Here is a 1,087,516-nt window from a genome sequence, read left to right on the forward strand (position 1 = left end):
ATTGTATTAGTTTTAAATTGATCATTCTAGACTTAGGCCTTGGCTACACTTGTGAGCTGGAGCACATTAAATCAGTTCTGGGTGCCCTAACTCCTGAGGTGTTCACGCTGGTAAGGCACGTAGAGCGCCCAGACTCTACGGCTGGAGTACCCCTGGCAATCCACCTCCATGAGAAGCATAGCTTGCTGCGCCCCAGCTGGAGCGCCGTGGTGCCAGTATGGATGCCCTAGTCTATTAATGCGCTCTGATCGGCCTCCATGAAGTGTCCCACAATGCCTTTTGTAGCCACTCTGGTCATCACTTTGAACTCTACTGCCCTGCCCTCATGTGACCAACTGTCAGACTTGCCCTTTAAATTCTCTGGGAATTTTGAAATTTCCCATCCTGTTTGCTCGGCCAGGCATGGAGTGCTCTCAGCACATCTTGCCAGATGATCATGCCTCCACGCGCCAGATGATCCCCAGTTTGGAGCAATAGTGAAGTGCTGGACCTCATCAGTGTTTGTGGGGAGGAAGCTGTCCAGTCCCAGCTGCGCTCCAGCTGTAGGAAGTACGATACCTATGGGCAGATATCAAGGGCCATGATAGAAAGGGGCCATGACAAGGACGCACAGCTGTGCAGAGTTAAAGTGAAGGAGCTGCGGAATGCCTACCACAAAGCCCGTGAGGCAAACTGCTACTCCTGTGCTGCGCCCACAACCTGCCATTTCTACAAAGAGGTGGACCAGATACTTGGGGGTGACCCCACCTCCACTCCGCAGAGACACTTCAGAGGCCGTGGCAGCCCAGAGTGCAACAAGGCAGGAGAAGGAAAGCAGGAGTGAGATTGCTGAGCATGAGCGGGGTCCAGAGCCAGAGGACAGCCCGGCATCCATAGATACATGCAGCCAGGAGCTGTTTTCAAGCCAGGAGGAAGGTAGCCAGTTGCAGCAGACAGTACTTGTGGAAGAACAAACAGAAAAGTAAGTGGCTTTTATTTTGGGAAGGGATTTGTTTGGTGCGGGCTGCTGGGGCGAGGAGGGTTGCAGAAAGGTCAGAGCTGTGTGCACACCTAGATACAGGATAGGGCATTGATGTGCTCTCTCACATCGCAGTGATCGGCCTCAGTGATCTCATGGAATGTCTCATGCGGAAGCTGGGCAATCTGCTTGCGCAGGTTCCTTAGCAGAGCTACTGTGCTCCTTGTCCCAGTAAAGTTAACATGTCCGCGCTACTGTACCGTGACAGGCAGGGGGACCGTTGCTGCACACAGGCAAGCCACATAAGGGCCTGCATTGTAGTAGAAGACCCTCCCTTGTGTCCCAGGTCACCCTCAGTAACGAGATATCTTCCAGGACAAACTCATCCTGTGGAAAATGTGGGGACAGTGTTCAGTATAGGGAGCTCCTGCAGCTGTTGGCTCTCCCCAGATCACAAAACCCCAGAGGACAGTACGGCTCTGAAACAATCAGTCCCCCTTGCCCCTGTGGTTACTCACCATTTCGGGGCTCTTGTGGGTTATGTGCGCTTGCTTTAAGTTTGGCCAAATCATTGCTCTGTCTGGTGCAGGGGTTCCCAAACTCGGTATGCGGCATGTTCAGGGTAAGCCCCTGGCGGGCTGTGAGAAGCTTTGTTTACCTGAGCGTCTGCAGGTATGACCACTCACAGCTCCCAGTGGCTGCAGTTTACTGTTCCCGACCAATGGGAGCTGCAGGAAGCGGCGCATGCTGGGCCACTGCTTCCCGCAGCTCCCATTGGCTGGGAACTGCGAACCGTGGCCACTGGGAGCTGCTAGTGGTCATACCTGCAGACGCTCAGGTAAACAAAGTGTCTCATGGCCCACCAGGGGCTTACCCTGAACAAGCTGCAAATCAAGTCTGGGAACCCCTGGTCTAGTGTGAACAATGCTGCTTCTGTTAAATGTTGCATTTTGGCTTTCCAGATGCAACCTTGAGATCCCAGCCATCCTTGTTATCAATGGCCGAAAGGCTGCAAAAAATCAGGAAGCGGCCCCAAAGAAGCAAGGAGGACCTTCTGCATGCAGTAATGCAGCAGTCCCTTACTGAAAATAAAGTAGTACAGGAGTGGCGGGAGACTGAAAGGAGGCTCCGCCAGGAGAATGCGGATTGCTGGCAACAAACCACGGAGTGCTTCTAAGCATTATGGAGACCCAAGCAGACGTGATGCAGGCACTCATAGCACTGCAGACAGCAGATCCACGCCCGTCCGTCCCTGCAGCCCTTGTCCCAAAACTCTTTGCCTTGTGGCCCCAGGTTACCACCAACCCATTATCCCCAACATCCAGTTTCTTATTGCCACCAGCTGCCTCCAACACCTGTAGCTTCACCACCCAGCTCTGCAAACTAAGACCCTTAACCACTGCACTGAATCCCCATGACCATTCATTTTAGCCAGCCTGAAATGCAGCACTCATTGCATGGCACTCCAGACAGAAAGGCTGAATATGATAACAGGACATACGTAAATCTGTGATTGTTCCGTTCCCCACCCCACCCCCTTCCATCCTCCCACACAGCATACATGTGTCATGCCATGTGTGTTTCCCCAGCAGTTGTGTTTCTTCTCAGTAAATGAATTCTTTGGCTTTGCAAACATTCTTTATTGCATTAAGTAAAAGATAATGAAGCCCAGGAAGGCACTGCAAGTCAGTACATCATATGTAGTAAACACAGATGCCTACTAGCATTGGAACCACTGCACTTCACTCCCATGCAGGGCACCAAACATTACTGGTGGCGTTCAGCATTGAATGTTCCCTCAAGGCATCCCTAATCCTTACAGCCCCCCACTGGGCCCCTCTAATAGCTCTGGTCTCTGGCTGTTCAAATTCAGCCTCCAGGTGTTGAATCTCCATGGTCCATGCCTTAGTGAAGCTTTCACTCTTCCCTTCCCAAATATTATGGAGGGTACAGCACACGGCTACAATCATAGGGATGTTGTCATTGGCCAGGTCCAGCTTCACATACAGACAGCGCCAGCAGCCCTTTAAATGGCCAAAAGCACACTCCACAGTCATTCTACACCAACTCAGCCTGTTGTTGAGCCGCTCCTTGCTGCTGTCAAGGCTCCCTGTGTATGGTTTCATAAGCCATGGCATTAGAGGGTAGGCGGAGTCTCCAAGGATCACAATGGGCATTTCAACTTCCCCTACGGTGATCTTCTGGTCTGAGAAGAAAGTCCCGGCTTGCAGATTCCTGAACAGGCCTTTGTTCCAAAAGTTGCGTGTATCATGCACCTTTCCGGACCAGCCCGTGTTAATGTCCATGAAAAACCCACAGTGATCCACAAGCACCTGGATAATCATCGAGAAACACCCTTTCAGAGGCTAGGTGATCTGGTGCCAGAATTGGAATATGCGTGCTATCTATCGCCCCTCCACAGTTAGGGAAGCCCATTTGTGCAAAGCCAGCCATAATGTCATGCACGTTGCCCAGAGTCATGGTTCTTCTGAGCAGGATGTGATTAATGGCCCTGCACACTTGCATCAACATGATTCCAGTGGTTGACTTTCCCACTCCGAACCAGTTAGCTACTGATCGGCAGCTGTCTAGAGTTGCCAGCTTCCAGACTGCAATAGCCATGTGCTTCTCCACCAGCAGGGCAGCTCAGATGAGGGCAAGCTCAGTACACATGAAAGTGGCTTTCCTCATCCAAAAGTTCTGCAGCCACTGTTTATCATCCAAGACTTGCATAATGATGTGATCCCACCACTCAGTGATTGTTTCCTGGGCCCAAAAGTGGCGTTCCCCTGTGGTGATCATGTCCATGAATGTCACAAGCAATCTTGTGTTGAATGCATTATGTGTGTTGACATCATCGTCTGACTCCCCACTGTCACTTTGTAGTTTAAGGAGTAACTCGATTGCAATTTGTGACGTGCTGGAGAGACCCACAGCATATTCCTCACAAGTTCGAGATCCATTCCCACAGACTGAAAGGGAAAACAGAGCGTGCAGTACAAAAAACGTTGAAAGATGGTGACAAATGTGGACGGAAGCACAGGGATTGCTGGGATGTGAAATGATGCATCACAGGGCATTGGGTCAGTACCCAGGATGCCCTGCACCCCCTCTTCCCCTTCCCACAAGCCACAGCACCAGAATGGGAAGAGGTGCTCTGTGGGATAGCTGCCCATAATGCACCACTCCCAATGTTGCTGCAAGTGCCACAAATGTGGCCGTCGCCATGCCACTGCGCTTGCAGCTGCTAGCGTGAACACATGGCAGCACTTTTCCAGCTGCAGTCTCTGAGGGCTAGTTTAACTCCTGGCACTCTACATCTGCAAGTGTACCCATGCCCTTTTGTTCCTGGACAACATTCTCCATTGTCTTACAGTTCATAAAGACTGGAATCTACCCATCAACATAGGGACCGCAGGAAGTCAGAAATGCAGGTGACCTTCCATGGTTACGCTGCATGAGGGACCATGTTGGTAGACTCTTCACCTTATGTAGGGTTTACGTGGGTAGGGACTATAGGCAGCAGTGCCAACTTTCACCGGTGCCTGTGGGTGCCTGCGACCCCTGCCCCCTTCACCACCCCGACTCCACCCCATCCCCGCCCCCATTCCAACCCTGTCCCCAAAGTCCCTGCCCCTATTGGATCCCTTCCCCAAATCCCCACCCCGGCCCCGCCTCTTCCCCCAGCGCACGGTGTTCCCCCTTTTCCCCCCTCCCTCTCTGCCCCGCAAATCAGCTGTGTCGTGGTGCAAGGGGTTGGAGGGAGGAGAAGCAGGATGTGGTGGCGCGCTCACGGAAGAGGAGGTGGCGGAGGTGAGCTGGAGCAGGGGGCAGGGTGAGGCCACGGGGAGCTGCTGGTGAGTGCTCAGCACCCACCAATTTTTTTCCAGGGGTGCTCCAGGGCTGGAACACCCACAGAGTCGGCGCCTATGACTATAGGATTGGGTCCAAAGGGAGCATATAAGGCATGATTCAACTTCTGGTACGTGAGCTACAATCAAAGTGCCCTTGAGTGTGTAAAACAGACACCTGGGGGAATGGAGTGTGGGTGGAATTCACTGGTGCAAAATAATCTAGGTGCAGTACTGATGTGTTCACAGGTGGGTAGCTTGATTAACATACTGTGCCCACACAGCAGAGGCCACCCAGGACCAATCTCCCAGTGTGAACTAGCCATTGTTTTACAGCCATTCAAGAACAGTGTCAGTTACTAGGCTGAGCAGTACAAAGGAGTTTGGTAAGACTAACACATGACTGTGCCTCTGGTCATCCCAGTAAATAGATATCACGCTGTTGGAGTGATACATGTGATTGATGCATGTGACAGAGAAGATACAGGTTTTAACTTCACAGTATAGTCTTTCCTTGGGCAGTTGTGAGTTAGGCCTTGTCTACGTGGGGAAGTTTATTTGTACAATTATACTGCTATAGTTATACTGGTGTAACTCCCTGCATGGACCTTTTTATTCCAGAATCAGAGTTTCCACACATGGAGTTATACCAGTATAATTATATAGATAAAACTATATCGGTATAATTATGCTGGTGAAGTTGACAAATCCTTAGAGTATGTCTTCACTGCAGAATTAACTCAGGTTACTTACACTTGAATTATTCCTCTCAAGTCAGCTTAGCTCTAGTGAGAGCGGCCATGTTGTGATACAGCACTCGTTGCTTCCACACTGGCACTGTACTCACTGGTATGGGGCACTAAGATTTCTGGGGTCATGGCCCATGCAGGAGCGGCGCCAGGGTTTTTGGCGCCCTAGGTGGGGGTTCTTCCATGCCCCCAGTCGTTGGTGGCAATTCTGCTGCGGGGGGGTCCTTCCACGCTCCCGGTCTTTGGGACACATCATCGGCGGGTCCCAGAGCGAGTGAAGGACCTGCTGCAGAATTGCCGCAGAAGACCCGGAGCGAGGAAGGACCCCCCCACCGCCGAATTGCCACCGAAGACCTGGAGCGCAGAAGGACCCCCCTGCCGCCGAATTGCCACCCCCCAAATCCTGGTGCCCTAAGCGACCGCCTAGGTTGCCTAAATGGAAGCGCCAGCCCTGGGCCCATGGTTCTTAAGATGAGCTGCTTCTTTTTTCCTTGTGTAGTGTGTTACAGGCAGGGCCAGTTCTAGGGTCCCATTATTGGGGGAGGGGGATAGGAAGTAGGTATTTTACCGCCAGCGGATGTTGCTATATAAAAACAACCAACCTTCCAGGACTCCAGGGCTAGCTGGACTCCTGGAAAACCTGGGATTCTAAGAGTTTTTAAAAAGTAAAATTTGGTTCCTGAATCACTATTTTGCTGTGATTTATAATTTGGGCCTTTCTGACAATAATTTGGGACCCTTTGAAGATCATTCAGGGCGGAGGCTAAGTGAAGTTAGAAGTATGACCATACCTGAGTTAATGGTTTTGGGGTGTGGACAGAACTCAAGTTTAACTATGCAGTGAAGACAAGCCCTCTGTCATCTCACATTTGCCTAATTCAATAGTGTAACCACACTGCAGAACAGCAATCAAGTACCATGCGCCTCCTGTCACGCCCTATGTCCACACAGGCAAGGCATCCATGTCTGAGAAATGCAAAGATTTGGAAGATAAAGGATAAAAATAAATAAATACCTAACTCTTGTATGGCAATTTTCATCCGTAAATCTCAAAGTGTTTTACAAAGAAGGTAGGCATCTTTTCCCCCATTTTACAGATGGGCATATGTGTGCCATCAATAGCACCTGCACACTTTAGGAATCTCATACCCCTAAATAATTGTGGGTTTTGAATGTATTTCCCAATTTAAACGGCCTAGGTTGTAGTAGAGCAATAATTGCCTTGCAAACCTCCATAACCACTGTGTTAATCAAGGATTTGCCAACTCCAACGTGACTGTTACAGATCTGTTAATAATCTGAGGTTACCATTTTACCCAGAACAATAGCAACAGATTTATGGACAATTATTCTCTCTATCAGCTGGGTGTTCTGGTGCTCAGAGATCGGGGTGAGCTCTTCCCACAGCTCCAGGAATGTGGCTTTCCCCATATCAGAGTTCTTGGCCCTCTTCTGGTCATCCCATCTTTTCATCATGGTGTAGCGTAGTCCCACTGCCAGAGGTGAAAGTAAGCTGGTACGGTATGGTACAGCATACTGGTAAGAAAGCTGGTACACAACTGACCGTACCGGCAGGGCCGCTGATGAGGAGGAAAGGGGGATAAGGGACAGCTGCCCCGGGGCCTGGCAATTTAAAAGGGCCCGGGGCTCCTGGCAACAGTTGGAGCTCCTGGCCCTTTAAATCGCCACCGGAGCCCTGGAGCACCCGGCTGCTGCTGCTGCTACCCTGGAGCTTCGGCAGTGATTTAAAGGGTCTGGGGCTGGCCGCCAGTATTGCTACCGCACCAGCACCTGGAGCCCTGGGCCTTTTAAATTGCTGCCAGAGCCCCAGCAGCATGGGCCAGGCAGCGCTGAAAGGATGTCTGGGTGAGTCTGGCCTCTGCCTACCCCTTCCACCTGAGGCCATGCCCCTTCTGGGGGCCCAGAGCTGCCCCTGACACCTTGCCCAAGACCCTGGCTGCCCTGCATACCAGTAAGTCTTTAAACTACTTTCACCACTACCCACTGCTCCCGGCTTGTGGTCCTGGTCCAGAAGCAGTGGACTGTATAGTGAAGTCTTCCATGAAAGACAGAATCAGCTGGGTTCATACCTCCAAGTTCACATGGTCTGACTTTTTCTCCTTGTGCTTGTAACAGCAGGCCTCTGGCACTTTCTTCTTTGGGAAAAATGTTGGCTCTTAACCCCCCCCCCCCAAAAAAAAAACAACCAAAAAAACCAAAAAAACCCAAACTAATAGCAGCAACTTCAACTTCTACAGAGGCATGTTCTCAGTGATAGCAGATGACAGAACAAGGAGTAATGCTCTCAAGTTGCAGTGGGGGAGGTTTTAGGTTGGATCTTAGGAAACACTTTTTCACTAGGAGGGTGGTGAAGCACTGGAATGTGTTACCTAGGGAGGTGGTGGAATCTCCTTCCTTAGAGGTTTTTAAGGTCAGGCTTGACAAAGCTCTGGCTGGGATGATTTAGTTGGGAATTGGTCCTGCTTTGAGTAGGGGATTGGACTAGATGATCTCCTGAGGTCCCTTCCAACCCTGATAGTCTATGATTCTATGCCAAAGAGTCATTGCCTCCTTCAAAACAGCTGTAAGGGAACCATACCTTATGGCACAAGTACATCAGCTTGGGTCCTGCCAGGAAATGGATTTCTTAAGCCTAGTTCATTTCTGCCCACAATCCCCAGAGGGAATAGACAAGTTGTCCCACAACACCCTATAAAAGTGAGCACAGAGTGAGTTGTGGTTGCAGTGAACCATGGGATACCTACCCAGAAATCTTTGCATCTCTCTGAGCAACCTAATGAGTGCAGTTGGCTGGTAGTAGGCTACTTGATCATCTGCACCACCTGACTGGATGGAAGGGTCAGAAGATCATCTCCAAGGCCTAGTACCAGCAGCAGTATGGTGGCTGCTCAAAGCATTTGTCTATGGTTGCTCTAGCCCCTATGCTTGCCTCACCTTGCCTCTGTCTAGGTAATCCAATTCAGATAGTTGGCTTTGACCATTTGGCCTGTGATTCCTGCTCCAATCATTAGATCTGACTGCCCATTCCCTGCTTATGTGACAGTCAGTGGAGATGCAGGTCACAGCTGTAAATGATAGTATAGACATTCTACAGACATTCATTCCGGGACTGAAACATTTGAGGTCTACCTTAGACTAGGTCCACTAGGTCAGTGGTTCTCAAACTAGGGCTGCCGCTTGTTCAGGGAAAGTCCCTGGTAGGCTGGGCCAGTTTGTTTACCTGCCGCATCCACAGGTTCCGCTGATCGCAGCTCCCAGTGGTCGTGGTTCACTGCTCCAGGCCAGTGGGGGCTGCGGGAAGCAGCAACCAGTATGTCCCTCAGCTTGTGCTGATTTCTGCAGTTTCCATTGGCCTGGAGCGGCAAACCACAGCCAGTGGGAGCTGGGATCGGCCAGACCTGCGGACGTGGTAGGTAAACAAACTGGCCCAGCACCCCAGGGGCTTTCCCTGAATAAGCAGTGGCCCTAGTTTTAGACCACTGCACTAGGTTCTTGCCCAGATGAGGATACCAGATGGATTTCCCTAAGGTTCACCTCTACTAGTTAACATGTTTTGAAAAACAATTTGCTGTGGCTACATTAGTGTTTGAGAACATGTTAAAATATTTTAGCTAACTCATTTTAAAAATATGCCTTTTATCCTAATCTTGACAAGCCCCAGGGCAAACCACAAATGCTTGATTTCTGGAACAAATGTTTGCAGAGTGTCTAGACTACCAATTAAAACCATCTTATTAAGCTGAATTAACTGGCAATCAATTAATTGAGTTTAAATAGGAACACAAATTTTAAACTAGAGGAAAACCTTATAACATGAGAAGGCAGAAAGATGGGGTTTAGCAAGAAAGCAATTTATAGCAGTGTGTCAGACTAAGGGAGGAGAGCTATAGAATTTATTTTATACCTTTCTGATAGCTGCTTTTCTTGCTAAAATCCATTTCTCCATCATCTCAAAGTGAAGGTTACAACAACCCTTCGTCAGTGTGTTCCTTACACCACAATGTCACCTCTGAGCCTGTCCTAGAAAGAAGACTCAACAGTTTTGAGAGATCAATACAGAGTGCAATACAGCTGTCCTCTGCAGCAGCTCTCAGTCAAATCTAACCGAACAGATAGTTACACACTGCAGTAATTTCATCAGTGTTACATTGATAGACTGTTCCTAGGCTTTTGTAGACAATAGAAACTATGCAGATACACAGGGACAAATTCAGCTCTGGTGGAAAGCAAACATTTCCATTCAATTATCCAAATAAGTGTCTTATGATTCTTCATTACACAACCCTATATATTGTAAAAATCTGCAGATTCCTACTTTTGATATTAAAATAAGTGTAATGATACTGTATATGGTATTATTATATGTTGTTTCTCTTTAAATAGTCATGTATGTTTTGGTTATTAAATAAAGGAATCTAAAATATGTAGAAAACAAAGTATTTACTTTGCATTTAAAAACTGATCATAAAGCCTATGGCTCTAGTCTTAGGGCTGGTCTACACTAGGGCAGGGGATCGATCTAAGATACGCAACTTCAGCTACTTGAATAATATAGCTGAAGTCGAAGTATCTTAGATCGAGTTACCTACCGTCCTCATGGCGCGAGATCGACGTCCGTGGATCCCCCTGTTGACTCCACTACCGCTGTTCGCGTTGGTGGAGTTCCAGAGTCGACAGGAGCGGGTTCGAAGATCGATATATCGCGTCTCATCTAGATATATTGATCCCCGAGAAATCGATTGCTACCCGCCGATACGGCCAGTAGTGAAGACGTACCCACAGTAATACAGGGCTCACCCTTTTACTGCTAGTATAATCTCTGTAAATATAAGAGGTTTGTAAGCAAAATCATTAACTTATTAAAATCCATATAAATTGTCTTCTAATCTCAGAAACTGATATCAGAGCATTTACACCACAGCTGAATGTGGCCCATGGATTCCAGTTCAACCTATATGAATACATTCTGAGAAGTAATTAAAAAGCACTGTTCTGTTTTTAAAAATCCTTTTATATATTGCAGAAGGCTTCTGAACTTATTAAAAACTGAAGACTTTTAAAATATAATTTATTATTATTTATTTATGCTTCTTTTACTTCATGTCTCAGTCAGAGAGAAAATAGACTTGTCAATTTTTCTTTTAGCTTTTTATGACACTGATATCATTAGATTGTAAATACTGACAGGAAAGTTTTTTAAATCACATTTGTATAGGAATTTAAAAAAAGAAATTAAAAAAATGAAAATGAAAAAGAAACTGTCCTGTTGGTTCTAGGTTTTGTATTCTTCTAATCCTCTAGGAAACAGGTTAAATATACCTTGAATAGCACATCTAGCAATACATACAGATAAAAGTTTCTAAAATTTGGGGCTTAAAGTTAGGAACCTAAATCTGTATGTAATATCAGAGGGTTAGCCACGTTAGTCTGTATCTAAACGAGGAGTCCGGTGGCACCTTAAAGAATAACAGATTAATTTGGGTATACGCTTTTGTGGGTAAAAAACCCACTTCTTCAGATGCATAGACTCCACGACTCCATGCAGCTGAAGAAGTGTTTTTTTTACCCACAAAAGCTTATGCCCAAATAAATCTGTTAGTCTTTAAGGTGCCACCAGACTCCTAATCTGTATATAGACACCTGTATTTTTTAATGGTGCTAAGAATCTGTAGGTTCCATTAGAGACACGGGGAGGGGATGTAGATGCTCAGCATCACTTAGAAATCAGGCTACTTTTATTTAGATATACAGTTTTGAAAATTTTGCCCAGAGAACTTAGGAGACAGGCAGAGAACAAACTGTTTTATCGATGTTTTGTCACTACTATTCAACCCCAGTCAGTAGAGTGAATCATTTTAAAATCAGACTGCTGTGGTTTCTAGAGACAGATAGTCCCTGAGTATTCTTCTGTGGTTCCAAAGAGTGAGTTGTGGCTTCCTGCATATTATAAAATATACAGAAAATGAATATTTAGGCTGCAGTTCTGCTTTATCACTGACAGCTACAGTATGATAGATTCAAAGAAAGATGATAATAAAGCTACTGTACATATCCACTAATGGCCGATGAAATTCTTTTCTGCAGCAAATGTTATTGTTATACTCCATTGACCTTTATAGCTGACTTGTTGCAAAACAAAAAAACACTATATTTTGTAGAAAATTTAATAAGTCCTGAGATAAAACAAAATTTTTTTCCCCCTCTTCACTACAAAACAAACATTCTGCAATTTGAGCCAGGACAGATTCGATTGAAACATTCTGCTCCTAATGACTTTGCCAGGATGCTCTTTCCATCATGTCACTGCCTATGATGAGCCTTAGAGCCAGTGATTAGAGATGGTATTAAGTGACTGTGCATATATAACAACAGCAAATCTTTTGCGAGGATCAGGTCCCGTCCTTCTTAGAAGTACTAGTGGATACAAAGTTAGTTCATACTTCTTTTGCAAACAGGCACATTAAGAAGCCAACTCAGGAAAGTTAGGTTCAAATCAACATATAGCAGTCATGCATTTGATACTATTTTCAGTTATGTTTATAAATTTCAAAATCTGAATACTAATTTCCCCCCCCTTTTTAATACATAATGATCTGAACAGTAGCCTCACCCAGCACAATAGTTAACATTTTCTTAATTTATTTACAACTAAAAGACAAAAAACTTTCCCCCCAAAAAACAATAATCCAGATTCTCAGCAAGTGTCAGTCATTGCAATTTACACTAATTGGCAATCTAGCCAAATTAACAGTCAGCCCTACTCCCTGAGCCAAAAGACTATTGGCCTAATTTCAAAGATGCTGAACATCTGCAGCTCTCCAGTCACTGGGATTTGCGGGTAATCAACACCTCTGAAAAGCAGAGCACATGTTTCAGGCTAATGGGATCTACTCAAATTCCAGAGTGATAGGGTAGCTCATCCCTGTTCAAAACCGGGAGGTAGTTTGAACAGCTCTCTGAACTCAATTCTGTAATATTCTATCAGAAGAAAGGTGGTCTCAAGCACGGTCATGGCCAAAACAAATAGAGGTTTTGTCATAAACAGATAGTTAAGGGTTAATGCCTCTTTTATCTGTAAAGGGTTAAGAAGCTCAGTGAACCTGGCTGACACCTGACCAGAGGACCAATAAGGGGACAAGATACTTTCAAATCTTGGTAGAGGGAAGTCTTTGTTTGTGCTCTTTGTTTTGGGTGTTGTTCGCTCTTGGGACTAAGAGGGACCAGACATCAATCCAGGCTCCCCAAATCTTTCTGAATCAGTCTTTCATGTTTCAAAATTATAAGTAACAGCCAGGAAAAGTGGATTAGTTTTATTTTTGTTTTCTCAACTTGTAAATGTCCTTTTTTTTGCTGAGAGGATTTTACCTCTGTTTGCTGTAACTCTGAACCTAAGGCTAGCGGGTGTTCCTCTGGGCTATACGAATTTGGTTACCCTGTAATGTATTTTCCATCCTGATTTTACAGAGATGATTTTTACCTTTTTTCTTTAATTAAAAGCTTTCTTTTTAAGAACCTGATTGATTTTTCCTTGTTTTAAGATCCAAGGGGATTGGATCTGGACTCACCAGGGATTGGTGGGGGAAAGAAGGGGGGATGGTTAATTTGTCCTTGTTTTAAAATCCAAGAGGTTTGGATCTGTGTTCACCAGGGAATTGGTGAAGTCCCTCAAGGCCACCCAGGGAGGGGAGAGTTTTGGGGGGACAAGAAGTGCTCCAGACACTGAAATTTCTGGATGGTGGCAGAGTTACCAGATCTAAGCTAGTAATTAAGCTTCGAAGTGTCCATGCAGGTCCCCACATTTGTACCCTAAAGTTCAGAGTGGGGAAGGAACCTTGACAGGTTTATAGGTCTAAACCAACAACTCAAAATGCACCCAGAAAAACAAAGTGGAAACTAGTACAGTTTATAAAGCACAGATGTTAACTATCCTCCATAAACACTACCACTACATCTCCAGGCAATCTTCAGCTGCAGTCACATGTCAATGAACCTGACAAAAAGTTGTCTTCATACATATTCTCTCAGATGCTTTCCAGCATTTATTTTTGGATCTGGCTCTTTCATGTCTATTGAGCCGAACCACTGAAAATTTCAATTTGCTATTTTGCATGAAGTTGCAGAAAACAAAAGGGCTCAGTCATCTTAAATAAACCCCATTCTTACACACTTTTTGCAGTTTTGGGGAGCTGCTCCAAAGCCCATTGAAATAAATGTGACTTCAAAGGGCTTTCGATCAGGCCCTTGGTTTCTCGATTAGCTTTCCACCTAATATTTTTTTCCTTCACTGTTTACCCAAGAGAGAATCAATTTATAAAATCATTTAATTAAGCTAAAAAGACCCCTCTCCTTTAATTAGGAGTACTGATTAGATCTAGTCACATTTTCACTTCCTCCTATGCAAGTAGTAGGATGACCTAGCAGAGAATTAATCTGACTCTAAAATTCATCCTGCTTCCTTCACAGAAGGAAGTGGGAATGTTGCTAGACCTAACCAGTACTCTTGTATAAGAATGAGGTTTGTTTAACATGATTGAGCCTTTTCTTTTCTGTAAGAACTTTTTAAAGTCCACTTTAAGTTTGAATTTTGTACTAAAAATAAATTTAAGCAATTTGGTGCTTCACACCCTGGTACCAGCAGGGGGGTCACTGAGCACACAAGAGAGACAGGATCCCTGTTTTCAGTTCTGGTGCCCCAGGAAACTCCTTCTGAGCCCCAATGGCCTTCAGATGGAGCATGCACAATCTAGACAGCACTAGGAACTGTGTGAGACTCAGATATGCTCAGTGAGGACAGACTAGGAAGTCTCTACTGAGCATGTGCAAATTAAGATTTTTTTTCAGTGGGTAATAATTTGGTTAAACTTAGGTGGATTTTTCTGGTGATAGCAAAAGGCACAAAGGCCAACTTCCTGGCAAATCTCAAGACCCTGCACTAAACTATAGGGGCACTAGAGCATTTCAAAGAGTCTGTCACTAGAATTTTTAAAACCAGGACAAAACAATATATTCTTCTCTAGCCTCATTTTCAGAAATGATTGAACTGTTTTGACTGACATTTTCCATAAGCCTTCAGCCTGTAGCAAACACCCAGGATGGAAAATTTCAGCACAAACAGTTGGAGTTTTGCACAGTTATAAGCAACTCAAAAGAGGATTTTTTATAATGGAAAGTGTTGGACGAAACTTAGTAATAGGCAGTGCTACCAGTCCTGCCTATCATAAAACCTTTCCAGCTCCTATCTTTGGAATGATGGTAAAAATCTATACAGAGCTGCCTGGCAGGCCTTGTATTTTCATTATGACCTGAACAGTCAAGCTATTTTGAGAAAGTTTCAAAATGTCAAAACCATCCCACGTACTCTGGCCAGAGACACAGAAATCCAAACTTGAGAAATATTGCATGGTTTAGAAATAGGGAGCCTGCAGAGAGTGCTCATAAAGCAAATAGCAAATCTGGATTACGGCTGTGAGTTTTCTGTTTTGCAGATGCTTATCACCCATCCTTACTCATAAAAATGAAGAGGCTGTGTAACAGGCACGGGACAGCACAAACTTACAGTAATGTGTTCCATGCTGTCATCACCAGGCACTGCAATGCACATTGCACAACAGTAATTGGGTTAGCACGGGGTGGGCAGACTATGGCCCGTGGGTTGGATCCAACCTGCCAGCTGTTTTATATTGGCCCTCGAGCTCCTGCTGGGGAGCGTGATCTGGGGCTTGCCCCGCTCTGGCACTCCAGCCGGAGAGCAGGGTCTGTGGCCACTCCACGAGGCCCCTGGAAACCTCAGCATGGCCCACCTTCAGCGCTCCAATGGGAGCCAAAGAGGTAATGCCTGCAGATGGGGAAGCGTGCAGCGCCCCCTGGCTGTACCTCTGTGTAAGAGCCAGAGAAGGGACATGCTGCTGCTTCTGGGAGCTGCTTAAAGTAAGCGCTGCCCGGAGCCTGCACCCCTGAGCCTCTGCCATGCCTCAACCCCCTGCCCTCCCAGCCCTGATTCCCTCCCCCAAGCTCCTTGATCCCAGCCCAGAGCACCCTCCTACACCCCAAATTCCTCATCCCCAGCCCCACCCCAGAACCTGCACCCCCAACTAGAGCCCTCACCTCCTCCCAGACCCCAACCCCAATTTTGTGAGTATTCATGGCCCACCATATAATTTCTACTCCCAGATGTGGCCCTTGGGCCAGAAAGTTTGCCCATCCCTGGATTAGCAAGAATATCAAAAACCTGTCACAAGACAAAGCCATATCCTGTTAGATCTGGCAAATGAAACATCTTGACTGAGCAAGTAACTCAAACACTCTTGCTCAGTTATTTATTGGATAAGCAATGGCTTTCTTCTTATAACCAGCCACCATCGATCTAGTACATAAAAAAAAAATCACTTCTTAAACGCCATAGAAAAGGCTAAACCTAAAGTGCAATCCAAATGGCAAAAATCCTATTGCACGTGCACAGAGCTTCCTGCAGAACCACGCCCTCACTTTCTCCCCTATTCTGGCATTGGCATCCTATTTCTTCCCTTTCCTGAACAAAATTGTTCATCTCTGCTCACATCACAACTTTTCCACCCAAAAAATCCTATTATATAGATTGTTTATATATTGAACTCTAATGTGTGTTTTGTTTCTGCTTATTGTAATGTCAGTATGCTCCCTCTCTCCTTATTGTTACCTAATAATAGTGTAATTAGTGCACTGTGACAATGTGCCCTCCGGACAGTGGAAATCATTATTTCAAGGAAAACATCAGTATTCTACTGCTGACTTACAGGGATTAATCATCTCATTTTCCCCTTGGGAGTTATTTTGAATGGAAGGAGAGCTCTTAGGCTAAATGTGCTAGTGACTGATTGTGGGCCAGATGAAGTCAGAAATGTAAAATAATTCAGAGACAGCATTACTCTGAGCTGTGACCTGGGATGAGATAGCCTGAATGTAGCAGAGGAGCAGCACAGATTGTGCAGAAAATTGTATCCAACGGATTCTTGTACAGGAAATGTTATGCATTCCACATAAAAATTGCTTCCCTGATATGTGGAATCAGTGCATAGCCTCCAGCTGGTAGAAAATACTGCTGCTCACGTCCTCCATGTTTGGGCTTCCATGAACATGTCAAGCCAATGTTCAAATCCTGCAACTGATTCCCAGTCTACTTCCAATGTCACTTTAAGGCCTTGGGCCTATAATCTTCAAAGCTATGAATGAATCAAACCCCAGCTACATTAAAGACTGAATTTTGATCTACATACCACTGAGCTACTTGGTCTCCTCTGGGACAAATACAGATTAGGTTGAAGCCTGTGGGAGCAAAACTTGCAGAGGAGATTAGCTGAATCCAGAGTCAGACCACCTTTAGGAAACACTGCAAAAAATCTAATGAAGCCTTTCCACCATAACAAGAATGATACTTATGGTAGTAACATCACCTTCAACTTATCTCAAATCAAATCAACCAATCAAACAAAAATAACACTATCCTAAGCAAAGTTTTTAAATCCTGAAAAGGGAAGAGACCTGGTGGATCAATGAAGCTAACTAAAAATGTTGCTATTGCTAATTGATTTTCAAATACTAACGCAACTGGCAGCAGTATACTATGTATACTGACTAATTCCGGATGAATTTGTGACTTTTGTTGTAGTTATATGACATAAGAATGAGATTATATATATATATATTTTTATTTTAGTGGGTTACCAGTGTTGTGTATAATAATATGTCTGAAATAAAACAGACTCAAATAACAGAATGACAATGACCCTTTCAATTTTCATGTGGCTGTTGAACTAGAATATTAAGTCATGGGGAGACTGAGTATAGGAAAATATTCATTTTGAACTTCAGTGATTTTTGCAATCTTATTGGAATTCAGCTGTTCAAGTACCCTTTTGAGCTACAATCTTGAAGTTTTGTATACACGTTCATTGTGGACAAGGGGAACCCCCCCCACACAATATTTCCACAATAGATTTTCAAAAAGGTATTAGTCAGACAAGTGACAAGTCCTATTAGTTTCTTTCTGGAGATGTTCAAGTTGGCCCTGAGCCCTACACTCTGACCTAATAAGTCATATTCTTTGTATTTTAGCTAAGAGTTTGTCACCACTTACTGGTGGATTGACGCTGAGGAGATCGATCCACGCGGGTGTGGGTGTGGGTGTGAATTTAGTGGGTCTAGTGAAGATCCACTAAATCGACTGCTGATCACTTTCTCCTTGACTCCAGTACTCCGCCGGAAAGAGAAGCATAAGGTGAGTTGAGAGGAGAGTTTCTCCCGTCGACCCAGTGCAATGGAGACACTGCAATAAGTCTACATAAGGTATGTAATCCTAAGCCTAACTCTATTCCTAACCCTAGCCCTTGCGTAACTTAGGTCGACTTGACCCCGTAGAGTAGACCTGTGCGAAGAGTTGTCAGAGCAGCAAGCCTGCCACAAACATTGATAGTTAAATCCAGTCCATGAATGGACTCATGTCAACTCATATACACATACTGTGGTCACTATGAAAATGATTATCATAAGTGTACAGGTACAACACAACCACAGCTATTACCTATTATAAGGCTTTGTCTGCATGACAAGTTATAGTGGTATAATTGAACTGATACAGTTATACCAGTAGAACTTGCCACGGGGCTGCTTTTATTCTGGAGAAAAAGTGACCAGGACTTGGGTGGTCTTGCCTCATGGTCACAGCAAAAGGAAGTAGCCAGAAATCAAAGCCAAGGGTCAGAGCCGGAGTCAGAAATTGAAGCCGAGGGTCAAGACCCAGTTATCTGGAGTGAAGTAAGGCTTCCAAAACTGGAACAAGAGAGAAACAGAACTATCACACCCACAGGCAAATGTTTTGGGCAGCTACTGAAGTGCTGCTGCTGCTGGTTTTAAGAGCCAGTCTCCAGACTTTTCCAACCAATCAGGTGGTGTAGCTAATCAGGTAGGCTACTACAGACCAGCTGCACTTGGTAATTTGCCTGGAGACAGGGTCTGTTGCCAGCCCTGCTTCCTGAAGATCTTTTTCCTTTTTTAGCTTAAGCTACCTCCAAAGCACCATAAACTAAAGGCACTCATATTGGAATAAGTGTGTCCACATGTGGGGTTATACTGATATAACTATAGCATTTTCCATGGGAAGTTATACCAGCACAAGGTATGAATTCAGGCCACAGTGCCAATAACAGCAACAAGATCTGGGTTCAGTCAATGTAGGGGACCTTCTTTAAAATAAACTCTGATTCAAGTCCCACCCAGAACCCCACTCTTATTTTTGGCCCTGGGAAACTAAAATAAAACCTCACTGGTCACCTTTGCAGGCAGTTCCCCCTGCCTCTACACACACACCGCTCCTTTGGGAACAGGAAACGTGTGCACACCTAAACAAATACACACAGATACCCTTCTATGAAAGAGTTCTAATAACAACTGATGGTTGAACTTCAGAAGGTTCAAAGTTCATGTCTGGATAAACATCCAGATATTTGGATGCTTATCTGAATGTGTTCAGACTGAAAAATGGGACTAGACATATTACGGCAGTACCTGTTTGCCCACTGAGGTGTTTCTCATTTTTGCTTGCAGTCTGTAGCACTGATCATAACTGATGGCTATTGTAAGATATGGTTCTGCTGACCTTTGGGGGAAGCAGAGCTGTTGATACTAGAATGAAGCAGAGGCTATACTTTCCAGGTGCACAGCAGCTTCTATGCAGGGGCATTAGGGGAAGCGAGGAGGTGACTTACTCACCCATGCAGAGCTTGCTGCAATCTGGCCCCTTGTCACACTGCCTGGTATGGGTCACCACTGAGAATGCCAAATTCAGGACAGACAATAAGAAACAGGGCAGATACCCCCCCAAAATGGTGGTTTATTCTAAATTAGATTTCACCAAGCCAGTAACAAAAGTGAGCTCCTGTATCACCACACTGGTTAACAAGAAGCCAAGACAAAATCCCCTTAGGCATCCCAGCCCCTGGTTTACCACCCAGACCACTGGACTTCAGTGATAAAGGATTATTAAAACCACAACTCACATATAATAGGTTCTTCCAACTCCAAGTAGCTGGCCACTCACCACAGGTCAATATATGCTTTAGATCTTACTCAAAAACTATGCTGCAGCTAGTTATTTTGGCAACTAAACCAGGGGTCAGCAACCTATGGCATGCGTGCCACCTTTGGCACGCGAGCCGATTTTGCCTGGCATGTGGCTGCCAGCCGGGGTCCCGGCCATCAGCCCTGTTCAGCACGCAGCCGGCTGAGTGAATGGAACCCCAGGCTGGCAGAGGCTGAGCGGGGCTGATGAGCAGGACCCCAGACCAGTGGCAGGCGCACCTCCTGGCTCCCCCATCACCATGCTCGGGTTCTGCAGCTCCCGGGATGTGAGCCGCCAGGGTGCAGGGCCCTAAGTCTGCTGCGGGAGGGGTAGCAGCGGCGGCTCACACTCCCAGGAACTGCAGAGCCTGAGCGCAGTGAAGAGGGAGCCGGAGGGGGGCACGGGAACCGCCACCTGCATGCATCCACTGCAGGAGCCCCCCTGGGGAGCACTGGGCCACAGCCCGGGCAGGTGTACCCCTCAGCTTCCCTCTCACTGTGCTCGGGTTCTGCAGCCCCTGGGAGTGTGAGCGCCCCCTGCTGCCTCAGCATCCCACATGGAGTTTTGCCTCCACGTGGAGCCAGCGTCTGATCGGCATGGGCCTGGTAAGGGAAGTCCCGGGGCGCAGTCAGGCAGCAGGGGGAGAGTTGGATGGGTTGGAGTTCTTGGGGTCCTGTCAGGGGGCTGGGAGTGGTTGGATGGGGTGTGGGAGTCCCAGGGGTCTGTCTGGGGGCAGGGGTGTGGATAAGGCTTGGAGCAGTCAGAGGACAAGAAACAGGGAGGCTTAGGTAGGGGGTGGGGTTCTGTGGGGCAGTTAGCAGCAGGGGTCCCAGGAGGGGGCAGTCAGGGGACAAGGAGTGGGGGAGGGGGTTGGGGGCTCTGACCAGAACAATCGGGGTGGGAAGTGGGAGGGAATGGATGGGCCTGTGGTTAGGGCAGGGCTCTCCCCTCTTTTTTGATTGTTGAAATACGGTAACCCTAGGTGAGGGGGTAGCTGGAGGGAGCATGGGGGCTGGCGCCCGCATACATCCACTGCAGCCTGCAGGAGCCCCCGGGGGGGCGCTGGGCCATGGCCTGGGCAGGAAGGGCGAGGGGGTGCAGCTGCTCCCTGCTAGTGGTGCTGCCGCCTTTGCAGGGCTACTGCCCCTCTGCACTGCACTGGCTCCTCCATGGCTGGGGCTCGCCGCCGCTGCAAGCGGGACGCTCTGGCTATCCGGTGCTTCCAGAAGGCGGCTGTAATAACCTTAGTCCCAGATTTGGACCTTAGCGTCCAAAATATGGGGGTTAGCATGAAAACCTCCAAGCTTAGTTACCAGCTTGGACCTGGTACCTGCTGCCACCACCCAAAAATTTAGAGTGTTTTGGGGCACTCTGGTCCCCTTGAAAAACCTTCCCTGGGGACCCCAAGACCCAAATCCCTTGAGTCTCACAACAAAGGGAAATAATCCTTTTTCCCTTCCCCCCTCCAGGTGCTCCTGGAGAGATACACAGACACAAGCTCTGTGAATCCAAACAGAGTGAATCTCCCTCTCTGTTCCCAATCCTGGAAACAAAAGTACTTTCCTCTTCACCCAGAGGGAATGCAAAATCAGGCTAGCCACTTCAACACACACAGATCTCCCCTGATTTCTTCCTCCCACCAATTCCCTGGTGAGTACAGACTCAATTTCCCTGCAGTAAAGAAAAACTCCAACAGGTCTTAAAAGAAAGCTTTATATAAAAAAAGAAAGAAAAAATACAAATAGTCTCTCTGTATTAAGATGACACAATACAGGGCAATTTCTTAAAAGAATATTGAATAAACAGCCTTATTCAAAAAGAATACAAATCAAAGCACTCCAGCACTTATATTCATGCAAATACCAAAGAAAAGAAACCATATAACTTACTATCTGATCTCTTTGTCCTTACACTTGGAAACAGAAGACTAGAAAATAGAACTACTTCTCCAAAGCTCAGAGAAAGCAGGCAGCCCGAAAACAAAGACCTTAGACACTTAATTCCCTCCACCCAAAGTTGAAAAAAATCCGGTTTCCTGATTGGTCCTCTGGTCAGGTGCTTCAGGTGAAAGAGACATTAACCCTTAGCTATCTGTTTATGACAGCGGCTCCTCCCTGCCGAGCTGCTGCAGCAGCCCAAGCCTGGCAAAGCCAGTGAGTGGACTCGGGGTGGGGGCCACGGGAGCGGGGTGGGGAGGGCTCACGGGGGGGCTATTCACCCTCCAGGGAAGTTCGGGGGGGGGGAAAGGGGGAACTTTGTCTGGGGAGCAGCCCCTGGGCATGGCTGGCCCCTGGGGTCTATACAGACTCGTTGGGATTTGCCCCTCAATGAACTGATGTGCAAGGGGGGGGCAGGGCGCAAGGTGAAAGTTTTACCTAGGGCACAAAATATCCTTGTACGAGCCCTGCCCCAGGGCTGCGTGCACCCCAGGTTAAGAACCACTGCACTAAACTGATAAGATCTGCATTTTAATTTAATTTTAAATGAAGCTTCCTAAACATTTTAAAAAACTTGTTTACTTTACTGTAATAAGGCGGCCTGGCTCCCAGCCGCCCCGGAGGATGATGAGCCCAGCCGGAGGCCGGACTGGGCGGAGCTAAAGAGCTCTGAGCCCGCCCTGCAAAGGGTCAGGTGCTGACCTGGAAGTATAAAGGCGGGCCCTCCGAGCTCAGTGAGGTGCCAGTGGCTGGAGTGAGCAGATGTCCCTCTGGGAGCTTGGGACTGGAAGACTCCTGCAACCCAGGGTAGCTGCCGGAGCTTCCCCGGGCTCGCTACCCAGAGCAGCTGCCTGAGCTTCCCCATGCTTGTTACCCAGAGGAGCTGCCGGAGCTTCCTCGTGCTCGTTACCCAGAAGAGTCGCCGGAGCAACCCTGGACAGACTTTCCGGAGGAGCTGCCGGACCTACCCTCCAGCCCTGGCCGGGACAAACTCATGCACCTGGACCCTGCGGAGGATGACCCCAGGATCCAGGTAAGACCCGAGGGGGAGTCTGGAAGTAGCCCGGGGGCAGCCGACCCTAGTCTGGCTGCAGCAGAACCAGAGCCAATGTCAGTGTGTTGTGGCCTGGATCCCCACTGACACAGCAGCAAGTTGCCTGCTGCTGTTAGGGCCCCGGACTGGGATGCAGAGGGGTGAGTGGGCCTGCATCCCCTCTGCCACCCCACTCATGGGTGGCAGTCTCCCCCTTTGCCCCAACGCTCATCCCAGAAGCCTGAGGCTCTGAGCCCTGCACCAGTGTTTGTTGCTTCACCCTGATCCAGGGCCTGGGCTCTATAGACTGAACTGTTGGCTCAGCTCCTGCCTGAGGGTCTGGGCCCAGAACTGTTGTTGTCACCCCAGGTAGTGAAGTAGCCTGGCTCCCAGCCGCCCCAGAGAGGGGTGAACCCCCTCTCCCAACAGTGGACTTCTACATTTACCTACAACAATAGTTTATGGACTTATAGAGAGAGACCTTCTAAAAATGTTAAAATGTATTACTGGCATGCGAAATCTTAAATTAGAGTGAATAAAGGAAGACTCAGCAAATCACTTCTGAAAGGTTGCTGACCCCTAAACTAAAGGTTTATTAATAAAAAGAAAAGAAGATAGTTATTAAATGGCTGAAGGAATCATGTACATTACAATTGATTTCAGAGTCTGTAGGTTAGGATAATAGCAGTGATGGTAATTCTGCTGTTTTACAATAAGTCTCTGGATCACCTAAAAGATTGGGGGTCATCAGTCCTTTGTTCAAACCTTCCTTGTTAGAAATAACAGTCCAGAGAAGTTGAGCAGGACTGAAGACAAAGAAGTGATGTCAGTCTCCTTTTATATTTTCAGCCCAGGTGCATGGAAAGATACTGCCAAAAGATGGCGACTTATATCACATGTCCTTACATGCCTTGCTGAATCATGTGGCAGCCATTGCCTCAGTACTCTCTGAAACGTCTTTCAGGAGTGGCTCACTGGGGGTAGGCCTACACTTGTGCTTTGGAGTGTGAATGTGGTCACAGCGCCAGCGCTGGGACAGAGCTCTCCCAGCGCTGCACGTACTCCACATCCTCTACGGGTGTAGCTTGCAGCGCTGGGAGCCGTGCTCCCAGTGCTGCGGCACTGTTTACACTGAGGTTTTACAGTGCTGTATCTTGCAGCACTCAGGGGGGTGTTTTTTTCACACCCCTCAGCGTGAAAGTTGTAGCACTGTAAAGCGCCAGTGTAACCATGGCCTGGGTGAGTTAAGTCTCTTCAATGGCTTATTAACACATGGATGGCCCATCAATGCATGGATGGCTCTACACAGGGCTGGCTAGTCTAGATGTAAATTTACCTTGCAGGTGTCACGCAAGAAATAACATGTTTGAGATACAAACACATAGCAAATATTCATAACTTCATATACAAAGATTATACATAGATTTAAACAGGTTAATAATACTTGGAAGTCTGTAACTTTTCCATTGATACCTTACAAGGCATACTCTGTGCAAGATTTACTGCAATTGTGCAACAGTGGTCACACATCAGAGATTGATACATTAGTGTAAACATGATCACCTTCCTTTTATACAGCGCCACACCCCTCGTTAGAAGTAATTCATTATGTTACTGGAGCCCATAAATAGACATTTCTCTGACTAGAGGTAAACTTGATCAAGGAAAACTGGCTTTGGCATATAGCTGGGTGAATATTTTTTTCACTGAAATTCTTTTAAGTGAAAAATGCAGATTTAGAGGCACTAAAACTTTTTGGAACTTCATGCAGCTGTCAGCAATACTGTATTTTTGAAAACATCTGAAAAAAATTAACTGTTTCAATGTCAACATTTTCAAAATGAAAAAATGCTCAAAATTAAAAGTAAACATTTTGGTTTGGGTTGAACAAATTTTTTTGTTTAATCCTAAACCAATTTTTTTGCCAACTTGTTGATTTGCCAAAAATTTCATTCAGTTCTATCTGAAATAAATGGTGTTTTTCCTCCCTAGCTGGCAGAGAACCAAAAAATTTATTATTCATTATGTGAGGTCAGTTATTCAGCCCCCTTTTCCATACAGTCTAAGGACTTGTCTACACACAACATTTGTACTGGTTTAATTATGCATGTATAGTTAAAGCAACAATAACCAAACAACTCTAGTATGGATACACAGATACTGGTATAAAGGTGCTTATACCAGTGTAGCTTAGCTATATCTTTACAGCCCTGAGTTTGGATGCATCAGTATAAAGGTGCCTTATGGCAGTACCCTTCTTGTATGGGATTAAGCTATACTGGTACAAGGCGTTTTTATATTGATACAACTGGATTCACACTAAGGGTTGTAATGGTATAATTATATTGGATATAAAAATCACACCCCTAACCAAAATAGATATACTGGTTTAAATATTTAATAATAATAAATAATATAATAATAATAAAAAATGGAGATGACATATTAGAAAAGAAAACAAGTGAAAAATAAAAGCAGTATTTAAAATAAAGGGGAAAAATAACTTCATATAATGTTAAAGTGGTGGAGTTTCAAATAGCTGTGTAATGCCTTAGAGATATAAGCAGAACTGTGATAGTTTCAAATAAATTATTCTTCCTGAATTTTGTAATTTTGCAAAATTTATAACAAAGTGACAATGCTAATTTTTTTTACAGCTAAAGCTGCAGAGGTTAAAGTAATTCTCAGTTACTGAAGTAAAAATTTAGGATCTATTTAGAGAAATAAATTGATTTAGATGCCATTGGAAAACTCAAATGCAAAGTTGAAACACCATTCATGTTTAATAATTTAGCTAGTCAAGTCTCTCATTTGAGTGTGACTTTTTTGCAGTTCAGTCCCGCCTTTAAGGGTTTAATTTCACAGGTCTTTGATCTCTCTGAGCTTTCACTCTCCTCCCATGAACTTGAAAGACATAGCTCTCAAATGAACACTTGTTTTTTTTTTTAAATGGTGTTCTTCCAAATGCTCCCAGATCATTTCCTCCTTCTCCTTCTTACTAACATCACATACAAAATAAGCAAGAGGGAGAGCTATTCAGAAGCGTGTAATATTGTTTCACTTCCAATAATTTATTCTGGGCAGCCCTTTCTCCTCCAGGAAAGACACTGTTTCTCTTCAACAAGATCTCCCACACTGCACTGGAACTTTCATTACAGGACCGATACCGTTGAAGTAGATGACAAAAAGTAATTGGCTTATACGGGAATAGGAAAGGGCCATCTTTTACATCTACCACCTATTACAAGTACAGTATCTCATCAATGCACATAAAACCCAGCAACTGATCTAATCTAGTTAGGAGCATACTTTAAGCTCCTGTCCATGATGTATGAATAGAAAAACTTATCTTAGGCCATGTCCAGACTAGGGTATTAAAATCGATTTTAGATACGCAACTTCAGCTACGTGAATAACGTAGCTGAAGTCGAATTTCTAAAATCGAGGTACTCACCCGTCCAGACGGGGCGGCATTGATGTCCACAGCTCTCCGTGTCGATTCAGGAACTCCGTTCGGGTTGATGGAGTTCTGGAATCGATGTAAGCACTGTAATAACCTTAGTCCCAGATTTGGACCTTAGCGTCCAAAATATGGGGGTTAGCATGAAAACCTTCAAGCTTAGTTACCAGCTTGGACCTGGTACCTGCTGCCACCACCCAAAAAATTAGAGTGTTTTGGGGCACTCTGGTCCCTCTGAAAAACCTTCCCTGGGGACCCCAAGACCCAAATCCCTTGAGTTTCACAACAAAGGGAAATAATCCTTTTTCCCTTCCCCCCTCCAGATGCTCCTGGAGAGATACACAGACATAAGCTCTGTGAAACTACACAGAGGGACTTCCCCTCTGCGTTCCCAATCCTGGAAACAAAAGTACTTTCCTATTCCCCCAGAGGGAATGCAAAATTAGGCTAGCAATCCAACACACAGATCTCCCCTTGACTTCTTCCTCCCACCAATTCCCTGGTGAGTACAGACTCAATTTCCCTGAAGTAAAGAAAAACTCCAACAGGTCTTAAAAGAAAGCTTTATATAAAAAGAAAGAAAAATAAGTACAAATGTTCTCTCTGTATTAAGATGATACAACACAGGGTCAATTGCTTAAAAGAATATTGAATAAACAGCCTTATTCCAAAAGAATACAAATCAAAGCACTCCAGCACTTATATTCATGCAAATACCAAAGAAAAGAAACCATATAACTTACTATCTGATCTCTTTGTCCTTACACTTGGAAACAGAAGACTAGAAAATAGAAACTACTTCTCCAAAGCTCAGAGAAAGCAGGCAGCCAGAAAACAAAGACTTAGAGACACAATTCCCTCCACCCAAAGTTGAAAAAATCCGGTTTCCTGATTGGTCCTCTGGTCAGGTGCTTCAGGTGCAAGAGACATTAACCCTTAGCTATCTGTTTATGACACGCCCCCCAAATTGCAGACAGTGGGGAAGCTCACTGGCGGCGATTTCCTTCTAGAACTTGAAAATAAACAGATTAATACAACACATGCACCTTTACATATACTCCTAAGTATATAACTAACAGACTTCTACATTTTAAGAACACTTTTTAACTACTGAATTCTGGGAAACTCTCACGGGAGAGTGCATCAGTTACTTTGTTAGAAGCTCCTGTGATGTGTTGAATTTCAAAATCAAAATTTTGGAGAGCTAAACTCCAACGAAGAAGTTTCTTGTTGTTCCCCTTGGCAGTATAAAGCCACTTTAGTGCAGCATGGTCAGTTTGTAGTTGGAACCGCCGTTCCCAAACATATGGGCGTAGCTTTTCCAGGGCGTACACAATGGCATAGCATTCCTTTTCACTGACTGACCAGTGACTTTCCCTCTTAGACAGTTTCTTGCTGAGAAACACGACAGGATGGAAGTTGTGATCTGTTGCTTCCTGCATGAGCACTGCTCCTATACCACGCTCAGATGCATTTGTGGTTACTAGGAATGGCTTATCAAAATCCGGGGCCCTGAGCACAGGGTCAGACATGAGCATCGCCTTAAGCTGGGTAAAGGCCTTTTGACACTCATCAGTTCACTTAACGGCATTTGGCTGGGTCTTTTTGGTTAGGTTGGTTAGTGGGGCAGCGATTTGGCTGTAGTGTGGTACAAATCGCCTGTAGTATCCGGCCAAGCCTAAGAAGGATTGGACCTGCTTCTTGGACCGTGGGACAGGCCACTTTTGGATAGCATCCACCTTGGCCTGTAGGGGGTTTATGGTTCCTCGACCCACCTGGTGCCCCAGGTAAGTCACTTTGTTTTGGCCTATTTGACACTTTTTGGCCTTAACAGTTAGTCCTGCCTGCCTGATGCGCTCAAAGACCTTTTCCAGGTGTAGTAGGTGTTCGGGCCAGGAGTCTGAAAAAATGGCCACATCATGGAGGTAGGCAACTGCAAATTCTCCCAGTCAGCTTGGAGACTGGTGAGGTTGACGGGTAGGGTATTTGTGGCTTTACTTGGGTGGTATGTGGGGTCTTTGGCTGTCCTCGGTTGTAGGGTTTATGGTCTGTGTGCCCCCTGGGGTAATCATTCCCCTTGACAGTAGCTTTCTTGCTTTTTGCCAGTTCCATCCATTTGGCTTCAATCTCCCCCGCCTCAGCGATATCTTTGGGATTTCCATCTTGTATGTACCGTGTGATGTCTTTAGGAACACCATCCAAGAACTGTTTCATTTGTATGAGGAGGTTTAGTTCTTTCAAGGTTTGAATGTTTTCTGTTATCCAGGCCTCATAGTTTTTTGCAATGTAGTAGGCGTGTTTGGGAAATGACACCTTGGGTTTTTACTTTTGGGTTCTGAAGCGCCGACGGGCATGATCTGGGGTTATCCCCATCCTGTATCTGGCCTTGGTTAGAAAAAGTTTATAGTTATTTATTTGGTGCTTAGGCATTTTAGCTGCCACCTTTGCTAAAGGTCCACTGAGCTGTGACCTTAATTTTACCATGTACTGGTCTTTGGGAATGCTGTACCCAAGACAGGCTCTTTCAAAATTTTTCAAGAAGGCCTCGGTGTCATCACCTGCCTTGTAGGTGGGAAATTTCCTGTGCTGTGGAGCAATAATTGGCGCTGGGTTGTTAGGGTTGGCTGGCACATGCAGCCCAGCTTTTGCCAACTCCAGTTCATGTTTTCTCTGTTTTTCCTTCTCTTCATTCTCTTTTTGGTGCTTTTCCATTTCTCGGCGGTGGGCCAACTCTTCTTCTTCTAGTTTTCTTTTGTGTGCTGCCTGTTTGATTTGTTCTTCTCTTTCTTTCATCTCCATCTCTTTTTGTTTTATTTCCAGTTGTCGCCTGTGTTCAGCTTCTTTGATTTGTTCTTCGGCGTCAATTTTTGCCTTAGAAGTCATGGTTCCTGTTTTCTTGTGTTGGGGTGCCCTCCGGTGTTTATCTTCTGAACTGCAGGCTCTGTTCCCTCCTGGAGTCTGCCTAGCAACAGTGCTTTTTTCCTTTTCTCTCTCTAGCTAATGTTCAATGAAGGGAAACCAGAAAAACCACTTTATTTGCATGCATATAAGTGCTGGTACTTGCCTCCTAATGGGAGGGCTATTGCATGACAAAAGACCCTCAACAGTTTCTTAATGGCTTCTCGCTTAACATGCAAGCCACAAACTGCCAGCGAGAGCAGAGAAAAAAAAATTCTCTCTGGTTCCCTTTTAAAACCAACTGTTTCTCTCTGCTAAAAAGCCCTTAGCAGAGAAAAGAAAAATATAATATTCCTACTGGCTTCTGGATTCTGTCTATATCCCACCGCTGCCACCATGTAATAACCTTAGTCCCAGATTTGGACCTTAGCGTCCAAAATATGGGGGTTAGCATGAAAACCTTCAAGCTTAGTTACCAGCTTGGACCTGGTACCTGCTGCCACCACCCAAAAATTTAGAGTGTTTTGGGGCACTCTGGTCCCTCTGAAAAACCTTCCCTGGGGACCCCAAGACCCAAATCCCTTGAGTCTCACAACAAAGGGAAATAATCCTTTTTCCCTTCCCCCCTCCAGATGCTCCTGGAGAGATACACAGACATAAGCTCTGTGAAACTACACAGAGGGACTCCCCCTCTCCGTTCCCAATCCTGGAAACAAAAGTACTTTCCTATTCCCCCAGAGGGAATGCAAAATTAGGCTAGCAATCCAACACACAGATCTCCCCTTGACTTCTTCCTCCCACCAATTCCCTGGTGAGTACAGACTCAATTTCCCTGAAGTAAAGAAAAACTCCAACAGGTCTTAAAAGAAAGCTTTATATAAAAAGAAAGAAAAATAAGTACAAATGTTCTCTCTGTATTAAGATGATACAACACAGGGTCAATTGCTTAAAAGAATATTGAATAAACAGCCTTATTCCAAAAGAATACAAATCAAAGCACTCCAGCACTTATATTCATGCAAATACCAAAGAAAAGAAACCATATAACTTACTATCTGATCTCTTTGTCCTTACACTTGGAAACAGAAGACTAGAAAATAGAAACTACTTCTCCAAAGCTCAGAGAAAGCAGGCAGCCAGAAAACAAAGACTTAGAGACACAATTCCCTCCACCCAAAGTTGAAAAAATCCGGTTTCCTGATTGGTCCTCTGGTCAGGTGCTTCAGGTGCAAGAGACATTAACCCTTAGCTATCTGTTTATGACAAGCACGCTCGGGGATCGATACATCACGTCCAGACTAGACGCGATATATCAATCCCCGAGCAATCGATTTTAACCCGCTGATGCTGCGGGTTAGTCTGGACGTGGGCTTTGTGGGGTGGAGGGGTTGCATAAAACTGTCAGGGCCAGTTCCTGGTGCTCTCTGGGGGTTCCTGTCTCTATACTTTAGCGCCCTCGTGGCCAAGATGGAGTCTGCTCTGCAGGCAGCTCTGGCCAAGAGAAGGTGCGCACAGGAATGCAGCAGGAGAAATCCCTTCCACCCCAGGGGCACCTGTTCCAAACCCCCCAGAGTGAACCCACCCACAGGAAAAGTACAATGGATATAACAAAGGGAGATATTTATTTACAGAGGGATGAGAGGAGAAAAACAACAAGGGGAAATATAAGGGGGAGCAGTAAAACAGAACTGCATCAAAGCCAAGGCCCCACAGGCCCAGTGGTAGCACAGTCTGGAAGGAAAGACACTGAGCAATGTGTCTGCACACAGAGTTCAGGAGTCCTGAGCAAAGTTCCAGTCCAGAGGGGAGTCTTGGGTGCTCCTGGTCATCTTCGGTGCCAGTGAACTTTCCCCCAACAAACGCCTCTGGTGCCCTCTTCTGCTGCTCTCTGCAAAGCCACAAAGAGCAACCACCTCCCCACTTAACTAGCTAGCAGCCTCCCTCCTGGTTCCCAATGCAGAGTTAGAAGCCCCAGTACTCACAGCCCCACGCAGCTCTGGGCAGCTGTGATACTGGGTCCAGCTCCGGCTTGTCCTCGGGCAATTCCTCCCTGGCACAGGGCTCCTCCTGGCTCCTGTCCTGGGCTGTCCCCGATCGGGCCTGTCCTCCTCAGGCCTCAGGCAGGTTCTCCCTGCTTCACTTCTCCAGGGTCTGACGACCACTCTCTCCCTCCCCGGAGCTCCAGCAAATGGAGGGAGGGGGGAGGGTACTAGTTATCTGACCATCTCAGAAGACAAGGAAGGGGAGATGGGGATGGAGCGGCAGGAAGTCACCAGCCTCTCATAACACTCCAAAGTGAAGATAGGATACTGATGCCAGAGCTAAAGAGGTGGGGGGCTCTGTGGGGGCATCCTGGGTGAGACAAGGGGGACTGGAGCAACTGAAGAAGGGAGATGGGGTGGTGCAGCCAGAAGCTGGGAGTATTAGGGTTGATCTGTAGAGTAGATTGACATGGGTGCTGGGGTCAGCAGAAGGGCTTTAGAGGGAATAAAGGGCTGTGGAGTAAGGGGGACTCTCTTGCTGCTGGGTCAGGAGTGAAGAGGGAGTGAAGTGTTTTGGGGATGATGGCTGTTGCAGAAGGAGGTTTTGTGGGGGTTGGGTTTATTTGGGAGAACAGAAGGGAGTTGGGATGTGTTTATTTGGGGATGGGATAGCAGGGAGCTGAATGGGTTTAAGTGAGGGCTTTGGGAGAGGTTTAAGGGGAGGGGTGGTGGGAGCAACAGGTGGTGGGGGCTAAAAGGGGTTGGGAGGCTGTGGGAGGGGGTAATTTTGTCTGTGGCAGGGGTGTTGAGTGAGGGGTTATGAGACAGGTGGTAAGGTGGGCTGGAAACAGAGTTGTGTGGTGCTGCAGATTGCTGTGTATGGCTCCTTCCTCTACAGCCCCCTGCCTCTCCTCTCCTCCCTGTGCCCCTCTCTCACTGGCACAAGCACTGGTGGGGGGAAAGAGGACTTACTCACCACCACCACCCCAGAGAGAGAGAGCTAGTTTGCTAGGTGCAGGCTGCACTTGTAGAATCATAGAATATCAGGGTTGGAAGGGACCTCAGGAGTCACATAGTCCAATCCCCTGCTCAAGCAGGACCAGCACCAACTAAATCATCCCAGCCAGGGCTTTGTCAAGCCTGACTTAAAAACCTCTAAGGAAGGACACTGCCTGCAACATCCTGCCTGGGCCACATGGACTCGACTCACCACCAATCACCCGAGCTCCAGAGACTCTTCCTGCTCATCTACTGCTGAACACCTGAGCACCTCAGTGCCAGACTGGCCCTGGCACCACCAGAAGAAGAGCTTCACTTGCTGAGCTGGACTGTGAATATGGGCAGTGGCTTAGAGTGTGGGGGCTGAGACCCTTCTAGCCCTACCCACCCACCAAGTATATTTGGGAGACCTATGCTGGAGGTCTCGTGCAGCCAATAGTAAAACATAGTTTCTAAAAGGTATAGATGATGATTTTCTAATACAAAAGATATTACATCAACATGAGGTAACTATTTTGGACTTCATTATGATGAATAAAGATGAAATAATCACTGGACTGGAAGTTGGTGAACATGACCTGATTGCGTTCAGTATGTACAAACAGAACAGTCCTCAGCTAGTGCTTCAAAAGGGTTATATTTCTCCAAACTGAGGAACATTATTAGGAAAACTGTTTGGAAGGAAAAATGTAGACAGAAAAATGAAAACAAAAATTGGGAATTCATTAAGAAGGGTTTAATAGATGGCCAAAAACCAAAATTCCACAATAAAGAGGACTACTTTAGCTAAAAGCCCATCTTGATTCAATGGAAATAAAGGCAGCAATTAGAAATAGAAATAAAAGCAATTTAAAAGGGGGAAGATGTGTAGCAATCAACATACATTAAAAGTTCTGAAGTGATAAGAGACGCTGAAGAAGAGGAAAATCCAGGACTGGTAAGGCTAAAGACAACAAGAAGGAGTTTATGTATATTAGGAACAATAGGAGTCCTAGAAATGCTTCAAGCCCATTATTAGATGGAGATAGTAAAACTATTAATAATGATGCAGAAGTGTTCAATAAATATTTGTTTTGTATTTGGGATGGAGCAGGATGATGTACTCTATCACCTAAGGAAGGTGAAGTACTTTTAAGCCCATTAGTAATTAACAAGGATTTTAATCATCATGTAGTACTGATAAACATTTTTAAATCATCACACTCAGATAACTTGCACCCAAGAATCTTAAAAGAATTGTTTAAGGAGATTTCTGACCTCCTAATATTAATTTTTAAAAAATCTTGGGATACCCAGGAAGTTGTTGTTGTGTCAATATTTAAAAAGGGCAAGTGGTATGAGCCAACAAATTATAGGCTGGTTAGTCTTCTATCAATCCTGGGCAAAATAGTGGAAAAGCTGCTATGGGGTTCAGATAATAGAACGTTAAATGATGGGAATGTAATTAATGCCTGTCAACATGATTTTATGGAAAATAGGTCTTGTAATCTCAATGATAACAGGTTTATTTGATGTTTGGTTGATAAAGGTAACTAAGTAGATGCAAGATACTTAGACTTTTGTAAGATATTTGATTTAATACTGCACAACATTCTGATTTAAAAATTAGCTCTGTATAATATCAACAAAGCACACATTAAATAGGTTAAGAACTGCCTAACTGACTGATCTCAAAAAGTAGTTGTCAATGCAGAATCATTGTAAAATGGGGGTGTTCTATAGTGGTTCCACAGGGATTAGTACTAGGCTCAACACTATTCAACATTTTCATCAATGAGCTGAACATTTTCATCTGTGTCCTGGAAAGCAGCAACTCAGAAAAGAATTAGTATTCACAATGGATAGACAACTCAGCATGAGCTTCCAGTGCAATGCTGTGGCAAAAAGAGCTAAAGTGACTCTCTGATGTTGAAAAAGCATAAAACAGTGAGTAGGAGTAGGGAGGTGATTTCATCTCTGTATACAGCACTGGTAAAACCGATACTAGAATACTATGTCCAGTTCTGTGTCTCCAATTTTTTGACATCATTTTAAAAATGTGAAGGATCCAGAAGAGGGCTACAAAAATGAAGTGAGGTCTGGAGAAAATGCCTTATAGTGAGGGATGACATCACTGGAAAAGTAACTTCAGCTCTTACTTTGGTGTTGCTTCTAAACCCCTCTCTTAACCAAGTTTAGTGGTGCTTACAATCTGAGCTCACTGGTTTTTCTGGGATATCAGATAATGCCCAAGTGATGCTTACACTCAGGCTGGTAACACACCCACTTTGTAATGAAGATGCTGGCTAAATCACTTGAGTGATGATAGTCTTCTAACACCTTCTCACAATCCCCCGCACATGCCCAGAAGGACAGACAAGTCAATTTATTGCAGCACAAAGAACCAGAGAATACAATCCCAGAAGTCCTAGCGCCCCACATGGGTGAGTGCAGCACCAGTGAGGACACACTGGCTTGGATAGGTCTTTGCAGTGTGACTGTACACACCCTGGCACTGATCATCTGAGCTGACTCTGTAGTGGAGATGTACCCTGGAAGGTCTAAAGAGCTCGATCTGTTTAGTGTATCAAAAAGAAAACAGAAGTGACTTGGTCACCTTCACTGGGATAAAATCCCAGGTACTAAAGGGATCTTCAGTCTAGCAGAGAAAGGAATAACAGGAACCAATGTCTTGAATTTAAAGCCAGAAAATTCACATTAGAAATAAGGCACAATTTTTTAAACTGTGAGAGTAACTAACAATTGTAACAAATCACCAAGGGAAGTGGTGGATTCTCCATCTTTTGATGGCTTTGGATCAAGACATTTTTCTGGAAGATATGCTTTAGTCAAACAGAAATTATTGGGCAATGTTACCATTGCACCACAACCCCGGTGCCTGTATGTGGCATTGCAACAGCTATGCCTCAATTTCCCCCAGACCTTCTTTGCCTATTTTGGCCATTGCATGACCTAGCCCTTCATCTAAGCCAAGTACAAAGAATTCAATCCTTTGCAGGGCCTCAAATCCATTCAGTCAAACTCCAACAGAAAATAACTGAATCTTCAATCCAGTTGGACTCGGTTACTAGCCTTCTTCCTTGCAGGCTAGTCCCAATTTAGAAGCATCCCGACACTGGCTCAAATTCCTGAGTTTCATTCCCACTACTCAGGGACTGTCACACGCTCCTTCTTTGCAAGGTTCCAGGCAGGCTGCTATCCCTGATTGACCCTTGTCTCCAATCAGGCTTCCAGTTTAGCTCAAGAGAAAAAGCCCCTCTCAACTGAGTCTCTGTTCTGGCTCCTTCACCAGCAGCCCTTTGCTCCTTCCTTTATGAAAATCCAGCTCCTCCCTCACTGGATTTTATCACTAATTAGACACTAATACTCCACCAGGTGCATCACAGGGTGACTTAACGAAATATAATGGCCTGTGTTATACAGGAGGTCTGACTAGATCTGCTCATCGTCCCTTTTGGTTTTAAAATCTATTAAATCTATGACTATGCTATGATAAAGATAGCAGGAGAGAAAGGAAATGGTAACTGACAAGGAAAAATTCCAATAAATCATCTTTTGTACAAATCATAGTACAAGATGAGGCTTTGAGATCTTGTCTTAGAAATCTGGGGCAGAATTATTCTGAGATGGACTTCTCAAAAAGCTGTTTTCACTCAGCTTCAGTCCAGAATGACCATAAAAAAAATAAATGGAAAAGCGTGAATCAAAGATGCTGCCAGGAGTAGGCTGGGAAAGAAAAGAAAAGAAAAAAGGAGAACTTGGAGTAGTAAATCAGACAATACTATATCATAAAAATGGAAGTGAATCAAAAAGATGCAGAATAACTAAGGCAGATGGAAAAAGACAATGAACTTGTTAGAAAAGGTAAATCAAAAAGAGTGATTCATGGAGGAACAGATCTAAAGACAGTGAATTTATCAGTCACAGATAGGAAAATCATAACTGAGACAATTTTCAAAGGTCCATACTAAGGGCTTGTCTACACTTAAAACACCCGAGTGGCACTGATGCAGCGGCGTTTCTTTGGCACTTCAGTGAACATGCTATGTACACCAATGGGAGGGGTTCTCCTGTTGGCGTAGGTAATTCACTTTCCTGAGTGGCAGTAGCTAGGTTGATGGGAGAATTTTCCCATTGACCTAGCATTGTCTACATCAGGTTTAGGTCAGTTTAATTGTGTCCCTTAGGGGTGTGGATTATTCACAACTCTGAGCAATGTAGTTATACTGATCTAGCTTCCTGATCTACTTTCCTAATGTAGGCCAGGCCTAAGGTAGGAAGAGTCACTTTTGTCAAGAGGATAGCAAAGGTGAAAGTTAAGATGGAGGAGAGGACAGAATGCTATGAAAGTTAAAGGCAAACTTTGTTGTTGGTTTTCACTTTTGGAAATCTTGTCACTTAAATAGGGCTTTCCCCTCCCCCTTTGAACATGAAGGTGGGACTCCACTCCCCCCCCAATTTTCCCCCCTCTCCTTTTGGTAAACTATGGATAAAGCTATTGGAAATATGTGCTGCAGTTGCTCATCCTGTTATGCAGACTTTGCAAAAAAAATATCCATGGACTGGCAAAATTTTCGCCAGATTTATAATGGCTCTAATATAAGTGTAGTTAGTATTTAATGTCAGCCAGAGGAAATCCCTTTCATTGAATAAAAGGGAAAGTTACTCTTCTTCCTTTTTCATTTCTGGATAGTCACAATGTGACTATATCATGGTCCTGGGTTACGCTGTCCTTAAAAGGATGCAGCCCACATCTGCTGTGGTTTCTAGAAGCAATGCAAGACTCTCTTGAACTGTTCTCAAGTTAACTTTCAAATTATATATATAACCTCCAAGCTGCCCCCACCTCCCAGAATGTTTGGCAATAAAACAAAAATGCCTGGTTACCCAGGGAAGAGTTACTCAACATCCAGGAGTCACTAAATGAATCACAGAATCACTAGTGTTGGAAAAAACCTCTGAATCACAACAGAAGAGACCTCTAAGGTATCATTATGCACTGCTGATTCCAGTGTCTCTTATAACAAAGCTGTAACAATAAACATTGGAATGTGTTACGTTCCTTGACCAACCAATATTTAATCTAACTATTCCTTGCTGTGGCTTAAGTATTATTACTTGTTTTGCCCTTGAGGATTATTGTGGCCCCTTCTCTCTCTCATAGGCTGCTAGATGTCTAGTCAACAATTTCTCAATCAGCTTTATTTTTCTCTAGTTTCTATGTGTGCAGTTCCTTTCACCTTCTCCTAGACTATATTTTCTAAACCCCTTATTACCTTCCCCCAATGCTATTAAACTTGCCAATCTTTTTTAATGTATTTTTGTTGTTGTCCATTTATTATTTGTGCCAGCAGTGTGCACGGTACTTCACAGATTTTTTTTACCTATTTATCCTTGTGCCTAAATAGAAACTTACAGGTCTACATACTTTATGATGCCCAAAACTGAATGCAGTGCTCTAATTGTGAGGGATAGAGAGGAAGAGTACCGATTTGCTTACCATGAAAAACCATTAATGATCTAATCCACAATTATTCCCTTAATTGATTAGAAATCACTTCTTCTTCCATACATATTTCATTGTTTGCGAAACAACCTTAACTCAGGATTCTTTTTCTCTTTAGTGTTTTGGCAGTTAGGAATAGGCATTAGCAATTTTAACTTCATGTTAATATGGGCTTTTTATGTGTGTCTAACCCTTAGGTAGTCTTTGAAATGTAAATGAAAAATTAACACAATGCATTCACAAGCAAATATCAAATGAGGCTGATGAAGGATTTTTATTAAGTAAATCATGACATTTTTTATATTTTTACTTATGGAAGAGCTGGAGAAAAACTTACTTGAAATGCTAAAAACATTGATTTTACCAGCTGGTGTGGAAATAAAGCTCTTCTTGGTTTCCTACAGAGAGTAGGAAAACTTCCATTACAAGACTTCCTAGTCCACCACTCATTTCTGTAGACAATCTTCACAATCATCTTTATTTGCAGCCATGGATGATTTACGCCCCATTTCTGCAACTGACATTGTACAGATGGACCCCAGGGATGTCAAAGAGGTTCTACTTCTGCCTGGACCAGAACCTTGGGCAGTACATAGGCACAACCAATGGAAGGGTGATGGAAGCCAACGGTGGAAACTCCCTGTGAGTAAATCCCAAGTCAGAAATGTGTGTGTCTCTGAGAGAAATCTTGTCTAATGACAAGAGTTGTTAGTCTTATGTTGCTGATTTTCCAATGATTCCTAGAAAACAGAGTTGAAGTTTTCACAGTTTAAAAAACTTCTTGATTTCAGCCCTAACTCTATGAAATGGTTGGTAAACCTTTACAACGACCTATTACCAATAACGCCACCTGACACAACACGAATTTGGATAGAATGCAGTAAAGCAGTGCTCGGGGGGGGGGGAGGGGCTGTGCACTCCGGTGGATCAAAGCAAGTTCAATATAACACTGTTTCACCTATAACGCGGTAAGATTTTTTTGGCTCCCAAGGACAGCATTATATCGAGGTAGATGTGTACTTGTCAAAAGTTGAAGCAAGTTAAGCCAGAAAAATTCCAGCTCCTGCATTAATTTTCTTTAGCCTATAGCTCACATACTTCACATTAAGCAGGCTTTAGTTATCCATTGTAATCATATCATATTAAAGGATGGCCTCTTCAGAATTCACTGACAGAACAGAAGGAGTAGTTCCAAATACTAACAGCTTTCAATCTTAACAGACTATAGAAGAAAACTTAGAAAATGCTCCAAATCATTTTTGATTACTATTTTCATCAGTTTTATTGCTCCCAGATAATGATATCAAAATTAACATTAGGCTGTCTGATTTTACCTCAGAAAGCATACATCATAAGTATGAGTGTCAACACAATGTATTCTAACATATGCTATCTTCTTATAAAACACTTCTGGTGCATTAAGAGATACCATAAGGTGTTGGTATTTGCTAGAGGACATGGAAAAATTGTGTGCTTGAAACCATCCTCAACCAGAAGTATTTGTTTAAATCCTGCAGCTATTTCTTTTAGCTGTGGTTTTAGAAATAATTTAGTCACCTTTGACTTTGTTTCTATTTCTTAGTTCAGTATAAAAATAATTGCAGCATTGCTGACAAAATTCTTAAAGAATGTTTGAAAATTGAAAAAGTAACAATGAGGATACAGATCAAAGGTAGTCTGTAGAACATAGGAAAATATTTGACTTCCAAGGGAACCAATGTTAAGAACAAAAGATGGTGGAAACACTCACATGGTCACTACCCAGCAAACTTGACTTGGGGCTTGACTTGACTTGAGCAGGGTGGGGCAACCAGCAGTTCAGGTGTATAAAGCCCAGGCCCTGGCTCAGGGCAGGGGCAACAAGCAGTTTAGGGCTCAGGCCCTTCAGCAGGGGCCGAGCAAACAAATAGTCTTAATGGCCTCCTCAGGCCAGGAGAGGGGGAGTCTGCCACCCTTGGCAGGGTGGCAGGGGGAATGCAGGCCCTCCCACTCCACTGCATTCCAGTCCAGGGCCCTAGTAGCGGCTAACACCGCTGACGGTCAGTGGGGATCCTGACCGCAACACACTGACATAGGCTCAGGTACGTCTGCAGCCTGACTGGGGTCGGCTGCCCCTGGGCTACTTCCAATTTTCCCCTCCAGACCTACCTGGTCCGTGGCGTCAGCCCCCGGGAAGTCCAGCAGCATGGGCTCCTCGTGGCCAGGGCTGGGTGGTAGGTCCGGCAGCTCCTCTGGGAAATCCAGCCAGGCTTGCTCTGGGGGTTCCTCGGGGTAACAGCAGGGATGGGGAGGCTCCAGCAGCTCCTCCGAGTAGCGGGCGCGGGGAAGCTCCGGGCAGTCAGGGCGACTGCCCTGGGTCCCACCGGCTCCCCAGTCATGAGCTCCCTGCGGCAGGTCTGCTCCCAGCAGTGGCTGGGCTCTAACTGAGCTCTGACGGCCGGCTTTTGTGCTTCCAGGTCGCCGCCTGACCCTCTGAGGGGCGAGCTCACCGCTCCTTAACCCCGCCCACTCAGGCGTCCGGTGGGGCGTGCCCTCTCCTGGGCAGGAGGGGAGCCACACCGACTCGCTACAGATGGAAATGGTAGAATTGTCAGTAATAGTGCAGAAAAGGCAGAAGAGTTCAATTGTTCTGTAACTGGGAAAAAGATGATGAAATATTTCCCATTTCCAACAGAATCTCTGCAGGATGTTAAACAGCAGTTACTTAAATCAGACATTTTAAAATCAGCAGCTCTGGATAACTTGCACCCAAGAGTTTTAAAAAAGCTCTCTGTGGAGCATCCTAGACTGTTAATATTGATTTTCAATAAGTCTTGGAACACTGGGGAAGTTACCGAAGACTGGAAAAAAGCAAATGTTGTGGCAGTATTTAAAAAGGGAAAAATGGATGATACAAGTAACTATAGGCCTGTCGGTCTGACATCAAGCTTGGGCAAGATAATGGAGCACCTGAAACAAGATTCACTTAATAAAGAATTAAAGAAGGGCAATATAATTAATGCCAATCAGCATGGGTTTATGGAAAACAGATCTTTTCAAACTAATTTGATAACATTTGTTAATGAGATTAAGAGTATAGCAGCCCTTCTGCAAGGTTATTAATGGCAGCAGTAAGGACTGGGTTCCATATATCTGGGATCCCTCTTGACAAATAACACCCAGAAACCTGGGGAAACTAAATACATCCTCTCTAGGTGCTGTAAATAAGCTGAACTTCCCCTCGCTCAAGGAGTCTGGGTTCGGAGGGAAGCCGCCCTGGCTCCCTACAGGTAACCTTGGCAGTAGTCTGTTTAATTCCCTTCCCATCTGCTGGTGAGAATGTTCCACAGGTGGTAGCCCCTTCACTGCACCACCTCACTCATCAGCCAAACCTCACTCACAGTTGGGGTCAGCAAGTAGCCCACGTGTCACTTTGCATGAGTGTCTCCAGTCCCAAGGAAGCTGCTTTCCTACTCCTGTCTCAAGGTGCCATCACCTATTCTAGCTCTGTGATTCGGTTTTATTAAGGTGCTGAAAAGGCAGTGCCTCACCAGAGTCTACTCAGCTCTGCTAAAATTCCCCACCTCCTGTTTCACTGCAAAGCCTTTTGTGATGGCTTTTGCAGCAGCATCTCTCACTGCAGAGTACTCTACACAATTCCTTGCAGTGAAATCCTCCGTCTGCATCAACTCCGACTGTGATTTAAAATCCTCCAGCAGAGTCCTGACTGCTATTCTTATGGATGACTCTGACTCAGGGCTTCTCTACCCTGCCAGCTAACATGGAGCAAACCAGAATGCACTAACTTGCATGTGGACCTTATTACCATGGACTAAAAATTCCATAGTGCACTTCGATGTACTCCTGTCATCCTCTAGCGGGGTCAAAACTCTACAAAATGAGCATGAGGATCCATGGGACTAAAACCTGGGTCTGTGGGTCCCTGAGCAACTACTGTATCTACACTGACATCCAATAACTCTGAGAAGGTGATGATTAAGGGCCTGTGAGACTTGTGGGACCAAGTACCATTGGATGTCCTGCTCACAGAGGCCCTGACTTGTGGAATCTATCGTGTTCTGTGATTGCTATTTAAGGCCTAGGGGAAACACCTGGAGGTTGTCTCTATAACAAGATAGATCCTTGACTTGCTCCAGGCCTCAGCCCTGTCCCATCCTGGCTTCTGCCTTCCCTGACTCCAGTTAACCTGGCTCTGATTCTTGGTTCTGACTCCCAGAACTGACTGGTTTGAACCTAGGCTTAGGCATTCTGCCTCTGACTCCAGTTCTGGCCCTCGACTCTGATTCTTGACTCTGGTATGACACGTGCTTCTAGCTCTGGTTCTGACCCTGGGTTTCCTGACTTCTGCTCTGCCTGCTAGGCCTGACTGACTGTGGCCCAGTTCCTGACAGAGGTTGCTGGACTCATCCTTTTTAGCAGATTTCTCATAATATTTCTCACCCACAATAATCAAAATCATCCTCTTCATTCAAAACAACCCCATTTAATTCACATATGCTGTAAATAGACCAGATAACTCACTACCACCTTTATAGAAAAATTCCCACAGCAAAACCACATTTTCTGAGGACACCAAGAATGAGTCTAAACAGATGGCCACCCAACAGATAAACTACATTTCCCAAAAGGCCATATGCCTAAATTCATACTATCTTTCCAGGTATGAGATGCCCCAGCTTGTGGCCATGCCTATATTATAAGGAGCTCTGGGCTGCAAAAAAGACACTTTTGGTTAATTGGCAGCTTCCTGTCTCATGGGCCACTATTTGAAAATAACCATAAGGGCAATAAGGCAACTTTAAGAATACTTTGCACTGTGAGGACCCAACCATGTAAAGACTAATGCAAGTAGATAACTAGTGGTTTGAGCACTGGCCTACTCATGAGTGGTTCCATTGAACTCAATGGGAATATTCACTTGGGCAAGGTTCTTCCTGTGCATAAGTTTTTGCAGGATAACCTCCACCTTCCTTTGAATCTGACTTTTATAATCAACATCTTATTTACTCTGCCCCCAAAAGAACAAATCACTTCTAAGTTCAAAGTCCTTTTAGAGCTAAGTACATCTCTTAAGCAGCCTTCTTACCCAGTATTTACCCTCTCAGGATAACATGTAAATACACCAAAATGAAAAGATCTGCTAGCAAGTAAAAGAGCAAACAAAAGTCATTCACCATTAGTCCGCCACACCCCAACTGGCAGTTTGTTGCCCTTCTTGATTCATGCATTTCTACCCCTTATCCAGTTTGCTATCAGACACAGTATTGAAGGCAAGCATTTCAAACACAAAAAGTTACTTGGTTGGTGCCTATGGGTGTTGGGACAAATCTGCTGGTGTATATTGTCAGTTTACACAAGCTGAGGAGGTACTCCTCTACCTTTTATTTTGTTGGCTTGTTTGTCTCGACAATAGTCGTTGTTGATCTTTGCTTTAGATACAGATCATATTGGCTAGTTTAGTAAACAACTAATTATAGCTATTAAACTAGCTCATATGAGAACTTATCCCAATGGGCAAGCTGGGTTCAAAGTGGGGAAGAAAGCAATAAAAATCTGCTCACTTGAGAATACCTGGAAAAATAGGCACGGGAAGGTGAGGGGGAGGCAGAAATGAGAAAAAGTTTAACTTCTAGAGAAAAGTTACCAGTGGAGAAAAAGGCTGGGAGGGAGTTTAAAAAACAAAACTAAACTAAACTAAAAACAAAAAAGGGGGGGAATCTCCCCAGGAAAAGTGAATGAAAACATTTGAAATATTTTTATTTATTGAGATTTTTGTTGAAATTATAAAAATTGCATGAAGAATGTCAAGCAAAATGGACAAGCATTTTAAAATAAAATTTCACACACAAAAGTTTGACTTGATGTTACAGTGAACAATGTAAGGCTTTTCTTAACCTAATGGGTCTCTTCATTTCTGTAAAAGGTTTTTTCTCCCACCCTTTGCTTGATTTTTACCTTGGAAATATCCAGTCTTCAGTTCCCTGATTTTGCTGGAGAATTTCTTTGAGGAGCAAATGCTTGGGTGGGAGTTTTGTCAGTTCTAAAGTGAAAAGGTAGCAAAACTTTAACAAAGTGATATTTGTATGCATTTAAATTTAATACAGTAAGTTATCAAAAACAAAGTTTTGAGCGGTCTTGTCAAAGAACATTTCCCCTTTCAATTGGTCAGGTTTCATTTTTGATGTCATCACTCCCACTCATTGTTCCATCCTCTACAGATGGATGGATAAGACTTGAATTCCTAATGTTAATAAAATAAAACAAATACCCCTCCTTCCAAAACCCCTAAAGGCTTTCTCCTCTTCCATTCCCACTAAAAAAATATAACAAAGTAAAAAAACAAAATGAACTTCTGCCCCACATTTTAAAAAATATTTGTGCCCTTTTTGTTCTATGCAGTTTACCTTTAAAGAAGATTTGTCAATCTAGGCTGTCCAATTGCAACTCCTCACTTTCACCATAAAAATGTGAGTACTTTGGGGCCTCCAATTTTGTGATTTCACATATTTCCAGAGGGTGAATAAGTCTGAGGCTCCACATTTTTGGTTAATTGAAATTGTGTTTAGCCTTAAAGTTTTGTATGCATGTAACCTAAGCTACTTTCCCCCATTGCCCCATCTGTTTTATTGAGTTGTATTGAAGCAGTAAAGTGAAATTGACCATAATCTTGTTAGAAATCTGGCTAGGAGCAGGAATCTTGTCAATTTCATTTTTTAATCACTTACATGCAGAGTAGGAAGGCAAAGCAAGCAGGAGCACCTTGTCTTATGAACACATCTGGCTTCCACCACTGAGTAAATACACACAGTGATATGTTAGTGTAGAGTTGTAGACCCCAGGGCCATTGGGCTTGTCAAGGCTGACTCCCCACTCTGGCACTTCAAGTGCAGAAGGTGGGGCCTGCAAGGATTCTAAAAATTAATACTGGCCATTCCAGGCTTGTATTAAACTCCCAAGGTTACAGCTTTTCTGTGACCTTGGCTTGGTAAATGCTGCCACAACTCAAGTGAAAAACTGCCTCTTGCAAATCCTGGAAAAACTCACTTGGGAAGTTTTCCCTGAGGCCCCTCAGCTTTTCCACTCCTCCCTTGGGAAGCCAAAAAAGAAAACAAACAAAAGGGAAACCCAGCTGTTGTCACCAGCTAATTGAAAAACATATGCACAGACCTTTTAAGACACAAAACCAATCTTTTTTTAAAATAAAATTTGCCTTTTTAAAAAACCCAAAGAAAGGAAACACATCTGGAAAAATCAGGCTATTGCCAGATTTTATAGAGCAACTGCAAAGGGGTTAAACACCAGGAATGACTCCCTGGGGTCCAGCTTAACCTTACAAAAGAAGACAAAAATACCTGAGCTTAGCACAGAGGAAACCCACAAGCCAAAATAAAGAAATAAACCTGATCGCATCTGTCTAAACATTCCTTCTCCCAGTGAATCCTTCTAGGTATGGAAGATAATTGTTCAAACTTTACACAGCATTTCTGCTACCCCTGTCTCTTCTACCAAGAGACAATAGGAAAGCTTTTTTTTTCCCATTTTAAAAAAGTTCTAGCCTTCCCATTGGCTCTTTTGGTCAGGTGCCCACTCCCTTTCCTTTACCTGGGAGACTTTGTTAACCCTTTACAGGTAAAGCAAGCAGAGAACAGCCAACAAGGGGGTTAACCGACTGGCTGAGTGTCCATAAAAGGGAGCTCCCTCTCCACTTCATTTATCACAGGGCTTTTCAACAATAAATGCAGTCATTAGAGTCCTGGTTTGGTTCTCCTATTATTTGTGTTAAATATGTACATGAATAATAGACATTAAGAACACAAATATAAGATCAAACAATTCCATAATGTTCAGTTTTTTTAAGGTTCCAACAAGATAGCATGGTGCCCACATTCATGACATGAGGGCACAATTTTTCCAGCTATGGTAAGAATGCCCTTAATTTGCATAAAAAGGAGCATATTGGAACATTCCGCACCTTTAATATGAAGATGCAGTTTTGCATGGTGTGGCAAAACTGGTGTGAGATACAACACCTCTTTATTTAAAGATAAAGATGACTGTGAGCTACAGCCAAGGGAATTAGTCTGATCACTGTAGCCAGAAAGAAACAAGGTTAATACATTGTTCTTAATGAATCTGTAGCCTTTTTTTAATTTAAGTTGAATTTAGTAATTTTGCATTACACTGCCATGGGTTCAGCTCCTGCTGCTACAGTTTCAAGCTCAACAGAGTGAATATCATGTCTGGTGCTTTTCTCAAATTTGGAGGGACACACAAAAACCAAGGATAGTGGCCACAGATACATTCCCAAGTACAAAGTCTTATCTGTACTACAATTTTTATTAAAGCAATAAGTAAAGTTACAATTATCCAAAAATCCTACAAAAAACATGCAATGACTAAGACTGTAGTCATACACACATACTCAAAGATATTCTAGGGTCCGAAGGCAGGAGTGGTGGAAGCATCCTAAAAGTGGAGGGGCTACTGGCACCTGAACCATGGCCCTGTCCCCATGCTGCCCCTTCTCCCTGAGGCTTCACCCTCACACCACCCCTTCCCCGGGAGACCCTGCTCCTGTGCTGCCCATTCTCTCTGAGGCCTCACTCCTGTGCTGCTAATTTCCTCTGAGGCCCCTCCCCCAGAATGCCCATTCTCCAGAAGCCCCGCCCTCACACCATGCATTCTCCCTGAGGCCCCAGCCTCGCACTACCCCTTCCCCAGAGGCCTCGTTCACATGCCGCCTCTTCCCCACAAGACCCCACCCCCAGCTCTCTACTCTCCGCCTCCTCTCCATCATCGATCGCCCTTACGGCTGGTAAAGAGTGGTGGGGCCAAGACCCCCTGCGACCTCTCCCCCCCATTCCGGTGCCCCTGTCCGATGGACCTCACAACAGACAATGATCAACAGAGGGATGGTTCCTGCTGGGGTTTCCCATGGGATTGTCCCTTGGAGTCTTCCCACTTTTGCCCAGTCAGGCAACCTCTTTATATTGTTGTTCTGACCACAGCTAACACTTTATGCATATAACTGAGCGTTTCAACTCTCTTTTCCTTATCTGTACTTCCACACCCAGTGTATATTGGGATGCCATTTTTCAAAGGTGGTTTCTTAGGTCCTCTTATTCTTATTAGCATCTACATACAACATGTAACATGCAGTCAGGACATTCCATGATGTTGCAATTAGGTGTCTCATGGCTTGGACAATACATTGCAGTTTTCTGTAATATCACGTATTGACACATCTTTTATAGTAATATTGTCTTTACTGGCACAGAGTTATTCCTAGGTCAGCCATTCTTGTCAAGAATTCTTAAATAGTCCTAATAAAAGGTGTAAAAGTCACCTATTCACTAGGCACTGCTCACTTTTTAAACAGAAGAGACAATAAAAATATTGTCCACATATCTGCGATCCCAGCTCAAGGGCTATAGTTAGAAATTCCTCTAAACTTCATGTTTTAATAGTGACTATGGTGTAGTATGGCTAAACTAAAATCTAACAGTTCTCCGCCTGTAGGCCTTGCATTCCAGCCCTACTTTACTTATATGCCTAATACCGACTTATCACTCCTGATTACTTGTCAATCTTATACTTCTATAATCCTACAATTTAAATCTATTTAGCATACATTGATTATTTATGAAATAGCATCTAAATTGACCATAACCCCAAATAACACATTCATAAATGGATGATAAAATGAACTAATTGGCTAAAAATAAAAAAGACAGGAAGAAAAATCCAAATAAGTATCATTTCACTAGATCTCCAGTTGTAATATTCAAGACCTGGATTTTCAGTGTAAAAAAAAAAACAATCAAGAAAAAGTTTCAGGCCTCTTTTTATATATTACAAAGAATCAAAAAAGGGCACAAGCCCAATGTTATTTTCCTTTGCAAGTCCCTTTAAGAAATGTCACACATGGGTACCTAACTAGACAGTCTTCTAGCATAGAGCTGCTATGTAGTGACCAGACAGCAAGTGTGAAAAATTAGGACGGTGTAGTGACCAGACAGCAAGTGTGAAAAATCAGGACGGGGTGGGGGGTAATGGGAGCCTGTCATAGGTTTCTTTCCCCACTCTGAACTTTAGGGTACAGATGTGGGGACCTGCATGAGAACCCTTAAGCTTAATTACCAGCTTAGGGCTGGTTGCTGCCACCACCCAAATTGTTTAAAACAGCTGTTTATGAGTCATTTGGGAAACTCTGTCTTCCCCCACAAAATCTCTCCCTCCCAAGTACTGTAATGCTTCCCTGGGTAACCCTGAGAGACTTCTCCACCAATTTCCTGATGAACACCGATCCTAACCTCTTGGTTCTTAAAAAAAGGAAAAAAATCAATCAGGTTCTTAAAAAGAAGACTTTTAATTAAGGAAAAGGGGTAAAAGAAATACCTCTTAGAGATTAGCAAGCAAGCTACTCTCACAGACAACAGATTCAAAACACAGAGGATGTTCCCCTAGGCAAAACCTTAGTTATACAAAAGAAAATCCAATTTGATTATCCCTCTAATGCAAAAAGACAAAGTCACAAAAGAAATAAACATAAGCTAATTTATTCCTTCTCTAATACTCACTACCCTGGGTGATTCCTTGATCTTTTCACTCTGGCACAGAAATTAATGAACAGAACAAAGGAAAAACTTCCCTCCTTCCTCTTGAAACATCTTGTCCATCCATTGGTTCCTCTGATCAGGTGTCAGCTAGGCTAGGTGAACTTCTTAACTCTTTACTGTCTGTTTATGACAGAGCCTATATAAGAAAAAGACCACAAAATTGGAACTGTCCCTATAAAATCGGGACATATGTCACCCTACTGCTATGTCACAACTGTGTCACTCAATGACAATGTAAATCTCTTGGAAATAAATGCAACAAATCATAGGCACCAACTCCGTGGGTGCTCCGGGGCTGGAACACCCAGGGGAAAAAAATGGTAGGTGCTCAGCTATCAGCCTCTCTATCAGCTCCCCTCCTGCCTCCCAGTGTTTACTTCCTGCCGGCAGGCCTACTAATCAACACTTTCCCCTTCCTTCCTGTGCCTCCTGCCTGCTGTGATCAGCTGTTTCATGGTGTGCAGGAGGCTTTCGGAGGGAGAAGGAGGAGCGAGGACATGGCGCACTGGGGGGAAGGGGCGGGCAAGGACAGGAAGCGGAGGGACAGGTCTGATAGGGTGACCAGATATCCCAGTTTTATAGGGACAGTCCCGATTTTTGAGTCTTTTTCTTTTATAGGCTCCTATTACCCCCCCACCCCGTCCCGATTTTTTACACTTGCTGTCTGGTCACCCTAGGACGGGAGCGGAGCAGGAGTGGGAAGAGGCAGAGTGGGGTGGGGCCTTGGAGGAAGGGGTTGAATGGGGCGGGGCATGGGGCAGAGACAGAGGTCAAGCACCTCCTGGCGCATTAGAAAGTTGGTGCCTGTGCAACAAATCCATGTTCAAACATTTTTTCTAGACTTGTATTTAAGGGTGTGATATTAACACATGCTAATATCACATCCTTCAATCTTAGTCTAGAGGAGGCCAAAGAGAGGAAGAGACTGTTCCATTCCATCTTTAAACTATGATTTTACTCTGAAAAAAGGATGCAAAAATGCCACTTCATTTCACAACAGGATGTGCTCGCTCTATGTAATTCAGACAAGCTTTTTAACTCAGTCAGTTTTGCAGAGACAATCATACTAATTGTGGGAGCTCTTCTCCTCTGGTTTGCATCTTGCATGTCAACAGAGATCTTAACTGAATTCCACCTGCAGACTCTGAGGCTGATATTGGAGATGTAAATAACCCAACTTCACTTTAAGATCCCAGGTTGGATTTGCAGGTCTAGCTGTTAGAAAAACAAAATATTTTTTTTCTTGTAAAGGAGGCACATTTGATAGAGATCTAGCAGTGAGAGACAATGAACACAGGACCCTTTAATGCTGTGTTTTAGAGTTACCTTTCTGACTGGGGTCACATTTTAAACCCCATCTGCTGCACCCAAGGAGGCAAAGGAGGAATCAAGTCTCATACAAAACTCCCCACAGGATCCATCATCCCTGAAAGGGAGAAATGATAAAACTGGAAGGAAGGGAAGGGAATCAAATCCTCCCCACTAACCAAGGCACAAGCTCAGGTAGGACCATGTGCCACACGCCTCCAGCCTGTGCATGCGCGGTTGGGCTTTAAGGCTGGTTCTCCCTCGCCCAGCCCTGAGCCCCGGGACTCTGTCAGGTGGGGACAACTGCGCCTCCTGCAGGGCCAGTTCTGTAGCTAATGAGCGAGGGGGCGGGGCCAAGATAGACTCCGCCCTCAGCCCCGGAGCCTCTCGTCCTATTGGTTGGATTGGAAGTTCCGCTCCTAAACTCGCCCAATCAGAGTTTTGTTTTCGTTGCCCGGCGACCGTTTCCAAGCGGTGCCGGCTCCTTTCTTCTTCCTAGCTACGGGCTGCGTGTCCAGGCGCCCGGGACGCTGGCGCTGCGCGGGGCCATGGCGGGGCCGCGGGACGTGGCCGGGCTGCGTCTCTGCCCGGCCGAGCTGCGCTTCGTGGACGCGGTGCCCGGGGGCCGGTACCGGGCGCTGCTGAGCGTCCAGAACCTGCAGCCGGGGAGCCGCCGCCTCCAGCTGCTGCCGCCGCGCCGCGCCCAGGTGAGAGGCGGGGCCAGGGGTCCTCTCCCCCCACGTGCCCCGGGGCGCTGCGCTGCTGCCGCCCAGCAAGCCCCGGGACGTGGGGGGGCCGGAGCTGCCCAGGGCGGGTTCCCGCATTCGCGTCGGCCAGGCCGCCGGGATGGGCAGGGGCCGGCTGCGCGCGGGGTACCGGGTGTAATGTTGCAAACTGCTGCCCTGATGCAATGCGCTCCCTTGGCCTTTCCCCATCCTCTGGTCCAAGGGCAACGGGGGGGCGGGGTGCTAGACATGTCCCCTTCTCCCATCTCGCATCTACAAAAAACCAGCTCACTAGACAGGCAGCTGCCAAAGACAGCTTCTGGGAGATTCCAGTCAGAGGGGTGTGTGCTAAACCCCATCCCCGCACAGAGTTCAGTTCCTAAATCCCTGCTGCATGTAGGCACCTAGCTTTGCCTGGCGATCCACGAATGAGAACCCCTCTGCTGGAGTCAGGTGCCTTAAGTGCCTAAACTGTTTATTCGGAGACACACAACACGGCCAAAAGACAAGGAGGTACCCACTTTGTAATTTGTAATAGCATGATTAGAGCACTGTAAGGAAGATCCTCTGTTCAAATTCTTCATCCCATTCTGCCTGAGTGGGGATTGAACCTGGCTCTCCCACATCCCCACCAAGTGTTTTAACCTACTCATTTAGAAGTTACAAGGTGCATGATGACACCACCTCCTTCTCCAGCCAGATTTTGAATGGGACCCGATCCGGTAGGCAGCCTCTGAGCACACCTACCAGATTGGGCCCCATATGCAAGATAAGCATTTTGCATGCTCCTCTTTCTTCCTTGGTTTGTAAATTGATCTGGGGCTTAGGTTCCTCTGATTTGTCCCTTTTAACGCTAGTGAACAGCAAGGAGCAGATGATAATCTGAAGTAAGGGCACAGTCAGGGCAGCAGCTTCAGCAGATGTTAATGAACATGCTCAGTATCAGCAAAGTGTCAAATTCTGATGGGTGTGGGGGGAGATCTGATGCTACTGCAATACAAATAACTAGTGATAGTAACAAGTGGGGCCTCTGACCCCAAGAGCTGGTATTATGCAGTGGATGCCACTGTCTTCGCTTTCTGTGGGTGCTGCTCAGCGTCACCTCCTTCCTGCCAGTAGGCAGGACTTGACCCTAGATACACAGGCACAGCCCCTACTGCAGTCCTGTGAGGAGATGCATGGGGGAAAGTACCAGAAAGCGGCCTTTTGTTTGTCCCAACTCTTGAACGAATGGGAACTCTTGGCCAAAGCTGTTCCTAGCTGGGTGGGTGCAGGTGCCAGGGGAAGCTAATGGTGGGATGCACTTCATACACATGGTTGGATGCTGCAGGCATAAAGGAGGAGGCCTCCCAACTGAGGGGAGCATTGGCAGCTTGTGGAACTGAATAAAGTTGTCCATGGAGAAGGGAGACTCTTAATGAGAATCCATGAGTCCTCAGCTGGATGATTGTGGGAAGATGAACCAATTCTGAAAATATAGGAGTTCTTGGGGTCTTTATATGCTGCTCTTGAGAAAGTGCAGGTGGTGTCCAGGGCCGCCCGGGGAGGAGGGGAAATTGGGGCAGTTTGCCCCGGGCCCACAGGGACCCCCATGAGAATATAGTATTCTATAGTATTGCAAATTTTTTTTATGGAAGAGGTCCCAAAAATTGCTTTGCCCCAGGTCCCCTGAATCCTCTGGGTGGCCCTGGTGGCATCTATGGGACATTGGGAAAAGGGACTGTTTTCATTAGATTTTAAGTGATAGATCCACAGTTAGCATTAGAAGTGCTTTTGGGGAAAAGAAACCTCCATGTGTTTGAGACCCTTATGGGAGTTGCATATCAAATTCATCTTTGCTGGTGAATCCTGCTTACCTTCTCCTGGGTGAAATAACTCAAGTACAGTAACTCCTCACTTAACGTTGTAGTTATGTTCCTGAAAAATGCAACTTTAAGTGAAACAATGTTAAACGAATCCAATTGTCCCATAAGATTTAATGTAAATGCAGGGGGTTAGGTTCCAAGGAAATTTTCTTGGGGCAGACAAAAGGCAGTACACTGTATACTGTACACTATTGTACTGTACTGTGGTTGGGACGTGCCCCTGGCTTACCCCACACAGGCACGGCCTGCTGCAGGCAAGGATGCTAGGAAGCGCCTTAGCAGCAGTGGCAGCTGCCCCAGAGAACAGTCTCAGATTTTGCCGGGAATGCTCCAGGCTCACCTCTTCCCGTCTCTGCTCCACTCCAGGCCCACCTCTTTCCACCCCCACTTCACCTCCTCTCTGGATTATGCCACATCTTTCCCCCTTCCCCCAAAGTCCTAAGCTCTGTCAAACAGCTGTTTAGTGGCGTTTAGGATTTTCTGGGAGGAGTGGAGACACAGCACTTCCCTGCTCCTTCCCCTCCCTACCAGAAAGTCCTAAGCTGTTTGGCAGTGGGGGAAGCGCTGGGAGGGAGGGGGGTTGGCGAAGAAGGGGAACTTGTGCAATGCTCCCTTGTAAAGTCGCTACTCTTCCACAGAATCTTACAAGCAGGCAGCCAAATGACGTTATAAGGGAACATTGCGAACTTTAAATGAGCATGTTCCCTAATTGAGCGGGCATGTAACATTGAAACAACATGAAGTGGGACAACATTAAATGAGGAGTTACTGTAGAGAGTTTGATTTCCCCCCCCCAACTGTTTTCCTTTCAAGAACCGTGACATCCTCTTTCTTTGCCAAATGGTGTCATCCAGATGTAAATCTCTTTGCCACAGGTATGAACACCATCTAAGTGAGGTAGTGTTCCAGGCTACAGCTAATGCAGCTCCACAGGCGCACACCCCCTCTGGAATATAAACCCAAAATTATACAGTCTTGTGCTGCACAGGGAACTGTGCAGCATAAACTCATAAAGTTCACCCCCTCCCTCAATATGGAGAGGAACATGCAACAGCTTTTACCCCTTGAGCGAAGATTCCCATACACTTCACTCCAACTCACTGGTTTAGATAAAGCAAAAGCAAGTTAGATTTTAAGTGATTATAAGTGACAAACAGATCAAAGCATATTATCTAGCAAATAAACAAAAATGCAAACTAAGCATAATATACTAAATAAATTGTATATGAATTAGCAGCTTCTCACCCTAAGAGACGATACAAGCAGGCTGCAGATTCTTAAGGGGCAAACTGCACTTGCTTTACAGCTTGGAATCCTCAAGAGTTTCATTTGTAGGCTAGAAATTCCTTTAGCCTGGGTCCAGCACTTCCCACAGTTTAGTCTTTGTTCCTCAGGTGTTTCCAGGAGTCGTCTTGTATGGGGAGTGAAGAACACCAGATGATGTCACTCTCCACCTTATATAGGTTTTGCATAGGGCAGGAACCTGCCCCCCCACCCCCTTTTTTTGTTTTTGTTTTCCAAAGCTTGGTTTCCAGACCAGTCTTTTTAAAAAATACTGACATCCCAAGATGGAGTCCAGCATCATGTGGTCTGATCACGTGTCCTTATAGAGTCATAGCAGCCATTACTCACAGGCTCTTTGGAGTGTTCTCAGGAAGGCTCATCACCAGGTGGAGATAAGCTTCTCAGTCCTATTGTTTTTTTTGTAATGGCCTGTTGCGCTAAAGAGACCCTTCCCAACCCACTATCTAGACCAGGGGTTCTCAAACTTCATTGTACCACAAGCCCCTTGTGATAACAAAAATTACTACGCTACCCCAGAAGCGAGACCGAAGCCGGAACCCCATCACCCCAGGTGGGGGGGCCAAATCCAAAGCCCAAGTGCTTCAGCCCCAGGCAGTGGGCGTGTAACCTACTCTGCCGCCCAGGATTGAAGCCGCTTTGGCCCTGTATGGTGGGGCTCAGACTTTGGCTTTGGTTCCAGGCCCCAGCAACTCCCCATTAAAATGGGGTTGCGACCCATTTTGGGGTCCCAACCCACAGTTTGAGAACTGCTGATCTAGACTGAAAGCATCTTGTCAAGTGGGCATTATCTAGGTGTAATTACATTTGAAACACATATGTAGTCAATATTCATAACTTCAGATACGAAAAGATGTATGTATTGTGACAGATCCAAACCAGTGGGGTAAAGGAGTCTGGTAGAGGGCAAATATACTGGTCACTGGATGAGTAGTTTTCTGTTCCCTGAGTGACCAGAGCAGGGGCTGCACTAGAGTAATCAGGAACCTGCTAGAACCAATTAAGGCAGACAGGCTGACTAGATCACCTGCAGCTAATCAAGGCAGGCTAATCAGGGCACCTAGGTTTAAAAAGGAGCTCACTCCAGTCAGTCTGGCGAGGGGGAGCCAGAGGAGAGGAAGTGTGTGTGAGAAGCTGGGAGTAAGAGGCACAAGGAGCTGAGAGTGAGAGGGTGTGCTGCTGGAGGACTAAGGAGTACAAGCGTTATCAGACACCAGGAGGAAGGTCCTGTGGTGAGGATAAAGAAGGTGTTTGGAGGAGGCCATGGGGAAGTAACCCAGGAAGTTGCAGCTATTACAGGAGGTAGTATAGCCAGCTGCAATCCACAGGGCCCTGGGCTGGAACCCGGAGTAGAGGGCTGGCCTGGCTTCCCCCCAAGCCTCCCAACTCCAGATCAGACACAGGAGGAGTTGACCCAGACTGTGGGGAAGATCACTGAGGTGGGCAAATCTGCCAATAAGCACAGGACCCACCAGAATAGAGGAGGAACTTTGTCGCAACTGGTGTTAGGAGTGGGATTTGGTGTGCACAGCGTGGCAGAAGAAGGAGGGTGATTTAAAAAAAAAAAAAAAAGAGGATTTTTTTTTTTTTTTTACTTTTTCACCACAATGGATGACTTAGTTTGGGCATTGATACAAGCTACGGCGGCCCAGCAGGAGGCTACTCATGTCCAGGCAGCTGCCCAACAGGAAGCAATGCGGCTGCAGCAAGAGACTAATCGCCTGCTGATGGATCAGGCTTCTCAAGACCGAGCTATGTTGCGGGAACTGGTAAACCAGGTAAAGACCCTTACAGAGCTGAACCACGGCCGTGATGGGACGCAGATCATACGGGCCAGCCATTGGCTCCAGAAAATGACGCAGGAGGATGATGCAGAGGCATACCTTCTGGCCTTTGAGAGGACAGCCCTACGGGAGGCCTGGCCTCGAGATCAGTGGTCTGGCATCCTTGCTCCATTCCTGTGTGGGGAGGCCCAGAAAGCTTACTATGATCTGCCTGAAGAGGCTGCAGCAGACTACCCCCAGCTGAAAGCAGAGATCCTGGCCAGATCTGGGGTAACGACCGCAGTGCGGGTCCAGTGGTATCACGAGTGGAGGTACCAAGAAAACAAAACCCCGCTGTCCCAATTGTATGACCTCATCCATCTCGCATGAAAGTGGTTGCGAACGGAGTCCCGGAGTCCGGAAGAGATACTAGAAGTTCTGGTCATTGACCGATACATGAGGGGACTACCGCCAGACCTTCGTGCCTGGGTAAGCCAGAATGAACCCTCCACCTATGATGAGGTTGTTGCCTTGGTAGAGAGGTGAAGGATGGTGAGGAAGCTTACCTGACCAGTTAAGGAAGAGGCACTCTGGGTTAAACTAGCAGCACCAAGCCCTAGAGCTTGGATGACTGGGCCGCCAGGAGAGCTCAGGTGGAAAAGGAGAGGGGCTGAAGGCTCGCCAGAAGCCACAAAGAGTCAGAGCACTGAGGGAGAAGAGGATCATGATGTTAGATTGCCCAAACCAAGAGACTGGGGAATGCCTAGGGCTCCATACAGATGTTATGCCTGCGGGGAGTGGGGACATATAGCTGCACAGTATCCCAATGCTGAGGAGCCTATGCAGTGTAACCTGGGGAACTGGGCAGACCCATGCTCCCTAATCCACCTTGTGGGGGTCCCACATATGTACACCAGACCAGGAAAGCTAAATGGGGTAGAGACCACGGCACTGGTTGATTCGGGGAGTGCTATCACGCTTGTCTCGGGGAAGTTTGTGAAGTGTAGTCAGCTGCTACGGGTAAGCATACAGGGATAACATGCGTCCATGGGACAGTTGGTTATTACCCCACCATCCCAGTAAAACTCGAGATTCAGGGAAACACTACTGAGGTAGCAGCAGGTGTAGTCCCTAAACTCCCATACCCAGTGCTCCTGGGAAGTCCCTCCCTATGGTTTGGAAACTTACTCCCAGTAGGAGGGTTGGAGGAAAAGGGGAACCTTGAAGTTAGTGAGGCCTCCACAGTAGACTGTCAACCCCTAGTCTTCTCTGAAATATCCCCAGATTTATTTTCCATTCTCAGACAGGGTAGAAAATCGAAAAGGGAAAGGAGGGCAGCTAAAGCCTTGGGAACCCGAATACTGACCCAAAGCCAGAGGGTCGCTCTCATAGGTAGGTGGATCCGAGCAGCTGAAAAGGAGGCCACCCAGGAGGGAGAAGCACCCCAGTCTGACCCCCACCCTAACGCTTCTGAACTAGCAGAGGCAACGGAGACTGGGCCCCTAGATCTTGGGCAGATTAACCCCGGGAGAGGAAATTTTGGACAGGACCAGGCCAAAGACCCAAGGTACGACAACATTAGGAAGGAGGTGACTGAAATAGATGGGTTCCCTGTGGAAGGGAAAATCCAGGGACTGGGACCCTACTTCATAATGAAGAAGAATCTCTTATACCGGGTTGCACCACTGCAGGGGCAGAAGGTACAGCAGATCCTAGTACCTCAAAAACCCCAGAATGCTGTATTAAGTCTTGCTCATAGTCATCTTTTTGGGGGGCATTTGGAGGTAGAGAAGACACTGGCACGAGTCCTATGATGATTCTTCTGGCCCAGAGTACGTGAAGAAGTGCGGAGGTACTGTGCGTCCTGCCCAGAGTGTCAGCTGCATAGTCCCCATCCCCACCTGAGGGCACCTTTAGTACCTCTTCCCATCATAGAGGTCTCCTTTGAGCGAATAGCCATGGACCTAGTGGGACCCCTGGAGAAGGCGGCTCGGGGCTACCAATATATACTTGTTGTTTTGGACTATGCTACTCACTACCCAGAAGCCGTCCCCCTGCAGAACACAGCCTCTAAAATGATAGCCAAAGAGCTGGTGGGGATCTTTGCCCGAGTGGGGCTACCAAAGGAGATATTAACAGACCAAGGAACCTCATTTATGTCAAAACTAATAAAGGACCTCTGTACGCCGCTCCATATACATACCCTGAGAACTTCAGTCTACCATCCGCAGACTGATGGATTGGTAGAAAGGTTTAACCGAACCCTCAAGGCTATGATAAGGAAGGTGGTAAGTCGGGATGGGAAGGATTGGGACACTCTCTACTACCCTACCTTATGTTCGCTATCTGGGAGGTACCTCAGGCCTCAACTGGGGTTTTCCTTCTTCGAGTTATTATACGGGCATCACCCCCATGGCATACTAGACATCGCCAAAGAGATCTGGGAAGAGGAACCCAACGAGGGGAGAAATATAATAGAATATGTAATACGGATGCGAGACCGGATAGCCTGTGTCACCCCTATTGTATGGGAACATTTGGAAAAGGCACAGGAGGCCCAGAGAACATATTACAATCGCCAGGCAAAAGTCCGATAGTTCCAACCAGAGGATCTGGTGATGGTGTTGGTACCCATGGCAGAAAGCAAGCTTCTGGCCCAATAGCAGGGACCCTATGAGGTGGTTGAACCCATGGAGGAAGTAACCTACAAGGTGTGGCAGCCAGGATGCCGAAAACAAGAAGAGATTTATCCCATCAACCTTCTGAAACCCTGGCATGCACAAGAGGCATGCATAACTGTCCAAAAAGACCTAACCCAGGAAAACAAGCCTTCCAAACAGATGAGAGTGGGTGTGACTACACTATGGGATTATTCCGATTTTACAGAAATTGGTTTTTTAAAACAGATTATATAAAGTCGAGTGCACGCTGCCACACCAAGCACATTAATTCGGTGGTGTGTGTCCATGTACCAAGGCTAGCATTGATTTCCTGAGTGTTGCACTGTGGGTAGCTATCCCATAGCTATCCCATAGTTCCCTCAGTCTCCCCCGCCCATTGGAATGCTGGGTTGAGATCCCAGTGCCTGATGGGGCAAAAAACATTGCCGCTGGTGCTTCTGGGTACTGCCTCCCCACCCTCCATGAAAGCAGCAGCAGACAACCGTTTTGCGCCTTTTTTCTGGGTGAACTGTGCAAACGCCATAGCACAGCAAGCATGGACCCTGCTGAGCTCAAGACAGCAATCATGGATGTTTTAAACACCTCGCGCATTCTCGTGCAGTCAATGCTGAACCAGGACCTGCAAAACCAGGTAAGGAGGCAGTGGCTATGGCAGAGCGGTGACGAGAGTGATGAGGACATAGACACAGAATTCTGACAAACTGCGAGCCCCTGTGCTTTGGAGATCCTTCTGGTAATGGGACAGGTTCTAGCCATTGAACGCCGATTTTGGGCCCGGGAAACAAGCACAGACTGGTGGGACAGACTGGTGGGGCTGCAGGTGTGGGATGATTCGCAGTGGCTGAGAAACTTTTGCATGCGTAAGGGCACTTTCATGGAACTTTGTAACTTGCTTTCCCCTGCCCTGAAGCGCCAGAATACCAGGATGAGAACAGCCCTCACAGTTGAGAAGCGAGTGGCAATAGCCCTCTAGAAGCTTGCAACGCCAGACAGCTACCGGTCAGTCGGGAATCAATTTGGAGTGGGAAAATCTACTGTGGGGCCCGCTGTGATGCAAGTAGCCAAAGCAATCATTAAGCTGTTGCTACGAAAAGTAGTGACTCTGGGAAATGTGCAGGTCATAGTGGATGGCTTTGCTGCAATGGGATTCCCTAACTGTGGTGGGGCAATAGATGGAACCCATATCCCTATTTTGGCACCGGAGCACTAGGGCAGCCAGTACATAAACTGCAAGGGGTACTTTTCCATGGTGCCGCAAGCACTGGTGGATCACAAGGGACGTTTCACTAGCATCCACATGAGATGGCCAGGAAGGGTTCATGACGCTTGCGTCTTCAGGAACACTATTCTGTTTAAACGGCTGCAGCAAGGGAATTGCTTCCCAGACCAGAAAAAAACAGTTGGGGATGTTGAAATGCCTGTAGTTATCCTGGGGGACCCAGCCTACCCCTTGATGCTATGGCTCATGAAGCCATACACAGGCAGCTTGGACAGTAGTTAGGAGCTGTTCAACTACAGGCTGAGCAGTGCAGAATGGTGGTAGAATGTGCATTTGGCCGTTTAAAGGCGCGCTGGCGCACATTACTGACTCGCTCAGACCTCTGCCAAATCAATGTCCCCTTTGTTATTGCTGCTTGCTGTGTGCTCCACAATCTCTGTGAGAGTAAGGGGGACACCTTTATGGTGGGGTGGGAGACTGAGGCAAGTCACCTGGCCACTGATTAGGACAGCCAGACACCAGGGCAATTAGAAGAGCACACCAGGAAGCGGTTCGCATTAGAGAAGCTTTGAAAACCAGTTTAATCACTGGCCAGGGTACGGTGTGACTGTTGTGTTTGTTTCTCCTTGATGAACCCCCCCCCCTTGATTGACTCACAGCTTGCTTTCTAAGGAAATAAAGTCATTCTCATTTAAAAATCATGTATTCTTTATTACTTAATTTATAAAAACAGGGAGAGAACTGACAAGGTAGCCCGAGTGGGATTTGGGAGGAGGATAGTAGGGAAGGAAAAGGCCACTAAAAAAATTTCATAATAATGAGAGCCTTTTCGTTGGGCTGTCCACTGGGGTGGAGTGGGCGAGTGCACAGAGCTTACCCCCACGAGTTCTTACTCATCTGGCAGGTGAGGAGGCTAAGGAACATGGTGAGGGGGGAGGGTGGTTATACAAGGGCTGCAGCAGCACTCTGTGATCCTGCTGCCGTTCCTGAAGCTCCACCATACGCCGGAGCATGTCAGTTTGATCACGCAGCAGCCTCGGAGTTGCATCCCGCCACCGCTGATCTTCCTGCTGCCACCTCTCATCTCGAGCGTCCCGCCTGTCCTCACGTTGGTCCTTCCTGTCCTCACAGTCACTGGCATCTTTCCTGTACTTTGCTACAACGTCCTTCCACATTGATATTTTTGGGTCCTTCTCCCTTCTCAGGGTCTAATCTGACTCTCATTGAAGTCAATGGGAGACTTTCCATTGAGCTGAATCATCTCCTCATTGAATTACCGTACTGTATGCCTTTACAATTGTGCCTGCGTTTCCCAAGGAAAGCTAGAGTTAAACTGCTCTGATTCTTGGCACTGCTACTCATAAGATTCTGAATAGTAATGAGGAAACTGATTGAAGTCTTTGTAATTTTGCCTTTGTTGTTTGAGAAACAGCAGCAGAGGCAATGGAGGTGTCTGTCTGTAGAGTCAGAAAGATAGCAGTGCATTGGTTCACATTTGGTAGCTTATCTTCTTAAACATCAAGAGTAGAAATAACACACTGTTAAAAGAAAATTAATTTTTGCAGAAATTGACGGATCAATATTCTAGCTCATTGTATTATCAGGAAACATCCACTTCTTGCCAGTGGTGAATAGTGAGTGGAATTTTAAAGCTGTTGATCATAATATTAGTTACACAGGTAAACCCCAACATATTATGCTGAAAACAGGCCACTTGTATACGGAGATTTATATAAAAATATTTAAAAATTGATTTAAATATTGCTGTTTTTTTCATTGTAGTTTAAACTGATTGTGGAAAATCCAGATAAGCCTGTTGCATCTGGTCTTCAAGTTACAGCTACTGTGGAATATCATCCTGACAGTGAGGAGGACCTTCGAGATAGACTACTCCTTTTGGTAGATAAAGATGTAATTGAGATCCCTCTGATAGGGTATGCTATTTAAAAGTACATAAACTGCTAATTATATTTTCATTTTACTCAAAAGGCAAGTATGCTAATACGTTTAGCCATGTATAATGATGTAACTAATTTGTTATCTGAATTCTGAAAACAAATGGTGAATTTCTTTGTAAAGGTTAGTTTCTGATTTTTTTTTTTTTTTTAGAATGTCACACAGGTAGGATGTTCATTTTAGTGATATCACTTGATGTTAACAAAGGATTTAAATTTTGATCAAGTGTACTCAGTCTTCATATTTAAGAACCTGGAATGGTTTGGGCTTATATCTGTGCTCTAAATTTTTAGCCTATATTCATGATAAATGGCTTTCTCTGGGTCAGTTCCAATTATACAATTGGAAAGTACGGGATGGCCTTTTTCTTCCCTGAATGTACTCTCCTATTGAGTCAGTGATATGTAAGTCCTTATAATTATTGCACATATAGTTATGACTGCATTATAGTGAAGCATTTCCTCCTCAATTTTGTAAATATTAAAAAAATTTATAATAGAGTCTCGTACTATAGCATGATCTATATCAAATTGGAACCTTTGCTTTTGAAAAAAATAGCATCCATGGTCATAAACAACTGAAAACAATAGCTTTTATAAAATGATTACTAACATAAAAAATGACCTGAACAGGCAGTAATGGATTCCCTTTCAGAATAAGCAGTATTCAAATCATTAGATAAAAACCTCACTCTTCGAGAGTTCTCTCAAGAAGTAGGCAGGATATATGGATGCTTCATCCAGGCTATGCTTATCACAGCGCTTCTTCCTCTTTGCTTATCTGTCACTTCTCTCTACTCTTCACATTTGCTTCTCTCCCATTTAAAAATGTTTTCAATTTGATGTTATATGAGCATTAAAGCATGATAGAAATTGATTAATCGTCTTCCTTCAGGCTTCCAAATTCAGTGTAAATAAAGTTGTCACTTTTAGGAAGATGGTAGCCACCAACAGGCGACTCAGAAATGGCAATTTAAGTTAGAAATTGTATTTTCATTTGTAATTGTAAGTACTTTATGAGCAATGTTCCCAAAATTTAAAACTATGCATTAAAGAAATGGCCGCAGTTTTTTCTGAACTTACTCGTGCATTCTATCTTTAACCATATGAAAGAGTTTGGCCAAGTTTTTGCTAGTGAATAGGAAAAGCATTAGCTAAAGCATCCATACAGTAAATGAGGGCAAAATTCTTCAGTGTAGCACATTTCCCAGAATGGTCTCCAGATCTTACAGTTCATTTATTCAGACTAAGCAGGTAATTTTAGTTTCACATCTTCATCTGAGCCAAAAATTGCTTTGCTGTTACAGAACAGACTAAGAGCTAAATTATTGTTCTATTATCTGTTCCCAGACTCAGGTAGTCTACTGTCTTTTCTGTAATCAAGAGCTGTTTAATGTTGACCAAATTAAATGTGAACGCCAAAAATACTATTCTTTGGCTAATATTTCTTGACTGAATATAAAACAAACATTTCAAAGAGATGATCATTTCTGGTTAAGTCATGTATTTTGGATCCTGTTTTTAAATTGTAGCAGTCTGAACTTTGAGTTGCAAGTCAAGGAATGACTAAAATATTATGTGGTGGATGCTGAAACTACTATTTCTGTTTGTCCCACATCTGGATATCTTTTGAGTCTGTGTGAACCATTCACTGTAGTGGTTGCAGAATGGTCGCTATGCACATTCTTCTAAAGTAGGAAACAGTACATTGGTTGTCTAGGAAACAAATTGGATTTTTTCACCTGGCTGTTATTTTTCTTGCAGGTACAACCTCTTCCTGCTTGACGTTCTAGATATCCTTTTGCAAGGCAATACTACTACAGTAAAAGCTGTGTTATCTGGCACTTTACGAACTGGAAAGCTCTAGAAACTGGCATTTCTGATATCTCCCAATACAAATCTTCAATAGGGTTGCCAGATGTCCAGTTTTTGACTCGAATGCCCAGCAGGCTCTCTACCTGGCTATGTGTGGCTCCCTGGAAGTGGCAACCTGTCCCTGCTGCTCCTAGGCAGAAGAATGACCGGGGAGGCTCCGTGCGCTGCCTCTGCCCTGCCCTTCGTGCTGGCTCTGCTGGCTGGGAATAGCGGCTAGTGGAAGCTGCGGGGGTGGCACCTGTGGGCAGAGGCAGGTGCCGAGCCACCTGGCCACACCTTCACCTAGGAGCAGCAGGGACATGTCGCTGCGTGCTGTGACCCACTGAGGTGAGCGCCGTCTGTATCCAGCACCCAAAAGCCCTCCCATGCCCCAAGTTCCTACCCCAAGCTCCCTCCCACACCCAAACTCCTTCCTAGAGCCTGCATACCGTTCTGCACCCCAGCTCTGAGCCCCCTCCACACTCAAACTCTCTCCCTCCATTGGTAAATATAACTCTTAATTAACCAGAATTTTTGACTAACTGGCATCCCCCACACTTCCAACACTCCAGATAACAAAGCTTTTATTATAGTAACTTCTGGAAAGGAATCTAAGTATCATATATAAAACCCAGAGAATTTTTGTAATTTTTTTTTTCATTTTGAAGTTAAAAATTTAACTGCCTGCAGAAAAACTTTACAGAATAATGTGTACTACTCAGTGAATGTATCCCGGAAGAAGGAATAAAATTTTTGGTCTTTATTTTGAAAAAGTCTCTTTCTTCTCAAGGGTAATGTTGGTCTTGTTCTTTTGTTGACAAGTGATTTTTTTAATTGTTCCATTCAGCACTGCTGTATACTTCGTAAACTTATTTACGCAAATCTAGTCTGTAGTACAGGCCTGCACAACTCGTAAAGCGGAGAGGGCCACATTACTCCAAAGAAAACAGCTGAGGGCCGAAACCCCCCGGCCCCGTGGAAACACCACCCCCCCCAGCACCGCCCAGCCCTGCAGAAACAAACCCTCCTTCCCCAGCGCCGCCCCACCAAAACAGCTGTGGGCCAAAAAGGAAGGTTGGGGGTGGGAAAGTAATACTTGATTTTAAATCAACCAGGGACTCCTAGCTGAAGAAGTGGCTCGGAGCCCTCAGGGGCAAATTAAAGGGCCTGGGACTCCGGCAGCTGGGGGAACCCGGAGCTTTGCGGGGCTGGGACAGCGATTTAAAGGGCCCAGAGCTTCTGCCGCTGAGGGGAGCACGAGCCCTTTAGATCCCAGCACCAGCCCATCCGCTGGAGCCACGGCCGGGATTCAAAGGGCTCTGGGCTGCCCGCCACTGGGGGCAGCCCAGAGGCTTTTGAATCCCGGCCGCGGCTGGGATTTAAAGGGCTGTGGGCAGCCCAGAGCCCTTTGAATCCTGGCCGTGGCTGGGATTTAAAGGGCTCTGGGCTCCCTGTGGCTGTGGGAAGTTCAGAGCACTTTGAATCTCGGCTGCGGCTGAGATTCAAAGGGCTCTGGGCTACCCGTAGAGCGCCGTGTGCACGGGATTTAGAGTCCTTCTGTGGGCCGCACAGTGAGCCTCCGCGGGCCTTATGTTATGCAGGCCTGCTGTAGTACGTCATAAAGCAGAATGTGAGAGAATACTACATAGAGAGTTTTTTTCATTGTCTGCTTAGCAGAGCTAAAATTGTAAATATGAATGTGGCCCTGAGTAACATCCCATGGGATTGCTTCTGCTTCAAAATGAGATTTTGATTTTCAGCATTTCAGAGCATTGAAAGAAACATTCTAATGGAATCTCTGGTAACTAGGCTCTAAATATTTTGCATAAGATTATGAAAAGGACCTGGCAGTTGCTGGAGTACTTGATTTGTCACAGTTAAATGCCTATTGCCTGCCTTTAATAATTTATTTCCTTTGATGGTGGTTGAGTGAGAAACACCTTCACCATTGGTTTATCCCTGACCTGCTATATCTGAAGCAATTGAATGTATATATCTGTACAGACAATTTTTACTACTTGTGGTGTGATATGAAGAAGATTGATACAAGCTCCAAATCTAATCTGAGAGTTTTGGAGAAAAATTTAATCTGGAACAACCTTAAAAATTAATTTATGAAGAGAGGATTTTATATAATAAAATGAGAAAAATATGGGCTGGGTCAGATCATCTCCCTGGAGCCCTACCCTTCATGGCTGGCTAAATTTCTTAATAAAACAGTTTTAGTGAAGACTAGAATCTTCTGAAATATCACTCCTGGAAGCTTTTTTAATATATATTTATTTCAGGCAAACATTTAGTAAGAAAAATGTACCAGTGACTAAATCTTAAAATTTTTCTTGCATCTGAAGTTAAATATGAATGGGAGAGTGAACTTAGAAAGGAATGGAATTTCTGGTATTGTGTCAAAGAAACATTAATTCAGAGATTTTACTGGCCCTTTGATAAGGACCTTAAAGTTGTATCTTCTAAATACCAGTCCTCCAAATGTGACCTGAGCTGTGCCAATCATACTGGGTAATGTCCATCTTACATATTGCCATAGTGGTTTAGCAGGCCAAACTATGTGCTTGGCTACATCTGTGCAGCACCACAATCTCCAGATTATGCCTTCCACGACACAGGTATAATATTGTGAGTGCTTGTCAGGGGGTCGGTTTTTTTTTTTGTTCTCACAAAAGACTTCTATGTGAAAATATTTTTGGATTTTGTTGCAATTTCTTCATGAAGTTTTCAGGTTTTCTTAAAAACAAACGAACAAACCATTTACCCCTTCCCCCTAAATTTTTTGAAGAAAACAATTTCCCCCCACCCCAAGTTTTTGGCCAAAAATAAAATCTTTTTTTAATGAAAACCTGAAACAAATTCTTGGAAATTGGATAGTTCCTATGGAAACGCCCAATTTGACAAAACATTTTTTTTGCGGGGGGAAGAGGAAATGTTTTGAGTGAAATATTTTGACCAGATCTGTCAATGACCTTTAAGTGAGTTTGCTAAGGTGGCACTGGAAGCATAATCTGCAGCCTCATATAAGCAAAGTTACAGACATGTTCTTAACTGCTTTGTAGAATCCGGGCCTAAATATTTCTCTTTCTACACCATATATATTACTCTTGTAACTTTTGGAATTTTCTCATTGCCAGTTCCATGCAGATAACTTAAATTGTATTTAAATAAACCTAGATTCTAACCTTACATGAAAATTTCTGTCTAATACAATACGTGTGTAAAGATAAATAAGCATGAGATTGAAATTTACTTAATCTTCCTAGACCATTAACCTTCTCTTATTGAACTGTGTCCAACACTACCATTCCCCCAACTCATGTGTTGTCTTTATCAGGAGCGGCGCCAGGGTTTTTGGTGCCCTAGGCGGGAGTCCTTCCGCACTCCCGGTTGGCAGCAATTCGGTGGCGGTGGGGTCCTTCCGCGCTCCCGGTCTTCGGGGCACTTCAGTGTCGGGTCCCGGAGCGAGTGAAGAACCCACCGCAGAATTGCCGCCGAAGACCCGGAGCGCAGAAGGACCCCCCCCGCCACCGAATTGCCGCCGAAGACAGGGAGCACGGAAGGACCCCCTGCTGCCGAATTGCCGCCGAGGGCTGCAAAATGCCACCCTCCCAAATCCTGGTGCCCTAGGCAACTGCCTAGGTCACCTAAATGGAAGCGCCGGCCCTTGTCTTTATACCATTGTATTATGGGACTATACATGCGCTTAAATGCATTACGGTTTGAGGGCTTCAGCTATGTGAGAGTGCATAATTCTCAGGTAGCGTCAACAGTCATGGAAAGAAACGTTCCTAAATTGGAATTAATTACATAACCCTCTTGCCGTTACCCTAATCATCAGCCTTAACTGTTGGTGATATGGTGCATTCAGTTTTTACAATGATAAACATAAACAATTTATTAGATAGAGTTACATCAGGGATACATTTGGACCACCATTTTTTTTCTAATGGAGTTAAAGCAGGAGTGAATTTGGCCTAATAAGTCTTAATCAAATTTAAATGATTGGACTAGGAAACCTTATGCCCTAAACTAGACGAAGATGCGGGGCTTGTCTACACTTACATTTTATAGTGCTCTAACTTGCTGGCTCAGGGGGGTGAAAAATCACCCCCCTGAGCACAGCAAGTCTAAGCACTTTAAAGTGCTAATGTAGACAGGTTCCAAGCGCTGGGCACTAATCCCCTCGTGGAGGTGGATTACCAGGAGCCCTGGGAGAGCTCTCTCCCAGCAGTCGTGCACAACCACTCTCGTACTTCAAAGCGCTGCCGTGGGAACGTTCCCGTGGTAGTGCTTTGAAGTTTCCAGTGTAGGCATACCTGAAGCAGATGAACAGAAATTTGATTTGTTGTAAAACATTAACCACTTATTTGAATGATACAAAAGTCCTTTAGGAAGTAAGATGAACTATTCCTATCTTTTCAACAACTTGACCTTTCCATCATAAAACACACAGGAATTAATAGATAATCTTATCCCTTAAAGAATCTCTTCAGTGTCACAAAATATCTTCTGATTCATATACATTCCAGAAGAAGTGTAGCTAGTTCCTGAGTGGAATTAGACAAGATTCTAATGTCTTTCATATTTCTGAAGCAACTTCTTGGAAGAACTGTAGAATACTTAAAATATATTATAGATGTACTTTAAAGTTGTAAACAAGCTAACTCTCCCTGTATTTATTTCATGTCCTAATAGTCCAGTTTATTGCATCCTAGAATTTACTACTTTGACAGTTTCTCATGTTGCTAGGGAACAAGATATTTAAAAAAATGGTTTTGCAACATCCGTGAGAGCATTTTCTCAGGATGGATTTCCTGTCTTTCTCCAAATTGTACTAGCCTATACTTTTGTCTCTGTTTCCTTTAATTCAAAAAGTAAAAGGCACAGACCACGTTACATTTGTGACTTGATGTATCATGAGATGTAGCAAAGCAAAGTCCTCATTTTCGTGATATTGGTATGAAATTCTCTCTAATGCTATGCTGAGAATGAAAATAAAGTTATTCCTAAAAGTGGCTTTCTCACCTGCCAGTAGATGGGGAGAAACAACGTGGTAATAGAAACTATGAAAGGTAATATTGGGACAAGGACTAATCTCTTTCAGTTGTGTTGAATACCTTACCAATTAAGAAGCTACTTGGGGAGGAATCATCATTCTCAAAACATCAGACCTCCAGATTGTCAGTGAACATAATTATTCTCAAAACAGTGTTAACGCTGATACCTCTCCATACCACTGGTTAGAGCAGCAATGAAGAGAGCATGTTGGTGCAGAACTGGTATCCGTAAAACAAGTGACATCACTGCTGGGATTTGTTTGAGTAGTGGAATTATGAGAAATTTTACAGATAGATATATAGTTCTTCGAGTAGATGCAGCCCTATATTCCAATTAGGGTATATATGTGTGCCGAGACCGGAGAATTTTGCCTAGAAGTACACAAGGAGGGGTGAGATTCACACCTCGTGGCCATAGCCCCTCTCCTGGCTACAAGAGTCAACATTGCTCTGATCTCCTTCAGGCACATGCGGTACAAGGGAACTGGAGTTTGAGCTCTGTGTAGTCTCAACCTCACATTCTCTCATTAGTTCAGTTTTGCCCTCCAGTTATATATAATTAACAATACCCATAGTGTAGTTAGATTAGTGTTTAGTTGTATTTAGTTAGGTATTTCTGTATGATGCCCTTAGTGGGTTTAAATATTGTCCGCCTTGTGGGGGAGCAATCCCTAGCAACAATCTGCATGCACAGTGCTTGTTGTGCTTCGGTGAGGCCCACGTCAAGGAGCTGTGATTTATTTGTAGATCATTCAGGAAACAGACTCAAACGCCTAGGGACCTTCACCTAAAACATCACTTGTTTGAACAGGCCTCGTGACCTGTTTTGGCAACAAGGCCCTTGTCGAACTGGCAGTTGCCCTCCAGTTCCAAGAGAGGGGCCACCTCATGCTCTGGGCAGGCATCTCTCCAAGGAGATGGACGATTCATTCCCCATTAACTGCACTGAGGAAAAGGTTGCATAAATCCAGTCAAGACCATTCTAGGTCTCGTGGGGACTATGCTGCCTCCCTCAGGAAGAGAGTGGAACAGCACACAGTGTGGCTATGTGGAATGGCCTGGGTGCCTCTAACTGCTCCCCTGTGCCAAGTAGGGGGATTAGAAACCTTGTACCATCAACTCTGGTTCTGGCCCTTGGGTATCTATTGTGTCTCATAGTGACAACGGTGATGCCAGTACCGACTGTTTCTACATTGGCGGCATACCAAGAGGCTACATAACTCCCTGCTGTTCTGTTCCGACCTCTCCTTTGCTCCAGGACTTGGCCAGTGCTTTGTCATTTATAGCCCCATTGGCTGGACAGGCCCCTGAACCCTTGGGTCTGTTGGCACTGCTCCTCGATGCTCCCCTTTTGCAGTCTGTTGAAGAATGACCAGTACCAGGCGCAGTGCAAGGGACCTCTGCACTGGGAATCTCCTCAACACTGTTGCAGTCAATACTGTAGATGTTATTGTGGTGGCTTTTCAGTGCCCTCCAGTTGCTTCAGCACTGTCAGCTATTTTGGTACCTCTGCTGACTTTGGGGTTGACACCATTTCCGGCACTAGAACATTGTGTTGGCCGTACTTTTTCCATCATTGGCACTGGTCCCTGCTTCATTTTGGACAACTAGTGAGTCAGACCATTTACCCACTCCCTCAGGACTTGATCCTCTTTATCTATGGAAACCTATGGCTTCTCTATCAAGGTTGGGATCTTCCTCCTCTCGCTGTTCATGCTCAGCCTGCATCGGGGACTGTTTACGGAGCACTACCGCACCAGGATTGGCACTCATGGTCAGGATGGAGGCATTTCACCTGGCACCTACTGGCTACTAATGCCCTATCCTTATCAGTGGCCTTCATGGAATCTGTAGGACCCTCCTTGGTTGTGGAGGCGGCACACCCGGCAGATCAGTGGCAGGAACTGTGTACTGCAGATTCAGGCATCCAATGAGCCTTCCCTATGTGGAGCCAATGGAGCTGCTTCTTCCAGCTCCACCACTCTAGGAGCAGTGCCTGGCTCTTCCTTTCCTCTAATACCATAGGATTTCAAGGCCTATCAGGACCTTTTGTGGTGCGTGGCTGCTTCTCTGGGCTTTTAGGCAGAGTTTCTGCAGGAGAACATGGATAAGTTAGTTGACATCATACAGCTGTTTGCTCCTTGGAGAGTACCACTCCCTGTCAATGACATGCTCCTAGAGCCTGCAGTGGTCCTCTGGAACATTCTGGCTTCAGTACCACCTACTGCAATATGCATGCACAAACACTATTTTGTCTCAGTGCAGGGATTTGAGGGCCTGTACTTCAATTTGGCCCCAGACTCCCTAGTCGTAACTGCAGTGAACAATAGAGCTCAGCAGGGAAGGCTGAAGTCCACTTCTAAGGACAAAGACATCAAAAGGATGGACTTAATGGGCAAGAAGATTTACATCTCCTCCCTACAAATGTGGATCACGAACCAGCAGGCGTTGTGCAAATACAATTTTGTAAATTGGACTGCTATGTCTATGTTTGTGAACCAGCTGCCTAAAAAATCCAGAGAGGAATTTGGGCGTTTGCCACTAAACAGCATTTATTGACAAAGATGTCGTTGCAGTCTGAGCTGGATATTTGGATGCTTCAACCAGAGTTAAGTCTTCTGTGGTGATGAGGAGAAGAGCATCCTGGTTGCAGAATTTGGGCATTGCTCCCAGTGTTCAACAGGCCATACAAGGTTTGCCCTTTGATGACCGGGTATTGTTTTCAGATAAGACGGATGAGATCCTGCATACCTTTGTGGATTTTAGGGCCATTCTATGTTCCTTTGCGGTGCATGCATGGTCAGTGCAGCGGTGCTACTTAGGTGACCAACAGCAACAACAATACTGTCCACAATGCACCTTTGGACAGCCTTTTCCTCCCTTGTGACAGAGGGATAGCCCCAAAAAGGGGCGTAGGTGACAGAGGAGGAGAAGGCAGTCGGGTCTGGAGTTCAGCCAATTGACACGGCCTCCCTTGGCACCTCCAAGTGACAACTTTCATTTGTTGGTCCAGAGTCATGCTCTGGTCATCACTTCCCTTACCCTGCCTCCATTTGGGGACACTTCTACGATATCTGGGTCCTAAGTACCGTCAGATCAGGCTATATTATCTAGTTCCTCTCCACTCTTCTCCTCTATCCCTCTTCAGGGACTCTCCTCATGAGTTATCGCTCCTTGAGCAAGACGCTTCTTGCTGGCCTTGGGAGTGGTGGAGGACGTTCTTCTGGAACACCAGTGTCAGAGCTTCTCTTCTCAGTACTTCCTGGTTCCCAAACCAAAGGGAGGGTAAGATTTGTTCTCAACCTCCACAGTCTCCTCAGATACATCAGATACACAAGGTTCCATATGGTCATCTTGTCAACGATTCTCCCTGTTGACTCAGAATGACTGCTCTGAACTGTCAGGAGGCTTAATTCCATGTGGCAATTTCCCCAAGCTATGGAAGATTTCTCTGGTTCTTCATGACAAACCACCATTTTCAGTACACAGTTCTTCCCTTTGGGCTGTGTTCTGCCCCTGGGATTTCTACCAAATGTATGGTCAGAGTTGACAGCATACTTCATGAAGACAGAAGACATGAATTACCATCTGGATGCCTTGGTGCTCAGGTGCAGGTCCAAGGGAAGACGTCCTTTCTCACATGCATATCACACTGCACTTACAAAACTGTCTAGGTCTCATTCTAAACACAGGAAGGTCAACATTGGTCCCCACACAGAACAGTATCACTGGTAAGTTATCATTTTTGGTAGGGTGGAAGTGACTTCAACAAGTCATCAAGTCTAGCCCCCTGCACTATTGCAGGACAAAGTAAACCTACACCATCCCTGAGAGGTGTCTGTCCAATATATTCTTAAAAAACCTCCAGTGGTGGAGATTCTATGTTCTTAAAAAACCCTCTCTTGGAAGTTTATTCCAGGGTTTAACTATTCTTATAGTTAGAAAGTTTTCCCTAATATGTAACCTTAATTTCCATGGCTGCAGATTAAGCTCATTATTTCTTAACCTGCCTGCAGTGGATGTGGGAAAACAATTGTTCACAGTCCTCTTTATAACAGCACTTAGCCTCCAAATATGTTATCAGTCTTCTCCTGCCCTTCTTTTATCAGACTAAACATGACCAGTTTTGTTTGTTTGTTTGTTTGTTTTTAACCTTTCGTAGATCAGGGTTTTCTTGTCAGGGCTGTCTTGTCAGGGTTTTCTAAATCTTTTATCATTTTTGTTGCTCTCCTTTGGACTCTTTCCAATTTGTCCACATCTTTCCCAAAGTATGGCAGCTAAAATTGGGTTGGGTGAAATTGGGTTTCACCTGAGGCCTCACCAGTGCCAAGTAGCATGGGACAGTTACCTCCCATGTCTTACAACACTCCTGTTAACGCAACCCAGAATGACATTAGCCTTTTTTGCAGCTGCATCATGTTGTTAACTCATATTCAATTGATAGCCACTGAAGCACACAGCAGTATTACCACCTGCGCAGTTATTCCCCCTTTTATAGTTGTTTCATTTTTCCTTCCTAAGTGTAGTACTTTGCCCTTGTCTTTATTGAATTTCATCTTGTAGAATTCAGACCAAGTCTCCAATTTGTCAAGATGATTTTGAATTCTGATCATGTTCTCCAAAGTGCTTGTACCAGTTCCCAGCTTGGTGTCCTCTGCAATTTTTTAAGTACTCTGTCCACTCCATTATCCAAGTCATTAATGAAAATACTGAACAGCAGAGGACCCAGGACTGACCCCTGTGGGACTCCATTAGGTATGCCCACCCACTTTGACAGCAAACCATTTAAAACTACTCTTTGAGTACTTTCAATCAGTTATGATCCCACCTTATAGTAACTTCATCTAGACTACATTTCCCTAGGTTTTTTTTAATGAGAATGTCATGTGTGACTGTGTGAAAAGCCTTCCTAAAATGAAGATATATCAAGTCTATTGCTTCCCCACTAGGCCAGTAACCTTGTCCAAGAAGGAAACAAGGTTGGTTTGGCATGATTTGTTTTTGACAAATCCACTCTGGCTGTTCTGTCTTAACCTGTTATCCTCCAGGTACTTACACATGGATTCTTTAATAAATTGTTCCAGTATCTTTCCAGGTACTTAAGTTAGGCTGACTGATTTATAATTCCCCAGGTCCTCTTTGCTCTCCTTTTTAAAGAAAGGTACTATGTTTGCCCTTTTCCATTTTTCTGGGACTTCACCTGTCTTCCAAGAGTTCTCAGAGATCATTGCCAACAGTTATGAGATTGATTCAGCTTGTACTTTAAGTACTGTAGGATGAATTTCATTAAGCTCTGCCAATTTGAGTACATCTAATTTATCTAACTGTTCTTTTCCTATTTTGTCTTGCATTCCTTCCCCCTTGTTGTTAATATTAATTGTGTTAAGTATCTGGTCACCATTCACTAAAAGAAGTTAAGACTGAAGCAAAATAGATGAGGTTTTTAAGGTCTTTCTTTATGTTATTAGCTCTGCTCAGAGGTGACAGTGGGCCGGTACAGTGTACTGGTAAGAAGTGGCTGCCAGTACCGGCCTGTACACAGCTGTGGCAGCACTTTAACATCACTGCCCCTCTCCCCGCAGGGCTGCCAATGGCAGAGGCCAAAGGGTCAACTGCCCTCAGGCCTGTCAATTTAAAAGGGCCCAGGGCTCCTAGCCACAGCTACCACGGCAGCAGCCCGGAGCCCTGACTGGTGTGGGCTGGGCAGCGTGGAAGGGCTGGCTGGGGGAGGCTGACCCTGAGCCCCGCCCCTTCAGTTTAAGGCTCCACCCCTTCCAGGGGCCTGGAGCTGGGCCCCCATACTAGTAAATATTTTATCTTACTTTCACCCCTGGCTCTCCTTCATTAAGTAGAGGTCCTAAGTTTCCTTTGTCTTTCTCTTGTTTCTAATATACTTAAAGAACTTCTTCTTCTTGCCTTTTACCTCCCTTGCTAGGTGTAACTCGAGGTTGGCAAGCTCTGGCATGCGTCTTGCCAGGGTAAGGGTTGGGTCAGGGTTGGTGCAGTGCCTATTTCAATGGAGCCCTGATCTTGATTGAGGCCTCTTGGCGAAACAAATAGTTTTAACTCAATTTCACCAGAGTCTTTTATTACAGCTAATGTTTTTGAAACTACATGATGCATGCTCATAAATAAAGATCACTGAGTGCCATAAGTTTTGTTGCACTAGGGTGTGAACATCTGGATAAATATTAGTTTGAAATGTGGTGTATGTTTATCTTAGTCAGTCATTTTAGTCAATTTTATGCTGGAATTAACCCAAAATGAGTGAAAGCTTTTCTGAGAATTTATATTGGGTTTTGTGCCATAACACAGGAACTGAAACATAATATATAGTTGCATTCCATTTTAGCTCATTGACTGGAATTAAATTGTTTTAAAGTTACAGTAATATAAAAATAAATAAACGGAATAGCAGTTTAATAAGTAGGCATTTTTATGTCTTCCATGTATTCATAATACTGCTGAAGTGAGTTGCATAAATAATTGTGTTAATGGAATTTGGAGGAAAGCAGATTTTTTCCCCCCAATGCATTGTTCAAATATATTCCTTTTAAAAACCACAAAATAGCTTGAAGTTCTGGGAAAAAATAATTAAAATATCTTTTCTCTGCAGATTAATTCCATGCTGTTATCTGGAAATTGAGCCGGAGATTAATTTTGGCACAGTGATTGCAAACAGTAAAGTAATTAGTAAAGAGATTAGTATTACTAACCATGGATCATCTCCAGGTAAATGTCACTATACAGTAAATTACCAAAAGGTTTTATTTTTCTTTAAAAATGTAGTTTTTTGTGCAAGTTATCACTTCAGCCATAAAGGAATTTAAGATCTTATGCAGGAGAAAATAAGGCTTTTATTTGAACAGGACTGTGAGTGCACAATTGCTCATTTTGTAAAAGTCCCCCCAGACTCTTAAGCTCAGTAGTGAGTTGTCGTGGAACTGCTCAAGGAAGGAGAGCTCATGTAAAACTTCTGGCAGCTGTAAGACTTCTGATTATTCAAAAATACATTTGTAGTAGTGTTCTATTCTTGAGTCTAGGCTGAGGCCTGGTCTACTTTATACAGTTAAGCTGCCTTACATCGACCTACGTTGACCTAATTATGTCAGTGTGGTCACTACAGTCTTGTCCCACCAATTTGTATGTGCCCTACTACATTGTTGTAAAGTGGAGTTATTATGTGAGGCATAGGGCCTATGTCGTAGTTAGGGAGACGCAGTGTCTTCGCAGACACTGCGTTATTTACATTTGCTGTTGGCTGTCTTGTCAATTTCATGGAGCCACAAAATTGACAAGAAAGCCCAACTCTACAGCCAGGTCCTGCTGGATCTCTGCTCCAAGCCTGGCTGCCACCCAGGCTCAGAGCTTGGGCTGCCACCTGGACTCCCCACTTCGCGCTGGAAGCCCGGCTCTATGCTTCCTGCTGGGAGCACGGCAGCTGACCAGATTCCAGGTGTGGATCTCCCTGCTGGAGGTAAGAAGCCCTAGATGGCTGCCTTCCGGCTGGGAGCAGGGAGACAAGAAGCCTGGGGGGCAGCTGTGCTCCCTATTGAGATCTGTGCAGAGCTGAGTCGTACCTCTCAATCCTCCATACTGCCCCTTTTCAGTCAGTGGAAGCACTCCTGGTGAGGATGTGCACTATTAACCCAAGGAGGTTAGTGTGTAGACATCAGTCATCTCAGTAATTACTGTGGCGGATGTTAGTCAGCCTAACATAGGTTGTAGCATAGGCATGCCCTGAGAGACTGCATTAGAAATCACTGGATGCCATCTCCTTTCATTAGGCAGAATAGCTCACATATAACTGCTTTTATTACCTTTACCGAAGTCGGTGATCCCAGTCCCTTCCCATTGGCAAGACATGTTGCTCTAAAACTTGGTAGGAATCGCAGTGGCAAAATCCACCAGGATGAGGGACAGGTCATGCCTGTTATCACAGAATAAGTAGAGCAACTGTCTGTTCCATCTAGACGGTTTTCAGCGGGTCAGCATAGCTCTTGAGATCTCACAAATTGAGAAGTGTGGTGTTTCTGAGCAGGTGTCTCAAGTCCCTCAGCCTCTTGGAAGGAACCTTCTTAAGTGTATGTACCCTTCAGGAGAAAATTCTGATCTGGTATGAAAAGGCTTGTATGGAATCTTTTAAGTGATCCCATATAAATAGACTTGGCAGAACTGAATTTTTATTTATGTATTTTTATAATTTGGACACACAATATAGATATTTATTTTTAAGCTTTTTCAACTTTTATCAGTTTAAATTTTCACAGTTAAGGGAGTTGCGTGGGGCTAAGTCTGGGTGTGTGTGTCAGATAATTTAATAATAGTTGAGATTCAAAAAGTTAAAGCTTTATAACTGTTAAAACAAATTTGTCAGCATCACATGTTAAAATATACAAAGTAAACGTCCTTATCAACCTCTAATAAGCAACATTTTTCTTACTTTGACTATCTGTACATTTTTATTTATTATTGATGGAAATTTTTTTTTGTTTTTGGGTTCACCGTGAAATTGACATTCACCAACATTTACCCGTACAAATCTAATCCTTCCAATCCTACATATAAATTATTTGACTACATTTTTTCACTTGTCAAGGTTATAGGCATTTTCTTCCAGAAATCGTTTGACATCTATTCTGGGTTTCAGGGAACAAACTTAAGGTATATAATTTTTGTCTGGCCCTTGGTCATGTGCGACTTAATACATTTGGAAATGCTCACTAAAAACTCCTTGGTTTAAAGCATATTAAGGTGACCCTGACTAAGCTGATGGAATCTCCTTTGGAGCCATTTGATACCTGTGAGCTCAAGTTTCTTATGTAGAAGGTCATTTTTTTATGGCAGTAACTTTAGCTCATAAAATGAATAACTTTCAGGCTCCAGTGAACGATCCACTTTTATATTCCCTTTTTTTAAGGATAAAGTGATGATATGAGTGTGTATACCAAATTCATTCCAAATTTCTTCCTTCAAAATTCAGCTTTAGTTAATCATCCTACCATTATTTTATCCCAAGCCTGTAAGCCCATCCTGGTGAAGCTGTTCTTTGTAGCAGTGTCAAATTTTCTATAGATGTTTATCTAATATGGATTAAAATCCACCTGTGTTTTTGTTGTTGTTGTTTGTTTGTTGTTCTTGTCTTACACAAAAATAACAGGGAATGTTGTTGCCAAGAGAGCCATATGAGAATGGCTATTTAATTGCAGGTCTCATTGTTTAAAAGCTAGCAGGCCTACAACTCAAGGATCACATCAAAATCCTGTTTGATATGAGGGAAGCTTGCTGTGGCTGAAAACTTCTGATACATCTGCAGGAGGTTTTTGAGGCAGCCATGTTCACATACATGCAAACATCTACTAAGCACTAGTGCTCAGATTTTGCTTGTGTTATAAAAAATCTTTTTTGCTATAAGGTATCAAAACTGTTGCACGCTTCAGTAGTTTTAGAATTTTTTGTCTTCACTTTTTATTCCAGATGTTAGGGGGGTGTGTGTGTGTGTGTGTGTGTGTGTGTGTGTGTGTGTGTGTGTGTGTGTGTGTGTGTGTGTGTGTGTGTGTGTGTGTATACAGGGCCGGCACCAGCATTCCAAGCGGGTGCTTGGGGCGGCAGTTTGCAAGGGGCACCAGTCCCTGTTGTTTTGCCCCCAAGCAGCGCGCTGAATTGCCACTGTGGACAGCGGGGGCAGTCCATGTGCCCTTAGGGCAGCAGGTGTGTTTCCGTGGTGGCTGCAATTCGGCAGCAGCTTCTATGGGCAGGTCCAGACTAGAGCTTTAAATCGATTTTAAGAGCTCTAAATCGATTTAAAGCTGTAACCGTCCACACTACAGAGTGCATAAAATCGATTTTAAGGGTCCCTAAAATCGATCTTGGAACTCCATCTAAACGAGAGGAGTAACCCCAAAATCGATTTCTTAAAATTGATTTTTTGATAGTGTGGACGGACTTATCGAAGTTAATGGCCTCCGGGACGTATGCCACAGTGCTCTAGTGGCCGCTCTACACAGGTAAAGGTACTCTACTGCTGGCCAGGTAAACAGGAAAAGCCCCGGGAACTTTGAAATTCCATTTCCTGCTTGCACAGCGTGGAGCTCTCAGCAACAGAGAGTAGAATGCAGTCTCCTGAAAATAGGAAAAGAGCTCCAGCATGGAGCACACAGGAGTTACTCGATCTGATAGCTGTATGGGGAGAAGAGTCAGTGCTTTCAGAACTGCGCTCGAGCAGACGAAATGAGAAAACCTTTGAAAAAATTTCTAATGCCATGCGGGAGAGGGGACATACCAGGGACTCGTTACAGTGCCGAGTGAAAGTGAAAGAGCTCAGACAGGCATATCAGAAGACCAAAGCAGCAAAGGGCAGGTCAGGCTCTGCCCCCAAAACATGCCGGTTCTACGACGAGCTTAACGCAATATTGGGGAACAGCGCAACGACGAACCCCCCCTTGTCTGTGGATTCAGAGGTGAGCGTCGTGATTCCTGCCACTACGGAAGATTTATTTGATGGCGATGATCAGTATGATGAGGACCAAGAGGAGGAGGCTCCAGCAGAGAGCACAGAGCATTTTATCCCCCCAAACAGCCAGGATCTTTTCCTCACCCTTACTGAGGTTCCCTGCCAGCCATTTCAAGGCAGTACTCCAGAAAATGAAGCTGAGGGACCGTCCTCTGGTGAGTGTAATTTCTTTTAATAAAAGCTTCGGTTTAATGTAAGCCTTTTTTACTGGGTGCTTCAAATCACTACCTGTACTTAGAGTCACTGACCAAGTAGATTAAAAACCTTTCCTAAAACAGTGACCCATGAGGTGGTTTTTAGAAAAGTCTCCATTGTAACAGGGCGGATTCATCCTGCTTGTTCGGGGAACGCGAGAGCAAACCGGGGAAGGAGACCAGCTTCGCCGCGGTTTGCTCTCGTGTTCCCCGAACCACCCAGCAAACCGCAGGGAAGGAGACCTGCTTGTTCGGGGAACGCGAGAGCAAATCGGGGAAGGAGACCAGCTTCGCCGCGGTTTGCTCTCGCGTTCCCCGAACCACCCAGCAAACCGCAGGGAAGGAGACCTGCTTGTTCGGGGAACGCGAGAGCAAACCGGGGAAGGAGACCAGCTTCGCCGCGGTTTGCTCTCGCGTTCCCCGAACCACCCAGCAAACCGCAGGGAAGGAGACCTGCTTGTTCGGGGAACGCGAGAGCAAACCGGGGAAGGAGACCAGTTTGATTACCAGTACAATCTACTACAGGGATTACTAGCCATTATTAACTTACCATTTTCTCCGGACACGGTCTGTGTGCTCCCCTGACCTGCGTCTGAGCAGAAATCTCTGTCCTCAGCCACAAGCAATAAGTATTAAAGGAATCCTAAGGCGACCTTGTGGTAAAGTAACATGTTCAAGGTTCGGTAACAGGCACAGGTCAGTGAGGAGAAAGACTGTATGCATTGTTGTGTGAAATGTGTCTCTTATGATTCTTTTATCACTCTTTCCAATCCCCACTCCCCCACACACAGCTGCACATTTCTCCAGCCTCCCTCTCGCTTCTCCTCTATGTGGGGGGGGGGTATCATAAGAAGACTGAGGAAAAGGAGGACGCGTGAGGACATGTTCACTGAAATTATGGCAGTAACCCGTACAGAGAGAGCTCAGCAGGGGGACTGGAAACAATTGGTCGCAAAGTACAGGGAGGCTGCCAGTCAACGCGAAGACAGGAGGGACCAACGCGAAGACAGGAGGGATGCCAAAAATGATGTCAGGTGGCAGGAAGATTAGGGTTTTTGACTTCTCGAGGGCTAATTTTAAAGAGTTAAGGAAATTAGTTAGGGAAGTGGATTGGACGGAGGAATTAGTGGATTTAAATGTGGAGGAGGCCTGGAATTACTTTAAGTCGCAGCTGCGGAGACTGTCGGAAGCCTGCATCCCGAGAAAGGGGAAAAGAACCATGGGCGGGAGTTGCAGGCCAAACTGGATGAGCAAGCAACTCAGAGAGGGGATTAGACAAAAGCGGAAAGCTTACAGGGAGTGGAAGGAAGGCAGGATCAGTAAAGAAAGCTACCTTGCTGAGGTCAGAACATGTAGGGATAAGGTGAGGAAGGCTAAAAGCCGCATTGAACTGGAACTTGCAAAGGGAATCAAAACCAATAGTAAAAGGTTCTACAGCCACATAAATAAGAAGAAAACAAAGAAAGAAGAAGTGGGGCCGCTATACACTGAGGATGGAATGGAGGTTAAGGATAACCTAGGCATGGCCCAACATCTAAACAAGTACTTTGCCTCGGTTTTTAATAAGACTAGTGAGGAACCTTGCGATGATGGAGGGATGATAAACGGGAATGTGGATATGGAAGTGGATATTACTGCAACTGAGGTAGAGGCCGTACTTGAACAGCTCGATGGGTCGAAGTCGGAGGGCCCGGACAATCTCCACCCGAGGATATTAAAGGAACTGGCGCGTGAAATTGCGAGCCCGTTAGCGAGAATTTTTAAGCAATCGATAATCTCGGGGGTTGTGCCGTATGACTGGAGGATTGCTAATGTAGTTCCTATTTTTAAGAAAGGAAAAAAGAGTGATCCGGGTAATTATAGGCCTGTTAGCTTGACGTCTGTAGTATGTAAGGTCTTGGAAAAAATTTTAAGAGAGAAAGTAGTTAAGGACATAGAGGTCAATGGTAATTGTGACAAATTGCAACACGGATTTACTAAAGGTAGATCGTGCCAAACCAATCTGATCTCCTTCTTTGAGAAGGTGACGGATTACTTAGATAAAGGAAATGCGGTAGATATAATTTACCTAGATTTCAGTAAGGCGTTCGACACGGTTCCGCACGGGGAGCTGTTAGTTAAATTGGAAAAGCTGGGAGTGAATATGAAAGTTGTAAGGTGGATAAGGAACTGGTTAAAGGGGAGACTCCAGAGGGTCGTATTGAAAGGTGAACTGTCGGACTGGAAGGAGGTCACCAGTGGAGTCCCTCAAGGATCGGTTTTGGGACCGATCTTATTTAACCTTTTTATTACTGACCTTGGCACAAAGAGCGGGAATGTGCTAATAAAGTTCGCGGATGACACGAAGCTGGGGGGTATTGCTAACACGGAGAAGGACAGGGATGCTATTCAAGAAGATCTGAACCACCTTGTAAACTGGAGTAATAGAAATAGGATGAAATACAATAGTGAGAAGTGCAAGGTCATGCATTTAGGAACTAATAATAAGAATTTTGGATATACGTTGGGGGCGCATCAGTTGGAAGCGACGGAAGAAGAGAAGGACCTTGGGGTACTGGTTGATAGCAGGATGACTATGAGTCGCCAATGTGATACGGCTGTTAAAAAAGCAAATGCGATTTTGGGATGCATCAGGCGGGGTATTTCCTGCAAGGATAAGGAGGTGTTAGTACCGTTGTATACGGCGTTGGTGAGACCCCATCTGGAATACTGTGTGCAGTTCTGGTGTCCCATGTTCAAGAAGGATGAATTCAAACTGGAACAGGTTCAGAGACGGGCTACGAGGATGATCCGAGGAATGGAAAAACTGCCTTATGAAAGGAGACTCAAAGAGCTTGGCTTGTTTAGCCTGGCCAAAAGAAGGCTGAGGGGGGATATGCTCGCCCTATATAAATATATCAAGGGGGTTAACGTTAGGGAGGGAGAGGAATTATTTAAGTTTAGTACTAATGTAACCACGAGGACGAATGGGTATAAACTGGATATTAGGAAGTTTAGGCTTGAAATTAGACGAAGGTTTCTGACCATTAGGGGAGTGAAGTTCTGGAATAGCCTTCCGAGGGAAGTAGTAGGGGCAAAAGACTTTCCTGGCTTTAAGACAAAGCTTGATAAGTATATGGAGGGGATGTTATGATAGGATCGTTAATTTGGGCAATTGATCTTGAATTACCACCAGACAGGTCTGCTCAATGGTCTGCGGGGAGATGTTGCATGCGATGGGTACTGAGTTGCTGCGGAGAACTCCTTCTTGGGTGCTGGCTGGTGACTCTTGCCCACATGCTCAGGGTTTAGCTGATCGCCATATTTGGGGTCGGGAAGGAATTTTCCTCCAGGGCAGATTGGCAGGTGCCCTGGAGGTTTTTCGCCTTCCCCTGCAGCGTGGGGCACGGGTCGCTTGCTGGTGGTGTCTCTGCAGCTTGAGGTCTTCAAACCATTTTTGAGGATTTCAAAAACTCAATCCTGGGATAGGGGTTGTATAAAATTGGATGGGTGGGGTTCTGTGGCCTGCCTTGTGCAGGAGGTCAGACTAGATGATCAGATTGGTCCCTTCTGACCTATGAGTCTATGAGTCTATGAGTCTATAAGATCAGCGCTGGCGAGCAGCAACTCTGGATCTTCTTCGTGATCAGACTGACATCCTCCGCGATATGCTGCAAGAGCTCCGTGGTTTCAGAATGCCCCTACAGCCCGTGTATAACCTCCCTCAGTACTCACCCTGTCCCACACCTTCCAGAACCAGGCGTGTAAGAACGCGTGGGGGAAGGCTCTCTGCACCAGCCCCCTCCACCGCTGCGGACACTCCAACCAGAAGGCTTTCATTAAATTGAAAAGCCCTTTGTGTCCTGTTTTTTCCCTCCTCTAATGATCCAAACTTCTCCCATGGCACCTTTGCCTATTTTTACTCTCAGGTCATGCTATTAAGGCAGTGTGACTGTAGTTTGGTAATGAAGTAAAGCAAGCAGCTTTGGAAAGCTGCACGGAAGCTAGTTATCAGCATCAGGATTTGACAATTGGGGATATGGGTAATAAAGGGAAAACAAAGAAAGCAGCCATACCGTAACCTGGTCCATGAGAATTCTTGTTCTGTCTTCTCTGATGCACTTTCTTCTTTCAAACCTCCCTCCCCCTTCCTCCAAACCTCCCTCGCTCCATCCCCCATAGAACGCTGAGTTATGAAATTTCATGCACAGTATTGTAACAACAAGCATGATGCTTGATTGATGAAAGGGTCTGATTTTAAATAAAGAACACAATTCTTGTAACAAATAGTAGTAACTTTATTTTCAATAAAAAAGCAGTTAAGGAAGGTTGCAGGTACAGTGCCTAGCAGCAGACGGAAGCAGCTAATGGTGGAGGTAGGTAATAATTGGGAAATACAGAATTATATGTTTTCCAATGGACAGCTCTCGCAAGTAACCTAAGCAAGCAATTGAGGAATGCTGCAGGCAAAGTATCTTGCAGCAGCAACACCGCATAGACGGGGAGGGCAGCAATCAATTGAAAGGAAAATCAGCATTCAAACTGTACCCTGGCCCACGAGGAAGCTACTTTTCAGTGCTTCTCTGATGCGCACAGCATCCTGGTGAGATCTTCTAATTGCCCTGGTGTCTGGCTGCGCATAATCAGCGGCCAGGTGGTTTACCTCAGTCTCCCACCCCGCTATAAAGGCCTCCCCCTTGCTCTCACAGAGATTGTGGAGCACACAGCAAGCAGCAATGACAAAGGGGATATTGGTTTGGCTAAGATCTGAGCGAGTAAGAAGCGTTCGCCATCTCGCCTTAAGCCTGCCAAATGCACATTCTACCACCATTCTGCACTTGCTCAGCCTGTAATTAAACAACTCCTGAGCACTGTCAAGGCTGCCTGTGTATGGCTTCATTAGCCAGGGCATCAAGGGGTAGGCTGGGTCCCCAAGAATAACTATAGGCATTTGGACATCTCCAACTGTTATTCTCTGGTCAGGGAAGTAGGTCCCTTGCTGCAGCCGTTTAAACAGTGTAGTGCTCCTGAAGACACGTGCGTCGTGAACCCTTCCTGGCCATCCCACGTGGATGTTGGTGAAACGTCCCTTGTGATCCACCAGGGCTTGCAGAACCATCGAAAAGTACCCCTTGCGGTTTATGTAGTGGGCACCCTGGTGTTCCGGTGCCAAAATAGGGATATGGGTTCCATCTATGGCCCCCCCACAGTTAGGGAATCCCATTGCAGCAAAGCCATCCACAATGGCCTGCACGTTTCCCAGAGTCACAACCTTTCGAAGCAGCAGCTTAATGATTGCTTTGGATACTTCCAGCACAGCAGCCCCCACAGTAGATTTGCCCACTCCAAATTGATTACCGACTGACCGGTAGCTGTCTGGCGTTGCAAGCTTCCATATGGCTATTGCCACTCGCTTTTCCACTGTGAGGGCTGGTCTCATCCTGGTATTATGCCGCTTCAGGACAGGAGAAAGCGAGTCACAAAGTTCAAAGAAAGTGCTCTTACGCATGCGAAAGTTCCGCAGCCACTGCGAATCGTCCCACACCTGCAGGACTATGCGGTCCCACCAGTCAGTGCTTGTTTCCCGTGCCCAAAAGCGGCACGGAATGGGTAGAACCTCACCCATAACCGTCAGGAGCTCCAACGTGCAGGGGCCCGGGGTGTCAGAAAACTCGTTCTCCAGTTCGTCATCGCTGTCGTCCCCGCATTCAGGCATTCTCTCTTGCATTTCTGCATCATGGGTCAGCAGTGATAGAACGAGAATGCGTGAATTATTTACAGTATTCGCTATCAAGGACAAGAGCAGACCTGGATCCATGCTTGCTGCAAAATGGCGTTTCCCTCACTGCAGCCAGTAAAAACAGCGCGAACTGACTGTGTGCCGTTTACAGGAAGGGGGGGGGTGAAGCTGTACCAAGAACCACCCAGGACGGGGACTTTGATCCCATCATGCACTGGGCTAGTAACCCATAATTCCAAAGGGCAGGGACCCGTGCAGGAACTGTGGGATAGGTACCCAGAGTGCAACGCTCAAGCAAAAGATGGACGCCAGGGAAAATGGATGCTCAACATCGATGTAAGTACCTCTAGTGTGGATGCACAAAATCGATTTTATAAAACCTGCTTTATAAAATCGATTTTAAGCACATCGATTTTAGGCTGTAGTCTGGACGTGGGCTATGTTTAGCTGTCCGTGGTGGCTTCAGCTAAACATAGATGCTACCGGGGAAACGTGCCTGCTGCCCTAAGGGCACACGGACTGCCCCCGCTGTCCACAGTGGCAATTCAGCACGCTGCTTGGGGCGGTGAAAACTGTAGAGCCAGCTGTGTGTGTGTGTGTGTATGTATATTTTATATATATTATAAAAAAAATGGATATATGGTATTAACAACGAGAACAAAAATATTTGTATATACTGTTTACTTTGTGAAAAGTTTCCGTTATAATCTTCTGTTTTCCCTAGAATCTAATACTCAACTCTGAGAAAAGTCAGTGGTGATCCATGGAATAGTATAAATCTTCTATTATACAAAGCAGTTTGTTATATAACAAAAATATTTTGTGATAGGCATATTCAACTTGTTCTAAGTGTCTACTGAAATTTGTATTTGGTTCTGTTTTTGTAGAGATGTGTCTACAGCAGTTTAATCTTCTAAACTGGGAAATCTGCCACTGCTGTAAATTGCTTACCTGTTTTTTAAATATATAAATAATTTGGCTGAGGTAACTTCCAGTTAGGGGTAAATAGCCTTTCCTTTGTACTTCTCACTACAATGTTGACAAATACTCTTTAGGGGAGATGTTAGTGTCTTCCTTTCCTGTTAGCATCATTACTAAGTAGAATGTTTAGTGCTAGCAGCTCTTCACCGGACACTTTGAGTGTACACAGATTTCATATATATATATATTTTTATTTCTTCTACGAGGTTGGAACTTGATGTGTAACGTGCAGTTTTTGAAACTGGCTATTACTAATAAATAATAATTTATCTCCTAGAACAGAAGTAGTTGTATGAGAAGTACTGATCCTTTACCTGTCATAAGCATATGTATAATTCACCTGGAGTGAAGTTGAGCCTGGTGCAGAAGAACCCTATATAGCCTTCTTCACCATTTAAGCCCTATGATGCAGAATGGGCTGCTGATGCATATGGAGGTGGCTTTGTATATTCCCATGCAAAGGATAGTATTGAGGGCTGATAGGGGATGGACCGCTGAATCCATGATTATGTGGGCCCAGTGGACTTTATACTCCCTGCAAGTAATGTTGAGGGGCAGTATCCAGACACTGGAGTTCTGTCAGCGGGAGAGGGACTGCATCTTGGCCTCTGAATGAGGGAGTAGGTTACATGTGTCCTGACTCCATGCTGTTAATCAACATAAAACTTGAGTACTCAAGCTTTATTTTGTTTCTGCATCTTGTTAAAAATCACAGAATTGTAGAATCACAGGACTGGAACGAATCTCAAGAGGTCATCTCATCCAGTTCCCTGCACTCACGGCAGGACTATGTACTATCTAGACCATTTGATGTGGAAGCTCTTGTGGTAACTGTAGTACCTGGCTTTATATAACAGCAGTTTTAATAGTTTATTGATACCTCTTGGTTGTCAGCAGGTAATATGCTGACACATGTGGAATACATCCATTTAACTATTCTATTGTTCAAATTGTTTGTTAATTTAAAAAAAATATCCTACACTTGTGCTTAGATTTTTCTCATTTGTGGTGTACTACACTGCATACATACACAGTTGTCAATTGCACGGAAGGGGACAATAGACTTCTCTTTGGTTAAGCTCTTAAACATTTGACTACTACAGTTACATAAAGCTATGTCTCAAATTTGCCAGACATGCAAAGTGTTACTAGCAACTGTTTTATGATTACAATCAGTTGGGTTCTGAATATAATTACATTGTCTATTACAATAATAACTTTGCATAGTGGCATTGTATATGGGTATCTGATGTTTTGAGGAAAGCCAGAAAAACACAAATCTTAAATGTTAGATTAGGATTTTTTGCAATATACGTGTTACGATACCATAATTTTATTTTTGAGTTACTTTATTTTACGTACTATTTATGAAACTTTTTACTGTGTTTTTTAGTTTAGTCTAAGTGTTGAATGCTAGATAATCTTCCATTTAAATGTCATATGTAACATATAATATTATATTTTTCTTAGGTGCGTTTAAAATAGACTACAACGGAAGTGTCCCTGTTAACATAGTACCTACCAGTGGAGTGGTGGAATCCAAAACATTACAGTTGGTTAAAGTGAATATCTGTACAGATATACCCAGAGTCATTAGGGAAGTGGCAAAGTAAGTGCAGAATGTGACTGCATAAAGTCTGCTTGTTTTGGATGATTTTTTTTAATATCCTATATTTCTAAAATCTCTTCAATACTGCTATATTTATCCAGATACTGAATAACTGGAACCACAGTGTGACAAGAAGAAGTTAAGTTACCAGACATCAGTTGCTGGCCTGCAATTGTCCAAAGCTTTACTTCATTAAATAGTTTTGCTGATGACATTGGCTCTGTAGAGCAATGCTGTAGGAATTGTGTGCCTGGCAACTCTAAAATAGTATTGACAGGCAGTGGATTGGATACATGTCTCTTAAGCTCCACATTCTTCTGACCAAGGATGTGCATACTCTTGCACTGTTAGTTCCTGTCTCTCTGGCAGTTGATGTGATTTGGGGAACCTTGTCCTTTCTCTTTTGGTGGAATAGTTACAGAGTGTATTTAAAAAAAAAAGCCTTTTATAGGTTTGAGAGACCTTACAGGTTCCATTGGTATTCCCACTTCAAGTACACCAGGTCTCTCTCAGATCAGTAGACTCTTTCAAAATACAAATATTTTTAAATGCAACCATAATAGCTCTTTCCTTTTGTAAAGAGTTTTAAAAAGTTATTTAAATTTAGGACTTGATTAGTACAAAGAATCTAATTAGCCAAAAAAAATTTTTTTTCTTTGTTTTTTCTGACTTCAAGTTGTGGATCTTACCTACCAAGTGGACCTGGGACAAATAGTGCTGCATTTATTCAGAAAAATAAGCATGACGCTTCTCCAGTGCTTTGAAGGGTTATACAACACGCAAAGCCTTTTCTCTTCAAGAGCTTGAAGGACAGGAGCAATTGATTATAAATTCTTCTGTTAGTTCAAAAGTCCAGGATAAGCTCTCTTGAGGAGGCAGTTTTCTGACCCAAGTAAATCAGTTTATCACATTCCTTGGCACTGAAGCCAGGATCATCTGACAAGTCCTATCCTGTTAAAGGATGTCAAAAGCAGAGGACTCCTAGAGATGATCCATCTAAGATGGTTGTTACCAGATTTGCCCATTACTTTGAGGAGTGCTCATTTATTTGGGTCATTTTTCTGGGGAACGGGATTCTGTAATTCTATCAATGTACTGCTTGTGTCACGTGTGTTTTCATATGGAGCTCTACTTCTCCCTTCTGCAAGTCCCCTCCCAATGGAGCTATCCTGCAGGACCTAGGTTCCCTAGGGCTGGGTTTCTCCAGCTCCAAAACCGGATGAGCACACACCCACCCACACATACAGTAACAGAGCAAGTCTGAGCGGACCGGGTCAATCAGCACTGTCAAGCTGACCCCTTATATGTCCCTGGACTCACTGGGCTGGATGAAGCAGCACTTTCAGGCTGAGTCTCCTTATATGCCCCTGGGCTCCATGGACTGGGTCAAGCAGCACTTTTAAGCTGTTACCCTTATGTGTCCCAGATTCAGCACGTCCCTATCCCCACTTTCACAGCACAATTGTACTGGCAGTAACCTACTTGATGAGCAAACCCCACAGTATTCTGGGTGCTGCAAGGATCTTTAGCTTAGGTAAAAGAAGCGTTGCTGCAGAGTAAATGGGGGAAGCTAAAAACACAAAAGAATAAGGTTCAGCAAGGGAGAGAGAAGCAACCAGCTTAACCATACAAGTTATTTATTGAATACTAATGATAACTACACAGGGAGGGCTAAACCAACATAACATACATTATTAAAGGTTAATACCTGAGGTAGAAAGGAAAAATGAAAAGGAGAGAGAAGGGGATCTCACTGCTCCCTGAAGCTTGAACTGGTCAGAGTTCACAGATGATGCTGGTAGCCAAGGGTCCTGAGGGCAGGAGGCAGGCAGAGTCCCCAGCACGATCAGTCAGGAGAGTATGGAGTCCCAGTGGAACTGATGCAGAGTTTGGATCTAAGCATCAGAACACTGACTGGAGGGTGAGTAGGGATCTTTTGTAGAGAAAATACAGTTGTTCAAGGGAGAACAATAGATTTGTTTATAGGTAAGGCTGATAACTCAAGGATTTTCTTTAGACTAGACAAAAGGAGCTGATCACTCTTGGCTATGGGTGGTGGTTTCTTCCAGGGAGCTCACAATGCAATTAGGCGGCTTCACTGTTTGGATATCAATTAAGGATTCATTACTAGAATTGGTCTGATAATTGCTGAGCTGGGCGTGTGCAGACATAGGTTCATTAGCATCTGGAGCAGAGATTCCCATGATGCAGTGCCCCCTGCATTTTCTGGTCCCAGAATTCAATGTGGTTCTCTTTCTCCATTCTGTATGTAAATTCAGATGTTTTTCTGTCCCATCTTTCATGCAGATGAGGCTAGGGGAGTCGTCTCTACTCTCCATTCTATAAGCTAATGGAGATGTCTTAATCTTGTCACCCTTGTCAGGAGGGTTCTAGGTGTGTCTCCCAACGCCCTTCACTACTCTCTGCAAGTTTTTTTCCTCTGATGGGTTGTGGTTTAAGCAGAGGCTGAGGGGTGGGGTGTCTTTCATGAGTCAGGCTGGATACTGCACCCTGATTCCCCAAGAACACAGAGGTGTCTGGTATCATGGTTCAATTACTGAAGGGTTTAAAATCTTCAGATCCAGCAACAGGGGAGTCTGGCTTCTCTATTACAGGGAATTGAGAGATTTTTAGACTGAGCTAGGTTTTTATATGCTCAGATGAAGTGGGTTTTAGCCTATGAAAGTTTATGCCCAAATAAATTTGTTAGTCTCTAAGGTGCCACAAGTACTCCTCGTTCTTTTTGCTGATACAGACTAACACGGCTACCACTCTGAAGTGAGTGGAATCTAAGGCTCCAAGGATATGGTTGCCACCCACCTCCCAACTGCTGGTACTGCTCAAAAAACCCCCAGTACCCCATGTGTGATTTTTTTCCACCATGATTCTGCAGAGACAACACACTCAGAGAACACAATTTATAATCGTGCATAATCTCTTCGTACTGTAGAATGTGTTTGTTTTTGTGCTAGTGTGATTAGTTTAAATTCTCTGTTATAGTTGACTAAATCAAAGGCATATAGTAAACAAACTAAAGCTCCAATAAAATTCATAAATCATTCTTGTATGAATTTTAGATGTGTACATCTCATTTTTTCTCTGTTACTCTTTCCAACAGAGTAGAATTGCAAGGTCGTGGTATCACAAACTTAAGGATAGAAGCTCATGTAGTTGAACAAGTTCTTGAATTATTAGGTCTGTCTCATGCAGACACACTAGAATGTATTCATTTTGGATCTGTCTATTTTGGAACTTCAAATACTGAACAAGTGGTTCTGTACAATAAAAGCCCAGAGACCATGAACTGGGTGGCAGTGCTGGAGGATGATGCTGTTGGAGGAGAGATGGTAAGGAAACAATGTTGAATTTTTTAAAATTTCAGTGCAAAGATGTTTCAATGACTGCTTTTCATTTTCTCTCTCTTTTTTTACAGCCTTCCTCTATTAGTGTCCCTTACCTGCTCTTCTTTCAGTCAGTACAGTTGCTGAAAGATCTGTCCAACAGCAGGACTATATCATTATAGGTTTCATTGAGAGTAAAGTGTTCATACCAGCAAGAAATCAAGTCAACTTTCTTTAAAAAAGAGTCAATTTCATATCCCTCTGCTAATGTTAGTGGGTTTTACAGTATAAATTGAGAGATAGGTGGTAGTGTTATATTTTCCTACTTCTTAAACCCTTTTTGCTTCTGTCTCTTGTTGCTGTATGAAAGATCCACACTAAAAGGGGAAATTGACATAACTATATTTCACATCTTGGTGTTGTCTTACAGGGCACACATCTTCAGAAGAGTACTGATGCTGTTTTACAAGAATTGAACTTCATAAATAGAACCAAAGAACTAGATATTTCAACTTTGATCTCCTGCATTCCCAACCAAGGAACCTTGCTACCTTATCAGAAAACTGTGGTTACACTATGCTTTAGTCCAAAGTAAGTATAAAGTGCAACCTTAAGAGGTTAACACAATAAAAGATATAATTAATAAGTGTAGGCAAATCTATTTGCAGCTGTGTTAGATGTATTAAATTAACCCCGATGTCTCAAATTATTTCCTCTCAATGTGCACAGATCAATGCTAGTTTACTGCTTATGGACAGTTTTTATATAAGAAATTAGGTTTCTAATTTATTTTACAGAGTTAAAAGAAAATTAATAAAATAATACATTTTTGTTTGATAAACAAAGATGTATACATTTTCCCCAGATTAAATCTACATATTTCCTTTTCGTTCATCCTCCAAAGTAATAGCAGATCAATCCAGTCAAGGAAGTTTATTTCAAAAATAATTTTTAAACTCTTCTTGCTGGCTAAAAGTTTTGCTGAGAGGCTTTGACAGCTAAGTTACATCAGTTATAAGCACATTTCCTGGATGAAAAATTATGTGTGTGTGTGTGTGTGGGGGGGGGAATCTTTTGAATTAGGATAGTTCGTCACCTTCAAGTTCCTGCTAAGTTCCCCATTGCAGATGCAGCGTACTACAGCAGTTGATGATCTGGTGTTTTACACACTTGGTCTGTGCATGCCAGCATGTATGTACATGTTCCATAGTAACGTCTCATCCTGACACTAGTGACAAGAATAGAAAAAAGATCTACCTAGCTGTAAAGTAGTTAATAATTCACTACGATTTGCTTCAGCAACCAGAAAGTTGGATAACATTTTTTTTCATGTTTCTGGGCAACAAGAGGAGTATTAAATTCTCAAGAGGAACTGATTTCCCCCTCTTCTACCCCTCCCCCTTCCCGTTGAATATGCAGAAATGGTTGTGAGACTCCCACTGTTTTCAAGTTTGGTACCTTCCTTTAACTTGAATGTCACTAGAATAATGTCAGCTTGGTGGTCTGAAAGAGCAGAAACATCACCATCACCAGGTTTATATAGGGCAGCTACAGGGCCTCTTTGTATACTTGTATATGTATGTCATTAGAGCTAATGTGGCTATACCCTCTGCTGCTTTTGGGACGTGGGAGCTGCAGACTACTATATCTGAGTAGTCCTGTCTGTTTCAGTACTGTGTTCAATTTTAAAGTCTCATTTGTCTGAGCTGTAACAGGATTGTAGAAATCAAATGAACTGATGAAAAATTACGATTGATTAATAATGTGTATGGGTATTTAAAGATTGTGAATTTTACAGGCAATTTAAAAGAGACATTGGACTTACTGAATTTCCACCAAGACAAGATTATGCACTGTTTTTGAGGTTTGAGGCTGTAGGAAGTAAAGATGGCTTTCTGCAGGCTCTGAATGGTGACAGCATACCAATCAAAGGTATGTTATTAGAAATATATAGTTTACATGTGGATAACTTTGAACCTTTTTACTTTTTCCATGTCCGATTAGTAATGTTAAAGGGGACCTGTATATGTGTTGTGGGGACCTGCACATGTACATTAAGAGAACTGTGCTGAATGCTTCAAATAGTGAGGAAAAGGGCAGCCTTGACTTTTAAGATTCTAACTTGGAAGTGGAGGGGAAAGGGAAAATAAATTTAGAATCATTTGTCATGAATGCACCTTTTGGCTGCAAGAATTTAGTGTTTAACTAATCTTTAACAAATAGATTTGTAAATCACCAAAGTTTATGGTTAGGTCAAAATGATTGTGTTTTTCCAATTTTAATAACCAAGAGGGTTTTAAATGATGATGTGTTAGCCTATATAAATAAGCATGTACATCTTGCATTAAGTTTGTGGCCAATTATATTAAAATTCTGAAACACGGTATTAGAAAAGAAGCCGTGTTACTTCCTAATTTTACATATTCTGTGGTTGTAAGAGTCTAAAACTGTTTCATGTCTTTTTAATTCAATATCGTATTTTATATTTGTTTCTTACTCTCTTGTGCAGAGACTCATCCTCATCATGTGGAGTTAGCTTTGACAGGTTCAGGGCTTCCTGTCATGTTAACTTTCAGTCCAGGACCAGTTGTTAATTTTATGGACTGTTTCATGGGTGAACACACAGAGGTTCTGTGCACTCTCAAAAATGAATCTGAGTCGCTTCCAGTAACATTCAGCTTCCAAAAGAGAGCGCATTTTAATATTTGTCCCGAAAAAGGGAAAGTAAAAGAAAAATGTACAAAGGTAATGTAAATATTCATCTTTTCCCAGTCAATAGATACTTGGTTGGAAAGATGAGGACACCATTATGGTTTACAATTGTTAATGTTAGAACTGTGAATTGTTTTGTTTGTGGTGAATTCACTTAAGGAGAGGTTCCACATTTTCTTTTATATGAGCCAAGTTCATAATTTGTCAATATAAAACCATTCAGTGGACACTGTCAAAGCACCAAATACTATCGATTTTCAAATGGGGAGGGATGGGAAAGTACATTTGGTAGTGACTATGACCTTCATCCTGCAAAGACACAGATACTTAAGTAAAATTGCTCATGTACCTAAATCTTTGCAGGATAAGGCCTTAGGTTTAACTGTTCCATTACATCACATATTTTAGCTTCTTTTCCTTTTATGGAGCACAAAGGCATGCACAGTTAGAACAAATATGTAAGTAACTTTTATGAACAGATACATTCAGGGCACCGTGAAGATATGTTACTATATTATTCTACAGAATTGAGCTTATAAAATTCTGTTAATGCTTAACAGTTCTACATTTTTTAATTTGCTCAATTACATGTAATAATTTAGTACTATGAAAAAGAAAGTAATACCCTTTAAAATAAATTTAAATCACCATGATGTAACTAATTTTTAACCAAGAAGAGTCTACATAATATCTCTGCTTTATTTTTAATAAAATGTTTCATAGCAATGTGTTTTTTTTTTTTTTTGTTTTTTTTGTTTTTTGTTTTTTAGGATGTGATGTTTTCATTTGTTCCACGTCAAGCAGGAACCTTTAAAGTGAAGCAAGTCGTAGATATTTTTGGTTCAGTGACAGAGGAAGATAATTTACAGTCTTTGAAGATCAAACCCTTTCATCAAATACATTTAAGTTTTACTGGTGTATGCAAACCAAAAACCAAGAAAATTATGTTTAAAATCAACCCTGGTATGTTACTAAACAAAAAATTCTGAGTGTTTTTCATTTTTTGAAATATGCTTCTTAACAGGTGTTAGGAATGGAGTCCGTTCATATTTTAGCCATTGTTTTAAAAAAACATTTTTCTTTGAAAGATGAAAGAATACTCACTTTATTAAAATATATCTATGGTAATTGTGTTTTTTTTTAATTTTTACATGATTTATCTAATCAGGGTTTAACTTTGTGCTGCTTTATGTGATCCTGAGGATTTGCAGTCTTATGTTTTACATTAAGAAATATTGTACTGTAATTTTTTATTTAACTGTCTTGAACAATCCTGGTAATTTATCTTTCATTGTAATGTATCTGTTAATACCCTCCACCTAACTCCCACTGAGTTAGGTGCCTTAAAAACCTTTGAGGATCTGGACCAAAATGCCTGTTTACCAGAATAAGTACATGGAGATGGTTATTTACTAGAAGGAACACTGTCAGGTTGAAAGTTTTATATTTATATATAAAATACACTTTTATGTGGTGAACTGATAATACCTTGGATTAGTGAAAGTGAAAATTTAAAAAAAATTAGTAGTGTTTATCATTTATACTGTTTGCTTTACTCTTTGCATTTCATTCACATCAAACATAATCATTTTCTGGTAGTCGTGCACTTGCACAGTGCTGCTGTGTTTGGATTCCAAACAGTGACATGGACCATGCAGAATAAGTTAGGAGGGACAATATATACCACAGGTGTTAATGTTTTTTCAGGCTACTATTACCCCATGATTTCAACACCACACCCAGCTCTTTGATCTTTTCCTATATCACTGTCCTGCAACTACCCCAGTCCTGTGAATCTGTGATATCCATAGCAAAAATGATATTCCAGAGCATAAAGCAACTCCCTCATATTCCCAGTTAGGTTATTTGTCCTTGTTTCTAATATCTTACAAGAGATCCTACCCAACAGTGTTGATTTGGCCAGGACTGTTAGTTTCAGAAACGCAGTTCTTGGCTAGTGTCCAAGATGCTGTGACACTTAAATCCTCAAGTTTTGCTACATGGCTTATCTTCATTATGAGCCACCAGGCTTGTGGTTTGGAGGAATTGTTTTGTTCTATGGGACAGTCCAATAATTATTTTAAAGCCCATACACTTTATTGATTATTATGTTTTCAATTGATGTAAACTTAAAAGTGACAGGCAATGAAAGAAAAGACATGGGCTACAGATGTATGTTTAAATGGTTATTCATTTTAGATGTGATTTGATGGTTCAAATGTATTTTTTTGTATGTGTGTAAACACATCCATTTCTTTCATGTCCAGAGAGCGTACTTTGCTGCCCATTTTAGCTCCTGTTTCTTACTACTTTCCCCAATCCTTAGGTTTCTGGTCAATCATATAGCATAAGGACAGGACTTCTGGAAAAAAATTTCCATTTGGTCGCCCAGGAAGTACTGCAATATGAGACTTGGCCAGTTTGAGAGTCATCTGACAAATTAGAATGGGAGACTGCCTAATAACAAGCCTACATTCTCAAGAGAGAACTTTTCCCTGCCCCCCCCCCCAAAAAAAAATCTCCAGTAGGGTTTTAAAGTTGGGATAGAAGAAAACATATTCCCCCTCCTCCTTCCCTGTTTATGCCTATGAATGCTGTTAGGAAATGGTTATATTCAAACAAACTATTTTAACTGGATTAATTTTATATATGATAAACTTCTATTAATATAGTTATGCAGAACTTTAAAAAAAACAAAACTTCTCCATTATGGATTTAACTACCTGGCTGTGTTTCTCTAATTTAGAAAAATATAGGAAAGCAGACCATATACATTAGTAATAAATTAATTTCAAACTATATACTAGTAAAATCAAGAGAAACTGTGGAATATATAAATGTACTGATTCTCTTCTCTTACACTAGTTCAGAATCTGTATTGTTGGTTGTATTATGGAAGCACCTAGGGCAGGGGCAGGCAAACTTTTTGGCCTGAGGGCTGCATCGGGTTTTGGAAATTGGATGGAGGGCTGGTTAGGGGAGGGGGTGTGTGGCTTGGGGCTGCCCCCCCCGCTCCCTGTCCCCTGACCACCCCCAGAACCCTCGCCACTGATTGCCCCCGCCACCCCATCCAACCCCCCTCCTTCTTGACTACTCCCCCAGACCCTTGCCCCATCCAGCCACCCCTTTTCCTGTCCCCTGACTGCCCCCTGCAGCCCCATCCAACCCTCCCCTTCCTGACTGCCCTTCCCAGGACTCCTGCCCCCATTCAACCCCCCTGTTCCCCACCCTCTGACCGCTCTGACCCCTATCCACACCCCTGCCCCCTGACCACCACTCCAAACTCCCCTGCCCTCTATCCAATGCCCCCCGCTGCCTGGAGCACCGGTGGCTGGCGGTACTACAGCCACGCAGCACAGAGTACCGGGTCAGGCCAGGCTCTGCAGCGGCGTTGCCCTAGGAGCCCACAGCACTGCCACCCAGAGCATTGCGCCGGCAGTGGGGCGAGCTGAGGCTGTAGGGGAGAGGGAACAGCAGGGGAGGGGCCGAGGGCCAGCCTCTCAGGGCAGGAGGGTCCCGCGGGCCGGATGTGCCCTGCGGGCAGGATGTGGCTCACAGGCCGTAGTTTGCCCACCTCTGACCTAGAGGTCTCATCTGACATCAGGGCTACATTTTGCTTTTTGTTGCTCATACATAGTAAGAGAGAATCATTGCCCCAAAATCTTTATAATCTGAATATACAAGAGTGATAAAGCTTGAGAGAGAGAGGAAATATTAGGAATTAAGTACCATGAGGAACTAATAGAGAGATTCAGGCCCCAATTCAGCAAAGCATTTTAAACACATGTGTAATCCCACAGATTTTAATGAGACTATTCAAGTGCTTAAGTTTAAGTGGTTTGCTGAATAAAGGCCTAGATGACTTGCTCTGGCTCATGCAGGAAAGTTTGTGCCAGGAGCAGGAATTGAACACAAGTCTGAGTCTTAATCCCTTTCCACAATACCATCATTTCTTCTCTTGAATGAAGATAATGTAAATACACTTTGTAAAATTGGTGTGAGAAGTCAGAACTCTCATTTGTAGATGTGATTTCATTATAACACCTTATGAAATGTATATTTTTTTCTGAATTGAGATATTACTTTGTACCTCCCATTTGAAAATGGTAGCTTGATTGCAAGTAACTTGTTTTATTTAAATCCTAAGGCATAACACCAATGATTACCAATGCAACCGGACAATTGGTAGCTGCTGAGATTGGGCGATATATTGATTTTGCACCAGTAGCAATGCTTCGATCAGCTCAAACACGGATGCATACTCATCAGATAAATAGGGACTGTAAGAGTGATGCACTTATAGCCTTTCCTAATGATCGCTCAGCCAGCATTAGGCCCAGTGAACGACATAAAAAATATAGGTAATGTAGTATACAAGTACTATAATATTTAAATAAGAAACTAGGATGTAGTATTAACAGTTCATTACTTATTTCAAAAGTAGATCACAATCCATCACTTTAGTATGTTTTCAGACTGCTATATATAAACAATGTCTGTTTTGACAGAAGAATGTGTGTACGAGTAAATTTCTTCTGAGTTGCTTCTCATGGGACACTGCAGGTGTAACTACTAATTCTTGTATGTTTTATTTTTATTGTCTTTGCAGTCAAATACTAATAATCACCTGTAACATAATGAGAGTTTGCAATAAATTATTTATGTAACAAAATCAGTAATATTTTCCAAGTCTAAGAAAACCCTAAATCATTAATCTATATAATGAAGCTACATTTCTCTCTAAATATTTAGGACTATTTTTACAAAAGCTGACCGATATCATTATGTGGATCCAGATTTTGCTTATACTGACTATGAAGAACTGGAAAAGCAAGCACATAAGGAATACTATGCAGATTTTATTCGAAGTTTAAGACTGCGTCGCTTACAAAAAGAAGCTACTAGGTAAAATTTTATTTAAAAAAAGAACTACCTAAGGCATTGATACAGTAAATACACATTCATATTCAAATTAACTTCAGTGGGACTACTCATGAACTTAAATTTAAGCCCATGCACAAGTGTTCGTAGTGTGGAGGCTTTAGTTCTTCATGTATTTAAAATTTTTTTCCTTAGTAATTATTTATACGCTTAGGGCTGCTTCACTGGAGAAAATTCATGGACCGAGGCATAATGAGCCAGTGGCTCAAAGCTGAAGATAGACAAATCCAGAGTAGAATTAAGATACATAATTTTAACAGTGAGGGTAATTGACCATTGGAACAATGGATTCTCTTTTACCTTGAAGTCTTTAAATCCACCCCTCCCCCACCCGCCTTCTCCCAAAAGACAGGGAGATTTTATTATTTATCTTTTTAAAGTTCTCTCTGGATGTCTGATTTGCTTAATAAATCACAAAAATGCATGTAGATAAAATTGCAAATGTGGGTTTATTACTTCATCTATCTGTTTGTATCTGAATATTGCAAAGTTGTTAGAATAGCGTTGGAAAAATCTTTTATAAATCTTTATAGAGTAGCCTGATCAGACATAGTGTCATAACTTAAAAATGTCCATTTATTTAAAAAAAATGGATTTAACTTCTACTTAAATCTTTACCCTAGCTTTTTATAAATTGAAAATAAGGTTTATAATGTGAAGTAAGTCACCAAGTACTAGTGATTATTTTCTGTAACAAATACTGTAGTAGTTATAGGTGGTGCAGGTAGTGATGCCTATAATTAATTAAGGTTGCCTGACACTTCCCATTATAATGCTCTGTTTTCACTAGTTTATAATTTTGCCAGATTTTGCCGATTTGGGTTGAAAATTTTCATGCGAGATGTCTGCTTTGGGCTATTTTATTTTATTGAAAATTTCAGCTAAAATGGTTTACTTGCATCAAAGATCAGGACTAGGGGAAAAGAGATTGTTTCACATATGTTAAAAATATTCTTAACTGTTTTATTGAGACACTACTGCCTCTGTGCTTTGGAGTAAGGGCTTGAAATTTGCAGTGTCAGCCTTTTGCCTCCCAATGAAAATTCTTTCAAATTTGGCGAGGGTGTAAGCCACTGAAAAAAATCTCAATTCACATATGTTCAGTAGAGACTTGCATTAAATTTTCTGAACATTCCATCTGGACTGGGTATGCTCCAGTTCTGCGCTGCATGGGCTGAACAGGACTTTCCCTGCACTTGCGACTGTAGTTGCTCAGGTTAGCAGCCAGGTGTTGCTGTGGAATCAATTAACTGAACTGAGAGCAGGGAGACTGCTTCCCCTTTGCTCTCAAAGCTCCCCCTGCTGGCATCCAGGATCTGACTTGACTGCAGAGCAGTGAGGAGTTGGTGGATAGGACATGAGGAGAGGGTATAGTAATCAGAGGATGGTGAGAAACCATGGAGCTGGTTGTAAAAGGAGACAGGAAGTGGTGGGAGGGCTGCAGAAGGGAAGGGGGACAGGAGGTGGTGTGGGACAAGTGGATTAGGAGCAGAGAGCAGGATGTGAAAGGGGGTGTGGGGAGGGTAGGTACAGAGTGAGATAGGAGACAAGCAGGTGGAGTTGGATGGAGGAACAGGGAGGGAACAGGAGTGGTTGAAAAGTAGCAGATGGGGAGAGTGAGGCAGGAACTGTGGTGTGAGAGATTTGCATAGGAGTGGAGGAGGAAGGAGTCAGGAGCTGGGATGGTGGGGTGGATAAGTGATTAGGGGTTACATAGGAGAAGAGAGGGGCAGAAGCCAGGGTTTGTGTGGGGTGCATAGAAAAAGGGAGTAGGGTGGGAGCCAGTAGATGAATAGGAGCAGAATGGGAAGTGAGCTAGAACTGAGTGGTGAGCATACAGGAACAGAGAGGGACACAGGCTTATGGGGGATGGGGTGGAAGGGTCTAGAACTACTAGGGTACACTCTCCTCCAGAACCTGGAAATGAACCAGGAGTTCCTATATTCTTTGTCAGCAAATAGCTGTGAAACCCACTGGCAAAGTGTGTCTCATTCCCTGTGATGGCTTGTTCACATACAGGATAACAGCTTAGTATTGGTTCCAGGTATTTGGTTAACTCAAATGAAAGAGGTCTGTGCTGTGAATCTAAAGGTTCAAACCCAAGTTGGGGGTCAGTATGTTTCCACATAATAGAATTTCTGTTTTTTCAGTTTATTCCCTAAAGAAAATTTAGGAAATCGTTAAAAAACAAACAAAAATCTATTTAAAAACCTATTAATGTTACAAACTCAATCAGTAAAAAGTTAAGAAATGCAGAAGTTTGCTTCTGCATCCATAATTCAGTCTCCTTATGTGTAGACACCATAATACAGTATTTATTTACATGATCACTTACACTTTTTACCACAGGATCTCTGCCTCAGTCAGTGTACATGATGGAGAGTTCTCCGGGAATTAATCAGCTTTGTGTAATGGATGAGGCTGTTGTCTGTAGAACCCCGTCTCATTTGTTGCAGAAGTTGGAAGGTATCTAGTGAACAAGTAGGGAATTGCAGGAAGAGAAAGGATGGTCTCCTGGTTAAAGCTGAATGCTGTCCTGGAGAACTGGATTCTATCCACAGTTCCTATGTGATGCTGGGAAAGTCAGTAAAGCCAAAATGTTCACAGTTGGTCATCAGTTGCATTGAACATTTTCTGGATGTCCAGCATAAGACACCTGTGGCCAGATTTGAAGGAATTCTGAATTCTTGTGACTGCAACTGAAGTCGATTAGAGCTGTGCTTTGAACATATGAAATGCAGTTAAAAAGCCAAAATATCTGGGAAAAATTAGGCCTTAGGTGGCAGAATTAGTGGACGCTTCACCAGTTTGGCATTTCCTAACTTGCTTGACTTTGCAATCATAATGTTCTTAGATTTTGGATGTAATTTAACATTTATGTTGCAATAGCACCTAAGAGTTCACAGTTCAGGTTAGGCCTCATTGTTCTAGGCACTATACAAAAATACAGTAAATGACAGTCTGTGACTCAAAGACACTACAGTAGGATTGCTCAAAGTATTTGACATGATTGATGAATTCTTCTCTAGAGAAATATGCTAATCCAAAGAACTACTTGAAATATTTTAAAATCTGTTATTTTTTAATATGCATAATGTGGACCATTTTGTTAGGTTTCTAGAAATTTGGACTTTAACCTTTTTGTTTTTCTAAAGGAAATATAACAGTCTTAACAATCCTGTGGACATTGGCCTAAAACCAGCTTCAGGGCTCAGGTCACCAAAGATCACAATGACAGATTTACACAAGGAGAAGCCGAAACTAGAAACAATTCCTTTAAATGAGGACTACCTGCTAAGTAGTCGAAAGCTGGCAGCAATTGAATCTAAATCCTTAGCCAAAGAGGTAAGCTAGGCATATTTACATTAAATAAAAGAAAAACATAACACTGAGAATAATTGATAAAGCATTTGTTGGGGTTTTCCACAGGTTTATGACGGGCTTAATGCTGTACCATCTTCTCCACAAGAGAAGGAAGATTGTAATATAACTTTGACACCAAAACAGCTTTATCAGATAATCATTGGTAAGATATCACCAAGGTTAAATCATTTCATTTGGCTGGCATAAAAGTATTTATTAATAGTAATATAATCTATACAACAAAATTATTTACCTTAAATAGTATGTGCTTAATGAAGAGGTGGCTTTAATAGTCGTGCTAGTGCTTGGTCATCAGTCCTGCACCTCTGTAGACAGTATAGAGGTGCAGAACACTTAGATTTGGAAGAACTTGTTTGTTTCCCTTTGCAAAGTAGATGAAGTGAGTCATACCACAGGTGTGATGAATATAGGTCATTCATTCATTCGTTCTCTGAAGCCCTGATGTTGCATAATATGTGGAGAAGCATTAATATCAATAGGAGTACCCTGTCTATGATTGTCTTCAAAGGAGAGGATTCTGGGAGGGAAGTATAGTGATATCACAGTGGAGAAGGATGATGTCTTAAACTCTTTTTAGACCATTTTGTCTTAGTACCACATGACTGGTAAAGTTTGCAGAGGACACAGATTGGTAGAGTGGGAAATGATGAAAAAGACTGGTCATTTACACAGAAAGATTTGGATCACTTGGTAAACTGAGCGCTAATTACATGCTATGACACTAAGAACTGCTATATTCACACCCTACAAACTATTGTAATCTTTGTACAAAATGTGCCTTGTGAGGTATCAATTGAAAACTAATAATTCACTGTGAAGCACCCAGGGTTGCAGGGCAAGGGATAATACACCTTACTTTTCTGGATTGCAACCCTGAATGCTGTCACACTTGCATTTTTATGCGACCAAATGCAGGATCATATATCTGGGTACAAAGAACAGAGGCCATACTTGTATGATTGGGGGACTGTATCCTCAAAAGCAGTGACTCTCAAAAAGACTTAGGAGTTATGGTATAACTAACTGAACAAGAGCTCCCAGTGAAAAGTGGTGACTAAAAGGGCTAATGTGATTCTTGGATGTATAAGCAAGAATATCAAGTAGGGATCAGGAGATGGTATTACCTCAGCATACAGCATTGGTGAAACAGTTATTGTGTCCATTCCATTTCTGGTGTCCACACTTTTTGAAAGAATGTTGAAAAATTGGATAAAGTTCAGAAAGGAGCAACAAGTTAAGAAGCTAAATCTATTAGTTTATTAAAGAGATGGTTAAGAGATGACTTGATCACAGTATATTAATATCTACATGTAGAGAAGAGATTTGGTACTAGAGGGCTCTTTAACCTTGCAGACAAAGGCAGAGCAAGATCTAGTGGCTGGAATTTGGCGCACATTTTTAACAGCAGAAATAATTAACCATTGGAAAAACTTATCAAGTGATGTGATGGATTCTGCATCACTTAAAGTCTTTAAATCAAGATTGACGTGTTTCTAAAATATATGTGGTCTAGTTCAGTCCAAAGTCATTGGGCTTGACCTGGTAATTACTGGGTGATATTCTATGGCCTGTGTTATGCAAGTGGTCAGATTAGGGGATTATTATGGCCCCCTTTAAAAAAAAACCCTATGAATTGAGACTTAATGGAAAGGCTGGGGAGTATATGTATGAGGTGTGGAATTGAAAATAGTGAAGCCATTGGTGGTCCTGGGGAGAGATGGAATTGGGTTTCAGCAGGTTGTTGTATCTGTGAGGATATGACAAGAATCCAGCTGTTGAGTCTGAGAGGGAAGCAGTTACTTATAGATGAGGTTTAAGTATAAAGTGTAAAATTAAAGCTGAAAAAATACAACAGGAATCTTTGTTTGCCTCTTTTTTTTTATGCTCAATGTTCTAAATTAATTTATTACTTAACAGCTTTTCTGTAAATATTCATAGATAAGGTGAGGAAACCATTCAGTTGTTTTAAGTACTGGGAAGTAAAAAAAAGCACACATTGCCTTTGAGAATGGTTCATAAATGTGATCACACTCACGCATGTGAATGCTACAATAGCCAAATCATTAGTAACACTACCTCGTGCTCTGTCAAATGATTGGTTTCATTAGGGAGTTGCGCCTAAAAACCATGTCCCAATATTACCCTCCATTTCTGTAGTTTTGGACTGAGAAGTAACAAATTGCATAAATAGAGAAACAATTTTTTTTTGGCTAATACATTTATTCTGTCATTAATTAATGCTGAGTAAATGAACAAAGAGACTTCTTAAAATGTGGCTTGAAAAGTTTACATTATCCATTTAACAAGGAGTCTGGATCAATATCTTGTCTAAAAGGCAATGGTTCATCAGGTATCATTTCTTAAAAAGATCATTGATATGTAGAAACTGTTTCTAAATTTTTCATTTATTGATTGTTATAATACATGTTTAATGCAAACAATTACATTTTAATAAATTATCATTAGTGGTGCTTTCAGACACAATGATATTTTACATATACCTTTACTTCTTACAATATTTACCTTACTGTTGTAGAGAGGTGGAATTAAGATGTAAAGTGTAGAAGAGCATTTTGAACCACACCCTTGCTTGCATCCAGGGTGGGTGGTATTTAAATCCTAGGTTTTGGTTTGAATCTGTCTCTACTACTGTAGTTTTATTTATTTTTCACTCTCCTGTAATTTGATGAACCAAAATGTAGGATAGTGATGTAGGCTAACTAGAACTAAACTACCAATTTTGATTACGTTTCCTTAGCTGTTTTTGTTAACTTTTAACTATAAAGATTTAACTTCATATGTATATATTTTAGGTCCCTCCACCATAGACTTTGGTGAAGTTTGTGTGCACTCTGCATCTACGAGAAAAATGCATATCATCAATAATCTGCCTCTGCACGTCTGGATACAAGTAGAAATTGAAAGTGAGGAGCTACAGCAGACTAGTCCATTGTCCCATGTGTTGCCACCTCTTTCGAAGACTTACATTCCAGTAATATTTGAGACTAATACCTTGGGGAAATTTCAGAAGTAAGGCTATTTATTTGGCTCTTGATTTAGGTTAGGGGTAGGCAACCTATGGCACGGGTGCTGAAGGCGGCACACGAGCTGATTTTCAGTGGCACTCACACTGCCTGAGTCCTGGCTACCGGTCCATGGGGCTCTGCATTTTAATTTAATTTTAAATGAAGCTTTTTAAACATTTTCAAACCTTGTTTACTTTACATACAACAATAGTTTAGGTATATATCATAGACTTACAGAAAGAGATCTTCTAAAAAGGTTAAAATGTATTCCTGGCACACAAAACCTTCAATTAGAGTGAATAAATGAAGACTTGGCACACCACTTCTGAAAGGTTGCTGATCCCTGATTTAGATATTAACCTTGGTGGCAAAAGAAATGTACACATTTTTCACATAGCTAGTTTAAACTAAATATTATTATAATGAAAGTGTTGATGTTTTGCATATTATGAGGTGCTGCTATGTAAACACAAAACCTAGTTTTACACTTTAAAACTTTTGCCACTGTAATCATGTTAATTAGGGATGAGGTTTTTTTTTTTTTTACTGGCAAAAGTGTAGACACAGTTATTCTGGCGAAAAAGTGCTTTTGCCATTATAGCTTATTTCGTTTGAGAATATTGCCAGTATAATCTGTCTACACTTGGAGGGTTTGCTGATATAACTGCACTGGGAAACCTTTTCTAGTATATACGATGTCTCAGAATGGAACTCTAACCATACCCATACAGTTGCTAAGGAGGTTGAATCAAATATTCATGTGCACGCACAGAAGAAAGATGGACACCCAGGCCATCTTTTGAGGCAGTGTTGTTGTAGGTGAGCAGTTTTGGGGTAAAAGATTTCCAGTGTAAAAAGCCCAGGGCGAAGGTAGGAACAAGGAATAGTGGGTGAAATACTTGCTCTGTTGACTTCGGTGGATCCAGATTTTCACTCAGTGTGTTTTGTTGAGCTGTGAGATTACAGGAGAGTCAGATACAGAGGTTCAAGACAAATGCTTCTTGGTGAAAAAGCAGTGATGCTTTAGCTGAGGTTTCTGCAAGAGGGCATTATCTGTCTGTGTGCAGTTAGTAACCACTTCTGTTTAGGGAAACAGGTCTTGTGTACATTTTGTAAATTAACCAATTATAGTAGAACCTTAGAGTACGAACACCAGAATTACGAACCGACTAGTCAACCACATACCTCATTTGGAACTGAAAGTATGCAATCAGGCAGCAGCAGAGACACTAAGAAAAGCAAATACAAGACAGTGCTGTGTTAAACGTAAACTACTTAAAAAACAAAGGGAAAGATTTAAAAAAAAGATTTGACAAGGAAAGGAAACTGTTTCTGTGCTTGTTTCATTTCAATTAAGATGGTTTAAAAGCAGTGTTTTTCTTCTGCATAGTCAAGTTTCAAACTGTATTAAGTCCAGGTTCAGTTGTAAACTTTTGAAAGAACAACCATAACGTTTTGTTCAGAGTTAGGAACAACCTCCATTCCAGAGGTGTTTGTAACTCTGAGGTTCTATTGTACACTAAGAAAATAACCTGAGCCTGGGTCACAGGTTTCTTCTCTAACATGAAGTTGACCTGCAAGGCCCTAGTATCTGATAACACTCAGGAGAGAAGTGACAATATATTTGACCATTGAATTTTAATGAATCAAAGCTATAGAAACACATTTTTGTTAATTTTATGGTCCCTAGCATACTGTAAAAAGCAAAACAATTACAAGTAGCAAATTTTATAATCCTTTTAACTGAGTATGCCTAATGTATACAATATTTTCACGGGGTATTTTGCTCCTAATGACTATATTTAATGTAACTGTATTGCTGAATATTTTACTATATATAACATGTATTGATCCTACGTTTCTCTATTACAGGTCTTTCACTTACACAGTAAACAACAGACATACTGGGCATGTGCTGGTAGTTGCAAAGGCAGTGCCAGTTGCCCTTGAGCTATCTGCAAGGGAGCTGATTCTAAATCCAGTCCCTGGTCTCCTTGCGGAAACAAGCTTTAGAACAACAGTCAGATTATGCAATCGCAGAAACTATCTTGCTGAATTCAGTTGGAAACCTATAATCACAGATAAAGGAATAGCATTTTCTATACGGCCAGCCAAAGGTATAGTATGTTTTGGAAGCTGTTTTAAGCAACATGCAAACAAATACATGCACACCACATTTTACTCTTAAAGATGGCTGACATCAAATGTAAATATTTGTTTGACATGGTAAAATGTTATTTTTAGGGTTTGCATTAATACTACTGGAAGTCAGAACTATGATCAGACCACAAAGGCCAAAAAAGCAAGTAAAATTCTGAATTTTGGTGCCCAGGCTAATTTACTTATATAAGTTCTGGAAATGCACCACAGCCCCATCCTGCTATTTCTGTGCCACAGTAAACAGCTCTTCACAGCAGTTCTGCTCTGAGCTCAAGAGTTTAAGCTGCTGACCAGGAGAGTGGAATGAGGCAACTATGTAATAGTACACAGCAATACTATGCAACCATTTAGGATAGGAAATGATAAAGAAAATCATATACCGTACATCAAAACTGCTAAGAAATTTAGGTAGACAGAATATAATACCACAAAATTTAAAATCTGGCCAAAACATGAAGGTTAGCCCACTCTTACTTTTGTGTAAAGTGCCATTGGATTAATAATTACATGTGCTCAGGACCTTAATTTTTCATCTAATTGAAAGATGAAGCCTCCAATAGCAGTGTACTCTTTAAAACAGTGTTGGAGTTCAGTAATGAAAGGATCCAATTTACACTGAGCCACAGACCTTCGGATCCACTGAAGCCCAGTTAGGCACCTAACTCCCTCTAGTTGATTTCCCATTCAAATCAATGGGAGTTAGGTGTGCTAAATATCTTTGGCCTCTGACCAAATTAGCTGGTTTAGGCTAACTTTGTTTTAAACATCGCTTTGCTCGACAGAGAACTTGGAATGCCTCAGCATCTGGGAAGTAAGGCAAAGAGATTTTTTCTTTTTTTAATTTAAGGTGTGAATGAGTTCTGAGAATGTTGAAATGTTGTTTTATTCTCAGTTATCAACAAATCCAGGTTCACCTATACGCACTCACTTTTGTAATATTTAAGATTGAGTTAGAACTCTAAAGCTGTGGGTGTAGAGCCGTGCACAGTTACAAAATTTGTATCTGTGGATATAAAGTGGATATAAATGTGGGAATTGGAAAAATAATTTCCAAATAAAAACAATAATTTGGGGATGGATTTACATCACTTTTGGTGATCTATTTTTTTTAATACCTTCCTTTTTAAATAGCACAGGAGTGTGATTTACATGCTCAAAGACTGACAAATTGTGGATACATTCTGTTGAAGTATATTGATAAACTGGGTTATGCAGTTATGAGAATTTTGAAGCAAGGTTTAATTTAAACTAAGTATATTGCTCAACACCTTTGTAAATCAGGCCAGATGTCTCTAGTAATGTGAACCGGTCACATACAGTAAACTTGAAAAATTTTCCAGAATTGTGAATATTTACATATTTATACGTATTTCTCTAGGTATTGTAGAAGCATACAAAGACCTGGAGTGTGAAGTGGTTTGGCATCCAGGTTTCTGCTCTCCAGAAACAGGAGAATTCAATCTGTGTGTACATCAGGGAAACACACTTAAGCTAAAATGCCTTGCAAAGGTAATGTTTAACCCAAATGGTTTTGCACATTTTTGGTTTTTAATCAACATTTTCTTGATTTTAAATTTATTTTAACCTCACATGTTCTGTATTTTATACATTGATCAAAAGAGTAGAAATTCTGTGGCTCATTCTTCCACAGCACAGACCAAGGTTTCTGCTCCTCCCTACTTCTGAAACCTAATCACAGTTCACAGTTTTCCTAGAAACATAGTTCAGGGAAAGGCAAGGAAAGGTCTGTTGTACCTAAAGACATCAGATCGTGTATCTGGGCGGTTTACAGAACTGCTAGTAATCTTTGCTGAATTAGAAGTGGTGGCCGCTCCAGGAGGACAGTCTCTGCTTCCTGGGTCAATAAAGAGTCTATGGAAAGTCTAATGAAATCTGCTCTGCTGGGTGAATTTTTAGAGGTAGTTTGATGGTGCCTTCACCAGTAGAACTCTTAGATTCATGCTCCAATGAGAACTTGATAGCCAATAAGACACATCCTCCCATTACATTTCCCCCAGGCTCTCTTTTTCTTAGTCAGCTTGGAATGTCTTTTTCCTGCCACTGTTTGGGTAGATGAATTGGTACAGCTTGTTACAACATGGTCTGTGCTGTAGCCTGGGCCCCAAGCCAAAAAAAACCCCAAAAACAAAACCTCAGAGAGCGCCTGGAACGCCACCCCTGAAATTGTGCCGCCCCACGCACATGCGTGGTTTGCTGGTGCCTAGAGCTGGTCCTCGCTGTAGCTTACTGAGGCCTAGAAAAACAATTCTTATCCCACTCACCTGCTGATTTCTTCTACACAGCAACTGACACCTGCAGTTGTCTATGCCAGCCAACTCGGACTTGCAGAGCTCAGGCTGCAGGGCTGTTTCATTGCTATGTAGATGTCTGGGCTTACTCTGGAGCCCAGGCTCCAGGATCTTGTGAGGTGGGAGGGTCCCAGGGCTCAGGCTCCAGCCTGGGCCCAGAAGTCTACAGAGCAATGAAATAGCTCTGCAGTCCGAGCCCTGTGAGCCTGAATCAGCTGGCACAGGCCAGCTGTGGGTTTTTCTTTGCTGTGTAGACATACCCTAAGATGCTTCATTAGTATAGCACAGACACCTACCACTTCACTTTCCAGACGAAGAGGTACCATAGGTTTACAGATTTCTGTCAGATCAGAGGTCAACCTACAGAAACAGAGGAGCTGTGGTGGAGGGTATCCAGGACTCTGATTAGATTGTGTCATCTTGCCTGTCAAACAAAGTGAGGAGAGGGAATGCATGACCTGTGCTGTTTTTGACCAAGCCACTAAAAAAAACAATTTAGCGGGTAAGTGGGGTCATAATTTATTTTTGTTCACATATTTATCTGTGCACTGCATTAAAAAATTACTCATATCAGCTTTTGCAAAAACTTCATACCTGAATTTCATAGCCATGCGAAACTTAAACAGAAGTACAGTAATACAGCAAATTATTAATTTTCAGAGGGAAATAAAACACATTTTGTTACTTTGATAGAGGTTTACTTTTTGATCTAGGTGGTTTGGCAAAAAGTAGAGAAATGTTGATTCCCCTTTACATTCTACTTCACTGTTTAACTTATGCGTCTCCACGATTGTCTGGCTTATTGTGAAAACAAAAGAAAATTAAGCTATGTTGAATTATTTATTTACACTCAGTAATACGTTATGTTTGCTTTCTTCCTTTCATTGTTGTTAGCTTGGACCCACCAGTGTTCAGTTTATGGAACAAAGGATACCTTTCAATCATGCTCCTCTAGGATTAATTACTTGCAAGACCGCCATTCTTCAAAACACAGGACATAATCATGCATACTTCCAGGTGAACTGAATTATGCTGATGTACAGTTTTTTGTTTTGTTTTTTGTTTTCCTTGTTTTGGAGAGTTTTTCATATCTTATTAGAGTTTGTGTTCTCAGTTATTAGATGTGTTCTTTATGGTATACTAACTGATTTTTCCCCCCCTTTAGGTAGTTTTAATTTTTATTGTACAAAATATAGTTATCCTCTTTAGAATCCTACCCTCTTTAGGAGTTCATGGGACTACTTGACCTAGTTTCTCTTCCTTGTACAATTTTTTCTAGCTTGCTTTCATTAATAGTGCTGTCTGTATTGGCCAAGGCCCTCCTAACCACATTGGAGTGTAGGATAATATGCTTGTTATTGCAACACTGTGTTTATTAAAAATAAGGAAAATTCTTAGGCTTACATGGCTCTGAGAAGTTAAGCAGAAATGATTGGATAGATAAACTTCCCTTTGCAGGAGTCTTGTCCACATTTCTACTGTGAATAACTTGCAGATAATTTTCACTCAGCTTGTATCTATCATTGGAGAAGATGCTGTATTGGATCTTCTTGGAGTTGTACTAAATCATAATTTTATAAAGTTCAGGAGTGCTCATAAAGAACAAAATCAAGGCCCAAATTTTCAAAGCTGGGTTGCAAAAGTTAGCTGCACAATAAGATCTGGCAGATGTTCCAAACTTCTGAAAATCAGATCATTTATTTAGGTGCCTACATATGTATTTAGGTGCCTAACTGAAAATTTTGTCCCAAAATTTTAGGCCCAGATTAGTCTCATAGAGTCCAATGGTTACATTAACTAAATTGTAAACTCTTCCGGACAGGAAATGTCTTTCCCAAAATCTGTAAAAGCATACATTTTCAGCACTATCAATGTTTTATAATGATTATTTGTATTTGAAGGTTCTTGATTTGAATCCCCTGCCTGGAATGACTATTACTCCTTCTCAGGGGGTAGTACCTGTTGGAGGCCATGCTGATCTCAAAATCGACTTCACTCCCAATGCAGTAATGAAATTTGATACCAGAGTGGAGGTATTTAAAAAATCTGAACATTTGTGTATTATCTCGTTAAGTGGGTGTGTACATGCATGCCTATCTATTAATCTTGCTCTCCATTAATCCAATCCAACATAATCAGAGCGGTAGCTGTGTTAGTCTGTATCCACAAAAACAATGAGGAGTCCGGTGGCACCTTAAGGACTAACAGATTTATTTGGGCATAAGCTTTCGTGGGTAAAAAAACCCACTCCATGCATCTGACGAAGTGGGTTTGGTTTTTTTTACCCACGAAAGCTTATGCCCAAATAAATAGTCTTTAAGGTGCCACCAGACTCCTCATTTGTTTTATCCATCTCTTTAGCATTAACATTTCATATAATTAATCAACTGAAAACATAATACTGTTATTTCTGTAAGCATTGTGTGTTTTTAAAAAACATTGTTCAAATTTCTTAAATTCAGTAAAGGCACAGGCAAGTTTGTATTGAACCAACATAAGAATAAATTATAATAATTTTATTAATAATCAGTTTTGCATCAATATTGAGGTCTACCACTTGCAGTGATCACTTGGTTTGATTGTAATTATCTTAATGGTTTATGTGAATAAACTCTTTTTAATAAAGAGACTGATATGTTTTAGGATATAAACTTTCAGTCAGTAAATTAGTTTGCTCCATTTCATTTAGTACAAAAAATAGCCACTTGGGCTACACCTGTGGCCTGGAAATAGTACTTTATATTTCAAGGCTCTATTCTCCAAGCACAGGGTACAAGTAAGTCACACAGAAAAGAGTGGAAGTGGTTTGTATTCTGTGGTGGGAGAATGGAGCACTGGGCTCAGTTCTTACATCTACTCTCATGTTCTCTAGAGTGATAGGGCTTAGACTACTGAAGAGTGTTTAGATTATTTGTCTCCTGTTTGTATGCATCGCAAGGAAACTGAGTTCTGAAAGTGCTTCATTATAAAGGTTGATTTTGAGATTAGTGATCCAACAAATACCTGATTTGGATTTTATTTGTACAGGAGTCTGATAAGTTTGCTGGATTCATCTTGCATCAAGAAAAAAATTCAGATAATTTTTAATGGATGCTGTCATGTGCCCAGACCTGGCCACACCTTCTGATCCCACTACTGTTTTCTCCACTGGCTGTTGTCCCCTAACACCATACTACTAAACTCAACATCCACCCACTCCCTTCCACTTCTACTACTTCCTGAGGTAGCTGCAGCACTTCTCCTGACCTAGCTGTAATACCTGTTTCTTTCCATTGTGACTTGTTTCAAGAAACCTACCTACTGGTTCCTGGTCTCACTGGACAGATTTCTTCCACTCAGGTCCCGCCTGCCATAGAAAACAGCTGTGTACTCCCTCCTATATTGCTCTCTCTCCTGGCTGCAAAGAGCTGCTCATTTCTTCAATTTGATTCCCTCCTTCAGTAGTGGCTATCATTATCCTGCTTGGTATCCAACAGAGCTGCTGCTTTTACCCAGTGATTCTATAACCCACTGGAATCACTGCATGTGTATATTATAGAAACCAATACAGCATTTTTAGTCTTCATTATAATATTTTCATAGCAAAATAACTTTAGAATGTGGGGAAGTTCTTTTCAAGGGAACCTATGCAATAGAATTCCGTGGCTGTCTTTCTGTTGTCTATTATTTAAAGCTGTCTTATTTTAAATTGCCATCACAACTGTTCCATTATATTATGTACTGTATAGTAAATGACAGAGTAATGTAGTAATTACAATGTTGACAATTTTACTTTTCTTTCAACTAGGTAGCAGTCCGCCATGGAAAAATATTGGAATTTAGGATTGGTGGATCTGTAGAGGCCCCTGAAATAGGCATTAGTGTAGTAAGTATGAGGTATCTTTTATTACACTAATTATTAGTTCTAGGTAAGATTTATAGTTTTATTTAATTATTACTTTTGTAGTCAGGTGTCAGAATTTTCCTTCCTTGGTTATTCACATTTTTTCAGTTTATTTTTCTATAAATTATTTCATGCAAAGGGACTGAGGTGAATGTGAAGAGAGATTAAAAATTAAATATACCTGTGGCAGCTGAGGGATTTAACTGTCTAAATGTATAGTATGTAAAGGTTATAAAGATGAAGGAAGGCGAAGAGGAGAAATAGAATGAAATTAATTTAATTGAAAAATGATACTCAATTTGAAAAATTTCACTAGTGGTACAATCAATAGTATTATTTCAGTGGTTCCTAAACTGTGGTCTTTGGCACCCATGAAAGATCTAGGGCCAATAAAGGAGCTGGATAGGCAGTTGGTGAACTGAGAGGTTCAGTTAATATAGGATAACTTATGGATCTCTGAACTGCAGTATTTTTAAAGTACTCTCCAGCTATACATATGACTTTATAACGCTTTTACATTTGTTTGTTTGTTTGTTCTTAAACTTACCAGGAATCTTTTAACTTCCATGGTGTTTATGCTGGTTCCACCCAAGGAATTCCCTTTTTGCTTCAGAACAAAGGAGTAGCACGTGCAAGAGTGGAGTTTGATTTATCCAAATATAAAGACTTTACACTGAACTTCAAAGACCAGTCAGGTACTTTCTTTCTTTTGTTATTTCAGAATTGTAATTAATAGAAAAATATGATAGCAGTAAAAGAAATCCAAGCTGAAGTTCTTCTCATATAAAAATCTTACTGATTCACTGTTGTATAGAAAGTTTAAAGGCATTGTGTAAAGTAGTTGATATTTCTTAGCTTTTAATATAAATTAAGAGCTTATACTAGTTCTGTAAAATGACATTAGTTTTACCTTGCTTGGACTACTTTTTCTATACAAAACAAGACTGTGTTCCACAGAAATGATACAAATGCATTGGAGATAATGCTAGAGAAGTGTCAAAAATCTAAGTTTTATAAGCTAAGTTATTTTTTTAACAAGCATAAAATAAGGTCATGTTATAGTCCTGTTCTTGATTCCCTCTTTATGTGAAGATGGATTTCTAGCATCATGCTAACTTTTCAACCTTGTACCTATGCAGCTGAGGTTTTTCCTCACAGAATGAACAATTAACTATCTGAGTTTGTACTTGGCTTAAATTAAAGATTTTAGAAATATCCCACAACTGTGTTTTAATACTAATTCCTACAGTAATATTGTCATGAAAGAGACTGTTTTACTTTTAGTGGGTGTCTGTTGTACCTGTCTCGGCTGTGAGATGGCTGGCACACCTGCAGTTGTGTATTGTCTTTGCTTATGCTAGTTAGGACAGAGCAACTTCTGTTGTTAGTGGCAGGGGAATATCCACTCAAGACAGCCACATAGTGGCTGTTCATGTGGACGTTTACAAAGCATTAATGTTTGGGTTTGGCCTTTACGGAGAAATCCAGCTTTGTTGTTTCAGTTCTGCAAAACCTATTTCTGAAGCAGGGAAGCCCATATCTTTTGTTTTCTAGATTTTTTATTTTCTTTTTTGGATGCCTTTTATCTAAGTTGGCCAGATTTTGAAAGTTTTAGCTTTTGATCTTGCGCTTTCCAGTGTGCTTCCAAAAACTTAAGGTGGTATCTTATCCTACTGTGTAGGTGGGTTTAGGAAGGAGTATTCAAGTTACTTGTCAGTTTCTGACCTGTTGTTCGTATGTTCTCTGTTGTGTATGGTCATGGCTCATTTTCTTTTGAGATCTATTGTTGCCCCTGAGTGGCTAGTCAAGTTTGGGGTCCTGGGGATATTCCAGCTGGAACTAGAAATTGACAAAATCTGGTATTTTCTTTGAGTTCTTGTTGATTTCTAAGGAATGTACAAAGTCCTGCTTCTCTGCATGCAGGAGAAACCAAAAAAACAATGGATAGCATCTTTGCTTATAGCTCAAAGCCTCTTTAGCCAGCATGAGACCCAGAAGAATCTTCCTCTAGGCTTATCTAGGGCCACACGGTGCTTATATGCTCGTGGCAGAATGAAAGCCAATCATCAGTCTATGTCTGTTTCTTGTCTGCCTCCCTTCCCCAGCTAGGCTTTTTCCACTCATCTGATCAGAACAATGCCCATTGGACTCCTCCACCCACATATTGCTAGTTTCTGGGCAGACTCCATTATGCTTTGTTTTAGATGTAGCCCCCTTAACTGTCTCTTACAACTCTCTCAAAGGAAGGGCACACTGATGCATAATTTTCAGTGAGGTTTTAACTCTACCATTAACAAGGTTTAACGCAGCTCATAACACTGTCTAGAGCAGGGCTGGCCAACCTGAGCCTGAGAAGGAGCCAGAATTTACCAATGTACATTGCCAAACAGCCACAGTAATATGTCAGCAGCCCTACATCAGCTCGCTCCGCTCCCAGCTGCCTACCGGTTGCCCTGCCGATCAGCGCCTCCTCTCTTTCAGCGCCTCCTCTCTTCCTCCCTAAACCTCCTGATCAGCAGTTTTGTGGCTGTTTTGTGGCCTGCAGGAGGCTCTGGGAGAGAGGGGGAGGAGCGAGGGCACAGCAGGCTCAGGGGAGAGGGCAGAAAGGGGTGGAGTGGGGGCAGGGCCTGTGGCAGAGCCAGGAGTTGAGCAGTGAGCTTATTCCATTGTGAAGGAGAACCAGTGGGAGAAGACCACAGCATGCAAGTCAGATCCCAGATGTTGTTTTCTCAGATGGGGAGGAAGTGCACCAGGATCCAGAGACTAATGCAACCTCTTTGTGACCAACCTGTTTATGTATCTTACCCACAGAATGTGAATGAAGTAACAACAGAAAGACAGCAGTTTGTCTTTCTTATCTATCCTTTTTTCTTTCCCTCTTTATTGTGTGTTGTGTTTATCTAGATAGCAGGATTATTCTAAAAAATGATTATTACAGGAGAGCCAAAATCTAATGGGTTTGACTGGTTTCCCTTCATTTTCTCCAAAGAAAGACATTTGGCTTGAGCAAGAAATGTTTTCACAAGATATTTTTTCTTTTAAAAGACTTTTTTATGTGAATACAAGAAAAGAATTTCCTTCCCCCAAATGAATGCTCACTTAAGTTTTGGTTTTCAAATATTTCAGTCATTTGTATTTTGTTTGTTTTTACATTTGTGCTTTGCGGAAATGTTAAATAGGATTTCTATTGAGTGGTGCTGTGGCGAAGTAAGTCAGGCTGTGTTTTCATTAGAAGCGCTGTAGTGGCACAGCTGTAGCATTATAGCTGTACCACTGCAGTGTTTCAGGGTATGTCTACACTGCAATGTAAGTCCGGGTTCTCATAAACAGATAGCTAATGGTTAATGTCTCTTTCACCTGTAAAGGGTTAACAAACAGTGACCTGAAACAGCTGACCAGAGGACCAATCAGGAGACAAGATACTTTCAAATCTGGGTGTAGGGAAGTTTGGGTGTGAGTTCTTTGTTCTTGTTCTGTTCTCTTTCTGGGCTCTGAGAGTGACCGTACGAATCTCCTGTTTCCCATTGTAAGTACAGCGGTAGAAAGACAATATAGGCTTTTACATTGTTTTTCTGTATTTGCAAATGTGTAGTTTGCTGGAAATAGTTTAAATTGTATTTTTTCTGGATAAGGCTGTGTAGGGGACCTCGGAAGATATTGTTACGGTCTAGTTAGGGCCTGCGCTTTCTCAAGGAGAGGTTATTAGCGGATACGGTATGCTAGCAGCTGCTGCTTATAACCGGTTAGAACTGCCCTGTATGGGAAGCCCCGATGTTTTGGGGAACTGCAGAAAGCCTCTGGCCAGGAGCCAGGGGAGCCAGGGGAGGCGGCCATTGCTGTTGGAAAGTCCCCCATTGCATATGTATGTGCTGCTTTGCATGATATTAGCATGATGCTATAATTGCTGTGGCCATGGATTGTGCAGTTGGACTTCGCACCTGGCCGAGCTTTTCGGGCGGTGGACTCCCCAAGCTAGTGGCAGCAACGCGTGGAATCCCCGTTGCGGGTGTGTCACTTAACCTTCATTAAAGCCAATTAACTCACCTGTGTGTGGGCCTCGTCCTTGCAGAGCATCCAGGCATGTAACAGGCTGTTTATCCATTTTCTATAAGCTAAAAGACCCTGTAACTGTTTACCATCTAAAATGCAGAGATAAACCTTTTACTTTTTTTTCTTTCTTTTTTATTAAAAGCTTTGCTTTAAGACCTGTTTGATTTTTTCTCCTAGTTAAGGCTCAAAGAAACTGAGTCTGTGTACACCAGGGAATTGGTGGGGAGAAGGGAAAGAGAGCAGAGGGGAGGGAAGGATAAGTTTCCTCTTTGTGTCACATTCAAGGAGCTTGAATCTGTATTGCCCTGAGGGAGGGAAAGGTAAATTTCCTCTTTGTGTTAGATTCACGGAGTTGAATCACGGTGATCTCCTAGTGTACCCAGGGCGGGAAAGATCTGGGAGGAGGTAAAGAGGGGAGAGGGAATGATTTATTTCCCTTTGTTGTGAGACTCAAGGAATCTGGGTCTTGGGGGTCCCCAGGGAAAGGTTTGGGGGGACCAGAGTCTATCGGGCGCTCTACCTAAGTCCTGATTGGTGGCAGCCTATCAGATCTAAGCTGGTAATTAAGCTTAGGGAAATTCATGCTATTACTCATATTTTGGACGCTAAGGTCCAGATTTGGGAATTATACTATGCCACGGGTTAGTGGGGCATTGACTCCTGTTAGGAAACTCTGGTCTTGGATGTCTACGTTGTATTTAAATCCTATGTTAAGACTCTCCCCCACCTCCCCACCCATGCTCAAACCTAAGCCTTTGTGCGCATACCCAAGTCAAAGTAATGATATTCCAGAATCCTTAGTGCCCCCTCAAATCGTGGCCACTCTAGCTCTAGAACTGTGGTGCACTGTGGGAAAACTTTACTGCTTACCCTGCACGTTACAGGAAGTTTGAACAGCTCACCAATCTCATTGCAAACCCAGGAGGCTCTCTGATAGTGTGCTTCCATATCAGAAGAGAATGGGTTAATGGTGACCTAAGTTCCCTGTAAGCTGCGTGGCCGCGCAGCAGCCTATTTAGCGCCGCGCAAGCACTCAGGAAGCTCGCCCAGCCATGGCGGCTGGGGAAGGGGTGGCCCCCAATGCAGCCCCAGCTGGACCTGTCACGGTGGCTGGGAGCAGGGCAGCCCCAACACATCCCCGGCCGAACTGCCGTGGTGGCCAGGAGGGGGTGGCCCCAACACAGCTCCGGCGGGGGGAGGGGCAGCCCGAATGCAGCCCCAACCCAGTCCCAGCCTGCACCTGCCACAGCTGGGGAAGATGCACCTATCCCGTGGCCCAAGCCGCTGTGGCAGGGAGAGGCTCCTCTCACAGGGAGAGGGAGAGAGAGAAATCCTGCTGTAGCCCCAGAGCACCCTCATCCCTGGCTCCACCTCAGTGCCCTCACCCCTGTTCTCTGCCCCAGTCCTGAGCCCCTCATCCCTGGCCCCTTTCCCCCCAATACTGCAACCCTTTGCTCCAGCCTTGAGACCCTCATCCCTGGCCCCACCCCAGAGCCTTCACACCCTGCACCCTAACCCTCTTCCACAGCCCTTAGCTTTCTCCCACACATCACCCCCATATTGGTGCACATAGCAAAATTCATTCTGCACATGTGTGGAAAAATTAGAGGGAACACTGATGGTGACCTGAGCTGTAGAGCTCTGCTTGGATACAACAATATGGATCCGCATCCACAAGAATCAACTTGTATCTGTTCCACGATCCGCACTCTGTCTCTTATCTATATCCTCACCGCATCCACAGTGGCATGGTATCTCACAGTGCCTCTCAGGAGGAGTGTGTGTGTGTGTGTGTGTGTACACTATATAAGAAAGCTATATTGTTTAATAAATGTGTACATTGTTGTTGTTTTTTTAAACATCAATCTTATTATACAACAGGCATCAGAACAAATAGCCTTTTATATTAAAAATAATAATAATAAATATCTCATGCCAATAAAGCTCAAAATCACAAACTGAACTATAAAATAAAAAAGTCTGTTGCCTGTTTAGCTTGTGATTTATAAAGTCATCACACTTAGAGCTCAGCAATCCCAGTTTTTGCACCGGCCACCAGCTCATTGACTTAAGGTTGGTTTCTCCCTGTAACGGTTCGTCTGTTGAGGAAATTAGCAGTGTATTTCCATCCAGATTTTTGCCTTTATCACTAGGTGTTTGCAGTCTTCTCTCAACAGCTGGGATGTCAGGGACTGAGGAGGGAGCCTTTGCCTGCTTGTCCTGTAACTGTCAGTCTCCAGGCTTCCTGCTCAACACTTTTTGCTGTGGTCTGCAATATGCTGTTGATTTAAAGTCCCACTGAGGTCTCAATCAGTAAAACTGTTTGTTTGCTGCATGTGGTGCAATGTTTTACCGGTGAGAAAAGAAAGCCATGAGTACTAGTTCCTCTGGCAGGCTGCTTGGGTTTTTTAATTGATCACAGATTCCCCCCCTCCACCAAATCCCGCCCCCCAAAACCTAGGTTATGGGATTATCTGCATTGCCTAGTGTGAGTTGCTGATAAAGAGGTAACTGAAGCTGATGATACTCTCAATAGTCCAGATAATGCAAGGGACAGAGTGTCTATTCTCCCTGTGGAAGCATGCAAGGGGAATACTATTGCAGGGTTACAGTGCTTAATTTTTGCTTGGGCTGAGCCCTGGCACGTCTCGGCTTGGCAAGTCGCGCTTAGGTAGCGCAGAGGGTATGTGTGCGGGGAGAGGAGCAGCGACAGCAGGTGCTCTGTGACTTCAGGTCCGTTTCCCCATATGGGCACAGGAGGCGGGTCCAAGAGTTAGAGAGGAGTGGGGAGTGCAGGGTTGCGGGGCATAGGAGGGCGGTAAAGGTGCTCTCTTGCTGCCCAGCCTGTGCTTAATTTGTGGCAGGGCTTGCCAAGGCTGAGCCCTGAAACCTTGTTCAATACAAATTAAGCACTGCAGGGCTGTCTACCTGCCTTGAATTGTGCTGGTTGCAGGCAGGAAAGAAGGAAGCCTGCCTGTGTATGCAAAAGCTAACCTGCTTGTACCATCTAACTGAGTGAGACACTGTGTGATTCAAATCCTAACAAATACATTAGGCTTAGATTTTGGTTTTATTTCTTACGGTAATCTACTTTGATCTGTTTGTTTGCTATCACTTGCCACTTAAAATCTATCTTTCTGTGGTTAATAAAGCTATTTTGTATTTTACCTAAAACACTGTGCATTGTTAGAAGTGCAAAGGGAGAAGTCTCAGCTCAGAAACAAGCGTTAGTGCATGTCCACTTTCCTTTGTAGAAGTGGCAGACTGGGTAATAAATTTCATATTGAGGTTTTTGTTCAGGGCCCTAGGCTGGGGAGCTGTGGGTATTTTGGCTGTAGCCTCTCTATTGTGGGTTCATGAGTGGCTGGCCAGAGCATTCATGAACACAGCTGGGTGTGGTCCCTGCCTGTGAATGTTGGTGAAAGCTTTGCAGCTTGTCACAATGCAAGAGGGAACCCAGATTGGTGAGACAGAGGGCTCAGCTGTACCTGATTTCCAGGTGGCAACACAGAGGGGGACCCGTCACACACTAGATGCAGGGATGGAATGCACAAACAGTGCAACTCGACTGAGAAGGGGAAAGTTGTGCTTGTATAACTGCTGAAGTGGTGGAGACGACAACATCTTCATTCTTTGTCAGTTTCATCATCGTGGCTTCCTCAATCGCTATCTGAATCCTCAAACTCTGTATGTGACCATTGTGTCTCCTTTGGTGATGAAGTCTGTGTAACTGACAAAAGAAGCATAAGATTCACTGCAGGAGTATTTTTCTCCTGCAATAAGACAAGCTTCTTGGTTTCTTGATAAACTTCCTGTCTTTCCTTTTCACTGAAAACTTTCATCTCCTTCATTTGTGGGTGCAGGAAAACTTCTACTCTGTTCATAGGCTTGACTTCAACCTTTTTGATGAGACATTGTGAAGCTTGGGATTTGAGTTGACTTAGACTGTTTACATCAGTGGTAGAAGGAAGGAGATGCTTTTTCAGCCTTTTGTACCAAATGGACACCAAGAGGGAGAGTAGGCTGTGACTGCTCTAGTGCATCTGACGCTTCCTTGCAGGGCTGCGGGAACTCTATTACAATGCTCAAGTCTAGTGGTCTGTGCTATCAGTGAGCTGAGTATCCCCCTTTTCTGTCAAAATTTCATATATTCTGTCCCACTGCTCCTCAGTTGTCTTAAACATGAATAGTTTGCTGTTCTGTCATGTTTCTACATCTCCTTTCAGAGACTTTTTCAGTCTGTTTTGAAGTCCAGATCTCCTGAAGTAAGTAATGAGATTTCGGCATGTGTGGATCAGTTAGGTTACTGCTTCCTCTTTCTGGTTTCTCAGTTTGGTAGTATGATCAAATGTGATATTTATAATGTGTGCTGAGCAGCTTATTCGCACATAGGACTTGAAGGATGCAACCATGTTTGCTCCCTGGTCCATGAGGAAAATCATCTTGTTGGCAATACTGTTTATATCAAATCTTCTGAGTGCCTGAAAAACAGCCAAAAGAATGTTCTCTGCAGTTTTTGATTTCCCACTGTCATGCTGAACCACACAAACCATGTGCTCCACCATTCCAAACTGTTGTGGCTCTCTGTAATGAACAGTTATTCCCAAATAGGCAACCTTTCTGTAATCAGCTGTCCAAAGATCAAGGGTAACCTCTCCATTCACTGTGCCAAGAATGTTTTTAAGCTCCATGGAGATTTTTCTTTTTTCTTCTGCCACAAGTGCAGCATGCCGGGCTAATGTTGTGGAATGTGGTATTAGTACATGTGCATCCATTTGACCATATTTGGCACCTGTGTTAATCAAACATTGAAAATATGCAAGGAATCACTCACCGCTGACTACCTCAAAAGGTCTTATGTCTGTTGCTACAGAATTCAGTAATTCCTGAGTCACAGTTGGCTCTTGCTCAAATTGTGCTTTCACACATGCATAGGGCAAGACACACAAACGTGAGGGCTAAATTTGGCCCTGGATCTCTCCTGTACTATGGAGATCCCTCTCCAGTGGATTTCATTTCCCTTAGGCAGAAGTGATGGTGTGGTTGCTGAATTTAAATGAGTTTCTAGGTTGTATGTTCCAAGTTGCAGGGCGGTGTCGAGGTACAGCGAGTGTGGCATAGTGAGAGATTTGGACTTCCATTATCTCTAGAAGCAGGATCTCAAAGGCGGGGAAGAAGCTGCCTGCAGCTCATAACTTATGAGGCTGCTTTCCCGCTTTCAAGATCCTACATTTTCTCTCCCTCCGTATACAGAGTACGAGGAGGTGATAGATCAGAACAGGGAGCAAAATTCCCCATGTTCCTATCACCGTGTTTTAAGCAGCCAAGCAATTTAGGAAACCTCTCCTGAGTTCGTTGCTTTATCAGGTCTGTTGGAGAGGGAGGCAGCTGCTTCTGCAAAGTAAGTGAGCAGGGTGGATTATGCTGCTTGTCTTGATCTTTCACTCCTCCCCCCTGCCCTTTCTCTGTATATAGTGAGGAGAGGGACTGTAGGATCTTGAAGGCAGGGAAGCAGCTTCATAGGCTATGAACTGCAGATAACTGCTTCCCTGACTTTGAGATCCTGTATTTAGAGCCCTGTATGGATACAAAATTTGTATCTTCATCCGATCCATGATCTACAACAATGGTCCATGGATGTAGATATACATGGATTTGCAGGGCTGCCGTTTGCAAAGAGGTGTGTCTTCCATTTTCAGTAGAGTCTATTGCAGATTATTGGGTTACAGAGGACTAAGGAAGTTGTCCCATGAAATTGTGGGATACTTTTGGATGACTCCCAGGACCTGCATCAAGTGGGGCTGCATCTACGCTGCAAAGCCATAGGTCTCAGACTCTGGATCCCAGCTTGAATCAAGCTTGGACCCTCCAACCCTGCAGTGTCCTGGGACCCTGGGTCCAAGTCCTGTGTTAGTGCAATTACAGTATAGCTGCAAGGGGGGTTAGGCATGAGCCTGGGCTTGTGCAAAGGCTTATGCTGCAGTGTAGAAATATCCTCAGTGTAGACACTTGCTGTGGCAACAGGAGGGGTTCTTGCGTCGCTGTTAGTTAGTTAGTTAGTCCACCTCCTGGAGAGGCGGTCACTAGGTTGACTGAAGAATTCTTTTGTTAGGTTGGGTTAACTACATTGCTCAGGGGTTGGATTTTTCATGTCCTTGAGTGACATAGCTGGGTTGACCTAACTTTTTAGTGTGGTCTTGGCCTCAAAATCCTTCTGTGTGTGTGTTTGTGGGAGGGGGGGGAACCTGATTAATGTTATGACAATGAAAAAAGAGTTTAGAAACACCAATGAGCTGTAGTAGCCCAATAACATAACAGCCATAGGATATTTATTTTTCATGTTTTTTTTCTTTTCTTTCCTTTTTTAAATATAAATTTTAATAGACTTGTTGGGGAGCTTCCTTATGTAATCCAGGAACTAAATGGTGAAAGTTCTAGAGATTCAGGCATAAACAGCTGGCATATTCATGGGGTATGTCATGCATTGACTCCAGTACCACCTCTTTAGCGGGTAGATAGGAAAATCTTTGAGCTAGGATTAAACTGTATCTTACAAGTAAGAAATAGTGAATTCAGCCATAATACATTACAAATAGGGCTGTTGCCCTATTAAAAAATTAATTGTGATTAATTGTGCAATTAAAAAAATTAATTGTGCGATTAGGGCTGTCAAGCTATTAAAAAAATTAATGGCGCGATTAATCAAATTGCACGATTAAACAATAATAGAATACCTTTTATATAAATATTTTAGGATTTTTTTCACTTTTTCAAGTATATTAATTTCAATTACAACACTGCATACAAAGTGCACGGTGCTCACTTTATATTTATTTTTTATTATAAATATTTTCACTGTAAATAAATGTCTTTCTCTTCACTTAATACAAGTACTGTAGTGCAATCTCTTTATGTTGAGAGTTGAACTTATGAATGTAGAGTTATGCACAAAAAATAACTGTTTTATTTTTGAATACAATGTAAAACTTTAGAGCCTACAAGTCCATTCAGTCCTCCTCCTTGTTCAGCCAGTCGCTCACATAAACAAGTCTGGTTACATTTGCAGGAGATAATGCTGCCTGCTTCTTGTTTACAATGCGACCTGAAAGTGAGAACGGGCATTCACATGCTATTTCTTTATAATTTTTGTAGTGCAATTATTTGTAATAAAAATAATATAAAGTGAGCACTGTACACTTTGTATTCTGTGTTGTAAGTGAAATTAATATTTTTGAAAATGTAGAAAAACATCCAAAAATATTTAATAAATTCCAGTTATTGTTTAACAGTGCGATTTAAAAGTGTGATTAATTGCAATTAACTTTTTTGAGTTAATCATGAGAGTTAACTGTGATTAATCGACAGCCCTAATTACAAAGGAAATTATATTTACCCATATTGGTAATCAGTTTGTAATATGGTAGCTCTTGCAAAGGTTTGAGTATACTGTTGTAACACATAACTATCTCTGTATTTTGTTTGACAGTGGTTGATTATTGTCCTCTGAGGCCGTATTTGTATTCTGTGGAGTTAGAGGGAAAGTCAACTCTGCAATGTTTGTTGTACTTCACACCAAAAGAAGTAAGTTTATATGGCAGTAGTAATGACAATAACTTTAAATGATGCATTTAAGCTGTTTTTTAAGATTAGAGAAAATAGACATCCTACTATTTTGTGTAACAAAAGTACTAAGTAGTTAAAACCAGCAAACCATAGTGGCCTTGGAATAGTTTTGAGAAAATAATGTCGTTGTTGAGGAAAATAAATTCTGAAGTCGCGTCTGTGTAACTGTTACACACTTTTTGCTTCATAGCCGTATGAAAAGTTTAAATCTATTGCTCCAAGCACTTTTTATAAAAATGTAAAATATGCACAATCAAAGGAGGCGAGGGAAGAAACATTTCTCAAAACATCAGCCTCTTCCAACAAATTACTCAACAAATTTGCTGTCATCACAACTCTTAGCTCCCTAAATGTCTATGAAAATACAGGAGTTTTGCAACATGCCCTAAAAGTTGAGAAATGTGGCCTTTGATGGACTCATTTGAGGAAAGTGAACTGCAGATTTGAGTAGCTCTCATGAGTCTGTTCTGCATTAGAAAAATGACCTGTTAGGTGCGGATGATAAAGTAATATAACCCACGTTCACCACTGTTTTAGAAACTGAGGACATTTCTACGCAGCAACTAGACATCTGAGGCTCGCCCGTGCCAGCCGATTTGAGCTTGCAGGGCTCTGGCTGTGGGGCTATTTCACTGCCACATAGAATTCTGTGCTTGGGCTGGAGCCTGGGCTCTAGGACTCTGTGAGGTATGAGGGTCCCAAACTTGGGCTCCAGCCCGAGCCCAGAAGCTTACACAGCAGTGAAACAGCCCTGTAGCCCCAGTTCTGGGAGCCCGAGCTGGCTGGCATAGGGCAGCCACATGTTTTTCTTTGCTGTCTAGACATACCCTAAGGGTAGGATTGCCAACTTTCTAATCGCACAAAACTGAACACCCTAGCTCTCCCCCTTCCCCGAGGCTCCCCCTACACCTCTCCCACTCACTACATTCCCCTTCCCCCGGGGACTCGCTCTCCCCCACCCTTACTCATTTTCCCTGGGCTGGGACAGGGGGTTAGGGTATATGGTGGGATATAACTGGGGGTGCGGGCTTTGGAGTGGAGCCAGAAATTAGGGGTTCAGGATGTGGGAGGGGTCTCTGAGATGGGGCAGTGAGTTGGAGTACTGGAGTGGGTTAGTGCTCCGGATGGGGGTGTGAGATCTTGGGTGGGTTTGGGGGTGAGGAGTTTGGGGTGCAGGAGGGGGCTGTGGGGTGGGGCCAGGGGATTTGGAATGTGGGAGAGGTTTGGGGTTTGGGAGGGGGTGCAGGCTCTGGACTGGGGCCAGGGATGATGGGTTTGGAGTGCAGGAGAGGGCTTCAGGCTGGGGGGTGGGGCCGAGGGATTTGGTGTGTGAGAGAGTGCTGTGGGTTGAGGCAGGGGGCTCTGGGCTGGGAGTGATGACTCTGGGATGGGGCCAGGGATGAGGAGTTTGGAGTGTAGGAGGGGGCTTCAGGTTGGGGCGCGCTCAGTGCTGGGGCAGGGGATTGGTTTGTGGGTATACCTCTGGTGGCTCCTGGTCAGTGGCACAGCGGGCGGGGAGGGGGCTAAGGCAGGCTTCCTGCCTGTCCTGGCACTGTGGACCACGCTGTGCCCCAGAAGTGGCCAGCAACAGGTGTGGCTCCTAGGCGGAGGCATGCAGGCAGCTCTGTGTGCTGCTGTTATCCGTAGGCACCGCCTCCGCAACTCCCATTGACCGGGAACCAGCCAATGGGAGTTTGGATTCAGGGTGAGGGCAATGCATGGAGCCCCATGACTCCCACCTAGAGCCAGAGCTGTTGGCCACTTCCGGGGTTCAGCATGGTGTCAGAACAGATAAGGATTAGCCTGCCTTAGCCGGGCAGCACCACTGACTGGACCTTTAGCGGCCCAATTGGCAGTGCTGATCAGAGCCACCAGGGTCCCTTTTTGACTGGGTGTTCCGGTCGAAAACCAGACACTTGGTCACTCTACCTAAGGCTCTAGGATCTAACCAACCCCACATGTTATGGAGAACAGTGAGCTGAAAGACATGTGCATGTTAGCAATTACAAACAAGCACACCCCGTTTGGATTCAGTGCTGTAGCAGAGGAACCTTGTGCATTGGCTGAATCTCCCTCCCCTGCACCCCGTTTTTATTTGAAATAAACTTGGAGGTGCTATAATTTTGGGGAGGAGGCAAAATATCATTCCTTCTAAGGTTTTAAGTAAAGGGCATCCATTGTTTCCAAAAGGGTCATTAGAAAATAACATTTACATAAATGACCACCTCTGCTTTCTCGGACTTGGGTACTCGGTTCCTTTCCTTTAGGGCCTCTCTGAGACCCTACATCCTTTCCCAGCGGGCTGTTTTCACCTCCTTTACATTCATGGTAGAGTCTAATAAATCTCTCCTGCTCCAGTGAGTCAGCAGTAATTTATGTGCAATTCCCTGCAATGTTTTAAATGCTGCTAACAGAGCGGGACAACAAGAGAATCTTATTACCTCTTTTATACTGTCCCTGCTAAATTTATTCCAGGTTTCTTTAAGAATGCGTTTGTTAATTTAATATGAGAAGTCTACAGATTTCACTTCTGTAACAAAGCTTAAATTTGTTTTGGTTTAATTTTGATAGAGAAGGATTTTCAAAGTTGTTAAAATACTTTTCCAATAGGCTTCATATTCTCAATCTTTGGGAAATAGTGTCTTATATTTGCTGTAACTCATGGATTTTAAATATCTAGCAGAGAGAGAGAGATCTCATATATATGGTCTGTGTGGCATACTTGGTTTTTACAGAATCTATTTATTAATTTTTTTAATGAAAGCTTAAATTCTAGTCCTCAGAGTTGTAGAGAACCTTCCAGACAAACTGATTAATCTTATCCTGAATTTGCAGGCAGGCTGACACAAGGACAGGGGTGTGAACTCCCTTGCCCCCTATTAATCTCACAGAGGTATCAACTCTAAAGCACAGTGATGACATGTTAATGTCAACACTATTATTTAATTAGTAATGGTGTTATTGGATCGAATGAAGAAGAGGGTGGAAGTAGAGCCCATAGAGTTGAGAATTTGCTATGGGGAAGAACAGAGGGGGTGATAAGACAAGGAAAAGGAAAAGAAAGAAGATGGAGAAGGAAGAGAAACAAAGGGCAGAAATATTTAGTCTTACAGGTGAGCCTGCTGATACTGAATGCCAAAACAAGGGGCTAAACACATGATATATAATAGCCACAAATTATAAAGGCCATATTGTATTCTGGATCTTTGTGCAAGCCTCCTGTTGACATTGGTGGATGTTTGCTGTGGACTGACGAAGCAGTATATAATCTGTGTTGTTAAACTACCTACTAACCATAATTGAAAATGGAATTTGGCTCTCTCTACTGAATGAGTTTGTTCTAGCCTTTACAAGTAAAACAATAGATTCCTTATGCATATAACATGTGTTTGCTATTGATGGAGTGAATAAGGCCTGGTCTACATTTAATGAGATCCTTCCTTAGAATTCTTCAATCAACCAAGCTAATGCCTCCTGCATATATGAATTAGCTACATAGATGAAAAAAACCCTTCTGTTGATGTAGGAACCATCTGTACTATGGTGCTACAGCGTCGTCATCCTAAGATGCCAATATCCTGGAAAATCTCTCTGCTTTTACCAAGGACGATTCTGAAGTTACCAAACCTCTTGTGGTGGAGCTAATATGATTTTTTTGCTATTTTGTGCAATTGTTCACATTCAATTTATCTTCTGAGATTTAGTCTAACATCAGTCAATCCCCCACAGGACTACCTTTTCAGTTACAGACATGGTATGCCTCAGAGCTATATCTTATATCGAGTTAGTGTGAGATTTTCATTTCTGTATGTCTATTGAAAGTTTTGTTCACTTATTTTTACAAAGGTTCCAAAGGGGCTAGCATGCTTCACTATGTCTATATACTCTGTGGGTATGTCTACACTGCAGAGACACATCCCTGGCTGGAGCATCAGCTGACGTGGGTTTTTGGATCTTAGACTGTGGGGCAGTTTAATTGTGGTGCAGAGTTCTGGGCTGGAGTCCAGGATCTAGGACCCTGTGAGATGTGGGGGGTGGTCCCAAAGCTCGAACTGAAGAGCTGAAGTCTGTGCTGCAATTAAATAGCCCTGCAGCCTGAGCCCTGGGAGCCTGAGTTAGTTGACATGGGCCAGCTGTGCGTTTTTATTTGAAGTGTAGACATATCCTATGAGTGAAATCCTGGCCCCACTGAAGTCAGTGGCAAAACTCCTGTTGACTCCAGTGGGGCCAGGATTTCATTCAGTATCTTTTAACTCAGGAGTAGGCAACCTTTGGCACGTGTGCCAAAGGCACCATGCAAGCTGATTTTCAGTGGCACTCATGCTGCCCGGGACCTGGCCACCAGTCCAGCAGAGCTCTGCATTTTAATTTAATTTTAAATGAAGCTTCTTAAACATTTTAAAAACCTTATTTACTTTACATACAACTATAGTTTACTTATATATTATAGACTAATAGAAAGAGACTTTCTAAAAACGTTAAAATGTATTACTGGCACATGAAACCTTAAATTAGAGTGAATAAATGGAGACTCAACATACCACTTCTGAAAGGTTGCCGACCCCTATTCTAACTGCTGATCTGTTTATTTATTTATCTTTTTAAATGTGCCAGATGCAAATCAATGAAACTGCATCCTGCATAAGTGAGCACAGATTTAGGGTCAATTTTTAAAACTGGTTGTTTGTAGAAAGGGTGAAGCTGAATTTCTGGAAACTTGGGAAAGGATAAAATAGTATAGGCTATGTAAAACAAAATGGGAAAAGAGACTGACGGAACTTTCAGTGAGTAGGGGTATATTTTAAATTTTGCGTTGGCAAGCTTGAGGATATGCTCTTTTATTTTACCAGTAAGATCCCTCGACATATACATTTCATTTACAAGGGCATCCTTTTGTAACTGCATTCTCTTGGAAACATTTTTCAGTTTAAAATCACCATTAATGATCAAAAGCTTTTTTATACGTGTTCTTCCTCCTACTTGAAAATCTGTCAGTATTAATAAGAAGCAACAAAGTAGTGTCCCATAATTGTTAGTTTAGATTTTATTATAATTAAGGCTAAGATTTAGTCATGGGCGTTTTTAGTAAAAGTCATGGACAGGTCATGGCGCCATGTATTTCTGTTTACTGCCCGTGACCTGTCCATGACTTGTACTATAAATACCCCTGACTACATATTTGATGCTGTGGGGGGCTTTGGGGGCACAGCTGCTGTTCTGGAGGGGGGGTCTCTGAGGTTCCTGCTGGTGCTCAGGGGAGAGGAGCAGCGGCAGCGTGGGACCGCGGCAGCTGCTGCTTTCTGGGGATCAGCCCTGCTGTCTTGGGACTGCAGCAGCAGCTGCTGCTGGCCTTGGGGCAGGTCAGGACCGCCACTGTTGTGTGGGGGTGGTGTGGCTGGCCCCGGGGCCGCCAGAGTGCTCAAGTGACCCTGGGATAAGTTGCACCTACCAGCTGCAGAAGTCACAGAGGTCCTGGAAACTCACGGAATCCATGCCCTCTGTGACAGACTCACAGTCTTAATTATAATGGACTATGGATGTAATAATAAAAAAACAGAGTAAATAAACACTTGCTAAATGTGTGATGTGATTGTATAATAAAATTCTGAGTTCCTTTTACATAATCTGAAATAAATCCATTCTTTTTATTTGGCCTCATTTTACACTCTGAATTAGTGTACATAATAAACACTTACTCTTATATAGCGCTTCATAAAGGAGGTAAGCATCCTTATCCACATTTTAGAGGTGGAGAATGTATAACACATCAAATGGACTGTAATTTGTTAAGTGTGGTATGTTCCACTCAATGTTATGGATGAAAAACATATTAACTAGTAACTGTGGAAAGTTCTCAGAATGTTGAGAGGATCCAAGGTCTTTGTTTGGGCTGCTTCCACTTCTGTGGTCTGGAGTCTCTGCCTCTGACTCCTTTCTCTGCAGATTTCCCAGGAGTAAAGGGAAGGAAGTACCACTTGGGCCTAATGCCCCCCAGAGTGTGTGTGTAGGACAAGGGTGCCGGAACCTTTATAGAAGTAGGGGAGAGGGCAGTGAACCAGTTGCCCTCTCTTCTGGCACCATAGCAGCCCATGTTAGGTGGAAGGTGTAATTGCAGTGCCTTCCCGGCAGAATCTATTATTTTGAGCGGGGGGGGGGGGGAATGTCTGCAGGGGATATATCTGCGAGGGACATTAATTCTGTGATTGTTTCTTTTATTAAAAAATGGGGGGAGTGGGCAATGGCTCCCTGGCCTCCCCAGTTCTGGTGTTTTTGGGTGGGGTGTTCTCTGCATGGTTCTGGCCAAGAGGCAGCTGATTCCCCTCTTTCTGTTTGAGAAGGAAAAGGTTTCCTTTTGCAGGTTTTGCTCTGTGTAGGGATTGGGATGCAGGGGAGAGTGATTGTAACATTAATATTTTAGTTCACTAAAATTTTTAGTGTAAAATGAAATATTTTTGTTTTTTTAATTTGTCTGCCCTTGACTGTCTATGGACTTCTATTAAACAATTTATTTATATATACACATACATACACACACCTGTACCCTGATATAATGCTGTCCTCAGGAGCCAAAAAATCTTGCTGCGTTATAGGTGAAACCGCGTTATATCGAACTTGCTTTGATCTGCTGGAGTGCACAGCCCCCCCCCCCAAAGAGCACTACTTTACTGCGTTATATCCGAATTCGTGTTATATTGGGTCACATTATATTGGGGTAGTGGGCTGTGTGTGCGTGTGCATGCGTGTACACACACTCCCTGATAACAGATAACAATTTCACCTCCAGGTTCTAAATTTAGACAGACTTATCTTAAACTGAATTAGCTCAAATCCTGTCAGGTATTTGATAGAAATACTTAGGGTGACAGTTTTAATGTTTTTTACTCAGCTCAACAGTCTGAAAGTACATAAGTGCATCTATAACTGAAACACATTTGTCTTGGGTACAGCTATCATCAGAAATCTGTGCTGGCAGCTCTCCCCCTTGCTTCTGACATAGAACTTGTGTGATAGTAGCATTGAAGCTGTAATGAGGGTCTGTCTGCACTCTCTAGGACAGTGGCTCTGAACCTTTCCATACTACTATACCCCTTTCAGGAGTCTGATATGTCTTACATGCCTCGAAGTTTTACCTCACTTAAAAACTACTTGCTTACAAGATCAGTCATAAAAATACACAAGTGTCATCGCACACTATTATTGAAAAATTGCTTACTTTCTCATTTTTACCATATAATTATAAAATAAAGAAATTAAAATATAAATAGTACACTTACATTTCAGTGTATAGTGTATATAGAGCAGTCTAAACAAGTCATTGTATGAAATTTTAGTTTGTATTGACTTCTCTAGTGCTTTTTATCTAGCCTGTTAAACTAGGCAAATATCTAGATGAGTTGATGTATCCCCAGAAGACCTCCGAGTACCCCCAGGGATACACATACCCATAGTTGAGAACCACTGCTCTAGGGCGTGACTCCTAACCCCATGCTTTCTTTAGCCACCGAAGATGGACCATTCTTTTTCTGATGGGGTGGTGGTAAGGAGGCCAAGCATTTCTTCTCAGAGTGCTTCAAGATGAAATAATTAAAAATCAGAATAAAAAGAACCTACGCAAAGGAGGAATTGAATGTGCAACCTGGCACTCTATTCCCAGTACCACAGTACTTGCTGTGGTAACTTTTTCCCTGTGGCAAATCCTAGGGTGGATTAAGGGCAGAAGTGGAGATACTGGCACTGCTAGATGGTGCAGTGATAAACTTAGTGCACGTGCACAGAGGGATCTGTGCTAGCAGCAGAAAGAACTCTGAACATAAAGCTACTATATTTAATTCATTGTAATATTCAATTATAGTTGTCATCTGAATTGTTGTTCAGTGTTACTGAAAAGTGATTTTTAATATTTGTTCAGACTGCTATTGCTTTTTTACAGCTATTGCCAGCAATTGATATAATTTGTGATATTAGCAATATGAGTACTTACCTGAAGCGTCTATAGCCGTTTTTATTCTGCTTTAATAATAGTCTTGCTGTTGGAAGAAAAATCTTATAATATGTAATTAAACCTTTTGTTATTTCATTTTTAGATTATTAAACCCTTCTTAAATATGACAGTTAAAGGTTATAGTCTCCTCCATTGGATTGTCACATCTCATGTCAAAAGTATGATATTTCAGAAATATGGATGCATCTACTGTTTATCATTTAAGTCCTGACAATGTGTTCTGCGTTGTACATGTCACACAGAAACACAACACCCAAGCCCTTTATTCACACAAGTAATCATTTAATTCATTGGGGGTATTTACAGATACAGGCTACTTGCATAAAAAAAATAGTGCTGGTCAGGAAATAGTTTGGATTTTTTTAATGGAAAATTTGAAAAAATAAACAACTTTTTGACTGGAAGGTTTTCAGTGTCTGTTTTTTCAAAGAAAAACCAGTTTCCCATGGACAGCAGACACGTTTTGCAAAAGTTTTTATTTATTTGAAAAGCCTAATTTTCTGTTGGAAAAACCACTTACATGGAAAATTCTTGATCAGCTCTAATAAGTAAAGATTTAAAAAATCAGGTGTTGAGTGAGGATCAGAAATACCAGTAGTAGATACAACTGGAGGTTCACAAATTATGTATGTTTAAAAGTGCTTCCAGCCTTGTCACCTTTTAAACTATAGAGCCAAATATTTGCAAAAGTGATGCTCAAGACTGGAATTAATAGGGCTGTTGCAATGATTCATAGTGAACATAGTGAGTGTATCATTTTTAATGATTTTATAGGGAAACTAGCCCAAGGGAAACTTAAGTTTATAAACAATTACCAGGTGCTGCTTTCATGAGCTGAGTTTTTATTTTAATGTATTCTTTTTCATTTTATCTTCATTTTATTTCTTCCCCCCCCCTCAGTCATTCTGTGTAATTGTGCTATACCATCGGAGCAGCTATTTTGCAGTGAGTATATTATTGTCTACCTGGCAGAGGGCAGCTCACTCATTACAAGGCAAGGCATGCTAGAATATGCTTAAAATATACAACTCTCTGGTGGTTGCAGGCTGGCAGTTAATGCAGTAGCTGATAGCTGGCAGCAATAGCACTGACTAATGTTGAATGGAGACGATTTTGAAAACTCTTGTGTTGCCCAGTATGGCAGAACTGAAGGCAGCATCTGGAAGTGTATGTACCCCCTAGCATGCTTTGGCTTCTTCTTTAATTTAACTCATCTAAAGTAAAATACTAATAAAAAAGTATACTTCTATGAAGAAGAAAAGGGATCCAAATCCAGCATCTCTTTCCAAACTGAATTTTTTCAGGCGTCAGGTCCTTATTGACCCTTTAAACATTCAGGATGAATATATTCATTCTTGGCACTGTTGTCTCCTTCTTTATCACCCTATTTTCTCTCTCTCTCTCTCTCTCTCACCCCCCCCAGCATCTTCCCCTTTCTTTCCTTCCCCTTTGCACCCCATCTGCCTCTTCTGCAACTCGCCCACTCTCAAAGATCTCTAATCTGCTCTCTCCTTCCAACTACCTCCCTGGGTTAGAACCAACTTTGACCTGCTTCCCAGCTGCCAGTTCCTTCCCCTACCTCTCTCCTTGAATATCTGTTCCCCTGACCTCATGGTCACTTGTGGATGTCTGCTCCCACCCAACTTGCCTCCCATTTGCCAGAAACCTTCCTTCCCATTGGAGATGCATCCTTCCATATTTGTCTGCTTCTGCCAGAACCGCACTAAACCTTTGCTGCTCTTGTGGTAGCCATCATTTCTTACAGCAATGACTTCTGAATATATTGAACACACCTTGTAGTTTAATAGTCACATTGCTCCTCAGAAACTAGATACTAGAAATGTCACACTTTCAAACAAAAAGCTGTGAATAATTCACTAGTCTTTTTCTGGTTGAGTTGACTAAGATTACACGCAGGGTCACAGTAATGCAGAATCCATTTATCTTGCATTTCAGTTTTTTTACTATGTGAATAAAAACTAACCAAGCTATAATGCAGATTTTAAAAACCTTGAATACATTTAGGTGGATGCCCTAACTAATAAACAGCCCCTAACCAACAAACAAAGCAAAAAAACCAACAAAAAAACAAACAAGCATTTGTCTCACAAAATCACATAACCATTTGCTGAACTTAATACATATAATAGTGTGAGAGTCAAAACGCAGTCATTTGAAGATGATTTGCTTTTTGGCCTACTTATTAAATATCACCCTAAACATTTTACAAAAATGATGTAATTATATCAGTGCTTTGATGATTAGGTACTCTAAACAGAGTAAAACAATGTTAGTGCTTTGTGGCAAAGGCTTCCTAGAATGTTGATCAGACAAGGAAAGAGGTTCTTCTGCAAGGATTTCATGCTATTCTAACTTCTCATAGGTCTTTACAGTCACCAAGGCTCTCCACTTCATTGTTTAATGTTCAGGGCATGCTAAAGCCTGCCTTTTCTCTCAGGGCCACCCAGAGGATTCAAAGCAATTTCAGGGGCCCCTTCCATAAAAAAAGTTGCCATATTATAGAATACTATATTCTTGTGGGGGCCCCTGCGGGGCCCAGGGTCTGGGGCAAATTGCCCCACTTGCCCACTCCTCTGGGCAGCCCTGTTTTCTCTTGGCTGTATGCTATTGATTATAGCCTGAAATCCAATTCAGTTTTTGTCTGCAATCATACTTTAAAAGGAACAAAACACCTTTTTAAATAAGAATGTGCCAAAAGCCTCATGCAGAGCTGAGCTAAGCTATATACAGTTCTGGTAATTTTTGTCCCATTATATTCTTCCTTTGGGGGAAAAAAGGTATGGCTTTTAGGTACTTAAGATGGCTGACACTATGTGGCAATAGATGAAGCTCCCATTAACTTCTGTGGTCCATGATCAGGCCATCAAGTTAATTTCCTTAAAAATTGTTTTAATAATTCTGCTAAAATAGGGATATCAATACTATAGTACTACATAAACTTGCTGTTTCCCTCCGTGAGAAAATGACCACAACTATATTTTTGTTCTTTAGGTGGCAGCATATGACTTCAGTCTTCCAGTGAATGTTAATTTCAGCCAGGTTCTATCTTCTCAGCAAAGCACTACAGCTACTACACCTTCTGGATCAGGAAAGCACATAATTGTTCCTCGTCCTCAAATTCTGTCTATGACTGCTCCATTATGTACAGTTCAAGCAACTGGTATGTAAACTAGGAATATTAAGTGTGTGTGCGCGCATGCAGGTGGTGTGCTCTGTATTACTCTTTTTCAGGGGTTTATTGCTAGCTTTAGCAAAGGAAAAATTAGAAGCTAAAGAACTGAGTGTAGAACGTACTAGTCTAATTTATTATAATATCAAATAATTAGAAAATGTATCTTTGCATCTATTCACTCAATTTTAAATGTGTATTTTTGGATGTCTTTGACGCTGGAATTATAATGCTATCATTTCTAAAAACTAAGTATCAGAGAATCATAGAAATGTAGGGCTGGAAGGGACCTTACATCTTGATAATGAATGACAGTCTTTCTTATAAAACCTTATGGATGTCTATGCACCCTTTTCATATGCAGAAGAAGTGAAGTGTAGAATATAACCCTTGGAACAAAGGTTTTTTTTTTTTTTTTTTATTGTGACTTCAAAGTTAAGATACACTGTCAATGAGCATTTATAATATTCTAATGAGTAAAAGATACCTTTGGTACCTCGTATATTATGCATTTCAGTAATCAATACAATCACTTCCAAATATAAAATTGCTTGGTTTGAAATTAAATCTTAACTCTTTGAAGACTTCTTTTCTCCTACACAACTACAAATACAGAACGTATATTTAACTGTAAAATATAATCACTATCACACTCAATAAACTGCTACTCTGTTCAATATTACTAGATATAGACAAACACTCAGACTAGACTTATTACAAAATGTATCTTAATTTGGTATCCCATTGCATAATAAATACCATTAAAAAGTAGTCTGAAAGAATTGTAGGTTGCCACAATCCAAATATTTTAAAAGCCAAAGGAACCTTCTCTAAAAGTAGCTGATAATTTAGGTTATAGTTTCTTCTATTCTATGGCTATTTAATTATATCCTTACAGAAATTCTTTCTGGGGGACAAATACTAAATAAATGTTCTGAACACTCAGTATATTACTAAGCCATGCTCATATACTGTAGGTAAATAGAAAAACATGTTTTTGTGTTATGAGAGTAGGACTTAATCTCTTTATTCCATCACACCACCTTAGAAATGACACTTGTTATTGATTAGCTATTTTCAGATGTCACACTGAAAAACGGAATGTGATAACACATGCTTTTTGAGATCTAAGGGCCTGATTCTACAAATGCTGTCTCCCATGCTTAGTCACTAGGCATGCATTTCTGTTGGTGGGAGGCTGTGTCTTTTCTACACGTATGTAATCTTTTTATATAAAAAACAAAAAACAAAAACACTTGTTTCTTACCTGGGCCTGAAAGTACCCAGGACAGGGTTTGAGAACCTGAGACGGTCCTGGCAGCAGAATTACTACAGTGTGCAGATACGTCAGAAGCTGATGGCATCCTACTGTGGATGTGTGTGTCTGAGAGCAGAACCATTCTATCAGCAGTTGGGTTGCCAGGCATCCGGTTTTCAACCAGAACCCCCGGTCGAAAAGGGACCCCGGCGGCTCCTGTCAGCACCGCTGACCAGGCCATTAAAAGTCCAGTTGGTGGGGCAGTGGTGCTAAGGCAGGCTCCCTGTCTGCCCTGGCTCTGCGTGGATCCTGGAAGCTGTCAACAGGTCCCTGTGGCCCCTTGACTTCTCAGTGCTTGGGTTTAGCACCCTTTCTCTGTGATCCTTGTGGACCCAGCAGGGATAGGCAGTGATCCCTTAACCCTTTTAGGGCAGCTGCTTTAGCTTGTCACACCATGATATGGACTAGCCACCCTCTGGACCAGTAGTTCTCAACCTGTTTACCATTGTGGGCCACATATGCAGCTCTGTGTTATGTGGGCCTCATCAACATAATATATATACTACCCAGATATCTTTTTTTATTTAAAAAAAAGTTTTGTATTTGTTATATGACAGCAGTATGATTCAATTAATATAGTACTTTTCATTTCAACACTGGCAAATGTCTACCATGGAGCATTTTAAATTGGCACTGTTAAGTTATTTTAAGGGTGGCATGGCATTGTGTATTGCCACCCTCACTGCCATGCTGCTACTGGGATTGCTGCTGGGCTGAGCACTCAGGGAGCATGGCTGTGGAGCCTGCCTGCAAAGATGGGGACTGTCCCCCATGCACTGAGCCACACATGCACCCATTTCCCCTGGCCAGGGACTGTCCCTCATGCACCCAACTCCCCCACCCATGGACTGCAGTTAATGCTTTGTCATAAATCATACGTCTTTTGCTTTCTTTACTGTGGCACTGGAGAACAGAAATTACTGTATTAAATGAAAAGTAATGCCATTGTGATATATCTATACGTATTCTTTGGTGAATAGCAAAATCTACATAAAGTATCACAAATTTAAATAAATTTAAGAACTACTAAAAAAAATAAAGAAGCTTATAATACATGTATCAAACTTTTAGTAGCCATTTAGAAAAAAATGAAGCTAATACTACTTGAATTATCCATCATAACAGAAAATTAATATTTAGTGGTGACAAAATAGATGGGGCTCAAAGAAACCCCAGTCCACTATTTACAAAGTTTATTTTTAGTCATTGATTGGACTTCTAAAGTACTTCTCCTTGTCCATAAAGGACCTAGTCTGACTCCCTTTTGTGTTAATCTGAAATAGGAAGAAAGTATTCTTTCTTTTTATAGCATCAGTGTTATAAAGGAGAGACATGAGTCTGATGTTTAGCCTGACCTAAACTTGACTTCCCTTTTGTCAACTGATGTGTTGACGAGTGCACAATTAATGTCACAGAAATTTGTGTATCACGAGTCCTAATCAAGTAGATATTTACATTATATTAATTGTGCTTGCAATGTGTAGACACTGAAAGGCAGGACAGGTTTTAAAAGAAAGGGAGAATCTGTCAGCTTAAGAATTTGTTTATAGCTGTGTTGGTCCCAGGATACTGGAGAGAGACAAGGTGAGTGAGGTAATATCTTTTATTGGACTAACTTCTGTTGGTGAAAGAGACAAGCTTTTGACCTACACAGAAGTCTTCTTCAGGTCTAAAGAATGTGTAAAGTGGAATTAAAGTTTTAAAGAGAAGTTTTAGAAATATTTGTCAAGATACTCTATAAACTTTTTGATTTTCTCCTACAGTACTGCAGCCACCACTTGAGTTCTCCACTTCAGAGCTGGTATTTCAGTCAAGAAGCATACATTTAGAGATTGCTGATGAAAGTCTGAGCACTCAGGTAAATACACACACGTTTTTATGACTATTCTCAGCCTAATCTTTTACTTTACTAGGATTGTAAAAGAGGTACTTGTTTAAATTACATTGTGTGTTTTTAATAACTACATAAAATTTTTCTAGTGTGTGTGCTTATGGATTCCAAAGTATTTTATCATTGTTCTGTACTACTGTGAGTTTCATGTTGGTCTCTAAAAATTATTACTTTTGCTCAGTTCCTGGCTTAGACTTGATTTTACCCTCTGATTCATGAACTAAATTGTGCGCACCATAGGAAACTGGCTACCACAATGCATGAGCAGTTGGTGACTTCCAAAGATGTCCAGTGATGATGCATAGTGTGATCATGTCTGAGCTCATATTTGAAGATTTTTTGCAACATATTTTATGCAGACAGTTAATAATTCATGACATACTCTTAATTTTATAAGCATGAGTTTGCATGTGGCAATCATATGTTGTGTTTCATGATGGTAGGAGCATACTAGCATAGCCTAGCATTTGGGTGGCATGTTCACATTGATTATTTTGCAGTTGTTCTGTAGCTTGTGATACACAGGAGATCAGTTTAGATGATCACAATGGCCCCTTCTGACCTTGGAATCTCTGAAGCTACAGATCCAAAGTACCAACAATGGTATAGAAAGGTTAACCTTTCCCCCTTTATATTCTTCAGTTCCTCTCTTTCTGCTGGTGACAGTGGTGTTGAAATTATTTCCCTCATCCTTCATTGTATAGTTACTATTTTCCTTGACATTTTTAGTTAAATCAGTAGTTATTTTAGGTCTTGTTTTTATATAGCAATTCTTTTTTTTTTGTAATAGTATTGTTTGGATCCTTTATTTTTGGATCCAAAGAAGCATTCATAGTTTAAAAGTTGTCCTTCATGCCATAATAAAATGTCTGACATGACCATCACACCAGATGCTTAAAATGTATTGGAGGAGAGAGAATCTTTTCTACTTGTTCACGATCAATTTTTCACCTTTTAAATTTTCCCAGCCATGATGGGTGGGTGGGGGGAAACGAGTGCTAGATCAGAGCTCATATAGTCACTTTAATCTGCATAGGTATTGGAGGATATAGACTATATAGCCCAAGTTAAAGTTTCCTCAAGAAGCCTCTCGAAAGGGTCCTTCTGGAATCATGGAAGAGAGGAGCTATATTCTGGAAGTCATTATCTTCTAACAGATCCCCTGCACTTCTCTATGTGAAGAGTGATATTTCTTGAATGAAGAAGTTAGAGGAACTCTGTCCTTTTCACCAGCTGTCTCCTTGATCACCTCTCTCTCCTACTGGTGACAGCATGGCCTTCCAGGGAGATAGTAGTGTGGGATAGTTTTAATCTATGGAGTAGGCTCAGGCAGCTTATAATGCATGTCTGGCTAAGTCTTGACCCTCATGAATATTAGTTCTTATAGCTTGCCTGCAAGGTCACGTTTACCCTGCAGCTGGCAGTGTGCGTCCCAGCTTGTATAGACAGTTGAGCACTAGCTCTGCTCGAGCTAGCACACTAAAAATAGCAGCATAGCTGGAGGTAGATTGGGCTAGCAACCCATATCATACCCAGGGGGGTCTGAGCAGGTTTATACTCTGATGACTCAGGCAGAGGAAGCATGCGTCTGTCTACACGAGCTGGAAGCATGCTCCCAGCTGCAGTATAGATGTAGCCTGCCTGTCATGGTACAAGAGGACTAACATTCATGAGGGTCAAGACTTAGCCAGACATGCATTACGAGCTGCCTATAAAGCATCTGAAGTTTGTCTCATTCTCTACGGTCTGGTGTGACCATTCAGAGATATTACTGGCTCAGGACTTCAGACAAAAGTGGTGTAATTGCCTTTTTGAAGGCATGCAGCCTTTCCACTGTTAAAACCAGTGATCACTTGAGCAGACTCAGAGACTAGTGTTTTGGCACAGCCTTTTCAGGGTTTTAGTCTGTCTTTAGGATGAACATGTTGTCCTTTAGGTGTGAGAAATAGTACCAGCAGCACTCAGGTGTCTAAATTAGATATCCAATCTTAGGGTAAGCAAAGGTAGTTTCAAAGTGCCTTTCATTTTAAAGAGTCAGCTTAGGCAGAGGGCTTATCGTCTGTTCCTTTATCACAGAGGCTACTTTATACTCTGATGCAATGATATTGGGACCTCAGTGGGCAGCCAGATGCCAGTATGTTTCAGCACTATTCCTTTTTTGCATCCTTCTCCTTCTGGAGATAACTTATCCCAGTTTCTGCCAATAAGGTTTTGACTATGGACCTGGTTGTGTGCTGAAATTTATCCTAAAGAGATACAGTTTTCAGTTGAATGGCATTCCTTATACCCCAGCTCTTTCCATATATTCTCATGAGAAACTTTTGAAGGGTGAAGTCACAACCTTGCACCTGGGGACAATATAGCAGATGGATGATCCACTTTACTAGGGCAAAGTTTCTTATTCTTGTTGTTTTTGTCATTCCAGCAAAAAAAAAAAAAAAGGGGGGTTTAAAACTGGCTCTAAACTTTTGCAGTTTTTCAAGTTTTTCAACAGAAGAATCAATATATGCAGTATCTTCGAGAACTGTAATGTCAGGTCTCTCTGATAGTGTATTCAGTTCTTGCAACATTTCACTGGTACTAGTAGAAGTTCTCCCATCTGCATTTGCCTTACCACCACTGCCATCATAAATGCAATTAATTTACTTATCGCACACTAGCCCATGATTGATAGCCAACTTGCTATTACTCCAGGTTATTCTTATTACATTGAAGAAATCCATGTCATATTTAAGATTTGAGAAAATGGTTTTCCTTCCTAGGTAGGAAACATTGTTCTTTGTGAATGGTGAGTGCTTGTAAGTGTGCTATCTGTGAACCATGAGACATGCTTATTTTCTTACCTTACAGATATAAGCTGCATACTCTATTGCTCTCTAGAGCGCTCTGTTGAACTTTGTGTCAGTTGTTTCTTCTTTGTAGATAAAAAGTACAACATAAAATAGTAACTTGTTTTCAACAGGAAAAGCTTAATATTTAGTGATGTAAAAAATAACATAATGCTTATTGCATTCTGTCATCTTGCATCCTTGTTTACCTACAACTGTTTACAGAAGTTTGACCTAAAGAATATCTCAAGGCAATCGGTGACATGGCAATTAGATCTTCATGGTGCAGGAAAAGCCATAGAAGATGGCATTTTTAAATTTAGTCTGCATGCTGGAGTTCTTGATCCGGGACAAAAAACTAGTATCACCGTAGGCTTCTGCCCATGTAAGTATTTTTGTGAATTTGTCAACTTTTATATAAATGTTTGCTAAAACTAATGTTCGTTCAAGACTCCATTTCCAGAGGTGTATTTAAATCTTTCACTGTGAATCAGCAAATTTTTTTTTGCTGAAATTCATTTGAAGAGCTAATGTGCTCAGATAGCCAACTTTGGTAAAAACTGAAATAAAATATAAACAGCCCTTTTCTTGAATTCCTAAGTTACATAGGTTGAAGCCAGGAAGATAGGAAATGCTACTTTTATCTTTAAACTATCTAGTGCAGGAGTTCTCAAACTGGGGGTTGTGACCTCTCTGGGAGTCGTGAGGTTATTACATGGGGGGTTGCGAGCTGTCAGCCTCTATACCAAACCCTGCTTTGCCTCCACATTTATAATGGTATTCAATATATTTTAAAGTGTTTTTAATTTATAAGGGGGATCGCACTCAGAGGCTTGCTATGTGAAAGGGGTCACCAGTACAACAATTTGAGAACTACTGATCTAGTGCAACAGGTTCTGGGATTATGCCAATGGAAAACACCCCTGTTGAAGCTCAGAGAACTAAGAGTGCTGCAGTCTGGACAACTCAGGAATGGGAAATTGCTTGAAACATTTCTTCTGTCTGTATAGGATAGGATACCTGAGGCCTTTTCTTGGGGAAAGCTTAAGGGGATGAGAATAGATTCAAATTAATGGGTTCCTTTGTGAATTTGAGGGACACTGATTTCAGGCATTCATCTCACTCTAGGGCAGTGTCTGAATGAGGCTCATTAGGTGAGTGTGGAAGAAGCTTGTTCTGTGGATAAAATAATTCCTACACTCGTCTGTGATGTCAGTCCTGCACCTTTAATGAGTTTATTTTAAGTGAAGTAAAAAATTAAAACTCTCTGTGGACTGAGGAGAATTTGGTGTGTGTGTGTGTTTGTATTTTTTTTTCTAACTAGCCATAATATAGAAATAAAATGCAGTTTATCATTTTAGAAGACTTAAGTTTGGGACATTCATATATTTTTGAACAGTCCTAATTGATTTAGTCAAGTAGATTTTGTGTATAAAAAGCTAAAACATATCCCTACAAAAATTCAGGAGGAGACTCTCTGAAGATTATACTCATTTAGAAACCCTAGAACAGGAAGTAATTACTATGACAGAAATTGCAATCACGTGTAATACCTTTGGGGGCCATATTGTATTAAGTTTATGTTTCATTGTGGGCCAAGGACTGTGTGTGTGTGTGTGTGTGTGTGTGTGTGTGTGTGTGTGTGTGTGTGGTCCAGGAATCACAGTGGGGGGTAATTAAAATGCATCACCCTATGTTGTAAATGCCTCCAGAGAGATTTCACCCCCTGCGGAGGCTTCCCTATATTGGTTAAACCTGGGTTTTCCAAAGACCAACAGACAAGGAAAGGGCTTTTTGATATCAAAAGGCTGCATTTAAAACCTTTTTGCTGAACCAGCAAATAGACAGGGCCTTCTGTCCAAAAGGGGCCCCAACCTTTGCAGAAGGGTTGGAAAGACTTTGGCCTCCAGGGCCTCAGGAGTCTGTTGGGTCATCTCTGGTAAGTTTATAGCCTGTGTACAGGAACTTTTATTGTTTTTATGTTTACTCTGTAATGCTTTTGCCTTAAGAATAAAGGTGCTTGATTAGGAAGAGCTGTGTAGTTACTTGTGTGTGCTGGCAACACACACTGTTCTTAGCCCTTTTGGGGGTATCGTACTATAAACCAATAAATTGTGTAGCCTTAACACACCCATCAGGAGAGAGTGAGATGTGGGTTTCTACCCAAGAGAGGTAATGTCTGGGAGTCAAACACCTTAAATGGGCCCATGGAGGGACCTAGGGAAACTAGGAACCACCGAGGGAGAAGACAGATGCATTTGCCTTGGAACTGTGACAGTTACACTGCTGGAAAAAATATGGAACTGAACTTGTAATCTGAAGTAAACAAGGGGAAGTATTGTAGTCTAGTTGCATCTTTTTACCAAATAGGTTAAGGGCTGCAGGCTGATTCTATATATTACATTGAGAAGACTGTGTTATGTTCTACTCTGTGCACATACGTACATCTATTCTCATTTAAGACCACAATCTACTTACAAAAATATAAATTCTTCTTTGAGTGTTGGTCCCTGTGTGGATTCCGAATGAAGGTGTGCACGTGTGCCATGTGCCAGAGCCGGAACTGTTGCTAGTAGTGTCTGTTGACACGGGCATGCATCATGCATTGGCCACGCAGTGTGTCTGAGGCTTTATGAGGCTCTGTGGGTCGATGCTGCTGCAGTTCCCTCTTCCCGCCGCGTGGCCACAGTTGGAACCCTGTTGCTCTGTGTTCTTAGTCACCGTATATAGCTCTTATTCACTGTATATAGTTCTTCTTGTTTTTAGTTAGTTAGTTGTCCATTCTTCGTCCATAGTTAGTTCGGTTGTTTGTTTGGACTTTTGCCTTTGGGGGCTTCTCTACCCTCCCTGTCCTGGGGAATATGTCCCATCAACCTGGTTTTAAAAAACTGCGCCTCATGCCCTTGCTCCTTCTCAGTAAACAATGGGCACACCCTCTGCCTGTATTATCTCGGTGAAGCCAACATAGTTTCCCTGTGCTCCATTTGTTGCTTCTTTCTATAGCGGACCCGAGCAGCTCGCAAGCTGCGGCTCTGAAATTTCTTAATGGTGGAGGCAATGCGCCCATGTGTGCAGCAAGACCTGGCACTGACAGAACCACTGCAGCGATGTCTGAGACAGACAGTGAGCGCCTCACCCATGTGGCACCACTTGCACTGATGAAACCTCACCGTGTGCACAAGAAACATGGGAATAAGGGTAGATCCCTGACAGAGACCACCTCAAAGAGCAGCATTTCCTCCCTGAGCCGGGACTGTTCGGGTGAGAAGTTGCACACTACAGCTGATGGTCTGACTTCAACCTCTGCACCAGGTTCAAACAAAGTATGAACAGAGCATCCTCTAAATGCCTCTGCTTTCTGCTGGCCCCGTCTATGCAGGCACAGGGACCCTTTACTTTTGCTTCCGGCTCCATCAACTCTGCTGGGATTCTTGGGTTCGGTGCACCTGGTCACACACACTACAGGCTGCTCATCACCTCTCACGCTGAGGGCGGAGCGTATGTTACCTGTCGCCCACACTGCACATCTCCTACCCAAACGGCCACCCACCAGCATGAGCCCCTGGACACTCCAGTCCCATCGGCATTGATGGTCCTGACCGCCCTGCTGGAACCACCCATTTCTATCGCCGCTTCATCATCACTGGACAATGCCCTTATCCCGTCTTCCCTTTCCCCACTGGATGACCATTTGCAGTCTTTCCCTATTTTTTCACATGGCTACTGTTCTCAGCCTCCCAGTGGAGGATGTTCAGGACCCCCAAGATCAATTTCTGGACGTTTTTCAACCCCAGGGATACACCCGCACAGCCTTGCCCATATACTCTGCCATATTGAAACTGGCCCAGACAGTGTGGCACACACGAGCCTCTTGTGCCCCTACACCATAATGAGCAGAATGCCACTATTTTGTTCCCTCCAAGGGCACAGATTTTCTCTTCACTCACCTGCTGCCAAATTCTCTAGTAATCAGTGCTGCTACTGAATGTGCCTGCCAGCAGCACTTCAAATCTGCATCCCCAGATTGCAATGCAAAGAAACTGGACATGCTGGGTAGAAAAGTTTATTCGTTCGTGGAATTACAATTCCCTATTGCCAGCTACCAGGCTATTCTGGCCAAATAAAACTTCTGCTTCTATTCTAAGTTTGCAGAATTCCAGGATTCTTTCTTCTGACTGATAGCAAGACATCCAATGCATGCTGGATGAGGGCAAACTGGTGGCCAAATTCACGCTCCAGGCTGCAGTAGAATCTGCATATGCTGCCTCTCGCTCCTTAGTATCCCAGGTTGTCCTTCATTGCGACTCATGGCTCCAATCCAGTGTTCTTCCTAACGAAGTCTAGATGATGCTGGAAGACCTCCCCTTTGACAGCAATAAACTGTTCAGTGATAAGACGGATGAGTCCCTTCATTCCCTTAAGGACGCTCATGCCACCCAGCGCTCCCTGGGCATCTATACCCCAGCCTCCGCCTGCTCACAACAGCATCCACCCTTATGCCCTCATCCTTGCACCACCCTGTCAACCATACCCCCAGTGACCCTTTGAAGCACCTTGCCATTGCTTCCACTCCCAACGGCCCCAACACACTTCTTCAGCCACCTGGGCTGTCTCAGCTTCCCACCGACCGTTCAATCGTTTTGACTCTCACTTCAAGAACCGTGAACTACCACAATCCTTTTGGTCATACCACATGTCATATTCGGGGGCTGCCTTTAACTCTTCACCCACAATTGGAGCTTGATCACCTCTGACCGCTAGATACTGGACATCATCCGTCAAGGATACCTGATCAAATTCCTTTCCTTTTCCCCTGCACCACCTACCTGGGGGCTGCTCCTCAGCCCCTTCCCAAAACTATTTTCTCAGCAAAGCCATCGCCCTTCTCCACAAAGGTGACATAGAACTTGTGCTGCACTGCCACTGTAGCTGTGGCTTCTATTCCCCCTGTGCCCTCATTCCGAAAAAAGGGGGTAGTCTATGCCCCACCCTGAACATTGCCTACTTAAACAAATTCATCTGCAGTTTTTGCTTCTGGATGATCACCCTCCCTTTCCCATGGAGCCTGGTTCATGGCTCTCGATATGAAAGGTGCACAATACCCATTACCAATTCCGTGTCCTCCCCTTTGAGATCGTATTTATGAAGATCTTTGCGGTTGTGGCAGCCCACATGCACTGACTGGGCCACACCTTATTTCCTTATGTGGATGACTGGCTTCTGGTGACACCCTCTCACTCCCACCTCCTGACCAGCATATGCACCCTGCACATCCCCCTACACAAATTAGGAGTCTGCATAAACAAAGAAAAATCCATCCTCGTCTCTACCCGCACACTTACCTTTATGGGAGCACATTTGGACTCGGTGGCAGCCAGAGCCTTTCTCCCCAGGGACCGCTTTGCCATTCTTGTTTCCCTTAGTACCATGCTCTGACAGGGTGCACGCACGCATGTCTGCCAGTGCCGCTCCCATTTAGAACACATGGCTGCCTGCACTGCTGTTACACTACATGCCTGTCTCCATATGCATTGCCTCCAACATTGGCTCCACACAGTCTATGAGCCACAGTTAGATCCACTCACCAAGATGCTGGTCTTCCCTCTCCTGGTGGTGCAACCCATCCACAGTCCTAGTGGGCATGCACTCCTCACTCACTGCCACCCTCACCACAGATGCATCCTTAGTGGGCTGGGGTGCCCACCTTGACAGCTGCACAGTTCAGGGTCTCTGGTTCACAGGAGAAGCATGGATGCATATCAGTATCCTTGAGCTCCAAGCAGTTCATCTGTCCTGCCAAGCCTTTCTGGACTTTTTCCACTCCTGCCATGTACAAATACTGTCAGACAACATGATGGCAGTCGTCCATAGAAACAAACAGGACAGTGTCAGGTCCCCCTCTCTGTGCACGGAATCCGTCCACCTGATGGAACTGGTGCCTCCAACACCAAATCACCCTGCACGCAGCATACCTCTCAGGCACCAGCAACACACTGACAAACTCAGCCGTTCTTTCTATGCCAACCACAAGTGGAAGTTCCACGATCCCACTCACCAATCTCTCCTCTACCAATGAGGCACGCATCACTGTGACTTCTTTGCGATGCTACAGAACAGCAAACTATCACTGTGCTGCTCCTGGAGGCCGGGGCCTGGTCTCTCAGGGCAGTGTCCTTCTTGTTCCATGGATTGCATGTCTACTCAATGCCTTCTGCCAATTCCCCTCCTCCCCGAGGTCCTACACAAAATACAACAAGGACTGGGCAATGGTGATCCTTATAGCCCCCTCCTGGTCTCGCCAATACTGTTACACTGATCTTTCACCTCTCTGCTCGCCCATTCCCCTTCCCAACATTCTGAATCATCTGATGCAGGACCGCAATCACCTGCAACGTGCCAACACACACCCCCTTCATTTCATGGCTTGGTATTTGGTTGAGGATCCTGTGTAGACCAGGCCTTCTCTACACCCATCTGCAACATCCTCACTAATATCAGAGGACATTCCACTCACATGTGTTATTCCTGCCAAATGGCATTGCTTCACGGCCTGGATGAGTCCTCATAACTTTCCTACCAACTCTATCTCCATTCTTCCTCTCCTAAACTACCTTCTCCATCTCCGCCAATCAGGCCTAGCACACTCTTCCAACTAAATTCACCTAGCTACTCTCAATGCCTTCCTTCCTCCTGTGGATGGCTCTTCCATCTTCACTCATCCAAAGACCTCTAGATTTCCTCAATGTTCTTCCTCCTGTGCGACAACCCATCTCAGCTTGGAACCTCAACCTAGTGTCCTCTCTGCCCTCACCAAACCTCCTTTCAAGCCTTGTCCACCTCTCTATGAAGGTTATCTTCCTGATGACTCCACACAGGCTCACGCCATCATGTCCGTCTTCCTAGCAGACATACCTTGGCAGGACATATGCCAGGCAGCGACCTGGTCTTCTGTCCATACCTTCTCCATTCATTATGCCATTGCTCCCCCCATGATGACAGATGCTGCCATCGGTCATGCTATTGTACACAATTGGTCTTTCCAAGAGCCCTCGCGTCTGCCTCCTCCTGAATACTGCTCACTACTCTCCCACATTTGGAATCCACATAGGGATATGTAGTCCCTATCCTGCTCTCCTCCCCCTCTGCTCCGAGCTCCTCTGCTGCTGAGTAAGAAGGAACTGGAGCAGCATTGACCCGTGCAGCCTCTTAAAGCCTCAGATGTGCCATGTGGCTGACACATGACACACATGCAGGTCAGTGGACACTGCTATCAACAGTTCCGGCTCTGGCGCATGGCACACTTCTGCATCCACGTTTTGGGATCCAGATGGGGACAACACATTTCAAAGAATCTCCAGTTATAGTAAGTAACTTTCTCTTACATTCGATTGTCACTTTGAGTAAACAGCTGCTACCTTTGGGGCTGGAGTTGCTTCATGTGTTCAAAGTATTTATTTTTTCTGATGTGTAGCTATACCAGTGCGAGGTAGATGATTTTTAATCTTCTTAGAGGATGTGACTAGGTAGAAGCAGCAGACATGGAAGGTAATTTTACCTGCTGAATGTTGGAGAGATTAATCTCCTTTTCTTTGACTTATCTTTTTAAAGAAACTTGACAAGAAATATGCTAAGACCCAATGTTTTGTAGTGCAGACTGAGAAGAAGGGGCAATGGAAATGGGGGAGGATGGAAAATAAAAAGTTGGTGTGGTTATTGCCTTTTAGTGCTTTCAAACATTCTGTATGTGGTTTAGCAATTGCGAGTCTGTATCTATTTTACAGATTTTCTCCTTTCTGAGCCATCTGCTTTTCATTATGTGTCCTGTTCTCTGTTGTCATTAAATAACAGAAAAATCACAAAATAGAAGGCTGTAACTCTACTTCCTGAAGAGGCAGTTTTAATACACATACATTGAGAGATTATCTATATCTACACTAATGAATGATGACGATAAAATAATGAGCCCAAGACTACAATACAAAACATAGAAGTTTTCAGTTGTTTTTCATTCTGAGAAAAATGTTATTTTATGGCCTTATCCCATGGTAGTGTATTTCTAGACTGAGAGGGGAAAATAGGTTAACAGAGAGAGAGAATTTGAATGACTGTTGAACTGGCACTTGATTAGATCAGCCAGGTTTGATTTTAGGGATGATGAAGACAGTATTATTCTTGCTAAAATAAGCTCAAATAAATTGAAGAGAAGAATATTTACAAATATAAGGCAGTTCTTCCCAAGATGTGACCTTTGAATGATTGGTAGACTACAAAGGGGTGAGTGGACATGCATTTCTTTCTTTCCTGATGGTTTCCATTGCTACATTTCATTAAGGACTGTTATGTAATATTAGGAAAGCAATTAGATCACATAAGCAATTGTCATAAAAGCTTCAAGGGTATCATGACCGTGAATGCAAGCAGAGGTCAATCACAAGATAATCTCTCCATTAATATATGATCTATGCTATGAAAAAGCCACCTGTATAAAATAGTATGTTATGAAGACTACTAAGCCAGCTAATAACCTGCAAATACAAAACAATATTGTGAGTTAGTGAGTAAAGTGTGTGTGTGAAATATACTGTATCTATTCATGCATAGTCAGCAAGGATTATTGATCAACACTTTTTTTAATTGAAAGTTATTTGTTGCATTTTACTATGTGCAAGTCTTACGTTTACATGAGCAATAAAAGCATTCTAAAATCAACTGATTTCATAATTCAATATTTTAAATATTATTCTACTATTTGTAGTCTGCCTGTGTATTGTGCCTTCTGTGAAACAATATTTAATCTTTCTTAAAATAGAATAATAAATACAGCAAAACCCACACAGAAGACTTTAATAGTCTATTAAGGAGCATGCTTTGCCTTTTACCTAAAAAGGTTTATTCTGTAGAATTTCAGCATGTTTGAGTGGACAAACTGATTAGGAAGCCCCAAATCTAAATTTGTTTCAACACACCGCTGTGTTTGTAGTAATAATAATAATAATACCTTGCTCTTATATAGCACTTTTCCTCAGTAGATCTCAAGATAATACAAAATGAAGAGTTCCTGTCTGTGACAGGATGTCGCACTAAAGTATTTTATAGCACTAAATTTAACTTAAAGCTAACACATAAAAGGCTTGCACAAGGTGTGGTAATGTAACAGGTTTCCTTACTGTGACAGAAGTGGTTAAGTTCAACAGAGATGCTAAAGAACTGAATATATACCAACCTGAAATGATCCTATATTACTGTATAATCCCTAATGCATTAACGAATGCATGAAAGGGATAAAATGTTACAGTATCATGTCACCCTTGCTAATAATTGTAATTCTTTAAAGAAAAGTAAGTTTCAATGGATCCATGCTTTTGGTTTTCATGACTGAGTCATGAGAGTCACAAACTGCTGAGCTTCTGTTCATCTGCAAATTTGACACCATCAACTCAGGATTAAACAAAGACTGTGAATGGCTAGCCAACTACAAAAACCGTTTCTCCTCCCTTGGTGTTCATACCTAAACTGCTAGAAGAGGGCCTCATCCTCCCTGATTGAACTAACCTTGTTATCTCTAGCCTGATTGTTGCTTGCATATTTATACCTGCCTCTGGAAATTTCCACTACATGCATCTAACAGAGTGGGTATTCACCCACGAAAGCTCATGCTCCAATATGTCTGTTAGTCTATAAGGTGCAACAGGACTCTTCTGCTTTTACAGATCCAAACTAACACGGCTACCCCTCTGATACTGGACAATTGGATTAGCAAGTTTTAAAGAATTTAGAACCCGTGGGAGGTTTGCTGATTGTATGACTGAAGGGTGCAGATGGATGTCACAGCCTTTAACTTCTAGTTCCTTTTTTCTGCTACAGCAGGAAGTTGAATAGCTGTACCCTCTAGCAGTTTTTATGGGGAAAATGATTGGTTTATTATTGATTTTTCTTTTTCTAGGGCATAGCCTTGAGATAAAACAACTTGATACTTCCCCACCCCACCTCAGGAATATGTATATTTAATGTAACATGTTCTTTTTCTGTTGACATTCATTTCTGTTCAAGAGCCATATGCTGTAATTGTACAACATTTAATAAAAAGTCTACATTCATAAAATATTTAAAGTTGCAAAACTAAGTGCTCAGAAATGATGAAACTACTTCTAGAGTTGCACATGAAACTTTAATTCTCCCTCTATTAGAATACACATTATGACCATCTTTTTATTCCATTTGTACAGCACCTAGCATAGGGGTCCTGATCTGTGACTAGGACTCCTAGATGCTACTGTAATATAAATAACAAATAATAGAAATGAAAGAACAAATACGATGTAGTCATGTAACTGTATATTGTATTGTAATATATACACACAAAAGGCAGAATTAAGGTTGCACAGAACTGATCTCATTATTGAAGAATATTATTATGCAATCTTCGTGTTGTCATTTTCAAATTTTTGGTTGCTTATCTATTAAACCTTCATGTTTTCTGAGTATTGTTATTATGATGGAATATAATTTAATTGTTCAATTACTTTGTATCCATTTAAAATAGAAATGGAATATCAATAACAAAAAAACCAACCCCCTACCCCCTAAAACAACAACCTGTTCTAGCTAAGTCACGTGTCCTTCACTTAAACATCCAGTTGTTTGCTGCAGCTGTGCAGTGCTCAGTGCTATCCAGGAGAGTGCTCTGTGTTAGGTTGGTCCTCTGGTGCAAATTAGCTCAGCTGCTCTGAAAATGAGGCCACTTCTACTTAGGGTTCTAAATACAAATTTAGGAGAGCAATTTTCAAATGGGCCTAAATTACCTGGGAGCACAAGTCCCTTTTGAAAAGCACATAGTAGGAGTCTAACTTTTAGGCTCAAAGATTGAAAAATTTGGCTGTACTATGGAATGGATTATTGGAAGTCCATGCTGATAGGCTGGAGGTGTTGGTTTGGGAGGAAAGTCTGATGGTATATTGTGAGAGAAGGTGAATGACTGTATTGCTGTGCTTTGAATGGGGTAAGAGGGTGGATAGGGGAAAAGTTGGCTGTCTTTAGTAGAAATGAAAGAGGTTCATAGCCTGGTTTAAAGTAGAAGGAAGGAACTGTAGGGCATTGGGATAGCCTGGCTTTAGATCAACAGAGATTCAGAAGACATGATGATTTGATTGTGTAAGAAGAGGAGGGATTGGGAGTAAAATGCTTTTAATATGGCTTATTTTGCATTGATAGTGCATGGTTTAAAGTGATCTTGCTTTCTTCCCACCACTCTTTGGGGGTGCCATAAACAGATAGTTAAGGGTTAATGTCTCTTTTACCTGTAAAGGGTTAACAAACAGGGAACCTGAGACACCTGACCAGAGAACCAGTCAGGAAACAAGATACTTTCAAATCTCGGTGGAGGGAAGCCTTTGTTTGTGTTTTTTGTGTTTTGTTTTGTTCTCTCTGGGTCCTGAAAGGGACTAGATGTGCAACCAGGTTTCTTGCCAATCTCCCTGCTACAGTCTCTCATATATTCAGAATAGTGAGTATTAAGTAGAAAAGGCGGTTATAGTCTTTTGATTGTTTTCTGTATTTGCAAATGTGTATTTTGCTGGAAGTATTTTAAATTGTATTTTTGCTGGGGGGAGGCTTCTCTCTAGTGTCTATAAGCTGAAAGACCCTGTAACTTTTACCACCTAAATTACAGAGACAACTTTTACTTTTTTTCTTTTTTTTTTATTAAAAGTTTTGCTTTTTAAGACCTGTTTGATTTTTTTCCCTTGTTGAGGCTCAAGGGAATTGAGTCTGTACTTACCAGGGATTTGGTGGGAGGCAGGGAGAGAGAAGGGAGAGGGGAAAGGTGGAATCCCTTTGTTTTAGATTCACGGAGCTTGAATCTGTCTCTCTCTCCAGGATAGCCCAGGGAGGGAAAGGCTGGGAGGGGGAGAGAAGGGAGAGAAAAAACCTGATTTCTCTGTGTTGTGATTCAGGAAGTTTGAATCACGGTGATCTCCTAGTGTACCCAGGGCGGGAAAGATCTGGGAGGAAGAAAGGAGGGGGAGGGGAAATGGTTTATTCCCATTTGTTGTGAGACTCAAGGAATTTGGGTCTTGGGGTCCCCAGGGAAGGTTTTTGGGGGGACCAGAGTGCCCCAAAACACTATATTTTTGGGTGGTGGCAGCTTATCAGATCTAAGCTGGTAATTAAGCTTAGAGGAATTCATGCTGGTACCCCATCTTTTAGACTCTAAGGTTCAGATTGGGGAATTATACCATGACAGGGGGCTAAAAACAGACGATAGAGAGGAATGATAATAATTTAGGCAGGTTTGCCAGACATCGTGAAATTTTCTTTTTACTGTTTGATCCTGTGCCATGATGATACATGTGAAGTTTTTGCATTTGTAAGTGATATTAAAATACCATAAATTGATGCAATGACATGGTATTGAAGATGCAGGTATTGAATCATTCTGTCCCAACATTGTAACATGATACGAGTTTTTGAGTATCCTTCCCCTCCCCCAAGTCGAGTCTTAATGTAGACCCATAAAATCTAAAAGATGGCCCTATACAGTTACCTTGTTGTATGCACACACTTGAGGTGCTTTGTAAGGCCCCCAAACACATAAAATGCAGGTATTTCTGCATATTTTAAACTTAGAAACTCTTGCAACATTAATAGAACTTTAGTTTTTTCTTTGTAAATGGTATAATACTTAACCACCCATCTGGGTGTTTAGAAGCTCTGGGTAGTTAGACTGGGGAAATCCAGCTAGAGCCAAAGTCAAAATTCTTACTTCACCTGTTTGATTTGCACTGTTTAAGAACCAGACGGTTAGAGGTTAAATATCTGCAGGAGTGGACACAGCTGGATCTCGTGGGGAAAAAAATCATGGCCCAGCTAGCAGCTATAAAAGGAAGTAGCAGAAAGGAGTAACTGGGGGGGAGGGAAGCATGTACTCAAGCTGATTAAAAAAAAAAAATTGTGGTATTCTGCTAAAACCTCCCAAGAAATGGAAAGGCTTTTAACGGGGACCCTGCAAAGTGAAGACTTTGTATTTTAACCTGTTTATAGCCAGGAAGGGATGTTCTGTACTGGGACCTACTGCTGCTGTTGGTGTGGGACTACCCGGACTGCGACAACTTGCTTAACAGTATTATCGTTTGCACTCTGTTTAAATCATAACTTCACTTTTTATTTTGGTACTGAAACTCTACAGACTTTTTTCCTCAAGTCTGTATCTGCTTTGAGGAAAGCAGCAGCTTACACTGAAGTGCTTCTGACTGTACCAGCAGAACCTTTGTAACTGGAAAGTGGAACTGTGTTTAACTTTGTGCTTCTGGGGACTCAATCTTTTCTTGTTGGAGTTATTACTTTGAGAGGTTGAAGTCTTTTTTGTTCTCAATAGTTTTATGAAAATTTTTGGTTCTGTTGAGGTTACGTCTAGTTCAAACCCAAAGGACACTTTTCAGCCAGCCAGTTAAAAAGACACTTACAGTGCAGTTAAAGCTGGTTCAGTGAAGACAGATGTTTTATTTAAAGCCATTAGACTTCGGCTGGCGTTTTCAAAGGGGCACAAGGAAGTTAATTTCAATGGGATTTGTGATCCCAAGTCCCTTAGGCTCCTCTGAAAATCCCAGCCTAATGATGTTCTACTGTAGTTAAGGTAGTGTTATAAATACTATCAATGGGAGCTGATTGTGCCTCGTTATAGTTGCATCTGACTTCTTATTAGAGTGAATTTACCTTTGAATTTAAACTACACCAGAATCAATGCAACTGAAACTTCACATACATATAGTTTTTGAGTTTTTGGGAACTTTGGGGCAATTAAGACAAAGTGCTTCATTGAAATGAATTGTCCAGATTTGTTGTTCACTTTTAAAAGGATGTCCTAGTGCTTTTTTTTTTTAACCTCTCATGAAATGTTCATTTAAAAGTGCCTTGCTTTAAGTTTTAAGGGAGTTGTGAGTAGGACTGGAGAAGATACTTCAAGAGGTAAGCCTAAGAATTCAAAACACCCAGGTGTATGTGTAAACACAGATATATATTTAAAAATAACACCTATTTATGTTTTAAGTGTATGTAATATCCACCTTGGATTCATAATACATCTGTTTGCGTGCTTTGCAAAGTTTGCATGACCCCACAAGTGGTGGCTGGGATAGAATGGCTGTCAAGAAACCACAACGGTTTGACCTCAGAAATGTAGATGAGGGAAAGCCACTTGGGACCACTTTTTCGCTATCCTTGTGTTAAGTAGATATATAAAAATCAATGGAACTATTTAAGGAATAAGGCTCTGGTATAGGTAAACATCTCTCTTCAGGAAAGTAAGGAGATCCATGCCAGTACACAGCTAAGTTCTCCCAAACAACCTTAATTATGACCCCATGATGCCCAAATGGAGAACCATCAGAAATTCAGAGACATGCTTAAAGAGGAAACTTTATAAATGGGCTTTTCCTGAAGCTGGTGACTGAAATAAATGTGTGGCTACATCTTTTTGTTTGCAGTGGTAGTATGTAATTGAAGTTTTTTTTTTTTGGTAGTTTGTTTCCCATTTTTGGTTCTGCAGGATCAGAAAGGAAACTCTCTCTAAAATTTCAGTAAGTGTTTCTGTGGTGCTGCCTTTAGGGTCTTTTCTTATGAATTAGGACAATTACTCTTCCCCCTCCCCCCCCACGCCAGTATCTCCAGGATTAACAAGAGGAGGAATTGCTTAATTCCACGGATTCCAACAGCTGTGGGCAAAATTAAGTGGACAAATTTGTAAACACTATGAAACATCCCCAAGGAAAACGCCCACATCACGTTGCAATTTGACTATGGATATGGCTACGCTTGCAGCTGTACAGTGCTGGGAGTTAAACCTGTCTTTGCACAGCTGAATAGGGAAAGCGCTGCAATCTGGCCACACTGACAGCTACCCAGCGCACTGTCGTGGCCACATCTGCAGCATTTGCAGCGGCATTGGGAGCGGTGCATTATGGGCAGTTATCCTAGCATTCAAGTGGCTGCAGTGTGCTTTTCAAAAGGGGGGGGGGTGAGGTGGAGTGTGACAGGGAGCATGCAGGAGAGAGAGGGTGGATTTTTGGAGCCGACACTGTATCAGCAGCTGCAAGTTCTGACCCCCTCCCCCACCCCTCTCTCGCTCACTGAAAGCAAATAGCCCTCTTTGTTTTTTTCCTCACAAACCAGATAAGCAGCCTCCCTGAAACAGACCCCTCCCTCCCTCCCTCCCCCCCCACACCTTGCTGCTTCTCTCCTCAAGCCCCCTGTCTTCAAGCAAACACTAGCTGTGGGCGTTCCAAAGCAAACAGGAGCTGTGTTCACAACAAAACAAACAGAGGCATCACAACAAAACAAAGAGAGTTATCTTTACTTACAAGCATTACGGGAAGGTTCTGGAGGTCAGTTACAGCTTAGTAAGATTATTCCCTGTTTACACTGGCACCCCAGCACTATTCTCTTTATTCCTCTCGTTGAGGTGGAGTACGTGCAGCGCTGTAGCCAGGGAGATACAGCACTCTATGTGCCTTGCCAGTGTGGATGGGGAGTGAGTTACAGCACTGTAAAGCCACCACCAGTGTAGTAACTCTCAAGTGTAGCCAAGGCCTACCATATAGCAAATGATGGTGGAGTATTAGGTAGTAGTGTAGCACAAGCTTTGACTGTGGTCACTAGAGGTGTGGTTAACATAACAAATACTTCCCATAGTATGCTAGTAGTTTTTTCTGGCTAACTGATTTGAATAATTGTCTGGAATCAGACTGGCATTCTGGTTTAATATGATTATCTTATCCTTCTTGTTCAGTTTGTGTGGTTAGTGCTGTTGTGCAGTAGTAGCATTTTTTGGAATCCTGGTCAGTTGTGCTTTTAAGAAAGAAGTAGAATCTGGATGAGGTTATTGTGCCCAGAAGAGGGTGAGTGGGCGTGGCCAGTTTTCTCAGATTTTGAGAAAGCATTTAAAGGAGGAAAAATTGTGAGAATACAAAATCCCTGCAAACTCTAAAACATTCATCTGAATGGTTGAGGTGACAATGCTGGACAAGTGGAGCAGTAGAAAAGAGAGAAAAAAGTTTTGCAAGGAAAGTTTGTTATTGTTAGTATGTGATCATATAATTAAGATACCTTTTAACAGAATGGAAATCAAGTGCACTAGGCAAACTATTGCTATCCCCCCCCCCCACAGGAACTCCTGCCTCATTTAGTACACAGGATGGAGCTGTTCTTGGAATTAGTCAGCTGTGCAGTGAAAAGGCAGTTGAATGCTGCCCTAGAGAACTATATTCTATCACTACCTCTGCCACAGAGTTACTATATGTTGCTGGGCATGTAACACAAGTCACAATTTTCACAGCTGGCCGTTATATGTTCCTCATTTTCTGAGTACCCAACTGGAGACACCTACGGTCAGATTTACAGAAGTACTGAGTAGAATTGAGCAAATGATTGATTTATTGGTTTGGAAGCCAGATGGAAAAAATCCCCTTTCCCCCCTCCCAAATTGCTTAGTTTCAAGCAGAAACAGATTCTCCTTCTCCACTCTGCCCCCCCCCCAGTGTTTTTTGATGAAACAAACAAAAACAAGGAAAAATTTTGTTCAGATCAGATAGTTTTCAATGTTGATCAAATCCACAGTTTCAAAAATCTTATTTTCATTTTGTTTGGTCAAAACTAGTTGCCAAATTAGATTTGAATTTGCAAATAGTTTTGGTGCCCTGAAAAATGCATATTTTGATAAATTTAGTATTTGGCAAAAAATTTTCACCCAGCTGTAATGCTGAGCATTCACAGCTGTAGCTGAAGGCATCGGAAGCTGTGTTTGGAACATATAAAGTGCTAAGTAATGCTGAGTACTCTGAAAAATTAAATCCTGAGCATCTCAAATTGTCACCCAATATTAATGGAGACTTGACAATGTTGGTCTTCATTTTCCTTTCCTCTCTGGGGTGTTGTAAAATACATTCATTAAAGAACTAAGATACTATGATGATAGCATCATAGAAAAGACTATGAGGAAATTAATAACTGTGTTGAGTACAAGGTTTGGATGACGTGCAGCAAATAATGCATGGGGACACACATTGAGTAATTAAGATAAAGAGAAACACTGAATAGTGCTTAGTCAGTGAGCATTCTCCAACCTGTGCACTGATTTGAAGTAGAGGTCATGTGAAAAATTAGTATCTGATCAGGTAATGAGATCAAGTTAAGGCAACCGTAAATCTGATATTTACTAAATGAATGTTTGACTTTGCGAATTTAATGTTGTTTTTTTTTAAATTTAATTATTTTGGATGTAATAGATATATAGGATGAAATCCTGGCCCTGCTGAAGTTAATGTAAGTTTTGGCATTTATTTCTGTGGTATCGGAATATCCTCCTAGAAGTTTTTTGTGTGTTTGCAAATGAGATGTGAGAGGCATTTTTATGCTGGAAACAGTACAGAGCTTTGGAATCTGGTAGGCTGAATTTATATTTTCAGTTACTGGATCCCATTATTTTGATTTAGAGGCCCCATTGGAATTTGACTGCATGACAGTACAGGTAGAGATGGGTGGTTTCACATTTCATGGTGCTTAAGAATGGATATATGTCTCATCAACTGCAAGAAATATTTTATTTTCCAATAATTTTGAAGAAATGCCAGAATTTCAAAAAGTTTCCTGCTAACAAACAATATAAAAAAATGGGTTCAAAGTTTCCAGGACAAGTCACTTGTAAATATTTTTTTTCTTCTTAGCTTATCATAGTAGACTAGTGCTGCAGCTTGTTTTCATGTTAGACTGTATTTTGAAAACAAAAGCAATATGCTTGATTAGGAAGTTCTTATCAGGTTTGTGTCTTCAAATGATTTATTTTAATTATGTTTGTATATTTGTTTGATTGTTCCATTTTTCATTAGCTTATCCTGGGACATATGGAGCTGAAGTGCCAGTGTTTTTGAATGATAACCCATCTCATTGCAAACTATTAACTCTGTCTGGTACTGTCAAGTTGCCTAAGATAAACTTTGATCCCCCGTTTTTGATATTGATGCCTGTTCCTCTGGATATGAAAACTGAGATGTATGTCAATATTATTCCAAAAGACTACTCAAGGTAAATCTTCCCTTAAATTCCAGATTAATTTTCCATAAACACTATAATTCTCACGCTTCCTCTGTTTTCTGCTGCAGGAGGTACTTAGATAATTGCTGTGTGGATGGGTGTTCATATCACTGTCTGCTCAATGGAGGAAAATGCCATACTTAGCAGGAAATAGTGAACAGCATTTTATCCTCATGATGTATCATTTCTTTACTAGCTCTGTGCTCCAGAAATGTGTCTGTCCATCATTACAGGACAGATTGTCACACTTCTTGTACTTTTTTGGAAAGCACAGCAGAGTTATGAAAAAAGCAGCAGCTATGAGAGCTTCTCAGTAACTTCAGCCTGAGAGTCACATCATAAGCTTGTAATTTTGTTGGTGTCATGATTAGATGAAAACATTGTAGCTGTTGTTTTTCTCTGGCAAATTGATTAGAAATCCTCAAACAGTTATTTTGGGTTAGTATGATTTTGTTAGACACATCGATGAGTCACACTGGGTGTACTATGATTTTATTATCTATGCAAGGCTGTATTATATTTCAACAAAACGAACACATTAATCTAAAAGTGTCTATAGACTAGATTTATTAATGATTGCACCTTTTTATTCATTTTTTTAGATCTCCAAAATCACACTGTTAAACCGAAGATTTGAAAACAATCAAAAACTTTCTTTTAATCTCCATACTGTATCGCAAAATGTATTAATTCAGAGTTGGTGCAATATTTGGTTAACAGATGCCTCCTAGAGTCCTTTATCATGGGTTTTGTACCATAAAGCATTGTACAGCTTAATATTTTTGAATACTAGGGCTTGGTAATGGTATCCAGAGCTCGTACATTTTAGAGCACTAGTTCAAATACAGCTCAAAGCAATAGTGGTTAAAGTTACCATCCGATAGGTTTTTGTTACCAGTGTTAAATGATGGTATGGTCTCACCATAGTTTCCAGTGGATAGGTGCTAACATATCAAAAACTAATACTGCAGTTGGTGACATTGTTAGCATGTTAGGCAGAACTTGAATTGCTCCCTTCCCTAGTACTAGTCTCTCCAGGCAAGAGTTGAGGCACACTGATACAACAAATGTTAGGAAGCTTGTACTTCCTCTACCTGTGATACATTTTTTCTGTGGTTAAATAGTAAATTTCATTTTCCAGTGCAGTTAGTGGCACATTTCTATGACTAGGTATTGCAGTGTCAGAGACCCAAATGAACATCTTGCATCCACTTTCCTACAGATGATGGTCATTTGTAGGTGGGGTGAATTACCTAGCATTTCTGTTGAGAAATAGTAATTTATTGAATGACTGTCGTCAATAATACCACAACTGGATCAAGCCAGACTCCATATGGGTCTGGGGATCTACTCACATAGATTTGATTGCAAGATTGGTGCCTAAATTAGTGTGACCAGAGGAAGTATTTCAAAATGTCTCTGTCCAGGAGGTTCCATTTTGTGCAAATAGTTATAGAGTAAAAGCTGTTTTGAACACTAGACCAATTTGATAAGTGTTAATACAATTAAATCAATACAGAAGAAAGCTTTAGCAATAGGTGATTTTTAAGGAAACAAATAAAAGTAATACTTAAGCCTTAGTTGTAACAATGGTCTGTAAAAATTCTTCCATACAATGCTGAGTTGCAGTGGGTCACTACAGAAAACTAATTGCAGTACATTTGTAAAAGACAAAATGACATGTTAAATGTTAAAGGACTTATAATTTTTTAGTTAGTTTCAGTTGACTAATAATTTAAAAAACAAATTTGTGCTATGATCATGGTTCTTCTATCGAGCTGCGAAAAGCAGTTTGATAGATGTGTGACTTAACTTTGCTCCCAAAGGGCAACAGTAACAAACATCGTTATTATTGATTTTTAACACAGGCCGTCAGCACTACAAGTTGAAATTGCAGAGCTTGAACTTGAAGATGGTGACAGGATTAATCCCCTTTCTGTGCAGTTTCCAAGTGGCCAAGTTATTGCAGTCTCACCAGAGGGGACAAATGTAGGACTCACTTGTCATATCAGCTTCAGATCATCTAGGCCAGTGTCATTTTTAAGGAACATATTCTTCATTGATGATGAAAAAAACAGGTAAATGCATTTAAATTAAGTCTATTTGGGGGAAGGAATGGTACTCTCCATATTGTGGAGAAGTATGTAAGACACAAACCTTATGACATAAACTAGATGGAAAAAAATGACAAGGAGTCCCTAATATAAACTAATATATTTGAACGTGAACTTTAGAAATACATTCTGTTTTTAGCTGGATTCCAGTTCCAAATCATGCTATTCAGCTTTGCCCTTAAGGTTTAAATCATTTCAGAATCTTGTATTTGTTCATACTTTGCTCAGTTTTTCTCTTTTCCCACTCCCTCATATTCACTTTTGAGAAGTGTTCTGTTGAGTAAACAAATCCTACTATTTTTGGTCCAAATTGTTTTGTTGTTGTTGTTGTTAAAAAAAAATCTTAGATTTTTTTTTTTGTGTTGTATTTTAAATGATATTGCAGTCGAATAGGAGGAAGTATCAGCATGAAATATGGTGTTCCTATCAATTCAGCTTTGTAAAGTGCTTTTCGGTCTTCCAGAATGGAATCCCCTTATTAACCTAATATGTCATCGTTTTAATGCATAATTCATACAATACAATGGAAAAAAACCTTTAGAGGTCTATTTAAAGAACAAAATGTTTCTGACTGTAGGGCTGCATAAACCTTGCAGGACTTGTTTTGTGTAGCTAATGGTCTGCAGCGCTTGGCAACTACCAAACCTGTGTTCAATTCATTTAACAGCCTGAAAGCTTAATGACTAAATCCCAGAAAAGAGGCTTGCTTGGAACAAGTTTGCTAGGTCTTACTAAGCAGTGGAAAGCCCTCCACTAGGGCCGCCTGCCTGTCAAATGGAAGTGGTTTTCCGTCTGGGCATGGCAAACCGGAGCTTCTCCAGTGCATTCATCCATCCAACATATATGCGAGTATTTGCTGCACCTGAAACAGCAATGCTTAGCAGTTTCCTCTATCAAGGTTCACCTGGCGGTGAGACCAGCTTGCCACCTTCATGTGGATAACAGTCTGTTTTTCCAAGTGACATGACAATCAGATTCCTTAAAGGCCTGGAAATGTTGTACCCTAAATTAAGAGAACCTGTCCCCACCTTGGGACTTGAACCTGCTCTCGTCTAAACTTATGGGACCATCATATGAGCCTTTAGCAATGTGCTTCTGGAAGGTGTTTTTTCTAATAGTCATCACTTCTGCCAAAAGTCTCTGACACTTTGTATTGCAGTATAATATATTGCACAAGAAACTGAATATATCTTAGAGTTAGAATGGTGCAAAGAGCTGATAAGCACTTCCTTAATTATTTGCCTGTCGCTATTTCTACTGTGATCTCAATTTTCAGGGTTAAACATTTTGTCCTTTCAAATCTTATGATGGCATTAGGTTTGCCCTAAATATAAAACTAAATATTTATAATATTTTTATGCAAGAATTGTACGAATACTTAAGTAATTAGAGAGGGAGTGGTTGGAATTTTTATATTCTGTTTCTTGATCTTTATCAATGTAACTCCACTAAGAGTCTTTTCTTTTTTTGTAGACCGATTTTATTTACTTCTAAGATAAACTGTGAATTGGGACATGGTTTCTTTGTAAACCTTTCAGTAATTAGTAGGAAAGGGTAATACAAAACAATAGAATTTTGAGGCTTGAAAAATAGCCACTCATCAGGCACAGTAGTTAGTTTCAATAACTGTTCTTATATGATACAGTAGCAGCTTATCAAACCTTGTTATGGAGGGATAAAACATTTTAGTGTGTAATAAACCTTTATCTGTACTGCCATTAAAATGAAAGAAGGAATACCACCATTCACTTGAAGAGGAATTTAATTAAAAAAGCATTCAATAAAAAGCTGGCATTAAAGTAACCTTCTTTGAGTAGGTGCAGACATGTATTGCACTTAGGTATTTGCACACCCAGTGCACTGGAGCAGGAGAAATTTGCCTAGCAGTACCTGTAGGGGGTGAGGCTCGCACCTCATGGCCATAACCCCTCACGTAGCTGTACGTGGCAGTGCAACACCGGCTCTCCTTCACTTCCTTCTTACTGTCTATAGCTGAGTCAGAGCTCTGTGTGGTCTTAACCTCTCAGCTAGTTTAGTTTTTTTCTCCTTGTTGTACATAGTTGTAGTAGTTTTGTTTTCTCAGTGGTGCCCTCACAGGAGTTTAAACATTGTCCTTTGTGTGGCGGAGCAATCCCACACAGTGATCCCCACACATGGTGCTTCGGATTCCTGGAGTGCTGCTGCAGTGCCTCTCCGAAGAAATGGAGGAGCCATACCCTGTCAACAGTGCAGAAGAAGAGATTGCATGATCTCAGTTAAGACTGCTTTTGGTTTTGGGGTGACTCTTTTGCTTCCCCGAGGAAAAGCGTGGACTGGCATGGAGTTGGTACCAGTGTGCAGGATGGCATGGGTACCTTTAACCCTTCCTTGATACTGAGTCCGGAGGTTCAAAATCCTGTACCGTTTACTCTAGTTGCAGCCTCCAGGCATCTGTTGAGTCTGGCACCGACGAGGGAGATACCAGTACCAATTGTTTCCACCTCGGCAGCGTATTAGGCAGGTACAGATCTCCTTTGCTTCTTGGTCCCAATCTCTCCTTTGGTCCAGGACTTTGCCAAGGTTTTGCTATCTGTAGCTCTGGCAATTGAACAAGATGCTGAACCCTCAGGTCTCTTGGCACCGCACCTCAGTATTGCCCTTCCATAGTTTGTGAAAGCAGGTCTGGGACTGGGATGCATATGAGCGACCCCGGCACCAGGAATCTCCTTGGCACTGATGCAGTCGGCACCACAAATGCTTCTGTGGCAGCTTTCACTGCCCTTGACGTCAGCACCATCAGACGCTCTGGTACCGCTGCTGACTTCAGGACCAACACCATTTCTGGAATGGGCATGCTCAGTACTGATGGTACCACTTATTCTGGATGATGGACGAGTCAGACTGGTTACTTTTTCGTCTGGTTTCGTTCCATCCTTATCTCTGGGATCCTGAGGCTCCTTAGTATAGCCTTTTATTTTATTTAATGTGAATTTTGTAATATGGTGGTATGCCACCATGGGCTCAGGTCTGGTGACTACAATTTCAAGTTCAACAGACTGAAAGTCACCTCTACTGCTTGTTTCAGTTTTGGAGTTTCTGGGAACACACAAAGACCAAGGGTAGCGACCACTCATACATTTACAAATACAATGTCTAGTGTGTTTTACAAGTTTTATTAAAGTTGTTAAGATTTCCTATACCTATAGAATTTTTATAAAGACTAATGCACAAGTTACAAATATAGTTGTACTCACATCCTTAATAATATTCGTAAGGTCTAATGGCTGCCTTGCCAATTGATCATCAGTTTGGGGTGGTTCCTGCTGGAGTTTCCAATAGGGAGCTAAACTTTCCCAATCTCTTTTTATAATGTGATTCTGATTATACCTCATTAGTGTTTATGCACGTGGTGCACCTTGTGGTTAGGGCATGTGTTAGAAAAATGTGACTACTGGATATCTTGTAAGAGAAAAATAACTCTTACAGTTAATTTTTTGCAATACCACCCATTTGCACATCTTTCCCTATGATCTTGTGGTATAGGGTCATTCTTTGGTTACTTACTTATGTCAAGCATTTAATATGTCTATGGCCTAGTATGACTAAGCTGGCATCTTACAGGCCTCAGCCTGTAGGTCTTGTGTTTCAGCCCTAGATAGCTAATGTATACTTATCCCCTCTGATACTTTTATAATTCTACAACTTAAATCTATTTAGCATACAATGATTATATATAAGATAGCAAGTTAATCATAACATCACACAATAAGTGAATGATAAAATGAAGTAATTAGCTACATCTGTGTCAGAGTTGGGGTCATCATCCTTCCACTCTTCATCACCCAACCTGGATTGAGGGTTGCTGATGAGCCATTACAGATACCAGGATTGATATTCGTCTTCTGATTGGGATGAAGGCTCTTAGCCTGGTTCCTACTGGCCACCAATGCCTTATCCAGATCTTTGGCCTCCATGGAATCTGTGGGATTCTCCTCAGTTGTGGAGGTTCCCCTCTTCGTCTCGCTTGAAGGCAAGATTGCTGGCCAGGTCTGCAGTGGTAACCGTCGATCCTCCCCAGGCCCAGGGACTGTTAATCCACCAGGTGGAGTCTCCAGAGTCAATCCATCAGCCTTGCAACTAGATCTGGCTTTGGCTTAGTTAAGGTCCTCATCATCTCTGGATGATTCTGTGATGCTTGGATCATCCTTCCCTTCAGTACCAGAAGATTTAAAGGTGTAATGAGACCTTTTGCAGTGTGTAGTTGATTCTCTCAGTACTCAAGTGAAGCTCTTGCAAGAGAATACCTACAAATGAGTGGATATCCTGCAGCCATCTGCCCCTGGGAGAGTCTCCCTCCCTACTAGTGATGTGTTCATTGAACCAGTTAAGGCCGTCTGGAGCACAGTTGTTTTGTTACTGCCTGCAGCTAAGCACGCAGAAAAGTGCTCTTTTGTTCCTGTGCAGGGATTTGAGGGGTTTTACTCCCATCCAGCCCCAAATTCTCTAGTTGTAACTGCAATCAACGACAGAGCCCAGCCTGGCAGGTTTAAGTCCACACCCAGGGATAGGGACTTTAAATGTTTGGACCTCATGGGCAGGAAGATTTACACCTCCTCCTCATTACATAAATGAATTGCTAATCAGCAAGCTTTGCTGTCCAAATAAAATTTTATTTATTCTACCACTATGTCAGAGTTTGCAGACCAGCTGCCTGAGCCTTCATGAAAGGAATTTTGGGCATTTCTCACTGAGAGCTGCTTGGTGGCTAAGATGTCCTTGCAGTCCGTGCTTGACGGCATAGACACTTTAGCCAGAGTGATGGCCTCTCCGATCACAATGAGGCAGAATTCCTGGCTGCAGATGTTGGGCATTGCTTCCTATGTCCAGCAAGCCATTGAGGATTTGCCCTTCAATGGTCAAATGCTGTTTTTGGACAAAATTTGATGAAATGCTGTGCTCCTTCAAGTACTCTAGGGCTACCCTGCAGTCCTTGGGGCTGTACACGCTGGCAGTGTGGAGACACCACTGCAGCATTTAACAGCAGCAGTAGTATTGTCCGTAGTGCATGTTTGGCCAGCCTTTTCCTCTTCTGATGTAACAGGACTACCCCAGAAAGAGGGTTAGATACCATATCTGGGGTTTGGTCAGTCTACGTACACCCGCCCCAACCCCCTGCATCATCCAAGAGCGCATTTTGACTCCTTGGACCAGAGTACCATTCTAGTCATTGCTCCTTTATCCTCATGTCTCCCCTTTGGGGACACACTATCCCTCTTTCATAATGCTCAGGGCTATCACAACTGACAGCTGGGACCTAAGCACTGTCAGACTGGGCTATGCCATGCAGTTTCTCTCCACACATCCCCTCCACCCCTCTTCAGGGACCCCGTCATGAGATATTGCTCAAGCAGTTCCACTTTCTACTAGCTTTGGGAGTGGTGGAAGAAGTTCCACTGGAACATCAAGTTCACAGCTTCTATTCTTGGTACTTCCTGGTACCCAAATCCAAGGGAGGGGTAAGAAGCATCCTCAATCTTTGCAGTTTCAACAAATATATCAGGTATATGAGGTTCCAAATGGTCACTGTTGACTATTCTCCCTGTGCTTTCTCAGGATGACTGGTTTGCTGCTCTGGATCTTCAGGATGCATATTTCAATGTGGTGGATTTTGCCAAGCCACAGAAAGTTCCTTCAATTCATCGTGTCGGAATGCCACTTTTAGTAGAATAGTGCTTCTATTCAGCCTCTCCTCTGCTCCCTGGGTTTTGACCAAATGTGTGGTTGTTGTTATGGCACATCTTAGGAAGAAGGAAATTCACATCTTCCCATATCTGGATGACTGGTTACTGAGGGGCAGCGCTAGACTGCAAGTTCTTGCTCATGTCAGCAAACATACTGCGCTTGCTTTACTGTCTGGGTCTCATCGTAAGCACTAGGAAGTCAATTTTGGCTCCCAATGGAAAGTAGAATTCATTGTAGCCCCATTAGATTCTGTGATGTTGAAAGCATTTTGGCTGACCAACCATTTTCAGACCATTTGCCACAGACGGCAAACTAAGCCTTCCATGACAGTTTGGAGTTTTTTGAGACTCTTGCATGCAGATGGTCCAGTTATAAAGGTTGCGCCTTTGTCCCCCCTCAAATGTGGCTCAGGACGATTTTACCATCCTACCCTTCAATCTCTAGACAGACTGGTTCATCTTCCTCCACTGGGCCTAGACTCCTGGCTGTGGTGGAAGCATCCATCGATTGTTTACTAAGGCATTGCTTTTGGCTGCCCTTACCAACCAGGTCAGTTGTTACTGATGCCTCCATGATGGGCTGAGGGGCATATCTGAGGTCACTGAAAGTGCAGGGACTGTGGTTGGCGCATGAGGCCTCACTCCTTATCAACATGCTGAAGCTTTGGGCCATCTACAATACATGTTGCACTTTTCAGTACCGTATCAGAGACTCATTGGTTCACATATGTACTGACATACCACAGTGTTGTATTATGTGACCAAACTAGGAGGCACACACTACAGCCACTGCCATCCCACCAGGACCAGACACACCACCTAGCTCCAGGGAGCTGAAGATCCTAGTCTGAACTCCATACCTCAGCACCATCCCTGCCTGAACCCCAGCTTGCAATACCTCCAGCTCTGGTCACATGAAAGGATTAGGGGCGGGCCTGGAGTGAAAGTGATTGAGTCCTGCAGCAGTACTGAGGGAAATAAAACCACAACCTGACGTGAGTGTTCCTTGCCACTTGCAAGGGGGTTGCTTCTATGGATCGGGTGTCATCAGGATGCCAGGGATGCATACCCCATGTCCACTGCTGCATCCAGCTAGAGGGGAAGTGGACGAGCCAGATCCCAGCTGCCTAGCACCCTGCACTGCACCCAGGGACAGGCATGTTCCATCTGTGCACAGGAAATGTGTCTCGCCTACCAATACAGATTCCTGCTCTTTTGGAGCGGCAGCTACTGCTGCTTGTGGACTGCAGATTCCATGCATCTGTTTGATCATACTCCTCCTCCCTTTGCACCAGTGTGTCCAGCTCCTTCCTGCTGCTGGGAGGCTTCTGCCTTGTAGACTGACCTTAGTGAGGTAAGGAGGAGACCTCCTACTTATATTCATAGTTCCTGGCCCTTGCTGTAGTGCATGTCTTGCTTGGCTCACTTCCCCTGGCATGCTGATAAGGCTACTGGTAACCATGTGGGGAGCTTCTCCCTGCAGGGAGTTGCCCATGTTTTCCTGCCCTTAGTTGCCCTGTTAACAGGCAGGCAAAAAAGAAAGTTAGATGAAGGCAGTGATAAAGTGATTAGCTAACCAAATGTATACTAATAGAAATTACATCTGATCCAACCCCAATCCACCACTTGTAGTTGGGTCCAATTGAGTTCAGGTTGGGTTGCAAACCTCTAAGTCTAGCTCTTAGTGTGTGCTTTATTTGGGACAATGATGCTTCAATTACTTCAGCTAGGAGGAAGGTGGAGGAGTACTACTATATTCACTGATTCCAAGGCCAGAAGGGAGTATTATGATCATCTAGTGTGACATGCTGTGTAATCCAGGCCATAGAACTTCCCAAAACTAATTCCTAAAGCATATCTTTTAGAAAAACATCTGATCTTGATTTAAAAATTGGCAGTGATGGAGAATTCACCACAACCGTTGGTAATTTGTTCCAACAGTTAATTAGTCTTATGGTTAAAAATGTGTGTCTTCTTTCCAGTCTGAATTTGTATAGCTTCAACTTGCAGCCATTGGATTGTGTTGTATGTTTCTCTACTAGATTGAAGAGTAAATATGTGTTCCCCGTGTAAGTACTTATAGATTATAATACAGTCACCCCTTAACCTACTTAGCGCAGTCGTTGCTAGTTAGGCTGTCACAGTGAGGATGAATGGAGGCAATGTCATGAAGAGTTTTGTTAAATAACTTATTTCTGTTTGAATGTATCTCTTCTGCATATTCACCCTGACCCAACCTGTGCTTGGGAGATTTACAGGATGTCCCTGGAGGTTCAACCTTGATCCAGCAAAGTACTGAAACATGTGAACAGCTTCAGTGAAGTGGTGGGGCTACTTGTGAACTTAAATTGCTTTGCTGGAATGGGATCTTAGAAAGGAACTGAGGTACAAGTGAGGTGTTGGGGTGTGTCTTGAGTCTTTAGTTGTAGAATGTTGAAATAGAGGGACATGCTTCCCCAGCAGCCCACTGCTGTGAAATGGGTTCCATTGCTGCCTGACAAGAGATGCATTCCCACACTTTGGGTCAATGGAGGCAATACATTTGGAGAATAATTATTTGGTATGCAGCCTCTTATACACCACATAAGGAATATTGTTTATTGTGAATATTTGTAACTATTGCTGTTGTAAAGATGTTAATTTGTTTGAATTGTACCACCAGAATTAAAAAGCCTCTCTGTTTTTCCACCTCCAAAGAGACAGTGTGTGTTGTGAAGGATTGAATCACAAAGATCTTGAACTCCAGCTCCTGATCTAGTGTTTGGAATGTGATTAGAAGATAAGCAGCTGGAAATTCAATTCTTCTGCATTTCACTGTTGGGTCAAGGGACCTGTTTTGATGGTTTGTCTGTGTTAGGTTAATTGATATCTTGTGGGTACCAATGGCAAAACCTGTCTATTTGGGTGAGCACCGGTGAAAGGCTGAGGCAGTTGAGGATGGGATTTTTGTCTACTAGGGAAAGTACAACAGGATGTTTTAGGCTATAAGGGTTACATGACTGTGGTTGAAATGGTGTGTGGAAAGGTGAGATGAAGTGCTGCTGCTTTGGTTAATTTTTATTTGCGTTTCCTATGTTGTTGGATTTCTAAGTGCATATCAAGGACACTCATGTCAAAGTTTGGATTGGTGTCCTTTGGTACTGAGTTTGTATAAGATTGAAATCTAATTTAATAAATAATAAATCGTTGTGCCATAAATAAGAGTAGGTCATGGTGCCTGGGCATTCTTGGACCTAGCTGTTTCACAGATGCAATTTAGTACACAATGAGCAAGCAGGTTTTGTAGTAAAATCAGGCTATACCTAGCTATAAACCTGAATTCTAAAGTGAAGGAATATGGTTGTATTTTAAGAAGGGAATTTACTATTTGTGTAGATTAAATTAAATGAGTCATGAGAAGTTACACTAATATTTATCTAAAATTACCTTGATTTACAACCCATCTTTCCAGTTAATTTGTAGGGTTTGTTTTTTTTTAACTGATGATCTCAATTTTTGCTTCTTTAACTGCCCTCAACCAGATTGACAGACTTCTTATTCTGCAGGACTGATGCAAGTAAAAGCAGGAAGAAAAGCTGAGACTGTCTTGCCCAAGTGTTCAGAAAATAGAAGGGGTGTCACACTTAGCTACAAAATCTAGATCCTTCGCTGTAGGAAAAATCATTCCAATACTTGGGAAAAAAAATCAATGAGAATGTTGCATGTTGATGATCTCCCATTTTAATCCGCATTACACTTTTTTATTTATTTTATGTATTTGACTACACAGATGCTTTAGTAGGACTTATGTAACAGCAAATATGGCCTCTCTCACCGTGAAAGAGCCAGAAAATAGAACCCAATGCAGTTCTGCTATATATGGTGGGAGGGGAGAAATAAATACCAGGATCTCAGACAAAGGGTCTGAAGTAGAGTTGGGCAAAATTTGTTCAGCCAGTAGCTTATTCATCAAAAAATGCAGTTCTGGGTTAGCTAAATCTGTTTGCGAATTCGTTCTAATTTTGGAAATAGTTTTGATTTAGTAAAAATGGTGTGTGTGAAATTCAGAAAAAGGCTTTATTTTCATATTTTTGAGATGAAACACTTTGACTTTTCATTTTAAAGCATTTCATTTTGAAATGTAGCTAGATTTAACTACACCCCTCATAAAAGAGGAGGAGGCCCTAAAACACCACAAAGTGAAATGCAGCATTTTGTTTTGGGTCAAACAAAATATTTCATTTGAGCCTAAATGACTTTTTGCCAGTTATTTTGTTTGGTGAGGTACCAACAAATTTTCATTTAGGGTTGAACCAAAATAATTCTTTTCCCAGACTTTTTCAGTTTGGTTACCAAACAGAAAATATCAGTTATTTGCCCAACAGTAGCCTGACACCTATAGGTGCAATGCTACTGTGTTCTGCTGGTGTTCATTCACTGCTCTGGGTGGAGGCACCTGACAGATCCACCTGCCTTACTCTTACAGAGGTGGAACATAAGAGCTGCAAGTGTTTACTTTAGAGTAGACCTTGTGTTATAGTAGTGGTTGCAGATTGACTCCACTGCTGGTCTCTGGAGAGCAGATTACTTAGGCCAACCTCTGTAGTCCTATCTTGTACCAAACCCATAATGTTAGGCTTGGTATAGTTAATAGGATTTGACCTATATTGTCTAGCTTTAAAACTTGCATTTTAATAATGGAATTATTAGCCACTGTGATAGCCTTGTTCTTCTTTTAGTATCTAAGGATATGTATTTTCTACTGTTTCCTTAACAGAATGTTGCTTATCCCGCATTATATATGGCTTTCCAGCTGTGTGTACTGCACAATATCTTACATGCTAGATCAGGTGAATGAGTGGTTGGTCTGCTCTGAATAGCAAAAGTATCTAACAAAAGTCTGCATGATGGGTAGCTGAATAACTTTAATGAGAAGGAAGATCACAGTAATAAGGTCCTTGCCTCCATGTCCTCAACTTTCAATTCTTTCTCTTTCCATCTGTCACATCCTATCTGTTTCTGCAGCGGGGCTTGTGGAGTCTCTGGGGGTTATGGACCAATCCTCTTTGACATTTTGCCTGCATGGATCCTCACTCTTGGAAAGTACACCTCTACCCTGATTGAACACGACTTGATATAACACGAATTCGGATATAATGCGGTAAAGCAGCGGGGAGCCCCGAGCCCTTTAAATCCTCACCCAAGCCCTGCTGCCAGAGCTCCAGCGGTGATTTAAAGGGCCCAGGGCTCCCTGCAGTGGCTGGAGCACCAGGCCCTTTAAATCACCGCTAGGGAAGCCGGTCCAGTCCGGCACGGCTTACAGGACCAAACCCGATATAACGTGATCTCACCTATAAGGCAGTGAGATTTTTTGGCTCCCAAGGACCGCGTTATATTGGGATAGAGGTGTATGCATGAGCCCTGGACCCTAGTAGGCTACATCTACACAGCCAGCAGCAGCGAGTCTCAGAGCCTGGATCAACAGACTAGAGCTCTACAGCCTAGTGAAGGGGGTGGGCATCAGAGCCAGAGCCACAACATCTACATGACAGTTCTTAGCACTGCAGTGGGAGCCTGAGATGTTTGACCTGGGCTCTGTAACTTGCTGCCACAATCTGTGCTGATATCCCTGGGCAGCAGTGTCCAATGATTTTAAGTGCACTTACAGCACAAGCATTAAATCTTGCACATCATGTGAAAACATGATGTCTGTCATTGAACATGATTATTGAGTTGCAGTAGTAGCAAAATGCCCAAGTCCAATAAGGGCCCCATTGTACTTGGCATCATGTGCAAATGAATGGAAAGGACAATTGTTATCATACAGAGCTTACATGGAACATCTTATTTCCCCCCTCTCCATGCCAATTACACAAACTCTGGATCTAATCAGAGTTGTTCTGTTTGCTGCACTCTCTAAGATCCATTTGGCCCTTCAGGATCTTTTAAAGCAACTGAACCTTTATGTTCCTACCCTTATTAATTTTGGAGCAGTCTTGTTCTCATTGCCCATGCCATTTCTTCCTGTATTCTGTAAAAGCCACCCCAGATCATGATGATGATAAGTTTTTTTTCTGTCAGAAAGATCCTGATGTCTTGGGGCTATCTGTCCTTTTAGAAATCTTTCATGGCTGACAGACAGTCTGCATCTGGCACTGAATGCTGTTGGAGACAGGATGCTTGATTCATGATCTACTATGACCTCTCCAGTGTCCCTGTTGGTCACAATTCAGCTACTTTAATGCAAAATATGTCACTCATGTATTTGTATTCACTGAAACAAATTGCCTGAAAGTCTTTAGGACAAAATGAAAAAGCATAGATATTTTTTCAGTTGGTGTTCTGTTTCCCTAAATAAAGTATTACAAAATCTCAGGATTGGTTTAATGAAAATGAGTGGACCACTAATGGTTCATTCAAATAAATACATTTTGATTTTGTTTATTAAGCATTTAAAAACTGATTCCACTGAGTGAGTGATCCACCACATATAGTAATTCCACACCTCCTAGGAGGATGATTACCTATCTTCAGATAAAACACCTAGACTTTTTAATATGATTTGATTATGCTCCATTGCAAACACAAACAATAAATTCATTGTGTTCACCTACTATTTATAATATATCTTCATGGAAAAACGTCATAAATTTACATGACCAGTGGTACAAAGTGTTTATAGCTTCAGACCTATAACTTAATCACTTTTTAGAGATTTTTACTTTTTGGCAGTGTAAGATCTGTTTGTATAATATATGTTCCCTGTGTGTTAACATACTGTAAAAGTGTTATGGGATGAAGTTATTATCAATTTTACATAAAGTAGAAAAAGTGCATGTAATAGTGCAGGAAAAGGGAATTGAAACTATAGGCCCTCATATGCAACTTTCTCTGGCCCTCTGACTTCATGGATTCAAGAGAGTCAAGAGTAGATGACAGCTGAGTAGCTGACACTGCTTTCCCATTTTTCTTTTCTTCTGTTTTGACTGAGTTCTTTGAGGTGTGATAAACTCTCTCTAGTGTAGAAAATTGCATAATCTATTTTGAAAGATAGCAACCTCCTTTAGTATGCTCATAAACATCAACTCTAATTTTATTTTTTTGTTTTCAGATGGACACAGTTCATTTATTTCAAAAAATCCTTTCTACCCCTTAAACTTTCAAATCAATGACACATTCATGTTCAGAGTAGAATGTGCTGGATAGGAGAGAACGACTATTGTATCAATCTTCTTTGTGGATCATTGATATACACAAACTTTCCAAATTGTGCTTTCACAGCAGTGCAACCCTACTGACTGCAACTTTGTACAAGAGAACAGAAGTCGGTTGCATATCTTATTTTTAGTGTTGGTTACTGTTACTGTTACCTTAATATCTGTGTTTATTTTATTGTTCACCGTACAACAGCTAAATCTAAGGCAATATTAAAAAGCAGATGACCATAAAAAAAGCTTGACTGTGAAATATTTGAGAAACTTAACAGAAGAACAGCCATATTAATAGAAAATATTGAAAGATAATTTTTCATATATTAAAAGACGTACTTCTTTCCTTTCCTCTGACCTCCCCAGGTTCTCGCTTCAGGTTGCTGCCACAGCTGAGAACTGCCTTCTTACCGTGTATCCATACCTGGCATTCCATTGCACAGACCAGCAAATTGTCTTGAGAAATGGTAAGAGTAGTGAACATTTCCTCACTTAATCTTTTTAATTATGTTATTACATTGTAATTATATTAACTACGATAGTCTGTCTATAATTTTTATGATGATCATAGCTACTTATTTATTTAAGGAAGTTGTTTTACTTAGTACTTAGAAGTAAATATACTCCTACTCATAATGAGATTTTTATAACATGTTGGGATTCATACAGACTCAGGCTTGTTCTTATTGAAAGTAGGGGGACAAAATAAGTTGGATATTTATTGAAAAATGTCTGACAAGCCTACAATTTTTAGAATAATTGTGCTAATACTGGAGTAAGAGTAGAAAGTATAATGTAACTACATGGAGGAAAATAAATTAATTTAAATTAGGCTGACAAAGAGCTATGGTTGATAGACAATTTCTGTGCCACCTGCAATTGAACTAGTTAAGAAATAACAGCACAGAAGAAAGCAGCATAATTGAATGGTAAAGTTATTGCAGAGTAATTATATAATAGTTGGAAATGGTGTTCAGTATTTTTGAGATTCTGGAAAAGACATGAGATTTTTTTTGTAATGTTTTGTTCAAATATATCTGGAATACTGTGAAACTACTGGAAAAAAATCAGATTGATTAGTGTCAAAATTAGTGTAAAATAAGTCAACTTACATGGATGGACCCTTGGGATGTCCATGCTTTAGAATCCGGTTACAACCATTGAAATTATCTTTGCAGAAGGGTCAAGCTAAGGCAGGCAACTAGAATGTGTGCAGTGGTGAAAATACATTCGGAACCCACACCAAACAATTCAGCAGCAAGTGTATGTTTGTAATGTGATATAAATGGAACTAAGATAAATTCTACTTTGACCACAGGGTGACTCTGTGTTTCAGTTTATTGCTTGAGTCCAATCCCATAAATAACAATTCGGGGAAGCAGAGTGCTCTATCTGTGAGAACCCCATTGGATATCAGTGGGGCAGTCTGTGAATGTAGAGAGGTCTGGCTGCATGTTGTAATTTGCGAATTTGAGGCCCTTACATTCCTCAGATTAACAAGAACAGGTTGCTAATTCTAGGAAAAACCAGACAGGATCTATGTCTGTGATGATTTGGGACGATTCAGTACTTCTCTTTTGTATTAGGGCTGTCAAGCGATTAAAAAAATTAATCGTGATTCGTCGTGCAATTAAAAAAAATAATTGGGATTAATCGCACGATTAATCATGCTGCTAATAATAGAATACCATTTATTTAAATATTTGTGGATATTTTCTATATTTTCAGATATATTGATTTCAATTACAACAGAGAATACATTGGCTGGGAACAGCAAACTGCGGCCACTGGGAGCTGTGGGCGGCCATGCAAATATAGACACATGGTCTGGAGGCCCGCAAGCAGATTACCCTGACGGGCCACAGGTCGCCCACCACTGCTCTAAAGTTTTACATTGTTTTGCTTTTGAGTGCAGTTACTTTACCGCCCCCCCCACATCAACATTTGTAAAGTGCATTTTCATGATAGAGATTTCACTACAGTACTTATATAAAGTGAATTGAAATATACTATTTTTATCATTTTTACAGTGTAAATATTTAATCAAAATAATATAAAGTAAGCACTGTACACATTGTATTCTGTGTTGTAATTGAAATCAATATATTTGAAAATATAGAAAACATCTACAAAATTTAATAAATTTCAATTGATATTCTATTGTTTAACAGTGCAATTAAAACTGTGATTAATCACAATTAATTTTTTAATCATGATTAATTTTTTTGAGTTAATTGTGTGAGTTAACTGGAATTAATTGACAGCTTTGATTTGTATCTCTAGTTTTTCTTATCTCGGTGGAAGTTTGAAGCTGAATCAGATAGAATTGAGTAAAACCTCAAAAATGATCCCAGTAAGGAGGATCCTCATTTGCCCGTAAGACTCAACTGATGTTCAGAATTTATTTAGATGTCTCTGAATCCTGCAAGAATCCAGAATGAGTAGCTGCCTGAACCTTGCAGAGTCTTCATGAATGCAAATTTTGTTTTCCTTCATGAGACTAGAAGGGAGCTCTATTAGATCTGAAGAGCTGTTTTCCCCTGGGCCTGAGGGGGGTTCAACTAGGGCTGCTGTATTCATTCCTTGCAACCACTTGGTTCCCACCTAAGTAGTGATGGCCTGTAGAGCCTGTTCAAAGGTGACTAGCCTAGTGGGAAGAGAGATAAGGCCCTTTGCCAGGTCCTTAAACTTGTTTATGGGCTGCTGCTTATCTTTCCCAGTGATGCCTGCTAATGCTTCAGCCCCAAGGCATAGCTCTGTCCAAAAAGGTCACTTGCAGCGGCCCACCAGAGCCCAGCACTACCACTCCACAACAGCCATCCTTCACTGGCTTCCATACAGTTATCCTGTCTGTTAGACAATCGTTGCACAGGAGTCCTGAGCATTTTTCATTGATAAGAGGAAACAAGGTGCAGGACTTTGAAAAGTTGTGTTCTAATGTTGCAGAATTCCACTACATTATATCCCAGAGGACCCATGTGACAACCTCTTTATAGTAGCTCTTCAATATAAAGTTTTTAAATAATTAGTACGAAACTCTTATTTCATACTTTATTCCCACTTGGAGTAAAAAATATTGCTTATAAACAAATTACATCTAATAAAGGTGTCATTACAAAGAAATTATACAATATGTTAAAATGAGTACATTTCGTAGCATTTTTAAACTATCTATTTATGAACAGGTTTCTTAACAGGTTTACGAAGCCTCGCCATGTAAATACCAGAAACTAAACAATTACAGCAGTGAGCTTGTGTTTAAAGAAACATTATACATAAAAATGGTCATCAGATCTCTCTATTTAACAAGATATTACCATATTACACAGTGAGCATACATCTATGGCATGTAATTTTTTTGTGATTTTTGTTAAATGGAATAAAATCTCTGATTACACATATTTAACAGATCTGGCATGTCTATCAAATGTTACTATTTTAAAAAAAATTGGACAAGTGTGCTCGTGTTTTTGCAAGTGAATGTGCTTTGAGTACTGAGTAAAAGTTAGCCAAATATCTAAGTATCTTTTTGGCTTCTGTTTATTTTTCTTGATATGTAAATAGTGTGTACATTTTTCCATAACAACCACTCATGGCTTTTTTAGCCATTCTTCTACAGTTGCACTATATTTTCTTTTTCCAATGAGAGCCTATTACTGTTTTTCAAAGGGTTGCAGGGTTAATTGATTAATTGATTAAACTGGTTCTGACTCTGACGGTGTCATAACATTTTTTCCCAGATCTGGACCTTAGCGTCCAAAATATGGGTGTTAGCATGAAAACCTCCAAGCTTAGTTACCAGCTTGGACCTGATAACGCTGCCACCAGCCAGGGATTTATACAGTGCCTAGCTCACTGTGGTCTCCCCAAAACCTTCCCTGGGGGACCCCCAGACTCAGATTCCTTGAGTCTCACAACAAAGGGGAATAAACCATTTCCCTTCCCCCTCCTCCCCTCCAGGTGTTCCCTCCCTGGGTTCCTGGGGAGATATACAGAAGCAAGCTCCGTGAATCTAAACAGAGGGACTCCACCCTCCCTGTTTCCAGTCCTGGAAAACACAAGTACTGAGAGAGCTAATCTCTCTTCCCCCCTCCACCCACAGGGTATGCAAAGTCAGGCTAGTAAATCTAACACAAAGAGATTTTCCCCCTGACTTCTTCCTCCCACCAATTCCCTGGTGAGCTGCAGACTCAATTCCCTGGAGTTCCCACTAAAGAAAAACTCCAACAGGTCTTAAAAAGAAAGCTTTATATAAAAAGAAAGAAAAGGATATAAAAATGGTCTCTCTGTATTAAGGTGACAAATACAGGGTCATTTGCTTAAAAGAAAAAATGAATAAACAGCCTTATCCAAAAAGAATACAATTTAACACATTCCAGCAACTACACACATGTAAATACAAAAGAAAACAATATAAATCTATGGTCTTACTATCTTTGTACTTACAACTTGGAATCAGAAGATTAGAAAAATCACTCTCATAGCCGAGAGGGCACAGACACAAGACAAAGAACTCAGACCCAAAACTTCCCTCCACCCAGATTTGAAAAAGTCTTGTTTCCTGATTGGTCCTCTGGTCAGGTGTTTCAGGTTACTCCTTTCCAGGTGAAAGAGACATTAACCCTTAGCTATCTGTTTATGACAGATGGCAGTCACTTCAAGAGTAATAAAACTGTTACTAGTTTCTCTTCTGTTTAATTCCTGTATGTTGAGCCATTGTGCCCTGCCCAGAATAGTGTATTTGGCCTTCCAGTGGATATGACTGTTCTACACACCTCTGAAGAAAAAAAAGGAACAAATTTCAAATTACATTAAATACTCAGTTGGTTAGTGCAGGAGTACAGTCAGTCACTCATGAGTCCTATATGCCCCATGTGCTTTCTTTACTTGATGTAAAACTTTTAGTTCAGCTTAGCTTATTTATTTTTATCTTTTTGGGCAAACGACTAATTTGACTTACTGGGGTAATTTAATTTTTTATGGAATTTTTAATATGTTAAGAAAGGAAAATAACTTTCAAAGAATGCCAGTCAAATCTTTAGGTCTTTTCAACATGAGGCAACAATCAACAATGTAACGAAGCCAATATGGGTACTTTCATTAACTTTAATGGTAGCTAAATTGAGATCTCAGGTTCAGATTCTTTTGTGATCACCTCATGGTTCTGATTGAGAATTGCAGTCTTTCATAGTTGAGGCAGCAGTAGTGTCTCTTGACAAGGCTTATTTTTGATGCAAACCCCTTTACAAGTCAAAAAAACAAATCTTCAATTTTTTTTTTAACAATTAAAGTCTCAAAGGCACACTATTTGTTCTGAAAGTCTTGAACAAATTTAATAATCACTGTTTCTGACTAAAGACTTAAATGACTCCTGTTTTGCCCAAGCACAACATTTCACACATGGATTGCTTTGGACATTAACTATTGTAAACGTAGGAGCCAAAGAAATTAAAATTGTTAAACTGGGTATGATTTTCCATTTGGTCCCTGACTGAACACAGAGGACACTTATGGGGATAATGACCCAATACTAATAGCCCCAACACTAAGAGCCCCAAGCCAGCAAAGGACTTCAGCACTTGCTTAAAGTGAGAGGTCTCTTTTTTTAGCTCCCTTTAAGTCTCAAAGAATGTTTTATAAAAATGTTCAAGACTTTCAGAACAAATACTAGTTGCCCTAAGACTTTAACTGTACAAAATATTAAGAATGAGACTGTTCACATTCTTAAGGTGTAACATGTGCTTTGGTGATTGGAGCCTAAAGCAGGAATTGCTGTGCAGGACTGAAGCTACATACCCTAAATTTCCAGGCCTGACAAGTCAACCAACTCCTTCTGCAGTTCCACTTCATAGAATCATAGAACTGGAAGGAACCTCGAGAGGTCACCTAGTCCAGTCCCCTGCACTCCTTGCAGGACTAAGTATTATCTAGACCATCCCTGACAGGTGTTTGTCTAACCTGCTCAGAGTTGGCCTTTCCTCAGGTGCCAGACTGAGCGGGGGTGGGGTGGAAGGCGCCACTAGAACCCAGAGTGTAGAAAATTGTCTGCTTCTGGTGCATATGTATTCTCTCTGCTCTAGATGAACAGAGATGGTGGAGTGCTGTGCTAGAGGAAGGAGGGCACAAGAGACATAACAGGCAGGCAGGAGAAAAGGTGAGAGGGAATAACAGAAAGCAGAAGGATCTGCAGGGAGAGAGGGGAGGAGGAGCCTTTTATGTACCTCTCTAGCACCCCCACAAACCTGGACTGAGTCACACCAGCTTCTCAGAAAGCCCCTGTTTCTTGCTGCTTCCCTGAACCCACTTGAGGAGAACAGGCAGTCAACTGAAGTAGTGGGAGCCAGTTAGGCCCTTAAGATGCCGATATCTTCCCTCACTCAGGCCCTGCTACCAACCTGCTTATTTTTCCCCTTCAATTGAGTGTTGAGAGCCACTATAGCTGGCACAGAACAGCAGTCCTGAGTGAAAAAATAAAATGCTCCTCTGGGGCAGCATTCAGAAAAAGAAAGAAAGCAAAGGAAGCTTTTCTATCTAAGCAGGAAGGAGCTCTCCTGAGATACATAGACGCAAATGTTCACATGAGCCTTCAGGCCCCAGTGAGGATGTGAGTGGTGAGGAGATGCCTGATCTTCCAGCTAATCAGAGGACAGGTAACCTGGCAGCTACTGCAGCATCCATATCTCCATCTCAAATGGATGTAACCATGCATATTCCTGAAGAAAAGTGTGGATCAGAGAGGAGTGTGGTGGAAGTGCAAGAAACAGCCACTGCTGAGTTTAGTTAAGTCTAGATGATCCAGGACTGTGAACCCATTTGAGCAGTAGCCCGAGGGACTTCCTTGTACTGCATGGGCCACAGCAAGTGAGAAACTTCATGTTCGCCAAAGACATTGAAAATCAAAGTTTCCATCAAACACATTACTGGCGTGAAATCCCCAATGGTGACAAAGTGAAGAGGCCATGACTTATGTACTCAAAAACCCAGAATACTGCATACTGTTTTTATTGCAAACTCTTCCAGTATAATGCTCCAGCCACATTGGGTTCTAGAGGAACAAAGGACTGGAAAAATCTGGCTAGAAATCTGGCATGCCATGAGAAGGCAGCAAATCACCAGAGAGCATTCCATAGGTGGAAAGAGCTTGAGATGAGTCTAAGGTTACAGGCCACCATATATGATCAGCATCAAGAGAAGATTGGATCAGAGTCTCTTAATTGGCAAAATATTCCGAAAAGGCTCATTGCCTTTGTGAGAATGCTTGCTACCCAAAACCTAGCACCACGTGGCACTGCAGATCAGCTGTATGTGCCAAACACTGGAAACTTCCTTAAAATTGTGGAGCTGATGTCTGAGTTTGTTGCTGTACTCCAGGAGCACCTAAGAAGAGTCACCACCCAAGAGATGTACACACACCACTATTTTGGAAAAACCATTCAAAATAAGGTCATACTGTTACTGGCAACAAAAGTCAAACAGAAGGTTGTGGCAGATCTGAAGTCAGCAAGATATTACTGTTATTCTGGACTGCACACCTGACATCAGCCATATGGAACAAATGACTTTAATCGTGTGTTTTGTAACAACAACAGAACCTAGTGAAAATGTCCCTGCAATGGTGACTGTCAGAGAGCATTTTCTAGAATATATTGACATTGATGATACTGCAGGAGCTGGTATGACACACATGTGCTTCTTAAAAAGCTGGAAGATACGGGAATTGTGATAGCTGATATGAGAGGTCAGGACTACGATAATGGTGCCAACATGAGAGGAAAGAACAGAGGAGTGCAGACACGGATCCGAGAGTTAAATTCTCGAGGTTTTTTTTTTCCTATGCAATACTTCATTGAACTTGGTGGTCAGTGATGCAGCATCAGCTTCCAGCAAGGCTGCAGAATTTTTTAATGTAATTCAAATCATCCGTGTATTTTTTTTCTCTGCATCAACTCATCGATGGCAAATTTTTGAAGCAATATCTGGGAACATCCTCTCTGACACTGAAACCACAGAGTGCCACACGATGGGAAAATCGAGTGGAGGCGATAAAGCCTATCAAACACCAAATTGGGAAGATAGATGATGCCATAGTTGCCATTATGGAGGATAATGCTGTGACAGGAACTGTTTATGGGACAACAGTGGCAGAGGGAAATAGAATCTCCAGAAACATACATAATTTCAAATTTCTGTGTGGCTTAGTGTTGTGGCATGACATACTGTTTGAAATAAATGTTGTAAGCAAGAGACTCCAAGGTGTTGACCTTGATGTATCTGGAGCAATGGAACAACTGGACAAAGCAGTGTCATACCTACAGTCTTACCAGTCAGATGAGGGATTTCAAAATGTTCTGAAAAGTGCACAGAAGTTGGTAGAGGAACATCACACTGAAGCTCTTTTCCTACCCATTCAAGATTACAAGAGTCACCGAAGAAGACAACATTTTGATTACGAGGCACAGGATAATTCCATAAGAGACCCCAAACAACAATTCAAAGTTGAATTCTTTAACCAGGTGCTTGATTGTGCAATACAGTTGAACGTTTCATGCAGCTCAAGGAACACAGCAGTATATTTGGGATGTTGTATGACATTCCAAAACTCCTCACTATGCCTGAAAAAGACGTTCACCAGCAATGCAGGGCACTAGAAACAGTGTTGACACATGATGACATGCGCGATATTGATGCGAGTGATTTAGGTGATGAACTGAAAGCCCTTTCAAGAACTCCAAAGACTGTTTTGGAATATATGTGCACAAATGAGATGACTACCCTTTTTCCAAATGCTTTTTTTGCTCTGCGCATACTTCTAACACTTCCTGTAACAGTTGCCAGTGGAGAAGGCAGCTTCTCCAGGCTGAAGTTAATAAAAACACATCTATGCTCCACAATGATATAGGAGAGGCTGGTCGGCCTTGCAACCATCTCAGTAGAGCATGAGCTGGCCCAGACTGTGGACCTTCAGCAGGAAGCAGTTCAAATCTTTGCAGCCAAGAAAGCACCACTTCAATTATTCAAACAGATAAAAATGCCGGTGTTTACTATGCAGACAAGAAAAGTTATGTTTGCTGTTCAGGCATTTGAAAGTTAAGTGTCTTAAAATTTTTGAACAAGGTATTTTAAGTTGTTAGTTCTCCTTTATTGGGGTAGGTAGCAGAGCAGTAACATGAGAGAAGTAGGTCTTGAAGAAGGCAGAATAGAGAGCTTTCAAAGTTTTTTGGCCCAAGCGAGGGAGTATGGGGGCATCATTTGAGCTCCCTGCCTCAGTGCCAAAATGTTGTGGGCTGGCCCTGAACCTGCTGTTCAAAAATCTCCAATGATGAAGATTCACAACCTCCCTAAGCAATTGATTCCTAACTTCCAGTTAGGAAGTTTTTTCTCTATGTCCAACCTAAATCTCCTTTGCTGCAATTTAAGCCCATTGCTTCTTGTCCTATCCTCAGAGGTTAAGAATTTTTTTTCTTCCTCTTCCTTGTAACAACAGTTTACATACTTGAAAACTGTTATCCTGTCCCCTCTCAGTCGTCTCTTTTTCAGACTAAACAAACCCAATTTTTTCAGTTGTCCCTCATAGGTCATGTTTTCTAGACCTTTTTTTGTCACTCTTCTCTGGACTCTGTCCGGTTTGTCTCCATCCTTCCTGAAATGTGACGCCCTTAACTGGACACAGTACTCCCCTTGATGCCTAAGGAGCACAGAGTAGAGCGGAAGAATTACTTATCGCGTCTTGCTTACAGCACTCCTGCTAATACATCCCAGAAGGGTGTTCCCTTTTTTTGCAACAGTGTTACACTGTTGACTCCTATTTAGCTTGTGATCCATTATGATCCCCCAATCCCTTTCCACAGTACTCCTTCCTAAGCAGTCATTTCCCATTTTATATGTGTGCAACTGATTGTTCCTTCCTAAATGGAATACTTTGCATTTGTCCTTATTGAATTTTATCCTACTTACTTCAGACCGTTTCTCCAGTATGTTCAGGGGGGAGGGATAGCTCAGTGGTTTGAGCATTGGCCTGCTAAACCTAGGGTTGAGAGTTCAATCCTTGAGGGGGCCACATAGGGATCTGGGGCAAAAATCAGTACTTGGTCCTGCTAGTGGAGGCAGGGGGCTGGACTCAATGACCTTTCAAGGTCCCTTCCAGTTCTAGGAGATAGGATATCTCCATCTCATTACTCATTAGATCATTTTGAACTTTAATCCTATCCCCCAAAGTAGTTGCAACCCCTTCCAGCTTGGTATCATCTACAAACTTTACAAGTATGCTCTCTATGCCATTATCTAAATAATTGATGAAGTTATTGAACAAAACCGGACCCAGAACCGATCCCTGCAGAACCCCACTCATTATGCCCTTCCAGCATGACTGTGAACCACTGATAACTACTCTCTGAGAATGGTTTTCCAACCAGTTCTGCACCCACCTTATAGTAGCTGCATCTAGGTAGCATTTCCCTAGTTTGTTTATGAGACGGTCATGTGAGACTGTATCAAAAGCTTTAGTAAAGTCAAGATATACCACGTCTACTGCTTCCCCCCTATCCACAACGGCTTTTTACCCTGTCAAAGAAAGCAATCAAATTGGTTTGGCATGATTCTTTTTTGACAAATCCATGCTGACTGTTACTTATCACCTTATTATCTTCTATATATTTGCAAAATGATTGCTTAATTATTTGCTCCATTATCTTTCCAAGTACAGAAGTTAAGTCATGAATCATTTTAGGAGCTCTGCAATAGAGCTATCTGGCTGAGGGAATTTAGGAGACTGAGCTCCACTTGTATCTCTGGGGAGGTGCATGATCCAGGAATCAACTCGCAGCAGGCAACCCACAATCCCTCAGCTTTCTTTTGGGTCCTGCTGCCCGAAATCCAGTTCTTACTCACCTTCAAGACACCAGTTCCACACTGCCAACTCTCTCCCTAAATCTACAGTGTTATCTCACTCCAAATGCCTTTCTTTCCTCCTGCTCCTTGTCAGCTATCTTGATCTTTTTAGCACACCCTCGTGCATTCTCAAACTCACCTGCTGGTAATCTTCCACTACTTCTCAATTGCTTATTTTTCTGTTAGTAGCCTCTTTTCCCCTGTAGCAGTGGAGAGTAAGACTGTACTTAGAAAGAGTATCTTTGGATTTAAAAAAAAATACTGGGTATTTTCAGAGAACATGAATTACATTTCTGTGTTGTTACTCCTGCGCTCATCTCAACAGATTTGAGCCTTCTGTAGATGCTGCTTTTTAATTTGTTTTGTGAAATGTGTGGGATTGGTAGTGCTTTGAAAAGACTGACTATGAAACACTGAGACCCACTGAATGAGTAGCTGGGGTTAGACATGCCTTAAAAGGGAACTTGGTTACTGACTGAGAACTTTAGAGTTGGGAATGCTCCTCGAGTTTATTCAGCAGGTGCCCATACCTGAGATGTACAGATTATGGGGGGGGGGGGAAGGAATTGCACACACTTTTTTTTCTTCAGTTACTGTTTAGAGATGTGCCATGTTACCATCAGCCAAACTGTAAGTGTTACCTGATAAACTGAGCTGCAAAAGAAACCAAGATTTAATAGCAGATAACTGTGTATGTGAACCATTAATACACAGCCAGTAGGGAAATGTCTTTTATTGTGCATTTTAATCAAACTAAAGCTCAAAAATCTGTATTTTATAGACCATAATGGGATAATCTACAACTATGGAGAAGCTGTTTCGCATCCTTGTTACACTCCAGGATCACTGTCTCATAGTACTTCCTCCAGTTTCCTCTATGCAGTCACTAACTCAGCCTATGAAGGTTCTTCTTCAGGTAAAACATCAATTAATATTTAAATATATAGATTTCTGTAACAGTATTTCTGCTTACTGCTGCAGTGTTTAAATTTTTTAAAGAAAAGTCTTATCTGCTATGGTGCATGACAATGAGTGTAGCCGGTGAATATTTGGGAAACTATCCCATCCCATCTGAGCAGATGATAGAATGTCTGGAGGACATAAACACAAAGGGGAAATACATAATGGAATTGGAATTAACCAAACTGTTATTAAAGGTTTGGAGACTTTGTGGTACAGTCAGGGGTAGAATCAGAGTTCCTATGGAATGCTGAGCAAGTCACTTACTCCAAATGTTTCACAGGTAATCACCTCCTGCATGTAATACACAATATATATGCACAAGGGGGCCAAATTAAGGTTGCATGAGCAATGCATTTTCTGGCATCAGAGTGCTTGATTTGATAAACTTCTAATCCTTAACTTCGTATTTCCTAACTTTTTATAGTTTAGGCATGATAGTGATAATATGCAATATAGTATTCAACAATATCAGGTTTTTTGAGAAGTAGGGGCAATGATGATATACAATACAATAAACTGATAATACAAACAAACCTCTTCCAGTATTAGAGGCTTATACAGTACCTGATAATTTGGGCAAAGATAACTTAGCCAGTTGTGCATTTCTATATCACTGGGGTATGGAACTTGCCTGGACAAGCTTTGAAAACTATCCTTATTGGAGCCACTTCTTAGAATATTTTGGCAGGATTACTGCCCATAATTTCATATGCTAAGTTTGAATGTTCTGTATTTATCTTTTTCTGATTGTGCAATAACCATTTCTCCTTTTCTAAATAAAGATAGGACACAGAAATGCAAGGCTTGCTGTTTCCAAAATGTATATCTTGTCACTTGTCAGGAATAATCAATATAAGTAACAGTTCATATGATCCCTGTATTTTATTTCTTTGTTGTCTCAATAAGATTAGTGTTTTTAAAAAGTGCTGTTTTTGTACTGGAAAATGGATAAGGAAAATTTAGAATACTTTTTGTATTACTCAGAATCGGAAAATATGCTTGAAAATGAATGGGTGAAGAAGAATGAAGCTGACAGCCAAAGTCAGGAGAGAGAAAATAAATTTCAATTATCGCTTTTTCCTGACGAAGCCACAGAGGAATACATCTTCTTTCAGAAAGTGATAACTGCAGTTCAGAACTGGTTCACTCTTTTTGGTTGGTCTAAGGGACCCAATCCTATTTCTATTCCCCACTCACTAAGACGGTAATTGTAATTTTTTTCTTAAATGTTTCCTAGGAAAATGCTGCATTGTACCAATGTATGTTCCATCATTAGAAACATTCTTGGATGACTCATGTTTATGACCAAGTTACTTTTAATATGCAACTGACTAAATGGAGAAACCCAAAGATATTTTTAATTAGTCATACTTTTTATGCATTGTAAAACAAAAAGGTCTATTTTTTCCCGTTTTTAAAATGTTCCCAAACAAGAGGCTCTGAGAGCATGTGCAACATTAAAACCATATACAATGCTTATTACAACTGAAATTGAGTCTGATCCCAGAATGAACCCAGTTTCTGACAGTCACCACTATCTCAAGGCAAAACTATGTAAATAAATAGTTGCGCCTTTCCCCCTGCCCACAAGGTCAACAAATTGATGAATGAGTCAACAGGGGAAGCAAATTCCAGTAAGTAGGGCTTTGTCACCAGCCCCTTGCACCTGGTGTCTATCAACAGTTAGATGAATCACCGGAGTTAGTCCTAGCTTTTTGATAGTACTGAAAGAAAAAGACATTCTCTCATTTGGCTGGTTCCCAAATGTGTAGGGTTTTTATATAGGGTGAAAATGAAATTGTACTGGAAAGTTAATGGTGACTAGCACAGACTCAGTTGTATTAAGTAGTCTAACCAAATAAAAAAAAATATTTTGTCATAACATCTGTATAGAAATCAGGAAGTACTGTATTTTTCACAGTCCATTCCTCAGACCTTTCCATAATGGTTTATTAATGAATTCACCACAGTTAATGGTACAATAGTTATTCTTTAATGCAAGTCTGTTTTAATGTATTTAAAACAGTAAAGTTAAGTTTTCCCCCCGTTTAGTGATGTGTGTAAAATCCAGATGACTTCATCTGATGAAAAAGTTATTAAACAAAACCTCGGCAAAGATACGAAGACTGTTTATGACATGTTACTCCATCTGAGTGGACAGTTGCTACCAGGAATTACTTCAAGCCAGTCATTGCCCTCTGATCCTATTGAACGAGTAATCCAGCTCCATTGGCAGCATTCTACAATGCTCACTTTCCTCAAGTAAGATAAAGGTTTTCTAGCTTTTATTTCCTCAGCTGTGCTTGAGTAGTTTAAATACTTTTCCCATTGAATAATATGCTTTTTCTTCGTTGTATTTTTACACTGTTTTTTGGTTCATGTATTAAAAGTGTGATGTTTACTGCAAATTATGATGAACTTGGTAGTGATATAATCTGTGAAGTTTGGTGGTGGCATGTTATGAAATGTTAAATAACCACTCTAAAGCTGAGGAACTGATTTTGTTTCTGACATGATGGTGATATGTCATTTAAAAAAAATAAACAGAACATTGTCAGGCTATTTTTCCTAGGATGCAGGGGCCACATCATATCACCTAATTGAAAAATCAATGGAAAGAGAACTGAGAACTTAAAGAGAGGAACTTTGTGAAGCTTCCTTCTTATATTCGAGAGAGCACAGATCCTGCAAATTTATGGATAACTTGACTCATGAATCCCAGAGCCAATGCTACTGCTTCATTTTGTTGTTTGTTTGTTTGGTGCCTTAGATTAAAACACTTTTGTTAAGAGAATTTGAGGTCATTGTATCAAATTTTGAAATCTGTATGATCTGAGACACACATGCCACTATGTAGAGTTTGAACACAGTGAATGCAAAACGTTCTATGAATGCTTTATGTGTTTCCTCTTGATTGCTAACGGAGCATAACTCTGCTGCAAGAAAATAGGCTAGTTCCTCTCTGATCCTAAACTAAGACCTATCAATTTAAAGTTATAAAGTGAATAAAAGTTATACAGCACATTAATGAAAATGTATAGTGCTTTACTTTGCAATGAGAAGCAGGTTACATAATAAGATAAACTCAACTGATTACTATTCACAACATTAGAGATGTTGAAACACACTGAAAGGAATTTAAAATGAAAAGACCTGTGAAAATCTCTCTGAACAAGGAGTCAGAAGGCTTATTGTACTCTGTAAACTTTACTTAGAGTTCTTCATCCTCTTCCCAGTAATGCTTCTTTATATTCTAGCCTTTGAGCTAAAGCACAGATTTTTTTTTTAAAAACCAGCAATCAGCTGTTTATTAGCATAAAGCTACTATATTACTTACCTTTCCTGTCGTCTTAATCTCTTGGCTCATGAGAGCTGATGAAAGCTGTGCTGCACAGTTGTCTAAGCAGTTGCAAAGTATCTAGGCTAGCACCCGTAAGTGAGATTTCCAATACTGTAACTGTTGGCAGACAGTAGCATCATTAAGTTTTTTAGAATTATCGATTCTTGTGATAGTTACAGCATTATTTTGGGCTTGGATTCTTCTGGCTCTGGCACTGATATGGATGGTTTGTGTTTCGATACTTCTAGTTGAAAAAAAATTCTTGCACTGGAGGCAGCCTGTCCAGATTTATACATACTTTTAGGCTCAAACATAGGATTTTTAGGCCATATTGGTTGAAATGGAAGTTCCTCTCACATATAAATTGCCCAATGTAGGTTAATAGAATTGGCTCATTACCCCCAAGAGGGGTGTGTGTGTGTGTGTGTGTTTATATATATATAAATTTGAATCAACCATAAACTAGATTATAAAGTGACCCTGATTAGAAGTTTTGATAAGGCTGTTCAATTCTAAATGTGATAGCCTTCTGATTTAGAAGGAAGGAAAAGACTTTAAACTATTCTTCCTTTTAAAAGGAAAACTGCAGGGTTTTGTTTTTAAGCAAAGCAGTTTGTAAACCAAAATGAGAAATGCTTCACTGTGAACAAACTGTGAAGTATCCTTGAACATTAGGCTGATAATGTAAAACTGGCATTTCTGAGGTAAGGTGTGGCTTCGTTGTTAAAGTGTCAATATTCTTGGGATCAGTAGCATGGAAAGAAAATGTTCCTGTAAAAGCAGATTTTATCTCACTGTTATACTGAATTGTAAAAAATTCTAATCTGGTATAGGAGACACCTTGCTCCCTGTGGGTCCCTTCTTTTCCCTGTTCCTCTTCTGGAACACTGGACCCTTGTTCCAGACGTCCACCACAGGAGTTAGATGTATTCCTGTGACTCTGCTGTCCAGCCACAGAAAGCCTCAAATGTCTGGGCTTTCCCCTGCAGGAGAGTCTTGCCTCCTCTGCAGTTGCTCCCTAAGCCTGCTTGTGAGGCTGGGATATCTAATGGACTATCATGTAGCTCAGACCTCTCTGGCCAGGATGCAATCCATGAGTTATACCACAGGTGTGATCATATCTCTCTAATTGGTTTATTTTTTTTTCCCTGCTGTAGCAAGTTGATGGGGAAATTTCATCACAGGTCTTAACATGGTGGTAACGTTTTTCAGACAGCAAAAAACATCTCTGATCCTGCTGATATCTAGTTTTCTAATGTCATACCAAGATTCTGAACTCTACAGTAGTACTCTGAAGTGACTCCTCAACTAAGTTTAGGAGAACTAAGCCAATGTTCTTCTCTTTATACTTCCTCCGATTCTCAACTGGTATAATATGAGTATTGTTGGGATTTAGCCTCAGCTTGTTTAGAAGAATCCAGTTTTACAATGCAAGTGCAAAGCTGCCAAAAAGCTAACAGAGGGGAAGAAAAAGAGAGAAATAGTCACCCTGGAGTCACTAGTGTGATAGATTCCAAGGCCTTAAGGGACGATTGTGATCCTGTAGTCTGATCTCCTGTATAACACAGGCCATAGAACTTCCCCAAACTAATTCCTAGAGCATACATTTTAGAAAACCATCCAATCTTGATTTTTAAATTTGCCAGTGAGAGAGAATCCTCCATGATCCTTGGTAAATTATTGCAATGGTTAATTACTCTCACCATTAAACATTTACACCTTTGTTTCCGTTCTGAATTTGTCTAGCTTCAACTTCCAGCCATTGGATCGTGTTATACCTTTCTCTGCTAGATTGAAGAGCCCATTATTTAATATTTGTTTTCCATGTAGGTTCTTATGGACTGCATTCAAGTCACCCCTGAACCTTCTCTTTGTTAAGCTAAATAGACTTGAAGAGCTTAATCTATCACTGTAAGGCATGTTTTAAAAATGCTTTAATCATTCTCCTGGCTCTTCTCTGAACCTTTGTCAGTTTATCAACATCCTTCTTGAATTGTGAACACTAGAACTAGACGCAGTATTCCAGCAAGTGTCACGCCAGTGCCAAATAGAGAGGTAAAATAACCTCCCTACTCCTATTTGAAATTCTCCTGTTTATGCATCCCAGGATCCCATTAGTCCTTTTGACCACACCATCGCACTGGGAGCTCATATTCAGCTAATTATTCCCCATGACCCCCAAATCTCTTTCAGTCACTGAATCCCCCACCCTGTAAGTATGGCCTGTGTTCTTTATTCCTAGATATATACATTTATATTTAGCCATATTAAAACACACAATGTTTTCTTGGGCCCAATTTACCAAGCAATTTAGAGCACTCTAAATCAGTGACCTGTTGTCTTCATTATTTACCATTTGCTCAGTTTTTTGTCATCTGCAAACTTTATCAGTGATGATTTTATGCTTTCTTCCCAGTTATTGATAAAAAAAGTTAACTAGTGTAGGGCTAGGAACCAATCCCTGTGGGACCCCACTGGAAACACATCTTCTTGATTACCGTTCCTGTTCACAATTACATTTTGAGATTTATTAGTTAGTCAGTTTCTAATGCATTTAGTGTGTGGCATGTTGATTTTATATAGTTTTAGTTTTTTAATCAAAATGTGGTGTTGTACTAGGTAAAGCGCTTTAGAAAATTCTAAGTATATTATTGCTGTTCCCTTTATCAACCCAATTTGTAATCTCATTTAAACAAAATAAAGTTAGACAGGATATGTTTTCCATAAACCTATGATGATTCACATTAATTGCATTACCTTCCTTTAATTCCTAATCTACTATTGAGTTAGGTAATCATACCACCCAGAATACTCAGTCTGCCAGTTTGGTAGGCCCATCACCCATTTCTCTCATTTGAGTTTACAAAACAAAGTGTTTCATCTGTTTGGCATTTTGTTGTTGGAAACTTATCTTCACTAGGAAACAGACAATATGAGTGATTGTTAGAGCCCGGATACCATTGGTCTGAGAGAAGAATATACAGCTGATTGCCTCCCTCGCTATTTTGGGATGTCTGGTTTGTTTTGGGAGTTGTTCTTTAGCCAAAATGTTTTCATGCAGGATAAACAGCTAGGATTGTAAACTTGCAAACAGACTACTATCAAGTCGTGTAACCCTTCCGCCCCTCTGAGTTGGCAGCAGCAAGGGCCGGGTTCAGTATCCAGGGGTTTCATTTCAATAACACAATGCCAAACCAGCTCAAGCCCCCACTCAGTGACCTGGGAAAATCTTACACACACCTCTAGCTGTCTCGAAGGGTCAATACTTCCCCTCTTGCAAGCACAGAGTCTCGATGTAGTAGAAAAGGTTTAATTACATGAGATAAACGACAAGCATTAGATTGGGAAAACACCTTAACTACAGTTCATAGACCAAACTGTGAGCAAAGACCCACCCTAGGAAATTGGGCCGTGTCCTTTTTCCCTGGGCTCTTGAGTCCAGCAACCCCCAAATCACCCACAGTCCCAAAGTCCCATAATCCAAAAGTCTCTGTCCTGGGTCAGTGCAGCCCCAAAGTTCGAGAGTCTATCTGCAGACATCCCTCCCCCGAGCCTGGGTAGAAAGGGGCACCTTACGTGGTCCGGGGCCAACTGCCCTGCCTCTCCGTGGGGTTCGGCTTCTGCCTTCTCCACGAACTGTTCCGCTTTACCAGCCACTCCACTCTGCTCCTCCAGTTGTCCTCACAAACTGCTCCGCTCCGCTCTGCCAGCCGCTCAGCTCCACCAGCTGTCCCGTGAACTGCTCCAGCTGTCCCTGCAAACTGCTCGGCTCCGCTCGCTCCGTGGGCTGCTCCAGCTGTCCCCACAAACTGCTCCACACCGCTCTACCAGCTGCTCTGTTCCGCAGTATAGCTTCAGGCTCCCCCACTAGTTAGCACAGTACTCAGTGCTCTCAGCTCAGTAATTTCAGCTCTTTAGTGATTTCAACTCTTAGTGATCTCAGCTCATAGTAGGGAAGCCCCAGTGCTTGTGCACCATTAGCCCAAAATGAGTTCAGCTCAGTAACCTGTATCTAGATTCTTAAGGGAATAAGAAATCAACTCTGACATTCCACAGTGGAGAGAGGAGTGGGTGGAACTGGTGCTTCTGGCTCCACAAGGAGACTGCACCACCAGGCACAGATACCTGTCCCCAGCCTCTCTCAATTCACTGGGTTTTGGAACCCATGTCCCTTGTCTATCAAGTACCACCCAACTGAGGTTGAGTCATTTCTGTCACAAAGCAATCGCACAGCTCGGCAGCCTGGGATGGGGTAGGTGTGCCTATGCAAATACACTCTTTGAAATTCTTTCTACCGGATGTCAGGGTAGAGCTCATCCTGACTGCTTACAGTCGAAACAATCTAGACATCCAAATGTTGGGAGATGCTGCAAGGCATTCTTACTTCAGAAAGCCCAATTAAAGAGAACTTTGTAAACATGATTACAGCTTTTTGATGATCACTGCTCTCTTTGTCCTCTCCACTATATACTTCAACATCCATTATTATGCGCTTAGTCCCCCTCCACTTTCTTTTCCTTTTTCCCCTCTCTTAAATCTCATGTCAAACAATGGGATAAGGTGCATTTTTATGCTAATATAGTGGTTCTGTATTTGTTGTAATTATAACTATCTGGTTTAAAAGCGCATTTTTTTATGTTCATGACTGTTTCTTTCTCACATTTCAATTTGCATCTTTTATATTGAAATTAAATAGGGAATTTTTGTCCTAGTCAACAGGCTGCAGCAGTTGGTTCTTCGAGTGCTAATCCGTATACCAACTGCGGAACATGTAAGTTCATATCCACGCATCAGAGAATTTTCTCGTCAGCAGTACACATTGGGACAGTGCATGCATCCAATGTTTCCTTGTGTCTCTCTACTAGGGTTTAAAGGGTGGAGCTTCATTGCCATACCCCAGTTCCTTCTTTACCACCTGTGGTATATGTCAGAGCAACTCTCTTTGGACTAACCTCCACTTAAGTGTTTGTAATTAGTGAGCAGGGTTGGTTTAGTTAAAGTAGGGCAGCTTTAGGGGACATTGTGGGGAGAAGTGGCTCTCTTCCCCTGCGGTCACTAGTGATGCCAGTTGCCATGGCAGATATGACTCTGAACAATGAACAGATGAGACATCTGTTTTTCCTTGATGAGGGGCAAGTCCCAGAGTGCTGTGAAATCTGCAGGTCCTCTTTGAAGCGAACCCAGGAGGGAAACCTACTTGAGGGCTTTCCTTATGGAGCAGTTGATTGGAGCCAGATTCTGACCCTGGGTTCCAGGTGTCCAGAAGTTGTTCAAATGCATTGACTTTGAAACTAGCTGAGGGATTGCTCAAGACCGTGGCATCTCTGTCAAGGAAAGCATAGAGATAGGTTGGACTCAGAGTGGAAATCTTCCAAGGAGAAGAGGTGGTGGCTGCCCTCTCTGTCCTCACTCAGGCTGAATAAGACTACTAGGCTGCTGGACATAAAGGGTGCCTCAAAACTTAGGAAAAGTTCCTTGAGCACTGGAGCTGGTACCAACCGAGAGGACCCAGTTGTGATAGAGGCCTTACCTATGCCTGTGTTTACCTCTTTGGTACCAAGGCAGTTGAAATGATCACCAGCTGCTACAGCACCTGGTAGAAGACTGACTATGACACTCACTGTCCTGGGATCTTCAGCACCAATACTTATATGTTTACTATCACACTTACCCAGAGGGGCTCTGTCACCCCAGATCATGGTCTATATCTCTAGGGTAGATGCCTTCCTAGCTATTGGTGCTGCATTTGCCCATGATGCTGTTCAGATTCTTGGACCTGGTGACATCAATGTTTCTGGCACCTGTCATGTTTCCCTTTCACCCAGGTGGTGGGTGCCACCTTTCCCAGATGACTACTTACTTTCATCTTCCAACTCCTGGGAAAGCTTGCAGCCACCTCTAGCTAGGTCCCATGACTTGGCAGTTTTGATTTTGAGGTGTATACCTGTAGCTGAAGGTAGAGTGGGGTACTGACCTGGCCAGTACATGTATCAATGATTTCAGAGAGTTTGGTCCCCTACACCTTAAGACTATGGCATGTGGGCCTCTTCGGGACTGCAATATTACCTTGAGGTGGCTTCCTTAGCATGCTTAAGGCACGGACTACCATTGTCGCACCTGAGATTGGATCTGTCCCTGCTGTGCCCCCAGAACCAGGGCCAGGAACAGGTGGCTCCAGTGCAGCAGATTCATGGTGAAAGGCAGAAGGGTACCAGCCACTACAGCCTCTTCATCCCTTGATGGTGCCTGGCAACAGATCAGTTGGTCACTGCTCCCAAGGACTACAAGATACTCCAAGATCTCATGAGACAGGAGATGGCAGTCTTGGAAATACACACTGAGTAGGCCCAGGGTGTGCCACACAAACTCCTCCTCTTACACTTGTCAGTCCTGGAATGTATAGCAATCTCAGTTATTGACAAGATAAATCAAGAAAGCTTTCAAGGCTGGCCTGAAAGCATTTAAGCATAAATTAAATCTAATGAAGAATGAAATTGTACTATGTGGTTACACTTAACCTATTTTGAAAGCTGTTCATAAGATATATTTTTACAGTGCACTAACTGCAAAATGTATAACAGATGGAATTATCCCTAAAAGGGCATAAATACTGACTAACTGGGTGTTAAGACAGTTGGGAAGTTGCAATGGAACAAGAAGCCTTGGCAATAACTTAAGATAAGGGGTAGTACATTCCAGGAAGAGGAAATAGATAAGGACCAGAATGAGACATAAGGGCCACAAGGGTATAGTTGTCCCTAAATCATAGGGGAAGTGAAACCATTAGCAGAGTGCACACAGGCTGTCAGAAACTACAGGGAAGGTCTTTCACAGCTGTTGGTAGTTTTAGGCCTCTGTGTATGTGCTGTTTTTACTTACTGTTTGATTAATAAATCCAATCAAACCTGACTTGTTGGGGGTCTGGTATTATTAAACAAAAGAGAAAATCAAGAGGCCATAACTCATTAAATATGTAATAGCAATTAAAATAGTTGATTATTGACAAATTACTGGTCATTAATTATTGATTATCAACACAATCAGTAAAGGACTATTGAAGCCTGCAAAAGCCTTATGGCAAAGTGAGCAGGTGGACAGTATTTGGTCCTGATTATTGAATATGAAAAGTTCTATGGTATCAAAGGTCACCACTTCTGCTCAGGGTTGGTGGTGCAGTCCAGTGTCTCTTTCAGCTGCCTTTTTCCTCCCATGGACAGAGGAACTATTGTATATGTATCCCCTCCCATCCCCCTCTTCCCTGATGTATTTTGGAAGTTCAGGTGGAGAAGGCCAGAGTAACCTTTGTAGCCAAACTCTGGTCAAGACAGATGTGGCTCAGGGACTTCCATGACCTCTCTATAGTGCAGCTGATCACTCTACCCCTTGTTTCTGAACCCCTGGCTTGGAACCAGGGTCTTAACCTTGCATCTGAGCATGAGTTCACTCCACCAGATGTGTGGATGCTCCTTGGTTAACACTGGTGGAGAGATTATGTTTGTGAGACCTCCAGAAGGTGCTCTTTAGTAACAGGGAAGATTCCAGTAGGGATAACTATCTCTCTGAATGGACAAGGTTTGCAAATTGAGCATGACAACACCAGCTGTTCCCCGTGAATTCTGGGGACCAAGAGATTTTTGATTACTTGTTGCAATAGAAGCACTCTGCTCTTTCGTTGGGCTTGTTATGGGTTCATTTGGTGGCTATTTCAGCTATCCATCCACCAACTAGACTATCCTCACTTTTTTCACACCTTTGGCAAAGAGGTTCCTGCAAGTCCTCTCGAGGCTCTATATCTGCCAGTCAGGGATCCAGGCCTATCATGGGACCTTAATCTGGTCCTCTCAAAACTGATGGAGACTCCCTTTGAGTGTATTGTTATATGCTCCCTGCCCTATCTTTTCAGGTATGCTGCCTTTCTCTTGTCATTCACATCGACCAGGAGAATTGGGGAACTGTAAGCATTAATAGCAGAGTCACCCTATACTGTCATCTGCAAGGACAGAGTATCCATGAGGACACCTGCCAGATTTCTTTTTAAGATGGTGTCCAAATTCCATGTCATTGAGGTCCTCTACCTACCTGTGTTCTTCTCAATGCCTCATGCTGGGAGAGCAGAATAAAAGTTAAACATGCTGGAGTTGTGCAGAGCTAGATTGTTCTGCTTTGACAGGATGAGATCCTTCAGGAAGTCTCCCAGGCTGTTCCTGTCTTACATAGAGACATTCAAAAGGCAGGCTGTGACTACACAAATGCTATAGAACTGGATTGTCCAATGGGTCAAGACTAGGGGAGGCAGGTGTCAGGCAGTGTGATGGTCCACTCCACCATGGCTCAGTCTACCCCAGTAGCCTCGCTAGCAAAACTGCTAATCCAGGACATTTGCAATGCAGAAATTTGGTCATTCATACAGATGTTTATGAAGCACTATGCATTATTGGTGCAAGCATCCAGGGATGATGCTACATTTGTAAGGTCTATGCTGCCGTCCGTACTCACAAACACTCCTCATATCCACCTCCATTGTGGGCTGGGAGTCACCAACTGTGGAATATGTATACAGAGTAGCATCGGGAGAAGAAATAGAGGTTTACATTTACAGTAACTGATGGTCTTTGAGATCTGTAGGCCTCATACATATTCCACAACCCAACAAGGAGGCTCCACTGTTTATGTTCTCACTGGAATGCACAAAGAGAGGAAGGGCCTGTACACTGCCCTAGTGGATATTGCTGACCAGAAAGTTGTCTGATGTGTGCCCAGTGGATGTGCACTCACCAGCTGTGGAGTATGTATATGGACTGTACATCTTGAAGAACATCTGTAAAAGTAACCTCCTTTCATAGGAATTAAAAAACGGTTATGCAAAGCCTATTGGCAAAAAGACTTCTAAGGCTCTTTGGCCATTTTTCCAGAAACAGGCTTTCTCAAAACTAGCAATCCTTGTTGGGTCTCAATCCCACCTCTGATTTATTACTCTAATCAATTGCAGTAGTAAATGATCGTTCAGAATCTGAATATCTGATTTGTGTGTTCAGTCGCATACTTGGTCAGATGTCTGCATTCTGTTGTTTGTGCCCTAAGTTGATTGTAGCTATTGGTTTTCACCTACAGTTAGATAGCCTGTACAAAACTGTGGGTGTGAAATTGGGGGCTGTCTTTAAAAATGATCTTTCCTGTCTACTTATTTTTGTTTTTGTATTATTTCAGAAGCCAAGGAGCATGCCTTCCTCATGTTATGCCTGAATTTCTGCTTGAACCTGATGAGTATAAGAAATGGATTGGATTGCAAATCGCATTGAAGGTAATTGTTCTAAAATAGCCTATATACTTGGTCCTTTATTCTGCAAAGACTTTTGTATATGCTTAACTTTTTGCACTGGGAGCAGTCCCACTGAAATGAATGAGATTATTTGCAATGTGTAAAATTAAGCATATGCATAAACCCCTTAGTAGGATCAGAGCTGTAGTTTGGTATTTAGTGCAATCAGTCCCACACACACGTAGGAGGTGGAACTGTGTTTTTCTAAAAACTGCTTGGATGTTTTTTTAAACATTTCCTTTGTAAAAAAATAGGAACATAGTAATTCTCATACTGGATCAGACCAGTAGTCCTTCTAGTCTCTCATCCTGTTACTCATAGTGAGCAGTTCGCAGTGTTTGAGAGAAATTTGCAAGAAACCGTGCAATAGACAGTTATAGGAGGATCTACGCTTAGGAAACGTTTTCTTCTGGTTCCCAGTAATTAAAGGTAAACTTAAGACATGAAACACAAGGGTTATGTCTCTTCCAAAACTTATGTTTTTCAAAATTTACAGTTATAATTCTGGATATTCTTGTTAATCAGTCTAACCTCCTTTTGTATCCTCCTAAGCTCTTTTCCGCTGTGTTCCAATGAGTTCCACAGGCTACTTGTTGCAGTTGTGTGAAGAAGTGTGTCCTTTTATTAAGTTTTAATTTGCCACCTTAGTTTTAGATATAACTCTTGCCAATCAGTGGGTTGGAAGACCTGATTGATCTGGAAAATTTTGCTAACCTCATGATGCCATCATCCTAATATTTTTGTAAAGAACATAGCCATGAAAACTCTTAAAACTGGAGACTTCAATAAAGGTTGACAGTCAAAACTTGAGTGGTGTGTTGTAGGGAAGAGCAGTAGAACAAAGTGAGTAAAATTTACTGAGCAAAAGAGTGGGAAATCTGTCAAACAAGAACACAGGGAAACAGCGGAAGCTATGACTTGTACAGTATAGACCAAATGCAAGTTACACTTTTGGCTAGGCAAATGCTGAGAGCAATTACTTTGTAGAAGTACAGGAGTGATGGAAAAGAGGGGCTTGTTAAGTAATTCAGCCCATTGCCTGCTGATGCAAGATTGTAGCTTGCAGTTTGTGTGCACATTTAACGTTTTGTCCCACTTAGATTTAAATATCCCAAGCAAGCTTCTTCCACTTCCTTTGAGAACTCACAACAGCCTAAAAAATCTCAATGTCAGGAAGTGTTTTCTGGTATTTCATCTAAATTTTCTTTTTCTTAATTTTATTTCATTGATCCTAGTTAAATTTCTGTGTGGTAAAATCCCTAGCTAATTTGCTTCCTGACTTCATCTTTCCACCTTTCTAAACAGGGGTCAGAAACAGCCACTACATAACCATATGCCATTCAGGCACCTCTCTGAAACTGTTGTCTTGCTCTCCAGATGTCAGCATTAATTTAAAAACAATAAGTCTCTAGATATTATTGTTGCAAAGGAAATTTCAAAAATATGAACAAAGTTTAATGATGCGGCGATGAATCTGCCGAGAGCCTGGAACAATGGCCCTGAGAGGTGTGAGCTGCCCCATTCATCTCAGTGAGGTGATTACTCAGATACCGAATAATGAAAACTTAAATGTTAGCATTGTTGGCTATTTGATCCGTCATGTAGAAAGGAGAGAGAGGATCACAGATCCACACAATTTACTGAGTGTGATGTTTCATTTTTGCACCTCAAATACCAGATTGAGAGAGAGTACTTCCCCTTCCTCCCACCCCTGTCCAAAAGCAAATAAATCCAAGGAACCCAGCAGAGCTCATGGCTATATTTAAATCCTATTGAGGGGGTGTCAAGCTCAAGTAGCCTAGGGAGCCAAGTGGCAATACAATATTTTTGAACATCTGCACAATCTACTGGGAGCAGTATCTTGTTTTGGCTATTCATATATTGATGGAGCCTATTTTGTAGGTAGAATTTTTGGAAGGGAACCATAATTCTTTTTTCCCCAATTTGACCCTTGCTTCAGATATGTTGTAGTAGACTATTATCTCTGTATCTTAGTATACAAGTATGTATCAAGTAGCATACATATTAAATGTTTCTGTTCTTTCCCCATAAGTCACTCTCTCATTCCCTAATACTTTTGTAGTTTTTTTCCAGACTAAGTCCAGTTTTGTCACTCACTCTCTTTCTGATACCTAGGACTGAATTTGGCATTCCAAGGAGAACTGCACAAGAAACATGCAAGCAGAGCTCATTTACGCATCCATCCATCCCAGTTTATGGTGTGATGCCTGGGTATTTTCAGTCCAAACTTGTAGTCACTCTTTTTGCTGCTATATTCAAAATTAAACAGACAATAAGTATATGAAAAACACCGTTATATACTTTAGCAAATTTCTAATATACTGCATGGACTGCTTTTTTTTTAATCCACTAAATATGTAATTCTATTAGAAAAAGCAATTGTTTACCTGATGCACTTTTTAAAGCCAGTAGTGGCTGTTGCTCATGGTTATCATACCCTATAGATGTCGTAGTTTAAGATAAAATATAAATCTCATTGTCCTTTATCTGAAGGTTCAGATGACTGACCTGCAAAAAGCTAACATGAAGAACTCTGAAATTTTTAACAATAAGAGTCTGTTTGTTTTGGATGACAATGTATTTGAGACCATGAGCAAACGTGTATGGACCGATGTGCTACTCCAGGTATACAAGGTACATTGCAGACATTGTAATATCTTATAGTACTAAGCTTTTAAATGATCTTTGCAAATATTACAGGAAGATTTCAAACAAGGTGAGATTGAACAGAATAATTCTTTCCTTCAACTACCCCATATGTTTTAACAAGTAGCAAAAGAATTCATCTGCTTAGCTAAGATATATTTTTTCAGTTTTTTATAATTTGTAAATTACATGGTTCGTAGCTGAAATTTATGCTCGTATTTCTTGACATGGAATTGATTTCCTGGATATACATGTATAATTCCAAAGGACAGTAATGAAGTTCAGGCATGTTCTGAGGAAAAGGTGGACCCTAAACTGTGAAGATTAATTTAACCAGATGACAATATGAGAGCAAGAAGCTGCAAGGGTGTTAAAGGGAAAAAAAACATGGTGTAGTTAAATACCACTCTCTTCAGTAACTAACAGAAAAAGGAATGATTATATTTATCAACATTTACATCTTATTCAGATTCACAACTAAAAAAAATACTATTTAGTTTTTTACTGGTGCTGTGACTTAAATATTTTAGGTTGTACTCCCATAATATTGAAACATAGATATGCCAGAAAAAATAATAGGAATCTGTTGCACCAAAAATATGTTCTTCTTTGACATACTCTTCTTTTTTTTTTTAATGTGGTGGTGTTCAGAATTTTATTTTTGGAGTGCATTTCAGTTTTAACACACTCACTACTGCTTATAGAAATGAAAAATAACATCTCTGCTCCTAGATAATCACGAAAAATATACACTGACTATCTAATTCATTTTGTATTAACTGGTAACAGTCTATGAAACATAATACTTTAAAAATGTTTTTATAACCATTTATAGTTACACTGATCTAGGATCATTAAAAGCAGATAAGCCAAGCATATGTCTGGACACATGACCCTGTGCATGAACATGCCAAAACACTATCTTTAGAGTAAGGCATGCACACACCACTTGTTTCATTTTATTTTTTTTGCCAGTTTTGGATCTGGAAATGCTGACATATTAGGAGGTTCAAGATTTCTTTTCTTTTAGGTTATGTCTATAAAGATACTTGCAAAAAAAAGTGTTCTTAACATGGGTGAGCTAACATGGATTAAAATAGAAGTGCAAATGTGGCAACTTGGCTTTTAACTTGATTAACAGCTGGAGTTAAAGTTTGCACTGCTAATCCAAGTTGCTATGTCTTCACTGATATTTTAACTCAAGTTAGCTAACCAGAGTTAAGAACATCCTTTTTTTTGCGGTATAGAAATATCCTTAGGGACAGTGGTTTTGGAGTACAATTAGTTGTTAATGCAACTGAATATGGTTGCTAACAGACTTAAATGCAGTGGGGGGACTTAAACGTGTAAATATTACCCTCTCTGCTTGCAAAATAGGAGTCTGTTTATAATGTGGGCATTAGTTAAAAGTAATGTATACTTCAACAGATTATATAGTTAGGGTCCTACTAATGTGCAAAAGCTACCAAATTCACAGCTGTGAAAAATGTATCATGGATCATGAAATCCAATCTGCTATGTGAAATCTGGCATGCAGCCAGGGGCTCCTACCCTGTGCAGGTCACCAGTGCTCATGCCAACTGGGGATGAGGAAGGACAAGACTTCCTCTTCCCCTGCAGGGGCTGCTCCCGGGGTGGATCAGACCCACCTCCAGGATCTCCCCCGGTTTCAGGAAGCTTGGTAGCTGACATTGTTAAATCCTCCACCCCACTGCATGGGGAGGCTGTGACTGGAGCTGTTAACCCTCCACCCACATGGGGAGGCTATGGCCTGGAGCTGTGAGCCCCCCTCTTGGGCTGGAGACTCACAGGAAAACCAGACATATGGTAACCATCCCCCATACTCCGCAACCTTCACTTTTGCACTGTCTGACGGTGGTCCTGGCTTTAGATTTGGGCGCTGGGCCAGCAGCCTTCCTCTCTGGCTGTCCAGCTCTGAAGGCAGCACCCCTGCCAGCAGCAGGGCAGAAGTAAGTGTGGCAGTCCCACAACCCCCCTACAGTAGCCTTGTGGCCTTCCCACCCTGACTGCCTTTTGGATAGAGACCCCACCATTACAACACTGTGAAATTTCAAACGTAAATATCTGAAAACGTGAAATTGACTAATTTTAAAACCCCCAGATGTGATACTGACCAAAATAGACTGAATTTGGTAGGGCCCTACAGATCATAAAATGCTTTGTTGATTTAAAATAGGTAGAGTGGTTGGAGTTGGTTGACTTACTACTCTTAAAAATTCTTTGTCTTGGATTCTGAAATGAAGAGTTCATGTTTTTGAAGAAATGTTCATCTAAAGTGTCTGTTAAAAATGAACAATCACTTGTGCATACTGTATCCGGGCATAAACAGCCCTGAAAGGCAGAGTTTATTTCCATTCTGATCAAATAAGATTAAAAAAAAGCTGCTTTTCCTGGAGGGTGCTGTGCTGTCAAGTATTCCTCCCTCAGTACTACATCTACAACTGAATGGATGGTGTTCTTGTCAGCCCTTTTACTCTCTGTCTAGGAGCTTGAAGAAAGCACACTGCATATCTAGAAGCACTTCAGTTTTCAGTCTTGAAGGGTTCCAAGTGTGTGATGCCATGTAAACACTACTCTTAAACATCAAGTACTCAGCATCCTTAGGATAATCAGTGATAAAATTAACACGTGCTTTGACATAGATATCTCTTCACATTTTTTTTTTTAACCTGGAGTGTCATGATTGATTTCTCTCATCAAAATTGGCAGCTAAAACAGTTATATACTGTTCTCCCTTTCAAGACCTTTTGAGGCTTCAGGTTCCTCCTGTGATGTTTGTTTCACTTAGGTACAGTCCATCATGGCTGTCCTCTATGCTTGTCATGCTTTCTATCACAGTTAGGCAGCCAAGAGTGTCTTCCTTATGAGTAAGCTGCAGCCTCTATACTTTAGGAACCTGGTGTGAGACCAGAGATATAAAGTTTAAACCACAGATCTTTTTATAAGTTATATGACAAGACTCCTCCTACAGACACTGCAGATCCTGACTGTCTGCTGATGTAAAAGACCCATACGGAACTTTTAGTGCACTGTAGCAGTGTCCACACAGGATGTTGTTACCGCGTACTGTAGATTCACACCTTGGCTTTCCATCCTATATAGACATATGTACCTCTGTTCCCCAACCGTAAGAGGGGAACAATAGTGCTTTTCTTCCTTACAGGGGTGTTTTGAAATAATACATTAAAGATTGTGAGGCTCTGAGATACTACGATGAGGGTGCTATACAAGTACCTTTATAACTAAGTGCAGGAAAAGGGCCTGTCACAGGGTCCACTCACTGGTAGGGCACCTCCTCCTGGCTGCTCTGGGGATTTGCTCCTTCCAGGTGCTTGTGCCCTCTTCTCGTGCTCTCTCCATCTGTTGTCTTCTCTCACCCTGCGGCCCCTTTTACACCAGGAGCTACAGCTTTCTCTTCATGACTTGGCCCTCTGGCCAGGTCACTATGCATGTTTCCCCCTTCTGAGATATCAAAGTCTGTTGGGGAAAACTGTCCTAGACATTCTGCTCTCCACTGCATGGAGTGTGTAACTTCTCAAGTGGCTGGTAGGGGAACCCAGGTCCACCCTCTTTTCGGGGTTCTAGCTCAGGGGCCGGCCCTCTCCTCAGCAGACAAGGACTGCACTATCCTATGCCTTGCTGCTTTTCCCCGGAGCCTTTCCTACCTCTCTCGCTCTTCCCCTTCTCTGGGGTTGCCACCCCAAGTTTCCTCCTCCCAAGGAGTAACTATAGGCTACCTAACTCTATAGCTCCAAACATACCTCCCTTCTCCCAGGGAGTGACTGCATACTACTTCCCTGCAGCCCCTGCTACGCTCAGCTTCTGGACTTTATACAGTCCCCTCCTGTTCCCATCCAGCTGAGCTTCCTCTAATTAATCCCTGCTCCCTGGCTCCTCCTCCAGGTACGGCCTGGGGAGTTAATTGGCCCATATGGCCACCTTAACCCCTTCATGCCTGATGTGAGGTGGACACCCCAGGGCCGGCTCTAGGTTTTTTGCTGTGCATTTGAGGATGGAAGGGAAGATTTAATATTATAATAATGTAATATAATATTTAATGTTATATTTGCATAATTTTAGGAGCACATTGAGTTGAATTCATACCCATGCTTTTATACATCATTTTTTTTTTTTAGTGTTTGAAGAGGTGGTTAAATTTCATGCTGTTCACTGTTTGTAAATGATATTCTTGAAAACAATAAAGAAACTTGTTTTTAAAAAGGTGGAGACTGGCAGCCCTGCCCCATTAATGCAATATGCCTTTATGTTAATTTAGAATCTACCAAATAGCTTCAAATCTGAAAGTTTTTCTGTGTTTGAAAAGTAATTAATTGTATTTTTGTGTTTTGTTCTTTCTACTTGGAATTGTAATTATACTTTTTAGTAAAAAGATGAAATACATTTTCTGATTTCAGGTGTTGGTCCTTGCACGTGTATCATCACTTACTACCAGTAATCTGTTGAGCTCAGAAAGCCCGCAAAGCATGCCAAGAATAAATGCTGAGCCTTTATCCAGTAATATATATTCTCCGTCTGAAAGACTCCTCCTTACCTGGCTGAATACACATTATGAGAAAACCAGAAAAATTGTGTGGAAAGACTGTCAAAAAGGTGAAGCAATACTTTGATAATTCTCCCCCCTTCCGCTAAGTACTTTTGCCCCAGTTTCTTTATATCTTAAGGATATTGTGACAGTTTGTCACTGAAAATACCATACTTTGAATATGCGTCCATAAATATTCTACTTATCGTGCACATACATTCCATTCACTCGAATGGAATCTTTAGCCAGCAGTACTCATTGGAACCACACATATGCCCTCGTGCTCCTCAACCTAGGGGAAAAAGAGCAGAGTGGGGAAGCCGTTTGCCTTTGGAACTGGTATATTTGTCATCAGATCACCCTCCTTATACTGATGGTCTTAAAGAAGCTCAGATGTGGAAGTTCTGATCATGGTAGCACCAATTTGTCCTAGGCAATCCTCTGATCTGATGAAATTTGTCAGTTCAACCACTGGGAACATTACCTCTGTTTCCAGATGTCATAGGTTTCACCCCCACTGTGAACTTTAGGGTACAGATGTGGGGACCTGCATGAGAACCCCTAAGCTTAATTTCCAGCTTAGATCTGGTTGCTGCCACCACCTAAATCGTTTAAAACAACTGTTTATGAGTCATTTGGGAAACTCTGTCTTCCCCCTGAAAATCTCTCCCACCCAAGTATTGTAAACCTTCCCTCGGTAACCCTGAGAGACTTCTCCACCAATTTCCTGGTGAACCCTGATCCAAACCTCTTTGATTTTTTCCTTGTTTTAAGATCCATCAGGTTCTTAGAAAGGAGACTTTTAATTAAGGAAAAGGTGTAAAAGAAATACATCTGAGAGATTAGCATACAAGCTACTCTCTCAGACAATAGATTCAAAACACAGAGGATGCTCCCCTGGGCAAAACCTTAGTTACACAAAAGAAAACCCAATTTGATTATCCCTCTAATGCAAAAAGAAAAAGTCACAAAAGGAAATAAACATAAGCTAATTCATTCCTTCTCTAATACTCACTACCCTGGGTGATTCCTTGGTCTTTTAACTCCGCACAGAACTTAATGGACTGACTGAACAAAGGACTCTTCCCTCCTTCCTGGGTGAAACATTTTGTCCCCCTATTGGTTCCTCTGGTTAGGTGTCAGCTAGGCTAGGTGAACTTCTTAACCCTTTACTGTCTGTTTATGACACCAGACATAATTTCTTTCAGTGTGTGTCAATGTGGATCCCACTCAGGGTATGCATGCATACGAGGCCAGGTTTTTGTTTTTTTTCAGTTAGCAATGTCTGCTGGAACCATGTTCGCAGTTTGTCTCCTCGTGCTCCTATAAAAGGGCATAAAGGGTGGAGTGGGCCTGCTTCCATGCCTTCTTACTGCCAGTGGCAGCAAGTCATAATCTAGCAGTGTACTACCACTGGCTAGAACCCTAACAAGCTTTTTCCTCAAAAAAGCCCCTCTGAAAGTCTTTAAAATTTCTTTCAGTGCTTAACTTGCATCCAAAATCCCCAAACTGGACTGAAATACATCAAAAGACCCCCCAAATCAATGTTCACCCTTCTCCTCCAATACAGAGCCCCTTGTACGACATGGAGGAATTCAGTACTGCAGATCATGACAGACAATATGTCAGCAATGTATTACATCAACAAGTAGGGTGGCATACGCTCATCCTGGTTATGTCAGGCAGCCATCAAACTCTGCGAATGGTGCCAACTGTATTCAGAAACCGTGCTGGCCCTTCACCTCCCAGGAATAAACAAGAATATGTCAGACTTATTAAGCAGGAACCTGGTATCCAACCTTATGCGGTCATTGAGACACCATGTTACACCCTATCTTCCAGGTGTGGTGGAACCTGGCGATAGACCATTTGAATTAGCAGAGACTGCCAAATGCAAGATGTTCTGTTCTAGGAGAGGCATGAACATGAAATCTCTAATGATGCATTTCTCCTCCTGTGGTCTAAGAGCCTCCTCTGTGCATTCCTTCTGGTTCTGCTGATTCCCCAAGATAATACAAATCAAATGTGACAGACACAGTGATCTTGATAACCCCATATTAGCTGAGACAGTTCTGGCTTTCAGACCTTCTCCGATTGTCCAGTGAACCTCCCATCTATCTCCCTGTCTGTATGGACCTTGGTTCTGAAACACTGCCTCTAGAACCCCACTTGCTACATCTGATGGCCTTAATGCTGACTGGATGAACAATATTAGCAGTGTTTAGGAAGGCCTCCTCCGTAGAAACCTGTGCTGCAAAATTTGAAATAATTTTCTATATAAGCAGCCCAGGACAATGTGGACCCAGTTGAGGCTCCAGTACCAAAAGTTCTAGACTACATATTATCTCTGAAGGAAAAAGGCCTAGCATTTAGTTTCCTGAAAGTCCATTTAGCTGCAATCTCTGCATATCATGCTCTGATTTTCACAATCACTCTTCTCACACTCCATAGTGATAAGATTTCTCAAGGACTTTTGTGTTCATGACTCACTGTCAGAGACCCAGCTTCTTCTTGAGATCTCAACATCCTCATCCTTCTGTGGCTCATGGAACCCCTATTTGAGCCTCTGTGGCTTATTTGAATGTACTGATCTCTGAAATTTGTAGGGCAGCTACTTGGGAATCAATATATACATTTTTAAAGGCATTATTCCCTTGTTGAGGCATCTAAGTCAGATGCCTGCTTTGGCAGAGCTGTCTTAATTATTTAAGTAAACTCTGAGCCCTGGCACTAGAATCGGGGGGGGGGGACTCACTTTTTAACAAAAGAAATGTAAGTGCAGAATTCGTGTCCCTGCAGATTCCCCCTGTCCTCCCCCGCAAATAATGGATTCTGCTGGGGAGATGCTGCAATTACACTTTTCACCCACTAGGGGCTACTGGCACCAGAAGAAAGGGAAGCTGGCTCACTGCCAGAGCAGCCAGCCTTGAAAAGGAAGGGGGCACTTTGGCTTTGGCCCTCCCAGTGCCCACTTCTATAAAGGTTCTGGCACACTTGTCTGAGCATCTGCCTCCAGGACTGCTTGTGAATCATTAGAAGTAAAATACGTATATTGTCAAACACTTGAAGACGAGGGAACAGTTACTTACCCTACAGTAACTGTGGTTCTTTGAGATGTGTTCTCCATATATAATCCCCAATCAACCCCCCTTTCTTGCTTCTACAGAATCTAATTAACACCTAGACTTCTTATTGGTGAAGGAACTGAGGAGTAGTTGATCTCCACTTTGCTCTTTATGCCCTCAGTTGTGGGGGGTGTGAGGGCACAGAATCCATCTCGGTGGACACTGCTGGCCCAAAGATTCTGATCTCCAGCACATAGGGTGCATTGCAAACCCGAAGCGGAATACTTCTGATCAACACATATCGAAGAACCACAATTGCAGTAGGGTAAGGAACTATTCTTTTTGCCTTCTGGCAATACTTTGTAGCTTAGTATCATAAATTTGTGTAAAAAATGAATTAGTACAATTTGTCTTCAATTCTAAAGCAGGATTAAACCATTTTTTAGTTTTAAAAGCTTTTTACAATAGGTTTAGAGATGGCACTCAAAAATCATGACAAGTTTAATTAGGTAATTGGATACTCAGAAATAAAATGTTTGTATTAAATCATAATGAGGCAGATGGCTCAGTAGGTTAATGTGCTCATTTGTGAAGACTTGGTTTTGGATTTGGCCATAGATAAGTGACAATGAGTTTCATGGTCTCTGTCTGGTTCCTTATAGACACTTGTATACTACAAAATCCCCTCACAATTTAACATAATTAGTATTTTTCTGCTTTCAGAGAAGTCTTAGACTGGAATAGCAAGAGTGGTGTGTGTGTGTGTGTGTGTGTGTGTATTGTGACAAAGTTCCTCCTCTACCTTGGTGGGTCCTGCGCTTATTGGCAGATTTGTTCACCTCAGTGATCTTCCCCTCTGGTGGAACCAACAGTCTGGGTCAACTCCTCCTTGTCTGATCAGGAGTTGCAAGGTTTGCGGGGAACCCAGACCCACCCTGTACTCCGGGTTCCAGCCCAGGGCCCTGTGGATCGCAGCTGTCTATAGTGCCTCCTGTAACAGCTGCATGACAGCTACAACTCCCTGGGCTGCTTCCCCATGGCCTCCTCCAAACACCTTCTTTATCCTCACCACAGGACCTTCCTCCTGGTGTCTGATAATGCTTGATTGTCTGATAATTCCTCAGTCCTCCAGTAGCACATCCTCTCAGTCTCAGCTCCTTGCGCTTCTTGCTCCCAGCTCCTCACACGGCTTCCTCTCCTCTGGCTCCTCCTCATCTGACTGGAGTGAGCTCCTTTTTAAACCCAGATGCTCTGATTAGCCTGCCTTGATTGGCTGCAGGTGTTCTAATCAATGTAGCTATCTCCACTGCCTTCTAGAAAGATCTTAATTGGCCCCAGGTGCCTTGATTAACCTGGAGCAACTGCCATTTGGTTACCACGGTACTAGGGATTTGTTTAGCCTGCGGCTAACATACCTGTTCCTCAGTACTTTACGGTAGCCATCTGGCCTTGCCCCATCACAGTAAGTGTGTATGTATGTATGTGTGTGTGTGTGTGTGTGTGTATATATATATATATTTTTTTTTTTTCTATGCGGAAGTTTACATCGTGCCTGCTTTGACTAGCTTCTAGCCAGTTTTTTTCAGTTCATGGTTTTTATGGGTCCTCTCAACAATATGATAAAATAAGTTAATATAATCTGTTATCTGTGCAACCTTAATTTGGCCCTTATTTGTATGCAATATAGTCCAATCTTTAATTATATGATCACATACTATACTTTACACAGGGCATCTACATTATTCAGGCACAAGATGGATGGTGCTCATTTCATGAGGAGCTTTTAAGATATTTTGTTTTTCAGCTTATTATTCAGTGTGTGGCTCTAGGCCTTCCTTATAGTACTATTATTCACACCGTACTCTGAAGACAGAATTATTGATTTCCTAATGGGCTTTACTGTAGTGCTCATCATTGCAGTATCTGAGTGCTTTACAAATATTAATTAATTAATTTCCACAACACCTCTGAGATGAGGTGGCAGTGGTATTCTAATTTTACAGATGAGGAACTGACACAGAGATTAAGGTAAAAAGTATACACTAATTTTGGGTGCCCAATCTGAGATGCCTTGGGCCTGATCTTTCAGAGTTATGAGCAGTACAGTAGCCCTACCAAGTCCTGCATTTTGGATGATTTTGTTAATTGTTTATTTTTAAGTCTCATCCACCACTTTTTTATGTGGGCTGGTGGTCTATATTAGATCCTTAGCATGATTTTTACTTTTGTTTTTTTACCACTATTATCCTTACCCAGAGACTTTCAACAGGTTTGTCTCCCACTTCTATCTCAACCTCAATGCAGTTGTATACATCTTTGATATCCATGGCAACACCACCTCCTTTTTTCCCTACCCGTCCTTCCTGTACAAGCAGTATCCTTCTGTACCAATATTCCAGTCATATGAATTATCCCACCAAGTTTCTGTGATGCCATGTGCCATATCTGTGATTATTCACTAGTACTTCTAGTTTTTCTTCTTTGTTCCCCATACTTCCTGCATTAATACACAGACATCTAACATGTTTATCAGATTTCCCCTCTGTATTCTCTCCTGTCTGTCTTTTGTCCATGTTGCATATCCCATGTTTCCCCAAGAGTCCAACCCTTCACCCAGATGTTTGTGTTTTGGACTTACCTATGGGCTTTTGTTTCCTGCCTCCCTTAAACCTAGTTTAAAGCCCACCTCAGGAGGTTAGCCAGTCTGTATCAAAATATACTCTTCCTCTTCCTTGAAAGGTTTATAAAGAGGAGAGTGATAAATTGTTCTCCTTAACCATTGACAGGACAATGGTTTTTATTTTTTATTTTAAGAAGTAATGTGCTTCAGCTGAAGTAAGGGAAATTTAGGTTGGACATTAGGAAAACTATCCTGACTGTGGGTAGTTAAGCACTAGAACAAATTATCTAAGGAGGTTGTGGACTCTCCGTCATTGGAGGTTTTAAAGAATAGGTTAGACAAACAGCTGTCAGGGATAGTCTAGATAACATTTGGTCGTGCCTCAGTGCAGGAGATGACCTATTGAGGTCCCTTCCAGTCCTATATTTTTATGATTCTGTGATCTGATGGCAGAATTCTCTGATTGGGTTTCACCAGTGTAGGGGACTGCGGAAGACTGTGTCATGGCCTAGCTAGGGTATCTTCGCTTTCTCAGCGGCCTTGTGGAAAGCCCCTGCTTGCTAAGTGGCCGGTCATTGTAGGACACGGCATGCCAGTTATAACTTGCTTTTAACTGGTTGAAACCAGTTTGTATAGCCTTAGGCCAAAGGGCGGGCATAGCTTGTGGGAAGTCCCTTTTTGCATATGTATAAGTTGCTTTTGTATTGTGTATATATAGCTGTATGCTCCCGGTCCCGCCTTTGGACTCCGACCCAGGCTGAGCTGAGCTTCGGTGCTGGGTTCCCCGCCAAAGTGACAGCAACACCCAGGGTCCCCATTGCAAATGTGTCACTTTACCTTCATTAAAGCCAAATAACTCACAATGTGCGTGGGCCTCATTCTTGCAGAGCATCCAAGCATGTTACAACCAGATTGATCAGCATCACAGTCTATGATACCTGATACTCTGTCTGAAGAAAATGAGGCAATAGCTCTATTTTTTGAACAAGAGTATTTTGATACAAACCACAATCTTCATTGTCACCAGGCCTCGACAACCTCTAAACAAGTATTTTTACTGACTCTTTGAGGACACCATACCTGTCCCACCTTTTGGAAGACACCTATTGCTCTTTTATAGTGTTTGGAATGACACAACATTGAATAAGGGCTGCTCAGCACTATAAAGGAGGGATATGTTATCCAGTTCACCTCCCTCCCATTCTCCAGTCCACCTTCCCCATCTCTTTGCAGGGAACCATCTGTAAGACTGTATTGCTTTAATAAGTACAGTCTCTTTTGGAATTAGGAGCAATAGAAGAGGTGGTTTGTCACCACATAGGGAAAGGATTCTATGCCTGTTACTTCCTAATTCCCCAAAAGTCAGATAGTTTTTGTCCCATTTTTTGACCAAGTTGTACTGCTTTATCAAGAAAATCAAGTTCAGGATAGTTACCATTGCTTCCATTATCCCTTTCCTGGAGAATGGTATGCTGCTCTTGATTTGTAGGACTCATAGATCCATGTGGCAATACATCTATGCCCCAGGAAGTACCTTCACTTCATAGCAGGAGATGCACTCTACCAATTTATGGTGCTCCCCTTCAGCCTGTTGTCAGCCCCAAGAGTCTTGATAAAACGCATGGTGATAGCGGACCACTTGTGTCACCTAGGTGTCCAAATTTCCCTTTGCCTTGACGATTGGCTGTTGTGCAGAGCCTCAAGCATCCATATCCACATCCACAGCCTTGAAATCAGATAGCTGTTCTTTCATCTGGTCCTGAAACTGAATTTAGGCAAAACAAAGTTACAGTTGACGCAGCATATAATATTCATAGGAGCAGACCTCGACACTGTAATTGTGATCTCCTGTCTTCCTTTGAACAGGTTTCAGTTCTTACTCTGTCTGAAAGCTTGAAGTTCAACCCAACAACAATGCCTTCCTGCCTACAACAACTGGGCCACCTGGCCTCATGCAAATAAGTAACTCCACATGTCAGACTTCACCTTTGCTGTCTTCAGGCCTGACTCCGTTCAATATATCATCCATCTAGGCATCTTCTGGACATGCTGGTTTGCATACCTGCATGAATGCTTCAGTCCCTGGACTTAGCCCTTCCAGAATCAACTATGACTCTCTGGTTACAGATGCATCTACCAAAGGCTTGGGGGCCTACCTTGCTTGACTTTGTGTGCAAGCTCTGTGATTACCCCAGGAGATCTCTCTGTATGTAAATGTGCTGAAGCTCTGTATTGTTCATTGGGACTGTGAGTCATTTATATCTACCATTAGGAGCTGGGAAGGTGCAGATCCTTACAGACAACACCCGGTGGTTTAGTCATAAATCTCAAGGTACGGGAATGCCCTCCCCACCCCAAAAACCTAGCTTAAAAGTGATGGGGGGCAGTCCTTGCTATCTGCCTTAGGTTATCATGGGACTCCCTGACCATCCATGGGGAAGTTCCAGCATGGTACTCCGCCGTGGTGATTGGTGTGCAGGGCAGGGGTTACCAGAATAGATTCTTTCTGGGTATGGGCAATGAGAGTGGATGACTGGTGGGAATACAGTGATTGGCAGCAGAACAAGAAATGGCTAATACTGATGGATTGTTGGGTTTCGAAGTATTGATTGGCTGCCTAATTTGGCACAGAGAATTTATTGGCTGTTCGCTTGGACTAGTAGTGGTTGGCTACATAATGTTACCTAATATGGGGAGGTGGTGATTTCCTCCCTGAGGATGTTTAACTGATGTGATAATTTTCATTCACTGTTACCCCATGTCAGGGCCACTTTGTGCATGGTGATTGGTGTGTAAGTGCTAGACTGGATTTGTCACTTCCCATTTAGGCTGACAACTGGGAGCAGGAATCTGCATATAGAGCATCTTGGTCCCTCCCGCTCCTTTAGCTGGGTTGCAATTGAGTGAGTTTGGGTGGGCCCTCCCCTCCCCAACCCTCCCCTTCCCATCCTTGGTAACCCCCAACTCACTGCTTCATCCCTGCAATGTACATCCTGCCACTGCCTCTCTCTGACCACCCCCACTTCATTCCACCCTATCTCTTTGATTTTTAGCTTGCCTATTTTGTATGTTATGACTTGACTACAACATAGTACCTGAATGGTATTCTGACACGTTCTGATTCAAAGCCCCTGCTGTCCATTGCAGTGTTTTATCTCAGCAAGTGTCAATATTGACTTAGCTGTGTCAGGAGGCTATCCATCTGTGGAACCTATGCATAAGGAACAAAGTTTCCCTGAGAGTTTTCTACCTTCCAAGAGTGAGGAAACCATTGCAGATTCCTTCAGCTGGGATTTAGTGGAGTGGTCAATCAAAAAGGACATCCTTCTCCAGATCGTCCATCAGTGGTGATACCCAAAAATAGACTTACTACCAACCTGAACAACAAATGCAAAAGATTTTGATTCAGGCCAGAGTCTGGGTTTCTTAACAGATGCATATCTCCTCCTATGGACCAATCATCTGCTGTATGTGTTTTCTCCAGTTCTCCTCATCCCAACAGTACTCAAGAAGCTGAAAACAGACAAAGTAACATTAATCTTAGCAGCACCAGCCTGGCCAAGATGGTACTGGTTCACAGACCTACACCAGCTTTCAATCAGGCCACCAGTTGAACATGACGTATCTTTGAACCAGGGCAGGTGTCTGCATCCCAACCTCTGATCTCTCCACCTCACTGCATAGATGATGCCAGGTTAAATGCTCAGGAAAACATTGTGCTCCAAAGATGTTCAAGCTGTCTTACTGAGCAGCAGGAAAGATTCCACTTGCACAACATACACAGCTAAGTGGAAGGGATTTTCATAGACTTTAAGGTCAGAAGGGACCATTATGATGATCTAGTCCGACCTCCTGCACAACGCAGGCCACAGAATCTCACTCACCCACTCCTGTAACAAACCCCTAACCTATGTCTGAGTTATTGAAGTCTTCAAATCATGGTTTAAAGACTTCATGGTGCAGAGAATCCTCCAGCAAGTGACCTGTGCCCCACACTGCAGAGGAAGGCAAAAAACCTCCAGGGCCTCTGCCAATCTGCCTTGGAGGAAAATTCCCGATCCCAAATATGGCAACCAGGTAAACCCTGAGCATGTGGGCAAGACTCACCAGCCAGCACCCAGGAAAGCATTCTCTATAGTAACTCAAATCCCACCCCATCTAATATCTCATCACAGGCCATTGGGCATATTTTACCACTAATAATCAAATATCAATTAATTGTCAAAGTTAGGCTATCCCATCATACCATCCCCATTCCATCTGGGCTTGATCTAATTTTTTTATCATCCTATTGCTTGGACATTAATCATATACTGGATTATTTGTCACATTTGAAGTCATCCAGCCTTTCAGTGAGCTCTGTGAGAGTTTCCTGTGTTTCCTGTCTGCAGTTAATTCACCAGTAGAACGGTTTTCTGTTTTTTTTCTCTCACCCTCTGATGTCCAGATTTCTGAAAGGTCTAGTCAACGACTATCTTCTGGTATCTGACCCAGTGCCATTATGGATGTTGGTTCTGTCATGGTTAATGGGGGGAGGGCCCTTTAAGCTCCTGGCAACAACATTGCTATCTCTATCTGTGAAAACTACATTTCTGGTAGCAATTACTTCTGCAAGAAGAGCTTTGGAGCTACAGGCTCTGCTAGCTGATGTCCTTGTAAAAAAAACTGCACAGGGAGCAAGGTTTCTCTCAGGCCTCACTTTAAGTTCATGCCAATGGTGGTGTTACCCAGGGCCGTTCCTACCCATACACAAAGTACGCAGCTGTGTAGGGCACCAGGAAATTTGAGGCACCACATTTCCTGGTGCCCTGTGAAGCTGCCTGCTGCTCCAACCCTTGCTCCACTTCTTCCCCATGGCCCCTGTGCCTGCTCTGTCCTGGCCCTGCCCCCACTCCCCTGAGGACTGCTGCAGGGGTTGGGGGGCCTGCATTCACTGTGTGGTAAATGGAGCGACCCGGCCCTAGCCTGCTTCGCTCCCCTGGCTCCCAGCCGCACTGCCTGTGAGTGCTAGGGGGTGGTTCCCCCCGTACCCCCAAACCCCTCCCCTCAGAGGTCTGGGTCCAGCCGCTCCCCCCTGGAGGCCTGGGGCCCCACACAGTGCCCCCATGGGGGAGCTGCATAGGGCAAAATGGCTAGGACGGCCCTGGTGTTATCTAAACTATTTAGGGCCCCTTCTCTCAGTCCAGTGGTCCTCTACTGGTTAGCGGGAACTTTTCAGAGTGAACAGGGCCACCCGGGGGGGAGTAAGTGGGGCAATTTGCCCTGGGCCCTGTAGGGGCCCCCATGAGAGTTTTTTGGGGCCCCTGGAGCGGCGTTCTTCACTCGTTCCGGTAGTCCCGGAAAACTCTTGAGGGGCCCGGGCCACTGGAGCTTCTTCCGCTCCGGGTCTTCAGTGGCAATTTGGTGGTGGGCGGTCCTTCCGCTCCGGGACCTGCCGCCGAGGTGCTGGGTCTTCGGTGGTGGGGGCCCCCCGCCGCGGGTCTTCGAGGAACTTCGGCAGCGGGTTGGCGGAGCGGAACGACCCCCCCCCCGCCACCGAATTACCTCTGAAGCGGGGACCCCCTGCCGCCGAAAACCAGGCCCCCTGAATCCTCTGGGTGGCCTTGAGAGTGAATGAGCCTTTACACAGTAATACCCTTAACCTGTATTTATTAGCAGGTAATCAACAGAATACACACACCAAGCATCCAGTGCTCAGTATTCCCAATAAAGCAGATGAACTTCTCTGGATGGCTAGTCAGGATTGGATCATCTGGGGCTCTTACTTCTGCATGGTATGGTTGTGCAGGGTATCAGAGGTTTAGCAGCTTGATATTGATTTAATTGTGACCTGGAGTTAGGCCCAACAAACTTCTTTTCTGACTCTCACCAATTATTTCACTCCAACCGTGACTATACAATAATTCCAACCAATCATTTAACATAAAACTTCACTATACAGGGGTTCCCACATCTAGTGCCTGCCTACTTATCTTTTTATGTTTTTCAAAGTTTGTTAAAGCATCTCAAGGTCTGCTTATCTTTATGACTTGTTGGTGGGATACACTCTCAGGGTAGAAATGCGTAATCAGCAGTAGAATGTGACTCCCTGCTCCTCCAAAATACACACTAATTTCTCAAAATAATCCCTCATGGGCTAAAACAATTTCCCTAGCAACATCAAAAATCTGATAATTTCTGTTTATCAGCAAAAGCAACTTCTAACAAGAAACTCACATGCAGTAAGAAACTTGCAGAAATAATGTTAGCTTCTCCATACTCCCTTCCATTCCCATGAATCTGTGATGTTACTGTATCTATCCCTGTTAGTAATGCTGCAGCTGGTATGTTGTTCTATCTGCCAAATCCAAATTTTCCTGACTCTCTATGGTTTTCTTGTTTTCAATTTATGATGGCTGAATATACAAGATGGCTGCTGGTCATGTCAATTCCGGTCTCTTGCAGCAGTGGTATCAGCTTTTCACCTGAATCAATCTATTTAGCTTCTAGTATTTTTTCTGAAACCTCGTTCTCCAAAGCTGAAGAAAGCAGTCTTACAGTGGATGTCTGCAGAACATTGTCGTTCCATCTTGTTCGCCCTCAGAGACTCTCCCAGGCTCTTTTTAGCCTAATCTGAGAGAATCAAAGGCTACCCAGTGACAATACAACATCTTGCACTGGTTTTCTCCTCCACTGAAAATAAAGGCTCACTCCACCAGGGCTCAGTCCACTTGCTCAGCCTTTTTGAGCAATGTTTCCATGACAGATGCCTGCAAAGCAACAACGTGGCCATCTGGACATGCGTTTCCAGATGTTCCATCATTTAACCTCTTGGGACAATGCCAACTTGGGCAAGTTGGTATTGTAGTCTCTGTTCAGATAATCTGACATACCACCACCTAAGAGGGAACTGCTACAGTCACGAACAGTGGAATGTATATGCGTACAATGACTTAAAGGAGCAAAAATGGTTACTTACCTATAGTAACTTGTTCTTTGAGATGTGTTGTGCACATATACATTCCATGGCCCTCCCACCTTCCCCTCTGCTGCTGTCAATAATTTTATAAGTGGTGAGAAGGATGTGATAACCGCTTTTTTATGGCTTTGGCTCAATGCATAAGGAGAGCAGGAGCAAGTCTCTGACACCTGAGTGCATTGGGTTCATATACACCCACAGTGGACTATATATGTGCACAACACATCTCAACAACAGTTACTGTAGGTAATTGAGTAACTATTTTCACCTTGTTTCAAAAAAACAAACCTGTTTCCAAGGCAGATACTGGCCATGGAAAATGTGAGCTCAAACTGCTAAAGTTTTGTGAAGTTTATAAACAACTGAAAAAAAAGACTTGTATAATGGAAAGTGATAGACACTCTTAATAATAGGCAGTGATATTATCCCCATCTGTAATTAAAGTTTTGATTAAGTGATCAAGATGATCAGACCTAAGAATCTATTGGGTATACACTATACTCCAATTTATCTGAATGCTCTGGGGGACATCCAAAAGTTTTGGATAACTGGTTGTTCAGATAAATAAGTACTATTAATTAACATTGATCTACATGGGAGACTCACTGTGGATTCGGATAACTAGGACTTTCAGATAAAGGGACTTTGGATAACTGTAATTATACTGTACTAAGATGTTGGCTCAGTTTTTCTGTTTGAATAATTATGTACTTATTTTCTTTAATAATCTGAGTTTATTCAGTAAAAGCGGTAGATTCATTCTCCAGTTATGTGAGAGATTTATGATATTTTGGCAGTCATTGTTCAGAGAGAATGATTATATAATCTAAAGTCTTGAATCAGGGTAAAATTTTTAAGTTAGCCTTGCTTGTACTTATGCTAAACTTACAGTATTTAAATATTTGGAGACCTGTACTTGACTTGAAATTTGTGTTTATATGTAATTTGTAAGTTTTGTTTTAATTCTGATGAAGCAGAAATGTTAGTTTCTGTATTTTAGTGTAAAATATTCCTTACCTTCATTTCAACTGTTCTGGAAACCGTTCAACACATTATCAAGCAGCAGACAAAAGCTGATTGCTCACCTCTGCTGTCTGTGACCACTGGAGAAGTCCTGAAAATAATGTTCTGTCCCATAAAAGACACTTGCTCACCTTTTGTTCCCAGGGCCTTATTGTAGAGAGAAACCTGAAATGTCAGATATTTTACACTGTAAAAAATAAGTGTGCTCTATCTGTAGGGGGAACTTGAAATAGATAATAGAGGAAAAAGTGATCATCTGAGGAACCGTTGGGTGAAAATCCTGGTATTTTACTCATACCAGTTTATATTCTGATGCATTGTCTTTAATGTAGTAAGGGTCAAATACTTCTATGTATGCTAGCTAGATCAGTAAAAGTGAAGACACGTTAATGTATGGAAACACCTATTATAAAAATATGTTAGCAATTAAGTAAAATATGGTATGTTTATCTGCAGTTAAACATCAGGAATATCTGGGCAGGCTGTTAGAATAGATACACCAACTCTATAGAAAAACAGATCCTTGGTCCTAAATAATCTGAACTTGATATCCTTCAGTCATGCTGTCAGTCCATTTCTTTGACAGACATTTCAAAGAAGGTTGGGATTGTGTTCCGGGGGGGCTTTTCTGATGCTTTGACTGAGTTATTTCTTTTTAACATATGATTGTTTTTATACTGGTAGGTAGTCTTTATTGCATGTTCTATGTGTGTTGGGATACCTAGAGCCCTAGGTACTAGAGCCTAGGGCACTCGTCATTGTTTAGTTTAAAGAAATATACATGTAACCTTTGAAATCTCTTGGTTGGCCAAAATATGTCACTTTTTCTCAGACGACTTCACCTTGTTCATCTACATCTGTTTCCTCTAGTTTAAACTACTATACTGCACTGGACTTTCTTCTTAGAAGTAGCTATGTAGGCTACTTTTTCACTAGCTGATGTGTTAAGCAAGTCATTGGGAACAACTTGTGTCCATCATTGGCTACAGCAAAATCTAGAAATATATTCAGATTCAGGTAAAAATCTTGGGTCTACAAATCCCTAATGGCTTAGAGCTCAGCTTCCTCTGGGACCATTTTTCTTTCTCTCTTTTGGTGCTAAACCTCCACTCTTGTGCAATGTTTAAGGCGTTTCGTGATTTACTCAGTAGCAGGCCATTGCCTCCAGGATTTGCTTCTGTTAGAAATATATCAAAACTGTCTATGTCCTGAAAGCTATTTGTCCTATCTTTTCCCTAAGTTTATGATGTGCTATCACCAGAACAAATTAGGTTAACAAATTTTGTGAAAATCTTGCACATTTAGAAGGATAATTGTTCGTGTAGTTTTTTCACATTGTGAAGGAAAAACTCTTCAGCTGCTAGAAAGAGTACTGGGATATCAAATTAATTGCTCTGTATTGTAGTCATCTAAATGAAGTTTCAAGTCATGTGTCACACAGATCAAATCATGTAAGATCTTACCACAGAAATTTCTGAACCAGAATTGCTTTCCATGAGCAGGAAATTGCTGTTTGGACTTCAATTTTATACTGTAATATTTTTTACGATATTTTAAGGTCAGTTAAGAACACCATCAAATGAGTTTGTTTGCTTAACTATCAAAATATGAATCAATTTATCAAACTTCTATTTTCTCAAACTGCCATAGCTCGCCTCACAAAAGAGTACAGTTAAGGCCATATGCATTGGATTTTGATCTTTTTCTTCCAAAAGCAGGCTTAAGTCTTTGCCAAAATAGATTTTTCTTAATACTTTGAAAATCTAGAAAGCCACTGAAATGAGAAGTTTTAAAGTAACTCATTGTATGACTTTTTCACCCCAGTGGTAGCTTTGCATTCTTCCACATTTTAGAAGTTACCAAGTACACCAATGAAATGGTAAAATCTTGGAATACTGGCACAGAACTTCATAAGGGCTTCATTGTAACTGTGACACTGAATCTTTCTTTGCAATAAGATTACAGTAATCTATGTTAGACGAACATTAACATTTAAGCAAGACATGTAAATTTTCTTCTCCATATCCAGCTAGTATTAGAAGTATGACAGAAATAGCTTTCCTATCTCTGACATTGTGTTCCCATATTGCTGGTGTTATAAATGTATTAATTTTCTGCAATATAATGGCTGCCAGTAGAAGAATTTTTTGAAATGTCAGTTTTCATTAACCTCTTTGATATTGATCCTTTGAAGCAGATGTTTAGCCTTCTTGTCCTCACCTTCAACCCCTTACATAACCTTCACCCTGCATATCACTATTTCCCTTACAATTCTCCCAGTCCTTTCTCCTTTGTGTTCTCTTCATCCCGTGTCCCAGTCTTGGCTGCTTTGCTTAGTCCAAGCAGGGAACAGTGGCTTTGGCTACAAACCATCTTCAGCGTCATTTAAAGATAAGAGTCCCCTTAGCTGCTTAATTAGTTTATAAACTTTTGGTGACATTTCTACCCCTAGAAGACTGTATTTGGCACAAAATATGTGTGGTAAATTATTATTTACCAAGGCAACCTCTAGAGAATGGAGACTTACCATGGTGGGGTGGGGTCTAATCCTTCTCAACAACTTGGTCAACTAAATCCTCTTCAATCATATAACAGATTCTTCCTCTGAACATATCACAGACAAACTCAACATAATCTTAGCAATGTAAAAGCCACAGTTACATTGGATGTTGGTTCTTTGGTCTTACAAAAGTGAATAATAATGAACAAATGGAATCATTACAGGAAGATGGCTCAGTATTTCCAGTAACACCATCTTTAGAAAGAAAAGTTTACACAGAATCATCCTAGGAACACTTTGGGGAGGTGTACAGCAGAAAATTGCATTAGAGATTAGAGTAAAAACTCATCTAGCCCATAACGAACCAACAAAAACATTAAAAGGATGTGATCATTCAGATGATCAACAGTCTCATGTTCAGTCTATAGGACTCAGCATAAGTCTACAGCAATGTCTCTTGGTATTTCTCTGTGGCACTTTGTAAATATACTTTGTTCATCAAGTATATTCATATTTAATGTGATTGCAATCACTCCTTTGAAGAATTCTCAGTATTGGAACAGATGAAGCTTGAGTGACATCTTTGATTTTTTTGGTATGCTGCCCTTCACTTTCATATGAACAACTGTATTGCTGTTAGGGATTCAGTGTTATGAGGACTGGCCCCTCAGAGTATGTCTCAACCACCAAAGCATCCAGCTTTGCCAATGTGGTTGCATCCATATATTGGAATACAGTTATTAAATTGAGCAATGCTTCTGACTGTGCCACAGTTCTGAAAGTCTAGTTGTGCCAGACACCTGTGGGTAGGTAGAATTATTGTCCCGTGTAAAGACTTTATGGTTATATGACATTGATTGGCAATGTTGCAAACCATAGCTTGGATTATTCTGATGGTTCTCCAACCAAAGTAAAAATCACACAAACTCTGTACGGTGGGCACTGCAATGAGATTATGAAGAGAATGAACCCTCACTGTTTACTATGTCTGTATACCTCATTTCTCCAGGACTGAAAAATGTTATGTATTTTAATACCCAAGAAGAAATATGTTTGTGCTTAAACATGCAAATAGGCTGTTGTTACTCTGAAGTTTAGGGTTTGATTGTCCTCACAAACAGATATGCCTTTCCTTGTGTATTGTAGAAACTATCTACTTGTTTTTGCATGCAGATCCAGTAACTGATGTTTCAAGATATGTTCTAATGAGCGTCCAAGTACTGAGAAGGGACTAGAGTCCTTTGAGTACAAGAAATTTATTAAACTGTTTTTACTTGAATTTTAATTGCACTCTGAGTCATTAGGTCAACAAACTCCATTAACTTAGAATATTTAATCATGCATACAAAACAGAGCAATGCAAAGAAGGATTAAATGGAAGAAAGGGACGCTTCTGGATTTTTTTTATTTCTATTTCTTTAAGAATCCAGATAATCTGTCCAGTTTGGAGAGAGTTCCAGAACACATGATTCTCAACAGACAGGGAGCTCACATGTAACAATGATCAGTTCTGAACACTTAGTCCTTCATAGAAAAGCAAAAAAGCCTACATTTTATTGAGTTTAAGGGGCATATTGTGCCATTGATAATTAAGCAGAATTCCTCTTTAAGTACAGCTTTTAGTACGTTTGGAGAAATATTTTTAAAAAATCCTTTTTCTTCTAGTCAGTAGTAGTTTGTGCCAGTTGGTGTATATAGCTTTAAAGAAAGAGTTGGTATGAAAAGGGGTGGTACTTGAGGAGACCCACATATATGAAAAGATTCCAGTCATCCACATGTCATCCAAAATGTGGAAGATCTGGAGGATTGGCAAAAGGAGTTTAAGGAAAGAAATGAACTGTTTAGACCTGTCATAACCTTAGTCCCAGATTTGGACCTTAGCGTCCAAAATATGGGGGTTAGCATGAAAACCTCCATATTTTGGACGCTAAGGTCCAAATCTGGGACTAAGGTTATGACATGAGTGGCAGCAGGTGGGATATAGACAGAATCCAGAAGCCAGTAGGAATATTATATTTTTCTCTTCTCTGCTAAGGGCTTTTTAGCAGAGAGAAACAGTTGGTTTTAAAAGGGAACCAGAGAGAATTTTTTTTTCTGCTCTCTCTGGCAGTTTGTGGCTTGCATGTTAAGCGAGAAGCCATTAAGAGACTGTTGAGGGTCTTTTGTCACACAATAGCACTCCCATTGAGAGTCATTACCAGCACTATATGCATGCAAATAAAGTGGTTTTTCAGGTTTACTTAACATTGAAAATTAGCTAAAGGCACTGTTGCTAGGCAGACTTCAGGAGGCAACAGAGAACCTGCAGTTCAGAAGATAAACACCGGAGGGCACCCCAACACAAGAAAACAGGAACCATGACTTCTAAGGCAAAAATTGAGGCCGAAGAACAAATCAAAGAAGCTGAACACAGGCGACAGATGGAGATGAAAGAAAGAGAAGAACAAATCAAAGAGGCAGCACACAAAAGAAAACTAGAAGAAGAAGAGGTGGCCTACCGAAGGAAACAAGCAGAAGAAGAGGCAGCCCACCGCCGAGAAATGGAAAAACACCAAAAAGAAATGGAAAAACAACAAAAAGAGAATGAAGAGAAGGAAAAACAGAGAAAACATGAACTGGAGTTGGCAAAAGCTGGGCTGCATGTGCCAGCCAACCCTAACAACCCGGCGCCAATTATTGCTCCACAGCACAGGAAATTTCCCACCTACAAGGCAGGTGATGACACCGAGGCCTTCTTGGAAAATTTTGAAAGAGCCTGTCTTGGGTACAGCATTCCCGAAGACCAGTACATGGTAGAATTGAGGTCACAGCTCAGTGGACCTTTAGCAGAGGTGGCAGCTGAAATGCCTAAGCAGCAAATGAATGACTATAAACTTTTTCAAACCAAGGCCAGATACAGAATGGGGATAACCCCAGATCATGCCCGTCGGCGTTTCAGAACCCAAAAATGGAAACCAGAGGTGTCATTTCCCAAACACGCCTACTACATTGCAAAAAACTATGAGGCCTGGATAACAGGAAACAACATTCAAACCTTGGAAGAACTGCACCTCCTCATACAAATGGAGCAGTTCTTGGATGGTGTTCCTGAAGACATCACACGGTACATACAAGATGGAAATCCCAAATATATCGCTCAGGCGGGGGAAATTGGAGCCAAATGGATGGAACTGGCAGAAAGCAAGAAAGCTACTGTCAAGGGGAACGATTACCCCAGGGGGCACACAGACCATAAACCCTACAACCGAGGACAGCCAAAGACCCCACATACCACCCAAGTAAAGCCACAGATACCCTACCCTTCAACCTCACCAGTCTCCAGTAACTCACCTCGGCCCAGTGACCCATCAGATGGAAGATGCTTTAAGTGTAATGAACTGGGACATATCAAGGCCAACTGTCCCAAGAACACCATGCGAGTGCAATTCATTACACCACCATCACACCAAAGATCCCCAGGCCCGGATGCCTCTCAAATACCCTTGGAGCGAAGGGAAAATTTGAGAGTGGGCGGAAAGAAGGTTACTGCGTGGAGAGACACGGGGGCACAAGTGTCAGCTATCCACCAATCCTTCGTGGACCCCAAATTCATCAACCCAAAGGCCAAAGTTACAATTTACCCCTTCATGTCACAAGCTGTAGACTTGCCTACAGCTCAACTGCCTGTCCAGTACAAAGGCTGGTCAGGAATGTGGACTTTTGCAGTCTATGACAATTATCCTATCCCCATGCTACTGGGGGAAGACTTGGCCAACCAGGTGAAGCAGGCCAAGAGAGTGGGAATGGTTACACGTAGCCAAACCAGGCAAGCTTCCAGACCCATTCCTGTTCCTGAGCCGTCCACAGAGGCCCCGTCTGTGTTACCAGAGACCCAGACAGAGGTAGTGGACCCGGATTCCATGCCTACCACTGAAACAGCCACAGCATCTCCAGTCCCAGGCCCGGAACTGGAACAGCCACCAGCACCAGCAAGTGCAACTACATCTTCAAACTCAACGCCAGAGGGCGACAGCGAGCCAAAACTGGCAGAAGCAACAGACAGCCATACCCAAAAGGCTCAGCCAGAGCCTGAAATACCCTCAGGTGCACCAGCGGAGAGCGGTTCACCAGCAACGGAAACAACCCCATCACCTACATCGCTTCCAGAGGGACCAAGCCCAAGTCCACAGTCTGAGGAAGAACTGGTGACCCCAGCCTCAAGGGAACAGTTCCAGACTGAGCAGGAAGCAGATGACAGCCTTCAGAAAGCTTGGGCGGCGGCACGGAGCACCCCACCGCCTCTCAGCTCTTCTAATCGATCCCGGTTTGTTATAGACCAAGGACTTTTATACAAGGAAATTCTTTCTGGTGGACACCGGGAAGAATGGCAGCCGCAAAAACAGTTGGTGGTTCCAACTAAGTACCGGGGGAAGCTCTTAAGCTTAGCCCATGATCATCCCAGTGGCCATGCTGGGGTGAACAGAACCAAGGACCGGTTGGGGAAGTCCTTCCACTGGGAGGGGATGGGCAAGGATGTTGCCAAGTATGTCCGGTCTTGTGAGGTATGCCAAAGAGTGGGAAAGCCTCAAGACCAGGTCAAGGCCCCTCTCCAGCCACTCCCCATAATTGAGGTCCCATTTCAGCGAGTAGCTGTGGATATTCTGGGCCCTTTCCCAAAAAAGACGCCCAGAGGAAAGCAGTACGTACTGACTTTAGTGGACTTTGCTACCCGATGGCCGGAAGCAGTAGCTCTTGGCAACACCAGGGCTAACACTGTGTGCCTGGCCCTAACAGACATTTTTGCCAGGGTAGGTTGGCCCTCCGACATCCTTACAGATTCAGGGTCTAATTTCCTGGCAGGGACCATGGAAAAACTGTGGGAAACTCATGGGGTGAATCACTTGGTTGCCACCCCATACCACCATCAAACCAATGGCCTGGTGGAAAGGTTCAATGGAACTTTGGGGGCCATGATACGAAAATTCATCAACAAATTCTCCAATAATTGGGACCTAGTGTTGCAGCAGTTGCTGTTTGCCTACAGGGCTGTACCACATCCCAGTTTAGGGTTTTCACCATTTGAACTTGTGTATGGTCACGAGGTTAAGGGGCCATTACAGTTGGTGAAGCAGCAATGGGAGGGGTTTACGCCTTCTCCAGGAACTAACATTCTGGACTTTGTAAGCAACCTACAAAGCACCCTCCGACACTCTTTAGCCCTTGCTAGAGAGAACCTAAAGGATGCTCAAGAAGAGCAAAAGGCCTGGTATGACAGACATGCCAGAGAACGTTCCTTCAAGGTAGGAGACCAGGTTATGGTCTTGAAGGCGCAACAGGCCTATAAGATGGAAGCATCATGGGAAGGGCCCTTCACGGTCCAAGAGCGCCTGGGAGCTGTAAACTACCTCATAGCATTTCCCAATTCCTCATTAAAGCCTAAAGTGTACCATGTTAATTCTCTCAAGCCTTTTTATTCCAGAGACTTACAGGTTTGTCAGTTTACAGTCCAGGGAGATGATGCTGAGTGGCCTGACGGTGTCTACAACGACGGGAAAAAAGACGGTGGCGTGGAAGAGGTGAACCTCTCAACCACCCTGGAACGTCTGCAGCGGCAACAAATCAAGGAGCTGTGCACTAGCTTCGCCCCATTGTTCTCAGCCACCCCAGGACGGACTGAACGGGCATACCACTCCATTGATACAGGTAATGCTCACCCAATCAGAACCCCACCCTACCGGGTGTCTCCTCATGCCCAAGCTGCTATAGAATGGGAGATCCAGAACATGCTACAGATGGGTATAATCCGCCCATCTACCAGTGCATGGGCATCTCCAGTGGTTCTGGTACCCAAACCAGATGGGGAAATACGCTTTTGCGTGGACTACCGTAAGCTAAATGCTGTAACTCGTCCGGACAACTATCCAATGCCACGTACCGATGAGCTATTGGAAAAGTTGGGACGTGCCCAGTTCATCTCTACAATAGACTTAACCAAGGGGTACTGGCAAGTACCGCTAGATGAACCTGCCAAGGCGAGGTCAGCATTCGTCACCCATGCGGGGGTGTATGAATTCAATGTCCTTCCTTTCGGCCTTCGAAATGCACCCGCCACCTTCCAGAGGCTGGTAGATGGTCTACTAGCTGGACTGGGAGAATTTGCAGTTGCCTACCTCGATGATGTGGCCATTTTTTCAGACTCCTGGCCCGAACACCTACTACACCTGGAAAAGGTCTTTGAGCGCATCAGGCAGGCAGGACTAACTGTTAAGGCCAAAAAGTGTCAAATAGGCCAAAAAAGAGTGACTTACCTGGGGCACCAGGTGGGTCGAGGAACCATAAACCCCCTACAGGCCAAGGTGGATGCTATCCAAAAGTGGCCTGTCCCACGGTCCAAGAAGCAGGTCCAATCCTTCTTAGGCTTGGCCGGATACTACAGGCGATTTGTACCACACTACAGCCAAATCGCTGCCCCATTGACCGACCTGACCAAAAAGACCCAGCCAAATGCCGTTAAGTGGACTGATGAGTGTCAAAAGGCCTTTACCCAGCTTAAGGCGATGCTCATGTCTGACCCTGTGCTCAGGGCCCCGGACTTTGACAAGCCATTCCTAGTAACCACAGATGCATCTGAGCGTGGTATAGGAGCAGTGCTCATGCAGGAAGCAACAGATCACAACTTCCATCCTGTCGTGTTTCTCAGCAAGAAACTGTCTGAGAGGGAAAGTCACTGGTCAGTCAGTGAAAAGGAATGCTATGCCATTGTGTACGCCCTGGAAAAGCTACGCCCATATGTTTGGGGACGGCGGTTCCAACTACAAACTGACCATGCTGCACTAAAGTGGCTTCATACTGCCAAGGGGAACAACAAGAAACTTCTTCGTTGGAGTTTAGCTCTCCAAGATTTATTTTCTTTTAATTTACAATTTAATTTTATTTCACGTATATATTTTGTGAAGGCTACCTAAACACAAATCACTGAGAGAGAATCAGAGACCAGTCTGGTTTTCTGGCTTATATGACATATTTTCAGATGTCTACACTGGTACTGCATTCACATCGAGACAAGGTGCCTGTATTGTGTAAATCTAGTTGCACTTGGTGAACCTTTTGAACCTTGCATGCTCTAGCTGCTTCTGAAAGATCTTTTAGATGTGGAATCCAAAAGGCATATTGGTAGGTGCATATTGTTCTAGTTATGTTAGTGATTTAGCTGTTTAGACATTTAATGTGGGGGATGCAGAGGATGCACCGTTGGCTGTGTGTGTCCAGAGCAGTTCGTATAACCGTTGCTATTTTCAGTAATAAGATGGGAGAAGCATTTTCATTATTTCATATTCTTTGTGCTGGTATGAAACAGCATACTGAAAGGTGAGAGGAATGTAATAATCCCTAGAAATCAACTGTCTTGTCTTATTTGAATGCTGAAATGATACGGTATTTAAATAACTTCAAGGTATTTATGTATTGGGGTATATTTATTCAAAGGGCCTGTATAATATTGGTCTAATCCAAAATAAACTTTTACTTGGGTTTTTTAGTTTATTAAGCTTGAGAAACAGATATAAATGCTGAATGCTTTGTGGTCCAAATGCTTGCCAATACAGATAAAGTTTTGGTTTTCTTAATGAAAGAAAAATGAATGGTAAACCCATTGCTGTTGAACTGTTGGGAAAACAGTCTGTGACTATGTAGTAAAAGACTAATGTATGAAGTATTTGGTTGTGGCTCCATAGTTAAAGTTGAGTTATTTTGCATTGAAAGCAAAGATTCAAACCTGTACAGTGTATCCTCCCAAAAATTACAGTACTTACTCTTTGAGTGCAAAATGTTTTTTTCTGAGAATTTATAAGTAAATTCATTAACTAGTTTAGGATTTAAAATTAAATAAAAATGGGTCTTATAAGAAATTTACTGCCTGGTACCAGACTTTCTTTTCTTTTCTCTGGTTTTAACAAGATAACATTGAGGTGTCAAACTTATCATATAGTTTAATCACTGAAATCAGTTCAAATTTAGGCTTGGTACAATTTTAAAATTTAAGATTAATGGTCATGTTCCCAATTGTTTTTCATGAATGAAAGTTTCTCCAGCAGAGGCTAAAGAATAATATTTTTCTACAGAGAATTTCTTGCAAGCCTGCTCTCTTTCGAAATAGCTCATACTGTTCTCACTGGGACTGAAACCACAGGCCATTCTGAACAGGGAATCCATCCTGCCTAGTTCTCACTGAGATTGAGTGTCCTCTCTGTTTCCTGACAAAATAGGGGACCAGCATCTTCCTGGACTTCATTTTTATTGGGAACAATGGGAAGTACAGGCTTTTTTGAAAGAGGGCATCAGCTTATGACATCAGTCCCATTGAGGTCAGTGGGAGATGATGTCCAGTTTGGAAGAGGAAAATTGCTTGCGAGTTTCTCTGAAGGAGATATTATTACAAACCCTCAGTTGTAAAAAAAAAAAAAAAATGGCAGAGATAATAAATAATTCTAAATATTTCTTCTCAGAATCTGTTACATTGGTTCTTCTCCTGACAGAGGGCAGGAGAGAAGAGAAAACTGGTGTGTATGCGTTTGCATACATCCTGGGGGGTTGCAAGAGGGAGAAGGGGCTGTGTGTGCTTGGGGATGTGGAGGACAGGAAGGTAGGGGAAAAGGGAGAAGGAAAGGACTTTACTGCTTGTGTTGCAGAACAGCTGTAAATCTAGCTTAACTGGATAAAGGGGCAAAGCAATCACAGGATACTAGTGATTCTGTTTGTAAAAGCTAAAGTAAAAAACAAAAAACACCCAGAGAGTTCATATCTTCAAAGCAGGGCTGTCAATTAATCGCAGTTAACTTATATGATTAACTCAAAAAAATTAAAATGCGCAGTTAAAAAAAATTAATCGTGATTAATTGCAGTTTGAATCACACTGTTAAACAATGGAATACCAATTGAAATTTATTAAATATTTTGGATGTTTTTCTATGTTTTCATATACATGGTATTCTGTGTTGTAATTGAAATCAAAGTGTATATTATTTTTTATTATAAATATTTGCACTGTAAAAATGATAAACAGAAGAAAGTGTTTTTCAGTTCACCTCATACAAATACTATAGTGCAATCTTTGTTGTGAAAGTGCAACTTAAAAATGTAGATTTATTTTTGTTATATAACTGCACTCAAAAACAAAACAATGTAAAACTTCATTCAGTCCTACTTCTTGTTCGGCCAATCGCTAAGATAAACAAGTTTGTTTACGTTTACAGGAGATAATGCTGCCCTCTTCTTATTTACAGTGTCACCAGAAAGTGAGAAGAGGCATTTGCATGGCACTTTTGTAGTGGACACTGCAATATATTTACATGCCAGATATGCTAAACATTTGTATGCCCCTTCATGCTTCAGCCATCATTCCAGAGGACATGCTTCCATGCTGATAAAGCTTGTTAAAAATATATATATATATATTAATTAAATTTGTGACTGAATGCCTCAGGGGAGAATTATATGTCCCCTGCTCTGTATTTTACCTGCATTCTGCCATATATTTCATGCTATAGCAGTCTCGGATGATGACCCAGCACGTTGTTCTTTTTAAGAACACTTTCACAGCAGATTTGACAAAATGCAAAGAAGGTACCAATGTGAGACTTCTAAAGATAGCGACAGCACTCAACCCAAGGTTTAAGAATCAGAAGTGCCTTCCAAAATCTGAGAGGGACGAGATAAGGAGCATGCTTTCAGAAGTCTTAAAAGAGCAACACAGTGATGCGGAAACTACAGAATCCGAACGATCGAAAAGGAAATCAACCGTCTGCTGGTGGCATCTGACTCAGATGATGAAAACGAACATGTGTTGGTCCACCCTGCTTTGGATTGTTATCAAGCAGAACCCTTCATCAGTATTGACAAGTCCTCTGGAATGGTGGTTGAAGCATGAAGGGACATACAAATCTTTTTAGTGCATCTGGCACCTAAATATCTTGCAATGCCAGCTACAACTATACCATGAGTTCACCTATTCTCACTTTCAGGTGACATTGTAAACAAGAAGCAGGCAGCATTATCTTCTACAAATGTAAACAACATAAAATTTTAGAGCCTACAAGCTCTAATCAGCATTGCTGTGTATAGTATTAAATTGTTTGTTTAAAACTTACACACAGAGTACATACATATTTACACACATACAGAGAGAGAGAGAGATAGACACAAACACACAGGGTAAAAAAAAATTTCCTGGAACTTAACCCCCCCATTTACATTAATTCTTATGGGGAAATTGGATTTACTTAACATCGTTTTGCTTAAAGTAGCATTTTTCAGGAACATAAGTATAACGTTAAGCGAGGAAAGGCAGCAAAGAATCCTGTGGCACCTTATAGACTAACAGACGTTTTGGAGCATGAGCTTTCGTGGGTGAATACCCACTTCATCAGATACATGTAGTGGAAATTTCCAGGGGCAGGTATATATATGCAGGCAAGCTAGAGATAATGAGATAGTTCAATCAGGGAGGATGAGGCCCTGGTCTAGCAGTTGAGGTGTGAAAACCAAGGGAGGAGAAACTGGTTTTGTAGTTGGCAAGCCATTCACAGTCTTTGTTTAATCCTGAGCTGATGGTGTCAAATTTGCAGATGAACTGAAGCTCAGCAGTTTCTCTTTGAAGTCTGGTCCTGAAGTTTTTTTTGCTGCAGGATGGTCACCTTAAGGTCTGCTATAGTGTGGGCAGGGAGGTAGAAGTGTTTTCTTACAGGTTTTTGTATATTGCCATTCCTAATATCTGATTTGTGTCCGTTTATCCTTTTCTGTAGCGACTGTCCAGTTTGGCCAATGTACATAGCAGACGGGCATTGCTGGCATATGATGGCGTATATTACATTGGTGGACGTGCAGGTGAATGAACCGGTGATGGTGTGGTTGATCTGGTTAGGTCCTGTGATGGTGTCGCTGGTGTAGATATGTGGGCAGAGTTGGCATCGAGGTTTGTTGCATGGATTGGTTCCTGAGCTAGAGTTACTATGGTGCGGTGTGCATTTATTGGTGAGAATATGTTTCAGGTTGGCGAGTTGCCTGTGGGCGAGGACTGGCCTGCCACCCAAGGCCTGTGAAAGTGTGGGATCATTGTCCAGGATGGGTTGTAGATCCCTGAGGATGCGTTGGAGAGGTTTTAGCTGGGGATTGTATGTGATGGCCAGTGGAGTCCTGTTGGTTTCTTTCTTGGTTTGTCTTGCAGTAGGAGGCTTCTGGGTACACGTCTGGCTCTGTTGATCTGTTTCCTTATTTCCTCGTGCGGGTATTGTAGTTTTGAGAATGCTTGGTGGAGATTTTGTAGGTGTTGGTCTCTGTCTGAGGGTTTAGAGCAGATGCGGTTGTACCTCAGTGCTTGGCTGTAGACAATGGATTGTGTGATGTGCCCGGGATAGAAGCTGGAGACATGAAGGTAGGCATAGCGGTCGGTAAGTTTTCGGTATAGGGTGGTGGTAATGTGACTATCACTTATTTGCACCGTGGTGTCTAGGAAGTGGACCTCCCGTGTAGATTGGTCCAGGCTGAAGTTGATGGTGGGGTGAAAGCTGTTGAAATCGTGGTGGAATTTTTCCAGAGACTCCTTCCCATGGGTCCAGATGATGAAGATGTCATCAATGTAGCGTAGGTAGAGAAGGGGCGTGAGTGGACGAGAGCCGAGGAAGCGTTGTTCCAGGTCAGCCATAAAAATATTGGCATATTGTGGGGCCATGCGGGTGCCCATAGCGGTGCCACTGATCTGGAGATATATATTGTCATCAAATTTGAAATAGTTGTTTGTGAGGATAAAGGCACAGAGCTCAGCAGCCAGTTGTGCTGTGGCATCATCAGGGATACTGTTCCTGACAGCTTGTATTCCATCTGTTTGTGAGATATTTGTGTAGAGAGCCTCTACATCCATGTGGCTAGGATGGTGTTTTCTGGAAGGTCACCAATGCATTGTATTTTCCTCAGGAAATCAGTGGTGTCACGGAGCTAACTGGGAATGCTGGTGGCATAGCGTCTGAGTAGAGAGTCCACATATCCAGACAGTCCTTCAGTGAGAGTGTCAATGCCCGAGATGATGGGGCGTCCAGGATTTCTGGGTTTGTGGATCTTGGGTAGTAGATAGAATAACCCTGGTCGGGGCTCTAAGGGTATGTTGATTTGTTCCGGTGTTAGTGTAGGGAGTGTCCTGAGTAGATGGTGCAGTTTCTTAGTGTATTCCTCAGTGGGATCTGAGGGAAGTGGCCTGTAGAATTTGGTGTTGCAGAGTTGTCTGGCAGCCTCCTTTGGGTAGTCAGACCTGTCAATGATGACAACAGCACCTCCTTTATCAGCCTCTTTGATGATAATGTCTGGGTGGTTTCTGAGGCTGTGGATGGCATTGCGTTCTGCATGATTTAGGTTATGAGGCAAGCGATGTTGTTTTTCCACAATTTCTGCCTGTGCACGTCGGTGGAAGCATTCAATGTAGAGGTCCAGACTGTTATTTCGACCCTCAGGAGAAGTCCATGTGGAGTTCTTCTTCTTGTGCTGTTGGTGGGAGGGTACCTTTGAATCAGCGCGCTGTTCAGTGTTGTCCTGAAAGTATTCTTTGAGATGGAGACGGCGAAAGTAGGCTTCCAGATTGCCGCAGAACTGTATCATGTTGGTGGGGGAGGCAGGGCAGAAAGAGAGTCCCCGAGATAGGACAGACTTTTCTTCTGGGCTGAGTATGTAGTTGGATAGATTGACAATATTGCTGGGTGGGTTGGGGGTACCACGGTTGTGGCCCCATGAGGCAGGTAGGAGTTTAGACAGCTTACAGTCCTTTTTCCTTTGTAGGGAGGTGAAGTGAGTAATGTAGATCTCCTGTCTTATTTTAATGAAGTCCGTTTGTATGGAAGTTTGGTTATTAATGAGAGTCTCCAGGTTGGAGAGCTCTTTTTTGATGTTTTCCTGTTTGCTGTATAGGATGCTGATCGTTACTGTATTACAAATCCAGGAAATTCAGATTTAAGATTGAATTTAAAGAAATCAAAACATGTTAAGGAATGGTAATTCACAATTAGGACACCTAGGAAAAAAACCAAACCTCTTCCTTTTAGTGGCACTATGAGGAAAACAAAATCCAGTATTTTTAAAAGCCATGTAATCTAACTTGGCACCACGAACACTAAAACACCTTAATTATACTCACAATTCTTTTATGACATCACTATTGGATAAAATTTAAGGTTTATAATTACAACATCCTTGCAATGTATTTTACCCCAAATTATTGATGTGTACTTGCAACCTTAATTGCATCCTAATTTAGTGTTTATCTCTGACTATTAGATAAACAGAAGGAGGCAGAATTAAGTTTTGCATGGGCTACCTGAATTGGGTATTTCCAAGTATTTCTGAGTGTTTCACTTTGTAATCTTAATATTTTTAGCATTTTTTATAATAAAATATTACCTAGATAACTTTTTTAAATAATGGGTGAGCTTTTATAAAAAGTGAAGATTCATTGTAATGAATTTCTACTTTCCATCTTGCCTGGAAATTATCTAGAATCATGAATGTCAGTTATCCCTATGATGAATGGAATAAGAAGTTCAAGATTTGATCAGTTTTGATATTTACTAATGACATGCTAAATTAATTACATGGGTGATTGCTAAAATTATTTTCCTCACCAATCAATCTTATTGTGTCACCGTGTTTCTTTGAATGGCTCCACAGGTTCTCCAGTGTCCACACACTCCTCCCCCTTCAAGCCCAATCTAAAGACAGGTCTTCCTCGATAGCCACAAGAAGTGAATTATATCAAACATTCAGGAAAAGGATAACCCCACTCTTATTCCTTCTTCAGAGCCTCCTAGTGCATCCTATCTTCTTTTTCTGTCTATTGGACTATAAATTCTTCAGGACAAGGTCTGTCTTAATTCTGCTTCTTGTATAGCACTGAGCATACTGTTGATTCTTACCAAATACGAAGAAATAATCTGAGATCCTCACAGAGAAAAAGGCATTCAGTTGTTTACAGACTTGTTTATCTGAAGCCAAAGTTAAACTTGAACTTGACTGACATATTCTAAATCAAGTTTCTATTATATTTACGCAAATGCTTGCCAAATGACAAAGACCTAGAATTGCGTAAGAGGGGTACTATTTTTGCAAGCCATTTTGGAAGTACTTATTTGTGAGGGGAATGTTTAATTATGACTCTGAACAAATCAAAACATTGTGGTCACTGAACAGAGTCAAATCTGATTTCCTGATAATGTCAAAGATAAAGTCATTCTGGTTTAAAAGTAGTAGTTCCAGTGTTTGCATTGGCACAAGTAATACCAGTGTTTCTCTTAATATCCCTTCCACACAACTCTTTAGAATATTTTGATTTTCCATGTTTATGGTAAAGAGCTGAGTGTGCCACTCAATTGTGATTAAGGCTACAATTATGTCCTGCAGGTTAGGGAAATCACGGAATCTGTGACTTCTGTTGAGCTTAGTGACATTTTCTGCTACAGGTTGGAGCTCCCAGCCAGTCGTGGTGGGCAGCCGGTGGACCCTGCAGCTACCCTCCTGTGCTGGGCATGGTGGGGACCACCATGCAGCTGCCCAACCCTGTGGGCAGGCAGACTCTGCAGCAGGGTTCCCTGGAGCTCCCACTGACCACAGCGGTAGGGGACCTGGGAGCCCCAGTAGCAATAGGTGCTGAACCTGCCTCCCCATTTTGTCAGGGATATTTTTAGTGAAAGTCAAGGACAGGTCCTGAGCTTCCATGAATTTTTGTTTATTACCCGTGACCTGTTCATGACTCTCAATAAAAATATCCGTGACACAAGCTTAGTCTTATCTATGGTCAGATCTGATGCATATTTGCGTGAAAAGTGGGTGTAGTTACTGGGCTCTTGTGGAGTTTCCAGCATGTCTTCTGGGACTGCAAAGGTTGAGAATCTCTGCTTCAATACTCATAAGTATTTTAATCGAAAGACCCCTCATTGTAATCAAAATGTGAAAAGCTAAAATGTATGCTTGAACAAAAAGAAACGTCCTGTTCGTCCTGTTTTCCATTGTTTATCAGCACTGAAACCGAGTAATTATGTTTAGAAAGTTTAATTATATTAAAGCAGCTAGCGTGAGGCTTTAATGCTAGACCTGTAATTATAATTAGGAAAGATAACTACTTTTACATTTTGTTCTGTGACTAATTACTTACTCTAAAATACTTGGGAATAAACTAAATAGCTTGATATTAGAACTATTAACTGTTTCCAATACAAAAAGTGTACTTGTAAATATGTTTTAAATGGGAAAACATGATCAAATGTTTTAACTTTATAATATTCTAATTTTACAGAGGATTCCATCACACTAAATGAGACCTACTATTAAATTATAAATATATTTTAAGTTTAAATAAGATTAACATGTAGTGCAACTTTTAACCAAAACATTCATGTTCATGGATTTCCTTAGCCATATATGTTAAAATGTTGTAGGTATATCAAAGCGCAAGAGTAATACACAAATTGGGATAATTAAAAACAGTAGAAGGTATAACCTGCAGATTTGATTAAAAAGCATAGAGATGGGGAGGGAGCACATGCTGGGCTACAAAAAGAAGCAGAATTGTTAGCTGAGTCTTCTAGGTCTATTAGTGATATAAAATTTGGCAAAAAGAAAAAAACCTAATTGTTAAGATATAATCCGGAATAAAGTGGATTGAAGGGAACACTATAGAGCCTTAATCTTCAAAATTACTTGATCATTGAAACATTACAGCTACTGCATCACATGGTTTTTAATAAATGTAAACAACTTGGCAGTTGGTTCCTTCTCATGATCAGACTGGACAGACTTCTTAAATGTTGTGGATAGAACTGGTTGAAATTTTTGAGTGGAAAGTTTTCCTGCTGAAAAATACAGTCTAATCAAACTGATTTTTTGCGGGGGGGAGGGGGGAGGGGTAGGAAAAAATCCTGAAAAATTTATTTTTTTCCAATAAAAAGGATCTAAATGAAAGCTTTAATTTGGTATTGACAATTCAAAATGAATAAAAGCAGAAACTACACTTCGTGTCTGCTCAGAATGACAATTTTCATTTAGTTACAACTTAATACCATTTTCACTGTTTGTTTTTTTAAACTAAGAAAAAACTCAAAATTCCCTTTTGAAGTTAAAATGAAACTATTTTTTTCATTTTTTTATTGATTTGATTTTTCCTTAAGAAAAAGATAATTTTGAATAAAAATTTCAAGCAAAGATTTTTCATTTGCAAATTCTTGTGGGAGAAATTTTTGTTTTCTGACCAGCTCTAGTTCTAACTGTAAACTGTTGGGAGTTGACTGTTCAAACATGGAAGTGGGACAAAACAAAAATTTCATCCCATGCTTGAACTATAGTCATTGTTTGAGGAAAAAAAATAGAAGCATTGGATGCAAGAGTAAGATTTAATTTTTGGTCCTGACTTTTAGCTAGGCTTCGATCTCAAATTCAATATTGTGGATACTCTTTGTGCCCACGGTTGCACTTATTTTGATGCCTAACTATCTGATTAGATCTGAATGTTGGGAAGCTGGACATCTAAATGAGTTCAGTTGCAGACATAAACAATTAAAATATCTGAAGGAGAGAGAGAGCATGCTCTGATCAAATACAGTAGTCGGTGGTAGTGGCAGTAGCTTTTACAACTTAGTCCAATGGCCTTTCACTTCTTGAAACCTGGGTCACCCAAAAATATTTTTGGATCTTCTCTTAACGTCAGCTTGCTAGATGTCCACATTGAAACAAAACCATAATACTGGAGAAGGCCCCTGCTAGATTAGTTGTTGGTGTTACAAGTTAGCACAAAGGTACATTTTCATAGCACTGTAGATAAGCTTGCACAGCATCCACTCACGTTCTCTGTGCATATGTACTGAAATATCTGCAAATAACACATACAATGATAAACAACTAAATAAATATTCCAGCCACTGAAGTGTTCCTGTTCTATATATGCACAAAAGATATACAAAATGTGAACATCTTTGTTCTAGTGTGTAGTAGGGTAGTTTGTCATATTTTGAATCTTTTTTATAATGTGGTTAATTATTAATAGGCTAATTACTTTCGTACTCTCTTTTTTTCCCTTTTCCATGGATTTTGGGTTTTTGTTTTTCTATACAGCAGACTGTTGTAGGGATTTAAATAAATCACAGGACAATCTGTATCTTACGATGTGCATAGTACTGCAATGGCTTTGGTATTAAATAAGTTAGACTAAACTACATCTTTATTCTCACATTGATGAACATCATGAAATTAAAATGGAAGCCTTTGAACTGACTATCACTGAGAAGCATGCCAAAGTGGCAGGTCATAATTTGATCTTACATGTACACTATTTCTGTCCTTTATAGCACCCTGAATCATATCTTTAGGCTTTTTGTTGCCGTATGAACATTAAATCAGTACTTTTTTCTACAGAACACTTTTTCGTTACACAATGGCAACCTCTTAAGATATGACACTTATCCAGCAGATAAGAATGTCTGTACAAAATTGTCTTCTAAATAATTCTTTTTCACTTGTGCTTCAAAAGCAGTTTTGGATCACTAATGGAAGGTTAGATTGTTCCCTGGTAATCTTGTACTTCTGAAGTCAGCAAAACATAATCTTGAAATTTTAAATGACATTTCACTGTGGTGAAAATTTAAAGGTAAAATGTTTTTATGTAAATCTGTCTGGAAAGGGCACCTGTTCTCCAGAAATAAAACTGTATAGTTTACAATCAAATTACTTAACTGTTTTGATGCAGCAATTTCCAAATATTTTAAATGCATGCTGGCTATTATAATTTAACAAGATACTAATTCTGGATGTGCATTAACAATCTTTAAAGTAACTGCAAAATTCTTCCATGACACACACGTGTTTAGTTTGAGATAATTTTATCACTGTGTTTTCTAGATTGCTTTATGAGAGCAAAGTATTTAAAATAATGGTCCCCAAGTCATCACTTTTTATTTGAGATGGCCCCTGAACAGGTTTACTTTGCATTACTACAAGACTTGATGTGAATTTTCAGCATCTAAATAATTAGCTCTTTGTGAAATCTTTGTTTCTTGAATCTGAAGCATAATAATTGCAGTATCTGCAGAATTACTGTTCCATCTGAGCTTTTGATTGGGAGTCAGTACATCCATTCAGTGTAAATGTGATTATTCTCAATTAAATTTGTCTGAATTTTTTGGAAGGGGTTTCTTTGTAAACGTGGTGATGATGTATGTTAGCCTTCCTGGAAAAAAAACAAACAAACCAGATCTTCTGCTAGTGAAGCCACTGGGGAAAATCATGACATATCATGGTTCACATATTATCAGCTCCATAATGTGCTCATCCTCAGTGCTGATTCTTCGGTAACTAACTGTCCCTGTGGCTGCCTGAGATAAGCGAGTGGATGAAGCATCTGATTGAATCTAAAGTCAAGCAAGACAGATGATGGTGAAAGGAAAAGATTTTGAAGATTCAGTGCTTCTCATGGTACCGGGGAAGTATTCCAACCTTAAATAGTCACATTACAGCTAAATGTTCTTTTCAATTTTGTTGCTTCTGGACTCTTATGCCCTTTGCTTTTTGGCAATGACTTGACTAAAATGATCTGTGCCTGAAGGCTTCCAGGCTATATAACTAAAACTGGCTGTACTGGGAAGTGAGTGCATAAAGAAGCTCCATCAGATTCAAAACACAGCAGCTTTCTTCTCACTCTGGTGCTCTCTCATTACACTGACTGTTCATAAATTATCAGATACATTTCAAGATACTGTTTTTCGTGTTTAAAATCCTTAATGTCACTGAACCAAGCTACCAAATGGACTGCATTTTTCTGAGGAAGATTGAATTCCCTTGAAAGTTATGTTCCACAGTAACATCAAACTCATGAGAGCAGAAGCCAGACCTTTCTTGACTACTGGCTGAAGACCATGGCAATATATGTGCTCGATAATGTCAGAGATGGAGCATAGGCAGCCTGGGCTGGCGGTTAGCATTGGGAACAGGCTGAGGATCTATGGGCTAGGGGTCAATTACTAGGAATCAGGCCCAGTTGGAATGCCAGGAGATAAGACTTGAGAGACAAACCAGAGGGCAGGGATCAAGAGGCATGCTGAGTCAGGTTCAGGTGACAGGACTAGAAGGCAGTTACCAAGAGTTAGGTCAAGTCATGATACCATATGGTCAGGATACCAGGAGATCACTTTTGAGTGACAGAACCAGAGGACAGGAACCAGGAGGCAGTATGGAGAGTCAGGCTCAGTCCATAGATACCCATAGACTTCCTGGGAAGTGATGGAATGGGAGGGCAGGAATCAGGAGGCAGTTAGCAAGGATCAAACCGAGCTGAGGATGCCAGGAGGTCAGGATTAGAAGGCAGGAACAAGTAGCTGTCTGTGGCAGGGCGAAGCCTAATTGTATGGACAGCTTCCTTTTTCCTTTTCTGTCTTAAATCAGGGCTGCAGCCCAATCAGGAGCTGTGGAGTTCTCCTAATCAGAGCATTAGGGTGGGACTTGCGCCCCAGTTGGGCTTCATGGAGTCTGGTCCCTGCTGCTGTCTGTGAGCTTCTGGATGGAAGATTGGAGTGTGATGACTCCCAAGGCCCCCTCTGACCTGGGTTCAAGACCCATGGGACCTGACCTCACTCTTGCGGGTGCCTTCCAGGCTCTGTGGATCCAGACTGCTCAGGGTGGTTCTCATAGAAAACTTGTGTTAGAGCGAGTGTGTGAATGTTTTCCGCTGGCTCCCATGTATATTCCTCAGGGCCATAGCCTTCCCAGTCAATCAGATATAAAAGTTTATCCTGATGGTGTTTAGAATCCAAGATCTCGCGCATGACCCATTCCTTGTGGCCTTGTATGCATACTGATGGGGAAGGTGGTTGGGTCCTGTGTGGAAATTAATCCTTGGCATAAAGTTTTAGGAGGGATTTGTGGAATACCAGGTCGATCTTGAAAGATCGGGGTAGGTGTAGTTCAACAAATGACCAGGTTAACTTAGTGACACATTTGATAAGGGCCAAGAAACTGGAAGTCCACGTTATGTGACAATCTGTTTGTGTAGAGGTGCTCTGTTGAGAGCCACAGTGTTTGTCCCACTGAATAGGTGGAGTCTGGATGAAGATGTTGGGTCTGCATGTCATTTGTAGTTGACTTTTGCTTTTTCCAAATGGCCCTTTGCTTCTTCCTGGATATGATGAATCCTCTGCACTAAGTCCGAGGTGTTCGGGTTAGGAGAGGTCATAGATAGCTGTGGGTGGAATCAGAGGTGATACCCATAGTTGTCAAAGAAGGGGATTGTCCCTTCTTTGTGTCATCTGCGTTGTATGCAAACTCCATGTAGGGTTATAATGAGGAACAATCATCTTGATGAATGTTAATATAACGTTGTAGGTATTGCTCTAAAATTTGATAGATCCTTTCCATCTGGCCATTGGACAGAGACTAGCAGAAGGAGGAGAGATGAAGCTGGAATCTCAGAAGGGCCTCACACCAGAATTAGGCTGTAAAGTATGATCCAAAATCAACAGTGATGTCTTTTCTCATGGCCCTGAATGTGCCACATAATACAGGCCTTCATGCAATCCTGCAATCGGTGTGCTCAAGCTAAGATGCTGTGCCACAAATCCTGCGATACACTCCATTCTGAAGACAGTCCAACCTGATCCTGGGTCATTTAAGCATTGGATTTTATCGTGAAGCTGTCAAAGTCCTGTGGACTCACAACAATCTTGATGGTGGTAGACCATTCACCAAAATGGCCCAGAGGTAAGTTATGGCATAGCTGTAAGGCCACCACTCTTGCCTGACTTGGGGGAACATTAATGCGGTTATTCTTTAGTGTAACCCCCTTCTAAGTGTTGTCTGCTTCCCTGTAAATGACAACTTGTTTGTCTGGCAGAATTTCTGAGGCAGAGGCAGAACAAATCAGTGTGACTAGGTCCTAACAAAGAGCACTATTCAGGAAGTTGAGGGGTTTGAGAATGTGAGCCAGTTCCTGGCTAGGTCTATGTGGTTCAGTGTCAAAGTTCCAGGACCAGGCCTTGGTCTTGGTCTTGCTGTTACTGGTTCCAGAGTGATACGTGATAGGAAAGTTGAGCCATTTAAAAAAAAATGAGTCCACTAGAGTGCCATTGGTTTAATACCTTTGCATTGCACAGATATTCCAATTGTTTATGTTAGTATATTTGGACTAGATGGTAAGTCTCTTCCAAATAATGTTGCCACTCTTCAAAGGCCAGCTTAGTGGCTTGGAGCTCCTTATCCAAGATCTCCTAGTTCTCTTTGGGAGTAAGCTTCCACAAATAATAGGCAAGCGAGTGTAGTGTTTTTTTTCAGATCTGCGTTGCTGGGAGAATATGACCCTGATTGTCATACTAGAGGCATCAGCTTCTACTAAAAAGGTTCAGGAGGCATCAGGGTGGGCCAGTATGGTGCAATGGTAAAGGCGAGTTTCAGCTGATCAAATGTATGTTAGGTGTGGGGGACACCACTGGAACTTGGCTTTCTTCCAGAGCAGAGCATAGAGGATCAAATGCACACTTCTCAAGCTTAGCATAGAGTCCAGGCAGCCGTAAACTCTCAAAAACTGCTCAAGCATGACCAGTGTTTGTAGTTTTTAGAATTGTCTAGAAAAAGCACTATATATTGGTCCAGAACGTCCAGGAACACTTTGTTTATAAACTGCAGGAAGGTACTGGGGGCTTTGGTCAGATTGAGCTGCACTACCAGGTATTCAAAATGACCACAGTGCATTTGGAAGGTGGTCTTCCATTCATCATCTTCCCTAATGCTCATGAGATTATAGTCTCCTGGGAGGGCCACCTTAGTAAACATATGGGAAGCCCCCATATGATCCAGTAACTAAGGTATCCAGGGCAGAGGGTACTGATTCCTTACTCTTGATTCAGGGCACGGTAGTTAACAATGTCGGAGACTGCTGCCTCCTTTCCTAACACAGAAATGGAGCACTGGCCAGCGATGCTGATTTGTGGATAAATTCTTGGATCAGATTCTCCTGAAGGTATTGACAGAGCGCAGCCAGTTCAGGTTTGGACACGATGTAAATCCACCCGAACGGCACTTTTTCCTCCAGCTGTAATTCTGTGGGACAGTCATAGGCCTGATATGATGGGAGACTTTCTGCATTCTTTTCAAACACATCGGCACAATTCTGGTATTTTGGGAGAAGTTCCGACGTAGCTTCAGGGAGTGCCTCTGACAGTGCTGTAGACAAAATGCAGAAGGGAAGCTGATTTCTTATTCTTTCTAGTGGATGAGAGGATAATGATTGGTCAGGCAGGGAATTCAAATGTTCAGGGGGAAGTGCTGGGAATTAATCAGACTGAATTGTATTGTCTTACGGTGCTTTGGGATGACCGCTTCCAGAGGGGTGGTTTCTTCAATCACGAGGCCTGAAGAAAGAGGGGACCCATCAACAGTGTCTCTCAAGTCTAGAACAACCTTATGTTGCTCAGGCTGTTGTGGCATCTCTACATGGCCATCTTTTCTTTTATTTCTTCCCACGCACTCCACTGAAACATACAATTGTACCACCTCATTCTATTTAGTATCTGCTGTTAGACAGCAGAAGTGCACCATGTAGGTAGCCACTATATCCTGCCCCTGCTGGAGTTTCCTCAGAGCTGCCTTGGCTATTGAATATTACCGATGTGGATTGGAAGAAAGCATTCCAATTCAACAGTACTGGACTGTCATTTTCCAGAAGTGAGGAGGCCCAGTCTAGTGATTTAGCATACTGACTACCAGGCACGTGGACTGATCAAAGGCACAGGTCTGGGGTTATATTGGGAACAGGAGTTGGTTAATGAAGCCCTGGAACCACTGGTGGAGCCCTTCAAAACATTCTGGCAGGGGAACCTTATGACCTTGTTCAGGGCAGGGCACTTCAAGTCGTGCCCAAAGTTTGGTGTTTTCTGTCCACAGCTCGTCTACTTATTTCTAGAGTAGATGGTTCACCATGAGCGGTTGCACAATCTGATCCTAGAAGGTTTGATTAGCTGCCTGAAAGTGGGTGGCTCACGCGGGCTCAGTCCGGAGGTAGTGGCTGGACTGCTGGGTCTGTTCCTCTCATGCTCAGCCCACTCCTATGGGTTACAGTGCTCCATACAAGCTGTCAGGGCTGGGGCATGGGCAGCCCTGGCATAGGGCTTAGTGTTGGGTACTGGCTGTGGGTCCAGAGCCATGAGCCACTTACCATGAATCAGGCTGGATTGGAACACCAGGAGATCAGAATTGAGAGGAAAAAATGGAAGGCAGAGATGGAGTCAATTACCAAGAGTCTAGCTGAGTCAGGATACTAGGTGGTCAGATTCAGGCTTCAAAACTGGACTGCAGGATCAGGCAACAGAACTGGAAAGCAGTTACCAAGGTTGAGGCTGAGTGAGGATGTCAGGCGGTCAGGATCGGAAGATAGGAACAGGAAAACACCACACCAGCAGTCCATGGCAGGGTGAAACCCAGTTGTATGGCAAACTTCTTGTTTCCTCTTCTGGCTTCCTCCTCTAGGGTCTGCGGGCCAGTCAGGAGCCTTGGAGCTCTCCCAGTCAGGGATGGGGCTTGTGCCTCAGTTGGACTTCATGAACCCTTGTCCCAGCTGCTGTTTGTGAGATGTCAGGTGGAGGATTGGTGGCTCCCAGACCCCCCATGGACTTGGATTTGAGACCTGCAGGGCCTGACAGATAAGGTAGAAATCCTAATGTTCACTGCACATTTTTTTTTAAGTACTGTACTTTCAAAAAGAAAACATGACATGTCCAAACTGTCTTCATTCCATACAACCTGCCTCAAAAAAATCCTTCATATATTTTGGCCCAGAACAATCTCAAACCAAGATCTGTTGACACAGTGCAGCCAGGAGGATCTGAGCACCTTCATTGCCAGGAGGCATTGGAGATGGATTGGTCCTGTGCTTCAGCTGGAAACTGATTCCATCACCAGAGTAGCAGTAAGATGGACACATGAAGGCAAGCGAAAACGAGGCTTCCCAAAAACAACATGGTGAAGAGCTGTGGAAGCTGAGCTGAAAAACCTGGGGCACTGCTGGGGAACCATTGAAAGACTTGCCAGGAGTGCAGTGGAGGAGCTCCGTCACTGCCCTAAATGCCAGAGGAGTAATAGGAACATCATGATGATGATGATGAATATCAACCATCTTCTACTGAAGGTTGCGGAATGACTATTTTAGTGAGTAAGGACATATAGGAATTCTTTCATGGTATATTCCTCCTTCAGAGTCACTGGATAACTAGATGTTTCAGACAGGCAATATTAAGCCTCTGATGTAGCCTGAATTCCTGAGATGCACAGAGTATTTTTTTTCCTGCTCTGATGCTTGCTTTTTAGAGCATGTATCATTTATAACAGATCTCCTCCTCTCTTGGGTCTGTGCTTCTAGTAGATAACTCCTAGGAAGGGCAGTCCTATAGCAAAAGTTCTAAAGTATTGACTTCAGCAGGAAGGATAGTGTGCTTCCGCTGTGTGAAACCACTTCCATCTCTACTGCCTGTACCTAAGAGTTCTTCTTTTCCTACTGGTGGTAGTGGAGTTCCCTAGGGATCACTTTGCTGTTCTCAGCAATTTGCTTTTATAAACTTACTTATTTCATAGCATCTCTTTCTTCAAAAAATCACTGTAATCTCTTTATTGCCTCTTCCTGTTCAAATATTTTAGAGGTATCTGTTTATAATATGTTGTTTCTGAATATCTGGTCATATAACAGCCTGAAAGAGGCACGCCACAACCTTGCAGGCCTCCGTAGGTGGGAGTGAAGTGACAGCCAGAGACATTGTGCCCAGTGGAAGATGGGATGAGCCCAATCTATGTGATAGCCTAGCCAGGGGCCATGCCCACAGTGCTTTTTAGATTTAGGAACCTATAACCAGACTTGTTCAAGGATCTGTGTAAAGGAAGCAAAACAAAGGCTTTTGTGATGAGGTGGCAGAGGAAGCAGGTCTCTGAGCCCACTGTAACTGATGAAAAAATGACACATAATTAAAATGAACGTAAGCTGGCACATATACTGTACTTCATAAATTATGCAAATTGATTAGCAAAGTAGCAATAATTTAACAAAATACAAGTGGTTCTCTAAACACTTGAAAGACTTTCTGTTTTAAATGAATGGTATATATAGACACTAACGAAAATCCTTTCGTATAAGTCAATAATGACTTTAAAGGTTTTAAAGAGTATTTCAGGTTAAGATTTTAAGTCATTAAACTGTTTCCTTAGTTTGTTAAAGTTTTGTGCTTTTTAAGAGTGGGGGATAAATATTTTAAGCACTGATGTGTTAAATATTAAAGCTGGAAAACATAATTGTCATTTATGAAATATGGGTAACTTAACTGAGTGATTGTTTTCCTGGTGCTTTTGTGAAAAGTAAAAATGATTCAATTATGGGAGGAATCAGAGTGCATACGCTGAAGCAAAGGTAGAGCTAGTTGTGACGGGTTGGATCACAGAAACCCCTTTGGGAGCTGCCAGCCGATGTGCCAAGACTGCTTCTATCCCTGTTTTCCCTGCCAGGTTAGGACTTCAGCACCCTGTCTTGCTGAGCCTGACGCTCTTGTCTACTTCAACAAAGACTCAGAGTCTGAATTACCTGCCCCAAAGCTGCAGGTTTACCTGAAAACAGCTCACAGAAGTGTGCTTGTCTTTAGCACCCAGATGCCCAACTCCCAATGGGGTCTAAACCCAAATAAATCTGTTTTACCCTGTATAAAGCTTATACAGGGTAAACTCATAAATTGTTCGCCCTCTATAACACTGATAGAGAGAGATGCGCAGCTGTTTGCTACCCCAGGTATTAATACATGCTCTGAGTTAACTAATAAGTAAAAAGTGATTTTATTAAATACTGAAAGTAGGATTTAAGTGGTTCCAAGTAGTAACAGACAGAACAAAGTAAGTCACCAAGCAAAATAAAATAAAATGGGCAAATCTATGTCTAATCAAACTGAATACAGATAAGATCCTCACCAGTTCCAGAATGCTCCCTTTTACAGGCTAATCTCCTTTTAGCCTGGGTCCAGCAATCACTCACACCCCCTGTAGTTACTGTTCTTTGTTTCAGTTTCCTTTAAGTATCCTGGGATGGTGGAGAGGCTCCTTCTTTAGCCAGCTGAAGACCAAAATGGAGGGGTCTTCCAGGGGTTTAAACAGACTTTCTCTTGTGAGTGGAGACCACTTCCTCATCCTGTGTAGAATCCAGTCACAAAATGGAGATTTGGAATCACATGGGCAAGTCACATGCCCATGCATGACTCAGGACCTGCAGGCAGCAGTCATTACCCACATACTATCTTGAATGTTCTCAGGTAGACTTCTTATGTGGATTGGAGTCTTCCAAGCTCTCTCGTCTGTTAAGTGCTTCTGGATTGAGCACTTAATTTGCACATTCCTTCCCGAAGAAGTGACCAAAAGGGCTACTTAGAAATCAAGCAATTATACATCCAATGCTGATAACTCTGAACACACACATGATGCGTGCGTACAACTAGGATGAACATAACCAGTAGATCATAACCTTTACATGTAGCAAAACCCTATTCCAGTTATATCAAACATACATTTTTGAGCACCCCCACCCCATAAAGCCTTATGGGGTACACTGTCACACTAGTTGTCTACTTAATTGTACATCAGTAAATGGAAACTGTTCAGTTTCATTTACATAACACTTGTTGATTAATTAGTGTCAAATAATTCAATGGTTTAAACAAAATAACAACAACAAATAACTGAGTTGCACTGACATGGTTTACGTGGTTTATCTTGAAAGTATTCAAGTGTTTTCTTGCATTTCAGGGGCTTTGTATAAATATCAGTGCCCCTATGAATGGAATGAAACTGTGTGTGTGTGCACGCATGTGTGTGCGCGCACGTGTGCTCACACACAAACATATATAACCCAAGCACTTAAACAAATATAGTTAAGGACTTCATAAATCTTAAACAACCCACATAATAAATGAGGTGCCCACCCACCTGCCTTTCTTCCTGTTGCTTGAGTCCTTTAATTGTATTTCAAGTGGCTGAAAAGAACTGGGGATGGTTACACTGGAAATCCCTTTGTGGTTAATATTCAGCTGCATCATAGTAAGAAGTAGTTGTTTCTGTACTTTGGATGGTTCTGGCGCACACCCAATACATTCCCAGCAACATTACTTTACAGAAGAGATATACTCTGAGAACTCTAGTACAGATGAGTAACCTGTCTTTATTAAGTTATTTCATAGGTCATCCTTTCTGTGAAAAGTTACAGTAGAACCTCTCAAGGGAGAAGATAATTCTAACCAGTGTTATATTGTTTCAAACAGGTGAAGTACCACCTATGAGATGGATAGTAAATTTTGACAGAGATCTTCTAGATGGTCTAGTATTGGCAGCACAGGTGGCAGCTTATTGCCCATATTTGGTAAGAACTTTTTTCATATCTTCTTACTTAAAAAAAAACATTGTCAGTTTTATATCTGGACGAGCATTAGTTTAAGTATTTATTACTACTGTTATTATCCTCTTTCATTTTGGAACTCTCGGCTTGCAGGAACTTTAAAAGATAAAGCCATATATAGCAAGTCTTGAATTATTATTTCAGTGATTACTCTTTTCTTGAGTATGTACTTAAGATGGAATATTTAGTTCAGGGTGTATATGAACATTCATGTAATAATGAGAAAGTGAAGAATATATATACTTAGTTTTCTCCAGTGCAATGCAATAAGTTTGATTTAATCTTCTATACAGATTTCAACTCACTTTACGAATATGTACACTAATCCGGGAACTCCTGAACAATGTCTGCACAATTGCTTGATACTCGTGAATGCTTTTCATTCCATCAGCCTTGATATAGGTGTACAGGTAAATGGTTTTATATCCCATGTGCAATATACATTTTGAATACTTTTTGTTACTTTACTATTATTAATACCTTGCATATCATTTGGGTGAGAATGAGATGAAGGGAATTTTTTGTGATGCATTGTTAAAATGTAGAAACTGAAATACTGCTTCATATAAAACTACTGCATTTTTACATGCGCGCGTACACACACACACACCCCCCATCCATAATTAGACTATAATTCCATTGAGGGAGCTGACCTCATAAACCACAAAATTGAAGCTTGAGTGGTTTATTAATATTATTATTATTGAATTTATAGAATAAATTATAGAAGAATTGTTTGTATCCAGGAACATTAGTCATACATTTATGAATAAAGAATGTACTGTAAAATTTTCATACATGCTGAAATTTATTGTTTCAATGGGATTTTGACTTCTAAATCACTTAGGAACTTTTGAAAATGTTGCATGTAGACCATATTTACAGGTTTGGGGGGCTGTATCCTGGAAAGCGATGACTCTGAAATCGATTTGGAAGTCATTATAAATAGCTAGCTGAATATGAGCTCCCATTACAATTCTCTAGCTGCTTTTTTCTCATCTGGTGGGTTTCACAACCCTTTGGGGGTCACAAAAGTCAACCAGAGGGGCATCTGTGGCGCTAGACATTTTTTTACAATCTAAAGCAATTAAAATATTGCTCCCTTACTCCTCACACATCCTTATTCTTTGTTAGTCTTTCAAAACACATGCACAAATAACACATAGATTTATCATTGTTATCCTGGATACATTTTTATATTTACAGTAAATAGAAAAGGATAATGAAAATTATTTACTTTGTATTAGAGGCTACTGACCTGAAAAGTTTGTGAAACACTGCTGTAGTTGAAAGGGGTAATGTGGTTATTTGGTGTATAAATAAAGGTGTATCAAGTAGGAGTAGGACTTGTGGGATGAAATTCTAAGGTTGACATTATACAGGAGGGAAAACTATGATTGTAATGGTCCCTTCCAGCTGCAAAATCTGGGAATCTATTGTGTGCTTGTGTTGGGATATTGTATGTGCAAAACTTCTTTCAATTTGAAAAATTCTAGGGGTTTTTAGGATGATTTCTTGTTACTGCTGGGAGTGGTAAAGTTTTCAATCTGGAAAAAATTGAAGTGTGACTTGTGCGTGTGTCTGTGTATATGCATGCTTGCACGCACATGTACAACTTTGGACTATGATACTTTTGGATCCAGGAATTATTCCTAAGACTTCACCATCCTATGGTTTGAGACTGCATACATCTTGTGAAACAAGTGACTTTACCACCATTAACTTCCCATCATTCGCTTTTTTTTTTAAAAGAGCCTGACTATGTCCATAATCATGGGTTGCAGCTAGCTAAAATTTGGGGAAAATACTGTATTTGTACCTTTTGGTGGTGAGGTATTAGTTTTATAACTGATTTCATATAGCATATCTCTGGAGTGAAATGCGAAATTCACCACAGTAACATTTGCTCTTTTCACATTTCAAATATTGCAACCCCATATACAATTTTAAAGATATTTTAGATTTGGGGACAGTGGGGAGGTGGACCTGTTCTGATTCCATTCTTAATTCTTGCTTTACTGAGTGAAGTTTGCATTTCCTTTCTCCTCCCTACTAAGCATTCAAGTTCATTGTCCTGAACACATGGGAAGACAAGACAAGACACCAGGGATTTGTTTTAATTTGCTTACAACTTTATTAACTCATCTGGAAACTATCTGGCAATAATTGGTATAGTGCAGATCATCTTTTCTTCTGTAATCTGTTCAACCTTGTGGAGGGCTGCTGTCAGTCCCTACCTTTCCACAACCTGTCACACCCCATTGCTGGGACCCCATTGCCCTCTTCTCATACCAAGGTTAAGAGATTGCAGAAAGGGGGTTGTCTCCCAGCTGTACCTGACATCAGGAGCCCCAGCCCCATTCCCAGGTTCTTTAGGGGATGCCTTTCCCTAAATTCATTGCCAGTTACAATTTACCAGGAAACAAGAACCCTATCAAATGAATACCTGCATTGTACACCTGCCAGCAAGAGATGCCAGCTATTAACTTGGCTGTCTTGGCTGCCCAGCTAGGTTCCCAGATGGTTAACAGTTCCCTTCCTGATAAGCGAAAAAATATATATATGCTTCCTGGTCAGAGAGGTGTGCCTTATCTTCCCTGAATATGATAATTTTTGGTAGGTAATCACCAATCCACCCAACTAGCATGCAAATTTAACCACCTCCTGAATCATGCATCTTCTGATCTTGTCAACCCATGGACACTCAGTGGCTCCTCATTGCAACATTTCAGACCAGTTTCCAGTTGCCCCTGGTATCTGCTTTAAATCTCCATGCCTTAATGATTAAGTCAACCACTTGATGAAATTTCAAATTATTTTCACCCAGGTGTATGTTAATCCTTTCAGATGGCTGCTTCCTGGCTGCCAAAGAGTATAAGAAGGACATCTGCCATTCCCCTGTCATGCCTCCTTCCTTGTCAACTCAGAATCACCTCACCACTGAAGCCTTGCTGTGAACTACCAGCAAAACCGGTTGCCTGCCTATGGGCCCAATACATAATACTGTGCCCATAGATCCAAATACTTGCTCTTATGCCCTGTTGCCTTGCTCCTGAAAATTTTCAAAAACAACAACAAATTGGCACATTCACACTGTTGGTCTCTAGTTTCAACCAGGGGCCTCACATATTTCCTCTATTCATTCAAATGCCATCAAACAATTGCCTGTGTCTCTTGAGCCCCCATTCCTAGTTGTGCTGCAGATGTCACCACCTAAATCCTGAAAGGAATGTTATGAAAGAATGGGATCCAAATTTGCTAGAAGGGAAGCCTGGCAGTATAAGTCCTTTTTTAAAGACTGCCGCAAACTGGAATTTTTGAGGTAGTTCCTGTCAACATGAAGAAAGAGTGTCCAACACCAGCCAGCCTCAACCATATATAAGTTCTTAAAGGTACAAATGGGCACGTGTCATAGCATTCCTTCCCAGTTCTGGACCTTAGCGTCCAAAATATGGGTACTAGCATGAGTTTCCCTAAGCTTAATTACCAGCTTAGGTCTGATATGCTGCCACCAATCAGGAATTTTCCAGGGCCTGATACCCCCAAGAACCCAGATCCCTTGGGTTCTTAAAACAAGGAGAAATAAGCCATTCCCCCACCTCTCCCCCCTCCCAGAATTTCCCTCCCTGGGCTGTTCTGAGAGATACTGATCCAACCTCTTAAATCACCATACAGAGAAGCATCTCCCTTCCCTCTCACAAAGAGGCAAACAGATTCAGGGAAAACAGAGAGAGATTCTGTCTCTCCCTCCTCCCGTCTCCCCCACCAGTCCTGGTGAGTTATCCCAATCCCCTGGGATAAAACAAGGGAAACAAGAAAAAAATCAATCAGGTTCTCTAAAAAGAAATCTTTTAATAAAAGAAAGAAAAAGTAAAGAATTATCTCTGTAACTTCAAGATGTAAATATACAGGGTCCTATAGCTTACAGATACCAGAGAGAGACTTTCCCCCCAGTACCAATACAAATCAAAATATTCCCAGCAACTACACATATAAAAGTTAACCAGCCAGATCCACAATTGCAAATAGAGTAAAACAATTAAAAAGCCTAAACCACCTGGTTTTTACCTTCTATTTGAAAAGAAACGTAGAAAGCCTGTAGTAATGTCTGGTCTCTTTCAGACCCCTCGAGAGAAGAATAAAGAACAAAGAACTCATACCCAAACTTCCCTCCACCCGAATTTAAAAGTATCTTGTCTTCTGATTGGTCTTCTGGTCAGGTGTCCAGTTTCCTGCCTGTAACCCTTTACAGGTATAAGAGACATTAACCCTTAACATTCTGGTGCTGCAGATGTCACCACCTAAATCCTGAAAGGAATGTTATGAAAGAATGGGATCCAAATTTGCTAGAAGGGAAGCCTGGCAGTATAAGCCCTTTTTTAAAGACTGCCGCACACTGGAATTTTTGAGGTAGTTCCTGTCAACATGAAGAAAGTGTCCAACACCAGCCAACCTCAGCCATATATAAGTTATTAAAGGTACAAATGGGCACGTCCCTGCCTCCTCACCCTCATGCAGGACTATGGACTCACCTTGCCATCCCTGATCTGTCTTTGGCATTCTCAGGGCCAAGATGATTGTTTGCTCACCCAAGCTGTATGTCCCTAAACTCCAGATCTCTGTTTGAGGTATCCATTGCTGACCCAGGCACCAAATCGCTGACTCTGAATGCTCCAAAAATGCCAATGGGAAAACTTCCTTGAACAAAGATGCCTCCTGGCCACATCAAAGTTGCCAGTGAAGAACTCCCTCCAATTTCTGAAGAATCTGAATAGTGATGGATCATTGGGGATCTTCACCGGGGCTTGTGGATTGTGACCACTCTTTTAATAGCCTCCTAATTAAAAACCCACCACAAAGATCTGGATAACATTACAGTATGCTACAAAATATGGGGCCTGATAAATGACTGGAGATGGCTGATGATGGTGCTAGCCAATACTGTGCCAGCGACACCACACACTGATGTGGTCTTCAGGCATTGGCCAAATCTTACACAGGCCCACCCTAGCTTGAACTTAAGTAAATTCTATAAAACACGCAGTATTAGCCCTAAATGTTCATGGTGCTACTAATCGCTGCACTAATCCAAGAGAAGTCATGAGGCAAAGTTCCAAAGAGCTTGCAGTATTTGTTTGGGTTCCTTGTTGGCACCTGGTGCCAAGTTCTGAAATCTCTCCTTCTGTAATAGAGACAAAGCATCCACTATGCTGTTATAAATCCCAGGGACACTTTTAGCAGCAAAATAGATGATATAAATTAAAACACTGCAATGAAAATGTCCTAACTGACCTCATAAGCCTGAGTGATTTGCAGGACTGGCTATTAATAACGTATCATTGCCAGGTTGTCACTCTAGTTCTCACTCTTTCCCTCCCCCCACAAGTTCACAAACTCCATCCCCCCAAATCATCACTGAAAATAGGAGGTAAAATCCAGGAATGTGATGTCATTAAGTATCCCCATTTGTATCAAGTCAGCGAACCATCTCTGAGCACACCACCTGTGATGGTGAAAATCCCCAAACCCAATGCCCCTTGGTGCATCTAACTGAACTTTGAGGACTGCCTTTAGCAATTAATCCTGTCTCCAAAAATAAGCTTAATTAAAGCGAGTTAGGAAATGATGCCGTGCCCACAAATCCTCCTTCATTTCTTTGTTCACTCTTATAAAATGATTTGGCCTTGTTATCTCTAAGAATGCAGAAATTATGTGGTTGATCGAGAGGGCCAGCACAGCCAAGGAGATGACTTTGCGCAAACTGCAGGCTATTATTGTTCATCTTAATTTTGCCATGACTCAGCATGCAAAACTAAGATGACCAAGTTTATTTGCAGGGAGTCTGGAGATACCATCCACTGTATCTAACTCTATTCCTAAGCTAAGATCATCTTGGTGTAGGACCCTCTGTTTTTCTTCTGTCAGGAGTACGCCCAGATCAAGGTAATGTGTATCACCTATCATAAGCCTGACTCCTGTACCAAAGCCAAGTCCCTGAGAATATAGTGGTAGCAGCCAAAATTCCTAGTTAGACTCATTTCACTAACATCGCTCTGGAGCCACAAGCCCTCACAATGTTCACAGCAGTGTCAAAAGGAGAGTAGTGTACTGAACAAAGTTCTGGACCTGTCACATCACTTGCTGAACGTCTCTATCATAAACAATTGGTGGACTAAGCAATATTCTCTGTGTGTCTTTTGAGGGACTAACCCAAAAAGAGAGAGACACAGGTCGGACATAGCAAGCATGTGAACGGTCCTGTAATTTTGTTGATTTATTTCTTGTGCAGTTTGTCTCCTTGCTATATGACTCAAACTGTCAATAGACTTTTATTAAGAGACTTCATGAGAATTCTAATTCCTTCATATGGTGTCTTGAATCCTAATATTCCCCTAAATATGCTCCCTCTATCTGATTAGGGTGATCCCAAAGGAGTACCTGAAGCATCTTGAATATAGCGAGGGATAAATCTGTCCCACTCCCCAGCTGCTTGGTCCACTGTCTAATGATGGGGGAGCACCATGAATAACCCTCTTTTCATACTGGATTGGGACTTTCCCTGATGGGGCAAGGTAATTGTGTGCCCTGCGGATGCCAGCGCACTTCTCATGTGCATATTTATATTTGTAGAAGTTCCAGAAATGTCTGTCCATTGAAGGCCCAGCATACCTTACTGTGAGCATTGGGCCTCTGGTTAAGTTACCACAGAACCAATAAATTGCTATCCATATGTAAGCATGGCATTACCCAATCTGGAGGTCCTCTGCCACTCACCAGAGGTCATTATTTGCCCGACACCACCTCATTCTTGGACATGTTGCCACCTGTAATTAAATTCCTCATCATAAAAGTCCATGCCATGCACCAAATGTATTCTATGCCTGCCAAATTATGTCCTTGCACTGGAGCAAGCCTGAACTTCTTTCTGTGTATTTGGTAGACAGCATACATGCATATATCAAAAAATTAGCTTGCCAGTTTTCCCAGGTCCAAGAACTCCTAGGACTCTTGGAGTTTGCAGTGTCCATCTTGTTTCTCTTTGCCTTACCTTCCATCACAGCCTCCCTCTGCAATTTTGAGATTTTTTTCTATATATTCTATCAATATTTTCCTTTTAGTGGCTTTGAGAAGATGCACCCCAGTGGGGAGGATGCAGTTGTAAGAGCCTGTCCTTCCCCACCCAAAGGAGACTAACTGCCAGCTTCAGTGGCACTATCCACTCCATCTGAGCCCGATGCATCCTTCTCTATGGCTCCGAACCATATATTCCAAGCCTGAGAGGGATTCAGCACCTGCATGCCTACAATTCCCTGATTTGTAACCCTTACCCCACTATAGGGATCAGCATCCATTTGGCTACTGCAAGTTCCCCAGTATGGAGCCCCCACTGGTTGTGAACAAGTGCCCTTGCCAACTCTCCCAAAAAGGAATGTGTGTGTATTTTTGGGTGATTAGTTGTACAGCATACTTGCATTGTCCCCAATATTAGTTGTGATAATTCCTTTTCAGTAAAATGTAATAATGATACTAAGCACTTCTACAGCACCACTTAGTATGATGTGGTTGTGGAGCTGCTGAAGGCAATTCAATATACTTAACTTTCCAAGGAATGGCAGTTAAGAATCAGTTTGTATTTTTGTTTGGGATATGGGTGAGTTGTAGTGACTGAGCAGACAAAGTTCCTCACTCTGGAGCAATACTGCATTGCTTTTAATCAGATCACTGTGAGCTGAAATCAAAGAACTGGAGAGGAAAGAAGTGTTTTCAATTATGGTCCTAAACAGTTGTATATGAGTCCTAGACTAACAGCAACAGGCATAATTTTTATTTCACAACTCCCCTAAAACTTCAAGGTTAAAAATATGAGTATTTGTGTATTTTTAGTATATTTGAAGACATGTTCTAAGAAATATGGTTTTGTGTTGTAAATATGTATTGTCTTGTGGATCCTCAGTCTGTAAACTGTATGTATAATAAAGTGATGTTCCAAGAGCTTATGTGATTAAATTGGAGGTAAGAAACACAGCTGTAGTTGAGAATTCAGAGTCTGACACAGAGGTATTACTAGGACAAGTCGGGCCAGAGCAAGGCAGATGCGTCACATGTTTTAATGGTGAAATTGGAAATTTTCTTTGTCACTAAAAATCAAATTTTTGCTTGATGTGAAAGCTACATCAAATTCTTCAGAAACCCCAAGGGTTCTAGTACCAGAGTACAATTAAAGTTTGCAACACCTTGGGAGGTGTTAGTGTTAATTCTGTAGTATGGATAGAAAAGCTTAATGGCACAGAGGTTAAATAACTTGCTCAAGGTTATATGACCAGATAGTGGCAGAGCTGAGAACAGAACCCAAGTCTCCAAGTCCTGTGCTTTAACCACTAAACGAGGCTCCTAAAAATAAATACACTTAGGAAAATTCAGAATTGACAGGATACAGGGAGTACATATTTTAAAGCAATTTATTGGGATTCATCATATGTTTTTCTCTAATAATACTGTAAATATTCTCCATGAATCCTTGTCCTTTGGTAATAAGAGTTTACAGTGAAACACATGAATAATCTTGCTGAACTATCCTAACTTGGTCTATTACTGGAATACTCTTGTCTTATAAATTCTATTGGTTAAGGCATTCCAGCAGTATCAACAGGCTGCTTCACTATATCAAGCTATTACCTCTTACGAACCTTCATGGCAGTCTTGTATTATTTGATGGGGATGGTGGTGACAGTGCAAGCTGTAACATTTATTAGATCAGGAATGGATGACATTTTCAATCGGTTTCCTGGGAGAGTATCTAAGATTCTGTAATTACTAAGAAGTTCAACTGACTGAAGACATACAGCCTCCAACTGTAAGTTTAAATGATTCATCTGTTGGAGAGTTCAAGGCCTTTAAAAAAATCCCCTTTTTGGCTGAGATTGAGACTTATTCGCTCAAGATGGATTATTTGTGGAAGAAGAAAATCCTTCTGTGTTTCTCTTGCCTAATCATAAGTGACAGTAACACCCTGGTGCATTAATGGAAGATTTTTTTAGATTTGTTTTATTTTCCTGTATTTTATTACTATAATTTGAATTCCAGTACTCCCTGCTCAGAAGAGCTTACCGTTGAAAAAACAAACATGGATAGCACAAGATTGGAGACCCAAAGGATGATGTTAAAATGGGGGGATTGGAAGTGCTGGTCAGATTTAGTTTCCCCCTCCTAAATAGCTAGGGGAGAAGGAACAGTGGGCAAGAGGAACCCACTCGAGGAACTCCAAAGTGCCTCGGGCTGTCTGAGGATAATAGTGTTGGCACTTCAGTTTTAAACCAAGTAGACTGGAGTGATGTGGGTATCAGAGAAACCAGAGAAGATACTCTAGTAAGCAATGCCAGAGATAACTATGGACAAGGGCGTTGTCCATTCTTAAAGAAAGGAAGGGATAGAGTTTTCTTTTGTTGTGGAGTAAGATGCAGGAAGACTTGGCGATTAGCTGGCTGCATAAGGAAAGAAGAAATAAAGGGAGAGGTCAAAGATGACCCCAAAAGTATAAGCCTGAATTAGGGAAGGTTGAAGGTGGTGTCAGTAACGATGGAGAAAGGCAGAAATGGAACATGGTACAGTCAAATTGTCTAAATCTTCAGAATATCAGGGTTTATTGAAACAGTCCACAGGATAATTTATTGGCCACCAGGGAAATAACTGAAAGTACTCATCTGAACTTCTAAGTAATTATAGGATATCTGATTCTTTTTCTGGGACCTCATTTAACATGCCATCTATTCTTTTACCCTAGTAATCTCTACTGATTATCTATGCTGATTGGTCTTCATTTTCCCAATATTTCCCTCTGGGAAGGCACTCTTAACTGCACTTCTTGACAAAACCAACTTTAAACAGCTCTTTCAAAATCCTTGGATAGATTATTAATATCTAAGGTATATTCTAAATATGCACATTGAAACTTTTGTCTGCCAATTAAAAGACATTAAATTAAAATCCTTTTCAGATTTGGCTGAAACAACTATCTAACATAGTTTGCATTCTTGCCATATCTGACATATATAAGCAAAATATAGAAGAGTACAAAAGAGCACCTTGCTTTCTCTTTGCTAGACCAGAAGATGTCTTTCTGTATACTACTGTCCATGCTAAACTGGGGCAATTTCAAGTAATAGTTCTCTGTGCTTGATTTTGAAAAGTTGAGTGTTCCAAGGAATCCTTCTCAATGTGTATGCAACAACTATTCCCTTTGATCTACTATCTTGATAAATCAGAGCCTTAGATAAAAGTATATTAACGATGAGTTTGTCTTCAGTGATGTTCACTGAAATGCTGAGGCCTATTGAAACACAAAGTTCCCCACAGCCCCTTCCTCTATCTAGTCATCTAGTTTTAAACTCACCTGGAATTAGCCTTTGGTATCCTATGGAATATCATGAAAGAAAGTGACAGACTGTGAGTATAAAAAAGGAACTTCATGTCTCTAAGAAAAAAACTGGTACTTTTTACTCTCACAGAAACAGAAAAGCAACCAAAATTTTTTTCGCCAAAGACAGTAGGCCACATGGGTTAAAAAAAGACCTGGCTTAGTGGGGAAGTGGAGGCAGTTATAAAAATATATATAACAAATGGAAAAAAGGCAAAGCTGATAGTAATGAATATAAATCTGAAGTTAGAAATTATAGAAAATTGATAAGGGAAGCAAAAGAACACAAGAAAAAATCTGTAGCCAGCAGCGTTAAGAACAATAAGGTGTTTTAAAAATAAACTAGGAATAATAATGAAGAAAAGGCAGACATGTTCAATAAATATTTCTGTTCTGTATTGTGGAAAAATCAGATTATGTAGTCATATCATAGGACAGCACTCTTTCCATATGAATTCCCAAGAAAAACGTATTGCCTAAGCAGGCCTGATTTGTATTCTCAGAGTCTATCAGCTGTGTAATTGCCCACAGTAAAGTTACCACACTGCTCCTTCTAAGCATGCACATTTATTCTTAAGATAAAAGCATTACAGAGAGAACATATTAAAAAATAAAAGAACCTACATGCATGCTAATAAGCTTGCCAGAGATCACCCCAACTCTAAGAAGAGCTCTGACAGGTGAACAGTGCTTCAAACCCTAGCAAGAGTTTGTTCTTCAGTTACCAATTCATAACCTTCTTGGCTCAGAGCAAGCACACTCATGAAAAGTTTTGGTCCCTCCTTTATACAGCCAGAGTCTTTGATCTGGGAATAGATAATTTGTAGACAATGGGTTTCTTCTCAGGATATAGCTTCAAAAAAGGCTAGGTTTTTGCATAAGTGGCGGAGCTACATTGGGATATGCCCCACCCTAGAGATTTCCTAGGAAACCCACTTAACTTTAAAAGTTCACATTATTTCAGATAGTCCTTTGATTCTCATATCACTTCCCAGGGTTTACTTTAGTTAGGTTTTCCTCCTAGGGATGTTATGCACACTCTCTCAATAATATATAAACATATACACTTTTAATGCAATGAATTCCTAAGATACATAAACTTAATTTAATAAAGTTCATCCAGGATATTGCAGAAAATTGCCACATCTGTCAAGCATGGGTTTATGAAAAATAGATACTGTTAAACTAACTTAATATATTTTTGATGAGATTACAAGTTTGGTTGATAAATGTATTATAGTGTTAAACTTCTACAAGGTATTTGAGTTGATACACATGACATTTTGATAAAAAACCTAGAAAAAATTAAAATTAACAGAGCACATATTAAATAGATTAAAAGTGGCTAACTGATATGTCTCAAAATGTAGTTGGAAAAGGGGAATCATCATCAAACAGATTTGCTTATAGTGGGCTTCTTCAGTGATTGGTTTTTGACCCTATGTTATTTAGCATTTTTTCATTAATCACCTGGAAGGAAACATAAAATCATCACTGATAAAGTATGTAGATGACAGGAAAATGAAGGGAGTGGTAAATAAGAGGACAGGCCACTGATTCAGAGCAATCTGGATTGCCTGGTAAACTAGACGTTAGCAGACAGTATGCATTTTAGTATGGTTAAATGAAAATGTATGTATCTAGCACCAAAGAATGTAGGCCATACTTAACAGAATGGCAGACTCTGGGAAGCAGTGACTCTGAAAAAGATTTTGGGGTCGTGGTGGATAATCAGGTGAACATGATCTGCCAGTGCAACACTATGGCCAAAATAGCTACAGTAATCTCTGTATGCATAAACAGGGGAATCTGGAGCAAGATTAAAGAGGTTGTTTCACTTCTGTATTTGGCATAGATGCAACCACTATTGGAATACTGTGCCCACAGTTCAGGATCTGGTGCCCACAATTCAAGAAGGATGTTGATAAATAGGGTTGGGAGAAGAGTCACGAAAAGATGAAAGGATTAGAAAACAGGCCTTACATAGACTTAAGCAGGTCAATCTGTTTAGCTTAACAAAGAAAAGGTTAAAGGTTGACTTGATTACAGTCTGTTAATATTTAAATGGGGAGCAAAGATGTAACAGTAGACTCTTCAGTGTAGCAGTGAAAGTTATAACAGATCCAATGGCTAGAAGTTGAAGCTAGACAAATTCAGACTGGAAATAAGGCTCCAGTTTTTAACAGTGAGTGTAATTAACCAGTAGAGCAATCTACTATGGGTTGTGATGGATTCTCCATCTCTGACAATTTTAAGGTCAAGATTGAATGTTTTTCTGAAAGATCTGCTCTAGGAATTATTTGGGGGAAGCTCTATGGTCTGTGTTACAGAGGAGTTCGACTAGATGATCTTAATGGTTACAACTTTACTGCAGCATGAGCCCAAGTCAGTTGACCTGAGCTCTGAGACTCGCTGCCTTCTCCCCCCGCCACACTTTTTTTTTTTCCTTTTCAATGTAGATATACCTAATGGTTCCCTCTGGCCTTGGAATCTATACGATGAGTTATTTCAGTTTTGTGATGTCACAAAACTGATTAGGTTAGTAAACCAGAGTTGTTCTTTGAGTGGTTGTTCATGTCCATTCAAAGTAGGTGTGCGCGCGCCGCGTGCATGCCAGCCGGAAGATTTTCCCTTAGCAGTGTCCGTAGGGTCGGCCCGGGCGCCCCCTGGAGTGATGCCACCACGGCTCCCTATAAAGGGGCCCGCCAACCCTCCACCCCCTCAGTTCCTTCTTACCGCCAGTAACGGCTAGCTGGAACTTCTCTTGCATAGCAAGTTGGCAATGTCCTATCCTTACTATTTAGTCTATGTATTCAGTCATATTATAGTTAGATAGATCTTCGTATGTAGTTTTTCATAGTTGGGGGGTCCCCCCCTAGAGTCTTTGTCGCTCGCTGGTGCATGCGCTTGTCCCTCGGGTACAAGCTCTGCAAGGACTGTGGGAAATTCATGCCCAAGAGTGACCTGCACTCTGCGTGTTTGAGGTGCCTCTGAGAGAGTCACCAAAAGAACCAGTGCTCTATCTGTAGAGGCTTCCGCCCGCGAACTCTTAAGGACAGGGCTCAAAGACTTAGAGTTCTCCTGATGGAGGCGGCCCTGCAACCACCCTTAGACCCAGAGCCAGCCGAGGCGATGCCCAGCATGTTGTCCTCGGTGCGGAGTGCCCCGGCACCAACATCAGGACTTAGGACCCAGCCCAAGTCGTCGAAAAGCCGGCAGCGGATGGAGTCGGGTCATAGGAAGTTGGCCTCAGTGTGGCACCGCTCACCTTCACCGGTGCCCGCCAAGAGAAAGAAGCTGGTGAGGGATCGGTCACCCCACCAGGATCCGAGGCTGACGCCGTCCGCAGGTGTAAGCGAACAGGCTGGGCTACAGCCCTCCGTGGTTCTGTCAACTCCCGCACCGCAGAGAGGGCAGTCGAGTCCGGACCAGTCTAACTGCCCAGACCTCAGCAGAGACATACGCTCCCCGTCGATGCCAGAGGCATTCAAGGCTGCCTCAGACCTAATGAGCCTCCCGGCACCAGCCTCCCTGCATCGTAGGGAGTTGCCTACTGTGGTCCATCCACCAGTACAGTCTAGAGGCAAGCCAGTCGTGCTGTCGCCTCCCTCCCCGCACCGCGCCGTGAAGGCGGCACTGGACCAGAGGAGAGGCTCCCCGCTGCCTCCGCACCGCTGTCCTTCAGCACCGGATGCTGCTCCCCACAGGTCCTCATACTCGGAGACCTCAGACTCAGAGGCAAACTCCTATCGCTCCAACTGGTCACGGAGCAGTAGATCGGTTTCGGGGGTGAGCCACCAATGTTACCCGCAGTGGCAGCAACAATAGCAGCCACCCTCACAGTGGCCGTTTTGGACTCCCTGGGCCTACCGTCAGTCGGTAGGCCAGGCGTTTGGCCCTCGGTCACAGTCGGCTTCGGTGTCCTCGATGTCGGTGGCCCGGCAGAGCTGCCTCCCCCACCGGCACCGTCGCTGGGAAGGGGTGTGCCATTGTCAAGTTCAGCACCCCCTAACCAGGCACCGACACCAGCAGCGGCTCCAGTTTGTGCTCCACCTGCACCGCATGATACACCAAGTCACTCACTGGCGACCTCGGTACCGGCCACGGTGCGCAATTTAGACTCGGAACCGGCACCACAGCCTCAATACCATGTGCTGCAGGACCCTGAGGGGCCACATGCACCGGAGGAAGGGCCGCTCCATGTGATGTCCTCGTCGTCCTGGACGAGGCAGTCTCAGGCACGGCTGCGGCACCGGCCCTAGAGGACACTCGAATCTTCCAACAATTGCTTCGGCGAGCAGCTCGAAGCCTTGCAATCCAAGCAGAGGAGATCGAGGTGGACGCAGACCCTGTAGTGGACATTTTGGCCCCCTCAGGGCCATCCAGGGTGGCCCTCCCGCTGATAAAGACTATAGCGGATACGTCCCGCACCATATGGCAAACACCAGCCTCATTGGCCCCTACTACCAACAGGACGGAGCGGCGCTATTTCGTCGCCTCTAAAGGGCACGAACACCTGTACACCTACCCTTCCCTGGACTCCCTGGTAGTAGGTGTGGCTAACCAGCGAGAGCTTCAAGGGTTTCAGGGGTCGACACCGAAGAGCAGGGATGCAAAAAGACTTGAGCTCTTTGATAGAAAGGTGTACTCCACTGGGGGTCTCCAACTCCACATTGCCAATCAACACTCAATAGTAAGTCGATATGGCCACAACACTTGTTCGGCCATGTCGAAGTTTGCGGAGCTCCTTCCCCAGGACTCGAGATCAGAGTTTTTGGCCCCAGTGGAGGAGGGCAAACTGATCTCTCGAACCTCCCTCCAGGCCGCCTTAGATGCGGCGGACTCAGCCTCGCGCATCCTGGCCACGGTCCTGGTCATGCGGCGGGGAGCCTGGCTCCAGGTCTCGGGCCTGCCCTATGAGGTCCAGCAGACAATTCAAGACCTCCCCTTAAAGGGCAGATGCTGTTTTTGGAGAAAATGGACAAATGTCTCCATAGCTTAAAGGACTCGAGGGCCACGCTTCGCTCGCTGGGCTTGCATACCCCCGCAACCCAGCGCAGACAGTTTAGGCCGCAGGCGGCCCCTTGCCCATACCAGCCACAGACTCTCCAGGAGCTGGGGCGCAGGCAGGGCAGAAATGGCAGGAGGCGTCACCAGCGCCATCCCTCCAGCCAGGCGTCTAGCCAATCCAGACCACCATCGGGGCCTATACCCCCTATTTGATGGTATGGTCAAGGACGATCTACCGATAGAGACTCTGGATCCTTCCACCCCTACCTTTGGGTCACATCTGTCCCACTTCTACCGTACCTGGTCCCGAATCACGTTGGACAGCTGGGTGCTCCGCACGGTAGAGAGGGGATATTCTATCCAGTTCTCCTCCCTGCTCCCCACCAACCTCCCTCCCCATCCCTCTTCAGGGACCCTTCTCATGAGCAACTTCTAATTCAAGAAGTGAAGTCCCTCACGGGTGCAAGGGCGATGGAGGAAGTCCCGCGGGAGCTCAGGGGCAAAGGCTTCTACTCCTGGTGTTTCCTAATACTGAAGGCAAAAGGGGGCCTGAGACCCGTCCTAGACTTGCAGTGGCTGAACAAGTTTGTGCGAAAACTCAAGTTCCGCATGGTCTCCCTGTCCTCGATCATCCCTTCTCTGGATCCATGAGATTAGTATGCCGCCCTCTTAACTTAAAGGACGCCTATTTCCACATTGCCATAATTCCACGGCACCGTTGGTACCTCAGATTCGTCATGGCCAACGTCTATCTGCAGTTCACAGTGCTCCCGTTCGGCCTGTCAGCTGCTTCCAGGGTCTTCATAAAGTGCATGGCGGTAGCGGTGGCCTTCCTGCGCAGGCAGGGCATCCAGGTATTCCCCTACCTGGATGACTGCCTCATAAAGGGCCTCTCCAAGGAGCAGATAGAGACCCAGGTGTTATTCATCAGGTGGACCTTTCTCAATCTTGGCCTCCTCCTGAACGAAGCCAAATCCACCCTGTCTCCGACGCAACAAATAGAGTTCATAGGAGCGGTTCTGGGCTCCACCCATGCCAAAGCGTACCTGTCGGAGTCTAGGTTCCGTGCAATTTCCGAGCTCACCCTCAGACTGCACCACGCCCCGGTTACCACAGCGTGAGTTTGCCTCCAGCTGTTGGGCCACATGGCGGCCTGCACTTATGTGGTGGTCCATGCCAGACTCCGGCTTCGCCCGCTGCAGTCCTCGTTGGCAACAGTTTATCGCCCGGTCAGGACCCCCTGGACTCAGTGGTGTCCATTCCCCGCTTGGTGCTGAGCTCGCTACGGTGGTGGCTCGACCTGCGGGAAGTCTGCATGGGTGTCCCCTTTGCTACCCCACAACCCTTCCTCTCCCTGGTGACGGATACCTCGGATTGAGGTTGGGGAGCGCACCTGGGACACCTCAAGACGCAGGGCTTGTGGTCGCCGGAGGATCTCGAGTTGCATATCAATGTCGGGGAGCTGAGAGCGGTCCGCCTGGCGTGTTTGACCTTCTGATCTCACCTGGCCGGCAGGTGCGTTTCAGTCCTTTCGGACAACATGGCAGCAGTTTTTTATATCAACAAACAGGGGGGTGCACGCTCCTCTCCCATCTGTAGGGAAGCCCTCGTGCTGTGGGATTTCTGCATTCACAATGCCACTCACCTGATGGCATTCTATCTTCTGAGGGAGCAGAACGGTTTAGCGGACACCCTCAGCCGCTCGTTCCAGGGTCATGAGTGGTCCCTCCGATGGGATGTGGTGCACTCAATTTTCCAGCTCTGGGGCTTTCCCCGGTTAGACCTGTTTGCTTCAAGGGAAAACAGAAAGTGCCGAAGGTTTTGCTCCCTCCTGGGCTGCAGTCGGGGGTCTCTGTTGGACGCCTTCATACAGACGTGGGAGGACGGTCTGCTCTGTGCCTTCCATCCGATCCCCCTGATACATAGAGTGCTTTTAAAGATGCGCAGGGATCATGCCAGGGTAGTCCTGATAGCTCCGATGTGGCCGCGCCAGCATTGGTACATGTCACTCCTGCACATGTCAGTTCAGGCGCCCCTGATGCTGCCCCTACTCCCGGACCTGATCACGCAGGACCAGGGCTCCCTCCACCATCCGAACCTCGAGTCCCTTCACCTCACAGCCTGGATGCTCCATGACTGAACCTGGTGGAGTTGCAGTGCTCCCAGCAGGTCAGGCAGGTGCTGCTAGGTAGCAGGAAACCGTCCACCAGGGCCACCTACCTGGCTAAATGAAAGCGCTTCTCCTTATGGTCGAGTCAGCGGGGTCACGACCTGCTGGGGGTACCAATTCCTGCTGTCCTTGACTATTTGTTTCAGCTGAGACAACTGGGCCTCTCCCTTTCCTCTATTCGCGTTCACTTGGCAGCCATATCCGCTTTTCATCCGGGAGAGAGGGGTGCCTCGGTGTTTGCTAACCTGCTAGTTGGGCGTTTCCTCAAGGGTATGGACAGGCTCTTCCCGCATGTGCATCAGCCGACCCCTGCTTGGGACCTGAATCTGTTCCTCTCTGTCCTCTTGGGGCCTCCCTTTGAGCCTCTGGCTTTGTGCTCCCTGCTGTACCTATCGTATAAAACCGCCTTCCTGGTGGCGATCACCTCAGCCCGACGGGTGTTGGAGCTTCAAGCGTTAACATCAGAGACCCTGTACACAGTCTTCTACAAGGACAAGGTCCAACTTAGATCTCGTCCGGCTCTCCTACCCAAGGTCATTTCGCAGTTCCACATGGGCCAAGATATCTTTCTCCCGATGTTTTATCTGAAACCACACGCCTCCAGCAAAGAGCAGAGTCTACACTCCCTGGATGTCCGCAGGGCCTTGGCTTTTTACATAGAGTGTACCAAGCCGTTCAGACACTCGACCCAGCTCTTCGTCGCTGTGGCAGAAAGGATGAAGGGGCTCCCGGTCTTCTCTCAGCGAATCTCTTCATGGATTGCGACCTGCATCCGGGAATGCTACCGCATAGGTAAGACCCCTGTTCCTCCGGTTACGGCCCACTCCACTAGGGCGGAGGCCTCCTCTGCGGTTTTCCTGGCTCAGGTTCCGACTCAGGAGATTTATAGAGCGGCCACCTGGTCCTCCATCCACACGTTCTCGTCTCACTATGCCATCACGCACCAGGCGAGGGATGACGCAGCCTTCGGGCATGCAGTTCTCCAGTCAGCAGTGATCTCCAACCCCACCTCCTAAGGTTAGGCTTGTGAGTCACCTACTGTGAATGGACATAAACAACCACTCGAAGAAGAAAAAACTGTTACCCACCTTTTAGTAACTGTTATTCTTCGAGATGTGTTGTTCATGTCCATTCCAATACCCACTTTCCTGCCCCTCTGTCGGAGTGCCGGCAAGAAGGAACTGAGGGGGTGGAGGGTTGGCGGGCCCCTTTATAGGGCGCCGTGGTGGGGCCATTCCAGGGGGCGCCCGGGCCGATCCTACGGATGCTGTTAAGAGAAAATTTTCCGGCTGGCGTGCACACGACGTGCACATGGTGCGCACACACCTACTTTGAATGGACATGAACAACACATCTCGAAGAACAACAGTTACTAAAAGGTGGGTAACCATTTTTTCTGAAAGACTCTGCTGATGCATCTAAGCAAAGATGAGCATGTTGGCACATGCCAATTAAAAGAAAATTGTTAACTTAGAAACTAAACAATTTAAAATCAGAGATGAAAGTACCTTCAGATCCGTGAATCCCCCTGCTAATTTTGGAGGATTTGCAATCACATTTTCCTATATTTGAATATTTTTCTCTGCCCTGTTGCTGTATAAGAGCCACACAAACCAAAAGGAAAACCGAGTATGCAGAGGAGGCCATGAAACCGTGACTGTACATGCTGTGCTAATGAATCAAGTAGAGAAAAATAGAATTTTTTTCCTCTAACTTTTTCTAGTTATAGTTGTTACTTGGAACATTCATAGCTAAAAACTATCACTAATAAGTGTGTTTTGTGTAAGGTATGTCCCTTCTCAGTGTGGCTTGTTGAGGGGGAGGGATAGCTCAGTGCTTTGAGCATTGATCTGCTAAATGCAGGGTTGTGAGTTCAGCCCTTGAGAGGGCCATTTAGGTGTCTGGGGCCAAAAAAAAAAATAACATTGGGGATTGGTTCTGCTTTGAGCAGGGGATTGGACTAGATGACCTCTTGAGGTCCTTCCAACCCTGTTATTCTATGAAAAACACTGGTGAAAATGATCACATCTTCTCATATATGCTGCTGATGTATGAACTTGAGTAAAAGAATCTGTGACAGACTGACAATATCCTGAAGAAACCTTATGGTATTAGTTTAAACCCTATTGAGTTAGGGTTAATACCTTAGGGGACCATTGTGTTAAAAATGTACTAGTGTATACGTTGTTGTGAAATTATAGGTACCTTCTCTAGTAGGAGAGATGTGCTAATATACTTTCTCTGTTATCAGCCCTTTGAGTCCCCCTTACCCCAGAGAGATACCCATATTAGTTCAAACTGGATTCTCTAGGGACCAATGGACATTGTATAAATAGCCTGGTTTTAAACTGGATCCAGGCCTTCTTTCTGACCCAGCCAATGGGACAGGACCCTGGATCGATGGAGGGCACCAGGCCTTAGGGTAGGGTTGGAAGGAATGGGTCAAGTACAGCCACATAAGACTGTGTGCTAGTTCTGAGTTGAAACTGTGGTGAACTTGTGACCACAAGAGAAACTCTTGGGTTAGGTGTTGAAGGACTGCTCCTGCGAGAGCCCATATTAAAGGTGGGATGATGTCTGGTAAACTTATTAGCATGTTTTTAGATTTCTTTATTGTATCTTTACACCCTCCCTAATCCTGGTACAAAAGTGGTTGAGAAAACTTATTCTCCTTGATTGGCATTGCTGCATCATGAGGTCCTTACTTACTAGGATCTCATGTTCCACTCTACCAGCATAGAAGCCATAACTTTGAGGATCAGGACAGTACAGGGATGTGTCAGCTTCATGTCATGCTTTAACTCTCTCTAACGTAAACAGTATGAAAACTGCTTCATGAGACCCCCTTGGATTGAAAGAAGCTGATTAAGGAGGTCAGCGCCTTTCTGCTGCATGTTCTCAGGAAAAATCTGTGCACATATTTCTGGAATCTGAGGGTAGACTTCTTAGGTACCTATTCTTTGATTTTATTCCCCCCCCCCCCCCCCCGCCGCAGAGAACCATACTTCTGAATACTTCCGATATCATGAACTTCTGGTGATTCTGAAACGGAGTGGTCCTGGTCTTCTCAAGTACCAGAACAACGTGCTTTAATGTAAAACTATTTGGTAACCTGTTAATAAAGATATTGGTCAAACTGATAGACCACAGGCCAGATGCTGCCCATGGGCCTATTTTTCTGGCCCCCAAATGCATCCACCCGCACAGGAGACCGTTCTATAATATGATGTATTCTGTATGGCGTGACCTTGCATGGACACCAGACATGCAAGGTCATGTTGCATGGAGGATGCCATTTTATTCCTGTATGTGATTTGCGGAGGTGCCATACAAGTACACATGCAGCCTGTATCACTAGGAAGACTGGCCCATCCTTAGGACAATTGAGACATTGGCAGGAAAAAATCATCACATCTTTCTTGCCATAGATTCCAATATTAAAGACAGCATGAGAAGGAAAACATTTTAGACATGGAAATATGAATTTTCTTTCATTCTAAGCTTTAAATATGTTCTTGCTTTTGCCAAAGTAACTAGTAAATGTAATTCTTTAACTCAAACTTTCTTTCATTAATATTTAGCAAGTTGAGTAACCACAAGGTACCACAAATTTCTTATAATTAGAATGAAATTTCATTTTGATTTCAAGGCTGAAAGTAAGAATCCACAGGGAAATAAATCTTGCCCATGGTGTTGCTTTTCAGAGATGACTACGTTAGGCTTATTATCTTCCAATGGTAAGAAATTATCTCAGTTGTTTTGAGACAGTTGTAAAACCTAGAACTACTCATTTGCTAGAGTTTTCTGTTTCTGATAACATAAAGTGAATGTTTCTGAAATTATTTAAAATACATTCCTCTATTTCTTCTAAGAAATCTGCCAGAAACATTTATTGTAGCTTTGAGGAGTATTGATTGGGGAAGGGAGGAACATATCTGTAGGTACCATGTCTTTGATATTTATTTTGATGGTTAAATGGAGTTTGAGTATTACTGGGTTTGTTTTTTTATTAGCAAAAGAAAATGAAAATCAATCATCATTTATCCCTATGGTGGATCTGAATCAGAAGACAGTTTAGTATGAACCAAACACCTCGCTAACTTGAAGAAATCAATTTGGCTGTTGTCAAGAAAAACGTATCTTGGCACTATAACATGGTGGTTTGCCCAAAAGTTTCTCAAAATATATCCATCTATGCTCCCTTCTTCTCTGCTTTTTCTTTTTCTGGAGTAGGGCTGTTCAAAGCTCAGTGGTCATTTTCAGTCTCCTGAAATATACTTGGCTCTTTTAAGGATCAGTTCAAATACTTGTGCCTGTATATTAAGCAACCACACTATGTGGGTCTTCCTGACTGCAAATTTCACTGTGCTGACTAAGGCCCAGGAGTGTCCCTAAGTGATGAAAATTTAGTTCCATTGCAAAAACTAGATCCAACTTAAGTATCTTTGTACTCGTGTAACTAACTGGTAAAATATATGAATGTCATGATGCCAAAAAAAACAAAACAAAATAAACCCTTCTGGTAAACAAATGAAAGGACTCTTCTACCTCATAGTCATTTTTGAGACCTATGTGGAGAGTTGTTTATTTCTATTTTTAAATACTTGGGAGCCAAGTTAGTATCTAGCTAGAGTAACTAAATGCATTTTTAAAATGCAGTCTTCCCCGAAATAAATATGGCTATTGCTTATTGTTTTCTTGTTGTATTCAGAAAAGATAACTAAATCTTACTTTGTGAATGACTCTGTCTCCGTGCTCTAATACCATAATTGTATGCATTATTCTGGGTAAAACCAGACAATTACTATGTTCTCGAATGCACTGACACAGGAAACTGATAAAAGACAAAAACACTGTATCACCTGTAGGTGAACATTTCTCACAACCTCTGTAGATGAGCTATCAATCCTCATCCTTAAAGGAAATCTGCACAACACATTCAAAAGTACCTGAGTTCTTAAATTCATTACTCTGTTAGACATCAGAAATCAGGTAATATTGTTTTTGTTTAAATTAATAAAAAATATATTGCCAGGGCAAACTTACTTTTTCTTCTTGTTGAGTCATTTACCATTTAGGACTCAGCAAAAAACAAAACAAAACTGTTCTTCTGTGTTCTCAGTAAAAATGTCATACCACGGAAAAGTTGTATTTATTAAATACTTGTTTGCATATTTCCTGGAAAAGGTGAGCTGCACAGTTTGTTGAAAGCTTGCTTTGGTGCATAGATTTTTTTTTCTTTTTGTAATACAAATGTACTTAAATACCACTTGTAATACTTCTGGCAGGTGAGCAATCTTCTACCAAAGTCTTCTGACAGCAGTTTCATCATGATATAGAGAACATGGAACCTTCAGGTCATTCATAACCATCTTTAAGTTACACGATCTGCCTTTAATGGAACTACAATGACGTATAGTACATTCTGGTAAAATATTGTTTGAATAATGTACAGATCAGGATTGTAATAATGTCTCCTGTTGCTCATCCATTTTATTCTGGCTTACAGTTCCAAATTCACCAGCAAAACTGGTATGACTACATCACTCAGAGGAGGAGGCTGGATGCGGGTGATGCGGTTTTTGGTGGTAGGCCAGACAAAGTGTGTGTATCCTTTGAGTAGCTTGGAGGAGGGATTCCCTTTGTGACAGTTGCAGTGGCAGGGTCAGAGGATCTGCTGCTGTATCATTTCTCTCTTCTTCCACGTCAAGTGGGTTAGACATTAAAGGTATACAGGGCTTTTTCTGGAGCTGCTTCTGGAACAGAGCTGCTTCTGGGTCTTGGTGAGAGAATGACCTTTAAATACCACTAAGACTCTCCTCAGTACCCAATCAAACCACTCAGGATGGGCCTTGGGCTGAAGAGTTAGTCCATAGTCAGAATATCTGTTGGGAACAGAGTAATTCAGAATTTGCTTAAATATCTAAAAAGGTAAGTTTTGTTAGGAAAATGATTTCTTTTACTGTAGAATCACTTAGATACCCCTTTCCTTCAAGCAATTAGGACTGACTAAATTACTGTCTTTCTTGGAATTTGGCTGAAGCCAAGTAATTCCTGTAACCAAGTGGCCATCCATGGTTGTTAACTTTTTTTAAGGTTCGCTAAGCATATTCTCTGTCAGCATCAGACTCTTAGGGTATGTCTACACTATGGGATTATTCCGATTTTACAGAAACCGTTTTTTTAAAATAGATTGTATAAAGTTGAGTGCACGCTGCCACACTAAGCACATTAATTCGGCAGTGTGCGTCCATGTACTGATGCTAGTGTCGATTTCCGGAGTGTTGCACTGTGGGTAGCTATCCCATAGTTATCCCATAGTTCCCACAATCTCCCCAGCCCCTTGGAATTCTGGGTTGAGATACCAGTGCCTGATGAGGCAAAAAACATTGTCGCGGGTGGTTCTGGGCACAGCCTGACCCCTCCCTCCGTGAAAGCAGCAGACAACCATTTCGCGCCTTTTTTCCCAAGTGAACTGTGCAAACACCATAGCACAGCAAGCATGGACCCTGCACAGATCAAGACCGCAATCATGGACGTTGTAAACACCTCGCGCATTCTCGTGCAGTCTATGCTGAACCAGGACCTGCAAAACCAGGCGAGGAGGAGGCAGCTACGGCAGCGCGGCGATGAGAGTGATGAGGACATGGACACAGAATTCTCTCAAATTGCGGGCCCCTGTGCTTTGGAGATCCTGCTGGTAATGGGGCAGGTTCTAGCCATTGAACGCCGATTTTGGGCCCAGGAAACAAGCACAGACTGGTGGGACCGCATAGTTTTGCAGGTTTGGGACGATTCCCCAGTGGCTGCGAAACTTTCGCATGCGTCAGGGCACTTTCATGGAACTTTGTGACTTGCTTTCTCCTGCCCTGAAACGCCAGAATACCAAGATGAGAGCAGCCCTCACAGTTGAGAAGTGAGTGGCAATAGCCCTCTGGAAGCTTGCAACGCCAAACAGCTCCTAGTCAGTCAGTCAGGAATCAATTTGGAGTAGGAAAATCTACTTTGGGGGCTGCTATGATGCAAGTAGCCAAAGCAATCATTAAGCTGCTGCTACGAAAGATTGTGACTCTGGGAAATGTGCAGGTCATAGTGGATGGCTTTGCTGTAATGGGATTCCCTAACTGTGGTGAGGCAATAGATGGAATCCATATCCCTATCTTGGCACCAGAGCACGAGGGCACCCAGTACATAAACAGCAAGGGGTAGTTTTCAATGGTGCTGCAAGCACTGGTGGATCACAAGGGATGTTTCACCAACATCCGCGTGCGGTGGCCGGGGAGGGTTCATGACGCTCGCGTCCTCAGGAACACTACTCTGTTTAATCAGTTCCAGCAAGGGAATTACTTCCCAGACCAGAAAATAACAGTTGGGTATGTTGAAATGCCTGTAGTTATCCTGGGGGACCCCGCCTACCCCTTGATGCCATGGCTCATGAAGCCATACACAGGCAGCCTGGACAGTAGTCAGGAGTTGTTCAACTACAGGCTGAGCAAGTGCAGAATGGTGGTAGAATGTGCATTTGGCTGTTTAAAGGTGCGATGACGCACATTACTGACTCGCTCTGACCTCAGCCAAATCAATGTCCCCATTATTATTGCTGCTTGCTGTGTGCTCCACGATCTCTGTGAGAGTAAGGGGGAGACCTTTATGGTGGGTGGGAGGCTGAGGCAAATCACCTGGCCGCTGATTATGCGCAGCCAGACACAAGGGCAATTAGAAGAGCACACTAGGAAGTGGTGTGCATCAGAGAAGCTTTGAAAATGAGTTTCATCACAGGCCAGGGTACGGTGTGACAGCTGTGTTTGTTTCCCCTTGATGAACCCCCTCCCTTGATTGACTCATTCCCTGTAAGCAACCCACCTTCCCACTTCGATTCCAGCTTGCTTTCTAAGGAAATAAAATCACTATAGTTTAAAAATCATGTATTCTTAATTAATTATAAAAAGAGGAAGATAACTGACAAGGTAGCCTGGGTGTGGTTTGGGAGGAGGATAGGAGGGAAGGAAAAGGCCACTAAAAAAATTTCAAAGTAATGACAGCCTTTTGGTTTGGCTGTCCACGGGGGTGGAGTGGGTGGGTGCACGAAGCCTTCCCCCACGCGTTCTTACATATCTGGGTGAGGAGGATATGAAACATGATGAGGGGTGAGGGTTGTTACACAGGGGCTGCAGTGGCACTCTGTGATCCTGCTGCTGTTCCTGAACCTCCACCAGACGTCGGAGGATGTCAGTTTGATCATGCAGCAGCCCCAGCATTGCATCCCGCCACCGCTGATCTTCCTGCCTACACCTCTGATCTTCCTGCCGGCACCTCTCATCTAGAGCGTCTTTCCTCTCCTCACGTTGGTCCCTCCTGTCCTCACGTTCACTGGCATCTTTCCTATAATTTGATACCATGTCCTTCCACTCATTCAGATGAGCTCTTTCATTACGGGTCACTTCCATGATTTCTGAGAACATTTCGTCTCGCGTCTTTTTTTTTCTGCCGCCTTATCTGAGATAGCCTTCGGGATGGAGTAGGGAGGCTTGAAAAATTTGCAGCTGCATGAGAGATGGGAAAAAGGGAGAGAAGTATTTAAAAAGATACATTTTACAGAACAATGCTTATACTCTTTCATGGTGAACAACGATATTCACCTTACATAGCGCTTGTGATTTCACTACAAGGTCACATTTTGCATCTTAATATTGAGTGCTTGCAGCTCTGGTGTTAGAGATCTCACAGAAGCAGGTCCGGGCAGCAGAATTCAGCTTGCATGCATCCATGGTAAGCCGTTGTCTTTCGACTTCTGCAGCCTTCATATACACAGTGCCCTCCTTTCCCAAATACCAAGCAAATCCCGTTCAGTGCTGCTTCTTTCCAGTTAACAGGCAGCAGCAGAAACCAGTCCCCCATCCAATTCTCTGGGATGAGCGCTTTACCCCTCCCCCCACCACATGGCTGGTATCATGGAAGATCACTGCTAGCCAAACACAAAAAAGCTCAGTGCCAGTCCCACCCCCACTCCACCTGCTTGGCTACTTGCAAGGAAGGATTTCTTTTAAGCAACAGGCAAACAGCCCAGTAGGAATGGCCATATCTGTCCCCTTAATTAAATTCTTGAATTTCAACTAGGTTACCATGAACGATATCACTCTCCTGAGGATAACACAGCAAGATAAAGAATGGATGTTGCTTGAATGCCAGCAGTCACCGGGACTATACGCAGCTAGGCTTTGTCATGCAGTGATACCAGATTACTTGCTACATGCATGGCGTGGTCAAGTGTCCTACCACGGAGGACGGAATAAGGCTGCCCTGCCCAGAAACCTTCTGCAAAGACTTTTGGAGTACCTCCAGGAGAGCTTCATGGAGATGTCCCTGGAGGATTTCTGCTCCATCCCCAGACATGTTAACAGATTTTTCCAATAACTGTACTGGCCGTGAATGCATCCCAAGTCCTCAGGGCAAATTAATCATTAAAAAACGCTTGCTTTTAAACCATGTTTTATATTTACAAAGGTACACTCACCAGAGGTCCCTTCCATGGCTTTATTGTCTGGGCTAGTCGCTTGGGATGGCTGGGAGGGTAATTCCGTCAGGGTGAGAAAAAGCTCCTGGCTATTGGAGAGAACAGAGTGCTGTGTGCTCTCTGCAAGCTCTTCCTCCTCTTCCTCCTCCTCATCTTTCCCTTCCACAGAATCCTCAGCCATGGCTGAGATTACCACCCCCACCTCGGAATCCACAGACAAGGGTGGAGTAGTGGTGGCGGACCTCCCTAGAATTTCATGCAGCTCAGCGTAGAAGCGCCATGTTTTCGGCCCTGCCCCGGACCTTCCGTTTGCTGCTTTGGTTTTCTGGTAGGCTTGTCTGAGCTCCTTAACTTTCACACCGCACTGTACTGAGTCCCTGGTGTGGCCTCTCTCCATCACGGCCTTGGAAATTTTTTCAAATGTTTTTTCATTTCATCTTTTGGAACAGAGTTCTGTTAGCACAGAATCCTCTCCCCATATAGCAATCAGGTCCAGTACATCCTGTGCGGTCCATGCTGGAGCTCTTTTTCGATTCTCAGGAGACTGCATTGTTACCTGTGCTGATGAGCTCTGTGTAGTCACCTGTGCTGGTGAGCTCTCCACGCTGGCCAAACAGGAAATTAAATTCAAAAGTTCACGGGGCTTTTCCTATCTTCCTGGCCAGTGCATCCGAGTTCAGATGGCTTTCCAGAGCAGTCACAACGGTGCACTGTGGGATACCGCACAGAGGCCAATACCGTCAATTTGCGGCCACACTAATCCTAATCCGACATGGCAATACCGATTTCAGCGCTACTTCTCTCTTCGGGGAGGAGTACAGAAACCGGTTTAAAGAGCCCTTTATATCAATATATAGGGCCTCGTGTGGACGGGTGCAGGGTTAAATCGGTTTAACGCTGCTAAATTCTGTATAAACACGTAGTGTAGACCAGGCCTTAGTCTCAAGGTTGTAAGTAACTTTCAGAAGAATTTTGTGATAATATTGGAAACGTGCCCTTTAACGTTCTTTATCTGAGAAATGACTGATTACACTGTCTTGTAGATCTGAAAAGAGTATATTTGAGAATTCAGTCATGGAAAATCAGGCACATGTTTTGAATCTTTCAAGGAGATCAGACTTAGTATGAAGGTGGTGGAACATGCCAAATATAGATGAGTATTTTCCTTTCTATAAACAGCCAATGTAAATGACTCTAACTGCATTTTGGTCTTAGATTAGTGTTACAGTGAAACTAATGGTATATTAGATCCACATTATGTTTAGTGATCATCTCAAACGCGATCTCAAACGTTATCTTAGTTTGGACCTCATCTTAATAGACAGATTGTCTAGTAGACCACTTTCCATTCTTTCTATGTGCAATCATTCCCATCACAATTGCTTATATGGGAAATTAATATTAGGAAATCATATATTTATTTTAATACATCTTGGTAGGAAGTGAGCTAGCACAAAGTTACTAGCCTGGGCTTAATGGACTATTAGTAAGTGCTCTGCAGGCCACAGTCTGAAAACTGCTGTTGTAGAAGATAGTGTGATTTTATTTGCTGCTAGTGGCAGATTTGTATAATCAGGTTCAGACTATAATTGGGCAAAGGAGGGATTAGATGCCCAAGAGTCACTCTCAGTATAGTTGTGGAACAATGATGCTCCATGACTCACAGCTGATGGCACCAGGCTTCCTAAAGGGGGTGGAGTGGTTCACTTCTACAGTGGCCAGAGTGCTGTACCTATTGGGTATCCAGGAAGTGGGCGAGCGGAAGCCCGCTCACTGCTAAAGGATCCCCCCCAAGCCTAAGGGGAGGTTCTACAGGATCTCAGAATCTGATTTTGGGGGACAACTAATGAAAGAACAGAGTGCTGTAAGAAGTATTTTGGCTTAGTCAGAATTCTTTGTGGAGTTCTGGCAACAGTGCAGCCTCTCTTAATACCTTCCAAGACCCCTGCTCTGTACTGGGCAGTGCCTAAAAGGCATAATCCATCCCACAGTGTAAGCATTAATTTATTTCCCTAGGAAACTAACTTGTTACAACCTTACAACAATTAATTAAAGGAAAATGCTTACTTAAATTGAGGTGATAATACAAAAGTACAATGATTATCAGTTCAGTGTATGTAAACAGGACAGTTTCCACTTTCATTGGAAAGTAAAATTCTTGATCTTCATGCAGGGTGTTCAAGGTTCCCTATACATCTGTTTGGGGATCTACTAGTTTCTGAGTTACTTAAATTAAAATAAAATAAGGCCATTGACATCTGTGTTCCCTCTTCTGCAGACAAAGTGATATAGTTACGGGCTTGATCCTGAAAACTGTTACTCGCATAACTAGTAGCACTGATTTTAATGGACTAATCTTGTGAGCAAATATTTGCAAGATTAAATCCTAGTGGTACGAGTGTAGATGGCCACGGTACAGGGGTGGGTAGATATACTCAAATATCTCAGCATTGAAGGGCATCAATGGCCAATCAATGTTCATACTGTGCACTTGGAAAAGCAATTGCTGGGCTAAAGACTCCACATTTTGGTGTATTCTTTTAATAAATGGGCTTATGCAGGAAAACAATAGTATTTCTGTGAGAATGCTGTTCTTGTAAGATCCAGACTGATTTTATTGTTGGTTAAAAAATCAGTATATATTCTTTACTTTTGGATAGCATATAACATTTAATTAAAAATACAATAAACATTGAGGGAAAATGTTTTACTCTCCATAGGAATGCCCCTGTGCCTTCCCCATCTCTGGGATGGGGGCAGAGGGTGGGAGAGATTTGATCAGACCAGCAGGAGGATGACCAACTCCTAGGAGGAGGCGGAGGGGGAGAGCCCATGCTGTAGCCTAATTCCTCCTTGCACCTCGGAGTGCATGTGGGAGTGTGCCTAGGGGAGGGTCTTATCCATTTCCCATTGGCCAATTGGGGGAGGAGGGGAGCCGATTGTTTCTCACAGCCCTCCCTCTCAATTTAAAGCCTTCCCAGTTACCATCTAGCTACTATTGTTGCCCTGCTTCACTCGCCCTGCTATACAATTACATTGAGTTACATTTCCAAAATGCTATGGGTCTGACCGATTTGCCAGTTTTGGGGATCAGGAAGGAATTACTTCTCATCAAGACAGATTGGCAAGGAGGAATTTTTTACCTTCCTTGCAGCATTGTGGAGGCAGAGTTAAGGTTAAAAAACTAAAAGGGCCAGTTCCCAAAGGAGATGGACCCTGGATTTGGCTGATGGATCTTTCACCTGTCAGGAACAGGGGAGACCTGAAGTCTTCACAGATGGAGGGGGTGAGGACAAGAGGATTCAGAAGTGAGCTGAGTCCTTGCAGTTAGTCTGAGGAGGGTCTACTTTGAATTATAGATAGTGCTAGTAGCATGGTTTATTATTAAGATTGCCCAGTGCTTCCCATAAGACCCTTTTATACAGTTGCCAGTTGGGCTGAATTTTTCCATTCCTACCCTGTTTTTTATTTATTTATTTCAGCCAATATAGTTGAGCTGTTCCTGAGAACGAGGCTAAGGCTAAGGAAACATTTTGGTTTTGAATGATAAAAATATTTTGGCGACCTTTTCTTTGGAAAATTCTAATGCTCCGATGCTTTGGAGCAGGGACTTGAAATTTGATAGAGGCTGGCCTTTGTGTCAGGGATATCCCTTTTGCCATAACCATGAAAATCTGCCCAAATGTGGCCACGTTATAAGCCTTTAAAATTGCAGTTTGTGCATGCACAGTAGAGACTTCTTAGAGTAGCAGCGGAATTCTCCAAGGATTTTGTCCTGAGCATGCTCAAGTTTTCACATCTCCTAGTGCCAACCATACTGCGCATGCACCATCTGCACAAAGTAGCTGAGCATGATCCATCCCTTCACATATACATATGGGCCATCCTCCCAGAGCAACTGAGCATGCTCTATCACTTCACAGGTCTGACATGTGACAGGAGTGTGCCTGCTTCATCCCTACAGAACAGTAAAGCTCAGGAAAGGCCTGCAGAGGCTTAGATGGATTTTTCTTGTAATGGCTGTACCCAGCTGCTTGGGGCTGTGGTGGGTCTGGGCACCAGAACAGATAGGAAGGAGCTTCTCTCTCCTGTGCTCTCTGACACCCCCACCTCCTGGCTGACATGTGGGAACTATGAAGGAGGAAGCCTTCTCCCTCAGCAAAGATTATTTTGCTTTTAACATTATTTTTCCCACCCTGAAAAAGAGCTAGGGTCATGGTGGGTAATCAGCTGAAAATGAGCTCCCAATGTAGTGATGTGACCAAAAGGACTAATGCAATCCTGGGACGCATAAACAAGAATACTGAATGTATAAATGTGAGTATAAAGTAGGAATAGGAAGGCTATATTATTACCTCTGTATTTGACACTGGTGTGACCCCCACTAGAATGCTGTGTCAGTTCTGGTGTCCACAATTCAAGAAAGATGTTGATAAATGGAAGAGGGTACAGAGAAGAGACAGAATGATTAAAGAACTGGAAAATGTGCCTTATAATGTTAGGCTCTAGGAGCTGAGTATGTTTATCCTAACGAAGAGAACATTAAGGGATGACTTCATCACAGTCTGTGAGTACTTACATGGGGGAACAAAGTTAAATGGTAGGCTCTTCAGTCTCGCAGAGAAAGGTATAACATGGTTAAATGGTTGGAAGTTGAAGCTAAATAAATTTAGATTGGAAACAAGGTGCAAAATTTTGACACTGAGGGTAATTAACATTTAGAACAAATTGCCGGTGATGGTGGGTGTTGTCACTGGCAACTTTTAAATCAAGATAAGATATTATATTTAAATTGGCTGTCTTTAAAACAGGAATTAATTCAGGGAAGTTCTGTGGCCTGTGCTATGCAGAAGGTCAGACTAGATGATCAAAGTGGTCCCTTCTGATCTTATAAACTAAGAATTTTTATTTCTTCATTATATGATGAAGGGTGTGAAAAGTCCATGCAGACACTTGGTGTAAGAGTTTTAGCTTTCTGTAAATAATGATCTATTTAAAGTCTCTGAGCAATAAAGACTTAACTTGATCTGCATTTCTTGTCATTTGAATTGATATTTTTCTCAAAACGAACATATTGAGGGGGTAATGATACCAGCTTCCATTTGTAAAGGGCTCTGTAAGAGATAGGTGTTATTGTATTATCATGTAGTAACTTTAATTTTACAGAAATTTGTAACCTTAAAAATGTTTATGTAGAAATAATTAGTATGAGTTTGGTTAGGAAATTTTAAAAGGTAAATGTTAAATGAAAGTTGGCTTATTAGAAAACTGCTTAAGAAATATATTTCTCCAATCACTGAGATTTATTTGTTTTTTCTGTTATTCCCTTTCTAGTCAAATGAATGCTTGTTTTCCCCCAACCTAGAGAAGAAAGGTGCACAATAACTTTCTTCATTTCATTGTACAGTTCATGACTTTTCTTACTAGACTCTATCGTTGATCCTCTTGACATTTTCATATGCTAAGAAAAGATTCATATTCAAGATGGTAATGAAATTGTTCATATCAGTTATGCAACTAACTCAAAACTTTTTTTTAAAAAGAGCAATTTTAAAACAAGTGTGCACATTAATGAAGTATTTTACATGTCAAATTCTGTATCTTAATAAATCACTATCAATTATACACATGAGACTAGATTAAATATCTGGTGATTGTTGATCTTTTTTTCCTGTTTAAAATTAGGCCACCGACATCTGTGATCCAAACCCAGTCATGATGCTTATGCTCTGCGTCTATTTGTACGAAAGGCTCCCTCAATATTTACCCAAGAAGACTGTTGAATTTACTGGAGCTCTCCATGCTACTGTTGTTAGACAGGTACCGATATATCTGGATTTAGGTCTGAATCACTCCCAGCACTAAAATTTACCATTTATGTAGAATATATATTACACATACATAAAACACACATTTTTGTATTAATGGATCACGTTCCCCTCTGCTAGTCAATACAGAGATTATAGAATGAGGAAGAATGGCCCCTTTTTTCTTTTCCTCAGATTTGAGGTCCTGGCTTCCACAGCTGTTTCCTCCACTGATTTCAATTAGTGCAGGAGCTTCTCCACAAGTCTAGTGGTGGCTTTCTGGGATCAGAGAGAGAAGGAGCTGGAGAGTAGCTGCTGATGTGGGGTTACAGTGCTTGCACGATCCAATGGGAGAGATACTGCTAGAAGAAACAGTGGTTGAAAGATCTGGGGGAAGAGAGTCTGCTCTCTCGCTGGAAATATGTGATCTGCATAGTTCTATATGGATTTCCTTACAGATCCTCAAGAATGGCACAAAACACTGAACTATATTGATATATGTTTAAAGGATTTTATTCCAGGGTGAGAGTCTGATTACTTTATTTGTAGCTAAAGAGAATATTGTTATACTGAGCATGTGTGCCCCCGAACACTGAGCGATGGATGCATGTTTCAATTCTAAAAGTAAATAAGTAAAAGCAGAATAACTTTTATCAATTGTTGTGATAGGTGCGTCTGAAAAACCCAAGCTTTAAACCTTTGGTGTACAACGCTACAATTGTAGGAAGAGAGTCTGCTGATTTCTTATTGCCTAAAGGAAACACTGTCGTCGTTGCCCCAAAGTAAGTAACCATCTGTTTAGTTTTATTGAATGTGACGTCCTGATAGATTTAGCAATGCATAAGTATAAAAGTTTGTAGAGGAACAATAGAATGCATTCACTTATAAACACAGACAGAAAAACAGCGTAAGGATCAAATTCTGTTCCTTGTGAAATTGGTCTGAATCCAGAGTAACTCATCAGTGTCATATTTACAGATTAGCTCAACAGAACTCAGAGTACGTATCTTCAGTCATTGCAGGGAGCTCCTCTCTCCTGGTAAATGTTTTTGTGCCCATCATGATGAAAGACTTAAGCTTGAGCTGGATCTACTGTTCTAAAGTTTTGTTTTTTTTTCTTCTTCTGTCAACTAGAGCTGACTTAGCAAGTCAGTCCATTCACCTTTCTGACGTTAACACATTAGGTTAGATTGTACACCTAAGAATCATTTCTAATAGGCTGTTTAGTTTTGATTTCTCATTGTTATACTCGATCAAGATTGAAAGGTTAAGAGGACGTGTCAAGGCTTTAATGTGATTAACTGACCTCTTCGCAGTTCCACCAGATGAGAATTGTAAAGCTACAACATGTCGTTCTTTCTATACCCTAAATTTCTGAAACTTAACTGACATAAGGGTCACAAAGGGATGTAAAATGTTTGCAAACTGTTGCAATGGATATTTACTAACTGAAAACCCAACTTCTAAGACTAGCACAGTAGTTCTCAAACTTTTGTACTGGTGACCCCTTTCAACATAGCAAGCCTCTGAGAGCAACCCCCTTGATAAATTAAAAACACTTTTAAATATATTGAATACCATTATAAATGCTGGATGCAAAGCACGGTTTGGGATGGAGGCTGACAGCTTGCAACCCCCTGAGGGGTCCTGACCCCCAGTTTGAGAACCCTTGGTCTAGCATGTGTCCTGCTTCCTCTGTGTTTGATTGTTGAATATTCTGTACTTTGTGTATGTGATTCGTCGTATGTGTGGGTACAGGTCTTTCAGTGTATGTAGCTTAACTGCAAAATACCAGATGTGATGAGTAGTCCCGCTAGAAGTAAGCGATGCTGGATCCTCTGGACAATTGAAGTGCAGATGCAATGAATCCATGTATGGAAAGCAAAGGTCACAGTTTGTAGGAAAATAAACTATTCAAGCTGGTAGAAGGCCTTAATATAGAAATTATTGCTAATGAAGACAGTTTCCTTTTAAAAATTCAAAGAAGGGTCAGCATAAATACAGTTAAGATGATTAAAAATTTATATTAAATAATGCCCCTATTATAAATATATACAGAAAGTATAAATGGGTAATGCTATGTTGTTACTGATCAGCATTACTGAAACCTAGTGGGATTATTTCCGTGACTGGACTGTTAAAATCACTGGTAATAACCTATTCAGGAACAATAGAGGGCATAAAAGAGGTGGGGAATGACATTTTGTATTAAAGATACCATCACCTGCTTCAGGGTTATTGATAACTCAAAACCACAGATCTTGACTATATATGGATCAGTGTGCTAACTGTTAATGCCCAGGAAAGGGTACTGGCAGGACTCTGTTATAGACCTCAGGATCTGTTACTCCTTAATTACTTGTATGTAATGTGTGGAAAGAAGAATTGTGTTTGAGAGAGACATGCAGCCAATAGAAAAAAATCATTAGCGTTTCTAGAAGTTATAAATGATGGTGTGAGTAGGAATGGGGAGGTGACTTTTTTCTTCTTCTTCTGTGTAAAGCATTGATAAGACCAATGCTGGAATACTGCATACAGTTTTGGTGTCCATGTTCTAAAAAGGAATGTTTAATAAGTGGGGAGAATGAAGAAAAGAGCTACAAAAATGATTCAAAGGCTGGAGAAAATGACTTTTACTGAGAGACTTAGAGCTCAATCTGTTTAGTTTATCAAAAAGAAGAGGTGGCTTGTTTACAATCTGCAAATACTCAGGTGAGTATTAAAAGGGTCTTTAACAGAAAAAGGCCTGACTAGAACCTGTGGCTAGAAGCTGAAGATAGATTAATTCAAATTAGAAATTAAGCACAAATTTTTTAACAGGGAGGGTGATTAACCCCTGGAACAAGTGTCTTCAAATCAAGATTAGATGTCTTTCTGGAATATATGCTTTAGCTATACTAAGTTACTGGGCTCAGTACAGGGATAGTGAGTTAAATTTAATGATATGATATCCAGGAAGTCAGACTAGATCATTTAAGGGTCCTTTCAGATTTGAAATTCTACGAACCTATGTCACTCCCAATAAAAACAACTTTTTTCTGACTCTTCCTATGCAGAAAACTAAATCTGCTTAATTAAATTAAAAATACAGAGGTTAAAGTTTGGCTGGGTGGGTTGTTTGATGATGATGGGCTATACACGATTAAGCTAATAATGATTTTCTGAACACTTTATAACAAACATGCCCACAGCAGTGAGCTTGGAGTGGAGTTTACCACTAAAGTAGTGAGAGAATAAATAGGGTTATCTGAAGTTGTTCCACAGGGAGACAAAAGGCTAGTTTTGTGTGAGTTTACATTTGACACTGAGCATGGGAGAAGATGTGACTTTAAACCTCCTTTGTCACCCCTTGATCCTGTGTTGGTCTGGTGATGAAACAGATCACAGCATAAGTTGGAGCATAGCTCCACTGAAATCAAGCTACACAGATTTATACCAGCTAAAAACCTGACCACTTTATCTGAAAGTAATTAAGCAAGTTTCACATAAACCCAACTTTTCTGAGCACAACTGGAGTGGAGTTCTCAATTGGTTAAAGTTAGAGAATTTTTGGTAACCCCTAGATTTGCTTTTCTGTCTTTCATATTTCTCAACCTCTCCCTTATGGTTCTGCACAGCTCTGCCCCATATAGACCTGCCATCACTCCCTTAATCAGATCTTGTGTTCTGACCACTCTTCTCTTGTTGCTCCCTTTGTTTTCTCTTATTCTCAGTTCTGTATCTTTTTTTTCCATGGTGCTCTCCAGGCCTGGCACAACATCTCTCTTCCTGCACCATACATCCTTTCTCTCCCCCTTTAAAACCCACAATTTTTGCTTTCCTTGCTGCCACTGATTTACATGCCTGTACTATCAACTCTTCTTTTATTGACCTTCCTGATACATTGTTTCCATTTTGTTTTAACTCTCCTTTACCTACCACTTTCCTTTGTCCGTTTTGTTTGCTCTCTCTGTCACATTTCGCTTGCAGGCTGTCCGGGACAAAGGCCGTGCATCCCTTCAGTCTCGGTAAAGCACTATGCAAAGTTGTTATCCTATACAAGTATTGAATGACTAATATTTATTTTACAGATAATAGTAGTTCATATTAATAGTTCATTTGCAGCATTCGTATATTCCCCAATCCCCCACTTAATAAGTTAAAATTCTTGCTCATATTGATTCCAATTAGGTGTGCACACGCCGTGTGCACGTTTGTCGGAAGATTTTTACCCTAGCAACACTCAGTGGGTCGGCTGGGTCGCCCCCTGGAGTGGCACTGTTATGGCACCGGATATATACCCCTGCCGACCCAACGGCCCCTCAGTTCCTTCTTACCGCCCGTGTCGGTCGTTGGAACTATGGGTCACGGCTTTGCTGATCTCCACTTCCCTAGCTTACTCCTTGTTCTTTACTGTTAATTGTGTTTATAGTTCGAGTTTTTACAGTTGTAGTTAGTGTTAGTTGTTGTGTATATATTTAGTTAGTGTATGTAGTTGAGGGGGGATCAATATGAAGGACGCATATTTCCACGTTGCAATTTACCCACCACACAGACGGTACCTCCGTTTTGTGGTCAACCATCAACACTTTCAGTTCACCGTACTTCCTTTTGGCCTTCCTACAGCCCCACGAGTGTTCATGAAATGCATGGCCGTAGTCGCCACCTCCCTCCGGCATCGTCGAGTACACGTCTACCCGTATCTCGACGATTGGCTCATTTGAGGGATCTCCCAGTTACAAGTGTCACGTCACCTGTGCATCGTCCAAGACCTCTTCAGGAGCCTAGGCCTGATGATCAACACAGAGAAGTCTACTCTGACACTCTCGCAGAGAACAGACTTCATCGGAGCAGTTCTGGACTCCAATCTGGCCAGAGCCTGCCTCCCACAGTTGTGTTTTCAAGCAATGGCTACAAACCTTCCCAACAACGTCGGTGCGCAACTGTCTCAGCCTAGTAGGTCACATGGCCTCCTGCACCTTTGTGACCAAACACGCCAGGCTACACCTCTGTCCGTTTCAAACCTGGCTTGCTTCAGTATACCAGCCACGCAGGGACAGCCTGGACTCGGTGTGTACTATTCCCCGGAAGGTTCTGGGCTCCCTAACCTGGTGGCTAAACCCCACTCTAGTCTGTGGAGAGATGCCATCCCACTCACCGCAACCCTCGATAGCCCTAACCACAGACGCGTCATCTCTGGGTTGAGATTCTCACCTCGAGGGCCTCCGCACTCAAGGCCTCTAGTCAACTCAAGGGCTAGCCTTACACATCAATGTGTGGGAGCTGCGGGCAGTCCGTCTAGCATGCCAGGTGTTTCGAGAGCATTTCCAAGGCCGTTGTGTAAAAGTGTTCACGGAAAACACAACGGCCATGTCAAGAAGCCTTCCACCTCTGGGACTTCTACATAGCCCACTCGATCGATTTGGTAGCGACCTTTCTCCCAGGAGTCCAGAACACTCTGGCGGATCGCCTCAGCAGATCCTTCCTGTCTCATGAGTGGTCGATACATCCTGATGTCATCCATTCTATTTTCCGGACGTGGGGGTTTCCCCACACAGACCTCTTTGCCTCCCGAGAGAACAGGAAATGCCAGGTGTTCTACTCCTTCCAGGGATGCTCCCCGAGCTCCCTATCAGCTGCTTTCCTCATCCTGTGGAAGAAGCACCTACTCTACGCCTTTCCACCGTTCCCGCTGGTCCACAGAGTCCTACTCAAGCTTCGCAGGGACAGCACCCACCTGATCCTGATTGCTCCAGCGTGGCTGAGGCAGCACTGGTACACCACGTTGTTCGACCTCTCAGTGGCAGACCCGATCCCTCTGCCAGTCTGTCTGGATCTCATAACACAAGACTTCGGCAGACTTCACCATCTGGACCTGCAGTCTCTTCACCTCACAGCATGGTTGCTGCGTGGTTGAGCCAGTCTGAGTTGCGTTGCTCTGCCTCAGTCCAACAGGTGCTCTTGGGCCGTAGGAAGCCTTCCACTAAGATGACATATCTGGCCAAGTGGAAGCGTTTCTCCTGCTGGTGCACTCAACGTAACTCAGTCCCCAAGCAGGTGTCAGTTCCTACTGTCCTGAACTACCTCTGGTCCCTGAAAGAACAAGGCCTAGTGGTCTCTTCCATAAAGGTGTATCTGGTAGCCATCTCCGCCTTCCACCCAGGGGAACATGGCCTGTCAGCCATCTCTCAGTCCATAGTTTCAAGGTTCCTCAAGGGATTGGAACGTTTGTACCCACAAGTTAGACGCCTGATCCCTACCTGAGACCTCAACCTGGTGCTTGCCAAGCTTATGGATGCTCCTTTCGAACCACTAGCCACCTGCTCACTGCTGTACCTTTCCTGGAAGACAGCCTTCCTCCTCGCTATTACTTCGGCAAGGCGAGTATCTGAGCTTCGGGCCCTGACACCGGACCCCCAGTATACGGTGTTCCATAAGGACAAGGTACAGCTGCAACCACACCCCTCCTTCCTCCCTAAGGTGGTGTCTGCCTTTCATATCAATCAAGACATCTTCCTTCCAGTCTTTTTCTTGAAGCTGCACCCATTGCATCGGGAACAACAGCTGCACACCCTAGACGTTCTCAGGGCTCTCACCTTTTATATCGAGAGAACAAAACCCTTCCGAAGGTTGCCTCAGCTCTTTGTAGCTGTGGCAGACCAGATGAAAGGCCTACCAGTCTCATCCCAATGAATTTCATCTTGGATAACGTCCTGCATCCGTACATGCTATGATTTGGCTCATGTTCCGGCTAGCCACCTCACCGCCCATTCTACTCGGGCTCAGGTTTCATCTGCTGCCTTCCTGGCCCATGTTCCCATCCAGGAAATATGTCGGGCAGCTACCTGGTCATCTATTCACACCTTTGCCTCACATTACGCATTGGTTCAACAGTCCAGAGATGATGCAGCATTTGGCTCAGCAGTTTTGCGTTCTGCAACATCTCACTCCGACCCCACCGCCTCGGTGAGGCTTGGGAATCACCTAATTGGAATCGATATGAGCAAGCACTCGAAGAAGAAAAGACGGTTACTCACCTTTGTAACTGTTGTTCTTCGAGATGTGTTGCTCATATTCATTCCAAACCCGCCCTCCTTCCCCTCTGTCAGAGTAGCCGGCAAGAAGGGCCGTTGGGTCGGCAGGGGTATATATCTGGTGCCATAACAGCGCCACTCTGCGGGGCGACCCAGCCGACCCACTGAGTGTTGCTAGGGTAAAAATCTCCGACGAACGTGCACGTGGTGCCGGCACACCTAATTGGAATGGGTATGAGGAACACATCTCGAAGAACAACAGTTACAAAGGTGAGGAACTGCCTTTTTTTTATATGTATGTCACCCTGATTCAGCACAACCCATATAAGCTTCTCCCATATTTTGGACTGACCACAGCATTACATATATTGCCTCTTAAACTACTGTGGCTTAGAACAACCTTAAATCAGTTGCCTCTGAATCTTTTCTGACTTTGGGCAACCTTGCATCGAGATGACCTAAATGCATATCTTCTATTTTGATCAGCTTTACTGTGCTCTTGAGTTTATGGATGTTTATAATACAAATAGTTCTCAAGTATCAAAAGCATCTCAGATTTGTAGTATCTTGCCTTTCGGGAGGGGGTGACTGCTGCATGTTTTAACAAAATGCTTAGCAGCATTTGTAGGTATAGGGTAGGCTGGGGCTCAGTGCATTCCACTAGCTAGATGGCTGTTTAAGAAGAAGAGGAAATTATTTATCCTGTAATTCTACTTCAGTGAAAAATATCATTCTGTCAGGATTCTCACTCACCTCTGAGAGTGTGAAGAGGAAATTGTTTTTGAGATGCTGTTTTTTCCTCTTTGTATTTCTGTTGCTCTATGTTTTTAAGGTATTCCTTCAGTCACTATTTTAGGAATGACTTACAATGTTGAGACACCTTCATTTCTTGCTCAGTTAGGAATTGACCAGAATGTTGCAGTGGTGACAGTTTAAATTACAGATGGCATACAACTATCATTGGGAAAGGGGGGAAATTTTGGACGCCAACCCACTACTTCTGCTAGCAATGGCCAAAAACTTTAAAGCATGTGGAATTCCTCTTGTCGTTTGCTAGAGAGCTCCAGATCGAGGATAATTTGCCAGAACGATACTTTGTGTTTCTGTTTCTCTAAAGATACGTCATCCCCTGTGTTCACTTAATTTAGATACAGTACATTATTTGAAGGTATAAAATCACAATGATTAAAAGTAGCTAACTAGTCGGTTTTTCATTAATAATTGTTTAACATGCATGCCATCCCTTCTTCTGGCTGTCGTATTCCTCTGTTGTTTTTTCTTGATTTTAATACCAGATATATTTCTGCTCCAAAAATAACACTATCACATTATTATGGAAGACAATTTTAAAGTTACACATAACTTTCTAGTAATTTTGAGCTAAGATAAACTTCAGGAACATTGTTGTACAGTAGTCTTCTATCATCTGTTACATTCAGTCTGCTGTTTTTCTAGAGCTGCTTCTATGAATCGGCAGGGCATTAGTACTAACTGGATTAACCAAAAGTATTAACCAGATGACCTCATAGTTTAAGTTTTCACTTTTTTCTACTTTATATTTTAAGTGATTCCAATTCAAGCAGCCCACAAAATCTGGGAGCATCTCCTTTTTGACAGGTTTCAGAGTGGTAGCTATGTTAGTCTGTATCAGCAAAAAGACTGGGAGTGGATGGGTCATTACACAAAATAAAACCTGTTTCCTCATGCTATTTTCCCCCCTACTGTTACTCACACCTTCTTGTCAACTGTTGGAAATGGGCCATCCTGATTATCACTACAAAAGTTTTTTTTCTCCTGCTGATAATAGCCCACCTTAATGATTACTCTCCTTATAGTTAGTATGGCAACACCTGTTTTTTCATGTCCTCTGAGTATGTATATCTTCCTATTGTATTTTCCACTGCATGCATCCGATGAAGTGGGTTTTAGCCCATGAAAGCTTATGCTCAAATAAATTTGTTAGTCTCTAAGGTGCCACAAGTACTCCTTGTTCTCCTTTCTGAGTAGCTATATTATCACCATATTTCATAGCATATAATCTTTTTTTCTGAAATACTGTGTCTTTTTAGCTTCTATAATGCCCATGCATTAAAACAACTTCCTGTTTTTCACCCATGCACTGTTATTTTTCTGATTTGAGTGCCATTCTAAGATGTTTGTTGGCATAAAGTCCTATGAACCCAAGCTTATTCTTCAATAATATAATGATAATTAATCTCTCATTTTCCCAGGGCTAGGGCAAATCATATTTCTTTTAGAATCTCATTCTGTGTGGGTTTTGTGGCTTTATCAGCTACACAGTCCTCATTTTCATGAGAGCAGTTTTTCCTTTATCTCTATTTATATACTAAATCCTGAAAGCCTTATTTTTTTTATTCAGCCCTCACCCAATAGGACTTGAATGCGAGTTTGCTTAAGGACTTCTGGATTTGGCCCACAATATTTGTAGTAAAGTATCTAATTGTTTAACTTCTAAACTTTTCTTGGATGAAAGGGAACACAAAATAAACTTACTGGTAATAGTTATCCTAGAAGAAAAATACAAAGATAAGGTGGCACTTTCTGCACAAGAGTATAAAAACAATAACATTTAATATTAAAACTTTACACTGATAGTACAAGTAAACACACACATTTTTTCTAGATTATTATTTCTCACTCTTTCTCCCTCCCACCTCTCTCCTTTTTATTAGCAAACAAAAACAGCTTTTGGACTCAGCATTACATATTAGTGAATTCAAAAGTAATTCTCCTTTTCTTCACCCTCTCTTCAAAAATCTTTTAAAAATGTTCTGGTACTGAAATGACCCTCCAGATTTCTTTGGTAGTAATTTGTGAGTTAAATTTAGTTAATTCTAAAGAAAGTGATTCCTTTATTATTTTTATAACTAGGAGCCAAATAAATATAAATGTGGAATTCACGAGTCGCTTTCTACATCCTGCTGAAGCAATGTTATTGTTGATTTCGAAGACTGTAAGTGGAATAGGAGGTACAACAATGACTTTCTCTCTGAAATCTAAAGTCAGCCGTATTGACCCTGCTGTAAGTATTGTGTATGTCATTTGAAAAAAAATGTGAATGTTCCTGTAAATCACTCACAAAAATTCTTGGACTTGCATGGTAGGGTTGACAGTAAAACAAAAATCCTAATTTTGTGAAAAATTTCACTGTTTCAGCATTTGTTTTAGTTCCTTATCAAAATGAAAACTAGACCTTTTGAAATAAGAATTAGAGAGACAAACCAATAGACACAAACATATCCCTACCTCAGAATAGCCAAAACCCCAATGATTAGGGCACTCAGTTGGGATGTAGGAGACTCAGAATGAAATTCCCTTGCCAGATCAGGCTGATGGGGACTTTAACCCAGGTCGCCTGCACTTCAGGTAAGTAACTTAACCACTGGGCTAATGGCTATTCTGGGATGTCTTTCTATTTGCCTTTTTTCTCACCTGCACCATTTCCACCCTCGGCTTGAACGATTTCAGTTTTTACAAGTTGACATTTTTCAAACAAAAAGCATTTTGTTGAAAAACTCCCAACCAGCTCAAATGATATATCAAATATAAACAAGGCTTGGGGTAAAAAATTCAAAAGCATCTAAGGAACTTCCATTTTCAGAAGTAACCTAGGCACTTAGAAGCTTAAGTCCTATTAACTGTCAATGGGACTTAGATATTTAAATGCCTACAGATGGAGATAGGCACCTAGTGGGATTTTCAGTGGGATTTAAGCGCATAGGCACTTCTGAAAATCATGGTGAGAAGCCATCTGCATCTTTAGGCATGTAAATACCTTTAAAAATCTGAACCTTAGTGCCTAGTTCCTTTTGAAAATGGAACTTGGATGCCTACATTACTTAGATGCTTTTGAACATTTTATACCTGGCGTTCTGTCCATTGAGAAATGATTTTGTTTTTTATATTAAGGATAAGTCTAAGCTGCAAAAAATAAAACAAAAAAAAATACCCCACCACCTGTGGCAAGTCAACTGACTTGGGCTTGTGGGGGCTTGTGCTGCAAGGCTAAAAACAGCAGTACATAAGTTCCTGCTTGGGCTGGAGCCTGGGCTCTGAGACCCACCCCCTTTGCTGGGTTTCAGAGCCCTGAGTCCAGCATAAGCAGGAATACCTGTCTACACTGCTATTTTTAGCCTGCTAGTACAAGCACTGTGAGCCCAAGTTGGTTGACCCCGGCTCTGAGACTTGCTGGCAGAGGGTTTTTTCCCTCCTCCCCCACCCCTTTATTTTTTCCTGCTGTGTAGAGATATCCTAAGTCAGGGGTCCCCAATGTGGTGCCCGCGGGTGCCATGTGTGCCACCTACTGGCCGCCGGACAAGCAGCCTCCGAAATGCCACCAAAAAGTGGCAACATCAAGAAGCGCTACTGCCAAAATCCCAGAAATCCTACCGAATTGATGACGCTCCTTCTTGGCATCATTTTGGCGGTGATACCTCTTGACGTTACCACTTCACGGCATCATTTTGATGGCTGCTTGTCCAGCGGCCATGGTCCTTGGCAGCTAGTCGTCTGGTGCCTGTATTATACCAATTATATTAGACCAGTAAAAACCAGCAGGATCTTATTAAAGGGGACAAGACAAAGATGCCACATTTATTATGATAACAATTTGATTTATGACTAATAACTAATATCTTATTTCTTATACACACACACACACATTCACATTATACCTAATACCTATACACACACATTCACACACATACCCACATTCATCAGGTCTTCTGCAGCTGCTGTATAGTTACCAGTCCTGAAGATAGCTTAAGTTCATGGCTTGATTTTGCAGCTTGGGTTCGTAGCTTGTGGCGGCTAACTGGCCAGGAAAGCCGGGCACAAGGACAAGCTGGATCTCTGTTGGACAGGCACTGATGTCCTTCCATGTTGGCAGCAGAATGTTACCCAGAGTCTCTCATCTCACCCTTCTTTTTTATAGGCTTTTAGTTTGGATTCAAAGTCTATAGGTCTTGCTGTGTCACGCTGCCTCTGGGTTTAGACTGATCACCCATCAATTGCAGGCGTGACTTTCAGCCTTGAACATGGCTTTGATCTTCCTTCTGTTGTTCTGTTGTCCTTTTCGTTTTAGGGTGGATGCTTCTTACTTTGTTTAGGGCTATTGTCTAGGTCTTCAGCCGTTGGTATTTGAACTTTATCTCATCAGAACAGCCTGGGGCTGGAGGTTGATTCCGTCATCCACACATACCTCATTCACACGTCTAAACTAAACTAATAAGATTACAGCAGGGTTTGCAGAAATGACAGCTGGTGGAAGTTTTTACAAAATGGAGTGAGTGTTTTAAAATGGGGTTTGAATTACAATATGGCAAACAGTGAACAGAAGTTACAATGTAGGCAAGTGTAGTGAATGGTGAACAGAAGTTACATTAACAATTAAAAACAATTTCATTTATCAGTTCTACACCTGCACCATGGGAAAGGTTGGGGACCGCTGCCAAGTGTTAAAAACTAGTACTTGTGACATAGACGTGTTTCTTGCTGAGACAAGTTACTTGTTTGACCATTTCTGTTTAAGAGTCCTAAATAAAACATAGATCTGTAGTATCTAGTGTGTATGTATGTATTATTCTGTAATTCTTGGAATGTGCTGAAACCATTATCGCATGATTAGTTTAATATTAGGTAAAAGTGTGTGTGAGACTCTTCTGAAACTTATGTGGGTGACAGTTGAGCCTCATTTGCAACAGTGTTTCTCCACTGTTAGCCAAGTGGGTGTAGGAGAATTTTGGTTAACTAGGTCAGCTGTAAATGTTATGACTTGTTTTATGTCTCTAAGAAAAAAGTATGGATAACTGTATGAGAAATATCTTTTAAAGATATCAGGAGAGTCTGTGATTGCTGTAGCTCAGATTGCATAATGCTTTCCCCTCACCCTGCTTTCAATCACAGACTAGTTTCTGAAATTTTTATCATCTAGGCTGTAATATGAAAATTTGATTTCTCCGAAAAGATGATTTGTTTTGCTCAAACTTTCCACAAACAGTCAAGCAATTTTTTGAGACAAGTGGAGAAAAAATCCAATTTTCCAATATAGAAAAAGAAAATTGTGCAGTTCTTCTTTTTATAAACCGCTTTCTAGACAGAATGACTGGAGGGAGGGTGAGACTGCTGAAATTTGGCATTGAAATAGTTGTTACAGTGGAGAAGTTTCTTTAAATGTTCTGGTGAAAGTTGGTTTTGATTTTGAGTTATGGGTATAACTCTGAAAACTCCATGCTGTTCTTGCACAATACATTTTACGTTTTGTTTTTCTCTTAGTATGGAGATAGTTGAGCTTAAAGATGTCTGCACTGGACATCCATGCATGGCTTGGTTGCGTAGTGAAAGGTGTACCGAAGGTGCCCATTGGCTGAGAATAAGGGATTCTAGGATCACAGGAAAGAGGCATCCTACATTTTATAATCTGCATCTATTTGCAGGAGATGTGCTATTGTCTGTTTTTAGGAAAGCAAGCATCACTTCTTTTCTTGGTGGGGAGGGGAAATTAGCAAATTCCAGACAATAGACTATATTAAGATAGGTACTCAAAGGCCAAGAAATGCCAGAATTAATGTTGCTGCCTTGTTTGTATGCATTAAGTATAGAGTTGTTTTTTTTTTAAATTTTCCTTCACTGATATTACTTTTTATTCTGTTTTAGGGTGTATTAAAATGTAAATCCCCATGTTACGAACAGAAGAAAGTTAGTCTGAATGTTACTAGTCCCTTCAAAACTGATGGAATATTCAGGTAGGCAATGTTGTGAAGATAAAATCATAACTATAATATCATGTATATCTAGTCTTTTCCATAATTTTCTCCAGTTTAAAAATGTAGGAAAAATTGAAGTTAAATTACAGTAACTACTCACTTAATGTTGTAGTTATGTTCCTAAAAAATGTGACTTTATGTGAAACAATGTCAAGCGAATCCAATTTCACCATAAGAATTAATGTAAATTGGGGGGGGGGTTGGTTCCAGGGAATGTTTTTTCACCAGACAAGACATTAGATACATATATAATATACATTTTAAACATTTTTAAACAAACAGTTTAATATTGTACACAGCAATGAACGATTATGAAGCTTGGTTGAGGTCCTGGAGTAAGAGGGTGGAATATTTCCCAGGGATTGCCTTGCTGATAAATAATGAGCCAGCACTCGGCGGAGCCCTCAAGGGTTAATACACTGTTGTTAATGTAGCCTCACACTCTACAAGGCAGCATGGACTGAGGCAGGAGGGAGGAAACATAATAGATGCAGAGCAGCAGCTGCAAACACCTCCCTGCAGAAACTGAACATGATGATGAGCCCACACTATTGCGCTGGAGCGCACCACTTCCTCCTCCTGACAGCGCATTGCCCCTTTAATTATGCTGACTGCACTTCAAGTATGTTGCCCTTTTAAGCAGATCAGACAGGAAACAACGGGTTCCAGCAAGCTTCCTCCTTGCTGTCCGCTTTGTGAAGAGGGGGTACAGAGCGGGGGTAGGGGACAGGAGCAGGGGGAGATCCTGATATCAGCACCCTCTTCCCTCCATGCCCCCCCTCCACGAGCAAGCAGGAAGCTCCTGGGAGCAGCTCCAAGTCAGAGGGCAGGAATGGTACAGCAGTGGTGGGAGGGACAGCTGAACAGTTGCTGGGCAGCTGCCGAGCCACATACCTTACAGGGAATTTAGGGGAGCTGATGGGGGAAGGGAGTTGCCGCCCCTTCCCCCCGCCCTGGTTCTAATCCCCATAACAGGGAGCTGCTCTTCCAGAGAAACCTGCAAGCAGTGGACAAAGCAGGCAGCTGCCAAACAGCGGTATAAGGGAGCATTTTGCAACTTTAAATGATCTTTAATTGATCAGCAACGAAACAACATTAGGATAGGATAAGATAATGAGTCTTGTGGATAAGGGAGAAGCGATGGATTTTAGTAAGGCATTTGATACAGTCTCGCATGATATTCTTATCGATAAACTAGGCAAATACAACTTAGATGGGGCTACTATAAGGTGAGTGCGTAACTGGCTGGATAACCATACTCAGAGTAGTTATTACTGGTTCTTCTTCGAGTGATTGCTCATATCCATTCCAGGTAGGTGTACGCGCCACGCGTGCACGTCTGCCGGAAACTTTTTACCCTAGCAACTCCAGTGGGCCGGCAGGTCGCCCCCTAGAGTGGCGCCGCTATGGCACTAGATATATACCCCTGCCGGCCCGCCCGCTCCTCAGTTCCTTCTTACCACCGTGTCGGTTCCTGGAACTGTGGAGTACGGCTTGCTGACCTCCATGTCCCTAGCTCTCCTGTTCGTGTTCGTCGTTTGATTGTAAATAGTTCTTAGTTAAGTAGTAGATAGCCTTTTAGTATAATAGTGTAAATAGTTATCGAACGTTGCCTGCGGGTGGGCCGTTGCCCTCCCCGGCACCCGGCACCGGGCCCATGCCTGGCTCGCCGGGTTTCAAGCAGTGCTCGGCGTGCAAGAAGCCGATGCCTACGAGCGATCCCCACGAAGCGTGCCTTAAGTGCCTAGGGGAATCGCACATTAGCGACAAGTGCCGCATTTGCAAGGCTTTTAAGCCTCGCACTAAAAAGGAGAGAGACCAAAGACTTCACGCTCTCCTTATGGAAGCGGCTCTGTCTCTGGCACCGGCGGCGCAGTCAGCCAGTTCTACTCCGGCACCGGACCGCGCCGGCACCGGCAAGACTCCCCGGCACCGACCATCTCCGGCACCGGGAGCAGATCTACGTCCCTCGGCGTCTGCGACACCATCAAGGCAGGCCCGAGTGGACCGCCTGGCACCTACCTTAGCCGCGGCACCGCCTGCAGGACTGCTGTCGACTCCGGGCCCGGAAGGTCCGTCGAGTCCAGCTCCACCTAGCTCCCCCGTAAGATCAGGGGTCGAGCTAAGGGTCCCGTCGACACCGGAGACCTTCGCCTCGGCTCAGGACTTAATTGCACTGACGGAGCCATCTCAGCCTCAGCCGGCACCCCCGGGACGCATAACTTCCAGGGGTAAGCCGATGCTTCGAGCGCTGTCTCCCGAGTCCCGGCACCGATCACCCCGGAGGCGCGAACGCTCACGCTCGGGGCGCCGCTCGGAGTCCCGGCACCGGTCGCCCAGGCGGTACCGGTCGTACTCGCGGCACCGATCACCATCCGCACGGTCCCGGTCGGGTTCATCTCACCACCGGCACCGAGACTCCAGGAGCCGTTCGCCTCGGCGTTCGGCCCCGCGGTCGACCTCCCGGCACCGAACTGGTGGCAGGTCCCGAACCCGGTCGACCTCCCGGCACCGCGCTGGTGGTAGGTCCCGGTCTCCGCTGCCGGCCCGGCACCGCGTTCACAGAAGGTTGCGGTCCCGCTCCCGGCACCGACATCACTCCCGATCCCGGTCGGAATCTCGGCACAGATCATCACGCCGTTCCCGGTCCCGATCCCGGTCCCGATGTGGGTCGCGGCACCGAGCCTCGGCACCGAGGGGAGCATCAGTCACGGCACATAGAGCTGCATACCAACAAAGCTCAGCGCCCCCGTGGCCTTCTAGAGAGCCGTCAGTCTCCTCCCACACTGACAGTGCCTATGCCACGGCACAGGACAGACACGCGGCCCTGTTCCAAGACCCTCCACAGGAACGAGGGCCTCCACAGTGGGGGTTTTGGACCCCATGGGCATACTCTCAAGTCCAGGGTCCGCAACACATTACCCCCCGCCCTGTGGCGGAGTGCAGACCACCGGAGGCGACGGTGTCTAGACCCCCTCACTCCCCGGAAATGGACGACACTCACCGGGACCCGGAGCTCCCTCCAGAAACGGAGGTGCAGCCCCTCACGGAACCCCCTGTGGACACTTTGTTGCCGGGGGTCTCCTCGTCCTCGTCTCTGGACGAGGCAGTGGCGGGCACCTCGTCCTCCAGTCCCCCTCCACTGGATTTGAGGGCACACCAAGACCTCCTCCGCCGAGTGGCACAGAACCTGAACTTGCAGGCGGAGGAGGTGTCGGAAATTGAGGACCCAGTGGTGAGCATCCTTTCAGCCGATGCGCCCACCAGAGTGGCCCTACCCTTCATAAAGACGATCCAGACTAATGCCACTAACATCTGGCAGTCACTGGCCTCCATCCCTCCGACCGCTCGAGGGGTGGAGCGAAAGTACATGGCCCCCTCAAAGGGCTATGAATACTTATATGTTCACCCGACCCCCTGCTCACTGGTGGTCCAGTCAGTGAACGATAGGGAGTGCCACGGGCAAGAGGCCCTAGCGCCCAAGTCGAAGGAGGCGAGGCGGATGGACCTCCTGGGCCGCAAGGTCTGTTCGGCGGGGGCGCTGCAGCTCCGGGTCTCAAACCAACAGGCCCTCCTCAGCCACTACTCCTTCAATTCCTGGGTAGCGGCGGGGAAGTTTGTGGAGCTCTTGCCCCAGGATGCACGCCAGGAATTTTCCACCATCCTGGACGAGGGCAAGAAAGTAGCAAGAACATCGCTACAGGCCTCCCTTGATGCTGCCGACTCGGCCGCTCGGACCCTAGCTTCAGGGCTCACGATGCGCCGGATTTCTTGGCTGCAGGTCTCTGGCCTTCCGCCGGAGCTCCAGCACACAATCCAGGACCTCCCCTTCGAAGGCCAGGGCCTGTTTTCGGACAAAACAGACCCTAGATTGAAAGATCTTAAAGATAACAGGGTCATAATAAGGTCGCTGGGCATGCACACGCCGGCGACACAATGCAGGCCATTCAGGCAGCAAAACCAGCAGCAGCGGCTGTGGCCATACCCTCAGTTCCGCCCGCGGCAGGACCTTTCGAGGCGCCGAGGCAGGAACAACCGCCGCAGGCAGTCTGGTGGGCAAACGGGGCAGAACCAAGGCTCCACCAAGGCCCCTCCAGGACCTAAGCCTTCATTTTGAAGGTGCGCCCGAGGGCGCAGTACCAGTTTCCCCTCTGGATCCTTCCCCGCAGTTTTCCAACCGCCTTTCCTTTTTCCTCCCGGCGTGGACCCAAATAACGTCGTACCGTTGGGTCTTGCGTACGGTGCAGGCCGGTTATCGCCTGCAGTTTTCTTCGCCCCCACCCTCCCACCCACCATCCCCGTCCCTCTTCAGGGACCCCTCTCACGAGCAACTCCTCCGTCAGGAGGTGCACGTGCTCCTTGCCAAGGGAGCCATAGAGGAGGTTCTGGAAAACGAGAAGGGCAAGGGGTTTTATTCCCGTTACTTTCTAATCCCCAAATCCAAGGGCGGCCTCAGGCCCATTCTCGACCTGCGGGAACTCAACAAGTATATCGTGAAGTTGAAGTTCCGCATGGTATCCCTTGGAACCATCATTCCTTCCCTGGATCCCGGAGACTGGTACGCCGCCCTCGATATGCAGGACACCTACTTTCACATCTCTTTTGCCCCCCAACACAGGCGTTTCCTCCGCTTTGTGGCCGACCGCCAACATTACCAATTTGCGGTCCTTCCGTTTGGCCTCTCTACGGCCCCGAGAGTGTTTACAAAATGCATGGCAGTCGTCGTCGCACACCTTCGACGTTGCCGCATCCACGTCTTCCCCTACTTGGACGACTGGCTGATCCGAGGCACGTCGGAGCTGCAGGTCCGTGACAATGTCGACAGGATCAGCACCCTCTTTGCGACCTTGGGCCTCGTAATCAATGTAGACAAGTCTACTCTACTCCCCACGCAGCGGATAGAGTTTATCGGGGCCGTTCTAGATTCTACCCTGGCCAGAGCCTTGTTACCCTTGCCCAGGTTCCAGTCGGACATCATTCTACGTTTGCGAGCGGCCCCGCTGACCTCTCTACGAACATGCCTGGCCCTCCTAGGCCACATGGCAGCCTGCACGTTTGTAACAGCATATGCCCGACTCCGCATGAGACCTCTTCAATCATGGCTCATTGCGCAGTATCGGCCGGCCAGACAGTCGTTGGACACGGTCGTCACCGTCCCTCGGAGGGTGCTGGACTCTCTTCGCTGGTGGCTGGACCAATCCGTAGTCTGTGCGGGGCTCCCGTTCCATCCGCCCCAACCTTTGGCATCCCTGACCACGGACGCCTCCGATCTGGGCTGGGGGGCTCACTGCGGCACCCAGAGAACTCAGGGCTTGTGGACACCACAAGAGATCAACCTCCATATCAACGTACGAGAGTTGAGAGCGGTCCGCCTTGCTTGTCAAGCGTTTGTCCATCTCCTTCAAGGTCGTTGTGTCGCGGTTTTCACCGACAACACAACGACCATGTTTTACATCAACAAGCAGGGCGGCACCAGGTCCTCTCCACTCTGTCTCGAGGCAATACGTCTCTGGGAGTTTTGCATAGCCCATTCGATTCACCTTTCCACCTCCTATCTCCCGGGAGTGCGGAACACCCTAGCGGATCGGCTGAGCAGATCCTTCCGTTCGCACGAGTGGTCCCTCCGTCCGGACATCGCCCTCTCACTCTTCCAGAGGTGGGGTCGTCCCCGGATGGACCTCTTTGCGTCCAGGGTGAACAGGAAGTGTCGAACATTCTGCTCCTTCCAGGGTCAGGAGCCAGGGTCTATAGCGGATGCATTCCTGATCCCATGGACAGCCCACCTGTGTTATGCTTTCCCGCCCATCCCGCTTATTCACAGAGTTCTCATCAAGGTGCGCAGAGACAAAGCCCGGGTGATTCTCATAGCTCCAGCATGGGCCAGACAGCACTGGTACCCCATGTTGCTGGACCTCTCAGTAGCCAACCCAGTTACCCTGCCCCTTCATCGGGACCTGATCACTCAGGACCACGGCAGGCTCTGTCACCTGGACCTTCCGTCTCTTCACCTTACGGCATGGCTCCTGCGTGGTTGACAGACTCCGAGTTGCGATGTTCCACCCCGGTTCGCGAGGTTCTCATGGGCAGCAGGAAGCCTTCCACCAGAGTTACTTACACAGCTAAGTGGAAGCGTTTCTCCTGCTGGTGTTCAGAGCAAGCTCTTCGTCCTACGGAGACTCCCGTCACCACTCTTTTAGACTACATCTGGTCCCTTAAGACCCAGGGTCTGGCATTGTCGTCCCTCCGAGTCCACCTAGCCGCCATCTTCGCGTTTCATCCTGGAGTGGACGGCTGTTCTGTCTTCTCTCACCCTATGGTGGCGAGATTCCTCAAGGGGCTGGAGCGGCTCTATCCACAAATTCGCCCTCCGGCCCCTTCATGGGACCTCAACCTGGTCCTGACTCGGCTCATGGCCCCTCCATTCGAGCCATTAGCTACTTGCTCCCTGCTCTACCTCTTGTGGAAGACCGCCTTCCTTGTGGCCATTACCTCAGCTAGACGAGTGTCAGAGCTGAGGGCCCTCATGGTGGACCCACCGTATACCGTCTTCCATAAAGACAAGGTACAGCTGAGGCCTCACCCTGCCTTTCTTCCCAAGGTGGTCTCAGCTTTCCATGTGAACCAAGAGATTTTCCTCCCAGTCTTCTTCCCCAAGCCCCATTCGTCCCGCAGGGAGCAGCAGCTCCACTCGCTCGATGTCCGACGAGCACTAGCATTTTATATGGACAGGACCAAACCCTTCCGCAAGTCCCCCCAGTTATTTGTGGCAGTAGCGGACCGGGTCAAGGGGCTGCCGATTTCCTCCCAAAGGTTATCTTCATGGGTTATCTCCTGCATCAGGACCTGCTACGACCTGGCCCAAGTTCCGACGGGCCGTGTGACTGCTCACTCCACCAGAGCACAGGCATCATCGCTGGCTTTCCTCGCCCGCATCCCAATCCAAGAGATCTGTATGGTGGTGACCTGGTCATCGGTCCATACATTTGCTTCCCATTACGCTCTGGTCCAGCAGTCCAGAGATGATGTGGCCTTTGGTTCTGCAGTGCTCCAAGCCGCGACTTCTCACTCCGACCCCACCGCCTAGGTAAGGCTTGGGAATCACCTACCTGGAATGGATATGAGCAATCACTCGAAGAAGAAAAGACGGTTACTCACCTTTGTAACTGTTGTTCTTTGAGATGTGTTGCTCATATCCATTCCACACCCGCCCTCCTTCCCCACTGTCGGAGTAGCCGGCAAGAAGGAACTGAGGAGCGGGTGAGCCGGCAGGGGTATATATCTAGTGCCATAGCGGCGCCACTCTAGGGGGCGACCTGCTGGCCCACTGGAGTTGCTAGGGTAAAAAGTTTCCGGCAGACCTGCACGCGCGGCGCGTACACCTACCTGGAATGGATATGAGCAACACATCTCGAAGAACAACAGTTACAAAGGTGAGTAACCGTCTTTTCCCAATCCTGCTGGAAAGTTATAATGAGTGGGGTTCCGCAGGGGTCTGTTTTGGGACCAGCTCTGTTCCATATCTTCATCAATGACTTAGATATTGGCATAGAAAGTATGCTTATTAAGTTCGCAGATGATACCAAACTGGGAGGGATTGCAACTGCTTTGGAGGATAGGATCAAAATTCAAAATGATCTGGACAAATTGGAGAAATGGTCTGAGGTAAACAGAATGAAGTTTAATAAAGACAAATGCAAAGTGCTCCACTTAGGAAGGAACAATCAGTTTCACACATACAGAATGGGAAGAGACTGTCTAGGAAGGAGTATGGCAGAAAGGGATCTAGGGGTTATAGTGGACCACAAGATAAATATGAGCCAACAGTGTGATGCTGTTGCAAAAAAAGCAAACGTGATTCTGGGATGCATTAACAGGTGTGTTGTGAGCAAGACACGAGATGTCATTCTTCCACTCTACTCTGTGCTGGTTAGGCTTCATCTGGAGAATTGTGTCCAGTTCTGGGCACCGCATTTCAAGAAAGATGTGGAGAAATTGGAGAGGGCCAGAGAAGAGCAACAAGAATGATTAAAGTTCTAGAGAACATGACCTATGAAGGAAGGCTGAAGGAATTGGGTTTGTTTAGTTTGGAAAAGAGAAGACTGAGAGGGGACATGATAGCAGTTTTCGGGTATCTAAAAGGGTTCATAAGGAGGAGGGAGAAAACTTGTTCATCTTAGCCTCTAAGGATAGAACAAGAAGCAATGGGCTTAAACTGCAGCAAGGGAGGTTTAGGTTGGACATTAGGGAAAAGTTCCTAACTGTCAGGGTAGTTAAACACTGGAATAGATTGCCTAGGGAAGTTGTGGAATCTCCATCTCTGGAGATATTTAAGAGTAGGTTAGTTAAATGTCTATCAGGGATGGTCTAGACAGTATTTGGTCCTGCCATGAGGGCAGGGGACTGGACTCGATGACCTCTCAAGGTCCCTTCCAGTCCTAGAGTCTATGAATCTATGAATCTCTAACAGGGACGACTTTGAATGAAGAGTTACTGTACAGGAATTTGCATTTCCAAAATTGTTACAAGCATTATGATAATGAATAAAGAAGATAAATAAACCTTAATTGAAATCCATCTTGGTGTAAGCAATGGAACTACAGCTTTCATCAAATGGAGTTCATGAAACTTGCTTGTATTTTTGTGTATGGCTGAGATCCAGCAGAATTCCAAAGAGAAACAAACCATGTTAATTAATAGTTGTTGTTTTTTTTCCAGTCTGCTTTGTCCTTCTGGTTAAATTACTAAACTGAAATATTAATGCAAAAGAGAATATACGCGTTTGCATAGGGACTTACATCATCATCAATTAGTCTAATTTTTCTTTTGTATTCATAATATATGGAACATCTCCAGAGATGCAAACATTTTTTTTCTAATATGTAAGAAGTAGAATGTTATGCTGCTTTAATATCTCAGTACTGTGTTATCTAGCTCCAGATTTTGTCTTTAATCTACAGAGCCAAATACAGGACCATAAAGTTAATTTGTATTTAAGAGCACAGAACAGAAAACAGTTTTCTGTATTATTTCTGGCTTCTCTTAATGATAGCCTGTTTAATACACACATTGCCTCCTTGTAATTTCATATATGATAGGCTAAAATGGGATATACCATAAAATTCCAGGAATTACAAAGTACCCTCATTGGTGAAACATGAAAGATTGATGACCATTTGTCAGTGTGCTCTTTTGTTACGTGACTGGTACTCATTCATGTTAATTCATCACTGTTTTATTTTTGTTTTTTTGTGAAGTGAATTTAATGTTTGTTTAATGTTTGCCAGGTTGACAGTCCTGAGGATGGAAGTCCTCTGTTTATCCACAAAATAGAATCATAGGACTTGAAGGGATCTTGAGAGGTCATCTAGTACAGTCCTTTGCACTTATCACAGGACTAAGTATTATCTAGTCCATTCCTGACAGGTGTTTGTCTAACCTGCTTGTAACAATCTCTAATGATGGAGAGTTGCAACCTCCCTAAGCGATTGATTCCTAACTTCCAGTTAGGAAGTTTTTCCTAATGTCCAACCTAAACCTCCCTTGCTGCAAGTTAAGCCCATTGCTTTTTGTCCTATCCTCAGAGGTTATGAAGAACAATTTTTCTTCCTCCTCCTTGTAACAATGTTTTACATACTTGAAAACTAGATCTGGCATGGGTAGGAGCTAGTGAAATTGCCTTCGCTGCCCCACCATTGTGCTTTGAGCTCAACTACGTAAGGGGAGTCAGATGAATTAGTTTAGTTTCCATGTTTACTCGGTCCTTAAGACAATCAGCATGGGTACCTGTTGTGGTTTTTATGATGTGGATACCTGTCCACCAGAAAGTAGATTAAGGCCACCAAGTAAACTAATTTTTATCTGGATGACTCCAGCTATTGGATCACAACTATTTAAATTACTGCAATCTACAGATGAAAGGTTTCATATCACATTGCTAGTCTTCTGAACCTTTCAGGCCTTCCCTGGGAATTTATTTGCTTAATTATGTGTAGGGCCCTACCAATCTCAAGACAATGAAAAATGTATCATGGACCATGAAATAAAACCTCTCCTGTGAAATCTGATCTCCCCCTTGTTGCTGGGAGCATCCCAGCCAGAAACCTCTAGCTGCAAGTCCCTGCACGGCTGCTCTCAGGGGAACATCAGATTCACCCCCAAGTGCCTCCCCCTGCTGCAGGAAGCTCCCATGCTGGACAGCAGCCCTGGTGTTTTCCTGCAGCTTGAGGCTAGTGAAGGTGGGTTCGATCTCCCTCTGCTGCTGGGAGGCCCCAGCCAGGGGGCTCCTATCTGTGAGTCCCCACCAGGCTGGAGAGGCACAGGAGTTGTCTTTCCCCTGCAGGGCTGCTGGCAGAGGGATGTGAAGGATCAGACCCACCTTCAGGTACCTTGTGGGTTGAGACCCTCATGGTTAGGACACTGAAATTTCAGATGTAAACACATGAAAACATGAAATTGATGAATTTTAACACCTCCGGCCATGAAATTGATCAAAATGGACCGTGAACTTGGTAGGGCCCTGCGTACAGTACTGGAAAGAAATCTGAAGGTCTCCAATAATACATTTTGAAACATTTTAAATACACTGTACAGAGTAGACACTAAGGAAAAGAATCCATTGAAAAGCTGAGGTATTTCAACTCTGTTAAATATATGGAAAATACCTGGTATTTACATAGCAGAAAAATTTGCTCGCTAAATAACTCTACTGGTAGTTCTCTGTTTTGTTAGATGTAGCATTGCTTGTTTTTCCTTTTTTTAAAAAAGCAAATACTTTCTATACTTACACTTGTTATATGTTTGTTAAACTCTTATTGAATATTTGTATTTAATTTTTAAAAAGTAAATGCTCTTAACAGTTTCAAAATGTTTCTTTCTAAAGTGCTGAAAATTTTTCATTACTTTTTGAATTCACCAATATTTCCATATATTAAATATCATGGATTGGTAACTGCTGGTCAGTTTTGACTTTTTAATTGTGAAAACTGTGAACCAGAACCTCAGGTGATGTAAATTGTCATAGCACCATTGAAAGCTAAAAGCACAGGTCCTCAGCTGGAGCTGTGCCAGTTTACATCAGTTGAGAATCAGATCCCTCTGTTTTTATACTGTACAGTATATTATCTTTCTGCTACTGCTTTCTTAGTATGGTTCAGAAAAAATATAGACGTTTGGTGTGACCAGGCTGAGTGAGTTCTGTCTACTGGTTGCTGTGACCAGTTTTTACTTGATCGTTCCATAGCAAAGTATGGTATAATAGAAATTCTACAACAGCATTATCAAAATTGTAGCACATGGCCAATGACTTACTTTTTCTCTCCCTCTTCCTTTCTGTTTTTGATTGGCTAAATTATTCTTAATATTGCACAAATCACAATGGAAGTGGATAGGATCCAAATGTGGAAAACCACTCAGTGTCAGAATGAATAGGCAAGAGTCTTCTAGGATAAGAAAGAGAAACTGTTAAAGGTTTTTTAGGGGTGAAGTCAAAGATATTTTCATAGATTCATACAACCCTAATTTGTATAAAATATATGGGTAGGACATCATTAAAAAAAAAACTACTTTAAAAAGTCACCAGGGCACCTGACTTCTATCCATTACTGGGAGGAGATCATCAGAATGCAAGACACTTGTGTAATCTCTGTACCATTCCCATGTTAGAAATCTGAGTAACAGGAAACAAGGAAAGGTGAGGACTGCAGATGGTATCCTAGTTGCTTTCCCACCCCCACTGAATAACTTTGCTCAAAAAAGGCAAGTTACTGCAGTCATCAATGCCCATAGATGATTTAGTGAGTAATTGCCTGACAACCAGTTGTCTCTGTGCCTTTTCTCAGGGAGGCATTAAGGTTCAAATAGGAGTGTACCCAGTACCTTCCCAATTGAGTTGACCATCCAGGAGAGCTGTAGATCTCTCTCTTCTACCCTAGAGATATCCATATACTTGGTGATAGGAAACCTGAATTGACTGTCATGTCATGTCAATCCTCCTTTCATGACACTGTTTTGGGTGTGTGCTGTGGTGCCTCAAGAAGATAGAATATCAGTACCTACTCCCAGCGATTTGGTCAGACTGTCTTTTCCAACAGGGGCATTTGAACTTTGTCTCATCAGCAAATGCAGTGTGCATTAGCTCCTTAAACAAGCAAGAGCAGTTTAAGCACCTCACCCAAAGTTAGGATGCTGTGAATTACTGAGCACATCAGACCTCTTACTTAGGTGCCTAACTCCATCTCTAATTTTACACATCTAAGTTTAAAACATTATCGAACGTGCTTTGCATGGATAGGGGTCATATTAGCTCATCAAAGATGAACAGTCAAAGTTTGATCAGGCCAAAACTCCCAAAGGCCAGTGAAATGATGATTTGAGACCAAAATGTGGAGTATTGTTTTAACTGGCCCCAGTTATAGAAGTGCCTATGCTGAGGGCTTGTCTGCATCGCCCCACAGTTTGGACTGTGATGGTGTGAATTGCTGTTTAAAGAGAACTACATAAATGTGAACTATGTACCTTTTAGTTCACGCCCACATGGGGGAGTTAAGCGTGTGCTGCAATTTACATCTCCCTGCTCCAAACTGCTGGGCTCTGTAGACATAGGCTTAGGGAGAGCTGGAGCTGCATCAATATATTTCGTCCAGGTTCTGCTACCCGTACTCACTTGGAGTAATATCTGTCATGGTCAGTGTGACTGCTTAGGGGAATACTGGTTGATATTGGAGGCTCTCTCTATCTGTGGAGCTTTGCAAATCCTAATTTGAATGTGGAGCTTGTTTGCCTTCTCTGCTGTCTGTTGCCTCCGTATTGAGAGCTAAAACCCACATGAAGTGACATCAGAAATTCTTGTACCTGGCACAGGGCTACCAATAGAGGGTCATTAAACTTTGATGATCATCTATTCAAATGGTGCATCTTTGAACAAAGAGCTTCTCTACCCAGGGCATACCAGTTTTTCAGTTTGAACTCCAGGGAAAAAGTAATTAAGCAAACTATTACCTGGTAAGGGATTTCAGTTTCTTAACTAAACTGTTCAGAGGGTCACCTCACCAAAAAGGAAGTTGTAAAAGAAAGAGTCTTTCACTGGCCACTTTGGAGAGAGAGCAGAAGGAAATTGGATGCAGAGAAAAGAGAGATTCATGATTCAGAGGAGGAGTCCCATTCAGTAAGGTAAGGGGGACCCTGAACACTCCAGAAAGCCCAGAGATTGTTTGAGTAGTGAGAAAATTGAAGCAGGGAAATGCAAAAAAGTATTTTTAGTTTTGTTTAGGTCTGCATTATTCTTGTCTCACTAAAGTAAAGAGTGAGTGTTTTTTGAAGCTTTTACAAACCCATGAGACAGTCAGCATTCACTATCATGTTTCCCTGAAGAGCTGAACTGTAAATTCAGAGTGCCCACAAGGTTGGATCTCTGGGAAAGGGTTTACTTAAGGTACTGGAGAGATTGGGGGTGGAACTGCAGCCAATGAGAACTGCTGGAGTGGGGCTGGGCAGCGCTAGGCACAGAGCCCTTGAGCCAGCACTAGCCACTGCAGAAGTCATGGAGGTCACGGAAAGTCACAGGATCCATGACCTCCGTGACCCACTCACAGCCTTACTCATAGTTACTTGAATGTTACATTAATGAGAAGAGACAGTTGGGTGTTTCATTTCATTCAGTATGGACTTAGTCTCTGGATATGTAAAATTTTAGGAAAAAATAGTTCCTATTTTAATATTAATACCTCAGTTCTGTTAAGCTGTGGGATGTTGCTGAATCTTCAGATGTTTATTTTCTTTACTATGGCTAAGGATGGGTTGAAGGTTATGCCATATGCCATTGGAAAAGTATTTCTTCATCGATTTGCACTAAGGACTCCAAATTGATCTGTCATCTAGATAAAATAATAGTTTTGGTTATTCATAATATACTTGTTCCTTGAATAGATGGCTCCAATTAGATTGTTCTTTGAGTGATTGCACATGTCCATTCCATTCTAGGTGAGTGTGTGTGTCCAGTGCATGGTTATCAGAGATTTTTTCCTCTCCACCAGTACCTGTCAGGCCGTCTCGAGTGCCCTCTGCTGCTACATGCCACTGCGTGCAGGTATAAAGGATGGAGCACCCCCAGCCCCACTTGGTTCCTTCTTACTGCCCATGATGGTTGTTGGAGTGATTACAGACTTGTAACTGCAAGTTCTTCTCTCATTCATAGTAAAATATACCCATTTTTATTTAGAGTAGTCTCCTAGTTAGAGTTTTAGGTGATGGTTAATTATAGGTTTTAGTTTTTAGGTTATAGACTGACCAGTTCAGTTTTCAGTACTGGTACCGGTGTCAGAATGATCCCTCATTTTTTTATCATGTTGCTCATGCAGCAAACCAATGCCAGTGAGTGTTCTGCACCCCAACTGCCTTAAGTGCTTGGAGGAGCTCCAGGTGTGTGACACATGTCCTATTTTTAAAGGATTTAAGCTTTGCTCCAAAAAGGAAAGAGCAGCTGGGCTTAAGTGTATTCTTATGGAGGAGGTGCTTTGTCCTCCCTTGGAGCTGTCCAGTTTGCAGCCAGCACTGGGTATGTCAGCATCGACACAGAGTGCTCCACCAAAGTTATCTGAGTTGAGAGCTCAGTCACCGTCACTGGTGCTGAGGAAGAAGCACAAGACATCCAAGAACTTGGTATCTCACTCATCAAGATCCCCAGTACTGAAGCCTTCTAAAGGCAAGAGACCTGGGAGGGTCATTGGAAAGGAGGCCCTCCCTGAAACACACTTCAGCTAAAACTGGGTAGTCAGCTCCAGAACCTGTGCCAGATCTGTCAAGACCGACCTCTGAAGTGCCTATTACAGCATCGTGAGACTATCTTTCAGTGCCTCAGGGCCAAGAAGCATTACTGGCACTGTCAACTCTGGAGGCATATGCAGCTGCTAGAGAGTACTTAACCTTTCAGTGCTGTTTTTCCAGCAGTGCAGGAAGGATATCAGCTGGTACAGGTGCCTAGGAACCCTACTCTGGCTCCTCTGAAGCATGTGGTACTGATGCCACCTACACTTTCTTACCTTGGAAAACCGTACAGTTGAGATGGAATCCAGCTATGATTTCTCCAGTGTCTCCATCTCTGGGTTCTGGCCTTCAGTCTCCAGTACCAACGGGTTCTATTCTCCCATTATTGGAAGACTCAGATTCTTCATCCTCTTCAGACTCAGAGACTGGGTCCTGTGTCCCAGCCTAGGCAAAACATACATCCTTTATTGGGGACTTATGGTCCGTAGTTCCTACACTAAAAAGTGTAGCCATTATTCAGTCTACCTTTGCTATGCTGGGGCTCCTAGTTAATGTGGACAAAATATTTCTGAAACCAGTCCAGATAATAGAATTTATTGGAGTGGTCCTGTACTCTATGAAGGTCAAAGATTTTCTACAGCAATTGAGGTTAGACATGCTGAAGGGCTTGGTTCTGAAACTAAAAGCTCATCCTGTCACCACAGTATGCAGCTGCCTCAGGCTCCTAGTCACATGGTGGTGTGTAGCTATGTAGTGCAGCACACCCACTATACCTCAGATAGTTGCAAGGATGGCTTTCTTCCGTGTATTCCCTGAGCCATCATCATCTAGGTTTGAGTACCAGTGCTAATCTTGTGCTCCCTGGACTGGTGACTGAACCCTTTGAGAGTTTATATGGTGATCCCCTTTACTTCTCCACAACTAGCCCTCACTTTAGGCCCAGATGCATTGGCCCTGGGTTGGGGATCCCACAGTGGGTTCCTGGATACTCAGGGTCTTTGGTCTGCCCAAGATTTGAAGATGCATATGAATGTCAGGAAATTGTGAACTGTTCATCTAGCTCATTTAACCTTCCTTCCACTTATCAAGGGAAAAAATCTGCTAGTGTTAACAGACAACACAGCAACTTTGTTTTATTTGAACGAGAAGGGAGAAACCTGGTCTACTTGATTGTGCCAGGAGGTGATTCTCCTTTGGGAATTCTCCATCGCCATCTCCATCTCCATCTCAGAGCTGCTTACCTTCCAGGGATGTAGAATACACTGACAGATCAGTTGAGCAGATCCTTTACCGATTACTACGAATGGTCACTGTATCTATTGGACTAGAAAACACACAGCATCCACGGCTTTCCTGATACAAGTACCTATTCTGAACATTTGCAAAGTGGCAACTTAGTTGTCAGTGCACATTTGCCCATTATTATATTATTGCCATCTCTCCAGGAACGATGCCAGATTTGGGCATCTTGTTCTACAATCGCTGTTCGCGTAGACTCCAAGTCCACCTGCAGACTGAACTGCTTGTGAACCATCTACACTGGAATGGACATATGCAACCACTCAAAGAAGAAAAAATGGTAACTAACCTTTCTGTAATTGTTGTTGTTCGAGATGTGTTGCATGTATCCATACCACAACCTGCCCTCCTACCTCTCTCTATCATAAGAAGGAACTGAAGGGAGTTGAGGTGGCTCCCCCCTTTATACCTGAAGACAGTGGCGTGTGGCAGCAAAGGAAATTTTAACCTCTCCAACAGGTACCATTGAGAGGGAAAAAATCTCTGACAACTGAACTTATCATGCATTCACCTACTGTGGAATGGAAATGCACAACACCTCTTGAGGAATAACAGTTAAAATGGTTACTAACCTTTCTGTCCTATTATTAAGTTACAAGAGTTAATTGTGGCTTAAGTTTTGAGAAGTGTCTTGGGATTTTTGTGAATTTGAAACTTGATTCTTAATTTTGAAAAAAAAAATAAACTTCTTGTCCCTTTTATTTTTGCACAGTTTAGTGTACTTTTTAAGTTCTCCAATGTGAGGACAATAATAACTTTTCTTTACCAGGACTTTGTTTCAGATTTTTAGATAAAGTAATAAACTTTCATTTTGTAAATAAGATGTACAGTAAGAATGTATGTGTGCTTTTTTCCCAGGGTTATTTTAGTGGAATCTACAACTTACTTAACTGTGCCCGAGCACTTGGATCAAGCCAGCCAAGTAAAGCAAGGCAAAACACACAGGTAGGTGTTAAAATTCAGTTACTGATTGTGTATTGTGGTGTAATACAACTTAATTGGTATAACATCTTGTATATATCTGTATCCCTAAACTTTCAAGAATTATGAAATGTGATTTTGACATATGATAGAAATTCTATAACATTTATGAAAAGACATTTTATAAATGAAAGAATATTGTCAGAGGCATTGGAAAAAGATATATATATTTTAAATTAAGATCTGAAGAGATGAAAATTTGTTGAGTATGGGAGATAAGGGAAAAGGTGGACTTCTGCTGTTTCTTCCTACCACTGAACAGGTAAATGTTAGAGCTGAAGTGGTGATGTGTGAAAGGACAGAGAGGACAATAGTGCTAAATGAGTGGAGGAAGTAGGGAGAGGAACCAGTCTGCCTTAGTGACATTTTAAGTTCATTTGGAGGCTGAAAACAAGGAAAAGTTCTTTTGGATTGGACTGGATCCTGAACTGAACAGGCTGAAGATGTTTCAGGAGGGGATGAGATCTTCACATTTTTTTTAGCATATGAGAAGGCAGGTGACAAAATTCTGCACATGCTAGAGTTTTAAATCCTATAGCTTTAGGAGGCCATAGACTATGGATTTTCAGAAATGAAGATGAGCAGAGATTAATGCAAGTGCAGAGATCTAAGTTGAGGCAGTTATATGCACGGCCATTGTTACGTAGGTGACCATAGACAGATTTTCTGATGTATGAGGTGTGGAAGGAGAAGAGTTCAAGGTTGAGATGACGATGCTGGTAAAAATGGCCTAGAGTAGATGATAGAGGCAAGTTACATTCTGAGTGAAGGAGGAGTGTTAAAGAAAGAAAGTACTATGTTTAAGGATTCTCATCTTGCCCAAAAGAAATACTTCTGTCTTCACCATCTCTAGCTGACAGGAAGTGATACAAATATCCACAAGTTTATTTGTCAGGACAAAAGAGGTGGAACAAGAATAAGTTATTGTATGTGTGAGGGGGACTGATGTGTATCACCAAGATTGATAGTTACAGATACAAGTAAGGAGAAGATAGAAAAGAGGTTTGAGAACTAAAACTTGTGGACTCTGTACAAATGACTGTCTTGGCACAGCAGAGGAACTACCACAGACATATGAAACAATACTGTTAAGTTGCCAAGAGATTTAGAATTACTTATGGTTAAGAACATTACTTTTCAAATCATAGAATGAAATATAATTTGAAATATTCAGCTTACTTTCTAAGTATTCTTAGCAGTGAAACATCCTGTTCACATATTATGGGAGCTAGCTATACAGAAGGCCTATTATTATTTATCTTCCTGTCAGTCCAGGGTTGATGTAATTCATTCATAAGACATATTCGTGATTCTAGGTTTCTCTATGATGATAACATGTGAACTACAAACAATGTAACTGAAGTTTAATAAATCTGGGTTCTGGTGAACCAAGGCAATAACAAGTTCCTGAGTTGAAAACACTTCAAGAAAAATGCCCGATCAACAGCTGTCTCACACTTAAAATAGATGTGTAAAGAGGATCCGGCTCAAGTGCCTCTGCTGATCACAACTGCAGCAGTAATGCATGAGAAGGGTAACCTCATAGGTAGCCAGATCCCAAACAATTTAAGCTTTTCATGTGAACACTTAGAATAATGCCCTGATCCTAACTGGTGCTTTTTAGCCTGCCTTTGTTGCTAATGTACTGTGTAATGCTTCCTTAATGCAGCAATTGGTACTAACTTCTAAATGATTCCAAGGTTTAGCCCCATGTAAAGCCAATCGCAGCAGTCTAGTGTTGGCAACAAAAGTATAGATAACTGTAGCACAGTCAGCATCCACGGAAAGCAGTCATATCATAGTAGTTTCACCAACTGTAGATTAGAAAAATATTCTTGATCACAATTACTACTTTAACTACTTGGATCAAATAAGATCTCCAAACTGAGCCTGTGGGACAAATGCTGGACAAGGTAGCTCACCAGTACTTCGGGTTGATTTCTCCATTTTACTAACATTAGCTCAATCTTGTCTAATTATCTTAATCCATCTCTCAAATGTCCTTGATCCAGACTTAGATTCATAGTTTTATAGATTCTAAGGCCAGAAGGGACCGTTTTGATCATCTAGTCTGAGACCCTGTGCAGCATAAGCTGTAGAACTTCCCCAAAATAATTCCTACAGCATATGTTTTAGCAAAAAATCCAATCTTGATTTAAAAATGGTCAGTGACATAGAATCTGCCAGAACCCTTGATATATTGTTCAAATGATTAGTTACTCTCATCATTTAAAAACTTGTGCTTTATTTCCAATCTGAATTTGTCTAGTTTCAATTTTCAGCCATTGGATCATGTTAGACCTTTCTCTGTTAGATTGAGGAGACCAGTATAAAATATTTGTTCCCTATGTAGATACTTCTAGACTAATCAAGTCACCTCTTGCCCTTCTCTTTGCTAAGCTAAACAGATAGAGCTCTTTGAATCTGTCACTATAAGGGATGTTTTCTAATCCTTTAATCATTCTTATGGGTCTTTTCTGAACTTTCTCAAATTTATCAATATCCCTCTTGAATTATGGGCACCAGAACAGGATTCCAGCAGCAGTCATACGAGTGCCAAATACAGAGGTGAAAATAACCTCTCCACTCATGTTCACTTGATAATCCACCTCCCACAAATCTCTTTCAGGGTCACTGCTTCCCAGGATAGATGCCCCCATTCTATAAGTATGACCTACATTTTTGTTCCTAGATGTATACATTTACATTTAACCATATTAAAACACCAAGTTTACAAAGTGATCCGAATCACTCTAAATCAGTGACCTGTCCTTTTCATTATTTTCATATATCGGTTTTATTTCAGATCATTGATAAAATAATTAAATAGTATAGTGCCAAAAATCGATTCCTGCAAGACCCAAATGGAAACAGATCTAGGTCATGATGCGTCTGAAGAAGTGGCATTTTTACCCACAAAAGCTTATGCCCAAATAATCTGTTAGTCTTTAAGGTGCCACCGGATTCCTCATTGATTTTGAGAGCTATCAGTTAGCCAGTTTTCAATCCATTTAGTGTTAACTTTATGTTACATTCTATTTTTTTAATCAGAGTGTCATGATGTATTAAGTCAAACATCTCACAGAAGTCTAAGTATATTAAGTCAACCCTATTCCCATTGTCAGTCAAATTTGTAATCTCATTAAAAAAGATATTAAGTTAATATGACCAGATCTATTGTCAATAAACCCATGCTAATTTTCAGTAATTACACTACCTTCTTTTAGTGCATTATTAATCAAGTCCTGTATTTGCCACTCCATTATGTTGCCTGGGATCAATATCGGACTGACAGGCCTGTAATTATCCAGGTCATTCCATTGACCCTTTTAAAAAATTGGTACAACATTAGCTTTCTTCCAGTCTTCTGGAACTTCCCCACTGTTCCAAGACTTACCGAAAATCAATATTAATGGTCCAGTGAGTTCCTCAGCTAGCTCTTTTAAAATTCTTGGGTGCAAGTTATCTGGACCTGCTGATTTAAAAATGTCTGGCTATAGTAGCTTTTATTTAATATCCTCCAAACATACTAGAGGAATGGCAAGACTGTTATCCTCACCATATGATGAGACTGCATCATCTGTTTTTCTCCGAATACAGAAGAGAAATATTTATTGAACACTTCTCTCTTTTCTGCACTATTAATGATAATTCTACCATTTCTATCTAGTAATGGTATAATACCATTGTCAAAGTTCTTTTTCTTCATAATATATTTAAGAAACTTCTTATTTCCCCTAATTTTGCTAGCCATAGAGTTCACCTTTTGTTCTTTGGCTTCCCTTATCAATTTTCTACAATTCCTAAATTCTGATTTATATTCCTTACTATCAACTTCTCCTTTCTTCCATTTGTGTGTGTAGATGTGTGTGTATATATATATTTTACAGCTGCCTCCTGCTCTCCTTCTAAACCAGGTTGTTTTTTTTAGCCATCATGGCTTTTTTTCTCAGTTGTGGGATTGTGGCTTTTGGGCATCTAATACGATGTCCTTAAATGGTTCCCAATTATCATTCAAATTTTTCTGATTAAATTCTTCCCAGCTGACATAGCTCATCATTATTTTCACCTTCACTATTGAAGTGCCAAGTATATAGAGTATATATAGTTTACTGGTCTGGTTTTCTGTTTGCACATTATAAATTTTATTATGTCAGGATCACTTGTACCTAAGCTACCATTAACTTTTTTAGTTCTGTGATTAGTTCCTCTTTATCTTTTAGGGCAAGGTCTAATATAAAAGTTACCCCTGCTTGCTGCAACACTTTTTGAGCAAGGAAATTGTCATATACAATGTTTCGAAATTCAAAGGATGTTACGTAGATGCTGTGCATCAGATTCTACATTCTCTTACACTGGCATGTAATTGGTGTGGAGTATCAATCCCTTTTTCTAAGTGGGCCAGGTGTGGTGGAACTGTCAGGCTGTGTGTCTTCAGTTTACACCACAGAGGATAGATATCCCCTCATTGGCCCACCCCATCTCGGCTTTAAACAGACTAGAGTAATGAAATAGGAAACTGTGCATGCCCAGCTGAGAGCAGGCTCAGGCAGAAGATTGATTGCCCCACACTACCCTCTGAAACCTTTTATAGAAAAAGGAACGGAGCCTCTGAAGCAATTCCATTGACATTTGCAGACATCAACAAAAATATGTAGTCAAGAATATTAGAAACTGCTCAGATACATGCAAAAAATCAGCACAGGCCCTTTAGCTAATCCATCATCAGGAGATAATCAACCAATTTAACAATTGCAATTTCTTTCCCATGCCCAGACCTAAATATGATTTGAAATAGGATTGAGGAAATCTTAACACATCAGAAATCACTAGGATTGCTCTGCCACAACTTTCTCTATGTTTTACATTGATGGATCCTCCATGTGTGTTCTTAACAATGAACATTTCTGCAACTGAAAATAAATAACCCGCAGAGTTTGAAATAGTAAAGAAAAAACTGCATGTGCAATATACGCTCTGGTATAATAAAAATATTCTGTGTTCGATAGTTTTGTTTTGATCAGACCAGAAATCATATGTTATTTGTACTGTAGTTGTGCCCAGAGACGCCAGTCAAGATGGGGGCCCATTGTGCTGAGCACTGTATAAACAAACTATAAGACAATCCTCCCCTCCCCCCCAAAACAACTTACATCTTGTCCATATTTAGAATTTAACAGGTAGCTATAAAACACAATGGAAGGGAGAGAATGGGGCCGGGGGGTGGAGAATGATGAGTTACACTAATAGGAAAAAGTTACATTTATTAGCTAAGCTTAGATATCATAGTTTGATTTTAAAATAAGTAATTGGACAGTATATATTAGAGACTTGCTAACCATCCTTTTACCTTACCGTTATCACTAGGCAGTTTATCATGAGTGTCACTGTACAGGTAGGTCCTTAGAAGGTGTTATGACCTTACAAACTGATTGGAGAATTAAAAAATCCTTTCCTTGGTGAAATATTTTCAGAACTGCTCATTTAAAAAAAAAAGAAATGAAAAATTGTCAGTTTTTGTCAAGGACAGTCCTGTCAGCATACAGTATATGGGAAATTATTGTTAGTTTACTTCCTCATTTTTTTTTTAAATTAATTATTTAGAATACCAAGAAATATTCTTACATTTCTGAGTTTGGTTCTCAAGAAGGTTACATCTCCAGGCAGGTTAATGAGTGAAGGAAGGGGTCATACTAAACAAAGTAGAACAACCAGTATTTCTTATTGTCATAAGACAAACAATAGATATAAATGTTGTGCATTGTTCCAGTGTATAAATGTAGAAGATTGTGAAAGTTGTCAGTCCAACATTAATATCTTTATTCTATTATCTTCCACAAGTGCATTTTAGAAAGATACTACTAGGAGGGATTACAGTTCTGCTCAATAATTGATATAGTGTAAATTGGTTTATGCTAATTTAAAACATTCTACCTGATTTTAGCTGTTTCTATAATATTAGTTACTATCCTGAGTTTTGTGGGAACATCAAAGCTCTGGTCTGCACTATAGGGTTAGGTCATTCCGTCGATCTAAAAGGCTTTTAAAATTGACTTCTGTACTCCTCCCTGGTGAGGAGAGTAGTGCTAAAATAGACCTTGTTGTGCTCTTCTAATTGCCCTGGTGTCTGGCTGCTCAACATCAGATGCCAGGCGATTTGCCACAGCCTTCCACCCTGCCATAAACGTCTCCCCCTTACTCTCATAGGGTATGTCTACACTACAAAATTAGGTCAATTTTATAGAAGTCGATTTTTAGAAATTGATTTTATACAGTCGATTGCGTATGTCCACTCTAAGCGCATTAAGTCGGTGGAGTGCATCCTCACTACCGTGGCTAGCATCGATTTACGGGGCGGTGCACTGGGTAGCTATCCCACAGTTCCCACAGTCTTCTTTAACCCATTGGAATTCTGGGTTAAGCTCCCAATGCCAGATGGGGCAAAAACATTGTCTCAGGTGGTTTTGGGTACATGTTATTTATCAGTCTCCCCTCCCTCTGTGAAAGCAACAACAGACAATCGTTTTGCATCAGGCACCAGGGCGATTAGAAGAGCACAGCAAGGTGCACTGTGCGTGAGAAAGGCTTTGAAAACCAGTTGCTGTGGAATGGCATCTGCACAGGTAATTCAGGAAAAAAGGCTACTGACGACATGTACCCAAAGCCACATGTAACAATGTTTTTGCCCCATCAGGCATTGGGAGCTTAACCCAGAATTCCAATGGGCGGTGGAGACTGCGGGAATTGTGGGATAGCTACCCACAGTGTACCACTCTATAAGTTGGTGCTAGCTGTGGTAGTGAGGATGCACCCTGACAACTTAATGTGCTTAGTGTGGATATATGCACTTGATTTCTAAAAGTCGACTTCTATAAAATCGATCTAATTTTGTAGTGTAGACATACCCATAGACTATATCCTGCAATGACATGGGATTTTAGTGAATATTTTGTATTGAGCTCTTTGCCAATACATGGTTCAGTATTTCTAAGTATGTTAGTAAACTGTTCCCTTGGATTCCTTCTCTCATTAATAATACATTCCCTTGCTTCTATCTTCCTAAGTTTACTGATGAAGTAACTGCTATATAGATTTAGATATGCCTATGGTACCTGTCACTTTTCAACTTTACTGTACACCACAGGGATGCATATAAAGAGCAAAATAATTCTGGTTTGGTGTGTGGGTGTACTAGAGAGAAAGTGGAGTCAGAATATTTCTTTCAGCCTTTCTTCCCCCTGCCAACACGCCTCTCTCAGACTAAAACAGCGTTCAAATATGATCTTGGAAACTACCTGTCATGTCTATTGGTTCTCTGTGGCCCTAAAGGAATGTGGTCAGCTAACATGGGTGCAGTCAGGCCTTTAACCTCCTCCCTCACGTACACATGTTGTTGTCAGTGAGTAGTAGGTGGGAGTGTACAATTCTTTGTTTTGGAGCAGCAGTAAGGCACTGTGCGCACATCTTGCAGGTAGGAAGGGTCAAGAACCTATCACTTTTCGGCAACTCCTTTGCTCACCCACATCACATCATACTCAAAAAGGAAGAATTTTGTCTTTTGGTAGCCCATCAAATCAGCCCAATGCATATCTGTGGTATCTGTATCTGATGAACATTGAATAAATCCTGTTGAGTAACAATTTGCAATTTGCTCTTACTGGTGAAAAAGACTATGTGTAGTTTAATTTTCACAGTGTTTCCTTTTAATAGCCCCATTTTAATAGCCATTTCCTCACATAACATTTAGGCAGCTTATTGTCTTTACAGTGATTCTGCTGCAGTTGCCACAGTTTAGGAAATCATAAGTTCTGCATTCAAAATCAAAGGTGTGATGCTGAAAGACGTGAAATTCTGTATATCAAAAACATGTTTCTGTATTGTCTATATAAAAGGAAATCTGTATTCATAAGTATAGAATAAAAAGTATTTTATTTTCAGGTAGTCTACAGAATAGTTTCCTTTTATTTATTTTTTTAATGGCCTCCAAGTACAGCTGTTACAATAGATTTCAAGGGCAATACACTGAGAGGATTTTACATGCCTATTTTGATACAATGTTCAGATGCTTTTTTAACCAAGCAAGGCTAACAACTTATTTTAAGCCAGAGCCTATAACTACCAAATTCAGTATGTAATAACTGTATGGTATGAGCTGGCTCTTCAAAATTTATTGCTAGGAGAGAAAGATTTTGTATATGGATAATTTAATATTATTTGAGTCTAGAGCTAAACATTTATTCGCAATAATTTCTTGAGATACATTAAAACATCCGTTCCCGGTGTCAATATACTCTTCTTTGTGCTTACCATAAAATAAAAAAAAGTCCATTCAACAAATTTAACTGTGCAAGTTTAGCTCGCCTTAACAACAATGGATATTACAGTAACTCCTCACTTAACATTGTAGTTATGTTCGTGAAAAATGCAACTTTAAGTGAAATGATGTTAAATGAATCCAATTTTCCCCTAAGATTTAATGTAAATGCAGGGGATTAGGTTCCAAGGACATTTTTGGGGCCGACAAAAGGGATTATATACTGTATAATACTATACTTTACTGTCCTGTGGTGGGGAGGTGCCCCTGGCTTACCCCTGGGGCTGGGAGTGCAGTGTCAGGGAGGGAGTTAGGGTGCAGGAGGGCGCTCAGGGTGGGGATGTGGGAGGAGGGTCAGGGCTGGGGCAAGCAGGAGGTACAGAGCACTTACCTGGGGCAGTTTCTGTTTGGTGTAGGGGGTGTGTAGGTGGCTCTGCATAGTGCACAGCACCGCCCCTGTGGCCATGATTCTGGGAGCTGCCCACCCCCTCCTCAGCAGGCAGGGCCACCCGGAACGCAGGGGATTTAGGGGCTGCAGAGCCCTGGGCTAAGGGGGCTCTGGGGCCCTGGCCTACAGCTCTAAAGTGACTTTTGGAATATGGCCCTGTGATCACGGGCTGGAGGACTCAGGAGGAGCAGGGGCAGCCGGGCAGCCAGTGGCAGGAGAGAAGTGGTGCTTTCCCCTTCAAAGCGTCACTTCTCTCCGGCCAGCTTTGAAGGGCCCAAGTCCTTCAGCCCGTGCTTGCAGTGCTGCATTCTGAAAGGGGCTTTTGGAACTGCAGGCCAGGGCCCTGGGGCCCCCTTAGCCCAGGTCCCTGCAGCCCCTGCATTCTGGGTGGCCCTGCCTGTGGTGGGGAGGTGGGGGAGCTTCTCCGCTCGCTCCATCTCTCCCTCCCTCCCTCTCAGAAAGTCCTAAGTGCCACCAAATAGCTGTTTGGCAGCAGGGGAAGCTCTGGGAGGGAGGGAAGAAGGGAGGGGGAGGGGGAGGAGGTAGAGAAAAGGAATTTGTGCAATGGTCCCTTGTAAAGTTAGCCAGTTGATATTATAAGGGAGCATTGCTCAACTTTAAATGAGTATGTTCCCTAATGGAGCAGCGACGTAACTTCGAAACAATGTCAAGCGGGAGGACGTTAAGTGAGGAGTTACTGTATTTATAAACAACAAAAGGAGAGGATAAAGTAGTACCAAGCAGATAAGATGACAAGAAATGTGTAATTGCTTCTAAGGGGTTACAGGAAGAATATATAAAATTTGCTGTAAAGTTTGTCTTTATAAAATATGCCAGTAAATTAAAATGTAGATATGTGCACAACAACTGATTTTTACCAAATAAACTTTGATTAATGACTGTGGGTGAAATCTTGGTTCTATTAAAGTCAATGGAAGTTTTGGCACTTGACTACACTGGGGCCGAATTTCCTCTCATGTACCTAAAATCAAAATAGAACTTAAACTAAAAAGGAACCCTACAGAAAGTGGAAACAGACAAATTGCTAAGGAGTGCAAAAGAATAGCATGAGTATATGGGGGTGGAATCAGAAAGGCTAACCCACAAAATGAGTTGTACCTTGCAAGAGATTTAAAAGACAAGAAGTAGAAGTTTTATAAATACTTTAGGAGCAAGAGAAAGATGAAGAAAAGTGTAGGTCCTTTACCTTGTAGGGAAGGAGAGCTAATAACTGGTAACATCAAAAATGCCTATTTTGCATCAGTCTTCACTAGAAAAGTTAATGGTGCCCACATACTCAATACAATTAATATGGACAAGGAAGGAATGCAAGCCAAAATAGAGAAAGAACAGATTAAAGAATATTTATATAAATTAGATGTAATCAAGTTGGCAGGGGCTGATGAAATTCATCCTATGATACTTAAGGAAGTAGCCTTAAGCAATCTCAGAACCATTAGTGATTATCTTCAAGAACTAATAGAGGATGAGTGATGTTCCAGAGAACTGGAGAAGGGCAAGCATAGTACCTATCTTTAAAAAGGAAAACAAAGAGGATCTTGGGGATTATAGACCAGTCAGTCTAACTTTGATACCTGGAAGGATATTGGAACAAATGATTAAACAATCAGTTTGTAAGCACCTTGAGTATAATAGAGCTATAAGGAATAGACAGCATGGATTAGTCAAGAACAAATGTCAAACCAACTTAATTTCCTTTTTTGACAAAGTTACTTGCTTAGTGGATAGGGGAATGCAATAGATGTAATGTATCTTGGTTTTTAGTAAGATACACAGTTCTACAGGACGTTCTCATAAGCAAACTGGAGAAATGTGGTCTAGATGAAATTACCATAAGGTGGGTGCACAGCTAGTTGAAAGACCATACTATAAGAGTAGTTATCAATGGTTTGCTGTCAAACTGAGTATGTATTTAGTGGGATTTGCTCAGGGATTAGTCCTGGATCTGGTACTGTGCAATATTTTCATTAATGACTTGGATAATGGAGTCGAGAGCATGCTTACAAAATTTGCAGATGACATCATTGTTAAGAACACACTTTGAAGGACAAGATTAGAATTTAAAATGACTGTGACAAATGAGAGACTTGGTCTGAAATCAACAAGATAAAATTAAATAAAGACAAGTGCAAAGTACTTCACTAAGGAAGTAAAAAATCAAATGCACAACTCCAAGATGGGGAATAACTCACTAGATGGTAGTACTGCTGAGAAGGATCTGGAGATTATAGTGGATCACAAATTGAATATGAGTCAACAGCGTGATGCAGTTGCAAAAAAGCCTAATATCATTATGAGGTATATTAAAAGGAGTCAAGTATCAGAGGGGTAGCCGTGTTAGTCTGGATCTGTAAAAAGCGACAGAGTCCTGTGGCACCTTATAGGCTAACAGAAGTATTGGAGCATAAGCTTTCGTGGGTGAATGTAAGACATGGGAGGTAATTGTCCTCGTGTACTAGGCACTGGTGAGGCCTCATTTGGAATACTATGTCCAGTTCTGGGCTTTAAGAAAGATGTAGACAAATTAGAGAGTCCAGAGGAGAGAAACAAAAATGATAAAAGGTTTAGAAAACCTGACCTATGAGGACATGTGAAAAAAACCTTGGCATATTTAGTCAGTTTATTTGGTTCTGCTTTGGTGCATGGAACTGGACTTGATGACTTCTTGAGGTTCTTTCCAGCCTTGCATGATTAGCTCTCCTCTTTCACTAGGTTGAAGACCTACATCTTTTCCTTCATTTTTACATTGCGCCTAATTTATTTAAAGAACCTCTTCTTATTACCATGTTAGGAGTAACTTATTTTGTGCCTTAGCCTTTCTGATTTTGTTCTTACATGCTTGTGCTGTTATTTTGTACATCTCCCTAGGAATTTGTCCATATTTCCACTTTGTGGGATTCATTTTTCACTTTCAGGTCATTAAAGAGCTTCTTATGTAGTCATATTGGCACCTTGCTGTTCTATCTTTCGTTTGCCTTGGGATAGTTGTGACTTTAATATTGTCTTATTGAGAAACTGCCAGATCTCCTGATTATTGATTTTTTGTTAAAGAAGCCATTTAATACTATACTGGATACAAGTAAAAACCTGGGGGGGCGGGTTTTGGTATTTTGTGGAGGGAGGGGTAGTTTAACTCTCCTGTTCCATTAAACATTATTAAAGTTGCAACCATCCAATTAAAAACCATTCTCCCAATGATGTTTTGGCTGAGTAACAGGTGCAGAATACTTGTGCCACTATTATAAATACAATTTGCACTGTTAAGGACACCTATGTTGAGCACTGTAGAACTGGGTATAACAGTAATGGTTATATGGAATTGCAGATGCATGTCTAGTAAAGTGTGAACATTTGGAAATGTATCTTTTTGCCCATTTAATGGCAGACTACAAGTGCACAGGTCAGCTTTTTTCAGTTAATTGGTATAGTACATTTGTGTACACTCTTGCAGTAGGTCAGGTACAGAAAGCAAAAACTTATATAATTTCCATTCTAGTCACACTTTCCACTTTCTAGTCACTTGTAAGGGACCGAAAGTAATCCTTTCAAATTAGAAAATGGGGCGGGGGGAGGAGGGGTGTTGGGGCTTGTGGCTCCCAGTCACAATCATGCACATACAATTTTATATGAAAAATAGTAAAGTTGATTCCTAACCAGAATATTCTAGATGGTAGTTGTCAGAAGAAGAAACTCAGTAGGAAAAACCTAGAGTGCTAAGGGAATCCATATCCAATGTATCTTAAAGGGGAAAATATTCTGGTGCAAAAAAAAACATAATTAGTTTTCCATGGAAAGCATTGTCTCTGTCTGCATGGACAGTTTTTATTTGGGGGGAAAAATGGAGAGAAATCAGAACTGGGAACAAAAGCTAGCACAAGAGTGCTGACTCATTTTGTGATCCTTGGATTGTGAGGGAAATGTGTCCCACAAAAAAAACTCTATTTGTAATAAAGAGTACCAGAGTAGTTATGTCAGATAACAGCCAGAGTGGGACAGGATGGCAGAGAATAAATGGAGAGGAGACATATTTAGACAACCTAATCCTGAACCACTGAATAATGGTTTATTGTAAAAGAAGCCTGAGAATTCAGATGTTGTAGTTGGAAGAGCTCCTTTAGTGGCAAGAATTCATTGGGCCAGTGTGATGGGATGATCAGTCCTCTTCAGCGTTGTGATGCCTAATATTCAGCCCATCCTATCATGTGGCTTAGCCCTTTAAGGTTACACACACACACACGTGCGCACGCATGCGCTTGGGAGAAGATCCTGTATCTTTAAGGGCTGAGGCCAGGAGCATTGAAGAAAGGGCAGGAAATTACTCCCCTCTTCCCAAACCAACTGGGGATGAACTGAGAGAAAGGGACCAACATAAATGCTGCCTCCTCCCTCATATCAGGGCAGACACCAGCAGGAGAAAACCGTTTGCTGGATCTTCCTAGCTTGAGGATTAATTGCAAAAATAAGGGTCTAGCTGCGAGAAAAGCTAAGTAAGGAGTTATAGCCGGCTAAATTACAACCCAGCCCAAGGTTTTTTGTAGTTTCAAAATGTCAGTCTTAATATTGTTAAGTGATACATGCATTGCAGCCTTCCCTTGTGGCTTGGTTAGTGGAATTGTATAAAGTTAGGTCCATTTTACAACAGTAATTTCTGTATCTCCTATGTAATATATAATATATATAACTAAATCTAACAGTAATTTCTGTATCTCCTATGTAATACATAATATATATAACTAAATCTAATACCCTACAACATTACTATATAGTACAGGTAAGTATAATATATTTTAAATTCAAATTTGCAAACTGAGAATTGTGTAACTAGAGAAAGAAAGGATATGCAGTGAGTTGTCTTTGCATTCAATGTTTGACACAAATAATGGATGAAAACATTTTATCTGCCACTTATGAGTCATGATAGTTCATCAATAATGAATGAGAAAAAGTGTGCAAAGCCAGTACATTGTATGTTCTATTTTATGCATCACCAATTTTAGGGACAGATTTTAAGACCAGACACAGTGAGCATATCTAAGCATACTGAAAATGTATTACAATGCATGCATGCTCAAACATAAAAAAAAATTGAAGTATGCATGACAGTGCTTCAAGTACTTCAGATTAGAAGATGGTATTTATTCTGTTTTGATGAATTTGTCTAATTTGCATGTAGAGCAATGCAAGTCTTTTATTGTTAACATTAATTAATATTGACAGGAAGCCTGGTTTTTGACTAGTTTATGTTCAAGTGAGAGATTCAGAGATAATTTCTAAGGTACTGGTATGTCAGATTAAATGACAGTTATTCAAATGATTGAATAGCACATTACACATCATGCAGATTGCAATTTTCATGTGTGATACAGCCACCAAAATGTCTTCTTTCAGTAGTGGTGTTATACAACTGATATTTAAATGTCATGGTCAAATTCTGCCTGTATCACACACAAAGCATTATTATTGGATGCTGATCTTTCCATAACAACCAGTGCAGCAAATTAGAGGACAAACTGCTGAATATGTGCTCTTTAGCTACTTGTGCATCCACTGTAATGGCCTCTAATGTTTAATTTGGCTTAACATTAGTAATACAATTTTATAAACGTTGCACAGGAAAAAGATGGAAAAATAGATTTTATGTTGATTGTTGAATAATGTTTCCCATTGGTAAAATTTCCAAGTTCTCTAGAGCAGTGATTTTCAAACTTTTTTTCTGGTGACCCTCTGGAAGAAAATTGTTGATCATATGAACCAACGGTTTGGGATGTGGGAGGGGCTTAGGGCTGGGATGCAGTTTGCGGCCAGGAATTAAGGGTTCAGGGCATGGGAGGGAGCTCTGGGCTGGGGATGCAAGCTCTGGGCTGGGGCCAGGGATGAAGGGTTTGGGGTGCAGGAAGGGGCTCTGGGTTGGGGTGAACTCAGGGCTGGGGCAGGAATTAGGGTGCCAGCAGCAGGTTCAGCTCCTAGGAAGTCCATGGCCCCCCTACCTAGGAGCCACACCTGCTGCTGGCTGCTTCTGAGGCACAATGTGGTGTCAGAACAGGTAGGGACTAGCCTGCCTTAGCTGGGCAGCACCATCGGCGGTGCTGACCAGAGCTTCTGTGACCCAGTGCCTTCCATTTCGCGACCCAGTACTGGGTTGCGACCCACAGTTTGAAAACCACTGCTCTAGAGGATGTCGAAGAAAAGGCTATTAATAATACTATGTAGCACTTGTCATCTGTACATTCCAAAGCATGTTAGAGATACAGGGTGAAAATGAAGGTGTGAAATCCTGGCTCCATTGAATTCAATGACAAAAATGCCATTGACATCAATGAGGCCAAGACTGAATCCATGATATATTGGGTTTAGAAAAGGGTCTCAGTATCTTTTCCTTTCCCCTGGAACATAAAGTTGCCAATAAACAGGTTTTGGGTTGGTTTTCATTCAGATGAATAATGTGTGTGGGGGTTTTGCTGGTTGAAAGGAACTGAGGGGACTCTGGGGTATGACATCTTATAAGAACTTGGGTTCAAATGCTTATTCCTTTGAAGGAGCATACATAGTGAGTGGTGGCACTGCATTAGAGAGAGTTATATCTTGTGCAGAGTGCACAGGTACACCCTAGGGTTTGAATCTGTACCTACAATCTATTAAAAGAACTACAGTTACTTGTAAGGAACCTCTCTTTCTTCCTGAAACTTAAAATTGGCAAGAAACACATTTCACCTCCATACATCCTATGAATTGTGATATAGTTATTGTTCAACATGGATTAGAAATGTCCATGAGAAAACGACAAAATGCATGCAATTCAACTTGCGATGTCTAATTCTATAAGTAAATAGCAAGCATTAAAAACAATAGACACTGTGGAGGGAGGGAGCCTAACAGGAATAAATGAGACACGATAAAATTTCAGATGTGTTGAAGTTTGAAATGTGAGAAGTAACTAAGGCCCCAATCATTGGGATTCACTAGCATACACTCCTGCGCATATGCAGACTCCCAGTGAAATCAGTGGAACTTTGCACAAGTGGTACATTCTATGCTAGAAGATACCAGTGCAGAATCTGGGCCTAAATAAGTAAAAATCCAAATGACACATTAATTGCATTTGAAATTCCTTCAACTGCATGGAATGCTATCCCAGATGTCTGTGATACCAGGAACCTTTGAAGTTTAAAACTCTAGTTCCACTTATTGAACTAAAGGAGACTCTCCAGTTATATAATCCCAACATCTCTTACTGTTCTGGAAGTTATAAAGGACCATCAATTTTATCCTTCAGTTGTGAGTTACCAGAAGTCCTGCTATTGGAAATTATTTATCCCATAGGATCATTCCTGGAATCCTTATTCAGATATATCTCCCATTGACTGAAGTCAGGTCACCTAAAACCTGGGATTGGTATTGCTTGGTACTGTATGTACAATCAAAGTCAGTTTGAAAAAACCGTCCTTACATGGGAGATTTGAGTACCCAAAAATGGCAGGATTTGGCCTCAAATTCATTCATTTTTATTCACTTTGATTTAACACTCTAAGTAGTACCAATCCCAGGTTATAGGCATCCTGCCAACTATCAAACTGAAATTCTTACCAGTGATCATAAACATAAAAAATCTTATGCATCTATTATATAATTTGGTATGGTTTATTACCTTTACCATCTTCAACCGAAGTGCTCAAGTAAAAGCACAAAAAAAGCAGGATTTGTTATGATTGGGTAGGGGTTTCAGCAATGCTCAACATTAATAACGTTTTAAAGTTCTCTAGTGAATATAAACACAATTTGATGTAAAATGCCTTTAAAGATTTTTCAGTTTTCTTTCTTCTCCCTCAAACATAAAATTATCCAAAACACAGTTCATATCAATACACCTCCATTTGACTAGTGAAGCACTTACATTGGTTAGTAAACCAACTGAAAAGCCCATTTGATTAATGAAAGATCTAGATCAGGCCTGCACAACATACAGCCTGCGGGCCACATGTGGCCCGCAGAGGCTCACTGTGTGGCCCGTGGCAGGATTCAAAAGGCTCTGAGCTGCCCACAGCGGTAGGGAGCCCAGAGCCATTTAAATCTCAACTGTGGCCGGGATTCATAGGGCTCTGAGCTGCCCGCAGCGGCGGGGAGCCCAGAGCCCTTTAAATCTCAGCCGCGGCCGGGATTCAAAAGGCTCGGCGCTGCCCGCAGCGGTGAGGAGCCCAGAGCTCTTTAAATCTCAGCTGTGGCCGGGATTCAAAAGGCTCTGGGCTGCCCGCAGCGGTGGGGAGCCCAGAGCCATTTAAATCTCAGCTGCGGCCGGGATTCATAGGGCTCTGGGCTGCCTGCAGCGGTGGGGAGCTCAGAGCTCTTTAAATCTCAGCCGCGGCCTGGATTCAAAAGGCTCTGAGCTGCAGGCAGCCACGAGCTCAGAGCTCTTTAAATCTCAGCCGCAGCCGGGATTCAAAGGGCTCTGTGCTGCCTGCAGCCGCAGAGAGCCCTTTAAATCTCAGCTGCCAGGGCCAGCTTTAGGCCAATTCAACCAATTCCCCTGAATCAGCCCGCCCCTAAGAGGGCCACATGCCCAAGCCCCAGTATGGTGTACCGGCAAAAGCCAGTGCGCTGTAGCGGGGTGGCCCAGCTTCCCCAGGGGGCAATTTAAAAGGCCTGTGGCTCCCAGGCCCTTTAAATTGCCATGAGAGCACCACTGCTGGAGCCCTGGGGTAGGGCTGTGGGGCTCTGGGGGCTATTTAAAAAGTCCAGGGTTCCCGTCGCTTCTACCGCCACGGCCCTTTAAATAGCCAGCGGAGCCCCACCACTTCCCCAGGGTTCCCGTGGCTATTTAAAGGGCTGGGGCGGTAGAAGAAGGGGAGCCCCGGGCCCTTTAAATACCCCCAGAGTCCTGGGATAGCGGGGGGCTCTGGGGGCTATTTAAAGGGCCGGGGCTCCATCTGCCTCTGCCGCCCTAGTCCTTAAATAGCCGCTGAAGCCAGACCGCTTCCCCAGGGCTCCCTCAGCTATTTACAGGGTTGAGGCGGTAGAAGCAGGGGAGCCGCGGTCTCTTTAAATAGCTCCAAGAGCGCTGGGGTAGTGGGGGGGGGGTCTCCAGATGCCTTTGCTGCCCTGGTCCTTTAAATAGCCCCCGGAGCCCGCCACTTTCCCAGGGCTCCCGCAGCTATTTACAGGGCTGAGGCAATGGAAGCAAGGGAGCCCTAGGCCCTTTAAATAGCTCCTGAGCCACGGGCTGCTACTACTACCCTGGTAGGGGAGGCAGGAGGACGGGGCACTCACCATACAGGATGAGCTGTACCCCCTATACCTGCACCAGTTGCCCGCAGCCAACCCCTGCCGCACCTCCTGCTCTGCCTGCACCAGTTCCTGTCTGCAGCCAGCCCGTCTCCAGCCAGCCCCTCACGCCCTGCCTTGCCTTCAGCCCTGCACCAACCTCTGTCTCCAGCCAGCTCTGCACCCTCTTCCCTGTCTCCAGCCAACCCCTGCTGCACCCCTCTGCCTGAAGCCAGCCAGTCCTGCACTCTTTTGTCTCCAGCCCTGCCAACCCATGCCGCACCCCCCCTGTGGCCCTGTCTGAAGCCAGCCAGCTCATTCCACACGCCATCTCCCGCCTGCCCCACACCCCTTGCCCAGCCTGCAGCCAGACCCTACCTCCAGCTACCTCCCCCCCATCTCAAGCCAGCCCCATGTCCACTGGTGCCCTGTAGTTCCCAGGGAAGTAACCCTGCACACCTGCTTCAATTAGGTGGGCAGGGAGCAGCTGGGACCCACATGTGCACCCTAGCACACCCTCAGGGAGTGGCAGAGCTCATTTCTAGTTCAGACACATCTTTTTAAAAAAGAACTTTAGGTGGGGTTAACATACATCTGTACTTTCCCGGACATATCAGGCTTTTTGAATCTTAAATTGCCATCCAGGAGGAAAATACGGACGTATGGTAACCCTATTGGTACAAAAACTACATACTGTGGCAGAACTTTTTATAGGGAACCGGTTGCTAAGAAATGAAAGGCTTTTTTTTTTTTACATGGTTTTTTTTTTTCTTTTTTCAGTCATCCCTGCCGGGGCCCCGCCGAAAATGTTCGAATTGGGCCCCGCACTTTCTAAAGCCGGCCTTGCCAGCTGCAGACAGGATTCAAAGGCTCTGGGCTGCCCTCAGCTGTGGGGAGCCCAGAGCCCTTTAAATCTCAGCCGTGGGTGGGATTCAAAGGGCTCTGAGCTGCCCGCAGAGATTCTCTGCCGCGGCTGAAATTTAAAGGGCTCAGGGGTCCCCGCCGCCACGGGCAGCCCAGAGCCCTTTGAATCCCAGTGGCGGCTCCAGTGGATGCGCTGGGGCTGGGATTTAAAGGGCTCAGGCTCCCTTCAGCAGCAGGAGCTCTGGGCCCTTTAAATCCCTGCCCCAGCCCCACAAAGCTTCGGGTTCCCGCAGCCGCTGGAGCCCCGGGCCCTTTAATTTGACCCTGAGGGCTGCCAGCCACCTCTTCAGCTGGGAGCCCCTGGTTGATTTAAAATCAAGTATCACCTCCCCACCTCCAACCTTCCTTTTTGGCCCACAGCTGTTTTGGTGGGGCGGCACTGGGAAAGGAGGGTTTGTTTCTGCAGGGCTGGGCAGTGCTGGGGCGGAGTGTTTCCGCTGGACCAGGGGACAGGGGTTTCGGCACTCAGCTATTTTCTCTGGAGTAATGTGACCCTTGCCGCTTTTACGAGTTGTGCAGGCCTGATCTAGGTCATAATCTCAAATTGTGTAGTCCGCATTGTTACAAGTCATGCTTCTGTTGGTATGCTTGCAGATGCATGTAGGGTGATTAGATGTCCCGATTTTATAGGGACAGTCCAGATATTTGGGGCTTTGTCTTATATAGGTGTTTATAATCCCCCACCCCCTGTCCCGATTTTTCACACTTGCTGTCTGGTCACCCTAGTTGCATGGAAGTGAACTTTTCAGGGAATGTTCTGTCTTTGGTAGTTACATGGGTTTCCATAGCTGTAGTATTTGAGAGCTTCACTTTCTTTTAATATGTATCTAATTACTGCTGTGAGGTAGGGAAGGTAAGTAGCTTTCCTCAATGTCCTGTCTTCTGTAGTTTCAAAATGTCAGTCTTAATGTTGCATTAATGTTATTTAATCCCCCTTGGAAGAAAGTCCATGGTGAATTATAATTAAATGAATTCTTATAGGTTTGTACTAATATGAAGATTGGGGAAAAAAAAAGAACTGGGACTAAATTTATTCGTATTAACTCAAAATTGTTATTGGGCATACACTCTTGGGGCTGATTGGTCAATCACCAGCAATCGTAAGTTTTGAACTTGTAACCTGCTTTTCTATATGTGGAGTTTGCTTATCTGTTTAGTTTGAAAAAAACATGCAGATGAATTGAAGAAGGAATGTACTGTTTTTGGAGATCAAAGTAACAATAACTTAAGAACACAATAAAATTCAGTATCTTCTACGGGTAGATTATGCCAAAATCACTTTTTCTTAAAACCATATTTGTCAGATTTTGTCAGTCATTTGCATTGCTATATGTATGAACTTTGAAGAGATCATTTTATTTAATATTATAAATTACAGCTCAGTTAGCATATTGCTTTTTCTCTCTTTCACTAGTTCTGAATATAATGTACTGAATAGTACAAGTGATGTGGGAGGTGAAGATGTACTGTGTCACAAAGAGAACAACTTAAATGGCTGTAAGTACTTCTACAATGGATGCCTTTCATTTTTCTGCAAAAATTTCCTTTAACTAATGACTTTTGGAGTACATGGAGAACCAGTGTGAATGAACAGAATCCTTAAAAGTTAAAATATATACAATAATAGATACTCATATTACAGATTTATTGTCTGCAGACATCTTACATTTATATAGACAATGCAAGCTTAGTAATATATTTTATGGCTAAAGAATTTATTAAAAAAGAAAGAAAGCTGAGATTCTTCTTTACCGGGCTGAAAGACTGGCTCTTCTAAAAAGGGGCTCCTTTGAGACCCCTCCAGCTTATCAGTGTTGGATATGAAAGAATTATTTAAAATGATTCATTGTCCATAGATTTTCCACTTTCATTCCCTAATAGTTTTGATTCAAGAGTTATGTCAGGATTTGTTCATTGGGAGTTATGGCGCTGGCATAGGTAGATACCCTCAAGAAAGTTCAGTTGCACAAAATCTGCAGAGCAGTTCCTTGAAGTTCTCTGCATACTTGAGCAAAATATTATTGTATTTACATATGGCACTATGGAAAACCGAGACTTGCTATATCAGTATTAATAGTACCAGAATAATTCTGAAATACCTAGGTTGTCTTTATATCTGTTGTATGTTACACTACATTTTGGAATATGTATAGTATATTAGATACTGTATAGTAATATTCTCTGTATTATGTGGAAATGTTTATATTTGGTCTTTGAAAGCAATACTGAGTATATTGATAATATAGCACTGTGTTCAATTCATATAATTGGAAGGGAGGGATTACAGCAATGGTTCTTAACATTTTTCTGCCCCTTACAATTTGATATTGTCTCTCTCATCTCAGATTCCCTATCCATTCAGCAATATGGTAAGGAAGAGGTAGTTGCAATCTCATTACACCTGATTGTGACCTCCAGATTGAAAACCCACGGGTTAAAGGGTAAAGACCTTATGTTGAGTAGCTGGGTGTATCCTCTACAGAATTTTCTGAAAATATCTCCTAACTGATGCAAAATATGTTTTGTATGTGCATGTGTGTAATTGCTCTTCAGAAATATTTCTATGAGCCCCCAAGGTTAAGTAACTTATATCAAGGATAATTTTGCAGAATCTCGACAGGAAGAGGGCACTAACAGAATCTGGGAAATCATCCTAACCTTCTTCTCAATATGATCCTTGAGAGCTCCCTCCAGCACATCATGGAGCATTCCTCTTTCAAGATGCACTGCTATCTCAGAGTCATCTAAAAAGCAGTAGCTATTAGAACTGTACAAGTGCGCACTCAACTATTGGAGTGTTTGGTATAAGTGCAAAAAAGGATTTTGGAAGTGCCAGGTCTTCATTTGCAGCACTACATTGGTTGTTGGGTCTACTTTAGCAGGGCCGTCCTTAGGCATACGCAGACTATGTGGCTGTGTAGGGCACCTGAAAATTTGGGGCACCACTGGGTCTGTATTTGTAGTTGTATTTGTATGTGTGGAGGCTGGTAGGGGCAGTGTGCGGAGAGAGAAGCTGAGCCCTGATTAGGGGGTGGGGCTTCTCTGACTAGGGGTCCTATAAAGGTAGCCAGCCAGTCAGGCAGCAGCATAGACAGTTTCAGCGACACAGGAGCCAGCAAACAGAGCTGTAAATGGGAGTTTGAGTGGGACTTTACAAGGGGAGTTTGGGGGGAAGACTGAGAGAGGCAAGCAGAGGAACACAGGCTATTGAAGGGAGTGTGCAGTGTTCTAGCAGTGTCTTGGTGCTTGGGGGTTTGTTTTGCTGTGAGTGGTGGTGTTTTGGGTTGGTTCATGTCTCCCAAATTTACAGGATTTAGGTGGGAAGTCTATGACAGATAAAGAGGCAGCAGTTGTAGTGACCCAAGCAGTGGAAGACACAATGAAGATGTCTGGATGTGGAAGCTGTAGCATGTACATGATCCTGGAGGGGGTACCTGATAAGAGTTTCGTCTGCATGAAGTGCCACCTGATAGAGCTGATGGAAGAAAAGATCCGAGGATTGGAGGGGCAGGTGGAAACTCTGGTTGAGTTTAGAAGGGAGTTTGAGCAGATGATGGAGCAAAGATATGATGAGGCCAAAGGGAAAAGCTCAGACTTGCAGATGGAAGCAAGTCCAAAGAACTCTAAGGGGAGACTGCTGGGTGAGAAAAGTGGACAGTGGAAGCATATCACTAAGGGAGCCAGGCAGAGGAAAAGACAGGCTAGTGAAGGAGCAATAAGCTCAGGAACAGGTTTGTGGAGTTTGAAAATGAAGAAGGGGCACAGCAGGTGGTTGCTGAAGGTGAGAGGGCAAGGAAAAAGAGAAGAGCAGCTAGCTATCTCCCTATAAGGAGAGGGGAAGTGTCAATGGGAGATCACACCAAACATGAGCCCCAGGACAATATGGGATGAGTTCCAGAGGATTGCAAGGGTGAATAGGAATTGAGAGGACTTACAGCCAGAGGGCACAGGGGATAGACCGGAGAATCAAACTGCCACCAGGAAAAGGCAGGTCTACGTGACTGTGGACTCCTTACTGAGAAGAATAGACAGGCCTGTAACTAGAGCTGATCTGGAGAACAGAAGGGTGTGCTGTCTGCCAGGTATTAAGATACGGGATGTGGACCTGAGGCTGAAGAGGATCCTAACGGAAGTAGGAAAGAATCCGCTGATTGTCCTTCATGTGGGAACAAATGATACGGCTAGATTCTAGCTGGAACGTATCAAGGGAGACTATGCCAGGCTGGGGAAGACACTTAAGGAAATTGAGGCTCAGGTGATCTTCAGTGGGATTCTGTCTGTTCCTGGAGAAGGGCAGCAAAGGTGTGACAAGATTATGGTGATCAACAGATGGCTCAGGCAGTGGTGCTATAAGGAGGGCTTTGGGATGTGTGGCCTCGGGAGGCATTCATGGTCAGAGGACTGTTCTCTCAGGATGTACTTCACCTGAGTAGGGAGGGATATAGACTTCTAGGATGAAGGCTGGCAGAACTGATTGAGAGCTTTAAACTAGGAATTGGGGGGAGATGGTTGAGAGATGTCCAGGTAATCTCCATGCTGGATTTTAACATTGAGAGGGAAGAAAACAAAGCAGGAATGGATACTGTCATGGATAGGAGAATGGACATACGGAGGAAGATACTGTATCTACATACTGTAGATACAATTCTAACAGGTGATATTGGCACTGTCTGTGCCTAATCGGGTAGAGAATGTGAGTGAAGCCAAACAGCAAGAATTAAGATGTTTGTACATCAGTGCGAGGAGCCTAGGTAACAAAATGGAGAAACTGGTACTGGTACAGGAAGTGAAGCCTGATATTATAGGGATAACAGAAACATGGTGGAATAGTAGTGTCATGCATAAATCCCCACTCTGAACCTTAGCGTCCAAAAGATGGGGTACCAGCATGAATCCCCCTAAGCTTAATTACCAGCTTAGATCTTGTAGTGCTGCCACCAACCAGGACTTGCAGTGTCTGGTACACTCTGGTCCCACCAAAACCTTCTCAGAGGACCCCAAGACCCAGACCCCCTTGATCTTACACAAGGAAAGTAAACCCTTTCCCTCACTGTTGCCTCTCCCAGGCTTCCCCTCCCTGGGTTGCCCTGGAAGATCACTGTGATTCAAACTCCTTGAATCTTAAAACAGAGAGGAATGCACCTTTCCCCCTCCTCTTTCCCCCTCCCCAAGAGGTAATACAGATTCAAGCTCCGTGAATCTGAAACAAAGGGATTCCACCTTTCCCCCCTCCCTTCTCTCTCCCTGTCTCCCACCAATTCCCTGGTGAGTACAGACTCAATTCCCTTGAGCCTCAACAAGGGGAAAAAATCAATCAGGTCTTAAAAAGCAAAACTTTTAATAAAAAGAAAGGAAAAAAGTAAAAGTTGTCTCTGTAATTTAGATGGTAAATATTACAGGGTCTTTCAGCTTATAGACACTAGAGAGGAGTCTTCCCCCCAGCACAAATACACATTAAAATCATTCCATCAAAATACACATTTGCAAATAAAGAAAACAATCAAAAAGACTAAACCGCCTTCTACTGTTACTTACTATTTGAATAGAAAATTAGAGAGCCTGTAGGTACGTCTGGTTACCCTCTCAGAACGCAGAGAGAACAACAGACAAAGAAAACACACAAACAAAGGCTTCCCTCCCACGAGATTTTAAACTATCTTGTCTCCTGATTGGTCCTCTGCTCAGGTGTTTGGGGTCCCTGTTTGTTAACCCTTTACAGGTAAAAGAGACATTCACCCTTAACTATCTGTTTATGACATGTAGTCGGGACTGGAGTACAGGTATTGAAGGCTACGTGCTGTTTAGGAAAGACAGAAATAAAGGCAAAGGTGGTGGAGTAGCATTGTATATCAGTGATAAGGTAGACTGTAAAGAAATAAGGGATGAAATGGATAAGACAGTCTGTCTGGGCAAAAATCACATTGGGAAAGAAAGCTACTAGAGCCTCCCCTGAGATAGCGCTTGGGGTGTGCTACAGACCGCTGGGATCTGATTTGGATATGGATAGAGACCTTTTAATGTTTTTAATGAAGTAAATACTAATGGGAATTGTGTGATCATGGGAGACTTTAACTTCCCAGATGTAGACTGGAGGACAAGTGCTAGTAATAATAATAGGGCTTAGATTTTCCTAGATGCAATAGCTGATAGATTCCTTCACCAAGTAGTTGCTGAACCAACAAGAGGGGATGCCATTTTATATTTGGTATTGGTGAGTAGTGAGAACCTCATAGAAGAAATGATTGTAGGGGACAACCTTGGTTTGAGCGATCATGAGCTAATTCAATTTAAACTAAATGGAAGGATAAACAGAAATAGATCTGTGACTAGGGTTTTTGATTTCAGAAGGGCTGACTTGGGGATCTAAAGGTGGAGGAAGCCTGGAATTACTTCAAGTCAAAATTGCAGAAACTATCAGAAGCCTGCATCCCAAGAAAGGGGGAAAAAATTCATAGGCAGGAGTTGTAGACCAAGCTGGATGAGCAAGCATCTCAAATAGGTGATTAAGAAACAGCAGAAAGCCTACATGGAATGGAAGATAGGAGTGATCAGCAAGGAAAGCTAACTTGTTGAGGTCAGAACACGTGGGGATAAAGTTAGAAAGGCCAAAAGCCATGTAGAGTTGGACTTTGCAAAGGGAATTAAAACCAATAGTAAAAGGTTCTGTAGCCGTATAAATAAGAAGAAAAGAAAGAAAGAAGAAGTGGGCCTACTAAACACTGAGCATGGAGTGGAGGTTAAGGATAATCTAGGCATGGCCCAATAGCTAAACAAATACTTTGCCTCAGTCTTTAATGAGCCTAATGAGGAGCTTAGGGATAATAGGATGACAAATATGAATGAGGATATGGAGGTAGGTATTACCACATCTGAGGTAGAAGCCAAACTCGAACAGCTTAATGGGACGAAATCAGGGGGCCCAGATAATCTTCATCCAAGAATACTAAAGGAACTGGCACATGAAATTGCAAGTCCATTAGCAAGAATTTTTAATGAATCTGTAAACTTGGGGATTGTACTGTATGACTGGAAAATTGCTAACAGTTCCTATCTTTAAGAAAGGGAAAAAAAGTGATCCGGGCAACTACAGGCCTGTCAGTTTGACATCTGTAATATGCAAAGTCTTGAGAAAAAAATTTGAAGGAGAAAGTATTTAAGGACATTAAGGCCAACGGTAATTGGGACAAAATACAACATGGTTTTACAAAAGGTAGATTGTGCCAAACCAACCTGATCTCCTTCTTTGAGAAGGTAACAGATTTTTTAGATAAAGGAAATGCAGTGGATCTAATTTGCCTTGATTTCAGTAAGGCATTTGATACGGTTCCACATGGGGAATTATTAGCTAAATTGGAAAAGATGGGGATCAATATGAAAAGTGAAAGATGGATAAGGAATTGGTTAAAGGGGAGACTACAACGGGTTGTACTGAAAGATGAATTGTCAGGCTGGAGGGAGGTTACTAGTGGAGTTCCTCAGGGATCGGTTTGGGGACCAATCTTATTTAATCTTTTTATTACTGACCTTGGCACAAAAAGGGGGTATATGCTAATAAAGTTTGCAGATAACGCAAAGCTGGGAGGTATTGCCAATACAGAGAAGGACTGGGATATCATACAGGAAGATCTGGATGACCTTGTAAACTGGAGTAATAGTAATAAGATGAAATTTAATAGTGAAAAGCGCAAGGTCATGCATTTTGGGATTAATAAAAAGAATTATTGTTATAAACTGGGGAGGAAGTAACAGAGGAGGAGAAGGACCTTGGAGTATTGGTTGATCACAGGATGACTATGAGCCACCAATGTAATGTAACCCTTCTGCCGTCTGAGTTGGCAGCAACAAGGGCTGAGGTCAGTATCTAGAGGTTCCATTTCAATAACGCGATGCAAAACTGGCTCGAGCGCCCCCCAGTGACATGGGACAATTACATACCACTCCCCCAGGTGCCTCTAGGAGGCAATGTTTCTTCTTTGAGTAGTTGTTCATGTCCATTCAAAGTAGGTGTGCGCATGCCGCGTGCACGCCAGCCGGAAGATTTTCCCCTAGCAGCGTCCGTAGGGTCGGCCGTGGCGCCACTACGGTGCCCTATAAAGGGGCCCGCTGATCCTCCACCCCCTCAGTTCCTTCTTACCGCCGGTGACAGCTAGCTGGAACTTCTCTTGTGCATAGCAAGTTAGCAGTGTCCTATCCTTGTGTATAGTCCATGTATATAGTTACATTATAGTTAGTTTAATTAGGTCATTGTATGTAGTTCTTGGTAGTTGAGGGGTCCCCCCCCCAAGTTTCGTCGCCTACTGGGGCGTGCTCTGGTCCCCCGGGTTTAAAGTCCTCAAGGACTGTGGGAAATTCATGCCCAAGAGTGACCCGCACTCTGCTTGTTTGAGGTGCCTCAGAGAGAGCCACCAAAAGGACCGGTGCTCTATCTGCAGAGGCTTCTGCCCGAGAACTCTCAAAGACTTAGAGTCCTCCTGATTGGAGGCTGCCCTGCGGCCACCCTCAGATCCGGTACCGGCCGAGACGGTGCCCAGCACGTCTTCCTCAGTGCGGAGCACCCTGGCACTGGCATCAGGACTTAGCGCCCAGCCCAAGTTGTCTAAAACATGGCACTGGACGGAGTCGGGTCATAGGAAGTCAGCCTCGGTGCGGCACTGCTCACCGTCGCTGGTGCCCGCTAAGAAGAGAAAGCCGGTGAGGGAACGGTCACCCCACCAGGACTGGAGGCCGACACCGTCTGCAGGTGCAAGCGGACAGGCTGGGCTACAGCCCTCGGCTGCTCCGTCAACTCCCGCACCACAAAGAGGGCGGTCGAATCTGGACTGGCCTAGATCCCCGGACCTCAGCGGAGACTTGCGCCTCCCTTCGACACCGGAGGCGTTCGAGGCGGCCTCAGACTTGAAGGGACTCCCGGCGCCAGCCTCCCCGCACCATAGGGAGTTGCCTACCGCAGCCCGTCCCCCAGTACAATCAAGGGGCAAGCCTGCCATGCTGTCGCCTCTCTCCCTGCACTGCGCCACTAAGGTGGCATCAGACCAGATAAGGCTCCCCGCTGCCTCAGCACCGCTCTCCAACGGCACCGGGTGCTGCTCCCCTCAGGTCCTCGTACTCAGAGACTTGAGACTCAGAGGCAGACTCCTACTGCTCCAGCTGGTCGCGAAGCAGGAGATCGGTTTCGGGGGCGAGTCACCAGCGTTACCCACAGTGGCAGCAGCAATGGCATCTGCCCTCACAGTGGCCGTTTTGGACCCCCTGGGCCTACTACCAGTCGGTAGGCCAGGCGTTTGGTCATTGATCAAGGTCAGCCTTGGTCTCCTCGGCATCGATGGCCCCGGTGCAGCTGCCTCCTCCACTGGCACCGTCGCTGGGCAGGGATGTGCCATATCCAAGTTCAGCAGCCTCTAGCTGGGCAGCGGCACCGGCAACGGCTACAGTTTGGGCTCAGCAGGCACCGCCTGATACACCAAGCTGCTCACTGGCGACCTTGGTACTGGTCGCAGTGCCACATTTAGAATCAGAACCGGTCCCGCAACCACAGTACCGTGTGCTGCAGGACCCTGAAGGACTGCACGCACCGGAGGAAGGGCCGATCCAAATAATCTCCTCATCTTCCTTCCCGGATGAAGCAATCTCGGGCACAGCTGCAGCACTGGCCCTGGAGGACACCGGAATCCTCCAACAACTGCTCCGGCGAGCAGCTCAGAGCCTCACAATCCAAGCTGAGGAAATCGAGATGGATGCGGACCCTGTAGTAGACATCCTGGCTCCCTCAGGGCCATCCAGGGTGGCTCTACTGCTGATAAAGACCATAGCAGATACGTTCCGTACTTTATGGCAAACGCCAGCCTCACTGGCCCCTACTGTGAAGAGAACGGAGCAAAGCTATTTCATTCCCTCTAAACACAAACACTCCCCCCTCTCGGGTTTCAGGGGTCAACACCAAAGAGCAGGGACGCTAAAAGACTCGACCTCTTTGGCAGAAAAATGTACTCCACGGCAGGCCTACAACTCTGCATTGCCAACCAACAGGAAATTGTAAGCCGATATGGTCATAACATGTGTTCAGCCATGTCGAAGTTTACGGAGCTCCTTACCCAGGACTCGAGGTCCGAGTTTTGAGTCCTGGTGGAGGAGGGGAAGCTGATCTCCCGAGCCTCTCTCCAGGCTGCCCTAGATGCGGTGGACTCAGCCTCGTGCACCCTGTCCACGGGCCTGGTCATGTGGCGGGGAGCCTGACTCCAGGTCTCAGGCCTGCCTTGTGAGGTCCAGCAGACCATTCAAGACCTCTCCTTCGAGGGGCAGATGCTGTTTTCAGAAAAGACGGACAAGTCTCTGCATAGCCTAAAGGACTCGCAGTCCACGCTTCGCTCTCTGGGCTTGCATACCCCTGCGACTCAGCGCAGGCAATTTAGGCCACAGACGGCCCCACGCCCCTACCAGCCTCAGACTCGCCTGGAGCTGGGGCGCAGGCGGGGCAGAAATGGCAGGAGGTGTCACCAACGCCACCCCTCTGGCCAGGCATCCGGTCAATCAAGACCACCATCGGGGCCTAGACACCCTATTTGATGGTACGGTCGAGGGCGACCTACCTATCGAGACTCTGGATCCTTCTACTCCTACCTTTGGGTCACGTCTGTCCCCCTTCTACCATGCCTGGTCCGAATCACGTTGGACAGCTGGGTGCTCCGCACGATAGAGAAGAGATATTCTATCCAGTTCTCCTCCCTCCTGCCCCACCAGCCCCCTCCCCGTCCCTCTTCAGGGAACCATCTCTCGAGCAACTTCTAAGTCAAGAAGTGAAGTCCCTCATGGAGGCAGGGGTGGTGGAGGAAGTCCCTTGGGAGCTCAGGGGCAAAGGCTTCTACTCCTGGTATTTTCTAATACCGAAGGTGAAAGGGGGCCTGAGACCCATCCTAGACTTGCGGTGGCTGAAAAAGTTTGTACGAAAGCTGAAGTTCTGCATGGTCTCCCTGTCCTCGATTATTCCCTCCCTGGATCCAGGAAATTGGTATGCTGCCCTCGACTTAAAGGACGCTTATTTCCGCATTGCCATAATTCCCTGACACTGTCGGTACCTCAGGTTTGTCGTGGCCGATGCCCATCTGCAGTTCACGGTGCTCCCATTCGGCCTGTCAGCTACTCCAAGGGTCTTCACGAAGTGCATGGCAGTCGTGGCGGCCTCCCTGTGCAGGCAGGACATCCAAGTATTCCCCTACCTGGACGACTGGCTCATAAAGGGCCGCTCCAAGGAGCAGGTGGAGACTCAGGTGTTGTTCATCAGGCAGACCTTTCTCAATCTCGGCCTCCTCTTGAACGAAGCCGAGTCCACCCTGTCTCCGATGCAACGAATAGAGTTCATAGGAGTAGTTCTGGACTCCACTCACATCAGAGCGTACCTGCTGGAATCCAGGTTCCGTGCGATTTCCGAGCTCATCCTCGGACTGCACCGCGCCCCAATTACCACAGCGTGAGTCTGTCTCTGGCTGTTGGGTCACATGGCAGCGTGCAGCTATGTGGTAAACCATGCTGGACTTCGGATTCGCCTGCTACAGTCCTGGTTAGCGACAGTATATCGCCCGGCCAGGGACCCCTTGGACTCAGTCGTGTCCATTCCCCACTTGGTGCTAAGCTTGCTGCGGTGGTGCTTGACCTGCAGAAAGTGTGCATGGGCATCCCCTTCGCTGCCCCTCAACCTTCCCTCTCCCTGGTAACGGATGCCTCCGATCGGGGTTGGGGAGCGCGCCTGGGAACACCTCAGGATGCAGGGCTTGTGGTCGCCGGAGGACCTCAAGTTGAATATCAATGTCAGGGAGCTGAGAGCGGTTCGCCTGGCTTGTTTGACCTTCCAGTCCCACCTGGCCGGCAGATGTGTTTCCATCCTCTCAGACAACACGTCGGCAGTCTTTTATATCAACAAACACGGGGGTGCACGCTCCTCTCCCCTGTGCAGGGAAGCCCTCGCGCTGTGGGATTTCTGTGTCCACAATGCGACCCACCTGATGGCGTTCTACCTTCCGGGGGAGCAGAATGGTTTAGCGGACACCCTCAGCCGCTCGTTCCGGGATCACGAGTGGTCCCTCCGGTGGGACGTGGTGCTCTCAATTTTCCAGCTCTGGGGCTTTCCCCGGTTAGACCTGTTTGCCTCAAGGGAAAACAGGAAGTGCCGACGGTTCTGCTCCCTCCTGGGCCGCAGTCAGGGGTCTCTGTCGGACGCCTTCCTACGGTCTTTGGGGGGTCGGTCTACTCTATGCCTTTCCTCCGATCCCCCTGATACACAGGGTGATTTTGAAGATTCGCAGGGACCACTCATGGGTAATCCTGATAAATCCGGCGTGGCCGCACCAACCTTGGTACACATCACTCCTGCACATGTCCGTTCAGATGCCCCTAACGCTGCCCCTTCTTCCGGACCTTATCACGCAGGACTGGGGCTCCCTCCGCCACCTGAACCTGGAGTCCCTTCACCTCACAGCATGGATGCTCCATGGCTGAACCTGGTGGAGATGCAGTGCTCCCAGCAGGTCAGACACGTGCTGCTCGGTAGTAGGAAACCGTCAACTAGGGCCACCTACCTGGCCAAATGGAAGCGCTTCTGCATATGGTCGGGTCAGCAAGGTCACCATCCGCTGGGGATCCCAATCCTCATTGTCCTAGACTGTTTGCTCCACCTCAGACAACTGGGCCTCTCCCTCTCCTCGATTCGTGTTCACTTGGCAGCCATCTCGGCTTTCCATCCGGGAGAAGGGGTACCTCGGAGTTTGCGAACCTGCTGGTGGGCATTTCTTCAAAGGTATGGACAAGCTATTTCCGCATGTTCGTCTGCCGGCCCCTGCTTGGGACTTGAATCTGGTCCTCTCCGCCCTCTCGGGACCTCCGTTTGAGCCTCTGGCTTCGTGCTTCCTGTTGTACTTGTCGTGTAAGACCGCCTTCCTGGTGGTGATCACCTCGGCCAGGAGGGTGTCGGAGCTCAGAGCATTAACGTCCGAGCCCCCGTATACTGTCTTCTGTAAGGACAAGGTCCAATTTAGACCTCACTCAGCTTTCCTACCCAAGGTCGTCTCACAGTTCCACATGGGTCAAGATATTTTTCTCCCGATGTTTTATCCCAAACCACACTCTTCCAATGAAGAGCAGAGGTTGGCTTTTTACATTGAGCGTCCTGCATCCGAGAATGCTACCGCATAGCTAAGACCCCTGTCCCTCCAGTCACGGCCCACTCCACTAGGGCGCAGGCCTCCTCTGCGGCGTTCCTGCCTCAGATCCTGACTCAGGAGATTTGTAGAGCGGCCACATGGTCCTTCATCCACACGTTCTCGTCACACTACTCCATCACGCACCAGGCTAGGGATGATGCAGCCTTTGGCCGTGCAGTACTCCAGTCAGCAGTGATCTCCGACCTCGCCACCTAAGGTTAGGCTTGTGAGTCACCTACTTTGGTGCACCATTGGCCCAAAGTGAATTCAGCACAGCAGCCTGTAACTATACCCTTAATGGAATCAAAATTAGCTCTGCTCTTCAACAGTGGAGAGAGGAGGCAGTGCAGTTGGTGTTTCAGGCCCTCAAAGGGGGCCCATGCCATGAGATACAAATACCTGTCCCCAGCCTCTCTCCATTCACAGGGGTTTGGAACCCATGTCCCTTGTCTAGTGAGTGCTACTCAGTTGATGGTGAGTCCCTCTGTCATAAAACAGTTCCACTGGCCTTGATTCACATAATCACGGTAAGAACACTTTATTTTTTGTGCCCCAATAACAGAAAAACTGGAGATTCCACAGCAGCCAAAGTGACCATTTGGGTGGCTGTGGGCTCATGCTAGGCGGGGTGGGTGTGCCTATGCAAACAAGACCAGCCCCTGAAATTCTTTTCCACACTCGCCACAATTCAGCACCAGATGTCAGGGTAGAGCTCATCCTGACTCTGCTTACATGATACGGCCATGAAAAAAGCTAATGTGGTCTTGGGATGCATCAGGTGAGGTATTTCCAGTAGAGATAAGGAGGTATTAGTACCGTTATACAAGGCACTGGTGAGACTTCATCTGGAATACTGTGTGCAGTTCTGGTCTCCCATGTTTAAGAACGATGAATTCAAACTGGAACAGGTTCAGAGAAGGGCTACTAGGATGATCTGAGGAATGGATAACCTGTCATATGAAAGGAGACTCAAAGAACTTGGCTTGTTTAGCCTAACCAAAAGAAGGCTGAGGGGAGATATGATTGCTCTCTATAAATATATCAGAGGAATAAATACCAGGGAGGGAGAGGAGTTATTTAAGCTCCGTACCAATGTGGACACAAGAATAAATGGATATAAGCTGGCTATCAGGAAGTTTAGACTTGAAATTAGATGAAGGTTTCTAACCATCAGAGGAGTACAGTTCTAGAACAGCCTTCCAAGGGGAGTAGTGGGGGCAAAAGACATATCTGGCTTCAAGACTAAGCTTGATAAGTTTATGGAGGGGATGGTATAATGGGATAGCCTAATTTTGGCAATTAATTCATCTTTGACTACTAGCGGTAAATAGGCCCAGTGGCTTGTGATGGTATGTTAGATGGGATGGGATCTGAGTTACTACAGTGGATTCTTTCCTGGGTGTCTGGCTGGTGAGTCTTGCCCACGTGCTCAGGGTTTAGCTGATTGCCATATTTGGGGTCAGGAAGGAATTTTCCTCCAGGGCAGATTGGCAGAAGCCCTGGGGGGTTTTCTCCTTCCTCTGCAGTGTGGGGCACTGGTCACTTGCTGGAAGATTCTCTGCACCTTGAAGTCTTTAAACCATGATTTGAGGACTTCAGTGGCTCAGACACAAGTTTGATACAGGAGTGGGTGGGTGAGATTCTGTGGCCTGCATTATGCAGGAGGTCAGACCAGATGATCATTATGGTCCCTTCTAACCTTAAAGTCTATGAGTCTATGGTTTTATGATTCTTAGTGTCCACTCTCCCAGATCTTCCTATCCCTGTTCTGACCCGCAGCTAGCTGCTGCAGCCTGGTGACTTTTACTCTGGAGGGGATCTAGTAACTTAAAAGTGAAAAAGCCTTCCAACCTGCCAGACCTATTAGCACAAGGTTGACTGTTAATGAAGCCATTCAACAGGCATTTGCCAACCCCCGGGTATATACTGTCAGTTTCTGACTTTACTGGCAAAAACAGTTGTGCATTACTGTAATATTTACTCAGAACATGTTAGTCTACAGGACGTTGGTTTCAAATTTGCTTTAAAAATATTTCATTAGTGAGTTGGTGAAGATTATAAAATCACATCTCTAAAAACTCCTTGTATAGATTTTTAGATGAACAATCATCTTTAGCCTTAAATGCTTGGGTCTTCAGACATAGTTTTTTAAATAAATCCTTCAAAAGACCACCCTTATCTAAAATACACATTTTAATTTTAATTAGTATAGTAAAAAAACTTGCTTCCAAAGTCTTCCTGTCCTTTCTGTCCATCTCTTTCTCTCTGCTCCCTTCCCTCCCCCCCCCCCCCGAAGAGAGCCCTTAAAGGGAGAACACCTCTTTCCTTCCAGGTAGCTGGACAAACGAGTTTCCGTTTCTTTACTTCTGACTATCTTATGAAATAGTTTTAAGAGAACCCTCCAGCAAAATCAGTACCTAGTAAGATATAAAATCCTTTGTTATGCCTAAAATCTTTGGAAACATTTTTTAAAGTTGTGAAATTTCATAAACATGTCTATTTACTAAATCTCTGTGACTGATTAATTTAAAATAATGTCTTTGTTTCAGTGAGTTAAATATGTAGTAATCTGGAATGATTACTTTATGAAGGTTTAAGAGTACATTTAAAATATAAAATCAGCTTAGAAATACTGATTAAGAAAATGTAAAACAGAGTAGAGCTGCATCATGTATTCCATAATATTTAATGTTGTATTCAGCAAGACAGCTGATTCGCCCTTACTGCAAAGTTTTTGCAAATAAATCTCTGACAAACTTCAGGGCATATCAAAAAACCTGCGACTGACATTTTTTATTCCCAAGTTTAGTGCTTTTAATTAGGTACCTTCTGCATGTCCAGTCTTCACCATCTGGCATGCAGTGGAAAACATGCTCCATTTTCTTTAGAAAGAAATTGCAGAAGAGTGGGGTTTTTTTTTCCAAATGTCGTTTGCTTCATTTGGGTTCATGGATTTGGCTGGGAGGGGGTGAGCAGAATGGGGGAGGGAGAGAGAAGGGAGGCAGTGGGGAGAGAGTGAGGCCTCGGCAGAGTGGGGCAGGGCCTGGGGTGGAGCAAAGATGGAGTATGGGCAGGACCACAGGCAGAAGAGGTGGGCTGGGGAGCTAGCCACCCCAAGCAGCAGCTTCACCCTTCGCCCATGACAGCAGGTTGGCTCCCACACACCCAGCGCACACTGCAGTGTCCTTAGGCAGGGGCCCTATTCACAGAGCTGAATGTGTTGGCACTGCATGTTCTGCATGAGGGAGAGGGTACGGAGGTCTCTGCAGGGAACTGTGACTCTCTGCCACCGTGAAGCAGGCTGGTATCCCTTGCTGCCTCACCCCTCCCCACCACCCTGGGCTGCAAGGCTGGGCTGCCGTCGGGCATAGGGACACCAGTTTAATAATACTGCATAGGGCCCCATAAATCCTAAGGATGGCCATGTACTTTAGGATAGTGAGATTGTTTGTTTTATTTGCATTGTTATTATGGGAAAAAAGTGGTGTGTGTGTGGTTCCTATTTGATTCTGGTTTCTTGCATCAGCCATTTTTTTCTAGAAGTCAGCTTTCAATACTGATTTGTTCCTAAATGAGCTGTCACCATGTGTATCAGTGCTATCTCTGACCTCTTTATTTTGACTCCATTTTCACATCTGGCCTCTAATCAGTTCATCACCTTGGAGGACTGAGGTGGCTAAGCTTGAATGAAAATTGGACTTTACGCATTCTTTATGTCCAGAATGTGTGCATCAGATCAGCATGTTAAATGTTTAAATTTTCTGGGCTAACGAGACTTTAAGGGTACTTGGCTGTGTCCAATTCACCCCTCACATCCAGCATATAAGGGATTGTCTCATGGAGGAAATGATTAAGTTCAGTCTTTTGTAGTTGTTGAGCTCATATGTCACCAAGTCTGAAATATGAAATATGACAGATATCCAAAACAGTCTTGTTGACATCCTAGTCTGAATTTTTAAAAATTCTTTTCAGGTGATCATTTAAAATACTTGAACCACCTGAAGAGCACTGAATATACTATAAATATTGCCATTGTGAAACAGGAATAAGGAAAACAATCAGAATGGAGCATGAATTGAGTGTTCTAGACCTGATTAATGAAATCATTGCTAGCTGGGGAAAGAGCTTCATTTGTGTCAAGTATTGAAAGACCATCTAATCATTTGTGTTATATTTTGAAAATGCAACAATTTTTACATATTACATTGTGTATTGTATGTTGTCATTATAGTCTTCAACATACTTAAAATGCTGTCCGTCAAAAGCAAACATGCACATTTTAATTTCTGTGCGTGCTTGAGGATTTCCCAGTTTCATATTGTCATGCAGCTAGTCTCACTGAGGGAACATTCATATTAATTTAAAAAAGTATAAAGCAGTACCCTTGTCTCTAGCAGGAGTAATTTACATATCTACTGTACATCTCAGAAGATTTTATTTTTTGTGAATATAGAGTGATAGTTTATCCAACATAGTCTTGCTCTTTCTCGGCTGTGCAACTAAAAAGGTGTGTATGCATTTGTATGCATAGGCTTGGCAAGTATGAAAGGAATGAATGAACATAATTTGTTAATGTAACTTTTGTATAGCATGCAGTGTTACTGTTTTTGTGATTTGAGAGTGCCTTAAATACTAGTTCCTAGGGCATGCTATTATAGCTTGCTATGTTTTTGTATTGGAACAGCTACTTTAGCCTTTACCAGCTTTGTTACTGTGTATAAACAACCCTTAATTCATGTTTTGGCAGTTAATCGATTCAATCACCTACAAGAGTTCTTCAGTCCAATGTGCACACTGTACTTAGAAGGGAGAAGTTCTGCAAACCTGGATCTTTACTTTCTTCCTTTTAATCTGGAAAAGCGCTATTGCACCATCATTCTGGTCGATGACCTGGTAAGAATAGGAAGTGTGTTCTGTCAATGTCTTTATATCGTAACATTGTTAATAACATATATAACAGTTACGACAACATTTGTAAAACTTTGCACCTAAGCTGTGCTTACCAAGTGCATGCCTCAGTTTGTGCAAAATGGGTAACGTGTACAAAATTGAGAGTTGTACATATGCTGTTGTGGGTAAAAATTACAAGTTATATTCATGAATATGTGTTTGCTAGTGTACGTAATATTTTGTGGCTGCAGTTTAGGCATTGAGTCTTGAATATTTAGCTATTTATTTTGACATTAATGGTAGAATGTTTTTCAGTATATTAACATTTTATTTCTGAGTGGGGTGGAAAGCTATGGGAGTTGGACATTGACAGGATATACCTCATTTCATCTGTAGGTCATTGGTTTACGTTTTTTAGATGAGTAGCGACACAAAGTTTATCACCAGTTGATGTCTGTTTGGTTTATGAGAAGTAGGGTGACCAACTGTCCCGTTTTTAAGGGACAGTCCCATATTTAAGCCCTCATGCAGGTGTCCCAACTTTTTCTTAAAAACGGGCAAATTGTCCCATATTTTCTGACAACCCCCATCAGTACTGGTGGCCGGAACTCTGCTCGCCAGCCGCCCACCCACCAGTGATGAGTAGAGGATGCAGTGGCTGATGATGGGGATGGTTGTGCAAGGCTGGTGGCGAGGCAAAGCTGCATGGCCGGCCACTCCCCCTGCTGGTCCGTCAGCACAGCCTCCGCTGCGTGCTGTTTCAGACTCTCTCTGTCCCCCTCTCGCTGTCCAATTCCTGTTTTGCCCCTTCACCCCCTCCAGCCCCCTGCTCTTCCATATCTCACCCCCTACCTCCATAGCAGGGTGCGTCCTGCTCCTAGTGTTGTGCAGAGAACAGCTTGGCCGGCAGACTCCTTTCTTCCCCCACTGCCTATGGCTGGGCTGGCACCCCGTGAAAGCCCAAGACGCTCCAGCCCGGGCCACTGGTCAGAAGCCAAACCCTGCATGTGCCAAAGTCGCACACAGTGCTGTGTGGCCTAATCAGATCAGCCACACCATCACCGGTTCATTCACCAGCACGTCCACCAATGTAATATATGCCATCATATGCCAGCAATGCCCCTCTGCTATGTACATTGGCCAAACTGGACAGTCTCTACGGAAAAGGATAAATGGACACAAATCAGATATTAGGAATGGCAATATACAAAAACCTGTAGGAGAACACTTCAACCTCCGTGGCCACACAATAGCAGATCTTAAGGTGGCCATCCTGCAGCAAAAAAACTTTCAGGACCAGACTTCAAAGAGAAATTGCTGAGCTTCAATTCATCTGCAAATTTGACACCATCAGCTCAGGATTAAACAGACTGTGAATGGCTTGCCAACTACAAAACCAGTTTCTCCACTCTTGGTTTTCACACCTCAGCTGCTAGAAGAGGGCCTCATCCTCCCTGATTGAACTGACCTTGTTATCTCTAGCTTGCTTGCTAGCATATATATACTGCCCCTGGAAATTTCCACCACATGCATCTGAAGAAGTGGGTATTCACCCACGAAAGCTCATGCTCCAAAACGTCTGTTAGTCTATAAGGTGCCACAGGATTCTTTGCTGCTTTTATAAACAATTGTGCATCTTATGATTGAACTGACCTCATTATCTCTAGCTTGCTTGCTAGCATATATATACCTGCCCCTGGAAATTTCCACTACATGCATCCAACAAAGTGCCACACCATCACCGGTTCATTCACCAGTGTATAAGGTGCCACCAGACTCTTCGCTGCTTTTACATATCCAGACTAACACGGCTACCCCTCTGATACTTGACAGAATACAAAGTGTACGGTGCTCACTTTATATTATTATTTTATGACTAGCTCAAACTCACCATTGTTGAAACCAAGGTACTTTTCATCCCAAATCTTCTCCACTTCCACCTTACTCCATTGCTGTAAATAACACCACCATCCTCCCCATCACTCGAGCTGTACCATGAAGATCGTTTTCGTCTGTCCCTTCTCCCCACATACCTATACTGTTTACAACCCTTGTCACTTTTTTCTCTACATGTGGAAAATCCAAACATTTCTGTTCTAATAGCTAACAGTCTTGTCTACCAGCTGGTCATTTCTCATTTTTATTACTTTTCCTTTTCTCTAGCTTTCCGGGTCCTGGCCTCTTTATTTTCCTTCAATCCATCCAAGATGCAGTTGCTAAAATTGTCTCCATCCTCCCTTCTAATATCTACCAAATCAATGAGTATCCATAATTCCTCACCTAGCGTTAATGCATACGTTTCACAATGCTATTAATCACCAGTGTGTCTTTAGCTTTCAGAAAAGACATCACTCTGTACACTCTTATAATACAGTAATATTGTATACAATCAGTTGATTCAATTGCTTATCACTCCAGGTTTAGATCCTTTGGCTTTGTAGACCAGTAAACCTTTGAAATGCTTTACACTTCAAAGCAAAGATTATTTAAGCTGTGAGGAGACTCCACATGGAGTCTGGTGATGAAGGAAGCTGCATGGTCTTTCTTCCCCCACTTGTGTTTGCTGAAATGCAAATTGTTCTGTTTCTTGCCATTGCCTCCCCCTGCTGTCTTGATAGTCCTGTTTCTACTCGCATGTAAATATGCAACTTTATTGTCTTTGTCTGATTGTGGGTCTGGTCAGAGAATCAAATACACTTTCCTTTGTCTAAGACAGATTTGTTTAACAACTCCCTGATCTACCTGGTTTACACACTCTTTATCATAATTCCAGCATATATTCATAACTCCTAATACACAATACGTACATACATCACACTAGAATATTAATGATCAATGAGTTATTGGTTTTCAAATGATACTTCAAGAAACATATTTTGCACAAAGATTACTACAGTAGCTGGTAGGGTGTGAACACAGGGGTGCTTATTGACACAGGCTTGCAATATTATAATCGCTCCATTTGATCATTAATAAACCATAATTTTAAGAGAAGTCATGTAAAGATCAAGTGTCTTCATTTAGGTGACGTATACCTAGGTGAACTCTGCTCCACCTAGTCTTACTCAGTCACCTCATTCGTGGCCACTCTATTACTTACCTTATACTCATCTCCATAACAGGCATCAGTTATTACAGTGGTGACTATTCTCTAGAGGAAGAATTCTCACCAAAGTCTGCCTGCAGTTGCTGTCTATCATCACATCTTTGATGCTTTCATGTTGAACAAGACCCAGTAGCAAGAGTCTAGCTTGTTTCGGAATCCGTCTTTCCTCTCATATGCTACCACAGCCATTGGACCAGCTAGGCATGCTGCTTTTTTAACTGTGAAAATGCCTCTTTGTTTACCTCTCTATTGGCACTGTAGTGGTCTTTTGAAATGACAATGAAAGTTTAACTTATTTATAACAACACTTTTTAAAAACTTAAGTGATTAATTTTTAATATTCCTCTTGCTATTTAGAAGAAAAATTGAAGCTCTGACATGTCCTTCAGATATTAATGTAGATTTTTTTTTCACGAGGCATTGTGGGGAAAAAAATGTATTGCCTGACACAGTGAATTGATGAGGCGGCCTTTAGTACTAGATCTTCATTTCTGGGGGTTGGTTCACATGCCAACTCTTTATTTAAGCAAGTAATAATCATTATAAAGTTATAGTTGTAAAAGTGTAGTGATTAGAAAGTCCAGGCCTTTTCTGCCTAAATATCTTGTGGAGTGAGAAGATTCACTCTCTTTCCCCCTTCCTGTGCAATTTAAAGACTTCTTTCATGTAGAGCTTTAAATTCTCTTGGAAATCATCAACTGGTATTTCCAAAAGATTGTGAACAGAATTAGATTGTCTTGATGAAACACAGAAAATTTGCTTTAACTGTACTCCCTTTAGAGTTCTTGCAGGGTCCCCACAGTAGGTGGTGTGCTCACTTCAGGTGTGCAGGCTCAGAATGTAGGAATAGTAATGTTCATTACTGTGTGCATACCCTACTTACATTTTGTGTCTCCCGGCCAAGCATATATGAAGGGCTCAGTCCCAACTGCCACTAATTTCCTTCTCGCTGCCACAGGAAATGAATAGGAACTCAGTGATTATCTATTGTTTCCTCCATCAATCACCTTCCATTTACTGTTTTTTGTTTGAGAAGATGTAGCACTTAAAGACACAGCTTGTTGTGTTACCAAATGTACCATTATAAACCCATGTTCCCAGTTGCTTTATAACTGCCAAATTTTAACCATTTGGGTTGAAGTTTTCATGCTTTCTCTCTGCCTTGTGCTATTTTTTTTTTTTTTGGTAAAGTTTCAGCAAAATACATGCAACCATTACTGAGTGTGAAGCTAGACAGAAACAGTTTTTTCAGAACTATTTTTTCCCAACCATTTTTTAAAAAGAAATTTAGCATCTCCGTGCTTTGAAGCAAGGATTTGAGATTTGATGAGGGGATTAAATATGCCAAATCTATATGCATGACAAGGCTGACTGTGAGCTCTAGATCACATTCCTGTCCAGAAGTCAGGAAAAGACATCAGTATTCTTGGTTTCCAGCATTCCTCTACTGTCACCAAATAGCTGTCAATATTGTTCCACAGGATGGAATTTTTCTTTAAAATCTTGGAAATTTTCATACAAAAACTTAAAAAAAAAATTAAGGCTACAAAATTAAGCACTCAAAAATTTAGACTATTCCCTAAACTTCTCAAAACACCATAAACAAGATTCCTCCTGACCGTTCTGCAACATCAGGAAAAACCTGAGCAAAAAGAAAATTGGCCTTACAGATCTTGGAAATCAACACTGTCAGATCTTGTCAAACCAAGTTTTGAATTGAGAAAGCTTCTTTTTAAACATAAGTATGTTGGTATAATTGACAGAAAAAAATGATAAGAGGATGGTGCATTAGCAACTGGTACTTTTATAAAACTAGTTGTGTATGCCAAGAGCTTTTATAGGGACCTTATGGAGCCATAATATTGTCTCGAAAGGGAATAATTTCTGTTTAAATTGGTTCCCCAGGGTGGTAATTAATTTGTGGGTGGTACACAAGTTTTGCCATGGGTTTTACTCCCCTCAAGAAAGAAGTGTTTGAGCTCTTAAACCAAGGAGAGGGAGATAAATGCCATGGAATTTGAATAATTCTCTTTTTACTAAGTTAGAAAACGCTATATTTTTAGCTCTAAAGTGAAAAAAATCTCCTGCAAAGCAGTGAGTAAAGGTAAAATGAAAAACAGACTTATTTTAGGTCACTTAGCCCATTCTGCAGGAAACATTTGCAGCGGAGGGATGGACCAACTGACCTAAATAAGTCTTTTTTTCATTGCTGCCTGCCAGGAGTAAACAGCCAACCTGAACCATACCATTCCTAAGCAGATTCGCACAGATTTTGCTTGTATAAACCTTGGTGTAGGCCTGTAGTGGCAAATAATTTGTTAGTGATTGACAATGGCCATATGAGATGACTACATACTCCTTTTGCTGGCATGCATGGCCACTAAAGGCCAGGGCAGTCCAAAGAAATGGGTGATGTTAGCTTAAGGAGGTGGGGGAGTAAGGAGAGGTCACTAAAACAGGAGGAATGTATTTATAGATTCCTACTGTATGGAACTTTGGTGGAAGTAAGCTACCCCCAAAGCAGAAATTCTGAGGGTAACATTGCCTGCTCTCTGCTGATGTGAATTCTCCTCAGCAACAGGTCTGTTAGTCTATAAGGTGCCACAGGATTCTTTGCTGCTTTTACAGATCCAGACTAACACGGCTACCCCTCTGATACATGGAATGTATTGTTGCTTGGAGGTGTAATATTACACCACCTCGAACCATTCTTTTTGTTTGTTTTTTTGTATCTAGTCCCTACAGTCTAGGATACTGTACACAAGTAGTTTAACATGCATTTTATTGTATTTATTCTTTATTACGCCTTCTCAACAGTTTGAAATACCATTTGTTTATCAGTGAATATGTCCTTTCCATTTTGGTAAAACTTATTGCCCCTTTATTTCTCCCTAGATGACATCTCTGTTTACTTTCTTGTTTGTGCAGTGTTGTCATCAGTGATTTTGGCATAACTCTAGAAATCAGATTAGTTACTTAACTTAACTCCCTCATTTGTGGCTCATGGTATCCTAGCTCAGGCATTTAATTGTAGTGGGATGAGTTAAAAAGAACTGAACTATTGTTATGAATTGTCCATCTCCCAGAGCAATGCAGTCAAATTTCAGAGAGACTAGGTAGTTTTAACAATTTATTGAAAATTACAACAGGATCTAAATATGTGATCCCAGGCTAGAATTACAGCAAGTAAATCAAATCTCTTTACTTGCTGGGTGGTCCTCTGTCTAGAATCTGTCACCACTCCACCACACAGAGAAGCTGTTCACACACATATATACTCTAGGCTAGCAGTAGTCAATAGGTGAACTGCAGGCCAAATCTAGACCACCAGACTCTTTTGAACAGACCCTGAAATCTTTTTATTTACTTATTATCATCATTATTGTTGTTTTTTTATTATTTTCTCTTGAGTCTGGACCTGGACCTTGAGAAAGAAGTTTGGACCTTAACAAAAAATAATTGCTATCTCTGCTCTAGGCTGTGCATGTACCGAGACATGCTCAACCATGGCTCCCCTTACTACTGGAAAACGTGAAACATACTAACATAACATTCCAAACAAGAAGCATAAATGTGCCTCACCAGGGAACACAGGAGCGTCTAAGGGTGCAGTCTGTATGGGGGCTCTCCAGTCCCCTAACACTATAGAAACTTTGATTCTGAAATTATTTGATTTTGCAAGTTTAATTTTCACCCTTACAGTTACTTATAGGGTTTTTTGTAATATGTTCATTTTCTTCTTTAAAAAAACAGTTTTAAAATAAAGGCTCTTCAAAATATATGAACCACTTATATAAGTCAGATCTTCTGTATTACTAGAATAGTTTTTCTTTTGTTTGTTTTAATGGTTTATAATTTGTTCTGCATGAATTGCTCTCTGAATTGAAATGCATATGCTCCTGTGTTTCAGGTTGGAGAATTTGTTTACCTGGTAGAGGGAACATGTGGCATACCTTTGCCTTCAGGCTTGCTTCCGATGGATAGTCCAAATGTTCTGCGCATTAGCAGTACTTTAAAAGGTAGAGTAAATGAAAGGAGGAAAAATTTATTTGGGAAAACATCATCCTTTCTAATGCGTTGAGCTCTCTGGCACTTAGGGTAAGGAAAATAAATATAGTATGAAAGATAAGCCATTTTACAATGGAACAAGCCTTAGAAAGACATTGCAAAACAAACATGATCTAAAATTATTCCCTTAGTCATATAGTATAGATTGGTTTTGTTTTGTTTTGTTTTGTTTTTTGCTGCTCAGACATTTTTCAAATTAGAGGTGGCTTGCAAACCTCCTAACCTGGTATGTCTCTGCAAGTAAACTTGAGTAAATTTTCAGCTTGGCCATATCAATATTTTTCTATACCTATGTAGACGTCCGGCGTTGGGGCTCGACCCTCTCAGGTGCAGCTGGGCACCAGGGTGCCTCGCTACTGACGGCAGATAGGTCAGGGTCCAGGCCCTTCAGCAAGGGTTGCACACACAAATAGTCTATAAGCCCAGGCCCTGCGTCAGGGTGGAGCAATAAGCAGTTCAGAGCTCAGACCCTTCAGCAGGGGTTGAGCGAACAAATAGTCCCTATAAGCCCAGGCCCTGGGTCAGGGTGGGGCAATAAGCAGTTCAGAGCTCAGACCCTTCAGCAGGGGCTGAGCAAACAAATAGTCTATGAGCCCAATAGAAAGGCCTCCTGAGGCCAGCGAGAGAGGGAGTCTGCCACCCTTGGAAGGGTGGCAGGGGGACCGCAGGCCCTCCCACTCCACTGCATTCCAGCCTGGGGCCCTAGCAGCGGCCAAGACTCGCTGCTGTCTGTGGGGATCCTGACCACAACACACTGACATGGGTTCAGGCTCTCCGGGAGCCAAACCAGGGTCAGCTACCCTGGGCCACTTCCAACCTCCCCCGTCCCTGGGTACCTGTGTCTTGCCGGCATCTTCTGGTGGGTCCCAGACCATGGGTTCCTCAGGATACCAGGCACGGGGAAGCTCAGGCAGCTTCTCAGGATACCGGGCATGGGGAGCTCGGCCACCCGTGTCTGTTCTCTTCGGCAGCCGGCCTCCAAGTGAGCGCCGGGGCTGGGCTTTTATACTTGCTGTCCCACCCCTTGACTTCCGGGGGGTGAGGATGGGCGGCGGTGGCTCCGCCCACGTTGGCTGTTGCAATGGCTCGGCCCTCTCAGGTGTAGCTGGGAGCCAGGGCGCCTCGCTACACGCTACTTTCCAAGATGTCTCAATCTTGTAGTACTGCAGCAGTAGTTTGACACTACTTGAACCAGTACAAGCATCTCTTGCTTGTCTTAGAACTTTCCTAGATATGAAATATTGGCACTTTGTATACACATTGATGATGTCCTGATGTGTAATCTGCAACCTGTATTTCTTGGAGAACGATGAACTACTGTAGAGCCAAAATGTCTCCGCATGTCTCAGAAATATCTCAGTCAAAGAAATATGTAACGCTCCTGCTGTGAGTTCCTTATGGCTTCTCTACATGGTGTATTGTTGTGTATCAACTGTAGTGCAAATTCTAGTGTGCACCAATAGGTCTCTCACTAACTGGCCTGTGAGGACCCTGTTGGTGTGCACTAAAAGTTTCCTAGGGCATGTTAACATAGTCAAACAATACTATGTCAGCTAGCACTAGGGAACTTCAGTGAGCACCAGTAGGGTCTTCATGGACAGTTAGTTTAATGACATGCTGGTGTACACTGGAATTTACACTCCAGCTGTTGCGCACTTATGCACCGTCTAAACAAGTCCTTACCTACATTTATACAGCATTACTTCCTTGATATTTCATTACACCCTTAATTTAGCTTCTGGATCTAGCTTCTGGAGAGCAATCCTGCAACTTTGTTCAATTAGTATTATCCAAATCCACCTCCTTCAGGAGTTGTTTCTGATTGTAATGGGCTGGGAATCTATGATGGCAATAGTCAGAGAAGGAAAGGTATTTACTTAGAATCTGTAATTCTTTAAGTAATTGTCTCTATAGCTCTTCGTTCACTGAATATAGGTCCACACAGCAAATTATCTGAAGCGATGACAGTTATTTGGGAATTGACCTTTCTTTCATGGGTTGTGATTCAGACACACTCTTGCATGGCCATTTAATGAGGTCTGAACAGCTCTGTCAGTACGGGACTATTTCTCATGTGGATAATGTGCCTCCAAGAGACTATGGGAGACAGGACACCTTTAAATGCAATACAATCAAAGATAAATATAGCATTTATTACATCAGTTTAGGAAAGATGAAATTAACCATCTGTATTTAACCATCTCTAAACCATTGCTTTGGGCCTATCTCTCTTTAAAATACATAGTTATTTAAACCTATTCAATTTTTTGTGAGGAAAAATCAGCAGTTTGGGCTGTAAACTCCTGAGATATTGCCCTCTAATTATAGTGAGGAGTATATTTCTGTGCTGCTTTTGGAAGTGTGTTAATCATCACCACTCCTTGTTCTACAACACATACAGCCGTAGGTAATTCAAGACCTCTTCACACTCTATGAACTTGATGGCTTACAGGAGCTATGCAGAGACCTTCTTTCCTCTGGGCAAGTTATCTAAAGAATTTGCTCTTCCACTCACTATCTCTAAATAAATGCCAGTCATATTCGCTACCATAATATATAAAAATTGAAACCAATGGTGAAAAATAAGGGGAAAGTCATGTCAGACGTTACAGTATCAATGACTGTGTTCCTATTAGGTACTTTTTAAAATATTTGTAAAAGCAGCAAAGAATCCTGTGGCACCTTATAGACTAACGGACGTTTTGGAGCATGAGCTTTCATGGGTGAATACCCACTTCTTCAGATGCATGTGGTGGAAATATCCAGGGGCAGGTAGATATATGCTAGCAAGCAAGCTAGAGATAACGAGGTCAGTTCAATCAGGGAGGATGAGGCCCTGTTCTAGTAGTTGAGGTGTGAAAACCAAGAGTGGAGAAACTGGTTCTGTAGTTGGCAAGCCATTCACAGTCTTTGTTCAATCCTGAGCTGATGGTGTCAAATTTGCAGATGAACTGAAGCTCAGCAGTTTCTCTTTGAAGTCTGGTCCTGAAGTTTTTTTGCTGCAGGATGGCCACCTTAAGGTCTGCTATAGTGTGGCCAGGGAGGTTGAAGTGCTCTCCTACAGGTTTTTGTATATTGCCATTCCTAATGTCTGATTTGTGTCCATTTATCCTTTTCCGTAGAGACTGTCCAGTTTGGCCGATGTACATAGCAGAGGGGCATTGCTGGCATATGATGGCGTATATTACATTGGTGGATGTGCAGGTGAATGAACCAGTGATGGTGTGGCTGATCTGGTTAGGTCCTGTGATGGTGTCGCTGGTGTAGATATGTGGGCAGAGTTGGCATCGAGGTTTGTTGCATGGATTGGTTCCTGAGCTAGAGTTATTATGGTGCAGTGTGCAGTTACTGGTGAGAATATGTTTCAGGTTGGCAGGTTGTCTGTGGGCAAGGACTGGCCTGCCACCCAAGGCCTGTGAAAGTGTCGGATCATTGTCCAGGATGGGTTATAGATCCTTGATGATGCGTTGGAGGGGTTTTAGCTGGGGGCTGTATGTGATGGCCAGTGGAGTCCTGTTGGTTTCTTTCTTGGGTTTGTCTTGCAGTAGGAGGCTTCTGAGTACACGTCTGGCTCTGTTGATCTGTTTCCTTATTTCCTCGTGCGGGTATTGTAGTTTTGAGAATGCTTGGTGGAGATTTTGTAGGTGTTGGTCTCTGTCTGAGGGGTTAGAGCAGATGCGGTTGTACCTCAGTGCTTGGCTGTAGACAATGGATCGTGTGATGTGTCCGGGATGGAAGCTGGAGGCATGAAGGTAGGCATAGCGGTCGGTAGGTTTTCGATATAGGGTGGTGTTAATGTGACCATCACTTATTTGCACCGTGGTGTCAAGAAAGTGGACCTCCCGTGTAGATTGGTCCAGGCTGAGGTTGATGGTGGAGTGGAAGCTGTTGAAATCATGGTGGAATTTTTCCAGAGTCTCCTTCCCATGGGTCCAGATGATGAAGATGTCATCAATGTAGCGTAGGTAGAGAAGGGGCGTGAGTGGACGAGATCTGAGGAAGCGTTGTTCCAGGTCGGCCATAAGATTTAAAAGATTTAGCACTTTGTAGCCCCTCAAACTGACCCATCTGTAGCCAGGGAGTGCTGAGTTTCAGAATGATGATGTCATTATGATAGCAGTAAAGTACAACATTTATAGGGAGCTCTAGGCTTTTACTGGTATTTTCTGCCCAGCGCCAGTTCCTGCCATGTTAATAACTTGTGAGTTATTCAATTCAGAATGATGCATTTGAAGAGTTTATGCCTCAGCCATTTTAAAGCACATCAGGTTGAAACTTGAAGTACAGATTCACAGGTGGCATGCAAATGCTAAAACACTTTAAGCTGAGCACTCTAATGAGTGACTCTGTGATATGCATTTCTGTGAGACTACAAGACTTTCCTCCATTCTTCTTCCCAGCAGCTCAATTCCTCCTGCTGCTTGTCTTTCATTCCTTTCAATAAGATTATTGATCGTGCGTTAACCCAGACAGCAGGGCATTTCAATAAGTGTTCCATCAGGAGCTGTTCCTGCCTCTGCTGTTCATTGTGGTGATGAAACTTAGGTGAAGCCAGAACAGCAGTGAAGAGGCACATGTCAACCATAAAACCCACTCTTCTATGAGGCCTCGAGCCAACCAGCACAGCCCATGAGTGGCCTTGTGTATAAAACCTGGAATGGGATACCAGAGATCTGGGTTCCATTCCCAGCTCTAGCCTAGAGTTCCTCTGTGACCTTGGACAAGTTATTTAATCTTGTTGTGTCTCACTTCCTCTGTCAAATGAGGATAAAACTCCCTTTCTGGTTGTCTTACCTAGTTAGATTGTAAACCCTTTGGGGTAAGGGGATTGTCCCTTACAGTGTGTTTGTACTGTGCTACCACAGAAAGGCCCCAATTTTAGCTGGGGGCTTTGGGTGCCAGGATAATATAAATAAATGTATTGCTGTACTCTCCAAAATGTCTTCCCACTATAGATATGTTCCACAGGAGTAGAGAGGGAGGGGTGTGTGTGTGTGTCTGTGAGATAGAGAGAGAGAGAGAGAGAGAGAGAGATCTCAGTAACTAACAGACAGCTGTGGAATTCACCTTCAGAAGATACTGAAACCACCACAAATTTTACTCCCTTCATATCATAATCTTATCACTTTGACCTAACCTTCCCATCAGAACAACACTTATGAATAAATGGGAGGAGAGTGATCGGAACAATACTGATTGGGAAGGAGAGGTAGAAATATATATATATTCACTGTGGTTTACTTTATAATTTGTAAGGACCTCTGACACCCCAGTGACAAGGGAAGTATGAAAGCTTCAGTAATTGCTGATAATTATGCCTCCCATAAATGTAATTAGCTGAACAGAAAATTAGTTAAAATATACCATTTTGTTGATTATGAATAGGACCTTTCCATTTGGATTTCAGTCTGTGTTTTCAGTCCTTCTTCTGATTGTAAGTTATAATTAGTCTAAAACTCAAAATATTATAGCAAAGCTTACGTTGTTAAATTCAGTACCTTCCGAGTTCAATGTGATATTTTTGCTTGTGTTCTGGGCTACTGAATAAAAAAGGCATACAGTTGTAATAGCAGCTGACAAATGGCTTTGTTTATTGCAGGTCACAGTGTGGTGCAGCCAGTTCTGTGTTTGAAATGCGGTCTCACTGATATTCTTGAAGAAAAGCTGAAGATCCCATTGATTAATGAAGCTAGGGAGAAGGCTCTGGCCATTGCGGCACAGCAGCAGATGTCAGCTCTCGAACACAAGCGAAGAAAGGTCACAGGAACACTGGAGAGCAGCAGTGTTCGAGTTGCAATTGCAGCCTTAGGGTTGTCCAGAATTGAGGTAAAAAATACAGTAAATCTAGCAGAATATTACATAGCTTCTCTTTATTTGTGAGATTGGGTTTGTTAAATTTCAGAAAGTATCATTAAATACATAAAGAAGTTATGTCTCTCTCTCTCTCTCTCTGTCTCTCTCTGTCTCTCTCACACACACACACACCCACACCCACACACACACACACACACACACACACACACACACACACACACACACACACACACTATTTTGTTTGTTCTCTAAGGCATCGCAGTATTTTGAATGTTTTTGAAAAAAACAAAAAACCAAACTCCTCAAAAACAAGTGACATCAGTTCATTTAGTCTGTGCTGTGTGAGTCTTCTCTGAAAACGTGACTGTAAAAGTTTCCATATTCCATGTAATAGATCTAATTATTAGTATTTGTATCCTCTTTTCTTTGCTCCATTACCATGAGCTACTGTTTAACCATAAGCATATTCAAAAAGGGTTGATAAGAAACAAGGAACATATGCTAAGCAGGTAGTACAGATATGCTGTCAAGAGACTCTGTGACCTCCTTGCACCCTAAATGTTATTAAATTGCATTTATCCATTAATAACTTAGACATGCCCAGTGTTTTTCTCATAGTTGTGTACTGATATCTTAGCAAGAACATCATAGCATTTTTGAAAAAGTAAAATCTTATAAGCAGTGAAGTGTCATTTAGCTCTTCTAGCTTTATTGTGGTAGACTCAAGGAGTTCAATCCTACTTACCTTAACATTGAGAAAGTTAAGGCCTGGTCTACACTGGGCGGGGTGGGTGTGGGAATCGATCTAAGATACGCAACTTCAGCTATGAGAATAGTGTAGATGAAGTCGACGTATCTTAGATCGACTTAGATTGACTGACTTTGCGTCCTCGCGGCGCGGGATCTATGGCCGTTGCTCCCCCATCGACTCTGCTTCTGCCTCTCAACCTGGAGGAGTTCTGGAGTCGATGGGGAGCGCGTTTGGGGATCGATGTATCACGTCTAGACAAGACACGATACATCGATCCCCAATAGATGGATCACTACCCGCCAATCCGGCAGGTAGTGTAGACATACCCTGTGGGATGACTTGATTACAGTCTGTAAGTACCTACACAGGGAACGAATATTGATAATGGGCTCTTCACTTTAACAGAAAAAGGTATAACAGGATCCAATAGTGGAAAGCTGAAAGTAGACAAATTAATACTGGAACTAAGGCATATATTTGTAACAGTGAGAGCGATTAACCGTTGGAACAATTTAACAAGGGCTGTGGTGGATTCTCAATCACTGACAATGTGCAAATCAAGACTGGATGCTTTTCTAAAAGATTTGCTCTAAGAATTATTTTGGGGAAGCTCCGTGGCCTGTGTTATGTAGGAGGTTAGACTAGATGATCACAATGGTCCCTTCTGGTCTTGGAATCTATCAATCTATTATTTAGAGACATTTCATCAGGAATTTGATTATTTCTATTGCAGTAGTGTTACTAAACTTGTAAAGACGGCTAGAGAATATGTTATGTTAATTTTTTTTAAAGTGAAATTTTAGTTTGTGAATAAATCCAGAATATCTGCAATATCACTGAACATACAAGTATATTTCCATTATGAAAATAAAATGTAACTGTATATCAATCATGATCCAGGCCCTGGGCTGCATATTTTAGCTCCCTCAGGATCTTGGAGCCATCTAACCATTAGGTAGATCCCTGGGCAGCTCTTTGTTATGCCAGCCTTGTAGCCATACCCAATGCTCTGTGGTAGAGGATAGTACAGAGGTTGCTAAAGCAGCCTTCTGCCGCTAGAGGATTCCCCTATACAAGGGAAATCCTCTATTTAGCAGTTAAATTGGCTGTAACATTCCTTTGTGCTGCCAGAACTGTGCAAAGCAGTCTTAATGAGGCTGAAGGGCCTGCCTTTTACGTAATATCTAATTCAATAGGTTAAACATTGGTTCAGGAATTGTAGTCTGCTCCCCTGTGTTTGAGAGCATTAAGGTACAGTATACATTAGTGGAAATAGTCTTATGAACAATAACTGTGGTTACTGAAAGAAAAAGAAGTGAGAAGAATACCATATAGTAGTAAAGAAAATGAAACTGTTATGCTGTTGTGTGTGTGTGAATGTATGGATTGTGGTGAGTGGGGTACAAAGACAACTCCTACTCATAGGTCCCCAAAGATATTGTCCAGTCTCTGTGTCTCTCACTTTATGAAGTTTTCTTTTAAACACTAATATTGAAAATTAATATATATATATATAAAATAACAGTAATCTACACTTTATACATCCATTTACATCGTGTTCTTCACCATGGGGTGAAATCCTAATGCTGTAGAACTCTGATTTATGTTGGGGAGCATGATATACATCCGTGGTATCTAGCCATAAGTTTCTTCCTCTAGGATGCTAGCTAATAAGTTTCTGGGGTGACATTTTTTGAGTGTTTCATACATAATGATTCTGTATCTTTTACTGTACAAAGAATCTGCTGTACTGGAGCATTAGCTCTGGATTTAAACAGGCCTGGGAATAGTGGGAGTAAGTATAGTGTCTTGTACCAGTAGTCATGCTAAAACCTAATGAGAGTCCTAATATGATTTGAAGCTTAGGGTGGTTAATGAGAGTCAAGATTAGGTATGAATATTTAATGGTGAGGTGTCAAAATATTTGAAATGTCATATTTGAAAATCAATAATAAAAAAGCATGAAGTGAATATAATCTGCAGAGAGAGCCCTTTTCCTTGCATTGGAAATGTTCTTTTGTCAAATTTTACTTCAAGAGAAATATCACGGAGCTTAGCTTTGATTGATGCAGAAGAGATTTATTTAATAGATTAAAACCAATATATTTATGCATTTGGTAAACCAATGTAAAGTTTAATCTCCGAAAAGCGATCATACTAAAGTCTGTCTAAATTCACATATATTGGTCACATAAAAACAGTCCGTAGTGTAGAAATTATGGAAGAGTTTATTGAAGAAGCTTGTGAGTAGTTATGTTTTACAATTTAGTCTGAAGCTCAAGGGCTACATTCTGGTTTGATGTCAGAAATGCCTAAAAAATCTGTAGTTTAGCAAATTTATATCGATTTTTGATGTCCTTTAGAAAGATTTTTGTAGATTAGTGCATAAGTAAAGAAGCTTTTGCTGCAGATCCAATTACACATACGAACAGAAGGAAAGGTGCTATCTACATTATTATTGCTTGCCATCCCTACTTTGATACCTCTAAAACCAAAATGATGTAGTTCTTTATTCTTAGTAATGCTTGTTTGCCTTTTATTTTGTAATTCTGTTAAGGAGCAGAGTTGTAACTGAAGAACTTGTCCTTGGGAGTCAAAGAAAAAATGCAGGTTCATTTCTGTATGTGACCGTAGCCCTTATGCATAGATGGCTGAATGTCCCCTCTATTTTTGGACCACTTTGCTAAAAATTCTCCTGGTAATTATTTCTTCTTGTCATACAAAGGCAATTTATGCAAGTCCCTGGAAATTGTGTTTGTGAGATGAATAATGCATCTGTAGCGCTCTCCAGTGAAACTGTGATTATTTACTTATTCCATTGTGCTCCTGCCCAAAGGCTCTAAATCAGGACTGGCACAACATTGTGTCAGGCAGTGTACAAACAATGTATTGGAAGAGACAGTCCCTAATCCTTGAGAGCTTGGGATCTAACGAACACAGAAACAAAAAATGGGTGGGAGGAAAGGGATATAACATACAGATAAATGATCGAGGTGATGACCATTATGTGAATGTGTTTTTATTAATGGCGAGTGAGGGGGAAATGGTGGTGGGGGGTGTTATATAAACAAAGATAATAGGAGAAAAGGAAAGGGAAGGTGAACACTGAAGAGAGAGGAAAGAATAGAGTGGAGCAGGGCAGGTTGGGAAGGCTGCCAGAGAAGCGATTGCGATGAGTGGAGGAAGTGGGGGGAAGGAGGATCAGAAAATCAACAAACAGTACAAAATGTCCAGAATCCATAATATAAAATGTACTCTGCTGTCACCACTGGTTCTGGGAGCTGTGTAGGTCTGGAAATGCCGGTGGGCCCCAACATGGTCCCTTCCCTGTCTGGATCTTCATTGCTACCCTCTGTCCCCAGTGACTGTCTCAACCTTAAGAAGCACCTGCCTGTCCGCCTCCTACCCCATATAACTGTGTGGAAAGGGTTCTTGGGACCCAATGCCTGATTAAATCCTAGTTGAGTGAAGTAATGTTGGGGATCCAGCTGAGGCTCTCCCATCCTCCAGCTTCTGTTGTGCTGGAGTCTCTGCTCCTGGGGGCTTTCAGCTCTTTCTCTTGGAGATGCTGGGTTATTGTGACCTGGTGCCTTGGGATGGTGCGGGTGAGCATTTACACTCTGCTGGAGTTCTGATCTAGGGGAGATGAACAAGGGGTTCTATCTTGGTCTTTATCCAGCCTCACCACTGCTCTGCTACCCTGACCCAGAACATTGTGGGAGTCCTCTGTTACAGATGCTTGGCTCTGACCATGGCTCTTCTCTCACCAACTCGCCCCCAATCATGTGACTCTAAGAGGGAAGTACCTAGGATTTGGTGCATTTTAAACAGTACGTTTTAAACAACAATAACAGAAAACATCTTGGGTCAAATTCTGGTCTCAGTTGCATTTTTTAGAAATGAGATCATAATTAGGCCCATAATCTTTTTTTGTCTCACTGCTCAGTGTTTTACTTCTATCAAAGTGAAAGGGTGGTGTGTGTGTGTGTGTGTGTGTGTGTGTGTGTGTGTGTGTGTGTGTGTGTGTGTACATACACCACACGCACACACACAGTCTTTTATAGAAAAGGATCCTAGAATTTTTCATAGTTAATTGCAGGCTATACACAAAATCACAAATAAACTATATAGATTTTAATACATCATTCAGGCAGCATCTGTTGATATACATGTAAGCAGAGTCAGGATGAGCTCTACCCTGACATCTGGTAGAAAGAATTTCAAAGAGTGTATTTGCATAGGCACGCCTACCCCATCCCATGCTGCCGAGCTGTGGGACTGCTTTGTGACAGAAATGACTCAACCTCAGTTGAGTGGTACTTGCTAGACAAGGGACATGGGTTCCAAAACCCAGTGAATTGAGAGAGGCTGGGGACAGGTATCTGTGCCTGGTGGTGCAGTCTCCTTGTGGAGCCAGAAGCACCAGTTCCACCCCCTTCTCTCTCCACTGTGGAATGTCAGAGTTGATTTTTTTATTCCCTCAAGAATCTAAATACAGGTTACTGAGCTGAACTCACCTTGGGCTAATGGTGCACAAGCACTGGGGCTCCCCTACTAAGAGCTGAGATCACTAAGAGTTGAAATCACTAAAGAGCTGAAATTACTGAGCTGAGAGCACTGAGTACTGTGCTAACTAGTGGGGGAGCCTGAAGCTACACTGTGGAACAGAGCAGCTGGCGGAGTGGAGCAGTTGTGGGGACGGCTGGAGCGGATCACGGGACAGCTGGTGGCAGCAGAGCGGAGTAGCTGTGGGACGGGTGGAGCGGCCCACAGAGCGAGCGGAGTTGAGCAGTTTGCAGAGAGAACTGGAGCAGCTCATGGAGCAGAGCAGCTGGTGGAGCGGAGCAGTTTCTGAGGACGGCTGGAGGAGCAGAGTGGAGCGGCTGGTAAAGCGGAGCAGTTCGTGGAGAAGGCGGAAGCAGAACCCATGGAGAGGCAGGGCAGTTGGCCCCGGACCACATAAGGTGCCCCTTTCTACCCAGGCTGGGGGGAGGGACCTCTACAGATAAACTCTTGAACTCTGGGGTGGCATTGACCAGAGACTTTTGGGTTGTTGGACTTTGGGGTGATTGGACTTAAAACCCTAAGGGGAAAAAGGACAGTGCCAAACGTACTTGGAGGTGGGTTTTTGTTTATGGTTTGTGTTATAACCCTGTTTGTGGTGTTTCTCCAATGGGATGCCGCACTGATTCCTTCCTTTATTAAAAAGATTTTGCTACACTCAGACTCCGTGCTTGCGAGAGGGAAAGTATTGCCTCCTAGAGGCACCCAGGGGGGTGTGGTATGTGAGTGTCCCAGGTCACTGGGTGGGGGCTCGAGCCGGTTATGCATTGTGTTACTGGAACGGAACCCCTGGATACTGAACCCGGCCCTTGTTGCTGCCAACTCAGAGGGGCAGAAGGGTTACATACAGTCAAAGAGGATACAATGTCCTCATTTCGGAGAATCTTTGAGCACAAAAAAAATTAGAGTGGTTAGAAGTCATAGGCTGGAAGGAAAAAAACAGAGTTAAAATGAGATTTGAAAATCATCATTGAGACAGTTAGTTCCAGGGAAGTTCCCACACTGCCTCAGTCACCTGTAGCAGAAGAGTCTACAATGCACAGAAAAGGGGGATGGGATACTTGGGGAGCAAACAGGATGGGCTGCAAAACAGAAAAATTCAGAATGACAAGGGTGGCTAATCGCCAGAGAATATTAATAAATTAATGAAGTTTGATGCTTGTAACAAAGCCTATTTTTCTATCTGCTCATACTGCAGACTCACCCTGGAAACTGAAAGTCAATTATGTTCTTCACCAGTAATAAAAATTTCACATTTTCACATTTTTCACATTTTGGAACATCATTAACAGTTACGTTGATGCATGTGCCAGAATAAAATGTGCCTCGCTCTGTTACAGTTGTATTGGCTGTCCAGTGATAACTGGAGTAAAAATTAGTAAACATTTGTGTTTATTGCTAAATAAGCAGATAAAATTTAGAATACATACAAAGGGAACAGATCTGTTGAATAACAAGGTACATTTTGTCACCCTTTCAGTGTTAACCACTCCTTTGTCGTCCTCCTCCCCGCCCCTAAAAGTTTCAGGTTTCCTAGTGTCTCCTCTCTTGGGCAGAGATTTGCATCAATCTGTCTCTCGAGACTGCAGGCTTAGGCTTGCAGTCCCTCTGTGCTTCACTGTGATTTCCCCAACAGGTCTGACTGGGTCCAACATCTGTGACTAACCTTTCTCCAGGGGCTACACCTAGTTACCAATACATCATTGCAAAGGCCCTAGCAAAATATATTTATACTTAAGATGAAACATTACAGAGTAAACATATAAAAAAAAGTTCCTTTGTGTATCCTAAAAGCTTATCAGAGATCACCCATCGGTCTTATGGGGCCCAAGTAAGTCAAGGTCTTTCCAACCCTGCCACAAGGATTGGGATCCCTTGGCCCCTTGGGCAGAAAATCCTATCTGTTTGCTGAATCAAAAGAAGGCCTTGAGTTTGTTTAAACTCAGCCTTTTATATTAAAAGTGTCTTCTTTGTCCCTTGGTCTCTGATACCTATTTGGAGTTGTTTACAGTTTCAGCAACTATCCTTAATCCGCCCCCACAGTTTTTAGTTCCTGGAGGAGTTGTGGTAAACTTCTCCCTCCTGGAGTTGCATATAGTCCTTGGCTAACAATGGTACATAAACCATTTACAAACTTAATATAATATGTTCACCCAAAGATATTGCAGGGTCTTGCAACATCTGTCACACCTTTTATGTAGGTTTTTTTTTCCTGAATACGACTGTACTTTAAATCAAGAAGTATTAGCCTTTTAAAAAAAAAAAAGATTATATTGATCTAGTTATGACAGTCAAAATGTTTACCACCTTTAATGAAGTTTGACCATTTCATATCTCATGTCAGAGCCATGACAGCTATATTTTTCTCATATTTTAAAAATAGAGGAGAAATGTGAGCATGGACCCCCAAAATACTTAAATGCTTATGAAAATCATGATAATTTCTTCAAGATCCGCACAATTTATTTCTATATGTTCAGTGTTTCCACTGAAAAATTTGCTACCAAATAATTATATTATTACTAAATTTACTTGGGTTTCTCGAATTATATTGAACTTCTGACTGCAGCAAAATGTTGGACTATCATCTGATACCAAAAGCGTCCAAGCTATGGCTGCCAATTTGTTATCCAAATACCTCATAGGTTTGGATACAGAATAAACAGATGAATTTATTTGTTCAGTTCTGTGACTCCTATCATAAACAATAAAGATGAGAAATCTTATTCCAAGCTGTCTCACTGATTTAAAAATAATACCACTTCTGCCCTGGGACAGGCTAGTTGGAATAGATTATTGCTACTATCAGATGAATGATTTGTTTCAACTGTTGAATTTTAATAAAAGGATCAAATTTAAATTCAAATTCTCTTTTATGAATTCCGTCTACAGAGTCCCACTGTTGGGAAGCATGTGTCTTGGCGCAATGGGACATTATTTAAAAGCAGTAGCAACTGGGGATACACACGTGTCCTTCACACACAGCTGAATATCTGAAGCAGTAGAAAAGACAGGCTGGATGCCTCTTGCCACATGTGGCTTAGCAGTGGTTTCCGTATACCATAAACTTGTGTAATTTAGAGAATGGCAAGAGAGGGATGGTGATGAACAAATTTTTAAGCTTAGGTACATAACAAGGACTAGTTTTGAAGTATGTTTACTTTCTGACATTGGTATTTGCTGAACTAGTTTCTAACTGCTGACCATGGCAGTACGGTAGAGATACCGTAATATTTGATAGGGCATGCTACTTTTGAGTAATTGAATGTATTAAACCATTAAAGTAATACTGTGATGCTACTATAGTCTGTCAAGTTTAGTTTTTTGGTATGATGGTTGTATGCATACATTTAATTCAAGCTAGTTACTCATTAATATTGTGTTGATCAGAAATCCAGAAATGCCTTTTACCAAAAGGAAGAATGTTTTTGTCCTGAAAATTCCTTGCACTCCCTCTGGTTTATAAACCTCAGTGAAGTATCTTGAAAATATCACTTTATCTCAGTTTTAATTGATTACTTATAAAGCAGTATACAAACTCCTCCTCTCTCCACAAGAAATGTTTGTCACTTTATTGGACTTTCCTTGTTCTTTGTATTGTTCAGCAATTCTGAAGACTTCGTGAAAAAATTCCAGAAGTTTCTAGTTTGGAGTAGCAATTGAAAAAACATGTTATTGTTCTAGTATATTTTCTTTTTCCTTTCTTACCTTCCTTGAAAAGCTTTGAAGAGTTACAATTTGTTTCTGAGCAGCATGAGAACCCTTTCAGGAACATATAAGGAGGCTTCTGGATCACAAAATTTGTTCACATCCATAAGAGGAAGAATTTTTAGATTCATTTTATCTATTTGATTCACTGTTTTGCAACTTAGAATTAATTGTTTGGGGAACCCATCTGTAGTAATATTCGCAAAAGTAAATAATCAGCTATTTTACATGTTTAATTATGCACCCTTATTTTGTTTGTCTGAGTCTCTAAAAACAGAATGTATTTACTTTTGAAGTTTTTATTATGGCTGCACTTATTATTCAAACTTACATATTGTTCCTTTATTTGCAGAGAGATGCTCTGTATAGGCCTACTCAATATCCCGAAAAGTTAAAATCTGTGGACTACAGTATAGAAGTGAGCATGCCAGAATATTTTGAAATCCCTGAAAAACTTTCTATTCCTGTGTCAGCAACAAGCAGAGTTAATTCTAAAGCCTTTTCAGAGGAAGACCATCAGGCTGTGAAAGCAACAGGTAATAAGCAACTTATTATTTGAACTGCAACTGATAACTTGGCATCCTTAAATTGTCTTCCTCTCCCAGTTCTTTCCCACTATATCCACAAAGGGTACATCTACACAGCATTTTGGAGTGAATGGCAGCAAACCTCTCAGCCCAGATGTTCCTCAATGACCCATCTTATTTTAATAGTTTTTTTGGATGGGTGGTGGTTCATAAGTTCAGAACAAACATTTTCAAAGCAAAATTTACATATTTCCTTATAGCGTGGAATACAGACATTTCAAGTGAGATTAGTGCATATGCAGCAACTTACAAGTATTTCAGGAAGTCTAAACACTAAATACTTTCTTATAAGACTAATATTATTTTGAACAAAACTAACATACAGGTGAACAGGTTTGGTTCCAGCTACAAGTTTGTTAGTTCTTAGTTAATGCCTGCAGCCTGGGCAAGAGCTGGCATCTGGCCTGCCAGCCTCACACTCTTTGCCTTATTGCTTTCTAACTCTTATGTTTTCCATTGAGATTTTAAATATTTTCCCCTTTGCTCAGCATCTTTTGAATTTCAGACTCCCTCTATTAATGTTTTACAACTTGGAAAATGTGTTACTTACTTTTATAAAACATATTGAGCAGTTGGTATAGAAATTGTATTTTTCAGTTTGCTGTAATTTGCATGTCATGATATCTGGGCACAGGTATAGTCGTGTGTAATAGTAACTTGAAACCAGTGCTGTCGTAGCTTTTTGATTCAAGTTTCAGTACATTTCTTGTCATCAGCTCATGCTAGTGAAAGGCAGTTGGAAGCCCTCGAAGGATTAAGTTCACATTGTCCTGGAATCTTAAAACTCTGTCTGTCCTGTGAGAAGTGAATATTGTCCACCGACCGTTGATCGATTGAGAACTGCTGACCTAATTAGTCATTAAGATATTACCTGTGTGCAGCATAGCTCTGACAATTAAATTTCCCCTTTTCCTTTCTTTTCTTAAGAAAACAAAAAGAATAAAATCAAAACTGCCCATTCACATTAATATTTACAATATGGTCCCAAGTAGCCTTTGAATTTCACTCTTCACTGAGATGTAGTAAGTTTTGCAAGTATAGTTCACTCACTGATGAAGTGGAAAGGATGTGAAAGGAGTGAGTGTCATTGTTGCTGCTATCATTTTTCTCCAAGGCTGTGTTAACTGGATTTCTAACAAACAAAAAAACAAACAAACAAAAAAAAACAAAAAACCCAGCAGATGAGGATAGCAGGAACAGGTTAAAAAAAAAACGTGTAAGTTAATTTTTAATCTCCTGTATGACTGTGTTCTGCGTATTTCAATGAGACTTTTATATCCTCCGCTACCCAGATTTATCCCAGCAGTAATTCCTGGACCAGACAGACCAGGCTGTATATTGTGAGGTTACAAAAGAGGAGGGTCCTTGCAAGGCTCTGCTAAAATCTAGGGGCCTGATCTGGTGAACAGACCCTTGAAAATCATTGAGACTGTATGCATGAGTAATATTGGTGAATGTTGGTTTTTTTACAGGAAAGACCCTTAGGCATGATGAACACCTAGTCACGTGATAAATATGCTGATAGCTTTTTTCTTCCATTTTTATTTTTACACCAAACCTAGTGAAGGGCCTTAGCACTCAGTAAAGACTGTTTACGTGCAAAGTTTGAAGACTTATTTGCTCAGCCTTTCAAATTATTGATCAGCAAAGAAAGTCTTCAGATGTTGTATTAGGAAAATAGTAATTGCCATTCTGGAGCAGCCCAGTGGTCCACCAAATCCAGTGTCCTGTCTCTGACAGTGTCCATTACCAGATGATCCACAAGAAGGTGCAAGAAACTCCAGAGTGGTTAATTCAAGAGCAACCTTCCTACAGGGAAAGTTTCTTTCTAACTCTTTGGTTAGAGGTTGGCTTATGTCCTGAAGCAGGGGAGTTCATATCCCATCCAAAGTATATATGTAGTCGTTCTTCTCCTCCCTGCCCCCCCGCCCACCCCCCAAACTTTTTATTCTTCAGTAGCTTCGAAATGTTAAACTAGGTCTTTAAAATTTCATTCTTTTTAGAGTTCCTTTGAGGGTAGTGCTAAAACACAAATACTATCAACAATCTTCATCTGTATCTCAAGCTACAATAATACTATTACTAATAATAAAACTTTCGTTCTGCCACTGGAGTTATAATCTGGTACTGAATAGACTGGTTTATACTTTTTTAATATCCTTTGGAATGGGGAACTTTATATTTCCTATGCCAAAGTGGCTTTTTTGTTATTTCTTTTGGCTTCTGGAACAGTGAGCGAGGGTATGTCCAATCTTCTCTTCTTGAACTTTTATAAAAACATAGTGGCCTTTTGTCCAGGTCATATGTATTTATCTATAGTGATTTTACTGCTGTTTTTGAACTGGTCAATCTCATTGTCATTATTTTTCTTTTCATAAGCATTAATCTGAAACCTAAATTCACCCTGTATAAATGTGATGTGAAATCATTATCCAGGCATAATAATTCTTGTGGAAATTCACATAACTTGGTAATTTATAAAGGTAAGTGCAAAGCGTGAACTATTGTCATATAATTGGTCTGATCTGTATGTGTCCTGCCTCTCTCATCAGCTGTTCCTGTTATGTTTTAAATGGGAAGTAACCAACAATAGTTTGTCTACATGAGGAAACTGAATGGAATAGCTACTGAGGAATAAGTTATTACACAATAGCTATTCCAGAATATTTGCCTGTGTGGACATTCTTTTCCAAAATAAGACACTTCATTCCAGAATAATTAGTCTGCTTTGAAAGTTCACTGATTATTCCAAATAAATGTGATTTTATTCTGGAATAGAGTATCTACATGGGTAGTCATTCCAAAATAGCTGTTCCAGTAAATTTCCTCATATAGACAAGCCCTAAGAAATGAGGTAGTGACGTGATTCCACAACACCTGCAGGAGTGACACCATCAAGCTATCAGACAAGGAAAATGGACTAAATGTACCAACAAATACCTTACTAAAGTAAAGTAAATAGGTAGTCTATGTTTGTTTCTCTCACAACTATTATTTAAATACCTCTGCATTTACTTGGTTGACTTTCATTTTTTTTCACTACTTGGTAAATGTTATAGTTTCCTGAATTAGCAAAAATGAAAACAGATTCTGATTGATCTTTGGCAGTTCAAAAATAACCATAAATTAAAAGCCACTTGCGTTGTAGGCTAGAAACTTGGTACTGTACATAATATGCTTTTGACAGTCATTATTAAGAGGTTGGAATCTATTCAGATATGTAAAATGTTGGTTTCCAGTACTGGCACTGACTGCATAAAGTTAAGATTGTGTTGAATACTCAAAATTGTTTCTTAGAATTTTACCTTGAATAGAGATTGATGAAAATGTACTGGGTTAAGTCATAGAATTGGAAGGGACCTCAGGAGGTCATCTAGTCCAACCTCTTGCTCAAAGCAGGACCAATCCCCAGACAGTTTTTTACCCCAGTTCCCTAAATGTCCCCCTCAAGGATTGAACTCACAACCTTGGGTTTAGTAGCCAATGCTCAAACCACTGAGCTATCCCCCCCGCTTAGTCTTATGTTGTTTAAACTTATGGATACTATATATATGCCAGAATGTCTTACATGGGACACACGGCCTATTTCTTTACCCAAAAAGTTATGAATTGTCAATTTGATTACTGAAAATCTTTGTGATGGGTGCAGAAAATCTTGAAAGATAACAAAATGGAAATCAAATGTCTCAGGGAATTCCTTGCAAGCCTCTTGACAAGATAATATATATATATATAGTCACTGCATCTGAAAAGAGCTTTTATGTGAAGCAGTCAACACCTTTTACATAAACCAATTCATCTTGACACCAGTTTGACTCACCATGTTTTTTACATACTTTTATGTGTAAATATTTTTACATACTTGTCTTCATGTATTTCACATCGTTATTCATTCATTAATATCATTGTGACTTGAGGCTGAAATGAAAAATCATTGAATCAGAGCTGTGGCAATGAAAAGAGTCAACTCCAAGGCCATTCAGCCTCTTGAATTTTCAAAGCATCCACTTGGAATTCATTGCATTGTTTTATAGAACATTGCTGTTCTAGCACTGTGGCATGTAGGGAATACAAAACTGGCTTTACTATACTGCATGAAAACCCTTCTTTCTTTTGTCTTCTCTGAGAATTTTTTATCGCCTTTGTGTTAAATGTGTTTGTGTGTAAGTATATATGACCTAATTTAAATAAGAAGCATTAGCGGTTTACATTTTTGTATCTGTGCTACTTGTATTTATTCTTAAAAAGAAAAGTTGCTTAATTATTAATTATCAATTTGATTTTTTGTAGTTGAACTGCTGCCTGATTATGTGACAATTGATAATTTATTTGATGACTTGTTTTGAGATATCCTAAATTACCTGGTTGTTTCCTCTGGTAGAGGTATCTGTCTATACAGAAGTGTCTATAGAAAATGGTCAGCTTTTCTGAATGAGAAATGCAATTACTTATAGAATATTAAAAAATCGTTTTTATAAGTTGTTACTATAAACACATATTACAATTTTTCTGAGTCATTTTCTATTTTTTTAGTTAAAATACACTAAAGTTAGGGACTATCATGCAATATAAATCTAAAAAAATTTCCAGGAAAAACATTTAGTCAATACTGAATAACATTGAAATAGTCTATATTTACTTCAACCAGAAAAACACTGCAGAGGAGGTTATACTTTTCTTAAAAAACGCAAATGTTAATCTGAAAATTCTAAGTTAAGTTTGGTATTTGAAAAAATACCAAAAATACTCCAATGTACAAAAAGTAACTCAAACAACCTTAACTCTGCCCCATTAAAGGGATATTGAGAGAAACCAGAAACTGAGAAAACGGTGTCTCTCCATTACACATGTTCATCTTATTAATGACCACAAAAATGCAAGACATTCATTATCTCCAAGAGAACAGAAACAGACTCCTAGACTTCTTTTTTTCAGCCATCCTTCCGACTTCCAAATATGGCTTCTTCCTTTCCCCTGCCCTCTAGTCGAGACTACTGCACTTACATCCCAAGTATTCCTTCTCTCACAGTCCCTCCCATTGTGATTGTCTGCATCTAACTACCATGCACATTATTGCCCATGAGGCAATGCTCACTTCAACGAGTTTTTATAATGCAGTCATCCAGCTAATGCATGTATGATCAATCTTGTGCATGTATATTAGGCCAAATTTTGTAGACCCTTATGCACATGAGCAACTTCAATTTAATTCAGTGGAACAACTCATATGCATACATGATTTCAGGATAATGACCTTAAATTTGTATACTCATTGTGTCTTTATAGCATCTACCACAATAAGACCCAAATTCAGATTGGGGCATCTGGGTGTTTCAGAAATATAAATATTTAATGATAAATGCATGTAAAATGTGTATATACTTAAATATATTTGTACACACCTAAAAAGATACCAGTTTATATATTAGAAATGTTAAATGAATTTTACCAATGTTTATGTATTCTCTCATTAAAGGTTTTAAGTATCTGTTAGGTGTTCCTCTAACACCCTAAGGTATCTCCATAATTTCTGCATGTCCTCTCTCCAAATCTATGAAAATCGCTTTTGATGGGTACTTTTGGAATTGTTTGAAGTTTATATATGAGTCTGTTTCAGGGGTATGATGACCTCCAAAAGCAGTAGGCAGATTTCTGAAAAATGACTATTTAAGACCCCTTTTCTCTGAAAATGTTGTAAATTTCTTTAGCTTTTCCAGGAAATTCTGTCCTGGGATGAGATATAATATGTAAAATTTCAGGTGGGTTTGTTAGTTTTTCTGAGGAAGAGGAGCAGGGCAGAAATCAAGTTTATAAACCACCTTCAACCTTAGCTGGGTATAGACGTACTCTGCGCATGAGGTGAGTGTGTAAACTTCTAGACCTAGCTAAAGCTGTGTGCATGTGGACCAAAAAGCTACAATTATGTATGTATGGTGTATGTCTTTAAAAATATTCCAATACCAGATAAACAGTTTGTTTTTAGCTAGTGCTTATGAATGCTTTTGCTCTATTATGGTGTTAAAGCTTTTATTTTTTAATATGCTCCATTTTTCAAAGCTTGTTCATTAATAACTTAATGAACCTTTCTTATAATGATTATTTTTTTCTTTGTGTTTTGATATTAAATCAACCATAGATCAGTAGTGTGGAATGAGAAAAAGGTCAGGTTTTAACTGCAGGTTAAATTATTTTCTTTATTTCTTTTTAGTTTTTTTGCTATTTTAGTTAGTTTGTAGTGTCAGTTTTTTAGTTGGAAGATTGTTTAGATAGTTCTGGATTTTAGAAAAAAAGTGAAGACAGTGGTTTGCTTTTTAAAAATCTGTCTTCCTAGACATACTTTGAATCTAGCATAAATAAATAAATACATAATAAACTAGTTACGGCTTGATCATGCTGTTTTGCACAAAGAACTCCAGGTGAAGTTGACAGAAGTTCTGAGTACATATAGATAGCGGGATTGGGCGTTCATGAGCTGTTATCAGTATGAAGTGGTCTGCCAGATTTATAAATGGGTAAAGCCCACAAATGGGTTCATTGGTCTTGAGTGGGCTTAAAAAAAAAAAAATTTTTGTCATCCCTACTGCAGACTGAATTGATACTGTCCTTCTAACCACTATGCTCAGATCCAGCCTGAGGACTTTTAATACACATCCCAAACATAACAGGAGGCAGAGGGAAGAAATTTTTAGCCCATCCCCTCTTTGCTGCAAATGCCTGATGCAGCAGTTTAGAAGATCTGTTTGTTCCTTTTAATGCTAGCAATCAGTTCACATCTGTTCCTGTTTTCTAGACTGTCTTCACAAAGAAAATGGCTAGAAACATACTTTCTTTATTCAAATGAAAGCTGGAAAATCTCCTTTACATTTCAAAGCCTCCACAAACTAGGGAGAACTGTGGCCTTCCTGGGACTTAAAGGCCTACTCTGAAAAAAAACAGGGATTTATGTGTGTGTGTGTGTGTGTGAATAGTTTATATAAAGAAGCCCTTGAGAGACCATATATATATATATATATGGTCTCTCAAGGGCTTCATTATATAAATGTATATTCCTAATTATAGAATTTTTCTGGGAAAGTACAGCATGCTGTGGAGCAATTAAAAGAAAAGCTGTATATTATACAGAATAATGTTATGATAATACATATTTGTAAGGCACCAATTTCCATAATATCTGGGTGCCAAATTATGGCCCTCTTTGCTTTTGCCTTGTAAATATGCAAAATATAATGCTACAAAATCAACATTATTTTGCACCCATATTCTGATTTATTATTAATTATTTGTATTACAGTAGCTCCTAGAGGCCACAACTGACCTGTTCAAAGAGCAGGAGTAATCTGAGCAGAGAAGGGTGCGTAAGGGCTATGTGCAAATCAGGGAAGTATCCACTAAAAAATACTTTCTGTGACACCCGAGTTCCATCTGGGAATGCTCCTTACGCAGCCAAAGGTTCTCAGAGCCTGCAGAGTAAGAACGGTGTGGGTTTTATGGAAGCTAAAGTAAGTTTGCAACAGTTGTGCTCTGGAATTCCTGTCCCAGCCACTGTTACTTTTTGTTGTATGTACTGTGTGTGTCAGCAGGAGCCAGAGCTTGAGGAGCCAGAGCTTGAGCTGAAATGTTCGTTTTTTCATCTTAAGGGCCAGTTGTGGCTGATGCCTGTAAATGTTCATAAAGTTGCAAGAAGCCTCCTCCATTGTTCTGGGGCTGGCCACAGTTGCAGGTCTTGCATTCTGTGTCTTGGTCCCTCCCTCCAACATTGCCACTCTTTGATGATCCCAAAGTAGCTTGGAGTCTCCAGGGACCCGTGAGTTGCAGATCTCAGTCACAAATGTTGGATATACACCCTCAGTGAGAGAGGGTCAGACAACCTCAGCTTTTTCCCCAGTCAGTCTTCCTAATAGTATAATGTAGGCAACTTGTTCTCGTCCAGGACTCAATTTCTGGGAAATACACTCAGCTGTACTCTGAATTAATTAGGTTGCATAAACCCACTGAGAGGTACGTACTGTGATCAGTGTCAGGCTACATCTACACTGTGAGCTAAGGGTGTGATTCCCCAGCTTGTGTGCACATACTTGCTGTAGCTTGATGAGAAAGAGCATGAGTGTATATAGCTGCAGTAATGCGGGCAGCAGCAGCATGGCTTAGCCGTGCCACATACTCACTGGTTTCAGGTAGATTTATATGTACTTGCTGCTGCTGCTGCCCATGCTACCATGGCTATCCTATTATTTATAATTTTGGGAACTCTCATTTAGCTATAGTGAGTATGTGTACTTGAGCAGGGGAATCACACCTCTAGCTTGTAGTGTAGATATAGCCTTAGAAATACTTAAACATGGTTGATACGGTGGGCCAGATTCATCTCTCAGTCCACAGTGAGGTAAATCCAGACCGAGTCCAGAGAGTGTCGCATTCCAGCAACATGGCCACTGCCCATTATATTTTTGTGAGCAGCCAATCAAACACACTCAGCGCCTTGTGTGAAGGAATCCATTGTCACATTAAAAAAAAAAAAAGACAAAAGGAACAAAATACTGTCTCCATGTTTAAAGCACAAAGTAGAATGTTTTTTCCAGAAAGCTTTTTCAGAGCCATGCTGCCCTGTCACTTAGGAAGTAACCTGGGAGCCCAGGAGAGAGAGCAACTCAGTGCTGTAGCAACAATTATTTTCTCCTACTGAGAGTGAAGAATGTCTCCCTGTTTGGAAATATGTGGCCTTTGCATGAAGTAGGAGGCAGGATGTCACAAAGGTGGGAATGGAGATGGTGAGTTAAGACTGCAAAGTACAACACTAAGTCTTCTATGTTTTCTGCTGCTTGGTCTGGAGTCCTGCCTGCTACAGCATTAGCTACTGATCATGACATTTAGGGGTTTTTTTGTTTATTTGTTTTTTTAAAAAAGAGAAAGACTAATGAACTGTACAAAGCAATTGAAACACACTGCAATTTTTTTTATGTACAGGCTTTCAGTAGTGGTGTTCAAGTTATCAGCAGGAGGTAAACCCTGCTTCCTCCTGTGCAGTTCATAGCAGGACCCAGATGCAGCGGAATCAGTGTGTTTCTGCTGCATTGTGGAGGAAGGGCAGGATTTGGGGAGCCTGTGTAGAGGGTTCACACTTCCTACATTCGGTGGGGCCAGTGTGCTTATCTTCGTGGAGGACATAATAATTTCCAGTATTTGATGGCATCAATGGTTCATCTAGTGCAGCATCCTATCTCGGAGAGGCCAGAAGCAGCCTTATGATAGGCCTTTGTGTGATAAACTGCCCCCAGAGAAAGGTTCCTCCTAACTTCCAGTCATTAGACGTTGGTTCATGCCCTGAACTATGACAATTAATAGTTCTTCAAAAATGATTATTTTTTAATGTTTACTATTATAAATTTGGACATTCTTGTTATCTGTATAAATATTCATTTTTTTCAATCCTGCTAACCTCTTCATCTCAATTATGGCTTGTGGCTATGAGTTACACCGTCTAATTGTGCATTGTGTAAAAAGTATAGTATGGCACATGTCACCAGATGGTGCTATAACATATCAATTCATGGTGCTTGCTCTTGGGAAGACTTTCTTTGTAGTTAGTTTTTGATATGGATGGTTCAGAGATGAGGGAGCTGTGCAAGCAGCAGGAGAATTTGCTTTATGCTTCTGATTAGAGAGAACTAGTCAAGAGCCAGTTGCTTCGTGGGATCTGAGACTGCTGGAAGAAGGGATTGTCCTGCATGTGTTATTTGACTATCATGATTCAGGAGTGGTGTATGCACGTACAATTAAATAAAAGTAAGTTGCACTTAGAGCAGGGATGGGCAAACTTTTTGGCCTGAGGGCCACATCTCAGATTAGAAATTGTATGGCGGGCCATGAATTCTCACAAAACCGCGCCGGAGCAGGGCAAGCCCCAGACCCAACTCCCCAGCCGGAGCTCGTGGACTGTAGTTTGCCCACCACTGATTTGGAGTATATCCATTGGAAATCCACCTTCAAGCAGCCAGACATCTGCTACCATGTGACATAGGAATGACACTGGTGTCATAATAAAGGGACAACAAGGATTCCTTTTAGTCAGTTTTGAGGTTGCCACCTTTCAATTTCATTGAATGTTCCTTTGCACTTGTATCAAGACAGGGTGAATAGAATTTTCCAATGGGCCTTCTCTCTGCCATTCATTATTTTCTATACTTATGTCATATCTCTGTTATTAATGTCCTCCCTAGGGTAAATAATCTCAATCCTTTCAATCTCTCTTTGAGAAGTTTTCCATCCTGCTAATCATTCTCATCCCTGCCTCTGACAACCTTCTAATCCTGTAATATTAATTTTGAGGCAGGATGACCAGAACTGCACACAGTATTCCATATGAGGCTGTACCCTAGAGTCACATAAAAGCATTATAAAATTTTCTACATTTTCCCTCCTATTCCAGATGCATTTTTAATATTTGGTTATTTGCTTTGATCGCTTCCTCACATTGAGCGGAGATCTGCACTGGGCTGCGCCTGTTGTTTTTATTTTATTTTTCCTAAATTGATGCAGTTAATTTAGAACCCAGTAAGCTTTATGGATAGTTCAAATAATGCCTTCCAATATGCACTACTTGGCAATTATCAACATATAATTTCATTTGCCATTGTGTTGCCCATGCACCTAACTTAATTAGGCTGAGAGTGAGGGAGGTACAGGAAAGGTCTGGAGGAGAGGCCTTTGTGAAGTAGACTCTTGAGGTGTAGCTTAAGCTCTGGACCAAAAAAATAATCTTGACAGTGACCCAAAGCTTCCATCTGGCCTTCTGCTTGCTGTAGTCTTACTATGTAGGGAGAGGATTTCAGGTGAACTCACAACATGTATGAAGAGGGTAGAGAGCTTGGAAAATACGAATTTCACCATTGAAACTATATTGCCAAATAGATACAATGTCACGACTAGGGCGTGGGTATCATAACCTTAGTCCCAGATTTGGACCTTAGCGTCCAAAATATGGGGGTTAGCATGAAAACCTCCAAGCTTAGTTACCAGCTTGGACCTGGTACTTGCTGCCACCACCCAAAAAATTAGAGTGTTTTGGGGCACTCTGGTCCCCCTGAAAAACCTTCCCTGGGGACCCCAAGACCCAAATCCCTTGAGTCTCAAAACAGAGGGAAATAATCCTTTATCCCTTCCTCCCTCCAGGTGCTCCTGGAGAGATACACAGACACAAGCTCTGTGAATCCAAACAGAGTGACTCCCCCTCTCCGTTCCCAGTCCTGGAAACCAAAAGCACTTTCCTATTCCCCCAGAGGGAATGCAAAATCAGGCTAGCAAATCCAACACACAGATCTCCCCTGATTTCTTCCTCCCACCAATTCCCTGGTGAGTACAGACTCAATTTCCCTGAAGTAAAGAAAAACTCCAACAGGTCTTAAAAGAAAGCTTTATATAAAAAAGAAAGAAAAAATACATACAAATGGTCTCTCTGTATTAAGGTGATAAAATACAGGGTCAATTGCTTAAAAGAATATTGAATAAACAGCCTTATTCAAAAAGAATACAAATCAAAGCACTCCAGCACTTATATTCATGCAAATACCAAAGAAAAGAAACCATATAACTTACTATCTGATCTCTTTGTCCTTACACTTAGAAACAGAAGATTAGAAAGCAGAACTACTTCTCCAAAGCTCAGAGAAAGCAGGCAGACAGAAGACAAAGACTCAGACACAAACTTCCCTCCACCCAGAGTTGAAAAAATCCGGTTTCCTGATTGGTCCTCTGGTCAGGTGCTTCAGGTGAAAGAGACATTAACCCTTAGCTATCTGTTTATGACACGCCCCCCAAATTGCAGACAGTGGGGAAGCTCACTGGCGGCGATTTCCTTCTAGAACTTTAAAATAAACAGATTAATACAACACATGCACCGTTACATATACTCCTAAGTATATAACTAACAGACTTCTACATTTTAAGAACACTTTTTAACTACTGAATTCTGGGAAACTCTCACGGGAGAGAGCATCAGCAACTTTGTTAGAAGCTCCTGTGATGTGTTGAATTTCAAAATCAAAATCTTGGAGAGCTAAACTCCAACGAAGAAGTTTCTTGTTGTTCCCCTTGGCAGTATGAAGCCACTTTAGTGCAGCATGGTCAGTTTGTAGTTGGAACCGCCGTCCCCAAACATATGGGCGTAGCTTTTCCAGGGCGTACACAATGGCATAGCATTCCTTTTCACTGACTGACCAGTGACTTTCCCTCTCAGACAGTTTCTTGCTGAGAAACACGACAGGATGGAAGTTGTGATCTGTTGCTTCCTGCATGAGCACTGCTCCTATACCACGCTCAGATGCATCCGTGGTTACTAGGAATGGCTTGTCAAAGTCCGGGGCCCTGAGCACAGGGTCAGACATGAGCGTTGCCTTAAGTTGGGTAAAGGCCTTTTGACACTCATCAGTCCACTTAACTGCATTTGGCTGGGTCTTTTTGGTCAGGTCGGTCAGTGGGGCAGCGATTTGGCTGTAGTGTGGTACAAATCGCCTGTAGTATCCGGCCAAACCTAAGAAGGATTGGACCTGCTTCTTGGACCGTGGGACAGGCCACTTTTGGATAGCATCCACCTTGGCCTGTAGGGGGTTTATGGTTCCTCGACCCACCTGGTGCCCCAGGTAAGTCACTCTGTTTTGGCCTATTAGACACTTTTTGGCCTTAACAGTTAGTCCTGCCTGCCTGATGCGCTCAAAGACCTTTTCCAGGTGTAGTAGGTGTTCGGGCCAGGAGTCTGAAAAAATGGCCACATCATCGAGGTAGGCAACTGCAAATTCTCCCAGTCCAGCTAGTAGACCATCTACCAGCCTCTGGAAGGTGGCGGGTGCATTGCGAAGGCCGAAAGGAAGGACATTGAATTCATACACCCCCGCATGGGTGACGAATGCTGACCTCTCCTTGGCAGGTTCATCTAGCGGTACTTGCCAGTACCCCTTGGTTAAGTCTATTGTAGAGATGAACTGGGCACGTCCCAACTTCTCCAATAGCTCATCGGTGCGTGGCATTGGATAGTTGTCCGGACGAGTTACCGCATTTAGCTTACGGTAGTCCACGCAAAAGCGTATTTCCCCATCTGGTTTGGGTACCAGAACCATTGGAGATGCCCATGCACTGGTAGATGGGCGGATTATACCCATCTGTAGCATGTTCTGGATCTCCCGTTCTATAGCAGCTTGGGCATGAGGAGACACCCGGTAGGGTGGGGTTCTGATTGGGTGAGCATTACCTGTATCAATGGAGTGGTATGCCCGTTCAGTCCGTCCTGGGGTGGCTGAGAAGAATGGGGCGAAGCTAGTGCACAGCTCCTTGATTTGTCGCCGCTGCAGACGTTCCAGGGTGGTTGAGAGGTTCACCTCTTCCAAGCCACCGTCTTTTTTTTCCGTCGTAGTAGACACCGTCAGGCCACTCAGCATCATCTCCCTGGACTGTAAACTGACAGATCTGTAAATCTCTGGAATAGAAAGGCTTGAGAGAATTAACATGGTACACTTTAGGCTTTAGTGAGGAATTGGGAAATGCTATGAGGTAGTTTACAGTTCCCAGGCGCTCTTGGACCGTGAATGGCCCTTCCCATGATGCTTCCATCTTATGGGCCTGTTGCGCCTTCAAGACCATAACCTGGTCTCCTACCGTGAAGGAACGGTCTCTGGCATGTCTGTCATACCAGGCCTTTTGCTCTTCTTGAGCATCCTTTAGGTTCTCTCTAGCAAGGGCTAAAGAGTGTCGGAGGGTGCTTTGTAGGTTGCTTACAAAGTCCAGAATGTTAGTTCCTGGAGAAGGCGTAAACCCTTCCCATTGCTGCTTCACCAACTGTAATGGCCCCTTAACCTCGTGACCATACACAAGTTCAAATGGTGAAAACCCTAAACCGGGATGTGGTACAGCCCTGTAGGCAAACAGCAACTGCTGCAACACTAGGTCCCAATTATTGGAGAATTCGTTGATGAATTTTCGTATCATGGCCCCCAAAGTTCCATTGAACCTTTCCACCAGGCCATTGGTTTGATGGTGGTACGGGGTGGCAACCAAGTGATTCACCCCATGCGTTTCCCACAGTTTTTCCATGGTCCCTGCCAGGAAATTAGACCCTGAATCTGTAAGGATGTCGGAGGGCCAACCTACCCTGGCAAAGATGTCTGTTAGGGCCAGGCACACAGTGTTAGCCCTGGTGTTGCCTAGAGCTACTGCTTCCGGCCATCGGGTAGCAAAGTCCACTAAAGTCAGTACGTACTGCTTTCCTCTGGGCGTCTTTTTTGGGAAAGGGCCCAGAATATCCACAGCTACTCGCTGAAATGGGACCTCAATTATGGGGAGTGGCTGGAGAGGGGCCTTGACCTGGTCTTGAGGCTTTCCCACTCTTTGGCATACCTCACAAGACCGGACATACTTGGCAACGTCCTTGCCCATCCCCTCCCAGTGGAAGGACTTCCCCAACCGGTCTTTGGTTCTGTTCACCCCAGCATGGCCACTGGGATGATCATGGGCTAAGCTTAAGAGCTTCCCCCGGTACTTAGTTGGAACCACCAACTGTTTTTGCGGCTGCCATTCTTCCCGGTGTCCACCAGAAAGAATTTCCTTGTATAAAAGTCCTTGGTCTATAACAAACCGGGATCGATTAGAAGAGCTGAGAGGCGGTGGGGTGCTCCGTGCCACCGCCCACGCTTTCTGAAGGCTGTCATCCGCTTCCTGCTCAGTCTGGAACTGTTCCCTTGAGGCTGGGGTCACCAGTTCTTCCTCAGACTGTGGACTTGGGCTTGGTCCCTCTGGAAGCGATATAGGTGATGGGGTTGTTTCCGTTGCTGGTGTACCGCTCTCCGCTGGTGCACCTGAGGGTATTTCAGGCTCTGGCTGAGCCTTTTGGGTATGGCTGTCTTTTGCTTCTGCCAGTTTTGGCTCGCTGGCGCCCTCTGGCATTGAGTTTGAAGATGGGGTTGCACTTGCTGGTGCTGGTTGCTGTTCCAGTTCCGGGCCTGGGACTGGAGGTGCTGTGGCTGTTTCAGTGGTTGGCATGGAATCCGGGTCCACTACCTCTGTCTGGGTCTCTGGTAACACAGACGGGGCGTCTGTGGACGGCTCAGGAACAGGAATGGGTCTGGAAGCTTGCCTGGTTTGGCTACGTGTAACCATTCCCACTCTCTTGGCCCGCCTCACCTGGTTGGCCAAGTCTTCCCCCAGTAGCATGGGGATAGGATAATTGTCATAGACTGCAAAAGTCCACATTCCTGACCAGCCTTTGTACTGGACAGGCAGTTGAGCTGTAGGCAAGTCTACAGCTTGTGACATGAAGGGGTAAATTGTAACTTTGGCCTTTGGGTTGATGAATTTGGGGTCAACGAAGGATTGGTGGATAGCTGACACTTGTGCCCCCGTGTCTCTCCACGCAGTAACCTTCTTTCTGCCCACTCTCAAATTTTCCCTTCGCTCCAAGGGTATTTGAGAGGCATCCGGGCCTGGGGATCTTTGGTGTGATGGTGGTGTAATGAACTGCACTCGGTTGGTGTTCTTTGGACAGTTGGCCTTGATATGTCCCAGTTCATTACACTTAAAGCATCTTCCATCTGATGGGTCACTGGGTCGAGGTGTGTTACTGGAGACTGGTGAGGTGGAAGAGTAGGGTGTCTGTGGCTTTACTTGGGTGGTATGTGAGGTCTTTGGCTGTCCTCGGTTGTAGGGTTTATGGTCTGTGTGCCCCCTGGGGTAATCGTTCCCCTTGACAGTAGCTTTCTTGCTTTCTGCCAGTTCCATCCATTTGGCTCCAATCTCCCCCGCCTCAGCGAGATCTTTGGGTTTTCCATCTTGTATGTACCGTGTGATGTCTTCAGGAACACCATCCAAGAACTGCTCCATTTGTATGAGGAGGTGCAGTTCTTCCAAGGTTTGAACGTTGTTTCCTGTTATCCAGGCCTCATAGTTTTTTGCAATGTAGTAGGCGTGTTTGGGAAATGACACCTCTGGTTTCCACTTTTGGGTTCTGAAGCGCCGACGGGCATGATCTGGGGTTATCCCCATTCTGTATCTGGCCTTGGTTTGAAAAAGTTTATAGTCATTCATTTGCTGCTTAGGCATTTCAGCTGCCACCTCTGCTAAAGGTCCACTGAGCTGTGACCTCAATTCTACCATGTACTGGTCTTCGGGGATGTTGTACCCAAGACAGGCTCTTTCAAAATTTTCCAAGAAGGCCTCGGTGTCATCACCTGCCTTGTAGGTGGGACATTTCCTGTGCTGTGGAGCAATAATTGGCGCCGGGTTGTTAGGGTTGGCTGGCACATGCAGCCCAGCTTTTGCCAACTCCAGTTCATGTTTTCTCTGTTTTTCCTTCTCTTCATTCTCTTTTTGTTGTTTTTCCATTTCTTTTTGGTGTTTTTCCATGTCTCGGCGGTGGGCCGCCTCTTCTTCTGCTTGTTTCCTTCGGTAGGCCACCTCTTCTTCTTCTAGTTTTCTTTTGTGTGCTGCCTCTTTGATTTGTTCTTCTCTTTCTTTCATCTCCATCTCTTTTTGTTTTATTTCCAGTTGTCGCCTGTGTTCAGCTTCTCTGAATTGTTCTTCGGCCTCAATTTTTGCCTTAGAAGTCATGGTTCCTGTTTTCTTGTGTTGGGGTGCCCTCCAGTGTTTATCTTCAGAACTGCAGGTTCTCTGTTGCCTCCTGAAGTCTGCCTAGCAACAGTGCCTTTAGCTAATCTTCAATGTTAAGTAAACCTGAAAAACCACTTTATTTGCATGCATATAGTGCTGGTACTTGCCTCCTAATGGGAGGGCTATTGCATGACAAAAGACCCTTAACAGTCTGGTAATGGCTTCTTGCTTAACATGCAAGCCACAAACTGCCAGAGAGAGCAGAAAAAAAATTCTCTCTGGTTCCCTTTTAAAACCAACTGTTTCTCTCTGCTAAAAAGCCCTTAGCAGAGAAAAGAAAAATATAATATTCCTACTGGCTTCTGGATTCTGTCTATATCCCACCCGCTGCCACTCATATCATAACCTTAGTCCCAGATTTGGACCTTAGCGTCCAAAATATGGGGGTTAGCATGAAAACCTCCAAGCTTAGTTACCAGCTTGGACCTGGTACTTGCTGCCACCACCCAAAAAATTAGAGTGTTTTGGGGCACTCTGGTCCCCCTGAAAAACCTTCCCTGGGGACCCCAAGACCCAAATCCCTTGAGTCTCAAAACAGAGGGAAATAATCCTTTTTCCCTTCCCCCCTCCAGGTGCTCCTGGAGAGATACACAGACACAAGCTCTGTGAATCCAAACAGAGTGACTCCCCCTCTCTGTTCCCAGTCCTGGAAACCAAAAGCACTTTCCTATTCCCCCAGAGGGAATGCAAAATCAGGCTAGCAAATCCAACACACAGATCTCCCCTGATTTCTTCCTCCCACCAATTCCCTGGTGAGTACAGACTCAATTTCCCTGAAGTAAAGAAAAACTCCAACAGGTCTTAAAAGAAAGCTTTATATAAAAAAGAAAGAAAAAATATATACAAATGGTCTCTCTGTATTAAGGTGATAAAATACAGGGTCGATTGCTTAAAAGAATATTGAATAAACAGCCTTATTCAAAAAGAATACAAATCAAAGCACTCCAGCACTTATATTCGTGCAAATACCAAAGAAAAGAAACCATATAACTTACTATCTGATCTCTTTGTCCTTACACTTAGAAACAAAAGATTAGAAAGCAGAACTACTTCTCCAAAGCTCAGAGAAAGCAGGCAGACAGAAAACAAAGACTCAGACACAAACTTCCCTCCACCCAGAGTTGAAAAAATCCGGTTTCCTGATTGGTCCTCTGGTCAGGTGCTTCAGGTGAAAGAGACATTAACCCTTAGCTATCTGTTTATGACAGTGGGCAGTTAAACCTAATAGTCAGAGCAGGAGTCAGGCCTAGTGGATACCAGAGGATCAGAGTTCAAGACAGGCCAGAGGGCAAACCAGGGGCCAGATGTCAGGAAGCAAGCAGGGTCAGAAGCCAGAGTCTGGGATCTCTCATGCACACAGCGTCCAAATCAAGACAGGCAAGCAGTCTGTATTGTTGCTCAGCCAACTTCCTGTCATGGCTTCCTGGCTTACATACCAGTGCCAGTCAATCAGTGGGCTGTGAGGAGTTGCTATGCAGGTCCTGCTTGGCAGTACTTCCTTCTGGGCCCAGCCTCACAGGGTCCTCCTGCAGGAGCCCAGCCTAAGCCTTATATGATGATATGGAGGTGTCAGTGACCCAGGACCCCCATGGTCCCAGTTCTAGCTCTGCAGGTTCTTACATACAAGTCTGTTCCAGATACAGCAGGGGTGTTGAGCATTGTAACTGGAGCAATAGCTTCAATGTAATTTACCTGCCAGAAGCCTTCTTTGGAAATTGGCTCTCAGATGTCCTTATACATCCATTTGAAGACTAGCCAGAGAATGGTGGACCCTCCTGACTCTGAGACAACTGCCCGGAAAGAGCTGTAAAGAAAAATAGTTCTACAAATGCACAGTTCCAAAGGCAAAAGAGTCTGGAGACAGTTCAGGGGCAGGAGAGATTGGAAGTTGAAAGAAGTCTGGGAACTGCACTAACATGGACCATTTGGTCCAGCTCAAGTAGAAAGAAAAGAAAATGTGAAAACGAAACATCTCAAAGAAAGAAACATGAAATATATATTATTGTGATTAGCCACATGGAAGGTATTTCAGGGTGCATCAGATCAGATCACACTTTCAGGTAGCTGGGAGAAGTTATTACATTCATCTGTCCTCTAGGAGAGGAGAAACCAGCCTGGTGAGCAGCCAGATGGCTAACACGACCAGGAGGTATAAGGGTTGAAAGAAGCTGCTATTTGCTATATGCTATTTAAGCATAAGATCGCTCTCTGTTTACATACTATTTGTTGTCAAGTTAAAAGTAAGTGTTTGTGTTTGCAGTAATGAGAAATGTCTGGAGGTGAATTAGTTTGTTCAGAGAGATTAATGTAGGTGATATGCAAAGAAATAGTCTAGGAGAGATAACTTCAGAAATCCACCCCCGACAACTCTGACAAAGACACAATATTACCAATATTTTATCCACATAAAAAAATGTCATTGTATGGCCAGTGATCCTAAGCAGGTCACTGTTGCTTAGCACTTCTCAGACGTGACTTATACAGTTTAACCACCTGTGGATACACCTACATCAAAGTTTTAAAATGTTAATTATGTGACATTACTAACCTGCTTTAAACTGCTTTGGAAAAAATATAGCAAGTCAAGAAAGATGGTATTTTTCTGTTTTCTTTTGTTGCTGAGAAAAGGGACGGACAAGAACCTGTCTTGGAGAGATGTATGGGGGAAGGAGGAGTTCTCAAAGGAATCAGTTAGTACCACAAAACCCCAAAAATGTATTTGTAGAGAAGTCAATCTCTTGGACATCTGGAAAAATGGTTTTAAGTATGTACTTGAAGGAAGAGAAATAGAAGAAGTAGTTCTCTGACAACACGTCTCATTCCCAGCTTCCGGCAAACAGAGGCTAGGGACACCATCCCTAGGAAAAAGAAGTACTTGTTATTTACAGGTTCAAACAAGCATATACACATAAATGATTTACCATCTATGATTCCTAAAGACAGAGGTGTAGTAATCTGTCAATCTAAAATGTCTTTCAGGGCGGACCCCGAAATAGCCCCTCAGGATCGCTGCCTAAGTTTATTGTCTCTGGCACTGTGAGAATTCAAACAGCAAAGAGATGAAAAATTTTCTTGTGACCTGTTTTATTTTCTACATTTGGCCTTTCAGTGTTTGAGATGGGCTTCTTTACACATAGCATTTCCAAGATGTGATAAGGCCATTCACTAATCCTTTGTATTGTGATTTTCCCTAATGGCCGTTTAATCTTGATAGATGTCTTTAATGTGGGGCAGGAGAGGGAGGAGAGTGGGAGAGATGATCCCCGTACTGGGTTCACAAGTTTACAGCAAACATTTTTAGAGTTACAAAGCAAAACTTACATATTCCTGATAGCATGGAATACAGACATTACAAGTGAGATTAATGCAATTTAAAAAGCAAATCACAGAGACAAAACAGTAAATACATTCTTATCAGTCTAATACCTGTTTTGAATAAATGGTTTCCAGCTATGAGCTTGTCAGTTCTTAGTTAATGCCTTCAACCTTGGCCAGAGCTGGCATTTGGGGTACCACTGTCACAGTTAGTAGAGTAATTGTCATCATAAGTAGAGCTCTTGCCTGATAGGAGATCATCTTTTTGTCCCAGCGGAGGGAGCAAAAGATTATTTTAGCAACTGTTGTAATATTTGTCTATATCCTTCTCTCTCATGTATTGTGTGTTGGCTGTCTTTAAGGATGGTGGGGAGGGAAGAAAAGGGTCGGGGGAAACAACATGGAAATAACAAAATGGGTTCATATTGCCATTCTAATCACAATGTTTGTGTGTTTATATCATTTCCCCAGTCTTCACTGGTTTTTGCCTTTTCATATTTTAAGGTCTTCTGGTAGGGACAGTCTCTCTTACTGTGTTTGTACAACACCTAGCCTAATAGGATCCTGATCCTGATTTAGGAGGTACCCTAATGCTTAGGGCTGGCTCCAGGGGTTTTGCCGCCCCAACCACCCAAAAAAAAAAAAAAAAAAAAAAGCCGCGATCGCGATCTGCGACAATTCAGCAGGAGGTCCTGAGGTCCTTCGCTCCGAGCAGGAGTGAGGGACGCTCCGCCGAATTGCCGCCGAATACTTGAAAGTGCCGCCTCGCTCCAGAGTGGTCTCCCCAAGCACCTGCTTGATAAGCTGGAGCCTGGAGCCGGCCCTGCTAACGCTATCCCTAATAATAAATAAGATAATAGATAGAGGAAGACATTGTCTTTGGGCTTGTTTGTAATCTAAACTGGCTATGTGGTCACTTAATGTTTGTATTGTGGTAGCTTCCAGAGGCCCCAAAAAGTATTCACATAGAAATTTGTCAAAAACACCAATTTTACACTCCCTGCTGCTTCAGAAAGTATGATTGTATCTTTAATACCCAAAAAGTACATGGGATCACAGTTTTACATTGAATCCAAAAAGAAGGACTCAGTTTTACAACTGTTCAAAAAAGCAATATCTTCAACAGCAACACAATGCCCTCAACATCATACTGGGATGTTGGTTCTGTGTTAACTTAAAGAAATGTGCTACTGCAATGGGGTGGCACTCACTTCTTGTGAGTGCCCCTCTGGGTCAAGTGTGTGTGTGCCTGCAGTTTTTCCTCAATTTCTTGGCTCCTGGTGGTCTAGTCCACTCCATCAGAGTTACCTACTGAATTGCCAAGCCTAAAATATCAGTCTTGTCAGAATATTTTTCAAGTACTGTAATATACTAAAATTTTAGTTAGAAATACAAGACTTTTTTTTGTTTAATTGCCATAGTTTGCAATAAAATACAGAACAACCAGCCAAACAAGAATTAAATTTTAAATCATTATTTGGCAGTATTAAAAAGGATGCTACATCATGCCATACAATTATCACTAAGGGTAGAAAATACTTTATAATTTTTAAAAATTCTTTTACCCTCACCACATCAGTCAGTTATGTTAAGTAGAAACTATTTTTATCTACAGCATTCTGTTACACAATTTTATATATTTTAATAACACTTTCAAATAATTGTATTTTGACTGAATAAATATGTATATGTTTTAAAATGTGCATTCATATTTTTTCAAGAACTGGGATTAGCCTTATCTTTTTGTTTTGTTTTGTCTTGTTTTGATATGCCTTATAAATGTTGTCTCAGATTGTTGCACGCTGTTGAGTTTAATCAGAACAATCTTTTATTTTAAAGTAATTTCCTGGGTCTTTAAATCTATCTTTCAGTACACTGTTGTCAGTGATCCTTTTGGTTTCCTGGTAATGTTCCATGGCCTAAGTGCTGTATATGTGCTCTAGCATTTTGTTGTTTTCCTTTTTAAAAAAAAAATTTCTTGTAGATGATAAACCAGCAACCTCCCCATGTTTATCACCTTTTACTTACTTTTAAGAGCTCCACTTACTATATACACCGGACCCCCACTAGAATGCAGGGTTTTGGATTCATGCACGGTTCCACATTAACACGGGGACTGCATTACCATGGATTCCAATGAAGGTAATTAAATTTGGGACCCATGCGTGGTCCCACGCTATAACCAAATTCGTGCTACAAAGACGCATGTTCTAGTGAGGGTCTGCTGTACATTCTGAGATTGAAAATTAATTCTCATGTCTCTTTATCACATTAGGAACCCATCGCAAGTGAGCTGTATGATTACTTAATTTCCATTACTATACTCATAATTGAGCTACATTTTACAGCCTTACTTATCCAGAATATTGGACAACAGAGGTAATTAAGAAGTACTTGGTTAGGGCGCTTTCATATCTCTCCTGTCAAATAAAGCTTTATTGAAAGCGTGAGTCTACTTTGAAAAGTGACTCTCTGAAAATATTATAGGTCGCTGTCTTTAGGTCTTAATTTGTATGTCAAATGTGTTCAGTTAATAAGTAAAAAGATATTAACTGTCAGCCTTGCAAACTCGACATAGAACGTTAAATTCAGGGTTAGTTCTTTCCTTCTTGTGTATTAACATCAATAAGAATGGCATCAGTGTTATTTACTCCTCATAACACAAGAACTAGAGGTCACCCAATAAAATCAGTAGGCAGCAGATTTAAAACAAACAAAAGGAAGTATTTCTTCACACAACGCACAGTCAACCTGTGGAACTCTTTGCCAGAGGATGTTGTGAGAACCAAGACTATAACAGGGTTCAAAAAGCACTAGATAAGTTCATGGAGGATAGGTCCATCAATGGCTATTAGCCAAGATGGGCAGGGATGGAGTCCCTAGCCTCTATTTGCCAGAATCCGGGAATGGCTGATGGGATGGATCACTTGATGATTACTTGTTCATTCCCTTTGAAGCACTTGGCATTGGCACTGTCAGAAGTCAGGATACTGGGGCTAGACGGACCTTTCGTCTGATCCTGTATGGCAGTTTTTATGTTCTTATCAAGAAAACGACAGTTCAGCCCTTTATTCAGAATCCAGAGTACAGGTCTGCAGCTGAGTGTCTCTAGGAGAAGCTCACACACCTTGACAGCATGCTGCCTGTTAGGTATTCAGACCCAGAACACAGGGTAGACAGTTAAGGTTTCAGGTCTGCTTCCCCAGAGAGGACTTTAAGGCACAAGCCTTAGCATGAGTGGTTCAGATTGGCGATCTAGGTTCTTGTTGACCTACTTTGGCACTGAAACTATCGGCCACTAAATGAGTGAAACCTTTACGTTATCTTTTGCTTTGGCCCTGCCACTGGCACCGTCCTGTGGGAGAGACTCTGACACCAGGACTTTGATGCTGGTGACTCAGTTGGCACTGGTGATGTCCACTTCTCATTATAGATCACCTTTGGCACCAGGTGCTCTGAGTCTTCAGCTTCCTTTGGTTCAGGCTTGGAAAGCTGACAAGGACATCTTACATTCTGTGGTTTCAATGGACACTGTATAATCAAGTTGACTTCTCACAAATGGCAAAGCACAGAGATCCTTGAAGAACAAAAAGACAATTACTGGTGATTGTTCTAATTTGAAAGTCACCTTTGTGCATTCACACATCCTGCCCACCCTTCCCTCTACCTTGGTGTTCTTATCCCACTGTTTTGTGTTTTGTGACTTCAGTTCCAAGAAGTGCCAGTCCTTCATGGGTGAATGTACAGAGGCCCAACTCTCAAAGGCCAGCAGTTACTATTAAGGAACCTTTAGGGTTTTTTGTTTTTTTAAACCAAATATGGCATTGTTGACACCAAGACAAGGCAGTGGGGATGCACTGAAGCTAACAGTGTCACCTGGGCAATGAGGTAAACAGATGTAACTAACTGGAATTTAGTGAACAATTCTGTTGATGATATACACAAGAAGGAATTGAGTTTGATGTATATTCCTAGCAATGCTGGTCTTCCATGGCAGATGCAAAAAGCAGTAAAAACTTATCTTGGCTACTATCGTAAATAGATTCTACTCCGCGTGTCATAAATAGATCCACTGAGCGGGAAGTTGCTATTTTTAGAGTTACTTTTCAGGATAGAATCACCATTTAAAACTTGAACTATTAGCCACATTGTATAGACATTATATTTTTGTATCTTTTTAATATAATTATCAGAATATTGCTTTTAATTGGAAATATATTTTTTCATGGTCTATTTGTGATACATTTGTATGTGTGCAGTCCTGATTCTTTCAAATATCTCTTATCCAGAAGAAGATTTCCTGCTTTGCGGGGCAAATTCCATTCTCTAGCACTGAGTTCCTATAAAAAGGATATTATTTTCCTACAGGTCAGTAGGATTTTTAAAGGGCCAAGATTGAATTAATTATTTTAGCTAATTTTAAGAGTGCGCCTGTAAACTATAATTTACCTTCAGTATACTGCTGTTCATCTCTAGCAATACAATGTTAATTATGGAGTGGGGGGAATAGAATTACTATCTGGCATTTAAAAACAACTTAAAACCTGTTATTTATCTTTCAGGCAATGAAGGACTCATTGGGTAATATAGGTACAATCAATAAATATCAAATGGAGGATTTCTAGATCAATTATGCAAAGCAGAAATGTTGCAGAAGAGCTGCGAGGTTTTAGGATTCACATGTTAGTTGTTAAAACTCTGTTTTTATATTTTCTTGAGATTACAGAACATTTTTGCAATTTTTAAGCTTTTACTTAAAACTGTACTTTAAAGAAAATTGTGCCAGACTAAACTCTGGTATGGCTGAGTGTGATGGAGTGGACTAGGCTCTGAGGCCCCTGCTGGAGGCCTTATGGCCCTGCCACACCCTGACCCAGAAAAGGGCAGTAGAGAGGTCTTCCAAGTTGCCTAGAGCAGCTGTGTGGGAAGTATCATAGAATATCAGGGTCAGAAGGGACCTCAGGAAGTCATCTAGTCCAACCCCCTGCTCAAAGCAGGACCAATTCCCAACTAAATCATCCCAGCCAGGGCTTTGTCAAGCCTGACCTTAAAAACATCTAAGGCAGGAGATTCCACCACCTGTCTAGGTAACCCATTCCAGTGCTTCACCACCCTCCTAGTGAAAAAGTTTTTCCTAATATCCAACCTAAACCTCCCCCACTGCAACTTGAGATCATTACTCCTTGTTCTGTCATCAGGTACCACTGAGAACAATCTAGATCCATCCTCTTTGGAACCCCCTTTCAGGTAGTTGAAAGCAGCTATCATATCCCCCCTCATTCTTCTATTCTGCAGACTAAACAATCCCAGTTCCCTCAGCCTCTCCTCATAAGTCATGTGCTCCAGCCCCCTAATATTTGTTGCCCTCTGCTGGACTCTTTCCAGTTTTTCCACATCTTTCTTGTAGTGTGGGGCCCGAAACTGGACACAGTACTCCAGATGAGGCTTCACCAATGTCAAATAGAAGAGAATGATCACATCCCTCAATCTGCTGGCAATGCCCCTACTTATACAGCCCAAAATGCCATTAGCCTTCTTGGCAACAAGGGCACCCTGACTCACATCCAGCTTCTCGTCCACTGTAACCCCTAGGTCCTTTTCTGCAGAACTGCTTCCTAGCCATTCGGTCCCTAGTCTGTAACAGTGAATGGGATTCTTCTGTCCTAAGTGCAGGACTCTGCACTTGTCCTTGTTGAACCTCATCAGGTTTCTTTTGGTCCAGTCCTCTAATTTGTCTAGGTCCCTCTGCATCCTATCCCTACCCTCCAGCGTATCTACCACTCCTCCCAGTTTAGTGTCATCTGCAAACTTGCTGAGAGTGCAGTCCATGCCATCCTCCAGATCATTAATTAAGATATTGAACAAAACTCCCCAGGACCGACCCTTGGGGCACTCTGCTTGAAACCGGCTGCCAACTAGACATGGAGCCGTTGATCACTACCTGATGAGCCCAACGATCTAGCCAGCTTTCTATCCACCTTATAGTCCAATCATCCAGCCCATACTTCTTTAACTTGCTGGGAAGAATACTGTGGGAGACCGTATCAAAAGCTTTTCTAAAGTCAAGGAATAACACATCCACGGCTTTCCCCCGGTTATCTCCTCATAGAAGGCAATTAGGTTAGTCAGGCATGACTTGCCCTTGGTGAATCCATGCTGACTGTTCCTGATCACTTTCCTCTCCTCTAAGTGCTTCAGAATTGATTCCTTGAGGACCTGCTCCATGATTTTTCCAGGGACTGAGGTGAGGCTGACTGGCTCGTAGTTCCCCAGATCCTCCTTCTTCCCTTTTTTAAAGATGGGCATTACGGTAGCCTTTTTCCAGTCATCTGGGACTTCCATGAGTTTTCAAAGATAATGGCCAATGGCTCTGCAATCACATAAGCCAACTCCTTTAGTACCCTCGGATGCAGTGCCTCTGGCCCCATGGACTTGTGCTCATCCAGTTTTTCAAAATAGTTCTGAACCACTTCTTTCTCCACAGAGTGCTGGTCACCTCCTCCCCATGCTGTGCTGTCCAGTGCAGTAGTCTGGGAGCTGAGCTTGTTCGTGAAGACAGAGGCAAAAAAAAGCACTGAGTACATTAGCTTCTTCCACATCCTCTGTCACTAGATTGCCTCCCTCATTCAGTAAGGGGGCCACACTTTCCTTGACTTTCTTCTTGTTGGTAACATACCTTAAGAAATCCTTCTTGTTACTCTTAACATCTCTTGCTAGCTGCAACTCCAAGTGTGATTTGGCCTTCCTGATTTCACTCCTGCATGCCTGAGCAATATCTTTATACTCCTCCCTGGTCATATGTCTAATCTTCCACATCTTGTAAGCTTCTTTTTTGCATTTAAGATCAGCAAGGATTTCATTGTTAAGCCAAGCTGGTGAATCAGGGCCTAGCAGGTCAATATAATAAGAAGAGCTGCAGGGCCAAAGCAAGTTCAGTTCCTTGCTAGAGCTGGAGGAGAGTGGATGGTGCTCCAGGCTGGCTGCTAGTACCCCACAAGGACAAGGCCCTGAGCTAAAAGTGAAGAATATGTGGGAGCTATGGGGAAGTGGCCCAGGGAATTACAGCAGCAGTGCAACTTAGATAAAGGGGCACAGCTGCTATCTACAAGGTCCCTTGGCTGGGACCCGGAGTAGTGGGTGGCCCAGGTCCAACCCCCCATTAGTTGCTGGGGGAAGTGGCCTGGACTTTGAGGCATCCCAGAAGGAGGCTGAACTGTAGTGATCCAGCTGAAGAGCTGGGATGAGAGAGGCCCTGAGAGGGCGAAGGAGCCCTGGGGGACTGCTCTATTCCAGAGCAGGGACAAACTGACAGAGGATTTGTGATTTGGTTAGAGGGCTGAATCCGTGAAGACCACCACAAATAGGTAGAGAGAGCGTGCAGGCACATGCACCTGGCCAGGGAGTGCTCAAGAGAGGTAAGTGCAACCCCTTACCGGGAGCAACGTCTTATAGTTAACCAAAAATATTTAACCAAAGCCTTCCTCTTCATTCTCTCTGCCCCATTTTTTATGAGTTCTGTTGAAAACTAGTTAGATCCAAATATCAGATAGGTCTTGCGGATCAATCTATTAGGCAAAAAACCTCTAACAAATTCTTGAGGCGTTTCTAAGTAAAAGTCACATAACAGAACTTCAGCTAAAAGGAACAGGAGGAGGTGAGGGGGAATCTAGGTAGGGACATCTCAGAGAATCTGGGTTTCCTGCAGTCAGCTGTTGAGGACCAAGTCTGAAGGGCCCAAGTTTATTGTATGACCTTATCTCACTTCTTTCCCCAAACTTCTACACAGTGTAAATGAGACTCAGGTCGAGGTGGGTCAGAGAATTGCAGCTGAAATGATCTGATTTTGAGGTGCCTTTTTTGGATGCCCAGCTTTTGACTCAATTTGGGCATGATTTTCAGATATGTAGAGGACCAACAACTTCAGTGCAAGTTAGTGGGAACTGTTTTTGCTTTGCACCTCTGCAAAGCAAAAGGTAGCCACACACAATCATGAGATACCTTCAGCCACTGAAGATGTTTCTAGTGGCTTCCCCCAGTAATCGATTTTTGGCCCAGTGTTATTAAAGATCTTCATCAGTGGTCTAAATGAAAATATAAAAACATGGCTGGTGAATTTTGAAGTTGACAAAAATTAACAAAGTAATAAGGATGGGTCAGTTCTACGGCGTAACTTGGATTGCTTGGTCTGTTGGGATCTCTTGAACAATATACATTTTAATATAGCTAGTGCAAGATCGTATCTCTAGGATCAAAGAATGTAGACCATACTTACAGGAAGGGGTCTGTATTTTGTAAAGCAGTATCTCTGAAGGGAACTTAATGGTCATGGTGAATAATCAGCTGATATAGCTTGAAGTATGATGTGGCAGTTAAGAAAGAAAAATTAAATCCTTGGATGTATAAATGGGAATATTGAGTAGAAATAGGGAGGTGATATTACCACTGTATATGGCATTACTGAAACCATTACTGGAACTTTATGTTCAGTTCTGTTGTCCACACTTCAAAAAGGAGGTTGATGAAAAGAGTTACAAGAATGATTTGAGGTCTGATACATCTGCCTTGCAGTGAGAGACTAAAGAACGAGAGAACATGGCAAGAAGTAGAAACTCTGTAATCTTGTGCAGAGATTTATTATAATAGAATTTAAAAAAACACAATGAAGTTGAGGTGAAGTCAGTGCATAATTTAAAAAAGAAGACTAGAATGAGTAATGTGCATGAGTAGAAAAAAGAACATAACTCATCTGTTGGATGGAAATTGGTGTCCGTACATCTGGTGGGGCAGCCTACATAGCTCATGATCTTGCCTAGGATTACCAAAAACTCATGGCTGCTATTCTAGTTCACTAGGGAAATCTGGCGCCCTCTTTTCCCCCAAATAAAATAAAATCTGCTTGTTTCTGAGAGGAGAATCGTTAGTCCAGAGACCAATTTGTGCAGTAGCCTAGATACTACAGAACCTATGCTAATGCTGTCTGAAACCTGAATACTAAATGAATCCTCAGAATGCAGAACTAATAGTATTTGGGCAATTACTAAGGTATTCCTTCAGGTGGAAGGGATGGGGTTTGTAGGCACTGGAACGTGGCACTGGTAGTGGCTTTGAGCAATTGAAGTAGAAATGCGCACAAAAGCTTTATAGGTAGAGATGGATACAGTTTGATATTTGATGGATCACAGATACTTTAGCTTACTAAACAAATGCTTCACAGAGCATGTTTTTGTTCCATTTTGGTCCTAACTCTCTTGAACACAGTCACTTACCTTCAAAGAACTTGAACTTGCACTCCTAGCACAGACAAAAGCCTTTTTCATTCCATGGAATAGGTGCCACCATGTAAAGTACAGGGTCACGTGAAATAAGCAAGGATAGCAATGGGGTAAGGTTAGATACTGTTCGGTAGTATCTATATAATAAGACTCTGAGAATATCATTTGGTATGTCACACTGAAACCTACAATGTCTGACTCAATATGAAGTGATGGAAACAGCTAGAAGCATGATTGAGAGCTCTTTTTGTTCCGAATATCACCAGGTTGAGTCATCACTGGGATTTGTAGTCTGTTACTATCCAGTTTTTAAGTTCTCAGCCAGTTTTACTTTATCAATTACACCTTGTGGTATACAGTTACAGTAAGGCATGTATCTGTGTCACACCGAGTCCAAGACCATTGTGACATCAGAGGTAACTCAGCCAATGATCACCTTTACAATACAGATAATGTGGATTTCACATCCACCGTTTCATGGAGTATACGGGAGAGAGCACAGATGGTGGATTACTTGGTTCAGCTGCCACCTTCACAAACCAGCACAATTCTCCTAGCACAACCTCTCCTGACACTGATCAACACAACTATCCCCACAACATGACCAGCCAGGGGCAGTGGAGTGCTACTTAAAGTGGATGGATCATAGATTTGCTCTCCTTTTTCTGCCTGACCTTCGTCTTTCCCTCTAAGGTGCAACCCCCCTTCCCCAACAGCCTGGTCTATGATCCCCTAAACCCACTCCCTCCAAATCTGAGTGTTTGGGGTTACTGTGTGCATTGGTCACTTAGTGCACAGAGCTTGGGGCAGGGCAGCGCCCAGGCTGTGGCTGGATAACCTTTTGGCTGGGAACCTGAGTGGTATTGGGATCTGGTACACTAGGGTTTCAATGCCACTCACTCAGATTTGGCCCTGCCATCTCTCTATGCAGCCAGGCCAAATCTGAGTGCATGACACTGAAACCTGACACATGGGTTTTCAGTGCCACCTGGGTTTGGCCTGGCCAAAAAGTTGTGATGCTATGGTCCAGGTGTCCCTCTTGGCTCTGTGGCCTCTGACCAGCGCACACAGTAACTGCAAACACACATAGCCCATCACCACAGCATGCTGCCCTTGTTCATCACCTTCACAAATCAATGCAAATCTCCCAGTGCTACCCCATGTAATAGGGCAGTCTGTCCCTTTAAGAACTAGGTGGGCTGGAGAGCAGCTAGTCCTGTGCTGGAGGGAAGCCCAGCAGGCAGGTACTGGGAATCAACTGATCCAGCTGAACAGCTGGTAATAACTGGGTCTGACTCCCAGCTGGAGTATGTAAATGAGCGTATCAGTTCCATGAGGAATACACTTTCCTGTGGCTGCAGCAGAAGGCTGCGAGAGGGCAAGCAGGCCCCATAGACACCAATAGGCTGGGGAAGGTCCAGACCCCATATCTGCCAGAGGGCCCCGCAGTCTCAGTTAAGAACAGGACTGTAGGCTTGGTAGTGGTGGTTTCATATTTTCCTTTGTGTGTAGTTTAAAGAATAAACTGAGCTCTGAGGAAAAGAATACAAATGGAACCAGACATGGAATTTTTATCCCAGTCCGGTGATTAGGTCCACCAGCCTACAATCCCTACACCCAAGTCAACACAACCACCACACACAACACAATCGGTATGCGAAATAACCCCCAAAACACAATAGCCCCACACTATAGCAAACATCTCATTTGCTACCTGCACAGTGGTGGACTAGCTTACCTAAGTCAGATATGCTCCAAGTCTTCTGCACTTCTACTCATGCATCTATCGGATTGAATGTTTTGTCTCTTTGTCTAGCGTCTTTTATAAAATTGGAAATAAAAGCCCAACTAGGCAAATGGAAGAGAAAGCATTTTACATTTTGAACTACAGAGAAGTAACATGTTTTGTTTTGAACAATTTCAGCATTAAAATTGTCCAGCAGGAGATGGAAGTGCATCTGTGTGCTGAAATATAGTGCACTGAAAAATTGTTCCTAAAATGAAAGGCATTGTATTACATCTTGATACCTAATTTAGGTGCTGTATCAAAAACTAATAAAAGAGTTCTATAGCTTCTCCTGACAAGATTTGACAATATAGGCTGCCTGCTGTTATATTTTTAAAGAATGTCCAATAAAATAGATTTTATTTTATTTTATTTTTCCAATGAATGGATTAAAAAGTTTTCTGTAGAAATACTGTGAAAAGTATTTGGTTTTATCACCTCTGTTCTGATAAATGTTTTTTTTAACAGTTAATATACTCAGTTTTCTCTGTCTTTGTGTAAAAATCTTAAACTGATGCTAAAACAGTTGTTAGGTTTTATTTTTGTGTGTGTTCAGAGAGCACTTCTGTTCCTCAGTCATAAGTTCCAAAGCTATGGAAGATGAAGAAAACTGTGACCTTGTTTACTGAAGAAATTACTAGCAGGCATTTGTCTAGTTTTTTGGCATTGTCTGCCTTTAAGCTATCATCACTAGCATTACATTCATTTGTTTCAATGCAATAAATGGTAGACTCAACACTTTTATTTGATTCCATCAGTGCTGATATCTACTCAAGTGCTTATTGCATTCTTTAGTATTAGTTCTGAGCTCTTTTCCTTGATCTGATTATTCCAAGAGCCTCTACTAAGAACATTGGTGACACATTTGGAGGACTTTATTTTCTGTATTAATTCTCTACTCTTCCTTCTTAAATTTCAGGGGCCTTGTGTCAACCCCCTGGTTTCTCTGGTAACTCTATTAGGACCAGTAACTCGAGAACCCACTTTTTCACTTTGTTGTGAAGTTCTAACTCTGTGCACATATTTTCAAAGTATTATTAACTTCTACCCACCGATATCTAATACGTAGTTTGTGAGATTACCACTCCAATATCACTTTCTCCAATCCACAGCTCTTTCTTTGCAGATTCATTTTTTTTCCCATTTCCTAAAAGTGGAAATCTGTGTTGGATGACTTATGAAGGAGAAAATCAGTTTATTCATGTGTAAGTGGAGAAATCCCAGTTAGTCTCTTAGATATATTGGGAATGCTGCCCACTTATTTTCAAATTTCTTTGTAGGCAGAATTAGAAATACTGAATAGAAAGGTAATTTTAGGGAGAACCATTTGCAGTATGCTATCTCAGTGCTGTAGCTCCTGGCTTCCATTTGAATTTATAATACCTAAGTGGCTCCTGAGTTTCTGAGGTATGGTGCTCACATACCATAAATATGGAGGTTGTGGAAAAGGCTAATTTGAAAAGCTCCGATTACAAGTTAGTAACACAGTTATCATCTGAACAGTTTCAGTACCACTTAGAATTTAAAATCAGTTTAGATAAAGTATTTCCTTTCCAAAACATTTGTCAGAGCCCCAGACCTGCTGCTTCTATACTGAGCTGCCTGCCATTTTAGGGGGTGCCCCTATAGCTACCCCACCCCTGTGCTTCCCTCCTCCCTCACCCCTCCCGGGCTACCTTGGCAGTTATCCCCCCATTTGTGTGACAAATTAATAAAGAATGCATGAATTTGAAACAACAGTGACTGTATTGCCTCTGCAAGTGGAGATCAAAGGGGGGCAGGAAGGGCAGTTGGCTTACAGCGAAGTACAGTGAACCAAGGGAGCGGGTTTTCATCAAGGAGAAACAAACAGAACTTTCACACTGTAGCCTGGCCAGTCATGAAACTGGTTTTCTGTGCTTCTCTGATGCGCAGTGCACCCTGCTGTGCTCTTCTAACTGCCCTTGTGTCTGGCTGTGCGTAATCAGCGGCCAGGCAATTTGCCTCCCACCCTGCCATCTCCCCCTTACTCTCACAGGTATTGTGGAGCACACAGCAAGCAGTAACAACAATGGAAACATTGGTTTCGCTGAGGTTTGACCGAGTCAGTAAACTGCGCGAGCGAGCTTGTAAACGTCCAAAGGCACATTTCTACCACCATTATGCACTTGCTTAGCCTATATTTGAACTGCTCTATTAAATCGATCTAATTTCGTAGTGTAGACATACCCTTAGATAATAATGCTGATTTCCATTAAATTAGTTCTATGGTGCACCAGATTCAGCATGTCATGACACTGGCTGTACATCTAAAGAAGTGTCCAGAATGTTTTTTATACTGTCAGTTTCAAAGGATTAAGAAGGGTGTGGAACTAATGGATTGTGTTTCTCACTTCTTTCTCTTGTCCTAGAAATTGTAGAACAGAAGTTGTCTTACAGATTGAAACCATGCTAAAGCTCGTACCCACCTCCCCATGGCTTTTGAGGGATTGTTCCAAAAATAAGTTTTTGCATGATGAAGCCATGCTTTGTAGGCTTTTGCCATAGGGATTGGCAGAGGTAATGCCATGAAAGAACGCTTCTCACTGGTGACTGTTGGTCTCTAACTATTAGCAGGTGTAAGAAGAAAAAGCATGGCTAAAATCCTCATGTATGTGTTAAGGATTGCTCTTAAGCACATTTCCTTTGAAATATCCATATTGACCCACTACCCCATCTCATTTTTACCCTTCTCACTTGAAAACAAGAGATCAAAAGTGCAAGAGACTTGAGACTTAATTCTGCTTCTTGCCAAAGGACTATACCTAACATCAGATTTTCAACAGAGCTGAATACAATTGTGACCAGAATTTCAAAAGGACTCAGCTCCGATTTAAGCACCTAAATGAAGTGGCCAACTTTTTGAAAGCTCTCAGCACCCAACAGCTCCAACTGAAATGACAACTTCTGAAAATCTGACTGCTTTTTTAGGTTTATAAGTGTAAGCTGTTGGGTGTTGAGCTCTTGAAACTATGGCACTAATGTTCTTAAGATTATTTGAACCCACACTAGTAAGTTCATTACTATACTTGAGCACAACAACCATTTGCACCACAGTGTGCACTATGTAAAAGCTTGCAGAATCCAGGACTGAAACCTCTCCCATTTTCTCTCTTCCCCATACCCTGAATCTGATGTCTGTTTGGTCTCTTTTTTTAAATACATTGATGGTCTTCTAATTCCTAATGGAGAGAGAACCACAGCACATTGATACTATTGTTTGTAGTGCAGAAGGGATTCACTGAACCTGGAGACTGCTACCTTTAGAGGTGATCTCTCTAGATCACTGTGTGGCATAGGTGTGGCAACATAGAGAAGCTGTTATTGCTCCTGTTTGTCTAGTCTATCCTTGTCATGGGACTAAGTAGAGATTATTCCAGCAACGTTTCATAAGTACTAAATTCAAATACGTTTAAAAACATCAGAATGGCCATACTGGGTCAGAGCAATGGTCCATCCTATCTTCCAATAGTGGCCAATTCCAGGTGCTTCAGAGGGAATGAACAGAACAAGTAATCATCAAGTGATCCATCCCCTGTCACCCATTCCCAGCTTTTGGCAAACAGAGGCGAGGGATGCCATCCACACCATCCTGGCTAATAGCCATTGATGGACCTATCCTCCATGAACTTATCTAGTTCTTTTTTGAACCCTGTTATATTCTTGGCCTTCACAACATCCTCTGGCAAAGAGTTCCACAGATTGATTGTGTATTATATGACAGAATACTTCCTTTTGTTTGTTTTAAACCTTCTGCCTATTAATTTCATTTGATGACCCCCTAGTTCTTGCATTATGAGGAGTAAATAACACTTCCTTATTTACTTTCTCCACACACTTTCTCTCTACCCCCGAGGCCTAATATAACGTTTGATAACGTTTAATAACTGTAAGCTAAATTTCCCGGTCTATTCTTTGTAAAGGTGTCATCTTGGGCCCCACAGAAAAAAAGACAGTACACTGGGAATGGGGGTTAATTAGGCTGGAACCTTACTAATATAACACATTGGGGAAACTGTCCAACAATAACTCATCCAATGCAGGTCAACCTTTCTTCTGTAATCCATGCTACTTGGGGAATGGCTGTCATCAGCTTCAACCCACAAACATTTAACCTGCTCTAGAATGAGCTGAATTCTGGGAAGACCCTCCTTAACTTGAAGTTAAGTATATCCCCCTGATTCTAGATGTTTTTGGAGTAATCTACAAATGGTTAAGAACTAAAGTGCCAGATGTTTTACTGGAACCCACTGAGCTCCTTGCTGGCTCCTGGAACAAAGTCTTGAATTCTCTTCACCTAAAATTGATACCCCCCACCCATCCCGCCAAATCAACATTGCTGTTGTTAATCCTGGAGTGAAAGAAAGCCAGGTTTTTACCAACCCATGCCACTGCAATTGAACTTGGCCAACAACTGCAGAATGTTGACAGCAGTATACACGCTGACTGGGTGTGACTCAGCCGGAAGTCTGGCAAAGATTGACAAACTAAAGCCCTGGAAGTATGTCAGGAAGAATCCATACAAATGTAGAAGCCTTGCAATTTTTGCATTATGATGAATATACCTTGTACACAGCTGAAATTAGTAGAAATTCTGATAACCCTTTTCTATGACCCAACAGTTAACTCAGTGTATTAAATGTTGTGCAATATAAGCTTTTCTGTCACAAGCAAGCCTAGAAAGAGGACGTCCCCTCAGTTTATGATAGTCTTCCACAATATACCAAGCAAGCAAATTACCAGTCCCTTAGCCTCATCCCCGGCCCCAGCCTCTGCCATTGGATCCCATCCCCACTCCCGGACACAGCTCTGCTACTGACTGTGGCCCCTGGCTCCTGGTCCCAACTGCAGGCCTCAGTGGCAGCACTGGATCCACTTCCAGTTGTGGTCCTGCTCCCGACCATGGCTCCTGGAGGGGCGCGGACCAGGTAATGGGGGGACATGGACAAAAAAGTTTGGGGATCATTGGTCTAGTGATTGGCTACTCATGCACCTCTATATTAAATTAACATTTAAAATGAATTTTAATTAATAATTTGCTAGATTTTATCCTGACTAATATTGTTGGGCTTGAGTATCTTGTGAAACACTTGAGTGTCCTGACTAAAAATAATATAGGAAATAATCTTCCCAGCTCACAGCCTGTGTCAGCAGAATGCATTTCCACAGGGCTTATGAAGGAAGGAATTTATCCCCAGTTGTTGTTGCAGCACATATCAATGGCACATGGGGGCTATAGAACCTTATGGAGGACTGTGATAAACTGCCCTCCCCACTGTGTAATAGAACTGAATCTGTTCTGGTTAGTCAGGAGTGGACTCTTAAGTGACCATAGGGGTACAACAAGGGGAGCAGCATTTACCTCAATGATAAGCTTTTATAGTACATATTTTAAAATTCCTCTTATTACTACAAAACATCTTGGCGTTTCCAATTAATACAAAATATACTAGAGTATATTGACAATAACTGGACTATATGAGGACAGACATTGCATCTTACCTTGAAGAACTGCAAGTACTTAAAATATATCACTAATGATTTAGATATGTATATTGGTTTGGATATCCTCTTTGTACTCCCACAAATTGACTGATCAGATAGGGTTACAGTCAGATTTGCAGGAAATATATTTACGAATCAGGTATAAGGAAGGGAGTTTTATTACTTGCGTAACTGACAAACCTGGGACATTTTTATGGAAGATAGCCATTGGGGATAATAACTTAGTGACAAAACAGAAAAAGGGTAATAATTCATAAATTAGCAGGTCATTAATCTTGTCTTTATGAAGGAACAAGCTAATTTATTTCAGAGAAGGTTGAACCTGAGGTGCAATTTATAATCTTTTTGATAGCCTAGTAATGTTGAAAGGCTCATAATGTAATACTATATTATTCATCCTGTGAACCTGAGCAATTTTTATGTAATAATGGAGGGTACAGACAAGAGAAGTATCAACTTTTTGGAACGCAGTAAAGCAACAGGGAAGTATTGGTTTGCTGTATAATTTTCAGAAATGTGAGAATTGAAAGAGAGCAGCATTGTAAATGAAGATTGATTGCATTTTTAAAACATAATAGTTGCCATTAAAATATCATTTGAAAATAATGTCACACATTGAGCCTAATTGCCTCCTTTCCACAAAATAACCCAGAGGAGGGGAGAGTGGAGGAGGAAAACATTGTAAGAATTATTTTCCAAGCTCTTAGCTGAGGTAGGTAGGATGTGTCCTCCCTTGTGGAACAAACTGGGTGGTGGTGTCCTCAAACCCTGTGGATCTCAGTTCCAGCTGTATGAAAGTTCTGTGCTTCTGCACTGCTCTACATTCCATGTAAGTCTTTCTGCATTGGTAGCTACCCTTGAAAGTCCTCATGAAGTGGGGTTCTTCAGCATAAAGGGGAACCAAAGAGAAGCTATTGTCGCTGCAGACTGCATTCACTTTTTGCGAATTCCCTGAAGGGCTTGTGGGGGGCTGCTCTTGAGAATAACCATACCACTTTCTGCTCACAGCCACTATCTTGTCTCACATGTCTTCCTCTCCTTTTCTGCAGTGGGCCCTCTGCAGAGTTCATGGAAGTTGCTGACCCTTTGTCCTGGATCACTGAAAGGGAGATGTGTAGATCGCAGGGGGAGTGTTAGGGTCAATGGTATCTGCAATATTATAGTTATTTTCCAGGGGATGGGGGAAGGCGAGGGAGGGGTCGGCGGCTTGCTGCGCTTGGCTGGGCGCTCCGGCCTGGGAGCGCGGACCCTGCGGCTTGCTGCGCAGGAAGAGTGGAGCCATTTTCCCACCCCTGCATTAGGGTGTGTCTGGGCACACCCGGCACACCCGTGCGCATGCCTATGGCAGAGATTATAGGGTTTTTTTTTTTGCCTTCCTCTGCAGCATGTGGCACGAGTCACTTGAAGGTTTAAACAAGTGTAAATAGCGGATTCTCTGTAACTTGAAGTTTTTAACCATGATTTGAGGACTTCAGTAACTCAGCCAGAGGTGATGGGTCTATTATAGGACTGGGTGGGCGAGATTCTCTGGCCTGCAATGTGTCAGATTAGATGATCATGATGGTCACTTCTGACTTTAAAGTCTGAGTCTGTGTCAGATACCACTGCATGATAATTGTTAACCAATTTTTTAAGTTATAGTCACTATGTATATGGTATCTGGAAAAAGATTCATACACAACAAACTTCTCTAAATGTAATTAGTAAATAAATCTTTTAATATATTTTCTCTATGCGGAACAAAAAATTATACAAAATAATGTTATTTGGAAGCGTAAATATATTCAAAAGTTTCTCTCTAGCAAAATTAATTTTGACTATGTATAAATGAAAAGACTTGTGTGATTTCAGAGTTACTTGTGTTATGTGTGTACTGCAGAAAGAATCTCTTGATACAGACTGCATATGTCTCTCCAGATGTTTGTGTGTTAAATATTTTTGGAACATTTGACATAATTATCCCCTTTTTTTTTTTAAGATAAAGATACAGCAGTTGAACTGCCTATAAAGTTTACTCCACAATATCCTGGTCGCTATCCCTGCCAGATTCTGCTGCAATCTTTCTATGATATTCGGGTCTACTTGATTGAGTGTGTGGTGAATACAGATAGTGCTGAGGCTGAGCTTGAATTTGTAACACCCGCGTATCAGGCCGTGATTCAGGACATACCAATAGTAAGTCCATTTTACAATTAGAAGGTTAAATCAAGATTCAGGATTATGGGATTCAGCCTTTTAAATTAAAATTAACATCCATGCAACATAGAAACCACAAAAGTACTGAAATACTGATTTTATGTTGTTGCCCAAAGTCTAAATGGTATGTAAACATAAAACTTGTTTAGGGAAAAAAGTTACTGATTGTTTTCTGCCCACCTAAATAACTATTTAGTCTTAGTCTCAGAAGAAAAATCATTAGGAATGACACTTATTAACATAAAGGGCCATTGCAGGTAGGAGGGGGAATGGTTGGTATGAGTAGTATGAATACTAAATGTAAGATTTCTGGCAATGGAAGGAAAGCAGAAATCTGAAGTAAGGAACATGATAGCAGAGTTAAATATTGTACAGATCATATTAATGTATTTTACTCCACAAAAAAGTTGATTTTAAAAAATAATTATTTAAGAGAAATGTGAGGTTATAAATAATATGTGAGGCTACGATTTAGTCATGGGTATTTTTAGTAAAAATTCACAGTCCGTGACCTGTCCGTGAATTATACTATAAATAGTCCTGACTAAATCTTGGGAGGGAGGCGCGTTCCTGGTGGTGGCAACCCAGGGGGCTGCTGCTGGGAGGGGGGAGCGTGGCCAATGGCACCAGCAGCGTCTGGTCTGACTGCCCTGGGACTGCTGCCAGGGGCCGCTGAGCAGTGGCTGCACCCGCTGCTCCGGGGAACGCTGCTTGGGTGGTCCTTGGGTTCAGCCGTATCGGCCGGTGCTCGTGTGGTTCCTGGGGCCAGTTGCCCGGGGCCACCTGAGCAGCAGCCACCTGATTTGCTGGCTGCAGAGCCACTCCAGCAGTGGCCATTGTGGCTGGCCCTGGGGCCACCGGAACGGCTGGCCCCGGAGCCAGCTGCTTGTGTGGCCCTGGTGTGAGCCCCACCTGCCGCTGCAGAAGTCACGGAGGTTGCAGAAAGTAATGGAATCTGTAACTTCTGCAACCTCCATGACAGACACGCAGCCCTAATAATATGTAATATAGATAGATTAGAAAAGTGTATTCCAAAGTTAAATATTTGAAGCATTCAATACTAAGAAGCTATGATGTAAGAGAGGGGTACAGTAATTAACTTAGAAGATCAGAATAGTCATTAATCTAATCTAATAATTTATCTCCAGCAATGACCAGGGCCTGATGCAGGAAATCCCATAGTGCACAATTATGGCATAAGCCGACAGTCCAAAAAGATATATGAGAGAGAGAGAGAGAGAGTCAAAGAGTGAATGTAGGGTTGGGTATCTTCTTCAGAGAAGACATTACCAAGCTTTTTAGGCCATCAGCAGACTGTCTCAAATTAAAAGATAAAGAGAGAAAACAATGTGGCATAAAACAACAGGAGGAAGACTTAAAGGTTCTATTAGAAGTAAAAATGTTACCTAAGGTTTGCACCAGAAGTTGAGAGTGCTGCACATCCTGTATTTTGTGTGAGGTGGTCAGGAAGAATAGAGAGTGATAGTATAGAAAAAGTCACACTGAGATCTGATAGGACAAGAAGGGGGAAGAGATCCGTGATCAGACGAGAAATCAGTAGCTTGTCTGGAGAAGGATAGTATTGTGAAAGCACAGTGAAACACTGAAAGTAACCAAGGAGGTTGTTCTGAAAGTAGTTAACGAAGAAACACTGAAAGTGAAACATCTCCTAATGCGGTCTTTTCACTGTCTCTTCCTTGCAATATCTTTTTATTATTAAAACAAAAGAAACCTAGGGAAAAATCACACGGTTGTATTAAATGTACATTTAGAAAACACACATACACACACACGGACGCCAGCCTGTTTTAAAATGTTATTAAATTTGGAAGTAAAGCACTAAAAAGTTGGTAAATGTCCTAATTAAGGTTATCTGGGCAAGCTTAGTTTCTACCCTCTTGTGTATATGCATAATGGCACAGTCTTTACTTGCAGGACTGCATACTTTATTTACATTTTCTACAGAGCCCCTGTTACCTTTAGTGCGCAGGACAGATGGTTTGCAAGGAATAAAGTGGTTTTTCAATATTTTTGTCCCCCTCTTTTTATGCGTGCCACAGGTCTTATTTACTGCAGGCCCCCATACCCTGCTCTGAACAGAGAAGGAATAATTTCTTCATGGGCTTTTCTATGGCACTCGTCACAGGAGTGATGCTTGACATTAATGAGTTTATCTTTGCAACATCCCTGTATGGAAGGGAGTGTTTTAACAGATGATGAAATTGAGGCACAGGTGTATTAAGGATGAAATTTCCCCAACTTGACACTTGGAGCCTGATGATTTTGGATGGTGTTTAGCATTTTATAGCACTTTCTGTTCAATGTACTGTAGAGGTATTAAGAAATTAATCCTCACAACACTCTGGCATGGCAGGTGGGCAAATTATTCTCCCCAGTTTTACAAGTGGGGGAATGGAAACTGAAAGGCAGGGTGACTTGTCCAAGGCTACACAGTAAACTAGTGGCAGAGTGAGGATAAGATGTCAGAGTCTTTTGAATCCCAATCTTGTGCTCATTTCTTCAGACCATACTGCCTTAATGGGTGTGGTGCTGAGCTTCCATAGGACACGTTGACTTCAGCTGCTGTTGTTAATGCTCAGAACTCCTACAAATCAGACCCCAGGTGTTTCATGTTGAACAACCAGAAAATGAGGCCCCCAACAGTTAGTGGCCATCTCTGAAAACTTTGGTTTAAGTGGCTTGCCTAGCATCACATCGGAACTCCGTGGCAGATGTAGGGCTAGAACTCGCCTCTTCTGTGTGATAGTCAACTTCTTTAATCACGCCACACTCCTTTCTCTTACTGATCTTCCTTTTCTCATTCGCCACTGCCCTGCAGTTTGTTGAAGGAATGAGGGAGAGGTTCTACAGTCAACAGCCTCATCTTCCTCCATAACCTTGCATGATTTCCTGGGCACTGATCAGCCTGTACGCTCACAAGCTGATCCAAAGCCCAAGGGAATAAATGGAAAGACTCCCAATGACTTCTATGGGCTTTGGATCAAGCCCTGAACAAAACAGGGCTCAGAAAATTTAAAAAATGTATGATAATGCATATGTCCAAGGATTAGAATTAAGATTGCCCAGGCAACCTAAATTTTGGCATTTCTTAACGTTTAGAGCTTAACTTTGATAATGTTCCTTTAAAATATTTGTTTTATGCAATTTTCTCGTTTGTTTTTTCAAAAAGTAAAATTAAACTCTATTGTTTGAAGCTATGTATTGATACTGCAGAATTTTCTTATACATAGAACAGAAAAAACTGTATCTCAGGCATAATAGTGTGATTACTGCAGATGAATACTGTGACACTGTACTTCCATGTGTGCACAGGTCCTTCTTCAGATAATAAACAGCATTCAGCTATGGAAGAATTTTAAAGGTAGTGTGGTTGCTCTTCTCTGGCTGACAGATCTTTTGCTGTTTGAGGCCAGAGAGAGAGCAGTTTACATCATGTATTGGTCTCTGTCTCTGTATTGAAAGGGAAATCAAAAGTCTATAGCTATTTTAAGCCATACTTCCTGGCTGACATCATGAGTAGATCTGTCAAGCATAGAAAAAATAATAAAGGAGCCATATTCTGCACCAAAATTTCAACTTTGCTCCTTTTTACCATACCAAAAAACAATCAAAATAATTGGGATCTTTATTTCTGCTAATTTTATTTTCCTTTTTAAAGAATAAATAAGATAATAAATATTGACCTGCTCAGTCTGTCTATTGGCCCTGCTCCTAGAACTGGAGTTACTTTTGTGTGTTGCTGGATAGGAGGTGTGCTGGTTTTAAAGAGCATGAGATTCTGATGTGGAGCATGAGAGAAAAACGTATTTGCATGAACTCTTCATCTCCCATTGAGCCTTCAACTTGTCAACACACAACTGTTGGTTTTTTCTTTCATACTTTGGGTTCTGCTGCAGGACAGTCTTTCTACTAAATAGTTTAGTGTTCAGCAGAGTCAGTATCTGAGTGCATATGGCTATGCACATTTTTGGTTAGATTGAGCCCATAATTATAAGTACAATCAAATTTCTTTTATGGTATGAGTACATAATACATTAATTTTTAGAGCATTCCTACTGGTACCCACAGTACTGGTATTATTGAACTTATGGTTGAATACATTTAAACTTTTAGAAATGTAATCTTTATTTTCCTAAAATCTGCTCTGAGTTGGCACTGTTGAAAATATAAAGATTGTGATCTGATTTGGTGTCCATTCTAAGAATTAATGGATAGAAAGTTAAATGTAGCTCTAATTGCAGGTAAATATATGTTGTAACTTTAAATGTACCATCTGGATGACATCTTTTTTTTTTTTTCAGAGTAATATGTCTAATCAGGACTGGAAACTTCAAGCAATCCTAAAGGGACATTGTTTTTACGGCCCTTCTCTCATATATGTGGGTCCAGGTGAAACAACACAGTATCCTCTCATGTTTAAGCCCATTGCTGAGTGTGTCACTCTGGTAAGAGAAAAGAGACTTTCAGCCTTTATAAGGATTGCTGCTATACATAAAAGTTGTGCCTGCAGTCCAGGAAACCCCTTAAGCATCTGCTTAAGAGGTTTTCTGAATCAGGGTTATTCAGGGCAAGACTTTTTCCTGAGGATATACATGAAATAAACTGCCTTCAGGGAGCTTAGGCTAATATTTTGTATGGTCAGTTTCTCTTTTCTCATGGTCCTATTCTCTCTCTTTGCCCACCCAATTTTAATAAAATTATTAGGTATTCTACACAAATTGAAAACACTCTAATTACAAATATATACAGTGCATTCCAGCTTTTATTTAAATATACATTATTTAATTTATTCAGGAAATGCCAATTTTAAGGTTCTTTAATAACATTGAGTATCCCTCATTGTGCATATATGCCATGGGGATTCTACAGGAATGGATGTTATATTAGTTCATTCATTAATTTTTTTTACTAGTTATGTCATTGCTCATATTGGGGTGGATTCCCAGACACTCTGTCCCAATGGCAGTTGCCATTCTGGATATTATGAGGTACATACCAGCTTAAGGGCTGTTTCAGCTTTTAACAGGAAGCAGTTTGTACATGCCTGTCTATGCATTACCTGAGCTACTCTGGTGTGTCATGCCATACAAAACCACAGATTTACAGTATCACTCTTTTGCCTAGCAAAAAATAATTACTCTCTACAAACTACAATAACCTATTCAAATTCCTTACTAACATCAGTATAATGTAGTTCACAGATCCAGTAACAAAAATACAAACCCTCCTAAAACAGTTAAAAGTCTGAAAGACAAACCTCACCTAAACTAAAACAACCTAAACTAGGGAATATGGAATTATTCCCTGTGAAAACTGTCATTACACAGACAGCAGAGTTAAGATGATTGTGTAGTTGTACTCTATATTTCCTGCTTTATAAAAGTTGGAGTTTGGTATATTTTATCTTTAGCAATTATTAATTATTTTCAACAAGCTTTTTGTATGTTTGAATTATATATTATATTTGAAAAAATAATATAGGATATAAGGAGAAGCCATGTATGATGGGTTAGATTTAAGAGTTGAGTATTCCTGCTTAACTCTATATTTTCTAACTTTTGAGTGTTTGGTTTCTCACTCTTAATGTTATACTAATATTATTAATCATTTATTATTTATTTGTTAGGCACAGATACTGCACAATATTTTTGTTTGGAGTATATAATCTGTATGTGTGGATAGTCATAGCTCACTCTGTTACGTTGGTGCAACTTCACTGGCTTTAGTGGAGTTACTTCAGTGTACATGAGAATGGAATTTGGATATGTGATGCAATTTATATATCTGTAGATATAAAGCATTTAGTATGTGTGCACATATTCAGCAGATGTCTATCACATGTAGATCCCTGCACACAACATGTCAGGCATGAAACACCAATTCTTTGGAATCTCAGTCTCACAGCAAAATATCAAGAGGTAGGTCACCCCCACAAAACCTACATACTCCCACCCAGAGGACAGATTTTGTCAGTTTTGTGGCAAGGTCCTTTCTCTCCAGCCTGGACTAGTTTAATACCCTTGTCTGTACTCTAATGGTGAAATCCTGGCTCCACTGAAGTCAGTGGGAACTTTGTCATTGATTTGAATGGGGCCAAGATTTCCCCCCAGTCCTCATTATTATGGAGATTTTCCCAGCAGGTCTCTGCTCTCTCAGTACTCATAACTCTCATTCTCTGTTAGTATTGTATTGATGCATCTGCTCTTTATCTTTCCTACCTGAATGAGGATCCCCAAAATGGAGTTAGCTTATAAAAGAAAGCTGTGGATGCTGGAGTTCAGAAGATAGTTCTGATGCTAATTGCATTTTCTTTGTCCCAAGTCTTCCAGACTGTATCATTAAATAAGTTGATGGTTTTCAGAAGTGTCTTCATTTTTTTTATAACAGCCTGATGAAATCATTCCCTTTGGGGCCAAACTCCACTGACAGTCAATTTTAGCAAGATGCAAAGTTTCTTCCTCCTAGGTCATTGATTTAAATCTGATCAGAATTTAAACAGCCAAAAATTGTGAGTTGCAAACAGGTTAGCTTCAGCCTTGATACTTAATGGTTTTAAGATTTCACTCTTTTAGTTCCATCCTTAAATGTGTTTCTGTAGTTATCATTCAAAGAGGGAATAAAATTCATAGGTTTTGAGGGTAGATATTAATGATCTTAGTTTTCATTTTGTAGTTTCCCAAAATGTTAATAGAATTCTGTTCAATGCAGCGGGCAAAGCTACTAGGCAAAGTTATTCTGTGAAAACCAGCAATAATGTTGAAGTACAAGATACAAAAACTACACAAGCACATTTTATTTGCAATTTATTGTGTATGAGGATTCATATAATAGATAAAAGAAATAGTGACTGTTGTCTTTTTCTTGTGTATAGTAAATAAAATTGACTCAAAAAAGTTTAGTACCGAGAGCCATCTTCTGCAAAAGATTCTGCTGGATGGGAACTGCTGGAACAAAATGCCTTTCTTTTCCAGTTTTTCATGTTAATTAGGAATAGTGATGGCTCAGAAAATATTTTCTTGAAAGGTATATTTCTTTGCTGAGTAGAAGTAAAGTGTGTAATCAATATACATGAGGCTCTATACTGCTAACGCTGTAATATAGAAACTTTAGAAATAAAAGTCATTCTTCCTTAAGTTTGTCTTCATTAATTCAGCAGAAGTGGTTACATATATGCTGGAAAGTAAACAGGCAACATCTTCCTGAAAGCTTGTTTCTCTACCTGAACTCGAGATTAATTAGGTTAAGGGAGTTTGTCTGGCAGCAATGCAAGACTCATGCAGTGCTGAAATGTCTTCATTTTTTTCATTGTCACAGGGCATGCTTATTCTACAAAATGAAACAGATGGCACTGAACGCATCTTTGGCCTTAAGGGAATAGGGAGGAAACCTCTTGCACTGGATCATATCGTGATAGACTGTCAAGTGAGACAAATTACTCAGAAGGTCCTAATGGTGCCCAATTATACCAAGAACAAGTTGACATACAAGGTAAAGTTGTGGAATGTTAGTATACATGTATCTTTGTCAAAGAAGACGCAAATGATGGTGTGAAAATAACACAGTAAGAATATTGTCATAGTTCCTATTTATTAACTTTCATTTGGCAGTAAGAAATTGTTTCTATATCTAATAGGATTTAGCTTGTTATTACTATAGTTGATGTTTCCATAGTAAGGAATTCTTTTTACTCTGGTGCATAATTTATTATACATTTCATGAAGAAAGGTTTAATTGTTTCTTACACTTAAATAATTTAATATTTTTGATTTTCACTCTTTTCACTCAGTATATTTTACAAGTAGATTTGAGATAAGCCTGTTTCCATATGTAAAATTAATTACTGCAATTTTTGTAAGTCTTGCTAAAATGAGTATCTTGTAAAGGGTTTCTGTGTCTAGAGCTTAGAAATCTCAGTTAGGTTTTAGCCAAAATGACCCTGGCATCAATTAGGTGTGTGTGTATATATATAAAATATAAAGTTATATTAAATAATATATAGTTATAGTTATATTAATATAATACTTGTATATTTGTTAAAAGAAAGCTATTTAGGTGCATCATCAACTGCTTGTAAGTAAAGAAATGCCAGATTTACAGTTGCCTATGGAAACCTAATTCTGCCCTCATGCTCTAAACTAATGGTTCCCAAACTTGTTCTGCCGCTTGTGCAGGGAAAGCCCCGGGCGGGCTGGACTGGTTTGTTTACCAGCCGCGTCCGCAGGTTCAGCCGATCGCAGCTCCTAGTGGCCACAGTTTGCTGCTGCAGGCTAATGGGAGCTGCTGGAAGCGGCGGCCAGTACATCCCTCATAAGAACTTAAGAACGGCCATACTGGGTCAGACCAAAGGTCCATCCAACCCAGTATCCTGTCTACCGACAGTGGCCAAAGCCAGGTGCCCCAGAGGGAGTGAATCTAACAGGTAACGATCAAGTGATCTCTCTCCTGCATTCATCTCTACCCTCTTACAGACAAAGGCTATGGACACCCTTCCTTACCCATCCTGGCTAATAGCCATTAATGGACTTAACAACCATGAATTTATCCAGTTCTCTTTTAAACGCTGTTATAGTCCTAGCCTTCACAACCTCCTCAGGCAAGGAGTTACACAAGTTGACTGTGCGCTGTGTGAAGAACTTCCTTTTATTTGTTTTAAATCTGCTGCCCATTAATTTCATTTGGTAGCCCCTAGTTCTTGTGTTATGGGAATATGTAAATAATTTTCCCTTATCTACTTTCTCCACATCACTCATGATTTTATAGACCTCTATCATATCCCCCCTTAGTCTCCTCTTTTCCAAGCTGAAAAGTCCTAGCCTCTTTAATAGCTCCTCATATGGGACCCGTTCCAAACCCCTAATCATTTTAGTTTCCCTTCTCTGAAACTTTTCTAGTGCCACTATATCTTTTTTAAGATGAGGAGACCACATCTGTATGCAGTATTCTGGATGTGGGCGTACCATCGATTTATATAAGGGCAATAATATAGTCTCTGTCTTATTCTCTATCCCCTTTCTAATGATTCCTAACATCCTGTTTGCTTTTTTGACCGCCTCCGCACACTGCGTGGACGTCTTCAGAGAACTATCCACGATGACTCCAAGATCTTTTTCCTGATTAGCTGTAGCTAAATTAGCCCCCATCATATTGTATGTATAGTTGGGGTTATTTTTCCCAATGTGCATTACTTTACATTTATCCAGATTACATTTCATTTACCATTTTGTTGCCCAATCACTTAGTTTTGTGAGACCTTTTTGAAGTTCTTCACAGTCTGCTCTGGTCTTAACTATCTTTATCAGTTTTGTATCATCTGCAAACTTTGCCACCTCACTTTTTACCCCTTTCTCTAGATCATTTATGAATAAGTTGAATAGGACTGGTCCTAGGACTGACCCTTGGGGAACACCACTAGTTACCCCTCTCCATTCTGAGAATTTACCATTAATTCCTACCCTTTGTTCCCTGTCTTTTGACCAGTTCTCAATCCATGAAAGGACCTTCCCTTTTATTCCATGACAGCTTAATTTACGTAAGAGCCTTTGGTGTGGGGCCTTGTCAAAGGCTTTCTGGAAATCTAAGTACACTATGTCCACTGGATCCCCCTTGTCCACATGTTTGTTGACCCCTTCAAAGAACTCTAATAGATTAGTAAGACAAGATTTCCCTTTACGGAAACCATGTTGAGTTTTGTCCAACAATTTATGTTTTTCTATGTGTCTGACAATTTATTCTTTACTATTGTTTCAACTAATTTGCCCGGAACTGACGTTAGACTTACTGGTCTGTAATTGCCGGAATCACCTCTAGAGCCATTTTTAAATATTAGCGTTACATTAGCTATCTTCCAGTCATTGGGTACCGAAGCCAATTTAAAGGACAGGTTGCAAACCATAGTTAATAGTTCTGCAATTTTACATTTTAATTCTTTCAGGACTCTTGGGTGAATGCCATCTGGTCCCGGTGACTTGTTAATGTTAAATTTATCAATTAATTCCAAAATCTCCTCTAGTGACACTTCAATCTGTGACAGTTCCTCAGATTTGTCCCTACAAAAGCTGGCTCAGGTTTGGGGATCTCCCTAACATCCTCAGCTGTGAAGACTGAAGCGAAGAATCCGTTTCGTTTCTCTGCAATTACTTAATTGTCTTTAAGCGCTCCTTTTGTATCTCGATCATCCAGGGGCCCCACTGATTGTTTAGGAGGCTTCCTGCTTCTGAGATACTTAAAAAACATTTTGTTATTACCTTGGAGTTTTTGGCTAGCAGTTCTTCAAAATCCTCTTTGGCTTTTCTTATAACATTTTTACACTTAATTTGGCAGTGTTTATACTCCTTTTCTCGGCCTGCATCGCTTCCAGCAGCTCCCATTGGCCTGGAGCAGTGAACTGCGGTCACTGGGAGCCACGATCGGCTGAAACTGCGGACGCGGCAGATAAACAAACTATCCTGCCCCGCCAGGGGCTTTCCCTGCACAAGCGACGGAACAAGTTCGGGAACCACTGCTTCAAACAATGGAGGTCTAAGAGCTCCTTAAAAAAGTCACAAGAACCTTTCATAATTCACAGTGTTAAGCAATGTAGGCATAGGTATCTTCTCCCCATATAATGTGTCTAGAATGGTAAATTGTTTGTACACTATTAGAGGCAAATCCTGTACCCTTTGTGGATATATAGGACTCCCAGGTAGCAGAACCAGTGGCTTCCTGCATGCCAATAGGCAGGAGATGGCTGAGGATTTGGGGCAGGACCAGAGGACCACCTGTTTCCTTCCCAGTCACAGAGAATGTTTTCTAATACTATTCAGGGAAGTTTTGGACTTACTGAATAAAAAACACAAAGAGCTCTTTTGTGGCTTTTAAAGCTGAGCAGAAAGGATTGTGGAATTGGGGGCGGGGGGAGCAGAGATGTGCAGAGGGTATTGTAGCACAGCCCATGTGCAACACTTGCCAGAGGGATTCTATCTGTGGAATGTTGAGACTCAGAATGAATAGGATACTTCACCTGGGAGCTTCTATTACATTTTTTGGAAATCTAGCGTGTGCTTTGCTGGTGCTGGCCTCAGGCAACTGGCCCATATATAGTTGAGTGAGACCTCAAATAGTCCGCTGCCTCATTAACCCCTTCCCTCTGCCTTGATGTGCGTATCATCGTGGGCTGCATTGTCATTCCCATTGTGGTCATGAGTTGCTGAAGCACCGAGATTCTGTCTGCCCTATGTGCATATGTGCAAGAGGTAGAAGAAGCTCCTTGAACTCTCTCCCACCCTTGTGGTGTAGGGTAGCTGGAATTGGACCCTAAGTATACAGTAGTGTTACCATTGTTTAGTTGGATCTTGCTATACTGTATACTTGAAAGAGGATTTCATTTCTGCACACACACAATCTGTTTCCCACTCTAGACTGTATATTTATACTATCATAATCAACAAAGATGATACCTGGACCAATGGATGAGCAAGTTCATTTCATTCTTCAGTGCAGGAGAAACACTTCAACACTAGTTATTTATTCTTCCACTTCTGCTTTGACATCCTTTGTTGAATGGATTTCTCCGGGTTGAAACCATTAGACGCAATGGAACATTAGAACAGCCATACTGGGTCAGACCAAAGGTCCATCCAACCCAGAATCTTGTCTACTGACAGTGGCCAATGCTAGGTGCCCCAGAGGGAGTGAAACTAACAGGTAATGATCAGTTGATCTCTCTCCTACCATCCCTCTTCACCCTCTGAACAAACCAAAGCTTGTAGTGCAAGTGAAAATGTTTTACCATTGCTGGGGTAGAATTATGTTAATAGCATTATGGGATCATGCTCCAGAAATTATACATCACTAGAAAAAGTGTCCTGTACCATTTTGAGTAGTTACTGTACATCAGCATAACGCTACTTCTAAATAGTAGGGCAAATTTATTTTCCTTAAGTCCATGTTTTATCTGTGTAATTTTTAATTATTAAAGGAATATTTGCATTTATAAAATATAATATACCATAGAATGGGATTTGCCTTATACTCAGGTTTCATTTGGCTCACTGTTCAAGACACAAAACAACATAAGAAATAAAATCCTTGGGCTTTAGGAGCTTTTTCTTTTCAACCTCTTCATGCAAGGGTCTTACCTACACCACAAGCTTTTGTAACAGATATGGCGTTTTCCTACAATATTCTTGAAAAAACTTACTAAATTAAATTTAAATATTTTGGGGGCCCATTGTTTATGTATTATTGTGGACAGATATTGTATGTAATCTCTTTAGCGGGGAGATATGATGTAAGTACTATATTGAACAATACGTAGTCAAGAATGGACTTTTGGGACAACACACATAAAGTGGAATCTTGGGTAATATCTAAGGGGAGGAGAATGCAAATTCCCAACCTACAATTATGCAAAACCCCAGCCCTTTGAAGCTATTTCCCGAAGAGTGGGCCTTAGTCTGTAGCATCACCTGTTACATGAGGCCATAATCAAAGACAAAGCTGTATTAAGGAAAGAATGAACTATTCACAGTTGTTCTGAATTTGGGACAGCTATGAACTCATAACCTAGGGAAAATCCTGTTGTGGGTTTAGAAGGACTGACCCCTAACAGAGTCCGAGGTTGGAGCTGGGGTGATCTCTGGTAGGTTTTAGCATGCACATAAGTTCTTCTATTGTTTTTAATATATATTCTCTGCAATTCAATCACCTTAAAAATAAATGTGCTTCTTTATAAAGGGCTGTGTGGTAAATTGTAACTGCTGGCAATTACAGCTGTTCATAGCCTTTGGAAAGAAAGCTAACCACAGATTCTGGCCTATTTAGGTAGTCTGGTATTGCTGGGGATATCACAGTGTAGAACTGTGCAGCCTGGAAAAACTACCATCCAGAGGGAGAGAGACATGTGTCTCTGCCCAAGAGAGGTGATGGCTGAGGAGCCGGGAACCTAGAGTGAGTGCCCTTGGGGGACCACATACAGAAGAATCTCAGAATTATGAACACCAGAGTTACGAACTGACCAGTTATCCACACACGTCATTTGGAACTGGAAATACACAATCAGGCAGCAGCAGAGCCCCCCAAAAATAAATAAATAATAAGGCAAATACAGTACTTTGTTAAATGTAAATTACTAAAAAATAAAGGGAAAGCAGAATTTGTCTTCTGCATAGTAAAGTTTCAAAGCTGTTTTAAGCCAATGTTCAGTTCTTCTTTGAGAGATGTCCCTGTGGGTGCTCCACTCCAGGTGGGTATTCCACTCCAGATGTAGGTGCGCACCTGTGTCTCCGCTCGGAGAGTCCTACAGCAGTGCCCCGCAGGCCATTGTCTGTTGAAGTGTCATGTGCATGACCTGAACTCCTCAGATCTATCTCAATGATCCCTAGCCTGAGACGGAGCTCCGCAGTCCCATTCAGACCTAGTTTTCAGTCAAATTAGTAAATTGTTATTTAGTTTATACCATTAGTATTTTAGTACTAATTTTCATTTCTTTTTTATTCCCTCCCTACCCCCACCCCCCAAAATCTTTCAACCAGTAGTTAGATACTAACCCCTGTTATGCCGGGCTCACCGGGTTTCAAAAGGTGCACCTCATGTAGAGAGTGATGCCAGTGTCAAATGAACACTCACAATGTGTCCGCTGTCTGGGTGAATCCCATGTTCCTCAGAAGTGTACCCATTGCAGCAAATTTAAATCTAGGGCATGAAGGGGACCTGAGGCTGAAACTCACACTCATGGAGAAGTCCCTGAGACCAGCCTCTGACCCGGGATGATAGTCCCCGGGTCACTAGCTCCTTCGCCACCTACGTCCCCAAAATCAATGGGACCAGGGACTTAAATCTCCTGCTAACCATCCTAACTCATCAACTGTTTGAACCCTTGACAACTTGCCCCTTGTTACACCTGTCCATGAAAGTATCCTTTCTGGTTGCCATCACATCCATGAGACGTGTGGGGGAGATAGGGGTGCTTATGGCCGACCCCCCATTATACTATCTTTCTTAAGGACAAAGTTACATTACGCACCCATCCCGAATTCTCACCCCAGGTGTACTCATCCTTCCACATTAATGAACCACTGCAGCTCCCCACTTTCTTCCCCAAGCCACATGGTTCGAGGCAACCATGCACATGCTGAATGTTAAAAGGGCTTTCACCTTTTATCTGGACAGAACAAAACCATTTTGGACTACTGCTAAACTCTTTGTCTCCATAGCGGAATGGTCCAGGGGAGTGCCTACAACCACACAGATGCTCTCTAAATGGATGTCTGTCTGTATTCGACTATGCTACCAGCTAAAGGACATTCAGCCTTCAACAACCATCAGGGCACATTCCATGAGGTCCGTCTTGACATCCACAGCATTTCTAAACAATATCCCATTGATAGACATTTGCAAGGCTGTCACCTGAGCATCCGGACACACTTTTGCCAAACATTACGGTATCGCGCAAGGTCCTAAAACAGATACTTGACTTGGCTGAGTGGTACTTTTCGCTGCTTTATTTCCTAGGCCGAACCCCAATCATCCTAAAGGGCACTGCTTTACAGTCACCTGGAGTGGAGCACCCACAGGGACACTTCTCAAGAAGAGAAGGTTACTCACCTTGTGCAGTAACTGAGGTTCTTCGAGATGAGTGTCCTTGTTGGTGCTCTACTACCCACCCTCTACTTCAGAGCTAGATACAGGCTCTGAGGTAGAGAAGGAACTGCGGAGTCCGGATCACGCATGCCCCACATCAACAGACAATGGTGTGTGAATGACCCATATGGGCACCGCTGTAGGATTCTCCGAGCGGAGGCACAGGGGCACATCGAGACCCAGAGAGGGCACCCACAGGGATGCTCATCTCGAAGAACCTCAGTTACTGCACAATGTGAGAAACCTTCTCTTGTAAACTTTTGAAAGAACAACCATAAAGTTTTGTTCAAAGTTACAAACAACCACCATTCCCAAGGTATTTGTAACAGTGAGGTTCTACTGTAGAAGGAATGCTTGTGTGGTTGACCTGAACTGTGACACTCCTTGGCCCAGTTACCTCCATCTCTGAGTTTGGAGAAGCAGACTGCCCTGATCTGCAGCATGTTATCTGTGACTCTGTGTGTATCAGATTCTCCCTCTTGGGCAGCTGTTGACAGTTAATTCAGCCCTCATCCCCATCTCACCCCTTCTTGCATAGACCAGCATCTTTAAGATTGTAATATCCCCTTTATTCCTAGGCCCAGGATGGGGAAGAGTAAACTTTGCAAGTGTAGTTGGAGCTGGGCCAGGGGTATTACTCAATTAATGACTTTCCCGTTTTCCCCAAAGAACCCTGATATTCGCTGATAGTACTTTATCTTTGCCGTGGTTTCATTTCCTGTTGGTTTCCACCTTTGATTTAACTCTATGCAGCTGGGAAAGATAATATCACATAGGGAAACTGAGGTGCACATGATATTTCTAAAAAATTATATAATTAATTCTCCACAACGATGAAGTGCAGGTTAGATGTGAGGTTCTTAATATTGAGATGTACCAGTAGTGGGAAGCCATAATAATTTACAGCTACGTTCGTAAAGATTTTACTGCCCAATTAGCACTTAGAAATTAGTTAATTTTGTCTTGAGGAGTCTAAATCAGCATCAGTGTTCCATTTTTCATAATTATATATATATCAAATTGTTAATTTAATACAAATGTAATTTAATTAAAAAGTTAATTACATTGTTAATATGTTCCCCAGCTTCCTAATAATTACTATGTATCTCTGAATTGTGCAGCCTAAACATAGGTGATAGGAGAAGGGTTAAATAGAATAAGATCAATAAAAGTTCCTTTTTTTCCCCGTAAGTCAAGCAAACGAATCCTCTTCCTTCTGAAACTTGAATGACAGAGTGCTTTTCCTTCACTTGACAGGTGAGACTATCATTTGTATCTGGAGCAGGAATACATGTTCTAGTCTACATCTATGATTTAAATGCCTATGTACCCACCAGTCCAAATCAAGGTTGTGATTTTCAAAGCCACCAAAGTGAGTTAAAGGCCCAGATCCTATTGAAATTCAGTTAGAGTTGTATGCCTGACTCACTCAAGCACCTTTGAAAATCCCACCTTAAGTTAAAGGTGTGTATTTTAATTACACACCAACCTACAAAGCTTTCAGTGACAAAAAAAAGCAATGCAAAAACTCTTATTTAAAGTTATTTTAAGCTTGAATACAGTGTATGACATATTTTCCACTGCTAAAAGTACTGTTGTATCTTAGGCAGGGCTTTGTCTTATGCAGCATATTAGATAAAAATTATGCAGCAGGGAGTTCAGAAATATGTGATGTCTCCCGCTCCCCTCGCTCACACATATACTCCTATCTGCCACTCTAATCAGTATAGTGTTCTTTCCATCATTTATTTACTTTGAAATTCAGTTTATTTTATCCTGCTCCAAATTTTATACTTCCAGCATGATGCAAATTTTTGTATTGATGAGTAACTACACTGTAGAAGTTGCAGGACAATGATTTTGGCATCTGAGTAGGGGTCATTTAGGGCTTTAGGCTTTCAAGAAGGCATGAGGACCTGGTATTTAGTATCTTGAAGGAGATTAAGGCTTTTGGTACTGAGCTCCTATTTAACTTCTTGCTAACTTGGGCAGGGGCAGAAGTCACGTCAGGTTTGGGGAAGGGAAGTTTGAATTCCTCATTCCCTACCCACTAGCTGTTCACAGCCCATCAAGGACCTTCACAGTTCTGTTCTTTTATATTTATCCACACTCTTTTATGCTTTCTACTCTGCCAGTATTGACAATCTCCTACTTCTTCTCCTTGCTTGCTCTTCCTACAGATCTCTTTGTATGTTCTTCTTCATTACCGCTTATGATTAGAATGTCCTCCCTTAACTGATCTGCAAAGTTAATACCTTTATGCTGTTCATGGCCTCAGGTGCTACTGTATTACATATATTTAGTAATTCTGCACAGAGCTCTGACCATAGGGTTTACCCAGGGCCGGCTCCAGGCACCAGTGGAGGAAGCTTGTGCCTGGGGCACATGCTAAGGGGCAGCATTCTGTCCATTCTTGGGGTGGCACAGTCTGGGCGGCTTTTTTTTTTCTTCGGCACTTCGGGCAGTAGTCCAAGCGCCTTTTTTTTTGTTTGTTTGTTTTTCTGGGGGCAGCAAAAATGGTAGAGCCAGCCCTGGGTTTACCATCCAATTAACATATTTATATTGACTGTGAAGGACACTAAACGCTAGATTGTAGCTTTAAAAGTCCACAGTGAAGAGGGCAAACAACTTAATTAGTTTGAAAAGAGACAAAATTATGAGTACAATTGTATGATGGAGTAACTTATGATGGTAGGGGGTAGGGCTGAACAGCCGAGGGGCTCACTTCCAGTTGTCTTAGGCTCCCAAAGCTCATGGATCATGGTTTCAGCTGGCCACTTGCAGGAGTCAGGAAGAGATTTTTCCCCCAGTGTATTCTGGAAGTTTTTTTTTTTATCCCCTTCCTATGAAGCATCAGGCATGGCCATGGCTAGAGATGAGACATCGGATGGGGAGAGCCACGGCTCTGAGTTGTCACCAAGTAGTCTCTCTCTCTGATGTGCTTGGCTGGCTGGTTTTTGCTCACTTGCTCAGGGTCTAACTGATCACCATATGTGGGGTTGAAATGGAAGTTTCCCCCAGATCAGAATGGCAGTGACCTTTGCGGGTAGGGCGGCAGAGGTTGTCTTCCTTTGCAGCTATGTGTGGGCAGGTCACCTGCCAGGATTGTCTCGCTTAAAGGCGGAACCCACAATTCAACCACTCCTTGACTGGATTGCTGGTTACCAACCAGGACTCCTCTAGTGGCTCTAATGGTGATTGGCTCCTGCAGGAGAATTCCCTTTGGGAGATATGACCAGCAGCTAATTAAGGTGATTCAAAACAGTATTTTCAAAACCAGTGTATTTTTCAGTTCACTTAGTACAAGTACTGTAGTGCAATCTCTTTATTATGAATGTTGAACGTACAAATGTAGAATTATGTAGAAAAATCACTGCATTCAAAAATAAAACAATGTAAAACTTTAGAGCCTACAAGTCCACTGAGTCCTACTTCTTGTTCAGCCAATTGCTCAGACAAACAAGTGTGTTTACATTTTTAGGAGATAATGCTGCCCACTTCTTGTTTACATTGTCACCTGAAAGTGAGAACAGGCATTCACATGGGACTCTTGTAGCCAGTGTTGCAAGATATTTATGTGTCAGGTGCACTAAAGATTCATATGTCCCTTCATGCTTCAATCACCATCCCAAAGGACATATGTCCATGCTGATGATGGGTTCTACTCAATAATAATAACCAAAGCAATGCGGACTGACGCATGTTCATTTTTATTATCTTATTCAGATGCCACCAGGAGAAGGTTAATTTTCTTTATTGGTAGTTCAGGTTCTGTAGTTTAAGACTTCTGAAAGCATGCTCAGCACCTCATCCCTATCAGATTTTGGAAGGCACTTCAGATTCTTAAACCTTGGGCTGAGGTGCTGTTGCTATCTTCAGAAATCTCGCATTGGTACCTTTGCGTTATGTCAAATCTGCAGCAAAAGTGTTCTTAAAATGAACAACATGCTGATTCATCATCTGAGACTGCTATAACATGAAATATATGGCAGAATGCAGGTAAATGGAGCAGCAGACCTACAATTCTCCCGCAAGAAGTTCAGTCACAAATTTTATTAATGAATTTTTTTAATGAACATCATCAGCATGGAAGCATATCCTCTGGTGACCGAATGGTGACCGAATCATGAAGGGGCATATGAATGTTTAACATATCTGGCACGTAAATATCTTGCAGCGCCGGCTACAAGAGTCCCATGCAAATACCTGTTCTCACTTTCTGATAACATTGTAATTAAGAAGTGGGCAGCATTAACTCCAGTAAATGTAAAGAAACTTGTTTGTCTTAGCGATTGGCTGAACAAGAAGTAGGACTGAGTAGTCTTGTAGGCTCTAAAGTTTTGCATTGTTTTGCTCTTGAGTGCAGTTATATAACAAAAAAAAATCTACATTTGTAAGTTGCATTTTCATGATAAAGAGATTGCACTACAGTATTTGTATGAGGTGAATTGGAAAATGCTTTATTTTCTTAATCATTTTTACAGTGGAAATATTTGTAATAAAAATAATAATATAACGTGAGCACTGTATGCTTTGTATTCTGTGTTGTAATTGAAATCAATATATTTGAAAATGTAGAAAAGCATTCAAGAATATTTAATAATTTTCAATTGGTATTCTATTGGCTAACAGTGTGATTAAAACTGCAATTAATTGTGGTTAATTTTTTAAATTGCAATTAATTTTATTGAATTAATTGCATGACTTAACTGGCGATTAATTTACAGCCCTACGGGGAAAAAACAGTGTTTATCTGACTGTGATCACAATTTGTCAAAATATTTTACTGTTCCTGGATAAAAGATCACAGTGTGATGATTAATGCAGTATAATACTGCAAATGCTTCTTTTAGAAAGTAAATCATGTAAATCACACTGTCTTTCTCTTTGATTTTTATACTTCTGAAATGCTTTCTAGAATTAACCTGATTAAAGACATGGTCAAAAATCTTGTTATAGCAAATTTAAATCCACACTGATTGAGATTTGTTTTAATTCATACAGAAGGGACGTTGTGTTCCTTCACCTATCCATTCCTTCCTAGACATGCAGCTTCTAATACAAAAGCAACAAGTCTGGTGTGGATCTATAGAAAATAGCTCACAGTGAGAAATAGTCTACTCTTCAGAGGTGTAGGCTTCACAGACCTCAGTTTCTTACCTCAGTCCAAATTGAAGATTAAATGTATGGCTATGTAATAGAATGTACAGGTCTTCTGAGATTCCACGGTATGCTTCTGTGAAGGTGGTAGTTTCTATCCCAGTTTTATCACTAGAGATAAGCCCTGTCCACCTTGTTGGATTTGACTAGTCCAGTGGTTCCCAAACTGGGGTTTTGGTGAAAAAATCCCTAATGGTGGACAGAGCTGTCGCTAGCGTCCCCAGGCAGCACAGGGCCAGCAGCCTGGAGTCCCTGGACTGCCTGCTGAGCAGATCAAAGCAAGCAATATCTATCACACTAAAGAGATTTAAACTTCAAGACTCCTTATAAGAAATTGAAAGAGAGGTGAATATTTTTTGCTGTTTTTAAAATTAAATAGGCAGCTAGTACTGTTTTTAAAATTATTATGAAGAACAAATTTAAGCTTTGTTGTAATGTGCGTTGTTTGCCAGGACTGCTCAAGACCTGAATGCTTGTGTAGGAAGAATTGGCTTCTTAAATACTTTCATGCTGTTTCACATCTGATACTTCTTGATGAAGCATAGGAGCCTTGTCTTATAACAGACTTATTTAAAGTAATACAAGCTACAAAAGTGAGATCTTGGAAGAGTTTTGCTATTTTCATAATGTAATAAAAATACTATAATGATAAATAATTAATAATAACGTGTAATAAGCATGTCATAAAAATAAATTTTATTTTTCCGACATCTCTACTTTTATAATTTATACTCAGGTAAAGGAGAAAATTCCTGGAAATATTCTTTTTTAGGAGGGGGTTCGCGAGACTTGACTTTTTAGTGAAAGGGGTTCACAGGGTGTTAAAGTTTGGGAACTACTGGACTAGTCCCAGGGTCTGAAGCTCCTAAAATGTGTGTGAAGAGGAGTCACCCCTTCATCTATGTAAAGCTGAGACTATGTCTACACTACAAAGATAAATCAACCTATGTTAGATTGACTTACAGACATTGCATTAATTACTGCAGTGGCTGATGTCCACACTAACCTGCTTGGATCAGTGGCGTATGTTCTCACCAGTAGTGCTTCCACTGACCTAAGAGGGGTAGTGTGGGGAACTGAGAGCCTTGTCTCTCAGCTTTTCTGGAAGTTCCCTACCAGGAGCCCAGCTGCGCCACAGGCTCCCGGGCTCCTGGCGGGCTGCTTCCTACCTCCAACTCTCTGTTCCCCATCAGGAGCAGGGGGGAAGCCACCTTGGGCTTTTCACCTCCCTGTTCCCTACTGGGAGCAGGGGGCAAGGTGCCTGGGGCTTGTCTCCTCATTCCCTGTTGGGAAAGGGGGGAAGCTGCCCGGGACCTCTTGCCCTGGGAGCAGGGTTCAGCTTCCCTAACTTTTTGGTCCCTCCCGCTCTCCGCTGGGAACTGGACAGCTTTAACATAAGAATGGCTATGCTGGGTCAGACCAAAGGTCCATCTAGCCCAGTATCCTGTCTTCTAACAGACACTTATTTGTCTACAGAGACATTGCATTACGCTAGCAACACCAATATAAGCCCTACACCTCTTGTTGAGATGGTTTTATTATGTCAGCATAGCAGGGGTATTACATTGGCAGGAGGAGCATTTTAGTGTGTATACCTCCACTTTTTTGTCAACAAAAACTAGCTTTTGCCAACAAAACTGACGTGTAGACAAGACTTGAGGAGAAGCAGCTCGTTCTTTTCTGAACCTGAATTTCTAACAGCAGGATGAGATTTGTCACTTAATCAAAAATTCATAAAGGTTTCTGGTTTTGGGGGTGAGGATGAAAAGGGATATAGAGAAAGTGTGTGTTTGAAGGTGAACCTCTGCAGAGAAATTCTGCTAAGGGAATCTCTCTGAAGCCTTTACAAGGAAATACTGCAATAAAAGGAGTTCCTGTGATTACTCCATATATAACACTTCTCCACAACAGAATTCATAAAGCATTGTGTGAATGTGTAGTGCTGGGCAAAGAGCAGTTTCTTACCTGATACTGAATTAATACAAGGTTAGAGACTTCAACATAAGTGGATTGTAGTGGCTGTAAAATTAGATTCATATAATCAGATTGCAATAGAAGTGTAAAGTAGTATTAAATAATTTAATCATTTGGTCTCATGACAACAATCTCTACTGTTTTTTAAATTTTTACATAAAACCATGTCTGTATAGTAAAAATACGCTGGTGTGAGAATAGTTGCTTCTAACAACACCTTTTATAGTAAATTTAGCTACAATTTGTGGCTTGCTCTTGTAGTAAAAATATGATGCTAAATTAATTTTTCAGTACCATTCAGATCAGATGTCATTAAAATAAACACTCTGAAGGAAGATAAAGGAACATGTAAATCAGTACAGATAATTGGTCAGTTATCAGATCACACATGCAAAATGTTATTCATTTCAGAAAACACTCTAAAATGAATACATAACCAGGAAATTTTAAAGAAAAGTTACATTTCCAGTACTCAGTTCAGTTTCTCTTTCACATATACATGTATATTCATAGATTCTAAGGCCAAAAGGGACCATTGCGATCATCTAGTCTGACCTCCTGTATGACACAGGCCATAAAAGTTCCCTAAAATATTTCCTGGAACATATATTTTAGAAAAACATTCAATCTTAATTTAAAAATTGTTAGTGATGGAGAATCCACCACAACCCATGGTAAATGCTCCAATGGTCAATTACTCACACTGTTAAAAATTTATGCTTTATTTTTAGTCTGAATTTGTCTAGCTTCAACTTCCAGCCATTGGAGCGTGTTACTCTTTTCACTACTAGTTTGATGAGCCCATTATTAAATATTTGTTCCTCGTGTAGGTACTTAGAGACTGTAATCAAGTCGCACCTTAACCTTCTCTTTGTTCAGATAGATTGAGCTCCTTGAGTCTATCACTATATAAAGCATGTTTTAAAATCCTTTAATCAATCTCATTGCTCTTCTATGAACCCCCTCCAATTTAGCAATATCCTTCTTGAATTGTGGGCCCCAGAACTGGACCCAGTATTCCAGTAGCAGACACACCAGGGCCAAATACAGATTTTTTTTTGGCCACAGCATAACATTGGGAGCTCATATTCAGCTGAATATCAGCTGACCCCCAAATCTTTTTCAGAGTCACTGCTTCCCAGAATAGTATGGCCTGCGTTCTTTGTTCCTAGATGTATACATTTACATTTACCCATATTAAAACTCATACTGTTTGCTTTCACCGAGTTTACCAAAGGATCTAGATCGCTCGTAAGTCAGTGCCCTGTCATCTCCATTATTTACCACTGTCCCAATTTTTGTCTCATCTGCAAACTTTATCAGTGATGATTTTATGTTTTCTTCCAGGTCATTGATAAAAACTGTAAATAGCATAGACCTAAGAACTTATCCACGCAGGACCCCAGTGGAAATACCCATGTGATGAGTTGTTGCTTACAGTTACATTTTGAAACCTATTAGTTAACCAATTTTTAATCTATTTAATGTAGGCCTTGTTAATTTGATATTCTAGTTTTTTAGTCAAATTGTCATGTGATATCAAGTTAAATGCCTTATAGAATTCTAAATATATTATGTCAATCCTATTACATTTGTTAGCCCGCCTTGTAATTTCATCAAAAAATATCAAGTTAGTTTGACAGGATCTATTTTCCATACATCCATTTTGATTTGCATTAATTATATTACCCTCCTTTAGTTCATTATCAGCTACTCCATTATCTTGCTCAGAATCGATGTCAGGCATATAAAAATTGGCACAACATGAGCTTTCTTCCAGTCTTCTGGAACTTCCCCACTGTTACAAAACTTAATGGAAAATCAATTTAATGGTCTAACACAGTGTTTCCCAAACTTGGGACGCTGCTTGTGTAGGGAAAGCCCCTTGTGGGCCGGGCCAGTTTGTTTACCTGCTGCGTCTGCAGGTCCGGCTGATTGTGGCTCCCACTGGCCACGATTTGCTCCTCCAGGCCAATGGGAGCTGCAGGATGTGGCGGCCAGTAAATCCCTCAGCCCATGCTGCTTCCAGCAGCTCCCATTGGCCTGCAGCAGCGAACTGCAGCCACTAGGAGCCGCGATCAGCCACACCTTCAGACGGGGCAGGTAAACAAATGGGCCCTGCCTGCCAGGGGCTTTCCCTACACAAGCATTGTCCCAAGTTTGGGAAACACTGGTCTAACGAGTTCCTCAGCCAGCTCTTTTAAAATTCTTGGATGCAAGTTAACTGGACCTGCTGATTTAAAAATGTCTAACAGTAGTAGCTTCTATTTAACATCCTCCAAAGATACTACTGGAATGGAAAGAGTATTATCATCATTATATAATGTGATTATATCAGCTGTATTTCCTCAAACATAGAGGAGAAATATTTATGGCTTACTTTCGCTTTATCTGCATTGTTATTGATAATTTCATAATTTCCATCTTGTAACAATTCTTTTTGTTCATAATATATTTTTTAAAAACTACTTATTGTCCATAACTCTGCTGGCCATAGATTTCTCCTTATGTCTCTCGGATTCCCTTATCAATTTTCTACAATACTTAATTCGTTACTGTCAACTTTCCCTCATACTTTATTTTTTACAACTAACTTCAGTTTCCCTGTAAACCAGGCTGTATTTTTAACCAGCATGGCCTTCTTCCTCAATGGTGGGATCATAGCTTTTGAGGCTTCAAATAAGATAAATGATCCCAATTATCATTCACATTTGTTCTGTGATCAGTTCCTCTTTATCTATTAAGACATGATCTGATACAGAATTCCCCTGTGTTGAAATGCAACACTTTTTGGGTTAGGAAATTATCATCTATAATGTTTAGAAATTTCAAGTCTCTTTTACTTCTGGTAGCATGAGACCACCAACATGTGTCACTCAAATTGAAGCCCCCCCATGATCTCCCCAGGTTTTTCCCTAAATTTTATGTAGATTGGTGTGTAAGGAGGCAGTCACCCTGTTCCCTAGTGTAATTTGTTGGTCTGTAGCAGACACCAGTTAGTACTCCATCTTAAGCTTTATCTGTTACAACATTTATCCATAAACATTCAAGATCATATTCTTGTGAGTTATCAGTGACTTGGGAACAGGTAATGCCATTTTTTACATAGAGTGCCACTCCCTCTCCCCTGTTGCCAACTTGATCCTTCCTAAATAGTTTATAATCATTAATTTTTAATATTTCAGTCATGCAAATCATCCCACCAGATTTCAGTAATACTATCTACATTTAATTTGTGCTCATAAATTAGCAATTCCAGGCTCCTGACATTAGTGTGATGGCAATTCAGGATTTTCTTCTTTTCACGTCCCTTGGTTTCTTGATTAATTTTTTTCTCCACATCTCAATTTTTTGCTGAGTGCTCATCTCTTTCTTCTTTTTACCTTCCTCTTTCACTATTAGTTTAACCCTCTCCTGACTACTCTAGTCAGCCTGTCCCCAAGGAAATTGGTTCCCCTTCTACTGAGATGGAGGCCATCCAAACTATACAGTCCCTTCGTCCTGTTTGTCTGTTTTGTCACAATGGGCCCTCCAGTACCAATGAAAGAGTGGCACTGCTGTTGGGTACTGTAACAGATGTTTCATGGTAATCCAATTATGTGCAATCAGAAGTGTGAAAAGGGGCTCCCACAAACAAATTGTTCTAGCTGAAAGTATGTGAGACATTTCTTGGGTAGAAATTCCATGCCCTTTCCCCAACCCCTGAAATCCCAAACCCCATCAATTTCATATTCTTCAACCATTGTGCCCAAAAATCCATCTGCTCAATCCTGTCCCCTTGTATTCTTCCCCATCCATTAGTCCTTCGGAACTCATTCAAGCCGCAGTGCCCTCAGCCTCCCCATCACTTAATGGAACTTCTCTAGTAGGCTTCTTTATCACACAGCTGTTCTTCACAACAGTAGTGATGGTGGAAGTCTCTGCTGGCAACTGTTGTGGCAAGTAGTTTCTCCTGTGTCCTCTGGCTGTGGAGTGGTTGGCAAAGAGGGGAGTGAATCAGTTTTGTGTATGAACTGCGTGAATTGTTTGGGCAGTGAGGGTCCGATTTGATTCCTGAGGTGGATTAGTTTGTCTGGATGCTGGTCTCTCCTCGCTGAAGGAGGGGTAGACAATCAGGTCTCCTCAAGAGTGAGAGATATGAAAGGACAGAGAGATATTGCTCCAAACTCCCCTCCCATATTTAGATCTTTAAATTCTGGGCTGTAGCTGGGCAGGCAGGCATCAGCAGAGAAAGAGGTGACCCATTTTGATCACAATTCTGTCTATATAAAAAGATTCCAGGATTATCACTCTGAAGCCTGGAATGTCTGTTGAGTCTTTGTGAAGCGATTGAGACTGCTACAAGCAGAGTTCAGAATATCACCTGATTCAATCATCATAGGGATTTGCTGTCTGTTACCATCCAATTTTTAAGTTCTCATTCATTTTTTATTTTGAATTACACCGGTGCTTTTAGCTACTGCAAGGCATGTCTGTATGCCATAGCTAAGAGTCCTAGATCGTTGTGATATGAGAGGTGACTCAGCCAATCACTACCATTCCTTTACAGGTAATCTTTATGCAACACTTTCATTGGTTGTATGTGGGAGGTTGCACAGATGGTGGATTACTTGTCTCAGCCGCCACAGTTCTTCAAAACTACCCACATAACACAGTCAGTGCCCACAATAAACCCAAACACTCAGCCCCCATTCACCACCCGCATAAATCAACACAATCTAGTATTGTCACTCATCCATGTGTGACTCTGAAACCTAGAATGTCTGTGAGTCAGTGTGAAGTGATGGAACTACCTGTGAGTATGGCTGAGAATAACAGCACCAGGTTCCATCACTGGGCCCCATGAGAGCCAGGTGGAATGTTGGAGGCCAAAGGTTCATAGACTCATAGACTCATAGGTCAGAAGGGACCAATATGATCATCTAGTCTGACCTCCTGCACAAGGCAGGCCACAGAACCCTACCCATCCACTTTTATAACAACCCCTAACCCAGGACTGAGTTATTGAAATCCTCAAAATTGGTTTGAAGACCTCAAGCTGCAGAGAATCCACCAGCAAGTGACCCATGCCCCACGCTGCAGGGGAAGGCGAAAAACCTCCAGGGCCCTTGCCAATCCGCCCTGGAGGAAAATTCCTTCCCGACCCCAAATATGGCGATCAGCTAAACCCTGAGCATGTGGGCAAGACTCACCAGCCAGCACCCAAGAGGGAATTCTCTGCAGTAACTCAGTTCCCATCCCATCCAACATCTCCCCGCAGACCATTGAGCAGACTAATCTGGTGATAATCCAAGCTCAGTTGCCCAAATTAAACTATCCTATCATAACATTCCCTCCATATACTTATCAAGCTTAGTCTTAAAGCCAGAAAAGTCTTTTGCCCCCACTACTTCCCTCGGAAGGCTGTTCCAGAACTTCACTCCCCTAATGGTTAGAAACCTTCGTCTAATTTCAAGTCTAAACTTCCTTATATCCAGTTTGTACCCATTCGTCCTCGTGCCTACATTAGTACTAAACTTAAATAATTCCTCTCCCTCTCTAACGTTATATATATATTTATATAGAGCAAGCATATCCCCCCGCAGCCTTCTTTTGGTTAGGCTAAACAAGCCAAGCTCTTTGAGTCTCCTTTCATAAGGCAGGTTTTCCATTCCTCGGATCATCCTAGTAGCCTGTCTCTGGACCTGTTCCAGTTTGAATTCATCCTTCTTGAACATGGGTCACCAGAACTGCACACAATATTCCAGATGGGGTCTCACCAGCGCCTTATATAACGGTACTAACACCTCCTTATCCTTGCTGGAAATACCTCGCCTGATGCATCCTAAAATCGCATTTGCTTTTTTAACAGCCGTATCACATTGGCGGCTCATAGTCATCCTGTTATCAACCAATACTCCAAGGTCCTTCTCCTCCTCTGTCGCTTCCAACTGATGCGTCCCCAACATATATCTAAAATTCTTATTATTAATCCCTAAGTGCATGACCTTGCACTTCTCACTATTGTATTTCATCCTATTACTATTACTCCAGTTTACAAGGTGATCCAGATCTTCCTGAATAGTATCCCTGTCCTTCTCCGTGTTAGCAATACCCCCCAGCTTTGTGTCATCCGCAAACTTTATTAGCACATTTCCGCTCTTTGTGCCAAGGTCAGTTGGAATGTGACAGTTGATCAGAGGAGGTGGGAGTAACAGCTGTGTAACAGAGCTGGTTGTGCCTCCAGCCAGGGGGCAGCTCTGTGCACAGGCTTTGGGGAACATGTACAAATAGCAGCATGGCTCACTACAGTGGACCGCACCGAAGGAAGACACTCCATTTTCAGCTTTTTTACAGACATGACTTTACAAATTACCTTACAGCTACTAGTGTACAGATAAGTGTCTGTGTGGGATGGAGTCATTGTCCCCTCCAGCTGCAGAGGTGGAATCCAGCTGCTTGCTCCTTTCAACCATTGCAATTGGTTTGCACTAGTTTGGGTTTTTAAGGCTACCTCTGCAAGGGAAAGGGCAGGAGGCCTTTTATAACAAAAGTTTAGTCACCTTCATGAGACTCAAAATCAGCTCTGTTAACAGTGGCCTTGCCTCAGTTTATCAGTGTGGCTAACCTGTTTCCTTCTCCTTTCTCCTCCCCATATTCAGCTAGTTCATGCAGCATTCTCTCTTCAGCTGGGCACCAAAAAATGAGTTGGAACCTGCAGCAAGTGTTGATTTGGAAATGTTATATGTAGCCATTAGTACTGAATACTCCAAATATTAAAAATCTAAATGATGGGGAAATGGAATAGCTGGAATAGTAATAAATCTTGAATATTATCTGCATTAAATTGAACAATAAAATCACATAAAATGTGCTATTTTACTTGTTGCTTCAGAATCTCAGACTAAGTTGCAATAAAATGACCTTTTCAAAAGAAGGGTGTCACACAAAACTGATACTTTTTCTAAAACAAACACACACAGTTTATAATACAAATATACACAGACATTTTACTTTCAGCTATCTTGAATTCTGGTGAAATGAACATAAATAATCCCAAAAGCCATTTGGAACAGCCAGTTTATGGATGCATTTATATTTAATTGGGTATCCCTATGTAGGCATTAAACTATACACTGGAATCCACTTTTAATGTGAGAAAAAGGATTATAGTTTTGAGTAAATGGAGCTTTGCTGAATGATCATATAAATTGTAGAATTTTTTTAAAATTGCTGATGAACAACTGAAATGATAGGTTTATTTCATGTTCTTTTTATTTAAATATACCTTAGCTCTAACCAATACATTAGTTAGATATTTATAAATTGAATTGTTTTCTTTTCCAAAAGAACAGTTAATGTGTTCTCTTATTTTATTAAATGCCAAATGAGATAATTGGCTATAATCTCTCTATGATGTTTAAGGAAAAAATTGCTTAAGAGAATGACAGCTGTTATGTGGTAATATTTCACAAAAATTAGGATTGAATATTTGTAAACAACAATTTTACAATAAGGGTAACTGCACGTACCTACTGTTACTTGAATGGTTTAGATATACCTGAAATTAAATAAAATAGCATTTTGAACAATTGGGGTTAGGATATTTAGTTTAAATGTGTTCATATAAATACCATTCTATGCAGTCATTTACCTGTCTGGCTTTAATAACTATCAGATATCACATTTTAAGTCACTTATTTGAGGGTGACTCAGGTCTGTTAATAATTTTTAATTTCTTCATACTATTTTGGGGCCTGGTTCTCTACTCCTTCCACCCTGGGTGGTCATCTGCGCCTTTGCAAAGCGAGTGTAAAATGGGATACGGTCTGTACTTTTGCAGATACTGTAAGACAGCGCAGTTTCTTTGATCTAATTGTAATGATTACACATTAAATATTAGGGCAACATGAACAACCTTGCTGTTTCTTAATTATAGGATAGACTGTCTTTCCAAAGCAAGCTATGTAAGTAAAGTATCTAGTTATGCTAATAAACATGAAGGGCTAGTAACTGTTTACGGAGTCAGGCTATAATAAAAGAAACATTCCTAAAGCTTTTCTGCACAGCTCTACCATTTCACCGTAGTCCCACACCCTGTTCATCTGTGGACCTTTCTTGAAAAAAACCACCAATCTTACTAAACTACTTCAGATTGTATTTTGTGTAATGACAATGTGTGCTTCATGCAACAAAATAAGAATTCATCTTATTTTCATTTGAAACATAAGTTGGAATTTGAACACTGATACTGAAAAGTAAAAGGCAACTCCATTAACCCAAGGTACCATCAACTCCCATTTTACTGATTTTTGTTTTAAAAAAAAAAGAGAAATTCTATTGGATTTGGGATTAGACCGTCTTCTCAAAAACAAGCAGACTTTATACTTCATATCTGTATTTTGGTTGAGTTATTTAGAATTATATTAATTTAATAAAAACACCAATTCAGTGCTCTGGGTGCCCTTGGCAATTTCCTAAAATCTAGGAAAAATGAATGTGGTATAATTTAAATGTGGGTAGACTGACTAACAGAGAGTGACTAAAATGAAAGTGACAGTTTTCTGCTTCTAATCCCTGAATGACTGTACAGTTCAAAAAGGGCCTCACCTACTAGGCTGCCTGTTATCCTCTCTCAAGGTTATGGCCTGGGATGTCAAAGAGACGTGAAAATCTGCAGTTTAGTTCTCCTTCCATTAATGGATAAGAAAACCCTGGACTGACACATCGGATGATACATCTTTTTCCCATAGGATGCAGAGTCATTGTCTTTGAGTAATTTCCTAACTTATTCTCCCTGTATGAAGTGTTTCTATATAGATACCAAGCTTTTCATACTGATAGACCAAATATTTCAGAAATGATCATTAGAATGACCCTTCCTGATATTAATAGTATTTTGGATATGTTTGTTATTATTGCACTCATTCCTTTCTGTTTTTGAACAATATGCAAGCTTCAGCTGAGGAATTTAATAAAGACAGGATGAGACACCACAGTAAAAGAGGCTTCATGATGTAGCAATAGATGGAACTAGGAGTTGGGACACTTGGGTTTTATATTCATTTCTGCTACATGTTTGTTTTGTGATCCTGAACAAACTTCTTAATGTGTACAATCCTTATTTTCCTTGTATGTAAAATGGGTATAATATATCTTCCTTTATAAAACACTGGCATCTTCGTAAATTCTTTGGGGGCACAGGCACCATTCTGTTGTTTTGTGTGCGTACGTACACGAGTGCCTAGCACAATGAGGCCCTGATCTTTGATTGGTGGCTTCTAGGTGCTACTGCAATGTAAATAATTTAAGACCTCTTTGGATGAAAATCCTCATATAGGGGAAAAATATTATTAGGATGAAACTTTGGGTACAAGTCAATTGATGTTTTTACCTGACAGCAATGAAAGCAACTGGCCCAAAGCATTCCCAGCTGGTGTATCTAACATGTACAGTTACAAATTTTAACTTTCTCATCAAGTTACTGTCCAAAGTAATATCAAGAAATTATTCTTATCAAAATCTTAACATAACTGAATTTTGTTCTAGACCAGGGGTCAGCAACCTTTCAGAAGTGGTGTGCCGAGTCTTCATTTATTCACTCTAATTTAAGGTTTCACATGCCGGTAATATATTTTAACATTTTTAGAATGTCTCTTTCTCTAAATATATAACTAAACTATTGTTGTATGTAAAGTAAAGAAGGTTTTCAATATGTTTTAAGAAGCTTCTTTTAAAATTAAATTAAAATGCAGAGCCTCCAGGACCAGTGGCCGGGACCAGGGCAGTGTGAGTGCCGCTGAAAATCAGCTCATGTGCCGCCTTTGGCACGCGTGCCATAGGTTGCCTAGCCTTGTTCTAGACTAACACTATAATTCTGTTTACATCCTGATTGCTCTTGGATACAGAATACAAGATTTTTTTTTTTCAAAAAAAGCTAACTGATGCTGTGAGAGTCCAGTAGAGAGTAAGATACTGAGTGAAACAAGTGCTTTAAAAAACTTTATTCTGAATGCGTGTCATGATTGTAATAGCTGAGTCAGTTGGGCATCTGAGCAGCACAAACAATTTACTGAATAGAGCAAAAAAAAGCATGTAAATGATGGCTGTGGTATATTTATGGTTGTCAAGGTTTCTGATAAAGGAGATCATTTGGTTGTGAGTATTGTTTGGAAATTAGGCCTCTGAAGGAGTGAATAGCTGAAAGAGACAGAAGTGCTTACAAAGATAAATGAGTAGGAATGCTTCATTGGTGATAGATGGCTGGTATTTGAATCTGTAGGAGATATAGCACAAGTTGATGAGCATATTAGTGAGTTTCATAGTAATTGTATTGGGGCATGTAAATGTGTGGCCTCTGGGCAGCCCTGCAAGTGGCCCCTTGCCTTAGTTTCCCTTTTGATTCATTACATAAACTCAGAACAGCCTTTGAAGCATATACATTGCCCTTTTTGCAGGGTTAATTTATTACCAAAGGCCCCACTACCATAAACCAGAATCCGCCCAGCACAATCCAAACAGAACATTTGTCTCAACAGTCCAACACCACGTACGGCTCTGGTATCTCTCGCTACACGTTAGCTCAGCTCTCAGACACAGCTCTGGTGTTTCTCACCATGCTTCAGTTCAGCCCCTCTAGCTGGGGTGTTACTCTTCCCTGTTTCATTCACACGAATGGTCTTGCCTAGAGACATAAGTGGGCTCACCCCTTCATTGTTCCCCGGCCTCCAACCTTTTCTGCTCTTCTGGCTTCAGGTCTCCAGCTCAGAGAGCCAGCAGGCATCTCCCTCTGCTGCTTTTAGTCTTCAGGTATCCATCTCTCTCTGACCATGGCTTTCTGGCCTGGAGATAGTTGTAGGCAATTCTCTGACGGCCTTCTTGCCTTCTGCTTTCACTAGTCTGACCTGGCTCCCACTATTCAAACAGGGAAATTTCACTACTCCTGTCTTCAGGAGTACCCCCTCCCTGAAGCTGTCAGCTGAGCTCTGCTCTTCCTCTGAATTCTCTTTACCCAAGTGTCTGGGTTCTCTTCCTTTCTAAACTCTGGCCTTAAACTCTCCCTCTAAGACCTCTCTCAGGATGCTGGACTCTGGATTCTGAACTCTGCTCTCAGACTTCTGAATTCTCCTTTATATCTTTTGGGGCAACCCCAGCTTCCTCATTACACCAAACTGAGGTGCACCTGAACTGGAACAGGAGAATCAATTTTATTTAAGGGGTCTGCTACCCTGTTACAGGATGTTATAGATGAGGCTGATGGAAGACTGAGGAAATACCAATTTCAGATGGCATTTGGGGGCCTGTTCCACTGGCCACTGAAGCCAGTGGCAAATCTTAAGTGGTTGATCTGGATACTCAGGTGAATGAAAGACAGACACAGGGATGGAGTTAAGCAGTAGGACATAACTTCATTAATTTAGTGCTGCCACTCCATTTTATCTGCTCACCCTCTCTCACATACTAGCATTTAATTGTGTCCTGTGCAGGGATACAGGACTTACATAATGTAACCATTAACTTGAGGTGAGCCCTCTTCAGCCAGGCCCCAAGGACTCAGCATACTTCTGAACTTGTTGCCCTATCCCCTCTGAGGGGTTTGGAGTGTACCATAGTTTACCTCAGAGACAAGACTTCAGGTTTCCTTTTCTCCTTACAGGTAATCAGTCTACCAGCCACACCCTAGGTCTCATTTATCTCTGGAAGCTGGCCCTTTAGCCTTTATTCATACTGGACACCAGCCATTAAATATTCCTATACTGCCTCCTAACTGTAAAATTCCTATTTTTATTGTTTTAACCTAAATTGTATATACACGATGCTGCAGAGAAGGTGAAAAATTCTCTGGATCCCTGCCAGTTTGGCCCAATGGGAAAAAAAATCCTTCCTAATACCAAAACAGGCAATTGGTCAGACCCCTGGCATCCTGGAAAGACAGGTCAATGTACCTCAAATACAGAGAGGGAAGGCAGAGCATCAGTAATGGCAAGATTGGCCCCCAGACACCTGCAAAGACTTTAATTTGAGGGGGCTTGTGAGAGCCAATCAAGTCCTCTCCAGCTAGCCAAGCTACACTCCTATGTGCACTCTGAAGCACAAATTGGGGCACAGCTCTAGCATGTCTGAGTGTGAGATCTTTCTGTTCATCTCTCCTCCCAGGAGTGGCCACTTTTCTTCAGGTCCAACCAGATTTCCATCCCTACTCCTCAAGACAGGGAGGAGCATTTGTGAAGGAGTTTGATGTAACTGTGTAGTATTAGAAAGGGTTGCAATAGACTAAAGGCAGAAAGGGAGCATGTGATATGAGAAAAACAAAAGGGAGTATATGATCCACTGAATGGGTTTATGAACAGTCAGTTTTGACAAGACTATGAAGTCAGTAGAGTTTTTATTTTTACCTCTATGGTACAAAAGATTTGGATACTAAGCTGAAGATCTATGAACTGGTGCAAAGATATAGAAGATGAACCAATATTAATGTAAAATAAAATAAAAAAAATCAACTTTGAGTTTATACAGTTGAAACCACAAATCAGTAAGGAAATCTAAAAAGATTCAGATAGTAATGTCAGCCTGCCCATGGTTGACATCCACTGGGTTTTATAATATGTATTTTACAACATAAATAGTACTAAATGAAACTGCATCTTTTAATCAGAAAACAAGAAAGAAACTACTACACTCCTTTTAGAACCTTCACTTTTGCATGTTTTACAGTTTGTTTTTCATTTTAACTGTGCAATCCTTTTGTATTTAATTTCCTATTTTGTTTTGTTTTAATGGGTAGAAAAAGCTCAAATTATTTTACTTGCAGAACTTAACAAAAAAAAAAAGTCATCTTGTAAGTTCCTTGGTTCACATCTAGAAGAAGTAAGAGACAACAAGAGACCTTTGGGAAAAAATTGGGAAAGAGGATCAAGAAAAGGCAGACAAAGAACATTGAAAATGAAATGTTATGTGGATTTTAACATTCCAGGAGCATATTTTGTGTAACAAATTAGATATACATATGTCCAGGGAGAAGTGTGATTATAATTGAATTAGCAGGAAGTTAGTTAAACCAAGGCATTAAAGGGACAATTAAATTGTAGAGAGGAGAATAAAGAAGAAGATCAGAGACATGAGGGTGGTGGTTTGTTTTAGTTTTGTAAGTCAAGCAACTGGTAAGAACATACAGAGAAAACATTATAAAATGAAACAGAAAGAAGAAAGAACCATTAGAGGAGCATAAATAGAAATGACAAATTGTAGAATATCTTGCATAACAATAAAGAGATTTACAAAGATAAGGAAGATACAGGTTTAAATAGATAAAATAAACCAATGACTACTTAGAAATGCCTCTGAAGAGCTTCTGTTTAGAGATAATGAAATTACAGGAAGATTCTTATTTTGCTATCCTTTCTACAGAGGCATCAAATGGTAATCTCCAGGTTGAAGATCACTCAGTTTACCAGTAGTAAAGGAGCATCATTATATAGTGTACAAATAACACAGTTGTTTATAAGAATTGTTCATAAGATGCACAATTGTTTGTAAAAGCAGCAAAGAATCCTGTGGCACCTTATAGACTAACAGACGTTTTGGAGCATGAGCTTTCGTGGGTGAATACCCACTTCTTCAGATGCATGTGGTGGAAATTTCCAGGGGCAATATATATATGCTAGCAAGCAAGCTAGAGATAATGAGGTCAGTTCAATCAGGGAGGATGAGGCCCTGTTCTAGCAGTTGAGGTGTGAAAACCAAGAGAGGAGAAGCTGGTTCTGTAGTTGGCAAGCCATTCACAGTCTTTGTTCAATCCTGAGCTGATGGTGTCAAATTTGCAGATGAACTGAAGCTCAGCAGTTTCTCTTTGAAGTCTGGTCCTGAAGTTTTTTTCCTGGACAATGATCCCACACTTTCACAGGCCTTGGGTGGCAGGCCAGTCCTTGCCCACAGACAACCTGCCAACCTGAAACATATTCTCACCAGTAACTGCACATCGCACCATAATAACTCTAGCTCAGGAACCAATCCATGCAACAAACCTCGATGCCAACTCTGCCCACATATCTACAACAGCGACACCATCACAGGACCTAACCAGATCAGCCACACCATCACTGGTTCATTCACCTGCACATCCACCAATGTAATATACGCCATCATATGCCAGCAGTGCCCCTCTGCTATGTACATTGGCCAAACTGGACAGTCTCTACGGAAAAGGATAAATGGACACAAATCAGACAATAGGAATGGCAATATACAAAAACCTGTAGGGGAGCACTTCAACCTCCCTGGCCACATTATTGCAGACCTTAAGGTGGCCATCCTGCAGCAAAAAAACTTCAGGACCAGACTTCAAAGAGAAAGTGCTGAGCTTCAGTTCATCTGCAAATTTGACACCATCAGCTCAGGATTGAACAAAGACTGTGAATGGCTTGCCAACTACAGAACCAGTTTCTCCTCTCTTGGTTTTCACACTTCAACTGCTAGAACAGGGCCTCATCCTCCCTGATTGAACTGACCTCGTTATCTCTAGCTTGCTTGCTAGCATATATATACTGCCCCTGGAAATTTCCACCACATGCATCTGAAGAAGTGGGTATTCACCCACGAAAGCTCATGCTCCAAAACGTCTGTTAGTCTATAAGGTGCCACAGGATTCTTTGCTGCTTTTACAGATCCAGACTAACACGGCTACCCCTCTGATAATTGTTTATAAGATGCCCTTAAAGAAAGTAACGTCCCAGGAGCTGGTAACTTCTGTAAATTTTAATGAAAATGAATGAGGTTTTCACTGATGTTTTGAATGGTTCTTTAGATTCAGGAGAAATTCATAAACTTTGAATAGGAGAAAATATATTTCAATTATTTTAAGAGAGTCATAAGACAAATTAAAAAAACTATAAATAAATTATTTTAATATAAATTGTAGGGAAAATTATTGAAACTGTCTTAATGTATATGGCCTACAAGTCCCTGAAAAAGGATAAATCAGTTAAGTACAGATTCAAGCAGGGAAGACTTTAAAGGTAAACTATATTTAAAAAAATGCATATGTATGTATATACACGTGTAATATATATATATAATATACGCACATTTTACTATATATTACTATATACGTATTTATAAAGAGACAAATTCCTGCTTAAATTTCTAAATCATCAAGAGTCGTGTTGTCCCTGGACCTAGCACAGGTAACAGTGGGAAGGAAACAAAGTGGTTCCTTTTCCCTTGTGTAAGGGAAGGATGCTAATTGTCCTACACAAAGGTTGCACAGTTCTAGTGCCCATTGGGAGTAAAAGTTACTCTGAAAGTGATGGGACAGGAAAAGGACTACCCCATAAAATCCTCCTCATTGGCAAAGAATGCCAGAGGAGTAAGCTGTGCTATCCTAAATGATAGGGCAGCGTGCATACTTCCCTGTGCACTGTGGGACTTTGGAAGGAATTGTGTCTATTTGAAGTATATTATTCAAAATAATCAGTAATAAATTATTGGAAATATAGATATTTCCTTAACAAAAGATTTATTTAAATGTATAACCCTCCATTTTCAAAACCTGGTGTCTAAAGTTAGGCTCTTAAATCCATTGTTTAGAAATCTAAATAAAAGTAGCCTTACTTTTGAAGGTGCTGACTATCTCCTGGTCCTATGGCTTCAGTAAGACAGTGCCAGGTATACTGAATACATAAATAATGTTTGCAATGTCCATTTCAATATTTGCACAATACAAGAGGAAAGGTTAGCCTTCAGTTTCTTTGCATTTGTCACTTTATAGCACAACCTAAACATTATTTAAATGCTGTAATGTGTATGTTGATAGAGTAAAAATGTAAAACATCTCAGAAGAAATATACATAATTAATATTTTCATGGCTTTCAAACTTTTATTCTCAGTGGCTTTTCAAATTTTTGTTATTACTGATCACCTGAATTATGTAGCTTGCTTTTCTACTTGTCCTTATTGTAAATAGTATCACATTCTTGCAGTGATCTGACAAGGATTATAACAAATGATGTGCAGAAGAATAATGGTAAGACTAATCAATGGCTCTAGTGCCTAAAGCCAGAAGCAAGATAATCCTAGGCTTGTTGTTTTCTTCAGAAAATATAAATAAAGCTTATTGACTGGAAAGAAGAAGCTAACAATTGGGAGGAAAAAATTAATCCAAGCAGCGGAGCTTTTACTATTGAAACAATAATCTTTGCTGAATTTGAAGTCTTCCACCTGGGTGCTTGACAAGCGGGGTACAGTCAGCACTGGAATAATTGACAGAGCTGGAAGTACCATTGAGCCTTTCTGACTGGAATATTGATTTAGCTCGAAACTCAATTATTTCATAATTTTGTTATTTAATGTATTAAGTATTTATACAGTGCCATAATTCTGCAGGACCTTTTACAGAGATTTTAAAAGAGGCTCTGCCGCCCCCTTCAGAATCTTAGTCTACATCAAACAAACATAAAAAAAAAAAACAGAGGAAAAGGTGAGGGGAAAAATTAATTAAAGATCATGGGTAAAAATCGTGGCCCCATTGAAATCGACATCAAAACTTCCATTGACTTAAATGCAGCCAGGATTTGACCCAATGTGAGCTATTTATATTCCACTTATAAGTTTTAATATTTTTTGATATTTTTAAAGAAGAGAATGAGGTTCTACAGTTTTGTTAACCCAAAGCATTCAAAATTATGAGTCAGGCCTCCAAAACATAATGAGATTGGCTTAAAATAATGACATGTTAAATAAATTGGGGGTTTTTTTTATTTGCCTTTGAGTTCACATTGTCAAGCTTTTTATCTTCAGCTTTGAAAGCAAAACTTTTGATTTTTTAACATGAAACCTCAGATTCTGATATAATTGTTGTTTCATTTTTCACCAAAAAGGTTAGTAATGATTGGATGTCCAACATAGTGAATGCTAGTGGCTAAAATAGGGAAAGACCCTAAAATAGGGAAAGAACAAGTTAAATGTCTTCAAGTCTACCATCCTAAAATACTCAAGGAGCTGACTGAGGAGATATCTGAGCCATTACCGATTATCTTTGAAAAGTCATGGAAGATAGGAGAGATTCCAGAGGACCGGAAAAGGGCAAATATACCACCAATCTATAAAAAGGTTAAATAAGGACAACTCAGAGAATTATAGATCATACAGCTTAACTTCAGTACCCAGAAAGATAATGGAGCAAATAATTAAGAAATCAATTTGCAAATCAGTGAGCATTCTTTGAGTGGGTCAACAGCAGTGGTGCAAGTAAGCCACTATGGGCAGGTACGCCATACTATTAAAACATTTATTGCCGATACGCCATACGGGAACGACACATTTTCAAGAATGAATTGTAAAGCCCTGCGCAGATACAAATTTATACCCACAGTTGCAGATATCCGTGGCTAGAAATCGGTATCCACTGAATCACAGGGCTCTCCAGGGAACTGCAGTGGCAAAAGGAACAGAACATGGAGCCGCTGCTCCCAGGGGCCAGCGCCCCACACCGGCGGGTGTGCTGTCCCCAGCTCCGCCCCCACCGCTGTCCTCTGGTGGGACTGTACAGACCCAGACAAGAGATGCAGCTGTGTGGAAGGACTGGGGATGGGGCTGGAGGCAATACAGCTGTGGCAGAGGAGCTTCCGGTGCGGGGTGTTGGCTCATGGGAGTGGTGGCCCCACGTTCTGCTCCTTTTGCTGCTGAGGTTCCTGGGAGAGCCCTGTGGTTCAGGGGATAGCGATTTCTATCCACAGATATCCGCATCCATTGGTATAAATTTGTATCCATGCAGGGCTCTAGTCACGTAACATTTTTAGGAGGAGGGGGTCGAGGGGTCAGTACCATACTGGTAAGAGTTAAAATCTGCTTGTACCACTGGTCAACAGACAGATGGACAAGGACGATTCAGTTGATATAGTGTATTGGAACTTTCAGAAAGCCTTTGACAAGGTCCCTCACCAAAGCCTTAAGCAAAATAGGCAGTCATGGGATAAGAGGGAAGGTCCTCCTGTGGATCAGTAACTGGTTAAAAGTTAGGAAACAAGGGGCAGAAATAAATGGCCAGTTTTTACAGTGCAGAGAGGTAAATAGTGGTGTTCCCCAAGGATCTGTACTGGGAACATAAATATATGCAATAAATAATCTGGGAAAGGGGTTAATAGTGTCAAAATTTACAGATGATACAAAAACACTCAAGATAGTTAAGTCCAAAGTTGGCTGCGAGGAGTTAAGAAATATCACACAAAACTGAGAGACTGGGAAACAGAATGGCAGGTGAAATTCGTTGTTGACAAACCTAAGTTAATGTACATTGAAAAACGTAATTCCAAATATACATACAAGTGATGAGGTTTAAATTAGCTATTACCACTCAAGAAAGAGATCTCAGAGTCATTGTGGATAGTTCTCCAAAAACATCTGCTCAATGCACAGCAGCAGTCAAAAAAAGCTAACAATGTTAGGAACCATTTGGAAAGGAATAGATAAGAAGATAAAAAATATCATAATGCCACCATATAAATACATGGTATGCCCACCTCATTGTTCTGGTACTAGGGGCTAATTTGGCCCCAGGCTGCTGGTCCAGCAGTCTGGCTTCCAGCAAATATGCCATGGAAAGCAAAGGACAGATTTTAGAAAAGTTAGAGGGAAAATCAAGGAGGTTTGTCAAATTCAAATAAAAGTTTGTGTTTCCAAATCCATTATGAACACTAGACTTAATTTTTCAGTGACTCTTGGCTGTGAGCAAACTTTGCAGTATGGTCTCTGTGAGCTTGTACTTTTGTACAAATAATTATGGTCTGCAAAGTTAATATCTGTGTAAAAAAAATCTTTTGCTATTTCAGTTCTTATTCAATTAATTGCCTTTCCACCTAAGTTATAGACACATAACATCAAAAACATACTACTGCTTATTTTTTACATAATGCATAAGTAGCCAGAATGAATATTAACACAACACTATTTAAAATGTTCCTTAATACATTTAGTATGTAATGTTCTTTACACCTATTTTTGTTCTCAGGAAAATGTATTTAAAAGACTGAAAGCCTGATTCTTTCCTTACCCTTAAGTAGTCCCATTGATTGACTTAATGATTTAATGCTAAATAACTTCAGTAGTGGCCTGTTACTTTCTGTATGTGATGCTAGTTCTTATATTGTGCATATTCCTTCCACTTTACAGTCAACCAAAGACTGTGTGGAAGGAGTAGGATTTATACCTCCTTTGTAATGCCCTTTGAGATCTGATAATTAGAAGTGCTGTATAAGAGCAGGTATTATAATTATTATTACTTACAATGTTGTTTATACCTTATGTTACTTTTCAGAGCCGTTAGAAAGGATGTATTTGATTTTTCTGTGTGCAATCTGTCTTCCTAGGTGACTTCAGATCTTCCAATGGTGGCTGGTACTCCAGACCTCACTGTAGAAGCTGATGACACAGCCACTTACACTCTGAATGTATCTGCATGGAAACGAGGAATATTTAAAGGTTAAAAAAAGTTCAGTTTTTATACTGTCATTTTTATAATAATAATAAACAAGTACAAATCTATAAACCAGCCTTCTCTCCATAAACCACACTTAGGTTAGTTTGAATAGCATTATCTAAATATTAGGGCTGTCAAGTGTTTAAAAAAAGTAATCATGATTAATCGCACTGTTAATAATAGAATAACATTTCTTTAAATATTTTTGGACGTTTTCTACATTTTCAAATATATTTATTTCCATTACAACACAGAATATAAAGTATACAGTGCTCACTTTGTATTTATTTTTGAAACAAATATTTGCACTGTAAAAATCAAAAGAAATAGTACATTTCAATTAACCTAATAAAAGTACTGTAGTGGAATCTTTTTATCATGAAAGTTGAACTTTCAAATGTAGAATTATGTACAAAAAAAAACTGCATTCAAAAATAAAACAATGTAAAACTTTACAGCCTGCAAGTCTTCTCAATCCTACTTCAGCCATTCACTCAGACAAACAAGTTTGGTTACTGTGACAGATCCAAACCAATGGGGTACAGGAGACTGGTAGAGGGCAAATATACTGGTCACTGGATGAGTAGTTTTCTGTTCCCTGAGTGACCAGAGCAGGGGCTGCACTAGAGTAATCAGGAACCTGCTAGAACCAATTAACACAGACAGGCTGATTAGAACACCTGCAGCCAATCAAGGCAGGCTAATCAGGGCACCTGGGTTTAAAAAGGAGCTCACTCCAGTCAGGTGAGGGGGAGCCAAAGGAGAGGAAGTGCGTGTGAGGAGCTGGGAGCAAGAGGTACAAGGAGCTGAGAGTGAGGTGTGCTGCTAGAGGACTAAGGAGTACAAGCATTATCAGACAGCAGGAGGAAGGTCCTGTGGTGAGGATAAAGACGGTATTTGGAGGAGGCCATGGGGAAGTAGCCCAGGGAGTTGTAGCTGTCATGCAGCTGTTATAGAAGGCACTATAGACAGCTGCAACCCACAGGGCCCTGGGCTGGAACCCAGAGTAGAGAGCGGGCCCGGGTTCCCCCCAAACCTCCCAACTCCTGATCAGACCCAGGAGAAGTTGACCCAGACTGTGGGGAAGGTCACTGAGATGAGCAAATCTGCCAAATAAGCGCAGGACCCACCAAGGTAGAGGAGGAACTTTGTCACATTACATTTGTAAGAGATAATGATGCCTACTTCTTGTTTACAATGTCACCTGAAAGTGAGAACAGGTGTTCGCATGGCACTGTTGTAAGTGGCATCACAAGATATTTACGTGCCAGATGTGCTAAAGATTCATATGTCCCTTCATGCTTCAACCACCATTTCAGAGGACATGCTGATGACGGGTTCTGCTTGATAACAATCCAAAGCAGAGCAGACCGATGCATGTTCATTTTCATCATCTGAGTCAGATACCACTAGTGGAAGGCTGATTATTTATTTTTTATTTTGGTTGGTTTGGGTTCTGTAGTTTCTGCATCGGAGTGTTGCTCTTTTAAGACTTCTGAAAGCATGCTGCACACCTTGTCCCACTCGGATTTTGGACGGCATTTCAGATTCTTTTACCTTGGGTCGAGTGCTGTAGCTATTCTTTGTGTTTTGTCTAATCGGCAGTGACAGTGTTTGTAAATCAAACAACATATACTGGGTCATCATCTAAGACTGCTATAACATGAAATATATGGTAGAATGCAGGTAAAACAGAGCAGGGGACATACAATTCTCCCCCAAGAAATTCAGTGACAAATTTAATTAATGCATTTTTTTTATGGAATGGTGGCTGAAACATGAATATTTAGCATATCTGGCATGTAGATACCTTGCAAAGCCAGCTACAAAAGTGCCATGAGAATGCCTGTTCTTGCTTTCAGGTGACATTGTAAATAAGAAGCAGGCAGCAGTATCTCCCGTGAATGTAAACAAACTTGTTTGTCAGTGATTGGCTGAACAAGAAGTAGGACTGAGTGGACTTGTAGGCTCTAAAGTTTTACATTGTTTTGTTTTTGAGTGCAGTTATGTAATAAAAAAAGTACATTTGTAAGTTACACTTTCACGATAGAGATTGCATTATAATGCTTGTATGAGGTGAATTGCAAAATACCATTCCTTTTGTTTTTTACAGTGCAAATATTTATAATAAAAATAATATAAAGTGAGCACTGTACACTTTGTATTCTGTGTTGTAATAGAAATCAATATATTTGAAAATGTAGAAAAGCAGCCAAAAAAATTAATAAATTTCCATTGGTATTCTATTAACAGTGCAATTAATCACAATTAATATTTTTAACTGCAGTTAATTTTTTTGAGTTAATCACGTGAGTTAACTGCGATTAATGGACAGCCCTACTAAGTATGTCTGTATCCTGTCTCTTACCTACTTATTGTGTTCTGAGCAAGCGAATACACTTTTCTCAGCCTGTGTACCTTGCTGAATGAGACAAGGATTTCTACAGAGCCCTGTCTCATTGTATATATGCCAGTGAATATTTTATGTGCAAGGAACACTATGTTTTCAATGTAATAGAAAAGGAGCCAGAGTGCCGCCCCTTGGAAAGTGCCATGTCAAGCACATGCTAGTTACATACTTTTAAGTGTTTGCAGGATCGGAGCCTAGTTTTCCAAAGAAAATTGGATACATGTAGACTTAATAACATTACTGGCACCAAAGAATTAAAAGCAGAGCCCTGAGTCTGCTCTTGTCCTGTAATCTAAGACACCATTTCTCTGAGTTACAAAAGATGGAAAGAGCCCTTGCTCTTCAGTCTGGGCAGGGTAGAAATAGAGTGTGCTAGTGACTCCATGCATTGAAACACAATGGTTCAATTATTTCTTTGATAACTGGGAAGTGCCCTGTTTTGTGCTGATAAAGACTTGGATGTCTAAAATTAATTTTACTGTCAAACGATTTAGCTTCAGTATGTACTGAATACTAGTATTTTATTGTAAGTCATTAACACTGACTATTGTTTACTTTTAACTGCAGAAGAACAGAAGGCCAAATTCCCATTTTTTCCTTTGGGAAGGGACTTTTTCTTTAGAAGAATAAGTGACAATTATTTTAAAAAGTGGATCTGACTTCAGTGTTAACCAGCTGAGTAGTAGCAATTGTAAATAATATTAGAATGCCATAGTAATGGTCAGTTCTTCTTTGAGTGATTGCTCATATCAATTCCAATTAGGTGTACATGCACTGCGTGCACGTTCGTCAGAAGATTTTTACCCTAGCAACACTCGGTGGGTCGGCTGGATCGCCCCCTGGAGTGGCGCCGTTATGGTGATAGATATATACCCCTGCAGACCCAATGGCCACTCAGTTCCTTCTTACCACACTGTCAGTCATTGGAACAGTGGAGTGCGGCTTAGCTGATCTCCACTTCCCTAGCCTGCTTGTCGTTCTTTACTAACAGTTGTGTATATAGTTCCATTTTAACAGTTTTAGTTAGTTTTAGTCATTTGTATATATAGTTCGTGTGTATAGTTGCAAGCGGATTGTGGATTAGCCCCTTCTCTCCACCTGGTACCGGGGCTCATGCCCGGGTCACCGGGATTCAAACCGTGCTCAGCGTGCCAAAAGCCGATGCCAACGGGAGATCCCCACGACTCCTGCCTTAAGTGCCTCGGGAAATCCCATCTCCCAGACAAGTGCCAGATCTGTAAGGCCTTTAAGCCAAGGACGAAGGAGGAGTGGGACTTTCGTCTCAAGCAGCTCCTAATGGAGGCAGCTCTTAGTCCAGCGCCCTCGGCACCGAGCGCTGAACAGTCTACATCAGGGAGAAGCGCTCTTTCGGCTTTGGATCTCCCCGGTACCGTAAAGGCCCCCTGGCACCGACCGTCACCAGCACCGGTGTCGGCTCGGCACTTGCTCCCTGTCCCCGCGGGTCAGAAAGCAGCATGATGCTCCCGCTGCTTCAGTGCCATCCGCACCGCAGTTGGAGCACCCGCCTAAGTTGGATCGCCCAGCACCGACACCTGCCGCAGCACTGCTAACTTCAGCACAGTCAATTCCGGTCCTGCAAGGGCCATCGAGTCCAGTGCCTGAAAGCTCCCCGACTCACGCTGTGGTCGAGCTCACTATCCCGTCTACCCCAGAGACATTTTCCATGGCGAGGGATTTAATTGCAGTGACGGAGACCACACTGCCTCAACTCCTGGCACTGCCAGTGCGGGTCATTCAGTCTATTGGCAAGCCTGCCCTGCTGAGGCTGCCCTCCGTCGGCACCGCTGAGAGACACCGATCAAGATCTCGGTCCCGCAGGCGTTCTCGGTCCCCGTTGCCAATCCCGGTCCCGACGCCGCTCGCAGTCCCAGCACCACTCTCCATAGCAGTACCGGTTGCACTCGCAGCACCGCTCAGAGTCCTGTTCGCCTGCCCTGTATTCCCGGTACCGATCCGGCTCCCGGCACCACGCACCTCACAGCCATTCCAGGTGAAGAGCTTCGAGATCCCGGTTGATCTCCTGGCACCGTTACGGTCGAAGGTCCCGGTCTCATTCCCGGTACCGTTACAGCTCACTGTACCGCTCTCTGGTACCATCCCAAGAAAGACCCACTACAGACATGGCTCCTCCTCAAGGTTTCTCAGCACCTCCTTAGCCGTCGAGACATACCTCAGTATCATCTCATGCTGGCAGCGCTTCTTATGCACAGGACCATGACTCAGATGTGCCCAGCCGTGTGTTCCAGGAGAGACAAGGCCACGAGCAAGGTCCCCATCAGTGGTCATTCTGGACACCTTGGGCATACCACCAAGCCCAACGTGCTCCCCCAGAAGCACCACGATCCGTGCCATCAGAACACCAGGTGCCAGAGGCAATCATAAGCCGCCCCCCTCCTGCGGGTATGGATGAGGCTTCCGTTCCACTGACAGACACCCAAGCCCCACCTGGGCTTGACACTGCCCAAGGACAAGAGCCCCCACAGGACCTTCTTGTCCCTGGCCTCTCCTCTTCCTCCTCTCCAGATGAGGCGGTGGCTGGGGCATCCTCCTTCGGCACTCCCCCAATTGACCTGAGGGCTCATCAGGACCTTCTGAAACAGGTGGCTCAGAACATAAAACTTCAGGTGGAAGAGGTCCCGGAAATAGAGGACCCAGTTGTGGACCTTTTATCAGCTGACACCCCCACAAGAGTGGCCCTGCCTTTTATTTGAACTATTCAGGCGAATGCCAATACCATCTGGCAATCCCCAGCCTCCATCCTGCCCACAGCCAGGGAAGTAGAGCAGAAGTACATGGTACCCTCTAAAGGGTACGAGTATCTGTACGTGCACCCTGCTCCCTAGTCATACAATCGGTTAACAAAAGGGAGCACCATGGCCAGCAGGCTCCTGCTCCAAAGTCTAAGGAGGCTAGGCACATGGACTTATTGGGCCGCAAAGTATACTCTTCTGGAGGCCTCCAACTTAGGGTGGCAAACCAACAAGCCCTACTCAGTCACTACAACTACAATACCTGGGTGGCGATGGGGAAATTCACGGAGCTAGTTCCCCAAGACTCATGCCAGGAGTTTGCAGCCCTCTTGGAGGAAGGAAAGAAGGTGGCGAGAACTTCTCTCCAAGCCTCACTGGATGCAGCCAACTCCACATCCAGGACTCTGGCTTCAAGAGTGGCCATGAGGAGAATATCATGGCTTCAGGTGTCCGGCCTTCCACCTGAGTTACTGCAAACCCTACAAGACTTGCCCTTTGAAGGCCAAGGGCTATTTTCCGAAAAGACTGAACCTAGGCTGCAAAGCCTAAAGGATAACAGGGTTATCATGCGCTCCCTGGGATGCACACCCCGGTGACCCAGCACAGGTCCTTCCGTCCTCAGCCTCACCGCTCTTACCCCTCGCCTAGGCCGCGACAGAAGGCGCGGCTGGGGGAATCGCAGAAGGCAATCTGGGCCCCGAGGGGGTCAAAATCAGGGCCTCCCCAAACCACCTGCAGGACCCAAACTGAACTTTTGAAGAGACGCCTGAGGACAATGCACCAGTTGTTTCCCAGGATCCTCTTCCACCCTTCTACAACTGCCTCTCCTATTTCCTCCCTGCGTGGTCCCAGCTAACATCGGATCATTGGGTCATACACACAGTGGAATTGGGATACCACCTTCAGTTTGTTTTGCCCCCACCTTCCCAGCCCCCCTCCTTCTCCCTCTTCAGGGACCCCTCTCCCGAGCAATTCCTCTTTCAAGAGGTACGGACGCTCCTCACCATGGGAGCTATAGAGGAGGTACCGGAAGACTTGAGGGGCAAGGGATTTTATTCCTGTACTTCCTAATCCCTAAGGCAAAGGGAGGTCTAAGACCAATCCTAGACCTGCGAGTACTCAACAAGTTCATGATAAAGTTGAAGTTCCGCATGGTATCCCTAGGGACCATTATCCCGTCATTGGATCCTGGAGACTGGTATGCTGCCCTCGATATGAAGGACACATATTTCCACATTGCAGTGTACCCACCACACAGATGGTACCTCTGTTTTGTGGTCAACCATCAACATTTTCAATTTACGGTCCTTCCATTCGGCCTTTCTACGGCCCCATGAGTATTCACAAAATTCATGGCTGTAGTCGCCGCCTCCCTCCGTCGTCGTCGGGTGCACGTCTTCCCGTATCTCGATGATTGGCTCATTTGAGGGACCTCCGAGATGCAAGTGAGCCGTCATGTGGGCATCGTCAAAGATCTCTTCAGGTGACTAGGCCTGATGATCAATATAGAGAAGTCCACTCTCGTTCCCACACAGAGAATAGACTTCATTGGGGCAATCCTGGACTCCAATCTTGCCAGAGCCTGCCTACCACAGCCTCGTTTTCAGGCGATGGTAACAATTATTCAGGGCCTCCAAAACTTCCCAACAACCTTGGCTCACACTTGTCTCGGCCTCCTAGGCCACATGGCTGCCTGCACCTTCATGACCAAACACGCCAGGCTGTGCCTCTGTCCACTTCAAACTTGGCTCACCTTGGTATATCAACTGGGCCGAGACAGCCTGGACATGATCCTCATGATTCCCACGAGCATCCTAGGCTCCCTAGACTGGTGGCTGACTCCCACCCTGGTCTATGCAGAGATGCCATTCCACCCACCTCAACCTTAGAAGGCCCTAACCACAGACCGTCATCTCTGGGTTGGGGTGCCCACCTCGAGGGTCTCCGCACTCAAAGCCTTTGGTCTGTTCAAGAACTAACCTTACACATCAATGTGCGGGAGCTGAGGGCGGTTTGCCTCGCGTGCCAGGTGTTTCGAGAGCGTCTCCAAGGCCGTTGTGTCTCAGTGTTCACGGACAACACAACGGCCATGTTTTATATAAACAAGCAGGGTGGAGCACGCTCCTCCCTCCTTTGTCAGGAAGCCATTCAGCTCTGAGACTTTTGCATAACCCACTCGATCGATCTGGTAGCGTCCTTTCTCCCAGGAGTTCAGAACACACTGGCGAATCACTTCAGCAGATCCTTCCTGTCTCACGAGTGGTCGATTCGTCCGGACATCATCCATTCTGTTTTCCGGAAGTGGGGCTTTCCCCACATACACCTCTTCGTCTCTCACGCGAATTGGAAGTGCCACGTGTTCTGCTCCTTCCAGGGTCACTCCCTGGGCTCCCTTTCAGACGCATTCCTGATACTGTGGACGAACCATCTTCTCTATGCCTTTCCACCGTTCCCGCTGGTCCACAGGGTCCTGCTTAAGTTCCACAGAGACAGGACCCACCTGCTCATGATCGCTCCAGCCTGGCTGAGACAGCACTGGTACACCATGTTATTCGACCTGTCGGTGGCCAACCCAATTCCCCTACCACTCTGCTGGGATCTCATAACTCAGGACTACGGCAGACTTCACCACCCAGACCTACAGTCTCTTCACCTCACAGCATAGTTGCTGCTTGGTTAAGCCAGTCTGAGTTACGTGCTCTGCCTTGATACAGCACATACTCCTAGGTAGTAGGAAACCTTCCACTAGGTTGACATATCTGGCCAAGTGGAAGCGTTTCTCCTGCTGGTCCGCTCAGCGTAACGCTATTCCCACCCAGGTAACAGTTCTTACAGTCTTGGACTGCCTCTGGTCCCTGAAACAACATGGCCTAGCGGTTTCTTCAATAAAGGTGCATTTGGCGGCCATCTCTGCCTTCCATCCAGGGGAGAGTGGCCGTTCGGTCTTCTCTCACCCATGGTTTCGAGGTTCCTCAAGGGCTTGGAACGTTTGTACCCACAGGTCCGATGCCCCACCCCAACTTGGGATGTCAATCTAGTTTTAGCCAAGCTTATGGGTGCTCCCTTCGAGCTGCTAGCCATCTGCACGCTGCTGTACCTGTCTTGGAAGACAGCATTCCTCGTAGCCATTACATCAGCAAGACGAGTCTCCGAACTTCGGGCTCTCACTGTGGACCCCCCCGTATACAGTGTTTCACAAGGACAAGGTACAGCTGTGACCACAGCCGGCCTTCCTCCCTAAAGTGGTATTGGCCTTCCATATCAATCAAGACATCTTCCTTCTGGTCGTCTTCCCGAAGAAGCACTTATCGCGCCGGGAACAGCAGCTGCACTCTCTAGACGTCCGTAGGGCTCTCACTTTTTATATTGATCGAACAAAGCCCTTTCGGAATACACCCCAACTCTTCGTTGCGTTGGCAGAACGAATGAAGGGCTTACCTGTCTCCTCCCAGAGGATTTCATCTTGTGTGACATCGTGTATCCGTATCTGCTATGGCTTGTCTCACGTTCCTATGAGCCACCTTACCGTTCATTCTACTAGAGCTCAAGCTTCATCTGCTGCCTTCCTGGCACATGTACCCATCCAGGAGATATGTCGTGCAGCTACCTGGTCCTCTGTTCACATTTTTGTGTCACATTACGCATTGGTACAACAGTCCAGGGATGACGCGGCATTTGGCTTAGCAGTTCTACATTCTGCGACATCTCACTCCGACCCCATTGCCTAGGTAAGGCTTGGGAGTGTCCTAATTGGAATCGATATGAACAATCACTTGAAGAAGAAAAGACGGTTACTCATCTTTGTAACTGTTGTTCTTCGAGATGTGTTGCTCATATCCATTCCAAACCTGCCCTCCTTCCCCTCTGTCAGAGTAGCCGGCAAGAAGGAACTGAGGGGCCGTTGGATCGGCAGGGGTATATATCTAGCGCCATAATGGCACCACTCCAGGGGCGACCCAGCCGACCTACTGAGTGTTGCTAGGGTAAAAATCTTCCGACGAACGTGCACATGGCGCACGCACTCCTAATTGGAATCGATATGAGCAACACATCTCGAAGAACAACAGTTACAAAAATGAGTAACCGTCTTTTCTCTACTAACTATAATCTGAAACATGTAGTTACAGAAGTGACTGTAGAAATTTCTCTTTCAAGTATTGGCAACACAGATTCACTTCTCCCTCAGGGTATGCATACTCATATGGCACCATTTCACAACCCATTGTGAAGTAATGACTTTTTTAGCTTTTTGTGTGATCCTAAGAGATCTGAATGTTTGATATGAGTTACTTAATGAGCTGTGGACCCAACTCCACCTAAGTTCTTTTATGACTATCTCAGCAGTGAGTACAAAGTCATGAGTTCTTTCTCTCTGCTTTGTGTGGCAGAGAAAGAGGTGTTTAGTATTGTTTATTTTTTATTTATTTAATTTTATTTTATTTTAAAAGTCTGCCTATTTAGATGGGCATGAGAAAGGATGGTATTATGGTTAAGGCAGTAGAATACTGCCCTGGAGAACTGGATTCTATTCCTGCCTCTGTGACAGAGTTCCTATGTGATGCTGGGCAAGTCACGCAAACCAACATTTTCACAGGTAGCCACCATGTGCTCCTTATTTTCAGAGGCCATGTCTATATTATGTGCTAGATCGACAGGCAGCGATCGATCCAGTGGGGGTCGATTTATTGCGTTAGTCTAGATGTGAAAAATCGACCACTGAGCACTCTCCCATCAACTCCAATACTCCATTGTAGCGAGAAGCGTAGGCAGAGTCGACAAGGGAACGTTAGCCGTCGACTTACCACAGTGAAGACACCGCACGCAGTAAGTAGATCTAAGTACGTCAACTTCAGCAACGTTGTTGATGTAGCTGAAGTTGTGTAACTTAGATCGATTCCCCCTCCACCCCCTCAGTGTACACCAGGTCTGAGTACCCAACCTGAAACACTTTGCAGAGGGGCTGACTGCTCGTAACTGCAACCAAGGTAAATGGGAGATCTGCTCTAAACGTATAAAGTGCTATAAAATACTAAGTAGTCCAAAAATCAGGAACTAGGCATCTCAAACTGGGCACCCAGAATTATTTGATGCTTATGACAATTTTGGCTTTAATCTCTGTGTCTCAATTCTTCATGTGTAAAATGGGCATAGTAGTATGTTGTCCACTCACAGCAGGGTTTTTTGTTGGAGATATACCTATCTCCTAGAACTGAAAGAGACCTCGAAAGGCCATCAAGTCCAGCCCCCTGCCTTCACTGGCAGGACCAAGTACTGATTTTTGCCCCAGATCCTTAAGTGACCCTCTCAAGGATTGAACTCACAATCCTGGGTTTAGCAGGCCAATGCTCAAACCACTGAGCTATCCCTCCCCCCGAATGGTGTTATGAAAATAAATTCGTTAACTTTTGTAAAGAATTAAGATACTACAATGAGAGCACCATTAAAAAGCCCATGAGGAAATTAATAATTCTGGATTCAGTACAGCATTTGGATGTGTTGAAAATAAGGTGTGGGGCTATACACTGAATGATGAGGATAAAAATAAATATTGAACAGCGACTCATTGAGTGCCCCTGTTGATCCTCTGGAAAAATACTATGTAATTAAAAGTATCATAATGCATCTGCACAAGCAACCTTAATTCTAGTATTTTGTAACCTAAAGGCGCTTCACTTTGCAACCTTCATATTCTTTTAATGTAGTGAGATAGACCCAGGCCAGTTGGGAACAGCAGAGTAGTAGAAGGGAGATATACTGGCCACTGGATAAGCAGTTTTCTGTTCCCTGAGAGACAAGAGCAAGGGCTGTTCCAGGCTAATGAGAACACCTGACTCCAATTAACCCACTAAGAGTCAGGTGAGGCTGTTAAGCACCTGACTCCAATTAAGGCCCCTCTGATGCTATAAAAGGGCTCACTCCAGTCTGGCCAGAGAGAGCCACGGGAGAGGAAGTGCATGTGAGGAACTGGGAGCAAGAGGTGTGCAAGAAGCTGAGAGTGAGTAGGCATATTGCTGAATGACTGAGAAGTACAAGTGTTATCAGACATCAGGAGAAGGTCTGGTGGTGAGGACAAAGAAGATGTTGGGAGAAGGCCATGAGGAAGTAGCCCAGGGAGTTGTAGCTGTCGCACAACTGTACCAGAAGGCACTCTAGACAGCTGCAGTCCACAGGGCCCTGGGCTGGAACCCGGAGTAGAGGGCTGGCCTGGGTTCCCCCCAAACCTCCCAAATCAAACACAGGAGGAATTGACCTGGACTGTGGCTTCTACCAGAGGGGAAGGTCTCTGGGCTGTTTCCTGACCCAGAGGGTGAATCTGTGAGGTGGGTAAATCCACCAATAAGCACAGGACCCACCAAGGTAGAAGAAGAACTCTGTCACAGTAGTTCTTACGTAATTTTAAAATATATTTTGCAGTTTATTCTTGATTTGAAGTGCTTCTTATGATATAAACTGCTGTTCTGAGCAAAAGGAGTTCAGTTTCCTTTTACATTCAAACATCCTTTTTTCCGGGTGTATTGTGTTACATATGAAATTGCAATGGTAAAATGACATTTCTTGTGTTTTCCAGGTTCCTATTTTTATATTATTGGCCTGGAAAGGGACACAGTTTAAAAGTCAGTCCTTTCAGGCATTGATCATTCTTAAAAGATCTCTTTGGAAATATTCTAAGATTGGGCTAAGATTATATACTCTACTCTAATTACTTTTAGTCATAGACTTGCCTTAATGTAGAAATAAGACTTAATAACCAGTTCGTACAATGTTCTGGCTCCAGAGAGAAGTCCCCCGTGATCCATTCCTAAGTAATAGATTAACTTCATTTAGATTTTATAAAGTGATTTCCAAATATTCTTTTCTAAAGTATTAAATAGTTATTGCACAGAATGAGTAATGGTGTTTTCGTTGAAGTTCCCCTTTAAAGTATGTCCCATAAAAAGGCCTAGAAGGGCTAAGAATACTATTAGGAACACACCCAACCCTAATATTTGAAGATTCCTTGTGCAAAGATGCTGGCATTTGATCTGCTCATCTTTTTCTCAGGATTAGGCCTTCCACAAGCAGATAGAGGCTATTATTCCTCCAGAGTGGCTGAGGACAAACATTTTTTTTCTCACTGGAATGGCTGTGCTAAGCAGTATAGATTGCAGTTCATCACACCATAAAGTGCTGTGTTAGTGGACATTCATCACCGATTACATTTCCTTTAGTGCACTCTGGTAGATACGGCAGGCAACTTCATTTCCATCTCCTATTTTGCACACTGTCTCAACTTACTGGTGAAGGAGTTCTCTTGAGGGCACTTCGTAGTGACCAAAGTCCTAACAATAGGCCAAAAGTTCTGCACCTATTTCATCTAGCCTTTCACGATACCTCATTATCTGAGACCTTTACTTGCATATCAACTTCCTTGCCACCAGCTGCAATAGAACATTGGTCTAGAATTCTACACTTCACTCTTTGGATGAACATCACACACCATACTGTGCTTCTAACTGACTGGGACTGTATGTTTGACACCCCTATGCTGTAGTCATCAACATATGTAACTACTTCTCCATGGGGAATATGGAGCAACTTGCCTTCATTAAAACAAACACCTGCTTCAGCCCAATAAACAAATGTTACAACGTGCCTGCAAAGAGAAAAAGGGAAGAAAAGCATATCGAGGAGGAGAGGATATGAAGTGATTGTTAGAACATTAATAACAAATATGTGCTCCATGTGGAAACCTGCCATTGATTATCTTTATATGTGTGCCAAATACATGCAGTTTTTCTTCTGGAGATCATTCTGTTTCTGTTAGATTATAAGAAAAAGGCCACAGATAGAAAAAGAGAGAGACAGGCAGACAGATTTTGCTAGTATTGGCACTTGGGAGACTAATCGTACAGAAAATAGACTAGCTGCAGAATTGCCAATCCACTTGTTATCAACTGTACTCTTTCCCCTCTTTCTTTCAGTTGTCTTCCCCTCTCTTGCATTTGATTGTACAGCTGTGTTCAGTGGTATCTTTTGTATTCATATAAGATCTGCAATTGTGTGGGTGGGAGTGGGCCCATTTTCTAATTTTATTTAGCATCCTTAGTTTATTTTTATGTATTTTGAAAGCATGTGTAAATTTAGTGGGAAGTCATTTTATGTTATTACCTTGAACATCTATACCCTACTTTAGGAAGAGGGTGGTATATTTGCCTACCCTAACAAGCTAAGCCACATCAGGGCTCCTTTTGGAAGAAAACAGGAGCTCTGACACCATATAAATAATTCATGAAGAGGATGCTAATGCTGTCAGAATGCTATAGTTTATGTACATTGTTGGTTTAGCAGTATTTCCCTTCAGTATTTCCCCATTGTGTGAGGCTGCTGTATGACACCCTTTAGAGTTAATGATTTAGAATGGTACAGCAGCTTCTGCTGGCAGAGCTCTCTAATTTAATGTACTGGCCCTTGTATTTGTGTAAAGATTTGGTCATTTTACCTTTAAAATATAATTTGAGGATAATGACAACATATAGGCAGTTTCCACAATGTCACCTATTAATTGGTAGTTTATTTTCAGGAAGTGGTCTGCCTCTGTCTCTTGTCTGGTTCATTCCACTGATGACTGTTGAGGGATGACCTGATTGCTGAGGTCACCACCCAATCAGATGATATCTGGCTATCTGCTGCCAAATCCTATGCAGGTCACTGCTCCTACTCCACCAGGTCAGCTCCAGTCCATAGCTGAAGGCTTCCATCTTGTCTCAATCCTGAGTTGGAGTCTCTCTCACCAGAGCAAAGTAAGACCTCAGATACAGTCCTCACTCCCCTCCATGCACCCTGGGCTCAAGTACCTAATTGGAGTCCACTAACTTTTAGATTATGGCACACAACTTTCATGTGCCCTTCCTCATAAACAGTTACATCACACTTTTAACTCATTTTCTAAGAATAAAGTATAACAAATTCTGAATAGTACAACTTTAAGTACTTCATGAAATTCCACTGAATAACATGCAAATTATATCTGTCACAGGTTTTCCCGCAGTTTTTTCTTTTTGACAAGGAGGTAATTTGAGAGCTTCATGCAAGTATTAGTAGGGCCCTGCCAATTTCACGGCCAAGAAAAATGTGTCATGGACTGTGAAATAAGCTCTTCCCTGTGAAATCTGATCTCCCCATGCTGCTGGAGCAAGGGGCTCCTAGCTGCTAGTCTGGCCATGCAGAGGTGGGACAAGAGTTGTTCTTTCCCTGCATGGCTGTTCTTGCTGAGATCAGACCCACATCCAGTGGCAATGCATAAGTGAGGATGGTAAACCCTCACTTCTGCACTGCAGCAGTCTGGGAGCTGGGCTCTGGGGACCGTGCTCAGGGCTTCCTTCCCCGGTGGCTCCTGCCACAGCTCTGGGTGCTGAGCTCAGAGCTTCTGCTCCCCGCAGCTCCAGCAGGGGCATCCTGGGCTTAGGGGCTTCCACCCGAACTGCTCCAACCCAGACAGCCTGGGCTCAGGGCTTCCACCCTGTGACTGCAGCTGGAGTTTGGGGCACCCATCTTGGGGTTTCAACTCCCTGTGGCCCCAGCTGGCTCTGGGCTTCATCCTTTGTGGATGCAGACAGGCTTAATGCCCCCAGGCTTGAGGCTTCTTCCCTCACAGCTCCTATTGGGGCTCGGGGTGACCAAGTCAAGGCTTTCACCCCTGGGGCTTCTTCCAGGGCTGGGGCACCCATTTTTTTTGGAGGGGGAATTGGCCAGGGCCCCCTGCCTTAATCTGCCACTAGTCTGGATTAGCAGCTAGGAGCCCCTAACTGGGGTGCTCCCAGTAGCACGAGGGAGATTCTATCTATCTCCATGAACCTCCTCTAGCTGCAGGAAGCTCGGAGGCTGCTGCCTTCAGAGCCTAGTTCTGACGGCAGCACAGAAGTAAGGGTGGCAATCTTGCCCCCGCCACAATAACTTTGCAAACCCTCCCCCCTTGATCCTATTTTGGGTTGGGAACCCATGGTTATAACACAATGACATTTCAGAGGTAAACATCTCAAATCATGAAATTGACCAGAAAGGACCACGAATTTGGTAGGGCCCTACACATTAGCCTGGCAACAGGTATCAACACACTCTCAATTTCCCTTTTTGCCTGTATTGGAAGTCCGAGAGCTTCTGTTCCCAGCAAGCTACCTAGGTTTACAGAAGCAGTATGGAACTTTCACTCACTTTTATTTAAGTCAAGATTCTCTCTATATAAATTAATTGTAAATTGATTTCACAGCATCCTTCAGAAAACAGGTTGGATTTCTCCCTCTCTCCCACACTGACCAAAGGCCTAGCCACATATATCAGACTTCTTATTAATTTAAAGCCAGCCTAGAACTCATAAGAATGGCATTCTGGGTCAGATCAGTGGTCTGTCTAGCTCAGCTTACTGGCTTCCAGCAGTGGCCAATGCCAGGTGCTTCAGAGGGAATGAACAGAACAGAGCAATTATCAGGTGATCCCCATGAAATTATCTTCCATGAACTTATCTCATTCTTTTTGAACCCAGTCATACATTTGACCTTCACAACATCTGCTGGCAATGAGTTCCACAGGTTGACTGTGCATTGTGTGAAGTAATACTTCATTTGTTTTAAACCTGCTGCCTATTAATTTAATTGAGTCTCCCCTGGTTCTTGTGTTACGTGAAGGTGGTAAATAACACTTCTCTATTCACTTTTTCCACATGATTTTATAGGCTTCTATTATATCCCCACCTTAGTCATCTCTTTTCCAATCTGAAAAGTCTCAGTCTTTTTATTTTCTCCTGCTATGGAAGCTGTTCCATACTCCTAATCACTTTGTTGCCCTTCTCTATACATTTTCTTCTAATATATCTTTTTTGAGATGGGATGACTGGACTGTGGGAATATCATAGATTTGTATAGTGGCATTATGATGATTTCTGTCTTCTTATCTATCCCTTTACGAATGGTTCCTAACATTCTGTTTGCTTTTTTGTTTGCTGCTGCATATTGAGCAGATGTTCTCAGAGAACTATCCACAATGACTCCAAGATCTCTTTCCTGAGTGATAACTGCTAATTTAGACCCCATCATTTTAGAACACACTTTACTAGAAGAGTGCTCTAATGCACACTGAATATTTGTTTCAAGGCTGTTGTACTATATCTTTAAGAAGACAGTCACACTCATTAAGAGCATATCTGTAGTATTTAAACCACTAGCTAACCATTCCACATATTTTCAGATTAATGTGATAAATTCCAGCACAAAATAGCTTTCTTTCATTGTCTTCAGACAATATATTGGGACTCTGTGAGCAGAGTAATGGATTTTACTATCTGTTTAAAACTAGAAAAAAATCTTGCTCAGGAATTTCTTTTTTGCCCATAAATCCTTCAGTTAGTATGGTCCATTTTATAGAAGAGGAAAAAAGTTGAATATTTTCCACTTCACTAAAGTGTACGGTATTACAGTATATGGCCAATGAATCTCATATTGTGAGATATGATGCTGCCAATGCAGTTTTAATGGGAAATAAAACCGCCTTTGTCTGTTTAAAGAGAGATTGCTTCTTTTGCAATAATATAAAACAAAATTGCTGCATCAGTATGTGGGCTGCGGTTGAACAAAAGGTTTATATTGCATCCTAAAACTAAAAAAAATAGCAATGATATTTTTACCAAGAGACCATCTTAAAGAATGATCTGACAAGGAAAAGAACCATCTCATTGTGCTCTTTCCTTACTTAATGTGTATTTATGAAATATTTTTTCCAGTTGCTACTCATATTTCAGTATTTAGTATTTTTGTTCTGAAATGCATATATGCTGAAGGACAGCTGAGAAACAGTGGTATTTTCAAAAACACTCAGCATTGGCCTAACTCTTCACCTGCTAAAGTCAATGGGAGTCTTACTATTGTCAATAGGCTTCGTAATCCAACAATGAAAGCTCTTGAAAATCCCAACCATTGTATTTTATAAACCCAGTTCATATCTTAATAGATATATGGCATAGAAGTCTAGAAAAATACTTAGAAAACAGGGATAAAGGGTCCAAGATTAACGCATCTCTATGAGTAAAATGAAAACATGGTTACACCTGTAGGTGAGTTTGGATGACAAATAAAAACTGAGACACTTTTTTCCCCACTCTTTGGTTGTTGTTTTGTTTGGAGTCATTGTGGATAGTTCTTTAAAAACATCCACTCAATGTGCAGCCAGCAGTCAAAAAAGCAAACCGAATGTTGGGAATCATTAAGAAAGTGATAGATAATAAGACAGAAAATATCATATTGCCTCTATATAAATCCATGGTACACCCACATCTTGAATATTGGGCGTATTGATGTGATCGCCCAATATCAAAAAAGATATATTGGAATTGGAAAAGGTTCAAAAAAGGGCAACAAAAATTAAGGGTATGGAACCGCTGCCGTATGAGGAAAGATTAATAAGACTGGGACTTTTCAGCTTGGAAAAGAGACAACTAAGGGTGAATATGATAGAGGTCTATAAAATCATGACTGATGTGGAGAAAGTAAATAAGCTTCTGCCAGAAGCTGGGATTCGGCGACGGAGGATGGATCACTTGATTGCCTATTCTGTTCATTCCCTTTGGGGCACCTGGCATTGGCCACTGTCGGAAGACAGGATACTGGGCTAGTTGGACCTTTGGTCTGACCCAGTCTAGCCATTCGTGTGGCCTTCTGTTCTAACTATATAGATATTATTTAGTGTTTAAAATATTGTCTCATACAATGACACTGTTCTTCCTGTCCTTTACTATTTTGTTATAATTCTATTAATTCCCAGTAACTTTCAGAGATTTTTAAGGCCAAACAGGACCATTCTGATAATTTAGTCTGACTTCCTGTGTAACACAGAGAATAGAAGCTCACCTAATTTCTGAATCAAACATATAACTTCTCTTTTGAACTATGACATATGTTTTTTCAGAAAGACATCCAGTCTTGATTTAAATACTGCAAGTGCTGGAGAATCCACCACATACCTGTGAAAGTTGTCCAGTAGTTAGTTACGCTCACTGTTTAAAAAAAAACACATTTTATCACCACTCCAGTCTGTATTTCTCTAGCTTCAGCTTCCAACCACTGAATCTCATTGTGTCTTTGTCTGCTAGAATAAAGAGCTGTCTATTCTCAGAAATCTCTTCCACATAGAGGTACTTTTAGATCATGATCAACTCACCTCTTGACCTTATCTTCAATAAGCTAAATAGACTTGTATTTTTAAGTCTTTCACTATAAGGCATGTTTTCGAGTCCTTGAATCATTCTTGTAGCTCTTTTCTGAACCCTTGTCAACATTCTTTTTGAAGTATGTACACCAGAACTGTAAGCTGTATTCCAGTAAAGGTCCTATTAATGCTGTATATAGAACTGATACTACCTGTCTGTTCCCGCTCCATATTGCTCTGATTGTGCCTCCCAGGTTTGCATTGGCCCTCTTAAGGACAGCATCATGCAGATAGCTCTCATTAACTTGGTTATCTAACCTGCCCCAACTGTCTTTTCAGTGTCACTCCATTCCAGGAACCTGTCTCCATCCTGTAAGCCTGACCTAAATTCTTTGCCCTTAGATGTATGACCTTCCATTTGACTGTATTAAACACATGTTGTTCAGATTAGTCCACCTTAACAGGCAATCCAGATCAGTTTGTATAATTGACCTATCCCAATCATTATTTAACACTCCACCAATATCTGCAGTTCTACCAGCAATGATTTTATGTTTTCTTCCAGATTACTGATAAAGATACTGAACAGAATTAGATCTTTGTGGGACCCAACTAGAAACACCTTCGCAGGATGGTGATTTTTCCCATGTAAACTTATTATTAGATTGATCAGATAACCAGTTTTAACTAATTTAATATGGGATGCATTGATTTTTGTTTAGTGCTATTTTTTGTCAAAATGTCACATGGCACTAAAGCAAATGTCTGAGAGGAGGCTAAATATATTGTATCAGTATAGTTACCTTTATCAACCAAACTGTTATTCTCATCAAAGAAAATATCAAGCTTGTCTGACAAGACTTATTTTCCATAAAATAGTGTTGTGAAATTAGTTATGCTTCCATTGTTTAATTCTTTACTGATAGAGTAACTATATCAATCTTTCCATGATTTTGCACGGTGTCAAAGTCAGTCTAATGGGCCTGTAGTTACTGTGCTAATCCCATTTACTTCTTAAATATTGCACATTGGTGTCATTTCAGTGCTTAGGAACTTTCTAAGTGTTCCAAGATTTGTTAAAAATTAACAATAATGATTCAGAGAGCTCATCTGCCAATTATTTTAATACTTTTAGGTGCAAGCTATCCATTCCTACTCATTTAAAAAAGTGTAATAGTTGCTTTTTAACGTCGTCTCTAGTTGCTGATGGAATAGAAAGTATTTTACTATCACTGCAACACATGAAAAATCATCTTGCTACTTTCCAAATAGAGAACAGAAATATTTATTGAATACTTCTGCCTTCTCTACATCATGATTGCCAATTGTACCATCTTTATCTAGTATTGGACCTATGCCATTGTTAAGATTTCATTTGTTCCTGATTGTATTTCAAGAACAACTTCTTATTCGCATTAATCTTACTGGCTATAGATTTTTAACCAGCTGCCAGTTTGTACTCATTGCTGTCAATCTCCCCATTTTCTCATTTGTTATAGACAGATAGTTACTTATTTATTTATTTTATTATTTAATCACTACTTGCACATCACTTTTTAACCAGGATGGCTGTTTAACTGAAGAATTGCTTTGGTGACTGAGGAACTGTAATTGTATTTGGCATCTAATAAATCATAAATAAATCACAATAAAGAATTCTAAACATGCAGTTATCATTTACATTGTTTGTTTTTCTCCCACTGAATTTGCTCAGAATTCTTGACATCTTTCAGGTATAGAGACTTCCAGATTTGTACTTACAGTAGGATGGTCTGTTTTTCACTTTTGTGCTCTGTAACATAATGCCTCCTCAAATTTAATCTACACTGTCATTTTGACCTCTGGAGACTTAATATCAAATTCACACTCCAATATTTTAGTATTTGTTCTTTCAAAGGCAGAGAAGGTTCAAGGATTAAGGTTGCAGCTGGAGACACTGATGGAATTCAGATGGGGCTTTGAAGGTATGCAAGAAAGGAGATGGAATAGACAACTCAAGATTTGCAGACACCTATCAGACAAAAGGACCGGGAAGGAAGACTCCCAGAAAAGGAGTGTGACCCATGGAAGAACATGACCACGAGGACCAGGCAGAGGAAGAGACCAGCTAGTGATGATGAAATTGCATTGAGTAACATACTTGCTGCACTAAGGGATGAGGAGGAGAAGAAACAGGCAGATGGTGGAGTAGCAAGGAAAAAAAGAAGGAAAGCCAGTGCCTGTAGAAGAGAGGAAGAGATATTGGAGGCCAAGGACTGGAGCCTAAGGAAAAATGAGGATGTACAGGGAGCTGCGAGAGAGAACATAAAACAGATTCATACCAACACTAGGAGGAGACAGGTCTGTGTGACCAGGGACTCTACACTCAGAAAAGTTGACAGGCCTATCACCAGATCTAGAGAACAGAAGAATGAACTGTCTGCCAGGAACAAGAATCTGAGTTGTGAAGGGAAGGCTGAAAAGGTTCCTGATGGGAGCAGTGAAAATCTGCTGATTCTGCTGCAGGTCAGGACAAATTACACTGCCAGGTTCCCACTGGGGTGGATCAAGGATGATTACACTAGTTGGGTCAGATGCTTGAAGAAGTGGAAGCTTGGGAGATTTTTGGTAGAATAATGAGGGAGGGCAAAGATGCGACAAGATAATGAAGATCAACAGATGTCTCAAGATACTAGTGCTATGAAGAAGATTTGGGGATGATGAATCACTGGGAGGCATTTACACAAAAAGACTCTTCTTTACAGATGGACTCCACTTGAGTACATGGAATATTAATATTATAGGATAAAGGCAGGCACACAGTCCATCAGAAGAACTTTACTGTAGGAGATGAATGGAGATGGGTGCGAGAGACTCATGAAATCTCCACACCTGGCTTCAATACATAGGAGATATAGCAAGGGATACTAAACACTATAAGGTAAGAGAATGGACAGCAAAGCGAAAGTAAATACAAATATTGATTCAGGTAGATTGTTACAGTTAGTGAAAGGACTAAATTTAATCTGGCTAGAAAATCATATGAGGTTTGAGAGAAACAACTAAAATGATTGTACATAAATGCAAGGAGTCTGGGCAATAAAATGGAGGAACTGGTACTACTGGTGCAAGAGGTTAAAGCAGATATAGGGATTAAGTACTCATGACTAGAATACAAGTATGGAAGCATATGTGCTGTTTAGGAGAGAGAGGAATAAAGGTAAAGGTGATGAAGTAGTGTTGTGCATCAATGAAGTGGTGAATAGTAAAGAAACAGAATCTTTTGGATAAAAATCACTTTGGAGAAATCACTTTGGAGAAAGATTGTAAAAGAGGCCCTAATGATATTTGCTTTTGTTGGGATTTGCTTTTGACCCCCAGGATCAGATAAGGACAGAATTTTTCTGATGTTCTGAGAGGGAGAAATATTTTTGGGACTTGTGTTGTGATGGGAGACTTTAATTTCCCATATGTAGAGTGAAGAATAAATACTACTAATAGTGATAGGCCCCCATTATTCCTGGATGTGTTAGATGACAGTTTTCTTCATAACACTGTCACTGAACCAACCATAGGTGATGCAATTTTAGACTTGGTTTTAGTAAGTAGTGAGGACATCATAAAAGAGCTGGTCATAGGAAATAACCTTGGATTGAGTGATCATGCATTGATTTGGTTTAAATTAAATGGAGAGATAATCAAAGTCAGGTTGTCAATTAAGATTCTTGATTTCAAAATGGTAGACTTTGGGAGATTATGAAAATTTGTTGAAGAAATCACTGAAAGCTCAAGAATTTAAATCCAGAGGAGGCTTAGAATTTCTTCAAATTAACCATACAAATTTGCATCCAAGTGAGGGGAAAAAACTTGTGTGGAAAGGTTCCAGACACAGCTGGATGAATAACCACCTCCAAAAGCTTACCAGGAGTAAGCAGAAAACCTACAGGAAAATGAAAGAAGGGTTTATCTGGCTATATCTGCTATTTCCCTGCTGTTGTAGGGAACCTGTTGCAACTTGGTCCCTCCTCTTCTCTGTCTGTGACACATAATAGTTTAGTTTCCTGTGGGCTGTAATACTTTGCTCTAATTTTGGTCATTGTTGCATTTAACCTGCTGGTGCTGGGGGGGTGGTGTTGGTGACCTGTGGTGTACAGGATGTCAGAATAGAAGATTTGGTGATCACTTCTGGCCTTAAACTCTATAACTCTAAAACACCTCTTTACTGTGTCATTATTAGTGTATCTGAGGGCAAGTCTACACTACAGTGCTATATCGGTGCAGCTGCACTGATGCAGTTGTGCTGCTGTGGCATGGCTGGGGAAGACACACTATGCATACAGGAGAGCTCTCTCCCATTGGAATAATTTCTCCACCTCGGCAGAAGAGTAAGCTATGTCGGTGGGAGAGTGTCTCCTGCCAACATAGCACCAGTGTGGACAGCACAAATCTTGAATTGCTCGGGGATATTTCAGACCCCTGAGTGATGTAAAGTAGATTGATTTAAGTGGTAATGTAGGACTGCCCTGCCCTGACTATCTTATCCCACATTAACCTGCTTTTTTTTCTAATTGAATCTGCTTCTTGATTATACCTCTAATCTCTATTAAGACCACTTTCTATATTACTCTCCATTTCCTGGTGTTTGCAAAACTTCCCATATATTCAAGTGGTATCCATAGGTTTCATAGTATGCATAATTTCAGAAATCTGTTAAATTGGGTATTTAGAAATGGATTTTTGTGGTGGGAAGTTATAGAATTCTTTAAAGGAGAAACTCTTATGTTCTAGAGACTAAAACCCTGAAATTAAAAAGAAAATGGTCCATTCCTCTACATTTAAATGCATGTCTGCTTTTTTATTGTTTTCAATTTTGGTTCAATATAGTGGTACTGTTCAGATGCTATCTACCACAGAAAAGGAGACTACAATAGTTTGAAGTTGTTATGCTTTGTTTCAGTGTAAAGACTGAAAGTAACCCACCATCTTAGTGCAAGTCATTTTTTTTATTTCTTGGCACGTGATACCTGCTGAATATGATGTGGAATCCACCTAACATAGTAGGCCAAAACACCAGAGGAGAAAGAGCAGAACTATTTTGTTTCTGGAGACTGTACTGTGACTCATGACTACAGCTGAGTGAGCCATCACTAAACTTACAGATATATTTTATTTCTCTTTTATCATTCTTTCACTTCACCATCTTATTAGTATAATAATATTAACATAAGAGTGAAGTCATTGTTGATTTAAAACTGATTCTCACCAAAATTATATGACAATGCAGTAGGCACCAAGTGACAGGAGCCTTTTGAGGAAGCATGTGATTAAGGAAAGTACTTTTGAGCTGAAGGGCAGTTGACTCTTCCACGCATACTGTAGTAAGGACTGCAGCACACTGCAGCTGATCATATATTTTTTTCTGGTTAGCTGAGAGAGAGTACATAAATGCAGCTACTCCCTCTGAGAAACTGAATCAAAATGGCTTCAGTGAAACCTCCTGACAACAAGGTGACCTCATTCAATCAGGGAACCAGACCAATATCATCTGGCTGATGTGATCCGTTACAATCAACCAACTCAACTCAAAATTTGAGGGGGAAAAAAGAAAAGAAACAAATGCAGAAATGTACCACAGAGTGGCATTAAACATCATAATAGTAAAAAATCTTGTTCATGAAATTTCTTTGGAAATTTTAGAAAACTGCCCCAATTTCCCAAATGTTTCATGAACTCTAAAAGAACTCAATAAAATAAATTTTACCATGAATATTTTGTCCAGCTATGTAATGCACCAAACACTTAATAAGCTCCCTGAGGAACATATTTCAAGTGAACACTAAGAGTATTAAAGAGTATAATGTCTCATTATAAAGTATTCTAAAATAAGCCTAAAGGCAACAAAATAAACTGTTTTTATGGAAAGTGCAAGAGGAAAACATTAAACCTATTTGAAAACTTCATGCCATATGCTGATTGGTATACCAAGTCGAAAGTTGAAAAATTGGTGCAGAACCTAAAGTGCAACTAGTAGACCTATTTCAGCTTTAAGTGTCTCTAGAATCTAATAAAATATAGTGTGACAAAAGTCAATTAGTAGGGAAATATAGTCCTTTCAAGAAGATGTGTTGATTAAAGTGCATATTTAGTGGCAAATAATGCAAGTAACAAAGCCTAGGTCTTTCCAAGCTGCTCTTTCAAATGTTTAGGAGTGTCATCAGTATTGCTTAAAGCAGCCATTTATGTATTAGAACTTGTACTTTCCTTAAGATTGAATACAATTCTTTTATTTTTAATCGAACTAGTCATTTGCCAGTGCAGTAAACAAAGCCTAATTTTGCAGTCTCTGGATATTTAATAGTCACTAAATATTCCATTACAAAACAAGTTCAATCCCAGAAATGTATGACAGTCGTATATGATCACTCAGGAAAATTAAAGCAATTATGTATATTGGATGGCAACAGCAAACCCAGATTACTGTGGTCACTGATTTAAAAGAAAAAAATCAGAGTCCATCAACACTCTAAGCCAATGGTGGGCAAACTGCAGCCCACGGACTGCATGCGGCCTGTCAGAGTAATCAGCTGGCAGGCTGCGAGACAGTTTGTTTTACATTGACCATCCACAGGTATGGCTGCCTGCCGCTTCCAGTGGCCGTGGTTCTCCGTTCCTGGCCAATGGGAGCTATGGGAAGCAGAACGGGCTTTGATCATTTATCTACATTCTTTATTACTGGCCTTTAATTATTTTGTGTAAGCTGATAAAATAATTATCCTTTTGATGAAAAAAAAATTGGAAGCAGGGTTCATTTCCTTGAACTCATCAAAGATGTATTCTTTTTCACAATCAAATATAATTGGGTAGCTGACACCTGGCATTTAGATTTTTGCCTCATATTTTATTAGTTCAGAGCAGCAGCAACATTAATATAAGTCTGGCAGACAATCTTATAAAACTAATGTCCTGGTTAATATAACATCTGGTACCTATTTGTTTTAGGTGTAATTTCATTTATTGTCGAAGTTGAAGATCAACAGCAGTCTCAACATAACAGCTCACCGGAGGAGACAGATGGTGAACAGGCCCTTCAGAAATTGTCAACAGAGACATCACAAACTGTTGATGCAGCAAACGCTGGTATGTTTATTATTACTGGTAATTTCGTTATCAATCTGTATAAATTCCTATCATCATTCATTTTTAAATGAAATGCATATTTGATGTGCCAAACCACGTGCCTGTGAATAATGCATAGCCAAATGTTTATTGCATATGTGTACAAGAGCTTGTCTTTTGATTGATTCGCAAAAGATTATGTAGCTTCAAGCTTTGTTTGATTGTTGTTTTTCTCTTTTTGCAACACTGTTAGTAGTCAAATGTCTGCTATTTTTCAAAACTAGTGATAATACTGATAGCTTAAACGTAGAAGAAATCATTTAACACATTTTGCCTTACTTTTAAAGTTATTCTTCTTTGATGGCAGACCAAATAGTACTGATGTGATTACATTGTTTCAAGACAGGAAAGAAGGGGATTCCTGAAATTTACTTAATACTGTCTCAGAATATCAAACCAACCTGTTTTATAGGAAATCACAGGCTCTTCTTTGAATATTGTCAGTATAAGTCCCATTCTTGGGATCTGTAAGTGCCGTTGGTATGAAATCAGAGAAAACAGATTTTGTAGGAGTTGTAAGCACACTTGCTTCTGGTACTGTATATTTGGGGCTGACATTATTTATGGGACTGCTGCTCCAGCCCCAACATACCCAGTGTTTACTAGCTCCTCTTAGTTCTCAGATTTCCTGGTTCTAGCAGTGGACTTTTCAGATCTCATATTCCAGGTAAATCATATGGAGATAAGTTAAAAGGAGAATCAATATCAGAACACATAGCAGTACCTGATGTTTTAAATATATATTTTGCCATGTCTAAAGCAGCCTCTTCTGAGTATTTCAGAAATGTCTGTCAACAAGATAAGCAGTTCTACAAACTGTAATTAAATTAATATGTTTATGCAACATTTTTCTCTTGACTTGGCAGTCAGCTATAATGCCTAATTTGGGAGAGCAGACCCATCTCTTTGTTACTGCTAGTTAACCTCCCAAAACTGAGGGTCTGTACTGACAAACGGGAAATAGTGTGGCAAAAAAGCAGTGTTTTAAGCTTTTAAGTTTAAGTGTTAAGCACCAACTAATTTTATTCTGCAAATTACTAAAATGTTGTTATGTAGAGAAACAAGCAATGCTAGGCCATATCATAGAAATGGATTCTCTCAATACGAAGTCAAGGATATGAACTCCACTATTTGAATGTGATCTTTTTATGTGTTAGGGACACCAGAGCTAAAGTCAAGCAAATTTTGACTATTTCTATAAAGGGGAAAATTAAAGAGAAAAAGTAAAAGAAACATAAACAAGCAATTACCAATGGTTATTTCAGTTACAGTCTCTTTTTTTATGTCTCTCTTTTGGAGAGCTTCCAGCAGAGATTACAATTTTAAGGGTCTGCTGTGCTGTGGGGGGTTAGAAGAACACATTTCCCAGGTAAATTAAGGCTGAAATAAACTATTACTCAAAATCAGTAGTGAACCTGCCTTAGTGTACCAGACAACTAAAACATTTTATAATGGACAAAGGAAAAGTCAGGGAATTGTTTTTAATATATCAAAGTAATCTAAACAGTAAAGATCACTTATTTTATGCCCATTTATAAACTGAGTCCTAAGAATCTGAACAAAAACTATTTAATTCAGTTTCGTAACAGAAGCCGATCAATAAATACAAATCAATTAATATAAATATGACTATATTCAAATGGATTCTTACTTTAGTTACTAGTTATGATAAGGTTTTTTGATTCTATATTTATACATAAAATATTCATATATTCTTGTAGCAATATTGTCAGAGTCATCGTATGAAATGCTTGCACTTAGATAAAAAACAGTGCAAATAAACTCATACAAGGCTAAAACAATGTTAAGCAGTTGAGGAATAAATAGATAACTTCCCTTTAAGTGGAACCGTGATTTAAGATAACTTCTGTAAAACATTTCCCAAATGTAATAAGATAAGGACCATATTAATGCCAGACTGGGTGTCTTGAAACAAAGATGATGTATCCTGTTTACTTGGAGATAGCTACTGTAGTTTGTCTTCTGACAGAATAGTTCTTTCATTTACAACCCTCTATAATAATTATGTTTACAACTTGCTACGAAATAGTCCTACCAAATATACTATGCAAGGCACAAATCACTGTAGCATTTATTTAAATATTTCCAACATTATATAAAGAAAAATAATATGAAAATTTTAGAAGCAAAATAAAAGTTCGTAAAGCTGCATTCCAGGATCTGTGCAAACAGACAATGTAGGAAATAAATATGATTGTATAGATAAGTAGGTGTCATCTTCTCTGAGAATCTTGGTGACTATCAACTGTGCACAAAAAGCTGAGTTTTCCTATGAATTTCTTTGTCTAGTTTATATTCTTATTTAATGTCTGCATGCAAAAATAGAAGAATTTGAGCTACCATAATCTAAGTGGCATATACATGAACACTGTTGTAAATATCGCCTTACAATCAGAAAAGAAAAAGGCAACTTCATATTACCTAAATTATAATAATGAATTGTTATAATTCTAGTAATATCATTTTGCATCAAAAGTGATGTTTTTCTCTAACAAAAGATCACTTAGCAGTGAATGTAGTTCTTTGAATGCATTAGAAATACAGATCTGTGCTCCCTGCCTTGCATACCCATCACTTTTTAGAGCCTTTTTTTTAGAAATTGTGCATAAGCAGAAAGAAGCTGAGAGACAGAGATGCAGTCTCTCATATACTTGCAGGCCCAAGCTTTAAACACAACAAAGAAGCAGTCACACTTGATAACTCCTGCCTTTGTAGAACTTTGGATGTAAAATACACTCTTCCTAGACTTCTTGACTAGAAGACTCTTCAAATATCAGTTAGAAATAGAGAAGCGGTCCTATCATCTCTTGATATATTACAGATATTTCCCCCCTCATTTTTCTGCTGCTAAGCATTTAGGGTTTGATTCTGCATTTTAAAAAAATGGTTGGCTTTTCTTCTTCTTAGTGGGGGGAAGTAATCACAACTCAGAACAGTAATTACTAGCCCTAATCCAGATCCTGTGTACTACTGCAATAATATGTGTACAAAATGTGCCTTTTGAAGTATCATATGAAAACTAATAAGACACTGTTTATTAATATTATTGTAAAATGCATGTGTTAGTGTGATATATGAAGTTACAAATTCCTTCTGTATGATGTTACTGGAACATGTTTAAGACCAGACAGCCTAGGCTCAATAAAGGTGATGAACAGGTTTGTCTTAGACAATGGAATGTTAGTTTACCTCAGTTTACATATTAGCAGTAAACAAAGCTATCGAGCTAAAACAGTGGAGGTTATCCTGTTCCTGAATTCAAGAGAGAGAGAGAATTAACATGGCTCCTGCACACCAAAGACACAGGATTGTGACTCTCCGGAAGGTCTTCCTGACTTGTAAGACAAATAAATCCTTTTGGGAGTATGAGGAACAGAGGAAAACTCCATTTTTATCCTTCATCTTAAGGAGACAAAGAAACCAAGCAATTTAATCTGTGATGGGTGCTGGCCAGACTGGCCTATGTAAAGCTGGAAAGGAGACTGTAGGTGAGAGAAGTCACTTTGAACAAAGAGTATCTTGATAGATTGAGTTGTAGACTTTTAGACAGGTTTATGCTTTTATTTGTTTGGAACCATCTCCACCTTTATTTCTTTGACTTGGTATCACTTAATCCATACTCTTTTGTTAATAAACTTGTTTTACTTCTACTATAATCCAATTCAGTGCTGCACTTGAAGGGAAGGTGTATTTACCCCCATTAAGTTAATAAGTTGTGATGTCTTTAACAGAGCAGCAAACTTAATATCTTTTGTGAATGCACAGTGGTAAAGGCTGTGCCTTGCAAAGAAACATCTCTGAGGAGCTTAGGGGCTGGAGTTCACTGCTTGTTACCTTCTCAGTGAGGCTGTGAAAGCCTTGAGGATTTGCAGATGAGGAAGGCAGACTGGTGTGGCTGGGAGCTGACACTATCCAATCACCAGCAAAACTCTCTCTTCCTGAGGCAGAGAGGTGACACAGTGGGTCACAGCTCTGGTATCCCCAGAAGTGTGTGTTATGTATGGACTGAACAAAGAAAGTATCTGAGTGTGGACAGGCTGCAGACTGGTTTGCCAGTAAGAGGAGATGTGTGAGAATGGCTAGTAAGGACTACAGGCATTCATCAATGTGGTAGCAGCAATTCTACAGAAGCCTCTCCAAACACCATCTTACTACTCAGCACCAAGTCGAGGACTTAGGCCTTGATCCTGCACACACTTAAGCACTTGTGTAACATAAGCACCTGAGTAGTACCACTAAAGTGAATGGGACTACTCACGTGCTTAAAGTTGAGTTGGAGCACAAGCATTTCCAGGATTGGGTCCCTAGTGCATAAGGCACAGGAATTAGCTTTTAGAGTAAACATTTTTTATAATACTTTGAAAAGAGATGCCAGCATTTGTGTTACTGATATAAAAGTATGATTCATTTTTATCTTCAATGATCATATATCCATGCTGCAAGCCTCTCTAGCTTAAAGACGAAATGAAAATAGCTTTTTCAAGACATTCTACTAATGCTCTTATCTAGTTGGTTTTGTAGATGTGAGTCTTTGAAGTTTTGATTTCAAGCTTCATTACAAAGAGTCTGAAGAAAATTATGTCTATTAAACTTTCCACTAATGTCTCCTATTACTCTCAAAAAGCAGGTTTTTTCTGTTGCTGCTGGTGGTGAAATAACAAGAAATATTACTGATAACAATGAACATCAGTTTGTTTACAATGTTAGGGTACTTTCAGGTGATTTTACCTTGCTACCTTAGTTCATTATCAGTAGCTTCTGGAAAATCTTTTGAGATTGTGAAGTCCTAGAAGAATAGTTTATTGAAAATCAGTTACCATTACAAATGCCAACAGTAGATGTATTAAGATAAGTTTTTACTTCTAATTGGAGTTCTTTGTTCTTTATAATTGCAAGGATAGCTTTGTACTTAAGATTTTGTTTCTTGTGGGTTTTTTAGATTTTAATATACATAAATTAAGATTTGCTTAAAATAAAATAATTGATTTTAGATAATTTGTTTCTGGGTGGGGGGAATTACTTGGAAAGTGACAGATACTTTATCACCAGTAGGAGTTATATTTTAGTCAAGGTTGGCTAGAATAAAGTTTAGTTTACCAGATGTTTGGAAGATTCTGCAGTCTGAGAAGATTTATTTGCTTTTTTATTCTTTTTTTCATTTTAGATCTATTCATCTATTAAAAATAAGTAAATTAAAGGTCTGGATTGACCTCAGATAAATCACCAAAAGTGTATGTTAGCAGCCTATTACTATTTATACTTCTGCAGCACCTAGATGCCTCAGCAGAGATCAGGACCCATTCTGGTAGACTAGGCTCTGTACATACACACAGTGAGAGTCCCAAAGAGTTTATAAACTAAAATAACAGGACAGACAAAGGGTGGGAAGGGACACAGAGACTCAGAGAAGTGAAGTGACTTGCCCAAGTCTTTGTACAGTAGGTCAGAGCGGGGAACAAAATCCAGGTTTCCTTACCCTCAATCCAGTACCGTATTGACCAGACCACAGTGTCTCTTTAACAGCAGGCTTCAGAACAAGGGAAAACTAGGTTGTTTTAATACACTTTTAAAAACCTTTGTCTGGTAATTTACTTAACTTTGCCTTTCGTAATACTTTTCTCTGTTCATGGTATTATTTAAAGTAAGAAGAAGTGACCTAAGGTATAAAGTAAAACACGGTCTACATTCACATAGACTGTACACAATACTACAAAATTAACTTTTTATAACAGTGTAGTTCATGCAAATGAATGGAAAATGCATGTTACAGAATTAAATAATACAATTACAAAGTTAAAATGAAAAAAAAATAGTGGAGGGAAAGCAAAAATAAAAGTTTCATGCAGGGCAGAAAAGATGCGTTCAGAGAGGATTTGAAAATAGATGGGGAGACAGTAAAACTGATAAAAGAAAGTTGTTCAAGAATGCAAGTGATGTAGATAAGACTCAGGACTAATGATGAGATTATATGAAGGAACTGAGAGGAAGTCACTGCTAGATGAGAAGAGGCAGAGGAGAACATAGACAAATGAATAGAGAGGTAGATCCATGGACAAAAGAAAAGAGAATGGTTTTGAGCGGGATAAAAAATGAATAATTTGTTTGAGGATAGTGAAGATGTGGTCCTATTACTTTGTACAAGTGAGGGAGCAAGCAGTAGCATACTTTACATGCTGGCCTCTGGAGAACTGGAACTTGGGAAAACACAAAATAAAGGGGTTGCAAGAGAAGATTGTAATTATATTTCGCATTTAAATAGAAATTTTGCATGTTCAAAGACTTTTAGAAACATCATTTTATCCTCACAAAACTTCTGTGAGGACAGTAAATATTAACCCTATTTTTCAGATGGAGAAGCAGAAACACGAAGTGACTTTCACACAGTGAGGTAACAGAAGAAGTCATAGCTGGAGAATTTTAGCAGTGGGAGAGTTAAGTTAGTTGTATACAGAGGCAATGTTGTGTTGGTGGCAACAGGCAAATTTGTCAACATTGAATGGGATGGTAAAAGAAACTTCAGGGTTGAATCCAAATTTTTGGACAATAATGGATACAAATTGAAAGTCTCTGCTGAAAAGAGAAATTGAAGGAATGATCACAGGTTTATTGCTCAAAGTTGACAGGGAGAAGTCATCAGAGGTGTTGTAAACTATGCAGCTGAATGTCACCATCCTGAGAGTGGTAGCTAACATAAAAGGTAACTTAAGAGGGAAATGTTAGTTAGATGTCTATCTCTTTCCTGTCTGTGCCTGTAACAAAAAGTCCAGAAAGACCATAAAAAAGTGATGTAGATACAATTCAAAGTAAAAACTTCATGTCTTTAATTATTATTATGGTAGCGCTTGGTAGGGAGTGTATACTTAGGGCTGCTTTCTAATATGGGCCAAAAATAGGGCACAGATTCTTTTTTTTTCTTTTTCTTTTTCTTTCTGTTAAAGGAGGTGACCAATTACTGTGAAATTTCACTAAGGGTTCCACAACCGCAATATTAAACCTATCCTAGCTTTCCATTACATCTTTTAACCACCCTTCTGCACAGAATCCTTTACCAAATACCCTCTTCCAACACAGTAAACTACTATGCTACACATCTACAACTTCTTGTACTTGGAAAAATATTTGCTAAAGAGATATGTGCAGAGTGAAGGTTGTAGTGCCTAGTCTCAGGTGTGCAGTGTTTGCGATAATGGAAAGGTTGATGGAGGAGTAGAGGGTATGGTACGTACCATTAAGTGGCTTAACTTTGCATTTCCCTGCTTTTATGAGTTTGGCTCAGAAATGTTCTGTGTGTAGCATCTCTAACCATTTTGTAATGACTTTTTTTATTATTTTGATTTATTTTAAACATTTATGTGGTGTGGTCACCATGCTTCTGGACACCTTATAACACTTAAATTTAAACACTCAAGAAGATCTATAAGAGATCAGTGCTTAATGCCATGCTCTCTTGATCACTAGTCAGAGTCAGGAAGAATGTACTGTTTACAGCATCCTTATCACACTCTTTGTTTCTCCTCTTTTGTCCTTTATTAGCTAATAATTAAGAATCTGTTTTTCGTTTGATTTTCCAATAATAATGTTGATTTAATTGTTTTTTACAGTACAACTTGTTCTGGGATTTCTGCTCTATCTAGTTACCTTAGCTGCTTTCATGTCATTTTAGCTTCTTGTGTCTCTCTGGGATGTGTCTTCTCTTTTTTGCTTATCCTCTAACTGAACATTTTCTCAAGGGACTTTTATACAGTGCAGGGAAGGACTCGTAAGAATTATGAGCAACCCTGTCACGGGTTGACTGATCCCTTTAAGAGAGAGCAGGATCCAGTGCACCAGTGACTCATCATTTGCCTTTCAAGTGGGGTTGAAGAAAGCATCTGGGCCATATAAATGGAGAGAGCCCGATAATCTAGCAAGAATACTGTGGGAGACAGTATAAAAAGCTTTGCTAAAGGAAAGATATATCACGTTCACTGCTTTCCCCATATCCACACAGCCAGTTATCATAGAATGCAATCGGGTTGGTCAGGCATGACTTGCCCTTGGTGAATCCATGTTGACTGTTCCTGATCACCTTTTTCTCCTCCAAGTGCTTCAAAATGGATTCCTTGAGGACTTGTTCCATAATTTTTCCAGGGACTGAGGTGAGGCTGACCAGTCTTTAGTTCCCCGGATTCTCCTTCTTCCCTTTTAAAGATGGGCACTATATTTACCTTTTCCCAATTGTCCGGGACCTCCCCAATCACTATGAGTTTTCAAAGATAATGGCCAATAGTTCTGCAATCACATCAGCCAACTCCCTCAGCACCCTCATATGCATTAGATCCATCCCCGTGGACTTGTGCATGTCCAGTTTTTCTAAAGAGAAGTCCTTAACCTGTTCTTTCACCACTGAGGGCTGCTCACCTCCTCCACATACTGTGCTCCCCAGTGTAGCAGTCTGGGAGCTGACCTTGTCTGTGAAGATGAGGCAAAAAAAGCATTGAGTACTTCAGCTTTTTCCACATCATCTATAACTAGGTTGCCTCCCCTCCACTTTCCCTCTCTTGTTACTAGCATACCTGTAGAAACCCTTCTTGTTCCCCTTCACATCCCTTGCTAGCCGCAACTCCAATTGTGCTTTGGCCTTCCTGATTATACCCCTGCATGCTTGAGCAATCTTTTTATACTTCTACCTAGTCATCAGTCCAAGTTTCCACTTCTTATAAGCTTCCTTTTTGTGTTTAAGCTCTCTGAATATTTCTCTGTTAAGCCAAGCTGGTCGCCTGCCATATTTTCTATTGTTTCTACACATCAGGATAGTTTGTTCCTGCACCCTCAATAAGGCTTCTTTAAAATACAGCAAGCTCTCCTGGACTTCTTTCTCCCTCATATTAGCCTCCATGTGGAACCTGCCCGTCAGTTCCCTAAGGGAGTCAAAGTGTGCTTTTATGAAATCCAGGGTCCGTTTTGTGCTTTCTTCCTTTTGTCAGGATCCTGAACTCGACCATCTCATGGTCACTGCTGCCCAGGTTGCAACCCATTTCTACTTCCTACCAATTCTTCCCTGTTTGTGAGCAGCAGGTCAAGAGGAGCATGGCCCCTAGTTGGTTCTTCCAGCACTTGCACCAGGAAGTTGTCCCCAACAATCTCCAAAAACTTCCTAGATTGTCTGTGCACTAGTGTATTGCTCTCCCAGCAGATGTCAGTCTGCTATCTCACTCCAAAAAGGTGCTTAACAGCTTCTCACGTTTAGCCTGACAGAAGGGATACTTCATATATGTATTTACCTGTTCACATTCTATAAATTACACCATAGCTATCACTACAGAACAAAGAGAAATAGTTTCAGAAATAAAGATTTGCTTCATATTTATGCTGGGTCAACCCTACCAACCAGCATTCAACAACCATTCTAGTCTAGAACAAGCTGATTGATCTTTTTCTTTAATCTTTTCATTATTTTTCTCCTTCATCTGTTTGTTCAAAAAGCAGTTTTAACAACTATCACCTCTGCAGAGAGAGCCAGTTTCTAGACCCCTTAAGTCAAATCTTATCTTCTCTGATTTAGACCAAAGCAAGATGGATATATTTCTTCATCACTGATGGGTAGGTGAGGGTTTGTGCAGGCTCCTTGTTAACAGAGCCATCTTTTGATCCGTTTAAAAGAAAATCTCAACTTTCATTTTTAAAAGCGAATCTCTTGCTCTTTTCTTTGAGAGAGCCTGGAAAATGTGAACAAATGCAGAATGATTGCTATGATTGAAAGCAACGTGCAGTTGGGCTTCCCTTCCTTAACAGGAGACTGGGAGGACTTACAGATATCACTTGCAAACATACACAGACACTTTTTTAATATAAAGTGAATCAGTTACACTTTGGATGTAACCCAAAGAATCATCTCACTAGTCTGCCCCACAGACTTTAAGTCTTTGAGGCTGACGCTGTACACTGGGGTGGCATAATAATACCTAATAATGCATAGCTCCTACATTGTGCTTTTCCTCAGTAGATCTCAAAGTCCTTTGCAAAGTAGGTAAGTATCATTATCCCATTTTACCAATGGAGACACTGAGGCACAGGGAAGGGAAATGATTTGCTGTATGCAGTAAACATTTGTTTCATAACTTGGCCAAAATTTGCTAGGACTTCCAGGCCTCTTAAAATGTGACCATTACCACAGCAACCTCAGCAGCTGTTTCAAGGGGAACTCCCTTCTTGCATTCAGTACCTCTAAGTGTACATGGAGGGAATGCTCAGTTTAGTCCTTGCAACCCACCTTGACCTTTTGAAGCTATCCAATCCGGCAGCAGATGGGGAGAGGAGAGAAGATGGTGTCAAGCTGTTGCCACACTGAGCGAAAGTTGTGTGCCATTGCAAACCTGCCTCTCTCTCTGGAGCCCCTTTCTCCTCCAGCCAGCCATAGCACAGAATCTGAAGAGCTGGTATGTCAAAAGAGGGCCTAATGTTCTTGCCCAAAGTAGAGTTTGATATCTCGGAAGGAATCAGATTCAGATTGTTTATTTTGATAGGACAGAATAATTTTGCACATGTTCTTGGCTCATTTTGATCTACATCAAGGAGTAGCCTGTTTCAAAATATCTTCTGTCCAGCTACAGTCATTATGTAGAACGCATTATATTCTCTTATCGTTTTGCCAAATGTTTAACTTATGAGAGTTTGTAAAGTGTACCCTCAAAAAGACGGACCCCATTGTAGCCTGCCTATACTTGTTATAAGCAATATTGTTTTGACTCAGCAGTTAGGCCAGACATACACTTTGGCAAAGCTTTTCTTCACTCTCTTTTAAAATTTGTTTCTCTCAGCCAGCCCTCCTTCAATGACAGATTCTTTTATTCTACTGTGTCTAAAAAGTACTAAGTTTCTTATCTAAAATTGGAATTCTTGCAATTTATGTTCTTTACAGATTCACACACCCTCTTCCTCGCTGTCTTTATAGATTCATAGATTCATGGACTCTAGGACTGGAAGGGACCTCGAGAGGTCATCGAGTCCAGTCCCTGCCCTCATGGCAGGACCAAATACCGTCTAGACCATCCCTGATAGACATTTATCTAACCTACTCTTAAATATCTCCAGAGATGGAGATTCCACAACCTCCCTAGGCAATTTATTCCAGTGTTCAACCACCCTGACAGTTAGGAACTTTTTCCTAATGTCCAACCTAAATCTCCCATGCTGCAGTTTAAGCCCATTGCCTCTATCATTAGAGACTAAGGTGAACAAGTTTTCTCCCTCCTCCTGATGACACCCTTTTAGATACCTGAAAACTGCTATCATATCCCCTCTCAGTCTTCTCTTTTCCAAACTAAATAAACCCAGTTCTTTCAGCCTTCCTTCATAGGTCATGTTCTCAAGACCTTTAATCATTCTTGTTGCTCTTCTCTGGACCCTCTCCAATTTCTCCACATCTTTCTTGAAATGCGGTGCCCAAAACTGGACACAATACTCCAGTTGAGGCCTAACCAGCGCAGAGTAGAACAGAAGAAGGACTTCTCGTGTCTTGTTTACAACACACCTGTTAATGCATCCCAGAATCACGTTTGCTTTTTTTGCAACAGTATCACACTGTTGACTCATATTTAGCTTGTGGTCCACTATGACTCCTAGATCTCTTTCTGCCATACTCCATCCTAGACAGTCTCTTCCCATTCTGTATGTGTGAAACTGATTGTTCCTTCCTAAGTGGAGCACTTTGCATTTGTCTTTATTGAACTTCATCCGGTTTACCTCAGACCATTTCTCCAATTTGTCCAGATCATTTTGAATTTTGACCCTGTCCTCCAAAGCAGTTGCAATCCCTCCCAGTTTGGTATCGTCTGCAAACTTAATAAGCGTACTTTCTATGCCAACATCTAAGTCGTTGATGAAGATATTGAAGAAGCAGATTTCTGGATAGGTGGATTAAGGAATTGAGGTGTTGATTGGAAATGTTCTATATTTAAAGCTAGTTTCCTGCCACACAACCCTGCTTTTCAGACCTTAAAGTAGAGGCTTCCAAGTTCTTATATCTAAACACTGTATATTTGGGGTGGCAAATTTCTCAGAATTCTAATTTCAGGTAAAATAACTTTAATTTTTCTTCAACTTTAGGGTGTGAATGTATTGAGGATACAATGACAATTCTTGAGCACAGATGATTTAGAATTAAATTCTACACTGCATCATGTTATATTCTAAAAGAATCATACGGAACTCATACACAAGTGGAGACTAAAATGTACACATTGGCTGCAGATGTATGATTAACTTGCCCTCTAATATTGAAAAAAGTGTTCAGATTCTTTAAAAATAATTGATGTGAACAAATACATTAACCACTGACACTGTCCAGATTGTAATGTTGATTTATCTGCATCATAAATTGCATTAAGATTACATGTATGAGAGTCTAACCTACACCACCGAATTTTCAGAGATACTGTATTCTAAGTCCATAAGCATAATTAATTTGTTTTAACTGTCTCTTTTCCCTCTCCTACCCCCCAGATTGTTTAGAGCAGTGGTCTCCAAAGTGGGGTGCGTGCAAGAGGATCCTTGGGGGTGCATGGCAGGAGGAGCATTTTTTTTTGTTTGTTTGCTTTGACGTGGCAGGGTGTGCATACTCAAAAATTTTTTACTGATAGGAGTGTACGATCAAAAAAGTTTGGAGACCACTGGTTTAGAGGAAGATGTAGCCTGGGTAAGCAATTACAAGTAATCCTTGTGTAAATTCTGCATACATTTTCGAAGAACATAACCTGCCAACTGGTTTCCATTTGTTAGCATTTTGTAACTACACCTCTACCCCGATAAAACGCAACCTGATATAGCAAGAATTCGGATATAACGCGGTAAAGCAGCGGGAAGCCCCAGGCCCTTTAAAGTGCCACCCGAACCCTGCTGCTTTACTATCTTATATCCAAATTTGCGTGGAGCCCTGGGCCCTTTAAATCACTGCCTGGGGCTCCAGCAGCCGGGCATGGGTGATGATTTAAAGGGACAGGGGCTCTGGCCACTGCAGGGAGCCCTAGGCCCTTTAAATCCCCACCCGAGCCCTGCTGCCAGAGCTCCGGCAGTGATTTAAAGGGCCTGGGGCTCCCCACAGCAGCTGTAGCACCTGGCCATTTAAATCCCCACCAGGGCTCCGGCAGCTGGGCTCAGGCGATGATTTAAAGGGCCAGAGGCTCCAGCTGCTGCGGGGAGTCCCAGGCCCTTTAAAGCCCCCCCCAAGCCCGCTGCCAGAGCTCCAGCGGTGATTTAAAGAGACTGGGGCTCCTGCAGTGGCTGGAGCACCTGGCCCTTTAAATCACCGCAGGGGAAGCCGGTCCAGTCCGGTATAGTGTACTGGCTCTTGCCAGTACGCCGTACCGAACCGAACCCAACCCGATATAACTCGGTCTCATCTATAAGGCGGTGAGAATTTTTGGCTCCCAAGCACCGTGTTATATCGGGGTAGAGGTGTATGTTTATGCCTTCTAATACAAGATACTCAGTGCAGATACAGTTTTGAGGTGGCTCAGATGTATAACATAAATGATTGAACAATTTTGTCATTTCTTCCTTTGTGTTGAAAATAGTGTTCAATTACTATGTGCTTCACTACAGCATTCCAATTCTTTTAAAAATGTTCTGAATTTTTTTGTGCCCTTTGTGATTCATTATACAATTCATTTGAACAGTTTTATTCTGGTACTAACATGATGTACAGAAGCAATTCAGACCCAGTGATGCTTTATGTTCCTACAATCCACGTAGAATTTTGTTGGGCATGGAATGTGTGCAGTGAGAATCTATGCAAACTGAGAGGGTAATTGTCCATGTTAAATTATTAATAAAGACTGTAACTGTTAGCAATGTAAACCTCCCATAGGCTGCTTCTGAGCTTTAGGCTGAATCTTCTTTTATGCAGCAGGTGTTTATGTATTGGTGTGCTCTTGAAGCTGGTAATGTTATGTCAGCCATAATCATAAATCAGTCACTCCATTTGTAAACCTGTATATCTGCATGCTTTTGGCAGTCATACCATATAGGATTTCATTTGCATATAAACAGATTAGGGAATTTTCTTATCTGATCAAAATACCTGGGATATGCATTTTGCTTGCTCAGGTGGCCTGTAGCTAAAACAACAAATAAACTATATAAGCCAAACTCTTGTGAAACACAGTCATCCTATCAAGTCCCATAGATCTCAAATATTTGCATGTATATGAAAATTCTTTGTATTAGACACTGAGCTGATTCGTAGCCAGTTTAACAAGGGAATATTCAAACCATTTTTTTCGTTTTTCAAACAACCGTAATTTGTAGTTGTTATGGGTGAGCTGTATTTTCAGGAAACAGGACTTGTTGTGTGCACCTTCCATTCTTGGACTGCTTTTCTGGGCTGCAGCTCCTCTGGTTACAGATTGTGTTAACCTGACAGACACAACTGGGTTGGGCACCTATAAGCCCTTTTCCTCTAGGAACCTGTGATGGATTGAATTTGCTGTGACACAGAAACAGCTTTTTCAAAGCAAAGTAGTATTTATTTGCCAATGGGGAACACTGCATTGAGGAAAGTGAGTTAAAATCACAGAATCCTATATACAATTTTGTCTTACATAAGCTTAACCTCTCTACCCATAGCATAGGTAAGGCCAGCTTATTCCAGACCCCCTCTTTTGACCCTGATGGTTAGTTTGCATCCTCAGATCCTCTCTCTGTATCTCTCTCAAGCTGTGTATCAGCCTTGGGCAATGTATGTCCTTTCCTCCCCTTCCATTTCTGCAGGGCAAATCCTTTAACTGATCAGTGTCTTTTGTTCTCTCTCCCCTTATCCTTGGCAAAAGAACTGTGCAACTTTGCTGGTACCAGGCAGATAGCTTCTTTGCAGCTCTTGTGTTTGAGTTGTTTGCTGGGATGTTCCTTATCTATGTCATTTTTTTCCCCTTTCTCTTGAACAGCGTCTCTATTTATTCATTACCAATGGGCTAATGTCCCACCCTGGGATTCTGAATAGTCCAGTGTTGTTGCTGGAGGCTTCAGGACTAAGCTCTGTCCTTCGGTTAAGGCCACTAGATTTTCTACTTTCAGCAGTGGGACAAGTTGGTTGTTCAGTTTCTCCTGACCATTTTGTTTCAAAACCTTTATTTGTATATGTTTTTGTGCAGTTGTGACTTATAACCTTCCTCCTCCTCCTCTCCTGGACCGGATAAAGAGCAGTATGATGGTTTCTGTATTTCCTGCTGCAGTGCCTCCATACAGACTCCCCTACCCCCATGCAGGCATGGCAGAGCTGTCGTGCAAATACCCAGCTTCAGTCTAATTAAGCAGTGTTCCCTATATAAGGCATCATTTATAGGGTCTGCAGAGGGTGAATTATGCCCTGCCTGTTCCCAGCTAGCAAACCTTGCGCAGGTCTCAAATTTGGATTGATATATCAGCTGCCCACCCTGCCCTGAGTAGCTATGACTCCAACCCAGAAAAGCCGTATTAGGAGTGTCTATGTTTTTTGGGGAGAGAGTCTAAGGACAAGGAGGAAGCTATCCACTAGCTCAGGGAGTAAGTCCCGTAACAGAACTGAGCTGTAGTGGAGAAAAACTTCTGAAAGGTAAAGTCCTCTGCCAGATAGTGAAGTGGGTCCTCAGCTGCCTCAGGAAAGAAGCAAGGCTCCTACACAGCTCCCTTTCTTCCTGCTCTGAACTGGAGGAGTCTCATGATACTCAAGGACGAGTTCTGCAAACCCCAGGGACTCGGCGTCCCAAAAAGGCAAAAGCAAGTGTGTTCTTTGCAAGGCAGCAATTAATATTGTTAATGAGCAAGCAGGGTGAAAATCAGGGATAAAAAAAACTTCTCCTGTTCTTTCTCCCTCTGAGGTAGTGTTTGCTGCTGGGTTTATCTCCTTCACAGAGTCTCTCTCACAGTGTGCTAGTCTGTACCATGTGTACCGCCCCTCACCCACTCTGTAGCAATCTAGGCATACAGAAAAGCCTGTGCCTCCTGTGCAGCCCAGCCTCAGGCTGCAGCCTAATGGAAATTGAGTCTATCTGGCTTTCAGGGAAAGGAGCTCAGATTTCAGGCAGCAGTGGAATGGGAATTGTGCCTTCTGATCATCAGCCATAGCCCTTGGTCTGCCAGGGAACAGGCCTCAGATTCTGAAAGGTGGGAAAGAATCTCTTGCCCCTCGTACCCATCTCTTGTTCCACAGCTGGCTCCATATTAAAGTCTTGGGAGCATTAGGTAGCCTGTGCCCAAAGCAGAGACCCATGAGATTTCCACTCCCCAGAAAACTGCACCTTCCTCAGACCAGAGGTTTTTCATATATTTAGAAAGGAAAGGTTGCATCATGGCAAACAAGTGGCTCATCATCTACAGGTATCATCTTTGCTTGGAGTGAGATGTCTTGGGTTCTGTCTTGGTCAAACCCTTGATGTGTTTTGTGACAAGCAATGGATTCTAACTCGGTGGCTACAAGAAAGCCGTGTTACACCCATGAATAGCCTGTGCTCATTGTTAACCAATACCTTGTGCATCCCAACTATAACAGTGACCAGTACCAGCTGTATCAGTAGAAAGGGCAAGAAACCGTACAGGGACAATTTGGGTACTCACAGAGGAAGTCTCCTCCTAACTCCCACTAAAGATTGGCTGATGATTGAGACATGAGTATTTCCCTTCCAAAACCAGGGACTAATAAGAGGTCAAAACTTCTCTCTGGCAATGGAAATAATGTCCCTAGGTAAAGAAGAATCTGCTACCTTTCAAGACAATTCACATAACGGATACAGAAAAGAGGAAGAGGGAGAATTGTGATTTTCCTCCTAGTGCTTCACTGGCCATGGGGGCACTTGGGACTTGCTAGAAAGACAAGGATCCTATATTGTGCCAGCAGAAGACACCAGACATCTTGAATTAGAGACTCTTTCATTCAGACCAGCAACAACCACAGTTAACAGCCTGGGCATTGGAAGAGAAGTGTGCTTCAGCATGGATTCTCCATTAGCCTCTAATACAGTTTGGTATCGAAACAGAGCTCAACCAAGGTATTTCATTCACTGATCTTATCAAATTTACATTTCTGGTGCAAAGGGAAAAAGAAAGCTCTTTGTGGCAGAGGTTGCCCCTTTGTTTCTGCAGTGCCCAGGACAATGGGGCCCTGACTTCTACAGATGTTGCTGTAATACAAATATTGTTATAATCCCAAAGTTCTGGTCATTTAGGAGAGTCATCTACATAGCTACTCCAGGAGTTTTGGATGGAGACCTACAATCAAGCACTATAGAAACATGGGCACCAGCCATAGCAACATTTTGTAGACAAGCACATTGGATCCTCCTTTTGAGTTCCAGGGGCCAAGTTTAACCACAATGACAAATTAGAGAAGCCTGTGGCTAGCCTTTTAGTTGACTTTTGGAATTAGTTTCCATATCCATACAAGGACCAACTGCCTTTTGAGGAAAGGTTGTGCTTATAGCTCCAGAAAACTTCCTGTTCAAGAGAAGTTCCTCTTTCCACAGGTCCTGTAAAATAGTTCTTTCATCATTTAATTGTAACCCTTGGAGGCTTGTGACATAAATGGGCATTCCTGGAGCTCTTAAGATATATCTCAAGCACATGGAGTATGTGATGTTTTACTCCATATTCTTTATGAAACATTGCCTATAATATGGATCTGACATAACTGAGATATACTTTATGCAAGATGGCTCATGTGAGATATCATTGGAAAGTTTGATTTGCTGAATGTGATTATCCACTTTGTATGCCTGTATCATCTCTGTATCTGAAATTAGGAATATTAACTATGTATCTGTATTTCAATTGTGTTACTTTGAGTGTCACCCCCAACCAGTCCTTCAGGTACAACAATGGAAAAGCTAGATGTCCATCCCTAATTCAGGTTCGGTGAATTTTTTAATTGAGAGAGGAAAATTAAAACCAGACAAATGTAAACTTCAAAACACCACGTGGCTGTTTATTAACAGGGAGAAAATCACAGCTTGGGCTGGGGAGGAGCACTTTTACCAACTAACAGTACTATTGGAACACGAAACCTTTACACAACCTGAAGCAATCTATTTACATTTATTAACAAGAAACCAAATGATCAAAAATTAACTGCTCTTTAAAAAAGGTAAATGAATACACCAAATAAAATAAACTGTGTGCACACTAACCAAATATTATTATTAAATACACCAATTAACTTCAATAGCAGTTATTACAACAACTCAGTTTTTACATACCATATATACACAACTTTACACCAGATAACAATATATGCAATTCTATACCAAATAAGAGAGGGGGAAAGAGAAGAGGCTAAGCAAAGCATGGACAGAAAAATTAGAAAGCAAGTACCATATTCCAGGCGCAGCTGACCAGCAGAAGAGACACCAGAAGCATACCGAATCCGTAGAAGATAACATTGAAAAAGCAATAAAACGACACGTCCCGAGCCAGCTATATCCGGAGGAGACCCCTGGCCGAAGGGTTGATCAGGTCCTTAAGTCAGTACGTGGATACTCTTGCAGATCCTGGTACGAGGCATGGATTTATTCAAAGGCCCTTTTACACTTGCCAAAATCTGATTGATCCGTAGCTCCTATGCCCTCCAGGTTCCGAGATGTTGCCCCCTACATGGATAGAATTTGCACACGGCACACTAGAAGCTGCTAGAAGCTGCACCCAGCACACTAGCATGGTTTTGCACACAACCCTAATCTGACCGTTTGAACTGAACTATGATTGGTCAGATTGGATCCCTTTGCCCACGGCAAGCTGGTGTTATGCACACAGCACTAACCTGACCCCTAGGTTACCAGGCAGAAGAGCAGGAGACTGCACACGGCACTAGCCTGGCCCCTAGGTGACCAGGAAAAAAGAGCGGGAAAATGCACACGGCACTCTAATGTTGCACGCTGCACCACGGTGTTACACACAGTACCAGTGTGACCTTTAGATGACCGACAATTGGCCATACAGACTCCATGTTGGAAAAAAGACCTTAGGACTGCGACACCAGACAGGGCTAATGGGCCATTAGCAGGGACAATGGACTGTGAAAGAGCTTAGTCTTCCAATGGATGTTCTAGACAGCCTATGAGTAATAGCTGCCACAGCCCTGCAGAGACATGGCTCTGAGTCATCTGGTACTGGACACATCCCTTGGAATGCCGGTGTTCTTCCACTGGGAGACAAAGGGTTCCGGCCATACACAGGAGCAATATAAGGCAGGAGAGTGACATCATCAGGGTTCTGTCCTCTACCTCCCCACCCAAAGAGACACTGAAACACACCTGGAAGCAAGAACTGAACTGGGGGGAGAAGGGTTGAGCCCAAGCTAGAAGGGCATCTGGTTTGTGAGTAATAATACCTGAGGTCTCAAGCTGGAGACCAGTGGAGCTGATTTTACAAGACTTTCTGTAATCCGCCTGCAAGGGTATTTAGGGTGAAAAATTACTATTGTAACCAGTTTCTTTAGTGAAACAAGCTTGGTTTGCATGTTTGGTTTTATTTGCTTAGTAATCTGCTTTGTTCTGTTTGCTATCTCTTTAACGACTTAAAATTCACCTTTTGTAGTTGTTATACTTATTTCTTGTTTATAATATAACCCAATTTATGTAATTTCAAACTGGGAGGTGGGGAAAAAGTTGTGCACATCTCTCTTCACATTGAGGCGGAGGGCGGATTTTTATGAGCTTGTGCTGTGCAGATTTTTTTATACAGTGCAAGACAGTATTGTTTTGGGTTTATCTCCCAAAAGGGATGGGCACGTGAGTGCTGAGAGAGTCCTCTCACAAAGAGCTGACTTCAGTCTGTGTCTGGAGTGGGGTGTGGCCCTACCTGTGTGTGGGTGCTACAAGAGGTTGGAGAGCCTAATTCAGCAAAGCAGGGAGGGTGAACCAGGTTGGTTGAGCAGGAGAGGCTCAGTGAAATCCCAGTACATCAGGTGGCAGCCCAAAAGGGGGTCCAATCCAATACAAAGTACATATGCCATTTGTACCCTGTTCATCGCATTGTATCCTAAATGCCAGGGCCTTAGGGCCTCAAAGTTGCTGCAGGCAAGATGTAAAAGTCCTGCAAATGGCAGCCTGCCTAGGCATCTGAGAAACTATTCATAGAAGCCTCTAGAGATATGGCGGAAAAGTGTGAACCTCATTTGGGGAAGGGTTTCAAAGTAAGTTTCCATTTCTTTTCAGAAACATCCTTCGGTAGGAAAGTGCTACTGGGTTGGTTCCCACATAACTCCTTAGTTTAGACAGCTCTTGCTTTCTGTGGGAGGAACCTACATTCCTGCCTATTATTCTTCTATAATAATTAAACTCTGTTCATATTTTCTCTCCCTACTGCTGGGATACACTGCTTGCTACTTCCCACGAGTAATGCATGAGAAGAGAAGCTGTGCAACAGAATGAAAAAATTATTTCCTGATAATTTTCTGTCTGTTAGCACCTTCTCTCCCAATTGAACGCATCTTGATAGTCTGGTAAATGACCAGAATATAAATTGAATTTTTTCTCTAAAGGGAGGCCTAATATATTGTCTTCAGATTAATTGAATACATTATATCAGGTGTCTTAATGCTAATAATTGATTGCTGGAATGTTTCTACGGCTGTGGAAGAACTGTTTTGGTCGCCTGAGCTTAAGGATGGACCTTAGTCCTGGAGCCTCCAACAAAAACACTGGATTGCCTCTCAATTCCACAGGTAAAGGCCCGTTAATAATGAATTTGGTCAGAAGCTGCTACCAGAAAATGATCAAGTAAAATTTTTCTCATTCCTGCTTGGTTCTTCTAACAGTCCCTCTTTGATCTCGCGCCTAGCAAGTAAACCATCATAAACACATACAGGTATGCATGGCAGTCAAAAAAAAAACAACCAATAATACAGATATTTCACAGTTTGTCATAGTAATATACATCTGGCTAGAAGTAGGTAAAAATAACCAGTAGTTTTTCTAAATTATATCCTATTCAGTCCATATGAACATTGCTTGAGACTCAAATTCTAAAAATGACAGCATTAAATGAAGTAAGTCAGCATGAAATTTGTCAGTAAAACTTACTCAGTTTCTGAGTCTACATCTGCTTCTGAATCTCTTGCAAGTGGTATGGCTTTGCAATCACACTTTTCTGTTTTATATTTTTTTCTTCCCTGTTGCCATGTGAAAGACTCCTTCAAACAACAGAAAGATGCATTCAAATTGATCAATTATTTTAGGAAAACACTGAAACTTACTATACACAAAGGACTGCCAAATATGCAAAGTAAATAAACGGAGAGAATAATATACTTTTCTAATCTCTGAGTTATTCTACATTTAGGTGTTATTTGTAACAACATTAGGTAAATATTTTCAGCTAGAATTTTTTATTTTTTTTTAAGTTCACAGCATCTCTTTAAGCTGAAAAACAATGTCTCGCTTCAAAATCGGAGACCAATGTGATTATATGAGCAGCTAGCATTGGCATGGAGTGTTGGCAGATTTCTTGTGATAAAAAGTACAGTTCTTCACATTGCTCTGGTGTGATTGAGTTTATTGTAATATACTAACACCAGTGCAGAACGGCTAATATAAAATTTGATTGCTGTTTGTATTGTGTATTTCACTTTTAGTTATTAAAAACTTCGGGGTGTTTCTTCCTTTATTTCCTTCTTTCTTTTGAAACAGCAGTTGAAAATCACTTACTAATTGAAAGTACACTATCAAAGTGCTTCTGTATTTCGGATAAGCAAGATACATCCACATAACACAATATGTACTCAAGAGTATCTAAGTTGATCCTAAAGGTTGCAACTGGTGATTCAGCAATACATTTAGTGGTGTAAGTCATGTTCCACATAAGTACATTTTATGATAACTTCACATCAGCCATTATTTCAACTGGCTTCTTAGCAATAAACATCAACTATATCTGACATTTCTCCTTGTTCATAAATAGCCTGTTGCCAGGATTATATCAGGATCTATTTTTCTACAGCCACTGCAAAATAAATGGCCCAAATAATATTTGCTTGTAGTTTATACAAAATGTACAAACTATCTATTGCCTATTTACTATTAATCCATTGCAGCAACCTCATAGTGGAGAGTTTTGTATTCTTATGCATTCAGTCATGGATTGCTTGAGTGACTTATAGAGTACTAATATATTTCCATAAAATAGCAACAAAGCATTTATAGTAGATTATAGTGGCAAAAAGTACAGTAATTTCTTTTGTTGTGATACCAACTATCTCCTTCTCAACATATTTTCTTCACTTCCTCTTGGTGGTATGCTAGTTTCCTAGTTATTATTAATACTTTTACTTAACAGCTAACTATTTTGACTATCCAGATTTCAAGGAGCTACTTGCCACCAAAAATTCAAAAACTGCAAAAACCTGATTTCAACAGATGAGAGAAGAAAATCAGGCCACAGAGTGTCCATCTGCTGCTGCAGGTAGAGAAATTTCTGGTATTCCCTATTGCTGCCTACAAATACCATAGTATTGTGGGCAGTAGCTTAATATGCTCCTCTCTCACTGTGTGTGCCACTTTCTCACTTGGCCTATAGAAGCAATGTGTGTGACTCTCTAGTAGCAGTGGTAGCTGTAAAAGTGAGTAAAGTATAGTATCCTACGCTGGAGAAGACAGAGGCATGCATGACCAACCAAGGTCCAAATTAGCGGGGAATGGTCATGCCCTCCAGGCAAATTCTAGATTATAAAATCCACTAAGGGCCACAGCTGCTACCTGTGATAATAGGTGCACTGAGGATATCCCAAAGTAGAATGATCTTTCAGATCATGTGAAATACGTGCAGAACATCAGGGAAATGAGAAATACCATGTGATTAGCCCTGTGGGACCTGTAAAGTACAAACCAGGCTTGAGCTCTAAAGGCTTGCTTATAACTCTCAACACTGGGAAGATTTATAAATAATATAAACCAGGTGTGGTAAAATAATTCACCAAATGTTTATACAGACAATTCACAGACACGCTGCTGGTTCACCTACATAGTTCAAGTATGAAGCAGAGCTAAGAATAAAAACTTTGGTGGTTTGAGTTGAAGCATCTGAACTGCTCTAATAATATTATCTCTTGTACAGTCAGTCATACTTTCTAGCCACAGAAGGAAAAATTCTTATCTATGCCCTTAGCATTTCCTACCTTACTTCTTTCTATGCTGCGCAACACCCACACTTCTACCCGCTCTCCCTACTTCATGTCATTTTAAAATGCAGAGGTTAAGATGATCTTCTTTGTCTGTCATCCTGACCACGACATGCCCTCTTTTAAGCCTGCCACTGGCTTTTCATTTTTCACCTAATCTAGTTTAAGGTTACTCTCCTTACCTCCTAGACCCTTCATCGCATTTCCACTCTCTGCATATTTGCTCGTTTCTTCTTCATGTCATTCTTGTTTGCAGTGCTTCCCCCACAACTGTCTCTGTACCTCTGCTATGCTGTCCCGTATGCATAGAATATGCTTCCTGAACTGATCCGTATGGTCTCTATGCTATTCATTCAAAATCCTTTCAAAGCCTACTTTTTCTTCTATGCCTACAAGAAATTGCCAGGTAATAATGAATAGGTTGAGCAGCAGTCAGATATGGTTGATGCATCTTTATTTAATCAGTGAGAATACATATAGGGTTATTAGATTTAAAACATTACAGTATATTAAAGTTGGAAAATCAAAGCACTCAAAAGTTAGGAATTATGACATTTCCAAAAGTTAGGAAATGCCATAATTAAGGTTGACTGCAGAAGAGACACACATTTTGCCACAGCTATTTGCTGACAGCAAAGGAATGCTGATACTCAGGACTTCTAGTTTTAATTCCAAGTTCTGGAGCTGACTGTGCTCTAATAGTTATAGATGCTTCTGCCCTGTCACCTAAGCAGGCCATTATTCTGGTTTTAAGGTGGACAGTTCTGTGTTTCTGTGGTTTGTCCCCTGTCCGGTACTGAGACAAATTTGGTCGTGGTTTTGTCTGGTATCCTGCATGGAGGATGTCATTCTGAAGAGCATGCTGCTCCGCTCCTGCAGAGCGAGGTGTATAAGATCATACTGGCAGGGACTGGGCACTCTTCAAAACAGCATCTTCTATAAGCCATAAGCTCACACGCGCTGTGCATGCAAGGTCTTACCAGTAAGGGCAGGGTCACACAGGCAGGGTGGTCTAAAAGTTTAGTTCCCGGAAGTACCAGAATGTCCAGTCTTCTGGGAATACATCAGTGACCACACTGCTGTCACCCCTCTACCCCAGTCTATCCCTGTCCTTTCCTCCATCCGTCCATTCTCTTCCTATTTCCTCCTCCCTAGCTCCTGTCCCCTTCTTCTCCAATACCTCCCACCTTTCTGCTCCTATTGCTCTGAGGCTGATTTTTATTTCCCCCCTGCCCCCACCCATGAGTCACCCCTTAGAATTTGAATCAAATAGCTTCCTCCTCCTCCTCCGCCTCCTCAGTATCTGGGCATCAGTAAGAGGAGCATTGAGAGCCCAGGAAAGAGTTCCTCCCTGCTTTCAATTACTAATGCCTGACAAAACAGCAGCCCTGGCCAGCCAGGAGGAGCAGCAACAGGAAAAATCCTACTCATCCCCTGCAGTCCTGGGATTGCACATACTCAATGGCTGGAGTGTGCTCAATGCAGATGGAATTTCCAGAGAATTTAGCTGCCATCCTGTCATAAACCTCTGTTGAATATGTGCACAGTGAGTTTTATTTTCCAGAGGCTTACACCTTGGCTAAATGTAGGTGGATCATGAAAGGGACAACAAAAGGCATATCCTTGACACTAAGGTGCACCCCGCCCCCCGCCAACTTTCAAAGCTCTGTACCAAAATATGAAGGTGCAAGAGCTTCTTAACAAAATTATTGTAAGAAATTTTTAACATGGGCAAAACCATCTAATTCTCCCTAGCTTCATTTTTGAAAATGGCTCACTGTTTTGTTGAAACTTTCAAAAATAAATAATAATTAGGAAAAAAAACCCAAAAACCAGCTTGAGGCAGACCCCAGGCATGGAGAGTTTCAGTCTATACAGTTTGTTTACCAAAGTTATAAGCAACTAACAACACAACCTTACAATGGAAAGGGCAAGGCAACTTTAAATAGAGGTAGGGCTGATGTAAATAAAAACTGTACACAAGTTGATTCCATCACTCTCTTCCAGAATTTATATGTTGCTCGTCATCTTAGATTTTTAAACTACCCCTACACGAACTGTTCCTTTTTAGTCTGTGAACAATACTGTATGCTGGAATACAAATAATAAATAACACAGTCAAAGAAGGATGGTTTCATAATGTAATTCAAAACGTGCATGTCGTGAAAATTGTTGCAATGTGAAATGTGCTGATGTTAGTTTAATATACATTAGTGAAATCACAGAACCATAACCACAGCTGACAATCTTGTTAGCAATCTTAGCATGTGACAAAATGGAAGTTCTGCACTGCCTCTATTCATGACTGTACCTTCGCTGTGGATGAATAAATTATTCCAGTTTAGAGCTCTGTTAATCCATCACCTATCATGAGTGCAAACAATGTTAACTAAATGACAGAATCATAGGCTACATGTACCAGAAAAAGGATTAAATTACAGATTTAGGAAGATATGTAACCTTTATGTAGACTGTTCGCAGATTATGCATCAGAGCAGTCAATAGATTAATGAAATGTTGGTTCCTCGAGTGTACTCAGCTAGCAGTCAGTTTGCTTTCATGTTAGCTGAGTACTGCTTTGGATATTATACTGCAGTGACATTATCTGTCTGTTAAATATCACACTTCAGTTCACATCCAAAATTTGTACTGATTTACAATGAAAGTTCTGGCAGATCTTTTTTTTGCTCTACCTTGAAGTATCTGTCAGGCTTCATATCATGTTTGCAAAATATTAGTCTGAGTTGTGATGGGGTTACCACGCCCACACTGAGTCAATGGTGCCTGATGAATCACTGTGGGCCCAGAAGACCACGCCCCCTCAACCCTGCTACTCATGCGCTAGGCGGAAGGGACAGATAAAAGGAAGCAGCCCAGCGTAGTCTGGGCTAGCTGAGGAGGAGGGAGGACATGTGCTGCAGCCTCCTACAGAGGCACCTGCGACTTTCCAAGCAGTAGAAACTCTGGACTTGAACTACACTGCAGATGACCACAGAGACTGACTGGGACGCCGAGCCACTGCCAGCTGAGGAGATATCCGAGATGCACCTTGCAGAGGAAGTGATTCTGGGAATGTATTAGAAGCTTAACTGGGAATTTCCCAGCTTCATAGGCAGGGCCAACTCCAGGGTTTTTGCCTCCCCAAGTGGCAGGGAAAAAAAACAGTCACGATCGGTGGCAGCTGCATTGCACTGCTTTCTTGTTCAGCAGCAATTAGGTGGCAGGTCCTTACCTCCAAGAAGGAGCAAGGGACCCGCCGCCGAATTGCTGCCAAAGAGCCCGACGTGCCACCCTTTCCCCTTGGCCACTCCAAGCACCTGCTTGCTCAGCTGGTGCCTGGAGCCGGCCCTGTTTATAGGGCTCTGGGTCAGAACCCAGTGGAGTAGGGTTCCCCTACTACCCTGCCTCCCACTTACCTCTAGAGGTGGCTACTGTTTGCTTGCTCTGCCCCACCCAGGGACTACAGACAGATTGTTTGTTCTGCCCTGCCCAGGGGGTCAGAACCCCAACTGCTATTGCCTTCCCCAGCCAGGAGGCTGAGGGGCAACAGACAGCTTGTTTTGCTCTTCCCTGCCCTGCCCAGGGGCTGTGGAATGATTTTTTGCTCAGCCTTTCTGGGGGTCCTGAGCCCTCCTTATTGCAATTGTCTGGTCTCACAGGGAGACCCAACGCTTGTGTGATTGGGTGTACCAATCCTACACTCGGCCAACAGGGGAAGCCCTGCTCAACATTCATGGCCCTCCATGACTCATGTGCCTAGCAAAACCTATACAGATGACTACTGGTTTCTCCCGAGGAAGTGTTTTTTTTACTTAAACATAATTTCTGGAGTTGCATTTTGGTGCCTAAATATGCACTTTGCCTTTAAGCATCTTTGGACAAGGTTCTATCTGTGTTTGTTTATACATAAAGGCTTCTATTTCTCACCTTTAGAATAAACTATTTATTATGCTCCTTTGAACTTTTCACCTACTTTTTACCAAATAATCTACCTCCAAAAAGACTATAAGGCATCTGAATCTCCTACAAAAGTTTTAACTGGCCTGCCATTTGCCACTGCCCATCATCAACTGGTACAATGCAATACAGTTTTCTTTAATCCCTGATTGTTTTGGTCCTACACTGTAGGTGTGATCACAAGGACCTTCCAACTGGATAGGAAAGAAGTCTCAGCTCTAATCAGACTGGAGAGCAGGGGCTCAGGCAAATGGGAAGCAAGAAATTTAGAAATTTTCTAAAGGGATTCTTGCATCATATCAATGTAACAGACAATATTCTGTCTCTCTGGGCTGGTGGTAGTCTAGGGACAATCTGCAGTTAGAAATGGACTTCAGAAATACCTTCCATCCAAATTTTAGTGATGACAACAATTATGCACTCCTGGGATAGAGAGCCCATACAGAACAGCTCTACACCCAGGCAACTTGGTCTCTCCAGGAACACCAGCTGAAAGGATTGAAAGTTCTAAGTTTTCCAGGAGGCACTGATACTGTCTGGACCAGAGCCCTTGGTGCAAGAGAAGCCAGAGCTGAAGCCATATCTACATATTATATGGAGGTGCTATTTTTGAATAGGAACTCTCTATGGTCTATAACTGGTTTCCAGGGTTGGTGATACCAAATTATCCCATCCTTCCCCTCCCCAAATATGTTTTTATTTATTTGGGGAAATCCTTTATTGCCCGTGAACCATTTTTTTTTGAGGCAGGGGAGGAGGGAGAGGTGGATGTCATTTAAGCTTTTTACTCTCTACAAGGGAAGATCCTAATGATTATCTGCAGGGAAGGGAAAATTATTTACTTCATAATTCTTACAGAGGCGTCACTCCACCCATGCAGCTCACCTCACCTCACTTCACCCTAGGTTTAGGAGGTTATCTTTTCTGAGATAGTATTTTTTTCCTTACATTTTGTTTTTCATTTTTTAAAAGGGAGTTATTTGCCCTCTCTTTTTTCTTTGTCACAAGCACTATGCATGATTTCCCTCAGACTCTGAAAAATAAAATTCTATCTTAGTGTGAGCTCCTGCATGTGAAATATTAATATGGCTAGTGTAATTCTGGCAATGTTAAAGGAAAGATGATGTCAGCATTCAGTTTATAATGGTAACCTAGCTTGAAACTAAACTATTAAGAGCTAATGTTTTTTATATTTTTATAATTTAAAAAATGCATTGTGGTTTTCATTTTGCATCCTGTAGGGATTTTGCATAGGATTTATTTTCTTTTTCAGGAAGAGATACTTTGGGTTTTCAAGAGAAAGACACCTGACCCTTTAAGAAAAAGTTATTTACAGTATCTTTCCTAGAACACATGTATATATTGAACTGTTCATTGAAGGCGATCATGACATTGCAATCAAATTGGTATGACTTGTTCTCTGATACAGCAATTACCAATATTCCCTTGATTTGAAGCTTTGTTTGCATATTTAAAGATTTATGATACTGTTTTTTGTTCCTCATACAGCAATTACAATAAAGTCTTAGTAAACTGTGCAACAGACAGTGCATTTTTTATATTTTATTAACATGGCTGAAAAAACATCTCGCATATACTTGCTGCAGCTCAGTAACAAAGGACAAATTCCAGATTTGTGCTGCATAAGGTAAATTATTTGCATGACTTCAAAAACATCAGGCTGTGTTTTCTAAATTGTGTGCCTAAAATATTTTGCTGCATGTCAAAAATGGGAAATATGCATCTGCAACATGCAGCTACCTAGTGTTTCATGTGAGATTGTACATATCATTGCTTATGTTTGTACTTTATACTTTGCACTCCATTTTTAAAATGTAGCCCCAACGATAGATGTATCCCTTAGAAAAGGTTAAATATGTAAATTACAATAACAGTAATTTGTGTTTGGCTTGTATTTGCGCTTGTGCACACACACACACACGTAGACAGTGTTGCGTGAACCTTGAAAGCTTTAGAAATTCAGTTTGGATAAATACCCCCAAAGTTTGATAGTTATCCAAGCCTCTCTTGTCAGCAAAACTAGTATGGAACGTTCATAAGAACAGCTGTTTTTCAATATTTTGGCACTTATATTTCCAGTCCCTTCAAGAACAAGGAATAGGTGGTTCAAGTTGTATAAAAGCAGAAAGTAATGAAATTTAAGTAATGTTACTTTTTAAAAAAGTGTTTTTTTGAGATTCAAAAGCATTTGTATTTTTTGTTCAAAGGTTGAATGAGGTTTGAGAGCATTATTTTTCTATTTTATTCAAACAGTTTCTTCAACAGTTCTGTAATAGTTACTGAAATCTAGTAAAAATTTCAAATACTTTCTTTCTTTGATTCAGGATTCCTTTTCAATGTTTTCTCTGTGTGTGTGTGTGTAAGAATGGGAATAGTTTTTCAAAAGTGGCTAGTGATTTTGTGTGGCAGTCTGAGAATATCATAAAGGGGTCTGAGTGTCAGAAAATGTTGTGCACACCATCCTCTGAAAATGGGCCCCTTCAGAGTGTCTCCAATTAGACACTGAAAATTACAAGTCGCTTCAGGAGATCTTGGCCATCATATAATAAATTGATACCATGTTTTGATGTTAGTGACCTTTAGTTTTTTTGTAACTTTATATTTTTATCTTCTATGTCAGCTGTGATTAGCTGTTTCTCTTGGGCTGGAAGAGTACTTATTGCCATTATTGTACTAGCTCAGTAGCAGTAATTTTTTTCTTGTAATCTTCTATCATCTTTCCCTAGTAGTTTCCTAAATTTGGACATTTCCAGAAGTTGTGTATAATGGAGCTCCTCACCATTTCTCAACTTTAATTCCCACATAGAATCATTGAAATGGAGGACTGGAAGGCACATCAATAGGTCATCTAGTCCAGTCTCCCACACTGAGGCAGGACTAAATATTATCTAGACCAGGGGTTCTCAGCCTTTTTCTTTCTGAGACCCTCTCAACATCCTATAAAAACTCCACAGCCCACCTGTTCCACCATAACTAGTTTTCTGCATATAAAAGCCAGGTCCATGTTAGGAGATAGCAAACAGGACAATTGCCTGGGGCCAGATGCCACAGAGACCCCCATGCCACAGAGGCCCCTGTGAAGTTAAGTTCGGCTTCAGCCCTGGGTGGCAGGGCTCAAGACTCTAGAGTTCAGCCCATGTGGTGGGGCTTCGGCTTTCTTCCCTGGGCCCCAGCACGTCTAACACTGGCCCTGCTTTGCAGATCCCCTGAAACCTGCTCACGGCTCCCCAGGGGGGCCTGGATCCCTGGTTGAGAACCAGTGATCTAGATCACCCTTTCAGGTGTTTGTCTAAACTGTTCTTAAAAACTTCCAAGGACAGAGATTCTACAACCTCCCTAGGTAATTTGTTCCAGTGCTTAACAACCCTGATAACTAGGAAGATTTTCCTAATGTCTAATGGCTCAGAGATCTTTTCACCCAGTTCCTATAGTATTCTAGGATGTATTTCACCAGGCCTTGAAGACTTGAGGACATCTAATTTTTCTAAGTAATTCTTAACTTGTTCTTTTTGTATTTTATTCTTAGATCCTACCCCGTTTATGCTTATGTTCTCTATGTTAGTTATCCAATCACTGCTACATTTTTGGTGAAAACTGGAACAAAAAAAGAATTTAACATTTTAGCCATTGCTGTGTTTTCTGTTATTGTCTTCCTCTCTTATTCAGTGGGCCTACCCTGTCCCTTGTGTCATTAATAACGTCTCTCTAAAAAAAAATGCCAACTCTCTTGAATTCCTTTTCCCTTTAGACTTTCTTCCCACAGGATCGTACCTACCAATTCTTGGAATAATGAACTCTATCATTTCATGATCACTTTCACACAGGCTTCCCTCCACCTTCAGATGCTCAACAAGTTCCTCCTTATTTACAGAATCAAATCCAGAATAGCCTCTCCTCTAGTCGCTTTCTCCACCTCCTGTAATAAAAAATTGTTTCCAATGCATTCCAGGAATTTGTTGGATAATGTGTGTCCTGCTTTATTATTTTCCCAACAGATGTCTTTGTAGTTGAAGTTCCCCATCATCATCAAGTCCTGTTTTTGGATGATTTTATTAGTTGTATTAAAAAAAAAAGATTTCATCTACCTCTTCTTGCTGGTTAGGTAGACCCCCCACCATGACACCCTCCCTTATTTTTTACCCTTGTTGTCCTTACCCAGAGACTTTCAACAGGTCTGTTTCCTATTTCTATTTCAACCTCTGTGCAAGTGTGTACATCTTTAATATATAAGGCAACTCTTCTTCCCTTTTTTCCCTGTCTGTCCTTTCTGTACAAGCTGTACCCTTCTATACCAATATTCCAGTCATGTGAATTATCCCGCCAAGTTTCTGTGATGTTAGCTGTCATATTTGGGATTATTCAGTAGTATTTCTAGTTTTTCCTGTTAATTCCCTATATTTCTTGCATTAGTACACAGACATCTAAGATGTTTGTTAGATTTCCTCTCTATATTCCCTCTTGTCTCTCCTTTGTCCATGCTGTAATTTCCCATTGTGACTGTTGTTGCCTCAATCAGGGCAAACCACAAAGATTGAGGTAGATGATCTCCAAAACTGATGGTTATTTTTTAGATTCACCAAGCCAGCAACAAAACAACGGCTACAATTCTGTTACCCCAAAGCCAAAAACACAGCTCCCTTAAAGAAGTAGCCCAACCTTGAGCTCCCACTCAGACAGCCAAGTCAAGTATGATGTAGTTTACTGAAAATCTTGTTCATCATATATAAATTTCTGCCAATCCCAAGGGACTGCACACATTACACACCAAGTCAATGAGTATTTCAGATCTTATCCAAATACACACTTACAGCCAATTCTTATTAATTAAATTAACAGTTATTTAAAAAGAAAAGAGAGAGGATTGTGGATAAAAGATCATTAAACATACAGATATGAATAAAGCTCTTAGGTCAGTTTCATAGGAGAGAGAGTGAGCTGCTAAGTTGCAAAAGTTCTTTCCAGAATCAATTCATGAAGTTATGTTCCAAATATGTAGTCCATGTATAGAGTTTATTCTAATTCTTCCATGAGAAGTAGCAGGGTAATCCAGACTGGAGCTGGAGACCTCAGTTTTGCAACTCAAGCTTCCTCTGACCAAACTTACACAGATCCGAGATGCAGGTTTGAGGCCCTGGCATTCTTTTATAGATCTCCGGTGGGTTATCGATAACCTCTTGACAACAGGTATACCTTGGGTGAAGAATAGTGGCTTTGAAGTATAAATCTATTTCCTATGTATACACATGTACTTAGTTGCATTCATCAGCATAAAGTGCTATCCGTTAATCAGTTCATAGAGATTACTAAACTTCTAAAAGAAATATAGACAATTATGTTATTACACCCAAGTTTTATCTAAACGTTAATATTCCCTTTTGATCTTTCAATCAATAGAATATAGTAATAGACAGGAACATTCTGGTTACATGTTACATGAGCCATCCCCTTTGCCTCTCCTCTTGTGAGTTCTAGGACTAGCTGCTTCAAGAAGTGTGGGCATAGCATGGATTTATATAGCAGCAGTATGTTATTTTCTTTCTTCTTATCTATCCCTCTTCTAATGGCTCCCTAATATTCAGTGAGCTTTTTTTTGACTGCTGCTGCACACTGAGCAGATATTTTCAGAGACCTGTCCCCAGTGATACCAAATCTCTTTCTTGAGTGGTAACATCTAATTTTGAGCCCATCACTTTGTATTTATAGTTGGCATTACATTTTCCAATGTACATTACTTAGTATATATTAACTTTGAATTTCATCTGTCATTTTGTCGCTCAATCACCCAGCTTCGTGAGATCCCTGTGTAACTGTTCAGTCAGCTTTGGACTTTGGTCTGCAAACTTTGGCACCTCACTGTTTACCCCTTTTTCCAGATCACTTATGAATATGTTGAATAGCACTGATCCCAGTATAGATCCTTGAGGGACCCTGCCATTTACCTCTCTCCACGGTGAAAACTGATTATTTATTCCTATCCTTTGTTTCCTACCTTTTAACCAGTTAAGAGAGGACCTTCTCTCTTGTCCCAAAACAGCTTAGTCTACTTAAGAGCTTTTGATGAGGGACCTTCTGAAAGTCCAGGTATACTATATCCACTGAGTTATCCTTGTCCACGTGTTCATTGGATCTCTCAATTCTAATAAATTGGTGAGACATAGTTTCCCTTTACAGAAGCTGTGTTGTCTCTTCCCCAACATATCATATCCGCCTATGTATCTGTTAATTCTGTTCCTTATTATAGTTTCAGCCAGTTTGCCTGGTACTGAGGTTAGTCTTCAGCAGCCTGTAATTGCCAGGATAGCCTCTAGAGCCCTTTTTATACATTGGTGTTACGTTAGGTATCCTCCAGTCATGTGGTACAGAGGCTGATTTAAATGATAGGTTGAATAGTACAGTTAGTGATTATGCAATTTCATATTTGAGTTCCTGCAGAACCTTTGGGTGAATATCATCTGGTCCTGGTGACTTCTTGTTACTGTTTAATTTATCAGTTTGTTCACAAAACTTCCTCTGTTGATACTTCAATCTGGGACAGTTACTCAGATTTGACATTAAAAGAATGGCTCAGGTGTTGGAATCGCTGTCCTATCCTCTGCAGTGAAGACTGATGCAAAGAATTCATTTAGTTTGTCTGCAACAGCCTTGTCTTCCTTGTGTACTCCTTTAGCATCTCGATCATCCAGTGATCCCACTGATAGCGTGGCACACTTCCTGTTTCTGTTGTCCTTAAAAATAATTGCTGTTAGTTTTTTTTATGCCTTTTGCTAGTTGATCTTCAAATTCTTTTGGCCTGACTACTTGTACTTTTCCACTTGCCAGAGTTTATGTTCCTTTCGATTTTCCTCAGTAGAATTTGACTTCCAATTTTTAAAAGGTCTTTTTTTTTTTTGATCTCTGACCACCTCTTTTACTATGTTGTTTAGCCATGGTGGCATTTTTTTTGGTCCTCTTATTTTTTTTTCAAATTTGGGGTATATATATGTTTGGAGACTGTCGTGGTGTTTTTAAAAATCTTCTATGCAGCTTGCAAGCATTTCACTCTTGTGACAGTTCCTTTTAATTTCCACCTAACTAGTTATCTCATTTTTGTGTAGTTCCCTTTTTTGAAATTAAATAGTGCTGTGGTGGGTTTCTTTGGGACTTTTCCCTGCAAGGATATTAAAGATAATTAAATTATGATCACTATTACTGAGTGGTTCAGCTATATTCACCTCTTGGACAAGATCCTGTGCACTCTTCTTATTGCTTAAACTTCTTGCATTTGAATGCAAGCACTTACAAAATTCGTCAACGTTTAGTCGTTTAGTATTCCCTTTAACAAAATTCCTCTCAGGGATGTGTCTCTTTTTGGTTTACATGGAGCCTATCTTTCCTGTATAGGCTCCTTCTTTCCCTAAAGGCTCCCCAGTTCCTAATAAACCTAAATCTGTCCTCTGAACACCATCATCTCATCCATGCTTTGAGACCCTGCAGTTCTACTTGTCTAACTGACCCTGCTCATGGAACTGGCAGCATTTCAGAGAATGCTACCATAGAAATCCTGGACTTTAATCTCTTAGCAGCCTAAATTTGGCTGCCGGGACCTCTCTGCTACCATTCCCTGTGTGATTGGTAACGACTTGTACCACAGTCACCGGCTCCTACCCCGCATTGCACATACATCTGACTTGATATCTCAAGAGAGGTTTGCAACCTGTGCACCTGCCAGGCATTTGACTGTGCAGTTCTCGTGGTCATCAAAAACCCTGCTATCTATATTTCTAATGATTGAATCCCCCAGTACTATTACCTATTTCTTCCTAATAACAGAGGTCCACTTCCCTTGAAAAGTATCCTCAGTGGGAGAGGATACTATGACCTCATCTGGAAGGAGGGTCTCAAATATGAGATCATTTCCCTCTACTCCAATTTGAAGTTCTCCTTTCCTGAGACTTTCATCGTCCTCAACAAAGTCCTGGCTTCTGTGATTGCACCACTATATGTGGGAGCTGCTTAATCATTTTGAATAACATGAATGAGAAGATTTTTTTGATTACACCCAAACTTATATGGCTACTTCTATAGAGAAAATGTGGTGAGGAGAGAGGAAGGAATCTTTTGTGGACCCAGGCCTCATCTACACTTACAGTGCTGCAGCAGTACAGCTGCATCATTATGGCATTTAGTGAAGATGCTACCTATGCTGAAAGGAGAGCTTCTCCCATTGGCGTAGGGTACTCACGTCCCTGAGAGGTGGTAGTTATGTTGACAGGAGAATCCCTCCCATTGACATAGCCTTGTCTACCCAAGGGGCCAGGTTGGTATAACTATGTTGCTCAGGGATATGGATTTTCCACATTCCTGAGTGACATAGTTATACTGACAGGTCCTAGTGTAGACTAAGCCCCAGTCTCCCACTAGCTGCAGGAGTGGATCCCAGCCCTCAAGTTCTGTGGATTTTGTCTGTGAATGTATTAGTGAGATTACACTGATATACTTTCCCTGTGATCAACAAACTGCTTTCAGACACTTCCAAAATGGATAGAAATGACTGCAGAATGGTTTTTACATGCTGTAAATTACATAACTAAGTGAAATCATCTACCCCTCATTGCTTGGAATGCACTTATTTTTATACATACACTTCCATCATCCACATATTTTCTGAATTAAGTTTGTCTTGCTCAGGAAATTTGCATTCTTTTTGTGCATTCCTAGAAATAGCTTATTTTATTCTGGACCAGTCACATCTACCTGTATAGGTTCTTATACTGGTGCCGAGCACTACAGCATCTGAACAAAAAGTTGTTTAGCCCATGATGTTACTTTGTTCCCACGGGGGGTAATTTGGTTCTGGTGTACTGTTTGTGAGGCTACCTTGCCCACTGAATTTTATATTATGCTTTGTTTTAGTTGATAAATTTGTAAAAAACTCAGAAAATGAATTAATGTAACATTAAACATATTTTAGTTACTATTCTTATCTTAATAACTGAAATAACACCTGTGTAAGTAGAGTTGCACCATAAATATTAATTTTGTAATGAATAGCAGAGAGAGTACCTACCCCTCTACAAGACTATATATAGTGTCTCAAGTTGGGCACCCAAAATTACCAATCACTTTTGGAAATCTTGGTCATTGTTTTGGGTGATGAAAATCCCTTCGTCTAGATCATCAGCTTATGTAAATTGCTGTCACTTTACTGAAGTCAGTGGAGCTATGGCAGATTACAGTAGCTGAGGATCTGGCCCCTTGAGTGTATCTCTTGAGACATTTTAATAGGCAATGAATGTTGTAGCGGTTTCTTTAATGAATCCCTGACATCCATGTGGAAATTTAACTGGAACTGTCTTTAAATATACTTGAAATTTTTATATGTATGACACTTTACAATGGAGGTGTATTAAATATTTTTTTTAAAATTAAACTTTAGAAACTAAACACATTTTTTACCTCCTACAATGGGCTTGGAAAGGACTTAAAAACTATAGACTCATTGTTTCTACTCAGTTCATAAAGCAAATTATATTGAAAGAAAATGAGTATTAGACTAAATGACTCTTGAGCTCATATATGAAATTTTGCAGTTTTCTCCATATATTACGTAACAATTTTCTACATTTGAAAACTAAATGTAGAGACAAAATGAGATGCTTGGGACCAATAATGAAAAGACTTAATTGAGAAAGGTTTTTCAATAGAATCAAAAGTAATAATTTTCATCTAGTAGATATGAATAGATTAGTTATTCAGAAAAACTACCGTAGAAGGTGTCCAAAACCTTTTTGTGAAAGCCATCGCTATGTACCATCTTACACTATTTTAGCTAAATGCTCCTCTGACAGAAAATGTTATATGGTAATTGAGTTTAAAATAATCCATAAAATGTATTCATTTCCTGAGAATTCTAGAAAGAGTGGATTATAAATTTAACATAAGAATAAAATGTAAGGACAAGGGAACTAGATGAAGTCTAGCTCTTTGTAATAGAATTCTTAATTTTCTAGAACCAAACAAACCTGGAAAATAAGCACAATAAAACATTATATTTAGTATTATATGCATTCGAGAGATAATATATTAAAATAAATGTAAAAAAATTTACAGTAGTATCAGCCTTGCTCTCTTTCCCCACCCCCTGCCAAAAAAAAAGAAAAGAAAAGGCATTGTTTTCACTTTTAAATACAACCATTATTTATCAGTTCATAGCTTCTCATAAACTATGGCCCCAATCTTACAAAGGCTTCAGTGAATTTACTCATAAATGTAATGCTTAAGTGTGTGCCAGAGGGTCTACGTCTTCAATGGTCACGTAATAGTAATGGTGTGCATGTGCATTATACAGTATAGTTGTAGGTGTGTCGGTCTCAGGATATTAGATACATGGGGTGGGTGAGGTAATATCTTTCATAGGGACATCTTCTGTTGGTGTGAGAGACAAGCTTTCAAGCTACACTTTCAAAAGATGAGCCTGGGAGCTTAAATTCATAACTCTACTTTACACCAAAAATCATGGATTGAAAAACACTTTCCATTCACGCACCTTTAACCTTCTCCAAAATTCTTTGCGATGCTTGCAACAGTGTTACCAATATACCGTACTGATTTTACCTTTCCAGGGGACTCCCTAAGGAGAGAGGGGCCATTGAATTGTGGCACTTCCTCCTTGGTGGTCAGCACTCAGTGAGCTGGGCTGCTCTCCTTTATACTAGCACAGCAATTGAAGCATACTCAGCACGTTCTGAGGGGTGGGACTTCCTTGGCCCATAGTGTGGGATTAACTCTTTCCTGGCTAGTGTAGGGTATGCACACCCCGTCACAGTTAGTATTACACTCCTCTTATGAAAATATAATATGAAACTTGTCATGTGATTCCTGTCACACACGAGATGTGAGTTTGTTGTAGAAAAGCATACAGCTTTTTGTATTCTGAAATCAACCCTTAGCTTTACAGAAAGTAAGATCTCTTGAGGTGATGGAGTTACATTTGCCACTGCTGGTGAATAAATAAAGCTGAGCTGGCATGTGCACCAGCTGTTCTGAACACCTAATATTAATGTCAAATCCCTGACCTCATCAGCAAGTGCCAAACCCTATTGATTATGAAGAATGAAAATTTGTAACCAGGACAGAAAGAAGGTATGTAGGAGATTAAATATTAGAGTTGATGCACTCTTATGCTCTAAAGATGTTCATTCATTTTCTTACCCTTTGCAGTCTTCCATCCAAGTACTGACCAAGCTTAATCTTGCTTGTGTTATGAGGTCTGACAGGATCACAGCCCTGTCGTTGTATGCAGGCAAGTTAGGGCTTTTTTGTTGTCAGTGAAGCCCCAGAGAGTGAGACAACAGGGAATGAGACTAAAATCAAACACAGGTTTACCTCATAATACTTCAAAGTACTATCACTAAGTCATGAAGGAAGATATCAAATATATTTAAAATGTCAAAAGTTTATAAATGAGCACACACACACACACACACACATGATATGTCTGTTTTATTGCAGTATGTTTTCTATTATGAACCCTTGTTTTGATTTGCTGATAGATGTCTAAAAATGTCACCTTTTGGACTGAAACTTTCCATGACTGGGGAAAGGTGAATATTTTGAAAAGTTTTTTGTGTTAAGAATGGTGAATAAAACATGTGTTTAGCAGTAGGGGGAACTGTTACTGTTTATATTGTGGCAAGGCACCTCCTCAGTCTCCCCAGTCTCTGCTGCTTTCAGCCCTGGTGAGACAGGCTCAGGTAATGCGGTCCCCCTTGGGACACAAGGGAAATTTGCTCCCTGTACCTCCACTAGTCCTGGTTATTGAATTCTTACCCTCCTTGTGGGAGAAAGTACGGCCTCTCCTCCTGGAGGGTCTCGCTGTTTTTCTGCTCCTGCACTCCTGGCAGCAGGGCTTCTTCTCTCTCTACTCTCCTCCCCTTCCTTCCACAGGAAACGGTTTAAAAAGGTCTCAGGCAGCCCCAAGTTGGAATCAGCTGGTCCCAATTAACCTCAGGTAGCTCCCCCCCCATCTGATTCTAATTTACTACCTTGGTAACCTTTCCCAGCTGAACCTGATTGACCTGTGGTTGCCTCTCAGTTGATAAGGAGGAGGGCCTTTTAACCTTCTGTTACTGATTCCTACCCCTCCCTTGCAGCTATCTGTCCTGAGTTTATCACTATATATATATATATATATATATATATATATATATATATATATATATATATATAGTTTGTCTGGTTTTATGATGTACATTTTATATATATAAAACCTACATCACAAAACCAGACAAACTATAAAACTTATTGTGTTAGTAGTTCTTGCTGAGTTGTCATAGTATTTGCAAAGTGCATTTAAAAATTATAAGTCAAAAAAGATATGAACATTTAAAAATTCACAGTAAAAAAAATCACTTCTTCATAGAGTGTGCTATTCCAAAAAGATGAACTGCGGAGATTTGGAACTGAGCACTTCTAAAAACTCTTTCTTCCCATGTTATTCATTTCTACCTGGCCACTGCACCTTAATCTTTATGAGACTGAATATATTGCCCATATTATTCATAAGAACACGGTTTTCCAACCACAGGGAATCTGCTCGACAGGAAAGAAAAAGTGTCATACAAATCACATAGTTGGTTGTTCTCAGTTGAGATTGGTCACTGAGTATATGACACAGTTTCATGATAAAATATAGAATTTGAGTTACATTTTAATAAACACTTTTCTTCAAAAAAGTAGTGGATATGAAAGTTACAACATCTTTTTATTGATTTATTCCTAGTCATAGGTGGTATTAGACTGAATTTAATCTTCACTCAATTTTACTGCTTATGGAGGAGTCAGGATAAAAGTTTGTTTGATTCACACTTCATTTTTCGTGTCCTCCAACCATTGAATTCAAATGATAGTTGCACATCCAACGTTAATTTTGGAATTTCCTGACTTTTGAGTACTTAACCATGAAATTTAATGTTCAATTAATGTATTTTTTTCTCTGGAATGAAATCATTAAGTGTAAATATTTCTGTCACCAATAAAAAAAACAAAAAAACAAAACAAAAACAGAAAGAAAGAGAAGAGCTTAGAACTCAAGGCAAGTGCTAACCAAGGCCAAACCTATGTTCTGTAGAAAAGGTCTAGTGACACAAAAATCATCTTTTCAGCATCCAGATGCTGCTCCTTGAGTTTAGTAACTCCTGTAATCCATTTTTCCCAGGATGCACTTATATATCTATAATATCATTTCTTGAGTTTGTTATAGAGTTATGTTTAAAATTTTAGAAATGGCTGTGCATAAGACGGACAGAAACTCATAAGAAGTTATTCTTGAAGGAAAAGGTTACTCAGCTGTGTTCTCTCTGAGTAAAAGGTACCAGTTCTTTAGAGTTTATATAAACTGCCTATATGATATTCAACAATATCTACAGGTCTGTTTGGCAGACAGGTCAGCCTGCAAAAAACAAAACAAAAAAATACCTTTTCAACAGCAAGCTGCTGAATTGCTTATGTTAAATGTAGTTAAAACTCTCCACTTCACACACAGTGTAATTCCCCATGCTAGGTCTTGTGCTTTCACACCCACCCAGCTGGAGCGTGTAGCGTCATTGTAGGCACTGGGAGTTAGTACATTTATAGGGCTGTAGTTATACCTACATTTTATAGATTCCATTCAGTGGGAAAGATGGGTTGGGGGCACTGATGTAGATGGTTCGCAACACACGGGTGAGAAAATGGAGAAGGCAGAAAATAGTGGAAGTGAACTTTTGGCTTTGTGAATGGTGTAAAGCCGAAGGTCTGAATTTTGTGGTGTATTGTCCACATTCCAGTGGGGGACAGAGCTGTGTGAATGGGATGTCCCACATTTCATAGAAAGGGAGACTAATCTCGGTTGGAGACTTGCTGGAGCAGCCAGGATGGCATTAAACTAATAATGTAAAGGTGAGGTGATAAGGAGGTAAATGCATTACAAACTCAAATTCATTGTGTCACCAACATTTTGGACAGATGTGACAAAGTGAAGAGAAGAAAATTTTCAGTTGCGTAAATATCAGTGCTGGGAATCTGGGTAACAAGCAAGAGGAATTGGATGTTCTCACTGATGAGAAGAAGTTTAGTGTTAAGCCCTTAGCATAACAAACAGTATGAACCAAAGGCTGTGAACCATAGTAGGCCTGGCCTTGGCAAAATAGCCAAACACTAGGTATTAGCTAACCAAGTAAGCACATTTCTGACCTGAGAGGATGGTTCTAGAACACCCATAGTTATCAAGTAACTACATAAACAAATTCCCAAGAGATAGTACAAGAGCACACTGACCACTTGTAAGCTAAGAATGGCATGACTGGATAATGGATGAGGATGTTTTGCTCAAACTAGCAGGTACAAGGGTACTAACTAGCAACATATGGAATGTAATATGTAACTTGTTTGTATCAATGTATAAAAGGAGAAGTCATAGAAGGAACATCTTTATGCTAGACTAGGGGACAGCTTAATGTTTTGCTGACTGAGCTGGTACCATTGTTGTGATAATATATGTATTAGTGTATCTGCAACCATTGAGCTGTGGTGCTAGTACCATGCTTCATTGACAATAAACCTTCTCCACTGAAGCAAGCCTATGGTTTTTCTTTGTGAACAATACCAAGGTCTGGGGAATCAACATGCTGCACTCTCTTCTAAGAACAGCAACACTAGCAACACACAGCAGTAATCACACCACTATCATGTCAGGGTCACCAGTGTTGTGAAGTGCAGATAATTGATAAGGAAAGCTAAAGACAGCATGGAAAAAATCTGTGGTTTCAGGCCTAAGAAAAATAAAAAGGATCTTAAATATATTAGGACCAAAAGAATTCCTAGCAATGGTATAAGACCATTCCTAGATGAAGGTGGTAAAATTGTTAATAATGAAGCAGAAAAGCTACAAATGTTCAGTCAATAGTCTTGTTATGTATTTGGAAAGAAGCAGGGTGCTGAAATACTTTGCAGTATATTAGTAACCAAAGAGGGTATTAAACCTAATTGACTAGGCAACATTTTTAAATCAGCAGGCTAAAGTAACTTGCCCCAAAGAGTCCTAAAACAGTTGGCTGAGAAGATTTCTGTCCCACTGATGTTAATTTGTAATACATCTTGGAATACCAGGGAAATTCCAAAAGACTGGAAAAGTGTTAATGTTGTACAAACATTCAGAAAGGCAGGTGGGATGACCTGGGTAAATACAGGCCAGGTAGCCAATGCCAGGCAAATAATGGAAAAGCAAAACAGGATTCAATTGTAAAGAATAGAAAAATAATTGGACAGCAAGGGTTTATGAAAAAACAGGTCTTGTCAAACCTTATTTTATCCGTTGAGATGACAAGTTTGGTTGGTAAAAGTAACTACATACATTTAATATATTTACACTTTTAGGAGGTGTTTTTTCTGATTTAAAAAAAATTATCACTATGCAATATTAATAGAGCACACTTTAAATGTATGAAGAACTTGCTAACTGAAATGTCTCAAAAGTAGTCAGAGAGGAATCATAATATAATAGGGATGTTTCTAATGGAGTTCCACAGGGATCAGTTCTAGACCCAGCGTCATTCAACTTTTTCATCAGTAATCTCAGCATAAATATAAAGTCACTGCTGATTAAATTTCTGATTCACATGAAGATTGATGGAGTCCCTATCCCAAACTAGTCATGAGAACCAGCAGATATATGGAGCTATCTGGATTGCTTGGAAGCTGGGTCCCTTCAAACAAAACGTGTATTAGTGCATCCAAATGCAAACTTATACAGCAAGGAACAAGACATACCTACAGAATGGGGAACAGTATTGTAGAAAGCAACGATTCTGAAAATAATTTAGGGATTGGAGTGGACAGGCAACTCAACATGAGCTCCTACTGCAATGCTCTGGCAAAAAAAGCTAATGTGATCCTTCGATGTATATACAGAGGAGTAGCGAGTAGGATTAGGACATTGATTTTGCCTACGCATATAGCATTGGTGAGATTTATACTGGATTGCTGCAGACCATTCTGGTGTGGAACTTTTTAAAAGGCTATTAAAAAGTTGGAGAGTGCAGGAAAAGGCCATGAAAATGATGCAAGTGCTGAAGAAAATGCCTGATAGTGAGAGATTTAAAGAGCTCAATATGTTTCATTTATAAAAAAAGAAAATTGGGTGATGACTTGATTACAGTGTATAAGTACCTTCCTGGGATGAAAATATCAGCTACTAGAGAGCACTTTAAGCTTGCAGAAAAAGGCATAACAAGATCCAATGTCTGGAATCTGAAGGCAGAGACATTTCTATTAGAAATGAGGCACAAATTGTTAACAGTAAATGTGATTAACCTTTGGGACAATTTACCAAGATAAGTGGTGGATTCTCCAACTCTTGATGGCTGCAGATTGAGACTAGCTGGATTTCTAGAAGATATCCTGTAGACAAACACAAGTTAATGAGCTCAGTATAGGGGTGATTGGGTGAAATTTAATGGCCTGAGATATATGGCTCAGGCTAGTTTATCTATTGGTCACTTCTGGCCTTAAACTCCATGCATTTATAAAAACATCTTCATTGGGAAGTGTGGGCCTTTCTACTGCCAGTCACTTCAGAGGCAGAGTTGGGGCAGGGCTTGACCTTGCTTGCAATAGTTAATGGAAGGATCCACTCTCCTGTTGTTGGCCCTAGTGGCATAGTACATTCCAAGCAGGATTTAACAATTCCACTTGCCCACTTAACAGTGATGAGCATCAAGCTTTCCTTGTAAATGTATTGTCCTTTTAACCCATCAATTTCTGCAGAATTTGTTCCTATTTTTTAAATCAAGTTTTTAATATGTATAGTTGCATATAATTGCAAGTGACCGCTAATCTGGGAAATGAGATAATCAATAAAGCTTTTTTTCCTCCTAATTGTGCAGGAAGTCAGCTTCCGAGACTCTGGTGCTGTTTGTTTTGCTTCTAGATAGCAGCAGAATCCCCTAATTCTCTCTTTTTGCTGTCTTCTGGACCACGTAGGAGGAGAGATACAAGAGATTTATATGTGATATAAACAATCATGTTTCAGAAAATAGGCCAAACTCTATTTAATGGGGTTTCAGAAGAATATTTTCCTATGGCCATTTTATTCCATAACTGCCTACTGCAGAGTTCCGTGCATCTTTCTCTGCAAAACGTGTTACTGGCCATTGTCAGAGAAAGGAAACTGGCTAGATGGTTAGTTTGACCCAATATGGCAATTCCTGTAGTGGAATGTTTTGATGCATACATTTGATATTTGCTAATGTTTCTGATTTAAACATAGTCACAAGACTTAAAACTAAGGTCACCTTGTTTGAAAACTTGGTGCAAAGTTCGATGCAGCTATGAAACAAAATATACTGTGTAGACTTTGCAAGGGAGGACTGTCCCTGCTATGATAAAAAAATTATTCTAGGTGGTTTTTTGTTCTTTAATACTTTTGTTTAATACTGTAGAACAGCCTTTTAATGCAAAGATTATTTTAATTATTCTTGGATTATGTTTAAGCAATGCACATGCAGAAAATAGCTAAAAAGTGTCAGAGTAAGTTAATTTTTAAAAGTGATATTTCAGTTCAGATTGCATCTGTTAATCATATTATCAAATTGAATCTACAAGATAAAGTAACAAGGAATGTAATGGAGTGGCAATACACTAGATTGTAATTTTCTTGGAATGATGCCTCAGTGCTAATTTCAAATATTAATAGGTGAAATCCTGGCCCTGCTTAAGTCAAAACTTCCATTGGGGTGAATGGGGCTAAGATTTCACACATTGTCTCAAGAACAGATTTGTAAAAAACACTTTCTTCTATTTTGTTTTCACAGGAGGAAAATCTTCAGGTTGCAAAGTGTGGTTTTCCTTGGAGATTAATAGTGTACCTTGTGCACCTGAAAGAACCCTGAATGTGAAGTGTGCAGCTCTGGTAAGATAGTTTTCAAGGTTTAGTTTTGTGACTTTGCAATAACAGTATATATAACTTCCACTGTATGGAATATTGTACACATTTCTAGAGAGACCACAGAAGTTCAATTTTTGGGCTAAATAGATACCCAATATTCTGGGTCTTCATTTAAATTCAGTAATGTAAACTAAAAATAAGTCACTGTTTGCCAACTTTAAACATTTATTATTCATTAACTACCATCTTTCATTTGGTTTTTATTCTGCTGTAATCTGTTCCACACATTGGCACACAGAGCTGGATTCAATAAAAAACTTCAACCAGCTTTTGTACTAGAGCTATACAGAACAGGACAAATCTATTTTAGGTGTCTTCCACTTTTGCACAATGAACACTATTAATAAGCTTAGGCTTTCATGATTTTTTTTAAAATTGCTTAATCATTTTTTGGATTAGGTAAATATTTCCTTTAACCATCAAAAACATTATAAAATGTTGTTAATCAGCTTGGAAGAATTATTACACTGTTTCATTGAATAAAATGGCTTGTATTTTATAACCCATTTAAGTATGTAAAGCTTGAATAGTTCATTATTTAGCATTTCTGATATGATACTGAGATTAGCCAGCATAGATTTATTTTTGTCTGCAGTTTTTGCCTTTGAATTAGATATTTTAGTGTTGTGCTTTTGTTTTTCCATGGCTAATGTTTTTCTCAACTTCTTTAGAAGAATATTCATTTTATCATCTAGAAGTGCTATTTTCTGTTTGGTTTGTAAGCAAATGAGAAAAAATGGCTTTTGTAATGGATGCTGATGAGTTCTATGAATAAAATAATAGTTGCACTGTTTTGCTGCAGGAAGCTTTCCCTAGAAAAATATAGAACTGATGCTATAGTTTGGCTTCGTACAATTAGAATTCAGGTCCCCCTCCCTCCCTGCCATACTCACTTCTCCTGATTTGTTCTTTAAATAATTAGTATTTAGCAATTTCGTTTCTGGGTGCATAGTCACTTACATTATGAATGCAGCACATTAAAAATATGCAAAAAGAACAGTTTCATATTATGGCCTAAGATAGTTTTGGGTCTTGAATGCATCGTGATTATAGGCAATGCAGAGATACACAAAATAGCTTGAAAAATAAAATGAATATTGGATGAGACTAGAAACTGTACTGTTGCTGGGTGGACTTAGCGATACAGACTGTGTAGGCCTCTGCAGGATGCAACTTAAAACAAAAGTTTCATAGTGACTTGAAGTCAACCATTTGCTTCAATGAAGGAGTTTGAAAATAGTTCTACATGTGTCTTCCCTAGATACATTTTGTAAAATATTTTCTAATGGCTTTAATCATTTATCACTTTTAGTGTTTGTCATTCTCCCTCTGAAACGTTCCATCCCGAATGTTTACAGACCTTTCAGGCAGATTTAAGATTTTGGATCGAATCATGTGAGATTTGCAGTTTCACACTGCTGATACAGTAAAACAGACACCTTTTGGCTGAATGTCACTTTCAGATTTAAGATTCATCTGCACCTAAAATTCCGAGTGGAGCTCAAGGTTTGTGTAGCCATATGGATCAAAACCAGTGAATACCTGCAAAGCGAAGCCAATGAGTTTCATACAGTTCCTAATTAATTGCTCTTTTTCAGTTCTGTTAGCTTATCACTGCTGACAATAGTAAAATCCTGGTTTTGTCAATAAACGAGGGGTAAATTGGATAACTCAATGGAAGCAGACAAACTCAATAACAACCTGCCATTTTTACAGTCATTTTTCCAACCACAATCTCACTTCAGTGGGTTTAGTCATTCTTTATTTAAATAGGATGCTTAACAGATATTCTGCAGCTGGGAAAAAAGTTATTGTTTTAATATGCAAAACTTTGCACTCCCTTGTCAGCTAGGGGGGAAAAAACTGTTTAGGGAGAAGTGGGCAAAAAATCCATTTTCTTTTGATGTGATTTCCATGTGCATTTCTTATGTAATTTTGAAAATGTTCTGTTAAAATATTAAAAGCCAGTGAGTTGCTATCAGGGAAAAAAGAAAACCTTTTGACTATGTTGAGGGACTTTAAAGACTACACAATACATTTAACAATGCTGCAGCAGGATAATAGTTCCACTAAATAAAAGAAGCTGCCTTACTCTTAATTCTTCATTATTTTGTAAAAACAATACAAATTTGCAACCAACAGCTTCACTATAGAATAAGAGGAGAGGCTGTCTTTCAGCCCAAGTTGTCCAGCTGCAGAAAATAAATCCAGCTTTCAGTCTGTACTAAATGTAGTTTTTATTTTAAAAAAATACACTGCCAAATCCTGAGATTGCTACTTAATATTTTTTCATCAAAATTCTCCTTAACTTAAATGGGAGTTTGCCTGAGTAAAAGATTCAGTAAAACCTAAATAAACACCTCAGAATTTGGCTCATAAATTAAATAAAGTAAATGAAATTAATTGTAAAGTGAAATCTTGCTCTCTTTGTATCCTAATGTTTACATACAGTGCCCTCCCCTTAATTTGTCCTAGTCCATCGCCAGTACTTAAGTAGAAATAAGTGACTGATGCTATCTATATGACAACCATAACACCTGTCTGATTAATACAACATTTAGCTGTAATCATCTTTTATTATTACCAATGAAAAGTCAAGTCCAATTTTTGTGGGAGATGCAGTATGCTATACCTCTCTAGCATCCCTTTAGGGAGAATGGAGGGCAGTGCTTCCTGTCTGAGTGCAGGGCACAGCCCTCAGTGTTGCTCAAGGTGTTGCATGGCAGGGCAGGTGGGCAGGCAGAGAATTAAAGCAGACCAAACAAAGTCAGTATGCTTCTGCAGCTTTCAGGAACCTAGAGAGGAAAAAGGAAATGGAAATGTACTGATCTTTCTCCTTTCTGAGGGCTGGTCTACACTAGGGGAGGGGATCGATCTAAGATACGCAACTTCAGCTATGTGAATACCGTAGCTGAAGTCCAAGTATCTTAGATAGAATTACCTACCATCCTCACGGCGTGGGATCGACGTCCACAGCTCCCCCTGTCGACTCCACTACCGCTGCTCGCTTCGGTGGAGTTCTGGAGTCAACAGGAGCACGTTCAGGGATCACTATATCGTGTCTAGATGAGATGTGATATACCGATCCCCGAGAAATGGATTGCTACCCGCCGATATGGCGGGTAGTGAAGACGTAGTCAGAGAGGGCCTGGGCAGCCAAAGCTCTCAAGTCTTTTCCTTGAATGACAGCCAGAGGCTGGGGAGTTCTGCTCCTTCAGAGTGCCGTGCTGCACTGAGAGAGACCTTCCCTTTTAAAGATCTGTCCGTCTAGACGCTTAACAAGCCTCAAAGGTGCACCAGGTTGAGACTGATTGTGCCCAGAGAATCTCTTTAACCTCTTCCAGACTGGGGTTGGAATCTGCCCCACAACAGTGGAACTATCTGACAATAAATAGTTAGGAACAATTTTTAAAATCCTAGATACGATATATGTGTTGTTAAGATATATTTTATATGGAAAAAGTGAGTTAACTATTTCAAGTAATTATTCTCATCATTTCCCCTAGTTATAATTTTAGAACAGTGCAGTATATTTACAACTGTATAATGAAAATTTGCAGAAATTACAAAATCCAAATTAGTATGTATGGTAATTGCTTAATAGATATTTTTCATTACTAAGTACACATATGTATATGCATTTCTTAAAGGTTTATTTAAAACTACTTTAGAAATTGTTTTACCAGTTGAAAGTAAGTACTGGAAAATAAAACTGTTGGTAATATCTGAAATCAACTGAGAACATATGTTTCAGAAACAGAAACCTCCTGACATTTTCATTAGCCAGTGACATGTATTATGTAGTGTTGTTGTAGGTATGTCAGTCCCATAATGTTAGAGAGGCAAGGTGGGTGAGGTAATATCTTTCATTGAACCAACTCCTGATGGTGTGAGAGGCAAGCTTTTGAGCCACACAGAGCTCTTCTTCAGGTCTGGGAAAGGTATTCCGAGCACTACAGCAAAATACAAGGTCAAGGTCAGAATGCAAGGACCTGGCATTTTGCTGGGGTGCTGGGAGTACTTTTCCCAGACCTGAAGAAGAGCTCTGTGTGGCTCAAAAGCTTGTCTCTCTCACTAAGTTGGTCCAATAAAAGATGCTGCCTCACCCACCTTGTCTCCCCAGTGACATGTATTGTCAGACATCACAAGCACAGACAAAGAACATGTCAGATAATGTATAGTGATGGATGAACTTTCAATGAATGACTTAACCACAGGTATAATATGTAGAAATCTAATAGCATAATATTTCCATCACTTGGTGAAGTCTCAGGTATACTGAAGTATAGTGCCACTGTTTTGTAGCTAATAGAGTTTAAGGTGGATTTTAAATCTTTTCTCAGTAGCTCCACATCCCTGAAGTTTCCAAGCAGGTATTCTTTCCGAGGGGTTGGATCAGAGTATCTTTCCTCAGTATTTATTTTGTCTTCTCCAGTGTAGGTTTTATTTTGTTCAGGTATTCCTCAGTTAACCTAGAGTATACGTGGCAGGTGGTTTCAGAATTGTCCTGATGAGATTCCAAGTTGGATGGGGATATCATGAAGCAGGATTTGGTACACAAGCCACCCATAGTCTTCCTATAGAAGATAATAGTTAATTCAAAGGACTGACAACAGTTCAAATGACAACTCCTTTCTGATCTCTCATCATCAGCTAATACCTCAAAGGGTTTACAATTTTGCATGGGCTCTGCCTCACGTTTTGGTTCCTGGGAGCACAAAAGAATCACAGACCATTTGTTTTCCTTCAGGATTTATAGCACATAAGCTAGGATTTTCATAGTAACCTTGGGGAATTAGGCACCCAGTCCCATTAAATTTCAATGTGATTTGGAGACCTAACTCCTTTAGGCTTCTTTGAAAATCCTGACTGTAGTAAGTATATGTGGAGTTAAGATACCTTGATCATAATAGTATAGTTAATCTTGTCTACCGCCATCACGCAAAGCATTCATACCTCTATATTTATCAAGAAGTGTATGGGAAATGTTGACCAAGTAACCATGGATAGGTTGAGTAGCCTTTGATGTTTGGGTTTTTAACACTGTAGAAGATCAGTCAGGTCCTTACCCACTTTGCCACCACAGTGCACTAAACCACCACCCCAACCAACAGATTTAGTGCTACCATCTACAGACCCACAGCAGCCATGCCCCAGGCCCCTTATTGGCAGGGCTGACAGCATTCTCACTGGGTACCAGGACTATATAAAAACCCCAACAGGAAGACAAAACTGTCTGAGCAACAGACCATTGCCTTGCCTTGCCACCTCGCCCAACCCTATCTTGCTGCCCTGATGCCTTGCCCAACCCTGCCTTGCCACCTCACCCAACCTCGCCTCCTTAACCTGCTGACCTAGTCCCTTGGTTTGGATCTTCCTGTTACTGACCCCTGCAAGAACCCCTGCAACTATTGCTCCAGCCTGCCTCTTCTACTGATTGACATCACAGGTACCTGACCATCTGTTCACACTTGACTACTGCTCCACCCTGCCCCCTAGCGCACATTGGCCACCGGGCATTACATGCTCCTTATTCTCTATCTACTTTTCTCAAGATTGAGCTTTGAAATACAGGAATCAAAAGCATTTTTTCTATTAGTTAACCTTTTCCTGTTCCTTAACAGATATCATAAAAAAGCCAAAAAAGGTGATGAAATAATTGAGCAGTTATCGGACGATTAGAAAGTCAATTTCATTAAAAATTCCCATGTGACATTAAAAAAAATAGTTTTCTGTCTGACATTTAAAAATGCTAGGTGACTATGAAGAAGAGTTGTTAAATCCCATTAACCTTTCAAAGTGATTCACGGCACAACAGATTCCTATATCAAAAACTATGATATGGCATGTCTGATTGAGGCTAATGCCTGGCCAGACCAACCCATTTCACTGACCCAATCTAGGAAGTGTCATTAAGGATCCTTCATTGTTTTTTGTTTCCCTTTCAGAATGAAACAAGATTTCTGATTCATACCGTGAAATTCAATTATTCCTATTACAAATTGTGGCAACGTATATTGAATTGCTAGACAATATGTAATTTGTGATTGTAAAAGCTACAGTTAAGATAGGAGATTACCGCTTTCCATTTTACCAGGGAAGGGATAGGACGTTTGATCAGTCTGGCAGAGGAATGGCCACTCCTTGGGTCCTGGTTGACGATGAGGTTGTGTGTTTTGGCACCAGAGCTGCCCACTACTTTTCCTCTTCTCCTGCTTGGAACATGCATAGGGATTATGTACAGGCAGCGGCTGGAGCTGAGGAGAGCATGTTGGAGTCTCTACTTCTGTGCATCAACCATTGGCCAATACAGGGAGTGTGAGGGAACTGATAGGCTCCAGTTATTTCCCTCCTCACGTGCATAAGCATATCTGGGTACACAGCAGCCACTCTTGCTGGTAACTGCTGCCTTGCCAGCCCCGCCATGGAGATGATATAATTATCAAGAGCTGGGTTTCCTCTAACCTGATCACTGTGTGGGGCCAGAAAGGATTTTTTTTTTCTTTTTCCAAGATAGGCAGCATGTCTGGGTTTTTTCACTTTCTTCACACCAAGCTGGAATCAGATTGGGTGGAGATAGTATTCATCCCTCAAAAATGGGGATGAAGAAGATAATAAATGTCAGTAAATACTGTTGCAGCTTGCAGCCAATGTCCAGCATGGGTAAGAGGCTTCAAGGAGCCAGCTGCTGTGATTGACCTTAGTGTGGGATCCAGGAAGGAGTGGTAAACCCTGTTAGTCTCTGTGGCATGAGAGGTTTTAAGTCTTTGCAGACAGAGCTTTCCCTTGTCTGTACCCTAATTCCTCCTCATCTAGGAAGGGTGGTGGGGTTAAGGAGTGTGTTGAATCATGAATTGAGTCGTGGGGATGTTGGCTAAGGAAGCCAACTCTCATTCCTTGGGTGTATAGCATGAGGCCATTTTAGCCAACTAAGGACCCAGTTAGTGTCTGGTAGTTTGCGCGAGGGTAAGTCAACTCATCTCCTCTGCCTCACTAATTTTAACATTAGTAAAGTTGCAGCCTGTAGCTGTAAATGTATTTATCTTTCTACAGCTTCATTTTTTGTTGTGGCCATCATGAAGTCAGCAGATTCAAATTCCAGCAGTCTTTTGTCAAATCGTCTGGATCCATCACAATCTGGGGAACAAACAGCTGACACTGTTGATCTTAGACAGCATGTGGGGGGGAGGGGAGGAGTCATCCTCCCAGAAGGGCAGTTCTGTTGTTTTCATCACCATCCTCCACTGGGGATACTTGTAATGGAAAGAGGCTTTAATTTATAAGCCAGGTTTCTATAACAGGTTCACCAGCACAGGTTGCCCAAGAGATGCACTGAATTGGCTCATTGAGGTACTCAGACAATGCCCCTCTTTTCTCACCAACGCTGCTCACTGCTGGGTGTCTACTCTGGCTGTAGGCCATTTGTGGCACCATGTGCCATCACAATCCCACCCCAAGAGAATTGTTAGCTTCCAGGAACCACAGCATTGGTTACTTCAGCAAAAGCTTACATAACTGGAACTGAACTATACCACTAGATATGGAGAACTTGAAGGCTTTCTATAATCATAGCAATTTAAAGCAGATCAAACATCAGTTTAAACTCTTGACATTGTTTTTGAATAACTTTCCTTCACATAATTATATTATTGTTATTCTCTGATTATAGGTATAAAGCATATCATTATGGATGTGTTTTATACTAATGCTTATAATTATATACTCTGTAAATCAGAAACATAACTTCATAACTGTGGCATATTATTTTCCCGTAAATCCTAAAGTAAATGAAAATGTGAAAGCTGTTCTTGAAAACTGAGTAACTTGAAGTTATGAACTATATCCTAAGCTTGATTTTTAAAAGTATGCGTTCATAAGAATTGGTAGCATAAAAAGTAATGTTCTGTGAAATAACCACGGCGCATTCTTCCTGGAAGAAAATAAAATTTGGGAAGGTTATAATTATTAATCACTTTAACTAAAAGCAGTTTGACAAATAAATCAGACCAGAACATCTTTACAGATCTCATAAAATGGTAGTTATCAAAAAGTAGGATAAATGACTAGAGTTTGAATGACATAGAAGCTGCAAAAAACAAAAAACCCACAACCCATATTAATCAATTATGTGGTGCAACACAAAGGGGGCTAATGTAGATCATGAAATGCCAGTAAGACTACAGCTGAATTTGGCAAGAGACTGTTAAACAATAATCAGAAGGTGGTTTCATATTTTGCTACATGAGTGCTCATATTTGTGAAAAATAGTTGTCAGATGTGTGGAGAAAGAGAGCAAATATAAGTTCAAGGCATCAGAGCAACAGTATTATTGCTAAGCTTCTTCATTTGAGTCCAAAGCCAAAAATTTAAATGTGAGGAGAAAGAGAGTGAAAATTTTAGAAGGCTTTCTAAAACCTGCTAATTAGTTATATGAAATTTAGAAAAATAATTTTCCAAATTAAGTATAAAAACAACTGTTGAAATTAAGGGCTAAATTCTCATATCAATTACATTGATCTAAATCCAGAGTAATTTCAATTTAATTAACAGAGTTAAATTTGGATTCGTCTGTCTGTTTGAGAGAAAATTTGGATGTAGTATACATTATTATTTTTAATTTAATGAGAATGAGCTTAATTTATTTTGTCTTCATAGTATCACTGTTACTATTTCTTCTCATCTTAATACTATGCTGAGCAAACAGTTTTGGAAACTTGTTATTCAGCAAAATTCTGGATAGAGAGCCAGAAGTTTTACATACTGTCTTAGAAAAAGTCACTTGTGTTTTATTTTATTGTATTTTCTATACTTCACAGTAAGTGTAAAATAAATTATTATAGTATATAATTTACACAGAATATGTGTAGTGCTATTCTGTGATAGTTCTGGTTAGGTTTTTGTTGTTTGGGGTTTTTTGGGGGAAGTAGGGGCTTGATCCTGCAAATTGGTGTGTTCTGTTATGTATGTAAGCACATTTTCAAAGTCAATGGACTACTCATGGTCTTTGGGCCACAATGCTCAGGATCAAGTCTCTACAGCACATATAAATGGAGTAAAATTTAAGTGTGGTGACTCAGTATAATTGTCCAGGCCAAAATGCTTTATTTTGGTTTACTAATTTTCTACAATTACAGCGATATCTTTCAAGGCCAACACTAATGTAATTCTGTAAACAAAACTACATAGGGAATGCAGTGGACTTGTGGTCTCAGATTTTGACATGGATATTAAGTGCACATGTATAATGTACTGAATGTAGTCCAGTTTCGGCACCAAGAGCTCTTACTTTACTTCATACTTTGAATGGCCATCATAATGAAGTGTGAAGATTAAAAGATATCTGATATTAATTGCAAACCATTCACATGTACTGCATTTTCCAGATTTCACTGAGAGGGAAGAATGTGGGTGATGACTGGGTATTTGTATGGTCAAGACAGTGGCAATAGGGAAAGAATTGGATAACAAAGCTAGTCATAAACCAAACCAAAATCTGCAAATATTGGCACAAAAATGTGTTTCTGTTTTTCATCAAAATTCTCCAACTATCTCTGCTAGCTAAGTTTAAAAACTGCAATGGATCATTTTAAAGTAGGTTGTTCATCTGGTTTTAAGCTGGACAGTTCTGTTTTTGTAAGGTTTGTCCCTGTCCCGTTCTGATATAAAACCACAGACAGGTTTTTGTCTGGTGGTATCGTGGTTACATGGAGGACACCCTTTTGCAGTGTGCTGCTCTGCCCTCATGGGAGTGACCTCATGCACACCATGTAGGTGAGGTTGCCAGCAGGGGCAGGACAGGGCATTCAGCAGAATGGTGTCCACCAGGCAGTGTGACAGGTCACACCGGCGAGGGTGCAGTCAAGCAAGTAGGGTCAGGCACCATTCCAGAAGTTCATGCAGCTGAAGAGATGACCTATATCAGGGGTTCTCAAACTGGGGGTCATCACCCCAAAGGGGGTCACAAGGTTATTACATGGGGGGGTCGCAAGCTGTCAGCCTCCACCCCAAACCCCACTTCACTTCCAGCATTTATAATAGCGTTAAATATAAAAAGAAGTGTATTTAATTTAAAAAGGTGGGGGGCCGCACTTAGAGGCTTGCTGTGTGAAAGAGGTCACCGGTACAAAAGTTTGAGAACTACTGCCCTATAATCTAGGGATGCATCAGTGGCCACCCTATTTTAAAGGGACTGTCAATTTACATTTATTTTTAAAAATAATGTATGTTAAAAATTTCTGTGCCATAAGCAGTCTTCTATATTATTAATTTCTTAGAATTTTGTTCCAAATTATGTGGTTATGGCAAGTAAATATCTCAGACTGGTGTTCTGAAGATCTTTGTATGGGTTTATCTACCCTGAAATCTAAGGTGTTATTGCAGCTTGGGTAGATATACTCACACCAGTTTTACCTACACTAGCATTGCTAAAAATAGCAGATAAGATGCGCCAGCACACATTCAGCATAGACTTGCAACTTGAGTATATACCCAGGGTCCCCAGAAGAGTATGTACAGTCCATGCTGTTGCATCTACACTGCTATTTTTAGCAATGTTGGAGTGAGCAGAGTAGGTGACAGCCTGAGAACATGCACATGGAGCGTAGTATTGAAGTCTTGGCAATGTAGGTGATGGGGTTGTTTCTGGTGCTGGTGAACCGCTCTCCGCTGGTGCACCTGAGGTTATTTCAGGCTCTGGCTGAGCCTTTTGGGTATGGCTGTCTGTTGCTTCTGCCAGTTTTGGCTCGCTGGCACCCTCTGGCTTTGAGTTTGAAGATGTGGTTGCACTTGCTGGTGCTGGTTGTTGTTCCAGTTCCGGGCCTGGGACTGGAGGTGTTGTGGCTGTTTCAGTGGTTGGCATGGAATCCGGGTCCACTACCTCTGTCTGGGTCTCTGGTAACCCAGACGGGGCGTCTGTGGACGGTTCAGGAACAGGAATGGGTCTGGAAGCTTGCCTGGTTTGGCTACGTGTAACCATTCCCACTCTCTTGGCCCGCCTCACCTGGTTGGCCAAGTCTTCCCCCAGTAGCATGGGGATAGGATAATTGTCATAGACTGCAAAAGTCCACATTCCTGACCAGCCTTTGTACTGGACAGGCAGTTGAGCTGTAGGCAAGTCTACAGCTTGTGACATGAAGGGGTAAATTGTAACTTTGGCCTTTGGGTTGATGAATTTGGGGTCAACGAAGGATTGGTGGATAGCTGACACTTGTGCCCCCGTGTCTCTCCACGCAGTAACCTTCTTACCGCCCACTCTCAAATTTTCCCTTCGCTCCAAGGGTATTTGAGAGGCATCTGGGCCTGGGGATCTTTGGTGTGATGGTGGTGTAATGAATTGCACTCGCATGGTGTTCTTGGGACAGTTGGCCTTGATATGTCCCAGTTCATTACACTTAAAGCATCTTCCATCTGATGGGTCACTGGGCCGAGGTGAGTTACTGGAGACTGGTGAGGTGGAAGAGTAGGGTGTCTGTGGCTTTACTTGGTTGGTATGTGGGGTCTTTGGCTGTCCTCGGTTGTAGGGTTTATGGTCGGTGTGCCCCCTGGGGTAATCGTTCCCCTTGACAGTAGCTTTCTTGCTTTCTGCCACTTCCATCCATTTGGCTCCAATCTCCCCCGCCTCAGCGAGATCTTTGGGTTTTCCATCTTGTATGTACCGTGTGATGTCTTCAGGAACACCATCCAAGAACTGCTCCATTTGTATGAGGAGGTGCAGTTCTTCCAAGGTTTTAACATTGTGTCCTGATATCCAGGCCTCATAATTTTTTGCAACGTAGTAGGCATGTTTGGGAAATGACACATCTGGTTTCCACTTTTGGGTTCTGAAGCGCCGACGGGCATGATCTGGAGTTATCCCCATTCTGTATCTGGCCTTGGTTTGAAAAAGTTTATAGTCATTCATTTGCTGCTTAGGCATTTCAGCTGCCACCTCTGCTAAAGGTCCACTGAGCTGTGACCTCAATTCTACCATGTACTGGTCTTCGGGGATGCTGTACCCAAGACAGGCTCTTTCAAAATTTTCCAAGAAGGCCTCGGTGTCATCACCTGCCTTGTAGGTGGGAAATTTCCTGTGCTGTGGAGCAATAATTGGCGCCGGGTTGTTAGGGTTTGCTGGCACATGTAGCCCAGCTTTTGCCAAGTTCAGTTCATGTTTTCTCTGTTTTTCCTTCTCTTCATTCTCTTTTTGTTGTTTTTCCATTTCTTTTTGTTGTTTTTCCATTTCTTTTTGGTGTTTTTCCATGTCTCGGCGGTGGGCCGCCTCTTCTTCTTCTTGCTTCCTTCTGTGGGCCAACTCATCTTCTGCTTGTTTCCTTCGGTGGGCCAACTCTTCTTCTTCTAGTTTTCTTTTGTGTGCTGCCTGTTTGATTTGTTCTTCTCTTTCTTTCATCTCCATCTCTTTTTGTTTTATTTCCATCTCTCGCCTGTGTTCAGCTTCTTTGAATTGCTCTTCGGCCTCAATTTTTGCCTTAGAAGTCATGGTTCCTGTTTTCTTGGGGTGGGGTGCCCTCCGGTGTTTATCTTCTGCACTGCAGGCTCTATTGCCTCCTAGAGTCTGCCTAGCAACAGTGCCTTTAGCTAATCTTCAATGTTAAGTAAACCTGAAAAACCACTTTATTTGCATGCATATAGTGCTGGTAATGACTCTCAATGGGAGAGCTATTGTCACAAAAGATTCTTTGTCACAGCTTAATGGTCTCTTGCTTATTATGCAAGCCACAAACTGCCAGAGAGAGCAGAAAAAAAAATTCTCTTTGGTTCCCTTTTAAAACCAACTGTTTCTCTCTGCTAAAAAGCCCTTAACAGAGAAAAGAAAAATATAATATTCCTACTGGCTTCTGGATTTTGTCTATCCCGTAACCGCTGCACACCATATCATAACCTTAGTCCCAGATTTGGACCTTAGCGTCCAAAATATGGGGGTTAGCATGAAAACCTCCAAGCTTAGTTACCAGCTTGGACCTGGTACTTGCTGCCACCACCCAAAAAATTAGAGTGTTTTGGGGCACTCTGGTCCCCCTGAAAAACCTTCCCTGGGGACCCCAAGACCCAAATCCCTTGAGTCTCACAACAAAGGGAAATAATCCTTTTTCCCTTCCCCCACTCCAGGTGCTCCTGGAGAGATACACAGACACAAGCTCTGTGAATCCAAACAGAGTGACTCCCCCTCTCCGTTCCCAGTCCTGGAAACAAAAGCACTTTCCTCTTCACCCAGAGGGAATGCAAAATCAGGCTAGCAAATCCAACACACACAGATCTCCCCCTGATTTCTTCCTCCCACCAATTCCCTGGTGAGTACAGACTCAATTTCCCTGAAGTAAAGAAAAACTCCAACAGGTCTTAAAAAGAAAGCTTTATATAAAAAGAAAGAAAAAATACATACAAATGGTCTCTCTGTATTAAGGTGACAAAATACAGGGTCGATTGCTTAAAAGAAATATGAATAAACAGCCTTATTCAAAAAGAATACAAATCAAAGCACTCCAGCACTTATATTCATGCAAATACCAAAGAAAAGAAACCATATAACTTACTATCTGATCTCTTTGTCCTTACACTTAGAAACAGAAGATTAGAAAAGCAGAAACTACTTCTCCAAAGCTCAGAGAAAGCAGGCAGACAGAAAACAAAGACCTTAGACACAAACTTCCCTCCACCCAGAGTTGAAAAAATCCGGTTTCCTGATTGGTCCTCTGGTCAGGTGCTTCAGGTGAAAGAGACATTAACCCTTAGCTATCTGTTTATGACACCAGGGTCCCCAGAAGAGTATGTACAGTCCATGCTGTTGCATCTACACTGCTATTTTTAGCAATGTTGGAGTGAGCAGAGTAGGTGACAGCCTGAGAACATGCACATGGAGCGTAGTATTGAAGTCTTGGCTGATGCCATCTGCATGGTTTCCCAGAAACAAAAGGAGAGCTCCTCCTGGGGAAGGCATGAACAATGGGATCTTCAGGCCTAAAGCATCTCCTACTGTGAGGCTTTGGGTAGGGAAAGTGGGGGAGCCAAGAGACACCTCTCTTGTGGGGTGCGGCTGGGGAAGAAGAGAAAGAAAGCTGTTTTGATTATTATTAATGCTGTTGCTGAGGAGAGGCTCCATCTACCAAAATACTCTTTGGGGGTGGAGGTCCAACTTCTCAAAACAATATTTCAAGAGAGGACATATCTTTTCCCCAGTGAAGCCATTACAGAAGGGGGCACCTACCTTGCCAAATGGGATGGGTACACCCCCATGTCTCCCAAAATGATATTACAGGGCTGTCCAATCCCAAAATACCATTTAACGACATGAGAATAAAATTAAAATACCTTTACCCTCCAGTCTTTACCATACGGAGTGGAGCAGCTGCTTTCCTTGCACATGCTGCCTATATGGGGGAGAGTGTATGTGGCTTCCTGAAGCAGTGTTTTTTTATTAAGTGTCGCCATAATGATTAAAACATGCCCTCTCAATCTGCATCTGAATTAAAAGCATATGAAACATGATCTAAAACTAGCAAATTACAGATCTGAGTTGAAAACAAGCATCATTTTGTGGTTTGTAAGATGATTTTAAGTAAGGAAGGAAATTATTTTAAAATGTGATTTGAAATTTTCTTTAAGAAGTATGCAATAACTGGGGCTGGGTAACTCAGGTGACTGAAAATGGGATTTAGTGTGTTTCTGCACTAGGCTGCCCATTTGAATCAGTGCAAGGACTGTCTCAATGCACTATTATAGAATGAACACATGGTTGGCACTTAAGGAATCATCATTGTCCAGGACAAGAGTGACCAAAGGGTATTACTGTCTGATGGCTGGTCTTCAGCCTTTCTGAAATTAGTTTTTTGTTTCACTTCAGTTCCTGGTGAGCAGGTGTACATATCGCAACTGGAATCCTTGTAGGCAGACTTTGCAGAGAGGCCAAAGTTTGAATGGACATAGAGACCAAATTATTGTCACCCTTAGAGGTGGTTGTGTAACACTCACCTGCAGGTGGTACAATTGGTTTTCAATATGAGCAGCAGTTGAGTAAATACCAGTCTTACTATAGGTGTTACAAGCTACTTAATAAGAGATTTGTGGTGTGTGAATTAGCACAATCCATTTAACCAGGACAGCTGTACCCCTCAAATATTTGTTGGTAAATTGCAGATTATGAGGGACTGTTTCAGAAAATATGTTTCTTATTTTAAGCAAAATGATAAAGTATTGAATTATCGAAATAAAATATCTGATTATTAAGCATCAATATAACTATTTGCAAGTATCCTTAATCCTAAGCAGACAAAGCATTTATGTATTTTATTTTCCACGGGGTTAGTATATGTAGTACATAATTATTATCTATATTCATGGTATTTTAACAATATACAATCAGTAAATTGTTCTTTCACTAAATTTAATTTAACTGTCTCAGATTGTCAGAAAAAAATGGTTGCAGTTCTTAACTATTAATGTTTATAGTACTTCTAAACACATTAACATGAAAGCTCCTTTGTTTTTACCAAATAAATCATGTTTTTAACTAGTGTCCTTCCAAAATAACATTCACTAGTTTTAACCATAGTTTCTGTTTTCCAGACAATTTGCTTGGCGATATTCTTTTTCAGAAGTAGTAACCTTAGCATTTTGTTCTTTTGCTTCCCTTTGATGTAGTCTGTTGCAAAGGTTGAGGTGTAAGGGAATCTCAGCCAGGTTAGGAATGTTGTTTTGCCTTGCACATGTTCTATGATTTATGTAGATGATAGTTAAGGGTCAGTCAGCAAGCAGAATTTTAGGATTTTGTGTGAGGTGCATCTAAAGGGCTGACAGTTGTCAACTGAAACACTCCATTAACAGTTATTTATTTTACGGGGAAAAAGTTAAGTGGTCAGAGGGTTTATTAACCTAGCCCGATATACAAGAGATGGGAGCAGCTCTATAGAGAGGAAGGATCTTGGGCATGGGCATGAGCAAGCCGGAAATAGGATCCCTAGAAGCAGTCAAGCCTGAGGAGAAGATTTGAGCTGACCCCTGATATTAGTAATGTCTGTGTTTGGGGGTGAGTTTGGATTCTGCACAGTGTGGGGAATGTTTGAAAATGAGCAGGGAAAAGGACGTGCTTACAAAGCACAAAATAAGATTAGAGCTATAGAATCTCTGTTGGTTCCCCCAGGTTTCTCCATCCAAATCTCTTCTCTTACCTGGCTGCAGAGCCTTATTTATACCCAAGAATTTTGACACTGAAATAGTCATTGCATCTCTGTAACATGCAGTGAGTATGTCCACACAATTACTGCTAACTATTACTACCAACTATGCGTATGCATTCATACCAGAGTTGGGATTGCTGTTGCTTGAAGCAAGTGTCATTCACCACTATGTTACTGTCATTGTTGATAGAAAGTAGATTTATAGTCCCTGCTGCACAGGTGCATTTAGCCTTATCAGAGCAACCCTGCAATGCTTTTGCACACTCTTCAGTGGCAGTTTTTCAAGACTGGTATTTGACAAGCTAGCTGCAGGCAGGTCAGAGAAGAGACAAAGCACTACTCAGCTCGTCTCGTCTCTTCCTAGACCCCAAACCCACCCATCCCTGGGTACGACTAACATAGTTCCTAACTTATCTCAGCCCTGATTGAGTCCCCAAAAGGCAGAGGAATCCAATGGGGGAAAACCATTTTTTTAAAACTTTTTAAACTTAGGAAAGAAAAAAAAATTCCCTCTAAGATTTACCTCTAAAACACAAACAACAAAGCATAGATTCATTAATAGATACATGGACTGACCAACAAACCTAATTTACTGGGAGGTTGCCATGGCAGTTTATGCACTCCTTCCACAGCTTCTCCCACACTCCTGAGTTGTGTCCTGAAAAAGAGAACACAAAAGGAGATCAGTAGCTAATAGGCAATCCTTCCCAAGTTCCCATCAATAAATCCACATAATCTTCCTCTGGTGCTTCAGCATCCATTTTTCTCGCTTCTACACACCATTCAGGCATCAACCCCAACAGGGAGAGGGAAGATGGGAGACAGCAGAACTAGAAATATCCTGCCTCTGGGTCTGCACCCCCAGATTGCTCCTATCTCTAATCAGAGATCTTTCAGAATGAAAGGCATTGATAATAGTTTTAGTATTAATTTATTATTTATTACTTCTGAATCTGTGAATTGCATGGATATTCTTGACAAAATTATTTTAGAGACTTTTTTTGGCAGATGAACACACAGGACAAGTTTGTTAAGCTTGTTTCTGTGAATCTCTAGTATACTATGGCTGAAACCTAAAGTTGATAATGCAGTTTATTTTTCTGTATATGAAACTTGAAGAAGTGAGAAGCAAACCTCAAAAACACTTAGCTGTTGTCCCAACCAAAGCTATCAGGAAACATTTTTTTTTAAATCTTATCTAAACTTTTCAGTGTTCTTGGGCTTGTAGAAATAGGTTGAAAAAATTTAAGAGCAGAATCTGTTTCTTGACATTTCTCACTTTTTCTGCTTCCACTTAGGCTTCAAAGATCTCAGGAACTGCTTTTGCATTTTATACTTCCTAAATCCTAGAACTGCATCAGTGGGCAAAAATGGAAATTTGAATTTTGAAATTCACAAAACATTTGAGTTTAGTTGATTCCAGAATTTGGAAGAGGAAGTTCTTTATCTAAACCTCTTTGCCCATCCCTAATATTAAAGTCAAATGAATGCAGCAGTTTTGAGGTGTAATTTGTGGTGAGTTATGAATTAAAAAATCGCACAATTTTAGTTTTAGTCCAAGATGATTTCTGACTGTATATCTGTACATATCAATGCTAGTAATAATTACTGTATAGTGGTTCTTCTAATCTGTGATAGTTGCAGAGAGGCATCCTAGCATAATGATTTTAAGTTTTATTTATGGAGCTACAGAGTTGTGGAATCTGAGTTAGCTACAAGATCACACTCAACCAGATTAATTAATGTTTAAGCTCCACTGTTTTGAGTACCTCAATGTTGGGTGGTGTACCACCTGAGATTAATATCCATGTAAGTATTTCATCAATATGTTAATAAAAATGAAGATGAGATTGAATTTTATTAGAATTGGAAGATCATTTGCAAAGGTAAAGGAACATTTTCAGTTCACCCATAGCTACCCGGAAGAGAAGTAGGAGTTTATAACAAAGTAGAAACAAGAGGCCTTTGCATGTATGGGAGGAGCCGCTAAGTATGCACATTGTCATTTGATTTTTGGCGAAGTGGTTGCCTAAAGCTAACTTGTCTTGGGAGTAGTCACAATGAGCAAAGTGACAGCCATTCACTTTCTCATAATTCATATTAATAGATTCCAAGGCCAGAAGGAACCATTGTGATCATCTTGCCTGACCTCCTGTGTAAGAAAGGCCATAGAACTTCCCCAAAATAATTCCTAGAGCAGATCTTTTAGAAAAAATACCCGATCTTGATTTTAAAATTGTCAGTGAAGAAGAATCCAACATGTCTATTGGTAAATTGTTCCAATGGCTAATTAACTTTGCTGTTAAAAATGTACACCTTATTGCCAGTATGAGTTAGTCTAGCTTCAACTTCCAGCCTTTAGATTGTGTTATACCTTTGTCTGCTAGATTGAAGAGCCCGTTATTTAATATTTGTTCCCTATGTAGATACTTACAGACTGCAATTGAGTTTTCCCTTACCCTTCTCTTTGCTAAGCTGACTAGAGTTAGCTCTTTGAGTCTGTCACTAGAAGGCATGTTTCCCAATTCTCTATTCATTCTTGTGACTGTTCTCTGAACCTTCTCCAATATATCAACATCATTCTTGAATTGTGGGCGGTAGAAGTGGACACAGTATTCCAGCAGAAGTCACATGACTGCCAAATACAGAGATAAATTAACCTCTCTACTCCTTCTCAAGATTCCCCTGTTTAGCCTATTTGGCCCACAGCATCACACTGGGAACTCACATTCAGCTGATTATCCACTATGACCCCCAAATTATTTTAGAGTCACTGCTTTACAAGATAGTCCCCCATTCTGAAGTATGGACTACAGTCTTTGTTCCTAGATGTACATATTTACATTTTAATATATTCAGAAGCATATTGTTTGCTTGAACCCAGTTTCCCAAGTGATCTAGATCACTCTGAATCTGTGACCTGTCCTTTTCATTATTTTCCATGCCTCCAATTTTTGCATCATCTGCAAACATCATCAGTGATGATTTTATGTTTTCTTCTAGGTCACTGATAAAAAATATTCCCTCAAAACGTAAAAACAAATTGAACAACCACCTGTAAGTCTAACTAAAGTATTCTAAATCTGGCTGGGAATTGCTGCTGATTTAGCTCGTTTGTTTCTCTTCTGGTAGGTTTTGCCCTGGGCCTGTTGTTTGAGAAACACCTGTTTCAATGTGTAGATGGAAATTTTGTAGTTCTTCCTGGTACTATGCCTCCACATAAAAGGCTAGGTGCAAAAGTAATGCATTTCAAGAATGACTCTAGAAATTTGTAATATACATACATACTAAAGATGCCAGTGGAACTGCTCTCATGACTATCCCTGTAATAACAAACCTGTGAGTGTGTGAATCGTCCATGCACACAAAGGAGAGGTGTTTGGTAGGGAACAGGTTTCTATTGCAAGTTTCTAAGGAAATACTATAAATTATTTTGAATACAATTATTTAAAAAAAATTGACAGTTTCTTTTTAGACAGGCATTCAAGTATTTCCCTTTTGCTATAAAGATATTTCTTAAACAGAAACATACACGGGGCTTTATAGTGCTTTGTTTTGAAGCCCTTAACGATAAAATAGCAAATACATTTAGAAATTTGTTTAAACCACTAAAAACCGTTAATCTGAGCTTTAAAGTATTTTATTGCAAATTTAGATTGCATCTTCCTGATGCAAGGCACTTGAATGATTTGAACTGTTGGTGTAATCCTACCATCTGTAGAACGTTAAATTCATTGTATGTGTGTTCAACTCCAGCAGCCATTTTCTGTAAATGTAAAGGAATGTGTTAAATTATAGGCAAGTGCAATGTAGGGATAAGCAGCTGAGAGTGGGATGTAAAATATTTCATGCTAAAATTTTACTATCTTTTCATTTTCTCAGATATTTTGTTCTGTTTTTGTCTTATTTCATATTAAGGTAGGATTCCACTTTTTGTACTTCAAGCTGTGGGCCAGATTCTGTTCTAAGAATCACATTGTCTTATGTACAAAAAAGAGAATGTGCTGCACATTGACAGCCTTTGATTGGAGAACGACAGAAAATGGAAACGCATATTAACATGTTTTGTATGAGCAAGTGCAGTACTAGAAAAAGGGACATGGTTTGGAGAAAGTCTGTGCAATACATGTAAGAACCAGCAAAGAGTGGGCCTTTTTGAATAAAATACTCCACCCCTACCCAGATGAAATATTTCATCTTTGATGTGGAATAAAGCTTGTGTATAAAGTACATAGGGCCAAACTTACTATATGCTCATTTGTGGCTTAGCCATGACCCCTGAAAGAAGATGAAATGCATTGTTTCAGAGCTTCAGAAGCAGCCCAAGAGGGAAACATAACAGTTCTGTGGAATCTGCTTCCTCTCCCAGACTTCTAGTCATGTTGTAGGTATCCAATACAGGGGTGTAAATGTGTATCTATCCAGGCCACAGTTTGTCTCCATCTTGATTTTGGTACCATTATGTATTATTTAGTTTTGGTATTTCCCATGATATGCTGTGTGCTTTCTGGACGTTTGAGAAGGGATACTCTTTGCCCAAAGAGTTCACAGTTGAAAGACAGACAAGAAAATAGGGGTTAAAAAAGAGAGATAGCAAGGTGGGGTTGGACTGTTAGTTTTTTACCATGTAAAGCATTATGATGGGACTTAAAAATGAAGAGAGAGGAGCCTTGCAGAAACCTTGCAAGTGACCTTGAGAGGTCACTTGGGGCTGCACTAGCTCTCTCTGCAATGATAGGGTGCTGGCTAGCATTATAATGTAAGACAGGACTTGGTAAACTACATGGCATATTGGCGGAAAGGGTTGGCTGGAGAGTTTGATAACCCCTGATTATTAGATGGAACAAGAAGTGACTTATGATTGGGTGGTTGGCTGCTACTGCCTCTTGGTGCATTTACACTATGTTAATTTATCAAATTAAATATGGTCTATGTGCCATTCAGTTCAGTTAATGTAGAAGCATCTTCCTTAGTTCATCTTTAACAAGCTTCTTTGACAGTGAAAGTCCTATAATTCCTTCACTTTGTGTTTCTAGGATACCATTGGCATTGAAATTCCCATCACTAATCCTACACATGAAACTCTACAGTTAGATGTAGTGTTAATGGGTGCTGCACTTAGTGGAGAAACAATTCTTGTTCTTCAGCCAAAAGAAACTCTTTCCTATGAAGTAAAATATTCCCCAGCTAGTACTGGCACTTCAGAAGGAAGGTAAGATGCAGAGTGTTAACACCTATCTGTGCTTTATAATAGTCAGTACAAATATTGTCACTAGACCCTACAATAACTCCTTAACCCTAGAATGTTAGAAATATTTTGTGTTCTCTGTTTTACTTTTTTAACATTAGATATATTCTACACAAACCTGCCACTTTCTTTGAATAATTCTGATGGCTGATAGGCAGATAGCAATTCTTTGATGGGTATCACTTGAGTCATGTGTACATTTTCTTATGATATTACTTTAATATCAGAAAATCTATCTCAAAATATGGACTCCAAATGAATTTTTAATCTTCTCACTTCCCATAAAGGGAGAGACATGGAGCCATCTTTCTGCAGAAAGGAAACTAAACTAAAATTATTTCACTAAACAGAGGTGAAGAACCCTTTATCAGTCTTCATTAAAATCTGTTTAGCTTGAGAATTCTCCATTAATTAGAAATGATCTTCTTAATGAATACGGAGAAGATTTAAATTAAAGATGTTTCACCACATTGGAAACTCAGAAGAGTCTGTACAGTATGATAACTACCAGTGATAAGACTGATGACCTTCAGAGTTGCTGCCACAGATCATAGTTCTCAGCTGAACTAGTAAAGGCAGGCTGCTGAACACTGCAGAATTGTAAGAGTTTTTTTTCAGGGAATTGTTAATTAATCATTAGTTGGCTGAAGTTCACCAAAATAAGCAGTCTCAAAAGCAATTGTTCAATGTGTTCTTACTGATTTTCCCAAGAACAGAATGCTGCCAAGTATTATTGCACTACAGCTTTCAGAGGCTATAGTTTTATAGAAATGACCGCTGTTAACATTCTAGTAAAATTTTCAGAGGCAAGATACAGAACTGATCATTTCTGAAAGCTGAGAATGAAAATATGCTTTATTTTGCTGTGTCAGAATATTCTGGTGGAGTATTTTTTTTTCAAATTCATAATTTTCAGATAACAAGATAAGATATGTGCTTTTAACTTGAGAAATCTAGAGGGCAGTTCTTGGTTTCAGCTGATCTGCAGCATGCAGGCCAAGGCGGCATGGGCAAAGGTGCTGTAACTTTTGCACTACCCTGATCCTGTTATAGCTCTGTGCAAAGCTGGTCTCCCTGGTCATGCTAGAGCAACCTGAGGTCTGCCCTAAATTAAATCACTGACAAACAGCTCTGAGAGTCTGAAAATGCAGTCAGAAATTGGCATGGCAAGTGCAGCCAGGCTGCTGCCTCTTTACCATGTTTATGCCAGCAACTGGGAAGAAGAGTGCTGAAAAATCCCTTATGGTGGCTCTGCTATCATCTTTACACTTGAGTAATCTTCCCTGGCCAGTTAATGCTGATTTCAAAGCCAGTTTATGCTAGGGGTGCAGTGTAAAGTGGCCACAGTGAACAGTCTGCCTCATAGTTCCTATAAAGGCATAAATCAGAACTCATGTCTCTTTGTTTTAATTAAACAGGAGCTGATACTTCATGCAGCTCAGGTTTGCATGTTGTATTTTTAGCTATGTTGGAATGGTTTAACATGTTTACTGTAATTTTATTTAACTTATATTTGTGATTCTCCTGGCCACAAAATGAGAAATAGAAAAACAACTCTGTAATAAGAATGGAATGTGTTAAAATGCCTGCCACAAAAATGCACTACTCTAAGTATCTCACATAGCAACAAATAACTTTCAATCCTGACAAGATTTGATTGCAGAATAATGAATACGCCATTGAAACATATCCATCTGTCATGTTCTTATATATGCTTCAGTTTTGATCTCTTAGTTTTTAAAAGTATTTTCATTTTAAAATGAACTAATGATGTCTCCCTATTTTATTTTTAGATGATGTAGCAGGTCTCGGAACATCTAGTAGCAAACTGCCGTGACATTTGAATTAAATGAAAATTTTCTCCTATAAGTTCAAGTGGGAGATGTATTCTAGTTTTTCTGCTTTTAATATAAAAACTGCCATTTTTCAACTGAAAAGTTAAGAAAGATGAAGCCTGTTGATTGCCCATGGATCTCTCTAAAGATCAGTGTTCATTTGTGATGAATGTATCCAGATGCTACCATATCTGTGAGGCTGTATAGGACTCTTAGTGGAAAATTATACTAGTTAACAAAGGGGTCACTTTGTTGAACACATTTTTTCGAAAATTCTAATTTGTACTTTTATCAGTCTGGACATTATAAAAAAAGACATCTCAGACGGAACTTGTTTATCTCTCTGTCTTCAGCATCATATTCCTGTCGGAGATGGTTGGGGAGTTTTGGTATGCACTGAAGCTGACTTCAGAGAAACCATTGCCAACTACCTTACCTGAAATAGAATGTGAGCTTGGAAAGTAAGTACAGCATCATACTTCAATATAATTTGTTCCTTGGTATCAATATCTAATATAAAACATATAAACAAGTACTCATTCTGGAACTATAGCAGATTACATCTCGATCTAGTTATACGGATGTACATGTACCATATTATTATTATTTGCGTTACTATAGCACCTAGCTGCCCTAGTAATAAGAGTCAAACGCATACAGTCAGGATCTTCACAGATTGTATCTTTAATATATTATGATACATATTGAATTCTGCTTGTGGAAGGGCAATTTAATTGGAATTAAACTAATTAGAGGTCTCTATAAATTTCTCTTAAACAGCTGCAGAATTTAGTAGCAAGTTATCCATATGGTAGCCTTTTTCTTACTTAAATTGAATGTAGTAGTTTTGAATTAAACTACCTTGTGTTCAGCTCCTGTTGCTACAGTTTCAAGCTCAAGAGAGTGAATATCACCTCTGGTGCTTTTCTCAGTTTTGCAGACTCCAGGAACACACAAAGACCAAGGATAATGACCCCAGACACAACCACAAATACAAAGTCTTATCTGTACTACAAGTTTTATTGAAACAACAAGTAAAGTTATAATTACCCATGCATGTATAAATCCTACAAAAACTCATACAATACCAAAGTCTAGTCTTACTCACATCCTCAAGATATCCATCAGACCCTAGAATATATTTAACAGATCATCATCGATAGAGGGATGGTTCCTGCTCAGGTTTCACTTGTGGTCTTCCCACTTTTGCCCAACCAGGGTACTTCTTTTACTTTGCTATTCTGACCATGTTGCACATCTTATGCATATGTGTGAGTGTTTCAACTCTCTTTTCCTTATGTGTACTTCCACGTCCCATAAATATTGCCCTTTTTTCATAGCTTGTTCCTTAGTTCCCTTTATCCTCATAGGGTTATTACTAAGTCACCCTCTCATGTCAAGCATTCTAAAACTACAGCCTAGTATGGTTACGTTAAAATCTTTGAGGGCTCAGCCTGTAGGCCTTGCATTGCAGCCATGCTTTACTTGTATAACTAATACACACACATCACTCCTAAACACTTGCCAATCTTGTACTCCTATAATCCTACTATTTAAATCTCTTTAGCATACATTGATTATATATGATACAACATATGAGTTGACCATAACACTGAATAATGCAATGATAAATAAAGTGAAGTAATTGGCTACAATTCTGTAGAATTCTACAAGTTGTCTTAAACGCTCTATGAAAAGGTACCATTCTCTATTAAGTTGTATAGGACTTTCCTTTCCTAATCATGGACCTTCCCCAGTGGCCCATTTTATAAATTGTGAACACCGCTTATCTTCATCTCACCTCCAGAGATGTGAAGTACTGAAGCTTCTTTCCTGCAGACCTTACAGGTGTACATGAACTCTGCTACTGTTTGGGAGGTGGCTGTATGTAGTAGCGATCCTCTTGTCTTGTTCCTCCTATAAAATTTCGCCTTACATTCCCACAACATAATTTGACTCTCAAAACATACTTGCAGCTTTTAGGGTCAGGTTTTCAAAAGCTCTCAGCACCCACAACTGGGGCCAAATTTTCAAAAGTGCTCAGCACCTAGAAGCTCTCTTCAACAATGGGAGCTGCTGGATATTGTACGCTTTCGAAAACCTGGACTCATGTTTTGGTGTTTTATGTGTTATCTTTAGCTATGTCAACTGTATGATCAGTGGCACTGGGATACTTTTTTACAGTGAGGGAGCTGAAAGTGCTTGTTCCCCAATTATCTCATGCCCCCACCTTACCCCTGTCTGTTCCCCCCCAGAGCTGGGGCCAGGAGTGGGCTGTGGCTCTGGGAGAGGCAGGGGGCATGGAGAGGAGTAAAGGGGGCCTGGCTTAGACCATAGCTGGGAGTGGGAGCAGAGCCCCAGAATGTGGGGCCAGCAGAAACTGAGACCCCACGTGTGGGAGTGGGAGTGGAGTCCTGGGTGCAGGGCCAGCTGCAGCCAGGACCCTGGGTGCCGGGGCCAGGAGCAGAGCCTGAGGCGCGGGGCCACTGTCAGCTGGGACCCCGGATGTGAGGCCAGGATCAGAGCTCTGGCCATGGGTTGTGCAGCCAATACTCAGTGGCAGAGCCAGGAGCAGAGCCCCTGGACTGGCCGCCGGAGCCAGTAGCCAGGCTGGGGCCAGGAGTGGAGCTGGGTGGTGCTTCCTCCCCACTCGCCAGGGACTGACCTAACCCTCAGCTGCACCCCCCAAAACGTTCCTCAGCAATCCCCTGGGGGGGCATGCTGCACAGATTGAGGACCTCCGCTGTAAAGCATGTATATGCTTCTGGCAGCACCAGCACTGGCCAACTTCTCCTGGTGAAACCTGGGGGTGTTGCAACACCCCCGCACCCCTAGTTCCCGCACCCATGTTTATGATTAGTGATGTGTATGTTGAAAGAGTTTATAATAATAACTTTAAGAGTGAAGTTACATTTTGTCTATCTAAATTATTGGTAAATGGATAGATGAACTGAAAGGAAATATATGTGTAAAATACCATAGCTGCTCCTTTCCCATATCTTTTAATACATAAATGTTTTTAATGTTTTTGCATAATTTTTAAAACTGTAGCTTTAAAAACCTTTCAGTTAACAAACTGTGTATGAGTTGCAGCAGGTGGGATTCATATGACGGAGAATAGCCTTGGCAGTTATTCTTTGATAGGATAAAATTGCAAAGTTTGTGCATCCTCAAGTTTCAGATCTAACGCTTGCCACCAGTTGTGATCAAATATAAATCTTCTCTCTTGGTACAGACTTGCATGATTAGGTATATGATAAGGAGTTTATGCTCCTTCACATGAAGCATCTGGCATTGACAACTGTTTCACACAAGCCTACATGGACAATTGGTCCACTCCACTATGGGAATTCCTACTTTAGTATGCATGCATAATGAAAGTATGCATTGGAGAGGATTAGCGCTGTTAAGTACACCACATGCCCATCAGAAATATTATTTAAAATTCATTGACTTTCAAGATTCTACTTTCAAATTAAATTTTGTGTTACTTTACAAGAAAGTAAAATACATCTGACGAAGTGGGTATTCACCCACGAAAGCTCATGCTCCAAAACGTCTGTTAGTCTATAAGGTGCCACAGGATTCTTTGCTGCTTTTACAGATCCAGACTAACACGGCTACCCCTCTGATACTTTACAAGAAAGTGTATGTGATTCTAGTCCCTTCACACTGATAGATGAATACACCTGCATAGGACACCTGTGCAGCATAGGAGAACAACATAAGAGGAATTGCGAAGGAGCTGATTTTTTAAATAAAGTAAAGGCGAACAAATAAACAGTAGTAGACATTATATGTGATACAAACTCTAACAAAATGGATTAAAATAGCTTGCAGCACACTTCTCAACCCTTTTTCCTTGCTTTAACCATTTTCATATTCCTGGCTTCATGCTGCCCCCTACTTTCGGTCCAGCAAAGGCCCTCCTCAGTTCTCTCCTCAAATTTACTTCCTCCAGAAATCCTGTCCTATTTTTTCTCTTCATGAATAACCTGTTCATACTCTCCACTTCCTGAACTGCTATCCCGTGTTTTGTCCCATGCCTTGCAAAGCCATATTCATGGGAATAGCCACTTTAAACATAATAGAATTTCTTATACACCTCTACCCCAACATAACACTGTCCTCGGGAGCCAAAAAATTTTACCGCGTTATGGGTGAAACCGCGTTATATAGAACTTGATTTGATCCGCTGGAGTGCGCAGCCCTGCTCCCCTGGAGCACTGCTTTACCGCGTTATATCCAAATTCGTGTTATACCGAGTCATGTTATATTGGGGTAGAGGTGTATTAGTAAGGAGTCAGAAAGATAGCTTAAATGCTTAGCTGAATCAAGGCCTTTAAATTAGGTAGCCTGTCTGTTTGTAAAGTTCCATGTAAGTTTAATAATAATAATAGAACACATTTATTTTTTGATGGATCTGCATAGGATAAATGATCTTTAACAACAACAGTAATTACATATTTTAAAAAGTGTTTACAGTTATTTGTCATTGCCACTTTTTGGAGAAAGTGTTAGACCAAATCCTCACAGTTTGAGTGACATTTTGTACAAGCTTGTATTAATCTTTGGTGTAATTTAGGGCCTTACCTACAAAGTGAGCAACTTGAACATGATTTACGCATGCAGTTAATACAGTTTAATATGCCTAACATTCTCTTTAAGGGAATATTAGTGTTTTAACATGATATTTTTAGAAGTAGGAAAAACTCTGTGACAGAGGAGCAGAACATAGAGATGCTTTAAAAGGAAATAAATAAAGAAGGACATTCAAATAAACTCTAAATATTTTTAACAATTACTGTTCACAAATGGTACATTAAAATTAGGAAAGAGTCCTGTGGCACCTTATAGACTAACAGATGTTTTGGAGCATGAGCTTTCGTGGGTGAATACCCACTTCGGTATTCACCCATGAAAGCTCATGCTCCAAAATGTCTGTTAGTCTATAAGATGCCACAGGACTCTTTGCTGCTTTTACAGATCCAGACTAACACGGCTACTCCTCTGATAATTAAAAATTAGGGTTGTCAATTGCAGTTAACTCAAGCAATTAATGCAAAGCAAATTAACTAGAATCAAAAAGTGATTAATTGCAAATTTAATCACACTGTTAAACAGTAATAGAATACCAATTTAAATTTATTATAAATATTTTGGGATGTTTTTCTACATTTTTAAATATATTGATTTCAGTTACAACACAGAATACAAAGTGTACAGTATTCACTTTATATTATTATTTTTTATTACAAATATTTGCACTATGAAAAAGATAAACAAAAGAAATAGTATTTTTCAATTTACCTCATACAAGTACTGTAGTGCAGCAGTTCTCCAACTGTGGGCTGTGACCCCAAAATGGGTTGTGACTCCATTCTAATAGGGTCACCAAGACTGGCATTAGACTTGCTGGGGCCCAGGCTCCAAGCCCAAGCCCCACCACCTGGGGTAGAAGTCCAAGGGCTTTGGCCCTATGGCAGGGCTCAGGCTTCGGCTTCAGCCCTGGGCAGTAGGGCTCAGGTTACAGGCCCCTTGCCTGGGGCTGAACCCTCGGGCTTTGGCCTCCCTGGCTGGTGCATCAAGGCTCAGACTTCAGCTTTTTCCCCCTACCAACCCTTGTAGTGGACAGAAGGACTTGGATGGGCTCTCTCCTTCTATGGTTATGTAGTAATTTTTGCTGTCAGAAGGGGATCGTAGTGCAATGAAGTTTGAGAACTGCTGTAGTGCAATCTCCTTAGAGAAAGAGCAACTTAAAAATGTTGATTTTTTTCTCATAACTGCACTAAAAAACAAAACACTGTAAAATTTTAGAGTCTACAAGTCCATTTAGTCTTACTTCTTCTTCAGCCAATTGGTAAGACAAACAAGTTTGTTTACATTAACAGGAGATACTGCTACCCACTTCTTATTTACATCACCCGAAAGTGAGAACAGGCATTTGCATAGCACTCTTATAGATTTTCACATGCCAGATATGCTAAGCATTCGTATGCCCCTTCATGCTTCAACTTGTAGATTTTTATCTTTTTTTACAGTGCAAATATTTGTAATAAAAATAATAATATAAAGCGAGCACTGTACACATTGTATTCTGTGCTATAATTGAAATCAAGCTACTGGAAAATGTACAAAAACATCCAAAATACTTACAATAAATGTAAATAGATATTCTGTTGTTATTTAACAGTGCAAACAAAACTGCAATTAATCACCACTATATTTTTAAGTCCCTCGATCAATTTCGACAGCCCTAATTAAAATGCATCATTTTTCTCATTTATCTACTAGGAAGGAATTCTTTTTTAGACAGGAAAAAAAAGATACTATAATAATATTTTTAAAGCTCCAGGATGCATAATAAATATTTTATAATGGCTCTAGAGAAAAATGAGATAAATTTAAAATAATATTGGTCATTAAAAATAGATCAAAAGCTAAAGCAATTAACTATTGTTAAAATTTAATTTTCTCCATTAGTTAAATGGACATTTAAATTTTATTTTAAATAGCAATTATAAAATGCCTTTTTACACTGAGCCCCTTTAGAAGTGCATTCACGCACATCTTGAAGCTGTTTATAAAACTATCAGAGCACCTGTGCAAGTTACAGCTATTAATGTGAAAGAATATTCCAGACACCCTTAATTCAATGAACCATTGTATTTATTGTTTAAATGTCAATGAAAATCATGCATATTTTGTGTGTTGCCACTGAAATTTGAAGTAGATTTATTTATAAAATAAAATACATTCTAATAAATGTTATTGAAATATTTCAATGAGCAGTTGCCCGTATATTTTAAACTACACACTATGAAGTTGTAAATGAAGCTGATTATTATGAATTGATGTACCATACTATTTTAAATATACATCTGCTTTGTAATATTTGTAAAGGGTATTTTGGTACACTGTACTGTTTGTCTGTCCCCCAAGTAGTTTCTTTGTTGCAAAAAGCAAAAAGTAGAGATCAGTATTACATCCTTTTTGAAATTGGGGCATACTTTGGAAAATAACACTGCTCTACAGCCAAAATGCTTCTGAAATAAATGTAGTCCAACTTTACTAATTCTGGGTCACTGAGAAAGAAAATGATGCTTAAAATTGTTGATTGGCTCTAGTTTTCAAGATATGATATTGGGTCAGTATATATGACCCTTGACTTGGGAATGGTGGAGGATAAGTGAGTTATAAAGGGAAGGGATCTCAATTTAAACCAGAAATGACTAAAATACATCTTTGACTGGATCTATGAATAAATCTATGACTGGGTTTGGACAGTACTTGCTTTTTAGGCAAAACAATGAATGATGCAATCTGAAGCTGGTATTGCATCATACATGATCTGAATTGCATCATGTTATTCCTAGAAGTCATGGATGATGCAATCATAATGAAGCTTACATCACTCTGCTGAACAAATTGCCCTATATCAGCTCTAGAAATCATACAGTGTGGTGCTCTCTTATTTGTCAGTGTTTGATTTTGCAAAGAGACACGTTTCTGTTTAGCCAAAGTGAGCAGAGATGTCTTGTACTTGTGTGAACAGTGCAGATAACTTCTGCTATGTTTGTGGTGAAGTGACTTTTGCATCACAAAAGCGCAGTATAACCACTATGGTTAAGAAAGCCTATCACCTTTCTTTTGGCTGCAAAATTGGAGATCAGGACAACAGGTGGGCCCCACACATATGCTGCAACACTTGTGCAGCAAATCTTCGCCAGTGGTTGAACAGGAAAAGGAAATCTATGCCTTTTGCAGTGCCAATGATTTGGAGAGAGCCAACAGATCAGACCAGCAATTGTTACTTCTGCATGGTGCCTCCAGTTGGGAAGGTGTGTCAAAGAAGAAAAAGTGGACTGTGCATTATCCAAACATTCCATCAGCTATACGCCCAGTACCCCACGGAGAAGGAATGCACCAGAATCATTCTCACTTGAGTCAGACGAGGAAGAGGAAGAGGATGAAACTTCTGGTCCTGAAGCATCAATGTCACAGGACCCACATTTTCTCCCATCCTCCTCCTCTGAACCACACCTCATAAGACAAGGTGAACTGAATGACCTTGTCAGGGATTTGGAACTACCGAAGAGTAAGGCAGAGCTGTTGGGCTCCAGACTACAGCAGTGGAATCTCCTGGCAGGCTATCAGGGCAAGTGGAGTCCATCAATGCTTGCAGACTATTGGTGGACAGTGACAAGAGATGCTCCAATTAATGAATACAAGAGACAAGCCAAGAAGCGCCGAGTAGACACTGAATAGGACTAAACTATGTACATAATAGTTTTTTGCCTTTTGTTTCCTAATAAATTTTATTTATATAACCCTTTTGCTGATTTTTAAAGTGTTACATAAACAGGACAGGTGAAATATTATCATGTAAAGCAACCATAAACGCATGAAAAGACCTAGGTTTACAATTTATGATTAAAACTCTACTATCTATACAATATACATAGACATAAAATGTAAAAACTTAAATATCTTAGAAACAGTAGCCAATCAGTTGTTTTAATTGTCATATTTCAATTCAGCACATCAAAATACATAATAAATAGCACATTTTATCTCTGAAGCAGACGACTTCTCAAAAATTGTAGACCAGTGTAACACTTTTTCGTTCATAAAACTGTTGGTGTTTTTTTTTTTTTTTTTTTTTCAGTTGGCTTCTTTGGAATGTTTTTGATCGTCTCTCATAACATTTTGTTCCCATCATCGGTTTGTTCCTTATCAATGTAATTAAATGGTCTGATATATCCATTAAAGAGTTTGTGTCTTCTGTCTCAAGGTAACACTACTCTATTGAAAGGCAGTAGTCTGGGGGAATATCTAAGTCTCCCATTTATTCCTGATTATCCCTGTGTCATAACATTTTTCCCAGATCTGGACCTTAGCGTCCAAAATATGGGTGTTAGCATGAAAACCTCCAAGCTTAGTTACCAGCTTAGACCTGATAATGCTGCCACCAGCCAGGGATTTATACAGTGCCTAGCTCACTATGGTCTCCCCAAAACCTTCCCTGGGGGACCCCAAGACTCAGATGCCTTGAGTCTTACAACAAAGGGAAATAAACCATTTCCCTTCCCCCTCCTCCCCTCCAGGTGTTCCCTCCCTGGGTTCCTGGAAAGATATACAGAAGCAAGCTCCGTGAATCTAAACAGAGGGACTCCACCCTCCCTGTTTCCAGTCCTGGAAAACACAAGTACCGAGAGAGCTAATCTCTCTTCCCCCTCTCCCCCAGAGGGTATGCAAAGTCAGGCTTAGTAAATGTAACACAAAGAGATTTTCCCCCTGACTTCTTCCTCCCACCAATTCCCTGGTGAGCTGCAGACTCAATTCCCTGGAGTCCCCACTAAAGAAAAACTCCAACAGGTCTTAAAAAGAAAGCTTTATATAAAAAGAAAGAAAAAATACATAAAAATGGTCTCTGTATTAAGGTGACAAATACAGGGTCATTTGCTTAAAAGAAAAAAATGAATAAACAGCCTTATCCAAAAAGAATACAATTTAACACATTCCAGCAACTACACACATGTAAATACAAAAGAAAACAATATAAACCTATGGTCTTACTATCTTTGTACTTACAACTTGGAAACAGAAGATTAAAAAGCTTGGAGATAGAGAGAGATTGTTGTCAGAGGTGTTGTTGTCAGATGCTACCGGTGTGGTGCTCTGCTCTCTCTCTGTTGGTATCACTTGGCTGCGTGCATGTGTTCCCTCTGTGTGCTGCCCCAGCTCTGCGCAGATAGCTGACACAGCAGACCCGAAAAGAACCCCCAATGACCACAGAGTCTAGTAAGGTACGAAGGCACGTCGGCCAGGTTTATTGCGACCTCGGAGACAATTGCAGTTCCCTCCAGATTGTTACTCTACAGGGCATACTACAAGAAAGTGCCTCTTGGCAATGGACCCGGCTCAGTCAGTGGCGGGACTTTCCACTGCCCCCTAGGCCGGACAAAGACATCGCCCCAGGGATACATTTTTATACACAGGTACAAACAAGTTACACATCACTCCTGACGTATTGAGGTGCAACCCCTCCACGCAGCAAGGTACAACCCCTCTACGTAGTAAAGTGCCGCCTCTCACCTTGTACATGTTGGCTCAATCAAAACAACTTTATCTATCATATTACCCTTTTGCCCCTGTCATTGGGATGGGTCAGTCTGTTCCTTGTTATCTGTGTGGAATGTGCAAGTATGTGAATGTTCTGATCTTTAGTGTTCAGTACCTTTTAGGTACGTATCTTCTTGCAGCACCAGCCCTTTCCTTGCCAGCTTCTGTGAGCAGGGCCTGCCTCTGGCTCACGGCTTCACTCTGCTTTATGTTAGCAAAGTCTTGACCATTACTTTAGTTCAGGCCTCAGGCCTCAAACTGGGCCTTTATCAGGGCCTTCACTTACTACAGAGATCACTCTCATAGCCGAGAGGGCACAGACACAAGACAAAGAACAAAGAACTCACACCCAAAACTTCCCTCCACTCAGATTTGAAAAAATCTGTTTTCTGATTGATCTCTGGTCAGGTGTTTTAGGTCACTGTTTGTTAACCTTTTTATAGGTGAAAGAGACATTAACCCTTAGCTATCTGTTTATGACACCTTGAGACTGAGAAATCTCCTAGTAGAGTTCTTGATAAGTGTTAGGCATGAGAGAACTGCTTCTCAACTGTTGGGGGTTTAGGCTCTAACAATGTAACCTGCTGTACCCAGGTGGAGTGCTGGACCTGTATGGAGCCCCATCAAACTCAACACATTAACAGCATACAAGAGGGTGGTGTCTACAGCACTGAGGAAGTTGCAGGATTGGGACCTCAGGTCACAATCATAAAATTTGATTCAAATGCCTTTCCTTTTATGGGCTATTGCATTTTACAAAAATTCTTGTAGTTTGGATGTGATTAACTTGGTCTACCAAGGGGAAAATATATGGAGCAATCAGGCAGTTGACCTGTCATAGCTTTGGATAGATGGGTATCTCTGTATTGGAGGACCTGAATGAATGCAAAACCAAAGTGTGCATCAATTTTTTCAAACTTTTCCTTAATTACCACTTCCACTGATCCACCTTGAATCTATTTTATATGTCCCTTGTCATTATAATCAGCACATGATTTATGGTCAACATCTCCATAAATGAGGATTATTATATTCTAGTAGCAGGGCCGGCTCCAGGGGTTTTGTCGCCCCGAGCAGCCAAAAAAAAAAAAAAAAAGCCGCAATCCTGATCTGCGGCAATTCGGCGGGAGGTCCGTCGCTGCGAGCGGGAGTGAGGGACCCTCCACCGAATTGCTGCCAAATATCTGAAAGTGCTGCCCTACTCTGGAGTTGCCGCCCCAAGCACCTGCTTGATAAGCTGGTGCCTGGAGCCAGCCCTGTCTTGTAGTATGGTCAGAATAATAGGAATCTTGGAATAGCTAGTAATCTCTTCCTTTGAAAATAACATATCCTACAGAACACATCCTATCTCCATGTGTTTGCCTATAAAAGGATAAGAAAAAATGCAGATTGCAAGGTATAGTGCTGGCTAATTTAAAGCATGCCACTCCCACAACCCGTGTAATGCAGGTTTTGCTCTATGACTGTCATTGTACTCATTAAAATCCATACTCTACATTTTAAATATAATGATTAGTCATTATATTGCAATGAGCAGTGTCGCCGTTGTATAAAGTGAAATTGTCTTTCAGTTCGTGTGGGAGCAGTGAGGGGAGTGAATAGGAGGGAGTGGGAGAACTTGCTTTTAAATGGGCACCATAATACAGGAGTCCTGTTTGAATGTTTAAGGTTATAAGATGATCAAGAAGAATTACTGCTTAGTGGCAGTAAATCAAAAGCTACTGGAGATATCATTTAATTACTAGCTTCTTTTGACCATTACTTAGAGGAAAACGAAATGCAGGTATCATTATTTATCATCTGATTATCATTAATTTCTATGCAGTTATTTTCTCTGAGGGCAGACACTGCAGTTTATCTATGGAGTATAAGTGTGTGGTAAGGTATAAATGTAATTCTTTTACTTTCTGCTATCAAATCTTTCTGGCGGCTTTGAAAGTTGTGCAATAGCCACATGGCTAAAATGAGTGACACCATAATTAGTCCTAGTCCTAGAGAGCGAGTTCATGAATCAGAGAGAATAGAGTGCAGAAGTAAAACTGAAGTGGTGGTTACTTAATGTAATCACAAGCACGTATTGCAGGGCATAAAGTTAATATATTTTATCACTATTCTTAATACTAAGTACTTGTTACTACAATTACACACATTGAAACTTAATTCTTGTTTTTTCAAATCAGCAAAAGTCATAGAAGTTTAATATTAGGCAATAATGGAACAAACTTAGTAATTTATAATACCTTACTCAGATTTTATTTTTCTTTAAGATGGGTCCGTACGTATATCCCTCTGCTTAATCCTACGTATGAAACCCTAGAACTGGAAATTGTCAACAGCAATCCTGGAAATTTTTCAATAGAGACTGACCCAAGGAAACCTGTAAGTACTTAAAAAAATAAATAAATCCACCTGAAAAGATCCTTTCGCCTTCATGCAATAGGGACATGGTAGAGCTTTCCCTTCTAATTTTATTGATGAAACAAGTTGTTAATTATATAGTGCATTAAGAATATACACAGGGCCGGCTCCAGGCTCCAGCATAGGAAGCAGGTGCTTGGGGTGGCCAATTCAAATAATAAAATGATATAATATATGGAGATATACCTATCTCCTAGAACTGGAAGGGACTTTAAAAGGTCATCAAGTCCAGCCCCCTACCTTCACTAGCAGGACCAAGTACTGGGGCGGCACTCTGTCTAGTATCAGGGCAGAATGTCTGGGTCTTTGGTGGCGGGTCCCTCATTCCCTCTCTTCCTCTTCGAGCTGCCACCGAATTCCCACCGAAGAGGAAGAGAAGGAGGACCTGCCGCCGAACTGCTGCTGAAAAAGTGGCGCGATTTAGCTGCCGCCAAAGTGCCGCCACTCATCTTCTTCTTTTTTTTTCGCCACTTGGGGCAGCAGAAAAGCTGGAGCTGGCTCTGAATATACAGCATTGTACAAAGGGTTAAATGTTCCATATAAATACGTGCATCTGTCCTAGAGAGATTTACAGCCTCAAGGCAAAAGGAGATGTAACACAATGCAATATGGTCAGAAAATGAGCACAGTGTGGACATTTGTGGAGCACTTTATGGAGTAGTTTTGTGAAGAAGCAGAGAGACCGTGCTTGGCAAACATTGATTTGGGAAGGCATGAAGTCAGGTGGTGTTGGAGACAAATGGAACAATCAAGCAGTAGTGCTGGAACAATTTGTATAGTGGGGCTACTGAGAGCCATTGAACCAAACTATAAACCCTGTAGATGATGGAAACCACTTCAAGCCAGGAGGTGATACTGCACCTCCAGTACCCCTAGTTCCAGCACCTCTGCAATCAAGACAGAAGCTTGAGAAGATTTGTAGGAGTTAGAATGGGGAAAGAAAATGATGAGAGAAGAGATGTAGGTTAGGGCAGATTTGTGCAGAGAGTTGAGACCTGGGAGTGAGCTCAGTATGGAAAGAAAGAAGTTAGTGAAGGGGATCTGAGAAGATCAGAGACGTTTGACTATCTTGGCAGCAATGTATTGAATAGAGTAGAGAGAGAAGTGAGGCGCTGGGAAGCCAGAGAGCAGGAAGTTACTGTAGTGGAGATAAGAGATTACCAAAGCATCAACCAAGATTCTAACAGCAGGGATGGAGAAAAAAGGATGCACTGTTAGAGATACTTTAGAGAAAGGAGTGACAAGAGTTGGTAAGAATCTGGATATGGGGAAGGGGAGAGGGAATTTTTTATAGCTAAACTGAAAGTGTCTAGTCTCAGAAATAAATGGTAGCAATATAAATAGAAAAAAAAATACAATGGAGAACTGGAGACCTAACTGAGAACCTAATGAGTTCTGAGAGCTTTAAAGTCTTGCTCCATCAGGAAGTTAGTGATGAGCTCAAGATTCACTAGAAAATTTAAAAGTTTGGCAAACCCATAGATGATCATTTTCAGAGTATTCCTCTCTGAACAGTAGCACATATGTACACAGTATACATGCACAGATACATCTATTATTTTGAGCCTTCCTGTAAGCTATGTCAATACCCTTTACATAGCTGTTGACAAATGTGATGAGATTCCTTTTTTCCTTTTATAATCATGTCTTTACACAATCTCAGAACAATTATAGAACTCTTTTTTGGTTATTATTTCAAAGCATAAATTATATAGTTGATACTAAGTATATCTCTAGTAAGATTTGAGTGTTTTCCCCCATGATGTTTACAGTTGGTCGGCAAATACTGTCAGTATTCCATTCCGTCCCCAAACTGACAGGATTCTAGTGTGAACTTAAAACGTTCATGTAAATACAGTTCCTCCAAAACCAGTGTCTAACCATAACCTGGTTTGGATGTCTCCTACATTTTCCCTGCGATGAAGAGGATTGGTTGAAATGATGACCAGGGGCTGCACTGAAATTCTAGTAGAGTCATTTAATTAAGGGAAACAGGGAAATCAGTCAGTCCTCAGAAGGAACAGAATTCCTCTTACCCCAGCCAACAAGAGAGAAACCCTGGATGAGTTAAATCCACAAATTGATGTTCACATGGAGAACGTTTTCTCCCTCAAAGAATCTTTAGTCTGTTACTATTATATACATCCTCTGTCCTTCCCCAACACTGGAGTCTTTTACTTGCGGCCCCAAAATCTATAAGCTGGCCAACTTTTGTGTACTTTTAAGAACTGATTTATTGATTTATTTATGAAGCGGCTGAACACCTTCTGCTCCCATTGAAATGATTTGGAGCTACAGGTATTCATCCTTTATGAAAATCAAGGCATTATTTTTTTTAATTGATCACTCATAATAAGCATCATAGCTAAGCCATAGTGTTTATTTTGTCTTGGGAGTTAGTGTTTGTGTAAGGGGACTAAGAATGTGTGGGTATTCTGAGGAAGGTGAGATTGTGGGTTTTATAGGGTATCTTCCATTAAATTTTTTATCCAGCTTTTTGTTTTTAGTTTTCTTATCCCTCATTCAAACATTCAGGGTTAACTACCCATATATTTTGTTTTCATCATCTAATGTTGTGTTTTTTCTCACACATTAGGCTGCAAATGTTCCCATCACTGTAATTGGATAACTCCTGGTTTCCCTGTTAAGTATCATGAAAGGACTAAAGCCTTGCATTCAAAATGTGAATTCTCTTCTGCCAAGTGAAGGCACACTGGGTTCTTAAACCTAGTAGGAAACTTTTCCTCTGGGAGAATCCTACAGGATTTCAATTGTCTATTATCTCTTGCCTATAGTTTGAGTACTGCTTCCCAGAAGACAATGTACATGCCCAAGGAGAATGGGTGGAGTGCTTATGGTGGAAGCATTACATAAAGAATACATAAAACAATGAAATTCATAGTTAAGACTTATATTCTAATATAAACATGATTCCCCTTATCAGTCAACATTGCTACAAATAGTGTTAAATGAGTCAAAGTCCCTGAAATAGTGCTGTGGCCATGGAACTCTCTGTGCAGCTCAGGAGTGGGCCTTCAAAGTGCTTTCCAGCCAACTTTGCCCTTCTCTGATCCTGGTGCCATTCTGGTCCTTCGAGAAAATTAGAGCAACCTGATAGTATAAAATTAAGGTAGCTATCTTCCAACAGTTGAGGACCAGTTTGGCAGAAGAGTCTTGGCCATACCCCCTCTGATGAGTGGGAGAAGGGGGGGTGTAAGAGCTGCTATGGCATCTCTGTGCCACCCTAAGATTTACCATTCATCAGGGGAATATACAGTTGACCATTTAAAGTGGCTTTTGGGGCAGCGTGCATCATCAGAGCAGCACTAAGCTACCCTAATTTACACGAAAACCAGACTTGAGATATTAGGCTGAGAGTAAAAATTCAACCTTAGTTGTGAATTTTCTTGACTTTGCTGCCTCCTGCTAAAAAAAAAAACACTGTAAAATTATTTTAATGTGGGTTTTGTTTTATTAATGTATTACAGTAAAAAACCCAGTTAGGATCAAAACACTGTAAATTCAAGTTTTTAAAAAATCAGCATTACTTCTTGAATTGCTCTGTATTTTAGGTACCATATTATCTCAAGATGAACAAATAAGATGAAGAGTTAGTTCACTTTAGTCACTTTATTATCTGGAGTATATTAACACTTCATCATAAAATAAGCAAAAGCTGGATGTGTTCTGCTACTAATCATTTCACAAATCAGTATTTGAATTTGTAGCCAAGTAGCATAATCTTGATTCATTATATTATTAGCTTGCTATATAGATAGATTTTGGAAGAATTCTGGAAGTTTCATATGTATTATGTTCAGATCATTAGCACAGAAATAGATTCAAATTAATTATCTTGACTTCTGATTCCAGCAGATTGCATGTGATCAGTCCAGGTAGTTTCAAAATATCCTCTATCCTTTCAGCCTAATTCATTACCTCAGGGGTCACCAGTACCCATAGTACATTGTTTAGGAAAGATCCATTCAAAATTAAGTTATGTAACTTTAAGAGCATTCAGTCTCAAATATAGTATAAGCACTGAACTTTGAAGTGGATTTTGAGTTACAAAATCTACCTGTTTTTCTTTCTTTTAAGTACAGTTTTTGAGCATTTGCTATAACCATCTTGCTGCTATTTTTTCACTAAGGGAATCTTCAAAGCCATGAATATTCCGTTTTCTCCCATTTTCCCCTTTTGTACTCAGCCTTCCTCATGGCATCCCTCTCTTTATCACAGATAGCTGAGACCCCCCAAAGGGTGGTTGTTGGAAAGCAGTGTGAGATGTTCTCTTCTTCTTAGAGTATGGGCACATTACCCCCTTAGAATTTCAGGTTCTGCACATTGTACCAGGGAGCACATTGCACTGCCAGTAGACCACTTTTATGACCCCTTTGCTTGGTTTTGTGAACTATAACCTGATACTTCAGACAACAGTTTAGAATTATGCATCATGGCATGACAGTGGCCAGTACTGTCTGTTTCTGGCCTTGCCTTAGACTTTCTGTGAAATCGTGAGCAAATCAATTAACCTACATGTTCCTGTGTTTCTTCACCTTTAAAAAAGGAATAATAATGCTTACCTGCCAACATGGCAGTTATGAGGCTACATGATTTTGTAAAGTCTCAGATGAAAGATACTGTTACATGTAAAATATTATTTTTATCTGAACAACAGCTCAGAGATGGTGTTGTCCAGTTGATTATGAGCAAAGTTTGAAGAAAACTAGTGTAGTAATTTAAAAATTATGAATATTTAAAGTCAGCAAGTGTAGATATTCTCTATAGCTTTATTGTTGGATCAGTTCAAATCTGGCATGGTTGAGAATATTGGGCTGTCTCAATCTTTGGACCACCTTAATTTGGGATCACTTCAGTCATTGGATCATCTCATATGAACAAAATTGGAAAAAACATCTGCTCCTCGCAGGTTTTTACAGCCTTAATAATGTCCTCTGCATTGCAGCTGTAGGAACTCATGTAGTTCCCCACGTAGACAACTGATATGTAAGAGGACAATTTCCTCAGTGTTGACAGAATATAGCACTCATACAGAATGTTTTGGTATATTTTGGACTAATCAGCCTTATTTGCTAATGCTAATAGTTTAGAGAAACAGATCTGCATAGTTATATTATGGACAGAGAAGATAAACATCACAGAGTTAGAGGCAGGCCTCTTTAAAATACTCCCAATATTCTTCCTTTGAATGTCTTCTGCATATTTCCTTGCATGGGGTGCCGTGACCATTACAGCCTGAATGGTAAAATATACTAGCAGTGGCTGTTGGAACATCCATGTGCCTTCCTTGCCCACTCCACCCCACCGAACTCCAGATATTGTAGGGCTAGGCTTTAAAAGTAGTGTGGTGCTCCACTACCTCAGTTACTTCAATCACAACTAGCTGGACAGTTACATTGTTGCTATCTGAGACTTTTGGATCAGTAGCAGATAGCTGGCTTGTATCCCTTACATAAGTATGTAGGGTTACATAGCTTTATTTAGAGATAGTTAAAAGGATAACATGATGGATCAGAAGACTAAGAAACCTGGATTCAAAAGATTTGTCTCATGTCCAGTGATAGTCTCAGCATCAGATGCACATGCTAGATGCTTGGCATGTTTGAGGGAAGGACATTCTCCCTCTAACTGTCTGATCTGCTCTGTGTTTGCCACAAGGACAAAGATAGTGAGACAAAACAGGCTCCAGGCAATTTTATTTCAGGATGCGCTGACGATGGCAGTCCATTCTCAGAGTCCAGCTTTGTCAGTGCCTCCACCTGAAGACTCTTCATCTGGGAAGAAGTGAGATTCAGCTCCTATGTCAGGTGCAGGATGCGAGAGAACTAAAGATCTGAAAAAGAAGAAAAGGTCAGGATCAGTGATAGACTCTGTTTCCAGAGATGTCCCATTTCAGAAAAACTTGGTGCGGTACCAAGGAAAAATTTGGAGCCATCCTCAGTGTTGGCCTCATTACATAGAGCCAATCCAAGAGAAAAGGACCTACAGGGACAGAATCTAATTATAGAGCCAGTCTCTGATTCTCAACATAGAGGTAGGAGCCATTCCTCTATGGATTCAACAATACCAGATATGGAGGTGCCTGTCCTGAGGGTGAGATTTAAGCATCCAATTAAGAGAAATGATGAGGGTTCATTCACTAATATAGCTCCAAATAGTGTTACTGTTAAAGCAGTAGTTCATCAGGTGAATCCATCTATGGTTCTGTAGACAGCTGAGCCAGGTACTACATCTCAGAACATGTCAGATATGTTATTACAATCAGTCAGGGTGACTGCTTCTCCAAGAGTTAGCAAAGAGCAGGAAAGGGTCAGGGGCTCTCTGCTGCTCCCTTTGGGTCCCGAAGAAGAACTTCTCTCCTTTCTCCTTTTCAAGAAGGTTATTGTCTCTAGTCCCATCTGAGCTGCAAATGGATTGGGACCAGAAGAGGGATGTGGATTACAGATTAGAACCAGGGAAAAATTATTATAATCAGTTCAAAGCAGCCCTGCTGGATCCAGAGGCACAAAGATATTTCCAGCCATATCCATCAGTGGGGTTTTTGCCTGAGTGGCATGTCACTCCTGGGGCAAGGAGGTCCCAGTGGCCATTTCTGGCACATTATCAAGAACGATCAATCTGTGGGGACAGACCTTCAGCGAGACAGTATCAAGAGGACATTCAATTGTCAGGGCCAATGATGCTTACTCAGAACAAGTCACCTATGGAAATAAGTGAAATATTATCCAACAAGGAGGAACTAGAGCTGGCAGAGTCCAATTCAGAATTAAGAGATGTGCTTTCTCCAGATGAAAGTGAGGGGACCGTCTCAGTATCATCACCACCCGAAGAGGCATTAGCCTTTCATGAGTTACTATCTCAAATGTGGAAGGCATTAGATATTCCTTCTGTTTTTGTGGAGAAATCATCACATCATATCTTTGATATTTTCATGGCAGCAGCTAGTCAATAAGTCGTTCTTCCCTTGTTAGAGGGATTGTTCAGCCAGCAAAGGCAGCCTCTATGTAAGAAGGAAAACAAATTATATAAATATATAAGGACTTGCTGTGTTTCATACTCATCTGCCTCCTAAGTCATTGGTGGTCAAAGCAACATGTCACATATCAAAAGGTGCCCAAACTCACTCTACTCCATCATCTAAGGAAGGGAAGAGGCTAGATGTGTAAGGAAGAAAAATATTTTCTTCAGCTACATTTAAAAATTTGCAAATCCAACTATAAAGCTGTCATGGGTAGGTACCAATACAATCTCTGGAGCAAAATGTCCTTTCTCCTTAATGCGCTTCCAGAGGAAATGGAAAATTTATCAAGAGCTATTTTGACTGAAGGATTGCGCAACAGTTGAGAATGACTTTTGACTCCACAGATACTTCAGCAGATCACTTTGGTTGTTTCAGTAAGGAGACATGCATGGTTAAGATCAGTGTGACTCCCTCATGAGACAAACATGAGGGTTGAGGACCTTCCATTTGAAGGAGAAAGTCTGTTTAGTATTCAGACTTGTAAAGTGCTAGAAAAGATGAAACATGTAAGATCTACTGCTACATTTTTAGGTTTAATACAGGGAAGAGGCCATATTCAATTCCATTACACAAGTAATGAGGTATTACCCTCCTTCACCTTTTACTTCATTATGATTATCAGAGACAGGCATATCATTTCCAGCCTCAGCATAATTATAACCCACAACCCCAGGTATAATAGAGAAGAAATTTAAAACTCACAATAATAAATGGAAAGTTTTATCATCTTCGTTCTCTACAGTTCCTCCAAGACATCAGATTTGACATGAGGACACGGAGTTTAAGCCAGTCCACTTAGACATTGTTTATCCACAGTTTGGGGACCGGTTAAAGGGCACACTTTTCAATCCCTCTAAAACATCAGTAATGCTGACCATGGATACATGTACCCTAGGATGGGGAGCCAATATGAACAATGAATTGTTGATCAGAGATTATCAGTCATCAAAGGAAAGGAATATACACATCAATATTTTAGTACTGAGAGCAATCAGACTAGCTCTAAGGTCTTTTCTACCTCAACTCAAAAACAAACAAACAGGTAGTAACAGACAATAAGGCATGGTTATATTATCTATACAAGCAAGGGAGGACTCACTCTGTGAAATTATGTAGGGAGGCCAACAGTCTTTAGGAGTACTGGGTAGAACACAGTATTAATCCAGTAACAATTCATATAGCAGGGGAATAGAACACCCTTGTAGGTCATATGAGTAAGTCATCAGGTCAGATGCAATAATGGTCCTTGAAGGACGAAGTATGAATCACTTCTTCAGTTTATAGTGGAACCCAAATAATAGACCTGCTTGCATCCAGCAACAACAGGAAATGTGAGAGATATTGTTCCAGGGCAGATAGAGACAAGGAATTAATATTGGATGCTTTTCTAATACACTTGGGTCAGGGTTTAATATATGATTTCCCCTCATTTTCACTTACTCAAAAAATGATAAGATAAGACAGGACAAAGTCAGGATGATTTTAAAACACCGGCATGGCCCAGACACCAGTGGTATCTGGATTTGATACATATATCAGAAGGATTGGTGGAACCTTTACTGCTGACACTGGATTTGTTGACACAACAAACAGGGAAAGTCTACTATCTGAACCTTCAGTCCCTTCAGTTTATTGCATGGGGAATAAACCTTTAGATGAGCTAGAATAAAGTCTTTCATTAGAAGTACAAACTGTACTGTCCAGTTCTAGACAATAATACACATGAAAGTCTGCTATAGTCTTGTGAATGTGCTGACGCAGCTCCCTCCAGTGAGACTGATACTGACGCCGACGTTTGCTACGATGCCTATGGGCCCAGCACCATAATTGGCACCACCTTCTCCAACGCTGTCCCAGGAGTCACGTGACCTTCCACTACCAGCACATGCTTCCTTCTCCTCATTGCCAGACAAAGCGTTGGCAGGGATGACCATAGCTCCTGTGTTAGAGGATAACAGAGTCCTACAGCAGTTGCTCCGCAGGGCTGCCCAAGGTCTGCGCATCAAGGCCAAGGAGGTGGTAGAGGACACAGATCCCATGGTGGACATCCTAGCACCCTCGGGGTCTTCATGGGTAGTGTTACCCCTCATAAAGATGGTGGTGGACACCGCTAAGACTCTGTGGCAGATGTCGGCATTCCTGCCACTCACTGACAAACATAATGAGCAGCAGTATTTCATCTCCTCCAGAGGCTTCGAGCATCTCTACTCCCATCCGCCTCTGGACTCACTAGTGGTCGATGTGGCTAACCAGCAGAAGAGACAAGGTTTCAAAGGTCCTTCCTCAAAGAATAGGGATTCTAAACGCCTGGACCTCATGAGTAGAAAGGTCTACTCCACTGGTGGTTTGCAACTCCGTATTGCTAACCAGCAGACCATTGTGAACGGGTACTCTTATAACACCTGTCCTTCAATGGCAAAGTTCACGGAGCTCGTCCCTTCGGACTCTCAGTCAGAGTTCACCGCTTTGGTGGAAAAAGGGAAATTAGTCTCCCACTCTTTGTTGCAGGCAGCTTTGGATGCTGCAGACACTGCCACAGGAGTCATGGCTTCAGGGGTGGCCATGCGGTGGGGGGCCTGGTTGCAAGTCTCAGGGTTACTCTACAAAGTCCAACAAACATTTCAGGACCTCCCGTTTGAGAGTGACTCTGTTTTCAGAGAAGACGGACAAACAGCTCCACAGCCTAAAAGATTCCTGAGCCACTCTCAGATCCTTGGGCTTGCATACCCCCACAACACAGAGGAGACACTTCCACCCACAACCTCCTCAAATGTTCCAGCAGTAGAACCACCAGGACAATTCTAGGAGAAGGAACCGGAGCAGTAGGAGAAGGCAACATCCCTCTGTTAATCAAGGCCATCCCAAACTGCCTTCTGGCCCTAAACTGGCCTTTTGAAGGTGCGGTCGAGGACAGCTTACCAGACCATAGACTGGATCTACCCCGCCTTACCTTTTCCTCCCAACTAGCCCCTTTCTACCATGCATGGTTCTGTATAACTTCGAACCACTGGGTGCTTCACATGGTAGAGAGGGGATACTCCATCCAGTTCTGTGCCCTTCTACCCCCTTCCCCATCCCTCTTCAGGGATCCTTCTCATGAGCAACTTTTCATTCAGGAGGTGCAGTCACTCCTAGCACTGGGGATGGTGGGGGAGGTTCCACTGGAGCACAGAGACAAGTGTTTTTATTCCCATTATTTCCTAATACCAAAGGCCAAAGGTATCCTCAGGCCTATCTTGGACTGGCACGACCTCAAGAAGTTCATGAGGAAACTCAGGTTCCGCATGATCTCCCTGACCTCCATTATCCTTTCACTGGATCCAGCAGACTGGTATGCTGCCCTCGACTTGAAGGACACCTATTTTCACATAGCAATCACACACAACCACAGAAAGTTCCTCAGGTTTGTGGTCAATGGTTCCCATTACCAATTTACTGTCCTCCCTTTCAGCCAGTCAGCAGCACTTCAAGTATTCCCCAAGTGCATGGCAGTCATCACTGCCAATCAGGTACAGGTGTTCCTGTACCTCGATGACTGGCTGATCAAAGGCCAATCCAGGGCTCAGGTGGAAGCTCAGGTGGCATTCATCAAAGCCACCTTCGAGAATCTGGGCCTACTACTGAACAAGGCAGAATCGACTCTGTCCCCAGTCCAGAGGATAGAGTTCATAGGGGTGATTCTCGACTCAACCCAAGCCAGAGCATTTCTTCCGCAGATGAGATTCCAGGCTGTCAATGCCATGATCCAGGGACTTAGGCAGTTCCCCACCACCACTGCGAGAAATGGTCTCAAACTTCTTGGCCACATGGCAGCCTGTACATACGTGGTTCAGCACACCAGACTCGGACTTTGGCCGCTTCAGTTGTGGCTTGCATCAGTGTACAGACCTGCCAGGGACAGCTTGGACAGGATCGTGACCCTGCCTCGCCCTGTCCTTGACTTGCTCCTGTTGTGGATGGACGTTCAGCAGGTGTGCTCAGGAGACTCCTTCGTTGCCCCACAACCATCCCTAGAGTTAAGGATGGACGTGTCAGATTTGGGGTGGGGAGCTCATCTGGGGAGCCACAGGACTCAGGGCCTCTGGTCACAGAGAGATCTGAGTCTTCATATCAATGTCAGGGAGTCAGGCGGTACGTCTAGTTTGTCAGTCATTCTGCCTGTATCTAGCAGGTCGATGTGTATCGGTCATGACAGACAATACGACCGTGATGTTCTATATCAACAAACGGGCATGCATGCTCCTCTCCCTTGTGCCAGGAAGCCCTCAGTTTATGGGACTTTTGTATAGAGCACTCGGTCTATCTACAGGCATCGTACCTTCCAGGGTGCAGAACGAGCTGGCGGATCACCTCAGTAAGTCTTTTCACAGCCACAAGTGGTCCCTTTGCCAGGACATCGCATCTTCGCTCTTCCAGAGGTGGGGCTGTCCCTTGATCGACCTCTTTGCCACACAATGCAACAGGAAGTGTCAGAAGTTCTGCTCCTTCCAGAATCACAGTCCGGGCTCCACAGCGGATGCATTCCTCCTCCATTGTGGGCGATCGCTTCTGTACACCTTCCCACCCATACTGCTCGTCCACAAGGTCCTGATCAAGATCCACAGACCCCAGGCTCAGGTCATTCTCATAGCACCAGCCTGGCCCTGCCAGCATTGGTACACATCTCTCCTAGACATATCAGTTGGAGCCTGATTACCCTGCCACGTTTCCCGGACCATCTAATGCAGGATCATGGACGGCTCCAGCACCCAAACCTACAGTCACATCTCACAGCCTGGAGGCTCCACGGCTGAATCCGTTCGAGCTTTCCTGTTCAGAACAAATCTGACAGGTTCTCTTGGGCAGTAAGAAACCCTCCACTAGAGTCACGTACCTGGCCAAGTGGAAGAGATTTTCAGTCTGGTCAGCTCAGCGTGACTTTTCCCCAGCGCTAGCCTCAGTGCCCCAGATTTTAGATTATCTTTTCCACCTAAAGCAGGAAGGTCTCTCCTTGTCTTCTATAAGAGTACACCTGGCTATCATCTCGGCTTTCCATCTGGGGGTACAGGGCTGCTCGATTTTCGCTAACCCCCTGGTCAGTCGCTTCCTGAAGGGCCTCGACAGGTTGTACCTCCACATCTGCCAACCGATTCCTGCTTGGGATCTTAACTTGGTCTTCTCTAGGCTCATGGGGCATCCCTTTGAGCCTCTAGCAACATGCTCCTTGCTCTACCTCCCCTGGTGGCTATAACTTCAGCCCAAAGGGTGTCTGAGCTCAGGGCTCTAACATCCGACCTACACCATGTTTTTTAAGGACAAGGTTCAGCTCAGGCCCCATCTGGCCTTCCTCCCAAAGGTGGTATCGCAGTTCCACATCAACCAGGACATTTTCCTCCCAGTTTTCTACCCTAAGCCTCATGCAAGTTGCAGGGAGGATAGGCTTCACACTCTCGACATCTGCAAAGCACTGGCCTTTTACATTGAGAGAATGACACTGTTCAGGGAGTCAGTACAGCTCTTTGTCACAGTAGCGGACAGGATGGAGGGCCAGCCTGTTTCGACACAGCGCATTTCATCATGGATTGTGGTCTGCATTACCGAGTGCTACAATCTAGTAGCACACTGTACAAGAGGGCAAGCTTCATCAACAGCTTTCCTGGCTCAAGTCCCCACCCAGGAAATCTGCAGGGCAGTGAGATGGTCATCGATACACACTTTCACTGCATATTATGCAATTACTGGGTCAGGCAGAGATGATGCGGCCTTTGGCAGAGCAGTATTCCAGTCAGTGGACAGCTCCGACCCCACCTCCTAATTTTGCTTGTGAGTCACCTGATTAGAATGGACATGAACAAGCACTTGAAGAAGAAAAAACAGTTACTCACCTTCTTGTAACTGTTGTTCTTGGAAATGTGTTGTTCATATCCATTCCAATACCTACCCTCCTACACCTCTGTCGGAGTAGCTGGCAAGAGGGAACTGAAGGGGTGGCAGGTTAGCAAGGCTATATATTAGGCACCATGAGGGCGCGACTCCAGGGGGCACCTAGGCCGACCCGACGGATGCTGTTAAGGGGAAAATCTTTCGGCCATTGTGCACGTGCGCGTGCACGCACCTGATTAGAATGGACATGAATAACACATCTTGAAGAACAACAGTTAACAGAAGGTGAGTAACCATGCTGTTTTTTTTTATTGTGAATTCCCTTGTATAATGTGGATCCTTATATGACACCAGTTAATTATATATTAGAGTATTTATTGTATCTTAAGAAGACATCTCTTTCATTATCTTCAGTTAAGGGTCATCTCTCAGCCATATCTGCATATCATGTACCTGCAGAAGGAAAATCAATGTTTACTAATGGAACAATTCTGAGGTTTTTAAAGGGCCTTAGTTTGTATCCTCCAATAAGAACTCCTATGCCCTCCTGTGATCTGAATGTAGTACTGCCACAAATAATAAGACCTCTCTTTTAACAGCACTAGGGAGCGGTTCTTTATTTCAGCTATCTGTAAAAACATTGGTTTTGGTAGCAATCACTTCCATCATACAAAAATGAATTGCCTGCATTAATGGCTGATCCATCACAGACTGAGTTTCTTGTGGATAAAGAGGTTTTTTGCACTCATCCCAAGTTGTTACCAAAAATAGTCTCTGATTTTCCCATAAATCAATCTGTAATTTTACTGTTTTTTTTCTCCAAACCCCATACTCATGATGGGGAAGCTAAATTATACCCATTAGATCTGAGGAGAACATTTATCTTTTTATTTAGACATAACTAACTAATTTAGAAAGTCTTCAAGGCTATTTTGTATTTATGAAGCTCATAAATCCATTCCTTGAGGCATTCAGAACTCATGCAGCTAGATCCAAGTCAGCTTACATGGCTTTCCCCAGTCAAATTCCTCTGATAGAGATATGTAGAGCAGCAACCTGGAGTTCTGTTCACACTTTTACTAAACAATATTCTTTAGACTTGACATTTGGATCAGATGCATAGATTGGCAGGACAGTCCTGCATTCCTTGTTTAACTAAAACTCCGGGTCCCACGATCCTGGGTCAGAGACTGCCTATTAATCTACCCCATGTGTGGGGATATGTAGAGGATACCTGAAGGAAGAAATTAGTTTCTTACCTTGTAACTGAGGTTCTTTGAGATGGATTCTGCATATTCCCACTCCCTATCCATCTTTCCCCACTACCGTGGAGTCCTACCTACCAAAGGCCTAGTAGCAACTATATTGGGTATTAAAATGAGCTTAAAATGTGGCATAGATTTCTATTTTTCTCCACAAGAAGTTGGCCTTTATGCCCTTTGAATTTTCTATGTAGATGTATTTGGTTTCTCTTTATAAATTTGTAATATGAAGTCTTACAATTTGTGCTCTGTCAAATTTTTCCTTGGCAGTCCTAAATTTTCTATGTTCAATAATATATCTTTAAAACGATGGTATATCCACCCAAAGTTTGGCAGAGAGGTAGACTCTGAGGACGTCTGGTGCAAGGGGGGTTTTGCTTACTTGTTTTTTAAGCTGTATTTGGGATAATTTTTAGGAGAATAACTGAAAGTGTAGATGCTGTGCATGCAAGCCTTATTGGTTGCACAAAAACTTTTTCCATCTGATGCTTTTCTGTCAGAATATATGCTACAGTAAAGAAGAGTTCACATGCAGCAGCTGACAGAGAAAATATTCTCAGTTATCAGCTGCACATCTGCCCTCAAGGAGACTCAAAGAGCTTGGCTTGTTTAGCCTAACCAAAAGAAGGCTGAGGGGAGATATGATTGCTCTCTATAAATATATCAGAGGGATAAATACCAGGGAAAGAGAGGAATTATTTAAGCTCAGTACCAATGTAGACACAAGAACAAATGGATATAAACTGGCCATCAGGAAGTTTAGACTTGAAATTAGATGAAGGTTTCTAACCATCAGAGGAATGAAGTTCTGGGATAGCCTTCCAAGGGGAGCAGCAGTGGAGGCAAAAGACATATTTGGCTTCAAGACTAAGCTTGATAAGTTTATGGAAGGGATGGTATAATGGCATAGCCTAATTCTGGCAATTAATTGATCTTTGACTATTAGCGGTAAATATGCCCAGTGGCCTGTGATGGGAACTAGATTGGGTGGGATCTGAGTTACTGCAGAGAATTCTTTCCTGGGTGTCTGACTTGTGAGTCTTGCCCTCTTGGTCAGGGTTTAGCTGATCGCCATATTTGCGGTCAGGAAGGAATTTTCCTCCAGGGCAGACTGGCAGAGGCCCTGGGGGTTTTTTCGCCTTCCTCTGCAGCATGGGGCACAGGTCACTTGCTGGAGGATTCTCTGCACCTTGAAGTCTTTAAACCACAAGTTGAGGACTTCAGTAGCTCAGACATAGGTCAGGGATTTGTTACAGGAGTGAGTGGGTGAGATTCTGTGGCCTGCGTTGTGCAAGAGGACAGACTAGATGATCATAATGGTCCCTTCTGACCTTAAAGTCTATGAGTCTATGAGTCTTCCAACTTATTCGCTCATTTAGGTATATAAATAAATTAGGAAGCTAACACACAAACTTCTTTGTGAAGTAGTTTTTGTACCACAATTTTAGCACAAACACACTACCCCCCACAAGTTTGTCTGCCCCCTAGTGGGGCCAGCCTTCCATCGGACCCTTTTAACCTTTCTTTTACACACAACCCCTTGCCAAAAATTGTCTCCTATCACAACCAACTACTACATCAAACATTTACAAGCGCTAGTACAGAGAAAAAAAATATCTGAAAAGGGGTGTGTTCAGAAAAGGGAGGTAGAGTTAAAGGTGTGTAGACTATGGTGTACTGTAGTTATAGTAATGGTATGGTGTGTGCTTGTGGTTGGAGGAGTAGCAAGTATGTACTGCTAGGTGGCTTACCTTTTAATTCCCTTGCTTTTCTGGATATGTGTCACACATGCGGTGTATGTAGCAATTCTAACTGCTTCATAATAAAGTTTTGTGTTTTCACAGAAGCAGTCTTTAGATTGCTTGAGGCTCTTTTCCACTAGTTTCTCTTGTGAAGATCTCCAGAAGCTACTTGTTATCTCTAGCTTTTATGTGAATGAAATGAAAGAGTATCTGAAGTGAGCAAAATTTAGTCCTTTTAAAAGCCATCCTGTTTAATGATTATTTTATTTATAGATCCTATTGCTATTTATCATTTTCTCTGCAATAGAAAGCTGATCCATTTTATTTTATATATAGCTTTGTATTTCATACGAGATTAATTTCCTGGTATAGTACCATATTATGGCACCCAAAATAAAATCAATGTTAGAAGAGATCTCCTGTAATATTAAATAAATAAAATCACATCTCTATTTCAAGAGCAGGCACTCAGACTAAATGATTCTACTCTGATGTTTTGTTTCATTGTTGTGGTAGTGAATTTTTTGTCATCTGATAACAATATGCCTACTCATGTTCTTATTGACCAGAGGATTCTAGTCCACTTTCATCTGTAAATAATATTCTTTCCCAAAAATGGTAGATCTTATATATATATATATATAAATTTAAGTTTTAATTTTATATAAGGTAATCTGTCTTATTTTGAAAAGTCCAACTATTACCTGACCTTTTAATTTCGATCAATAGGTTTTTTTAGCCATGCTAATATGGTTGTCAGATGTTCTACAAAGCCCTTTGAGGCACACAAGCTTCATAGAAGCTAACCTGCCAGGTGTTCAAGTGCCTCTAGAAATTCATGAGAGGGTCTCAAACACCCTAAGAATGCCTTGTGCACTGAGCATGCTCAGCATCTCACTATGCCTACTAAGAGAAATGAGCTACTCAGCCTTGTGCAGGACCCAGCCTAGCAGATGATGAGCAGCCCAGAGAAATCCTGCATCCCTGTCTTTTCCTCCAGTGAGACATATGGAAACGAAGATTGGTGTGTGGGAGGTGACATTCCTCCAGGCTCCCCTTTCTATGCTCCAGCAAAGCAACTTGGGGCAGCAGGGAGGAAGATGGTGCTTTCTCAGATATCTCTCTTCCTATCCCTTGTGGCACTGGTGCAAAGAAGGTTTCTCTGGGCTTATATTAAATGGAGAAGACCTATTAATAAAGTATTTTTGCATGGCTTTCCCCTGTCACCAGTAATAGTATTGTAATAGTACATAAAGGCCTCAGTCAGGGATCAGGGCCCTGTTGTGCTGGACACCTTACAAACATTCACAGAAAGACCATCTCTGCTCTGAAGAGGAAACAACAGATATGTGTTGATTACTGATTACTCTCGCCCCTCGCTCCACCGATATGGTCACAAGGTGCCCGTTATCTACCGGGTAATGAGCGTTGGGATAGGGCGGAGGTTCGATCACTGGATGTCCTCGGGAGGGGTGACAAGTGCCCCGAAGGTAGCAGTGGGGATAACGCAAACAATCAGTCGTGGGGTTAAAATTGAGGGTTTATTGAATGGGTCACAGCTGAGGATGAGGAACAACTTAATACTAGTTACAACTTGGGTTTACAATATAATACCAGAACAAATAATAAAAATACTGCAATTACAAACAGAAGCTGACCCTGGTACCGCTCTAGGTCCCAGTAGTTATTCAGGTCCTTCCAAGGGTTAGTAAGGGTGCTATTGGTGCTATTATTAAGCATAAATGCAATTACTCGTCTAAATAAAAACAAAATGCAATAAGACAACTAAAACTTGCCGTGAGACTCCGGCTTACAACACGATTACAGGCTCAGTTAGCTAGCAAAAATAGCAGAAGTAACAAAATCAGCAGTTAGGCATACTCACACACACAAACCACAAAAGTTTCATCATCACCGGCAGATGGGTAGGCTTCTGAGAACACGTAGCCGAGGGAGACTTCGAGTTGATCAGGCTCGGTTACAGGTACAGCTTTTTGCGTTTTCTCCCTGCCCACTCTTGCATGGTGGGCAATTTATAAGGGTAATGACGTGTCCAATTTTTTGGCCAGGTTTCTCCTAATTAGGAGATTTACAGGTGCCTCGTTACCACCCTCAGGGAGGGGGGCGTTTCCTGGAAATGGCTGACCACAAAATTTGCCTAGCCCCAACGGTAACTTTCGGAAATGTTTCTCGCTTGAGAGTACGTGCAGGCTCGTTTCCTGAACATGGAGGCCAGGGCAAAAGCTGCTTAGGTCTGTGACACTAACAATATGAAAAGCACAGGGTAAATTAAACCAGCCCCTGATGCATACTGTGCAAACCTAGAAACCTGATAATTCTCTTCTGACACGCATTTGCCATGTCGTGGTGTATCTAATCTAGATTGTAAAATGGGACCAAATCCCATGCCACTATAATGTGCACTTCAGCAATAATGACTCCTAACTGTTTGCTTAACCCTAGTTAGCAGCCTTTCTTCTCTGTAGCATTCAACACATTTTCTTTCTTGAATTATCCTTTATATAATCCACTGGGACTTGAAGCCTCTCCACTGGTCTTAGTCTAGTTCCTCCGGTCTAATCCAGATTTTGCAGGGGACTTCCCCTGTCAAAATTACATCATGCACACATTTTTTGAAAGAAAAATTGTACGAACAATAATGAGTGTACAATATTGTAACTGTGTGGCTATAATATACTGTTGTTATAATACCATTCCATCAACCTCACTGTCTTCCTCGAGGTTCCTCCTCAGAACTCAGTACTTTAATTTAGCCTTACACTACTAATTATCCACCCCTTTTCTCATGCCTCAGCTTATGCCAATTTAGATCACATTACAATATACCCACACATCACCACAGAACCAATATGGTGTGTACTAAGCATAACTGTTCCATCAGTTTGCTCTTCTGTTGCATCCCTCCTCATATGCTGTCTATATTTCATCTGCTTAGGCCCAAGTAGATATGTCTGCATATGGAGGTGCAGAATCAGGAATTTAGATTGTAATTTCCATCCTTAGAGGCATAGATATTAGTTTAACTGAGTCAAAGGGAGTTCAGTTGGGAAGGGGTAATTTACATGCCAGGGAAGAAAAGAGTTAATCAGGAAAAGCAAAAAACAGGAGGGTTTAGGAAGATATAGATTAAAGTTGTAGTGTCTGGTATGCTTGGGTAAGCATCCACTTATTCTGTAAGGGACTGGGGAGGGGCATATGTTCTACCAGTCACAACTGGGCTGAGGTCTGTCCACCAGGGATGGTAGTTGCCGGCAGGAGTTGGAGGAATCGCAAGAGCGAGGTTCCGTAAGCAAGGATCAGGGTCAGAGTTAGCCCGGGATCAGAGTAGGGTGACCAGATGTCCCGATTTTATGGAGACAGTCCTGATTTTTGGGTCTTTTTCTTATATAAGCTCCTATTACCCCCTGCCCCATCCCGATTTTTCAGATTTGCTGTCTGGTCACCTTAGATCAGAGAACAGAGATCAGAGGTAGAATCAGGAGGCAAGAGCCAGGATCAGAGTCAGGCTGGAGTCGGAGGCTGGAGATTGGAAACAGTATCAGATTAGAATCAGGAGGCAGGAATCGGGGTCAGATTCAGGCTGGCATCAGAGACAGAGATCAGGCAATCAAGAAAAGTCTGGCATTACAGAAGACCTATATGTGGGGTTGCCCAGACAACTTACTTGGGAAGCCCCAGGGTTTAAATAGGGTGCTTAGCCAATCAGAGGGCTGCTGTCTTTCACTCTGGGTCTCTTAGGCAGCACTTCCTGTGGCAACTACTCTCCATAGTACTCCCTTGCTGTGTCTGCATGGCCTCATGGTGGCACTCTGGGGAATACCACCTGTCTCAGGCTCTGCAGACTAAAGTTCTAGCCTTCATGTCTACATTATATGCCCTCTTGTCATTTGTTTTCCCTTCTGCAACCGTCCCTTTTGGCCTCTAGGCCCTGGATTTCTCACTGAGTAACTTACATCTTGCTGAATCTTAAAGGGCTGTAGAAAAAAAAATTGTACTATATTTTGGGGAAATAATATATGACCATGTAATTAACAATAGTACCAAGGTTTTATATAGCAATTTTCATCAGTCAATCTTAAAGTGCTTTGCAAAGGAGGTCAGTATCATTATCCCTCTTTTACAGAGAGGGAAATTGAGGTACAGAGATACACTGATTTGCACAAGGGCAACCAGCAGCTGAGCTGGAAATAGAATCAGGGTCTCTTGAGTCCCAGTCAAGTGCTCTGTCCACCAGACAACACTGCATAATACATACAAAAGGGCAAGTTGTGCATACAAGTCATCATTAGTTTGGGACTTAACTGGTTTTTAAATGATTAATTATGCAACTTCAGTGGTCTGATAAGGTAGATTTTTTTAAAATGGACTGTTCTAATTAATTTTAAAAAACTGTTTGACACTATCACTAACAACTGTTTCCAGGCCAGTTTCCACCTTTTTATCACCAGCCATTTTGTTGTTCTTTTCAGAAATGGTTCCAGGATTATTATTTTTTTAATAATGGAAGATGTTTTTCACTCTCCTCTCATTCAAAAATGGATAAAGCATTTTAACTCAAATTGTCCAGATAATTTTATCTTCGGGCAGAGACTGTTCCTGGAAAATTTCAACCTAATATTTGAACGTTTTAGAATGCTTTTAGTGACTGAAAACGGGATTATATTCTAGTGTGACCTTTGCAGTTTCTGATTTTGGAAATATAATGCTAATGCTTGCCAGTTAATTCTTGAAATCAGAAGACCCAGGGCTGTGGAGCTCTGTAATACCTTAGAGAACTGTAATTGCAAAACATTCCCTTTTGTTAATCCTGCTGTGTAACTATCTATTTTCATGTTACTGAGTCCATCGCACATTCTGGTCTATACACCAACTTTTAGTTTTCAGCAATATTGTATTTTAATATAATAGAAATGGCAAAATAACATTTATAAAAATAAAATATTTTGTCTAAAATATAGGGTTAGAATGAATGTATCCAGAGCAATAAACTTCTATTGTTACTTTAAAAAAAATAATTTAAGAAAACTTGTCAAAAAAACCCCAAACCCAGGCCATGTCAAGTTTCAACCCTTTGTCAATTACATCTGGGCCCAACCTCCATTCCTCACTCAAATCAAGCTCCCACTGACATCATTTGGAGATTTGGATATGCAAGGAATACAGGACCCCAAGCCTTATTTGGTTATAAACTTCCAAAAACTGGGGTCTGCCATGGACACTGTGACAAGACTCATAGACTCTAGGACTGGAAGGGACCTTGAGAGGTCATCGAGTCCAGTCCCCTGCCCTCATGGCAGGACCAAATACTGTCTAGACCATCCCTAATAGACATTTATCTAACCTACTCTTAAATATCTCCAGAGATGGAGATTCCACAACTTCCCTAGGCAATCTATTCCAGTGTTTTAACTACCCTGACAGTTAGGAACTTTTTCCTAATGTCCAATCTAAATCTCCCTTGCTGCAGTTTAAGCCCATTGCTTCTTGTTCTATCATTGGAGGCTAAGGTGAACAAGTTTTCTCCCTCCTCCTGATGACACCCTTTTAGATACCTGAAAACTGCTATCATGTCCCCTCTCAGTCTTCTCTTTTCCAAACTAAACAAACCCAATTCCTTCAGCCTTCCTTCATAGGTCATGTTCTCAAGACCTTTAATCATTTTGTTGCTCTTCTCTGGACCCTCTCCAATTTCTCCACATCTTTCTTGAAATGCGGTGCCCAGAACTGGACACAATTCTCCAGTTGAGGCCTAACCAGCACAGAGTAAAGCGGAAGAATGACTTCTTGTGTCTTGTTTACAACACACCTGTTAATGCATCCCAGAATCACGTTTGCTTTTTTTGCAACAGTATCACACTGTTGACTCATATTAAGCTTGTGGTCCACTATGACCCCTAGATCTCTTTCTGCCATACTCCTTCCTAGACAGTCTCTTCCCATTCTGTATGTGTGAAACTGATTGTTCCTTCCTAAGTGGAGCACTTTGCATTTATCTTTATTGAACTTCATCCTGTTTACCTCAGACCATTTCTCCAATTTGTCCAGATCATTTTGAATTTTGACCCTGTCCTCCAAAGCAGTTGCAATCCCTCCCAGTTTGGTATCGTCCGCAAACTTAATAAGCGTACTTTCTATGCCAACATCTAAATCATTGATGAAGATATTGAACAGAACCGGTCCCAAAACAGACCCCTGCGGAACCCCACTTGTTATACCTTTCCAGCAGGATTGGGAGCCATTAACAACTACTCTCTGAGTACGGTTATCCAGCCAGTTATGCACCCACCTTATAGTAGCCCCATCTAAATTGTACTTTCCTAGCTTATCTATAAGAATATCATGCAAGACCGTATCAAATGCCTTACTAGAGTCTAGATATATCACATCCACCACTTCTCCCTTATCCACAAGGCTCGTTATCCTATCAAAGAACGCTATCAGATTAGTTTGACATGATTTGTTCTTTACAAATCCATGCTGGCTATTCCCTATCACCTTACCACCTTCCAAGTGTTTGCAGATGATTTCTTTGATTACCTGCTCCATTATCTTCCCTGGCACAGAAGTTAAACTAACTGGTCTGTAGTTTCCTGGGTTGTTTTTATTTCCCTTTTTATAGATGGGCACTATATTTGCCCCCTTCCAGTCTTCTGGAATCTCCCCCGTCTCCCATGATTTCCCAAAGATAATAGCTAGAGGCTCAGATACCTCTTCTATTAACTCCTTGAGTATTCTAGGATGCATTTCATCAGGCCCTGGTGACTTGCAGGCATCTAACTTTTCTAAGTGATTTTTTACTTGCTCTTTCCTTATTTTCTCTTCTAAACCTACCCTCTTCCCGTAAGCATTCACTATACTAGACATTCCTTCAGACTTCTCAGTGAAGACCGAAACAAAGAAGTCACTAAGCATCTCTGCCATTTCCAAGTCTCCCGTTACTGTTTCCCCCTCCTCATTGAGCAGTGGGAATTCATTACTAGACCATTAACTATAGTGCACAAAAACTGATAGTCTAGTAATTCTTGTTCACTGCCTGTTACTAATCTTTCAGGGTTGACAGCCACTTTGGCACAGGGGTTTGTCAGTGCCAGCTATTGTAATGTAATGTTTTGATCTTTGTTGGTTTTAAATAGTATTACATTTTATTAAATGATGCCAGCCTGCACGATATTGATCAGTTTTGTTCTGTATTATCACACAGTAAAATGATTTTAAACTGTCTGTTTAGATATGAACAAGTACAAATATTTTATTTCATTTTAAAAAATGATGTAGCAATTGTTAAATCAGTGATTTTGCCCACCTGATTTATAAGGGCAAAAGCACTGATATTGTGACACGTGCTCTGTTTGCTTTGAGCTTCAGAACACTTGTATTATCACAATGTAGCAGGGCACCTGCCTGTTCTCTGTGCAATTGTGAATCACACTAGTGTAGTTCAGAAGCAGATAAACTGTAGCAACCTCAAAGATGGCACATGAGCCAATTTTTAATGGCACGCTGGAGCCTGCTGGGACTTCAGCATGCCATTAAAAATCCTGCCCAGCCTGGCCCGCTGTCCTCTGCCCTCTGCTCCCCCCACGGAGGCAGGGAGCAAAAGCATAGCCGTGCACATGGAGTGGGCAAATGGCCCCACTCTCCCGGCACGGCAAGCCGTGGGGTCTGGGCTCTTGGGCTGGAGCGCCGAGCCAAGCACAGCAAGCTGCTGCCCCCTTCCGTGGAGCCTTGCTGCTGTGCGCAGCGCTCTGAGGGCCGGGGCTGTAGTCTCCCACAGGGCAGAGTGTCTGACTCTGCGTGGAGCCTCAAGGTAAAGGGCCTATGGCTAGAGCGGGTTGGATAAGGGGTGTGGGCAGTCAGGGGACAGGGAGCAGGGTGGGTTGGATGGGGAGGTGGGATCCCGGGGGGGTGGCTAGGGGCGAGGGTCTCTGGAGGGGGCAGTCAGGGAGCAGGGAGGGTTGGATGGGGCATGGGAGTCCTGGGGTTTGTGAGGGGGCAGGGCAGTCAGGGGACCTGGAGCAAGGAGGCAGTTAGGGTGGGGGCAGGTCTCTGGAGGGGGTGGTCAGGGGAGCTGGGGGGGGTGTATGAGCTGGGAGCTCTGGGGGTCCTGTCAGGAGGCAGAGGCGTTGAGAGGGGTTGGGGCAGGCAGAGAGTGAGGGGGATTGGATGGATCTGGAGTTCTGGGGGTCCTGTCAGGGGACGGGGAGCAGTTGGATGGGGCATGGGAGTCCTGGGGGTCTGTTTGGGGATGGGGGTGTGGATAAGGGTCAGGGCAGTCAGGGGACAGGAAGGGAGTAGGGTCCAGTCTGAGGACAAGGAACAGGGAGGTTTAGATAGGGAGTGGTGTCCTGGGGGGCAGTTGGGGGCAGGGGTTCCAGGAGGAGATAGTCAGGGGACAAGTAGCAGTGGGGTTGGGGGTTCTTAGGGGGGCAATCACCCAGCCCTCTCCCCCAAGCCCTGACACACACACACACACACACACACACACACACACACACACACACACACACACACACACACACACCACGCCCTCTGCCCTGAGCCCTGCACACCGCCCAGGCCTCTTCCCTGAGCCCTGTACCTCCCTCATACACATCCAGCCCTCTGCTTGACTCCTTCATTCCCCCCCACACACAATCCTAGCCCTGACTCTGGCAACCCCACCCATACCTAGCCCTCCCTCTGCCTTGACTCCAGCCCACCCCCAGCCCTCTGGGTCCTGGCTGCCGGCCCCGCACAGTCCACTGCTGATCTGGGATTCTGGCTGACGGACCCTTGCCAGCCGGGGTCCCGGCCACAGGCCTTGCTCAGCCCGCTGCCGGCCTAGGTGAACAGAACCCCAGACCAGCAGCAGGCTGAGCTGGCCGGCAGCGTAAGATCGACATTTTAATTTCATTTTAAATGAAGCTTCTTAAACATTTGGAAAACGTTGTTTATCTTACATTACAACGCTAGTTTAGTTATATAATATATAGACTTAGAGAGAGACCTTCTAAAAAACATTAAAATTTATTACCGGCACGCGAAACCTTAAATTAGAGTGAATAAATGAAGACTTGGCATACCGCTTTGAAAGGTTGCCGACCCCTGTTATAGAGTAACAGACGTATTGGAGCATGAGCTTTCGTGGGTGAATACCTTCTTTGTCGGATGCATGCATTTACTGTGTGAGTGTATGTAATGTTTATGTAAGCAGAAGAGGAGAGGCGCACATAAACATACTACATGTTCCCCTTAAAGTCAGTTAGTTTCTTTTGATTTCAATGTACTAACATTTTTAGTATCACACTGATGTGAAAAAAATAAAATAAAATAAAGAGTAGCAATGTGATCAGAAATAAAAATCATATACCTTCCATTGGTATTTTAAGAAATCAAACTTAGCTTCCTTTTTAGCACTCAGTAATACCACATTGTTAGTATTTGGGGAATAAACGTGCTGTGACTGCCACTAAATACTGTTTACTGAAGTACATTTCATCAGTCTTACCAGACCGTGCATGCTGAGTGGAGAATGTTTATAGTGGAACACATCAATCAAATAAACAAAAACAGTGTCGATAAAAAGCACAAAAAAGGAACTAACTCAAAAAAAGTATTGATTTTTTCCTCTCTCTTTTGCTTTCTTTTTGCGTTTGCACAGCTGATGGTGGCTCCTCATTCCACTACTGAAGTACCTGTTCAGTTCTGTCCTTCTGCCCTGGGAAGAGCCAATCACACGGCATCAATCACCTTCACATGCCCACAGGTATGATGCTATATTTAGTGTCCAGAGCACTATGAAATCAGATAATACAATATTTTCAAATACAGTTATAAATAGAAGTTTCAGTCCAAAGGACAATTTAAAATCAGATTTTTGGATCCTTAATCATACAGCCAGTGCAAAAATAATCGACTTAGATGCACATGATGAATAATTTATTTTAGCCTTAGTTTTGCTCAGCTTTCAGTATATCTACAATTTTAGATAGACTTAATGCTGTTGGCTGATGTGCAGAGAACTAGAATATGCATTAGTATTTCTAATTTGCTTAATAATTGCCAGGTTATCCCAAATTATTCATTACTGAAATAGTCTTCCTGCTCTGAAATTAACTTAATAGTTCCTTTTGTAAAGTATTATCATAAATAAGCCCCACTTATTAATGTTTATCTTCATTTAAAATACTCATGTACTTGAAAGAATTGTCATCCTTTGATTTAACTCGAAACTAATCTTCTTTATATTTGATATGTAAAAATTGTTAGCATTTTTCCTTTGTGTTTCCTGAATCTTTAAAGAGAAGCAACTAAATGGAGAAGCATGAGTCATCTCCTTGACTTACTAGCTTACTAAAAATTGCAGCTGGAGACAAAGAGCAGAACTGATATTATGACATGAGTGCCATAGTGTCAGCCCGTGAGTTGTGCTTGAGTGAAATGTTTGCTTCCCAAATGTATGTAATTTCCTCTCTTTGTTCTTGTTGGGCTGTCAAATATCCTAATGAGCTGTTGACTTGAAAATTACCTCAGTTGAATGCTAGGAAAATGTCTCTGGCATGATTCTCAGTAATACTGCAAAAGCAGAACTTGTCTCTCTACAAGAAAAAAGGAGTAAGAAAGTGATAGAGCCCATTTTTTTCCTCATATCAAACTGCCTAGCAGACAGATTACCTGTAGGTGGTGGTTGCAAAGCATGCATTTTTAGAGTCCCCCTCCTCTTTAATATTTATTAAGAATAAAAGCAAAGAGCCAGCATTTCTGGTATAAGTGGTGTATAACCAAGGACAGTTCAAGAGGACAAAATGCCATTATTATCTTTTTCTGAATCCTAATAGCTCTCAGAACTCTGGTCTATACATTAAAACTTTAATTCTTCATCAGATACAGAAGCAATAAAGCAAGTAAATAATTCACTTAAACCTTTCAGGAACAAATTGAGCCCTGACACTTGATTTTTCTCATCCAGTGCATCTCCTTTAAAATAATGGCAAATCTCCAAATTTTTATCTGCAACTGAACTTTAATCAATATCTCATCCTTCCAGTTGCTTTCTCCAGGCCCTCTCAACCTTTTCAATCTGTTGCTCTTACCTTTGTAATTTTTTTCAATGCCCTTTTCATCCCTGAACCATATGGATCTTTCTTTTTTTTATTCTGTTCACTTTCACTGCTACACACTTTACCAAATTGATGCCAGACGATTCCAGGGTGCTAATTGTTACATTTAAGAAGATATTATGCATTTGCACAAGTCTAAGGTGGTTGTTTTCTAATATCTGAATCCTGGAACAACTTTTTAACCTAAAAAAATTTGCATTGATTTTCCTGACTTGATTTCACTGATTAAATGTATCTGAACTGACACTGTAAACCATATCATAGCTGTGTAACTAACTAATCTAAAATCAACTAATGGCAGTAGTTATAGGATAAACCTTAACTTTTTTTATTCTTTCTCTTCTCTGAATTGAGAGAAGCTGCGATGGGCTGTTATCTGCTTGATTTGTTTCTGGTTTAGAGCTGTGTGAAGAGCTCTTCAAAATAAAAATCCAAATTTAGGTTTTAATCACTTTACTATAGTTTTTGAAACCTAAAATTAGCTTTGTTGGGATAGCACAGCTGAAATGCCAGCTTGAATATAATGCATGCCCAGAATGTTAATATATTTCTATCATATTGTTCTCCTAGCATACCAGCAACATCCATATGTAACAGAGTTAACTTTATAGGCCACTCCCTCTATACAGCTGCATTAAAAGTGTTCCTTTTCCTTTACTGATAGTTTAAGTAAACCAGGGGTATACATACCATGATAGCTAGTTTACCAGGCTTGGGTTCACATTAGAGCTGGGCTAAACCAGTTGAGAAACGGTTAAATTAATGTATAGCACATCTGCTTCTTTAAATATATCATCTGCCAGAATTCAGGCTGTTGTGTCTCAGCTCCTTAGTGTGAGACTGGCAATATTCCTTCAACCTGTTGAAGATTTTTGGCTCCTAGAGGCAGTGATGGAGCATGACACCCTAATGGATGTTGCATGTCACGTGTTCAATATAACTGCTGGCTTTGGAACCTTCCAGTCAGTTTCTTCTGTGATTGCAAAAATCCTCTCCAAAGCGCTGCTCTGGGTACTCTCCCAAATTGCAACAAAATCTTTTTAATGGTAATTCCTGCCTTCTTGTCAGAGGCTGAGAATGGTGTTCACAGATTTATAAGTGAAACAGAGCTGTTTTATATTTAAGTCAGCAATATCTAAGTAAATTTTTATTTCATCATCATCACTTCCAGGCAGTGCAATCTGATTCTACACCTGAGTTACCTCAGCTATTAAAAGTTATGATTTATTCTAAACTTGGCAGGAAGGAATTTTTTTATTTGCCATTTCCTCCACCCTCATGAGGATATTTTGGCTTACGATGTGGGGATGAAAGGAAGTAGTTTATTAATTTCAAAGGAAATAGACTATATTCATTCTGGGTAGTGGAATTACACTAGGGATGAACTTGACCCAATATGTTTAATAAAGCATTTATCTTTTAGGAATAGGAAATCAGGAACTTCTATACCGGATTAGACCAGTGGTCTATCTAATCTATTATGCTGTCTCTGAGAGTAGCCTGTATGAGGTGCACAATTGTGAAGTAACCTGACACACGGGATTTTCTCTCTAACTTGTGTTAGAATAATGGAAATTATGCCTTGGATTGGAAAGGAGATTTATATACCTTATTAAAGTGAAAACAAAAATCATTTTTTATATTCTAATTTATGTAACTATGAATGTTCTTCACATCTATATAAAGATCTAATCGTTTTTTTAATCCTACTAAATTCTTGGCCCCAATGATTATCTGTGACATTGGGTTCCACAGGTTAATTATGTCTTGTGCAAAAAAACCTTTCCTTTAATAAGCTTTAATTTTCTTTTTCTTTTCAGTTTAATTGAATGTCCCATTGCTTATAAAGCATAAATAAGGGCACGCAATGTGCCTTCTTTCTATATTGTGTGTAACTCCCAAGTCCCCTTTTATTTGTCTCCTCTCTAAACAGACCCAATCTTTTCAATTTCACTTTATAGAAAATATTTCCATGTGTTTGTCACCCCATTCCCCACTCTTTCTGTTATATCTTTATTCAGATAGAGTGTCCAGAACTAACCACAGTACTCCAGATCACGGTGTAGGAGTGATTTATATTGCAGTGTGATATTTTCATTCTTTATTTTCTATTCCATACCTTGTACATCTTTTACAGTATTTTGTTTTTGTCCATCACTTCACATTAAGCAGTACTCATTGAGCTGTCCACAGTGAGGCCCATGTCTTTTTCCTGAGTGATTATTGTACATTTAAAACCCCATAATGTATATGTACAAATAACTCAAGCAGTTCCTTGCAATCATTATGAGATAATTATTGCATTTATTGACAGTGAATTTCATCTGTCATCATGCTACCTATTCATCTAGCTTTGTTAGGTACTTAAGAAGTTCAGACAGTCTTCTCCAGTCTTGACGAATGTAAATAATTTTTTAGTCATCTGCAGATGTTGCCACCTTGCTATTCATCTGCTTTTCTAGTTAACTAATAAATATATTAAACAGTACAGTTTCTAATACAAAAATAGAAAGCATCCTGATGTTAAAATTTTGTCATGTGGAAAGTTGATCATTTATTCCTACTCTTTCTTTTTTTACCTCAGTACTACTGAGTTGCATTAATAGGCTCAGGGAGGGACTTTGTAAAGGTTTTTCAAAAATACAGATAAATTATTTCATCTGCTTCTTTTTTATATCCACTTATTTTGTTGACTTACGCAAAGAATTTTCCTTTTTGGAAGCAATGGTGATTTGTTTCTTTCTCTCATCTCATGTTAATCTAGGTGTTTTATATATATCAGTTATCTGTATTCTTCCTCTGGACTTCTTGCCACTATATTCACTTGTCCTTCTTTACATTAATCTTTTAGACCATTGGATCTAATTCTTCCAAGAGATCAGTGATTAGAATAGATAAAATCTGAGCATAAAGGGAGAAAAATAAAGAAAAAGTTGGACATCATTTCTTCCACTAGTATACAACCAGACCAACAGAAAAATGAGAAAGAAGCGAGCTTCAGTAAGATGTACAATGTGGAGGCTGCCTTTTTTTTTTTCCTAATATCAATGTTTTTCTTTTCCCTACAGCTTAATGAGTGGATATTTCATCTCTCTGGGGTTGGCCTTATCCCTCAGCCAATGGAACCAGCTAGCATAAGTACTTGTATTGGTCGTCATTCTTCCATCATCATATCCTTCAAAAATCCTACCACTGAACATGTACTGGTAGATGTGCTGTTAACAGGTACAGACTCTTGCTTTAATAATTTCTCTTTGATCGCATTAAAAATGTCTGTGGTATAGAGAAATGGTTACTAGTCTGGAAATTGCATGATATGATACAATGGAAATATACATGGTAAGGAACAGTTACTTGGTACATCCATACCTGTGCTTTAGTAATGTGCGCGCACACACACACACACACGCACACACCTTGATCTCAGGCTAAATCAAGCCTGTACAGATTTTGTAATACTGAAGGCTCCATAGACCTCTTGCTTGAAGCCTGAATTACATTTTAATATGGCTAAATGTAAGTGTATGCATCTAGGAACAAAGAATGTAGGGCATATTTACAGAATGGGGACCTGTATCCTGGGAAAAATGCTTGGGGGTTTTGATGGATAATCAGCTGAACATGAGCTCCCAGTGTGAAGGTGTGGGCCAAAATAGCTAATATGATCCTAGAATGCGTAAACAGGGGAATCTTGAGTAGGTGTAGAAACGTTATTTTGTTTCTGTATTTGGCACTGGTGTGACCACTTCTGAAATACTGTGTCCAATTCTGGTGCCCACAATTCAAGAAGGATGTTGATAAATTGGAGCGGGTTCAGAGAAGAGCCAGGAGAATGGTTAAAGGATTAGAATGATAGACTCCAAGAGCTCAGTTTATTTAGATTAGCCAATAGAAGCTTTAGGGATGGCTTGATCACAGACTGTAATTATATACACGGGGAACAAATATTTAATCATGGATTCTTCAGTCTCACAGAGAAAAGTATAACATGATCCAATGGCTGGAAGTTGAAGCTAGACAATTCAGATTGTAAATAAGATGTACGTTTTAACAGTGAGGGTAATAAACCATTGAAAAAGTTTACCAAGAGTCATGGTGGATTAAGAACATAAATCGGCCATACTGAATCAGACCAAAGATCCATCTATAGGCTAGTATCCTGTCTTCTGACAGTGGCCAATGCCAGGTGCCCCAGAAGGAATGAACTGAACAGGTACTCATTAAATGATCCATGCCCTGTCACCCCTTACCAGCTTCTGGCAAACAGATGCTAGAGACATCATCCCTGCTCATCCTGAATAGCCATTCATGGACCTATCCTCCATGAACCTATCTAGTTCTTTTTTGAAGATTATCCATCAGTCACAATTTTTAGATCAAGATTGGATGTTTTTTCTAAAAGATATGCTCTAGGAATTATTTTGGGCATGTTTATGGTCTATATTATACAGACAGTCAGACTGGATGATCACAGTGACCCCTTTTGGCCTTGGAATCCATGAATTCAGCCATAATACTGTCCAGGCAAGAACGGTGTTGGAGATTTATTGAGATTAGTCATTAACTATCTCATCTTGAAATTTAGTGTTCACATAAATGACATTTTAACGTATTTGATGGCTCAAGTCATTTAGCAAATGGAAATTTTAAAAACAGGTTGTAGCTAACTCAATAAATAGGAGAGTAATGCAAACTAAATCTCTGTGATGGCTGGTTTCTTGTCATAATGATAGCAGACATCTGACCCTTTCAGTTTCAGATGTGAAATTCAGATCAATCACCTACAAATAAATCATTTGGAGATCAGAGAAAACAAAATAGCTGTTTTTAATACACCCCGCAGTGGAACCTTTCAACATATCAGCACTGAAAAGCAAATTGGGATGGGACAAATAGAGACCTTGAAAAAAACCCATAATTTGCATACAAGAGCTAGATTTGAAATTTTTATTTTGGCTAAAGCCGAATTCTTCAATGTTAGTTTTGTATACTATTTCTCAGCTTCTTAAAGTATGTCTTCTGGTTTTGTGACCATACTGAACAATGTCGGGGTATATGCAAGCAACACATGTGTGACAGGGTGTAGGTACCCAACCCCAGCAATAATGTAATAATAGTAACTTGCAAGGGGAGGAAGGCATTAGCCTCCCTGGAAGGGAGGAAAAAACCTGACCTACCTTATGAGCTGTGGGTCCTGGAGGGAGCAGCTGACAGCTGGACCTCATTAGGTCTTTATTGGACCCAGGTGGGTGCCCTAACCACCAGTCTAACAGAGTGGTATTCTGTCTCTCCGCTGGGTCTAGTCTGTTTGCTCCAATCACTCGTTATTTATCTGCAGTGGAACAGCTTAAACAGGAGAGATTGAGGGAGCCCCACATCAGAATAGCCCAGAGTCCAGTGGTTAGAGTACACTCCTAAGAGAAGGGAGAACCCTGTTCAAATCATTTGTCCCGCTTAGGCAGAGTGGGGAATTGAACCAGGGTCTCCCACATCCCAGGTGAGCAGTCTAAGCACTGGGCTAAAAGTTAGAAGGTCACTACTTCCTGCTTTGGCTGTTTTATGCAGAGCAAGGCAGGTGTCTAAGTCACTCTCACAAGAAACTACTTACGTGCCTAAGCTGCTTGACTTCAGGAGATGGGCTTCCATTTGTGGATAGCTTACAGAGAGAGATACTTCCTTGCAGCCTGGACATAGGCACTTCTCTCCGTGAGAGTGGCTGGGTTTAGGACACACCGTTGGCATCTCCCACTGGCTATTTTAAGTGGCTCCCCACCTAGTATTTCTGGCTGTTGTGATCCCATTCTTAGGTGCTTGTCTCACCCCAGTCATTGCATAAGAGTCTAGGTGTTTAACTCAGGTTTTGTGGATTGCAGCATGGTTCCTTTTGTTGTTTTTTCTAGGTGCCTAAAAGTTAGGTGCCATAACGTTCAGCAATTACAATTCCTAAGTGCCTTAACTCCTTGGAGAAATGAACTCTAGCCAGACCTTGCTCCAAAAGGACCTCAACCATTAGGGACTAAGGTCCAGGACAAAACTATAATAGTGAGGTAATTTCCCCCTTCTCTAATCTGCAGATCTCCCCTCTACATTCCTACTAATCTCCCCCCAAACCCACTGTCCAACTCCTACCCCACTTCAGGCTCACATTCGCCCTCAGTCTCTTGATTCCCTCCTCACACACCCACACCCATACCCACCCTACCTCCACTTCCTTTCCCCACAGGGAGCTTTCAGCCAAATGTGTTCTAACCTATCCCTAGTCTTCAGAATTTTGTCTTCAATCCTTCCCACCCCGATCTGGCTGGAATCTTCCCATTTTATAGCAGGGCTCTTCAATTCCATTAGCACCTTCCATCTGGGTAAAAATTGTGCAGTGTCTGGCAAAAAGAACCATTTTGTCTTGGTTGAGTGTTTTTCATTCTGAACCTCAAAGCACTTTGACTCAGTTGAACAAAGTTTCCAGTCACTGAAGTGTATCCATTCACTACTGAGGTGAAATGCAGCTCCATTTTAGAGACAGCACCAGTGTTCTCTCTAATTTTTCCCACCCATGTGCAGAATGAATTTGTTATGTGTACCAATATGGAGGTGATGTGTGATGCATGACCTTCATATTGGTGCACATAACAAAATTCATATGGTGGGGCTGGGGCTGAGAGGTTCGGAATGTGGGAGGGAGCTCAGTTTGGGGGTGAAGGCTCTGAGATGGGGCCGGGAATAAGGGGTTTGCGGTGCAGGATGGTGCTCCGGCAGGGAGAGAGGACTCCCCCCAGGAGCACCTGGTCTGAGGGAAGAGGTACCTGTCTCCACTGTGGCACTTCTAGGGCTGGGCCTGCAGGATAGGCACCCCTTCTCCAGCACTGGCAGGTCCAGCCGAGGCTGGGTTTGAGCTGGGGGAGGGGCACTGCAGCAGGTCTGGGCTGGGCGACCACAGCTGGTTCTGGGCTGGGCTGCCCTGGCCGGGTCAGGGCCATCCCGGCCCTGGCTGGGTCAGGGCTGCACCATCACGGCTGAGTCTGGTCTGGGCCACCCAGGTTTGGACCGGGCTGCCTGAGTTTGGGCCAGGCCGGACACCTGGGGTTTGATTTGGGCCAGGCCACGCCAGCCGCGGCTGGGTCCAGGCCGGACCACTTGTGTCTGGTCCAGGCTGCACTGGCTGTGGCTGGGTTCCAGCCAGGCTGCTTGGGTTCTAGCCGCAGCTGGGATCAAGCCGGGTAGGAGTGCCCTGGCTGCAGGCAGTCCAAGCCGCAAGATGGGCGCCCCGGCCATGGCAAGTTGGGGGCTGAGGGAGGGGCGTCCCTCCCCAGCCAGTCTCTGAGCAGGTTCCCTAAGCACTAAATAGGCTTCTACACGGCCCCACAGCTTACAGGGAATGTAAGACAGCACACCATCTGACTACTTCCTTTCTTTGCTTTTTTTCCCCCTTTTCACTTGGAAGTTAAAGCCTGAGGACTAGGTCATCAACTTATGATGAAACCAGATGAAAACCTGGGACTTCATTTCACATGTATGCTCCAAACTACTTAGAAGCATTATGTACATTGAGCCAATTTCCTAGAGAAAGGCTTTAAAAACTTTATCATGCTGTAGACATGTGCTTGGGAACTGTACAGCATAAGCTCATAAAGTTCACTCCCATCCCTCATTGTGGAGAGGAATATGCAACAGCCTTTGCCCCTGAGCTATGATTCCCACATACTTCACTCCAACTCACTGGTTTAGATAAAGCAAAAATAAGTTTATTAACTACAAAAGATAGATTTTAAGTGATTATAAGTGATAGCAAACAAATCAAAGCAGGTTATCTAGCAAATAAACAAAAAAACACAAACTAAGCTTGATATACAAAATAGATTGGATATGAATTAGCAGATTCTCACCCTAAGAGATTATACAAGCAGGCTGCAGATTCTTAGGGGGCAAGGTGCATTCACTTATAGCTTGGAACCCCCATGTGTTTCATTTAAAGGCTAGAAATCCCTTTAGCCTGGGTCCAGCACTTCCCCCAGTTCAGTCTTTGTTTCTCAGTCGTTTCCAGGAGTCTTCTTGTGTGGTGAGTGAAGAACACGAGATGTTGTCACTACCAGCCCTGTATAGCTTTTGCATATAGTGAGAACTCTTTGTTTCAAAGCTTTGGTTTTCAGACCTGTCTATGAAAAAATAATGACATCCCAAGATGGAGTCCAGAATCATGTGGTCTGATCACATGTCCTTGCAGCCATTACTCACAGATTATTTGGAGTGTTCTTAGGGAGGCTCGTCACCAGGTGGGAGATAAGCTTCTCCTAAGGCCTATTGTTTTATCCTAATGGCCCATTGCTCTGGATAGGCCCTTCCCCTCCCACCATCTAGCCTGAAAGCATCTTGTCTTGGGCATGTTTACCAGGTTTAACTACATTTGGAATACAGATACATAGTCAATATTCATAACTTCAGATACAAAAATGATATATGCGTACAAATAGGATAATCATATTCAGCAAATTATAACTTTTCCAGTGACACCTCACACGACTTATCTTGCATAAAATACATCAAAATTATGTCATAATCGTATCATCATAATATCACTATGAAGAATATGGGGTGTAGCGCCACACTCTTCCTTCTCTTATTGTTGCAGTGGCCCAAGGCTTGCTCTTTCTCCTTTATAGCTGTCTCCATCAGGCATTCAGGCTCTTCATTGACCCCCGGGGTGCCTGAAGAAGCACTTGTAAAGAAGGACCACAGCCAATCTACATGATCAGCTAGTGATTTGTGAATTGCAGGCAGTATGCTGGCCACAGTTTGAAAATCCTACTTCTTGAGGTAGAGGATGTATGTGGCAACCATGATACTAGGTGTTTCTATTTCACTTCATAGAATACATCATGTTTTACACTGCTGTAAAATGCAGGTCACTATTTCTTCTGATTTGCAGAGCAACAGAACAATTATAAGAAGCAAGCTGCAAGTCTTGTTAAGCATATGGTGCCAAATGGCATAATTAATACTACTAGAGCACCAAGCTATTATTTGTAGAATGCTAATCTATTACACTCTTCACAAAACTAATATGAGAACAAGCATTCGTCTCCACAATACAGTCCCATCAGAAATCATTTACATAGCTTAAAATAGATACTAAAGACTACTGAACTGTGACATTCTGACATACTTGAGATGTGCCTTGAGTTCACAAAAACTTTCCTTGTTTTAATAGGATGCAATCTTCTTAACTATAGAGCATTAACTTATTCCAAAGATGTTCTCAGTGAAACCTGGTGTATAAGTCAACTGTCCTAGAAAAACTCTAATCTTGACTTTTGCACCTTAAACTCAGTTTTTGCTTTCCATTTTTCCTTGGATTACTTACACATTAGTGGACCTGAAATAATGAACTGTAGTCTTTTACAGTAGAACTGTAAGGCTTTTTCTTTGAGCAGATTAACACTATAGAGCCCATCATACAAAGTAAAATAATATAAACAAATCTAAAATCTTGAATTTGCAAAACCTGGTTAATTTCCTCAATGAATTACCACTGGAAATTAAAAAAAAAAGTCACAGTATAATAACTGAGCTATGTATCCAAGCCTTCTTCAGAACAGCGTTGTGCAGGCTCTGGCTTACTTTTTGCAGAAACAATAACAACTCCTTTTGTTCTTTTTGGTAAAAAGTAGCATTCTTTCTTCTGTATGCAATCCTACTTCCAATATATTTTCAAAGGAAGTAATTTCTAGCTACATAAGCAGTGTTATGACTATAAAACTTCAGTTTTTAATAATTTAGTAATTACGGCCCAGATCCTCAAAGGTAACTAGGTGCTTACTTCAACTGAAATCAATAGAAGCTAGATGCCTAAATATCTTTGAAGTGTTGGGCATACATGTTCAGTAAAATATAATTTTCAGTATGGTGTATAAATGTATATGAACTGTAATATTGCTAAAATGTATTTGTCACAGGTCCCTTTAAGGATAGTGGGTCCAGTTCTTCTATGACAGAACAAACTGGACCTGATTAGTAGGGCAGAGCAGCATCTGGGAGAGTTCTAAATTGAGGTCCAAGAAACAGAGCCAAAGACAGGGGCTGGAGAAGGCTGAAGGATCAGGGAGCAAAAGAGGGGTTTGTCTTCTGACCTATCCTGACTAAAGAATAGATGGCCCCAGGAGAATGTCGGATCCTCTTCTGGGGAGAAAAGTACTCCACATAGGAGTTCCTGCTGAAAGAGCAGGAATCACTCCAGCTAGAAAGGACTGCTGTGAAAGCAAGTTAGGACAGAAGAAAGGCCCCAGGACTGGCAGAAGACACCAGAGGTGAATATGAGTTGTGTGGATGGACTATATTTTGGGACTTTGAAGACTGTTTGAATTAGGGTGAAATATTTCCCTATGCTGTATATGGGACATTTGGTAAAATTATTCATATTCAAGTGAGTTCAACAGCAATCAATCAGAGCTATGCAGTATAAACATTCAAATTAACATCAAGTTGACCGTAATAAAAGAAATACTTCATAAGTAGGATTCTTTTTATTTACCTTATTATCTTTAAGGCTTTAGGGTTCACACAGGGAGAGGTCTCTCTCTCTCTCTCTCTCCCCCAACCCCCATACACCTCTCTTACACGGGGGCGTGACTGACCGACCCGACCCTCCCTGCCCAGTGCTCTCCACCCTCCATTTCTGGCTGGGCCCCTGGGACAGACCCGTCTCCTGGTACCTGGCTCCACATCTTCCTGAGGCAACACGTGGGAGGGGCATGCAGGGTCACATGCTCCCCTCTCCAGATTTCTGCCAGGGTTCACATCAGAATGTGGCCGCAGCAGCCTTTCAGTACTGTGTGGGACGGAATGGTTCGGAGTGGCTTCCAGTGGCACAGGAGGTGGGGTGGGGATGACTTGGCCCATGTCTTTGCAGAGCTCATCTCTTCACCCCTTCTTCCCCACCCTGCACCCTTGTGGCTGTAAACAGCTTGTCCTTTCCTGCCTGCATAGTGTCTAAAGGCTGCTAAGGCCTCCAGGCTGCTGCTGGCCACCAAGTCACCTCTTGTCCCCTGGTTACAGTGCGTACAGGAAGTGGTTAAGCCCTAAGGATGCAGTGTGCATGAGGGCCCAGGGAACCTGACTGCAGGAGCTTCAGTGCACCCAGCCAGAGAGGTGGCTCAGCAGGGGAGGGTCCCCAGGGGAAGGAAGAACCCTCTCACTCCCTGAGGTCAGGGCATGTACATGCTGGAAATTGCTTTCCCCCCACGCCACTCCAGAGCTTAGCTGAGGGGTGGAATGGTTTCCCTGTGCCAGCTCGGAGTGGGGCTTTGGCACATGCAGGGCTTGGCTCCTTCTGGCCAGTGTCCCAGGTCAGAGGGTCTTGGGCTTTTCTGGGGTGCTAGCCCAGCCAGGGCAGTGGGGGAAAGGAAGCTGACCAAACTGCTGGTGAGCTGAGCACTCCAACTCGGGGCTGATTCTCCACACAGTGCAAGGAGGGGGACTTGCCCCACCGAAGGCTATATGCAGGGGTGGCTCCAGGCCCCAGCGCACCAAGCGTGTGCTTGGCGCAGCAAGCCGCAGGGGGCGCTCTGCTGGCGCCATGAGGGTGGCAGGCAGGCTGCCTATGGCGGCTTGCCTGCGGAGGGTCCGCTGGTCCCGCGGCTTCGGACACTCCGCAGGCAAACTGCTGGAGGCAGCCTGCCTGCCGTGCTTGAGGAGGCAAAATCCCTAGAGCTTCCCCTGGCTATATGGAGGAGCAACAGGGTGGGGAGGAGTGAAGGGACAAAGTACCCCCACATCCTCTGCAGTGGAGACCAATGCAAAGAATAAATTTAGCTTCTCTGAAATGGCCTTGTCTTCCTTGAGTGCATCTTTGTCGTCTGGTGGCCTTACTGCCTGTTTGACTGGCTTCCTGTATCTGATGTACTTACAAATGTTCTTACTGTTAGTGTTTGTGTCTTTAGCAAGTTGTTTCTCAAATTCTTTCTTGGCCTGCCTTATTATACTTTTACACTTAACATGCTAGAGCTTGTGCCCCTTACTATTATTCTTACTATGATTTGACTTCCAAGTTTTAATGGATGCCTTTTGCCTCTGCCAGTCTCCATTATTCTGCTGTTTAGCCATGGTGGCTCTCTTTTGTTCCTCTTATTGTATTTTATGATATCAGGTATACATTTAGTCTGAGCTTCTATTAGGGTGTTTTTAAATAGTCCCAGTGCTGCTTGCAGGCACTTAATCCTTGTGACAGCTCCTTTCAATTTTCATCTAACGAGCATCCTCATTTTTGTATAGTTCCCCTTTTAGAAGTTAAATGTTATCCTAGCTGTTCCAGGAAGCAGCCATTTTATGGTGTCTAGAAATTTTATCTCTGCATCATGCCCTAAGGTGACATTTACCCAGTTAATATGAGGAGAGTTGAAGTCACCCATTATTATTGCGCTTTCTGCTTTTGTAGCCTCTCCAACCTCCCTTAGTCTTTCACAATCACTGTCACCATCCTGGTTCAGGTGGTCAGTGGGATGTTCCTACTGCTCTACTCTTTGTATTCAAGCATGGAAATTATGCCCATAAAGATTCTATGGTGCAGTTTATTTCATTTGAGATTTTTACCTTTTTTGACTCTATGCTTCCTTTAGCACATAATGCCACTCCCCTGCCGCACAACCTACTTTAACTACTATATATTTTATACCTTGGTATTACTGTGTCCCATTGATTATCCTCATTCCACCAAGTTTCTGTGATGCCTATTATATCAATATCCTCATTTAATGCTAGGCACTCTAGTTCATCTGTCTTAGTATTTAGTATAAATACCATTGCCATAGCAACAAAAGTTTCCATAAAGACCTTAGTCTAAAACGACATTAGGCTTGCTAGTCAGCTTTTTGTTCCCTGGCTAGCCTGACTCTTCTGAGGTTCCTGTTTTTTATCTGTCTTCTTGAGTCTCAGGTGACATTTAGTGATTTGCTGCACCTGTGCATTGAGTAGGAGTCTGTTAATCTATTTCATTTATAGGGAGAGATCACATTGTCACAGCAGGTGAATTTAATCCCATCCTCCCCCTCCCCCCCAAATCCCCTTAATACTGTAATGTTAACCTTTTTTCTTCATTTAAGTATTATACTCATGATGAAGCTGAATTGTTTTATTATTCAGAATTACTTTAAGATAATGAAAATTAAAGCGTTAAAAATAGAAAGATATTTATCTTCTAATTCAAAATATTTCTTTACTCATAATGGTCCTGATCCTGCAAACACTTAAGTATGTTTAATTTTACTCAGGTGAGTAGTTCCATTGACTTCATTATGTCTACTTATGTGAGTGTATTTACACACACATAAATGTTTTCAAGACTGAGACCAATATTGTCGTATACTGAATGCGCAGTGTGGTACCAAATTCAGCACTCAGAAATGCACATGCAACTAACTTTTGATTTCTGTGAGAGCTGTTCATGCATACCTGAAGATAGAACTCAGTCAATGGTATACTGAACATTAGGGTCACTTGGTATAGATGCAACATATGTAAGTGCAGAGAGAATGGTACTTCAGAACTATTTGAAGTATGGTCATAGGCTCTGAGATCCAAACTTAAATGCAGAATCAGGTATCTTTTAATTTGCTAATTTCAGGTAGTGTGTGCACTTGTGACTAAAGTATCTTCCTTAAACAGAGAGTAGAGGCTTTAGTCTCATAACAGATTTTCTAAATTTCTCTTTAAATAGTTTTTATTCTCAAATATATTTTTCAAACTTCTCACAAAAGATTTAGAGAGTGTGCAGTGGTGTAACTAGGTTGTTGATGATGACCATATCACTGACTGTGGTGATACGTACACCAGTATTAGAACTGTAAAAGAAAGTTGACCACAAACATAACACAAAAATGCAAATTCACACTAAATATTTTTACTAACACAGAATACAGTGCTTCATGGTGAATAAGCTGCTCCTTTACTTGTTACAAAAGCTTTGATGGGCCCAGGCAAAAATAATAAATCACTAATCAGAGCCTACCACTATCTTGTACTGTCTTCTGTTTTTGGAGGCCCCGGAAATCTCTTCTGAGCTCTGAGTGTATAGAGACACCCTTTTAGACAGTCAACTGGTCAAGGAATGGCATGCCAGGACCGCTCCGCTACTAACTGCAGCCACGCTAACCTTAAAAAAGTAGATGTAGCCCTCATAGGTGAGTTCCTGCACACAAAGGTCCAGATTCTGAGCAGTAGCAAAGCAATACTCTTTACAGCTAAGGAAAAGAGGAAGCACATAATTCTGTGCCCATCTAATCTCCTGGTGCAATTTAAGTGCTTATGTTGTGCTGGCTGCCTATGACCCCAACACTCAAGTGCTGATGGGTGTTGCCAGGCCATAGAGATAGTGTAGTCACACCTCTTTCCCTTGGCTGTGTCCCCTAGACTAGCTGAAGGAAGAGAGGTGACACATGAGCTGATATAGTGATGCTCTCTCATTCAAGGGTAGGAGTTACTGGAACTTAGTGCGTGAGTAAGGATATGTGCACACACCCTAATAAGTGTTTGCATGCATGTGCCCATAGTCAACATGTAGCGAAACTACCCCATACTCTTAATTTTTCATTGCAGTTCAAGTGAGGTAGTTCCCCCAACCATTTTTATTGCTCTTCTATGAATGCCATCCCATTTTTCTGTATTGTTCTGATATCAAGATGCCAAGAACAGAGCACTATTCCAGTATAGTCACTGACTTCCCTATCCCATGATCTGATCGGTCTATATTTTATTTTAATCGGATTTAAAGTGAAGTGCCTATCCTGGCTGTTGGAGCTCCTATGACAATGAAGGTATACAATTAGAAAAATACAAATGAATCAGAAATGCCCATACAAAACTGCCATAGTATTCACCATTAGTAATAATCCTGTCTCTGGGGTTAGTTAAATACAAATATTTTAGATGCAAAGTCTGGGTTTGAGAAGGAGCGTTGTTTTGGGTTTGGGTTTTTTTGGTACATAGGCAAATTTATGCATTAAAATGAATGGTCTCATTGGCTTTTAGTAGCATATCAAGTAATAAAACCACCTGAATGATCACTGACTTAAGCCCTTATTATTGTAGCCCTGAGAGTGATGACCACTAGTTCCAGTGATTCTTTAAACCTTTTATTTTCTTGAACAATATTAATCCTAAGGATAGAAATGACTGTGCTATCTGACAACCAAAAACAATTAGATCTACCCAGGTCTGTAAATAAATCTGTCTTACTGAAAAGGAATTAATTGTAGTTTACAGTAGTAGGCTTAGTTATGTAAGAGCACATATTTTTAGCACCCTGAAACCTTTCAGGTAATATATTAGCTTTAAAGTATATTACTGGAATTCATACCCTTAGTGGACATACTCCTGCATTGGTCTCACCAATCTTGTTGCCAAGGAGATTAGGAGAACAATATTGGGGTAGAACTCAACTACATGGGAAACTGACAGAAAGTATTCAGAGTAGCAGTGGTGTTAGTCTGTATCTGCAAAAAGAACAGGAGTACTTGTGGCACTTTAGAGACTAACAAATTTGAGCATAAGCTTTCGTGGGATACAGCCCCATTTCATTGGATGCATGTAGTGGAAAATACAGTAGGAAGATATAGATATACACAGAGAACATGAAACAATGGGTGTTGTCATACCCACTATAAGGAGAGTGATCAGTTAAAGTGAGCTATTATCAGCAGGAGAGAAAAACAACTGTTCGTAGTGGTAATGAAAATGGCCTATTTCCAGCAATTAACAAGGAGATGTAAGGAACTGGGGCGGGGGGCGGGGAATAAGCATGGGGAAATAGTTTTACTTTGTGTAATGGCAGAGGGAAATGGAATCACCAGAAACATAACATAACTTCAAATTTCTGTGTGGCTTAGTGTTGTGGCACGACATACTGTTTGAAATAAATGTTGTAAGCAAGAGACTCCAAGGTGTTGACCTTGATATATCTGGAGCAATGGAACAACTGGACAAAGCAAAGTCGTACCTACAGTCTTACTGCTCAGGTGAGGGATTTCAAAACGTTCTGAAGTTTTGGTAGAGGAAGTTGGCAGAGGAACTTCACACTGAAGCTATTTTCTGACTCATTCAAGAATACAGTTACCAAAGAAGAAGACATTTTTATTATGAGGCACGGGATAATCCCATAAGATACCCCAAACAACAATTCAAAGTTGAATTCTTTAACCAGATGCTAGATTGTGCAATACAGTCAGTTGAAGAACATTTCATGCAGCTCAAGGAACACAGCAGTATATTTGGGATGTTGTATGATATTCCAAAACTCCTCATTGAAGAAGACCTACACCAGCAATGCAGGGCACTGGAGACAGTATTGACACATGGTGACATGCGCAATATTGATGCGAGTGATTTAGGTGATGAACTGAAAGCCCTTTCAAGATGCATTTGAGCAGGATCAACTCCAAAGGCTGTTCTGGAATATATATGCACAAATAAGATGACCACCCTCTTTCCAAATGCTTTTGTTGCTCTGCACATACTTCTAACACTTCCTGTAACAATTGCCAGTGGAGAACACAGCTTCTCCAAGCTGAAATTAATAAAAACACATCTACATTCCACAATGACACAGAAGAAGCTGGTTGGTCTTGCAACCATCTCAATAGAGCATGAACTGGCCCAGACTGTGGACCTTCAGCAGGAAGCAGTTCAAATCTTTGCAGCCAAGAAAGCACGGAAAGCACCACTTTGATTATTCAAACAGATAAAAATGCCAGTGTCTACTATTTAGACAAGAAAAGTTACATTTGCTGTTCAGGCATTTGAAAGTTAAGTGTTACTTAAAATTTTTGAACAAGGCATTTTAAGTTGTTAGTTCTCCTTTATTGTGGTAGGTAGCTGTGATGGTACCTCCCATAAGGTTTTATGGAAATATGCTTAGAATGCATTTTATGTTACATATGCCATATAACATATCTCCGTAAAGGTTATGATCCACTGAATGTATTAATCCTATTTATATGCATTTATCATTTCTGTACTGGAAGTTATTAATGTTGCCTGTGTACTGGCTTGATTTCTAAATGACCTTAGTAGGGCATTTGATCAGTTCCTGGAGAAAGGAATGTTGAAATTAAGTACCTAATCAAGAAACACTTAAAGGGCAATGGATCTTGGAATGCTCCAATCCACATAAGAAGTATACTTGAAGACGTTCAAGATAGCATGTAAACAATGGATGCTACCTGTAAAAACTGTGAGTCATGCATGAACATGTGACTTGCCCAGGTGACTCCTAAACTCCATCTTGGGGCTGGACTTTGCATAGGAGTGAGGAGGGAGTCTCTACCCACAAGAGAAAGTCTATTTAAACCCCTGGTAGACCTCTCCATTTTGTCTTCAGCTGGCTAAAGAGAGAGCCTCTCCACCCCCCCGGGATACTTAAAATAAACTGGAACAAAGAGCAGTGACTGCAAGATGTGTGAGTTATTGCTGGACCCAGACTAAAAGGAGATTAGTCTGTAAAAGGGAGCATTCTGAAACTGGTGAGGATCTTATCTGTACTCAGTTTGATTAGACATAGATTTGCGTGTTTTGTTTTATTTTCCTCCGTGACTTACTTTGTTCTGTCCGTTACTACTTTGAACCACTTAAATCCTACTTTCTATATTTAATAAAATCACTTTTTACTTATTAATTAACTCGGAGTATGTATTAATACCTGGAGGAGCAAACAACTGTGCATATCTTTCTATCAGTGTTATAGAGGGTGAACAATTTATGAGTTTACCCTGTATAAGCTTTATAGAGAGTAAAACAGATTTATTTGTGTTTAGACCCCATTGGGAGTTGGGCACCTGAGTGTTAAAGACAGAAACACTTCTATTAGCTGCTTTCAGGTAAACCTGCAGCTTTGGGACAAATAATTCAGACCCTGGGTCTTTGTTGGAGCAAACGGGAGTGTCTGGCTCAGCAAGACAGGGTGCTGGAGTCCTAAGCTGGCAGGGAAAGCAGAAGCAAAGGTAGTCTTGGCACATCAGGTGGCAGCTCCCAGGGGGTTTCTGTGATCCAACCCATCACAGCAGCAGAGCAATACCATGAGAGGAGTAGAACAGGAAGAAGGCAGAATTGAGACCTTTCAAATTTTGGCCCAAGCGAGGAGGCATGGGGGCGTCACTTGAGCTCCCTGCCTCACGTGCCAAAATGTTGTGGGCCAGCCCTGTGTCTATACATAACAAGGGCCTGATTGTACAAATTTTATTCATATAAATGCTTCCATTAAGGCTTTGTATGTACTAGGTGATATGAGCCATTGGTGGCCGGTTGCTGTTGTAGCTACAGACCAGTGGAAAACCCCTAGCATAGACAAACTTAGCTGCCATTTGCACTGAATCATCTGTTTCACGCTAGGTAAACTGCACCAGTGCAAATAGTAATATCCGTACCAGACCACCAATGGCTGAAATCCCCAGTGTAGATAATGCGTAAGTGCTCACCAGTGTAAGGCTTGTATGATCTGCCCCCAAATACTGGCAACTGACATCAATATTTTTATTGTAACTAAAACAGATAATATTATGAATGCAGCTTCATGGGTAAAATATTTCCAAGTTTCAGGAAAAAATTAACTACAGTAGAACTTTAGAGTTATGAACACAAGAGTTACGAACTAACCAGTCAACCACACACCTCATTTGGAACTGGAAGTACAGAATCAGGCAGCAGCGGGGGGTGAGGGGGAGAGAGAGGGGGAAGAAAGCAAATACAGTACAGTAATGTTAAATGTAAAATACTAAAAAATAAAGGGAAAGCAGTATTTTTCTTCTGCATAGTAAAGTTTTAAAGCTGTATTAAGTTGTAAACTTTTGAAAGATCATAATGTTTTGTTCAGAGTTCCAAACATTTCAGAGTTACAAACAAACTCCATTCCCAAGTTGTTTGTATCTCTGAGGTTCTGCTGCAGTGTTTACAAGCATTCTACCCAAATGACTAAAGATCTGTGCTCAAATAAAAGATTCAAGTCTCAGTGCTAGCTAATAATCATCTGAGGATGGTAATTGGTTCATCTTTGGGATCTAGCATTATCTATTTGTATATTTATCTTAAGCAAAACTGATCTCCTATACCAATATTTGAGATGGCATTTAGCTAGGGCTTGTTCACAGTGACATTAAAATAGTTGGCTTATACTGTGGATTATTAAAGCTAATAGTATTTTCAAGATAGAATTGTACACACAGTAGCTCAATCATCTAATTTCCATGCAGAAACTCCTCTTGTTTTAGACATGTTTTCAAACTGCTTTCTTATTACTTACGTGCCCCCTTTATTCATTTATTTAACTGAACTAAACACTGAACTCATAGAGGAAATCTGACATACAGAATTGTTTCTTTACAATAAAAATATCACTTCACTTCACCTCTTGACTTCTTTTCCTGTTTACACGAGTGTGGACGTGACTACAATTCTTTGCCACTCTTTTCTGGTCCATGGGACAGGTCTTGGAGGTCCAGTCCTTTTCTCTTAAAATTTCTCTTGACAGAGTCTCTCCATTGTAACCGTAGTCTTGCACATCCTTTCTTTCTGTCCTCTTTTTCCCATGCTTTCTTTGCTGGTTGTTTTTCTCCCATTCTTATTACATGTCCAACCTACCTCAAATGTGCACATTCCAACTTATCTATCACTATTATATTTCTTACAATAAAAATATATTGGAAATAAATAGTACAGCATATTTGTACACCAGCATTGGCCTAAATTAACACAGATATAAAGAAATTCACGATTTTTTCAGATCAACTTAGAGAATGGTTAATCAATTTAAAATGAAAGTGCTAAGATTAGTTGCATTGTTTTTAGCATAATTGCAACCATCATGTTCACCACTAATAAGTGTGGGTATGATAAGATGCACACATTTCTATGCATCCGAAGAAGTGAGCTGTAACCCGCGAAAGCTTATGCTGAAATAAATTTGTTAGTCTCTAAGGTGCGACACAAGTACTCCTGTTCCTTTTGCACATTTCTAGGACATTGTGAGGTATCACGATTAATTTCACATGGATAATGAAGGCACATTCCTGTTAATTTTGTTCTTTAGAGAGAGCATTTGTCTATATATATGTAGTTAATAGTCTCACTTCTCAGTACAATAGAGGTGCTGTAAAATGTATTTGGCTGATTTAAACTGTGTTTCTTTCCTACAAGTTTGGAAAATCAACTCATCCACATGCAAATGCATGGACACACTCTCAAAAGCTAGGTCTCTTTCCCTCAAGTAATCCTCACTACACTCACTTAGTCAGTCTTATTTAAATTACTGAAATTGGACATCTTTGCCATACGCTGCAGTGACCTTTCTTCATGTCAGTTTTTCTTGGATCTCTTTCTGAATGGCTGTCAGTTTCTCTCTCCCTCGCTTAATCTGAGTACTTAGAATTAGTTTTGAAAACTCAGTAATATAGTATTGTCCACAAAAACAGTATATTTACACTTAAAAAAATAAAAAGAAAAATTCAATAGCTAATAAAATGTATTCCTGTCCTGTCCCCCCCGATCTCTTTGTTTGTATCATGTTTCCCTGTCCCTCACCCTTTGTCTATTTTGTGACTCTGCAAACTTAGCTCTTTGAGGTGGGAACTGCTTCTTCCTCTGTGTTTGCACATTGGCTAGCACATTTTGGGTCATATGGTAATATAAAAAAAATAAAATTAATTCAGATTGTAGAGTAAGTCACATAGTTTTTCAGTTTTTAATTAAGTGATAATAGTGCTCAGTCTTGGCTTCTGATTCCACAGTAACCACATCACACTCCAGAGTAACCTTCAAGGTAACTTAAGACAGTGGCTGTATAACATCGTCTAGTCCTTGTTAGGTCATTTCATCATTCTCAATTTCCGTGTCCACACACGTCACATTCACTTAACACAATCAATCCATTTGGCTCAGGTTCTTAGAATTAACTCCCCCCCCCCCGGGGTTTCCTGATACTTCCTTTTAAGTATCACCTCTGTTAGGTAGGTACCAATCTGCTGATGCTATGTTTTCCTGCAGAGGCTCAGACCTCAGGCACATAATTAGACATACAAGTCTTCAATGCATACCTCAGAAATAGTTTTAACAATAACAACACCTAGCTCTTATATAGCACTCTTCATCTGTAGCTCCCAAAAATACATTACAAAGGAGGTAAGCATCATTATCCACATTAGGAAACTGAGGCACAGAGCGGGGAAGTGATTTGTCTAAGGTCACTCAGCAGGCCAGTAGCAGAGCTGGGATGAGAATGCAGGTCCCCTGAATCCCAGTCCAGTTCTAGCCATTAGGATGGCTAGTAAGAATTAGCATGCTCATCCCAGCTCTGCTACTGGCCTGCTGAGTGACCTTAGACAAATCATGTCCCCGCTCTGTGCCTCAGTTTCCTAATGTGGATAATGATGCTTTTGCTTACAATATGATTGTTGATTTATCCAAAATACCCTCTCTCTCAGTAATTTAGCTACCTAAATCAGATCACCAAAAGCTTTCCTAGTCAGGTGGGTTGATTCTATTGGTTACATATCTGTTAATTGTCCAGTTACCCTGCCTGGATATAAATGTTTTCAGGATTAAATGTAAATAGAAATATGTCAATGCATCTGAAAATACTAACAATGATTTAAATATACAGGATCTTTATGGACTAGTAACCGATCAGAGCCTGTATAATTGATCTAATTACTTCTTGTCACAGCAACAACATCTTCTCATTATCTAACGTCTGCAGCATCTCTTCCTCATGTTGCTGTTTTGCTACCTCCAACTCACTTGCTGTTGTCATGGCTTACATATTTTACACTATCAGCTGTTTTGTTTCTTTGTCCACCTACTTGCCTTGGTCTTCAAATATTTATATCCAGAATATGGTAGCATACAATAAGAGGTGTGATATTGTGAGTCAGATGAGTAGTAGATTAATGTTTGGATCATAGGCAATTTCTTTTGTGCATTGAGTGCTTTTCTAAGTGAGAAGATTTTCACTTTTAACCTTTGATTTAAAAAAAAAAAAGAGGTAACGTATCTTCTTCTAAATGCAGCGTTGTTGTAGCCATGTTGGTCACAGAATATTAGAGAGACAAGATGGGTGAGGTAATATCTTCAATTGGACCAACTTCTGTAGTTGGTCCAATAAAAAAAATATTACCTCATCTACCTTGTCTCTCTTATTGTAAAGATATTTAACAGGGTTTCCTTGTTTAAATCTACAGTTACATTAAGCATATTAAGGAAAGTGATTAAAACACTGGGAGACCCTTCAAAAATGTCATCTCCTGTTTCAAAGTACACTTTGAAGAACAATCATTTGTGAAGCTGTTTCATTAGAGAAATTATCTGATCACATTTCAAATTCCAGTGAATTTCACTCCTTGAATGTGACATTGAAGTGTAAGAATTTTTTTCTCTCTTTTTTCCCCATTAGATCAGGAACAGACCATATGTCCTCTCAGTGCATCTGTCCTGCGTCACTCCAGCAGTAAGGAGTTTGCTTTCTATCTTCCACTGAAGCAGACGCAAGGTATGTGGCTTCCTGTTTATATGCTGTGTGGTTCTGCAAGGTGTCATCTTTTATAGACCTTGAAATATATAGGAAGTTACATTGTGTATATAAACATAACTTTAAGTTTGAGAAGTTTGCACTATGATATATTGAGTTTGACTTCATTAGGATGAGGAATTTGTCCTAAATCAGAGAGCCAGTGACCAACATCTTATACTTCATAGGACAGAATTACACCCCTCCCCGAAACTAGGGCTTGCCAATTGTGCAGTGCTGTATGTGCTAGAAATAGACATTCGTTCCTTATCCTGTAATAATCATATTACACCATGAAGCATGACATTTGATTATCCCATTTAAGGAAGGAAGGCAACAAATGTTGTTATTGATATGTAAAAGAAACAAGGGGTCACTGCATTTTTTTCTAGAATGTGGTTAACTAACCAAAAAAATGAGTGTAAGACCCCTTGCAAAATAGTGTCATGTTGTTTACGTGAAGCAAGTGCTTTTAATGGAGGAGGATAAATTCATTTAAGGTAAATCAAGCTATCCTATATTTGAGCCAAATGGGCAAGGTTACATTTTAAGTCTGTGAAGATTAGTAATAGCATTATACAAAGATATGTGACCTAGTAGGTGGAAAAAGCATCTAGCTGGTAAATCTCCTATTAAAATGTAAACTGAAGGGATTTAAAAAAAAATTAAAAACAAAAGAAACAAAAACCCCAAACAACAGGTTTAGATTCCCAAATTAGTAACATAATATGTGTGTGGAATAAATACAGATATGTATATCTGAAAAGCAGTTCCTTCTTCACATATATGAAAAGTTGTTAGTTTAATGTATTTCTCTTACAACAACACATGGTTTCCTTAATACAGCGTAAGGGAGAAGAAGAAGAAGAAATTTCAATGAAAAAGGCTTTTTTTAGACAGGGCTGGTCTTAGGGGAGGGCCACCCAGGTGACTGCCCAAGCGTGCCATGGTCAAGGGGGCACCATGTGGCAGTGCAGAGGTGCACACTGCTGGTGTAGTCAGAAGCTTTTCCTGGCTGGCAGAAGAGTGCCACATTGGGGGGCACCCAGATTTCTCTCTGCTTCCTCCTGTCGGAGGAAAAAGGGAAGGGGGAGCGGTGACGCACAGATACTGCTTCCCCCTCCCCAAAAGTTCCTCCGCTTCTCCCTAAGGGCTGTGAGGGGGGAAGTGAGGAGCAACAACTAAGTGCTCTGTTCATCCAGGTGACTTTCCCCACCAGGGCTGCTGCTTCTCCTGTCCTTCCCTTATGCAGCCCAAGTGGGGAAAGTCACCTGGATGCAGGCAGCCCTGACATCACTCCTTGCCCCTCCTCCATATGACCTCCTAGGGGTGCTCAGAAGAGCAGTATTCAAGGGAGGGAGTGAGCAGCAATGACAGCTGCTCTGAATCAAGGTCAGGAGGGGGAGTGTAGGGTTTGGCGCAAAGAAGGCACAGCAGGGCCGGCGCTTCCATTAGGCGACACTAGGCAGTCGCCTAGGGCGCCAGGATTCGGGGGGCTGCATTTTGTGCGCTCACCACGGGGCGCACGGAAGCTTCCGGTTCCGCTCCTGTTGCGCCGCCGAAGAAGGACCTTCTGCTGACGTGCCGCAGAAAACAGCGGCAGGCAATTGAGCAGCTCAATGACTACTGCTGTCGCCTGTGGCATTTTGGCGGAGGGTCCTTCGGCGGCGCGATGGGAGTGGAACTGGAAGCTCCCGCGCCCCCCGTGGGGAGTGCACAAAATGCTGCCCCCCGAATTCTGTCTAGGGCGCCAGAAACTCTGGCATCACTCCAGAGGCACAGTGTAGGGGTTGGGGCAAAGGGGAGGTGGGGAGCTCACAGGGACAATGGGGGACAGCACCATGCCCATGGGGGCCAGGAATGCCAAAATACAAGTTTGCCCAGGGTCCTATTTTCCCTTAAGACTGGCCCTGATTTTGATAAATTATTATTTAAAGGGATCAGTTAAGGAGAAAGCAGGAGAAAAGAATTTCCGGAAGTAAAATAATTTAACAATTGAAAGTTCCCCTTATTTTAGTTCATGTAACACTAAAGAAAGCAAGAAATAACCTTTACAATCATTCAGTTGTATTTAAGCATGTGTCTTCCTTCATCTCTTCTTTTTCCCAAGGCACTTTGTCCATTGAAAGCTATTGTTTTCTATATTTTCCTACAGTGTTTGATATTTCCAACTATTTCAGAGAAATCTGGAAACCAGAACTTAAGAGTTGCCAGGAAATAACTGAAATATTTACTTTTAAGTCTTTATGTGCAGTGTTTTAATTTATACTTATGCCTTCTAACTGATATAGGATCTGAAAGTAATTTATTACCTTTACTACTTTTGTAAATTTTACAAACATTTATATGTGAGTTGTACATTAATAGCAACTTGTTTCCTGAAGTTATACAGCAATATAGAGCAATCTTGTGGTTAGTTCAGGATGAATTCATAATTGAGGAGATTTCAGTAATAATTGCAAGTCTTTCATAACATGATACTGTCATCTTTTGCTCCAATGTTAATATAAAAACAATCATCTATCCCTTATCCCAGAAATGTTGGAAAGATTTCTGTATTTATTCAAGCCATTTAAGTGCTTTTTTTAAAACAGGGTCTTTGTGTAGGTCACGTTGTAAATTATGCTTTTCAGTTTCAAGTTGTACAAGGCATTTTATTAGATTATGGATCTTAAACCTTTGCTCTGAGTGGTGTTTCATACAGTTGTATATGCATATGTGTCTATCTCTATCATTATATAACCATACACATTCACATAAATACTCTATATCAGGGGTGAGCAAACTTTTTGGCCCGAGTTCCATGTCTGGGTGGAGAAATTGTATGCAGGGCCATGAACATAGGACTGGGGCAAGAAGTCAGGGGGCAGGAGGTGTGGGATGCAGGAGGGGGCTCAGGACAGGGGGTGCAGGGTGCGGCAGGGGACTCAGGCAGGGGGTTGAGGTGCAGGAGGGGTGCGGCAGGGGGTTAGGGTGTCTCAGGGCAGAGAGGAGGGGTTCAGGGTGCGGGCTCTGGCCCTGCACCACTTACTTTGAGCAGCTCTGGGGTAGCAGCAGTGCACAGTGGGGCTAAGGCAGACACCCTGCCTGCCCTGACCCTGTGCCACTTCTGGAAGTGGTGAGCATATCGAGAAGTGGCTCCTGGAACTGGGGTGGGGCAGGCCATTCCACCACGCGCTGCCCTCGCCTGTGAGTACCACCCCCAAAGCTCCTATTGGCCGCAGTTCCCCGTTCCCAGCCAGTGGGCGCTGCGGGGGGGGTTGGGGGGGCTGATGCCTGCAGGCAAGGGCAGTGCACGGAGCCCTTTGATCCTCCCCCGGGGCCGCAGAGATGTGGTGCCGGCGACTTCTGGGAGCGGTGCTGCCTTAGCCCGTGCTGCATCACGGGGCTGGCAATCCTGTGGGCCGCACTGAAAGCCTTGATGGGCCGGATCCAGCCTGTGGGCCATAGTTTGCCCTCCCCTGCTCTATATGGACTCAGACCAAACAAATTAGCCTTTGGAGAAATGCAAACTAAAGCCTGTATCAACTTCCTCTGGAAATAGCCTGTGGAAAAAGGAAATGTGAAATTAACCACTCAGTTTCCTCCAAATTTTGTCACAGATTTGGGTATTTCTTGACATGTATTTTGCTTCCCCTTCTAGCTAACAGCTATTGAGAAGGAGGTTGCAAGTTGATGTTCTCTTATTTTATTTATTATCCTCTGCTTGGTGGTCTCTGTCATATACTTCTGTGCCAGGTATGAACTGGCTACAGAGCTTGTTTAGGATGAACACATCTGGTGTGTGTAAAATCCTTTAATACTCTCCCTGGTGAGGCTAAAGTTATCTTTAAACAGGTCTTTTCCATACCGTGCCATCTAGTGGCTGAATAGTATAATACCATTTAGCATACCATTATTCTCTGGTTCAATGCAGTGTTGTTGTAACCATGTGGGTCCCTGGATATTAGAGAGACAAGATGGGTGAGGTAATATCTTTTATATAAATTGGTCCAATAAAAGATGTTATATCACCCACCTTGTGTCTCCATGTTTCAGTAACATTTCTGGAGATGCGGCAGCAAGAGAGTAGATCACAGAGATGATGGTGAGGACTCACTCAGAGTCTGATTATTTCCTATTCAAAGATTTTATGCAGACATACAGAAGAGCTGTGACTGATGCCATGGAATTTTTTGGTTTTTTTGTTTTTTACTATAGACACCATGTGGAACTGTCCATTTCAATCTTATCCATAAAGTATGTAGTAAACTGAACCAAGCAATCAGTTTAAGGAAATACTAATGCGAAAACCAATCTTAAGTCAATCATACTGCCCACTCTCCAGTCTGTTGTTTCATAAATGTATTAATGATGCACAGCTGTACATCTTTTGCTCTGAGAATCCCGTTAGCTTGGTGTCTGCCATAGGTAGGTGGTAAACAGAATATTTGTGAGTGGATGCATGTTGTGCTGCTGGCCTCATTCACAACTAAGGGAGATGGAAGCCTTGCTGCTGGGTAGGAGTCACTTTTTTATGAGGAAGCTCTATCTTCCTTCCCCTTTGCATGTAGGGACAGATGATGTGTGGGCATGTAGACGGCAGGAGTCAAAAGTTTTATTGTCTCATAGTCACTTGGCTCACTTAATAATATAGACTGATGCAGTGGCTAATGAAATCAGTTCAATGGAAAACCTCCAACTGACTTCAGTGAGCTTTAAAGCGGGGCCCACACCATGCTCCTTTCTTCTCTAGATCCTGATTTTCTTCTTTTCTTTGACTTGTAGCGTGCTCTTTTCCTCCTCCCTCTCTTTGACTCTAGGTTTAACCTTTTTGTTTTTTGTTTTGTTTTTTACAGATATATCTTAAAATCTCCAGAATTCAATCAGTGGGGACAGATTTTGAAAATTGTCCCCTCTTCCCCTTTCTGCGTCTTTAACTTTGTACAGACAGATATATAATATAGACATCTACATATCTGTTTGCAAATCAGAGACATCATTTACACATCCAAAACTGCAAGCACAAACAAGAAGCGTTGGTTCAGGTGCCTTTAAAAATCAGGCCCTTCAATTCTGAGAACAGAACTTTACACTGACTTTATTAGGAAAATATGCTGTCTTACCTGAGAGAATTTTTCTGTTACCACAAAAAGAGAGAGAGAAACAGGATTCGAGATACAAACAGAGGAGGGAAGACATCAGAAAAGTCACATGCAAATCCATATAAAACTTCTTATGTGAATTTATCATGGGAATCAGATATAATTGCCTCACAGATTGAAGTTAGGCCATGCAGCCTTGAGTGGGTTCAGGGGGTACTGACTCCAGGTCCAGGGTGAGAAACAGTTCCTGGCTGTCAGGGAAAATGGTTTCTCTGCTTCCTTGCTGTGAGCTATCATCAACCTTCCCCCCCCCCCATGGTCCTCGTCCCCCAAACCTGCATCCCTGTTGTGTGCTACTCCATTGACAGAGTCAAAGCACAGGGATGGGGTAGTGGTGACTGCACCACCTAGAATAGCATGCAGCTCATCATAGAAGCAGCATGTCTGGGGCTCTGACCTGGAACAGCTGTTTGCCTCTCTGATTTTTTGGTAGGCTTGCCTCAGCTCCTTAAGTTTCATGCGGCACTGCTGCGGGTCCCTGTTATAACCTCTGTCCTTCATGCCCTTGGAGATTTTTTTCAAATGTTTGGGTATTTCATCTTTTTTAACAGAGTTCTAATAGCATGGATTCGTCTCCCCATACAGCGCTCAGATCCCATACCTCCCGTTCGGTCCATGCTGGGGCTCTTTTGCGATTCTGGGACTCCATCATGATCACCTCTGCTGATGAGATCTGCACTCACTTGCAGATCGCCACGCTGGCCAAACAGGAAATGAGATTCAATAGTTCGTGGGCCTTTTCCTGTCTACCTGGCCAGTGCATCTGAGTTGAGAGTGCTGTCCAGAGCGGTCACAATGGAGCACTCTAGGATAGCTCCCGGAAGCCAATACCATCGAATTGCATCCACACTACCCCAAATTCGACCTGGCAAGGTCAATTTCTGCACTAATCCCCTCGTCGGGGGAGGAGTACAGAAATCGATTTTAACAGCCCTTTAAGTTGAAAATAACGGCTTCATCACGTGGATGGGTGCAGGGTTAAATCAATCTAATGCTGCTAAATTCGACCTAAATTCGCAGTGTAGACCAGGGCTTAGTCTCCTTTCTCTAGTTTCTAACACAGAGAAACCAAATATTCAGTTAGTTCAGTATGTTTTGGCTCTCAATAAGAAATTAGATTTCTTGATTTCAATGGGGCTAGAAACTGAAAAGACCATTAATCATAAATTAGAATAACCTGCTGATGATGCTCCATTTAATAACTGCTGTGGACGGACAGACTAACAAAGAGCATAGGTAGAGCATAGGTCCTTGCATAGGTAGAAATTCCTTATTTAGTGATATTTTAATCACCAAAATTCAGTTGAAATAGGGTGGTTTTGCCCTATAATGAATCAAAGCTCTATATCTAGACCAAAATTTGCCATGCCAAATTATCTGCACACTCATTCTTTGGATATAGCCAAAAAATCCAGAAAATATCCCCAATATCAAAAAATCAAATTTTTATAAAATATTTTTTGATGGAAAGACAATTGGAACAGAATTTACATGCTGTCTCCAAAGCTATATCTACATTGTTGCATTTCTTTCTTTTTTCATGGAGCCTCATTTTATGTATTTTAAATACTCCAGGCCTAAATGTTTTATGTCTGAATCCCTCACTGAGTTTTGAGTAGAACAGTTTGCAGGCAGCCATATTGGACACTTCCATCTAATTTAATATTTTACTGGAGCTGTTTAAAATAACAGTCTCCATGATTTAGGGGGAAAGAAATACAAAGACAAACTTTATTTATGGAGTTAAGGTAAAATTTTCAAAAGCACCCCAATAACTTTGAAACCAAAATCTCATTTTCAAATATGACTTATGTACCTAAGCTGCTAAATCTTATTGAAAGTCAATTTTCCCTTTTCAAAATTGTACTTAAACTCCAAAGTCACTTAGCTATATTTGAAAATTATCCTAGCACTACAAAAATGGAAAAGAAGGTGGAACTTCTTTGCAAGACTTTGGAGATAGAGGGCCACAATAAGATCCAGCCCTTGTTTTAAGTGTGACTATATGTTAGATTTTTATTTAATTTCTGGTTTATTTTCTGGTTTTAGGTGAGCAGTAGCTGTTAATTTAATCCTATATGTGATTATATCACTAATTGGGGGGGGAGAGAGACACAGACACACACGCCATATTTTAAGGCATACGCACAGGAGGCAGTATTGAAATTGAGCTTTCAACTTTAACGTTGCACTAAATGAGTTCTGAGGGCTTGATTTCTCAACTATTGTTTTGAATTAATATCAATTTTTTTGCATTGAGTTGTCCTGAAGTTTTTTTTAAATAAAACATTTTATTGATTTTTTTTTATAGGCAAAGAAAGTGTAATCTATTACAATGAGATTAAGAATGCTGTAGCAAATACAAGCACAAAAGTTAAGCAAAAGTCAAAACTCTATTTGGTAGGCATACAGTAACTAATTTAAAGATTCTTGCCCAAAACAAACATTTTTGTACAATAGAGTGGCTCAAATATTGAATTAAATTAGAAAAACTTTGAGGTTTGTTTTAAATGGGCCCCCAGAAGATCTCCTAATCATATCACTTCGAGCCGTAAATGGCATACAAGAATATAGAGCAGCAAAGAATCCTGTGGCACCTTATAGACTAACAGACGTTTTGGAGCATGAGCTTTCGTGGGTGAATACCCACTTCGTCAGATGCATGTAGTGGAAATTTCCAGGGGCAGGTATATATATGCAGGCAAGCTAGAGATAATGAGGTAGTTCAATCAGGGAGGATGAGGCCCTGTTCTAGCAGTTGAGGTGTGAAAACCAAGGGAGGAGAAACTGGTTTTGTAATTGGCAAGCCATTCACAGTCTTTGTTTAATCCTGAGCTGATGGTGTCAAATTTGCAGATGAACTGAAGCTCAGCAGTTTCTCTTTGAAGTCTGGTCCTGAAGTTTTTTTGCTGCAGGATGGCCACCTTAAGGTCTGCTATAGCTACACTGTAATTAAAACCCCAATTCAGGATCGTGGAGTTCAGTCTAAGAGGATGTTTAATTGTGGTGTAGACATTCAGACTCAGGCTGAAGCCTGTACTCTAGGACCCTGCAAGGTGGGAGGTCCCAGACTCAGACTGCAGCCTGAGCCCAAAGTCTACACCGCAGTTCAATAGCCCCTGAGCACAAGCTCCATGAACCCAAGTCAGCTGTCATGGTCCAGCTGCAGATATCTACTTTCAGTGTAGACATACCCTGAGAGACTTCCTTAGCAGACCAGAGACTGACTGAGAGTGGTGGCTTCAAAAGGCCAGTTAGCGGTGAAGATAGCTCTGCAAGTCTCATTGGTTGCCTCTCACACTGCAGCCAGGTCTATGCCCACTGTGGTGATTATGAGATGAACATCATCGTTGCAGTCATCAGGTATCCCAAAAGAGGTTCAGGAAGACCTGCCGTTTGAAGGCCATGACACATGAAATTCCAGAACTGATGAAGTGCCTCAATCTCTGTGTCATAAACAGATAGCTAAGGGTTAATGTCTCTTTCACCTGAAGCACCTGACCAGAGGACCAATCAGGAAACCGGATTTTTTCAACTTTGGGTGGAGGGAAGTTTGTGTCTGAGTCTTTGTTTTCTGTCTGCCTGCTTTCTCTGAGCTTTGGAGAAGTACTTTCTGTTTTCTAGTCTTCTGTTTCTAAGTGTATGGACAAAGAGATCAGATAGTAAGTTATATGGTTTATTTTCTTTGGTATTTGCATAAATATAAGTGCTGGAGTGCTTTGATTTGTATTCTTTTTGAATAAGGCTGTTTATTCAATATTCTTTTAAGCAATCGACCCTGTATTTTATCACCTTAATACAGAGAGACCATTGGTATGTATTTTTCCTTTCTTTTTTAATAAAGCTTTCTTTTAAGACCTGTTGGAGTTTTTCTTTACTGGGAAATTTCAGGGAAATTGAGTCTGTACTCACCAGGGAATTGGTGGGAGGAAGAAATCAGGGGGGAGATCTGTGTGTTGGATTTGCTAGCCTGATTTTGCATTCCCTCTAGGTGAATAGGAAAGTGCTTTTGTTTCCAGGACTGGGAACGGAGAGGGGGAGTCACTCTGTTTGGATTCACAGAGCTTGTGTCTGTGTATCTCTCCAGGAGCACCTGGAGGTGGGAAGGGAAAAAGGATTATTTCCCTTTGTTGTGAGACTCAAGGGATTTGGGTCTTGGGGTCCCCAGGGAAGGTTTTTCAGGGGGACCAGAGTGCCCCAAAACACTCTAATTTTTTGGGTGGTGGCAGCAAGTACCAGGTCCAAGCTGGTAGCTAAGCTTGGAGGTTTTCATGCTAACCCCCATATTTTGGACGCTAAGGTCCAGTAAGGTTATGACACTCTGAAGACCTGTCAGTGATGCTTCAGCCTCTGGGTCTCTATACACCATCACAAAAGAGGAACCAAAACTGATAGAAATAATTTTCCTGACAGGAGCCTCCGTCTTCCTTATATCAGTACCAACGAAGAGCTCTTGAGTTTTCTAGAAAAAGGCCTTGTTTCCAGAAGAAGGGTCCCTTTTTCTTCTACAGTAATAGTGTTCCGCAGTCATTAATTAGGTAGGAACTTCAGATTTTTTAAAAAAAGAGCGTTCACAGAAATTCTTATGCATTCTGTCATTTACTTCTTTGGTGTGCTCACTGCTACCTTAGAATGAAGTGCCAGAATCAGTCTCATGAATAAATATAACCCCAGCACAACTGCATCCAGCTTTGTAATTACAGCTAAACCAAGTGAAGTTTAGATAGAAAAATAATCCATCTTTATTTTAATAAAAAACACTGTTTGGAGTGAAGTCATATCCCTCGTTCACATTCCCAAGCACTAAGATAACAAATGATTTATATTAGCACACTGGATGCATATTAATTTCATAGGCAGTGTCAAGGAATTTTCCTGATTCTAGTGGCAAAGATGCAAGACCATTACACAGCACGGAATGGAAGCATTGCCATTGGGGCGAAAGCTCTGAATAATAGCAACAGCTTAGCCCTCCAACAAGTTTGCATTTCCCAGAAAAATTCCTGCAGCTGCTCAGAGATACGGTCATTCTACCTGCACTTTGTGGTTTAGAGAAATTCAGTGGAAGATGGCTGCCAAGAGAAATGCACTGTCTCGCAGCGTGCAAGCAGTAGTGAAGTACACTGCTAGGCAGAGTTTGTCTGCGCCCAGCAAATTGGACAATAGAATGGGGACTTAGAAGCAAATTAGCAAGGTCTTGCTCAGACAGTGCACAAAAATGTGTCATTTATTTGCTATCTAGCTGGCTTTGAACCTTGATAAAGTGAATGGGAATTTTATGTCCTGGACCGGCTATATTCCCATCAAACCAAAGAGACAACTGATCCATCTTTACTTCTGTATGACTTATTGGGCTAAAAATGTAAGAGACCATTTTTCTGTAACAACAGCTATATAAATGGGGATACCAGGCCAAGATGCTTATTTCAGTAATACAATACTCTGGTCTATTTCAGAGATTTGGGCTTAATTCTCCACTGTGCCCAAGTGGAAAGATCCCCCAAGGACCTTAAGCCAGCTGAGAACTGGGTATATCAGAGCCTAGCTCGGCCCCCTCCTCTTCCCTCAAATGCTCTGTCTCCTCTTTGCCTCCGAGAAGCCTTTACTTTCCCTTATGCTGCACAGTGAGTTCCAGCACAGTAGATGGCATATGCAGAAGGCAGCAGAACCATCACTGCCACTTGGGGGAGTCCTTTGGCTGTTTCAAGTTCACTCTGCTGCATAAGCAGAGATCTGTTCCTTAGGTCTGTAATACCAGGAACAGATAATGGTGTGATCATCTTAGACCAGGTGTACCTCCTCTATCACCACTGACCTGATACTTTCTGTTTGGCTTTGGGAGCAGAGGAGATCTACTGCATATCTCCACCAGACACCAAGTTCTCCTTAGCAGCCCAGCTTTTGGACACCTATTGCATTGCTCAGTCACTTCAATTATACATTTGACCTGCTTGCTTTATGGCTTAAGCCTTAAATTCTTCTTTTCATTAGTTTTTCTTACACTAAAATGCAGGTAACAAACAATAACTAACAGTATGTTTGCTGAGGATTTCTGGAACAATGCAAGCCATAAGATATTTTTGCAGTAGTACAGGAAAGAATTAAATCTAGTAGGCCAATTTTACCCCTAGTGTAATTTCACTGGAGTCAGTGGAATTACAACAGATTAATTATACCCCTAGCCTTTCAAAGTGCAACAATATGCCATATCTTTTAATACCCCACTGTACACAATATGCCATACCTTCCAACTCACCACCGTATACAATACAGCATACCTTCTAACATCTCACTCTGTATACGGTATTTTCAGAGCTTGTAATTTATAAGCTTCTATTATGTATTGATGTATTGTAACAGAAATAATATTGAGGTATGTATCCATGTAACACTCAGCCACTGCAGGGACGGGTGCACTAAGGTGACCCTCAGAACACAAGTGATAAGAGACAGGAACTTAAGGCAACAGGAATAAGTGCACTAGCCGCATGCCAGAGGCACCTGGTAGTAAAGAGCAGCTAACCACACTTTGTCCTTATCATTCCTTGGCAAACTTTTTGCAGTGAAAACATTGCCATCAATGCTAGTTTCTGTATTTCCAATGTGAGCTGGAAGTGGCTCTCTTGTTACATAGCAAGACCACCAAAATGCCACTATGGGAATAGGGTGCATACACTGTAGACCTACAGAAACCAGAGTGCTAATGCAAACAAACCACCTGACCTGTCCAAACTTCTTCAATCAAAAGACTTTACATGGGAAATGAGGTGCCACCTCAGAATGTGCTGCTAAGGGCACAAATCACACTCCCAGCAAAACAGGAGAGGGGTTTGTGGCTCTCAGAGGAGCCTACAGTCTGCAGCTGATTCTGTCTCAAGGCTATGAGAGAGGGTGAATAATGAAAACCAAAAAACACATTGCTGGAAAACACACTCACAGCCTTGCTTAATATGCAATGGAGCAATTTCCCTCTTTAAAGCCTATATCTGTGGGAAGAATGGAATGTGGGGCTATGACATTGACCCACCCTGCCTAGACTAGAAAATAGATTATATTGAAAAACATGATAGTTCAAGCATGTTAGCAAATACGTTTTTAAACACTGCCTATTCTCCTGCTTTAGACCTGCCCATTCAGAAGAGGGACAAGGAAACAAGGAAGGGGCACTGGGCATGTTAGAAAGTCCCAGTTCAAACTACTTGAGCATCCAACCAGAGAGCTCAAGCAGTTATACCCCAGCCCAGAAAACTCAGCTGGCCCATGGCCTTGAGCTGCTCTTGTCAACCCCAATAGTAGGGGCCTTAGCAAGGGGAAGTTCACTTGTCTGCAGACACGATGGTATGAACAGAAAAACCCTGGGAATTGTGGTCCTACCATAATTAATCCTAAGTGATTCATCATGTGAGGGAGGAAATCCAGTGTATTTTAATTCTGACCTGGGATTCTGGGAGGGCAATGGAGTGAGTGAGCATTCACCCCTGGGCTACCACTACGTACACAGAGTCTACCCCACGCTTTTCCTACAAGCCAGAGAGGTGCTCAGTGCTTCCCTTTGTTTCAATCTTTTAAAAAAAAACAGATGCCCGCCCATTCATCCAGGCCACATGGCTGTTTCCTTGCTGTGGCCACCACACTCCACCAGACTCCCAGCCCTGGCTTATGCTGTCCCCCATTTACCCCTCATGATCCCCACAATCATTCCCAGTGTCCCCAGCAGCCCTCCCTTTTTCCCTTCCCTGAGCTCGGACAGGGCAAGCAGTTGCAGAGCACAGGCAAGATACTCTCCTTCTGCCCTGTGGCAGGTATCTGAGCACAGCTGTAACTTCTTGCCCCCTCTGGAATGTGCCCCCCCCAGGCATCTGGGGAGGGGCATATGACCATTCCTGCCCCTCTCTAGTGTCACCTCTGCATATGGGCCGTTGTCAGCATACTCCACGTTGTAGTGAGCCATGTGGCTATTTGTACATGTTCCCAAAGTCTGTGCACAGAGCTGCCCCCTGGCTGGAGGCACAACCAGCTCTATTACCCCCCATCCCTATAGCGGTTACCTCCACCTCCTCTGATCAACTGTCACATTCCAACCGCCACAGAACCTTTGGCCTCCAACATTCCATCCAAGTCTCATAGGGCTCAGTGATTGAACTAGCTGATATTTTAAACCAAAAGCGCTCTCAACCGTACTTGCAGCTGTTTCAATTGCTTCACACTGAGTCAGAGATATTGTAAACTTCAGAGTCACACACAATGGCAATCCTGGAAGATTAATGCTGATTGGTGTGGGTGCAAATGAGGAAGTATGCGACAGTGAGGGGCTGTGTGTATTGGGGGTTAGTGTTGGTGCTTGTTGTGGTTTTGTATGGGTAGTTTTGAAGAACTGTGGCAGATGGGCCAAGTAATCCATTATCTGTTCAGTCTCCTTCAGACAACCAATGTAATTGTTGGATGCAAATTAACTGACGTGTAAGGGTGGTGATTTGGTTGAATTACCCTCTGATATCATAATTGTCTTGGGCTCTTCACATGGACTACATACATACCTTACTGTAGCTGCACACTGCATGGGTGTAATTTGTAAAGCCAAAATGGCTGAGAATTTAAAAATTGTATAGTAACAGAGTGTGAAACCCAGTGAAGACTGAACCTCGTGATAGTTATACTTGTAGATCAGTGGTTCTCAATCCATTTACATTGTGGGCTGCAGGTCTCTATGTGTTATATGGGATGCATCAACACAATATAAATACTGCCTGTATGGTCCTGAGGAGATCACATGGGCCACAGCTGTGTGCTGATTGGGCTGCAAGCGGCCCATGGGCTGCAGGTTGAGAACCACTGATGTAGATGTTTCCACTGCTTCACATTGACTCAACAGACATTCTAGGCTTCAGAGTGACTATCTTGGAATCTTATGATGTAGATTACATATGTGCGTTCAGTGCTCTGCTGCATAGGAATGGGATTAATCACATGCTTAAAGTTAAGAATGTACTTAATTGCTTTGGTGTATCAAGGCCTAAATATTCAACAAAACATTTATTTATATTATATATAATATAATTTCACTGTGCCCATAAGATATTAAACTTATTCTAAACCCAATAATACCATAACTCTAACTTTTGACAAATGGAGTCATTTAAATTGTTCACTGTAGAGAAGGATTCATTTAATTAAAATGAACATCATATCCACATTATTCTGCCACTTTAATTTGCTTCCCTTGATATTCCATCATACTACTAATAGGATTAACCAACAATTCAAAACATTTTTATGGGGGAGATAATAAATAATTCAAATTCTCATTAAAATTTGTATTGTTTAGTTACAAAAGAGAATTTAGATTCCCCAATTTACTTTTCTGTCATAAACTCGTTATGATTAGACAAGTCCTATTTTGGTTTCATAAGGCTTCTAGTGTTGAACCTGTCTGGGTGCATTTAGGGAAAAGACTGCTTCTTCTGCTACCTCTCACCATGCCTTCAGGGTTTAGGACTGCTACAATAATAATTTTTCCATTCTATCCACTGTAACTCATGCACATGATATATGGTTATCAGTGTTTCAAATATTTATGCTAAAACCTTATACACTTAAAAAGAAACCAATCTGAAATTCTTCATCATTAGAAATAATTGCTGATGGCATTTTGGTCTCATTGGATTTGAAACAATAAATATAGGTTTAAGCAATATTTTCCTTCCTCTGAAGAGTCACATCATTATCAGTTTGAGGAAAAAATCACTTTAGGCAATAATGGTGAATGTGCGGTGCTTCAAACAGAAAAAGATGTTTTAATGACAAGTATAACTAAGGCACTGTCACTGTTAAAATGTATAGGATATATACTGCTTGGAAATTATGGTATATAGTAGATAGGATTTTAACATGATGTATAGGCTAGAATTAGGGTAGTCTTAGAGAAATATGGAGGAAAGATTTAGAGTTACAATTAGATCAGAAGCATTCGAATCAATATGTTAATATTAAAAGGTCATCTTTCAGAGTCGTCAACTCCTGCAACAGAAAATCATTAATTGGACACAAAGGTTTATATTAGAAACATTTATAAAATCCTCTAATACAGTCATAGTCACTTGTTATATTACTGTCTTGTGGGGAGGGAGAGAAACTGAAGGTGTTTCTTCTAGAAAGTACTAACCCATTTAGGGTATCATGACTGCAAATGCTGGAGATATGTTTAATTTTTAAAACTCTCCTAAATTCTAATTTCTGGAATGAGGAATGAAATTTACTACGTAGTGGTCTAGGTGTAAGCATCTAACACTGCTTATTTATTATTAAAACAATTTTGATTAATTTAGAAGATGATGCCTGCTCTCCATGTGTGGAACCTTGATTTGTACAACCTATTGTAATGCTCAAAAAGTAATTCTAGGTAATTGAAATGAATTAATGGTAGTACTTTAGACTTACATAACATTATCCAGTTGAGGAGGATTTACTATTACACTAATTTTACAAGTGGGAAAACTGAGGCTGCAACTGCACCAAGGTTTCTCAGTAAGTCAGTTGCAAAACTGGTAATAAAATTGAGAGGTCCATGACTGCAAGCAAGTCCATTATTCTGTCAGAAACCTGCATAGTTTCTGGTCAGCTTATCTGGTCCGCTGCTAGGGACCCCAGGCTTCTGTAGAGCCACTAGCCTAGCCTAGACTCTAAGACCCCTGGCCTCAGGCAGGGCTTCCTGACTTTCAACTCTGTAGCCAGGAGCCTGGAAGCTCTCAGGGTTTCCAGACTCCTGGTTTCACAGCAGGAAACCTGACATGGCAGGACTGCTATGGAGCCACAGACCCTGGGGTTCTTGGTCCTGGGCAGTCTACATGGCGTTTCCATGGTCCGCAGCTCCTTAGCAGCCTCACCATGCAGATTGGAAGCCTCAGTTTTAATAAAAAGAACAGGAGTACTTGTGGCACCTTAGAGACTAACAAAATAGAAGCTCAATTTCCATCAGCTTTTCAGCTTGGAAAAGAGGAGACTAAGCGGGGAGATGATAGAGGTATATAAAATCATGAGTGATGTGGAGAAAGTGGATAAGGAAAAGTTATTTACTTATTCTCATAATACAAGAACTAGGGGTCACCACATGAAATTAATAGGCAGCAGGTTTAAAACAAATAAAAGCAAGTTCTTCTTCACGCAGCACACAGTCAACTTGTGGAACTCCTTACCTGGGGAGGTTGTGAAGGCTAGGACTATAACAGCGTTTAAAAGAGAACTGGATAAATTCATGGTGGTTAAGTCCATAAATGGCTATTAGCCAGGATGGGTAAGGAATGGTGTCCCTAGCCTCTGTTCGTCAGAGGGTGGAGATGGATGGCAGGAGAGACATCACTTGATCATTGCCTGTTAGGTACACTCCCTCTGGGGCACCTGGCATTGGCCACTGTCAGTAGACAGATACTGGGCTAGATGGACCTTTGGTGTGACCCGGTACCGCCGTTCTTATGTTCTTATGTTCTTAGCTTATCACAAAGAGCCTAGAAGTCCTTAAAAACTGAGCTGCAGCCGGTGCTTTTAGGTCTAGGCTCCCCTATCCACATGGGGGGAGGGTACCTCAGTGGTTTGATCACTGTCCTGCTAAATCCAGTGTTGTGAGTTCAATCCTCAAGGGGGCTATTTAGGAATCAGGGGAAGAAAGGAAAAAAAAAACTGTACTTGATCCTGCTAGTGAGGGCATGGGGCTGGACTCAACTCAGTGACCTTTCAGGATTCCTTCCAGTTCTGAGATAGGTATATCTCCATATATTTTATTAGGGAGACTAGCAGTACTTCTTCTTAGTGTATGCACAACATGCCTCAGGTGGCATATGACCAGGATTCATCACCAAATTTGTTCTGCTGGTTGGATCATTCGTGTCCCCATCCCGGGCCAGGTGTCAACAGGGAATGCAATGTGAACATTGATCCATGCCCCTCACTGGTAGTACTGAGAACTCCAGTTTGAGCTGGGGCTCAGCTCCCAGGTCTGCTGTATGCAGCCCAGAGAGCAGCAAGAATTTAAGTTTCACTCAGCAGCCTGGTCCTCAGAAGCATATTTTGTTTCAGAAACATCATGTGTTGGTGCTTCTGAAACCAAAATTTCAGAATTGCCACTTCATGAAAAGTTTCAAAAAAATTGGTTTCTCTCAGTCAAATGAACCCAAAATTTAAAAAATTGAAATTTTTTATGAACCAGAAATCATGAGGCTTGGTAAGTTCTACTTAGAAAGCAAATGTAATATAGAGGTCAGAGCACAAGTTTAAGAGTCTGGGGACCAACTGTGCTGATAATTCACTATGTGACCTTGGGCAAATCACTTAAACTTCTCTGCTGCAGCTGTTTTTTCTGTTCATATACAAATTGTTAATATTACTTCTCTCACCAAAGGTATTGTGAGGAGTAATATTCAGAGACCTAACAGATTCAAGCTCTAGTTAATTGACATATGAGCAGTTCCCATAATTTAAGTATATTTATTAAATACATAAAATGTGCTTAACAGTATGGTGCATTGTGCAGTGTTTTGTGATTGTGATGCATGGAAGTTCTTGTTCTTTTGAGAATCTTAATGCTGAATGTCTTTGCTTTTTTAAGTTTAAATGAACATGGATTGCACTGACTTTTTTTTACATTGACTATAATAACTGTACTCTGCTTGTTTTACAAGCACTAAAATCCTATATACTTTAAATCTTATTCCCCTGCATAATAGATTTTAAGATAAAACAAAGGGTAATAGCCCATAAAAATTGATTTCTATTAATTATAAGTATCAGTGCCTTTCCCACATTGAATCCTAATGCAATCCAAATGTTTTACTGCTATTTATATTACCTCAGCTAACTCATTCAGCAGACCTCATTGACTCAGTTACATTTTGAGCTGTTGGGGCCATGTTTTCATTCTATTTTTTATACCTAAAGTTTTTCCTCAGCAACATTTTGCTGTTGAATTGGTGGCTATTTATTTGTAGAGCTGGTTTCATGCTATTAGATGACATCACAGTGCAGGTGTGAAGTACTAATTAGTGTAATGCTGTATTTCAATTAATGTAGCTCATTCCAGTTAAGTCTGGAAAGCCTTTGAAGAGTCTCACTTCCTTTTAGTTCCTTGTTAAAAGGAAGTAAGACTCTTTAAAGGCTTTCCAAACTTAACTGGCACAGTCAGAATACCTGCATTTATGTATCATGATTTGTGTATCCCCCATTATAACATGTGCACAGAATTTAAAAGACTGCATTGCAAGCTTTTCTGTGTGTCTGTTTATTCATGGTAAACTGAGTGTTGGTACCAAGAGTATTATTGCGACTAAAATTGCTATTGTGAAGCCCTTCATTTGAGACTTCACAAGGAAGAAGGGATGTTGTAAGCTCAGTGATGTGTTGGCCCCTCTGGGATGCAATACAGGGTAAATTCCAAGAACAGCATCAAACTTAAAGCAGCATGTTCTACATCTTAAAACTGAAGAATCTGTAGCTGTAATAATAGGAGATAGGTGTCATTTTCAAGGGGAAGGGTCTGTCTAACCATGAAAGAGAGTTGAGGTTGGGTAAAAGTTCAGGGTGAAAGAAACACATTGGTTTCATTGCTGGATTTGGTGAATCACTTACAGTATAGGTGTTTTTTTTTTCTTTTTTTCAAAAAAGCCCATTTTGGAAACAATTATTTTCTGCTCTGCTGCATAATGCAAAGCAGGGCTGGCCTGATTGAAATTATGTAGAGGTGCCCAAGGTGAGAATTATTTTGCATTCTCCTTCGTCCTCAAGTTGAAAGGGGGAGAAAAGGGGCACTGATAGTTTTTATAGACAATACTTTTTTTCCTAAAGAGTAATGGGGGGCTATTGAGTTGGGTATGCTTCAAGCCATTGCTGTCACAGAGTTGACTAGAATGTATAGAACAGACATAGTCAGGTGAATGGGTATGCTTTCTAAAGCTGCTTGGTTTTCCCGCAGAAGCACTGCTTGGTGCTTCTAAATGAATTATGTGGAAGAGCTATATTTCTAAAAGAAGGCTACAGTCTAGTTTAATCAGCCAACATCCCGAAAAGCAATTCCCAGCATTCAATAAGCTGCAAATTCTAATTGAAATTAGGGGGTGTTAGTTGCATTTGACATTTCTGAACCTTCTGAAAGATGGAGTCATGCTGATGAAAAGTCATACTGGCAATATGAAACCCCACTGCTAAGAGATCCATCTTTAAGCCAGCTACAATACTAGTTTAATAGTCAGAAAAAGGACTCAACTGTTTAATTTTTTTAATGTTACATATTTTTAAAATAAAATAATTCTGATTTCTCAAACCAGTATTTAAGCAGAAGAGGAATAGATTTACTGTCATTGACAAAAAAAACACAACAACCCTGCATTTAACCATTTTGCCCACAACCCAGCATTGAGCATTAGCAAAGTGAGCAGAACTACTCACTGTAAACTAATTATCAAATGTAAACTCCAATTCAGCATTTTTTAACTATGTGGTAGTAGAAACCACATTGCTAGTCTCACAAACGATGTCACTTTTCAAGAACATAGTTGCTGCTCCATTTATAGTAAAATGTAAGCTATAAAACGTAAGCAATTAAATTGCTGTTTTTGGTTTATTTTAATATAGTTCTTTGAAAATTTCTTTTAAAGTAATTGCAGTTGTAGAAAATACCCCATATAACTTCTGTTTACTATCCCTTCTCAAGTTTTCTATTGTATTTTTCTCTTTAAAAAATACCCCATATTAAATGTTTTTAGAGAAAGGAATGAAGAGAAGATCCTATAGTCAGTATACTACTGTAGGCTATTACAATACTGACTTCACTTCAAAGCACAACCAATTTTGAGTAGTTAAGTATTTACCTCCCCTTTTTTTTGTAATGGGACAAAGCACACTCACTGTTCATTTGGAAAGTAACTAACAGCAGTTATAAACAATGACACACTGAGATTTGTGTCTTCTAACAGAGCTTATTGTCCCTATGTGGAGCTAAGACTGACAGTGTCTGTAGGAATTAGGATGCCTGTGTCCCTTTTAACACTGCTTGTAATCAGTACACTTTCTGAGGGAAGTCTGTTAGAATTGTGTATTATACCTCTAGAGCTGAATTTTATATTACACCTAATCTTGACACATAAAGAATTGATCACAAAAATAAAAATTACTGGTTGCTTAGGTGCCAGGATCATGGCTTGATTATATTTCTTAGGTGTAAGTAGAATAAAGCCTCAACCAACATCATATATACTTGTTGCTATGAGCTGAGTGAAATTTGGAATTTCCATCCCACAGGGAATTCCAGCATTTCAATATTTGTTTTGTCTTGAAACAGAAGGAAAAGGTGAATTTTGAAAATGTTCAGATTGTTAATTCAGGAAAATTCTATTTGGAAATGTCAAAACACTACCTTTAGACATTTTCAGTTGAAGCAACACATTTTTACATTTCTGAAATCAAAATGTTTCATTTCATTTAGTTTTGCTGAATTGACCCAAAAGACTTCCTTCCAAGTCAGAACAACATTAAACTGTGTTTCCCTAATGCATTGCCTTATGGGAGTTATAATTTGGGCCCATGTCTCCTATGAGCCTGCCTTCCTGGAGAACTGTATCTCCCACAATACAGTGCAGACCCATCTGATCAGTCGTGGAGATAATAGTGGATAATCAACTGAACATGAGCTCCCAGGGCAATGCTGTGGCTAAAAGGGCTTATGCAATTGTTGAACAAGAAGGCTATCGATTAGAAGTAGGGAGGATATATTACCTCTGCATATGGAATTGATGTGACTGCTACTGGAATTCTGTGTGCAGTCCTGGTGCCTGTCTAGGATATTGAAAAAGTGAAGAGATTTCAGAGAATTGCCAAAAGAATGATTAAAGAATTGGAAAACATGCCTATTAGTGATAGACTCAAAGAGCTCGGTTTGTACAGTTTAACAACCAGAAGGGATGATTTTATCACAATCTATAAGTACCAACATAGGAAAAACAAATTAATAGAGGGTTCTTCAATCCATTAGGCCAAAGTATAATAAGATCCAGTGGATAGAAGCTGAAGCTCAGCAAATGCAGACTAGAAGTAATGTGCAATCGTAACAGTAAAGGCAATGAACCATTTGAACAACTTACCAAGAGATATGGTGGATTTTAAATCACTGAAAATTTGTAGACCAAGATTACATGTTTTTCAAAAAGATGTGCTCTAGATATGGGTCTACAGCTACTGGACATGAAGCAGACATTTTTTCAGGGAAGACTCCGGGCCTTTGTTATGCAGGAGGTGAGACTAGATGATCACAATGAATGAAAATCTATCCCTATGTTTGGAATCACTCTTGTCTTTCTTAATCCTGCCTTCATACACCATCTCCTATATATTAAAGAAAAAGGCAATTTAGTTCTGCACTTGTTCACCCTGCCTTTCAAATAACAGCAAGTGAGGACTGGTGAAGAGGTTTTCATTAAGTAGCTAAGTAAGATATAGACAGATAATCTTGGAAAGTTACCAGCTTTACATGCTGCAGGGGAAGGTGAAAAGTCCCCAAGGTCACTGCCCAATCTAACCTCAGGGAAAATTCTTTTCAGACCCCACACACTGATCAGTTAGAGCACATGAGAGAAAGACTGCTTGGTGCCTCCTCAGAGCACTGGCCCACTCAGTCCAGTGTCCCATCTCCAGCCATGACCATCTCTGATGCTTCAGAGGAAGGAGACCAAAAACCCCCAGAAAACACTGTGGAGTAAAAATCCCTTCCTGACCTCTGTGGGTGGTGGGCTGAAGTCCTGAAGCATGAGATTTAGGAGCATAAGACATAAACCGGAAGGGACTCCCGGGGCTGCTAAAACCTGCCCTCCCACCTTAACAAGCAATCCCATCATACAATCTCACTCATAAATTTCTCCAGCTCTCCAGATTTGAATTTAATCTGAAAATGGTAAAGTCATCTTATCTCTTGTACAAATGGATTTTATTTGTTCCTAATGGATTCCCATCCCAGAGTTCCCATATCTGGACATAATCTTGAATACATGAATACAAGTTGCTCCAACATTGTCCAAATTTTGGCTGTTGAGTTAGCCTTTTCTGGCCTGCGATTGATAATCTAAATTGATATATCTTTGTCTGCTATGACAACTGGGCAGCAGTGAGTGGCATGAATAAATAACCAGAGCAGATGCTTCAAAATCAGATTGAGCCTTTCCTCGACAAAAGTAGATGGAGTGTTGGACTCTATCAGACTGTATTCAGAACAGAACATCTTGCAACTGGAGAGCTGTGGATGCAAGACACACCCACCATGTACAGTGTGGCAAACCCAGGACAAATGGCTACAAAGGGAGGGGTAGTAATTAGTCCCAGGGGGTTAAAAGGCTTCTCCCAATCCACTGAGGAAAGATAGCCATAGGGAAATAAGGTTCAGCTGGAAAAGTAGTTACCAGGGAACTAATTAGGTTCAGCTGTCTCCAACTGCTGGAGACCTTTTTAAACCCTCACCGGCATGGAAGGGAGTGAGAGAAGCAGGGAAGCTGCTAGCAAATTAAGTGTGGCAAGGCTGTGAAACCTTCCAGTAAGGAAGGCTGTGCTCGGTCCCCAGAAGGGGAGAAAATAAGCACAAGGGACTGACTGAGGGAAGGATTAGCCAGACCCTGAGCTACCTAGAAGGATTTGCTCTGCCCAAGCCTGTGTCTCCAAGGCTAAAAAGGACTGAGCCTGCTGAGGAGAAGAAGGTACTTTGCCACAACAGGTACTCTTGGAAAACAACTTTTTTCTCTTCACAGAACTAGCAGGGAGCATGTCAGAGTGAATGACAAGTTTGAACATAAAAACCAAATATTTTTCTGAGGAAGAAATGGAGCTTGCCACCCTACCGTAATTTCTTGATGCAGAATGTTTTTGCCAATGTCTTGTCTGAGAGCAAACTTCTTTTCCTTCAGCTGTGTTACTGTTAAGGAACTCCACAGTAGGTTATAGGTACCAGCTGTCACAATCACAGATCATCCGATTTATTCTTCAGATTGCCATGCAAACATAAGGCCCTGAAGATCTAGAACCTAGGCCTGCAGAGCTGCCAGCATCTCTACACTGCCACATAGCAGCAGCTGTAACCAGCCAGAGCCAGTGTCCAAGACCTGCTGTGAACACAGACCATGGGAAGTCCTTGTCTCAAGGGGTCTGACAGGCAGCAAACTCATGGCTCTCAATAGGTTTATAGAGGGCAGGAAGCAAAAGGGGTATTCCAGGAGGTGTCCAGGCAACAGTGCAGATTTCCTGTAGCTGCCATGACCACGCCTTGCTCCTGAACTTCTGGCTTTGACCTCAGCTTGATTTGGACTTTGTCTCCTGACTTGGACCCTGAAACCTAACTCAGACTCTGATTCTGAGTATCGACCTTGGCTTGGAATCTGACTACACGCTCCTTCTCTACTCCTTAGAGCAGGGGCAAACCTGAGCTGACCCATAGTCCTGACTGTCTGTGTTAGAATCCCGACACCAATAACACATTGGAGAGAGACTCAATCCCAGTCCTCTGCACAAGTGCAGAGTTTATGAACCCATTTCCAATTTCCATTTCTAGTATTCCTGCTGAAAATAATGACAGGATACACCGATATCTGCTGATTCTACTCCAGTCACCATCCAGATGCAATACTGTAATTCCTGAAAAACTTCCAGTAGACCAAAGAAGTTGATCAAACGATCCACATGCAAAGTTAGCAGAGGAAAAGCTGTGATAGCATCTCTGAAGGTCATCTGTCTGCTCTCACGGAATCCTTTCAAAACACACATTTTCAGAAATAGATTATTGAATTTCTGCTTTCAGAGAAAAGACCCATACAACATCATGGGCAGAGATAGTTCTGTGGGATAAATAAGAGTCAAGAGTCAAAAAATCCCTTGCAGGAGAGTGGTGGGGTTTTTTTGGTTTGGTTTTATTTTTTTAAATCTTCAATTATCTAGTCAGAAAGGTAGCAAAAAAGTTTACCATCATTAAGACACGTACATCAGCCTTATTCTTTGGTTTCTGTGGAGTACTGAGACACCATGGAATATGATATGCAAACCAACCTTACTGCAGAAGCATGTTTGCCCAAGAGCGGGAACTGACTAGTCAACAGTGAGCAATGATGAAACTCAGGGAAATGGTACAGGAGATTCACAGAAGAGAATAAAAGCTAAACTTTTTTTGTCTTGACTGTTTCAAGAGGTTATGAACTATGTCAAGGAAGAAACTTTGGAAAGAAGAAGAATATAAGAACGGCTGTACTGGGTCAGACCAAAGGTCCATCTAGCCCAGTATCTGTCTACCGACAGTGGCCAATGCCAGGTGCCCCAGAGGGAGTGAACCTAACAGGCAATGATCAAGTGATCTCTCTCCTGCCATCCATCTCCATCCTCTGACGAACAGAGGCTAGGGACACCATTCTTTACCCATCCTGGCTAATAGCCATTTATGGACTTAACCACCATGAATTTATCCAGTTCTCTTTTAAACACTGTTATAGTCCTAGCCTTCACAACCTCCTCAGGTAAGGAGTTCCACAAGTTGACTGTGCACTGCGTGAAGAAGAACTTGCTTTTATTTGTTTTAAACCTGCTGCCTATTAATTTCATGTGGTGACCCCTAGTTCTTGTATTATGGGAATAAGTAAATAACTTTTCCTTATCCACTTTCTCCACATCACCCATGATTTTATATACCTCTATCATATCCCCCCTTAGTCTCCTCTTTTCCAAGCTGAAGAGTCCTAGCCTCTTTAATCTTTCCTCATATGGGACCCTCTCCAAACCCCTAATCATTTTAGTTGCCCTTTTCTAGTGCTGGAATATCTTTTTTGAGGTGAAGAGACCACATCTGTACACAGTATTCGAGATGTGGGCGTACCATGGATTTATATAAGGGCAATAATATATTCTCAGTCTTATTCTCTATCCTCTTTTTAATGATTCCTAACATCCTGTTTGCTTTTTTGACCGCCTCTGCACACTGTGTGGACATCTTCAGAGAACTATCCACGATGACTCTAAGGTCTTTTTCCTGACTCGTTGTAGCTAAATTAGCCCCCATCATATTGTATGTATAGTTGGGGTTATTTTTTCCAATGTGCATTACTTTACATTTATCCAGATTACATTTCATTTGCCATTTTGTTGCCCAATCATTTAGTTTTGTGAGATCTTTTTGAAGTTCTTCACAATCTGCTTTGGTCTTAACTATCTTGAGTAGTTTAGTATCGTCTGCAAACTTTGCCACCTCACTGTTTACCCCTTTCTCCAGATCATTTATGAATAAAATGAATAGGATTTGTCCTAGGACTGACCCTTGGGGAACAACACTAGTTACCCCTCTCCATTCTGAGAATTAACCATTAATTCCTACCCTTTGTTCCCTGTCTTTTAACCAGTTTTCAGTCCATGAAAGGACCTTCCCTTTTATCCCATGACAGCTTAATTCACATAAGAGCCTTTGGTGAGGGACCTTGTCAAAGGCTTTCTGGAAATCTAAGTAGACTATGTCCACTGGATCCCCCTTGTCCACATGTTTGTTGACCCCTTCAAAGAACTCTAATAGATTAGTAAGACACAATTTCCCTTTACAGAAACCATGTTGACTATTGTTCAACAGTTTATGTTTTTCTATGTGTCTGACAATTTTATTCTTAACTATTGTTTCAACTAATTTGCCCGGTACCGACGTTAGACTTACTGGTCTGTAATTGCCAGGATCACCTCTAGAGCCATTTTTAAATATTGGTGTTACATAAGCTAACTTCCAGTCATTGGGTACCGAAGCCGATTTAAAGGACAGGTTACAAACCTTAGTTAATAGTTCCGCAACTTCACATTTGAGTTCTTTCAGAACTCTTGGGTGAATGCCATCTGGTCCCGGTGACTTGTTAATGTTGAGTTTATCAATTAATTCCAAAACCTCCTCTAGTGACACTTCAATCTGTGGCAGTTCCTCAGATTTGTCACCTACAAAAGCCAGCTCAGGTTTGGGAATCTCCCTAACGTCCTCAGCCGTGAAGACTGAAGCAAAGAATCCATTTAGTTTCTCCGCAATGACTTTATTGTCTTTAAGCGCTCCTTTTGTATTTTTATCGTCAAGGGGCCCCACTGGTTGTTTAACAGGCTTCCTGCTTCTGATGTACTTAAACATTTTGTTATTACCTTTGGAGTTTTTGGCTAGCTGTTCTTCAAACTCCTCTTTGGCTTTTCTTATTACACTCTTGCACTTAATTTGGCAGTGTTTATGCTCCTTTCTATTTGCCTCACTAGGATTTGACTTCCACTTTTTAAAGGAAATCTTTTTATCTCTCACTGTTTCTTTTACATGGTTGTTAAGCCACGGTGGTGCTTTTTTAGTTCTTTTACTGTGTTTCTTAATTTGGGGTATACATTGAAGTTGGGCCTTTATTATGGTGTCTTTAAAAAGCGCCCATGCAGCTTGCAGGGATTTCACTTTAGTCACTGTACCTTTTAACTTTTGTTTAACTAACCCCCTCATTTTGTATAGTTCTGCCTTTTGAAATTAAATGCCGCAGTGTTGGGCTGTTGAGATGTTCTTCCCACCACAGGGATGTTAAATGTTATTATATTATGGTCACTATTTGCAAGCAGTCCTGCTATAGTTACCTCTTAGACCAGCCCCTGCGCGCCACTCAGGATTAAATCTAGAGTTGTCTCTTCCCTTGTGGGTTCCCATACCAGCTGCTCCATGAAGCAGTCATTTAAAGTATCGAGAAATTTTATCTCTGCATTTCGTCCTGAAGTGAAATGTTCCCAGTCAATATGGGGATAATTGAAATCCTCCACTATTATTGAGTTCTTAATTTTGATAGCCTCTCTAATTTCCCTTAGTATTTCATCATCACTATTACTGTCCTGGTCATGTGGTTGATAATAGATCTCTAATGTTATATTTTTATTAGAGCATGACATTTCTATCCATAGAGATTCTATGGAACACATGGATTCGCTTAAGATTTTTTACTTCATTTGAATCTACATTTTCTTTCATATATAGTGCCTCTCCTCCCCCTGCACTATCTGTTCTGTCCTTCCGATATATTTTGTACCCCGGAATGATTGTGTCCCATTCATTGCTCTCTAGTCCCCCAGGTTTCTGTGATACCTATTATATCAATATCCTCCTTTATCACAAGGCACTCTAGTTCACCCATCTTATTATTTAGACTTCTAGCATTTGTGTACAAGCACTTTAAAAACTTGTCCCTGTTTATTTGTCTGCCCTTTTCTGATGTGCCAGATTCTTTTTTATGTGACTGTTTATCATCTGATCTGGCCCTTACGTTATCCTCTTCTGTCCTCTGCTCCTGACTATAACCTGGAGATTCTCTATCATCAGACTCTCCCCTAAGAGAAGCCTGTGTCCGATCCACATGCTCCTCTGCCGCAGTCGGCTTTCCCCCATCTCCTAGTTTAAAAACTGCTCTACAACCTTTTTAATGTTTAGTGCCAGCAGTCTGGTTCCACTTTGGTTTAGGTGGAGCCCATCTCTCCTGTATAGGCTCCCTCATCCCAAAAGTTTCCCCAGTTCCTAATGAACATAAACCTCTCCTCTCTACACCATCGTCTCATCCACACATTGGGAGCATTTCTGAGAATGCCACCACAGAGGTCCTGGATTTCAGTCTCTTCCCTAGCAGCCTAAATTTGGCTTCCAGGACATCTGTGCTGAGTAATCTTTGCATCCCTCACCGTTCACATGCCAAGAATAAATCAGAGAAGTTTTGCTTTTATACAGTTGATTTCTTTGAAAATTAACATCTAATATAATTTCTGGCTACTTGTCGTAAGTTGTGTAATGTTTGGCTGAATACAAAAAGTAAAAAGATACAGCTGTACCAACATCATTTCTGGCTTCATCATACTTCTATTTTGATTAAAATCTTCCATAGTGTCAGAATTTCACTCTGTATTCAGTGATAAGAACAGTTACTTATGGCTAAGAAAAGCTTAAAATGAAAATAAAAATATCTATCAAAAATAAGCAGAGAGATATATGACATATGTCAAAAATTCAATTACACCTGAACTGAAAGCTATAGGTTTTTTTAAAACGACAAATTCAAGATATTTCAGTGTGTATTTTGGTTTAAAAATTAGATTAAACTGATAAAAAATAGTCACGGTTTTACTGTATAGGAGAGATGGAAAAGTGGAACTTCCTGCTAGTGTCATCTCGCAGGGCAAGGTGAACTTTTAATCTTCATTGACACATTGGGTAGGGCTGAAGTCTTTTTATAGGTGTTTGCCAAAAGGAACATGACATCTTTCCTATAAAATGAATGTGATGCTTCCAGTGTTGTTCTCATAGGGCTTGTCTACATGGTAAATAAGCGTGCAACAAATTGTGGAGCAAGCCAGGGTGTGAATCTACAGTGTGCCAGCTTGCCAGGCACTAGCTTACTGTGTGGACCCTGCTATAGCACAGTATATTAAGCTATGCTTAAAAATGCACTCCAGGACTTTCACTGCATTGTAGCACTGTGTGCATGGCAAGTTAGTGCACAAGAAGTTAGTACACTGTAGAGCAGTGGTGGGCAACCTGCTGCCCATGGGCCGCACGTGGCCCATCAGGGGTAATCCACTGGCAGGCTGCAAGACAGTTTGTTTATATTGATTGTCCGCAGGCATGGCCATCCACAGCTCCCAGTGGCCGCAGTTCGCTGTACCAGGCCAATGGGAGCTGTGGGAAGCAGCGACCAGCATGTGCCAGGATAGTGTGGATAGATGTATGGAGGGGAAAATAATTTGGATTACTCTGCAAGGCCTCCACCTGCCTGGTATTCTAGCTGTCTAGAAGTTTCTTACACAGTGAGGTTTGGGAGCAGGCCAGGGAATAGCGCGGCCTGTGCAAGAGACTCCAATGTTATGTGGATCCATGGTTGCCTAGTTTTCAGGTGTATGTCAAGTGATTTTACTCACAGCTGTGAGTAAGGCAAGTGATCTTTTGCATGCTCTCCAGAGAAAGAGAGAGAGCTCCCTCATTTCGCAGTGCTCTTAGGCATCAAGCCAAAACTTGTTGAAGTCAATGGAATGCTCAGGCCCACACTTGGATGCACACAGGAGGAAGATGGACCCCTTGAAGTCAGCCAACATAGTTGTCAGTAGGTAAAGGAAAGTTATGTACAGTGTTCCAACGTTTTGTCTAACCCGCATCCAGATGCTTGGAGAAAATTGGAAATGGAAAAAAAAAAGTGAAAAATGTCAACCTACTATTAAGTCACAGATAGAAAATGTATCCCCACTAAGTATCCCCACTGTAAGTATCTTTCACACTTTGCTGTCTGAGTACCATCCACAATTCTGTGTCCACCCATCTTTTCCTTTGACTCTCCACCCCCACCTTCCTCCATTTTACTGCCTTTGCCTCCCATCCTTCCCCTATTTTTTCCTCTGCTTCTTTAGTCCTGCTGCCCGTTGTTCTCTGTGCTCCCATTCCGTTTTTACATCCTAATCTGTGCCCTACATATAGCTGCTGCATCGTACTCTGACCTTTCTCTACCCCACCATCTGGACAAGTCATCTTCCACCTCTTCCCTGCGTAGCTTTTAGCTCGAAGTCCTCAGATGGAAATCCTGTAAAATCCACCCTAGCAGCTTTGAGGACAAACTGCAGGGGAATTGCTGCAGTCTGTCAGCGGCCTAGTTATACATATGCAATAGCAGTTGGGATGAGGGCAGCCTTGAAGCAAGTCCATAAGTGTCTTGCAAGATCTCTGATGCTTGACAACCCAGTGACACCCACTCAGAGCAGAGATGCCATACCAGCAAGGGAAGACAGTGGCTACAAGGAGTTGCCACAGCATGGTTCAACTGAGGTCACACAGCCTGGGAGAGCAGCAAAGAGTCCTGTGGCATCTTATAGGCTAACAGACGTATTGGAGCATGAGCTTTCATGAGTGAATACCCACTTCATTGGATGCATCCGATACGTCATGCTACAATACGTCTGTTAGTCCATAAGGTGCCACAGGACTCTTTGCTGTTTTTACAGATCCAGACTAACACGGCTACCCCTCTGATATTTGACAGCCTGAGAGGTTATTTCTTCCCCTCACCACCACAGAACATTTCTGCAGCAAACTTGGCTACTCAGATATGGCATGGGAGTGTGGAGGTGGTCGGGATTTTCTCCTAAAATGTATCAGGCAGAAACCTTGTGTTAGGGATGAAAAAAAACCATCACTAAGATACTATGTATTTATCCTAAACAAGAGTTTTCTCATCATTATTTAACTTCTATTACTAGTATATTTTATCTAAAAGTTAAACTATTAAAAATGTAATTTTCCTTGTTATGGTTATCACCAGAGAAATGAACTTCAATCTTAGGTATTGTAGCATTAGTTATTACTATACTTTTTATGATAAATAAAGGTTATAGATATTGCTGTCATATGTTAAGTAGTTTTTTTTATTTCAGCAGCAACTATTAGTTATTAGTTAGAGAAGGATAATTTTATAAATGAACAAGAAAGGCCATGCCTGGCATTTTAGACAGGCTTCATTTAAAAACCAAATAAATTGCATTAAAGAAAACTACATATTTAATTACTGAGCTCTATTCTCGATCCATTTGTTTTCATTTTAAATAGCAATTGTTTAACTTGTATCCATGCTTTAGTACCACAAAGAAATCCTTCTAATATAAAGCTCTAAATGAAATAAGTCACAAAGTGTCTGTTAGACTTATACAAAATTTTATAAAATGCAGGAGTCATGAAATGGCAAACAAAGCTTATAAACACTCTGTCTCTACTACATTGTCCTCTGTATGCTTGTAATAGTGATGTTGTGAAATCATTCAAATAAGGGGTAAAGACTTGCCACAGGTATTCTTCTTCTCATGCCACTCACTTTTTTTAAACAAACCCCAACAATTTTCAAAACAATTTCAATTATTTTGCAAGTTTGAAATAGACATTTGTGTATCTCTGGTTACAGTCTGATTTCTATAGTCCTTTCCTCACCTTTCTAATAAGGGAAGAAACATCCTCAAAAGCAATCATAATGGCCCTGAATTCTAGATTTGAAACACTGACATCAGAGCCCCATCCAGGGAAGCATTCTTTCCATTTACACAAACTACCCAGCTGTGCAAGACCTGTGTATAACAGGCAAGTCAGACTGCTATACCTACCCACCCATGTCCCCAGGCAACGTTCACTGCCAAGTGGAGGGGAGAGTCTGAAGCAGCCTCACCAGAGTAACAGAGTCAGTAAAAATCAGCCTGAAGCACTAATATATATCCACTTTCCCATTTAACAAAGGACCAGTCACTAAGAAAGTGCCAAGGGAAGTCCACACGCAAGCCAGAATTTTGTGTCTTCTAGCTGGTGAAGGCAAGCAAGGATCACCTGGGCCTTCTGCACACTAATGTTAACAATGCATCCCTCAGGGACAGTAACCTACCAGAGCCCTGGCAATATCTTCCTAACTACCTGATCTTAAATCCTCCCCTTCTGAGTGAATTCACTGAGGAGGTATTAGCAAATCATTTCCAGAAACATCTAATGTCTGTTAATATCCTCTCCCCATGAGGATTCTAACTGTGACACAAAGTGAGTGCCAATCATACTGTGCTCCTAGCAGCCATCGATGATGACTGATTTTTGCAGACCTATCTACTGCTTTAAACATAGATGATCCTGAGGTCATGATAGCCTTTTTGGGGAACCTGGCAAGAAGAGAGCGACTTGCTGCCAGATGGTTCTGCTTATTTCACTTAGATCTCAGAAGGTTGTGATGGACAGCTGCTCCTCCCCACCCAGAGTATTCACCTGTGGAATCCCACAGGGCTCCAGTTCATCATCTATGCTAAAGCACTGGAAGATGTACTGAGATGCTGCAAGCTCAGTTTCCAGTAATAAATCAATGATAAAGTCCTTTCTAAAGCTGACCACACCATAACCTGCCTACCTTAGTGCTGCAAAGAAACTTATGTCCAGGTGATTAACAGCTGGCTGAAACTCAATGTGGGTAAGATAAAGGTGCAGTCAGTAAGCAAGGGGAAGCCTTTCAGAGATCTTGAGGAATCCATGGCCACTCCACTGAGGGTGTTCATCCCTAGATTAGCAGAGTTTTGCATAGTCTTACTTCATATGTCTGAATTTCCAAGCTGCAGCAATGGCTATAAATATCTTCTCCCATTCCACCTGGAAAGAAAAATGCATCTGGTCCTCACACAGATGAAAACTTGGCCATAGTTATCCACACCTTCATTTCTTAAATAAAGTCTATTTCTTGAAGAGCACCGTACCTAGGGCTAACACAGTAGACACAAACATTTCAAATGGTTCAGAATGCAGCAGCCCAACATCTAAGTGTCACAGGTATATTAGAACATGCTACACTGGCTTTTTATTCAATATCTAATCCAATTCAAGGTTATGTTCCCAATTTTCAAAGCCCTCAATGTACTAGGGTCTAATTACAAAAGACCATCTGTTTCCTCACCAATAAAGAAAATAGCATGTCAGTGTCATTACCTAGATCAAAGGTCATTAGAAATTGTGACAGTGCATTCTTAATTAAAGATATACTGCTACTGAACTCTCTGGAGAGAGAGTTATGCATATTTCGTGGCTATATGCTACAGGGATTACTACAATATAAATACTTAGAGAGAGGTAGAAACAAGTCCTTAATATGCAGTGTTTGCAGGCAGATACATACCAAGTAAAAATGACAGAAAGAAACATAAAGCAGCATATGGTTTTTGCATATTTCATACCTATTTGATTAATTAGGCAAAATCATAAGGAAATCAATCTTTACTAGCAGGTAATGACCAGTTGGTTAGTTAACAATCATAAGCAAGCCTAATAATGTAAGAATTATTGTCATTATAAATAGTTTATAATAATGTTTATTGAGCTGTATCATGACTTAGCAGTGGTATTACAAAATTAGTGTGGTGTTTAATGACCAGTTTTCCACTAACTGGAGATCAGGATGCAATCACATAGAGTCATCGTTACAATATTTATTTTAAGAAGCACTCGTGTTCTTTAACAAGCAGAATTAGCTACTGTATACAGAGTCGGACACGAACAATTCTCCATACTTTCTCAGGCTTTTTCATACTTTACAATAACTGAAAATAAAAATAAACTCATCTAATTTGTAGCTTTTGAAAAAAAACACAACTTACTTTATTAATGTCATTTTTTCAGAGAGCTAGAGGACCAGATCCGCAGCTCAGCTGTTACCCCTGTGCTGCTCTGGCAATGCAAAGGGATCATAAAGGTAGCTTGACTGACTAGCTGGAGATTATCCAGGTAGTATAGTCTGGTGTAGCAACAGTATGCCATACTGTCCTTGTAGCCATCAGCCTCGATGTCATAGCCAGGGGTAGGAAACATCACCAGAGCACCACTGCACTCTAGGTATCCCTAGCTACCAGTACAGACAGCTGATGCTGAGGTGGACTGAAGTCGCCCCCCGCTATATGCTGAGATGTAGTTCTGGTGCTTGCAGCAGGAACACTGAAGCAGCTGACTAGCTAGCTGCTTTTCTAAAGACCCAATCAGAAGTGGAAAGTAGTGGCTTTAAAAACCAGGGAAAGCTATATTGGTGTCTAGAGCTGTTTTCCAACAGGAGGAAACTGGGGGACAGGGCTTTACCGCTCTTATCCTTTTCTCCAAATCCCTTTGCTGAGCAGTCAACCCTGAAGAGAGTAGAGGGAAAATGAGTCAAAATGAGAAGATAGGGTTTTGTTTTTGTTGTTGTTGTAGCTTCCTAGGTTTTAAAAAAATATAATTTTTTTTTTAGGTTTCATCATGTAGAACCACATTGATTCTCATCAGGCTTGGAACTTGTAAGCCACTGCACAGACCTCTGCCACTTGAGCCAAAGAGAAACACATAGCAGTAGTAGGCTGTGATCATCTGTGGGCCAGCCACTAGGAATTGAAGCACACATTTATCATTCGGTTTCACAGCTATTTGCTGCCCACAGGAAAATATTGAGGCTCAGAAATCCTGGTTTCTTCAAGAAGTGTCCACATGGGTAATCCCCTTCAGGTGTGCTTCCACCCCTGTGCCTTTGCTTGGAGATGTTTGGTAGCAGTGCCTGTTTGGCCCACACATGTGCCCTACGTGTCCTTGTGCACCATTCCAAGGACATATAGGTCTGCATGGGAGAAGCGCCCTCAGTTCCTTATCAGCCACCTTTGGTCTGAGACAACATAGAGCTGCTCCTGCTCGCCCCAGTTTAGTAGTGTAGCATTAGTTAGTTTAGCTTGGTAGTAGTTGTTGGAACTGCAGTCCCCTCCTTTTTCCTTTCATTTTTTCCTCATTAAGGGGGTTATTCTGAACTTTAGTTCTGGGGAATGCCAGGATCCTTGGGTTTTACGAAGACTCTTTCCTGCCTGAAATCTATCCCAGTCAGTTATGGGCATTCTCAGCGTCTTCACTGTTTGGGAGTCAATCATATCCCCAGTAAGTGCAAAATCTACACCTTCAAAATGAGATCTCGGAAAAACAGGGAGATCAGGTTTAATTACTGATGACAGAGAAAGCCCTAAGACCAGCTTCTGGCCTTGGTTCTGACAACCCCCCATACCCAAGTCTTCAAGTAGTTAGTGCCCCATCTACCTCAGGATCCCAGTCACTGAGAGCCTTGAGGGAAACAAGCACTGCTGCTATGTCCACCTCAAGGTCTCCGTCATCAAATGCCTCAGGCAAGGTAGCATCTGCATTGGTGTCGATGATACAGAAAACTTTACATCAACTCACAAGATAGCTCCAGAGACCTCAGGTCCCAGATGAAATTCCATAAAGGCTCTAATTGGCTTCAGTACTGTGAAGGCATCTAAAGTGTCATGTAAGAGTCATACTACAAACAGGACTTGGCACCGAGGACCTCTTCAATTGTGGAGCACTATACCAAGGCTGATAGAGATTCTTCCTCAAAGAGATCTGCACCACCAGATCTTGCTGTACCCCTAGTACCTATACCATCATTAAGTACCTCTGCATTTGTATCAGTGAAGCCTGACCTTGGACATTCTTACACCAAGCGTTCGGCATCCATAGCATCAGTACTGAATCCAGCCTCCACAGGATCTTATCTATCTTCCGCTTATATACCAATGGCAGCTGCAATTCTCGAAGGACCTCCTTATCTCCCATGAGTTGGAATGACCATTACTTACCAGTACTGGACAGCTACTTGAATCGAGATATGCTGGGTCACTGACTCTGCATCTTTCATCTATACCATCTTACTCATGACTTCCTATATCCAAGATGAGCAGTTGCCATCCCCTCTGGATTATGTTGAGGATGACTCTTCTGAATCTCAGATTTCTGTACAGAATTTTTGACATCATTCTGCTACCCACACTAACATAGACAGAGGACAGAAGACTTCAACCCCCATTAACCTGGTAAGATCAATAGTTGATGCCTCCTCCTATGTCCTGTGAGCCCTCCGGCGGCCTTACTGGGACCCCTTGTGCCATTTATCTTCTATTCACTCCCGTAGGGAGCATAACATTCACTCCAGCTCCACTCCCTCCATCTCAACCAAAAGAGTTGACCAGGACCAGCCTTTGACCTGGGCAATCGGAGCGAAAGCGCAGGGCGATGAGCTAAAGGGGGCATATTTTGATACCTCATGTGACCTGACCTGACCTGCCAACCAAGAGCCAGTTGGGCTTACAGAGGCAGGCAGCACTGGAGAGGGCGGACCCAAGCTGTGCCTTGGCTAGGCACTCAGCCAGGTAACTCCTCCAGTGGGAGCAGGGGGTGCCCGGGGCTCCCCCCTCTCCTGGGATAGAAGACTCCCTGCGTTAGAAACCAGGCCTGGAGTTGGGCTGGAAGAGGCTCCCGATCTGATCTCTGGGCTGGGCGGCTGAGGTTCGGGGGTGGGGGACAAGGGGTGTGTGTCTGCCAGCAGCTTGCCTCTATGTGTCCCAGCAGGGGGCATGGGGCAGCCTCCCTGCTATCTAGGTTATGGTGGGGGACTGGATCGGCCCGCACTGTCATCCCCTAAGAGCCTCATACTTGTCCAGGAAAGGATTTTCTCTTTCTCCTATCACTGCTAGCAGGTTGGGGAGCACACACTTAGCTCTGCAGAGGTGAACACCTCACTAACCTGGGTGCTGCAGCCTGCTACCATTCCTCCCCTGCAGAGAGATGACACATGGGGGGGGCACATGCCCCCCAGTTTTCTGCCAGGGATTGCCTGCTGAGTTCCCCTCCTCACTCCCTGTAGGGTACCTGTAGGGTTTGCCTGCCAACCCCTCACCTTCCCCCACCCCCCTCCACCACAATTGCTGGAGTTCGGGATGGAGAGAGGCAAACAAACAGCAAGTGCATCAAATAGCTGGGAGCTGTAGGGAGGGGGGAGGTAAGGATCCTCTCTGCTTCCCTGGCTCAGAAGCTTCATTGGCTTGGTCCCAGGGGCTGCCTCCCCAAAGTCAGGCAGGTGGGTGCACAGTAGATAAATAGGTATGAGATCGCTCCCCCATGTGCCTCTCCCCACCCCCATTCTGAACAGAAGGGGGAGTGGGAGCCACAGTAGGTAGAGGAGTAGCATGCGGATTCACTGCACTGTGCCCTGTCCCAGGAATGTTCCCAGTACAGTGGTTCTGTAGTTCCGTTTTAATGGCAGATTAACCATTAAGTAGGTGGTGCCTTCCTGCTTTAACCTTCTCGAAACCCATCTCTCTTTCTTTCGGTTCTTGATTGCCTATCCCCACCCTCAGACTTCCTGTTTGTAACTATCTGTTTCTACTAGTTGTACTTAACAGTATACTGAAATTCATTGGGGCAGGGCCTTATCTAAGCTGTTGGGCAAAGTGCTGTGCACATTTCTATACTGCATCAAGAATAAATAAGCTCATTTTTTTACTCACATCTCTGATTTAGTCCAATATCCTGCAAACCTTGTTCATCCTCTGGAAGTTGCTGGGGGTCCTGCTGTTAGAGTGAGGACAATGTGTGATAGTGACTTACAGTTTCAGGCCCTTGAACTGGGACATAACTCTAGTGGGGATAGGCTCTGCCCACTCCCTCCCCCTGCTGCAGTCCTGATGCCCTGGTGGCTTGTAAATAGGCTTGGTAGAGTGCAGTTTTTATTAGTTTGATGTGTAATATCAATTGTTTATTTTCAAGCTTTTTTGTATTGTTATAATTTTTAATTTTCACAAGTGTAGGAGGTTATGGGGGGAGGCCAGATTATTTTTTTAATGGCAATAGAAGTTGAGATTCAATGAGTTCAGGCTTTAAAACTGTACAACACAAACAGAGAGACAAGGTGGGTGAGGTAATATCTTTGTTTGGGCCATCTTTGGTTGGTGAAAGAGACAAGTTTTTGTGCTCCAGAGACCTGGAGAAGAGCTCTCTAGGTTTGAGAGTTTCTCTTTCACCAACCAAAGTTAGTACAATTAAAGATATTACCTCACCCGCCTTGAGGCTCTCATATCCTGGTATGAACATGACTACAACAATACTGCAAAAACCACTAAGTGTCAATATCACATGTCAAGAGTTACAAAATAAATATCCTAAAACCAGAAATGATTTGTTGATGTAACTAATCATTCACTAGTTTCTAATTCAGAAGTTTGTATCCCTGAATTTTGACTTCAATAAGTTCTCAAGCAGCATTTTTCTGGATTTCCCTATCTGTAAATTTCAATTATTACTGATGAAAATACGTTTGTATATTCGTGTATGGGTACAGTGACATCAACAGCTAATTTCTAAGTTATCTGTAAAAAACCCAAGAGTTTTCAGGTGCCTAAGTATTCCCTGGAATCACTGTTAAAGTTGCCTCCCCGCACCTCCACCAAAATCTGAAATGGTGTCCTAGTAAGCCAGGAGTGGCCAGAGGTCTGCAGGAGGGCTATGGGCTCTGGCAAGATGCAGCCTCTGTGTGACAATGCAAAGCCTGCCTGGAGCCACATGCTGAGCCCCAGGCACCACAAGCCACAGCAACAGAGCAGAGCGAGGGTGGCAGTATACCACCCTTACTTCTGTGCTGCTGCTGGTGGTGAAGTTGCCTTCAGAGCTGGGTGTCTGGCCAGCAGCTGCCAATATCAGGACGCTTTGCCAGTGCTTAATTTGTGCCAGGGCTGAGCTCTGGCATCTTTCTCAATACAAATTAAACACTGGGGGAGGCAGTGGGGCCCAGCGGTGATGGGCAGGGAGCCTGTGGAGGGCAGGGATAATGGGAGTGGCGCCAAAATGCAAGTTCGCTCAGGGTGCCATTTTCCCTGAGGTCGGCCCTGGAACTGACTATTGAGGAACAGGAACCGAGGGCTGTCAACTCTCAGAAATATTATCATCATAATCATTTGATGAGACCGTAATGCCTACGCCACCTTCCATGGCAAATGACTTCTGACAGTTTCAGGAGCTGGTGAAGCGATATGTTCCAAATAACTTTAGAAGAGTTCAGGATTCCCATAATAAACTCCTGGACATTTTACACACTTCATCTTCCACATGGGTAGCCCTCCCTGTCAATTAGGCTTTACTGGACCATACTAAGACGAGCTGGCAGACTCCAACTACACCATCACCTACTTGTAAGCATGTGGATTAAAAAATACTACATCCCAGACAGAGAGTGAGTTTTTATTCTCTCATCCTTCACTAAACCCTCCGGTAGCAGAAGCAATTAATGAATGTGGTATATAATGCAAAGCTATGTGTACCCCTGATATAAGGACCAGAAGAGTTTTGACCTCTTTGGTTGTAAGAGTTACTCCTTGGCAACACTGCAATTTCCAATAGTAAACCATCAGGTGCCTACATCAAAGTATGACCATTTGAACAACAAAAAAATGTAACACCTTTATTGAATCTCTACCAGAGGAGCATCATGAGCAATTCAAGGCCATCATACAGGAAGGTCAGCTTTTAGCAAGGATTTCATTGCAGGCCTCCCTAGATGTAGCTGATACCGCAGCTTGGTCCATTTCCATTGCCATAGTCATGAGACAAGCATCTTGGCGACCACTGTTGGGCTTTCGTAGCAAGGTGCAAAGTACCGCTGAAGATCTCACTTTTGATGGTCACAAATTGTTTTCAGAGTCTGCTGATGATTCCCTTCACTGTTTGAGCCTTTGTTCCAAGGATCATCTTTGATCAGCCTCAATCAGCCTTGTGATCATCCTCCCCCTATGTGACTAACGAGGCGGTAGGGCTGACCTTGGAGAGAAGGCCTTAAAAGACAGAGGTTAACCAACCCAGGGGAGCTAGTGAGCAAGAGCAGCAAACAGGGGAGATCATAAGAGGAAGTCATAATATAATTGCTATGGTTAGGAAAAGCCGCATCGCCAGTGCCAGTGCTGCTCCTGTCTCTTCCACCTGCGCCTGTATCCAGACAGACAACCCAACTATGGATGCCTCTACTCAGAACCTGGTGTGGATTTGCAGAGACTATGGTCTGCATTTCCCATTCTCAGAAAGCCAGGCTGAGGGAATCCATCCACTGTGAAAGATGTCTGCTGGTGGAATCTCTCAGGAAGCAGGTGGAAGAGCTACAGGAGGTGGATGATCGACTGAGGAGCATCCATGCGCACAGGGAATTCATTGAGAGTATTCATATGGAGATGTCCGAAGCTGAGGAAGCTATCCAGCTAGATAGGACTTCTGTCATATCCGCAGGGAGGATGATATGGCTCTGTCACAGGGAGGATACTGGCTGCTGGTTACTTCTGGCAGCAGGCAGTGCTCTGCCCCTACTTCGAACCCATCCTCAGTGATGAACAGTTATGCTGCCCCGGTAACGATCAATCAGGAATCACCCCCAAAAGCGAAGCAGCCAGGTGCCCCCCCCAAGACTGGGAGGATCACAGACACCACTCCCAGCAGGAAATGTAGGGTAGTGGTGATTGGTGACTCTCTTTTGAGGGGACCAGAGGCACTCATCTGTCATCCTGACATGGCATCCTAGAAGGTATGTTGCCTGCCAGGGGCTCATATCCGAGATGGTATGGGACGGATTGTTGAGGATCATCCAACCCTCTGACTACTACCCTGTGCTACTTCAACTACCCAGACATCTATTGGGAAAATAACACAGCAGGGCACACATTATCCAACAAGTTCTTGGAATGTATTGGAGACAGCTTTCTCCACCTCCTGAAATAAAAAGCTACTAGGGGAGACGCTGTTCTAGATTTCATTTTGACAAATAGGGAGGAGATGGTTAAGATTTTGAAAATGGAAGGTAGGTTGGGTGACAGTGATCATGAAATGATGAATTCATAATGCTGAGGAATAGTGGGAGGGAAAACACAGTAAAGATAATGGATTTCAAGAAGGCAGGCTTTAGAAAATTCAGGGAGTTGGTAGCTAAGATCCCATGGGAAGCAAGTCTAATAGGAAAAACAGTTCAAGAGAGTTGGCAATTTTTCCAGAGAAAAATTATTAAGGGCACAAAACCAAACTGTCCTGCTGTGTAGAAAGATAGGAAGTATGGCAAGAGGAGGACTGGAAAAATATAGTACCAATCTATAAAAAGGGGAATAAAGACAACCCGGGAAATTACAGACCAGTCAGCTTAGCTTCTGTACTTGGAAAGATAATGGAGCAAATAACTAACAATCAATTTGCAAACACCTAGAAGATAATAAAGTAATAAGTAGCAGTCAGCATGGATTTGTCAAGAAGAAATCATATCAGAGCAACTTAGTAGCTTTCTTTGAAAGGATAACAAGCCTTGTGAGAAGCAGTAGATGTGCGGTATATCTTGATATTAGTAAGGTTTTTTATACTGTCTCACGTGACCTTCTCATAAACAAACTCTGAAATACTAGATTGAGCTACTATAAGGTGGGTGCATAACTGGCTGGAAAACTGTTCCCAGAGAATAGTAATCAGTAGTTCACAGTCAAGCTGGAAGAACATATCAAATGGGGTCCTGTTCAATATCTTCCTGTTCTGTTCAATATCTTCATCAATTATTTAGATAATGGCATAGAAAGGACACTTTTGAAGTTTGCAGATGATACCAAGCTGGGAGGGGGTTACAGGAGCTTTGGCAGATAGGATTAAAATTCAAAATGATCTGTACAAATTGGAGAAATGGTCTGGAGTAAATATGATGTAATTCAATAAGAACAAATGCAAAGTACTCCATTTAGGAAGGACAATCAGTTGTGCACATACAAAATGTGACATGACTGGTCAGAAGGGTGTACTGCAGAAAGGGATCTGAGGGTCATAGTGAACCACAAGCTAAATATGAGTCAACAGTGTTTACACTGTTGAAAAAAATCCAAATATCATTCTAGGATGTACAACCAGGAGTGTTGGAAGCAAGACATGAGAGGTAATTCTTCCGCTCTGCTCCACACTGATTAGGCCTCAACTGGAGTATCGTGTCCAATTCTGGGTTCCACATTTCAGGAAAGATGCAGACAAATTGGAGAAAGTCCAGAGAAGAACAACAAAAATGATTAAAGGTCTAGAAAACATGACCTATGAAGGAAGATTGAAAAAATAAGGCCTGTTTAGTCTGCAGAAGATTAAGGAGGGACATTATAACAGTTTTCAGGTACAACGAGGAGAGAGAGAAATGTTCTCTTTAACCTGAATACAGGATAAAAAGCAATGGGCTTAAATTGCAGCAAGAGCAGTTTTGGCTGGATATTAGGAAAAACTTCCTCACTGTCAGAGTGGTTAAGCACGAGAATAAATTGCCAAGGGAGGTTGCAGAATCTCCATCATTGGAGATTTTTAAGAACAGGTTAGACAAACAACTGTCAAGGATGGTCTAGATCAGTGGTTCTCAAACTAGAGCCGCTGCTTGTTCAGGGAAAGCCCCTGGCGGGCCAGGCCAGTTTGTTTACGTGCTGCATCTGCAGGTTCAGCTGATCACAGCTCTCAGTGGCCACAATTCATTGCTCCAGGCCAATGGGAGCTGCGGGAAGTGGCAGCCAGTACGTCCCTCAGCCCGTGTCTCTTTCTGCCGCTCCCATTGGCCTGGAGCAGTGAACCGCGGCCACTGGAAGCTGCGATCGGCTGAACCTGTGGACGCGGCAGGTAAACAAATTGGCCTGGCCCGCCAGGAGCTTTCCTTGAACAAGCGGTGGTCCTAGTTTGAGAACCATTGGTCTAGATAACACTTAGTTCTGCCTTGAGTTCAGTTTACTGAACTAGAAGACTTCTTGAGGTCCCTTCCAGTCCTACACTTACTATGATTCTATCGTTCACACCTTGAAGGACTTGAGGGCCATGCTCTGATCTCTCAGAACTATATGCCTGCAAACAGAGAAAGATTAGCAAGACTCAGATGATGTAGAGATCTTTTCCACTCCATTATTCTACCTTCTGTAGGCCACACGAGCCACTGGCCAAGAGGCCTAGATATTTTAAAAAGCCGCCAGCTACTGCAATGACTCCCTCATCCCAGCCATCTGTGTCATCCAAGCATCAGTTTTGATGGTTTGATCAAGAGTCTGGATCACTCACTCAACAGGGATTTACTGCTCCACCATCCCAGTCTCCTTTCCCCCTTTGGAAAGGATCTCTCCCAATTTTGAGCTCTGTGGGAGAACATAACATGCGACAAATGGGTTTTGGAGGTAGTAACATCTAGTTATCCCATCCATTTCACTTCCACCCTCCCCCCCCCCATCCCCCGCAACACCTCTTCCCTGTCCCTTTTCAGGGACTCCTCTTGCTGAGACAGGAAGTCAATTCTCTTCTAAACTTAGGATCTATAGATCTCATTTCTGTGCAATACAGGGGAAAGGGGTTTTATTCCAAGTACTTTCTGGTTCCAAAAAAGAACCATGGTGAGAGAGACTGATATTAGATGTCTGAACAACCATGTAAAACATAGATTTAGGATGGTGACCCTTTCACCTATAATTCCCTCCATGGATTCCAGGGATTAGTTTGTGATTCTTGGCCTTTGTGACAAAGTTCCTCCTCTACCTTGGTGGGTCCTGCACTTATTGGCGGATTTGCTCACCTCAGTGATCTTCCCCTCTGCTGGAATCCACAGTCTGGGTCAGCTCCTCCTGTGTCTGATCAGGAGTTGGGAGTTTTTGGGGGAACCCGGGCCTGCCCTCTACTCCAAGTTCCAGCCCAGGGCCGTGTGGATTGCAGCTGTCTATAGTGCCTCCTGTAACAGCTGCATGACAGCTACAACTTCCTGGGCTACTTCCCCATGGCCTCCTCTAAACACCTTCTTTATCCTCACCACAGGACCTTCCTCTTGGTGTCTGATAATGCTTGTACTCCTCAGTCCTTCAGCGGCACACCCTCTCACTCTCAGCTTCTTGCATCTCTTGCTCCCAACTCCTCACACACGCACCTCACTGACTAACTGGGAGGCTTTTAACTAGTTCCAGCCAGCCCTTGATTGGCTTCAGGTGTCCCAATCAATGTAGCTATCTCCACTGCCTTCTAGAAGGATCTTAATCAGCCCCAGGTGACTTGATTAACCTGGAGCAACTGCCATTTGCTTACCATGGTACCAGGGATTTGTTTAGCCTGGGGCTAACATACCTGTTCCTCACTACTTTACTGGAGGCATCTGGCCTTGTCCCATCACCTTCAAGACCCCTAATTTCATGTCACAATTCATCCCTCTCACAAGAGGTTTCTTCACTTTGTAGTCAACCACTACTAGTGTTGCATTCTCCCTTTCAGCCTCTCCTCTGCCTAAAGGTATTTTCACAGATCATGGTCTTTGTAGCCACCCAACTTCGTTGTTTAAAGATAATTGTTTTCCCTTACCTCGATGATTGATTGCTCAGTTGCCAAACTTATAAAGAGGTGTGGTCAGCAGTACAAATGACAAGCTTATTATTCCACCGACTAGGCCTCCAACTAAATCTTGAGAAGTCTGCTCTGACACCAATATAGAATATAGATTTCACAGGAGATTCTCTGGATTTGGTGGCAGCCTGGGCTCACTTACCTACAGACAGATTTTTCATCCTAAAGAATCTCATCTGAAAGATTCATCTCAGCCCTCAAACCTCAGTAAGGAATTGTCTTCAATTATTGAGAAATATGGAAGCTTGTGTTTTTGTAACCCTAAGCATCAAGTTACATCTTTGATGCTTTCAGGGATGGCTCAGGACTGTCTATATACTGAACAAGCACAGACTGGACAAGCAAGTGTCTGTATTCTGCTGTCACTCAGCTGGTGGAAAGACCGTCCCCAGGTCTGTGCAGGAGTCCCACGTATTCATGATTCCCCTTGCATTATGGCAATATGAGATGCTTCCCTGTTGCAGTGGGGGCCAACATCTGATGCCTCTCACAATACAGGGCAAATCATCATCCCAAGAGCAGCTTCTCCACATCAAACTTCTAGAGATGAGAGAAGTCAGAAATGCTTACCTTAACTTTCTTCCTCTGATAAGATAAGAGTCAAATCAGTCAAGATCATAACAAACAGTGTGGCCTGGATGTTTTATATCAATAGGCAGGGGCATGTTCCCCCACACTCTGTGCAAAGCAATAAACTCTGGATTTGGTGCATAGCCAATCAGATAGTCATCTCAGCTTCTTACCTTCCAGGTATTCAAAACAGCATGGCCAATGAGCTCAGCAGACACTTCTCCAAAAATTAAATGGGAGCTACACTCATGAGTCCTCAACAACAAACCCTTAACTTGGGAGTTTCCTAAGGTAGACTTGTATGGAATCACTGCCAACACACAGTGCATGAAATTTTGCTTGAGGGAGGGAGAGCGAGACCCCTTATTTATGCATATCCCTCAACACCATTTCTTTTGAAAGTACTGAAAAAAAATCAAACAAGACAAGGCCAGGGTCATTTTAGTTGCATCAATCTGGCTAAGACAAATTTGGTGTCCTTAGCTCATTTAAATTGCTCCTCTTCCACCGATGAAACTTCCAACCACTTGCCATCTGGTGTCTCAGCATGCTTGTCAGATGCTTCACCCCACAGTGGAAGTTCTGCTATTCAAGTCATGATTCCTAGGTGGTTCTCAAGAATAGAGACTTCCTGTTCAAAAAAAGTGTAACATGTAGTATTAAACAGCAGAAAAATGTCTACCAAAAATGTCTAATATCTGTTTATTCTGACTCTTTTTTCTCAATTTATATCTCTTTAAATTTCCACAGTTGTACAAAGTAACTGGGGGGAGGTGTCAGACAATAATTATTTAATGACAGCAGATATTGAGATTCAAAAGTTAAAGCTTTATGGTCTTTAAAACACAACATCATATGTCAAAATATGCAAAGTAGATATCCTTAAATCAAACTAATAATGTTGCAAGCACTATTTTTCTTACTTTATCGATCTACAAATTTCAGTTATCAGTGGAAATATTTTCTCATCAGTTTCAGCACGTACAATGAAATTTAGACATTTACAAACAAAAAACTAATCTTTCCAAGCCAAGATATTACAGATTAAAAAAAGGTCTCCATTTTTTAAAAGTGCTAAGTGCAATTGAAAGGTTACAGAAATATGGTACAGATGGTCACAACTTGGGTAGTGCCAATACAAGCTATCCCAAATTGCCTTACCAATGTGTTTCAACCCTGGTGCACTTTAAAATAGTTCATTCTCCAGGCCCATTTAGTCTCTGCTGAAACTGCTGGCTAGGATGTCATTTGTGACGATGATTTCTGCAATGTAGACTTTTGTCTATGATGTCAAGAAGGTCAGGGAAAGTGTGGGACCCTTACTGAATGGAGGAGGCAACATAGTGACAGATGATGTGGAAAAAGCTGAACTACTCAATGCTTTTTGCACCTCGGTCTTCACAGACAAGGTCAACCAAAACAACACTTCATATAGCATACAGCATTTGAGTGCCTTAGGGGCTAACCATATTCTGAGCAGGGATGCCCAAAATGTGGCTTGCAAGCCACATGTGGCTCTTTTACAGTTAAAATGTAGCTCATGGAGCCCTCCACGCTCCCTCATTCTCCACCTACCAGACTGGGGGGGAGCTTAGGGCTTCTGCCCTGTGGCAGATTGGTGAGGCTAGGGACTTCTGCCTTGTGAGGATGGGGGTTTCAGGGCATCAGCCCTGTGGAGCCCACCTGCCAGTGCTCGGGGCTTCAGCAGGAGAGGGGCAGAAGCCCTGAACCTGGCAGGCACATTCCATCTCTCGAACGTCTGTAGATTGTTGTATGTGGCAAAGGTCAGTAAGTTTAGCTGTACAGTAGCATTTAGTGCTTTGTGTTAAAACACAGTGACTACTGCAGACTGAACAAGTTAGAGCAGGTCTTACTCCTCTTTTAATATAGAGCAGGGGTACCAGCATGCACAGAGCTGGAGCAAGAGCAGGAGAGAGTAAAGGTGAGCAATGTGTGTGTGCATTTACACACACACTCTCTGACTTCACTCTGTGAAATCTGGTTACCCTTCAGAATCTAGTCCATAGTATATCCATTCATTTCTGCAGGAATAGTCCTAGCATTGTACAAATTTATATTTTAACTTGTTTAACAGAAATTAAGATCTTGATGACTTGATCTTTTAAAAAACAAACTCTTGACACAAAATACAGTATTTAGCAAATGAGTTAGTAGAAATTCAAACCTAGTATTTAATTGAGTACTAGGAAAGAGCATGTATACTGTTACTTTGTTTCCAAGTACTTATTTCACTGCTAGATTCAGACCATTTCTACCAGCTTTGCTACAGACCAAAAATCAAGCTGCATGGAGAAGAAACGTATTACCACCTAAATGATTAAACATGAATCTCCCAGGATAAAATAATACCATTACTAAAATGAAGATCATACTCAGATGACCCACTTTAGAAGATTTTCTTCTGGGAAGGCTGGAAAAATTATGCCTGTTTTTACAATTTATAAATTTCAAATAAAAGTTTGGTAGGTAAACATTTCTGTGTAATCAAAAGATTGTTCAAAATAGTGATTTAAAGCGCCCAGTACAGAATTTGAATATTCCACTTGAAGTTTCAATAGTTAAAACCTCAAAACTAATTTGTCCGTCTGTTAACTTTTATTCTAGTGATATGTTTTTTATTTTCAAAGAATTTCTGACAGTGAAGAATGGTTCCAACAATATGAGAGAAAATGCTGTATGTTATAGTACAAATACAAAGAAACAAACAAACAAAAAACTCAGGGAAGTCATATGGTATTTGCTGTGCAGGAACTCAGACTAGATGATGACAATGGTGTCTTTTAACCTTAAAATCTGTGAATCTATGTAAAGCTGTCTCTCCAAAATGGCATACTAAGTAGAGTGTTTAGGGTCAGGTTTCACTATAAGATGGGACACTTCCAGGGCTTGTGCTGGGCTGAGCCCTGGCACCTCTAGGCTTATTGCATCAGTTATGAATGTAAAAAAAGATTGCTTTAGCCCCGGCACCTCTTTCATTACAAATTAAGCACTGTCCACTTCTATAAATGATTGTCATTGTAGGCTTTTAAGAATGCTGCGAAGGTCAAGAATTAAAAAGGGGAGGTACAAACAAGGGCTCTGGGAGAAATGCAACCTGCAACATGGGATGAAATATACAATGAGCAAAATCAATTGCAAACATGGAACTAAATCATATTAAAATATATTAAAAGGAAATAGTTGTCAAAGTAAGTGATACGCAACTTAAACAGAGCATGAAATAATTTAAAGTGTGATGTTAATGGATAAAATCTAAAATTTTAAACTAGTTTTAGTAGCATGTTTTTAAAGTTACGTTATGTATTTTATATTGTTCAGTCACCTGTCCAAATGTACTAAATATTTTGTACGAGAGGAAATAATTATCATTAAATAAAGGCGAACCAGAAAAAAAAAAACAGTTTAGCCATGTGTAGATATGACACTTATAAAGGATTGGTTTTGATTGGATCTTTATACATAATGTTAGATTCTTTATAGTATTAAGTCCAGACTTTCAAAATTCATGAGTCAGACCCCAAAAGATCATGGGATCACCTTAAAATTATTACTTAAATACATATTTGGGTTTTTTATCACCTCCAGGTTTTTGAGCCGGCAAGGTGCCTTCTGGTCACATTTGCAAGCTTTTCTCCACAACTATTAAGGTTAAAACTTTGGGGGGGGAGTGTTTTTTTTATGTGAGAGCTGGGATTTTCATGTAAGCACTTGTCTCCAGGAGCTGGGGTTTTAAGTAAAGCATGCATTTGTCCATTTCATTGTGATCATTATTTGACTTCTTGCAATAAAAGGTTAAAATAATTTCGTTCTAATTGAGAAAATAGTCCTTTATGATAAAGGCCAAACTAAATATTCTGTGGACTAGACAAAGAGAAATGTATAAATAGAAAGTGACTAAATGACTCAAAGCTTTTTCCACCTTAGTGACAAACTGTTGTATTATTTTACAGCAATCCCACTACCTCCAAAAGGTAAACTGGACATCCCAGTGTTGTTTGTGCCTGACATAATGAAATTGTATGAAGCTGTGGTGATTGTTCGTGTAGTGAAGGAGAATGGTGAAAACTGGCCCTATGATGATCCTGCTGAATTAAACAAAGAACTGAAAAGGTAATTATTGTGATAGGAAAAAATCACTGTTGAACATTTTCAGCCAATGGTCAGTCATATTTTTTTCCTCAGATATATGAATGCAACTCCTATTGCAGGGGTAGGCAACCTATGGCACGTGTGCCAAAGGCGGCACTCAAGTTGATTTTCAGTGGCACTCACACTGCCCGGGTCCTGGTCACCGGTCCGGGGGGCTCTGCATTTTAATTTAATTTTAAATGAAGCTTCTTAAACATTTTAAAAACCTTATTCACTTTATATACAACAATAGTTTAGTTATATATTATAGACTTATAGAAAGAGACCTTCTAAAAATGTTAAAATGTATTACTGGCACACGAAATCTTCAATTAGAGTGAATAAATGAAGACTCAGCACACTACTTCTGAAAGGTTGCCCCCCCCCATCCTAGTGCCTTCAGATGGAATTGTATTTGTGTTTTTGTTGGCAGAAATCTGTCCATTCTGAGAGACATTTCAATGTAAGTGTTTAGACATCTGAATGAAGAACTGCAATGGTAGCTAGAACTCTGTTAGCTTGAACACCTGCCTTTCATTTTCTTAAATTTGGAAACTGAAGAGAATTACTTGCCACTGCTTTTAGGTATAGTAGAGAAATGAACAACAGTTGGATTCTTCCATTTTTTTAAACTAATTTGAATTAGTTCTAAATTTGAATCAGTAAATATCCTTTTGATATATTTGTGAAAGCAATTATCAGAGATATATTTGGCCTTATTCTGATTCCATTTTTGCTGATTTTCCACTAATATAACTACCAAATTCAATTAACTTGTTCCACATTTTCACTGATATAAGTGAAAACAGATCAGACCAAGTGTTCTCATATCCTGAATACACAGCTCAATTCTCAATTCTCTTATGTGATAAAGTCATGTCTTTGCAAAGTGGGTGTGAAACACTACCATTCTGATTTGGTTCCATTTTACATCCACTTTGAAGCTGCTGTGCATAGCTGTTAATGACTGCAAAAGATGCAAAGGAATGGAAAATAATCAGGCACATTGAGAACTTTGAAGTCCAGGATAATTTGAGTATAAAAGTAGAAAAGGGAGTGAGCCCCATAAAAGAACTCAAGAAATATGACCACAAACCAAAATAACAAACATATCTGAAAGGATTATTTCCATATTTTTTCCCTTTGGACTAAATAAGCCTTTCACAGTGTCTTGAGTTGGGCATCCAAAGTCCCTAGTCTTGGCCACAGTTTTAAGTTAACATCAATAACACCAGTTTCTCAGCTAGTCCAAGTTAATTATACATTTTACTTGAATTTCCAAACAGCATCACCATGTCAGAGAATGGGGAAATCCATGGAATATGCTGGATCTACCCAATTCATGGAATTCCTGAAGCACAACCATATAAATCAGCAACAGGTATGTAATAGCTGAAAAGCCACAAACATAAGAACTGTAATAAAATCAAAACAGTTGCTTGCCTTTTGACATCTAACACTTGGAACTTGCATCATGCAAAAGGCTGACACAGGTTTATGTCAGCCTGTTTTTCCAGAACACTTTTGCAAATATGTGAAGAGAGCAGAATATTGAATCAGCGTCCACTGAGTAAATCTGACAGAAGAATTTTGATACTTATCCTAAAGCAAACTCTGAAGGAAGATTGGTAATCACTTTAACTTTTCTATAACACTTCTGGGAAAATTAATTTGCACTAACTGATATAGACTAATATTTATGGGATTTTTGTTTTAGCTCACTTTGGAAGTAAAAAGAGCTTCATTTGCTACTAAATTAAATACATCTATTTCTTTATCACAGTATAACTTTACAATTGGTTTACTTTAAATTCTATTAAATAACATGGACATTGTGAACTGGTTCAGACACTAATAGCCATCATAAAAGCACTGCCTGTGAGTAGATAAAGGCACTTGAAAATTTGCTAGTCAATTTTATACTGAATCTCCTTTTGGCAAATAAAAACAACAACTTGTATTAGTGTGGGAAGATAATGAGAGACGTCTTGAGGTTTAAAATTATTGAACTTAATAGGAATAGATATTATTTGTACTGTCATTGTTCTAATTTGTTTAAGGACCTTTAACTTGCAGTCAGATGCCAATGTGATATTAATTAGAGCTTTCATCTCACTAATTTCCTCTTTATTCATTAAAGGAGTGAAGCAGAATATTCTCAAATATTCCACTTGTGCCCAGTATGACACCATTATAACTTTTCTCATTAGCATGAAAACTATGTGTACAAAGGTGAATGCTTGTGTTCTTATTTTAAATCTTTAGTGTACTATGAAACCAGCAGTTTGAGATAAATCTCTCTTCTTTAGGCCATTGTTTTCACTCGGTATGGTAACTATACATTAAAAATGTTAGCATTAATACATTGCGTAAGTGACATACTACTCTGTATAAGCAGAAACTGTCACATCTTAAATTTTAATTTTCTAAAAGCTGTCATGAAAACTCAGAATATTTATAACTGGTTCTGTTGCCATGTAAATTATGCACAATACATATTTGTAGTTCACACCAACATCTTTGCATTAATTCTGAATATCAATAGAATTTAATGACAATTATATATATACTGTGAGTTCTCTTTCCATTGCACAATCTAGAGTTATAAATGGACTGTACTTTATGCTTCTAAATATAAGCCTCAACTCAGGAAAGCACTTAAGCACTTTACATATGTACTTACGTCCCATTATATATGTCCCATTGACCAACTGTAGGATCAGAGCCCATAGCAGTAATCTTCTAGAGATCTATTTTTCTCATTAAATTGTTATCCTAAATATAAGGATTATATTGTTTTTCTTTGGAAATAGTAAAATTAAAATTGCCTACAGACTACAGGCTGTGATATCAAAACTTCAAACTGTTGCTGTAGTTGATTAGATAGTGCCTCATCCTTATTCGCATCACAATAGAATTCTGTAAAGTGTTTGACTTAGTACCATGCTACACGATTATAAAAATTAGCATTGTATAAAATTAATGTAGTGCATATTAGATTAAAAAGTAGCTAACAGCTAGATCGCCAATGGTAACTTAAATGGCGAATCGTTATCCAAAGGCAGTGTCCAGAGACTGAGTCCAAGGGACAGGCTGTGGATAAGCTCAACAGGGGCAGGATTATCACTGGGATCTTTGAATTTTCAGTTGGACTTTTGTAACCCTGGAAGGAGATTGAATTTAAGTGTTCCCTGGCCAGAGGGGCAATTCACCAAGAAAAGATTATTGCAGAAACAGATCAACTGACTAGAGGGTGTGCTAGAGTAAAAATCCCCCGAAACTCCCTCACCTGACACCAGGAGGCACTAAAGCAGTGATTGAACCATATGCAGGGACTGTATCCTGGAAACCAGTGACTCTGAAAAGGATTTAGAGTTCTGGTAAATAACCAACTGATCAGAAGCTTCTAGTACAATGCTGTGGCAAAGAGGACTGGTGTGATTCTTGAATATGTAAACAGGGAAATACAAAGTAGGAATAAGGAAGTGATATTACCCGTGTCTACAGTAGTGGTGAGACCATTATGGGAACACTGTCCCATTCTGGTATCCAAACTTCAAAAAGTACTGTATGTTGAAAAATTTGAAAAGGATCAGAAAGGAGCTACAAGAATGATACAAGTTCTGGAAGTCCTGCCTTATAGTGAGAAATGTGGGAATCTACATCTATTTAGCTTATCAAAGAGAAGGTTAAGAGGCGACTTGATCATGCTCTATAGGTACCTACATGAGAAGAATACAGTAGAGGGCTCTTTAATCTATCAAACAAAGGAATAACAAGATCCAGTGGCTGGAAGCTGAAGCTAGGTAAATTCAGGCTAGAAATAAGGTCCACTTTTTAAACAATGATGATAATTAGCCATTGAAATAACTTATCAAGAGATGTGATGGGTTCTCCATCACATGAAGACTTTAAATCCAGTTTGGATGTCTTTCTAAAAGACATGCTGTAGCCCAAACAGAAGTTATGGGCTTGGTGCCGGCACTACTAGGTAAAATTCTATGCACTGTATAATGCTGGAAGTTAAACTAGATTATTGCTCCTTCTAACCTAAAAATTTGTGACTATAAGTCACTGCTAATCATCTGTGTGGATAAAAAAAAATTGGCTTTTTCATAATCATAGAACAAATAATTATTTTCATATTCACTTGGGCATAATTTTGATGGAAAGAACATTGACATTTTAAAACTGAGAAACAGATAACGAGCTCTTTGTCCAAGTCTATGTAGCGTTTGAGACATCTGGACATTTCTGAATAATTTTATCTGGGAACATAATAGTGCCCTTCAATTTCTAGATCTAATTTACTAATCTTTCATGGTGTTGAAAGAATTGTAATCAAAAAGGTTTTACAGACTATAATACACTGGATAAAACACCCTTGTATTGAAAATTGAAATATTTTATAAGAGAAGGATTAAAATGACAGAATTCATGAAAGTCACATTCTATATTAAAATTCCTTTGCTTCAGATACTTAAGGGAAACTCAAGTTGCAAAATTTTAAATCTTGGTATGGCTCTCTAAAATTGTGTTAAATGCTCTCTAAAACTTCAACTCTGAGCAACTGCATGTGGTCTTAAATTAAGATATATAAAAAAATTCATTTTCAGTTTCCACAACCATTAACTTTCTTTTGAATTTCTTTTTAGCTTCTATTTTTATTTCCAATTAAAATATTTTAAATGATACTATACCTTTTTATTTTTAAATGAATTTAAATTAAATTTCATAATTGCAAAGAAATTGCAGAGATTTCTTTTCAAGTGTTATTTGAGAAGCAGCTGTGGAAATGAATTGCTTAGTCCAGAATGTTTTTTCAATAAATTGAGCAACATCTTACCATGTGTTTTTGTCACAGAATATGAAGGGAACAGTGAAACTGGCTCCTCTTCACTGTCTCAGTCCCCATTGGGGTAATTGAATATCTGATATTAGCATCTTTCTAAAGATCTCACCCTTATATTTTTAGTTATTTTGTTAAAATCAATAAATTAATTTTTCAGGAAAGCAACATTTTACAAAAATTGATCCCTTCTTTCCTGTAGCTGTTGTTTGCTGTCGAGCCAGAAACAGAGTGGAGGAGCGAGTGGAAGTTCTGTTAACTGGTGTGGTTCCTGGGACAACCGCTATGCCAGCAGCAAAAAATGCGATCACCACTAAAAATAAGACACCTAGTGTCCAGGATGAAGTTCAGGTTACTGCCGGTAAGAAAGAACAGTACAGCAGTTACTTCAGTTGTAGTGCATTATTTGCAGAGTGCACTATCTAGAGCCTGGTCCTGTCTTTGAAAAGAGATGAGGACTTGTCACCAAAAGCAAGAAAATCCCTACTACATACTGGACCTAACAAATATCCCAATAGTCGTAACAGTAAGCATATGTCTGGGGATGCGTATAGATGGATTTGTAAACCAGGCAGAGATGCTTATTCTTTTTGCACTAATCACCAATCTCAGATCTGTGGCTGGCTTCCTATTTACTATCCAGTGAATAATTAGCTAACTTAAGCGTCTTTTGTATTCATGTGCAGTGCAGCATTAACTGATTTAAAAGGCATGGCTCGCATAAACCCTGAGATGAGTAGTGTGTGTATGCTGAATGTGGAGGGAGACAGCTCTGTGTGGGTTGTCCTGTTTATTTGCCACATTCCCCACCACTGGGACCATTATCTGCAATAATGTGAGCTGAGTAGGGGCAATAAGATTTAACAAAAGAGGACTGCTGCTCACTTGTTTCATCAGCCCAGGATATGATACAAGTTAATTTCCTCTGGAACATGCCATCTTTTCATACTACTCTCATAGTAACAATTTCAGAGAGAGAGGGGGAGGGGGAGGATGTTGTAAATACCTGGAAAGAGAGAGAGAGTCTGCATAGGCTACAGTACTTGTTCTCTGCACCTATTGGGCACCTGCATCAGAGAAAATTTCCCTTACACTTAACAGTATTCACTAAATCCTTAAGCTCTGCATGAATAGCCTGACAAACAGGGCCAAATCCAACCTCTGTGCAAGTGGATGCAACTTCAACTGAAGTCAAGGGGAGTTGTGCTTGCTTGTGCCAGGGCTGAATTTGATTCACTGTGTTGATGCTCAACTCTTCAAATATCACCTTTAGCAATTCCCAAACTGTAGTCACAGTGGATGAAATTGTAAGTTTTTACCCAATTATTTATCTTTTTATGATAGTATTATATTCCTTACAGATCAGACAGAAATTCTGCTTTTAGATAAACTCCCATGACTCCCATGAAAGTTACAGCATGTGAGCTTGGGAGAGCAATTTGATCTTAAGAAGCTGAATTCTCTATGGGAGCTCAATCTGACTTCTCAGTTTGCACCAGCAGTGTTATATTTGCAATTGGTTGAAGATGTAAATGTTAGAATTTAGACATCTCCCCAACTTTACAGATATAAAAGCATGTATGACCACAAATCAGGAGGTGTTATCTTTGAATCCACAAATGATTGTGCCCTGAAAATTGCACCTAGACTTGATTGTGGATACAAAACTATACAGGCCTTTTATGAAAAATTCATCCTAAAAATGTTGTATGAATAAGTAAACCAGGTTTGCTCAGGAGAGGAGTGGGGTTGTAAAGTGGCTTTAACCTACCTTTATACTGGGAGAAAGGACAACCCCACCCCACCCCCCCACACACAACCCCACACCCACAGCACCTGCACTGGGGAAGCCAAGATGGATCCACCCCAGGATCCACTCCAAGGGCAAATTAAGTTGGCTTTTTGGTTGATTTGTACCACTGAAGCTGGGCCTAGACCTTGTCTGTCCTGTGAATATTTCTGTTGTACATTAACATTGTTTTACAGAAAGACCTGTGCTAGGTAACTATTGCAATTCATTGTAAAATCAGCAAGAGTCTGCCCTAAAAATGTCTAATTTCCTTCCTTCTGGGTTGCTTTATTGTGCGAATATTGGACAGCAGAACTGAATATCTGAGGTCACTGACTCCAGACTTTTTAATAGTCTGTCCTTTGTGTAATGTCTATGAAACCTGGTGGGGAATGGAGGGTGAATAATACATACTTAATCTAGTACTGCACAGTTAAGGATAACTAACACTGTTGTGTGGACAGTAGGCTCTGCAGATTAGCATCCTTGTGTTCACATTTTACAAAACAATAGAATTAAATCAAGAAAAATATGCTCTGTAATTCCCAGCATATAATCTTGTCTCTCTTCAGAGTTGTATATATTATCACATGACCTTATTTGATCCTGAAAGAGTGGTTGTGTATCAAAGTATAAAGATATATTTTTAAATACTAGAACAACATGTTCATAGTGTTTATAATTTTATCATATATGAACAGTAGTCATTTTAAACATTACTACATCTAATTCCCCAATACTATGGCATTTAAATTGAAATGAATAATGTGCCTTCAGCAAATGAGACAACATTCTGAAACACCTGCAGATACCTGAGGTGCATGTTTTGTGCACGGCCATAATATTTCATGTTTATTAACACTAGCTTCTGCATGTATTGCAAGACATTGATTTGGGACATTACATCTTTTCAGACAAGGAGTATGGTAATGAAATGCTTTGACAACAAAGGTACGAGGATCATTTATGGCTCTGGCAGTTTTCAGAATGCTGTCAATGACATTATAATGTCATTATTCCTAGATGACTTTTGATACCTATCGAGGAATCTAATTTAATAGTACTATTATATGTTCTGCAGACTACCAGTAATAGCATAAATAAAAGTGTAAAGCTCTAAGATAACAGCTTGCCAAGCTGTTTTTCATTTTTTTCCCTTCTGAAACAGTGATCCATCAGACTATGTATGGGATGTGTAGTAAGCAATTTTTATATCCAAAGATAGATGATGATAATTACAGGCAGAGCAGATTTAAACAGCTACTACTGTGTTTCAGTATTTAAATAATTTGGACAAGAATAAACCCTTGAGATGTGAAAATTTTCAAGCAGCTCGCAGACCTTCAAAGAATTATAAGTCTAGCCCATTCAGCATGATTTTGATGTAAATAGAAAATTATTGTAACATTTAAAAAAGAGGGGATATCTTAACACTGTACAGTTGTAATGACATTACACGGTATTCAGAAGTCCCACAGATTCAATGCCATAATGATCCTACAGTTAAAAGGTTACTATTTATAGTACAGTACCAAAGATAGGATTTCAATCAGATAAGCCCTGCTTAATATATTGACAACTAAAATACAGATAGTTGGTGTTGTCTGATGTTTTAAAATCCACTGTAAGTAAAATACAGCTAAAGGAACCACTATTAGATAGGCCCTTAGGGCCAGATTTTTAAAGAAACATGGATGCCTTTAAAAGCTTGGCTCTTAGTCCTTTATGGGGATTATGTAATATGCTTTGTTATTTTAATAAGTAACCATCAAAATGTTTAATTCTGAAAAGCAGAGGTGGTATGTGCCCAGTAGCTACTTCTCTTCAATGTTTTTTGCCTATTAAATGAATGTTAATAGTGTAATTGTTGCAATGAATGTGAGACCCATGACAGATCAGTGATCTGATGTGATGTTAACAGCCTAACTCCTACAGTATATAGACTTCCCATAATATTGTGTTATACTAAAAAAAACCAAAAAACCCTGCTACTGAAGCTAAGTATCCTGTAAGATCTTCTAAAGTTCCTTATGAGTATCATCTTAGCTAACCCTGCTCCAGTTTAGGAAGTCATGGGTTGCGGAATATCAGATGTAGGAACTTTGAAGCAAAGCAGTGTGCTTGATATGGTCATTCGCACTCAAACACCCACAAAGATGTTTCAGTTCACAATATTCTCAATTGAGGTGCTGAGGTGCAGGATCTGGGAACAAATCAGAAATATTGGTTGTAATTTGGCATGCCCTTTCATTTTTCCTGTATGCTTCATAATTGTCTTCATGACAACTATAAAATTAAATCAGCACTATTCTTTGCTTAGTTCTTGTGCTCCTCATTTCCCCCCCTCAAAAAACAAATTTTTTGGCTCTTACAGATCTTGGACTGATAGTACTGGAAGGAGTTGCAGACTACTGTAAATCCTTAGGGGGAAAAAAGAAAAAAAAGCACAAACGATGTCAACGCAAGTTTTACAGTGATCAATCCTTGACCTTTCTATTAAGTCTGTCAACTTTGGGTATTATTTTCGGTGAAACACACACTTCTCCACTAGGTATTGTTAGGAATCCAGCCATAGGTGGTCTTGCCTACTGGTCAGAGCAGGAGTCAGGTCTAGTGGGTACAGCAGGTGTCTAGGGGAAATAAGTATGGGGTCGAGCCATAGTTGGAGCCAAGGTCAGATACCAAATGCCAGAGCCGAGGGTCAAGCCAGAATCAGTCAGAAGTTGGAGCCTGGGTTCAGAGCCAGCGCTGGTAACTGATGGTTGGAGGTGAGGCACAGAGTAGGAGCACAGTGGGGATCAGGAACATAGACAAGATTGAGGAAGGAGCCAGGAATGGAGCAGAAAAAAGGAGCAGAGTTGGGTGCAGGGTACAGAATGCAGGCAAAAGCAGAGTCCAATATAGCAGCAACTGGGAATCAACTAGTTGCCTGGAAAACTTCTTGTGCCTCCATCTGCTTGCAAACACAGCCTTGGAATTATAGGATAATTTGTCACAGGGGTTGAAAGTTTGTAATGGACTTTCCTAAACATCATGGGTTATTTGTAACTCCCCCTATAACGGCAAAGAACTGGCCTTTGTGTCCCTTGCAAACCAGGGCCATGAGCCCCTCAATTTTGGGAAGGCCCTCAGGTGACTTCCATAGCCATGGGGAGCAGTGCTGTTCAGATTGCTGCTGATGGCACAGATATCAACAAGCTCCCCTGTTCACTGCATCAGAGCTGCCTACTTTGCGGAGCAACCTGATGACCTCTGGGTAAATGGAGAGACACTAATAGCATCTAGTTAATTAAGTATGATTTTCCAGTCATCTTAATCCAGGTTATAATGCTGACTCACTCTGTGGCCTTCATCAAGGCATCTAATTTGTGTTTCTCTATTTATAAAACGGGCATAAAGGTACTTACATTTTGTACAGAGGTACTATGGCAATTAGTTAATATTTGAAAAGAACTAAGTACTAAAATTCACCAGGATGCTCCGGTGACTGGGGGAGCATGATAGTCATCAGTCCACCATTTCAGACAATTGCTAATGCCATTAATAAAAATACTAATAAAGTACATGTACAAATGAGCATCAAGGACTCACATGTGCTGGGCACTCTGAAACATACAATAAAGGACAGTCCTTGCCCCAAGGAACTTACATGTTGGCAACTATGCACTGACTCTACCAAAAGCAACTGGGTGCTTTGCTTCTCACACAGGAGACTGGTGGGATCATGAAGATCCCCTTCTTCCCCACCCACCCACTATTAAAACATAAAATTAGTTCACTAAGACTGTGTATCCTAACAAATCACCTTGTTGGTCTTATCATGGTATAGAAGAGACAGTTACATTGGGGAGTAAAAAATATGTCTAAGTGTTACCCCAAAATGTGGACCCAAGGCACTCCAATACTGGTCTACCTATAATTATAAATTGATTGTTAATTTATTCTGCCCAAATAGGCAGAAAGGTGGTGACTTGCCCTAAAGGAATTGCCAGGGTATTACCAGGAGGTTTGACTCCGATCCGCAAAGGAGTCTCCAGAGCAGGCTAATCTTACTAACTCTTGAAAAGGACACAGATACAGCTCTCCTGTTAAAGAATTGTCATACAAGTAGTAGTTCTTCAAAAACAAAGTCTTATTTATTGAGAAAAAATTCGGTGATTGCCGTATATTCAGTAAAGCAAGAAAGAAAGCAGTATAGAATATAACAGGCAGTAAGGCACAATTACATTATACTTAGAGATTATACATTCAGTTGACACAGAAGACTACACGAACTACAAGACAAAACAATGTTGCAGTATTAGTACACACTGACCTTTTTATACATATGTGTCGCAAAGTACCTGCCTCTCCTCTGCTAGCTCAGTCCTTCTCAACCTTGGAGACACAGGCTTGGGCAAAGCAAAAGCCCTTCACAGTCGCGCAGGGTCTGGCTGATCCCTTCTCAGTCAGGCCCTTGTTCTGTTGTCCTCTCTCCTTCTGGGGAGAGTGCAATCTGCCTCGCAAGAAAAGTTTTAGAGTTCAGCTGCCCCTACTCGCTGGCAGCTACTCTACTTCTCTCCTCCCCCCTGCTTCCCTGCCAGGGAGGGTTTAAAAAGGTCTCCAGCCATTGGGGCCAGCTGAAACTAATTAGCTCCCTGGTAACCCCTGTTCCAGCTGAACCTTATTCCTCCATGGTTAAGCCTTCTGGGACTAATTACTACCCCTCTCTTGGTAGCTAAGTGTCCTGAGTTTGCCGCATATCCCCCCCACCACTCAACACTACGGGGTTGAGCTACTTGGGTCGGAAAGCAGTGCACCCTCGACAGGCCATCCGCATTGCCATGTTGGGCTCCTGACCTGTGTCGCACCGTGAAGTGGAAGGGTTGAAGCGATAGGAACCATCTCGTTACTCTCGCATTTTTGTCCTTGTTTTGGTGCATCCACTGCAACGGGGCATGGTCCGTGACCAGGGTAAACCTCCGCCCCAGTGGATAGTAGCGGAGGCTTTCAACGGCCCATTTTACCGCCATGCATTCCTTTTCCACTATGGCATACTTCCGTTCCCTAGGCAGGAGCTTTCTACTGAGGAAGAGGACGGGGTGTTCGTCATCTCCGACCATTTGTGAAAGCACCGCCCCCAGCCCTACTTCAGAGGCATCTGTTTGCAGGATAAACTCCTTCCTCCAGTCTGGGGCTATCAGTACGGGGTCTGTGCAGAGGGCCGTTCGCAGATCTGCAAAAGCGGCTTCGGCCGCAGCAGACCATTTTACTAAGGCCACGTCCAGACTAGGAATTAAAATCGATTTTAGATACGCAACTTCAGCTACGGGAATAACATAGCTGAAGTCGAATTTCTAAAATCAAGGTACTCACCCGTCTGGACGGCGCGGCATCGATGTCCGCGGCTCTCCGTGTCGATTCCGGAACTCCGTTCGGGTTGATGGAGTTCCGGAATCGATGTAAACGCGCTCGGGGATCGATACATCGTGTCCAGACTAGACGCGATATATCAATCCCCGAGCAATCGATTTTAACCCGCCGATGCCGCGGGTTAGTCTGGACGTGCGCTATGTCTGGGCCCCGAGCCCTGGTCAGGTCCATTAATGGGCATGCCCTGGTGGCGAAGTGGGGAATGAAACGTCTATAGTACCCCATGAGTCCCAGGAATGCTCGGACCTGTTTTTTCTGGAGTGGTCGGGGCCACTTCTGTATGGCGTCTAGCTTGTTGAGTTGGGGCCTCACCACGCCCCTCCCCACAATATATCCAAGGTATTTGGCCTCAGCTAACCCGATCGAACATTTGGAGGGATTTGCAGTCAGTCCAGCCTTTCTCAGGGTATCCAGGACTGCCTCTACCTTTCTTAGGTGCGTCTCCCAGTCGGGCTATATATGATGATGTCATCAAGATAGGCAGCAGCGTACTCCCCATGGGACCGTAACAGTTTGTCCATCAGCTGCTGGAAGGTAGCGGGGGCCCCATGCAACCCAAAGGGAAGAACAGTATACTGATATAGTCCTTCTGGGGTTGCAAAGGCCGTCTTCTCCTTGTCGGCTTTAGCCAGGGGGAACTGCCAATAGCCCTTAGTAAGATCAAGGGTAGACATGAAACGGGCTTTTCCCAGTTTGTCAGTCAGCTCATCTATGCTGGGTAAAGGGTAGGCGTCAAATCGGGACACTTCGTTTAGCTTTCGGAAGTCATTGCAGAACCTCATACTGCCGTCTGGCTTAGGCACTAAAACCACGGGACTGGACCATTGACTATGAGACTCTTCAATGACTCCTAAGGCCAGCATCTTCCTGACCTCTTTCGTAATCTCTTCTCTCTTGGCCTCCGGGATCCAGTATGGCTTGACGTGCACCTTCACTCCAGGTTCTGTGAAGATGTGATGGTGAACCTCAGTAGTCCTGCCTGGCTTTTCCGAGAACACATCTTGGTTGCGTTTGATCAGGCTGACCACTTCGGATCATTGTTCCAGGGTCAGCTCCGGGGATATTCCTACCAGGTTGGGCTGATCGCCTTTAGGGGATGGTGCCCCCAGCGCAGCTACCAGAGCTTCTCTATCCCACCAAGGTTTCAGCAGATTTATATGGTAGATCTGCTCCTGCTTCCGGCGACCTGGCTGCCAGACCTTATAGTCAACTTCTCCTACGGCTTCGATTACCTCATAGGGCCCCTGCCATCTGGCCAGGAGCTTGCTCTCCACTGTGGGTATGAGCACCATCACCCGGTCCCCCACCTGGAACTTCCGGGACCGTGCTTGACGATTGTAGTACGTTCGTTGCGTCCCTTGGGCCTTCTCCATGTGTTTGCGCACAAGGGGGGTGACTCGGGCTATTCGGTCTTTCATTTGCAGCACATGTTCCACAATGTTTCTCCCCGGGTTCGGCTGTTCTTCCCAGTCTTCTTCAACCAGGTCCAGTATGCCCCTGGGGTGTCGACCATATAACAGCTCGAAGGGGGAGAATCCAGTGGAAGCCTGAGGAACTTCCCGTACGGCAAACAGTACATAAGGTAGCAGGGCATCCCAGTCTTTTCCGTCGCGGCTAATCACCTTTCGTAACAGGCTCTTCAAACGTTCAACGAGGCCATCGGTCTGGGGATGGTAGACCAACGTTCTGAGGGTCCGTATGTGGAGCATGGTACACGAGTCCGTCATCAGTTTAGAAACAAAGGGGGTCCCTTGGTCCGTCAGGATCTCCTTAGGTATCCCTACTCTGGAGAATATCTGAACTAACTCTTTGGCTATGGTCTTGGACGTGGCATTCTGTAGGGGGATGGCCTTGGGGTATCGAGTGGCATAATCTAATACTACCAGGGTGTATTGATGGCCCCAGGCCGACTTCTTCAATGGCCCCACTATGTCCATAGCTATTCGTTCGAATGGAATCTCAATAATTGGCAGAGGTACCAGAGGGGCCCTTAAGTATGGTTGGGACCCATGTATTTGGCACTCCGGACAGGAGGAACAATATTGCCGGACGGCCGCATAAATACCAGGCCAAAAAAACCTCTGTAGAATCCGATCAAGGGTCTTATCCATCCCTAGGTGGGCCCCAAATAGATGACTGTGGGCCAGATCCATTACCGCTTTTTGATGCTTCCGGGGGACCAAGAGTTGTTCGATGACTTGCTCTTGGACGCGGACTACTTTATACAGAAGATCTTTTTGAATCATATAATACGGCCCTGGGCCCTTAGTTCTCCCCTCCACTGGGACCCCATTTACCTCGACTACTTCTTTAAAAATGTTGTGGTATATGGGATCATTGGCCTGATCCTGACCAAAAGTCCCGCGTGCGGTCCCTATTGGCCCTATTTTGGGGGGGTCTACCTCCATCTCCCCCTCAGGGACAGCGCCTGGAGAACCCGGTCCAACAATTGGGTTGTAGTTGGCCGACTCCGTCCCGCTGTCAGCTGAGTCCCCTCTTTCCCCTGCCAGTGTAGGCGTCAGGTACCGGGTCAGGATCCTCGTTCCCCTCCTTTTATCGGCCCTCCGTTCCCTCCGAGTCTTCCTGGACTTCCCCGGTGGGAAGAACACATCCTGGCTAAACTCGTGGAAGGTGGGGAGAGGGTCCCCGATCTGGGCCACCCTTTGGGTCCCCGGGTCCTTCTTTCCTTCTCCCTCGTTCCCGGGGACTAGGCCATCAAACCCTGGGAAGTCTCGTCCGATAAGGACAGGGTAAGGGAGTTTCGGGATGACTCCCACTGTCAACTCAGCATGGTTCCCAAGAACTTCTATGCATACGGGGATGGTCGGGTAATAGCGGATATCCCCATGTAAACAGGATATTCCCGAGCGCTTGGCTGGGATAGTTGGCCCGGCCTGACCAGCTTCCCTGAGCTCAGAGTGACTGCACTTCCCGAGTCTATTAAAGCTGTGGTCTCTATACCATTCAGCTTAACGGGCCTAGTGTACCTATGAGGGACCATCGCAACCCCGACTAGACTTATTAGCTCGCATGGTCCCCCTATATCTCCCAGTTCACACTGCATGGGCTCTCCTAGATTAGGGCACTGGGCAGCAATATGCCCTAATTCACCACAGGCATAACAGCAGTACCCCCATCGGGGCAGCCCCCTATTTTTCAGTCCGCTGGGATTTATCCCCTGAGCCTTTCTTCCCCAGTCCTCCAGTCTCTCCGGGACTGCTGGCGGCTCTTCCACCTCCTGCCTCCCCTCCATTTTCCAGCCTGGAGCTGGGGCAAACCGGGGCCTCGGTGCAGAGGCTGGTCTCCGATACTGGCACCTTCCTCGCTCGATGGTCTGAGAAAGTTCTTGGGCTGCTAAGTGCCTCTCCACGAGAGCAACTAGATCGTCATAAGAGGAGGGATCATTTTGGCGGACCCACCCCCGTATGTCCAGCGGCAACCCTCTCATGTACCTGTCCAATACCAGGGTTTCTACTACCTTCTCCGGCCCACGGGCCTCGGGGCGGAGCCACTTCCGCGCAAGGTGTATCAAATCAAATAGCTGGGACCTCGGTGGTTTGTCCTCCTGATACTTCCACTCATGGAAGCGCTGGGCCCTTATGGCTGGCGTCACACTTGCCCTCGCCAGGATTTCCGCCTTCAGCCGAGAGTAATCCATAGCTGCTTCTGCGGTCATGTCGAAGTAGGCTTTCTGGGCCTCCCCACACAGGAATGGAGCCAGCAGACCTGCCCACTGGTCTTGGGGCCAGGCCTCCCGCAGTGCCGTCCTCTCGAATGCGAGGAGATATGCCTCTATATCATCATCCGTTGTCATCTTCTGTAAGTAGTTGCTTGCCCGTAGCGGCCGGGTCCCCTGGGCCACGTGCGTCATCGTGGTCAGGACCTTCAACTGGTTCACTGCCTTGGTCAGGGTGGCTCGATCTTGGGCCGCCTGGCTCATCAGCAGCTGGTTGGTCTCCTGTTGTACCCGTACGGATCCTCGCTGGGCCGCTACCTGTACTCGGGTAGCCTCTTGTTGAGCCGCGGTGGCCTGCATCAACGCCTTCAGTACATCCTCCATTTTCCTCCCCCAAAAAAATTCTCTCTCTTTTTTTTTTTTACCTTGCCCTGTGATGGCTTGCCACTGAGCCTCACTCACTAGTCAATCCCACTTCTGACACTACGTGTGGCAAAGTACCTGCCTCTCCTCTGCTAGCTCAGTCCTTCTCAGCCTTGGAGACACAGGCTTGGGCAAAGCAAAAGCCCTTCACAGTCGCGCAGGGTCTGGCTGATCCCTTCTCAGTCAGGCCCTTGTTCTGTTGTCCTCTCCTTCTGGGGAGAGTGCAATCTGCCTCGCAAGAAAAGTTTTAGAGTTCAGCTGCCCCTACTCGCTGGCAGCTACTCTACTTCTCTCCTCCCCCCTGCTTCCCTGCCAGGGAGGGTTTAAAAAGGTCTCCAGCCATTGGGGCCAGCTGAAACTAATTAGCTCCCTGGTAACCCCTGTTCCAGCTGAACCTTATTCCTCCATGGTTAAGCCTTCTGGGACTAATTACTACCCCTCTCTTGGTAGCTAAGTGTCCTGAGTTTGCCACAATATGCATAAGGCCTCCAATATAACATTAGACTTATTACAATGTAACATACAAATACCCAATGTGTATGTATAAAACAGCACTACAATACAGCATTAAAGAAACATTGAACAATTAAAAATTACCATTCTGTGAGAGGTGGCTGGGCACTCACAGGATGGGGTGGGTTAGATCACACTCAGAAGCAGGCATCCAGCTTTATGGACAGACACACACAAACAGTCTTTTAAAACACACAAGAAATCAGACTTACACGTCTTCGTCAGTTCCTCTGTTTAATCTCAGGTTCTTCTGCTCTTTCTCTGCTCTGATCTTTCCCTTCTGTAACTGCTGCCTGGTTGCCTTCTCTGCTGTTCTCGATCTTCTCTTATTGTTCTTCTCCTCTCTCCCCCATTTTGTATTTATAGCTCCAAACTACCATTATTTATAGTTTATCTAAAGCATCTAGCTTAAAACTAACTACTAAATTATGCAAGCCAAAGTATCACAATACTGTCACCATTTTTGATCAAGGGAAGTGAATTTTATGGCCATTTAAACCCCATCCCGAGGCTTTTCTTTGCAGGGAGATGCAGTCATAAGCCTCAGTCTTGGGTGTTGCTAGTTGTGACAAAGGATTAGAACAGTTTAAAAAAAAAACCAAAAAAAACCCCTCTTATATCAATTCCCTTCCCTGCTGGTATGATAGATAAATGCACGTAATTGTTTTGTGAGTTCAATGGGTATGTGGTCTTGTCCATTGTTGATTCAAGGCTCTCATAGTCATGAGATGGAGCAGACATGTCTTCATACTAGCACAATTCCTCACCACTCTTGATTCTCACCGTAGTCACACTTGCCTGTGTGCCATAGTAGTTTTATTTAAAGCTTAGGAATTGTATATACTTCAGCTGTCTGAATTTTCATTTGATCCAGTACACCAAAATAATAAGCATAATTGCCATTACAATTTGAAATATCAAGACTACCCCTCGGTTGCAAAATTACATTAAAGAATCCCACTGCTGTGGGAGACCATCCCAAAAACACTTCCCACCGTCTGTGTTTGGCATCACTTTTTATATGTTCAATTACTAGTTCAGTTTTCTTAGGCCTGGTCTACACTGGGCGGGGGGCGGGGGGAAATCAATCTAAGTTACGCAACTTCAGCTACGTGAATGTCGTAGCTAAAGTCGACATACTTAGATCTACTTACCATGGTGTCTCTCACCCTGGTGGAGTACCGGAGTCGACGGGAGAGCGCTTGGTGGTCAATTTATCACGTCTAGACACAATAAAATTGACCCCCACTGGATCGATCGCTGCCTGTTGATTCAGCACGTAATGGAGACATGCCCTTAGTAGAATGGTGCACAGTAATCATAAGCCTTTGTGCATTTTTTTGAGCCTTTTGTAATTGTTTTTGTAATTCAGGATGATCCATCCATTGCTTAACTAAACTTTTAGTTAATCCTACAGGTATTGGGTTAATTCTTTATATATATAGTATTGATCTTTAAATTCTTCATTCTCAATTTTGAATAGTGTGCTTAAAATCGTAATCAAATCACCAAGATAATATTATACAAGTATTTGTTGTTTATAAGGGTTATGAGTTACATTGTATATGTGATTCACTTTAAGCAGTGTACTCCAACTTCTAATACGTACACATTTTCTTCCAACATATACAATTGGCTAGCACTTATATTGTTTAAAGAGGTTATTAAGGGTTTAGACACAGCTTCCAAATGTTGTCCTACTGAATTTAACTTATTAGCCAATGCCTCTTCATCTACACTGTTCAGTATTACAAGCCCAGTACCTGTTCCTCCTAATATTGTATCCATCAAACTTTTCTTTTCTTTCCATCAGTAGGAACTTTTATTAAAAATTTTTCCATCAATTTCTTCCATCTTTCCACAATGTAAAACATATATTAGACCTCAAAACATCCATAGGATCTAAATCTACCATTACTTTCTTTAGGGACTACCTAATTAAACCTTCAGTATTGTATATTTAATTTCTCTTGCTTCTTATTGTTTTATTCAGCATTCCACAGTATCTTTGCTTTTATAGTCATCATGCAATTCAATCTTTTTATAATATCTATAACAATGAGTCCTCTACTACCGACTCCCATATTTGCTAAACCAAATTACACATTATCTATTAATCTAATACCTATGTTGATGGATAGAGGAACACTTAAGGGAATAGGTATCTGTCTTCCAATAGTCCCATAAGCATATACATGTCTCATGATGTATATCGTATAATAGCCCCATCTACTGCAGTATTCATCATTGAAATCAGTGATCCAGTATCCTTATAGTAGTGTTTCAATTTCTGCTTCAATAATTTGGATTGGAGCCATCTGTCTCATATACTGAGCTAAATATATTTGGGACACAATGGGGGGGGGGGGTAGTTCCTGTCTCTTCTTTCTTAATTCCACTTTCTTCAGACATATCTGTCATCCTCTGCCGCATTTAGTCTTATAAATTCATCTATTGGCATATCTATATTTAATAAATCTCTTATTTCTTCATCATCCATCAAATCTCCCATTTCCTCTTCCTCCATATTTGGAATTTCCTCAAACCAGGCTGCCATTTTATCTATCTGTTCTACTCTTCCCTTTTCTTTCTCTATCAAAATAAAAAAATAAAGACAAGTCACTACTTTACTCGTATGTACATATATTTTATAGATAATTTTTCATTTATTTTGCCCATAAGATACTTCTGCCTTAATCTATTGAATATCTTAGTGCAGTAAGGATATCCATTCCTATCATTCTGAGTCCATTTTGCCCCAAAATCATGACTCCGAAATGTAAATTATGTATTTTCCTTATTCCCTATACTAACTGTCCATGGGATTGTTATAGGAATCTCAATTTTTATCCCTAATACTCCTTGTACTTCAGCTATATCTGAGGAAAGTAAGGTAAAAAATTCTGAGGGTTTATGTATGTTGTTTAACACAGAACATGGAGATCCCGTGTCTAGATAACCTGACTGACATATTCCCCCCCCCTCATTTATGTTAAACATAACTACTGGTCTTCCACATTGATCCCCTCATAAGGGAGTTATGACTTGAAGGGGTTGTTCTTCCATTTGGTAAACTACAGCTTCCATTTGGGAAGATTGGTCCACCCTTGAACTCTGTCTAGTCGGTTCCAGAACAGGTAAACTTTACAGGAACTCCTCTAAATCTTGCTCTGTCCAGGTAGAGGGAATGGAAGGTGAATACCAATCTTTCTCATCCCATATCTCATTCAACACTCCTCTCTGCATTTCTCCTATCTTATCTTTTTCATGTCCCTATAATAAGAGAGAGATTATTATAACTTTTTGTTCTTCCTTCCCCCTTTTCAACCGTGATGAATTAAACCATTTTGACACTTTTCTTTTTCCTTGTCAGATATCCAATTGATACACCATGAGACTTGCTTTATTAACTATTCTGACTGGTCCTACCCATGTAGGGTTTAAGATATGGTCTTTTTCTCTTATTTGTCTGTACATGGCCATATCACCTGTCGGCCATTTCTGAGGGTGCAATATTGGTCCCATCTTCTTATCCATTTGCTGAACATTCACTTTAAGAGCTATTGCCACTTGTAATGCATTTTGCTAATGGATTTTAGCAAAAGTTGCATCCATTGGTCTGTTAGCAGCCTAGGCTGTGATCCATCTGGGGGTGCACCTGTTACACCATTGTTCAGGCAACCTCATATCTCTCCCTGTTATGGCTTTAAAAAGAATTGAGCCACATGACACTGACATTCCCCTGATAGCCATTAATATTAGAGGTAGTTTCTGATCCCAATCTTAACCCTGTTGATTTACTACATCCCTCACGGCAGTTTTTATTGTTCTATTAGTTCTTCGCACTTGCCCTGAACTTTGAGGATGTCCAGCTATTTGCAGTCTTTGCTTAATGCCAAAAGCTTGACACAATCCCCTTTGTAATTTCTCCTATAAAGTGAGGTCTCTGATCTGAATCTATTTCTTTGGGGATACCCCACCATGTAATAACTTGATCCACCAAAATCTTAGCTGTGGTTAATGCAGTATTATTTCTTGTAGGAATTGCCTCTTCCCACTGTGATAGACCCAGGCCAGTTGAGTAAAGCAGAGTAGTAGAAGGCAGATATACTGGCCACTGGATAAGCAGTTTTCTGTTCCTTGACTGACCAGAGCAGGGGCTGCTCCAGGCTAGGGTGGACGCCTGACTCCAATTAACCTACAAAAAGTCAGGCGAGGCTGTTAAGCTAATGAGAACACCTGACTCTAATTAAGGCCCCTCTGATACTATAAAAGGGCTCACTCTGGTCATGCCAGAAGGAGCCAAGGGAGAAGCTGTGTGGCTGAAGGGCTGGGTAATGAAGATGCCCTTAAGCCACTGGAAGGGAGGCTTAAGGTAAAGGTAAAGAAGGTGTTAAGAGAGAGAAGTGGGAGAGCTGAAGGGACGTGGCCCAGGGAAATGTAGCAACTCTGGCGGTGAAAGGTCAGCTGCCAACAGAACCCAGAACAGAGGGCAGGCCTGGGTTCCCCCTAACCTGCCACTACAGAAACACCTCCTGGGAGGGAAGTCAGGCCCCTGTCAGGACAGGAGCCTAAACTGTTCTGAAATAAGCCCATAGAGACAACAGAGACTGTGGGAGTTCTCTCACCAACCTCTTTGCTGGCTTATGATGAAAAGGGCTCTGTAGACTGTAACCCTGGCCCTAGAGAGAGAAGGGCTACGTGGAGCCTCTGAGACTAGCATAAACTGCCTGGAAGTACGGAACCCCCAGGGACAAGGTTGGAGCTCTGCCACGCCATTTAGTTAAAGGATCCGCTATCACCAAACAATATTGATTTCCTTTGGCAATTTTTGCCAATGGGCCAATAAAACTGATTTGCAACCTAGCCCATTGACCTTCTATTCTCTGGTGTCCTAATGGTCCTTTTATTATTTTAATATCTGCATTATTTGCTGCACAGGGTAAACAACTGTTCACATATTGCTCTATATCTGCCCTCATGTTTGGCTACCATCCTACGATTTGTAATCTACTGAGAGTCTTATCTGTTCCTAAATGCTCATTATCATGAACTAGAGAGATCATTTCAGATCTAATTTCCATTGGAACCACACACACAGATATTATCCACTGTTTTAGTAGTTAATACCCATTTTTCTTCATCCTGCCAAATTTTCCATCCCCTTTTTCTTTCGATATCAATTTCTTTATTTCAGGATTTTTTTTTGAAAAGCTACTAAATCAATCTGTTCTATTCTTTCTTTTTCTTGTGTAGCTATTGAGATCAATTGGAATTGTGGCTGCCATACTATCTCAACCTTGGCTTCTACTTTAGCTTGTTCATCTGCCTTATTCCACTGAGCTCCTTCAACATTTTTCTTATGGGCTTTTACTTTTCCCATTAATACTGATTGTGTTCTTTGTTGTGCTAACTCCCACAAATACATTAACTTTTCAGCAATGCATTTACCATCTGCTGATTTCATGACTCTCTTTTGCCACAGGGGCATCCAATCCACTGTAGCTCTCAGCACCCACTCAGAATCTGTGAAGGTAGCCACAGTTTTATCCATTCACATATTTTTCAGTGCTGCTGCTACACCTGCAATTTCAGCAGCTTGTGCCTAATGAGGTATGCACTGTCCCTTAAAAACATTTTCATTAGATATTCTTACTGCTGCATACCCTGTTTGTGCCATAGCTAAGGCTCATAAAAGCTAGAACCATCCACAAACCAAATTATGTCTATTGAGTTATAATCTTGCTTAAGATTGCTCCACCTTGGAATAATATAGGTCCTTCAGGAGGAGTTTCTGGTAGGGGACATTCATGCTGTTCCCCTTCACTTACAAGACCATAAGGAACTGGTGATAAACTTGGGACCTTGTCCATTGTTACATTTTTATTCAGCAAGGCTAACATCCATTTTGCTAATCTAGGACTAGAAACATGTCCATCATTAATTTTCCTTGTTAATACATATTTCACGGGTGAGTGGGATGTTTTCAGAAGCACAGGAGATAATCCTACTAAATATTGTCCATGTTGCAAAGCCCAAACTAAGGCTAATACCTTTCTCAGAAGGGGTGAATCCCTGTTCTACTCCATTCAGAATCTTAGAAGCTTATGCCACTGGTCGAAGACCTGTACCATAGACTTGACTCAATACAGTACTCATTCCAGTGTTGGTAGTAGCTAATTGGAGCACAAAAGGTTGTCCTACCTTTGGGTATGTTAAAGTTGGGGCTTATGCTAATGCTTTTTTAAGTTGTGTAAAAGCTTCCTGCTGCTGTAATCCCCATTCCCAGTTATTCCCTTATTTCATAACTTATACAGTGGGCTAGCCTTTTTCTGCATAATTTTCTATAAAATCGCTTGAGAAATTTGTCATCCCTAAAAATAACCTTAAAGCAGATATATCTCTAGGGGCTGGCAATTTTTGCAATAATTCTGCCCTTTGTTTATCTGGTGATCATCCTTCCTGTCCCAACGTTACTCCTGGGTTGTTCACTTGCTGTTGGCATATTTGAACTATCCTTATTAGGCATTTTATTCCACATCTTATTTACATGCATATGGCAGGGCTGTTATGAAATCTGTGGGGGGTTTGAGTAAAACAGAACTGTCATCCTTGGAATGTAAAGGAAAATTTATACCAAGAATCTGGATGTAAAAGTATAACAGAGAATGCATTTGCTAAATCTAGGACTGTAAACCCTCATGCTCCTTCTATAATGGAAGCAATCACCTCTGGATATTTTGCTACCACTGGAGCAGTCCTTGGAATTACTTTATTCAGTGGCCTAAGATCGATGGTTAATCTCCAAGTTTTACCATCTGCCTTTAAAATTAGCCATGTGGCTGCATTATTTGCACTCTGTTGTTCAACTATAACTCCTTGCTCTAAAAGACCTTGGATAGTTTTCATTAACCTAGGTTCTGCCTCCTTAGGATATTTATATTGTTTTTGAGGTGGGGGATCCAGTCCAATAATTAATACTTCTGCTTCAATTTTTCCACATTCTGCATTATTATTCCACACTACATTATTAGTAGTCCAGACCTCTTTATACTTTTGTGCAATCTCCAATACTGCTGGCCAATCAGGCCATTTTATTTCCTCAATGGCCTTAATAGTAGCTAGCCTTTACCCTGCTTCAATATCAACTGGCTGCAATTAATCCTTTACTTTATTAGAAGGCATTTCCCACAATACCTTATTTACTAGACCGATTATTAACCTAAGATTTTTCAATATATCAATTCCTCTTATTCCTTCACAGTCAAGATCCATTAAACCAAACTGTTCTTTTCCCTGCTTTATACCTAATTTAAAGTTAAATGGAGAAATAAATGGCACTCTACTCTGTTTCATTAAACCCTTACAATTTTCTTCTAGTTACAGGGGGTCCAAATAAATTCTTAGTCTTTGTGCTTATTAAAGAAAATGTGGGACCTGTATCTACCAATATATTTTCTCTGAATGCTCTTTTGTTAAATTCCACATATACAGTGGGTCTTCTCAATCATCTGTTAGTAAATCAGCATGTTCTTCTACTGATATCAGGGAGGTAGGGGGCGCTTGGCCTCCTTAGACCTGAATTTTGGGACTAGATGGAACTCTAGGCATATTCCTCTCATGATTATCTAATCTCTGGAGCAATCCATCAGTAGTCAAACCATCAATTCTGTCTCTAGGTTAATACTGTAATATTTTTTTCTATAGCCAATTCCTTCCTGGATCACCTGTCCTTTGTTCATACAGAACCGTTCTATTTTTATTTTCTCTGCTATTTAATTCTCCTTTTTTCTGTCTATTTTGTTGGTTTCCCTGTCCCATTGGACCATTATTTGAAAAAAAGTTATTATTGACACCCTTTTAGACATTGTTTTTAGGGGTGGCACTGTTTCCCTTTGTATTTCATACAATCTTTTTGCCTTTTCTTCTGTATGATGTAAAGGAGGCTGAGCAGGAACATCAAAAACCATTGCCATTCTAATTGTTGGATCAAATCCCAGCATTAATGCCCTTTTAAATTGTGGAGAATCATATATTATTTGATATCCTAGTGGGATGATTCCAGAGTATCTATATTAGTGGAGGGCAACCTGTGGTCTATCAGGGTAATCCACTGGCAGGCCGCCAGACAATTTATTTACATTTGCACGGCCACCCACACTTCCCACTGTCTGCAGTTCACCATTCCCGGCCAACAGGAGCTGTGGGAAGCAGCAGCCAGTTCAGAATTCTACATGTTACTGCCAATTTTCAGTGCTAAAAATTATGCTTTAAGAATTTCGTGAATAAAACTGAAATAACTTTTACAATAAGCAACCAACAGTAGATAATTGCATCAGAATCCTAATGGGGTTTGATAATTTCATGCTGACCAAACTGTACCTTTAATTAGCCTTAATCGTTAATTGAATTTCAGCATGTTAAACTGACAGTTTAAATTTGAAAACTTTAATTTGTTCTTTACAAAAATGTTTTGTTTTTGAAGGGCAAATATTGTTTTCTGTTAGCAATACAGTTTATAGAAGACTGGGATAACATAAAATTTTTTGAACTGGAATATGTGGATGAACTGTGAAAAAAAGCTTCAGACGTGACCAAGATAATCAATATTGGTAGTGTGTACCTGGATAGCACATGCTGTATCTTGGATACCTAAAGCAAAACCACACGTTCTACTTGAAAAAGAAACTACTACTTTTCTTTTTCAAAACAATGGCAAGTCCCAGGAGGGAACTGATGAATTTTGGGGAGATGGGGATTGTAAATAACAAGCATGCTTCCATCTGATTTTACACATCACTCTGTGTTTCTGCTTATGAAGAATCTAGGGTACCAGACAGCAAATGTGAAAAATTGAGACAAGGGGTGGGGGTGAGGGGTAATAGGAGCCTATCTAAGAAAAAGACCCAACAATCGAGACTCTTCCTATAAAATGGGGACATCTGGTCACCCTAGAAGAATCAGACTTTTGTAATTCTTAAAAATCAGTCACAGTTATGCAAATTAGAACTAATTTCTAGCACCCGAGTGAATTCATACTCAGATGATATATTTTAAACGTTCAGGAAACCAATTACTCATCTGAAGTGGTTGATTCAACTTCACATAAGTATAGGAAGCCAACTCAGGTACACAATCAGAAATTATATCAATCCTTCCTGCAATTACTTTTTAGAAACTAAAATATAAAGTAGCTGAGTAACTAACACAAACATATCATTTACCTCTGTAGCCAGGAACTCTTTCTGAGTAATCTTCCAATGTGGTTCAAATCTTTTTTTAAAAAGGATACAGCTAGTGCTAGAAATGATGAACTAATGAGCATCAGGTAGGGAAGTAGTCAAGAATATAAAAAAAGGACCAAGTAATAAACTAGCTAGAGAAATATACAGCAAATATTCATGGCATCTATAAAATATGCTTATGTCACTCTAAACTGTTAACTCTGAAAATAAAACTAATGGATAAAGAAGAACTAGTAGATATAATTTACTTGGGGAGCGGGAGGTATTCTCCTACAGCTTAATACCATTGCTAAATAGGGTTTGAGAAACTCCCAAGTCCTCACTGGTAGAGTTTCCTCCGATTTCTTTTGCTCAGGAGAATGCGGTTTTTCATCCCCATGGAAGTAGTAAGAGGTTCAACCTCTCCTCCTACCCTGCCAAAAATAATAATAATAATCCATATTTCTTCAGAGATCTGCCTAGATTTTGAAAGAGCCATCTCACACTGATACTGTTAATAAACATAAATATATACCTAGAACCAGCAAGACCAAAATCCCTTTGCATTTTATTTTGAAGAACTATTTCCATCATCCTTTATTTTATCATATCTGGTTCTTGAATATCCACTGATAGTGCCTAAACCACCTCCCCTGACAGTTTATTACACAGTCCAATTGCTTTTGAAGTTAAGTACATTTTCCTAATACCTGCCATATCTTCAGGTGAGTGCACCCTGTCATCTTTTCTGCAGCTGTGCTTGAAGACAGACTCATTGGATCTATACTCCCTTCTTTCATTTACAATTTTAATTCTGTGCCCTTTCCCCCTCTCCATTTCTCGCTAGCAAAATATGCTCCCAGTAACAGCCATGTTAAACTTTTGAACCTGCATTGTTCAGCTGGTTTTGCAGTTAGATAAAATGAAGTTGCCTACCTCTAATTAATTTATCCCAGTTCCACAATTCCAATTTGAGTAAAAATGGCAAAACAAAAAATGCAAATAAAGTTGCATTGTGCAAACATAAGCTGATTTGAAGCTTTGCACATGCGGCTAATAATTAGAGTGTTTCAGATAAGCAGCTGAGTATAATAGTTTAATAGAATCACCACAAGGCATTGGATGAAATTGCTACCCTGCAGCATTGCTCTTGCTTAAGCTAGTTTTGGGGAAAAAAAGTCTTGTATATAGCAGAATTCTATTAATCCACATCATTTATATTAAGAGCTTTACCTGTGTCAAAAATAACACAAGTGAATTGCTTTTTTTGTTCTTAAAAGTATCATTGTTTTCCCACAAGAAGTAACTACACACTTAAAAGCTTAATCAGGCTTTTATCAGTTTCTAGCTTTGGCCCTCTTTGTAAACTTGTCAATTATCAACTTAGCATAGGGAATTATTTTCCAATTATTGGCAATACCCAAATCAAGAATGCATCACAAAAAAAAATAAAACAAAATAACAACCCTTAAAGTGCAGCTCAACTCTGAAAAGATTTTATGTAAAAATGGCTCACCTTACTTGAAAAATCTGCTTCCTGTGTGTATTCAGAGTCATTTTACTTCTTCTTGACCAGAGCCAATTCTGTTATGGGTGAGTGAGTTGGATTATTTTCTGACTCTCACATCATCAATAGATTTGTTACTGAGTTCTAATAACAAGGTGATATGTAAACTGGGAACGAAACGGGTTGATTTTCAGATGCCAAGGTGAGTTTATAGGCCTGACATTTGTACATTTCCTTCGAAACGGAGAAGATTTGAGAGACTAACCTGAAACTGCACAATACCATTTTTAGAGTTAAACTGCACTTTGAAGTTTGAAGGTGTTTTCTGGTCTATGTTTCTGTTTTAAAAACTTATGTGGCACTAAAGAAATACACTCAAGTCTTGATGATCCTAAAAGCAATGGAATAAATTGCCTGGGAAGGTTGTGGAATCTCCATCACTGGAGATTTTTAAAAGCAGGTTAGACAAATACATGTCATGTTAGACAAATACCTTTCAGGAATGGTCTAGATGATACTTGGTCCTGCCACTAGTGCAGGGGACTGCACTAGATGACCTCTCGAGGTCCCTTCCATTCTATGAGTCTATGAGTCTATGAAAATCAGATCTCCATCACCTTTGTTATAATTTTCAAGCATGTGTATACATATTGGATGATTCCTTGATTCTGACTGTATTCCTGGGATTTTACCAAGCTGCTAGATGACAACAGAGCAGACAGGCAGAGTGGAAGAAGAACACAACATGTGTATCCTGCACTCTTTGAGTGAAAGCCTGGGCCTGTTGAAATCAATGGGAGTTTTGCCACTAAGTTCAGTGGGGCCAGGATTTCACCTTCTATCTTCTGAGGTATCCATCACCTTAGTATTTAAGTAGTCATGCAAAGTGTACACGTAAGCCAACATGAAGAAAGCTGTCACCCTGGTTCTCTCACCAATGGCTCACAGGGCAGAGAAGATAAAATGTAATAGAATTTCAAGCTTGATTTTGGGGAGGCTGATTGAATTTTCATACTCAGGAATCTGCTTCTTTTTAAAGGATGTTTCAATTTATGCCTATCAACCTTAACAATGTCTTTTTAATATTCTAACATTTATATGACAAATTCTGACATCTGTTTTAAATTGAAGGTTTTTATATCTCTTTAATGTTCTTCAAGTGTTTGCATATGTCCATTACACAAGAGGCGTGTGTGAGCGTCTCGTGGACCAGTGCCAGAGACTTTTCCTAGTAGTACCCATAGAGGCCGCCGCAACCACATCTTGGCTCCTTGTGCTCAAATGCAGCATATAAAGGGCAGAGATAGCCCACTCTGCCCCCCTTCAACCACCAGTGCTAAGAAGAAACTAACGTATTCTGTGTACCTTGAGAACAAAGGTACCTAGTGGTATTGTTTTGCCTAGTGGTATTGTTTTTTCTTTTGTTATTCTGATATTTTCTTTTTGATTTTCTTATTTTTATTATAATTTGTCTGGTTTGGTTCTTTTTTTCCACTCAGACAGGCCTGCCTGCCTTGCTGAGTACCAGGGGAGCCTATGCCACATAAGAGACAGCTTGGTACACAAGCTCGATCTGCCAGGCTTCAATTCAGGACAAAAAAAGCTGTGGGAAGAACACCTTCAACACATTCTTATAAAGGCAGCTCTTACACTAGCATCTGAACTCCTCAATTGTCCAAGGGAAGCTCTTCAGTGACTCCTTCCCAGAGCCAGCTTTACTGGTGGATGGGGTTGCAGGAGAGTCTTGTCACTGGAACTGTCTTCAAGGTCAAAGACTTTGGAGTAATCATGTTCTCACAAACATAAGAAGTCAGTGTCAGACTCATGGAAGACCAGAATGTGGGTTTCCTCCACAGATGATCATGCTGGTACCCATGACAGAGCATGCCCTTCAGCTCACCACTGCCTGGATGTGACTCATACTGATAGAGCTGAGTCGTTAACTCTGGTACTCTCCCAGGGGCCATCACAAGAAGTACTTCACCATCTGAGACAAATGAGACATCTCTGATCACAGTAGGACAGCCACTAATACAGGTACCAATAACGCCAGAGGCTGATGCAGTGGACAGAGACTTACTATGCTTTTCAGTGCGCCGCTGATCCAGGGTGAAGACCCTTGGTTGGCATGAGTGCAGGCACCACACTCCTCAGCTCTAGTACACTGTGCTGTGATCCCATCAACCATAGGAGTCTGGTACCACTTTGTCATCCTCCACCTTGGTGTTGATTCCACCTTGTTGCATGGTACCAGCAGCTAGGAAGGCATCCGTGCTTCCGCCAGTGCTGCGTTCCTGGAATAGATTCTGGTCACAGTCTCTGAGGAACAAACAGACACAAGCCCTGTTAATACACCACCTTGGCTCTCAGAATATTCCTATTCTTTGTTGGAATCAGAGGTGGCTTCTCAAGTCTCATGCTACCAAGAGTCCAGGGCTTCCTCCAGGTCACATTCTCATACACATGGATGGAGATCAGAGAAGAGTAGAGCCTGGGGTTGGAACATGTGGGCAGCATGACTGGGGCCCGGTATTGTTAGTCTCCTCATTAGTCATACTGAGGACAGAGTCTTCACCACCAGTACCAAGAGACCTGTGATGGTCGGTACTGATCAACCTATGAAATCAGGATACTGGACTTACCTCAACTCCCTTTGGAGCAGCAGCCTTTGCCAGTATCATGGCTCCAAACCTCAGGAGGTTTCTCCTTTGCCTCCCCTTAATGTATCATCCTTATTAATGGATGACACTCTGGTATTGTTGTCATCCTCCTTGGCATTGAATGACTTTAAGGTATACCAGGAGCTCCTCAAAAGAATGGCTACTTCTCTTGGTACACAAGTGGAGCTAGTGGAGAAGAATACCCAAGGCCATCATGCAGCCTACCAAGACTCTGTGATAAACCTCTTCTTCCTTTCCACCTGTGGCCCAATGAACAGAAAGTGAATAGCATGTTTCATCCCAGGGTTTGAGCAGTTCTGTTACACCCTATGCCAGGCTCATTAGTAGTGGTTGTGGTGAAGGAGAGGAGTCATCAATGCTGGGCTAAAGCTAACCCTAAGGAAAAGATGCAAAAAAGCTTTATCTCTTTAGGAGAAAGATGTATTTTAAGTTTATAGCTCCACATGGCCAATAACCAGTCTTAATTCCCAGATATGTCTATTTTAATTGGGAGGCTATCTCTCAGTTCATGAATAAACTGCCAGAAAGTTCTAGGGAGCAGTTTCAGTCTCTTGTTGCAAAATGTCATTTGGTCTCGCAATCAACTCTTCATGCTTCCTTGGACATGGCATTGCTGCTGTCAGGGCCATGGCTAGGGTAATAACTACAGGCTGTTGTTTCTGGTTGTAGCCCGTGGGGATTCCTAGCGGCCTGCCTCTGACAGAGAGATGTCCACATGTCTCATTACCTGGATGATCGGTTGTTTCAGGGTCACTCCAGACACCTATTAGAGATGGCTATCAATCACGTGCTCCATCTGTTCAGCATTCTGAGCCTGAAAATAAAGACAAGTCATCATTATTGCCTTTAACAAAGAATAGAGTTTACTGGAGCACTCCTGGACTCGACCTCTGACAGGTCGTTTCTGCCTCTTTCCAGATTCCAGACAATACAGGACTTGTGTGTGTCACTCAAGGATCACCCATGAACCAAAGTAAGGAATTGTGTTAGGTTCCTAGTTCACATGGCTGCATGTACATACGTGACCCCTCATTCCAGGCTTTTCCTCAAAGCACTGCAAGCATGGCTCAAGTCAGCATGTTTCCCTCAATCAGTCACCACCGGGATAAGCTGGTATGCATCCTCGACAGAGTGTTGTCATCTTGGAGCTGATATGTATGCATAGGTGTTCCCTTCTCTCCCCTTATCCTTTCTGTGATTTCAGTAACAGACACTTCAACCATGGCTTGGGGAGAACATCTGGGCATTCTTCAGGTTCAGGGTTTGTGGACTGCCTGCAGGGCCAGGTTACATATCAGTGTCCTTGAGTTGTGCACGATATCCTGTGCATATCAACAGTCCATGCCTCATATTCAGATCAAAACTGTTCAGATGCTCACTGACAATACCACAGTGGTAGTTTATGTGAACAAAAAGGCGGGGGAGCGGGAGGGTCAGGCAGCCTCTGCCAGGAGGCAGTCAAGCTGTGGAATCTATGCATATGGAGCTAAGTTACTTTCTGGACATCTCACTCACTGGATCTTCAAAATATACTGGTAGATTGCCTGAGCAGATCCTTCAACTTAGACCATGAACGGTGTCACAACACAGCCGTTCTAGCTTTGGTATTTCATATTGGTGGGGGGGTTAGATGGTGGATCTGTTTGCAACTTGGCAAAATAGAAAGTGCCCCCAGTACTGTTCAAAGGCAAGTCACAGCTCTGTTTCTATGGGACAAGGATCTTCTGTGCGCCTGTCCACCAGTAACCCTGATTCCCAGGGTTATTCTCATGCTGAAACAGGATTGAGGCAGAATGGTCCTTATAGCTCCAGCTTGGCCAATGCAGCTGTGGTATTCCAATCTATACAAGCTATCTACTGGAGACCCTTGCTCTTGATGCCTGCGAGAAGTCTCGTAACTTAGAACCATGTGTGGGTTCTGCACCCAAATTCTGCACTTCACACCATGGGTCATCAGTGGTTAAATGCAAAGGATGCTCACTTTTCTGTGGCACTCCAGAATGTCACCCTCAATAGCAGATAGCGTTCCACAAGAGCTGCTTACCCGCGTAAGTGGAAGTGCTTCTCCATCTGGAGGCTGTTCCATAATGTGTTGCTGATTCAGATGAAGTTTCAAACAATTCTGGACTATCCTTTACATCTTTAGGAGTCTGGTCTAGACCTCAGCTAGTGTGCATCTGGGTTTGCTATCACAGCATTTTACCCTCAAATCTATAGTAGAACTATTTTAGAAATCTGTCAGCTTCCTCAAAGGTCTAGATAGATGGTTCCTACCTATTCAGGATCCAGCACTGCCTTGAAATTTGAATTTTAATGTTGTCCTCCCTTATAGACCTTCCACTCAAGTCTTTAGCCTCCTGCTCACTTCAACCAAATTTAAATTCACTCCCCTACCAAATTTAAAAGCCTTTACTCTAAGGAAGCAGTGGTTGGCATAACATTGGCATAACACTGTTTTTTCTAATCTCATCCTTTGAAATGGCTTGAACTGTTTTAGCTGAAACTTTAAGATAATATGGCAAAGGAAGCTTTCTTGGTGGCTGAGTGGGAGAGTTAAATGCACTTGTGACTGACCCATCACACATCATTTTCTACAAAGACAACATCCTGTTTAGGCTGCACTCTAATTTCCTCTCATAGATGGAACCTGATTTTCACCTAAATTGGTCTGTACTTACTTTTCTTCCCAAAGCTACAAGCTCACACAAGGGAACAAACCATGCATATTCTGGATGTGCACTGAACTTTGGCCTTTTACCTGGATGGGGACAAAGCCCCACTGGGTTTCTACTCAACTCTTGGTTTCCTATTTAGAACATCTGAGAGGATAACAATTACAGGACAGAGACTCTCAAAATGGAGTATCACACTGCCAAAGATATAACACCTCCTAGAAGACTTACAGAACACTACAGACAGTAGAGCACATTCAGCCTCTGCAGCATTTGTGGCACATATCTGTTCAGGGACATCTGCAGGGCAGTGACATCGTTTTCTGTTCACACATTTACAAGACACTGTGTACTTATCTCTGCATCCAGGGGAGATGTGATCATGGGAAAAGCAATCCTGAAGTTCCTTCTTCCAATGAGACGCCAAGTCTTACTGCCTTGGCTAATGTACAGTGTAAGGGACGTATGCAAGCACTCAATGAAGGAAAATGGTCACTCACCTTCTTGTAACTGGTGTTCTTTTAGTTCTGTTGCATATGTCTACGATGACCCACCCTCCTTCCTACTGCATTGGAATCTACCATCAGCATTCCGGCACAAAAGAACTGAAGAAGGGGCAGAACTACTCCGCTCTTTATACTCTCCTGAGCACAAAGAGCCAGGGTGATCTCACAATGCTTCATAAAGTGGTACTGAATCCACACTTGAAACTTTTCCCCAAGGTGATTTCTGAATTCCATCATGATCAGCACAACAGTCTCCCATTCTTTTGCTCCAAATCCCACAAACTGTTCAGAAAAGCTGAACTGTGTAAGAGGGCACTGAGTTATTACTAGAAGAGAAAAGCTGTTGCAAGGCTCCAGGGTTATTTGTGGTATTTGGGAGCTAGTCGAACTGGAAATCAATCTCTTTTTAGAGATGTTCTAAATATATCAGACCCTGTAATATTATGACTAAGCAGTACTAGATGTCCTGTGGACTCCACAAATTAGGGCTAAGGTAACATCTCTAGCATACTGGAGGAATGTGTCTAACTGAAATCTGTAAAACTGCTGCATGGAGTTCCATTCACACTTCTAACCAATGGCCATTTCTTACCTTAGGAGAGAAATCAGAGGCTTGTTGTGGGAGAACAATTCTCTAATTTATGAAGTACTGCTCAGCCTTTTTCCTAGGACTTGTACCCTGTGGGTCACTCTACCAAGAGTGAGGATCTACTAAGATAATTCCAAAGGGAAAGGAAAGTTGCTTGAGTACACTGCTTCTCATGCCTCCTCTTCTGTTTTGTCCGAGTCCTCCAAAGACATTCTGAATTGATGGAAAGGCCCAACAATTACTTTTCTGCCAGAGAGCTCAGAATGTCTGATGACAATATGTACTCTTTAAGAGTGTGGCTCTATAAGAGGAAGTATACTCTGAGAATTCTAAATAGAGGAGAGTTCCTTTACCCTGTATTGATCTACGGCTCTGATCAATTAAATAAAATGTATTGGTTCAGATATCTTGGGCCAGATCTGGCCTTTTAATAATTTGAGTTGTTAGTTCGAGAGAGTGTCTAATATTGATAGATTTAACAGTTACAAAAGTGCAAATTTCAATCAGACATTCTCACAAAGCTTGTAAGGTTTGAGAAGTCACTCCCATACAGAACTCATCAATTTGGCATCTCTTCAGCTCCCAGTTTTTGCTGAAATATTAATAGGTGAAGTAGCTTCAGACAGATCCAAGAGAATTCATCTTTATCCTTTTTAAAATGACATTCTAATCAGAACGAACTCAAGATAGTAAGTGGAACGAGCAATGCATGACGTAACTTTCATCTCTTCAGAATCCAGGTTTTATGATCCTTTTCAGAAAATATAATTTAACATCACAAATAACGATGCGTGCAGGACTGCAAGTAAACTTGGCATAAGAAAGGAATATTTCTTTTAAAAAATAAAGATTTCAAAAGCTACATAGAACAAAATCAGTTAAGATGAACAGTAAACTATATTTATGAATAATGTTTCAACAGCAATTATATTTTTTTCTAAATTGTCACGACTCAGAAGCCTTAAAAATCCTTGTCTATTCAATACAAAAGCAGTACTTCGGGCAGTAATTTGTATTTATCAAATAAGAGAAAAGATTACAGGCAGGTACTTTATTAATAAGTCAAAAGTAACAAAATAAAGGGAAAGAGACCCCTTCATTCTATTAAATTCCTAAATTCCTATTAAATATTCAAAGAACTTTGTCCAATACCATGCTTCTTACTCAGAGCCAAGGAAGAAGCAACAGTAGCAGGGCCATATGGAGAGCTAAGCACCTTGCAAGACCTCTGTTTTTTAGAGGAAGAAACTGAGGCACAGAGAGGTGAAGTGGCATTTCTAAGGTGATACAGCGGACCAGTGGCTGAGCTAGGGATAGAAAACAGGCCAGGGCTCTGTCCATCATGCTGCCTTTCAAAACAGGGATGGTTTACTTAAGCTGCATTTTCATGTTGGCTGCAGTGTGTTACAATTTGAACTAGCTAAAGTGGCTGTTGTATTAGGCAGTAAATAGAGAATAGTGGTTTTAAAAAGAAAAATAATTGTGAATGATTATAGTTAATATGACCTTTCTACACCAGGTGTAAAATTTTGATTTGTAAAAACTGTGAAATTGCCCACGTGTTTGACATGGCAGTACTTTAAAAACCAAGGCAGTTTTCTCTCCTGCTGCTTTATTCTTTTACCATTTTAATCAAAACTGGAATCTTTAAGAGCTCAAAGAACGTGGATCATTTGATTTAGTCACACAACGTGGACAATTTTCTGGTGATAATATACAACCTTTTTTGCCTCTAGCAGCTGCCACTTCATTTAGGTAGCATGTGTGTCATGGAACTGTCTAGAAACAAATATTAACATATTCACTGAGGTTTTCCATAATATGATATTATGGTAGTCTTTAGGGTTTACAGCTCTGATGAAAATCTAATTACATTTTTCTGTTTTAACTGCCATAAATTAGATTTGCAGTGCAGATTCACAACCAGCTAGGGGACTGGCATAAAGATGCTTTCAAATACTTGCTTTTGGCACAAATAAATACATTGTTTTTCCTCAAGTGTTGTAAATATTAAAATATTTTAACAGAATACCTAATATGAACATAGAACAGGTTATAAAACAGTTAGCCCTGAGCAGAAAAATAAATATTTATCACTTGTGACTAAAAAGACAAACCTCATATACAAATGTGGAAAGGAAAACAAACAACATTTTTTTCAGAAACTGAAAGCAGAATGTAATAATCAATTTACCAGCCACAGCATTTTCTTCCTAGCATCTGAACTGTTTGAACTATAAAACAGGCATCCTTTGTGCAGTATTGTGTGATTTGACTGCCGAAAGAAACATCTGTTCAGCAGTCGCAATTTTGCCTCTGCGGTAGGCTTCAAATGATGTCCTGGTTTCTCTCCCCTCCTAAGTTAAATTTTTATGTCTGAATCTCCATGTTTTGGCATTTGTGTAGAGGAATGACAACAAGCCTTGCACTATCTCTCAATTTGAGTGCATCACCTCGACACCATACTTATTAAGAGATCAGTTTAAAAAGGAACAGGAAATTATATTCATACTTTAATGTCCAAGTGTGAATTACAGGGGGAGAAGGAAAAAATGATGCCAAGAATTTTCTCATCAATAGCAAAATCTATATATGTGTTACTTGGAGACCATATATTTATATGACAGCACATTTATAATTGAAGTACAGAGTTTGGAACCACTGTATTATAATCCTGTACAAGCATTCTGTACTCAGCATATGAAAGTTGCTGGTAATGGATGCACTGCTTAGCAACATTAAATCAGTTAAGCATATATATGGTAATCAGATAACAAACTGATGTATTTTGCAGGCATAGAGGAATTATAGAATTAAAAATGCTTACTTAAAGAGGCACTTTGTCCATCCCAGCTCTTATGAACCAAGCATATAATTGGTTACAGGGTGGGTTACAGGGTTTTTACCACGAACCAAAGAACAATTTAGGGTAGACTCTTCCCAGTCTTCCCTATGGACTCAGTTCAGTTGTGAAACTTGTTTGGCACCTGCATAAGGGAGGTGGAGTGACAGAGGCCACAAGGATGAATAGGGAGAACCTCAGTTCTCAAAGCTCTTCCCTCTCATGAGCACAAAGTCCAACTGCACAATCCTGGGTCTCATTTAGCTCTGGAAGCTGGTCCTTTTAGCTTTTACTCACACTGGTCACCAGTTCAGGGCCATTGTATCTGATATCCCTGTGTGTTATCACTGCCCCTACTCCTCCCAAAATTATCCTGGCTACCTCCTGGTTCATATTTTTCCATACCCTGTCAATGCAGGCTGGCTCAATGGCCACTCACCGGACTCGTCTTTCAAGCATCTCCGACCAAACCAATTGAGTGTGAGGCCATAAATGCATAATCAGCTCACATCCCTCTAATCCTTAAATTTAAGCCAATGCAACTTGCAAGACCATTTTTGTCCAGGCAAGTAATCAGGACATGTGGCTATAGCTCAGCCCTCAAAGAGTGCAGCAGGGGCGTGTGCTGATTCCAACTCATACTCCATCTGCCATACCACCAAAGGCAAATGGCTTCAGCCTTGAAGCTCAGATATGATCCACCTACTGACCTGGCTGCCTGCATGTAGTCCCAATGCATAATAGAATGTATGTGGATCTGGACCCCAACCTTCTTCCCAATGTCTCCTACAATTGTAAATAACAAGGTCTGTGCAAACCCTGGCATGCCTAGTGATGGCCAAGTCCAGGAATGCCCACTAGCCTGAGTTTAATCTTTCCAGCACTCCATGTTGCCCATATTAACACCCTCACATTATCCAGCTTCTCTGTGGGCAGCTGTGATAAACCTTGCATTTGGACTAACTCAGTTCCCAAATATGTCAACTTGTGTGTTGGCCCTTCTGTCATTTCAGAGGCCAGTGGGACACCCAAGTGTGCACCCATCTTCTGAAAAGCACCCAAGAGGTGGGCACATTTGCCTGTTCCCAACTTTCCTGCAAAGAGAAAGTCATCAAGAGAATGAACCACTATGTAAGCCTGTTTTCTTCACAGCCCAATATTCTAGCGTTGTACTAAACTTCTCAAAAGCTGAACTAGAGATGGAACAGCCTGTTGGCAAATATCAATCCAAACAGTAGTAACCTTCAAACTGGAAACAAGTTAAAATCCTTGGGATGGACTGAAATGTAGATTTAATGTCACACTTTGCTAACTGTGCACCTTGGCCACATCTCTTTATCATGGCTGCTGCTGTATCAAATGAGGAATATCAAACTGAACATAGATTAAGATCAATATTGTTATTAATAGAGGGGCCGCAGGGGCAAGGCACATGGTGTACTACTCTCTGTACTCACTCTTCTTTTTTTTTTTTTTTCCGGAATCAAAGCCAGAGGCAAAAGGCACAGGCCTAGCATTGGTGAACTCCCAAAGGGACCAGGCGCCTTTTTGGTTGCTACTGCCTCCTGAATTTTTCTTTGAACTATAGAGATCTTAAATTCTTTGCCTGCACATGTCTCTTTGTCCTTCATATGGGATCTGAAAGCCAAATAAAAATCCACTCCCAATATAATTCACATCTTTTTTGCTAGGATAGCCCAGAAACATGGCCCTTAATACTTCTAATTTAAGTGCATCAGCAACATACTTCCCTATTATTCAATTATTTTCCCCCTCAATAGAGCCCAGGGTACACAGTAGATTCTCGTAAGGACAGGCTGCTGTTTTTACCGGCTGTAATACTTGCTTCAAGATGTTCAGATGGTTAATCTTACAACATTGCTTCGTGGCCTTTTCATAGATTCTACAGTGGTTGAGAGAAGACAGCGAGTGACACCTTTACTATTTTCAGTACAGCAACTGCTTCTCTGGTTGGCAACCAGCACTGACAATGATGTTCTAAATGAGGGATTTTTGGATAGTACCCTAGTGGCATTAGCAGCAAACAGCATGATGCTCTTCTAACTTACTTTTGTCTCATTAATTAGAAATACCTCTCTTGCCTGTGAAAGTGGTAACCAGAGCACTGATCATCAGAGCAGAAGTATAAGCATTAAGCTTCTCCTGACTGATTTTTCCTTTTTTTCTCCTCTCTCTTTTTGTCTGAGATTCTCCACTCACCAATGGAAAGTAGTGAAATTCCCTGTTCAACCAGAAGGTCTCCACTTTTAGATACCTATCTGTTTATTAATTGATATATGTCATACACAGTACCAAAAACACAGCTTTACAATTATAATCCTGTTAGAAAGAAGAATGCTTGCATTTAGAACATTCACAAATTGATCTTCTGTGCTTGTTTCATTTAGGTTTTTCTACAACCGATGAATTTCTGTATGAAATTCAATATGAATCTAATAAAGTTAAATCTCAGCTAGAGTCTTCAGTGGCTATAAATCTGGTGCAAAAAGATCGGGATGCAGAGTCCGGGATTATAACACTGACTTTCAATATAGTATTTGCACCTAACAAACCAATGAGGTAAGTCTGACACTGAACCTCTACAGCATCCATATCTATCTGCTTTGAGACTTATTGGCAGTAGTGGGTGCAATATATTCCTTTGTCTTTCCAACTCCATCCCATATGTCCCTCTCTCTGCTCTGCCTCTCTCTGTTTTTCCTCTAACAATAAACAATTCGGGTGTGCTTACTTGCCCTTTTCCATTGTGATGTTTTGATATTAAAAACTGCCAGTGGTTCATCTTAGATGCGGGTTGGGAAGGTTCTGTGAAGTTGTTACTCTGGTTATGTGTGTATCACTGTACTAAGGAGAGTGGAGAACTGGCAATGGTAGAGCCCTAGCAACATCAACTAATAATTTATAGCAGTATCAAAATCCAAGTCTCATGCCATCCACAGGAGCCAGGAGAGACTGCCTCTCTTGGAAAAGTGTCCCTATGTGTTTGTGTATTTATTTTTTAACATTTGTTTTAGGTCTGCCAAGCGATTAAAAAAATTAATCACAATTAATCACACTGTTAATAATAGAATATGATTTATTTAAATATTTGATGTTTTCCATATTTTCAAATATATTGATTTCAATTACCACACAGAATACAAAATTGTATGATGCTCAGTTTATGTTTATTTTTATTACAAGTATTTGCACTGTAAAAAGAAACAAAAGAAATAGTATTTCAGTTCATCTAATACAAGTACCATAGTACAGTCTCTTTATCATGAAAGTTGAACTTACACATGTAGAATTCTGTACAAAAAATAACTGCATTCAAAAATAAACCATAAACTTTAGAGCCTATCTTATCCACTTGGTCCTACTTCTTATTAAGCCAATCACTCAGACAAACAAGTTTGTTTACATTTGTGGGAGATAATGCTGCCCACTTCTTATTTAAAATGTCGCCTGAAAGTGACATTGTGCACTTTGTATTCTGTGTTGTAATTGAAATCAATATATATGAAAATGAAGAAAAACATCCAAAATATTTTAATAAATTTCAATTGGTACTTCATTATTGTTTAACAGTGTGATTAAAACTGCTATTAATCACAATTAATTTTTTAAATTGCAATCAATTTTTGAATTAATCACATTAGTTAACTGTGATTAATTGACAGTCCTAATTTGTTTTAATCTGGGTGAATCTGAAGCCCTATGATAAAGGGAATTCCAAGAAACCATGGGTTCTTTGGTGGCCAAACCTAATGTAGGGTGGAGTACTCTGGAAAAGCCTTTAGACTGGATAGTTGGTATAAGAATTCTATCCTTGGCTTTATGAAAAAAATGACCTTCAGTTACCCTTGAATACAAAAATGATGCATCCACTGAATTTAACTATAAGTGATTGAGGTCACTAACAGTATCTTTCTTTTCATACATATCTCATTTTAAAATATGATTTGAACAAAACCTATTTGTCAACAGGAGAGATGGTTTGATAAGTTCAGGACACATGCTAGGCTAGCCATAAACAAAATATAGCAGAGACCAAGGAAATTTAACAGAGGAGCAGAGCCACTTTTCATTTATTATATAAAATACACTTAACCTTCTCATCGATATCATTTAGATTTGAGAAGTTCCTCTACCTCTAGCATCTGTATGTACCTGGGACCCACAAAACAGTGTGTAGAAAGGATGGGGTAAAAAGTAGTTTCTGTATCAGCTCATGTCCATAGCATTTATTGCATCATCTGACAAGGTACAGCAAAGCAAGACACAAGATACCCACCTCAAACTGTTAAACCTATTACATCCTTAGTTTCTTCAGAAGCACAAGTCAAATCTCAAATATTTGGTCTAACAGATTAGTTTAACACACTATGAACCATGGCCCAGATCTACAAAAGAATTTGGGACGCTAAAGTGGGAGTTATGGGGCCTAAATTCAAAATTGTAGCTGCCATGAGAGCCTCAAAACCCTGCTAAGCTGCCACCTAACCCTATAGGGGTCTACATTTTTGCTATAAAAGTCTCTGTAGCACGTGTTTCTGCCTCTGGCCATGACCATAATGTTTCAGCATGGGTATCTATCTCATGTGTAAGTCCCGTCACAATCCACTAACCAGGTGAGGATATGTACTCCTTCACCTACCTTGCTTGTGGAGCCCAATCTTCTAGGCGTTCTTAAAGCATGCCTAATGCCACACAAAACAGTTAAGTAGGGGAGAGGGGGGACAGCCTCCCTTGTAACCTTTAGCCTAGAATTTAGGGAATTCACTTGGGATGTGGGAGACTCAATTTCAATTCTCCACTCTGCTTGAGGAGAAGGGATTTTGAATATGGGTTTCCCACCTCTCAGGTGAGTGCCCTAAGTACTGGACTATGGAGCCAATCTCTGGATCAAAGCATATGTACTTATTTATAAATAGTGGAACAGCTTCAATAGGAGAATCACATCAGAATCTCCCATAATCCAGTAGTTCAGGCATTTACCTGAGGCGTGAGAAACCCAGGTTCAAATTGCATCTCATCAGGCAGAGAGAGGAATTCAAAGGGGGGTCTCTCATATCCTGGGCAAATACCCTAACTGCTGCACTACTAATAATAAGGGAGATGTCTTCTTTCCCTCCAGCTCCCCGCACTGATCAGTCATTTTGTGTGGAGTTAGGGGTGCAATGTTGTCGCCCTGGCAAGAAAGCTTAGGCACCTGATTCCAGGGAGAGGGTTCCCGGCTGTGGGAACTAAGTGGAGATAGGTCGCTTCCTCTAGCCCAGACTTAGGCATCTAAGTCCCTGAGAGGGACAGGGCAAAGGACACATCCCTCTCCTCAGCATCTGCTATTGGCTAGCTTATGTTGCTCCGCAACTGGTGTGCTGCCTTTTGTGGATCCCATTCTTAGGCACTTATCTCTGTGCCCATGCACTGTGTAGGAGACAGTGATGTAACAAGGCCCCAGAGGACTCTGGAATCAGGAAGGGGGTCCCTAGTCTATTTTTGCAGCAAAATCTAAAATGTTGCTTAGATTTACCATATTGGAAAAACAGAATATATCCATCTTATCCATAAATAGAGGAACACAATATGCGGGCTATCTACACACCAAAAATATAAAAAATGCATTTATGGATTTATAAAATTTTTTACCAAAATCATTGTTTTCCTATCATTTTGTCTGCAAATATATCAGCTATTTCTGATGTATCAACTTTTCTTGCTCATTCAATTTCTGCTGAAAGAACTGCTAGTCTAGTCTCCAAAAATCAATCTTGTGTGTGATGTCACCATAAGATAGAGCCCCCATATTCAAACCCTAACATTTTACCAATAACTGTTATCTGAAAATGTGTTCAACAGCAATTATGAGACTGCACAAATTAGTAATAAATACAAACATTATATCAACATAAAACATGGGCAACAGCTTTTATATGTCAAACTTTAAACTAAGTAGAAAAGTACATCAAAGCAATGTGCAGTTAGTCAAAAAGCCCAAGGGCTTGAGTCATCACTCCAATGTAAAGCTGGTGCAACTCTACTGGAACTAAATTAATGGAGTTACACTGCTGTAAAAGAGGAGTAATGCAATTGGGAATCAAGCCCCAAATCTTTATATCTCAACCCACAATTTTGCCCTTGGGAAAACTTGCAATTTGAGCACAAACAGCATTTGCTTTACATTCACAAATCATAAGGCTGGGCACCAAATGCAAACAAGTGTTGTCACAAATATACAGGGCACTTTGGAAAACTGGATAGGATGTTTTTCTAAGAGATATGATCTAGGATTTATTTGGGGGAAGTTCTGTGCCATGTGTTACACAAGAGGACAGACTGGCTGATCACAGTGGCTCCTTCTGGCCTTAGACTCTGTGAATGTATAAATCGTGGGCTCTGTGTCACAGACACCAAACACAAGGATCCATACAGCCATGCAATTTAAAACAAACAACCCCTCACCCCCAACACTATTGAAACAAATACATCCTCAGCACTTTTCATAGATCATGGTATCTAGTTCATGTTACCATAACTATCTAAGTCAGGCAGTTATGGTATGTCTACTTTCATATCATAGGAATGTTACCTGTCCTAGATAAAAAGCAAGCCCTCACTCATATCTGTAACATCTCTCAAGTACTGCTAACACACACATACACACACACACACACACACTCTCGCTCGCTCTCGCTCGCTCTCTCTAATTCTATTTGGATAGGGTTCGATACTTCCACATATGAGGAAAGATTTACTGGTATGCTCCAGCTACTTTTGGGCAACTCCAGAAACCCAGTTTTACTGGCTGATCAGACAAGGTTGATAATGGTTCTATATTGTCAAAATGTTGCTTAGGAGCTAAAGTGCACCAGTACATGAGAGAAACACATTCTAACAGAGAAAAGAGATTAATTCTGATCAGAGGCTGCTCAGCAAAGCACCACCCCATACATGCCCCACCCCACACATTCCCCTGGATTGCCCCTCGTTTCCCACATATACCCCAACCACCTTCCACCAGCCTCTCTTATCCTTCCAGCCCCCACATTCACACCAGCAGCCCTGACATACATCCCACTCATCACAGCTCGCAACAGCTCAGCCTCACTGGCCACAGCCCCAAACATCCCCCACTCACCCCAGAATCCTGACCAAACACTAACATATTCTATTCCTGCCTCAGTCCCCACAACTCACCCCTCCACTCCTCAACATCCCCCATTTGCCCGAACCCCTCAGAGTCCATAGACCTCAACATTCCCTGCTCACCCCATAGCCCACCAACAGCTCAGACCCAGCCCCTCACCCCCTGCCTCAGGACCTTCCTGGCCACTTATCAAACACCCTCATTCCCCCAGCTCAGCATCCTGGTCCTGGATAAGGGCGGTTCCTCTCAATCTCAGCCGTCCAGCAGCTCCATTTGCTCCATCACCTTTTCCCATATTCACACAGCACAGACCAATTTAGAGCAATGAGTGGTATTGTAACCTGGTGCCTATCATGAAGGCAGGGTGGCCGGGCCAAACCTGAGTCATGCTGCAACCTCGTGTGCCAACTTGCAATGTCACTCACTCAAATTTAGCCCAGTCACACTTTCATCTGACGGAGGGGCACAAACACCAAATGTGAATGAATGCCATTGTGAACCTGTGTTCCAGGTGAAATGCCGTGCTCCATCTGGTTGGGTCCCCAACATCTTGTAGGTTCTGATGGGACTGCACCAATTTCACTGTTGTAGCTGGCCACTGTAGGGAGCCTCGGTACCTAGCTCAGGGTTTGAAGATTCCACTGGCTGGCTAAGCACCCAAAAGTTAAGCATTCTAACACTCAGTATTGTGACTCCGCATTTATAGTCCATCTATGGATTGGGGCCCATATTCTTTCTACACCAGTGTAAATCTGGAGTAACTCCATTGCAATTTATAGAGTCACACCATGTAAATAAAAGAATCAGGCCTCATAGCCGCACCAATTGTTTTGCCTCTGCATTAGGTCATTTCTTAGTAAAACTAATGTACAGCAAACAAGATGAGCTGTTTAGTTGACATTCCATTCCAAAGTAAGAGTGATAATATGGTATACAGTGTAAAAATTTGACATTCCAATTTAGAGCCAACTGTATTTTCATTATGATGCACTGCAGTTTTGCAGAAACACAGGCTTACTTTGGACAAGGATTTATTGACGTTATATTTCATTATGCCTTCCTTGTAATGATATTTTTAACTTAATTTTGAAGGAATTCAGCAACATTGGTGGTACGGTGCACTACAGGTGGTGTCTGGAAGTTTCCAATACTGTTACTTGCGACTGAGCCAGAAGTAGACGATGTCATCAATATTGAAGCAGCCGGCTTAAACAAAGAATCAGTGATTGGCTTTAGGCTTACAAGTCAGACAAGGTAATGCTCTCAAAGATAAAGCATATATCCATGTTTTGAGGATTGGATTCATGCTCAGAAGAGAAATACATTAGACAGGATGGGTTTGGGCAAGAGGAGCAGGGTGAAGCGGGTCGATCTTGTGACATAAGTCACCATTCATTACTTCCAGTTCCCCTGTATGCAAGTGATGCAGTACACAAGCGCTGTCCTGAACGTGTGACAGTGGAAGTAGACACATTCTGCAACCCTGAGGTAGGCTACTGACCGTGAAGGATAAGCATGTGTGGGCTTGTTCCATGAGTTAGGATTTCTCCAGGGTTTGGCCCTAAAATGCTTGTGTGCATTAGAATGCATGGGGGGGAAATGTGCATGATACACGACTAAGGCATTTACATTACAGAATAATGATGGAACTGTGACCAAATATTTTTACTAAGATGAGGCTGTTTTAAAAAGCTGTATTATTTCCCTCAAGTTGCACTGTTTGTGTTCCTATTGGTTTAGTTATGTAAACTGTCAATAGCCCGCTTCTAATATACTTTCTAATCTGATAACGGACAACTATATGGTTCCCCTATGAATAATTTAAAACTATTGGGAAAAGATGAGCTTGAAGCAAAAGTATGAGGCTTACAATTTAAATCTATTTTTCCCTTTTTAATATGTTTTTTTATTGCATGTCTAGTAAGTGTATTCAGAACACTGGCAGATAAGTGGATAGTTAACATACATAACAAATTTGTCATTGTAACATCCCCAAAATAAAAAGATGTCCTTGGCCCTTATTGATTTTTTTTTTTTAAAGAGCTTACTTCCAAGAGCAGTATATCTGTGATGGACAGTTGTTCCAGCTTTTAGATGGCTGTCAGTGGTGATGATTCCTCAAAACACTGGAAAAGCCTCCTATCACAATGCTCAAGTTATCAGCTACAGTGGAATAGGTTGTTTTGGGAACAAAAGCGAAGCAATTGCTCTGGCAATGTTATAATCTGCTGGTAGGTGTATGATACGAGTGAAGAGACCTAATGTTCTTGAAAAAGGTATAATAAAGTCTGAATCATTACAGTTATACAAATGAAGGTGCTATGATGCAATACAGGCTCTTTCCCTGTCAGAGAAACTATAACCTTGTTTAAAATGGAAAAGAATACCTGCCCCCACTCACTCATATTCAGTGAATGTTCCCAGTACTGTACTGCAAGCTATGTCAAAAATTGCTTTGAAAACCTCTAGCTTGGGGAAGGGGAGTTGGTTTTGTTTTGTTTTTTTTCTTTTGTGGGTAGGTGTTGGAAAAAAAAGAAGTTTATAATTTAGGAATAAAAAATAGTGTCCAACTAAAATTTAGATTATAGCAACCTTCTTATTCAATATCAGATGTAATTTAATGCTTGTATAACTCAAATGACGGGTTAAAAAACATATAAAAAAAGGAATTAAAAGTTTTGTTTGAGAATCTTTCAGACCTTAACAGAGGAAATCACCCAGTGATTTAATTAGAGTTTTTTTGCCTAGATTAGGATTTGCTAGCCCCAGCCCATGCAGTAAATATTTCTAGTATCTTTTTAAAATAAAAAAGCTTCTCATAGGACCAGATTTTACCACCCTTACTAACACTGACTAGTACCTTACTACATAAGTAGTACCACAGTGTTCAGTGGAATTACTCATGTAGTAAGATACTACTCATCATGAGTAAGGGAATCACATTGTACATCGAAGAAAATAGGGCTACTGATGGAATAAGGCACTACTCAGTATGAGGAAGGGAGGATAAATCTGACTACCACAAGGCAATAAATTCAGAATTTAAGTGGATCTGTTCAACTTGTTTGGGCTCAAATATATACACTTCTTAAAAGAAGAAAATCCCACGCAATATCTCCCAAAGATAAGTGTGTATATGTTCAGTTAGTATTGAAGTATATAAGTGATTTTCCAACTGTGGAAAAGAGGTAGAGTTGAATTTAGGGTAAAACTAGGAGATTGAGCTGGCTGAAATGTCAGATTTCTGGTTCATTTTGTTCTGAATCACAACATGATGAGTTTTTTCAAAATTTCGTGACTGCTGAGTGGGCAGTCCTAGGAGTCAGCTGGCCTGGGAGTCTGGAAACCGTCAGATCCCAGGCTGGGGCAGTCCACATAGTAGGGCTGCCCTGGAACAAGAGACCCTGGTTCCACAGTAAGGAAACTAGAACTCCTGACATTGCAGGCTTTGCCCTGCTGTTGCAGATCCTGGAAGATGTGGGTCCACGTTCTCAGAGCAATTCAAATGGCATTAGACTCTGCCTCTGTGGCTCCTGGAGCTGCAGGAGAGGTGGGGAGGTTGAGTGCCAGGGCTTTCTGCTTCAGCAGCACTTCAGGAAAGCTTCTGTCACTTTCAGACAGCCTGGGAACCAACATTCCAATTTTCCTGATGGAAAATCCAAATTTTTCAGCAATACTGAAATTTTCTCACAGAAAATCTTGGTTTTACAAAAAGGGCATTTTTTGACACAAAATCATTCCAGCAAAAAAATGTTCTACCAGCTCTACTGGGAAAGGATTCCTTAATGAGTAGGAAAGTAGGCCAGGACTGGATGTGGTAGAGTTAGCTATATCAATCTAATTCTCAGAGCTTTGTGTGATTATGGGCTCAAGATGGTTCTTACTTCACCTATCAGTTCACCCACCCCTGTTATGCAGAGTTAGTTTGTTATAAAGGAGTTTCTTGGTCACAAAGGGCTATCCAAGGTTAATTTCAATGCTGCCTAAAGAATGGTACATGGGACATTTTGGCTCTATGTTTGAGTCTGTCATTTGTTTCTAATTTTAAAAACTATACATTTTTCTATGCTTTCCAGACCTCTGAAGAGAAAAATGAAGCCTGTTTTACACTGTCAGCTTTGAAAAAATATTTCTGACTTTACTGCGGTATTTCACTAGAATTAGCAGCATGCCAGAATTATTTAATTATGTATGCTGAAAGCAAATTCATTTATTAAATGTTGTGTGTGTGTGTGTATATGTGTGTATATCTATATCTACACACACACACACAAATGAGTTCTGGATTTTGATGTCACTCAAACTACTTCATGCCAATTCTATTAAATTTTCTTAGCAATCCAGAGATGTAATTAGAATATTTTAACTTGGTATTTTTCATGTAGTGCAATTATAAAGTACAAATAGTGACTGAGCTCTTAATTTTTCTTGAAGCTGTAGTTGACATAATATAAATATTGATATTGGAACATTTAAAGCAGGGTCACCAAAAAGGGTTTATAATCATAGTTTTTAGTAATGTCGTGTTTGGTGTTTAACATTTAAGATGTAAGTTCATAAAGGAGTTGGAACAGGGGGAAGTAACTCACCAGTTTGCATATCTATCTATCCTTACAATGAAAAATAAAAAGTAAATCTTACCTTAAAGAAGGTGTGAAAAATCCCAGATCTGCTTTTGTTTTCATAACATGGAGGCACCAAAGTCCTTTCCTCCCCTGACTCAAGTATTTCATCATGTAACCAGGCTTTTGTCACTCTGCTTTGGGAGTTTTAAAGATTCTGTATTTCCAAGGATGCAGGGTCATCAGTGAAGTTAAAATCTCTTCTGGTGTCTAAGGCACATGCCTTAGAGTGATTGATTAAACCTAAGTTGCTTTCAGACAGGTACAAAATGTAATCAATTATGATAAATGATGGAGACCCTATTATTCTCTATATGTCATCATTTTGTTGAAAAATACCCATCATCTAACTTGTGCTTTCCAAATAAAACTTAGCTTTGTAGAATTTTATAATAGCTAGTAAAGCTGCTTAAAAATGTGAATTTGGTAGTGTATTAGACCTCTGTTCAGAGTGCTCATCAGCAACAATGTCTTTATGAGCTTTACTTCCAGTATTTCAGCTGTTGTTGAAACTATACCTAGCATTCACAAATTGCAAGCATTATTTTCCTGTAGCATTAAATATTTTTAAATAAGTACCATCAGTTACTCTTCACTTACTAGGAAAAAAAAAAGTATATTTGGATCAAAGCTCCTATGACTTTCCCTAAAGACTTGGGTTTTCAAACACAGCTTTCAGCCCCTGTAAATTATGAGGAGAAACCTGCTGTATATCAAAGGGCAGCAATCAATATGGAATACTTCTCCTAAACTGAAATGACAAAGAGTTACCTTACTGACAGGTTTAAGGAAGACTAGTCTAAATTTCATGGATATTTTGCAAAGGCCATAATATAATGAAGACTATGTTATACATTCAGGGCTGTAAAACAAATATGGTGGGCCTAAAAAGGATTTTTATAGACATCAGAAGAATCTCTTGTTTTTTAGTATTGAGAACATAGATTTCTAGAATTCATTGAACATCTATGTTTAGCAATAGCCAACATCAAGAACGATTTGAATACAAATTAGCATAAACTGCTACTTACAGAATAATCTAAGGATTAAACCAAAAGGTGGAAATACAAAATAAAAACTGCATCTCACTCTTGCTGGTACCATGGATTTATTTTCTAGTTGCTATTTCATATTCATTAAGAAGAGTGTTAACATTGGCTTGGTCATTAATATCTAACCTCGATTACTGTAGCTTGTGATGGTAATTATAAAACTCAAAGGCTAGAAGATACATTTACATTCGTTCATAATGGGCTCTGACCTGGCATAGAAATCTACATTAAGATTTATTTCATGCATGTGCCTCTCCTGAAAACACCATATAGTAAGGATCTTATCTGACCAAGTCTGTGTGTGCCACTCTTGGCTTAGGCACAGAGGCTCTTGGAGATATAAATGTACTGCCTCTTTGTCATAAACAGATAGTTAAGGGTTAATGTCTCTTTTACCTGTAAAAGGTTAACAAACAGTGAACCGGACACCTGACCAAAGGACCAATCAGGAAACAAGATACTTTCAAATCTCGGTGGAGGGAAGCCTTTGTTTGTGTTTTTGGGTTTTGCTTTATTCTCTCTGGGTCCTGAAAGGAACTAGATGTGCAACCAGGTTTCTTGCCAATTTCCCTGCTACAGTCTCTTATATATTCAGAATAGTGAGTATTAAGTAGAACAGGCAGTTATAGTCTTTTAATTCTTTTCTGTATTTGCAAATGTGTAGTTTGCTGGAAGTATTTTAAATTGTATTTTGCTGGGGGAGGGGCTTCTTTCTAGTGTCTATAAGCTGAAAGACCCTGTAACTTTTACCATCTAAATTACAGAAGCAACTTTTACTTTTTTTCTTCCTTTTTATTAAAAGTTTTGCTTTTTAAGATCTGTTTGATTTTTTTCTCCTTGTTGAGGCTCAAGAGAATTGAGTCTGTACTTACCAGGGAATTGGTGAGAGAAGGAAGGAGAGAGAAGGGGGAAAAAAAGCCCTAATTTCTCTGTATTGTGATTCAAGGAGTTTGAATCACAGTGATCTCCTAGTGTACCCAGGGAGGGAAAGATCTTGGAGGAAGAAAGGAAAAGGAGTGGGGAATGGTTTATTCCTCTTTGTGTAAGACTCAAGGAATTTGGGTCGGGGGTCCCCAGGGAAGGTTTTGGGGGGACCAGAGTGTATCAGGCACTCCAAGTCCTGATTGGTGGCATTATCAGATCTAAGCTGGTAATTAAGCTTAGAGGAATTCATGCTGGTACCCCAACTTTTGGACTCTAAGGTTCAGATTGGGGAAATATACCATGACACTTTTAGGGTATGTCTACTCTAGAAATGTAAGTCAACCTATATTAGGTCAACTTACAGCCACTGCGGTAATCATTGCAGTTCTGCATGTCCACACTACCCTCGCTGGCTCGGTGGTTAGGGGCAGTGTGGGGAGCAGAAGGCCTGATCTCTTAGCTCCACTGATAGCTCCCTGCCAGGAGCCCAGCTGCTCCACAGGCTCCCAGTGGGGGGCTGCCTCCCCTCCACTCCCTGTTCACCACCGGGAGCGGGGGAAGCCACCAGTAGCTTCTCACCCCCCACCTGCCTGGACCTCACTGGAAGTGGGGACAACCTTATCAGTTTCATACTGGGAGTGGAGAGGAGGCCACCCGGGCTTCTTGCCCCCGCTCTCAGCCAGAAGCAGGTTCCAGCTGCCCAGCTCTCCAAAGGAGCAAGGGGCAGCTGGGCTTTCCTGTCAATTTCACAGCCGACGTAAGGAATGCAGTGTCTACACAGACACTGCATTGCCCTAACTACACCAACATAAGCCTTAAACCTCTCTTGGAGGTGGAGTAATGTCGGTGTAGCAGGGCACTTACATCAGCAGGAGGAAGACTGTAGTTTAGACACTGACATAATTAGGTCGAGACAAGCTGCCTTATGTCAACCTAACTGTGTAGCGTAGACCAGTCCTTAGTTTCTGCTGGCCTGGGAAATGGGTACGTTTCATAATAACAGAGCTGCTGGGCGAGTCCCATCTTAAAATATTTAACATAGTAGCTATGTTAAAGTTGTTTATTAATTATATTGTAGGCTTTTGAGGGAAAGGATTGTGTCTTTTCATGTCCTATGTTAGTTGCTTGGCACAGTTTTGGGTACTATAAAATCAACAACTATTTGCTTCTTTAGAACTTATTAGAAGAAAAACACTATGTTCATTACCAAGAAAATCATTCACAAATCTTCTCATGAAAGGAGAACTATTCTTAAACAGCAGCATAACATAGCCCCACATAAATTCTACATAGATTCCTTAACATGGAGCATACCATTTACCCAGGAAATGTGGGACATATCCACAGAGGAAGGATCCACCATAAAATATTAAGTAGCTGAATTATGAATGAAAGATTTTCTTTTTAAAAGCTAGATGTGCAAGTCAAAGTTGTTCCTGGAAATGAAAACCCATGCATCCCCTGCCGCCCCAGCCCTGGGCTCTCCCCCCCCCCACCACCCCAGCCCTAAGCTCTCGCCTCACCCCAACCCGCGCCCTTCTTCCGCCCCAGCCCTGGGTCACTGGTAACTCGCTCCCAGGGTGAGTCATTCAGCAGGAATTTTGGATGTGCACAGAACACAGACAGGATTGGTTCCCATATGGTTACAGAACTGCAGTAAGGTGGAACAATTTTCAGCTTGTGTGATTGAAGGATATCTAGATGCACATTATAAGACTGTCCTACATAAATGAGGAAAAGTTGAGGTACCTTCATTGTTCTTTTGTTCCACTCTTTGTTTCCATGGGGAATTTGCCAGTGCAATATCACTGTCTTCCTTTTAAACAAACAAACGGTGATGGCTGTTGAAAATAGCAATTCCAGTCCTAATAACTACTGGGAAGCATTTCTTGCTCAATTTTATCGCACTTTTTCTACAGCAAGTTACAGTGGATCAGTATATTTGATTTGGGAGAAATGAAGTAACAGCTGCCCAAATTGAGCCTGAGCACTCCTGAATGTTGAGGGTGTTCAAATCTGGAAGGCAGGTGCTAGATTCCCTTTCTGAATATTAGCTAAATCTGGAAAGGAAAAGTCCATTTCTGCTTCCATGGCTCAGAAATGGAAATCCTCCTACTTGCCTGGTACTGTATCTAAAGCTGCCGAAGTCCCCTAGCAGAGCCTCCTCTCCCTTACTTTTCATTTTAAATTCCAGTGGGATCCACGTACCTCCCTTGCTAGGCTTCAGATAGAGAGGGGACACTGTCCATTTAGTACACCCAATTCCTTCTTTGGGGGCTGCAAGGTGAGGTCACACCAGTATCCCTAATGCAGTCTGGGGAAGTCTTCTGAAAGGGACATCTGGGCCAAAGCTTTTTACTCCTTGGGCATACTTGTTTCCTGCTCTAGGGTTACCTACCATACGTCCGTATTTTCATGGACATGTCCAGCTTTTGGGGTTTTAAATAGCCGTCCGGGAGGAATTTGTACAACTCTCAAAAGGTCCGGGATTTCCCTCTCAATGAAGAGCGCAGGGCGGCTGACAGGGCGGCCCAGCCAGATTGAGCCGCTCGCATCGGGGATTCCAGCCAGCCAGAGCTCCTCCCCTCTCCTCCCCTGCAGCCTCAGCGCACCGCGCCGGCAGCACTCAGGGGGTACGGGGCTGCATGCTCCGTGAGGCAGTGCAACAGCATGTCTGGCTCCATGTGGAACCAGACACGCTGGTCTGAGCTGCATGGTAAGGGGGACGGGGTTGGAGAAGGGGCATGGGATCCCGGAGGGCAGTCAAGGGACAGGGAGCGGGGGGGGGTTGGATGAGTCGGGGGGCAGTCAAGGGACAGGCATCAGTTGGATAGGCGTGGGAGTCCCGGGAGTCTGTCTGGGGGTGGGGGTGTGGATAAGGATTGGGGCAATCAAGGGACAGGTAGGGGGTGGGGTCCTAGGGAGGCAGTTGGGGGGGTCTTAGGAGAGGGCTGTCAGGGACAAGGAGAAGGGAAGGTTAGATAGGGGGTGGGGTCCTGGGGGGCTAAGGGCAGAGGTCCCAGTAAGGGGTGATCAGGGGACAAGGAGCAGGGGGTTGGATGGGTTGGGGGTTCTGTGAGAGGCAGTCAAGCGGCAGGAAGTGGGAGGGAGTAGATGGGGCGAGACTATTTCCCCCTCTATGGAGTGTCCTTTTTTAAAAAATGTTAAAATATGTATCGCTACCGTTCACAGTGCCACCCTGTTCTACCAGTGAGCTCTCCATTCACAGCAAGCTGCAACATGAGGTCTCAGCTACCTCCCTCTCTCCCTCTCCCTTTCCTGTTGATAGCTACCAAGGGAATGCTGGGAAATGTAGTTTTCCCCTGCTCCAGGACTGGCTCTATAGGCAGGGAGCTAACCAAGGAACTACAGCTCCCAGGGGCTCCTGTTGGTTCTCAGCTCCCATGCTGGATCCGCGCAGCCCCCGTAAATGTGCCTTCCCAAGCACCTGCTTGCTTTGCTGGTACCTAGAGCTGGCCCTATTCCCATTCTCCAGTTGTTTAATTGTTTCCTCTTCCTTCTTTAGCTATTTATCGGTAAGCTATTTTTTATTTAGAAAAAAGCCAAAACACTATTTCATGTTTTATCCCTTTTTCTCGCTCTTCACATGTTATTTTCACATTTGCCCCTCGGCATAGAATGGCATTCCCTTTGTGGTCTGCCAGACACCACCCTCTCCTCATTTAAATCCATTCTTAATGCTCTCACTGTCCCAGAGATAGTTGTGGGAGAAATGGAATATAGGACATTGAGACTGGCCTATTTGGAAGAATGGACAGGGCAAGGTCAGCCAGTGTGATAAGAGACCAGTTCAGGTAAGTAGGGTGGGGAATGTTTATGCCACGCATTAAAGGCCAGGACAACAAATTTAAATTTCCTGATGGAAAAGAACATAAGAACAGCCACACTGGGTCAGACCAATGGTCCATCTAGCCCAGAATCCTGTCTTCCAACAGTGGCCAATGCCAGATGCGTCAGAGGGAATGAACAGAACAAGAAATCATTAAGAGGGAGCCAGCAAAGGTGGAAGATGCCATGAGACTGAAGCACACCAAAATGTTTGCAGTCATGTTTGGGATGGACTGGAGGAGGCAATGAGGTTGTCATCAAAACCTATATCTGGAGGAGGAGGAGATAGCAGTAATCAAGGTACAGAAGAAAGCTGTGGCTGTCATGACAGAGGAAGGGTCAGATCTTTTAAGCATTGTGGAAGAAGAAACTGCAAGATTTGGACACAAACAGGATGTAAGGAGCAGATGACGACCCCCAGGTTATGAGCCTAGATGACAGGCGGGATAGTGGAGTTGTCATCAGCAACAAAAAAAGAAGGAAGGAGAATTTTTGGGTGGGAAAAAGGAATCAAATTTCTACTATGTTAACACCAAGTTAATGATGAGATGTCCCTAACGAGAGGTGAGAGGGAGTCTGCAATTTGGAACTGGAGAGAGAGAGAAACTGTTACTTATATTTTGTACTGCCCAACTATTATCCTTGTTGAAAATTAGACAAGATTTCATCAAGAGCCTCTGTACTATCCTGAAACTTGAAAGACAGCAAATCCTACAATAGCTGTAATAGAAAAAAAAAACTCATATCAAGCCCCATCACCATAGTGTAAGTGGAATAAGAGTCATTCTATCCAGGCATCATTTATTTAATCCAGCTTTTAAAATGCTGCATTTAACGTATAAAACGTTTGTGTACAAAAGTATGGAAGTAATTTGGGAAGAGGAGATAGGAAGGAGTGATTTTCCTCTGTCTTCCTTTCAAGGCACTTTGGATCCCTTCCCTACTTAACAACATCTGAACAGGTGGGTAGTTGCTTCACAGAAAGACATGATCCCTACCCTCAGTTTACAGACTAAATTTTATTAAACAAGGTTACCTTGTGGTCTCCATAGGGCATTGCTTTTGCTAAAATGGGTTGATTAAAATCCTATTTACCATACATGCAACTCCAACTGAAATCAGTGGGGGTTTTACATAAGTCAGCCAAGCAGCTTTTGCTCCAACGTGGTAACCTATTGTTACTAGTACCTGGTAAAATGGGTTATTTTCATATTACTAAGTTGAGCTGTCCTTACAGATCAGTTGTGTTGCCTTTTTCATTAAAGGGGCAACAGTCCTATTATTATTCAGTATGCATCCCATAAGCTATCAAGCATCATGACTCACAGCTGCATGGTAGCATTCATGTTAATTTGCATGTCTACTGCAACAGGATACCTGCTATTTTTAAACAGAATTGCATAATGATCATATGTAATAGGCACAATATACTTTTACACTCTTCTTTAGGTACCCAGAACCATTCACCGCATACTTCCTGCCAGGCAGTGACCCAGAGTTTGTTGTATTGCCTCAAGCTGGAGAACTTCTTCCACTTGACACTGCTGGAACCCGTATAACTGTTGGATTCAAGCCAAGCATGTACAGCAAGAAGCATAAAGCAACTTTAGTAATTCAGGTAAGTCCTTTAAGAGTGAGTGGGCTTGCTGTATTATATTAATGGACCAAAGAAGTTTCTTTGTGAAGAAGTTGTTTTAAAACAAGTCTGGCTCTGTTACTAAAGTTACCACTAGAGTCACCAAATTTCTGATTGCAGAAAACCAAACACCATTGCCTCGCCCCTTCTCCAAGGCCCCGCCCCCACCCATTCCATCCTCCCTTGCTCACTTTCACCAGTCTGGGGCAAGGTGTTGGGGTGCAGAAGGAGATGAGGGCTCCAGCTGGGGGTGCGGACTTTGGGGTGAGGCCAGGAGTGAAGGGTGTAGGGTGCAGGAGGGGGCTCCAGGCTGGAGCTGAAGGGTTCGGAGTGTGGAAGGGGGCTTTAGGCTGGGGTAGGGGGTGACAGCTCTGGCTGGGGGTGCAGGCTCTGGGGTGGGGCCAGAAATGAGGGGTTGGAGTGTGGGAGGGGGCTCAGGGCTGGGGCAGGGGGTTGAGGTATGGGGGAGAGGTGAAGGCTCTTCCAGGAGCAGCACAGAACACAGGGCAGGCAGAGAATCTGTCTTACCACACTGCGCTGCCAACTGGACTTTTAATGGCGCAGTCAATGGTGCTAACCGAAGCCGCCAGGGTCCCTTTTCGACTGGGCATTCTGGCCGAAAACCGGACACCTGGCAACCCTATAGTTAGCACTGTTAGAGAAATGACAAACATAAATCTAGAAAATTAACTCATGGAAGCTTTGTAAAGGGGTTTTAATTTTAGCTGCCTTGCATTTGTGTTATCTTCGTAGTAAGATTCCTAGAAGTACATTCCTATCTAGATCCATCTACCGCAGGGATTGGCAACCTTTGGCCCGCAGTCTACCAGGGAAAGCCCCTGGCGGGCCGGGCTGGTTGTTTACCTGCTGCATCCGCAAGTTCGGCCGATCGCAGCACTCACTGGCTGTGGGTCGCTGCCCACGGCCAATGGGGGCTGCGGGAAGGGTGACCAGCACATCTCTCGGTCCGCGCCGCTTCCCATGGCCAGTGGGAGCTGTGATCAGCCAAACCTGCAGCCGCAGCAGGTAAACAAACCAGCCTGGCCAACCAGTGGATTTCCCTGATGGGCCGCATGCCAAAAGTTGCCGATCCCTGATCTACCCCAACCTCACCCAGATGACAGACTACATGAACAAAGGAATTTAACAGTACATCAAAAAAGTGTCATCAGAAGGAAAGAAAATGATCAAGTTAATTTTAACTAGATGAAAAAAAGCATGTGCTGTCATACAGGTGTAATATGTAAATTGTAAAAAACTGAAAATGGTTGTGAATTTGAAAATTGGATGATTGAACCTGGTGATATTCTAAACAAAAAAGAGCTCACAACCATGCTTCTCGCTGTTTCCATTACTTCACAATGACTCCGACAGAAGTGACAATCTTGGTATTTTATTATATAGATAGAGAGTTTGTGAGCAAGGGATAAAAAGGGCCTAAGTTTATGTATTCATATATAGGAGCAAGCGTCTGAAAGTTTCTCATCTTCCCAGGAATGGTGTTTTGAAACTCTTTACCAAATTCTGACACTATTAGGCTACTAAATCACAAGCTAATTAAACAGTTCTATAGCTAGAAAATAAGTTGCTTAAACCCAAACAAACTGAAAGGCAAATTACTGGATAAAATGATAAGATATATTGGCTAAGATAATTACTACTGTTCACCTTAATTTGATCTTTCTGAGACAACTTGGAAAATGTTGAATAAAAATATGAAATCCAGGAAAATGTAAAGATCCTTGATCCGTTATCCTAGTTTCCTTTTACCTGATTAGAGGTTTGATTCATTCATTCTTTTCACGTAAACAGAGTGGTGAGCTTTCTCTCTCTTGTTCTTTTGTAAAGAGAAAGAAATTTTGACTGAATTAGTTCTCTAGATTCTTTTATATTTAATAAGGTTTAAATAATGTTAATGTTACGTGACACAAATTGACAGAGGTCAGAAAATTCAAACATAAATGTCAGAACTCAATGCTTAATTCACATTTGTAGTCATTTTTGCATTTAAAAGCGCCAGGCCAAATCCATCTTTGGTTTAACTTCTTTCACTGCAGTGGAGTTGCACCAGGAATGAATTTGACTTTTAATATTAGCTTCCTAACCCACCAGTCTCCTTTCCAAAGGTTCCTTATTTGGAACCCTGATTTTATACCCTGATCTCCACATGATCAGTCTACTTTGTAACCAGCTGTGGAGGGCATGCACAAATGGCTACTTCTTATTATTCTTTGGCTAATTACTTTTTTTTAAAAGTGCATTAAAGAGAGTTAAAAATGTATCTTATTTTACTTAAAATATGAGTGATGACTACTTTAAACAAAATTCCTCAGTGATCCACTGACAATTTTAAATTACTAAAATTACCTAAATTACCAAAGCAAACCCTCTAACATATTTACATAGCTCATTAAGGTCCCACTCTTTTGTACTATGATCCCACACAGGTGGACGGTAACCCTTGAACTCAGTGGAGCCAGATGTAGGGGTCTGCTCACGCACATCAGGTTACAGGATCAGGACCTAAAAGGTCCCACCCAGCTTGGTGAGCTCAACAAGTGTGTTGACAGCTATTAATGCTTACAGAGTCAAGCATTTTCAGGCCCAGTTTTGCACCACTGAAATCAATGAGCTCTCTGACCTTTATGATATGTCTGTACAGCGTCTAATACAATGGACCCCTGCCTAATTTGGCCTTTAGGCATCAGGATATAGATGTTAAAATATGGAGGTGCTAGCAGCAACTCTGTAGTGAAGGTTGAATTCTATTTTGCAGTTGAAGATTGGATTCAATCATTTTGATTTATAGGAAAAAATACAGTGTATTCTCAAACCTGTAGCACATACTCTGAGTACAGAATTAATTTTGGAGAATTTACAAGTAAGTCTGTGAATTAGTTCATGAAGTTAAAATTAATTAACAACTTGGTCCTTCACAAAAATTTATCATCTGGCTCAGGCTCTTCTTTGTCCCAAACCATCTTAACTATGAAATACCCACAGACTCAAATTTTCCATAAAGTTAAAGTTAAGGCTGTGAGTCTGTCACGGAGTCACCGTGACTTTCCGTGACCTCTGTGACTTCTGCAGCAGCTGGTGCTGGCTCAGAGGCTGCCCGCGCCACCCAGCCCCTTGGCCAGTAGCAGTTTGGGTACTTGGAAGGGGGCTCAGGGCTAGGGGCAGGGGATTGAGGGTGCAGAGAAGGCTTACCTCGGGGTGGGGGACTCCCCAGCTCTCACTGGCATGGCCCTGCAGCTCCTCCGCGCACTGCCTGCACCTGCAGGCCCTGCCCCCAAAGCTCCCATTGGCTGCAGTTCCTGGCCGATGGGAGCTGCGCAGTCAGCACTTGTGGCGGGAGCAACGTGCAGAGCCCCCTGGTCCCTCTGTCGCCTAGCAGCTGCTGGGATATGCAGAGCCAGGTAGGGAGCCCCTGCTAAAGCCTCCCCCCCAGCACCCACGGTGCCCCTGGACCACACCCCATCAAGTTTTAGTTAGGGGTATATAGTAAAAGTCATGGACACGTCATGGGCCATTTATTTTTGTTTACTGCCTGTGACCTGTCCATGACTTTTACTAAAAATAGCCTTGACTAAAATGTAGCTTTAGTTAAAGTTAACAGAAATCTTACACATCAGATACAGTTGCAGAAATTTGGTTGTAATTCTGCTAGGTTATTAATGATTGTTGTGTGTAATTGCTATGACTATATAAATTACAGACAGGCTTGTGTAAATTAAGTGGGGGCCATGGGAACTTCAGGGGTAATTCTCTACCAATCACCATCCTTCCTATTGAGTTAATTTGCACGCAACCGTTCCATTGGTTGTAAGGACGCACTGTTATGAGGGAGACTGAACATGTATCAGGAGTCCCCAGTGGTAGAGTAACTGGCCTGACTGTCAATGCACTGTGAAGGTTTCATGGCTGCATGGTAGTCCGGGCACTGGCACCTGAAAGGTGCCTCATGCATACTGAAGTAGCATTGCCAGGAGAACTGAGAAAGGAACTCAGGGGGTCCCTTTAAAACTCAGACTTTGGGACTCGTGCTGGGCTCTTCCTGCCCTCTCATCACATAACGCCCTCTTCACTAAAACAGCCCTGAAACCAGTAAGTCAATTGTAAATTAAGGGCCAGACTCACCAGTACATTTCAGCTGCTTTGTACTGCTCTGATGAGACAAAGCAGTTGTGAATCCTGGTTAAATGGCCTGTTTGCTCAGGCTACTTTGGTCCACCAAAGAATATGCCCTTAAAAATAAAAACAGAAGAAAGTTACTTCAGTTTGACACCACATATCTTAACAAAATTCAAAATATTACATGATAACATTCTTTTTTTGGGGGGGCGTTGTTTAGAATTAGTGCTAATGGTTATTGCATGGCATCACAGCAGAGCAGCTTTAAGGTGGTTTGCATGCCTGAATTTTTCTTTTATTTTTCTCTTTTTTTTTACTTAAAATGTTTTATTTTTTCAAGTGTACCCTTAACTCTGAATTTCTTTTATTTATAATACTTGGTTTTGGGATAATTACAACATCCTTGTATTTTTATTTATTTATTTAAATATATATTTTCAGACTTAAATCCATCGTAACTTTTTTTTTGTCTAGGATTAATTAATAATAGTGAAATCTTTGACACTGACTTCAACAGGAGCAAGTTCACCATCTACATGACAAGTTCCTTTGCCACTGAAAATAATCCAAAAATAAAGTATATTTTTGTGATCCCTATTTCCCACTATTAATCAAGCTGCACCTCAACAACGTAGTATCAAACTTTTTACCTCAATGTACTCACAGAATTTCAAGAATTTGAGCAGTGACTGCTTCAACATTGTCCCACGTCATTTCTCAAAAAATATTTCCTTTATACTGAACCTGGCCTTGAACTCTTCACTCCTAGACAAAAATGGTCCAGACCACGTAGTCACTTAAAACAAACTATGATCTTCAAACTGATGAAACACTAGCATAGACAAAGCATATTTGCTGGAGTTGCCATTAATTTTAGCTGGATGTATATGCTACATTCAGAGTCAGGGAGGTTGTTAATGGGTTATGGTTATTCTGGTATTATGTAAATCCTCTTCAGCCTGGCTATAAACAAACAACTCTAACTCCCAGGCAACTGGCTATTCTAGGGTTGGTGTCTCTCTCAATCTCCTTGGTTGGAGCTGTTGCACTGTGTATAAATAATTAAATATTCACTGGGACACAGAGAGAGAAAGAGAGAGAGCGAACTGAACTGACTCTATAGCCCAATGGGTTTGGCTCTCATCTGGGATGTAGGCGACCCAGATTCAAGTCCCTGGACTGAATAAGGCCGATAGGAGACTTGAAGCTGAGCCTCTGGCATCTCTGGTGAGTGCCCTAACCACTGGATTATTGGCTATTCAAGGACACACACAAGACTTGAGAAATTTTCCTGCAAACAAAGTTTTGGTTTTGATGCATTCACATTTAAAAAAAAAACAGTTTTGTTGAAAAATTCCTAAAAAGCTCCAGGCATCAGTTCTCGTGTTCACCTCTGGCTGTTTTTGCCACTTCGGGTATGTCTACAGAGCAATTAAAAACCTGCAGCTGGCACATGCCAGCTGCCTTGGGCTTGCAGGGCTCAGGCTGCAGTACTGTTTAACTGCAGCGTAGACTCTCAGGCTCAGGCGGCAAGCCAGGTCCTAGAGTCCAGGCTCCAGCCTCAGCCCAGAAGTCTAAACTGCAGTTAAACAGCCTGCATTCCCGTGAGCCTGAGTCAGCTGGAAAAAGGCCAGCCACCAGTGTCTAATAGCAGCGTTAGATGTATATACCTGTGTTACTTAGATGTACTCTGGACAGGGTTAAGCAGCAAGGGGTATGTCAATATTGCAATCAGGAGGTGCGACAGCAGCATGGGTAGACATACCCCAGCTAGCTTTGATCAAGCTGGCTTGCTAAAAGTAGCCGTTTTGCAACAGTAACGCAGGCTAGCCACTCCAGTGTCTCCAGCACTGTTTCTCTCAGGACTGCAGGTATGGAATCGAGCAGCTAGCCTAGCTACACTACTACAGTGCACTTCCCAAGCGTAGTTTAGCCAGACCGATAGTGCTTGTGCGCACGCACACACACACACACACACACACAGCCCTTTGGGGAAATAGCTATGAGTGTAGTGAAATACAATTTGTGTTATGTCTAGTTACATAACCTCTCGCATAGATTTTTTTCTAGTCTGGTATATTGACTTTAGGTGTGGTTTTAGACTATTTTTAGAAACAGTGAAGAAATGCCTTCTATTTTCATTCTTTTTCAGTATGACCTCTATTCTGATGCTACTGTAGTCAGGGATTACTGCATCTTCACTGTAAAACTCCCCTGTTTTTGTGGGTGTATAGTCAGACTCTTAACACTAACTTTTTTTATTAATTTCTATAAATAGTTGACTAGCAAAACTGCTATTTTTATGCGCTTCAGTGAACTGTGATAATTAGGCTGTAAAGCAGCAGAGATGACAGTATAAACTCATCTTTGTTTTATGGTGGCCATTACAATTGTATTGCAAAATGAAATGGAAGGTTGGACGGGAGAGAGAGAAATCCTACAGTCATCTTTTTCTCATTTGCTGAAGACATTAAAGCCATGCTTTGTACACGCAAATTTGTTGTTTTAGCTGCCCTGCTGAGAAACTCAATCCAGAGCAAGTTATTAGTGTAAAAGATTCAGGCTTGTCTTTACTAGAGTTTAGCATGTACATCGTATTAACAACAATATACTGAAATAATGAAACTTCATTGACTTTTTGTGCAAATCTAGTCCTTAGGCTTAAAGGATGCAAAAAAATCTAAAGAAAATTACTGGTTGTTTGTTTCATTTACTTGTAGCAAGAAACTAACTGCTTTGCTGAAGCACTGAAAAAGTCTTTAACTTTCATTTCCACATTGTTAATCTGAAGTGCTGTTTGGAGTAAAATATATTAAAACAATTCATATTAGAGGATTGCCTTAAGAGTGACTAGGAAATTTTTAAAATTAGAAAACTGATATGGAAAATTTGGGCTTTTATAGAATTCTGTAGATCAAACAATGAAAAAAAAAAAAGACAGAGATAACAAAATGCCCAGTGAAGAAACTAATCATGGTTGCTTCAGTAGCCCTGAAAAAAAACTTCTTAAGTAAATTCAGCTAGAAATGAGAAATACACTGACATAATCCATAAAGAATATTTTAAATAATTGCTCCACTGTGAACCTTCAATACATCTAGGAAATGTTATAAACAAGATAGTTCTTATAAGAACCCTTGATGGAGCTGCCCTAATGGAAATTTACCAAAGAGAATTGAGTTTTTTACATGAGCATCAGCAGACATGTCAGAGAATTTGACAGTTCCTCTATTTGTTAGGTTTAAACAGTTCAGAGCCAGATTCTGGACACACTGGGGCTGCTTTGTGTCAACCGCAAAGCCATCTTAGCATTGTTCCAACCGGATGCTCTCAGTGTAGGGAAATCATAGCTTGTGTAGGCACATGGCTGAATCGTCCTTGTACACTGGCAGTCTTTGGCTGCCAGAATGGCTTTGTGAGGTATGTCTGCATTGCACTGTAAACCCAGGGTCTGTGGGACCCAAGCCTGTGCTTGAGGGTCTAAACTGCATTGTACACCTGGTTTTACAGTTGCTTGACCCAGGTTGCACAGCCATGCGAACACATCCATACTGTACTACTCAGACCTTCTGACTCAGATCTGCAGCGTGAGCTGTGTGCACATTGTAAAGTGACAGGGCTCGGACCCAACTCACAGCAGAACTCGGGCTCTGACCCATCCCCTCTAGCATGGTCCTTAACCCAGGTGCTGAGTGCTTGCTGCCACAAGTCAGGTTGATTTGTGTGTGCATGGAAGCGGGGCTTGGACTTAAACCTAAGTCAGATCCTGGGCTTAGTGTGCAGTGCAGACATACCCATAGAGGGCAGTTGCTGCCTAGCACAAGTTAAGGCAGCCATGAGATATGTAAAGCTGGCATACTGCTACTTTTGCTCTCTTCTCTCTCAGCCATGCCCTGCTCTGTGCCAAGCTTAGCTAGAGATCCAAAAGCTTGTTTTGGAATTCATGGATGAGTACATCAGAGGTATTCTAAAATAGAGGCCAAACTAAATAAACCTTGGATGATAAAATGTATGTCAGAGTCAACCAGATTGCATTTACTGTTATCAAGCTCTCAAGAATTCAGGCTTCTGTACTGTTATTCCTGCATAATCTCTAGCTTAGCCTGTGAAAGATAGCACATCAAAGCCATTAGTCATGCCATGCTGGAAATGGATGATGCAACGTGGAAGTCACAGTGACCAGGTGGGGCTCTAATAAGCTTGTGTGCACAGACGTGCATTTTGAAATAGAAAATGACACTGTTTCATGTTAGCTAGCTGCTCAAAAACATGTGTATATGCATTGTTCTCAGTACCTAGGTGCTTTTCCTTCCACACTGGTCAGTTACCGTAATTTAGCACTATTCATATTAATTTAGAGTAGTATAAAAACAAAATTAGTGCCTATATTGATCAGTGTCTTATCCCAAGACCTTTGTTCCTCCCTTTGTGCACACCTGCTGTGATGTTTGTATGCTCTCTATTGCAATGGTGTAAATCCAGAGTAATTCCTCTGGCTTTTAATGGAGTCACTCTGCCAATTCCACCACACTGAGAGATTTCTACCTGTATCAGAGTAATCTCCATGTCACAGTAAGGATCAGAATCTGATCCATTTTCATTAATCTAATTTCCGTACTTCCTAGTAACACCAGATTTTAAGTGTGTGTGGGTGTGAGTGTGGGTGTGTCCTCCTCCTCAAAAGTCCTCATCCCCACTTCACATATATACCCTCAAATTAAAAAAGCAGAATGTGACAGGTTATGTGCTGTTGTGGGGAGATGATAGAGTTCAGATGTTAGCTTTTTATAAAAAGAAAATTGGCGTCATTAGTAGGATTTGTAAATTTGTCATTCCCATTGTCTGCCTATTTTTAAAACTGGCACTTTTCCTCGTGCTTTTCACGGAATCTAAGGGGAGGGAGAAATACTTAAATTGCAGCGTGGCCGTCTTTGCAACACTTTCAGCTGCCTGGCTGATCTTTTCCATTAAGTAATTAGTATTCTTCCAAATCTCTAAACTGAACTTTTCCCACCTTGATTTCAGGCTATAACTGCTTGACCTACTTATCCAGTTCGTTTGAAGTTTTACCTTTCAGTAATGTCAATATTGGGTGGAAATGTTGACTTGCCCTTGGTTCTGGTAAGATCAAAATAAAAAACAGCAAGTTTTTAATTCACCAGATTTTGAGTCTCATTGCAAGGTACTAAGTGTGCTTGAGCTTATTCCTGTTCTCAGATTTGTGGCTTGTGCTGTTACAGATCTTCAAAAATCTACTGCTGGATTGTGACTTGCTGCATTTGACCCACAACATATAGCACAGCATGCACATCCAAAGTAGACATCATACTACAGGATGCCCAGGTGTGAGAGTTTACTTAAGCCCAGTTGCTTTCTACTCTATGAATGGGGCTAAAAATAATTGTGGGAAAAGTACAGGAAATCTGCATCATCGAATTGCTCTTGGCAGGAGCAACTTATTGTCTTATAACTGTTCATTGATTAGAAACGTGCCATCTTTCAACTCTTACCATAAATTTGCTAAGCTCATAAAAATCTGTTGTCTATTTGATAGCTTAGTAGCTGTATGGATCTACAGTATGGAATAAGTCTACTTATAGGCCTGTTATTTAATAAACCCAAAGTCTGCTAATAACCTCACAGAACAGAAGAAATGTTCTCAGCCATGATGAACGTATGATTTCAGCAGTCAGAGAAAAAAATTGGGGAAAAGGGCAGCAATATGTGAGCAAAGTGACATTAGGCTTGTGTGCGGTGATTCTATACTTTCTTTTTCTTGTGTTTTTAAAAATAAGATACATTTCTCCTCCACTCCTTCTTTCCTGCTGACCTTTCTCCTCATTGCTACCTGAAGAGTTCCCACTATCAACATCCAGCCTGCCCCCACAAAAGGCTTAGTGTATCATAACAGAAAAACACTTAGCCAATCAAAATAGTTAAGCTACTCCAGTAAACCGTTCCAAAGTTCAATAGGTGCTGTAGTCAAAACTGACACATGGATATGCATGGTGTCCCATGAAAACTGGAAGTAGTAAGAGGTCATAGTGCTTCAAACCATGTAATCAAAAATAACAAAGATAATATGGAGCAGACGATACAAACATTGCATTGACCACAGGCTTTTTGAAAAGATACCTTTTTCATTACTAGACAATTACTATTTTCAGGAACACATTCCTTTGTATCTATAATACAATACCCTAGTCTAATCAATGTGCTTTCTTTAGAATTCCATTAGTGATGCTCAATGTCAGTACAGGTCTGTCGCATCGTACGCGCATTTAACATGCGTGATTTCAGCTTTACGTAGTCAGCAAAAACCAAAAAAAAAAACCCCAAAAAACAAAAAAAAAGAGAAAAACAACAATTTTAATACTGTAACTGTAGTGCAGGCGATTTGCCCGCCATTCAACTCAATGTAATTTTGACTATACACGGTTTTCGCTTTACGTGCTAGCCGCAGAACAGAACCCCCGTGTAAGATGAGACTCGTCTGTATTCTATTCTCTATTCAGTTGTACTTATGGTAACTCATCATCATAATACTAAGTAAAGAGAAAAGTTGCACGTTTCTGTGTTTGGAAATATGGACCTGACACAGTAACTTTTACACATGAGTCAGTGGGATTACGTGTGTAAGTAAGGGATGTAGGATTATACGGTGCAAACCTTTCCAGGTCAAAGAAGCAGTGTGTGTCTTCCCCACCACAACATCAACGCCTTCACATATTATCCTGGTTGAAAAACCTACCAAATTTCAGATATTCCTTCACTAATGAAGAATATATTTAATGCTGTAAGATAAATTGAGATTTAATAATAAAAATGCTCTGTCTGAACCTCACTCCCCCAACATTCCACGTTCAAGTCTCTCTCACTGGGCCAATCTGCAGGTGTCGTGGTGATCAGAATATTCATAATGAGTAAAACTGTAGTAAATGGTGGGTTATTTGACGTACAGTATTAAACAAATGATGTTGGTAGCTGTACTGTATAATTTGCAGTCTTAGAAATAATTGCAGTTGCCCCTTCAGCAAACTCTGCATCCAAGAAAGGGGGCTCTCCTTTTAAACACATCATTTCACAGTAAGAAATATTTACCTCAATCCTTGATTAACGGCAGGACTTTTACACCAGGTGAACTACCACTATTGCAGATTATAAATTAGCTACAACTAAAGGGACAGTTCACCATGACAGTCCATTAAGAAAGGAATTGGTTTTGGTCATCTTATAATTTTTAATCCTAAATCATTATTTTTTTAAATTCATGATGGACTACAACAATCTTTAAAGAATACTTAGTTTCAGTACATTACAGTAGAGCCATCCCAAATCTCTCTTCAGATTATAAATTTCTTTCCATCTTAAATAAGAGGAGGAAACTCAGAAGGAACATGATTCAATGGTATTTTATTGACTTCAAATCTAAAATAGGTATGTAACTGCCATTTTGTTAACAATGAACATTAGTAGAGAGCACTGGTGAAAAGGCAGCACAATGGATGATATACTTCATTACAAATACAGCAGAAATGAACATAAACATGCATATGTCATGATCAAACATCAAAAAAACACAAGCAATAGAGTTTATGTTTACAAACTGCTGGGTAATAAAACTGATTGCTGATAGAACCTGCCAGCTTGACTTAAATTCCTGCCCAAAACAATATAGGAATACTGCAGATTGTAAAATTACATCACATATGGATTTTATGAGCAGGAATGATTTCTTAGCAACTGTACCTCAGTGTAAATTTTAGTTGCTCCAGCCTATCAGATCTTTTCTCCAACCTTGAAGTGTTCAATGAATCATGCACACAATGAGTATGAACCTGAGGTTAAATTTTCTTCAAACTAAATTGTTAATCTGACATAATGAAGAAAGAGAAACCATTTCACCTTCTGCTGGAGTTAATAAGGCAATTAGCTAACCACAGAGGAAAATTTCTGTTTAAAAATGACAGTTATCTTTGGACATAAGGTCCTGGTGCTGGCTTTGTCAGAACCTGCTCTTGACTGCATTTATCTTCTTAGAAAATGAAGGCAGGTCCATCAATGTATAGTATTAAATAGGGTTTAGGATAAGGATTAACTAATCAGTTTGTTAAATATAATAACACAATATAAAATTAGGTTTTGATTCAGATTTTAGTGGAATGATAATGAGGGGTTATTTAAAAAAATATTATACATGCATGATGAAAGATCTAATGATCTTATGCTTTATTTTGGTGTTTGTATATCCCAGAAATATCATGACTTTTGCAGAGTAATTCTGTTTAGCATAGGTAATTAATTTAACACCTCATGTAAAGTCAAGAGTGCTAATTTTAAAGCCAACCATTTTCAAAAAACCATTCCCTATAAATGGAAAGATGTTCTGATATTAAAGACTCAGCAGGAGAGGCTGCTTCCTGTCTTAGTTAGACAAGGTAGGTGAGGTAATAGCTTTGTTTGGAACAACTTCTGTTGGTGAGAGAGACAAGCTTTTGAGCATAGATAAAACACATTTGCAGTTAAGCTTCTTGTTTAATTTTGGAGATTATTTTCATAAAAAGGAGCATTAACATTAAATATTTTATATTGTAGTAGCATCAAGAAGTCACAACTGGGTTGAACTGTACAACCATATTATCAATGACAGCTCCTGCCCCAAAAAGCATACATTCTAATGCCCTGGAACCTGTGTACACTAGTTATCTGTGATAGGAACACGAGCAAATAATTGCAAGTCACATTTAATATATACTTTAGCAGTGGCAGGATGACAGTTAATGTCCATGAGGAAGTATTATTGCATTGACTCTAGAGCTAAAAATTATTGATATCTGAAATCTGTTATGAACAGCAAACCATAAGACTGATGACAAACTAGAAACAGATAAATATCTTTTTGTGTGCCCCACTTCTCACATCCCTCTAATTGTCTTCATGTGTATCCTTGTAAACATGGGATGCTTGTAGTGGAAATGAGAGATAGAGAAGACCTAATATTCCTCTTAGTTTATTTGTTAGTGGTTCATCCAGGCCATATTCATTAAATAATTATAGAAATTAACATTGCATACTCTAGGAATGTTTGATCACATATGTATTGGATGATCCAAGTTTGGTTTGAAGGTTTTATTTATTTTATATTTTGGGTCAAATTGGGGAATCCTACTCAAATCTAAGGAAAGAAATCATGCCCAATCCTGGAGCACAGACACTATACAGCTGTCAAAAGTCCTCCAACAATGCCCATGGTAGGAAGACTGCATAGGCTACACTGCTAACGAAGCAGGCTGTCCTACAAGCAGCATAGTCTAGTGGAATCAGCATAAAATTGGGAGTAACACTTGAGTTCTAAGTCTGATTCTGACACTGATCTTCTGAGTTCCTTAGGGAATGCAATCTACCCAATTCTCAGTTTTGGAAATTATGGAAGGTGTCAGACAATTATTTAATGACAGCAGACAGACAGATTCAAAAAAAGTTAAAACTTTAAAACACAAATTGCCAGCATCACATCTAAATATACAAAAATAAATATTCTTAAATCAAACAACCATAAAAAATAAAATATATTACCTCCCCCATGTTATCCTTAAATCAAAGGTAAATTCTCAAGCAGCATTTTTGTTACTTTGCCACTCTGTAAATTTCGTTTGTTATCAGTGGAAATTTCTTTTTTTGGTGCTTTGTATTTGTTGGGTGAAATCAACATTTACAGATAAAAATCTAATCCTCCCAAGCCTATTTATAACATCTAAATGGTGTAGTGAGGATCATTTAATGCTTGTTCAGCACAGTAAATGCATAAAGTACTATATAAATGTTAATTATCTTTAGTAATAAAACCCTTGTTACTGGAAGTGGGAGAGAGGAGAAGATTCTATATCATCTTGTTTTCTCTGTTTTTGGGGAGTAGGGGAGAGGGAGACATGTTACAATCCCTGGTTACTGCCTCCCCTACCCCCAAAGCAGCTATGTAGGTGTTACTGCAGCCACAGATCAGAAAGCAGAGAGAAAGGGGGACTATCATCTACACCAGGCCATTCTTTTAGCCTGGTGCAGAGCCTGGTTACACTATTCCAATGCCATCAGAAGATCTCACAATTAAGACATTTTGTAGTAATCCAGGCTTGAGTTTAAGGGCAAAAGGCAACAGGAACCTATAGATCAATGAATTGACAATTAGTTGCAGGGGAAATAATTGAAAGATGCTTACTGTATGCGCGCACACACACATGTAATGACAGGAAGGATAGTACTAAAATGACTCAGAGGGAGGGAATGCCTCTAAAAATTAAGGCAGTTTAGGCACAGATATTGAAGAAATGACTGCAAGATCCTGCCTAGCCAGACACATACATACAGGAAATGACTGCAATCATAATTCTGCCTTGACAGTCACAGATAAGTATAGGAGTTAAGAGAGCACTGAAGCTTTGACATGCACATAAGAATTAACTAACTACATGATCAATGCCTATAAGAGGCAATTAACCACATGATTAATGCTGTTTGAGCATACATATATGGGATGACAGCAAGAACCATGCTGCCTTAATAAACACAAGCACTACAGGAGATGACTGCCAATTGGACACAGAAATATATACTACACAACTAGATGATGCGTGCCTGGGTCACTGCTGCCTACATAGAAATATACATAAAGGAGGTAAAGAATGTCATGTCCAATTCATGTAAAGATTCCTGAACTACAGTTTGCAATATGAGTCCATAGTTCCACTTTCCATAACATAACTACAAAAGTAGGACTCAATGTATTAACTATCTTAACCTAGCTAGTCACCAAAACTTAGAATATCATTTATTACAAGAGCCACAATTAAATTCTAGTGTATAAATAAACCTAGCAACTCATTCATTCCTTTCATTCACATCATGCTGTGAAATAGCTCTGTCAAAAGAAACGTGTAGATCACCTAGAGGGCTAGGCTGTGTTTCTTTTTTAGTGCACTACCCTTAGCTCATAAAATCAACTGCTCTTCCTAGTTTTACATGATGATGGTTTTTTTCTCTGCAGGTGCAGTTCTGGTTTTGTGATTTTCAGGCAACCTACATGGAGAACAACAAATGGCTTTCTAATTACATTGTGTTAAATAGCTATTACATATTTCAAGGTATTAGGCCATGACTGCTTTATATCAGGTCTCTCCTCTTTGTTTTCAGACAGCGTCAATGCAATGGACATACGAGATCAATGGGCTGCTTCCACAGACCACACCACCTACTGCGTCAGCAAAAGTAGTTTCTACTAGTGGTTACATGAGGTCAGCCACAGTTCGACAGCGCAACTTTTTACGTGAAAATCTGAAGCTAATTACCACTGGCGTATCCTCTCCTATCAAAGGTGCACCGCTGGTCTTAAGAACAAAATAAAACTATACTGATCTTAATTTATCATCTGTGGAAAAGTAATCTTTTATAAAGACCCAAGGAAGACTTATTTTAAAATTATACATTATGTCTTGATATTTTAAGACCATCCTGCTTTGATGGTGTCAATGGGGAACTAAATGTATTTCTTTCTGTCTTGAGGAAAGGTCTGTCTGATGAAAAAGGGCCCCTAACCCTCGAGGTTAGTTCAATATTGTTTGTTTGGTAGCACACTTATAGTAAAAAATTACAGTGTTTCTGGTGAAAACTATCACTTTTCTGGAGCTTTAAGATGTTCCTTTCTCAACCAGATGTAGGATTTGAAGTTTCTTACCTTTACTCATAAAATTAATGTGCCTTGGATTAGGTTTTAAGGGCTTTTCTATTATAAGAATTTATCTTAAGTTTACCTGAAGTTTGGGTTTTTATGAATGTTAAAATAGATGCATATTATATTTTTTTCAGTGGAAAATACAAAAGGATATTAAATTTGTACAAGGAGGCTTTTAAATATGAAATGTATCATACAAATTGCTTTATAGCACAACAGTGAGTTCCTTTAATTTGGGCAAAAGATTTGGAAAAAAAGTAAGATTTTGGGGCTTTGGGCTAATGCTGGGCTTACTAAAGCACTTCACAGTTTTAGTAAGGTTTTAATAGGAGACACTACAGTTTTGCACATAGTCCTCTGTCAATCACTCAGCACTATATCCACGCAAAAGTAAACAAGTCAGCCTCTGATTTCTTTCAACATAAATCACTTACAAAGAGTTTGCAGCAGTCTGATAAAGTTAAAGTGGTTCACACAGCATATGATCATAGCCTGAATGGTTTTCCGATTCTAATGCTTTGGAAAATGTGGAATATTTCACTGAATTTAAATCTCTCTGCATTATACAAGCCAAGGTTAGATTACTATACACAAAAACAAGAGGGAGGGGGAGGAGGAGAAGTGGAAGAGCGGTAAACAGGAAGCAAAACTTACCTCACAGTGTTAAGCAAACTTTCTACACATCCATTCAAAACATACCGTACTAATTCCAAAATCAAAACTACATGAAAAATTAGTGAGGATGGCTGTTCAGATTTTATTTCCTTTATTAAACTAGAACTGTCAGTCATGCTGTACTTCCATGTATAGTCAAAAATGATTAGTTAAAGAAAAAGTTTGGTGTTGCAGTGTGTAGATTGTCTTTGCACCTGGATATAACATGGGAGATGACGTCCATGTAATCTTTGTTTGAAAGAAACAATTTGGCAAGTGACCTCGAGTCTTCAAGGGCATTCGTTATTCATATGCACTATCAAGACTTAATAGACTGCTAATTGTAACTATTCCCTTGTTTTCAATGGTGTGATTTAGATACAGAATACAAAATGATGTGGCAATTGCATGTGTTTTACTTGCCCATGTATGGAATGACCATCATTACTCAGGGCTGGTGAAACTATAAAGACTTATGTAGGTAAGTGCAAAAAAGCACCAATAAAATCCTTTTACCACGATGTGCTAAATGTGTTTTGTTTATGCTACACATTTTACAGAAATGCTCTTATGAAAAAGTTTTAGACTGTTATATAATAGTTATTACTACTTTTTAATCCCTCGGTCTTAAATACAGTGGGCCTGATTCTGACAGGATACCAGTATAAAATCAAGAGTAACTCCACTGAAGACCATAAGTTACATAAGCATAGACTAGAACCTGGCCCTGTGAATTCAAATGTAAAGGTAGAAGAAGAGAAATTAGTACTGCTAAAATGTATCTAAAATATTTTTTTATTTATAAAAAGATATTGTAGTTGTGAGGTACAATATCTCATGAGCTGCCAGGCGTAGAGATGTTGCTATGGGCTTGTCTCCACTTACCAGTGGATCAATGCTGCAGCGGTCAATCCACTGCAGGGGAGGGGTCGATTTAGCGGGTTTAGTGAAGACCTGCTAAATCAACCGCCAATCATGCTCCTGTCATCTCCAGTACTCCAGCATAAGAAGCATAAGGTAAGACAACGGGAGAGTTTCTCCCATTGACTCAGCGCATGTAGACACCGCAGTAAGTCGACCTAAGGTACATTGATACCAGCTACATTATTCACTTACCTGGAGTTGCGCAACGTAGGTTGACTTAACCCCGCAGTCAGGGCCGGCACTTCCATTAGGCGACCCTAGGTGGTCACCTAGGGCGCCAGGATTCGGGGGGGTGGCATTTTGTGCGCTCCCCATGGGGTGCACGGGAGCTTCCGGTTCCGCTCCCGTCTAGCCGCCGAAGAAGGGCCTTCTGCCGACTTGCCACGGAAAACAGCGGCAGGCAATTGAGCAGCTCAATGACTGCCACTGTCGCCTGTGGCATTTCGGCGGAGGGTCCTTCTTTGGTGGCACAGTGGGAGTGGAACTGGAAGCTCGCACAAAATGCCGCTCCCTGAATTCTGCCTAAGGCGCCAGAAACTCTGGCACCGCTCCTGCCCACAGTGTAGACCTGCCCTATATCTCATTTGGAAAGATATGTCACTGTAGTAAAACAAAACAAGTGTATGTTGGGAAGGAAGGGATTGGAATTTAAATTCCATTATTCGGGACTGATTATTGGTCTTTTTCAAGGCCTGCTTTTACCTGAGCAAAACATATTTTTTTAAATGACAGCTGTTTGCAAGATATTCAAAGTGTGTGAAAATGTAATCCTGGCAGAGATGGATTAGTGGGCAAAGTGCAGATGAGGTAATCCAAGGTGAAAATAAATGCAGTTCACTCCAGGATTACAGAAATAAAGGAACTGATTCTATGATTATTTTGTAAACATGTAGTGTTTATCTAGCAGGTCTAATCTGTACATGTGGCATAAGCACCATCATTCACACACACAGGCCGTAAAGATGACCTCACAGCTATGTTCTATACAGTGTTTCAGTTTAATACATTTTGTACTAACATTAAAATTTCCTTCCTGGGAATCCTGAACTAGTTTATAGATTTTCCACATATTCAAATTCACTCATGGGTTACACACAATCAGCCATTTGCCTTGCTTGATGTTACTTGTCATAGTATCTAACAGAGTGAAAGAACTGAGGGCAACTTTTTTGCAACAGATAGATCATTTGTATTCTGGTAGCATCCACAATATGATAGATTAGATAGACTGTTGCTATATTAATAATGAGTTTCCTTACACTTCCTGGCTTCATGTTTTCCACGTCCAGAGGTGATGTGATAAAAATTAGCTCTTGGTAACAAAAAGGGACTACTTTCCTCTGTATATAATCAAGGAATGTGATACCACTAGTGTTTACAAGTGTCTTAGTATTGTACATCGTAATCCCTGGAAAGGGTGCCAGAAGGTTTTCTGGGTAGATCAGTATTTCTTGTTAGAAGCACTCTATAAAGAATTTCCCTAGGCCAACTTGGCTTCGTCATGGTAAAGGTTGTTAAAAGGAAGCTGGCACCTGAAATGACACAAAAAATGCTGCTTCAGGTTGGAGAGCCTGACCCATAGCCATTAGACTATGGATCAGGCTGCCATGTCGGCAGAGTCGAGGGAGGCTTGCAGGGCTGTTCTGGCAATTAAGGAGCCCTCTTCAGCATTGGCTTTATATTGTTCCTTTGTTTCCTCTGGCAGTTGATCAATTTGTTGAACAAGTTGTAGATGTACTTTGCTAAGAGAGCTGAATAATTTGCTATATGAAATTGCAATGAGGTGAGGAGTAAAATTTGCATCCAAAGAGGTTAAGTATTTTCCAGCCCTTGTTATAAGGTGTAGTTTTTGACTGGGGTTGTTTTCCCCTTCGGTGCACCTCCTCTACGACCAGTGAATTAGGAGCTGGATGAGTGAATAAGAACTCAGCTCCTTTCGCTGGTACATAGTATTTTCTGTCCAAGCATTTACAGGATGGTGGGACAGTGGCAGGTGTCTGCCATATTATCTTTGCAGGGTCCACTAAGACTGAGTTAATGGGCAGAGCTATCTTTGCTGATGGGGATGCCTGCAAGATGTCAGTAAGTTTGTGCTGGGTCTCTGACAGCTCTGCTAAAGAGATGTCCAGGGATTCTGCAACTCTTTTGAATAAGTCCTGGAAGGACTTGAAATCATCTCCTGTGGTAGGAGGTGGTGGTATAATTGTTTCGTCCGGGGACGAAATATGGGTGAGTGGCAATGTATCACCTTCAGGAGCTTCTTCCGGCTCTCCGCCTCGTGCTCCTTGGCCTCCAATGATGGTGGGTTCATGGATGAAGAGGACTGGGTGGTGTTTGATGCTGGTGGGTTGGAGGGGTTAAGATTTTGGGCTCTGTAGATGTCCCACTATGTCCAACTGGGTGACAGAACGGGTAGTGGTATCCATGGTTGTGCCTGCCAGCTTTGCCCTTGCATAGTTGGTTGTTGGTGAGAGGGTCCCGGTTTTGGGGAGAAATGACAAGGGGTATAAAGACCTGAATCATCCTTTTCATCCTCATCACTAGATAATGGAGGTGCAGATCTGCTAGGAGTGCCTGTTCGGGTCGGTCCTGGTCTGACTGGGATACTGTCGGTGCCAAAGAGGTGTGTTCTCGGCGTGGAGGAGATTGCCAGGTCCGCCTGTCTTGTGAAGGGTTGTGGTACCGGGAAGCTCGGTGCTGTGGATGGCAGCATAGTATGCTCTGCTGCTGCCGAGGTCCTGTGAGGCTGTGTGTATGCAGCAGGTGGCACCATTACACTAGCCAGTGCTGAGGCATTCTTCAGCACTGTTGGTGCTGAGCTAGGGAGCTTAGCTTTAGCTTGTGCACCTGAGTGAGAGCCTGGCCACGTCAGTGCTTTGGCTCCTTGGGACATCTTGGTACTGGACGTTCCCAGTGTCTCTTGGTCCCATTGGTACCAGGGCAGATTTTTCGCCAGGAGACCGCTCCTTTTTAGGGGGATCTCTGTGGTGATGACTGCGATTGACATTTGGTGGCTTTCCTAGGTGCAGGGTCTTTAGCCATGCTTTGGGTGGAGCCATTGTCTGAGGCTGTTGCTGGAGACCATTGGCCAGGAGGACTTCTGGTTGGAGGCCCCTGGCTTTCAGTGTCCTGGTAGATAATTTCTTGCAGTGTGGACACTCTGTGGTATGTAGGTTTCTCCGAAACAGTGGATGCACTGAGCATGACCATCCAGTACAGGAACTGATAGCCTGCAGGTCAGGCAGCGTTTAAGGCCAGGGGAGCCAGGCATGCCTGAGGAGTTTCAGGGCTACAGAGAAACGGCCATAGTTCAGTCACCATTGGTGGAGACCCACCGGTGGTGGGGGGAAGCTAACAATTTTTTTTAAGTGGGTAAATAAGGATAGGGAATGGACGAAAACCGAAAAAAGGGACAAATAAAAGTGGGAATATAAGCAATTTAGACGGGAGTGCTGCTGTCGCTCTGACTCAAGCAAAGGAGGTAGAGAAGGAACTGAGGGATGGTTGGCTGTGCATGCTAAGTAGCCACTTGGGGTGGCATGAGACGGCGGCCATGTGTGCATGGCCAACCGGAACACTGCTACTACAAATCTCCGATTACAAGCACGGGGCACCAAGACACCTAAAATGGAGCACCCACAGGGACACTCTTTGAAGAACTTTCAGATCCAAATTTGGCAAACCTTACTGAGACAAAACTGCCACCCATTTCAGTGTAGATTTTGCCTGAGTAAGGAGATTTGAAGAGATAAAGACTGCCTCATTGGGTGGGGATCAGAGAAAGAGCACATCCGTGCACGGGTCCACAAAGAGCTCTCTTTTAAGGTAGCAGAGGAAGGTATTATTCTGAAAAAGGTCTTTGGGATGCAAGCTGGGTTTGCCGAGGATATAATGCTGAGTCAACAATGTTCCAGCTTGAATGAAATGACACTGCAGCAGGCAAATCTGTATATTTTTAAAAAAAAGTTGATCACAAACCTGAACTATCTTGAAAATGGTAACTTTGCTTTTTCACTCGCGTAGAGTAAGCAACGTAAAAAAAACAACATATGTAAATAAGACCTTAACAGGCAGGTCCAACATTTAGAGTAAAAAAGATAAACTCCCTGTTTTTGCCTTAGTATTTATCTGCCTGCAAGAGAGATTTAATACTTTCATTTCTCCCTGCAGAGACATCTCGCCCTAAAATAAATGACTGAACAGTGTCTTACTGCTGACACAGATCGCAGTTTGTTGCTAATGGAATGTTAACTGCTTTTTAAATAACTTTGAATCAATCTGCTGATCCATAAAAGATTCATCTAAAAGGAATCCAATTCATCTCCTGCCTCTGCCGCTTCCACTGACGTGAAACATATTCTTCCATATTTTACCTTCTTTCAGTCATTGTACCCCTGATGGGACACCTGACTTGTAACAGGATATTTTAATTGGGAGACCATGGCACATTAATAACTCAGCAAGGTCACAGTGTGAAAGGCAGATGCTATCCAGAAAGAGAGGAGGAGAGGTAGGGGACAATCTTTCAAGCACATTCTCTGGTGCAAGATTTCTCTGCATCCTGCAAAGCGTCAAGACTCTGGGATCAGAGAAGAAAGATGGAGAGAGAAATGAAACAGTACGGTCAACAGAGAAGGCAATATTTCTGAAGTCCTGTCCTCCTCCGTTGTCCAGAATATACAGATAAGGCTAGGCTCACAAAGAAGCGGAGCCATGGGGATGATGAGCATTGCCACGTCTAATTTTAGGTGCTTGGAAAAAATCCCTGGGATTCACAAAGCCTGGGTTAGGTGCCGTATACAATGCATGTAGACTGACAAGTGCCTGAGAATGGAATTCACAAAAAAATGGCACAATAGGTGGCTCCTTGCCTAAGCTAGCTAATGGAAGATGCCAAACTGAGAGGTGTGTGTAAAGCCCGGCCCCCCTCTCAGAGATGGGTGCATCAGCCCAGGCTGCAGGGATGCACCTCTCTCCACTTGGGGTCCTCAGATGCAAGCCGTCTCTCGGCGTTAGGTACCTATGCTGTTTGGTGGGGGTTTGTTGGTGGTGTGATGGTGTTTTTTAACCAATGAGAGACTCTGTAGCGTGGGAGTTAGAACACTCACACCGGAGACCCAGGATCCAGTCCCCCTGCTCCAATAACTTAAAAAGAAAAAAAAAAACTACAGTAAAACAGCTTGAACAGGAGAGACCAAGGGAGCCCCACGTCAGAATAGCTCCTAGCCCAGGGGTTTCAAACGGGGGGTCAGGACCGCACAGTGGGTCACAAAGTTATTACATGGGGGGGTCACGAGCTGTCAGCCCCCACCCCAGATTCCATTTTGAATCCAGCATTTATAATGGTGTTAAATATATTTACAGGTGTTTTTAATTTATATGGGGGGTCGCACTCAGAGACTTGCTATGTGAAAGGGGTCACCAGTAGAAAAGTTTGAGAATCACTGCCCTAGCTCAGCAGCCAGGGCCCAGACCTGAGAGGTCATAGGTCACTGTTCAAATCCTTTCTTCCCCTGAGGTGGAGGGGGGACTTGAATCAGGGGTCTTCCACATCCCAGATAAGTACCCTCACCACTAGGCTAAAAATTATGAGGGAGGTGGTCAAACTCCTCCTCTCCCACTCCCCTTAGGGTAAGTTTCTCTATAGGAACCCAGTCTGGTAGACCAACTCTGAGCACCCTTACTGGATCGGGTCTCACAGGCTAGTTAGGTAGAGGACTATCTATTCCCCCATTTGTGAACTGTTTCAGGGCATAGGCCCTGGTATGGGGCTTACGTAGAGTCAGAAACGTAGGCATCTAGAGAACTTGTATTGCAAACATACAGATCCTGAGGGAACCTGTATTGCAAAAATTGAGGGTGCCGAGTGAGTTTAGGTGCCTACAGGGTTTGACAGCAGCTGAGCAGTAGCTTTGTGACTCACAGTGGGGCCTGACTCTGGGATTTAGATGCCAAAATAGGCAGTTAGGTGCCTAAGTCCTTTTGCGAATCCAGCCCATAGAGCACAGTTCTCCACTGATGCCATACCCTCTGTGGTAGTTATTCACACCAAAGCACAGTGAGTGCTACAATGCTACCAGACTGGCACAAGTGTGACTACACAGGGTCAATGCAGTAAAGGAGAATCAGGCACCATGAAGTGAAATTCTCCCATTCTTCAAATCAGTGTTACCACCTGCATTAGGAGAACACAAATCTGTACAAGCATCAAACGGTTCAGTCTTTCAGTTAAATATGATTCTGGTTTTGGGAATGACATTGCTGTGAGCTGCTCATATATAGTGTATATAGTTTGTTATGAAGCAGGCATACCCAGCAAATAATAGCCATGACCATTTTAAATCCTCATAAAAGTAAATATGTCAGGTTTCTCAACTCCACTTGTACTCAGTCTTAATATTGCACACGTACCACATGTGGTACTAAAACAGAAGATTGACTTCTGCACTTGGGAGTCCCCATAGAAGAAACAGAAAACGTTCTGAGAGGCACACACTGGATGTACATTTCAAGTGAGATTTTTAATTCTGGAGAATGTTCCATATGAAGAAAAATTAATGTCAGTCTATCAGTACATGGGCTTTAAGAGAATAAATGTAACATACAAGTGCTCTGGTACATATGGGCCAATTTTGTCAAATGTCAAGATTTTAGGTGCCTCAGTTGTTTGGCTACATAACTTGAGACAACTGAGGCCTGATTTTCAGAGATGCTGAGCACTCACAACTTCATCTGGAATCAAAAGGAGTTTTCACTGCATAGCACCTTTGGAAAATGAGACCATGAAGTGTACATTGTTGAGCACCCAAAATTAGTAGCCACTTTCAAAAATTATGGCCATAAGAAATATTGCATCTGCCTGTATCCTGCACACATAGCTTGGATTAACATGCACCTACCCGCCACAGAACTATGGAAAGTACTGATTTGTGTTCTTTCAAATGTAAAATAAATACATAGTTGCTGAGCTGTGCTGTGCACTTGAAAATTCAAGATGAATGTGTGGGTGGTCAGATCTGTGCTTAGAAATTCAAAGTGACTATGTGGGTTGCAAGAAGAATATATAGAGGTATTAATTATTAATATGTGAATTTTGCAATGCAAATAGGGATAGCACTGACTCAGCATTCTTACATTGCTCATGGCAAAAAACTATCAGTTACATTCAAATGCCAAACTTTTAATTGTATGATGATTCTCTGAATCATTGAGCTGGATGACAGTTTTACGTTCACACGTACTTGCAGATTCAATCTATTTTCTTGCTTAATGCTAAAATGCTGTCTTTTAAAAAAAAATCATGAAACCTATACCCTTCTTAAACTCGGCTACCTAATTAGCCATTATTTTGAAGCTGGTAGTGCTGGTGGGCAGCAGAGAGAGAAAATTATTTAGCGAGATCAAGTATTAGGACACTGGAGTGGGCTAACTTCAGAACTGGAAAGTTGATCATGCAGTTGAGGAAGTTGGTCTTATGATGACAGGAGTTCAAGTTGGAATGGAAGGGCAAATAGCCCCAAGAGAAATCCTAATTCAATAGAAGAGACTAATGATTCCTTCTACACTGAGGAGGTCACTCCATGCCACAGGGTTACCATAGAGACATATACAGGTTAACCGAGCACTAAATCATTAAAAATATCAATAATTGGGGGGTGCGGTGACTCAAAATTGCTTGGTGACTTGCCTAATGGGTGTAAAGGTGGCAAAACTCACAAGATAAACCCACCAGGTGCCATAGAGGAGCCAGTGGTGGTTGAGACATGTATTGATGCAAATGACATAGGCAGGTGTAAGAGAGGTCCTGGAAACTAAATGGCATCTTCTTTCTCCCCATGCCATATTGCCACCATTGAAATCAACAGGGCCTGTCATAAACAGATAGTTAAGGGTTAATGTCTCTTTTACCTGTAAAGGGTTAAGAAGCTCAGTAAACCTGGCTGACACCTAGCCAGAGGACCAATAAGGGGACAAGATACTTTCAGATCTTAGTGGGGAGAAGTCTTTTGTTTGTGCTCTTTGTTTTTGGGTGTTGTTCGCTCTTGGGACTAAGAGGGACCAGATGTCAATCCAGGCTCTCCAAATCCTTCTGAATCAGTCTCTCACGTTTCAAACTTGTAAGTAGAAGCCAGGCAAAGCATGTTAGTCTTATTTTTGTTTCTTAACTTGTAAATGTTCCTTTTTTGCTGAGAGGATTTTACCTCTGTTTGCTGTAACTTTGAACCTAAGGCTAGAGGGGGTTCCTCTGGGCTATATGAATCTGAGTACCCTGTAAAGTATTTTCCCATCCTGATTTTACAGAGATGATTTTTACCTTTCTTTCTTTAAGTAAAAGCTTTCTTTTTAAGAACCTGATTGATTTTTTCTTGTTTTAAGATCCAAGGGGATTGGATCTGGACTCACCAGGAATTGGTGGGGGAAAGGGGGGGGGAATGGTTAAATTCTCCTTGTGTTAAGATCCAAGGGGGTTGGATCGGTGTTCACCAGGAACTTAGTGAAAAAGCCTCTCAAGGCTGCCCAGGGAGGGGAAGGTTTTGTGGGGGACAAGAAGTGATCCAGACACTGAAATTTCTGGATGGTGGCAGAGTTACTAGATCTAAGCTAGTAATTAAGCTTAGAAGTGTCCATACAGGTCCCCACATCTGTACCCTAAAGTTCAGAGTGGGGGAACCTTGACAGGGCCAGTCAAGCCATAGACCTGTTAGTGTGATGAGGGCTGCTGGTAGGCCTTTTCCAATAGGGTTCTATGACTTTGGAATTTGATCTCCCTGGGTTTAAAACAGCTGAAATCTGATGGCCTTCAGACCACATTGCAAAGATGGTCTCCCCTCACCCTCACCTCAAAGCATTTTTAAATAGGGGGCAAGTTGTAAAGGGGAGAGTTGACTTTCAATTGCTTGGCCTACTGATGGCAGGTTAGCATAAATTATTCTGCTGCCCTTAGGATGTATTTAAGTAATAAGGGTGCATAGCGTATATGGACAGGTGCCATATATTTAGTAGATTTAAAGAAATCCCAAGAAGGGCACCTATCCATACATTTTAAGCAGGAGTACTCTCAGGATCAGTTTGACAGGGTGACATTCAGGGTTTCAATAGATGAATGAAAATATGGCATGAAATTGTGGAATTTAAATTTAAAAAGTACTGGGGATTTTGGGGGGGTAAGGAAGGGAGTCTGTACAGAAGAGACGGGCTATACCTGAACTAAAGTAGGACAACACAGCTGGTTTAGAAAACCAATAAGGTGATAGGGGATTATTTAAACTAGGAGCAGCAGGAAAGCTGGCAAGTGCTAAGGGACACTCAGGTCAGAAACAGACCTGGGATGCAAGTAATAATAGTATCTGATAGTAAAGGATGAGACGGAAATTAAATTGGAACCCGAAGAGCGACAAATGGAGATCAGAGGTACATTCAGGGAAAATAATAGAAAGGTAAAATAATATCAGTCACACACCCTGAACTATAAAATCTTCATACGCCAATGCAAAAAGATTAACATCAAAATAGGTGCACCAGAATGCCTAGTAACAGAGAAGAGTACCTTGAGATTGGACTGCAGTTATACCTGGCTGGAAACTACTCAGGAAAGAGCGAATAGGCCTTAGAAATAATGGAATAGCACTGTATCCTAAAACGATTCCATATTATCTAGTAAGGTAACGAGTGGAGAGGACCACAGAGTCCAATTTCTATGGCTATAAATCCAGTTCCCAAGAATACAAGCATAGTAAGAAGGTAATACTACCAGCTGTGGGATCAGGAAAAAGATATTGAGTGCAGTGTTGAGGAACATCAAGAGGCAACTAAGTCTAATAAAGCAGTAATGGGTTGCTTGAGTTGTATTTTTGAAACAGCATCTAATCCATGCCTACTATCTTGGGGCTGGTTTTCAAATTACAGATGTTCCTGAATTTCCAAATTTCCCATCCCTTACATCTTTGTCCAGTCAACCCAAACTCTTTCCTCCCACTCATTCTTCCATCAATCCACCAGTTCTCTGATGTTCCTTTGTATTCTTTCAGTCCCGACATGTGCCTGTGTGAACTGAATATGCTCCATCACCTGTGACTGATTACCTGATGGTATAGGGGCTTAACTAAATGGATATTCACCCATGAAAGCTCATGCTCCAATATGTCTGTTAGTCTGCAAGGTGCCACAGGACTTTTTGCTGCTTTTATAGATCCAGACTAACATGGCTACCCCTCTGATAATGATTACTCATTTTACTCATCTATACCATTTTTCCCTAAAGTGTAGTTTCATGGAAAGAGAAAAATGGATGTAGATGAGTTAAATGTAGTAACACCCAAAATGTTTAACTACATCTAACATTTTTCATAAAGTTTTTGGGTGCATTGGGAGGGAGGCAGTATAGCCTTGTGAATAGAGCACTGGACCTGGGACTCAGGATACCAGGGTTCTAGTCCTGGCTCTGACACTACTCTGTCAGGTGACCTTGGGCAAGTCATGTCTCTCTGTGCTTCAGTTTCATATCTGTAAAATGGGGATAATGATGCTGATCTTCTTGCTAAAGTGCTTGGAGGTCTACTGATGAAAAGTGCTACATAATGGCTAGGTATTACTGAGAGATGAATAGCACTATTTGGTGTCATTTCAAATGGATCTAGATAGTGTTGCTGTTCCTCCTAACGTGCAACACTGCTCTTATTATGGATGCTAGAGGAGTCATATTGTCTGTAGACATGTTCCAATGCCTTCAACTTGAGTTTCATTATGTACAGTGGTTACTCTTCAATTCAGAAAAAAAATCAATATTTGTCAACAGTTCCCTCATCACAGCATCTGAGATACTTACATTCCACGGGAAGTCGGTGATTTATAAATATCTAGGTAGATTAGATAATGTCATCTCCCCCCTATATTTAGAATAGGAAATAACTGCAGTATCTCAAATTCCACACATAGATAATTGCCAGTGAATGCTGAGATTATAATAGCAACCACTATAACTTTGCCCATTGGTCTTACTCTCAACCACCAATGGATGTTTGCACCTTTCATCTGCTGTTTCTGACATCTCCAAAATAAGTTACTGTAAGAGCTGCCAAAGTAAAGCAGCTTGCTGAAAAGTATGAGGAGAACTAGAGCCAACACAAAGTGTAGCCTTGGGTAAAAGTGGATAGCAAGCCACCTGCCCACACCTTTCTAACTGCAAAGGTGTATTCTGGATGTGATCACAAAATGTCATCAGTTTGAAAATGTTGAGGGAATAATGAAAGTAAAACTTTCTGAACAGGATGGTGCTTGAGAAACAAAGTGTACAAGATAAGCCCATGAAAAGGAGACCAATTTATCCCTCATAAGTGGTGAAACACTAAAACCACAATTAAGTATCTGGCATGAGATCACCAATTTTCTGTTGTAGCTGTTGACAGCATATGCATAGCAAAGTGATGAATGGGGACTGGCTCCGAATGCAAGAAGACTATCGTTGCCAGGGGCCCTTTGCTGCCACCTGTTCAGGTTCTCCCAGGATAGTCTCTTTTTTGAGGTAGCTGTCCTAGGAAATCTGTAAAAGTGTTCAGTACACACTGCCAACAGTCCAGTTTTATGGGCTCAAGATCATCCCAGATGTCCTGTGGTACTGAATGGGTAGGAGTTGTACCACAAATGTGGCAACCGTATCTTCGGGTGTTGACACTGACCTGCACAAAGTCAGCGAAAATGGCACAGCCCCATGACTTCACCATAGGATCCAACTTAAGGACTTAGAGTGGTTTATTGATTGCAGATTTAGACTCATGAGAAGCAAGCAAAAGCATCCTTTGCCCTAAGGAGCAGTTTGACAGCTACCAGCTCCAATGGGTCTCTAGAGGAATCAACGTGTTTATAACCACTGGCATGAAGATCTATAACAGAGGCACAATGAATTACACACTCATGGCCAGAAAAATGTGCTTTGCAATTGAATTTGAGTGGCCCTACTAGGTGAGAAACAGCACCTATAACTTGCAGCATCAGAGTCATATTTCAGCTGCAGATGAGGCATGCTGCATTAACAGTTTAACATCACCTGTAGCTCAGCCTTTTCTGGAATCTTTCACCTGTGCATTTGCATGCAGTTGAACAGTGGTTATCATGTAGGCCAAGATTTCTCAAACAAGCCTACGGGAATTAAAGTCAAAATCCTGATGGGATGTGGGGACCTAACTCCTTTGCAAAGTTCCAACTGCAGTGTTTGCATAGCAATATATCACAGTAGTAACACTGCCGCTGCCACCAACCATGGTGCATTAATGACAGGAATACATTACTGACAGCAATCCTTCTACATTAATGATAGGACTTTTTGCAAAGAACATCCAACTGTACATCAGACTGATATCTGGGAACAAAACTGGCTGTCATTGAAGTCAACAGTACCAAGATCAGGCCCCAGTGGCCTATTTCTGTGATTCTGCAATGTAGCCTTAATGCTGTGATTGTTACATCTAAGACATGGTCTCCACTGGACGGCTAGGTTAATGCAAGGCAGTTTACGTTGACCTAGCTGTAGACGCATTTTCACTTAAAATCAGCTCCTGCCAACATAAGTCCCCTGCTACGCCAACTTACTAACACCACCTCCCCAAGCGGCATAGAATCACAGTCGATACAGTTAGGTTGATACAATGATAGTGTAGACACTGCATAACTTACATCAACCTGTTACTGGCCCCCAGCAGCTGCCCCACACTGACCACTCTGGTCACTGTTGTGATCTTCATTGCCAAGGGGCCAGGTGGACAGGAAGCCACTCTTCCCTTTTAAAATCCTGTGAATTACTGAAATTCCCTTTTCTGGTTGTCCAACTTAGTGAGCACACCGAGCAGCTCTCTACTGTTGTGTGCAAATGCCCAGCTGACCATGTCAACTACATGTTACAGACACACTTGTGCCTGGAGTAGACAGGTGGTGTTGGATCTCCTGGGTCTGTGGGGAGGAGCCTCCAATTTAGTCATAAAAAGGTGGACATCTATGAGCAGATTGCTTGGGGGATGCAGGAGAATGGCTGCAACAGGGACTATCAGCAGTGCTGTGTTAAAGCAAAGGAGCTGCGGCAGGCATACCAGAAGGCCAAGGAGGCGAACCATTGATCCAGGGCTGATCTTCAGACCTGTTGCTTTCACAAAGAGCTACATGCCATCCTTGGCAGAGACCTCCCCACCACCTCCAAGAGCATCGTGGATATTTCTTCCAAGGAATCCGAGTCACAGGCCACTGCCACGAACAGCATGGAGTATAAAGTGGACAAGGAAGAGGAGGAGGAGTATGAGGGACAGGTGACCAGGGGATCCAGCTGTGTAGCGAGCCAGAAGAAATTTTTCTCTCCACTGCAATCCAGGAAGTCCAGATAGTCGAGCATGAACAAGCCTGGTGCAGGGGAAGGGACCTCTGGTAAGTATGCGGTTTGCTTTGAAGTTACAGAGATGGAACCACCAAAGTAACAAGACACATCTTTAATTTGCTCGTTTTATTTGTGCTGGTAGTGGAACAACTAAGATGGGAAGAGTTGATATCTGATTTTTATTTAACTCTAGAGTTAGGCAGAGGGGGCCACGTGAACCAGGTTTTTTATTTGCACTGGGATGTCCTGTGAATCCTTTCTAGAGATCTCAATGAAACTTTCATGGGCGTACTCTGCAATCCTCTGACAAAGGTTTCTGGGGAGGAATGCTTATTTCTTCATACATGGTAGGACATTTTCCTATGCCACTCAGTGATTACTTCAGCAGGCACCTCTGCAGCACGCAAGCTAGCAGCATATGGGCCCAAGCGGCATCGGGACGCCGGCAGCAGTTGTGCTTTCTTTGCCTCTGTTACCCTCAGGGGAGATGAGTTAAAATCATCACTGCCCATAGATGGTGCCAGTATACAATTCCACTGTCCTATACCACTAGAATCATGCAAGCAAGCTATTCCCCCCTCATTTCCCCAACACCCCCGAAGGCCATACTCACCATGGCTCTATCCATCCCAAGAAAAAGTGAGAATGTAGTGTGTGTAAGCATAGTCAGGATGAGCTCTACCCTGACATCTGGTGGTGAATTATGGCGAGTGTGGAAAAGAATTTCAGAGGCTGATCGTGTTTGCATAGGCACACCCACTCCGCCTAGCATAGCCCACAGAAGCCTAAAATGGTTACTCTCACAGCTGTGGGATCCCCAAATTTCTTTGTTATTGGAGCAGGAGGAATAAAGTGTTGTCACCCTGATTAAGTAAATGAGGAACTACGAAACTGTTTTATGATAAAGGGTTTCACCATCAACTAAACAGCACTTGCTAGACAAGGGACATGGGTTCCAAAACCCAGTGAATTGAGAGATGCTGGGGACAGGTATCTGTGCCTGGTGGTGTGGGCTCTTTGTGTGAGCCAGAAGCACCAGTTCCACCTATTCCTCTCTCCACTGTGGAATATCAGAGCTGATTTTTGATCCCCTTAAGAATCTAGATACAGGTTACTGAGCTGAACTCACTTTGGGCTATTTGTGCACCAGTACTGGGGCTCCCCTACTGTGAGATGAAATCACTAAAGAGCTGGAATTGCTGAGCTGAGAGTACTGCGTACTATGCGAACTAGTGGGAGAGCCTGAAGCTATACTGTGGAGCAGAGCAGCTGGCAGAGTGGAGTGGAGCAGTTTGTGGGGCCGCGGAGTGAACAGAGCCAAGCAGTTTGTGGGGACAGCTGGTGGAGCAGAGCAGCTGGCAGAGCGGAGCAGCTGTGGGACGGGTGGAGCGGCCCACGAAGCGAGCAGAGCCAAGCAGTTTGCGGGGATGGCTGGAGTGGATCACAGGACGGCTGGTGGAGCAGAGCAGTTGGCGGAGCGGAGCAGTTTGTGAGGACGGCTGGAGGAGCAGAGTGGAGTGGCTGGTAGAGCGGAGCAGTTCGTGGAGAAGGCAGAAGCAGAACCCCACGGAGAGGCAGGGCAGTTGGCCCTAGACCATGTAAGGTGTGCCCCTTTCTACCCAGGCTGGGGTGGGGAACCTCTGCAGATAGACTCTTGAACTCTGGGGTTGGACTGACCCAGGACAGAGACTTTTGGATTGCGGGACTTTTGGAACTGTCGGTGATCTTTGGGTTGCTGGACTCTAGGGACATTTGGGGTATTGGACTTTGGAGTCTTGGGGTGATTTGGGGGTTGCTGGACTCAAGAGCCCAGGGAAAAGGACACGGTCCAATTTCCTGAGGTGGGTCTTTGCTCATGGTTTGGTCTATGAACTCTAGTTGAGGTGTTTTCTCAATTTAATGCTTATGGTTTATCTCATGTAATTAAACCTTTTCTGCTACACCGAGACTCTGTGCTTGCGAGAGGGGAAGTATTGCCTCTTCGAGGTGCCCAGGGGTGTGTGTAAGATTTTCCCAGGTCACTGGGTGGGGGCTCGAGCTGGTTTTGCATTACGTCGTAGGGAAGGGACCCCTATGTATTGAACCCAGCCCTTGCTGCTATTCAGCCTGGCAGAAGGGTTACATGCGTACAACTTTTGCGGAGGAAGGGGAGTGAGTTCAGTATCTTCAGTTTCAATTTGCAACATGAACACATTAACAATGGCACCTCTATGTATTATATTTGCAGCTGCGGCCATTGCAGCCTTCAGGGTCTCCCTTGCCACACCTGTGGACTGCCTGAGCCAGATAAGGAGAAAGAGAAGAGAACTCAGGATGACATGTTCCAGGAGATCCGGCAAGCCAGTACTGCATCAGAGAACAAGCACAGGGCCAGGAGGGTTACCCTAGCAGACAGCATGGACAAGGATAGAATGGAGAGGAGAAAGCTAAAGGAAAAGGAGACGGGTATGCAGCAGGAGATGCTTGTGCTTCTCACATAGCCGCTGTAGTTATTACATTGCTTGTGCGTGTGCACACTTTTTTCCTTGTGTTGATAGTGCTGAAGTAACTGAGGTCCTCATAATTTTGTAGTGTAGACATAGCCTCAGTGTTGACCAAAAGCCAATATGCCCCAAATTCAGCTCTATGACTTCTCCATAAGATGAAACCAGAAGAGATGAAGAATTAGGGAAAATACACTATTTTATGGCGGGGGCGGGGAATGATGAAAAGGTTTGGAAGGTATTTTTAATTAAGTTATTTGGAATTATTTCCTAGTGTGACTGTCCCTTTTTAAAAGTTCTGTCATCAAATGAAGGCTAATTTTTTATTGGTTTAATTTACCATTTTGACCCTCCTTACTAACATTTAAGTCCTTTCTTTTTCATCCACCTAACAACCCCACTAGCGATACATGTGATAAGGCGGCCAAGTCATTTGTGAAGTTCCATAGGTACATGTCTCAACTGAAGTCCAAGGGCTCTTCCACTGGGCCAGGTGTACCAAATATTAGTGGATGAAAGCACGTGGCTCAGGCAGCTCATTAAATAAAAGCCAAAGAAGAAAGTAAGTATAATGATAGGTACATGGGAGTGGCTATGCAGATAGGATTAGGTTATCAGTAACAGGGTGATCCTGCTAAAGCTTCTGAGCATGCCTAACTAGATGCTTCCAGAAGCCTGAGCAGAGTCAGAGAGAGCTGAATGCTAGAGTGGTGGGCCAGAGATCTGTCTCTTCTCTCTTGGCCACAGGAACAGCTCAGGTACAGGGCTGCAGGCAGGGTGGTTGAATTTAAATCAGATTTAAATCACTGATTGTAATCATGATTTAAATTAGCAAGCAGGAAATGGTAATTTAAATCATCAATCTAATCTTCTTTTGCATTGGTACTTTTTAGTTATTTTCCTAAAGAAAAGTTGACTCTCAGTGATTGGCAACCATCAAAACATATTGATTTGCAACTAAATATAGCTTTAACACTAAATGCAGTGCTTCTTTTTGCAAACCAGGAGGAAAAGCTTTATCTGTACACATTTATTGAAGCAATTATATAGCTTAATTTGGATTTATTCTGATTCTTAAATTTATACCTGTTTATTATGCTAGAAAATGGGGAATTATGCATATTTACTAGATTACTTTTTTACTCGTGATTTTTGTCAAGCTCGATTTAGATGGTAATTCAAATGCAATTAAAAGTGTACAAAACAGCATTTTAAAATTGTTTTGATTAGTTAAACAAAACTACCTTAAAATGTGCTGAATACACAAGAAAAAAGTTATATCAAAACATGTTCTGTATTTAACGCTAACTGATTTATTAAACAAAGGAAGTATTATCTGTAATTAATTAATTAATTAAACTAGTTGTTTCTGGTAACCATGTTCAAGATTTTGGGACAAGTAGCTATCATTTTCTCACATCTCATTTTTATTCATAGATAGGTAGGGGAAAACAAACTTTTCAACTGCTTTTTCAACTCCCAATTGGTTTCTCAGCTTTGAATTAACTAGTCACAGAACTAGATAAATAAACAAAAAAAAATATTTTCTGTATTTGCAGAAGGGGCTTCTGCTGGCAAAAGTTGGTTTAGCACTTTACCAAACTCCATTTTCCAGTGCTTAGCCAGTGATGTGACTTTCTTTAAAACTTGGCAGCAAACCTGCACTGCTTAATATTGTTTTTCATTTAATTTCAGTGATTTTAATAATTATAGTAAGTTTAGGCATTAACATAGTTGATCAATATCAAATTTAATTTTAAATTGGTTTAGTTTTAAAAATAAAACTGCATCTAATTTAAATTTTAAAAATCCAATTTTTTTAAGTCATCAATTTTTAGCTACCTTGGCTGCAGACTCAAGCAACAACTACCAGCTCAAGCTTCACATCTCTGTTCTCACAATAGTGAGCTCAACTTCAACAGCAGGTGTACTTTTCCTTCTGAGAGGCCACCAATTGACCCCTTTGCCCCTGGAAAAAGGGGGACAGAAGGAGAAGGGAGGAAGTTCCAGCAAAAAGTCATTTGAAATACAATGTAAATACTCTTGGCACTTTAACAGTGCTTTTCATCCAAACATATGGGCTGCTAAATTCAGATCCCATATTTCAAACACACGCATACCCCTTCACAGAAGCCACCACTGGAGTTAGTCAAAACTGGCACCTTTGTTGATATTCTCAGCAGAGAAGCCACGGAACTAACTACCTTCTCTCTTGCAGTGGTTGGTCTGAGCCATATTGCCAATACACCATGTTATTCCTATTCTGTAGATAAACAGAGGACTTTGATCTTCAGAGCTGTCAATCTGGAATCCTTTACTAGCATTAACACTCACTTAAAAAAATGGCCATCAACCCTCTCAGCAGGTCATTTATCAGACTAGTCATCACATCTCAATCATTATTGGATGAGTAAAGACATTTACTGTAGAGAAAATCAATGACACCCAGCCTTATGCCACAAAAAATAACCAAGAGGGTTTTATGGCTTAAACACTTTACATGCCATGCCCCTCTCTTTTAAAAGTTTTGGTGCTGTTTTAAACACTACTCCCAGAAAGTGGCTGTACCTCCGTACAGTTAAACCAAACTCAAACGGGGTTATATTCTGCTCCTCCTGGTAGATATGCTGTACATCAATGGACATTTCAGAGGATGTTCATGTGAAGGCACATGCTAGAGCCATGTGATTAAAAGGACTCTTGTTCACAGAAATATACAATTTAAAGTTGCTGTCATCAAAGAGATGTTATGCCTCTTCCTAGCCTATTAGTCAGAAGCCATCTCCAAAGAATTGTACATAGGTGTAAAAAAAAATAAGTCTTAGAAATTCACATGGTTTCCAGCAATTTGGCTCTTTAAGCATCTGGCTGCCATTCCCACAGCAGCATCCCTGGGCAGACTTCCCTCATAACCTAATGCTGTTTTCTTACTAGTGTCCTATACAGGGCAGATTATTTGACAACATGCTGTTATTTTCTCCCTGCTGCTTCTTTACTCAGGCTGTCTCACTCAGCCGCTGTTTTGCTTCCCTCCCCACTCTGCTTCTCATGTAGCAGGCCAACGACTTGCTTATGTCCTGCTCCTGTTCCTGCAGCTGCTTTCCCTAAAATGATCTTAGGCTAGACTTCCATAGAGTCAGCTGCTTTTCTGTTCTCTTCTCCCCACCCCTACCCGGCAGCCTCCTGTCTCATCCTGTAGCAGGACACATTCTCTCTCACTCCATCTCTCTCTTCATTGAGATAGAAATTGTCAGTTTGTGATGTTCACTCACACCCTGGGTAGAGAGAGAAAGGCAAACAGACATTTCCCAGGATGCTGGCTAAGAACCTCAAATGAGCTGAGGGGAGAAAATGATTCACTATTGACAGGAGGTCTCGGTAACAGATGGTACATAAGACAGGTTCTGTTATATTTGCTCATGCAGTGAGGCCTTTACGTGGGGAGTTTCTTTCACATGTGTAATAATTTACTGGCTAGCAGGGGAACATTGCAATGAGAGCAGGTCCTTTGTGCATAGATCTTTACAATACACACCACTGCCTGGAGATGGTTTTCACCCTGATAGATTAGATTTCCAGCAAACAAACATGTTATTGCTAGAATTTTTTCATGTCAGGAAAAACAAATTTAGTTGGTTCCCCAGTGGGGCTCTTCAGTATTTATGTAAGGGGACTGTTATCCCCTTACTAACATTCAGTGGGGGTTTTTTAGTTGCTAGCTCCCAGCACTAAAAGGGCAGGGATCGATGGCAAATCAGGACCCTGAGACTGACAGTCCCCAGGAACAATGGCGAGAGGCCGATTCTCCAGGTCAGCCTGATTGACAAGGGCAGGCAGGCTAATCAAGGAGACAGAAGGCCAGAGTGGGTCCCGTCCTCTGTGTGAGCTGGAATTGCCTGGGGCAGACAGAGTGGGGCCGAGCTAAGGTGAGAGCAGGGGCTGAAGCTAAGCTGCTGGGAGCAGAGCTGCAGCCCAAAAAGCCAGAGCACAGCCCAGAAAGAGCAGACCTGGCCTGGGAGGAGAGCTGCAGCAACCAGAGCCAGAGGGGCCAGACAAGCAGCCCAGGAAGCAGGTGAGAGCTCAAAGCAGAGTCACAGAAGCAGCCTGCAGAGCAGACCTGCCCTGGGAGCGGAGCTGTAACAACTGGAGCCAGAGAAGCAGCCCAGGGAGCTAAAAGCAGAGCAGCAGCAGCAGTGCTGAGGCAGAGTGGAGCTGGGGATGGAGCAGTCCGGAGCTGGGTGCGGTGAGCAGCTGGGGAGAGCGAGGGGGGCCCTGGGCAGTGGGCCCAGCACAGGGAGATGCCTCAGCCAAGAGGCTCTGCAGGCCAGACTTGGAGGGGGATCATAACCCTGACAGAGCAGGGGTGACACTGGGGAGAAGGGTCCTGCCACCCAGAGCCTGAGAGTGTGTGGCCACCACCAGAGCAAATGTCCAACCCGGAGCGTCCCTGCAGCACAGCCAGGGCCTGAGAAGGAGGCCTGGGACCTACAAGGAACAGACTGTGAAGTGCCCTGATGTCCAGAGACACTGGTGGTGATGGTCCCTGTCACAGAGCGGGGTGATGTGTTTTCCTTTAACCTTTCCCATTTTTCCTTATTCTTTTTTAAAATTAATTGTTAATTAAATAACTTGTATTTGCTTTAAATTGTATGATGTTATCAGTGGGTCAGGGAGGTGCACGGTGCAAAGAGTACCCGGAGTGGGGACACTCTAGCCCCTGGCCTGGGTGACCACAGCAGGTTTGGGGGTTGAGTCCCCTGGGGAATCCTGGGCCAGCCTTGTTGGGGTTGCGAGGACTCCGACAGACATGAGAGTGGAAAGGGAGTCCTCCAGGGCAGGGAGGCCTCTGGGTGAAGGAAGTGGGAGCGAGGACTCAGATCCTTTCGCTAGCCCACTTCACCGGGGTAGTGCAGAAGCCAGGGAAGTTCCCCACGATAGCGGACCATTCCCCCGCTTACATTTAGCTCCTTAAAAGACCTTTTCTCAAACTGGCTTAAAAATCTAAGTTCTGTTTCAAAGCAGAACACTTCAGTGCTCCTATTTGGAGGATCTGAAGGTAGTAATTAAACCAACAGGCACATCCGTCTAATAGGATTTGGAAGCTACTACCATTGTTAAAAAAACATTTTGCACAGATTACAGGCAATAAGTAAAGGCCAATATGAATTTAAACAATGAAATGCTACCTGCGTGGTCTAGTGATTAGAGTGCAGGGCTGGCTTCCAGTAACCCGGGGTTCTATTCCCCACTTTTCCGCTCCCTGTGAAACTGCTGGCAAGTCACTTAGGCATGTGACACATACCGGGGCACAATCCAGACTAATGGGGGGCTCTGTCACCCCTGCCCTGCAGCCTTGGGTGCCTTACAATGCCTTGTAGTAGCTCCCACCTGGGCTGTTCACAAACAATCTACCAGCATGCAAGCCACACCTTGAGTGTTTGTGTAAGTGCAGCCTGCCAGCTATACCCTGGCTCTCACCAGCATTGGTTATACTTCAGGGTGACCCTAACATCCCCCCGCAGTCCCAGATCTTCGTCCAGAAATGTATTCCTTGTAACTGCTCAGCCCTCTCTAGTCTGTACGAATATATTATTCCCTTATAGGAAAAACAGATTTACGCACAATTTTATTACCTGAAATAATTACCCAGACACTTCAATTTAAACACACCAGATTAAATACAACAGTAAAACAAGGTGTTTTTTAACTACAAAGAGATAGAGTTAAGTGAGTATTAGTAATGAGGCATAAAAGTCAGAAGTGGTTACAGAATTATAAAGATAAAATGCTTACTAGAATCTACTTAAGAAACTATCTTAGTTGCAAAGCAAACTTTCTCACCACTATTTCCAGCAAGGTCAGAAACTCTTCAGGTCAGGACCCTGGTCCCAGAGTCCAACAGCTGTTTTCTTTTGTCTTCTCAAGTGTGGAGAATGAGTTGGATAGGGAGAGAGAGAAGGGTGTGTTGGGGCGTTTGTCCCTCCTTCTTGTTTCAATCCCTCTCTTGAAAAACATTTGCAGCTGAGATTCAGCATACAAAGAGTCTATGTGGAAGACTCTTTTTTCGCTTGTTTGACTTTCCTTTGTTTTCCTCCCTGCTTGATGACTCTGTTTACTGCTTAAATGCAAATTAAGGCAAGCATACAGTCCTTCCTGTGTTTAGGACAGACCTGACTGTGGGATTTGGACCATGTGTTAACATCATCATACATGGAAATCTTATAATTTCACATACAATGTTGTTACACGTGTGTTATCAGGACAATACTGACCAGCAAATTAGGAGTTTTCAAATACCTTACAAGGCATTCTTTGCACAAAGAATATTACAATAGGTGTGTAGGACATGAATGCAGGGGTGTATTCTGTTACAGCAGATGCTTAAATGCTTTGTTTAACCAGGGCTTTAATCTCTGTTCCACATCTTTTCTTGAGGAATCAAGAAATTCTGCAAATAATCAGGTGTTCAGAAAATTATCAGTGGAGGTGATCCTCAAACTCTGACATGCGGATTCCAAGCCTGCCGGACTAGGTCCTGTCATTTTCCTCAAGATTGAAGAGTGATGAAAGTTGCATTCTGTTACCTTACAGGGGGTGGGGGTGTGAATGGAGGAACAAATGAGCTAGATGCCCTGATGTCCTCCACGGTGAGGAGCACTGCAGCCCTACAAAAAGCCAATGTGAATTGTGTGTGCACAGTTCTTCTGAAAAAGCAGTCCATAAGAGACTTGCTGAAGAGTACACAGCAAATCAGTCCAAACACAATCAGAAATAGACCCCAGAAGTCCTATTTAAAGTCTTGATTTTTGATTCTTAGATTCTAAAGCCAGTGGAGACAACTGTGAACATGTAGTCTGACCTCCTGCGTGACAGGCCTTATAACTTCCCCAAAGTAATTCCTGTTTTAACTAGAGTACATATGTTAGAAAAACATCCCATTTTGATTTTAAAATGCCCAGTGATGGAGAATGTACCATAACCCTTGGTAAGTTGTTCCAGTGGTTCATTACCCATCCTGGCCTCACTCGTTTGCAAGTTCTGCAGCCATGGCTCGTCATAATGATGCGATCCAACCAGTAAGTGCTTGTTTCCTGGGCCCAGAACCAGTGCTCCACTGTCTGCAGCTGTTCTTTGAATTTGAAACCAAGAACCTGGAATTGTGTTTATGTACCACAGCAATCTAGCCTCCAAGGAATTGTCATGTTCCCCATGACCCCTCTGGTGGCTCTGAAATACTGCAGGATCAGACTCCCATGCTCACAATACTCATCACAATAGTGCATAGCTGTGCAGGATCCATGGTTCTCACACAGATGGTGGATGTGTGTGTTTGCAGGGATATGAAAAGAAGTGCAAAACATTATGGGATGGTGAAAACTGCATTATGGGATGTTGAAATCATGTTCCCAGTCACCCTTGCACAACTCATTTGCCCCCATGAGGCACTGCAAGCCCATCTCAAAACACCCTGCACTAGATGGTAGCAAATTGCTCAGTGGGATAGCTACCCACGATGCACTGCTCTCTGCATCAATGCAAGTGCTAGTAGTGAGGATTTGCACTGCCAACACAAGTACTGTGGACACACAAAAGCAATTTAATTACTGCAATGCCTGTATGTCGACGTAACTTAAGTCGACATAATTTTGTAGTGTAGACATACCCTGTGTCTCTCTGAGCCAAGTTCTTAACAAAGGTTCATGACACCTCTGTCCATTGCCCTTCCATTGCAAAACCATACTCATATTTTCAGCCTGCATCTCCTGTCATTGTGTGTGAATATTCTGGCCATTGGGGCTTCCATCGTTCCTTCCACTACTTTGATTCATGTGCAGATTCCAGCTAGCCTTTGTTAAACAGCCAGTTTCCAACTCAGACAGTCTCTGTGACATTCTGCCAGACCCCATTCCCTTATACACTCAGAGTACAGAAGTACCAAATACACAGGGAAACTAAGATGCACATATGGATCAAAAATATGACCACATTTGTCACAGGGGAAGAGGGGGTCTTGCTGTTGTCGGGGGTCAGAGCCTGGTGGTTTGTACAGCTCAGCCTCCATAAGCAACAAAATGTGTGACCCTCTAGGCTATTATTTCTTTAACAATGATTTTTCTTCTCACAACTCTAAAATGGCTGAATGGAGTTTGTTCACTTTCCAAGCAAATACACATTTGAGCATAGTCTGGAAATGGAAAACTTGAACACCAAAAGGAGACTGCTGTGGAAAGTTAAATGTGTGAAAACAGAGAGTTGTAATGGAAAGTGTTTGTAACCTAACCTATAGCGGCTGCTACTGGTGACAGTTGCAATAATTAAGAAACACATACCAAAACTTTCCAGGAAATGGCATGAGACATAAAACTGAAGTGAAATAATCCTCTAGGAATCCAGTCCCTGCAGAACTATGAATCAGATTGCATCAATACAATTAAAGGAAAAAGTCAGACCTCTTCATTTACGAGGCAATATAGGACTTTGACTTCACTGAGAGCCAACCCAAAATCTCTATTTTTGTTCAGAGACATTTCATAATGATGAATAATAAACCCATTTATCATGGCTATATCCAAACTAGAAACAACCTTAACCATCAGAATTACATGACCACTTCAATCAAAGACCTTCAGCAAATCAACAAGAGGTTTCAGTGGAACTAAACATCCTGCAGCAGGCATATTAACTATTTTTCACAAAGCATAAGTTGCTGAATATTTAATATCTAAAACCAAACTGCAGAACAAATCAGATAAAGAAACAAATCAGAATATAATACATATCTCATGATTTAATTTCATTTTTATCTGCAGCAAACCAGCCACCAGGGTTTGCTAGAGACAGAACCATTCAGCCCATTGCTCTCCCCATGGTTCTAAGTTTGACAGTGTAACCTTTGTAGTGCCCTGTTTCAAACAGCCTGAAGATCTGCAGTGCTTAGTTCTCCTATATGGCATGCAATAGTACAATTACTTAAACGTCTGACTCAGGCAATGTCTACACTAGAGACCTTACTGTAGCACAGCTGTAAGATCTCTCCTGTAGCTGCTCTATGCCGATGGGGGAGAGAGAGAGAGAGTTCTCCCACAGACATAATTAAACCAACCCCAATGAGCGGCAGTAGCTATGTCAGTGGGAGAGTATCTCCCACCCACATAACAGTGTGCCCACTATCACTTATGCCGATGAAACTTATGTCATTCAGGGGTGTGGTTTTTTCACATCCCTGAGCAACATAAATTTTGCTGACGTAAGTGGTAGTGTAGACCTGGCCTCAAACTTAGCTACTATGATCCTTTCAAGCAGCCTTTCCTATAAAAAGAGCATACAGATCAGGTCAAATTCTGCTTTGGTCATGCTGGTGGAACTGTGGAGTAAATCCACAGAAGTCAATGGAGATACTCTGAATTTACACCAGTGAAACAGTACAGAATTTCACCCCCACTATTATTTATTTTTACCACACCTAAAGGTGTACTAGATGCTTCAGAACAAATAGAAAGACAAGATCCCTGCTCCAAAATTTACACTCCTGTTTGAAATATAGAGGAGTAAGGCATAGGCACTTGGGTACATTCCTAGGGACCTGGTTCCTGCAGTTACATGATGGCATCAGAATCTCAGCTTACATATTGGATATAACACTGTTTCTAGCCCATTGCTGTTACTCCAAAACCCTCTGCTCTTTGGATTTGGGAGCTGATAACACTACATCAGCACAGAGGACTCTGGGGATATGTGTACACTGCAATATAAGCCCAAGTTTCGAATTCAGGCTCAAGGCTAACTCTTCTGCCATCTACATACAAATAGTGCAAACTCAGACCTCATTCCCAGGACCCCATGGGCATGGAGGGTCTGATCCTGAGTCAAGCTGGGACCCAGGTGTTCAAGCCCTATTGCTTTGCAGTGTAGAAACACTCAAAGAGTCCACCAAAACTATCCCACAGTCCCATGGGGCAACTTTGTCCTCAGGATAGTGAAGTTTGGTGGACAGTCAAGTTTTCCCAGATTGCACCATAAACAAAAGGCTAGAGCGGCCACATTTTGGGAGAATGCTAGGAAGTCTGAGATATGATTGGCTGGACTCAGGCCCACATAATGCAGTGTAGATGCTGGAGCCCCAGGCTGGGACCCAAGTTTCAACAATTTCTAACCTGGGGTTACAAATGAATGTAGACACTCGAGCCTTAGGTTAATAAGCCCAGGGTCTGCTCACTTGAGTTCTAATAACCCTGGGCTTACACTGCTGTGTAGACTTTCCCTGTGCGTGCCGGGGCCCATGCTAAGACCATCCTATCATGGTTTTGCTGAGCCTAGGTGGTGTATGTAAGGGCTTCCGCACACAAAATCATTTGCTTAACATGGGTGAGAGCAGAGTCCTCCCTCCTCTGTGACAGATCCCCAGCCTGCCTAAATACCCTGAAGTGAACATCGACGGAAACCTCATCCTGCCTGAAGAGTGGTGGTGGGATCCCGTCCACACAGTGGGCAAGGGGACGGGACCCTGCCTTTACCAACCCAATTAGGGGCAAGTCCATGGTTCAGTGGTGGGGTCACATGGAGCTCTCATATGGGGTTATGCCTGGCAATTCAGACTGCCATAATCTGGCCCAGGTTGTGACACACTGGGAAGGGGTAACAAATAGTAGTCAGGGGATGGAGTAAAGCAGCACAAGGGTTTCAGCAATATGAGCAATCCATTACTCAATTTATGCTTGTGTATCCCATAGTGGGTTAGTTAGAGGTTGCATTTTTAATAAGTATTAAATCTTATTAAGAAGATTATTAAATCTAGTTCCAAAATAGCATGTGTGTGTGTTGTATTAAAGACTATGCTAATACTAGGTGCAATTGAAGTGACACTATCTTAGGTTTTTAGATCCCCAAATTAGCATAGCTTTAAAGTTCATTATTATTGTTGCAAATGCAGTTTCTTCTAAGTAGTTTTCTACAAAAGAGTCATTGATTTTGAAGAGTTAGTTCATTAAATTTTAAATGAACAATGGCAGCACTTCATATTTGTCTAACAACAAATATATAGACCTTCTGTCTGCACAAAAGGGGACACAGGTGCAAACATGTGCCATCAACTACAGTAGATCAATCTCAAACTTTCATAAAAGCTTAAAAAAAACACCCTGGCTTTTCATTAGCTTCTCTCCAAACAATAAATGCCACTTATTTTAAGAACAGGAATTCCCACGAAACAAGTTGAAAAAAATACAAGGAGAAAAGACACAATCAGTAGACACACGTAAGCTTTGACTTGCCAAGGTTACTAGAAACAATGACGTGTAAAAAAAAAAACAACCAATCTCGAAACCTGGGTTCCTACGGTTAGGCTCCTAACGAAACATGACCTAATCATCAGAGGTGATGTGTACCTACAGCTATCACTGATGTCAGGAAAGCGGACTCTTTTTTCCCCATATCCTTTGGATATATGCCAAAGTGGCCAAATTTTGGTTGCATATCCTGGATACATTCTTTGTAATTACCAGATACAGACTGCTCCCATAATCTTTAGCAATATTTCTGGGTGTTCATAGTAAACAATAACAATACCACTCACCTCTTATATAGAGCTTTTCATCCATATATCTCAAAACACTTTACCAAGCACGTAAATTGTTATGGATTGGTGAACTAGGCACCAAGAAGGAAAAGGTTATGAAAAATATTGCAATGCTTGCAATCTCTTTGGTACCATATTGTATTAAATCTATGAATGGCTTATGTATGAATGTGTTCTACTCCACTGGGGAGTGTTACCACAGCTTCTTCAGGAACTAAAAACAGTGTTGGGGGGGAAGAAAGCTGATTAAGGTCAATCACCGAAACTAAAAAAACTTTAGAGAGGTACCATTCCCTGGAGGGATTTGCATCCACTGGTTGTGGCTTGGTTTTCCAGATACTAAGAGACAAAGAAAGCACCTTTGGTATAAAGGGATGAGCATGAACCGACAAAGGGCCCTCTTTCTGAGCCAGCAAATGGACTGGACCTTCTGTCTTAAGTGGGGGCTCAACCTTTGGTGGAAGGGTTGGAAGGACTTTGACCTACTACGGCCCCATAAGACTGGTGGGTGACCTTTGGTAAGCTTTTAGCATCCATATAGGAATTTATTGGTTTTTCATTATACATGTTTTCTCTATAATGCTTTTACCTTTAGAATAAGTGTAGTTGCATAAAAAGAACTGTGTGGTAACTTGTAACTACTGGCAATACTCTCTCAGAGAAAGCAAAGCACAGGTGCTGGCCTTCAGACAGACTGGCTTGCTGGGGATATCATAGTGTAAGTCAGAAAGCTATGCAGCCTCAAAACTCCCAGTCAGAAAGGAGTTGGACAAGAGTTCCTGTCAAGAGACAAGTAAGGCTGGAGACCTGAGACATATCTGGGGACACCTGGAGTGGACCATGGAGGTGGGGATATAAGTACGGTTACCCTGACACTGTGACAAGTGTCACACAGCAGACCAAAGGCAGAGCTGGGAATAGAACCCAGGTCTCTTGAGTCCTGGGGCTGTCTACTGGAAAAAAAAATCTACATTTAGGTCCCATACTGACCCCAAGGGGTTCTACACATGCACAAGCATGCTGGGGATATCATAGTGTATGTTAGGAAACTACGCACGCAGCCTTAAACCCCCCAGTCAAAAGGGAGTTGGACAAGGGTTCTTGCCCAGAAACAGGTGACACTGGAGATCACATCCCCTGACTGCAGCAAGATGCTCCTTAGTTACGTGTAGGAAAGAGAAAGACTCAAGAAACCATTACTTGACCTAAAGTGGTTGAAGTATATTCGCGAAGGAAAGCTCAGACCTTACAAAAATAGTCATTTCAGTTCATCATCCTTCCGGGAATTTGAGCAAAACAATTCTTAAGAACCAACCATTACACCAGATATAGTTTCAGGGACAAATTCTTGGCCCTGGTAAGTCCCGTTTGTGCCACTCTAGCAGTGAAAAGGAGACTTACAACTGCCCCATGTGGGTAGCCTGGGAATCCCCAGGTGGCATACAGCCCGTGTAGCACATTCTACACCACACCCTTCTGGTCTTCCTGCACAGGGAGTATGTTGGGGCACTCTGTGCCATTATGGTGAACCTTGCCACTGTAGTGGCCTCCACTAGGACTGTTACAAAACAGTGCAACTTAAAGCAGCCCTGAAGATATATTGATTCTTGTCTTTGGCCTCAGCCCAGCCCAGCCCTGCCCCACACCCCCATTATGCTTGACACATCTTTACATACATTTGCTGTAATCTTATGGCTATGCTCATACCCAGGTTCTTTTATTCTTGCTTTGATTTCTGTTTTACTCACTTATTTTGTTATGTCTGAAATGTAAAATGTACAACATTATTCCTGGGAAATAGTATGTATTCATCTCCTTGAAGACTGTGGGCAAATAAGGGTGGATTTGATTTAAACCAAATTGATTTACCTGTATATACTCGATCATAAGCCGGATTCATTTATAAGCCGACCCCGCCTAAGATGGATAAGTAAAAATGGAAAATTTTTATGAACCATTCATAAGCTGACCCTATAATTCAGGGGTCAGCAAACTTTGGCTCCCAGGCCATCAGGATAAGCCGCTGGTGGGCCAAGATGGTTTGTTTACTTCGAGCGTCCGCAGGCATGGAGGTAAACCTAAGTAAACAAAGTGTTCCGGCACGCCAGCTGCTTACCCTGACGGGCCGGGACAGGTTTTTTTACCTGCCACGTCTGCAGGTTTGACTGATCGCTGCTCCCACTAGTCGTGGTTCACTGTCCTAGGCCAATGGGGGCAGCAGGAAGCAGTGGCCCACACATTCCTCGGCCTGCGCCGCTTCCTGCAGCCCTCATTGGCCTGGAGCAGCGAATGGCAGCCAGTGGGAGCCGCGATCAGCCAAATGGCAGGTAAAAACACCAGCCCGGCCTGCCAGGGTACTTAACCTGGCAGGCCGCTGGCCAAAGGTTGCCGATCTCTGTTCCAGACTAAGCACTGAGTCCTATTGGGTAGATAGAAAGATTAAGCTATATAATCTATACAGAAGCCCCTGGAACCCCAAAATATTGGATCCCTAATCCATGAACTATTGGAACTCATTTACAAAACTTTTCTTAAACATTACATGAATATATTGTTTCATACTATAGAATTAGAATTTATAATCCCTATTCCATGATAAGATATCTTTGAGCTATAATGTATCTTAACTAAAACTATCTTTAGATCGGATTTTTTGATAAAATGCTTTTTTTGGGGGAAAAACTATTTAAATTAAAAAAAAATCTATTTTTTTAAAATCATTGATTTTTATACTCCCTGGGGCAAATTTAAGCCAATGGAGCTATGCAACTTTACGCCTGGTATATCATTCTTATGAACAATTATAAAGGAATAGAGATAAGGCTGGGTTTTCCAATGCTTAACCATGCAATGTTAATATTCTTTTTCTCCAAAGTGGAAACAGAATTTCCTACTTTGGAGGAAAAAAACCCAAAACCAAAAAGTGTTTCATTTGGAACAATTGGGCTCAACACCACAGGAATGCCGTGTCATGAGCCCCCAGTGACCCAGGTGGCTTCACAGAAGCCTTTGCTTCAATCACTGCAAGTCTTGCTCAATAAAGCTGGACTTTTGTGGAGACCCATCTGATGCAACACACAAAATCACTTTAAATGAGGCAGGGCTTGTTTGAAGACCTAACTTACTTAATATTAGGAACATGCCTTGTGCCCATGCTAAAGTGAATACTACCTTCCTTGTGAATGCTCTTTAAGCTACAACTGTCTTTGATCAATAACATTTACTATACATTCAAGTGCAATTTTTAAAGCCTCCTGACTAGACCAAATCTTAAGTCATTTTTCACAAGAAAACTCAGACAGTTCTCTATGATTCTAGTCTCCCAGACAAATTTCTACCCCTAACCATTTCCACTAGGAAGCTGGTCAAAAATATATATATATATATAAAATGGGGGAAGTTCACTCAAAAATTGTTGAACTTTTGCGCAAAAATAATGTATCTTCACGCAAAAGCCAAGTATGAAAAATGTCAGTGTGACAGGTGGATTATCAGAACGTTACAGGCAACTCAACAGGGGGTTATGCTAGGCAACTTTAACTGTTGCTATACATTTTTATTACAGTAGCACCCAAAACCCAGGGTAGAGGATTGAGATTCCACTGAGCTAGGACCTGCCAACGCTTACCCACACATGGTCCCTGCCCTAAGGATCCTACAATTCAAGTAGAGTGAAGATGCAACAAGACACTATGACCACATGGTAAAAATGACCCTGGGCTCACTTTCTATTGTGTTATTTTATTGTTTTTTTCTCCCTTTCCATACAGACTATTACAGGGATCGGCAACCTCTGGCCCGCAGCCCACCAGGGTAAGTCCCATGGCAGGCCGGGCCAAGCCCCATGGTGGGCCAGGCCGATTTGTTTACCTGCCAGGTCCGCAGGTTTGGCTGATCATGGCTCCCACTGGCCACAGTTCAGCACTCCAGGCCATTGGGGTCAGCGGGAAGTGGTGCAGGACGAGGGATGTGCTGGCCACCACTTCCTGTCACCCCCATTGGCTTGGACAGCGAACCACGACCAGTGGGAGCAGCGATTGGCTGAACCTGCAGATGCGGCAGGTAAACAAACTGTCCCGGCGCGCCAGGGGCCTTACCCTGGCAAGCTGCATGCCAAAGGTTGCCAATCCCTGGACTATAACAAGCTACTCCTTAAACTATTAGATAATTTAAAAAAATATTTGTATTATATTAGTACCAAGAAGCCCCAACCAAGATTAGGGCCCCGTTGTGCTAGGCGCTGTACATGCACACTATGGGACAATCCCTGCCCCACCCAGTTACAATCTAAATAAACAAAACAGATAAAGATGGGGAGACAGGTGAAGTGACTTGCCCAGGGTCACACAGCAGGTTAATGCCAAGGCTGGGACTCAAGCAGGTGCCCTGCCCACTAGAATGTACCACCTTCCTTGCTATCTTCACAACTCCCTCAGATGATGGGCTTTCTCCCTTTACATAAATTGCCCCTGTCTCTTTGGTGCCACTCTCATTTTTGGGCCAGGAAGGCGTTTCTTGCTCTCTCTGCTGCCCAGAGGTCTTACTCCAGAGGGCCAGGAGCAAGAGGAAAGGAAGTCCACTGATCAATATGGGTCACGTGCACTGATGTCATATGTGCAAGTCCAGGGCTGTCAGGGTGCCACTGGGATCTGCCAGTTACCAAATCCTTCTCCATTACCTTCTCCCCACAAAACAGTGGATATTAGGCCTTATGGTGTTGCCAGGGATCTGCTGAAACCATGTATTCTCAAAGCCTTGGCTCCATAGGGGAGCATGGGTGACGAGGGATTTGGTTAGTGCCCTCCCACCATCCCCTGCTGCTGCTGCCACCAAAATTTTTATATCTGCAGGTACAAATGTAGGAAGACAATAAGTGCATTTCCTAGAGAAACAAGTGTGTTGTCCATTTCCTCCAAAAGTAATATATTTGCTCAAGAAAAAAAAATGGACCAAGATAGGCTGATGCTAAAGAAAAGCACATTCGTTCATTTTGTGTGTTGGCTGGTCCTGGAACACTGCCAAGGTCAGTGTAAAAATTGTTGGTCTCCTAGGTTAGAGCTGACAGAGCAGTATTTCTTAAAAATAAGTAATTGCATCATATGACATCAGAACACGGATAGACATATGGCAAACCTGGGCAGTTTAGTGGCTCATTTCTTCTCCCAAGAAAGTTCATAGAAAAATTGCCACTGACCTCAATGGGAGCAACAACAGAGGCCAGCCTTTAATTTGCACATGCTGTACTTTTCCATTCCCACTGTTTCTGCACATTGCTCCTGATTCCCCACCGCTTTCCACCTGACATAACTATTTCAACCTGAGGGTGTAAAATAGCATACAGTCCACTTCCTAGTCTTCAGGCCATGCTAGTGGCTGTGTTATACTGGATAATTTGAATACATCCACCTGATGTGAGTATAGGCAAAATTGTATTAATTTATCTGCAGAGAACCATGAAGAAAAAGCTCAACAGAAAGGTATATGAAGAGCATTTAAACCCTTGCTAAATAGCACTTTGTGTTACATTTAAACATGCATGTACAACAATTTTAAAGTAACATGAACTAACAGCACACAAATAGCAGGAGCACAACTAACCAAATTAAAAAAGCTGTGTTTCCTTAAAATGTAGTCCATATATCCTATCGAATTTCTGTTCTGAACAATACAAGCCAGGAGCTGTTTGGTATTTGTTTTGTTTAATAGCTACTTTTCAGGTTACTCAACGCAGTATGTTTCCTTGCTGCAGTAACCACGTTTCAGTTTGCAACCACCTGCTGTTGCTTTTTGCAAAGACTAGCAAATGTCTGCACAGATTACAAAAATTACAGGACCAAACACAGATCAGTGCTACACAGATGTAAAACTGGGAATAATTCCCTTTAACTCATAGTAACTGACAGCAGAATTTGGCCCATAATTTGTGAATGTTACTTCTATACTTTCAAACTAAATTACAGTTGATAATTTATTGCATTACAGTAACTCACCATGCGATCATAGGAGGAAAAGAGGCTACAAATTTCTGCAAAAATCAAGAAGGGACATGTACAGCACTTTTTGATTCTCCACAGCTGAGCTGCAATGGAAGCAAACTACAGCAGTTAAAGAAAGAGATGCAGAACTCTAGAGGCCTAGCATACTATAGTTATCCAGCTTTTGTAGACTTGAAGACTCTGCTAGTGGGAACAGCTGCTACACAATATCCACTAAAAGCACAGGGGAGAATACAAGTTTTGCAAAGGGACTGTTCAGTGCAACGAAAATAAAACTTTAGTCACAGGACTGCAGGCAGGGAGTTTGCTACTGTATTCAACTGCATCACAACAAACTGTGGGTGTATGTGGCGGAGGGGGGTTAACTCCCAGCGACAAGCAGAAAGTAGAAAATGAGTGGAGCATGGTTCCATCCCCTTATATTCTGGGTAACCCAGTTAACCCCATGATGACCATTTATTATTACAAGAAAGGCTACTAAGTGCAGGCCCCCAAGAACACAACAAAAGGTAAGGAACTGGGAGATATACAGATTTAAGGGAACTGGGAACGATGAGGAAAGTGGTTCCTTAGGTATGTGATCCCCAGTTGAATGTAGGGTATGTATTTGCAACTACAATAAATCCAGAACCCAGTCTGCATTAGGGGAGGATTTGGGACTCTGTGCTGGGGTGAGATTCAAATCAAATTGACTTTTATGTGCCTTGGGTCAGGCCCTAAGTGAACAGTTCAAACAACACAATATAAAACCAATATCCTGACCACTCGAGTGTAAAAAACATATGGCTCGGGTAACAGAAATGGGCTGTAGCAGGCCAGAAAGTCTGGCCCAGGTAATGTAACCATCTAAAGCACTGGAGTACGAACTGTCAATTTCTTCTGTATTATTCATAAGTTGAGGAAGGAGGAATTCAACAACTTTGTTATAGACCTTTAATACAGTTACATTGTAGCATTCATGCTCGGAGTTCTGAATTAATTTTCTAAGAAGTACAAGTAAATGTTTTAATTACTTTGAGTTAAAATTAATTATTAAATTCATCCTTTAGGAGACTTAGCACCCATTGTCAGACTATTTCATTTTCCTAAAAGATGCTAATAACAGAATAACACAGATGCCTTAAACTTTCCATATAGTTAAAATCACTGAAATCTTGTGCATACCCTACCGTTGACATATTTGAGGATTAACGGGTTTTGGGGTTTTTGGTTTTTTTTTTGCCATTCTTCCTCATAACGGAAAGTTTCTTCAACGGGTGTAGACAATTCTGCTGCAGAGAATTCCGCACAGAAGTGCCCTCTTTCAAAATGGCTGCAATCTTCCATTGTTCCCAGTGAGCCCGAGCTCATAACTTGCCCATAGGTAGGTGGCCATTTTGAGAAGGGCATTTATCTGTCAACGTTTATGGGGCTGAGGTTCCAGCTTGTTTTTAGCAAAGCTGGCCTTTGGCTTCATTCTCACTGGCACTTATAGGAGGTTGTGGCCATTTTGAAAACTTTAAGGGAGGGAAGCATTGACCACAAACCCATAGGGAACAATGAGAAATGGCAGCTATTTTGTGTTTCTCTGAAGGAGATTTTTTTTTAAAAAATGAATCAGCTTCAGCTGCCAGGTTTTTTTTTTAAAGAGGCCTGTGTGTGTGTGTGGTTGGATCAGGAAGAAGGGTTTCAGTGAAGTTGATTGGGAAGGTGGGCTTTAGTGTAATTCCTGTGCTCCTACCTGCAATGAAGTTGGTTGGTTGGTTGGTTGGTTGGCGGGGTGATGTTGTCTTCAATAATTTTGTGTTTGTTTTGCAGTGGAGTTGGTTGGGACATTTGTAGTTTATTTATGTTTTCCACACTGCAGTTGGTTGTCAGCGGGTGTTGGAATTGCTGATGTTAGGATGGGCAAAATGAATGAAAAGCCTTGATGAGGAACTAATAGGGAAAGCATGAAATGCTGGAGACTGTCACTTTGCTTCCTCACGTCTTCCCCCTTTCTTTGTAGTTCTAGTTACACCTCTACCCCTCTATAACACGGTCTTCAGGAGCCAAAAAATCTCACTACCTTATAGGTGAGGCTGCGTTATATCAGATTATACCAGTACGGCTTCCCTGGTGGTGATTTGGGGAGCCCCAGACCCTTTAAATCACTGCTGGAGCGCTGGCAGCAGGGCTCGGTTGGGGATTTAAAGGGCCTGGGGCTCCCCACAGCGGCTGGAGCCTCTGGCCCTTTAAATCACTGCCCGAACCTGGCTGCCAGAACCCTGGCTGGAATTTAAAGGGCCCGGTGCTCCAGCTGCTGTCGGGAGCCCTGGGTCCTTTAAATCACCTCTGGAGCTCTGGCAGCGGGGCTCGGGCAGTGATTTAAAGGGCCCGGAGTGCCACACGAATTTGTATATAACGAGGTAAAGCAGCAGGGCTCAGGTGGCGCTTTAAAGGGTCTGGGGCTCCCTGCTGCTCTACCATGTGTGATACAGCATGGCCAGAGGGCAGCAGGAGAGGGCTAGAAGGGAGCCTTATTCCCTGTAAGGGGAAAAAAGTTTGCTATAGATTAACTAGAGCACCTGAAGCCAATTAGAGCAGCTGCAGTCAGTCACATGATAAAAACCCATCCTTCAATCAGACAGTGTGGGAGTAGGAGCAGAAAGGATTGGTTTTGGAGCAGAGAGGATTGGTGTTGAAGCAGAGGACAGTTTGGAGAAGTGCTGCAGTGAGCTAAGAAGTCCTGGACCCTAGGTAAGGGGCACCTAGCTTGCGCAGAGGGAGGGCAGGAAGCCCCCCACAAGCTGAAGGGGAGGAGAGGGAAGTAGCCCAAGGGAAGGAACCGTCAGTTCAAGTGGCTCACCACTATCCTCAGGGCCCCTGGTCTGGAACCTGGAGTAGAGGGCGGGTCCAGGTCCCTCCCTCTCCACTCCCCTCCTCTAGGACACTAGTGGGGCAATTGATATTCCAATTTAGGGGCAAGAAATGGCACACTGAACCCCCCCCCCACCCCCCAAGAGGAGAAAGTGCGAGACCCATCATAATAGTGCCGGCAATTTGCCACATGTGGTGTTAGAGGTGGGATTTGCGCACTGGGGACTTAAACCAGGGTTAGCCAAAACTCTCCTGTCCTTAAGATGGACGACGTGGTCAAGGCCCTAATACAAGTCATCGGGGCCCAGCAGAAGGCTACCCGGGTCCAAGCAACCGCCCAACAGGAGGCGACTCAGATGCAGCCGGAGACTTATCATCTGTTGAGGAGTCAGGCTGCCCAGGACCAGGCCCTGCTGAAAGACAGCTGGCAGCCCGTGAACTGTTCCATACTTCAGGTGGGGAGACATGGCAATCCAGGAAGCCAACCCCAAACCCAAGGTCCCGGACTGTTGAGATACAGAAGAACTGTAACAGGGAGGAAAGACACCGAGGAATGGCCCGAGGCCAAGAAGGAACCTGGGGGTTTGGGAAGAGAGGTGGGGGGCCGGCCAAATAGCCCCAGGCAGAGGGTGACAACCGGGATAAGGGGGTGGTATTATGAGTGTGGGGAATTGGGACATATAGCAGCCCAATGCCCCAACAGGGAAGAACCTATGCAGTGTAATCTCGGGAATTACGGGGAGCAATGTGGCCTAATCGGCCTGGTAGGGGTCACAATGATCTCACATGGGTATACAAGATCAGTAAAAATGAATGGTATTAAGACCATAACATTAATAGATTCTGGGAGTGCTGTCACGCTGGTGTCGGGTAAGTTGGTGGGGAGAGACCAATTAACCTGGGCCAAAAACACAGGGGTAACGTGCGTTCTTGGCACTCTGAATTTCTACCCACAATCCCGGTATGGATTGAGATCCAGGGGAATACTACCAGGGTGACTGCAGGGGTGGTCCCCAAGCTACCCTACCCTGTCTTAATCGGTAGGGACTTCCCCGGGTTTGAGAGCTTATTTACCCCAATAGAGCTAGGGGAGGGTAGCAACCCCCAGGCTGAGACGAAGGCACCTACAGATAGCCTCAGCCCAATGTTTGCCAAATTTGCTCCAGAGTTATTCTCATCCCCTGGGAAACCCCAAAAGTCTAGGCGAGAAAGGAGGACAGATAAAAGATTAAGGACCAGGATTCTAGCAGAGAATCAAAAAACTTCCCTTCTGGGTAGGCGAACCCATTCAGGAGGCCAGGAGATAATTCAGGCCAGGGAGGACTCGGAGGCGGTTCCTAGCCTAAGTAGGAGAAACCCAGGGAGAAGAGTAGAAATAGGCCCCCTAGAATTAGGTCAGATCAGTACCGCACGTGAAAATTTCAGACAGGACCAGGCCAATGATCCGCTATATGCAAATGTGAGGGAGGAGGTAGTGGAAGTAAATGGAAGAAAAGATCAAAGGCCCAAGGCCATATTATGTGCTGAAACACAATCTTTTGTACGGGATACAGCAAATACGAGGGGAAGAAGTAGAGCAACTCTTAGTCTCATGCAAACACACAAGGGCAGTGTTAGAGTTAGCTCACACTCATCTATTTGGGGGACATCTAGGAGTAGACAAGACACTGGATAGAGTCCTAAGAAGGTTTTATTGGCCAGAGATAAGCGCAGAAGTCCAGCGCTATTTTGTGCCTCCTGCCCTGAATGCCAGTTGCATAGCCCCCGATCTTACTTGCGGGCCCCATTAGTACCTTTGCCTATTATTGAAGTCCCTTTCTAGAGGATAGCCAGGGACATAGTGGGCCCACTGGAAAGATCGGCACGGGGCCACCAAAATCTACTAGTCATCCTTGACTATGCCACACGATATCCAGAAGCCATTCCTTTAAGAAACCCCACATCCAAGGCAATAGCAAAAGAACTACTACAAGTTTTTGCCAGAGTGGGCATCCCTAAGGAGATCCTGACAGACCAAGGAATCCCTTTCATGTCAAAATTAATGATGGACTTATGTGCCCTACTCCACATCCAGGCCATACGGACCTCAGTCTACCATCCACAAACAGATGGACTGGCTGAGTGGTTTAATTGTACTCTTAAAAGTATGATCCAGAAGGTGGTAGCACAGGATGGAAAAGACTGGGATACCCTTCTACCGTATCTAATGTTTGCTATATGGGAAGTCTCCCAGGAGTCCACTGGTTTCTCTCCCTTTGAACTACTATACAGACACCACCCACGCAGGATATTAGATATCGCCAAGGAAGATTGGGAAGAACAGCCCAACCCAGGAAAGAATGTCATTGAGCATGTGACACAGATGAGAGAGCGAATAACTTGAGAAACGCCTATAGTGCAAGAACATTTGGAAAAAGCACAAGAGGCCCAGCAGACATATTACAACCGTTGGGCGCAAGTACAGAGATTTCAGCTGGGGGAACAGGTGATGGTGCTAGTGCCAACAGCAGAAAGCAAACTGCTAGCCAGCTGGCATGGACCATATGAGATAGTGGAAGCCATTGGGGAGGTGGACTAAAAGGTCAGACAACCAGACCACTGAAAGCCAGAGCAAATCTACCATGTCAACTTACTGAAGCCCTGGCGTGACCGAGAGACATGTCTGGTCATTTGAGGAGCTCCACCCCAGATAGATGACCCACAGGGGCAGGTAAAGATATCTCCTGAATTAACCCCAGAACAACGAACAGAGGTCATTGAGATGATCCACCGGAACCAGGACGTGTTCTGTACACAACCGGGCCATATGACACTGGTCCAACATCATATTGTCACCAGCCCTGGAGTAAGGGTGACGATAAGACCATATCGAATACCGGATGCTAAAAGGGAAGAAATTAGGACAGAAGTGAAGAAGATGCTGGAACTTGAAGTTATTGAAGAATCCCATATTCAGTGGTCCAGCCCTATCGTCCTAGTCCCCAAGCCTGATGGCACCCTGAGGTTTTGCAATGACTTCCGGAAATTGAATGAAGTATCCCAATTCGATGCCTATCCGATACCACGCATTGACAAGCTAGTTGATCAGTTAGGCAAGGCCCGATACCTAACCACTCTGGATCTGACCAAAGGATATTAGCAAATTCCCCTGGCCAAGAATGCCAAGAAAATGACTGCTTTCTCTACACTCGATGGCCTGTTTCAATACACTGTCCTCCCTTTCGGACTTCATGGGGCCCCTGCAACATTCCAATGACTTACGGATAAGTTACTGCGACCCCATGCCAAGTACGCCGCCGCCTATCTAGACGACATAGTCATCCATAGCCCTGACTGGGAAACGCACCTAGAAAAAGTAGAAGCAGTGCTAGACACCCTGTGGAAGGCTGGCCTCACTGCTAACCCTCTCAAGTGCATAATAGGACTAGCTGAGGCCAGATACCTTGGGTATGTAGTAGGGAGAGGTTTGGTAAACCCCAGTGGAACAAAGTGGAGGCAATACAAGGTTGGCCTCGACCAGTCCGCAAAAAGCAAGTCAGAGCATTTCTAGGGATAGTAGGATACTATCGGAGATCCATCCCTCATTTCACCACAAGAGCAGAGCCATTGACGGATCTGATAAAAGCTCAGGGCCCCGAGATAGTAAAGTGGACTGATAAGTCAGAAGAAGCATTTGCAGATTTAAGGACAGCCCTATGCTGCCATCCAGTACTTATAGCCCCAGACTTCGAGAAGGAATTCATCCTACAAACAGACGCCTTGGAGGTAGGGCTAGGAGCCGTCCTTTCACAGATGGTAGGGGAGGAGGAACACCCAATCTTGTACCTCAGCTGGAAACTCCTCCCCAGGGAACAAAAGTATGCTGTCGTTGAAAAGGAATGTCTGGCGGTAAAATGGGCTATGGAGACTCTCCGCTACTATCTGCTGGGGCGGTGGTTTACCCTCATGACAGACCACGCCCCGCTCCAGTGGATTAACAGAAACAAGGAGAAGAACGCAAGAGTGACTAGATGATTCCTATCCCTGCAGCCCTTCCATTTCCGGGTACAGCATAGGTCTGGAAGCCAACATTGCAACACTGATGGCCTATCACGACAACACTGCCTCTCCTCCCAAGTAGCTCAACCCGATGGTGTTGAGCAGGGAGGGGGGGATAAGTGATACAGCATGGCCAGAGGGCAGCAGGAGAGGGTTAGAAGGGAGCCTTATTCCCTATAAGGGGAAGAAAGTTTGCTATAGATTAACTAGAGCACCTGACACCAATTAGAGCACCTGAAGCCAATTAGAGCAACTGCAGTCAGTTACATGAATAAAACCCATCCTTCAATCAGACAGTGTGGGAGTAGGAGCAGAAAGAAGTGGTGTTGGAGCAGAGAACAGTTTGGAAGAGTTGGAGCAGAAAGAATTGGTGTTGAAGCAGAGGACAGTTTAGAGGAGTGCTGTGGTGGGCTAAGAAGTCCTAGACCCTAGGTAAGGGGCACTTGGCTTGTGCAGAGGTAGGGCAGGAAGCCCCCCACAAGCTGAAGGGCAGGAGAGGGAAGTAGCCCAAGGGAAGGAACCGTCAGTTCAAGTGGCTCACCACTATCCTCAGGGCCCCTGGTCTGGAACCTGGAGTAGAGGGTGGGCCCAGGTCCCTCCCTCTCCACTTCCCTCCTCTAGGACACTAGTGGGGCAATTAATATTCCATTTTAGGGGCAAGAAATGGCGCCCTGAACCCTCCCCAAAGAAGAGAGAGTGCGAGACCCATCATAATAGTGCCGGCAATTTGCCACACGTTATATCCGAATTCATGTTCTGTCGGGGTAGAGGTGTACTTAGTCTTGGTCTACACTACAAGTTTAGGTCAAATCTAGCAGCATTAGATCGATTTAACCCTGCACCGATCCACACAACAAAGCCATTTTTGTCTATTTAAAGTGGTCTTAAGATCGATTTGTGTACTCCTCCCCGACGAGGGGATTAGTGCTGAAATCGACATCGCCGGATTGAATTTGGGGTAGTGTGGATGCAATTCAATGGTATTGGCCTGTGGGAGCTATCCCAGAGTGCTCCATTGTGACTGCTCTGGACACCACTTTCAACTCAGATGCACTGGCCAGATAGATAGGAAAAGCCCCATGAACTTTTGAATTTTATTTCCTGTTTGGCCAGCGTGGCAAGCTAATCAGCAGAGGTGACCATGCAGAGCTAATCAGCAGAGGTGACCATGGAGTCCCAGAGTCGCAAACGAGCTCCAGCATGGACTGAACGGGAGACATTGGATCTGATCGCTGTATGGGGAGATGAATCTGTGCTATCAGAACTCTGTTCCAAAGGACAAAATGCCAAAATATTTGAAAAAATATCCAAGGGCCTGAAGGACAGAGGCTATAACAGGGATCCGCAGCAGTGCCGTGTGAAACTTAAGGACCTCAGGCAAGCCTACCAAAAAACCAAAGAGGCAAACATCCGCTCCAGGTCAGACCCCCAGACATGCTGCTTGTATCATGAGCTGTATGCCATTCTAGGGGTTGCCTCTACAACTACCCTGTCCCTGTACGTGAACTCCTGCAAGGGAGTCTCACGCAACAGGGATGAGGATTTTGGGGATGAGGAAGATGATAACACACAGCAGGCAAGCAGAGAAACAATTCTCCCCAACAACCAGGAGCTGTTTATCACTCTGGAGACATTACCCTCCCAACCCGGGCTACCGGACCTTGAAGGCAGAGAAGTCCCCTCTGGTGAGTGTACCTTTGTAGATATAGTACATGGTTTAAAAGCAAGTGTGTTTAATGAATAATTTGCCCTGCAGACTTGGGATGTATTCCCATCCAGTAAAGCTACTGGAATGCAGTCAAGCAATATCTGTTCTTTATCTCTCTGTGCTATCCTCAGAAGAGTGATATCATTCATGGTCACCTGGTTTAAATAGGGGAATTTTATTAAGGGGACATTCAGAAGTGGCCCTTCCTGCTGGGCTATATGCCTGTGGCTGAAAAGAATCATCCTCGCTGTTAACTACGTGGTGTGGGGAGGGGTGAAATGATCATCCCAAAGAATTGAGTGTGAAGGGGAGTTTGGTTGGTTTTATGCTGCACGTTAACCCGAAAACCTTAGCCCCTCCTTTTAAATGGCCAACCCATTTTAAATGGTCAACCCAACTCTCCCTTTTTTTTTCTCCCACAGCTGTAAATGTTTCAACGCTACCACTATTATCTCCATCCCAGAGGCTAGCACAGATAAGAAGGCGAAAAAAAAGCACACTCACAATGAAATTTTCTCGGAGCTCATGCAGTCCTCTCGCACTGAAAGAGCCCAGCAGAATGCATGGAGGCAAACAGTGTCAGAGTCCAGGAAAGCACAAAATAAATGCGAGGACAGGAGGGACGCATGAGATGAGAGGTGGCAGGAGCAAGAGGAGAGGTGGTAGGAGCAAAAGGAGCAGTGGCAGCAGCGTGATGAGACGAGGCAGGAGGCAATGCTGAGGCTACTGGAGGATCAAACTGATATGCTCCAGCATATGGTTGAGGTGCAGGAAAGGCAGCAGGAGCACAGACCGTCGCTGCGGCCCCTGTGTAACCAACCGCCCTCCTCCCCAAGTTCCATAGCCTCCTCACCCAGATGCCCAAGAACGCAGGAGCAGGGGCTTCAGGTACCCAACCACTCCACCTCAGAGAACTGCCCAAGCAACAGATGGCTGGCATTCAATAAGTTTTGAAGTGCAGTGTGGGCCTTGTCCTTCCGTTCTCCTCTCATCCCCCACCCCACCCGATGCTTCCCTCCTCTTCCACCCCTCCCGGGCTACCTTGGCAGTTATCCTCATATTTCTGTGACTAATTAATAAAGAATGCAAGAATTTGAAACAATGATTTTATCGCCTCTGCAAGCAGTGATCGAAGGGGGGAAGGTAGGCTGATTGGCTTACAGGGAAGTAGAGTGAACCAAGGGGGCAGGTTTTCATCAAGGAGAAACAATCAGAACTTTCATACCGTAGCCTGGCCAATCATGAAACTGTTTTTCAAAGCTTCTGATGCTCAGCGCGCCCTGCTGTGCTCTTCTAACCGCCCTGGTGACGGGCTGCGCGTAATCAGCAGCCAGGCAATTTTCCTCAATCTCCCACCCTGCCATAAATGTCTCCCCCTTACTCTCACAGATATTTTGGAGCACACAGCAAGCAGTAATAATGATGGGAATATTGATTTTGCTGAGGTCAGTAAACTGCACCAGTGCGCTTTTAAACATTCAAATGCACATTCTATCACCATTCTGCACTTGCTCAGCCTATAGTTGAACAGCTCCTGACTACTGTCCAGCGTTCCTGTGTATGGCTTCATGAGCCATGGCATTAAGAGGTAGCATGGGTCCCCAAGGATAACTAAAGGCATTTCAATATCCCCAGTGGTTATTTTCTGGTCTGGAAAGTAAGTCCTTTGCTGCAGCTGTTCAGACAGACCAGAGTTCCTGAAGATGTGAGCATCATGTACCTTTCCCAGCCATCCCATTTTGACGTTGGTGAAATGTCCCTTGTGATCCACTAGTGCTTGCAGCACCACTGAAAAGTACCCCTTTCGGTTTATGTACCTGCTGCCTTGGTGCTCTGGTCTCAGGATAGGGATATGGGTTCTATCTATCACCCCACCACAGTTAGGGAATCCCACTGCAGCAAAGCCATCCACTATGGCCTGCACATTTCCCAGAGTCACTACCCTTGATAGCGGCTCAGTGATTGCATTGGCTACTTGGATCACAGCAGTCCCCACAATAGTTTTGCTCACTCCAAATTGATTCCCAACTGACCAGTAGCTGTCTGGCATTGCAAGCTTCCACAGGGCTATCACCACTCACTTCTCAACTGCGAGGGCTGCTTTCATCTTGGTATTCTTGCACTTCAGGGCAGGGGAAAGCAAGTCACAAAGTTCCATAAAAGAGCCCTTACGCATGCGAAAGTTTGCAGCCACTGGGAATCATCCCAGGCCTGCAACACTATGTGGTCCCACCAGTCTGTGCTTGTTTCCCAGGTTCCATGGCATAAACCTTCCCCATTACCACCATGATGGCCAAATTGCCAGGACCCATGCTTTGAGAGAAGTCTGTGTCCATGTCCTCATCACTCTCGTCACCGTGCTGCTGTTGCTTCCTCACCTGCTTTTGCAGGTTCTGGTGATGCATATACTGCAGGATAATGCATGAGGTGTTTACAGTGCTCATAACTGCCATGGTGATCTGAGCGGGCTCCATGCTTGCCATGGTATGGCGTCTGCAGGAAAGCAGAGTGACAGTGGAAGCATGACAATGGTTTGCAGCCTGATTGTACTGTCTGCTGCCATCAGCACCCAGGGCACAACAGCGGCGGCTGAGCTGAGCGGGCTTCATGCTTGCTGTGCTATTGCATATGTGCAGAAAAAAGGCACGAAATGATTGTCTTCTGTTGCTCACACAGAGCGAGGGGTGACTGACAACATGTACCCAAAACCACCTGCGACAATGTTTTTGCCCCATCAGGCAATGGGAGCTCAATCCAGAATTCCAGTGGGTGGCAGAGACTGTGGGAACTGTGGGATAGCTACCCACAGTGCAATGCTCCAAAAGTCAATGCTAGCCTCAGTACTGTGGACACACTCTGCTGACTTAATGCGACTTAATGCACTTAGTGGGGACACAATCGACTGTTCAAAATCGCTTCCTAAAAAATTGACTTCCATAAATTCGACCTAATTCCATAGTGTAGACATACCCTTAGATTTATGAAAAGTTTTAATCTGTTGGTTTATCTCTGAAGCTGTGGGCAGATATGTCTTTAGTTGTTATGTAGGGGCCATTGTTTTACTAACTTGAAATTTCAGGCTATCCTTAATAATGAATCTTAGCCAAGAACAAGAAGCAATGGTCTCAAGTTACAGTGAGGGAGGTCTAGGCTGGATATTAGGAAACACTATTTCACTAGGAGGGTGGCAAAGCACTGGAATGGGTTAGCTAGGAAGGTGGTGGCAGGGCTGGCTCCAGCATTTTTGCCACTCTAAGCGGCCAAAAAAAAAAAAAAAAGCCGCGATTGGCAGCACTTCGGCAGCAGCTCTACCACCACCAATTTATTCTTCGGCGTCAATTCGGCGGCAGTTCCTTTCCTCCGAAAGGGACTGAGGAACCTGCTGCCGAATTGCTACCAAAGAGCCGGACGTGCTACCCCTTTCATTTGGCCACCCCAAGCACCTGCTTGCTGCGTTGGTGCCTGGAGCCAGCCCTGGGTGGTGGAATCTCCATCTTTAGAGGTTTTTAAGGCCCTGCTTGACAAAGCCCTGGTTGGGGTGATTTAGTTGGTGATGGCCCTGTTTAGAGCAGGGGGTTGGACTAGATGACCTCCTGAGATCTCTTCCAACCCTAGTATTCTATGATTATCTTGAAATCTGATGTAACCCTACAAGGACAGATGTTTCCTCAGAAGCAGTATTTTCTTCTGCCCTGAAGAAGCAGGAAAGCAGCCATCAAAAACGGGTTAAAGCATGGACTACAAATCAGATTTGGAATCTGTTCCCAACTCTGCCATAGACTTCCTCTTTGACCTTGGGCAAGTCACTTAGTTTCTCCATGCCACAGTTTGTTAAGCTGTAAAATGGGGATGATCATGCTTTCTTTTACCCTTGGCCTCTCTTATCTCTTTAATTACTACATTCTTTGTGGTAGTGACTGTGACTTACTATGTGTATGTACATATAAAGGTGAGACCTCACTATTGGTACAGAAAGGATATTAATTAAATTACTATAACTTTTTTCTTATAAAGTTCAGTCATTACAAACTTGCCTGTACTTTTACTGGTTCTTAGCAGATATTTATTACTTTCATACATATGGTGTTGGAGAAAAGTACCCAACATGCATATATTTTGGTTTATTTAGTTATGTGAAATGTCCATGCTAAGGAGATTTCTAAGAATTTTGTTGTTTGTCAATGTGACAAACTTGTGAAGTGTCAAGGGAGATAAATACCATGTTTTGACCCTTGAAATGCAGTTTTGAAATTCCATGTGAAAGTTCCTTCTGTTCTGCAATCTGAATAAGTGTTAATGATGGTGATTCATATATAAGATTGCAACTGTTGCAACATGGTCAAAAAGATACTCCTCCCTCTTATTTAATATACCAGTTTAGTTTAGATATAATCCTTATCTGAAAAAAAAGCAAACTATGTAAAGAACATGTTTTGGGAAAGAGCTGGCCATATGAAGAAGTGTGAGGATGTTCCTTATTCAGGATATTCCAACAGGATGAGTTGTCTCCTATGCTATAAAGTGAGCCCTTTCTTCCCCCTCTTTGCAAGGAAAAGTCTCTGTGGGAAAATGTGTATTGGAAAGTGTGTAAAACCTTTTAGTTATTTTTAAATGTTGAAATGGCACACCTTTGTGATATGCATGCTTTTAAATATGCTAGCTAAATGCAAAGTTACAAATATAACTTCCTAACATCACTGCTTCAGGGAGCATCTGTATATAAATACTAAAATGCCTTATGTACCAACCTGAAATCTAATGACATTGCTAATTTGATTACTAAACCATGAAGCTATTTAAATATAGATTATTTATATTAATGGGCAATGAGGTAGCTAACTATCTGGCAATTTCAAGCAAATCACCCAGTTCAGGAAGGCAGATATCATCATCTCTCCAGAACTTAAGAATCAATAATTTCTTTAATAACTATTTAAGCTAAACACTCTAAGAATCATTATTTTTAAAGACTTGCAAAATAAAAACTTCTGTATAAAGAACATGTGTATAGATTTTCTAAAACTCAGAATTTCACTTCCTGTTGAACTCTAATAAAGCAGAAAAAAACCTCAAAAATGGATTAAATTAAAAGAGTGTTAAAACTAACTTTTAAAAAGTTATGGAGGATTTTCTGCTACAAGAGAACAAAGACAATTAGAAGTGTGTTGCATATTCATGAAGCAGACTGCATATTTCAGGAACTGATGGCATCATTGAAATCAAACCCTGAAGGCACGGAGTCAATGAAAGGATGACAGCAACTTTGAATCTAAACCTGAAAGAGTTATGTTTTCCTATAATGTTATCAAAATACAAAGGAGACAAGTTTAAAAACTCTGAACTGAGCACCCAGTATTGCTCTGCTGCCCTGCTCCAAAACAAAGCACTCAATACATCCTATCCATCTCTACAAGGAAGCTTCCACAGACAGCTAAGACGAAACCAGCCTAAGGACAAACTCACCAAAACTTCAGCATAGATTGGTGAGAAGAAGTTAACTAACACTGCTAAGGGATTACATTTAAAAACTCTTGTAATGACTATTGGGATATGGAAATAGTGCTGTAACTTAAGATGTTAACAGTTTCTCCTGTTAATGACCAAATGGTGAGACCATGTATTCTTGGAGAGGAGACATCAGCTAAACATTGGTAAACAGAGACATAATGAGACTTAATTGGCTATAGGATTATTAATATTCATTAATTGGCCCATCTTAGAACAATACTTTAAATGGCATCTGCTAAATAACTAATTTAAATGGTTTCTTTGATTTTTATGGATTTAGTTAAATTGTGTGTCTTGTTCATGTATAAACTATCTGGTTATTAATATAAGCAACAGGATCTACCTATCCTTAAACAAAATTATTTTCTCTTTTTAAATCTTAATTTTTTTATGATACACTAAAACTGGATTCAGAATAATTTTGAGAAATAAGATCTGGTCTCAGCTTATCAAAAGACAAAGTCATGTTCACTTTCAAAGGCATAATCTCTTCTGAAAGCTCTCCACAGACAGGCATAGAGATGAGATTGTAATGGAAGTAACCAGTTCATTATTTGTGTCATCTGTATTGTTTTGTTTAATGCTGTTTTCCTTCTTACTTCTTTCTCATAAAATAGCCTAAGTTAATATTTTTGATGATTTTGTTTGGTCCTAATCTAGGGTTGCCAGGCGTTGGGTTTTTGACCGGAATGCCCAGTTGAAAAGGGACCCTGGCTAATCTGATTGGCACTGCCGACTGGACCGTTAAAAGTCCAGTCAGCAGTGCAGCAGGGGCCCGGGGCTAAGGCAGGCTCCCTGCCTGCCCTGGCTTCACATGGGTCCCAGAAGTGGCCACCAGGTTCCTGTGGTTCTTAGGTACATGGGTGTCCAGAGAGGCTTTGCATGCTACCCGTGACCAATGGGAGCTTCAGGGGCAGTATCTGTGGGCACGAGGAGTCTGCGTGGAGTCTCCCTGGCTGCCCATGTGCATAGGGACTGCAGGGACCTGGCAGCTACTTCGTGGGAACCATGGTAAGCCCCACCGGGACCCTGCACCTGAACCCCCTCTCGCACTCCAACCCTCTGCCCCATCCCAGAGTCCTCTCCTGCACCCCAAACCCAGCATCTCCAGCCCCACCCCAGAGTCCACAACCCCAGATGGAGCCGTCACCTAACCCTCAGCCCAGAGCCCTCTCCTGCACCTAAGCCCTTCATTCCCGGCACCATCCCAGAGCCCGCACCCCCAGCCGGAGCCCTCACCCCCCCCCCACACACACCCCAGCCTCCTACCCCAGTTCAGTGAAAGTGAGTGAGGGTGGGGAAAAGCAAGCGATGGAGGGAGGGGGGATGGAGCAAGCAGGGGGCAGAGCCTCAGGGAAGGGACAGGGCAACGGTGTTCAGTTTGTGTGATTAGAAAGTTGGCAACCCTATCCTAATTGTGAAGTCCCCAAACTGTGTAAAAGATCCCCTGTGGCTAAAATAGTACGTGTCACATCCATAAAGTGCCATTGAGAGGAACAGCAAGAGCTGGCCTACCAGTTCTTGTCTCTAGACTAAATATTTTAGTAACTTTAAGAATAAAATGACTTGGGTCCAACAATTACAAATTTACCCCTTTTCACCCTGTCAGAGGGTAATCTGGCCCTCTGAAGTCAGTGTCCTAGCCTACATCTCACAGGCTACACAAGGGGAAAATGAGACCGCTCATGTTTACCTGGGAGTCGTTAACTCACTCAGTAACTGGGAGGCAATTAATTAGGCAGGGAATCACTTTGGCCTGATAAAAGGTTAAGGACCCTGTAACAGGGTGCTGGGTTGGGGAAATAAGCCAGGCCCCTGTTAGCCCTCTTCCAGAGGAAGAAGGGTATTAGTTGGGCTGGCTGAGGGGCCATGCCCTAATTACCAGAGTGGATCCACCTGCAGGCCTGGGTAGCCAGCCTGTCCTTTAAAGCTGGCTAAGAGACAGGAAGCAGGGGAGACAGGAAAGAGAGGAGTGTGGGCTCTGGATCCCTGCTGGCTGGGAAATTAATAGTCTCCCAGAGTGTTGGTCTTTGTAAATACCTGTAAATAATAGGCAGTGGGAATGGACACAAACAATAAAAGGACATGGGAGCTGCACTTCAGCTGGTCTCTGACTGCGTTCTGTGGAGTGGCTGGGAGCAGGAACCACTACAGACCTCAGTAAAAGGAGGGGAACAGCAGCAGTTACATTATAGAGTAAGGATCTGTCCAGCAGACTGGTGAGAAGCTATCTGAGAAGCTAATATTAAAAAGTGGGAGGAGCAGAGCAACAGGTTGGCAAAGCTTTCAGAGGCTGTTCCGAACACGGGCCCAGCGCTGTGCTCCAGTGAAGTGGCTGAGCCTGGGTTCCCCAGTCCACTCCAGTCAATTCCTTTGTCAAAGAAACCTAGGGCTGTCAAGCCTACACTAGAGCCATGCAACTTGTGACTGCCTGTTGTCCTATAGGGGACAGAAATTATTACGGGCTGGGATATATACAACAAGGACTTGACAAACACAGACTTGGGGGTGTCTGCATAAAGGGGGATGGAGTCAGATAGTGTAGCTCCCCATTGTGCCATAAGGGTTTGCAACTTGATAAAAGGCCCCATATTATACCCCCACATACAGTACCTAGCACACTGGGTCCTCTAGGTGCTGCTGTAATACAATAATAAAGAGTAAAAACTGCAAGATATGTGAGTGAATCACTTCTATCATGCTATAATTTTAGGACATCTGTAAGTTATGTGGCAGAGCTTCAACGTTGTCTCTGTGGGTCCTGTGCTTCCAGGTGGTTTATGCTAGCCTCGGAGGATCACTGCAACCCTCCTCGTAGCCCTTCTCTCTACGGCCAGGGATGAGCCCTTTTCATCATAGGCCAGCAAGGAGGTTGGTGAGAGAACTCCCACAGTCTCTGTTGTCCCTATGGGCGTATTCAAGAACAGTTTAGCCTCCTGTCCTGACAGGGGCCTGTCTTCCCTTCTGAGGAGGTGTTTCTGTAATGGCAGGTTGGGGGAGAACCTGGACCTGCCCTCTACTCTGGGTTCTGGCCCTGGGACCCTAGTGGCAGCAGCTGTTGGCAGCCGACCTTTCACCTCCAGAGCTGCTACACTGCCCTGGGCCACTTCCCCACAGCTCTCCCACTTCTCTCTCTTAATGCCTTCTTCACCCTTACTTAGGGATCCCTTCCAGTGGCTTACAGGTGTCTTCATTACCCAGCCCTTCAGCCACACTTCCTTTCCTCTGGCTACCTTTTCCTTCTCTCAGCCTGACTGGAGTGAGCTCTTTTACGGTATCAGAGGGGCCTACATTAGAGTCAGGTGTTCACATTAGCCTATCGGCCTCACCTGACTTTTTGCAGGCTAATTGGAGTCATGTGTCCACACTAGCTTGGAGCAGCCCCCACTTTGGTCAGTCAGGGTACAGAAAACTGCTTATCCAGTGGCCAGTGTATTTGCCTTTTACTACTCTGCTGTGCCCCATGGACCTTCCAGACCATCCCGCCCCTTTACTGTTAGCCGGCTGCACAAGTTGCAGCTGGTTCGGTTCCAGACTGCACCACGACAACATTTGTACACGCTCATGCTCCACACCCTTCATGTCCTCACCCTCACGTCCCGCCCTGACACGAAATGGTGGGACCTTCTGCCATCTCTGGAGGGTGAGGAGTGTCGGTGGGCCAGCCTATATTCCACTCTGGTCCCAAGGCCCACTGGGGATGTCAACTGGTGGATCCTTCACGGAGCCTTGAGCATGGGCATGTACTTCGCACGGTTCACTCCCCTCCCAGACACCTGCCCCTTTTGTGGCGTGAGGGAGTCCCTGGTACACATATATCTGGAATGCTCCAGGTTGCAGCCCCTATTCCAGCTGCTCTTGAATGCATTATTACATTTTTGGTTGCACTTTTCCTCTCACATGTTCATCTATGCACTTCCTACCCATGGCCCCACAAAGTCACGGGACCTCCTTGTCAACCTCCTCCTAGCCCTGGCCAAAATGGCCATCTACAAAACCAGGGAGAGGAAGTTGGCTGACGAGGTTTCCTGCAACTGTGGGGCCTATTTCCGCTCCTCAGTCTGTTCACATATCTGGGCAGAGTTCCTCTGGGAGGCGTCCATTGGCTCCCTTGATGCCTTTGAGGAGCAATAGGTGCTGTCCGGGGTTCTCTGCTTGGTGCCCCCATCTGGTTCCCTTCGTTTGACCCTTTGACCTCACTCCTGTCCCTGTTCTCTCATTAGTTGTCCCCCGGAATCATTTGGTTTCCAGGCCCAGTGGGTCTCCTCTTAGGCTGGGGGGAGGTCCTTAAGCAGTTCCTGGATACCAACAGGACTACTCTGCTGTACTCAACTGGCCTGGGTCTATCACAGTTACTATAGGGGCCTAGCCTCACATCCTGTAACACAATTGTGATTGAAAGAGGAATTTGAGCACTTCTTTATCTCCTGGAATTATGACGGGTTCCTCAGTGGCAGCATGCCTTCAAGTGGGTGTAGCTTTCAGTTTCAGGTGCTCCTGTTTCCATGTTTGCGGGAATCTCCGTGTGACCTTTGGGCCCAGCCTGTAAATAGAGTACAACATTTTTAATTGTAAAGTGACTCAAAACAACAACATATGCTCTTCTGCTTCTTGTTGGATACAGTTAGTCACTATGCAGTCAAGTAAAAAACTATGTAAAATTTGAATAACTGCAGGTTCAGTATGACCTAGGGGCATGCACAGGAATTTAAATTTGACCACTTTTGGAGTGAACCCCCCTCCTCCCCTCCCCCCGCCCAGCCCTGGGGCTGGAGGAGCTTTGTACCCCCACCGATTATTGGGGGGAAGACCATGCCCCTGCTTGTCCCCCCTTGTACACCTCTGGTATGATCCATCATTTGATTGGAAGCACTAATACAGAAAAGGAAGGAGAGTCTGAATGTTAATTTATATTGACTCTGTATTCAGTAAAATTAGATTGAGAAAAGACTCCAGTGAAGTCAACAGATATGAAATGAATGCTGTATTTACGTAAAGGTCCCTGGACAATACAGAATATTTATATAAAGCAGACCCTTTTTACAGCAAATAATGACTTGATAAAGCGGTGAAAGAATTAATGTACTACCATGTATGGATTGCAAATTCAGTTCTACTGAATTGTTTATAATGAAGTTGTTCTGTGACTAGGAGGATTCTGCTATTTGTAGATTCTGGGCTATGGAACATCAATACATTCTGCATCTCTTATTCAGCCCCTAATGTTTGGATTATATGCTTATCCTCTTTGTCCAAAAATAGATACTTAAAATAAGCAATTTTCCCCCCACCACCATTTTCTTCCTATCTCACTGCCATACTGTTATATGTGCTGTTGTGAGATGACTGAGTCTCTCTGAGGCTTTGTGTTGTTTAGATATTTTAGGTATCAAACATTTTTTATCTAATTTTCTTTTATTAAATGTTTGGTGAAAAACTGTATATTTATTTATCTGTCCAGGCTGTGTGGTTCAGGTCATCTGGGATCTTGGGAGACCTATTTCACCAGCAGTGAAACATTAACATTCCAAAAAATGAAATGAACACTTTTTTGCTTTATTGTTTTCTCACTTGGTTGTGTCATCTCCATAACCTCTTGCCAGAGGCTAATTTCCATGTGGTCCAGCTGAGCAAATTCTCTTACACACGCAGAGCTGCAATGACAAACAAAAAATAAAAATCAGCCCCCAGTGCCTCATTTGTACATTCAGACAAAAACAAAACAGAGTTCTTTGCCCTCTTCTTCTTCCAAGCCCCAGTTCAGGAAAGCACTCAAGCATATGCTTAAATTACATTGACTGCAATGGGACTGAACCAGTCCTAATGTGCTTTGATGATTCAGGACCTTTGCTTATAATCCTGGGTGAACCGCAAAATGCTTGCTGAGTAGGACAGAGTTCTTAATCCTTTTAAAAAATTACAGAAATGGCCCAAAACACTATAGTAAATTATTCCAAGGTGTATTTTGGACCATTTACCAAGATCCCAAGGGCAACACCTAATTTGTATAATAGTTTGCATTTATTCTGGTTACAACCATACTTTTACTGGATATTTGTTTTCTAATTTTTTCCCAAGCTATGTCAGATCTGGGCTCACTGTAGCAAAGCATGAACCTTTAGAACATGCAGTCTCCTACTAACCTTGTGCTTGAGCCCAGCCCTAGTGAAGGCATTGGCAAGGATCCCATCAGGATTGAGTCCAAACTTTGTACAACAGCGTTTTAAAAAAATAGGAGAAAGCTAAGATCCAGTCCTGAAAAGATTTACACATGTGCTTAACTTTACATGCTGGGACCAGTACCATTCCAATCAGTACCAAAAGTTCAGCAGCTGTCAAGGCTGAATCCCTACTCTGTCACTTTGAGTGCAGAAGGTGGGGCCCGCAAGGATTTAAAAAATTAATACTGGCCACTCCAGTCTTGTATTAAACTCTCAAGGTTACAGCTTTTCTCTGACCTTGGCTTGGTAAACGCTGCCACCACCCAAATGCAAAAACCCCCTTGAACCCAGGAAGGCACACTTGGGAATTCCTTCCTGTGGGGTATCCTCACGCCCTTTGCCCCCTCTCCCCCTCTGGGAAAGAGCTGAGAAAGAAAACAAAGGAAATTAGCTGTTGCCACCAGCTAATTTAACAACCTAACCACAAACCTCTTAGGCCACAAAAATCCAGTCCTGTTCTTAAAAAAGGTGAATTTTATTAAAAACAAAAAGAAAATATATCTGGAACTTAGGCTTTTGCTAGATTTTAAAAGAAGGAAATTTTAAAAGGAGGAGAATGTTTTATTTCACTAACTACAAATTCTGATTCCTTTACTTTTTAATTTTAAACAGTCAAAAAAAATTGCAAAGTGCAAACGTGTAAAAGCCAAAAAAAGGGGAGGGGGATGGCCAAAATTTTTTTTGCTTGGTGCAGCAATAAACCTAGAGCTGGCCCTAAGCAAGGTAGCATAATCCTTCTATGGTTTTCACCATGGATGATGTTATTCATAGGTGCTCCTGACTGACACGTGATGCTTGTTGGCAAGCACTGAATAATGCTCTCATCTTCACTGATAATCATTTTTTTAATATCCCTCAGGTGATCACTCAGGAAGTCAGCACAGATAATCAACTGCCTAAAGCAGGAGCTGCCACTTTATAAGGTACCACATCCGCTAATCTTGCCTGAACAAATACAAGACCAAAAACATTTTTAAAAGCAAAGGAAATGTTATGTCAGTAACATTAACAAAAGATGTTTGATTCAGGCTGTCTGTAGAATGTAGCATCAGTGAATTGTCTGAAAGAAACCATGTTGACAATATAGCTTGATAAAAGTTTCCAGAGGAAAATTGAAGCTGTACCTTCACAGAGAAGAGAGCCGGATCAATGTGAGGCGCTTTTGAAAAGCAACTACTGGTACTACTAGTAACTACAATTCTATCTCCTGTTTCTGGTGGAGGGTACATTTACACTGCTGGACCTCTGGGCAAGCTCTGGCAATACCAGTAGCAATTCGCATAAAAGTCTGGAGGAGGACCATTCATAGCTAAAGCGACTCCTGCAACAGGTCCAGCACCAAAAAATGCCAAACCCTAAATGTTCCATTTTGGGAGCACTTGAACAGAGAGGAACAGATTCTTTGCTCTTTTTGCACCACTCAGGTGCAACAAAGGGAACGTAAACCTCTCACAAATCTTCTGCCAGGTATAACCCCATGTGGAGCGGAGGAGTCCTTAGTTCTAGTGGCTCAATTTCTACATTGCCTGGCACTAGGACAGGGAGCAGTGTGCTGGGGAAATGGCATAGTGCTCTGTGCTCTGGTTATCACTAGCTGGCACATGGCCCTTAGTGTATCTGCATGGTGTAAATTAGAGCAGGCTAAGCTGTGACAAGACGACCTGGGGCAGAAAACTGGGGACCCCTAACCAGTGCCATGTCATCTCCCCACCCCCTTGCTGGGTGCAGCAGATAGTCTGCCCCATAAAATCAGTTTCTTTTAAAGAAATTCCTGGCTTGCAGAGGAAATTCTTTGAGTATAAAGATGAGTTGATGCCACAATTTAATATCATTGTTTATTTTCAGTGTTCAGTTTTCATAGTGTTTCAGCATCATTATTCAACTGCCAGAGAAGTGTAAATCAATGGAAATATTTGCAATAAATTTTAAGGTGAAAATATGTAACACAAGGCTTCAGTGGACTCTTCTTTTCATTGATCCTTGTTCAAGACTTAATCTCAATTTATCCTGAATGTGGGATAACATTATTAAGAGGTGTCCCTGTCTCATTTGTGGCAGTAAATGAACACTTTGATAAGAACATGGGCCTAGACCTGCAAATCCTGACCATGAGTTTCCATTGAACCCATTGAAAGTTATGTGCCCAAAAGTTTAGGAACCCATTGATTACATCCTTCCCTCAGAAGGGATTGCTTTTAGCAGGGCACATGGTGTTTCATTACCAGGATGCTCGCTCTCAATGTGCTGTATGCGCAGGTCTTCCAGCCCAATCTGGGACATGAACGTAATGAACTGTAGCGTGCTGCTACTACTATATTGTCAGGATGTACCTTATACACATATACTGTGTGCTAAGCCCTTTTTGGTTCCTCAGGTGTATACTTTGGACTGTGAGTTATATGAGGCACATACCTCATACCAGAATCTCTGGCTGCACCCTCTTTGCTACAAATGCAGTTTGTTTAGCTTTCATTATTTATTAGCACAGGCTCTAAATGGCTTGTGCTACAGAATTCACTGTTGCATACATTTGATTTATAACTTAAATATTATATTTTAGATTTAATTTACACCCTGGGACATATGATGGCTGCCCAGAGAGTGTAATCTGGAGATGGGAGAGGATGCAGGGAGCTCCATCTTCTGCTAGTACACTGTTGCAGGAGGTTGCCATTTGGCTATAAAGCACTGGACAGGAAACTGGCTAGCAGTGTGGGCAGCACCACTCCAGTCCCTAGAGGGGTTATAATAGGGTGACCAGATAGCAAGTATGAAAAATTGGAACCGAGTGTGTGTGTGTGGTGGTGGTGGTGGGGTAATAGGCACCTATATAAGAAAAATCCCCAAATATCGGGACTGTCCCTATAAAATAAGGACATCTGGTCACCCTAGGTTATAATGACCCTGTTGCTGTGTGCTAGCTGGCAAATGCAAAATAGTGCTGTTGAGTATGTCTGGCAAATGTCATCGGTAAGCCTGCTTCCACCATCAGCACTGGAGACTTTCTGCTTGCTCCTGCTCTAGTGGCAAAATTCTTTCAGGCACTCCTCCATGATCAGAGTTCCTGCTCTCCCCTACCTGTTATTTTTGAGGATGAAAAGTCACACATCCCTCCTCACAGTATGAAGTCTGGGCACACTTAAAATCAGTTCATCTTTGTATTTTTCTTCTTCACAGTTTTGTCAGATTACGCAGCTCAGTTCTGTAGGTTCCCACTGACAGCCTCAGCTTAACAATAGCCACCTTTGCCTGGTAATTAATTTGGGTTGTGAACACACTATTATTTGAGTTAATTAGTAATCCTCCAGAAGACTAAATTTTCGATACCCATAGAGGAAATGTTTATAATCCGACACATTGCTACATGAAATGGTATGACATCTTTATAGATGAGTTGGTAAAACAGAGATCACTTCCGTGTTACATATTGTCTTGTGTGCAAAGAATGTCTATATTAATGTCAAATTCCTAGGAAGATATTTTACCCATTGCATTAAACAAAGCTTTGAAATATGATTCTTGATGCTACGTACAGTATGATAAAGGTTTATGTGCAGGCTGAGCACCCTGACTGTTTTTTCAGCTGTCACTCTTGCCCTGCACTTATAAGCTTTGAGGGGAGACTTTTCAAAGGCACGAAGGAGCAGGTAAGTGTCAAACTCCCATTGAAAATTAATGAGTTAGGTACCTAATTCTCTCGTCTGCACCACGGGATAACTGCATCAATGCGCAGACCTACAGAAGACAGACTAAACCACTGTAACCCGTGATTTGCACCGGTGCCATTTATCACTACCTGAAATCTGTGTAAATTGAATCTGGTGCAAATTGGAGCTTACAGAGGCTTTGCCTGACTATAGTAGGAATGTGCCCAAGTGCAGCTGTAATGCCAGTGCAGACAAGGCTTTGCAATGAAGCCATGGCTGCAGCTGCCACTTCTCCTAGATTACAGGTGGGTCTGTCCTCTTGGCTTTGTATTTATGTCGAGCATCTTGAATGAAAATTTCTAATGTTCAGCCTGCCGTATCTTCTGTCAGCTTCCACAGACATGCCCTCATTGAGGATTTAGGCATATGTAACCAGTTATGATTTTATCCCGCCAATTAATGTTTTCTATGCCTCCAGTCATTCATGGTCCTTTTTATGTCTTTGTGCATCTCCTTACTGTCTTGCAGACAAATCATCGCTGGTATAAGATGATCAAATCCCTCAGATTCAAAGATACCATTTCAATTTTTTATGTAATGTCTTCAAATCTCATCAAGATCACTTTTATGTGCATGTTTCCTTTGTGATATGATATGGAGCAGTAATAGCCCACAGTCAGTCCCCCAAAATATTTTCATGTCACTTGCTAATAAGGTATGTAATCACTGTAAAGTTACTATCCCAGAATTATTATAGGCTATATTACACTACATCGTACAATACTCATTGTTCAATAAAACATTTAATAAAACCAAATTCACTTTAAATAGTCTGCTTTTGTAAATCATTGTGTTAATAACCTAACCAGTGTTTACCTGTTGTTGTTGTCACATTCAGCTAAAGTAGGCCCTAATTCTACAAAGTGAAATGTGATTCATTCTTCTGCAGACTTCTTCAGAACAGTAAGACTATGTTAGGAAGTGACCAATTGGGAGCACACTGAAAAGGCAGAGGACACTAGTGGATAGGGCACTCCACTGTACCTTAAGTAATGTAGGTTCTGTCCGAGCTCTGCCACTGACCTGCTGTGTCCTTGAGCAAATCACTTCACCTCTCAGTGCTTCCATTTTCCCCTCCCCACCTTTTGTTTGTCTTGTCTAGTTAAGTCCTTGCCCCCAAAAGATTCACAGCCGATCTCTTGCTCTATGGTTGTATGATGCCTAGCACAAGCACAATGCTGATCTGAAGGGAGGGCCTTTAAGCATTGCTAAAGATATTAACAATAAGTACTACATAATCTGCCAGATCATATGTATAACTCTGAGGAGACAAGTGTAAAGGAATTGGAGAGAAGTATTCACATATTGGTGGGGAAAGTATGGATTACGTATAGGCCTTACAAGGGTCTAAATTAACAGTATTAACTTGAGAGAAGGACCTGAGCGTCACTGGGATGACAGCTCAGTGATGATCGGTGGTCAGTGTGTAGCTGTGGTCAAAAAAGCTACAAGGTGTTAGGCTGCATAAGGAATGGGATGGAGACTAATATGGAAAATATTATAGTGCTGTTATATAAATCCATGGTGCATCCCATCTAGAATACTATGTGCAGTACTGATCACCCCATCTGTAAACGGATATTTCAGAATTACAGCAAGTTCAGAAAATGGCAAGGAGAATGACTAGGGGCACGGGACTGATTACTCAAGAAAGGAGATGAATATGAGGGGACATGATAAAAATAATAAATAGTGTAGAGAAGGTAGATTGGGAGCATTGGTTGTCCTATTTCAAAACATAAGAATAAGAGATGTTACTTTAAATTTAAATTTAAAAGTTGGTAAATCCAGAACTGATGAAAGGAGATTAATTTTCATACAGTGTGTAATTAAACTGTGGAACACATTGCCACAGGAAGTCATTGAGGCCAAGAACTTGGCAAAACTGAAAAAGGGATTGTGCATTTATATGGATGTCAAGAATATGATATAAATTTTTTTTGGAAGGGGTATTAAATCTGAGACAAGCACAAGACCCAGTGTAGGGGGCAGATTATCTCACATCTGCCTGCTGTGGGGGTTCATACACATACCTTTGAAGCACTTAGTACCAACCATTGTTAGAGACAGGATACTGGATTTGATGGAGGTCCAATCTGATCCGGAATAGTAACTCTTATGTTCCTAATGCAGGGGGAAATAGTCCTTTGATAACTGAACTTCTATACAGAGTGGGCAGAGGAGGAGGCCCAATGCCACATTAAAGACATCTGGGGACATGTGCATTATGGAAATTGCAGGGGGGGAGGGGGCACCTTCTTTAAGCTAGATGGAGTATGTGGTAGTGGATGGCCTCAAAATGCACTAAAACCTTTTGGTGGGCCATACTGTGTTTGTTCTTGTTGTTAAGAGGCTACATACCATTCCACAGAGCAACAACAAGCAGCACCAGTTTCCAGAGAAGCAGCAATAGCCTGTTCACACTTTGCTTTTAAGCAAATGGTTCAATGGCAAGAGAGTACTCTCCCCTCAACATGTTTTCTGTGGCCACTCCAGCAGCAGGTTACAGGCTCCATGTGGAGGATGCAGGAGCAATGCTGTGAGATTGGGGTGGGGGGTCTCTCTCTTATACAGCATGTGGGTTGATGGCCAAATAAAATTATCTAGTGGCTGGATGTGGCTCCTGGGCTGCCAATTGCCCAGTTTTTCTTCTGGTTGCCAGGGTCCCCTAGTTCCCTGCCCCACATTGGGGACCCTGTGCATGTATACGTTGGTTAATCTGGGTCTGAGAAATCCCTCACTATCTCCATAGCTCAATATTATTTGGATGGGGCCACACTTGCTAAAATATTTATCTATCTATTGTTGTGTGAAAATGTCAGAAGATAAAAATGTTACTCTCCTTGAAATGTGTATAAATCACGTGATTGTAAATTTAGGTAATGGTTCAGAGTAGGAATAAAATCAAATTGCATCGCAGCAGTAGCTGGAAGCCCGTGATGTTACGTGGGTATAACTCGTAAAGTTGTGTGTGTGGTTTGTTTCCTTTTTTGTTTTTTAAAAACAAAAAACAAATGCTGAAAATGGCTGAGAATTTAAAAACAGGCCAGTAACAGAACACAATCACTGCGGTGATTGATCCAGGTGATATTCTAAACAAAAGAGCTCTCAACCATGCTTGTAGCTGCTTCTATCTCTTCACACTGACTCAGCAGATATCTTAGGCTTCAGAGTGACATACAGGGTGACATTCCTGTAATCTTATTATCTAGATGGGCTGTGATGCTGACTCATCACTGTTTTATGGCGGTGTAACTCAGGTAAAATCAATAGTGATGTAACATCTAATTCATGACTACAGATATTCTTCTGCTCAAATTGAGATAAAATGGCCATCTTGGAGCCATGGGATTAATATTTGGCTGGTTGTAAGTTAACACTAATTTGTATTTCTTGAGATCCAAAAAGGTAAACATTGAATTTTACTTTCTCCACACTGTTCCTTTTCTATGAGTGGCAGACAAAATAAAAGCAACATTTCCCGCGATCATTAGGATCCCTCGAAGATATCTCACTCACTGTGGTCTCTTTGGGCTTTCAGTTCTTTGGTGGAGCAATGGAGGATACCTGTAACAAGGAAATATAATCTATTCTGAGGTGCAGGAACTATGCCTGGCTATTTTTTTTCCTGTCTCATAAAGGAAATCAATTGTCCTCTGAGAGCATGGTTTCCAATCCTAAGATTTTTTTTTTACACTATTTCAGCCGTGCCATCAGAGTCTGAGCACAGGCTTTCTCTACATTAGATCCTTTCTAAAAAATATTCCCACCATTACTACCACCAGTTGCACTCCATGGTGGGAGAGAGAGTGTAGATTGGCCATCAGTCTTTTAACCACAGGGTTGACTAAGATCATGTCTACACTACAAAATTATATCAACCTAATTTAAGGTGGCATACAGCTGCCATAGTTTTAAAATCGCTTGTGTGTTTTCACACTTGGCTTCTTGTGTAGGCAGTTCGTGGCCTCACCAGAAGCTCTTGTATTAACTGTATTGACAGTGTGGGGCATTGTGGGATGGCTCTGAAAGCCAGTAACAGTCGACATAAGGAACACAGTGTCTACCCTGACACTGTGTTGACCTAATTATATCCACCGTGACTCTATGCCGCTCAGGGAGGTGGTGTTACTAAATCAGCATAGAGAGGCACTTACATTGGCAGGAGACAAATTTAAATGAAGACACATGCACAGCTAGGTTAATGCAAGGCAACTTATGTCAACCTAACTGTGTAGTGTAGACCTGATCTAACCCTGGCTGGTCTAGATGACATTGTGGTTAAAACATAGGTGGCCCGCTGTACCCTGTGTCTCCTCTGCTCTTCCACCAGTTATGGCAATGGCAAGAAACTTTAAGGAATTTTTTTTTAGTGTAGATAAGACCCAAGTTAGAAGGAATTAGATATTCTCAGCCTCCTTTGAGTGTTCACTAGTGCAACAGAATACCTCGTTGTTGCAATAGGATTGTTCCCTCCATTGATCACAGAAAATATCTGAGGTCTTGGCATGAAGGGTAAACCAACTAAGGGCCAGCTGACTAAGGAGACTTTTGGCCTACATTACTTGTGCTGCTTATGTATGGTAAGCAAGTCACTGAAGTGTTTGTGAAGGGGGAACAACAAAGACAAATACTGTGTGGCATACTCCCAGAGTCCCTTCCTGTGCTATGAAAACAAACTGTTTGCAGTGGTTGTCAGTAATGGGACGCACACACGCTTCAACTGGTGTGGAAAACAATGTATCCACTACCACAGATGAGACAAAACTGTTTTCAGACTATTTTGAGAAGGTGTGGTACCTTGTGATACTCTCTGAGCTGTCGTATCTGTGGCAATATCGGCAACAACTTTATCTTGTCTGTACGAGCCCTTTAACAGCTGAGAAGAAGCCAAGAGATATCCATTGCTGACAACCATTGTTAGCCAGTGGGTTATTTTTCTAATGTAGATGAGCCTTGGGAATGGAAAACCTGAAATAATGTAACAAAACAGAAGAAAATATTAATTCTGCCAAATTCAATCTAGTAATCCTCCTGCAATTTGAAACAGGCATGGTATTTACTTCCCACACACACCAACTGTATAATGTTACTTGCCCTGCAAATTTCACATCAAAGGAGGCTATGGACCAGTGCAGAGCTTTCTTGATACTTTATGTAGTTTGAAATGTATATTGTTGAGTGCTTTGAGATTTTGTTGGAAAGTGCTTGTGCGCAGGTTTCTGTCCCAAACCTGGTCTTAGATAAAAAATATCCAAAACCTGTAAGTTGAGTCAAAACTCATCCCCTTTCTCAGAGATGAGTTTATTAGCACAGAAATTAGCAATAACATAAAGTTCTTCTTTGAGTGATTGTTCATGTCTATTCCAAGCAGGTGTGTGCGCACCGCATGCATGGCAGATGGAATATTTTCTCCTAGCAGCATCCATAGGGTTGGCCTGGGCACCCCCTGCAGTGGCACCTTCATGGCGGCCAATATAGGGTTCCGCCGACCCTCCACCTCCTCAGTTCCTTCTTACCGCCAGTGATAGCTAGCTGGAACTTTGTTTGGTCTCATAGCAAGCGCCTGAGCAGTGTCTGATAGACCTTAATTTTATATAGTTCTCGGTTTGTTAATAGTTGTTTCCCTATAGTTATAGTTGGTTGTTAGGATGTTCCCCTTCCCCCACTTCTGGGGTATTTAGGTCTCCAGGGTTTAAGTTCTGTGAGACCTGTGGCATGTTTATGCCCAAAAGTGATCCTCACTCTTCCTGCCTGCGGTGCCTTGTGAAAGTCACCAGAAGGAGAAGTGCTGCATTTGCAAGGGTTTCTGCCCCAGAACCCTTAAAGACCGAGAGCAGAGACTAAAACTCCTGCTGATGGAAGCGGCATTGAGACCACAATCCGACCTGGGACCAAACGACCCAGCACCAAGCACCTCCTCCTCGGTGCACAGTGCTCCGGCACCAGCGGTGCACGAAACAGGCCTGGCTAAAGACTCTAAAGCCCACTGGCACCACCACGGGTCGGCCACAGTGCAGCACCACTCACCATGCCCAGTGCCAGTGAAAAAGAAGAGGCTGGTGAGGGGCCATTCACCCCTCTGGGAACTTACAGGATCAGCGGCTTCCACAAGTGGTTTGGGACAGACCGCCTCCTTCTTGCTTCCACCCAGGGTTTCATTGACTCCTGCCCCGGCCGGGGTCCAGTCAAGTCCAAAATCCCACCCCGGTCACCAGACCACCAGGGGGATATACAGCTACCATCGATGCCAGAGGAGTTCGGGGCAGCCACGGACTTGATGCACCTCCCAGTGCCACAAAGGAGGGATAAATCACCAGCGACTGCAACTCTCCGTTCCACTCCAGGGGTAAACTGGCCATGATGACCCGCCAGTCTCCATCTCCAGATGGAGGTCCCGGAGCAGGAGTTCCAGGTTGCCGCGGGGTTACCAACCATACCCAGCATCATGGCAGCAACAATGGCAACCTCCTGCCCAGTGGCCCTTCTGGACACCCTGGGCTTACCATCAGAGCCAGGGCCAAGTTCACGGTCCGCGGTCCAGCTCTGCATCAGTGTCATTGGCATCCTTCATCCCACATTGAGCACTGGCACCGCCAGTGGCGGCACCGCAGTCTGAGGGAGCAGCACCGCTTGCTCAGACAGCTCCGGCACCAATAATTCAACCAGCTCTGGCACCGTTTCTCCAGACAATGGCACCACAGGAGGCTCCAGTTCCAACCCTGCTGATGCCATCAACCTCAGTAGTGCCGGACTTGTTGGCCCCAGCACTGACTGGGGTGCTGAACTCTCCATCAGCTCTGGGCCCATGGATCGAGCACCAGGTGCCAAGGGACCCCAGACGCGTTGAGGGTAGCGAACAGGGCCTGCTACCTATCCTCTCATCCTCATTTTCGCCTGACAAAGCTGTTGCAGGGACTTCAACATTGACAGCCCTGGCTCTGAAGGACAACTGTGTTCTTCAACAGCTCCTGAGGTGGGCAGCCCAAAGCCTGGGGATACAGGCAGAGGAGGTGGAGGAGGATGTAGACACTGTCATTGATAACCTGGTCCCCTCCGGCCCATCCAAGGTTACATTGCCAATGATTAAAACTATAACTAATACATCTAAAAATCTGTGGCAAACCTCCGCTTCTCTGGCCCCTATAGCCAAGAAAACCGAGCGCCACTACTTTGTTCCCTCTAAGGGGTATGAACATCTTTATACCCACCCTCCCCCAGACTCTTTGGTGGTCAATGCAGCCAATCAGAGAGAACACCAAGGTTTTCGGGGCTCTACTCCAAAAAACAGGAACACCAAGAATCTGGACCTATTTGGCCGAAAGGTCTATTTGACTGGGAGCCTGCAGCTCCGGATAGCCAACCAGCAGGCCATAGTAAGCCACTACAGGCATAACACCTGCTCGTCTATGGCTAAGTTTGTGGAGCTCCTTCACCAGGAAGCTTAGGTGGAGTTCTCTGCACTCATGGAGGAGGGCAAACTGATCTCCAGAGCATCTCTGCAAGCAGCTCTGGATGCGGTGGATGCAGCCTACCGCATGCTGGCCACAGGGGTAGTGATGAGACAAGGCTCCTGGCTGCAGATCTCTGGACCACCACACGAGGTCCAACAGACCATACAGGACCTTCCTTTTGAGGGATCAGCTCTTTTCTCTGAGAAGACAGATGAGAGACTTCATAGTTTGAAGGACTCGAGAGCTACCCTGTGTTTGCTGGGACTTCATACGCCGGCTAACCTATACCGGCTACCCTATACCTCAGCCCGCCCCTCGGCCTTATCAACCACAAAACCACCAGGACATTCCGTGTAGGTGAAACAGGAGTACTAGGAGGAGGCAACCTCCCTCCTCTGGGCAAAACTCTGGCCAGCCCAAACCTCCACCTGGGCCTAGACTACCCTTTTGAGGGCACGGTCGAGGATGGCTTTCCAGTACAATCTCTGGATCCTTCTCATCTTACCTTCTTATCCCCTTTCTATTGTGCCTGGTCCCGAATCACTTCAGACCACTGGGTGCTCCCCACGGTAGAGAGGGGATATGCCATCCAATTCTAGACCCCTCCGCCCCTCCCCCCCAACCCTTTCCCGTCCCTCTTCAGGGAACCCTCTCACGAGCAACTTCTAATTCAAGAACTGCAGTCCCTCCTCTTGGTAGGGGCAGTGGAGGAGGTTCCTCAAGCGATAAGGGGCAAGGGGTTTACTCCTGGTATTTCCTAATACTGAAGGTCAAGGGGGGCCTCAGACCCATCCTGGACCTGCGACAACTCAACAAGTATGTAAAGAAACTCAAGTTTTGCATGGTCTCACTAACTTCCATTATCCCCTCACTGGATCCAGAAGACTGGTACGCTGCCCTCGACTTGAAGGACGCGTATTTTCATATCACAATAGTCTCACATCACAGATGCTACCTCAGATTCGTGGTCAGCAGAGGCCATAATCAGTTTGCCATCCTCCCATTTGGATTGTTGACCGTCCCCCGAGTATTCACGAAATGCATGGCAGTCATCATGGCGTTCCTACGCAAATGCCAGATACAGATTTTTCTCTATCTAGACAACTGGCTAATCAAGGGATGCTCAAGAGCCCAGGTGGAGGCTCAGGTCGAATTCATAAGAAATACCTTCCTTGAACTGGGTCTCCTCCTAAATGAGGAAAAATCTACCCTGTCCCCGGTGCAGAGGACAGAGTTCATAGGCACAGTCCTGGACTCTACCCAAGCCAGGGCATATCTCCCAGAAGCCAGGTTTTGATCACTTTGGGATATCATACAGGGCCTCAGACAGTTCCCCACCACCTCAGCAAGGAACTGCCTAAGACTATTGGAGCACATGGCTCCATGCACCTATGTGGTGCAGCACGCCAGACTCAGACTGCGCCCACTCCAGTCTTGGCTGACATTGCTGTATTGACCAGCTTGAGATGCTCTAGACTGCATTGTAACCCTGTCTCGCCCGGTGTTGGACTCCCTCCTGTGATGGCTTGACCCGCAAGTGCCCTTTGCCAGCCCTCGGTCCTCTCTCTCTTTGGTGAAAGATGCCTTGGATCTGGGCTGGGAGCTCACCTAGGGGACCTCAGAACCCAAGGCCTCTGGTCTCAGATGGACCTTGCTCTACACATCAATGTCAAAGAGCTGAGAGTGATGCGTCTGGCATGCTACACTTTCAAAACCCACATAGCAGGCAGGTGTGTCTCAGTCATAGAATATCAGGAGGTCATCTATTGCAACCCCCTGCTCAAAGCAGGATCAATCCCCAGACAGATTTTTTTGGCCCCTCAAGGATTGAACTCATAACCCTGGGTTTAAGCAGGCCAATGCTCAAACCACAGAGCTATCCCTCCAACCAGAAAATGACATTCTATATCAACAAACAGGGTGGTGCATGCTCCTCTCCTCTGTGCTCCACTCACTTTACGGTGGATCCAGGACCTGATCACACAGGACCATGGTCGGCTCTAGCACCCAAATCTGGAGTCCCTTCACCTCACAGCCTGGATGCTCCATGACTAAGTGCTGCAAAGCTGTCATGTTTGGACCAGGTCAAACAAGTCCTCCTGGGTAGTAGAAAGCCCTCCACGAGGACAACGTACCTTGCCAAGTGGAAACGGTTCTCCATCTGGGCGGAGCAATGCCATCAGTCGCTTCTCCTTGCCTCCATACCGTTCATACAGGACTACCTCTTGCACCTAAGACATCAAGATCTGTCCCTGTCATCAATAAGGGTCCATTTAGCCACCATCTCCACCTTCCATCCGGGCTCAGATGGGTTCTCAATCTTTGTAAACCCTATAGTCAGTTGCTTCCTCAAGGGTTTGGACAGGCTCCTCCCACTCTCTCGTCAGCCTGTCCTGGCCTGAGACCTCAGTCTAGTCCTGTCCAGACTTACAGGCCCCCCATTTGAACCACTGGCCACCTGCTCTTTGTTGTCTCTCTCGTTCAAGGTTGCATTCCTCATAGCAATTACCTCGGCTCAAAGGGTTTCGGAGCTCAGGGCCCTCACATCTGAGCCCCCTCATACAGTTTTTTCTTAAGGACAAGGTCCAACTTAGACCTTACCCGGCTTTCCTCCCTAAGGTTGTTTCCCAGTTTCACATGGCCCAGGACATTTTCCTCCCAGTGTTTTACCACAAGCCACACTCCTCCGATAGGGAGCACAGGCTGCACTCACTGGATGTACGTAGAGCCTTAGCCTTCTACACAGAGAGAGCTAAGTCTTTCCGGAAGTCCGTCCAACTTTTTGTGGCTGTGGTGGACAGAATGAAAGGTCTCCCTGTGTCCTCTCAGCATATCTCATCCTGGATCCCATCTTGCATTAGGGAGTGTTATGGCCTGGCAAAGGTGCCTGCCCCTCCTAGTACTACCCACTGCACAAGGGCACAGGCCTCCTCGGCAGTGTTCCTGGCGCAAGTCGGCACTCAGGAAATTTGCAGGCAGCTACGTGGTCCTCGATACATACGTTTACAATGCACTATACAAATACACAACAGGCCTGGGACGATGCTGCCTTTGGACGGGCAGTGCTCCAATCTGTGCATGATTCCAACCCCACCTCCTGAGCTTTGGCCTGTGAGTCATCTGCTTGGAATGGACATGAGCAGTCACTCGAAGAAATAAAAATGGTTACTCACTTTCTCGTAACTGTTGTTCTCTGAGATGTGTTGTTCATGTTCATTCCAATACACACCCTCCTACCCCTCCACCGGACTAGCTGGCAAGAAGGAACTGAGGGTGTGGAGGGTTGGTGGGGCCCTATATCGGGTGCCATGAAGGCGCCACTCCAGGAAGTGCCCAGGCCGACCCTGCAGACACTGCTAGGGGAAAATCTTCCAGCTGGTGTAGATGAGGTGTGCACACACCTGCTTGGAATGTACATGAACAGAACAACACATCTCAAAGAACAACAGTTATGAGAAAGTGAGTAACCATTTTTTCCATTCAACATTCCTCCCCAGGCAGAATTAAATCTAGGTTTCCTACATGTGTACTGCTAAACCCATATTCTAGAGCCTCTCTCTAGTGAGCCTCCCCTATATCCAGGTGGAATAATAGGTCACCTGCCTCAGTGAGTCAGCAGAGCCTGCTAATTCTTTTCCAGGAAGCATCACCACCTGCTAGTAAGATAGGACATTCAGGCACACTCTAAGCCTATTAGAGCACTGTTTTAAGTCCTTGTCATTAAAAAAAAAAATAAGGAGGCATATTTTTAGTATCAGATGGCACAATAGTATGTACTTTTCAGAGTATTTTCTTCTTGAATCTCTGCATATTCTCTGAGTAATCCTGTTCAGTCCCTCTTCTCTTCTGTGAAATACTTTATCCTCATTGTACATCACCTGAAACGTATGCTGTGAGTGCAATGTACTATAATCACCAATGTATCTAGTTTAGGAATATGTAGTACTGGTGTGCTGCATGATGCTGTCATAGCTGCTGTTGTTGGCTGAGGGTTCCCATAAATTCACCACTACAGGAGAACTATCACATTGCTTTCCTTGCTGAAGACTGATTGCCAAGAAAAATGTTTCATAGCCTCATGAAGCTTTCCATCTAACAATCAATGGTGATGCAAAAAGAGCACGTACAATGGCTTCACATGTGTGGAGTGGTGATATATCATTGATAATATGGCAATAACAGTCTGTTGGACAGCTTTGCATTCAGAGGACTTTTCTGCCAGTGCTAGGTCAGAAATAAACTACTGTATTAGGAAACAAGAAGCATGTAGTATAGATGGGTCTGAAAAAACCAGTATCTACAGAATCACAGAAGCAGTTTGGTATGTGATAGCTATGCTGTGACCATTTGCTCATCAGTGAGTTCCTCTGTTTTTAACTGCAGCATAAAAAATGTACTGGTACAATGGCATGTAAAACACATCAACGTTAGACTAATCTTTATTATACTATATCAATACTATACCAAAAAAATAAATCTTAAGATTACATTGAGAGTGAACAGCAGTGTTTCAGCCCCCGAAAACCTGTCTGCAATGCACGTGAAACAGTGAAATGCTATATTGGAATAGGTAAATGACCACAAAGCAACCCCCTTAGAGGACTGAAATACAGTCAGTGAATGGTATCAGGCTTCCGCTTTTCTTGCCTTTTCTCCTCTCTTTTCAGATGGCCCTATCAGCCACACTCAGACGTGTTCAGATCCTTGAGATAAAGCGTATTCCAGAAAAATAAAAACAAAACAAAAAACCTGCTGTAGTTGCTCTGTCAGACTACACAGAGTCCCTTTGAAGCTGCCTATGGAACACCGACTCCTTGACAAAGAGGGACGCTTGTGCTGGCATGTACTAACGGTGTATAGACCTGCTGAAGATGAGGAGTTCTTCCTATGTAAAGAGAAAGGAAAAGCAGTTTTTATTATGCCTTTATGCCAGTGAATGGATGTTTGTAGCGGGGTGGTCACCCGCTCCTGCCCTGAAGGAGCTAAACCAGCCCGGAGAAGGGGCTGAGGCTGCGAGAGGGCTGCTGCTAGGGTAAGCAGCAAGCCCGGGCTGAAAGGAGAAACAGCCACAGCTGGGGCCATGCCCCAATCAGGGCCCAGCTGGCCCTTATAAGAGGGCAGTGGGCCAGGAGATCAAAGAGAGTCTCTCTGTAGCCTGCTGAGAGAGGAGTGCCTGACTGCTGGGAGCTGATCAGAGTACCTGAGTGAAGCAGGGCTGGGGGAAGGCTACAGGAGCTGGGGAGCTCGGACCTGGAATCTCCCCAGGCTGCAGTCCTTGATAAAGGTCAGAAAGGTACTGGAGTTGCAGAGGGGCAACCCAAGGGTAGGCAGAGGCAGCAGGTCCAACCCCCCCTCTTGCCTATGATGAGTGGCTTTTACACTGCAGTCTGCCCCAGTGAGCAGGGGCTATATGGTGACTGGCAGTAGCCCAAGACTGAGGAGGGGTGGGGATAGGGGGTTGAGAGTTCCCCTGGGAGGGAAGACCCAGCAAGCTGAAGGGGTACTGTCAGGGGGCAGCACCCAGAACCGGCTCTAGCCATTTCGCCGCCACAAGCACGGCGGCACGCCGCGGGGGGCGCTCTGCCACTTGCCGGTCCTGCGGCTCCGGTGGACCTCCCACAGGCATGCCTGTGGATGCTCCACCGGAGCCGCGGGACCGGCGGACCCTCCGCAGGCACGCTTGCGGAAGGTCCACCGGAGCCGCCTGCCGCCGTCCCGGCAACTGGCAGAGCGCCCCCGGCGGCATTCCGCCCCAAGCACGCACTTAACGCGCTGGGGCCTGGAGCCTGCCCTGGCAGCACCCAAGAGAAAGGGGCACTAGGGTCTGGGAGGGACACGGGGCCAGTGACAGGTGAGACTCGGGGCTGCAGAGAGCGCGCCAAAGTCTGGTGAGCTAATTCCCTGGATGACCAGCAGGAGGCACACAAGGTGAGTTGTCGCCCCATTACAATGTTGCAGGAGAAAGTTTCAGCTAGAAGATAGAGCCTCTCTATCTGGCAGGGGTAGGGCTGACAGCAAGAGCAAGTTGCTGTGTGTATCCCACTGCTAAGAATTCACCCAGAGTGCACATCTAATACTGTAACTTTAATGTTACCAAATTAAAGATTCTCCATAATCTAGAAAATCTTGATGATCTCATCCTCCTCACAATAAACCTCAAATACTAAATTGTGCATCATCTTCCTCTGATTTTGATTCTGAATTTCAAAGAATATTCTTCTTTCATTACATTAGTTTTGTATTTATTCTGTTGCACAGTGCCCTTCTCCCCCCTTCCCCAAGTGCTTTGGCAAGTGTGCTATAAAATCAACTATCTGTTATTAGGATAACCATAATGAAAATTAAATGCTGTGGCAGGAAATGAGTAGCAACTAAGAGCAATATCTGTCTAAATTCTTATATTGGTACTCATCATCATAGTGTCGGAGTGCCAATCCTCAGTGACTTCCTGACGGTGTGGTTGTATTTTGCAGTCCTTAACAAAAATATATGTGATGTGATGGTGTCATAAACAGATAGCTAAGGGTTAATGTCTCTTCCACCTGAAGCACCTGACCAGAGGACCAATCAGGAAACCGGATTTTTTCAACTTTGGGTGGAGGGAATTTTGTGTCTGAGGTCTTTGTTTTCTGTCTGCCTGCTTTCTCTGAGCTTTGGAGAAGTAATTTCTACTTTCTAGTCTTCTGTTTCTAAGTGTAAGGACAAAGAGATCAGATAGTAAGTTATATGGTTTCTTTTCTTTGGTATTTGCATGAATAGAAGTGCTGGAGTGCTTTGATTTGTATTCTTTTTGAATAAGGCTGTTTATTCAATATTCTTTTAAGCAATTGACCCTGTGTTTTGTCACCTTAATACAGAGAGACCATTTGTATGTATTTTTCTTTCTTTTTTTTTTATATAAAGCTTTCTTTTAAGACCTGTTGGAGTTTTTCCTTACTTCAGGGAAATTGAGTCTGTACTCCCCAGGGAATTGGTGGGAGGAAGAAATTAGGGGGGAGATCTGTGTGTTGGATTTGCTAGCCTGATTTTGCATTCCCTCAGGGGGAATAGGAAAGTGCTTTTGGTTTCCAGGACTGGGAACAGAGAGGGGGAGTCACTCTGTGTAGTTTCACAGAGCTTGTGTCTGTGTATCTCTCCAGGAGCACCTGGAGGGGGGAAGGGAAAAAGGATTATTTCCCTTTGTTGTGAGACTCAAGGGATTTGGGTCTTGGGGTCCCCAGGGAAGGTTTTTCAGGGGGACCAGAGTGCCCCAAAACACTCTAATTTTTTGGGTGGTGGCAGCAAGTACCAGGTCCAAGCTGGTAACTAAGCTTGGAGGTTTTCATGCTAACCCCCATATTTTGGACGCTAAGGTCCAAATCTGGGACTAAAGTTGTGACAGATGGTAACGGGGTTGTTGAACTGTTGAAGCAAAATACATATAGTTCTTTCTATTCCAGTGTTTTGCTGTCTCTGTAACCTCTCTCTGTACCTTCTGAGCTCACAAACATGTGAACAGCAAAGCCTAAAATCTTTTTAAGATCAAAGTCTTTGAGTTGATGCATTCAGACTTTATTAATGTTTATTGATGTGTTCTGTCTCAGTTCCTGCTTTCTTGTAAAAAAATCTGCTAAAACCATTTTTTGGTCTGTATAATGTAAAATGTTATGAATAAAAGATATCTTGTTCACATTATTTTTCAAGTAACTTTAGTCACTAATTTATGTGAAACTGATTTTTTTTTAATTCAATGAATGTATAGTAAATATTTCTGTCCATCTGTGTTTAGTGTGTAAGGCAAATGGTGCTTAAAAATGCATGATGTCAGCAGGCTATCTGGGAGTCCTTTATGTTACTTTCTAATGATGAAACATGAAGAGCCAAGACCTAAATTTTCGAAAGTGACTAGGTTTTGCATACCTCAATTTTTGCATGCTCAATCTGACACCTTTAAAAAAGGGCCTGATTTTCAGAGGGCAAAATCTTTTCAGGTTTCTCAGGCTACACATTCTAAAAGGAAAGCACCCAAAATCATTAGCACCTCTTGAAAATATAGCTCCCTAAAATAACCAAACAAATGTTGACTAAATGAAGGCATCACGTTCTCCATAGCAAGCTTTCCTTAAATTCTGCAACAAGGCCCTTAAGGTGGCAGAACAGAGATTCTGTAGCAGCTTGATCTTAGAAGGTAGAAGAGAAGTATTGATTGCATTAAATATGAATAATACAATTGGTCCGATGTTCCTTGTGTTATTTATATTCTACTGTCTCTAGGTGTTTAACATTCAATGTGCTGAATTTTTTTTATATTGAAAATGGATAACTGCATTATCAGGGGAAAGTCAGACCCAGGGTTGGCTCCAGGCACCAGTGAAGGAAGCAGGTGCCTGGGGTGGCCAATAGAAAGGCGCGGCAGTCTGTCTGTTATTGGGGCGGCACGTCCAGGTCTGCGGCGGCACTTCGGTGGCAGGTCCTTCAGTGCCTCTTCCTCTTTGGTGGCACTTAAGTGGCAACTCAATCGTGGTTTCCTCCCCTCCCCCTTGGGGCGGCTAAAAGCTGGAGCCAGCCTGGCCTGACCCTTTGGCAGCTGCGAGGTGGAGGGGCTGCTGGGAGTTTTCTCACAAAGGAAGATGTGGGAAACAATTTGGCACTCTGAGATAAACTAAATGTTTCTGCTAAAATGAGAAGTAGTGAAATAGTCAACAGTGTTGACATTTAAACTGTCATCACTTGGTTTTGAAATTAACACTCTTTTAAAGAGGGAAACATAGTTGATCTTCTTGAAGACATTGTAAAGCATGAGCGAAAAAAGGAGAAGACTGGGAATTTGCCCAAGTACAGACTGATTAAAATCTGAGGGCCAAATTCTGCTCTCAGTTACTCTGGATTCACATTGGTGTGGCTTAAGAATTTGGCTAAACAGAGTGGGTGATAAGCCTCATAGTGCTTCTGACTGCTGCCATGAAGCATAGCTAATACATGAGCCTCTTGGAGAGGAAACTCTAAGCACTCTGGGTCAGGTCCTCAGCTGGTGTAAACTGGCTCAGTTAAGATAAGAAGCAGTTTACACCATGATTAATTTCATGGCTGGTGTTCTGTTCAGTACAGTACTGTGTTTGAGGAGAAGAAAAGATTCAGACTGCAATATCTGTTTGTCATGCTGTCTGGAGTGGCTCACGACCATGAGTGCCAACCTCAGAGTACACTGTGAAGAAGCAGAGCAAAACCCCAAACTGGTTCTATGTGCTATAATTAGATTTCACCAACCCAGTAAAAGTGTGAACGCCTAAAGCACTATGACAGTCTTACCATGGAGTCACAAACACGCCCCTCAGGCATTCAGTCTGTCTTGTTACCCAGTCCCCAGGGACCAGTCACTCACCCCAGATCAATAATATCTTAGGTTGCAAACCAAAGACAGCACCTTTAGCAAATCCAGTAACTACCTGAAGATTTATTAACCAGGAAAAAGAAATAGAGAGTTATTTACAATGTTAAAGTAGGTCACACACACACACAAATTAGTATGAGTCTTGAGTTTCAAAAGGTAATAGAAACTTCTATCATAAGCAGACTGGTACCTGATGACAGAACAAGGAGTAATGGTCTCAAGTTGCAGTGGGGGAAGTTTAGGCTGGATATTAGGAAAAACTTTTTCACTCGGAGAGTGGTGAAGCACTGGAATAGGTTACCTAGGGAGGTGGTGGAATCTCCTCCCTTAGAGGTTTTTAAGGTCAGGCTTGACAAAGCCCTAGCTGGGATGATTTAGTTGGGAATTGGCCCTGCTTTGAGCTGGGGGTTGTACTAGATGACCTCCTGAGATCTCTTCCAACCCTGATGTTCTATGACTGTATATGTCCTTTGGGGCTAACCCAAAACAACTGGGGGTCTTCTGCTTATGCTTAATTATTCTTGCCCTTTTAGAGTCCATGCTCCCAAGGAACCACGTTTCTCCTTCTCCTGGATTGTTATCCTCTTCATCTCAGAGTCCAAGCTGATGGAATGAGTTCATGCACAGGTCTTTCCTTCCTGGAGAGGGTGAGGAATGCACTTAACAAGGTCTCTGTCCTTTGATGCTTCACAATGGCTTATTTGCTTTAATTAGGCCTTCTTTTTTACAGGATGAGCACTTTATTTTAATTATTTCCTGTATGATGAGTGATACAACTATAGAGATTTGCAATGAAAACATTTGCTATCGCTCTAACATGGGGCAGTGGTTCTCAACCAGGGATATGCATACCCCTGGGGGTATGCAGAGGTCTTCCAGGGGGTACATCAACTCATCTAGAACAGTGTTTTTCAACCTGAGGGTTATGAGCCCCAGGAAGGTTGCGGGAGATGGGTTTAGTGGGGGAAGCAAGTGGAAGGCAGGTGTTACGGGTTGTCAAGCAGGGTAAGTGGCTGGGGCCCTACACCACAGGGGTCCCTGTGAAGCTAAGTTACGTGCTTCCGCCCAGGGTGATGGGGCTTGGGCTTCACACTCTGGAAAGGGATACAATAGTCTGAAAAGGCTGAGAACCACTGACCTAGGGTACAGATAAGTGAGATTAATACATGTAGCATCCTACAAGCCATTCATAAGTACTGAACACATTTTTATCAATGTAACATTTATTTCAATAATGCTAACACACAGGTGAACCATACTGGTTTCCAGTTATTAATTTATCAGTTTTCAGTGAGGCACCGGGCCTTGGTATGAGCTGCCATCCTTACACTGTTCTCTGGGATTTAGCTCTTCTGGGTGTATTGCACTTAAGTAAGAACATTTTGAGGGTCAGAATAAATAGTGTGATATGGCTGAAAAATTTCTGGATGGTGTTGTTCATTAATATTATTATTTCTGATGGGATTTTCCAGTAACCATGGTCACCACAAGCAGTTTATCAGAAAGCTATTTTTGACACTTGATATTTCCTTGTTTTTAATGAAAATAAATACATATAGCCTTTTATAACATTATTGACATCTTTGCATTGATTTCCCCTCGTCCCCAACACACCAAATGTGCTCAGTTAATCTAATTTACAAGCTGGAATGTGCCTCTTTCTGCATTTTGTTATCCCAGGTCTTTGTTTAGCAGGAAACAAAAAGTAAATCAATAAAAAAATAAAATCTACATATAGTTTCTAAAGAAGTTGCTGCAATTCTGTTGATGACTGCATACTTATTTAGGCGCAGCCTGAAGAGTCTTGCTTTAATGTATGAAAGTATCTTGGCCTGAGGAATCTGTCAAAGAGGATGTGAAAGGGTAAATAAAATAACCTGTGGGTTGACAATGAAACATGAAAGAGGGAAATAACATCCATTTCCCCCATGTGTTTCTAAGTAGTAACACGGAACTTGTATGAACTGGGGCACCTAATAAACAGAAGAGGTGCAGCAGTTCTAATTGATTTCTTCATCATAATGAGCATACGAGTGGGGGCAGAATTCTATGAGATGGTCATTCAGGGAGCCCTCATTAAAATAGTACAATATTGTTGTTTGTAAAAGTATTCTACAGTAATGATCTCAAATGGTCAGAAATGAAGGTGCAAATTTTAGAGCTGCTGTAGAGGATGGAGTAACAGAACGTAGTAAGAATACCAAGGCGAAAGAGGCAAATACACGGAGGATTTTGTGAGCCTGGGTAAGAGGAAGAACGATGCAGTTGTCAAGAGCAATGGAGGAATGGGTCAGAGGGGACTTTGGAGGAAAGATTAAAAAGTGTATGTGTGTGTGTGTGTGTGGCATTTGACAATAAACACATTGTGGTCCTATCCAACTGGTGCGGCGGGGGGAAACAATCATGGTTGTAATTTTGACTCTCACCTATATCATCAGTGGTCATATGTTTCTTTGGATATTGTGTTACAGCTTTTCTGGTTTGTTTGTATTCATCAGGATCCCCCTTAAAATTGAGGCATAGTAGTTTCTTGGGTCTTTACATTTTTGGAAATTAATTTTCTGTAAACTTCTTTAAAATCTTCCTCTTTTGACTGTTGAATTGTTATCATTTACTTGAAGGAAGCAGTTGTCTTATGGGAAAATAGTATGTTGTCATGTCATTTAAAGACTTTATCACATCATCCTATATATGTAGAAAGTTACATGGGTAACCGTAACTCTGGCATTTCCTAATTCTTAAGTGTTTGATTTTGAACATTACTGTTCTTTTAATGGTGGGTGGGTGGGTAACAGGCTTTAATCTATGCTGGATGTCAACTTATCCAAATTTTTGCCAGGCTTTGCTGGCCTCGCTTGGTCACAGGTGCTGCTGGGCCCTTCCCTGCACGGCAGCTGCTGGAGCCGACAAGCTGGGCGCTGCACCTTGGGTAGAGGCAAACATCTGGGAGCTGCAGGGAGAGCCGCTGCTTTTGCTGCTCCCTCTCCCCAAGGAGCTAAAGCAGAGGCCCCCGCCCTGCAGCTCCCAGCTGTTTGACACTTCCGCTCCACATAGAGCGAACACCTGGGAGCTAAAGGGAGAGGACCCAGAGAGTATGAGGGAAGGTGTGCCCGGAGCGGAGGCTGGTGGGATGATGACTAAAGTTGTTGCGGGGGGGAGGGCTTTAAATTGTACCCTCCTGCTCTCAGCAGGCACCAGTTGTCTCTGCCAGAAGTCCTTAGCCCACTATCCTGCTGCAGAGCAGAAGACCCTAGCTCCACTACCCCACCGCAGGACAGAAGCCCCAAGCTCCCCCACGCAATCTAGTAGGTGGAGAATGGGGAGGTGTGGGGGGGGCTCCAGGAGCCGCACTTTAATTGTAAAAGAGCCACATGCAGGTCATGAGATGTGTTTTGGCCACCCCTGGTATATTTGCTAATCCTACTTTCCTCAGATTTTCCTGTTTGCTTTGCTCCCATCCAGCTTTATTACTAATGGATTGTTTCATGTTGTGCAGATTTTCCTTCCCATCCCACTGTTGCCACACAGTTTTTGGTGCCTTTTTAAAAGAGAGGTTTCCATGTGCATACCTTCTTTCCAATTAAACATTTCAAACAACAAAGAATCATGGGACTGGAAGGGACCTTGAGAGATCATCTAGTCCAGTCGCCTGCTAACTGTCCTGCTTATGTCCTATTTTTCTCCTGTGGAGCGAGAGAGATTTAGAACAGAAAGCCATGGATGATTATTCTCTTTTTAGGCTCTTTGGCCCTTGGGTGTCGGTGATCACGTGACCCTTTAAAACAGCACTTTTGGAGACAATCTGCTTGAAGAGTTGTTTCTTTTTCCCTATTCTAATTCTCTAGGATGCTTACTCTCACTGGATATTATTCCTCTGGACTCGCATTTTCCTTTGCCTTCTTAGCTTATGTGGTATTGACATCTTCCTTATTTGCTCACCCTTTCTTCTCCTGGTTGCTTTTACTATTAGACCTACATTTAATGCAGGAAAGGAACATGTTCTTCCATAAAATGCTTTCTATTTTCCTACCTCACTGGCTTGTTTCACCCTTTAAGTTCCTTGGAACTACTGTTCTTTTATGCCTCTCTAATTGTGTCAAAACCCCCTACATTTTAAGAATGTTAAGGTTACAAATTCGAGCTCTCAGAAGTTAGGAAATACTAGAAGTAAGTCTCTGTATCCACTGAATGAGAAAGAGGTCCTGTGGAAAAAATAGTATGTGATCATGTAATTAAAGGCTGTACGATAATGCATACACACAGGGGGGCCGAGGTAAGGTTGCACAGACAATCCTAATTCTGGCGCTTCTGAACTTTTAAATGCTTGACTTTGCAACCTAAACATTCTTTTAGATTACTTGTAATGTAATTTCCTAATTTTTATATTATATATAAAATACTGGAAAAAACAAATTTTATCATCTTAGACTTCACTAATTCCCATTAACAGCAGGGTTCAGATCTTTCTTTCTATGGTAAGGACTTCTGCAACTTGAATTAATGGAGTAACTAGTAGCAGTAGTAAGCTGTTATCCTGTGAGGAGAATTTAACTGCCAAATTCTAACACGTTTCTACGGAGCATGTGCAAACAGATTTTTTCTGAGAGTTCATAACATGGGCAAACTTGCCCATTTTTTCCATGGAAAGAGTAAAAGGCACATCCCTGGCACACAGGCCATCCTCTCCTGCCAAATTTCAGGTTACTGCTCCAAAGCACTGGAGTGCCAGAGCTGCTTTATGAAGCTGCTGTGAGATTTTTTTTAACATAGGCAAAGCAGCATGTTTTTCCCTAATCGTCTGTTTAGAAATGGCTGAACTGTCTTAACTGAAACTTTAAAAAAAAAAAATTGGTGTAAGGCAGACACCTGATATGGAGAATGTCAAACTGAACCATTAAAGTTTGGCAAAGTTATAAGTAACTGAAAACAGGATCCTATAATGAGAAGTGTTGGACTATCAGTTCCATCTGTAATGCTATGTTCCATCTAGGGCTTCACTTAATATACTGCTCGTGAATGTACCATAGCAAAGGTCCTGAAGACCGAAAACTTCTGTTTCCTGCAGAACAGTCAAAACAATCCATCAACATGTCTCAAGCTTGACCTGAAGCAACTGTCTGCAGAGATACAAGAGCAGTTTGATTCCCATGCTCCTTTGGTATTTGACCTTTTTGTTGATGATATAGGGCATGCCATTTGTGATTGTGATGAGCATTAGGGTCCTGATTCAGCAAAGTGCTGAAGCACGTGTCTAACTTCCAGCATGTGAAATAAATTAGACTGGTCCATGTGTCTAAAGTTAGGTGTGTACTTAAGCAATTTGCTGGACTGAGACTACCAGCACAGTTCAGAATGGGCAAGGAAAGGAACAATCATTGAGATTATGATCTTGTGCTGTATCTGAACAAATGACTTAAAGGTGAAAGCTTCCAACTCTTTTTACTAATACAGATCCCCTGAAGAATCCTGTGTTCTTTTCCATCTTTTTCCTACTTACCTTAACAAAACAACAACAATACACAAGGAAAATCCCCACAACAGGCAGCCTACTCTAATTTCTTTGAGATTTGTGCATTCAAGCAGAAGTTGGAAAACAACTGCAGATTATTTTGCCAAATGTTTTTGATCATATTTTCCTCTCTGGCCACTGCAACAAATAAACACACAATTGAGTCACATTGTAAATGACAGATTTAAGCACGTGATACTTTTCCTCTGACCTGCTTGCCTCTGATGCACTGTACAATGTGGTTAAAATGTCTACATGGCAATTACAGCTTTTGCCAGCAACTTTGTGGTAAAGAAAATTGCTACATTTTGCCATTTTAAAAAAAATGCTTAAATATTTACTTAGCTAGTTTTCTTCCAAATTTTCCACTCATCACTTGTCCATTTCCCATTTGCTGTTAAAATGTTGGAGTGTTGTTTTGGCTCCTAAATCTTGATGGGCTGTTGCAAAAATACCTGCCCTCTAAATCATCTTTCTGGATTAAGAGTAAATTGCTATGGTCATTCTTTCAAGTGGCTTACTTTGCAGTTTTGTGGATAAGCCAGTTTCTTGACCTCATCCTAGAAATCTCTCACTTCTGAAAAAATGACAGTACAGATCTCCATACTCTATCTGTCAATCTGCGCAGAATTTCCTGTGTCAAGTTGAACTGTAGTAACATTACCCTAGAAAATAGTCGCCCTGAAAAGAAACAATGGAAAAGTTCTACCTTCTTTCTCAAGAATGGATTCAGTCACCTGCTTGGGGTGCTATATATATATTTAAGACAAAACTATATTTTTGTCTTAGATGACAGAGTGTAGCAGGGTGGTCACCCGCTCCTGCCCTGAAGGGCTTGAAGTCAGCCCTGAAAGAGGGTTGAGACAGGGGGAGAGCTGCTGCTAGGAAAGCAGCAAGCCTCGGCGGACCGGGGAAACAGCCACCCAATCAGGCCACAGCAGGCCTGTATAAAAAGACCAGTGGGCCAGAAGCACAGACAGACTCTCTCTGCCTTCAGAGAGAGAGAGGAGCCTGGCTGCTGGAAAGCTCAGGGTGACTAGAGTGAGGCAGAGCTGGGGAAAGGCCAGAGGGGCTGGGGAGCTCCAAGCTGGCAACTACTTAGGCTGCAGGGCCTTGTCCAAGGCCCCATAGAGGCACTAGTGTAATAACCTTAGTCCCAGATTTGGACCTTAGCGTCCAAAATATGGGGGTTAGCATGAAAACCTCCAAGCTTAGTTACCAGCTTGGACCTGGTACCTGCTGCCACCACCCAAAAAATTAGAGTGTTTTGGGGCACTCTGGTCCCTCTGAAAAACCTTCCCTGGGGACCCCAAGACCCAAATCCCTTGAGTCTCACAACAAAGGGAAATAATCCTTTTTCCCTTCCCCCCTCCAGGTGCTCCTGGAGAGATACACAGACACAAGCTCTGTGAATTCAAACAGAGTGAATCTCCCTCTCTGTTCCCAATCCTGGAAACAAAAAGTACTTTCCTATTCCCCCAGAGGGAATGCAAAGTCAGGCTAGCAATCCAACACACAAATCTCCCCGATTCCTTCCTCCCACCAATTCCCTGGTGAGTACAGACTCAATTTCCCTGAAGTAAAGAAAAACTCCAACAGGTCTTAAAAGAAAGCTTTATATAAAAAGAAAGAAAAATAAGTACAAATGTTCTCTCTGTATTAGATGATACAACACAGGGTCAATTGCTTAAAAGAATATTGAATAAACAGCCTTATTCAAAAAGAATACAAATCAAAGCACTCCAGCACTTATATTCATGCAAATACCAAAGAAAAGAAACCATATAACTTACTATCTGATCTCTTTGTCCTTACACTTGGAAACAGAAGACTAGAAAAAAAGAAACTACTTCTCCAAAGCTCAGAGAAAGCAGGCAGCCAGAAAACAAAGACACAGAGACACAATTCCCTCCACCCAAAGTTGAAAAAATCCGGTTTCCTGATTGGTCCTCTGGTCAGGTGCTTCAGGTGAAAGAGACATTAACCCTTAGCTATCTGTTTATGACACGCCCCCCAAATTGCAGACAGTGGGGAATCTCACTGGCGGCGATTTCCTTCTAGAACTTGAAAATAAACAGATTAATACAACACATACACCTTTACATATACTCCTAAGTATATAACTAACAGACTTCTACATTTTAAGAACACTTTTTAACTACTGAATTCTGGGAAACTCTCACGGGAGAGTGCATCAGCAACTTTATTAGAAGCTCCTGTGATGTGTTGAATTTCAAAATCAAAATCTTGGAGAGCTAAACTCCAACGAAGAAGTTTCTTGTTGTTCCCCTTGGCAGTATGAAGCCACTTTAGTGCAGCATGGTCAGTTTGTAGTTGGAACCGCCGTCCCCAAACATATGGGCGTAGCTTTTCCAGGGCGTACACAATGGCATAGCATTCCTTTTCACTGACTGACCAGTGACTTTCCCTCTCAGACAGTTTCTTGCTGAGAAACACGACAGGATGGAAGTTGTGATCTGTTGCTTCCTGCATGAGCACTGCTCCTATACCACGCTCAGATGCATCCGTGGTTACTAGGAATGGCTTGTCAAAATCCGGGGCCCTGAGCACAGGGTCAGACATGAGCGTTGCCTTAAGTTGGGTAAAGGCCTTTTGACACTCAACAGTCCACTTAACTGCATTTGGCTGGGTCTTTTTGGTCAGGTCGGTCAGTGGGGCAGCGATTTGGCTGTAGTGTGGTACAAATCGCCTGTAGTATCCGGCCAAGCCTAAGAAGGATTGGACCTGCTTCTTTGACTTTGGGACAGGCCACTTTTGGATAGCATCCACCTTGGCCTGTAGGGGGTTTATGGTTCCTCGACCCACCTGGTGCCCCAGGTAAGTCACTCTGTTTTGGCCTATTTGACACTTTTTGGCCTTAACAGTTAGTCCTGCCTGCCTGATGCGCTCAAAGACCTTTTCCAGGTGTAGTAGGTGTTCGGGCCAGGAGTCTGAAAAAATGGCCACATCATCGAGGTAGGCAACTGCAAATTCTCCCAGTCCAGCTAGTAGACCATCTACCAGCCTCTGGAAGGTGGCGGGTGCATTTCGAAGGCCGAAAGGAAGGACATTGAATTCATACACCCCTGCATGGGTGACGAATGCTGACCTCTCCTTGGCAGGTTCATCTAGCGGTACTTGCCAGTACCCCTTGGTTAAGTCTATTGTAGAGATGAACTGGGCACGTCCCAACTTTTCCAATAGCTCATCGGTACGTGGCATTGGATAGTTGTCCGGACGAGTTACAGCATTGAGCTTACGGTAGTCCACGCAAAAGCGTATTTCCCCATCTGGTTTGGGTACCAGAACCACTGGAGATGCCCATGCACTGGTAGATGAGCGGATTATACCCATCTGTAGCATGTTCTGGATCTCCCGTTCTATAGCAGCTTGGGCATGAGGAGACACTCGGTAGGGTGGGGTTCTGATTGGGTGAGCATTACCTGTATCAATGGAGTGGTATGCCCATTCAGTCCGTCCTGGGGTGGCTGAGAACAATGGGGCGAAGCTAGTGCACAGCTCCTTGATTTGTTGCCGCTGCAGACGTTCCAGGGTGGTTGAGAGGTTCACCTCTTCCACGCCACCGTCTTTTTTCCCGTCGTAGTAGACACCGTCAGGCCACTCAGCATCATCTCCCTGGACTGTAAACTGACAAACCTGTAAGTCTCTGGAATAGAAAGGCTTGAGAGAATTAACATGGTACACTTTAGGCTTTAGTGAGGAATTGGGAAATGCTATGAGGTAGTTTACAGCTCCCAGGCGCTCTTGGACCGTGAAGGGCCCTTCCCATGATGCTTCCATCTTATGGGCCTGTTGCGCCTTTAAGACCATAACCTGGTCTCCTACCTTGAAGGACCGATCTCTGGCATGTCTGTCATACCAGGCCTTTTGCTCTTCCTGAGCATCCTTTAGATTCTCTCTAGCAAGGGCTAAAGAGTGTCGGAGGGTGCTTTGTAGGTTGCTTACAAAGTCCAGAATGTTAGTTCCTGGAGAAGGCGTAAACCCCTCCCATTGCTGCTTTACCAATTGTAATGGCCCCTTAACCTCGTGACCATACACAAGTTCAAATGGTGAAAACCCTAAACTGGGATGTGGTACAGCCCTGTAGGCAAACAGCAACTGCTGCAACACTAGGTCCCAATTATTGGAGAATTCGGTGATGAATTTTCGTATCATGGCCCCCAGAGTTCCATTGAACCTTTCCACCAGGCCATTGGTTTGATGGTGGTACGGGGTGGCAACCAAGTGATTCACCCCATGAGTTTCCCACAGTTTTTCCATGGTCCCTGCCAGGAAATTAGACCCTGAATCTGTAAGGATGTCAGAGGGCCAACCTACCCTGGCAAAGATGTCTGTTAGGGCCAGGCACACAGTGTTAGCCCTGGTGTTGCCTAGAGCTACTGCTTCTGGCCATCGGGTAGCAAAGTCCACTAAAGTTAGTACGTACTGCTTTCCTCTGGGCGTCTTTTTTGGGAAAGGGCACAGAATATCCACAGCTACTCGCTGAAATGGGACCTCAATTATGGGGAGTGGCTGGAGAGGGGCCTTGACCTGGTCTTGAGGCTTTCCCACTCTTTGGCATACCTCACAAGACCGGACATACTTGGCAACATCCTTGCCCATCCCCTCCCAGTGGAAGGACTTCCCCAACCGGTCCTTGGTTCTGTTCACCCCAGCATGGCCACTGGGATGATCATGGGCTAAGCTTAAGAGCTTCTCCCGGTACTTAGTTGGAACCACCAACTGTTTTTGCGGCTGCCATTCTTCCCGGTGTCCACCAGAAAGAATTTCCTTGTATAAAAGTCCTTGGTCTATAACAAACCGGGATCGATTAGAAGAGCTGAGAGGCGGTGGGGTGCTCCGTGCCGCCGCCCACGCTTTCTGAAGGCTGTCATCCGCTTCCTGTTCAGTCTGGAACTGCTCCCTTGAGGCTGGGGTCACCAGTTCTTCCTCAGACTGTGGACTTGGGCTTGGTCCCTCTGGAAGCGATGTAGGTGATGGGGTTGTTTCCGTTGCTGGTGAACCGCTCTCCGCTGGTGCACCTGAGGGTATTTCAGGCTCTGGCTGAGCCTTTTGGGTATGGCTGTCTGTCGCTTCTGCCAGTTTTGGCTCGCTGGCGCCCTCTGGCGTTGAGTTTGAAGATGTAGTTGCACTTGCTGGTGCTGGTTGTTGTTCCAGTTCCGGGCCTGGGACTGGAGATGCTGTGGCTGTTTCAGTGGTAGGCATAGAATCCGGGTCCACTACCTCTGTCTGGGTCTCTGGTAACACAGACGGGGCCTCTGTGGACGGCTCAGGAACAGGAATGGGTCTGGAAGCTTGCCTGGTTTGGCTACGTGTAACCATTCCCACTCTCTTGGCCCGCCTCACCTGGTTGGCCAAGTCTTCCCCCAGTAGCATGGGGATAGGATAATTGTCATAGACTGCAAAAGTCCACATTCCTGACCAGCCTTTGTACTGGACAGGCAGTTGAGCTGTAGGCAAGTCTACAGCTTGTGACATGAAGGGGTAAATTGTAACTTTGGCCTTTGGGTTGATGAATTTGGGGTCAACGAAGGATTGGTGGATAGCTGACACTTGTGCCCCCATGTCTCTCCACGCAGTAACCTTCTTTCCGCCCACTCTCAAATTTTCCCTTCGCTCCAAGGGTATTTGAGAGGCATCCGGGCCTGGGGATCTTTGGTGTGATGGTGGTGTAATGAATTGCACTCGCATGGTGTTCTTGGGACACTTGGCCTTGATATGTCCCAGTTCATTACACTTAAAGCATCTTCCATCTGATGGGTCACTGGGCCGAGGTGAGTTACTGGAGACTGGTGAGGTTGAAGGGTAGGGTATCTGTGGCTTTACTTGGGTGGTATGTGGGGTCTTTGGCTGTCCTCGGTTGTAGGGTTTATGGTCTGTGTGCCCCCTGGGGTAATCGTTCCCCTTGACAGTAGCTTTCTTGCTTTCTGCCAGTTCCATCCATTTGGCTCCAATCTCCCCCGCCTCAGCGATATTCTTGGGGTTTCCATCTTGTATGTACCGCGTGATGTCTTCAGGAACACCATCCAAGAACTGCTCCATTTGTATGAGGAGGTTCAGTTCTTCCAAGGTTTGAATGTTGTTTCCTGTTAGCCAGGCCTCATAGTTTTTTGCAATGTAGTAGGCGTGTTTGGGAAATGACACCTCTGGTTTCCACTTTTGGGTTCTGAAGCGCCGACGGGCATGATCTGGGGTTATCCCCATCCTGTATCTGGCCTTGGTTAGAAAAAGTTTATAGTCATTCATTTGGTGCTTAGGCATTTCAGCTGCCACCTCTGCTAAAGGTCCACTGAGCTGTGACCTCAATTCTACCATGTACTGGTCTTCGGGAATGCTGTACCCAAGACAGGCTCTTTCAAAATTTTCCAAGAAGGCCTCGGTGTCATCACCTGCCTTGTAGGTGGGAAATTTCCTGTGCTGTGGAGCAATATTTGGCGCTGGGTTGTTAGGGTTGGCTGGCACAGGCAGCCCAGCTTTTGCCAACTCCAGTTCATGTTTTCTCTGTTTTTCCTTCTCTTCAATCTCTTTTTGTTGCTTTTCCATTTCTCGGCGGTGGGCCAACTCTTCTTCTTCTTGTTTCCTTCGGTGGGCGAACTCTTCTTCTTCTAGTTTTCTTTTGTGTGCTGCCTGTTTGATTTGTTCTTCTCTTTCTTTCATCTCCATTTGTCGCCTGTGTTCAGCTTCTTTGATTTGTTCTTCGGCCGCAATTTTTGCCTTAGAAGTCATGATTCCTGTTTTCTGGTGTTGGGGTGCCCTCCGGTGTTTATCTTCTGAACTGCAGGTTCTCTGTTGCCTCCTGAAGTCTGCCTAGCAACAGTGCCTTTAGCTAATTTTCCTTTTCTCTCTCTAGCTAATGTTCAATGAAGGGAAACCAGAAAAACCACTTTATTTGCATGCCTATAAGTGCTGGTACGACTCTCAATGGGAGTGCTATTGTGTGACAAAAGACTGTTAATAGTCCTTAACGACTTCTGCTTAACATGCAAGCCACAAACTGCCAGAGAGAGCAGAAAAAAAAAATTTCTCTCTGGTTCCCTTTTAAAACCAAACTGTTTCTCTCTGCTAAAAAGCCCTTAGCAGAGAAAAGAAAAATATAATATTTCTACTGGCTTCTGGGTTCTGTCTATCTCCCACCAGCTGCCACTCATGTAATAACCTTAGTCCCAGATTTGGACCTTAGCGTCCAAAATATGGGGGTTAGCATGAAAACCTCCAAGCTTAGTTACCAGCTTGGACCTGGTACCTGCTGCCACCACCCAAAAAATTAGAGTGTTTTGGGGCACTCTGGTCCCTCTGAAAAACCTTCCCTGGGGATCCCAAGACCCAAATCCCTTGAGTCTCACAACAAAGGGAAATAATCCTTTTTCCCTTCCCCCCTCCAGGTGCTCCTGGAGAGATACACAGACACAAGCTCTGTGAATTCAAACAGAGTGAATCTCCCTCTCTGTTCCCAATCCTGGAAACAAAAAGTACTTTCCTATTCCCCCAGAGGGAATGCAAAGTCAGGCTAGCAATCCAACACACAAATCTCCCCGATTCCTTCCTCCCACCAATTCCCTGGTGAGTACAGACTCAATTTCCCTGAAGTAAAGAAAAACTCCAACAGGTCTTAAAAGAAAGCTTTATATAAAAAGAAAGAAAAATAAGTACAAATGTTCTCTCTGTATTAGATGATACAACACAGGGTCAATTGCTTAAAAGAATATTGAATAAACAGCCTTATTCAAAAAGAATACAAATCAAAGCACTCCAGCACTTATATTCATGCAAATACCAAAGAAAAGAAACCATATAACTTACTATCTGATCTCTTTGTCCTTACACTTGGAAACAGAAGACTAGAAAAAAAGAAACTACTTCTCCAAAGCTCAGAGAAAGCAGGCAGCCAGAAAACAAAGACACAGAGACACAATTCCCTCCACCCAAAGTTGAAAAAATCCGGTTTCCTGATTGGTCCTCTGGTCAGGTGCTTCAGGTGAAAGAGACATTAACCCTTAGCTATCTGTTTATGACAACTAGGTTGCAGAGAGAGGCAGCAGGTCCAGACCCAACCTTGCCTATGGTGAGTGGATTACACTGCAGTCTGCCCCAGGGTGCGGGGGCTAGTTGGTGACTGGCAGTAGCTTATGAGTGAGGCGAGGTGGGGATAGGGAGTGGGGGTTTCCTGGAGAGGGGAGACCCTGAGACTGAGGGGTGTACAGCCAAGAAGCAGCACCCAGACAGTAAGGCACTAGGTCTGGGAGGGACATGGGGGCCAAGTGAAAGTGGGACACTGGCCTGCAAAGGGCGCTCTGATGGCTGGAGAAGAGCTAATTCCTGATGACCAGCAGGAGGTGCTGCAGGAGTGAGTCATGCATTGCTACACAGAGCCATCACAGATGAGAGGGACTGAGATGGATGCTGTTCTTCCTTGTGCATAATCAACAGAATTATTTACTAAATTCCAGTCAGTTACATTTGTGCAAACACATTAATAGCAAGGAGATTGCCGAAGTGTCACTGTTTGCATAATCTGAAAACCCTGGAGCAACAGGCTGCGTAAGGGCAGTCTAAGTTTGCAGAATGTTTATCAGTGATTAACATGCACAAGAAGGTAAGAGCACAATTGATTCTCAAATTTCAGACTGAATTAGTTGTGCTGATAGTGAAAAAGCCATGAGATTTTTTTTCTTCTTCTTACAAATTGTGGATTATTTCTGGACTCCTTCTGACTGTTGGAGGCAATACGCAGAGAATGCCACAATGCCATTGTTACAGGGTGACTCTTCAAAGTAGAACTACCCTATACAAGCAGCAGTAACAGTAAGACCAAGCATTGCCTGCTCAATGGCAAGTCCTGGCATTTCAATTCACGATACCCTTGTGGGTTTACGAGTGAATTTCATTCTCAGGCAGAAGGCCAGCATGAGACCTATGCGCCACTTAAATTTCCTTAAACACTCAAAGCACCAGTTGAGTGGGATTGATGTGGTACATACACTTTGTGTTCGCTGTGTGTTCAGGGGTGAATTCCACCCTAAGGTGTCAGAATTAAAAAGAGGGCCAAATACTGCTTCCCTTATATGGCTGCACACACATTGATGGCAATGAGCAGAACTGGCATGAGTAGAGAGAATAATATTTAGAAGCCTGTCGGCATAGGCAACTGTTAGGTAAGGCATAGGTATGAGTAGACATAATTGCATTTTGGTCTTAACAAGCCTCCAGACCTGTAAGACAATACCGTAGCTAAACTAAACAAGGCCTAATAAACCTTAATATAAGCAGCTAACCAAGAGTAACCGTAGATCATAAAATAGACTAAACTGCTGACAAGTAACTACCAGAAACCAGCTGATACTACTTAGGAACATCAGCAGACGTCCTACCACAAAAGTGCCATAGTAACTAATTGGCTTATATGCTAATAAGCTTGATATAAAAGGCCTAGTAGCCTGTCAGAGAAGGGCACCCCTAACATTATTAGGGTCTGGAAGTTCAAATAAGAAAAAGGGGCTTAAACCCCTACTGAATACACATTAGGTATAGTGGTATCAGCCTAATACCTTATAAAAGCTGTACCCTGGCCTGCATACCCGGGGTGATGCCAGGACGGTGTCCACTGGTCATGGAGAGTAACGCTTGAGCGAGAAAGGGATGATGCTCAAACACTCATTTTGTATGATCACCATCTACTTTGCAGCACTGGAGTGTTTGTAACTTCACCAACTGTGTTAATAAAACAACTGCAAATACGGAAGGTACTTTCCAAGTGTGAGTGTTGCAACCGTGCACATTGGGATTTCTAATTTAACCGTAATTCTATCACTGGGCCTGATCTGGGACTAGACCCTACCAAACCTCAAAGCGTTAATTTGTCAATTGAAGATTTTAAAGTAATCAATATAATTAATACACAGTCAACAGATTAGGCAACAAGTTGTTGACTAACACCATCTATGCTGAGCAAGGAAAATACATTCTTGTACTGCCCCTGGAGCAGCCAAAGGGGAATGCCTCTGACTGTGTCCCTTCTCTGAGTCAAAATCTCCTTTCCATTTTTTCCCTGCTGCTCCAGGAGGTAATGAACTTGGCCAAGTGTAGACCCAGTACAAACGCTCAGTCTCTAGTGGCCCAGTAACACAGCTACACTAGCTGGTGTGCTGGGAGTAGAGCCAAGAATACAGAATTCTGATTCTCTACTACTTCTCACACCCACCCACCCTACTGCACAAATGGGCTCTCTAGAGCAGCCATTCTCAGCCTGTGGCCCAGTTAGCATATGCAGCTGCAGCCCAACTGTGTGCTAAAAAAATTCAAAATTTGCCACTCTGGCCTGAAAGTGGGTGGGGCAGGCCGAGGGGGAGAGAGTGTCTGGCAGCCTGCTGGAGTGCTCCTGCCAGCAGGGGGCTGGTGAGTGCCACAGTGGGGCAGGGTTTGTGGGGAGCGGAGGTGCTCGAGGCAGTCAGGGGCGTTGGGAACTGGAGGTTTGTGGAGGTGCTGCAGCATCCCCAGGTTTTAGGCTACCTGGCCCTGCCTGGCTCTGCATGTGTGAAAGACCATGTGTGGCGGAATTCAGGTCCTGGCTGCTGGCTGTCCAGCCCCTGCGTGGCGGCAGTCAGCTGCCCGGCTCCACACAGTGGGGTGCAAGGTCTGGCTGCCCAGCCCCATGCCCAGGGCTCTGCTCCTGGCCTTGCTGTGTGGAGAGGTCTCTGGGTGGGAGGCGCTGGGCATGGGGCACTGGGGGGAGCACTGTGGTTTTCAATCTGCGTCCCACATGAGGCCCACAATGATAAATAGGTTGAGAACCACTTCTCTGGAGCCTTCTTCCCGTCCTGCGCTGCCACCTGTGTTATAGGTAGTTTGCACAAGGGAACATGTTTTCTCTGCAAACTGGACAACTATTTAGCCCATAGCGAGTGCACACACACAAGCTCTTGAATCAAAGAAGCTCAGGAAAATTCTGTGAAGGAAAGAGAGAGGTTTTTTTCAGTGTGTGTTTTTTCCTGTGCTTATTCTATAGCTGATTGTGTTTGGTTCCCCACCTTCACCTCCATGATTTTTAAAACAATTTTTAAAGTCATCATTGATTTGAGCAAGTAATTTGTGCACAGTATGGGTCATATCTTCAGCTGGTGTAAATCGGCGTAGCTCTAATGAAAACCAACTGAGGATTTGGTCCCAACACTTTAAGGTGGGTTGCTTCACAGAAAAACCTTCACTTTTATCCAGGACACTGAGTGGAAATGTAGATGACAGCTGCATTAATGCGAGATAAATTAATTATGATCATTAGTGAATTAATAATGAAGTGAAGGATTAATGCCATTTGCAATGGAGCTGGTCTCCCCCTGCCCCTTCATTCCATTTCCACATTTCCCACTGTGATCAAAACTCCATTGCAGCTTCTGAGTGACCAGCCCTCCCTAGACATATTGTGAAGTCTAAGATTTAGATAAGATCTTAATCTAACAAAATGTTAGTTTTTTTTTAAAGCACAGTTCACTTTGCCAAGACTCATAAAAAGGATTAGTATTGTACAGTTTAATGATATCTGTTGGGAATATTTCACAGTAGACGTAAGTTTTCCCCCAGGGTCTTCATAACTGTTTAGTTTTGTTTTTTCCCCTGACATGTTGCTTATTTCATTGCATGCAGTATGTCAAATTATTCCTTCTGCAGAATGAAGAGAATCCACCCTCAAGTCACCTGACAAAATGAGGGAGGGAGAAAAGAAGTCAATTTATGTAATAATCAAAAGTAAAAGAAAAATGAGGTGAGAAGGAGGTATAAAACCCATGAGGAAATACAAATCTTCTCATATTGGTTGTTTAATGCAAAGCAGTTACCAGTCATTCAGGAAGCAGCCTGTGTGAATGTGTACAATTCAGTGATGCTCCTTTGCCGTCTGTGAACTTGCTTGTTAGAATTCTTGTGATGTCTGAAAAAGCAAAAGAATGAACAGCTGAGAATACTAAAGACTTTCAGAGTTACAGAAACAGATGTCTAATGCCTGGCTTCTGAAGTTCAAGTCCACTAAATCAGATTTAGTTAAAACCCAAGGCTCAGGTTACCACAGCATTTGTAAACAGAGGAGACATACTATTCTCACCATCAGTAGCTTGCCCTGTTAATAATTTATCAAGATGGATAGGTAATTCTGCAAAATGGTTCCCATTATGTGTACTTAGATGGACTCTCTTTGGTCTAGACACATCAACACTCTGACAATGATCCCATTGTTTAGAAATGTCAATCCCATCCATTATGCTTTACACTCAGTTGCAGTCATTATGGCATTTTCTTACTGGGTAAGTTACAATTTTTATTTTATTTTTTTAAGGGTATGTTGAGTTTCTAACTTACATAATGGTCCAAGACAGCTGCTAGAATCATAAAAGTTAATAACCATGCTAAGCAATCAATCTGTCAGTTTTCAATGAAGTAAATTAAAGGAAAACGGAAATCAGCAGTCATTATAACATTTTTTTTCAGTGGTGCAATATTCTAATGTAATGGGCATGCTCCTGGCTGTCATTCATAAACTAGCATAGCTGCTCTATTTCCTCCAGCAAGTATCTTTCTCCTCTTCTGGCTTCTTAAATGCATGAGGTTCAAGCAAGACATTCTGCTCACTGGGGCAGATGACACATGCATCTCAAGTCCAATTCCATCTTTCTCCTCATTTCCAGTTTCCTCATCAATACAAGCTGCTTGCTTCCAGTCCTCCTGGATTTTTTGTGTACTTCAGAAAACATCATCAGACTGAAAATGTGTGACAAATTGTATCTGTTGTGAGGAAAACAGATTATCTGCTAAGAAAATCTTGTGGGCCTGCAGGAAGCTTTAATAGCCTGTCTTTAAGAAGTCGTTTTTAAATGCTTTATCCAGATTCCTACATTGCTTTTACTTCTGATTGCTAGATGAGAAATTTGAGCCTGCAGGCAAAAAGTATTCGAGAAAACTCCAAATATTTTAGCAGACGTGTATTGGTATAAAAATTTAATTTAAAAAATGGATGATATGTCACTCCATTTTAATTCAGTTTGTTTAAGTTAAGAGAAAATGGCCAGGTAAATGTAGTGCTTCATTAAAGGGGGGAGGGATAGCTCAGGGGTTTGAGCATTGGCCTACTAAACCCAGGGTTGTGAGTTCAATCCCTGAGGGGGCCATTAAGGGAACTGGGGTAAAAATCTGGGGATTGGTCCTGCTTGGAGCAGGGTGTTGGACTAGATGACCTCCTGAGGTCCCTTCCAACCCTAATAGTCTATGATTCTATGATTAAAAACCATTAGGTTCTGACCTGAAGAATTTTACCTTTCATTCCTCCGGAAATGATTTAATATCTACCTTTTATATGGTTAATCTCCCTTGGCCCTCCAAAGAGTATTAGAATTCATTCTTGACATATGTTTCACTGTGGCATTGTTGTTGCCTAGGGTGACCCCAGTCACCATAAAGTTGCCTCCTCAATGTCATTTGAAAATGGATTCTTCCACCCTGGGTCTCTGCCAAAACCTGTTCTTAACTTGGGGCAATATAATACCATCAATTGGATGAAAAATAGACCAAAACCACTGGAGAGTTCAATTTAAAAATTAACCCACTCTTTGGTTTTGAGGTTCTTCCCACATCTTCATTCTAGGAATTGCCATTTCTCCTGTCCTTCACAAAGCTTTTCCTCTACAAAGACACATGAGACTTCTCTGTCAGAAGGGCATGTACAGGTGCCTCCAACCATGACCCCAGTGACTCTTTGTAGAGTGACTACCAGGAGAAAGTTGTGTATCCAGCATTTGCCAGCCTCCCTCGAGGACCCCAGGACATCAATTACCTACAATCCCCCTGCCCAAGAATAAGAGCCAAATTCACAACAAAATGTTTCCCCCATACATTAGTGCCACTAATTTTGTGTTTAATATAAAGAATTGTGGGCCAAATTCTGAGCTCATCAAAGACAATGCAGATACATAGATCTATCCTAGCTAAGGCTTTGGCCTTCTGCTTTAAAAAAAAAATTACTTGTGTGTTTATTTTTTTCAGTGGGAGGACATACAGTCTGTTCCTGTATTTGTTTGCTTTCCTTACAAGAGACAAGAGAGCCCACAAAAGAGGAAACATTTTGCAGTAAGTAACATAATGCTGTGATGTCATTTAAACTCTATCCTCTTGCCCAAAGAGCTTCTCATATCTCCTGTCACTCTCTGTTGTTTTTCAGACAGATAGCTATGTTTATTTATTTGGGTGTTACAGCTGTGTTAAATGAAGCTGTGTGATTGTCACATGACATTTTGAGCTGTCACATAACAGATACTAGAGCAGATTTATAATAATTTAAGACAATTCCAGAAACTCCATGAGTGTTAAGTGCCCTTCTTTTCTGTGTGGGGTGGAGGAAACCCCAGCTTCCTACTTGTAGTGATAAAGGTAGCTTGCAGAAAATGAAGGTTGTTTTTTCTTAGACAATGTGCCCCAGCTTCTGCTTTCCCTACTCCGCATGCCACTCCATGTCATTTTGATGTATAAATATGAGTTCACTGGTTTCACATGCTGAGCCTGTTAACTTATGGAATCTCTGTCTTCATGCAGACAAGTTCAATCTGTGTAAAGAACATGATGCATAAAATAGCTAAATTGCATTATGTAGGAGTCTAATATATTTCATGAAATAGCTAACAAATGGACAGGAATTATTTTGTCGCCAGAGCCATGAACACTGCAATCTAACATTAATTCAGCATGATCAGCGGAGTTCAAAAGCATTACTGAAGTGGTGTGAGCGTTCATAGGGTTCTGATGTAAGACATGTTTTAGGTGCTCAAGTGGGAATTCTATGAAAGGATGCAAAGATTAGCAAAGGGGAACAGACGACTGCAAGAAACGGAATGAGAGTTGGAATGCTCTGGAGGGAAAGTGCAGAGCTCTGTTTGCATTGAGGAAGTTTGTGCTTGCTGATATAGCAGCAAATAGAGCAATATATAGATTTCTGTTAGATTTGCTGCTCTCTTTCCTTTGCTGAAGTGCTCACTTTATCTTTTTGTTGTTAATTCAATAATAACATAATAAAGCATTTTTTTTTTGCTCTCATTGTCTTTATCATGTCATTTGAATCCTGAATTACCTTTTTTCAAATGGATTTTCAAGCTGCAATTAGCACTACAGATCAGCGCTATGGATTTTCAGTATCATCAGAATCAGGGAATGCATGTTAGAAACCCATTTAGGAAAAAGTATCAATAATGAGGCCTGTCCCCCCACACCAAATAGAATTCCGTAGTAGAAGGAGAAGGATGAAAGATTCACCGATGTGAAAATACAAACAGGCCCCTCGTTTTTAAAGACATTGTTCCAAAGCCAACCATCAAGTTGACAAGGAGAGGGGTTCCAATTTACCGAAAACAGTGAGGTTTATCTTTGGAGCTGTGTTTTTAATATGTCATCCTGGGTATTATAAGTTCTGCTGAGGTCTGTGGAGGATTTGTAATAGGAAAAAGGAGCTTTGTATGTGAAGATGATTGCAGAATAAGCTGGAAAGGAAGTAATTAGAGCCAAGGATGACAGGTTGACAAGCACAACTCAGATAGAGCAAACATACAGATGAGCACCTGAAGCATATCTGCAACAGGACATGGCACTAGTGCACTAGGGACTTGTCCCAAATCTACTGAAGCTATTAAAGGGAAGACTAGAAAAGAAGGGGAAAAAAACAAAAACCCTAGTCCCCTCCCTTAAGAAAAATCAATGCTTTTCCTGAAATATTTTCACTTGAATAAAATTTCTCATGGTGTAGAAGGAGGGTGGCTGTGGGGCTGTCTTATCATTGAGATGCTGATTTTATTTATGAGTACCTTAATAAATCTTATTTCCCTAGGCTTTAATGCAATGGTCCCCAAAATTTTCAGAGTTGACCGCCTTTACCCCTGTCTGCATTCCCCCTCTCCCCCGAGCCGGGGCTCGGAGAGGGGTCGTGGCTCCCAGGGACAATGTGGATAGAAGTAAGGAGGCCAAGGCTGAGACCTCAGCTGGGAGTGGGGTTAGGGCTGGGGCTGGGAATGGGCTCCAGCAAGGGAAAGAGGGTGGGAGGAGCAGGGCCTTGGGCAGACAGGACGGGATAAGAGCTAGCCTCCCTGAGCCGGCAGAATGCGCCCCACAGTGTGGGAACCTCTGCTTTAATGGATTAGAGATGATTTAGTTGGTGTTGGTGTTGGTCCTGCTTTGAGCAGGGAGTTGGACTAGATGACCTCCTGAGGTCCCTTCCCACCCTGATATTCTATGATTCTGTAGGAGAGCATGGGAGGGGAAGGGAAACAGAGACTATACCTAACTCTATAGCCAATAGACAGCATCTATAAATATCCTGTGCATTTTCAGTAGTATACTTTAAAAAGTCCAAAGGTGTTTAGCTTGAATAGTCAAACAAAAAAGTAACTTTAAATCATGTTAATTAGCATACAGAAAGCAACTAGAGCAAGGAATTTCTGAGTAAAGAATGTCCTTAATTCACCCTGTTGAGATGAGGTATGCTGTGGCTGATCTAGCATGTAATAACACTTTCTGTTCTGCAGCACCCTGAGTGTCTTTCATCTACTCCAATATCTCGCACAACACAGGGTGAATCAAGGACAGACTCTTATCCTTAACTCTGAGTTTTAGTTCTTGACAGGCCTTTAGAATTGTCAAAAAATAGCTGAAGAGACCTCTTGGAACCTTTGAGAATGTCTAATCAGTGAACAGCACCCAAAATACTCCCAATGATTTTTATTCAAAAGTTTTTATTAAAAGTAAATTCAGGTAAACACAAGCAGACAAAGCTAAAACACCATAGAAACACGAGTCTGGAGTATTTGGGGCACCAGATTCTAGAAGTAGCCTCAGAGCACTGACTGCACTGCATGAGTGCTCTCTGCTTTGCAATTTAACTTAGCTCTTGCTACTGTTTTCACCCACAGGTGGCTCAGGCCGTTGAACTGTAGATTTGGATGTGTGAAGTTCCTTTTTAAAAAAAAAAATACACATTTTCAGTTTTATGGTGATGCATACTTTAAATGTGACCTGCAAAAATAAACTAATATTGAGTTAATCCCAGACATCTGGTATACTCTTAGATTTTTAAGGCCAGAAGTGGATATTATGATCATCCAGTCTGCCCTGAGAAATCTGCTCATGCACCTGGGATAGAACCCAGATCATCTGTGGTCCAGTCCAGTTCCTTAATTACAGGAACATCCTTCTCCTTTCAACAGGCTGCTGACTGGCCCCACTAACTAGGATGCACATGAATGAGGGTAGGAGGGATAACAAGATGCAGAGAGTTAGGAGAAAAGTAAATTTTTAAACAAAACCAGAAACAGAAACACTCCTCCATGAAATCTTACCAGCATTTCCTCCTTCACTGGCGCTATGGGTTGAAATAAGACATCCAGTATTTCTGATGTCTCAGAATGATGCATTCTGCGATATCGTCAATGAACCAGGTCATACAAGGAGAATCTTACAGAGGGGGAAAATATTTTTTTAAATATAACACTTCTGTTTGTACTGAGTCCCCTCACTCTACAGCACAGTTGGCAAGGCATTTCCCACAGCAATTAGTATTCGCTCAATTTTCTTTTTTAGAGTAATAAACTTTATACTCAAGCTACTATGGATGAGTTACTATTGTGCAAAGAGGCACAGAACAGTGCTTTGGATATGTATTGCCCTTCAAGATTGTTAGAATTTTTTTTGTGTGTAAAACTCAAAAGCGAGTCAAATAAGTCAACAATTTAACTTCTCTCCATTCCAATTTCAGGCATGTTCACCTTGATTTTTGGATCCAGCCCATCTGTGTTCAGTGCAGGACCTGGGGATAGGCGTAGTGGTTTCAAGCTGTCTTTGAGCTGTCCTGGTCCCCAAGGCTGCTGGGGGTGGGTTCAGCCCACAATGTAACTTGGAGCAGCTCCAGGACCCATAAATTAACTTAGCTAGTAACCGGACCAGAGGAACTATTCTGCCAGGTAGGGGTCAGACAGCACAGCCGTGCTCTAGCTACATGCCCTCCACTAACATGTACCAGTATGCCTCCTGTGCCAGAGGAACCCTCAGATGCTCTGTTGTGCTGCTCAGAGGGCCAATATCTGGCCACTAGTATTCTTTTCTATACCTGGGATAAAAGTAGATGCCCTGTTCATTTGGATAATTTTCAGGAAGAGAAGTAAGTTAATAGAGGGATGGCATAGTCTGCCATAGAGATGACTTGATTTATGGATCGACTGTTCTTCATAAACATCTGGCCTTGGTGGTTTTTGTTTTTTGGTGGTTTTTTTTTAGTATGGTGGATTATTTGGGGAGTGGGGGTGATACACACAAGCTTAAAGGCATCTATGTGCTACAGCTATGGATATCTTTCATTTTGAAAATGTAATAGAAAGACAAATTGAACCTTAATCCATTGCTTTCTTGATGTGTGACAGTCACACAATTATATGTGCTGACACTGCGGTTGGAACAGGCGTGTGGAAACAATTTGCAAAGTGGGGGTGCTGAGAGCCATTGAACCAAACTGCAAACCCTGTATATGATGGAAACCACTTCAAGCCAATGGGTGCGGAAAGCAGTTTTTATAAACAAAAGATGCATTTTTTTAAAGTGTGTGGGGGGAGGTTATTTAATTTTAGCAGTATCTGTATTTTTAAGGGTCTGGAATTAAATAAAATCCACAGTGTTTTTTTGTCTTTTGACCTCTAATTCTTGAAGGAAACAGGATCATGTCTCTTTTTTTGAAGAAGGCATGTTTTTAGGTCCACAATGGCAGAATGGAATCTTGAGGTGAGATTGTGACATGATCATACAGGGATTTAGATTCCCCAACTCCTCTGTGCTTCTGAGTCAGGGCCACTGGGATCCTGAAACTGGGTCCTGCGCAGAGCATGGGAGCTAAACAAGGGGGATAAGAGGGCTGATGGGAGCCCAGGCTCCATCCCCCTGTTTACTGGCCCATGGATCTGGATAGGCAGGCAAAAGGAAGTAAGTTGCATCCTTTTGAGAGCTGCTATAAATTACTTCCTTCCATCCTCCCTCCCCTTCATCTGTGCCTCAGTTTCACTTACCAGCCTCTCTCTTGTCTAGTTAGATTATAAACTATTCAAGATTGTTGCTGTCTTTTACTCTGGGTCCATGTGTACATTCAGTATGGTGGGTCTGCAATTTTAGTGGTGGCCACTTAGCATTGCAGTACGATAATTTATAATAATAGATCAGGGATCAGCAACTTCTGGCACATGGCTCACTAGGGTAAGCACCCTGCTGGGCCAGGCCGGTTTGTTTACCTGCCGCATCCACAGGTTCGGCCGATCCCGGCTTCCACTGGCCACAGTTCGCTGCTCCAGGCCAATGGGGGCTGCAGGAAGTGGCAGGGGCTGAGGGATGTGCTGGCCGTGGCTTCCTGCAGCCCCCATTCGCCTGGGATGGCAAACTGCAGCCAGTGGGAGCCACGATCGGCTGAACCTGCAGATGTGGCAGGTAAACAAACTGGCCCAGGCCAACAGGGGGCTTACCCTTGTGAGCCACATGCCAGAGGTTGCCGACCCCTGCAATAGAGTATTGGGGAGCTGCTGAGTAAGCTGGTTGAGCATCTGAATTTCTTTATTTCCTTTGGTAGGGTTTGATTATTCAATCAACATTTTCTCCATATATCTTCTGATGACACAGCAAAAAAAAACCCACATGATTAAACACCTGTGCTAGGCAGGACTGGCTCTACAGTTTTTGCCGCCCCAAGCAGCGCACCGAATTGCCACCGTGGATGATGGGGGCAGTCCGTGTGCCCTTAGGGCGGCAGGCCCGTTTCCGCGGCGGCGGCAATTCGCCAGCAGCTTTCGCTGCAGCTAAACATAGAAGCTGCTGCCGAATTGCCGCCGCCGCGGAAACGCGCCTGCCGCCCTAAGGGCACAGGGACTGCCGCCACCTTCCGCGGTGGCAATTCGGCGCGCTGCTGGGGGCAAAACAACAGGGACTGCAGCCCCTTGAAGATTGCCGCCCCAAGCACCATCTTGGAATGCTGGTGCCTGGAGCCGGCCCTGGAGCTAGGATTGTGTGTGTGGAAGCTTGTTCTCGTATGACTTTGCAATAGCATGAAGATAGTCATATTTGCTTTAGAGGGCTCAACTCTTTTACTACTCACTAGATTCGCTAGATGTTTTTGAAGGAACTGACATAATTACTTAAGATTTGTTAGGATGTCTGACTGCCAGAGATATTCTAGACCTTTCAGGTTAGTAGATTCACCACACGCTGTGGAATAAAGAAATCTCTAGGTGTGATATTCTCTTGTGAGTGTGATCCTACAGAATTGCTTTTTAACCATAAGTGGTGAAAAAACACATTAGTTAGGACTGGCAATTGAGTCATTTTTTCCACATGAGAGCTCCTTTTGCAGCAATGGTATATTTTTTTTCATATATCGGATGCAGGAGGAGATGAAAGGTAATTTATGTGGCTAGAGCACAGGACTGTGAGATTGCAGATGTGTGTTCTATTCCCAGTGTTGTCTCAGAGTATCTGTGTGACCTAGGGCAAGTCATAAGCTCTTTGTGCTTCAGCTCCCCCATCTGTAAAAAGGGGAATGATCACTTGTATTTTCGTTGTTGCAAGGCTTAATTCATTAAAGTTTGTGAAGTACTTCCAGATTCTTGGATGAATTGCGCTATAGAAGTGCAAAATATTGCTATTAATACATAGAAACGAGAAAAAAAGGTATTTACTGTCAGGTGGTAAATGAGAGGGAGAGAGAAAAAGATTGGAAATAGCTGTGTGCTGCAGTAGATAGATACATGTACAGAAGATACGTCTGAAAACTGTCAGCAGCTCCTTATAGCTGAAGACCAGTGGAAATAAATATGTATTAGTGAGCTAGTGACTGCAGGGCACATTACTGTACTGATCATTTGAAAATAACAGTGATACATTAATTAGCATTTGATGTATGCAGTAGCTTGCTGCAGAGAAGGTATCAAGAGAAAACGATTGCTGGATATGCCTTAGTTCTAGCAAGTATGTTAAATTAAGAGCTGAAAACCAAAATGGCAGAGGTGTTTAGATCCCAGAGGAGAAGGAAGAAGAAGGTTGCAGCCCACCAGTTGAGCAAGATTCTAATGTGCTTGCTTTAACTATGCTCAGCCTACTTGTTGCTTGCTTTGCACCACTCACAGGTGAAGAAAAGACTTGTTTCTTAATTAGTATTATGATCAGATGTGATGGAGCATGAAATGACAGTCACAAGCGATATTCCTGAAATCCTTGTGTACCAGTATGATCGGGCTGTTCCTCTTTGTCAATATCAGCAGATAAAAAGTCCCAGAAGAAAAATGCTGTATCAGGTGACAAGCGGGTAATTTAAGAGGGGACAGTTAAAGAGAGTGATGTTACTAATTACACATGCAATGAACTGCAAGTACAGAAACTAGCTAGGGAATATTTTTAGTGCTGTGGTGACAAGAGTTACAGTCTGCATTAGTTCTGACTGTTAAGCATGCTGAAAGGAAAACCTATTAAGTCAGAGCATAGAATGCTAGAAAGTCCCAGTTGGTCAATAGTCCTAATGATAACCTCACATGATACCACAAATAAGACCTATTTTTGTTTACAGAGCTGCATTATGGAAAATATTCTTGTAGTGCCAATGAAATTATTTGAAAGTATCAGAATGGAGAAGATATAAATGTCATTTTACCACTTCCCAATAAAACTCACTGAGGAAGTGTTGTGCGACGACACATGTCTTAGATGTGGTATTAAGCATTGGTTTACTGTTTGGTGAGTCACAATATGGTCTCTGTTCCAGGACTGGTTACTTGAGGCTGGAACTTTGAGAAACCTTTTGGAGTGATGCTAGGCAGCACAGACTGTGTTAGCCTGTGAGCTTACAGAGCTAGAGAGGAGACCTGAGTCTCTATGACCATAATCCTCAATGAAAATTTCCTTTATATTCATTATAGCTCTTTTACACAAATTTATCCTTCTATATTCATTCCTATCTGTGCTCTGCCACTAGAGAAACTACAAGCACACCTGTGGGAAAGCCAAATGCATCTTCTAGGTATTCCCTGTTGTACTAGATGTGAGCCAGAGTTCCTTAGAAATGTCTCTCTATACAAGTTCCTATTCTTGAATGAGGACTCATAGAATTTAAGGTCAGAAGGGACCATCGTGATCATCTAGTCTGACCTCCTGCACATTGCAGGCGACAAGAACTTCACCCACTCACTCCTATAATAGGCCCCTAACCTCTGTCTGAGTTACTGAAGTCCTCAAATAATGGTTTAAATACTGCAAGTTACAAAAAATTCACCATTTACACTAGTTTAAATGTGCAAGTGACTCATGCCTCATGCTGCAGAGGAAGGCAAAAGAAAACAAACCCAGGGTCTCTGCCAATCTGACTGGAGGAAACTTCCTTCTCAACCCTAAATACAGTCATCAGTTAGACCCTGCACATGTGGGCCAGACCCACCAGGCAGATACCTGGGAAAGAATTCTCTGTAGTAACTCAGAGCACTCCCCATCTAGTGTCCTGTCTTTGGTCACTGGGGATTTTTGCTACTGGCAGTCATCAATGGGCCACGTGCCACTGTAGGTGTTCCAGTCATACTGCCTCCTCCATAAACGTGTCAAGCTCAGTCTTGAAGACAGTTAGATTTTTTGCCCCCACTGCTCCCCTTGGAACGCTGCTCCAGAACTTCACTGCTCTGATGGTTAGAATTCAAGCCTAAACTTGTTGATGGCCAATTTATATCCATTTGTTCTTGTGGCCACATTGGTGCTTAACTTAAATCCTTTCCCTCCTTGTGTTTACCCCTCTGATGTATTTATAGTGAGCAATATCTCCCCTCAGTCTTCTTTTGGTTAGGCTAAACAAGCCAAGTTCTTTGAGCCTCCTCTCATAAGGTAGTTTTCCATTCCCCAGATCATCCCAGTAGCTCTTCTCTGTACCTTTTCTAGTTTGAATTCATCTTAAACATGGGAGACCTGAATTGCACACACTATTCCAGATGAGGTCTTCCCTTGTACAATGGTAATAACACATCCCTCTCTCTCCTGGAAATACCTTACCTGATGCATCCTAGGACTGCATTAGCCTTTTTCACAGCTGCATCACATTGACGGCTCAATCATCCTGTGATCAGCCAATACACCCAGGTCTTTCTCTTCCCAAGCTTATAGCAAAAATTCTTGTTGTTAGTCCCTAAAAGGATCACCTTGCATTTTGCACTATTAAATCTCATTCCATTTCTAATATTCCAGTTTACAGGATCATCCAGATCTTCTAATATGATATTCCAAACTCCTCCATATTCACAATACCTCCCAACTTTGTGTCACCTCCAAATTTTATTTGCACACTCCCACTTTTTGTGCCAAGGTCAGTAATAAAAAATGTTAAATAAAATTTGGCCCCAAGACCGATCCCTGAGGATCTCCACTAGTAACCTCTCTCCAGCCTGAGAGTTCACCTTTCAGTATGAACCATTCTAGTCTCCCCTTTAACCAGTTCCTTATCCAACTTTAAATTCTCATATTAATCCCCATCTCCTCCAATTTAACTAATAATTTCCCATGTGGAATTCTATCAAATGCCTTATTGAAAAACAGGCAAATTAGAACTACTGCCTTTCCTTTGTCCAAAAAAATCAGTTATATTCTCAAAGAAGGAGATCGGATTGGTTTGGCACAATCTATCTTTTGTAAAACCAGATTGTATTCTATCCCAATTACTGTTCACCTCTATGACCTATACTACTTTTTCTTTTAAAATTTGTTCCAAGACCTTGCATACAACGGAGGTCAAACTGTAGTTTCCTGGATCACTTTTTTTGTCTTTCTTAAGAATAGGAACTATAGTAGCAATTCTCCAGTCATAGGGTACAACCCCCGAGTTTATAGATTCATTAAAAATTCTTGCTGTTGGAATTGCAATTTCATGTACCAGTTTCTTTAATATTCTAGGATGGGAAATTATCCAGGCCCCCCAGGTTAGTCCCATTAAGATGTTTAAGTTTGATTTCCACCTTGGATGTGGTAATTTCTACCTCCATATTCTCATTGCCATTAACCAACCTGCCACTACTTCTAACCTCATCATTAGCCTCATTAAAAACTGAGGCAATGTATTTTGTAGGTGTTGGGCCATACATAGTGTGACAGGATCAGGCCAGATGGCTACAGGAGAGTGATAGAAGGCAGATATATTAGCCCCAGGTTAAGTAGGTCCCCTTTCCCTGAGTAAGGTAACAGGGAAGGTTCCAGCACAATTAGGAACTTTCTGGAAACAAGGTAGACAGGCTGATTAGAACACCTGCAGCCAATCAAGAAGCTGCTAGAATCAATTAAGGCAGACTAATCAGGGCACCTGGGTTTAAAAAGGAGCTCACTTCAGTTTGTGGTGTGCGTGTGTGGAGCTGGGAGCAAGAGGCGCAAGGAGCTGAGAGTGAGAGGGTGTGCTGCTGGAGGACTGAGGAGTACAAGCAGTATCAGACACCAGGAGGAAGTTCCTGTGGTGAGGATAAAGAAGGTGTTTCGAGGAGGCCATGGGGAAGTAGCCCAGGGACTTGTAGCTGTCATGCAGCTGTTACAGGAGGCACTATAGACAGCTGCAATCCACAGGGCCCTGGGCTGGAAACTGGAGTAGAGGGCGGGCCCGGGTTCCCCGCAAACCTCCCAACTCCTGATCAGACACAGGAGGAGTTGACCTGGACTGTGGGTTCCACCAGAGGGGAAGATCTCTGAAGCAAGCAAATCCGGCAATAAGCACAGGACCCACCAAGGTAGAGGAGGAACTTTGTCACAATAGATAATATTTAATCTCCACCCCATCCTCAGTGCTTAGAGGTCCCACTTTTTCTTTTTACAGAATCTTTTACTATTGGTTTTAATTCCCTCTGCAAGGTCTAACTCTGCTTGGCTTTTGGCAATTCTCACTTTATCCCTATGCTTTCTGACCTCCAAGAGGTTGCTTTCCTTGCTGATCCCTGTCATCTTCCATTACTTCTAGGCTTTCTGCTGTCTTGTAATCTGTTTTGATTATTTCTGTTTGAGAGGCTCGCTTATCCAGCTCGGTCTGCACCCCTTCCCTATGAATTTTATTCCCTTGCTTGGTATGCAGGATTTACATAGCTTCAGCAACTTTGACTTAAAATAATTCCAAGCCTCCTCCACATTCAGTCCTTGCGTTCTTCAGTCCAGTCCACTTCCCTAACTAATTTCCTTACTTTTTTAAAGTTAGCTCTTTAGAAATCAATGACCCTTGTTGCAGATCTATTTTTGTTTATCCTTCCATTTAGTTTAAACTGAATTAGATCATGATCACTCAGACTAAGGCTGTCCTCTACAATCAGTTCTTCTATGAGGTCCTCAGTACTCACGAATAACAAATTTAAAATGGCATCACCTCTTGTTGATTCAGCAACTGTTTGGTGAAGAAATCTGTCAGCTATCATGTCCAGGAAACCCTGGGCCTTACTATTATTAGTAGCACTTGTCCTCCAATCTATATCTGGAAAGTTAAAGTCTCCCATAATCACACAATTCCCAGTAGTATATATTTTATTAAGGTCTCTATCCGTATCCAGATCAGATCCTGGCGGTCCGTAGCACAGCCCAAGCACTATATCAGGGGAACCTCTAGTAGCTTTCTTCGCCAAAGAGATTTTGGTCCAAACAAACTCTGTCTTATCCATTTCATCTCTTCTAATTTTTTACGGTCTAGCTCATCATTAATATACAGTTCTACTCCACTAACTTTGCCTTTATTTCTGTCTTTTCTGAATATCACTTACCCCTCAATACCTGTACTCCAGTCAGGACTAGTATTCTACCATGTTTCAGTTATCCCTATAATGTCTAGTTTCATTTCCTGTACCAGAAATTCTAGTTCTTCCATTTTGTTACCCAGTCTCCTTTTACTGGTGTACAAACATCTTAACTGTTGCTGCTTGGCTTCGTCCACATTCTTCCCCTGATTGGGTACAGTCATTCTACTGCCAGTATCACCTATCTGACTGTTATAAGCCCTATCCTTCCTCTTAATGTCCACTCTCCTACCCACTGCTATTTTTCTCCATTGCTGTATTGCTTCTTACTTGATTTTCCTTCCTCTCAAAATTAAAATCAGGTGTGGAGATTACATGAGCATCTCCCATCAGTCTCCCCCGAGATCCCAGGTTAAAGCTCTTTTAATGAGTTGTGCTAATCTCAATCCAAGAAATCTATTTCCCTCCCTACTCAGGTGGAGTCCATCCCATGAGAACTGTCCTCTGTCCATGAATGCCTTCCAGTGGTCAAACATCCCAAAGACCTCCTTATATCACCACTGCCTCCGCCATCTGTTGATCATGATAATCTTATCTCTCCTTCATTCTCCTCCGCTAGAGACAGGCAGAATCCCACTGAAGATTGCTTGAGCCTCCTTTTCCTTAAGCGTCTTCCCTAGCCTGACATAGTCTCCCATGATATGTTCCAGTGAGAATCTAGCTGTGTCATTTGTTCCCATGTGAGGACAATCAATGGTTCTTCTTCAAGGAGAGTCCCTGTGGATGCTCCACTTTAGGTATCTTGGCCCCCTGCACTTCTAACTGGAGATTTGTAGTAGTGTAGGACTGATAAATGAAATTGTTTTCAATTGTTCACTTTATTAATGTAACTTCTGTTCACTATTCATGACACTTGCCTATACTGTAACTTCTGTTCCATATTGTAATTCAAACCCCATTTTAAAACACTCACTCCATTTTGTAAAAGCTTTCTCCAACCTTCATTTTTGCAAACCCTGCTGTAATCTTATTAGTTTAGTTTAGATATGTGAATGAGGTATGTATGAATGATGGAATCAACCTCCAGCCCCAGCCTGTCCTGATGAGATAAAGTTCAAATACCAACGGCTGAAGACCTAGACAACAGCCCTAAACAAAGTAAGAAGCATCCACCCTAAAAAGAAAAGGACAACAGAACAACAGAAGGAAGATCAAAGCCAGGTCCAAGGCTGAAAGTCACGTCTGCAATTGATGGGTGATCAATCTAAACCCAGAGGCAGTGTGACACAGCAAGACCTATAGACTTTGAATCCAAACTAAAAACCTATAAAAAAGAAGGGTGAGATGAGAGACTTTGGGTAACATTCTGCTGCCAACATGGAAGGAAATCAGTGCCTGCCCAACAGAGATCCAGCTTGTCCTTGTGCCCAGCTTTCCTGGCCAGTTAGCTGCCACAAGCTACGAACCCAAGCTGCAAAATCAAGCCATGAACTTAAGCTATCTTCAGGACTGGTAACTATGCAGCAGCTGCAGAACACCTGATGAATGTATGTGTGTGTGTGTGTGAATGTGTGTATGTGTGTGTGTATAGGTATTAGGTATTATAATGTGTATGTGTGTGTGTGTGTATAGGTAATAGGTATAATGCGTGTGTATAAGAATTAAGATATTAGTTATTAGTCATAAATTGTTATCATAATAAATGTGGCATCTTTGCCTTGTCCCCTTTAATAAGATCCTCCTGGTTTTTACTGGTCTAATATAATTGGTACAACAGTAGCACATGCATGGCAGTCATCTCGCATCACTCCAAGCAGTTACCCCGCATGCACAGCCAACTGTTCCCCAGTTCCTTCTCTACTACTTTTGGCTTCAGTTGCAATGACATCAGTGATCTCATGGCTTTAGCTATTTCTATTATTTCAGTTCTTTCCCAGCTAGTACTTCTCTCCTTTAATTTCTCCTTTACTTTTCTTTTATCATTTAAAAAAAAAACAACTTTTTCATTCTCCTAGTCCTCCCCTTTCTCCTGCCTTGAGGAGTAACTCCCAATGACAGAAGAGGCATAAGAACGGAATTATTCCCATTCTTCCTTTCAACATAGCCTCTCAGAGATCCCTGGTTCTCCAGGCTTCAAACACTGTCTCACTTCCATTGCCTGGGGGAGACAGATATATCTCAAAAGTGTTGCCACTGCAAAAAATTGACAACTAGGACAAGGAAGGCTAGGGATCTCCATTTGAAACTCCTGATGATGGAGAACTCCCTCAAACCAGTCTCTGACCCAGAGCCCATGACACCTCCTGGCCAACGGTTGCCAACAGCCACCTCAGACATGGGATCCTCCTCTAAAAAGGCTATTAAGGACTTTGTTCCTAAAAAATGCCACAAAAAAGTGGTCTCACTCTTCACCGCAGCAAGATTTGCCTCATAAAAAGTGATCTCCGACTGCAAAGTCTGCCCTGGTACCGACGGCACCAAGAGTGCCAGTCCGCAAGGCACTGGGAACATCCAGTACTGAAACATCCTGAGGAGGTAAAGACCCAGTGCAGTCCAGCTCTCACGGAGGTGCAGGTACCAAAGCCAAGTCTCCTAGCTCCGCACCGGTGGAGCTGAAGAAAACCCAGACAATGGTGTCCCTGCTGCACCGATACAATGCAGCAAACCTAGCCCTCCCTCTGATTTCCAGATGGAATCTGCCTCCATCCTTGGTATCATGCCTCCAGGTGCCACAACAATTTATTAGACAAGTGAAGCGCCTGATTACTTCAACTCTGGGGACATTGCTTTTCAGCACTGACGACACCCAAGCCAGACCGGGACAGTCCAGTGATGAGGAGGAGGAAGAGGAGGCAGGGATGTACATCCCTTGCCATTTCTCACCCAAACCTGGACGCTTGCGGCACCAAACATCTCTGGATGGAAGACCCTGGCAGGCTTCACAATGAATGCCACCTCCCATGGCCCTCCCACCAAGCGGGGTGTACCAGGACCCATGGGCAATATACAGGGAACAGAACATCAGCCCCCCCAACTCCCCCAGGTCCAGAACAACATGATCACCTTTGCCACCTGCCCCAGCTTCTTCAGAAACGCTGGAGGAGAAAGTAGACGAACCTTAGGATACGCCTGAGGGCGATACCCTCCCACCTACCCATATCTCCTTTTCATCACCAGACGAAACAATAATGCTGCCACCCCCCACATCTGAAGATGACTTTAAATCTTTTCAGGATCTGTTTAAACAGGTAGCTGACTCACTCAACGTATCACTGGCAGAGCTAACAGAGACACAGCATAAACTGACAGATATACTCCAAGCTTCTCCATCAGCTAAGGCTGCACTACCCATTAATGCAGCCATTATGTACCCGGCAAAAATTTTCTGGCAGACACCAGCCACAGCTTCGCCTTCTTGTAAGAGATCTGACAAGAAGTACTATGTACTGGCTAAGGGGGCTAAGTTTTTGTTCATCCACCCTATCCCAAACTCATTGGTGGTAGAAGTGGTTAATCAAAGGGGGAAGCAACATCAGTCAAGAACCACCCATTACGATAAGGACTGGAAAAGGCTAGACCTTTTCGGAAAGAAAGCTTACTCATCGGCTACCCTCCAATTAGACATAGGCAACTACTTGGCCTAACTAGCCAAATACATGCACAACATGTTTTCTCAGATAGTAACCTTTATTGAACAACTTCCAGAAGACAAAAAGGAGCAATACGAGGCCAGTATTGCAGAAGGTGCCCTCATTGCCAGAACAACCCTGAAGGCTTCTCTTGATTCTACTGACATGGCAGCACAATCCATCACTATATCCATAGTCATGCCTACGGCTTCCTGGCTCCATCTTTCCAGGTTTCCCAGGGAAGTTCAAGCAACCATAGAGGACCTACCTTCTGAAGGCCAAAAATTGTTTGCATAGAGTACAGACATCTCCATGCACACCTTGAAGAACTCCCAAGCAACATTAAAGACACTCAGAATCTACGTCTCTTCAAACAAAAAGAAACAGGGCAGATCTATAATCAACGATTCTGAACTGCCGCAGACACCCTCAAAGACACTATGACCAGTGCTGCAAACAGAGGCAGATGAGACACTGACAAACACAAGATCAGTTGTCTACATCTCAACCATCCACTTTGAGGCAAACGTTTTGAAGTGTTGGTCGAGGACATGAGAACCCCACATTCTCTAATCGCAGAGTTACATCCAATCTCCAGCCCATTTGGAGACCGCCTGTCACCATTCTGCCCAGTCTGGAAAACCATGACTGTGGACAAATGGGTTCTGGAAATTATCTAAAAGGGCTACTTCATCCCTTTTATCTCTATTCACCTACCCACGCTCCTTCCCTGTACCTCTTCAGGGACCCCTCTCACGTGCATCTACTAGAGCAGGAAGTAAACCATCTCCTACAATTAGGTGCCATGGAACCCACGCCAGTTCAACACGGGGCAGAGGGTTTTATTCACATTACTTTCTCAGTCAGAAGAAAGTAGGTGGATGGAGGCCCAGTCTCGACTTGCGAAAACTAAACAAGTTTGTGAGGACGCAATGTTTCAATATGGTTACTCTAGCAACTATAATTCCGGCATTGGAGAAAGGAGATTGGCTTTTGGTCCTCTACCTGCAGGATGCTTATCTTCTTGTTGCCATTCACCAGGCACACAGGCGGTTCCTGTGATTCACTCTAGGGAACCTGCATTACCACTACAGACTGCTCCCCTTTGGCCTGGCTACTGCCTCAAGGGTGTTTTCCAAGGTTCTCACCATCACAGCAGCACACCTTCGTAGGCAGGGTGTGATCATATTTTCCTACCTAGACAACTGTCTTCTAAAAGCACCAACACAGCAAGCAGCAATTGATGCCACTCACACCACTATAACCTTGTTTACCGATGTAGGGTTACAAATGTACCTTCAAAAATCCACTCTGATACCCACCCAACAGTTGGACTTTATAGAGGCACACCTTGACTGACTCATAGCAACAGCACGACTGCCCCAACGATGCTTCCTTACGCTAACAAATCTAATTACAACAGTAAGATACAGCCCACAAACATATGCCAGACTGTGCCAACAACTACTGGGGCACATGGTGGCTACGATGTTTGTTGTGAAACATGCCAGCCTCCACATGAGATGCCTACAGACCTGGCTCCGCACTGTCTGTTTTCCACACAGTCGCTCAACAGACGTCTTACAATGCCCAGCAGGGTAAAAGACTCACTCACGTGGTGTACACAACATACGAACGTTTGCTCAGGTGTCCCAACAAAAACCTCCATCTGTAACAATCACCATAGATACCTCTCTGTTGTGATGGGGGGCACACATCCAAGGTCACTGGTCCCCAACAGAATCCAATCTCCACATAAATCTACTGGAGCTAAGCGCAGTCCAAAATGCCTGCCGGCATTTCTCCCTCTGATCCGCAATAGGACTGTTCAGATTCTTACAGACAACTTGGTGACTATGTTTTATGTAAATCGCCAAGGGGGGACCCGATCTTATCCCTCTGTGCAGAAGCAGTCTGCCTCTGACAGTGATGCATCTCCAACAACATAGACATCATAGCATCCTACCTGCTCGGACCCCAGAATGCAACAGCGGATCAACTAAACAGGAACTTTTCAGAAACCCACGAGTGGGAGATGGATCCCAGAATAATAAAAACTATATTCGGACAGTGGGGATTCCCCTCAATAGATCTTTTCACAATGGCACACAATGCCAACTACCCTCAATACTACTCTCAGGCCAGACTGGGGCAGGACTCTCTGGGAGGCCCCCTTATTATATGCCTTTCCCTCCTCCCACAACCCCTCTATTGAGCCATGTCCTCCACAAGATCAAACAAGACAAATCCAGGGTCATCTTCATTGCACCAACATGGCCGAGACAGACATGGTTTCCGTACCTGAAACAGCTGGTTGACATCATCACGAATTCTTTCCCTTGTGCCTCATCTGGTGACACAGGATGCAGGATGCCTCTGTCACCCCAACATTTCAGTACTCCATTTCAAGGCCTGCCTAATCAATGGATGATGGGACTTGAGACACACTGTTCTAAGGAGGTTCAAGGTATACTACTGAACAGTCGAAGGCTGAACACACGAAAGACATACATGCACAAGTGGAAACGATTCTGTACTTGGTGCAAGGACAAGCAGATTATTCCACTGTCGGTCCTGCTACCCATAATCCTTGACTACATAGGCCCAATTTTTTTAGTGTCAGTATCTACTAGCTCACTCAGAGGGCATCTAGCAGACATCACCTCATTCACTCTAAGGTGGACGGAGTAACCGTCTTCACTCACTCGCTGACTAAACGCTTCCTTAAGAGCATAGAGAACACTTATCCCACACTACAGCACCTGACCCCATCTGGGATCTGAATCTCATTCTCGATTCCCTCATGGGTAAACCCTTTGAACCACTAGCGACCTGCTCATTGTTGCACCTATCCATGAAGGTCACCTTCTTAGTAGCTATCACGTCAGCAAGAAGGGTGGGAGAGCTGGGTGCCCTAATGGCACATCCACCTTATACCACATTCCTCAAAGACAAAGTGATCTCATGACCACATCCTAAATTCATACCCAAGGTCACCTCCCCCTTCCATCTTAAACAGCCCATTTACTTACCTGTATTATTCCCCAAACGGCATGCAGACAGCGGAGAGGCCTCCCTTCACACGCTGCACGTCCGCAGAGCGCTAGCGTTCTATATAGAAAGAACAAAAACCTTTAGAAAATCATCCAGACTGTTTGTATCCACAACAGAACATTCCCAGGGTCAAACCATCTCCAAGCAGAGACTATCTAAATGGGTATCTAAATGTATTCAATTATGTTACCAAAACTATAATCTGCAAGCTCCCTCTGGACTTCGCACACATACCTTTACCAAATACTGTGCATTAGAACAACAATCAGAGGCAGATGCTCAGTTTGGACTCTTGGTGCTCTTCACCGCACATAAATCAACTCCGAAGCCCCTCCCCTCCACTGAGGGGCACTGCTCTACAGTCACCTAAAGTGGAGCACCCACAAGGACACTCCTCGAAGAAGAGAAGGTTACTCACCTTGTGCAGTAACTGAGGTTCTTCAAGGACCCTGTGGGTGCTCCACTACTCCCATTCCTCCCATCTACTTGGGAGTTTCACGTCAATCCTCTGGAGTAGAAAAGGAAGTGGGGGTGGTTGGCTGCACACGTGGGGTAACTGTTCAGAGTGGCGCAAGACAGCTGTCACTGGGAGCTGTGGGCAGCCATGCCTGCGGGCCGTCAATGTAAACAAACTGCCTAGCGGCCCACCAGCTTGCCCACTACTGCCCTAGACTGTGTGGGTGCTCACCCCTACCTGAACCCTGAGACTGTGTGCGTTTGCTGGCTGCCTGAACCGCAGGCTTAGGCTAAAGCCACCCACAGGCTAGAGTGTATTGACTGTGTGTGGTTGCTGGCTGCCTGAGCCTACAAGCCCAGACTACAGCCTGCTACGAGCCCAACCCTACTGAAGGCCTAGGGCCCTAAACTGTTACTTGCTGTTAGCCCTATTGCGGGGCTGCAAGCTAGAGACTATGCAGGGCGCTGCCCTGCCCAGGGGCTGGGACAAGAGGCCCAGACTGTTGTTGTTGTGTGTTTTGCCTCTGCCAGATAGGTCCAGAGCTCTAGACTGCTTACAGCTTGGCCCCACCAGTGCGACCTGAGGCTGAGGACTAAACTCCAAGACAAAATGGCAGAGTGGCCTCCCTCCGCACTAGAGGGCAAAGGAGTGCTACAGGTGCCCAAACTTAAACATGGTACTAAAGGCTTGTCTTCATGTACACAGCTACAGCAGCACAGCTGCACCACTGTAGCACTAGAATGAAGACACTCTTATGCCAACAGGAGAACGTCTCCCATTGGTGTAGCTATTCCACCTCCCCAAGAGGTGGTAGGTATGAGAGAAGCTCTCCTGTCTACATGTGAGGTGAGGGGGGTTAGTTTGATAAAACTGCGTCGCTCAGGAGTGTGGATTTTTCACTCCCCTGAATGACGTAGTTATACCAATATAGGTCTGTAGTGTAGACCTAAAGTCTCACCATACCCTTGTATATTGGTAAAATAACCCCTTGTCCTGCTTAGAATTGTCCTTTTGTGGCAATATGGGTTCTTAATGGTTTTCATTGCTGAAGAGTGAGTACTAGCAAAGAACAGAAGTAACTTGAATCCCCAAGGTCATGTCATTCCAGCACATAACTTGAGCTGCAGAATAGGTTGCCAATCATAAAAACAAAGTTAGTGTGTGTTAATTTGGTGAGTGCCTCTATTTTTGATGTAACTGAAAGCTTTAGAGAGATTTGCCAGTTATGACAGTGGGTGTGTTTGGAAGGGATCTAGCTCAGTTGCTGTTTGCTGTTGCTGTGGCACATCATTATTGGTAGGGCAGTGCAACAATCTGGCAGCACTTTGTACCCACATTGCACTACTGTATATAACTACACATGATGCAGGGCAATGGAAAATCAGGCCACTTGTGTTTTATGTCCTGATCCTGAAACATAAACTGCAAGTGAAGGCTGATAGTCAGTGATATTCTGTGAATGTCCATGTAATTGGGTGGGACCATCCCTCCGTGTTCTCAGTCTAGAGTATTTTTCAAACAAAGAAAGGGGGAATTAGTGATACTCGGTGGGCCCTGGCCCTCAAGCAGGGCAGAGCAGTAAGCAGTCAGGGCTCTGGCCTGCAATCAGGCAGAGTTATAGCACAAACCACAGTCTATGGGGCTCTGTGTGGAGTGAGCACCAAGCACAGTCTACGCTGCTCAGGCAGGAGTGCCTGAGGAGAGCAGACCTCCTGGCCTAGGGAGGGGGAGTACTGCCGCCCCAGAGGTAGGGTGGCAGGGGTACGGGAATGCAGGCCTGCCCAACTCCACCATGTCCCAGCCCAGAGTGGCCTGCCACTAGGTCAGCAGGGACTCCACTCGCAGCAAGCTGACCGTGATTCCACAGCCAGACGATAATCTGGTTCTCCTGGGCTGCTTCCAGGGGCTGTCTTCAGTCTCCTTGTGATACACCAAGGGTAGCAGTAGCAGCTCCTCTGTGTCAAGAGGGGCAGGGCTCCCTGGAAACTCATGCAGGTCCTCAGGGCATCAGCGGGGAAGAAGTGTCTGTTTCCCTCAGCAGCTCCCTCCCACTTGAGCTGCTGGCTTGGCCTTTTACGCTTCCCCTTCATGTCCCACCCCTCTGCTTCTGGTGTGCAGGGTGTGGCCCTCCTAGTTCTGCCCACCAGGCATTTTGCGGCATTCCCTCCACCTGTGATGGAGGCCACGCCTCCTCGTTACAGTCCAATTGAAAACAACAACACCACAGAACTGCTGTCTCATGAAAGAGGATCCTGAAAGCACTAAAATTAATTGAAATATGAGAATTAAGAGGATATTTCTATGGTAGCAACCAACAGAGTTTTATACCCGTCTGAAACTAAATGCATAAGAAGAAATAGGGTCAGGTTCTAGTACCCTTACTCATGCAGCGGTACACTCTTATTGCACAAGTGGTCATGCTGATATCAATGGGATCCCTTGGGGAGAGTGGCATGCTTCAACATGATTGAACTGATCCAAGGGTCTGTCTATACTACCTGGGAGCGAGCCTCCCAGCCCTGGTAGACAGACTCACACTAGCGGGGCTTGAATGCATGCACTAACAATAGCAGTGTGAATACTGTGGCTTGGGCTGGAGGCTGGGCCCTCAAGCCCACCTGACCCCTTAAGCTGGAGAACCTGGGCTCCAACCCGGGTCTGTCTACTTAGGTGGGAGGCTTGCTCCCAGCTACAGTGTAGACATACCCTAGAAGTCTGGCTGGCCCTAGTTAATGGCTGGATTTTGTCATCTTCACTCATAGAGTATTAGTAGTATCTTACTCGGAGAGTAGTCCCATGATCGAGGGTGACACAATCTGTCCCCTTAAGAAACTCTTAATTATAATAAAAGTTTGATTTCCTAGCACATGGAAAATGGCAATAACAATGAGATCACTAGATGAGATGAAAGCTGTAATGCACAGGACTGACTAATCTGTTGTCAGTTGTCTGCTTGCCAACAGGAGAAGTAAAGGGTTTCCTGGTGGGGATGCCTTCTGCACAAATTGATGACTTCACCTCTGGCATGTGTACAAAACTGAAGTTATTGGATGCGGATATTTTGACAAAATAAACCGACGCCATCTCTTTAAAGTTAATCTGTTTGGTATACAACAGCAGAACTTTTTGATACAGCAACAGGCAGCCCTAGTCATAAGAGTCCTATTTCACTGCAAGCTTGGCAGAAATCCCAGCTATAAAGGAGCAAAAGAGAATAATAAAAGCTAGTTAAAGTATTTAGAAAGTGGGAGAGAAAATGACACAGCTCCCAAAGTAATTTTTTAAGTTTTGGTTTAACTAATTATTAAAAATTCTATTGCTTTGGGAGATTTGTTTCTGTTGCTGTGGAGGCTTCTTAGTAACTATAATGAGTGTATTCCTGCAGACGAATTGAACCAAAGAAATACTTTTCTGTAGAAAATGTTTTAGGTCCAATATCTTTCTCAGTGTTTCAGTTCTGAACATGCTGTGCTCTTAAGAGTAGAGATTTTACCCCTTGTGTCCCAGACTAATCAAGTCAGATAACATTCTGCCTATAGCTTAAATGGGATACATTTTTGCCTATATATTCCCCAGCAGTTTCAAGTAAGCTGCTGCAATTGTTTTCACCTCTTGTCCTTAAATATGGCTTGTTATGCTGTTAAAGCGGTTCTGCATTCTACCCCCAGAGATGGCTGCATTTCAGTGGTTGGTAAAGTATCCCTTATATATCCCTTACTATACCAGGCTGTTGTGAGGTTTTAATTAGTTAAGTCTATAATGCATTTTGAGATCCAGAAGTTCAAAGTATTAGTTATTATTTTTATTTATAAAGTGGCTAAAATATGATCAATATCATGGATAGGTCAGCATTTTCATTATGGAGAGAGCATTCTAACATTGTGCCAAGGTGCAGAGCAGCAGAAAGAAGCTGTGGAAGTGGAGAAAGCTGCGTGACCCTGGAAATGCTCCAGATATCACTCTAAATGTGTGCCAGCAGCTGTGGGCAAAGCAATTGGTGGATCCTTGAACCTCACCTGTCGTACTCCTGATTCCACAGTGGCCCCTGATACAGTCAATTGCTGAAGCGGCTCACATGTTGCTCACTAGCCCAAGCTCCATTCTTTAGTCCTGTTGGCAATCGGTTCAGCAGCAAAAGCAAATGCAGCCTCCCTTCAAATCCCGCACCCCCAATGAAGCCACCTATGGACACCCTGACTCCAAGCAGCATGTTGCTTTTCGGTAAGCAGAGAACTTGGATGGGAGATCACAAAATAAAGGAGCAACAAAAAATGGGCAAAACTAAAAGAAAGAAAAAAGAACAAAGACAAAAACAGAAATAAAATTAAGGTGTGTGTGTGGGGAGGAGAGGTGTTAAGGTAGCAGCAGTTATTCCAGGGCCTGATGTAAGGAGACAGAGAAGGGGTCGCTCTTCTGTCAGTGCAGCAAAAAAGCTTGGTGTGGGGTGGGACCTGCCAGAAAAATGCACTGATCTGGGTATTAATTGATGGGGACTGGGCTGGATGAGACACTTGCAGTGCTCCTTCTTCTCACTCTAAAATACTTATGCTTGGCAGAGGAAGAACAGCTGAAAGGCATTTCATCCTAAATGAAGCTGGCATATCAAAATAGCCTGCAGTGTCTGTGCACCAACCTAAAGAACCATTTATTTAAGTCCCTGACATCTTGTTAATATCATCCTTCTTGTTCCCTCCAACACCCTCCATCCCTCCAGTAAGTAAGTGAAGATAGGCAGGGCTGCCAGGATACTCACTGGAAGAAACTTGAAACTCCTGGTGGAGCGGGGTGACCTTGAAGTCTAACCATTGCTAGTGTGACTGGAGCTTGACAGATAAATAGTTTCATGTATTGGAACAGCAAATACATGCACCCTGCAGGGATTCTCTCTTGAAAATATGTGACATGTTTAGATCTTTTTTTTTCTGATGTGCCACAAAAAGTTGGTGAAACCTACACATACAGGATACATAAAAGAAATATTAAATCAGACTAAAAAGCTGGATAATTTATTGGCCCATAGTAACATCTGATGCCCAGTCCTGCAAGCCTTCCATAAAGGGAACTCCCATGAAAGTCACTGGGACTTCTACATACAGAGGGCTTACATGATTGGATTCTTAGTGACACATGTTAAGATAAAAGAAATCAAATCACATGCATTAAGTAAGCCACAGTTTCCCCTTTGAGTACAATAATGCACATTTGGCCAGGTGCATTTTGAAGGGTTTTCACCTTTTTCTGAAGTATTCTATATTGTCATGTAGAAGACAAAATGCCAGATGTGATGTACAAATAGGGTGACCAGACAGCAAGTGTGAAACATTGGGATGGAGATGCGGGGTTACAGTAACCTATGTAAGAAAAAGACCAAAAATCGGTACTGTCTCTATAAAATTGGGACATCTGGTCACCCTATGAACAAATAGCCTGATAATGTAGGGAAAGTCCTTTGCATACGGTATCATGACCAAATACAGCTATCAAATGTTTCTCCGTCATGGACATTTGTTTACATCTTCAGTATTCTTTGGCAGCTGTACATTTCTGTAGTAACTAAAACAAATATTGATAACATTCCAGCTTTTGGTGTTGGAAACAGAAATCACACATAAGACTCAGCTCCCTGTTTTCACCACAATACACAACTCAGAGGAGACCATTCCTGGCAAATATTTGATATTAAAGTTTCATAGCTGATATTAAGAATATGTTGGTTATGTCCACTCAAGGCAGGATTGAAGAGTATGGAGCAAAGGTATGTCATCTCTACAACCTCTATGATCTTGAGGCCAGCTGGACACCCAATGCAAACTATTCCTCTGTGTTGGGGAACCTTAAGTTAGTGAGCTAAGGTGGTTTTGTGCCAGTAGACTAGTGCAAAGCAGCCATAGAAAAGAGTAGGATCTGGCCTGCTGTGTGAAGACTATTCATTAGCTGAAGCAGTTTTAAAATGAACAGAAGGATTTTTGGCTCTTCTACTAAGGAAAGATATTTGTTATTACCAACTATATTGCTGTATAATTTGTTCTATATTAGAATAACAAACCAGTTCACCAGAGAGAAAGGGAATGGAGATACAATGATGCAACTGCTGGATCACTTTGTAGTTGTTGGAGGCCTAATTCATACTGACCCTGTCATAAACAGATAGCTAAGGGTTAATGTCTCTTTCACCTGAAGCACCTGACCAGAGGACCAATCAGGAAACCGGATTTTTTCAACTCTGGGTGGAGGGAAGTTTGTGTCTGGGTCTTTGTTTTCTGTCTGCCTGCTTTCTCTGAGCTTTGGAGAAGTAGTTCTGTTTTCTAATCTTCTGTTTCTAAGTGTAAGGACAAAGAGATCAGATAGTAAGTTATATGGTTTCTTTTCTTTGGTATTTGCATGAATATAAGTGCTGGAGTGCTTTGATTTGTATTCTTTTTGAATAAGGCTGTTTATTCAATATTCTTTTAAGCAATTGACCCTGTATTTCGTCACCTTAATACAGAGAGACCATTTGTATGTATTTTTCTTTCTTTTTTTTATATAAAGCTTTTTTTTAAGACCTGTTGGAGTTTTTCTTTACTTCAGGGAAATTGAGTCTGTACTCACCAGGGAATTGGTGGGAGGAAGAAATCAGGGGGGAGATCTGTGTGTGTTGGATTTGTTAGCCTGATTTTGCATTCCCTCTGGGTGAAGAGGAAAGTGCTTTTTGTTCCAGGACTGGGAACGGAGAGGGGGAGTCACTCTGTTTGGATTCACAGAGCTTGTGTCTGTGTATCTCTCCAGGAGCACCTGGAGGGGGGAAGGGAAAAAGGATTATTTCCCTTTGTTGTGAGACTCAAGGGATTTGGGTCTTGGGGTCCCCAGGGAAGGTTTTTCAGGGGGACCAGAGTGCCCCAAAACACTCTAATTTTTTGGGTGGTGGCAGCAAGTACCAGGTCCAAGCTGGTAACTAAGCTTGGAGGTTTTCATGTTAACCCCCATATTTTGGACGCTAAGGTCCAAATCTGGGACTAAGGTTATGATAGACCCCTAAACTAAGATTTTGATACCTAACATTAGGCATGCTACTATATATTTTCTATAGTGTGATGCCCTTCAATGAGCTTAGGTATGTGTTGGTAACAACAAATGCATTGGTAGAGGTGGAGGAAAATGCTCACACTATACATATTCTTTCTCTCTAATGGAAATGCTGCAAATACCTTAGTTATACAATGCATGACTGTACCTTGTTTGAGAGGTTCAAGTTCAATTAACTCCATTCATGCTCTAAAGGGAGCACAATCCTTTCCCTAGCACATGAAAATGCATAGCATTTAAATATAGTACATTCCCCTGTAAAGTGCTATGCAAATATAAACTAATTAAATTTCTTTAATGTCCTCTTAATTACTTCTTCAGGGCTAGTTTAGTTAAGGTAAAGAAGTAAGGGGGGTGGGAGAGGCTCTGTGTCTTCAGAGAGAAATAGCCAGCTGTGGGGAGAAGGAAGCCTGAAAGGGGAGAAGGCAATTCATGGCTTTTGCAGGTGTGTGAACATCCTTCACTCTTGCTAGTGTAATGCAGGCTAAGTGAGTTTGAGATGAAATTCAGAGATTTCACACAGCTATAACTGTCACATGATTTGAAGCTGTTCCCACTAAAAACTGTCTTGCTGCGAATGGAAAACTCTACTTCTGGTCAGGAATCCAGAGAATCATTTGGATAGAAAGACTTGTAGGTTCACCAAGTCTATCCCTTGTCCCATAGCAAGAAGATCTGCTTTTCAGCAGATATATCTGGAAAATGGTAGCTAGTCCATCTTAGTCTTATATTCATAAACACCAAAGGCCGCCACTGTGTGGGTCTTGACAGACTTTTCCACGCTATTGTGGAAGGCAGGAGGTCTATTTAAGCAATTGTTCCAGCAAGATAGTAGAAATCTGGGTGATGAAGCCCTTTCTTATACACCACCCAGATTTGTCATTATACAATTTCAGTGTATGGTTCCGCATTTTCTCCTTGTTTCATAACTTGAATACAGTTTTATCTAAATGCTTGTAGGATCTCTTTAGCTAGATACTGTGCTGAGATATTATACTGGCGTGGTGGGCACCAGCTAGCTATGTGGGATCCATTAACACACACATAACAATTTGATATGTATGTTACCCTATCTGCCTGTCTGTAGTTTTTCTATCTTTACTTGTTTAATGCTCCTTGTCAGTAAAATCACCTTCTGGTTGGGAAGCATCCTGGACCTTTTATTCAGAACAGGAGATACAGACAAATAACTTGAAATGGCATGGTGATGTTCTTTCCTGTCATATTTTATGACTCCAGATTATGGTGGTCAAGAAATTTCCACTCTTGAAGTGAATGATAGAGAGAGGTGTATGCAAATATTTTGGAACGTCCATTCTGGTTAGAGTATGAAATGATTGATCTCCTGTTTGACAGCCTCTAAAATTGCAAGTTACAAAGCCAAGCCGTGAGAGCCGATAGGATTTCATTTGTGCCTACAGCTGATGTTTGACCTTTGTTCACTGGAGTTGGAGTCTAACTGCTCTCCCCCAGGTCTGAGTCAATTAGCACTCTCTAGTCATATGAAATTATTGCATGAGAAGTTGGTGGTGAAGCGACATCTTTAAAATTCAGTGCTGCCAGACAGCTTCTTGGCTTCAAACTGGATCTGAGAAGAGCACGGGTATAAAAAAGTGAACTCTCATCTTTTCCACTGAGCGCATGTGTGATAGGGTGTATCTATCCCACCCTAGGGAGGTGAGGGTTAATAAACTTCTTCGGGCCCAAGAGGCAAGGCCCTCTCACCCTTGTTGGACTGCTCCCATTGGAGGAAGCATTCGAAAGGGAGCAGCTCAGTCTGAGAAGCCACTGAGACTCTGAGCTGCCAGGGCAGAGGATCCAAGCTGTACCGCGGGAAGCCAGTTGGCCATGGGGACTGAAGGAGACTACTCGCTGCTACTACAGAAGAGCTGCCAGAGACAGAGGAAAGAGTAGGAAGCAACCAAGGGGACACATACTCTGTAACAGGGAACCTGGTTTTGAAGGACCCTGGATCAGAACCCAGTGGAGTGGGGTGGGCCTAGGTTCCCCTACCCTTCTCACACTTCCCATTGTGCAATACAGCCGCTAGGGAAAGCAGCCTGCTTGGACTCTCACCGCGGGGTGATACTGCCGCTGAGAAAAGCAGCCTTCGAACTCTCGCCACTGGGTCATACTACCACTAGTTAAAGCGGCCCTCTTGGACTCTTGCCACTGGGCCACACTGCTGCTAAGCGGACCAACACCTTGGACTCCTGCTGACCCCTTAATAGTATGAAAGAAATGTTTGACAGCAGAGAGAAGGGTAACAAGGCTGGATTGACAACACAGTTTCACTCATTAAGGGAAGCCGGAGCACCCATTATTCACATAGTAACAAACTATTGCAAACAAGCTAAAAAGGACTGTAATTCTCCTTACTCTGCTTTCCCCCTGTAAATAGACCAAACACAAGCCCATCAAAAGGAAAATAATTCTTTGGAGTTTTTAAGTTAAGTTTTTGTCATTATTATTGAATAGTTTCCAACTCATCATTAGCTTCTTTCTATTCTTCTGCGGAAGAAGTCCTCATAGTTAAATCATTCAAGGAAAATTTGCCCCCACTGCTTTCAGGGATGGAATAAAATGATGTGAACAGCATGAGCAGTGACAGTTCAATTAGGAACACTGGCAACTTTGTTTGGAATGGCAACGTTTGCTTGAAGCAAAGAGTTTGTTGGCCCTGGAAACCCTCTTGCAAGTGAAAAATGTAGGGCCCTTGGCACATTTTTGTAGAACATGAAAAGAAAGTACAGGGAAAATGGGTAGCCAAGCTGGAAAGCTGGTAGCACAGTACAAAGCTTTGTCTGTGCTATAGCACCATGTTCTGACAGGTTTTCCCAATATGAATAGCAAAAGATTGCTAAGAAATATATGCACTATTTCCTGTTGTGTTGTTCCTTTGTATATTAGAGAATGTCTTCTTGTTTGTTTTCATTTCATTCTTCTTTGGAACGATATGTTCCTGCTGATGTATTATTTATTTTTCGGAAGAGTAGCCTAATTTCTTGCATCTTTGATGTAGTTGCCTTCCCTAATGCATACGTAGAGGCATTGTTTTACTGCAGTAACTGGCCAGTAATGCCTTGGAGCAGTGATGTTCTCATGTTGCAATTCAGAGCCAGTAAACTTCCCAAGTACGTTTTCACAGGGAAATATGGTCATGAACATTGGTCTTTTGAAATAGCATTTATGTGCAGAATCTTCTGTGCACACTTTGAAAAATGGTATCCGTATATATGTAATTTATAAAGAATGTCTCAAGGTTCTAGTAGAAGAGGATGAAGGAAGAATGGTCTTGTGGTTAAGGCACTAAACAGGGAAATCAGGAAGATTCCATTTCTATTCTCGGAGTCTGTTGCAGGCTCCCCCTCTGATGCCAGGCAAGTCAGTTAATCTACGTGCCTCAATCTGCTCAAATGAGTTAATAATGCTGCCCTACCTCACAGGGGCTTTGTTCAGTTTACAGCCCCAGTTTCCTTCCAGTAGTATGCAACTACTTCCCTATGGCTGGCCCAATGAAGCTTAGCAAATGTGGATCTCACTGCATTAAAGGCAAACAGCTATAGTTCTCCCTATTACCGGAGAGATTGATGGAATCCATTCCTTGATGCCTTCCGGGTGGAATCTATAAACCATGTCTCAGCAGTCTCTCTAAAAAATTTTATTTAACACACTACTAGCTTTAGAGTAGTTCTAACTACTCAGTCCTGTTTGATCTTATTGTATATCTTTATGTGCAACAAAAGCTGAATATTTTGGAATACGCTCAATCTACCCCTGGTTCTAGGGATGTCACACACACTTATACATTAACTGACACTCAAAACCTATTACATTTAGGACACACTTTAACAGCATTTCTCACAGTGGGGTCCATGGAGTCCTGGGGGTCCCCAAGGGTACTCCAGGGGGTCTGCAGTCCCACGGATCAACTCCTCCCATTGTCTCTATTTCCTGGAGACTACTGAAGCCAAACTGGGAGATTTTAGGTGCTAAAAGTCTGGTCTGTGGTGCAGTAAGGCTAAGGCAGGCTCCCTGCCTACCCTGGCTCCACGCTACTCCTGGAAACAGCCGGCATGTCCCTGCGGCCCCTGTGGAGGGGCAGGGGGTCTCCATACACTGCCCCACCCTGAGCACTGACTCTGCAGCTCCCATTGGCCAGGAACTGCAGCCATTGGGCACTGTGGGAACTTTGCTTGTGGGCAGGAGCAGTGCACAGAGACCCCCTTGCCTAGGAGCCGCTGCTAGAGAGATGTGCCAGTCACTTTCGGGAGCTGCCCAAGGTAAATGCTGCCTGGCTGAAGCCCGCATCCCTCACCCCCTCTCACATCCCACCCACCTACCCCAGCTCAGAGCCCGCACCCAAACTCCCTCCCAGAGTTTGTACCCTGAACCCCCTCCCACTTCCAAGCTCCCCCCCAGAGCCTGCACCCTGCACTCCCTCCTGCACTCCAACCCCCTGCCCCAGCCTGGTGAAAGTGTGTGAGAGTGAGGGAGAGCAAGCGATGGAGGGAGAGGGGATGAAGTGAATGGGGGGTGGGGCCTTAGGGGAAGAAGTGGAGTGGGGGCAGGTCCTGGGGCTGAGTGAAGGGGCTTAGGGGTCCCCAAAAAAGTTTAAATCAAAATGGGGGTCCTTGGGTTGCTAAAGTTTGAGAACTGCTGCACTATCAGACTAAAACATGATGAAAAATTAGCTCTTTCAATTAGGTGTAAAGATGAAGGTCAGATTAGTGCAATAAGTAATACTTTAAAACCATAATATAGATTTATGTTAAAATTCCATTTCTAAATTAACAAAACATGGCACCACTCATGCACAATCTCTTTGGTAGATGAGCAACCTAGGAAACTGTGTAAACTATGCAAATTTATTATAATTGTTTCTTGCAAGATACACACAAAAGGATTGTAATTAACCAAAATTGTATAGTCTATTTAAAGTATCTGCAGCTCAAAAAGCAGGTTTCATAGCCAGTAGGCCAATGGCTACCATTAAAAAGTCAGCATTTGCCAATAGTTATCAAGGAGTGAAATCTGAGATACCACAATGTCCCTGTCAACTTAGAACAAGAAATAACTGTGACAGGGGTGAAAGTAACTTAAAGGGCTTACCGGTATGCTGGAGTCCTGAGTGGGGTGGGGCTCAACTGGAAGTGGTGGGGCCTTTAAATCCCTGGGCCTTTTAAATCGAGTTTTAAAGGGCCCAAGGCTCTGGCTGCAGTAGCAGCAGCTGGGAGTCCCGGGCCCTTTAACTCAGTGTCGGAGCCCCACGGTAGTGGTAGCTGCAGAGGCGGCTGGGAGCCCCGGGGCTCAGGTGGTGATTTAAAGGACTCCTGGCCGCTGCCACTACCCCTGGACTCCGGCAGCAATTTAAAGGGCCCGGGCCTCTGGCCACTGTGAGAAGCTCTGGGCCCTTTAAATCACTGGCCTGGGGGAGCTGCCCCCGATGGTACAGTTGGCTGTGCACCGGCTCCTGCCAGTATGCCCTACCGGACCGTACTGGTTTACTTTCACCTCTGCAGGGCCAACTCCAAGTTTTTTGATGCCCCAAAATTTCCCGTGCCCCCCCGGCCACCCCTTCCCTGTCCCATTCCAACCCCTTCCCCAAATCCCCGGCCCCGCCTCCCCCGGGTGCACCGCATTTCCCCTCCTACCCCTCCCTCTCAGGCTTGCCTGGGAGGAGGGAGAAGCAGAGTGGCGGTGCACTCAGGGGAGGAGGCGGAGGTGAGCTTGGGCGGGGGAGCGGTTCCTCTATCCCGCCCCCCAAGGTTACTTCCTGCGGCCCTCCCCGTGTCCCCCACCGCCACAGCTCACCTTCGCTCTGCCTGCTCCCCTGAGTGTGCCTCCGCTGCTCTGCTTTCCCCCCCTCCCTCCCAGGCTTGCTGCAAAACAGCTGATTTGGGCGGAAAGCCTGGGAGGGAGGGGGGAGAAGCGGAGCGGTGGTGCGCTTGGGGGAGCAGGCAGCAGTGGAGCAGAGGTGAGCAGAGGGGAGTGGTTCCTCTGCCCCCCCCAGGTTACTTCCTGCGGTCCTCCTTGGATCCCCCACCACTGCAGCTCATGGAGCCAGAGTGCCACCCCTTGGAAAGTGCCGTCCCAAGCACATGCTTGGAGCGCTGGTGCCTAGAGCCGGCCCTGCAACTCTGAACTACAGCGACTCAGATTCCATTCTGTGGTAACTGTTGGCAAATTCTGCCCTTTTTAATGTTTAATGTTCTGCCCTTTCCTAAAATGATGTGGGTGTAAAGCAGGTATATAAGAAATCTATTGGTAGGAAAAATGAGAAGATCAAGAAAGCATTTCCATCGCCCTGTGGGAGTCTGTGTTCATTCCTTCTGATTATGGGGCTGTTGCACATGGAGTTTTTTAAAAGATCAATACTTTGAAAACTCAGGTAGATTTTTTTTTTATCATCTGTGCTGAGACTCATAAAAGATTCATTTTTTGCCAGCATCAGAGACAAATCAATGGTTAAGGTAATGAGATCTTACTGTTTGACAGATCATGTTATTACAAGGGTGAAATGTGGGGGTTTCTTGGGCTGTAAGAACTTATTCCTATTGAACTGAGAATTGTAGGTAATGAAATATTTGTGTGTGTGTGTGTGCGTGCGTGGAGGGGGTGATCAGATTATTCACATATTCCTGATGAATACAGCAGAGATGTTAAAGTTAGTATGTTACTTTTATAGCAGCCCATATATAGTGAAGCCCATGATGTCTCAACTGCATCTCTCTTTATAACTGAGACATAATTTTAACAAAATATAGAGTTACTTGAAACACAAGCCTTTAACTTTGAAACACTGTGGCTCATTGAGAGGAAAAATGATCTTGTTAAAACACTGGACAAGGAATCAGGAGATCTTGGTTTAAGAGACAGTTCCTTAATCTCTCTGTGCCTCAGCACCTTCTCTATAAAATGGGGATAATAATGCTATTTAGATAGTCCAGATCCCCCCCCAAAACGTACAGTCTCTCACTATGTTTGTACAGCCCCTAGTACAAAGTGTAGCTTTGATCTTCGTTGGGCATCCTAGGTGCTACTAGAATCATAGTATTTTTCAGCTAGATCCCTTATCCTCAAAAAGCATGAAATCGTGTTCCAAGTTACATGCCACACAACACTGTGTAACAATACACTGTATTGTCCATAGTACAGCATCTGTAATTGACTTCTTGCAGCTGAGCATGACACAGATAATCAGAGAAAAAATAGTTTTTCACTTTGCTCTGCTTTCACTCCAAAATGTTCTTAGAGGAAATTTTTATAAACTTAGCTAACATGGGTGCTCAGGTCTAAGAGAACTGTGTAGTATAGATATAGCCTTAGGCTCCAGAGTGCCTGAATCACTTCTGAGAATCACTTAGTGGCATTTGAAAATTTTACTCAGACTGCTTTTGAAAAAATTCCTCAGACCACAAGATTGCATACCCAAATTGGCCAATTTACCGGACTAGTTCATGTACACACTTCATGTTCTAGCAACAGAACACCAAAATTGTAGTTAAATATATCTTATAATGCAGTCACCACTTGAGTTAGCATCACTTTGGCAATCTTTTGCATCTCTTGTTGGTTAGGTCTGTTGAATAAAAGACTGGAACGTTTTTTGTTTGTTTTATGTCTTCTAACACCAGAAGAAAGAGAAGAAATGATAGTGCTTCCATTGTTCTCAACAGTGTGATCTGAAAAAAGAACTACAGGATTTTGATTCTTTGTCTGGAAAAATAATATTGGATTCACTAGGAGGTAGAAGAAGTTAGAGATTTTTGTTAGTGAAAAGGCAACTCATGCAAGAAGTAGTGAAGAAGTGTCAAAGCCAAAGCTTAATTCTCAAGCAATATTTGTGGATTGACTTGAGAAAACTGACAAGAATAACTCAGTAGATTTCCTAAATCTAAATGGTGCTTTACAGAATTGAGGTGGCAAAGACATTTCATTCACAGGTATGAACTAAAGAAATATCAGTTATATGACCATACAGCATGTATCTTTGCAGCTTATGGACATTTGAGGTCCAGTCTCCCCTGTCCTTGAAATACATTGCCTAATTTTGAGTTAATAATTTGTCATAAGCGCATAGAAGACAGTTCTCTGATGTGACATTTTATGGCAAAATCATGATAATTCATACTCAAGACATAAATACTGTCTGGTCACAAATGAGATAAATGGCACCTTTCCCTCATGGAAAGTTGAGTATCCCTTGTAGATGTGCTCTGTACATATGAAAAGTGAATCCTCAGCAGTAACTCCTTCAGGCCAGGTCAGTCTCCTGTTTTAACAGCTGATTCGACTACCAGCAATGTAAATAAGTTGATTGGAGACATGCCTATAGCAATGATGCGAACATACATTAGCAAACTGGCTACCACAATAATGGAAGGGTCTGTAGTAACTGACCAAGCTTTTATTTACTTTGCCAGGATAACTTTTTAAACATGCCAAAGGATGGTCCCTTTTTAAATCATCTGGCAAATCCAATAGGTTGCGAACACTATAACTGCTGAATGCTCTGGAATAAGTTTTGCAAAATATGAATTATGTATTAAAATGAAGTCAGTGCTAATGACTGCAGAAGGTGAGAAATTAGTCACTGTTCAAAGTAATCTTTTGGAAGGTCAGCGCTAGCTTCTGCACTCTGGTGTTTTGTAAGCAATGAAATATCTTTACAAGAGAGAAAGAATCTACACATAAATGACAATGAAGAGATCATATATTAATTGGGAAATAAGTGTGAAAAAGAACCCAGTTTCAGCATGTGATAAATCTCAATCTGAGTTTAGTACTTCTCAGAAGGTCACAGTAAGGGTGATGAGAGCATAGTATTGTGTTTACCATTGGCCTCAAAATCTTAGAGATGGACATTCATCTTTATTGATGCATGCTGTTATTTTTACTGCTATGTAATTTCTTGCTGAAATTTCCATTTTCCCTAATCATTAAAAATGTCTTTGTTTTATGGAAGTAAAACGCAATAAGTATTTGCCAGTATCTGAGTTAGTATTGAGTTCTTTTAACTGTTGTATGCAGCGTTATTGTAGCCGTGTTGGTCCCAGGATATTGGAGAGACAAGGTGGGTGAGGTAGTAAGTTTACTGGACGAACTTCTGGTGGTGAGAGAGACAAGCGTTTGAGCTACACAGAGCTCTTCCTCAGCTCTGGGAAAGGTACGCAGAGCTTGTCTACACTGGCAATTTCCAGCACTGCAACTTTCTTGCCCTCCTGAGCGCAGCAAGTTTCAGCGCTGTAAAGCTCCAGTGTAGACAGTGCACCAGCGCTGGGAGCCGCGCTTAAGGTGACCAGATCACAACACTAAAATATCGGGATACATTGGGGCGTTGCCCCCTTTCTGCTCCAGGTCCTGCTCCCTTCCTGCTCACTCCCCTCCCACCATGCCCTTCCTCATCCCCCACCCCCTCTGCTGGCTTGCTTCGTCCCTCTTCAGTCCTCCACCCACCGCTCACCTCCTCACCCCCTCCGCCCACCCACTCACTTGCTTGTCTCCTCACCCTCCCCGCCGGCCACTTGCCTCTTCACCCCCCCCTGCCCATCACTCATCCCTATTGTGCAGACTTCTCCTCTGCCGGGTGAATGCTCGCCCACCCCCTGCCTCTTCCCACCAAAGCATCCACCCTTGTTCCACCCCCATTCCACCCCCTTCCCCCAAGTCTCCACCCCTGCCCTGCCTCTTCTCCACTTCCTCCCCTGAGCACGCCACATCCCCGCTCCTCCCTCTCCCTCCTGGAAAGTGCTAAGCACCATCAAACAGCTGTTAGGTGGCGGGAAGCGCTGGAGGGTGGGAGGAATGGGGATGCGGCCCACTGTGGGAGGGGGAAGAGAAGGAGGTGAGGAGCAGGGAACTTGGCTGCAATTTTCCCCCATGGATGCTCCAACCCTGGAGCACCCACGGGACATCTGATCACCCTAGCCGCACCCCTCGTGGAGGTGGGTTTTTTAGAGTGCTGGGAGAGCTCTTCCCCTGTGCTCTGCCATGACCACACAAACCACGTTAAAGCGCTGCTGCAGCAGTGCTTTAGAGTTGCCAATGTAGACTAACCCTGAGAGTGTCACAGCTAAACACAAGGTTGAGCAGATAGTTTAGCATTATTAGCACATATTCTAAGGGACCATTAAAGGTGAAGTGGCCTATTAACACCCCAACGGTCGGTCATGGGACAAAAAGGGGGGGTTGTAGGTTACGGATTGTTGTAATAATCCATAAATCCAGGGTCTTTTTTAAGACTATGATTTCTAGTGTCTACTAGCAAAGTTATTAATTTAACCTCCCAGGTTTATCTTTTAAAGGTGGTGTGCAGGTTTCCTTTGAGGATGAGGACTGATAGGTCAGATATAGAGTGATGAATTAGTGAGAAGTGCTTACCCACAAGTGATGAGGTGATTTTTTGTGTAACCCTTCTGCCCCTCTGAGATGGCAGCAACAAGGGCCGGGTTCAGTATCCAGGGGTTCCGTTTCAGTAACACAATGCATAACCGGCTCGAGCCCCCACCCAGTGACCTGGGGCACTCACATACCACATCCCCCTGGGCACCTCTAGGAGGCAATGCTTCCCCTCTTGCAAGCACAGAGTCTGAGTGTAGCAAAATCTTTTTAATAAAGGAAGGAATCAATGCGGCATCCCATTGGAGAAACACCACAAACAGGGTTATAACACAATCCATAAACAAAAACCCACCTCCAAGTACGTTTGGCACTGTCCTTTTTCCCCTTAGGGTTTTAAGACCAATCACCCCAAAGTCCAACAACCCAAAAGTCTCTGGTCAATGCCACTCCAGAGTTCGAGAGTTTATCTGTAGAGGTCCCTCCCCCCAGCCTGGGTAGAAAGGGGCACCTTACATGGTCCGGGGCCAACTGCCCTGCCTCTCCGTGGGTTCTGCTTCCGCCTTCTCCACAAACTGCTCCGCTTTACCAGCCGCTCCATGCTGCTCCTCCAGCCGTCCTCAGAAACTGCTCCGCTCCACCAGCTGCTCTGCTCCATGAGCTGCTCCAGTTCTCTCTGCAAACTGCTCGGCTCCGCTCGCTCTGTGGGCCGCTCCACCCATCCCACAGCTACTCCGCTCTGCCAGCTGCTCCGCTGCCACCAGCTGTCCCGTGATCCGCTCCAGCCGTCCCCACAACTGCTCCACTCCGCCAGCTACTCTGTTCCACAGTATAGCTTCAGGCTCCCCCACTAGTTAGCACAGTACTCAGTGCTCTCAGTTCAGTAATTTCAGCTCTTTAGTGATTTCAACTCTTAGTGATCTCAGCTCTTAGTGGGGGAGCCCCAGTGCTAGTGCACCATTAGCCCAAAGTGAGTTCAGTTCAGTAACCTGTATTTAGATTCTTGAGGGAATAAAAAAATCAACTCTGACATTCCACAGTGGAGAGAGGAGGGGTGGAACTGGTGCTTCTAGCTCCACAAGGAGACTACACTGCCAGACACAAATACCTGTCCCCAACCTCTCTCAATTCACTGGGTTTGGAACCCATGTCCCTTGTCTAGCAAGTACCACCCAACTGAGAGTGAGTCATTTGTCACCAAACAGTCCCACAGCTCGGCAGTCTGGGATAGGGTAGGCATGCCTATGCAAATACACTCTCTGAAATTCTTTCCACCAGATGTCAGGGTAGAGCTTATCCTGACTCTGCTTACATTTGTCTTGTATCATTTTCCTGTGTGAGTTCATGTGACAGTGTAGTGGTTATCTGATTTAACCAACATGCAACTGAAAGGACAGCTATACTAATTTTAATTCATCTAACTTCCATGAGGCTGGATACTCTTCTTCTATGGGAAAAGCAGGGATGGAGTGAAAATCCTCTGAATAGTACATGAGAAAAATGAAAGGGAAGATGCACTGTAGCACTCTCTTTGATCTACTCACAAACAAGTGTATCTGATATAAGTGTGAACATGTTAACTATTAATGGAATGATGTCGGATTGGAGGGAGGTCTCAAGTGGGGTTCCACAGGGATGTGTTCTGTGTCCAGTGTTGTTAAATATCTTTATTAATAACTTGGACGTAGGATTAGAGAGCATACTGATCAAATTTGCTGGTGACACAGAGGTTGGGGGGGTTGCCAATACTTTGGAGGAGAGAGCTAAAATTCAACGGGATCTTGATAAATTGGAGAACTGGGCAATTGACAACAAAATGAAATTCAACAAAGACAAATGTAAGGTGCTACCCTTAGGCAAGAAAAAACAAATGCACAAATACAGAATGAGGGGAAACTGGTTTGGCAGCACTGTTGAGAAGGATCTGGGAGTTATGGTGGATCATAACATCAACATGAGTCAGCAGTGTGATGCTGTTGCAAAAAAAGCAAATGCAATTTTAGGTTACATTAATAGTCATGGGGGGTGATAGTATCATGCTTCTCAGCCCTGGTTAAGCCTCAGCTGGAGTACTCTACAGTTTTGGTCACCAATGTATAGAAAGGATGTAGAGAAACTGGAAAGGATCCAGAGGTAAGCGACAAAGATGATCAAAGGGATGGAACACAAGCCATGTGAGCAAAGGCTGATGGAACTGCGTATGTTTAGTTTGGAAAAGAGGAGATTAAGGAGGGATATGATAGCAGTCTTCAGATACTTGAAAGGCTGCCATAAAAAAGATGGAGAAAAGTTGTTCTCTTTTGCCATGGATGGCAGGACAAGATGCAGTGGGTCCAAACTACACATAGCAGATTTAGATTAAATCTCAGGAAAAACTTCCTAGCTGTCAGAACGCTAGGCCAATGGAACGGACGCCTAGGGAGGTTGTTAAAGCTCCTTCACTGGAGATTTTCAAAAGGAGTCTGGATAGGGATAGCCATCTGTCTTGGATGGTTTAGACACAACAAATCCTGCACCTTGGCAGGGGGTTAGACTAGATGATCCTTGCACTCCCTTTTAACCCTATGGCTTCAAAATACAACATAGTGTACTTACATTTCCAGAAAGCCTTTGACAAGGTCCCTCACCAAAGGCTCTTACGTAAATTAAGTTGTCATGGGATAAGAGGGGAGGTCCTTTCATGGATTGAGAATTGGTTAAAAGACAGGGAACAGAGGGTAGGAATAAATGGTAAATTCTCAGAATGGAGAGAGGTAACTAGTGGTATCCCTCAAGGGTCAGTCCTAGGACCAATCCTATTCAACTTATTCATAAATGATCTGGAGATAAGGGTAAAAAGTGAGGTGGCAAAGTTTGCAGATGATACTAAACTGCTCAAGATAGTTAAGACCAAAGCAGACTGTGAAGAAGAACTCACAAAACTAAATGATTGGGCAACAAAATGGCAAATGAAATTTAATGTGGATAAATGTAAAGTAATGCACATTGGAAGAAATAACCCCAACTATACATACAATATGATGGGGGCTAATTTAGCTACAATGAATCAGGAAAAAGATCTTGGAGTCATCGTGGATAGTTCTCTGAAGACATCCACGTAGTGTGCAGCGGCGGTCAAAAAAGCAAACAGGATGTTAGGAATCATTAAAGAGGGGATAGAAAATAAGACTGAGAATGTCTTATTGCCTTTGTATAAATCCATGGTACGCCCACATCTTGAATACTGCATACAGATGTGGTCTCCTCGTCTCAAAAAAGGTACGCTGGCATTTGAAAAGGTTCAGAGAAGAGCAACTAGAATGATTAGGGGTTTGGAATGGGTCCCCTATGAGGAAAGATTAAAGAGGCTAGGACTTTTCAGCTTGGAAAAGAGGACACTAAGGGGGGATATGATAGAGGTATATAAACTCTTGAGTGATGTAGAGAAAGTAAATAAGGAAAAGTTATTTACTTGTTCCTATAATATCAGAACTAGGGGCCACCAAATGAAATTAATAGGCAGTAGGTTTAAAACAAATAAAAGGAAGTTCTTCACACAGCGCACAGTCAACTTGGGGAACTCCTTGCCTGAGGAGGTTGTGAAGGCTAGGACTATAACAGCATTTAAAAGAGAACTGGATAAATTCATGGAGGTTAAGTCCGTTAATGGCTATTAGCCAGGATGGGTAAAGAAGGGTGTCCCTAGTATCTGTTTGTCAGAGGGGGGAGATGGATGGCAGGAGAGAGATCACTTGATCATTGCCTGTTAGGTTCACTCCCTCTGGGGCACCTCATATTGGCCAGGATACTGGGCTAAATGGACCTTTGGTCTGACGTATTACGGCCTTTTTTACGTTCTTATGTACAACAGTTGAGAATCATAAATCATGGATGTCATGTTAGGAAGCAGTATAGCTGATACAGGTATCGGGGTAGCCGTGTTAGTCTGTTTCCACAAAAACAACAAGGAGTCCAGTGGCACCTTAAAGATTAACAGATTTATTTGGGCATAAGCTTTTGTGGGTAAAAAACCTCACTTCTGAACCATGCATCTGTTAGTCTTTAAGGTGCCACCAGACTCCTTGTTGTGTTTATAGCTGATACAGACACCATTCGTGCAACAGGTGGTGGGTGGTGATACATGAGCTTACAGATAACAATATATAAAGCAGCACAATTCACAGATGTCACTCCATGCCTTTACAATACATGTTAAATTGTGTAATTGGGTACTTCTACGTCAGAGCTGGCTCCAGGCACCAGCGAAGGAAGCAGGTGCCTGAAATGGCCAATAGAAAGGGGTGGCATGCTATCCATTATTGGGGCAGCACGTCCGGGTCTTCAGTGGCAATTGAGCAGTGGGGTCTTTCACTCCCTCTCTTCCTCTTCGGTGGCACTTCCGTGGCAGCTCAATCGGGTTGTATTTTTTTCTTCACCGCTTGGGGCGGCAAAAAAGCTGGAGGCAGCCAGTCTGTCTCTATGTTGAAATAAAAATGTGTGTAGAAAGTTGGTAAAAAGGCAGAATCCCCACTCTCTGCATCAGTTTATTGATAGACTTTTGTTGTGGATTACAATGCATTGTGATTAAATCATTCAATACATGTTACTATCTTCCTGCTTTTTGCCTCTCCAGCTCAACCAATTTTCATTGCATTCTGGAACCTGGAACCATTTTCATAATCTTATGCAGCATAATTGCCTCTTAGCCTTAGTGATATGCACTAAGACTTCCACTATCTAGCTTCACTATGTGCCACACATGCATAGGTTTCAGGCCAAGATTTTCAAAAGAGCCAAGTGAGGCCGGGTGTTTCAATTGTTGCATTCCCAACTTTAAAGGGCCTGACATTCAGAGTGTGGTATGGAGTAAAATCAGGCCTTTTTAAAGATGACAAAGTGTACACCAAAAAATGGAGGAATCTAAGATCACTTGGTCACATTTATTGGAAATCTTGGTCACAATAGTTACATATCTCATTAGCCTTTGAAAAACCTCAGTTATATTTGGCCATGGATTTTGATGCAAAGCTATTTAAAAGTGCCTGATGACTATTAATATTCACCTATTAGTCTCTAGCCCTTCCTCTCCTGCCTCCATTTCATCTGTCATTTCCTAGCACTATTCATAGCTGGATCATAACAATTAAGAAAAGTGTTACATATTTATTTAAATACCAGCCACTAAAAGGTGCTGCATAATAGAGAGTTTAATAAGGAGCTTCATTAAATGCTCTAGTGAGAGCTTGCTCACTGATCTTGGCACAAAAAGAAAGTGCCCATCATCGTTATCTTTCTGACTCAGCTGAGCTTTAGTGTAAAAATACCACAAACTTGTAGCTGAATAGCAGGTTATATTAGACACAATTTTATTATCTTATTTTCTTAATCTTATTTTTAAAAACCACAAAGCATTGGTTAATGTGAGTGGCAGAACTCGGAAGAGAAAAACCTGCTAGTAGATAGGATTCTTCTGAGCAGGACATGCATAAGGACTAGTGCTTATGGAAAATGAAACCAGCTTCCTGAATAGTAAGGATGGGATTAAGCAAGGATGGCACAAAACATTTGTGTTCATTTGCTGTACAAATCAGGTCAGTTTATATGTATTTGAATTTTTTTTAAATAGTGACTCATGAACAAGCCCTAATTCTAAATAGCAGCATAACATGGCATTTATGCAGATAGCCATCAGTCACCATGGCGTTAGCCACTGGCACGTTGCTGAGCAGAGGTTCTGGTCAGTCGTGCCATATTTGATGAGAAGCTGCAGATTTTTGCATGGGTGATGTAAAAGGAAGAGATGGTTGTCTGGGAGTTACTTTCTGTCTGAAAATCCCAAATTCTATTAAAATGCCATGCAGCCTTGTATGCTGAGTGCCATGATTTTGCATGACAATGTGGCCTCATGCTACTCCCCAATAGCCACAATGAAGTTCCAGAGTTGTCAGGCCTGCTGCTAGGAAGTCATCTGAGGAGCAATCATAGATGAAACCTTTATCTGCAGTGACCACAAGACCAGGGCCAGCTCTGGCTTTTTTGCTGCCCCAAGCAAAGAAAAAAAAACAGGAGGAGGGGGTGAACAGAGTGGCAAAGCAGGGGAAAAAAATAAAAAACATGGTGCGGCCGAAGCAGCAAAGCGGGGGTGGGGGGAACAAAAAAAAATAATGGCGCAGCTGGAGAGGCAAAACAAGTGAAAAAAAAATCTGCGGCGCGGCTGGAGCGGCAAAGCGGGGAGGAGAACACGACGCGGCTGGAGTGGCAAAGCAGGCGTTGGGGGGAGAGAAACAATGGTGCGATCGGCAAAGCAGGGGAAAAAACAGAACAAAAAAACCCTACAGGCCGGCCAGAGCGGAGGTGCGGCAGAGTGCATGCCTGGTCTAATGGGGGGGAGAGAGAGAAGAGGAGCGGCCAGTGCTTCAGTGGGGCGCTCGCCACGCGGCTCTGACTGCCGCGCTGCCTGCCAGGAGGGTTCTGTGCCACTCTGGTCGGTGGGGAGGGAAGGACGCGGGCTGCCCTGCTGTTTGCTGCAGGCTGCTCCTCTCCTCCGCCTCCTACAGGGCGGCCAGAGCAGCGAACAAAAAACAAAAGCCAAAAAGCGGCCGTGCCGCCCTAGGATTGGACGGAAGCCGCCTCATAGAATCTGCCGCCCCAAGCACAAGCGTGCTCATCTGGTGCCTGGAGCCGGCCCTGCCCAAGACCTTGGCAGAGTGCTAGTAAAGCATCACATCCTGAGAGAAGGGGAAAACACAAATGAAAGAAAGAAAGCAAAAGCCATTTTTCTAGTTCAGCCAAGGCCAAGAAGACTTGGCTGTAGCCATTGATTGATCAAATCAAAGAGAGTAGTTTGCTCTATCTGAAAGGCGTCCTGGAAGGTATCACAAACTCATTGACCCTTGGCAGAGTCTCCAGTTAGGAGAAGCGAGTGAAAACACTGGTATAATTTTTTTTCCTGGTAATTACATTTATAATTCAGGCCACAGGGATTCTGCAGCTTCAAAGACAAAATATTCTGGCAAGCTTTCTATTATTCTGCAGTATTGAGGACTGATTCTGCAGCAGGTTATGTCCAGCAAATTGCAACCCTCATCCCCCCTCCCCCCTTTTTTTGCCTCCAAATACAATGCTCTCAATCAACATATGATGGTCAGTACAGTGGGTGAGACCCATAATGTGCTTGTGCAGTAATACATTCATAACCCAACTAGATAAGTATACAGTGTAAGCTAATGGACAGTTGTATACACAGTTCACCTTATTAAAATAGCCCATATCTTGTATTTTGCTTTGCCCACCCATTATGCAGGTCTTTGAAACTTTGCAGTTTAATGTTTCCCTTCTTTGAATTAAACAAGCATGATAGTTACTCTTAGGAAAATTTTAATTTCTCAAAACACAGGAGTAGACTTATTTGTTTATTTGAGAATTTTGAACATTTTCAAACCTGGGTAACTAGTGTAAAGTTCCTAAATGCATACTTTGGCACCTCAATAAAAGTTGCTTGATTCATTTAGAAGTGCTGAGCAATACAAATCCAACTGACTTGACTGTGGTTTGTGAGTGCTCAGCTGTTCTGAAAAATTAGGCAACTGTTATTGAAGAGCTTACAGGTGGATTAAGGAACCTAAATACAGAGCAGGCTTCAAGTGGTTTTTTAAAGAGTGTAAATATTGTGACCAGGGCCGGTGCAAGGATGTTTCGCACCCAAGGCGAAACTTCCACCTTGTGCCCTCCCCCCTCCCTCACCCCCACCCAAGGTGCCCCCCTTGGCAGCTCCCCCTCTCTGCCCTGAGGCCCCCCCACAGCAGCTCCCCACCCTCCGCCCTGAGGCACCCCCCGCCCAAGCTCACCCCTGCTCCGCGTACAAGCATGAGCACCCTGAGCACACCGTTGCTGCTTCACTTCTCCCGCCTCCCAGGCTTGCGGTGCCAGTCAGTTTAGGTGCCACAAACCTGGGAGACGGGAGAAGTGAAGTGGCCACAGCATGCTTGGGGAGGAGGCGGGGCAGGGGTGAGCTCGGGCAGGGAGTTCTCCTGCGTGCTGCCCTCCCCCTTACTTGCTGCAGGCAGCCCTCCCTGCGCTCCCCTGCCCCATCTCCCTCCTCTTAAATGCCGGCGGCAACCAGGGCAGCTGAAGATCTGGTTGCTGCTGAAGAAAATGGTGCCCCTCAAATGCTAGCGCCCTAGGTGACTGCCTAGGTCGCCTAAATGGTTGCACCAGCCCTGATTGTGACCGTGACTATGTTATACTAGTACCCAGCCAAAACAAACAAACAAACAAACAGATACTCACCCCTCCATGAAATCCATCAGACAGGAGAAAGAAAGAAAAGTTTAAAATCTCAAAATAACAACTACCATACAAATTCCAGCATAATTAGCAACCAGTTATTTAAATACAGTACGGTAAGTTAAGTATCCTGAGGAGATTGCTGTTGGAATAGAAAGTAAAAGAAAGTCAAGAGCAAACTTCATATGGGAAGAGCAGAGTGAGGGTCTGGGAGTGTACAAAGACTAGGAATGGACAATTAGGGCCTGATTTGTCATTTGGCGTGGTTATATAGGCACATACTGATTTAATTGAGGCGAGAAAGAGGCCTCTAATTTCCATTTTCCTAAATGGAACTTAAACCTTAGAGCTCTATTGTACAGCTGAAGTTCAAATATATGAACAAGCTTGAAAGTTTACAAAACAAATCCTCCATCTAGTCAGAATACTACACATTCAGGCTGGAGAAAGAGCATCACGATGCAGAGAAACTGTGCTACGGATTTCTTCCATCTATGATTTTTTAACACTCATATTTGTGGCGGAGGACTAATGGGCCTAAGACTGTGTTGTTCTCAAACAGACTGCGTTAAGGCAGACATTCAAAATAGGTCTTTCTTCTTTTTACTGTAGACTTGAGTTTGGTATTTGAGACAGGTGTTGGACTGAAACCTCTGAGGAGAGAACCTGATCATGGACAGAACGTATTGCCAAGGTAGTGGCACTGCAAGCTCCCCGCACTGACCTGTCAGTGTGCATCGACCCTGACTTGGAGGAACCAGCTCTAGTGGTATGACAAGATTGAAGTCCTCAACTTCTCTGCTGAGATCGCCAACAAGGATGGGTGCCAGTTAGTGTCCACATTAATTTTAAAACACCGAGACCCCTGAACAGTGAGAGACTTTATGTTCCAGACCAAGGGAGAAGAGGTCACTGTCCACTAACAGGATGAAACCTTGAGATCTTTACTTAGGCCTTGTTCTTGCAACTGGGCCCATGTAGGCGGAGCCCTCCGTGAAACCCCATTGAATTCAGTGGGGCTCTGCATAGATGCAAAGCTGTTGCAGGAACTTCAGTCTAAACTTACTCCTGTTGACTTTAGTAGAAGCTGATGAAGCCCCTTTGAGTTTAGGTGCTTCATTTTGGGAATCTAGGGGAGAAAATGTTGGCCATGTCACATTTTCCTTTTCGGTTTAAAGTAAAATGCTGCAAAAGAGATGTCCTCAGATACTTCTGAAAATATAGAACCATTCAATAAGCAGATAAAACAATAATTATGTTAAAGTACAAAGTAGCAACGGCTGAGGTGTTTAAAGGTCATTAACAGAGGTAGTCGCCCTAAATTATTCCAGCCTAAAACACAAAGGGTACTTTTTTCCAAAGCTCCTAAATTCCATTTTCAAAAGTGAGTTAGCCACTTAGTAATTTAAACCCTGCTGAATCGAAGTCAATTTTGAAAAAGTGGAGGCTCCTCAATCACTTAGGCTATGTCTACACTGCAGTTGGGAGGTGTGATTCTCAGTCTATGTAGAGAAACTCATGCTAAAAGTAGTAGCATGGGCTAGCCACCAGAGTCCTAGCCACCAGAGTCCTAGCCACCTAGCCACCTGTTCAACTCTCTGGGTACGAGCTCTGGCGGCCTGCCGAAGCCTCCCCCCTGTGCCAGCACATCCACATTGCCACTTTGAGTTCTAACTCAAGCTGAGCTACTGCTAGTCTATCTCTCATATTGGCAGAACCACACCTCCTAGCTGCATTGTAGAAAGACCCTTTGACACGTTTGAAAATGTTCCCCTAAGAGGTTTTACAGAGCATTTTAGGGATAAGATGAGATTTTTGGTATTCGTGAAATGTGGGATTCTATAAATAACAAAAGAGACTTCTTTATTTTAAAACGTGTCAAAATCTGGGTTTTCATATTATGCCTCAAAACTGAATAAATAACTGAATTCTATTTCAAGGCAATAATGTTAGCATTTCAAAAGTACAATATAGTTATCAAAGTTCTTATAAATGTTCCCCTGGTGTTATGGTATAACAAGTATTTTCTGCAAGTTTTGTAAGCTAAACTATTGTCATTTATTTGTGTTACAGTAGCATCTAGAGTTTGCAGTGGAGACACGAGCCCTACTGTGCTTCATACTGTGTATGTATACATAGTAACAGAGAGTCCCTAGCTTGAAGGGATTACATTCTAAACAGACTAGATAAACAAAAGGGAGGGGAAAGGAAGCATTATTATCCCTATTTTGCAGACATAAAGAGATAAAGTGACTTGTCCAAGGTCACACAGGAGGGCTGTGCCTGAACCAAACCAGATCTCATGGGTCCCAATCCAGTGCCTTAAACTCAAGGCACTCTTTCCTCTGCATTTCCAACTGCTTTTTTCCCATGTAAGGGTTTTCTCCAGTGCATGATTTCCTCATGTCCAAAAAACCATGTGATGAGAGGAAACATACTCCATCTGCATTCAGCAGCAGTTTTCTGGTAATGCTGATATCAAGGAGTAGATAAACCCTTGACATTCTTCATATTTTTGACTTTATAAGGAGCTTTATTAACTGGTTGTCAAACATCAATATTGATGTCAACATTACCATGCATATGATATTCACTCCATTAATTTTCTTGAAGGGTGTCATCATGAATGACATTGTTCCCACTGACAAATGCACAAATCCATATGACGATGGCTTTCATTGTGTCACACAGCAATATAACTGTTGACTTTAATACCGACATTAACAAAGAATGAAGTTAATAGTGATATTTGCATGAGTTAATTTCAGCATATTTGATAGTCATCATTCCCTTTGACATCAGCAGTGGAATAGCAAAGGAACCAGCCAGACATTAGAGGATAAACAAGATTGCTTTTAGATAGTGTGAGCATTAATGCCACCTCCCTCCAGCAGAACAAACTGCATTGCTGTATAATCAGTTTATAAAGATACAGTAGTCTTTTTAATCACACCAAGTGTCAGTGCTGGCATTTGACTTGCTCATGTAGATCCCCAAAAGATTAGAGCTTATTTTGTTCCATGGCAGAATTTCAGCATGCAGACCGTGCTATAAATACTCCCCCAAAGCTAGACTGTCTAAACAAATTGTTCAAATGCTTTCAGGTGGTGCAGCATGATGTCATGGTACTTAAACAGGATGCCAAGACTAGGGATTGAAAGGGAGAAAAAGTGAATAATTCCAGGCAAAAATTCATGACAGCAGTTTCTAAAGCAATGTAACTTTTGGTAAACCGAAGTGGAGGAGAGAGAAAGAGAGAGAAGAAAGATTATCTTTTTAAAAGGAGAGAAATAAACCAGCCCATGGGAATCTCATACAGAGAGTGTTAATTATTATCTACTCTGCTATTTTGAGCCAAATCTTGAGGTTTGTATGCAGTTTTTACAAATTCCTTACTCAGGGAAATTCAGCCTCCTACCAGCATTCTGTAAATCTGTCAGATCAGAAAGGTTGAAATGAAAGTGCACTTTCTGGTCATATGAATTCCATCATCTTCTGAATGACACCAAAAACACGCTTAAAAGGGGCTGGTGAATAGCAAAAGACTTGCATTATCTGTAGATTTCTATAGATTCCAGTTTTTGCTGAAATCCATATTTACCAAACGTTGTCAGTGTGTCCTTTTTTTAACTCTTTTTTTCTGAAAGACAAAGGCCTTAATGTACAAAACTTTCATCATTTATTTAAGTAGCATCTGTAAAATACAAGACTACAAATGCAGACAGGTGATCATATCTGCCACAGATAAATATACATGTGCAATTACCACTTTCTATGGTCAGTTACCTGTGACAAGCATATCTATTGGTGAGCTTCAGAGGCTCCTAAGTTTGAAATTTTGTCTTAATGTTTTTCATCCATTTCTATTTTTTCCTTAAGTCTCAGTAAAGCCTGCTCCTGAGTTAATAAAGATTCAGTGTGAAATGACTTTGGAGATAAAAGAGACTCAAATTTGCAAGAAAAATAGAAATAGCAACAGCCAAAAATATAAATGAGAACTGTGACTGGGAATCAAGTAATATTCATGTATTAATAAGGCGTTGTTACTAATGACAGCTCTTTATTTTTCAAATGTCCATGACACTGGTGTGGCAGTTTAAATCTAAACAAAATGAACAAGATTCCAGTGAAGGACAGTTGTATCATATGGTTACACTGAAACTGTAGTTTGAGACTTAAGATTGATGTTGCCTTTTGGGGAGAACTTGTACAATGACACTCTTTGCAATAAACTACAGATGCCTATCCTGCTATATGGTGCCTTATCAATGTTCTTGTTAATTTTTCCTTGGTTGCTTGCACTTCAATCTTGCCCTGAACTATGTGATTCTTCAGTTTAACAGTGGCCATTGTCTAGAAGGAAAAAAACATATAGAACGGGAACAGAAAATATTTATATGGCTCAGGGAAAGCAGAATTTTTATATAAGCAATATATCCCCTTTAAAGCACACTTAGGAGGATTCTTTTATTCGGATAAACACAATAAATATTGGCATGAACAGTTGCTGAGAGACCTCCCTAAGTCCCGGATCTCTTTTGTCTTTGTTCTGTTTCTCCTAGGCTTTGCTTGTCTTTCTGTACATGGTGAGAGTGTATATTGATATTTCTGTCTTGACAAGAGGAGGTTGCATGACTACTGCAGGGAGCACAGCTCAAGCAGCTTAAGACTTTCTCATGAGTAAAAAGAAAAAACACTATTACTTTGTGGGTTTATTAATTTTATTTATTGAAATTTTATATCCAAGGAGGAATAATTCCAAGAGCATGTCTGGAACACAAGAAAGTCATGTAGAATTGCTAGATGGCACCAATGGATTTGACTCAGTTCAAGTGCCCCAAGAAACAGTGAAAATATAAACAGTTCCGTAGCTCCTTTCAGCTTCTAACACACCACAGCTTCCTCGCTTTAGACTGAACTTCACACATGAAATACCTTTTGACTTGGCAGGTTTTGACTAGTTGATCAATAGCAGTTTGAATCTGCTATGCTGTAAGTTTGATGAAGATTTTTAATTTCCACTTGAGGCTAAGATACTTTTCCCCCTGAACATGCAACAAGAAGGAAAACCACATATATTCATATAATCGTTCTTGGAAAGATCTCTGGTTATTTGCTTTATGTTTGTTTTAATTGAGTAGGAAAAGTAAAGACAATGAGCCTGATGTCACTTACATTCGTTCAACATCAGTGTAGCTCCACTGGCATCAGTAGAGTTACTCTACATTTACACCAGGGTAACAGAGCTCAGAATCACTAACCTCAAACATGCCTTCAAGGCACAGCCTGTTCTGGTGACGAGGCTTGCATGGCCTCCCTGCAAAGCTCCCATCAAGGCGATGAGAGCGTGAGTAGCATGACCATTGTGCTGCCCTTTCCAAGGGTTCAATATGCTTCCCCTTCTTTGCCTGGCCAGTAGTGGGGGGAGCTGGGTCCTGACTTCCTTCCGTCACCCTCGCTCCTGTAACTCTCCAGTGCCTATAGAGGCACAGACCTCACACAGTTCTTATACTCAGGTTTGCTAAAAAATTGCACTGTTCCTTCTGTGAAGGTGCAGAGTAAAGGAAAGTTTCTTATGCCCTCTGCACTTGTTATAGGTGTCTGCATAGGGCCAGGTACATGGATGCCTGCATAGGGCCAGGTACAATCTGGCCTATTGTTTTTGACACTGTGACCAAAAATTTGCGGGATGGATGAAGTGAAGCATATAACTGAGATATTCCACCTCTCCCATTAATAGATTTATGTCCATATTATAAAGAGATGTGTGAGAGCCCCACCATCACTGAGTAAAATTTAATACACTAGGGATGGGTGAACTGGGTGAGTTCAGACTGTTCTGCAACTGTGAGCTTCTATTGTATTAGCTCAAATCCATTTTTACAAGTTAGGCATAACTTAAAACTCTGAGGGTGAACATGTCGGGTTCTCTCTTAGGAGGTACGTTTTTGTTTTTTTTTAATACACCTACATGTAAGTTAGTTAGTACTCTTCACTTTCCACATTAAACTGTTGAGTTGAGTTGCTACTGCCTTTTGCAAATAAGAGGTGGCTACGTTTTAACTGAAGGTGAAGTTTCCTGTCTGCATACGCTATATAATTTGTAAAGTTGATAAAGAATATGGGGACCTTTGGATGAAAGACAAAAATATCAGTAAGTTGTTATAGCAAAAGAGAGTAAATGAAAGAGCAGTTTTCTGAAAACCCTAGTTTATTAACTATATCCTGTTTGGCTTTGTTTATAAAAGTGAGATTTTTTTTTTTTTTTTTTTTTTAACATTCCCTTCTGACTCTGTGTAATATATCATGCTGAGCTGTGTCTTTCCCCTATATTATGTTGCACAGCAGGACTTCTGCAACATGGTGTTATACATCACAACTTGACATATAAGCCAGCAGCCTTCATTCCTCCTCACAAGCACATGCATTCAGACTACCTAAAATCACTTTGAAGTCTGCAAGCATTTTGTATAATTTATGGCTATCAGTGTATGGATGGGTACAAACTTGCGTTGCTTGACAGTGATGTTCTTCCACTACATAAAGAAGGAATAGCTCTTTTAAAGCAGTATTATTGTGTAATTCCTAGGCCAGATTCTCAGTTGGTGTAAACTGGCATCGATTTCAATGAAGTGATGTCGATTCATACAAGCTAAGCATCTGGCCCATAGTCTAAGTTTGAATGTTATAAGTAAGGCTATGATTTAGTCACAGGTATTTTTAGGAAAAGTCATGGACAGATCATGGACAATAAGCAAAAATTCATGGCCGGTGACCTGTCCATGACTTATACTTAAAATACCCATGACTAAATCTTGGAGGGGAGGCGGGCTCTGGCAAGGTATGCAGGGGCCAGTACTAGGTGGGGGAAGGCACCCCGTGCCTGTGGCACCAGCTGCCAGGGGCTATGGACCACGCGATTGCTGCAGCTGGCTGGCTGAGGACCACAGCTGCTCCAGCCAACCGCCCAGGGACCGCTGCTGGGGCCACCGGAGCAGCAGCTGGTGTGGCTGTCTCCAGAGCCGCTCCAGCAGCGGTTGGTGTGGTTGTCCCAGGGGCCACCTGAGCAGCTGACCCTGGAGCCAGCTGTGTGGGTGGCCCTGGGCTCAGCCACAATGGCCTCTGCAGAAGTCACGGAGGTCTTGGAAAGTCAAGGAATCCGTGACTTCCGCGACCTCCATGACAGAAACGGAGCCCTAGTTATAAGCTAGAACTAGCAGTATACAGTGATGTGCGCATAAAAAGGATTAACTGGGATTTTAAGAACTGTTCATTTTGTTTATTTGAATAAACAACTAATTGCACATTATTCTGACTTCTAGATAAAACTCTAAATTCTCACACCAGAGTAGGACTCTAAGCCCTTCACATCAAAAACCCCATGTTCTCTTCCGGTATACAGAAGGTTTATTTGATGAAGACAGCTGGGTATGTACAAGATATAAAGGTACAATATAGAATAGGCTCATCTACTCTAGGAAAATGGCCTTTTGTTGATAATAGTTGTCAGCAACAGTTCATCCCATGACAAAATCTGGTATTTAAAAATGATACTGAGGGACTCATTGCTGAGAACCATTATCAGCAATAGTCAGTTTCCTAGTGTAACAGGTCCTACAGAACTTAACAATGTTCGTATTAATAGCGTGAAAGTCTTGAAAAACCACCATAATCCAAAACCTTAAACAGATTTAACAACAGTTACAATCTTTTAATTAAGCTTAAATTGAGAAGCCTGTGTAATTAATTGGAACAATAAACTAGGTAAATAATGACACCCAAGCAGAAGAAAAGTTGGCAGTATAACAAATGCTGCAAACAGCTGCCTTGTCTCTCTAATACACCACCACTCTGTAGTGCTTGGGTCAGTTGTGCTCAGCACTTGGGTATCTGGCAGAAACCTTGAACAAACTGTGCCAAAAGGATTCTTGGTCCCTTCTGAACTCTCCTGAATTGTGTGTTCTGATCTTGTTCTGCCTTACTCAGACTGAACTGCAGAAGCATACACCTAATCCTTTGTGAGTGGGGAAAAAATACAGAGGAAAAAGTTACTCTCTATGAGTCCACTGGCAGATTACATGAGCAATGGGAAACGTGTATGTTCTGGTGCACCATGGCAACCCACATCTACTGGTTTTATTTGTCTCTGTACCTCTCAAAACTCCAAACTGTCAAGTGAGACTATCCCAGAGCTTCTTGTTATACAGCCTTTGACCTCAAGATCAGCCAGTAGCACTGAGAGACTGCTTCAGCATCACAAAAACTTACAAAGGAGGTAGGAAACCACACTCTTTATAATACTATTTTCTCAGTAGCAATCATAATGCTATCTCCATCTTTCCTGTATGGTTTAACTTCTGTCATTACATAAGAAAAATGTAGAAGTAAAAGTGCCCCTTAACCCAGCGTCATCCTCATACTGTAATCGGAGCACAGCTCCAAAAATTGCTGCTCATATTAGTACACTGGGAAACCCAAGATCAGGCCTTCTTCAGCACTGAGACTAATAATAAAAATATCCCTTGGGAAGACTATGAAGAGTTACCTGCCATTCGCAACAGCCTTTCTTTCTCCTCATTCTGTGAAGTGACAGTGCAATCTTTGACTCTGCATAAACTGGGGCCACTGCTTTCATCAGACCTTATGTACCAGAGGGGAAAAAAGAGGCACCTCTTGACATTCAGCCAGAGGACTGTACACATGAACTGCTTAGAACTAAGTATGGCACATCTCCTAATACTTCAGGGGAGCTTCCCTTACCCTCACATGGCAATTCCCCTTTAGCCATTCATAAATTTTCTTATTAATTCCTACACATTAAACTTACTAAACTAAGTTAAAAGTTGCTAAGATTCATAACCCAGAAACTGAAAAAAAAATGCAAGGAACTAAGCAGTTTGGTCATTCAGCATCCCGCTTATACTCCCCACCCAATGCATAGGCCCAGATCCACAAAGGGACGTAGGCATTGCAACACTCAGCATTGCAACACGTCACTTTGAGAAAAATCACAGGAACAACACTGCAATCCAGAAAGCCTGTGTTCAGCACCTAGGCTTCCTATGAAATGAAAGGGAAGAAATAGGTGCCTTAGACCAAAATTGACAAAAGCCGGCACGCTAAGCAGGGAGCCCCTAAATTAGCCAATAGGAGGGGTTTGTCCTAAGACCCTCGCCCCATGAGCGATGAGATATTTTGATCTTGAATCACTTTACAAAGGAGGTCAGCATCATCCTCATTTTCTAGATGGAGAAACTGAGGCACAAACCGGTGAAATAACTTGCCCAAGGTAACCCAGCAAAGCTGGAGACAGAACCCATAGTCTTCTGAGTACCAGTCACTCTATCTACTAGGCCACACCTATTCTATTATACTATGTTATGTCATATTATGACATGTCAGTAGTAGTGCTGCATATACACAGTAAAAGGTGTGTTATCTGGCCCTGTACCAGCTGGAAAGCTCTATAAATTGGCATTTCTAATCTTCATAGAAAGTCTGGTTTATAGTCCAGCTGGCGTGGGACCAGCAGGCTCCCTACCTGGCTCTGCATGGCTCCCTGGAAATGGCAGAGGAATGGCCACAAGAGGTTTGGAGTGTGGGAGGGGATGCGGGTTCCCAGCTAATGGGAGCTGCGGAGCCAGCACTCGGGGTGGGGGCAGCATGCAGAACAGTGTAGCTGCGCCTCTGCCTAGGAGCAGCAGGAACAGGTCATTGCTTGCGGGGAGCTGCCCGGTGAGCACCCTCCAGATCCGGAACCCTGAAACCCCTCCTGTGCCCCAACCCCCCTGCCCCAAGACCCTTCCCAGATCATGTGCCCCACACCCTCTCCTATGCCTCAACCCCCAGCCCCGCACCCCCTCCTGCACCCAAACTCCCACCCTCTTAGTTAACTGGAATTTTTCACTTACTGGTAGCCTCCATTCTTCCAACATCCCAGAGAAAAAAGCTTTTACTGTAGGTACATATGGCAGGACATATCATATTATGCACTGCTACTACTGACATGTCATGAAGTAATGTAAAAAAGAATAAGGTAATATGAAAATGAAAAAATAAATTTCAGAATGAAAATTTTGTTTTGAAATAAAATTTTTTTTCCAAAGCAAATTTTCAAAATTTCAATTTGCAGAAAATTTCAAAAATATTTGTTTGTTCTGATTTGAAAGCAAATTTTGAAATGTTGAAATTTCCCCTGGAATGCAAAGTTCAAGATTTGACCAGTTCTACAAAAGAGAAGTTTATATGAATCTCATTGCCAAAATCGGTATCAAAAGCTGTTAGTTATGCAGAGCACACCCTTGTGAATGGAGCAACTTAAATAGACCCTTTTTTACAAGATAACATGGTACAGGAAAATGTGATAACATCAAAGCAGTTTCCCCCACTTTATAGTTTTCGGTACTTTTGAAAAGGAGGCAGTCTGCCATTGCAAATGGAATTGTTACGCTATAACCAGTTATAGCTAGCTTGGACACTGTGACAGCTAAAGTATATCTCTCTCTGGAAGTGGCCATTGCATAGCCTTCTCCAGATGCATTGTATTTCTGCTTTTAAAGAGCTTTTTATTAATTTGAGTTTTTCAGAATTTACTTACACCTATCATTATGCCAAACGTAATTATAGTACGCTGTCCTCTGCAGGAGAATTCTTTAGATCAAATCAGTAATACAGATGCACACTGCAGATAAAAAAGTGACTATTAGAAATGTAGCTCACACACTATACTTGCAATGCTAAAGATGATGCATGTCAATATCACCTGTAACTGGTATCTGCTGATTCCTGCAGAGAGAATGGTGATCAAAAGGTGAAGTGAACCATGGAGTAACAGTGTTAAAATGAGAAGGAGGAATGGGTTACATTCATGCTATTTTCCGTACTTGTCTTAGGCATTGTCATGAAAAGATCCAGACTGTATTATTTTCTGTTACAGGTTTTGTCATGAAAATGAAGCATCAAGATTTTCATTTTAATCGGTAGAGTTTGTGAAAAGTCGTACTTGGTAATCCAAAACTTTTTTCAGTGTTTTTGATAGGATGTTGCTGTTAAATGGGACTGGAGAGAAACACACATTATATTAAAAGTAACCTCCCACTATTAGAAGTATTTAAGGAATATGTGTAAAGAATGCCCATGCTTCAAATCTTAAATAAAAAATATAGGATAGGATTTTTGAAAGTGCCTCAGTGATGTAGGAGCATAAAGCCAATTGATTTACAATGGCACTTATGTTTCTAGGTCAGTTAGGAGCTTCTGAGAATCATACTTGAGATTGTATTGCACAAAGAAAAAAAAGGAGGCATTGCAACACTCAGCACTTCGTAAGCACCTTGAAAATCATTGGAATCCACAAACCCTGGATTAGGCTCCTAGACTCTGTGCACAATGCATGGTAGGGAGAGAGGCATCTGGAAATGGGATCCACAAAAGCCAGCACAGGGGGAGAGGAGCCTCTTAAATGAGACAATGGGAAATGCTGATGAGAAGGTGTGTCCTAAGACCTATCCCGTCATGTATTTAGGTGCCTAAGTCTGGGCTGAAAGGAAGTGACTGTCTCCGTTTGGGATCCTTGACCCATAAACCCAGGTACAGGAGCAATAAGAGGGAAAAGACTGGTGAAATCTGCTCAACATATTTGATGTCTATGCAGAAATATAAGGAGTATAGAGAATAAACAGGAAGGACTGGAAATATTAGTCCATAAGCTCAATTGTGATTTAATTGGCATCAAAGAGACTTGGTGGGATAAGTCTCATGACTGAAATATTGGCATGCAGAGAGCGAGGGTATAGCTTTTTCGGGAGGGACAGGTAGGATAAAAAGGGAGGAAGTGTTTCGTTATACCTCAAGAATATATTCACTTGTTCTGAGGTCCAGAAGTAGATCAAAGGCAGACCTTCTGAAAGTCTCTAGGTAAAGATAAAAGGGGTAAAATTAGGGGTGATGTCATGGTAGACATAGACCACCCAATCAGCAAGAGGTGGATGAGGCATTTCCAGAACAGACAACAGAAATATCCAAAACACAAGACATGGCAGTAATGCGGGCTTTAACTAACCAGATATCTGTCAGAAAAATAATATGGCAAAACAAAATTTCTAACAAATTCTTGTGGGCAACTGTCTGTTTCAGAAAGTGGATGATGGAACCACGGGGGCAGCCATTATATACTTGATTCTGACCGACGGGGAGGAATTGGTAGCAAATCTGAAATTGACGGCAATTTGAGTGAAAGTGATCATAAAATGGCAGGTATCATGATTCTTAGAGAAAGGAAAGAGTGGGATCAGCAGAATAAGGACAATGGGCTTCAAAAAAGGAGACTTTACCTACCAGTTCTCTGAGTCTGATATGGTCCCATAGGAAGAAAATCTAAGGGATAAAGGATTACAGGAGAGCTGGCAATTTCTCAAGGAGACAGTATTAAATGCACAACTGTGAACTATCCTGACATGAAGGAAAGGTAGAAAGAATAATAAGAGGCCAATATGGCTGCATTAGGAGCTCTTTAATGATTGGAAAATCAAAAAGGAATCCTACAGAGAGTGGAAACGTTGATAAATTGTTAAGGAGGAGTACAAAAAAAATAGTACAACAATTGTAGGAACAAAATCAGAAAGATTGGGGCCCAAAATGAGCAAGGGTCACTAAAGGCAATAAAAAGAGGTTCAGTAAATATATTAGAAGCAAGAGAAAGCTGAAGGAAACTGTAAGTCATCTACTTAGTGGGGAAGGAAAACTAATAACATCAAGAAGGCTGATGTATTTAATGCTTGTTTTGCTTCAGTCTTCACTTGCAGGGTTAAGAATGACCAGATACTCAACACAATTAATATTAACAACATGAAGGAAGGAATGCAAGTCAAAATAGGAGAAGAACAGATTAAATAAATGTTTAGATAAAGTGAGGTCTATTTAATTTGGCAGGTACTGATAAAATTCATCCTAAAATACTTAAGGATCTAGCTGAAGCAATCTCAGAACCATTAGTATTATCTTTGAGAACTCATGGAGGCTGGGTGAGGTCCCAGAAAATTGGAGAAGAGCAAACATAGTACCTTTCTTTAAAAGGGGCGGGGACAAGACCTGTGTAATTTTATACCTGGAAAAATACTTGAACAAATTATTAAACAATCTGTTTGTAAGCACCTAGAAGATAATAAGGTTGTATGGAATAGGCTGCATGGATTTGTCAAGAACAAATCATACCAAAACAACCTAATTTCCTTCTTGGAAGGGGATATTGGCTTAGTGGATGGGATAAGGTCACCAGATGAGAGAGAGAAAATATTGGGACACATAGGGTGGTGGAGCAAAAAAACCACCAAAGCCAAGTGCTGAAGGCAGAGCAGCGAGGGGAAGAAAAAAAAAAAGCCGAGTGCTGCTGGTGAGTGAAATATCAGGTCAAATTGCGTCCCGATCAAAGATCGGTCAGGACGCGGGACAAACACCTAAATATCGGGATGGTCCTGATTTTATCGGGACGTCTAGTCACCCTAGGATGGGGGAATGCTGTAGAAATGCTAGATATTGATTTTAATAATACTTTTGATGCAGTCCCACATGGCATTCTCATAAGCAAACTAGGGAAATGCAGTCTAGATTAAATTGCTATAAGATGGGTGTGTAACTGGTTGAAAGACTATACTCAAACAGTAGTTATTAATGGTTTGCTGTCAAACTGCAAGGGCTTATCTGGTACTGTTCAGTATTTTCATTAATGACTTGGATAATGGAGTGAAGACTAGACTTATGAAATCTGCAGAGGACATCAAGCTGAGAGGAATTGAAAGCACTTGGGAGGATAGGCTTAGAATTCAAAATAACCTTGACAAATTGGAGAATTGGTCTGAAATCAACAAGATGAAATTCAATAAAGATAAAAGTGCAAAGTACTTTACTTAGGAAGGAAAAATCAAATGCACATCTACTAAATGGGGAATAACTGGCTAGATTGTAGTAAAGCTGAAAAGGATGTGGGTGGTTGTAGTGGATCACAAACTGAGTATGAACTAACAATGTGATGCAGTTGCAAAAGTGGTTAGTATCGTTCTGGATATATTAACAGGGGTGCTGTATGTAAGACATGATAGGTAATTGTCCCATTCTATTCAACACTAGTGAGGCCCCAGCTGGAGTACTTGTCCAATTCTGGGCACCACACTTTAGCAAAAATGTGGAAAATTGGAGAGAGTCCAGAAGAAACCATTAAAATAATAGAAGGTTTAAAAAGCATGATTTATGAGAAAAGGTTAAAAAAAATGGGCATGTTTAGTCTTGAGAAAAGAAGATTGAGTGAGGACCTGATATTCGTCTTCCAATATGTTAAGGGCTATTGTACAGAGGAAGATGATCAATTGTTTTCCATGTTCACTGAAGGTAGACCAAGACATAATGGGCTTAATCTACAGCATGGGAGATTTAGGTTAGATATTAGAAAAAACATTCTAACTATACCGGTAATGGAGCTCTGGAACAGACTTCCTAGGAATGCTGTGGAATCCCCATCATTGGAGGTTTTGAAGAACAGGTTGGAGAAACACCTGGTCTAGGTTTACTTGGCTGTGCCTCAGCACAGGGGATGGACTTGTTGAGGTTCCTTTTATCTCTTTGTATCTGTGATTCTATAACCCTCTGCTGTAGTCAAGTGCCTAAGCCACTTCTTGCAAAAACAGTAGCATAGGCACACCTAACTGCACATGAAATGTCTTGGAGTGGGGAAGGTGGCAATTCAAATCTGTGGTTTAGTTGCTGATGTCCCTGTATGAGTCTGGACTTTATATTCCTATAATAAAATAGCCATTTTGGTTGAGCACCCTTTGTGGTTCAGTTACAGGAAAGTCACACTCACCTATTTCCCAACCAGCTAACTCCTATAAACACAAAAATAATTATTATGTCACTGAACACTACACAGGCCCTTCTGTACTTGTCTTTCCTCTCAAACCTTTAGTGAATCCTCCAGGATCATACTCTAAATCCCAAGTAGGATGTCAAGTACACCCAATGGGGTCATTGGGAGGGCAGGGACTAGGGCTCAGGAATTATTTACTCACGGTCTCCTGCTCTGAACACTAAATAAAGTAGCAGTGGAATATTATACCCTCATGTACAGAGTAACACATCTTCAACTCATCTTAAATAGTCCATATTTGAAGTATACAGGCTTGGTAAAAGTTTAGGAATTAGGTCCTACTTCTTTCTTAGCTCTAACTTTAATAAAATAAGCCATTTAAGTAAGTCTCAGACTGTCCTGTTTTAAATCCTGTCCTCTTTTTGTAATCATGTACTGTGTAAGGATTTTGCTGGATTTAGCTCATTGCACAAGAGTCTATTAACAGAGAAAAAAGTTATTAATGGGAGGAGAACAGGAATAACGTAACTGCAGTCAGAACCCCAATACGCTAAGTGAACACTTCCTCACCCTGCGATCCTGGGGGAACAAAATGTGTTCCAGAAATGTGTCAAACCATTACAAGCTAGTCCACAGTTGGGAAGCTATGGCTCTAAAACACAAAGCCCTACTGCATTTGTGTAGCCACGGTAGCACAGGCAGTGGTCAGTTGCATCACGAACTAGCCACCCTGAGTACAAACCTATCTAGACCCCATTGGTGTGTACTTGGGGCACCTAGCCCATGCTGCTGCACATACTACCACAGCTACACTACTATTCTTAGCATGCTATCCCTAGGAAAGCTAGTGTGAGTATGTGTACTTGAGGTGGGAATCATATCCGTGGCGCCAAATGTAGACATACCTTTTGTGGAGAGCTTTTAGTAGAGATTACATGTTTGAGAGTGAATCACATTTGGTGGGGTACTTTGTTTGGTACGTGAAGACCAAAGTATATTTGTTCCCCAAATTATTGTGAATCCATTCTTTAGTATATTCTTCGACTACAAAGAATCTTTATAGATAAACACATTTTTTATTTTATTTTTTTTGCTTCTGGGTAGGTGGACAGTTTATAATTGGGCAAAGTGAGTGCTATTTTAGCTAAATCTATTTAAGAAAATATTTAAATCAGTTACTTGGAAGAAGCCATTTGAGAAGCTGTTTTAAGACAGGCCAGTTATGATTATTAAGACTCTGAAATCCAATTAAAGCTCACTGTTCCTTTATTTATCTAAGTTTAGCCCCTGTCTCCTCTTCAAAAGTACATGATCTAGCCACTTGGTGATTAACAGGATAAACTGTTAGTATTTTAAGGTACAACAGCAAATCTTAAGGAGATTTTCCTTGGGTGGGTTTCTTCTTGAGTCTTCTCCGTTTTTCTTATCTGTCTGTGACAGCTTGCTTGTGGAGATGGACAGGTTGAATTATGGAATGCTTGCTGTCTAAGCAGGGTAGCAGGGCGTATGGGTGGGGCTTACTATCACAGTTCAAGGCAACTGCACTTGTATGCGCCCTCTGTGATCCAGCAAGGGTACCCACTGTAAGTTTTCGGCTCCTCAGCCATCTTTCTTGGGTGGAGACCTGTGTCTCACTCCCTTGTGACTGGGCTATTTCCAGACTGCATAGCGCCCCATCTATACTGTGATCTCTCTGGCAAAGTCAGACTGCCTGAGCAGGCCTGCTTTGCTTTTCTCCTCAGAGATGGTACACCCTGTAACTGGCACTGTTAAGTTACCACACAGCTCTTTCTAACCAAGCACATTTATTCTGAAGGTATAAGCATCAGAGAGAAAACATATTAAAAACAATAAAAGAACCTACACATCTGCTAAGAAGCTTACCAAAGTTCACCCCATCAATCCGGCAAGGGCTCTGGCTGGTGAGTACCCCTTTAGACCCCACACAGGGTTTTTTCTTGTGGTCACAAATTCATCGGAGCTTCAGCTGAGAACAAAGCACTCAGTCTTACGGGGCCTGAACAGACCCAAATCCTTCCAACCATTCCCTAAGGATTGGGCCCCCCTTTGGACCAGAGGTTTGTCTCTTTGCTGGATCAGAAAGAAGGACCTAAGTCAGTTTAAGCTATTTATCAAAAAAATCCTTTCTTTGTCTATTGGTCTCTGGAGAATCCAGTTAGAACCATTACTGTATATGCAAGCCTCTTTCCAGGTCATGGTAGCTCTCTGGAGGTTTTACAACATGAATGAATTTGCCTGACCACCCCTCATTGTTCTTAGTTCCTGATGGGCTCTGATCCCCAGCCTCCATGGAACTGCATAGAGTCACTGGGCCACAATTATGCAGAAACTTAATTCTGTAAGGTTTGTCCAGGAAATTGCCATTTCTATCACACTTACTTCAGAGCTTTTTATGCTCTCTTCCTGCCTAGTTCTATGAATTAGAAAAGCACACCTCTTTCAGGCTTGTTCAGATTCAAAGTTGGTTGGTCTCACTCTTTCATAGGCTCCATGCCTTCAGGGGGTAGTCCTCTAGGAGCCTCTTGATCTTATGAATATGCAGTTTGGTAATGCATATATGCATTAGGGTTGTAGTTCTTTCTTGACAGTTCTATTTTCTTTGTCTTTGTGGAGGGAGAATCTCAGAACGTATTTAGGCTTAGAGTTTTAACTTTTCCTTTTGTTCAGTCAGTTTTCTGAAATATCCCGTTAGTTCCATCAAGGTTTAATAAGAATTGAATTTCTTTCTCAAACAAACCCAAACACTTCTGTTCTCTCGATAAAAGTGAGCCATCAAAATGGGCTTTTTATATTAAATTCTTAAAGAGATTCTTTAAGCTTAAATGGTATCAAAGAAGGTATTGTCTTTTCTTTTTTCCCTGTCTTTGGAGAGGTGACTTTTTTCTTCCTAAGTGGTGAGGGGGTTGCTTAAACATTGCCAGCTAACTAATTTCCCAATTAATATAAACATCTCTATACTCAGGTGGCTTCTTATATTAGTAACCAGTTATAAGATGAAATGATATTGCTATATTTGTACACAGAACATCTTAATATTTGTATAACAATGATATTAGGCAGTTATTATATGAAGACTTGCTTTTAGATACAAAATATTTGCAAATATAAATCCAAAAGAGGTTTGTGCTATCTTAAACATTTGAGAAACAACAAAATACTTCCAACTACATATATTTTTCCTACAGGCTTTTCTGAATGAAGTTTTTAGAGTAATAATAATATTCATTTTATGTAGGATATTTCTAGAATTTTTTGTGTGAGTTTACTAAGATTTATTACTATGTTAACATCTTAGATTCTTTTCACAATGAGATGTCTTCCTAAAACATGAATGTTTTACAAATCTGTTTTCTTGATATAAAGACCATATCTATTGCAAACTGATATCTCATACAAAAGGGATGTGTCCCATTTTTTGATAAGACTCTAATTCATTTGTTTTTCTTAATTGAATGGTCTCTTGATTTACAACCTACCATTTGCAGTATGTTTGCAACTTGTAATTACAGACTTTTAGCCTATATTCTGTACAAAGCACAAAGCACAAAAATTAAGACTTCTCTACGTCTTTCAAAGCTTAGTATAAAAGAAAATGCATTGATTAGAATGTTACAATGAAATAAAAGTTATAAAGCTGCATTCCAGAGTCGGTGTAAACACACTTGGTGGTAATAAATATTTTGAGGCCATAAAACCATGTTTATCTTTCCTAATATTTATGTGTCCTTGAGAGATAACGTGAAAGCGTCCTAAAATTCCATTAGTTAGCTTGAATATTTCACAGAATTTCAAAAATATATGCATGTGAGGTACTCTTCTGTGTGCAAATAATTATAAGTATATTCTAAGCCTCACTAAAGGCACAGGCAAGTTGAATGACCTAATACAACTAATACAATTATAATTATTTTATTAATGATTTTTGCATCAGTACTAAGGTCTCTACCCTCATCCCTATGCATTGTTCTCCTTGTGCATGTAGCGCTGGACTGGGATTCAGGAGAGCTGGGTTCTATTCCTGGCTCTGTCATTGGCCTTCTGCGTGATTTTGGGCAAGTCACTTCACCTCTGTGTGCCTCGGTTTCCCCCTCTGTAAAATGGGGATAATGAGACTGACCTCCTTTGTAAAGTGTTTTGGGACATAGAGATGAAAAGTGGTAAATAAGAGTTAGGTGGTGGTGATGATATCATCATCAGATTAGCCTCATCTCTGGGACACACATTGCCCACTGTATCACTGCTCCATTGTTTTGTGTATGCAGCCAGTTAGAATAAAGGGGGCATCAAAGAGAAAAAAGGAATTCACATCACTAATTTGGCTAACCAAGGTGCCTGAGACTGAGAGCTGTTTAGCAGAGAAGGGGCATGATGGGGCAATAGAGACTAGGTAGAACCATTACTGGGTCAGAACACTGATATACATGCTAGCATACACAACCGCAAACCTAGAAGAGCCTGCACATGGCTAGGACTGCTGATGCCTGTGCACAGATTTGAATATGGCATAAGTAATAATCTTTAAAGATCTACATGGGACCTAATTATTAAAGATCTCCCACATGCCTATATCCTGGCCTGTCATGACATGAGCATGTCTCTAATCACAAACACATTGCAAACCTGCCCACCTCCTCCATCCTATTCAGTCCAGCTTTTAGCTAAAACACTACTTCAGTTTGTCAGTCTGATATTTTCCCCTTTTTTTCTCCTTCCTTAACATTAGGACTTTTTTTTTCCATTTGTTCTGAGTCCTACAGGGATACTTAATGAGAACTCTACAACACAGGAGTCCTCTACTTAGAGTACCCAGATGTATTTCCAAGAAAGAGAAGAACCTCACCTCACTACTGCCTGCACTACCTGTGGTTCTTTGTCATACATCCTGAGGCTGAGTATAGCTAGTGGGCAACAAGGAGTTTAAGTGGACGTCAAGCAGATATTCTGCGGTTTGTTTTAAAAAAACCACAACACCTGCAAAGAAATGTTTCACAAGGCAGAATTCCTGAATGAAAAACAAACATTTATCTGGTTAGGTGGGTATAGCAGATATTTACAAATTGACAGTGGGAAGAGAATTGTGTAATTGCAGGAGTCTTTTATAGTCAAATGCTCCTCTGATGTGAATCAGAGCATCTCCATTGACTTTAGTTAAGCTACATCAATTCACACCACCTGAGGACCAGCCCTGACATTCCCATATGTTCATTCACAAGTGTCACTTTGGTCCAGAACCAACAGAAGCTGCTCAGACAGTGGCATGTCAGGTGTTTGGTTAGCAGCAGCTGGAGCACATTTGCAGCCATTTGGGGCGGGGAAAAATCTAGAGGAGAAAACTGTCTCTCCGAGAGCTTGCTATCATGAGAACTGCAATGATAAGGGTTAAGCACATTCATACAGAAACTCTTTATACACAATGGAACTTTAAGTGTGTTTTTTCCCCCTAGGTGTTTTCTGTACAAAGAAATAATGGTATACACAGTCAGCAGCACTCTAACTGGCCTCAGGCACTCTCTGAGCAACATGTGCTGCCAGGGAGGTTTGAGTCAGGCAGCAGAGGGAGCTGCTGGTTGGGAATGGGGAAATGCTCTGATGCCACTTTGGCAAAAGCCAGGTTTTGCCAGTTGATGTTTATTAGCTTGTTCCTTTTTAATGGCTATGGTTTCAGTCCATGCCGGCGCGTCTGAGTGAGCAGATGCCAGCTAGGTAGACCCGCCAGCAGGTGGGTAATGGCGCATGAGCTACAGCTGTTTGCCATGGCTCTCTTTTGATTTTGAATTATTTATAAAAAGCACTAGCAAGGATGTAGTCGTTAGAAAATGACATGCCCTATAAATGATTAGTTAATTTTCCTCCTGCACACTAGTCTGGCTGAACAGCCACTAGCTGGAGCGGAGATAATATCAGGTAGACAGGTGCAGAGTACCGTTATGTTTGTTCCCCTTGCCGCTTCAGCAATAATGCGGTTTTGAATGAACTGTTCCACTAAAGTGCTGACTGAGTTTCCCATTTAATTGCCAGTTGCAAAGCACCACAGCACATCCACAAATTCTTCAGGCAGCGCCACTGCAGCGTGTCCCAGTTTTGAAATAAAAATTATCTGAAGGGATACCAAGAAAAATGTATTGACAGAAATAAGATTGGTTATACTGGTCTTGAATCCATTCAGAGATATCCGTCTTCCAGGATACTCTCCCCAAAGAACACCTGCTGCTGGGGCCCAGTCAGTGTCCTGTCTGCTATGATTGCTGTCATCTAGGATGCCCCACCCATCACCACCCCACTTGCAATCACCAGTCTCCCACCTGCTGTCTTGCTGTTCCTTCTGTCTCTATGCTCAGGACATTTTCCACTGCCACACCATCAGCCGGGAGATGGCTATTTTAGCCTAGGCAATGCCTTTTGAATATTTGCCAGGTACCCACCGCTACCAGAGGAGAGGCATAGTCAAGTGTTCTGTAAGCAGGCCTGGGAGTAAAGAATTTGTGAATCTCTCTCTCCCAATGCCAAGCTGAGTCTCCCCACCCCTGGCTCACAGCATACAGTCCCTTACTACAGGTGTCATCCCTAAAAGTGACTAAGCATGGAGGAGCTGAGCTCTGAACCTCCTTGTGCTTTATGTTCCCACATCGTTAAAACAGGGACGATAACAGAGTCCAATGAAGATTCAATGAGTTAAGATTTGTGCAGTGTTGTGCATAGGAAAAGTGCTAAGTACTGTTACAATTATTACCACAAGTGAGCTCTGTCATAAACAGATAGTTAAGGGTTAATGTCTCTTTTGCCTATAAAGGGTTAAGAAGCTCAGTAAACCTGACTGACACCTGACCAGAGGACCAATAAGGGGACAAGATACTTTCAAATCTTGGTGGAGGGAAGTCTTTGTTTGTGCTCTTTGTGTCGTTGTTGTTCGCTCTCGGGACTAAGAGGGACCAGACGTCCAGTCAGGCTCTCCAAAACTTTCTGAATCAGTCTCTCATGTTTCAAACTTGTAAGTAATAGCCAGGCAAGGCTTGTTAGTCTTATTTTTGTTTCCTCAACTTGTAAATGTTTCTTTTTGCTGGAAGGATTTACCTCTGTTTGCTGTAATTTTGAACCTAAGGCTAGGGGGGGGCCCCCTCTGGTCTATAGGAATCTGATTACCCTGTAAAGCATTTTCCATCCTCATTTTACAGAGATAATTTTACCTTTTCTTTCTTTAATTAAAAGCTTTCTTTTTAAGAACCTGATTGATTTTTCCTTGTTTTAAGATCCAAGGGGATTGGATCTGGACTCACCAGGGATTGGTGGGGGATAGGAAGGAGGATAGTTAATTTCCCCTTGTGTTAAGATCCAAGAGGATTGGATCTGGACTCACCAGGGATTGGTGGGGGGGAAGGAGGGGGATGGTAAATTTCTCCTTGTTTTAAGATCAAGGGGTTTGGATCTGTGTTCACCAGGGAATTGATGAAGTCCCTCAAGGCAACCCAGGGAGGGGACGAAGCTTTGGGGGAACAGAGAGTGCCCCAGACACTAAAATTCTGGGTGGTGGCAGTATACCAGAGCTAAGCTAGTAATTAGGCTTAGAAGTGTCCATGCAGGTCCCCACATCTGTACCCTAAAGTTCAGAGTGGGGAAAAAAATCTTGACAAGCTCCTTTTACAGAATCCTGCACCACGCCTTTTAACATACAAACTAAAGTGGCAGGGTGGAGCCATACAACCTCCAGGGGAGCAGCAAGAGGCCTTCTCCTTCACTGTGGCATAATGCCTTCAGGAACTCCCTGACATTAAGGAGGCGGGGAACAGACCTGATACTCCATTCACCCTGGTTGCACCTTGCTCTCTCCTGCACTTCAGTACAGCTCTGGGGCTAGTGCATTGGGGGTGGGATGAGGTCATGGCTTTGCCTCTTCCTCACTCCCTTTAGAGCGCTGTGTGCCGGGGTGGGGCAGAGATGGAGCAGTCTCTTTGCACCTGAGTGCAGGGACTATAATTTTACCTCACCCTTTCCTGAGCCATGCAAAGAGAGGGGTGAGCTTCCTCTCCTTCCCTCCATTCATCCCACAGTGCTATCTTGTGAGGGCCAGGCACAACCTGCAATATGATCAGAAATTGAAACACCTGTATTGCCATTATTACTTGGTGGAGCAGTTTACATTACTCTACAGTTTGAAAAATAATGGCCCCTGCCTTTTCCTGTCTCCTTTCAGCTGTCTTGTTGGCAATCATACTTTGTCTCCCATTGCAACCCCTATCGGTGAGTCTATGAAAGCAGCATATAACATTGTTATCATAGATAAATTAAGAGCAAGAAGTCACTGTCACACTCCTCACTGCAGAAACAGTCTCATTCCAGAATTGGCAAAGAGATGCAATCTGATTGCAGTTTATCAGCCCTTCCCAAAGGAGTCTGAGAAGGAAGAACACAAGAAAGACAAAAAGTAACCTGAGGACACCTACTGAGCACAAACAAGGTAGCTCCCAAATGAAAAGAATAAATTCTCCTTCCCAACCTCTGGGACTGCCAGTGCATCAGTGTTAAAATTTGCCTGTGGTGTGTGAACTGTTCTGTTCAAGTCTGGAATGGCTTTAGCAGATATTCCAGCTGCAACAATGAACTGAAAGAAAGAAAAAATGGACTAAAAGTAACAGTGGATATAGGATATCCCAGCTGGGGAGAAAATGGGATACTTCTGCTGCCTTCTCTTGGGAGGAAGTAAGGAGCCTGGTGACCTTGGAGTGGCAGGGGAGTGAATTGGGGAAAGGGGGAAAGAGACAATCCATGTAACTCTTTAGGATGCAGGACAGGAGGAGTCAGGACCTCCTCTGGAGTAAGGTAAAAGCAATCCACCCAGCTCTTTGAGTGGGACTGTGGGCTGGGATCACTTCAGATGGTTTAGGGGTTCAGATAGACATCTGAACTTTTAGATGTTGATTCAAAACAGACTGAACTTCCAAATTGTTAGTGATTCTTCTGCTCCCTCCCCATTACAGCTAGGGACCCCAAACTCTCCTGCAGGAGAGCCCCTTTCTTCTCTCCCCTACCTAAGTGGAAGAGTACCCCCTTCCTTATCCTCCTGCCCACCCCATGCATCAGGGAGCCCTTCACCATCTTCGTGGCAGTCCCCATCAGTCCCATTAGCTGCTTAGTTTCTGAATGCTGCTGAAGATCTAGAGCCAAGAAACTGGGAGGAGACAGGACTGTGCTTGGGGCTATTGGTCTTAGTGAAAAGGGAACAATACCCTCTGAAAGGTGAAGTGGCAGAGTTGAGGTAGGAAGTAGCTGGCTTTCTCACATTACAGAGCGGGGGCGAATGGGCATTTGTCAATCTTGCTAGAGCTGCCCCAGCTTGGAAATCTGTTATTGTCTAGCTGAATTAGCAAAGACACATACATAACCATCCATCCATCCAGCCATTCACTGCGAGGCACTTGGATGCTGTGGTGAGGAGCCTTATAGAAATGCGTATACTAATCAAATACATCAGGTATATCTGGTATGCAGGGCTTGTTTGTGGATGCACTACTGAGGTCCAAGACACATATTCTAGCTGCACAGTTGCAAGAACAAACTAGAGAGGCAGTTACATGGAGCCTAATTTTAGTCTAATTTGCATCACTTTCATTGGGCATAACTCCACTTAAGTCAATGGTTTAACACTCATGTGAAACCAGTATAAATGAGAAGAGAATCACAGCCATAGGCTGGGAAGTTTTCTAAATTAATTTCTAAGAAAGGGGGTTGTTCAGTCTGCCAGAGGTGGACAACAAGGATTTGGGGAGTGAGCAAACCCCACTCCAGTATGAACTTCTTGCTAGAAGTTCCTATTTGAAACTTCGTGCTTGAACAGAGTTTGGGCAATCTCTTCCACCACTTTCCCATCCCTCCTGCCCTGCGGCTGGGACTGGTTTTCTCGAACTGTTGCTGGAACACTGAAGTTTCCACAATGAAGGTTTTGTATACCTCTATCCCCTTGCATGTTTTCAGAGTTTAATTTATCAAGCAAGAAATCTAATCAGATTCATTCAGCTGGATGCAAAGCAGGGAGGATGGCAACAGCAAATTCCAATATGGGAGACCTTATGAGATGTTCTGGAAAGCCTTTTAAAGCCTTTGCACTCACAAGATGATTACATTAATTGTATGCCACTCTTGTATATGTGTGTGTATAATCACTGGGCATTAACAGATTTATTAATTTGCCTCCAGTACCCGATGCAGTAGTCTGAATCCATCAAGGAGATGAGAATGGTTACTAATGGGTTTAGGGCAGTGTGCTTCATCCAGAAACAAAAGTTTTATTTCCCCCCTGTTGTAGGGATATGGACTAAACAATGTTACTATGCTCCTGTTGCTTAGAATTGCCTAGGGTCACTGATAGGAGAAAGTTACTTATACCCCTTGATTCCTGTAGCAAGTCACAATTATTTTCAGCTGAAGACTATTTCTACAATAGTCTGGGTTTGTTTGTTAGAAAGGGTAGCTAAGGGATTATCTCGAAGCTGTTTAATTCCTCACACTATTGGAAACTATTTTCTATGCTTAATAACACTTCACTGGGAAATTCAAATAGGTGCTTTATAATTCTTCAATATACATCATCATCTTAACAAATAAAAGGCATGTCTGTTTTTATAGTATGAAAGTAGATAAGTAATTAGAAGTAGTTAATTGAATCATTTATTTTATCTACTTTTATGTTAACACAAACTAGTAGAAAGTTAATTGCACTGCAGCTCCTTTCTGAGAACTCTGAGATATGATAACATTGATAAGAAACAACTGTTGAAGCTCAGTTGTATCTAGCCACTTAAAATCCACTTAAGGTGCTATAGATCAAAATGAAATTAGAAAAGATTTTTAGTGCTGAGTTAAAAATCAAACTAAAAAAAACATTTCTGCACTGCAAGCAAAAGTGGCCAAATGTATCTTTAATGCTAGTATCACAACGAAGGTAGAAATCAATATACTATTTCCTCCCCCTAACTGTGCGATTTTGTGAATCTTGAGTGAAAAGTGGTTAATGCCAATGAGGAAAAAAGTCAAACTTGTGTTTCATGTACACATAGCACAGGTATAATGTGTGCGTGCTGGTGGAGGAGGAAGAAAACCAGAGTTCCACTTCTTGCAGTTATTTGATCTTGAACTGAATCCTACTCAGTTGATCATCAGCACTCACTGTCATAATGGAAGGAGTTAGAAGGAGAAGGGGAGGCAGTATGGCTGTCAAACAGGAAAACATTTTGAAAAATGTCATAAACAAATATATAATAAATGAAGAAGACTCTTCTTGACATTGTTCTGTTTTGAATTGTGCAGTCCATCACTAAGCAGTGTGAACAGCAAATTAACCACCACACACAACCACCCACACAGCCTGATCACTGGACAGAGAATGGGGTAGTGACTGGGGAAGAAATTCATTCAAAGCCATTCAACACAGTAAAAGAAGATTGATAAAGGACCCTGGGAAAAAAGCCAAATGTCCTCTGCGAAGAATGTATGTCCATATTTAAAAAAGAGGAGGGTAAATATGGCTTTAGTACTGTCTCCTTATTCTTCCAGGTATGAAGATCATTATTGGGAATGTCAGCCAATGACATCACATCAAAATCTGCACTGAGTCATGCCACAGGCAGGTGAACAGAAGTGGCAGCAACAAGAGTAGCAACAGGAATATGGTGGTGAAATTGTTGGTGACAGGTAAAATCCCATGCGAAGAAAATCTGAGGGAAAAAGGCATCCAGGAGATCTGGCAGTTTCTCAGAGACAATATTAAAGGCACAACAGCAAACTATCCTGATGCGAAGGAAAGATAGGAAGAAGAGTCAGAGGCCAATATGGCTCTATCAGGAGCTTTTTAATGACCTGAAAAATCAAAATGGAATCACACAAAAAGTGGAGACATGGGCAGATTGCTAAGTATAAAAAAATAGCACAATACGCAGAGGCAAAATCTGAAAGGATCAGATACAAAATAAGTTATACCTAGCAAAAGACAGAAGAGGTTTTATAAATACATTCAGAGCAAGAGAAAGACAAAGGAAAGTGTAGATCTTCTACTTACAGGGAAGGAGAACTAATAATGGACAACATCAAGCAGGCTGAGTTTTTTAATGCCTGTTTTGTTTCAGTCTTCACTAAAAGGCTAAATCGTGACCACACACATAACACCATTAATATTAACACCGGAGGAAAGGAACACAAGTCAAAATAAGGGCAAAACGAATTAAAGAATATTTAGGTATGTTAGATACATTCAGGTCAGCAGGACCTGATGAAACACACTCTATGAAGCTAAAGAAACAAGCTGACGCAATCTTGGAACCGTTAGCAATTAGCTTTGAGAACTCACAGAGGCTAGGTGAGGTCCTGGAGAAGGAGAAACATGGAACCTATTTTTTATAAAGGGGAAAAAAGAGGACCCAAGGAATTATAGACCAGTCAGCCTAACATTAATACCTGGAAAGATAATGGAACAAATGATTATATAAGCAATTTGTAAGCATCTAGAGGCTAAGAAGGTAGTAAATAATAGCCTGCATTGATGTCAAGGAGAAATCATACCAAACCAACCTGATTTCCTTCTTGATGGGGTTACTGGCCTAAAGGAGGGAGGGAAGCTGTAGATGTGAGGTTTTGGTTTTAGTAAGGTTTCTGATACAGTCCCACTTTCGGGTGACATTGTGAACAAGAAGCAGGCAGCATTATCTCCTGCAAATGTGAACAAACTTATTTGTCACATGCATCCGACGAAGTGGGTATTCACCCAGGAAAGCTCATGCTCCAATACTTCTGTTAGTCTATAAGGTGCCACAGGACTCTTTGCTGCTTTTATTTATCTGAGTGATTGGCTGAACAAGACAGAGGAATGAGTGGATGTGTAGGCTCTAAAGTTTTGCATTGTTTTGTTTTTGAGTGCAGTTATGTAATAAAAAAATCTCTTCATTTGTAAGTTGCACTTTCATGACAAAGAGATTGCACTACAGTACTTGTATGAGGTATATTGAAAAATACTGTTTCTTTTGTTTATCATTTTACAGTTCAAATATTTGTAATAAAAATAATAATATAAAGGGAGCACTGTACACTTTGTATTCTGGGTTGTAATTGAAATCAATATATTTGAAAATGTAGAAGAAATATCCAAAATATTTAATACATTTCAGTTGGTAGTCGGTTGTTTAACAATGTGATTAAAACTGCGATTAATCGTCATTAATTTTTTATCATGATTAATTTTTTGAGTTAATTGCGTGAGTTAACTGCGATTAATTGACAGCCCTAATAAAACCCCCTTAATATTAATGTTGACTTATTAAATATATTGATGTTTTCTTTTATTTTTCCTTTAGGAAAATTCACCATGACTAACAGGATAATTAATAAATAGTAGATACCACGACTGCTTTTTCCTTTCCATGGTTTGATTTTCTAGACTGGTAATTCTTGAAAGTGAAGCAATTTGTATTGTAGATCATGTCCTTGTTCCCCTAATTGGTGTTCTTATGTCTATGTGCCAGCTGACAACCATTTTATAGATTTTTCCAGTTAAACAGTTCTTTTATCCTGTTAGGGTGACCTTGCTTTTGTTTACGATTTTTCTTCGGATTGATGTGAATTAATAAAAGGACCAGTAGGAAAAAGAGCTTGTGAAAGTCAAGCAAGCTTTCTGGGACAGCTTTGGTATAATAAGTGCCCATTACTTTGTGAGATAAAGTAAACTGAAATTTGATTTTATGGGTAACAACTTTAAATTTTGAGTAAGCATGTGGGGAACTGAAGAAAACTCTGCTGATATGTGGCAGAAAATGCATTAACTTTGAAAACTGTATTCAAAGCATTCTGGAGAGCTCTGAATACAATAAAGAGGCACATCCTCTTAACTCTGAACCCACTCTGATTTCTTATATTCAGTCTGCAGAATGGCCTTGTACTGTGCATAGAAACCAGATAAGATTTGCTCTCTTTCATGTGGTACCGAAAACTCATAACAGAGCAATTTGAAAGAGCTGCATTGATTACTATCTTTTTTTATTTTAATTTTTTGTTGCATGGTTGTCTTTTAGTGAACAATAACAGATTAAATTCTGAAAGAGTGGATCATTCTGTTTTCATGGTTTTTCTTTTGCTGATATATACTTTTGGTACATTGTAAGGGGAAATGTAATCTTAAAATGACAATTTAAAATATTATCCTGGAGAATTCAGTGGATGAAATTAAAACATCCATTTTCAATATATAATCTGACCCATCTCTGCTAAGTGTAACTCGAGGGAAACACAGGACTTCCTAGGAATTACTAACTGGCAGGAAAATTTAGCTTTTAAATACAGAAAAGTGAAATGGTTTCTAGCTACTACAACTATTGTATAATCTGATTTTAGCCTTCCATTTACACTAATGGCAAAGTACTTGTCCTTAAAGTCTTCAAGAGGCAGATCCTTGATTGGCGTAAGTAGGCCTAGCTCCACTGAAGTCAAAGAAAGTTTACACCAGATGAGGATCTACCCCTTGCAGTTTGGAGAGAATCCAATTCCAGCACTTTTTGAGTCAAGTTTTTCTCTGCCTTGCTCACTGAGGAAGTGAGTTGGACTTCTCAGAGACTGTACATGAGCATTTGGAGTAAAAGAGAAGAGAAACATTTGTAAACGTGGTAAAAAGAAGTGGCCCACTGATGTGCAATAGGCCCTCATGAAAGTACTCCTACAATGGATTGTATTTAAAGGGAAACTAGCAGTGTAAGCACAGCTATACAGGGAATCAGTTGAAAGAACAAGAGAATGTACAGGGCCATTCACCATGATAATTATTTAACTTCTCCATTACATGTGAAATATGCATATGTGACACAGAGGCTTCTTGGCCAAGGGTCCTCTGTTCTTTACAAATAAGTTTTACTTCAGACCTGACAAACTCACTACACCAGATATATCTTATGGGGTATTTATTCTTAAAGAGTAATAGGTAACGTATCTACAGAAAGCTCAGAACTTGTCAAAATTCATAATCACTGAGAGACGTATGTATGCATAATATTTAAGAAATAATTTATTTCTATAGAAAATATGATTTATGGACTTGATGTAAACCTTAGTCACTGAGGTAATATGTCTTGGTGATGAACCATTCAAGCAAGATCAAGTTGTCACCTCTTCCTAATCAAACAGCAAAGGTAATGCAAGGTTCCCTTGTCTACCATTGCCATATTCCAGAACAGTCAGTAGAAAACCATCAAAGTCAATTACAAATGATCATAACCACTTGGAGGTGAAAAGGAACTTTATAGTAAGCAGGAGCTCACACTAGCTATGAATAAAGACACAAGGCTCTTTCAGTCTAACAGAGTGTAGGGAAAAGCACTTTGGGTCCATTCTTTGAGGCTATACCTGCAGGATTGGGGGACTTTTGTAAATGTTTGGATCCTGGTTCTTATGAAAGCTCTGCGACAGACTTAACTTTGGGGAAAAAGCCAACTTTATTATCTAGGACAGGTAACTATTGACAAATGTAGACCCAAGTTTGCGTTTTATGATTTTGTTTTGTGTTGTAACTAGTTGTTTCCGTCCCTTTCTCTCATTTCTAGTTAAATCTTTATTCTTTCTTAAATAAACCTAATTCTCTTTTATTATAAGTGCTCAGAAAAACTGCAGTTTACAGGAATGGTGATTTAAGATAAAACTGGAATATTGGGCACATTGATCCTTTGGGGGCAGAGGATCTGGGATTTTTGTGAGTAGCCAGTGTCAGGGGCTGGACATCACATGGGAATGATTCAAAGGGACTCAGGGATCAGAGTGCACCTACAGTTAACCTGCAAGGCGAGGTTAGGCCTGGCATAGCCCTGAGGAGAATACTTGAGTGGCTGACAGGCTGGTGGTATTAGGCAGCTGACACCCAACTACCACAAGAAAGATTCCCTGTCACTGGAGTTAACAAGGTACCTGGATGCCCTGAGGACTGTTACAGCATGTACATCTATGAAATCGTCACTTGAAGGAATATAACTGTGTTGCTGGACAAGCTGAAGGTATGCCATCTATAGACATTGCATAGCCTTCAGCTCCTGAGGGTATGTGGCCCTGATCAAATGACTCATAGTTCATTTCCTGGTGGGCTAACACAAAGAGACAAAGCAAATGGATGCATGTGCATGTGTTGCAGTGGTGGGGAGGAGGGTGAGTTATCATTTATGTGCAAGAATCATTTGAACAGGTGACAAAGATGATGTTAAAATAAATCCAGAATATACTATAGGAAGTTGCTTACTAAGCTCTATTTCCTCTCTGTAATGTAAGCAAGATTGAGGAAGAATGTTATCGTGGAATATGAAGATAATAAAAAAGGATTAATGATTAATCACAAAACAATTCCATATTTGACAGACAAGCCTTGGTGATTCTGAAGACTTGTTTACAGTAAGGGGTAGGACGAATGGAAAGCTACAGTAGCACACACTGCTTGCTAGATGCAGGAACCCCAAGTTGCAAGATGCAAATGAACTACTTATACCATGCAAATTAAATCTGTAAAGCTGTTCCCCCTCTGCAGCCCCTAGTATTATTATTAATGATCTGAATACTGCCAGGTACTTGGCACACAGGTAGTAAGACACTGTCCCTGCCCAGGAGAGATTATAGGAAGGAAACAAAAAGTAGTACTTGATTTTGCAACTTTAACATTCTTCTAATGTACTTTTTACATGTAATAAAGAAAGAAGGTTGAAAGTGTGTTTAAGTGGAGTCCAGTCAGTGCCCCAAAGTATCATACTCTTTTTACAAATGTTCTACATCTTTATGCTAAAAACTAAAATGTCTACAAGGTTTGGAATGAAGAGCTGAAGGATCTTTCACCACTCACTTTCTCACTGCCTTTTCTACCTCACTCACCCAGCCTTAACTTTGTTCCTTTGCCCACGGTAAAGTCCAAGTACTCCACGTAGGTGGAGTTCCTTGCAGGATCAGGACCTAAATGCCGATTCTGTAAGCCAAGCAGGGACGGCTCCAGGCCCCAGCATGCCAAGCGCGTGCTTGGAGTGGCGAGCAGCGGGGGGCACTCTGCCGGCACCGCGGAGGCAGTCTGCCTGTCATGCTTGGGGCGGCAAAATCCCTAGAGCCACCCCTGAATCCAAGCCATTTCAGGGGTAGGATGAGTGAAAAAAGTTAGGGAAATTATCAACAAGTAACTGGGAATTCAAAAATCAGAAATGTTTGAAAAATCCTGAGGCAAATCCTCAGTGTAAACCAGGGATCGGCAACCTTTGGCACGCAGCCCATCAGGGAAATCCGCTGGTGGGACAGTCCAGTTTGTTTACCTGCAACGTCCACAGGTTCAGCCAATTGCAGCTCCCACTGGCCATGGTTCACCGCTCCAGGCCAATGGGGGCTGCGGGAAATGGTGTGGGCCAAGGGATGTGCTGGCCACTGCTTCCCACAGCCCCCATTGGCCTGAAACGGCAAATCATGGCCAGTATGAGCTGTGATTGGCCAAACCTGTGGACACTGCAGGTAAACAAACTGACCCGGCCTTCCAGTGGCTTTCCCTGATGGGCCGCATGCCAAAGGTTGCCGATCCCTGGTGTAAACTGTTTCTTGATTGTAACAGAGCTATGAAAATTAACACCAGCTGAGGATTGACAGGAATGTCATATGTAGACAGGGTAGATAATTGTCCCACTCTACTCAGCACTGGTGAGGCCTCGACTGGAGCACTGTGTCCAATTCCAGGCACCATACTTCCAGCAACATGTAGACAAATTGGAGAGAGCCCAGAAGAGAGCAACAAAATATGATAAAAGGTTTAGAAAACCAGACCTGTGAGGAAAGGTTAAAACTGGGCCTGGTTAGTCTTGAGCAAAAAGAGGGAGGGACCCGATGACAGTCTCCAAATATGTTAAGGGCTGTTATAAAGAGGACTGTGATCAATTGTTCATGTCTACAGAAGGTAGGACAAGAAATAATGGGCTTAATGTGCAGCAAGGGAGATTTAGGGTAGATATTAGGAAAAAAGTTCTAAATGGAAGGGTAGCTAAGCTCTGGAATAGACTTCCAAGGGAGGTTGTGGAATCCCCATCATTGGTGACTTATAACAAGGGTCGGCAACCTTTCAGAAGTGGTGTGCCGAGTCTTCTTTTATTCACTCTAATTTAAGGTTTCATGTTCAGGTCATACATTTTAACATTTTTAGAAGGTCTCTTTCTCTAAGTCTATAATATATAACTAAACTATTGCTGTATGTAAAGTAAATAAGGTTTTTAAAATGTTTAAGAAACTTCATTTAAAATTAAATTAAAATGCAGAGCCCCCCGGACCGGTGGCCAGGACCCAGGCAGTGTGAGTGCCATTGAAAATCAGCCTGTGTGCCGTCTTCAGCACACATGCCATAGGTTACCTACCCCTGATTTATAATAACAGATAGGACAAGCTCCTATCAGAAATGATCTAGGTTTACTTGGTCCTGCCTCAGTGCAGAAAGCTGGACTTGCTGAGCTCCCGAGGGACTTCCAGCCCTACATTTCTATGATTCTGTGATCTGGTCCCATAATTTTAAAATCTTTTCTCACAAAAATTTCTGCCCTCGTATTAGATGTGACATGCAAAATTTCAGAGGGAATGTTCTCTTTTGGGGGACATCCAGGGAATGGGAATTTAGCTTTACTCATCACTATGGAGTGGCTGTTTCTATATCACAAGCAATTCCAATTATCTGAGTTATTAGTAGATTAAATTGTACCTACACATTTTTAGACCAAGCACAAGAGTGTATGAAAGTCTAAGAAATGTAACTTATAAGCTAGCTTTAATTTGCTTTTAAATACTTTTTTTTCCTGGTTGTGGAAAGGAAGGCAAGTGGAGGCAGCAAGAGAGGGTGTGCTTTATTTTTTTACTGGGGAACTTTAATGGCTAAAGTGTAGTGCTAGAGGAAACCTCTATTTTTAGTGGGTAGTGGAGTGGGTTCTCATTGCCTTTCTTTCATTTCTGTGCAGTCATTCTGGGACCAGGTACCCCCTTTGGAACTTCCATGAGGGTCTTTGAGAGGCCACCTCTCTAAGCAGCTACTCCCCTGTAAGAGTGGGCAGACACTCCCATTGCCATGTACCAGCTCTGTTAAGCCAAGTACAGACATGGAAGCACTAAAAGCTGAGACAACTGTAACTCTCCACTGGAAAGGAAATTAGTAACATCTCTCATGGTAACAGCTTCCTGTGAAAACTTATCTTGTAGGCTTAAGGGCACTGAAGACAAATTTGAGACTATATGGAATCCATTATAGATACATTATGACTCTTAGCCTTTTTCCTTGGTTTGACTCAATAGTGTTTCTTTTTACTACTTTTCTTTTATCCACTTTTATTTCTCCTTCCTCTCTCCCACCTAGATAAAATAGATATGATTGTAAAGTGAACTAATGACTACTTTCAAAATAGCTTATTTTATTGTGTTATATTTTATTCATATATTGCATTTTCCCCGTGGTAAATTACTTCAGTTATTGCTTTTAAAATGTAGTAAGTAAAAAAGGGACAAAATACTTGTGTCATGGGGGTATTTAGTATCTGATAGAAAGTTATGCTTATTAATTCTTACTAATTATTTATATTATAGTAGTGCGTAGAAGCCCCAAGAAGGTATTTGACTCCAGAGAAAAGTGTATTCTACATTACCCATGAAATACTATTTTCATAGTACCATAGACTCAAAGAACTATAGGGGACCTTGAGAGGTCATCTAGTCCAGCCCCCAGCACTGAGACAGGACCAAGTAAACCCAGACCATCCCCAACAGGTGTTTGTTTGTCCAATCTGTTCTTAAAAACATCCAGTGACAGGGACTCCACAGCCTCCCTTAGAAGTCTATTCTAAAGCTTACCTATCCTTATAATAAAAATTTTCCTAATATCTAATCTAAATCTCCTTTGCTGTAGATTAAGCCCATTACTTCTTGTCCTATCTTCAGTGGTAGACCTTACCTACTTGTTCTCTGAGTTTGTTAAAGTCTTGGGGTTTTCATGATCACTTTCACTCAAATTTCCTTCAGTCTTTAGATTCCCAACCAATTCTTCCCTTTTAGGAAGAATCAATTTGTATAATGTCTTTGGCTATTATGAATAATAATCAAGTTTATGATGGTAGTGTCTAAGGGCCTTATTGCTGAGGCATTATACAGCCATACAGTTGTAGATGGTCCCTGCCCCTAAAAGCTTAGGGCTGGATCCACAAAGGGAATTAGATACCTAACTGCCATTTTAGGGGCCTAAATTCAATGTTAAGGCATCATTGAGGTCCTTAAATTTAAGAACATAAGAATGGCCATGCTGGCTAACACCAGTGGTCCATCTAACCCAGTATCCTGTCTTCTGACAGTATCTGGTGCCAGATACTTCAGAGGGAATGAACAGAACAGGGCAATTATCCAGTGATCCATCCCCTGTTGTCCAGTCCCAGCTTCTGGCAGTCAGGTTTAGGGACATTCAGAGCATGGGAGTTGCATCCTTGACCATCTTGGCTAACAGCCATTGATGGACCTATCTTCCATGAACTTATCTAATTCTTTTTTGAATCCAGTTATGATTTTGGCCTTCACAACATCTCTGCCAATGAGTTCCACGGGTTGACTATGCATTGTGTGAAGAAGTATTTCCTTATGTTTGTTTTAAACCAGCTGCCTATTAATTTGATTGGGTGATGCCTGGTTCTTGTGTTATGTGTAGGGGTAAATAACACTTCCTTAGTCACTTTCTCCACACCATTCATGATTTTATAGACCTCTGTCATATCCCCCCATAGTCATTTCTTTTCCTAAGATGAACACTTCCAGTGTTTTTAATCTCTCCTCATAGGGCAGCTGTCCCATACCCCTAATCACTGTTGCCATTCTCTGTACTTTCTACAGTTCTAATATATCTTTTTTTGAGATAGGGTGACCAGAATTACACACCATATTCAAGATGTGGTTTAATCATGGATTTATATAGGGGCATTATGATATTTTCTATCTTATTATCAAGTTAAGAGAGGCAGGTGTAGACTGACAGGTGAAGAGACTGTGAGGGAGAGGGAGGGTTGGAGCAAACAGTTAACCACCACAAGGCAGAGAAAGTCCAATCAAACTGTAGAAAGTCCTCAGTAGGTGTGAAAAGTTTATATTAATTTTATATTATTATTATTTCAATTGTTTTTAAGAGGGGAACAGACCTGCCCTGTGCCCTTGACTTCAGATCAGCAATAGGTCTACTGTAGCCTCGTTGGGCCAGCTAGTGCTCTGGGTCAGCCCATAACAGCCATCACTCCTGATAGTGGATACTGAACTGTCATGTGACAAGAACATCACTGATCTTTTTTAACCCTGACCCAAGTCAGGTGACTAGGGCCCAGAATAAATTGCTCTTCTCAATACTCTTGTGTGTACAACTTTATCACACAGATCTAATACAAAAGTCTCCAAGCAAAAGAGTACTTGCTGAAAATAATTAGTATTGGCAGCCGTGTCCTGTCTCCCACTCTGAAGCAATATCATTTCTTGTTTTGTCTGGTGAGACAATTCCCTTTGCAGTCGAATTAGCAGTGCCTACTGAAATAGTGCCTCCTTATTTTGCTTTTCGGAAGGATTTTAATGAAAATAATAGGTAGTGTCTTCCTGTTAATCTCACCTTCGGATCAGGAAAGGACCAACTCAGACAGACATAGTAATTTGGCATGATAATCTGTGAGCTGAGGCTCATGACTCAGCTGCTGCTTTTACAGGAGCAGAATTTATTTCAGTCAACAAAACTCAGCGTGGTATCGGTATGATTGTGTAGGTTTGATGTCAATACTACATAGCACTCTAGATTTTCAGAGTTTTTATAAGGTGACATTAGGCTTAAGGTTTCATAGTAAATCAATATGATGCTGATGTATTTCCATATTTTCTGTTTTCTAACCAATATGCTACAGTTTCGGCTTGGACAGTAGTAATTGGTTATGATGATGACCATGCTAACTACAATAAAACTTAGTTGTTTAAATGAAAATAATGAATCTATACAGAAGCTTCAGGCACCTTGACATTAATTAAACTTACAGCTTAATAATACCTCCAGCGGCTTTAAATAAGCAAATGTTCCATTAGGAACAAATAACTCAGCCTTTCAGCTACACAAAGCTCCTTTCCACAAGCTCATTGTGGAACATATCTTCAGCCCTTTCCAAAAAAACCCTATTAGATTAATGGCTTTTGCAACCTGTCTAGAAGGTCAGAAATTCAAGCTATTTTGGAGTAAGGTTGGGAGCAGGTTCAAAAGTCCCAAGGTCCAATGACTGCAATAGTTCCTTCTTTTGCATAAGAAGGAGGATCCAGCTGCGGTGAGTATAGCCTGTAAAGAGAGGAGGTCTCTCATGAAAACCAGTCCCAGACTAATAATATAGGTTTATTATCTAAAAGATAAGGAGTATTTTCAATGTGCTTTGTTTTTTTGAGTTTCAATTACTCCTGTAATGGAAGACCAGCCCCTTCACTGCGAAACCACATGCACTAGGAGTCTGATCTTTTAAACATTCCAGGAATTGAGCTGACACTGAAGGAAATGAGGCTCCAGAACTGAACTCTTTAAATGTGTGCAAAAATCCCTTACACATCTTGTCAGTCGGCAGTATTCCAGATCAGGGTCTTAATGTTTTCCTCTTGATTATTAGAGACAGAGAGCTGCGAATGTTGCTCTATTCTCTCCATTTGACTTTCCATGATATGGAGTAGTTGATGACTCTGGCTACTTTTAGCTTTTTTATCTTGGGAAGAAAGAGGCATATGAATGGATTGCCTGCTGATGAGGCTGGAATCATTGCTGTTTTGCTGTTGTGCTTGCAGCCTGAGAGCAGAGGGCATGCCTGGTGTTCTGCAGTGACAAACTAACTCCAACACTGATTTTACTTACAGGAGAACAAATATGCTACACTAAAGCCTTGGAATATTCATATGCACTGAGCCTCTTGCACCAGCCATTTTGACACTTCCTTGTTATGTGAAAAAACATGACAGGGACAGTATGTGCCACCATATTATGTTATTAGTTGCGGCAGTGATGGGTGTGTGTGAGAGAAACTGAGCTCTGACAACAAGAGACACAACACCAAGAGTAACTAACAGGTACAGAGTTTTGACAAGGAAAAGATTGCAGTCTCTCTCTTCAGATAGGAGGTCTGGCAATGGTCATTGGAGGCATGGAGAGAGAGAAATAACTGAAAGGCACCAAGAATGGCTTCAAAAGAAGGATGGTGAAGCAATTTTACTTCTTTAGCAATTTCTTTCATCAGCGATTGAAATGAACAATCAGCCAATCAAAATATAGAACACTGAAAAGGTGAGATTAAGACAACATCTCACTATATGTTACATAACACTTTACATTTTTGAAATTCTGAGACTTTGTTATGCCTCATAAAGATTAAGAAACAACACTAAAAACATGTATCCGGGCTTGAAACAAAGAAAGGGTTCGATCCTGCAGAAGTGACTAGAGGACAGTGTAAGTTTAGGCAGCTGACCTCAAACCAACAAGATGGACTAAGTTAATTCAACTTTGTCCAATGCATGTGCAAGGGTGCAATTTTAGATGGTGCTATTAAGGTGGAAGGGAAGCAAATTCTGAGTTCGTTTATGTGTAATGTATGCATCCTGCACAGTAGCACAATGAGACACGCTGGCCCCGCTGATTCTTTTTTCCAGGGTAACATGTCTCACACAACACAGCCCAGATATTCATGTGTCACTACTATGGCTAGCGTACACAGATAATTAAAAAGGAAAACACACTGCATTTTACAAAGTGGTAATGGACAATTAAAATGCCAACTATGGACATATCTGAGAGAAACAATAAAGTCTTAGAAGTCTCCGGCTATGGCTCTGCATGCAACTGATACTTTCGATCAATGCTCAGGACTGTCAAACGTCTCTGCACCCTACTCAGTGCCACGTAGGATTCAATCCAGAGTAAATAAAATATAAAACAGTCAGTCATTGCAGTGGGCAGAAGAGGTTCCTTCCTTCAACTTCCCTTTGGCATCTCAGCATCACCAGTGTGGTTCTTCATCAATCCTAGAGATACTGGGCCTGATTCTCAACTCACTAACACTGGTTTTACACCAGTGTAATTCTATTCATTTTCATGGAGTTATTTGTGATTTGCACCAGTGTAATGAGAGGAAAATGAGGTCTACTGTCTTCCATCAGCAAACTGGTGTTGTCCAGCATTCTGATGTTAGAATATGGTGACATTAAGAGATTTAAGGTGAAGTGTTTTGGGTATTCATGGGCATGCACATTTTCTATGGACAGTATGTCATATCTGACATGCTTATCCACTGAAATTCTGGAAGTTTTACCATAAACAGCTTCTTCGATTTGGCTGTAATTTCCATTGAAATGTTACGGAAAGGTTTACTTTTTTGTTTGCAAACAAACAAACAAAACCACTAGGAAATTCATGACACAGACAAGAAGTCTCAGGGCAAACTACTCCTCTCCAGTCCTCTCCAGTCAATCCATTCTCGTGACAAGGATTGTAACATAAATGGGAAATGGCATGGGTGTACCCTATACTCATTGCAACCTTTCAGTTTTAATCTTGTGTTTATCTTTAGATGCGGAAATAGATACTTGAAGTCTTCAGAAAAGAATTATTCCAAGTAGGTATGCATAAAGATGATTTTTCCCCCTTATTGTTAAAGCAGCAATATTGCATAGCTGCAGTTAATTTCAGTTTAGATTCTTTAAGATTATTCCAAATCAAAAGCAAACCAAACTATTGTTATTTTTCTTTAGTTTTCCCTTTAAAGCCCAACTCCCTCTGAAATCCATTTTATAATGATAGCAGGGTCCTGGTGCTTGCTCTAATAACACACGGCAAGATCAATTTAGGCACTCAGCGTTATCTTGTGCCCTCCCTCAACCCTGCCATGTGCTATTATTATGCCAGGAATTTGCAGCTTCATTATCACTTCAGTACAGTATGAGAACCCCACACATTATGCAGCCACACACAGTGGCTTTATATCTCTCGGTAAAAAAGCTTTGCAGCCTTTTGTTGTTGGTGGGTGTATACAGATTATTCATTAATACATCATTTTTGATAGTTCAGGATAGTTTGCCCTAAATATCCAAGAATCTAAGGTTAAAAAAAACCCTTTAGGATCTAATTTCCGACAGGCATCCAATCCTGGATTAAATGACAGAAATGATTGATTATAGTCTAATACCTTTTTGTCTCTTAAAGTGGGGATTTTTTATTCCTGTTAAAACTAACATGTATCATTTACAATGCAATAGAAAGATTGTCTCTTTCCTCTCTATTGCCCACCATGATTTAGGTTTGAATATATATCTAAAAGGATACATTTTCCCTATTGAATTAATTTAGTTTTCCCCCACCCCCAGTGATTAGATGAGTTACATGGTATCTGCTCAAGCTGTCACCCGCTTTGGTTAGAAAATTCAGGTGACACTAATGAATCCGTTAAGTGCAAAGGAGCTGAACAGCCTTATAGCAAGCTGATGAAGCATCCAAGGAAAGGTTAACTCGGGGGGCAGTCTGTCTGCAGGCTAAAAAGCAAAAAAGCTGCCAGTAGCATTAAAAATGAGCAAGTTGAACAACTCTGCTGTTCGAATGCATTTAAATGTTTAATTTGGTGCGTGCCCATTTTGTAAAAAAAGCCACACCAACCTTCTCTAGTTCTGCTCTCCTGCAGCTGTTGCCATTGTCTGTGGATAAAGATTAGTGTTGTACACATGTTATGGAGTAGAAAGTGCACAAGACAAGTGGGGACATGAACTAGGAGAACTCTCTGATCTCAAAACAATAATATTGTGATTCTCTGGGGAACTATGGGGCAAATTCTCTGCGTGTGAGCATGAGACTCTGATGTGTTCATCCCAGGCATTTGAGTCAGAATGCATTATACATTTTTGCTGATGCTCCTCTCCTTTCTAACCATAGCTCGTAATCACTTCTTCAGCACTCTAAAATAAGGGGCCAGGTCACCTTTCAATTTCCTGTAACCTACAGTGTGCACTACTGAGAATGAAACATTGGATGAGCATTGGCAAAACTGTCTGTATTTAATCCAGGCATTGCTAACAATGCACTACATAACTTACACTGTATGTAGTACATAATTTCTATTTTAGATAAGTTTATCCTGGCTCATCTAACAGAAACACAGCCTGTTGAATGAACCATGGGTGGTTTAGTTGGAGTTTGAGGATATGCAGGATGTACACATTGCTAATTGTGTTATTATATGGTTATTAGCTGGCGTATGCAACACAGAGGCTAGAGATGGTGTATGTGTGTGTTAATTCTGGCTACATCATAGAGAAGACTTGGAACTATACCATACATTCTGACAACTGGGGGAGTAGTAAATAATGAAGATCTTGATGCAGAGTGATCTTGATCATTTGTTAAGCTGAGTGTAAGCAAGTGATATGTGTTTTAATACAGCCGAATGTAAATGTATACATTGAGGAACAAAGAATGCAGGCCATACTTACAGGAAGGGAAGCTCTGTCTTGGGAAGCAGTAACTCTGACAAAGGCTTGGGGTCACAGTCATAGTGGATAATCAGTTGAATATGAGCTCCCAGTGCAACACTGTTATCAAAAGGGTTAATGCAATTCTTGGATTCATGAATAGGAGGAAGGAGGATATATTACCTCTGTATTTGGCACTTGTCCCGCAGCTGCTGAAAAATGGTCCAGTCTTGGTGTCCATAATACAACAAAGATGTTGATAAATTGGAGAGGGATCAAAGAAGAGCCACGAAAATTATTAAAGGACTGAAAAACATGCCTTATAGTGATACACTCAAGGAGCTCAAGCTATCTAGCTTAAGAAAGAAGGTTAACGGGTGACTTGATCCATATGTAAGTACCTACATGGAAAATTTTTTTGATAATGGACTTTTCAATCTAGCAGACAAAGATCCAATGCCTGGAAGTTGAAGCTAGACACATTCAGACTAGAAATAAGTTGTAAATGTTTAACAGTGAGGGTAAATTACCACTGGAACAACTTACCAATGTTGTGGATTTAAATCTAGATGGGATGTTTTATCTAAAAGATATGCTCCATTTCAAACAAGAGTTATTTCTGGGAAGTCTTATGGCCTGTGTCACATAGGAGGTCACACTAAATAATTACAGAGGTCTTTTCTGGCCCGAGAATCTTTGGATCTGTGAGTTAAAATGAACCATAAGTGAATGAGTCATTCTGTCTTGTAAACTGTTCATGCTGACTGCACAACATGTTTTTTTAAAGGAGTGACTCAGAACCAAGTTAGAAATACAAAAAATACCCAGTCTTTGCAGGACCAAACCCGATGGCATATCTGGGGTGCTGCACTGGACAGTGCCAGCCAGAGTAATTATATTATATATTAGAGACTATACTGTGGCTGTTATGGCACAGCCCATATTAGAACATGGGGACGTGGAAGCGCTCCATACTGTCAGAAGTCCTTTAGGATTCTCAGTTAACATCCTCCAAATGCCCTGGTGAACTGCCTATCAGAAATAGAGCTAAGCCACCTTTAAAAGAGTGCGCTATGCACCTCTTCATGTTCAGGACCTGCTCTGCTTCCTAGGGTAGAAGGAGAAAGCATGGCCAAAGCGCCATGCTTCCTTCCCTTCTGTAACACAGAAGCCCTTTGGTACCAGCTGGCAAAGAGTTTGCTGTTTTGTAACAGCAACTCATAACTTACTATACCTAGTACACTGCTTTCATGGGTTTAGTCCATGAATGGTATCATGTGAAGTCTCTAATAAAAGCTCATGCCACACTGATCCTCATAATTGTAGTGAGATGTATGTAAAGATGATATTTAAGTAGTTGTTGATATGTACTAAAAATAAGTTTTAAGGTCTGTGTCCAAGGCAGAGCTGACAAATAGCTTTGGGGTTAGATAAAGCATGTTGATTGGCCTGTCTCTTTGTTGGCCATACAGTTTAAATATTGTAAGCTAATACAATGGAAGCCCCATACACATATGGAGTCAACAGGAAAGGAGCAGACAGGAAGAAACAAGCCATGAGGGCTAGCCAGGCTGTGTGCAAAGAAAATGAACTTTGGGGATAGAAGTGGAAGGATAGGAGACACCCTTTGATCTGGCACTGAGCAAATTAATGGACAACACATTTACATTCATGAATATGGGAATGTAGCCAGCCTTGGTTGGAAATGCTGCAAAAAGACATTTGGGGTGAGATAAGCTTCCTTTTTACAGTTGTTAGCCTGTTAAGTTTAGTCTCTAGCAATTATGTTATGATTTTGTTTCATTCTGTTTCCGTTATCCATTATCCTTACTCACTGTCACTTAAATCTTAATATTTGATAAGAAACTTATGATAGATTTAGAGTGAAAACAATCTGAGTGCTGTAATGTTATGCGGGAGCTGATTCTGAGTTCAATCAAACAAGCAGGTGTGTACAGTTTCTTTGAGGACAGCAGACCTGGTATTATGGTGAGTGCTCAGTGGACAAGGGGCTGAATACTACAGGGGAATGCTTCTAAAGGGCTCAGGGACTGGAGGACACCGGTTATTAATCTGCAAGGCAAAGTAAGGGCCCTGGTGGCAGAGCCCAGAGAGATTGGTTGGCTGATAGGCTGGTGGTGTCAGGGAGCTGACCCCTAGTTAGCTACCAGCAAGTGCCTCCTGGGCACCCTGTGAATCATGACACCTCCACCATCCTCCTCTGGGGAGCCCATACCTAGTGAAAGTATTTGGGATGAAGCAGGGGGAGTTGCTTATGGCAGGCCCTACCACAAAGGAATCAGAAAGAACCGAAAAATGACACTAGATGTTGGTGTGACAGAGTGACAATATCCTGGACAAACCTTATGGACTTAAGATAAACTCTATTGAATTAAGCCTGACAGGAGCTTAATACAGTCCCCAATGTTAGGAGGATTGTATTAGAGAGTTCAATTGTATTAAAAATGCAGTTGTGTATGTGTTATTGTGGAATTCTGTGTAACTCCTTCAGGAGGAGGAGGATGCAAATGTAATTCCTCCAGTTATCAGTCCTTTGAAGCTAACCCCTGGAAAATTTCACATGTACTAGAATCTAGTAACTAGATCAATTGGATTCTCCAGGGAGCAATGGGCAAAGAAGGAATTATTGGCTAAACAGCCTGGTTTTAAACAGGCTCAGGGCCTTCTTCCTGATCCAGCAAATGGATAGGACCCTGGCTTGCAGACAGGGCTGGATTAAGGCAGGGGCTCTAGGGGCTGCATTCCAGGGCCCCAGGTCAAAAGGGGCCCCACAAAAATAAATCACAGGTAGCGATCTCCAACTCTGGGCTGCTAAAAGTCCCATGGTGCAGCGGGGTTCTCAGGCAGGCTGCCTGCTTACCATAGCCCCATGCTGCTTCCAGAAGCGGCCAGCCACTAGCACATCTCTGTGGCTGCTCCACATGCTGTCCTGCCCCCAGCATCATCCCTGCAGCTCGCATTGGCCAGGAACCGGCCAGTGGGAACTATGGTGGTGGCACATGTGGGTGCGAGCAGTGGTGTCCCACTTCCCCCAGGGGCTGCAGAGATGTGCCAGCAGCCAGACGCTTCTGGGAGCGGTGTGGGGCTATGACAGGCAGGCAGGCAGCCTGCCTGAGCCCTGCTGTGTCGCCAGCTGGAACCTGCCTCTGATAAGTGCCTCCTGGCTGGAGCCTACATCTCACACACCCTCCTCCACTCAACCCTCTGCCCCAGGTCAGAATCCCCCTCTTGCACCCAAACTCCCTCCCAGACCCCGCACTCCCTCCTGCATCCCAATCCCCTGACCCAGCCCCATCCTGCACCAAACTACCAGAAAAAAGACTTGTATTCAGGGGCCCCACAAAATCTAATAGCCCCAGGTCCACAGGAGAGTTAATCCGGCCCTGCCTGCAGAGGGCCCAATCCTCAAGAAATGTTTGGAAGGGCTGGGCCTTCTGAGACAACATAAGACTCTGTGCTTGTTCTGAGCTGAAGCTGCGATGAACTTAAAACCACAAGGAAACACCTTGCTTGAGGTGTTGAAGGACTGCTCCTGCCCGAGCCCGGAGTAGGGTGATCTCTGGTAAGCTCATTAGCATGTGTGTAGGTCCTATTACTGTTTTTAATGTTTTTTCTGTAGTGCTTTAACCTTAAGGATAAAATAAACTTGCGTGAAAAGAGTTGTGTGGTAACTATAACTGTGGGCAGTCACACTATTAATTGTCTCTAAGGAGAAAGCAAGCAGGCTTGCTTAGGCAGAATCTCTTGCTGCAAAATCACAATAGAGTCAGGGGACTGTGCAGCCTGGAGATACCCTGGTTAGAGCCCTGTGTGCATGCAAATTTATACCCACGGATGCAGATATCCTCATATATAAATTGGTATCCGCTGAACAGCAGGACTTTCCCAGGAACTGCAGCGGTGAAAGGAGCAGAACATAGGGCCACTACTCCCAGGAGCTAGCACCTCGTGCCGGCAGCTCCTCCAGTGTGCCGGCAGCTCCTCCAGTGTGGCTGTACTGCCCCCAGCCCTGCCCCCTGGGTCTGCCCTGTCCCTTCCACACAGCTGTCTGTGTCTCCTGTTTGGGTGCACCACTTGCACACAGTAGCGCGACCAGGGACAGCTGCAGGTGAGTACCCATCCTAGTGGGTAGGGTTGGGGGTGATACAACCATGTCAGAAGAGCTGCTGGCTCAGGGCACTGGCTCCTGGGAGCGGCAGCCCCACCTTCTGCTCATTTCACCACTGTGGTTTCCAGGGGAGCCCTGCAGTTCTTGGGATACTGATTTATATTTGCGGATATCCACATCCATGGGTATAAATTTGCATGCATGCAGGGCTCTAACCTTGGTCAGGAGTGAGTGAGATGATGGTCTCTGCCCAAGAAAGGGAACAGATGGGGTGCAGTAAGCCTCAGAGTGGGTGTCCTCACTGAATCACTGAGGGGAAATATAGGTGGAGTTGCCCTGAACTGTGACACTTGGTATTTTTGTACAGACCTAAACGAGCTAATAGCACATAGAAAAATACTCAAATAGATGCCCTTTTATGGAAAAAACGTGCAGTATAGACAAAATGTCATAAAGTTCACCCAACTCTTTTTGTTGTTCCAGTACCAGACCGCATAGTAAATTGTGTCTGGTTTTTGTGACATTTTCAAAGCATGTACTGTAGATTTTGGCATGAATCGGTGAACATACTTTGTTTGAACCCTTTAGTTTCTTTTCGTTTTTATTAATTTGTCCACGGTTTCCAGTATTTTACTGTTACTTATGTGGAACAATATGGGAGACATCTGGTGGTCAATAATTAGCAGAATTTCACTAATTTATATTAATAATGGGAGACTCATTATTGAAGTTTACAAATGAGCAAGTAAATAAGCAAGCACAGTTTTAAAAAGCCAGGATAATGCATCACAAAACCTGTTTTTAATTTCTTTGACTAGCTTAGTTTTAATTATGTGTGATAATTCACAGCACATTCGTAAATATACAGTACTGTAGGAGATCTTGTAAAAAGAGTAAAATAATGTGTAATCTCTCTACTGTGCTCTGTCGCAAAATCTTTCTGAAAAGGGTATCACTGAAAAGTTATTGTTATATGCAGATGATGTTGTGTACAATTTGGAAATGTGTGAATGAGCGAGGTTCTACATAATAGGAAAATAGTTCCTGTAAAGTAAATCCCAGTGAATATTAATCTAAGACTGGAACTTTGTAGATAAAGTAGGATAGTCTTGTGGTTAATGGACTGGATTGGGTTCAGTTCCCAGCTCAGCCACAAACTTCCTGTATGACACTGGGCAAGTCACTTCATTTCCCTGTGTATTTGTTCATCATTTGTAAATGGGGATAATTATGATGCTTCCCTACTTCACAAAGTTGTTCTGAAGATAAATTCATTAATGTTTGTGAGGTACTCAGATACTATGGGTGTGGGGTTCATACAAGTAGAGAGTGTTTGCCTTATTTCAAAGTATTTATGTAAAAATACAACCAAAATAATATTTTTTGTGATACATAACCTTTGGGTTTTATCCATTGTGTTTGCTAACTTGCTTCCCAATTTGCAAATTTTAAGTACTCTTCAATGGGTGCACCAATCAGTCCAAATCAGAAAGATGATATGATGGACTCACCACTACATATCTCCCAAATTGTACCATAAATATATCAGAGATGTGCTCAGTTCCAAAACCGCAGTCCTGAGTGCCTTTGAGGATTGGGAAGGTTAGCATCCAGATCAAGGTCCAAACTTTACAGTTCAGATTCATCTGTGATATATAGTAAAAAATGTTTTATAGATTTTTTTTAAGAAGCCAGTGTAGTAGAATTCAGCCATATAAAGATGGGACAGCTATTGAATAAAGACAGTTATGTTAGAAATGTATTGACCATTTTAAATGGTTGAACTGAACAAGAGACATTTCTCCAATTCAGAGCTTCCTCATGTGGGCCAATTTATTTTGATTCGTCAAACACAGCTAGGCTCATATTTTTTTACCAACACATACAAATAGTTCAACTAGATAAAAAGCCACACAAAACCTTTTCCCACCCCACCAACAAGAAATTTGTTTCCCTCAACTCACTCACACCCACTCAACCTATACTGGGAAAGCATGGGAAAATAACTAGGTGTTGCAGCATGTCCTGAAGACCAACAAACACATGTTGGGCAAAGGATGAAGAGGGTGGTAGAGTCAAAGACCCTTCTATGGAGAGTGTTAGCCCAGAGTCCCTAGTCATCACAACATCTGTCAAACAAAAGGGTTTCTAATGTAGTTAGAATTCACACCATTTAGGACTTCATACTTCAAAACCAACATTTGAATCTTCACCTCCAAACATATTCAAAACCAATACAGATTGCAGAACAAAGGTCAAATCACTGAAGTTGATGGGACCAGGATTTAGTCTCAGAGATGAAATATTCCTGATTTATAGTTACATCACATGAAAATATAGGCAGTGTGCAATACCTGACTTGATTTCAGTGGAGCTACTTCAATTTACAGCTAAGGATCTGGCCCTCATTTATTTTTACAAAGGCACATTTCAAAACACAAGAACTTTTTTTTCAAGTCACCCACGTTTCAAAGCAAAATAAGCAGGGAATTGTGTGTGTGTGTATATATATGTTCTTCAAGCAGAATTGAATTTGGACTCCTTGAGTCAGTGAGTAATGCCAGTCTAATTATCCCCATAGATAAAGCAGAATATATAAACCCTGCAGCCATAACATGAAGGGGCAGAAGCACAGTAATTCTAGCGCTAGCAACTAATATTATGGTATTGTGCTCCTATTCTCTTACTGCATTTATCTTATGCCTGTGAAACCAGCACCGGGATCATAGCAGGTATGCCTAAGCATCAATACTCATTTATGATAACAATGCATGCAAATAGTATCATGATAACTTCCATGAATACACCTATTACCTCATTTATATGCAGGCAGACTATATGGTGCTGCTCCACTGACATTTCAACCTGCCAGCTTTGTTCAGTGTCAAAAAGTAGACCAAAACTAGACATAGGTCAAGGAAACGGTGTCTGAATCTGGATTCCATTTAGGCTGGGGTTTGTTTTACAGGCTAAATCAGAGCTATGGTAGTAGTTTGGATTCAATGGCAGTAAAATGTCCCAAGGTATTCTCATGAAATATTTGATGCAGTTGGTGGGAATCTCATGAGACCGTCACAATTTCTGCTGTATAAAAGATCTCACTGGCTTTCAGCCACTTCCCAAAAGAAGAAAATAGTGCCTGTCTGATTTTGAATTTGACCCAGAAACCAAACCAAATGTGGCTAGAGGTCTAGATCTGAGGTTTCTTAATTTGAAACTCTTGAAATTCAAAGGGGTTTGGATTCAAATTTGTAATTTTAACCGATCTCTAGGGAAAACATCAGTGGAACTGTACCATGCAATCTGATATAGTAGTGAAATCAGATATTTCTTTTAAAATACTCCAAAGATTTTTCATCTATCAAATTGTGCTCTGGGGTGGGCTGTACAAACTCCACACCAAACAAGATAGTTCAGCCAGCCCCATCCTACTGCACCTGTGAGACATGGAAATCTTGAAGGAGGTGCCTTAAAAAGGGGGAAGCTCAGTTCAGAAGGGCCCAACCAGGGGCAGCAGACAGAACTCTCATCCTCAGCTCCCAGGAAGAAGCACAACAGAGAGACAAACCATCTTTGTTTGCCTGTGAGCACAGAGCAGTAGGACAGATGGCTGGAGGATCCTGATAGGACAAAGAAACTGGTGTTGCTCTTAATTTCTGTTACTTTAGTTTCATTTCCTTGATAGCCTTAAGACTTGGGACTAGTTATTTGACCCCCACTGAGAATACAAGGCCCTTGCAAAGAAGGTGTGCTGACACTGGAAGTAGCTCAGGAAAGAAGCAAGAGGACTGACAAGGTAGGCCTTATCCACTCCTATAAGGGTCCCTTGGCTGGAACTGAGAGTACAGGGTCCGAATTCCCTTACAGCATCTCCAGCAAAACCCCAGACACAAGGGACCAGAGAGATTATTGGGCCTGGATTTAGGCCAGTGAAGACCTTGGCTTTACCCTTCAAGGGGTGGGAGCAAAAAGTGACCTGGCTAAAGTCACAAGGGAAGAGGGGACTTGGACTGCACAGCTACAGAGAGAAAACCCTTAATGCCTCACCTAACCACAAGACAATACACTGGATGCTGAGTCACTTTGCCACATGCTCTTATTAACATTTTTGACAATAAAGGCTAAACCAGAGCTCTCACACTTGGGCTTCTGAATCTAATTAAATGTCTAAACATGGAGCTTAACTTCAGGCCCCCAGGTTGAAAATTTAGGCCTTGTTATTTTCATTCCCTCAGCGAGCACCACAATAGCTGGCTAATAGGCACCTCTTCAGCATGTGATCGGTTTCCAGATCAGGGGCACAACGTTTGCATTTGAATTACAGATATGACCTTTAATAAAGCTTGAGAGTGTCTTTCTGATCCAGAATTTTAGTTCAAGTGCCTCTCTACTGGTAACTACAGTATATCACATGAACAATAACAAGTCACAATATCTGGTGAAAATCCAGTTTTTGAGCTAAGAAAATAAAAAAGAAACACGACTGGGAGTGGGGGGAGTTAATCAGGTGATATGTTTATTTTGCCAAAGCCAGTGTGTTTCTATAGGTATCTTAATTTCTGCTGAGCTTTATTGTGTAGATTTATTATGCCTACAAGTAAACACAGTGCATCAATATATCAATATCATACCTTTTAGTATAACCTTAGTTAATATTGTTTTCCTTCTGTTTTCCTTGTGCATATGACTGACTGAGATTTCGTTGGTAGTCTAATTTAATATTGTTTTAGAAAAGTATGGAAAAGGAAAATCCACCTCAAGCATTTGGCATTGACCAGTCTAAACCTGCTGCAGTGTTTTCCACATCAGCATTTCCCCAATGTCCCTTCTGCTTGCATATTAGTAAGTCTTTATTACACCGATACTGACTAATTAGTCCAGCCAGTCAATGATTTTAAGTTGTTTGTACAATAACATTTGCATAAACACTTAGGGCCTGATTCTCTTCTCACTTAGACAGTTTTAAGGCCAGTGTAACTCTACCAACTTCCATGTAGTTGGTCTTGGTTTTCTCTAGTGAGGTAATAGAAGAACCAGACTCTTGATTTTGGTTGAAGCCAAAGTAATGTAAGTGCAGAGTTTATTTCATTAATTCAAAATGAACCTGTTCTGCTCCAGCTCTTTGTTTTGCTTGTGGAAATGTACTATGTTGAATTCTCCTTTTCTGATTGCAAAGGACCATAGTTGTACAGAAATTAGGGTCCTTTATAGCATTAAAAATACAAGGCACATCTTTATGATATTTACAGTGCAGTTACTACCTGTTCCCTGTTGACTATCCACAATCCATAATATCCAAGATATAGAACTTAATTATTAATGCTCATTCACACCCATAAGGATACCAAAGTCCAGAATAAAAGTGTATAGAATATTAACGATGATATGCACTTCCAGCAGACAGTAACCAGTCAAAATGTCTTCAGGAGGTCATGATTAATACAAAGACTCTTGCTAAACCAAGATACAGGAAATTCCCTTGACATAATATTGAGTGTCACCTGATGGAGCCATTATCCCTATTATGTGTCAATGATACTACTAAGGAAAAAGTGGAGGAGAGCAACATATGCAACAAGGTAAGTAGTCAGTTATACATAATCTTTCTAGTATCATCAGCAGAGTTCTCCACTCTAGTGATGTGCTTCAGCACTGCACTGAAACTTGGAACACAAAAGAAAGATGAAGTCACCGGGCTCCACACAGACTTTGTGCTGCTTTGTGGAATGTTTCCGGTGAAGCCACAGAAGAACGTGTTTACTCCCCATCCATTCTCACTTCTTTTCAGCTGCCAAAACTGGAAATCTTAATTCCTTATAATCAAGTTTCTTAGTTTGCTGAAGGCCATTTATTTTTCTGTTCTTTCTCTAGTAAGGGCTTGTTTATTACACAGGTAAGGTAGGGAACACATTTCTAACATTTTTTTTCCCAATAAGAAAAAAAAATTCGGAGGCGGGGCTTAACTTCTTGGAAGGTGTAGTAAAAATTGGCTGTGTTTAAAGAATACTCTTCATTTAAAATCAATCTCCTAGTGTCTAGCTCTGATGATTGGCTGAAGGGCATTTACCTAACTGATGCTCCATCTACCTAAAATTCATCTGTCAGGCTTGCAAGGATTGGGAAACTCTTCTGACCCATGCTGATAGAGAAATGTCCTGAGACATTCTAGAGTAGATATGAAATTAGAACACACTCCACATCATTCTTAATAGTCCTGACCCCAGAATGCCTCAAACTACAAGAGCCAAGAGATGCAAAAAAGCCAAAATAATTATCCCTATTGCAAATAGGAGAGAATGTTAGCTTTCAGACACAAACTGGATAATGAAACATCGGTGCCATTCACAAAATATTCATATATCCATACCCATTGGGGTCAGTACCACAGGAGGAAGATAAGACATCTAAACAAAACCAAGGAGGACACTGGCTGTCTCTTCAGGACATCCAGAATGCTACTGATGCAAAAATATTCAAAACTCCCAAGTTTGCCCTCCCGCCACAAATCATGAGATTTTAATAATAATTGTTGTGTTTGAGCCTGTGCGGTGCACTTGATTTCTGTTTTAAAGCTTTTCCCTTTAACCACGAGGGCTAGTGACTTATTTTTTTCCAATGAAAGGTGAGATTTTCATGCAAGATCATGATTAGGCACCGGGGGCTTAAAGAAAAATGCTAAAAATCATGACATTGCTGACAGTGCTTCTGTGCTGAGGGAAGTAGCAGTGACACAACCAGTCATTCACAATGAAAACACAGGTTCCAGATAAGGCATTCACCTCACTGGCCAAATAGGAACTGTTCTGAGAACAAGCAGCAGAAAGATCTGTTTTGAGAATGATTAGTGGCTATGAGATGAGAAAGACACTATGGTTCAGAGATACTAGTTTTTGACAGATGTCCAATACCCCGATCTCCTTCCTAGGTGTTTCTACTTCTGTGTTTTTATTAATTCTTTATATTAGGGAGTGATAGTTGGTTTTAGTTGATATATTTTATTTGCACTTTACTTTTCAAGAAAAAAGGAAGTAGATACTACTCACTGTCATGTGAGAAGCACCTTTTGTAACCATGTATCACATCATGTGTTTGGGCCAGGAAATAAAGATCAATGTCTCTTTAACAGCCCTCTTTGCATTACAGTTTTCTTAAAGTTGTTTGTGAAATATCGAGGCACAGAACTGCTGCTGCAGCATTGGCTATGAAATGGCAATAGGAAAAAGGATGTGAAAGTTGAAGCAGCAGCTTCTGCTTGGTCTGGTGCTGGCTGAGCAGCAGATACTGCAGTTTCAGTTGATTTTCTTCCTTGCTGAAAGCTGGAAGTTCCCTAGCTGTTGTTTCACAGTGTTTGTCTTCTCCCAGGTCATGTGGGAATTGTGAAGCCTTGAATCTTGGATCTGCTGAGTTTGCAAGCACATAAGCAGATTTCAGCATTCTCTGTATAGTTTCATCTCACAAGGAGTCAGTCATATTTTGAGCTGTGCTGTTGGCAGATTCCTAATGTAGGGGGCTCTCATTTGCATGTTGGACCAGACACTTGCCTGTGATCCACAAAGAGTTAAAAAAAGTTCTCCTAACCAGCTTTAAGTCACCTCCTCCCACTCCACTTGCCAATTACAGATGAGGCATTGGGGAATGCCTACAGGAATGGGCCTGCTGCACACTAGTGATCCCTAGCTGGCTGCTCTGATGCCAAGGGCAAGTTCAACCCCATTGAGTCCTGTGTTGAGACTGGGATCTTGAAGTATGCCTAGCACTCTGTTGGTATTACACTAGTAATAACAGTGGTTTCCCATATGTTTCTGGTGCATCTGCAATACTTTGTTCATTTCTGGGCAACATATAGCTAGAAATATATTGATCAATTAAAGGGAATTCAGAGAATAGTGACATTAATTACATGGGGACTAGGTGGAACTAAACTGGCTAAGTGATGATGAGGTGGGGGCAGAGCATGATAATAAACTACAAATATTTGAAGAGTGCTATCAATGCCAAGGAAAGGATTTTTTAGTATGGCACCAGGAGATATAACTAAGAGTAATGGGATGAAATTCAGAGCAGAAAATGTAGGATGATTATCAGGAAAAACTTCCTGAAAGTGAATTCTATTCTTTTGTGAAATATTCTCCCAAGGGAATTGGCAGATTCGAGGAGGTGACTATGAGAAGTGGTGACCAATGTTAGTGGCCTGGAGGATATTAGGCAATGTGTGAAGTTTGTTGTGTTGGGGAAGTTTGGACAGAAGTCAGAACATCAGCTGTAACAGCACCAGACTCACTGCTAGGACACCAATAACTTTTTTGCATGCTTTCAGCTTTCTTCTTCTTTTCATTGATATTCTGGTTATAGTCAGTTCCAGCAGTATGGGAAGGGAGGCAGACCCACGGTCACAGCTATGACTGTCTCTGTTTTGCATAGGTCAGATTCAATGATGCTCCTCAGTAACAGTGGGCTACCGTTAGAGAGTGAGATGGGGCATACAAACCTCAAACTGGACAACCTGGGGATAAGGGGCTGCTCTGGGCTCAGGCAGCTCTGCCCTGCCACACCTACAGAGCATACACAGGCTGGAAAAGGAGTTTAAAAAGGGATCAGAGCCACTCGCTTTTTGGCAGACCAGGGAAGAGAACAGACCCTCAGCTCCTGAGGAATGGGTTGACTGAAGGCAGGAGCTTTCCAGATGACCACTGCTTGATGAACCCTCCTTGAGGGAAGGGAAGGCCAGATGCTGACTCACCTTGAGAGAGAATCATTCCCTTCTATTTCCTATTAGCTCATTTATTTGTGTTAATTCCCCAGGCTTTTTGTTTATGGACTAACCTGGAAAGAGAGAGACTTTAAAGTGACTGGTCAGAGACCCAAGTCTCAGGAAGAAGCAGGCCTCTGCAGAGCTGGAGCGATCATTGGCAGGAAGTACCTGACAGGAAGAGATCTTCTACTTCACAAGGAGGTACTAGCACTGAGTCAACCACTTCACAGGGACAAAGCTATATTTTATTGAACTAGCGACCCAGATTTGGAGAGGTCTATTTAGCTACCAGGACTAATATGGATGCCAGTAGAAACTGAATGAGGGCCTGATCCAGCTCCCTTTCTTATCAATGCGAGTCTTTACTTTGGCTTGAGTGATAATTGGATCAGGTGCTGAGATTTGGTTTATATCTAATCATATCTGGGCCAACAAGTATGCTATCTCTAAAGGTCAGCTGGGACATTCTCTCAAAAGGGGAATGCCATTGGCTTTGGAAGGTTAAAAATTTCAATCCACTGGTATGCAGTCCTTGCTCACAACCCCCACTCCTGAGTAAACTCTCTTGTTCCCCGAGAGCTGCACTAAAAGAGTCTAACTTTGCTTGTCCCATTTGATGGTACCTTCTTGATGGAACGTGTGCTTGACAGGCAATTTGTATATTGGGCTTCCATATTGGGTGTAGAAATAAAGAAACAATAAAAAACTATATATAAATATGACCATCCAGGCTTTATCTAATACCTGCTCCATTCTGTTCAGTGTTGACTTGATATGTTATCACTTAAATTTAGTAGGCTGGTATAGAAACATGAGTTAAGAGCTTTGGAGATGAAAATAGAAATAAGAATTTGTTCAGTTTCACTTAATACCTTTTTTGTTATAAGAAAAGAAATGCTTGAGTTGAATTTACCTTCAGTGCTCTGTAGAAATGATTGTATACCTGCCACTAAAAGTAACAGGGTGATAATTCCCCATAGATGCCAGGTGTCAGTCACATGACTTATTTTCTAAGTAGGCAAAATGTCAGGATCGTCTAGATGGAAAGCAAAGATGAGTATGTTTTAAGTTTATTGGTTTTAGCAGCTTTCTTGAAGATTTCCAATGCAGTAAGAATTTAAATTTTCTTTGGGGCAAAAGAGGCTGTGATTTAAAAAGGGGATAGTAGTTAGTCTAAGAAGAATGAAGGGGTTAATTTCAGTTTCAGTCCAAACACATGGATTCAGTTTATTCCATTAAACTGAGCAGCAAAATAAGTTTTCAATGGTGTTAATAACTGTTTTCTAACTCATGGTCTTTTCCCATCGCAAATGAATTGTGATCCTTCTCCCAGACAAAACATGAAAGGGCTCTTAGAATATGAATTAGGAGCATATGTAACAAGAAGGACTACCTCCGGAGAATATTCACTTATTAGGAAGTGGTTCTAACCTAGACAGAATATATAGACAGATCTCTGTCCATTTAGCTTCTGCAGAATCTGTCATGGTTTCAAAATTCATTTTATAGAGATGATTTAATGTTGGTATAGTTTAATTTCCAAAATAAATAATATAAATGTTAATCTACCAAATATAGATTGCAATCAACTAACTTACTGCTTAAGCACTCCTATGTTTATAAGTTGACAGATGAAAATAAAGGAACTGAGATTTAGACTCATTTATTTTTATATCAGAAAGAATACATCATTCTTCAAATTAATAGTGTGCTAGACTATTTTTTCTAGCTTTGATTGGTCCATTCATTGATTCTGCGTTAGTGTGCTTAACATCATTACTGCTATGGAACAGCTGTGCAAGGTGTTCCATTGAATGTGTGAGAAGTAATAAGTACTGTAGCCAGCCATGGTAAATGCCTCAAAATAAAATAAAATTGGAAGACATCCGGCCATTAATGCTTATACTAGTCTTGGATTGACTGTATGTTGTTCAGATTCATTGAAACGAGTTCCTTGCATTCCCATTTTTTAAAGTAACATATCTATGTATATAAGGCCACCCTGCTAGTGTGACTTTTCATGAAAAGATTTTCTCATTTTTTATCCTCCCACAGTTCTAACCATTTCCAGAACTCCCCTGCCAGGCCCCTGTTATAGTGATGCTACTGGACTCAGATTCATGTTCCCCATTAGGTAGTCTGTTGTGCCAACTGCCAGACAACTAGGTCAGCCTTCACAGCTCCCAGTTTAGAGCTTGTCTGACAGATATGTATATTAAAAATAATGGTCTCCTACTGGCTGTCATTTGTTGCTGTGTTAGTATAGCTTCCTTCAGTTACAGGTTGTACAAACTGGGTTGTGGGGGGAAGGGGGATTATGTACATGAAAGCAATACCTCTTCGCCTTTTAATATTTCACACTCTTTTTTTTCCAGAGTCAGTTTAATAGATAACTTTGAAAGTTGGCTCTCCATCTCTTTGCATTTGTATGATACTCTACTGTTACCATTCCAGCTCAATTTGTAGCTTTTTCAACCCTCAGTCAGGACGCTGTCAATTCAGATTCCACACTAGAGCTTGGGCTCATGCCCACCACTGGCACTGGAGAGTAGTGGTAGCTGTGATGTTGTTAGAGGCCAGGTCTGAATTTATATATTACTGTTACATGCCACGTCTTCTGCAGGCATGGAATCTTTTCCTCTGGACTATCGGTATTGTTCTGCTGCACTACAGGGAGCAGGATTCTAAAGGGGCCATGCAGGGGGTAGGCTGCCTCATAATTTTGGTTCAGGTCAACTGAAACAAAAACATTTTGAATTTGACCTTTTAAAATATAAATTATATAAATATAAATTTAAAAATCAAAAGTCATTCTGACACAAACAAAAAAACCCACTTTGTTTCAAAAATGAGAAAACTTTGTTCAACTTTTTTTGAGTCAAGTAATTTGTTGACACTGATCATGCCACACGAACAGTCCTGGTTTTGATAAATTACCATTTTTCAGAGAAAAATATTTTGTGGAAAAATTCCCCACCAGCTGTACTCTGCAGCCACTTCATGGACTTCATCCCTCAGGAGAAGAGCTGTGTGCAGTCTAGTATTCATTGCTCTGCTGTCCCACATTTGGGCTGAATTCAGCTGTTAGTTACTCTGGGGCCACTCCTCAATTTCAGTGGAGTTCTATCAGGGTAACTGAAATCAGAATTTAGTCTTAAATTATGAAACACACCAATGAGATTATTGCTTGGAATCAACACTCTATTATGTGCAACATTGCCACAATTAAAGTGCTGTACATGGCAAGAGGTGCCTCCAGTGGATGAGGTCCATCTACCAGCTTCTGTAGTGACTTACATCTCCCATGGCACTTTTGAAAAAATTGGGTGTACCTTGCTGAATAGCCAATATGTCATTAAAGAAGACATCATGTTCAAAGCTCAGCTCTTGCTGAGTGCAACTGAAAGAGGAGTAACACAAGCTGTACTGACACCTCAGTGAGTATCCAGCTAGACAAAGTCAGACTGAAAAAAAGGGATTTTTTTTAACAGTCCGGATAATTAATCATTTTGCCAAGGATCCTGGTGCCTCATCAATCACTGTCAATTTTTTCAATCAAGATTGGATGGTTTTCTAAAATATCTGTTCTGGGAATTACTTTGAGGAAGTTCTATGGCCTTTGATATACAGGAAGTCAGCCTAGATTATCACACTGGTCCCTCCTGGCGTTGGAGTCTATGAATCTTTGAACTCCCTGTAAAGTGTGTTAGAATGCCTCAAATACAAAAGATGCATTTAATTATGAATTTACAAATATCTGGTTTTTGAGAGTGCTGCATCTTAGCTCCCCTCTTCGCTCAATATCCCAACAAAACCCTGCTTTGACTGCTGCCTCACCAAAATGTCTAAGATAAACTCCCTAGGAGAAGGCATTAACTGGCAATTAGGGCAGAGAAGTAAGCGTTGGGAGATGTGCATTCTCTTTTTGACTCTCTCAGTGGCTCACCATGTGAGTAACTAACAAAATTCCTACTTCTCTTGAAAATAGTATGTTAGTGATTCTCTTCAAGTTTCCTGTTATCTTATGCCCCATGTCAATCCAGTGTACTTTCTGACATACACCATAGTTTCAGGCACATTAAATCCAAGGACTACATTCTTGTTTCTCTCAGTCTGTGTGCTGGTACTCTTGCACTGAGTTACTCTGATGGCCTCAGTGCTTTGCAACACAGGGACGTTGATAGTTATCATTCAGGTCTTAATTTTCCCTCTACTGCAAGGCAGTCAATTGAGCAAAGAACCATCTGTCAATTTGGCAGAAGAGGCGAAAGATCTGATTTTGGTTTTTTGACAGGGAGAGCTTGGATTTTTGCACTTCCATAATACCGTTCATCTGAGCATGTCAAAGAATATTACAAACATTAATAACACTTCATAACACCTGTATGGGGTTATTTTTATCCCAATTGCACAAATGGATAAACTAAGGCCCAGAGATCCTGGACCTTGCCCAAAGTCACACAGTAAGTCAGTGCTAAGTAGGTCTGGAATAGAACTTAGAACTCCTGACTCACAGAACGGTGTGCTCATTACAATAGTCCCTCTTCCCATCAGTCCAGATAAAAGGAGGCAAATAGGACTCGATGCTAAGTGATTTCTTTAAAAGCATAAGATCCATTGCACTTAACTCTTTAAACAAAATAAATGTATTCTGGTTACATCATGCATCAAATAGTATTAACAAAGAGGGTGAGAGTTGCCACAGTCAGTATGAGCAGCCTGAACATTGCATCTGATTTAGCTCATTCAGTACCTTAAGAGTTCATTAATATGCCTCCATAAAGCCTTTTTTGTCTCTTTGTCATGTAAATCAAAAAGAGGTCTCTCTCTCCACTTTTCTTTAAAGACTAATTTTTCTAAATATCAGAATAGCTTACCCACCAGCCTTTTCTTACTGTCAAGTTTTCAGGAGATGGGACTAGCAGCAATTTAAAACCACTGCTCTATTTTTGTACCTAATAATAAGGAGAGGCAGGCAATCTTCTGGTACACAGATTCATCTTTTCTCACTGCCTTTCTGTGAGACTCATTCACTGCCCCTATTTTATTAAAAAGAAGAATGCATTGTTTTTCTTTCTTCAGTTTTCTCAGATTCCATACTGAATATCTTGAGTTAAATGGAATGAGTGGCCTTTAAACCAGAGAAAATGACCATGTTTGGAGTTTGAACTCATTTCTATGGCAACAGGATAAAGTAAGGAAGAAAAAAACTGTGAACAACAACAACAACAACAAAATCACACATCAAATCCACTTAGTGCTTCCAATATTGGCAATTCATTTCTGTAAGTGCCTTGTGGATTTCACTTTTTCATCGAATGCAGGCATTTCAATATACCACGGGATTAGCACCAACATACAGGATTTAACATTTACAAATCTCTTAAAACTGAAAGAGAATGGCAAACAACTTTTTAAAATGCTTTAGGCTCATGTTGTAAATAGTATACCTTTTATCTAATTAGATGTACAAGTGTTTTAAATATTTGGCATTTTCATTTAAAGGGAGATGGTGTCAATTATCTAAAAGATCATTTCCAAGTGTAGCTGCTATGATCAGTTTCAAGGCTTGCTGGTGATAGGTTTCCAAGGAAAAACTTTGAATTTTACTCTGCCTGTTTCTATGCAAGGCAGTTCTATGATTTGCTGAACAAGACCTGAACCACTGTTACTCTGCCCTTGGTGTTGATGTGACTGTTAATGGAGTTGCATAATTATCTAAGCCCTTGCTATGTAGTAGTCTGGAACAAGGCAGTCTTATTTAGGGCTCAATCCAACTCTCACTACAGTCAATGGAAAGATATTAATGGCAGTTGCAACAGGCCCAAGTTAACCACATTGCTAGCTACATTTCACTAGCATTTCAGAATGGACCTAGAGCAAATCAATCTTTTGCATTATTGCATCAACCATTGTTAAATAAGATGAAGGGTAACGTTTTCTGAGTCACCGAAGTGACTTTAGAAATTTAAATACTATCTTCAAAAGGAACCTAGTCAATAGACACTTAGGAATCTTTCAGTGAGACTTAGGCTATGGCTACACTACAGCTTAAATCGACACAGTTTATGTCGCTTTAGGGTGTGAATTAGCCACTCCCCTGTCCCCCCAAGTGACATAATGTATGCTGACTTAAGCGCCGGTGTCGACAGCACTATGTCGGTGGGAGAGCTTCTCCTGCCGATATAGCTACTGCTGCTCACAGGGGCTGGAATAATTAAGCTGATGGAAGAGTTCTCTCCTGTAGTCTTAGAGTGGTTCCACTAGAGAGCTTACAGCACCACTGTAAGCTGTCTAGTGTAGCCATAGTCTTGGTCTTCCAACTGCCTAAATCCTTACTGAAAATGGTGCTTAGGCTCCTAAGTCACTTAAACACCTTTGAAACATTGCCCTTAAATTCCCCAAAGTCACTTTCAGTCACTTAAATACCATATATCTATTCTTTTTGTAAACCACTTCTAAAAAGGTGATTGACAAATCTTTCTAATAGGCCATCCAGATTGTGGAACAGAATGTTGACCAAATGGTGTCATGAATGGTTATGAATGGTTATGAATTCAGACTACTGAACCAAGCTCTTACCTGCCGCAACCAGGGCAAGGGCGGCCCGAACCCAGCCCCGGCCTGGACCTGCCACAGCTGGGGCAGGGGCACCCTTCCCCCAGTCCAAACCCAGCCCTGGTCCAGACCTGCCGTGGCTGGGGTGCCCCTCCCTCGGCACAAACCTAGCCCCGGCCTGGACCTACCATGAGAGGGGGGCCTATCCCATGGCCCCAACTCTGGAGCTGCCACAGCGGGGAGAGATGCCTCTGCCCCCAAGACGAGGTGCTGCTGTGGGGAGAGACAGATCTCCCTGCCATAGCCCTGGCCCACCCTCTTGCACTCCAAACTCCTCATCCCTAGCCCCACCCCAAAGCCTGCACCCCCAGCTGGAGCCCTCACCCCTCCACACACCCCAACCCTCTACCTTAGCCCTGAGCCCCTCATCCCTGGCCCCACCCCAGAGTCCACACCTCCAGCCGGAGCCTTCACACTCCTGCCCCCAGCCCTGAACCTCCTTCCACACTCCGAACCCCTTGGCCCTGCCCCCACCTCATGAATTTTGTTATTTGCACCAACATGAAGGTGATGTGTCACATCACCTCCATATTGGTGCAAATAACAAAATTCATTCTGCACATGTATGGGAAAAATTAGAAGGAACACTGATCACAAGGTTATTGTAGGGAATTGCACTATTGCCAATACCATACCATGCCACCTTACTTCTGCGCTGTTGCCCTCAGGGCTGGGTGGCTGGAGAGTGGCGGCTGCTGGCTGAGGTCCCAGCTCTGAAGGCAACAGCATGGACGTAAGGGTGGCCATACCATATGCTAGCATTATTTCTGTGCCGCTGGTGGTGGTGGCGGCGGCGGCGCCCCAGAAGTAAGGGTGGCAATAATCAATTCTTCTACAATAACCTTGTGACCCCACAAACTCTCTTTTGGGTCAGGACCCCCACAGTTACAACACCATGAAATTTCAGATTGAAATAGCTGAAATCATGAAATTTACTGTTTTTTAAATCCTATGACTGTGAAATTGACCAAAATGGACCATTAATTTGGTAGGGCCCTAGCTATATCCCACCAGAGGGTACAGCATACTCCCACTCTGTGCCAATCTCACTCTGCAAGCAGGTACAGAGGGTGAAAGGGCCATGGTCGGGTCCCCTTCCTGCATGGAGAGAGCAGCCTCTGCCCTCCTGAGAGTCCATGGACTGCACTTCTGATAGGGGCACATGGAGAGACGGCTTGCACAATTCCCTTCTGCCCCTCCCCAAACTTCTGTGTACCTGCATAAGGACCTATCAGAATCAAAGCCATAGGTATTGTCTTCATAGACCTCTACATTCTCCTTAAGTGCCATAATGTTGTGCACAATGGGCTGCCATGAAATTTACTGCTGTGATTTTCAATGGAATAACAAGACCAATGGGACTAAAAGGATTCCAATTTTAAGTACCACACAGAGTAGTTATACTCATAATGCACTGAAAGGGTTGAAGTGGCAAATGTGTTTGCCTAAGAGCAAAATTAACAAGGGGTTTGAGATAGTGTGACACTGCTGGCCAAATTCATACTCCACAAATAAGAGGTTAAAATATCCTAGCAGGCATATAATATTAATGAAAAATATTTAAAAATATTGAAGTGCCTTATATTTCTGCTTCTCTCATCACTTAGGGTATGTCAACACTATACACCAATGGTGGCAGTGGGTAGGGTATGCATAGCTAGATGCTGCAGTGAAAAGCAGGCTGTGTCCATGCTGCAATGTGTAGTTACTTGGGGCATAAGAACATAAGACTGGCCATACTGGGTCAGACCAATGGTCCAGCTAGCCCAGTATCCTGTCTTCTCACAATGGCCAATGTCAGATGCTTCAGAGGGAATGAACAGAATAAGCAGTGAACGGCTGTGACAGGGGGAGGCACTGGGAAAAGGCTCAGGCTGTGGGGAGATGCTGGAGACTTTTCCTGCTGCCGCCCCCTGCCAAAGCCTTACCTACCCTGCTGCCACTGCTTTTCCCCACTGCATCTCCACTACTGGAGCCTTTTCCTGTGGTGGCGAAAGGTTCTGTAGCAGGGAGGCAATGGGACACTACATGGCTAAAAAACAGCAGTGTAGATGAGGAAGGCAGTGCTTGGGCAGGTAGAGAGCTGTGTAGGGTATGTACCCTCAGGATTCAGGCTTGTCTTTACTTGCCTAAGCAGTGCCTCACCATCTGCACTGATATTTCTACCCATGCGGGGGGTGGTGTGTGTGTAGTGTATGTACTCTACACGCCACCATAAGGAGTATGCAGAGTAGATGTATCTTAAGTGTGAGTATTGGAGTGGGTAAAACTTAAAGGAATTACATCCTTCAGCTATCAGAGGGGTAGCCGTGTTAGTCTGGATCTGTAAAAGCAGCAGAGTCCTGTGGCACCTTATCCGATGAAGTGGGTATTCACCCACGAAAGCTCATGCTCCAATACGTCTGTTAGTCTATAAGGTGCCACAGGACTCTTTGCTGCTGATCCTTCAGCTAGAAACACTGGATTAATTTTTCTGGTATAGGTTTTATGACTAAGTGAATCAACGTTCAATGTAGAAAATGTACTGGCGTCCTTAGCAGAGAGTACAGCTGGAGCAATACAAGGAATTCTACCAGGAAATTTGGGAAGATTTCATGTATTTTCTGACAATTATGTAAGCCGGACGAGATGATTTGGAGAAGGGATTTTAAAATAGGTTTACTGCCTCTTAGGTGAGTGCACTAACCCCTGGACTGAAGGATATTGTGATGTGAGGCTCTCTCATTCTCTCCTGTAGAAGCTTGTTCTCCTGTGGATAGGTCAATATGCATTGGGCCAAGAGAGGGTGAGAATAACTCTAGGGTGCTGTGATTATGACGCTCACCTATGAAGTAGGAAACTCATGTTCCAATCCTGTCTCCTCATCAGGTAGAAGGGGGAATTGACTGGGGGTCTCTGCATGAGTTCCCTAACCGCAGGGCTAAAAGTTTTATTAAGGTGGTGACAGTGAAGAGTATGCTGCCAGTAAGTCCTTCGGCCTGCACCGCTTCCAGCAGCTCCCATTGGCCCAGAGCAGCGATCCATGGCCAGTGGGAGCCACAATTGGCCGGACCTGCGGATGGAGCAGGTAAACACACCAGCCTGGCTCGCCAGGGGCTTTCCCTACACAAGCAGCGACCCCTGTTTAAGAAACCCTGGTTTAGACCCCATTGGGAGTTGGGCATCTGAGTGTTAAAAACAGGAACACTTCTGTTAGCTACTTTCAGGTAAACCTGCAGCTTTGGGGCAAGTAATTCAGACCCCGGGTCTTGTTGGAGCAGATGAGAGAGTCTGGCTAGCAAGACAGGGTGCTGGAGTCCCGATCTGGCAGGGAAAGTAGGGGTAGAAGTAGTCTGGGCACATCAGGTGGCAGCTGCCAGGGGGTTTCTGTGATCCAACCCATCACACAACCCTCAGGCTGCTGTAACAATGAGCAAGGAGACTGGCCTATAGAAGACTACAGCAGGATCAGGGGAGTGCAAAACTGGGGTTTAATCATCCTTTGCGCATCACTTCCTAGTGTACATTCTGTACAGTTACATTTCCCCTCCTATATTCATAATAGGCTGATCCAACACCACTGATCTCAGCAGTACAGAAGTCTGGATACAAAGTTTAGTATATGAAAACAATTATGTATATATTCTGCTTGCTTGCTTTGCCGTGAGAGATCTGGTGGGGGAGTCCAAAGGAACTGCGTGGGAAAGCCCAGTTCTTCTTACCTAGCTCAAAATGCCAATGGAGACATCAGCAGGAAATGAACATTTATTAGGAGCCTTCGTTACAAAGCACTGTAACCAGAAAGACAGCTTCGCATCAGGTATTTGGCCACTTCTGCATCATCTGACAAACTTCAGTAAAACAGCCTAGATGTTAAATGTAAATTTCATTTTTTTATTATCAGTCCGTGAAACAAACCCATTTTTTTAACATAAATAAAAATAAATTACACGAGGCTTTCTTCTCTCAGGCTGGCAACAACAGATTTTCTCTCTCTCTCTGCACTGTGTACCCAAGCTGAGTGCATCAAATTACCAAGTAGATGGTGTCTGAGAGAGAGAGATGGGAAAATATCCTCTTCCCATTTATTTATAGCCAGGAGATCTTATCTGATCCTCTTCATAGGGTAGTCATCAAACACCTCTCCTTATTCATATCCGTCCTGAATACCAACCTCTTCCCCATGGCACCTATAAATAATTGTTGTGGGTGACTTGGAATGTCTGCATCTTTTATTGATATTTAATGTAACAGCTGTGTCTGTAATTATTATTGTCAGCTTCATTTAAGCATGTGATTTTTATACCACCTGACATTCAGGTGGATCACTTGCTCAAATACTCTTTGCATAGAGAGAGGGAGAGACTGAGAATAGGAGAGAGTGTTACAATGAAGATGGACTTGATCTTTTGAGTTTTATAAATGTTTACTTGTTTATTTTCTGTGTGTGTTCAATAAATATACCACTGGGTGATATCTAACCAGCAAAACAAACTTGTTGGAACAAAACTCCAGACCTAGATTATTGTTTGTGTTAGCAGTAAAAAAGTAATAAATAAAGAAATATTAGAAAGCTATATCATCCTAAAACCCCTATCCAAGTGCCACAGCACGATTGAACTTCTAACTATTTAAGTGTAAGCGTAAAATAAATCTTTAAATAATGCAACTTTTGTAATGCTCCAGGTTTTTATTAAGCCTGTCTATAAATGTATCCTTCTGTTTAGAGAGCAACAATTGATGAATATTTAGGAAGTTAAGGAACTAAAATGTGAACAGTGGCATAGTCTTATGTTAGCTCCCTGGCTAAAATATTTTTCTCTGAAGACTATGGATAAGTTTGCAGACAACAAATGAACAGCTGACAGCTAGCAGCTGAGTTGTGGGTTATATATATGCAGCAAGGAGGTCTGAAAGCTTTTGTTCTGTAGTGTTTGACCTATATTTGAACTACTTTTAGCTTCTATGGCAGGGGAGGGGCGAATTGAACTGAACACTTCGGCACTCCTAATACAAATTGTAAGTGACTGTTTCTTTGTCCTCATAATACACAATATGTAAGAAAAAGCCAGGAGTCCTGCTTGTTTAGAAGTACTGCCAGTAGGTGAAAAAATTGTTCAAATCGCTTTCTTTCTTTTATGATGCTGCTGCCAGCAAGCAAGATAAACTTTGAATAGCTGTTGATCCCTCTGGCCACACTTGATATGTACAACATGCTGTCCTAGAGGTAAGGAAATTGGAAGGTAAGGAGTGTGTCAAAACCAGTAAGACTCCTGAGACACATAAATGAAGGCACCTGATTATGAAATATGATGTACTACACAAATCTGTTTAGGTGTCAAAGAAACTCTCCAGCTCTATTTAACTAGTCCACAGGAGTAAAAAATGTCAAATAATGGAAAGAATAAAGAATTATGGATGGGGAGGGATGGGGAGTGGAGAAGGGTTAGCTGTGGGGCATCTGTGCAGTCCTTTAACCTTTCATCCCCTGGAAACCTCATTTAAATTTAGCTGGGATCACATGTGAATTAGGCCTAGTACTTTCCAAATGTGGTCCTCGGTCAATATTTGTCTGTAATGGCAAACTCACATGATGACTTGTCAGAAGAGACCATGGTGAAAGCAAGGATGTTGCAAATCAAATTATTGGAGTTTTGCAGTTGGCACTGATCCAGTGTTGGATTTCCAACATTAAACATATTTGTACGGCATCATTGTGAAGGGGTGAAGTCCACTACAGTCTCTCTTCATTTCCTTACCAAATAATCCAGAATCTACCTAATTTCTCATTGCTACAATAAATTACAATCTGCATTTTCAAGTAGGTAGCAATTGATAGATACATTACGTTATTCTACCTAGTATTCCTGTAACCCTATTTTTTCTCACTACACACAAATGAGCAATACAAATAATATAAACATGAGTTCATAATGATGTCTTATTTTGGATAGCTGTGTCATGGAGCAATGCATTTCCAGTCCCAATCCTCTAAAATCTAAATAGAAACTTTTAGCAGCCTCAAAACCAGTCTGGTGTGGATCCAACGTCACAATTTTCTACAAAATATGAAATAAGTTAGACAAGGAATTTCTGAATTATGTACACTCTGAATACAAAGGTGTAAATTGGAACTCAAAAAGTTGTCATTTTTCCTCACAATCTTGAAAAAAAAATTATATTGGACCTATCTATTTGAGACAGAGCATACAACACCAGCATTTTATTGATGAAAATCCAGTTGCAAGAGTTCTTATTTTGTTTTCAATCTGAAAACATTACAATGATTTGACTGCTGGAGACCTGAATTTTCATTAAACAAAAAAGGTGAAATCTTGTCACCATTGAATTCAGTGGCAAGGCTCCATTGATTCCAGTCAGGCCAGGAATACACACAATCCTTTAGCCCTTTTCCTTGCAGATAGACGCTAAATTGTAACTCAGTTGTTAGAAAGACTTTTATTGTAAAAAGAATAAAAACATCATTGGCTTGCAATGTGGCCTGATGAGATTCTTAAGGCTTGCATGGTATTATGAGCCCCTAGTAAGTCTCCGAAGGCTTCCTGAGGAGGTCCACAGAAGGTGTTGGGAGAAATGTCTCTCTTTTCACTATTCCTCTCTGGTTGCAGACTTCCTGAGGTCCTCTGATGCTCCTCTGTGGTTTGCAGCAGTAGGGCTCCCCATGATGAACCTTGAATTGTCTATATAATAAAGATGAGAAGGCATTCTACATTGTGTAGACATGGATAAAATGAAACAGGTGTGGATGGATTAAGGTAGCATGCTTTTCTGATATTTTCCCACAGTCTCAGTTAAGGTACTTTGGGTGCCTTATGTGAAAAGTGTAACCTTAACTCCATTTTCAACATTTCAGGGTTGTTTGTGACTCTAATATTTTTGAAAGGCCATATGCACTGAACCCATTGATATGTGCCTGCAACCTGAACTTCATCTTAAAGAGATTGTTCATGGAGGAACATAAAATTTTATGTAATTATAGACTGTAAAAACCAATAATATGCTTATTGGAGATGCATTTTGGAAATGCTGGTTGGGCATCCAATTCCCATTGATTTTTAATGTTGAGTGCCTACGACCTTTTGTACCTTTGAAAACCTCACCCTACATTCTTATAACTGCTCATACCTGTAAATATAAATCTGAGATTAGGAAAAATCTTTTTAAAAAACCACATCAAGTAGAACTTGACTCAAACTTCAAATTCCAAAGCTCAGCACCCTGACTACTGTGTGAACAGAACAGAAGGGGAGATGGATAATCCTTAGTAACGAAGGATAGGAAAGTAACAATAGTATGAAGAAGGTAGAGAACAATGGAAAGAGATTTTGTTCTCTACTTGATCTTTCTAATATAGATTGATAGGGCCAAATCCTGAAGCCTGACAGTTTTGCTTTTATTTCTTCTCTGTAGTTTCTCTTCTTGGCACTGTTCCCAATTTTTCTTTATCATTTCCGTAATCTATGTTTATTAATTTAGAAATTCAACCCTAATATAACAGGGTTTAAAAGAGAACTAGATAAATTCATGGAGGTTAAATCCATTGATGACTATTAACCAGGATGGGTAAGGAATGGTGTCCCTAGCCTCTGTTTGTTAGAGGGTGGAGATGGATAGCAGGAGAGAGATCACTTGATCATTACCTGTTAGGTTCACTCCCTCTGGGGCACATGGCATTTTTCACGGTCGGTAGACAGGATACTGGGCTGGATGGACCTTTGGTCTGACCTAGCATGACCATTCTTATGTTCTAATATTTATTCACAGCTGTAAAAATGAAAAGTGCTCTTCAAATGCTAATTAAGTATTAGTATGTTGCCCCAAATCCTATGCTGTACTTCAGCTGTTATATGCCAACATTAATATTATATAATTTACCCTAAGGGTCCACATTAAGGCCAATAATGTGATTACTTTTATTGGAACTACAAAGATATACAAGCTTTCAAGCTGAAAAGGTCTGTTCCTCAGCTGTTAGCACTAATATAACAAGCAGATACATTTACAAGATGAACCATGCTGCCTGATATACTACAAACTCAGTTAGTATATTAAAAGCTTACTGTTATACAATATGACACTGTATACAGATTTCAAAGGCATAGTTCATTTCATATCAAGGAAAGCCTTTCATATAACTGCCACCATTCAGAAAAGAGGCCTTCTCTATAAAAATTATTAGGTCCAAAAAAAAAAAAAAAAAAAAAAAAAAAAAAGATTTGCCCATCTTCTGAACTGAGTGCAAAATCTCAAAGGCTAACACAGATAAAGATATTTTTCTCCTTAAATAAGCTTGTGATTTCACCTGGGCATCTTGATGATTTCAATATTATTTTACAGTCCCTTCAGCTGCCAAGGAAAATAATAAAAAAATAATTTAAAACAAACAACAGCTACAACAACAAACAACAAATACAACAAAACAAAAAAACCCACCAAACAATCTCAAGCAGAGTTTTGACCCTGAAAAGAGAGAAGTGGCAAAGTGAAGTCTCTAGGGAACATTATTCTATTGATTTTTATGTGGAAGATGCTCAGATAATACCATGAGGGGGGGCAGTATAAAACCCTAAGATGTGTAGATAGGTACATTTTAGATAGGAGCAGCATTGGCTTACATTATTCTTTATTTTAAAAAATTTTTCAACACTTGAGGGCATGATGGACATTCTAATTCTAACAGACCAGATTGGTCTCCCTAAGTTCTCCCTAATTTGAAAGCATATGCAAGAGAGCATTTTGGGTGAGAAATCCCCATCTGTTTACTTCCTTAGTGGTGTTAAATTGCCATTGGTGACGAGCAATCTCACAACATATTGGTATATTGACATGACTGGTAAATTAACTTATTTAATAACTCACTCCTTCCAGTTCATCATAGAGAAGAGATCAGTTGACCACTGAGAATGAATCAGGAAGATCATTATATTATATTTGCTACAATAATGCCTCCACCCTCCAACAAAGATTGGGGCCTCATTTTGCTAGGTAGTGTACAAGCAGAATAGGAGACAGTCCCTGTGCACAAGAGCTAAGACAGTAAAGATGGCAGGTGAAATAGAGGAACAAAGAGGTGAAATAACTAGCTCAAAGTCACACAACAAGCCAATGGCTGAACCAAGAATAGAACTGAGGACTTACAGCTCCCAGTCTAGTGCTCTGTTTGATAGACCACAGAAAAATAAGCTGACTATAGGAAGAAATGGTATAAGCCAATCAAAACAAGGTTTAGCCTAGTGACTAGGACTCTGTCTATATAAGGAGGCAAGTGATCCAAGCCAAGAGAAACCTGCTGAAAATTGAAAGAGCAGGAAGACCATTAGAGCAATAAAAGTATTTAATGGGAATGGAGCCAAAGAACAGACTGACTTAATGGAACTAGAGTGATGGAGAATGAAGTCAGGATAGCCTTTTGATAGTCTTAGTCTGTGGTCAGTTCAAAGGAAATAGACTATACGGCTAAAGGCCAAATCCTATATAGTTCTTACATGCCACTAATGTGTTTCCTTACCTTGTATTTCAACCTCTCCAGTTTGTTTCAGTGCTGACCTAATTCTATATGGTTCTCCACATTTTTATAAGATGTTTTTATAAGAATATGTGAACATCCATAGCTTCAGAGAGTGACCAAACAGGACCTCAATTCCTCTGAATTTCAGAAAAGGAGGAGCTTGAATTTCTGGATCCAAACACAGACTTCTCTAACAAAGACTTGATCTGTGATAAAGAAGAACTAACTAATCTGGGCTTTAAGATTTGATAGGAAAGTCTTTGCTTAAAAAACCCAAAACCTGTTTCCGTTTATTTTCAAGAAGTAGTTTTTAATGATTTTAACTTAGTATATCACTCGGTTCCCTAAGGGTCAGATCCAGCTCCCACTGAAGCCAATGGGATTTTTGCCATTGGTTTTTAGTGGGAGCAAGCTCAGATCATATACATGAGAGAGAAAGAGAGATCACTTTTAGAGGAAAGAAAAATTTACATGTTTTCACTGCAAAAAGTTCCAGGTATTTTATTAATTTACTGAGAAACTGCCTTGGATTAAATGAGGCACCATTAGAAGAGAGAAGACAAAAGCAGTAGGAAGTTCCTGAGTTTGAGAATGAGACAGAGGTCAGACGTAGGAATGAATAATGGTGCTGGAGCAGCTCCCAGTCATAAAATCAGAGCAGAGCAGATTGAGTTGGAGACTATGGGTGACTCAGAGATATTAAGAAAAAAATGATCTTGGCAAAGAAAGTCTTGTAGAGATTGACTAACGAGTAAGAGTTGTAGAACAGGAAAGGACATTAAAATCTAATAGTAAAAGAGATCTTTAATGCTGTTATTTCAAGCTGGGGAGGAGACAGAAATTCCATATGCTAATAATGATTTAGACTGGAACAGAGTGTTTTAATACCAGCTGCTGATGCAGTATCAAGGGCAGAGAGGGAAAATTTTGGTATGTGAGCCACAAGGTCACATCTAGGCCAAGTTTATTATAAACTGATGCTGGAGCTAAAACTATCACTAAAATGTCTGTTCTATACTATCATCACCACCTAGAATCCTAGAAAAATGGAGGCAGAAGAGACCTTGGACTATTTAATTAATCTTCCATTTTGATTCTGGCTGCCTCTTATGTCCATCTGCTCATCGTGTCTCCATTTCAACAATGAACTTAAACGTATGCTTAAATGTAAGCATGCACATTGTGCTTCAATGGGACAACTCATGTGATTTAAGAGTGATGTGCTTAAACCTCTTGCTGAATCAGAGCCTATAGCAGTCATGCCACTTGATGTTAAAGTGCAAAACTCCTTGGGCAATGAAGTTACTCTGGATTTACACCACTGTAATTGGGAGCAGAATACGGCCCTTTGTTACCAGTTGGTTCCAGGCCTAGCTCCTATGTCTACTCCTATTCACTCATCCTGACAAAAGGTAATGACTGGTACTTAATAGAAGAATGCATACTCAGATACTGTACTTCTTTGGAATGTCCATTTTGGAGAGGGGCACTGGGATCCCTGTTTTACCATAAAGGAGAAAGCTATTCATGAGGCCATTGTAAACTCTGATTCTGAAGTAACATTGACGGTGCGTAGATTAGTGAGCAAACTTCATATGATATCAGTGCTAGGAAGGATGCTGCTATCAAAGATATGGAGTAAGCCTACCTATTGGTAGAACCTCCTTTGTCAGTTATGCAAATAAGGCTGATGTGTCGATAATTTGATAACATTTCTTTTTGGTTTAGGTTGTTATGCTGTGCTTATTCCCAAGTGTCTTTCAGAGTTAAATTAAGCAAAATGAACAAGAACTTAATGGTCTGATAGCATCTCAGTTCACATATATCAGGGAGTGAAAGGTGGCTAACGTCTTAAGAATTGTGTGTTATTTCCACTTATTATTCCCGCTTCACTTATTCCTTCTCCTTTCTGCTTCTCAATATTCTCATGTTTACACATGGTTTGCTAGTCCTTTTGGCCACAGTTTTGTAGTGGGAGTTCATGTTCAATTTTATAAACCATGACTACTAATGCCTTCTCAGAGTCCCTGCTTTCCAGGATACAAGGTCCCACCCTTTAACTATGACCTGCATTATTCCTAAATATTTGGCCTTGCACTTAGCTGTATCTTGCATATTGTTTGATTGATTGCATCCAGTTTAAAAGTAGCCCTGTAAAAGTGATCTGATTTAATCTGATTTCATCATTATTAACTAGTCCATCAATCTTTTGTGCCCATCTTAAACTTTACCGGCAATGATTTTATAAGTTTTTCTAGATCATATATGTAATTAACGTGTTTCTCATTAAATCAATTAAGAAGTAAGGAGTGAAGGTTGATAATTTTGTTCTCAAACTAAATTCATTCATAATTTTATTGTCTCTTGTAGAAATCAGTAAAGAAGAAAGAATACTATTGAAGCAATTAGTGAAGTTTTGAGTCCCTTAATGTATATGACATGCAGGAGACAGAAATTTTCTTTTCAGTATGTTTGATCTAGTCTCTATTTCTCTACTTTTTAAAACTGTTCATCTTCTTCCTTCAGGAAGTACTTGGAGTACTTTTAAAAATAAATGGCACAAGGCATTTCAAAATTCCATCTACTTCAGCAAATTGTATTCATTAACTATCCCTTAACAAGGATAGCTAAGGACAACACTTAGGCCAATAACCAGCAAAGCATTCATGCAAATGCTTAATTTTAAGCTCCTGAGTAGTCCAATAATTCCATGTTAATATGCTTTGCTGGACTGGGGCCATTTTGGAATATAGTATTGATAGCCAGTTTATTTCCTCATCTGTTCTTAAAATCATGCAGGTTTTTAATTTCTATGTTATTAATAGGATATCAAAAAAGAAACTTTCTAGCACACTGTCATGTGATATCAAAACAGGACTTATCTGAGCCCTGAGTCCCGATGCACTAGCTCTATGGGGCCTGCTCAAGTTTCACAGCATAGCTGGAGCCATAGACTGTAACTTCAAAGATCTAGAAGAAAAAAAGAAGTAGGGGGTCAATGTATCAGGTGGTAATATACTACCAAATGCCTCACTTAACTGTCTTGACTTAAGGGAAGCATTTTGCACATATTGCTGAAGTATCATAGATGAAATGTTCAGATTTTATTTAGGTTTTTCCATATTTGTCAAACATGAGCGTCCTTAAATATCTTTTTTAAGAAAAACAAACATTTTTGACAATAATCCGATCGAATGACTTAAAGGATGTGGTGGGGACTGAATACAGGGATTTGTGATTTACTTCTCAGCCCAGGCTACATGCTTGTTTTGTGAGCTGGAATTACCAACTGTATGTAATTAAATTAGTTCCTACACCTCTTGGAGTGACAATCTTCAAACATCACTATGATATGCCGAAATAATCATATATTACATCTCCACATATAAACATATTTCCACAAAATGCTCAGGGCCTTTCAAAGATGTGACAGAATCACAGTTTAGCCACTTCTTTTTCTTTCTCTTGTTCACATTCAATTTTAAACAGCTCAATTCAGTGAAGATTCACCTTTGCAATTGCTGGCACAGGCACATAAAATTTTAAAAGCCTCAAACATTATTCCCTTCTTCCATTGTGCATTGTCAACAATTGCTATAATCTACCACCCCATTCCCAAGGGAGGAGTCCTTGATTCTATTCTACCAGATTAACAGATGCCCTTGGGAATTAGCTCTAGATATTCTAATTTGCAGAGAATCCCCTACTGGCCTGAAACTGGCAATGGTTCTTGGCCTACAGTTCAGCCATCCATGGTAGTAGTGAACCATATGTTCCAAGGAGACCAAGAAAGAATCCATGGAGCTGTATAGGATGTGGGTGTGGGTGTTTCTAAAATGAAGTAGAAACATACTGGACAACTATCATGCAGGCATGACTGATTTTTCTGAACCCTGATTATACATCTCTCTCTCTTATCCAAACTTTGTTTCTGGTCAAGTACTGGTGTCAAGCCTGATTCCCCACTCTGGCACTTCAAGTGCAAAGGGTGGGGACCTGAAAGGATTCTAAAAAGTAACACTGGTCACTCCAGGCTTGTATTAAACTCCCAAAGTTACAGCTTTTCTCTGATTTTGGCTTGCTAAACACTGCCACCACCCAAGTGAAAAACCCCTCTGATAACCCAGGAAGGAGCACTTGGGAATTCCTTCCTGTGGGATATCCTCAAGCCCTTTCACTCCCCTCCAAGGAAGAGCTGAGAAAGAAAACAAAGGAAATCAGCTGTTGCCACCAGCTAATTAAACAACATATGCACAAACCTCTTAGGCCACAGAAAACCAATCCTGTTCTTAAAAAAGGTAAATTTTATTTAAAAAAAAAGAAGAAAGAAAATACATCTGGAAACTCAGGATATTGCTAGATTTAAAAAAAAACACTTACAAGGATTAAGCCTCAAGAACAATGTTCTTGAGGTCCAATTTAAAGGTTACAAACAAAACAAAAGTGTTTAGGGTTAGCACAGAGGAGTCCACAAGCCATAAAGAAATAAAAGGAATAAACCTAATCGTGTCTTCCTAGACATTTCCTGATCTACTTACATATCTGGAGTTTCAAATAAGTAGTTTCTAGGTATGATACTAATGATTTTTCTCATACCTGGCCCAAGCTTCTCACAGTATAACTCTACCCTGTCCCCTCACTCTAGGAGAACAACCACAGACAGACAAGAGGGGAGTCTTGTTTTAATTTTAAAAAGTTCTAGCCTTCCCCTTGGCTCTTTTGGCCATGCTCCCACTCACTTCCTTTTACCTATGCATTGCAGTGACTTTTAACCCTTTACAGGTAAAGCATGTAGAGAACAGCTACTAAGGATATGTCTACACTACAAAATTAGATCAATTTTATAGAAGTTGATTTTTAGAAATAGATTTTATACAGTTGATTGCATATGTTCATGGTAAGTGCATTAACTCGGCAGAGTGCGTCCTCACTATTATGGCTAGCATCGACTTATGGAATGGTGCACTGTGGGTAGCTATCACACAGTTCCTGCAGTCTCCGCCATTGGAATTCTGGGTTAAGCTCCCAATGCCTGAAGGGGCAAAAACATTGTTGCAGGTAGTTTTGGGTACATGTCGTCAGTCACCTCTACCTCTGTGAAAGGAACGGCAGACAATCATTTCATGCCTTTTTTCCTGTGTTACCCATGCAGACGCCATACCACGGCAAGCATGTAGCCTGCTCAGCTCACCATTACCGCTGCTGTTGTGGGCAAGTCTACCGCGGGGGCAGCTGTGATCCAAGTAGCCAGTGCAGTCACTGATGTTCTGTTATCAAGGGTAGTGACTCTGCGAAATGTGCAGGCCTTTTCAGATTTTAGGTGCATCATATTCCTGTCCTTTGTAGTTGGTGAAGAAGCCTTGCAGCTGTACAGTCCAGTCTGGTTGGCACTGTAACTCCCCATAGCATTTCTGTGGTTCACACATGTAACAGCTCCAGGGCTCTTGCTCGTTTGCCTTGGCCGAGGTACCTTGCCCTACCCGGACCACCAAGCATTTGACACAGAAGCACCTGCAGCAGCTGACATTGCTACACAGCAGCAGCTCCTTGCCTTCACAGCAGACGGTGCAGTAGGACTGCTAACCGTTGTCATCCACCACTTCTGCTGCAACTCTGCTCTTCTGCACCCCAGCGGTGAGCTCAGGCGATCTGTTCATGAAGTCTGGACGGTAGAAGGACCAGTTCAGCTAAAGGCTGAGCAAGTGCAGAATGATGGTAAAATGTGCCTTTGGACATTTAAAAGCTCGCTGGCGCTGTTGGTCAGACCTCAGCGCAACCAACATTCCCATTGTTATTGCTGCTTGCTGTGTGCTCCATAATATCTGTGAGAGTAAGGGGGAGGTGTTTATGGTGGAGTGGGAGGGTGAGGCAAATTGTCTGGCATCCGATTTTGAGCAGCCAGATACCAGGGCGATTAGAAGAGCACAGCAGAGTGTGCTGTGCATCAGAGAGGCTTTGAAAACCAGTTTCATGACTGGTCAGGCTTCAGTGTGACGGTTGTGTGTGTTTTTCCTTGATGCAAAGCCTCCCCATTTTTTGATTTTAATTTCCTGCAAACCAACCACCTTCCCCATTTCGAAATAAAGTAACTATTGTTTTGAAACCATTCATTCTTTCGTTACTAATTTTAAAAAAATGAGATAATGGACAAAGTAGCCAGGGTGGGGTGGGGGAGGAGGGAAGGACAAGGCCACATTGCTTATTGTAGCCACACTAAAAATCAAACTGTTTGAATGATAGCCTTCTGTTGCTTGGGCCATCCTCTGGAGTGGAGTGGCTGGGTGCCCGGAGCCTCTCCCCCTCCCCGCGTTCTTGGGCGTCTGGGTGAGGAGGCTATGGAACATGGGGAGGAGGGTAGGCGGTTATATAATGGATGCAGTGGGGGTCTGTGCTCCTGTTGGCTTTCCTGCAGTTCCAACAGATGCTTCATCATGTCCGTTTGCTCCTCCAACAGATGCTTCATTATGTCAGTTTGCTCCCGCATTAGCCTCAGCATCATGTCCTGCCTCCGCTCTTCGTGCTCACTTAATTCTTTCCTGGCTTCTGCCACTGAATGCCTCCACGCATTAAGCTGTGCCCTGTCAGTGCAGGAGAACTGCATGAGCTTGGAAAACATGTCATTGAGTTTTTTTCCATCTTCTAATCTGCAATAACCTCAGGGACGGGGATGATAAGGGTAGTGTAGAAACATTCGACGCACTACGATTCTGGGGGGACTGCATGGTCACCTGTGCTGCTGAGTGCTGCTGAGTTCGCCATGCTGACCAAACAGGAAATGAAATTCAAAAGTTCCCAGGGCTTTTCCTGTGTACCTGGTTAGTGCATCAGAGTTCAAAGTGCTGTCCAGAGCGGTCACAATGGAGCACTCTGGGCTAGCTCCCAGAGGTCAATACTGTTGATTTGTGTCCACACTACCCCAAATTTGACCCAGCAAAGTCAATTTTAGTGCTACTCCTCTTGCCGCGGAGGAGTACAGAAGTCAATTTTAAGAGTCTTTTAGGTCAACGGAACAGAGTTGGTTGTGTGGACCATTCATTATAACAGGGGTCGGCAACCTTTCAGAAATGGTGTGCCAAGTCTTCATTTATTCACTCTAATTTAAGGTTTTGCGTGCCAGTAATACATTTTAATCTTTTTAGAAGGTCTCTTTCTATAAGTCTATAATATACAACTAAACTATTGTTGTATTAAAGTAAATAAGATTTTTAAAATGTTTAAGAAGCTTCATTTAAAATTAAATTAAAATGCAGAGCCCTCCAGACCGGTGGCCAGAACCCAGGCAATGTGAGTGCCACTGAAAATCAGCTCATGTGTCGCCTTCAGCACGCGTGCCATAGTTGCCTATCCCTGCATTATAACATTGACCTAACATGGCTAATTCGACCTAACTCCGTAGTGTAGACCAGGCCTAAGAGGGATTTTATAGTTAACTGGCTGTCTGGATCCATCAAAGGGAGCTCCCCCCCACCTTCATTTATCACAACTGGTATTCCAAATTTGTTCTGAAACCTCGATTTATAAAACCCAATTTTACAAAGTCCATTCAATTCCCCACTCCCCAACATCTACATGCAATTTACAGTGTCCTGGAGTTGGATTGACTTGAGTTCTTTGAGGCTGTTGATGGGGAGTTTTTTAAATATGAGTGTTACAGAGAAGAACTGAAGGAGTCATGTGCAGCACCACAGCTTGTGCCACAAAGCTTAGGCTTCTTTGGCAGTCCAGCCTGTGCGTAGTTTTGCCCATCTTGGAGCCAAAGGGCACTAAGTGAGAGAGACTGTGAGTGTCAGTCCAAAAGAGTCCCCTGGGCTTTGAGTGAGTCTGAACTAGGTTTTGCCTGAAACTGGGAAAATTCATGATTTTGGATGGAAATCCTAGAAATTGCTTCTTATGATTTTGACCCAAACCCATTCATAGCCTGATTATTTTATCTGAGTTTCAGGTTGAGTTTAAGATTAATACTATGTTCAGTCCATGTTTGCAAAAGTATCTGAACCAAAACTTACTGAAGGGCCTGGTTCTGGAAGATGTAGAGAAAATCCTAACTTCTGTCACAGCCAGTGGGAGTTGTGACTACTCAGTACCTGTCAGCGACAGGCCTGTAGCATGTGCCAACTCCCCGAACTGAAACTGATAAGTCAGTGAATTCAGCATTAGGAACCTGGCTCTCCATCAAATCCTTCTGTCCATTGTGCCTTCCTGTGATATCGAACCAAGAATCCACTGTAAAATATCCCACAGTCAGCTGATGTAATATCTCAGAAAAGGTTGCACAGGTTCTTGCAACCAAACTGCTCATCAGCCAAAGGCAAAGTGAAAAGGAAAATTATTAATGCCTCCAATTCCTACTAAGCAAAGTTCTAAGAAAGAACAATTCAGATTTAACAAGAATTTTACTATTACATTAATTTAATTTTATGGTTCATATAATGGTGCAATGTTAATTAGCAACATGAGTAAAATGTAAAGTACAACTATATGGTGGGCCAGGAACTTTGCTGATAACAAACAGGAGTGATGCAGACACAGCCATATACATCATTAAATGTGATTATTAAAATACACAGTGTGATTATTAAAATCTAATCTGAGCAATAACTTTCATTATTTAGGATTTAATCCCAGGATGCCAAGATGATCATGGTAAATGGCCAAGGTTAACACTATTATTATTTAGCAATGGCATTAGTAGCATTAAATGAAAATGAGAGACACATCAAAAGCTTGGATGCTTAAAGTCAATACCATGAAACAATACAACTGAAGTAGAAAAAAACCCCGCTGAAATATTTGAAAGTGAAACCCTTTAGCTGATCCCACGTTCTCAACTCAAATTCTGCTATCTGGTTGCAGGTTCTTATCATAGGCACTGGAGACAGTTTCCAGCTTTGAAGCTCTATTTCTAATAAGAAAAAGAAAAGCAAAACTGGAAGATTTTGAAAAGAAAATAGAACTTTTAAAGAGGCCTTCAAAGGCAACTTGTGTGTTCACTTAAAAAAATCAGAGACCATCCAACTCTGAGTCATAGTAGAGATTAACTGAAGAGAAAGGAGGAAAGACAGGCAGAGGAGGAAATTAATTCATCATCAGAAAAAGCAGGGGGCAGAGGAGAGAGGCAGATCAGGAGCAGAGGAACATGGTGGAGAGAAAAACATCAGCAGGAAAAGAGGGAGAGAGAAGGGAGATAGCAGACTAAGTTAATGCATTTTGAAAGCATTCTTTTTCCAAAATGTACTTGCCAAGCCGACTGATGTATGCCTGACATTTATTCACTGAAAAGTTACAAAAATAGCCACAGCAACCAGCATTTTCCTAAGAGTACAGTGCACTTTTTAATAACTTATGTTAATGGATAAGTAGGTCTCTAATTGGCCTAAACACAAACTATGCTTGATTTATAAGCCAATTAGAATGTTATTACTATGGGCCAGTTTCTCATCACAGCTACAGATGCAACTCTGCAGAAACTCCACCAAAGTCTATGGGCTGACTCCAGATTAACGCTGGTGTAACTGAGCAGCTGATTTATAAACAATAACGTCAGGATTCCCTGTGTATACAATGCAGTGAACACAATCTGGGCTACAAAAACTCCAGGCCAAAGGTTAGGAAGTTTATAGAAAAGAAACCCTGAGGCCAGCGTTTAGAAGGTTTTGAGACCCAGGATATGGCGATGAGGAAGAAAGTGAGCCTCACCCTATATAGCCTTACTCCCAGGAATAGGCCGCTGAAGTTATGTTTGGTTTGGATATGTTAATGACAAGTTCTGAGGAAAGTAACAAGGGAGTCAACATATTTGTAGTAGAATAAATGACAAATATTTGCACAGTCACTACATAGATATGAGCAAATAACCACTGATGGATAATGAAAAATACCTGCCCTCTTGCTGGAGTTCTAATTTGGGAGTCAGATTGGGGGGCCTAATTTGCATAATAGTGGTGTGGTTATTTCTTAGTTAGCCTACAGTTATGATTATGCAAATATTTCTATTCTGTTTTCTCAGTAATCACACCATCATTATGCAAACTAGACTCTCTCAGTCAATCAGCGTGCAAGAAATCACACAGTTTAGCAATAAAAGCCTGATCCTGCACCACTGCCGTCCATGGAAGTTTTGTTATTGACTGCAATGTGCTCAGGATCAAGCTCTAAATGCACAGTTATGGGTCAGTAGTTGTATGGCATCTCTGTTCTCTGATTGGCTGTGACAAATTCTTTTTTCTCATGTAATTCCACTGAACATTCCACTGAAATCTATAACAGACTGACTACATCAACAGGAGGCATTTGGAATAACGAAATTAACAATGTTATAAAACTTTGTCACAAGACTGATATTTCCTGCTTTGAAATTATATCTTTTGGCTTTGCTTCAACATGTATTATATAAAATAAGAGTACTTGGGCCTTCGCATTTTTGTAGCAACAGAAGACTACTATCCTGTGCTATGTCTTCATAGCATAATAATAAATTACTTGGTGACAGTGACAAGCTACTTCACCCAAAATGCTGCACTGTGGTTTTCCCCTGACTGCATGTGGTGCTTCCACTAATACTAAGGGGAATTGCAAATGTACTGCATCCTTGTTAGAATGGAATAATAGGTCTATGTTATAAATAAACATCAGGGCAATAGGGAAATAAAACTATTAAAAAAAAAGAGAAACATCAAATAGAATTGGACTGGGGAAAAGCTTTTAGAGATGAAAAAGCATATGGAATGGGTGAAGGTAAGGAGTAAAAGAACATTTTCATAGTTGAGATAAGGGATGGATAAACTACTATGGATAAAACCTAAATTTAAACTTCACCCAAAACTTTAATCAATCTTTGAGGGTCAAAAGTATTTAGATTTTCTTGCTCTTTTTTGTTACTTTTTCTTTCCACATATGTTTACATCACGCCCAATCCAAAGTACCTTGATTTACATCAACTGAGTTGCTCTGGACTTGCACTGACATAAATAACAGCAGAATTTGACCCTGTCTCTCTCTCTCGTCCCCTCTCTGCTCATCCATTTGTCTTGCACTGACTTCCTCTCTGTCTTTTCAGAAAGTCTCATCACTCTTGGGGCAATAACTTTCTCTTCTGCTGATACTTTCTCTTCTGCTGATACAATCTGCAGCAACCTTCCTGTATCTTTCTACCTCATCAAGTCTTCAGTTCCTTTCAACTCTCCACTGAGATACCTATATCATACCTAATTTATCTACCCTTCTGCTGTTATATTTTACTTTTAACTTTGTAAATGTGTAATATAGTGCGGCAAAGCATTTTGTGAATGGTAATGTGAGAACTGATTTGGATTAGAGATATGAATCTTCAAACTCCATGCATTTTGGAGGCAAGGACTATAGGAAAACTTGGATCCAAATTTGGACTTTCAACATCCCTAATTTGTGCCACTTGCTTGACTCTTTGCCCACGGACGGAATTTTTATATTTTTCAGAATTTGGGGGTAAATACCCCCCACCTCACATATACTCCCTCTTCTTATTGCAGAAAAATGGCAGTGGGTGGTAGTGATCTCATAATGGGAGCTCAGAGGAAATAGAGACCCAGGACTGCAACATTGCCCTTCTTCCTCTGCCAAAGCACCATGTTGGGAGATGAGTATGGGGACTGTGGAAGGAGGGTTACTTGATTTGGATTCAGCTAAAAATGTATGCATAATTGATACAAACTTTGGATAAGCATTCAAATGTTTGGCTGCTTATTCAAATAGAATCTGAATGCTGGACCTTCTGAGGTCCACCCATCCCTGTTTGTATGAAAGTGATTTGAAAACTAAGGCTTGTGATCTACTAGTGAGTCATTTTGGGGGTTTTTAGTGAATTGCAGCCCAGCAAAACTCCACTAGTAATAAAGCACAGTATACAAACCTCTAAAATTGTTTCTTTACTTCTGGTTGACTATGTCTTTTTAATCATAAGTACTGTTTTTTGGTCACCTCTTCTTTAACTTGACAGGGGATTAGACTAGATGACCCTTGAGATCCCTTCTAACACTATGATTCTATTATTCTAAGATCATTAAAAACCTTTGACACCTATGAATTACCAGTGTGATTTACTACTTTGTATTGTTAGCAACAGGCAGCATTTGCACTGAGACTGTTGGCATGCCACTTCTGATGTGTGGAAAGCTGTGAATATAAAAAGAAAGGGTTGATTTGATGACACTGTGAGCAACTAGTTGAAGTGCTTTGCAGAGGACAAAAAGATGGAACCTACAACTCTTTTTAAAGTGCTTTCTGAAATGTCCTATAGCAGGAAATACTGCAATTTAGATTCAAGAAGAGAATCTACTACATATAATCAAGCTTGAATTCTCCTTGATTATCTCAGAAATAATTAGGGCCTCTTTTCTTTAGCTAATCAGAGATAACTGGAAAGAAATCATTTGCATAACTTCAAGTCAGATTATGTCAAGAGGACAGCTGAGCTAATGTAAACTGGCATTTACTGTAAAATTAAAATGTATCGCATTCAAATGGGGAAACAAAGAGGCAATGGAAACGTATTTCTTAGAGACGAGGAAGAGCAATGTTAATTGATGGAATGCAGTACTTATGTTCCATGAAGCATATCAGTGTATGAAGCACAAGGAATGTAAATATGCAAAGTCCAGAACACGCTCACAGCAAGGGACTAAACTAACAGAATTGTAAATACCATGATAGCTACTGGTTGCCTATTTGCTATTTTATTGCCCTTACTTTGTCATGGTTTGTAATACAATATTTAGCGAAAAAGGACGTTATCCTAATGTGTTACCTTGCAGGAAATTGTTCCAGATTAAATGGGGTAGAGTCTCCTAAACTGGCTCTTAATCAAGGATTTCAGCAGGCCTGGGAAGCAAAGCCACGGGCCTTTTCATTTTATTTGTTCCTTAACAAAATGTACAGCTCATGGCATTCCTGTTCTCTTGCTTCCACAAAAAAATGGTTCTGAATTCAATTTTCATTTCTAGGGGGGAAGAGGGGTAGGTTGATGAGTTCCCCTTCTATCCCAATTTGCCTGACCACACCTCTTTGCTTGCCTCAGATTCTGAGCCTCCATATTAAGGCCCTGGTCCTGACATGAGTTCTAGGTGGACAACCCCTTGAGCAGATAAGAAGTTCTGTGGAGCCACAAGGGGGACTTAGGCATTTAAGTCCAACATTTAGGCATGGTTGGGCATTCAAAAAGCCACTGCTCAGTTGCTGACTAACCCTGCAAGCACCTTAACTCCCTAGGCACCTAATTTTCCAACAGTAAAGTCCCCAAAGAGCCTACATTTCAGTGGGTGAGCATGTGCTCAGCCACCTGAGTCATGACACTGCCAGTTCCGCAGCACCTAACCCCAGTGGGATTCACACACTAGGTGTTCTCCCCCCTATCTTGTCTTCAAGGTCTGATCTGGTCTGGATTCTCAGAACCTGTCTAAACCCCCACAAAAGATAATGGCAATAGTCCCACCCCTTCTAACTGTCAATGCACTTGCTAGAGCACTCATCCAGGATGTGGGGGACCTAGGTTCAAATCTCCCCTCTTCATGATATGAATCAGGGATTAGAATTTGGGTCTCCCATCTCCTGTGTGAGTGCCCTAACTCTTCATGGATAGGCCTGGGCTCTTTCAATCCCTGCTGTTGGAGCTGTTCCACTATTCATAAATACGTAACTATTCATTGATCCATAGCTAGAGTGAGAATGATCCACTGAGCTACAAAGGCTAAAAAGTGGGAAACTCAAGTCTTTGCTTCATATCAGACAGAGGAGGGGTTTAAACCTGAGTATCCCACATTCTGGATGAGTGCCCTAAGCACTGGGATAAAGGTTATAAAAGATGGTGAGAAATTCCTCTTCATTTTTTCAAGCAAAATCACTAGCCTGTCATCTAACTCCAGGAGAATCCCAAGTGGAGATAGGTACCTTCCTCTGTCTTGAAGTTGGATCCTAAATCCAGTGGAGGGATGGGGATTAGACCATACCCCTTCTCCTCAGCATTTCTTATTGGCTAGTTTAGGCAGTTCCCTGCTTAGCATGCTGGCTTTTGTGAATCTCATTTTTAGATGCCTATCTCTTCCCATTACATAGTATAGGGAGCCTGGGTGCTGAATACAGGGTTGTGAATTCCACTAGGTGGCAAAACATCTAAAAGTCCCTTTGTGTGAATCCCACTCCATGAGACTTATATTGGGCACCATGTGGGCAAACTTATCTGCCTTCATGGATCTCCACTGAAGTCAGCTTGACTTCTTGTGGGCTCAGGAGTCCGTTCACAAAGAGCTCATTGCACAATCATGGCCTAAAGACAGAACTGGATTCATTGCACAGATGTGAGACAGAAAACAACATTTAAAGCAAATACCCATTTACAAGAAAAGGTGAACACTAGTACCAATCACTACCTTTTTGAAACAATAGCTGTTGTAAGAATAAATAAATTAAGCTGGAGGTTGACTACACCAATTAGACAGGATCAACCCATGACGAATTAATGATTGAAGTTAAAGTCCTTTCCCTCCACAGTATGTACTTTTTCATAATTGCAGTTTGAGGTAACATTTATCTTAATTAGAATCTCTCATCTCATAAAGATTCGATACACAGCATGTGATGTTCAGCTCTACTATAGATTCTGGTTTCGCTTGGTAAAACAACTCCCATCTTTTCATGTGCTATAATATATATTCTGCTTACTGTATTTTTCACTCCATGCATCTGATGAAATGGGTTTTAGCCCACGAAAACTTATGCCCAAATAAATGTGTTAGTCCCTAAGGTGCCACAAGGACTCCTCATGGTTTTTATTAGAAAAATAGTTCATTTGGAATTTACTGCTAGTCTTAACTTTTAAATTACACATAATCTCTATTTTTCAGACATAGTAATATAGAGGGCCTGATTCGCCACTCCATTATACCTGTTAACCACCAATCTGATTCTGTTTACAGTAACTGAGTTACCGTAGTGTAAAACTGATGTAAAAGAGTGGAATTATAGGCCCAGCAGGCAAAGGATTGAGGTCCTTGAAATCACAGAAAATGGATTATGTGTTTTAAGACCACCAGATCCCAAAAGACAATCTCCAATTAAAGCTCTAGAAGAAGGTAAGCTCCTCACAATGTAATATCACTGCCAATAAACCCCGTGGGGCTTTCTTCCAAGCTCCAAATTTCTCATTCAGTTTAATATTGTGTATATGAGTAACAAAGTATTATCAAATGTATAAAGATTTCTCCCTTCACCCTTTTCTTACTACCCAGCATATTCCTTAGCCAGCCTGGAGTTACCTTGGTTGCTCTGTGCTGCGGCTCAGCTCTGGGACCGCAATGTCGTTTGGTGCCAGAGTTATATCAAAGCATGTCATTGCCCACAGATCGTACAAGGGCACCAATGCTGGTTTGCAATTTGATTATTTTTCCTTCCTCTGTTGTCACTTTTTCAATCCCATTTAAGCTGCAGCAGAGCACTTTGACTCCATCTGCAAGGGTAGCAAGTCTAGCTGCCTCTGCAGATGCCACCTATGCTATTCCTTGGCCAGCCACCAAGTCATGACTCTTCTTTCCCTGGAGACATGATAAATCTCAGCCAGCTTCTCCCAGCAAAGAAAAATAAACCGCTCAAGTTCTACATAAAGATCACTTCCATCCACTGGGTCTGTAGAGCAAAATGCTCCCTCACTAGTAATAAGCCAACTGAAGTTTGACTTTTTTTTTGTCTTCTTTATGCTTTGTGTATTGGGAATATAATAATTAACAATGTAAAAATCTATTTACTATATATGCCTTTTGCCTTATTTCTTAGTATTATCAGCAAGGCAAATGTAGTGTTGTCTATAGTAAAATAAAGACAATCTAAACAAGAGTGCTAACTAGGGTTGCCAATTTTGGTTGAACATACTCCTGGAGGTTACATCATATGATGTAATCTTTAATTAAAGATTAATCTTTAATTCCTGGAGACTCCAGGACAATCCTGGAGCACTGGCAACCCTAGTGCTAATCATATTAATCCAGTAGAAAATGATGATAATTTTCAAAACTATCCCTAGATGTTAACTTTAATTGGGCTAACTATACACTTCACTTACAAGCACAGCTCTCCAACCTTATTGGGCTTCACTCAGGTTGCAGAAGTATACCAGAGAACAGAATTTGGTCCCTAAAGTAGTCAAGCTTTTAAGACCTGCATTCTAAATGCCTCCGTGAGAAGAATGCAACTTTTCCACCTTTACCTGCTGTAAGAAAAAAGGGTCCAACCACAGAGGAGTGGTCCAAAAATTATGGGAGTTTGAGGTTGTGGAAAAATTAAGAGATCAATTATGTACCCAGGAAAATAGACATAGGACAAATAGGTACATAGCTATTTGGTTAATGCTTCTTCAATATTCACACAAAATGCATTCATCTGCAAAAAAGTCAACATGCCTGTCTATTTTTTTTTTAATATTAGTAGTTGATAAACATGACGGGACTGTTAAATGTGTATGTAGAGATTTCATTCAATGTAACAAAATCATTAGAAATGACATATTATATTTATTGTTGTATGATTCTCACTCTATAATATTTATTGATTCCAAGATCAGAAAGGACCATTGCAATCATTTAGGCTGGCCTGTATAACACAAGCCATAGAACTTCCCCAAAATAATTCCTAGAGTTTATCTTTTAGAAAAAAAACATCTAATCTTGATTTGAAAATTTCCGGTGATGGAGAATCCACCACAACCATTGGTAAATTGTTTCATTGGTTAATTATTCTCACTTTAAAGAAATTACATCACATTTCCAACTCTGAATTTGTCTAGCATCAATTTTCAGCCATTGGAGTGACTTACACCTTTCTCTGCTAGATTGAAAAGCCTATAATTAAATATTGTTTCTCCCTGTAGTTACTTATAGACTGTAATCAAGTCACCTTTTAACCTTCTCTTTGTTAAGATAAATAGATTGAGCTCCTTGAGTCTATCACTATGAGGCATGGTAACATCCTGTTATATAGAAAGGTCTGAGGACTATATTCCTCTATAATGTCTCTTTAAACAAAAGTGAACTGTTGTAATGATTGTTTCATTTCTGACATTTATTGGCAAGGATTTATAAACTTGTTTAACCTTTCTAAATAAATAAGTAGTTAAACAACCAAACAAAAAGCAAGTTTGTTATCACATAACAGCCCTAAGCCAATAAAAGGGCTTCTAGCTTTGGAGAGTTGGCTAATCACACTTGGCCCTTGAAATAGTTAAGGTGCTAAGAATGTTTTGTCACATTTACTCCTTGCTAGACTGTTCTAAGCTTTTTACTGGCCCAAGAGTATGACTACATTTCTGTAACACACTAGGAACATTAGACTGACATGGTTTTCATCATGGAACTTAATAGCTCTACAAGATAAAGCAGGTTTCTTATAATAGTTTTATCAAATGGGGCAGAGATGGGAGAAAAGTTTAAAGACTTTTGTCCTGAAGTAGAACTGTAAGTGGGGTACAGTTAGTGAAAAGAGCTAAGTTACAGAGCTAGTGATGATCATTTTTTCCAACTCATGATGCTAATTTGGTAAAACAGCTTTTGGCCTGTCCATAAATATCTGTAATAAACCAGACATTAAGCTGCAGCTAATCTGGTAATTAGTGCAGGTTTGTAATCAATGGTTTGCCAGGCCTTCTTGGTTCTGAAAAAACTGCATCCTCTAGAGACAGTTTGGAAAAGCATGCAATACAGTAATCCAATAGTTGTAAAACTATATACCTTAGCAAACATAATTCTAAAGGGAACTGGCCTGGTGGATTAATGCCGACTATATATGGGTTTAGTTCACAGCTCGTTGAAAAAAATGTGCTGGCCTTGAGCTGCCAGCTAGACAGCTGCATCATGAACCTGCTTTGTACTGTAGTCAGGGTTCTGTGCTTGCTGAGACAAATTTCAGGTTTAGGATTCTCGGGTGCACAGCAGGTCAGGCATAAAGTAAATAGGTAGAGCTGTGTGGCTGAACACATCTAGTGGGCTGAATTTTTAAAACCATCCCATTTTTCTTGTGTGTGCCTCTGAGGGAGGTGAAAAAATCCATAATGAAGCCAGCCAAATGCCGTACGCATCAGGAAAAAGCCTTCCTGCCTCTTAAACATCAGATGTGAAATATGAGATTTTATTAACCTTATCATATTCCTAGCTTCCTTAGTGGACGGTGTCATTGGAGGTCACTACACTATCCAGCCTTCTTTTCCAATCCAGAAAAAGTGTCTGACTTGAAACCTTACTGCAGTGACTTACACTGAGAAAGGAGGTGGAATATTTATTTTTATTGATTTTAAATTTACTGCTCTTTCGTCAAGTGTCCTCTGTGTTGTATAATGAGGCATTATAAAAAGAAGGGCCTGTCATAGTGGCACTGGTGATGTTCAAATTAAGTCCCACTCCTGAAAATGAATCCATACAAGTGGACCTGTGCAGCCCATTAACTGAGAGGCCCACCCATAAAGAAACGATTGCAGGATAGGCCTACCTTTGGATCTGGGGCCAGCTTTGTTTGGCAATGGCATACTGGAGATTTATGCTTGATTTTAGAACCTCTTGATTTTAGATTATTGCACTGGTTGTGTGTAGTTCAAAACCTATCCTTTCATGATTGAAATCCCCTGAGGTTGTACTTATTCCATTCATACATTGGGCATGATCCAAAACCTATTGAAGTCTATCAAAAGACTCCCACTATCTTCAGCCAGCAATTGTGCAGAGTGCTCACCTTACAAAATATTTCAGACAGTTAGATTTGAGGTGATGTAACAAACCTTTACTGGTCTGAAGTTCTGAGTATTATCTTCCCCAGGTCTTCTCTCCGCTTAAATGAAGAATGATGGCTTATGACTCAGAAAGCCTTCATTGCTAGTTCCACTGATTGCTAATTAGCCAGCATACATAATCTCTATTCTATGACCTCTGTTTTGAGAAAGTGGCTTGCTGATGTCTATTTTCTATGATGATCTTTAAAGAAATACTTGAATTTTTAAGTGAATTAAATGATCATGAAAATGTCCAATAAATTGCATTGGAAACAAATTCTCTCTTAAGCCACAGCATGTGTAGTATTGGCTTTTTCCTGCATATGTGACCTTGACCATCTTTTGCTTATTGCCTATTGGTGCTTCCTCAGAGATTGTCAACAAGATGAAAATGATGGTGATATTTTTCTCAATATCCTTCAGATACTGAACTAAATCTGCCCACTGTGAGACACAGAAGCTATCTGATGGTACTGAATGAGCCCAAACTCAATCGGTGACAGAGATGAATTTCCATCTGTGTTGGCTTTCTCTATTTAAGGGCAAATCTCATCAGTGAGGCTGACCTTTTTGCCAAGGCTAATGTGGATTCCACGATTCTCGTGTTATTGGAGTGTTTTTTATTTTAAATATTCATGAATTTAACCTCCTGCCCCCAGAAAGGTTGCTGTGAAAGCAAAAAGCTGAACCAATTTCATTGAGAAATCAGTGAGTACCCAGCCTTAAACCTGGCTTCATAGTAGTCTGAAACAGCAAGAATTCTCCAAGGCTCTAGTCCTACTCCCATTGAACTCAGTAAGAGCTTTGCCATTGATTCCAAGGGCAGCAAGATCAGGGCTGTTGTTAATCATGGAGAATAAGGGGAATTGTCATGGATTCTGTGAATCCTCTGATTTTGAGGGAAAGCCCTGGAGCTTACAGAGCACGTTTGAGAGGTGACTGCCTAGCGCTGTTGCCTCTGCAGGAGCTGAAGAAAGTGTTACTGAAGAAGAAGCATCAATAGCTCTGTCATTTCCCTGTTCTTGCTGCTGCTCTGAGATAGGACTGGAAGGCACTAGGATTTAAAATATTTTCAGACTATTGGTTAAATGTCACTACCTAAGTTAAAAACAGTATTCATTGCAACATAAAGGGAACTTTGATTAAAATAGGACAACTGGTTATTTTTAGCTTTTATAAGCTAGAGATTTACACTAAGATCTGGCCATGAATTGTCAAATAATTTACTGTGAGATGCTACTAGCCTTGCCCATGAGCCAACCCGTCCATCTAAATAAGCCTTTTAAAATGTACAGGTAAAAAGTGTTATGGTTCTGGATTACAGAAAAGATCTGTAAGTTCATTCCATCCTTAACTCAGGCTTTAGTGCTTCCTTCTTGTAAAACACATTATGTAAGATCATCAAATATTCATAGGCTAGCTATCGAAAGCATTAGCGGGTATGTGCTCTTGAAAGTCCTCTACCCCAGGAAAGCCACTGTGGTGCAAGATGTTCCTTTGAAGCACTGGCTTCTAAAGATGTTCTCAGGTCAGATGGTGAACTGTTGTTAATCCTATCCTAATTAATACTACACACAGTTCTGGCCCACCGGGGAATTTATGAGAATGAAATCAAATTGTGTCAAGTACATGTTATGTCTTTGTAGATGTGAAGGCTGCCAGGTACTATAATATCGACAACGGAAGGACAGTCCAGTGGTTAGGTTGCTGGCCTAGAACCTGATATACCTGGGCTCCTTTTGCTACAGACTTCCTGTGTGACCTGGAGCACATCAATAGGGTGGGCTTCATAAGGACTTATGGCTCTGCAATGCTAACCATTGCAGCACCTACATCTTAGGCAACCTGCTACCTACTGGAATACACAACCCTGAGTTAGTCTGTTGGGCTCCCTGTGCAATGATGGGGAGAAATAGGTGACTAACAATGGGATCACAAAAGGCATCATGCTGAGTGTGAACCTGCCTAAGCAAGCCAATAGGCAATAGTGGTGAGAGAGGTGGGTTCCACAGCCTTCAAAGGGAGTCCACTTTGGAGTCACAACCACAAACAGCTTCAACATGAGAGATGAAGGGATTCATGCCCCCACCATCAGAATACCCCATAGCCAGGTCACTGAGAATTGGGGGACCCAAGTTCAAATCTTTGCTCCACATAGCCAGAAGCAGGATTTGAACCTAGATTTCCCACATCCTGGGTGAATGCTCAAGTTACTGGGGTAAAGGTCATAAGATGGGGGCACCACCTCTGACACATTTTATGCAGGTGTAGGCATGCTCAGAGCATGCCCACTGGATTGGGTGCCAAAGACAAAACAGGTGAGGGAGGGCCTAGTTTGTGAATGCAGCTTGGGTTTAGGCACAAGTTAGGACTTAGGCAACTGAGCATATGCCCAGCTGCTGAAACCTGGGTGCCTTGTGGACTTCAGTGAAGGAAACATAGGCACTTAGGCAATGATGCCAGAACAATTTTTATAGTACAGGTACTGAAGGCAGAAACTATGTATTTGGTGTTTGTTTTTACTACTTCAAGCTAGTGGGTGCAGCAGCACCCCCAGCACCCCTAGACTTGTGCACCTAGGAAATGTAGGTACCTCCAGGGTTAGATGGCAGCTGAGCAGGGGTTTTGTGAATGCCAACAGTGGCTAAATGTTGGGTTTAGGCATCTAAAGTTGTAGTTAAGTGCCCAAGTGAATGCCATTCTGTGCCTCAGTTCTCCATCTGTAAAATTTCATGTCTTAATTATAAACTCATGCAATAGTTGTTATCCCTCATTTCATTAGTTTGTTGTAGGTGCAAACAACACTCCTGATGGTGGTGAGTATTGTGCTCAGAGGTCAAATCCTGATCAATGTACCTAGTATCCGGCCAAATGATGTTTAGATGCTTACAATTACATCTGAAATTTACCTTTTATTGTATGTGATGTTGAATCAGCTTCGTTCTCTAATACCTGCCATTTCAGAGAACCCAGTTATTTCACATTCACCTCTCTTTTAAACCCAAACTACTGGAAGTCTCATTCCCAAACTGAACGAAAGGATTTATAAATGTTTAAACTTGCAGCATTATTTTCAACATACAATGGAGCATGGCCAAATGACTGTCCTTGATCTGATCCTCAGATATATGCCCAGGAATTTAGGGGCCATTCTGCATTAAAATAACTCCTCTGTCTCCTAGATGATAACTTGTCTTCTTCCAGCTGAAGAAGGGGTGAAGAGAAGCTCTAGGAACAAAATTCTAAAACTTTCCAGAGAACTTATATTTCAATGGCAGTTTCTGTTTTGAAGAGAAGATAATGGTTAACTATTAGGGGCCCAGTTCTATATATGTATTGTGATAGACCCAGGCTAGTTGGGTACAGCAGAATACTAGAAGGCAAATATACTGGCCACTGGATTAACAGTTTTCTGTACCCTAACTGACCAGAGCAGGGGCTGCTCCAGGCTAATGAGAACACCTGACTCTAATTAACCTGCAAAGAGTCAGGTGAGGCCATTAAGTTAATGTGACCACCTGACTCTAATTAAGGCCCTGCTGATACAATAAAAAGGGCTTATTCCAGTCAGGCAGAGGAGAGCCATGGAGCCAGAGGAGAGGAAGTGTGGCTGAAGGGTTGGTTAATGAAGGCACGCTCAAACCATCAATAAGGGAGCCCTAAGGTAAGAGTGAAGAAGGGAGAAGCAGGAGAACTGTAGGGAAGTGGCCCAGGGAAATATAGCAACTCTGGCAGTGAAAGATTGGCTGCCAACAGCTGCTATCATTAGGGTCCCTGGGCTGGAACCTGGAGTAGAGGGTGGGCCTGGGTTCCCCCAACCCACCACTACAGGAACATCTGCTGGGAAGAGAAGTCAGACCTCTGTCAGGACAGGAGGCTAAACTGTTCTGAAATAAGCTCCCAGGGACAACAGAGACTGTGGGAGTTCTCTCTCCAACCTCCTTGCAGGCCTCTGCTGAAAAGGGCTCAGTAGATTGTATCCCTGGCCCTAAAGAGAGAAGGGCTACAAGGAGGGTCACAGTGAGCCACTGAGGCTAGCATAAATGTCCTAGAAATGGGACGTGGGAGCAAGGTCAGAGCTCTGCCACAGTATATTGCAAACAAAACCTAAGTGAACCACTGGAACATGGTCTTATAATGGTAAATGTCAGGCAACCTTAATAGACAGTACTACCTAGAATTAGAAGTGTTTAATGAATATAGGATTTTTAGATTGGTTCTTATTAATTGTTTATATATATATATATATATATACACACACACACAGATGAGATATCAATGGAAGAATGATAGCTACTGCTATGTCCTACTTGGGTTGAACTACCCTCTTGCAAATATACTAATCTCAGAGAGCTGGAAGAGACTCTGAAAAGTCATTGAGTCCAACCCCCCTGCCTTTGCTAGATTTTGCCCTAGGTCTCTAAGTGGCCCCCTCAAGAATTGAACTTACAACCCTGGGTTTAGCAGGCCAATGCTTAAACCACTGAGCTATCCCTCTGCCTGTTCTAACAGTGGTGGTGGCCATTACTTTTTTAAAACAGAATTCCTCTGCCACCCTCCAGGTATGTTTTTCTATTATCTTGTGCCTTGTCTAGTCATTTACACCTGTGCCAACTGGGTGTAAAATGCTGCTGTTCAGATTTGGCAGAATTTTACACTCCTTGGGATTTACTTTGAGCAAATGCAAAAAACTAGAGAAGTTGTAGGGCAGGGAAAAATGAGGTCTTTCATCTGCATCAAGACCTTTCCTGTGTTGAATTTTTAACTAACTGTAGGTACTGCTGAAGGAGCAAACCTGGAAGGGCTGGAACAGATCCATTGTGTACTTAGGGTTATATCAAGGTGAGCAATAGTGATATCAAACTGAATGAGCTTTTTCTTCCTGAATGGACAACCTGTCCCTTCTTGATGCCTTATTCGCTGACCAGGAGTGGCTCTAGCTTTTTTGCCACCCCAAGCATGGCAGGCAGGCTGTCTTCAGTGGCGTGCCTGCGGGAGGTCCACCAGTCCTGTGGATTTGGCTTACCTGCTGCCTAACTGCCACCAAATCTGCGGGACCAGCGGACCTCCTGCAGGCAAGCCACCGAAGGCAGCCTGACTCCTGCCCTTACAGCAACTGGCAGGGCATCCCCCCCACCCCGCGGCTTGCTGCCCCAGTCACGCGCTTGGAGCACTGGTACCTGGAGCTGCCGCTGTCACTGAGAGGCATAAGGCCAGATCTCTGCTGGTTTCAAACAATATAATTTCTTGAAGTCAATACGGCCGTGCCAATTCATCCCAGCTGTAGATCTGTCCTATAACATAAAAAGCAATGTCAGAATTACACCATAAGCAATTATCAGTTCGGAAGACTACTTTTTAGGACTTAATCTGTCTTGTAGGTACCCTGAGGTAATAGTTTTGTATCTGCTTTCTTTTTAAAGAAATTGAAATTGGAATTGTTCATCTTTGAAATTTATTATAAAAATTATGCTTTCAGACCATTTATGATAATGTTTTCAAACTTAATTTTATTTTATTGAGTTATAATAAATATTCAAATTAGAGAGCACTAAATTATTAACTAACATATTCTTGTATTTAACAAATGCCCTTTTAAAAATTAAAGTAATATCAAATAACAGAGTAAGATGAAGGAAGACAAATGCAAGAGGAAAAAAATGGACATTTCTTGTTTTCAAACTGAGTCACCTGCAAGAAATAAAAATGTTAACATTCATTGTTTTGGGATCTAAACTAGAAATGCAACTTTAGCTGGCACATGGAAAAGGGTTTTTTACCATGTCAAAAATATTCATTTGAAAATGAAGGGGGCACAGAATAATAAAAGTGCATCTTGTGCAGCAGTTTCAACTACATTGTAATAAAAAAGCAATACAATGATTCATAAAGATTATCAATAGCTAATGTATTGTCTTTGAGAGCCATTGTAGCCTAATGTCACCCTCTGGAGTTGTTCCTTTTATATTTCTGTGCTGGGATTCTGTCACACATTGGAGAGCTACATAGAATGTAAATGCAATGTCAGAGATTACAGAAAACCACAGGGGAAATTAAGAGCAGTTTCTTATATAGTGTTATAGGATTTAAGCCATTGTATTCTGGGCTTCATGTCATTATTGTTTTATATTTAGGTCTTTGATAGTGATGAAAGATATATTCTGAAGGTAGGAATCACTTTTGTACTCTCCCATCAGGATGCACAAGATTTTGTTCTTGAGACCATTTTTCTAGAGAGCTGCAAAACTGTGGAGTAATAATTATGGAGCAGTTCTTGGCTCTTTAAGTTTGTGTGTGACTGCATCACCTTATGAAGATGAACCTTCTCCTGTTGAAGTCAAAGACAAATTCTCCCTTGAGTTCAATGGAAATAGAACTGTGCTCTGTGTGTGCTTTTGTGAGAGTACATCATCACTACAGTTGCATGTTTATCCTAGTTATGCTTTCTGTGATGGGAGATATGTCAGGATCTTTTATGTAGGTGTTCTCTGTTAACCACCCAGGATGGGAGACACGAATCCTGACAACTTGGCCATCTGCACTTTTAACAATCTTACAGCTCAATATAGAGGGGATCGCCACCCCTTCATGTGATATTCTTCAGCAGCTAGTTTCGTATATGTTCATGTACGTTTTAATGCTTCAAGAAAACCATTCCATCAAGGACTCTCAATTACAAGCTATTGAGTCATCACCAGTTCTTGTTTTCCTCTCTTTAGATGCTTCATTTTCCATGTCTGAGTATACTTGAAACTTCATACATATTTTAATGGTGATAGCAGAGCTAGAGCTCAGACTGGCTGAAATAAACATGTGCAAGAGATGGAACTTCCAGCATGCCAAATGAAACTACTTCAGAGAAGAAATGGACAGACTCCTTATAGTCCCAAGAACATAAGAATGGCCATATTGGGTCAGACCAAAGGTCCATCTAGTCCAGTATCCTGTATTCCAACAGTGGCCAATGCCAGGTGCCCCAGAGAGAATGAATAGAACAGGTAATCAAGTGATTTATCCTCTGTTGCCAATTCCCAGCTTCTGGCAGACACAGGCTAGGGACACAATTCCTGCCTATGGTGTCATGGCATGTGGCTGATGTGAACCTGGCTTATAAGATCTTCTGTGAGATTTTGCTAAGTGCAGCTAGAAAGTCAATTCCATGTGATTTTCACAGAACATATATCCCCTATTGAGATGATGTCTATGACAACCTCGATCAAAGAGCCCAAAAGTCTGCTTTGCCTGAAGTGACAAAAAAGCCATTAATATATTAATGGAACATCTTAGTGTTAGGAGACAAAGGCACAAATGTGTTGAAACTCTGGACTTCATATACTCAAGCTGTAGGATCTGTGGCCTTCTTTGTTGCCTTCAAGCAGAGGAGACCCCTGAATGTCCCAAACTTGTCTCTGTAAATGCTGTGGCAGCTTACCTTATGGCTAGCAGCCAACCAGCATTTACAGAGATCATGATCAGAAGGTATTATCTACTTTCAGAAATATTTGGTCAACCCCCTCAGCTAACTCCAACTTATCTTAGCTTTCAATAGGGAAAAACTGGAATCAGCAATGTTTGTCAAAACCTTACAAGGCTCGTGAGCGTGACAACATCCATGGGAAGTTCCTGCATCACATGAGCTAATACCATTTTGACTTTCTGCAAAGATTATACAATTCTTGTCTGGAAAGCTGAACAGTTCCAAAGGTATGCTGAAGGTCATTTGTAGAGTCCCTCCTCAAGCTTGGAAGGAAGGCGGATGACCCAAAGAACTATCATGCAAACGCTCTGATCAGCATCACTTAAGTTGCTCAAGAGACTGGTACATAAGCAACTGTTGCCTTTTAATCAACCCACATTTCGTTATATTTCATTATCAGCCAGGATTCTGACCTGTCTATAGTACTGAGGATTAAGTGATTAGACTGATATCTTTTTATGGAGGGTACCTTTGAGGCAGGACAGAAAGTTTGCACTGTTTAAATTGAACTTTAGTTGGCATATGATACAGTTTGGCAATGTGGATTAGCCCTAAAATTATACAGCTTTGTTCAGACAAGAAACTTGTAGATTTTTATTATGCAGATGACCTCTACAGAACAGTGATCGTCAGGTGTGGAGATGGTTTAAGTTGCCCACTTCATGTGAACAGACTTCCCCAAGGATCTGTACTCACTCAGATGCTGTTTAATATATATATGACTGACCTACTACCCACAACAGCAATTAAGTTCGTGTATGTTGATGACATCTGCCTCACAATAGCCAGAAAGGAGCTTTGAGGAGTTGGAGTCCTGCCTGTTATCTTACCTTGGCCAAGTATTTTGTGAAGTGGCAGCTTAAACTAAATGCAGTAAAGACAGTGTCATCTTGCTTCCATTTTGCCAGCTTGTTAGCTCTTTGACAGCTGTAGATCCTTCTGAACAATCAGCCATTTATTTCTGAACTGTATACTACTTATCTGGGGATAAAGCTCAAACTTTTGCTGTCTTTTTGACAACACATTGAGAAGCCATTTATCACAAGCCAGTGGAGAGTTGCACTCCTCTGAGTGCTTGCATGGTGCACTAGCATTGAAATCTTATGAAAGTACCAATGCTCTAACTTTTGCATCTGCTGATTAGTGGGGCTCCAGTCACCATTGTGTTGAGTTGGAGTCAACAATCAACTCTGCCTTTTGTATCATCACTGGTGCATCCAGGACAGCTGAGGAACAAGCAGCATGCCATTTGTTATGGGACTGCCCTCTTTGTCATCTTTATGGTCGATGGATGCACGTGACAGCTCCAGATGCGGCAGCTGTGATAGAGTAGCTACAGTCACTTACCCAATATCGAGGTCATTGTTTGTGCTACCAGAAGCCATGCACCAGAATATTTCTATGACAAACTGTGACTTTGAGGATTTGTTTCCCATAAAATGTTGGGTTTGGAAATTTTTCACTCCATTCTCCCCACTACTGAGCTTGACTCTTCCATGAATTTGATATATTTGATCCCTTTTCTTGAGGCCAGGCTTTGCAGGTTTATGTAGTTTTAAACTATTGATGAGAGCCATTTCACACCCTTCAAATGGAAAATTAACTATTAAAATATTTGGAGCTATTTATCTTCTCCCCTCACCTCCCATTCCACTTTCCCTTTGGGGTGGGAGGAGAAGTGAATTTAACTTAAGACTCTAGGTTCTGTCGTTAGCTCCAACTGCACATGTTAGGGAAGAGGTGTGGGCTTAGATGGTCCAGTACGCTGATCTCCATCTGACTATAGGCCTGTCAACCTGACATCGATCCAGGCAAGATAATGGGGAAGCTGATATGGGACTTGATTAATACAGAATTAAAGGAGGGTAATGTAATTAATGCAAATCACCATGGGTTTACGGGAAATAAAATCCTATCAGACTTGATATCTCTTTTTTTTATGAGCTTATAAATTTGGTTGATAAAGGTAATAGTGTTGATGGAATATACTTAGACTTCTCTAAGGCATTTGACTTGTTATCACAGAATATTTTGATTCAGCAATTAGAACAATGGAAAATTAACAAGGTACATATTAAATCAGTTAAAAACTGGCTAACTGATATATCTCAAAAGTAATTGTAAACGGCAATTGTTATCAAGTGGGTCTATTTCCAGTAATGTCACACAGAGGTCGGTTCTTGGCCCTATGTTGTTTAAGGTTTTTATCAGTGACCTGGAAGAAAACATAAAATCATTGTTGATAAAGTTTGCAGGAGACTCAAATTGGAGGAGTAGTAAATAATGAAGAGGGCAAGTCACTGATACAGAGTGATCTGGGTCACTTCGAATGGTGACTGCAAGCAAACAGTAGCCTTTTAATAGAGCCAAATCTAGATGTATACATTTATGGACAAAGAATGTAGGCCATACTTACAGGATGGGGAACTCTATCCAGGGAAACAGTGCTCTGTGAATTTGAGCTCCATGTGTAACACTGTTACCAAAAGGGTTAGTGCAATCCTTGGATACATAAACAAAGGAGTCTTAAATAGAAAGATGGAGGATATAGTACCTCTGTATTTGGTGTTAGTGGAGCCGCTGCTGGAAGACTGTCTCAAGGATGTTGATAAATTGTAGAGGGTTCAAAGAAGATCCATGAAACTTATTAAAGGATTGGAAAACATACTTTATAGTGATGCACTCAAGGAGCTGAATCGATCTAACTTGACAAAGAGAAGGTTACGGGGTGACCTGATCAGTCTATAAGGACCTACAGGGAGAACAAATAGTTGATAATGGGCTCTTCAATCTAGCAGAGAAAGGTATAACAGCAACCAATGGTTGAAAGTTGAAGCTAAGCAAATTCAGAATGGAAATTAGCCATAAGTCTTTGACAGTGAAGATAACTAACCCCTGGAACAACTTACCAAGACTGGGTGGATTCTCGATCACTGACAATTTTTAAATTAAGATATTATTATTATTATTATTATTTATTATTATTTAATTTATTTTGGGGAAGTTCTATGGCCTGTTATACAAGAGGTCAGACTAGATGATCACAATGATCCCTTTTGGTCTTAGAATCTATGAATCCTCTCCAGAGTATCTTTCTGACCATTATTTTTTTTACCAAACTTTGCATTTTGGAGGGTTTTGTTAGATTCCCAACTGCTTTTAAATGACCAAGGGGTATGAGTGACTAGTCCAGCTATTTCTCCTTTAAGTATGGACAGGAGGTTTTTTCCTTTTTTCTCAGATGTGGAGCTCTCTTCTGTGATTCACTCCTTTTGTCACCTCTATATTAGAACTTTGGAACTTGTTGCCAGTGGATATTGTGAAGGCCAAAACTATAATGGGGTTCAGCAAAGAACTGCTAAGTTCATAGAAGATAGGTCCAACAATGTCTATTAGCCAACATGATCAGATGCAACCCCATGCTCTGGATGTCCCTAGTGTTTGATTGTCAGAAGCTGGAAGCAGATGACAGGGGCTAGATCACATGGTGACTGCCTGTTCTGTTCATTCCTTCTGAAGTACCTGGCATTGGCCACTGTTGGAAGACAGGATACTGGGCTACCTGGACCATTTATCTGATGCAGTATAGCTATTTTTATGTTCTTAATTGCAGCACACACTATACGAGACTACACCTTAAATAGATTCAGAAGCTGCATCTAGGACACTGCATTTGTCATGCAGTGTATTTCATTGCAAACACATGATACCAGTCTGATAACTTTAAGGGGTCATTTTTGACCTTTATAGCTGGGGGATCCAACCTAAAAGAATGCCTCTCTCATTGTGTGACTGCTGAAGTTGCAGGGCCAGCTCTGGCTTTTTTACCGCCTCAAGCATGCCAAAAAAAAACCCCTCCAGGGTGGCCCAAGTGGCAAAGCAGGAAAAAAAAAAAAACCTGTGGCCCGGCCAGAGCCAGGGTGCAGGGGGACTCCGTGCGTTGCTGATGTGCCCTGGCTAGCAGAGGTGAGGGGAGAGAGAGAAGGGGGGGCGGCCAGAGTTTCAGTGGGGCTCTCACCATGTGGCCCCGACCACCGCACCACTCCGGTCGGCAGGCAGGGATGTGGGCTTGCTACAGACCTAGCACCAGCTGGGCAGACTAAGCGCACAGCCCGCTCCCGGCAGGACACTCCCCTCCTTTGCGCCACCGCCCCCTACAGAGCAGCCAGATCCGCAAACAAAACAAAACCAAAAAAAGGCATCCATGCTGCCCTAGGGTTGGGCGGAATGCCGCCCTGTAGAATCTGCCGCCCGAAGCACGAACTTGCTTGGCTGGTGTCTGGAGCCGGCCCTGTGAAGGTGAGATCCCTGACAGCATATTCTCTGTGATGGTCCCTAATTTAATAACTTGGTCCCAAATAGCTCCGATTTGCTGAGCTTCAAAGCATGCAGCAAGACACATCTGTGTGAATACTGGTCATGGTTAAAAAGTTGTTACTATCCAGGGGTATCTCAGCGGCAGCAGTATTTCCCTGTACTTAGAATATGGAACAGCTGCAGTATCTTGCACACCCACTGTGCGATAATGCTTGGTTAATGTTTACCTTTTTAATGGAGAGCACTTAATATCCAGCACAATCCTGCTCCAACCAAGGTCATTGGGATTTGACTAGTGACTTCATTTAGGGAAGGTTTGATTAATTTGTTCATAAAACAGTGTACAACTCGCTTTGGGATTGTTCCTGCTGATATGTGCCATGTAATTATAAATTACTTTCATTATTAGCATTAGTTGCTCATCAATCCATTAGTCACTGATATTTTGTCATTCTACATTACAAGACCTACAATTGTGATACAACCCTGCATAGCATATTTGCTGTAAAGTTGTGATGAAAAATGTCACTGCTCACAGAAGTTATTTTCTAAAAGTAGTAATGTAGTCATAGAATTTAACTATACATGTACATGTTTGTTTATACTATTGATAAACAACTTACAAAAGCTAATTCAGGCAAACTCAGAAGCCATTTGCTTTCTGGTAAACTAACTAAAGGAAAAAAACCCTAAAATTCAGTACCACCTCCATCACCATGAAAAACCTGATGCACAACATTTTAGCCCACAACAAACTTTTAAAATATTAATGTATTACCATCTGTAAAAACATAGTGGGCTTATAGCAAGAATGCTGACGAAAGGTAACTCTAGCAATACAAGAGGGAGCAGCTATAATTAAACTTTACAAAATGGCACACTGTACAAGAACCCTCTGAGAAGGACTTCAGTGTCAGTAGGCAAGATAGTTCCTGCACTGGATCTTAACACAATAGGCATGGGTACAGACTGAATTGTTGTGCTCTTTTTCTGAAGTCTACCCAGTCAATAAACACAAATGTGGCACACTCCTGTGAGTCAGGCAGACTGTTTCTGGTGTTAGTTAGGAAAACTGAGCATAGAAGTACAGCTTATTTGGATTTCATATTGTTTGCTGCAAATATTTTGTAGTAGTATGGCAATTTGGCAAATCCACTGGAAGAACCAATGGTTGATAAGAACAGTTATGTGAAAACCATCCAGAAAATGTAACAAATGGGAACAATTCTTCTTCTTAACTAGATCTTCTAAATTAAGATTCCCCTCAAAAGGTCTCAAATTAAAGTTGTTTTTTTTTTCTTGTTTGCTTTGTAAGTTCACAGTACATACTGTTTTGCATCTGCAACAGCTGCTAAATTGTGTCTATATTTTATTTGAAGATAATTATTTGAAATATAGTATAGAACAGAATGGTCCCTAAAATACTTTATTGGCTTTGCTTATTCCGGTGCTGCTACCATTTCTTATCTGTTGGGCACATATGCATGTAGCTTTGGTTCTGGTAGTGATGGCTACCTAAAAGATGGCCTCTTTTCTATGTTTGTCTGTAACCATTTATATCAATGGTCAGACATTTGCTTATAGTGCCTGGAAATGGATGTCCGGGGAATATTAGCAGGACAATTTTGGCAGAACCTTTGACTGTGGAGTAGATTTCCTTGGTTGTAAGTGAGCTCAGAGTGGCATTAGCTGACCTTAGTTATATAATCCCATAGTATTTCTCAGATAATACATGTTTAAGAGTGTCTTGTCCAGATGGTTCTTAATGCAGAATTTACATATCTAAAAGAGTGAGTTCTGAAAAATATGAAGCTGGGAGTGTTTCAAAGGAGTCTAACTTAGTTAGGCGCCCAAACCCCATTGAATTGCAGTTGAAATTGGGCACCACATTCCCTTAAGAACCTCTGAAAATCTCACCCTCACAGGTGTAAATGACTTGATTCTTTGATTCCATGTGAGATGATTACTTTAGCCTGTGGTGGGGCTGCTTGTTAGCTTTGCAAGATTTGTTTTTCTCTTCAAAGTTGACCTCACTGAGGCTACTCCCACACATAATGTAAAACACATGCTCATGTGATTTGCTGAGACACGGCCGACCTGCTCAGAACCCGCATGATTGAAATTGGAATGCTAATGCAGGATTGAGAACCGGAAATGGAAGTCGTCTATTCACAGAACAGTCACAGCCACAGGCAGCACCAATGAAAACATCTCCACCATCATTCCCCATTCTGTATTTAGAAGTTGGAGGATAGTATAGTCTCCCTGACCATTTAATTCTTGGCCTCTCTTCTGAGACTGTCAGCAAGGATGCTTATTACTGCTAGCTTTTAGTAGTTGCTGAAATACTGTCTGACATCTGTTTCTCACACACTGATCACAAAACGGATGTCAGATAGTATTTCAGCAACTACTGGGATGGCTTCATTTGAACTTGTGATCTTAAGGTGAAAGGACCCATTATTTCCCTGTTGATTATTTTCTATTTATAAATCACTTGAAAACAGTGGGAATGAAAACTTGCCTCCTGCTTTGAGTGCAATGCTGCTGAGTGAAAATACACTGTACTTACCCTGCTTGACAAGACCTCAAGCGCATCCAGACCATGAAAATGTAAAGTCTGGTTTCTCTGTAGTACTTTTCTCAGGAGCCAACAAAATGAGTGGATAATGAGTGTTAGTTTTATAACAAAGAAAGGTAGCGAGGCACTACTGTTATATAGTAGTAATGTCATATAATAGGTCTACAACACTGTCAGAGCAATCTTGCTCTAAGACTGGACTTCTGCATTGGTGCAAGATGAACAATGTGACTTGACCTGAATTCTATATGAGACAAAACACAAGGGCTTATCAAAGTAAATATTTTTTTTCTGCTCAAAATCCCTTACAGTCTGCATTATTCCCAGAATACAGAGTGCATAAGAACCAATGCACCCACCAAACTGGAGGTTTTTCTGGACAGTAGTGGGTCCTTTAAAATATTTATTGTTTACATTGCAGTAGCTGCCAAAATATACAAACTTGTGGTTCCTGCCTCAAAGTTTATAGTATAAATTGACAAAAAAAGATGACAGAGATACAGTGTACAAACAAAGTGGTCAGTGGGATAACTGATACGTGTTTTTTCTAGTTGTTTGGCTTGTTTCACTTATTATACAATTTCCTTTCTGTTGCCTGTTTTGGTCCACTTATGATAACCAGCCAGTGCATTTTTGGTTACTAAGCTCATGGCCCTTTGCCCTTTGATTACTGGTTAGTTTGTGGTATTTATCCAAAGTATTTATTTCAGTTTAAAACCAAATGTAAATAGACTATTTTTTTAAAAACGGTGCAAACCATTTAGGAAACAACACTGAAAACAGAGTGACAGGGAGAGTGGAGAAGAAAAATATTTTAACCTTTTAACTATCTCACTTTAACATATATTTGGTGTTGTATTCTATTACCTTATTTTGGTGTATTGATTTGCATATTTTATTCTCATTATTTTATTAAAATATTCAATCAGTTCTACAGTTATCATCTTTCCTTTCAGTCAGTCCATTCCTTCCCATAGATGCAACCACTACCACCTCCCCTAAGTAGTCATGTTCCCTTTAAGAAAAACAAAAACCAACAGGCCAATTAAAATATCTCAGAAAGACAGGCTGCAGTTTATGATAGAAATGAACTCCCTTTGTGTCACCTTGTTCTCCACTCTTGCTCTGCCCTATTCCCTCACAGTCTCTGACAATGAGTAGTTGGTTTAACTAGCACATTAGCTCCACCTGTGATTTGCTGCCTAATCTTGATCAAGGAACTTAGGCTAAATTTTTCAAAAATGGCTTCTGAGTTCCAGGATCTGAGTTTTTTTGAGTGTTCAGCTTCCAATAGCAGGGGCCTGCTTTTCAGACATTGACTTCTTTTGTTGTAGCGGGTGCTCAGCCCTTTGAGAAATTGGGCAAAGGGAGGTTTAGGCGGGCACCCAAAATCAATCTGACTTTGAAAATGTTGCCTTTTGTTGTTCTGTGCCTCATCAAAGTCTCTCTAAAATTGGAATTATATTAATACACCTGGATAAAACCTTCAGAGGTCTGAGTGAAAAGCATCTTGTAAGTACTAAGTCTTCCAGCCATTGCAACAGTTACTCTGAGTGCTGGAGAGGTTAAGCCTGCTGTAGTTTCTAGACCTTGAAAGTGAATGCATATCATATTACTGGTCCAGACTCCAGAGGATCCATTTCTTCAGTAATTACATATTTGGTTTTCTGTTGGTTGCTTCATATGGCTTGGCTTATATGTTTGCTTCACTCACTGAGTATATTGTCTTTTTCGTGGTTAGTGATTAAATTTGCGGTTCATAAATGTTTTAGTTACATGGTTAAATCAGAACTGAATGAAAATCAAGCACAGGTTGCTGTGAACAGTTTTAAAGGATGACCTCGGACTCAGGGCTGGAATTTGCTAAGTCTTTCTTTTTGTGCAGACAGGCTGTGGGTTTGGTTTATGACAAATATTGCTTAAGATTCATATCAAATTTCCATTGAACTACAGAGAATATGAAGAATTCTTAGATGATATAGAGATGGCATAGATTGATCTGAAATTTCTTTTGGAAAAATCTTACTTTTCCCCCCAACTCTTCTTTTATGAAAGATGCTGGATTGGTAATATGGGAGAATGATGTTTTATTTATCTCAGGGCCCCCCAGAGGATTCAGGGGAGCTGCAGTGCTGGTACTCACCCAGAAGTCCGGGTCTCTGGTGGCATTTCGGGGTCAAGGGGCCCTTCAGTCACTCTGCATCTGTGGCAGCACTGAAGGGCTCCCCGCTGCCAAAATGCCACCGAAGACCCAGAGCAACTGAGGGCCCCTCCGCTGCCAAACCAGGGCTCACGGGGCCCCTGGGTGGCCTGGGGCAAATTGCCCCACTTGCCCCCTGCTCTGAGTGGCCCTGATTTTATCTATAGAAACTGTCTACCACAAGCAGCTACAGCAGGGACTTTCTTCCATGTTCCTCACCTATATACCTCAACCCTGGAAAAACCACTTCTAGAAGAGAGTGTCATTGCTCATTCAAGCCATGACCTCTCTGCTGAGACTTCCAAAAAGGGTACCAACTGTGACAGTATTTTTTTAACGGTGTGATCATTTCACTGTTGTGAAATGGACTGAAACCACATTTCACTAAGTGCATGAGGAGCCATCAAATTCTAATAATTTCCAATCATCTGTCTTGGATGGTTTAGACACAACAAATCCTGCATTTTGGCAAGGGCTTAGACTGGATGACCCTTATGGTCCTTTCTAATCTTATGGTTCTATAATTATTGATCCGAGCTGCATTTGAATCAGTTACTTAAACAAGAAAATCTGTCTTACCATTTTCCTGACTCATTCATCCGAATTAACTTCCTTCATCTTGGCAAAGTTTGTTCTGACACTGAGTAACCAGGAATCTGAAGCGCAGCTTTACATATAACAAGAGTTAATATGGGGAATGTAGAGTCTGATTAAGAAAGGTGCTAAGCATCTCCTGAGAGCTGCGGACATCCTCAGTTCCCATATTAGGCCTTAATTTAGCAAAGCACTTAAGTACATGCGTAACTTCAGGCATGTACTGAAATCTGTCGCTATTCACCATAGCATTGAACAGTTTGTTAAAATCCCATTGAAATCAGTGGGAATGCTCATGTTCAGTTATTCACATGCTTATGTATCTTACTAGATTGAGGCCTCACAAAAGAATTTATGAGGCAGGATATCAGGATTTCCATGTTTGGTTTTGAAGTTTGAACATTTACACCTACAAGAGGAGTGGAATGGGAGGAAACAAAGTAAACCTTGGCTTGTGAATTTGTTTAACTGCTTGAAGGTTATGTCAAGGAATAATCACCATCTGCTTGGTGGTCTAGATGATCTGATTTCTTATTATCGTGGAGGCAGTGGAGTGTGAAATGAAAACCCACTGTGGAGGCAAAAGAGAGAAGCTTAGTTTGGGGAAATGAGTGCCAAACTCTTGAATTATATTAGTAATGGTTCCCAAGGAAGAGCTGGCCAAAGCATTACTGAGACAGGAGCATAGTATGCTTGTTTTAACAAGGCTATTACTCAGACAGTAAAGAATCCTGTGGCACCTGATAGACTAACAGACGTTTTGGAGCATATCAGGTGCCACAGGATTCTTTGCTGCTTTTACAGGTCCAGACTAACATGGCTACCCCTCTGATACTCAAACAGTGACTCCACAATCATTATCAGCACCAGCACTGATCGACTGTTGGGTCTGGTGACATAAAAGGGTGACTTGGGGGTTCTCATTAAAGTGATTATTCCACCCATTTCCAAACTTCGTAAATATTTTATTATTCTTTCCAGAAATGGGCTGAATCTGAAGTGTTCATGTGAGGGAGAGAAGGAAGAAGATCTGTGGCTTCATAGTAATTTATTTCTAAAATCATATGTAATCTCTTTATTGCTGACAGTATCCAAGTCGAATAGGCTGCCCAACAGGCTGCTGTAGTTGGCCAGCTGACATTACTCCTATCGGGGAGCTCTGAACTGGTATAAAGCCGGCATAGTCAACTGCTGTACTAAAGTGTCCTGCCCTTCCATTCTGGGTGGGTGTATCAAGGGCAGGGCATAGAAGGGTGTGGCAGAACACAGCTGCACTCAGATAATTCTTACCTGGCATATGATCCCTAAATTGGAGAAGCACCTATGCACAGATTGGCCCACAGGAAGCCATAATTGCATCAGTCCCCTCATTCCTCCTCCTCTTTCTCCTCCTCCTGTGTCAAGTATCCAGGATGGATTCTGCCCTGAGCGCTCTGAACTGGAAAGGGGACTCTATGCTGGCTTTTGTTAGTTCATATTTCACTTGAACATTGTAACAACTACCCTTATCTAAAATTCAAATGCTTTTGTAAATATTAATCTAAATCCTGATCTCACTTATATTGTAACTCCATTGACTTCAGATGAGTTAATCCAAATTAACCTGAGGTGTAATTCTGAGCAGAACTTGCTTCTATCGTTTTATGACTGAACTGACTTTTTTCAACTTTGCTTTTCTTTAAACATATGAAATGTTTTGGGTCAGATTTTATTATATGTATACATTACTGGGAGATATCACAGAGATGGTAAGTCATTGGAGCAAGGACTTTCTTTTTATTCTCTGTGTGAACAGCAGCTAGCATGACGAGGTCCTCATCTGTAACTGGGGATCCTAAAAGCCACAGTAATACAAATGCTAAATAATAATCACTTTGCAAAGGTTCATATAAATATTTATTTTAGAGTCACTCTTTGTGAGCAAAAAACCCAGGAAAATGTATTGTAGGAACAACAATCCTCCACTGAAATGGCAACTGACTAGATGGCATAAGAGATTTCTTCCCTTTTTTTTCCCAATCCTGCGCTTATTTCTGACCACCTAAGGGAGCTGATATTGTTTGAATCTGTTGGAAACACATTGAGAATTACACAGAATGATTATTTAAAAATTAAATATATTAAGTAGAGTCTCAACAAAGCACAAGGATTTATTGTATTAGATGCAAATAAACATTTGAGTATATGAACAATTGTGACTTTGAGTAAAATTTTCAAAAAAAGGTTCTCCAGCCCTATTTTCAAAAGAGATTTAAGCAATTTGGCTCAGATTTTTAAAGGTGTTTAATTCTCATGGATTTCTGTTGGAGTTAGCTGCCTAAATATCTTTAAAAATCTGGGCCTGAGACACTTGAAATTCAATAAGACATACTCTTCTAAGTCAGTTAGGTGCTTGTGAAAATGTAACCCTAAATTACTGATTTTTATTAATAGGATAGAACAAAATATTACAGGGAAAATGTCTGTTATAAATAATAGAAATCCTTTAACAATCTTAGAATATAACACAAGAGCAGCAGGCATAAGAAACTCAGGCATCGTTTGTGTGATTTTATATTTTCACATCTCATCCTCCACTTCTTGCTTGATGACAAGTTAGCAACTAAAACTGTTATTTTATTGGTACCATCCTGAGGGAAGTCTATTTTTGGAAGACTAACTCCAGGTAGGAATTGTATGTATATAGCCACTTGTAGTTTTGGCAGTGTTGCTCATTTTCAGAGCAGTGTATATGAAGACACAGTGTGTGCCAAACAAATGTAAAAGGCAGTTGCAAATCAATGCCTTGGTCTGGCTGTTTAATAAAAAAAAAAAAATTAACAGCTGAATTCTCCGCTCTTGTACACCAGTGCAACCTCAGGCCGGAGAACTTAGCTCAGTGTGTCAATATGTAAATCAGTAAATATCTTTGTTTAGCATGCCAAGCAGATGCTTATTTATATAACTTTTCTTTGAGTGCCAGTGACCATCTTCCCTTTAACTGTAAAAAGAGTGAAACCACCACCTGTTATAGCTGTTTGCTAAATAGAATGCTCTCAGATGCATGTCTGAAATAGGCTGTTCTAGTCTTGCATCTGATGTAGGAATCTTTATTCTTATTCTTATTAATTGTTAGTGTTACAGTAGGGCCCATAAGCCCCAAATGAGATGAGGGCCCCATTGTGCTAGGCCCTGTACATACACATAATTAGAAACAGTCCCTGTCCTGAAGAGCTTACTATCCAAATAATCAAGACAGACAAAAGCTGGGAGGGAAAACAGAATGAAAGAAATTGAATAACTTGCATTCAGTTAAATAGCAGGTCAGCAGTAGACACAGGAAGAGAACCCAGGTTTCCTGATCCTAGACCATTGTCCTGTGCACCTGAATTTGCAGCCTCTATCATAGTGAAAGCCCAGGGCTTTTGGAAGACAAAGACATTAACCAAAACCCCACTAATGTCTGATTTATTATGGATGATATTCACCTGGTTCTCAGTCCCTTTGCCCTGAGTTGAATTTTACCCTGTATGTGTGATGGACAGTTAATATAAATCAGTGGGATGATTAAATACTCAAAGTGTCATTTTTTATTCCGTCTACCTCCTGCAGAAAGTTTTGACATTTAATGGGAGGGGGGATAGTTTTCAGCCAAATAGTTCTGTTTTTTTTCTAAACTCATTCTCTGACCAGCTTGTATCTTCCTCAAGAAGGGTGACAATGAGGTCAGTTGTTTCCTATCAAAATCCAGTGCTGGTGGTTTTACAGTGCTCCTTACCCAACACAACTTCTCTGGCCCTGTTGACATTAAGAAAATTCACAGTGGTGTATCTACAGTTATGTAACACTGAGGTAAGATATACAGCATGTGAGCTACGCCTCCATAATTGAGAGGAAGGATGGTTGTGGTGTTAAAGCAGAGGACTTGGACTCAGAATATCTGATATCAATTCCCTGCTCTGCTACTAACTTCTTGTTTTTGACACTGGACACATCAGTCATTCTCTGAGCCTCAGGTCCCCATCTGTAAAAGGGAGGTAATCGTACTGTCTTTGTTTTAGACTGTAATCTCTTTGGGGCAGGTAATGTGTTTTTTATAACGTGTGTGTGCAATGCCTTGTACAGTGGGGTCTTAGATATGCCTCTGAATCCTACTTTCATCAGATATTAATAATCCCTACTTCACCATGGAGACTGGAGAGGGCCAGAACAGTTCCAGGGAGCTGTTGCCTAGGAAGAGGTCATAGTCAAAGTGCCAGAGAAGTGCACTCACTTGGAAGCTCTGGTCAAACACTTCTGTGCTCTCCCCAGGCTGCATCTCCCCTTTGGAGCATAGCTGCCACTGCTTCTGCAGGGAGAGAAAATTGCAATCACCTTGTACTGGCAAGGCGAGAATTGATATCAAATGTTTTTAAAAATGATCACAGAAAGATTTTGATAACCAGAGTGTTATTTTAGGGTAAGGTTATGGAACAGCTTCCATATGAGAGGAGAGTAATAAGACTGGGAGTTTTCAGACTGGAATAGAGTCTATAAAATCATAACTGGTGTGAAGAAAGTAAAAAGAAGTGTTATTTACTCCTTCGCATAGCACAAGAACTAGAGGTCACCAAATGAAATTAATAAGCAGCAGGTTTAAAACAAACAAAAGAGTATTTCTTCACACAACACAGTCAACCTGTGAAGCTCCTTGCCAGAGGATGTTGTGAAGGCCAAGACTATAACAGGATTCAAATAAGAACTAGATAAGTTCATGGAGGACAGGTCCATCAGTGGCTGTTAGGGGTGTCATTAGCCTCAGTTTGCCAGAAGCTGAGAATGCGTGACAGGGGATGGATCACTTGATGATTACCTGTTCTGTTCATTCCTTCTCAGACACCTGGCATTGGCCACTGTCACAACACAGGATACTGGGTTAGATGGGTCTTTAGTCTGATCCAGTTTGGTAGTTTTTATGTTCATTTGTAGCTCACATGCTGACATTCTTCTGTTCTTTTTATTGGTCCCCACAACAATATAAAAATAAAACTATTCTGTCACACTGGCAGCTATCATCCTACATGGTTAGTAACTTGAGGGCAATTTTTCATGTTCTTTCTCTTTAAAGTCCATCTGCCTTCCCTTTGGGCCCACTTCTATATTCCTGATGCAGGCAAAACTCCCATAAAACTCATTGATTTCAGTATCTTTTGCTTGCTTTAGGAGTATAGGCTATGGCCCTCAGTCTGTACATCTGTTGAGAGAGGTGTTTCCATGTATCCACCACTCTTGTAAGAATGGCAGTACTGAAACAGGATGACACATCAAAAGAGGTGAATTACTTTAGGCTGTGCAAAACTAATTCACAATCAGACATGGCCTTAGGGACCATCAAACCTGTATTCAAGGTTTGATAAGTTAAGAGGTGTTCCAAAATATGAGTGTAGATTTTTGTGTTTCAGATTTTAGGTATATAAAGCAATCCAGGAGAAAACAATTCTGACAAGTTTGCAGTAAAGGATGCTTACAAAACTATTTCCTCCCACAGATAAGATGTCAATACAATCAAGCTAGCAACATCATAATGCTATGCATTCTTGGATCAAGAGCCTCATGGGGCCTTCATCATTTAAATCTGTCTCTGCACATATTATATTAGTAAAATGAGGTATGACAACTACAGAATATCAGATTTGCAAAGAAGTGACTAAATTGTGCTTGCAAAACAGGTGCCCACAGGCACAAGCAAGTAAATGCAGGATAAAATATACAATTCTTCAGAAAACATTTAATTGCACATATAATCACCTATTTGCAAACACAATTACCTGTTTGGCATGTACTATCATATATTTTGCATGTGCATCTTCTTGCTGGCACTGGTGTTCTGTATATTTTGCTGGTGAACATCTCTTTCAAAATATGTTCCTATATTAAGCCCATATAGTTAATCTACAGTACAACAATACTATAGTGGTAAATATTACAGTGCATAGAAAGTTTCCAGACCTCTAAATCCCACTAAACAAATTTATTTTCTGCCAAAATGGAAGTGAAGAAACTCCTCATGAATTCATATAACCAAGAGTGTTGTCCGAGGGGATGTTCATTTCTTTAATTTGGTTTGTAAGTGTTTCATGGTGTTATCAATTTTCTTTCCCACTCCTATCACCTTCATCTCTACCATATAAAATCTAATCAGCTCCCTAACTGTAATGTTTATGCTTTCTCCTATAAATGGAATTTCTCCATTAATGGAAGCCCATTTTGTTCTTTGAGTTATTGAGCTTTAGCTTAAAGCCTTAATTTTTGGGTTCTTACAGGTATCTTATACTATCCTTAAATCAGATATTCATTTGCTGTATTAACATGCAAACACCATGCCCTATTGAGCTAAGGCAGAATGTGTAAGAATGAGATTTCAAGGTGACTTAAATTATAGTCCCTTCTATATTAACAAAAATCTAATCAACCAAACAAAAAAGCTGAGCATAACTCTTAAGACTTGACTCACCCAAGCAATTTGACATTATCTTTGCCCTCATCCTCCCTTTTGTAGAATTGATAAATGAAATTGTTTTTAATTGTTCACTTTATTAATGTAACTTCTGTTCACCATTCACTACACTTGCCTACACTGTAACTTCTGTTCCATATTGTAATTCAAACCCCATTTTAAAACACTCACTCCATTTTGTAAAAGCTTCCTGCAACCTTCATTTTTGCAAACCCTGCTGTAATCTTATTAGTTTAGGTTAGATGTGTGAATGAGGTATGTATGAATGATGGAATCAACCTCCAGCCCCAGCCTGTCCTGATGAGATAAAGTTCAAATACCAACGGCTGAAGACCTAGACAACAGCCCTAAACAAAGTAAGAAGCATCCACCCTAAAAAAAAAGACAACAGAAGGAAAATCAAAGCCAGGTTCAAGGCTGAAAGTCATGCCTGCAATTGATGGGTGATCAATCTAAACCCAGAGGCAGCATGACACAGCAAGACCTATAGACTTTGAATCCAAACTAAAAGGCTATAAAAAAGAAGGGTGAAATGAGAGACTCTGGGTAACATTCTGCTGCCAACATGGAAGGACAGCAGTGCCTGCCCAGCAGAGATCCAGCTTGTCCTTGTGCCTGGCTTTCCTGGCCAGTTAGCTGCCACAAGCTATGAACCCAAGCTACAAAATCAAGCTATGAACTTAAGCTATCTTCAGGACTGGTAACTATGTAGCAGCTGCAGAACATCTGATGGGTGTGTGTGTGTGTGTGTGTGTGTGTGTGAATGTGTGTATAGGTATTAGGTATAATGTGTGTGTATAAGAATTAAGATATTAATTATTAGTCATAAATCAAATTGTTATCATAATAAATGTGACATCTTTGTCTTGTCCCCTTTAATAAGATCCTGCTGGTTTTTACTGGTCTAATATAATTGGTATAACACTTTCACCAAAATTCTTACCATGTTTTTCATTGCAACATACCTGGGCACAATCCAGACGAGTGTGGTGGTGGTGGGACTGTCCCCTCTACCCTGCAAGCTTGGGTGCCTTACAATTCCTTGATGAAGTAGTTTCCAACTGGGCCACTCACAAGCAACCTTCCAGCATGCAAGCCACCCCCTCCCCAACCCTGAGTGTCTGTGTATAACTGCAGCCTGCCAGTTACACTCTGGCTCTTACTAGCCTTGGTTATACTGCAAGGTGACCCCAACACATCCTCAGTCCTGAAATCTGTTCTGTTCTGCCCAGCCCGCTCCTGAACAGTACAAACTCCTCCAAGAAAATAACATGCCAATTTATTATCTTAATAGTTACCCAGATACTTCAACTTAAACACACGGAATTAGATAAAAGAATAAAACAAGATTAACTACAAAGAGATTGTAAATGAGTATAAGAAATGAGGCATAAAAGTCAGAAATGGTTACATGAAAAATAGAGAAAATGCTTACTAGTATCAACATAAACAATTTTAGTTGCAAAGCAGACTTTCTCACCATGTTTCTAGCAATGTTACTGACCAAACTTACAGGTCAGGACCCTTTCCCCAGAGTCCAATGGCTATTTCCTTTTGTCTTCTCAGGGGCGGAGAATTAAGTGTTTGAGGTGTTTTCTTCTGTTTTTAATAGTCCCAATCTCCCTTTTGAAAAACATTTCCCACAGAGAACAAAGATACAAAAAGTCTGCATAGAAGGATGTTCCCTGCTGTTTTTCTTCATCTGTTTTTCTTGTTTCCCTTCCTGCTTCATGACTCTGTTTACTGCTTAAATGCAAATTAAGGCAAGCACACATTTATTTGTTTAGGACAGGCCTGTTTGCCAGCCACTGTTTGGGCAGGATTGTGGGGTTTGTAATGTGTTAACAGCATGGAAGGAAATGAAATAACTTTACATACAATGTTGCCATGCATATTTTATGAGGACAATACTGACCAGCAAATTATCCATTTTCAAAGGGCATACCTTGTACAAAGATTATTACTGTAGTGTGTGTGAATACAGGAGTGTATTCTGTTAGAAAGACATCTCATGTTTTTGTCCTAACATAGGTCCTGATCCCGCACAGTGAGATCCTTACCCCTCTGTGCAGCCCCACTGAGGGCACTGAAACCTGTGCAGATTTCTTTAGAGAACTGGGAGTTTGGACCTGCTCCAGCTCCAATAGAAGTCCATTGCAGGATTCCAGTGGAGTTGAATCAGGTCCTTCGATTGAAGCAGGGACTCGTTAAATGCCATGTACATTTATGGAGCAATAGAAGTTCTATCATGATGATTATTTATCACAGGAGTAGATCAGGAAAAGAAAACATAAAACCTTAGGAAAACAAAAATTTAGAACTAATTTTGAGGGGGTGGAGTGGCTGGGGGGGGGAGAAGGGGGAGACAGCATCAGCATCCCAGTAAGGAATTTAATAAGATGTTGCAGCAAATTAGTTGATTATGCTTGAGTGCATGATTAAGATGATAAAGTGCTAGGCTTGACCTTAGAATATGTAAGTTAGTCTGTGAATAGATATGCAGGCCTGAGGGATAGAGTTCATTCTTTCTGGATTAAGCACTGTTTATGTGCATTCTGAAAGCAGCACAGTGACAACTGTGTATATTTTAGTTTGTTTATTTTTGGGAACTCTGGTACAGTTATTTCTCTCACATATACTTGGATGGGAATAATATTTGTGCATATCTGCAGACTATTGACTTTTTTTAACGTGATGTCTTCATTTTAGGATGTCATCGACTGCAGTTTGTGTTGCACAGAACTGACTTTTACAGGGCGTAAGGCATACACTTCGTTAGACCAAATGGGCTATTGCCAAATTACAGTTGTTTTAATGAAACCGACTGAGCTGTGTGTCAATCTCTCAGGCTGTTTCCCAGACAACAACAGAAGTCAGGACACTTTCACCTACTTGCCATATGTGATGTTTGCAAATAAATATGTTGGAATGATTTTTTTCCTTTCTGCCATTAAGTAAGCACCACACTTCTTAGCTTCAAAAGAATCAGTACTTCATATCTGTCAAAAATAGGCGGTGAAGTTTATTTTTATTCTAACATTAAAATGAAGACCAGGGGTTGTTAAGAGTGCTACGTTACAAATATACTACATAAAGAGTTTATGATCACTGCTGTTCTGACTCTTTGCTCCTCTTATTGCAGAAACATCTTGACTTTTTTTATGCTTGTTGCATGGTAAAAATAAATTCTGTCGGATTAAACCAAATGGACCAAATTCTGCTGTCAGTTATGTCAGAGTAAATTGGAGTTAATAATTTGGGTCCAGTGGAATTATTCAGTGGCTTGACTGACATTAGTGAGACTGGACTTTGGGCTTATGAGTACAGAATGCATCTTTGTAATGATAAAATATTAGTCAGCCCAAACTATCAATTTTGCTATGTTTTACGATGTAAAGATAACTATTCAGATTTAAGTTAAAAACAAATTATTTTTCCAGTAAGTTTTCCCTCTATTTCTAAGAATACATCTGCACAGTGATTAAAGGTTCATCTTCATCAAATGTTTTCCTCTCCTGTTTACTCAGAATAATCCAATGTTCTTTAACCATTTTCATAGCAGAATATTTTAATGTTACAGACTATTCAGACATTACTTTACAAAGAATTAAGAGAAGAAATGGAAAGGATCTTCAGAAAATAGCTTCTGAACATCCCTGGTAACATGTAGGTTTAATAAATTGGGCAGGGTTAGAGTTCAATTGCATGATGCTGCTAAGGAATATGAATTGTGACAGAGGAGCTTATATTATCCTAAGAATCCAAAGGCTGAATTAATTAATTTATGGGCACCTACCTTTGCATTGTTAATATCTGAGTGAAAACTAACAAATGGAAACATTAAAATAAGATTTTATTTATAAACGCATACATGGCCAGAAGTGCCAGCATCGTTCTGTTCTGAGGACCAAATTATATATATATAGTATTGTGAGCACCCATCTTGTATTTTCACAACTGTCTCTTATTTGGTGCTTTATTATTTCTTTAGCATATTTTCATCACCTGTATTGAGCTAGGTGCTTCATTGTGTTGAAAATTCACTCTGCAGACAGGCTGAGTATTCAGGCTTTATGTGGATGGAGTTTAAGGAGCCTGGGAAGATAGCATTCATTCCCCCACAACCCAGGGCTAGGGTGTGGATCTGCCATGCAATACCCCAATCCAAGCCCTGAGGCTGATAGTTCACTTCATAAGCATCTATAATAGGCATGCTATTAGTGGGGCATAGTGTATAGGAATAGGGTAGTTTCACTTCAAACAGTCTGAGTCCTATAGTGGCATTCTCTGTTCTGTGTTTTAGAAGCTGACAGAAACCAGTCAGAATAGCAGTGTGTACGTAGCTAGGTGTTGCATGATTGTGTATATTTACTAATCATGATTATTTAGGACACATGTGGTTCTTCATGTTGTTGTTTAAAGAGCAAAAAACACAACATGGTGGACAATGGATCTGTAAACTTAGAAGATACCACATGGAGGGATTTATAATAGTTCTGTTGCAGCAGAGCCCCTACATTTAAGCACAAAGGAAAAGAGAGAACCTGAGAGTATACAAATCCAGAATAAAATCTGAGGACAGTATCAACTCGGAGGCAGAGAAATGTCAAATGTTTGTGCGGAAGAAAAGGGTTTGGGTTGATTGAAATGTTTCATTTTGATATTTTAAAAACATTTCATTTCAGTGCTGATTTTTATTTTTTTAAAATACTGTGAGTTAATTTAAATTTTGAAACAAAAAGCCTTTTCAAAGCCAGAAACAAAACTCTTCATGTTGAAAATGGCCAAAAGTCTTCTTTCAGAACTTTTTTCCAACACTTTTTTTTCAACGTGGAAAGTTTGTAGAAACTGACCATTTCCCATAAATATTTTGATTTTAGCAAATTGATATTTTTCTGTGGGAAAATGTTGTGTTGAAATGCTCCCAACCAGTTCTAGTAGGTATTACTATATCAAAAACTAACATTGGATTAAGGAGAAGCCAATAAATAAGCTTGCAACAACTCTACAAAGGTATTACCTCTCTTTTTTTTCCTTCTCCTTTCAGGCTAAGAGTAATGCTGCCTTCCTTTTCTGTTGTCCCATCCCCCTTCCATACCTTCTTCTTCTTGTTCATCCAGTCTCCACTTTGTCCTCCCGCCCACTCCCTTAGTATAGTATGCTTGCTTATCTGCCTCTCTTGATTCTCCTTTCCCTGCTCTGTTACCTTTTCCTCCTTTCCTTTGCGCTTCTCTCTCTAGTATCTCCTGTTGTTCCGCTCCTTTGTGATGTCCTATGGAATGTAAAGTAGAGAGGTCTTTGTCAAGTTTTTGTTTGACTCACCCATTTATGGATATTTTATGATTCTATAGACATATATTTGCTTAAGTGTATATTATGGGTTTTTTTAAAGTCACTTGGTAGAATACAGTGCAAGCACAGCACAAAGACAATTGCAAAGAGAAATGTACCAAAAACTCCTCATAAGCTCCATTTAAATGTCTGCTTTTCAGCTAGCCCAGCAAGATGTCCAGGCTACATCAAAACATCTGTCAGGCTGCTTGTTTGACACCTCAACACTAAAAAGAGCTTACCTTACTTTTCACATGCACAAAATGGATTATGTCATGTTTCCTATGAAACATGGTGCTGAGTAAAGGTGCTATTATAAGCCTGATAGTACATCGACTTTCAAAAGCCAATGTTATGACTGGTGCATTAGCACTTCTTATTTCATAGCTATAGGATCATTAATGTAAAAAGAGAATCATTCTTAACTGATTTTAAACTGTAGGGAAGAGGCGGCAGGAAAACAGTTGTCTTTTGGGATATAATTGAGGATAAGTTAATGAGAACTAATACAAATATTTATAGGAAGGCAACAAAATGTTTCATAACAAACCATTGCAGTTGGAGGGAAACAAGTTAAGTTAACTTTAAGAAAATGGTATTTTACATCCCTTTGTAATTTAAGTGTAGAATGATAAAGCACTCAAGGTTTTAGTGAGCATCTGGTTTCTAACTGATAGACAAAACTGGACTATATGACTTTTTTTATATAAAAGTTATATAGAGTCTCTGATGGCCTCCTTTACAGTATGCAGAAATGACTAACCACATCAGTGTTACTATGTTGCGCTAAGTATAGGAAACCTCCAGAGCTGTCCTGTGTACCCAGCACATCCTTTTATGTTCTACTGGATCACTAGAAAGAATGCTGCTGACTTCCACAAAGACTTCAAGGGTTCCCAGCAGCAGAGGCTAACAAATCTGGGTATCACCCTGCAAATCTTTACTCATTTAAGCAGTCCCATTGATCAGTTTCCAGTGCAGCAACGGAGAACTTATGCCCTGTGGAAGAGGACAATTGTAATGGCACAAGATTTTTTATGCATTATTTTTTTGCCCGGCTGATGTCCTTTGTAAAGTTCACCGCCATGGGAGGGAGAATGATCAATTGCATCCAACTAAAATGTGTGCTGCATCTTCAGAAGAGCTTTATGAATTGTGTGTGGAGCAGAAACTACCAGAGCTGCTTATGTCAGTGATCTGTGAGTCAACATGGAAATTGTGGAACCAGAGGCCATTAAGAGGACAGAATCAAAGCACAGCAACAGCCAGAAGAGTCTGGAGGAAGAGAGAAGAACTGAGGATGAGGAAGTATCTTGTATCAAGGCAAAAAGGAGACAGACAAGGTAGGGAGGGTGACCTCTTCTTTTGTATATTAACAGTTGTTTTCTCAATGTTTTTCCACCATATTTTAATTAAAAAAAAATATGGAATTTACAATGATGTTTAGCACTTCAGCCAGGAAACAATTACCTCAAAACTGGAGTCCTGAATGTGTCTTCTCCCAGGATTTTTACATCTTTGCCTTGCACACCCTGTCCAAGCCTATCCCCAGGGTTTTCCCTTCCACCTCTCCATGCTGCCTCTCCCTCCTTAACAGGAGGAACACACACATGTACTACTCTCCCTGGTCAGCAGCAGGACATAGTCAGTCATCACTGGGAGTGGCTGTGCTAAAATGAGAAATTTCAGAGTGGAGAAGCAGAGCACATTTCATTTTCCCACCGAGATGTGGCGTGCTCAGATTTGCATGCCGTGCTAGAGACACCGTAATAACATACAGCATTTAGCACATCTGTTGTGGCTCAGGAAAATCATAGCCTTTTTTGGTACAAAAGTTTTGAGACACAAGATATTCAAAAATTTTAAAGATAACAGCTTAGGTTAGAAGTTAGATTCCACTCAGCTATGAACTAAAGGCAAAAATATCACCAGTAAGTTTTCTAGTGGATGCTTAAAGTATGTAATGCTTATTAAGGTAGTTCTCTTAGAAACATGTTTTCCTGTATGTATAAATAATGTTAGTTCATGATTAGTCAAGCAGTGATTATATTTACTTCAAGTGACAGCTATTTGATTCATCATTTTGTCCTAAATAGGAGCTGCTAAATTGGCCTAATACAATGGTTTGGAAGTGCTGTGCAATTTACACAAAAATATCTGACAGAGCTTTCTGTCTAGTTTTATTAACATTTAATTTGAAATGTGCAGAATGCAATCTAAAGGACTTTATGGCATTTAAAGAAATATAAAGTTGTATAAATTACTAGCTCACTTATACAAGTCCTTCTTCGTATAAAACCAGGACCAAATTTTAGTTTTCTGGGGTGTGTAAAGCTCAGAAAACTTCATTTTCAAGCAGTTCAGGATGGTTCCAGCAAGCAAGTCTTAGCGTTCATGTGAAGTCCCCTTAATACCAATACCAGGCCCCTACCATCCTCCACAAGATCATGAAAATGGCCTCCTCTTAAACTTCTTTTTGTACAGAGTAGCCCCATAGCATTTGAGGCCATTGGCAGTTCTTGGGGTAGCCCTGTTGACATGACACTTTTGGCCATTAGCTGCTTCATTTTAATGAAAGCTTTCTTGATTATCTACATGTGGCAGAACAGATTTGAGCCCTATTAAATCACCTGCGGTTGTTGACTTTGATCCTAGTTCAGCAAAGCACTTGAACTCATAGTTAATTTTAAGCCTGTCAGTTCTGTTGACTTCAACCAGAGTGATTGCTTATGTGCATAATGGTAAGCCTGACCTTTGGTGTGAAGCTCTTAAATTTTGGGGGGAACTTTGATATTTAAAAATCATTTTGAAAATTTCATTTAAATCAGCAATGTTCAGGTGATTCAAAGAGTTCTATTTAAGTGCTATTCTTGAGGGAGAGGGAATTTGTACGTCAGAGGTGCACTGTTCAACTGATGTTCTGAGACAGTACTTGGCACACTTTTTGATGTCTTGTCCCTGCCTTTACAGTGAAGACCATTCCCCCAGATTCTTTGAGGATAGCGAAAGGAGCTCTTGGGAACAACTCTTGTCAGTAATATGGGCTCTTCCATTAAACCCTGGCTATTTATCTACAATAGGATGGTCTCAGAGCATGGAAGTGCCTTTGTGTAGATGTTCTGAGGGCTAGAGGTCACTGAAATTACCATTTTTTCTTTGTCAGGCTTTGCACAAAAATTTGCTTTCTGGCATTCTGTGATGGGATCCCTGGGATACAACCTGGAACTGGGGTACTGCTGAGCCCCCTTAACTCCAGCCTGAGCTGTCTCACACAATGCTACAAGCAGCAAACCCCTCCGGGCACCGTTATCACTTAGCACAAAAGCATGTGAAGCACCCCAACATGCTAAATTGCATGAATGCTCCCTGAGCCACTCAAAAATCATCCAACAAAAGGCACCAACAAATCTCCCAAGCCCCCAGCCTTGCACTCCAGAACTGTACCGTTTTGCCCTGGTCAGAAGCCTGACCAATATAAGTTCACTACCTAATCCACACACACATACTGATGTGGAGAGGACACACATTAGCCTTTGTAACATGAGCTGAGATTTCCTAAGACTTCAGCTAAAACACACTGTTTTCAGTAAAATATAAAACAGCTTTATTAACTACAAAAAGAGAAACTTTACATGATTATAAGTGGTAGGCACAAAAGGTTAGAGATAATTTCTAAAGAAAATGTAAGTACAGAGTCTCAATCCTAAACCTTATTACACTAGGCAGTATTTGGATCAAGCACTTTTCTCACCCCAGTGGATGTTGCAGGTAGGTTACATTCCTTAATACACAAGCTTTTCCTATAAGCCTGGGATCAGTCTCTTCAGTTTAGGTATTTGTCTTCTCAGCATTCTTGTTGCTCCCAGCATAGGTGGGGGAGGAGAAAGGCATGATGCCACTGTCCCTTGTTTTATACTCTCAGCCCATGTGCCTGGAAAACACTAGTCCAGAGATGTCCAGGTGGGTTTTGCTGCCTCACAGAGTTGAGCAATCCCCCATTGTATGATACTTGTGCTATTCTCTTAGACTTGTAAATCCCTTGTTTATAACTCTCCTGCTGATTAGTGATCATGAGAATCCTTCAACACCTGCCCAGGTGCTGGTCACCTCCTTTGTTACTGGAGAACTAGCCCTGGACTCCCAAATTCACAACATTTCAATAACTACCATACAGCAAAATCTCATAATTTCATACACACTACTGTTATACATCTTTTGACAGAACAGTGGGTTTCAGCAGATCATGACCTTTTCTGTGATATCTTACATGGTATGCTTTGTTTGAAATATCATAACCATATATATAATGAATATGGGGTTTACAGGGTGCTACTTTGAGGTACGGTGTGTCACACATTCAGATACAGATACAATCCCCTGTCAAATTTACCCTAAAAGCAAACTTATTTTTTTAAAAAATGTATGAACATATCTTTTTCTAGTTGTGGAACAGAAGAATGGTGGGTGGAGGTCTGTGGGAGCTTGGAGAACATATATAATTATTATTCAATACATGGTGCAGCAAGGAATAGACACTGAGTGTCATCTACATAACCCAGGAAGACCAGATTATTGGGGTCCCAGTTAATTATCTCATACCATGACTGCAACTAAGTGGTAGAAAGGTCTTTCCATGAGGATAACGTGGACAGCCCACCACTCATGATAACATAAAAGTCAGAGAGGCTGGAAGGTACATGAAGGTCAATGGAACTAGAGACATTACAGAAATAAACCCAAGTTGAGTCCCATCTAGCCATTCACAACAGTAAAACAAAAAAGAATTTGCTTTGCCCCCTGCTACAGGGGCTAATAAAAAATTGTATCTATATTAGAGAGACAAGCCTCAGATGAAGTACATTATTGTCATTGGGAACATATTGGCCATATTAATTTAAAGAGAGAAACCATAAATATGTCTCTGTGGGCTTAGAGAAAATCATTGTAATTAGAGAATTATGTCAGTTGCTATTAACTGCTTCCTAGATTCTTAGAAAAGAATGATATAGCTAAATTTTCACAATGTGTACCTAAGCTGCAGGTATTAAACATATGAATATCTTGACCAACTGCATGTGAAACAATGGAGAATTGTAAATTGTATAACATTGATGCCCATTTTTTAAAAAAACACCCTTAATGTTTTCTATTAAATGCTTTATTGTTCAGAGTGCACTTTTTCTGATACTGAAATGATACTGAAGCAACATGGGAACTACTTCAGCCATGATCCATGGCATCACCAAAGATTTCACAGGAGACTAGCACTGCTTGCATTAGGCTCAGAAGTACTAGTTTAATGATTAAAAAAAATCAATTTCCCATACATTCCAAACTTGTGTGTCGAAAAGCAGATTTGTAGATGAACTTTCAGATTGCTGGGCTATTCAAAATGGATGCAGTTATCTTCTAAGCCGAACTTATTACAATAAAAGTTAAATTTTATACAGCCCCAGTCAAACTTGATGATAAGTCATGTCTATTTCAATCTAGGATTCCAAAGAAGACAAAAATGTGATTTTTAAAGCAAAACAATTCAGTTTAAGTCAAAGGGACTAAACACTGTTCACGGTTTATTTCTGTGTAAGTATATGCAGTTTAGAGCTAGTCTAGTCAAGACTTTTTCCTAATCTCCCCTCTTTTCCTCTCCCCTCCTGCCCCTCCAATGTTTTTCCCCTGGTTTCCTACACGAACATAAACTTTATACTCATGCCATAAACTTTGCAGCAGCTAAACTGTGAAATATGCCATGCCCCCAGGAAAATCAATGCCTCCTCTCCCCTCTTGTGAGCTCACATCAAGAAGAGAGGCCAATGGAACCGGGGGAAAAGAAACACTGTTACTTGGCCCTGGGTAGGAAGCGGATCTTCAAAGGAGGTTTTATTCCAGAGGTGAGGGGGCAGAACAGGAGCAGCTGGAACCTGTCAGAAAGCAAATTCCTGTACTGGAAGCAGTCTTGACCCTGTAGAACTGGGAGCACTAGGGACTGGTGGCAATCACGGGGGCAATCATGGTAGATGGCAACATTCTGAGATAAGTGAGAGTCTGTGTAGGGCTATTGTGCTTGGGAGCTGTGCGCCTGGATAGGATGGAGTTGTTGGTAACCTCTGAGAGCAACTTTGGGAAGTTAGACGGTACTGAGGTAAGGAAGCTGTGGGCAGGGCTTCAGCCAGTGGTTAGACTGGTGCGGTGTGTCACAGCAGGCTTGTGGATGAACCTGCTCTTTAAGAGACACAGACAGAAAAACTTGTGCCATCAGCAAATTTTGCTCATTGTCTCATCCTCTTCCAGACATTAATACATACATTTAACACTGGGTCTAGTGTGGAATCTTGAGGCACCCAGCTATTTTGTGCCATGATAAAAACTGACCATTTAATCCTACTCTCTATTTTCGGTTTCCTAGCCAGTTTTTGATCCATGATCATTCTTTACCTCTCTCTCCATTACTACATAGTTTCTTTAGTAGCATCTTGTTTGCAACCTTGTCAAAGAACGTCTGAAAGTCTAAATAAATTATATCAGATTAGCTTTTCATTATCCACTAGTACAATGTTCCCAAACTTGGGACACCGCGTGTTTAGGTACTGGCCACATCCGCAGATCCGGCCGATTGCGGCTTCCACTGGCTGCAGTTCGCTGCTCCAGGCCAATGGGAGCTGCTGGAAGTGGCAGCCAGCACATCCTTCAGCTCACGCCTCTTCCAGCACTCCCTATTGGCCTGGAGCAGCAAACTGCAGCCAGTGGGAGTCAGGATCGGCCAGACCTACGGATGTGACAGGTAAACAAACCGGCCTGGCCCGCCAGGGGCTTTCCCTAAACAAGTGGTGTCCCAAGTTTGGGAAATACTGCACTAGTATATTGACACAAGCAACTATTCACTTGAATATGTAGTGTCCATTTGGTCCAGCCATATGTGTGCCCCTGTTTAATCACTATTTGCAAATGTTCATCCAGACAAGTTCTATTTCCATAAATGTTTATGGAGCTGACTGTTCTGTATGCAAATATAGATATTCATACAATAATACTGACAAATATGAGTGTTCAGAGTTCATTAATTTTCATTCTTCTATTAGCACAGATATTAATATCCAATAAGAGAAAAATCCAATCACATGTCTTAAGCAACCAGTCATACGAACAGCAAATATTCAATCTATAGTAAAGTGGTCACCAAGGGTTGACTCGGTTGTTCAGAGTATTTTGGGTTGGAGTCATGCTCTGCCCCCACCCCTTCTTTCTCTTTAGTTAGCAGGTGTTTTCCTCCACTCTGTTAACCAGCTGAATAAAGCAGCACATTTCCAGCCTGCAGGACTGTAAGCAAAGTGTGTTTCTTGTGCAATGAGTAGTGCCTTTACAAAACAACATCAACAGTTTGCCCCTATGATGAGGCAACCTGTATGGAACTTGGAGGGAGGAGCACAAGTTGTAGGAAAGGAAAGTTTGGAGAGGCACAGAGAGTCAGTCTGTGTGCACATGGCTAGAATGCTAACCTGCAGTTGGAGCAGCTCTGTAAACAGTCACATTAATAAAGAGCCAGTTTAGTTTAATATGAATGGAGCCCTCTCATTTTATTAAACAGCACACAATACATGAAACATAGGCTGAAATGTGTATGTGTAATCCGTTTGAATAATTATAAATGGCAAACACATTTGTGAAATTCAATCTGAGTGTGAACAATTTGCTCGCAGGTAAGAAAAGGCTACATTTGTCTAAGAACTTATTTACAATGAATAATTTGACTAGCTCAGACTCAAACCTTGTACAGTATATTGCTAAATGGGCTACCTGTCAGTTTGTAGGCCAAATTTGTAAAATGCTATCTGTGGTGCTCTGTAATCTGAGGTTTGGAAAACAGCAGTTGTAAAAATATTGTGTAATGTACCACCAGGTTCTATGGAGTATGCAAGAAAGTACCATTATCATGTTTTCCCCATTGTGAAAGAGGAGTTTACAATACCAAAAACTGCACTTATTTAATGAAAAGTCCAAGAATTAGAGCAAATATCTATCCAAAGACTGCATTTTTACACCTGAGATTAGCTAGGAACTAAAGGTATTCTGCAGCTGTCGTATTCCAGAACTACCTCTAAGCCCAAGAAATGAAACATAAATTATATACAGGTGATCAGTGGTCCTTTTCCACAATTTGAAGAATGATTGTCATTAGTTTCAAGTATATTATGTTAAGTTATTTCTGGTAATTCCAGTACTTTAAATGCTATGAAACATAAACCAGTCCCATTATATTCAAGGAGCAGCCAATTTATACAACAGCTGGAAAGGTGATGAAAGTATCTGTTTCTATTTGACTAGTTAAATCATAGAATACACATATCATATGCTAGCTGCTGACACAGCACCATAGATCAAACAGCTGCATTGTCACAAAAAGATGTTACAATGAACAAATTTCAGGCCGGGGTAGATTCAGAAAGTGTAGTTCATGTATATTTATCCACTGGGTAGAGAAACTATAGAATGAATGGTTGGAGAGATTGCCAAGCAAGATGATGTATAATGCAAAAATTACCATTTTGGTTACCCAGGTAGTCTCTGGATGTGCTGGGTGATTCTCCTAAAATCTCTGCTCAAGAGACAATACTTCTGGAGATGCAATTAGAGCTTTAGAAGATGCTGATTTGCTAATGCTGTGTGCCATTCCCAGAAGTACCACTTATGGAGGAAGGAGTTGTGACAATGACTTTTTTGAACTCCCTGGTCTGGAGTACTCACACTGATTATTTGGTGTACCTCCATGTTCTGGGTATTTCTAAGACCATTTTTACTGAGACAAGCTTCTAATTCAGTCAGAAGCCTAGTTCACGTCAAGATATTACGAAACTCAAGCCATCAGCAAGATGAAGAAAGGTAATGATATTTATTTAGTACACATAGCAGCATGTAGCCTTCTATAAGTGCTACCTTTATTCACATGGAGCAGCACCTTACTATTCTAATGGGATTTACCTTTCATTCTAATGGGACTACTTGCTCAGTAAGAAGTGACTTAATTGGGGTAAGAGTGGCACAATCAGCCCTGTTGTGTTGGCCACCTTCAATGTGCTAAAAGAGTTAGCCACTTGCACCTCATAACACTAGGGTGACCACATGTCCCAATTTTATAGGGACAGTCCTGATTTTTGAGTCTTTTTCTTATATAGGCTCCTATTGCCACCTCACCCTCTGTCCTGATTTTTCACACTTGCTGTCTGGTCACCCTACATCACACTTTGTGAGACGGGGCAGTAAGAACTGTTGTCATTGCACAGATGGGGAAAAAACAAACAGAGGGATTGAACAATTTGCCCAAAGTTACACAGCAAAACAGGGTCAGAGCTGGGATTAGAACACTCAGAATTTGCTGGTTCCTAGTTCTATAGTCCATCCACTGCACCATGCTCTAAGCATGAAGTATAACAGAAAAATGCACTGCAACTAAGACTCTTAGAGCAAGCTGGAGTAAATAGTTAAAAACCCACAGAGCGTTTGCCTTCTCTTCTGCAGATATAATAGACTGAAGATTATTAACAATTAGCAATTACACTGACAAAGGTTCAAAAAAATAATTACCATGCAAAATGCATTCTGATTTAGAAGCTGGAAAGAACTATGCAGTTATTTAATAACTCTGGGTCACATGCTATTGTTTTCATTGGGAATTTTACCAGAGTAGAAAATGAGCAAAAACTTCAGGACCATGTCCCTCATGAGATAATATTCACATGTCCCTACTACACCATTCTTTCCCCCATGCAATTAATCTAAACTAAACTAAAAGGTGATGTTACAAATACTTTAAAGCCCATTGGTCAAGTTTCACAAGATAAGACTGACTCAAGCCTCTGTTCAGACCTTCCAAATGTTAGGCCCTCCTTGTCTTCCCCAGTTGTCTGACTATTTATCTTGACCTCTGATCCAGATCCTTTCTTCCTTTAAGTGAGCTGCCCAGTGACACCCCTTTTTGTGTTCTTGCTTCATAGAAACCTGGTCTCCTCTGAAGTCTGATCCAGCTCCAGCTGCAGAGGATTGGAGATGGATAATTGTCCGGAGTCTTCATGCAGAGCAATAGCCTCATCTCCCTCTTCCAAAAATCTCTTGCTGCCCTCTTACGTGAGTGTGGCTTCTGGCAATGCCCCTACTAATGCAGCCCAATATGCCATTGGCCTTCTTGGTAACAAGGATGCACTGTTGACTCATATCCAGCTACTCGTCCACTGTAATCCCCAGGTCCTTTTCTGCAAAACTGCTGCTTAGCCAGTTAGTCCCCAGCCTGTAGCAGTGCCTGGATTCTTCCGTCCTAAGTGCTGGACTCTACACTTGTCCTTGTTGAACCACATCAGATTTCTTTTGGCCCAATCCTCCAATTTGTCTAGATCTCTCTGGACCCTATCCCTATCCTCCAGCATATCTACCTCTCCCCCCCAGATTAGTGTCATCTGTGAACTTGCTGAGAGTGCAATCCAGCCCATCATCCATATCATTAATGAATATGTTGAACAAAACTGGCCCCAAGACTGACCCCTGGGGCACTTTGCTTGATGCCGGCTGCCAGTTAGACATCAAGCCGTTGATCACTACCCGGTGAGCCTGACAATCTAGTCAGCTTTCTATCCACCTTATAGTCCATTTATCCAATCCGTACTTTTTTAACTTGCTGGCAAGAATACTGTGGGAGACCATATCAAAAGCTTTGCTAAAGTCAAGGTACACCTCTACCCCAACATAACGCTGTCCTCGGGAGCCAAAAAATCTTACCGTGTTATAGGAGAAACTGCGTTATATTGAACTTGCTTTGATCTGCTGGAGCGCACAGCCCTGAGCCCTGGAGCGCTGCTTTACCATGTTGTATCCAAATTCATGTTATATCAGATTGTGTTATATCGGGGTAGAGGTGTATATCACGTCCACTGCTTTCGTCATATCCACAAAGCCAGTTATCTCATCATAGAAGGCAATCAGGTTGGTCAGGCATGACTTGCCCTTGGTGAATCCATGTTGACTGTTCCTGATCACCTTTATCTCCTCCAAGTGCTTCAAAATGGATTCCTTGAGGACCTGCTCCATGATTTTTCCAGGGACTGAGGTGAGGCTGACCGGTCCGTAGTTCCCAGGATTTGCCTTTTTTCCTTTTTTAAAGATGGGAACTATATTTTCCTTTTTCCAATTGTCCGGGACCTCCCCCGATCACCACAAGTGGGGCCTGATCCATAATTGGCTGTGCCCACAATACAGATGGTAAACAAGAAGAAGAAAAGTATGGGAGAGTTTTCTTTTTAAAGTTCCATACAATTCATTATCAGGGTGTGAATACTATTATTATTGCTATCTTTAATAATGTAGCTTCTTTCATTTCTTATTGTAGTTCCTTTCTTCTCTTTTTGTGCTTCCTAGTCTGTCCCATTTTTGTATGTCAGTTTGAACAATACTTTGAGCTAAGAATGAAGCTCATTCTGTGACTCTAGGGCCTGTTCGCACTCTTAATGAAATAAAGGGTTGATGTTGGGACCTGTGAAATGGATTGGGAGAACGTAATCTCCCTGATATAGTTTGTTTGTTAGCACTTTAAATTCCCCTGAAAAGGCAGTCTAGATGTTTATCAATATGACTTGCATTAGAAAGTGCACATCCCCATGAAGTCTGCTAGTAACAACATTTTGGCAAGTGCATATTACACAAAAGTTATGTTTTTTTTATTGAAGGACTCTTCTATTATTAAATCTGCTGCAAATGGGTAATAAAACATAGCTCCTTAGCAGTATGTTTTACCTTGGCACTTCATTTCCTTGGTCTCTGGATTCTTAGGTAAAGATTACAGGTCCTCATCCGCTGGGGCTCGTCACATTGTAAATGTAGTAGAGATAATACAAGGCAAGGCTTTTTTTCCCCTTGAAATGTTCAGAACAGAGAGCAGTTATTGCTTCTCCTTGGATCTTTATATAACATTGTGCCCTATCTGTCTCGCATGTTGTCTAGCATAGCAGATGAGTCAAGGACAGGCCTGCCGATGGCTGGGTGGGCAAAGGAGGCAATTGCCCAGTGCCTGGGGTGATTTAAAAGGGCCTTGGGGCCCCCAACTGCTGCCACAGCAGCAGCCAGGAGCCCCGGACCCTTTTAAATCACCCAGGCGGGCCACAGGGCTCCTAGGCACGCACTTCCAAGTCCCAGTGCCCACCGTGGGCTGCACAGCGGCTCTGCTGGGCCGGCCTGTGAGGCTCCATGCACCCCGTCGGACAGTGCTGGGGCAGAAGGGGCCCTGGCCAGCTGAAGGGTGAGTCGGGGCAGCAGCCCCTCAGCTGTGCCAGGGGGAGGAGCCAGTCCAGCTTCAGTGACAATGGCTGCAACTTTGTATCCAGGCATGAAACTTTATGCATCCATATGGGTGAGTGGGGAAGCCGGGCTGGGACGGGAAAGGAGGAGGCAGACTTGAGATAGGATTCAGCAGCCGCTGGTACAACATCTGCAGCAAAGGTGCTGGCAGCTCCCTGCTAGGCGCTGGCCAGACTTTGTCTGAGGGCCGCCAGGGAGCAGAAAGGCAGGGTCAGTCTGGGAAGTGGGAAGGGAGGGTGTGACAGCACTGGGCTGCTGGGTGCGGGGAGGTGTTTGAGGCTATTTTGATTTGGGGCTGGTGGCTGTTCTTTGGGGGTCATATGGCTGACCTCATTAAGGGATTATCTCTGGTATTTGGAGATAGTTTGGGGGTGATGGGATGATTGGAGATTGGGGCTGGTAGGTGGGGGTGGGGATGTCTTGCTATTGGGACTGTTGTAAAGGGAACAGTGATGGAGTCTCACCAGAGGATTTATTTATGTTCACTAATAATAATCCTAGTGGATGCTCCATCACTGACCATTTTAAAATCAAGATCTAAAAGATCTGCTGTGGAAATTATTTTTGGTGAGTTCCCTGGCCTGTTTTATGCAGGAGGTCAGACTCACCAGATGATCACAATGGTCCCTTCTGGCCTTGGGAGCTATGAATAAGCATGTAAGGCTCCAAAAAGAGCTTTGACTGGTGCATGAGTAACATGTCAAAGAGGGACATACAAGCCTTAGGGGATAGTGTGAAAACTTTTATACAGCCCCATGAGTGCACAGTACGTAAACTGAATCATTATTTAGGTCACTGGTTAATGTTGGGACCCTCCCTCTACTATATATTAGTACTCTGTTTGTTTCAGCCAGGCTTTTAGTTGGGATTTTCCTTCATGTTCTGGGTGGGAAATTGGCAGAAGGATGGGAATTAGCTGGAACACAATAAATTTGGCTCCGGAAGATTAAATGACTTGCCTTAGGAAACCCAATGAATCAGTGGCACAGACAGAGATAGAACCCAGTTTGCTGCTCTAATCTTTGGGCAACATTATATTAAGTGTTCCCTACATTTAGGCATAAAGGGCCATATTTTTAAAGGAACCTCAGTTTGGTGTCCTTTTCAGATTGTTGCATATGCAAATGATTATGTGTGCAGAATTGTGTGCCGCAAATATAAAGTGTTGGGGTTCTTTTAGCTGTAGGCTTTAGGAATAGGTCAAACGGGTTGACTGTCTTTCAGTGTATTTATTGTCATGTCTTGGAAGTTCATACTTATTTCTGGGAAGAGTTTTTGCACAGAGATGAAGGATGGTCCTGGGGGTACAGCAGTAGGAGCTCTGTGTTCAGTTCTCTGCCCTAGACTTCCTGCCTCCCATGGCTGGAGTGTACAGTGGGAGCAGTGTGAGGCTGCCTGTGATGGCACAATGCAGTGCCCATGGTAGAGGAATTCTCTGGCTGCTTGTGGGCTGGTTCTGGTTCGGGGGAGGGGGAACAGAATGCGACCTTGGGTAAATCATTTAATCTCTCTGAGCCTCAGTTTCCTATCTGTAAAATGGTGATAGCAATCCTTCCTTTGTTTGACTTGTGTGTTTAGATTGTAGTGTCTGTAGGGCAGGGAACTGTCTCCATAAGTGTGTATAGCACCTGCGCAATAGGGCCCTGATCTCAGTTGGGATCCAGAGGTGCTACTATAATACAAAAGCATAAATAATAACAGCTGTAATGGTTCCCCACTGGGACCTGAGTTATGACGTTTACGTGCTCATGTACTTTTGGATACATTCCTAATTGTTGACCTGTTGTCTGGAAATACCTTTTTAAAAAAAAAAAAAAGCAGATCTCAGCTGGTTACTAGGGCATCAGGTTACCCCTGGCCTGGGGAAGGAAGGGGAGAGGGAATTCTTCAATGTTGAGACATTGCACTGCATGTTCCAGACACAGAGCCTTCAGGTAGTGACACAGTTACAGAAACTACCATTTATTCTGCCTCATCCTCCCAAAGACCAATGAGAAGAAACTTCTTTAGTGATATAATGGGCCAGGGGCTGGGTCGTATTTGAGAAACAAATACATTCTGAAGCAGCTCTGGAATTTGCACCAGTCCAAGTGGATAGGAAAGGCAGCTGGATGGATACCCATGGGGAAGAGCTGAAAGTTAGGATTTCTATGGTTGGTAAATGTGTATTAGAGAAAATAATCCGCAGAAACACAGACAGTAGGAGACTGGGAAGAAGTGAAGGTTCCCCTGGGCCAAACTATAGAGATACCGTGCCCATCATTTCTAGGGGTCCCATTGACTGTTCTGCCCTGGGGCCCAGAACTGCTGTTGGCGGGCCTGGTCAAGGGACCCTGGAATGGGGATTAATAAGCATTTAATTGATCAGTGACATAATTAGGCCATTTAATTCTAACAAGAGTCTGCAAGAGCAAACAGCAAAACCTTAATAATGAGGTTCACAAAATGATCTCATGTGTATTGTGAACTCTTTCAATACAAATAAATGCTCTGATCATCATGAAATGGAAACACAAGTGAATTTTCCAATGTGTTCAAGGAAAGGGGTTACCACTTTTTCTTTCTTTTGCCAAGGTCTTTTGAAACATAAAATGTGGCATGTGACAAATGATATTCATATGTGTGAGACCATGGTCGTATCTGTCAGTTAAAATCTTTTTGTCAAGCATGTCTAAAGGAAGCTGCCATTTTGGTTAAGGCGTTGAACTGAGACTCAGGCGACCTGGCTTCAGTTCCCAGGTCAGCCACAGACTTGCTGTGTAACCTGGGAGAAGTCATTTAATCTCTCTTAGTTCTCTGTCAAATGGGGATAATGTTTCCTTTCTCCTACCATTTATCTATCATGTCCTTTTTAGATTATAATCTCTTTGTGGCTAAAATTGACTCTTACTAAGTGTGTGTATGCTCTTAAAACAATGGAGCCCTGATCTCAAGTAGCGGCTCTGTGCTGCTGTAATACAAATAATAAATACTTAACATTTCAGAAAAGCAAATAAATGGTTATTCTAAGATACAGAAAAGATTAGGAAGAAGTGTGGGAATGTTTTTGTAATGAGATGTACTGGCCCTTTCAGACAAAGAAGGGCAGTTTGGGGGGCTATACTATCCTATTTCCAGGAGCTTATTGCCTGCACACAGCTGCTGACAGATAGGAGTTAGTCCTTCAGCAGCAGTTTGACATTTGAATAGAACCCATGTTAGTAATGCCGTCGTTAGTAACGTGGAACCAAAGCAATGCAGGGAAGGCAGAGCAAAAGTCCTTGTCTCTGTCAGCCAGAAAGATTGCGGGGAAAGAGAATCCCAGGCCTTCCCGGTTGTGTCATGCTGGGAAGAAGAGGCAAGATGTAAACTGTCTCTCCTCAGAGGAGGAGAGATTGGAAGGAGTGATAGCTGTTGGGCGCTGGTCCCAAAGATAAGGAAAATCAGTTCAGTGCTTTGACCCCTGGGGAGAGGCTGTTTTCTGTATTTTGAACTTTAATATAATGGTTTTCAGTTTCCTAGATTTTAGGAAAGTGGCTGGCTCCCAACAGGGACATTGGAGAGAAAGAAAACCCAGACCTTCAGTGGTCTGTTTATTTTGAATTTGAGTCAAAGACTTTTTCAGTTTGCTGTCTGGGGGCAGATATACTAGGAAGTTTACAGCTCTCCTGTCAGCTTAAGTACTCTAGCCCCTGTGACTGGCAGTAGCCATGTCGGTGGGAGAAGCTCTCCGCCAGTGTAGTTCTGTTCACACTGGTGCTTATGTCAGTATAACTTACGTCAGATGGGGGGCGGCTGGTTTATTCACACCCATGAACAACGTCAGTTATGGCAATGTAAGAGGTAGTGTAGATGTAGCCTGGGACTTTCCTATCAGATGTCTGGAGAAATGATTAGGAGAGAGAACTCCATCTCCCACTCCATGCAAACACACCCTCCCAAGGGGAGGGACTTTATTATTGTGTGTATGTGTTTATTTTATTTTTTTTAGGAACTTCATTGGCGAGGCCTGCTCTGAGCAGCAGCCTGCTACAGTTATATTCAGGTTAGCATTGTCAAACAGTGACAGGACTATACAATAAACAATGACAGAATGTACACTTGCCCCTGCTTCTGGCACTAGCAGCTAATTTTGAGACCGCTGTTGCTCATCTGCCAAATGGTAGCACATGTCCAGGGCCTTGTCCAGGGTCAGTTTCCCAGTGGAGGAGAAATCAGTGATGCGGAAACTGGGTCTATTCTAAATGTAACTTGCTTTATTTACATGCGTATGAGTCCTGAAATGGGATGGTCAAGCAGCACATGCAGGGCAGCCCCTTCTTCCAGGAATCTCAGCCCAACCGCTGTGCTCAGATCCCAGGGAGCATTTCTGCCTTTTGGCTTGATTCCAGTTAGAGTCCAAAGCCAAGAGCAAACTCTTGCAGCTTGCCCAGCTGCCTCTACACAAAGTAGCAACAACACAGCAAATCTTCCAAAAAGTCAAAACTTGCTCATTTGCTAAATGAAAGAACTTGGAAGACTAGTCTAACAGCATCACCTGGTGATTTCTGCTGTAACAATACCATGTACAGCTCATCTTTCAGGTCCAGTTCAAAATTCCCAGTTCCAGCTGGTTACGTGCAATATGTGAAGTTGTACTGCATGGACACTTCTGTCTAGAGAATGCTGACACAGTTCGGAATTCCCACAGTGGGACTCTTCTTAAATGCTAATATAATCTTTTAAAAGCACACATTGAAGCAAAGGCACTTAATACACAAACAAGGACAATATCAAATAATATTAACTTTTAAGATCTAAGAGAGCCAGATAATGATTTTGTCTATTGGGTGCTAAGACACCAAATGCTTGCTTACCTGCTTTGCTTCTAACCTTTGGAGTTTTACAAACCAAAGAGAAGAACAAAGGATAAAAGATGGATCAAGCTGCTGGAAATATGAAAGAAAGTAACTTGGTGTATTACCAAGTGTAAACATATACAGCAATGCAAACTGATGGGAATGCCTACATGTAGAATGGCTCTGCCAATTATACGGTATGTTACAGTGGGATATTTTATAATCAAAAGAAGATGAATCTTTAGTTATTTACATAAAATTCAGATTGAGAAGGACAGTTTCTGTACCAAGTATTACATCTCCATAGTTAATAATAGGAAGAGGAAGCAGGAAACCCTACCTCCTATTATGTAAACTTAGTTAAGGTAGCAGAAAAAAGAATGTTAAAGGCACACAGCAAACTTGAAATCTAGTCAATTTCAAAACATGAGTTAATAGTAGTTTCAGCTACTACACTGTTTCCTGAGTTCCCCTGCCAATTTTTGTGGTTTTACAATCACATTCTCCAATGTTTCTAAAAATGTTTTCTCTCTCCAGTAACTACCTGAAATACTCTCCCAAACCGGAGAGACTTCTGATTTACTACACATTGAGTCTATGGCTACAAATAACAGGTGTAGCCTTTTGTAGAAAGGCTGGAATGAACTGTTTGAAAACTAGACTGCCTTAGGTAATAAAACAACTCAACAGATTAGATAACTTCTTATCTGGAAGTATATAATTTATTTTCTGGGATTTAGGTATCACAGGAAGAAGTGACCTAGACCTGTATTGGATCAAGTTTGATTTCCTTCCACTTTGATACAAAGGTGTGTCCAGTTCAGTACATCAGTCTCAAGACAGAGGTTAAATAAAGAGGAAATAACTTTCACAATAGATCTTGTGGCTAAATCAAGGAGTTTAGGTTTTAGATTGTGAGCTCTCACATATTTAATAAGATTAATATGCAGGAGCATCGCACAACTCCCTTCCCACCAGATGGAGGTGGGGGAAGGGGAAGGGAGAAGTAAAATCATTAGGGCCATCATGAACAAAAGACAAGTTCTCTGAGTGGGCAAGTATTTGTAAGAATTGACTCATTAAAATATTCAACCCAGTGAAATGACTATCACATTCATTAGCAATGTCTGAAAGTTCATTTAGAAGGCTGCCAGAAAAGAAATTCATTTGTGTGCTACTTACCAAAAGTGTTTTAAATTCCTGACCAAATCTTCCAAGCTAAGGTTCAGTTCCTCAAATAGAATTAGCTATATAGCTTCCATTTTAATGGGATTTATGGAATTAAAGACCTTGTGGAGCTGGACCCAAGTGTTTATGTACTCTCCTTCTCCCCCTAATTAAGAGGTAGATTTGTATCTTAGTACTTCTTGCTGCTCACTTGGTTTGATTTCAGAGCAATCTATAGTAATGGGCCACTCTCAGGGAAAAACAAGCAAACAACAATAAAAAGCTCCTTTTATGTACCTGTCCCAGACAATGTTTCACAAAGTGAAAACTCAGCAAGTTTTTGCAAATATTATGAATTGATTAAGCACTCTTTGTGCATGTCAGGGTGCTTACACTGGGTCAATGTCAAACAGGACAAACAACATGAAATAAAAAACAATAGACAAATCTTTTAAGTTGCATTCTAAAAATACTAAGAAAAGCAGTGGTCCAAATATTAAATAGAAGAGAATCCCACTGATTCTGAATGAACTGGGAAATGGAGCAGATTAGTGTATCATTTACAAAACCCTTCAGCACTGACACATATTATAGCCCCAATCCTGGAAAACACTTACAAAGAGATGGTATTTATTTTATTGCAGCAAGGTCAGCTCACCAGAAGATCAAATTGCAGGAACACATGAATTTCTCACCCTGAAGCAATATGGTAGCTATCTCTGTAAGTTGTTAACTTTAGCTTTTTCTGCAGTATCAGTACAAGAATCACTGCTCCTTGGTGCTGGAAATCACCGGCCATGTTTTTAATATTAAGCAGGCAAAACAGTATTCTTTAATCTCTTTTATTTTTGTTTAACCCTTAATAACCACAAATCATTCTTTTCAAATCAAGCGGAAGCCAAATTAGGGAAAAGATTTATAGTCCAGTTAGCAGGAAAGTCTGAGCAAAGTCCCATCTGTTTTATGTTTTAGAGATTTATTTCCCATAACTATTGTTGATCCAGTTATGTAACACCCACACAGAGCCAGGAATGACATTGCCTTACAACAAAGGGCCTGATTCATCACTGTATTGCTCCCCCTATATCCCAGTATTACTCCAGCTGATTGATGTCAGTGGATATGCACCAATGTAAAACTGGAGTAACAGAACAGGGAGTGAATTAGACCAAAACAGGCACAGATGTTCTAGGCAGAAACATAAAATGAAAAAATCTAATAATCAGAAACTGACAAAGGCATAGCTACAAATTCTATCATCTCAAGATGAGTGAAAAGACCCCTGTTTGAAATATTCAGGTACATGTATCTCTCAGCATCAGAAGTGACAGCAGTAACTCTGGGAACGGGTGACAGGGGATGGATCACTTGATGATTATCTGTTCTGTTCAATCCCTCTGAAGCGCCTGGCATTGGCCACTATCACAAGACAAGCTACTGGGCTAGATGGACCATTTGTCTGACCCAGTATGGCTGTTCTTATTTTCTAACTCCTAGCACAGGAGACTGCCCCAGCTAGAACCTTCCAGATAAATTTCTCTCACCACGGAACTGTTGCTATTAGGTGCTTTTTCTGTATGTGGGGCCAGATCCTCAGTGTAAATGGCATAGTTCCATTGGTCAGTGGAGCTATGCCAGGTTACATCAGCTGAGGATCTGGTCCTCAATATTAGTGCCCAGAGACCCTAATCAGGCTCAAGGCTCAAGGCTCATGCTAGGTGCTGTACAAATGTATATGAAGACAGACACAGAGGTTACAGTCTAAGAATATGTGTCACATACAAAAGGTGAAAGGGTAGGAATATATAAATACATACCTTTGCAATTGATTAAAAAAACCTTAATTTTAAATTAAGTAAGTGTCAGCTCTTCCTCACCTGCCCCTCAAGATAGCTTTCAGTAATTGTCTGGGCTTTTTCAGAGGCCTTGCAGAAGAAAGAACTCTGCTATAGAGAACTGGATGTAGGACATACACATAAATTATGCTAGCATGAGCAGACTTGGCACTTTTTGCAAGTTGATAGGATTGCAGTCACCAGCAGAGGCAGGAATCAGATTTGTCTCAACCAGCAAACAGCTATTATGATTATATATGTGTTTCCTCCTTGATGGTTATAATGGAAGATTTTGCAGCTGAAGGTTTGTCTCCTCTATTCAAAGGAATAGATTCCACTACCATTGTACCATCTTTTCTATTTCTGGCACAAAGGATTAATAGATATTTTTCCGGTCTGAGTCAAAGAGATCTATTTAATGTATTTTCCACTCAAGGACAAATCCTGTCTGCTGCTATATGCCTTAAAGAAATGTATAATGCAGACATGAGAGTCAGTATTTTGGTCTGTCTTCTTGACTGTCCTCCTTTTCAATGAAGCAGGGGAGAATCTTGTGTTCCAAGACTTGCTGATCACTTTCGGCTGGTGAACTTGGAGATAATGAGCACTTTTGTTGCCTTTTCTCCATTTATGAGATGCAAGGGGTGATGATTATCAGCTAATGACACAAGTCTTCTGTGCAAAAAGAACAACCATTATTTATCCAAGGGCAAAGAGGACTTCACAGGAAAACAACTTATTTATGGCATGATGTCTATTAAATAAAATAATTTTACTTGTGAAAATATTTATCTTCTTTTGATTTGATCATTGTTTTTCCTCCTTCTCTGGTTTGCTCCTCCCTTCCTCCCATTCATGATTTACTTTAACCTAGCCTCTTTCATTGTGAAAGCAATTTATCACAGGTTTCCTTTAGTAGTGAATAATGCTTGTATAAATGTTATCCCAGTCACTCCCCATTTAGTTACTTCACCCTCTTGTTAAATCTTGTCTTCAGTGAAGGCCCTGATACTGCAAAGTGCTCCACCTTGATTCTATTCTGAAGGAATCATATTTTAGGACATGGCTGATAGCTACTATTGACTCTGCAGCAGGGTCCATGTGGGTGCAGGGTGCCCTCTGCTGAAAGCAGCTTAAGACCAAGTCTTAAGACTGTGTAGGGCACCATATGTCTCAAATACAGGTCTGGGGGAGTTCCTAGAAGTTGTCACATTGCAGTCCTTCACCTGGCAGCTCATAGGCAGCAACTGGGACTAGGAGCCATGAAGCCCAACTGGGGCACAAACGCTGCTCCTACACTCTGATTGGGAGAGTTCCAGGGCTGCAGCCCCTATTTAAGTCAGAGGAGGAAACAGGACATTGTCTGTGCAGCTAGGCTTTATCCTGCCATGGACGGATGCTCTGGTCTGTATCTGTTCCTGTGTCCTTGTCATAAACAGATAGCTAAGGGTTAATGTCTCTTTCACCTGAAGCACCTGACCAGAGGACCAATCAGGAAACCGGATTTTTTCAACTTTGGGTGGAGGGAATTTTGTGTCTGAGGTCTTTGTTTTCTGTCTGCCTGCTTTTCTCTGAGCTTTGGAGAAGTAGTTTCTGCTTTCTAATCTTCTGTTTCTAAGTGTAAGGACAAAGAGATCAGATAGTAAGTTATATGGTTTCTTTTCTTTGGTATTTGCAGGAATATAAGTGCTGGAGTGCTTTGATTTGTATTCTTTTTGAATAAGGCTGTTTATTCATATTTCTTTTAAGCAATTAACCCTGTATTTTGTCACCTTAATACAGAGAGACCATTTGTATGTATTTTTCTTTCTTTTTTTATATAAAGCTTTCTTTTAAGACCTGGTGGAGTTTTTCTTTACTTCAGGGAAATTGAGTCTACACTCACCAGGGAATTGGTGGGAGGAAGAAATCAGGGGGAGATCTGTGTGTGTTGGATTTGCTAGCCTGATTTTACATTCCCTCTGGGTGAAGAGGAAAGTGCTTTTGTTTCCAGGACTGGGAACGGAGAGGGGGAGTCACTATGTTTGGATTCCCAGAGCTTGTATCTGTGTATCTCTCCAGGAACACCTGGAGGGGGGAAGGGAAAAAGGATTATTTCCCTTTGTTGTGAGACTCAAGGGATTTGGGTCTTGGGGTCCCCAGGGAAGGTTTTCCAGGGGGACCAGAGTGCCCCAAAACACTCTAATTTTTTGGGTGGTGGCAGCAAGTACCAGGTCCAAGCTGGTAGCTAAGCTTGGAGGTTTTCATGCTAACCCCCATATTTTGGACGCTAAGGTCCAAATCTGGGACTAAAGGTATGATAGTCCTGCTCCTAGTCTCCTGGTATCCTGACTGTTGGTAATGGCTCTTGATCCCTCTCTTCTGGTTTGTCTCTTGACTCTGATCTCCTGGTGTTCCAACCTGGCCTGATTCCTGGGATGGTCCTGGATGCTTGGCCTCTGCCCGACGCTAATTCCAACCCTTAGGTCAGGCTGCCCATGCCCTGGCCCTGACAGCCTGTAAGCCTTCTGGCCCAGATCCTCAGTAGTACTTAGGCACTTAACGCTCATTGATTTCAATGGGAATTAGGTGCCTTAATATCTTTGAGGATCTGGGCCTTTGAGACTGGAGCTTGTTTGTACAGCTCCTAGTGTAACAGGGCCCCAACCTATTTGGGGCCTTTAGGGGGTACGGCTACACCATAGGAGCCTCCCAGTCTGGGTAGACAGGCTAGGAAGCTAGCAGGCTAAAAATAACAGTTTGGATGTTGCGGCTTTAGAGGGGACTTGAACTAGCTAGCTGAGTGCAGAGCCAGGGGTTTGGGTCGGCTTCAGCAGCCCAGGCTGTAGCAGCGACACTACTATTTTTAGCACATTAGCATGAGTCAAGCTACTGCAAAGTCTGTCTACCTGGGCTGGGAGGCTAGCCCCCAGCTCCTGTGTAGCCATACCTCAGGTGTTAGTGCAACACAAACAACAGATCAGGGGTTCTCAAACTGGGGGTTGGGACCCCTCAGGGGGTTGTGAAATTATTACGCAGGGGGTCATGAGCTGTCAGCTTCCACCCCAAACCCCGCTTTGCTTCCAGCATTATTAATGGTATTAAATATATAAAAAAGTGTTTTTGATTTATAAGGGGAGTCACACTCAGAGGCTTGCTATGTGAAAGGGGTCACTAGTACAAAAGTTTGAGAATCACAGCAATAGATCATGATAATAGCCTCAATGGCATTTTTAGCTGAAAGACAGCAGGACTGTCTTCTAAAATGACCATGCCCCTCCCTCTTGTGGAGCATTAATTGCCTCACCTTTCAAAGCCACTTCATCGCAAAGGCAGAAAATTGACTTAACCCTTACGTTGTCTCTCCACGTCTGTCACATAATGTATTTGCAAGATCTGTTGCCATAAATAATCTATATAACTGTAAATAGAATTTCCTCTGGAAACAAAGAAATTCGTTGTTGTGTGGCCTTTCTTCAGATACTTAAATCTTCCCCAATTATCCATACCTTCCCGGTGTCACAGGATTTCTCATATTCCGTGGTCTCCCCACAAAAGTTCCAATCTCATCTAGGAAGACTTAATCTAACACAGGGGAAATGAAAGAGAAAAATAATCTTTTATTGCACCATCATTTCTAGTGAGGGCTCTGGCAAAGTGGCACCTTCTGTTGCACACCAAATATTGAGTAGACAGCTCTGGGGTTTTGTTTTGTGTGTGTGTGTGTGTGTGTGTGTGTGTGTGTATAATCACAAGTGGAAAATCCAAAGGAAAATTAAAACTATCAGGATGTCCCTGTCCACCTGTTTAAAATAATGGGCACTATTAAAATGTGCCGTGTTTTCAAAGGAAGATTCCCCTTCACATCTACTTTTAAAAATATTTCTATCAGGAAGGCTTATATTTTGTGCCCTTAGGGCAGAGGGGGAGAGGAGAGCGATATGACAAAAACCTATAAAACCTCAAACCCTGTGAACCTGTAATAGGTTCAAAGCAGAGTGTCATTGTACAAAACCTCACTTTGATGGTGATTCATAAAATGAATTAATTTTGATAAGAAAATAAAAAATTCTCACTTTAAGTTTAGGCCCTCCTCTATCTTCTTTAATCTCCTTGCTTCATGCACTAAAACTGTTGGAGGTTTACTGTTAACTCATGTTCCTTTTAAACACAGAGAGGTAATCTAGTGTTGGCACATTCTGCTGCTTGTTAAACCCAATTCAATAAGCTAGGATCAGGGGATTGAGGATGAGCTTCAAGGAATCCACTGGCTATGTTACTGAGCTGGTCACTGTTCCTTGTGTGATTAAAAAGCTGCACTAAGGAAATCAGGTATAATTTAAAGATAACTTACAACTTTCTTAGTTAAAGGGCTAATGCCCTGCTTCAGCAAAGCTATTTGGGTACATAAATAGTTCCATGTAAGTCAATCAAACTACTCAGGAACTTAAAGTTAAGCATGTGCTTACGTGCTATGTTGAATCAGGGCCTAAACACATAATCAAGACTAAACTCAAACATGTAGTGTTTTTTATAGCATTCTCTACAACAGCACTGATCTCTGATTTGAGCAGAATAATCGTCTCACTTTTCCCTTGCGCTTGCTCTGTCCATTTGATTTTTTGTCTATTTGTTATACTTAGACTTCAGGGCAGAGACTGTTAATGTATTTGTATGGTGCCTATCACAATGGGACTGGGATCTCCAGGTATTACCCCTATATAAAGACTGATACTTCTGAAAACTCTAGACTGAGGACTCTTGTCTGAACAACGAATATGGTTTGTGAGAATCATGTTCCTAGGGGAATTATTGTTGTGACGTGGCAGTCTATGTGATTTTATAAAAATATCCTAATGAGTGAATATAATGTAACTGGAATATGCTTCATGCAAAGGGTCTCTTGTAAGGTATCATTACAAAGCTTATAATCTACTAAGTATGTTCATCCTATTTCTATAAATGTATCATTCTTGTATCTAAAACTAGAAATATGAAATATAAATCTGAGGGCCTATTGTAATTATGCAAAGTGTGGGCAATTAATAGTGGTTGGAATCTTGATGGATCCCACCAACCAGGACGATTGACTGTGGATGGCTCTGTTTGCAGGCAAGCCTTCCTGTGAGTCAGGTTGGGAGGAATGAAGGCTTGGGGTCTTACAGTGACATGTGTTCATGTCACCTGAACTGGAATCCATCTTTAACCTGGTGCTTTTCCAGTGAGTAGGAGTGGGAACCCAGAGGGACAAAGGATTCCCACCTCATGCAAAAGATATATAAGTGGGTGGAACAGAACAAAGGGACAGCCATCATGAGGAATCCCCTAGCTACCACTTGAGCTGGAACAAGAGCTATACCAGGGGAAAGGACTGTGCCCAGACTAGGAAGGTGTCCAATCTGAGAAAAAAAATTACTGAAACATCTCTAAGGGTTAGATTTTACCTGTATTCAGTTGTATTACTGTATTAGGTTTAGATTTGATTGTTTTATTTTATTTTACTTGGTAATTCACTTTGTTCTGTCTGTCACTACTTGGAACCACTTAAATCCTACTTTCTATATTTAATAAAATCACTTTTTACTCATTAAATAACACAGAGTATGTATTAATATGGGGAGAAGGGGGCTGCGCAAACAGCTGGCCATATCTCTCTATCAGTGTTATAGAGGGTGAACAATTTATGAGTTTACCCTGTATAAGCTTTAGACAGGATAAAACAGATTTATTTGGGTTTAGATCCCACTGGGAGTTGGGCATCCGAGTGTTAAAACAAGAACACTTCTGCAAGCTGCTTTCAGTTAAGTCTGCAGCTTTGGGGTGAGTAATTCAGACTCTGGGTCTGTGTTGGAGCAGATGGGTGTGTCTGGCTCAGCAAGATAGGGTGCTGGGATCCCGAGCTGGCAGGGAAAGCAGGGGCAGAGGTAGTCTTGACACATCAGGTGGCAGCTCCCAAGAGGGATTCTGTGATCCCACCCGTCACAATTGTACTCTCAATTTCTGCAAGCAGATGCTGCTGAAATCAAATGGATCCCATCCCTGTGAGTTCAGAAGTCGGAATGGGGAATGCAGCACTATTCTCTTCCTCCCCCCAGCTTCCTGGAATCATGCTGTGGGAGTTACATGACAACTAGAATCTACAAATGTCACATGTTCTCCAGTTGGAAGAAACAAGAGTTCAGCCTCCCAAACCCACAGATTCAATAATCTCTGCAGAAGAATGAACTCACTGTATGCATTCTCTGTACCTCTTCTTGGGCTCCTGGTCCTTCTGTACTCCCTCTAGCCTGCTGTCAGCACAGCTCTTACAGGAATCCATCAGCCACTGCACTCAGTGAATGTCAAAGGGGGATCATAATGCAGAGGGGAAATGTGAACAAGGAAATGCTGATTAGGGGCTATAACCAAACAAATCAATGGCACAACTCCCAGTGACTTCAATGGGGCAAGATCAGTCATCAGTGGCCAGTTTGTCTTGTTATGGCATAATGCAGCCATGGCTGGTCCTATCATGTTCCTCCTCACCTTTGCCAAGTTATCTAGACAAAATATTTGTACCAAACAGTTACTTCCTTTTGAGCCCAATAAAAATATCCTGGTCATGGTCATTCCTTTATTGGTTCTTCAGCTACAGCAATGACAATGGGCTGTCTCACTAAAAGAAATAAAGAGCGAGGTGAGAGCAGTGAGCCAATGTGCAGTACATGCCATTCACTGACCCCTGCAGCTGATCTTGTTACAGGGTGGGCTACGAGAGAGAGAATGCCACAGTGCTTCCCAGCTGAACCTCTTCATCATGCATGATGGACCCAGTTACCTAGGGACAGAGTCATTTTCATTATTTATTGTATATGTGTAGTGGCAAGTGGTCCCAACTGAGAATTGGGACCCCAAGGTGCTGGGCACTCTGCACACGTCTGACAAAAAGATGGCCTCTGCTCTAAAGCGTATTGGGACACCTTCCCAAGCCAAGTACGCTGACTTCCCAAATTCATTCTCCTGTCTATAGTTACAGGGGATAAACTTCACATTCAGTAAAATGCCTTTTATGGCATTTGAATTGTGAACATACCCTCCATTGCAAGAGTCCATTCTGATTAGCAGTCCTACTGCCTCCTGTCCTGTGCATCAGGGAAAAGTTCCTTTCCTCCCCGGTTACAGATGCTCAAGGAAAGTCACTAGCCAGGGGAAGGCATTACAAGAGACTTACTCCTGCTGTATGTAGAAACAGCACACTGATGTAGTAAAACTATTTTAACTCCTAAACATGCCTATGAAGGCTAAAAGGAGTAGGCTGGGAATGGATTGTCAGCCAAACTGTGCAATCGCCCATAGTAATGGCCTTGACTGAAAGCAATGCTATTAATGTAAGATCATTCTGTTACAGAATATAAATAGATATGTGCATATGCTAACCCAGGTAAAGCATTTAGCAACTTGGTGGAGGGAATGTAGGGAGGGAGGAACATGAAATTTCTTCATTCTTTATGTTCTTAGAGTTCTTAAACCAATGGTTAGAAGTTTCAGTTGCAGTTACTTGGTTTTCCTAAACACCAGTATTAGAGATTATTTAAAAAAACATTCATTTTAAACAAGAAGACTCCCACTGCAGCTGTGACATAAAGGAAAATATGCCTCTGAAAAGCTTATTGTGTAAATACTTGCAGTTCTGTCCAATGATTGCAATAAGAACATACTGTATTGTCCATAATTACATCCATATTAGGAGAGAAAAATTAGCCATGCTTTTCTGTTTCTTGCCAAAACTACTTCCTGAGGAATATTTATTTTGACTAATGCTAGGGTAAAAAATGTAACAAATCTGGCCTCATTTAAAGCTTCTGATTTTTCTTTTATGTTTGCGGGAAAGTAACAAAGCAAAACCAAAGATGATATAACGCCATTGCCAGGTTTTAGGGGGAGTTTTGAGTTCCTCCCCCTTGGCATAGACCAAGAATTCATAAACGCAGAAGGAGGTAAGCTTAGAGGTTTGCTTTTTTTTTTTCCCCTTCGACTGCAGCACTGTTCTGTGGTTTGACACAATGCCAGCACCCTATCTCCTCAATTACCAACTGCTGTTTAGCTCTGGGTATTTGGAAATATGTTCTTGTTGCTACAGCAATCTCAATATAAAAATCTGTTTTCTTATCCTCCCTCCATTTTTGTTCTCTCTTTTTAATGCAGCCAAAAATAAAAAACAAATTACTTTTACCTGAAAAGGAAACAAGTCATAACTAGACATCCTTATGACAGAGGCACATGTCTACTAACAAACTGTGGTGGTTGATTGCATCCCAAATTGCTGCAATGTCTTAAAATCTTTGTCATAAAGTTTCACTATGCATTAGAGTGAGAGGCTTATACTGAGCTATGAGTGTTTGTAAGAATCACCATGTTGGCAGATTACAGTTCAGGCTTAGTTCTAGCAGTCACCTTCACTGGATGCTTAGCTCTGCCTAAAGCTTTCCTTCCTGAAATATGATCTTGAAAAAAACAACAACCCACAAACCCTTATTCTGTCAAATGTGAAATCAGGGATCTAAAATGTTTGTGTTGGCTTTTGCCAGTCATATGTCTGCATAATTGCAGTAGGGTTTGTAATCTGGCCTGTAACTGCAGAGTGGTAGAATACTTTGGGATTACAATTTGGTAAAATGATGAGGGAGAATTAATCAAAATTTGGGAGTTGAGTTTGTACAAGAAACAAGTCCATTACATCACAGTACAGGAAGCAGGTGTTCAAATGCCCACACTTAGATGAGTTATTTTCTGTTTTCTGATAATGAAGTCCACCCTCACTACAACATACCTTATTATATGTATCATTTCCTTCATCTAAATGCAGTAGTGTCATGATTCTCTCCCTCTCTTTATCCCCCTCTGGCAAAGAATCTGAACAGCTCATGGTTAGTGTGACATTCAGAAAAAGATGTAGGTTAGAGAAATGTATTCAAACTGCTTTTTTTTTAATAGTGTGATTTAACTGTTTCTTTGGGGGAATGAAACAGCCTTTCACTCGGGTCAGAGCATTCAAAGAAAGGAAGGGCCAACAGGTTTGGTTAAAATACAAACCACCTCCTTCCACAATATTTGTCCCAATACCTATCAACTAGTTCAGAAGTCTTGAAAACATGTGTTTATGGGTGCCCCTCCTCACTCTCAGAAAGAAAATATTGAGCCATCGCATGCCTCATGGAATTATAGGGCTGGGAGAGACCTTGAGAGGTCTTCAAATCCAGCCTTCCGTGCTGAGGCAGGGTCAAGCAAACCTAGACCATCCCTGACAGGTGTTTGTCTAATCTGTTCTGAAAAACCTCGAGTGGTGGGGATTCCACAACCTCCCTTGAAAGCCTATTCCAGAGCTTAACTGCCACTTTGGTCACAATTTTTTCCCCCTAATATCTAACCTAAATCTCCCTTAGACTCATAGACTTTAAGGTCAGAAGGGACCATTGTTTTCATCTAGTCTGACCACCTGCACTTTACAGGCTACAGAACCTCATCCACTCACTGCTGTAATACTCCTCTAACCTCTGGCTGAGTTATTGAGGTCCTCAAAGTCTGATTTAAAGGATTCAAGTTATAGAGAATCCACCATTCACACTAGTTTAAATCTGCAAGTAACTCATGTCCCATGCTGCAGACGAAGGTGAACATCACTGATAACTACTCTTTGAGTATGGTCTTTCAATCAGTTGTGCACCCACCTTATAGTCGATTCTTTTAGACCGTATTTCTCTAGTCTGCTTGTGAGAATGTCATGTGGGACTATGTCAAAATCAAGCTATACACATGGACTGGTCTGGGGAATAAATTCTTGAGTGCCTTTTAATTCTTAAGTGGCTGAGGAGCTGAACCCAACATGGGATTACTAGATTCTGCTGTGCCTGCTCCCCTGGCCCAATGCAGAGGAAAAGGCTAGTCGGCCAGCTGAAGATGCAGATTTCTCAGCGATCTATGTGGAGCTCAAATATTGTCATTCCAAAGGGTAAGAGGCTGCCCACATCCTCAGACAAAAACAGAATAAACAGAGTGAACATCATTCTGCTGTGGAAGTGGAGGCTATGTGGGGGTCAAAGAGGGTGTCAGGGCCTGATGGCAGAATGGTGAGAGGAGATGAGCTCTCAATGTTCTGGATCATTTGGATAAGCTTCAGGTAGATATGGAAACCTTGCCTGAATCAAACCTGGACTTAGCTCTCTGACATTGGCCCATCACTAACTGTTGAGTCTTAGACCTGCCTGGGGGAGGGGAGCTTTGTGTTCTGTTAAGGGTTGAGTTCTACTGGCTGTCAAGGTGTAATCTTCTATTTCATTTTATTTTTGCTCTTGTAATTTACAGCAGAGGCACATAAATCCAAATAAAGAAAGGCATACATGTTAGAATGCACAAACTCTGATCAGAAGGACCGGTTATATTATTGTCTGCAGCCATTTTCAGCTCAGGCAAAAGCCTCTAACGTGGATTCACTGCCTTCTTCCTCATGCTGCGTGGGCTTGACCAGAATTTTACCACTCTTGGCCAATGTTCCTTGCTTGGCAAGGTTGTGACACTATTTTCCAAGTTTACAACACTCTATTGGTTTTACCACCTGTGAAGGAGCCTGGTCTGTTTGGAATGAAAATATTGTCTCTAGATTACACCAATTTTCAGAAAAGATTATTTGCTTTAGGGACATGCAAACATAAATACCCCTCCCCATAACAAATAAACACAAGTTCAACAGTACAGGATGGCCCATAGCCTGACCAGTTTTGATATAACCTTATAACAGCAACACTTGAAATCTCCAGAAGAATTAACTCTCCAAATGATTGATCTTTTGATTAAAACAGTGGACTGGAACTCAAGAGATCTGAGGTCAGTTTCTAGTTCTTCCACAGGCTTCCTGCGTGACCTTCAGCAAGTTGTTTACTGTGTCCTAATTCTCCATCTGTAAAATGGGTATAATACTTCCCTTCCCCACTGTGGTGTTGGAAGGATAAATGCATCAATATTGCAGTATTTAGACACTACAGTGATGGGGGATGTATGCGTAGATAGACAGACCCTTCTTGCAACACCTCTTACTCTCATAACACAAATTAATACAGGATTTCCAATTTTCTGTCAACCTACTTCTTCCAAGATAAAATGAAACAACATGGTAATTAACTCATTGGACTGTTTTTTCCTCTTAATTCACCTCTCTTGCTTAGATGAGTTCCCTCTTCCTTCTCAATTTTTATCTTCAATATCTGTCTGACACTACCATTTATTTCTCTCTATTTCCTTATTGTCTCTCTCTGCTTCTTACTCCCCTCCTGTCTTTTCTCCTTCCTAAATATAAATGCTAGATGGGTATCACTTTCTTTCTCAACCATCTTAGCATGAAGGAACTAGAGATCTTTCTTATTGTCTGGTGTTAGTTGGCTCCACCTGCAAGAAACAGAAATGATGTTGACATGCTTGGGTTCACTGTACTACAATAATAGCCAGCCTGCTGAGGCAACAGGGCAGTGATGTCATTCAGCATGGCTGTACATATGTTCTCTGAATATTCCAAATACCAAACCTAAACAGGCAGCAGCTTCTTTGGAAGTTCTGTATTTAAGAGTCAGAAAATATGTTTGGCCTTGAACGCTGCCAAACTAAAATGTGTTGGAAAAGCTCAATTAGAAGACGATAAAAGGCAGCTGGTATATTGCTCTCTTCTGGGTTCATCCCTTTGGTAAGTGTAACCCAATATGGGGACTTCTGGCTGTGGCATTGCATTTTATTTAATTTATTTACACATTTATTTATTATAAATGTCTTCATTTGATTGCCCATCATTTCTTAAGCAAGGATAAAAATTACCTCAAGCCACTTCAGCTGTTCTTTTCCTGCTTACCATATCTTACTAGAGACACCAATATAGCAAAGTCTTCCCAGATGGAATTCCACCCTCTGAATAACTGTTCAAACCCATTGCTGACTCTTCAGTGCTGATCCAAGGATGATGGTATGCGTGGAAAGTGGGGGATGGGGAGAAACCACATGTCTGCTCATCTATGTTCCAAGACTGAGTGGAATTTTGTAGAGAGCATGTAAACAATCATTTCATCGTTAATGAGCTGCCATGATGCTTGCTTCAAGAGCTTCATTCATCCTAGTTGCTTGCCAAATAAATAAATGCCAAATAAAATGCAAGCAAGGATACTTTAACTAGCATTTGATGGACTATCGGGGTTGAAATGACCCTCTCTCCAACAAAATTGAAGATCACAGAGAACATCATTGCTACATTTTGAGATCCCAAATTCCAAGGCAACATACTTCACTTTGTAGGGAATAAGGTGAGAGTCACTTAGAACACAGACAGAATCTGTTAGATTAGGTTGCCAATTGTATGTCAGAAAAGATTGATGGGAAAAATATTCCCACCTACTCCTATTAAGGAGCATCAGAGGAGCGTGCACTTCTTAGTCATTGCTTTCCTCTCAATTTTTCGTTGTTACAAATTCTATTTCTTTCAAAGAATTCCTTCGCAGACACCATGTTCTTCTAACCCTCTACAACTGCAACTTTGCACTAGTCCCCAGATTTTTGTCTGATAAGGATTGGAGTGACAGAGGAAGGGCAATTCCTACATCTTGATGGCAAAGTGATACCCTTTCTGCTTATATATGTGACCCAATGGCTGGTATTCAACACACTTAATATGAATTATTTTAGTTTCCCATTTTCCAGTATTAATATTGAGTGTTTTGGGTAGAAACTGGTTCAATCTCTCCCACCCCCAATCCAAACATCTTCACATTTTAATAATTCAACCCTCAAATTTTCAAATAAACAATTTATTTTTGTAGTAGCCTGAATAAAATTCCTGAATCCAAACACCTGGACATGTCAGGATGTTCAAAATCTGGACCCAGCTCCATGTTCAGACTTTGACTTGGCCCATCTCTCTTTTTTAGTGCTGCCAAATACAAGTGTGTAAGCTGTTTGACTCATGCTATACATTTGCTCCAAATTAACTTGTGTCCTTAAACCAGCAGTGGTTTCCTTAAGCATTCTCTCTGTCTGCAGTGTCCACAGATGCTTTGTGTGACCTTTTTGTGCCCTGTCTCTGTATCTGTGAATTTTATCAGCCTTCTGTTTATCATTTGGAACCCTGGTATACTGGAGAATGTCACAGGGGGGCAACTCACATGGTATGTTTCCTGTGCCCCTGCTTGGCAAGGCCAATTCTATGTAATCAGGAGAGACAACAGCAGGAACAGTTTTCACTTGGTTTCTCAGACACACAATGATTTAGTTGAACTTTCTGATCTGGCTGGAAAGAGAAAAAATACAAACAAGTACTTCTCCTACCCCCTGCATTAGGCTTTGGCAGGTAGTGGCCAAGAGCATAATTACCTTCTTTAATTCTCAAAGATGGCCTGTGGGACTCACCCAAGCCAATACCCAGAGAGTTACAGATTTGTGCAGTGTCCATTAAGTAGCAGAATAATCAGAGGTATTTTTGTTGTGGAGGCAGTGTGGTCCAATGGTAGGGTACTGGACTGGGAATTAGGAGAGCTGCACTCATTTTCCTGGCTCTGACTCTGACCTGCTATGTGACCTTGGACAAGTCACTTAGCATCTCTGTGCCTTTGTTTCTGATGCTACCTTTGATCTAGCTTGGCTACTTAGATTACAAATCCTTTCCTACTACATGTCTGTACAGCGGGGCTCTGAGCGCAGATTTGGCATCTATGTACTCCTGTAATACAACTAATGTAGCAGTGATTGCGTTACATTTTGAAGAGTAGGTCTGCAAGTGTATTGAAGTGATATTTACATAAACAAAGAAACCAGCGATTGTTCAGTCCCTACTTTTGCTGTTCAGGTCTGGCTGTTGAGGCCTGTGATATGTGTGGCTATAGGTCTCCATGTTTTGTTGCTCATCCTCTGACCAGACACATTTCTGACTGTCTCTAGGGAGATAACCAGGCTGGAAAATAAAGCTGTGCTGAGGAGTGCTTTTGGCTACTAATTTGACTCCTCTTGGATTGAGATGTCAGCATGGTTTGCTCATTTGCAATAAGTCGGGTTGACCTTATCCCTCACAACCTCAGTAGTACTGGAAGCAGCTGCTCTGAGGGTTGATGGAGAGAGGATGCATCATGGGAGTGGGAGGAGCCCCAGTTCTCAACAGCTGCAAACCCTCAGAGTGAGGTCAGGGAGAACAGGAGCCCCTAGTCTCACTCAAAAGCGGCAGCTCCATTAAGAAATGAGAAGGAAGTTAGGTTCTTTGGAAAGAGAAGGGAAGATACAGTGCAACTAAAAAGGAGGCACTTTGAGGGGAATTGAAGAAGGAAGGTGGAAGTAAAAGAGGAAAACTAAGAGTTTCAGGCAAAAAGAAATGGCATCTTCAGGAAAGAGAGAAGCGAAGACTCCAAAGGGATGCAGAATACCGAGAAAGCGATGAAGGGAGGTCTGAGCAGAGAAATTACTAAATGCAGGGAAGCACAAAGAGGGCATAGTGATGATACCAGGAGCAAAGAGAAGGGAGAAAGAAATAACAGTTATGGGAGTGATTGAAGGGAACTTAGCATCAGAGAGAGCAAATGGGATAGAATATCATGGTTACATGGCAATGAGTTTTGTGCATTACTGAGCTCGCCTATTGTGTGTTGTGTGCATTTACTTGATTGTGAATATTTAATAACTTGCTTTTATAAAAAGCACCAGCTTCCAGTACTTGGTATTATTTGTTAGAGTTATATATGCTGTAACTAGAGAGTAACCCTTTCCTGCTCTTTGCCTGATTTATTTATGATTTATTTGATATCATTTAAAAACTTTTGGCATTGAATGTGAAAGCACAGCTGTCCAGGCCAGTGCAACAGGCTGAAGAAGCAATAGGCAGTGTTTTCATAGCTCTACTTGTAAGTACAAAGCTGATTTTCAAAGCAGCTGTGTCCATGAGAACCACCAGAGCCTTTACAAATGATGCAAACACAGAGAAAGGCTAGCTCAAATATTAGAAAGGAGACAGAGTACTTAAAAAAATGCGGACACACTGTTCAAAAATCTATACAGGTATGGCTAACATTGTACCATCTAAGCAGTCATGACCTAGCTATAATAACCAAGAAACACTGGATTAAATCTTCAACGAGCGTAAAATGGACCTATGTCATTTGACTCAGCTGATTCTCTGGTCTATTGTGTGTAGCATTCCATGCTGACATTCCCCACTCCCACTCTGGGAAGCAGTTCTTCCTAGAATAGCATGTGAGTATGGTAACATCCCTGTTTCCTTTGAGCACTGCTTGACAGCAGGTATTTTCCAATTCAGTTGAAAAAATGCCAAATGCCCCTATACTGTTTCTAACAACGTGTGAGTGTATTGTGTCAAAATATAGTGAATACAGAGATTTACAACTTGCCCGTTCTGATGGTAATATAATGGCACATTATTACTAAATTACAATGGAATTTCTGTAGCAGTACATAGGACGTTCACATTAATATCAAATGAATTCATTATGATCAACATTGTTATGAATACTAAACGATTTCATAAGGCTAAGATACTCTTCTTAATGATATGTTTAATTAATGCTGTTATAATGGAAGTCTCATGAGATTGTATATGAGAGCCACATGGATATCAAATACATTAATAATGATTAGTGCAATGACAATGAATACAAAATAATTCATAGTGATCAAGCACCTAAAGATTTATCAGCAATAAATTGCAAGTCATTATTACTTTGTTGCAGCAACATTTATCATAGTGGGTTTTTTTTAATGCAGAATTAATAGGAATTCTACCTGGCACAATTTAATGTTTCTTTAGGAAACTGTTGCTGACTCGCCCACGTGATCACCCCTTGGTAAGAAAAGAAGACAAAGATATATACCAGTGGAAGTGGTCAAAAGCAATCCCTCCCATCTCTATCATTGTTCTGACAAAGTGAACTGGAACATCATCAGAGAACAACAGCACAATGTCCAGTTGCAATCATCAGCAGCCCAATCCTGCAAAGCACTTAAGTATGTTTCACTTTAAGCACTTGTTTAAGATCCATTGATTTCAATGGGCACTGAAGCTTATGCTGGACCCTGAGCACTTTCTAGACCCAGTGATGTCAATTGGAGTAATGGGTGAGGTCATCTGCCCTTGGGACAGGATTCAAGAAAAGCAGCACTTCATTGGGACAGCACTGATGAACTTCTTCTGTGGGCAATAGTCCCAGGTAGCCAAGATCAACTGGTCAGTCCATTACAGACAATCATTCATCTGGTGCAAGGCAGAGGACAAGTCTGTGGTTATCCTGTAGTCTGATATCCCTTTCAAAGGGAGGTTGGGTCAGTGACAGTATATTCAAAACAAGTCTGAAGGCATAAGAGAGGTGGGATTGGCTTCCTTTAACATGCTCTCTAGCCAAGAAATCTCAAGGTTACTTGCTTTTTTTTAGGCCCCTGTACATAGGAGCCTGTCAAGTCAATGAAGCAGTTGTACTCTTACCACAGGATTTATTTGCCTTTCAGCTTCCTCTCCTATGTTTGCCATTGTAACATTCAGTGCAATCGATGTGTAATATATTCACCATATCTCAAGTGCATATGCAGGGCTTTAGGGCAAACAGCATAAGACTTTCACTCTAAAGTTGATTGAAGTCATTCAGGTGGTTCTAGCAGAAAAATCACTCATGATGATCTTTAATGGATACTGGAAGAAATGTGATCTAAGATCTTAATTGAAGTGCCCGGAATAGTTGAGCATAGGTGATCTTCAAATCCACTGACCTGCCAGCTAAACAATAATCAATTATGTTTATAGTAAAAATATTATTCTAGTGACATAAACAAACCATGTAAAATTAAAGTTGAAAGCATCACTTTAAAGGATTTACATGATTTATTGTAGTGAACATTTACTACAACGATTATTAAGACAGTTATGCATAAGATAGATATGCATTGTGCTTTAGATGAATAGCATGAAAGACTAGAAATCAGATTCTGATCTCTGTTATGTAATATAAATTTGGAATAACTGATTTGACTTGCTGTTCACCAGTGTAACTAACTCCGTGGATTCTGGATATAGAGCCAAGTGAAGGTTGTAAATCTCCTAACTTGCATGCTTCAATTTACAACCTTAATGCAGACGTTTGTATTGGACATAAATATTACTCTACAAGTACGTGGACCAGAGCTGAGTGAGGGATCCTTTTTTAAACAGCTGCCCCACACAAGAGGCAGCTGCATTGTGGCAGTGGGTGAAGCCAGCCCATGTGCATACAGACAGGATTTACAGGCAGGAATGCAGTCCTGCACATCATTTCTCAGGGGGGCAAGCTCTCCAGGATGAGGATGAGACAAAAGAGCCAGTCAGACTGATCCCATTCTACCCCAAGAGCTGTGCTGACACACTTTTTTCCTGGATGCTGCCCTGTTACACACACAGCACAGGACCCAAAACAAGCTCAGAAATACTTGGGCCCCTGACACTTCAGCCTATCCTCTCCCCACTCACTCACTCACTCTGCAGCTCCCTATCTTCCTAAAGGTAATTTCTTCATTACGTGAAAATCTCCCACTCCACATCTTCTTGAATGGTATCTGGGGGGGAAGTCCACCCAATCTCCTCCTCTTCTCTTGGCTGGTCTACTTGGATATGGAGTGACCAGATGACCCACTTCCTGTACCATGAGAGCAGTAGATGGGTAGTGGAACCCCAAACCACATTTGTCAAAGAATAATATACTAAAGATGAGAAGTACCTATACTGGGCTATCTAATCTATTCTGTTACAGCACCCACCATCCTTTCCTGGCTTTCTGAGGGAAGCTGGGCTCAGTCTTATTTATGATGTAACAGCCATCTCTCAGCCTCACTAATGAGCTGGTAACATGTGGGCTAATTAGTGACCCCAGATGGGTATGTGGTTGTGAAGCAGTGAAAGCTGGGAGAGAGAATTAGGGGAGTTTCCCCCTGGGAGCAGGCTGAGGAAGTTAAGTTAAGGCACTTGCTGGAAATGGGGTAGGCTACTGTAAGAGAGCTTTGAGTTACAGTCTGTAACAGGAGAAGGACACTCCCCCTCACCCCTCAAGGCTGCAGAGTAGGGAAGGGGAATCCTGAGAGAGTGCCTCCAAAAATCAGGGAGATTCCTAAGGAAAGCTGCTGGACTCTATAGGGAATGGCAGCAATAGGGGAATTCTGCTGAAGAAGAGGCAAGACAGCAAAGCTCTGCATGGACCAGGAGAAGGGGCTGAGAAGCAGATGAATTTAGTGGTACCTGAAAGGGGCTGCTAGTCTGGACTTTCAGTTGGACCTTCTGTTACCCTGGAAGGGGACTGAACTGATGTGACTTGGCCAGAGGATTGAGCCATGGAAAACCTAGTAAGAGGCAGATGGCCCGCTGGGATATGGGACCACTTGCAGTATCAAACCTTGACACAAGGGAGTATTAAGGGAGGCTTGTACACTACCTTATACAGTAACTGCTCACTTAACATTGTAGTTATGTTCCCGAAAAATGCAACTTCAAGTGAAACAATGTTAAACTAATCCAATTTTCCCATAAGATTTAATGTAAATGTGAGAGGTTAGGTACCAAGGAAAGTTGGGGGGGGGCAGACAAAAGGCATTATATACTGCACAGTACTGTACAGTGGTGGGGAGGTGCCCCTGGCTTACCCCACACAGGCACAGCCCGCTGCAGACAATGAGGCAGGCAAGGATGCTAGGAAGCATCTTGCGCAGCAGCAGCTTCCCCCCAGAAGAACAGGTGCTGACTTTGCTGGGGGATGCTCCAGGCCTGCCTCTTCCCATCCCCATTCCACCTCCTCCCTGGAGCATGCTACAACCCTGCTTCTCTCCCTCCCACCAGTGGTGGATTTAGAGTTAGTGGGGCCCTGTGGTCAGCTTCATTTTTGGCTCCTCTCCACCCCACGGGAGGAGCATTTTCTCATACCTTCCCCCTCCCACTCTGTTTTTCATTCTTTTTTTCTCCATTCTCCTCCTGGGGATCCGGGCTGGGGGTGCAGGTTAAGGTGTGGGTGGGGTGCGGGGTCTGGGAAGGAATTTGGGTGTGGGAGGGCGCTCGGGGGGGTGCAGAGTCTAGGAGGGAGTTAGGGTGTGAGAGGGCACTCAGGGTGGGGGTGTAGAATCCGAGAGGGAGTTGGGGTGCGGGAGGGCACTCAGGGTGGGGGTGCGGGGTCTGGGAGGGAGTTAGGGTGCGGGAGGGCACTCAAGGTGGGGTTGCGGGGTCTGGGAGGGAGTTAGGGTGTGGGAGGGCACTCAGGGTGGGGGTGCGGGGTCTGGGAGGGAGTTAGGGTGCAGGAGGGTGATTGGGGGGTGTGGGGTCTGGAAAGGAGTTAGGGTGCAGGAGGGTGCTCAGGAGGATGCGGGATCTGGGAGGGAGTTAGGGTGCCGGACGGCGCTCAGGGTAGGGGTGCAGGAGGAGGATCAGGGCTGAGGCAGGCAGGAGGTGCAGAGCATTCACCTGGGGCAGCTCCTGTTTGGTGCAGGAGGTGTGCAGGGGGCACTGCGCAGTGCGGCACCGCCTCCATGGTCGTGATTCTGGGAGTTGCCCGCCCAGGCAGGGCCACCTGGAACACAGGGGCTTTAGGGGCTGCAGGGCCCTGGGTTAAGGGGGCCCTGGGGCCCTGGCCTGCAGCTCTAAAGCCCCATTCAGAATGCAGCCCTGTGAGCACAGGCCGGAGGACTCAGAAAGAGCAGGGGCAGCTGCACAGCCAAGTGGCTGGAGAGAAGTGGCACTTTCCTCTTCAATGCTGGCTAGGCTGCATTCCGAAAGGAGCTTTAGAGCTGCAGGCCAGGGCCCCAGGGCCCCAAAGCCCCTAAAAGCCCCTGTGTTCCGGGTGGCCCTGCTGGGGTGGGGGGGGAGACTTTCCCGCTCACTCCCTCGCTCCCTCCCTCCCAGAGAGTCCTAAGAGCCACCAAATTCTTTTTGTGATACAGTAAAAAACCAAGCATAATCATGTGTATTCACTAATTCACAAAACTCACTAAAGCCCGTGAGATATTTGTCATTGTGCAAAATAGGAAGATCATACTGTTAGTAGTACTGCAGTAGTATAATAAATGATCAGTTGCATTCAGGGCCTGTTCCTTTGCCATTTAAGTCAAAGATGGTTTTTTTCACTGACATCTGTGGCAGTATGATTTTGAGAAGAATAAATTTATTCTTGTTGTTCTGCATGGTAGAACAGCAGTCCATGAAAGACAAGCTTGTAAAGAATCATGTAGTAAAAACACTTAAACAATCTACTATAAATTAAACATAAGACCTTAATGTAATAGTGAATATTTGTTAGCTGCAAACTTAGGTCTATATATGCCTAGTTGGCTTAGTAGTTAACGCACTCATCTTCTGAATTGCATCTAAGGAAGATTGCTGGTGATGATCTGTGTCTAGTTAGCCTCTGTGGGCAGACTCCTTGCCTTTGTATATATGGTCATGAAAGAGAAGCAACATGTTCCTGGCCTAAGAAGGTTTTACCCTTGGATACCCTTTCAGTCAGAAATGGCCTTTGCTTACTCACTGGATTTGATTTGCTGTCCCCGCCCCCCCAATCATGTCTGATTATTTTAAGTAACATTAATTAAGTCTTACAATTCCTCATTCCAGTTAAAGCGGCAGACCTGACAAAGCCATGAATTCTCTATCTGTATTGTCTTCTGGTTCATGCAGAAATATGAACTAAGTTTCAATGGCAGAATTTCTATTACTGATGTCAAAGCCTGAAGAACACAGTGTGTCTTTCAAATTCCAGATTTAGTTTACAGGGTTAATTATTGAGGTGTGTGTGTGGGGGAGAATCCTTGTACTTGGAAGTTTAAAAAGGTGATCTGGAATCACTACGGCAATAACTCTGGAACCCCACAATATCCTTTAAAGAGTCGCTCTTCAGAGTATGCAATGGTTGCCCTAGTCCCTAGATAATGCCTATGCTAAGTCTAAGGACTATAAATTGCATGCTGACGTTATTTAGTTATCAAACAAAAAACAGGAAGTGTCCAGGGTGACTTCTGAAACTGTGCTTTAAGACACTTTCATATACCTCTGGTGGGCATTATCAGTTCTGTCTGGGCAGCAAATGAAAACCTGAATAAGACCATTTTTCATAAAGTATATAAATTCCAGCAGGACTTGTATATTAATAATACATAGTGTGAATACTAGCACATTTTTCAAATACTAAAAAGATTCCACATGAACAGTTAAATGAATTTATTTGAATGTTATGGTGGAAAAGAATATCTTAGGCATTGGACAGAAAATGTGGGGCCATCAATATAACTGAACTCAAATGGCTATAGTATGTGCGCGCGCGCGTGTGTGTGTGTGTGTGTGTATATATATATATAAAATGGTATAACACATTAGTATCCATTGCAGAAAACTGAGATTGGTTCCTCACTTGGGGCCCCTATCTTGTAAACTTTGCTGCTGACTTCAGTGGGAGAAGAGTGTGGAGACCTGGCAGAATTGAGCCCTTACAAAGCAAGAGAATCCTTATTCTAACCAAGAATATGTTGAAGAAGCATGTGCCAATAAACTGTGTCAATTTAGGGATCTCTTCTCCATATCCTTTCTTATCCCTGTATCTCCGTGCTCTTTTTCCAGTGAGATATTAATGTATTAAGCAGATTTATGTATAACAAAGAAAGTTAGTGTTTTGTAAACTTGGTTATATTTACCAGGTTGTGTAATTTTTTTAAAAAAAACTTCACTCGTTTTAGATGCTAATGGCTTGGATTAGAAGACATCTACACATTGGGGAATGGGATGGGATGTATAAACCCTTCATGGGGACAGTTTGTGGCCCTGCCCTACTGCACCTGCAGAGTCTGCTCTAGTTGGAGGAAGGGCTTAATAGGAAGCCAGACAGCTCAGAATGCGGGCAGACAGGTCTGTCTTCCCATTCTATCCTGAAAATTCCTGAGTAAGGGTACAGCAGTAGACCTGGTGCAGGGATGAAGTATGCAAGTTGCAGCAAGCCCAGGCCCTAGATAGGGTGTCTGGTTTTGGACCGGAACACCCGGTCCAAAAGGCATTACTGACTGGGCCATTGAATGACCGGTTCACACGGCGCTGCAGTGGGGCTGGCAGGCTCCCTGGTAGCTGTTGTGCCATGGACCGTGCAGCTCCTGGGTCAGGAAGTAGCTGACATATCTGGCTTCCAGCCTTACAGGCTGCTCTGTGTGTGTGGGGGGGGGGGGTGGTCTGAGTGCTGCCCCGCCCTCAGGAGCAGCTCCCATTGGCTGGGTCAGGTAGCGGCAGAACTAGTGCCACTCGAGCGCTTGCAGGTGGCTGTTGAGGAGTTGAGGGTGGCATGCACTTCTCCCACTGTTTCCTAGCGCTATTCGCCTTGCATAGCTGGGCTTCAGCTCTGGTGCATGTCCTGCAGCAAAACCGTGGTCTGTTGCCCCATCGCTGGCACCCAGGAGTTGAAGGTATGTGTATCCTCATCTCCAAGTGCTGGGAATAGGGCTGCATCCCCATCATTGCGCACCTCCATCCCCCGCACTGCATTCCTCCCTCATCCCATCCTCGCACACCTACCCATCCCAGCCCTGTACCCCTTACAGAGCTTTCCTACTCATCCTCTCAGCCTCCCAGAGCCACCGCCCCCATGTCCCTCACCCCCCACAGCCCTGAACCTCATTCACCTCCATACACTACTGTACCCATTGTGTCCCTATACACCCCTGTGCTCCTCACATCTCATGAACCTGACGTCTTCTGCATCCCCATCCATCCCACATACCCCTGCCCACATTCCCTCCTCTCTCCTTCATTGCCCTCTCTTACCCCCACCCTGCCCTCATCATTGGCCTCTTTCCCTCCCCATCCTCTCTCCTCCACCGCCCTCCATCTTTCCCCTCCAGCCCACCCTCCTCCCTTCATGCTGGGTGATTTAGGCAGCCCCTGGAAAAGTATATGAAAAAGGGTCTCTGTAAGTATGTGCATGCATTCATTGTATGTGTGTAAGATACTGTGTGTGTTTGTGTAGGGAGGTGCATGTATTGCCGCATGTGTGTATACCTGTGTGAATACAATTTGCAGCTTAACTTTCGCTTTTATTCCTTTTGCTGTCTTGTGCACAAAAAAAATGATGACCTAAAATGTGTATATTCATTTCATAACAAGTTTTTAAAAGAGAAGGGATCTCTAAAAGAAATGTATTTCTTAAAAAGTGAATGTTGTTGACTAGTAATAGAAGAAGAGCCAATGTATCATACATTTCTCCCCACCTCCGGCTGGCTACATTATAAACTCTTTGTTGCAGACTCTCTTTCTATATGTATGTCCAGCACTTACTACTCTGGAGCTCTGATCTTAGTTGGGGTCTCTAAGCACTAAACAACAATTGTAATAATAAATAAGTGGAAGTATATGTGTTAGTGCATGGTAGGTGTATGTATCTGCATATAGGTGTGGGAGTCACTTTCTACAGATTTAATTATATGGGTATCTGGACAGGTGTGCATTTCTGTGGCTGTGCTCTATTGATTTGTATTTGGGCTTCAGGAGTGGGCCTTTAATGGACCTATTGCAGCTGTGATAACATGTGGTCCTAATTCCACAAATAAAATTATAATAACTTAAGCGAACAAAAAACATGGAGATAGTTACGAAAAATGGGAAGAGAGGAGGGAAAGAATCATGAAAACCTTTGTGAAATTTCTTTTTTTTTAAATTACCCATTTTGACTATTTTGCTGCCAACTCTTGAGTCCTGTAACAAATAAAATGTGAACTTACCATAATACATCTGTCAAAACAATATATATGCCTGTTTGGGCCTTGCAGTGAAATTGAGCATGTGAGCGAAGGTGGGGGAGAGCAAGCAACGGAGGGAGGAGGGGCTGGAATGAGCAGGGGTGGGGCCTTGGGAAGGGGTGGGGCAGTGGGTGGGGCAAGGGTGTTTGATTTTCTGGAATTAGAAAATTGGCAACCCTAGCCCTGGAGGGGCACTAGCCTTTCACTAGGCCGGAGGAACCCTATACTCAATATTTTCAGGATTGTTTGTGAGATTTTGACCATCCCCTGGACTGGGAGAGTAAGTGGTAGGAAGTGGTCCTGGGAGGCAGTCCTGAAGCACTTCTGGGTGCTTGATATCACTGCCTCTTGTAAAACCTTCGGTTGGAGCCCAGTGGAGAGGGAGGGCATCCAAGCCCTGTGAAAAGAGCGCAACCCTTCCGCCCTGGAGAATTAGAATAGAGTAGAAGAAAGTATGAGAATCATAAATTAGAGGTGGCAGAAACCTCTGAGATCATCCAGTCAGTTTTCCTATATTTCCTGCAGAATATTTTTTATCTAGTTGTTTTACACAACTAGGTTTCCAATACCTTGCTAAGAAGACTATTTCATAGCCCAGTAGACCTGCCTGTTGGAAGGATTTTCTTGATTTTTTTTGTTTTACTTCAAATTTTCCCTTTTAAAATTTCATTGCATTGCTTATAGTTATAGTGCCACATGCTACACCTCCATTCCTGGGGTCAGATTATCACCTCCCGTAGTAAAAACTGCAAGAGGAGTACTGGGGAGAGGAAATGGCCACAAAGATTCCCCACACCTCATCTTGTCAGCGTTTTTAAAAACAACATGATAATTTGTTGTATGCAGTGTTATAGCTGTGTCAGTCCCAGGATATTAGAGAGACAAGGTGGGTGAGGTAATATCTTTTACTGGACCAACTTCTGTGGGTGAGCAAGACAAGCTTTCAAGCTACAGAGAGCTCTTCCTCAGGTCTAGGAAAGATACTCAGAGAGTAACAGCTAAATACAAGATCGAACAGATAGCTTAGCATAAGTAGGTAGCACATATTCCATCTATTTGACCCTGTATTTAACTGTGAGTACCTTTCTTGGACCTGAGGAAGAGCTCTCTGTAGCTTGAAAGCTTGTCTTCTCACCCACAGAAGTTGGTCCAATAAACTATATTACTTCACCCACCATGTCTCTAGGATGACGGACTATCAGTTCTAGGATCTATACATGGGGTCCGCATAGGTGTCTGGCTCTAATTCAGCATCTTAAAGTGATATCAGTGCAATAATCAGATACCCAAGGCACACGTTCACTGGTATGGTGGCCACTCATATTTAAGTGTGGAATAAAAACCTAGACATAGCTCCCTTGAAAAGAAGATGTGACCGACGTACTTTTCAAATTAATTATCTTTTAAAGTAGCTGAAAGCAAGTAAGCTGTAAACAGGTTTCCTTAAACAATGCACAGAAATACCACAGCATATAATAACCATCTTTATTACTATATATGCATGCATGTTGATTGCATTGTATTTATGCTTTTATATTACAAATTCAATGAGATGAACACATGCTACAAAAGGAGAACTTTTGAATGCTTTCATAGGATTTAAAACACTGTGCATGTAAGAAAGTTATACAAACATTACAGACATGAAAAGAGCTAGCCTTTTAAATGGCCAAGTTAAATAAGCTACAGTTAGGGCTGATATACCTTACCTGTTAACACTCCCATGGAATATGTTTGTTTTAAATATGCTAATTTACCCATGTTACATATCAATGTCTGTACCTGTAACTTTATGGAAACTCTATATTATCTGTTAATGCAAAGCTGTTTTTACGGATACAGTTTTGGAAAGCTATTCTGGAGTTAAAAGGGCCTCAAAAGATTCAGTCATATGCAGTTTAGAGAGCTCATGTCTGCCACAAAAAGTGTGCTTTTAAACATGCATTTTCTGTGTGGGAAATGGAATCTGAGAGGCAGGTGGAAAGCCTACTTTTGTAGTTATGAAGCTAAAATCTTGCCATATAGATGTTTGGTTCATGTGATTTTTTTCAGAAGCAATTTAAATCCACAGACCAAGGGAAAAATCTAAAACTGGTTTATTGAATTGATTTCACTTCAAGATTAACTTTAAATGCGATGCATTTTTTTTGGTAGAGTATTCATGTATGTATTTACTTGAAAAAGAAAATTTAGAGAATGGTTCTAAATTTTCATTTAGGTTTTGTTGGTGTACACTAAAAAACCTGACTGTGAAGGGGCAGCTTTCGGAATGCATTGGAAGAGCTTAAATAGAGGGATGGTGTTTTGTTCTCTTTGCAAACTCAAAGTTTCTGTAAATAAAAGATTTTAAAGACACACTTTATCACCTTCTTGTAGCAGCTGTGCATATTCTAAAGTTAGGTTGGAAACCAAAGTCAGTAATGTAACTTCTCTAAATGTATTTAGCCTTTGGAAAAAAAACACCTTCTGGTCCAAACTCTCTCATAGCATACCTCCATTGACTTCAGCAGAGAAGAATTTGGCCTGTTGGTTGTGACCAGTGATGACCAGGCTGAAATCTGACTTGTATAGTAATGCAGAGCAGAGCGCTAACAACTAGGCTATTTGAGCCTCTGATACACCAAAAATGTAAACCCTGATATTTAGAATCCAGATCAGGTCTCCTACATTGTAACAAAGCATCAAATGCCAGACTTAAAAACTAACCTTTTACATTTAACGTTAGACTAAGTACTTTGGGGCAGGGATTAGTCTTTACATTATGTGAGCACAGTGCCTAGAAAAATGGGATCCTAACTGGTGCCTCTGTGCTATCTCAAGACAAATAATAAACATAGAGAGCAATTAGGCTGTGGCACAATAACAAAACCCAAAGTCTTCATGCTGAAGGTTGACAGTCCACTTTTTATGCATTCTGCATTTGAATTGTGGCAGCACGTGGAAACACCATTGATTTCAATTAAGTTTTCAAAGAAGTTACAGATTTAGAGAGATTACGCCCTGTGCATTATGGCTACACTTTATATACTCCTGTGCAGCCACTCTAGACGGGCCTCCATAATGGATCTGGGTACAGGGACATAGGTCAAGAGCAGGGCTGTGCTACAGACATTTTGCTTTTCCAAGCACAAGCAACTAGAGAAAATGCCACTGTTGCCTTTTACACCAGTGTGGTTAGAGCTCTGACATGAGATGAAGGGGACTCAGGTTCAAGACCTTACTCTGTCTGATAGAGAACAGGGATTTGAACTTTGGTTTCCCTTAAAGCTGTGAAAATATCTACCTAAATCTTCCAGATCTCCCAGGCACCTTGGAATGGATTCCTAGGGCCACAGATTTCTCCAGGTACTAGCTTGGATTAACCTCTGCAGAGCGCTTCACTGCCACACCAGAGTCTGGCAAATAGGTACTTTCTGCATCCCGTGAGGTTCCCTGGTGTCCAGAGCTATTATATCTTTCAGCTTCATCAGATGGTGCTGAAGAACAACTTTCATTTTGACATGGTGGAAATGTAACCTCAGGTAACAGTTTACAATTGTAATATTTTTCATATTGGTGTATTTGTTAATCTAAAACTGTATCTGTGTCTGTTTAAAAATGAAAAATTAGGTAAAAGCATTTTACATGCAATGTAAAGGTGGAAAAATACAGCAGACACCAAAGAAGAGGACTAGAGAAAGTTTGATCAGCCAACCAGAATAATTTGATGAGTACCCTTCATTTACATTCCAAAAGCACAAATATCCATGAGTTGGGGCTGAGGGAGAACAAAAACTGCAAATGAAACAAATTCTTTAGAACCTGGAAGTTGAAACAACATGGCTTGTGCTGTGTTTTGATTTAGCTTCTATCATAAACCTTATCCCAGATTTGGACCTTAGCGTCCAAAATATGGGGGTTAGCATGATTAGAGTATTTTGGGGCACTCTGGTCCCCCTGAAAAACCTTCCCTGGGGACCCCAAGACCCAAATCCCTTGAGTCTCACAACAAAGGGAAATAATCCTTTTTCCCTTCCCCCCTCCAGGTGCTCCTGGAGAGATACACAGATACAAGCTCTGGGAATCCAAACAAAGTGACTCCCCCTCTCCGTTCCCAGTCCTGGAAACAAAAGCACTTTCCTCTTCACCCAGAGGGAATGCAAAATCATGCTAGCAAATCCAACACACACAGATCTCCCCCTGATTTCTTCCTCCCACCAATTCCCTGGTGAGTACATACTCAATTTCCCTGAAGTAAAGAAAAACTCCAACAGGTCTTAAAAAGAAAGCTTTATATAAAAAAGAAAGAAAAATACATACAAATGGTCTCTCTGTATTAAGGTGACAAAATACAGGGTTAATTGCTTAAAAGAAATATGAATAAACAGCCTTATTCAAAAAGAATACAAATCAAAGCACTCCAGCACTTATATTTATGCAAATACCAAAGAAAAAAAACCATATAACTTACTATCTGATCTCTTTGTCCTTACACTTAGAAACAGAAGATTAGAAAGCAGAAACTACTTCTCCAAAGCTCAGAGAAAGCAGGCAGACAAACAAAGACTCAGACACACAATTCCCTCCACCCAAAGTTGAAAAAATCCGGTTTTCTGATTGGTCCTCTGGTCAGGTGCTTCAGGTGAAAGAGACATTAACCCTTAGCTATCTGTTTATGACAGCTTCAAATTGTTGAGTGAGTCCTTTGCTAAAATTTGGAGACTAGAATTAGAAATATGTACATGTCACAAGCCTGGCCTAAAGCACAGATGGTATATTCCAAGGTAAAGGACTATTTTTACATTTGACTATTTTACCATAATTAAAGTTCAAGGATGAAAACCTGGCTCTGGTTAAGTCGATGACAAAACTCTCACTGACATTCTGATGCAGGTAATTCCGTGAAGAGCCGGGATAGCCACACCAAATTTTCATCAGATGATATCCAGAATATTCAGTACATTTTTAAATATGATTTTGTCAATCTATGATAGCTGCAGTGACTGTGTAATTCCTTTAATTTTTTTTAATTGCATCATTTTGTGGCCAGATGAATTTTAAAAAAAACAACCTTTTTTTCAAATGGAAACTGGCTTTTGGGGGGGCTCTGAAAGTATAAAGAATTCCCAGATATGTAAATCTCAAATGCCAAATTGTTGCTTTTTTTTTAGGTCAGTGTAAACATTAGATTCCAAGCTGAGGCCTTGTATGCCAAGTTGCAATCTGAAGAAAAAGTTTACAACTGAGATGTAAACCCTTGAACATAAACAAGATCTACAATTAAAATGACACTCTTAACCCTCTGCTTTCCTATTGCATAGTCTATTATTGGTTCCTGTTGTATGTCCTAATTAACAGCCTACCTTGAGCAGGCCCTTGTCATACTTTCCAAAATATCAGGGTAACTTTGGAGTTCCCATGGGAGGGGCTTGTGAAACAGTAATGAGCAGTCAAATGCTAGTTTTCAACATGCTAAAGAGCTGCGGAGGAGTGTTTAAGGAGTTGTATTTCATGCTGCAGTCTGGTAATGTACACATCTTTCCAGTGTGAGAAGTAGTTCATATTCATGTACTCCTAACAGATTCCTGTAAAGATTTGTCAATCTACCAAAACTACCATTTAAATTCATAATTGTAGGAAGACCTGAAACTTGAGAGGCAGAAGTGTGGATGGCTACTGGAGGGGACTACTATGAGGCCAAATCCATCCCTGGTGTAACTCCACAGCTGAATTTAGCCTATATTTGAATTCCACTAAATTTATCTCTGTAAGAAAAACTGGAGAATATTTTTTAACTTTAATTATGCAAAAGACCCTAGCTAGTCCTATGGAAGGCACGAACCAGATCTTACAAATTGCAGCATGTACTGACCACATGACATGTCATGACTTAGCATTTCACTGGCATGTGAGAACTGAGCTAGGATGTCATGGGCACTGGGGTGAGGATGGCTGAAGAAGAGGAGGCCACAGAGGTTCGGAAAAATGGGAACAGGTAGGAAGGCAACTGGGAATCTGGAGTTAGTGAATGACAGTGGGTCTGAGGTAAACCAAAGCCCTGGATCATGACAGATACCACCAGGTCAATGATTTCCTGGTATGTAGGTGTAAACTAGCTTTCAGCCCTGGAAATGGTCTCTCCAGGATCTCAGGGCAGTGCAATGGTAAAATACTCCATTACCGCTGCCTCTCCTGGACCTATCCTCTGGCTCAAGATTGGACCAATTGCTTCCAATTCAATATATTTCATAAGCACTAATATTTACTTAATTTTTTTAATAGAGGGAGAAAAACTCCACCCGTCTTCATATAATGCTACGATTTACAATAACTCATTCTACAGAGTTCATCACTCTCTCTCTAGCTATTTATAACGTTAGGATACTTGAATAGTATTTGCTTACCACTGTCCATACATCTAGAATCCTTTTCATTTGCTTATCATGAACATTCATAGGAGAGAATTATTTTTTGTTTAGTGTTTGCAAGACTGTGGAATGAGGCAGTGATGCAGACACCTGTGTGTGTATGGATTCCAATGAGTATTTGCACCAGAAATCTCTCAGATGCTCATGAGAATGCATTGGTGTCACATATGACTTACTCCACCCTTCCTCCCGCTTCTTAAAGCTTTGGTTATCCAGTCAGACAGCAGAAACTGTTATCATGTGACTTAGTATCAGAGGGGTAGCCGTGTTAGTCTGGATCTGTAAAAGTCACAAAGAATCCTGTGGCACCTTATAGACTAACAGACGTTTTGGAGCATGAGCTTTCGTGGGTGAACACCCACTTCATCAGATGCATGTAGTGGAAATTTCCAGGGGCAGGTATATATATGCAGGCAAGCTAGAGATAATGAGGTAGTTCAATCAGGGAGGATGAGGCCCTGTTCTAGCAGTTGAGGTGTGAAAACCAAGGGAGGAGAAACTGCTTTTGTAATTGGCAAGCCATTCACAGTCTTTGTTTAATCCTGAGCTGATGGTGTCAAATTTGTAGATGAACTGAAGCTCAGCAGTTTCTCTTTGAAGTCTGGTCCTGAAGTTTTTTTGCTGCAGGATGGCCACCTTAAGGTCTGCTATAGTGTGGCCAGGGAGGCTGAAGTGTTCTCCTGCAGGTTTTTGTATATTGCCATTCCTAATATCTGATTTATGTCCATTTATCCTTTTCCGTAGCGACTGTCCAGTTTGGCCGATGTACATAGCAGAGGGGCATTGCTGGCATATGATGGCGTATATTACATTGGTGGATGTGCAGGTGAATGAACCGGTGACAGTGTGGCTGATCTGGTTAGGTCCTGTGATGGTGTCGTTGGTGTAGATATGTGGGGAGAGTTGGCATCGAGGTTTGTTGCATGGATTGGTTCCTGAGCTAGAGTTCCTATGGTGCAGTGTGCAGTTACTGGTGAGAATATGTTTCAGGTTGGCAGGTTGCCTGTGGGCGAGGACTGGCCTGCCACCCAAGGCCTGTGACTTAGGAGACTAATGGGAACAGCAAATTATGCAAGGTGAATACTCCAGCAATGGTGCAGTGACAGGTTTGAGAGCAACCCACAGTCTGAAATATGTTTGCATAAAGCATTTGCTGAATCACTTTGGTAACAAATGACTTAATAAAACAAACCTGTTCATAGGTAACAAGCTAACAGAAAAAGTACTGAAATAGTAATAAATTATTTGCTGTAAATAGTTTGCCATGTTTTAATGACTCTCCACCCTACAAAGGTCTGGGGAATTTAAAAATGAGACTGTTATGAATAACTTGTTGATAGACTTGTTTGTCACAAACAGTTCAGAGCAAGGAAAAGGGTCACATTCCAGTAAGAAGTTTTGGTGGAAAGTTTCAGATTTCCCAGATCTGCATTTCTGGCTCTGTGCTGAAAGGGCTTAAAATCAGTTTCACGCTTGTTCAGCAATGTCTCAGGGAAAGGCTAATATGAAAATTAGGCTGTTTAGAGCAGTGGGTTTACTTGCACACACCCTTTGGAAAATCTTACAGATTTAGCCTCTGTCTCTAATGCCTTAAGGGATACCAAGGGATCACTAAACAATTAGTCAGTTGTTGTGCCCTGAAGGTGATTCAGTCAATGACTTTATGCTACTTTTTGTGTGTGGTCTCTATCCTTTCCAGTGTTAGATTGAGGCACTTATTTCGTTCAAAATAGTATTTGTGCAAAATGTGACATTGAATTCTCGCTTATGCTCCTGCCAGCAAACCCAGGGGATTTCAATCTGCTGGGTTCCCATTTGGTCTTTGTTATTATTATTTTGATGTAGCCTTGCTACTGGGTTGTGAAATTTCTTGTGCTGAGTATTCAGCATCTTTACCACATTCCAGCATTTGGCAGTTGTGGGAGAGGTTTACTACAGAATTGTGTGGTGGCATCTGGATGGTTTCCTTTTCATTGCCCCTGCAGGGATTATAAATCTTTACTTGTCATTTTCAAAGGCTTAACAAAGGAATTAAGGGGTCCCTTAGCATTGGAGAAGGAAGGCAGTTCAGCCACTGGGCTTACATACTTAGGACTTTGAGAGGATTTTGTCCCCATGGAGTTGAGACAGCCGAAATTGAAGCTAAAGTAGACTAAAATGAAGTAGGCTGTACAGACAGAGAAAATTACCTTAAGGGGTACACAGGCATTATTAAAAATTGTAATACAGTATGTGATAGTTACATATAAATGATCTGGAAGGGGGCAGAAAGGAGAGTCTTGGGGAAAACCAATTTAATGTGGTGGTCACTGTTATTATCGAGATGTTAATGACACATCCCATAGCTCTGTTCTGTAATCATATTTTGGAATGAATTATGTCTTTGCAATGGAGAGTTACTGGAATCTCGGTTGTATGTTGTAGACTTTTCCCTAACCACAAATTCTAGACTAAAGAGCCATTCCAACTTAAATTATTACACATAAAAAACTATGTTAAAAGGACATTATTAAGCTTGTAAAGTCAAGCAGTCAGAAACTAGGAAATACCAGAATTAAGGTGGTCTGTGCAACCTTGATTCAGTCCCCACATGTGCGTGCATTAGGCTATAACGGATCACATGATCACACCCCTTTTTTTTTTTTGGTGGACCCCTAGCTCCTTCAGTGCACAGAATGGATGGTGCTTGCTTAATGAGCAACTATTCAACATTTTGTTTTCTAATAATTGTTCAGAGTGTGGCTCCATGACTTATTGACTTATACACACTCTGCCCTGAAGACAGAATTATCACTATACTTATGGGCTTTTCTATGATTCTTCTTCTGAGTGCTTCAGAAATATTAATTTATCTTCACAATACCCATGTGAGAAGAATAGGTATTAACTTTATTATACAAGTAGGGAGCTGAGGCATAGAGAGATTAGAGTAAAATTTCACAAATTTTGGGTGCCAATTGACTTTGAGTCTGATTTTTCAGAGTACTTAGCATTACACTAGCACTTTATGCATTCAGATACAGCTCCCATTAACTTCACTTGCAGCTGTGAGTGCTCAGTACTTGTAGAAGTCAAACACCAAGGTTCCAAGTTGGGCACTTGGAAAATGAGGAACATGCAATTAGTGACCTGCCTCTGAAATGTCTGGTTTAAGTAACTTGTTTAGTGCTACACAGGAACTCTGTGGCAGAAGCAAGGGTGGAATCCAATACTCCAGGGCATCGTTCAATTGTCTTAGGTATGGACTATCCTTTCCTCCCCGTCTTCATTCACTACAGATCTTCCAATAGAACATAATGGCATGCACCTTCCTCCACCACCTCCAAGGACACTGATACAACCAGCCGCTCTTTTATCTCCTCCCAAGAGGTCTCCCCCGAGACCTCTCTGAACTGCCGCTCTTCTACCAGGATTTCCTCAGGACCTGGAAGCTTGTCTCTGCAACCAGGTTTGCAGCAGCCACAGAGGGGAAGGACCTTCTCGCAGAGACCCTGCTACACAACCCTCACCTATGTGTGCAGGTGGTGGAATCTCCCTTGGTGTGCTGGAAGTTGGTCCTGGCTGGCACTACCAGAGTTGGAGACCACTTAGACTACAGCCAAAGGGATTGGGTGGATCCCATGGTGCTCAGACAGTGTGTGGGATTGTTCACCCACGTGTCCCCCATCGTGTGCTCCAGGGGGTGAGGGCAGCCTTGCCTCTTGTTTCTCTTATTTTCCTTGAGCAGGTCCCGTGGAAGGGTGCTCCCTGCCCACCACTCACCCCTGGCCCTCTGGAACTTGACATTGGGCTCATGCCTTGCAAGCCTCCCTGAGCTGCCGCCAACATGCAGCCTAAGTTGGCTGAATGACATCCAGTTGGTCCGTCCCCAAACCATGCGCAGGAAACATCTGTGTGCACTCATGCTTCATGCCATCCACTTTCTTACCCTCATGTCCTGTCCCAGCACTGAGGGTGGGAACTGCTGCCACCCAAGGAGGGCAAGGAACCCCCATGGGACAGCCTATATTCCGCTCTGGTCCTTGCACACTCCATCTGTGGCCCCACAAAGTTGCAGGACCTCCTCGTGAACCTCCTCTGGCCACTGGCCAAGACAGCCATCCACCATACCTGGAGGAGGAAGATGGATGTGTGTGTGGGGGGGCTATATCTGATCCCTTATCCGATAATACCTGCGGGCAGGGTTCCTTTGGGCAGCGCTGGCTGACTTCTTAGATGCCTTTGAGGAGCAGTGGGCATTTGAGGATTCTCTGCTCGATGTCCCCCTACGGATCCCTGATCTCACTCCTGATCCTGTGTGTGTGTGTGTGTGTGTGTTTTTCTTCCCCCTTCATTGTCTCAAGAAGTAAGTTGAAGCCTGGACTTAGCAGCTTCCTGTTTTGGGCAGACCTAGACCCACCCTCACTAGTACTATTAATAGTACACATGTTCCAACTTATGCAACAAATTAAACAGGCATCTTACATGCAAGGTTTCTTCACTACATAACCCCAATTATCATCATAACAGAACTATCTCATGCAATAAAGGATGCAGAGGTCCTGTGGAAAAAACAGTTTGCAATCTTGAAATTAGAAACTGTATCATAATGCATATACACTGGGATGTGAGGGGGAATTAAGGTTGCAAAAGTCATCTGAATTCTGGCACTTCCTAACTTTTGGATGCTTGACTTTACAACCTTAATGTTCTTTTAACATAGGAAACTACACACAAAAAATAATTGCATCATGTGGCATTGCACTGATACTCACATGAGCCATCACCAGGGTTGGAATTTTTAGATCCCCTGCACTAACCTGTGCCAGTTGAGCTAATGGAGTAACTGATAGCAGTAGTAGGTTGTCATCCTCTCTGTGGACCATCAGTGGAAGGGATGAGATACATTTTTGCCAGTTTCACATGTATTTGCTGACTGCAGAGGGATGGTGAGATTCAGAACTTGGGTTCCATTCCAGGCTCTGGAAGGGAGTATGCTCTGGTGAATATAGACTCTTGTGCTCACTTTCCCCTCAAGCTTGACCACATTTGCCCTGTTCCCTCCTAGCTGTCTGTCCCAGTCCTCTTTTCCTACCTTGGGTTCCTTGTCCTAGTCCCATTCTCATTCTCCTCATCTAGCCAGTTCCAATCTCTGATCCTTAGCTTCTTGTCCCAGTACCAGTCTCCTTGCTCAGCCAGTCCAAGTCTCACCCCTCCAGACTCCCTAGCAGACCACCCCCCCAGCTTCTTGTCACCAGTCCCCCTACCTACCCAGTCTAAATCTCCCTCTCTGAATTCCCAGTTCTTCTTCCCCCTCCCCCTGCTAGCCTTCAGTCCCTGTCTTCCCACCCCCACCCCCACACTTCACTCCTTGTCCTTATCTACTCCCCCTGAGCCAGAGCTGTTATTGCAGGGAAAGTCCTGCTCCACCCCTTGCTGGAGCATGTCCAATATGGAGGGAATCCTCCTGTCATTCCCAGTTTCTCTCACCGCCCCCACCCCACTCGCACCAGATTCCTTGTCCCAATCTATTCCTTTCCCTCCCCATCTGCTCTGGATCTTGTCCCCTTTGCACTGAAGTTAAACAGTTTCCTCTTCCAAGCTGTCTGAGTGCTAGTGGGGAAGGCAGAGTGTTACTGAGAGCATAGCAGAGACAGTTTCCCTTCTCTTATGGTGCCACAGTCAGGAGCAGCCATTACTTGGGGAGTCTGGCTTGGATCCTCTAACCCAGGGCTGGAGCATGCTCAGTTGCTCTGTGTGGATGATTTCATGCATTTTCTGGTCAGTAATAGGAACCATGAGAGGCTGGAGCATACTTAGGGCTTGTATTCATGTATAGCAGTACAGTGGTGTAGCTGCACCACTGTACTGCTTTAGAGAAGACACTACTACACTGATGGGAGAACTTCTCCTGTTGGCATAGTTAATCCACTTCACTAAGAGGTGATAGCTATATCAGCTGGAGAAGCTCTCCTGTCGACTTAGCGCTTTCTACATGGGAAGGTTAGGTTGGTATACCTATGTCACTCTGGGGTATGGATTTTTCACACCCCTGAGCAAAGTAGTTATACCAGTATAGATCTGTAATGTAGACCTAGCCTCAGTGAGGATAGAATCTTGGAGGATTTTAACGGCTAAACTCTAGAAAATCTTGGAACATGGGCGAACTGATTTTTTTTTCCCCCAGGGGCTAAGAACTTGGACAAATTTGTGTGGCTTTTCATGGGAGGAGGGCAAAAGGGCACCCTGCTTCCCCTACCAATTTTGAAATCCCTTCTTCACAACATGTTGTTGCTAAAGCTTCTCAATGGAAAAAGTCACTGGAATTTTTTAACGTGGGCAAAACAATGTATTTTCCTCCTAATCTTGTCTTCAGTAATGACTAAACCATTTTGGCTGAAATTTTCCAAAATATAACTCAATCTGAGGTAGATACCCACCATGGAAAATTTCATCCCAATGTTTAAATCTCAGCTAAATTCTAAGCAATTAACAACAGGGTCTTAGAATGGGAGTTGTAAGCAATTAACAGCAGGGTCTTAAGCAACCTTAAAATTGGTTTGGGCTACCAGCCCTGCCTGTAGAGGGATTAGGGCCTATTGTGCTAGGCTCCATACAATCTTATCAGAAGACAGCTAGATCCTACCCTGAATCTAAAAGTTCACTTTCAAATTTTCAGTATTTTAACCCAAAAAGCCCCTTGAACTCTTGACTTTTTTTGTCTTTCATTTCTGTATGTCTGCTTGTTATCATGAGGCATATACAGAGACAAACATTTTCCTTTGTAGGCAGCCAACTGCTCTTCTCAGCTTTCCCTCAGTAATGTTACAGTTTGGAACAGAAGTGAGTCCCGTGTCACACACACACACTGGATCATGGCATCAACTAGATGAATCTGGCAGGAGAAGAGTGAAGGAGAAAAGTTCTATATCTACATGGATACCATGTTAAGCAGTTATGAAGGATAATGATATACAGAAAAACATATGACAGGTAAATGATAAAATATTCTTTAAAATTTGCCAGATAATTGGTTATTTCAAGTAATTAAACACTGCACTTTCCTGGCTTGAGTTGGGTATTTCTATTGAATTACTTGCATCTACAGCCTGCTCCCAGTGGAGCCATTGTCTTCAGTAGATGGAAGTTCAGGCCCCATACTAGCAGATCCTTTCATAATGGTTGCCTCTCTAAGTCTCATTCTTCGGAAACAAACTTCTTACAAGTATCAGAGGAGTAGCCGTGTTAGTCCGAATCTGTAAAAAGCAGCAAAGAGTCCTGTGGCACCTTATAGAGTAACAGACGTATTGGAGCATAAGCTTTCGTGCATCTGATGAAGTGGGTAGTCACCCGTAAAAGCTTATGCTCCAATATATCTGTTAGTCTATAAGGTACCACAGGACTCTTTATTGCTCTTTACGAACTTCTTACAGCAATCTTGTGATTTTTTTTTCCAAAGGCTTTGGTGGATCACATTTTTAGGCACCTATCTTTCGCCACTCATTGGTTAGGGAGCCTAGGTGCCTAACTCAAGTTTTGTGAAACACGGTGTTGTTTCTGTGATTTTGGAGGTGCCTCAAAGTTAGGCATTGCAATGCTCAGCAACACAATTCTCAAGTCCCTTTTGTGGAGCGGAGCCTCAGAGACTACAGTGATGTTTAGTTTGTTTAGTTTGGAAAAGAGAAGACTGAGAGGGGACATGATAGCAGTTTTCAGATATCTAAAAGGGTGTCATCAGGAGGAGGGAGAAAACTTGTTTACCTTAGCCTCCAATGATAGAACAAGAAGCAATGGGCTTAAACTGCAGCAAGGGAGATTTAGGTTGGACATTAGGAAAAAGTTCCTAACTGTCAGGGTAGTTAAACACTGGAATAGATTGCCTAGGGAAGTTGTGGAATCTCCATCTCTGGAGGTATTTAAGAGTAGGTTAGATAAATGTCTATTAGGGATGGTCTAGACAGTATTTGGTCCTGCCATGAGGGCAGGGGACTGGACTCGATGACCTCTTGAGGTCCCTTCCAGTCTATGAGTCTATGAACCCCAAATAAAGTACCTTGATGGAAGAAGAGGAGTTCCTCCATGATACTGTTGTGAGGTTAAGAAAAGCAAAAACAAATCCTTGATCATTATTTTTGTATTATATAGGTTTTCAATAATTATTGCACCCCCTTTTCTAAATCCGCTGCTACTTCTGGAATTTGGCCCTAACAGAATAGACAGCCATGCATCCCTTCTCCAATGGCGTAGCTCAAAAGTGAAACAAAGCCTTTTCACAAAAAATGGGTAGTGGGAAACTACCCAATAATTCCAGCAGGTGTAAGAAGGAGGAATGTTAGATAAGAATAAACAGAAAGGATCAGCTAAATTTTGTATAATATTTATGAGAACCATAAAATCCCTTTGCTGAGCACAAGGGGCTCTGGAGGATCGTTATTCTCCAAGGTTAATCCCTGTTCAAGGCTTTCTGACCCTTTCCAGGATTGCCATGGCAATGAGTGCCTCTCCCAGAGGGCAATAACTCAACACTCAGTAGGTGAGAGCACAGAACTGATAAACATAAATTTTGCAGCAGTTTGTCAGAGAAATAACAACTTCAGCAGATATATAATTAATAGTCTGTCCTACAAGTGTCCGAGCTTCCCAAGCTGCACTTCAAGTCCAAATACACATCAGTGATTTTCAGTGGATGAAAAATACACGTGGAAGATAAAGCCTTATTGAAACCAAATCAGACCCCCAAAAGTCGTCAAGGAGCTCAACATATTGTAGTTCCCGTGGTTCAGTCAGGTCAAATACTAGTAAGCCAACTTTCAGAAAATTCTGATGAAATGTCTCTGGGAGTCATTTGCAAATGCAAAAATAAGGAAAGACTAGAAAAGGAAAACTCTTGACAAACACTCCCAATTTATTTTTTAGTTCCACAGCAAAATTGTATAAAATCTCTATGCTCCTGAGGATTATTTTTCAGTCATAAAGTAGTCACAATTTTTTTTTTACACCTAGGTCAGAGCTTTTCAAATTTATGTTGTAAATTTTAACACATAGGGTTAATAAATCAGGACTCTGTGGTAACAAATTATCAGACATAGTTATACATCAAAAAGATAAATCAGAACTTAATGATCAGGAAAGAAGATATTTTCTGATCAGACAGCTAGAGAACTAATTAACATTAGGATTTGTAAACCAACCAATGAGGTACAGCTGTGTTCTTAGCAAGAAAGCATAAATCTAACAGCAGAGTTAACATTAATCAATTTGAACTTTTGGTTTAATGTTTATAAATCAGTACATTAAATTAGATTTGAGGGGGTCTATAAATTAGCACACTAAATTAGAAGTGTGTGGTTTCTGATGTCTAAATAAACACTTACAAGTTTTGCATATAACCAAACAGATTTGCATTTCTAAATCAGATGGAGATTTATAAAAATCACAGTTGTAAATAATGTTGAAATAAACACGTTGGCATGTTTGAAAAAGTCCATTTCAGTAGGACGGAGCTAGGCTGTGGATTTGAAATCAGTCTCATCTTCAGCATGCAAGGGGAATATATCAAAGACTGGGGAAGCATTAACAGATTCTCCCTACTTAAAAAATAAAAATATTAGCTATTCACACAAATGTTACTTTATAGTCTTATCTACTTTCTTGAAATGCATGTGCTGGATATACATAACTGAGGGCTTGGGGGGAAGCTTTAGTGCCCCTCACCAAGTGTTTCTTTTATTTATTAATGCAGACCCTAAATTTGGAACAAACGCTCATTTATCTCATTCTTTTGAAAGCAGGAAAATATAGTCAAGCTACAAAACTACTCAACCATTTTGTTTTTAACTCTAGTGCTGACCTCTTTCTTCCCACCCTTCCTGCCTCCCAAAAGTTGTCTATTTCCATGAGTTTGCAGCAGGTAATGTTATGGTATCCAAATTTAAAATAACTCTATGAAGTTCATAATAGAGGTTGCATCTGAAAAATCTGATTCTTGCCCCAGGAACCCCTCGAGTAGGGTCACCAGATAGCAAGTGTGAAAAATCAGGACACATTTTTTCTGGGAGGAGGGGGCATTATAACTGCCTGTATAATACAAAACCACTAATACTGGGACGTCTAGTCAGCCGACCCCAGAGTGAATGCTGTTTGATATTTTTCTGCCTTCTCAGGTACCCTCCTGTGATTCTTACCCCTCCTCTCCCTGGCCACCTATACAAACAAATAAACGATGGACACATCTGATGCCAGGAGGCAGCAGGTTACATGACCTATTTATGTAAGAAACCCGCTGCCAGCATATGGGCTTTGAGAGCCTTCCTCACCTCCTGGCTGTGTGTGAATTTAATGGTTTTTTTTTACTGTGAAATGACCTACAGAATCTCATCACAGAAGTACCACAGAATTAAATTTAAGGCAAAAGAAAAGGGCAAAGCAATTCCAACAGGTGAGCACCACACAGGCAACCCTAAATTTCAGAGCTTTACCAGTACTAAACAACCAGCGATGTCTTAAGTATTATCTTCATTTAACAGACAGAGGAGACTAAAGCACAGAGATGCTAAGGCCAAAACTTTCAAAGGGAGCCACAGTGTCTCAAATTGGGCACCAAAATATTGAGGCACCCAAAATCAGTGGCCCCTTTTGAAATTAGGCTGTGATTTGACCAAGGCTGGAGAGTGTATCAGGATTAAAACTCAGGAGTTCCTGCCTTGTGGTCCTGTACTCAAATCCCACTTCCCCATTAAGGCCTCAGTCCTGCAAATACCTGTGCACATGTTGAACTTCAAGTACTTGAATAATCCCATTGAAGTGAGGTGCTGTCCCAGAGAAAATACTACCAGTGGTATAAAAGGCACAAAGGGCAGCAACACGTTAGATCTATTTGGATATAGAAACAGATACTGTTGGCGGACATGGAAATCTAGAGACAGAACCTTGTCCTGTCATACACAGTAAAAGTAGCAAAGAATCCTGTGGCACCTTATAGACTAACAGACATTTTGGAGCATGAGCTTTCGTGGGTGAATACCCACTTCCTCAGATGCATCCTCACATGCATCTGAGGAAGTGAGTATTCACCCACGAAAGCTCATGCTCCAAAACATCTGTTAGTCTATAAGGTGCCACAGGATTCTTTGCTGCTTTTACAGATCCAGACTAACACGGCTACCGCTCTGATACCTGTCATACACGGAATCCAAGTGCAGCAGCTGAATTCCTGAGCTGGAACCAGTGAGGTGTATAACGCTCAGGCCCTATGGGCAGAACAAACCTTGGTTAGGCAAGTAGCAACCTGAGACTTCCATTTTCTGCTAATCTCAGATTTTGTTACCTCGTCCTCTCCATCCATTCATCTCTGTCCCATTGGTCTGTTTTGTCCACTTGTCCCATCCAACACCCAGACTGTACAAATTCTCTGGGGGCACAGACTGTTGTCTGTTTCTGTACAGCATCTACCACAGGGGTCGGCTACCTTTCAGAAGTGGTGTGCCAAGTCTTTATTTATTTACTCTAATTTAAGGTTTCGCGTGCCAGTAATACATTTTAGCGTTTTTAGAAGGTCTCTTTCTATAAGTCTATAATATATAACTAAACTGTTGTCTGTAAAGTAAATAAAACTTTTAAAATGTTTAAGACACTTCATTTAAAATTAAATTAAAATGCAGAGCCCTCCAGACTGGTGGCCAGGACCCAGGCAGTGTGAGTGCCACTGATAATCAGCTCGCGTGCCGCCTTCAGCACACGTGCCATAGGTTGCCTACCCCTGCTCTAGCATAATGAAGCCTGGTCCTTAATTGACGTCCCTAGATGCTACAGTACTAACACTAACTTTAAAAAGAATATTACTCTCTAATGAATTCCTGTGATGGATGAAGGTGTTTGCATCAACACAATTAGCTGAGGACAAATTGGCATAATACACAGAGATTTTGGGGAAAAAACTATGGGTAGCCACCAAAAATACTGTTTTAAAGTATATTTAATACAAGCCACTCTTACTGGTTTTTAAAAAGTTAATTTTGGAAACAAACATTAAAAGTATGTGTGCTATGTAGGATTTTTTTGTAAAATAAATAAATAAAATTTTAATAACTTAAAACAGAAAATAAATATCTAGAGGAGGTGTAAGATACTTAGCTTTTTTCATGATAGTTAATTCACACTGTGAAATAATTCAGTTGTACCACAGATGGGAATTTTTCCCCTCACTGTCCAAGGAGTTAATCTGTTCCCATTGACATAAATGATCTTTCTCATGAGAGCTGGATTGGGCCCTTAATTTGGAGGTCTCTGGGCACCCACGTGTGAGGGAATGTATTTACATTTATATAACCAGTGCACACGGATAATCATGCTCTCCATATTAAGGTGGCAGGAGACATCCCATCTACAACTCTGTTAACCTCGCTTCACCGAGAAAGCCATGCATTCCTAATTTGGCAAGATGATGGAAACATTACTAATCTATATTTCTCACTGAGTGAGGTGACAATGCATACAGTGATGAGAGATTATTTGAGTATTTTATTGGTGCTGTTAAATCGGCAATGGTGTCAGCATCTGAGCATTTATGAAGCTTCTCTAATACAGGCAATCCAAGTGAAAATTCAGCTTTTGGAAAGATACTCTGTCTCCTTTTTGGCTCATGCATGGCAGGAGCTGATGGGTCTATAGTGGAGAGGGGGAATTAGGAAATTAAACATCCACATCTGTCAGTACACTATTTAACATTTCAAACAAAAAATGAGAACAGAGATTCCTGCTTCTAGCAATCTGCTAACTGGTTGCAAGATCTGCATTTGGGTATTTACTATCTGAAGTGACAGCTGTCATGAAAGACACTGTTTTATGTGCTGGTGATGGACTTGTAACTCTTTCTTTTCCACTAACGGGGTTGCAAAATATACTGATACCAATTAGAAATAACTAATCAATAGTGGAGTAATCAATACACTTCAACTCATTTAGGGCCAGACTCTTCCCCTTACAAATATTCACCAGTACTTACTCAACAAGTGATCCCATTTCAATCAATGTAATTAAGGTATTATTTGCTGCAAATAATGCTGGAAAAATCTGGTCTTTACTATGTTGCTGTACTGGGCTACAGTGAAGATGTACTAGTAAGCTACTCTAATATCACATGGAATATGTTTAATTATGAATGTAAAGTGATTTTTCCGTCTCTCTCTCTTTTTTTAAGGTGTCTAAAATAAAGAAGGAGATGTGGCCACAGAGGGTAAATATTAATCTCCACCAAAGGCAGAAGTCCATATCATGCCTTTCATTTTTAAGCCAATTTCCCCATTTATGTCAATGTCCTGCTTAAAAATCAATGGCACAGTACAGCCTGGTATTGTCAGCGTATCAAGGTAGCCAAATCACCAGTGGGTGTGGTTCTGTGTCCCTTTGATTTTTTCCCCCACAGTTTATAATGCAGTGCACAGTACTGGGCTACACAGTGTCACAGCACATTAAATCACTTCACATCTGACATGATGCAACTTGACATAACATGTATGGAGGGTTGAAAGAATGCTATCTTTATGACTGTGGCATTCAACACCCAACCTAAGAAGCCTAGGCAGCCAGATGGAGATTCAGGGAGTTAGTGAATAGAGGTTTGTTTGTTTTGTTTTTTTAAGGCAGATTACATTCTGGCATATTTCCTATAGAGGAAAAATCCCTCTTTTCCAAGGCCAATATTCACATAAATTTTCATTTATTTTGTATTTTAAGTAATACAGAGACTTTTAAAATCCAAATTTTAAACCCTTAAATATATTTTGCATCATATGCAAGTAAACAATCCTGTGAAAAGCCTGAAGAAAGCCTCTGGGCCCTAATCTCAGAAACTAACTGTAGTTCTAGAATGAGGGCCGGCTCTACTATTTTTGCCACCCCAAGCAAAACAAAAAAAAAAAAAAACTGCTCAGACTGCCGCTGCCCAAACTGCCAAAGCAGGGGTTAAAAAAAAAGCCACCCTGACTGTGCTGCCCCAAGAATGGACGGAATGCTGCCCCAGGCACATGCTTGCTCTGGTGATGCCTGGAACCAGCCCTCTCTAGAACCAAACTTATTTTGATATTTAGCTGAAGGAAAAACCCGAATCTGAAATCTGACGGTTTAAAATGCAGATCTGAATCCAAACTCTCCCAAATTTTGGAGTTCATGGATTTGATGTTCAGATATGACCCATTAAAGAGAGATTTGTGCTACAAATCTAGATCCACACCTAGATCTGGGCTGTGGTTTGGATAGATGGCATTGGTATGGCTCCTCTGTATCTCTCTCCCCTGTTCATGGATTTCTCTGGGATTTAGGTGGGAGATAGGTATCCAGACACCTAGAGAGAGACAGCAGTGCACATGCCAAGAAGCAGAAACATAGGCACCTAGGGAACTTTTACTGCAACATTTTAGACTCTGAGTGAATTTAGGCACCTACAGGCTAGGCGGCTGCCGAGTGGGTTTTCTGGATCATAGTGGTGCCTAAAAATGGGATTTGGGCACCTAAATTTGTGGTTAGATACCTAAATTCCTTTGTAACTCTGAGCCTATCTGCCTGTCACATGACTCAGCAGGATATTTAAGGAAAGGATGTGTCCTATTTTAGAGGGCTGAAAGAGGCAAGGGAAATGCTGAAGGTAAAGAAATTTGGAGTAGATATAAGGTGTAAATTTTTAATAGTGAGAACAGTTAACCAATGGATTCTCCTTCACTGACAATTTTTAAATCGAGATTGGCTGTTTTTCTAAAAGATCTGCTGAAAGAATTATATGAGGGAAGTTTTATGGCCTGTGTTGTACAGGAGGTCAGATTAGATGATCACAATGGTCCCGTCTGACCTTGGAATCTATGAAGTCTCCATGGATGGCTTTTAGTGTTGGTCAGGGCAATTGCTTTGGTCTTCCTCATGAGTTTTGTGCTTTGAACCATAAGTCATGTCCTTGAAATAGAATTGGGCAGAGCGCTCATTCTTTCTTAATTTAAGGAGAGAGTCCAAAACACTTGACAGGTAAAGATTTAATTTTTAACCCAGCAGTACATACACACAGTTCCTATTATTCCTATCAGTGGAATACCTTACGTGTGAAAACTATTATTATTACCTGCTGTTGTGGTATTCATTTGCCTAAGCCTTGATAGTAGTCCCCTCTGGAGTTCTTTATCATCTTCTTGAGTCTTGACAATCCTGAATAATTCTGTCTTATTTGCAAACAACTCATTATTCAAACTCTTTCCCTCTCCCAACCTATCTCACAAATAACTAAATTACATAACATCGGCCCTGGCACCTTAGCTTGGAGTGCTCCATTGTTAACTCTATGCCACGTTGAAAATTGGCCACTTATTCCTAAATAGCTTTGTCATGGTATAATTCCCCACTCTGAACATTAGCGTCCAAAAGATGGGGTACCAGCATGAATTCTTCTAAGCTTACTTACCAGCTTAGAACCTGCAGCGCTGCCACCAACCAGGAATTCCAGTGCCTGGTACACTCTGGTCCCCCCAAAACCTTGCCCGGGGACCCCCAAGACCCAGACCCTCTGGATCTTAACACAAGGAAAGAAAACCCTTTCCCTCACCGTTGCCTCTCCCAGGCTTCCCCTCCCTGGGTTACCCTGGAAGATCACTGTGATTCAAACTCCTTGAATCTTAAAACAGAGAGGAAAATTCACCTTTCCCCCTCCTTCTGTCTCCCCCTCCCAGACGCTCCCTGAGAGAGAGAGTAATTCTAACACAGAGAGAAATTAACCTCTCTCTCCCCCTTCCCTCCTTTCTCCCCACCAATTCCCTTGTGAATCCAGACCCAGTCCCCTGGGGTCTCACACCAGAATAAAAAAAAACAATCAGGTTCTTAAACAAGAAAAACTTTTAATTGAAGAAAGAACAAAGGTAAAAATTATCTTTGTAAATTTAAAATGGAATATGTTACAGGGTCTTTCAGCTATAGACACTGGGAACACCCTCCCAGCCTAAGTATACAAGTACAAATTAAAATCCTTTCAGCAAAATACACATTTGAACTCCTTTCAGCCAAATACACATTTGCAAATAAAGAAAACAACCATAAGCCTAACTCGCTTTATCTACCTAGTACTCACTATTCTGAACTTATAAGAGCCTGTATCAGAGAGATTGGAGAGAAACCTGGTTGCACGTCTGGTCCCTCTGAGCCCCCAGAGTGAAGAACAACCAAAAACTAACAGCACACACAAAAACTTCCCTCTCTCAAGATTTGAAAGTATCCTGTCCTCTGATTGGTCCTCTGGTCAGGTGACAGCCAGGCTCACTGTTCTTGTTAACCCTTTCCAGGCAAAAGAGATATGAAGCACTTTTGTTCTATTAACTCTTACTTATCTGTTTATGACAAGCTTCCACTAATATCATGCTGAGAACTAAGTCAGAGCAAAAAGTAGTACCCACTCAATCCCAAACACTATTTCCTGGAGAAGCTGGGTTTGTCTTGGAATGTTCCACTCCAAGTATGGACCCAGCCTACCCTATTTCGTTTGTGAGGTCAGAAGAGACCACACTCTAAAGCAGGGGTTCCCAAACTTGATTCACGGCTTGTTCAGGGTAAGCCTCTGGCAGGCCACGAGACACTTTGTTTATCTGAGAGTCCACAGGTACTGCTGCTTGCAGCTCTCAGTGGCCAGAGTTCACCGTTCCTGGTGAACAGGAGCTGCAGGAAGCAGTGGCCCGGCCAGCGCCGCTTCCCGCCTGCACCGGGAATGCTGAACCGCGGTCACTGGGAGCTGCAAGCAGCAGTACCTGCAGATGCTAAGGTAAACAAAGCTTCTCGCTGCCTGCCAGGGGCTTACCCTGAGCAAGCCCCAAATCAAGTTTGGGAACGCCTGCTCTAAAGTGATGAGCAGATGTTGAATCTGAGTCCTCCCCCACCTATACCAAACCCATGAAAAAAATGCAGAAATTGGGCTTGTTTTTGGCTTAATTGGCTTGTGAGTTGCTTGTTGGTTAGTTTTTGGCTTGTAGCTTGTTGCTTCTTTTTTAATTTTTTTTATTGGCTCCCAGCAAGCAGGGGCAATGGAAGGCAAGCAGGGGTAAGGGGGGAAAGAGTCAGGGGTGCTCAGAGGGCCCACCAGTCCCAGACTGCATGCCAGGGGGATTTAGTCACATAGAGCGTTGGGGTTTGTCAAGGTTCCTTCCCCACTCTGAACTTTAGGGTACAGATGTGGGGACCTGCATGGACACTTCTAAGCTTAATTACTAGCTTAGATCTGGTATCGCTGCCACCATCCAGAATTTTCAGTGTCTGGATCACTCCCTTTCCCCCCAAAACCTTCCCCTCCCTGGGTAGCCTTGAGAGACTCCTTCACCAATTCCCTGGTGAGTCCAGATCCAATCCCTTGGATCTTAAAACAAGGAGAAATTAACCATCCCCCCTCCTTTCTCACACCAACTCCTGGTGGATCCAGGACAACCCTCTTGGATCTAAAAACAAGGAAAAAAATCAATCAGGTATTAAGAAAAAGGCTTTTAATTAAAGAAAAGAAAGGTAAAAGAAAACCCTCTGGGAGAGATTAGCATACCAGCTACTCTCACAGACAACAGATTTAAAACACAGAGGATGTTCCCCTGGGCACAAATTTAGTTACACACAAAAAAAAATACCCAAATACCCAATTTGATTCTACCTCTAATTGCATAAGACAGGTTACAAAGAAATAAACATAAACCTATTTATTCCTTTCTAAAACTTACTACTCTGATAAGAGGCTGGTTCCTTGATCTTTTTCACTCCGGCTGAAAACTGAAACTCTAAACAAGGGAAAAACTTCCCTCCTTCCTTTTGAAACATCTTGTTCCCCCATAGGTTCCTCTGGTCAAGTGTTAGCTAGGCTAGGTGAACTTTTTAACCCTTTACAGGTAAAAGAGGCATTAACCCTTAACCATCTGTTTATGACAGGGTTCTTAGGGTTTGGCTTGTTTTGGCCTTGTTTTGAAATGGGATTAGCCTGATTTTTGGCTTATTGTGAAAGTTAGGGTGCTTATTTACTGCGTGAAAGTTGGCAGCTGTGATCTATACCAGTTTGATATCACTCTTCCTCCATTGACTGCCATGGAATAATGTCTATCTTACACCATTGTAAGTGAGAAGAGAATCAGGTCACATGTTTTGAGTAGGATGTTGCAGTCTAGAATTTCCACTGGGGAGTTCTCACATTTGCAAAATACTTTTGTGTGGCCTTAAAGGCTCAAATGTCTCTTTCTCTCTAGTGATCAGCACAAATGACAAAAGCTGCATTGAATGAAGGACAGTTTACCAGGTAAAGAGATGAGAAGCTCACTTACATGAACAAATTATCCACTGCAACTATACTTGTGAAGACATTTTAAAGAAGAGATCATTGGGATTCAGTGTGAATTAGTTATATGTTGGTGCAGTTTTTTTCATGATGAAAATCAAAACTCTCACAGGAAAAATGTTAGAATACTGTTGTATCAAGTCATAACAGTGCACATGTATAGTATTCCTAGTTCCTTTTATCATGCAGACTAGTGCAATTTGAAAGCTGATATATATTGGTTTAATATGAGATATAGGCATAGAGTTATTTTTGTTCTTTTTATAGCTAGTTATATTTATGATATAAAGACATTTACGCATTCATGAGCTCATTAATTTACCAATGATTAATTGGAAGAGGAAGATGTTTCTCATTTCATATCCTCATGAATACCTCCTGGTTACTCATCTACTGAGAAGAATGCAATTGCATTGTATTCTACAAAAACTTGAGTAACTTATTATATTCTGACACAATACAGCTAGTACTGTCTTGCTGAAACTGTTGCTACCAGGTATTCTGCAAATCTGCATTTCTGTAAGTGGCAGATCTGAGACAACCTTTATAAATAGCAACAGTAAGGCCACAGTAAGGACACCACTTTTAACATATTAGTCCTGTTCCTGTCCTCATTGGTGGAGATCTCACACTTACAGGAAATAGCAGTGGAAACAACCCTATCTTTTATTTGTTTATCTAAGGCCTGATTTTTCAGAGCTACTGAGTTTCCACAACTTCCATCAAAACTACTAGGAGATACTGAACACCTCTGAGAATTAGGCCCTTGATGGCTACAAGTGCTTATTTATTTATTTATTTATTTGTGGGGCGGGGGGGCATTAAAAAGGAAGAGGGAAGAAATGAAGACAGGCTCCAATATATCAAGTCACCCCTCTGCCCCCCCCCTTTTTTTTAGCTTCCTGCCATCTATCTCTAGATGAAAAGGCACACTGATAGCAGGTGAAATATAGTTCTTATAAAATTTGTAACAGGGAAGACAGGAGATGCAATAGCTTTTAGACTACACATTAACGTAACTTAGAAGCAAAATGAACAGCACATTACTGAAACAAGTGAAATAAAATGCAAATCCTTAACCCCCTGGATAATTAGTATGTCACCTAGCTCTTCACTCTTTGTAAATGTTGCATGAAATAGATACATGGAATTCTGTTTAACCTTTAGATGACTGCCAACATTTCTCTCCATTTGTATTTGCTTTGGACAGATTTCTATCTTGGAAAAACTTACCATGCAGCAAATATCATTCTTTGCTCAGAGCCATCCTTATCCATATGCAAAGTACACAGTTGCGTAGGGCACTAGGAAATTTGTGGCACCAAATTGTCCCAAATTTCTTGGTGCCCTATGCAGCTGCGTGCTGCTCCAGCGGCCAGCCCGATCCCCCGTCTGGCTGAGACACCCAGGAAAGCTGCCTCTGCCCCTGCTCTTCCTTTTCCCCATGGCCCCCACCCCTACTCCACCCCAGCCCTGCCCCCACTCCATCCTTTCCCCAGAGCAACGTCCCAGGGAACTGAAGCAGGGGTTGGGTGCACCCTACACTCACTGGGTGATGGGAAGTGGAATAACCTGGCCCCAGCCTGCTCCGCCTAGCCACCTCCCAGCCACGCCACCGGTGAGTGCTGGGGGGTGGTTCTCCTCTGCCCCCCAAGGCTGGGAGCCAGGGAAGCAGAGTGGAGTGGGATGGGGCCAGGTCACTCCTCTTCCTGCCACCCTGTGAATGTGGGGTCGGGCCCGCCCTGCACTCACCGGGCAGCAGTAAGTGGAGTGATCCGGCCCCAACCCGCTCTACCGACTTATGCTGGGGTGCAGTTCCTCTCTGCATCCCAAGCCTGCTCCTGCCCCCCTGTGGAGGCGTGGCGGCCAGCCCCACCCCATGCAGAGTCCTGCGACCTCCCACCCCATGGAGGCCTAGGACCACACCTGGGTGGGTTTAAGGATGTTTCGCGCCCTAGGCGAAATTTTCACCTTGTGTTCCCCTCCCCCCGGGCCCTATGGCAGCCCTCTGCCCTAAGGTGCCCACCTGGGGCAGCTCCCCCCCACCTCTGCCCTGAGGTGCCCCCCTGTGGCAGCTCCCTACCCTCCTGCCCTGAGGTGCCCCCCCTGCTGCATCTCCCCCCCTCCATCCTGAGGGGCTCCCCCCACTGCAGCTCCCCCGGGCTCAGGGAGCCGTGTGGCAGCTCCCCTCCCCAGCTCACCTCTGCTCCGCCTCCTCCCTGAGCACGCCATTGCTGCTCCACTTCTCCTGCTTCCCAGACTTGCGGCACCAATCAGCTGTTTGGCACCGCAAGCTTGGGAAGGGAGAGAAGCAGGGTGGGGCGGCATACTCAGGGGAAGAGGCGGAGCAGAGGTGAGCTCGGGCTGGGAGCGGTTCTCCTGTGTGCCGCAGCCCCCTTTACTTGCTGCAGGCGGCCCTCCCTGCGCCCCCCTGCCCCAGGTCCCTCCGCCTAAATGCCGATGACAATCGGGGTGGCCGAAGATCCGTCCGCCACGGTCGCTGCTAAAGGACCCAAAATGCCTCCCCGCAAATGCTAGCATTCTAGGTGACTGCCTAGGTTTCCTAATGGGTTACACCGGCCCTGGGCCACGTACACATACACACCACAGGGGAGCTGCATAGGGCACCAAAATGTCTAGGGACGACCCTGTCTCTGCTGTTTGTAGTTTTCTGCAATTATTTTAAATTGAGTGACTCTAACCTGGTGTTTGCACCTGAGAGATTTGATTTCAAACACTGTTTAATGGTACCTTAATCTTAAAAGAAACCAAAAAAACCCAAAACAAAACAAAGAAACACAAGCAATCAACTGATAATTGTAAAGGTAGTAGAGCATGTCCCACCTTGTGAATTGGGAAAAATCAGTCATTAATTGTTAGCAAACAACCAATTTACCAAGGGAGCTGATCCTGATTCACTAAGCATTTTTTAATCATTCTATTGATTTTCTTAAACTGTTGAGTATGATTTATAATCTCAATAACCTATGTGGAAACCAATGATTACATCAGTTAACTAGTTTATGAGAACATTAACTTTTGCCTCAAGCAGTTAATAGAAAAACTATAATGTAGTTTTTGCCTTTAAACAGAAAATGACTTTGGTGGTTGATACTGAGCAATTCTGAGATGATGATTCCTTAAGGGTTTTTCAGAAGGCTTTGGAAGGGAGTGTAGCTATAAGCTATGGGCTTTATTGTGCCTCCTCTTTTCTGTAATGCTTTAATCAGCCAACTGCATTGGAGATGAAACTGGGGCTATTTTAGGCTCCAATTCAGGAAAGTATTTAACTGTGAATTTAAATCCTATTGAAGTTGCAGATGCCTAAAGTTAAGTATGGACTGAAGTGCTTTGCTGGATAGGAATGGACGGCCCTCTTCTACTGTGTATAGGTTCTTACACTGGACTCATCCAAGTGCCTTCCAGTTGGGCATTAAAAAACATGGCTGTACATCTGTCACTCATCTGTCACTTTTTGTTTGTTCTTTTTTTTTCTCTCCCGGGGGAAGAAATGTGCACAGTGGAGGGTCTTTTTGTTTTTTAATATACCTGTTGCTATGTGTGTGTTAGAGAAGACAAGGTCAAAGAAATGTGCTTTGCACTTCGAGTGGAAAGTGGTGAAGTTAGGCCACGTCTACACTACAGCATAAAATTGAAATTATTAAAACCGGTTTTATAAAACTGGTTTTATAAAATCGATTTTACGCGTCCACACTAGGGCACATTAATTCAGTGGTGTGCGTCCATGGTCCTAGGCTACCATCGATTTCCGGAGCGGTGCACTCTGGGTAGCCCAGTAAAAGAATGAGACCAATAACTTCGATTTCCGTCCACACTAACCCTAAATCGATATAGTAATATCGATTTTAGGGTTACTCCTCTCGTTGGGGAGGAGTACAGAAATCGATTTTAAGAGCCCTTAAAATCGATTTAAAGTGCCTTGTAGTGTGGACGGTTACAGGGTTAAATCGATTTAACACTGTTTAAATCGATTTAACGCTGTAGTGTGGACCAGGCCTTAGTGATGGTCCTTCATTCCTGGGGGAGTTCATTCCACCATCTCAGACTACCCCTGGAGAAAGTTTTGAACTGAAGCTTCAGCTCTTGAGCTGACCATTGTCTGAGGATTATTTTCTTGCATGTTGACTGGGGAAATTACACCTATATTCTTCAATTTTCCCTAAAGCACAATAGACTAGTGACTAACTTACTCTGTTTTAGATGCAAGCAATTTGGTCTCCTATTCAATTCCAAGGTCTAGTCAGAAGTTTTAAGGGAGTTATTGTTAGCTGAAAAAGAATATGTAGATGTTAAAAGTGACATGATACTGCGCTTCTTAAAAGTATTTTGAGTGCACCCTCACTGGGAGATGTTGCGCTCATCCTGTCATTTTCTGATTTCTGCTCTGCGGCAGGATTTGTTGGTTCCATTTTCTCACCTTGTTTTTCTTTTTTTAATAAGTGCCTACCTTGTCAACATCTTTAGTGTGCAAGTTCAGTGAAATGGTCAAGTTAGTTATTGATGGTTGCAGCTAATACATTATTATCAATCTTGTTATGGTAAGTAAATGTCAATATTTTTTTAATCCTGTAACCAAAGAAGCCATTTGTTCTGTGTCAACTATTGAACTGAAATATAATCCATTTCTACAGAGTTCTGAAATATGGCAGAATAACCTTATTACATTTTTAGTTTAATTTATTTGTCTGAGTTTCTTCACTTAAGGACATATTCATTAGTCTCGACAAACTTTGACAACACACGTTCAGCCAGGCATTATAGAATCTATAGCCAAATCTCTAATATCTATTTTATTTAAGAAGAAGTTCAAGCTGCAAAACTGTTTTAAAGTCTGGATAATTTCAGACTGTTAGATTTGAAACACTTCAGGGTAAAACAAGGGTTCACTTGCAAAATGTGGATCTCAATCTGGGTTTTGATCTAAGGTTTTTGACTGAACCTCTGTAATTTCATTTTTTTAGTTTGATTTTTTTGCTCTCTCTTATGTGTAGAATCCTCTTAAGACCTCAAAAATTATACCATCTACAGTGAAATGGATTATGAAATGGAAATGTATCTTTTTCCCCCAAAAAAATCTTTGATTATGTAGACCAAGTCATCACAGCTTTTTTCTTTGACATCCCCATTTGGGCACTATCAGAAGGAACTGTGAAAACAAAATGGCTTGGCTTGGAATAAATTTAATTAACTTGTCCTCCTTCTGCTTAGTTGGCATCACCATAGGATAGAACCTGGAAGGACGTATACAAATGGTGGCTGTTTTTTATTTTGTAACCTCAGTGATATTTTGGTAGACTTTTTTAAAATGTTTGGTATCAGAGGGGTAGCCGTGTTAATCTGGATCTGTAAAAGCAGCAAAGAGTCCTGTGGCACCTTATAGACTAACAGATGTATTGGAGCATGAGCTTTCGTGCATGCATCCGATGAAGTGGGTATTCATCCATGAAAGCTCATGCTCCAATATATCTGTTAGTCTATAAGATGCCACAGGACACTTAGCTGCTTTTAAATGTTTGGAGTCCAAATAACAAAGTCCAAATAAGTTTCAAGGCAGATAGAATTTTTGGCTCTAAGTTAATAGATAGCCATTCAACTTGGATGAAAGATAAATTGTTTATTATGACATCTCAGAGTCTGCATTTGGGTGAACTTGATGAATCTATTAATTACTTTCTATACTTAGTGTTAATAACACTGTCACTATAAGCTTTGCTGTTAAAAATGTAAATAGGATACTTAAGCTGCATTAGTACTTAAAAGTTTAAATGAAACAAGGCTTATCACATTCATAGTTTCAATGACCTCTAAAGGACAAATGAGAGTGGAAAATGACAAAAATCATAGATTCGATGCAAAAACAGTTAATTGTTATTGTGTATTAAGGTTTCACACACAAATAACATTTTTCCAAGTACTAATTTTGTGTTATTTTCCATGTTGATGTATTTCAGATGAGAATGTAAATATATTCAGCAAACAAATACATTTAAACAGTTTATATTAGTGACTAGTCTTCTCTATCCTAGTTAAATTTAAGATGAAGGCAATGCAAATGAAAACAGGGGAGAAGGTGACACGTTGGAGCAGAAGGGGTTAGAAGGAACAGAATAGAGGAAACAAAAGCCAAATTCATATGTCTAAATCTTTAAGCACAGTCTATTATTTGATCAAAGACACATTTGGTTTCAGTTGATATAGTAGTATTCTTCATATTGATGTAGCTAAATTTTTAAAAATATTCTTTATTTTATAAAATCCCAGACTTTCAAGGTTTATATAACTTATCTTTAAAAACAAACACAACAGCAACAACAATGTAGTTTGAAATTTGGCTCCAGTCCAGCAATGAGCTCTGCAGGGGTGGACTCCTACAGCCTTTGACTTCTGCAGGACTATTCCTGGGTTCAGAGATCTGCCTGTGCATAGGTCATTTTAGGATAAAGGTTTAAAATAGGAAGAAAAGATTTTGGGGATTTTTTTTTCTTTACAAACAAACAATCCCCAGATCTACCTCTAATTCAAAAGCTCCTGTTCCATTTTCAGGCTAAAATCTTGCCACCCAAGAAATGAGAACATTTGGGTAATTTGAATACACTTAATTAGTCCGTAATGGACTCTAATGCATTTGAGTAATTCCAAATGCTGGAACAATCTGTGACCTAACACAACACTGTCATTATACTGCTCACTGAATCTTTTTGGAACCTCACTGAAGGCTAGATTAGAACAATCTGCCCTAAGTGGCTTCATGTAGGTGCAGAGCAGGGTCTGAATTGTGATTGAGTCACTGTCTGGTCCCTGCTTCCCCCTTTGTGTCCTGAGGGAGTACATTTTTCAGGCCCTATTCTTAGCACAAGTTACTTCCCCCTTCATGCAAGCTCAGCTGCACCAGCCAGGATGTTCTGGGGCAGAGGATAGAGCCAAGTTTCTACTCATTCCCCACTCCCACCCACCTTCTCACTTGTCCATCTGTAGGAGGGGGAGTAAACAGCTCTGATGAAAGTGTTCTCCTACTCACAATATGAGTAGCAAGTGCTAGGGCATCAAGGGTTTCTTTCTTCCCCTTAGATTCCCTACATGAGCAAGGGTCACAATCCAGGCCAGTGGCCGCCAGAATAGACTTCCTATTCTACCGCTTCAAAAGGTTGGGTCTCTACACCTTCACCTGATGGAGAATCTCTGTTAGCAATATAGAGAGGTGGCACATAGTTGAGGAGCTCTTGAAGTTGTGAGCAGTGGTGCCCATACTCGCAAGCTAGTAAATTATAGTGTTCTTTAGGAAGCAGCAGTTAATGCATAGCAATAACTGCATATGCACTTCACTTTATAGCAACAAGCATCTTCTTTGCACTGTGCTTCTGATTATTGTTGCAACAGTACTGAGTAAGGAATCGAATGGCAGTGTTGCTAGGCCACAACTGCATACACTCTTTCCCCTGTACATGATGGTTATAACAATGGGGTTAGCAGTTCAATACTGGATCTCTTCTTGTTTTATTTATGCTCAGTAATAAAGTGCTAACTACTAACATTGCATGTCTAATGGCTGTCCAAAGCCGATACAAAAACATACCCAACCCTCTCCATGTCAGAGCACCTATAGCAAAAGTTTAACCCACTGGTATGTGTGTGTTTTACCAGTCCACTTCTGTGTCCAATCCTCAAAGGACATTAATCTGTTATAGCCCCAGCTATGGGAGCTTTGACTTTTTAATAGCCCTTACACCAGATAAATCCTTAGTGCTCAAGTGCTTTAGCTCACCTGATACATTGGTACATAACCAACAGTTCAGTCAGAAAATAAATCGAAGCCCATGGTCAAAGTCTCCTACCTAATAATAATGCACAGCGATGTCTTCATTAAATATTTTATTTGGAAAGCATCAGTTAGCGAAGATCTCTAAGGATCTCTACAGCATGAATCAAAAGAGAGAGAGAGAGAGGTGCTGAAAAATGGGACATACAAAAGCCAGCACACTAGATGGTGATTTATATAAATATAGAGTCATGGGAATAGGGGGACTTGGCCCTGGGTCTCCCATGGGGGTGCGCTAACCATCAAGTTATAGAGTTAGTCTCTTGCGCTCTCTCTGGCCCAATGACTCTCTACTTATTTATACAAAGTAGAACAGTTTCAACAGGATAGACTGAGGGAGCCTCACTTCAGAATATCCCATAGCCCAGTTGTCAGGGCATTCACCTAAGAGGTTGGAGACCTTTCTTCGACTCCTTTCTTCCCATTAGGCAGGGGAGTGATTGTACCTGGGTCTCCTACATCCCAGGTGAATGCTTTAACCTCTGGGTTAAAAGTTACAAGGTGGGCACCACTGCTTGCTCCTCTAGCCAGATTTTGAATGGGGTTTGATGCAGTAGGTGAACTCTGGATTGGGCCCTGCAGAGAAGATAGGCATTTGTGGATCAAACTGGGGCTGAGGTGTCAGATAGGCATTTGGACACCTGAAGTGAGGCAGCAGTGCACATGCCCACAGACAGAAACTTATGCACCTAGGAAACTGTTGCAGCAAAAATTTAGGTACTCTGTGAGTTCTGGTGCATATAGGGTTAGGTGGAAGCTGAGCAGGGGTTTTCTGGATCATAAAACCCCCAGTTGAGCTGCACCTAAGTCTGTAGGAGCCTAAATTCTGTAGTTGCCTAGGTTTGTGCATGCTCACTGGCAGAAAGTCAACTAAGTTCTGACACCATCAAACAGCTTGCCATGCCTAAACTCTGGCAAGATTCACAAACTAAGCATTCCCCTACCTATCTTGCCCAATCTGGTAGTTGTTCTCAAAGCACACCTATTTGCACAAAAGACACTCCATTGTTGTAGGTTTATAGCACTCATTAGGGGGTGTGGTGGAGGGACAGACAGAGGTTTGAATCCCTACTCTGCTTGATTTGGAGCAGAAACTCCAATCCAGGTCTTCTACCTCTCACTTGAGTGCCCTAACCATTGGGCTATTAGATACCCGGGGGCAGAGCTCTCTCAATCTGTCATTTAAAGCTGTTACACTTTGCATGAAATACTTAAGTAAACATTGACTGAAAGAGCAGTGCTATAGGCTGGCGGTTTGGGCACTTACCTGGGAGGTGGGACATCTAGGTTCAAGTGCTTGCTCCAAATCGGGCAATGTGGGGATTCAAACCTCAGTCTCCCACATCCTAGGTGAGTGTTCTATCTACTGTGTATAGATGTGATAGATTTCAAGGCTAGCAGGGATCATTGTGATCATCTACTCTGACCTCCTGTGTAACAAAGGTCATAGAACCGTCCAAAAATATTTCCTGGAGCATATCTTTCTGGAAAACATCCAGTCTTCATTTGAAAATTGCCAGTGACAGAGAATCTACCACAAACCTTGGTAAGTTGTCCCAAAGGTTAATTACAGTCACCATGAAAATTTACACCTCATTTCTGGTCTGAATGTGTCTAGTTTCAACTTCCAGCCATTGGATTGCATTATACCTTTCTCTATTAGATTGAAGAGCACATTATCAAATATTTGTTTCTCATGTAGGCAGTTATAGACTGTAATCAACTCACCCCTTAACTTCTCTTTGTTAAACTAAATAGATTAAGCTCTTTGAGTCTATCACTATAAGGCAGGTTTTCTAATCCTTTAATCATTCTCCTGACTCTTCTCTGAACCCTCTCCAAGTTATCAACATAATTTTTGAATTGTGAACATCACAACTGTACCCAATATTCCAGCAGTGGTCCTACCAGTGCCAAATATAGAGGTAAAATAACCTCCCTACTCCTATTCGAGATTTGCTGGTTTATATATTCAAGGATCTCGTGAGTTCCTTTTGCCATAGCCTCACACAGGGAGCTCATGTTCAGTTGATTATCCACCCGACGACCACCAAATCTCTTTTGGAGTCACTGCTTCCCAGGATAGAGTCCTCCATTGTGTGACTACGTTCTTTGTTCCTAACGGTGTACATTTACATTTAGCGGTTTTAAAATGCATATTTTTTGCTTGTACCCAGCTTACCAAGTGATCCAGATTGCTCTGAATTAGTGACCTGCCTTCTTTATTATTTACCACTCTCCCAACCTTTGTGTCATCTGCAAACTTTATAAGTGAGGATTATATATTTTCTTCCAGCTCATTGATTAAAAATTTTAAATAGCATAGGGTCAAGAGCTGATCCGATCCCTGCAGGACCCAATAGAAACACACTCACTCAATGACATTTCCCCATTTACAATAACATTTTGAGACCTATCAGTTAGCCACCTTTTAATCCATTCAATGTGTGCCATGTTAATTTTGTATCATTTTAGTTTTTTAATCAGAATGTTGTGTGATATCAAATTAAATGCCTTACAGAAGGCTAAATATATTACATCAACATTATTACCTTTAGCAACCAAACTTGTAATCTCATAAAAAATATCAAATTATTTTGTCAGGATCTATTTTCCATATACCCATGTTGATTTGCATTAATTACATTACTCTGCTTTAATTCTTCATTAATGGAGTTCCATTTCTGCTGCTCCATTATCTTGCCTGGGATCGATGTCAGACTGATAGGCCTGTAATTACCTGGAGCATTACTCCTAAACTCAAGGTTTATCTTATTCCAGAAGGTCAAGCTGAGGCGAAGGACTTCTTCTTCTGGTCTAACTTGAAACACTTGGAAAAAGAGTGGGTAATTCTGTCACAATTTCAATGGAAACTGGTCAAACTCTCTCACAGACAGAACCTTCTTGAAATAACTGCCTTGTTTTGGTTAACTTCATAAAGGAAAAGTGAAAAAAAGAGAAGGGAAAGACCTCTTCCATGTTGTGGGAGACCAGGCTCATATGCACCTTTTGGTCCAGTCACAGCCCACTCAAGAAAGAAGTGCAAATGGCAATTTCATATGGAAAAAGCAGAAATGTTTCATCACTCCCCGCTCTTTATCTGTAATGTCATTAATAAAGCTAGAGCAGTAGTACCCATTCCATCCAGGAAACATTAAAAAATGATTATGATCAAACCTTGCAGAATGTGTTATTTCAGACAAATTACACCATTTGAGGAAGCTACCTGCCATTGCCTTGAGGCAACCTGAAATTTCCCCTCACATGGCATCACAGCATCCTCACAACAAAATGCAAACATGTTACCTGGGGTTCTTTCAACCCAAAGCTCTTGGTAACTTTACTCTGTGCGAGGAGGTGTCAGGCAATAAATCAGGGGAGACATGGCCATCTAACCGATAGATGGCTGGCACAAACAGGACAACACGAGTGCTTTCACTTAAAGCTAAACTCTGCTTAGTCTCAAGCACTTACACACGTCCGCAACAGATTAGTAAAACACCCACAACCCTTGATAATTACCAAAGCTGAGTGTGGCTCTAGAGTGACACAGTGGCAGGCTTCCGCTGGCCAAATCTTATGTCTGCCGGTGGGGACTGCAAGACATATCCAGAAGGGGAGTCCAAAAAAGTCCCCAAACGAATCCAACTATCTCAAGCTTATCCCTTAAAGAAACCTTGTTAAGTAAGCAGTTTCAAGCAAGAGGTTCTTTCTGACTATTGATTAACCAGGTATGGGTTTTCCAGAGTCTGCAGCTCTGAGACCCCAATAAATATTCCTGCTCTTTTTAAAATGCATGTATCAACAACTGCAACACAAGTCTTATCAGGAAGGATGCAGGGTCAAGCTGCCCTTTCCGTGGCACCCAAAACCCCCTCCCCTCCTGCCTTGGGCAAGCTGAGTTTGCTGAATGATCAATTTACAGCTTGCTGACTAGGTTGCTTTTTAACAATAAGCCATATTGGTTTTAGGCACTTTACTGGTTTGCCAAAATCTCCCTGTACAAACACAGCAAATTGCAACAGAGGAAAGAAAAACAAAAATGCCAGAGGGGCATGCATTCTGCAACTGGGAATAGGATATATATGATTGCTATCTTTTTCATGAATGATGGATCAGTAAATTGGAACAGTGAAACAATACAAAGGTATGTCTTGGGCTACACATGCAGAAAACTGTAACCTGAATCTTAGCACATTCTGGAAACCTTGGAAACCATTTTTTCTGGCATTCTTAGAGTCAGGATACATCTCACCACCTTGTTGTAATAGACCTAAATATACACTAATGCTAGGAATATAATAATAATAATAATAATAATAATTAATAGAAATATGCATCTAGAGCTGTGTAAATACAGCCAAGAACTATTTGTGAATATTCTCTATTCTAGGTTTTATATAACACTCATCACTAAACTTTCTAAGCACTCAGGTTAATTAATGGACTTCATGAGTCTTCTGCTCTTTTTCCTTCCTAGCTGTATAGGAGGAGGCTTTGTTTTGGGTATACATAGACATCTGTACTCTTCTCCGTCCCCCCATTAATTTAATTATGGTGGGAAAGTTGTTTTTTTAAGAGGGTCCTGAAGTGCATCTTGAATGTAGTCAGGTTACAGATTAGCCTGATTTTCTCTGAAAATTCATTCCTCATCCAAAATCTTCAACTGAAAATGATTTCTCTTCAGCAATTGTATGTTTTGTCCTGGGCTTTTTGGGCTGTGTTGTTCCAGAGGACTGTACCTGCCTTTGTAAGATATGGCTAGAGATGTGGCAACTTGGTGCTGACTCACTGATGGCCTTAAAAATAAGGACTAAGGCCCAAATCCTCAAAGGTATTTAGGTATTTAGGCAATACTCTCATTTGCTTTCAATGAGAGTTAGGTATTTAAATACCTTGGCAAATCTGGGTTGAAGGCCTTAAACTGGCAATAGAAATGGGCTGGGAGACAGTGGAGCAATGAGAGCACAGCAGTAAGGTTGCAGCAGCCTATCCCATTGATACTGCAGATGGCTACTTCATAGATGAGCTGCTGCCACCTCTGCATTACTTCCACCTTCAAATCAGATACACCAAGTTACGGTTATCAACTTTGGAGATGAAAATGCCGAATTTCTACTGCCAGATCCTTGTCAGTGGTGAAGAGGAAGCGTGGATGTTTCCTTACATCTCCAGTGTGCTAGATGACAGTTGTCTCTGATGCTACCTGATCATCAAGGTGAAATGCCGAGCCTAATAAGATGCTAAAGCTTTGCACAACTTTGACAATACATTCCACGGAGGGGAAGACAGTGACATAGCTAGTTCTTCAGAAATGTTCCCCTGTCCAACCATTATCATGTCTATCTTGCTAAGACCGGTTTCTATTCTATATAGCTTCTTATATCACGTTTGTCATCTGCTTTTCAGGGGCTGATTTCTCTAGATGTTGTGACTTCTTGCCAATACAGCCTGTCAGTTTGCTTTGTTGGTATTTGCAGCTCTGTTGATTTGCTTATTAGCATACATCAGATGAGCATGTATTTATTCAAAAGAATATTCACAGGAAGAAAGAATGTTCAGTACAGGCATCACTATTTATGATACAAGTATTCACACTGAAAATACTTTCACAAGAAGTCTTACAAAGTTCTACCTTATCTGTGGATAATTTTGTGAATGAGAGAGGGAAAAAAGTACTCCTCCTCTCTAGAAATCATAAGTCATCCAATCAGAGAACAGCTTATATGACCAGCCACTTGAAGTGAATCATAGGCTAAAATTTATTCATCCAAAGTAGTTGATGAATAGTTTCAACTAATGAGCAAATTAAGATTACAACCTGTTTTGGATAACTTGTGAACAGAAAGAACTACTGTATTTGTTGGATACATTATTTGCAATGAACAATTCCACCAGTTCTGTCCTGGTCAACTGAAGAAGTGCTTTTTGACAGGCTGAAGACTACTTGGGCACATTGTCCAAATTTCTTTCTGGTGCATTGGAAGCAAAGCAAATTCTGGAATGTTTACTGAAGAGAGTGGCTTTTCTTTGAGTTTATTTTTATTCCTTTTCTTACTCAGTTGTGTTGAAAGATCCTATAATTTTCTTTTAGTGGTGATTTACTTGTGGAAGATTGATTAGCACAATCACTCAATGTAAAGCAATTTTCATCACCAAATACTAGATGGTTTCTTTTCCCACTTGATTAGCAGTTCTTTTGCAGGTTACATGGTCAATGTAGTTCTATAAATACTGCTTGCTAATGTGTGTGTTAAAAGACAAATCCATACCTAAATATAGTAATCATTAAATATATATGTGCAATAAGTGTGTGTGTGTATGTGTATTATAAAGAAAGAAAGTGAAGATCTTGAATTGTGGATTAGGCTTCATATGTGAAGTTAAAGATTTGGAAATTTCTCTTTCTATACATGTAATCTTTTTGCTTGATCTTATCATCCAGCCCCTGAATAATTAGAAAAGAACACTTTGCTATGAACAGAAACTAATTTACACCTGACAATACAACCAGTTTAATACGTTTTAACGCAGGAATTGTCTCTTGGATTGGTGTTTTATTTGGAATATTTGTAGATACGGCTGACCTTACATGCATTGGTACCCTAGCTGCAGAAACCATTTGGCACCCCCAACCTACTAACTGCCCTCAAAGTTAAAAGAAAACCATAGCTGTCTGTATCTCAGTATGTTTCAAGTCACATGGTAAGTACAATTTATAGCTCATTTTTGATACTATACAAACAATAAATAATTATCCTTGCAAAAACTTTTGAAAAAGAATGTTAAGTTTGGTCAGGTAATGACTCATTAGAAAATACCTAAGTTAAATGTAAAACCTTAACTCAGCTTCTTTGTGAATTTGCATTATCATACAGTCTTTAATTGTTATTTCCCATATAACACCATATAAGTACAAAGGTAGCATAGCTGCATTCACAGGCACATTAGAACTTTCCTTAAGTGGAATTCAGGGACTAGCTAACTTGCTTATTAATTTGGATGGACCAGACAAATTTCACTATCACTCTGTATATACTTGTATGGTATGTTCTTTTTAGTAGTATACAATATACTTTTCACATAGACATGACCAGCAGAATAGGTCCCTGGTCCCTGAATGGGATCTCTAGGTGCTATTATAATGGAAATAATAATGTGATTAAAGACAGTGTGCCAATACATATATTCAAATACAGAGTTCAGGTTGTGCTGGCAACCTTAGACTTTTGTATTTCCAAATGTTCAGGAGATTATTTTAACATGGCTTTTTGTATGGAATTTCCTATGCTTTTAAAAAAATAGATGTTATGGGTAGACACCAGAACATACATTGTCAAGAGTGTGCTGAATGAGGCAAATTTCCTTGTTTGTCCCTCCCCTTAAGTTGCCCTCCCACTTTTCTTCTTCAGACTCTGAAGCACCTAATTCTACTCTGTGTTGGGGTGGAGAGGGATTGCACTCAGATACTCTTCTTCATTGCAGGGGTTGGTTCAAGTGAAAAGTATCCCTTGTGTCTCACAGAAAAGGAAATGTTCATGATCTGGAAGACATGTCCTCTGGAAATGCAACACACTGATAGCCTCATTGAATCATAAAGGGTGACAGCATTGATTGGGTGGAATCCACAGGTTAAAGAATTTTTTGAGGGGGAAAAAAGGAAACCTTTAAAAAAATGGCAGGTCAACAGCTTGAGCAGTGATCAAGTGGTGTACATGAAGGCAAAAAAGGAGGCCAAAGGAAGTGTTGCATTAGCTAAAAGTATGGCCTGTGACAAGCTATATATCTGACTAAGAAGGCAAGAGGGAGAAAAGATTATCTATAGACTCACCAAGGCAAGAGAGAAAATAATGAGGGATGTGAACAAGTTAACTTACATTAGAAATGAACATGGTATATTACAAATTAATGGAGATTCAATCAAAGTGTGGAGTGACTGTTTTGAAAAAGTAATGAATTAGGAGAACCCAAGTGAGGAACTTAGAAAATGTCAGATAAACCAGGTGGGATAGACCATTTACTGGATGAAGAGGTTGCAGAAGCATCTAGGAAAATGACAAAGGAGAAAGCATTTGGGCCAGATGAAGTACTAGTGGATGCTCTGAAGTCATTGGGAAGGGAAGGTATCAAGGATCTTACAAGTCTGTTCAATGATATTCTTAAGAAAAGGAAAATGCTGGATGAATGGCGTGAAAGTTTTGTGGTGCCTATTTTTAAACAGAAAGGAGATACTACACTGTGTGCTAATTATCACCCAATTAAGCTGACATCACATGCTATGAAAATATGAGAGAAGATTATTGAAAAGTGTCTGCATGGAATAGTTGAAATTTGGAAGGGTCAGGATTGGATCATGCCAGGAAGGAACACAATTGATGCTGCATGTGGTTAAGCACTGGAATAAATTGCTAAGGGTGGTTGTGGAATCTCCATCATTGGAGATTTTTAAGAGCAGGTTAGACAAACACTCGTCAAGGATTGTCTAGATAATATTTAGTCCTGCCATGAGTGCAGGGGACTGGATTAGACGACCTCTCAAGGTCCTTTCTAGTCCTACAATTCTATGATCAATATTTGTGCTATGAATTCTCGTGGAGATGTTCAAAGAAAAGGGACAGCAACTTGGCATGGTCTCTTGTACATGATCATACATCTTTTCCAGGTCCACAAAGAACTAGTTTAGTGGTGTTTGTGTTGGAGAGGTGTGCCACAAGGATATGTCCATCTCATCCAGGGTATGCATGATGGAATGATTACAGTAGTCAAAATTCAATGGGGCTACAGTAGGGAAAGTAAAAAGTAAAACTTGGCCTACATCAGAGGGACAATGGTGAGCCTCTCTTTGTTTGCGGTTGTCATAGATGTAACAAGTGAGAATCTATGAAGGGAACTGCCTTGCAACATGCTGTTCACTGCTGACTAGTGATATGTGCAGAAGATTTAGAGACCCTGCAAGCCAATTTTGAATAGTGGCAAAATAGTTCTGAGCAGGCTGGACTTAGTGAATGTTGGTAATACTGAGGCTATCATAACTGAGGGAGGAGGACCCACCATAAAGGATATTACAGGCAAAGGGCTTAGGTATTTATTCATTCTTCTAGGATCAATGGTTGATGATGATGATGATGCCGCCCTCTTGAGTGATGCCTGGTATTGTACTAAAGCTATGTGGTGCAAATGGTGGGGACTGACCCCAGTTCTCTATGACAAAACAATGCTGATAAAGTTAAAAGGTAGAGTATTTAAAACTGCAATTTGACCTATCCTAATGTCCAGAACACAGACTTGGCCAGCCACTAGAAAATAAATCAATATGCTTTCCACCACAGAAATGACAATGGTGAGATGGCCAAATGGCTGGACATTCTTGACAGAAGACAAAGTGAGGTTGTAAGAGGCCTAATGAGGGTTGCTCTCATTGAAGACAAGTTGAGGGATGCTTGGCTACATTGTTACAGGCATATCCAGTGGAGACTTGAGAGTTATATCGGTCGATGGCTCTTGCACTGATTGTGGATGGAAGATGACCAAAAGGGAGACCAAAAACTCAGTACATGGACTGGATACCAGCAGCCCTCATAAAGATCAATTTGCATGACAGCCTTGTGTGCAATCAGGAGTTTTGGAAGAGGGCTATAAAACTCACCAGTCCTGAATAGGAAAATGGAAGAAAGAAGATATATTCAAGTTGCGGACAAGAATGGAAAGTCGCAGAAAAGTAATAATGGACCTTTATTAATAGTGGTAATTTGGAAAAGCCACAGTAAACCTATTTGTTTAAGAAAAAAATGCTGGAATGATATAAACCCTCAAGTATTACATTATGCTTGCTAAATTTTTTGATAACCAGACATTTTGCTGCAACTATATTACATTCATTTTAAAAAATAAAGTGACAAGTACAATACAAAATTCAGAAGACTAAAAGTCTTAACACAACTGCTATAGAAATCAAGTTCAGTCACCTTAGCTTTTTACATTTTTACAGGCATTTGATGTTGGTGTCATACTAATTGCATACTCAAAATATATGCAAAATTGTGCAAAGTAAGCTTTGGAGGACAGGGTCAAAATTCAAAATGATCTGGACAAATTGGAGAAATGGTCTGAGGTAAACCGGATGAAGTTCAATAAAGATAAATGCAAAGTGCTCCACTTAGGAAGGAACAATCAGTTTCACACATACAGAATGGGAAGAGACTGTCTAGGAAGGAGTATGGCAGAAAGAGATCTAGGGGTCATAGTGGACCACAAGCTAAATGTGAGTCAACAGTGTGATACTGTTGCAAAAAAAGCAAACGTGATTCTGGGATGCATTAACAGGTGTGTTGTAAACAAGACACGAGAAGTCATTCTTCTGCTCTACTCTGCGCTGGTTAGGCCTCGACTGGAGTCTTGTGTCCAGTTCTGGGCACCGCATTTCAAGAAAGATGTGAAGAAATTGGAGAGGGTCCAGAGAAGAGCAACAAGAATGATTAAAGGTCTTGAGAACATGACCTATGAAGGAAGGCTGAAAGAATTGGGTTTATTTAGTTTGGAAAAGAGAAGACAGAGAGGGGACATGATAGCAGTTTTCAGGTATCTAAAAGGGTGTCATCAGGAGGAGGGAGAAAACTTGTTCACCTTAGCCTCTAATGATAGAACAAGAAGCAATGGGCTTAAACTGCAGCAAGGGAGATTTAGGTTGGACATTAGGAAAAAGTTCCTAACTGTCAGGGTAGTTAAACACTGGAATATATTGCCTAGGGAGGTTGTGGAATCTCCATCTCTGGAGATATTTAAGAGTAAGTTAGATAAATGTCTATTAGGGATGGTCTAGACAGTATTTGGTCCTGCCATGAGGGCAGGGGACTGGACTCGATGACCTCTCGAGGTCCCTTCCAGTCCTAGAGTCTATGAATCTATGAATCAAATTGTGCAAAGTAAGCAAATTAAAATCAAAATTGCAGTGTAAATCTAATATTGCAGGATCCGCCATCTCGCAAATGAAGTAGGGCCCTAATATCCCTAATTTCAATGAATCCATAAGTGCTGCTATTAGCTATTATTTCTTTGTGTTAGTCATGATCAAATAATTATATTATATTTTGACATTGCTTTTAATATCTTTCACAAGATATAACCATACTTTCATAGAGTGCAGGAGAACCTCAGTAATTTGCACTAATGTCGGAGATGAAATTTATATTACCAGACTACTGTAAATGCACCAATGAAAGCAAATGGATGTTATAACAGAATACAACCTCACAAAAGATACATTATTTAATTATTTATCAGAAATGTGATTATTAAATTTAAAAAAATTGAAAAAATAAACCAAATTGTAAAAATAAGGTATGTACATAGTTATATTTATTCACACACACACAATGGGATACATTTTCAAAAGGAAGGCCTCTTCTTTTGAAAGCACAATAGCTACCTGACAAAACTGTAAATTCACTTGGATTTCAAGTGTAACTCTGAATTGTGGCACCTGTAACTACCTGACTGTGCATGCATATCAGGTAGTTAGAGGCACAAGCATTTAGATTTGCAGGCAAGAAATGAGGCTGTAAGTTTTATGGGCACAAAATAGGCCTAAGAAAAGCGAAGCTGGGGCTTTGGCCTTATGAAAATTTACTACATACTGTCAATATGTCACTAACAATGTTATGGCTAAATCATCTTTCCAGCATGCATTTACTATTCATGTCATTCATATTCTTTAACTTCTGACATAGTCTTCAATCGATTATAGTGGAGCTTAACCTAACAATAAGAATAGGATCCCTTAGTGAGTCTGGACTACTCAATTTCTTCTTTTATTTTAAAAAAAGCTTTTAGTTTTTATTTACAATAGTACTGACAGCTTTCTAGCAAACACCCTGTAGTATCGTTTGTAAAAGAAATGAAGTTTTAGTAATGGAAATCTTCACTATAGCACTTTGCCTGTTAAATTTATCCTAAGAAAAGAGGTGAGTCCATATATAAGATTTATCAGATTTCTGCATGAGCAAAATGAGGACTGTTGAGGTTCTATTAAACTGTATGTTTTGCAGTTACGCTATATTTCAGTCAAACGATAATTAAGAGAGTTCACTGTTCTGTCAAGCTTTGTGTTACTTACAAAATCTTTGATTAGTGGGTTGCACTAATCTTAGATCTTGCAGTCCAACCTCCTGTGTGGAGCATGATCTTCCTATACACTAAGCCAACTAGGAATTTATCTAACTTAGTTCTGAACATCTCTAATGAGGGTGACTCATCTCCTTCAGTAGACAGTTTTATTTTTCCATTCTCTAATTACTTTTTCTGCTAAGAAATGGTTTCTTATATCTAACTTGAATCTTTCCATTTCTAATGTCAGGCCATTACTCTTGATTTTATTCCTATAAAAGACAGAAAAATAGCCACTTCCTTAATCTTCTATTTAGAAGTAAAAAAAACTATAAGATTTTCAAAGGTGATTAGTAAGTTTGGGTGCTCAACTTAAGACACCTTAAAAGGCCCTGATATTCAGAGTGTGAATGGTCCACAGTTTCTGAAAATCAGGTCTCTTCGCTGTGTCACTTGACAGACACTCAAATATTGATGCCTGTGCCCCCAAATCATCAGTCACTGTAGAAAATCTTGGCTGTAACCTCACTAAGACTACATCTACACTAGGGGTGTGACTCCCAGCACACACTCCTGCTACCTCTCACCGAGTAGGACACTAAAAATAATAGTGCAGCCATGGTAGCACAGGCAGCAGTGAGCAGTGGCCTGGCCTAGCTGTCTCAAGTACGAACATGCCTGGCCACTGTGGGTAGGTTCTTGGGGCAGTTAGGTCATGCCGTTGCCCATGCTACTGTGTCTACATTATTATTTTTCAGGTGCTAATTCAGTGAGAGCTATTGAGAATATGTTTATGCAAGCTGGGAAACGCATCCCGACCTCCAAGTGTAGACATAGCCTTACAAGACCAACTAGCTAACCAGAGCCTAAAGCTTTGGATGAGAAACAAGTTCAGCACTGTTGTTCTCAATGGCTTCAACAGAAGATTGCCAAGGGTTACATTTGGTCCTCAACATAGCTGAGTGAATTCTTCCAAAACAGGTGGGTTTTTTTTCAAATATTAATTCAAATTTAAATAAAATCATCTATTTTCTTCTAACAAACATACTAATGAACTAGTTTCACTAACAACAAAACTTGTGTTAAAAGTGATCATTTCAGCTTGAATGCTACCTAGGAACACATTTCACAAAAGCAGGAATCTCACATTGCATAACTAACCATCAGTTCAAATGCTGAACTGCAAATTTGAATATGCAATGTGAAGTGTGTGCTGCATATGATTAGTTGCAGCAGACATCCAGTCAGAGAACAATAACTGTCAGTCTGACTTGATCATGGGGTGAGTTCAGAGAGTTTGTTGCAAAAGTTTGAACGATTGGTAGAGCATTAAAGTTTGTTTGCTGAAGAACTTGGCAAATAGTTCTGAATGAGTACATATGAAAATTTAACAATAAATTAGCTGATTATACTGGTGACAGGATAAGATACTGCCCCTGTCTTCTGCCCTGTCTACAAAGACTAGTCAGAGACCATCCGTTGTTAAACACCGTGGTGTAGTATATTTGCCTTGCTCTTCCCACCACCTTTACTGATCCAAGATCCATATCATTTACAGTATCCATTGCTCCTCAGCCCTCCGCCAAGAAGCAGAAAGGGAAGAGTCTTTCCAATCAGAGATCCTCCTTGGTTCTGGCATTGCTAGCCTGCCTCTCCCATTAGCACTTCCTTCCTGTGCTGTCTTCTAACCTCTGTGTTGATGTGCTAATTAGCTCCTTTGTCCTCCCCAGCCCATTCTAATCTGCTAATTAGGCACAGTCAGGTCCACAGGAAGGAGGAAATTAATTGGCATTTAAGTGATTAGCTGATGGTTCTCAGCTCTTGGAGCAGTTCACCCCTCTTCCCTACACCGGCCCCTTTTGTGGCTTTAGGGAGACCCTGGTGTATATCTATCCCAAGTGCACCAGGTTGCAGCTCCTTTTCCAGCTCCTCTAGAACCTTCTCCTTAGGTTAGGGTGACCAGATGTCCTGATTTTATAGGGACAGTCCTGATTGTGAGGTCTTTTTCTTATATAGGGTCCTATTACTCCCCACCCCGTCCCGATTTTTCACACTTGCTGTCTGGTTACCCTACCTTAGGTTCTGGCTGCACTTTTCCCTCCGCCGTCTGATTTATGCATACCCACTTCATGAACATCTTACTGGTGCTGGCCAAGGTGGTCATCTATTCCACCAGGAGGATGCTGGATGGGGAGCTCTGCAACTGTGGGTACTATTTTCATTCCTCCCTTCAATCACGTGTCCAGGCAGAGTTCTGCTGAGCTGCATCCACTGGCTCCCTATATGCCTTTGAGGAGCAGTGGGCACTACCCGAGGTTCTCTGCTTGGTGTCCCCTTCTGGCTCCCTGATTTTGAACCTGTAACCCTCACTCCTGGCCCTCTTTTTCATTTATTGACCCCCAAATTATTTGAGACCTGTGTTCAGTAGCTCCTCCCCTTAGTCTGGGGGAAGAACCTTCAGATGTGGGTGGGCTTCTGTCACAATACTCCACCCAGCTCTACTCCTCAGCCTCAGAATTATGTTACACCACAACATGCTTATTTGTATCAATTGGTTTTAAAATGTATGAATAAATCACAACAGCTTTTCCACCAACTGTCTGGCCTCTCAAATCCTGGGAACTTTTTGCTGCTTTAAGTGATGTCACATAGATTTTAAATTAACTACATTCCACTCCGTTAATGTAGCAGAGAAGAAAATGGCTCCTTTGGTCTGTGAATAAGTGTTGTTCAGAAGAAAATAGAAATGCTTGAAGTAGATATCAAAACTGTAAGCAATAATACCTAAGTCACCTGAGTTAGAATTGAGAGTTTAAAAGCTCTTTCTAGTTTTCAGATAAAGAACAATTCTTTGTTACATAGCAAGATTGAAATTCCAGCAAATAATAAATGTTGCAACCTAAGAATACTGGGATTTACTGAAAGAACAGGAAGTGGATATACTTTTGAAAAAAATTCCATTATTTTTGGATAGTTTCTTGAATTTTAAACAATAGCTTCCTTTAAAAGTGGTGAAAGTACTACATAGTCCCATATGGGGGTAGGTTGTGTGACTCGAGCTTTTCAGTGACACTGATGGGATTTTGTAAGTGGTCAGCAGTCTGAGTGAGGGTAGCATCATAGAAACGTAGGACTGGAAGGGACCTCGAGAGGTCTTCTAGTTCAGTCCCCTGCTCTCAAAGCAGGACTAAGTATTAGCTTGGGAAATTCTGGGAGGCACAGCATAGAATTGAACTCAGAAGGGGCAGCCTCGGCAGGGTCAAAGATGGATCTATGTCACCTTTGTGTCCACCAAATTTTCTGTTGAAGCTGATCCACTTTGAACAAATAAATTAAATATTTATTGGAGCAGGGACTGGAACCCGGCTGCCCCCCTTCTTCTGTGAGTGGCCTAGACACCAGATCACAAAGTTATTTTTCACTCACACACTCTCTGTCTGGCTCAATGAATATTTAAATACTTAATACAAAATGGAACAGTTTCAACAGGAGAAACTGAGAGCCCCCCACTATAGCCTGGGAGTTAGGGTACTTACCCAGAATGTACAAAAACTAGGTTCAAATCCCTGTTTCAGAGTGGGGATCTGAATCCAGCTGTCTCATCTCCCAGCTGAGTCCCCTAACCACTGGCCAATTGGCAGTAACAGCATTCCCATGTGCTTTGACTGTAAATCTAGTCTGAGCTATCATTTGCTTCAAAAAATCCAAAATGGAAATGAAATATTTTGGATCAAGCAAAATTTTTCCCTTGACCCAGGAGGAAATGTTTCCCAACTCTTTGATTTGCCAAAAATTCCCAAAAGAGTCAGTTTTGAGATGACCTAAAATGAGAATTTCCCCCCCAGAATTGTCAGCATACCAAAAACAGCTATTCACACACAGAGCTCAAACAAGGACACTGAGATTCCAATAAATAAGTTCACTCATTTTCATTATTCTCACATTTCAGTCTGCCTAAGCTATTTGGTTTACTTGCCTTTCCGTGTTCCAAATTAACAGACCAAGTAATATTTGTATGCAAACAAATTTTGCACTGTAGACATGTTCCTGTATCTTCTAATTTATTTATCCTGAACTGTATCAAGGTTAATACAGTTATGTTAAATCCCATTGCCTGTGGATGTAATTATGAAAAAAATAACTCCAGACATAGATTCATAGATTCATAGACTCTAGGACTGGAAGGGACCTCGAGAGGTCATCGAGTCCAGTCCCCTGCCCTCATGGCAGGACCAAATATTGTCTAGACCATCCCTAATAGACATTTATCTAACCTACTCTTAAATATCTCCAGAGATGGAGATTCCACAACTTCCCTAGGCAATCTATTCCAGTGTTTAACTACCCTGACAGTTAGGAACTTTTTCCTAATGTCCAACCTAAATCTCCCTTGCTGCAGTTTAAGCCCATTGCTTCTTGTTCTATCATTGGAGGCTAAGGTGAACAAGTTTTCTCCCTCCTCCTGATGACACCCTTTTAGATACCTGAAAACTGCTATCATGTCCCCTCTCAGTCTTCTCTTTTCCAAACTAAACAAACCCAATTCCTTCAGCCTTCCTTCATAGGTCATGTTCTCAAGACCTTTAATCATTCTTGTTGCTCTTCTCTGGACCCTCTCCAATTTCTCCACATCTTTCTTGAAATGCGGTGCCCAGAACTGGACACAATACTCCAGCTGAGGCCTGACCAGCACAGAGTAAAGCGGAAGAATGACTTCTCGTGTCTTGTTTACAACACACCTGTTAATGCATCCCAGAATCACGTTTGCTTTTTTTGCAACAGTATCACACTGTTGACTCATATTAAGCTTGTGGTCTACTATGACCCCTAGATCTCTTTCTGCCATACTCCTTCCTAGACAGTCTCTTCCCATTCTGTATGTGTGAAACTGATTGTTTCTTCCTAAGTGGAGCACTTTGCATTTATCTTTATTGAACTTCATCCGGTTTACCTCAGACCATTTCTCCAATTTGTCCAGATCATTTTGAATTTTGACCCTGTCCTCCAAAGCAGTTGCAATCCCTCCCAGTTTGGTATCGTCCGCAAACTTAATAAGTGTACTTTCTATGCCAACATCTAAATCATTGATGAAGATATTGAACAGAACCGGTCCCAAAACAGACCCCTGCGGAACCCCACTTGTTATACCTTTCTAGCAGGATTGGGAGCCATTAACAACTACTCTCTGAGTATGGTTATTCAGCCAGTTATGCACCCACCTTATAGTAGCCCCATCTAAATTGTACTTTCCTAGTTTATCTATAAGAATATCATGCGAGACCGTATCAAATGCCTCACTAAAGTCTAGGTATATCACATCCACTGCTTCTCCCTTATCCACAAGGCTCGTTATCCTATCAAAGAACGCTATCAGATTAGTTTGACACGATTTGTTCTTTACAAATCCATGCTGGCTATTCCCTATCACCTTACCACCTTCCAAGTGTTTGCAGATGATTTCTTTAATTACCTGCTCCATTATCTTCCCTGGCACAGAAGTTAAACTAACTGGTCTGTAGTTTCCTGGGTTGTTTTTATTTCCCTTTTTATAGATGGGCACTATATTTGCCCCCTTCCAGTTTTCTGGAATATCCTCCGTCTCCCATGATTTCCCAAAGATAATAGCTAGAGGCTCAGATACCTCTTCTATTAACTCCTTGAGTATTCTAGGATGCATTTCATCAGGCCCTGGTGACTTGCAGGCATCTAACTTTTCTAAGTGATTTTTTACTTGCTCTTTTTTTATTTTCTCTTCTAAACCTACCCTCTTCCCGTAAGCATTCATTATATTAGACATTCCTTCAGACTTCTCAGTGAAGACCGAAACAAAGAAGTCATTAAGCATCTCTGCCATTTCCAAGTCTCCCGTTACTGTTTCCCCTCCTCACTGAGCAGTGGGCCTACCCTGTCCTTGGTCTTCCTCTTGCTTCTAATGTATTGATAAAAAGTCTTCTTGTTTCCCTTTATTCCCATAGCTAGTTTGAGTTCATTTTGTGCCTTTGCCTTTCTAATCTTGCCTCTGCATTCCTGTGTTATTTGCCTATATTCATCCTTTGTAATCTGACCTAGTTTCCATTTTTTATATGACGCCTTTTTATTTTGTAGGTCACGCAAGATCTCGTGGTTAAGCCAAGGTGGTCTTTTGCCACATTTTCTATCTTTCCTAACCATCGGAATAGCTTGCTTTTGGGCCCTTAAAAGTGTTCCTTTGAAAAACTGCCAACTCTCCTCAGTTGTTTTTCCCCTCAGTCTTGATTCCCATGGGACCTTACCTATCAGCTCTCTGAGCTTACCAAAATCTGCCTTCCTGAAATCCATTGTCTCTATTCTGCTGTACTCCCTTCTACCCTTCCTTAGAATTGCAAACTCTATGATTTCATGATCACTTTCACCCAAGCTTCCTTCTACTTTCAAATTGTCAACAAGTTCCTCCCTATTTGTTAAAATCAAGTCTAGAACAGCTTCCCCCCTAGTAGCTTTTTCAACTTTCTGAAATAAAAAGTTGTCTGCAGTGCAGTCCAGGAACTTATTGGAGAGTCTGTGCCCCGCAGTGTTATTTTCCCAACATATATCTGGATAGTTGAAGTCCCCCATCACCACCAAATCTTGGGCTTTGGATGATTTTGTTAGTTGTTTGAAAAAGCCTCATCCACCTCTTCCACCTGATTAGGTGGCCTGTAGTAGACTCCCAGCACAACATCACCCGTGTTTTTTACCCCTTTTAGCCTAACCCAGAGACTCTCAACACTTCCGTCTCCTATGTCCATCTCCACCTCAGTCCAAGTGTGTACATTTTTAATATATAAGGCAACACCTCCTCCCTTTTTCCCCTGTCTATCCTTCCTGAGCAAACTATACCCATCCACACCAACATTCCAGTCGTGTGTATTATCCCACCAAGTTTCAGTAATGCCAACAATGTCATAGTTGTATTTATTTATTAGCACTTCCAGTTCTTCCTGCTTATTACCCATACTTCTTGCATTTGTATGTAGGCATCTAAGATACTGGTTTGATCTTGCCTCCCAGGTTTGCCCTGACCCTCCTTCCTCACTGCCATTATAGCCCGTGCTCCTTCCTGTTTCCAACCCATCTCCCAGGTCTTGTTCCCCACTTACCTGTGGGGTTTGCTCACCTCTCCCCGTCGAACCTAGTTTAAAGCCCTCCTTACTAGGTTAGCCAGTCTGTGCGCAAATAAGGCCTTTCTCCTCTTCGAAAGGTGAACGCCATCTGTGCCTAGCAGTCCTTCCTCGAATAGCATCCCGTGGTCGAGGAAGCCAAAGCCCTCCTGGCGACACCATCTTCGCAGCCAGCCATTCACCTCCACAATGCATCTGTCTCTGCCCGGTCCCCTACCTTTAACAGGAAGAATCGAAGAGAATACCACCTGCTCTTCAAACTCCTTAACCCGTACTCCCAGAGCCCTGTAGTCACTCTTGATCTGCTCAGTGTCACACCTCGCAGTATCATTTGTGCCCACATGGATGAGTAGCATGGGGTAGTAGTCAGAAGGCCGGATAATCCTCGACAATGCCTCTGTAACATCTCGGATACGGGCCCCTGGCAGGCAGCATACCTCCCGGGATGAACGGTCAGGGCGACAGATGGGTGTCTCCGTCCCCCTCAGCAGACACCTAATCAACAGCTACCACTCAGGAACAGTGAGAATGTGTGGCTCTCTGTGGAGAAAACTTTGGGTCTACAAACATGCACTGTTTAACAGGAGCCTACAGCAAGTGCTGCAGCTGGATACATGTTGCCATATTAGAGCTGTCCCACTCAGGTACCAGACTAAAAATGAAACATACGCTTGATGCTGCAACACAGCAGGGATCCCTGAAGGGGGAAAGGATGGAAATATTAATAATATTATTTAGCTCTATAGCACTACACGTGTGCATGGTGGTTTACAAAGAAATACAGATGAAGTGAGTTCATTACAAAAAAGCATACATTCCAAGTTAAGACAAGACCAAGAAGAGAAACTCCCTTGATATCCATTGCGTTCCACAAGAAATAGGCAAGTGATGGTGTGCTTTAAAAACATAACTCAACATAGTCCAACAGACTGCTGCTTTTGTAACCCGCATACCACCTGGGTGTGGTGCTTTGTCCCATATGGGGGGGGGGGAAGAGAGAGAGAGAGAGAATGTCTGTCTTCCTGGGAGAATAAGATCCCCTTCTTTAAAAGGATGAAGATCTTAGCCTTGTGACCCAGCTAATCATATCCTATTATTGAAGAAAGGCATATCAGGAACTAATTTATTGAGTGTAATTATTCAGTACACATGTAGATAACAAACATGAGCTTCCTACAGGGTATAGTCAATAAAGGAAATGCCTGACTGACTGTGAGTTTATAGACATCTCTGTTAGAGACCCAGAATCAACAGCTACCACTCAGGAACAGTGAGAATGTGTGGCCCTCTGTGGAGAAAACTTTGGGTCTACAAACCAACAAGGTATGTGTAACAGTGATAATATGGTGTCAAAGTATGATTCCCCCACTCTGAACCTTAGCGTCCAAAAGATGGGGTACCTGCATGAACCCCTCTAAGCTTAATTACTAGCTTAGAAATGATAGAGCTGCCACCACCCAAAAATATAGTGTTTTGGGACACTTTCCGGCCCCCAAACCCTTCTCTGGGGACCCCTAGACCCAAACCCCTTGGATCTCACAACAAAGAGAAATAAACCATTCCCCTCCTTTCTTCCTCTCAGATTCTCCCCTCCCTGGGTTACACTGGGAGATCACTGTGATTCAGTTTATGTGATTAAATTTATGTGATTAATTTATGTGTACCTGCCCCTCTTTTTTCCTGCTTTTATGAGAATATCTACCCAAGAAATATGGTAGCATCCTCTGATGATAGCACTCCTGCCTGGGGTTCTCAGTGATCTGCAGGCTATTACAAAATGAACTTTTTTTGTTGCATATCCTACACTTTGCCCCTTTCACTTTACATCACATCCAGGTGTGGCTGAGTGTCTTGCCATATCATCCACAGTGGTTTTGGTGTTTCTTTATTTGACTTGCCCTCCAGTAAATACTCTTTGTCCTCCCACTTTTTAGTTCTGGACAATTCTTATGTTAGGAGCTTACTCTCATTGCTCGTTTCATTTGTTTTTCTCATCTGTACTGTATCAGTGTTATCTGATTTGGTGCCTCCTGCTGCTAGCATATAAATTGTAGTACTCTTTCTCTATGGTTTCTTGTGCTCTGACTTGAGTTATAGCTTTCACTACTATCAGATATGGGTTTATTGAAGATGCTCTGACAACTTATTATCCCTTATATGTACAGCTGTCCTATCTCTTATTAGTTTTTCTTTTAAGGCACCCTATTTGAAATGTTCAGCAAGACTGTGAACTGCTGTTATGAAAACTTCAGCTGGTTCCTCTCATTCCTGCAGCCTCCTATTAAATTTGCCCTTTTCCTATATAATATTATGCCTACCTACAAATCAGGTATCAAATGCCTCATTCACTTGGGGCGGGGGGTGTATTCTATCTTTTCCACATCGGTAAGGAGTAACAAATGTAGAATATCATCTGGAGCCTGGCCAAAGGCCAGTATTGAAGTATTTATCTGGCATTCTTCTGCCTTGTCTATTAAGTCATCCAGAATTTTTCAAATCTTTGGATCCAGTTAACCCAGCCATATGAGTTTCTACAATTGAATATTCTGATGCAGTCTTTTGGAATATGGGTTCCATTGTTGCTATTTTTTTGAAGCACTAGCAGTTTCTGTGCCTTTAAGTTTGCTGCTGTCTTTAGGCCTGGTCTACACTACGCGTTTAAACCGATTTTAGCCATATTAAACTGATTTAACGCTGCACCCGTCCACACAACGATGCCCTTTATATCGATATAAAGGGTTCTTTAAACTGGTTTCTGTACTCCTCCCCAATGAGAGGAGTAGCGCTGGAATCGGTATTCCCTTATCGGATTAGGGTTAGTGTGGCCGCAAATCGACGGTATTGGCCTCTGGGTGGTATCCCACAGTGCACCATTGTGACCACTCTGGACAGCAATCTGAACTCGGATGCACTGGCCAGGTAGACAGGAAAAGCCCCGCGAACTTTTGAATTTCATTTCCTGTTTGCCCAGCATGGAGCTCTAGTCAGCACGGGTGGCGATGCAGTCCCAAATCCAAAAAGAGCTCCAACATGGACCGTATGGGAGATACTGGATCTGATTGCTGTATGGGGAGACAAATCTGTTCTATCAGAGCTCCGTTACAGAAGACGAAATGCCGAAGCATTTGAAAAAAATCTCCAGGCTATGATACAGAGTCCACAGCACAGTGCTGCGTGACATACGTAACGGAAAGCCAAAGAATCAAACGGATGGTTCAAGGAGGAAGGGAGGGGGTACCGAGGACTCCAGCTATCCCACAGTCCCTGCAGTCTCCAAAAAGCATTTGCATTCTTGGCTGAGCTCCCAATGCCTGTAGGGTCAAACACATTGTCCGGGGTTGTTCAGGGTATATCTCGTCAAATTACCCCCTCCCCCTGTGAAAGAAAAGGGAAAAAAATCGTTTCTTGACTTTTTTATATGTCACCCTATGTCTACTGCATGCTGCTGGTAGACACGGTGCAGCGGCAGTGAACAGCAGCATCCTCTCTCCTCCCTTCCCCAGTGGCAGATGGTACTGTACAAAAGGACTGATAGCTGTCCTTGTCATCATCCCGTGAATGCTCCTGGCTGGCCTCAGGTGAGGTCGGCCAGGGGCGCCTGGGTAAAAATAGGAATGACTCTCGGTCATTCCCGGTAGATGGTACAGAAGGGCTGGTAACTGTCTTCATCATAGCAAGTAGGGGATGAACTCCATCAGCCCACCCCTTTTCATGTCTAAAGAAAAGATTCTGTACTGCCTGGACTATCATAGCAGTGGGATGCTGGGCTCCTCTCCTCCGCACCGTTTAATGTCCTACCTGGACTATCATAGCAGCTGGAGGCTGCCTCTCCCTCATTTTATCTCACTAAAAAGTCAGTGTTTCTTATTCCTGCATTCTTTATTACTTCATCACACAAATGGGAGAGACACTGCAACGGTAGCCCAGGAGGATTGGGGGAGCAGGGAAGCAATGGGTGGGGTTGTTGCAGGGGCACCCCCTGTGAATGGCATGTATCTCATCATTTCTGCGGGATTTTACGCGGAGCGGCTGTGCTCTCTGATACACTGGTTCTCTAGTACACTTGC

At 42.0% G+C, this 1,087,516-nt stretch overlaps 1 protein-coding gene across 1 annotated transcript; it reads left to right on the forward strand.

Moving 5' to 3' along the window:
• The first annotated feature begins 49,961 nt into the window (after positions 1-49,961).
• Positions 49,962-730,854, forward strand: CFAP47 (cilia and flagella associated protein 47). Its single transcript, XM_050936444.1, has 64 exons — positions 49,962-50,120; positions 60,751-60,902; positions 74,460-74,575; positions 86,721-86,859; positions 89,978-90,206; positions 90,631-90,791; positions 91,999-92,132; positions 92,710-92,945; positions 93,683-93,875; positions 97,060-97,273; positions 97,665-97,817; positions 101,009-101,198; positions 101,283-101,379; positions 104,051-104,267; positions 106,136-106,380; positions 107,802-107,932; positions 109,627-109,749; positions 110,634-110,765; positions 112,520-112,597; positions 113,166-113,310; positions 124,152-124,246; positions 135,303-135,471; positions 138,562-138,656; positions 141,743-141,902; positions 159,394-159,589; positions 161,467-161,676; positions 174,986-175,086; positions 186,288-186,422; positions 187,454-187,673; positions 188,522-188,731; positions 199,017-199,110; positions 201,643-201,783; positions 206,232-206,427; positions 249,846-249,943; positions 250,273-250,389; positions 282,773-282,907; positions 283,564-283,676; positions 292,800-292,950; positions 296,583-296,671; positions 313,610-313,696; positions 334,109-334,191; positions 350,632-350,777; positions 357,791-357,899; positions 363,548-363,774; positions 373,137-373,320; positions 411,893-412,089; positions 416,433-416,576; positions 419,446-419,619; positions 453,226-453,337; positions 478,668-478,805; positions 523,791-523,888; positions 545,130-545,305; positions 547,530-547,637; positions 559,569-559,680; positions 585,289-585,393; positions 589,816-589,972; positions 609,165-609,260; positions 657,737-657,896; positions 659,201-659,295; positions 662,966-663,124; positions 697,006-697,177; positions 702,840-703,001; positions 713,644-713,812; positions 729,152-730,854. The coding sequence occupies exons 1-64, from the start codon at positions 49,962-49,964 to the stop codon at positions 729,359-729,361; spliced, it is 9,549 nt and encodes a 3,182-aa protein (XP_050792401.1). The 3' UTR covers positions 729,362-730,854.
• Positions 730,855-1,087,516: the final 356,662 nt, after the last annotated feature.

Source organism: Gopherus flavomarginatus, chromosome 1 (genome assembly GCF_025201925.1).
Source record: "Gopherus flavomarginatus isolate rGopFla2 chromosome 1, rGopFla2.mat.asm, whole genome shotgun sequence".
NCBI lineage: Eukaryota > Metazoa > Chordata > Testudines > Testudinidae > Gopherus > Gopherus flavomarginatus.

Excerpts from the sequence above, each read along its gene's own strand:
- CFAP47 (XM_050936444.1), top strand. The coding sequence starts at position 49,962 with ATGGCGGGGCCGCGGGACGTGGCCGGGCTGCGTCTCTGCCCGGCCGAG. Across the intron at positions 101,199-101,282 it reads CTAAATCCTTAGCCAAAGAG|GTTTATGACGGGCTTAATGC; the intron begins GTAAGCTAGGCA and ends GGTTTTCCACAG. Across the intron at positions 161,677-174,985 it reads ATTGATGATGAAAAAAACAG|GTTCTCGCTTCAGGTTGCTG; the intron begins GTAAATGCATTT and ends TGACCTCCCCAG.